Below are 1,153,433 nucleotides of genomic sequence, written 5' to 3' on the forward strand. Positions count from 1 at the left end.
CTATGATGAGAATTCAAGAAATTATAATTCTGTTCTATCAACACACACATAGGATTTCATCCTCGTCAGGGAGATGTGGAAGCTCAGGACTGCTTGCAAACCTTGCCATGCTGAAAGTTGCTCTGAAATTTGGAATTCTGAGGCTGAGAAGCTACAAAAGATGTCCATTCACCCACCAGTCTCATTCCCCACAAAATACAACCAAGTCAGGGCTGGTCTAAAAGGTGTGAGATCATCCATTCAGCCCCAGGCATTAGACTCTTGCGTTGTTTAATGATCTGAGGCCTAGTCACCAGCATTTATTTCAGCCTGAGAAATGGGGATTTGTGCAGTTAATTTTTAGTCATATTAGGCCTGTTGAGATTAAAGAATTTAAACTAGTCACAGGCATCCATTTACTCTGAGTAAAAGTCAGTTGGGTACAACCCTGACGCTGTGGTCATCATTTTACTTCACACTTATTAATGTTTGGGAAGTGCAGGTGGGTTCAGGCATGACCCAAGACCATATTTCAGCTCAAAATAATTTATTGCAGGAACAAGACTGACAAACAGGGACAGTTGGCTCAGTATACAGTATATACCTTAAGCAGGCCCAGGCAAAACATACACCTCGCCTGTGATAGGTCGCCTGAATGCTGGAATTAGCGAATCACAATACTGGCCCTATCTCAGCAGGGATTGGCTGCTGGCAAGCTACTAACAATGTCATTGGAGGGTTTTAGAATCCTCTCTGTCTTTTGTTATGCAGATGAAGCTCCTGAAGGCCTAGGCCTGCATTGCATGCATACAGCCTGGCTTCGGCCTGCATACATAACACCCACGTTCTCCTTTGCCTGTCAATTCAATTTGATTATGCAAATTCCTAAAGTTACTTCCTGAAATTGCTTTTGCTTTTGCTTCAACTTTGTTTTTCATGTGATGCATATTAGGAAAAGTAGCACTGATGGCTCCATGCTTTCACATTAGCTACTGAAATAAAGGCTCACTCTTGGTTATTCACTGCCAGTTTATACACCATAAGCATATAAGTGAAATTAAATACCTTTTTGCCCATTCACTCAGTTTGGAGATGTCATATTGGAGCTCCTCACAATCCTTTTTTTGTTTGTTTTAATGACCCCAAGCAATCCTCTATTTGAAGGTGCCTTCTATTGGAGAGTTGTGAGTCCAAATTTGTTTTGAAGATAAGGAACCATAAAAAGGAAGAGGAGGAAGTTGTCCATCAGGGCTTAGCGCCTGGTCAGCAGAAAGATATCTTCCACACTGTGGTGAGATTTGTTGTAAAAGGCCCCTGGACAGTTAAGTCCAGTCGAATTCAACTATGGGGTGAAGCGTTCACCTCGCTTCAGGCTGAGCAAGCCGGTGTTTCTCCACAGGCAGCTTTTCTGGGTCATGTGGCCAGCATGACTAAACTTATTCTGGCGCAATGACACTGTGACAGAAGCCAGAGCGCATGGAAGTGCTGTTTACCTTCCCGCCGCAGCGGTACCTATTTATCTACTTGCACTGGTATGCTTTCAAACTGCTAGGTTGGCAGGAGCTGGGACAAAGCAACGGGAGCTCACCCCGTCGTGTGGACTCAAACGTGAGATCTGTTGTATCTCTATTTAAATTATAGTAATTATTTCTAAATTTCTGTCTGTACATATAAATTATTGTATGAGAAGTTCATGCATATTGCAGTCTTCTATTTGGGTGGTGCAAACCCTCTTTTTTGGCAATGTAAAAATAGGCCACCCTAATTCTCAGTGACCACAGCTTTATTTGATTACACCAAGTGGTAACAAATGCTGTTGAAAGACGGCTAAATATACAAGCACTCTCTTTTGCCCTTTCAACTTCAACCTTTAACATTCCCAGTATTTGTACAGAAGACTGTTTGAAGAATATTAAGGGATTTAGACGTTAATATCATCCAAACATGCCCATATCATCTTATTGTGCCATTTAGAATAGCATAGAACAACTGCCCTACTGTGTCCTACTTAGCACAAAGAGAACAATTTATGTTTCCCTAGACACAGGCATAACCACTCGAGCTGGAAATTAGTATTTTAAGAGATCTGAACAGCCATGTTTTTAGATTAGCATTTGTGCATTTAAAATTAGAATTCAATCTCTGAACTTTGGAGGCCAGGTTTGCAAGAACATTGCAACCATAAAGCATAATAAAAGTATATAATAAATGTCAGTGGCTTCTGAGAATGCATTTAGAACACATTCTTTTGAAATCATTCAAAGAATGGTTGTGGGGAAATATTTTTTTTTCATGTTTCCTTGTAAAGTCTATATACAGCCATCCCAATATTTTTAGAGACTTATCTGGCATCTGGGCATACTAAAGATTCCACCACCAGCAAACTAGAGCCAGAGCCAGTCTTCGCAATCAATAACCAATAGGTAAATTCTGTTAGGGGGCAGACCAAGATTAGGCCTAACAATGTTCTCTTCTGATAGCCACCGAGTTCTTGAGGATATAAGGGCATTTGCAGCTTATTCCCCAAAGGAGTGGGGTAAAAAGTGTCCTCCCTCAAAGAGGGCACGTGTTGCGGTGCGACCTGGCAACCAAAACCTGTGTTGTGGGTGGGTCCGATTGGATAGCGACAATGCCCTATTGGTAGGTCCCTCGATGATGGATGTAATCAGACCAATGGGATGCTAGCCAAATGGTTTGAGGGACCTACATAAGCCCATGCACGTGTCCCTCAACTACCTATTTGGGCCACTGCATTGGAACACCCGTCCACCTCTCCCTATATTTAGGGCTTGCTATGCCGTCGTGTGTCATCTGTCATTGGGAAAGGGGCATGGCAGGAATTTTCCCCACTTGGGTTTCGCATGCCGCATAGCAAATCGTCACAACTTGTAATGTTGCGGATAGGCTCTGGTTCAGGTGATAGGGATGGGAGAATGCTCTCGCCATCCCTAAGCAAAGGGTATTCCTTTAAAGGAATCCAAGGACTCAGTGGTTTGGTCAACCCTGAGAAGGGTTGTGCCCATGCCTGAGTCCAGGGGGACACCTGGGTGGTGGACTAGACTGACCCCAGCTTTCTGCTGTTCCAGGTGTTCACCCTAGGATGACCTAAGGCCCGGGGGCCGGATGCGGCCCAATCGCCTTCTAAATGCGGCCTGCAGATGGCCCGGGAATCAGCGTGTTTTTACATGAGTAGAATGTGTGCTTTTATTTAAAATGCATCTCTAGATTATTTGTGGGGCATAGGAATTCGTTCATTCCCCCCCCCCAAAAAAATATAGTCTGCCCCCCCAAGGTCTGAGGGACAGTGGACCGGCCCATGGTTGAAAAAACTTGCTGACCCATGATTTAGAGCCTCCAGAGTTAATGCAAGCAATTTAACTTGAGGAAAACTGAACTGAGGAACTATAAAGAAAATGTGGTTTCAAGGAATTTAGCAATTTTCTAAGATTGATTTGATAACAGTAGAAAATGATGTAGGTAAGAACCCCATCTCCCTTTGCCTCCATTTTGTGACTGGCTTGGCTCCAGTAATATTCTGCCCTCTCAAAGAGACCCTGGGGGTAGAAAATTTGAGAACACCTGATCCATGTGAACCTATTACGGTTTAATTTGTCCACAGCTTTTGAATGTAAAACTTGTAATTCAGTATTTAGTCTATAACTACAGCATACCTGATTAGCTCTTTGTTGTCACAAGGCCCAGGGAATGGATGAATTCATGTTAAACATTAAGCTCCAAATTCTAACTGTATGGAATAAAAGCAATTGAAAATCCAGCTGACCTGCAACACTGAACTAATTAAAAAAAATAAAAGAGAGCAAATTGAACCACAGAGTTGAAATTCATGCAAATGAAGTACTGCAAATGAATAAATAAATAAAAAACCTCAGTGGCAGATATCCTCTTTCTTATAATCTCATTTGTATGTAACAGTTTGTGGTAAAAGCAACCTTCTTGCCAAAAGCCAGCCAACACACCCATCGTATGCACCCAACCATTAGTATGCCTTTGCCTCAATCTTTACTTCTCCGCCCTCAAACTAGCATGTCAATAATTTTTTATTGTACAATTCCTCATCCTCAACATTTTGAATTGGCTCATAAAAATGGCTTCTGCCTGGGTGCATGTTTCTGTTTCATTTATAATGAGCATTTTGACACTTGGATGAATTCACCCTTTTGAGGCTTCCTAGTTAATATAGATGCCCCAGTCACCTGCTGCCTTCTTCATGGTCTCTCTCTCTCTCTCTCTCTCTCTCTCTCTCTCTCTCTCTCTCTCTCTTTCGCAATCCCGTGCATTCTCACCTGGGAGAAAGTTCCACTGAGCAATCTGATGAAACCAACGTGCTCAGGGTGCTTAAAACAAATAGGGACCGTGAATTGCTCCAGAAGGATCTCTCCATGCTGAGTGAATAGGCAGCAAAATGTCAAATGCAGTTCTATGTAAACAAGTATAAACTGATGTATATCCAGAGGGGTGGGTGGGTTGAACCTGAATTTCACATGTATGAAAGATGTTGACCCACCCAATGCTTGACAGCTGTAAAAAAGGCCAATTCTATGCTAGGAATAGCTAGGGAAAGAATTGAAAGTAAAACTGCAAATATCACAACACCATTATACAAATCTGTGGTGCAACTGGCACTTGAAGAACAGGGTAGAGTTTCCACCTCATCTCAAAAAGGATGTTGTAGAGCTGGAAGAGGGTCATAAAAGGGCAACTGATATTATCAGGATGATGGAGCAACTGCAACAACTTTGGGGATAAAATAAAAATTTCTTTCCAGTAGCACCTTACAGACCAACTAAGTTTGTTCTTGGTATGAGCTTTCATGTTGGTCTCTAAGGTGCTACTGGAAAGAATTTTTTTATTTTATTTAGTTTTGACTATGGCAGACCAACACGGCTACCCACCTGTAGCTGGAACTTTGGGGATGTTTTGCAGGCACACCTTCAGAAAAAGCAACAAATTGGGGGATTTTTCATTGAGAGATAAAGAGAGGATGGGGAGACATGAAAAAGGTGTGAAGGAGCTGGATAGAGAAACGTTCTGCCTCTCTCATAACACTAGAACTCATGAGTATCCAGTGCAACTGAATGTTTGAAGATTCAGGACAGACAAAAGAAAGAATGCCTAGTTAAACTATGGAGCTTGCTGTGAACCACACTGACTAGCCCTGCTATAAAGAGAGGCTTTTCCACACCTCCTTGGAGGGCAAAATCCTGCTCTTATCCCAGTCCCCTGGCTTGAGGCTGCTACCAGTAAAAACATTCTGCTGGAAGCAGGGGCAGAGCTGCATTTGGGGGGCCCCGGCAGGAGCAGACAGGTGGATTCCCAAAGGTGAAGAGAAGGATTCCCATTGGATGGGCCAGGTTGACTGCAGTGGAGCCATTATGGAGGGTACTGCAAACAAGAAGACAAGATGTAGACACATTTAAAACTGAGTAATTTGGATTAATTGATATGTGGTTTGGGTATGTCAGCCTTTGATCCAAAGTAATTTTAATAAGAATACTTAATTCCTGCCAAAGCACTCTGATCAGTCCCCAAAGCCTAAGACATGCCTCGGAGTAGTTAGCAAGTGTGCTTGTGCTCTGAGTTTTTGAAAGTGAAATTTTACCATTCTGTACTGATGCAAATATTCCTTCTGCAAAACTTTTTTTATTTACAAGTGAAAGGAATCCTGAGGCCTGCCACATGAGGAGAAGAAAGAAAACCACCAAGCGGTATTTCAGAGAAAAGTTTGCTAAATTCCTGTTCTCTAGAACAGCCCTCGTATTTCCTATGGTTAATTGTGGTGTACAGCAGAGCCAGATGGCAATTGGAAATTACAGACAGAATGAAGTATCAGAAGCAACATAATCTGGAGGACAGCCATGGAATGCTTTGCAAGGAGGCAACAATCTGGAACAAATAGCCCAGCAGCACGCAGGGAAAAGGTAAACAGAATGCTTGAAGTGGCGTTGGTTGTTTGAATGAAAAGACACCCAATCCCAAGCAGATGCAACATTTATGGAAATGTCCTACATAAATCCAAGTGTGAAAACATACACATGTAAGAGAAGGGGGGGGGGGAGAGAAAGAAAGAGAAGATTCAATTGGAGTCCGATTCATTGTTCTCTGAAGTCAATAATTTGGTTTCTACATTCTGGATATGCATTTACTATTCTTACTTTGAGCAAGTAGAAATACAGGGAAAAATTTAAAAAAGTGGTGCATAAAGGGAATCTCCACCACAATAGTCATGAAGATGTAAGTTTATTTCGATGTCCATGGATATTGGCCTTACAAGGGAATTCTTCTATATATGAAAGGTGAATAATTTAAAACATGATCAGTGATGTTGGGGTTTTGTTTTCCATTTGAGGCAAGCATTATGATCTGCTAGATTCTTCACTGGCTCAGATTAAAATCCAGATTGGAGGAACCATTATGCTCTGCTCAACCCCATCTCCAAGGAAAGTGCCAGAAGGGGAGGAATCTGAGCGGAAGCAGACAGTGGGGTAGATGAGAGCATCGGAACATATTGCACTCCCAACGAACTCTTTGGATGTCAGATACAAAGACCCAGTAATAGAAATTTATTTACGCCCACTAAAATAGAATTGAACCTGCTGATCTACCAGCTGCTAACTGCATCCTCAGCTCACCAACTGAGCTAAGTGATGCATCAGTACATTCTTCCACCCCTAGCTCCTGCTCGGTGCTTATAAATACTGAAATGCAGATACTATATGATCTTGCTGATGGGATGAAAATCAATATGCGAAGCCTGATCTGTGCCTCAACTTGGCAAGGCCTTCCCCATCCTCCTTGGATTTAGAAATACAATGCAGACATGTGGACATTGGCTGTTCGGAGACTTTCCAGGGTAGGATGTGCCTGATCACGTGGTAAGAGGAGAGCCAAATTTGTTTACAAGCAGATAAGTTTGAATATATTTTGAGGCATTTGGGTTTTATTCTGCAGATTTGGCTTGTGGTTCAAAACGGCTATGCGTAGGACTGGATCAGAATAATGATAATTTCAAAGCCATTCCCTTCCAAATGGGTTATTTCAATTCGTCAACTTTTTGCTGAGCTACATAGGATTGCATTGCAAAATTTCAAAGCTTCTTTTATTCCAAAGATTTAAAAGTTGTCCCATGCCATTATTTTCATGTGTGTATGTGTGTGTGTGTGGACTCTGAGATTGTCCGTGTCATCCTTTCATAGCTATCAACCTTCCCTTTTTGCGGGAAATTCCCCTATCAGTACAGTCTACACAGTATAGTACTGATAGGGGAATTTCCCGCAAAAAAGGGAAGGTGGACAGCTATGCATCCTTTGCATGTCTCATTAGCTGGGTGCCCCACTAAATTCAATTGGACTTTCTCCCAGGTCAATGTGCTGAAGAATCAGCAAAATTAAGTAGGGCTGAGGGAGGGGGCATTTCAAAAATTGCTCTTTCGCACCAGTGCTAATAAACAATTGACTCTATATATTAGCTAGTGTGGCAAAATAGCTCCTAAACTTCTTTTTTTTGGGGGGGGGGGATTTGTCTAAAAAGGCTCAACAACTTTTCTATCCAGACTTTCACTTTCCGAAATATGGCAACCCTAGGTTATTGCTCAAAATCAGTTTGCAGACTGCAAACATTTGGGGCAGAGAGGAAGGATCTTATTAAGATGTGCTCATGCCGTTCAGAAATTCAAATTGCAGAGTCTCCCAAATTCTGTAATGGTAGAAAGAGGCAAGCAACTGGGATGTGTTTGAAGAGGGAGAACAGAGGTGAGGCTGATTTGTAGCCATTACGAAAGAAGAATGCTATGGAGTATATTTTCCTTCTGTGCTTACTCCCTCGGGAATTTCAGTGGACGAGATGAGATTATTCTCACAAGTCATTTCCACTCAATGTGCCTCAGAAGACTGTTATATGGTGGCCGTTTTTGTAGTCATCTAAGCTGTGAACAGTATTGGCCTTTGGGGGGAAATTTGTTTCAAAGAACCTGTCAGACTTTATGGATGGTGTCTCTACCTTCTTACAGAGACACCATCCCTTTTACTATTCAGATAAAACGTGAGCATGGAAAGAAAAGGTGCACATGCAGGAAAACATCTTTTGTGGAGGAGGAATACAGGTAATCAACTCCCCGACATGATCATGAACTGCCCGTTGGATGGTGGAGTGTTTGCATTTTATGGATCTGTTGGGAAGCAAATAATACACAGTAGGAGCAATTCATAGCCGCCAACCTTGGTCTGCCGGATAATGTCCAGTGCAGCCCCAAATTGGGATAAAATAAAATGCATTGAAGCTTGTTCAGTCCATATGAATCACTCTGGTTTTATATCATTTTTCTAGGACTCTGCATAGAAGGGGGGAATTTGAATTCAGTTCTCTAGGACTGAGGTGCCCTCCCCACCTTGCCTATTTCCTGCAACCATGTTTGCGTTGCCCAGACACCGATGTAGAGCCTAGCACAATCTGTCCATGCCTCTCTCCCTATTGCTTAGTTTGTTGCCAGTGCCACCATTAATTCTGTGACACACCTTAAATATGTTGCACACGATTGACATTTATGCACAGTTAATTTGGGTATTATGGAGAATAGAGAGTAGAAACTCCAGCGGGTGCAGAATGCTGCGGCGAGGCTCCTCACGGGGTCTTTGCCATGGGACCACATTCATCCAGTGCTCTACCAGCTGCACTGGCTCCCGGTGGAGTACAGGGTCAGGTTTAAGGTGCTGTTTTTGACCTTTAAAGCCCTATGTGGCTTAGGACCCTCATACCTCTCCTGGTATGTCCCGGGTAGGACCTTAAGGTCCTCAAATAATAACTTTTTGGAGGTCCCGAGCCACAAGGATACTAGGTTGGCTTCAACTAGGGCCAGGGCCTTCTCAGTACTGGCCCCGACTTGGTGGAACAGTCTGTCACAAGAGACCAGGGCCCTGCGGGATTTGGCATCTTTCCGCAGGGCCTGCAAGACGGAGCTGTTCCGCCTGGCCTTTGAGTTGGTTTCAGTTTAACCCTGATGTTTCATTCTTTTGGTGTGGTTGGTGGGCTACTTAAAAACGAGGCTGCAGTCTAGATTAAATTTCAAATTGTATTTTAATCTGTATTTTAATGAATTGTTTTATGTTTTTGTTGTGATTTTATTGGTGTTAGCCGCCATGAGCCCAGTTTGGCGGGGAAGGGCAGGGTATAAATAAAAATTTATTATTATTATTATTAGAGATGGCAACAATACAAGAAACTGGGCAGATAGTGGGGCACATTAGGAAGGAGGATGCAGTAGGCATGGGGTGTGATAGGTTGGCACCGAACCAGGCTGGCTCTTTCCCTCATTTGCATGTGAAACAAACACTGTTTCTTGTAATTCTGTATACAGATACCTTCAGCATTCTACATGCTGCTTCCTGTGGCACTCTGTCAGCGCCAGCCACAGAGGATTCAGATAAATCAACTGCTTGAGTCTAGATAATCCTGCCAGGCAAGCCTTCTAGACTTTAGTTTCATATGAGAGTCCTCAGAGTCAGAAGAGACAAGCTCATCCATATCAAAGTGTTCCTTTACAGATAATCTTATATACATATATTTTATGCAATCCACTTTCTCTTTATTTCTATCCCGCTGTGTCCTACACCTTCAGGGTAACTAACAGAAGCAATTGTTGGTAAAACAGAACAATGTACTTGATCTAAGTTTAATGAATGCTTCCCACCCTTTCCCAACATTCATGAGTTCCAAAGGCCAATCAAAGGATGTAGCCTTGGGCTGGAGATGTGTCAATGGTGTGATACTCATTGGGGATCTCTAGCTCCCATATCATCGCTGTGGTCTGAACCACTGAGCCTCTTGGGCTTGCCAATTGTAAGGTCAGCAGTTCAAACCTACGTGACAAATCCTAAACCAACTTGGGCTGATTTGGGTTGATAGAGGATTTTCCTAGAGTGTCAGGGCTCTAGACACAGATTGGGTCAAATGGGAGTAATCTAGGGCTGATGGAAGAGGAGTTGGTTGGGTGACCACGTGTTTACTTAGGGTTGGTTGATGAGGAGGTTGGGAAGGAGATGCAGGCAGCTATGCTCACCCATCCTTCTCACCGCTGACTGCATGATTAATTTCAGTTTGCATTTCTTAGTGCAGAAAGTATTGATCTGATGTGTAGAGATCTTTCCTATTCTAATTGATTCAATAGGGTTCTGGAAGCTTCTCGGTGTGAAAGAAACAAGCAGAAGGTTCATGATGTTTTGATTATTCCTTCAGAGAATATTCCTTCCTTCGCTTATCTCTGTCACTCAAGGTCATGCTGACTAAAAAGTAAGGCTAGAAGGAACCTGGGTTTCACTTTCTCTTTCTACCTCTTTTCCTTCTGGTGTGGTGTTCTGTACATAGTATGCTTAGTGTTAAGGTTTAGACTTATTATAAGTCTGCTGCAACTGGATTTCTTATGGACAGTGCCAATCCTGAATGTATTGGATTTGTGACCATTATGCTCATTTGCCTTCTGTAGCAGTAAAGCTGTGCTGAATAAAATACAATTGTCTATTTTTTTGGGAACCCTGCAACGTGTTTAAGTTGTTACTCTGCTCACTATGCATTGGAATCTACTCTGGATTAATACTGAGTAGAATTTCAATGGCATAATATGGGTTTAAAGCCCTAGTAAAATGTTTGGGGTCTGGAATGAGTCCTGGTCATCCTGGATTGGACTGGGCCCAAGACTGGATCGATGTACATATTTGCACATGTGTGTGCACACATGGTAGGGCATAAGCACAGCCCATCTCAAGACCATTCTACGATGCTGGCTTGCAGTGTCCTGACTGTGATCCAATTCAGGCACATGAGGTGGTGAGTGCCTTGGGCAGCAGGATCCATGGGTGCAGCAGATCCAGCCTCCAAGGAATTCATCACCTGCTGCTGCAGTGGCAGTGACAGCTGCAGCAAACTCCTTGGAGGCCAGATTTGTCACCCCCTGACGCTGCTAGTCTCTTCCCACCCTTGTTCCCAATGGCATTTTGTGTTTCGCCTCAGGTGTCACAATGTATTGGACCCAGCCCGGGTGGCATCTAGAACTATAGAAGCTGCTCCAGGAGGCTGCCTCACTTGTGCTAAACCTTACATGTACAACAATACAAACACAACACGTAGGCTAATAGTTAGTAGAGAATATATAATAGAATAATGATACCATTCAAATTATAGGAGTAAGCCAATTAAAGTTCATATGTACAATATAACAGAGTGGTAGCAAGGACCGTCAAGCCATGTGTTCAAAACAGATATCTAAGGACAGTCATATAATAGTCTTTCAAAAGTTTCAACGGAACACATCTCAAAAGCCTCAAAAGGACAGTCTCCCGAATGATACTACTGTTTCGTAATAGTCTCCGTATTAGCCAACGTGTTGTGTTTGTATTGTTGTGATCAGACCTTACATGGAGGCAGTGGATGCGTTTCTACCACATGCTGCTGTGCTGGACAGAATGGGCGCATTCTGAGCACTGCCTAGAATCTGCTTCCAGCATCTTGGATTCCTTGGTGGATTATATATAGCGTGGGCAGAATTCACAGGCTTTCCTTAATCTATCCAATGTGCCACAACAGTATAAATGAAATCTTCCCATAATGAATATATAGTCCTGTTCTTGAAAGCTGAACATTTGTAGTCCATGAAATATGCACCTGCTTATAATGAAAAAGGGTCCTGCTATATTGCAGGAGATATAGATCACTCTAAATCTTACGTAGACATAGCTGGGAGTAAACTGAACTCTCTGGGACTTACTTCCAAGTAAACATGCATAAATTGTATGTGCGTTTCCTTGTTGACTGGTATTTTGTTGTGGGCAAAGTTTGCAAATTGTGCATTCTGTCATTTTGACAGTAAGAAAATGCCTTCTGGTGCATACGCTTTGTACCATTTTTAAAAAGATCATTATAGATAACACAATACGGCAACCATATTGGAAGTGCATAACAGACTAAAGAAAACAAAAAACCGTGGTCTCCAATTTAGAGCATAACTAGGGCCAAGCTACAGCTAAATTAACTGCTTAGATTATATGGATAGCTTAATCTTTCACCCAGCAATGCCACTCCTCCCAAGATATAAGCATTTGGTATCTTATAGCATACACCTATAGCATCTTTGTGCTAAGAAGACATTCTGGCATCTTACCAGCTTCCAGGAGAGGGGAGATGCAGAGAACAGTGTGTGCTACCCAAACACGTGAGTGTCTTGTGGTATGGGAAGCAGAATGGACGAAGTCTAGGACTAGGGTAAAGGATAGGTGCAGTTCATCCCCATTCAAATCTGCAGGCTTTTGCCATTGCCTTTATAGAGGTACCCAAACACCCCCGCTTTAGTTGGCTACAGTGTTCAAAATTAATGTTTAATTCAGGCATAGGCAAATTCCGGCCCTCCACATGTATGGGACTACAATTCCCATCATCCCTGAGCACAGGTCCTATTAGCTAGGGATGATGGGAATTGTATTCCCAAACATTTGGAGGGCCGGAGTTTGCCTATGCCTCGTTTAATTCAACCAGGGAATAACACACACAAAAAGGCGACACGCACAAAGCACCATTTGTTTTGTATTTTATTGAATTTCATTTATATTAAATTAAAAATATATTTCTGACAGATTCATGTAACAAAAAAGCAGAACAGTTTTCAAATTGTTCAGCTGGGATGATCAGTGTGGGATGAAGCTAAAGCAGGTTGCAATCTACATTTGTCCTAACAAACAGATAAAAGTTTCCAAGGAACTTGGGAGGTAATACAGAAAAAAGAACAATCCTAATCACACAAAGGGAGGAAAAAGAGACACTGGTTTCTCCCATAGCTTCCAAAAACAAAAGGAAAGGGAAATGGTACTAAAATATATAGATAGCTAAATATTAACAAAAGTTAGTTATGTAATTTTTAACAGTGCATAATCCTTCATAGCTGAAAGATGAAAAAACTAAAGGTTAAAGTAACATTACACCACACACAATTTGTCATATCCTACTGTGTAAGCAGGTGCAGGAGGTTGAACACACCACAATAGTGCTAACACAGAATCACACAGAATGTCAAAATGAGACCTCCAATCGAACCTGCAAGGAGAGAAACAAATAGAGGGCAAATGGGAGGGGGAAGGAGATAGGATGGAATCACAAGCCAATTACTTATATACAAATCAACCTTAAGACAATTATGTTCCAAGGAATGAGGCCCACAAAGGAAAATAAAAACTACATTATCCTTATTTACATATGCAACTAGCCATGTCTTTAACAAGCTATAAAAATACTATTCACATTTTCAAATTAACATACAGTAGTTTTGTTTTTAAATTTTTTTGTTTAAAAAAGGCAGCTAACTCTGAATGCACGGTGTCACATGAAATGAGGATGCAAAACCCACAATACGTGGACGTATTGTGTCACTTTCCTGGAAGATTTCCTGGAAGTTTACAAGGTGAAAGTATTTTGCTCTTTGCATTTTTTAACAGTTGTACTAGGAATGCAGTGAAATAGCTAAACCCAGGATGTTCTCACAGCCCAATCCTAAAACATACTGCACTAGCAAATAATTTTGCTTAGGATGCAGCTTGGCCACAGTTCTGCCAATGAACAATGTTGCTACACTGGGAGAGACTCTTAAGAGACCAGGATTCAATTTTTTGTCTTTGTGTACAACATCCCTGGGTCCATCACCTGAAAACAGCAGAGCAAGTTTGGGACTAAAGGAAGTTGACAAACTCACCACTTCTCTTTGTCGGAGTGTATCAGTTGTTAGAAACTGGTCCATAATTCAAGCTTTCTAAAAACCATGTGGCTAAAAGAATATTTTTGAATAAAGAACTTTCAATGCTACCATAAACATGTTGTGTTTCTTGCATTTAACTAAATTTAGCTCCACCGGAACCAGTTGGTCTACCAGTGTAATCCTATGCGTATCGTTCAGTGGGATTTACGAATAGGGAAGTGTGTATAGGATTGCAGCATTAATTGCCCCAAGTCTGAACTGGGTTAGGAAGCAGATTGTGATGCATATTTATTTTAGAAAGGAAAGCAATTTCCACATTGAGTTTTATTCAATAACAAATTAAAGGTTTTTTTTTATTAATAGGGGAAAACATGTTAAACGCGTTAGATTTTTTTTTTTTAAATGGGCTCTGATCTTAACAGGGAGTTCCAACCTAACAAAATACAGCACATTGCATGTGCATTAAAATTACATGCACTGCATTTGCTTTTACCTTTCTCTTTTTGCAAACTAGGTGAGTTTACAGGGTAGCATGGCTTAAGTCATTATAGAGCTAAACAACTGAATCACTCCCTTAGAATCATAGAGTTGGGAGGGACCCTGAGGGTCATCTAGTCCAACCCCCTGCAATGCAGGAATAGACAGCGGTCCCATACGGAAATCAGACCTGCAACATTGGTGTCATCAGCACCACGCTCTAACCAACTGAGTGAGTGTGTGGATCTGGTGGCCAGTACTAGAATAGAGGGTGAAAAATATCAACCTGCAGGTTTATTTTGGAAAACACTCACCCCTATGGAGAGAGAGAGTGATTCTTAATAAAAAACAAACAAACCATAAAATCAACACTGGAGAGCCAGTGTGGTGTAGTGGTTAAGAGCGGTAGACTCGTAATCTGGGGAACCGGGTTCGTGTCTCCACTCCTCCACATGCAGCTGCTGGGTGACCTTGGGCTAGTCACACTTCTCTGAAGTCTCTCAGCCCCACTCATCTCACAGAGTGTTTGTTGTGGGGGAGGAAGGGAAAGGAGAATGTTAGCCGCTTTGAGACTCCTTCGGGTAGTGAAAAGCGGGATATCAAATCCAAATCCAAACATTTCAGCAGAGAGAAAAAATTAAAGAACAGACATAATGTACATTTTATTGGCTTTGAGCTTGACCCACAATTCCATTAGGGCATCTAACTTGGGTATATGCAAGTTTAGTCTCATTGACAGTTGTGGCTAGCTCAGATGGGTGCAGAATGTGGCAGGCCATTGTGAACATGTAGATCGTTGCTGCTTGAACAGATTGACCCAGTTCCTTCCCTCCTGATCATGTCCATGCGTAGAACAGATACCCTGTCTGTACCCAAATGGCCAGCGATTTCAACTGGAATAAGAACTGTGTACACCCAAGCACTTCTTTTAACTGGATTGTGCATTTCCTGCTCCCAGAGGATCTTTTTTGTTTCCTTGCATTCAAAGTTAGCTTACCTTTGCACAGCTGCTCAGTTTAATTATCGACCCATTTAACAGCAGTACCGTTTTATGCTACATATTTCATAGTACCTCACTTCAAAATAACGGATTACATATCTACACTTATAAAATGCCGTTCACAGTTCGTTACTGTGGTTATCGCCCCCAAAATGGTTTAGTCCGCCAAGTGCTTATGGATAAAAATGCAAGCTGACTTACATGCCAGTGGAAAGGAATTGTTTTCAAACAATGGTTATTAAAGTAATTCAAATGAAGGTGCTTTTTCCTTGTGAGTAGCTAGCTCAAAGGTGCATTTCAACTGGCCCACCTTTCAGTGCATCCTGTCACCCTGGATAGTACCTATTCAAATTTTGTTGTAAGGTTAGCCTCCCCTGTAAGTTAGCAAAAAGCTTTCTGTATCACCCTGATTTTCCTTCTCTCTTTTCATTGACTTTATGTTCCAGTCAGTTGCTAGGGCTAATGCTATTCATTTGCTGCTGTGAATCCATGCCCATGAAAGCTGGTGTTTGACAAAGGACTCAGATTTGCAAGGCTCTTAGAGTTTTTTTTTTTTTTTTTTTTAAGCAAAGCGTGTTTCTGCTTATCACGCTGGAAATTAATTTGAAAACTAGCAAGCTGTGTCTGCACAACAAGAAAGTTGTTTCCAGTAAGCATGGGTCCTGAATTCTGTATGGCTACTTGTTCACATTTCATGGTCCCTACTCGTGTTCTACTAAAAACCTCCTTAACAACCCATAGTTACTAATGCCTATCCTACAGCTTCTACCAACACAACTAGTGCAAAAGCAACAACAACAACAACAACAACAACACCCTTTGTAGCTGCTTCAGCATAATGCCTGCAACTGATGATTTGTTTGCAAAAAAGAAAACTTGCATAAATATTATTGATCTCAATACATACTGAGTGCTGAAGTCCATCTTTCTTGGTGAAGACTTTGATGCAAAGTATAAGCATCCCTTGCTATATGCCTTCAGAGGCTAAGGAAACTCACAACTTAATGAAGATATGGTTCAGGAAAGAACTTACTTCTGTGCTCAGTGTAAATTGATCTGACATAAGTGTCTAACAAAGGTACCATCGAAATCAATTGGTTGTCCCCGGCTAAATTTCAGTTGGTTTGCATCAAGCCCCCAGGTGATTAAAGCCAAAGATGTGCATAAGCACATTTTCTGAAGTGGCAGGCTATGTGCGCACACAACGATCGCACCTAGTTGCAACATGCTACCGCAACAAGATCAATAATAATTACAGCTAACCGTATAATCACTCTGAATGTGGGAGTGAAATGGCACTGTTTGTGCTGTAGCGAATTACTTCACAAGGGAACAAGAAAATTGAAATCCAACCCTTGCTTGTTGTTGTTTTTTATGTGCAAACACTGAAGGAAGGAAAAGATACAAATTTGCCTGTTGCATTCCGAAGTGCTGGTGTCTCTGCCATGGAACATCCCTATTTTGTCCCATGGAACAAATCCCTAATTTGTCCCTAATTTTTAACAGTAGATATGTACACATAACATTTTCCTTGTAAAGCTTTCAAACTCCAAATGCTAATTCCAACATCATTTTATTTTTCTACAATTATGTTCCTAAAGGGCTTGAAACCTGAACTCTAGGCAAGGTCAAATTAACTTAATGTAATTAACATAGCCACCCTTACAGACTTAATCGGTCATTCTGACTTCCTTGGGAATGCTAGGGAATGCAGATCTGTGAAGATCCTAGAAGCAGCTCCCTTTATTCTTGGTCTGAGTACTTGTGCTTACTAGAGAACTTTGTATGGTTCAACAGCCCATAAAGCTGGGACAGTACATACATACATATCCTTTATTCGACTGATAGTCAGAAGAAACATTTCTCAATACAAAATTATACAAAAAAAAAAGAAAAATACACAAATAAAATAGGACAGCGCTAGTAAACCTTATACAGATAACCCACATCAAGGCATTTGATTTTACGCTTCTGACACTTGAGCGCCAGGAAGAGGAATTTAGCCACAGGTAAGGCTGTTTTCCCAGTGGGCTTATCCAGCAGATATGCAACCTGCCTTTCTCTTGATCGAAAACTAAACTGGGATAGATATGGGGCTATGAGATATTGCCTTAAATCATTATAAAAGGGACAACTCAGTAGAATGTGTTCTGTGGATTCTACCTCTCCTAAAGCACAATGGCACATTCTCTGACCATATGGAACTCCTCTAAATCTTCCCCTCAAAACCGCCGAGTCAAGAACGTTCAGTCTGGCCGCAGTGAGAAGTCTGCGGTATTCCACATAGTGGATAATCCGCAAGGTAACGAGCTGGTGCCGCCCGATACACTTGCTCCCCCAGAAACATCCCAGGTTTCACGCGGGCTATGTCCTCATGACTGGTGATATCCCCCAATCTCTGAGCGATCACCGCTTTAGCATGGCTATACGTCATGGACTCTATATAAAGGGAGGACAGTCCGCACTTCTGCACTTCCTCTAACACCTCCCCTTCCCATGATGATTTGAAATGATCCCTCAGTATCAGGGGGGCCAAACCCACCAGTCTGAAGCATAGCTTAAGCCATAGCCATAATTTGACAGCCGGTCTCTAATCTCATGACCGCCCCTGCAACAGAAGGGGGGATCCTGAGGATGGCCCTGAGGAATTGCGATTGGATAGATTCCAATTTTACCAAGTCCCTGCGTGAACCCAAGGCAATGCCCACCAGTAGTAGTGAGAGAACTTTCATTTGGAAGAGTCTCAGGGCAACTTCCACTGTTTGTGCCTGTTTCTTGGCATACAGGGATCTAATCAGCAAAGCTGCTTTAGATGCATTTGTGGCTATGTATTCTCTGTGTGCCAAGAAGGACCCGTTTGATCGTACTACCTGGCCCAGGTATTTGAAGCAACTAACCTGTTCTAAAGGAATACCATTAATCGACCACAAATGGAGTTTCGGTCAATTTTGGTCTTGGCATAATTAATTTGGAGCTCATGTTGGATCTCGTATTCGTGGTGTGCTCAAAGCATCCTCCTCAGCCCAATGGGGGAACTAGCTAAAAGGGCGGCATCGTCCGCATACAGGAGAACATTCAAAACTTGACCTGCTAATTTTGGCGGATGGAAAGCAGCATTGGCCATGTGAGCCACTAGCGAGTTAATATAGAAATTGAACAGGGCAGGGGCAAGTAAACAGCCCTGTCTTACCCCCCCCCCCCCAGTGGTGGCAACCGGATTGGAAACTAGCCCATATTATACATCCCATTTACCTGTTCTATGATACCTTTAACAGTATCTCACATACTATGCGGCCAGCAGAGCTACAACATCCTAAACACACAGGCTTGCCAGATACCAACTATTTTCAGTGTATTATGATGCCTTGTTAAAATAATGCCTATTATATAAACACAGTGATTTCTTGCATGCATTAGTTTTGCTTTGCTCAATACTCAATATTAGCAGCACTGGGAAGTCTGAGTTTAAGTGAACATGAGTGAATTATAAGGGGCATTGTTTTGAAAGCAAAGAGGAACATGGACACCATAGAACTAAATTTCCCATTCCAATATGGAGAAAATTATAAAGTTCCAAAGATGGGATTGAAAGCATCACAAGTAAACCTTGGGAATCCAAATCTACCTTCCTGTCTGCTTGCGCAATAACTCTACAGCTCTAGTAGAAATAATTTCTTTCCCTCTGCCCTTAAAGGTATGCCTGAAGAAGGCTACAGAAAAGTCTAAAATGTAAATACAGTATAATTAAACAACACCAAATAAAGAGATACTTATGTAGCTAAGGCACAAGGAAAACTACAACTAAAAAAGTTCAGACAAGACGACTCTGCCTTTCCCCATTCCTTGACTGGGCAGAATGTTCCTCACCTCTGTTGTTTTTAACTGAGAATGTTGGAGCAATAAAGGTGATTTCTTTAAACAAATCAGCTGCTGAAAGCATGCAGCACTTTCAGCTTCAGTTTTGGCTTCTGCGAATACTTTGAAAATGTAACTCGCAGCGTTTCCTTTGGGCTCAGAGCCCAAATAACAGCTGACAAGAAATTCACATCACACCTCTGTAAAGGGCAATATAAGGCAATGTATAATAATTTAGAGCGAAAAAGCTCGCACCCTTGGAGCATGTGCCTTTCAAGAGAGGTAGCATTTCCCACAGTACCCAGAGTTCAGGCCCCTTTATCTTCAAGTCGTGACTGCTGTGTGTTTTGGCTGGTTTGCTGTGTCCCTGCTTGAAGCAAATGTCAATTATTTTCCTCCTTTGTCACTTCTGGAAGTTTCCTCAGTGATATTAACTACAGGAAGGCTATGGCAGGGCATTGCCTAACTTCTATAACTTCTCCACAAATTGTGCAATATCGGTTACCTGTGTGGTTTCCACTGTGGCAGGGTATATTTTCTCTAATCTACAGGATGCAAAGCAGTTAGCAGTGCTAACTACAGGGCTCTTCAACACAAACAGAAGGACGTCTAGCCTGAGGATATAGTTCTCACAGCCGAGCTGCTACTGCTGAGGAGATGAGGCTGGAAGCTTTATTTACCCTGTTGTCTTTCTTAGCAGCATGATCCCAATGAAATCACGCTACTCACAGGCTTTTTTGCATTTAAAGGGAGAAGTGCTGGTTATTAAAGAAGATATTTTTTTTTAAAGGTGGTGAGATAAAGATTAAACTGCACTAAGAATTCATTTTGGTCTTCTGGAACAGATCAGAGCCCATCATTTCATGCAGTTTCCCACAGAAGGCTGCCTAAGAATGCTTTGCCAAGGCCGGACACGGAAGAAGTTGCCTGACCCTCTGGCGATGGCATAAGGACAAACATGCACCTACCGTATTTTTTGCTCCATAAGACACACCTGAACATAAGACAGACCTAGTTTTTAGAGGAGGAAAGGGGGGAAGCCCTGCTTTTTTGAGGATCAGCTGAAAGTGGGGCAGCTTTTTTTGCAAAGGGAAAAGCCCCCCTTTTATGGGGTTCAACTCACAGTTCTGTAGCTTCTACTCCTACAGCCATTTCTACAGTTTCCAGACAGATAATCTAATCAGCCAGTCACATGTCGCTGGGGGAACAAACTGCCTCCCTCTGCATTCAACAATGGAAGCCTGGGCAAGGGGCTGGGGCTGGAAAGGGAGCCTTATCTTTCTCCCCGATCACTTGCTGAACAGCTGTTCAGCGGCTTCCTTTCAACACCCCCTTCTCTCTTTGTAAAAAAAAGAGCACAATCTGCTTTTGGCCCCTGGGCAATTTGGCTCCAGGGATCATGCATTCGCTGCATAAGACGCACAGACATTTCTCCTTACTTTTAGGAGGAAAAAAGTGCGTCTTATGGAGCAAAAAATACGGTGCTAACCTAGAGGAAGGAAGCTATCTCTACCAAGCAAAAAATGCCCCCCACATCAAAAACAGGAAAAAAAAATGCTTCCAGCTAGTTTAAAGGTTGCTTCTCCTTTTGCAGGAAGGGGAATCAGACTGGTTGTTTAGGTAGTGGCTTATAAGCAGGTAGCTATTTGATACACTCAAAGTTTTTAAATATAGCCTTGGTGTACATGTGAGAAGAAGAGTGGGGACTAGGGATGAGGGAGACACTTGATTCAGGAGGCACTGAAAGCCGAATCGATCAAATTTGTATTTTGGAAACAATATGCAAAGCAAAACTGCACCCAATTAAAGTTTAGTGATGCAGTTTCCAACCAACCATTGCTTACAAAAATGTGTATTTTAGGGGGGAGTGTAAATAAAAATGAAAATATTTAGGGAAAATAACATGCAGAAACGATTGTATTATGGAAAAATGCTTTATAAAATATGTACATTAGTCAAAACTCCATAAACAAGACATAACTCACCTACTATGGAACTGCCCAGTAATCCAATTTTCTGGAAGGAAGTGCAGGGGCTAGAATTAATCTGGTTCTGTGCAAATCCCTCTTAACAGGTGACTCCACCACTGCAGTTGGCTGCATACCTGCCAGGTGGGGGTTATCAAAAGCACAAGAAGGATGGCTCCACTGAGCCATGTTGTCATCAAAACAAATATTGGAACTATTTGGAGTACACCAAGCACAGCAACCTGGATACAGGACCTCCTGCAACCAGCATCCCATGAGAAAATTCTGCTCTACAAACTACGTGAAAGTTCAAGCTTCCAAGAGATTTTGAGTGCATTTTTGGAACTCTCCGCCGAATAATATCTGCATTTAGATGTAATGGGAGGCACATTGCAGTGATGGGAATTTCCCCAGGTTAAAGAATGTTAATCTAGAACTACAGCAGAACATTGACGAACATTCATCTGAGTGCAGAAACATAGACACGCTGTAGCATAAATAACTGAGTGCCAGAGATGATAATACTGTAGCTAGACGAAGAAGACAAAGAGGCCATGAGCTCAAAGAGAGGGAGCAAAACTGGGGGGGGGGGGGACTAAAGGACTATACCATTTTATTGTAATAATGTGAAAAGCCCAATAAACCATGGGTTAAAAAAAGGGAAACTCTCTGAAATAATAATGAATCTTCATAAGGATTTTTTTAAAATTTAAAATCACAGATTGCTGCAAAATGTGGAGAACAATTTAAGGCTGGAAACATGGACAACTGAGAAGGTTATTTGGGTTACCTGAAATATATATGAAATTCACAAATCCTTCCATTCATAGTCTGGACTGAGACCATGGCATGGAGGAAGGAGTTTTCATTTCTGCCATTTCCCAAAAGCCTGTACAGTTTTACTGTTGAACAAACTGGCATTAGGTGAATAACTGCAATCCCTTTTTTCATGTCACCACCTGGGTAGGCCCAACCCTTCTATTTCCAAAAAAATTTAAGTGGGTTAGGAGGGGAGCCACCAAGATGTTGAGCTCCCATCAACCTCATCCTGTGTGGCCAGTGGTCAGAGATTATGAGAGTTGCAGTCCATCAACACCTCTGGAATAAGAGACAGATTCAAATGAGGTCACAGCCTGGATTTCATCTCACACAATCAGTGTGCATGCACACGAAAGCTCATACCAAGAACAAACTCAGTTGGTCTCTAAGGTGCTACTGGAAAGAATTTCCTATTTTGTTTCGACTATGGCAGACCAACACGGCTACCCACCTGTAAATCAAACTGACTTCCTTATACATGCATTCCCCAGAATTAAAAGTTAATATGCTCCATCAAGTCATATTTTGAGAGAAGGTACTTCTATGGGGGAGAGGAACTATTTACATTTTCTTTTACTCTGTGGGATTGTTTTTCTTTATGCAGTACTTATCTTGAATTGCCAGAAGCTCTGCACATAAACAGGTTTACATCTTTGGTTAGCAATAGGATGCTAAGATGCTTTGATGGATTTCTCTCTCTCCCCCCCTCCCCCATTCTATTCAAGTGCACAGGGAGGTCCTCAACTGCACAGGCCTGTGCACAGGCTCTTACTCCTTATAGGAAGCACATATATATTACCATTTGGCTTGTAAAGGCTTTTTACATATGGGGAGAGCAGGATTGCATGCTATCCCTTGAATTTGCAGAGAGCTTTCATTGAGGCAGCTCAGTCCTATTGAACCTTAGGCTCTCAATAACTTACGCTCTGTCAAATATAAGCAAACACACTAAACCTGCTGAGGATTCCTGAATCACCAATTTTGAAGCGGGTAATCTGGGGAACTGAAGTATTGCTAACCAACAGCACACAGCTCTGCATAGGATCCAACATTTGCAAAGGAGCCAAAACCAGCAGTTACCAGGAGAAGAGCTCCCCTGTATGCTCTTCATTGTGAAATGGTCAGACATCTATCTGTCTGGAGACTTCTATATTTGAAGACCCAGGAAAGCCTCAGTAATCCCATGGTATATATGGCTATATATAGCCATGGTATATGGCTATACTGATGGTAGAAAATGTTTCCTTAACACTTGCAGCATCTGTAGTGTCAAAGAATGTTCTGCTTTCATCTGGCAGGGTCCCTAAGAATGTAGGAACAACCCTACTTAGTAGGCCATCTTATTTCCAGTGGTGGTAGAAGCCCATACGTTGGATATGAAAACAACACTTTCTCCCTGTAGTCACCCCTGGGACAACACAACTGGTTTTCAGGACCCCCTTAAAAGCCACTCTCTACCACCTCCCTCAATGGGTAAACTAAAACTTTTGAAATCAGTGAGCAGCAAGCACTCGAACACCAATTCTTTGCGTTCTGCACACACTGCTTTTCTGCTGTAACAAATGGGAATTCGGCCAGCACATCAAGAGAATAAACTTCACCAGGCCTGCACACATTTCTGTCCATTGTGCAACTGATTCTGACACTAAACATTGTATTATGAATGCTTCCTTCCTTCTCACTTCAGCTTGACACATATTTTGAGTAACTAAACAATATTTTTTAGAGAAACTGTAATTGGAAATAAGTTTCATGCCTGCAGTAAGCTCTCTTCTACCTGGCAATTAAATGCAGATACTTATAATTAAGCATTTGCTGGAAGAACCCAAGTTTTGTACTGCTTTAGTGGAAGGAAGAAAAAAACTACTCTCTCACACAAAAAATGTAATAAAATAAAAAATTCTTTCTAGTAGCACCTTAGAGACCAGCTAACTTAGTTGGTCTCTAAGGTGCTACTGGAAAGAATTTTTTGTTTTATTTTGTTTTGACTATGGCAGACCAACACAGCTACCCACCTGTAACAAAAAATGTAATTTCCAATAACTGTGCAGACTAATACTTTACATGCAGAAATAATTCCAATCCAATGTGAAGTCAGGTCTCACTCGGCTCCATCTTTAAAGCAAAACAAACCTAGAAATATGCATTATTAGCTCAATGAGGCTCAGGTCATATTACACCATGTAGTAACTTAGTACATAATTTGTTCAGTTCTGGGTAGAGAGAGATTGAACTGGTTCAGGAAGTTCAAGAACCTGTAGTCTGAAAGACAGAGAAATATATGCCTCCTGATATGGAATGCACTTTTGTGAGCCAGAAATCCCAGAGTTCCTGCCTACCAGCATCTCCTGTGCACAGACATAAAAGAGTTGACCGGGTGCAGCCACCAGGAGGGCTAAGCCCCATATCATGTTTACTGGGATCCCTATGGCAGTGGGGGCCAGTGTTGCTGACAGAATATATGAGAGCTGATGAGTAAGTACTCCTGCTTCCAGGGTGACCGGAATAACAACATGCTGGATCCCAGCGATAGGGAATAGTGACTAGAGGGCAGTTATCACTCATCTTTAAATATACATCCATGCCATGTCCTGCTATCATTATATACCAGGGAGCCAGAAAACACGATAAACCCAAGCAAACGAACCTCAAGAAGCAAAAGGGCATCACACAAGCTTCCATGGGTTTTCTCAAGACGTGTCAAATGTCTATGAAATTTCTTTGTGGATCACCAGTGCTTCTCGAAATGGTTTCACAATCTGAATTTGCTACTCGGACCGTACTAAGAGGCCACTCTTGGGTGACCATGGGAACTAGAATGGCTTGTAGGATGATGCACTTTCAAAATCTACCTTGGCCAGAGGGTTGGGTGTTGCAAGAGCTCCCCGTCCCCTGGCTCCATGCCCTGGTTCTTCTCTGCTCAACTTGCCTGGGGCAAGGAGTCCTGCCCTGGTCACTGAGAGCCTTTGGGGTCACTCTGTTGGTGTTCAAGATATAAGGTTAGTAGGGCAGTGCTAAACCATTTTTAAAAGGCTGAGATCATTAGCATCCCCTTTCCCCCCCCCCCACAGGTGTTTTGCCCCTTAAATTCCAGTCATAAATAAGTACTACTCTGTTGCTTGGTGACAGAGAGAGGCTGGAGCATCACAGAAACATACTTTATGAGCAAATGGCTACCTGTATGAAGTCAACTGCTGAAACTGTGAGCTTTGCTCGTTTAGCGGAATAAACCTGAAAGCTAGCTCTTGAAATAACATGCTTCTTTAAAATGCTGAAGGCACCCCTTGACTTGTTTTCAGTCTAATAGGATATGTGAAGCATTTTGACACCGCTCCCTGCCATTATTCGATGCGCTTGGTTTTAATCATTACTAAAGTGCATACAACAAAATACTATTGCCTCTCCTGCAATTTCATTCAACATATAGTGATCCTGCAATCCATTTTCCTGGGATTAAGCCCCATTGAACTCTATGGCGCTTACTTCTGAGTAGACAGGCCTAGGATTGCGCTGTAAGAATGAGGGTGATTTCTGCTCCCTCCTTGCCCTTACTAGCTATTCTGTCTTCGGAGCTTTATAAACAAACTCAGGCTAAAAAATAATAATAATCCAGTCATGAAGGGAACAAATTTTAAAAAAAAACTTTAAAAAACTTAAAAACAGCATGTAAAAGCCAGTTATGAATGAAGGTTCGTAGGTGAGAGACAGCTTTGAAATTATTTACAGTTTTGAATGAGAATGTAATAGCCATGCACACCCCGAATTTCTAAAACCTTGCTTCGTGTTTCTTCTTTGTGCTAGGAGAGCAATAAATAGGCCTCACCACAGTCTTTGTCGGTTAGTCCAAGTCAGTCCAGTTCTTCTTCCCACAATTCCCTGTAATCCGCTTTCCTTTCTGAGGCAGCACCAAGGCTAGTTACTCCTTCAACACTTTTCCTGTGAGCAGTCGTTGCACTGATGAACAAAGTTCCAAAGACTTCGCTTTGTTTTGGCATTTTCCACAGTCATCTTTTATATATATCTATATCTATATATCATTATAATAATAATAATTCATTTTACATTTTAAATTATTTTATTTTGCTGGTCACTTCCATATTGCTTCATTCAGATTCCAGAATACAGTTCAGGGTGAGGACAAAAATTAAAATTAAAACCGTAGCTTAAGTGCAAATGAATTTTCCAGTGATCTGCCATGTGCGTTTTACTCAGTCAGATTCTTCTTTATGAACTGAAGTCTCCCTCCTGACTCTGCCTCCTTTAGAAGCAGGTCACCCTTAAAACAAAAACAACCCCAAAACCATGAATTAAAACAACAACAACGATGGATTTTCTCCCTCTGTCCAGTCCTCAGTATTCTCTACTGCTTCCCAACTTTAGCTGATAAACCAGAAGAAACTGAGGAGAGAATAGCTACATTTTGTATTCAAGAAGTATAAAACATCAACAGGAGGCTCTGTGCATATAAATCTTGGCTGGTGGCTTTGCCCTCAAAAAAATGAGATGTTGTTGTTTTCCCTATAATTTTGGCGTTTGTGTCCTGAAATCATTTTTGCTTTCAAAACGTTTGTTCTCCTATTGACCTGTAGAAAACCTGTAGTGTCATGCACAGAAGCATGAAGAAGTTAGGTCTGTGCAGTTAGAAAACAGACCCCCCCAACTGCAGAAGTGGTGGAGAACGGGGGACTGGCCGGAGAGTCATGTGATCCCTTGGATGGACGGGCGGACACAGTGAACAAGATGGGAATGGCAAGCTGGGTTAGCCATTTTGTTTATGTGGTAGAATAAAAAGTGTTTAAAGAAAGAAGTCGGATTCTCAATCTCATTACGTCATCACTTGTGATATTAAAAAATGTCCTTTCCTACCCTCTCTTTCCCCTCTCCCTGCCCAAAATGGCTCTGCCCCCTCCAGGATTGCTCCGGTGGCTCTCAGCATATCCTGCTGATAGAAGCTGGCACTGTTGTGACTTTCCCTGCAGCATCAAAGCTGAATCGCTACGCGGAGAACTTGTTGGACAGCAGGCAACACCGCCACCGGCTTTTACTAGTATCCATTGGCTTGTCTGACCTCTTGGCCCTGCGGGTGCAGAAAAAGTGAGAAATGCCAGCCTTTCTCCCTCCCTCCCTCCCTCCCTCTTTGCTGCTTCGTTCACTCTTTACTTTACTTTCTTCCCGGCTTCCTGGAACAAATGACTTAACTGTGCCTTTCCGTTTGCAGACATCTACCTGAAGGAAGAACTGGCAAGAAAAGGAGAAGAGAAGGTAAGAAGGAGGGACAGAAGAGAAGGGAGACAGAGACGGAGGAGGAAGGATAGTGCTGGTATATGGGTCCCCCATGACTTCCACGCTTTTGGGATTACACCACTGTGTTTCGGTGTCTGTAGGGTGGAGGGGGCAGCATTGTGCCAGGCTTCAGGGAGAACTCTGAGAGGTATTCGGGGTTCTCTGCCACAATGGGCCGGATCCTTCCATTTTGTTTGTAAAAATATTTTGTGCTGTATTCCTGCAGGTAGTCCGGGTGCTGTAGGGTACTCCGTGGGGGCAGACTGTGATTCCAGTAACCTGGGTTGTCAAACGCCTTCTTGGGTTTCTCTGGCAATGGAAGCCCATTTTTCTTCAGGTACTCTGCATTCTCGAAGGTGCCTGTGAAGGTGTTGAGGTACAGCGGCTCGTTCACATACTCATCCTCTGCTTTGGGTGGGCCATTTTGGCCGTTGTGATATTCTGGGTTGTCCAGCGCTTGAAGATCACCATTTTTCCGCCGAGAGACAAATGGGTTCTCCTCCACAGGATTCAGGTGATCTAGAAATTATAAAACCCATATTAGCCAAAGAAACAGCTACTGTACAAACCACATCTGAACGGAACCTAATTTGGGGGGGAAATGTTTTAATATTTCTATGTTGGCAGCTGTTACAAAAAACAATAATAATATCCCAGCTGATAGTAGGAAGAGAGATTAGCATTGTGCTGGTGAGTTGTTCCAAGTGTTTTAGTGGGCTGGACCTTAACAGACTTCATGAAGCAATGGATTAAAATGGAAATGTTGCTAATTCCTAGCTAGAGAGAGAGAGTTGAATCTGGGTGGGGGAATCTGTGGGCACAGTGGCGTTGCAACGGGGTGGGGCAGTGCGCTCCCTTGCCACGTCTCCAGAGGTGACAAGGCGGCGCCCCACTGCGGTGCCGGGATCCTTTGTTTGCAGCTGCAGCCGTGAGCAGAGGACCCCAGCACCGCGCCACGCCACCGGCAAACCGCTACGTAGCGTGCTTGTGCAGCATCGGTACATACGCCGCATGCGCCGTACGTAGCGACGCCCCGCCCCCGGGTGCACATCATGTTTGCCACTCTGGGTGCCCAAACGGCTTACTCCGCCAGTGTGTGGGCATCCGTATCTTGGTTGTGCTGCCACTCCCATCAGCCCCATCCAGGATGCTCAATGGCCAGGGATGGTGGCAGATATAGTCCAGTAACATCTGGCGGGCTACAACTTCCCATTCCTAGATTAGAGCTTCTTGTGTACGGATCTACGTTCAACACCAGCTAGTCATACGATAGAACATAAAATTGGCCTGTCACTAACCCTTAGGTTGAAATAACCTTAGGTTGACACAAACTGTAGCTTATTTCAGGTCAGTGAAAACAAACTGACAGGGATAAAGTTTTGTGTGATTTTATGATATCCATCTATCTACCTGAACGAAAAGGCTATTGTTTACTTAATCGCTATCATCCGATCTTTATTCTCTAAGAGGATGTCTTTGGAGTAAAATTTACGCACCTTTACCTCTAACATCAGAAGCTTCTGCTTGTATGCACTCAGCCAGTCCCTTTCCATAAGGAGAGAACCCTGCTGCTGTAAAGCGGGCAGTCCTGGGATATTAACCTGCAATGAGGCACCTCCATTTCTCACAGAGCTGAGCCCAAAGTACGCACAGCTGTTTTGAACTTTTCCAGGAGTGCTGAAAATGTCTCCTGTTTCCATCGCTCATGCTCACCCCCGGGGGGGAAATAACCACCACTGCCATATAATGTTATCTGGCAGATTATGAAAGTGCCACTAGCACAATTAATAAACAAACAACACCCTTACATATTACATGGGCCATAGAAAAATACAATAGCTTCCAAGAACAAACCTGACTAACTCCACTCTCAAATATGAATATGTTGATTTAAAGAGTGCAGGAAATCTCAGATCAAAATGCAGGAGGCATGCAGATGCTTAGCAAGGGAGGAAAGTCATTCTTCTACAGAATGCTTCCTTTTAGAGAGAGAGAGAGATGGCTGAAAACTATCTGAATCAAGCTCTCTCTCCCAGGTTAGAGATATTGCTGTAGCATTTTGGCTCTGGACATACGTGCACACGGACCTCCCAGGTTTTTTTCACACAGTACATCTTACACAAGCCAAAAGCCTGTGGTCTGCAGAAACGAAAGTGTGACGAGGAGTGCAAGAGAACTGTGGAAACTCAGTGGGCTGCAAGTAGCATGGCTAGAAGGTTAACCACAGGGGTGAGGACAGGAGGAAGGAAGGACATCTGCAGTGAGAAAGTCTTAATATGCTCATCCAGTTATGTTCAAAAACAAAATCTCTTTTCTGCACCAGGTTTTCTCCCTCTGTTTCTTTCACATCTGTCCCTGACTATAATAGTGCTCTTTAGTAGTTTTTCAGTGTTTTCAGAGTGTAAGAGGTATGATGGCAGAGTAGTTATAGACAGAGCAAATAGACTATAGCAGGTGTCAAGCAGGCACAGGTGAATCTCACACTTAATGGATTAAGCAAGTAAATAGTTCCAGTTTTGATTATTTACAATTCCAGATATTGAGGTTTGACCAGAAAGACTTGCATTCAAATCCCTACATAGATATGAAGCTCACTGCATGATTTTGGACCAGTCATGGGTGAGACTGGATCCTTCAGATAAAGATAACCTACTGGTAATTTCCTATTGAAATGTGATTTAAGTCACTGAAGTCTGAAGTTAAGCCCCACAGTGATTTTACCAGAAGTGGACTCTTTTCTTTGGAGAAAAGCAATGAATTATCAGGAGTATGAAAGGAGTATATTTTATAGCCTTGTAAATCTGCACAGGATAACCTCCCTTTATGTCTTATACTCTAAATTTAACCTCTCCTTATCTTTTGCTAAGCTCACAATGCTATTGAGTATTTGTCTCCTTTTCTTTGTGCAGCACAAATCCCTTTATTAGTATTGTCTTTGCCCTATAACTTATATCGAGGTGGAGCTTTTTAGAGAAAGAGTGGGCTTTAAACATTGATAATCAATCACCTCTGGAAGCCAAGCTGCTACTAGAAATTACCGTATTTTTCGCTCCATAAGACACACTTTTCTCCTCCTAAAAAGTAAGGGGAAATATCTGTGCGTCTTATGGAGCAAATGGTGGTCCCTGGAGCTGAATTGCCCAGGGGCCAAAAGAGGATCATGCTTTTTCTTTTACAAAGAGAAAAGGGGGTGTTGAAAGGACCCTGCTCAGCAGCTGATCAGCAAGAGATCGGAGAGAGATAAGAGTCCCGGCTCCCTTTCAGCCCCTCCCTCTTGCCCAGGCCTCCATTGTTGAATGTGCTGCAGAGGGAGGTTGTTTGTTTCCCCAGGACATGTGACTGGCTGATTAGATTATCTGTCTGGAAACTGTAGAAAAGGCTCCCTTTCCTTTAGAAGCTGCAGAAATGTGAGTTGAACCCCATAAAAACGGGGCTTTTCCTCTTTGCTTTTCCTCCTTTGCAAAAAAGCTGCAAAACTTTTTAGCTGATCCTCAAAAAACCCCCAGGGCTTTTCCCTTTGCAAAAAAGCTGCAAACCCTTTAGCTGATCCTCAAAAAAACCAGGGCTTTTCCCTTTGCAAAAAAGCTGCAAAACTTTTAGCTGATCCTAAAAAAAAACAGGGCTTTTAGAGGAGGAAAACCAGAAAAAAATATTTTTTTCTTGTTTCCTCCTCTAAAAACGAGGTGCGACCTATGGTCCGGTGCGGCCTATGGAGCAAAAAATACAGTAGCCTTCAAAACCTTCAGATGTAGCTTAGGTCTTACTCCAAACCCAAAGCCTTATGATTGCTATCACATGCTAGATACATACCTGTTTTGGGCTTTTCTGGCATTGGAGTCATGTATCCATCTTCATCCAGCTCATTTCTTGGCCCCCGTTCAGGTATAAAAACTGTTGGGTCAGCGCTGTACCTCTGAGTGATGCTGTCTTCCTGCGAAAGGCTAGCCACTTGCTTCCGCAAAGTGCCATTGCAGCAAGTATCATCGCAGATCTCTGCAGCACTTTGCATCATGGGAGGTTCTGGTGCTATGCTTGGCATGGCAGCTCGATATGGCAAAGGAATTACTTGTTCGGTAGCCAAGCTGCCGTCTCTGTAGATAAACTGGTTCTATAAGAAACACAGAACACAACACAAGAGACTCATAAACGATTGTACTTGTGGGCTTTTGTGCATATAATATTACATTTATTTGTTGAACTTGCTATGTCTTTTCCAGATACGCTTCCCTGGATTCCAGTTAGAGTAGACCTCAAGTATCACAGAACACATCTTCAAAAGAAAAAAATCTTACAGAAGACCTATTAAAATTTTGCCAGAAATTCAAAAACTGAGGGCAAAATAGAAAATTCCAAGTTGATTCCAAGTATTCTATTAAATACCTTTTTAATGCAATCATTTAGAACTTTCTGATCCATACAAGTCAGCACAATTTTTACCATTTCAAGCATCATCTCCCCTTGTTTGCATCACCATATTCCCACCAGTGCCTGGCTTCAGGAGTGGTTTTTTGAGTGTGTGGAAATACCGCGAGAAATTCTGCCACTTTTACCAAATTCATTTTGTTTCCCCTACAATTCCTCAGATGTTTCTCCCTAGCAGAAACCTCCCAGTTCACCCCAAAAATTCCCTTTAGGTAAAACTCAATGACAATTTAGACAGGCACATATCAGCATCACTCAGAAATTTTGCTTGGAGAGTTCATATTGGCAAGAAAATTCCACTTTTGCCATAGAATTTTGCTTTAGACAAAACACCGTGGAAACCCTTTGCTCCCAGGCCTAAACCTGAACTAAAAAAGTATGGATTGTTTGCAGTACAGCAGGCTGTTTTTGTGATAGTACTCACCAGTGGGGAGTACTGGCGCCTCTTATTTTTGCTGCCCATGACAGCCATTTTGTGCTGGTACCCAAAGCAGTTTTATGAGTACCAAGCCTCATTTTTTCAACAGAAAAAGCATTGCAGCACAGCATCTAGTAAAGTAGTATGCATAGTTGAATTATCCTTGTTCTTTCAGAAATATACTTTATATGGATGTGGTTGAAATCTTTCATAAAAGGATAGCGGATAACTTTCTCCTTCTTTCTCACGGGCTTCTAGAGATTACTAATCAGTTACTCTTGCAGGAATTACCCGCTCCTTTTGGAGCTCATCATCTCAAGAAATTATCATAAAACAACATTTTCTGATGATCTTATATTGTACTTCCTGTCATTTCGTGTGTAGCTTCACCACATACTTTAAGTCTTTATGAAGAGATTGATATCATATACAACTGTGGCCTGTATAGAGCCTTAGTTCTTGTATGTTTGAGAGGTCTTCTTCCTTACTTACAGGTCATGGGGGTATTTTGAGAGATGCTATTCCCTTTAGCTTATATTTGTTACAAATAAGGGATGTTTGGGGTTTTTTTTGCAGAGGAGAGTTATTGGCGCTTGTCCATTATTTCGACCATATTTTGTTTAATGAGGTACTGTTTATTAGTATTATACGCCCATTTCCACCGGTGTTCGTTATATATTTTTCCTGTAACTGCTACAGTGACCTAATAAATAACTTGGTACTAAAAATGCACTGGTATTGAAATGCCTACCTTTTTGGATCAATAACGCAGACTCTTGCCTCTGCGTATGTTGAGGAGAGAGACTGAAAAAAGGGAATAATCTAAACTAGCTATGGAAAACTGCGTATCTTTCATTTCCAGCACAAAACAAACATCCGAATATAGCAAATTTAAAATCAATTGGGATCTGTTATGTGTCACTTTCTTTTACTTATGAAGGAAGATTTTTCAAACTTCAGAGCTACTAATTATCAACAACAACAACAATTTATTCGACCGTCAGTCAGAACACAATCACTATCCATACAAATTTTAAAAAACCTGAGACAACACAGAGGGGTTTACACTAAAACATACACTAAAAGTAGATTATACATAAAGACCCATATTGATACTATTGATTTTAACCTTACGTCGTTTAAGGGCCAAAAAAAGAAATTTGGCCAGAGCTACTGATTATAAATTAAGACATGGGCAGTTCTCCTTGGGGCATTCCAGTATCTGATAACTGATCAGAATGGACACCCACACACCCACACACCCACCCAGCCCCACCTGCCCTGCTGCTTCCGCTGCCAGCACTGGTGCCCATTTCAGGTGAGATCTCGCCAAAATCAACAATTTCCACTTATCAGGAAAGCTGAGAATGTAACTGAATAATGAATTAGCAACACCTGACAGTAAGGTAAAATAGGGACTTATTCTGAAGCAGGTATTAAACCCTGGTGATGCTTTATTTTGTAGAGTTCCAAGTTCTCAGTCGAATTTCCACTGAGATCAGAGAGACCACTCAGTACCACAAGAACATGGTGAATTCTGGAACTAGGATTGAGGAAATGGGTGAGAGGCATGTGATGGAATTTAGGAAGAAAAGAAAAGGGATGAAATGTTTTTTTTTAAAAAAAAAGACAGACAAACCCCTAATTGATGAAGGTTGATTGGGAAATACTTACTCCTGACATAGGGGCGTAGGCAGGAGGAGGGCTGTGTCCAATTTCACTCTAATAGGAAAGAAAATGGAATGACGGATATCGTAAGAGGTCGCATGAATGAAAAGAAGTCACATGAGCTCCATGAATCAATGAAGAAAAAACATGCACATTGGTGAGATTTACTCAAATCTCAGTCAAATTCAGCCCTTGATGCTCAGGGGAAACTCCCTAGGGAAAGGGATCCAAAAGCAGCTTTGTGTGAGCTCAAGGTCTGGAGGATTTGACTGGGAAATGGTTGAGAAAAGGCTGAAAAGATGGGAAGGAGTTGCACAAAGAGTAGCAGGCATGCAGCTTTTGTCCTCAAACCAAGGATCACATGGAACGTCACCAACTATTGACCCACCTGATCGAAAAAGAAAGGGTTTGTTGCCCAACAATGAAAAGAAAGCAAGGAACAAATTGTCAAAATCTCTTTATCTGGCAAATATTCATCAGACACACAAGCAGAACTATCCTAAGATAGGTTTTCAAATGGTAAAAATTAAAAGTGGCACAAAAAACCTAATGTGGTAATAGCCAGGGAATATGCAACCTGACTGCTTGATACTATTTTCATATTTTCTTTCAGCAAATATTTTCAGGTGTGTGTGAGAGAGAAAGAGAGACAGAGAGAGAGAACAATACCACAGAACCAGACCATGTTCCTAAGTAGCATTTAGAAAGTAAAATGATTCACGTAATGGAGTATGTAGCGTGAGTCCATCTTGGCGGTCTCCCCACTCTTTCTGCCATACAATTCTCTTCTACTTCAACCCTTTTTCAGGTTGGGGTTGAAATGCAAGTCGGTAGAGCATGAGACACTTAATCTCAGGGCTGTGGGTTCGAGTCCCACATTGGGGAAAAGATTCCTGCAGGGCAGGGGGTTGGACTAGATGACCCTTGTGGGATAATGATTTATAAGGTGTTTGCTTCTGTGGCTTCCTTGTGCACAGAACTACCATGTAACAACTCATTTAATAACTTTTAAACAATAGCATTGCTTTTTTCACAAAATTCATTTCTTTCAAATTTGTACTCTCCATTCATAAAATCAATTGAAGGCTGACTTTCAAACTCGGGTGATTGCTTTTTAAGAACGGGGAAGAGGATATAGGGTACAAGCAAAGCAGTAGTCTTCATTGAGAAACCTTCAGGAGTACAAGAAAATATGCACAGATTAATGCATTTGGTGTGGTCAAAAACTGAGAACGACTTGCAGGAAGAGAACATGGTGTAATTTTCAAAGTCTCCCTAGCAACCTTCTCCCTGACATGCTGACTTTCCACATGAAAGGAGGTTTTGACTCATAGATTCATGCTCTGACAACTACAGAACGTACACTATGGAATTCAATACCATAAGGTGTAGTGCCAGACATCAACTAGGACATCTTTCAAGGGGGAGTCGTGAAATCCATGGATGACAAAGCCTTTGATGGTTACTACTACCTCTGATGGCTCTATTACATCCAGTGACAGACAGTTGCTGAGCTCATTGTGGAAAACAATGCTAGACTAGAAGGCCTTTGGTCCAGCAGAGCTTGCCATTTGCTCTTAATTCACCAGAAGGATTCTCAGGTGGCCCAGTTCTCTGTGGGCTTCCTTCTTCAATGTTTGAATTGCCTTTCAGAAAGGTATCACTACTAGTTTCATAAACCTTTTGAAAACATGATGATTTGTGGGGAAATACAGTAATGGTTCCCATGCCAAATAAGAGCTGTGGGGAGGTTCTTCATTGGGGCTGCAGTGTTAACCAGTCTTCATCCTGACTGTGCTCCCCACATCACTGCATACTTGCTATTTAATGTTTAAAGAAGGTTCACACAACTGCAGGGGGCATATCCACAATCACAACATTTAGTCAGTGACCTGCCAAGCTCCAAAATTACAAGGAATACGGTGGAACCATTTTGATAAACGGTTTCCTTTTTCTCCTCTTAAAAACAAAATACTAAGCAAGGGGGAAAATTAATGGGTGCTTGAGCTGCTTCAGCATGTGTGTGTGTGTGTGTGTGTGTGTGTGTGTGGTCATTAAGTGATAAAAGTGCCATACTCACAATTCCAAAAAAAGAATGCCAGGAAACAGCTGAAGCACAGATTAAATGCAACATAATTGTTCCTTAAATTTCATTAAATTGCTTCCTAATTACAATGCAATGCCATAATTTTGGAAGCCTCAAAAATACCTGTTTGTGCTTAAGATAAAAAAACAAAACAAAACAAAAAGAAGACCAGATTCTCGCCCCCGCTCCATCCGCCTTCTCTTGATTGTGAGCATGCGTTCTGGAGAGAAAGGCAAATAATTTCTCACCAGCTAGAAAATTATGTATTGGCAGGGGAAGGGTTGAGTGAAGCAACAGGTTGAACTAATATGCCAAGTTCTTGAATTACTACTATGCAATGCTTTTGACAGGCTAGGAAACAGAAGTGCCGTGTGCCTAGGGTGTGTGCTCACACAAAGGCTGGTAGGAAGTGGCAACCCAGTTGCCCATGTAGCAAAATCAGACACTGAAATCCAGGGGGTGGTGATCAACCTTTAGCACTGTAAACCAACAAATGATTGTGATACTAAACAGTAAAAAGAGAGCTTTGCCTGGGGCAGTGTGGGACAAGAGAATGGTGGCTGGACACCTTGTTATGGCCACTGTGACAGCAGGTTGCTAAGGGAGATTGGGTTTCTTAAGGGAGGGAAAAGGAATTAACTGTGAAGCCGTTGCTAAAGATGAACTGTTCTCCTCCAATTCTGTTCCACCTGTCCAGTTTAGAAGCCAGAGTTTGCTTGCCCTCCCCCCACCCACCCATAGTAACTTCATTGATCCTTTTCCCAGCTCTTATATCATTTATAAAGTGCCTAAAATATTAAAGGCAAACAGAGCCATCTTAAAATCAAAGCAGGACCTTTTTTGGCAGGCTATTATCTACCCGACATGACTATAAATTTTAGTTAATATCAACTTATAATTAGCTGCCTTTTCCATTTTACTGAAGGGGATAGGGATTTCAGTGCAAGAAGGGGAGTGAGTGTAAACAAGATGGGAGTGGGAATTGAGTGGCTGGGGGGAAATGTGTAGAGAGAAACATCTCATTGTCTGGATAGGTATTTCCTGGTTCACACTGAGGAGCAAAGGAAAGAAATAAGGGCAGCCCATAGAACTCAACGGAGGACTGGGCACATTGGTGTGCATTTGCCCCTCCAAAAAAAAAAAAAAACAAATTGGTGGGGGGTTGGGTGGGACCAAAACAGGCCAATGAGAACTGAGCATGCTCAGTATGCACAGAACGCTGACTTTTGAGTGGGTAGGAGGGAAACCTGGGGGGAGGGTAAATGCAATGGAGCAGCTACACAGAAACACGTCCCACTGCAATGTTTTATTACAGAAGCCAACTTGCATCTTACCTACTCTGTTTTTCTGGGCTCAATAGTGTCCTACTACTGCGCTTGTATCGTCAAGTTATATGTTCCTTAAATATCACTATCAATCAGCACCTTTCAGGATTCTAGTCCACAAAAGCTGAATTTATGGTGCAATAAATGCGCTAAAGGAACTGCAATATGTTTTGAGGGATTGCCCTGAGGAACGTTGCTACTTTGGTTGTTTACCATGCTGCTGTTAGGTCCATGAACTTCAATAAGGTCCCCTCAGGAAGCTGCCTTCTCATACTGAGTCATACTGTTGAGGCTCAGTATTGTCTCTACACAGACTGGCAACAACCCTCCGGGGTCTCCGGGGGGGGGGGTGTCTCTCCCACTCCTACCTGGAGATGTCTGGGAGTCAATGTCTGGGAGTGCAAAGCATATGCTCTCCCATCAAGCCCCAGCCCTTCCCAGCGCATGGCAAGGCTTCTAGAATTTGAAATTCAGTTACACCCAAGAACTGTTGTTGGTTTTTGCCACAGGACAGCTTTTTGAGAAGCGGTGCTGGAGCATATATTTGCCCAGGTTTATCCAGGAAACAGACACACGTTTTACGTCATGTAGGGAAATGTCGCTTTGGTCAGGAGGAAGAAGAAGAAGAAGAAGAAGAAGAAGAAGAAGAAGAAGAAGAGGAGGAGGAGTTTGGATTTGATATCCCGCTTTTCACTACCCGAAGGAGTCTCAAAGCGGCTAAAATTCTCCTTTCCCCACAACAAACACTCTGTGAGGTGAGTGGGGCTGAGAGACTTCAGAGAAGTGTGACTAGCCCAAGGTCACCCAGCAGCTGCATGTGGAGGAGTGGAGACATGAACCCGGTTCCCCAGATTATGAGTCTACCGCTCTTAACCACTACACCACACTGGCTCTCCAGGAAATACAATTGCTGCAGAGCTGAAAGCCTAAGAAGTGCAACCGTGGGGTTAAAGCACACGTCCGTGCATTTGCATTGGGACTTCAGTCTGCGCTGGAGGAGCCACCCAAATCGTTCTTCTGCATGGCCCCTCTCATTTTACTCTGTTGCCTTGGATCAGAGCTTTGTCCCCATTATCATTCAGGGCTGGTTTCTCTTGCTGCTTCCCTTCCTCCATGGCTACACGTCTTCCCTGTGGCGATAGGGAAAAGGATCCTTCTTCAAAGCTGCATTTGCTGCTTTTGAGGCAGCTGGAAACACAGGAGATCAGTGCCTCTGACGCTTACCATGTAGCATTTGGGGGGCGTCTTCAGGACACAAGCGTCCACAGCTCTCATTCATCGCTGCTGCAAACCTTGTACTCCCTAGCTTTGTACTTTTGCACAAACATTTGCTGTTCAGCTGCTCTGAAGCTGTTGGGGGATACAGACACATCTGAAAAGTGACTCTGCATAATTGGTGTCACTTTCTGTTAGGGATTGTATTTGATTGCCTGCTAATTTCACACTAGACGAGAGGGCTCCAATTTTCTCAGCAAAGGTTAAAGAATAACTATTTCAGTGGAGCTGTATGAAGACATGCACTACTGAAACGAGCAAAGACAAAGATCTGAGCTCCCAACTGCCAGGATTTGTCACCCTCCTATGCCTCCTATGCCTAAACCACAGAGCCTAGGGCTTGCCAATCAGAAGGTCGGCGGTTCGAATCCCCGCGACGGGGCGAGCTCCCGTTGCTCGGTCCCTGCTCCTGCCAACCTAGCAGTTCGAAAGCATGTCAAAGTGCAAGTAGATAAATAGGTACCGCTCCAGCAGGAAGGTAAACGGCGTTTCCGTGCGCTGCTCTGGTTCGCCAGAAGCAGCTTAGTCATGCTGGCCACATGACCCGGAAGCTGTACGCCGGCTCCCTCGGCCAATAAAGCAAGATGAGCACCACAACCCCATAGTCATCTGCGACTGGACCTAATGGTCAGGGGTCCCTTTACCTTTACCTTTATGTCTGCTTCAGCATCCACATGCCCAGCTAGGCCTCCCGTGAACAATTAAGTCCTGCTTCTCCGGCAGTACATTTTTCCTAATTTGCAAAATTTGATATACAAAATTTGCATATACAGAAGATGAATGAGGTAATGGGACGAGGCACCTGAGGCTTTCATTGACAAGGAAATCATTAGATGTGTCCCTGTGAAATCTCAGGGTACGTTCAGATTAGCAGCTTAAAATTCAGCGAGGCACCTCCCTCCCCCTCCTTTGCACTGTTGTTGACATCAAATGTGGGGTGGAGATGTCTTCGCCCAATGAACATCATCTTTTTTCCCCCTTCTGTGCCAATGCAATCCCTCCTGGAACTCCTATTCATGAAACTCTCATCCATCTATGCATGCTCATCTGCACATGCATGATGACCGCCTCAAATGTTCACATCACTGATCATTCCATATCCAGTTTTCTATTCAGACTGAAGTTGGTTTGAGAAAAACACATTACACAGCAGTATTTGTCAGGAACGACAGGACTGTTATGGCGTGTGTGAATTTGGCCTTGAAAACTAGCTGTGGGAGCACACTAGATGCAGAGTAAGTGGTAATGCGCAATGACAAACCTAGACAGCATCTTAAAAAGCAAAGACATCACCTTGCCGACAAAGGTCCGTATAGTTAAAACTATGGTTTTCCCAGTAGTAATGAGAGAGCTGGACCATAAAGAAGGCTGATCGCCGAAGAATTGATGCTTTTGAATTATGGTGCTGGAGGAGACTCTTGAGAGTCCCATGGACTCCAAGAAGATCAAACCTATCCATTCTTAAAGAAATCAGCCCTGAGTGCTCACTAGAAGGACAGATCCTGAAGTTGAGGCTCCAGTACTTTGGCCACCTCATGAGAAGAGAAGACTCCCTAGAAAAGACCCTGATGTTGGGAAAGATGGAGGGCACAAGGAGAAGGGGACGACAGAGGACGAGATGGTTGGACAGTGTTATCGAAGCTACTAACATGAGTTTGGCCAAACTGCGAGAGGCAGTGATGGATAGGTGTGCCTGGCGTGCTCTGGTCCATGGGGTCACGAAGAGTCGGACACGACTGAACGACTGAACAACAACGAAGTGGTAATGTGGAGACACCATAAGGTTCTATACAGTACTTTGCTTCCCGTGAAACTCATTGGGCCAACCATTCTCTCAGCCTAACCTACCCCATGGGGTTGTTGGGAGTGTAAATGGGGGTATGTGCCCCACCCTGAATAGCAGACATAAGAATATAACAGCCCTGTGGATCAGACCAAATATCTATCTATTCCAGCATCCTGATCTTAATAGCGGCCAGTCAACTGCTAGGAGCCCATGAGAAGTGTATGACTACAACATGGTTTGTCTTTCAGAGACTGGTATTTTGAGGTCTTAGCTGAATGTGGAGGTTCTATTTGGTTGTCATGGCTAACAGCCACTCATAGACCTATTCCAAGGCTGGATTTAGGGGTAGATGGCCCTAAATTAGTGTGTGTGCCAGTTCACATGGCATAAATAAATGCACAGTTTCTGGTCCTTGCATGCAAATCTGTCATCTTCTGCAGCAGGAAAGAATCCTGAATCAAACTCTTAAAGGTAAAGGGACCCCTGACCATTAGGTCCAGTCATGTCCTACTCTGGGGTTGCGGCGCTCATCTCACATTAATGGCCGAGGGAGCTGGCGTACAGTTTCCGGGTCATGTGGCCAGCATGACAAAGCCGCTTCTGGCGAACCAGAGCAGCACACGGAAATGCCGCTTACCTTCCCGCTGGAGCGGTACCTATTTATCTACTTGCACTTTGACGTGCTTTCGAACAGCTAGGTGGGCAGGAGCTGGGACCGAGCAACCCACAGCACCACCAAACTCTTAAAATGTGCTAAATATGAAATAAGACAAAGGACTGAGTACCGGTAATTGGAAAAGAGTGAGATGCTCCTTGCCTAGGGGGCATTTGGTCTTGCTGGATGGAGCGGAAAGAAGAGGTAGTCACAAACCTCTGGATGGCAACAGGTGGAGGAAGGTTGCAGTATTTCCACAAAAGTGAGAGGGAGGGGGTTAAAGTGAAAATTTTGAGAAATCCAAGTTCCTGAATTATTTGGATCTATGGCTTCTGCACCAGAATTGGAATTATTGTAAATCTCGTCTTCATTTTCTTCATTTTGTTTTATTCAGCATTCTGCATGATGTGGAGCCCTGCTCCTGAGCAATGCAACCTTTTGGGCAGTGTGTGGCACATATCCCAAGCAGCTCTCTGCTTAACTTTTTAAGAAATGTTAGGCCATAACTGCTTTACTTAAGCTCTAATCCACAGAAACAATTAATAGGAAGCATGCCAGTATTCAGGAAAAGTCAGTGAACCAAGTCCTCCTACCCTGGCAAGACGATACAGCTGCTCCACTAAGTTGAAAGATTTCAGAAAGAGCTCTGTGTGGAATAAGGACAGCTGGTTTATGCAAGTGGATCTGTGTAATATCCTACAGATACCCAAGTGGAAAAGCAGATAGAAAATACAATGCAGAGCTGTCCCATCAGCTCAGAGCAAATATTTCAAAGGAACAGGCTGGTATTTACAGCAGATCTGTACTGAAATGAAATTCAAATTGGAGAAAGCTCCCTGGAGGGGACCCACACCTCTTCCCAAGAGCCACATTGTTTTCTTCTGAATATGGAACAAAAAGCAGACAGACCCTGCCTTGCTTAGGAGAACCTGCAAGAAGGATATTTCAATCCACATACAAAGGAGGCAGGGACACCCCCACCCCAAAAAAAGAGGCATAGCAAAATGGAATATATGAATAAAGCAGAGGGGAAAGGACCTTCCCTGCATGTTTTTGCATTCTTTTCATGAAAGAAATAATGAGCTAGAAGATAATGAGCCTGCAGGCTGCGGGGGGAGAAACAAGGGGGAGTGGCGGAGTGGGAAGCATGTCCATGGCTCGCCATTCCCTAATTGCAAGAAATAGGCCACAGCCATGGAGCTCCTGAGCTCCGTGCCTGCTCTTGCCAATCTGAGTAGCGGGGCAGGAGCAACGGGACCCTCCCCACTCTCCACCACACAGCCCCTGAGCAGCCTTACTCTCCTGGTTGGTGCTGGGCCAGGACAGAGGAAGAAGACTCCAGGGGAACAAGAACAGAGACTCAAAGAGACCTGCTGCTCAATTGGCCTCTGGCTCCCTTATTCCATGTTGGAGTTGGAGCACTCTCTCAGGCTGTCAGAGAGGGCCGGCGAAGGTGGTGATGCATTACATTAAATATATTTCCAATCAAAGAAACTGTCATACGCTGACCACAGTGGCAGCAGCACTGGGAATGCTTCCACTATTTCATACACCCTGACTCTGTTTTCAAGGAAAAGTGCTTGTTTTCTGTTAGCTATCCCTGTTCCTATTTGGTGCTAATTTTTTCCCTTAAAGAAATTATTATTATTATTATTATTATTATTATTATTATTATTATCCATTTTGTTTCTATATAGCTTTATATATTTAAGAAAAGATCTCAAAGCTGTTTACAAAGCATTAAAACCTCAAATAAAACAACCCAGAATAAAACAGTACCGAAGAAATTCAAATAAAGCATGCATATGAAGCCACAAACATTTCGAGGTAAAACAGGAGGTGCTCTTAGGGTGCGCATCCAGGCAGCACAGTGCATTAGCTTCCACTTCCTTCAGTGTTACTGGATGTGCTGAGTTGCAGAAGCTAGTCTAAGGAAATTATAGCCAGATCTATGATGAGATTAAAAGTGCAATCCCATATGCCTACCCAATGAAGATCACTCTTAAGGATATGTGGAGTGGTAAAGCCCATCTGCAGGGATCATGGGTTCCATGATCCCTGCAGATGGTGACAGCAGTCATGAAATTAGAAGACGCCTGCTTCTTGGGAGGAAAGCAATGACAAACCTAGAAAGCATCTTAAAAAGCAGAGACATCACCTTGCTGACAAAGGTCCGTATAGTTAAAGCTATGGTTTTCCCAGTAGTAATGTATGGAAGTGAGAGCCGGACCATAAAGAAGGCTGATCACCGAAGAATTGATGCTTTTGAATTATGGTGCTGGAGGAGACTCCCATGGACTGCAAGAAGATCAAACTTATCCATCCTTAAAGAAATCAGCCCTGAGTGTTCACTGGAAGGGCAGATCCTGAAGTTGAGGCTCCAGTACTTTGGCCACCTCATTAGAAGAGAAGACTCACTAGAAAAGACCCTGATGTTGGGAAAGATGGAGGGCACAAGGAGAAGGGGACGACAGAGGATGAGATGGCCGGACAGTGTTCTCGAAGCGACTAGCATGAGTTTGGCCAAACTGTGGGAGGCAGTGAAAGATAGGCATGCCTGGCGTGCTCTGGTCCATGGGGTCACGAAGAGTCGGACACGACTGAACAACAACAAAGCCCAGAGATAAGAGGAAAGGTCTTCTTGTGGATCAGGAATTGGTTAAGTGGCAGCAAGCAAAGGAACAACTGGTAAGTTATCCAAATAGAGAGATGTAGAAAGCAGAGTCCCCAAGGATCAGTATTGGGGCCTGCACATTTTAACTTGTACACAAACCATTGAGAGTTATTGGGTAGCAGGCAGGTAGCCAAGTTTGCTGAAGATACTAAATTGTTCTCAGGGGCATTAAAACCAAGAGTGATTATGAAGAGCTCGAAAAGGATCTCTCCAAACTGGGTGAATAGGTGGCAAAACAGTAAATGCAATTCAATGTAAAACAAGTGAAAAATGATGCAAATTGGGGCAATAATTTTAATTACACATATACGGCTCATGGGCCTGAAATGGCAGGGAATGACCAGGAATGAGACCTCGGGGTCATAGTGAAGTCATCAGTGAAGATGTTGAACCAGTGGGCAGCAGCTGTGAAAAGGGCAACATCAATTCTAGGGATCATTGGGAAAGGAATGAAAGTAACACTGCCAGTAGCATAATACTGTACATACTATTATACAAACCAGTGGCACAACCGCATTTGGCATACTGTCATACCAGGGAGCTCCCATGACCACTCCCTATGAGCATGATATCCTGGCGCGGGTGTGGGGAACCTTTGGCCCTCTAGGTGTTGCTCAAGTACAACTCCCATATCCCTGGGGCAGATGGGAGTTGTAGTTCAGCAACAGAGGTCCCCACGCCTGCCCTAGTGTTTCTCTTGCCCGTTCCCAGCAGGGCTCCCAAGCCATGGAGTTGGGAGGGTATCGTGACGGGAATGCACACATTTCCTCCGGTGCATGGCTGGTGCGCTTATGCATCTGTCAAAAGAGTGGCCATCTGCAGGTTGTTTGTGGGGCCAGAAGATTCAAGTCCCAGGGTGACTGACGCCAGTTGTCTGGGCCTGTGCATGCTAGTGAGGGGTGTGTGGTTTCCTTCGCTGCTGCAGGGCTGTAATCCTGCACTCAAGGGGAACAGAAAGACGTCACGGGGGAGATTTGCCATTCCTACGCGTGGGAATGAGAGTTAATTAAGAGTTTCAGAGAAGCGAGAACTCGGGAGAACCAGGTTTGAATAGGGCAGCCTTTCCCAACCTTGGGTCCCCAGATGTTTTTGGCCTACAACTCCCACTGGTCCTGCTACCTAGGGATGATGGGAGTTGTAGGCCAAAAACATCTGGGGACCCAAGGTTGGGAAAGGCTGAAATAGGTTGAAGAATAGCGTCTGCTGCCTTTAGGTCCTTGGAGGGCAGATGGAATATAAATGGAAGAATTAATTAATTCTGGGCTTGGCTACTGTGTGGACATACTCAGCATGGAAGTGTATGACTTGGATGTCATATTCTTGGCTCTGCTGGGGTCTCCATGAATGCCACTGGCAGGCCTGCGGCTACGGTTGCTCTTGACAGTGATATTCCTTTACTGCTGGGAGACTATTGGATTGGATACAGTATTATGGTTGGAGATTCTTCTACAGTGACCCTCCCACTCTTTTGCACCCCTCCCATCCTTTTCCAGTTTGCATGATCCCTTGATTATTTTTAAATGTGGCATGAATAAATTGTTATTCTGAAAGTATAGCCCAGAGGAAAAAAAAGAACAATTGCTCTCTGACCCGCCCCCCCCCATCCTGTCTAAATTTTAAACAAAACTAAAAGCTTTGTGATGTCTCAAGGGCCATACATTGCCAGGCTCCTATATTTCTAGGCCCTGGAGTTGGCAGTGAAACCAAGCTCTGTGTGATACTGCAGTAGGATTGGAGTTCTGAACTTTAGAGTGGGGGGAAATTCCTCAAGAGGGAATCAAAAAGGTAACGTGTTTGTGATGTGCTGCGAGGAGGAGATGGGTTGGGAGCACAAAAAAAGGCTTGATGAACGCATTTCACCTGCCCCTTCCCTCCTTCCCCTGTTTTTCCCCCATTCTACTTTACACAGTAATCAAAGGATATTCTGAGCCTCTCAAAAGCCATCAGCCCTCATTGAGAATGAAATAGAGCACATCTTCTCCAAAGCCTTTAGCGCAGCAATCATTGCAGCATGTTGACTGGCCTGAACAGGGGAGCTCTTAGAGATGGATCTGCAGAGGGGTGGGGAGGGCAGCAAGAAGCCAGCCTAGACATGTGAATAGAAAGTTGATTATAATCTCCCCAATTTTATTACAGTTGTTTGGGGGGGGGGATGGTTAAAGAAACCCATAAACGGGCACTCCTGGCCTCATAAAGGAAAGAATGGTTGCCTTGATGAGGTTCTCTATTTTTCAGATGTTGGAACAGTTTGGGGGAATCTACTGGTAATATTACTTTACACAAAAGAATGAAAGAAAGAAAGATGTGGAGAGAAAATAATCATTAACATTTTAAATCTAAATGTTATTTTCACCCCTGGGCCCCTGCCTTTGTTTCCTATACTATCACTGATTATTCCTTAAGAAAAACAGGGAATAATAAGGAAGGCAGTCTCCTGGGTCTTAGCTAAAATTTATTTTCCTCCACAGCATTGCGGTAAAAATATATATATGGCTCCTCATAAACAACAACAACTTTATATAGATTATATATGATTATGTATTACACTTACACCCACACACACATCCACACACCCCAGTTCTTCTCACATCAGATTGTTCAGACCCATTCAGACAGTGCCATTTTTCTCTTCAGGAAGGAAACCCACAACATTGTGCTGGTTTGTGGCTTTTACTATATACTGCTCACACATTCATTTCCTCCGCGCGTGCTATCAACGTAGTCATCGCAGTGGACCTGTAATAAACCTCCTGCTCTCATGCAGGTTGTCTGGGCCTCGTAGGTGTCAGAATTTTTTTTTTGGGGGGGGGGGAGCCAGGATGCTGCCTTCTACAACTCAGACCATCAGTCTGTCTAGCTCAGCACTGCATAGTTGACACACAGGGGTGTAGCAACGTGGGGGCGGAGCGCTCCCGGTACCATGTCTCTGGGGGTGACAAGGCATGTGGTTTGCTGGCACTCCAGCGCCATACGGACGGAGCCGGGATCCTCTGCTCATGGCTGCAGCCGCATGTAGAGGATCCAGGCACCGTCCGTACGGTGCTGGAGCAGCGCCGCCGGCAACCCGCTACATAGGGCGCATGCGCGGCATCGCTACATACAATGCATGCATCGTATGTAGCATCGCTGTGCATACGCACTACATAGCAATGCCCCGCCCCAGGTGCATGTCATGTTTGCCGCTCCGGGTGCCCGAGTGGCTTCCTACACCAATCTGGCTGTGCCTCCCCAGGCTGTGAGACAGGGATCTTTCCTAGCACTACCCGGAGATACCATGGACTGAACTTGGGATTTTAAATGTATATATACACTGCCTTACACTTAAGAACAACAACACAGTGTGTGGAATCCTTTACACACAAAGCATATGTTCTACTGCTAAACGATGGCCCTTTGGCTAGAATCCTAAGGTGATAAGATGGAGAATCAGATTTTTTAACCTTTTTTTTTTTTAGCAAAATACCCTGCAAGTAAAAAAACACCAAGCCCATCAGGTAGAAAGGCTCTAGTCAGCCTGTTCTTGTCAGTTCTGGTTTGTCCTCGAAGTTGCTAATTTGTTGATTATGTGGGCTTGTGAGTAGCTCTATCCAGTTCAAGAGTGAGAGCATTAAAAAAATTTTTTTTTAGAATTTTAGACTTACAGTTTGCTAACTCTAGTTAAACTGAAAAGCAGCTATCAAGAGGCAACCTGACAGAACTGACTCTTAAGTAAGAAGTTACTCCTTAGACAGTGCAGCGCTTGTCAGACCTTCACATCTACTGCCCTCTAATGCTTTACAACTTAAAATAGGAAGACCTGGAAGCTGCCTTAAACCAGGCTATTCGTCCATCTATCCCTACAGTGAGTGGCAGCAGTGCTCCAGGGTCCCAGGCAAAGGCTTCCCACATCACCTGCTGCCTGAGATTCTTATAACTGGTAACCCCATGATTTGCACCTGGGACCTTCTGCATGCAAAGCACACAAAACAATCATCAAAATTACAATCAGCAGGAAAGACTACCATGACCACAATACCTCACCATAGCACTTTCTCTCTAACTTACAGAGTTTTATTCTCTGCTTCACACCCAATAAGTGGGATTTGTTCCATGTACAAAGAGCAGGAAAAAGGCTGGCACCAGAGAAAGGAAGGGGCAGGAATTTGTTGTGGCTCAGAGACCAGCCAAAAAGGCCACTGACCCAGCAGTGCCTTTGCCCAGAGGACATTGTTGTTGTTCAGTCGTTCAGTCGTGTCCGACTCTTCGTGACCCCATGGACCAGAGCACGCCAGGCACGCCTATCCTTCACTGCCTCCCGCAGTTTGGCCAAACTCATGTTAGTAGCTTCGAGAACACTGTCCAACCATCTCATCCTCTGTCGTCCCCTTCTCCTTGTGCCCTCCACCTTTCCCAACATCAGGGTCTTTTCCAGGACATAACAAGGTCAAAGGGGCTTGAGATCATTCTCCGATTGTATGTGTCCTTCATTCAAGCTAATGGGACTCAGGGAGATAAGGACCCATGAGCCCCCCAAATCCTGGTGCCAGCACTGGTAAAGAAATGCCTTCTTTTTCTTTCTTTTTAAAAAAGAACTAATAGGATAGTTTAACGAGACATTCATTTTTATTCCTATTTTAGATAAAAAGTTTAATCTCTAGGAAAGAGTTCCAGACCCTTTAGATGTCAACTTTCCATGCCTGCATTACTAAAGAGCACAGAAACTTTGCTATAAAATTTAATTTCCCAGTAACAATGAACATAAACTGCCTAAGCTGCATCAATTTATCCACCATTCATGATAATAGCGCCAATTATAATGGGCCCATTTAATGTTAATGTTCATTAGAGCAAACAAGGGTCTATCCAAGTTACCAAAAGGAAACAGAATTTCAGGGGAAACATGTGGACTGAGTTTTAAATGCATTTCACTTGTTTTGTGTATACGTCCTACAACCACCCGTTATTTAATTTTGAAAGTGTATGTTATTCTAAAAGGGACTTCTATGAACACAGGAAGCTACCTTACCCTAGCTCAGTACTGCTTTCTATGGCTGGCCTTTTCTGAGCCCTGCTACTTGGGGCTTTTAGCTGAGAGGTGGACAACTTTTTCCTTCTGAGGACCTCATTCCCTCTGAAGTTATAGGTTGGGGGGGGGGGGAGAGGGCCTTCTCAGTGGCTGCTCCCAAACTTTGGCACTCCCTCCCTAGAGAAGCTAGACTGGCTCCCTCCCTCCTTGTTGTCCTTCCGATTTCCTTGTTCCAACAGGCTTTTGAGAACAGACTGCTTTTAATGAAGAGGCCAGTGCCGTGCTGTTTTTAGTGTTATGATTTGTACGTCTTAAATGGAGTTTTGTATATGTATATAGTTTTAATTCTATCAATGCTTAATTGTTTGCTAATTTTTTTCTATGCTTTTAGCAGTTCTTATTTTTATCTTTAAGCAGACCTGAGTCCCATCAAAGAAAAAAGGCAGGGTATAAATAAATAAATAAATAAATAAATAGTAATAATATAGTATTAGTGGTGAAGAGACACAGAGCCAAAAGTACACAAGGTCTGACCGAAAGGGGTGTAGGGCCTTCCCATTTTTCTTTCTGCTAATCCTCCCCTCTGGTTTTGAAGGAGCTTCAGTAGGGTTTTGAAGGATCCTATTCAGCTCTCCTCCATCTAATTACTCAAAACTGCCTCTTTACTCCTCTTTATCTTCCAAATGGTCCTAAACTGCATTGCTGAAAAATATTCTTTCTCAATCCAAAGCCAATTGTATCTCAGTCAAGGAAACCAGCAATGGAGGTCCACCGCTCTCTCCACGAGCTCTACAGACACGCTTCCAGGAACATATCAAGACCAGTTTGCAAACCACTGCCCAATAAACTCCTCTGAGCCCAACTAACAAGGAGTGCAGAATGCCCACCACTGCTGCCTTCCTTGAGTGTATTGGGAAAGTGCCGGCAGTGTGACCTCCTGCATCAATGGAGAAGCTGCTCTGCTGTACTCCCAGTTAAACATGAAGTTAATGCCACATAAACCATCATGATTTAAGCATACTTACCTTTCAGTGGCTTGCTCACAATACATTTGTGCAAATTATTACTTTGGGCTGTTTTCAGCTGAATAATTCTGTTCTCTAGCCCTGCTAACATCTTGGCAACATGCCTTTGAATATAGTTCAGAAACTAACTACAGTTGGGAAAGAATCTGATGCGCAGATTCCCAACCAGTACAAGACAGTCAGGATATATAAAAGCAATTCTGGCATGAGTGCCCTGGCTACCAATTAGTTTCCAAGACCGATTCGAAGTGCTGGCTTTGACCTACAAAGTTCTAGGTGGCTCTGGACCTCAATACCTTCTGTCCCCATTTGAACCAGCTTGGACCTTGTGATCATCATCTGAGGTCTTTCACCATATGCCCTCTCCAAGGGAGGTCTGGAGGGTGGGCCTTTCCAGTGGTGGCTCCCCGCTGATGGAATGCTCTCCCCAGGGAGGCATGTCAGGCACCATCACAGGCTACTTTAGACCCTTGGCCTCTGTTAGTGGCTGAGGTGTGTTAAATGGCTTTGTATTTATACCAGGCTGATCGTCGAAGAATTGATGCTTTTGAATTATGGTGCTGGAGGAGACTCTTGAGAGTCCCATGGACTGCAAGAAGATCAAACCTGTCCATTCTTAAAGAAATCAGCCCCGAGTGCTCACTAGAAGGACGGATCCTGAAGTTGAGGCTCCAGTACTTTGGCCACCTCATGAGAAGAGAAGACTCCCTAGAAAAGACCCTGATGTTGGGAAAGATGGAGGGCACAAGGAGAAGGGGGCGACAGAGGATGAGATGGTTGGACAGTGTTCTCGAAGCTACTAACATGAGTTTGGCCAAACTGCGAGAGGCAGTGAAGGATAGGCGTGCCTGGCGTGTTCTGGTCCATGGGGTCACGAAGAGTCGGACACAACTGAACAACAACAACATTTATACCAGTATTTTGTGGTTTTGTTTTCGTTTTATATTGGTTTTCATTTAAATAAATAAAAATAATAAAAATTTAGTGCTATGTTGAATTTGACCCTTTGTATCAAGGAAAATATACACCTGGTTAAAATAGATACAAAATGCTTATATGGAGAAAGCTAGCTGAACTCATGAATGCATTTAGTGTCCTTGCAGACAGGCAGGATGACACATTAGTGGCACACATCCAGGTTTCAAGGTCAGTGTGTCGATCTCAGCTGAATGCATGTGTCAATGTGAGCCATGTCCATCGGCCATCTCTCCACGCTTCTGTGAAACTGCTATGAAGTGGCTTCCTGAGGCTGCAGCCGTATACCCACCTACTCAGGATTAAGCTGTTTATGGGTTGTTGGAACCATTTTACTGAAATGTGTTGCTTTCTATGTTGTGCCTTTCTTGCTCTGAACCTTTCTACAAGTTGCTTAGAGACTTTTTGAAGTACAGTAAGCGTCTAACAAGACAAATAAACAATACTAGTATTAATAATGAGTTCCCTTTGTGCTTCCATTTCCTAGGGAAATGTGGGCTTCATTGAACGTGGTATTTAAACTGAGTCTGCACAGGGCCGTCTTCGAGGGATCGGCCGCCGTGGCGCGGCGATCCCTCGGCGCCCCCGGCGTGCCGCCTCTCCGCCCGCCTCCCTCCTGCACTGGCCGCCCCTCGAGGGGGGGGGTGAGCACGGGATGAGGGATGTGGCGCTGGAGTGGCGCAGGGCTTTGCGCGCCCTTCCAGCGCTCCAGCTGGGGCTCCGGGAGCCGAGGGCGGCGGGCTTTCAGCCCGCCCGCCCGCCCATGGGGGCAGGGGCGGGTTGGGGAGGGGGTGCCCGGTATGCTGGGGGGCTCGCGGGGGGCCCCTGGGGGGCCCGGCGCCCTGGTGCGGCGCGCCACCAGCCCCTATGGACAAGACAGCCCTGTCTGCAGATGACTTTTGCCAGTTGGCTTTGTGTGCAATTGATTCTGGTTTAACATCATTGTTTGCTCTTACCCTGTTGGAGTCCATTCTTGCCCTGGATGTATAGATGGGTGGAGGAATGTTAAATGCCTGAGGAACTAGGTATTCTTCAGCATCCATCATGTCTTCCAGGTCTCCCTCATCCAGAAGATTCTGGAAAAACTTGCTGTCATTTGGGCTTGGGAGTTTCATGCGATCGTCACCCTAGATATGGTACATTGATGGAGAATGAGGGGGAGAAATCATCCTTTGGTTATTTCGCCTTGCCAATAATCTTTCTGTTATAGCTATAGACTCTTATCTGTCTAGTTATTCTCGTTGCCCTCCATTATTATACAAAGTGCATTATGCTCTCATATTTTCTCCAATCAAATTCTATTGTCCTTTACACATTTTCTGAGCGGCTCTTTAAAACTAAATAAAGAAGGAAATTATTCTTGGTCAAAACTTGGGAATATGATGACAGAAGTGTAATAACTGTTATCAGTCAAACAAAAGCCCAATTATTATTATTTTTACATTCCTGTAATAGTGCTATTTGGGGGTGAAGCCATCTGCTTTAGACAAGCTTTGCCTGTTTTTGTGAAATGTTTGTGTTACTGAAGTTAAAACGATTGTAGACAGAGATAGACAGAAATAATTTTCATAATATCCTTATTCTGTTATAATCACCACCACCACCACCATCATTTCTTTAGCAATTTTGTTTAGCACTAAGAATCATCAACAGCCATCTAAGGTAAGTTAGTATTATCATCCCTATATTTTATTTAATTAAAACATTTATGTATCACCCCTTTTCAGTTTTGGGTACAGCCAAGTACACACACACTACTACTACTAGTAACAACTAAAATACTTAAAAACAAAACTGAAATTCAGAACAATTTAAAATGCCTGGGTGGGACCTCTTTTCCTGGGGCTGAGGTGCTGCTGATGGGATAACCCTCACCTTTGTTGTTATGTAGCATATTAGCAGATAAAGGAGATCGTAACCCAGGGGCAGGTCGATATGGGAAGAGGTATTCCTTTAGGTACACTATTTAGGTCTGTCTAGATGCAGATGGTGCTTAGTCGCTTACACAAATCCATAGCTCATTGCAAGCAGGCCTGATGCTCTATTGCTGTCATCTCCAGGTGAAAGGATCAGGGGATCAGTTCCCCAAGGGGCGGGGGGGGGGTGGGCTGTCGAGGTTGTCACACTTGTCTGCTCCTGGTTGCGGTGCCCCACCAGCTAGGTCCCAGATTTCCCTTCTCAAGACCGCCCCTTGCAGGAACAGAAGCCTGACACTCTGGGAAACACTCTAGGCAACAGATGACGTTGGCAATATTTCTTGACACATTTTAACTGTTTTTTCTCATGGATATTCAGCACCTCAGTTCAAGCCACTCTGTGCAAACACTGGCCAAAGAAGCTCCCAAATGAGCAAAAAAGAATCAATCCATTTCACCTCTATCTGAGTAATTACTACAGTACTTAAAAAGGCTCTCTTGAGCATGGAAACTGAATATTAAGGTGCTGATTTTTTTTTAATAGCTACATTCAGTTTTTAAGAAAGGGGAAAAGCACTCCTTTTTTCCATTCAGCTTAAATAGGAGAATTTGGTATATATTCTTTTTTTTTAAAAAAAGAAATCACTTACAGAGCAGATGCTAAATGAAAATGTAAAAAGGGTTTGGGTTTGAAGTAAAATAAATAATTTAACTGAAATGTCATTTTATACTTGTTGTTCTGCCTTGTAATAACATAATCACACAAACGGTGATGGGGAAAATATTTTCTCACTATATACAGCTCTTTAGCTGAATGAGGGGAAGGGAGGAAAGCCAGTACAGGCAGAGATCCCTATAAGCCAGGAATGGAAAACCTGTGGCAGGCCAGAGGTTGTTGGATGCCAACTCCCATCAGCCCCAGGCAGCATGGCGAATGGTCAAGGATGATGGGTGTTGTGGTCCAGCAACATAAATCAGATCATGCATGACAAAATAGACCACAGATTTCCCAGTCCATCTAGAATTAGAGTCCTCTTTCTTCCTCCACCAATGTCACATTCCATGGGAGTCCAAGGCATTAGAGGCCATTTCTACATCCATCTTGCTCCTCTGCCACTGGTCTGTCAAGTTACTTAAATTCCAGGAAACTCATAACTTGACAAGAGTTGTCATTCTGTGGAATGGGCTGTTGCAATGAAACAGGACTCTGTTGAGCCTTATGGTGATTTCTGCAAGTGCAAGGAAATGACCACCCACTACTCCAGGGAGTATCTTAAGTGCAGGCGTGTGGAACTAGTTGCATTCAGACTCTCCCTTAAAATGAATTTCAGAGAGACTCTGGGATTTCTTTAGAGGTCAAATATCTTGGGGACCCTCTCAAGCAGATTTGCAAGGGGAGCACTGAGGGTCTGGAGGGGAGGGACACGATGCTGAAAACTGCCCTCCTTCTTGTTCCTCTGAAGGGTTTTGTCAGGAGTAGCCCAGCTACTCATGAGGAGAGGGAGAGAGGAAGCCCTGCTCAGGAGCAGGGCAGGGAGAGCTGCTCTTCAAGGGAAGAAAGCTCACGAAGCTATAGGGAACCCGAGGCCCTTTTGCAAACGGACTCCTCCTCCTCCTCCTCCTCATCCAGCTTATCACAGGAATTGTCTCCAAGCGAGGGAGCGGAGCAAGGGCTCCGTGACACTGCTGAAAGACCCAGCACCACCAGCCAGACAAGATCGGACAGAAGCCCACAGTGTCCGACATAGGCACAGCGCAGGGGGGGGCTAGAGGACCCAGGAGACATCGTTTCAGGGTGCCGAAAATCTGGTGTTGGGCGGGGAGCCGAAGGAATGTACTCCCGGATTCTGATAGCGATTGAACGGTCATGTTTTTGACTAGCTCCGCTTGTAAATAGCAATGCTTAATAAATAGCTTCAGTTTTCAAAAGAGGCTCTGTTGTTACTTATGAACAGTACTGGGAAAGATCCTGACAGGTTTCTCCCTTCTGCAGAAAGACACCATAGAATATTGCCCTTTGAAATTATTGTGATTTCTTCTTGTTGCATTTGGAGCAGATGCAGCACCTCTGTGTGATCTAGCAAGTGTTCCTCCACTCCACTCACTCAGTGTCCCCATCACCATGTACCTCAAAGGGCCATTTCTGGTTCTATTTCAATCTGCACAGCAGCTGCTGTGCTTTTTAGTTAGCTAATCACAAGTGGCTGGTCCCTGTAAAGAATAAATAATACAGTATTTTGAAAGGCATCCATTGGACCACGTTGTAAAAGGTGGTTCCGATAACGGTGGTGTCGATTCAAAAAGAACCCATACATGCAACGGCAAATAGGACAGAGTGGTCTTTCTATCAGTCACATGCAAAATTTAGACCAACTTGTCCATCTCTACTTTTGTACACCTATAGGCTCCCCATGGATTTTGCCTGAGGAATTTCAGTGACACTCAAAAGGAGTTTTTCCATTCGATTTACGGGTGTCTGAGAACTTCAGTATTTGTGAAATTTGATATGAATCGACCTAGTCTTCACCTCACAGATTAATGATCAGATTGGGATTTAGTTATCTAACAAGTTTTCATACTACCTAATGTGCATTTAGATTTTTGAAAACTCTCTCTATATATATATAATTATATTTTTGAGGAAATATGCAATTAAATGTGCATTTAAAAACAAAAACAAAACAAAACATGGATTAATGCATATTATAGCAGAAAACGACATGGGCATGAAATAGACTGAGTCACCCAACCCTAATTTGACTACCAAAATTTCTAAGGAAAACTTTGCACATCCTTAGTAGATATAAAAATTTAAAAAACCAAGATTACGCAACTCCCCAAAATGTATTTGTGACAAGGCTGTTGGAAAACTCATGTATTATACAGAAACGTTAGTCAGAAACCAGGAATAGTAGTGGTACACTTGTGAAGGTTTGCTTGATAGCAAAAAGAGAGAGCTCGTCCCTGTGTAACCTTTAAAATGATCTTATGAAAGCCCATTCGGAGAGAAAGTCTAGATACTGCAGAGCTACTCACCTGGATGACCAGGTATCTCTGAGGATCTCGAGCCATTCTAGAAAATTCAGCAGCCAATTCCTTGAACTTAGGCCGACTGTCAGCATCAATCATCCAACCTAAGGCCAGATACAATGAGAGGAAAAATGCTTCTTGTTAATAACAAGCAACGTATAGCTTTTCATAAACAGTTCAGTCCTTAAGAGAAGGTATAAACTCAAGGCACCACCAGGCTGAAGTTGGCTATATTATGGGCTACGTCTTACACTTTCATTTCCTAAATATTTGTTCCCTATCATACTTTAAGCTTACTTATTAAGAGCAGAAATCCTAAGCATATTTACTCTTAACTTATGGTACTCATAACCTGCCCTTTACATTTACAGTAAAATAATAGTAATGAACCATGTTCAGAAATAGATAAAATAATATTGACCAACATGTTAATCACAGATAAGGCTCACATGGTAATAATTTACACTCAATCCACAATGCACTTCGCTTCACTGGACAAAGATCTGTCTTTACCTGTCAATAACATCAGAGCATGACGACTGGCGGAGGAAGAGAGGGGCGGGGGGAGTACACCACCCCCGGTACCACGATCCCGGTGGGGTGCCATCACGGCTACCCCCCCCATGCTGGGCGCCACGCCCCTGTGGGTGGCGCACCACACCCCCAGGATGTGTGTCATGCCCCGCCAGGCAGCGTGCCATGCCCCCAGGCGGCATGCCACACACCCCGGGATGCGCACCAGCCCCGCCCCCACCTGCTCTCCACCACTGAGCATGACACACATCAAGGATTGGGAGGGGGTGTCACTCCATACGCTTGGTGCCAGAACAGAGAAGGACATCCCACGTACCCACACAATACAGACATTACTTGGCAAAAGGATGCTAAGTAGGGCCTCCTCTGCACATCTTAATGCAATGACAGAATGATATAGGAGGAGACATTCCTTCAGATATTTGGACTTCAAGTAATTTAGGGCTTTATAAGTATCTTGAATCAAACCCGAAGGGGACTGCTGACCACCATAGTCCTTTCAAAATAGGTTTTATATGTGACTGATTGGCAGTGCCCCAAAGGATCTCGGCCACTGTATTTTGCACCAGTTGCAATCTCTCGATTGTTTTCAATGGCAGCCACACACAGAATGCTTACAATATTTCGGTCTGGAAGTTACCAGAGCATGGATAACTATGGTCAGGTTATATCTCTGCCCAAGAAAGGCTGGAGCAGGCAAGCCAGCTGGAGCTTGGAACAGGCACTTCTAGACAATGATTCCACCTGTTATTCAAACGACAAAGTCCAATACCATGGTCAATAGCATCAAAAGTCACTGGGAGGTTAAGGAGACTTAACACTTTCCCTTTCTCCTTATTGAGAAAGGTCATCGATCTGGGTGACAAAGGCATTTCCAGTGCCAAACATAGGCTTGCAGATCCAGGTTGAAATGGAGTCTAGGAAATGAGTCCTATTATACTCACTTCCAAGATGACATGATGCATATCTTAACTATCCCTTTTCTTTTCCGATGACACTTCCTTGTGTTGTTATTTTCATTTTTTGATTTTCTCTACACCTGACACACAATCAAATCTTCCCCTGGAGTCTGAGGTTTCACTCGGTTGCTTGAGTTATCTGGTGATACTGTTCTATGCAGCATTTTATTCATTTCTGCCTCATCTCTAATGCAGATTGTGTGGGGTAAGCTGTAGGGGCTCCTGTCACTCATTACAGGTGTCCTAGTGCTATAAAAAACAACAACACATCACACAGCTTCTGAACTCCACTTGCAGCTACACTGGTTTGCTAATGGCTGGGTAGGTCCCAATTGTTTCTAATCCTATCTACATCTTGTGTTCCATTTTTTTTTAATGATCCCTATTATGTTATGGGGAATTCTTTATCTCAAAAAACAAAGTAGAGATGAAAACAAGCTTTCCAGAAGCATAAAATGGGATGGCTATTAAATATGACAGCTCTCGGATATCCCTGTCAGGTTTTTTATTCCCCCCCCCCCCCGCATCATTTGTTAGTGTTGATTACATTGCAGGAGTACATCTGCGCATCTGAAGCCTGCTTGATTGCTATGGCTGCTGCTACCTAGATTTTCCATTTTGTTTCTTCTTATCTTTCTTCTTGCTGGCTGAGAGGAAGGCTCTCTGGAAATGGCTGGCTCTCCTCTGCTGCATGACCGAGGGCACAAAGTATCACTAACAGGTATATTCTGCTCCGCAACGGCCACTAGTTTACCTCAGAGCAAGCCTCTTCCAGCAAAAGATAGCATCAGCAATTCTTGAGGAATCTGTCATTTATGCTGCTTTTATGTTGTATCATAATTAAGTGTTTTAAATCTGTTGTTAGCCCCCCTGAGCCCGGGTTTCTGAACCGGGAAGGGCAGGGTATAAATAAAAAAATATTATTATTATTATTATTATTTGGCAGGAAGTCTAAATAAAATGGGTCTTATCTGTCGAAACCTCCACTTCCCCATTTAAATACCTAGGACCTGTGAGTGACACCTGGCTGATAGTGATGAAGTTGCACGTACAACTCAGGATGAGACTAGTACAACACCACATTAGCTTTGAGCATCTTGCCAAATGGTTTCCAGAAGAAGAAGAAGAGTTTGGATTTGATATCCCGCTTTATCACTACCCGAAGGAGTCTCAAAGCGGCTAACATTCTCCTTTCCCCTCCTCCCCCACAACAAACACTCTGTGAGGTGAGTGGGGCTGAGAGACTTCAGAGAAGTGTGACTAGCCCAAGGTCACCCAGCAGCTGCACGTGGAGGAGCGGAGACGCACACCCGGTTCACCAGATTACAAGTCTACCACTCTTATCCACTAAACTACACTGGCTCCAGTGTAGAATCACGTCCAGAGATCATGAGATGGCTCACATATGGCCCTAGTGTGGGATTCTAGTGTGCTTGCACACTTCCCTCACTTTAAGGTATAAGGCAAACTGCAGAGCTGGTATGTGCTTGCCTGTATATGCATTGATCCTGCCCTGCATTTCAGCTCCCTCAATAGAGGAGTCACATGTGAACTGGCCTGCATGACTACAGGTCTGAGGTTCTAGTCTGTATCCCCCTGAGGTGGTTAACTTGAGCCTGCCACGTTCCACTTCAAATTGCAAGTGAGGACTCTTGCATGAACGCTCCTCCATACGAAATACCATATTTTTCGCTCCATAAGATGCACTTTTTCCCTCCTAAAAAGTAAGGGGAAATATCTGTGCGTCTTATGGCGCAAATGGTGGTCCCTGGAGCTGAATTGCCCAGGGGCCAAAAGAGAATCATGCTTTTTATTTTACAAAGAGAAAAGGGGGTGTTGAAAGGACCCCGCTCAGCAGCTGATCAGCAAGAGATCGGGAGAGAGATAAGAGTCCCAGCTTCCTTTCAGCCCCGCCTTCCTTTCAGCCCCGCCCTCCATTGTTGAATGTGCTGCAGAGGGAGGTTGTTTGTTTCCCCAGCGACATGTGACTGGCTGATTAAGATTATCTCTCTGGAAACTGTAGAAAAGGCTCCCTTTCCTTTAGAAGCTGCAGAAATGTGAGTTGAACCCCATAAAACCAGGGCTTTTCCTCTTTGCTTTTCCCCCTTTGCAAAAGGAGCTTTGTTTTTCCCCCTTTGCAATAAAAGCTGCAAAACCTTTAGTTAATCTTTCAAAAACAGGGCTTTTCTCTTTGCAAAAAAAGCTGTAAAACGTTTAGCTGATCCTCAAAAAAACAGGGCTTTTAGAGGAGGAAAACCAGAAAAATATTTTTTTCTTGTTTCCTCCTCTAAAAACGAGGTGCGACCTATGGTCCGGTGCGTCCTATGGGGTGAAAAATACGGTAATTCCCTGACCAAAGAACACCAGAAAAGCAAGGGAAAGCATTCTATGAGAAGTGAAGTATATTGCAGAGAGCAGCATGCATGTGAATCTCCACCTGCGGTCTGAACTGGTGCAGCCCCCCCCAAAACAAGTTAATTGCTTCCATGACAACCAGGCCTGTATGTCAAGCCTCAAAGGGGAGGAAAGCACGGTTCTGACACCTGTGACTGAAACCTCAAAAGTGTGATGCAATTCAGAACATATGTAATCTCTTCTGGGGGGGGGGACCACATATACATCCTAAACCAGCCAATTAAAATACAAAGGAGCAAAACGGCCCAACCAAACCAGATAATGCACTTTTCAAGTATGAATTCTGTGGGGAGGACCTATGAGTCCTTAAAACCAACCAGGCTTCTATAGAAAACAACAACACAGTAAGTGATTATGAGTAAAGATTTATCCAACCTTAACTGCTACAGCTAGACTTCTGGTGGTTGAACATGACTGTGATGTAGCTACACATGCATAGGAAGGACTTCAGGTTGGCTTCTGGTTTACATGCCTTCAACAATGGTTTTGCCTCATGTCCTAAGTCTTGTTATGAGGTCATCATCCTCTGCAATTTAAGTACTCGGAATGCTAATTTTGTTTACCTTGCATGCAGTTGCAGAAGGAAGGAAGTCATGACTCAACTAGTTGGGGACTGAGCATCTACCAGCAATGGCACGGTTCCCTCCCTGTGATTATTTGGTGATGCTGAACTTGGTATGATCCCTGGCCTTCCCCAACAAAGCTCTTGTGTGCTGCTGCTGCAGAAGCAGCCTGTCAGCTCAAGCGGTTAGCAGGATTAGCTTCTTTGTACTCTTAGTTTAATGTTTTCATCTGTACACACGAGCACCAAACCCCACGTGGAGGAAATGGCTGTGTGTTAATCTCATTTAAATTAAGTCAGAAACACCACAGAGACTTTCCTAATTCTTTTTAAATTAGAAGCTTGAGCTTCAGGGTCACATTTTCTAGCATGTGCACATTGGGAGAGGGGGGAGATGTGTTGGTGAGCATCCAGTTGCAAATAGCACAAAAAATAATGATTTGCTCGGGATTCTCGCCTAACTCTTCTCTCCCCCTGCCCTTAAAGATGCATATCTAGCAGCTAAAATATCAATGCCTCTCCACACTGGAACACTTCCTCCCAAAAGCACAGTCTTTTCATATTAATCCAAGTTTTTTTAAAAAATAAAACACACTGGATTTTCTTTCTTATTCATTATGTCATTTAGAGTCAACTTTCACCCCTTTAGAACCTTTAATAGGTGTCTACCTAGGTACCGTAATTTCGTGAAATGCTATCATCTAACAAATCAATCGTTATGGAAATGACAGCAATTTGTGTGCTACAATTTTGACTTCACAGCAATAATGCCTGATACTATCTGCTGGCAATAAGAATCCATGCTAATGCAAGCGTCTTTCATCAGACTCACATCCTTCACAAGTGTGAGAGGCTTGTGTGTAATATTTAGACATAATTGATGTAGCCACCTGAATATAATGCTTCAAAACGGCAAGCAGTATTACAGAGGACTCACGACATTAATGAATGCAAGCTTCAATACAGAACACCGCTTCAATACAGCTCATCTGTGTGGAGCTACAGCCAAACGAGAACTACTCACATTTCACCATGACCATGTAAACATCAATGGTGCAGATTGGAGGTTGTGGCAAGCGCTCGCCTTTCTCTAGCAAGTCAGGAATTTCTCTCGTTGGGATGCCATCATAGGGCTTTCCACCAAAGGTCATAAGCTCCCAAATGGTGACACCTAAAACAGAAAGGCAATGGTCACATTTTAATGAATGCATACTTGAAAAATGAATATACACACATTAGGAATCATTTATCTGAGCCAATATAAGGTTATACAGTGGTACCTCAGGTTACACACACTTCAGGTTACAGATACTTCAGGTTACATACTCAGCTAACCCAGAAATAACGCTTCAGGTTAAGAACTTTGCTTCAGGATAAGAACAGAAATTGTGCTCCAGTGGCGCAGCGGCAGCGGGAGGCCCCATTAGCGAAAGTGGTGCTTCAGGTTAAGAATAGTTTCAGGTTAAGAACGGACCTCCGGAACGAATTAAGTTCTTAACCTGAGGTACCACTGTAGTGGGATTTGCACCAGTTCATGTGCGGTCTTGTTCTAAGAACATGCAACGCAGAGCTCCTTTATGAGGCCTATTAGAGAAAATGCAATACCAGTGTCCCTCCACACGTGTTCAAGCACCACTGCCATACCTTGCCCTGCGCCATGGTAGATGATGCTCCTGTGCAAGGAAATGGAGCTGTCTGTGAGCACTGGTGCTCTTCCTGCCCACAATCAAACACTGGATCAGGTGGACATCCAGCATTTCATATGGCAAACCGATGCAAAAAGGATTTGTGAAAAAAATCCCAGCACTCTGTTCTCCTGTTGTTGCTGGGGTCAATCTACTAGAAAGTTGCCTTGAGGAAGCCTCCTTGAATGAATAGTTAGGATCTTGAGTAGCTCCCTGGGGGACTGTTACCAAAGTGTATTTTTTTAGCTGTTTTTATTCCACCCTTTGCAGTGGTGCTGTGGTCTAAACCACAGAGCCTAGGGCTTGCCGATTGGAAGGTTGGCGGTTCGAATCCCTGTGACGGGGTGAGCTCCCATTGTTTCGTCCCAGCTCCTGCCAACCTAGCAGTTCGAAAGCACATCAAAGTGCAAGTAGATAAATAGGTACTGCTCCAGCGAGAAGGTAAACAGTGTTTCCGTGCGCTGCTCTGGTTCATCAGAAGCAGCTTAGTCCTGCTGGCCACATGACCCAGAAGCTGTCTGCGGACAAACGCTGGCTCCCTCGGCCTATAGAGTGAGATGAGCGCCGCAACCCCAGAGTCGGACACGACTGGACCTAATGGTCAGGGGTACCTTTACCTTTACCTTTAATCTGTTTTTATTTAAGGCAGAAATGAGAAACCTGTGTACCCTGACTGAAACATAACTTGGTAGAGCATCTGTTTTGCATGCAAAAGGTCCCAGGTTCAAGCCCAGGAATCCCCAGGTAGGGCTAGGATTGTCCCTTGTGTGACACCCTGGAGAACTGCTGCAGGCAGTGTAGTCAATAGTGAGCTAGATGGACTACTAATGGCTGCATGCTCCTATGGTATACAGAAAGTTGTTGGACTCCAACACACATCAACTGCCTCCGGACAGCACAGCCAATAGCTGGGGATGATGGGCGTTTGGGCTGACAACTTCTGGAGAGGCCACAGGTCCCTCACCCCTGGTTCAAAGCTGAAACATGTTCCCTGAATGCATAAAAGATAACGTATATAAATGTTTGAGGAAACCCCCCCCCCCCGGGGGGGGGGGAAGACCAAAGAAGAGATCCTACAGTTTGCTGTTATAATCCTCAGCAGATACAAAGGAATATTACTTGATTCTTTCGCCATTTAAGAACCTGGGATTTAAGGAAGAATACTGCATATCAGCAAGGGGGAAATATTTAGAATGATTTGCAGGGGTGGAGTTTAAAAAGTATGTCAATATTTTAAAAATGTGGAAAAGTTAAAGAAAATGCCAGCTACACCAAAGAAACTTCTATTGTGGAGAGAGAGAAAAACCTATTTTCTAAAATAGCACATTTTCTCTAACTTACCCCGAAAGCAAAAAAGTTATATTGTTTTTATGTTTCATGTCACTCAAAATCAGTGACAGTGTGTGATGCATGTCTATATCATATACATTTAGAAATGCCTTATGATTTATGGCAGTGCAATGTTTTTTTGTAACTGGGACACTATTTTCAAATGTCTTCAAAATTATTATTATTATTATTCTCTTTCAGCTGGGAAAGAAGATAAATAACACACACAAAGCCACAAGTAACTTTTTTTATCCCCAAAGACCTAGTTTAATATCAAAACTACTCTCTTGTCCCAGCAGCTTCCTTATTTGGTCTTTTTTAATTCTTTTATTTTAAAGGTCATTTAAAATATGCCTCCAGTGTGGTAATCATATCTTGCAGGTTGTTACTTCCAGCCTGGAGAGGGACAGGTAACACAACTATTGATAGTGCATAGAGTACAAACACATGCATTCTCCCCCCCCCCCCATTCCCCTCTAGTAATAGCCACACATTCCAGCACCGGCTTCAGGCATCCCTGGGGCACCATATGGAGCTGGCCCAGTTGGCCAGCAGAAGAGCAACAGGGCTTCAGTTGCAGCAGTGGGGTAGCCACTAAGTTCTGTTCTTTGACTGACTGATATCATCATCAAAATTAAAGATACATAGGTAAAGGTAAAGGGACCCCTGACCATTAGGTCCAGTCACGGACGACTCTGGGGTTGCGGTGCTCATCTTGCTTTACTGGCCGAGGGAGCCGGCATCCAGCTTCCGGGTCATGTGGCCAGCATGACTAAGCCGCTTCTAGCGAACCTGAGCAGCGCACGGAAACACTGTTTACCTTCCCGCCGGAGCGGTACCTATTTATCTACTTGGACTTTGATGTGCTTTTGTTATGTACTGAGTTGAATAGGATCCAAACTGCAGCAGTCTGATTGGTCCTAGAACAATAGGATTGAGATTGCAGCAGTCTGACTGGTCCCAGAACAATAGGATTGAGATTGCAGCAGTCTGACTGGTCCCAGAACAATAGGATTGAGATTGCAGCAGTCTGATTGGTCCGCAGGAGCCACCCAATCCAGCTCCAGGTGGAAGTGAATCCGCACTCCGATTGGCATACAGGAGTATCCCGGAATTAGCCAATCACGTGGGGCCCATTGTGTAAATAGTGTATATAAAGCAAACGTTTTGGGGAAACTGCATTCCTCACTACTATGAGCTGAATAAAGAGCATGAAATTCACACTTGACTCCGAGTATATTTCAGCTTTCAAACTGCTAGGTTGGCAGGAGCTGGGACCGAGTAACGGGAGCTCACCCCGTTGTGGGGATTCGAACCGCCGACCTTCTGATCAGCAAGCCCTAGGCTCTGTGGTTTAACCCACAGTGCCACGCACATACAAATCTTACTAAGTTAGAAAAATGACAACTATATATACTAAAACACCGCAACTGGAAGTAAATCTAAAACGCAATGCATTTAGAAATAGGAAACTAGCAATTACACATTATTAAGCACATTCAAGTCATTACAACAAACATGCGTATCACATATAAGAGACCACAGGGTTACCGATGCTGTCATGCACACATTTAGCCGGCTGTAAGTTTCAGTGAATTTACTGGGACTTAACCTCTGAGTAAAGATGCATTGGGTATGGCTGCCCACCTGAGAGCTCCTGCATTACATCAAAGGTTCCAGGACTGAGGTCTTTCCCTGTAGTGTTGTTAACCCTTCCCAGATAACACATCTATTTTGCTAACTAGAGGCATATATCACACAAGAGGCCATTGGATGTCTTTGTAAATAAAGTCCCAATGTCCATTTTTTTCTTAGCTCAAGAAAAAATAAAATATAGTATTTGAAGAGCTAAATACTATATTTTGCTATCTCATCCTAATAAGATTTCAGCTAGTACTACACGAGTGATTGTACTACTGTTGTTGCAAATACCTTTTGCAAGAGCAAGAGATGACCAAGTTTATTTTAATTGCTTCCTGCAGGCTTCATTCTCCCTGGTTCCACTATCAAAGGGGCAGGGAATCATTCCAGCAGCAGCTGGAAGAGCTCAGGAGGCAAACAGCCAGACAGGTGCCAATGAACTGAGCTTGATATTCCAATTAACTAAATTAAACTAATTCCCTGTTTATGGATTTCAGAGATTCCTCATGCGCTCGACCTTTCTTACAAATGGTAAGGTTATTTCTGAAGTACAAATGGATCCCATAATGATCAGTCTGCTTACCTATCAGTTTAATCCCCCCTCACTTTATTTGTTCTGTGTTATAACAAATTTCCTTTTATGGTACAAAAATTCCCATCAGCCATTTTTTTAAAAAACAACAACCACCAGAAACATCCACAGCTTTTCAACTTAGCTTTTCTAAGGAGTGTTGAAAAATGCCCCCAGCATTTTTTTTTCTATATATCTTAAGCTAAGCAGAAAAGAACTGTTTTTCATGATGTGACGCACTGCTACCAACCTGCTGCTTACACCAGAGAAGGACTGCAAGGTAGCATTGCATTTTGGAATATTTCACAGAAACAACTTAGCAACTCTATTCAGATTTTTCTTTTTGAAGAGAACCAACAGATGAGGAAGTGTGGAACAAAACTCAGGGCAAGGGCTTGCTTTACAGCGTATCTAGCTTGAGTAGGAGCAACAGTCCTAACTTGCAGGAGTTCCTCTCAAATATAGTTCTTTGGGGTCTCAAACAGAAGTCATTCTCTCACCCTGCTGGAAGACAGGAAAGACCAGAACTCCAAGCTGATGCCCTAGCTGCATATTAGGTTAATGAAGTTTTTAAAAATTAAATGCCAGGTGTGCAGAGAGGGAGATTGCTACCAGCACCACACCTGTGGGGAGGGGAGGTTAAAGGAAACATTTCTCTTTCCATATGGCAATTAGCTTTTGTCGGGGAAAGTTCCCATTGGTGGCAATTTGATTACCCCCCCCCCCCCAAAAAAAGCTCACTGCTGTGCATGGCAGAGGTGGGAGATGTTGCCAAGTGGTGCTGATAGCAATGTTCCTTCATGCCTGGTATTTAATTTTCAAAAAACCACAACCTAATTGCTAAAGGAGCATGTAGTTGGGCCCTGAGGCTTCCTACATAGAGCTCATGAGTCCAGCCACTGAATTTCCTCCTCCTTTGTACTAAAGAAAGTAAGATAAATGTCAGAAACAGGTTAGGAGAGCTCCGTGCGTAGATACAAAGTAATGAATTAAGGAAACAGGCTTTTGTTTTACCATAGCTCCAAACGTCAGTCTGATGGGTGAACTTCCTGTAATGTATACACTCAAGAGCCATCCACTTAATTGGCATCTAGGGTGACAAAAGAAAGCAAGCAAAATCAATTAGTGTAGAAAGGGACATTTGACCCCCAAACCTGGGTTTTCAGTGGTGACTCTCAGCATGCCCACCCCACAACTCATAAGTTGCTCAGTGGAGCAGCTGGCTTACACAGCACACACTTTGCTTTTTCCTTCCTGCTGGGAAGAGCCACAGAAGCACAGCTCTGCCCAGCCAGGGCTCCACCCAGCAGCCTGGCACATTTCACCAGGGCACTGCCCTCTCAGGGGGCACAAAGGTGCCATCTTCAAGGGGTGACATTTGGCACCTCCACCTAGAGCCTCAAGCACAAGCCAGAGCAAATCAAGTGGCTTTGGGCTTAGGACTCACCACAGCACTGCAAAAGCATTAGCTGCGTTTGCTTTACTCAGTTTACCTGGACCTGGGGTACCATTCGCCCACACCCCTTCAAGTCACAGTGAGTGTTTTGCGTTCCCCCACAATGCTTTGCGGCACCAAAAAAGAATCTGCATTGGGTACCACTTGGGCTTACTATGCCTCTGCAGGGAGGGGAGAAGTGTGGGGAGCTCATCCTGGTCCAGCCGCTTTCCTGCCACTGTGCCTGCACCATACTGACCTCCCCCTGCCTTGTCCCTCCTCACTCAGCAACTGGCAGTGGCGCTCAGTGTTGCTCTGCCAACCACTGCTGGTTTCAGGAGCATCATTTGGCCTTGCTCAATGGTGAGGCTCAGAAAATAAACATATGCTAACGGTTTACATTATCAGTTACAATCTAAACATAGCTCTATTCATTGTCTGAATGTTCTTTTTCTCTTATTGTGAGCTGAAGTGCAGATTTATAGGGGAAACATACCGGTATATTTAAAAAAACCAAGTGGACTGTCTAAAACTGAAGACTATCTGCATTTTTCTTCTGGAAAATTAACAATGGAGGTGAAACATTTTTAAATCTCACAGTAGATGATGGCAATGCATTGGAATAGGAGTTGTGCAAAACCCACCCCTTTATTTCTATGGAGTGTTCTACTTTTCTGTTCCTGCCTCCATGAAGGAAATCTTTGCTTCCAGGAACCATGGCCATAAATCAGATGTGCATTGGCAGGAACAAGCATTGCAAAATGGATACCATTTAGCTATTCCATACTTTCAATGGGATATGTACTGAACTGCTGACTACATAGTAACTCAAACATCCAATCAGTTGGTGTAAAGTGTTTCCACAACCAGCGACAAGCTTGTTTAAGAGTTTCTATAGCTTCTTAGCCACTATTTTCTTCAATCCAACTTAGCTTGAGGAAGAATTTGCATGCCCTGCTACCAATAATTGGTTTTCCCAATGAAAAGTAAATTGAAATGAATTGGACGCAAGCAAGGTAAGGGATAATTGTCTATGTAATATTGGATTGGCCAAACTGTAGGAGGCAGTGGAGGATAGGGGTGCCTGGCGTGCTCTGGGCCATGGGGTCACGAAGAGTCGGACACGACTGAACGACTGAACAACAACAACAACAATATTGAATTACTATGGCATCCCTGCAACAGAATACTGTGAAACAGTTGTGGTTCCTCAGATTTATAATGGTAGCAATCAGGACCAGACCAAGACATTTTAGCACCTGAGGCAAGCCACGAAACGGCACCCCCTCACTAGTGTAGAAGTGGTGAGTGAAGATCTGTATCGGGAACAGGTGGGGGAATAAAATCAACCTTACCCAACGATTGAAGTGGGAATCAAAGCCCATCACTGGGGTGGCCCCTGCTCTGAATCACACGAGGTGGGTACAGAGCCCAAGAGACCCCACAGAGCAGCTCCCATCATTTCCTCCCTAGGGGTGGGAGGAGACCAGTAGCACCTATTCACCAACAGGCAGCATGGGGGGCACTGCCAAGGAGGGGACAGATCCAACCTCCAACTGTCTCTGCCACTGAGGAAGCTGGCAATGCATTGCTTGGAGACTGGACCTGCTGCCTCTGTGGATCTTGCTACCTGAGGCAGTTGTCTCACCTTGTCTCATGGGTGGGCAGCCCTGGTATCAAGATGGGAGCCATGAAACACACCTTCCCCAAAGGTTTATCAAGAAACAGGCTTAGGATCAGGGCCCTTTCAAATCCCGGATTTAATCCAACACCCACCTTTCCTCCATCAGCACTGTACTCTTTCTCATCCCCTTCCAGTAGCCTGGCCAAGCCAAAGTCTGTGATCTTCACATGGTTTGGTGATTTCACTAAGACATTCCTGGCTGCCAAGTCTCTGTGAACCAATCGCCTCTCTTCCAGGTACATCATTCCCTAAGAAGGGGGAAAAAATTAAATTGAAAACAGTTTTTAAGGTAAAACTGTTGTAAAACATTTGCACAACATGCACCTTAGAAACATTCCCAGCTCTTGGAATAATGTGTAGATCAGAACTTAGTTGCCTCCCCTGATTCTACTCGTCTCTGAATATTGTGGCACAGTTCTCAGCAGTTTAAACATACCAAAACAAACATGCAAATATGTAAATTGAGACAAAAAACACATGAAATATGCATTAATGCTATTTTGATATATTTTTAAAAGGAACATAATTATGAATAAAGTGGCACAGACCAGAAATAGATGGATTTGCCCATCACTAATCTGTGTTCCCCTTCACAAACTGCTAAGTTTTGCAATTAGGACTTAGATTTTGTAGATATTTCATATTTCTCTCCCCACATCATCATTTCTATTGGGTTTCTAAATTATTATTTTTCTTCACAGACATAAAACAGGGACAGATAACATCGATGTATACAAAACAAAGGAGCTGCGAGTTCCCCATATAAAAGCATATGGGTATTTTTCTATTTCAGTAGTTCTTGGACTATACTCTCGACCTCAGGCAGCTGATCTTGAAAACAGGCATGCCTTCAGTGAAATGTGTCAGCATCGAAGCAAAGGTCCTGCCAAGATGGCCATCATCCTTTTGATATTTCCCACTCTTCCGTCAAGGTGAGCTGCTAGAGCCCGTGTGCATTAATTTAACCGTCTCTCCATGCAGGATCCCTAACTTCCCTTCTTCCAGTTTTGTTTGAAGGATTCCATTGGCTATTTCTGATAAAATACTGCATGTTCACATGTTTATTTTGAGAGCACTTTGTTTCTGGATGAATGGTCACAACTAAGTTAGGTCCATTAATTTTTCCAATGACACAGGAAAGGAAATGGCACCATGCTGAATAAAAATAGATTGGTTTGGCCATGGCTTTGGGCTGGCAGACCTGGTGTTCAAAACCTATTAGTAACAAGGCTATATCTGGAATGGTTCTGACGGTTTCCCAGAGTGCACAAATACCATATGGGCAGTAAGGAATTTAAATTGGTCTTTATGAAAAAGTCCCTTCTGCTCATTAGCAAATTGGTCCTGTAGTGAAACCTGACATCAGGGACAATATTTTAATGTGCTGTTTTACTGGTCTCCTAATAAAGTTGCTCCTAGAAATTGGTAGCTATTTCACAATGGTGGACCTCAGAAGGTTCTCTCTCTCTCTCTCTCTCTCTCTCTCTCTCTGCAATGTAGTATTTACCATGAGAGACATCAGTCAGATTTTTCTGACTCAGGTTGTGACCTAAATGAGAAGATAGCTATGAGCATATTACTGGTATTTTATGATTCCATTTCTCAATGCATATTTTGCAATATGGAAGCCAAACTATCCCTGTTTCATAAGGCTGTTATAAATTAAAAGTAACAAAGTACTAAAACCACCAAAGATTGATTCTGATTAAAAAAAAACAAAGATGCCTATATGAGCATTAGAATGGGGAAATTTTAGCTGTGTCATGGCTCAAAATACCCATGGCCATAAAACCATTTGATTTTAACCTAGGAAATGTAGGAGGTGAAGTCACAATGGAACATTTTTTGAAATTTATATAGGATGTCTGGTGTAAACTGCTCCTTTTGGGGCTTTTACTGTTTACAATAGATTTTGTAGCAGCTGACCGTGAAGAGGTTTGGAAGCAGACCCACATCCCCCCAAAACCCCTCTTTGGACACAGATTACACAGCATTGTTTTCAAATAGGCTTTAACTGGCCGAGGCAAGCACATTCACTCTTGCCAATTGCAAATCAATGCTGCTGGCTGTGAAACATCAGAGCTCTGGAACACTGAAGGATTAACAGTTTCTGACATTAAACCCAAAGCCATAAAAAAATAAAAAGGCAGGCAAATAAATCACAGAGGGTCAAATGATTATGAACAATATATACTGGGGAGCGCTATAAAACACTAGATTGCTGTAGATGGCACCTGGGTCGAGCACAGGCATTAACATGATAGAAATGCCAAAGGGTGAAGCATCTGTAGCCTAATGAGCCCACATTTCACCCAAACGTTATGCAGAGCAAGCCCCATGAGACAGAAAGGAACGGGGGCTGGATAAGCAGCCAAAAACATTGTAGTTAGCAACTACCGCATAAGCATGCAGAACTGGAATTTCCAAAATTAATTTGAACTCCTCGCCACATACATGTGCTTTTCCAGTGAAGGCAATATTCATTACCCTTAAGTTGTACTTAAGGGCCACCTCATGAGAAGAGAAGACTCCCTAGAAAAGACCCTGATGTTGGGAAAGATGGAGGGCACAAGGAGACGACAGAGGATGAGATGGTTGGACAGTGTTCTCGAAGCAACTAGCATGAGTTTGGCCAAACTGCGGGAGGCAGTGAAAAATAGGCGTGCCTGGCGTGAAGAGACACGACTGAATGACTGAACAACAAAAGTCGTACTTATTAACTTCTCAAAGGCTTACCTGAGGGGTGGTGGAATGTTTCCCCCCTCAGGGTAAAATTCTCTCAGGGGGAAGTAGCTGGAGACCACAAATTGGCAGGGAGCAGGGTCAAGGTCCAAAGAGGGCAGGGCCAAAGCACATATAACCTAAGGTTACCAGACGTCCCCGTTTCCCAGGGACAGTCCCCGGATTTACACATCAGTCCCCATACAAAATCCATTGAAGTTGAAAAGTGTCCCCAGATTCATTGAAAAAAATCTGGTAACCTTACTGCCCTACTAGGGCAGTTCATAAAAAAACTTTTTTTTAATAAAATGCCTGCTCCAAAGGTCTTATCTTACTATACTAGGGATTATATAGCTATATATGAAATTTCATGCATATCGGTTAATATCTTGACCCTCCTCCACCAAAATAGCTGTTTACTTGGCTGTTTTCCTATGTCGTGAAGGCTGAAATTTCGGTTCAGTGGAAGCACTAACTGTTCCCAACCCTAACCCTGTGGAAAGCCATCTAATTAGACTTTAATTTGATTTTGAGATGTTTTTAGGAGGTAATTTAATTATTGTTTGATTTTATACCAATTTTATGTATCCGATGTCAGCCACCCTGAACCCGACTTCGGCTGGGGAGAGTGGGATATAAATAAAAGTTTATTATTATTATTACTTGTTATTATTCCTTTGTAAGAAAATATGAAATAACGTAAAACCATTTTTGCAGGGGGGGAGAATCAATGGGGGGGGTTACAAGAAATTTTCCGCACCGGGTACCACCTGACCTTCCTACGCCTCTGAATATAACCCGCCCCCCCCCCACAAACCGGGAGAGAGAGACTCTCCTTTCTCAGCTTGCTTTCCTTGCTGTGCGTTAAGAAAGGGGATCCTCTTTCCCATTGCACAGTGAGGAAATGAAGTGAAATGGTGATGCAGGAAGAAATCTGACCACCATCTTAACGTGCAAGGCAACCAAGAACACGAGGTGCGCATGCCTAAGGGCACTCAGAAAGGCCAAGACTGAGTTGAGAGGCCAACCACACCAACAAGCCCAATGCCTCAGCTGCAGTGAGCAGGACACTGTGCTCACTTTCCAGAGTCAGTCAGTCAAGATAATTGCTTATAGCCAAAGGCTGCTGCAATGTATACAATGCCATTCAATAAAATATATACTAGTTTGATACAAAAACTTAAAACGTTTGCATTGTCAAAACATGACCTAATCTGCACAAAGCTATAGAAATTCCTTAATATACAGATTAAAACACTAGACAATAAAATTTATAAGCTAAAATCACCGCGGGGCCACTAATACATTAAAAAGAATGTTAAATAATACAATAGACCAGGGGTAGCCAACTCTGAAGAGACTGCAATCTACTCACAGAGTTAAAAACTGGCAGTGATCTATCCCCTTTTGGGGGGTTCAGGTCAAAGAAGTTGTTAAGCTTTTTTTTAGGGAGGAGGAAAGCCCAGTTTTTTAGGGGTTCAGGTCAAAGTTGTTGAGATTTCTTTTTAGGAAGGCCCATTTTTAGGGGTTCAGGTCAGAGTTGTTGAGATTTTCTGAGGGGGGAGGAAAGCCCTGTTTTTGGGGGGTGAAGGACTAAAATATTGGGCATTTTTTTAGGGGAGCCAAAGTTGTTGAGCTTCTTCGGGGGGGAGCCAGTGATCTACCAGTGATCTACCACAGACGTCCAGTGATCACGATCTACCTGTTGGACGTGCCTGCAATAGACAATTATGTACTGTACAAAGTTTAGTGAGAAAGCTACAGCTTGGTGTAGATGGGGTAAAATAAATTCATTTCCTTTACAGTTGATAGCTACCTCGGCTAGATAATTTTTTTCTAATTTTCCTGGCGGAAGTTGCAAAAAGTGCTACACGCCAGGTCACATACTTATCTATGTCTGCGAGGAGATAAAGAATCATGTCAGAAGGATTCTGGCCAGGGGACCTTGTCATTATAGGTGTCAAAAACTGTTCTCCTGCTTCATTATATAATGTGCAGCATAAGATATAATGCGTAAGGTCCTTTAATTCAGCTTTGCTAAGTTCCACAGTGACAATTTACAGCAAATACTTATTGGCTTTTTGGTTTTGGTTTTGCAGGATCGTGGCAGATAGCAAGCACTTTAGCACTATATCTTCTTAAGGATAGTCACAGTAAACTACATATTGATTTTTCCTCTCACCATCCTATTAAGGTGTTTTGTGGGTGGCTGAGCACACACAATATACACACGGAAAGAATTTTTTGTATTAAAACTCAAACGATATCAGGCAAAACGAAATGAAGCTAGAGAAGGATACCTAATGATGCTCTCTGGATATGTAGAATTCAGATATATATATCCTGGATGCTTCATTTGACCTTTTCAAGCCTGATAGGCATGGTATTATGTACTTATATTTAACTGTATATAAGGATCATAAACACAGTAAGCAAACTGAATTTCACAGAGTGAAAACAAATATTTAAGAACTAGAAGACATATTCTCAAAGCAATAGAAATTTACCATAGTGGACAGCGAGTTTGAAACACCACTAGAAGCCAGTTCATATAAACATGCATGAACATTTTGTAACTAATCTAAAAGATATAGTACATCTGGTGACTTTAGTGCTTGTGTACCTTACTGCCAATCACAAAACAGAGATGCAGCAGAATTTATTTATTTAAAATGTGTATAGGCAACTCTCAATATTATATTCAGATATAATCAATAACTAATAATAATAATAATAATATTTATTATTTGTACCCCGCCCATCTGGCTGGATTTCCCCAGCCACTCTGGGCGGCTTCCAACAGAAACCAAATACAACAATATCAAACATTAAAAACTTCCCTAAAAAGGGCTGCCTTCAGGTTTTTTCTGAATGTCAGGTAGTTGTTTATTTCCCTGACCTGTGATGGGAGGGCGTTCCACAGGGCGGGCGCCACTACCGAGAAGGCCCTCTGCCTGGTTCCCTGTAGTTTTGCTTCTCGCAGTGAGGGAACAGACAGAAGGCCCTCGGCGCTGGATCTCAGTGTCCGGGCTGAATGATGGGGGTGGAGACGCTCCTTCAGGTATACAGGACCGAGGCCGTTTAGGGCTTTAAAGGTCAGCACCAACACTTTGAATTGTGCTCGGAAACGTACTGGGAGCCAATGCAGATCTCTCAGGACCGGTGTTATGTGGTCTCGGCGGCCACTCCCAGTCACCAGTCTAGCTGCCGCATTTTGGATTAATTGCAGTTTCCGGGTCACCTTCAAAGGCAGCCCCACATAGAGCGCATTGCAGTAGTCCAAGCGGGAGATAACCAGAGCATGCACCACTTTGGTGAGACAGTCCGCGGGCAGGTAGGGTCTCAGCCTGCGTACCAGGTGGAGCTGGTAGACAGCTGCCCTGGATACAGAATTAACCTGCGCTTCCATGGACAGCTGTGAGTCCAAAATGACTCCCAGGCTGCGCACCTGGTCCTTCAGGGGCACAGTTACCCCATTCAGGACCAGGGAATCCTCCACACCTGCCCTCCTCCTGTCCCCCAAGAACAGTACTTCTGTCTTGTCAGGATTCAACCTCAATCTGTTAGCCGCCATCCATCCTCCAACCGCCTCCAGGCACTTACATAGGACCTTCACGGCCTTCACTGGTTCTGATTTGAAAGAGAGGTAGAGCTGGGTATCATCCGCATACTGATGAACACCCAGCCCAAACCCCCAAACTAGTCTTAACCATAAAGCACAACCAGAACAAAATACCAAAATACCAGCAATATCAGTACAGTGGTACCTCTAGTTACGAACTTAATGTGTTCCAGAGGTCCGTTCTTAACCTGAAACTGTTCTTAACTAGAGGCGTGCTTTCGCTAATGGGGCCTCTTGCTGCCGATGCGCCGCTGGCACACGATTTCCGTTCTCATCCTGGGGCAAATTTCTCAACTCGAGGTAACTCTTCCAGGTTAGCAGAGTTTGTAACCTGAGGTGTTTGTAACTCAAGGTACCACTGTAATCACAGCAATCAGCCCAGTAATAACAAAGAGGTAGCACAAAATCACCTCCTGGCAAATAGAAGGGGAAGAAATGGAGGCAGTGAGAGATTTCACTTTCTTGGGTTCCATGATCACTGCAGATGGTGACAGCAGTCACGAAATTAGAAGACGCCTGCTTCTTGGGAGAAAAGCAATGACAAACCTAGACAGCATCTTAAAAAGCAAAGACATCACCTTGCCGACAAAGGTCCGTATAGTTAAAGCTATGGTTTTTCCAGTAGTAATGTACGGAAGTGAGAGCTGGACCATCAAGAAGGCTGATCGCCGAAGAATTGATGCTTTTGAATTATGGTGCTGGAGGAGACTCTTGAGAGTCCCATGGACTGCAAGAAGATCAAACCTATCCATTCTCAAGGAAATCGGCCCTGAGTGCTCACTAGAAGGACAGATCCTGAAGTTGAGGCTCCAGTACTTTGGCCACCTCATGAGAAGAGAAGACTCCCTGGAAAAGACCCTGATGTTGGGAAAGATTGAGGGCACAAGGAGAAGGGGACGACAGAGGATGAGATGGTTGGACAGTATTCTCGAAGCTACTAACATGAGTTTGGCCAAACTGCGGGAGGCAGTGAAGGATAGGCGTGCCTGGCGTGCTCTGGTCCATGGGGTCACGAAGAGTCGGACACGACTGAACGACTGAACAACAACAAAGCACAAAATAATTTAAACTATTGCAGCATCATAGCGTTGTTGTTGTTGTTGTTGTTGTTGTTGAGTCGTTCAGTCGTGTCCGACTCTTCGTGACCCCATGGACCAGAGCACGCCAGGCACCCCATCCTCCACTGCCTCCCGCAGTTTGGCCAAACTCATGCCAGTCGCTTTGAGAACACTGTCCAACCATCTCATCCTCTGTCGTCCCCTTCTCCTTGTGCCCTCCATCTTTCCCAACACCAGGGTCTTTTCCAGGGAGTCTTCTCTTCTCATGAGGTGGCCAAAGTACTGGAGCCTCAACTTCAGGATCTGCCCTTCCAGTGAGCATTTAGGGCTGATTTCTTTAAGGATGGATAAGTTTGATCTTTTTGCAGTCCATGGGACTCTCAAGAGTCTCCTCCAGCACCATAATTCAAAAGCATCAATTCTTCGGCGATCGGTCTTCTTTATGGTCCAGCTCTCACTTCCATACATTACTACTGTACTAGAAAACCATAGCTTTAACTATACAGACCTTTGTCGGCAAGGTAAGTGTAAGAAGCTCAATAAAACAGTTTCTTAATAAATAAATAAACAAGAAAGAAATTTTGAACAACTGGGTACCGCCTGCTCCCAGAGGTGATGTGCAGAGAACTGTGACTCTTGGAGAATAAATAGAGAGGAAAGGTCCTCCTTCTCTTACAGGCTCTAAAGGGAAATATTCTCAAGGGTAAGAATGAGGTGCACCTTCAGTGAGAAGCCAGCATGCACTGGGCACTGGCACCAACCTAGGAAATGTCGCCATTTAATACGAGACAATATGAACAATAAGGAAGTACCCCAAGTGTTAAAACTCTCTTCCCCCCCACACACATATTGGAATCGGCTTGACCTTACAATTGATAAACCCCCTTATCACAATGACTACAAGCTTTTCCTTGCTGAGGATATCATTACAAGGGCAATTACTGCCAAACTCCTCTAACACCAAATCACTCTTTGAAACAGAGCCTAAAGACATTAAGAAGTCGAGCAGACATTAGCACCAGTTTTAACAAAAGGCACGTTGAGGAAGTCTCCCTGAAACCTTAGCAGGAACAGGAGCAATCAATTAATTACAATAGCTGTCTTTGTATCTACACAATGAAACACTTTACAGTTGGTGTTCTTGCATTGTTTCATGCTTTCATTCCACCTACACAGGAAATAGAACTAAAACATCACCTAGCACCTGGCAAGGAACAAATGGTTTCCTAATTTTCCCCTCTTAAATTTAGAAAAATTAGTGCTGCAGTGGAAATTTTACTGTTCTCCATCAAATAATGGGGAAATAAATTGCATTCAAATATTATTAAAGGGTGGGGGGAAGTATCACAGGTAGGTGGGGGGGGGAATCAGGTTTTTGTCACACTTGCCTTACTTTTGTGGTTTGTGAGAGCCCTTTCTTTCACGCCACAAATTATCTCAGCGGTTCTCTATTCTGGGTGGCCTTGCTTCAATGAAAGCCCAGGGGAAGACGTCAGAAGGTGACTCCTCCCATGAGCCTTTTCACTTCAGGAAGTGTGGGTAGCCAGGGAGGTTGCAGAAATGTCTACTGGATGGAGAAAAGGCCGGCAGGCAGGCCAGCTGGCCACCAATGGTCACCTCATAGGGTTGCCATATACCTGTATTTCCCCGGACATTACTGGGATTTCAAAGGCAGAATTGACATCTGGGAGGGACTTCTGAAAGGTGGCGCTTTTTCCTAGATCTTAGGCAAGTCAATCAAAAATTGTTTTTGTAAAAAACAAACAAACAAACAAACAAAACTCAGCAACTTTTGGGTGGTGTTCTGGTCTTCACTTTTTGAAATATGGCTACCCTATCACCTCACATGGGACGCGGGTGGCGTTGTAGTCTAAACCATTGAGCCTTGGCCTTGCCGTTTGGAAGGTCGGCATTTCGAATCCCCGCAACGGGGTGAGCTCCCGTTGCTCGGTCCCAGCTCCTGCCAACCTAGCAGTTCGAAAGCACGTCAAAGTGCAAGTAGATAAATAGGTACCGCTCCAGCGGGAAGGTAAACGGCGTTTCCGTGCGCTGCTCTGATTTTGCCAGAAGCGGCTTTGTCATGCTGGCCACATGAGCCAGAAAAACTGTCTTCGGACAAACGCCGGCTCCCTCGGCCAGTAAAGTGAGATGAGCGCCACAACCCCAGAGTTGTTCGTGACTGGACCCAACTGTCAGGGGTCCTTTACCTTTTTATCACCTCACAAGGGAAGCTCCAAACCGAGCACCTACAGAAAGTGCTGTGAGAATAGGCAGAAAAACAGAAGTTTCATTCACAGAAGGGCAGATTTAAACGCAGCTCTACTTAAAATACCCTCCACCCATGGAGTGCCATCGAAGCAGAGTAATACTCAGGGAGTGATGAAACAGTCAGGCAGCAATGAGATGCGGAACTGACTTCCTCCATAAAAGCTCATGATCCTGTGGGACAGGAGTTGCCCTTTGCTGTGCGGTTGCTGAGGTCCTGCAGCTTCCTTCCAATCCTCATCAGGACTTGTTCGCCAACAGACTCTTGGGCTAGGATTTCCCCTGTGCCATGAGAGGTGCTTTTGAACTGAGAGGTGCCTTATGAATCTCTTAAATGCTGCTTAGCGAAAGGCCCGTGTGAGAGGGGAGCAGATGCTCTTCCCATGTCTGTGCGCTTTCCCTTGCAAATACCATCTGTCGGCATACAATCATAGGGATATCACCATTCTAGACGTGTAACTATAAATGTAAGGATCTTGAACCAAATGTGGAAATTATTTTTAAAGAACGGAAGTGGTTACCACCACATTCCTGATGGCACTTGCTAGATGAAAATAGAAATATGCCTGCAAATAGCCCTATTCTCAGTTTCCACAGCCTGCCCTCTGCTGACTTAAAGGACAAGAGGGTGTTTCTTCTTTAAAAATAAATCAAGAGCATGAGCCAGATATTAGGGATTAACCCTGGTCAATCGAGATAGCAGGAGCAGATGTTATCAGGGCCCAAGAAATGACCATAGATTTCTGTGACATATATATTAAGGAATAAAAGGGACCCACATTCTCAGTAAAATCATGCCCTCTGATTATTTCCTATTGCCCAGTAGTATGGACTAGAGAGACAGTTTTATCCTGCTCTGGGACAAACTGGCTAATACGGTAATCACTGAGGTAAAGGCATATAGGAGGGATAAGTGGAGAATACCCACCCGCTTCCTTCACAGCACACTTCCACATAGACTGGTGTCTTGGCCTAAAATGCCTTTCAGAAGCAGGCACTGCAATATCATCAGGAAAGAGTGGCCTTGCATTCACCTACCTTTTGTGCAATCCTAGTGGTCACTAGTTCTACTTAGAAGCCTGGAGAGGCACACTCTAATATGTAATCTGAATATGGTACACAGGGACAAAATTCAACACAATTGGGGGGAAATGCCCAGAATTTTGGATTTCTTATTAAATGAACTAACTCTCATCTTAAAAGTATGAGCAAGCAGTGGAGATTTCAAATGGCATATTCCAGAGACAACAATATCTTTAGGGAGGTTAAAAGTGGAGGAGCATTATTGCCATTTCCCACTATTTGGTTGCTAATATCTACATTTACTGCTGAAGTGCCTATTATCCCTGGCAAAACGTATCTGAACAGATTCTGCACTGAATGACAGCTGAACACCACTAGGGTGTTTTAAAGAGCAGTGTCAGACAAAATAACAGATATAACAAAATAATAATTTCTTCCCTCTGGTGTCAGAAATCAATTAATTTATTCCACGCTACAAAAGGAGATGTTGTGCCAAACTTGAAGAAGTTACAAAATGTTCTGTATTCTGATACTGGCTTAGAATCACCCAAAAAGGAGAAGGAAGGTTTACCGCATCCTTTGCAAAGGCTGCCACTTGCTGCCCAGTGCCACATGTGCTGGGCCGAAAACCTGGGGACGGAGGGGTCACCACACACGACTGGAGGAGGACGCAAGGTCTCCCCTTCCGGACGTGTGTTTTTGGTGTGAAGACGACTGCTAACCTGGGACCTACTGAGGACCTACTCCTGAGTGACATGTCCAGGATTATGCTGCTGCAGCTTGGAAGCTATTTGCAGAGCCATGCAGTAAGAAACACAGTTCATCAGCTTAAGACTATTTGCTGTACAATTTCAGATTTCCATACTATTATGATACATGGTTCTGGAAGTCTGACTGTCAATAAATTGTGCAAATGGAGGCAGTGCAGGGGGGGGGGGGACACAACCAAGGCCTTAAGGAAATGAACTGTGATGGGAATGTAGAGGAGGAATACAAGGTTGAGGGTCAGAATTGGAGAATTGGAATGGGCAAGAGAACTGACTGGAAGGCAGGAGACGTTGCAGAGACAAAGGCTGCTCCTCTGGAAGGGGGCTTTTGCCAGCCTTATTTCAACAAACAATACAGAAGCATTTCAAAATTCCGTGTTTTGTAACAATTAGTTGTAGTTTTATTATCTCAAAACCAAAAGTAGCTACTTATATTTAAATACTAAGATACACGATTTAAAACCAGAGGCAGACGTGAAAACCATGGAAATGTCAAAAAGGACTGCATCTGTGTAAGAAATGGATGCGTCAAGAATGTCAACAGGAAGAATGGCTGCAATACTGAAACAACAATTATAGTGAAAACGTGCAATGAAACTGTGCAACTATATATACTCTCTCTCTCTCTCTCTCTCTCTCTCTCTCTGTGTGTGTGTGTGTGTGTGTGTGCACAATATTGTAACTCTGGCATTGTGAGCTAGATAATAAAACATTATGTTTTCTTCTTAAAAACCAGCGGGATAATCATGGATTATTAGGAGAGCAAAAATATGTCTGTAGCACCAGGATCTTATAATTCTGTCCTGTAAGGGAGCTATGAGTACCATCTTTCTAATGATTTAGTTATTATCTACCCAGAAGAGAGAAAATGTGGATTTCCTGAAACATTAACCACATGCAAAAGGCTTTTCTGACTAGGCCAGCGGAACACTAGCCACCCTGCTCTGCTGTCCATTACTGACCTCTTGCCAATACAATTACAACAGGGGAAGTGCATTGTGTACCGCATGCACTTTCTCCAAGAAGTGTATTTAAAATGGATTAATTCTGCTTCTCGGGCAGCAGATCAATAGAGATGTGGATTGCAGTTAAGTGTTGAGATGTCTGTGGGCTGCAGTAGTTATCCTCTGTGTCTCTTTAGAAATTAATTAAAAATCAATGGAGTGTGCAGCCCATTAATAATGCAACTTCCACATTAACAGATACAAGTGCAGCCTTCCCCGGTTTGCAGAGAAAGAGCAAGTGCAATCAAGCCTCATTGGCACTTGAGACAATGGGAGGGATTCTGGCCACTTATTCCCCACACAATGAAGCTGCTGCCAGCAGGGTGTGCATTTGTGCAGGCCTGCTTTTAGCTCCCTTTATCCTCGTACTCTCTCTATTGGTAATAAACAAGCAGGATGCTGTTTAAAGCAGCACTGGATATTCTCCAGTTTGGATTTTCGGTGAAGTAAGAATTTCTCCACCGCTGCTTCTGCAATTTCCTTCTGGCTGAGTTTAAAACTGTGCTTGGCAAACCGAGCCACCTCTCCCTCCCCTTTTCTTCCACCGCAAAAGTAGCTCAATTTATTAGATGCTCGGTTCAGATCAGGGGTATCTTACCCATAGAGGCCAGTGGTGCGGGGCGCCATGGCGCCAAGTTCTGGAGGGCACCAGGGAAGAGGCGGAGGCTGGATGCGGCGCCTCCCGCCCTTGCCTGCCAAAGCAGCTCTGTGCCCGGAGCCTCCGTATGCCATAGCCACCGTGGCATGAAGCAGCCGCTCAGCCAGGAGGCGCCGCGTCCAGCCTCCACCTCTTCCCCGCTGGAGGAGCTGCCCTCCAGCCGCTGCCCGCCTCCTCCAGCCCCGCTGGCAGCGCCGTCCTCCCTAAAAAACTCTGGGAAAGGGGGGGGGGCGCCGGAGGGAGCTTTGCACCACGGCGCCGGATATGCTTAAGATGGCCCTGGTTCAGGTGCTGCTGCATTCCGGATGGCCTCAGTGGAACACCTCCCTGCATCCGTGGCACTCCCAGGCCATCTTAAGACCTCCAGTCCTCACCTCTGAGCTCTCAGCCCCTGCCGTCAAGCCCCTCGCTGCCCTCCCACCCACTTCCAACATATCTGGCTTGGTGGCAGCACCTCCCACTCCCTGGCACCCACTTTACCACCAGAGACCTGGCCAGTGCCCTTCCTGCCTATTCCTGCATTGCAGGGGGCTGGACTAGGTGATCCCTTCCAACTTGACCATTCTATGATCTCAATTCTGAAACAGCATTCTTTAAGTCAACCACAAGTGACTGAATGAGACAGAATAATAAGGCCTTGCACTTGAGGAAATGCACTGGGGACATCATGTACCATAACACATTTCCCAGCTTTGAGCATCACTTAGATCTTGAGGTTCTGCCTCCCCATTGTGCTTCTTTTTTTTTGAGGGGGGAGCTGCATTTGCATAGACAGCTGTGTAGGAAAACAGTGGTTGCTTGCATGTGCAATCAGGTTGTAGGATTCTAACACAGGGCACATTCCTAGGGCCCATTTCCACTCAAACCTTGCCTGTTCCTACCACTGAAATTTGAGGTGGCCACTATGAAATGGCCATCCTGTGTTTTTAGAATATTTGACGAGCAATTTGATTAAACCTCAGTCTGTCCGCTAAACTGACTCTTCCCCTGCTTCCAACATTTCATTCATTTAAATACATACCACTCTATCTGAATTTCAAGTCATTAAATCTAGACATCTGAGAACCATTTATCTCTTCCAGGGCCTCCACTATGTGAACCATTTTGTTGTGTGCCTACACCAGGGGTCGGCAACATTTTTTTAGCCGCAGGCCAGCCCACTGTCCCTCAGACCTTGTGGCGGGCCGGAGAAGTGGCACCGGGGTGGGGGGGGAGGAGCTGGAAGAAGAGGCAAGGCGGGTAAGTAGTCATCTTCCCCACCGCTGCTGCTTCTTGTGGGTAGGCAGGCCGAGCTCGTCCGCTCCGCTCCCTGGCCCACAGGAGCACCAGGGCGGCGGCAGTGGCGGAGGGAAGATGAGCGGCACGAAAGGGCTGGCTCCGGAGAGGGGCTGCTTAAAATGGTGCTCAGCCAGCTCAGCCCAGCCCCCTTCCTCCTCTAGGCAGGGCGAGGAGAAGCCAGGAGGAGGGAGGGAGGGAGGAGGTGCCGCCACAGTGTGTGTGAGGGAGAGGAGAAAAAAATGGAATGGCGCAGGGAAAAAATGGCGCAGCCCTAACGAACAGAATCCCCACGCCGATCCATGGACAGTCTGTGGGCCGGATCCTGAAGGCAATTGGCCCTTATCCAGGCCGCGGGCCTTAGTTTGCCGACCCCTGGCCTATACCTAGGCGGCAGCAGCTAATGGGAAGATAAAAGAAGGAAGAACCTGAAATGGATGAAAAGGAGACTCTAGTTGCTCAAAGAGATATTGCACAGAGTGGTCCAATCACCCCAATTTAATTATCATATACTGACGGGAATCCTTTTAATCAAACCCAATACGTGTTTGAACCTTCCATTATGTATGCGGAATCGTCTTAGGTACTAGACTTATTTTTATCACTTTCTCATTATTACTCTGAAACCTTGTATTAACTGTTAGTTTCCATTTGTCCTTAATATTTGAATTCAGGTCCTATAGACCGTTACTCAGCAAGTGTTGTTTGAGTAATTGCCACAAAGGACAATTTATGTCCCATTGCAAGCAGCCGCAGTAGTTCAAGGAGGATAAATCACCACATGGTAGAATGGTATAAGTAACCTACCAATCTAACTTTGCCTATGGTGGTTCATGAAGAAGAAGAAGAGGAGGAGGAGGAGGAGGAGGAGGAGGAGTCTGAATTTGATATCCCGCTTTATCACTACCCTAAGGAGTCTCAAAGCGGCTAACAATCTCCTTTCCCTTCCTCCCCCACAACAAACACTCTGTGAGGTGAGTGGGGCTGAGAGACTTCAGAGAAGTGTGACTAGCCCAAGGTCACCCAGCAGTTGCATGTGGAGGAGCGGAGACGCGAACCCAGTTCACCAGATTATGAGTCCACCGCTCTTAACCACTACACCACACTGGTAGGAACTCTGAAAATGCTACTCACCTATTTACCATTCATGACTGAGGAAGCTGAGATCACTTTACATCCAAAAGTATATATGGTCCACCAGAGACATAGAATCATAGAGTTGGAAGGGACCCTGAGGTCCAACCCCCTGCAATGCAGGAATAGGCAGTGGTCCCATATAGGGACTGGACCTGCAACCTTGGTGTTATCAGCACCATGTTCTACCCAACTGAGCTATCCAGGCTGACTTCTAGTTGCAAGCATGTGACTGCAGCATCAGGGAGCTTCAGCTGAGGTGTGAGATTCTTGGATCTTTGTAGAAGTTGGGCACATCTGAAAATCTGCCCACTGACATCAGAAAGATATTAGTTTTAGGTACTTGAATGACTTTGATACAGATGAAGGGTCCTCGAAGGCTACCTAGCCCAGCCACCGGAAAGGAGACTAGGATTGCTCCTGAATCCCACTCCCAAACAAAACCCTTCTGCAATTCAAGGATCAGAATTACCTGTTTTGCAGAGTGGCACTGATACACCCAGAATCCCCAGTTCTTTTTGCTTCCATTTTCATACTTTTTAGCATAAGTGTGTACGCAAGTAAAGTCACGTGACACATAATGGCAGGAAACCTACTTCCCCACCCCCACCCTGATTCTGAATGAGAACAAAGTTTTTCAAGTTTTCTGGCAATTCTATTGGATTCTGTATTTCAGAACTAGATTCTGTACTGCTAAGTCTGAACACAGTTTTTGCAGCAGTAACTGTCTGATATAGTTCACTGGAGTAAAAAAATGATAATAATAATTATTATTTTTAAAACCCACCATGCATACACATAAATTCATGCCATTTCCTTAGGTGTCAAAACTACCCCAGGTAGTATGAGCTACGATGATCAAACCACTTAATTTAAAAATCCTATTCATTTTGATAAAGTCAATCTGGAGTTACTTTGAGGGCTATAGTTAATTTTTTCTCCAGGCAAGGCAAAACAGGCAAGGGATGAAAGGATTTTCCTTGTTCTGTTCCTTTTTTTTGTTCCATTCCTCCTCAATTAATTTGGGTTTAAACAAATCTAAAATGATTTCTAGGGCTGCAGCACGTGCAGTTTAATGCAGTTTTTAGTTCCTTCAGTTCACTGGCCTCTCTCTTTGTCCAGCCCCCATCCCCTTACAAAGAAAAGGAGCACTGTGCACCCAGCCCTCTGTTTCCAAAGTGACTGTTTTCCCTTACAAATAATGCTTGCGATACACTACTTCCACCATGAGAAAACACAAATTCTGGTATAAATTATTTCTATTAATTAACACTCTGTTTGATTTATTATTTCTGGCTGCAATTGTGATGCTCTCTGTGGCTCAGAATGAGAAACAAGGTATTGTTTTCCATTGGTGGCACAAGATGTTGGGTCCTGGAATGGGATTCTGGAAACATATAGGCAGGTTGGTAAATTCAAGAATTACATCCCTCTGTCTATGGAGAGCATAGCCAGCTCAATCTTCCTTAGAAGTCTCTTGATCCAACTTCTGATGTTTATCAATATATTTGGTATTTATTAATGTGCCTCCATGAGGAGGCACTAGAATCAAAGCTGATAGTGCAATGGTTTTGAAAAATCCCATAGATTCTGCCTCAGGAGTAGGGATAGAGCAATATTTCTGTTCTTGCTTTGAGTAAGGAACAATGATGATCAAAACCAGATGGGTGCACAATAGCTAGCCAGTTTGTTGCTTGAATGGAAAGCTATAATGAGCACTATTTAGAATGGCTGGATACATAAAGCAAGCTATTTGAATAGCAAAGTATATACATCGAGGTCCATTGTGCATGCACAGTGCAAGATACAAAACAACCATTGGGGGACTGGAAAAATTATACATCCATATAAATTACTCAAAGGATGCAATAACTGTGTTTGGGAAGTTAGCAGGGCAAAAAATTACAAAGTTCCACATACCCCTAATTAGAAGCCATATATTATGATTTGTTGGATGACCGTAGCTCTGAATACCATTCGTCAAGCAGTCTGCATGGCTCTGCCCCACAAAATTTGGGCAAAACATACTAAGCGACACACTGAGAAAAGTACCCCTGAGACAGTATCATCTGTGAATGCTCTACCACAAAATAAAACCCCGCACATCAAGCTACAATTTTTCTGCTTTAACATAGCCTGTTTGTTCTGTTGTATCATTCCAACATTAAATCCAAGTGGCTCTCAACTAATTTCCATGGCCAATTCAAGGTGCTGTGTCTTACCTCTAAACCTCTAAACGGTTTGGAGCTGGGATATCTAAAGGGCCGTCTCTGGCCCCATGAACCTGCCCACACATTACAGCCATCAGAAGAGGTCTTGCTCCATGTCCGTCAGGAAGGACATGGATTTCTCATTAGTGATGCTCGGACTGTGGAACTCACTGGCTTGGAATGTTTTATGAAAATGCCGCCCCAATTCTGGTGTGTTTCCTGCTGGGTTCCCCCCTCAGTTTTCAGTTGTTTTATTACTGTTTTACGACAGGATCTCTAAACTTTTTTTTTTCTTCCCCCCTCTTCTCCCTGCATGCATCCCTGAAACTGACTTGGTTTTTTTTTTTTGGGGGGGGGGAGAATCCTCAGAGCAGCATGCAGGCAACGAAGAGTGGCGCGTCATTCTTTCCGGCAACTAGGAATGCTTGACCTAATGGAAAGATTGCCTTAGTGTGCAGTTGAATTCCACCCATAGCTTTTACAGTGGTGTGCAATTCAAGTCCTACTCAGAAGAGAGCCATTGTCGTTAATGGATATGGCTAACTTTAATCATTAATCTCAGTGGGTCTACTCTGAGCAGGACTTAGTCAGATACCACTGATGGTGTCACATCCCTGCTTTTCACCTGTGAATGCTACGGAAGTTAATTTTAAAAAAATAATAATTAAGGATGAAATTCGGTGTTGCACTATGGTGAACATGCCATCAGCACAAACATTGCAGCTTGCCCCAGAAAAGTCCAGAGTGAATTCTTGAGTGCTGCCCCAGTGAAGCCAGGCCATTTGCTTTCTCTGAATGTGCAGATCAGCCCTTTGTTGTTGTTCAGTCGTTCAGTCGTGTCCGACTCTTCGTGACCCCATGAACCAGAGCACGCCAGGCACCCCTGTCCTCCACTGCCTCCCGCAGTTTGGCCAAACTCATGCCAGTCGCTTCGAGAACACTGTCCAACCATCTCATCCTCTGCTGTCCCCTTCTCCTTTTGCCCTCCATCTTTCCCAACATCAGGGTCTTTTCCAGGGAGTCTTCCCTTCTCATGAGGTGGCCAAAATACTGGAGCCTCAACTTCAGGATCTGTCCTTCCAGGGAGCACTCAGGGCTGATTTCTTTAAGGATGGATAAGTTTGACCTATTTGCAGTCCAAGGGACTCTCAAGAGTCTCCTCCAGCACCAGAATTCAAAAGCATCAATTCTTCCTTAAGGATGACTATATTCCAATATATTGCTTTTTTTCCTTTTAAGCTAAATGCTGCCAAACGAACAAGTAAAATGCTCATTTTCTCACTTCCTTTCCACATTCTGAACATCTCAGCTCCTTTCTTTTCTGCCCATTTTGCAGCTTTTCCTGCCCTCTCCAAAAACACATTTCACTTCTTCGGTGTTTGTGTGTGTGTGTGTGTGTGTGTGTGCCTGGAAGGGATAGGAATGGATCAGTCAAGAAGATCAAACAGCTTTTGGAGTGGTTGCTAGTCCTCCTTTGCAGAGCCTAGGCAGGAGCGGCAGAGGCGTTGCCAGGCCCCTGTGCTGCCTGGTGTGAAATAGCCTTCCTCGCCCCCTCCCTTGAGCTGTCCTCTGCAGCGGCAGGTTAGGGTTCGTGGCAGGGCGCTAGCAGCTGGAAAACAGGCCCTTCGAAGGACAGTTACGACCAGACCCAATTCCGCCTGCCCATTTGATCCTACTGCATTTCTACTGCACGCTCTCCAGTTCCACAATATAGTGATGAATCAACCCTACCAGAAGCGAAAGAACCTTTGGCATGTTTAATGGGGTCACTGGTCCTGGCAGGGCTAATTCCGCAAGAGGAATGTGGATTAGTGTGGCCATCAGAAAAGAGACAGCAGCACTATTTTAGGATGCTGATAGGCGAGAAAGAGAAAACATGAACTTTGTGAGACGACATGCACTTCTCAGGCATCAGACTGAGCAGAGTTTTAAAAGATACTTGTTGTTTTTTTATAGTCAGCGTGAATTTGTTTGAAAGGTCACTACCGCATTTCCTCTTCATTTTTATTAGCTAAGTGTTTGTGCAAAAGTTGAATTACTCTCTGAGAATTCGAGAATTCTACTGTGTTTTCTATTTCGGGCTTTTATATTTGCATGAAAATGTAATGCTAATAATAATAATAATAATAATAATAATTTATTTATATCCCGCCCATCTGGCTGGGTTTCCCCAGCCACTCTGGGCGGCTTCCAACGAAATATTAAAATACAATAGTCTGTCAAACATTAAAAGCTTCCCTAAACAGGGCTGCCTTCAGATGTCTTCTAAAAGTCTGGTAGTTGTTTATCTCTTTGACATGAGATGGGAGGGTGTTCCACAGGGTGGGTGCCACTACCGGGAAGGCCCTCAGGCTGGTTCCCTGTAACTTGGCTTCTCGCAGCGAGGGAACCGCCAGAGGGCCCTTGGCACTGGACCTCAGTGTTACTTTGAATTGTGTCCAGAAACTTACTGGGAGCCAATGTAGGTCTTTCAAGACCAGTGTTATGTAGTCTTTTTATGCCAAGGCTTAGCTCACCTTGAAATAATAACTGTATTAACAGTTTTACTCATCCAAAACAGTTCAGTGTATTATGGGGTGTGTGCTTCTCTAGCCTGTCATTAATTCTGACTGTTTTAATTATGAGAAATAAAATATTCTATGAAAGATTTTGTGGATAAAAAAATCTATGATGCAAATAATAACTACAAAATAAAACAGTGCTGATGAACTTTTATCTGAAGTGACATATTTATTGTAGAATTAGCGGTAGTTGCTTGGGATAGCTCAGTCAGTAGAGCATGAGGCAGTTACAGTGGTACCTCGGGTTACAGATGCTTCAGGTTACAGACTCCCCTAACCCAGAAATAACGCTTCAGGTTAAGAACTTTGCTTCAGGATAAGAACAGAAATCGTGCTCTGGCGACGCAGCGGCAGCGGGAGGCCCCATTAGCTAAAGTGGTGCTTCAGGTTAAGAACAGTTTCAGGTTAAGAAAGGACCTCCAGAACGGATTAAGTACAAAACCATAGGTACCACTGTAATTCCAGGGTTGTGGGTTTGAGCCGCACCTTGGGCAGAAAAAAATCCTGCACTGCAGGGGGGTTTGACTAGATGACCCTTGTGACCCCTTCCAACTCTATGATCCTATGATTACATAGACATACAAACAAACCTTTTGGTTTGAGGGGGCGGGCGGGCGATGGGAGAAACCTGATGATGATTTTCAAATTATCCAAAATTATGCACACTCTACTCTTTTTCTCTATATGTAAGTAGTTTTGATTAATAAGAAGTGTATGCTCAGGTGGAAAAATGTAATGTGTCAACCAGGCAAATATACCGGTAGATATAATCATGATCACAGTGGAATCAGTTGATGGGGAAAGTATCGCCTCTGTCCAAGAAATTATGGTTGATTCAATCAGGGGCGTAGGGAGCCACTTTGCTGCCCGGGGCAGAAAACATGGGGGCACCCCCTGGGGGCGGGGTGCCACTCCCTAGAGAGTGTGCGCTCTGACGTCAAGATGGCACCAAGATGGCGGGCGCGAGCGGCCGGCACCCCTTCCGACCGTGCGGCAAGTTTTAAGGCGGCAGCGTGTGAACAGCAGCACAGCCTTAAAAGTTGCCGTGCCCCGATCGCGGGGGCAGGGCACCGCCCCGAGTGTCACCCTCCAGGGCGGTACCCGGGGCGGACCAACCCCTACGCCCCCCTTACTCTGCCCCTAGATTCAATATGTGCTACTGTAGGCCTCATACATTGCGCTATACACTGAAAGAAGTATCATACCACAGTCATGGCTCCCCTCCCCATACCCTCAATCCTGTGAAATGTAGTTTGTTAAGTTTGCTGAGAGTTGTTAGGAGACTCCTATTTCCCGCACAGAGCTAAAGTCTCCAGTCCCTCCTCCCAGGACACAATGGGAATCATAGTTCTGTGAGGGGAATAGCCGCATAGGGGTCTCCTAGCAACTCTCAACACAGGGGTGTCTTCATTCTCCGCAATCTCGTTATCCTCCTTTGCACACGACTGGAACATATGTATACTGCACGAATGGTTTGAGTAAAACAGAAACAAAAAAATGAGGCATTTATATCCAAAGCATTTCCCAGTAATTCTTGCTTTTGGTTAAGAACAATCACACTTAATTGTGGACATCTCAGTGATTTGCAGAACCCCTGCATTATGGCAGAAGGGAAATCACACAGGTAGGAGGACCGACATAAAGGTTAGTCTTTATAAACCAAAGTCAAGCATTTCAATAGAGCTTGATTTTCACCACTGTAATCAACAGAAGATGCAGAAATTAGCCATTTATGAAAATCAGGCCGCTCATTTAGTTAACCAAAAATTGGCTCAAGACTCGTGAGTGAATAAACATAGATGTGTAATACTCTTTTCTTTGTAGAGTGAGCCCACCTTTACTAACTCTGGATGCAAAACTAATAATGAATCAGCACCCCAAAGAATTACAAGATGTTTCAAATGAAGACCTTTTTATGGTGCTCTTTTATGGTTTAAGAAGTTTTGCTGCCCACTTTTCTAAAATGCAAGAACTAGCATGATTATTCAATAGCATAATGTGATCTTTTATTATTGCTGATAATGAGCATTGTGGGCTCAAAGGGTCTGTTTGTGTCTTGGTGCTCAATAGCTGGAAAACCAAGACAGCCTGCATATAGCAATTGCTAGGTCAAGATGATATGCTCAAAAGAAACTGGGAAACTCGAGAGAAACCAAAGAGAACAAAGGGGAAGTTTTAATGGAAAAAGTGAGTAAAGCTGTTATAATTTACAGGGCAGAGGCTTAAAGAACAGACTTGGAAATAATCATTAACTTACAGAACTAAGCCATGTGGTGATGGCCTCTAACATTTTAATGATTAGACAAATTAATGGAGGATAGATCTATTAACAGCTATTATCCATGCCTTGCTAGCTAGGATTTCATTTTAAAGATATGAGATGTGTGTGGTTCTGTGAAAACAATGAATCAGAATTCTGTTCCAATTGATTAATTCACAGGATGAATTCTACAGGCTAGTCCCAAAGACAAAATATGAATTAATACCAATTTAAATATCAATTTATTTATTTGACACACTGAGGCTGAAATCCTATGTCCATTTATTTGGGGGGGGGTGTAAATCCCAGTGGATTTAATAGGGATTTCTTCCAAGTAAACATGCATAGCATTGGACCATCAGAGAGCTCTTTGTTCTGAACATGCTTGCATCTCAACAAGCCACACATGTATTAAAATGAGGGACATGGTGTGTGTTCCAATTATCCAAGGTTATTTACTGTTACCGTAGAGAGAGAAAATGGAGTTAATAAAAAGTGGAATAAAGAGCTGAAGAATAAAATTTTCTAAGCACAAAAGAAATAAGTGTTGGTAAGTCTTATCACTCTAGATTTGAAAAATCTTAGGACTGAGGGCCCCTCCAGACTGACGCTTTTTTGCACATGTATTCTGCAACATGTCATTGACACAATAATAGTGCATTAGTGGTAACTTGATATAAGAAGGAAACGAGCACAAAAAAATTCTAGGTTGCACTATTCATTTCTACCGGAATTGGAATTCTGCTTTATAGAGTACGGCGGGTTTGTGCAATATTCAACATCTCAAAGGATTCAAATCATTAAAAATTTGGGGAAAATACATAAAATGTTCAATTTCTTCATCGGCTAATTCAATTTCCCTCGACACCTGATACATTAGTGTCTTAGAATCCTAGGAAAGAATGAAATAAAATCTCCACACCTCCTTTTTATCGCAGAACATTAGCAGATCAGCTCCAAGAGATTGCTGTTCAATATCAGTTACTGAAATTGACGGCAGGTGTAATGAGATTACATTCCAATTGGACTCTGCTACCCACCTACTGCAATTGGCTTTATTCTCTTAAGACTAACCAGAAAAGAACGCCAAATAGAAGTTTCCCTACAGGACATGAACAAGCAAAGCTAATTGCTCAACTCCACTGGCAAGCGGACCCATGGGAAGATGAGTACAGACATCTGGTCCCCACTGTGACATTTTAGAAATTAGGCTCACTTTCAGTGCCAGTTTAGCTGAGAAAGCCTATGTTGGCTCATTAATGAATACAACAGTCAATAGGGTGCACATGGAGCAGAATGAGATGATGAGGTCCTGAGCTGGTAGAATGAGCTATGCCCCTTCTGGATGCTGGTGGGGAATGCCCTTTCTGAAATCTCCCACCCACTAAAAACTCCCTGCAGGTAACAAATAAGCACAACAAAAATCTGAGCACACCAAGGAGACACCAAGCACACTTGCTGCTCTGCTGTTTTCCTCCTTGCAGGGGGTTTAAGCTGGGAAACATTTAAACAGATGAGATTCCTACACCAGGAGTCTGAAATGGTGCACTGCCTTCTACACTGCATGTGTTGAGCAGGCCAGAGTTTCATAAACTTGGATGTCCAGGGAGAGGGTGAAATGTTTGATGAGAAGACTGAGATACAAAGGGTGTTGTTGTGATCTCCTGCCCCTGACTGATCTTCCTGCAGCTCCATCAACCTGATGTTTCGTTCTTTTGGTGTGATTGGTGGGCTACTTAAAAATGAGGCTGCAGTTTAGATTTAATTTTAAATTGTATTTTAATCTGTATTTTAATGAATTGTTTTATGTTTTTGTTGTGATTTTATTGGTGTTAGCCGCCCTGAGCCCGGTTTGGCGGGGAAGGGCGGGGTATAAATAAATAAAAATAATAATAATAATAATAATAATTAAAGTAGTGCATGGCAAGAACAGGCAGTGACTATAAATGAAGGCAAATGATTTTTGTGAAACAGTAGAGAGCTCATGTGAAATGAAGTAGTGCTAACCATCACCCTTTTGAAATAATGAGATGAGTGTTTGAGAAAAAGCAAAAAACAGAAAGATATGGCAAGAAATTTAGCTTGCAGGATTGTGAGTCCACAATTTTTTTTTAAAGCTACTTGGCTGGAATTTCTCCCCTCTTCAAGCAAGCAACAATTCTCATTGTGTCACCTGCACACAATATCATGCCAAAGCCAGTGCGACCGTCTGGGTGTGTTTGCTACAAATGAGGCATGTGAAAGAAACCTTACAGATGCTCTCAGCTAGCACAGGCTTGTGGGGAGATTGGTAAGAAATGAAATGTAAGAGAATGACTTTGTGGGAAGCTGGGGGGTCAGCGCTATTCCCTCCAATGAGCTCAGATTTTTCCTGTGCACACAAGGAATCATAACATAATGACAAAGTGGAAATGGAAGATTTTGACAGAATCGGCACCATTTTGATAGGAATATGGCATGATTGAGCCTATGCTTTCAAGTGTTTAGATATTGTGAACAAAGATAGACCAGAAATAGAACCCTGCTAGTTGAACTCAAGAAGCCATCTCACAAGCAAGATGTCCACAGCCTTTCCCCACATTTCATCCCCACCACCTCAAACAACTGATGTTGAACTTTATATTGCCTAGACATTTGGTTTAGCTACTATGGCTAATACTCACTGATAGGCTTATTCTCCATGCATTTATCTAACGCTGAAAATAAACAGTGACTTTCCATCAGTTGCAAATATGCTCCCACAACATCAGTTTTGCTGACTTTTCATAAGAAAAAAGAAATTTTTAAATTTAGATACATACAGTTGCTCTCTGTGACAGATTGTCTGTGCTAGCTTTTCTCTGTGGGTTTATACTGAAACATTCACACATTACAGCCACCATTGGATGTTACGGCCATCAAGTGATGAACCTGTGTGTGAACTGGGTTTTGATGATGATTTACGGGTGACACTTTCCACACCGAGGATGCTTCATTACAGTTTATCTAATGTGTCAGACCTGGTGGTGATGGCTTATTCACACATGACTTGTAATCACTTGAAGTTGTGGTTGTCAAGTGATGAACATGGCCATGATATGAAAACCACCCAACCCAGAAAACGAAACAAGGACTCTGTACACTTGGTCATAGGGAATGCCATCACAAATATTGATAATATACAAATACCTATATTACCAAAGTTTTTTTAAAAAAATCATAAACCCATGAAGCTTATTCTATTATTCAGCTTGTTATATGATGTCCTTTAAGGAATTAGTTTGCTGAAGTTAAAACAGCACCAGCTTTTAATATTTTCTTTTTCAAGATAGGATCTTGTACCTTAAGGACCGCCTGTCCCCATATGAACCGAGGCCCTTCTTGGTGTGCCTCCTCCAGGAGAAGTCTATAGGGTGGCAACACGAGAACGGGGCCATTTCTGCAGTGGCGCCTTGCTTGCAGAATGCTCTCCCCAGAGAGGTTCGTCTGGTGCCTTCATTACATAACTTGAGGTGCCAGGCAAAAACATCACTCTGTAACCACAATTTAGGCTGATTAAACAATCTATGGCCTTTTAAACAGTGTGGGGAGGTACTGTTTTTTGTTTGTTACTGTGCTATGTATTTATATATTTTAAACTGCCCTGTGATCCTCGGAAGAAGAGTGGTATAGAAATTTTTAATAATATACTAGTACAAATATTTCCCTGAGAGCACTTACACACTGGCATTGGGGGGAAAAGCAATAGCCTTTACCTGTTCATAGGCTTCATTCAGACTACCCACCTTATGTAAACTATAGCCTAGCCTGCTTTCATCTGATGAACAATTGCTTTTGTTTTGTTATTCCTGAACTAGTACAGAGAACAACACCAAAAGCTGAGTAATTTGGCATGAAGTCAGGACAGAATGTGAGGCAAGGGATCGCAGCTCATTCCACTGCCAAGTGATGTCTCCTTTCCTCACTCCAGTTTTAATTATGAGCCTCGTAATTGTGTTGCTTAGTTGATGGAAACAGGATACTCCAGAGCTCCATTAGCTTTCTCAACCCATAGGCAAAGGAAATCACTCTTCCTATCGGGGAAATAAGAAAGGAGAGCCCTCTCCCATTTGACTTGTCACAGCCTTCCTTTCAGTTTATTTAAGACTCAAACTGCACCTGACACTCAGAGAACCATGATCAGTTTTCTAATATGCATGTGCAAGTGTGAAATGGAGGCTCCAGGAGCTGTAAATTTAATAGCAGAGGTACTATTGTTAGAGGGGGGCATTTCACCATTTCCCCATAGACCATTTGCCCCCTGCCTCCCATTGAAATCACCTTCCTACCCATTTCCCCACCCACAGTGTGAAAAATGCAGGGAATGTGTGTTCTCTCCTAGCTAAATATAACACGCACACAACCAAATGTATGTGCCTTCTCCACCCAGAGAGCTATTTATGGGAATATAGAGCACAGCAAGACAGGCCTGCTCTGTCATGATGTATTATTGGAGCAGGGCATAGCACAACAGGCCCTCTCAAATACCAGTTGTCTTTTGTGTATTTAAGTCTTATACATCTGCAAAACAGAAATAACAACAGCAGGGGCGTACCGAGGGGGGCGTAGGGGGCGGTCCACCCCATGTTCCATAATGGAGGGGTGACAAATTATCAAGGAACAATTACTTACTGCCCTACTAGGGCAGTTCATAAAAAAACTTTTTTTTAAATGCCTGCTCCAAAGGTCTTATCATACTATACTAGGGATTATATAGCTATATATGAAATTTCATGCATATCGGTTAATATCTTGACCCTCCTCCACCAAAATAGCTGTTCACTTGGCTGTTTTCCTATGTCATGAAGGCTGAAATTTCAGTTCAGTGGAGCACTAACTGTTCCCAACCCTAACCCTGTGGAAAGCCATCTAATTAGACTTTAATTTGATTTTGAGATGTTTTTAGGAGGTAATTTAATTATTGTTTGATTTTATACCAATGTTATGTATCTGATGTTAGCCACCCTGAACTCGAATTTGGCCGGGGAGGGCGGGATATAAATAAAAGTTTAGTATTATTATTACTTGTTATTATTCCATTGTAAGAAAATATGAAATAACATAAAACCATTTTTGCAGGGGGGGAATCAATGGGGGTGGTGTGTGGGAATATACCTTGCAGGTGCGCTCGCACCTGTGGTTATTTGTGGTTATTTGTGATTATTTGTGCTTAATTTTACTGTATCCTTCCACCTGGAAGGAAAGGTTGCAACAGGATCCAGCAGGCGATTCACTGCTTGGATCCATCCGCGGGGCAAAAAGGCTCCAACTTTGAATTTCAGTTAATCTGCTTCCCGCCTAATTTAGGGCAGCAACAGTGTTGTGATTGGATGTTATGTTTGTTGTGTCATCACTTTACTGTTCAATAAATAGCTGTCGCTCCCTGTTTGTGGTGTGGAGAATGTGCGGAGAAGCCCAGTGAGAAGAACATTGCGTGACAAGCCTAGGCAAAGCGAAAGCGAAACCATCCACGCAGGGCAGCCAAAGCCATTTCCCTCCAGACTGCAGTCTCAGTTGTTTTATTTTCACTTTTGCTTTAAAAGTCTTTTATTTGGCCGTTTAGTTTTGGCCACCTTTAGCATTTCTTTCCTCTTCGGAGCTTTTTGGACCAGACAGATGCTTGCAAACATTTACGAGGCAAAATCTTCACAGACTCACAGAACTCAAACCTTCAGATTGCAGCCAGCGGATCTCTTCGTTCACGGCGCGGTGGGAGCAGGCTCCAGGATTACCGGCCGTCCCGTCCGCAGGCTGCCCAACAACCGGTGCCCCGTGTGAGGCTACACACGGGAGGCATCGGTTATCCCCACAACTGGTGCCCCGTGCGAGGCTCCACGTGTGAGGCTGCACGGGAGGCATCAGCAAGAATCCCCACAGTGGTGACAAGAAATTTTCCGCACCGGGTACCACCTGACCTTCCTACGCCTCTGGGCGGGGGGGGGGGGTTGACAAAATTTTTTTGCCCCTGGGTACCAATTTACCTTGCTATGCCCCTGAACAACAGCCATGTGGATGCTTCTGTATGAGTTTACATGCTTCATTCAGTAAAACGTATCTGGAACTCAAGCATCTGTACAGCACAGAATAGCTCTGAACATGATGACTGGAGCAGACACAGTCTTCTCCTTTGTCATTGCCAATGGAATACCCCAGGACACCTCCTCACAAATACAGGCTCATGAATGATACCCTTTGCAGGACCTTACTGTGATTGATTCTTCACAATTAATTTGACATGCTATTTGTGCAGTATATCCTAAAGAACAGGGTCTAAATTAGGGGAAATGTCTGGGAAAATCCTGACGTAAGGCAGCCCATGTTATTACATTTTTGAAGGGGGATATAATTTGAATGCATGCCACAAGGGGAGAAGACAGAGGACGTATTGCATGTTCCTTGTGAACTGCAGGGAAGGGCAGAGTCAGGATTGGACCTGACGGCCAACCCTTTACCTCCATGCATCTGCACACCAGTCAGGTATATAAACATAGGTCATGCAGCTGGGACCTGAAATATGCAAAGGTGTCAGAAGCTGCAGGGCTGGAATCATTTCTCACGTGCAGCTTGGAGCACCTACAGTACATTACAGGGTCTCTGGATAGGGCCCACCCACCCAAGCTAGCCGTTGAGTCCTCCTGAACAGGAAGGACGATAAAAGCCTCCACATTTAGGCTTTTACAAAGAGGAGGAAAGGTCTTCTGAGCTTTGTTTGGTTTGTTCCTCAGCTCTGACTCCTTGTCTGTGCATCTGGGTCCCAGGTTCCTGGCTCGTCTCAGGAGTGTTGCTTGCCACCTCTGGCTGGTCAGCCATAATAAGAGGTCAGGAGACTGGGATGGAGGTTACCAAGCACTGCATTCTGCCAGATTGTGCTGGTATGTATGTTCTGTCTCGAGACAGTGTAGATGTGTCCAGGCTGCTTTTTCTCTGCCTCTCTTCTGTGAGTGGAGTGATGAACCCTCACTATGACCTTGGTGTATAAAAGTCTATCTTAAACATCTGAAACCAGAGCTTTAATGATATGGGGATCAGGTTTCTAGATTTTGCACAGTTACTAGTTATTCCTTACATGCACATACCTGTACGCTTGCTATTCTCCTAGGGTGGTATTTAATTAAGTTTTATTCAGAGTAAGCCCATTGGAATTAATGAACATATCTAAGTTAGGACCATTAATGAAGGCTGGCAACATCAACCCCACCAAATGGGAATCCCTTTCAGATGACCGCAGGGCCTGCAGATAGACAAATCCACAGCAGTGACCAGAGGAGGACCGCCCACTGGGAGGAGTGAAGAGAAAAGAAACTACATGGTGCATCTGTAGCACCACAACCAGACACCTTCATCTGGCCCAGCTGCAACAAAACATGTCTCTCCTGTATCAGTCTCTACAGCCACAGCAGGCCCTGTAATTCTCCAGCAGTTTGACCCTCCAAAGGTACATTCCTCCATTGTCTTCTGAGACAGACAGATGCCAACCTGGACCCTGAGTAAAACTTAGTTGAATACCACCCTTGCTATTAAATACTATTCTGACTTACTCTTAAATCGTACCTAAGCCTCTACCCAAGTTAAATGCAAAATATATAATTCTGCAAAAGCAGACATTGGACAAAAATGATACCACATAAAAAGCATGTAGATTAATTTCTTAAAATCACCCCCCTTGATGAATAATTGGCTTAGGTTTTAAAGATAGCACTCTTTCAATGAAAGCCCACAGTTCCTTTTGGAGATGCAGAGTTCTCCCGCGATGTATCTTAAAACAACCAACCTGTCAGCTTTACGTTTTCCATTCATTTATCATCAACAGCATAAAGGTGTAGAGGGGAAGGAAATGGGCGAGTTTCCCCCTCTCTTTTTAAATCAGGTCTTTTATCCTGGTTAGCAATCCTACTTGGATCGACATAATAATTTTTGCTGCCACTATGTCTGGGGGATGGAAATATGCCGTATCAAACATGCCACATTCAGGCAGCGTCTGGGATATCATATGAGCTGAGGGAGTTTGGGCCTTTGCTTATGTCAACAGCATGTCTCACATCTTTCTGCCACGGAGACATGAAGGTCACCAAGGAAGGGCACTTAAATCAACACAGTCCTCTCTGACAAGCTAAACTTAAGCTTACAAGGAAAATTGCTTTCCCCTCCCTTCTTCTTCTTGGGGAGGGGGGGGGGAATAAACCCTGGCCACGATTGCCAGCATCTTATCTCTGGGCCACCTGCAGGCTTTTAAGATAACCCTGGCTGCTGTATCTTGCAACAGGAAAGCAAACCCCTGGCTTGTTCATCCATTGTACAACTAAGTAATATACCTGCTAACATTTCCATTGAGATTACATTATTGATAATGCTTTCCTATTTAAGCTATGGGACCCACTCATGCTGGAGCTGAGGACTAAGGTGAATGTGGGAGATTAGTAGAGGGAGGACTGTGTGCAAAAATGAGAGAGGAGAGAAAGAGAGTGATTTCTGCTTTCTGGGCAATAAAGATCAGATTTACAAGCTACTTTGAGCACTGGGAAAGGCAGACCATTCTTTTACTGCAGAGATCAATGATTGGTGGCCAAAAGGGGCTGGCAATGGCCCTCTGAGGGTTGCTGTCTGCCTCATCTACACCTGCCAGCCATTCTCTGTCTCCTTTCCCTTCATGCTTCTTGAAACACTACAGAAAAGACAGAGAACAGAGTACACAAGCAAGAGAGAGACATTCATCTTCTCCTTTTCACAACCCATTTTCCTTACTGCACTCTTACTTTTGGAGGAAGTTGGGTGGGAAACAAGAAGCATTAACAATGGCTGATTCTCCATCTCTGGGACTACAAAAACCAGCCGTTAGCCAGGTCTGTGTTCAACAATGATAGGTTCAGATCTAACTTACACAACATGTATGCGAGGGTAGAGCAAGTGAATTGCTTTTGCTGTGCAGCATGGATTATTAGCATGTGTTTGCACAAGAAGTGGTGTGTGTGTGTTTCTAAAGGCATGCTACAGCGCTCCAGAACTACTGGATTTCATCTTCTTCTTTATGTATTAAGTGCAAAAAATGCCATCAGGTGCTGTAATGAGAACTCAGTTGTCACAAAACAGTTGATCTATTAGAATGGAGTGCACACTTTTATGTTTTCAAATGCATGTGCAAAATAATGAGGACTAGAAACATGTATGTTTAAGAATCAAAAGTGAAGATTTCTAACATAAAATAGCTGTGTCAAATATCAGATCCTATGTTAATCTTGCCAATGTGGAATTATTGACGACAAAATATTTACTGTCTAGGTTCATACAATAAAATTCAAATATTATTTACATGATTCTTTGTCTCAGACAAAAGCATTCACCCAAGGTCAGGACATATAATTTATGGTATGGTTTCATTTTTCTTCTACTATTACTGTTATTATTAAGCTTATTCTGCAAAGTAAAACCAAAGCATTGCTGAAGCCCTTTAAGAAGACTTTTGTAAAATCCTTCACATATAATTACTTTTTTTCTTATAAGTTGTCCCTGGTGTTCAACACAGTAGCATTCACTGAAGGAAGTCATGGGCCACTGGCTTTGTGCAAATGTTAAAAGATGCTTTATAATGGTACAAGTAAATAGGAGTATTATGTTACAGAGAAAACAAATTTTCTACTCTGCAATGGCAAATGAATAGCTTTGATGCTCTTCCTTCCACTATGAGAGGTAAACTTAGTACTTGGGTAGAAACTACAATGGCAAGCCTTTCATTCCTTGTTAATCTGAGCTGCATTCAGGATCCCCCTTTCAGATCTATGGAGACACACTTGACCCTTTCCCCCACTCAAGCAAAACTGAGGAGTGCTTCACAGGCTTCAGACTGCATGAAAAGAAAGCACTTCAGCACAGGGGAAAGTGTGAAAGCTACAGGCAGATGGTCACATGTGACAATCATACACAGGCAACAAATTGTACGCCCATTGAAGTGTACGTGTGTAAAAAGCCATGCACAACTGCAATGGGGAGGGGGGGTCTGCAGTCTATAGATAGAGTAGTGACATGTAGCCTCTTTTGTCAGTGCTTGGGGCCCAGGTGCAGGCAGAGCAGATTTCAGGACCATGGACAGCTCTAAGCCCATGCTGCTCCCTTAGCTGCAGAAAGCTGTCCTTCCAGCAAAGCGACAGGGTCCCCTGGAAGCTTAAAGGCCTTGCCTTCTGGCAACTCCACCCCAGGAAGCCACAGAGGAGTCATCCTCAAAGTCTGAGGGTAGTGGGAGAATCGAGTCCGCGGGCTGGGAGGGTCCTGAGAGGGGTGTTATGGGCTTCTTCCAAGTGGAGTGATCGCCGATCTTGACACAGAGGACATGGCCCTATGCGCTCCTAGCAGCATTTATACAACACCCACGGTATCTTCTTAAAGGAAACACAGAAGCAAAATAGGCAGGTGTGCAAGACAATGGGTTAATGGGGGAAGTTGATAGATATGCAAGTGGCAGGGGGCGAATTGCTAAGAGGAACAAAAGCTTGAGACTCCATTGAACATGCAGGATTAGTTGTGAAGTTATTTGAAGCTTGGCCTTAAGGGTTTTTTAAAATCTATCTTTCAATCATACTTATGCATTGTAGGGGCTTACGTAGCATCCCACATTGGCCTCCATCCAGGGAGTTTAGAGGGCTAAACCTGCTTAATATCTGCAGTAGATAGCATTGAGGCATGTACAAGGTAGCTCATATATCTTGTCTCAGTAATGCTCACAAACCCATCTGGGTACTATTGTCCCCATATTGCAGATGTGGGGACTGAGGCAGAGAGAGAGAGGGGAGGGGCTTTATGCCGGAGGTGGAATTTGAAACAGGAGCTTCAAAGCGTAAACAATGTGTTTAAGTTTGCTATTGAAGCTTAGAAACCCCTGTTTCAAATTCCACCTCAGTGGAACTTGCTTCTGAGTAAATATCCACCGGATCGCACTGTCAACCCCTTAGCCAAGAAGTTAGCTTGCTGTTGTTACTTGTTTCAGATATTTCTCCAGAGTAAATAAAATTGTAAAAATATAAATACAGTCATACCTCATGTTATGTTTGCTTCATGTTATGTTTTTTCAGGTTGGCGACTTGGAAGTACCGGAAAGGATTACTTCCGGGTTTTGCTGCTCGCGCATGTGCAGTAGTGCTAAATCGCGCTTCGCGCATGCACAGATACAGGGCTTCAGATTAGATTGTGGGCTTTTCACATTGCGAACGGGCCTCCGGAATGGATCCCGTTCGCAACCAGATGTACCACTGTACAATGCCTGGGAGCAGCTAAACAGCAGCATTAAATTGTAGCATCAGATGTCAAAATGGAAAGTAAGATTAAAAAGGTTGCCAAAAAATAAATCCGAATAGATGCCAGGTGAGCCTTCCAATGGCAGGCAGCACCACAGAGCCGACTGCCTCACGTGAGATGCCAGGGGCTCTGGGAGGACTTCCAAAGATGGCACAGCCAGACTCATGTGGGAATAGGCACAAGTTTTTTTTTTTTAAACACCTTGTCTTTTGCTTTGGGTGCCCATTAGCAGTTTCCACACATGCACACAAATGCTGAGATGTTCACTACAACTGCTTTCAGTATCATGTGTGAAAACACCTAAACACTTAAACTAGGGCTGGTGCAAATTGTTCTGCCAAATGGAGCCAATTTAACCTTGCTACATACTGCAGGCCTCTCAATTTCTCTCAGCTCCTCCTCTAATAAACAAGGAGGCGTGGAGAAGAAGAAGAAGAAGAAGAAGAAGAAGAAGAAGAAGAAGAAGAAGAAGAAGAAGAAGAAGAAGTACAAATAGCAGCCAGTACTGAAGCACACAGGCAGAAGCCAGTCCTCCAAAATGTAAGCAGTATCAGCTGGAGTAGGAGGAGGGGAAAAGGAAGAACAGAGAGAAAAGGCCCACTGGGACGTGTTATGGTTCTCAAGCTAAGATCAAATACCTGCTTCTATAAAGGGAAGGCAATGTCCAGCATGAGAATAAAGACTGCCAGGATGCATGTACGTTTCAGGCACAATGCGGAAGGTGCAGAGAACAAAAGAGTGAGCTCACGGTTCAGCTGAGGGGAGATCCACGTGCAAAGCCATAATGCAAAAAAATAAAAATAAAATAAAAATCCACCCCGTTGCTACGAAGAGAGCATTTATAGTTGTCAAGAGAGGAGGGGGAACGATTCTCAACGAGAGATACAGATTCCTTCTCCTTCCGCCAGCTAGTTCTGTGCTTCCTAAGTTACAAATGGACTTGTAATAAGATATCAATAGCTGTATTAGAGAAAGGAACGGCAGGGATATTGATTGACTGATATGAAAAATATTAGATGGATGGCTCTATAAAGGAAATGCAGTGAGCAACAGATAACCAGCTGGGATTTATTACCAAGATGGGTCTGGTCTGGCTTTGGAGGAAGCGCTCGGCACTTTGGATCCTCCAGCTGTGTGAGAAAAGAAGCTTTCCTCCTTCTAGAAAATATTCCCCGGTATAAAGAAAAATGTGTGTGCGTGTATGAAAAATACCCTTAAAAGGTAGCATATCTTTATGCTTCATAACTTCATGTACTGCATTGTCAACCAGACTGGCAGAGATGAGAAGGATGACAGCTCTCCAGAGAGCCCTGGCTGAAGCCGCTGTGCAGAAGTGTGGAACAGTACAGACCTGATCCTGCATGTAATGAGACCAAACAGAGCTGGAAGGTAAACATCCATCCCTCCACTCACGGCTTCTCTTCCAGCGCTGCAATAAATACATAAATAATGGAATATATATATGAGAGAGAGAGAAAGAAAGAGAAAGGAAGACTTGCAAAGGCAGCTGGCTGGCTTGTTGTCTGTCATACCTCACTATTTCTCCAGGTGCTGTTTCCCTGGGAAACTGACTTTACAGGAGAGGGTTCTCGCAGCAGGTAGAAGTGCAGGAAAGAATTCAGGTTGGAGAGGAGAAAGAATGGAGATCTGTTGAAGTGCCCCTGCTGAGGGCCTTGAGCCTTTCATCTCTGGGTGCCGCTTTGTGGATGGAGGAGCAGGCCTTTCAGATTCCTTGCCTGCTGTGGGCATTCACACAGTGCAATCCCGCACATGTTTACTCCAAAGTAAATCCCACTGTGTTCAGTGGGGTTTACTACGGCATACATGTGCATGGGATTGCAGCCTGACAGAAGAAATCTGGGGGATTTCAGAAGAATAGGAAACATACACACGCTACTTAAGAGTAGAGCACCAGCAATGCTGGCATGCAGACCTTTCTCTTGACAAGATTCATGCCATCAAGATCTGCTTTTTTAACTTCCAGGAAACAGTACAAGAGCGGTTTTTTGAGCAGCATCTGTTTAGGCTTAACATCTCTCAGAAGCTCACTATTTTAAAATTGGATTTCCCATCAAGGTTGGTAGGAAAAACTGTTTATTGAAGACATATAATATAGTTTGGTCATGCTAGGGTTGGGTTATTGTCTCTTTGTGCTAGGCATTCCTTCTGCACAATTTTGTCCATAGTGCTCCCCCTTTCTGTATTAAACGGAATTATTACTATTTTTAAATCCCCTCAAAAATACAAAATTTAATCATAGAATCTTAGAACTGTAGAGTCGGAAGGGGCCACAAGGATCATCTAGGCCAACCCTCTGCAATACAGGAATCTTTTTGCCCAACATGTGGCTTGAACCCACAGTCTCATGCTCTGCTGGTTGAGCTATCCCAGCTTCTAATGTCTATTAATGGTTGAGAACTACATAGCAATATACAGAAAAGTGTAAAACCCAGTGACAGCTAAGTTCCAATCTGGACGTTAGTCTGAGAAGCATGTTCTCTACATGACAATACAGGAAGTGAACATTTTAGGTGCAACCAAATGATGTGCGGTCGCTGATGTGTGGGTCCTTTTGGACCTGGAAGAGGGAAGAATGGGGGGCAGGGCGGGCTGGAGCACGCTCCGCTGGCATGTGCAGGTGCCAAGAACAGAACCTCGCCGTGTATCTAGCTTACACAATATGTGTGTGGCGGCACCTAGCTGACTAGGCAATACATTGCTGTTTCCCAGGTGCTTCAGAAACCCTGGTTTTTTATATCCAGTCTGGGCTCACTTGTAGCTGATTCAAAGCAACTCAGAGGGCTGTTTGAAATGGGGGGAAATAGTGTGGCAGCTGTGCAAACGTGTCGTCTAGCTCTGGCTCTGTTGTCATTTGTCACTCTGCAGTGGCTGTTTGAAGTTGTGCAGCTCAGTAGGCCTGGGCTGCTAATGGTGACAACTTTTTAATATTGCCATATCATATAATATTTATCTCTGCAACTTATATAGGTCAGTTTTGAAGAAATAAAAAAAAATCAAAGCTACCTACAGTCCTCATTAAGGTTACATTTAAAATGTCCCCCTAAAGTTATTTGAAGTGCACACTCTTGCCTTATGCCTTTCTCTCTCTTGCTAATTATCCATTTTGTATATTATTTTACTATGTACACTGTGAGAAATTCAGGCATTGGGAGCACTCTAAATAATAAAGAAGTCCTAGTAAGTCTGCTGGCCTCTTCCTGAATCCAATTTCTGCATTTACGAATACTGACCTGCAAATATGCAGGATATACAATCTGATGGCAATGACTCCTCACAGACCTCACAAAACAAGCATGCTGGAAAAGCCTCATTAGCTGGTGACAGTCTCAGCTACCGGTCTTGCACATAAGTATTGCTGTGAATATTAGTTCCCATTAAATTAAAGCGGGGACAAACATTGCCACTCTAATGTGACATCCTGTCTTTCTAATTGGTATCCGTGTAAACTGACTGCTTGCGTTTCGCATGGAGTTATATACCAGGACACTCAGACACTGACATTCGTGTGTGAGCAGAACAGAAATGGATTTGCCATTTGTTGACTCCTAGCTGGGACCATTCAAACAACAATGCCCCAAAACAAGAAAATAGAAAAAAATACTGTGTCACATGGCTCTTTGAAACCACGGCAAACTTACAGCAGTTGGAAGGCAGCATACCAACCTGTGATGAAATGAGGACATAATGTGCTGTTTATAATAATCAAAACATTTTCTATGGAATCATTGTCATCTCTGTGCTTTCATTGTTGAAGATTTTTAAAGATACTGGCTTAGTTGCTGCAGTTACCCAGAGCATGGCATGTTATGCTAAAGGAAGTGTTCTCAAGTCAGGCTCAGAGTATGTTCCACAAAGTTTCCAGGGCTGAGTTCAGTGATTTGTCCTGCCCATAGATCTGAAGTGGCATTGCTGGCAAGGTGGTGTTTGCCGACTGCAGGCATTGTGCCGCCAATATTACCAGCTCTTTTTAAAGAAAGCACTCTGCAGAAGCAAGACATATTTTGTTCTTGGGAAATGGAATTAACAGCCACTTTCAGCATCAACTGAGAAATGAGTCAAAGACAATTGCAGAGGTTTTTAAAAATATGAGCCAAGCAAATGCCTAGTTAGTTCTATGTTTGGCTGGTGGTCAGTGAGCTATCCTATGGGGTACCTTTGCATGGACATTCAATGGAGTGGCCTCATCCTGGCTTAGACTGACTTGTGATCCTACTGCTCTTTTAATGGTCACCTACAGCCACAGAAAATGACATTGCAATGCAGTCCTGACTGCATTATGCTGCTGGTGAAAGATTTTGTGCTCTGAGCCGACTGAATGGCCGGCGTAGGCAGTAGCCTCCTTACCTGGCCATTGCTCTCCCCCCCCCCAGGCCACTGCCGATTGGCTGATTTAAACCAAGGCAAGGTGGGAGCCCTGCAGCCTCAGAGGCTAGCCCAGGGGATGGAGCAACAGCCAGGCAGCTATGGCGTGGCTCCAGAAGCCAGGGGAGCCGCGCCAGATCACAAAAGCCACCCACCAATATGACTGGTGAGCGGCCATTCTGAACCCTGTGGCTACAGTTTAAACTACAGGCTCCATATCTATACTGTGATGATTTGGGACTAGGGACCCTCAGAGCCCCAGCGCTCTCAGCATTTGGGCAATAGTTTGTAGGCAGGAGGCTGACAGCTGAGCCTGATTGGTTGAATGTATCCAATATCCTTAAGATGATTCATGTGGAGTAGATCAGTGTTTTTCAACCACTGTTCCGTGGCACACTAGTGTGCCGCGAGATGTTGCCTGGTGTGCCGTGGGAAAAATTGAAAAATTCAAGAGAATTACTTTATATATAGTCAATATAGGCACAGAGTTAAATTTTTTAACATTTTCTAATGGTGGTGTGCCTCGTGATTTTTTTCATGAAACAAGTGTGCCTTTGCCCAAAAAAGGTTGAAAAACACTGGAGTAGATACTACAGCCTGGAGGGGCTAAAGTGACGCACAAAATTGAGGATACGGAGTAGGCAGGACAAAATTGAAGTCAAATGCAGAAGAGGAAAAATATAATGGGTCAAAACAGGAAGTGTAGCATATGCCCCACTCATTGGCTATGTGCAAGAATTAGGGTAAGAACCAAATACATATTCACGTGGGGGGGGGGTTAAGGTAATGGGTAAAGGGACCCCTGACCATTAGGTCCAGTCGCGGACAACTCTAGGGTTGCGGCGCTCATCTCGCTTTACAGGCCGAGGGAGCCGGCATACAGCTTCCAGGTCATGTGGCCAGCATGACAAAGCCGCTTTTGGTGAACCAGAGCAGCACACGGAAACGCGGTTTACCTTCCCGGCGGAGTGGTACCTATTTATCTACTTGCACTTTGACATGCTTTCAAACAGCTAGGTTGGCAGGAGCAGGGACCGAGCAATGGGAGCTCACCCCGTCGCGGGGATTCGAACTGCCGACCTTCTGATCGGCAAGCCCTAGGCTCTGTGGTTTCACCCACAGCGCCACCCGCGTCCCTGAAGGGGGGAGTTAGCCTGCATTAATCCTTTGTAATTATTGGGGTCCTGGGCCCAGCAAGAGTTAAAATATCATAGAAGTATCCCACAGGCATTCCTTTTTTTTTTTTTTTGGTGACATTCTTCAATTAAAACCACTTAAATTAAAAACTATTCTGATCACCCCAATCTCTCTTTATGCCATTCAAACTCCCACAACACATCTCTTCCCCCCCCCAGATCATTCTTTTAATGTATTTTAATATTTGTTGGAAGCCGCCCAGAGTGGCTGGGGGGGGACCCGGCCAGATGGGCGGGGTACAAATAATAAAATTATTATTATTATTTTAAAAAGTTGTTATTATTATTGTCCCTCTCTGTTCAAAAAAACAAGAAAAAGAAAGGGGAGCAGAAAGGTGGTTAATTTCACTGTGTTTCACTCTTCTTTAAGAAATGAGACTGCTCTGTTTAAACTATTAGACGGGTCAGTTGGTGTCATGGGGTGTGTAGAAGTCACACTGACTCAAATGCAGCGTGATAGGAATAATGGAAGTATTGTTACATACACAGATGCAGATGGCAAGTGCAAACAGAACGGCACAATATTCCAACAGCCACATTTTGTAGGAGGGATGAGGCACGCACAGGGCTTGTTGGTGTATTTTCATTTCTCCTGTGAAGCAGCACTGCTGTTGCTTGAGCACAAGAGGGCAGAGTGACACTGCCCTGCATTAACACACCAACTGACCTTGTGGATGAGACCCCGCCTCATCCCTCAGACTGAAGAGACTGTGCAAGGAAGAGAAATACTTGAAAGCAACAGCCCTTTAAAGTGGCTGCGTGTGCATGTGTGTAAGGGAGAGAAAATGAGAAAATGACAAGCTCCTTTCCTGAACATATTTCACTTCTTTTCTTCAAAAAATAAAAATGAAACACTGCAGTCTCATCGTACCGCTATTATTTGCTTTAAAAGTGCATTTCATTATTTTGGTTCCCCTGGATGTCATGAGTAAGGAATATTACTGCACATTACAAGGGGGCTTTCTGAGGAGGGGGGTGTTGCAGAGAGATTAAAAAAGAAACGAAAAACCAGAACTTCGACTGACTATTCTGATCACCCCGATCTCTCTTTATGCCCTTCAAACTCCCACAACACGTCTCTCCCCCCCCCCCCCCAGATCATCTTCATGTCAGGGACTTGACAAAAAATGAAAGACGTTTCACCATCCCTGTATGACAATAACAAGACAGATCAGTTGAGTTGAGGTGCTCAGTGCACTAAACTAACGAGAGACTAAAGGAGATCCTTTGGCATATTGTGTCAATGGAATTGCAGTTCATTTGGTCTACTGCAGCAAGAGCTTAGAAGGTGGCTTTTGAACCCTGCAAGGATCAATGATAAAATGCCAACTTTTTAAGGGAAGTATTTATTTACCAGCCTATTTCCTGAAAGGTTTGTAAAGCAGAGAAGCCAGATCACTCACCAGAAAATTAGAAAACCAGGGTGCATTTTCTTTTACATTTTCTGGGGAAACCAGGGTGCATTTCATGAACACTTGCGCCTTCTTAAGAACCTAGTGTGGTATTTGAATTTTCTGGAGAACTTCGGAAAGTTACCACAGGGGACCAGGACAAGGTGCTAAAACAATCTTCGTGAATTCTGATGTGATACACACCACCTGGATTAATGCATGGGTTGGAATTTACCTCCCAAATGTTCCAGTGCATTACTTGGCTTTAAAAAGCATCAAAATGTGCTTTAAAATGTGTGTTTTGAGAGAAAATACATGTAGAAATGCAAACAACTTAAAAATATGTATTGAAATACATAAAGATAAAGGTAAAGATACCCCTGACCATTAGGTCCAATCGCGGACAACTCTGGGGTTGTGGCACTCATCTCGCGTTACTGGCCAAGGGAGCCAGCCGGCGTACAGCTTCCGGGTCATGTGGCCAGGATGACTAAGCCGCTTCTGGCGAACCAGAGCAGCGCACGGAAACGGCGTTTACCTTCCCGCCGGAGCGGTCCCTATTTATCTACTTGCACTTTGACGTGCTTTCAAACTGCTGGGTTGGCAGGAGCAGGGACCAAGCAACAGGAGCTCACCCCGTCGCGGGAATTCGAACTGCCGACCTTCTGATTGGCAAGCCCTAGGCTCTGTGGTTTAACCCACAGCGCCACCCGCGTCCCTGAAGGGGGGAGTTAGCCTGCATTAATCCTTTGTAATTATTGGGGTCCTGGGCCCAGCAAGAGTTAAAATATCATAGAAGTATCCCACAGGCATTCCTTTTTACCTTCCCGCTGGAGTGGTACCTATTTATCTATTTGCACTTTGACGTGCTTTCAAACTGCTAGGTTGGCAAGAGCTGGGACAGAACAACGGGAGCTCACCCTGTTGTAGGGATACAAACCGCCGACCTTCTGATCGGCAAGCCCTAGGCTCTGTGGTTTAGACCACAGTGCCACCCACGTCCTGGCCCCATTGTAATACATACTGACATGCAATTTTTAATGCATTTTTTTTAAATCTCACAGACACAGATTAATATGGAAGAGAGACGGAACAGATTTATGGAGGAGGCATCAACTCCATGACACAATAGGCCCAATTGGTCATCTGTTGACTGAAAGCTTAGTGATTCAGGAGACATGATGGATACCCCACAGGTCATCACAAGACTTTATAGGGGAAGAGGCCATAGATCAGTGATAGGGCACATGGCTTACATACAGAAGGTTGAAAGTACTGATGGAGTAGGAAAGCAGCAAATCCCAATTCACACGGGGGGGGGGGGGGTGTTTGACGACAACGACAACCAGTGCTTTTTTCTGGGGGGACACAGGGGTATGCATACCCCTAAGCATTTTGTGAATCTTTGTACTTTTGTTCATTTATTGTATTTATCTTTCCCGATTTGAACTACAGATTGGTGATTTTCTTGAGTCAAAATGAGAGTACCCCTAAACATTTTTCAAAAAAAATGGCCCTCTCTGAGGCTGCCAGCTTCAGTTTATTCAGTGGGAGCCTCGTGAAGAGGGTGTCCAAAAAGGGTCTTAAAATTTGGGTATGCACATAAGGGGGCAGTCAGTCCTTCCAGTAGCCCGATACAGAACAATACAGAACTAGAATAATAGACAATATAGAACAAGATAATCCTAACTCAGCATATGACATGACATGATGTCAGCAAGCAAGCAAAAGCTGATGTCAGAAGAAAAAACACGGAACTTAATTTGGGGTACTGGAATTACGGAAACACAATATGAACTAATTGCAGCCTTCATCTCTTGCCTTTACATGTGAAATTATTAATTGCTGGCTTTCTTTCTGGAATTCAGATATTTTATCTACAGCTTCAGCCAAAATGCACGTTATATTGATCTGAACTTTGGTATTTCAAGCATGTCCCACTTTCTTAAACTGTTAGAAGGCCATTTTAAACCTCGGAAATGGCCTCACCTCTCTCAGTGTGTTCTTTCTACTTTCTACTTTCAGAGCGAAAGATAAGCCATAAAAATGTCTATATTTACCTCATCTTCCCCCTGCCAGACTCACCCCGAGATCTACCCTCCAAATAAAGTGTCATTGACCTGAATAAAACGTTCAGCTCCTTTGTGTCCTTGCAATGTTAATTTTGGAGCAGGTATTTTATTTTTCCTGTTACCAAGAAGAATGCAGTCAGACAACCGTATATCTAAATGCTTTAGGCCAGCTTTTCAACTTCACATCCCAGCACTACACTTGGACAATAACTGGAAATCTCTTCACCAGCCACAAAAATTACAATGTGCAAAGCAGGCCCCAGTGACATCCATATTCTAGGGTTATTCAGCTATATGTTCTGGCTGAAGTCTTCTCCCTCAGGTTTTGTGGCTACAGTTCATGCCTGTGTGACCTTCAGTTTTACAGAAACAACCCCGGGGCTTGTGGAATATTCTGCAGTGTGCCTATGCAGCAAAATGCATTACTAAATAAAAAATAAATAATGCATCTAGGTTTTGATTTAGAATTTAGGCTAAATTTCCTTCACGGCAAATAACAAATATTCATGGTGTAGTTTACCAATATTTAACTGGGTGGCTGAGTATTTCTGGAGGGTGCTAACTGCATGCACATCTTTTAGTTCAATAGGGCCATGCAAGTGTAATTGGCAAGGCCTTTGAATGCAGCTTTAGAAATGGACACATAAGATGATGACTCAACAAGAGGAAGCCTGTCGGAATCCCAAGTTTGTGTCCTTTCATGTCACTCCTAAGATTCTGTCTGCAACAGGTGCCCCGGCTTGCCCCTGCAATTGAGGGGACTGGCGCCATATGACATGCTCACGCCGTGTGCGCACGCCACTTGAAGTGCTCATGTCATGCGCACACGCCATGCAAGGTGCTGTGTCATGAGTGTACCATGCATCTTGTGCGCATGACATGAATATGTCATACGCCGTGCACTCATGGTGTGCACATGTCGTCATGGAATATTGAGTGGGCCCAACCCTTTCCTTGAAATTTTGTGGGCGGCCTTGGCCCCTCAGACCCCCCCCCCGAGATGGTGCCCCTGGTCTGCAAAAAGCAAGAGCATATCCAAATGTGCACCTTTAAAACTTGCTGAAAATATCCCCCCCCCCAATCCCCTTGCAGGCTCCTCTGATCCATGTGCCATACCATGCTCTATGCTACAGAGCAAGCAATAAGTTTATTAGGGATGAGGAAAATCCCCTGAGAACCTCATCCGTTTTTACTGGCTTTTCCTAACTTAGAAAAGTTCCTAAACCCAACGGAGTGCTTGGAAGTTGTTCCTCTGCTCCTGCTGCCTTCCTGCCTTCCTGCCACCCCACAACACACAAACACACATAACTTCTCCTTCCCTTAGCAGAGTAGGGGGAGCCGTGGGGACAATGAAATGAGGGACACGGTTTTCAACGCCCCCATCCCACCCCATCCCACTGGCAACATCACCCAGAGTAATGCTGAGCACGGCACATTCTGGAAGCTGTAGTTCATTTGAGGGCTTCTGCAGTTGCCGTCCCAAAGCACATCATGCTCAGCCTTGTGCCTGGAAACCACAGAAGGAAGAGCATGAGGAAGAGCTCATCTTTTGCCTTTCTCATTTCGGTGTAGCAGAGCACATGCCGCAAATGCAAAAACTCCAACCATCAGTTCCTCTGGCATCTCTGAATGGAGCCTAAGACCTTAGACAGCCACTGAGAGTCAGCATAGGCGCTGCTGAGACAGACCCATGGCCTCACTCAGTGCAAGGCAGTTTGCTACGCTCCTTGGGGCAAAACCCAGAGAGGCCAGCCAGAATAGGCTGGCCACTCAACCGCTTCTCACCCAACATTATATATATGAAATGCTTTGATATATTCACCGTTCACAAGCATTTCTCAGAGAATGTAAGAATAAAAGGACACGTCCATCTTTGGGAAAGTGCTGAGGCTTATTTTATAAATGGTAATGCAGGAGGACATTAAAGGCAACGCTTCAGGAATAAACACATCTGGTGTTCTTTTATAAAAGAAAAGGAACCAGAGAGGGATTTTACTTGATGTCCCCATATGGGATTGCTGATTAAATAATTGAAAATAATCAGGTATATTTTACCAAATTTACACACACACACACACACACACATACACACACACAACCTCTTCAAGGTCATCTTTGGCGAAACTGGAACCCAATATTGTTTTAAATGTCGGTGCCAGGAATTAAATATTACATGAATGGTGAAAAATTTATTTTCTCCCATTGAGCTATGGGCTCTTCCCGGATATTCACAGATTCATAAGTATGCAATGGAGACCTTTTCTTAAAAAAACAACAACCCCAAAACAAATCCTGTATACATCCTAACACGTTACTACTAATTAAACCAATAATGAAAATGGAATAGATTATGGCAGAGGTTAAGATTTAGAGAATCATTATACTAATATTTTTTTTGAATTTTTTTTTTTTAATAGTTTTTACTAGGATAGAGTAACTGAGCTCCAGTCACTTCCCCAGATGGAAAATGAGTGCTCCGAGTGCCCATGTTATTGCTGGCTGACACCTCACCTTTTCTAGTGCTTGGTAAGTTTCATGGCAGTCCCGACTCCTGCTTCTTGGGAGGAAAGCAATGACAAACCTAGACAGCATCTTAAAAAGCAGAGACATCACCTTGCCGACAAAGGTCCGTATAGTTAAAGCTATGGTATTCCCAGTAGTAATGTATGGCAGTGTTTTTCAACCTTTTTTTGGCAAAGGCACATTTGTTTCATGAAAAAAATCACGAGGCACACCACCATTAGAAAATGTTAAAAAATTTAACTCTGTGCCTATATTGACTATATATAAAGTAATTCTCTTGAATAGGAATCAAATAAACACAATTTTTCCCACGGCACACCAGGCAACATCTCGCGGCACACTAGTGTGCCGCGGAACAGTGTTTGAAAAACACTGATGTATGGAAGTGAGAGCTGGACCATAAAGAAGGCGGCTCGCCGAAGAATTGATGCTTTTGAATTATGGTGCTGGAGGAGACTCTTGAGAGTCCTATGGACTGCAAAAAAGATCAAACTTATCCATCCTTAAAGAAATCAGCCCTGAGTGCTCACTGGAAGGGCAGATCCTGAAGTTGAGGCTCCAGTACTTTGGCCACCTCATGAGAAGAGAAGACTCCATAGAAAAGACCCTGATGTTGGGAAAGATTGAGGGCACAAGGAGAAGGGGACAACAGAGGATGAGATGGTTGGACAGTGTTCTCAAAGCGACTGGCATGAGTTTGGCCAAACTGCAGGAGGCAGTGGAGGATAGGGGTGCCTGGCGTGTTCTGGTCCATGGGGTCACGAAGAGTCGGACACGACTGAAGGACTGAACAACAACAACAAGTTTCATGGGTCCTCCAGACCAGAGAGGGGAGCTATGGTGATGAAGGAGCTGAGCAGATACCTGTGAGTCAAAAGCTGATGTCAATCAGAGACCTGCTCTTCCTCGGCTTCCATGCAACGGTGCTTACTTTTGTGAGCAGCTCTTTCTGATTTCTTACAGCATACCCCTACCCCCGCTACTCTGAAAATTCTACATGGCCTATTTTTCTTTAGGAAACTTTCTGCAGTGCTTGGTGCCCCTCCAATAAGATTATCTTCCCAATTAGGAACCAAGGACTCTCTATTACTCTTTTGCAGATCATTGCTTACACAAGTCGTCGTAAATCAGAACCAGAGTATTTTATACACACTTTGCAATCAAATAAATGACTGTAGAGTGTGAGCTGGAATGGCATAAGGATGGAACTCCAAATCAAACCTGGAATTCTAATCCTGCAAGAAAGATCCTCATTCATATCAAGAGCCCTTGCCCTTTGGGTTACGCTCACTTTACAGTTTCTTTATACTGATTAAGTGTTATAACAGGGTTTATATCCCAGCAGCAATATTTGCCGTGCTTCTCACCAATATGCATCTCTGTAGGTTCTTCAGTAATGTTGTCTATGTTGTCTATGTGGAATACAAGTGAGATGTGCAACAAAATGTTGCTGTGAATCCATACTGAACAGGAAAGGAGCTTACAGTACTTAGGATGCCAGCTATGCCCTGTTCAGGATACTATAAGGGCTAACTAAGGTTAAGGACGCGGGTGGCGCTGTGGGTTAAACCACAGAGCCTAGGGCTTGCTGATCAGAAGGTTGGCGGTTCGAGCAACGGTTCGGGTGAGCTTCCGTTGCTGGGTCCCAGCTCCTGCCCACCTAGCAGTTTGAAAGCCCATCAAAGTGAAAGTAAATAAATAGGTACCACTCCGGCGGAAAGGTAAACGGCGTTTCCGTGTGCTGCTCTGGTTCGCCAGAAGCGGTTTAGTCATGCTGGCCACATGACCCAGAAGCTGTACGCCAGCTCCCTCGGCCAGTAAAGCAAGATGAGTGCCGCAACCCCAGAGTTGGACAAACTGGACCTATTGGTCAGGGGTCCCTTTACCTTTAAGGTGGGCTATTCTACTTTCTTTCTCACCCCGCCTATTTCCCATTTCCCTTCTCCACATTACGTTGGGGAGGGAGGTTGCCTCCTTGAGGAGTAATTCAGCATCACACTCTTCCTCTCATTCTGCTTCAGGAGCAGGAATATCTGCTTGCCATGCAGAAAGATTGCCCCTCTTCTCCTCCCCCCACTGTTCTGGGGGCTCTCCCGACCTTCCCATGTGTATTTTGGGGGAGACATGGGGGCAGGAGATGAGGAAAACCCTGCTGTGCTAGCAACAGGCTTCCAGAAGAAGAAGAAGAAGAAGAAGAAGAAGAGTTTGAATTTGATATCCCGCTTTATCACTACCTGAAGACCTGAAGGAGTCTCTAAGCGGCTCACATTCTCCTTTCCCTTCCTCCCCCACAACAAACACTCTGTGAGGTGAGTGGGGCTGAGAGGCTTCAGAGAAGTGTGAATAGTCAAAGGTCACCCCACAGCTGCAGGTGGAGGAGCGGAGACAAGAACCCGGTTCCCCAGATTAGGAGTCTACCACTCTTAACCACTACACCACACTAGGATACTGGGTTAGTTGAATCTGGGCCAATTGCTTTTTTAAAAAATTGTTTTTGTGTTTTCTGCAAACCCCTGATTTCCCCAAGCATCCTGACACCACCCTCCCCACCTGCCCCAGTTTGGCTACATTCCTATCTTTTGCAACAGAAAAATAAAGATCTGCCTTGCTTTATCTGGATCCTGCTTCCATCCATTCATCTCTGACCAATCATGGGCTTAGGGGACTCGGTCCCTTGGGGATCTGGGCAGCAAAAGCCAAACCCCAATTTTTCTACATCAGTGCTGACCCTCTGTGTTTGCTATTTGAGGGAGCAATTTGTGTATCCACCGACCATCATCCGCTTTGTACCGCTTACTTTTGTTGTATGGTTTGCTTCAGAAATTAGGGAAACCTGAGTTTTACAGGTTGTCGATCCAGAAATGTCACCCTGAACCAGCCCCCTTGTTTACATGTGCAAAAAGCACCCATAGCTGTAAGGTCGCTGTCTGCTTGGGGGGGGGGGTGTTCCATCTTCCAACAAACTGGTGTTGTATATGCAGCCTGAGACTGACAAGCGGGAAGATGAGAGAGACGGACTAATGGCAGCAGGACTTTCTGCCAACATGCAAAGCAAAACACAGATGTCTCTTTAATTTCAGCGATGGGACACAGCAGAGGTTTGCTTGTGGCGGGATAAAAATAGCATAAATGAAACAATTTGGGGCATATAAGGATGGAGAAATAGTGGAGGGAACATGGAGCAGCGCTGTTCCAAAATTCTACTTTTTTTTTTTTAGCAAGTATGATAGCATTATTAGCCAAAAGTGCCAGAGTAACTGATAACAATCGAAAGGAGTGATAAAGAGAATGAGGGAAACAATCAAGCAGAAGCTGGGTACTTTTCTGTGATGTTTAAATGGTAACACTTCTTTACAAGATTGTTTACACTTCTAATTAAAAGCTAAAGGCAGCATCTCAGCTGCCCGGAGTTATTTTGCTCAATGCGTTTTACAAGTTGAATTTATTCAATGAACACAGAATCATAGATTTGTAGACCATGAGGATCATCTAGTCCAAGCCCCAGCAGTGCAGAGATATTTTGTCCAACATGGGGCTCTTACTCCTGACCCTGAGATTAAGAGCCTCATGCTCTACCAAATGATCTATTCTGTGACTGTTAGTTGGTTCCAATAAACTGAGTATGATGCCACGTACTGGGTGTAAGAAATATATGCTTGTATGTATAAAGAGTCGGACACGACTGAACGACTGAACAACAACGTATACAGAAGCATAGAATTGTAGATTTGGAAGGAACCCGAGGGTCATCCAGTCTGACCCCCACCCCTGGCAATGGAGGAATATATGTGGGCCAACACAAGCTACTTGCACTTCTGGGCTGTCCTTGGGGGGAGCACTATCTGATCTCTTGCTCTTTACAATTTACCACTTACGCTACTGACGAAGAGCAGCAATGTCACACTTGAAGGGGAGCAGGGGCCATGCCGAGAGCCAGTGTGGTGTAGTGGTTAAGAGTGGTAGACTCATAATCTGGTGAACCAGGTTCGCGTCTCCGCTCCTCCACATGCAGCTGCTGGGTGACCTTGGGATAGTCACACTTCTCTGAAGTCTCTCAGCCCCACTCACCTCACAGAGTGTTTGTTGTGGGGGAGGGAGGGAAAGGAGAATGTTAGCCGCTTTGAGACTCCTTCGGGTAGTGAAAAGCGGGGTATCAAATCCAAACTCTTCTTCAAACTCTTCTTGCTGGGTGGGAGTTTTAGCTTTTAAAGCAAAAGGTGTGCAAAAGGGGGAGAGTAGCTCATCCAGCCCAACCTCCCTTCCCGGGCTGCTGCGGTGCTGGGAGTGATGGCGCATAGGGAGGGAAGGTGGGAGCCAGTTCAGGATTCAAGCTTGCAGCGGCTCCTGAACTTGGGGGGGGGGGGGAACAGGTGCTTGCGTTAGCACAACTGAAACAGCCGGATGGTAGCCAAAAATAAATCTCACTCTGCTACAGCCAGAAAGAGCTTCTAAGCAAAGAAAGAAAAGAGGAGTGTGGGACTTCCCTTTCCCCTGGGGTGCTGTTGAAGTGGCCAGAGCAGCAGGTTAAGTTATTAAGGCAAATGACACGGATGTGGGAGAGCTATTGGGATTACATGGATGGAGCAGCGCTGCGCAGCCCCCGCCACTGGTCAAAGTAATTAGCTTGTATAATGAAGAGAGAGGGAAAGGGAGGGGGGAGAAGAGTATTCAACACAGGAGTGTTGTATGGTCAGCATTTTCAATTCTCCAAGAATTCAAGACACAAATGCGCTGCTGAGCTTTCAGTAATCTTTACGCGTGGCTACCCATGAAGGGAGTAATTAAGAAATGCAAGGGCTTCCCTGGGAAAACTCCGACACACCTCAGATGAACGGAGGACCTCACCATGTCAGCTCCACCTTTTGATTGCCATAATAATAATAATAATAATAATAATAATAATAATAATAATAATAATGCAGTGGCGTTCCTGGAAATCAAACTGCTTTTATTTTCATTGTCTGTCAAAAACTAAGTGGATTAAGCCAAGGGATGAGGGCAGTATTTTAACGAAGTGGGGAAGGGAGAGGAGGAATAGCTTCCTTCATACCAAGCTGGATATTTTTTTTTTTTTATCTGCCAGGAAATGCTTACTGAAGATTTTGTCTTCAAAGATATAAAACTCTCTTTGGGCACGACCTAGTAAATAGATAACCACACAACTGATATAAAATGAAACAATGCACTCTATTGTACTGACTGGCTTTAAAGGCAACGTGTTCCAACCAACGATCAATAAATAAGTTGCAAATCTTATAGAACATATAAAAAAGGAACTGTTAAAGTTCTTATAGTTCAAAGTCCTGAGTCTTCTGCTACATCAGAACAGAAGGCCTATTAAGAACAGAAGCCTTGCGGTTGCAATCTCCCCTCTACCAATGATGGCAAACGGTCTTCCCAGTCAATCAGAAATGGTTTTCTGGTTCAAGCTAGATGACCTCTAGAGGACCTCCAGGCCTCCCCAGCTCCCCAGTCAGCCTCCCCACATTGACCTAGCTGTGTTTCAAGCTGGTAAGGTGTACACAGCCTTAGTCTGTTGTCACAGCGAGGAGCTGTGTTATTTAATGCCCAGTCTTATTTAAGATGTCACCTATCTCATTGGGCTATTTTATGCTCTGAACTGCCCTGAGGTTGCATGGAGAAGGGAAGACAAAGGCATTCTCCATAAATACATAAAGATTGCAGTACCCAAAACAGATGCCACCACATTTGTGCACATGCAGCGGGCCATTTCTAAAATCGGGGATATGGCAATTTATAGAATGTTGACGGCACATCTAAGGAACAAAATAAAACCAACTTTAGCTGCCACACTTTAGAAGGGGCTGTCAGTGCCCTTTCATTTAAGCGGCCTTTCATGTCTCAGTTTCAAGATGTGAACAAGAGGCACTTCTGTTTCTCACACGATGGACACCCTGCAAGGAACAATCAGGTAGATGAGTAAGGCCACGATCCAGTGATTCCCTCAGGCTTGGGGAGGTTCATGAGGACTTGATTGTGCTCAGCAGGATTCCTCTCATTTCCTGAGCAGCATATTCTCACGTAGCTGCTTCTTCTTTCTTCTTTGGCGATCACTTGTAGCCAAGTAAGATTGTCTTCCATGAATACGGTCTTAACAGTGAGACGTAAGTGACTGTGGAGGCCAATTCTGGATCCACACATTCTTCCACAGTGGAGACATAGGTTTCCGGGTGGGAGTTGATCACGGTGAGGTGCCTTCCTCTTAGCACATTTCGTCCTGAGTTCGAGCATCTTCATAGTCCACGACACCTTTGAGAAAGGCTGTTCTCCAACTGGAGTGCTTGCAGGCCAGTGTTTCCCAGTTGTCAGTGTTTGTGCTACATTTTTTTTTAGATGTGTCTCTTGTTGTTGTTGTTGTTGTTGTTGTTCAGTCGCTCAGTCGTGTCCGACTCTTCGTGACCCCATGGACCAGAGCACACCAGGCACCCCTATCCTCCACTGCTTCCCGGAGTTTGGCCATACTCATGCTAGTCACTTCGAGAACACTGTCCAACCATCTCATGCTCTGTCGTCCCCTTCTCCTTGTGCCCCCCATCTTTCCCAACATCAGGGTCTTTTCCAGGGAGTCTTCTCTTCTCATGAGGTGGCCAAAGTACTGGAGCCTCAACTTCAGGATCTGCCCTTCCAGTGAGCACTCAGGGCTGATTTCTTTAAGGATGGATAAGTATGATCTTTTTGCAGTCCATGGGACTCTCAAGAGTCTCCTCCAGCACCATAATTCAAAAGCATCAATTCTTCAGCGATCAGTCTTCTTTATGGTCCAGCTCTCACTTCCATACATTACTACTGGGAAAACCACAGATGTGCCTAGAGATATTCTTTTGGTTCACCACCATCATTACACCATATACATGGGTTGGTTTTGCTCTCTCCATTTTTCTTGAAGTTGTTGAACGGCAAAAATCATGTCTAATTTCCCACAAGTTCTGGATGCACCTAGTCTGAGCTTGTTTCATTTACTTTACTTTTTATTTCTGAGGAATTTATATCCTGCTTTTCAGCACAAAGACGGGCAGAGAGTTCATCCACACTTCCGCTTCTCCTGTGCCAAGAAAGTATGTGTCCGAGCAGTTTTCTGCTTCCCGCATGCTTTCCAGGCATGGGTCCAAGCAGTTTGGCCTGTGCCCCACCCCCACTGCTTCCCCCCAGAAAACCCACTCTTATTGCTAAATCGGAGCAAACAGCAATCCAGAGAAATTCTGAGTGACGGTTGTTCCTATTCAGCTGTAAACAGCAGGATTTCCCAGGGGAAAGTGTGGGCGAGCCCAGAGTGATGAACAGCCTTTAAAAAATGTTAACACAATGATCAGAGCAGCGCATTATGTTATGAACATACTGGTTTAAAATAGGAATCTAAACAAACACAACAAACTTACAATGCTTGAGTGAATAAAAAGGTCTTTACCTGGTGCCAAAGAGACATCAGATGACATGATACAAATCTGTCTTAGGGCACCACAAGCGAAAAGACCCTATACTGGGTCACCACCCTCCCTGCCACTGAAGGGACAAAGTAGAGCTTGGTAGAAGGCAGTCATTTTAGGTGCTCAGGTCTCAAGCCATTTAGGGCTTTAAAAATTAAAACCAGCCCTTTGAGTTGTGCCCAGAAATGGACCAGGAAAAGGACAGTGCTTTTTTAGAATGGTGAGATATGTTACAGACAACCTAGTTGCTGTATTTTATACCAACTGAGGTTTTTGAACACTCTTCAGAAGAAGCTCCCTGTATAATGTATTGCAGTATTCAAAATGGGTTGCCAGTGAATGGATAATTGTGAGCAGGCTGCCTTTAGGCAAGGCTGGGCTGCAGTTGGCACCCCAGCCTATGTTTCCGAAACATTTTGCCATGGATGCAACTTGGACTACCAAAGACAGGGAGAGATGATGATGATGATGGTGATGATAGATAGATAGATAGATAGATAGATAGATAGATAGATAGATACTTACTGGTATACCCTACCCATCTGGCTAGGTTACCCTAGCCACTCTGGTCAGCTTCCAACATATTAAAAACACTCCAGAACTCTCGGACTGCATGTCTGGTCCTTGAGAGGAAGTGCCACCCCAGCTAGAGCAGGAGGAATACCACGTCCCTGGTCTTAGAAACCAGCAGTTTTTCAATCTGCCCATATTAAATCTGTTACTTATTTAAGATAATGCGTGACAAGTTGATTTCCTGCCACACTTGCTGAGCTCATTAGTGTTTAAGTCCTTGAAACATGGGCTATGGTGACCTCAAAATAATAATGCAGGAATTGTCATACGGTATCCAGAACCTCATCTACCCGAAGTAGAAATCAGCATGAAGGACAGCCATAGGAAACCACCCCTATTGCTTTAATTCCTGAAGCAATGGTGCGCAAGTCAGGCATACAGGTTTCCTGCCTCCGGAAAAACGCAGCTGCCACCATCTTGAATGGGATCTGTGTAAGCAAGATGGTCCTCCCGTTCTCACACCTCACTTTGCCTTTGAGGCAACTCAAACAGAAACAACCGCTAAGGCCAGGGGCGTAGCAAGGGGGCGGGGGGGGGCATCCCAGGTTCCATAATGGAGGGGGGTGACAAATTATCAAGCAACATTTTTTTTATTATTTTTTTTATTATTTTTAATTGCCTGCTCCGAAGGTCTTATCTTACTATACTAGGGATTATATAGCTATATATGAAATTTCATGCATATCGGTTAATATCTTGACCCTCCTCCACCAAAATAGCTGTTCACTTGGCTGTTTTCCTATGTTGTGAAGGCTGAAATTTCAGTTCAGTGGAGCACTTACTGTTCCCAACCCTAACCCTGTGGAAAGCCATCTAATTAGACTTTAATTTGATTTTGAGATGTTTTTAGGAGGTAATTTAATTATTGTTTGATTTTATACCAATGTTATGTATCTGATGTTAGCCACCCTGAGCCCGACTTTGGCCGGGGAGGGTGGGATATAAATAAAAGTTTTTTTTATTATTATTACTTGTTATTATTCCTTTGTAAGAAAATATGAAATAACTTTAAACCATTTTTGCGGGGGGGGGGATCAATAGTTGGGGTTGACAAGAAATTTTCTGCACCGGGTACCACCTGACCTTCCCATGCCTGGGGGGGGGGGGTTGACAAATTTTTTTTTGCCCCCGGGTACCAATTTACCTTGCTACGCCCCTGGCTAAGGCACAATGTCAAATGTCAAGATAGCCGGTGAAACTCACCAGTCAATTCACATTCTTCCATGACAAATAGGGAAGAAATGCCCCCCACCCCACCCCAAAAATCTATTTTCGACTTTAGAAGCTTTTCGCAAAGAGGAGGCAGTGAAAGAGTTGACAAATCCATTCTTTTTTAAAATAACAGAAATACCATCCTAACCCACCCTGACAATATAGTCTCATAGCGAAAGAAGCATTGTGCAAGTTACCTTCTGTAATATAATCTTATCTTCCTATATTTTCTATGTGCAATGTAACTGCAGACAACTGGTGTGCTGAGGTAGAAGAGAACATGCCAAGATGTCTAACATCAAGCTGTTCTCCAAACTTTTGGTTTTATTCTGTTTTATACCAAGAGCAGACGTCTCAGATTGTCTTCAGAGTGTGGAAAGTTCAAAGTGGATCACAGAGTAGATCTGAATGCATAACTAACCTTACCCGCTCTCAGGTTTCAACATGGCTTCCTTCTGAGGAAATTTTTATGTCCTTTCATATGCCTACCTTTCTTGCTTGCTTTCGTAGCTAACAAACTTCCTTCCTTAGCCAGCCTTAGGAAAGCAAACCATTCTGTCTTGAAGCCCCCCACCCTCAGCCCATCTGCAAGGAGAGAATACTGACTTATCTTACAGGGGCAAGGAAATATTAATGAAATTATTAGGGTTACTCATAAAGCACAATATACATGCTAAGAATAATTATTAATAATCCAACACATTGTAGACGTGTATAGCTCTGCCCACATTTCTGCCCAGAGCAAGAAAAGGTGGACAAAAAAATTAACGTGTTTATGCCTGAAGTACCAGTAAATTGGAAACATGCTTCCATTTTAACGCTTTCCTTTGTAACACACTTGATTTCCTTCTTCCCCTAATGCTGACGTATAGCTCAAGTTAAGCGTGGACATGGGATAGTGCACCGTGAACATCTACTAATCTTATGGATTGTTTTCTTGCCACTTAGGGGAAAGAAGAATTGGACCTGCTGAGAATCTAAGTACATGTAATAAGCAGGGTTTAATTTAGGGCACATAAGCAGAACCATAATATTAGAGTCAGGAACCAATTCCACTCCTTTTACTTTAGTTGCAGCAGTACAGCATTCAGCTCCAGGCAGCACAAATAATAATAATAAAAAGGATGTTTGGGCCTTTTGGAGGATTAAAGGCTTGTGAGGATGATGGAGACTCTGGGTAAGGGAGGCGGTGACAAATTAAGGAAGTGAAAAAAAGACTATGTGTTTGAGTGGGAAGAATACTGACTATCAAACTTAAGAAGTGTGCATGCACACGAAAGCTCATACCAAGAACAAACTCAGTTGGTCTCTAAGGTGCTACTGGAAAGAATTTTCTATTTTGTATCAAACTTAAAACCATGGAGAAACCTGGTCTGAACAAAGACATTGGATTCTTATCTCATTATACATGACAAAGCTATCTGTAACCATCTCACCCCTTGCCTTTTCCTGTAAGACCAATTGCAGTTGTTAACAGTTGTCAACAGGTTTTCCACACCTATCATCTGATCACCCATTCCTACCACCCTTCTGAGTAATACCCCTCCCCACTCCCTCACTATATTTAAGGGTCTGGTGACTTCCGTTTCAGTGTATCTGAAGAAGTGTGCATGCACACGAAAGCTCATACCAAGAACAAACTTAGTTGGTCTCTAAGGTGCTACTGGAAGGAATTTTTTTATTTTGTTTTATCTCAAGGAAGTGTGTGTGGAAGGGCCATTGCTTAGAGGCTTTGCATTACAGAGAGTCCCAGGTTCAAATTCTGGCATCTCCAGGCAGGGCTGACAAAATTACCAGCCTGGATATCTGCTTCCAGACAGCGATGACAAAACTGTTTCCTCAAAATCTCAAAGCCACACACTCCTCCCACACATATTTTATACTTCCTTGAATTGGCAGAGGCATTTCTGTCAACCTCCTGTTCTCTGTCCAGTCAGCTCTCTGCACCAATCCTAATTCGAAAGTATGGCTGTGGCAAAGGCAGAGGGGGAAACTGGGCTCAGAGAATGTTTTTGACACTTCAGCATTGCGCCAATTGTTTGTATTCTTCTTCCTCTGGCAGGCTGAGAACTACAGGCTGAGAACAAGGATGCGCCTTAGCAGCATGACGGCAGCGCGCATGAGCAACCCTTTTCCGAAGCTGTTCGGGCAGCTTGCAGAGGGGGAATGTGGCATTCTAACTGCAGAAAATGAGGGCAGCACCAATTCCAGGCCAAGAAAATGACCTTCTAAGAGGCAAAGCTGACAAGGTGCTGATGAAACAGTACCAGCTATTTCCCCCAGCATGCCAAAGGGTATTATGCACTGTTCCCAGAGTGTTTTCTGCATCACAATTACGAGAGCTTCAACAAAGCAATTACCTGCATGGCTGTATCCAAAGCAATATTTCAGCTGGGATCGCCAAAAGGGTACCCCTAATTCGTTGAAAGTCACTCAAACTGCTTGTTTGTTGTTTTTTAATAATTGAAAAGTCAAAATAATTGGTGTAATCTTTCTGGTATGATATTGTCACAAAAGAGTGCACTTATGTTGATTCAACAGCCTTGGTAGGAAAAGAATAAAAGTAAGAGCTTTCTAAAAGCCAATAATTGCTTTTATAGACTCCTAGAATGTTGGAGTTAGAAGGGACCATGAGTCTTTTGCCCAACATGGGGCTCGAACCCACAACCCTGAGATCAATAGTCTCATGCTCCACTGACTGAGCTATCCTTTTTCATGGGACTACATTATACAGAATAACTGTGTGGAAAGAATCAGAAGCGCTTACTAAAGAACACATCTTTGGCAGTGGGTATGCAATTCTGTTCACACATACATTAATGCATGTATCCTCCACATGTGCGGGGAATGGGATGGCACCAGTTGACCAGGACACATTTACTCTAGGGCAAAGTCCTTACCGGAGATTAGGTTTAATTAAAGACTACTCATCTGATAGCCATCGTTACCTTTTAGTCACCGTTACCTTTTGCAATGTACGTTAGCCGCTGTAAAGAAAACATAGGCGCAGGTGGAAGTTCCACTGATACAGCAAATTTCAAAAGCGCACAAGCATAGCTCAGACCATCAGAACAGTCCGAGAATTGGAGGAACCACTGTTCACTATGGGTCGCTATTCTCCCAAAGAAGAGAAGCCCAGTCTGGAAGACTTGCGTCTAATGAAAGAGCTACAAAGGGTAAGCTACCCACTAGGTATACTCGAGAGTATGCTAACACAGCTGTTGTAAATATAGCTGTGGCTAGTAGCTCGAAACAGGTTTCGAATCCTGAGGTCTTGCAAAGGGGTACAGGGTTTGTCCTCAAAGGATGAGAAACCATGCCCAAAGCCTGCAAGAGTCAACACTGTTTTCTCAGACAGAAGCAGAGCTAGAGCTCTAGTCCCATGGAAGAAAGGTAACCAGGAGTGCAAGGTGGTCAGGCACAAGGCCATTCCAGTTGCAGGTAGTTCCAAAGGTGGAACGGGTACTACAGGGGTATACTATGGGTATGACAACTGTATGTTTACTTCACTTACTGCTGCGTTAGCCTATGCAGCATTGGTTACCTGAAATGGGGGAGGATGTTGGTATTTCATGCATCCGATGCTGCAGATGTGATTGGTGTAAATCACATGCCTGTCTGGGAAGACTGTGGGAACGGAAGACAGCCTTATCTCTCTTCCGTTGTGGGTACTGTTGGACAGTACTTTTGCTTTTATTTCGCTCTGTTCTCTCTCGGAGCTGATGAGAGAGGACACCATAATTCTTTGTCTGTACATAGTGTGTAAATAAATACGTAGATTAGCTCTACGATGTCTCGCGCTTCTTGCTGTGTAATGCTAGAAGACTAGTATGCATATACCATCTGGTATATGTCGCTGAGCACACTGGAGAAGAAGGGAAATGCCTTTTCCAGAGCTGCGCATACCGGAGGACACTCGGACAGCGGGGGCTGCAGGAGCACCTCAGTGCGTTTCCCAACAATCTGAATGTATTAATAATATTTATGAGTTTATCTGCTGGATAGGCCAAACTGTGCAGGAAGAAGCAAAGCAAATGGAAGCAACTCACAGAGAACTGGATGTTGGCCATAGTTCTGAATGCAGAGTCTCAGGTTCAATGCCCGGCATCTCCAGTTTGGGCTGAGAGGGACCAGCGTCAGAGACCCTGGAGAGCTGCTGAGCTAGATGAGCCAATGGTCTGACTCAGCAGAAGGTGGCTTCTTACATTCCTATCACTTCTCCCTCGAAGCCCTCTGGCTAGAGATAGCAGCACTTCTGGTACAAGAGGCTACATTCCCTAGTGTGCAAATACCAGACCCTGCCAAGCAAGTGGAAAATTCACCCCTTTGAATACTCTCGCTCTTTGTGAACTGGATTTATTTTAAGCGCTGTTGTATGTCTACTGTGGAAGGAGAGTGAAGGGAGAAAATGTATGCCTGTACAGGGGGAGATGGAGAAGTCATATTTAATAGAGCTATAAAATTTTGCCCGTCTTGGATCAAATGCTCTGTCATTACTGTCAGGCAAAATTATGGCAAATCAGTATTAAAGGTGCATTTTGGGGGAGAAATCTATAGTGCTGCTTCTCATATTGATTGGTGAAAACAATTCAAATACGTCCACCTTTTTCAATATATCAAAGCTTTGGCTAGTAATACTGAATTTGTGTGTGCACAAATTTGTGTGTGTCTGTTTCATTTTCTCCTGTTTGCCACAGGAATATCTTTTCAAACACATTCATTACTGTGACAACAAGTTGAATCTGTAATTCCCCATCTGCCTAAATTGCATTAACCTTCATGAAACCTCATAATATCACTGGTGGGTTTTGTCTGAAATTTAAAACAACTGCTAATATAAACTTCTAATATAAACTGGAGAGGACAAATCATTGTCTTTATCCACAAAACAACGTATCTCCTTTGCAATTCAATATCAATAACAAGCATGCTTAATTAAGGTGTTAAATAACATTTTCCATCTGTAATCATAACCGCCCGCATTGCCAAATACTCATCTGACTTGAAGCATCATCCTTAACTGAGCAGTGGCTATGAACACACGATGGTTCTCTCTCTCTCTCTCACACACACACACACACACACTCCAGAACTCTGGATAAAATCCAAAACTTTTTGAACTAAATGACAAGACATATATGAACACGAATACCATATTTTTCTGTGTTTAAGACACTTCCATGTATGGACTATATGGAGATTGCACAAATGACCGAAAAACTCCGGGACCAAAGGGATGACGCGGTGGAGAAAGAGTGGAAGAATTTTAAAGTGCATTTAAAAGATCATTGTATGATTGGAAGTTAGATATAATCTGAGGATAAAATAGGTTGTAGAGTTGAAGACAGTGGCCCGCATTGCCAAATACTCAACTGGCTTGAAGCATTATCCATAACTGAGCAGTGGCTATGAAGATAGTGATTAAGTTAGAAGATGATAAGGATTAAGTTAAGATAGAAGTTTAATTAATTAGACAATGACATAATATAAGTTAAGAGGTATGAGATATTGATGAATTTTGTTGTTAGAAAATAGAATAGAATTATAGGAGTTTGGAAGTTACAAAAAAGGTATTTACAAGGGACGCAGGAGGAGGAGACAGGAGGAAGTCCCACTAAGATGTGAGGAAATATCATTGTTATCAAGAAATGTAATAAGTTGTTGTTTTTGTTGTGTTTTTGTGTTTGTTGTTATTGTAGTTATGTCTTTTCTTTATGTATGTTTTTGGTTAAAAATCTAATAAATATTATTTTTTTAAAAATTAAGACACTTCCATGTATAAGACCACCCCTATATTTTTAAACCCAAAATTAAGAAATTAAGTTGTTTAGCTTTTGGGGGGGGGTTGGTGGAGGTCACTTCCGCCAATCGTTCACCCACCTGCCCACCACTGCTGATCACTTACCACAGCCACTGCCGATCACACACCTCACCACAGCCGCCAATTGTCTGCCCACTCGCCGCCACCAACAGCCCCACCTGCCCACTTGCTGCAGCCGCCAATCGCCTGCCCGCTACGTCACAGCCGCCAATCGCCTGCCCAGTTGCTGCAGCCACAGCCAATGGCCAGCAGGCCTTGCTGCAGCCGCCAATCACCTGCCCAATCGCCACTGCCAATCTCCTGCTTGCTGCTGCCATTAATCACATGCCCCCCCTGCATTCCCTATTCGTGTATAAGACGACACCCAATTTCTGACTTTTTTTAAATAGCAAAAAGCATTGTCTCATACATGAAAAAATGCGGTAATTTTTGGTGCCCTTTTTAATTTAGGAAAATGTTATATGTGGCAGTTACCCGTGTTTCTCCTAAAATAAGACATAGTCATAAAATAAGCCATAGCAGGATTTCTATGCATTTGCGAAATATAAGCCATTCCCCGAAAATAAGCCATACCCCGAAAATAAGCCATAGTGACGCGGCACCTCCCATTAAAACAGCCTGGAGAGGCGTGGCTATGCAGCGTACCGATGCGACACGGTTAAAATAAGACATCCCCTGAAAATAAGCCATACTGTGTTTTGTTGAGGGAAAAAATATATAAGACGGTGTCTTATTTTAGGAGAAACACGGTATATCAATGGATATTAACTATTCTGGATTTCTTGTTTTGTTTTCATGAAATATGTTACAATTATTTCATCCTCTAGTTAATCATTAGGACATGTAAACAAACTGGAGACAGAAGCAAGTTAAGGCCGTAAAGGAAGTGCTAATTTGAATAATTTGGAAAATGCTAGACACATCAAATTGGTTTTGTTATGTAAACTTTACAGGTAAATTGGTGCTAAAAAAAAAACCTCAGAAGCTTCCCATGATATCAGAAATAAAACTTTTAACAACCCTTTGGGAAATATTTGTATCTCGATATTTCTAGCATTAGTAAACACTTAGGTACGGATACTCATTCTTAAACCAAATGAGCTACCATGTTTCTATATGCCAGACTATTCCAAGTTTACATACTGGAACCTAGAGGCACAGAATTGTTAATTTATACTGCAGCAACATTGGTCTTCTTATGAGCTCCTCATGTAATGACGTATTGATCTTGCTAACATTTTCATTAGGCCCCGTACATAATTTCAAGAAAGACACCCATTTATTTATTTATTAATAATAATAATAAAAAAGGCACTGTGACCCAATGGGGTTGATAGGTCTTGTGATTTTAGCCTCCTTTCCCAACCAAGGACTGAAAGGGATGGCAACACCTAGGGAAACAATCGTTTTCTGCTTCGCTTGAGAACTTTTGCTATCCGTTCTGACTCTCCCCCTCCATGTGCCACTGGTTCCTTCTGAGTGACCAGGTGCAGCCAGACTTTTGCCTTGACCCAAATGACGCCCTTCAATGGGCCCGCTCCACCACATGTCACCCAACTCTACCCCTGGCCATCCTCTAACTCCCCCAGGCTCCTTCCCCAAGTCTCAGGGTCTGAGCCTCTGAATACCCAGCACGCTTGCAGTTTAGATAATCAAAATATGTAGCTACAGAAATAGATGCTGGAGTAATCATTTGCAAATGGTACCAAGGGCACACTATATCTTGTGACCTCAGTCAAAGAGGGCACCACTAATTTGTATTGCCATTTCACAGCTAAGCATATAATTTGCATGTTGCACCGCCAGCATCTTGAGGTTTGGAATGGCCATCTTTGAAAAAAACAAAACAAATGTTGCTGTTTCTAATAGGTTTTAAGTAAAGCTCTGAACTGACCAGTTGTTGTGGAGAGAAGGCCGGTGGATCTCACCAAGGGGAGGAGGCTGCTTCTTTGCATTTACTTTCTCATTCATTTTTATGTTTTTTAATAGTGTACAGGGACTTCGTTTGGGGCACTGCATATAAAAATGGCTAAGTGGAAATGTAGCTGTGGGGACACGGAAGTCTTGACTCACCCTGACAACCCAGACCTGCCTTGCACAATTCTCTGAACTAGCAACAGATCAGGGGCGGAGCAAGGGGGTGGGGGGGCAGCCTGCCCCGGGTTCCAGGGGAGGGGCGGTGACAATTTGGCCGTTTCCCCCCTACCCCACCCCACCGGGAAGGCCCCGAATGGGGGCATGCCGCCTTTTCCCCCTTCCAGCGGCTTTTTTCGGCGTGAGGGGCAAGCCAGTGAGGAGGGGGCATCACGCTTGTCGCTGGCATGACACCCCCTCCTCGCCAAGAGGGAAAAGGGGGGAAGCAAAGTTCAAGCCCCCGCTATGCTTCCCTTTCTCCCCCTGCGCAGGCACGAGCCGCCACCCGGCATCCCCAGGGGTGGGGTGTCGCGCTGTGCACCTGCGTCATGTCACGCCGCACGCACACGCCGCAATGCCCCGCCCCCAGGGGTGCCTCTTGGCATCCCGCCCCGGGCAGCCAAGGGGCTAGAAACGCCCCTGCAACAGATAACATGCAGACATGCAGAAACCCACACAACAACTGGCAGATATTTGATCTCCATTCCTCACATGCCTTGAAAGAACATAAATACCTTCTTGATGCAGTGCCATAGCTATGGAGGGTGGGGTTCTAGCCGGATTTACTGCCCCAGGTGAAGCATTCAGAGGGGTGCCACTGAGGCTGCCAGACTCTCTCTGTGTGTATGTGTGTGTGTGTGTGTGTGCCAAACTGGGTCTTTGACTCAGGTGAAATATAGCCTAGTTTCACCCCTGCTTGGTGCACCCCACTTTTTCACTTTTCCTCCTTCCCGCTATCATTTGTAGCAGACATATATATCAGACATCTTTATTGAAAGTTAAAAAAACACATAATTATGCAGGTATGTGCACTAAACATGGTGAGACGTAAACAAAAGAGAGAAAAAGGAAAAGAGAAACAGAACCCACATAGAAGGGAAACAAAAGAGGGGAGGGGGAAAAAACCCAAAATTGTATACAGTACTTATACAAAGTTGTCATTGTACAGTAGAAGACAGATATAATGGACTCCTGGCTGGGGTGCAAGTATGTGAACAAGATGGATAAATCGTAGCAAATGCTTACTTTAAGATGTGTCACAAAACGTAGCAAGCAAAGAGTTGCTTTCTATGTGCATCAAACACCACAATGTGCTAGACCGTTTCATTCTGAAGCAAATAAACTATACTGCTTCATAAAAGATAGGCACTAAAATATTGGAATGATTAGCTAATCTTTTAACAACCTGCCTCAAAAATGATGAATTCTGGAGAGAAGATTGCTGGGAGTGCTGTAATGGAGACAGTCACCTCAAATCATTTCATCCATGATTCTATTAGTCCTCGGCTATCTAAAATGGTCATTGCCAATGTACATCAGGGGGGAAAGTTTTATTTGCTGTACCTTTTATCTTAATAGCCTACTGTCACACTGTATTTAACATTTTAAAATTAGATTTGCTGTGACAGCTGCCTTTTTATACTATCTTGTAAAGCTAACTTCTAAGAATGCATCACAGACTTCTTAAATGCGCTGCCAATGGCTCAGTTTGGTCTAATCTATCATTCTTGGCTTCTGAAGTAATTTCACTGGCATCTTGGTTGTTGTTTTTTTTTAATCTGAAGGAGGCTAGAAGGTCATTAAGATAACTGGACCATACAGACCAGATCCAAGAAGATCTAAGCACGGATGCTTAAGTGGCCAATTCAAAGATTTATTGTGCCATCTGGCCCCTAAGTAGAATGATGGGGCCAACCGACAGCTGTGCCATCAAGTAAATGTATAGGTTGAGGATGACACACAACACAATGTCAACCACGGCTCCATGCCAGAAAAGGTGCAGGGAGGTGATTATGATGTGGCCTACTACACCAACACAAATGTGCTCACATCCTGAACCAATGTTTGTAGTCAGTCCTTGGTTGGTGAGAGTGCCTTTTCAGTGGTGGCACCTCAGCTGTGGAATGCTCTGCTCAGAAAGGCTAGCCTGACACCCACTCTGTGGTTGTTTTGGTCCCAGCTGAAGTCGTTTTCATTTCCCCAGTCTTTTAAACTTCTGAACTGCTACACTTTCTAAGTTTAACATTTGTGTAAAAACATTTTTTCATCTTGAGAGTCTTTTGTTATTCTCTGCTGCTGAAGTTTTATGCTACATCATATGTGCCATTACTACTGGTTTTCCCAGTAGTAATGTATGGAAGTGAGAGCTGGACCATAAAGAAGACTGATCGCCGAAGAATTGATGCTTTTGAATTATGGTGCTGGAGGAGACTCTTGAGAGTCCCATGGACTGCAAAAAGATCAAACTTATCCATCCTTAAAGAAATCAGCCCTGAGTGCTCACTGGAAGGGCAGATCCTGAAGTTGAGGCTCCAGTACTTTGGCCACCTCATGAGAAGAGAAGACTCCCTGGAAAAGACCCTGATGTTGGGAAAGATGGAGGGCACAAGGAGAAGGGGAAGGGGACAACAGAGGATGAGATGGTTGGACAGTGTTCTTGAAGCGACTGGCATGAGTTTGGCCAAACTGCGGGAGGCAGTGGAGGATAGGGGTGCCTGGCGTGCTCTGGTCCATGGGGTCACGAAGAGTCGGACACGACTGAACGACTGAACAACAACAAATGTGCCATTTTTATAGCTGCATTTTAATGTTTTTATTCTTAACTGTAAGTTGTTGTTGGGTGGAACACAAATGCTGTTCGTATTTCTGTAAACAAACACACACACAAACAACAAAAACAGCATGCCATGCAAGGGATTTGGGAAGGTGGGATAATGAACTGAGGAATCTCTCAGCACTATAAGATAAGGCTGAAAGATTTGCATGTTGAGTCTCTGCCTGTTGCTATAGGACAACTGTGCAATGGCTTGGCTGCTGGGTTTGGGACGAGGTGAGAAGGAAACTGCTCAACTAGCCCTGAAGTGAAGTACTACAGTGCAGAGAAGGGGGCAGTGATTTACCATATTTTTCCGTGCATAAGACGCTCCCTACTTTTGGGGACCCCAAATTTAGGAAATGGGCATGTGCACTATCCATGTATAAGACGACCCCAGATTTTAAATCTTATTTTAAAGTAAAAAAAACTAGTCTTATAAACAAAAATGTACGGTACTTTCTCCTTTCTGTGTGTCTTATGGAGAGTTTGTGGGTTTAAGCTTTTTCGAAAGAGGCCCAGTGGAACAAGATGCTATTTTCTTAAAAGGTTTGCCAGGGGCAAAGGGCTGTCTCCGGATTAAATTAGTCACCCTTAAATCCCATTGAAATCAATGTGAAAAGGGCAACTAACTTCCAGGTCAAGGTCATTCTGTCAGGACTGCCATTTTGTAGCTCGGAATTGAAGCAGTGTGGTGTTATTTAACAGACTGTGGCCGATAACTGGCAGAAACCTACAACAACAAAAAGTTGGGGATAGTGCGCATGTTATTCAGCAAACTGGGGTCCAGATCCTAGATAGGGTTTGTCGGAATACGTTTCACGGATCCGCCATGGATTCATATTTATTTGGTTATTTTATAAGTTTTTCGAGGTCTACTTTTGGTATAATTGCGCGTAAAAGCGAAAGTGAAAGCATAAATGAATAGTGTGGTTCACTTATGAGATTAATCCGCCTTTATTTTGTAGATCCGGTCATGTTCAAAGTTGCTAATGAGCGTTAAACTTGCTTCCCGCCTTTTTGGAGGGCAGCAACAGTGATTTTATTGGTTAAAGTACTAATGATGATGTCACGTTTGTTCCCTAATAAAAGGCAGAGGCACCCCGCTTAGGCAGAGGAGTTCGTTCATCTTCAACGACAGCCCTTGTTGCTTAATCCTTCTCAGCGGAGGACTGTCCCTACTTCTGCGGAAAGAACCCCTATTTCCTACACCTGTTTGTGTGTTCAACTCCTTTCTCCATTCAAGAAACACGCTGGACAAACTTTGCGTGAAATTCGATACTCCCTTTTCATCGCAAGCCGTGATTTCCAACTCTGGTTGTTAGCTACTCGCTAACTTCTCAACTTCGTGTCAAGTGCAGTAACTCTTCAAAAGTGCTCCACTAATAGCACCAGTTGAGTTCTGGGCAGTTTGCCTTGCCTTTCTACTGCCTAGGCCTTTCGTTTGTCTCTGGGCAGCCCTCTGATTCCTAGCTGCCTGGATTTGTTCCAGTTACTCCCATACCTGCATTCACTAGCAGATCACCCTGATTTGCTTGCTTAACCTCCTTTCTTCTACAGGTATCGTTGGTTCTTCAGAACTCGATGTTTCAGTACTTTCCTGAGCCCCACGAACTTTTCCTGAGTTCCAGGACTATTTCTTCTACATGGTCGTGTGTAGTCGGAGAAGAAGACGACCGGCAACTCATTCATCGTCTTCATCCTCCTCTCCAACACCATTTTGCAGTTCTAAACCTGTCTTGTACTTTATATTGTACTTGTAAAAATTGCATATTTACCTTTGTATGCTTCTTGAAATATCCGCCTCGCATATTACATGTGTTTTCCATATAGCTTGGTAATTAATGATATGGATGTTTATATATATGAAACTTTTCTGAAATGGTTTCCATTTAGAGCGTCACAATTTTGATGATATGGAAATGTTTATGTAAGGTCAAAGCATTGTCTTTGTGCAGTTCTAGTCATAGACATATTCATGCATATATGTTTTATTTCAGTAATCCTAAATCTCCACGTTGTGCTTGCAAAAGTTGTAGTTCAAAATGTGGTAACATTTATATGCCTTATTTGAAATATTTCCTTTGGTCAAAGAATTGGTCATTCTCGGATTTGTTCAAGATATATATATGTCAAGTCTGGTGGCGTCCTACCCTTTTGGTACCCCTATTTACTTTAAAGATTCCCCCTCTATATGCTACCTTTTGGCAGTAAACCAGGTTCCCAGCTTTTCCCTTCACTCTGTTTCCTGCTGTTAATGGGAGACCCTTATGTAGCTGGTTTAAATCCCATCTCGTTTCGCTGGAAACCCTTGCGTAGATGGTTTAAATCCTCATCCTGGCTGGGACACCTTTATGTAGGTAGCTTAAATCCCCTCTTGTGGCAAAAACCACTTGTACTTAGGTGCCTTAAATCCCCTCTCTGGAATCGGACCCTAGTTCCCCGTTACCTGTGGTCGCTGTGGTAAGTCCAGAATCTGCCTTCCTGAAAGTTCCTTCGATTCTGTAGCCTCAGAGCCACAACCCTTTTATGTTTCCTTATCCATTTTCCTTAGTTTTACAAATAAAAATTAAAAAAAATGGGGGAGGGGTCTGGGTAGGCTATGTAGCCCCAGCTCTAGTTATATTTTATTTTGGGTCCCGGATCGGGACCTCTCTTATGTTTGGGCAGTCGTTATCCGTTATTTTTAATTTTGGACCTGTATCAGGTCCTCTCTTGTGTTTGGGGAGTAATTTGTTGTTTTACGCTGCACGCGAAAGTATACATACTTATGAGATGATTTGTTGTATTACACTACATATTGAAGTATTTATATATGCCTAAAAGGTTTACAGTGTATCGGATCGATCACTTTTTATGTTCGGCTAGTGGTTTGTTATTTTCATGACTTTATTGCTACATTATTGTACAAGTATTTCCTCTTATGAAGGGGGTGGATGTTGATAGTGTTGCTGGTGTTTATATCACAGTTTTGATGTGGACACTGTTGGCACTGTTGATGCTCTGCCCTTTCATGTCGAGTTCTATATCAAAACAGATGGTAATGTTTATGTCAGATAAATGCTTATGATATCTCTATTTTTTTTTATATAACTAAATCAAAATTAATTTAATTTAAAACAAAAAAAGAAAGATGATATGTCGGAATACGTTTCACGGATCCGCCATGGATTCATATTTATTTGGTTATTTTATAAGTTTTTCGAGGTCTACTTTTGGTATAATTGCGCGTAAAAGCGAAAGTGAAAGCATGAATGAATAGTGTGGTTCACTTATGAGATTAATCCGCCTTTATTTTGTAGATCCGGTCATGTTCAAAGTTGCTAATGAGCGTTAAACTTGCTTCCCGCCTTTTTGGAGGGCAGCAACAGTGATTTTATTGGTTAAAGTACTAATGATGATGTCACGTTTGTTCCCTAATAAAAGGCAGAGGCACCCCGCTTAGGCAGAGGAGTTCGTTCATGTTCTTTTAGTTGGGTTTTAGTTGAAGTCAAGTTTAGTTTAAGGGACTAGGAGCGGGCTGGATGGGTTGGATGGGTTTTTCTTTAGTTAGAGTTAGATCGCGGAAGATCATTCGGTTTTAGTTTTAGTTAGGTTTTCTTTTAGGTTAGCCTAGGGTTAGGCCTGCGGAAGATATTTCGGTTTTAGTTTATTTAGTTAGCCTCGCGGAAGATCGGGCGCGCAGGGACTTTAAGCTTAGGAGAACTTAGCTTAGGGGACGAGCCTACGCGGGTTCTGCCGAAGCCACTAAAGATACAACCGGTGTCTGTCTTCCTTTGGGGTTAAAGGGGGGAGTAAAGTAAAATTTTTAATTTTCAGTAAATTGGTCCGCCTATTCAGAGTCAGGGTATATATTTTATTTCACGAGGCAACTGTTCATTAAAGAAGGCAATTAGGAACTCACACTTCATCGGAGTCGTCAATTGGCTTACTCAACATCCTTCAGACTGTGAGGCTTGGCCGGCGACCGTGCTCAAAAGCACGCGGAACGCTGGCCACTTTCCCCGCAACTGGTACCTCGTGCATAACCAATCCAAGGCCGTGCACGAGGAGCTCCAGCACCCAAACCCCGACAGGGTTCTTTTTTCTAAAGCAGAACAAATAAAAAAACCCCAGCATACAGATCAGAACAGATCTGACTGCTGCCATTTCTTCTCTTCAAAAGCTGTTTTTTTCTTTGATGGTGGTAGGCATACATTTTTCATCTGTTCCAGCACACACATAGAAAGGTTGAACTGCCAGAGGTTTTGCTGATGCTTTCATAACTTTGAGGACCACTGACTTCCTTACTTTAGGCACAAGAACTTCCTCACATTGAGCTCAAACCAGCAGGCACAAACCAACCTCCCCTGAAACGAATAGGAGTTGCAAAAGAGTCCCGAGTTCTTGCACAGCTCCTAATAATTTCAGTGGAACTTGTGCAGAATAATCTCCCGGTGGATCTTACCATGTGCTTTCAATTAAAGTAAACTCAACAGATTAGCAAGAGTATTTGCTGCCCACTGTTCATTTGACTACCTCTGAGTAAGCTTATGAAATGCAATTTATGGCCTCATTTCATCCTCTGAGTATCCTTTAAATTTTCATTTATAACACTGTCATATCAGTCTTTATGAGGCATTTGTAATCACAACAGTACAGAATGTTGTGAGTTTAGATTTGTACATAGACATAAATGCAGGTTATAAATTTTAAAGAAAAATGAGATGATGTGCTCTTGAGAATTGTGAATGAGGACAAAGGGAAATAGAGCAAATATATATTTAGGATGTACTGAGACAGTTTTGATTTACCATTTTACAGCTGTGAATGTGGTTATCTATAGATGATATACACAACAGCTTTTTTTAGGTATTACACTTTAAATTTGTTGCTTTTTGACCTAACACACAGTAAAGCTTTTTGGAAACCAAAGAGAAAACAAAAACAGGTTCACAAAACAGCAGTTTTCGAGTAAATGTGTCAGCTATGCTACTAGTTCCTGGTACAGGAATCATTCCAATAATTACCCTGTAGCTATAAAATCTGAGATCAGTTACGGAGTACCAACTTTTGTGCCTACCACTAGTAGAGGTTAGCTGAGGGACAGGGCCTTTTCTGTGGTGTCCTCTTGACTTTGCAATTCTCTTCCAAGATATATTATCAGCTCTCTCCTTGGTAATGTGTATACTTTAAAAAGGCAAGGTGTGAATCGTCTCAGAAGAAGATGCTTAAGAGGACAAGCCGGTTGAACCTGTTTCAGTAGGAATTTTTGGCACAACTCCAAATCATTCTCCCCGAAAGAGCAGATCAATATGCAAGTACTGTAATGCAAATGGATCTACTTCCAGCCTGCACGTTCCCGCCTTCTGTGTGCCTGCAGCTACTTCTGCCTGAAGCTTTGTTTCAACATGCTATTACTACACACAGCGGCGTAGCGAGCCGCTTTGCCGCCCGGGGTGGCAAACGTGAAGGCACCCCCCCCCCCAGCGTGCACACCCTGACGTCACGGCGCGTGCGCAGCCTCCTGCCCACACATGCGCAGTCTACCCAAGATGGCAGGCACGATCAGCCAGCACCCCTTCTGACCGGCGCCGCACCGAGTTTTAAGGCTGCAGCGGGCGAACAGCAGCACAGCGTCTTAAAACGCGGCAAACAGCAGCACAGCAGCCTTAAAACGCGGCGCCAGTCGGAAGGGGTGCCGGCTGATCGTGCCCGCCATCTTGGGTGCACTGCGCATGTCCACCCAAGATGGCGGGCGCGATCGGCCGGCACTCCTTCCGTGCGGTGCGGCAACTTTTAAAAGGCTGCAGCGCACGAACAGCAGCACAGACGTTCGTGCATTGCAGCCTTTTAAAAGTTGCCGTGCCGCCGGCGTCGATCGTGGGGGTGGGGCCCGCCCCCAGAGTGTCACCTCCCCAGGGTGGTACCCGGGGCGAACCGCCCCCGCCCCCTTGCACCGCCCCTGACTACACACAACAGTGTAGCTGACTTTCCACCAGCTACCCTTAGAACCCTACAAATGTTCACTTAGAAGTGAGAACTCAAGGACCTAAGAAGCGGCTCTTGACAGTGTTCTCACATTGGCCAACTAGATGTCCATGGGAAGCAAGCAAGCAGGGCCTGTTTCCAGAAGAGCACCTGCTTCCAGAAACTCTTTTCTGAAGCATTACTGCCTCCTGGTGTGGAGCCAGTGCATAGCCATCACGTCTAGTCGCCGTTGATCAAGTAAGTCCCTCTGTGGTCATTGAGGCTGACTCCCAGGAAAGTGTGCACAGATCAGAAACCTAGCTTGCTTGTTCTTGGCTTCATTTTACAAATCAGACCTCTGTTTCTCATCTTCAATGTAGAACACAGGTTGTTTTCTAAACCTCTCCAGGGTAACTGGGATGAATGCCCAATGTACCAATAGCCCTTCCCTATGCATACCTATAGATAAAATATCCACAGACATGGGTATGCCAGTACAGATTGAAGCTGTATGTAAAGGATGTATTATTCTCTGTGGACCCTTAAAAGGATGTAATTTCAGTCTGAATTCCACAGATGCTATAACCTGGATGAGCGAAGTTAGACTCATACTGAGCCTAATGAGAAATGACAAGCCCTGTAAAATCACCCTAACCTGCCTTTTAAAACAGTGTTCTACCCCAACAAATGAACTCATTTCACTTCCTTTTGCCACTATCCACTAAAACTGAAGCCACTTCATCATTTATTGTTTAATATACATCTGGGAAGCTGCCGTTACAAACTTAAATTATTATACCAGTTACAATGGCTGGCCAAGAAGGACTTCGCCTGTAAATTCTGTCTACTGAGATTGCTTTGGCATAGGAAAGTAAGGGGTGTACCCTCTACATCCAGTGTCCCCAGTTTGAGAAGTGGTGTACACACACAATGCCAGCCATAATGCACATCTATCCTGTTGTTTCTTATGAAATACTGTATTCTGAAGCATTTCTCCCCAAACCAGCTTCAATCTGAATTGAGAAAAAGAACCATCCAGCTTTAAGATGGTAATGCGCACAGCCTCGGTTTGTTACCTAGGCAGTTGTGCCTGATCCTGAAGCTGGGGTGGGGGTGGGCATCAAAAGTGTGGGGTATGTGGGATGTAAACACAGAGCAGTCAAAACACAACATTGCTAGAGTGGACATGAAGGTGTCTCAGTCCTCCAGCCTTAACTTCCTGTTTACCTGGACTGAGACAACTTCCTCTATGTAACTGGAGATGGGTGTGGTTTCACCTGGGCAGGTTTACACAAAACCACAGGAAGCAGACCCCATCTTTCTCTTTTGCATCGTCTTCTGAACAAGCTACCTCTTAGGACAAGATGCTTTCTTGGCTTCCAACCAAGAGAGCACAAAGAGGCTTTCCTCCCTTATGGAGTTAGCTTCTACATGTAAATACATTTATCTAAGCCTGCCTGCCTTTCTGAGACTGTATTCTAAATCAGGATGCCTGTAAGTAAACTCTTTTATATCTTATAAACAGTACTGTGTTGTGTCTTTACTTTTAAGAGGGAAGAAGGGGAATATACCAGGAATATGTATTTCTTATAGAGGCTTTAGCAAGCCTGTGCAAGCGCGTCTGCTGTGTGTGTTTTAAAAGGGAATGCAACTCTGCTAAGTTTGGAGCTTGTTAATTCAAGCTGGGATGAGATATATAAAGTAATATATCATCATCCACACTCCTAAGCATTCCCACAAAAAGGCCTTCAATCTTGAGTTAAAGCTCTTTTGAACTGTATTGGAGGTCCTTCAAGCCACAGTCTTAGCTGCTATAGTGCTCAGATTGGGAGTCCTGTAGGTCAGGTGTTAGCTGCTTGCAAAATCTACCACCAGAGCTGCTGGCTGGAAGTGGGGTGGGTGGGTGGGGTGGTAGCATCCGATTCTAGCTGGGAGCCTTACATAACAGGCTGCAATCCGTATAGCCCGCGAAGTCGGGTTGATACCAGAGGACTGTTCTGGTGAAACTTGTTGAGTAAGTCTCTGAAGGCCTGCTGACTTTCTCAGACTTGTTCATCTTGTGACTGGGGGGTAGGCTACCTGATCCTCCTCCTGGCTACCTAGCTACAGGCCTTGAGCCAGCTGGCTTCTGCTGCTCCCTGCCACTTTTCTTTGGCCTGCACACCTGTTTGCCTTCAGGTATGAGAGCCTGATGTGTCCCTATTGAAGACCATAAGAGCAGCCTTACTGGATCAGACCACAGGCGCATCTAATCCAGATTTCTGCTCCCACCGTGGCTGACCTAATGCCTCTATGTTATTATTAGTTCACTGGTGCAATTTATGAATGAGTAAAAAGTTGGGGGTGGGATCATAGCCCATCAGGAGGGAGGGAGGATCCTCTTATGGTTTTGACATGGGCAGATGCTGCCTTATCCAGCCCCCAGCAACATGTTTAGCACTGCCTTGCGCAAAGTTTGGGCGACAGCGAGGCAGGGCTGACCACAAGCTTCATCATGTGACCCTGGCCAGGCCTTCCCTCCTAGTCGGGGTGCTTGAGCGTAAGGCAATTCAGTGGGCAATCTCAGCATGGGAACTCATGCCAACCCACCAGGGGGAGCAAGCAAATAGTGACTGAATCCACCCCACCCCGCAGTCAGTTGTCTTGCCTCAGTTTCTGATTGACCCTCTGTACTAACTGATTTCGCTCCAGCACTCTTTCTCCTTATTTGCTGTCCAAAAATTAAATGCCGGTTAATGTGTGCCTGTGTGTGTGTGCACATATGCGTCAACGACATTGCAGCACACAGGGACGAGAGCTTGTTTAAGTTCCTTTCGCAGCCATGATGATCTTTGCAAAAAAATTCTTTCAGAGCAGTTAGCATTAGAAAATAAATGGCTTCCCACTGGTGCCAATGGAAATTCCAGTCCTAACCCCTGCATGCTAGTTGCCATTGGGGAGATTTATTACGGAGACTGCAGCAGGCTTAAATCTCCCCTTTCTGCACACTGAGAACAATCTTTACCTCCCTGTTCTTGCTTTTTAATTTTTTAAAACATGTGACTGTGGTTGCAAATCACATAATTAATGTAAGGTCCACTTAGGCTTGCCTGTTCTGCTTTGGAGGGGGGGGGCTGGCTCTATGGGCTCCTTCTTTTGTGTTTGCTTCAAGGCTCTCCTTCCACGCTGATGCGGTTTCCTACGTGGCTTGAAAGATATGCTCAATTTGTTTTTGTCTTGCAAATGCAGATGGAAGTCTAGCAAATATAATAATAATCCCTTTAGCTTCTCTCAAGTCTTGCAGAGATATCACCTAAGGAAAAGCCTCCAGATTCATCTCGACGCTCAGAACTTTTGCAATTTCAATGGCAAATCTAGTTTGAAGTATTCCTACTGCTTTCAAAACACTGCTTAGCCGAGTCCCATCGGGGAATCCGTATAATGGCGCTGCACTCGCGCAAGAGACATTGCTGTTGGCCTGATGTATCCAAACTGCAATTCGCAGCTAACCTTGTAAAGTGAGAGGAAAGTGATTTTGTTAGAGCTGCAAGTTGGTGACCCCCACATCACACATGAAAAACATATTTAAAGTACATAGCTGCCCCGCCCTAGAATCCTGGGAACTGTAGTTTACCCCTCGCAGAGCTACAATTCCCAGCACTTTTAATAAAGTTCCTATGATTCTTTGGCCACATGCTTTAAATGTATGGTGTGGGTGGAATGCCCAAGGATACCATCTGTCTGACTTATTATCAGCCCAAAATGAAAGGCAGCAGGAGGCAGGACGGTGACACATGTGCAAGACTCCTCAGTGTGTGGTGCTCTTACGGCTCCTTGTGTTGACATTGCTGGCACATATGAACGGATTACTTTGTCAATTACTAGGTACAGAAGACTTCCAGAATTGCATTTTCTTCAATTTGGCTAAATTGCAGAACCAAGTAATGCATGTCAGCGCAAACAATGATAGACTGTTGGCCCTTAACAAGAAGATGCATCCAGAATTATCTTGTATCATTTATATTTCTCATTTATCAGGCAAAACATCAACAGCCCAAACACTAAAATGCTAATTAAGAAATGTGAGATGCAAGTAATGAGCCAGAAGGGTAGAATAAGAAATGTCTGGGAAGAATGCTGCTTAGGAAGATATGAATTGATAGTGAGGTGACACGTTTGGAAAGGGCCTCGGACATCTACGGCACACAATAGCTAATGAACCAAACGCTGCGATATTTGGGTGCCAAATAACAACAGAATCAGGTTGTGTGAACTTTTGAACTACAAATGTGCCACTGTTTATTGTGGCATTAAGGCCTGATTCCAAGACAACAATTCTAAACCCCTTACTAGGAAATACATCACAGCAGAAGTTACTTGGGGGTAAGCAGGAATTGTGTGGGGCTCCATCTGTGGGCCTTTCTAGCAGATGCAGCAGTAAGACATTATCTGGGAATGTGGAGAAGGAATCCTGGTCGAAAACAGGACAGATCATCTTCAACAGCCAATTCTAAATATTTTACTTCTCATGCTGAAGCAGTGCCATGCTAAATATAAAACGGAAGTCGAGAGACTCGCTGAGGGAAGGGGGATAGATCTGTGTCAGATTCGTAGGACGGAGAGCACAAAGGAGAGCACGGTGTTACTAGCACACAAAAGTGTCTCGCATAAGCCTGAATGCAGGCCTGGCTGCCAATGGCGCTGCTGCAGCCCACCGACCCCATTGCAGCAAGAGCAAGTGGCGCCCCCTCTTTCCAAGCCCACTTTCAGAGGATGGGTGGGAGACCACAACCCTGCAGACAAGAGCAGTGAGAAAGGAGGAGACATTAAGACGGGGGGGGGGGGGTGAAGAGGAGGCAGGAGAAGGGGGCCGTTGGTGGGGCCACTTGGCCTGCCTGACCACAGAGGCTGATGCAGTGGCATGCAGGAAGGATTTCAGGCCCACCTCTTAAACGTAGGCCATTGTGCTGCCTGGGTTCAGGAGGAAAGCTGGAGGACACAGAAAGAAGAATCATGACAAATATGAGAATGGCCCCATGCTGAGAGTTAATTTGCACAAATGGGCTAGACAGAAACAGATGGCAGAGAGGGGAAGGTGTTGACTAATGACACCTGACTGCCAGATGACCCTGTGGGTTTAAATGTCGGCATGGCATCTGAATTGGTGCCAGGAGCTATTTAGTACTGCCCCTCTCCACTGCTTACCCTTCTCCTGCATTTTTATTAAACTAGTAACTTTGGTGTGTGTGTGTGTGTGCGTGCACTTAATAACACACACCACAGTAAATTCCTAACAAACAAAATGGGAACACAATATCTGACTCGGCGGATCAATTGCATGCTGTGTGAAATATACAAATCAAGTCAATCTACCGCATATTTGTTGTTGTTGTTTTTTAATTGTAGCAGAGTTTTGGACTGGCATTGACCATTCTGTCTTATCACGCTAAATGGGATGAAGAGGAGGAAATGTGAGTTTGAAAATATATTTTGTTGATGCCTGCACCCAGGCTGGAGACTATACTGTATTGGTTTTGGAAAGCAAAAGGTATGCACACATTATACCCAGGATCCAGAATATGATTAATAGCAGAAATAATGGTATGTGAATATTAATCCAAAATAACATATTTCATAATAAAGCACTTATAGAGACATTAATCACTTGGGATTTACAGTGTCTAGTTTGTAAGCTTCAGTGTTTTATTTCTGTATTTATTGTTGTGGATTAACTGCATTATGAATTTATAACTTTGAACATTTTATTTTCGAGGAAAAGAAGTATTTTCTTAAATTCACAGCAATACAAAATGGCACCCAGACTATTATTTTTGATACTTCAGCAATTCAAAAATAACCTAATATATAGATTTCTTGAATAATACAAAATAAAATTGCCTCAGGCCAAGACTTTTTATGCCAAGTCACAGTCCGGAGAAAATTTTTATGGCTACATTATAAACATGAAAAATATGGGTTTATAATGGAATTCCTGACAGACCTTAGCAGAAGCTGCTATAATATCTTGAATCTGATTTAGGAGAGGTTTTCAATAATACTGTTCCAAGACAGTGTCGGGGACTGCTAAGAAAAACATAATGGGTTTCTTTTTCCAACTGGCTTGCTGTATTTGATGATAGTCTAGGTGTTTTATGGAAGATTATTCTGGAGCCCTTAACTCCAGTATAATCTGCCTGGCATCACACAGAATCTGTGGGGTGAGTTAGGTCTGCAGGTATTGTTTGAAGGAATAAAGGTTATGTTAACATCTTGCACAAACTAGTGATGATTAATTAGAGGATCTGAGAAAGAGCTTTTCCAGCCTTTTTGTTTTACAGACATATGAACATTTGTGAACATCTTACTGTAATTTGGGTAATATCAGGAGTTGGGGGGCGGTGTTCTGTTAGAATGAGACCACTGGAAAAATTGCTGGCAGCTTTTTTGCCCTTCATTTAATAATTCTGATTAAAATGAAGTGAAGTTAATAAATAGCTAGTCCAATGTAAATATGATAATCCAGGAGTGAGGAACCTTTCACCAAATGTTGGTGAACTACAACTCCCATCATCCCTTGCCATTGGCTGTGCAACGGTTCCCAACGCCTGATGATAACCCTTCTGCTGTCAATTCTCTTCTCTCCCCCCACCTCACAGGCTGTGGTTTTGTTGTTGTTGTGGAAGGGAGGAGGAGATTGCATCCGATTAGATTGGCTAATAATAGTCTGCTGCCCCTGGTCAAAGAGCACAGAATGATGGTTAAGGAGAGGAAGGATATGGCTGGAGAGAAAGTGACAGCCCAGGCGTGAAGAAAATGGCAGCAAGGAAGAAAGCTAAAAGCCAGAGAGGCCGAGAGAAGAAATGAGTCACATCACACAAGAGGGAAAGGGAATTTGAAAATGGAGGAGAGTGAACGGGAAAATATCCCCACATACAACCTTTAATTAATGGGATGATATGCTTCACTGGCAGCTCTCCAAGGGCATAATGGCTGCCCTTCTTTGCAATGTGTTAGCCATAATTAATAATACTGTAGTAATTAGAGGAACATAGTCTGATGAGTGCTGTAGTTTTCAAAAGGACTCCGGGGAACGAGGCACTTTGCCTCTGTTGGAAATTAGTCTTCAGTCCAGTAGGATAGCTGCCGCTTTGCAGCCATGTTAATCAAGTCAGTGTTCCCATACTACCTGGTGATGTGAGCTTCGTTTCTTTTGGTAACCCTTTAGAAATATCACTTTAAACTGGCATGCACACAATTGCAACACAATTTTTTAAAAAATCTCCAGACCACTATCTCTTTCGGGAGAACATGGCACATGAACAATTTGGACCAAGCCACCTGAAAAAAACTAGAAGAAACTGTACACTATTTCCAACAGGATCCTATTCTCTTTCTATGGTATTCCACTATATCCTGCTTTGTTCTCAATGCATAAGGTACTATTAGGTGGCTGGTATGATAATGTACTATATGTTATGTTATGTTATGTTATGTTAGTCACCTAACAAAGGGCATCGGCTTTGACACAGCTGGATCATGTTCCATCAGATGACTTGGAGGAAAGGAAAGGACTTGCTGCTCAGAAGATGTCAGTATTGGTAGGCAGGCGGGCCTCACTGCAGAAAACATTCGAGGAGCAATGAGCCACAACTGAAAAGGTCTTCTTGTTGCCAACCCCAAGCCTCAGATTTCCATGTGTGCAGAGCAGCTTGCTGGCACTTAAGATCTATTGATAAGGCCCTAATTTGGTTTCCATCTTGTAGGGAGCTTGGCTGCCACCAGGAGCAAGGTCTTATTTGCTGCAGATCTCCCTTCCAAGGGAGCACAACCTCCTTGCCATTATTCCACAGAGAAGGTAAAACTCCTTCCTATTCCAGTAGGTCTTGACTGTGGTATCACATGTTTTACAACAATTTGTCTAAACAAAATAAAATAAAAAATTCCTTCCAGTAGCACCTTAGAGACCAACTAAGTTTGCATGCACATGAAAGCTCATACCAAGAACAAACTTAGTTGGTCTCTAAGGTGCTACTGGAAGGAATTTTTTATTTTATTTTGTTTTGACTATGGCAGACCAACACGGCTACCTACCTGTAACTGGAACAATTTGTCTGTGTTTCACTTTCTCCCCCCCCCCTCCCCTTTTGGGTGTGAAGTTTTTATTGTATTTTGAGTGTGGAGAACTGCTGGGATATATTTTATAAACAGTGCTATATAATTTCAGATAAATAAATCAAATAACCCAGGACCTGCATGCATATTTTAAAGTGGATTCTGTTTTTGTTGTTGTTGTTGTATCTTGTGTTTTAAATTGTTGTGACCTGTCCCTGAGATCACATGTGATGAGGGGTAAGATATAAATCATGTAAATAAATGAATATCTAGATGGGCAGAGCAATCCTAATGGGGGGGGGGGGGGGTTACCCAGTACTGTACTGGGAACGATTGGAGTGATGGACCATCTGAAGCCCTATCTGTCAGGGTGAAAAGTGTATGCATTGGGGGAACGACCTTTTCCCCCAAGCCCCTCAGCTAGCAATGGGTCAACTTAGGATCCAGCAGATCATTGACCAGCTCTGCTACCTCAAAACACCTTGATGCCCTGTGCCAGCTATCACTTGCAAGAATACCACTAGCAGTAGCTCCTTAGCAGCCTCTGCCCTTGGCACAGTGTAGGCTTACCCAGTGGAAGAACATATCACAGGCAGAGAGAGGCCTCTGCCCAATCCTGACCCCTCCAGGAGCACAGCTCAGAGGTAAGGGTGAGCTCCCAACCTCCTTTATGCCCTGTTGAAATTTCTAACGTAGGCAAGACCATTCTCTAAAGCACAATATCTCTGGTTTACCATGAGATACGAGTTCTCAGTGGTGATGTCTCCAACAGCTGCCCTGGAGGCTCATCTGAAGTGAGAGTCTGAGTATCTTCTGGGGGGCAAACTTGAGGTTCCTCCCCCCCTTGAGCAAGCATTTAATGGTTCATTTTAGCAATCTTTATTTTTAAAGAAGTTAAAACGTATGTAAAGTTTTATTACTGGTAGGGTAGCATTTCATATTGTACCTTGGGGAGAAGAGAGAGAATAGACGAGAAACATACTCAGCATAAGCAAGAAAATAAAATATAGCTGACGAACAAACAGAGAATCTTGATCTTGAGATGGCTTGATAAGTCCTTGGTTTAAATTCTTCTCTGCTACACACTGAACTTCCTACCAGAGCAGCCCCATTAGTAAACTACATTTTATGTTAATGTACTTGCTTGGAGTGATAATTATCTCAGCCTTTCGCCCTGGTCCTTGCTAGTGTGAGTGTGTCGGTATAGCATAATAATTATACAATTAGCCTTGTCATGGCAAGGAGCTTTGGGAATAGAGACATCTTGAAGTTTAAAATGTGGACAGCTGATAGATGACAGTCATTAAACTCATCCTTTGTTCACTCCCTGATAGGCTTTTCAGAGAGCTGTAAGCCAGGACTCCTTAATGAAAAATAAAGACCTTGAACCGCAGCTACATCCCTTCACCTCCTCCCAACCTTTCCGCTCACCCCTGCTTCCTCCCTCTGCACACACAGTCTGTCCATCTTTCACTCCTGGCTGCTTCAAAATAACGAAAGCTGCTCCCAACTAGCACGTTTATCAATCAAATGCTGCCAAGGAGAATAAAAAGGAAAATGCTGCTCTCTAACAATGCGGCCAAATGGTCCTAATCTTAGAGCCATTTTTACTGTGGAGGCTTGCTCTCTCTCTCTCGGCTTATAATCAAGGTTGTTGAGCCGCGCCGAAGAGGTGCAGGAAATGTGCTAGTGTTTCCTCAACTGGATTTTTTTTAATGTGTGGGAATCTGCTTGGAGCCCAAGCAATTTTCTATCAGATGAGAATCCTGATCTCAGGTTTATTTTGTGCACAAAGATGTATTAGCCTAACTGCAATGGGGAAAGTAGTTTTCAGCCACTGAAGCTGGCCAAAGACGACTAGTTATTTCTCCATTGGACTTAGCCCATAGGAGGATAATTTGCATTATTTTTTGCCATACTCCCCATGTGGTCCATAAGGCTCACGATATGGCATGGATTCAGTGGGTGGCATCTTTCCCCATCAGCTTCCAGGACAAGAGCGAAGGAGCAAGAGTTCATCTTGTGTGCTGGGCTAGAAAGAACAAGCAGTTCTTCTCTCTTATCCCTTGAAACTGACCAAGGAATGAAGAGTGAAATTGGGAATGATCACTACCCACAGAAAATAAAATAAAAGCTGGGATGATACCTAGATTCTTGAAGGAAGAGGTATAGAACAGCCCCCTTAGATACAACACTTGGACCTTGTTGAAGCGGTTGCTCAAGAAATTCTGAAATGTGATTGTTAGTTTCATGATTGTGGAAGAGATCTCTGCACAATTGCATTCTGAGTATTTACCCAGTGTGTATATATATAGAGAGAGAGTTGCAAATGTACAACTTCTATTTTTCCCTGAAGGAGGAAAAACCCTATGGGAGGCAGGCAACATCAGAGCCTGACTTTCGTTCCTGAGAAAATCTGATTCTGCCCATTTTCCTGGCTAACGTTCTCTTTATTGTACTTTCTAGCCTCCCCCTCGACTGATGCTATGCTTTGCCTTGGTTAATGTAATTTTAGAATTCTTTTATATTCACAAGATGTTAAAAGGATCTCCCCCAGGACCTGATTTTCCTTCCCTGACATTCGAGTGTATCAAACTGCTTATTACCTTGGCTTATTATTATTATTGGAAAGTAACACTTATGGAATTATTTGAATGTAAAATGTGATAAGCAGACTTGACAGCCTCCCAAGAAAGAAACAAATGGAAATACAGTTTAGACTGTAATTCACTATGGTGCTGCTAAGAGCACCTGCCATACCCTAAGAAATGGTAAATGAGTTACAGCTGAATTCACATGACCATGTTCTGTATTCAGTCACTGTAATATCAAGTGATGTTTTGCATCTGTGGAACAGGCATCCCAATCAAGCATCAGAAACACACCCTTCCTATCACCTGATATCATTCACAAAAAGCAAACTTTTAAAGGAGGCACTCCACACCTCCAGCAACTTGTAGCATACATGGCACGTGTGCCTCTTATCTTCTACCTAGATGGCAGAGTCCAGGTCCTTACAACCTAACAAACACTGAAAACCATGCAAATTTTAATCAGTGTGAAGACCGTATGCAGGGATATCAACACTGGAATTTCACAATGATTTACCTAGATATAAGTCCCAATGAAAAACAAAAAGAAGGCTGATTGCTGAAGAATTGATGCTTTTGAATTGTGGTGCTGGAGGAGACTCTTGACAGTCCCATGGACTGCAAGAAGATCAAACCTATCCATTTTTAAGGAAATAAGCCCTGAGTGCTCACTGGAAGGATAGATCCTGAAGCTGAGGCTCCAATACTTTGGACACCTCATGATGATGATAATAATAATAATAATAATAATAATAATAATAATAATAATAATAGTTATTATCATCATTATTATTATTATTATTTGTACCCCACCCATCTGGCTGGGTCTCCCCAGCCACTCCGGGTGGCTTCCAACAAATATTAAAATACATCAGAATATCACAGATTAAAACCTTCCCTAAACAGGGCTGCCTTCAGATATTTTCTAAATGTCAGGTAGTTGTTTATCTCTTTGACCTCTGATGGGAGGGCGTTCCAAAGGGGGGGGGGCGTGACTACCGAAAAGGCCCTCTGCCTAGTTCCCTGTAGTTTTGCTTCTCACAGTGAGGGAACCGCCAGAAGGCCCTCAGTGCTGGATCTCCATGTTCGGGCTGAATGATGGTGGTGGAGACGCTCCTTCAGGTATACTGAACCGAGGCCATTTAGGGCTTTAAAGGTCAGCACCAACACTTTGAATTGTGCTCGGAAACGTACTGGGAGCCAATGTAGATCTCTCAGGACCGGTGCTGGTGGCCACTCCCAGTCATCAGAAGAGAAGACTCCCTGGAGAAGACCCTGATATTGGGAAAGATGGAGGGCACAAGGAGAAGGGGACGACAGAGGACGAGATGGTTGGACAGTGTTCTCAAAGCTACCAACATGAGTCTGACCAAACTGCAGGAGGCAGTGGAAGACAGGAGTGCCTGGCATGCTGTGGTCCATGGGGTCACGAAGAATCGGATACGACTAAACGACTAAACAACAACAAGCCCCAATGAAATTATTGGGATTTAATTCTGAATAGATATGCATTGAATTGCACTGTAAGACTGCAACTCCTTGCTTAAGTTATGTTGCCTGGAGAACTTTAGGGTTTGATGTGCAGCAGCACGGAGGAGAATGTCATGAGGGAAATCCCAGACTACCTCAGCCCCAATGCCAACACAAGAGATTGCACAAGTGAAAACCCTGCCACTTAACTCAATAGCAAGCCCATGCTGTCTATTCTACCACACGAGTACCAGTAAATAAATCTGAGATGAGGACCCTGTGGCCTGCCAGATATTACTGCATGACAACTCCAATCCCCCCCGACCACTGGGCATGCTGGCTGGAGTGAGTGGGGGCTGACAAGCGCTGCAGTCTAAAACATCTGGAACGACACAGCTTCCCAACTTTAAGAACAACAGCCCCCATCCTATCTTGAACCTGAGGGGCAAGTATGCTTTTGAAATATTAGACAAGCTTTTCTCTTCATTTTTTAATAAGTTACTCAAATTTGCCAAATCAATCTCAAGAGAAAGTTGCTTCTCTGACAGAATATCTGCCGCAAAGAGCAAAATGAATTGAAAGTACCCCTTAAAGCCTAAAATATAGACCACAGATGCATAAGAAAGGCCGCTGAGTTTTCAGTCTGAGTGGATAATGCTTAAAAACAGGAACCAATCACCAAACTTCAAAGGACATCACCAGAGGCTATTGGCCCCGGCAAGCCAACCGAGGGCCTCTGCAGGGTTTTGCAACTCTTTATGCAAAAGTCAAGACAGCTTGAAATGAACATCCATGCATAATGAGATCTTCTGAACCAGCAGGAGTAACCAAAAAACACTGCAGAAAATATAACAAAGACCCGACACAGTAGGGTGACGCCCAATACAGCAGAGGAAACCTCCTTATGATAAACCATTCAATAAACAACATCCACCACTCAGCTAAAGGTAGCCTTTCCTCCCCCCCCCCCTTCCATTTTCAGCCTTGATACAGAAAACTGTTGCAGAAGCGGATACAGAAAAAGATGCCTTTATTAAAAGGCAAACATCCAAACTGCCTCTGGCCACACAAATAAGTGTCTGAGGGGGGGTCACTGAATGTTCCTTGGCTCCTATCAGACCCCTGAATGTGCTCTGGGTAGCTTTCTAGGCAAGCACAATAAATCTTTCCAAACTGCTTTAGGAAATAGAAAGCCAAGAGTAAATCTTGTGTGTTGTGGCAAAGGAAGTACATATTCTAAAGGTACTCTTTTATTTTCATTTCCCCCGTAAGACTTCGGATTAGAGAAAAGCTGGGTTCTCCTAAGATTTAAACAGAGCTGAGCTGAATGGTCATGAGTTTTGATCATCATGTCACAATTGAAGGGTTGGACGACGCAGCTGGACGACGTAGCAAATTGCATGAAAACTGACAGTACGGGGTTCCCTTGTATGCTTAGAACTGTCTACAGGAGAGCGTGGAATGTGTCATCCAGCCCACTCTGCCCGAACGCCCCCCTGCCCACAACAAGTGACTTTGGAAGTTGCAGCTTGCCATCCCCATGTATTCTGCCTGCACTATTTGGAACTGCAATAAAGCAAGGGGAACCGATGTGAGTACAACAGGTTCCCATTGTCAGAAGTTACTCCTTGCGTGTAATCACGTAAGGGAAGCCAGTGTCTAAAAAGGGCTAACCATAGCTCAGAGATGCGCTGGGGCTGCCATGGGTTTGGTGTTTTTTTTTTTTTTTTTTTTAAAGCTGCACAGTTTTCTCTTTTTAAATCCACCTCAATGCATCCTCGTGAGGTCAAACTTAATCTGCCCCATTCTGTGGCATCAGTTTGGACGACATATATCCCTGCAGACACTTTCCGCTCCCTGCCTACTGTAATCTGAAGTAGAATTGGCAAGTAATGGGGCCAAACTGCTCCTGGACTCTGACTGCAGTGGTGGCTGGTCACATGTCTGAAAGCACCCCTGATAAAAGTGAAAACACGAATAAACCACCATCACCACACAGGGAAAAACCGGTGTAACACGGACAAGTCAAACTCCCTGGCATCTATTTAACTTTTTGTGTGCAGAGAGTTTGTTTTATATGGAAATGCTGAATTATGCAATCCCACTCCGGAAATTTCTGGAGATAACGCAACCACTTGTTCTACAGTAAGAAGTAATTCCCCTGAAAATCAGATACCAAAAGCAAGGTGTTTCTTTCTTTCTGTTGTTGTTTTTTTTAAAGCAGACGATATGAGTCAGCCGCTTTACCCTGTCACAGTTGTGCACAGATGATGTGTGTTGTATTGCTGCACTTCTTTCCTGCTGAATGTTTTTCTCTCTTTTAACATATTTGGTGGGGGGTTTTTAAAATAGGAACGGAGGAGCTGTGGCTTTCTATGGTGCAGGACTTCAATCCCCATCAGCCCCAGCAATCATGGCCAGTGGGCAGGGAAGATGGGAGTGGCAGTCCAGCAACATCTAGAGCAGGGGTCGGCAACCTAAGGCCTGTGGGCCGGATGCGGCCCAATCGCCTTCTCAATATGGCCCGCAGATGGTCCGGGAATCAGCGTGTTTTTACATGAGTAGAATGTGTCCTTTTATTTAAAATGCATCTCTGGGTTATTTGTGGGGCATAGGAATTCGTTCACCCCCCCCCCAAAAAATTTTTTAGTCCAGCCCACCACATGGTCTGAGGGACAGTGGACCAGACCCCTGCTGAAAAAGTTTGCTGACCCCTGATCTAGAGGTTCCTCATCCCTCTACTGTTACTCCCCAGGACACACAGGCATCTTCAGTCACAGGCAGCCTGTGGTCTCTACTTTTACAGATTTGCCACTTGCATTGTGCAAGCTTGAGATGCCTTGGATAGTGCTTTTGAAAACAGTATATGGTTCAGACTATGAAATATCGAAACCTGAAGACTTTGAAGTGGGAGTCCTTTATCACAGACCTGTAAGGCTCCATTATAAGAAATCACACGACTCCCCCTTTGCTATCACAACTACAATACAAATGCAATCACAACTGAATAATCTGCCACCTTCTTGTGAAATACTTGAACCAGCTCCCCTGGTGGAGGCACTGCCCCCCCCCCGGAATTTTTAAGGAGGGGATTGAACCCCCTCAATATCCAGCGGCAACACTATGACCTTGCATGACGTCCTGTGTGGGACGTCCTGAGATTGTGTGTGACGTGAGGGCATCACACACAAAGTCATGCACAACGTCAGGGCGTTGCGTGTGACACATGACTTTGTTCCCCTCAGTCGTGGCCAATGATTTGAACTACAAATTCTAGGGGATTGGGAACATCTTCCCGACCCTTGCAGGCTCGTAGTTCTCACTTTCAGAAAGGCAAGTGGGGAAACATGCAATGGACACATACATGCCATCAAACTTCCAGGGGAAAACTGACCTTAGCATGTTACTAATCGGACAACACAGTTCTATGCATGTCTACTTGGAAGTAAGCACTAGAGTTAGTGTACATGTATACAAGATTGAATTACTGAATTCCTTAAGGGGCCTTATTCCTAGTCTCCTTTGCCCAAATACCAAGGAAAACAGATCTTCTGCTGCAAATACATTTCATTTCTGAAGAGCTGGAACTGATGAGGTTTATGCTATAACACACAAGGTCAAAGTAATGTTAACCTTAGACCATGGTGATACAGAAAAAAATATAGATTAATTAAACTTTGCTGTTGCACCTCAAAAAAATAAGTTAACTTTTCCTTACAATAATCCTCCCCCTCTTTCCCTTAATGGTTCACATCAACTAATCCTACAATTTGGTCTTTAAAGAACAGCTTTCAAGTATGGCCTTTCAAGTATGTCTGTGCTAAACTATTAGTAAAATTCTTTCTCACTCTTCCTTAGCATCCTTTCTTTAAAGATTTAATTTTAAATTTACTCATTTGGGAGACTAAGGCTGCAATGCTGGGAATAAGCCCAACTGAATTAAATAGGCCTATTTCTGACAATACATAGAGTCACCCTGTAGAACTGTAATTCAGTACCCATTTGCCTAGAAGTAAGCCGAACTATGAAGACCTTCCCCTGAGCTGCCACATCATTTGCCTCAGCTACTCGCAGTACAACCAGATGAGCCTCCGCAGGTTTAACGCAGCATATTCCCAGATAAGTGTGCATAGATCGCAGCTGAAATCCACCAATGGTAAGAGGGATCCTGACATGATCTGTTATTATAGCACAATCAACAAATCAATCAGGCTACAGATTTATATTTTATGTTCCTTTGGTCGCAATAACATCTGTAGGAATAAGAAACTAGTAGTGAAAAACATTTGCATATTATCCCCAATTAATTGTTAGGGGGATTTCTTGTGGGTGTTTCACATCCAAGTTCCATTTTACTTTGTTTTACTTTCCTTCAGTGTCCCAGTTCTAATGTTTTCATCTCCCCTTTACAAAAACAAGTGTTTTCTCTATGAATTGGGAGGGTAGTTGTCCCTTGTCCTATTCCATTCCCAACGATTCCTGATGAACTCAATGCAGTTTGCAGAAGAAACTTGTCAGGGTGGATGGGTGCCTGCGGAGCTTTGAGGCAGCATCACGAAGTATCTTGTGATGAAACTGCCACTCTAGCAAATTAAAACACATGGGTTGTGTTCCATGAAGAATGGGTGCATGTCTAGAAGAAGGAAGGTCTAGACAATGGCCAGGAGGAAGGATGCGTGTGAGACCTAGCCAGGCCAAGCCATGTATTAAGGACTTCCAAAGCACCTGACATTCACCTCCCAGTCCACTGTTCCAGTAAGGCAACAAAAGCAGAAGTTGTAATGGTTCCTGAAGAGCTATCATACATGCCTATAGTGGGCTGGTCCAGGCCAACTGTGTTAAAAGTTTTGATGTCTTTAATGATGTGCCACATTTTAAGGGAAGGATGTGCCCAGGAAATGGAGAGAGATCACACACAGAATGTGGTATGTGGCCTGCGCTACCCACTCAAATGGTTCCCTTTCACAGACTGCAAGAAAAAACCCCACCAGGATCAATGCTTCACAATTCATCCATACAAATATTGATGAGAAAAGGTGGAAACAAGAAATATTTCAGTCCAAGAAATAGGAAAGAGCAAACACAATCCCCAAACTTTGTTTTTCTACATAGTTTCTGCAGTGAAACATGCAATGATATGGTGGAAAGGACTGGTATTTGTTTTCATTTCTATCTTGGTTATTTGAGAAGGCAAAGACGGAATTATTGCAGCAAATTATTTACTCTGGATCATTTCTCAAATCCCACAAGATATTTACCTACCTCTGTTTGTTTCAGGTATCTGAGATCCAGTTCTCCAAAACTTGACTCTCGCTTTACATCACCAGCTTGATTGTCCTCTTCATTTAATTACATTTTATTTATCAATTTCAGAAAGTGGCTTCTTCTCATATATCAGATTTGTTTTAGAGAAATACGTGCATCAATAATGAAAAATGCATGAGATCTAAAGCTTGACCCAGTGGAAAAATCTTCAATATATACTTCCCAAGATAACAAGGGAGCAAAAATCCACAGAGCCCACTTTCTCCCTCCCAAACCCAATCACAATAAAACATTTTCCATAAATTAATAGAATGCAAAATTTATTTTTGCACACCAGAGATATGGAGCCTAAGCAAACATCTGAAGCGGGGAATCTCAAAAGGTTTGAGATCTCTATGAAAAAGCAGCAGCTGATTCTGTAAGAGCTTACCTTGGCTATCTGGACACACCAGTTAAGCAGCAGCTGGGAGCCAATGTTATCCTTGTGTTCATGAACGTAGTCCAGTAAGCAGCCGTGGGGCATCAGCTGAGTAACTAGCTGGATGGTTGGGCTCAAGCAGACTCCTAGTAGCCGTACCAGATGTGGATGATCCATGCTCGCCATTATAAGAGCTTCCTGCAATAAACAGAATAGAATAGAATAATAATTTATTGGCCAAGTACATTTTTCAATATACTTGGAATTTGCTTTGGCTACATTACAATGTAAAATACATTATACAAACAATAGTAATTGACAGAGCAAGAGCCGAGGCTGCCCTTCTCGGCGCCTCTTAAGCTGTGTTGGTGAGTGTAGGCCCGCCTCCAAGGCCCGATGGAGTTGGCCGGAGGAGGGAGCGGTCTTCCCAGACACTCACAGCAGCAGCAACAGCAGCATAAAAAGCCATATATTTAAAAGAGCCACTTATAGCACACTTCCGTTCCCAACTGAAGCTACTAGGGCTGGTCCTGCTATGTAGCACTGCGAGTGGGAGACCGATGAAGGCAGGAATTGGTGTCTAAATGATGCTCCTACTATGGAGGGGAAAGGCTTGCAAACTCCTTTCATAGGTACACCTGTGTACATCTTGAATCTGGATTCACTAAACACATCATTTCAATGAATGTATCATTGCGCCCATGGAGCAGGGACAGTGAAAAGCAAAGAAGGCTGCTTTGAAAAAAGAAAAAGAAAAGCAGGAAGTTACTTTCTCCATGTTCTCTTTCAAAATACATGCATTTCTGATATGTTTTTTTAAAAAAAAATAACAATGCTTCCGCAGGTAGTGGTAAAAAAAATATAAATCAAACGATCTTGCTGTCAGCAGTATGAAACCACCGCCATCATCCACAGCCCCCCAAAAGGGGTAGAAGGGTAGAGGGAAGTTGGGTGGGGGGATTATATAGGAGGGTTTGTATTTGAGAAAATTGCTCATCAGAGCACAAAGAGCATTTGAAACCAAATTGCAGTGTATTTGCATAATAGTTCTTTTTTTCCAAAAACAAAAGAAAGAAAGAAATGATGAACAAGACATTAATTGTAGGGTGTGTGTATAATGAAAATAACAGATGGTTTAACCTTTTCTTTACTTCTGATATTTTTTTTAATTATGTCAACTTAAAAAAAATAAATGTGGACTCGTCGTGAGAGATGGTTTTGCAGGGCTGGCATAAGGACTCATTGTAACTCATGGCAGGTTTGGGCCAGCAAGGGAGCAGAGGTAGGAAGAGCAGTTCCATTTAAACCATTTGTTCCATGTTAAAATTAATACACTAGTCTGTTGCACGGGGTCACCGAGATGCAATGTTAGTCGCTTTTCGAATGACACCAGAAAATAGCACTGAAGGCCGGCAGAATAAATACATGTTGACAGGTACATTATCCATTTTTGAGAAACAAAATAACTCTCTGGTTTATCTCCCCCCCCCCCCCGGCCATAAAGTTCTCTCTCTCTTTTCGGCAAAGAAACAAGTGGCATTTTCCTTCACGTTGCCTGACTGGGATATGGATTCATTGTTTTTGCACACCAAAAACTCAGTGGCAGGTGTGGAGAGATGGGAGAGGCAAAAATATGTTGATAGACATGTCAAGTTCATTGCATGATCTCCTGCTCATCTGCTATTTAATGCTCTATTTGAGAAATGGGGAAAAAAAACCCATTTATAATGAATAACCAAACTGAGATGTGTTAGAATGTATTTATCCTGGAAACGTCCATATTGCATGCCCCAAGAAATGAACAAAGGAGGGTATAAAACACGTGGAGACTATACTATACCAGTATCATAAACACGAGGACTTTCATGCCTCAGTCAGCATGCCCAATGTTCAGGGTTGATGGGAGTTGTAGTGCTACAATATGTGAAGGGCACCATGTTGGCTACCCCTGTACTATACTGTAATTGGTCTAATGGATCATGAATCAGTTCTGTCATTTGTATTGATGTAAACCTCCAGAATGTATTTTGTATAGCTAACTATTTAGCTCTATCCCCCGTATATTTCATCTTAATGCAAATAAAGTTTCTATATGTGATAGACTAGTGATAGGCAAAGTCTTCTGGGTTCTGTCCTTCTAGTGAGCACTCAGGGCTGATTTCTTTAAGAATGGATAGGTTTGATCTTCTTGCAGTCCATGGGACTCTCAAGAGTCTCCTCCAGCACCATAATTCAAAAGCATCAATTCTTCGGCAATCAGCCTTCTTTATGGTCCAGCTCTCACTTCCGTCTTCTAATTTCGTGACTGCTGTCACCATCTGCAGTGATCATGGAACCCAAGAAAGTGAAATCTCTCACTGCCTCCATTTCTTCCCCTTCTATTTGCCAGGAGGTGATGGGACCAGTGGCCATGATATTAGTTTTTTTGATGTTGAGCTTCAGACCATATTTTGCACTTGACATAGTGTAGTTGGGCCCAAACAGGTCTCCTCCCTCTGTGACTCCCACCTCCTGAACTTGCAGTCAAAACCTGCAGCCCTTCAAGGTACACATTTTAGGTATCCAGGAAACTACATGCAACATACACAAACACACTTCAAAACACTGGCATGGTGATCTCTCAAAAGAGATGCCTCTTCTTTTTGCTCATGCTTCTGAGCTAGGAGCCACTTTGGTCATGCATCTAGGCCCGTGGGCTTCAAGTCAATGAGGGATGGATGAAGGCAGGGCTTTTTTCAGTTGGAGCTCACCAGAGCTCAGCTCTGGCACCTCTCAGGTGGACACCATTGCCATTCTACACCTGATCTTAGCCAAAAGGGCCAAGAAGCTATATTGCCATTCTAAGAAAACAAGGGAGAAGCTAATGGTGAGCTCCAGCACCTCTTTTCTAGAAATTAGCACTGCTTTAAAGAGATCTAGGAGAGGGTGGAATGGACAAAGTAGGTGTCAGAAGAGCAACAGTGGGAAAGGATCTCTGTGAAGGCCCAGAAAACGAGTGAGCAGAATGTGGCAAAGGAATGAGATGGGAGCAGAAGGAACCTGCGGCAAGGAGTAGAAGAGGCAGAATGAATAACAGAACAATTTAAGAGAACTACTGGAAGCATAGCTGTCACCTTTTCCCTTTTTTAAAGGGAAATTCCTTTATTCCAAATAGGATTCCTCGCAAGAAAAGGGAAAAGTTGACAGCTATGACTGGAAGGGAGAGGACCCCAATAACAACAAGTCTGTGCAAAGTCAATTGAGTACAGAGTAAGGGAGTTCGAACGAGAACTTGCCCACTCACTCAGCTAATGTCCTTATTGATGGCAGTGCTTTCAGGTATATTATTCTCATCTGATAGGCTAATAATACCTTGCCAATAATATCCCTGAGGTCATTTGGGAGAGTGTGCTGAGGTGCCACCAATATGCTGATGACACCCAGTTCTACATCTCCTTTTCAGCAGATGGAGCTGTGGCCCTGTGACTGTTTTGAAGCAATGGCTGGGCAAGATAATGGGCTGGATGAGGGTCACTAACATTGGAACGCTTCAGCAGATAGAACAATTGTGACCCTATCTGGGCAAAAGGCAACCTCCTAGTTGGACTACAGCAATGTAAGTGGGGCTGCCTTTGAAGAGAACTCAGAAACTGCAGCTGGTGTAAAATAACAAGGTTAATTAATGGGGACTGGTAGATACTGTAGATACACTGGTATTATGCCAGTGCTCTGTCACCTGCATGGCCTCCAGTCCATTTCCAGGCCCAATTCATAGTATTGGTACTAAACTTTACAGCCCTATTGTGGCTCTGAAGGATCTCTTCCTCCTATACAGGTGAAACTCGAAAAATTAGAGAATCATGGAAAGGTTCATTTCTTTCAGTAATTCAACTTAAATGGTGAAACTAATATATGAGATAGACTCATGACATGCAAAGCGAGATATGTCAAGCCTTTATTTGTTATAATTGCGATGATTATGGCGTACAGCTGATGAGAACCCCAAATTAACAATTTCAACTTGGGGGTTTTCATCAGCTGTACGTCATAATCATCACAATTATAACAAACAAAGGCTTGACATATCTCGCTTTGCATGTCGTGAGTCTATCTCATATATTAAACTCCAGTAGCTAATGAAAACAATTGCTTACATAAATGGACTTTTCCATGATATTCTGATTTTTCGAGTTTCACCTGTATATGCTTAAAACCATCAGAGTCCCTTTCCCAGGTGCCCCTGCCAAATGAGGTGAGGTGGATGGTCACTAAGAAGTGGGTTCTTTCAGTGGTAGCACCCAATTATGGCAAGGACTCCCTAGAGAGGCTTGCTGGATGCCTACATTGTGGTCTGTGTGGCCTTTTTATTTTCCCAGCTGTTTCAAATACATAAGAACATATGACGAGCTTGCTGGATCAGGTCAGAGGTCAATCTAGTCCAGCATCCTGCCATCACAGTGGTCAACCAGATGCCTGTGGGAAACCAGCAAGCAGGACATGAGCTCAAGAGCCCTCTCCCATCCTGTGGTTTCCAGCAACTGGCATTCAGAAGCTGCCTCTGACAGTGGAGGTAGAACATTACATGATTCCCTGTGGCAGCTTCAAGGCTGTCTCATTCCGGCAATGCAATGTCTCTCTCGTATTTTTCCATATAACATTTTTACAAATCGGTTGTTTTTGTTGAGACATTAGGGAGAGAAGGGGGGAGAGGTGGGTGGGATGGGTGGGGTAGGGTGACGATGTTTCTGTTTTACTTAATATGTGTAGGGTTTGGTGTCAGCATGGTTGGGGTTGGCGTGGGGCATGATTGTTCTTTAGCGGTTGGCTGTGGTGTTCTTTTGGTCTCCTGTGTGAGTGGGGTGGGTGGGTGTTTTGGGTCAGGTTAGCCATATTGATTTGTATGCTGTTGGTAGATTTTTGTCATTATCTTGTTGGGCTGTGTGTGTGATGAAGGGGGACCATACCGGGGTGAAGGTGTCTTCTTCCGTTTGTCCCCGTGTCAGTTTCAGCTTACTGGTTAGTTTTCCTAAAAGGGCTGTTTCCCATACTACTTGGTACCATTGGTCCATGCTTATTCCTGATAGGTCTTTCCAATGTCTGGTTATGACATTTCTGGCTGCTGAGAGTAGATGGGTTATGAGTTCTTTGCGGTGTGCATGGGCATTGTTGTCTTGGAAGATGTTTAGTAAGATCAGTTCTGGGGAAGGCTGTCTTACATTTATGCTTTCTTTGTGCTGATTTTATGCAGATTGTTGTTGATGTTTAAACCTTGGTTGTATTTACTATAGTTTTAATATATGGTTTGTGTTGGGAACCTCCCAGAGGACCTTGCTGAATATATAACTGTCAAAAATAAATAAATGAAAATAAATGAATTTTAAACGTGGCTTGACAACTTACACCAAATTTGTCTGTTTCAGCAGCCTTGCTACAACTTCCAGTTAGTGCGGCTTAGCACCACCTGCCTTCGTATGAAGAACAGCCAGGAATACACACAAAAATGGTCATGTATTGTACCCATGAAACATGCAGACCTGGCCCAATACCTTTCGGTGACAGCTTGATAAACTGAAAAGCTGTAATGCACCATGACATTGATAAATGTTTTTGCCTTTCTGATTATATATATATATATATATATATATATATATATATACGCACCTCCTTAAATTTGCCTTCCCCTGTTTTGGTTTTCTATATTGAAGCCGCAAAAACTCTTTAAAGTACTTAAGAAGCTCACTATACTCTGGGCTGGGAATTATTTGCAAAACCTCAAATGTGTGCTGTGTGACAGGAGAAAGATATTAGAGCGGACACACATTTTTTTCATTAATTTTATGGTACCTGTAATTGCTACAGCAAAGAAACATGTCTACAGTGCATGTCTGAGCAGCCTTTGGGAGGAAGCAATTACAAATTGATGTATCTTCAACATATTTTGCTTGCATATTAAGTTTTGAAGAACCTCCCGCAGAATGCATCCCTCTAGACCTGGCTAACTGCTGAAGCTGACATAGCCATATGTGGACTAAAGGGAAAAAAATCAAGACAGGAGTGAAAAGAAGTGCAAATATATAACAAACCATTTAGTTATATGCGGAAACAAACCTATCCCCTGGGGTCTCCCAAGAATATAAAGGCACCATTTACTGACGCATCAGAGTAGTTATGGATCAATCTAGGTGTGATAGGACCAGTTATCTTGGTTTTTCAAGCAATGGGACAGCCTTGCTTGTTGTTCATGTATAAAATGTTTATGAAACCTTAAAAGGGGGGGCAGTGAAATTATTCCTCATCTTGCCTCTGCATGCTTTTCTCCCAACCGAGCTCATTTCTAGTAACAGAGCTGAGCTGTGAGTGCTGGAGGCTTCTACTCTGAGAGCCAAACAGGAAGAAATGAACCTGGGCTGATGGGAGATCCAGTAGAAGAAGCATCAGGCAGAGTTCATCCTCAAGGCAAGGAGGCCAGGGCACACTACTTGACACCTCCACTCCTTGACATAAACAAAACCTAAGCATCTAATAATTTAACTTGATAAACTACAAAAAAAAACAAAAAACCAATTATGCACACTGGAGAGACCTGTCAGGAGTAAGCATGGACCAATGGTACCAAACAGTATGGGAAACAGCCTTATTAGAAAAATTAACCAGTAGACTGAAACTGACACGGGGACAAATAGAAGAAGACACCTTCACCCTGGTATGGCTCCCCTTTATCACATACACAGCCCAACAAGACAATGACAAGAATCCACCAACAGCACACGAATCAATATGGCTAATCTGATCCAAACACACACGTATCTGAAGAAGTGTGCATGCACACGAAAGCTCATACCATGAACTAACTGAGTTGGTCTCTAAGGTGCTACTGGAAGGAATTTTTTATTTTATTTTGTTTTGCCTATGGCAGACCAACACGGCTACCTACCTGTAACTCAAACACACACACACACCCCACACACATGAAAGCAAAGTTCACCACAGCCAATCACAAACAAACAACCACACCCTAGGCCAACCCCAACCTCTCTCACTACCAAAGGAACACAAGCGAACAGCAAAGAGAACCTGCACAAACGACGCTGACACAAAACCCCACACATACATTAAGTTAAACAGAAACGTTGCCACCCGATCCCACCCCCACCCACCATGCCCCCCTCCACCTCTTCCCCCTTTTTCTTCCTAATGTAACCCTAATGTCTCAACAAATGAAACTGATCTGTAGAAAATGTAACTTGAAAAAAGAGATATTGCACATACTTTTGTAAACCAAGAAATCTTTAATTAAAAACAAACAAACAATTATGCAGGTAGAAAGCCAAAAGGGGTGTGGGGCCTTTCCAGTGTTTTGCACTGCCTCTCACAAGTATGCCTATCTGGCTACTGGACAGAAGCCTTGTGTGTGTCCTCTGTGCAATGAGATTTGTTTTCCTTTGTTTTCCATTCTCTGCCTTAACTTTTCATCTGTGTGAACTTGAATCAGAACAACTGGAAGAGCAACCGTTTTTGTCTGTTTGTCCAATCTTACCCTGTTGTTCTTACAGGGTCCCTTTGAGAGTAAGAATTCCAAATCAGACCAACATATTATTTCTTTGCTTGTCCAAAGCCGGATTCTCCCCCAGGACAGGACAGTGGTACCTCATTCGTCCTGGAGGTCCATTCTTAACCTGAAACTGTTCTTAACTTGAAGCACCACTTTAGCTAATGGGACCTCCCGCTGCCGCTGCGCCGCCAGGGCACGATTTCTGTTCTTATCCTGAAGCAAAGTTCTTAACCTGAAGCGTTATTTCTGGGTTAGCGGAGTCTGTAACCTGAAGCGTCTGTAACCCGAGGTACCACTGTACTACTAAGGGGCCCGCAGTGTCTGTTTAACTTGAAACAACATCAAGAGGAGTATTGGCTGTTAAACTCAGGTCACTATCACAGTCAAAATAAAGGAGGTTTTTGAAATGTTCAATATTCAGTACCGACTGAAAGTCAGTGATGGAAATAACATAACCATGAAGCACATCACCAATTACACCTAGACATTTTGCAAGCTCTGGTTTTCCACACAGCTGCAATCGCTCAATATGGAATGGGGGGGGGGGGGGTTTAGCTAGAACTGATCCAAAGGTAACCTCATTTGCAGAAGGCTCATGTTTTGAGAAGAGAGGCAGTGGTTCACTATCTCCATGCAAAAATAGTCAATATTTTCCCTATCGCACGGCTTGGCTTTGCCACCTGATTAATGAAGCAGCCGTAAAATGGTATTGACTGCTAATATCACTCTTATCTCAAGCAAATTGGTATTACCTCTCCCAGTAATCCGGACATTTTCCTCAAGAAGATAATGCAAACAGGTAAGATAACACTGAGGCCTGGGCTATCTGGTGTTGACCTCATTTTTTTTATTGCACAATAATGGTCTATTTGTCCAATTAACAACTAGTCTTCCGAACTAAAGCAAAAAATGCTTCTGGAACTATTTTTAATCACTGTGGAGGCAAAATCTAAGATAACACACACACCACTTGTAACTAATAATACATATTTAAAACTAACAATGATGAAGCCAGGACCAACATCCTATTTTGAATAGCGGCCTTATAAAATTTAAGGAGTGTTCATTTTCATCTATTATTATAATACTACTTCTTTTTTAAAAACTGGTTTATGTTAAATGAGTGTCTGTGATTTGAGAAGAATGCCAAGTATTCTTTGAGCAGTTCTGTACCTATTATGGGAAACGACCAGAGGTTCAAAGCAGAGGGAATCTTGCCCAGACATTCCCTGACCCATAAGACTGGACCCTATTTTTATCAGTATAAATTCCCCAAATTCCTATTTGTATTTCTATATGCTTTCACAGTGGTACCTCGGTTTATGAACTTAATCTGTTCTGGAAGTCCGTTCTTAAACTGAGGTCTGCTTTCCTTAATGAGGCCTCCCGCCACCGGCGCCCTTCTGGTTTTGCGGAGTTCGTAATCCGAATTGTTCGTAAACAGGACTATTCTTAGACCGAGGTACCACTGTATACTACTATTTTACTGGTTTTATGTTGTACACAGTGGAGAGATTTTCCAAATATTAAGCAGATTATAAATGTTTTAAATGAACAAATAAGGCAGCATTGCCCCAGGCCCACTGGATCCATCTGCCTGCTGACCATGTTAGATGTCCTTCAGCCATGACCGGATGGTGGCATTTCCTGCGGGGGGTGGGGTTCCCTATTTGCTGTCTAGGTATCTCTGCCTGACGGCCTGACTAAGGTTTTTTTCTGATCTTTCACACACCATAAAAGGCACTTCTGGAAATCTAATGGAACCCAGCAGAAGCTTAATGCTCATTTTCATGTTAATTTCCATGAATCACTGCATGTGGCCAAATTTGAGGCACCCCTCTGGCATATAGTTCTTTCCCACTGTTTTGGTGGGTGAATCACAGGGGAACAGAAGCCCACAGAAGCATAAAGGTTGGCAATATGTCCAGTGATGTCTAATGTTGTGTCCATAGCTCCACGGTTCCATAACACAACAGTTATGTAAGAGGAACGTCAGAAAGTGGGCAGAAGTGCAAACATTATAACCAGGAAAACCATGTCTGACTGCACCCTAAGTATCTACCATACATTCCCCCATGTCCCCTCCTTTTCTTGTCCATTAGCTGATCTACTCCACAGCACAGGGTTAGTATATCACACAAGATGCAGAAAACAAATGCCAGCATATCATACTTCTAGTTCTTTCCCACACTTCTGCAGCTGGGGGGGGGGGAAATGTGGTGTGTAGTTCTCATTTGCTGTAAAATTGGGATGCCCCGTGTGAGTTCTTGAGCTCATAGATCTCACTGAGGAGAAAGAGCCACAAGTTCTGGATGATCCCACACAAAGTGGGGAAAGAAGCAGTACAATTCAGTTGCACTTTTTCTTCTACCTCTGGTTCGTGGGCTGCAAATATGGATTCTGGAAAACTTTGACACTGCTTTGCTATGGCTACAAACACCACAAACAGGGCAACATTAAGCACTAGTCAACATGAAAGGCTGATAACGGGTGCTGAATTCTAATGGCAAGCCAGAAACAGTTAGTAAGGTTTCAGCCAAGCCTTACCAAATACTCGTCACTTTTCATTTTGGAGTCAAGCGAGACATTTTGGTAGTTTTGGGTAAACAACTTACCAAGATAATGTGAATATCAGTCTTTGTCTGGTGCTACTGATTTCATTTAAATTTCTTGGATTAATCACATGAATGATCACACCTAATTGGGAATCATTGTAATAAAGTGGCATGACATCATAACGTAATGCCCGCCAATGAGAGTTGGTGATATGATGGTGTCAATGAGGGAAATTAATTATTATGCCTGCAGTCCTATACATGCTTACTTACAAGTAAGGCCCTTGAACTCAGTAGGACTTAGTAGACAGTGAACATTGCAAGGAGTGTCAAAAATGCTGAAAAGAGAAGAGCTTTTTACATTGCTGAAAACTGAGCTGTTTTGCTTCAGATATAGATTAATCAGTGTTATAGAGATTTTCAAATTCTTGTTTTCAGTTATCATCTTTAAGGCCCTAGAAATGTGGCTGGTTTGTAAGTTATGCAGAATCGGAGAGAATTTTGTTTCTCCGCTGGATTTCTGTTTGTTGATTTGTCCATCTTGGGACTATACCATGACAGATATTCAAAGTTACAGGTAGGTTGCCGTGTTGGTCTGTCGTAGTCAAAACAAAATAAAAAATAAAATAAAATCCTTCCAGTAGCACCTTAGAGACCAACTAAGTTTGTTATAGGTATGAGCTTTCGTGTGCATGCACGCTTCTTCCAGATATTCAAAGTTCAGGGTTCTCTTACATGATGATAAGGCACCAGGAGCAATCAAACCTCCGGAGACCTTCCTCTGAGCATGTGCATTAGGACTCTTATCTAATTTACAACAGCAAAAATCTGTCTGATGTCCTTAACCTAACATGTTCCCTTTTCTAAATTCTTGGCTCCTTCTCACATTGAAACAACAATGATTAATGGCACGTTGTTCTTTTTCAGGGACTCTTTACCAACACTACTTTAGTTTTGTTGCTGATTTCTGAGCCATTGAACTGAGGTATATTATCACACCCTTGTGCTCAATCTGTTATCATGAAAAATCTAGAAAGTAATAACTTATCACTATAAAGTTCTCCCTTTTTTAGAAAATAAAGTTTCAAAAATTGCTTAGCTGGCAAATTATATTTATATATACCCTATTTGATTGACTTTAATATCTAGACAATTCTGCTTCGATCAGACATGTGCTGATTGACTGCTAACCTTGAACCATACAGCAACCTCATTGGAAGGCATTACATATACACTGAAGAAAATAATACCTTGTATTATTAACACACATCCCATAAAACCTTCATTTATTATCAGCCTAACAGCAACCTGGCATATACATTACCATTTAGAAATTGAAATACCAACTCTGAATTGCTAATATAAGCTGGAGGCATGCAGAGAAAATTCCTAAATAATAGGAAGTTCTTTGATACAGACTTTCCATTTCTTATTGTGAAGCATTGGCACTAATTGCTCAGTTCTGGGTAACAAATTCAGCCTTTAAAGCTGGGTGTTCTTTGCCTGTTTCTTTCTCTTTTTTTACTATGTTGGAAAGGGATTGTTTGGTAATTATGCCTCTCATTTTATTAATTTTAAATATTTCCTTCTCTTTGAACTTTGGGAAACTTTGAGGCAGCAAAAAAGTCCTAAGTTTTTGAGGAATGAGCAGGAGAATTCTAGCTTCAGCCCACACAGCAGTTACCAGGAGAATGTTAGGAGGCAGAGATTTTGACAACAGAGACCAAAATGCCCAGGGACTTTTGTTTGAGGTTCCTTGGGTGGGCGGTTTGTTGTCCTCCATGTACCAGATATGTATAAATGTGACAGCCTTGATTCCACCCTTACGAACAACTTTGCTTAAAAAGCCTGTGCTTTTTAGGTTCCTTTCTTTCCTGGTTTTTGTCGAGCCAACTGGGAGCAGTGACTACAGTGCTATTAATTAAAAATATATGTAAATTGCCAATTGTAACCATCATCATAATCCAACTTGGTGTCTTGGGCTAACCAAGTCAGAACGATGCAGATGGTCTGCCAAGGATCCGGGGAGGGCTGGATAGGGAGGTCTCTGCCAGAATTGGGGCAGCCTGATAGTGAGGGTCCCTGATAGTGAGGGTCCCAGCACCATGAGGACACCGTGGCTTGGCCCTCCCTCCCAGCGCAGCCGCTGCTCCCCACCCTCGGCTACGTTATAGATAATGACTATGAAACGTTGCTAGCCTTATCATCCATGAATTTGTCTTAACTTGCTTTTAAAGCCATCTAAATTTGCAACCATCACTGTATCTTGTGGTAGCAAATTCCAAAGTTTGCCTATGTTCTCGGCAATGAAATACTTTCTTTTGTCTGCCCTAAATCTTCTTGGGTAAAATATAGTTAAAGCAGAAAAGAAAGCACTGCCTTCAACATTTCCTTGTCTTCCTGCAAAATGTCTAAAAGCAGGTAACTTTCACCAGTAATCAGTTTTCTGGTTTCCTAGAGGCTTATTGCTCCAAGGCGTTGCTACATCACATCTTTAGCTCTTAGGAACATCCTCCAGCCTAGCATCTCCAGAAAGGACGAAAATTTCCATTGCACTCACAGTGACCTTCTCTGCCCGGAAGTCACAACTGTATCAACAACCTGGGGGTAATCTGCAAACTGAACTCCCAAGGTAAGTAAACTGCTCCTGTAAGAGACCCATGCCCCTAGGTTTGCCCTAGGGTTTGAGATTAAACAGAATCATTCCACTTCCTACCAGTTACAAAACGAGGTCCTCATTCTTTATGGAACCTCCCTAATAATGTTCAGGATGAGACCAGCATGTCCCTAGGAGAAATTAGTTGTTTCACAGTGGAGAAGCCACTCTGGAAAAGCCTCTTTTCACTGCACACACCTGGTGTGCTCTTAGCGCATAGAAGGCAAAGCCTGGCAAGCGTTTTTGGCTAATCTTGTCAACATAGTGGGCAGTCTAATTGAAACTTCTGCTTACTGATCACAGAGTTCTCACCATCATGGTCTTAAATGCCTTACTTGGGGGTGGGGAGAAATCTGATGCCTGCATTCACAAAGCCAAAGCCAAGCCTGGTTTTCTCTCTTTTTTCCTCTGCAATCACTTTATCCATCAAACCCCCTTTGAGCTAACTTAATTTATTTCCTGCATGCTTGGCAGGAGTGGCAGCTGCAAGAGCACTGGTCAGTATTATTTATTATCTTTATGCATCACTAAACAAAACACTCTCCTTGGACATGAAAAGCTATTTCTAGGGATATTGGTGAGCCACAATACGTCTGGAGGAAGTCAAGAATCCCCTCGATCTTAATTATAAAACCATAAAAGAGACCAACTCCCTTTGCAGGCTCTCTTACCAGGAAACAAATGAGAATGGGAAATTTATTTCAAATCATAAATCCAAAAACCTTCAGTTTAATTTTTCCCAAGCTAACTTTCTCACCTAGCTAAGCAGCAGTGCCTTCTATTATTAGCTCCTGGCCCAATATTGGCTGACAAGCATCAGTCAAGCTGTCTTCACCTCAATGAGCTTGGGGACTCCCAAGGAACTCTACATATACAGACTTCTGCTTGCAACCCCTAATTATTTTCGAAGAGATAATGAAACATTTAAGTGCACAGAGGTTAGATTAAACTTGTAAGTGGATCAAAACCCTGGATAAAATTACAGCTTGTGCAACATCGCCTTTTAGAAATGCAAGACTGTTTCTTTTCTTTTTGCCTGATGAGATGTGTCAGACTTCATTGATTTCCTTCTCTACTAGTATCCTGGATAGTTTATTTTACTTTCTAATCAGGAGTCCGCTCCGCGGCATGTATGATATCTCTGCTTTGATGATAAGCCATCGGCTTTTGGCAACAGCCTCATGGCTAGTTAGAAATTCATGGCATCTCCAAGTCAATTGACTTACAATGTATTAGGAGAAAGGAGGAGGGCTGGGAGACTTCATAGAGCACAGAAATTAATGTTGTTTTGAAAAGTTTCCACACAGCCAATTGGTGGGTCTCTTTTTGTTGTTGTTCAGTCGTTCAGTCGTGTCCGACTCTTCGTGACCCCATGGACCAGAGCATGCCAGGCACGCCTATCTTTCACTGCCTCCCGCAGTTTGGCCAAACTCATGCTAGTCGCTTCGAGAACACTGTCCAACCATCTCATCCTCTGTCGTCCCCTTCTCCTTGTGCCCTACATCTTTCCCAACATCAGGGTCTTTTCTAGGGAGTCTTCTCTTCTCATGAGGTGGCCAAAGTACTGGAGTCTCAACTTCAGGATCTGTTCTTCCAGTGAGCACTCAAGGCTGATTTCTTTAAGGATGGATAGGTTTGATCTTTTTGCAGTCCATGGGACTCTCAAGAATCTCCTCCAGCACCATAATTCAAAATCATCAATTCTTTGGCGATCAGTCTTCTTTATTGGGATAACCATAGCTTTAACTATACGGACCTTTGTCGGCAAGGTGATGTCTCTGCTTTTTAAGATGCTGTCTAGGTTTGTCTCTTAGTACCTGCCTTTTCTTTCACAGACACAACACTATGAAGCTTTATACCGTGAAGTTTGTAAGGTGAATGACATTCACATTCCACCCAAGTCTCCAAGTTTTTTAGGCTCCCTTATCTGCATCACCCGTCATGGAGGCTATAAACCAGAGCAACCTCAAGGGCATGAACTGCAAGGGTAGAAAGATTGCTCCATTATATAACAGATACAAAACCATGGATATTCAGCTAGAAAAGCTGCAGACACTCACAATTTGAGGTCAATGCTTTAAGGGCACTCCTCAATTATAAGCTACGTTTTCCTGACATTGTTTTTTCTCCCTTTCTCATTATTTCACTAAACAATCATATAACTAATAAAGGTTAGCCAAACTAGTTAAAGTAAAGCAAAGCATATTGCAACGGATCTCACCTCCCTTCTAAGTTTGCATTCGTAAAACAGTTCCCGTGGATGACAATTGCAGAGCAGAAGGATGTTGCAAACACTGGACCAGCTTCAACTAATAAGCTGTGCTAGCAAGAGGCAGTGCTGCAAGTCCCCCTTGCACAATGGGGCTGCCCTCTCTCTCCCCAATGCCCCCAATCAGCTCTGGGGTGATGGGAGAAACCCCAGAACAACATAAAGGAGAAGGAAAGAGGAGATCATTCCACCAGGCGCACAGAAATGCTTGCATTGATGGGTAATCTGCTGAGTGCTACTCTGAATTCCACCCGCTTTGTTTTGCTCTAGTAACCACATTTTCTAGACACCTTATTTTGACAGTTCTTGCAATGCCCAAGCTGCTAAATCTTTGCCGAGTTCTTGATAAAACCTCAGTTGCATTGAAAAAGGACTTTTTTCTAAAACCGAGGTGCTAGATAGCTAAGCTCTAAGGTATTCCCGGTGAAGCCTTTCAGGTGAAGTCAACCTCAGAATTTACAACCTCAGAGGAATGATGCAATCTTATGAATAATGGCAATATGATGCAGGTATGAAATGCACTGAAGAATATAAGCTGAATGAAGGCAAGCCTTTACAGGAGTTACTCTAGTGTTAATTTGATCGTGAACCAAATTATGGACTTTTTGGATGCCTTTAGCTATCTGTTACAAGAGATCTTTGTAAAAAGAAAAGAAAAGAATGGAACACAAAGGAAAGATGAGGATTGAAATAACTTTTGAGTGAGGCATATGAGAAATAGTATTTGCTGTGCTAGGGGAAAAGGTACCATTCAAACATAGGGATTTTTCTTTGCTACTGAATTCAATGTCCCCTGTTGAGAGAAATACAGGAGGGGGCTGCCCACATCATGTACTAGCATGATGCATTATGTCATTATAGTCATTATGGATACATTAGAAAGTTTTCAAGGGTACTGAAATGACAGCCCAGTTGCCAAATTGCCACGGCCTATTCTCCTTTAGCCGTACAGCATTTAAAAGGGGCCAAACTGGTCACAAAGCACTCCTTGGTTTCATTTTCTTTCTGCCACCATTAAAAGATTAAACAAAAAGCAGTGGCTCCTACTGCTAATCTCTTTGTCTTCTGCAGAATAACAGGCATTCACTCTTGCATGTCTTTTGTGTTGTCACTCTAATGGGCTAAAGTAAAATAGACATCTGTGCATACGAATCAGAATAAAACATTTGCCACGCCACATCTTGCTTTACTCATTCCACATGTCAAAGAGAAATGCCATCTTATCAGTTGCAAGGGTAAAGTTCCAGAGTTTGTATCACAGAGCTGAGAAAGGTTCAGAAAAGGGCAACCCAAATGATCAAGGAGATGGAGCAAATCCCCTGCCAAGAAAGATCCAGGTGTTTTATTGTGATCTACAGGTCTGCAAGATATTCTGGGCTGTTCCCCCCCCCCCCCGTAACCTGAAATCCACCAATCAGCATTGTCAGGTCTGCGTTGGGTTGTTCACGAGTAAGCAGGCATGAGTCCGAACTGTCTTTTAACAGATTTATTGTGCAAACTATTTACAGTGCAGAGTGCTGAAAAACATGACCGTATCAGTCGCTAGCAGAATCCGGGAGTGGCCCCTTCCGGCTGGGACCCCAACATAAGAGTTTCGGTATCCGAAATCTCTGCTTCCCCTCCTTGCATTTCACCCCTCAGCACATTTGGGGCAAAGGAAATGGCGTGTCTCCCTCATCGTCCACTGAGCGAAGGGGGTGCAGGCAGGGGCGTAGCAAGGGGGGCCGTAGGGGGCAGGCCGCCCCATGTTCCATAATGGAGGGGTGACAAATTATCAAGGAACAATTACTTACTGCCCTACTAGGGCAGTTCATAAAAAACTTTTTTTTTAATGCCTGCTCCAAAGGTCTTATCTTACTATACTACGGATTATATAGCTATATATGAAATTTCATGCATATCGGTTGATATCTTGACCCTCCTCCACCAAAATAGCTGTTTACTTGGCTGTTTTCCTATGTCGTGAAGGCTGAAATTTCAGTTCAGTGGAGCACTTACTGTTCCCAACCCTAACCCTGTGGAAAGCCATCTAATTAGACTTTAATTTGATTTTGAGATTTTTTAGGAGGTGATTTAATTATTGTTAGATTTTATACCAATGTTATGTATCTGATGTTAGCCACCCTGAGCCCGACTTCAGCCGGGGAGGGCGGGATATAAATAAAAGTTTTATTATTATTATTATTACTTGTTATTATTCCTTTGTAAGAAAATATGAAATAACGTAAAACCATTTTTGCGGGGGGGGGGGGGAATCAATGGGGGGTGACAAGAAATTTTCCGCACCGGGTACCACCTGACCTTCCTATACCTCTGGGTGCAGGGTCTCTCCAACATCCCCAGAGCCTCTGCTCTCAAGCCTCTGAGCTGCATGCCCCTCCTCACTAGAGACATCACTACTTCTTCCGCTGGAAGAGGAGGTGCTGCTGGTCAGGTGGGGCCGGGGTTCTCTGTAGCATCCCGAGAGCCCTTCCACCACCCTGCGCTGAGCCGAGGACAGTTCCCTGACAAGCTTCAAATGCAAACTAGTGGAAGACAGAGACAGATGCAAAATTGTGGCGCCAATTACCTCCTGCAACCACCAGGCCATACACTATGATGAAATGCACATACAAGTGCAAATCCACATCTATGTTACTACAGATCAGAGTTTGCAACACAAAACTCTCAAACTGGTCAGCTGAACAAATGAAGGGCAACCAGTTAATTTAAACCAATACCTTCTAGGAGAGGAACACTGAAGCTGAGAGAGAAGAGATCAGCACAAAGCCAGCCACAGCAGAGAACAAGTTATTGCTGATTCCCTTCAAAAACAGCATTCAGGGACAAAGCATCAACTCTTTCCAGTCATGCTGGGATGCAGACTACCCCACCCCACCCCAAATCAAATGTGAACCCTGAATTATTATTTTTTACCAGATGATATTCAATCTACCCATGTCCTCACTTGTGTGGAAGGAAGGCATCCGTGTTTCAGGATTGTATTCCCCTGTCTACTCCCAAGACATCATAACTCCCTTCCAGCTGCCATCACAGAACTTGAGAAATATTGCACCAAACAATTAATTCTATCTCAAATAGTCAATAAAATTTGAAGAAACGCCCCCCCAAAAGGTGTTTAAATGTAATTTTATCAAGTGATCTGCTTTTACGTGCTGCCCCTACCACAACCCCCTAAAGCAAACATTCTTGTCCCAATAAAGCCACTTCGCAAAATAGGTACGTGACCTATCCACTCCCAATATACAATAGTCCTTAGGAATATGGTGGACTGCAGTACGGCTGCTGCAGTTCACGCTGAGATCCTGCAATGTGGGAGCGGGCAGAAGGCAGACCGAGATCTCCTGGTAGATCTCTAGGTGATTAGCAAAGGGTTAGCACAATTCCCAATAGATCAAGTGTAGCAGATTCCATTCCTCTTCTAATCCCGATACAGGGATCAATCGCCCAGCCCACAGATCCTCACATGTAGTAGCAGCCTGTATGTACCTGACTGTGTGCAGGGTTCTTTGCTACTCATCTGTGCAACACACACTTGGCACTGTGTTGTTTCAGAGTTTGAGCGATGAAGCGACAAAGTGGGCCAAAGTTCAGTGAGCTTGAGTTGGTACCATATTTAGGTGGAAGCTCAGTGCCTACTGAGTGCAGAGAGTTTGGCCACCAAATCCATGCAAGTTTGGTTCTTCCAGGGCAATTTTCTCTGGGCATCATAAGAGTGTTAATTGGAAGTAGTTGTCATTATGAAGCTGAACCCCAAATAATATGTGTGAACATGCATCACTGGAACAGGGTATCCATTACTTACATCCATGAACTCCACATTGGCTTTGGGGCCAGTTGTCTCATTCAGGATTTTAATGGCCACAGGAATCTTCACACTCTCTCCCTCAGGAACCCAAACACCCTAAGATGTTGAAAAAGTGAAGAAAACCATAACTCCAAATTAGCTAATTACAAAGCATTTTTCAAAAAGAAACCAACTGAACCTTGTTATTTGCCAGACACCTAAGTTGGTCTCAGTAAAGGTAAAGGTAAAGGGACCCCTGACCATTTGGTCCAGTCATGTCCGACTCTGGGGTTGCGGTGCTCATCTCGTGTTACAGGCCGGGGGAGCCGGCGTACAGCTTCCAGGTCATGTGGCCAGCATGACAAGCCGCTTCTGGCGAACCAGAGCAGCGCATGGAAACACTGTTTACCTTCCTGCCGGAGTGGTACCTATTTATCTACTTGCACTTTGACGTGCTTTCGAACTGCTAGGTTGGCAGGAGCTGGGACCGAGCAACGGGAGCTCACCCCGTCGCAGGGATTCAAACCACCGACCTTCTGATCAGCAAGCCCTAGGCTCTGTGGTTTAACCCACGGCACCACCTGGGTCCCAATTTGGTCTCAGTACTTTGAGGTAAATGATCCTTTAAGTCCAATTTATATTTTCTAACTGAAATACCTTGCAGAATACTGAGCAGCCCAATTCTGAGAACTGAACACAGCAGTTGAACACAGGATCTGGGCACTGAGTTCTAAGTTGCATGCATAATTAAAAGGCATTTTATCTTCATATTTCAGGAACTCCTTGAACACAGTACTATCCTGTTGCCCTGATAGGCTGAAAGTTTCACCAGAGACACATAGTAGATGAACCAAGTCCATCAAAGGCACATACCTTGTAGACAGTTCCAAAGGCCCCAGATCCAAGGACTTTGACACGTTTCAGCTCTGTTTCTTTCAGAATGCGGAGCTGTGCCTGGTTGGGGGCTGTGCCACTAGGGGTCAAGGGTTCCACCAGCTGCAAAATAAAATTGGTGTTTAGTGAATGCTAGATACAAAAATGGGAAACAGTGAAAAATGACAAGTCCCTATGCTAATTTCAATGATTTGTTCCTTAAATTTCCATTGTAATTTTTAATTATTTAACATAACAGGTTTCCCTCTTAATTGTAAATAAAACCTTTAAGTGGTTTCCAAAGACTATAAAATATTCATTAACAATGTTGTTGTTGTTTAGCTGTGTCTGACTCTTCGTGACCCCATGGACCAGAGCATGCCAGGCACTCCTGTCTTCCACTGCCTCCCGCAGTTTGGTCAGACTTAACAATGTTAATAAAAATTAAATACAAGTTTTATTTTCTTTTGTTTTTAAAAAATGATACTATAAATAAAATAAAATATACTGGAGAATTTTGTGGAATCACAAAATGCTATTGCATTCTGCCTTCTCATGATGGGCACTGAATCATCAATGTTTTGTGTTTGGCATGACCCAACCAAATACGTCAAATTAATTTCAATAGTAGAGACAGAAGAACGTGTTTAAGTTTTCAGCTGAATAAATGGATTTGATAGTTGGTTAATTCAAGTTGGATTGATAGTGATGAGAGAGACAGAACTTGAATGTATGACTTCATAAAATGTACAGTGATGTTCTTGAACATCAATTATATCACAATGCTATCTGAACCAAAGGATTTAACTGAACTCAGGCTGCAACCCTATACATACTAACCTGGCAGTAAGTCTCATGGAACTCAATGGGACTTCTGACTAGACATGTATAGAAGCGCGCCAGATGCCAAATTGAATAAAATATTGGGGGGGGAGGTAATCTCCACCCCACATAATCAATCACAAGTTGTGGTGCACACACATCATTTGAATGGAAATGCCCATCAACTTTTTTTTGGGGGGGGGGAACTACTCCCTGAAATATTTTATTGGGGGTGGGACAAAGGGACCTTGGCTGCTAGAAGATGGCTCCTGTGAATCGTGCTTAGTGTTTAGTTTGCTTGTTTTTAAAGCCAGATCCCTACAATAATCCGAGACATAATCTACACCCCATGACATTCAATGGCAAATCTTCCATTGTGTACATGCATCCTACATTAGAAGAAGAGTTTGGATTTGATATCCCGCTTTATCACTACCCGAAGGAGTCTCAAAGCGGCTAACAATCTCCTTTCCCTTCCTCCCCCACAACAAACACTCTGTGAGGTGAGTGGGGCTGAGAGACTTCAGAGAAGTGTGACTAGCCCAAGGTCACCCAGCAGCTGCATGTGGAGGAGTGGAGACGCGAACCCAGTTCCCCAGATTACGAGTCTGCTGCTTTTAACCACTACACCACACGACACTTCAAAAAAGAAAGGGAAGGAAGGAAGGACTGTGTCAGCTGTGTCCCGTTGCTGACAGGGGGGGGGGAGCTTGGAGAGACAGGAGGCGTTAATTAGGCAGGAATGCGGAACGAGTGAGGAGGAGCAATAGAACAGGGGTCAGCAACCTTTTTCAGCCATGTGCTGGTCCACTGTCCCTCAGAGCATGTGGCGGGCCAGACTATATTTTGGGGATAAAAACGAACGAATTCCTATGCCCCACAAATAACCCAGAGATGCATTTTAAATAAAAGGACACATTTTACTCATGTAAAAACACGCTGATTCCCGGACCATCCGCGAGCCGGATTGAGAAGGCGATTGGGCTGCATGTGGCCCACGGGCCTTAGGTTGCCTACCCCTGCAATAGAAGCCTGAGCTCCGAGAACATGGAGAAGGAAGGGGGGAGTTCAAGGGGGAAGACACAGACTGACAGTTTAAGCTCGGACTCAGGGGGAGGGCCACCGGAAATAGCCCATCCTATGACGCGCAGGCGAGCAAGAATTAATGAGAGGCGTGAACCGAAAAGGAAATGAAGGGGGGCTTTAAATGTGGGAAGAGGAAGGGGGGCTCAAACTTGGCAACAGCTAACTTGGAAGCAGACACTGAGTGACTGAGCTCCTGAGTGTTTTGAGCAATAAAACTGAGTTAATTGCTGCTGGAGTTGTCTCGCTTCTGTGGGAGAGACCCAACCATTACAGACTGGATAAATTAGGGTTCAATCCTAAAGTCAGACCACCAAGATGAGTGGAGTTAGGATCCAGCAGATTTCCAGCTGAGCCTGCCCCCCCCCCAAAAAAGTGTTCTGTCGGAGTGAGAGGGCTTGGGCTGGATCCTAAACCCATTCAGTTTGGCCACATGACCTGGCAATCCAGCACAAATTAAGGTGACAGAAAAGTCGATGTAACTCAAATACCATTTTAAAGGCCCGTCCCCCCGCCCAATCTGCCAGGCTTAGGCCATCTCAGTCTGCAGCAGACCCACTGGTTTGGAAGAACTCTGCATTCTCAAACTCAAATGCAATCTCAGGCGTCCCTTGTTGTTTATGGCTGAATATGTGTTTCTATCAAAATACCCATCACGACAGATTACATAAAATATTGTTTTAAAATACGGTATTCAAATAAACTGTAGGTTCCCATTCCAACTTGGTGTTATCCTGGTACTTATCTCTGCAAAGATTACAAGAGATTGTGTTTATTAAGACTGCTCAAATGAACATGCATTTCAATGCTGTACAGGTAAGATTAAGGCCTTGGAAACATTTAGATATCTGAGTACTCTGCCCAGAATGCTCTAAGAAATTTAGCTAGTTTCTTTCTTTCCATCAACATCAAGTAAGTGGTAAGTGTCGTCCTCATCCGTAGATAAATGGTAGGTGGAACACGGTATTTGCCAGTATGACATCATGTGCTATTCAAAATGTTATGCTCCGGATATATTTATTTACTTATAAAACCACACATACCCCACCTTTCAGTCTTTAAAAAAATGGCCCTAAGGAAGCTTCAAATTATAATTGTAATTACTCAAAGAAAACAATAAAAAACCAATAGCAACAGCCATCAACCTGGGCCCCTCCAGATGTTTCGGGCTACAACTTTCATCAGCACCTGGGGTTAGCTGTAGTCCAAAACATCTGGAGGACATGAGGTTGGCAAAGGTGCCCAAGAACATAAACAGAAAGCCATTATAAACAGTCAGCACCTTAATATTTTAGTCTGTTTTAAAGATAGGAAGAGGAATAATTTATTATTGGCCAAGTACATTTTCCAACATACTTGGAATTTGTTTCGGCTACGTTGCAATGTAAACATACAGACACTGCTCCTCTCACAATACAAAGAAGCAAAGAAACACCACCCATAATTTACCTCCCCTTCAGCTATACAACTACGAATTTAACAATTTAATGGCACAAGGGGGGAAAAAAACTATTTTTGTGCCTGGCCGATTTTGTATATGAAGTCCTGTAGCGACGTCCAGATGGAAGTAACTCAAGCAGATGATGACCGGGATGTAAAGGATCTGCTACAATTCTCTCTGCTCTCTTCCTAACTTGGGTAGCATAAATTGTCTCTATTGAAGGCAAGCTAACACCAAGATAATGTTCACTCCAAGCTTTTTCTCAAAGAAAGGGGATTATGGGGGAGGTTGAATTATTTTTCACAATTACATAGTGCTGGAGACCCTTAATTTAATGCACATGCCCCCACAAATGCTGTTCCATGTGCTATGAGTTGTAATCCAACAAACCATGTGACTGGAATTCAGTCAGAAGATCATCAATTGATTAGAACTATACAGCGCGCTTTTGATTGGAAATATATATTTCTGTAAAAATAAATGGGAAAAGACTGGCCTCTAAACACTGACAAATAGCCTGTCTTCTTTCAGGATAAGGAAAAATAATTAAGGGCTACTCTTGCTCAAATTGGGTTGAAACCACTGCAGTGTTTCAAAGTGTCTGTTTGCAAGGCTAAGTGCTCTGTGCATTGCCATTTGAGCACCATTATCATGCCTCTGTGAACATTGCGGACTACTTAATTAGTTGTATATAGACTACGCTGCGCAGGCAAAAATTATCGGGAACTGGGAATTACTTTATTAATCTAGAACAAAAACAAATAGCAAAGAACAAAGCCGTAGACATAAGCCTGACACCATAATTTTTACACTCTGCTTCCCTTAATTAACTTTCAAGCAGCCAGGTGTAAGGAAGAGGAAGTTATACGTTATATGTACAAATTCTGATTAAAAATATAGTAGTTCCACTATCCAAATATACTCATCCTCCTCTAAATAGCTCTTGTTATTATTTGCTATCATATTAAGTACATATAAGTATGTTTAAAAGAACTAGTTAAATATGCAAGTTTAAAACCCTATTGGTCATCTTATAGATTGGATACTTAAGATGTTCTACACATCTGATGACATCTCCAGACTTTGAGGTTCTGATGCTGCAATATTACGCCAACTTACCTGGGGAGGGGATAAGTCCCATTGGACTCCTGGAAGCAATGTAAAGCCATCATAACTAGAAGTCATTGGAGTTTTAGACTCCATAAAGTTATCTGATTTCTTTTTTCCCCATTCCTTTCCTCTTTTTTTGATGAAAGGAAATCTGTCCCCTTATTTCTTTACATCCCTGCTTACAGAAGTGTACCTTTCAAAAGTCCCTGATTTTAACAACAAAAAAGGCTTCAAGATGCCTTTTATGTCCCTCATCACACTTGTATTCAGTGCACTTTTTCCTAGAAAAATAAATGCTGAAACTCACCGTGAACCCTTAAAATGGCTATGGTGCCCAACTGAGAGGTGCCATAACTGAGTTCCAGTGAGTTCCGGCTGAGAAAAAAGCCCTGCTTGTACTACTGTATTATTCAGCAAGATTTTAATAATGTTAACTGCAAGACAATGCAGTGTGCCATCCTTCACTACGACTCCTACCAGTGCTAGCTGTCACAACTGTGCTGCCTGGGGTACTTGGAGCTGGTGCAAAATATCTAGAAGGCACCAGGTTGGCAAAAGTTGTTTGATAATGACTTCCAAGTATTTTATCCAGTTAGTTTTCACTGTGTCCAAACTAATCCCATTTTCAGGCATCAAAATTGGACTCAAAATATTTCTCTCTGTGTGTACGAATAACTATAATAGATCAGATCAGATCAGATCATCCATTCTCCTTATATTGTATAATCAGTTGCACAGTGGAGAGAATCTGAAGCCTTAGCTCAATGTTGCAAAATGATTGTTGCATCATTAGTATTTCCTACAACACTTGCCTCATGCAACAAAGGAAACTGAGAAAACAGCCCTTAAGGCGAGAGCAGCAGAGCCAAAATACCTTACTCAGTTGGCAGACAAATGTGCCAAATGTTAAAGGTTTGAGAGTGTGGCACTATAACCAAACTGAGAGCTTCTAGGGTTATAGAGGAAGATTAAACATAGAGGGATATTCTCTCCTATTCATTAAAAATAACACAAGGGGAATCCTTAAAGCCATTTCAAAATTAGAATGCTTAAGCCAAACAATATGATTTCTTTAAAAATAAAAAAGCAAGAGCAGTTTCCTCTGAACTGGTTACTTATGGCCAGTCAAATCAAGGGTGGATCAATTCATTTTAAGAGAGAGAAAACAATAGAATTACAACTTCATCAAGGAAGTTGCTTTACACTGATCTGCTATGAAATTAAAGCTGTCTTCATCTAAGGCTAACACTCCTGAGAAGAAATAGAAGGTATCTGAAGAAGTGTGCATGCACACGAAAGCTCATACCAAGAACAAACTTAGTTGGTCTCTAAGGTGCTACTGGAAGGAATTTTTTATTTTATTTTGTTTTGACTACTGAGAAGAAATAGATTTCTGTTCCACTTGTAACTGCAAAGTAAAGCTGGATTTCTAAAGGTCAGCAGTTCAGATAAAGCAAGATCAAATCATGTTGACAGTGTTTTGTTCATATACAGCATAGTCCTGTACACTCTGAAAAACCTGCTAAACGGCTTGAAAAAACCAACTGCATGTTTTGACTGAAACAAGCAGTTTCTAAGCAAGAGCAATGTATCTTGGGAGCCTGCAACACATTAAATGTCAGGGGGCCTTAGGAAGAAAACTTTTATTCACAGCCCATCATTAAACAAAAAAGCTTTCAGATAACTTCAGTAACCTCTTCTCCAGCTCCCACCAACTAGGGTTGGCAATCTGCACTTTTAAGGGTCACGTAAAACATGTATTCACCGAGTGCAACTTTTTCCACCACAGAGATGCAGCAGCTGGCAACATTTTCTCATACTCTCATGCAGTGGACAAACATATGGAGTCAATTTCCCCCCCAAATTAAATTTATCTGGTCTTCTTCAGCTTCACAGTCCTGAAATTTTGAGATCAGCACTCTTGATTGCAACCCATTTCAAGACCTATTGTCATGGATACCCAATGATACCAGTCCTCAAAAATAATTATTTTTTGTGGAAAATGGGTAAGGATAATACATGGTTTAATCTCAAACTAATTTAAGGTAGTGGGGGAGAAACTCATACTGGGGGAAATGCTGTGAATCGTACTCTTCTAGGAAAAGGCATTCAGGAACTCAGAACTAACTGGGGGCAAAATTTGAAGAGGGCTCCAAGTGTTTAGGTACAATTGGAGACAGATTTTCATTAAAAGTTCAGCAACCTGTTTGGGACAACTGTGGAGGGAATACACCCACACACACTCATTCTACATAGTCAACATAATGGGCATCCCATTATCAGTAGAGAAATTTGGATGGGAAGAATTTCATGAACAACTCTTTATAGCAGAAGAGAATCCATTTAGACAAAGCTGTACAGAAATGTCTTTGTATGTATCTAGTGCTTCTTTGCAGAAGAAAGAAAAACTCTTCACCTCAGTCTCCAAGAACCTTCGCAAAGCCCTCTTTTTTTTGATGCTCTTGCGCCTCACATAAACTGCAAACGTCAAGCCCAGAATGACGATGATGAAGAGTCCTCCAATCACTCCGGCAGCTATCAGGGGCGTTCTGTGAATCAGGAGCCAACAGTTAACTGTAAGACATAGGAACAAGTTTCTGTGCATGCTTACAAATTAAATTTTGTGAAGTGTAAGGATTTGCGAAGTTAGTATTGCGACATTTCAAATCACACAAAAACACAGTACGATTTGTGACAAAGTTTCCCCCCCCTCCTTTATCACATTCTGTTCTGTTGTTGTTGTTTTAAGCAGGCCATCATGCATGTTTTGATGGGGAAGGAGGGCAAAGTGTAGAGTAGAGGCAGACAATTACCATGTGTTTTGATGACAAATGAAAACACTGAATGGAGAAACAAAGATTCACAGTGCAAGGGCTCCTCTCTGACATTAAATGCCAATTAGAGAAGCTCCACAATACTTGCATGAAGAAACTGCTACCCTAGGTAGAACCATGGGACAGGGCATTGCCAGAGGCCAGGCCAGCCCACTCATGAGGCTTTTTTGTCAATCAGAGTTTGGAGGACTAGACAGTGGCCTGAAGTACTGTGGCCTTTCCGAAAGCCTGCTTGTTCTGGGTGGAATAAGCCAATTTCATCCGCCCAGTTGGTCAACTTCTCGAGAAGAAATCTGGTGTAGATCTTGCCCACTCATGAGGCAAGCGGCAGCAGATCTGGCCTCCAAGGAATGCTTTGCCCACTGATGCTTCTGCCACTGCTGCAGCAACAGCTATGGCATGCTCTTTGGAGGCTGGATCTGCCTCCTCCTTGGCAACCTGCCCCTAATTCCACCCCTACAGCGGCCGCTCAGCGAACAGAAGGCGCTGCAGGTCTCTCAGCACTCCTAGGGAAGAAATGTCCGGGGCTACCCTCTAGAGTCTCCTGGTCTCTGCATTCACCTGGTATGGTTTAGAGCAGGTCCTTTTCTTCCCCATGACAGCCTTTGATTCCCACTTCACCCCCCCCCTGTCCTCGACAGAGATATTCACTCACCCCCTCCTTCCCTGGAGAGGGTCGCCATGTTGTGGTTCACCTTAGGGGCCAAAATGTCTTGAGCTGGCTCTGGCCAAAGGTAGTAATTCACACAAAAATTGGGTGCCTTGCAATTCCATGCAGCCTACTACTGCGAGCAGTTATTTTTGCAACTTGGGCATTGCGCCAAGAAGTCACATCTAGTCATAGTAAGTTGGAAGTGGACTGTGCTCACACCAGATTCTCAATCCATTTGGGGACATTGATTAGTCCTGCTCAAATTGCCTGCAAAATGTTTTACGTTTCATTCTGGCAACAGTACACTGACATTTTTAAGGGATAATAAACCCATCTATTCCAGCTTCCTATGCAAAAGCAAGATCCTCTACACCAAAGCACAGTCCTCCTAAAGTCATAGTTTATCTTAGCTGAACCGCATTATATTGTTAGAAAGACGAATGAAAGGTCAAGGAATTAGGGATTAGTTGCAATTTCAACAATTCCTCAAAATGAATTGTGACCTATTCAATACAATTTTGTCAAATCTCTGTGAGAAAAATGCCAAGGCAGGAGTTTCATGGATGCCATCTGGGTAATAGTATGAAAACTGTGTTTAAGTAGCAATATTTATATAATACATTATATAACATTTATAACATTTGCCCTTGCAACCATCCTATGAGGTAGGCCACTATTTTTCCAACATCAGGTGGGCAAATGGGCTAGTTTTAGGAAAGCTGCAAAACTACGCAGGAAAATTATGGCTGAGCAGCTGCACCTAGCGAGCATCTGTCACCCCTTTGCAGTCCAGCCATTTCTGTGTGAGAGGAATCCGGAGTAATGTGGTGTGTAGGGCTGTAGGGGAAAAGGGAAAGCAGAGGACCTTAGTGCGTGCAGATAAAAGATACAACCCGTCACAAGGAGAATCCTAGAACTAGAGGAAGATGACTGCTTACCACCCAATGGCAGACCCTCCAAGTGTCCCTATTTTCCAAGGAGAGTTCCAGATTTACAGACATCATCCCGGTTTCTGATTTGATCCCAGAACGTCCCACTATTCCTCAGGGTGTCCCTATTTTCATTGGAGAAATGTTGGAGCGTATGGTGTTATGCAACCCCCAAGCCACGGAGATAAGTTATTATACAACTTTTAGAAGGCATCTGAAGGCAGCCCTGTATAGGGAAGTGTTTTTTAAATGTTTAATGTCTTAGTATTATTTTTTATATCTTGGAAGTCGCCCAGAGTGGCTGGGGAAATCCAATCCAATTATAAAATAATTATAATTGTAATTTTCATCGGAGAAATTTTGGAGGGTATGTAATGGTGAAACTTGATATAAGGAGGTATAAACATGCCTTTCACCTATTGCGTGCTGCTTCCCAATATGGTGTCTATATGTTCTGATAAATGCTAAAGACAGATCCAAATGACTGCTGTCCTTTTTTCATTTTCAAAGGAATAGCAGTAGCTGCTTCTTTGTCCCAGAGTGCATTCACGACACCTGAGATCTTTTGCACTGGGGACAAACTAACTTAATTAGCCCCTAGCCTTCTTTATAGGTTGCTGTCTCTAGCATTTCCCTGACATAATATTCATCTGATGTTTGTTACAATGAATAGGTCATGTGCCTATTTGCACATGTGAAATGAACCTGAAAACACTAGGAAAAAGTTTATACTGATTGCAGAAAAATGTATTTCTAAGGTGACTTTTCTTTACCTGTACAAGTGATCGAGGCCAGCAGTTGACCCATAACACATGCTCCTTCCAGTGTCACTAATAATGTTTAATGTCTTAAGATGCTGAGCAAAGTCTGTGTGGGATGAGTTAATTAGTCCAGTCCTTCCCTGGTGCATTTTCTAAATAGCCATGTTGACCTTGGTGCATGAAAGGCCACAAAAAGTAACCTGACATTATGACATTTGTAAGCACAAACTATCATAGTCTCATTATCATGGTATAATGTGCTTCTAAGCTGAATAAAATCAGGCCTAGACAAGTTAAGGACAAATACTTTCCACTTACTTTTTAAATATACAGTAGTTTGATTCCTACCCAGTACTAAGGCCAACGTAAGTATTGCTATTTACACTGAGCAGACAAGAGTGGTCTGAGGGTATCTGATGGAGACAAACATATTCAAGGTTGGCCAACCAGAGAAATTAAAACACACTTAAAGCGTTTTATTTGCAGCTGAGTCCCTGTTTAGCAAGTTAAACAACCAGCTGCTCCTGAACCAAGGCCTATTCTAGACAGAGAGAGCAAGAGGCAAGGAACCCTTGCAGTTTGTAACAGGCTCTTATTCCAAGGACTAATAATTCCAAGGCTCCTGCTGTTCCCACCTCACTCCTGCACAGGCAGGAGGAGCCAACTGGGTGTGGCATCCAGTTGGTACCAGAAAGTAGGAACAAAAGACATAATAAATCCGGGATACTGATCTACCAGGGGCAGTGGGAGCTAGTGGTCATGACAACATTTTGAGGTCCCAGTTATAAGAAGAGTTTGAAGAAGAGTTTGGATTTGATATCCCGCTTTTCACTACCCGAAGGAGTCTCAAAGTGGCTAACATTCTCCTTTTCCCTTCCTCCCCCACAACAAACACTCTGTGAGGTGAGTGGGGCTGAGAGACTTCAGAGAAGTGTGACTGGCCCAAGGTCACCCAGCAGCTGCATGTGGAGGAGTGGAGACGCGAACCAGTGCACAGGAAAAAAATGACACTAGAACCCGTGACAGAAAACAGTGGCTAAAGGACATCTGTCACTTGGGTTTAATGAATCCCTATTTCCGCCATATTACGATACTAGAAATGGAAGGACCCAAAGAAGGTAAAGGAAAATAAGCCAACCAACCAGCTTTCCAGAACAGGCAAGGCCTTTTGGGGAGATAAGGAAGCCCATGTTGCAAAATTATCGCAAAGCCCATTGTGGGGCTTGAGGTATCTTCCCATAGACTGACTTCCTCTGCTGCTGCCAACCACAGACACTCCTAAGGCCCTCTGAGACCACCTTGCCCATGTCTTCCTGTGATGAATATAAGGTCCTACCTTGGCACTGTGGACAAGGCAGCCCTAGAGAGTGCTTGCTTCACTTGCACTTTTGCAGCTGTTTAACTGTTTAAACAGGTGCATTCCAGGACCAGCTCACCCACAAGACCTCATCTGGAGGAAGGACTGTTCCTCAGACCACAATGTAGATGACCCAGCCCTTTAGGGACAGTGCCTCCACTTCCTGTAGCTGCAACATGATGGCAGCACTCCTAGACCCCTAGGTCGGGAATAGCATCTTGTTGACTGCTGGTGGCAACTGCATCCATCACCACAGAAGCAACTAGCCAGCCAGTATAACAGTGGTGGGTAGCTTTATGGGCAAATGGATTCTGGAGGAGTTCTGAAAGGGGGTCACTAATCTGTTTCTCCTCAGCATCTGCCAACTGATGCAAACACATCACCTTGGCTCAAGTGTGCGTCAGCCCTGGTTGGAAGTCTGTTGCTAGAGCTAGGCAGATCTGTCCCAATACGCTGCCGGGACAGGGAATCACTTGGGGAAAAGGAAGCAGGTGCTCCAAGCTCTTTGGAGGAATAATGGAGTATAATAGTAATTAATAATACAACATAATATTTCTTACTTGCTTGCATTAAGGAAGTTGTGAGTGGAGGACTTTAAATAAATGTTTTGACTCCTTAACTAGGAGTGATAAGCAGTGCACTGGCACTCATCTAGAAGAGATCAAGAGTGCACGTTTATTTAAACGGTATGCAATGTTTTCCTTTCCTCTGCAACATCTGCTATTCAGTCCGGTACGGGCGCACACACCAAATCAAGATGAAAGTTCAAAGTTAATATTGCAAAGGTACATGAGGTGGCTCAACAGGGGAGCATGTATCAACTTTCTAGCCATTTCAAAACATCAAAAGCATCTACTGTCCCTATGGTACTGTCAGAATCAGGATTTGGAGCTTAATTACTTACATATATTATTACTAAGTGTTTTTATAGTGTAGACTGGAGAACAGCAAGAGAAAACAGAATTCTGCACTGTGAAGGAAAGCCAAGGGAGAGAACATCTGTTATCCTATCTTCTTTATTAAAATAGGTAATATAATATGTCAGTAGGCTGAGCATTGAAGCCCTTGTTGCTACAGAATTTATGAAAATAAATTAGTAATCTTTATTCGTGTTTCTACATAGGTTCCTGTGAACATACCTAAGTGACATTTTCATAAAACTCCTTCTGCAAAGGAGGCTTTAATTATGTTGTATACTGCCCAGGTATCTGATTCCCACAGATTTTATCAGTCCCTATTTGAACTTGAGCATCTTCCACATCAGTCAGCTAATGACACAGAGAGGCATTGAGTTGGACCATGTAATGAGGTGTATGCAGAGAGTTCCATGGGCCTTAACAGGGTGCCTTCTCAGTCCCTCCCTCCCCCTGCCCTCCGGTAATAATGCACCCACAATTAGATGACTTTAAAATGCCTTGCCCATCAATAAATATAAAAATATACAGACTAAGAAAGCCCAAAGACAACCACATCTTGCCATATCTCTCCATAACAAATTAAGGTGACCTTTGTGCTTTCTTAGTCTCAGTGTTATAGTTGTTAGCCAGTCTAAGAAATTTTGAATACTTCTGAATGTCTGAATGTCACAAAACCCAGAAGCATTATTGTTTCTTTTTCTGCTGTTGCTGGGGGATATATATGGGTAGTATACAACTAACATTTCCCATCAGCACTAAGATTTCTGCACAATGGGACTTTCCTCCCTCTAATTCCCCTATGCACACCCTTCAACCCCTCCCAAAAAAATCTGCCCCAGAGGGTTGGGGGAACCCCTAGAACAGATTTGGGGAGTGCAGGGGGAGATTCCACCATGCCAGCAGAAATCCTTGTGCTGATGGGATGCATTCCTCTATATTGCTCTAGATACAACCCTTTCTTGAAGCTTCATGCAATAATGTTACTGAAGATCCCCCTCATTGCATTTGAATATGTTTTGTGCTTTAATAAATCTGAGCACCTCTAAGAGTTTGATTTACACAACTGTTTGTTCAATCTCCCTCTTTTGTGGATTTATTCACGGTGGAACTCCCCCCAAGCAAATTAAAAGGTCACCAGAATCTTCTGGGCAGTAACTGGTGGGGTGCTGCTGCTCACCTGATCTCTGCTCAGTCTCAACCTTTGTGCTTACCAGAAGGTGGGTGGCGAGGAAAAGTGGCAGTGAGGTTGGTGCAGTGCAAATGCACCGGCAGAACTTTTGTCGCCTTCTTACATGGATACTCTGCTGCAGCAATAACTTTTTTGGCCCGGAAATGGAAGACACTACAGGACATAAAGCTCTTGCTGCAGTACAATAATATGTGGACTCTGGCTATTGTAGAGAAAATAAAGCAAATACCACACATTTCTAAGGGTAAGGAAGAACCAAACATCTCTACGCCATTTGGTAGGATGCCATTTCTTATGTGTCCAATTCAGATATACAAAACTTGCTGCTTGAAAAAAAATATCATCTGCTCCCTATTTAGTGAGAAAATGCAACCTCTAAACTGCTCCTGTGTTTGGAAACTTGTGTTTTCTTTTTGTTCGTCTGCACCTATGACTTAGCATTAATAAAGAAAACTTAATTTCCAAAAAGTGAGAAGGACACGAACATTCAGTGGACATTCAGTGAGTCGAGGAAACTGTAGCACAAATAACCAGAAAAAAAGTTAACATAATAAGAACTTTCACAAGCACTCTTCTTCAGCCTGTGTCTGATTTCACTAAAAGAATTAATGCTGTTTTTAAAATATGCCAAGTCAGGTCCTGTCTAATATAGATTGATTTAACTGTGACGGGAAAACATCTAAATCCACTAGATTGGACTCTCAGGTGAAACAGGTTCAACCTAAGCAAAAGAAGAGCTCTCTTTATACACTTGCTGCATATTTTCAATTTTCTACCCCCTCCACAAAAAACGAATATTTTCTTCTTGGATCGAAACAGTCTAGTGACTGTCAAGCCAAAAGGGGTGATTTGCAACTTGCGCCCTTTTCTCTTCTTTAGAGAGTCTTTCCCTCCATGAAGCTTCTCTGTTAAACCTTGCAAATTTGGGTTAGGCTGTACTAGGCACGCTTCACTTTACCAAGTTGTATGTGGTTCTCTCCATGTTTATTTTTGTGCATTAAATGGAAAATGTGCTTTTTACAAATGTGAGCACGTATCACACTGAGCAGAAACATATTATGCACCAAGAGGTCAGTTTGCTCTGGTGACATCCATTCTAGGTGCTCGGCAGTAGTTCAGATGTGGTCAGCATTTAGTAGGTGGCATAAATAGCTGTGCATAATTAACCTGAGAGTTCCTTGCACTGATATTTAATTGGGGCACTGAATCAAGAACATGCTATGGGCAGCAATATTGATGGAAGAGAAATGGCCATGCCACCCTACGAAAACTTAGCTGTTCCGCCTCTAACAGAATCGATAACTACTCACAGCTTTCATACAAAACTTGTCATGTTTGAGGCTACATTGTGCATTGCCAAACAGCATATTGCGTTTCAAAGTATTTTTTAGTGGTGGCTGATGAGGCATGCTGGCACGGTCCAACACTGCAGGATGACTGGGGGACCATCCAAGAGCCTCTCTGCCTGTATTTCAGGAAAAGAAAATACTGGCGTTTATTTCAATGCACATGTAAAATGTTCAAGAAAATTCATCATAGATCCAGGCACTGAAAATACATTCAGCCACATCTAAATTCAAGCGCATGTTCAGTGAATGCTGCAAACGCCAACGTATTTTCACATTCATGCCACAGCAAGGCCAGATTAACAAAGGAGGATATGGTAGGCAAGCGGGCATGTTATTTTGTGGGCCCTCACCATCAAAGATTCAGAGCATGGCAGAGGTCAAACGTTTGAATGGGAAGAAATCTGGAAGTACAGAGGAACAAAAGATGGCAAATAGCAGTATGTTTCACATCCTAAGATGTACTTAGGATGAAGAGAGATTCAGCATTTTAAATGTGGTTGAAGTGGTTTGAACACAGAGATGCTGCACTTTTCTCCATGGTGGCAAATGTGCATCCATACCACTTTCCCCATATGTAATGTGTGATGTCAGCCTTTGCCTAGGCTCAGACTACACAGGTTGAATACTGAATGCCATTCCAATGCATGGGGCAAGATGCCACTCAGCCGATTCTAAACTGTAACTGCCCAGGGTCTCCATAAACCACAATCTGGTTTTCTAATACTTGGTGCATTAGTATTCTAGTAAACTGACCCAGAATTGGATCAGTATTTATACTTGCACTCAAGCTGCTTCTAAATATGCAAACCTTAACTTTCTGAAGTGTACGAGGGAACAAACTTCTCATGGGCTCATAAATATCAAGGAGAATTCAAGGTAGCTGCAGAACCAAAAAACCAAAAAAAAAAGTATACAGTATTTATTCCTGGGCCTGCCTTGATGCTACTTTGGGGGTTATCACTATTATATTACAAGAGCAGTATTCTGTCTGTGTAAACGCCCTACACAAGTCGTAGCATGATTATCAAATCCCTCTTGATTATGGGGAAAGAGGCAAAATAAAGTCAAGAGTCAGGTATAAATTAATGCAAGGCTTACACATTATGCACATCTGCAGAATTCCAATGACTTGCATAATATGCATTAAAAATAAAGATACTGTGACTTTTAAAGATGGACCGAATCCTTGGTTTTTCCTGTGCCTTTATTGTCACACCGTATTGTGCTTCTTTTCATTAAGCTGCTGCAAAGCATTGCTATTTGATCTTCTGCATTCTATTGCTATTGGTAATTTAAAGAACATGGGCTTTAGTGAAATATGGAATAAGGACAAGCTAAATTTCAGTTCTGTTACAATCTTTAAAAAATTTCATAAACACATTTTCCCACAAAGGAAGTTGAGTTGTTTCCTGTTGCTAAGGTTCTTGAGATATTCTTACATGGGGGGTTGGTTTTTTGTTTTGTTTTGTTAATTCTGTCTACAGAAATCCAATCGGAGATCTCCCATACTGCATCAAATTTGACCCTGAATATCAGTTATCAAATACTGAAAATTGCTGCTGCATATGGTCAAATTCTGACTGCAACCACTCACAGCTACTGTCAAATGTTTACTGCTGCAGCAAAATCTTTTTCATGTCAAATGCTGATGCTGAATATAAAATATGTGCCTAGAATTTGGAGAACATTAGCACAACCAGAGAATATTCAGCGGATACTCTCTTTTAAAAAATCACATGTGATAATTTTGAGAATTTAGGCAGTAAATTCAATTAAACTTTAATGAAAGTTGGAAAAATAAGCAATTTATTCCGATACGTAAGAAGGATGCTAGGTTTGTGGAATGCTCTAGAAAAGGACCAGAATTGTTAAGAAAGTACCAGCTACACTTCTAGTTGCATGAAAAAATAATGCTTATGTGTTACTTCTTTAACTTTGCTACTCAAGCTGATACATTGCCAACTAATGTCCCTGTATATGTCATTATTGCTGATATTTTCTCTCCCGCATCTTCTCCCTTATTTTTGGTTCCTTTTTGCATATACTTTTGTTGCATATTCTCATTTATACAATTCATCCCCTTGTTTTTCAGTTCCTACCTCATCCTACAGGCCAAGGTACTTGCCTTTCCTAAAATCAAAGTGTGTTTGCAATTTTTTTTAAAGACTCCATTGCAAAAAACCTTATATATTGCACAACAAGGAGGGTTTTAAATTTGGATTGTTTGATCCCAGTTATGGCCAATTTTAATGGAGCTTATACAGATGACATAACCACTCCAGGGGAACTTATCTTATCATCCCATCAAATGATAAGGAAGGTTGTCCCACACATCCAGGGCAGATGTGTGGTGAAATGTATGTTAAAATTGTTATCTGCATCCACCCACAGACTGCAGATATGGGATGGCCAGTTTGTGCCTTTATGCACACAAAAAGATGCGGTAACAAGGTTTACAAGTGTTCATTGGAATTGGCCGGTTAGCTTGCTTAGCCATTTGGAGTTAAGTAATATTTAATTTTATTTTTTTTATATTTTAGTTAGTATTAGCTATGGCTCCTTCAGCACCAGACATGATGCCTAGATCATGCTGCCCATGGCAGATTTGTCCTAATTCAAACACTTAATGGGCTGGGGGAAGTCTTCACATGACAGAGCAGTAAGCCCTCCCCTCCTCTTGCCGAAGTCATACCCAATTTACTGGTATGTGATTCTCCTCCTCCTCCTCCTCCTGAAAAAACAGAGGGGATTGCATGAATATGATACAAAGGACCAGGCATGCCCATTCAACCACCATACAAATTATTAAAATTTAGTGTCAGGAATAACGTAGTCCTGGACACAGCAGAGTGAACGCAGGTTTTCTGCAAGCTTCTGGCTGTAGAGCATTGACTGGTCAGCACGACGCAGGAACTCACAACTTCACTTGGATAACTATATACAGTATTTACTGGAGCAACAAGTATCCAGAAGTTACTATGTACAGACTTAGGAAAATAAAAGAAACAAAAGCAAAACCTTTCTTCTCTCTCTCGCAATCTTCATTAGCCAAACCACACTACACTATACCAAAACCCCACACAGAGCTCATCTCTTTAGGAACTCCTTAACCAATCAAAGGGTCTAGAGCAGGGGTCAGCAACCTTCGGCTCTCCAGATGTTTCGGACTACAATTCCCATCATCCCTGACCACTGGTCCTGTTAGCTAGGGATCATGGGAGTTGTAGGCCAAAACATCTGGAGAGCCGAAGGTTGCCTATGCCTGGTCTAGAGAGAGAGTGGATCTTGGATTTCAGCCAACAGTTAATTGTCAGAGGGGGATAGCTGACTTTCTGCACGTAGGCACTTTGAAATCTCTAACAGCAAAACCTCTTGCTGTCCTGATGAATGGCTGAGCTGAGCCTCAGGCATCATACTGGGTAAAACCTACATCCAGCAAGCTCAGCCAATATACAGCCAACTCAGTCCCCATGGACTCTAAAAGCAACAAGAGCAAGCCTACGATCTATTTAGCTCTTGTTCACAGACATGTTGTAGGGTTGTTGTTTTTTTTGACAGCACTAGCTCTGCTACTGTACCTGACGCAAAGCTCACCGATGGCCATTTGGGTCAACCCCGCAGTGAAGTAAGTACCTTATCTGAACTAATATTTATGTTAGCAAAAGAGATTCTGTTTCTCAACTTAACAAATAGTGGGGCTTTTCAGAACAGGTGGCCTTCCTTGTGATGAATCTGCACAAGTGGCAGAAATTTAGGCTTAGCATGTAATTTTGTTGACTGAGGTTCTTGGGCCTCATTCATTAATGAGGCACTAGAGAATCTTGGAATGTTCCCAAATTGCAGATTTTGTGTTTCTTCTACGCCTAATGATGCATTCCTTTCAGGTGCTGTTTGTAATTACAGCTGAATGAAGCTGTGTAAAGCAAGCTTCCGAGGACATAGGTTTCAGAGTTATAAATAGATACATTAAAAAAAAAAATCATAGTAACAGGGTGGGGTGGAGAATAAAACCTACATAGCAACTTGAAAAGGAACCAATTTCCAAGGATGTAGAGATTGAGACAGAGTTTGCCAGAGCAGTAGAAGCACCATCTCTGTTCCTTTGCCCATGAGGTTTGATTTCTTGAAAGAATATAGTTACTGCAGCTATCCAGTCTTTTCAAGGTACTAAGACCAGTATTTCCTTCCCTAGATGTTAGCACTCATATATTGATAACAAGTGCTGTAGGTGCAACCACAAAACGGCTGCAATGGGCAGCAACAAAAGAGGTGACAGTTCTCCATACCTGCCTAATTTTAACAGTTAAGGAGTTCGCTGAAGGTCTCCACTTAAAAGGAACAGTATTAAAAATGCACATGAAAGTTTAGAATAACAAGTTGTTTCTTCCCTTAGACAGTTCCTAACAAGTCAAGGAAATCGCACCTGACGTTTTCAAAACAGCATCAGATTAGCACCTAACACCAAATGGGTGTTTGCACAATTAAGGAAGATCCAGTTTTCAGTTTCAGAAGCTCTTTTTATGCTTAAGAATATTTAGTCAGGGGACACACTGGGCTAGTCAAATAAGAACAAGGGAATGGTTACTTGATCACATCAACTGGGCTTCCATAGGAAATAGCTGCATTGCCTACCTATAGCACCATGGAAATGAGCCTGGTAATGTAATCTCCTCCTTTCCTACTCTGGCATAGCTGTGAGATCAGAAGCATTTGCTTCCTGTGTTCAACTAACTGCAGTTTGCTGTTATGTCCGAACTGGGGCAAACGTCCTGGGGTGGCGCGTCCTGTTTCACTGCTTAAGGTGAAATGGAAAGTGCTGCCCCTGCCGCTGCTGCAGAATTCCTTACTTAGGTTCTGTGCAGTGGCGGGAAGTGGTGAGATCTTGCCAGAAATCAGCACAGGTGTTGGCACCACTTCTCCAGTGGAGGTGCTGAGGCACCTGCAGGTCCACTGCCTTGGGAGCTTCTGCCACCTGAGGTGACCACTACACTACACATCATGCGCAGGCCAGCCCTAGTTTTAATTATGACTAGTCTGAACAAGTAAAATTCAAGTCATGGTTTGCAGTTCAGACTTGTTCAGTTGAACCATTTAAAATAGATGCAGTTCCCAGTTTCAACATAACAAACTGCAGGTAGCTGAAAACAGGAAGCTGCCTTAACATCAGGTCAGACTGTTTGTCCATCTAGTCTAGTATTGTCTACTCTGACTGGCAGTGGCTATCCAGCATCTGAGGCAGAGGGTCTTTTCTAACACCTGCTGTTTGGTCCTTTAATTAGAGGTTTCCGGGGATAGAAACCAGGATCTTCTCAGTGCTTTACACAGCAATGTTACAGGTAAGCTACACTTTCTATTGTGCGGGCAGGGCAGTCCCTCCCATTACCTGGCCAATCCCCCTGGCAACACCCTCCCCAGGTGAGATTGGGCAGTTGACTGAGGTAGGCAGAGACCTCAGGTATCCAGCCTGGGGAGGATGAGGCCAGCCCGAACTACCAGGAGATGCCATGGGGCCCAGGGGGCTGCATGCAACCACACAAAAGGCACCCCCAATTGATGTGGGGAGCAGTCATTGTAGCACCTGCTGTTTGGTCCTTTAATTAGAGGTTTCTGGGGATAGAAACCAGGATCTTCTCAGTACTTTACACAGCATTGGTGCCTCCCTCAACACATTTTTCAGATATGACCGAGATAAATTCTCTAGTACATTATAAATTGTTTCCCCCCCCCAAGGTCTCTGTTGGTAAATATTTTTTTGCATAGTCAATAGTACCAGTCCAAAGACAATTTTTTGCTTTATGCTCACAAATAAATTATATTTCTCTCTCTTTAAGTAGATTTTTACGGTGCATTTTCTCTATTTCTCTGTCCCCACCAACTTTTACAGGATTATGTATATAATTATCCTATAAATATCTGGAACATATGGGAAACTTTAATCCATGCAGAAGAACAGAGCGTTATAAAAAATGAAGATGACTATGAACATTCACAGTTTATTAATGGCAAGCTTCCCATTCCCTATCATGTATTCTGTGCTGCTGAGTTACTGTGAAATTATAATGAAACCATACTGCGAAGCGGGTATCAAACACAACGAGGAAAAGGTTTCACTGCTTTACAAAGGATTTGCCGTTAATTAGCTCTTGTATACATACACAGTCAACAGAAAAGAAGAGCCTGATATCTGTAAAGGGATGAGTCGAAAGGAGAAATGCGCTTTTGTTCAATTGGAAGAAAAGGATGAAGAGAGTTAATATCCACACACTGTTTCATGCAACCATCTCTCAGTGGGGAAGACTTGGCTAATTAGCTCCTGTTAGTTAAAAGGGGAAATGTGGAAATAAGAAAGACCTTCATTTAGGGTGTAAATCAGTACATACATCAGATTACACCAGGAAATATTAAAAACACAGCTTCCCCATGCTGACTACATCTGCCATATTATGATTGTTCATCTACCAGGAAAATAGAAAATTGTTCACATTGGCTTACAGGATTTTTTTGCTCTTAATTACACCTTGAATGCCTACTGTGAAAGCTGAAATGCTGGCAATGTTTTCCCCAAATACAATCATGCTGCTTGGTTTTGAATATTGTACCACACACAGTTTGCCATGCATCTGGCCCAACGCTTTTCATTTTGGTGCTCAGTAAAATGCAAAGCAAGAAAACAAACTACAGTACAGAATCCCAAGTGCTTACTCTAAAGTGTCAGGTAGTCACCACCTATGATCTGTTCAGAAGGTTGGGTCACACCTCAGCCGTCAAACACAAACACTGCAAAAGGGTCTCAGACTGGAGGGCTAGAAAAGACCCTGCTCTCCCCAGGGCTTTGCAGAGTAGGAAAGGCAGTACTGGCAGATGGAACAATGGTCTGGCTTGGTGTAAGGAAGCCAGTTTATATGTGCATATATGAAGTTTCGTATGCCTTCTAACTGTGAGATACAGCTGCCTTTATTGCACATATACAGGTGAAACTCGAAAAATTAGAATATCGTGGAAAAGTCCATTTATGTAAGCAATTGTTTTCATTAGCTACTGGAGTTTAATATATGAGATAGACTCATGACATGCAAAGCGAGATATGCCAAGCCTTTGCTTGTTATAATTGTGATGATTATGGCGCACAGCTGATGAAAACCCCAATGTTGAAATTGTTAATTTGGGGTTCTCATCAGCTGTACGGTGATAAGAACCCCATAATCATCAAAATTATAACAAATAAAGGCTTGACATATCTTGCTTTGCATGCCACGAGTCTATCTCATATATTAATTTCACCTTTTAAGTTGAATTACTGAAAGAAATGAACCTCTCCACGATATTCTAATTTTTCGAGTTTCACCTGTAAGTGGACCAGAAACACTTCGTGTTGCATGTGAGTTTTATATACTAGAGGCATCCTAGTCAATCTTTTCTTTAGTTATTTTGACAATTTGTATACAACTTAATGGCAATCGTCTTTAAGCCATGTACAAGTAACAATATAAAACAAAGTCAGTTAAAAATATAAAATAAGAATTTATGTAAAATGCCTGCTGAAAAAAGAGAGAGGCTTCAGTAATAGTGGAAGTTCAAAAGCAAGGGGGTTTGTCTGACCTCAACCACAAGTTCCATAAAATTCAGAATACTGAACACACAGTTTCAGGGGATATGAGCAGTGCATCTGAGCCTTGGGGGACCACTTACAGTGACACCCCCCAAAGCCGTCAGTGATTGGGCTGGAATATAATGAGTCAGGCAATCCTTAAGGTATCCTGGACCCAGGAATTAAGGGATTTTTAATTCATCTGCCCTCTATCTTGCCCTACTCAGGACGAAGTCATTGCCCCACCAGTTAATGTGACTGGCCTCATTCCCCAACCCCAGTGTGTGTTGATCCATGCTAACTTTGTAAAACTGGTTGTCTGAATACAACAGCAAATGGTCTGTCCCTGGAAGAGCTGTGGAAATGGGAAAAACGAATGCTGGTTTTCTTGTGGCAAACAGCTTCAACATTTGACTTCAGCAGGATGTGCCCTAGATGCCTGGAAGGAAGCAGGCTAAAACCTCCTCACATCAAGCAGGAGCGGGTGAATTGGCCAGGTCCGTGGAATATCAAATGCCTCCTTGTGGCAGAAAGTGGCTTCAAGCGCATCAAAGAATGTGGCTTTGAGGCCACTCCTAAAAAAAAGACTCTGTGGGTGACTTTTGTTTAGTTTTGGTTGTTGAACATCTACGCGAAATTGCTAGATATGATAATCTGGTTTATGTAGTAAGGTGCTGTCGTCATACTGATGACACCCAACCCTATTTCTCTGAGGAAATGCTGAACTAGTGGCAGAATTTCCTTTGAAACAGAAGTGAAAAACATAACCTAAAACCCAACACACAGTTACGTATCGTTTCTTCTGATGCTCAAGACTGTATTCTAAAGTTGAGCAATTATTATAAATTATTTTAATTGCTGAATTATAGCTTTTTCATGGTTACTGCCCCACCTCCTACTTTAGCCTTTCTCCAATAGTTGGGAATTCAAAGGGAATTGAGTGCTCAAAACTCCCTGGAGGTTAAGAGAAGATGGTCTGAGAACTGAAGCTCCAGCTTCTTGAGAATGCCAGGCTGCACTGCCATACAGTCCATGCAAGTCAGTACTAATTTTCTCATCACGGTTTTCAGAGAATGTGTGGTAATGTAGCCTTTTCCCAGTGCAATGAAGCGTCGTCATTCAGAAACAACTGTGAAAAGTACAATAGAAAATCTTGGGGCAGCTAGGTGGGTGGCTAACAACAGTGAGCAGGCTGTAACCCATCTGCCAACTCACACAAGCACTGCCAACTAACGTTGGCACAGAGTCCTGCTCTCTCCTGTTCTCCTTGGCATGTGCTTCCTAAGCTGGTTTTAGAGTTGACGGTGCCATTCTGTGCCAACTGCCCTATGCTAGGGAATTTTCAACTGGCAGGAACTGAGCAACATCTGGCTCCTTAGTGTTACAAGTGAGTAAGACAATTAGGAAGTTATTCATGCCCATAGTCTGCACCAGATCTATATGCTGGTATACGCTAGTGTGAAATTACAATGCGATTACAAGCTCTAAACGGACAATTATATGTTTGGCTGAGTCTGACAATAGCGGGATCTTTAGGGGACTTCATGCGATCCCAGCCTTAAATCAGGAAAACAAAAGTGATCAAATCCAACCAGCAGTCTGGGATGCCTGCAATCTTTTTGACACCTGAAGGAGCTTTGCAGCATATCTGCTCAGAAGTAAGCACTGATGCGTCCACAAGGATATATCCCCAATGCATAGGACTGCAAGCCTAAGCAATTATGTTCATCTGCAGCAGAGGAAAAGTCTTTGGGTGACACACAGAAAATATATCTGTCGAGTCCCATTCCACACTCACTCCACCTGCCCTGTTTTCTACGCCCCCCGTGCAGGATCTCTCTCTGTGTGCCAGGAAGGAAATATATGATGGCACAATGAGTTCACTCAAGGGCTGCAATACATTTGATTGAAATTTCTCTTGAAAATACAAATATGTGTTGCTTCTTGATGATTTGCAATAGCCAGGGCTGCTGTATGATCTTAACACATAATTCAAATATGGTACCAGAATCACCATATATAGTCTTTAGGCAAATTTCTATTTTGGTAGCACCAGTCCTTCAAAACCACACACAATTATTAGTTAAATAAACAAACCAATGATATTGAGACGTTTTCAGAAACATACACTGAGCTAGACATTTGTATTACTTTTCTCCCTGAAAGACAAACTAGAGAGAACTAGGTACAATTCTTTATGAGGTGATGTTGATTTAAATGAAAATAAAAATGTAACAATTAGTTTTTAGGTTAGAAAAGAATGCTTGAACCAGGAGTTCATGTTAACCAGTTTGAATTGCTGGATACACGTTATTAGTAAAGGGTTTATATAATTTTCATAGGAAAATAAATGTTGCAATTTCTCTGAAAGAATCAACTGTATTTTAAAACCGAACAGATAATTATCATAGATTTATTAAATTAGGAAATATTTATGTAACTCAGCTGAACTTTGCATATTTTGTAAAAGCTGGTATCAACCAGCTATGTTTATGTTTGGTATTGTGGGGGGGGCAGGGAATAAGAGGGGACAACGGTTTTTCATGTTATCAGTGTCCAATTTCAAATTCAATAAATATAGATTTCTTTTTTTTAAAGGGAAATACTCACAAACTTACATTTCTTTTTTGCTGTTGCGACTGTCCCCTCTGCCCAAGAATCCTGGGTACTGAAGTTTGACAAGAAGGTTTAGAGCTCCCCATGGACCACTGCAGTGGTACCTCAGGTTACAAACAGTCCTGCTTACGAACGCTTCGGGTTACGAACTCCACAAACCCGGAAGTAGGTGTTCCGGGTTGAGAACTTTGCCCTGGGATATGACCGCAACCCGCTTCCGGGGCCGCAGGAGGCGTATGTAGGGAATGCGCGCCTTGGGTTAAGAACGCTTCGGGTCAAGAACGGACTTCCTTAACGAATTAAGTTTGTAACCTGAGGTACCACTGCACTCTCCCTCACAAAATGACTGGGTTTTCTAGGTAATCAATTTAAGACTATGGTGAAGATACGGTGCATCTATATCTTCCTGTATTCAGTTTTACATGTGCTTCAGTTACCTTAAGCATTCTGAGTAACCTGTGAGGAGTTTGCAGACAAGAATCAATCAGCACACTGGCCTATCCATTTTCCAGCTGAGCAAACTGGTTAGCACGATTCTCCCCTACTGTATAAAATATAGAAAAGGGCAAGAAGAAGAAGAACAAAAAAGCAGGGATGACGGATGTTACCTAGCGTGTTGTAGTAAAGTGGACTGGCGTGTCCACGGATAGTAAATGCAGTCATGACTAGAGGGGCCTCTACACCTGCAGGCAATTACAGAACAGAAAATATCATTCGCCATTCACAGGGGCCATGCACACACAAGCGCCTTTGCCCACACATGGAACATGGAAGGTGTGGCAAGAGGAGCAAGTGCTCGGCAAGTACCTATCCATGAAACCAATGCAGTCCTCGAGGCGCGGGCCTATGCACCTGCAGCAAATCCCGATGGAAGGAAGGAGAAAGAGAGAGAAAAAAACATGCATTAGCCATTGCGCAGGCAGGGAAACAAAGACTCTGTATTCTGCCTTGGTCCAGGCAGTTGGTTATCATTCTCGGAATTAACCAAGTCGTCATGAAATCACTGCTGGGAACATTTTTCAATGCAAGATAACAAGCAACAGAGAAGAAAATGAGACCGGCCAGGCTATGGTTCTTGAGCTACTTACCTTCTAACAGTTCGCCGTGGCATTGCGGAAATGACCAAAGACATGGCTAAGGTGGGAGACCTACCGAATGCTATTTTCTCAGAGCAGTTGCTTAATCCAGCAGATCGATAGACAGTCATTAGTGACTGCAGCAGGGGGTTAAAAGACAAGAGACACACAACTAAATCCATTTTAAAATCTTGTCTTAGATAGCAATCTGAGTGGGAATGTGCAATGAACCTAGCCACCGGCAGATTCCTTGTTCTTTCCACTTCATTTCTTACCTTGTTTTCATTTGACAAAACTCCTGTTTTTATTTTTCGCATAAAAACTGCCAAAACAGGTGGCTGCAGTTGACTTAATAGATGAACTTAACTGTATCCTACAGAAACTAGGTCCGGGTAAATTATAGCAGCCACGGAAAAGAAAGCTTCCTCTGGGGTGTGAGGTGTGGTTTTAAAGACCACTCCGGGTATTAAAGGAAAGGAAGAGGATTCAGATGGGCTCATGGCAGTTCAGTTGTTTTGGGCTTCAAGTGTTTGTATTCCATCCAGCCACAGACCTTCTGGCAATATTTCTTCTTCACATGCCCTCTCTGCAGTTCCCATAAAACTGTGCTGATAATGAAAGAGGATGCAAATTTCTACAGTTTCTCTTCTGCAGCACATCAAAAGAAGCAGAGCGTGGAGGAGAGTCCATTAGCCATCTAGAGATCTGGCTGGCTGGCGCATAAGGGGAATCTCTCACCTTGGAGTCTTTCTCGCTTTTCTGCTTCACATATTCTCAAAGCTTCATGAACATGGTTGCATCGTTTTTTTTGGGACCTCACCTGTTGTCTAAATTGACAAAACCTTTCGATTTAAATGCACGGAGCCTTCTTCTGTTTTGTACATTCATTTTCTTTAGAAAGAAACACACACTTCAGAATAAAGGAAGAATAAAACAAAACAAAACAAAACAAAACACCCCTCCTACTTCTGTTGAGTACCTTCCCTGATCTAACCTGATCTATACACGTAAAGGAGAGAGAGAGAACATTGCGCACTGCGAGGTGATGGAATGTGCTCCTTAGTCATTGTTCTCAAAATGCTCACATTCCTTTTATTCTTGAAATGTGCCCACAGTACAAAACATCTGAGATGGGTTTCAAAGGGTGCCTATGTATTTTGGTGACAGCTTTCCACACACAGTGCCCATCTCATCCAGCATTTCTGGCTGGCTGAGGAACTCAAGTGCTGTAATGAAAGAAAAGCTCTCCTGCGCATCCAGGGCAAATCCACTGAAAAGCTGGAAAAACACAGACTTGCAGAACAGAGAGGAGCTGGCACAGTTTTATTGAGGGTGATAGATATACTATATTGGACATTCCTGAATGAAATGCTAGCATCTAGGTTTTTTTTAAGTGCTGTTCTGTTGAGTGGCACAAGGAGAGAAGACCTCCTTCATCATTTGAAATGGCTACTATTGGCGGGTGGCGCTGTGGTCTAAACCACAGAGCCTAGGGCTTGCTGATCAGAAGGTTGGCGGTTCGAGTCCCCGCAACAGCGTGAGCTCCCGTTGCTCAGTCCCTGCTCCTGCCAACCTAGCAGTTCGAAAGCACGTCAAAGTGCAAGTAGATAAATAGGTACTGCTCCGGCGGGAAGGTAAACGGCGTTTCCGTGCACTGCTCTGGTTTGCCAAAGGGGCTTAGTCATGCTGGCCACATGACCCAGAAGCTGTACGCCAGCTCCCTCGGCCAGTAAAGCGAGATGAGCGCCGCAACCCCAGAGTCGTCCACGACTGGACCTAATGGTCAGGGGTCCCTTTACCCTTTACTTTTTACTATTGGCTACAGTGGGAATCAACTTACTGATTTGGAAGCGGGGATGGGTACTGCCGTTTCCTCATTAATTTGATCTTTTAAAATAAAAAACCCCACCAAAAATGTGGTATTTCTGTATTTAAATTCTTAGATCAAATTCTCTCAAAAATGCATTTCTATTATCAAAATATGCATTTTAGAATATATTTCATCTGAGTGATACAGGAAGAGATTAGTGAGGACAGCAGTGGGCTCACAATTCTATGATTCTATGTGGCTCAACCCACCTCTGCCACCATTTGAATTCCTTCAGATGCCGTGCTGTACTTACATACAACAGTGCATTCTGGTGTCGGGGTTTGGGTGCTGGAGCTCCTCGTGCACGGCCTTGGATTGGTTATGCACGAGGTACCAGTTGCGGGGAAAGTGGCCAGCGTTCCGCGTGCTTTTGAGCACGGTCGCCGGCCAAGCCTCACAGTCTGAAGGATGATGAGTAAGCCAATTGAAGACTCTGGTGGTGTGTGAGTTCCTAATTGCCTTCTTTAAAGAAACGTTGCCTCGTAAAATAAAACATGTACCCTGACTCTGAATAGACGGACCAATTTACAGAAAATTAAAAATTTTACTTTACTCCCCCGTTAACCCCAAAGGAAGACAGACACCGGTTGTATCTTTAGTGGCTTCGGCAGAACCCGCGTAGGCTCGTCCCCTAAGCTAAGTTCTCCTAAGCTTAAAGACCCTGCGCGCCCAATCTTCCGCGAGGCTAACTAAATAAACTAAAACCGAAATATCTTCCGCGGGCCTAACCCTAGGCTAACCTAAAGAAAACCTAACTAAGGCTAAACCGAATGATCTTCCGCGATCTAACTCTAACTAAAAGAAAAACCCATCCAACCCGTCCAGCCCGCTCCTAGTCCCTTAAACTAAACTTGACTTCAACTAAAACCCAACTAAAAGAACATAAACGAACTTCTCCTAAAGAACGTGCGGTCTCGTGCTACTACTCTCTCCTAAGCGGGGTGCCTCTGCCTTTTATTAGGGAACAAACGTGACATCATCATTAGTACTTTAACCAATAAAATCACTGTTGCTGCCCTCCAAAAGGGCGGGAAGCAAGTTTAACGCTCATTAACAACTTTGAACATGACCGGATCTACAAAATAAAGGCGGATTAATCTTGTAAGTGAATCACACTATTCATTCATGCTTTCACTTTCACTTTCACGCGCAATTATACCAAAAGTAGACCTCGAAAAACTTATAAAATAACCAAATAAATATGAATCCATGGCGGATCCGTGAAACGTATTCCGACATTCTGGGAGAACTGAAATGGAGGCAGGGGCAAGGTCAGTCACAGGAACCTGGTGCCCCTGTCTTTGCCAGGCAAATACAAAATGGGATTCCTTGCTGGACCTGGTGTTGACGGTTGTGGACCCTACTGGAGCAACATGGCCCCAGAATTCGCTTTAGCATGCCATGTGCTGCCACTGAGTTTGCTGGTAAGTGCAGATCAGGTCAGTACTTGTAAATATAAAATTCCTCAAGAATCTCTACTCATAAATCATTGTTCCTGTTTAACTGAAATTATTCCTATTTTTTGTGCTTTTTAAAGCTGTATTTCTTCTGTTTTTGTACACCATCTTGAGACATACACATGCGGAAGGAGAGTAATTATTTGGTAAATAATAATACATAAAGTAGCATTCCAACCATTCCTACTGTGGGCCAAATAACCAAACAGGTATCACATTCTGATCACTGCTGATATTATTTCCATTTGCTTTGTACAGGGAGGAAAGAAACATTAAGAGCTGATTTCTATTGTGAAGCCAGGAAGCTGCGGGGGGGGGGGGGGAGGTGATTATGAGTTGGAAAATGGAAAAAAGGGAGGGAAAATACTAATTCTGTCTCAGGGCATATCTAAATGAGTGCCTGGCAGATGAGACATTAAATCTAGATATCTGGGGCATTCATTATGACCACTCTCAGTTTAATATTAATACTGAGTGACAGAAGTGCATTTAATATAAGGAGCAATCTTCATAAAAGTTTGAAGGAAAGTCCTGCTGTGTGGTACCTTGTTGTATTTTTGTTTTGTTTCGTTTAGCTATAAGATTAATATATTTTTAGCTGCCTCTTTGTTCATCTGAGTCTAGGGTATTCTGAGTGGTGGCAAGATATCATGTTTTACTTTTAATAATGCAAAGATCAGGAAGTTGTCAGGGAGCACATTTCACTGAACCAAAGCCAAACCACCTGCTACAGAAGGTAATTTTCCAGGGGTTTCGGAGAAGGCAAAGAGAACGTTGGCAAAATTACTGCTAATGCTGTCATTTTTCATGGTTTGGCAGTCTTAAGAAAAACCATGTGTGAATTCTTATAGGAAGGGCTAGCAAAACAAAGATTGCTGTAGCAAAAGCAGCAAAACTGGGGGATTTGTTCCATGTGCTCCTTTATGAAGAGGGATACACATTTCATTCTCCATAGCCTCCAGAAGCTCCAGCAAAAGAAATAATTCATGACACAACATATTGAAGAATATTACTTTTGCCTGGAGAAATTTCCTTCGCTGTCCGTCTGATTGTAAGGACTGAATTTCAACTTACAAATGGGTTTGGCCAGCAATTTTTTTTCCTGGTGCTGCTCGTATGCTCAACAGACTGCAGAAATTTAGTAAGTTATTCTCTCCTCCACTCCCCACATCATAGAAATAAAGGAGGGAGAGAAAAATTCACCAGCTAAATACCTACATGTCAAGCTGTAGTTAAGGCATAGGAGCAGAACCAGTAAAATCTTTAGGAGCCTACCTATATAAATGGATAAAAAAAAACTTTGCATAGCACTATCACTATATGAAGCATTCCCACTGCTTTCCACAATGGAATAATAAAAGATTATTATTATTATTATTATTATTATTATTATTATTATTATTATTATTATATTTAATAATAAAAGATTATTATTTCATGTCCTGCATGAAATCACATAATCTCCTCTCTCATAGCAAGTGAAGAGCAGACCAAGCGTTTTCACTTCATTCCACATCTTAGCTAAGCTACCTGGAGCAGTTTGCAATGTCACAGTTCCATCTTGAGTTAAAATGTAGTATTTACACGTTACACAAACGTATTCTGTTAATGGAGGACACCATTAGAAATTTTCAACAACTTTCTCTCTCACCCCATATCTGTTCCATTGCTTCGTTCCAATAGTACTCCCAATTTTCTTATTATATAACCCAGATTCTAAAGGGCCAAATGGAAGATGCCTCTACAACAGATTCTGGCAGTGTCTCTGCGATCTTACTTTCATTTCCCTAATGGCTCTGTTGTAATTAGATTTGCAAAAACAGCAAAAGGTCTCATTTTGAATGGCAACAGCTGTTGACATCAACATTTTATTGAATAATTTACTGGTTTAATTTTAGCTGCAAAACAATAAAAGCCTCTTGTGAATGATTATTTTACAGGATGAAGATTTTGCTGTTGTTGCCTCTTGCTTTTGGTTGGGCATACCCAAACTGGCTCACTGCAGAGAAACCATCTTTAACTCAAGTGGCCCATATTAAATGTTCACAGCTCATATTGCTTCAGCTGTTGCAGTGCCAGGTTTCTTTATGATTATGCTAAAGTCTGTATTCTGCATGCTGAACATTGACATTTGAATATGCTCTGATTTAGAGTCTTTGCTACATGTAATGCATATCGTGTAAAAAATAAGCAAGGCTCTGACTGTAGATCATTTTCCTCCAAAGATGGGTAGAGAAAGCTGGCTGGGACCATAGAGCTGCTGGTCCCATTTATCAGTTGTTTTCTATGTTCATTTTGTTGTTGTTTAGTCGTGTCCGACTCTTTGTGACCCCATGGACCAGAGCACGCCAGGCACTCCTGTCTTCCACTCCATCCTGCAGTTTGGTCTGACTCATGTTAGTAGCTTCGAGAACACTGTCCAACCATCTTGTCCTCTGTCGTCCCCTCCTCTTTGTGCCCTCCATCTTTCCCAACATCAGGGTCTTTTCCAGGGAGTCTTCTCTTCTCAAAGTATTGGAGCCTCAGCTTCAGGATATGTCCTTCCAGTGAGCACTCAGGGCTGATTTCCTTAAGAATGGATAGGTTTGATCTTCTTGCAGTCCATGGGACTCTCAAGAGTCTCCTCCAGCACCATAATTCAAAAGCATCAATTCTTCGGCGATCAGTCTTCTTTATGGTCCAGCTCTCACTTCCATACATCACTACTGGGAAAACCGTAGCTTGAACTATACGGACCTTTGTCAGCAAGGTGATGTCTCTGCTTTTTAGGATGCTGTCTAGGTTTGTCATTGCTTTGTTCATTGTTTCTTCATAGCCCTCTCCTTTAGAGACCAATTTTCTCTAGGGACTGGGAGGGAGAGGAAGAGGGAAAATGAGCTGATGAGAAGGATAGGGAAAATGGAAGGGATGGCCATGATTCTGCTATCCCCTCAAGCTTCCTCTCCCTTGTCTCTAGGGAAGTCTTCATAATTCATGTCAGTCTGAAGATGGAGGTGTCTTAACTCAAGTTATGTTCAGGAAGACCCTGAATCAAGTCAATTTACTACGTATAATGCTAAGCACTGAATGAGCTATTTATATAGCAGGTAGTGTTCTGCCACAGACCAATGTTGCTTTCTGGATATCCCAGATATCACTATGGGCAGATGCTGCTAAAAAGGGTGAAAGATTATGCAGTGAAATATGGGTCAATCAGCAAGCCCAGTCTGCTTGATCTGGGCCACCTTGCTTGTGCATGTATGTGTGTCTTCAATGGTTCATTCAGAAAGTAATATTACAGTTCTTCAGCCACAAGCACTATCCTTCGAAAAGCATCCGATTGAAGTCTTCTGGAAGCAGGTCCTTTATTTTTAACAATGTCCCATGACATGCTCAGCAAACATTACCAATTGAATTATGGTACTCAGAACCAAAGGAGAAAGCTCATAAATAAATATGAATGTGAGTTTCTGTATTTGTATTGGGGTTGCTTCATCCACAAATGTACACCATTCACAAGGGGCATTCAACAGAAAACAAGAGCCATTTTAATAGGTTTAGAGGAGAAGTGTTAAACACTAGCCACTGGAACATAACAACTGAAGCGGAAATGTAATCACAGATGCCTAAAAGCGAAAGCTTAGAATTTTATGTTGTTTTCCAGATATAGATGGGGATATTTTTCATCAAACAAACTATTTTGGTCACACTTTATTAAATTAGTAGCTGTATAGCTGTGGTATATGAAGGAAAAAATAGTGAATTGATATTCCAGTGAAAGGCGTAATTTTTATACATTTTTATAAAATCTCAAAGGTCAGAGACATTCTAATAAAAACTGACTTCTGCATTTATAATGGCGCTATCAATATACACAGCATTTTACTGATCTCAGGGACCTCATGAGTTGGGTATGTTTAGCCTGGATAAAAGAGGACTGAGAGGAGATATGATCACAGAATCATAGAATCATAGAGTTGGAAGAGACCACCAGGGCCATCCAGTCCAACCCCCTGCCAAGCAGGAAACACCATCAAAGCATTCCTGACAGATGGCTGTCAAGCCTCCGCTTAAAGACCTCCAAAGAAGGAGACTCCACCACACTCCTTGGCAGCGAACAGCTCTCACTGTCAGGAAGTTCTTCCTAATGTTTAGGTGGAATCTTCTTTCTTGTAGTTTGAATCCATTGCTCCGTGTCCGCTTCTCTGGAGCAGCAGAAAACAACCTTTCTCCCTCCTCTATATGACATCCTTTGATATATTTGAACATGGCCATCTTCAAATATATCAAGGAAAATGGAGCAAGCTTGTTTCCTCCTGCTTCAAAGGGTAGGACCTGAACCAATGGCTTCATGTTTTAAAAAAGGAGATTCTGACTATACATCAGGAAGAACTTTCTGACGGTAAGAACTGTTTGACAGTGGAACAGACTCCCACAAGAGGCGATGGACTCTGCCACATTGGAGATTTTTAAGCAGAGTTTGGATAGCCATCTGCCATGGATGCTTCAGTTGAGATCCCCGAATTGCAGGCAGTTGGACTAGATGATCCCTGGGGTCCCTTCCAACTCTACAATTCTATTATTAAAATAAACTATTTTAAAGTATCATTTTGTACACTGGCATGCATGCAACCTACACACATACACACACTCTCTCTCTCTCACTCTATGGTACAACCCAGTCAAAGTCAAGCATGAGCTTCGCATTTCCAGTGAAATCACGGCGTCTCAAAATGCTTAACTTAGAATGTACCGGGCTCTATGTATATATTGCACAAATACCTACAGATTCACACAGACTCATATTGTGAATAAAATCCGATCTACAAATATAAACCCAATCCACAAAATGGAAAATTAAGACAGGCAGGCAAGCGCACATTTCTTATTTTGCAGATATTTTAAAAAATATATAACAACACACATTAGCAATATTTTAAGCAAACATTGGGAAATATGGGGAAATGGCAATTACTGAAAGTATATAAGCTTACCCCTGAGTACAGTTTGGATGACAAGAGTGACATTCACGGTCTTCATCAGCATATTTGAATATGAAGCTGTTTGTCCCTTGTACACCATCAGGGCACTTTTCGACACAATTGGGGCCATCTTTAAAATGGAAGCACTTGGTGCACTGGTCTGCTCCCTGCACGGACAAAAGGAACCAGAGTGTTCAAATCTCTTCCCCACTGTGGAGCTTCCCAAGAGCTACTGAGGAGCACAATTCAAAGTGTTGGTGCTGACCTTTAAAGCCCTAAATGGCCTCGGTCCTGTATACCTGAAGGAGCGTCTCCACCCCCATCGTTCTGCCTGGACACTGAGATCCAGCGCCGAGGGCCTTCTGGCGGTTCCCTCACTGTGAGAAGCAAAGCTACAGGGAACTAGGCAGAGAGCCTTCTCGGTAGTGGCACCCGCCCTGTGGAACGCCCTCCCAGCAGAGGTCAAAGAGATAAATAACTATCTGACATTCAGAAAATACCTGAAGGCAGCCCTGTTTAGGGATGTTTTTAACCTGTGATATTTTAATGTATTTTAATATCTGTTGGAGGCCGCCCAGAGTGGCTGGGGGGACCCAGCCAGATGGGCGGGTACAAATGATAAATTATTTATTATTATTATTATTATTATTATTATTATTATTATTAAAACAAATGTAGTGCCCAATTTTCTTTGAAGCACAAGTTCTCTTAGTTTCTTCATGGGATCAACTGCATTTTTACTTTTATTGCTCATATTGGAGCCCTCGAAAAGCAGCAGGACTGTCGGCTTCCCATGCACTGCTCCCTTCCCCCAATTCAATAATTTGTACTGGATTTTATTTTTCTTTCTTTGAAGGAGATGCAAGCTAACACTCATCCAGCCCTGTTTCCCAACATAACAAAGCAAAACAACAACCCCCCCCCCCAAAAAAAACCCTTAATATAAAACTTAAAACACATTTGTTGTTATGTTTTGGAGTTTACAACTAGCCATTTGGAATAGTTAACCATTATATATATATATGAATAAGGTATATGTAGCAGCTAACTGTTATGGTATAATCCTGCTGCCTCTAGATTGTTCTCACCGGTCCCCGGCAGGTGATCCTCCTGTTGTCCATCTTCTCACACTGAGGGTCGCATTCCACGCAGACAGAACCATTTGCAAACTCCCTGTATTCCCTGTGGAAACAGTAGGAAGGTTAAAGATGCTGGAGGGTCGACACAGTAATTGGTCTGGTTCAATTTCTGATGCAAACATTATTGCTCTGCTAGTGAGGCCACTCATCTTCACCTGAGATTCCTGCATTGCAACCAGATGAGCCTTGGGGTCCCTTCCAACTCTACAATTCTATGAATCTATGATTCTACCAAACCAATCTCTTCTCTGGTTTTATCCAATTTACTTCTCACAAAAAAATATTGGTGGCTTGACGGCTGAGAAGACTGAGAATGAAGATGTGCCCCTGCTTTTTGTTCACAGTTCCTAAAAGCAAGGATACTGAGAGATTTCGTGTAGTGTGTGAAATTCTGTGCATGGAAAAGTGGAGACAGCACCCACCTAAATAAAAAGGCAAGTTTTGCAGATCCTGAAGAGGCTGCTAAAGGCTGTGATGAATTTGATCACTACTGGTCTAAAGTCAGCCAGAATGGTTTCATCCATCTCATGGAACTGTAACTTTGACAACTTTTTTGTTACAGCTTAAACAACACTCACAAGTTATTATTTTCTCTAGGGAAGAAAAAGCCTTATCCAAATGCTATTTACACAGAATTATCTCTGAGCTTCCTCTGAATTCATATATTTGGAACTGCCATCCGTGTTAACATGGTGCTGTGGATGGGAATTGTGTAGGACTATTAACCCCTGCCCTTCCATCCTGAGAACAGTTTCAATGGCTCTGCCTAACACCAGGTGGACCTGGACTGGCCTAACAGTTGCCCATTCAGTTCCCAAACCCCTCTTTGCATACTAGATAGGTTTGTTGCAACGCGAGGGAGACACTGGGACAATGGCTGAAGCAGACTAATATTGTCTCCCCACTCAGTTTCCCATCCCTGGTGAGTGTCCATTAGACGGATAACTCAAATGCTAGGTCTTGGATAGAAGTAGAAGAAGAAGAAGAGTTTGGATTTGATATCCCGCTTTTCACTACCCGAAGGAGTCTCAAAGCGGCTAACATTCTCCTTTCCCTTCCTCCCCCATAACAAACACTCTGTGAGGTGAGTGGGGCTGAGACTTCAGAGAGAAGTGTGACTAGCCCAAGGTCACCCAGCAGCTGCATGTGGAGGAGGGGAGACACAAACCCGGTTCCCCAGATAACAAGTCTACCGCTCTTAACCACTACACCACACTGGCTCCTAGTGGCTCCTAGTCCAAAAAAACCACACACACACACCCATTCTGTTAGAATTCTGCTAGTCTGGAGAAGATATTTGCACAAGTCAGGCACTATGAGCACCAATTATTGGATCATGCCATGATGCAGGGCTGGGGAAACATTGGCCCTCCCAATGTTGTGAGAGCCCACCAGCTCCAGCCAGCTTGGTCTATTAGGTAGGATGGGAGTGCTACTCCAGCAACATCTGAGAAGCCTCAGGTTCCTCTTTGCTGATATAACACTATAAAAAAATCCTTCTAGTAGCACCTTAGAGACCAACTAAGTTTGTTCTTGGTATGAGCTTTCATGTGCATGCACACTTCTTCAGTGCATTCTTCAATTCTGAAGAAGTGTGCATGCACACGAAAGCTCATACCAAGAACAAACTTAGTTGGTCTCTAAGGTGCTACTGGAAGGAATTTTTTATTTTATTTTGTTTTGACTATGGCAGACCAACCTACCTGTAACTGATATAACACTGTTTAGCTTTCACAGTTCACTGCTACTTGTACCACCCTGGCTGCTGGATAGAAGGGGAACTGCAAGCTATTTCAGCCAGTGTCTCATATAATAGATCACAATCCTACTGGCCTGAGAGGATCAATCTGGTGCTACCCAGTATAAAGACTCTTGGGTCTGGATACTTCCTCAGTCTAAGTAATGTCACTGTGGGAAAAGTTAGTTCTCACTATGTGCACTACTGGTCCTCCGTCACCCTTTCTCCAGCTGATGTCTGACCAGTACCTAGCTGGTTTGCAGCCTGTCTCCTGTAACCTGTTTTTGGACAGCCCACCTCAAAGGTTCCTCACTCCTGCAATAATTGGAGCCCCATATACTTGTCCATCTTCTTGTTTTCTGCATTATTTTACCAACCCCAAAATGTTTTCTCTTTTGAACTATGCACTCTGTTGTGCTGGACTGCAACGCACTCAACCCTCAGCCATGGCAATGCAGCTTGCTTTAAGGAATATAGGGGTGGGGATATTTCTGCAACTGCCTGATACAATATTACCTTTCCACACAGCTTAGACAAGAGGAGAAGGCTTGACATATGGAAGAGCCCTAAAGCAGCCCTTCGGATGTTGCTGAACTGCAACTCCCAGCAAGCATGGCCAACGGCCACAGACAATGGGAGTTGTCCTTCACCAACATCATTGGGCCAATGGTTCTCCACACCTGCCCGAAAGGAATTAAATGCACAGCAGTCAGGCGGTTTTCCTTTTCCTTGATTTGTGCTGAAGAGAAGGATAATTGTCCCTAACTCACATTCAGGGTGAGGAAAGAGCTGTGAGTGGAGGGGGATCCTTTCCCCATCCTTTGGACCTGCTGTACCTGGAACTGGGTGTGGAGAATGCCACTGAATGAGCCACACCTGTGGGCAGCCTGAGGAAGCACCATCCGCCTTGGGCCTGCCTATAAAAAGCAAGTCTTGAATGAGAGACTAGGGTGATGCCCACTGTTTCCAGAAATTCTTAATGTTATGAGACTTGTGTGTCAACTGAGAGTTTGTTTAGACCTTGGGTTAGAACCTGCAGGCTGAGAGGGAAGGTGTGTCAAAAGGAAAATGAAATGATATTGATTTTTTAAAAATATATGAGTAACTTTGTATTATGGGATGCAGGTGGCGCTGTGGTCTAAACCACAGAGCCTAGGGCTTGCCGATCGGAAGCTCGGCAGTTCGAATCCCTGCGATGGAGTGAGCTCCCGTTGCTCGGTCCCTGTTCCTGCCAACCTAGCAGTTCGAAAGCATGTCAAAGTGCAAGTAGATAAATAGGTACCGCTCCGGCGGGAAGGTAAACGGCATTTCCGTGTGTTGCTCTGGTTTCGCCAGAAGTGGCTTAGTCATGCTGGCCACATGACCTGGGAAAACTGTCTGCAGACAAACGTCGACTCCCTTGGCCTATAGAGCGAGATGAGTGCCGCAACCCCAGAGTCGTTCACGACTGGACTTAACTGTCAGGGGTCCTTTACCTGGACCCCTGTGTAGATAGACCTTTTAACTTTGTATTAATGTAACATTTTTATAAGTGACTCTGTATTTTTGTAATATTTTGTTTAAGTTGTCTGTTGTTGCTTCAGTTTTCTATACACTGCTTAGAGATATTTTTTTTAATATATTAAGTGGCATAGAAATAAATAATCAACCAACCAATTAGCAAACCACAGATTAAATGAATCATCGGATGATTATCAGTTTTCATCAGTTTTAAGATGAGGGTCTCTCTTCCAACATATTTTCTCAATCACAACAAACCCTATGCGTCACCGCCCACGCGCGCTTGCCTGCTCAGGAAGGCACAAAAGGACTATCATGAATGAGTAATAATAAACACGATGAGATTCCAGACAGTCTGTGAACTGTAATGTTTTGAAGTGCTCATGCAGAGCTCATCTGTTTTTTTCTTCCCCCCAGCACAACAGCAAGATCTGGTGAATGAGCCGAGAGACAGGCAAGAAAAAGAGCTATCTGAATGTAAATCTGTTTTCAGTGTGTACTTTTTGGAGTCAGTGTGTGTGTGGGAATTCTGTGCAAAACTGGAGAAACAGAGCCAACCCACCAATTTCCTACTTTCAGTGCTTAGCCTAAGGCTTGAACTACACTCTGGTGGCAGACTCAGTTCGGTGAGTTGGAGTTCCTACTAAAAGGCTATAAAGTGTGGGATAAATGACAATTTGCAGCAGAGAAGCGGCAGATGGAATGAGGATGCTGAAAGTTGCCCTGTGTAGATAGACAGAAACTTTATTTGCATTAACCACTAGCCATAGCAATAAGATAAAATATATTGGGGACGGAGCTAAATAGCTATACAAAATACCACTTTACCCTTGTGCTCCTGAGCCCCTTGGGCACCCTGCTTTCCTTATGATATGGGAAGCAGATGTCAATAACCTCAGTTACAGGGAAAGCAGCGAAAGGAAGGTGTTGAAGTATTATCTGACTGGCAACACACAGTCGCGCCTCTGTTGTAAAGTATATGCACTATGTTAAAATGCAAGCTCTGTATATTCTCATGGGATGGGAAGCACAAATGGAACCCCAGTTTAATGTTGGAAGAACAATTACTGTATAAGGATGTATGACTTGGCAATGCAATGGCAACAAAATAGTGTTAAGCTGGGGAGGGGGCACCACAGAAGAGCATCATTACCAAGGAGGACAATTATGAAGCATATAATTATAATTTCTTGAAACTCAACTCTTGGATATACATGAGGAGTCTTTATTCTCTGCAGTGTTGTTCTTGTATATCTAGAAGGACACCTTCTAAAATTACACCTAGGTAGATTTTACAAAAAGGTTTTTTTGCTACAGATTTTGAAAAGAAAATCTTTCAGGGAAATTGGCTATGATTACTAGATGCTAATGGGTAATTTGGACTTCTTTCATGCATCCTCTGGATAGAACATCTCTTTTTCAGGCCTCACATCAAAAAGCAGTTTAGTGCATGCTTAATTGAAGCATGTTGACTACTTAAGTTAAATACACTTTCTAAAAATCAGCCCTAAGTAGGGGATATACTTTTTGTGGTGTGGAGGGTTTCAGGATACAGAGGTAAGGGAAAACTGAGTGTCGTCGGACACACACTCTGGACTTTAAAATGGCCAATTTCGAAAAGCTGAAGGAGCTACTGGGTGTGATCCCATGGCCAGAATTACTCAAAGAGAAGGGAGTGCAAGATGGATGGGAGTTTCTAAAAGGAGAAATATTGAAGGCCCAAATGCAGACAATTCCAACAAGAAAGAAAAGTGGGAGGCATCTAAGGAAACTGGCGTGGCTGCATAAGGAGCTTTACAGAGTGAGCTGAGAGTTAAGAAGGGCATGTATAATAAACGGAAGAAAGGGGAAATAATGAAGGAGGAGTATACACGAGTAGCCAACAGTTGCAGGAGGAAAGTCAGGCTGGCTAAAGCTCAGAATGAGCTTAGGCTTGCAAGAGAAGTTGAAAATAATAATTAAAAAAATGTTTCTTTGGCTATGTCCGAAGGAAGAGGAAGAACAAGCAAGTGGTAGGTCCTCTGCGTGGAAAAGATGGAGAAATGCTGTTGAGTGACAAAGAGAAGGGGGAACTACTCAACACCTACTTTGCCTCTGTCTTCACCCAAAAGGTAAGCGGTGCCCAACCTGGTGATAACAGAATAAATGATGTAAGGAGGGAACTGCAGCCCAATATAGGAAAAGAGGTAGTAAGGGAACACCTAGCTACTAGAAATGAAGTCAAAGCTCCAGGGCCTGATGAGCTGCATCTAAGGGTACTAAAGGAGCTTGCAGGTGTAATTTCAGAGCCTTTGTCTTTTATCTTTGAGAATTCTTGGAGAACAGGTGAGGTCCCTGTCCCCTTCAAGAAGAGGAAAAAGGAAGACCCAGGTAACTACTGACTGGTGAGTTTGACATTGATGCCAGGAAAGGTCCTAGAACAGATAATTCAACAGTCGGTCTGTGAGCATTTAGAAAAGGATACTGTGATTACCAAGAACCAGCATGGGTTTCTCAACTTATGTCATGCCAGACCAATCTGATTTCTTTCTTTTTGATGGAATTTCAAATTTGGTGGAATAGGGAAATGCTGTTGTCATAATGTATCTTGATTTCAGTAAGGCTTTGGACAAAGTCCCCTACGATATTCTTGCAAGGAAGCTGGTAAAATTTGGGTTGAACAAAGTAACTATTGGGTGGATTTGTAGCTGGTTGACTGACTGAACCCAAAGAGTACTCATTAATGGTTCCTCGTCACCCTGGGAAAAAAGTGACAAGTGGGGTGCCGCAGGGTTCCCTCCTGGGCCTGTTGTTGTTCAACGTCTTTCATAAATGACTTGGATCACACAATGCTTCTTTAACAAGGGATGGGCAAAACTACAGGGGAATCGCCACTTATGTGGGGTTTCGTTCCTGGCTGCAGAGCACATCATCGGGACATGCATTCTGCCTCAGCTGGCGCCACTCCAATCCTGTTCCACACCCGCTCCATTCTGTCCTGCCCCCTTTCACACTGAAAATGGTGCACATTTCAGTGGGAAGTGTGCATGCTAATTGTGTGTGAGTGGGGGAGACACCTGCATTCATCCAACCACCACAAATGTCCCCTTATTCTGCTTTCCAAATACCAACACTAGATTTTTGGGATCACTTCATAGGCATCCAATTTTTTTTGCTGCTGTTGCTCATCATTTCATAACAAAAGTACTAAGAAGCTATTTCAGATTGTGCTGGGCTCTTGCTTATCAATCCCACACTTATTCCATATAGTTCCAGACTATTGGTTTCAAAAGATTGGCTAGTTATTTTGCTTCATGCCGTGCTCCTCAGTCTCCCAATTCAAAGCTAGTATCAGGTAAGCAAGCCTTCAAATCACAGACTGGGCTAGCAATTTCGCTTCATGCTGGGCTATTTTTCAATATTGTTCCCATTTTATGGGCACATTTGACTAGCTACTAGATATCATGTAAGAGTCCTACATGGTGTCCAGCAATTATTGATTGCCTGCTGTTTGTTTGGGACATTCACCTGCAACAGCAAATTCCTTTGGGAGCAGAAAATCATGAATATTGATAATATTATTTCACATGGGAATCTGAACCTAGCAACATGCTTGTTTAAATTTCAATATAATGAGTGCACTTCTCGGCAAGCACAAAAAATGCAGAGGGGGATGTCTTACCCATCATAAAGATTACAAGCCTTTACGCAGGTCCTTCCCCTGATGAAGTGCTTGCAGGACAGACATTGGTCTGGTCCTGGCCCCCAACATCCATTTCTTGAGCATAAATGGCTGCACACCATGCCCTCTGTAGCTGCAAAATAAAGAGAATAATAACAGTTGAAAATATACTTAACTCCTAAATGCTGAGCATTGTTCCCAAGTGGGAAAAGCTGGTTTCCAGCAACATCACTGCCACCCTCCACTACAGTCGACTCACACCTTACGCACATCTAACATGTGCGCTTTCAACTTGATACAGTTGAAATTGCACAAATTAAATGCATGGAAGGCAGAGAACTTAAAAAGTTATTTCCGTACTGGGTTTTCCCAGAGTCCAGCAAGCAACTCTGAGATCTTAAAAGTAGCCAACGTGCACTCAAGTGCTGCACTGTACTTTTTGCAGGACACCCCACCTTCCAAACCCCCCCACTATATGTGATTCCAGCTTTACAAGCTGTCCCTGGAATGTAACCCACATGTAAAATGCAAGACGACTGTATACGAAAAAAGAAAATGCAGGGTGAAATCTCTCTCTGCAGGGAAGAATCCTTCTGGCTTCAATTTGCAATGACTCTGGACCAGAGCATGGGGTGGTGTGGAATGACCGCCCCTAATAAAGGCCTGTCTTCCTACATCATTGTGTTTCAGGAGAGAATATGAAAATATACCCAATAGACAGACGTCGGGGCAATTACTAAGATAATTACTACAGCTGCTTCTCATTTTCTGTTCAGATTGTGTATTTAGATTCTGCTGTGTGAATTGATATGCAGTATTTTATTGTTTTTATATATTAAGGCCTGAGGTGATGTGTAAATGGAAAGGCAGTTATAAATAAACAAGCAAATAAATCAAATGTCTGTTCTCCCCATCTCCATACATCTCCTCACAGCAACCCTGTGAGGGAGAAGCTAGGCTGAGAGCTGGTCACCTTTCAACCATACTTACCTGGGGTGGTGCAGCTGGTGGCAGCAAGAAGAGAGGGAACAAGGGAGGTCTCTCCCTCCCTCCTTGGGTGCCTGGTACGCTCTGCTCCAACACACTAGACTAGAGTGCTGGTGCCAAGGTCTCAGTAGTCCTTGGGAAATACAGTTCCTCCCAGAGTTACTGCCATGTCAGTAGTCCTCAGGAAAGCTACATTTTCCTGGAGCTACCCGAGCCTGGTACCCTCTTGGTGCCCTGCTAGGCACAAGAGAAGGAAAGGAGAGACTACCATCTCCCCAAAGCTGCTTGCTACTGAACATGCCACCTGCATGAGCCAGGCAAAAGCCCTTCAAGAGAAGGCGGTGGCTGGTGATGGTGGGACAGGAACCAGGGTAGGCACAGAAGTGAGCTGAGCTTCCCCCCAGCAATGTGGCTTCTATCTCCGCCATTCCTATGCAAGCCACAGTGGCTCATCTACTTCAGTGTGGTGTAGTGGTTAAGAGCGGTAGACTTGTAATCTGGGGAACCGGGTTCGTGTCTCCACTCCTCCACATGCAGCTGCTGGGTGACCTTGGGCTAGTCACACTTCTCTGAAGTCTCTCAGCCCCACTCACCTCACAGAGTGTTTGTTGTGGGGGAGGAAGGGAAAGGAGAATGTTAGCCGCTTTGAGACTCCTTCGGGTAGTGAAAAGCGGGATATCAAATCCAAAACTCTTCTTCTATGGATAATAAATACTGTCTGATGAGAAATGTGCTTCCATTAAATAGAAAGATCTGTAAAGGTGACATCACTGGGGCAAGATGGCGCCCCACTGCTCTTGCTCAAATTCCCCTCCACCCCCGCTCAAACTTTTAACATTCCCGAGCACGCTTTGAGATGCAGCATCAGAGGATCACAAAGAAGCACTCTGGGCAACTGGTTTTCACCTCCATCTCAGATCATCGGATAATCACAAGTCCAGGCCACAGCCATTTCCAAAATGGTTGTCAGGGCTCAATGAAGTGAAAAGCAACAACCAGTAAGTTCGGTTTTCCTAATTTACTTGAAATTAAAATTCAATAAAAAAACGAATCAAAAAGGATCTGTAAAAATCAGAGCAGCACACACAGGTGTCATATATGCTACAGAACACACAGGTGTAAAGTCTAGAAACAAGAATTGCACTCTAGAGTCATAACAAGTACACCTAACATTCCAGATGCAAGAGGCAAGAAAATGTTCTCCAAATTTATTTATTTCCTTCTAGTAGTAGTTGTTGCTTGTTGTTGTTGCTGCTGCTGTTCCACCAATGTTCAAGGCATGTTGCAGAGTAGCCAAAAGACAGAGGATAACAGCAAAAAATATGCATTCAATTTATAATGTTTACTTCATAATGTGATTTTAAAGCATGTGCATTTCCTTCATCTTACATTAGCTGGGGCTAACATGATGGGTTGAAGTCCCAAAAGATTTGTTGCAGAAGGTCCCTCCCCCCCCTTTCCTTCTTGTGTTCTCTGTGGTTCTACTTATTCTGCACAATATAATGGAATCTTACGCGTTTAAAAATATCTCTCTGTTGAGAAGTGTTTACTCTGTAGTCCTGGCATCCAGAATGAATGGCTGACTGTGCCTCATTAACAAAAAAATACCGAATATCTGTCATACAAGTGTACTGGGCGCTTAGGCATATTATTACTTTCATATAGCTGTTCCTTCCTCAACTCTCTGCTTCACTCTCTTCTTTCATCACAGAGCTGCAGTCATCAGCACTGGGTTTGTTTTCTCCAAATGCCCCATTTGAACTATACAGCACCCCCTGCCTAATAGCATTAAAAAAATATATATGTTCTTATTGTGTTTCAGAAGAACACTCATGCCTGGGGACTGGGGTGCCGGATCTCGGGATTTGTCTCGCACTGTTCGGATTTCAGCCTCCTCAATATTTCCAGGAGGAGTCCAGTATCAAGATGGCATAAGAGAGAAGCAAGGGGGTGGGAGTGATTTCCCCCCCCAAAGGGTCCATCTTCCCTATTCCAAAGTTGAAACAACCATCACCTCCACTCCTTTTGTGGCATGTTCTTCCAGCCTTAACTCCAACCTTAACACCCACCTCTCCCGAGAGAGAAAGTGACTGAAAGGTAGACACCAAAAGAGGACAACAAGGGTGCCCGGAAGCATAAATAGAAGCACAGGCCTAAGTTCTTTTAGAATGTGGTGTCTTTAAGCTACCGCATATTGTTATATTATGCATATATACAACCTGAGCATAAGATGTAGGGGTTCACTGCATTGCTTCTCCCCCAGCCCCAGCCTCTGTATTTCAGCTGCCCAGACTGCTTCCTGCTTCTAGCTTTTGGCTCTCAAACACCACTCTGACTGACCTGGTCAGCCCACTTGACAAGGCCAATCCACATTCCTGATGGCAAAACAAGGGTCTGGGGGAACTTTGGCTGTTGCTTGTCTGATACCCTCAAGAGCTACTGACAGTCAGTGAAGACAATACTGAGCTAGATGGACAATGGCATGTTTCATCATAAGGCAGGTTCTTATGTTCCTCGTGTTCCAAAGCCGGTCTTTGCAAAATTACTTCAGGTGATTCAGTTGACAACTACGATATACAGGTGAAACTCGAAAAATTAGAATATTGTGGAAAAGTCCATTTATGTAAGCAATTGTTTTCATTAGCTACTGGAGTTTAATATAGGAGATAGACTCATGACATGCAAAGCGAGATATGTCAAGCCTTTGTTTGTTATAATTGTGATGATTATGGCGTACAGCTGATGAAAACCCCAAAGTTGAAATTGTTAATTTGGGGTTCTCATCAGCTGTACGCCATAATCATCACAATTATAACAAACCAAGGCTTGACATATCTCGCTTTGCATGTCATGAGTCTATCTCATATATTAGTTTCAGCTTTTAAGTTGAATTACTGAAAGAAATGAACCTAATTTTGCGAGTTTCACCTGTAGTCCAAGACGATGAAGAATTCATGGGACACAGAGAGAAATAAGTAGCTTTGAGATACAATTATCACCCAGATCATTCCATGTAAATTACAAATGATATAATTATTTATTATTATTATTTTTATGAACACCTAGGGTCAGATCAAGTTAAAGGCAAATTAGGCAATTGCTCTGGGCATTATATTACCTGGAGAAACCCCAAAACTCTCTTGCCTCCTTTTCTAAGGAGTTTTTAAAGCTCCTCCTGGAAATTTGACAAGGTAATGAACTTTCTCCAACAAAGACAAAAGAAGTCCCTCTACATATATAAAGGACATAAACATGAGAATAATCTCTCATTCTTGGCTTGTCAGTCTCTTTTATTAAAGGAAAGTTCCACAACAATATTACTCAGTAAATTAAACAAGTAGGAATAAAGACAATTGGGCCACAAAGGTTTGTAAACATAATTGACTGAAGGTGTTTATGAACAAGCTGCACCTTTGCAAAATAGAACTGGCAAAGCGCTACAAAGCACTTAGGTACTGTTCAGTTCTTCCCTATTCACAGTAGTCTATTATTTCCAGTAATGGAGGAGTAGGAGCTGCAACATCTTCCTGGCTCATTGCCTTATTCTGTCTGGAGTTGGGGTCATCTCTCTCACTACACAAAAACAAGCTACGTGTATTTTATTTACAACAGCACAGAGACTATAAGCTAGACCCAGCAAAAACCAAGAGTTTGCTCTGCAGCTTGTGGGTCAGTTTTTAAAAGTTCTCAATGCCAAATGTTAGCTTTAGACTTTCAGCCAATGAGGCAACACCATCCATAGGCAACACCTCTGCTCAGGTACAGGTATTCTGTGTTTTGATGGTGCGCCCTGTCGCCAGCACCAAGCCAATGCTAAATAGCAGTCATGAAAGAAATTACCAAGTTTTCTTTCTTTAAAAGAAGGGGATCCTGGTAATGGTTTCTGATATTACCCGTTCCTCGTTATCTAAGTATACTGAGGTCTAACTGAAAGTTAAAGATATTGATGACAAATCTTTCTCCATAGTTTCAGTTCGCTTCCGTCCTCTCAGCTTTGCAATTATAATGGATTTGTGGGGGGTGGTAAGGGAGGAGAATCCACAATTCAGTAGTGAGCATACGCTTCCGGCGCATAAGGTTTCAGGTTCATGCTCTGGATTCTGGAACTTTCAATCAGAGTATCTCATGTATACAGAGAAGCAGACACGGGGCAATGGATTCAAACTACAAGAAAGAAGATTGCACCTAAACATTAGGAAGAACTTCCCGACAGTAAGAGCTGTTGCCATGGAGTGTGGTGGAGTCTCCTTCTTTGGAGGTCTTTAAGCGGAGGCTTGACAGCCATCTGTCAGGAATGTTTTGATGGTGTTTCCTGCTTGGCAGGGGGTTGGACTGGATGGCCCTTGTGGTCTCTTCCAACTTTAGGATTCTATGATTCTATGAAACTGAGGATAGGGTGGGTGGAATCACACCAGAGAAGGGTGGGCATATGTCCAGTTTTAGAATGGATAAATCCTATATGTAAATAATGGTTTAAATAAATAACATTCAAAGGGCGGCCAGGGGCAAGTCCTCTACTTGAAGGAGTCCTCTGACTGAAGGGTCTGCTTGGTCCATGTTCAGTTTAAAGATCAAAACAAACAAACAAACAAACAAACAAACAAACAAAAACACCAACCACTGTTAAAAGGGAGAACAGTGGGGCAGGCAGTAAAGTTGCCCATGAACAGTTAGCACACCAACTCTCAGCATCCAGAAACATCATAACCAGACACTGGAAAGACCTGTCAGGAGTAAACATGGACCAATGGTACCAAGTAGTATGGGAAACAGCTCTTTTAGAAAAACTAACCAGTAAGCTGAAACTGACACGGGGACAAACAGAAGAAGACACCTTCACCCCGGTATGGTTCCCCTTCATCACACACACAGCCCAACAAGACAATGACAAAAATCTACCAACAGCATACAAATCAATATGGCTAACCTGACCCAAAACACCCACCAACCCCACTCACACAGGAAACCAAAGATCACCACAGCCAACCACAAATGAACAATCACACCCCACGCCAACCCCAACCTCTCTCACCGCCAAAGGAGGACAAGCAAACAACAGAGAACCTACATAAACAACGCTGACACCAAACCCTACTCGTATCAAGTAAAAAAGAAACATCGTCACCCCATCGTCACCAAATAGTGTTTACTTCCAAGAGAGTAGGAACTATGTGGCAGTTGTTGTTGTTGTTCAGTCGTTCAATCGTGTCCGACTCTTTGTGACCCCATGGACCAGAGCACGCCAGGCACGCCTATCTTTCACTGCCTCCTGCAGTTTGGCAGTGCATTTGGTTTAACACTAAGAATTGTATCAGTACCATGTTGTTGTTGTTCAGTTGTTCAGTCGTGTCTGACTCTTCGTGACCCCATGGACCAGAGCACACCAGGCACGCCTATCCTTCACTGCCTCTCGCAGTTTGGCCAAACTCATGTTAGTAGCTTCGAGAACACTGTCCAACCATCTCATCCTCTGTTGTCCCCTTCTCCCTGTGCCCTCCATCTTTCCCAACATCAGGGTCTTTTCTATGGAGTCTTCTCCTCTCATGAGGTGGCCGAAGTACTGGAGCCTCAACTTCAGGATCTATCCTGCCAGTGAGCACTCAGGGCTGATTTCTTTAAGGATTGATAAGTTTTATCTTTTTGCAGTCCATGGGACTCTCAAGAGTCTCCTCCAGCACCATAATTCAAAAGCATCAATTCTTTGGCGATCAGTCTTCTTTATGGTCCAGCTCCCACTTCCATACATTACTACTGGGAAAACCGTAGCTTTAAGTATACGGACCTTTGTCGGCAAGGTGATGTCTCTGCTTTTTAAGATGCTGTCTAGGTTTATCAACCCAGAACTGTCGATTTATTCCTACTCTTTGCTTCTTGCAATTTAACCAACTCATGATTCACAAGAGGACCTCTCCTCTTGTTCCTTGACTGCTAAGCTTTCTCAGGAGTCTTTGGTGAGGTACTTTGCCGAAAGCTTTTTGAAAGTCAAGGTACACTGTGTCAGCTGGATCACCTCTATCTATATGCTTGTTGATACTCTCAAAGAAAGGCTTGTGAGAAAGGACTTTCACATGCTGCTGCCTCTTTCAGGCTGTTCAAACTGCAGATGCTTCTTTGAAATCACTAACAATAAGATGAAATCTTCATCAAGTCACATTTTTTCCCTTTGAAGATCTGAATGCAGGCACCTAGTAAATGTAGTTTGAAATATCATAGCATTTGTGGCTCTTTCACTCATGTAAGAAGCTACTGTGTCTCTATATTTAATGGAGGGTTCCAAAATGCTCAATGAATGTGATCCAACATGGTGTCAATCAGATGTCCACAATGAACTGCCATATGTGAGGAGCCTCAGTCTACCTAAACCAGCTCGTGGACCTTGGAATTCAAATTTCATTCCCAGCCTAGCCCCCAAATGCCCAGCCCTTAGACCAAGGCAATCACAGCCTGGCCATTGTGGCTAAGAGGCAAGGATCAAAGAGAAGATGGAAAGTCCAACAAGGAGAAAGGAGGATAATCTGACAGAAGATACAGCCCATTTTGCTGTTTGACCCTCTGCTAGCAACATAATAACTCCTAGCAGAAATGTTGTCTATCATTTCTGGGTGAAAAAAGCACAGGAATCTTCGACTCATCCTAATGAGAAAACTTGTGTTTTTAAATAAAGCAGAAAGGTTTAATTGAATAACGCTATTAAAGATCTATGAATCCAAATCCAAATTTTAAATCCTGCCTACAACACTCACAAATAATTCCTCTAAAGACACCCAGTCCTTCTGTGACTTCAAAACAACTAAGCCAGTGGCAGCTAAGAAGAAGAAGAAGAAGAAGAAGAAGAAGAAGAAGAAGAAGAGGCAGTTGGATTTGATATCCCGGTTTATCACTACCCTGAGGAGTCTCAAAGCTGCTAACAATCTCCTTTTCCCTCCCCCCCCCACAACAAACACTCTGTGAGGTGAAACAAAATAAAAAAATTCTTTCCAGTAGCACCTTAGAGACCAACTGAGTTTGTTCTTGGTATGAGCTTTCGTGTGCATGCACACTTCTTCAGATACACTGAAACAGAAGTCACCAGATCCTTAAATATAGTGGGGGAGTGGGGAGGGGTATTACTCAGAAGGGTGGTGGGAATGGGTGATCGGCTGATAAGAACAAACTCAGTTGGTCTCTAAGGTGCTACTGGAAAGAATTTCCTATTTTGTTTCGACTATGGCAGACCAACACGGCTACCCACCTGTAACTGGATCTGTGAGGTGAGTGAGGCTGAGAGTCTTCAAAGAAGTGTGACTAGTCCAAGGTCACCCAGCAGCCACATGTGGAGGAGCGGCAACACGAACCCGGTTCACCAGATTGTGAGTCCACCACGCTTAACCACTACACCACACTAGGATACTGGCTCTCACACTGCTTAGGGGCTGTGACCAGCTGCAGTGACAGCACCCAACAGTATTCAGACAGCTGGCAAGGCCAACGCACACCTAAAGTGCCCCTGGGGCTGATGCCTACATTGCTGCCCATTGGCACTGCAGCTAGCATGAGCCACCTTGGCAGCACTGCACCCACTCCCCTTAGATGGGCTTACCTGATGTGGTACTGCTGGCACTGCATTGCAGGAGATATAATAAAAGTACCGGTAGCTGCCTGCCACTGACTGGGGACGAGTAAGTGCTTTGCTCCACTTCCAATGGAACTGGCCTCACAGGTTGGGCAAGTCCATATGGGGAGAGGGGGTAACTGACTGCTGGGAACAGCACCCACATTTGAGCTCCATGTAGCCTAAATTGTGATGGTTGGCAGCAGTAATTCCTACAGGGCCCTGGTGATTCTAGGGAGCATAACTGTGACACTGGGGGCTTATGCTCATTTACCTTTCATCCACTCTTTCCAGGCATGGTCTGAGCACCTCCTTTTTTTGTTCTGGAGCTTTCACTGCAAAATCCCGCTCTTTAAAGCTCAAAGTCAAATTGACGTTTGCTCTGATTCAGCTTTAAAGAGCAGACTTTTGCAGGCAAAGTTCTACATCTACAAAAAAAAAAAAAAAAAAAAAAAAACAACCCTGCTTGGACACGGAGCATTATAGCACAGACCTCTGCCTGGAAACAGAAGAGCCACATTAGAAGGTATGTTGAGGGTGAAGTCCAAGGACAATGAGAAACAATGGGAAAGGCTCGAAGAAATACCGACAAAAGAAGACTAGACAGTGAAATTGATGGAATATGCAGAACTGGATAAAATGACGGGAAGAATCCTGGAACAGCGGGACCAGAAATTCATCAAAGACTGGTTAAAGTTTACGAACTATTTGAAAAACAATTTGCAGTTGAATACACTAATAGGTCTTCAAGAAGCTTTGTAGTTAATGTGTAGAAATATTATTGTAAGTATGGTAGTTAGAGTGAGTAAGAGATTTATGATAATGTAAGCAATGGTAGATTATAGAAGTATAATATTAAGATATAATTCTGAATGCCATGTGGAAGGTCTGAGGGAAGTCACGGCTATGTTAGCCAAACTGAAAAATGCATTTGAATGTATATTTTTTGTGTAGCAATTTAGTAGAAAATAATAAAAAAAATATTATTATTATTTTTAAAAAGAGGAACAATCGGAAAGGCTCAATGATATTGAAAGCCATAGCCCATTAGTATACATGTCTGTGGTGTCACAGGTGCAGCACGTTTATATAAGTGCAGTTATCCCGTGATGGGTCTTCGTGAAGATTGTTAGCTTGGGAAAGGGAGTGCTTTCCTGTGACGTTCTCCAGTATATTTGCTTAAGTTGAAATGAACCAGACTGCCACCTTTAACCTGAGTTTTACTTATACAATAATGCTGAATATTGGTGCAATCATTCAACATTATGCCCTCTTCTATAAAACAGCAAATAATTAGTTTCCTAATGAGGGGAAATGAATTATTTCTATTAAAATATTGCTTCTGTGTCATTACCAAAGCAATAGGTGCTTTGTTTACTTCCGTACAAGTAGATGCAATGTCAATGCTTACTGGCACATAAGGAGAATAATACTTACTGCAGTTTTCAGCCTTCTTATTTCTGTGGATCACAGTCTTTTGATTAGGAGTGCTGAAGAGGCTGGTCCAGTTGATGGTGTGATAGTAGCACAAGTTACTATTGTCTGTTATGTAGATGTTGCCAGCACTGATATGCTTCAGGGACTGGAACTGTAGAGATCTAATTCCCTGCTGCTTGAGAATAAGCAAAGAAAGGCCACTGGAGGAAGAAACAAGAACAGAATAGTAAATAGGCACACAGAGATATATAGAGGCACGCATATATTGTGGGAACTTGCTCTGTTGCTTAGATACAACTACCGCATGCAAGCAAAGGGCCAGAATTGGGAAAGATGGGAAAGTTAATCTAATTTGAGCCCCTACTCTCCGTGCTTTGACCCATCCAGAGTATAATGTGCCACAAGCAGAGAGCAAGTGCTAACACAGTGCGCAAAGCCGCAGGTGCTCAAAGGTACAGAGCAAAGAACAGTCCAGGTGTCTGAGGCAAGACAGGTAGGCACATCACTTAAATAATGGCTTTGGAGAGAACAACATGGTCAATGATTACTTGTTTATCCAAAGTGGAAAGTAGGCCAATGCATTTGGGCATTAATGACGGCTTTTAAAAATTGTTCCTGGAATGCATAGGAATGTGACCGTGTTGTGAAACGAACTGCGTAGACGAGCAATTTGTTGAGCGGTCTCTGCAACCTTTGCTCCAATCATGGTGAGATCCAACTGCAGAGTGTACTCATTCACTATTAGTGTACTTAATGAATATTTTTTCCCATATGACTGGGACAGAGAAAAGGCTCAAACTGACTGTTGTTGGCATCCATCTGTCTTGGGAAAAAATCAAAGAGTGCACCTTTGAGAATGAAGACAAACTGTTGGAGACAAACTGCTGTGGCTGTAGAGACCGATATGGGAGAGACATGTTTTGTTGCAGCTGGGGCAGAGGAAGGCATCTGGTTGTGCTGTTGCAGATGCGCCATGTCATTTCTTCTTTCTGCTCTCTTCCCAGCGGTCATTCCTTTTCTGATCACTGCTGTGGATACATGACCTGTGGATGATTGTCTCCAGGTGTTTTGCTAACTTCCAACACCAAGATGAAGCCCTACCCAGCTTGCTTGTTGAGCATGCTGCTGTACGGTAGGGAGACATGGGCAACTTGTACCCACCAGGAGCGACACCTCAACACCTTCCACATACGCTGTGTCAGAAAGATTTTGGGCATCACATGGCAGGACAGAGACTCAAACAAAGATGTGCTCTCCCAAGCCCACATTCCCAGCATGTTCACACTCCCGTCTCAGCAACGTCTATGCTGGCATGGTCATGTCCACAGAATAGAAGATGGCAAGATTCCCCAAGGACATGATCTACGCGGAGCTGGCTTCAGGCACCAGGCCTGTTGGCAGACAAACTCTGTGTAACAAGGATGTCTGCAAACATGGCAGGAAGTCTGGCAATGTTAACCCCGCCATGTGGGAATCCCTTGCAAATGACCACAACACCGGGAGACAATCATCCACAGGTCCTCTTCCTTTGGGAGAGGAAAGCCTAACTGCCTTGCCAATACACTTGTCCAGCTCACTGTTGATGGAGAGAATGCTACTTATGGTGGAGCCCAGGAAGACAAAAGCATCGACCACCTCAAGCGTGTGTTCACCAACACTGATGCTTGGAGCGCTGACTATGTCCTGACTGTGAACCAGTCATATAACTACAAATGCTTCACTGTTGACCACTGTTGAGGCAAATGTTAAGCAGAAAGGCCCCACGGGGCTTGAAGCAGAACCACTCTCTGTCTTGCCACCTTATTCAGGGGTGATGGAATAGGGGGCAATCGTTTTTGATGTTTGGGTGTCTGTGTGTTCCATGAACCCTCCCTTTGACCTCTTGCTTCCTTTCTAAAATGTCCAAGAGTGTGTGCTATCATTATCTTAAGAGACATGCACTCTCTCTCTCTCTTCCAGATTGCTTGGTCTTTTGAGGGCTTTATACCACCAGAGCCACATTCATAGCATATGTGTGCAAATGAAAGTCAAAGTATTAATTCCAAAGAGATTCTCTGCTCCTTTGCTTATGATGATGATTTTCCTTGGCAGCCAGTCATTTTCGTAGCATCAAGCAAAAATTCTCAACTGTGAAGTGGAGATAACTTTGTTGAAGCGGAGAGTCAAAAGTTTGTGAAGCTAAAGTAGTTTATGAGAAACCAGTACTCTGCAGATTTATTTGATATCTTAAAAAAAAACAACCCAAGATAATTATTTCCCAGCTGTTCTCGATGAAAACCAAGACCACAAAAGCCAGCACGAGACTGTAATTCAAATCTCAAGGTTTCACTGTTATTTATAATCTGCTTTGGCCATTGTTTACAACACATACAGAGCCCCTTGACTGATTAACTACATTTCCCTCTGCGGGCCATGGTATATATTACACAGATAGATTGTTTCACGCCCATTCTGTTTTGGTGTTCTCTCTCCCTACAGGAGCTTTCCCTGTGCATCAGCTTTCATATCAGAACATGTTTCTTAAAAATGGAACATGCAAGTTATTACAAATCTCATATTCTGTAATGCCTGTGCAAACACCACTGTGATCTCTGGCATTTTTGGGTCCTTTTACTTTTTGTGACAAAAAAAAAAATCCATATCAGAGCAACAAAAGACTGGTTCACACATCATACTGCGCTAGACTGTGGCTTAGAAAGAACATGTGAGCATGCTGGCTCTCAGAGAGGAGACTGTAGCTACTCTGCTCCTTCCTAGTCATTCGTGTGTTGCCCTGCCCTGCCCTGAGCTAATCCATGGTTCTGCTTAGTGTGGTGTCCGAACTCACACTCCTGGTTTAGCTCTCCTGGACAAACCATGAGCCATGCATCCACTGAGGTCCACATGTACCACAAGAGTTCAGCAAGGGGGCCTTCTCATGTACAGTTATATATATAGGTCCTATTTTAATAGGGTTTTAGATAGGCGTTGTCAGGAAACTCCCCTCCACACGGCTGGTAGCGTTGCAGGAGCGCTTGCAGTATAGGAAACCACCTCCGTTGTTCACCAGTTCGTCTTCCCCCTCCTCAGGAGGAAGCGACCATTCCTCCAGTGGGGAGGGGGAGTTGGAGGCAGGAAGTCGGTGCAGGGGCTCTGAAGGGATCGCAGAGCCTGAGCACCAAGGGGAAAGCGGGGAACAGGGTCAGGTTCCCACGCCCCGAGTTTGCAGACAGGAAAGACGTGGAAGGGGGAGGCGGGGGTTCAGAATCCCGCGCCTCTTTTGCTGGACAAAGAACCGGAAGGGTTCATTCCCAGACTCTGCGGAGGGATGAGATGGACGTTTGAACTTTTGCTCCACTGTAAATATCTGCACAATAAAGAACTTAGTATTTAGAAGTTCTGCGTTTGGCTGATTTCTCATGAGCAACCACTGAACGTCCTTACAGGCGTGCATGGGTATTTATGGGTATTTATGTATGAGTTGGGACAAAGATATTATCCAGACCCCAACATCATGCTCTGTGATAAATTTCTTCAATAAACTCAGTCTGTGAAAATTGATTTTAAAAGTGAAAGTGCTCAGAAAAACAAAGCGGCTTAGCCCACCTGTACAGTGCTCTTCCACCGATAGTAACTAGGTTAGAAAACACACTGAAATCGGTCATGTTTTCAGGCCATGATTGTATATTCAGGAATCCTAAAGAGGATAAAAAGCAGAAATATTAAGAAAGTCCTCACTGCAGTCACAGCTTCACTACAGACTTGCAAAAGAGTGGAAGGAAGGCCATGCCTGCCTAGCCTGGGAATTTATACCACGTTCTCTGGCATCTTGTGTGACAACACATGTCGCCGCCCAGGATGAGGAACCTGTGGCCATCCAGATGCTGCTGTACTCAGACCCCCATCAGTCGATGGTCAGGGATGATGGGACCTGTAGTTCAGCAACATCTGGAGGGGCAGAGGTTCCCCATCTCTGCTCTGAAGGCTAATAAGCTTTCATAGGCCATTTTGATTTCTGAGGTGAAGGGCCAGATAGTGCCCATCCCTCCTATTCCACGAACAGAAAGTGAAGTAACTGGCATTTCAACCTGGATAGTGTCCCTCAGCCACTGCCTTGCTAAGGAAGTGCAGACCAGGCCACAAATCACAGAGAGCTCTGTCCTCTAACATCTTGGCACTGTGACCTGCCCTCTGGCATCTGCCGCCTGAGGCAACCACTCCATGCCCTGGGCTTCATCTGAGGAAGACGTTTCATGGAGATGTTTCCTGAACTCCTGACTGGGCGCTGGCCCCACAGCTGCACTGAGTTCCTTAGTAGCACAAGTTGACAGGGCATCATCTCGTGCCTTTTACCATGTGCACTGAAATAGAGCAGCTTGTCACTGAAACAACAGTCTTAAGGAAGAGAAGCACCCGTTGCCTTGATAAACCAGTGGATCAGTAGTAAGCTTTCAACACAGCCAGCTTAAAAGCACACAGAAAGGCAATGATAACGTTGTTGTTGATGATGACGATGACGATAATAAGTTGTATTTATATGCTGTTTTAAAATATTCAATCCACTTCACTTACAGCAATCACTACAACAATATTCACTGCCATCTTGTAAATTTATGCAAAATAAAATAAAAAAAAATCATTCCAGTAGCACCTTAGAGGCCAACTAAGTTTGTTCTTGGTATGAGCTTTCGTGTGCATGCACACTTCTTCAGATACCATGTGCACACGAAAGCTCATACCAAGAACAAACTTAGTTGGCCTCTAAGGTGCTACTGGAAGGATTTATTTTTTATTTTTATTTTTTTGTTTTGACTATGGCAGACCAACATGGCTACCTACCTGTAACTGTAAATTTATGGTTGAGGTAAAATTTGTACCACGAACCTCTTTTTCATGCTACACTGTTACCTCAGCTCATTTATGTAAGCAGTAGCTTTTCTAAAAAATGGAAAACACAAATGATGTAGTAACATAATTGTAGGTTACCTGTTATCTCTCTCACTGTTTGAAAGACATTTAAATTCTGAGGGTCAATTGCTTCTATTGTGTGATAGGGGTCCCTGGAAGAGAATAATGACACATTGTCAAGGTGTGAATGTGGAAGAATGGCGGAGGATTCCCACCAAATCCTGGGAATAGAAAACCAGCTTTGCCTTTCTTCTTCCTGAAGATCACTGCTAACAGAACTTAGAGCTCCCAACAGATGGATCACAGAGACAGTGACTTGACTGTCATTTTGGAGGAACCCCTAATATCGTAGGTCATTTCAATGTACATGTTTTCTGGTTGTTATTTGGCCAAATGACCTGGTCATTTGTACACACTTCCTCTGAGGCCCTATCCAATTCCTTTTCCAGACTTATTCATGTATGGTGGAGCAAGGTAGGAGAATATGGAGGTGGCTGATGGCGAGAGGCAGGATGGAGGCTCAGTGTGGAGGGGGAAGGAGGCAAAGGGATGGCTGAGAGAGGGGAGAAGGCTTGTGTGTGGAGTCTGGAGACTCCCATTTGCTTGGAATAAGTCCTGGAAATAGTCTGGCTTATTCCCCAAGAGAATTTGAAGAAAAACCACTAGGACAAAATCGGGAAATCAAAAATGGAGGAAAGGTGGCTTGGCGGTGCACCTTCTGGAAAGAATATTAAAACTGGAAGAATGTGAATAAGCATCCTTCTCTCTTTCGTGACAACTCACAATCTTGTGCCAATTAATGTAGGACACCCTGAAATAAATAAAAAAAAGACAAGCAAAAGCATCCTGTGAAAAGTGCACATCTATTTTTAGGGTGGGGAAGCCTTCACAGAAAAGTATGTAAATAAATGAATATTATTATCCTTTAGAGTCAGGCTCTACTTTTCTTGTACAAGCCTGTGATTATAGAAATAATAATAATAACACACTCGGAAGACTGTGAGGGGCACAAAGTAGGCAACTCTTTTTCTGCCCTTCAGAAGTCCAGAAAGAGTATAGGAAACAGTTGGACAAGACTTGCAGACAGGACTTATGGACTCAGTTTTACATTTACAATTTATAGTGAGGTTAGCAGGAGGGAAAAATGTAATATTCAAAGAAAGCCCAAAGGATTAGCCAAATATTATACAATTAATTCTTGTGGTTTAGGCCTCCCTCACCCCCCACCATGGCTTACAATCTGTTTCATGCAACCAGGATTTATCCAGGATTATCATTTCTAATTACACTTTTTTGCTCAGTGTGAAGCTCCCAAGAAAGGACTGCCAACGGAAAGGCGGGGGGTCTGCTTCAAGGCAAGGCATGGAAAGTTCAAACCTGCGTGCGCGTCTTTAGTGAAGGCACGGCATGACAGAGTGACTCAAAGCGTGTTTCGCTGTGATGTCTGAACTCACAAATCCTGCAAACCAGACTTGGAAACCACGGTTTGAAGCGGGATTACAAGAAACGGCTTCTGCTAAGGACGGCTTGATGCGATTTCTTGATTTACACACTGTATTAACATTGTTACTTTGCCACAGGAGAATAGTGTACCATAAGCAGATGAAATATGAAAGTAGCTTTAAGCTAAGGGTGCCTGTCAAATTCACTTCAGCTGAATACCTGCAGAACTTCCGGAGTTCCAGATTATTTGGTCTTGTTCTGAAAATGGAACTGATGCAATAGGAAAATGGATCGCCCCCTACGTGACTCAGCTTGCGGGACCTTTTACAACTTCTAATTTCTCTGCTTTACAAATGTTGTGTGGAGCCAGCAAAGAACAGAAATCAGTGCCCTGAGTATGTTTATGGAATCGAACAAGAATGATCATCCCTGTTCCAAATCTAATAATCCCGAAACCTGACAGTAGCTGATGGAGCCCCTTGAAATGAGTGGCATGAAAGGGGCTTTGAAACATAATATATGCTAACTTCGTCCATGTATATATACTTTTGATACTGAAGATAGAAATTAGTATATATCCTTGGGGTTAGAGGCATGTTCTTCTATACTGAGGGGAACTCCATGTCCAATGAATGAGTTAGTAGATTATGGTTGTGACCAGTGCTATTTTTCTAGAAAAAGAGGTGCCGGGACTCACCGCGAACACCTCCCTTGTTCTCTTAGAATGGCAATGGCGCCCATCTGAGAACTTGCCAGAACTGAGTTCCGGCAAGTTCCGGCTGAAAAAAAAGCCTTGGTGGTGACTCTTCTTACAAAGAAGTACTGGAAAATAAATTTGTGGTACAGTACACCATTCCCATTCTTCTGCGTTATAGTGATGTGAACGGCCTCTCTTTGAGAGCGGGGGGGGGGGCACTTCCAATTAGCATAAACAATTTGGGTTAGATGGACAAATAGTTTGACCTAGCATAAAGCAGCCTCCTAAAGTTTCAAGGCTGCCTTCCATTTAATAAGTTTAAATATATATTGGTTTTTTAAAGTGAGTCCCTAATATTACTACTATACTAGAAAGTTCCCTATCATTTAAATGTTGAATAACAGAATTAATCCTGAATGCAAGAATATGTTCAAATACTCTAAATTAACATTATGAACAGCTAATATACATTCCAGGTTACCATTTTACACTGTCAACATTTTATAATGTGCAGTTCAGTTATATTGTGAGATGAGTGCACTTTCCTTTTAACTTCAAGACTGTACATAAAATTTGTAACAATAATATTTTTAAAGGCCAAATTTAAATAATTTTAATCCCCTCTAAAACACATGATTTAAACTATTGTTTTAATGTGATGCTGACAGTATATTAGGAGTGATGCTCTTTCAGGAGATGGAGGGCACATGGCATTTTGGACACAATAAGAAGGGCTGCAGGTCGGAGATATGTATGCATGAACAGAGTGTTACACTTATTTTGTTGAAATGGCTCCACTGCGTTTTCCACCCATCTGCCTTAAAATTCAACTCAGTTAATTCCTAAAATTAATTTCAGATTAGGACATGTACAATTGGATGCAGTTTGCAGTTTGCACCCACCCCACATTCTCTACTTACATGTTACCAATGCATATCAACACTGACTAAATCAGCACAAAAAGGCATCATTATCTGATCACATGATTAAAATGGGATTCCTTTTTGCACAGTGATTTAATCAATACACACGGCCCCTGATGCATGTTGGCAAACTATAAGAAAGGGGGAGGGCAAAAACTGAAAACTGAAGCAAACTTCACATGCCCAGTGGTCTGAAAAAACAAATAAATCAGGAAATCAAATCAACATTTAAAATGACAGGTTGTTAGTGCAATGGAACCTTAAAATCTGGAAAGTAATTTGGATGGGGAAATATTCAGAAGCATCCCTAGATGACAGGCCAGAGCAAAGGAACAGACATGCCCTTGCCCTGCCGCTTTCCTCCAAGGAAACCCGACCTTGACCACTGAATCAGATTTTTCAATCGAGTTTTCTCCAGTTTATTGCTAATGTACAGGTTTTCCAAGGGAAAGCAGAGGGACAAGGGCACAACTGCTTGAACTTGTGCTTTCTATCTATGGAGTAAGTGCAAGTCTGGATGAGTCCAGTGATGAAAACAGGTGGAACTTGCATTGATGCTCCAAATGTTTCTTTTGTTCATAATGCAGCATGCAAGAAAGGCAAGAACTTAACAAAGGCAATAAGCTATTGTATGTCCTTGCATGCCCCGTACAAGCCCCTTTATCTTCTCTGAGACTGGTCAAAAAGTTTTCCACCACAACATTCATTCATTCATTCAAAATGGGCTCACATTGTGCCTCAGCAGTCTTGGTCAGGTTTATCAAATTCTACAGCCAGAAGGCCAAAAGCCGTGCTAGCAATGGACAGAACTTGGATTTCAATCCCACTATCTAGAAGTCAAAAGGCCCCTTTAGTCATTACTGTTATGTCATACAAGCCCATCCTCAATACCACCAGAAAATCTGGGCCAAGCTGTAAAGAGCACAACACACAGCTCCATCTCATACAATTCTCAGAAGAAGCTATGCTGGCCTGATAGTCCATCCCAACATTTAGGGACCAAAGAAAATGAAAATGAACAAACTAGCTGGGTCTGTTACTAAGATGCAGCATGTTATAATTATTTGCACTCACCCATGAATCCCAGTGACAAGGAAGATCAGGTTCCCATTGATCTTGGTACAGTTGACAAATTTGTCAATGTTGCTGGAGTCTACTGTTTGGGCATACATCAAACTTCCTGTACCTATGCCATCGCATGCTGTGAAAATAAACAACTTTGTTAAAAAATATGCATTCATATATTTGGATATCTTGTAAATCACTGAGTGCATTACGCCATTGTGCTTGCGCTGGCTTAAAATTAATGAGGCAGCGGGGAAGGGTAATTAATCCTCTTTTCCAGGAATTGGGCTGAGAGCAAGGAGAGTCCGTCCGTCTCAGACTGAGGAGCTAGGATTAGTCATAGAACGTTGACATTCTGTGAAGCTATAGGTCCAAGTGGAAAGAAAACCCTCCCGTAGATCTATGGACAGCAGATTATATATGAGACGTAGTTAAAGATAATATTGTAGAGGAGCTGAAAGGCCATGTGGAAGCAGGCTGGGGAACCCCTCACGCAAGGACAAAGGGCAGAGGGACAGATAGTGCTGCAGGTGGTGAGAAAGGAAAAAGACAGGAAAGGGATTTGTGTTCTGAGAAGCCAAGGAGATAGCGATGACTAAATTTCATATGCTGATGAAATCACAGGCCTCTAAAGCCATCTATTTCCCCAGACTGTGACAAGCATCTCCCTTCCTTGTGGTTGCATTTTAATTTCAGATGTTTCAGAAACTTCCATTTGAGTCCTACATATTTCACTCTTGAACTCTTGAAGCTCATGAAGGCATAAGGCCACAGGGTGCTAGAATACTTAGGGTAGCCTAACAAGCCATTTTTTAAAAAATTAAAAAAAAACAACAACACAAAACTGCCTAAGTGTCTGTGCTCTGTACATACGGAGTGTGTGTTTCAAGGAAATGTTTTTTTTTTTTTTTAATGGCAGCAGTGCTAAGAGTCTGATCTGATGTTCAAATGCAGTTATACCAACCATGTGGGACAAAGCAGAAAGCCTGGCAGGTGAGCACCACCAGAACCATGTGCTACCTCTACAAAGGAAGGAACTCAAGCCTAGGCAATGGGACCTGGTTAATATTAATTTGTCCTCTCTTCTTCTTCTTCTTCTTCTTCTTCTTCTTCTTCTTCTCTTTCTGTTTGTCTGCTTTACAGACGCTAAGGCGAACCAACTAAAGAACTGTCCCTTGCCTCATATATTTATTTATTTATAAAATTGTTAGACATCACCCATTGTAGTTCTGTAGAAAAGCTAGATGCTGGGAAAGGCAAACTGCCAAGGTACAGTTGCTGTCACTAGAGTCTACATGTTTAAAGATACAGTGGTACCTCGGATTAAGTACTTAATTCGTTCCGGAGGTCCGTTCTTAACCTGAAGCGTACTTAACCTGAAGCACCACTTTAGCTAATGGGACCTCCTGCTGCCACTGCGCCGCCAGAGCACGATTTCTGTTCTTAAGCGGAGTTCTTAACCTGAAGCGTACTTAACCCGAGGTACCACTGTACATAATGAATCTTGCACTCTTCAACTTTCTCCTCTGTATTCCTCCTTCTGCTGCATGAAAAAGGAATTATTTGCCCCTGGATACTGCTGCGGAGGACCCAGGTGGCGCTGTGGGTTAAACCACAGAGTCTAGGGCTTGCCGATCAGAAGGTCGGCGGTTCGAATCCCTGAGCTCCCGTTGTTCGGTCCCAGCTCCTGTCCACCTAGCAGTTCGAAAGCACGTCAAAGTGCAAGTAGATAAATAGGGACCGCTCCAGCGGGAAGGTAAATGGCGTTTCCGTGCGCTGCTCTGGTTCGCCAGAAAGCGGCTTTGTCATGCTGGCCACATGACCCGGAAGCTGTCTGCGGACAAACGCTGGCTCCCTCGGCCTATAGAGCGAGATGAGCGCAGCAACCCCAGAGTCGGACACGACTGGACCTAATGGTCAGGGGTCCCTTTACCTTTACCTTTTTACTGCTGCAGAGGAAGTACCTGAGTCTCAGAACACCTTCCTGTTTCATAGTACCTAGATCAGAAAAGCCTAACATGACACCACTAATAAACAGGACCAAGTTCTCCCTTGGGTGAATCTGGGCTGAGCTGCTTGTATCTGCATCATATAATCATATAATTCCTCCATACCAAGATATTCCGATAGAAAACTACACACCAAGGAGAGGAATCTTAGCCAACGGGAGAGGACGGGTGTCGATCGCATACTTAGCATGCAGAAAGTACCAGACTTTCAGGCACCAGGGTTGGTTATACCTCTCCTGAGCTGAGTAGGCCATACTGGGCCATACAAACCACTGATGCGAATCCCTATAAAACAGCTTCTTATGTTCATATATAGCATTCCCCTCAATATTGTAGTTCTTTTTGTATAGCCATGACATTTTAATGGGGAACATTCATTTATGCAAGATCCCACCTGCAGTCTCCAAGTACTTTAGCCCAGATATAGCTCTGCCACCTGGGTGAGAAGTGGGTCAAAGAAGTATGGCTATAAAAGGTTTTAAAGGTCCTCAAGCTAAATATTAGAAATGATCTATACCAGTAAGCATTATGATACATTTGAGTGCATGCTGATACCAGAAGTCCTTTTTTTAAAAAAAACCAACCCCACAAATCTGAGGCTCCTATTAAAAGCATGCACATTTCTTTAACCTCCACAATTGGGTCTTCCTCTGCGGTATTTTACCATGGAAGTCATAAAACTAGACTAAAATAGGCATATTCCTTCCATGAGAGCTAACACAGCTTAATGTTGTGTGGATGTCTAAAAAGAAATGATTTTATTACACGGATATGGGTATATAGTCTGTCTTCTTTCTAAAGCTTGGAGTAGATAACATTTGTTATCTATTTCAGTTCCATATCTCAGTTCAGGAAGTAGGTAAATGAAGATGGATTAACACCGTTCAATAAATCCCTAACTGTTAGGGTTTGAAAAAAGCACCCTGAATCAACGACACTTTACATATATATGCATAAATGGAAAAATGCAAAGTTTACCTCAATGGCAGGGGCTTAAAATCCCAGGAAGCTAACACAATTTCAACAGGGTATTTACTAGTTCTGTAGGAAGCCAGTCTGTGGCATCTGTGACTTTTAGACCTTCAAAATTACGTACAGGTGTTGTTGTGAGTTGTATTGGTGAGCCTCAGGCATCTTAGACTCGAGGGCCAAACAGATCTGCTGCCAAATTCCTACGAAGTTTCTGAGCGGGGAGCAATTTAAAGCACAGCTTGGGAGAAGGTTGTGATGAACAATCTCCATCAGCGAGCAACCTCCCTTCACCCCAAAAGCTTAGTTTTTTAAAATATATTTCCCCCCGCAGTGGTGCTCCAAAACTGAAAGTAATCCCTGCTGGGGTGGAAAATGGCTAAAAATAGCAATTTCTGGTGGGAGGCTGCAGATGGAGGGAAGATTCAATTCACTCACCTGTGCTGCATTTTACATTCCCTCCACACCACCGTTTTGTTGGGAACAAGAAAAACCTGGGTTGCTATTATGCCCAGATGTGTTCTGACACTCTAAGGATAGAAGAGCTCTCTGGTTATATTCATCTGCTTGGGCAGGGTTGTATCCTCCAGCGCTGGGGTGGCTAACTGTAAGGTAAAGGTAAAGGGACCCCTGACCGTTAAGTCCAGTCGTGGACGACTCTGGGGTTGCGGCGCTCATATTGCTTTACTGGCCGAGGGAGCCAGAGTTTGTCCGTAGACAGCTTCTGGGTCATGTGGCCAGCATGACTAAGCAACTTCTGGCGAAGCAGAGCAGCGCATGGAAAGATGGGGAGCAATGTACACACAAAAGAGAAAAGGTTCACAATGCATTTGCCACCTTTGGGCTAAGGTCACGCTCTGCACCCTCCCTAGCTCAGAAGTGGGTCCCGTGTTTCAGGCTGGGAATCCAAGTGGGTTTCAGTTCTTGAAGAATGCTACTCTAGTGGCCTAAATGAGGAAACGCATTATGACAGGATCTCCATACCTGCCACCAGACTGCCCACAGAGATCAGTATCCCAGTTCCAAGGAGAGCAATCACAGCCTGCCCCATACTGCATACAGGTTTCACCAGTATAATAATAATAATAATAATTTTATTTATACCCCGCCCTCCCCGGCCAGGACCGGGTTCAAGGCGGCTAACACCAAATATGAATTACAATAAAACGTAATAGAAAAACAACAAACAAACAAACAGTTAATTAAAATACAACTTAAAATACAGCTTAAAATGCAGCCTCATTTTAGTAGTAGCCCATAAATCAAGACCATAAAGGGAGGAAACATCAGATATTCACCCGAGCCAGCTATCCATGCTGGTCCTACATGGGCCAGCAAAAAAGCCAAGGGAAAATTTATACACCAAATCCCATATAAGGGGTCAGATTGAGTCTAAGCTGAAGGCCAGGCGGAACAGCTCCGTCTTGCAGGCCCTGCGGAAAGATGTCAAAGCCCGCAGGGCCCTAGTCTCTTGTGATAAGAGTGTTCCACCACGTCGGGGCCAGTGCTGAAAAGGCCCTGGCCCTAGTTGAAACCAATCTAACCTCCTTGAGGCTTGGGACCTCCAAAGTGTTGTTATTTATGGACCTTAAGGTCCTCCGCAGGGCATACCAGGAGAGGCAGTCCTGTAGGTATGAGGGACCTAGGCCGCATAGGGCTTTATCAGTGAAAACCAGCACCTTAAACCTGACCTTTTCCAAATTAGCTCCTTGCTTTGTGTCATGGCAATGCACGGCACACAAGGTTGGAAGTATAAAGGAGAGCAGCCTACCTTTAGGGCAAATGTCAGTGCATGGTTTACATGTCTTAATGCCGTTTTCTTCAACTTCCATCTTGGGGCTGGGACAAGCACGCACACAAGAGCTGATATCAACCACGAAGTTATCTAGAAGGGGGGGGGGAGTGGAAAGTGAATTATTGAAAAGAAAACCATCTACAAGCTTCACACAATAGATACTCTGAACATCCCTTTTTAAAACAGAGAGGTGTTGGGGGAAATGGGACATGGGTCCCCCTTTTCTGCTACCGCATTCGAGATTCGTTTTAATGTATTTGTCTCAGAACTGCATTTTATCTTTTGAAGTTTCCTCTAAGCTCGCGTTCTCCTGTATCCCTGTTGCTTTATGTTGTTGCTAATTCCAACGTTCTTTAAAAGTTCCATTTCCCTTGAGATGCTGACGCTGTAACTCCATCTTAATGAGGTTTGTATTCTGGAAAATGTTTGAAATGTTATTTTAGCATCAAAGGATACACGGTCACAGCCAAGCTGGTATACCAACCACTGGATAAAATAAAAGATGCTTTGAATTATCTCAGTCTTACGCTCATGCAGACAAAAAAGAAAGAAAGAAAGAAAGAAAGAAAGAAAGAAAGAAAGAAAGAAAGAAAGAAAGAAGGTATCTGGATATTCAATTTTGTAGATAATGGCAATTAACTTTTCAAAACAATGACCAAATGGGAATGTATACTTTTAGGCATACTAAATGTGGGATTCATTTCCACAACTAGTTAGCAAAATGCTGCTCTAGTATCAAAAAAAGTAAACTTATATATACCTTTTCTACTTAACCAAAAATCATTATAGCTAACTGCGTCAAAAGTCAAAGTTTCGCCTGATTATAGCTTTTTATGCTGTTGCCGACAAAGCAAACGAGGTTCTGGGATACATGGTAATATGAAGAAATCTCACAGCAAGCCAGATCACTGGTTTGTCTAATCTAGTAGTACTCTCTGCTCTGACTGGCAGCGCCTCTTCAAGCTTTTTAGGCAGGGTTTTTTTCCCAACCTTACAATGCAATACCCCTTTTACTGGAAATGACAGGGATTGAACCTGATGTGTGCAAAGCATATGTCTGTAGCTGCTTCACATAACGAGGATAGCACCTTGTACTTCTTGCACCGTTCATAATTATGTAGAAGATGGCCTAGGGCTGGGGAGACTCAGCTTCAAATGGGGAATGAAGCTCTCTGAGCGGCCTTGCGCCAGCCACTATCTCCCAAACTAACTTGCCTCGCAGGGTCGTTGTGAATAAAAAAAATATATGAGGGAAAGAATAATGGGCACTGCCTTTCGCTCAGTGTTCAAAACTCCCATTGTTTAAATAAAATTTGTTTAAATATTGGAAATATTAATTAAGGTTTTAGAAGAGTTCAGAAGTACTAAGAGGCCGAGGTGGAGTTAAAAATATAAGTACCGGTAATTAAGTCGGAGGAATAAATATGTTTAAAAATGATAAGGAGGAAGGTTATAGTGTGTAAAGTAGAATAGATGATGAATTGGAAAACTGGGAATTACCGGTAGGTTTGATTTGGAATTCAACAGGGGGGGGGGGATCTGAGGAAGTCAATTGATGATGAAATTGAGGAAAGTAAGAAGTTCTGGCCCAGGAAAAATTTAACCATGTAATGTTCTGTGATTTAAATTGTAAAGATCCTATAAATTTTTAATTTAAAAAAAAAACCTCCCATTGTTCTAGGTGCATTTTGCGACAAGGAATTTCATTAGTGCAAGCAGTTTCTCAGATTAAAACTACAGAGTGGAAGGAAAGGAGGACCTTTTGCTGCCTCCCCACTTCCAGCTACTACCTGAAGACTGAAGAAGAGACCCTCTTAATAATATTAGGGGGGTGGGCAGGGGAAGGACTAGACCATGTGAAAAATGAACATAATAATTTAGCTGCAGTTCCTTCATTTTCAGCTTTGTATTCTTGTTATAAAAAACCGAGCCTAGACATTCTGTTCTTGCGCCCATAACCTAGGTTTAAGGTGCCATTGAGCTCCTAGCTTTCATATCTCAGTTTCTAACACTTCTTGGATATTATTATATGCACCATACTTTTCTGCTTGTAGCATGCTCAGAGCTACTTAGAATCATAGAGTTGGAAGAGACCCCAAGGGCCATCCAGTCCAACCCCCTGCCAAGCAGGAAACACCATCAAAGCATTCCTGACAGATGGCTGTCAAGCCTCTGCTTAAAGACCTCCAAAGAAGGAGACTCCACCACACTCCTTGGTAGCAAATTCCACTGTCGAACAGCTCTTACTGTCAGGAAGTTCTTCCTAATGTTTACTGTATATTCTGGCGTATAAGACTACTTTTTAATCCAGGAAAATCTTCTCAAAAGTTGGGGGTTGTCTTATACGCCGGGTGGATAATCTGTGTTCGTGTATATCTCAAACTCTATATTTTAACTGGAAAAGTTGGGGGTCGTCTTATATGCCCAGTCGTTTTATACGCCGAAAAATACGGTAGGTGGAATCTACTTATATGAGAAAAAAATGCAACACAACAATGGAATTGGGAAAGATTGTCAAGAAAGAACAATTTGGCACATAATATGCACATCATCCAGTGACTAGACTGACAGGCACTGTGTGTGATTGCAGGTGCTGTGAAAAAACGGTGTTGTTTGTTTTGCAACGTCCACTGCTACACATCTATTCCATCACTTAAGTCTATAAACAATTATGCTAGCCCACCCCTAAGAGACTCCCTTACACAGATCCCCCCTCAATTTCTTTAATCTATGTTTAAAAGATTGTATCCTTAAACCCCAAAATATTCAAATATCAAGTATATGTGACGCCCAGAGATGTAATCGAAATGAGAACATATAAAGGGTTGTTTGCATGCTTTCAGTTTACATCTGCTTGAGAAGGCCTGTGCAGCAACAGAACATGCTAAATGCTCTGGCAATGTGATAACGCTTGCCATCATCGCTGGCAGTGGGTGGCTGCCCTCAGGGGGTCAGAAGAAACCATCATTAGGATCTATCTACTTCTGAAAGAAGGAAGCAAATACATCCTTTTAGCCACTTACTCTGCACTATTCCCACTGGGAACAGTCCATATAAATAGTTTTAGTAATCCAGTTTAACAGTCTGTACCTGAAAGGCATTTATGGTGGGGCACTTTATATTTTAAACTGACCGAAACCTCCTTGGTAGCCATTGTAATGTTGGGAGTTGGGAGCAATATTTTAATGTGCCTTTTTAGCAATGAGCCTGTTCTGACTCACATTACCAAACCACACACTTGAATTTCAAGAAAAGGTCAAACATAAAAAATAAAAAAAAAATATTTCCCCTTATGTTTGAGGGGAAATGAAAATGAGACTTTGTTTAAAGAAAGGAAATGTTAGAATCTGCTCCATATTTGACATCTGCTGCTGGATGGAAGCTGAGATTTTGACCACGCAAACCAAAACATTTATCATGGATTTTTGGCTCTAAGTTATAGGGCGTTATTAAAATGTCAGCATTCAACAATGCCATTCTTAGAGTAAGTTATAACTTCCAATATATTGCTGTTGAAGAAAAATAGGGTGCTTTCTCATCATTAACTTCACTGTACATTTGGCATGCTTTGCAATTATTTTTTTAAAAGACTTCTACAGTGCTGCTTTGAAACGGTTGCCCTTCATGGAAGAAAGGCAACCCTCCTCCTGTAACTTACGCGGGCACTTTTTGACACAAAACGCTCCATAGGTGTATTTGCCGTCTCGGTTGTTTTCCATCTGGAAGGTGGCAGGGTTGTAAACTGAAGTCTGCGGACACTGCGTGACACAAGCCCCACTGTCATTAAAATTCATACAAGCCTGCAAGACAGGAAAGAACAGTTTGCATCCGAGTTTTTATAAACAGACCCTTGACAATAACAATAGGAAATAAGTTTCTTAAGGTATTCACTCTGCGTAAATAATAACCTTTAGTTACTGAGTCATCAAATGCAATTGAAGTCTAATTGGAGAAATTTAAATAATATTCTTATAACACATCGTGAGGACTGAATATTACCCCCAAGTAATCAGAGGCACTATGCCCCTGAATACCAGCTGCTGAGGATCGGGAGCTAGGAGGGCTTCCCAGAGGCATGCAGTTGACCACCGTGGTAACAGGAGGCCAGACCAGGCGGGCCTGTGGTCCGATCCAGCACAGCTCATGTTACGTTTATAGGACCCAGAGCTATAAGTCTCTGCTTAGGGGTTGGGGTATGGCAGGCGTAATTGAAGAACATCGCCCATGTGATGATCACCAAGAGAGGACCTTTAAATTTTTGCTGAAGGCTGGAGAAGCTGGAACCTAAAGTGCAACAGGCAAAAAGTACTATTCCATTGACCTAACATGAGCAAATGGCAGGAGATAACACCACAGTCCTTTCTGGGTGAGCAGAGGACTCTAAGGCCTAAATGCACACATTCCATCGTTGCTCTTGAGGCCAGATCCCAGCCTCAGATCACGATATTCTGTGCTGATATGCTAGTTTGTAGGATTGTGCCTTAAGTTCTCAGCACCCAGGCTGGCCCACCCTTGAGGCCGAGTGAAGCCTCAGGTGGTGGGATCCCATGAGGTGGTGCCCTTGCAGGCGCTATGCCTACCCCTGCCATCATGGGGGTGGCACAGCTGTGGCGGTGGCTTCTGTTGAGATCTCGCGAGAGTTCCACAAGATCTTGTGAGATTCTGCCTGAAGCCGCCACCACTGCAACCCTGGTAAGCAAGGCTTCTGCAGGTAGGGAGAGGTGAGCAGCACCTTCCCATTTTGATTCAGGTGGCAAAACAGGATGAACTGCCACTGTTAGCGCTAGCATAAAAACAAATCTGATGCCATTGTACTGACCATTCTGAATGTAAGTGACAAGACAGCAGTAGCAATCAACAGCGTTTCTGTGGCAATGCTTATCCCCTATCATTTCCACAGCATGATGGAGGTCCTTGCAGTGATAAAAGAAAAGCTACCATCATTTTTTACTACACTGCTCAGGAGCAGAGGTTTCCATGGCAGGAGGCAACTGGGTATCCCTTGACAGTTGTGCTGCTGGTTTAGCGGAAAGTGCACAGTGTACTTACTGTTTGTGCTCTCCTGCTAAAGCATACTCAGGGGATCAGGGTGCCAAGCCATTCTCAGTAGTAATGCATGGCCTGCCATGAACTGAAAGCAAGAAGCACTTTCTCCCTGCTGTCAACTAAAGATGGCGGAGAGAGGGGTATGATCCGATGCAAAGCAAAGGAGGCGTAAACAGAATTGCTAAATGGTACAGAATGGGTACCTTTAGCAGCTGTGCATCGGGCAAAATTTTAGTAAGCACACCTTTTTCCATGAGGGGGATGGGATACACCAGGCCTGTCCAAGCAATCTACTGGTCCATTGCGGCCTGTCCCTTGCTGATCCCTAAAGCTCAACAAGTCTGGTCTCCCCCACCAAACTGGATCACTGCCAGTTTATTTATAGTGGGAGTAGATCGCAGTCTCTTGGAAGTTGGACACCCCTGGGCTACACCAATTGAAATATTAATTAGAATAGAATAGAATAGAATAGAATAGAATAGAATAGAATAGAATAGAAACACACAAACCACGTCAAGGTAGATTTCTGCATGGTGTATAAGTATAAAATATTAAAATATGAACTAAAACAATCCCATTGGAACAACAAAACAATTTAAAAGAGGAGAGTCGGATTGAGAGATCAAGGGGATGCCCAATTGCCCATGTAAGCAAGTGTTTCTGTTTATTTTCAGACATGCCATTGTTTAAAGCATTAGAAAGCATTGTTTAAAGCATTCATCAGGAAACAGGGTGTCAGCTAGTAAACTCTAGGCAGAAGGACTACAGCAAAGTTAGGAAGAGTGATACAGATTTCCCTGAATCAACTTAAGGTGCAAATGGGAAAGGCTGGTTCTGTTTTAAGTCGACACCATATTGAATGTTTTGGTGAGGTAGATGCAAGGCTTTTTATAATGGAACCCCTTTTAATTTAACAAGACCAATGTGTTGAATTACTGCCGAGTTATTAAAGGCACAAAGTACAGCCAGAGACCTGTTTAGATCCACTTTAATTTTGACTCTCATTATTCTCTAAATACCTCTAAATCCTTGTGAGTACATTTACTGAAACATTAATGCTGCAGAGATAGGCATTGCTTTGCTTTCAAGAATGCTCACACAAATGAATACATGCCAGCACTTGCGAGAACAATGGATGATTGCCTTATCTAGCAATTTTCACAGCAGGATACTATAGGTTCGAGGAAGCAGGCATTATAGGTCGGACCATCTCTTAATGCGCCATATGCTGAAACTGCTTTAATTAATACATAACATAACTCATTTAATTCTTTCCCTCAATCTAGTGCCTTTATTCATTTTCTGCCCTGGCACCTTATCATCATAATGAATTGCTTAGTAACTATATCATAATGATGTAGAATGCTAATGACGTATAGCCCAAAGCTATGATAACCTTTCATTAAGGATCTACTAAAATCATTCTGAAGAGTTCAGCAAATTTTAAATTTGTGGCTTTAAGTATTGTTTACAAGTACTGGTAGTATATTTTAGACTGAGCATTCCATGCTTTTGAGCTGGAGCAGAAAGGCATGTGAGCATAGAATGTAGCATAGAATTAGGTCTAGTTTTTTCGGCTTTACTACAGCAACTTCCCATTTACATGGGCTCTGTTTGCAAGTGTCACAAGCAGTGTCAGGAACCTGGAAATGCAGAGCACCCTGGAGAAGACCCTCTCTAGAGCCCAAAGAGGATGCCCTCTTCAGTCCCCTCGTAAGCCAGAGGCCTTCCCGCCTAACAGCTGACGTGCAAGGCGACAGCGGCTGCTTCCCCACACGTCAGCTGTGCAAGCCCTGCTGCCCCTCTGCTTATGTGACCCAGAGAGGGGCAGCGGGTCTCGGCTCAGCTGATGTGTGGGGAAGAAGCTTCCCTGTGCATCAGCTGTGCAGTGGCGTAGGAAGGGCGGGGCGTAGGGGGCGCTCCGCCCCCTGATCCAGGGGAGCGGGGGTGACACTCCCCGGCCCCTCCCCCTCCGCCTGGCACCCCGTCCGTGCTTCTTTACGGACGGGGCTGCCCGACCCGCCACACGCTCACCGGCTCGCAGCAGTGCCAGCTGGATGCATTTGGCCGCCGCTGCTGCTCTTGCGGCGAGCAGCGGGTCGTGGGGCTGCCCAACCCGCCGCTCACTTGCCGGCTCCCAGCAGCACTGGCTGGATCCACTACGCATGCCCAGAAATTCCGAGCATGCGCAGTGCATCCAACACGGCATGACGGCCCACCCCCAGGGGGGTGCCTCTGCGCCGCTGCACCGGGGGGCGAAGAGGCTTCCTCCGCCGCTGCAGCTGTGCAACCCCTGCTGCCCCTCCAGGGTGCTCTCAACATACACGATTTCAGTTACACATGAGGGAGCCCAGAATGTCACCCCCATGTAAACTGGGAGTTGCCTGTTTCAGTCGTATCTTGGTTCTTGAACGCCTTGGTACTCGTACGTTTCGGCTCTCGAATGCAGAAAACACGGAAGTAAGTGTTCCGAACTTTTTTGGGAAGCCGAAAGCCTGATGCGGCTTCCACTTGAGTGCAGCTCCTGCAGCCAATCGGAAACTGCGCCTTGGTTTTCGAATGGTTTCGGGAGTCAAACAGAGTTTGAGAACCAAGGTACCACTGTACTGTCTCTTCCAGGACTCAGTAGAGTCAAACATCAGGCATAGCTTGTAGAACCCCCAACAGTATATAGACTGCTGCTGGTCAGATCCTCAGAACTGCAAATTGCTGCACGTTGCCGGCTGCATCTCAATCTTCGGTAGCCATGTCTGTTGCCAACAGACTAGAGGGATAATGGCAATGCTTTGTGGCTTTCTTTGGGCTAGCTAATAAAATCTTTAGCCTCCCTCCCATTTGTGTGCTTGTTGTGTTTTGAATCCAAAAAGAGCACCTGCTCCTTAGGAAATCATAACATGAATCTCTCACCATCTCATCTAGCTCGGACCCCTGATCTTAACAACAAAAGACATGCAGGGAACTGACTGCAGAGGGGAAATGCAGAGGAAGGGCAGGTTTGCTTCCCTCACTTATACACCCACTTTGATCTTACACACAAGAACAAGCGCGCACGCACGCATGCACACACACACACACACACACACACACACACACTTGTGGGATTCCTATGATCATGCCTAATTTGGCCTCCAGCATAAAAGAAATTAGGAAAATAAAAAAATACTTTTAGGGGAGAAAAAAATACCCCTTGGTAGCTAAACCAACGGACTACATACTGTTTCCCCAACTTTTGTAATCCCTGATTTCAAAGCCAGTCTTCTTCGGAATAATGGGTATTGTTAGCTCACCCGTTCTTTTGATATAAAGGTGTACAGAGGACAGGAGCAAAGTGACACCTGCAAACGACAACCTTTAATTAACGATGTTAATTCCCTGCCTTGTTCTTGTTCTGCTTTGAGTACCATTTCGTTGGCATCAAGTTAGAGCTGAAACAATTTCCCAGTTCATGCAGAGAAATTCAAAATCCAGCTCTTCTAGATTAAAATGGAAATACAATATTTGAGTCCGATTCTTCACCTTAATTTTAGCTCTGAAATGCTCCATTGCATTTCCTACCTAGGAGGCTCCTAATCCTAACTTGACATGTGCATACATTGTTTGTGATATGTTCCAAACAGTTTAGGCATCACATTTATTAGCAAAACTTAGTCGTGGCCACCTGGTTGTTTAAGCTGTGTCTACCTGACGGAGGCTTGTATCAGAAGCTCACTTAGGAGGAAACATTGTCCACAGAAATAAATTAGGCTTCCTTCACATATAGGCAGCAGCTCTTATATTCTGTTTTTAGCAAATATGACGGATGGTGGATTTTTGGTATGACTTTTGTTTAAAGTCAAACTTCTGATATAAATTGCTCATATCCCATAAATGTTAATTTTTAGAAAAGCAAAATGTATTTTCACTTAAGATAAAAATCATACCAATTAGCATATAAATGGTTTCAAATCTCTATTTGCAAATCTCATAAATGTTTCAATGGGTGAAATAAGCTGATAAGTAACGGAAATGTAATGGGAAAATATGAATGCTAAAACGGTGAGTGAGTATCTTCCCCTGTACATGCAGTATAATTAAAGACACACACACATACACATTTCCTTGGAGAGAAAGCCAAAGAATCAGCAAAGCTGCTGATAGGAAGGCAGAAAGGAGCGAAGAGAGTGAGACCTACAAAGCAATCGGTGTCTTTTGGTCCAGAACAGCCTCCTGCGCATTCACGGTGGCAGCATTCGCTGACAGAGCGCCCATAACACCTCCCATCACATTGCTCAGCACATACCATCTTCGTCACTGGAAAGGGCAGAGAAATCATAAACAATATCAGCACAGAACACGAAGTTCAGCCTGGACAACTGAGAAACGGAGAGAGAAACTGGAAATTAAGGTAGGGGTCCCCAACACAAATAAATTTCACCTTTGTCCGTTATTGTGTGGCATGCTAACAAAATGGGAACATGACCAAAACATATTTCTTTTCAGTTTAGTTAGGTGCTAAGCATTTGTACCATACTCTCAATGCTTAAGTGTCTGTGGTGCTTTTAGCAAGGGAGAAAACTATAACTTGGCCGCACCTCTGTGACTCCTCGGCCACCAAGGAGTCCCATCAGGTCCAGTGCTCACCAGCTGCCAGCTGCCCTAATCAAATTACTTATCATACTGTTAAATAAAGCACAAGCTAAAAAGGTAAAGGTAAAGGACCCCTGACAGTTAAGTCCAGTTGCAGATGACTCTGGGGTTGTGGCGTTCATCTTGCTTTACTGGCTGAGGGAGCCGGTGTACAGCTTCCGGGTCATGTGGCCAGCATGACTAAGCCGCTTCTGGCGAACCAGAGCAGCGCACGGAAACACCGTTTACCTTCCTGCCGGAGTGGTACCTATTTATCTACTTGCACTTTTGACATGCTTTCGAACTGCTAGGTTGGCAGGAGCTGGGACCGAGCAACAGGAGCTCACCCCGTCGCGGGGATTCAAACCGCTGACCTTCTGATCGGCAAGCCCAAGAAAAAGCTGAGGTATAGGTGTTTTTTTTTAAAAAAAGGGATCCTTACACCAAATTAAATGTATACATTCAAAATATTTCAGATGTGAGTTTTATTTTATATGCATAGTACCTTGGTGTCTTATGTAACAGAACGATACTTTTGCCTAGCATCCAGTTACAGGTAGGTAGCCGTGTTGGTCTGCCATAGTCAAAACAAAATAAAATAAAAAAATCCTTCCAGTAGCACCTTAGAGACCAACCAAGTTTGTTCTTGGTATGAGCTTTCGTGTGCATGCAACTTAGTTGGTCTCTAAGGTGTTGTGTATCTGAAGAAGTGTGCATGCACACGAAAACTCATACCAAGAACAAACTTAGTTGGTCTCTAAGGTGCTACTGGAAGGAATTTTTTATTTTATTTTGTTTTGCCTAGCATGTTAGTATTTTCACAACTCAAAATTTTTAAGTATTGCAGTATTTCTTCCAGCAAAAAACACACACTTCAGAATTTACTTGTCTCTACCTGAATATCATTTGATTAAAGAAATGTGCAGATCCCCAGGGGGAAATATGTGAGGACCTTGATTGCCCTGGGATTTGTTCTCCTAAGCTTAGTAAATTTGAGAAAATCCTGACTTCTTCTTATCACATATAGAGATGAGGAAGGCCGATTCCAGGTTCAAAAAGATAAGCTTATCACAGGCAAGCTTATCATCTATCTACCCATCTCTGTTGATGGATGCTGTTTGCACTGCTCATGATAGCCAAGGCATGATGCCAGTTTCGGGTGACCAGTTTCAAATCCTTATGGGGGGGGAGGTTGTATTTAAAGGCAATAGGGAAACGGCTGCTATTACTGCGATCCTGCAGTGTTCATCTAAGGTTAGTTCTATATTTGAAAATGTAGGAAGACACACAAACACAAGCTCATCTCTCTGAAGTGCTCAAATTATGGTGCCACCTATCTTTTATTTTTTTTTAAATAATTTCATTTATAGTTTTCATTTATATGCATTTCAATAGCTTAACAATCGTTTTAACATTTCAAACCTCGATTTCCTTCCTCCTCTTTCTGTGGTTCCTTAAATTTCTTTTATCATTTCCTGCATATTCTAAATTAACTTAGCTTATTATTTTATTCATCTATTTTGATTACATATTCTTCTGAAACTGCAGGTTGTTACAGTAATTCTGCCAGTGTCTTTATCTGTTCACAATTTGTTTGTAGATATTCAATAAACCATTTCATTCTTTTATAAAAAGTTTGCTATCTTGATTTCTCATTCTTCCGGTAAGTTTCGCTATTTCTGCATAATCCATAATTTTTTTCCTGTCCATTCATCTTTTGTTGGGACTTCTTATTCTTTCCATTTTGGGGCAAGTAACATTCTTGCAGCTTACAGTACTTGCATACATAAATAAATTTCTGTACTCTTTGGGTAGTTCTACACCTATGTTTCCCAAAAGAAATGCTTCTGGGGGTTTTTTTTTAATACAAATGTTATTTTAAACATCTTTTCCAACTCATTAAATATCATTTCTCAGTAAGCTTTGACCTTACGACAGGACCCCCACATATGATAAAAGTACCTTCTTTTTCTTTGCATTTCCAACACTTACTTGATTTTGATTTATACATTTTTGTTGGGTTTTGAGTAATCAAATTCACCTGAGCCGGTCTGGTGTCAGAACTATCAGTTTAAGAAACAGGTGCTGGTGTTCCTGGTTAATTGCACTAAAGCATAAGTGTTACTGTGAGTATATAAAGCGGGTTCTCCTTCATGGAGAGCACGTGTCGCGGTGGGGGCCTGCAAAACTACCCCTTAGTTGCTGGGCGGGTTAGTTTGGATGGCCACTATATGATTGGACCCTGGGTGTTTTTGGGGAGATTTATATGTTGCCATTTTGTGATGGACAGCCCAACTTGTTATAAAAGGTTAGCTCGCAGTGTGTTCCGCCTCTTTGACTGTGAGCTTCGGATCACCCGCCCTTCCCTCCCTGATCCGCCCTTCCCTCCCTAATTTTTAGGCCTCTGTGTTGACCTTGCTATGCCTGTCATGGGGTCGTCTGCTTTTGAGGCAGGGGCCTAGTAGGAATTTTTCCATTTGGCTGATTGGCTGGTGCCATCTGGTTTTTGCCTACTGCGTAGCAAATAGTCACAACTTGTAAGCTTGGCGGTTAGGCATTGGTTCTTATTTTGCTGGTTGGTGGAGGGGATTGTTGACATATTCGTTTGACCCTCCACATTCATCATGTTGTGGAGAATTCCGTTAAAGGAACCCAGGGGCTCGATATGCTTTTGTCCGTATCACCCGGTCAGGGGCCAGGGCCATGCAAGAGCCCCTGGGAGCCTGTGGGAAGAGGGGAGACAGCAGTCACGAAATTAAAACACACCTGCTTCTTGGGAGGAAAGCAATGACAAACCTAGACAGCATCTTAAAAAGCAGAGGCATCACCTTGCCGACAAAGGTCTGTATAGTTAAAGCTATGGTCTTCCCAGTAGTAATGTACGGAAGTGAGAGCTGGACCATCAAGAAGGCTGATCGCCGAAGAATTGATGCTTTTGAATTATGGTGCTGGAGGAGACTCTTGAGAGTCCCATGGACTGCAAAAAGATCAAACCTATCCATTCTCAAAGAAATCAGCCCTGAGTGCTCACTGGAAGGACAGATCCTGAAGCTGAGGCTCCAGTACTTTGGCCACCTCATGAGAAGAGAAGACCCCCTAGAAAAGACCCTGATGTTGGGAAAGATGGAGGGCACAAGGAGAAGGGGACGACAGAGGATGAGATGGTTGGACAGTGTTCTCGAAGCGACTGGCATGAGTTTGGCCAAACTGCGGGAGGCAGTGGAGGATAGGGGTGCCTTGCGTGCTCTGGTCCATGGGGTCACGAAGAGTCGGACACGACTGAACGACTGAACAACAATGCCAGTCTTAAATGTGAGGTGAGCATCACAAAGCCCCTTAATTCTTCTCTGTCTTGGATTATAATCTGAGGTCCCAAGCAGATTCCCTCAGGAAACAAGCAGAGCCATTTCTGCTGGTTTTTATTTCTTTTTTTATGCAACTTGATTTATTTTTCAAACCAATCACTCAAGTCTAGAGCAAGTCACCCATCTCTACCATACATTTTCCCCTGCTCTGTGTAATCTGGCTTTCTAGTGAAGGCTTTTCACCCACGTTATGATCCCAGAAACGGTGTCAGGCCTCAGCAGGAGTCTGTTCTTCCTGTCAGGTTCTGAGACAAGAGCTTGATGTAGTTTTCATTGTGATTGCCTGAATGTTTTGAATAGATCTTTTATATCTATATCTTTTTGATGTTGGCATCCGTCTGTCTTGGGAAATAATGCGCGCACGCTCTCTCTCTCTCTACATATATATAACTTTAATTTTAATTATAAATGCTAAATTACTTTTTAATTATTATTTATAGCTGTTCCTACTTTATCTGTAGCTGCCTCCAGTCCTTGTCTGTGGAAAAAGTAGGGTATGTATGGATAAATTAATAATCATAATAGTAGCCGTAGCAGTTAGGGCCAAGCTAAGGACTGATTTCAGCAAAGACAGTGAAGCAAGGTGTGAATAAGTGAGCAGCAATTTGCTCAGACAGGAAACTGGCCTGGAACAACAGATTTTAAAACCGTGAAAATGTCCTTCCTTCTCCTTTAAGGGGCGCTGCAGGGAGGTCTAACAGAGGGGGAAGGAGCTTTGGAAAAGTGCTCTCCGAAGCATCTCATTCCTCCTTTAAAAGGGGCTTGGGTTAAGCTGTGAGGGGATAGGTGAGGAATGAGTGAGGTGCCGAGGAAGGGGTTTTTGTTAGGCATAAAAGGAGGAGGAGGATTTGGCCAGATGCAGGAAAGGGGCTTGGCAAAGGGGCTGTCAGCATGGGCGTACCCCCCAATCAAGTAAATAAATAAAAATACTTAACTAACTGGGGTTCTGCCTCCCGCCAGCATAAAGCCTGCACATGGGCGTACCCAGCGAGGTGTGTAAAAACCGAGAAATGGTGTAAAAACCGAGAAGTATCTAGAAGAGCCACCTAGCGACTGGCAGAGGAATCTATGTCAGCTAGCCAGTGGGATTCAAGGGAGGGAGAGGTCTCTAGCGGGCTCTAGCAGAGAGAAGAGGGAATCTTCTAGAGGGGTCTAGTGAGTTCCGCGTCACTATATAAACTCAGCCGCCCGCCGCTAGTTGATCAGTATTTTAAGTGCTTTCCCGTCCACCACGGCTACTGTTGAATGATCTTTCAGTACCCTTCGAAGGGTAAAGTACAATGGGAGAGGACAGACTTGACTGGGTTGTGTTTGATGAGCGTCCATCAGAAATTCTTCAAGGAAAATCAGGACTGGATTGAAACGAAAGTTTTGAACAAGTTTTCTTCAAACCCAAGAAAAATGATATTAGTATAAAAATTATTTTTTTTCAAGCAAATAATTGTAATAACTACTGTAATAAAGCACTGCTATAATTATATATAATTTTCTTAAAATTTTGGTTTCATTCACCTTTTCCATGCTGAAATGTCACAACCTGAACGACCATGGCTTGCCCCCCCCCCTAGTTTTGATCCTGGGTACGCCCCTGAGCCTGCATCTTCCCCACATAAATTCTCGCTATGCCCATGGCCGGCAGTCCCTAGTTATAAAATAGTCAAGAAACATTTTAAAGTAAACTTCAGTAGGTGTGTGTGCACACACGTGACAGAGGTCAGAAGACCTGAGACTCAGGTAAAGATTGCACTTAACATATGGCGCAGTAAAGTCTTTTGGAGCCCTGAGTCTAATAATGATTGATTGATTGATTGATTGATTGATTGATTGTTACGGTTCTCAACCAGCACACACATATATACATAAAAACAATCCAAAATGCTTACAAAAATATAGACTATAAATATAAACGTTAAACTTTAAAAATTTTAGATTAAAAATAAAACAATTTTATTGTTTATACCCCGCCCATCTGGCTGGGTTTCCCCGGCCACTCTGGGTGGCTTCCAGCAAAATATAAAAAATAATAAAATGTCAGACATTAAAAACTTCCCTGAACAGGGCTGCCTTCAGATGTTTTCTAAAAGTTGTGTAATTCTTTATCTCCCTGGCACCTGGTGGGACTAGGAACACCATCATACTAGCTCCCAGTCCTGCAAAGATGCTGATCAAAAAATTCTCTTGCTTAAAGCCCAAGCTCTCCAAAATGAAACAACACCCTTCCTGAAAATTGAATCTAGAGCAGTGCACTTTATTCGAGCTAATTAGCTATTGTGCTATTGGGGGGGGGGAGTGCCGTTGGGCCACAGTCATAAAATATGCAGAAGTGTCTTATACAGGTTAAACACTGCTGCGTCCTGAATTCCCAAGGTGGCTGGTGATTCAAAAATGAGCAGTCAACAGCCAAGCTGCACTCTTCAAGGTAATCATTAAATGAAACCTCCTGAACTCTCTATCCAATTTAAATATGATTCACTCTTCAATGATTCATTACATGAACAAAAAAAACCCAACCCCCCCCCCCAACAACTCTAAAATGAATTTTCTAAAGTGTGCAGTAAGAAATTGTAAAAGTTCACCGAGGACTAAATCTTGTGTTTTGCCAATGGAAAGGTGTAACATTGTACTATAATGTTATATGAGCTTTTATAATTGATAATTAATTTCACATTTCTAGCACACCGAGTCCTTAGCAATCCTCAGCTTGCTTGTCCTCACAATGAGACAAGGCAGTATTTACAGCTGCGTAGCTGGAAATTCCATTTGCTCAAAGTAGCTCACAATGAGTCAGATAAATCACATTGGTTGCATTAACACTGCTTCTATCTATCTACAAATCAATGGTTTTATTCTGGGCTGTTTTTCAGCCAGAACTCACAGGAACTCAGTTCCAGCACCTCTCAAGTGGTTGTCCTTGCCATTACAAGAAAACAAGGTCCATGGTGAGATCTGGCACCTCTTTTTCTAGAAAAATAGCATTGGCTTTTATTTATTTTATTTACAATAATAAACGTACCAACTTTCAACACACAGCCCATAAGGTAATTCATAAATTTACAGCTAATCAAATAATCTAACATACATTTAAAAATTAATAATAACATCAGCTAAGGACACCTTGCAGGATAAATTCGAATCCCCAAAGCCCTGCTAAAAAGTTTTCACCTGCTTCTGAAATACTACCAAAGAGATAGAGAACCAGTTTTCCTGGGAAAGTGTGTTCCAAACTTGCAGGGCCAGCACTGAAAAGACCATGCTCCTGGTTGATGTTAACCTCATACCACCAAAAGGATATGGCCTGTATCAGGGCCTCACCTGCTGATCAGCGCTGACCACTACAAGTTCACTCCTTGCTGGGAAAGGAGACTCCTAACAAGAGACCTGACTGCAGGTCTCCCTTATCCAGATGTATAGCCCACTCAGAGCCAGCCCAATACATTTTGGCGCCTGAAGGGGGGTGAGTTAAAATCTACATCAAGAACAAGGGGGAAATGAAGGCCGATATTGGGATCTGCTGCCCCGTGGATCCTGCCACCTGAGGCTAGGGTTGCCAGGTGTCCACTATTTGAGTGGACAGTCCACTTTTTCACATTATGTTCACTATTTTTCTCACAAAATAGTGGACTTTTTTTTATTCAAAAGTTTTATGATGAAATGATATTTTAATACGTGTTAAAGTGTACAGCCTTAAATAATTATACCATTAGATATTGATTTAAACACTCTTCTTACGCTCTTAACCAAGTCCCATTGAACCCATAGAGGCTGACCTCCCAAGTAAAAATACTTAGGGTTGTGTCAGTTTTTCTGTGATGAAAAAACACCGATAGTGGATTTGGTGGCAAAATGTCAAAGAACATGAACCGTCATGAAAGCTATGAAACTGCAGCTCCTGGTGATATTTGGTGGCGCTGTGGTCTAAACCGATCAGGGCTTGCCGATAAGTAGGTCGGCGTTTCGAATCCCCACGACGGGGTGAGCTCCCATTGCTCGGTCCCAGCTCCTGCCAACCTAGCAGTTTGAAAGCACAAGGTACCGCTCCGGCGGGAAGGTAAACGGCGTTTCCGTGCGCTGCTCTGGTATTGCCAGAAGCAGCTTAGTCATGCTGGCCACATGACGCGGAAAAACTATCTGCGGACAAACGTCGGCTCCCTCAGCCAGTAAAGCGAGATGAGCACTGCAACCCCAGAGTTGTACGCGACTGGACTTAACGGTCAGGGAACCCAAGGTGGCAAACAAGAAGGGACCAAACACTGGCAACCTCTAAAACCTATTAAAATAGTTCCAATACAGATGCAGACTGGAAAAGATCTGTCTCAACTTCAAAGGCTTGTTGAAAGAGGAAGGTCTTCACTAGGTGTTAAAAGGACAACAGAGGTGGAGCCCCTGTCTAATATTCAAGGCATGCTATATCTATGCCTTGCAAGTTTCTGTACTTTCACACACATGCTTAACCAGATCAGCTTTTTTTTTTTTACTTTAATTCAATAAATCAATCCAAATATTGCATTGGTTGAAATTCCATAAAAGCAGATATCACTTACATGTTTTATAAGAAAAAACATTTGATAGCATTTTGTAATATATTGATGGATATAGATTAAGAGTGAATTGCATTTGGAAAAAAACCATCCAAGCTAAATTCATGCTGATACAATTTTAGAATATTAAAAATGGAAAAGAGGGGCATATACAGTAACACAGAATGACATTTAACTGTAACAAACCATTTTTAAAAAACAAATATAGCCCTCTTCAGGTGTAGCTCACCTTACAAATGTGCATATTTTGAACAGTCTTTGAATAATAATTGGCTGCCTTGGATAGGATCATACTCCCCCTGAAAGAGCTGGTTTGTACTCTGGGGCTTATCCTGGATACATGGGAGTTGTAGGCCAAAAACATCTGGAGGACCGAGGTTGAGGAAGCCTGGTGTATCTCATCCTCCCCTATTAGGAGCTGAGGTCCCTTCTCTCCCCCCCCTAAAATATTTGAGGGGGCCAGACCCCCTCAAAGTTGATGGGCATTGCCATTCAAATGGTGTGGGTGTGCGCGCACGCTGAGTATTGTGATTGATTATGCAGGGTGGGACTAACCTGCCTCCCCCTATTTTATTGAAGTTGGTACCTCTGCTCTAAAGTGTTCTCTGGATGGCAACCTGACAGAAGGAAATTTCTTCTCCCCCCCCCTCCCCGCATTGCCAATTTATTTTGTTTTGTTTTGTTATCGGCTAGCAGCTGCATTTACGAAAAGTAGTCTGACTGGTGGGTGGCACTGTTTGGTTACACAGTTCCCTGCAATTAATCACTCTAAATGTTTCCTTTCATTCGCCATTACAGGGAATTGTAAATCTACCAAAAGGGGGAGAAATGGGAAATAACTGAAATCAATAAGAAAGCCTTATGAACATGTAAAGTTATTAGTGAAATACAAGGGTTTTAATTAAAAATGCCAATGTTTTGTTAAAATGCCAGGTTTCCATAATTGATCCACGGCTGCTGATTCGGCTCTTTCTGTTTTTGTGTCCCACCAGCTCCCATTTGCATCTTGCTGCTCTCATTGATTACTTTCCCTCTGCCCTTGGACAATTCTCTATTTTTAAGCAACAAAATATTAATTCTTAATCCTGGAGCTGTTTATATAGGCATGTAAAGGTCTTGTTGTTTGGTTGTGTGTGTGTGTGTTCAATCAAGAGCAGCTATTGTCTACAAAGTAATACTTGCTCTCTCTGAATATCTTAAATATGACGTCGGTGCTTTTCAGGATAAGGCCCAGATATGAGCTTCAGGAGCTTGTGAAGAGGTGAGCTTTATGAGGCCTCTGGATTCTTTTTTCACTTCAGATTTACGCATGAGCCCACACACCAGTTCCAGACTTCTCCTGAGGACTTTCTCAAGAGCAACGGCAATACCAGCAGGAAATTACATGTATACCAGGACTCTTGGTTAGAAGGCCCCATAAGGTTTTTCATTGCCTGCGGTACAAATGACAGGAGAGGGGGGCATCCTTTCCTACTGAGCACCAGTAAATCCCCAACAGGAAGACACTCCATGTCTCCCTTGCCACCAAGGAGAAGCTCCACGGGTCTTCTGCTGTGTTGATGGGAAACCCTTCCCAAGGCAAGTCTTTCTTTGGAGGGGGAGGGCTTGAGGAAGGGAGTAGCTGGAAAGGGAGAGCTGTGAGCAAATTGGACTTTTTGAGTATCAGTTTTTCACATCAAGCATTACCAAGGCCATTTAAGGCTTTCTGGATGATCAAAATTCTCACCCAAAACTTTCAGTTTATTTTGGGGATGAAGAGGAAGGGTGAGGAGCATTCAGAGTTTAACTTACAGCATATGAATGGTACAGAAACAAGAGTTGCTGTGCAACTTTCCTTGCATAGGGGGAAAAAGTCTACTTCTACTAGATGAAAAATGTTAAAGGTGAATTTAATCAATTGCACAGAGTGATAAGGAAATCTGCACCAGTGGAGCTTCCTTCCTCTGTTGGAGCTTTCAAGGGATCAAAGTGAGTTAGGGTTGCACTATGCAAGGAGACAGAACTTTAAGGGTGGCAATGCTACAGAAGGAAGAATTTGGACTCTAGAACAGGTTTAGGATCAGTCTAGCCGAACTACAATTCCCACCAGCCCTATCAAACATAGCCAATGTCCAGGACTGATGGGAGTTATAGTTCAGCTACAGGGCTGAAGGTTCCCCATATCTGTTCTAGAAGAATAGACACTTCCTTGATAAATTCTTCCAGGAGCATTGCATAAGAATCTGGAAGACATGGTGTTCTCCTAATGTCATTATAATTTCTGAAGCCGCATCATTCAAATATCTGACTATGGAAGGTGCTCTAAGACTTATTATTCTCATTAAGGTGATGTACATATGCTGTGTAGCTTTGTGGGAATATTTCAAAATGTCTGTCAGTGCATGGGCATGATCCAGTACTACAGCCCTGTTTGTTTCTGAAGTTACACCTGTGCGTAATTCTCCTCTCCTTTAAATCAGTAGGATTCAAATGTGTTGACATTTGCCTAGATTGCGTCTTATAATTTAAGCCCATTGAGAAAAGGCAATGGAATGTTGCAAAATAGAAGCTATGCATCTTGAAGAGTTTTCAAAATAGCACACGCCCTCCCCTTTGCAACCCTCCACCCCAGTCTTGTCCCCTGCTTTTCTAGCATTTTAATTTATAGTGGCTGGCTAATTATATAACATCATATTCTGAAGCGATCTCTTCCTCGTAAGACACGCTGTTTATAATTCCTTATTAATTGCCCTCTTAAGTGTGCAAATTTGCATGTCAAATTTATGTAGACAATAAGCAAAAAGGAGTAAGATGCAGGTGGTTCGTCCAGAAAGATTTATAAATAGAGAATGAGAGGGGCAAATAGTCAGAGAAAAGCAAAACATAAAGCAGTCTGGGGTGGACAGTATTCGTTCAAGAACAAAAGTATCCAACTGCTATTTCCCCCATGTAATTTGAAATGAAAGCTGTGGATTAAGATATCTCAGATTTATTCCTCCCTCCAACCTGAAAATAATTTGGATCTTAGCTTAGAAGGGGGGCTCATTAGAATATTTTCTATTCTGTGACTCCATTAAAAAATGTATTAACATGCAGATGTGCCCTCGAGAGATTTGTTTCTGGAAACAAAACATGTCATTTGGTTATGTGTTAGAGATGTTTTCGTGTACACAACTGAAAAATGTGTTCCGTTGCTTAGACTTGTGGGAGGAAAAAGAAACCTAGAGAGGATGGATGAAGGGTGTCTCAAAATAGCATCCATTGCATCAAACATTTAAGTGCCTTTCTTTTTCTCTCTCAAGCACATTGATCAAAGCTAGCATGGGCTCCTTCCTCAAATATTTCTTGACAAAAAAAGCCAAACTGTTTTGGCCACTGCAAATAACTTTTCCACAGTCACTTTAATCATTACCTGCCCTTTGTTTATAAAGAAGTACGTATGTCCTGATTATGATAATGGATCAGGAGATACAGTGAAGTTTGCAAGAAGAAATAATTATAATCCCTGATGAGCAGGCATTTCAGAAACAAATTTTGACAACATGCCTCAAGCACAATGATCAGATGGAAGCTAAATCATACTGGAGACATGCATATATCCACTGTGACTATAACTGTGGGTATGCCCCCAGACTGTAGAATAGTCTTCCCCTAGGGATATGGTGGGCACATCTAGCAGTGGTGTTCTGCCAACTGATTAAACCATATCTACTTGCAAGGGTGGCTATGGGACGTGGGTGGCTCTGTGGGTTAAACCACAGAGCCTAGGGCTTGCTGATCAGAAGGTTGGCAGTTCGAATCCCCGTGACGGGGTGAGCTCCCGTTGCTTGGTCCCAGCTCCTGCCCACCTAGCAGTTCGAAAGCACGTCAAAGTGCAAGTAGATAAATAGGGACCGCTCTGGTGGGAAGGTAAACGGCGTTTCCGTGCGCTGCTCTGGTTTGTCAGAAGCGGCTTAGTCATGCTGGCCACATGACCCAGAAGCTGTACGCCAGCTCCCTCAGCCAGTAACACGAGATGAGCGCCGCAACCCCAGAGTCGGATATGACTGGACCTAATGGTCAGGGGTCCTTTACCTTTACTTGCAAGGGCACAGTGAATGTTAGAAATGTTGGGGTTTTTTTGTATTTGATTGTCTTTTGTCTTGATAAGAAAACAAGAAGAGCCCTGCAAGATCAGGCCAAAGGTTGATCTAGTACAACACCCTGCAGACAGAATCTGAGCTCCCCGTCCTGCAATCCCCAGCAACAGGTTTCGGAAGCAGGCTACCTCCGACAGCCAACATGCCGAACCCCCCCTTGAAAGTCTTATCCTCCAGGAATTCATCTAATCCACTCTGAAAGCCTTCCAAGTTGGTGGCCACCACTGTCTCTTGCAGGAATGAATTCCATAGTTTACACAGGTAAGGAAATACATTCTTTCACCCGTCCTGAATCTTCCAACACGGAGCTTCATTGGGTGTCCTTGAGTTTATGAGACAAGGAGAGAAACTCTTCTCTAGCCACTTTCTCCACACTAGGCATCTTTCATTCAGAATTTGCACTAAATCCAAACCATTTAGCACAGTATTTTTAAAACACCCGCTTTGATATCCACCAATATTTCAGCACTCATCTTAAAAAAAAAAAAAAAGTGGGAGGGGGAGCAAGTGGTTAATTTTCTTGGCCAGAAAATTCTCAGCCGTGACATAATGGAGTATAGTCCAAGGACAGTTGTTATAAAATTTGTAAGAATGTTTTAAAATAAGTTTTGTGTGAATGGATTTGGTGTCCATGTGAGGATTAGTACATGACACAAGCCCCCCATTAAGTTCTCCACTGGTAGAAGCTGTGTATACTGTATATCATGCAAAGGTTCTGATCCTGGCCAGCTCCTCAGACACGGACTTCCCTAATGCTGACATCCCAGGGAACATGCGGACATTCAAGAGGCAGGAGCACCCTTCCCAACACGGGTGAGGCTGGCACCCCGATCCTGCTGTCCCCTTCTCCGTACGTACTTTCACCTGAAGAGGCAACCCTTAAATCTCATATACCGGTACTTAGAATAGGTTGTACCATTTCATGCTTTAGTGGGGGGATTCAATTTTTGAGTACCTCCCCAACTCTCCCTGAAAGTAAGAGAACCAGAAACAGAAAGCTTCTAAGCTAGTCTACTCCGTGTGCTAAGTTTTGTTTTGTTTTACGTTTAGGCATATTTTTTTTTTCATGTAGTGGAACATTAAGAAATGTGATACTTCATCCTCCAGCCTGAATGATTTCAGACTTATTCCGCTATACTGCATTTTACTAACTCAGAATTCTACCTGTATTTGTTTTCGTCCTTGTTTTTATTATGTATTTTTTGTTTGTTCTTGTATATTTACACTGTGAACCACAATGAGATCTACAAATGAAGGGTGATATATAAATTGTAATAACAACCACTTAATTTCTCATTGTTCTGCTGCATAGTGATTTCCTATCACTGAGAAGAAAACTCTCATTGATTATTACTATATTGAGGGCTGCTGTTAACAGGCTATATGCACGAACTCTGGATAGTTGTAAATCCTTCTTTCATCTCACTTTATATTTTTCTTTACTTAACCTAATGCACTTACAGGTCTGGCATTCATCTGCTGAAGGTCCCCAACACCGGTTTCCACAGGACTTGTGACATGGTCCACCTTCGGGAAGAGTAGAGACAAAATACAAAGAGAATTTAGATGATTACTTTTTATTTGTTATTTTTTCTGCAGTGCCTTTAAAGACTCCTTAAGGGGAACACTATCACACTTTTATGAGAACTCTATGCCTTATCACAACTGAAAGATTTGCAGCAAAAGAGCTCCCTAGAAAACCTACACCAAGTTTCAAACATATATGAATTAGAATTTATAGTGGGGCTTTGCATTTCCCCCCTTGTTGCTGTTGTTATTATTATCTGTATTTTAAAATAGATCTGTATTTTGTTTTAATTATATGAGTGCTTAATTGCTTTTCATAGAATCATAGAATTGTAGAGTTGGAAGTGACCCCAAGGGTCATCTAATCCAAGCCCCTGTGATGCAGAATCTCAACTAAAGCATCCATGGCAGATGGCCATCCAACCTCTGCTTAAAAACCTCCAAGGAAGGAGAGTCTACCAATAGATGAGTTGGTTAGAGTATAGTGCTGATAATGCCAAAGTTGCAGGTTCAAACCCCATAAGGGGCAGCTGCATATTCCTGCTTTGCAGGGGTTGGACTAGATGATCATCAGGGTTCCTTCCAACTCTACAGTTCTCTGATTCTATATCTCTTCTATGTTTTTAGCCTTTTTCTGTTTCATCTATAAGCCACATTGAGTCCTGGCCTGGGAATGAATGAATGAATGAATGACTGAATGGCAGCAGCTACTCTGGAAATTAAAATGTTCTTTTCCAGCTCCAAACTTCTTATATTGACCTGCTGAGCAACAATAAGAAAAGGAAGACAGGCTTTTTTCAATACAAGCTTTTTTCAGATACAAGCTTATGGAATACATTCTTAAAACAAGCATAATGACACCTGCATGGTGCCTTAACCAAGACGACAGATTCTTATTACCAATTAATGCATAGTGCTTTGATTCTTCTGGACACCGTCCACATAGCATCGATGGTGCACAACTTCCCATGTTTTCCCACAGAAGCTCACCTTTTCAACATTGTCCTTTATATTGTAATATGATAGGAAATCCATAGGGAACAAGCTCTTTCCAGCTCTTGATTAAAAACCAATTTTGTTTCATTGGAATCTCATCATTAATGGGTTGATGCCCACAATGTGTCTATGGTGTGTTCACTAGTACTTCTGGCCTATTCGGTGCGCTTACGTTGGAGTAACTCACAAGTGTTAATTTATGGCATTTCCAAGAAATGCTGTGTGCTTCCTCTTTCCCTGGCACACAAAATGCAGAAGAAGAATCCTCTCCCATCCTCACTCCTGGACAAACCCTCTATGATCAGTGACACTTCATGCTCCTCAAAATCAAATGTGGGATTTTGTGGGTGGATGTCTGCCTTCCCACAAAATGCTTGGGGGCACATGTGGTTTTAAATTTGTCTTCCCTGTAAAGTAAGATATTCTGTTCAACATGCATAAAGTGATCAGGTCACTGGAACCACCTTCTCAAGTCGAATTTCACCACTTTCTGACACTTACACCATGTTGATAAAATCTACTGATTATGTTGTACAGCAATTACACATGTATGGCAACTACCTCATTAAAAGCATCATCTCCTTGATGTAACAAAGTTCATTTAAGGCAATTATGCCAGAGAAATGCAGTTGCTGACATCGGTGTATATTTTCCTGTCACTGCCTGGCATCTGTTTATTGAGACCAGCAGCTACAGCTAAGCAATGTAAGCCCATTCTGTTTGATGGGGAAAGGGACTCCAGTCTCCATCTGGCACAAATAGCACAACTTTAACCCACAATGATGACAATTATTAAAAAATCTACTGAAGCGCTGTGCAGAATGCTAATAGCACCAAACTGCCTTCAAGGGAAAGAGATTATGCATGAGAGAGGGGGAAGAATCTGGCTCTGAAGACTTATTCAGTTAAGACCAATTGCAAATTGCATGTGAATGAATGAAGACTTATGCAGATTTAAAACTCTGCTCAAGTTTATTTTATTTCCAGCTCTCCCAGCCACAGAAATGCAATAGTGCCCCCCACACATACAATGCTTTTTTATTTTTTAAAAAAATGTTTAGGGGTACTCTCATTTTCCTACTCATATTGAAATACTGCCCCTCAATGAGGCCAAACTTAGATTCACAAAATGTTTATGTGTATGCGTAAAAAACTAGCAAGAATACTAACCCATTTTGGACACATTAATGAATAATCTTATACTTTTGACCAAATAACCAATTGAGGCTGGAATTTTACCTGGAAGTAAGTACCATTGAATTCACTGGGACCTATTTCTAGTTAGAACATTTGCAGCATCTCAGCAGAGGTGATATTTTGAGGAAATTACAGTTCTCTCCACTTATGAACATTTTCATTTATACAGAGGACACAAACCAGCCAAGGCTAATCATGTTTTCAGTCCCACCAATTCCATTGATTGAGAGTTGAGCACATACTTCCCCTCTTGCAACTGAATAGCTATGAAGTGGCTTGTAGTTAAATGGTAAAGGTAAAGGGAACCCTGACCATTAGGTCCAGCTGTGTCCGATTCTGGGGTTGTGGCGCTCATCTTGCTTTACTGGCTGAGGGAGCCAGCATACAGCTTCCGGGTCATGTAGCCAGCATGACTAAGCCACTTCTGGCGAATCAGAGCAGCGCACGGAAACACCATTTACCTTCCTGCCAGAGAGGTACCTATTTATCTACTTGCACTTTGATGTGCTTTTGAACTGCTAGGTTGGCAGGAGCTGGGACCGAACAACGGGAGCTCACCCCGTCGCGGGGATTCGAACCGCTGACCTTCTAATCAGCAAGCCCTAGGCTCCATGGTTTAGACCACAGCGCCAACGGTGTCCCTTTGGGCTTGTAGTTACTGGACTCCTTTCTCTATGGGTGTGGCATGCTGTTATTTCTAACCATTTATAAATATGAATGAATACACTTAAGTTTGCTTTAACTTTTCACATTTCTCCACCCAATTATCCGAGAAAGTCTCAATTTTTAAAGGACCTGTCCCTGCTGAACCACTGCCCCTCATTTGCCTCTTTGCCGGTGCTCCAAATCAGTGTTTTTCAACCAATGTTCCGTGGCACACTAGTGTGCCGCGAGATGTTGCCTGGTGGGCCGTGGGAAAAATTGAAAAATTACTTTATATATAGTCAATATAGGCACAGAGTTAATTTTTTTTAACATTTTCTAATGGTGGTGTGCCTCATGATTTTTTTCATGAAACAAGTGTGCCTTTGCCCAAAAAAGGTTGAAAAACACTGCTCCAAATGACACTTGTGCAAAGACAGAGCAGGACGACTGTGCTTGGAGGAGCATCAATGCTCTGGATGCGCCTCGTGATTGGCTTTCCAGCCACGAGACACACCCAGATTGCTGCCTCACAGAGGAACACATCCTCCAAGGATACGTGATTCTGACACAGAATGAGGGTGAAGACAGGTGTAATAAATCAAGAGAGTTCACAGTAAATCCCCGAACCACAAATAGACTCCACACTTCACAAATGAAATGACAGGTACCTATTCCATCTAATCAAACTTTAACCCAAATCATCCATCATGCTCTTCCCCCATGCAGCCACCTGCTCCCTACTCCTTGTTTAAAGTGTGGCAGGAGATCCATGAGTTTTCTACCAGCCCTAATCCCATGCAAGGGCTTACCACCCTTTGTGCAGCAGAGGCTCATAAAGGAACGTAAGAAGAGTCCGGCTGGTTCAGGCCAATGGCCCATCTAGTCCAGGACCCTGTTCTCACAGTGTCCAAGCAGATGCCCCAGATAGGAAGCCCTCAACAGCCCTCTCCCCTCCTTCAGTTTCCAGCAACTGGTACGACTCTGGTTCTAGAGCACAGAATGGTGTTGCTGAAGATGGAGCTGATTCATATTGGTGTAAAAAACTGATATTAGAAGATCTTCTCAAGCGGAATACTGTTATGAGTTTGTGGGTGCCAGACTCCCCAGTGGGCCCAGTAGGTGTTAGAATTTAATCAAGCCTCCTGGACCCCCGGAGCCAGCAAGGGTTAAAATACAAGCCAGCTCAGCATCCTCATGAGGTAATCGCCTGGGTGGCAAGCCATTAAGAAAACTAGGGAAGGGGGTTCTGTGCCAAACGTCAAAAGGCTGGGGACCCTCCTCCAGCTCAGAGTTAGTTAGAAGACAAAGCCAGGGTTTGAATGAGTCTTTAGAGTTGGCTGTGGTGTAACCTAGAGGGAAAAATGTTGCTGGCTGGTAAAGGTGGCAAGCTGGAGAAGGCCAGAGCACGGTGGTTGGTTTTCATTTGGACCCAAGGCTGTGCCTACAAGAGAAGCAAGACCCTCTTGGAGTGTTAATGGTGTGAGCCTCTCCATCATAGGCTCAGGCTGTATATGTGTTAATCAACCATATACCATAAAGACTCCACGGTCTCTACTGTGCCTCATTCCAAAAAGGCCTGGGTAAACTACATGAAACCCTCTGGACTCTCGTACAGCTCAGATATTGGGGTGGTGTGCAAGCAGTGCTACTTTTCTAGAGAAAGAGGTGCTGGAACTCGCCATGAATGCCTCCCTTGTTCTCTTATAATGGCATTGGTGCCCCCATCTGAGAGGTGCTGGAGCTTTAACTATACGGACCTTTGTCGGCAAGGTGATGTCTCTGCTTTTTAAGATGCTGTCTAGGCTTGTCATTGCTTTCCTCCCAAGAAGCAGGCGTCTTTTAATTTCGTGACTGCTGTCACCATCTGCAGTGATCATGGAGCCCAAGAAAGTAAAAATCTCTCACTGCCTCCATTTCTTCCCCTTCTATTTGCCAGGAGATGATGGGACCAGTGGCCATGATCTTAGTTTTTTTGATGTTGAGCTTCAGACCATATTTTGCACTCTCCTCTTTCACCCTCATTAAAAGGTTCTTTAATTCCTCCTCACTTTCTGCCATCAAGGTTGTGTCATCAGCATATATGAGGTTGTTGATATTTCTTCTGGCAATCTTAATTCTGGCTTGGGATTCATCCAGTCCAGCCTTTTGCATGATGAATTCTGCATATAAGTTAAATAAGCAGGGAGACAATATACAGTCTTGTCGTACTCCTTTCCCAATTTTGAACCAATCAGTTGTTCCATATCCAGTTCCATATCCTACGTGTTCTAGATGAAGCCAATTCCATGTTCTAATAGAAGGAAATTCTGAAGTGACCAACAAAATGCCTTTCGCTGAAGGAGGCTGATGGTGTTCTGGTACTCTCCATGGTGGAACTTTTAATTAACCCAATTTCCACATTTGTGCTTGCTCAAATCCCAGAAATTGGCAGACCAGAATTAAAGACCTTCCATGGTGCTGATACAATTCTTAGTGTTAAAGCAAATGTACTGCGGGAGGCAGTGAAAGATAGGCGTGCCTGGCGTGCTCTGGTCCATGGGGTCACCAAGAGTCGGACATGACTGAACGACTGAACAACAACAACTGCCACATAGTTCCTACTCTCTTGGAAGTAAACACTATTTGGGGTCCTTACTAGTTATTTTTAAGGGACTTTGACATGTCTACCTGTTTCCGTTTACGTGGTGGGTTGTTGTTGTTGTTTTTAAAAAATAGCGTCAGATGATAATTTGCATTTAAATAGAGACATTTAACAGCGGAGCAAGAGGAAGCTCTGCCAGCTGCCTCTCCCTCTCACTGGGAACTTGAAAGTGCCCAGCTTCATTGTTTTCTCTTCTCACGGTTACACAGGCAAAATGAGGCAATGAACATGTAGACAGCACAACTTTGAATTAAATTATCACAAGTCCTTTGAAGGTCACATATCAAATAAATTGGGAGAAAACATGTCTTGTCTTATTCGATAATAATAAGATGCCTAGCAGAAGCAGGTACCGGACAAGATCCTGCCCTTATTTTTATTCTATCCCTATGCTGCTCTGAGTGTAGGCAGTGAAACTAATTGAGGATGTATTTAAATTGCAGCCTGTCCTAAGGATCACGGTGGGCAACATTTTACAGGTGGAGTTTCGCCGAGAGATAAAGACTTTGTCAATGCCATCTACAAAGTTTATGCCCAGGTTTGGGGGAGACAGGAGGAAAGCCTGCAGCTTTGTCACTTTCCTGACCCTTGGCTGAAAAATGCAGTTTCTTAAGACATGTTTTGTAAATGCCACCAGTGGGTATTTAAATATTTATCATTTTAACATTTTATTCTATATTTTTGCAAAGCACTTAGAAGGTTTTCAACAATCAAGCAGTACATGATTTTTTTTGTTAAATACTATTAATAAATAAAACAATAAAACATTAACAACAAGAACAACAACAACAACAACAACTGAAAACAGTTCTAAAGTTCTAAAAATAATTATAAACATTCTCCAACAATTATCTCAGGGTTGCTAGCCATCAAGTGCCCTGGTAAACAGGATGGTTTTTTAATTTCTTCCTGGAAGTCAATAGGGAGGGAGGGAGACACACTTCACTCTGCAGGGCATTCCACAAATTTGGAACTGCACTTAAAAAGTCTATGTTTTCTTTAATCAGTTAGAAAATGGTGGGGAGTGGATGACATACAGTAAAACCACACTCTATAATAAGGGCTTCTGGTGCTATATATTTCATTTTTTTCCTGAAGAAACCTTGACTTTAGCTAATTATGTATATATTAACCACTCCATCTCTTTTCTTGGGACCAACGCAGAACAATTCCCTTTGCTGAAAGATACTCCGTTAAGAAAGCACATTACAAAATATGTGAGTTCTTATTTGTTTGCTTGGCTTTGCGCATATCTTTCAGCAAGCTGAACTGAGATGAATACCGGTAGGTAGGTGATTCTGCCATATGTAGGGTGAAGATTCTGTTTATCAGAGACCCTAAGACTGGGCTCTAACCTGGTGTATTGGTAGTTAAAGTGCAGGGCTTTAACTGCACACTGGGTGACCTTGGGCCAGTCACTCTCAGCCTAATCTGTCTTGCAGGGTGGGTGTGATCAGGGCCAGCGCGTCCATTTAGGCGAACTAGGCAGTTGCCTAGGGCGCCAAAATGGAGGGGGCGCTGGCCAGCCTGCCCCCCGCCCCCGCTCCGCCAGCTTCTCCGCCCCCTCTGCCAGCGGCAGAGTGACGGGGAGGGGGGAGCAGCCCAAAATCGGGCTTCTCCGCAGGGCTGGTGCTAGGGATTGGCGGGGGGGGGCAGAAGGTGATCTTGCATAGGGCGCAAAAAACCCTAGCACCGGCCCTGGGTGTGATGATAAAACAGGGTGGGGAAGAGAGAACCTTGTATTTCCCCAATCACCTTGGAGGATAAATCTGCAGTTAGTATTTAAACAGCCTTTTAATCTATGTGAGGTACATAGGAGGAAATAGAGCTACACAACACCTGTCTCTGCAATTGGCTGGTAGTATGAAATCTCTGGAATGAACATGGCTGATGCGACTTGTCAACACAGCAGTCAAGCTTGTCTGCAGCCGGAATCACTGCCCTAAGGAATCCAGGAAGAGAGCACACACTCGCCCTCTGGATTCATATGGAACCCCAGCGTAGTCCCTGACACTGAATGGTTTTACGTTTGACTAGCTCCACTTCCTTCCAAATGGCAGTGTGAAAATTCATTCACTATTTATGGTTCAATAACCCTGTTGAGAGGAAATCCTCTGACACCCTGAAGGTCATCATGACATTGGTAAGAGCTGGTTCTTCTCAGCACCTTTGCATAAGCACTTGGCTCTATGTAAGACTGGAAAATGTCTGACAGAAAGAAATCTCAAACCAAACACATCTGATCTTAGGGCAGTCAAATGTTGACTCACAGCAATTAACTGGAACCAGGCCATCCCACTACAATATGTGACGTGGGTTTGACTTTCCAAAGCAATTTCCTTTTATAAGTGGTTACCTTGTCCATTTCCCGAACTGCCATTCATTACAGACTGAAGAATACAGAAGGGTGGGTGCGTGTGAAATCTGACGTTTGATCTACAGATCTCCCTCGCAACTGGCATGTGAGAAACCAGCTCCCAGGAGAGGAAGTCCACTTTTCCTTCCTTTGTCCTTAAGAGTCTGAAGGACATATCTCATAAATGTTTCTTCTCCGTTTCTCCCAGAACCTTAGGCTGCCTTTTAAAACTTTTGCATTAGTTTCCCATCTGAATTATCTATCAGTGCATAACTTTACAAAACAAGTGGCGCAAGGCTGCCTAAGGCTGAAATCCTATGAGGAGCCTCATTGGGCGTAGCGGGACTTGCATAGAACTGAGCTACAGAAAATCATACTCTTTGAAACTCTCAGTGCTAATCCCACATGTTTGTGAATTGGTTATGTTTACTTGAGGTTCTGGAGGTATGCTCCAATGTGGTTGCGTATTTCCCACAGTAGGGTAAATTTCTTCCATTTTGGATTCTGTTTAACTGTCACAGGAAATCCTGTAGTAGGTTAGAAAATCCCAAGGTCCCCCCCCCCCCCAAAATAAAGAATGAAATATAATAACCACAGGATAGTCTGAGGAATGCCAAGGACCAACTGCCTAAAACTTGGGAGTGATTAGCATTCCCAGGCAATATGGAAATAGTTGTACCATTGTCCTAAGGTGAGATTAATTTCTTTTGGAAGTTCTGGCTTTGCACTCAATTAAACTGAGTTATTCCACTTCAAACTGCAGGCAGCTGGCGGAGTACGTGACCTCTCTCTAGACTGATAGGGTAAATAGATAGAAATTAGTCTAGAGCCTTTTTCGTTGACATCTAGTTGTAGACAGATATATATGTAGATAGATATAGATATTGATTACATGTAGGAGCATTCAGTAATAAAACCTCACGTAGGTGGTATGACTGAAACGACAGTGTACCCCATCAATGAGAAGCAGGCCTGGGTGTCACACTATGGAAACTGTCATGGAAAATCTGTCCCTTACAGTCACAAAACCTTAAACCCAATGCAATATAGTTCTGAATTAAGAAACCACTATTACTTCATTAGGTAAAGGTAAAGGGACCCCTGACCATTAAGTCCAGTCGTGTCCGATGCTGGGGTTGCGGCGCTCATCTTGCTCTATAGGCCAAGGGAGCCGGCGTTTGTCCACAGACAGTTTCCGGGTCATGTGGCCAGCATGACAAAGCCATTTCTGGCGAACCACAGCAGCGCATGGAAACGCTGTTTACCTTCCCGCCAGAGTGGTCCCTATTTGTCTACTTGCACTTTGATGTGCTTTCGAACTGCTAGGTTGGCAGGAGCTGGTACTGACCAACAGGAGCTCACCCCGTCGCAGGGATTCGAACCGCCGACCTTCTGATCGGCAAGCCCTAGGCTCTGTGGTTTAACCCACAGCGCCACCTGGGTCCCCTTATTACTTCATTAGTAATGTTGAAATATGACTCTGTTTAAATAGCCCTGCATTGTGTTTTCCTAAGTAGTTTAAGAGACCGGCTTTTTGCATGACTAAAATGATACATTTGATTGCAAAATCAAAATATAATTCAAACAGCACAGTATGGCATTAGTACAAATTAAAGATACTATTGTTGGGATGAATTGTTCTGCCTTTATCAGCCTGTAATGCCTTCTGTGCCCTTGTCTGACAAATCCTATTGTCATGCGTTTATTCATCCACACTCTTTTGTTCAATAAAAATCATTTTACATTTTCCACTACCCCTATGCTAATCTTTAGATCTCTTCTATCGATGTGAAAGTTAATTACCTAGTAGAAAGTCAGACTCTCAGGTCCCCCCCCCCCGCCCCCCGCTCTGTTTAAAACAGAATAGGCAAGCTATTTAAACACTAATGTCCCTTCTAGTAGAGAGGAATACACCAACAGTGAATAGACACAAGGGATTTTCTTCCATAAGCAAATGCAGTTGAATTATTTGTTCCCGTGACTTATATTAGATCTCCAAGACCACAGTTTGCAGCTTCATGGACACCCTGACAGAGGGCCTTCTCGGTAGTGGCTTCCACCCTGTGGAACACCCTTCCATCAGATGTCAAGGAAATAAGCAGCTATCCTATTTTTAAGAGACATCTGAAGGCAGCCCTGTTTAGGGATGTTTTTAATATCTTATGCTGTATTGGTTTAACATTTGTTTGTGAGCCGCCCAGAGTGGCTGGGGAAGCTCAGCCAGATGGGCGGGGTAGAAATAATAAATTATTATTATTATTATTATTATTATTATTATTATTATTATTATTATTATTATTACTTTCCATTTCTTTTGGGGCAACATTTTCCTGACAAATCAGCTTTTCAGTTTGGGGGTGGACCTGGACCTGCTTTTGAATGGTGCCAGTTACCTGCAGTGTGCTTTTGAATGGTGCTCTGAGAGCCTCTAGGAGTTATAAAGCAGGATGTAAGGATTCGGAATGAAAAACAAAAAAACAAAAACCCACGCACATTAATCCTATAAATAAAACCCAAAGCATGCTTTCAACAAGGCAGAAAAATATAAGTTTCTTTTGTCAGGGAAGAACACTTTTGAGAAATTTGAGGACAGCTTTGGCCCAGCACTAGAGACAATAAGGAGAGAATCACACATCCTTTTCTGTATCATCTTTCCTGCCATACATTAACCTTAGAATTCTGGATACTACTGAAAATCTTTCTAGTGAGCTTTCCATCCTTATAAAGGAGACTCACTACTTCATCTGCTATTCAGAGCCCATGGCACAGATATTCCACATGCCTAGCAAATATTTTAGTAGGAATGAACGTAAATATACCAGTCAGCCCATTCTATTTACCCACTAATCTCTCTTTCTAGATAGATAGAGACACACATAGATGAAAAAGAGACTGAGGGAGATATGTTTGTGTTGTGAAAACAAACAGAAAGAGATACACACTGAGAGCTGGGAAAAGAAAAGAGAAAGAAAGAGGACAGCAGTAAATAAAAACCAGAGATAAAAACTTAAAGCTGAAGCTGAACAGAGAAAAAAAACACAGGAAACTTACAAACAATGAAATATGCGCTTTCATGAATAATATGAAATGGGAGGCCCACTGGTGTGGCAGGAGAGATAATAATGCTCTTAAGGAATTGAGGAAATCTGTATAGAATCCCTAAATTACAGGGTATCGCTGAAGTGGTCCGCAGAAGACAAGCCTGATATAAAGAGTGATCGACCAACAGAGGGAGGGAGTCAACGGGAAGTCAAGAAATGCATGTCTGCAGCACAAAATTGACACAGCCCACTGGCTTCATATTTATCAATGACAGTGCAGGATTGATAGCAGGTTTGCTGTAATGCTACTATTCTGTTCTGACACAGAAATGTCTTAAGGCCAATGTGATGAGAACAGACAAGAGACTACGCTGGAAAAAGGCAGGAGAGAAGTGTCAGAAACCATCCCTTCCTGGCTTCCTTTCCCCTGCAGCAACAGATACAGCAGGCATACTCTCCTGGGCCAAAAGATCTATGAGAAACTTAGGGCTTGTTCCTGCAAAGGGCTATTTCTCCAGGCAACTCATCCAAGTATTTTCATAAAGCACAGATTGGGGAGACCCGGCCTCTGAGACAATTTGATCAGGGTTCCGGTGGTTCTGTCACATATTAATCAAGGAATGGTAGGAGGTTTGCCTGCAGTTGTACCCATAAAGGAAAACAGTTTCTAAGCTGTATATATACATGGTTTTGTGTGTAATTTATGTGTGTAATTTATGTCAGGGACTGTATCCAAGTCAAACTCCCAGAGAGACAGAGTTAAAAGGAGGATTTGCGTGTAATCCACGCATGAGGGGACACTTGTGGAAATCCCACGGGATTATCATAGGTTGCCACACCTAAATCTCAACCCCTGCTGACCAGTGAGAGGCTAGTTGTGCCCTAACTCCATCTGGGCATCAGGCAAGTTCCTGGGACCTCCCTCCTAGGACCTTCATGCCCAGGAACTTCCTCCTCCTTCCAAGACAGCCATATCTCTGGGGGAGCTTCCCCACTGGACCCTTCCCTTGCCTATAAAACCCTCTGTGGCAGGCTGAGGCTGCACAGCTCCCCCCCCCCCCAGGCTCCCGTACAATATTCAGGACCTTTAGGAGAGATCACAGTGGCACCATCATCTTAGCAATGGAGAAACTGCTGGCTTCGTGTGAGTTGTGAGTCTCAGCAATATCCACCATGGCACTACCAAAGCCATGTACAGACACCCCCCCCCCCCCACACACACACTTATGCACAATCAACTCATGCATGTATGTGCGGGAAATAAATAATTCGGTTCAAATCTGGAAATGTAGGGAGAACGCTGGGGAGTCCTTGTGACCAAAGAGGACATCAGAGAGTGAGCTTAAATGGGCCTTATCAGTGGTGGCTCCTCATTTGGGGAGCTCCGGGAGGCCTCCTGGGATGCTGCACTAAGGAGTTCCCCCAACAGGAATTCCCCAGTGCAGCTCAGGTTCAAAGCACTTTCTTCAAGCAACCTTTTCTTCCTCTGGTATGAATCCATGGTATGAATCCAAACTGCTTCCTCCAAATGGACTTGAATGGGGCTGCTTAATCAGCAGTTACAGCAAGACCGTTGGAAGGTGTGCCCCCAGTGCCAACCCGCTGATTGACACTGAAAGCATTTTTATGAAGGCTGCTGCAACTTCCTTCAAACCTTGGCAAGTGGCAGTCACCTGACACATTATTATGACAACTGGGCGATCAACCTGGATCCAGTTAGCGACCTCTGGTATAGATGCCCATTTAGAAAGATTTACTGTTGTTGTTGCTGCTGCTGCTGCTGCTGCTGGCATCCACCTGTCTCCAGAAACAATGGAGTCCACCTCCAAGGGTGAAGTCAAACTTGTGGAGAATCACAGCACCTGCTGTGGCTGCACAGACTGGTAACTTGTAACTGGTGTTGTTGCTGCAATAGCAGTACTGACGTGACCGCCCCCGGGTGCACGCCTGGGCAAGTTTGTATGGAGGTCCTGAGCTGCCCAGATGAAAAGACTCCCTCACTGATGTGTTGCAAAGGAAAGCAGAGCGAAGCATCTGGCACCAGCATGGTTGCAGGAGTTTCCAGGAGGAGGCGCACAAGGCACAATCCAACCATCTTAGGGACTCCACTACAATTTAAATAAAAATACAATACCTCTCACCATAGTGGGGGAGATGGTGTCTGTTGTTGCTGGGCAGATGACACCAAATTGGCAGGGGTGGCTAATACCCCAGAGGACAGGATCACACTTCAAAATGACCTTAACAGATTAGAGAACTGGGCCAAAGCAAACAAGATGAAGTTTAACAGGGATAAATGTAAATGTACACTTGGGCAAAAATAAAAAATAAAAAATGAAAGGCACAAATACAGGATGGGTGACACCTGGCTTGAGAGCAGTACATGTGAAAAGGATCTAGGAGTCTTGGTAGACCATAAACTTGACATGAGTCAACACTGTGATGGAGCAGCTAAAAAAGCCAATGCAATTCTGGGCTGCATCAATAGGAGTATAGCATCTAGATCAAGGGAAGTAATAGTACCACTGTATTCCGCTCTGGTCAGACCTCAGCTGGAATACTGTGTCCAGTTCTGGGCACCACAGTTCAAGAAGGATACTGACAAGCTGGAACGTGTCCAGAGGAGGGCAACCAAAATGGTCAAAGGCCTGGAAACGATGCCTTATGAGGAATGGCTTAGGGAGCTGGGTATGTTTAGCCTGGAGAAGAGAAGGTTAAGGGGTGATATGATAGCCATGTTCAAATATATCAAAGGATGTCATATAGAGGAGGGAGAAAGGTTATTTTCTGCTGCTCCAGAGAAGCGGACACGGGGCAATGGATTCAAACTACAAGAAAGAAGATTCCACCTAAACATTAGGAAGAACTTCCTGACAGTGAGAGCTGTTCGGCAGTGGAATTTGCTACTAAGGAGTGTGGTGGAGTCTCCTTCTTTGGAGGTCTTTAAGCAGAGGCTTGACAGCCATCTGTCAGGAATGCTTTGATGGTGTTTCCTGCTTGGCAGGGGGTTGGACTGGATGGCCCTTGGGGTCTCTTCCAACTCTATGATTCTACGATTCTGTTGCTGGTCAGCATCAAGGCCCCATGATTTGCCCTCTTAGGGTTCTCTATCTTTAAACTGGACTTGGACCGAACTTCCCAGTTGACCATATGAGAAGCCTGCACACATTACTGGCTTCTCTAAGCAGGGGTGAGGAACTTGGACTGCACTCCCATTTTTTCCTGACGCCTCCCCATTCTGGCTGGGGCTGATGGGAGTTGGAGTCCAACAACATCTGGAGAGCCACATGTTCCCCACCCCTCTGACAGAGTGCGGCTGGAGGGAAATAAATGCCACACAAGCAGGTTTGTATAACAGTAGACCTTCTTCTATCATTGCAGCAGTGAGGATCAAATGCAAACTAAAATAAAAGAACAGGTGGTTTCCTATGAATGTATCAAGACTTACAGATGCATTGCCAAGAGGGTAATTATGTGCGAGAATCGCAAGCTACAGCCACAAGAATTTTCTTTGTCACAGTACATAATGGTGTGTGAGAAACCTGAATGTCATCGTAAGAGATTTTTCCAGAGAAGCTACCCGGCAAAATCAAAGGCACGCTGACAAGGAAATGATGAGGCTTGTGGCATTCTTGCTCTAATTCCACACTAAAGAAAAACAATGAGCATAACGGAATTATGGTGCGGTAAGCCAATGTATCTCTTAGCTGTTGTTGGCAAGGAGCCAGAGCTGGGAGAAACAGGGAGGTGAGAGAGGAAACACAGTTTGATGTGTTAAAATAAAAGGATTTTTGGGGAGAGGCAGGGAAACCTTTTCTAAATGCTGTACCAAGTGCTGTTTTCATTATGTGGTATTTTTACTGCTCACCCTTTCACAATAGAAGTGTCAAAATAACACCATACTCCTGAACTTTTTGATCCCCCTGGTTTCCATACTGGGAAGGGTGCACGTACGTTGTGCCCATTCTTCACCCCCATGATTCTTTATTCTCCCTTGATGGCGGAGGCAATTATGTCCCTGCTCTAGCACAGCTTTAGCGCAAATAACTATGTGGGCAACTGTGAGTCACCAAAGGTTCAGCATTTTTGGCAGCACAGTGGGAAGAGCCGGTGTGGCATAGTGGTTGGAGTGTTGGGCTAAGACCTGGGAGTCCAGGGTTCAAATCCCCAATCGCTCGTGAAGCTCACTGGGTGACCTTGGCCCAGTCACTGCCTCTCAACCTATCTTTCCTCCACAAAGGGTTGTTGTGGGAAGTAAATGAGGAAAGAACCATGTACGCCAACTTCCTTGAGTCAGGATTTCACCTGATGGGATACAGAAGGGTGTGCGTTTATGCAGCTTTCCCATGAACTGTCCCTACAGGGGACAGCTTTATGTTCAGCCATCTCACTCCTCCTATCTAGGGCATATCCATAGCAGCTGGGTGCCAAGCATACATCCAGGGGAAAGCTGGTGTGCTGTTTGCACTAAACCATGGGTGGAGTCACTAGTTCTAGTCTGGCTGCAAAGTGTGGCATCCTCTTGAAAGAAGGACATCACTTTCCCACAAGCACTGGTTCCAGGAATGGGCAAAGGTTTTCCGCCAGCAAAGTTGTCCAAATGGTAGTAAAAGCATCCCTGGGCATTTACCCCGGAGTTAATCCACAGATGTGGATCTGTTCTTCCAGGCTGTGGTTCTGCAGCTGAGAAAAACCACTTGCAGCAATTCTCATAATGGAGTTGGCCAGTCAACTAGCAGAGGCTCCTACTTGCTACTGTAAAAGGCAGCCAAACATCTCTGGAGCCCCTGGATCAACTTGGGGGTAAGTTTGGTTTCCATCCATCTGTCTCGAGAGACAATGGAAGAGTGTGCCATTGGGGGTAAAGTCAAACTGCTGTAGAGACCCGTGTGCATCTACGTCTTCATCTTCTTGCAGGCAGGACAGATGAAGGCACCCTCCATGGCATTTCTTCTCTCTGTGCTCCTCCCCTTTCCTCCTCCGGACATTGCTGTGAATAGATCAACTCTTCTGCTTCCTTGTACCCCTCCTTCCAAAACGAGTGGGCGGAGATGACCACACTTTACACTAATCCCTTTAGAATAGGTCTGGCGTTTTGTCAAACGACTAAGCAACAGATGGGATTTTGAACCCTGCTCTGTTGAAGAGCACCAATTAGTTCAGCTAGCTTCAGGCCACACATGCCAAGGAGTGTGGTGGAGTCTCCTTCTTTGGAGGTCTTTAAGCGGAGGCTTGACAGCCATCTGTCAGGAATGCTTGGATGGTGTTTCCTGCTTGGCAGGGGGTTGGACTGGATTGCCCTTGTGGTCTCTTCCAACTCTATGATTCTATGATTCTTCAAAGATGGTGAGCTAAATTATTTGAACCCTATTATGAGAGATGCAAACTACCAGACCATCCACTCACCCAAAAATGTCAATTACAGAATCAATGGAATTATTATATAATTTGTATTTCCTACATTGCCACCCATAAAAGGGAATCATAATTCTTTTTAAGCTAAATGCTTCTCCTTCCTGTGAAGTACTGTTTTAATTAGCAGACGGGTTTTAAACAAGCCTTGTTCACAGAATATGTTATACATTTCAACAGGCTAATGTTCACTAAGAAACTGCAGAGTAGGCTCTCCTCTTGTAGGGATAACATGCTAAGGAGGAAAGCGTCTGTTTTCTATGCTCAAGCATGGTGGGTGGTCTCTCACTCAAGGGATTTGATCCCTCTTGATATCTGCTGGAATCTCATTGCACATACTTTACACTAAAGTAAGGTAAGGTAAATGACCCCTGGACGGTTAGGTCCTGTCAAAGGAGACTATGGGGTACGGTGCTCATCTCACTTTCAGGCCGAGGGAGCTGGTGTTTGTCCACAGACAGCTTTCTGGGTCATGTGGCCAGCATGATTAAACCGCTTCTGGTACAACGGAACACCGTGACGGAAACCAGAGTGCAAGGAAGCGCCGTTTACCTTCCCGCCGCAGCGGTACCTATTTATCTACTTGCACCGGTGTGCTTTCAAACTGCTAGGTTGGCAGGAGCTGGGACAGAGCAACGGGAGCTCACCCCGTTGCACAGATTCTAAGCGCCAACCTTCTGATCGGCAAGCCCAAGAGGCTCAGTGGTTTAGACCACAGTGCGACCCACACCCCTTACTTTACACTACTAGCTTATTAAAGTGGCAGAAGGATTTGAATTGGTGTGGTTTCCTCCTTTGTACCTGTCTTTTATGTTAATTGTAAAGCTTTCTTTTGACTAGTATTCATTCTGATGTCTCATTGTGACTGATGCTATATAAGACTGGAACCACATCTTATGGTGAATACTGAGCTCCAGTTCAACTTAGTAATCGACCATCTCCTCATTCCTAACACTCCATAAGGCAGAATGCTATAAAACATATGGTATAAACGTCACAATGCTTTTAAAAAGATCCCTGCCCACACTCCCTTCTGTTGATTACTGCTTATAGAGGGGCCATAAAACTCCAGGTGCAATGACATGAGCATCACATGTTAGGTAGTGCCATACATTGCAGGAGACAAGGGGGGAGGAGATATACGACTGCTGCTTCTGTCATTCCTGATTTAATGACGACATGGAAATGCACACAAGTACAGAAACCTAATCATTTACTGTAAAGCTAATCACTATTTGGATTGGACTTAAAATTATTTTTTTATTGTTAAATCACTTTGGGGTGTTTTATGGGAAGTGAGTACTAAATTAAATACATAAAAGTGTTTAATTACATTTTAATTATTGTCTTTTCTATGTTTTTCGCTTTCTCTATTTTATCTGTGCAAGCCACCATAAGCTGTGGACAGGACCGGTGGTAGGCTTTCTTGCGCCCTAGGCGAGACCACCTTCTGGCGCCCCACGCTGCCCGCCCCCCGCCAAAGCCTGCTTTAGCGGGATGTGGAGGGCGGTGGAGAGGCAAGCAGCAGTTTCTCCGCTGTAGCGGAGAAGCTGCTGCTCGCCCATCCCGCCCCCCGCCAAAGCTTGCTTTAGCGGGAGCCGGGGGGTGGTGTAGGGGGCAAGCAGCACCTCTCCGATACAGCGGAGAAACTGCCGCTAGCCCGCCCCGCCCCCTCGCCCAAGCCTGGCCAGCGCCTCCTCCATTTTGGCGCCCTAGGCAATTGCCTAGTTCGCCTTAATGGACGCGCCGGCCCTGGCTGTGGACTAGGGAAAAGGTGGAATATATATAAATAATCATAATTAATAAACAAAATTTGCCAATAATTGCTCCAGCAACATCAGCAGATGTAAGCCTATTTACACACCACATTTGCCCAACTGGCCTACCCATGCGTGGATGCCCAATAAAATGAGATTCTTCAAACTCTGGAGTAAAGATTGTATGAAACTGGAGTACACATGTAGGCACACCTTTGAATTCAGTAATTCAGCATGTATAAAGTACAACAGGATCATACCCTCTGGCATTACAGGGATTAGACTTTTGGAAAACTTGGGGAAATCCAGTATTCGGCATTTATTTTTTGTCACCCAGGCACTCAAAAGCTTGGTCTGCTTTCCTGTTGCTGAAATTCTTCCTCGGCTGCCTTTTTATATCCACTGGTACTTCAGAGCACAAAGAACTTTTTTCTTCACCTTTTTCAGCTCTTTCTCACATGAAATTCTTTCATGGGGCTACTAAATTCCCTATCTGAAATGCCAAAACTCTGCAAGTCTACTTTCCGCCTCGCATTCCTCCCTCTTTTCATTCTCCAGCACTTGGCAAAAAAACCGGATTTTTAAAAGAAAACAAATATTGACATTGCTCCATTCCCCACCACCCACTTTCCGCTGCCATTTTTCTAAAGCAAATTATACTCCCAGTTCATATTCTTTAATTGCAGGAAATGCAAATAAGTGCATATCTTTGAAATGGTTAACAACTTGAGGGGGAACACTGGCTCTCTCCTCGGCATTTATTGGATATGCTTCCCGGCTGAGAAAACACTTGTGGCTGTTAAAACATTATTTTGTGAGCACTTGAGGAATTTTTCATACAAAAGAGGTTTTTGTATGATCCCTTTGTTTTTTTGTGAAAGAACAGCTCCTATGGCTGGTATTGTGCGCTGACACCTGTCACAATGATTCAGGGGCCCCTGTCTGTGAAAGCGCTTTTTCCCTACTCCCCAAGCACATACGTATTTAAAATGTTAATTGACTGCACCTTAATAAAGGGGTATAATTTAACCTAACTCTACAATAAAAACGTGTTCACCATCTACTGTTCCGAATGTCACTTTCTCGGTACACAGCTTGCAATTTAGAGCTGCATTAGAAATGATATACTAGGCAAGAGTTGACTTTAAGAATGGGAATTAGTCACCACTTCACATTTTCTGTCAGCCAAGGTGAGAAAATGTATTGCTGTTACATTCTGCTGGTGATTTGTTTTACTGCGATCAAATGCGGTTCTAAACGGCATAGGCTGTATATAAGACCAGTAGCAGGTTTCAGCTAGGGAAATTTGTTTTACCCCAAAGAACTTTAAAGGAACACAAACTGGTTTGTTACTATATCTGCTTCCCTACAGCTTTATGGGAGAGAGGACAGACGGGTCACCATTTTACTTAAGATTTTAGGGGAAGCAACTCACCCAAAATTTAATGTTACAGTTTCATAACACAGAGGAGTGTAAACATTGAGATGCACCCTATGAAACTCCCACAAATGTTTCCCGAAAACAATAAAGGGTAAAGTGCAGCATTTCCAGATTTCTCATGTAGAGGGGACCTGTGTGCTTGTTGTTGGTTCAGTCGTTCAGTCGTGTCCAACTCTTCGTGACCCCATGGACCAGAGCATGCCAGGCACGCCTGTCTTTCACTGCCTCCCGCAGTTTGGTCAGACTCATGTTGGTAGCTTCGAGAACACTGTCCAACCATCTCATCCTCTGTCGTCCCCTTCTCCTTGTGCCCTCCATCTTTCCCAACATCAGGGTCTTTTCCAGGGAGTCTTCTCTTCTCATGAGGTGGCCAAAGTATTGGAGCCTCAGCTTCAGGATCTGTCCTTCCAGTGAGCACTCAGGGCTGATTTCCTTCAGAATGGATAGGTTTGATCTTCTTGCAGTCCATGGGACTCTCAAGAGTCTCCTCCAGCACCATAATTCAAAAGCATCAATTCTTCAGCGATCAGCCTTCTTTATGAAAGTCCATGGAATGTGTGATCTTAAGTTCCTTTTGGTATTTTTGATAATCTTGGCCTCTGAGCTTGATGTCCAGATTGCAACTCTTCCCGATTACCCAAATCAGTGGTTTATGTTGAGACATCTATATTCTACCAATGGCTGGATATATAGTTGAGAAAGCTGAACATGCCAGAGACAGATACAAGATCTGCATCTCCCAAATGAAGAGAAAGCATTAGTCATTACTAGCTTATTCAGCTTACATGTCTTGGCCATGAACTTCAGTAGGATAAATGAAATCAAGCCAAGGAGAGATATCAGTGGGTTGTCAGATGTTGAGATTCCAGACCTTTCGAAGTTCTAAGTAGAAAGGCTAAGTATATATATGTTGTTTGAAAAATCGTGCGTGATGGGCCAATGGCCGTAATATCTATCTATCAATCTATCTATCTATCATCTATCTATCTATCTATCTATCTATCTATCTATCTATCTATCTATCTTTAGATTCCAGTTCAGATGCTATCCCCACCATCAGTTAAAGTTGTACAGGATATACCGATTTGCTTTGCTGAGTGATGATATAATCAAGCCATGTCAGACAAATCACCAATGCAGGATAGAATCAGTGACACTTGAAGAGAGCAAGAGGCAGCTAGTTGCACACCTCAGCCTTTCAGAAACATTGCATAAACCGAATTGCTTCAAACAGGAATTGGAACACCCTGTATATAGTTAAATCAGGGTTTGGCAAGATGGTGCCCTCCAGATGTTGTTGGACAACTCCCATCATCCCTGCCCATTAGCCATGATGGCCGGGGGCTGATGGAGTTCGGCAACATCTGGAGCTCACTACATTTGCTATCCTTCAGTTAAATTAACTCATATGGCTAGATTCTGTGAAGAGAGGGAGATGGAACATTTAAACAAAATAAGAAGGTACTTGGACAGCTGGCATGTGGTTGCATGATACTTGAATTCAAGGCTAATGAAAGAAATGGTTAAGCAGTTTGTGAATATCAATGCTAACTGCAATTAAGACTAACCAGGGTTTGCCCTCACAGTGGAATTCTAAACAATGGCGTCTTTCAAGTGGGCTTCAGATCCTGGTTTCTTTCTGCATGAAATGCAACCTTGGGCAGTTCATTGGAAAGGAAGCTTACGAATAATGTAAAAAAGAAAGAGGGGGGGAAAGGAAAGGAAAGGAAAATAAATGAAGGGTGGGGAAGAACCTTGGAAGCAGGCAGGTTTTTTGAGTGGTTAAATCATAATGAAACCTACTTTGCAACCCTATGCACACTTACCAAGACATGAGTCCCGCTGAACTCAGTGCACTTGTGTCTGAGTAGACATGCACAGGATTGAACTGTTAATGTACGGATGCTACAGAAAGCACGGAAAGAAAAAGTAGATGTGTACCTGAATAAGCGTGAGAATGGCAAAGTGGTAAGAGTGGATAACAAAGGCAATACTTACAATCTGCACTGCTGTTTTTTGGAACCACAGAAAAGTTGGAAGCCAAAGGGTTACGAACAATATCTTCCCACTGAATGGTGTCTGCATAGCAAAGAAATCTGTTCTGTCCAACATACACTCCTCCATTTAAGATTTCTGTACCAAAGAGAAAGATGAAAACACATATATTAAGGACATTTGACAAAGGGATGGTGGGGTATGGTCATGTTAGAATATTCAAGCTGAATTAAGAACTTAAGAGCCCCCCTGGATGAAACTAGTGGTCCATCTAATTCCGCATCCAATTCTCACCATGGCCAACCAGATGCCTGCGGGAAGCCCACAAGTAGGGCCTGCCCTCTCCTCTCCTGCAGTTTCTAGCAACTGGAATTCAGAAGCACTGCTGCCTCTAACTGTGGAGACGGAGCAGAGCAATTGTAGCTGGTTGTCATTGATAGCCTTATCTTCCATAAATTTCTCTAATCCTTTTTTTAAATTCATCCAAGTTGGTGGCCACCCCTACCTTCTCCAAGAGCAAGTTCCAGAGTTTAACTCTGCGCGGTGTGAAGACTTTCTTTCGTCTGTCAGGAATCTTTCAACTTCATTTGATGCTGATGAGTTCAAGTGTTATGAGAGGGAGGGAGATCTCTCTCTCTCTCCCTCTATCCACTTTCTCCATGCCATACATAATTTTCTATTACATCTCCTCTTGCTCACCTTCTCCGTAAACTAAGAGGTCCCAAATGTTAACTTTAACTTTCCTGATAGAGGAGTTGCTCCATTGCCTTGATCATTTTTGTTGTCCTTTTTTTGAACGTTTTTCAACACTACAGTACCCTTTTTGAAGTGAGGTGATCTGTACACAGAACTGTACACAGTATTCCAAGTGTGGTCACACCATAGATTTGTATAACACCATTATAGTTTCATTTGCCACTCATTTCCTAGCATGGAATTTGCTTTGTTCACAACTGTTGGACACTAGGTCTTCATTGAGCTATCTACTAAAACCTCAAAGTCCCACTCCTTGCTAGTCACAGCCAGTTCAGACCCCATATATGTGAAATTAAGACATTTTGCCCCTAAAAGCATCACTTTACACTTGCTTACATAGAATTGCATTGGTCATTTTACACTCAGTTTGGAGAGGTCCTTTTGGATCTCTTCACAATCTCTTTTTGTTTTTATGACCCCAAACAATTTAATCTCTTCTTCAAACCTGGCCACCACACTGCTCACCCTTAATGCTAGATCGTTTATGACCAACTTAAAAAGCACAGGTCCCAATACAGATCCTTGGGGAATTCCACTTTCTCCATCCCTCCATCAGGAGAACTATCCACACTTTCCTATTCTCTGAAAGTCAGGTGCCATTTCAGGTGCGGGACTTTGAAATGTTAAAGGGAAAGTGGGTCCTAAGAGAACATTAAAAAGGGGAACTGAATTCCACATAACTGTTACCCAGTGTTGCGGAGGGGGAGGAGAGGCCACCCCTGGAGCACACCAACAAAAATTAAAATAATGGCTGGCAGTAGCTCCTGTACCTCCCACCCACCCTGGCAGTGGCCTAGAGAAATCCATAGCTCTGGGGTCTGAACATAGCTGCTGCTACTACCACAGCTAAACGCAGGAACCAAACTGAAGAGTGAACAAAAACAGAGCAGGTGGCACTGAAAGGAGACTGGTGCTCAGAAATGAAAATTTTACTGTAGGACATGATACACACGGCCCAATTCATACATGGTAAGAAGAGTATTGGGTCTACAGCTAACTTGGAAAATATTCTACAGCGGTACCTCTGGTTACGAAATTAATTTGTTCCAGAGGCCCATTCTTAAGCTCAAACCGTTCTTATCCTGAGGCGCGATTTCGCTAATGGGGCCTCCTGCTGCACGTGCGCCTCTGGCACATGATTTTTGTTCACATTCTGGGGCAAAGTTCACAACCAGGAGCAGTTACTTCTGGGTTAGTGGAGCTCGTAACCTGAAGCGTTTGTAACCAGAGGTACCACTGTACTGAGGTGAAGAGCAACTTAGGCCCTCCCTAGGCTGCCCTGCGCCAACAAATGGGCCACAGCTGTGGCAGAGCGACACAAACATAAACCTATACACATACCCTCCAATATTTCTCTGATGAAAATAGGGACACCCTAAGGAAAAGTGGGACATGGTGGGATCCAATCAGAAACCAGGCCGGCTTCTGTAAATCTGGGACTGTCCCTGGTTGCATACACTTCAGGTTACATACTCTGCTAACCCAGAAATAACGCTTCAGGTTAGGAACTTTGCTTCAGGATAAGAACAGAAATTGTGCTCTGGCGGCACAGCAGCAGCAGGAGTTCCCATTAGCTAAAGTGGTGCTTCAGGTTAAGAACAGTTTCAGGTTAAGAACGGACCTCCAGAACAAATTAAGTTCTTAACCCGAGGTACCACTGTAGGGACATTTGCAGGGCCTGGATTCATGCCTACTCAGAAGTCATTCCAATGGGATCTACTCCCAGTAAAGTGTGATATAGACTAGTAATCTCAAGCATTACATGCAGTTAGATAGCCAAAAATATTTTATATTCTTGTATTCTTGTGTGCAGTGGATAAACTGCTGGACTACAATGGAAGGAGACCAAGGTTCAAATCCATGAAACTCACTGCGGGATTTGAGCCAGCCACTATCTCTCAGTCTGGCCTACCTCGCAAGATTGTTGTGAGGAGAAAATGGTGGCCGGGGCGGGGGGGGGGGGGGGAGAAGCATGACTACTACTCTGAGATTCTTGGAGAAAAGGTGGGATCTGAATGTCCTATGGCTGAAAAATGAATATATTTACAAGAAAATAAAACTCACGGAGTGGAGATTGTGCCGTGTAACAAATAAATCAAAAATAGCAAAACAAAAGTGTGCATCTCCAGGAACTGTTCTCAGAAACAAATGTATAGTTCATAATTATGCAGTGAAGGGATGGTGTTATGGGGTGAATGCAGGGCGAAGGAAAGCAATCTACGATTCCCAGAGGGCAATAAGATAATACACAAACTACATTTGATAACATCAGGGTACATGACAAGCCAGGAACATTTGAAATGCAGACAAACATTTTCTGAACGCTCACAATTACAAAGCCAATTACAAATCAAGACAAGAAGCAAGGTGCACAGCCATGGGTGTACCCAGCGGGGCAGGGGGGCAGCTGCCCCCCCCCAGAAGCAAAAAAATAATTAAATGGTTATCGGCAGCCTAAAAGGAAAAAAAAGCTCTCCTCCTGAATAAAAGCTCAACGACTGGTCTTTCTCCCCCTCCCAAAATCTCAATAACAATTAAGCTCTTGCCCTCTTGCCGAGGCACAGTTGGCCACTGTGTGTGTGTGTGTGTGTGTGTGTGTTGCGCCGGCTGTTCCCCCCCCCCTCCCTCATGCCGACAAAGAGCTGGCGTGCCTATCAGAGACCGGATCCTAGCCTGCACCCTGCTTGGTCAAATGGGGATGCAGGCTGAGACTTGGGCAGTGTCAGGGGGCGAATCCGAGGGCTGACCATGGTTTTAGCCTGGGTTCTCATCCTTCCTCATCAGCCTGCTTTTTGCATCCATGCTACATCGTGCTGCCAAGAGAGGAACAGTTTCTGAATTTGCCGGGATTCATTGTTGCAAGGGAGCTTGCGAAACTGAGTTCCCTTGCATGCTGAGTAGTTCCTTTGCGAGGACTGAGGATCCTGGGAAAGTGAGTTTTTCAGCCATTTGGGGCTTTCTGTTTTGGGGGGAAAGTTTTTCTGTTTTTTGAAGCTGTTTTTGTTTTTGAACCTGAACGACCATGGCTTGCCCCCCTCCCCTAGTTTTGATCCTGGGTACGCCCCTGTGCACAGCACTAGCGCCCAAAGAGAGAAAACATTGCTCGCCATCAGAAATCCTAACCTTCACTTTCTCCATTTCAGGAAGCATAAGCCACAGATGAAAATGAGGTATTTAATATCAGTCTTGTATAATTTCCTCCCCTTGACCTTATTAATCAGGCACAGGTATTGACATTCACTTCTAGGAAACCTTTGGCTTAAAAGGAGCTTGTCTTTTCCGCAGAAAGGGGGATTAACCTACACAACAGCTATTATATGGATAAGCACACACAACAAGTGATTCAGATTAGGAGCAATAGCGTATGACCAGCCTGCATGGCCATGGATATTCTTATGATGCACACAACATCTGTTAGCAATTTCGCACTGCAACAAAGGTGGGATTTGCAAGGAAGTCCAGTGATTAGCAACAATTCTCATTTTATTGCATTAATATGAGGTTTGCTTAAACCTACTGCATCAAAATCTGGCATTAATGAAAGAGATGGCTCACAGACATGGAGCACCATACTGAAATTCAGTCTCAACAGAACGTTTACAAATTTATATGAAATACCCCCCCCCCCCAAAAAAAACCCTATCTGAATATATAAAACAACCTTGTGTTGTTTGGGTACACAAACATCTCAAAATGAGCCAGATTTTCAAATATGATTAGCAAAAATACTTGGTTCAATGGATGATAGCTGTGTTGGACCTGTAGGGTTAGGGAATCCCTTTGTATATTTCTTCCCCTCAAGGTTTTTTGAGGAACTTGCTCTACCTGATGATCATTATTGCTCAAAACTGAGTTGTTATTGTTTTAAACACATTTTTTATTGAATTGTTATGAGCTGCTTTGTGAGGGTGTAGGCCTTGAAAGCAGGACATAAATAGATAAAACCATCAGTCAGAGATAAGTGTATGGAGATGGTCATACTGAAGTTTGTCTTGCTTCCTCCTGCTGAGAATCTGTGGACTGGGGTACTAATTCATAGGGATACTGGAGAAATTCAGTTTCCTTGGCACTTTAGTGGCAAACTACCCAGTTCACCCTTTGTGAACCAATACACAAACTGAAACATAACTATCCTTTGAAATGTGAATTTTGAGGTGCAGATCTCCAATCAGAAAACTTATATAAAAACCCATATATTGCGGGAAATGCAAACGTTAGTGAAAATAACATACAAACATGCATTATATTAGCGAAAATTGCTTGGAAAAATGTGTATATTAGTTAAAACCAGTGGGTTATTTTTTCTGGGGGTACACAGGGGGACAATACCCCTAAACATTTTGTGAATCTTTGTACTTTTGTCCATTTACTGTACTTATCTTTCCTGATTTGAACTATAAAATGATGATTTTCTTGAGTCAAAATGAGAGTACCCCTAAACATTTTTTTAAGGGGAAAAAAACACTGGTTGAAACTGCACGTAATTATCCACTGTGTATTTTGGAAAGTGGTTTGTCCATTTGTCTGTCCTCTACAGGTTCAAATGCCTGTTGAGATATCGTCACCAAACTCAACACAAGGGCACCCAAGGCAGGGGGAGCGGTTTTGGTTTATGTTGAGACACCAGCCACCATTCTGAATCAAGATGGCAGACCAAAATGTGACTTTGGTTTAACTTGGCCCAATTTTTTACATGATGGGTCAAAACTGTGCCAACTAGAACAACTCTGAAGATATGATCACTCAGTTTGATGTAACTTTGACAACCTGTGCCAATATCTGAAGATACTGTCCCCCAATTTGGCATGAGGGTTCCTGAGGTGGAGAAGGCAGTTTTCATCTATGTTTTGACAGCAGATGCTATGTTGACTCAAGATGGTGGACCAAATAAACCCCAATTAAATATTAGTTCCCTCACCCCACAAAAAATATTGTTTTTGTAGGGTGTTCTTGGGTCAGGTTTGAACCCGCAGTGAGTGTGTGCGCACATGCATGTGTGCAGCAGAGCCCTAAAATTCATGTTATCCATATAAAAAATGTGGGGTGTGAAACACATAACAGTCAAGTACAACATTCCTAGAATGGACATGCTAAGAGATGCTTTGTACCAGCCAGGAGAAAACTTCCTGTTTCCTCCTGAGCTGGGATAGAACTTCCTGTGCATGTGACTAGAGGGTGTGTGTGGCCTAATCTGGGGCAGAGGAGCACACCAGCTTCTTTTGCTCCTCTCTTCTCCATTTTGTTTTTCTCCATGTGTGAGCAGAAATGACTGCCTGTCTGCAGTCACTTGGGACTAACTCCCCTATGGCAGTGTTTTTCAACCACTGTTCTGAGGCACACTAGTGTGCCGCGAGATGTTGCCTGGTGTGCCGTGGGAAAAATTGAAAAATTACTTTATATATAGTCAATATAGGCACAGTTAAATTTTTTAACATTTTCAAATGGTGGTGTGCCTCGTGATTTTTTTCATGAAACAAGAAGAAGAAGAAGAAGAAGAGTTTGGATTTGATATCCCGCTTTTCACTACCCGAAGGAGTCTCAAAGCGGCTAAACAAGTGTGAAACAAGTGTGCCTTTGCCCAAAAAAGGTTGAAAAACACTGCCTTATGGGATAGTTCCACATATATTCTTTTTAAGAGGGACAAGAAGGGAACTTACCAGGAATCCTATGCAGAGAAGGTTCAGACGAACCTGCAACAAGCTGTGCGTTTAAAGGGGAATGTTAAACCCTGCTAAGACATAGAACTTGCTAATGCAAGTTAGGAAGGATATCATTAAATAATATATCCTCTCTTGCCTCCCTGAACATTCCCACAAAAATCACAATATTTTTTTGGTTTCTTTAAAATCTTGGACAGCACCAGATACTTCCTGCTACTGAAGTGCGCATTAGAAGAAATTTGCACAAGAATGCAAACGAAGACCACAAATTGCTGCAGAAATGTGGAAAACTGAGCTTAAGACTAGAAAATGAGAAACTAAAATGGTCACTCTCACCCATCCCTGCTAATCCAATGCTGCCACAAAAAGGGGAATGAAATATCTGTCTCCTTCTTAAAAGAAGAAGAAGAAGAAGAAGAGTTTGGATTTGATATCCCGCTTTTCACTACCCGAAGGAGTCTCAAAGCGGCTAACATTCTCATTTCCCTTCCTCCCCCACAACAAACACTCTGTGGGGTGAGTGGGGCTGAGAGACTTCAGAGAAGTGTGACTGGCCCAAGGTCACCCAGCAGCTGCATGTGGAGGAGTGGAGACACGAACCCGGTTCCCCAGATAACGAGTCTACCGCTCTTAACCACTACACCACACTGGCTCTCAAAGAACCAGGTTAGGGAAGGCAGCCCTAGAGGAACAATGTTTCCGGTTCCGCTTCACCACTAGGTGCCACTCTTGGACCCACCAGGCCTTTGACCTCTACAAGTGCACACGGGGGGGGGGGGACATCCCCACCCCACGCCAGAGTTTCATCTTTTATGCAGTTGGTAACACTGTTGACAGGGATGGGGGCAACTTCAGATTTGCCCTTAATAGCTGCTCTTCCTGATTTGTTAAGTATGAGCTGCTCATGCCTTTCTCTCAGTCGTCATTTTTTTTCTCTTGCTCTCACGGGACTGGTCCTCCTCAGATAGTATGAACTGCCGGTGGCTCAGTCCATTTCAGTTGACTGTTTCAAATTAAACTGAGCATCTGCTTTCCATCCATTTTGCCACTCTCTGTCCCCCCACCTCCTACATCGAGAGAGGGATGTGTGGAAAGACCTAATAAACCCTACGACGCATTAAACAAATGAAGCTCAAATGTAATCAATATACAAAAGAGTTGCATTATAATGACCTCATCATCCTAAAGTTAACAACTAATTTTAATTTACAACAACACTGAAAGCAAGAGATAACATTAAATTTAAAAAGGAAACCAGAAGGAGAAAGGCAGGCAGCCTCTTGACGATGCCAACAAGTTGGCAGGAAAAGGCAAGTGAAAAATGCCCTCTGTTCCAATTAATTTGGGCGCCAGCACTTCTTGGAGGCACAGATTAGGAAACTGAATGAAAGTTGGGTGTGTTTTTTTTCCATGCATGTTATATTCATTAGTAGTCTGAGCCATAGATTTTTGCTTAAATGGTCTCTTCCTCATTCCTGTGTGGATTTTTCTGAGGCTCCCAAAAGTCCTCTCTCAGAGTCATAGGGGTAGTAGACCCCAGAATTTGTTGCCCATTCTGGGTATTTCTGAAATTCCATGGTAACCCCAATATGAATTCTTTCGCTATGCTGTTGCCAATGTTGTTTTTCAGAATTTGTAATCGAAGTTTATACCCTAGATGACGTGGGTGTAGTCAAAGGTGGGGGCAGCTGTCCCAAATCAATACAAATCTGAAGTTCTGCCCCCCTAACAAAAGCCTGCCCCCCCCCAGCAAAAATACTGGCTATGCCCATGCTAGCTGCTACATTTTGAATGTAAGAGGGGCTGGAAACTGACAGCTTAGCTATCAACTATCAGAAGCCCCATGTCATATGTAGCTATGAGTAACCAGACATAGCAGGATGTTGTTGGGAACAAACAAATAACTAAATAGCTAGCTAACTAACAAACCAATTAAAGTGAAGGCAAGGGAAGACAGAGCATCAACATTTGCATTTGGATGTGCATCCATTTTAGTCCCACAGTCCTTGATTCATGAACATAATATGGATGTGGCTATCTGCTTTCATACACTGATTTCCTGACCTAGATCAGGGCTTTGTTCTTCGCTGCAGATGATTTATAAAGCATCAAAAATTGAAATGTCACATTTGTATTAGGAGACAAGGGAAGTGTGATTATAAAAACAAGGACTTTAGCCTTCTTTCTTTCAGTCCAGTGACCATAAGCAAAAGCTCAAGGATGTGCATGCTTAGTGGCAAATAGGTGTCTGGGCCACTCTTGGATTAAACCTTTTTAAAAGTAACAATTATCTGGGTCATTAGTGAACAAGCGTACAAAGACTCGCAAGAAAAGCACCCAAACTTCAGTGACATTGACTTGAAGGCAGTATTTCATTAAAGAAAATATTGTCCAATCCACTCAATTCAAGGGGGCTCACTCCCAGATTGCAATCTAAGTGTAATATGCAGTTGCCTGTATCACTGCAAGGGTTATAAAGCCCTGCCATATCCACCTTGTTTTAAAATGGTTGATTTCACAATGTAACCACAGACAAAAGGGCAAGTGTTAAAGCAAGGCGGAATAAACGGCAATGCAGTATCAACAGTGCGACCAAGGCTGCACTGCTGCAGGCAAGGGAATACAGTATTAAAGACGCAAGTCAACTTAACAGCATAAGCCAAACCATGTCTATACAGAAGTAAGTCCATGGGCGTACCCAGCGAGGGGCAGGGGGGGCAACTGCCCCCCAAAGAAGCAAAAAAAATTTTAAATGGTTATAAAGTAATGAAACGAAACAAAATTAGGTAGGGCGATGGCGAATAATCGGTTGTTTACCACACTGAAATGGTGTAAAAACCGAGATGTATCTAGGGCCACCTAGCAACTGGTAGAGGAATCTATGTCAGCCAGCCAGTGGGATTCAAGGGAGGGAGAGGTCTCTAGCGGGCTCTAGCAGAGAGAAGAGGGAATCTTCTAGAGGGGTCTAGTGAGTTCCGCGTCACTATATAAACTGAGCCGCCCACCGCTAGTTGATCAGTATTTTAGTTGAATGCGAGGCGTTAGTTAGCATGTTTACTAAGTGTTTCTTTGAAACAACCAATTTCAAATTTATTCCAGTTATAGTTTATTAGTTTACCTTCTTATTTACATTTAGAAGACATCAAGGCTGCCTAAATGGATATAAGAAACTGGTTCCAATAATTGTAATAACTACCGTAACAAAGCACTGATATAATTATATATAATTTTCTTAAAATTTTGGTTTCATTCGCCTTTTCCGTGCTGAAATGTCACAACCTGAACGACCATGGCTTGCCCCCCCCCCCAGTTTTGATCCTCGGTACGCCCCTGAGGAAGTCCTCTCTAATTCAGTGCGGCTTACTCCCAGGTAAGTGGGGTTAGAACTCCAGCTTTAGTGCTTTTCCCTCTGTTGTTTTTGAAGCAACCATACAGCCTGTTTTAAAAGCTTAGATATATGATTAAAATATGAACTCCCAGCACTGTCTATCCTGTTATTAAATAACTTGATCCAAGGACATCACTCATGCTGCTAAACTTGCATTATTCAGATCTAAGATAAACCAATTGGCATCCCTCTACAATCATCTTAAAGTGGATCAATCTGCCATAGCAATTATTTAATTTGATACATTATTCAGCAAACAGAGCAACTTCAACATAACTTTACCCTGAATCAGCAAGGTCCTTCGGCACATGCTAATGTTGGACCATTAAGTGAGAAGGAGTCACAGCCTGATTATCTGTAAATGTAGGCAACAGATACTGGAGACACAGGACCAGATCTTGCCTGGCTGTGACACTGGTGCTAATCTCAAAGTTGGAAATGGGGAAGAGCTAGTTAGTTCAGGGAAATCTGCATTCCTTTTCTTCTTTAGTAAATAATTTGTAATATATATTAGCAGTTTGGCCTCACATGCCCTAAAGGTAAAGGTAAAGGGACCCCTGACCATTAGGTCCAGTTGTGAATGACTCTAGGGTTGCGGCGCTCATCTCGCTTTATTGGCCGAGGGAGCCGGCGTACAGCTTCCGAGCTTCTGGGTCATGTGGCCAGCATGACTAAGCTGCTTCTGGCGAACCAGAGCAGCGCATGGAAACGCCGTTTACCTTCCCGCCAGAGTGGTACCTATTTATCTACTTGCACTTTGATGTGCTTTCCAACTGCTAGGTTGGCAGGAGCTGGGACTGAGCAACGGGAGCTCACCCTGTGGCGGGGATTCGAACTGCTGACCTTCTGATCGGCAAGCCCAAGAGGCTCTGTGGTTTAGACCACAGCGCCACCCGCGTCCTACCCAACATTAAAACACATATTCTCTTACACCATATTATCCCAGCTGCTGAAAACCACAGGAGGGCAGAGGGCTCCTGTGCTCAAATTCTGCTTACAGGTTTCCCACACGCATCTGGTTGGCCCCTGTGAGAACAGGATGCTCGATTAGATGGGCCACTGGCCTGATCTAGCAGGCTCTCCTTCTAGACATAAAGAAAAAAATTAATCTTCAGGGGTATAAGAGAGAAAGAGTGTGCAGAATAAACAGAATCAGGTCCGCGATGGGTAGGAAGGGAGAGTTGTGTTCTCTTCCTCAGCTGTGGTCCCAATGGAAATAATGAAAAGATAAGAGAAGCCTTTGGAATCCCAACTAGATCATATATAGGCTTGACCCTCACAGTATTTTAGAACAGGGTCAGACTCCATTCCCTGACCAGGCTCCTGCTCATTCCAATCTCTTCTCAAGCAAAGCGGGTTTCAGGCGAGAATCAGGAAAAATAGGTCCTCTGTGCTTGTGATGCTGCGCAGATGCAGACACAACACCTCTCAGGAGCAGCACAATTAATTATTTTTACATTTTAAAAAAAGGGCAGTTCAACTGCATTCAAGTAAATCTGCCATTTATTGGGGGGGTCAGCTATGTATTTAAATAATCTTGTTAAATTGAGGTTCTGTTGAGTGAGCTGGGGGGGGTACTTTTACTTCAATCATCATCACCGTCACTATTTACATTATAAAAAAAAAACCCAGCCCTGGTCAAATTTACTTTTTCATGGAGTTCCCATTCAATTTTAAAAATTATGCACAGCACATGGAAACACCAGAGGCACACTGAGTAACTTTCAACAGATTCAACCTCCCTAAACCTGAGCTGGATTTTAAATTCTTAAACTTTCTGCTTCCTAATACTATTATCTGTGAACTATTGTTCAAAACATATTGTTAGAGATGGAGGTGATAAATGATACAATGAACTACATGCATAATAGAACTTTTCATTATTCTAAAGCATTTCCTATTCCTGGTGGGGTTTTTTTTTAAAAAAATGTGAGGGTTTTTTTAATCACAAGCAATAAACCTGGATTATATACAAGGGGGGTGAGTTCCATATTATTCAGTTTTCCATTTTTACAAAAACAAAAAAAGCAAAATCCCACCTCGCTATTTGTCAGTTATTAGAAGTAACATTTAATGCACATTTATAATACAGAGAAGCCCCTGCTCAGAACAATGTCTTGACACATACCCGTCTCCAACCCATGTTACATTTTTTCCTCATCTTGCACCTACTCAGAGGCAGCTATACTCCTTGAAGTATGTTTCGTTTGCTGATATCTTTTCTCTCCAGCCCCTCCAGAACCTTCATAAACCTTCAAAAATGCTATCAGGAAAGGGAGACTTACATGGAAGAGCTTTAGCGCAGTGGCAGAGAATCCTAGGTTTAATCTCTGGCATCTCCAAGAAGGGCTGGAAGAGAAACCTGCTGAGTAACTGGAGAACAGCTGCCAGTCAGTACTGACAGTACTGGGTTAGACAGACTGATGGCCTGATTCAGAAGATTCCTATGTTCCTTTTGCAATGAGGAGGACTTTGACAAAAGGGAGTCAAAATGGTGCCCTCTAGTTCTGGTTGGACCACTACACCTTCCACAGAATCATAGAATTGTAGAGTTGGAAGAGACCACAAGGGTAATCTAATCCAACCCCCTGCAATGCAGGAATCTTTCACCCAACGTGGGGCTTGAACTCATGATCCTGAGATTAAGAGTCACATGCTCTACTGACTGAACTGATGCCTGGCCATTGTCCACAGTGACCAGGAATGATCAGCGTTGGAGTCCAAAAACATCTGGAGGTCACCATGTTGGTGACCTCTGGTGTATACTTGGTCTCCTCAATATTTCTTTCTTTTGTCATCTCCTGGCCGGAGAAAGCCCAAATATGCCTTGTGCTCCATTAATGCCATATCCAATTTCTACTGCAATGAACAAGAGTGTGGCCAATCTGATCTTCATGAAATGTGCCTGCATTTTATGTCTTCTCACAATTGGAAATTTGGTACCATTCCTCTTGTTATGTCACAAGGGAAACTGTCATACATCACATTATGAGTTGTCAATGATTTTAATGGAGTGCATAGTTTTTAATACTGAATCATTCTTGCCAGTACAGGAGCCATTGCTCAGCATCAGAGCACTTTTGTTTCGACATACAGAAGGTGTCAGGTTCAACAACGGGCATATCTGGTTAAAAAGAGATCAAGTAGCTAGAAAGTCTGCCTGAAATTCTGGATGATCATTGCCAGAGCAGAAGACACTGCTCTAGATGAACCAATGGTCTAAGGCAGTTTCATATGATACATATGCAAACTCCTTAGTTTTTTTTTTTGTATGTTCCAAAAATACATTACCAAGGATGACAGTTCAACTTTAAGTCATTAAGGTGTCAAGTTGAGTGTTTATTACAAAGGTTCTACAATGTGATCAACTATGGAGAAGTGTATTTTAAGAAAAACTCCCTAAGCACAGCTGTCACTAAGAGACCGCAGTTCTGGCAGTGAACTGTGCAAGGCAGAGAAGACTATACTATTGAAAAGAAGACTTTAATTCAAATTACACACTGCCGCTTTCTAGAATTTCAGTAACAGATAAACGAGTGTCTTCAAGACACCACTACAGCTTCCCACCACATGGTGATGCAGCCAAACTGAAACTTAGTTCAGCTGCAGGTGGGTAGCTGTGTTGGTCTGCCATAGTCAAAACAAAATCGAAAATTCTTTCTAGTAGCACCTTAGAGACCAACTGAGTTTGTTCCTGGTATGAGCTTTCGTGTGCATGCACACTTCTTCAGATACACTGAAACAGAAGTCACCAGATCCTTAAATATAGTGGGGGAGTGGGGAGGGGTATTACTCAGAAGGGTGGTGGGAATGGGTGATAGGCTGATAAGTGTGGAAAACCTGTTGACGACTCTAAACGGCTGCAATTAGTCTAGCAGGGAAAGGCAAGGGGTGAGATGGCTAAAGATGGCTTTGTTATGTATAATGAGATAAGAATCCAATGTCTTTGTTCAAACCAGGTTTCTCCATGGTTTTAAGTTTGGTGATTAGTTGCAATTCAGCCACTTCTCTTTCCAGTCTATTTCTGAAATTTCTTTGTATTAAGACAGCTACTTTGAGATCTTTTATAGAATGTCCTGGGAGATTGAAGTGTTCTCCTACTGGTTTCTCTGTCTTGTGATTCCTGATATCAGATTTATGTCCATTTATCCTTTGGCGTAGGGTTTGGCCTGTTTGTCCAATATAGAGAGCTGAAGGGCACTGTTGGCATTTGATTGCATACACAATGTTGGACGATGAGCAATTAAATAGTCCTGAGATGGTGTGTTTGATGTTGTTGGGACCAGTAATGGTGTTATCCGGGTTTATGTGGCAGCAAAGTTGGCATCTGGGTTCAGCTGGTCTGTTTTGAAAAATCAGTCTCTAATTTAGTTAGGCACCTTACTTAATATGAAAATGTCTCTGCTTGTTTTCCAACGGTGCTCTGATACAGCAAGTCTATCAGTTCCACAGCCCGCCTCTGAAGTCACACTAAAGAGGTGACAATTTGGGAATATGGGTATGGGAAGACACACGTGCATTCAGTCCCATTTATTTATGCACACTGAGCATCTACACCTGATAAAGAAGCCTTGTGTAGCTCAAAAGCTTGCAACAGATTTTCAAGTAATTAAAACCATGTTAACAAAATAGATGGTTATTTCTTCCAAAAATCTTTGCAATACTTCAATTCCCTTGCTCCAATTCCCATTCTCTCTCCTGTTTTCTGCCACTTCTCTCCTCCTTCACCAGCATGGCCACAACTGTTACTTTAATTGCATCCCTCTTGTCACACCATTTGCTATGTAATATTTGGATCACAACCTGTAGTGTTTACCATCTGCCAGTGGCAGCTCTCAATTCATCTTCTGTCTACAAAGATGCATGCAGAGCGCCCCATTCTCCGATCACAGATTATTATTATTATTATTATTATTATTATTATTATTATTATTACAACAGTAAATGCTGCATGACAGTTCTCCTGCCACCACTTATTTTCTTTCCCAATTTATTTCCCATGTGAAAGTGCAAGACTTTTGTATTCAGTATAGACATTTTTAGCTCTGTGACATGGGAAGCAATGCTAACAGCAGCTATTTCCCCCAAGGTATCCCAGTCACTGAGTATTATTAACGAAGATGGCAATGCTATTAGATACTGTGTAGGATAAACTGACTGTTTTATTGATTTTGCATTTCAATTTTTCTAACTAGGGAAAATAAAATTGCTACACGCTTGCCACTACCCTGAGTAGTGAGAAGCTCCAAGTGCAGAACTCGCTAGGTTTTGGCTTCCTTTGGTGGAGAGATCAGAGGAGAATCACGGTTTGTAATATTGAATTCATTTCCCAATATGCAAGTGGAGAATGGGTGGTGCCAAACAGGCTTAAGCTTTCCTTGAAGGAGCACATCTACTGCTCCTCATCAGGTTCCCAGAGAGGCACCCCAGTGCCTTAAGTTGCCTTCCGCCCTTCAGCTCACTGCTCCATCTCTGTCTGCCTCTCTGTTCCCAACTGCAGATTCTTTTTCACTGCCCTGCAAAACACCCTATTGTTCACGCACATGTGTCAAAAAGAGGACAAAAGAGGACAGAGTTGAATAAAATTTCCCTATGCTAATTTATATGATTATATGCAAATTTAGAAATAATTACTATAATTTATTATAATTTGGATAGAAATATGAAACATCTCACCACAGAGGGAAGGACTGTGACCAGGTGACCTGTATGTTTGTACAGTGTAAGTCCAGACATGTTCTTCATGGGCAACTTCAAGGTCCTTCCTTCATAGGGTTCTCTGTCTTTAAAGTGCCCTTGGACCAGACAGTCCCTTCAACTAGACAACTTCAAGTAGAGGACTCTTGGTCACCTTACTCTCCTCAGATGGTGTGTCACCTTCTCAAGTTAAGCTTTCTCCATTCAGAACATGCCAGAGGTATCTCCAACCATTCTCCATCTGCCAAGGATTGTTGGCCCATCCAGAGCCATTAAGATTATTTTGTCCAGTTCCCAAACTCTGATGCAGCACTGATTGCCTCAGGGCAAACCCAATAGTGTGTAGCAAAAACAACACAAGAGCCTTAAAGGCCAACATTTTTAATGTGGCATAAGCTTTCATTGACTAGATGAAGTGGGTTATAACCCATAAACGTTTATAACACAGTAAATCAGTAAGTCTTCAAGGGGCCATAAAACTCTTTGCTGTATATTCCCATCTACTAATTATCTGCTCCACTCTAGCTGGATGTTCTGCTGAAATCTGCATCATGATATTTATTTAAGACAATTGCACTCTGCCTTTCCATTTATTTAAAAAACCTCACTGGATAATTTACAAAAGTTTATTTAAAATACACATAAATAAAGACAGATTGAAAAAGACTAACAGTTGCCTTTAGCTATCTTTTACTCACAGTAGACCCACTGAAATTAATGACCATGACTCACTTAGGTCCATTTCAGTGGGTCAACTCTGAGTAAATATTAGCTGAATTCAACTGTAAATCAGTAGTACAGAATAAAACCCAGCAAAGAAGAAGCAGAAGAGTTTGGATTTGATATTCCGCTTTATCACTACCCTAAGAAGTCCCAAAGCGGCTAACATTCTCCTTTCCCTTCCTCCCCCACAACAAACACTCTGTGAGGTGAGTGGGGCTGAGAGACTTCAGAGAAGTGTGACTAGCCCAAGGTCACCCAGCAGCTGCATGTGGAGGAGCGGAGACGCGAACCCGGTTCACCAGATTACGAGTCTACCGCTCTTAACCACTACACCACACTAGCTCTCCCAACAAACCCAGGGGAATGGCGTAGCCTTTTCCTAGCATAGGAGAGCAGTTGCCAGGCAGTGGCACAACTGAAGAAAAATATCTTTTCTGCAGCAAACATTCCCCTGAGCTTAGGTGGCAGGAGAAGCCAAAAAAGCATCTCAGTAATCTTAACTGTTGGCCCAGAGTAATCTGTGTCTGTCAGGGGGCAGGGAATCTGGCAGGAAGGAGACAGGAGATCTGCTCAAATAGGCCAACACCTATTTGACCGGCGTCCGCACTTCACCCAACAAAGTAGGCCCAACCCTGCAGCTCTCCTTCCTGCCTAACAGCTGTTGAGCAGAGGCACTGGCGGACAAAGGGGGTTGGGGGAACGGTCCGCCCCAGGTGCCATCACGGCTGCCCCCCAATGCGTGCCACGGGCCGCACACCCCCGGGACGTGCGCCATGCCCCCGCCTGTTCTCCGATCCCGGTGCCGGAGCATGTAGCTCCGCCACTGAGCAGAGGCTTTGATCCTGTGGGTGAAGGCGCCTCTTTGTAAGTGGCTTTCCTCCACTTCCTTCCTCACTGCACTGGATCAGATCCTCCCACTGACCAGCTGTAAGAAGCAGCAGGTGATAAGTGGAAGGATCTGATCCTGAAGGGTGCTTGTTGTTGCGAGCGGCTTGCTTCCCTTGCATGAAGAGTCACTTGTGAAGGAGCAGCGCCACACAGGATCAGACACCTTAGCTGGTAAGCGGGAGGTTCCAATCCTGCTAAGTGGCCCTCGCCATCATGTTTTTAAACTAAAATTTAACCTTATGGTTACAATGGGGTTTTAAAAAGTTATCTGGGAACAGATCCAGGGTGCGGCACCATAGAATGAATTGATCCTGGGACCACAGATCAGGCCCCCATGGCAGATCACAGCACTAATATTAATATATTTGCTTACTCTGTTTTAACAAGTAAATTTGTATTCATTACCAGCTCAGCCATGCTTTAATAGTGCACAGCTTCAGCATCCGTGGGTTCATATATCTATTAGCTCTACCAGGTTACAGCATTTGTGGGCTAACCAGTTCTTGTTTAGGGGTTCCCTTGAAGTGGAACCTTGATGGGCCACCGCTCAAGTCACCTACAGGTTGATGTTTGGCCAGAAAGGGGTGTTATTGTGGGGAGAGACCTAAAATGTATACACAATGCTAGTTCTCCCATACATGGCTCAATAGTCTCTTATTCTCCAGAGCTTCAAAAGTTGGGCTCCAAATTGGATGTGAAGTCAATGTAAACCAGATGTAATCATGCCCGTATCTCTCTGGCCTTCCAAACCCAAAGAACATCTGCTTGCTGGTGAGTGTAATTAATTAGCTGCATGGGAAGATCGTTATTTTTAAGACATCATGTGAGGGGTCAGAAGGGTAAAGCTGAAGTCTGAAAAAGGCAGACCTTGTAAAGAAAAGTTAGTAAGGTGCTTCCAGGCAAACTCTTGGCGATAAACATCCAATTAATGTGTGAGGGGTAGGGAGTTCCCATGCATAGCAGTTGAAATATCATAACATATTGAGATCTGATCCCCCCAAAATTAAAAATTAAAAAGCACAGCCTATTTGCTAGGGGATTCCTTCAACAGATTAAACTCCAGGAGGTCTGATGTTTATGCAATTTTCTTATTTATTCTCCCAACTTCTGCAATATGTAGTTCACATTTTGAGAACCTAATTAGCTGACAGCTTGCTCCAGAATACTAATAAGAGAATGGCCACATGTGCCAAGCCGAATCATCCATTACACTTCGCATCAAAAATATTGTAATGAAGTTTGAAAGGCTACCAACATATTTCCAGAAGGGTATCAGCTGCAAGTTTGGAACCAAAGTTTGTGTCTGATCAGGTGATCTTTGGAGTGGCAGCTGAGGCCCTTCTATTCTGTCCAGCTTGAAATGGGATGAAGCAATTGTAAAAAAACAACAAGGGGGAAACAGCACAGCCATCTAGCACAGGGGACAAGAGAAGCCAGCTGCCAGTATCTGGAAAGTTTCTCTCAGATTAAGATACCTACAAGACTGCCACTTCTACAGCCTGTTTCTACGGGCATTCTCATGCCACTGGATCTTCAGCACAGGAAAAGATAGTTGCAGCTGATAAAACTCAAACAAGCTAAAGAAGCTGGAATTTAGATTGAGATACTGTAGTCTATTTGTGAGTCCCTTTGTGGGTCAGGGGAGCCAATGGTTCAACAGTGATGCTTTGTGGGTTGTGCTGTCTGGACTCTTTTGTTTTGTCTTTACAGTGGGATTAGACTCATCTGAAGGGTATTGTTTTATCACAACAGGTGGTCTTGGCAACCCATTGTGCTTACAATGGAATTCCTAACCTACACAAATCACTTTCCTATTTTGGTTCTTGGAGAATTTATAGATTTATGAATTCATATAAACCCACGGTTGAGATGTAGCACATTAATAATATGATAGATTCTGATGATGATGATGATTATATCAGCACTTTAAAATTTGCAAAACACAGCACAAAAACTCTGGTCCCTGCCAAATGGCTTACAATCCAAGTCGAATGGCTATTGAAGGAACTATGAATCAAACAGGCAGAGTCCTAAATGGAGAGCCGCTTAGATTATGTTACAATCACTAGTGTAGGTGCTTAAGTTGGGATAGACACAGATTCAGCAGGTAGGTGAGGGGAACCATGGTTTAATATCTGAGTATGGTCCCTTTTGTGGGTGGCGCTGTGGTGTAAACCACTGAGCCTTGGGCTTGCCAATCGGAAGGTCAGTGGTTCGAATCCCCGTGACGGGGTGAGCTCCCGTTGCTCGGTCCCAGCTCCTGCCAACCTAGCAGTTTGAAAGCATGTCAAAGTACAAGTAGATAAATAGGTACCGCTCTGGCGGGAAGGTGAACGCCGTTCACCAGAAGCGGCTTAGTCATGCTGGCCACATGACCCAGAAAAACTGTCTGCAGACAAACACTGGCTCCCTCGGCCAGTAAAGCGAGATGAGCGCCGCAACCCCAGAGTCGTCCATGATAGGACCTAACGGTCAGGGGTACCTTTACCTTTTTAAGGGTCCATTCAGTTCAGTGAATGCTTACAGTTGTTTGTGGCCCCCTTCTTATGCAAAACACACACACACACTTAGGGTGGCAAGATGAAAAAGGTTACTAATGTTTGCGTGGTGTGTGTCCTCTATATAGCCCAGGAAATGCATATTGTGTAGAGCTCGGTAATAAAAAGATACTTGAGAATCTGAATTTGGTACAGCACATCAGATGCTACGCATTGCTTGAGGAAACAGTCAACCTTGACTCTTCGTTTGAAGAATGAATCTCCTTCCTGCATAGTAAGGCTCTTCAGCCAACACATATAAATAAGTATATATGAATTGAATAATTTTTTAAAAAGAAAAAGGGTTACTAGGGCAGGCTTCTCTATCTAAAGGCAGAAAATTCTAAGAAAGAAAGCTGGCATCATCATTATTCTCCACACTGAATGAGATGTCTTACAGACAAAAGACAAAGAGGATGATATTGCCATGAAGAACACATGCTTGAAATTTTATTTCATAATTACAGCAATTACCACTGCAATGAATAGGGTGGACGAAATAAAGGGAATTCATATGCTAAGCAGAGAGGCACCATTGGCTTCAGACATTAGTACACTCAAAAATAAGCCCAGCTGAATTCAGTGACACTTACAGCTGAAGACTAGAATGTATATAATGGCTGTAGGCTAGAGGTATTTGAATCAGATTTAGTAGAACAAGGCAGGTCAGGTTTATTCGAGCTTAAGAAGCAGTCACACAATCATGTACATCAAGCCAAACAGCACATCTCCCTAGCCATGTTTGGTGGTCAGCCAATGTCTTGATAAAACTGTGTGTGTCTTGCACAGGACTGCGAGAACAAGGAAAACAGACTATATTTGTTTTGAAGGTTCATAAGTTGTGTAGGCCTGACTTAAAGGAATAAATGCAAAAGTATATCACAGTGCTCCATACATTTTTCTGAAAACAACCCTGCCAAAATTACAGTGTGAGCACTTTGTAGTGAAATACTATCATTCAGACAAAACGGACGGGTACTGATTATTATACATAGATGTTTTATGTACAAATATGGGGTGTGTTGTAGGTACTGCCATGGAAATACTAATTTCAGAAATACAACTAAATTAGAGTTCTGCAGATCAGTATAATCCCCAAGCCACTTAGTTGCACTTATTTACACAGGAGACATTTTGTTTGGCTTGCAATCTGTACTTCCCGAAACAATAAACCAGTGAAAATGCAGCTAAGCTACCCTTTGAAAAGGTGCACATCTCCAAGCAAACAATCTGTACAGAAAAAATGTGTATTTGGGGGAAAGTGTGCATAACAAGATTTGAGGGGCAAGTGTGAAAACAACATACCAGAAAATTGTTTGAGAAAATGTATATATTTGGCAATATTGCATACAAAAAGGTGTGTTTTAGGAAAAATTGCAAGTAAAATGCTGGATTTTTGTGGAGACTGCTTTGTGAGAGGGAATAACAGAAATACAGTATGTGGAAATTGGGTGAACTGGACTTAAGATTGGAAAAATGAGAAAATGAGAGAAACTGAAATTGACAAATTCATGCATCCCTACTTGCACTTTTGCAATGCTTCTGAATTCAACAGCATTATTCCTGAGTTAGTCACTTGAAGGTTCAGAATAAGCATGCATCAATATCTCTTGGGACATCCTCATGCACAGACAAGGTGAAGCATTTTGAATTGTAATGTAAACTGTCTCCCACATCTCATGTTTTAGAGCCTTGCCTGAAAGGATCTTTGAACTATTTTGAAGAGAGAAGGGACCAATGAGATCAATGGACTCAAATGAAAATAACAAATCGATGTCTTTGTTTTCCTGAAGCCACAGGCACTTATTTTCTCTGGACCTTCACATGGCAGCAGAAGATAACATTTTCAGGAAAGATCCCACTTTCAAGAGACACAGTCTGTCATACAGTCCAATGGAAATGCATAATCTGAACTGCATTGATTTCCCTCAATTATGCTACTGCTGTTAAACAACCCATTTTATTAATTCTCTTGAAAGCATTCACACCGCCAAATATTTTTGTTGCATCACCAAAGAAGGGGTGTGGGGAAGGGGACACACCCTGTTTCCAAATGCTGATGGTTTATACAGTGAGTGATGTTCCTCTGCAAAATCCATCCTTGAGCTCTCCTATTAAATTCTACCCGTTTTCATTGCTAGGATTACAGATAGCATTATAGGACTCTTGGGGTAAAAGGGGGGGAGGGGAACCTACCAAGTGCCAGAAAATGAACTTCATTTCTCCTGCCACAAAATATACGGAGGATTTTACACCACTCCATTTCTCCATGTAGCCTCAAATTGACTTAGCCCTATTCCTGCATTTGGCTAAAAACATTGTTATAGGTGCTATCAGTGACAGGCCATTGGTGGTTAGGTTGTGGCTGGCGAATATAGAGGAGGGAGAAAGGTTGTTTTCTGCTGCTCCAGAGAAGCGGACACGGGGCAATGGATTCAAACTACAAGAAAGAAGATTCCACCTAAACATTAGGAAGAACTTCCTGACAGTAAGAGCTGTTCGACAGTGGAATTTACTGCCAAGGAGTGTGGTGGAGTCTCCTTCTTTGGAGGTCTTTAAGCAGAGGCTTGACAGCCATCAGTCAGGAATGCTTTGATGGTGTTTCCTGCTTGGCAGGGGGTTGGACTGGATGGCCCTTGGGGTCTCTTCCAACTCTATGATTCTATGAATAGTCCCAAACTTGCTGTGTGCTGTTTCATCAAAAGGAATTAGTGACAGCAGAGGGGCTCCTGACTACTGGGGATGTGTAATGCACTTGGAAAAACAAGAGCATGTTGCACTTTGAGTGAAGACAAAGAGAATTCATGCATGCAGAGGGTGTCTAGCTGGGGTGCATACTTCAATGGGCTGCTTAAATTTGCTTTTTAGGAATCTGATTCTGGCTATGCAAACTGTGTACTGGAGTAGTTTTGCCTTTAGTATGCTCCACTTGCATATTTGTAACTAAATATTGTAAACATCACAAAATTCACCTGAAATATCCCATGCTCTCTGATCCAAAGGAAACTAAATCCTGTTATGTCAAGACTAGTATGCAAGATTAAAATGGCAATATCCATTATAGAATAATAAATATCAACTAGTGGCAGAAATTACAATAATCAGCAATGCCATAATGAAGCAGGCATGTGTTGTGCGATCACAGCCCTGTGAGAACGGGGGCTTAAGGTTTTGGTCCAGCAGATTTAGCACTGAAGAGCTGCTAGTGATTCATAACACTATGACCTCTCAGTTTCCTGAAAAAAATGGAATACATATTGATATTGTGCATTATACTATACAGAACTGCAACTATAAACTGCCACTTAATGATGGGCTTAGAGAAGTAGAACACCCAACAGTGATTTAAATTTAAGAATGCCTCTTTATACTAAGGAAAAATCCATTGGTACACAAACAAGTATCATATTCAGATGATTACTCTGGTAAATGTATCTGTGATTCAACTCCCAGAGTGACAATTAAAAAGTGCCTAATATCCTAGCTATGACAGCAACAGTATTTAATAAATCAAGCAGTTAATTTCCATTCAGGAGCAGGTAACCCTGGAAAGTGCTGATGTGATGTAATCTTATGCCACAAAGGGCCTAATTTACTTAGACTAGAATTAAGCTTGTTAAGAAAATTTGATTCTTTTTTCTAATTGGCTTGAAATTGAGTGACCTTTTTATGAAACCTGAAGGCCAGTTTACTGAAAGGATGTGTGAGTCTCTGTGTGATGATGTGTGGTTATCATATGCCTGTAGCTGATATCATCCCTTTGCAACGATTAATCATTCCCCCCCTCTTAACATCTCATAGGTGCACTGAGCTGACACCATAAGGAAGAATGATAAATGACAGTGAATGTGTGATAATGACTTCACAAGTGCACTCTTGTGATAGCTACAATTTTATCACAAAAACTGTAAATGCTGTCATACAAATTGACAATATGAATCACTCCCAATTGTTTCAGCCTGGCAGGAGAACTTAGCTCCCAGGCAAAGCTCCAGAGGGCTTTGTCCTCATATTCTCTGTTGACACTTAACACTACAGCTCTTGTCTGAAACCTCTCCAAACCATCTCACAGGTCAAAGGATTTCTAGGCCTATCCTGGCTCACAGACACCCCCTCTCCCAACTGGAAGTAGGTGGTTGCCAACTGCAAGATTCCACCTAAAGCAAACTCCTGACGTAAGACCCAACTTTGTCACCACTTCTATCTAAAACAAAATAATCACAGAAACAAACAGTATCAGCCATCTCATCCAACATTTTATCATCTGTCGCCTGTCTTTTACACAGGCAAAACAGTCTTTGCATGAGGGTAGGGATGGACACAAATCGGAGACTTTAAAATACTGTAGTACTTCATTCTACCAGAACACCTTGTTGTTGTTGTTGTTGTTCAATATTTCTTGTTCGCAAGTTAACTTTTTCTTCCTGTTTAGTGGGTGCTGCTACAGCCTTTGACTGGTTGCTGTTGAAGGACCGGGAAGAAATTTCCCTGCATTGGCAGGTTTTGTCTTCCCTGTAGCAATTCGTCACAACTTTGGCGGTTATGGCCTTGGGTGGAATCCTTTAGTCTTTTCTTCCCTATATTTGGGGGGGGGGTGAAGTGGTGATTCACCCCCCTGCGGCGGGGATTCCAGGGTCCCCCTCTTAAAGGGGTTATATATATGGGTGTCACTGGCCATACACTGAAAGGTCGTCAGTGGACTACCCTGCGTGTGGGGATATGGGCTTGACTGCCTGCTACACTTACATCTCGCAGAGCACCCCCATATCCCATTTACCCTGATGAGCCCCAGTTCCCCCCGACTGGGGGGCTGGGAGGGATACACGCCCAAGGCCTAAGCCAAGGTCTTCCTACATTCGGAAGTTTAATAAAGTTGTGGCCTAATTTTAATTCCATATAACGTTGTCAGAGTCTTTATTCCTTCCTTATGATCCCCGGGGGCTGGGGCTGTCGCCGCCTGGTCACGCCATTGTTTTTGCTTGGTGCCTAAAAACATGCAGTGAAGGTGCCAGGTAAGCCTTCCTGGGAAGAACATTCCACAAATGGGAGGCCACCACAGAAAAGACCCTTTCTTGTGTTGCCACCTTCTGGACCTCACATGGAAGAGGAACATGAAGAACGGCCACAGATGGCATGATTGCAGGGTCCGGGTCAGTTTTAAGGAATCTTGGGAGCAGCCATACTTGCATTTGTTTGACTGGACTCTATTCACTTGTGCTCTGCATTGTACTTTGACACACCTACCACTATCTCATGTACTGCTTGACGTTTTGTCTTCTATTTATACAAAGAAAGCCCCACCTCCCCCATTTACACTCAATATATACTCACTCAGTTCAAATTCTACTGATCAAGTGCAAATCTTCATTTTCTGATGAAGTAGGTTCTGGGCACAAGTTTAAGATGGCACAAGTTATTTTGTTGTGTTTCGTTAATGGAATTCAGGCCCTGATCCAAGTATGATCTGGCTGAATCCAACTGCATGCACTGGTAATTTAAACAAATAATTAGCTATTACACTAAATTAATATAATGGTAAATGACTATATTTTGGTTGGAATACACCCCCTGTGATTAAGGTCTCTCGTCCCCAGTTTTGAACCAGATCCTCCTTATGAGCTTCTTAAATCAAATATAAGGTTCTACAAGCTTCCCGATGGGAACTCCATGGAAAAAATAAGAGATAACAGTAGGTGTCTGGCTGCCGCGCCAACTGAATTGTCTTTCCCACTTTCCCTATGGGGCTATCTACCGACTGCCTTGTGGAAAGGATTCCAGAAGAGAGGCGGCAGCAAGTGAAGGGAACAGATCCTGTTCCAGCTGGATGGTCTCCCATTTGCCAACAGGGCCAATTGTTACTGGCTAAACTGTGGGAATACTGCATTGTTGAGTATTGATACTGATACAATACTGCATTGTTGAGTATTGATACTGTTTTGATTTTAGCAAAGCATATTCAAGTTACTTGTAAGCTGCCTTGGAATGATTTTTTATCTTGAAAGAGAGTATGTAAATACTGTAATTATGACAAAGAAAGCTTGCTGGATCTGGGGATGGACAGAATAAAAGGAAACTGTGAGTCTGAAAGACACCGTTAAGACTCAGGTCTGAAGATCGAGAGAAGAGAACAAGTTGACTTATTTCTATGCTTCACCTTTGTGTCTAATCTTGAGAAGGGCAAAATATTTCCATCAGCAAATCCCAATTCTGATCTGGAGAGCATACTTAGGATATATGACTGGCCTTTCGCCAGATTCTGAAATTACAAGGCTGGCTTAAATAGAAAACATATCATCAGGCAAAAATCACAGTGCCACTCACAGAGCCATCGCCCTTCAAATGTCCACTTCCAGCCCATCTGTTGAAGACAATAAAATTTCATTCTTGCTCAAAGTATAAACCATTTCTGATAAAGACAGATTGGTTCACTGGAATGTAAAAGCTCCTTTAGATGCAAAAGTGAATATGCTTTCAGTGCTGAGCGAGGTTTGTATCCCAGTGCAAGGCCCTGAAACCCCAAACATTTTGCAACTACACACGAGTGATCTATTTAGGATTCATGTTACAGTGATAACCTTGATTCGGATAATGCGTCCTTTGCTCCAGCACCTGTCACAGCTATTACCTTCTTGTCTTGCCAAGATTTCTAGTGGGATGAATGTTCTCCTGGGGAGGGGAAGGAAAACAATCTATCAAAGTGCCAGGACTTGTCATTAAAAAGAAATGGAGAAATAACAACAAAAAATTAGGGGGGAAAACACTTAACACTTCAGAAGACCCTGCCAAAACCTTTCTAACCTAAGACCTCACAACTTTTGCATCAAGAGAGGAAATTATGATGGACATAAAAATCAGGTTTCAACACAAATTTTACTCAAGCAGTCCAAATTTTCTTTTTAAATGCAAAATGCAACTATATTTGCAGTCAAACGTAAAAATAATAAATTATCTATTCAACTCATGATTAAAAGCAGGGGAGGCCCCATTGATGGGAAAAGTGGGGCATAGCCCTGCCAGGATTCTAATTCTTCCCTCATAATAATACAATAATATAATTGAAAGGGTGTTATGTACTGAGTTGAATAGGATCCAAAATGCAGCAGTCTGATTGGTCCTAGAACAATAGGATTCAGAATGCAGCAGTCCGATTGGTCCTAGAACAATAGGATCCAGAATGCAGCAGTCTGATTGGTCCGCAGGAGCCACCCAATCCAGCTCCAGGTGGAAGTGAATCCGCAACCCGATTGGCATACAGGAGTATCCCGGAATTAGCCAATCACGTGGGGCCCATTGTGTAAATAGTGTATATAAAGCAGACGTTTTGGGGGAACTGCATTCCTCGCTACAATGAGCTGAATAAAGAGCATGAAATCCACACTTGACTCTGAGTATATTTCAAAGGGACTCCAATAACCATCTAGTCCAACCCCTTTCAATGTAGGAAACTCAGCTAAAGCACCCATAGCAGATGGCCACCCAACCTCTGCTAAAAAGCCTCCAAGGAATGAGAGCTCACCATCTACAGAGGGAGTTTGTCCACTGTCAAACAGCTCTTACTGCCAGAAACTTCTTCCTGATGTTTAGTTGGAATCTCTTTTCTTGTAACTTGAAGCCATTGGCTCGGGTCCTACCCTCCAGTCTCCAAGCTTATGGCTCAATCTTTTTCCTGTCACCCACAATCACGTTAATACATTTTCAGTGACTTAGAGGCTTTCTAGAACCTTCTGTCCACCACCTCTTCTTCTTAATCAATCCAGAAAACCACTAGTAGGTGATGCCACCCTATTCTCCAGAGAGGAAAACCACTTTTTAAAAACCCCAAATATGAAACTCTGTCACATAGAAATGGCTTGGGGTAGGACAGGAACAATAGCCGCCCTTTTCCCAGCTTTTGCAACTAAAGCAAACACACACACACACACCAAGAATCAGCAGCTCATCAACACAGAGCACTGGCTCCAGTACCTTCATCATTTAAGATGCTTATTCTGCACCTTTTCCAGCAGCTCAACAATGTTCTTTTTGAGGCACAACAACCAGAACCGTACATGGCATTCCAGGTGTGGTCACACCATAGATTTGTAGAAAAGCATTTCAATATTGGCAGCTTTATTTTCATTCCCTTTTCCAATTATCTGTGGCATAGCACTTACTTTTCCCTCCACAGCTGCCACACACTGGGCTGATGTTTTTATTAAGCTGCCCATGACCAGTCTGCCAGAAAAATGCTCGTCGGACTATAAGATAGTATAATATTTTATTTTTTTGCCAAATGTGCATCATTTTATGCTTATTTGCATGGGATTGCATTTGCCATTTCACCTGTTTTGGAGAGATTGTTCTGGAGAACCTCGCAATTGTTTTTTGGTTTGATTTTGATGATTATGGGGGGAAATCAATGCCATCAACAAATGTGGCTACAATTCTAATACAAAAATTGTTGCATGGGATATGATCGCTGGAACCAAGGATCAAATACAGGTGAAACTCGAAAAATTAGAATACTGTGGAAAAATCCATTTATGTAAGCAATTATTTTCATTAGCTACTGGAGTTTAATATATGAGATAGACTCATGACATGCAAAGCAAGCCTTTGTTTGTTGTAATTGTGATGATTATGGCATGCAGCTGATGAAAACCCCAAAGCTGAAATTGTTAATTTGGGATTCTCATCAGCTGTATGCCATAATCATCACAATTATAACAAATAAAGGCTTGACATATCTCGCTTTGCATGTCCTGAGTCTATCTCATATATTAGTTTCACCTTTTAAGTTGAATTACTGAAAGAAATGAACCTTTCCATGATATTCTAATTTTTCGAGTTTCACCTGTATTACAAACATATCAAACTGCAGTCTCATGATAAAACAAAGTTTCAGTGCTTATGTAAAATATTATTAAAGTCAAGGAAACATTGTATGGTGCTATATGGCAGCTAAGGAGCAAGAGAAAGAGATGGAGGAACATTATGATTACCACCCCCTGAACCCTTTCTTGAAGGCTGGTTGGTTCTACATAACAGTATCATAAAGGTAAAGACGACTCTGGGGTTGTGGAGCTCATCTCGCTTTACTGGCCAAGGGAGCCAGCGTACAGCTTCTGGGTCATGTGGCCAGCATGACTAAGCTGCTTTCTGGAAAACCAGAGCAGCACATGGAAACACCGTTTACCTTCCTGCCGGAGTGGTACCTATTTATCTACTTGCACTTTGACATGCTTTCGAACTGCTAGGTTGGCAGGAGCAGGAACCGAGCAACGGGAGCTCACGCAGTCGCAGGGATTCGAACCACCGACCTTCTGATCAGCAAGCCCTAGGCTCTGTGGTTTAACCCAAAGCACCACCCGCGTCCCTCTAACAGTATCATACGCAGTCCTATATCTCTCTACCTATCTGTGTCACAGTTTTGATTTCTTCATTTTAAAAGGCCAGAAAAAGATGAGAGACCTTTGAAGCATTTTGCAGAATGCATCAATAACATGCTCAAAAAAAGAGAATATTCACTTGCTTCTCCCCCCGCCCCCAATCTTCTTCTCATATCATTTCTGTACTTTTACTTCAGCATACCAGTATTGGTCTTCTCATCTATACCCACAACACACAGTGCTGGATTGAAGTAGAGGTGGATTCACACCTTACTTCTAACAAAGCAGCATATGTTATTTATTTATGGAAAGTGCTTTAGAAGCAATTCAAAGTTAATAATAATTCAAAAACAGATTGCTACAAACACAGGTGCTGACAGCAGTTTGAGGGACAGCTCCATTCCTTTCAAGATGATGCCAAACAAAGTGGTCCAAGTGGACCTGTTCTCCAGTCAGCCATATCCTCCTTGAGAGTTTTGGTCTGGCTGGAACATGTTCCTGAACTCTGATGGCTCTTGCCTGCCAGGATGGATAGACTTGGTGTAGAAAACGGCCTTCTTTACAAAGGTAACAATTTGCAATGATTGTTCTGCCTACCTTCTCCCACCTCTGCTTTGCATGCAAAAGGTCCCAGACTCAGTCCCCAGGTGGGGTGGGAAGGTATTCCTGTATGAAGCTGCTGTCAGTCAGTGGTAGACCAGGGGTAGGAAACCTAAGGCCCGTGGGCTAGATGTGGCCCAATCGCCTTCTAAATCCGGCCCGCGGACAGTCGGGGAACCAGTGTGTTTTTACATGAGTAGAATGTGTCCTTTTATTTAAAATGCATCTCTGGGTTTCCGCATTTTTTCGCTCCATAAGACGCACCTGAACATAAGACGCACCTAGTTTTTAGAGGAGGAAAGGGGGAAACCCCCGGTTTTTTTTTGAGGATCAGCTCAAAATGGTGCAGGTTTTTTTGCAAAGGGAAAAGCCCTGCTTTTTTGAGGACCAGCTGAAAGTGATGCAGCTTCTTTTTCAAAGAGGAAAAGCCCCAATTTTATGGGGTTTGTTAAGTTGTGGGTGGACACAGCAGACGACACAGTGATTTCCAAGCAGCTCTTGTTTATTCTCAGGCTGGAACAGAAGTGTGCTGAAGGCCTCAGCAGCCTGCTTATATAGAACTCAGCTACAAAGCAACAGTAACAACTTTCTGTAGTTAACCAATCCCTGAACGTCACTTTACAATCCCTCTTTTGCATATGCGGACCTGAGTGAAAACTGCAGCAGAATGACCTATATACACACACACCCCTAGTGGCCTAGGGTGAGAACTTCAATACATAACAGGGTTAAGCTCACAGTTCTGCAGCTTCTAGTCCTACAGCCATTTCTACAGTTTCCAGACAGATAATCTAATCGGCCTGTCACATGTAACTGGGGAAACAAACGGCCTCCCTCTGCATTCAACTATGGTGGCCTGGGCAAGGGGGCGGGGCTGGAAAGGGAGCCTTATCTCTCTCCCCAATCACTTGCTGAACAGCTGTTCAGCGGCTTCCTTTCAACACCCCCTTCTCTCTTTGTATGATCTGCTTTTGGCCCCTAGGCAATTCGCTCCATAAGACGCACAGACATTTCCTCTTACTTTTTAGGAGTAAAAAAGTGCCTCTTATGGAGTGAAAAATACGGTATTTGTGGGGCATAGGAATTCGTTCATATATTTTTTTCAAAATATAATCCAACTGACCACATGGTCTGAGGGCCAGTAGACCGGCCCATGGCTAGAAAAGGTTGCTGACCCCTGGTGTAGACAATGCTGAGACAGATGTAATCATTGTTGCTATGGTTGTCTTTATCTGTACCCCATCTTTTTTCTGATGGCACTCAAGACAGACCACTGTGTGATTCAGCATAAGGCATGTTCCTATGTTGTACATGACCCTTGGGCTGGTCATGTGTGCATTGGTAATACAGAGGTAGGAAAAGCTGCCAATGTACTGAAGGGACAGAAAGATGCGACAAACTATGCATGCATGACATGGTGGATTTTTACAAAACCTGAAAATTAAAATGCAGGAACAATGGAGGTTTCCTAATGCATTGGCTCCACTTCAGAAACAACACAAGTCAATTCAAAACTCCAAAAATCCAGAGAGAAGTTTGGACGACGAGAATTTTCTAAGCACAATTTTACAATGTGCCGAGCCTGTATAGCAAAAGTCGTCCATCTATTCAAAACCAAAGTGTACAAGCTCTCACTTCTTGTGAGAAATGGGTATGTTCAGGAAGAGGGGATCTGACAAAATGGAATTGGTCGTTACAGTCAACAGTGAAGGCCACGTTACTGCTCTGTGGAATAAAAGGTAATGAAAAAGATGACACATTATGAAAATTCAAGATGCGTACGGTTCAAGGGGGAAACATGCGAGAAAGCAAAAACCTGCCAAAAAGAAGCATTTTCAAGTCCGATATATTTCAGTGAGCATGTATGCTTTTGTCCATTTAAGTCAATGGGATTTTAAATCAACTGACATTGCCTAGGTCATGTTTCTGCAAACTTGGAAGGGACTATCCAGGAAGTATTCCACACTTTAAAACATGGGTAGGCAAACTAAGGCCCGGGGGCCAGATACGGCCCAATCGCCTTCTAAATCACACCCGCGAACGGTCTGGGAATCAGCATGTTTTTACATGAGTAGAATGTGTGCTTTTATTTAAAATGCATCTCTGGGTTATTTGTGGAGCATAGGAATTCCTTCATCCCCCCCCAAAAAAAATATAGTCCGGCCCCCCACAAGATCTGAGGGACAGTGCTGAAAAGGTTTGCTGACTCCTGCTTTAAAAGTCCTTTAACCCCCTCTAGCTCACCATATCCTTATAAAGGGGTAATTCCTGCTTTTTTGACTTGTTCACGGGAGACTCATTATTTACACATTGCTGGCAGTTCTGTTGCACCCAAGAGTTTTACTGAGCAATTTGTAACATTCTAGCCCCGCTTTGCTTGCATGGACCACTCACAATTGCCAGTCTATATTAAATTAGGCACCATCAGGAAAAAAAAGAGAAAGCAGTTTTTTCTTTCTCAGTTAGTTAGGGGCACAGCCAGACATGATTCAATTTTTTTTATTAACACCATTGATGGAGCCCTGAAGAGGAAAATTCTGTTTCCAGTGAAAAAGTAAGAACTGAAACATTTGAGGAACCAGATGTTCTAAAAAAAAAAATACTTGTAAAACTCCTTTAAACTGAAACCATCTGGCCCTCAGTGATTTGCCACTTGGAAGATCTGATATTGCATTCTCATTTCCCTCTGTTGATACCTCTACTTCAAAATTGAGCTATCTGTTCCTCTGAGAGTCATGGGATATTAAGTTTCCCCAAGAAACATTGCATTTGTTCTATAATGGAATTTTCTGAAGGAGAATAAAGCTGTAAATAAAAATGAAAGCAGGCTCTTGTCATCCCACCCCCTTTTTCCTACTTTACAGTTTGGGTCACTGATAAACTATTAAAGGAGTGGACGTGTCCCATGTAGGAAGTCTTTGGTCTCTGTTTATGGCTTCAGTTGCGTATGTAAGACCTGTGCATACGGCATTTTTAACGTACAGTGGCAGTAGGGGAAGGAGTTGTTCCCGATGGCCCTGCCTGCTCTGTGTGTCCAATCTCTACACACCCATGGGCATGTCTACATGGTCTATGTGCATAGAAGACTCAAGTTCACAATCAGCACACTGAGAATAAAGGCTTGCACGGATCCTGAGGTGGGGGTCTCTTTACACAGACCACTGTGCAAACATACCTTAGCAAAAGTGGAGGTCAGGTACGCTAGATTGTTGGAAGATCCATTATAACCGTGATCCCCACCTGCATCAATAGAAAATATCTGTACAGGGTTTCAGAGATGAAGAATATCGCTCTCCTGCAAACTAATGAGTTTTCTTTTAAAAAAAACAAGTGGTGTATAAATTTTATAATAATATTAATAATAATTTATTATTCGTACCCCGCCCATCTGGACGGCCTCCAACAAACATTAAAATACAATACAAAGTCACAGATTAAAAACTTCCCTAAACAGGTATTTTCTAAATGTCAGGTAGTTGTTTATCTCTCTGACCCCTGATGGGAGGGTGTTCCACAGGTCGGGTGCCACTACCAAGAAGGCCCTCTGCCTGGTTCCCTGTAGCTTTGCTTCTCGCAGTGAGGGAACCGCCAGAAGGCCCTCGGTGCTGGACCTCAGTGTCCAGGCTGAACAGTGGGGGTGGAGACGCTCCTTCAGGTATACAGGACCGAGGCTGTTTAGGGCTTTAAAGGTCAGCGTCAACACTTTGAATTGTGCTCGGAAACGTACTGGGAGCCAATGTAGATCTCTCAGGACCAGTGTTATGTGGTCCTGGTGGCCACTCCCAGTCACCAGTCTAGCTGCCGCATTCTGGCTTAATTGCAGTTTCCGGGTCACTTTCAAAGGTAGCCCCACGTAGAGCGCATTGCAGTAGTCCATTAGTCTATCTATCAATTTTATGAAATCTATCAATCAGTGAACCTGAAAAAACTACGTGGTATATGCATGACACAGAAAATGAGATGCCCCCCACACACTCAAAAGCTCTACTGGAATTACTGTTAGCTGCCAGGGGCAGAAATAGCCCTTCACTGGAAGGACACATCAAGCTTTGCTCCAGGGATGGATAGACAGAATCTGGCACAGTAGCATTGTCAGGTAAACTTGTCCACCAACAGCCCACTTATCTTTCTGGAGGGGGGGGGGTCTCATCATCTACTGCACTCACAGTGGTGGTTAATCTCTTCTCTCCGCTCCTCTTCTCCCTCTACCTTCCTCTCCCTTTGTTCAATCTATACCACCCTTGAGGCTTTTGCATGCATGCATATAGATATAGATATAGATATAGATATAGATATAGATATAGATATAGATATAGATATAGATATAGATATAGATATAGATATAGGTATATGTATATGTATATGTATATGTATATATATATACTGCTTGCATTGACAATTCTTATCTCTTTCTTTCTTTCTTTCTTTCTTTCTTTCATTCATGTAGGGCAGAAACAAATACCGGTACATCTGATGTAACTTGTGAGAAAATGTATTTGTATTGAAAACCTAACAAAAACTTTTTTCTGTTTGGGGGAAGGGAGATTCCTCTGCACCTGGTCATATCATTCATTGAACAAAACATGGATTATATATATGCACACAGAGCCCAATCTGTTCATTCTTTACTCTTCAGAAAGCAAGGGAATAAAGGCTATATTATTTGGGTCTACAGACTCATTATACACACTCATTGGACTCTACGTACATAGACCACACAGAACCAGAATCAACATTGATTGTGGTTCTGGAAAATGCCCTTTGTATTTCCCTCCATTTTGAATAGACAATCTCCCAACTTCCATTGCAGATAGTTTGCATTCCTGAATCATATTTTTTCCTTTTCTTTTTGCTCTTCCTCTTCTTTTTTGACATTATCATACAAAAGATAACTAGTTATGGCAACAAGTCAAACACCACTTAAATATCTTCAAGTGAAAATTTTCAGAGCTCAATTTCCATACTACCTGTTCTTGAATTCACTATTTAAAAAAGATTATTTGACTCTGAAAACTGTCAGAAAACACTTGTATTTAGCAATATTGTCATTTACCCTTAAAGCCATGATCTGGCAGCTATGATTTTTATTTCTGTTTTTTTCAGCAATTTGACTGACAGCCTGAAAAAGGTTTAGCTTAATGGCCCATACAAGGCAATTATTCTGGAGAAGAAACATCATGTGCATATATTTAATGAACACAGAGAGGTTCTGTTAAGATATATAGAAAATTCATAGAATAGTAATTTACTGATGGGTGGGGGGAAAAACATTAAGCTCATTTTGTACATTCCATTTCCATTACAAGGCTAAAACTAAATAAATTAAATAAAAAAACCCTGTTTACAATCCACCAGTTTTGAAAAAAAAGGCATCACTCGTCTTGAGAATCTCTTCCATAATAAAAGGCATTTTTGTTTTTACATATTCACTGCTATCCAGTTTCATTTCATTACTCTTCACACACACACACCACCTAATTTCATCTTTAATTGATGAGCAAAGAAAACTGTGATTCTGGAGTTAACTCTGGCACTTCTGAAAAACCAGCAATGCACAGCTGATAAATAAAAACCTTCAGAGCATACTTACATGTGACCTCCTTTTAGAATACACAAAGGAAAATAGGGGGATTCCCCTTTTTTAGTGCTAATTAACAGCAAACGTTAGGTTTATTTTCAAAATCTATATCACTCTTTGTGCTAAACTTGACACATTCCTCTCTCCAAATATACTAGATTCATGAGAAAATATTTTGTAAAGCTTAAAAGTAGTATTTCTACCTAGACATGCCAGATCTATAGCTGATGAAGCATTGAACGAAACAGATTGGTTATCCAGAAACTCTGTTCCGGTGATATTTGGTGACAGATTATGTATATAATCAAACTTTTGAATTATTCTACCGCAACTGGTGAAGAAGATTTAGAGACTTTGGTTGTAATTTCTGATCGTTCGCATAAAAAAGCATTTGACACAATGGATAGTTGCTATGTCTTTACTTTGAGATGAACTCCATCTAAACTGGCAAGGCTAGAGAACAATACTCATCAATTTGAAATGAAATTGCCCTCTCCTGTTCTATTTGCCTCACATGAACTGTGGTTGCAATATTTGCTGCTGAATGCTTTGTAAAATGACGCCATGTGAGATTGAACCATACCATGAGCCTTCTGCCAGCTAAGTGATGCACTTAATCTAAATGTTATTCCAAAATATCCTTTTCTTTTTCTGAATCAATGAGCTATTTGCCTATAATGCCAGACACTCCCTGACTCAACTCTCTCTCAAAGCTTGCTAAAGAGCACTGCTTAAAAGTTCCTCTGTACAGAATTGGTGTTTACAACTAAGGTTTTTTTTTTTTTTTTTTTTTTTGCTTCATGCGCAAAACCATGAGCATACAATTTTGTTCCAAAAGTTGAAACATCACATTAGCTGCCGCCTTGCAAGACATCTTCAGGAGAAGAAAGGCTAAGGAGAAACCCTACAGAAATCTGGAGTGGGGTCCCTAAGATGGTTTGATGGCACTCAGTATGCCTCCTTCCAGCAACTCCTGCAGCCAAGTTGGTGCCAAACGCATTGCACATTGGTAAGGCCAAGGGGGTGGTGGTCTTGTCATCTGGGCAACCCATGTCCTCCATACACACTGCCCAAGCTGGCAACCCCATAGCAAAACAATAGAGGCAGCAGTTGTGAGTTACTCCCTCGGCCAGTAACACAAGATAAGAGCCCCAACCCCAGAGTCAGACACGACTGGACCTAACGGTCAGGGGTCCCTTTACCTTACTGTGTGACTACAGGGGAAGTTTCATCTATGAAAACACCCATCTCCAGTGATGGTGTATGTCACAATACCACCACTCTGATGCACGCACACCCTTCCCCTCCTTAGTTTGTATTTGTTTTGAAAAGATTTTTGGAAAGGATGTGAAGGCGGGTTAGCAACAGTAGCTGATTCCCCCTGGGCTGGGCTTTATTCCCAGTTGTGGAGAATTTTCAGAAAAACCACCAAAATTTTCCCGAGAGCCCCCTGAAAGGTCTCAAATCTGGCCCAGTAACAAGAAAACAAAGAAACGTCTCCTGATTCCATCATGCGAAAGATAGGTGTGAAAATTTAAAAAGTTAGTTTAATCCCTTACCACAAAAAGTACCTTCAGTACTCAGCAAAAATAAACTAAAAAGGCACCTTACACTACTGTCACCAAAAAGGGAAGCACTATCCAAAGGAAGAGAAAATTCTTCTTCTTCTTCTTCTTCTTCTTCTTCTTCTTCTTCTTCTCCTCCTCCTCCTCCTCTTCCTCCTCCTCCTCCTCTATTTAGTGTAATATGGAGATGTACTAAAAATGAATTGTTTTATGACTACACTTTTACTCTTCTAAAAAGCAAAACTGATTAAAGGGTTATTGGAACAGCTCCCTTATCTTTATAGGCAGCATTTTAATCTAAGAGCTAATGATTTCAGAAGCCCGTGTTTCCAGCCAGCTGTAGTGATGTACCAAATTGGATTCACCATCAACGTGTTGCGTGAACCTAGCAGACAAAGAATTCCCCAATAGAAAGACATGGGAACTCCAACCCTGCTAAAGCCAACTTTCATTGCCTGTTCTTTTACAGACTTGGTACCCACTCCTCTCCCAGTATGACTGAATAAAATTATGCATTTCCTTTCTTTGATTCCCAACCCCCCTTTCTTTTCTTTAATCAAAGGAAATGATTTATAGTTACTTTGGGGCACATAGTATGAAATTAATGTCTTGGTGCTGCTGTTATTTTCCTCCCACGGTGCAAATGAAGAGATGCTTTTAAGATTATACATTTGAAGTTCAGTTCTTTGTTTTCTAAAAAGTGTATGGGAACAGTGAAACACTGTATTGGTATTGCTCCCAAAGACAAACACAGCTCACTTTGCAAATATGAGGTGTTACACTATGGCATAATTTAAAAGGGCATGAGTGACATTCCAATATGGGCAGGAAGAAGTCTAGGATAAGAAGCAAGTTATGCAACTGAAGTAATTGACTTGTCAACCTATAATTCACTTCCCTGCAGTGTTTAAGTTCTTTTAATTTCAGGCATGTTTACATTAAAGCCCTGAGTTAGAAAATAAGGGGTTGCTAAAAATTAAAAACAACTCATGCTGAAAAGTACAAAATACCATCACATTACCTTCAACACACCCACACACTTCAGCAGAGCAAGAACAAATTCAGAAAGTCAACAGCTGCGTCTTAAGGATTCAAGGAGGTTTCCTCTATGGAACCCTAATATATGATTACTGTGTAGGGTACTCATGGCTTGTTTAAAAACATTAAAAAGGGACAAGATTTCTATGCGGATCCAGAGGCAAACTAGCTTGCCGAGGTCCCAGATGTGCAATGGGGTCCCAGCCTGGGATTGAAGGAAAGAGAAAGTGCAGTCCTGGGTTGGGGGAGGGGGTACTCATTGGGGGAGGAAGCAGCAATTCTGTCAAAGAAGCAATAGGTGGCCAGTCCCAGGTAGGGATGGGGAGAAATCAGATTCAAGTTGCATTTAATGGTGAATCTATCAAATCCACACTTTCCAAGAGAATACAAGGACTGAAATCCAGCCATCCTTCAAAATTCACTTGTCTGAATTCGGGGATGAGGTTCGCCAACAAATGTTTGCAAAAATGTATATGTTAGGGAGATGTGTGCGTAAAAATTAACATATTAGTGCTAATAACGTACAAAAATGCATTGCATCAGGGAAAAATGTACGTTAGTCAAAACTGCATAAAGATGTATTTACTGTAGTAGGATAAATTTGCAATAAAATGCTTATGAATTTTCATGAAGAATTCATTCAGAAACTGGATTGGAAAAATGAGAAGCAGGAAGTAGTAGATTGATGCATCCTTCCACCCCTAGTCCCAGGGCAGCCTGAGGGAGATACCTCCCTCCCTCCTGCACCCTGAGGCAAATCTCTAGGCCAGGCGTAGGCAAACTCAGCCCTCCAGATGTTTTGGGACTACAACTCCCATGATCCCTAGCTAACAGGACCAGTGGTCAGGGATGATGGGAGTTGTAGTCCCAAAACATCTGGAGGGACGAGTTTGCCTCCTCATGATGAGTGTCCTGCTTGTTCGTCAGGAGCTGTTTGTGAGCAAGGAAAGGGTCCTGAAATGAGGGCATGGCAGGAGAGTCGCATATAAAAGAAGAGGAAAGGAGAGACTCAGAGAAAGAACCTCTGAGACCCTTCCTGGTTAGGGAGGAACTGTGCAGGTGGCAACTTTCAGCCTCTTCTCTCTACCAAAAGCCAAAGGAGCTTGATACCCAGCCAACAAGGCTAACAATTTAATAAGCAGGACACAAAATGCATTTATGTCCCTAGGATGCAAGATACAATTCATTCTAATCTGAGAGAGTGCCAGTTTTCTAAAATCTCAGAATGCAAGCCTCTCCAGCAGGAACCCACATGCATATCCAAACCCATTGTATCAAAGTCCACTGACTCCAGTCAGGCTTGAGGTCCTCTGCTTTCTTCTCAGAGACAAAGTTGATCTTCTTTTGATAAATCATCAGTTTGCTTAGAACTTTTGCATTCTGCATCTATTCCGCAACTACCCACAAAGGTGAACAAACGCCATGGGAGAGGCAATCTCTCAATACCTTCCTGCCAATGTATAAGAAAGATGTAGATCTTTTGGTATTTCATCATGATTAATTTCAGGGCAAACGTAAATATATCATCCTTTAAAACAATAAACCCTGCAGCACCCATCATCAGATAGAAATGCACCTGTTACATTATCTGAAATGAAAATTGTGCAAATGTAACTGCAAGCCAGGGTGACATACTCATTTTTATTTCTGTCTTGAGATGCCGGCAATTGCAAACATGAAAATAAATAACTGAATGGATTTAAACGATACAAAAAGTCACTTTCATTGCATATGTATCGAGTCATCAAACATTTATTTGTTGCCACACAATATTCACTGTATTTCGGAGGAACTAGGAGAGAAGCAACAGCCCTTGAAAGGTGTTGATTATCCCATAATGTTTCATCTATAGTGCACAGTATTACAAGGGAATAACATGGAACATAATAGTAACATTGTGATATCCAAGAATAGATGAGAAATGACCAAAACAGACTCCCCTCTTTTCATTCTCCTGGTGCCTGGCTGGCTGCGTGCTGTTCGTTGGAATTATGTGCTAAGAATTCATTCATTACAAGAAAACTCCTAACACTACTTGTGAAAGTAGGTGGACAGCAATGGGGGCATTTTTAGGGACAAGGAACTGGTCTTTGACACCTGAGATATGTGTTTTCAGCACCCACCCTATTCCTGTGGTTGTAATCTGTTTTAATGGTTTTTAACATGCCCTGGGACCTGCTGGTGGAGGATGGATAACAACATCTAAAGTTAAGAGGCACTTTGCTGTGATGACTGGAAACTTCTTGGCTTCCCCAAACTTTTGCCAGGTAAACAACGAGGGCCTTAATTCTATTTTTCCATAATTTTTAATCTGAGATTCTCAACATACCAGGCAGTTGCCACATTCTGTATTTAGAGGTTATTTCTTTACACAACTAATAAAACTGGTATCTCCCTTCTTTCCCCCAAAATTTTTACACTACGCTTCAGCTGTCACTACAGATGCAAACATACAAGGTTTAACAGTTGATTCACTTCCCAGGCTTGTGGAAACAGAGTGGATCAGAGAGGCAATTGCTTTGGTTTGGGGATAAGACTGACAGGTCTATCAGTCATAGCGAACACCCACTGCGGAGCACCACTGTAAAAAAATAAAGAGAGATTTGGGCTTGCTCGGTTGCTGCTCTTGCAGCAAGATGCAGTGCAAAGGGAAAAAAAGCTCACAGCCCTTCAAAAATAGGGCAGCAAGATAATAAAAATATTCATTCCCCCAAGAACTTAAATAATTTGTGCAGGTTTTTGTGCAGCTTCGAGTAAAGCCAAGATCTTTGTGATTAATCCTTTTTCTTTTTAAAAATAATAATAATTACAGCGCTGTACCTTGGACATTATCATCCTTTAACTTCTCTGAATGACAGCAGTTCATCTGAATTAAACATAAAGGCTTAGGGGATCTTTTCAATAACCGAAAACATGATCCTAAGCTCCATATCTATAAGCTTCATATCTATGACCAAATTATAGAGATCAAAACCGGCATTATTAGGATCTGATACAGAACAGAGATTGCCCGGGGGGGGGGGGGTTGTTTTGAAATATTGTTTTTGTTTTGCTGATCTCACCCGTGCTGTTACGATGGGGCGCTAGTTCTCAACCATGAGAAAAGTAGCCTACCTGATGAGAAGGGAAAAAATGGGAGAAAGCACTGACAGAAAGAAGAAAAGCATTTGTCAAAATACAGATTAAGACATGCCCTGGTATCTAAACACACTTTCACACTTGCTGAGAAGTATGAAAAACGGAAGTCGGTCGCTGTTTGTTCTCCTAACTGCAGCACAGGGATAAGGGCAGTGTGTGTGTGTCTGAGTAAAAGCATTTGCTGCTTCTTGCCTGCACCCTCTTGATTTTGTCAAGGTTGATTCAGTAGCGCTTCATTTTCAATATGAAGAACGACTCAACACATGTACACACTATCCACCCTTTAAAAGTCAAAATACCAACAATTCAAGAATGGTTGATTAAATTGGTGGAATTCATGAATTTGGCTAAGATGACGGCAGCAATTCGAAATATATCAAAACCAAGATCTAAGGCTGAGTGGAAATATGTGGAAGGCCTTCTGAAAAAAGAAGGTATAAGAACGGATTGGGTGATTTGCTTAGATTGAGATATATGTGGGGAGATTTATATTAAAATGCGAGCTATTTATTTAGTTATTTACTTTTCAATTATTGTATAAGGTATAGCAAGTTTTGTTTTATTATTAAGGGAAGCGATATACAGACAATTGGAAGCCAATTTTTAATCGTTATTTATAATTCTTTGCTTTTTCCCGTGTATTTTGTTTTTTCATATATTATTTTTTACCTATCTATACCTATATAAACTATAGTCGAAACAAAATAGAAAATTCTTTCCAGTAGCACCTTAGAGACCAACTGAATTTGTTCTTGGTATGAGCTTTCGTGTGCATGCACACTTCTTCAGATACCTTCTTCAGATGAATAAGTGTGCATGCACACAAAAGCTCATACCAAGAACAAACTCAGTTGGTCTCTAAGGTGCTACTGGAAAGAATTTTCTATATAAACTATGTTCAATGAAGTCTTAAAATGAAAGTAGGGCAACAGCATGCAAGCAAGCCCTACCCCACACAGGCTACTCTTCAGATCTTCACGTGTCTAAGTGACAAGGTCTGAAGAAGGCTTCTAAGTGTATTCAATTGAATGTGCTTAGAAACCTCCATATGAGCAGGAACCCTGTTTGATCAATGCACCCTATCAGTCCCTTCGTGTTTACTCAGAGTAGACCCATTGAATTTAGTGGACCTAACTAATTAATGGCAACAAGACTATTCTGAGTAAAAGTTACTTGAATGCCACTCAAATTGCAAGACAACCCCATTTTGCATTGGGCAGACTGAAGAAGTTGCATGTGGTGGGACTGGGCCCTGCTACCTACATGTGTGTTCACTGAGTGGACAGAGGAGCACCAATAGCATCCGACGAGATGTACAGTAACTTCTGGTGCAAGCAACAAATGCCTCAGGTGTTACCAGGGCTGTGCGTATTTATTTATTCATTACCCACCCTTTACACTAAGGTCCAAGGATGGGTCACAACATTAATTGTTGTTGTTGTTGTTGTTCAGTTGTTCAGTCGTGTCCAACTCTTCGTGACCCCATAGACCAGAGCATACCAGGCACTCCTGTCTTCCACTGCCTCCCGCAGTTTGGTCAGACTCATGCTAGTCGCTTCGAGAACACTGTCCAACCATCTCATCCTCTGTCATCCCCTTCTCCTTGTGCCCTCCATCTTTCCCAACATCAGGGTCTTTTCCAGGGAGTCTTCTCTTCTCATGAGGTGGCCAAAGTACTGGAGCCTCAACTTCAGGATCTGTCCTTCTAGTGAGCACTCAGGGCTGATTTCTTTGAGAATGGATAGGTTTGATCTTCTTGCAGTCCATGGGACTCTCAAGAGTCTCCTCCAGCACCATAATTCAAAAGCATCAATTCTTCGGCGATCGGTCTTCTTTAATACACAACATTAATACACAACATTTAATCAGTTTAAATCTACTTGCAATCATAAAAAATAAGGTGGGACCTGAAAATATACACCTCAAGTGTACACAATTCTAATCCACTCCCTGCCCAATTAAGTGTTCCATTATTTGTAGTATTACTTACCCAACACTAAATTATACATTCTTACAAATAAACCCATTCTACAGTTATGACACTGTATAACAAATTCTGACTGCTTTCTGCAAAGGCCAACATATTAATTTATGATCCTCTCACTTTTAATATCTGTGTAACAAAGTCAGAAGCTGAAGTGATCCTTAAGGTCACTTAAATATATGCAAATCCAGTTCTTCATCTTTCCAGGTTTTACTGACTTGTCTATTAATCTTGAATATTAAGAATTAGGTAAGGATATATTTTATCGCGCGCGCTCACTTCTTGTGATTAATCACAACAAATGAACTCTCTTTCGATTATGATGAGGCTGAATTGGTTACATGTAAAGTGTGTATTCCTGGCCTTGTCCACCTATAGCAATTATTATCCCCAGGGTCTCTCTCTCCATACCCGACTATTTGGGTTTTAGCCATATCATTCTGTATAACAGAAAAGATTAGCACAGCTTTCCCACCAAATTTAAGCAAGAATATTCAGATGCTTTAACAGCTGCCTGGGCTTCTTAAGAACTCGTTAATCCTTTAATCTCCAGACACATTTTCCCCCCATAAAAGATTCACAAGCAAAACAAATGCAATATGGATCAAAAAAAATTTAATCAGAATGCTTAAAATGCAATTACATTCATCAGGGTGTTCTGTGAGTCTGGGTATTAAATCTGAGCTTTATTCAATATCCCCTTTTATTATAAAGCAATATTTTCCCACTCTGTAAACCATCTGATCCCTAGGCTAATGTCCTCTTTGCCCAAATATTAAAACAAAATATAGGGGCTGTAATAAACGAGTTGGACAGAAACTCCTATACTGGAGTGGTTTCACAAGGGGTGCAAAAAAAAAGTTCAAATAAAAATATGCCTCAAATCTTTCACTGAAGTGGAAAGGGAAATTTGCATGACTGAGATCCTGCCGTTATTGCTTTAAATAGTAACCATCAAGGAAACTCCATCTTCAAGGCAATCTACAAAGCAGCAAAGTCCTTCACTCCCCTCTCCTGTGATTTCCACTATAATCCCTGGAAAACAATATTTACAGATTTCCCTCAAGACAAAAGTCTTCACATGCAGGGGAAGCCCTTTCTAAACTGTGTGTCGCGACGCGTTTAGTGTGTCGGCTGCAGTGTGTAGGTGTGCTGCACAAACGCTCCCCGTTCTCCTCCTGGGGCTGGAAAGGGTTCGTTTAACCCAGAGGCAGAGCTAGCTGTCAACTTTCCCCTTTTAAAAAAAGGGAAATTCCCTTATTCCAAATAGGATTCCTCGCAAGAAAAGGGAAAAGTTGACAGCTATGGCCCCTGGAGCGGCACACATGCTGTGCACCCGGGGGTGGGGCCATGGGGCGGGGCGAGCATCCAAGATTTGCGCCGGGGCGAGCGTCCCAGGGGGCAAGATGCCCATGGGGGCAGAGCGAGGCGCCCATGGACGGTGGATGGAGATGCCCATGGCGGGCTGCTTCCTGGGTGGAGGAGAGGGAGCTGTGTCGCTTTGCCAGCAGCCTTCCTCCCTTCCCTCTTCCTTTTGACAGCTTGAAGGAGGATCCCCCCCCCCAGGAAGCAGCCCAGGAGCGGGGGGTAATGGCACGCCTCCCACCCGTGATTCCCAAGCCTCCCTCAAGCTGTCAAAACGAAGGGGGAAGGCCGCCAGCAAAACGGCGCAGCTCCGCCCCTTCCCCCGATGGTTCAGGGTAGGCTTGGGAGTCGCGGGCGGGCCGAATGTCACCCCCCCTCAGTGATGACACCTGGGGCGAACCACCCCCACTGCCCCCTTCCTCTGTCCCTGGTTTAACCTCTGGTTTGCTAGTAAAACTGAATTACTGCGGCGTGAAATGATGCGTGTCCCAAAAGCGTGCCACCAACTTGAAAAGTTTGTAAAGCTCTGCCCTGACTCATTGAGGGTTTGAAACCCTTCAGCTCCCCTCACCTGGTTTAGCTGGCCAGTAAAAGCCATTTTCCAGGGTGTGGCTGCTGTCTCACGCTTCTAGGAGCCGCAGGTGAGAACAGAGTGCAGGGTGGGGGACACAGGTGGACAAGCCACCCGAGGAGGAGCAAATTGTTAAAGAGATACAAAAACAACTGATTTTCACAAGTTATGGATCAAAGTTATGAGGAAGAGAACAATACTGTTTTCTGTGCTAAATAAGCCTGCATAAACATTGGTCGATTCATTGAAAACATCTGTATCCTGAATTTTCTTTAAAAAGCGTAAGGTAGTTAAGAAAGCTTAACCGTAAGTTAACAATTTAAAACCATCGGTTACAAAAAAAAGCCTTCAAAGCACTAAAACTGCAGTAAACAACAACATTACTACGCCTATTACTATTACTATTACCTATTACTACGCCTTTTCATGAGGCACATCTAGATTTCAATACATTCTTATTCACAGACTCAGCACATAGTTACCACCATTGCAATTTCTCTCTGTAGGCTACATTTTTCCAATAACTGAAATGTTATCCCGTTTCTATTACACGTGACTCGCAGGTTACATGGGAGTTACATTTTGGGGATTGTGTGAAAAGGCAAAATCACAAATAGTCAAAACAACCCTTTAAAAACCGGGAAATGGCCACTCACACATTCTCCCAAGCCTGCTCACACACTCCCCCTCGCAGGAAGTGATTCATAAATTAAATCAACCAACCAACCAACCAATCAATCAATCATGTTATCCCTAAAGTAGTACAACCCAGACACAGGTTTACTACCTTGGTGAGAACTCTCCCTTAGTCCTAGGTAAGGAACTTCCAAATTTAACAACATCATACTGGAAATAAAGAAGCAGGAGTGCTTCTAAGAAAGCATTATATAGTTTTACATTATTATTTTATTACAGCATAGAACCTGCTTTGAGGGAGCCTTAAAAGACAAAAAGCATTTAAATAGAAAAAATATATATATGAGGATATGCTTTCAACTACCAACAAGTAAAATGCAATAAAATGGTTAAAAGGATGCATTTAATGTGTCAGCTGAAAATTCCTTTATTTGCTTAGAATAAAAAAAATGTGGCTTCCCTTGTGCTCCAGAAGAGATTGGCAGTGTTCCTAGAGTTTTGTTGCAACAATTTGGCTCCCCAATAGTTGGTTTGCAACCCAAAGCCATTTGTTCCTATATGTCTCTGTCTTGTTGAAAGCAGGTGTTCCTGGATAACAGGAACTAGCATCCCGAGCCACAAACCATTTGGCCATCCACTAGGCTCTAAAAGGATAAAGCTTTGGCCTGGCCCTAAGCTAATTTGGGTACCAGTCCCTCCTAAAAAAGTAAAGCAAAGCGGGAAGTGGACTTTCACATGTTGCTTTTCCAACCTTTGGTTTCAAACTCTGAAGTGGGAATAGTATGGGTTGGGTTGTTGTTAAGACGGTAGGAAACAAATAATGGGTGGTAACTTCTCTGAACAGGTTTAACCTTTCGATAAAATCAGGACACGTTGAATAAACGATGCAATCCCATCAATGTCATTTGGATTAAATCTGCTGAAATCCATGCATCCTTTGCAGACTGTTCTCTTGAGCTGCAAAGTGAAGGCAGGGGAAGGTTGCCCTGCGCTTGCAGACTTCTCGGCCATGGGAGGTGTGCAATTTTCTTTTTCAGTTATCCCTATTACTTCATTATCTTGGCAAGATTGCTGATCACTTTTTCTCATCGATTAAAGCGGACACTGCCCCAGTTTACATCTGTTCAGTTCCAAAGTCAGTCTGATTTAAAACTGATTCAAGAGTTCTCACATAAATTAATATACTGTCTACATACAGAAACTTACAAGCCACAACTTTTGTCAGTTTGTTTTGAATACAGTCTAAAATGTGACAGGAATTAAAAAAAAAAAACCAAACACAAAAGATTTCCCCTTTTAATGTGTTAACATAACCCACAACAATCATCATGCTATGTACTTTTTACAGTATATTATCAGTCCAGGATAAATAATTCACTAGCCCGTCTACTTTGCAGGCTCTTTACACACTTTAAAGTCTGCAATTTTCTGCCTTTCTGCCCCCTTGCTGGCACAATTAAAGTTTATTGGCAGTAAATATCATAAATTTTTATTTTCTCAGTAGCAATCTCTTGATGCTCTGGACCCTGCTGAAGCAATGGCTCTTCTGGATGATAGAAACATCCCGTAATTACTTACTACCGAATATTAACAGCCAGAATATTAATGAGGATGCTAACACTAACAGAATGCCAAGATTATGATGCCAATCTTGCAAATTAGCAGCCACTAAAGGAGATACGTGGGATATGAGTGGAATTTAATATACTGTAACTCAATATCTATTGCAGAATATCAGGGGCAGGAGTGAGGACAGGTTTGTTACAGAGGACACATTTGGGAAATCTGTCTATCAAGATATGGCATGCGGTCAGTCATATGACTATCCTCCTTTAGGACAACAGGTTGAGTTCAGTGCATTTTGGGAAGTGCGCATTTGCAAGCTAGTGAATGGCTTGAAGCTGTGGGGAAGAACACCTGATTTAAGCTTCAATCCCCAGAATTTCTAGGCAGAATTGGGAAAAAGCCCTGTCTGGGATCCTACAGGCCAGCTCCAATTTGATGGACACAGTACTGAGCGGGATAAGACCTGACCTGATATATGCCACCTTCCTATGAAATTAGCTTTTATGTGTTTCTAATATTTTTATGTGGGTTTTTATTTTGAGTAAGGTTGGGCCAAAATTCCCTCCCCACTGTTTCCCAAAAATATTCTCCTGCTGCAAAAAATAGGGGCTGATTGTCTGTGCTTTCTTTAGGGATGTCTGCCCCCCCCCCCATGGCTGGTGATTTTTTTCCTGGGATTTGCAAGGAAAAGATGCTGACAGGAAGCTCTGGAAAGAGGTAACCCCTTGGGCACTTTGTAATGTTAAGTATGGTAAGCAGCACCCCCCTTCCTGAATTTTTTGGAACAAATGTCTTTCTCCAAATCTTTTGAGAAGGTTTTGTCCCACTCCCCCAGCTCTAGTTTATAGTTGTAGTATGTGAGCTTGTATTGGTGTGTGTGTGTGTGTGTGTGTGTGTGTGCATACTTTTGAGGCTGGTTTGTAAGACTAGTAAGGGACACAAACCATAGATTTTCAAACAGCTGCTAAGTGCACTGTCACTGTGAAAAACATAAGAGCCCAAAGGGCTATTTCAGCTAATGTCCTGTTCCAACCTCATACCCCTGTAAAACCCACTGGTATAACTTGAGTGTAAGAGCCTGCTCCAATTCATCTACCCCAGTGACTCAGCAGCACACTGTCCCCGAAAATGGAGCTAATATGAGAACCAAGGCAATACAGAACATACCCTCCAATATTCCTCAGATGAAAATAGGGACATTTCTCATTATGCTCCCCACCCCAAACTGACCATCCCTGACACACACACACCCCATTTTTGTGAGTCCCCACCTGTTGTAGCGTGGGGATAATGATTTCAGCAAGTGATTTCAGCTCTCTGACATAGCAGGCAGGAGACAACTTCTTCCTGTAACACTCCAGGCAAACAAGACTGGGGAACTGAGGAGAGGGAAGCTACATTTATAGGGGCAGTAGACTGGCTAGAAAGGATACATTTTGCAGGGAACAATCTCAAGCAGTCACAAAGCTGCCTTTTGGTGGGAACCAATAAGACTGAGGATCCAAATGCAGCAACTTTAACGAACCAATAGTAGCTGTTCCTTCTGGAACAGGAAGGCAGTTACTTTCCCCTAATGTGAATACAGACAATAGTAATACAGATATGATAACCCTTGAATCAATACACAACACCACCCATGCAGAGCATCTCCTATCAGAAGAAGGGCAAGTGCCACAACCACTTCGCCAACAGGACACAGCACACACGCCCTCCACTGTCCTGAGGAAAACCCTTAATCCCGATTTTGTTTTATTTTATTCTCTGGTAGATCTACAAAAAGAAAAACACGCACCAATAAATAATTTTTAGAAATGGGCAAGATTAGACATGGGTACTAAAAGCATTTTCTTTAAAAAAAAAAATTAAGACTCCTTGTGCTCCTTTCCTCCCACCCAGGCGGCCTTGCCCTCTTCCTGCCCCCCAAAGCTGGCACGTCACACGGGGCTGGGCCTTGGGAATGGCAGCCTCTCCTCCTCCTCCTCTCCCGCTCTCCAGCAGCTGCTATGAGCTGCCCAACGGAGGAGGCCGGCAGCAGAAGCCATGGAGAGGCAACGGGGAGCTTCCTGGCAGCTGCAGCTGCTGCCATTGTTGTCCTTCGTTGTTCCGTTATTATTATTATTTATTATTTATTTATTTATTTAATTTTTATGACAAAGTAATAATCATAAATAAGTAAGAATAAAAATGTGCACCCCACCCCCAAGACCATTCCATTGTAACTTTCCCACCTCCCAAAATTGCAACACCTCTTGCGATGGTTTGACCCCCCTTTCCATTTCAAACGTTACAACTTCGTCGTTCTAATAATGTTTATTTATACCGGCTCTCGTTATTTAAAGTAACAACGTTTTAAAACAGTCTCCTCCTCCGACAAAGGCTTTCGGAACAAATACAACTATTGATAATTTCACACGGTTGCATGTCCATGTTTGGTATCTTATCACAAAGTCATTCTGCAGCACTTGAACTGGACTGTGGTTCAGGAAGGCTGAAGCTATAAAAAGACAGCTCCAATTCTTAGTCTTTTAGGAACACATTTGCACTGCCAAGAAACGACATTCGTTGTTAAATTTCTAAGGATTTTTTATATATATACAGTATATCTGCAGTTCCTTTTGTCTTGCACTGAGCCGTTCAATTAAGCAGAAACCAGGTAAGGTTAAAAATATATATATTGCTACGTTATCTAAGCTAAGCACTGTTAATGTAAAATGTTAACTAAAGAATCGATTCTGTTCCAGTTCAACCATGGGACTGAGTGGTGTGCTGCTAACCCCAAAAGCAGTGCCAGCCTGTCATTAAATAAATGGACCAGAAGCAGCTGCTTCATTTTTTACTCTGGGTTTTTCCTCCCCTCTCTCCCCCTTGTTTGGTATGTTTGACTTGTTTTGTATTAAAGGAAATAAGATTGGACTTCAACGTTAATAACAACTCAAGGACATCTAAACTAATTTTCTCTTCTTCCCCAAATGACACTTAATACATCAGAGACTGTCACGCAGGACTTCCCCGTATTACGGTATAATGGTTGCAAGGTAGGGGGAAAGCCTTCAAATGAAACAATCATTTAATTCTATCAAGTTGGAAACATTTTCCTGGGTTTTTTTTTCTTCTTCTCTTGTGTTTAATTAAAAGTTTAAAAGCTTTAAATGTGATAGTAGGTGTTTGTCCTTGCGAGAAAGTAATCTGAGACCTCTTGCATAGATCTAAGGATGGGTAGAACAGTCTATTTCCATTCCGCGTGAGTTGTGGATATATTTTCCCATAAGTCTATCTTGACCCATTTCTACAATCATCTGAATCTCTCCCCCCCTTCCAACATATTCATGAAAGTTTGCATTTAAATACATATTTAAATATGTAATACAATATTTTACCTTAAAATATGCACTTCTAAACATTTTCCCCAAAACATGCATTTTTAAACATTTCTAAAAATAAATAAATAAGCCAAGCACTTTGTTGCAATATATTTGGAGAAGTGCAAAATCTAATGGGCGGCTGCAAATTCACACAGTAGCCCTGGAGGTGTGGATCTTGTTCGTTTGTACTGGGATCTGCAAAGATTACCGTAGATTCTGCAAAGAGCTCACAACATCCAGACACAGGGCTACTCACACTGGCACTGACCACAGCAAATATGTGGCAACATGCCTTCTATGTATCTTCTATGGTAATCGATGTAATGTTTGAAGGAGATCTGCATTTGTCTAAATTAGGGGTGGAGAATCTGTAAATGTTGTTGCACTCCAACTCTCATCATGCTTCACAGCTGACCATGCTGGTTGCAACTAACAACACCTGAAAGGTGACAAGCACCCAGTTTCTTGTATAAATTCATGAGCAGCACATGGCAGGTGATTGCTCAAGTCAACAGAGCCGGTTGGATGCGTTGCAATTTTAACAGGAGCTGTGACATTGGAAGATATGGATGAACTAACACTGGTTCTGATAAGCCCAAAGGTGGAAATTACAGGAAATACCAACGATTGAGGAGTGGCAGACGAAGGTGATGAAATATGCAAAACTGACTGGCAGGATCCGAAACCAGGATGAATCAAAATTCCAAAAGGAGTGGAGTAAATTTATTGATTATATAAGATCTTACTGTGGAAGTTTGAAGATACTAGCGGGACTGGAATGACCCTATGGCATTGTTGGAAGGATTAAAGTAAGAAACTCCGTGAATATATTGGACTAGAAAACCTGCTGGCGTGAGGGAGGGAAGTCGAAGCTCAGCAGAGTGAGGTTTTTTGTGTGTTTATATCTTTATTACTTTTAATTTGTTTAATTGAAAAATATAATTAAAATTATTTTTTTTAAAAAACAAAACAAAACACTGCTTCTGATAAAATTACCCTGATTTACAATAAAGTGGGCTGGGGAAAGGAGAAGTTTTTTTGGAATAATTGTCATATTATATTGGTTAGAAAGGAACAAAATCACCATGTCACCATTGGAAACTGCTTAAAGGACATCAATTACAACTTCCTGATGCTGTCATATAACAGGATCCTCTGCACACAGGAGGGAAGTGATTGTTTTGTTCTTGAACTTGTTTTTATTACGTTTTTTGTTTTTGTTTTCCTCTTGTATTTTTATATTGTGAACCACCCTGAGATCTACGGATGAAGGGTGGTATACAAATTAAATCCAATAATAATAATAATAATAATAATAATAATAATAATAATAATAATAATAATAATAAATGAATATTATTAAAGACCCTACAGTGATTTAAGGGCTTGCATAGCGGCCAAAAGGTTGAACTATGACTTAGGAAGTTGAAAACTTGCTTCTGGAACGAAATCACTTTGCATTGAGTGATCTTAGGCAAGCCACTATCTCTCAGCTATCTTCCTTATGGGCAAAATAATACCGACCAAGGATTATTGAAAAGAATACAATGTATGAGAAATGCTTGTAGCACTCTGAGAGCATTAACATATTCTTTCTAGAGGAGTTAGCCATGTTTGTCTTTTGTAGTAGGCCTACAGTGGTACCTTGGTTTATGAACTTAATCCGTTCCGGAAGTCCGTTCTTAAACCAAGGCATGTTTCCCCACAGCAGCGGGGGACTCAATTTACAAATGGAACACACTCAACAGGAAGCGGAACATGTTCTGCTTCCAAAGCAAAGTTCACAAACCAAAACACTTACTTCCGGGTTTGCAGCGTTCTTAATCCAAGTTCAAACAAAATAAAATAAAAAATTCCTTCGAGTAGCACCTTAGAGACCAACTAAGTTTGTTCTTGGTATGAGCTTTCGTGTGCATGCACACTTCTTCGCATGCACACGAAAGCTCATACCAAGAACAAACTTAGTTGGTCTCTCAGGTGCTACTGGAAGGAATTTTTTATTTTATTTTGTTTTGACTATGGCAGACCAGCACGGCTACCTACCTGTAACTTAATCCAAGTTGTTTTATAAACTAAGCTGTTCTTAAACCGAGGTACCACTGTATAAGCAGTGCTTTTGAAACCAAAATCACATGACACCATCTTATAGGGGGATTCAAATACCTTTGCTCATACCCATGCCTTCGCTCATTAATGGGGAGTAAGGCACATACATACCCTTCTGGGCTGCAACTTGAGATTCTGCTGTTTTGTGCCCTCGTTTCTTGGTGGGCAACTCACTGCGCAAAGCCTCCTGAGCAGTGATACTTGGCGGGCACCGCCATGCAGTACAGATCCCCTGCATTGTGCATGGCCACGGCAGCAGTCGGCCACCGCCACTTTCACCCTTTGTCCTCCAAGCATGTGCCCTGGTGCCAGCCTGGCTTGCACTGTGCAGGTGCCCCGAGGGGCAAGCCTCAACAGCTGCTTCTCTGCATCGTAAGGCTGCTGGAGTAGTCCCCCACCCCCGCTGCGGCGCATGCGTCACTCCTTTGCTCCCACCAACCGTTTTGGGGCTGCCGTTTTTGTAAACCAGCATCACTATCATCGTCAGGAAGCTGGCCCACCTGAGAGGTGTCAGAACTGCGTTTGGCATGTTCCAGCAGTAAAAAAAAAAAAGGCACCTTATAGACTAACAAAGTTGTGGTACCATAAGCTTAGAGAGCGCAAAATATGGTCTGAAGCTCAACATCAAAAAAACTAAGATCATGGCCACTGGTCCCATCACCTCCTGGCAAATAGAAGGGGAAGAAATGGCGGCAGTGAGAGATGTCACTTTCTTGGGCTCCATGATCACTGCAGATGGTGACAGCAGTCATGAAATTAGAAGACGCCTGCTTCTTGGGAGGAAAGCAATGACAAACCTAGACAGCATCTTAAAAAGCAGAGACGTCACCTTGCCGACAAAGGTCCGTATAGTTAAAGCTATGGTTTTCCCAGTAGTAATGTATGGAAGTAAGAGCTGGACCATAAAGAAGGCTGATCGCCGAAGAATTGATGCTTTTGAATTATGGTGCTGGAGGAGACTCTTGAGAGTCCCATAGACTGCAAAAAGATCAAACTTATCCGTCCTTAAAGAAATCAGCCCTGAGTGCTCACTGGAAGGGCAGATCCTGAAGCTGAGGCTCCAATACTTTGGCCACCTCATGAGAAGAGAAGACTCCCTAGAAAAGACCCTGATGTTGGGAAAGATGGAGGGCACAAGGAGAAGGGGACGACAGAGGATGAGATGGTTGGACAGTGTTCTCGAAGCGACTAGCATGAGTTTGGCCAAACTGCGGGAGGCAGTAGAGGATAGGGGTGCCTGGCGCGCTCTGGTCCATGGGGTCACGAAGAGTCGGACACGACTGAACAACAACAAAAGCTTAGAGACTGCAGCCCAGTTCATCAGATGCATTAAATGCTACCCTGAATTATAGATAGGTGTGTGTTTGCAGCATATGTACAGACACAAACACCTTTTGTGGGATGGAGGAGTGAGGGGATTGTAAAAAGTGAGGTCAGAGGGAAGTGAACAGCAGGAAAGTGCACAGTGGATAATCGATAAATTGTTTACATCCTTCTGCCCTTAGTTATTTAGTTTCAGAGGAGGAAATGGCAAATTTTACAAGTGAGAGATCTGGCCTAAAGAGTGAAAGAAAACTGAAAGGGTGACAGCTGCTATAATCTCATATTCTGGCAGAACTACAGAACATGGCTGGGCAAGAGAAGGGGAAAGTGACAGCGGTGAATTTTCTCCATGTCTAGGACTGCAGAAAGGACACCACCTGGAGTGGCACATAAAAGAATGAGAGGAACTTGGAACAAGTATCACTCACTTTAAAGAGATCCACAATCACCGCCTGTCGGGGTCTTTGGGTCGCCAGCACACTGCATTTCACAGTTGTGAGTTTAAGTGGAGCACTTTGAGGCAGACAAGAATTATTTACTGCTCTGTGCTCCTTTTGTTCTCAGGCCAAAGGAGTCATGATTTGTAGTTAGTCTGAATACTTAGTTGCGCTGCGGAAAGGTGGAAAGCGACAGGAAAGGGACAGAAGCTGCCCCCGACTCCTGCCTACCTGCGTGGCATCCTGCAGGCCTTTAAAGTGGTGCTAATATATCCAAACCACAGAGGGATATTCAGGCTGCCCCATCCGCCAGCCACAGGGCTGAGATGCAGCTGCCATGGCAAAAAGTTGTGGTATTGCGCACAGTGTTTTTCAACCTTTTTTGGGCAAAGGCACACTTGTTTCATGAAAAAAATCACGAGGCACACCACCATTAGAAAATGTTAAAAAATTTAACTCTGTGCCTATATTGACTATATATAAAGTAATTCTCTTGAATAGGAATCAAATAAACACAAAGAAAGTATTTTATAATTACTTTATTATGAAATAGTAAGTAACAGAAATATGAAAAATTATAACATACTTTATTCAGTGCGCAACCAGGGCCTGTTTGGCTGAACACAAAGCTGATATTAACTAGATAAGAGTCCCTTCTAAATAAAATACATAGGATTGCACTACGTAATATTAACTTATAGGAATAGGAATAGGAATAATTTATTATTGGCCAAGTACATTTTCCAACATACTTGGAATTTGTTTCGGCTACATTGCAATGTAAACATACAGACACTGTTCCTCTCACAATACAAAGAAGTAAAGAAACCCCACCCATATTTTACCTCCCCTTAAGCTATACAACTACGAATTTAACAATTTAATGGCACAAGGGAAAAAACTATTCTTGTGCCTGGCCGATTTTGTATATGAAGTCCTGTAGCGACGTCCAGATGGAAGTAAATCAAGCAGATGATGACCGGGATGTAAAGGATCTGCTACAATTCTCTCTGCTCTCTTCCTTACTCGGGTAGCATAAATTGTCTCTATTGAAGGCAAGCTAACACCAATTACTCTTTCTGCAATTCTTACAGCTCGTTGGAGCTTTTTCTTGTCTCTCTTGGAGGCTGTACCGTACCAAGCTGTTATAGAATTACAGAGAACAGTTTCAATGATGCCTCTGTAGAATTGAATCAACACTTCCTGGGACAATTTAAATTTCCTTAGTTGACGCAGGAAATACAGCCTCTGGTGGACCTTTTAAATAATACTATTGATGTTGCTTGACCAATTTAAGTTATAAGAAATTATAGAGCCCAGGAACTTAAAGGACTCTACTATTACAACCATGTTACCAAGAATGGAAAGTGGTGGCAGAACGGAAGAGTGCCTTCTGAAATCAATTACCATTTCTACTGTCTTTTGGATATTTAGTACCAAATTATTTTCGGTGCACCACGAAACAAGATGGTCTACTTCCCGCCTATACACAGATTCATCGTCCTCCTGGATAAGCCCAATAACTGTTGTGTCATCAGCAAATTTCAAGATCTTAACCGATGGATCAGTTGAGGTACATTCATTTGTGTATAGAGAGAAAAGAAGTGGGGAAAGGACACACCCCTGGGGAGCAGTGATATTGATGGTATTGTTGCTCGATATAATTTTCCCCAACCTCACCAACTTATTAATGTACTGCTTTTCAGTCAGGATTGGCTCTCACACCAGGTTCCAGTTAAAACCCACAAAAAGGTACAATATAATTAAGGATATATTTGGCATATGTCAGGAAGTCTCTTCTGGTTCTTGGCAGCTAGCGATACAGTCCAGGCTCTTCCCTTTGAATCAAGACGGACAGAGCAGAAGGTGCTACCGGTATATAGAGAGACTGTGAATCCACTGACTGGCCAGCATATTGCCAGTGAGACAAAATTTAACCCGAATGAAATGTAACTTGGCATATGAGGCTTTAACTTATTAAAAAAAAAAGAGCCAGAAGAGACGTGCTTACACTATGTACTCACCAACAACTTAATACATAGCCTACATAGGCATATCAGAAGGAGCTGCACAGCTCTTCCCTGAGCCTGGCTGCCTTTTCCCTTTTCGACTGTTCAGCTCCCCAAGAACAGCAACCGCGCTGCTGCTTCTCCCTCAGAATCCAGCGCAACCCAACTATTTTTAAACTAGCCCCGCCTCCGCTGCCTCAGTCCCTGACTGTTAAGCGCGTGCACCCTCCCCTAGGAGTGGGTGTGACTTTTCACTCGAGTTCCCTCCCACCTTCTCGTGGCGATGCGTGGGGGTGGGGGGAAGAGGACGAGGGCAAGCAACGGGTTGGCGCAGTGCGCCTGCGCACGCAGCGCGAGAAACTACCCGGCAGGTTGCAGTTGGTGGTTCCGCCGTAAGAACCCGCCTGGGCTCTGCCGGCTGCCGTTGTTTCCAAGCTGAGGGGGGAAAGGAAAGGCTCGGCGGTTGCTCGGTGGGTGGGGCTGCTGGCGCCGCAAGCTCCATTTCGGCTGTTGGTCGCGTGGCGAAAATTTGACTTTTTTTAAAAAAATCTTTTTAATTTTTTAATTTTTCCCACGGCACACCAGGCAACATATCGCGGCACACTAGTGTGCCGCGGAACAGTGGTTGAAAAACACTGCTCTAGCAGAAGCTGGTCTTTCCTTTAACATACTATAATATCCTTGCAAGGGCATCTTCCTGCTCCCTTACGTGGGCACGTATATAGGGAAAGACTCAGAGTTCTTTTGGTGGTGGTGATTTATGGCAGAACTGGGCATTATACTCAAGGCATGACTGCCTGCCACAAACAGCAAACCCTTCTGTGGCATCTATTCCACTTTGTCCTTCCACTCTGAATTGCTAGCTGGTGGTGGGAGAAGAAGGGAAAGAGTGCACTGTGATCTCACAGCCTAAGAGATGCCTAGTAGACTGTCAGAATACACTTCGTGGATCCGTTAAAGATCCGCGGTTATTTGTTTATTTTAATGGTTATTAAGAATTACTTTTCGTATCCTTACACCTAAAAGTGAAAGTGAAAGTAAGAATGAAGAGGCACTTTGCCATTAGGATTATTCCGCCCTTAACTTGTAGTCCCGGTAATGTTTCAAAGTCATCAATGAACGTTAATCCTGCTTCCCGCCTTTTTGGAGGGTAGCAACAGTGGTTTTATTGGTTGAATTATTTGTTGTGATGTCATACCTGTTCCTAAATAAAAGGCTGAGGCTCCCCGCTTAGGCACGTTCTTCCTTAGTTCTTTCAGTTGAGTCAAGTTTAGTTTAAGGGGTTTTTGGGAGCGGGCTGGACGGGCTGGATGGGTTTCTTTTAGTTAGGTTTAGTTTGCGGAAGATATTTCGGTGAGGGTTTTAGTTAGGCTTTTAGGTTTAGCCTAGGGCTAGATTTGCGGAAGATATTTCGGTTTAGTTTTATTTAGTTAGTATCGCGGAAGAATTGGCGCGCAGGGACTGAGAGCTCAGGGAAACTTAGCTTAGGGCCAGAAGACGAGCCTATGCGGGTTTTGCCAAAGCCACTAAAGATATATTTGGTGTCTGTCGTCAATTTGGGGAAAAGGGAAAAGGTCTTAGGAATTTTTAATTTCTGCCAGAAAAATCTTATGCTTAAACAACATCCTTGGTTTGGTTTCTTTTATTGCTAAACGTTAGTGCAGGAGGTTACAAGTAGTTCCAATTCAGATTCGAGGCATCCATTAGTTTTTGAGGCGTCTATTTTATTTTGAGGCATTCATTCACTCACGCACCTTCGGAGTCATTTTCCGTCTTACTCAGCTACCTTTGAATTGTGAGACTTGGCCGGCGCCCGTGCTCATAAGCACGCGGAACGCTGGCCGCTTTTCCCCCGCAACTGGTACCTCGTGCGCGGGCAGCTTAAGCTCACGCACGGGGAGCTCCAGCACCGAACCCCGGCAGTAGACATTACAGGGTGGGGTGGGGTGGGGTTTAGATATGTGGTTGCTGCATGTTCAGGCTGTCACCACCTGTAAGACATATTTTGCAACCCACAAGTTCATTCTGGAGTGAATCATTTATAGCCAGTTTTGAACTTAACATTAGAGCCAGTTAATCATGTGAATGTGGCAAAAAAAACTCCACGGTCTCACCCCTGGATGAAACTGGTTGTATTCTTATCAGTCTACCTTAATGTCTAGTTATGGAACAGAAATTGCCACAGTCATCCTGATGGGCAGGAGGGGGAAAACAGGTTGGTTCTCCTGGCTATCTCAGAGGACTGAGTTGAGATGCACAATGCTAAGATGATTCTGTGATCACCAATCACTGCTGCTCTTAACATCGGAAACTGCCTGATACCAAGTCAGGCCATTGGTCTATATAGCTCAGGATTGCCTACAGTGGCTCTCGAGGGTTCCAGACAGTAGATATTCCCAGCCCTACCTGGTGATGCCAATAATTGAACCTGGTACCTTTTTAATGCAAAGCAGAGATACCCTACCACTAAGCTATAGCTGTTCCCCTGCCACTAAGCTCATTGTGCCCATTTTACATAATTTAATCTCTTAATTGTATTGTCACTTAACTCAGTAATGCTACAGTGATTGTCTTATCCCTAGCTACTGCTACTGTGAAAATCGTTTGCATATATTTAAGCTGTAATTGACTTGCCACAGACTGTACTTTTACATTCAGTTGACATTTAACTCCACTTAATTCTTTTCTCCTTTACACCCATGTGCCTTTATATGCACACGATAACCACACTCCACGAGTCTCATGGTGTGTGCTACAGTCCACAAAGGCTTGTGCCATAATATAAATTTGTTAGTCTTTTTGCCACACGACTCTTTGTTGCTTTTACTTTCATCAAAAATGCAGCTGCCGACTTGTCCTCAACCTTTAAACCAGAGGCAGCTAACCATTTCTTGGCCCAAGAGCCGAACCCTCCAGGGGCCGCCTGACAGCGCTGGGTGTGATGAAATGTGAGTGTGTCTCACACTCTTACGCATGCACCACACATCAAACGCGCCAGCTTGCCCCCGCGACTGAGAGGGCCACACCACACCACACAACCTGCGCACATGCCACCCAGTGTGCTGACGTCACTCACACATCCCATGTGACATGCTGACATGTTGTGTGCGTGTACACCACACGGCTTGGGCAAGTGATGCAAGAACGCCGCATGGAGTGCACAGTCACTGCAGAATTTTGAAGGGGCCTAGCCCCCTCCTTGGAAATGGGGGGGCTTGACCTCCCAGCCCCCGATGGGGCCCCTGCCACACAAGTACATGTACAGAACACACTGCTCTCGTCCTCAGCTATATGGGAAGATGAAGGAGGACCATTGCTCTCCTCTTCGTCACCCAATGATTGAGCTGATTCCTAGGGACAGGGGCGGAGCAAGGGGGCGGGGGGCAGTCCGCCCCAGGTACCGCCCTGGGGGGTGACACTCTGGGGGCAGGCCCCACCCCACACTGCAGCCTTAAAAGTTGCCACATGGCACGGAAGGGGTGCCGGCCGATCGCACCCGCCATCTTGGGTGAACTGCGCATGTCCCCCAAAGATGGTGGGCACGATCAGCTGGCACCCATGCAACCAGCGCCGCGCCGAGTTTTAAGGCTGCAGCGGGTGAACAGCACCCTTAAAACGCGGTGCGGTGCAGCCTGCCGCCGGTCAGAAGGGGCGCCGGCCGATCGTGCCCGCCATCTTGGGTGAACTGCGCATGTGCCGTGACGTCAGGGCGTGCGCGCTAAGGAGTGGCGCACCGCCCCCCAGGGGGGTGCCTTCAAGTTTGCCACCCCGGGCGGCAAAGTGGCTCGCTACACCACTGCCTAGGGAGGTGGCATGTTGCATTAAACCCCCCCCCCCATCTCTCTCTGCCAACCCCAGCCCTGTGTCTACCTTAATGTTAATTTTCACTTCCACTACCCAAACTGGTGGGGTCTTTGGAGTACAAAAAAAAATTAGCTTGGGTGTCTAGATCAGCCCTCCAGCTCTGAGCTGGGGGTTAGATGCCCTGCTTTAAAATACTGAATGACTGTGTCCCAGATTATCTAAGGGAGTGCCCCTTCTCCCTCACCAGCCGTCCTTTTCAACAAAGGACTTAGGGAGAGTCCTCTCCATTGGCTGCGGTTTAGTGTGATGAGGACTAGTAGAACTCTCTCTAATTCTCTCCCTAGGGAAGCCTGCCTTGCCTTTGCCTGCTGGAAAGAATTTAAAACCTGCAGGCATATGGAAGGTGTGGCAGCTGCCAACTTAAAAAAGACATTTAAGTTAATCTCCCTTCCTTTCCTCTGCCCCTTTCACTTTATTATTGTGGACACTTTTTTTTCTTAATTAATTGTAACTTTAAAAATTCATTATTGGTAGCTTTCTTGTATTTTCTTGTAATATTTCATAATAGGCCATCTTGGGGACCTTTATAAAGTCACATGGTTTGATGCAAGTGAAAATAAAAAATGAAACAAAATAATATAAACTTGGAGCAATCAAGTTTAATACAGCATATATATGCATAGCATGTAGAAACTACAGCATTCCTGCCATTGGAATGTAGGCAATCAGGGGGAATGGGGTGAGGATGGGGGGGTGGGGGTGGTAAATGAACTATACAAACACAAACACTTTTATGGATCATTTCTTTTGAAGCCAGACATACATTTTAATCAGATACTTTAATGATTATTCATGAATGAATTATTAATTAATGCTCCAAAAATATCATTCCATGGTATCATTCCCCCTCTTCCTCAACCTAAAATAACACACACACACACACACAACAGAGAGAGAGAGAGAGAGAGAGGAGAGAGAGAGAGAGAGAGAATGGAAGGAGGAAAGAAAGAACACACACCCCCATCTCAACACAAAGACACAGGCTCTGTTTGAACATCACTACGGCCAAAACTACAGCTTCTTAGCAAGAAGAAAGCATAACCGCAAGTGCAGGTTCAGAGGACACACTAAGCCAAAATTGGCTCAATTCAGCATGGCACAGGAGTAGGAAATAGCGAGAGCAGCAACGCAGCTGCGAGCTCCTATCTTGGAGCCCCACATTTGCACAATGCCCCTGTAAACCATGGTTTTGGCTTCTGTGACATGCAAGCGAAGGCCATTGTCATTTGTTCTTTCTTCATTAACTGAAACAGTCACACACACCGACATAAACGCACCCTTTTTCCTACAGGTGATGCAAGGCAGAAGAACACAGTAGCAGAGAAGGAAACCACATAGGCTGTTTCTAAACATTTTCATGTATTCTTCCTGCTTTCCTAATTTTACAGGAGCCCAGCTACAAGCTGCAGAACAAGGAAGGGCAGCTTATGCTATTCTTTTGTTTGAAAATGAGAATGTCGACAGTGAAGCTTGCCTGGAAATCGTGCTTTCTGCCCCTGAAGATTCCTTGCCAGCATCAAATGCAGGTAGGCACGTTAGGGTTGCTCATCAGTGGTCAGAGAAAGGCCCTCTGCACATGCTCAAGAAGTGTGCTTACTTCTATTATGTAATTTACGTTGTCTATATGGAGCTCTCCCAATGAAACAGGTTGGCTTGCATATGCAGAGTTCTCCAACCATTTTTATATTTTGTGAATATGAAGGGAGAGGAAATCAGTACAATGGGTATTTTTCTGCCTGTGAAGTATATTTCATGCCACAAGACCAGGTTTCTTGCCAAGGAATCCTACCTGCCACAATCCATCTACATCGTATATCTCCTTGTTTTTGCAACAACAAAATCTTCAGCATGAATGAGTTACCTTTAAACAACCCTTTCCTCTTTTTTTAATACTAACATGACCAGGACAAATGCCCCCACAGCAATGGATTGTTTGACAGAGCTTCACACATGTCAGATTAGTTGAGAGATAACAACAGGGTATTAAGTGGAAAATGACAATCTCATCAACTGATTGTGAAATCAGCCTGCCTCCGGGGGTTTCTTCCTAGATATCCCAGCCAGAGAATCAGGCTAAGTGGATGGAAACTTGGCTGCAACATATTAGCCGGTCCCAGAACGCGGCCAGCGGCCACAACCACCAAAGCTCATACTGTACTAATGCATTAAAGTCTCAGCAAAAGGAGTCGCTGGGTCTTGGGGGGGGGGGGTTGTCAGTAAAGGTAAGTGCTTCTAATGCATTTGCTTTTTTGTTATTTGAATTGGCTTGACTAACACATCCCCTTCAGAAGCCGAGACTATGTTAATTTGCTAAATGATCAAACAGTCCTGAACTAAACAAGTGCCTGAACACTCAGTAAAAGGGTGCGAGTTCAGAAGAATTTGAAATGAGCTGTTAGTCTTCAAAGAAGTGGGTCAACCTTGAATTCTGTTGTTCCCTTTTCTTTAAATAGCAGATGTTTTCCACATATATCAAAACGTTATACGGCACAATGCTAATCTGAATGAATGACCCTGAACTCCTGTTAATTTAACAAAGGCCTAGAAAATTGTTTAATTAACATGCTTAATTAACCTTGTTTCAAGAATTTCTGTACACCAAGACACCAGCTTAACTTTCAAATGGCTGGGCACTCAGGCTAAAAAAGCATCTCTTATCCATCCTTAAAGAAATCGGCCCTGAGTGCTCACTGGAAGGACAGATCTGAAGTTGAGGGCTCCAGTACTTTGGCCACCTCATGAGAAAAGAAGACTCCCTAGAAAAGACCCTGATGTTGGGAAAGATGGAGGGCACAAGGAGAAGGGGGACGACAAAGGATGAGATGGTTGGACAGCGTTCTCGAAGCGGACTAGCATGAGTTTGGCCAAACTGCTTCAAACTCACCAAACTTTAACAGTGCTCAAGAAGTGCAAAGGAAAACTCTATTTTAACTCCCCCAAAACTTTTGCTACTTGTTCTGAAGTGCTATTTACAATTTTTGTATCTTTTATGTTGCAGATTAAGTTTTAGTACCATTAGTGCAGGATGACACTGTAAAGGCCTCCTTAGATATGTCAGCCCAGCTTGGGTCTTCACTATTTCAACACACTCATTTTCATTTTCATTCTGATTCTCTCTCTCCTCTCTCTCTCTCTCTCTCTCTCACACACACACACACACACACACACACAGGGACATGGAGGAAGAAGTTGCTCTGCCTTTCCCAAAAGGCAGTACAGAGGTACCTTGGTTCTCAAACTTAATCAGTTCCGGAAGTCCATTCCAAAACCAAAGCATTTCAAAACCAAGGCGCGCTTTCCCATAGAAAGTAATGCAAAATGAATTAATCCGTTCCAGACTTTTAAAAACAACCCTGAAACAGCAATTTAACATGAATTTTACTATCTAGGGAACACGGGTGGCGCTGTGGTCAAACCACTGAGACTCTTGGGCTTGCCAATCAGAAGTCAGTGGTTCGAATCCCTGCGACGGGGGTGAGCTCCTGATGCTCAGTCCCTGCTCCTGCCCACCTAGCAGTTCGAAAAGACCCAGAAGCTGCCTGCGGACAAACGGCGGCTCCCTCGGGTCTATAGAAGAAGAAGAGAAGAAGAAGAAGAAGAAGAAGAAAGAAGAAGAAGAAGAAGAAGGAGGAGGAGGAGGAGGAGTTTGGATTTGATAGCCCGCTTTTCACTACCTTGAAGGAGTCTCAAAGCCAGCTAACATTTTCCTTTCCCTTCCTTCCCCACAACAAACACTCTGTGAGGTGAGTGGGGCTGAGAGACTTCAAAGAAGTGTGACTAGCCCAAGGTCAACCGAGCAGCTGCATGTGGAGGAGAGGAGACACGAACCCGGTTCATCAGCTTACGAGTCTACTGCTCTTAACCACTACCACCACACTGCCTCTCCATAGAGCGAGATGAGCACCGCAACCCAGAGTCGGAAACGACTGAACCTGACTGGTCAGGGGTCCCTTTACCTTTACCTAGATAGAACAAACAGGTGGCATTTCCCCGCCAGGAAAACTCACTGTATATAAAATGTGTTCCCTTATACACTGGAAACAACTTATAAACATGGCCTCTTTTGTCATGACCAAAATGAAAACAGATTTTTTTTTAATTCTTCCATTAGTCAAATTGAATCTTACTGACAGGAATCTGTGTATAATATGCAAATTAAATACAGTGTAGGAGAAGGGCAGTGTTGAAGCCTAGAAATCGTATGGGATTGCTTCTCAATTTCAAGCCCATCTGTACATGTTTGGAGATTGCATCAAGGCTGTCTGGATTTGTGGAGGGGGGAGATCTAAATGTCTGGACTGAAATGAATCCTGGCATGAATAATTACGCCCCTAAGAAGGAGAGAGTATAACAGAACACCATGAGCAGGTATGAACTGGATGTTAGAAGAGGTGGAAACATCCAAACATCTAGGGTTGAGTATGACAGAAGTACTTCAATGGAAGTTGATTTCACTATATATGCTAATTCATGGAGACACGTTTCTGCCATTGTATAGGCATTGGAAGAGGGGATGCATGAGAAGTAATTAAACACTGATGAAACATAATGAGCAAAAAAACAAAACAAAACAACTCCATCATCAAAGATCTGGATTCATATTTCTTTAAATTTAAGCCATGGACTCAGCATTATATAAAATCAAGATAATTAAAACTTGTTCTGTAGTTTGGTCATTCTGCCTGCTATCTTGCTGATTTTAGAGGTACAGTATTTTATTAATGATATCCCTGGAGAAAATTGTAGCAGCTTGGAAATTGATAAAATATTAATGATGAACAACCAAAGGGATGCATTTGGCTCCACTTTAGAAATGACTGACCTGAATGTTCTGCACATTTTACTGTGTTTTGCAGGGAGAATGTACCACAAAAGTGTGCATGTAGTTCACAAGAGATGGGAGATAATGTAAGCATTAATACTGGGGTTTTAAAGCAGGTTAACACCACGTTAAAATACAGTTTATTCAGCAGTCTGTCTCAGTCTTGACTAACTGCTTGCACATATGAATTGCCTTCATGCCTTATAGTTACTACAGTGGTACCTTGGTTCTCAAACGCTTTGGTTCTCAAACTCGGAAAACCCAGAAGTAAGTGTTCCCGTTTTCAGACATTTTTCAGAAGCCAAAAATCTGATGCGGCTGTTGGCTATTGTTTCCAGGGTGCCTGCACCAATCAGAAGCTGCGCCTTGGTTTTTGAACATTCTGGAAGACAAATGGACTTCCGGAACTGATTAAGTTTGGCTCTTTTGTTTTTGCTATTTATTTTGTGTTTTTGTTTTTGAGGCTTTTTCAATTAATTTGTTTTTGTGACTGTGTGGAATGGATAAAAGACTCCCATCCAAAAAATGACTATCACCAGCGCATTTTTTAAAAAATAATTTTTATCATCTACAATACTGTCTTATTTATTTTATAGTACAGTACAGTACAGCGATTATTGCTTTCATGTTATGGATCAGTGGTCTCGTTAGATAGTAGAAGGTAAAGGTAAAGGATCCCTGACAGTTAAGTCCTGTTGCAGACGACTATGGGGTTGCAGCACTCATCTTGCTTTACTGGCCGAGGGAGCAGGCCTTTGTCCGCAGACAGTTTTTCTGGGTCATGTGGCCAGCATGACTAAGCCGCTTCTGATGAACCAGAGCAGCCAACGGAAACGCCGTTTACCTTCCCGCTGGAGCGGTCCCTATTTATCTACTTGCACTTTGACATGCTTTCGAACTGCTAGGTTGGCAGGAGAAGGGACTGAACAACGGGAGCTCACCCCATCGCGGGGATTCAAACTGCTGACCTTCTGATCAGCAAGCCCTAGACTCTGTGGGTTAGACCACAGCGCCACCTGGGATCCTACTTTGCTCTATCTAGAACCTCCCAATAGGTTTAATAGGATTTTGGGTCCCAAATGTGCTGCCAGGAATTTGAATCAAATCTTCAAATATAACTGTTTATAACCAACATTGGGCTTGTGTCTTGAAGACAACAAATTATTGTTGCCAAGTGTAATGAGTATGTTAATAATTTGGTTAGGAAAATATAGATTTTAGTACAGTGGAAAGAGCCTTAAAAATTTTCTCTATTTCAGAATGACATTAATCTCTAATGGACAACCTCACTATGTTATGTCAATTAAAAGAAAGATTTATCTAGAGAAAACAAGCTGAAACAGATAAAACATTCTTCTACAGTTAAGAAGAAGAAAAGATATTGGTTGATTTCTCCATGACACAAGTTTTATCTTTCTGGACAGAGAAGAAGACTGTGCTTAGTAAAATCATAGAATCATAGAGTTGGAAGAGACCCCAAGGGCCATCCAGTCCAACCCCCTGCCAAGCAGGAAACACCATCAAAGCATTCCTGACAGATGGCTGTCAAGCCTCCGCTTAAAGACCTCCAAGAAGGAGACTCCACCACACTCCTTGGCAGCAAATTCCACTGTCAAACGGCTCTTACTGTCAGGAAGTTCTTCCTAATGTTTAGGTGGAATCTTCTTTCTTGTAGTTTGAATCCATTGCTCCGTGTCCGCTTCTCTGGAGCAGCAGAAAACAACCTTCCTCCCTCCTCTATAAGACATCCTTTTATATATTTGAACATGGCTATCATATCACCCCTTAACCTTCTCTTCTCTGTCACGGCTATTAGAAAATTGGCCGCTGTTCCTTTAATACTAAAAAGAAGAAAGTCAGCATGAGTCAGCAGCCTGCGATGACTCATGCTATTTCTCACCAAATTGTACCTGTGTATATAAAGTGGTTGAAATGTTAGTATTGGTTGGTTGGTTGGTTGGTTAGAGCTGGTAGTGTTGGTTTGTGTAATAGCTGTTAGTCGTGTTTGCAGACAAAGACTCTTTTAAAGAATAAAAGCAGTACTCTGCAAAGATACTCTGCTCAAAGACTCCTTTGTGCCGGTGCGGGTTCGAGGAACAGGCAAAGGAGAAAAAGGAGATCAGAACCTTTAAAACAAACACTGATAGGTTATGGGCCCAGTGTTCCTGAGCATAAGCAGAGTGCAGGTTGACTAACAGCATCTCAGAAGGGAGCAGGCTGTCTAAGTCAACGCTGGAGCAGCAGGAAAGTATCCGGTGTCGGCTGCTGGAACAGCTTGAATCGATCCAGGATCGTAACAGGCGCCTCACTGAGCGGCTGCATTGGTTACAAAGCCAGGTGGGACCTGAGGGTCGTCAGAGGCAGCAACCAGAAGCCGGTGGGTGCCAGCCTGGACCGTCTGAGCAGACTCTAAAACGTGAGTCAGAGGAAATTGCTGAAGGCCCCATAGAAGAGGCTCAGCAGGTACCAGCTGGGATGGCAGATTTTCAGTCTCCCCAGATTGTTAATATTGGGGGAGGCATTCCCTTTGAAATACTCACCGAGAGCAACTGGCTAACATGGTCAATACGAATGCAGCAGTTGCTGAGGCGAGATGGACTGTGGGACTGTGTAGAAAATGAGGTTTTCATAACTGACTCTGTTGAGAAAAAACGGCTAGATGAAAGGGCTCGTACCCAAATAATGCTGTATTTAAGCAACTCTCAGTTATTACATGTTGCAAATGCCAGTACAGCGTTTGAGTGCTGGAGTCTATTAAAGGCAATGCATGTCAGAGAAACTGCTGGAACTATAATTTCTCTGACCAGAAGGCTGTTCAGGACAGTGATGAAGGAAGGTGAGAGTTTGGCAACTCATCTGCAAACGCTAAAATCTCTTTTCCTCCAATTACAACAAAGAGGGAAGCGTTATGATGAGACTGACCAGACCTACATTATCCTTTCAAGTTTACCTGAAAGCTGGTTGCCTGTGATTAACAGCATGGAGAGTATGCGTCCCCGAGATCTGACCCTTGAGTATGTGGTTGGAAGGTTGACCGAGGAAGCGGAAAGAAGGTCAGATAGGCAGGCTGAACTCCAGGAGCAGAGGAGTAACAACCGAGGGGGCCAGCAGCAGAATCTGCAGATACAGCAACGCCAAGAAACTGATTTGGCCATGGCGGTGAGGAGATGCTATAGATGTAACCAACCTGGGCATCTTCGACGTCAATGCAGGGCCAAGCTGCCAGGAGATGATGTGGAGCAGAGACAGCAATCGACGCAGAAACACAAGCAGAAGGGGTTCTCTTCAGGGAAGAGGAACACGCGTTCTGCTCAGTTTGTCTCTGCACTTTCTCGAGAGGAGAGGAATATACCTCGAGGAACGTGGTTGCTGGACTCTGGCAGCAGCAAAATCATCTGCAATAGCCGGAAGGACTTTAGGACCCTGAGGAAGCCAGTCAACCGAAAAGACTCAATCTATCTTGCTGATGGTTATAAAAGCAAGATTGATGGCCAGGGGACATGTTTTTTGGAGTGTTTGAACACTACTCTACCAGATACTCTGTTTGTCAGCAGTTTGGACTACTGTTTACTGTCTGTAAGCTGTTTGATCAAAGCAGGGTATAGTATTCAGTTCACACAGGATGGTTGTCTGATAAAGAATGGAGCTGAGGTATGTGGCCATGCAAAGTTGGAAAATGGGTTATATGTAATGCAAAACAAACCTGTTAAGGTAGCCCAAGTGGTTCAGGAGAATTTGCCAGTTCATAAGGGGTGTGTACATGAACTACATAGAAAATTGGGTCATGCTAATTTTCGTGTACTTTCAGAGATGCAAAAGGTGTGTAAGAACCTGAAAGTAAACAGTTGCAATTGTTTCCTAGACTGTAATGTATGTAAAATGGCAAAATCTAAGAGAAAGCCTGTGGCTTCTAAAAGTGATAGGGTATCTAAAGAGGTTTTAGAACTTGTCCATTGTGACGTGATAGGCCCTTTTCCACAACAGACTGAAGGGGGCGCCAGATATGCTTTTCTGGTAATAGATGACAAATCACGTTTTAGTTGGCTGTTTTTGTTAAAGCAGAAATCAGAGTGTTTCCCCACATTCAGAGAATGGGTTGTCCAAGTTGAAAAGCTCTTCAATCGCCCTGTTGTACAGTTACAAACAGATAGGGGTGGTGAATTTTTGAACAAACAGTTTGGGGCGTGGTTGCGACATAAGGGTATTACTCATCGTTTGACCAACCCTTATAGCCCTGCAGAAAATGGTCTGTGTGAGAGACGTGGGGCTGTAATACAGTCAGTAAAGGACTGCCTGCTAGTGGATGCAGGATTAGGTCACAACCATAGGCTGTGGGGTGAGGCTTTCCTCACAGCAAATTTTTTGATTAACAGAACCTGGACAAGCTCTATAAAAGATATACCTTATCGTGTGTTGTTTGGAAAAGAACCAGATTGGTCAATGCTCCATAATTGGGGTTCTTGGGCACATGTAAATATCCCCAAAGGTCAGCGCCAAAAAGGGGGCGCTAGAGCACAGAAACTGCGATTTGTGGGCTATCAGTCCTATGGCAAAGGGTGGCGTTTTAATTTATGCCCAGGACGCGTGGTTCTGTCACGAAGTGCAGACTTCGCTGACCAAGACAGGTGGACCATGATCCATGCTAACCCAGATTGCCTACTGCCCCTGCAAGCAAGAGAAGAGGTTTCTTTGCAGCCATTGGAAACACAAGATCATGGTGAGGAGGAGGCACAGATTTCCCCAAAAGATGACACAATAGATAATACCTCTTCCCCAGAGGAAGAGGAGCCTGATGTAAGAGAGCAGGAACAAGTAGTTTTGCCTAGACGCTCTCAGCGTACAAATAAGGGTGTACCTCCTCAACGTTTCACCATAGGAGGAGTGAGAGTATGTAATGTGACTTGTGTAGAGCCACAAAGCTATGATGAAGTCTTAGGCTTACCCCCTGGGGAACGTGCTTTGTGGCAACAAGCTATGAAAGAAGAAATGGACTCTTTCAAACGTAATAAAGTGTTTGAGACTGTAATGGCGCCACCTAGTGGCAGGGTGGTATCATGCAAGTGGGTCTACAAAAGAAAAACCCTTGCATCTGGAGAGCCACGTTTTAAAGCCAGACTTGTAGCCAGAGGTTTCACTCAGATTAAAGGGGAAAGTTATGATGAAGTGTTTTCTCCCACTGTAAACAGTGAAACTTTCCGTTTAATGCTGTCTGTTGCTGCTGTAAGACAATTAGTAGTGCACCATTTGATGTTGATACTGCCATATCTGAATGCAATTTAGGACCTGAATTAAGTGTTAATGAAACAACCTCCTGGTTTTGAAGATGGAAATGGTGCAGTTTGGCGTTTAAAAAAGGCTGTCTATGGTCTCAAACAAAGTGGAAGATGCTGGAACCAGTTTTTAAATGAAGCCCTTATAAAGCTTGGTTTTAAAAAGAGTGTAGCTGATCCATGCCTGTACACTAAGGGAACTGGTGACAAATATCTAATACTCCTAGTCTTCGTTGATGATTTGCTTGTAGCAGGGAGTTCCACAGATGAGATCCAGAAACTTGCAAGTCAACTGGAAAAGAGGTTTAAACTTAAAGCCCTAGGGCCTGTAAGCAACTACTTGGGAGTAGAAGTAAGGAGGGAAACTGATGGAAGCTTCCTATTAAGTCAGAAAGAGAAAATTCTTCATTTAATAGAGCAGTTTGGCATGGAAGACTGCAAGCCAGTTCAGACTCCCATGATACCAGATTTCCAAAAGATAATGTGTAATGATGAATTTGATCAGCCTGAATTGTATCACTCAAAAATCGGATCATTGTTGTATTTAAGTCAGTGGTCAAGGCCAGACATTGCATGTGCTACAAATATTCTGAGCCAACGTGTATCTAAACCCAGTACGGTGGATTGGTGTGCTGTGAAAAGGATTATTAGATATCTAAGGGGGACATTAAATATATGTTTGAAGATATCTAGTACACAAGATGAGAGACTAGAAGCATTTGTTGATGCAGACTGGGGAAGCTGTGTAGCTACCAGAAAATCCACAAGTGGAATGGTTATAATGTTTGCCAATTCCCTAATGGGATGGAGATCAAAGAAACAGGGATTTGTTGCAACTTCATCCTGTGAAGCGGAATATGGAAGTCTATCACTAGCATGTAATGAAATCATGTGGTTTATTCAAATACTGAAAGATCTGGATTGTAAAGTGGATTTGCCCATCAAAGTGTATGAGGATAGTCAATCGTGTATTGCACTAGCGGGCTCAGAAATAATGAAATCTGCATCAAAACACATCGCTATTCGTCATGCAAATGTTAGAGATTGTGTACAGAATGGAATTATCAAACTGGAGTATTGTCAATCACATGATAATATTGCTGATTTGTTTACCAAGCCTTTGCCAGCAACAAGTCATAAGGAATTGATGACAAAACTGGGTTTATGTACCGGTATATAGTATGTGTATGTTTTGTTTTCTGTTGGAGTTTTTGTATTTAAAGAAACAGAAGGGGTGTCACGGCTATTAGAAAATTGGCCGCTGTTCCTTTAATACTAAAAAGAAGAAAGTCAGCATGAGTCAGCAGCCTGCGATGACTCATGCTATTTCTCACCAAATTGTACCTGTGTATATAAAGTGGTTGAAATGTTAGTATTGGTTGGTTGGTTGGTTGGTTAGAGCTGGTAGTGTTGGTTTGTGTAATAGCTGTTAGTCGTGTTTGCAGACAAAGACTCTTTTAAAGAATAAAAGCAGTACTCTGCAAAGATACTCTGCTCAAAGACTCCTTTGTGCCGGTGCGGGTTCGAGGAACAGGCAAAGGAGAAAAAGGAGATCAGAACCTTTAAAACAAACACTGATATTCTCCAGGCTAAACATACCCAGCTCCCTAAGCCGTTCCTCATAAGGCATTGTTTCCAGGCCTTTGACCATTTTGGTTGCCCTCCTCTGGACACGTTCCAGCTTGTCAGTATCCTTCTTAAACTGTGGTGCCCAGAACTGGACACAGTACTCTAGGTGAGGTCTGACCAGTGCGGAATACAGTGGTACTATTACTTCCCTTGATCTAGATGCTATACTCCTATTGATGCAGCCCAGAATTGCATTGGCTTTTTTTATGTAAGAGTAGCAACAGTTGTGGTTCTATTGGGGGAAATAAAGAAGCAAATTTTACTGTGTGAGTCTATGCCTAAAGGTAGTCTATCTTCAGCATACTCCTGCTAAAAAAATAAAAACAGTTTCAGTGCTAGGCTTTTTTGTGCAAGGTCTTGAGGTTGCTGGATTTCCTGCCATTCAGACTCTGGGAGATAAATGGTGGTGTTTGTAGCTTGGTGGCCTCGGCGCATGGTGCTTGGCAGTCGCAGTGGTCATTGGGGGCAGAGTGGTGCACGGTGGCCAGCCACAGCTGACGGGTGGAGAGGCATGCAGAGGCGGTGGCCAGGGAGGTGGCAGCAGCCAGGCACCCATGGGCACCCACAGCAAAAAAAAAATGGTGGGTGCCTGAGCACCCACAGTCCTATGGAAATGGCGCCTGTGTTGCTCACTGATCCCAATTGTTCCTCGGTTCTGTCCACTTACTTGCCTTGTGGCCCCCAGTATCCAGCTCCTGACTCACCTCAGATTGCTGCCCTGCTCTCCTCCTTCTCACCAGAAGAGATGTGAACTAAAGCCACAATAACATTTTAAAATTTACTGCTTTATAATGATTCGCCTTAGGATACACTATATTCCCATAGCGCTAGGAGGTACACAGATACAGGATAACTTGTAGATAACTTATGGCACAGCAGTAAATTAGAGAATCTGTCTCATATCAGGCACTACATACTAATGACATTTGCATTAAACTTTTAGTATATGAAATGTAAATGGCAAATGTTACATTTAAAATAACTTTGTTTAAGGCATGCCTAAAAGACAAGTAAGACTTATGTCCTTAATTTTGGAGTGGAAGAATAAATTAAAATGACAATGATAATCGAATCGACAGGGCACATGATAGGGGCACACTGTGATTGGCACAAGGAGAAGGGGACGACAGAGGACGAGATGGTTGGACAGTGTTCTCAAAGCTACCAACATGAGTCTGACCAAACTGCGGGAGGCAGTGGAAGACAGAAGTGCCTGGCGTGCACTGGTCCATGGGGTCACGAAGAGTCGGACACAACTAAACGACTAAACAACAACAACCAGTAGTTTTGTGGGTCTCACTAACACTCACTATTTGATTTTGGTTTTTGTCAATGGCAGCTGGTAGCTCTCAACACCACTGGTGTTCTGTTGATCCCAACTCATCCCATTGAGCTAATTCATCCAATCACTCGTTTACGAAGCATTGCCTATATTCTGTGCTGTCACCATGCATTATTTCCATGCCCTACATTGTTTAAGCAGCAGATTTAAAGCAGGTGCGCACAATTTGAGAACCATCAAGCCAAGCACAGCCCAACGCCAGTGTCATCCCAACAGAAACTCAATAAACTTGTTTTTGCTGCCTGGTTAAAAATACAAAGAGGTGTAGGTGTGTAGAGTATCTGGCAAATGGGCTGAATCTGATTTGGTGTGTCACACAGAGTGCAGGACAAATATTCTCATTAGCGTATTTTGAATACAAGAGCAGCACAGATTTTCAATTACTTGTCCTATTTTTTAAAGCATAGCACAAATTCTTCATGTAATGAAAGTTTAGTTCTTCATGTCACCTTCTCCTTCCATATTTTTGTTTGTTTGTTTGTTTAGAGACGGTTGATAAAAGAGGCAATTTTTTGGATCCTGCAACAGCCAGCAGCTTTCACCCCTCCTCTTCCTGCCACATCTAAAACAATTTTTAGCAATTGCTAAAACCTCCTTGCATAAACAGAATATATAATGACTTTCAATGGGATGACATGTTTAATCCACTCATTTCGTTTCTTGTTTGTGCCTGCAGCACTCAGGAATTAGGAGATCTCCCTCACCCGAGGATCAATGCTTCATCTATCCCACTAGAGACACGATAGATTACTTCCGAGTGTCTACACATTATAAGTGGGAATGCATGCTGTTATTTTACATCTGACAAAAACAATTTGCTGAAGCATTTCGAAGTGGTGCCTCCAGCTGATGTTATTTTCAAATCCCTCTCATGTTTCAATACATGGCCAAGCAGGTTTTATTGTACCTATTGGTTACACTGAACAGTGGCAAAGACATGTGAGGCACTTTTATAGGGATTACGAACAGCCGCAGTCACTAGTGCTCAGCACCTCTCTCTCTCTCTCTCTCTTTTTGTGTGTGTGTGTGTGTGTGTGTGAGAGAGAGAGAGAGAGAGAGAGAGAGAGAGAGAAGAAGAAGAAGAAGAAGAAGAGGAGTTTGGATTTGATATCCCGCTTTATCACTACACGAAGGAATCTCAAAGCAGCTAACATTCTCCTTTCCCTTCCTCCTGCACAACAAACACTCTGTGAGGTGAGTGGGGCTGAGAGACTTCAGAGAAGTGTGACTAGCCCAAGGTCACCCAGCAGCTGCATGTGGAGGAGAGGAGACGCGAACCCGGTTCACCAGATTCCGAGACTACCGCTCTTAACCACTACACCACACTGGCGAAGAGAGAGAGAGAGAAAGAGAAGAAATTACTACCATTTCATGCCAATGTCCTTTTCTCTAACTTCCCCCAAGTCTAGGGATGGAGATGAAATTTGATTCTGCACTCATTTAAAAGCCAAATCTATTTGTTTTAGTCACTTTATCTTGCCTAGAGCAACCCAAAGAGACTTACAACCAAATGCAAAAAAACCACCCCACATACTGTAGATACATTAAAACCAAGAAGAAAAAGAAACACATTAAAAACATCTCATTCACTTTTAAAAGGCCACAGATCGTTAAAAGACTGATTACATAGAGGAAGGTTTTCGCCTGGTGCCAAATGATCGTGTCAGGTGAGACTCTCTGGGGAGCGCATTCCACAAACAGGGAGCCACTACAGAAAAGGCCCGTTCTTGTGTTGCTGCCCTCCAGACCTCTTGAGGGGATGGAGCACACAAAGAAGGACCTCTGTACAGGGTCCAGGTTGGGTCATATGTGGAGAGGCAGTCCTGAGCTATTATAGGTCAAAACCAGCACTTTGAATTGCGCCTGGAAATTAATTGGCAGCCAGTGCAGTTGGGCCAGGATTGCTCAAACTGCCACTGAATTCTACAACCAGCTGAAGTTTCCAAACTCTCTTATGAGGCAGCCCCACATACAACATGTTGCAGTAATCTAACCTCAAGGTTAGCAGAGCCTAGATGACAGAACTTAGGCTATTTGTGTCCAGACAGGAGTGTAGCTGGGTCACCAGCCAAAGCTGATGGAAGGCACTCTGGGCCACTGAGGCCACCTGAGCCTCAAGCAACAGGAATGATTTTCAGAGGGAGTGCAACCCCAACCAAATTTAATAAATCTGCAATTTCCTAAACAATATGCAAACCAAAACACAGCTATTCTTCAAAATTTGCAGTTATCCAAATATGGCCATGTAGCTCTCAAAACAAACGTTTACAAAAATGCATGCCTCAGGGAAAAGTGTGTATAAAAATGCAGATATTAGTGATATTAGGGGAAAGGAAGCTAAATACCTTTTTAGACTTTTATTTGACTTCACCGCCATACTCTCTTCAGGCTCCAAAAGCAAAGTTATCATAGTGTGTCCCACAGGGCTGGTCCAAGATGGGGTTTTTTTTTTTTTGGCACCTGAGTTGTACCATAAAATGGTGCTTCCCCAAAAAAGATGCCAGGGAAGAAGGAGTGAGTGAAGATCAATCAATCAATCTTTATAGCGCTCAAAGACCAGACAGCAAGATTAACAACAGCAACATACACTTCATCATCATCAAGAGGTGGATGTAATTAGAAATTCCTTATAAACCTATTTGGGACGTGGGTGGCGCTATGGGTTAAACCACAGAGCCTAGGGCTCGCTGATCAGAAGGTTGGTGATTCAAATCCCCGTGACAGGGTGAGCTCCCGTTGCTCAGTCCCTGCTCCTGCCAACGTAGCAGTTTGAAAGCACGTCAAAGTGCAAGTAGATAAATAGGTACCACTCCAGCGGGAAGGTAAACGGCGTCTCCATGTGCTGCTCTGTTTCGCCAGAAGTGGTTTAGTGATGCTGGCCACATGACCCGGAAGCTTTACGCCAGCTCCCTCGGCCAGTAACGCGAGATGAGCGCCGCAACCCCAGAGTTGGACACGACTAGACCTAATGGTCAGGGGTCCCTTTACCTTTACAAACCTATTTACATTCTAAATAATGTAATTGAGTGAAAATCTACATTGGAAACAAGGGGGGCGGGGCAGAGGGAGACCAGCAGCATACCGATTCACTGAGAGGCCACTATAGAGGCGGGCCTGGGGGGCAGGCAGCAACAATGGGGAATGTATTCTTCGAAGGCCGGATCTGCTGTCCTTGTGGATTCTGCCACCCAAGGAGGTCACCCCATCTTGCCTCATGGGTGGGCCGACCCTGGTGTCCCTCCTTTCCCCCTCCATACATATAGATATGAAATTCAAGACAACCTGAGAAGGGATGGCATGGGCATCTTTGTGGCGTACAATGCAGCTTTTTGTGAAAATTCCTTAGAGGACAGGATCCAGTCAGAATGGAAATGTGAGGAAATCCTATCAGTATCTAAACTGAGGTGACAGCTTTGGCTGTGTTAGTTCAGGTTGCAAGGGGAAGTGGAAATAAATTGAACTTTTTAAGAGTGCTTATATTAAGGAGAAAAATTAATCTGCTCTCCTATTAATCAGTACACCACTTTTTTTTAAAAAAAAAAACCCTGCTAAGGTAAAAGATTACAGTAATAGATTAAATATCGTAGCCCTAAAAAATATCCTTATGTTGTCAATGCGTGTACCTCAGGCCAAATTTCATCAAATTGTGGAATAGACATTTGTGAAGGAAGGAACTAATCTTTTGTCTTTCTGCTAACAGAAATGTAATTTGTAATTTCTTTCAAATAGAATGTCAGTCACTGAGATTTAAATCTCTATCCCCAAGGTGGGGGGGGGGGGGGGGAGGGAGTCAGAACAGAAACTTTCAAGAACACTTTTCCACTAAAAAAAAAATCTATTTATCTCAAAAAAATTGTCCCAGAGATCTCCTAAAATGTCAAATACCGTTATTAAAGAGCACATTCAGCTGAGTAAAATCAGGGCTTGGGTTCAGAACACCACCTAAAGTCAGGGCTGTGAACACAATGCCAGTATTGAAACAAATCAGATTCAGCTTTCGATCCTGATGTCGCCATTGACACATGGCTGGCTTTGCAAATTAATCCTGCTGGGGCAGTTCTCCCACCAAATCCCAGGCTCCTTGTGTATCAGAGCTGGCTTAGAAAGGATGGTTAAGTTTACAGGCGGAAAAAGCAAATCCGCAGCCAGGAAATCCCCTGCTGGGCACAGGAAGGGAGAAAGAGAAGGAAACACACACACACACACACACACACACACACACACACACAAACGTATATCCTATAGACTTGCTAGAAGAGACTTGGAGTCAGTCCGCCTACAGCATATTTGACAGTTAGCTCAGAGCTGCATAAATTAAGCTGTTTTGTTTATCTTGTAGAAAGAACCCCAAGAATGGTCCTAACTTCTTTATTCAGGAGTGTAATTCCCAACGCCACTCAAGTAAGTGGAAAAACAAGCCCCAATCTAGCTGCAGGGTTGCCAAAGTGTGCCTGTCATGTGTCCTTTGTAGGGTGTGTGTGTGTGTGTGTGTGTGTGTGTGTTTTAGTTTATGGAAGTCCAACCCCATAGGAGAAAAAACTCACATCTCATTATAGGCTGACCTGTGAACATCCTTGGGCATGGAGAGGCACCCCAAAGGTTCACAGACGAGACTCTTCTTGCAGTCTCTCTTCTCACAGCTCCCACAACCTTCCTTTTTTGGGGGGTGGGGTGGGTCATCTAATCCTTCTCCTAGGTTGGCTCCAGCCTTCCTGTCGTTGTCTTTCGCCTTCCTCTCTGATGGGGAGAACTCTCTAAAAGGTTGCGAGCGGGAATGCCTGCACAGTGGCGAATTCACCAACAGCCCAGCTGGGCAAATTTCTGGCCAGACCATGCAAGTTGGAAGAGGGACCGAGTCATATATATACAGCCCCAGGCCAGGAGCAAGTAAGGGTATCGCTCAGGGGCCAGCAAACCTTTTCAGCAGGAGGCTGGTCCACTGTCCCTCAGACTTTGTGGGGGGCCGGACTATATTTTGAAAAAATATATATGAATGAATCCCTATGCCCCACAAATAACCCAGAGATGCATTTTAAATAAAAGGACACATTCTGCTCATGTAAAAACACGCTGATTCCTGGACCGTCTGCAGGCCAGATTTAGAAGGCGATTGGGCCGGATCCGGCCCCCGGGCCTTAGTTTGCTGTATCCATGGTGTGGCTGAAACTTCCAAAGATACAATTAGGAAAATAGAGACCTCTTTTGCATCAGGGCTGATTCACACAACCCAGTTACAGGTAGGTAGCCGTGTTGGTCTGCCATAGTCAAAACAAAACAAAATAAAAAAATTCCTTCCAGTAGCACCTTAGAGACCAACTAAGTTTGTTCTTGGTATGAGCTTCCGTAATGGTCAAAAGACAGATCAGAACAGCTAAAGATAAACACAACCTGGTTATGGGATGCCACCCAGGAACTGTACTTAAGCCGCTCTCGAGTTCACTGAGCAGGGAAATGCAACAAACCATGCATAAGTGAATAAATCTAAAATTTGCCCTAAGTGATCGCTGGTGCTGGTGCCACAGTATTTTCCAGATCACAGAAAAATAATAACCAGGCAGCAGCAAACAACAGTGCATAAGGGCTACTTGCCCTTGTCCCCCATCCCCTTTCAAAAACTGATGTTACAGTGGCTGCCAATTCAACCCTCCAGCAAGGAGGCTGATTTCACTGACAAGTCACATACATATTTTCATTAGAAGATGAACGATTTCACATCTGAGTTCCCAAAGAACTTGCTCAGTTGCATGTCAGCTGGAACCAGTGACCAACTGATGGTTCGAGCTTTAGAATGCTTAATCTGAACTACTACTAGTAGTATTAAAAATGTATAGTGCTCTTCATCCAAAGATCTTAGGGTGCCTCACAGCATAAAAATACAAGATAAAAAAACAAAAATACATAATAAAACAAGAACACAAACACATTTAAAAGGTTGTTGAGCAGCAAAAGGCCTGGTTGAATCACTCTTCTGAAGAATGGTCTCTAAGGTGCTACTGGAAAGAATTTTTTATTTTATTTTGTTTTGAAGAATGGAAACTTCATCTTAGAACAGGCTTCCAAGTCCTGCCTTCTCCAACGTCTACAAATGGTAGAATATTGATTGGGTCTCTGTTACAATAACAGGTGAGTTCTCTTCTTCTTTCCAGTCTTTATAAATCAGCTTCTACCTGTGGGCCGTGAGGCTGCTGAATGGAAGACAGCAACATTGCAGCTGACGTTCGGGGTCAGTGGTTGTACGACAGAACATACGAGTGTAACAAGGACTGAGAGATTGGGGGGGGCGCTCATTTAATCTCACTGCAAACATGTGGTACAGTGACAATAAACTATTTCTATTTATTTCTATTTCTATATATTCCTTATTGAAAGAAAACTTCCCAGGATACTCTTTTCCTATGGCAATTCTGCAGATGTGGGTTAAATTCTTGTTTGCTGTTTCTTTTTTTCTCTGATAATATGTGCTTGACAGCAATGAAATCTGATTAGCTGCATCCTAGTCCCCCGGACAGTCCTTGGAAAATAGCCTTTTGCCCTGAAACTCTCGTAGCAAAAGAAGAAGAAGAAGAAGAAGAAGAAGAAGAAGAAGAAGAAGAAGAAGAAGAGGAGGAGGAGGTGGAGGAGGAGGAGGAGGAGGAGGAGGAGTTTGGATTTGATATCCTGCTTTATCACTACCCGAAGGAGTCTCAAAGCAGCTCACATTCTCCTTTCCCTTCCTCCCCCACAACAAACACTCTGTGAGGCTGAGAGACTTCAAAGAAGTAGTGTGACTAGCCCAAGGTCACCCAGCAGCTGCATGTTGAGGAGCGGAGACGCGAACCCGGTTCACCAGATTACGAGTCCACTGCTCTTAACCACTACACCACACAGGCTGCTCTCTCTCATGACGGGACAGGGAGCTTCTTAGAAATGCCTTTTTTATTTTGTGTTTGAATGTCAAGTGATCTGATTTCCTGAAAATTAACCCATTGTCAATTGCACATATTTGCAGCTGAATTTGAACCTTCTGTCTTGCTGCCTATGTGCTTAAACACACTGCTGTGATACACATTAACAGCAACCTCATTTTGGTGCTTTTTTTAAAAAAAAGGGAAAGCTGGGTTCTCTTATAAAAGACAACTGAAAAAACATTATGAATGTCCATTAGCGTCATGGAAAGGTATTTCTAACTTTTTTGGGGGGGAAGCTTCCTTTTTGAATGTTGATAGGGAAACGCCTCAGATTGCCAGGATAGGAGGTAGATGAGAAGTTAAAATCACTTGCTTGTTTCCAGGTTCCTTCCACCTGGTATCTTCAACCTTTCTTCAACCTTTTCAGACTCAGGACCCACTTTCAACCCAAACATGCATTGGGGACCCACCTCTTAATCTTTTACCATATATTTGCATGGTGGTAGTGCTCCTGTTGAAACCCACCTTGGATCAGACCAGCGCCACTAAACACGTCGTCTGAATCTTTAGACCTTCTAAGAGAGAATAATCCTCCTTCTTTTGCTTGGCTTAGACCACAGAACTAAGCTGTGTAACTACCTGCATTCCAGAAGGCACCACAGGGTTAATAGTAAGGTGGAAGGACACACAGAGTCGCTAAGCCAAAAAATATGCCGTCGCAACTGTTCTGGAGGAGGGAGGAGGAAACAGGTCTTCTCATCCACCCCACCTGCTACCAAATTACTTGAGTGCTATTTCAAGACACATTAGAAGGACGGAATTAGCAGCCGATGCCATATTTTAAAATAGCACACACTGGCAGGTTAGCCTTTTCCCTGTGAGAATCCATTGTGATTCGTATTCCTACCATTCCATCCCATTATTATTCTGTGGGCTTGCTCTGCTGCATGTTCTGCTCTGCCTGCTTCCTATTTAACTTGGAGAATTTCCAAATTAATTTCAGAACCGATGCGCACGCTGTGTGCTGCAGTCTTCAGTTCACATGCTCTTGCCTCCCACATACTGACACATACCAGCACATATGTGCATTGATTAAATCACAGCACAAGCAACAGCAAAGGAAAACTGATGCTCCCTTGCTATCACATCAAGATTCCTTTTCATCCCATGATATAACCCATGTGTGTATTATGTAGTTGTTCTTTTAATTCCATTTATCAATAACTCCAGTAGAACAACGTGAAGCATTTTAACAATAAAAATATTTAACAATAAAAATAAAAGCAATTCCATACATAAAAACAATTTCAAATCCACCTGAGCACTGGAAATATACCTGCCTCTCAAGCAGCTAGAAGGAAACGACAACGAAAGGAAACGTGGTAAACAGAATTCAGGGGGACAGCAACTGGGCCAGAGAGATAAATAAACAGCCAATGGTTTCTAATAAACGCTGTAGATCTGAAAGGAGATTTAGTTTCACACATAGCACTCAATCCACACAGAAACCTTTCGATATAAAAGCAATTTTGTGACCTTTCCTTTGTAACTCAACTCTCCTAAGGGCTAGTTTTCACTGGGGTGGTAAAACCGAGTTTACATTGCATCACTTCAGAGTTCATGTGGGGGCTCACATGGCATGGGTGTTATTCCACGCAAAAGAGAAAATCACTGCATGTAGAAAATTAGCATGTCAGGGGGAAGTCTAGAAACTTTCTGCCTCCTATAGAAGAGCATTGTCTTATAAGCACCCACATGCAGTCTGAAGTGATACAACCCAGACACAAGCTTACCACGTCAGAGAGAACAAGGATGAAATGTAAACCTGTCCCTTATGGCTATTCTTATTTTTGTCTGTCTTTGGATCAAATGGTGCACATTAGATTACCTCCATTAAGTTCTCTTCCCTGTAGCATTTCATCCAATGGCAAAGTTTAAGGTCAGAATCATAGAATCACAGAGTTGGAAGAGACCCCAAGGGCCATGCAGTCCAACCCCCTGCCAAGCAGGAAACACCATCAAAGCATTCCTGACAGATGGCTGTCAAGCCTCCGCTTAAAGACCTCCAAAGAAGGAGACTGCACCACACTCCTTGGTAGCAAATTCCACTGTCCAACAGCTCTCACTGTCAGGAAGTTCTTCCTAATGTTTAGGTGGAATCTTCTTTCTTGTAGTTTGAATCCATTGCCCCGTGTCCGCTTCTCTGGAGCAGCAGAAAACAACCTTTCTCCCTCCTCTATATGACATCCTTTGATATATTTGAACATGGTTATCATATCACCCCTTAACCTTCTCTTCTCCAGGCTAAACATACCCAGCTCCCTAAGCCATTCCTCATAAGGCATCGTTTCCAGGCCTTTGACCATTTTGGTTGCCCTCCTCTGGACACGTTCCAGCTTGTCAGTATCCTTCTTGAACTGTGGTGCCCAGAACTGGACACAGGATTCCAGGTGAGGTCTGACCAGAGCGGAATACTGTGGTACTATTACTTCCCTTGATCTAGATGCTATACTCCTATTGATGCAGCCCAGAATTGCATTGGCTTTTTTAGCTGCTGCATCACACTGTTGACTCATGTCAAGTTTATGGTCTACCAAGACTCCTAGATCCTTTTCACATGTACTGCTCTCAAGCCAGGTGTCACCCATCCTTAGAAATGCCTCGTTTTATTTTGTGTTTGAAGAGTGTCCATTTAACCACACACACACACACACACACACACACACGGTTATTACGTCTTCTGTGCACACATCTACCACTGACTGGACTGTGGTTAAGGCATGTCCTTAAGTTTACAAAGCAATTTAGTCCAGTACTGAAGAATACAGGTGATGAGACCCAGAACCTTCCTAGGCAAGCCCAGCAAATGGCTAATTGCATTTTAATGACAAAACTTAAATTGGTGCCTTATTTCTGATTGGAATGTATTCCATTTTAGAAGAATAAGAAACAGCAGCCGTATCACCCTGAAGATGCCTTCTGAGACATCACAAGCTGCCTGCTCTCAAAACATTCATTAGCTCTGTGCTCACTATTTTTAGTTAACATATTGAATGTATCCCCGGTAGCCAACACACCAGGTTCAACATAATCCTTGTGAGATTATACTAAATTTTGCCCATAAGCGGTTCTGCACTGGGAAATATGGATGAGCTGACATATGTCTTTTCTTCTAGGCAACAGAAGACTGCCATGTTCTTGTCTGCTCATGAATCAACAGGAGAAAAACTGTGGTGCCAGGGAGAGACTGCCTAATATTTCAGAAGAAAATGTAGTTGAAACTTAAGGGTCATGTAACACAACATGGCTGTCACATGGAAGCTGCTTGAAGCTCCATTTGGCAGCTGCTTTGTGTAGTCTCGGTGAAACTGGCCCCTGCCATATGTTTTCCCATCATGATATTGCCAAAATATCCTGGAAGAATTCTAGGCAGTGTGGGACCTGATCCACGTGGCAAAATGGCACACACAGAACGCCTCAGCACACAGAGCAGCCAGCATGTGGAGAAAGTTCCAGATTTATTGATGTTGGGAAGGCATCCTTGCAATGAGTTTTGAGATGCCTGTTGTGGGGGATTGTTTTGGTAAGTCTACATATTTGGGCTTGTGTTTTTTAAAGTGTTTTAATTGAAGATGGTTTGTGTATATTTGTTATTAATTGGTCCGTCGACTTGAGCTGTGCTTTTTATGTACAATTTTATTTGTACACTACTTGGAGAGCTCTTCAATCAAGAAGTTTATGTTTATAAATGTTCTAAATAATTATGTAAAATTATCCAACAAAAGCCACCACTTCCTACATGCACATGCTCACATATTACCATCATCTTCCAAGGCAACGCCCATGGAGAAGACCTTTCTCAATTGTTTCGCTGCTGCTCTCAGGTGCTCTCCGCAGGGAGGTCATTAAACAATGTATTTTTTGGTGCCAGGTCAATACCGTTTCATTTTCCCAGGTCTTAGGCCTTTTACTCTGTTTTTCTGCTAACATTGTTCTGTTGGTTTGGGGGCTTAGCCAAAATGTGTGCCACTTTATTGCCTGAAAAATGACAATTTCAATGATTTTTAATGATCTATTTTTGCCAGGTGATCTGTTGGACACCCCGCTCCCTCCAAAAGTGACACTACCTGACGACGTAGTGTTGCTCTGATGGGGACTTTTGAGGGGATGGCATTCTTAGCCCACAGCCAGCAGAAGCAAATGGAAATGAATGAATTTAAATCCAAGTACTTGTGTTCCTAACTGGCTTGTGAATGACTGTTCACAGGTAGCGCCCCTCAAGTGAAGGTGTTGTGTGAACTCACCTCGGCCAGCATTCCAGGTACAGTGGTACCTCTGGTTAAGAACTTAATTCGTTCCGGAGGTCCATTCTTAACCTGAAACTGTTCTTAACCTGAGGCACCACATTAGCTAATGGGGCCTCCCGCTGCCATTGCGCTGCCGCCGTGCGATTTCTGTTCTCATCCTGAAGCAAAGTTCTTAACCCGAGGTACTATTTCTGGGTTAGCAGAGTCTGTAAAATAAAGCGTCTGTAACCTGAAGTGTGTGTAACCCAAGGTACCACTGTATGACATGCTAGAGTAAAAGAAGAGAGATACTGGACTGCAGAAACTGGATAAAGCTGGCACTAGAAGAAGTCACCCCAAATTGTATCCTTTGTATCAGCAGCAGAACAAATCTCACTGACAGGTCCCTGAATTCAATTACACAGGATTCAAGTCCCAGGATTCATTTTGTTTAGTTCAGTTCCAACAGATTCCATTTATTCAGAGTCCAGATGGCAGAGATGCCACGAATTCCACAGAAAAGCTGTTGCTGATTAGTTATTCACACAAAACAACAACATTGCCCCTTGGCTACCACACGGGTGAGTGTAGCAGTTCAAAGCAGCAGAGTTTTAAAAAGTAATCAATACTTCAAACAGAAGGAAGAAAGTTAAGAATGCCCCTCAATTAGTTTAGTATCGGACTTAAACACTTTGTTGATCAATACTGTCAAAATAAGATTCTACCCATAGTTGTCAGTTCCCCGTAAAATCTTTTCACTGGCAGGACACCATGTTGAGTTGATGAATGTCTAAGATTATTAAAAAAAATTATAATGGATGGGTGACCAAGGCCTGATTCAGAGTCAAGAAAATGGAATTCAGTAAACCCCCATAACCTCAAATGATTGTGCTAGGCTTCTTAACTTAATCACTATAAACTGCATGTTTTGTAATTCAGCACTACCTCTCATCTGAGACACCGGAAATTCTAGACTCTGCACCATAACTATTTCCTACACTTGACAGCATGTTGGAAGGGCACCCAGCCCTTGGGATTTTACATGGCCTTTGGAGACTTCGGAGATAGATGTCATGAAGTCAACAAACACTGTTACAAATGTCTTAGTTACTGCCCTTTTGCAATTGTCTGGTAATTGTCCAACAGCTTGAGGTAGATTCAGGCTGTGAAAATATGCAGTGCTTAATGACCAATCTGGTACCTAGCTAAAAACAGACTTAGCTCGGTTTAAAGAGAAACCTGTAAAGATGTATACTTACATCTATACTTATAGATAGATGTAAGTATGTAACATGTAATAACACACATACATATATTTCAACTAACATATTCACTATGCATCTCCCTGAGATAATCAGAAATTCTTACTGTGAATTTACGTTCCCAGGGGTCATTCCAGAAGGGCAGCCATTGTGATTGGCATGGCTCTTCCCCGTGGCTGGAGAAGAAGGGTCCTAATCAGACGATCCCTCTCAAAAGGAGGGGCCATCCCATTCACCAGACCAGCTGACAGAACAAAGTCTACCCTTCCACCCTCATGACGGCTCCATCAGAAGAGCAGAATAATAGGACAGAGCAATAACACTAGAACACAGAACCACCCAAGTGGCAAGCAAGGAAAACACATACAAAAAAGTAACGTGAGAATAACCACAGTAAAGTGTGGCACAAAATCCCTGGGAGGCTCCGGTGCTGTCTGCTTAGACAACCATGAACAGACATCCACAATGAAGAGGCAGGAATTGCCTTCCAGGAACCCTTGGGAGTAGAAATTCACAGTAATAGTTTTGAGTTTCCCCCAAAGGTTCCTGGAAGGCACTCATTGTGTATTGTGTATTGTCCACGTCAGGGGATTGTCCCAGGCTCAGCGCAGGGTGGTGGAAGGGCTCTTGGGATGCTACAGAGAGCCTCAGTCCCACCTGACCAGTAGCACTTCCTCTTCCAGCAGGGAAGACAGCGACGTCTCCAGTAGGGAGGGCGAGGCAGCCCAGGGAACTGAGAGCCGAGGTCTCTGGGGATGTTGGAGAGACCCTGCACTCCCCTCACGCAGAGGGAGAGGAGAGAGACACGCCATTTCCGTTGCCCCAAATGCGTGGAGGGGTGAAACAAAAAGAGGGGAGGCGGGGATTTCATATACTGAAGCTCTTATGTTGGGGTCAGAACCCAAAGGGGCCACTCCCCGATTCTGCAGGCGGTTGATACAGACATGAACTTTTAAGCTCTGCACTGTACATAGTATGCACAATAAAACTACTAAACGAACGGCTGGAGTTTTGCCTGGTTACTCATGAGCAACCATCCAAGGACCTTACAGTCCAGAATGGGATTCCAGAACAAAAGGCCATGCCTGAACCACCCATTACAGGACCTTCCTTCCAAACACAGCATAACCAGACACACAGGAATCAATGTTGTAATGCCCAGCAAACGTGGGCAGGGAAGCCCATGACATAATTCCACATTATTGTATAAAACCGCAGAATGCAATGCAAAGTATATATAACGTATGTATTGTGCAGTTGTGTTATTATGAGTGTGCAAGTGTTTTATTGGGTTTTGAATCTAGAGAGTAAGGTACTCAGGTGATTTTCAGTTCACCTAGGTTTTATGAAACCTATTTATTTTTCAGCCATGGTGAAATTTTATTACAAGCTCTCCTATTATTGCTTTGTGGTAAATTGTTCTCACTAATCAGTGCTGTAACAACAAGAAGGGCGATTGCAGGGCATGCCCACGAAGACACTCACTTAATGGGAAATTGCATGTGGAAGATGTCAACAACAGACTACTGGCCCAGTTCAATTTTGCAATGCACATGGGGCCCCAGCACCTCTCTGCATCAGACGTTAAACAAATAAAGCAGTAGATTTAGAGGCAGCAGAAGCATATATGTAAATCGTTGCTTTAAAACACTACTGAAACTAATCAAAATAACAACAGCTCTATGAAAAAGAGGCCATTTGATGTAAATGCCAAATGTTCTTGAAAAAGCCATTTTGTGTTGGTGTTATTAAATATATTTACACTGCTTCAACAGGAAAAAGAAAAACAGAAATTGCTGATATTACGGGTGATTATCTAGTAAGAAAAAATATTACCCGAGACATGGTTACCCAAGTCCACTGCTTGTTACTAGTCATAGCAAGTGGGAGACCTGCAACATAAGCGTATCATTCAGGGTGTCAGCCAGCCAAGCCGCATCCAGGATAGCATAAGTTGTAAGGGGTTCAAACACACAAATGCACTTTCCCTTCCTGGTTTTCCAGGGTCCCGTCCCCCCCGGCAATTGACAACCATATTCTGTGCCTTTTGAAGATCATTGACCATGTGATCTTGGTTTCAAGGAGGGGGGGAAAGGTTTCTCCCTTTTGTTTTGTTTTTGTATTTCCACAAACCTTAGGGTTTGCTGAGTATGCTGATACCTCCCACTCTTGCTTCTCGGTGGTCTCATTTGGGTTCTAAACCTCAACCACCCATGTTCGCTATTAGAAGGAAATTTGTAGCTGTCTATGCTAACGGCCCCCTTCATGGATCACTGCCTTGTCGTGGCGAAGGGGCTTGAATTACTCAGGCAAGCTATGGACAGGTCAAGATGGACAGGTCATAGCGGAGAGTTTGGACCAAACGTGATCCACCTGGAGAAGGAACTGGCAAGCCGCTCCAGTATCCCTGCCAAGAAAACTCCATGGACAAAGACAACAGGCATATAAAAGATATGACGCTGGAAGATGAGCCCCTCAGGTCGGAAGGCGTCCAACTTGCTACTGGGGAAGAGCGGAGGACAAGTACAAGTAGATCCAGAGCTGATGAAGCGGCTGGGCCAAAGCCGAAAGGACGCTCAGTTGCGGATATGCCTGGAAGCGAAAGGAAAGTCCAATGCTGTAAAGAAAAGTATTGCATAGGAACCTGGAATGTAAGAACCATGAACATTGGTAAGCTGGATGTGGTCAAAAATGAGATGGCAAGAATAAACATTGACATCCTAGGCATCAGTGAACTAAAATGGACAGGAATGGGCGAATTCAGTTCGGATGACTATCATATCTACTACTGTGGGCAGGAATCCCGTAAAAGAAATGGAGTGGCCCTCATAGTCAACAAAAGAGTGGCGAAAGCTGTACTGGGATGCAACTTCAAAAATGATAGAATGATCTCGATACGAATCCAAGGCAGTCCTTTTAACATCACAGTAATCCAAGTTTATGCACCAACTACCAGTGCTGAAGAAACCGAAATTGATCAATTCTATGAAGACTTACAACACCTTATAGAAATGACACCAAAGAAGGATGTTCTTCTCATTATAGGGGATTGGAATGCTAAAGTAGGAAGTCAAGAGATAAAAGGAACAACAGGGCAAAGGCTAATAGAGTTCTGTCAAGAGAACAAGCTGGTCATCACAAACACTCTTTTCCAACAACACAAGAGACGACTCTACACATGGACATCACCAGATGGGCAACATCGAAATCAGATTGATTATATTCTCTGCAGCCAAAGATGGAGAAGCTCTATACACTCAGCAAAAACAAGACCTGGAGCTGACTGTGGCTCAGATCATCAGCTTCTTATAGCAAAATTCCAGCTTAAACTGAAGAAAGTAGGAAAAACCACTGGGCCAGTAAGATTCAATCTAAATCAAATTCCTTATGAATACACAGTTGAAGTGAAGAACAGGTTCAAGGATTTAGATTTGGTGGATAGAGTACCTGAAGAACTGTGGATGGAGGCTCGTAACATTATACAGGAGACAGCAACGAAAACTATCCCAATGAAAAAGAAATGCAAGAAAGCAAAGTGGCTGACCAATGAGGCCTTACAAATAGCGGGGGAGAGAAGACAAGCAAAATGCGAAGGAGATCGTGAAAGATACAGGAAATTGAATGCAGGTTTCCAAAGAATAGCAAGGAGAGACAAGAGGGCCTTTCTAAACGAGCAATGCAAAGAAATAGAGGAAAATAACAGAATGGGAAAAACCAGAGATTTATTCAAGAAAATTGGAGATATGAAAGGAACATTTCGTACAAAGATTACCACAATTAAGGACAAAAGTGGAAAGGACCTAACAGAAGCAGAAGACATCAAGAAGAGGTGGCAAGAATACACAGAGGAATTATACCAGAAAGATATGGAGGTCTCATACACCCCAGGAAATGTGGTTGCTGACCTTGAGCCAGACATCCTGGAGAGTGAAGTCAAATGGGCCTTAGAAAGCCTTGCTAACAACAAGGCCAGTGGAAGTGATGATATTCCAGCTGAACTATTTAAAATTTTAAAAGAGGATGCTGTTAAGGTGCTGCACTCAATATGCCAGCAAGTTTGGAAAACTCAGCAGTGGCCAGAGGATTGGAGAAGATCAGTCTACATCCCAATCCCAAAGAAGGGCAGTGCCAAAGAATGCTCCAACTACCGCACAATTGCACTCATTTCACACGCTAGCAAGGTTATGCTTAAAATTCTACAAGGCAGGCTTAAGCAGTATGTGGACCGAGAACTCCCAGAAGTGCAAGCTGGATTTGGAAGGGGCAGAGGAACCAGAGACCAAATTGCAAACATGCGCTGGATTATGGAGAAAGCCAGAGAGTTCCAGAAAAACATCTACTTCTGCTTCATTGATTATGCAAAAGCATTTGACTGTGTCGACCACAGCAAACTATGGCAAGTTCTTAAAGAAATGGGAGTGCCGGATCACCTCATTTGCCTCCTGAGAAATCTCTATGTGGGACAAGAAGCTACAGTTAGAACTGGATATGGAACAACTGATTGGTTCAAAATTGGGAAAGGAGTACGACAAGGCTGTATATTGTCTCCCTGCTTATTTAACTTATATGCAGAATACATCATGCGAAAGGCTGGACTGGATGAATCCCCAACTGGAATTAAGATTGCCGGAAAAAATATCAACAACCTCAGATATGCTGATGATACTACCTTGATGGCAGAAAGTGAGGAAGAATTGAAGAACCTTTTAATGAGGGTGAAAGAAGAGAGCGCAAAATATGGTCTGAAGCTCAACATCAAAAAAACTAAGATCATGGCCACTGGTCCCATCACCTCCTGGCAAATAGAAGGGGAAGAAATGGAGGCAGTGAGAGATTTCACTTTCTTGGGTTCCATGATCACTGCAGATGGTGACAGCAGTCACGAAATCAGAAGACGCCTGCTTCTTGGGAGAAAAGCAATGACAAACCTAGACAGCATCTTAAAAAGCAAAGACATCACCTTGCCGACAAAAGTCCGTATAGTTAAAGCTATGGTTTTCCCAGTAGTAATGTACGGAAGTGAGAGCTGGACCATAAAGAAGGCTGATCGCCGTAGAATTGATGCTTTTGAATTATGGTGCTGGAGGAGACTCTTGAGAGTCCCGTGGACTGCAAGAAGATCAAACCTATCCATTCTCAAAGAAATCAGCCCTGAGTGCTCACTAGAAGGACAGATCCTGAAGTTGAGGCTCCAGTACTTTGGCCACCTCATGAGAAGAGAAGAATCCCTAGAAAAGACCCTGATGTTGGGAAAGATGGAGGGCACAAGGAGAAGGGGACGACAGAGGATGAGATGGTTGGACAGTGTTCTTGAAGCTACTAACATGAGTTTGGCCAAACTGCGAGAGGCAGTGAAGGATAGGTGTGCCTGGCGTGCTCTGGTCCATGGGGTCATGAAGAGTCGGACACGACTGAACGACTGAACAACAACAACAAATGCTAACGGCACTATACAGACATTTTAAAACCAAGCATTGATTTTACACAACTTTAGAACATCTGCACAGAACTGATCTCATTTTGATTCTAGAAACATGTCCTTTCACATATATTTATTCCGTGATGGGGAAACACAGCTTCTCTGAGAATTTCTAAAATATCCTTACGCTCGGTTCCTAGAATTAGACAAGAACATGGTTGCTCATTTCAGGCATTGTGCCAAATCACAGTTAAGAATGTTTAAATATAGTTGGGCAAACCGGAATCTAGTATGCTTTGATGTCTGAATTGATGGGCAATAGTTATATCAATTGTTAACCTCCTGCACAATAAGGATTGTACCTACACAGTGGGGTGATTATTAGATACAAACAAGCAACATTAAACCATGGTTTGCCTGTACATTTTGAAGCTCATAGAATTGTCTCAGTATTAAAATATGGTGAGTGCTAGTCATGGGTTGAAGGACCTTTCCAAATCAAAAGCCCCTTTTTCAAAAGGGAGAGCACCTTAGCTTTCACTATCCACAGAAAGTGATATATTAGTCCACAGCAAGTTTTTGCCCTGATGTACTGAAAGGTTGCTGGGATATACAAGCCACTGGAAGGATTGTTTTGCATGTGGACGCATCAGAATCTTTAGCACTAACTGGCACATGAAGATGTTTCCTATAATTTGTAAAAGTATTATAACAGTATTATGGTAAGTGGAGAAGAGGTGGAAGTAGGCGAGGTAGAAATCGGCAACGAGGGGCTGAGAAATCATATTTCAAACTCAGCACCAATCTTTAACCAATTCAGACTTACACTACAGAGTTTTCATTTCTTCTTTGAGAAAGTCCTTCTTTGATTTCACAAAACCTCCTACCTTGCTAGTGTTGCGACGGAGCGACCGTCACTATGTGCATGTCAATCAGGTCCACAAGTCTCTTTAATTACTACTGCGACAACAGAACTGGTCTTCCTCGTTCTCCTATTGCCACGGAATGCAAATTCCACATTCCAGAATGCAACACTTTCCTGCAGTCGTCATGTACTCCCTTGGACGGCGGTGTTAATTAAAATGTCAGAACGACACTTCTTTCTGCATAAGCGGGTGGTTTTGTTTTCAAAGAAGCGAGCCAAAGCAAGGAGGGAGTAAACCAAAAGCAGGCCATGGGATGATAAGAGAATTACAAATTAAGTTTCACACCTGCATGGAAAACAGTGATACTGCTGAAACCTACAGCAGGCTGTGCAATCAGCAGGGAACACTGGCTTGTCCGGTGCTCCCTGTTGGATTACAATAGACCTGGGTGACTAGGTTTCTAATAAGCTCCATATGCTGTTTTGATGCCTCTTGTTTCTGGCTGCTGTCTCCTGCAGGGCAGCACCAAGTCTTCTATGTGGAACATTTTTAGTAGGAAAGAAAAAAAATGAGTCTGACCCTAAAATGCTCCATCCAAGCCCCTTAAAGATTACGGATTGTAATACGCTATTGGAAGCTCATATTGCTTTGGCAACATTCCCCTGCCTCCTTTGTTTTTGTCTTATTCCAGAGAATTGTGCAGCCCATCCGATTTGGCAAGGATAAACAACGCCAATTCAGGGGGAAGGCAAAGCTTTCTGAATCAGATTTAGCCATGCACAGTATCACGGGAGGCAAAACAGTCATTTCAGAATGAGTACACTGCTACTCACCGCACATTTCATTTATTCTGAAGAAATAAACACTTTTTGGTTTTGTTTGTTTTTTACTGGAAAGGAGCACTTTTTAAACATGATAAAAGTGTATGAGAATTGCGCACACACAAGCATTTCATTTCAGCTCACCACCAGTCATCAAGTTTGAATGTCAGAAAGTGATTGATATAAGACAGAATGGATATAAAGCCTGCTAAATAGCTGTGTCAATTAATAAATCACCCCATTGTTTTCTGTTTTAAAACATTCATTATAGTTCATTCATCACCATTTTTAATCTTTCATGAACAGCTCTCTTCACAGATAAGGATAGTTTTGCTGTCCGTGAAGAATAATGTGAAAATATTGTCTTTGGTGCCTAACAAAGAACATAGTGATTCAAGAACATCATGTACTGAGATCAATAATCTAATGATTTACAGAATAATCAATTGAACAAGTCACAGAGAATCTCTTCTGTATCTTTCTTTAAGTACATGCCTTTAAAACCTACAGACGAATGGCAGAAAGTTAGGAGGGCAGCTTTCCCCGTCAGCAGATATCAAAACGGAGAAAATCTGCCCTGTCAGGCTACTATTTAAAGAGTCACAGAGTTTCTGTGGAGGAAAAAGATGGCAATTCTAATGGTTCTTGACCTTTCTGTACACATTATTTGATCACAGAGAAGAAATGCATAGTTAATGTAGACCCGTGTTTACTCAGAAGTAAGTGTCAATGGACTCAATGGGACTTACTCCCAAGTAAGTGAGCTGCCTGAAAGACCCAGTGTATATATCTGGGGTGTTTTATGTGAATGGAACAAAGGCAAACGAAATAGAAAAGGAGACAGATTTAATCAATAATAAGAAAATAAAAAACTGGATAAAACACATTTCCCTTTAAAATCTGGATCAGAAACTCCCTCTCTGGGCCTAAAAAACGCTGATACCCAATTTATTGTTTGGTGATCATCAATTATTTGCTATCCAAGATTCCATCAAAGGTCAGAGGATTTACCCTTCAGGTCTGCAAGATAGGAAAGTCTGAAATACTCAGCAACCACAAAGCGGATTAACACTTTAAAAATCCTCAGCACTCACTTTTCCTGGGTTTATCTGAGCCAATATAAAAGTGATTAGTGTTGAAATCTCACCAAAGTGAGCACTAGCTTATTACTCTATTGCCAGGCATACCTGCTGACAGGTAACACTAACCAGAACATTAAATGAGAGTAGGGAAATCACCATACAGATAACGTCTCCAAATCTTGAAAAATGAATTGCCTAGATACCTTGGAACGAAGACAGGAATGGGATGAATAAGGACCACAAGCCTTTACTAAGAAACAAACAGCAACTTGTACAGCCATTAATTCAGCCTCACTCATTCTGGGTCCCTATAATATAAGGCACACCTCCCACTGTCTGTCTTTCATGAGAAACCCCACACGACTCACAGCACCCAATCAGTCTAAGAACTGGTCCATACTCCTCATCCCCAGCCAGTCTTAAGGGATGCCAAGGAGGTCTCTCACTGCATCCTTCCCACCCTAGCTGCTCATCTTTATTTGTGATGATCTCAACCAAGGTCCAAGGCTAACTTCCCTTAAGGCTGGTCAGAAGACAGGATAGTTGGGTAAGTGATCTTTTACTTTTAAGAAGCCTCATGGAGCTTAGCTTTCAACCCACACCGGTTGAGTTGGCAGGTTTACAGTAATCAAAATGAATGCGTTCATACTGTGAATTATTGTGTATCAGCCCAAAGTCCTCAAGAAATCTGTGTATCTCGTCCACAAGAAAGACAATGGTTCAACAGCGCTCTCTCCAGCTGTGATTCTCAGCAACTATTATCAAAGAATTTTAGAACTGCAAGGAATCCTGGGGGTCATCTATTCCAACCCCATATTCAGGGGCCTTCAATACTGAAGGCAGTACAAAGCCATCATGACTAGTTATCATTCATAGCCTTATCATCCATGAATTTGTCTAACTCCCTTTTATGGTCATCCAAGCTGGAGGCCTTACCCTATATCTTGTAGCGGCAAGTCCCACAGTTTCTACTATGTGAAGAAGTAATTCATTTTGTCTGCCTTGGTTTGGCACCTAAAAGACAGCAAAGTTGGCAAAAGGGGCGGGGGCGGGGAATAAGATTCTGTAGCTGGTGTGCCGCTACTGAAGAAACCCCTCCTGCTCCTTGCCACAAACCTTGCCTTTGATGGAGATCTTGTTTGGAGGAGGACATAAACCAACGACCTTAGTGTGAGAGCAGGTTGGTATAGAGGAAGAATTCTTTCAAACTTGCCTCCTCCCATAATTTCAAGCTTCTCGCACCCTGGGGATTTAATTCCTTACCCCTGGAGGTCCCAAGGAGGAAGTTAAAACCTTGCAACTTCAGCTTTGAGAGATGGCTGCCCTAGAGATGGAAGGTAAGGAGAGCAGAACTGGATAATGTCCAGAATCTTAAGAACTGGAGATTCCCTTTAACACTGACGGAAGCAGAATCCGTACCTTGGGTTTGGCCTCAAGAGGAGGCCATCTCCAATCACAAAATAGCATGGAAAAGTAATGTGCTACAAGCACAAGCCCACATTCAGAACAAGCAAAAAAAGGTTAGACTATATAGCTTTTGCGTTGGGGAGAGGAAGTGTTAAGGACGAAAGCATTACCACATTACTATTAAGATTTAGTGTCAGGAATAACGTAGTCCTGGACACAGCAGAGTGAACGCAGGTTTTCTGGAAGCTTCTGGCTGTAGAGTATTGACTGGATAGCACAACGCAGGAACTCAGCAACTTCACTTTGGATAACTATATACAGCATTTATTGGAGCAACAAGTATCCATAAGTTACTATATACAGACTTAGGAAATAAAAGAAACAAAAGTAAAACCTCTCTCTCTCTCTCTCTCTCTCTCTCTCTCTCTCTCTCTCTCTCTCTCAACCTTCATTAACCAAACTACACAACACCACAGAAAACCCCACACAGAGCTCATCTCTTTAGGAACTCCTTAACCAATCACAAGATCGTTACTAAGGGTCTAGAGAGAGAGTAGATCTTGGCCTGCAGCCAACAGTTAATTGCCAGAGGTGGATAGCTGACTTTCTGCACGTAGGCACTTTGAAATCTCTAGCAATTACATGATACATGCCACCACGTAGCTGTGTGTCTAGCAGTGCTTAGAAAACCTGTGTTTTGTCATTAAAAAAAATGGAAACCGTGACCACAATCCTGAATCTCAGCAGCAGCTGTTTATTAAGGTCAGCAGTTGGTAGACCAGAAACAACCTATACAGTACACCAAAATCCTAAATACGGAACAAATGCAAAACATGTAACGTAGTAACATAAACTGTCCCTCAGTGGATACTAATGACTATTTCACTGTATATTTCATTAAACACCCCTGAGCTGCTACTTGGCAAAACACTATGCCAATTTGCAGGATAATAGATAAACAACCAAGCTACGATGCGTTGAAATAGCTCACCCTAGTCCTCTGATTTGACCGGTTCAGATCATGTGAATCACACTCCTGAACATTTTAGCTTAGCAGTAACCTCAGAGACTTTATTGGGATGCCTGCCAGCTAACTCGTTCAGGAACAGCAGCCAAATTAAGAAAACCCGAAGCTACGACACCCTGTGAAGCATTCACTGTGTGAGCCAGGGACAGAGGAGCAGAGAATGAATATGCCACGTCTAGAAGATGTTCTGCTGTTAGCTCCCCAGGCTTCTTTTGGATAAGACAAGTGTCTACGCAGAGCTCAGCTCTTTGCTAACGCACGCTCAAGGCTTCTATGGAGACCAGCTGTTTCAGCAGCCCAGCGAAGAGCTGGTATCACCCAAAGCAGCACCCAGCAGGAATAATGTGTTAATGTGACATTTATGGGGGGCAAATTAACATAATGCATGCACATGGCTGCCAGAAATGAGAATAGCTTCAAGAGCATTGTGCCACATTGTAGTATGAAAAATATTGTGTTATAGGTAACGTCCTCGGAGTGGATAGATAATCTGTGTATTTGATAACTTGGAAATTACACCAGGTGCTCCAGCAGCCATTTGGCAAACACATGGAGGGCAATTTCTCCTCCAACTTTCTGTAGCTCATGGGCATATATTACCAAACATATCTTGGAAAATGCTTTCATTTCTTTCCTGACACCATCTAGAATGGCAACATGTGCACTGACTAGTAATGCTTACCAAATTTCTCCCCATGTGACTTGCTATTGTCTTTGGATTTTCAGGTTCTGAATTACCTGATCTTACTTGGGGCCTGGCACTTATGTGTGAGAGTTCTGCCAGTCTGATTTGTGAAAAACATTTGCGATTTTCACCATTTTGTGTTGTTGTTTTCTGCATAGGTTACAAATGCATGCAGACATATAAGTACCTTAAATAACCCACCATGCAAATTATCGTATCAGGATTCCTTTTAGCACAAATATACCGGTATATTCATTGTGCATGTGCACACCAGTATCCTATAAAAATACATAAACTGAATCGTATGTCAAATTCAAAGATTTGTATCCAGTGAAGTTCCATTCTCACAGGACATTTTGCTTGTTCTAGGGGTTGCCCAACCTTCTGGGGCAAATTCGGTAAGGTGGAGAGAGGGAAGAGGGAAGAGGGAAGTTCTACTGCACAAGCAGAAGTCCTTGCACTAATGGGATGAATGGGATGAAACCTAATTTATAAATTCTCCTTCGAAGGAAGGAAGGAAGGAAGGTGATAACAGGACACAGGAAACTTGTGGAAGAGTAATGAATCAGGATGGGAGACATCAATTCATTCCTAATGTTTACTAAATAAAGACAAGAGAGTTTTGTGTAAATTGTAAATTGCAAGTTTTTTTGCAGTTGCTTGGAATATCCACAAGTAGAACCTAACCCATAGAGAGCACACTGGACATTTATTTCAGCATTTTAATGCTTCATTTCTGTTGGGCTATTTTTCCTTTTTACTATTGAATATGTATTTCTCTACAGTTGACTTTTGGAAATGAAGATTTTTAACTCAGTGTGTGTACATGTGAATAATATAGTTCAGATAGTGGGCACGGGTGCTGGAAATTTCTGGATTTTATTTTCTTTTAAACTACAATTCTAACACAATTTCTGGAATATTTGCAAAGGAAGCGACTGTAGTCTGAGTTGCAAAAGAATCCGGAGATTTTAGTAGTTCTCCTCTTAACTGAGATTGGATTTTACAAGTCGCCAAAGTTCTTCTCTGAAGCATAAACCTATGAGACATTTACCAACAACTCCAGTCATTACGCAATTTGCCTTTGATCCACTGTCTTAATAATTCCCGGGAGGAGAAGGAGTCATAGGGGAGAGTGTGAACTATTGTCATTTGCTGGATTTGGCACTAGGAAAGCCAGGCTGCTCCTTGTTATCAAAATGCCAGCCTTCAGGCTGCTCCTAATTATACAGGTGCGCATTGCTCACACATGTCATGCGCATATAGCTTTGAGGCCTAAAACTAAGGGTCAGGAAAAAAGCAGGCTGAGAATGATAACATATATACTAAATGCTATTGCCAAATACCAGTTTCTGCATTTGTTCGGTCATTTGGGGAATTGGGACGGGGCTTCTTAGGCTCTCACTTGAGCAGAGGGAAGGGGATTAAATCACACTGGACTTCTCTCTCCCCCCCCCCCCAGTGCACCCCAGGCACTTTCAGTGGAATTCCTCCCTGAATTGGCTCTCTTAAGTCCAGCTCTTTAATGTTGGCCAGCATGCACTCCTGTTTCTTCCGTATGCCCCTTGTGACTGTTAGGATACTGGTACAGACCGATCTGCAAAAGCAGCAGCGAGGCTGGTATGACTTGTGTTTTTCCCATGAGAAAGACAGCTGTTTTATCTGCTTTCACAATCATGTGATGTTACTGTATATCTTTACTTTCACTTTCAGTTCTGGCTCGAGAGATGCTAGATGCATTATGCACAGCTGTGACTTACTGAGCTGGCAAGCAGAGACATGCTCTGCATCTTATCTACAATAAAATAGTTTAGCCTTAATGGCTTGTGTGTGTTGTTCTTCACACTGGGGAACAATCGCATATCAATGTGCCACTGGACTCGAGTAGCCAGGAGTGCACCCAGGCTTCCTCCCTACCTGGGGGGTCAGTCTCACAACTTGCCCCGTGCAGGACGTTTGCTAACAGTGACTGCATCATTTTGCAAGATGCCTGACAACAGGGATTCAGCGTTCTTCTTCATCATCAAGGCAACAGGGTGGCTGGTTCCTAAGGTGTCTTCTGGCCTTCATTAATGAGCCACCCCAGCTTCACCTTCTTTCCCTCCCCACTCCCTGACACAGGCTACAAATCTCCACCACCCTGCCAAGAACCCTTTCACACCAGCACAATCTGGAAAAAAGAGTCACATCTGACTCTTCTTCAGCACTGATGTAGGTTTACTCTGCCCCCTAGCCAGGAACGTTTGCAATCTCCTCGCTAAAACTCAAAAGAAGAAGAACCCAGAGCTATGATAATTTCAACTGACAGAAGCAGCAGGCAGTTCTCTGGAGAAGCACAAAAACAAGCACAACTTCTTTCTGATGGTTAGCTGGACAGACACTATCTTACTTTTACATTTAAAAGGAAATGAATGCATATGTGTTTTAACGTAGTGGGGGGGGGAGAGGGAGTTTCAGAAGAGACAGCCCCTAGAGCAGTTTGAGAACATCAAATAAAAGGGCCTCCAGCATGTTCTCCCAATGTGACACCTTTGTTCGTTCAGCCCCAGCCTGCAGGCACATTCCCTGTGACACACGAAAGGTTCCGCATATCAGAAAGATACAAAATACAAATGAATTGCCAACCTGTACGTTCATCTGCCCATCTCCACCGCTCATAATTTATAATGGAATATTTATTTACAAATCAGATTGAGGAAGCACTATTTGTAAATGTCACCGAACACCCCAGAGCAGGTATTCAATGTAGTTGCCTGTCTGTTCACGTTTATAGAAGCAGATACTTTCCTTGCAGTTGGTCTTCAGAGTCCTTCTGTTTATTCTCAGCTTTGGACTTTTGTGTTTTTGTGTGCCGTCTATTTTCATTTCCCACCTGAGTTGCTTCTCTATCTCTGTCCACTTTTTCGTCTCTCTTAATGTATCTACAGTAACATGCAAACCCTACAAGTCCATGCAGACTCTGTGCTTTATTATGAATGCAGAAGGCAGCCATCACACTAAACAGAAGCACCACATTTCCAATTCAATCACATTTCCTACCATTTCCTAGGACCACTCCTAATGCTGCAAGTTATATGACATGGGGACATTTTGACTGATTGCTTCTATGCCTGGAAGTATCTTGTTGAAATGCTTCCATATATACCTATCTCAGATATACTTATCTCATATAAGCAAACAACAAGCACAAACAAATACTAAGAATAGAAGAAAAACTCTGTGTGTACCGCCTTTAGTACTAGCAGTCTCACAGAGAGGATGCTTACACAATCTTAAGGGAAAGCAACTTAAGTTTTAAAAGAGGCTTTCAGTATCACATTTTCTGCAAGGAAGAGAAGCTTTTGGGTGCGGTACTTGCATCAAGGTGAAATAAAAGTTTGAAACACATGGGAAATAATCAAGAATGCCATCACTTGCAGCAGCGGTGTGGAATGTACCGTAGTAATGTTCTCCACATTGCTCTGTGAATGGCGGGGTGATTGGCATGAGTGGTCATTTCCCGGCACACTTAAGACAGATCAGAAGGTTGGCGGTTCAAATCCAATCAATGGGGTGAGCTTCTGTTGCTCTGTCCCAGCTCCTGCCTACCTAGCAGTTCGAAAGCACACCAGTGCAAGTAGATAAATAGGTACAGCTGTGGCGGGAAGGTAAACAGCATTTCCGTGCACTCTGGTTTCCATCATGGTGTTCCGTTGCGCCAGAAGCAGTTTAGTCATGCTGGCCACATGATCTGGAAAGCTGTCTGTGGACAGACGCCGGCTCCCTCAGCCTGAAAGCAAGATGAGCGCTGCAAACCCAAAGTCGAATTTGCCTGGACTTAACTGTCCAGGGGTCCTTTACCTTTACCTTTTTTTACACTCAAGACAACAGAGTTAAGCCATTTACTGGTTAAGTCATTATGGTCTCCCAGTCCTTGTTTTCTTGGGGGTACTCAGGGGTACTCAGTACCAGCACATTTCCCCACATGTTAAAAGTGAGGCATTTAATGTAGCAATTTCATGGTGGATTTCATCGGCACCTTTTTTCCCCCTTTCTTTTTCTTTTTAAAAAAAGCACTTGGGTCGCCCCCACAGGAAAACTGAATATTCCAGGTTTGCGTCTCAACTTCAGCAGATCTTAGCAGGAGATCGTTTCTCACCTCCAAAGCTTTCCCCTCCTACCTACTGGTAGATTGTATCCTGGAAACGTGCATGTACAATTGCTTGGGAGAATTATGGACAGTTCCTTCAACCAGTGCCCTACTGCTGACTCTTCATCCCTTGTTCTTAACACCACCATAAATCAGGCAATGCTGCACTTTCATCTCAATGGGTGGCCTCTGCGTCTCTGCTCATCACAGTTTTGGTGTTCGACAATGCATAACTCACTTTTCACAGGCAGAGAGATCTAGCAGTACAACAAAGGAAGTATCAGGCTGGGGCTCCCATGTGACCCGAAGAGATGTACTTCCATCATTTTTATGAACACTCCTACAAATTCCTCATGAACTGAAGCTTGGCAAGGGGGAGACATGTCAATACATTCAAATTACAGGGGAGAAAACATGTACATTTCCTTCTCATTGGTGCCACTGGAATGGAATCTATAAGGTATACATATTTGTCCCATATTTCCAACTGAGGGGAGTTTCACAGTGCTGTAGGGTTTAGTAGTTTTCTTTGGTTAAACTGCAGCATTATAGCATCTTTGTGATATGTGTTTTATTTACAATTTGTTGTAAATGTATTTTAATATTTGTTGGAAGCCGCCCAGAGTGGCTGGGGCGACCCAGGCAGATGGGTGGGGTACAAATAATAAATTATTATTATTATTATTATTAATTATTATTATTATTATTAACACCTCAATATACTAGAAGCGCAGTCTACCTCACATTCCCACAGAGCAATAAGGCTTCACCAGGCCACTGCATTCGAACTGCAAACTATTTTATTTATTTATTGCTAATTCTCTGTTCTTTAAAATAAGTGCAAGGCTGCTATGTCTTTTTTTTATCGCCATAACAAATTCTTGCTCAGGGCAACAGCAGCAAAAATAAAATCCAGGTTCCTTACATGTTGCACAAAACAAAGTGCAAACAAGTCAAGGTCCGGCACCCAACAATTTGATCTGTTTAGAAACGACATTATCAAACGCTATCTTCCCAAGCAGAAGGATTACTGGGTTTCACTATTTAACTTCCCAGAATGCAAACATTGAAAGAAAATTCTGTTTTGTCAAAATCCACTGAGCCAGCATAGTGCTGAAAGGCTTGGGAGATTTCCAGACAGATCTCTCGTGCTTGCATTGTCCATGCATAGCTGCAAAATATCGTTGCGCCCCTCAGAGGTACCAATTTATATCTGAATTAACGCTGCACCAATTGTTACCCACTTGGACTTTGATTTCTGGTTGAAAATGTTGCCATCTCAAGAAGTCCCACTAAAGAACAATCTCCTTCCTGCAAACAACCTATGCTTGAATTAAAGGAGGGAGGGGCAAATCTGTGCCTTTTGTGATGGGACCCCTTAGCTACTGTTTTGGAATATTCCAGCGGGGTGGGGAGAGAGAACTTGCCCCCTATCTTTATTCGAGGCCCCTCTCCACAAGGTCTCTCTTCCACTGTATGTGTGTGGCTGAGGAAAGTTTCTTTGTTTACTCAGACTGTCCATTCAGCACTTATCCGAAGGACAGCTCAGTAGTAATGTGAACGTTCAATGAATATCATGCATTTAGTTGAGGATAAACCAAAACTGAGAAATATAAGTATTATTTTTGTAGCTTTTTAAAAAACCCACAACAGTCCCAACATAGAACTGGGGGGGGGGGGGGAGAATTGGGTAGTTTCAAAAGTTGCTCATGGACAGAAAGAAAAACGCGTGAGGGGCGAGGAACCTTTTCCAGCTTGACGGTCAAATTCCCTTGAGGGGCAACTTTCTAGGACTGCACATGCCAGAGGTAGACAGGACCAGGGGGCAAAGGTAGGTGGATCAACAGGTGTGACTCTTATCTCTATACTGTAGGGCACATCCCAGCCATGCTAAAGAGGCAGAGATTTCTGACCAGGGCTGCACCAATCTAAAGAAAGAAAGCCTCCAGATATCAAGTGAAGGTCAATATTTTGGCCACCTCGTGAGAAGAGAAGACTCCCTGGAAAAGACCCTGATGTTGGGAAAGATGGAGGGCACAAGGAGAAGGGGACGACAGAGGAAGAGATGGTTGGACAGTGTTCTCGAAGCTACCAACATGAGTCTGACCAAACTGCGGGAGGCAGTGGAAGACAGGAGTGCCTGGCGTGCTCTGGTCCATGGGGTCACGAAGAGTCGGACATGTCTAAGCAACAACATCAAGTGAGGGAGGAGAACCTGTTCCCTGGAGAAATGGTAGCAAGAAGAAAAAGAGCAACTAGCTCCAAAAGCTGGATCGGATAAACTACAGAAAATATCACCAGTCTTTGATAGCACTTTTGGATATTTTCCACCAGTTTCTTCTGAAATTATGTATTTACAGCCATATCCAAGACCAGGGGTTGCCCAGTTTTGGGGGGCTAGTAGCCACACTGTGCATTTTGAGAGTGATGTGGGAGCCAGTCACAAAATGGCAGTCATGGGAGCATGGCATAACACAACATAGCTGCCATACTGGGGCATGGCACAGCACAAAATTAGATTGAATTGGGAAGCTTTCCCGATAATTGCGTTTCCATACTAGAAAAAGATCAAGCTGTTGAATTTATTTCTGACACACAACTGTTAAAGGCATGGGAACCCTGCTTTCTCCCAATGCTAACAAAAGCTCAAGCTGTGATCCTGTGCCCACTTACCTGGGAGTAAGCCCTATTAAACACAAAGAGACTAGCTTGTGAAGTACAGTATACATTGTAAACCATTGTACTGTGAGTTAACTATACAGTGATTTTTTGATGAGCATGTGGACAGAAGCTGCTGCACAGCGAGAGACATGCCTAAGTGCCTTTACGGAGTTTTCACATTTATTTTTTAATTGCTGCACCTACTAACACTTGCTTTCATTTATCTCCCCCCCCCCGCCACCATGGTGCCACCTGAATGGCACCATCCCGCATGGCAGAGATGGCCTTCCTACGCATCTTTCGGTGTGTTACTCCAATGTCCTGGAGGGATAGAATTGCAGTGACAGACTGATAAGGCAGAGCAATAGAGTTTTAGCCATGCTAACTATGAAACATGCTGTCTTGGGACTTATTTGTTTGCAAATGCTTGCGTGCAAGGAGAGAGGAGCTTGTTTACTGAAGATGCAAGGAATAGGTTATCTGAAATACCCCAAAGCCTTAGTACAATTGCACAGTTTTTTTTTCAGAAAGTGAAGTAGAAAACACCTGCCAGTTTGTATTATTACTGGTGCAATCTTCCTTTTGCAGGCCTTTGTCAGTCAGACTAAGCAGAGAATGAACCCAAGCTTAAGCTGAATGTGCTGGTTAACAGGAAGCCAGAGTCAAGAGCACGTGACTGATAATATTATTTAAAGCCACCCCTCTGAAGTGATATAACATAGTTTTAATCCTCCAAAGACAACATGCCTAACATAATTAGGCATGAAGGGATGGCGTGCCTTGTTCTTGTAATGGAAAGGAAGGTGTTTAGTCAAACTAATCCCTCTGCCTCCAAAATCCTATATACTGCATTGCAACCATGTGAAACTTTTAACACCTCCTTTCCTCCCAGCTATTTCACACTCACAAGATCACATGAGGCAAATGAGATACCCTCAGGCTGTGTGCTTCTTGGTACTGGATCAAACAATGTAGAGGATTTGTGCAAACACTGGTATACAAAGCTAGCTACAATGGCTAACTAACAAACAGTTGGAACATAAACTAATGAATGTTTTGCGCCTCAGTGCTGGGGACTCTGTATGGCCGCACCTTACAAGTCATGCCTGCAGAGAGAAGCAGACCTTGGGAACACTCTCAAAGAACAAAAAGCGAGGACATCCGCCATTTTGAGATTTGGGATTTGATGCAGATGGAACTGGACACAGCTGTGACTTCCATTTTCCGTGGCACCACGTTACAAAGTTTGTAGCAGCAAATATACGCAGCTGACAGAAGCAAACTGCAGGCCACCGAGGGTGATACCCTGAGAGTAATGTTTACTGCCTTTTCCAGGGACATTTCACTCATCTTAAACTGTTTCAAACACCGAAAATATAAGAACCTGTCATGGGAATGTATCTACATCAGAGGGAACAGAAAGGAGCATTTAAGACATGAACATTTCTGTGTAGAAACGAATGTGTGGAGAAGCAAGCAGGCTTGCACCCAGTGGTGCTGCTTGCACTCAGCCTCCATGGGTTCAATGACTCAGTTTCCCAGGAACTTACATGTTGGGAGGGGGGAATTATGAGCAGGAACCTGTGCAAATAGCACATGCCATTCATGCATCCACACTAAAGTTAAGGACTGAACAAGACTGAAGTCAATCTCTCTCTCTCTCTCTCTCTCTCTCTCTCTCTCTCTCTCTCTCTCTCACACACACACACACACCCCTACTAGAACTGCATTTCCCAATACCTTCCACACTGCAGAAACTTGATGTTTATAAAACAAGACTTAGAATAGGTGGAGCTCAGAGGCAAGATGGACTTTAAAGCCAGTGAAATCCTCAAAACATGTACAGCAATAACTGAGTTTATAAAGATATTTTTGGTTAAAAGCTGCCAAAACATTTAGCTCCAATACAAGACCGATGCAAGCCAAAAATAAAATGTAGCCCTTCAGAAATGGAAGAATAGTAGAAAGATTTGTATGTGCATTTAAATGCTGAGGATCTGCATTTCATTTGACCTAATCTCTCTCTCTCTCTCCCTCCCTCCCTCTCTCTCTCTTTCTCTTTCTCTCTCTCATTTCTGCCTATCAGAAGATTTCTTTGTCTGTTGTCAAATATTGTTGCTGCTTAGATGAAAAGTTTGTTTTGGGCGAATATAAAAATAATTCCCCGTGCTGCTTTGTTTTTATACAGGGACATGTTTGTTACTCAGGGATGCTGCTGGCCAAGGTGGAAACAGGGGCTGGCACTGATCTTTCAAATTTCATCGTCATCTCGCCTCTCGCCTTCTGTTCTGCTCAATTCACTATGCCATAGTTCTGCCCCCTAGGCTTAGCACTCCATACAGTGGAACCAGTCATGCTGCCCTAAATCCAACCTCTGGTGGAAAAGGACTCCCTGCACATTCAGTAGTTGTGTATATATATAGATATACACAATCATGTATTTTTCTGAAGCATTTTTACCCTGGGCTTCAGTCAAAAAGGCTCCTAGAATAGATTATATTCTCAATAAAAAGAAGCACATGCCTGCAGGTTTACAATCTAAAAGACATAGCACAAATGGAAGCAGGGAAGAGGATGGCAAAGAAATCCAAGCAAACTCAGGTGCGTGGAGATATATAAAGTTTCTTACTAACAACCAGCCGAACAGGAAACATTTCAAGGAAAAGAGGAGGAGCCATGGGCATACCCAGGGGGGGGCAGGGGGCAGCTGCCCCCCTCCCCGAAGCAAAAAATAATAATTAAATGGTTATTGGCAGCCTAAAAGGGAAAAAAAGCTCAAGACTGGTCTTTCTCCCCCTCCCAAAATCTCAATAACAATTGAGCTCTTCCGCTCTTGCCAAGGCAGTTGGCCACTCTGTGTGTGTGTGTGTGTGTGTGTTGCGCCAGCTGTTTCCCCCTCCCTCATGCCGACAAAGAGCTGGCGTGCCTATCAGAGACCGGATCCTAGCCTGCACCCTGCTTGGTCAAATGGGGTTGCAGGCTGAGACTTGGGCAGTGTCAGGGAGCGAATTCATCGTTGCCGGGATTCATCGTTGCAAGGGAGCTTGGCAAACTGAGTTCCCTTGCATGGTGAGTAGTTCCTTTGCGAGGACTGAGGATCCTGGGAAACTGAGTTTTTCAGCCATTCGGGGCTTTCTGTTTGGGGGGGGGGAAGTTTTTCTGTTTTTTGAAGCTGTTTTTGTTTTTGAACCTGAACGACCATGGCTTGCCCCCCCCCCCTAGTTTTGATCCTGGGCACGCCCCTGGGAGGAGCCAAATGGATCTGGTCTCTTAGTAAAGTTTATTTGCTTCCCCATCTCTCCTGCCCCCACCTGGGTAAACAGCTACTGCCAAGTGACAGCTGAAAGTGCGAATATCAGGGATTGGTTTGCACATTTGAAGTGTAAAGCAGTTCCCTGCCCATTAAATCTCTTGGCCAAATAATATTGCCTTGGACCTGGTCACTATAGAAACCTTTCTGGGGCCCTCTGGTAGAAAATGCTGGAACCTGCAGAAATAAAATAAAACCATGCTCTGAATTATAATGGGTCTAGAGTTGTGGCTGTGTCACTACCCCCAGACCATCGTATCACAATGACCTGAGCAAGAAGTCACAATGGAAAATAAGTATCTCCTCTGGCTGAAATACACCAAGCATCATATGCAATTAATTTTAATGGAGCCTGCCTGGGAAGAGGGCACAGGAATGACACCATGGAGAAGCAACACTGAAACCTTAAGTGAGCCTTTTGGACCACACACAAGCAATTATGCATAGAACTGCACACGCTGAAGAACGAGGATAAAAGGAACTGTTGCCGTCCTCGCTGAGCACTAGGGAATAACCAGCGCCTGAGAAATAAATATACCCCTGTTCAGAATATATACTAATTAAATTAGTATACCACCCATCACAGTGCAGTTCGCAACACAAAACACATGTATGTGTGCACAATTTTGCTCCCATGGGAAGCAGCAGTGGGACTCAGAGATGTCCCAGACGGCTTTGCCCCACAACGTTGCTGTGAAAAGATCGTGGAGCATCCCTGGGAGGATAAACAGGGACAGTGATGTGCCCCCCCCCAATGCTCCTGGAAGGTTGTCCTTCCACAGAAACATTGTGGAGTGAAAAGACTATGGACAGCACTAGGAGCACGGCAAATTCTTTCTGTGACAGCAAAAGGGGGGTTGGGGGGAGAGAAAAGCCTCTTCTGCGTGCTACAAATCAAGTCCCCTAGTCCTGAAATTTGTGAGAATTTTGCCAGTTCTCCCCTGAAAAGTGGGGAAAGTGCCCCCTACCTTCACAGTGAGAGAATGGAGCTTCCAGGGTAGAGAGGCGCCTTCATAACAGCACTAGTTTTAAAACAGGCAATTCTTTGCTATATTATGGGATGCTACCGAAACATACAGAAACATGTTGCACCCCAAAGCCAATAATAATAATAACCAAACAGCATTACTTATTTTCACATGCATAATTTACAAGCACTGATCTCCACTCGCTTGAAAATATGGGACACTTCCTAAGGGAATATGGCATTAGTGAGTTATGTACATTCTTGCTTTTCCTCGCCTTTGAACGCCACAATGGAGATCTCCCATCAGGCGCCACCTAAGCCTGCAGCCGCACCAACTCTATGGGGCCAACATGCCTCAGGCCCCAGAGAAGAGCTTTGTCCGCCCTGTAATCAATTACTTATAACTCTGCCAGACACCTCACTCTCTGACCCCCCCCCCCCAAACAAGCCATTAGATGTCATTCCCAGGGTCTTCGGTGGAATTTACTGCCAAGGGAGTCAGAATGTAATCAGTGTGTTTGCCTCTCTGGGCTTCTTTGGGAGGAAGAGAACAATATAAAATAAACAAACAAACAAACAAACAAACTTTAATAAAATGTCCCCTAACCAGAACAAGGGAGGCATTCATGTTGAGTTCTGGCACATCTTTTTCTAAGAAAAATAGCACTGCCTCTAACTCATGATGAGGGATGGGGGATAAATTCAATTCAGTTTGCATTTAAAGGTGAACCTATCTAATTTGCATTTTCTGAAGCAATACAGGAACTGAAACACAGCCATCCTTCAAAATTTGCGGTTCTCTAAAAGCGACTGGCATGAGTTTGGCCAAACTGCGGGAGGCAGTGGAGGATAGGGGTGCCTGGCGTGCTCTGGTCCATGGGGTCACGAAGATTCGGACACAACTGAACGACTGAACAACAACAAATATTGCAATATAGTCCTTCAGCTGAGTAATCTTTGCTCTCTCTCTCTCTCTCTCTCTCTCCATACATACATACATATATTGCGCATCCACACACACTCAGGTAAAATGCTCATACGGATGCATAAATTACAAAAAATAACATACAAAAATGCATTATTGGAGAAACTGCTTTGCAAAAATGTGTATATTAGGAAAAAAATTGCATACAAAACTTTATATTTAGGAATTATCACTAAAATGTTGAACTGAACTGAACTTGAGAAACTGAGGGAAACCAAAGAGAAATCGCAAGAGATAAAACTTTCCCCATTACTGCACTGCCATTCTAGGGAAAGCTTCACCTACCAAATTTCTGCCTGTCAGTGGTCCCATTGAAGGAACCGGCACCCTGGGAGAAAAAGATAACAACTCTGTATGGAGGTATTTGCCGTAGACTGAAGTATCGAGATGCTTCTGTGTACATTTTCTTGTACACAGAAAGACCAGTAAGCTCACCTGCCAGTAGAATCAAACAGCTCTATTAAAAAGGTCTTTCCCTTACCAGTCAAGTTCTTCAGCCCAAGCCGCCTAAGTCCAAAGCTACCATCCTTTTTGTAGTTAAGGAAGATGGCCAATGCAGAACGATCATAGAGTTTAGTTCCACGGATGATGCGCAGATTCTCCAAGGGAAGGTATTCAAATTGATTCAAAGCTACCAAAACATAGCCAGTGACTTCTCGGATAGACTGCAAGAAATAAAAAACATAATTTATTTGCTATTTAACATATTTCTAGACAGCTTTTTTATTAAAAAAGAGCTTAAATTCTCCAAGGAGGCTTACAAAGCATGCTAAAAACAACACAGAATTAGCATATCATTTAAAAAACAGACTGAATTAATACAATTCCAGTCAATGGCAATCTATCCATAAAAACCTGGCGAAGCATTCCAACAGTCCCCTGTGTGAGGACTGCTATGATGTAGCCCCTAAATGCCAGCAAAGAAATAATTAAATTGCCCCCATTAAATCATTCAGTGACTTTGGTACCATCACAAAGCAGAGAAGGGTCAAAGTAATCTGCACGCAAAAGGTCCCAGGTCCAGTTCCTGCCATCTGAAACCATGAAGAGACTACCAGTCAGTGGACCTACATTACTGAGTAAGATGGACTGTTGATCTGACTCAGTCGGCAGCAGCCTGTTGTGCCCTCCCCCTACCAAGCTCAACACTTAGCAATAAGAGAGTAAATCACTTATGCAAACATAAAAAGTATGCCCAAACCGTTGATTCAGATATCTGAACACACCACCAATTAGTATATCCAAACAGCCAGAGTTTGCTCACTTCCTTATTTGGGACTTAGCTATAAAGCAGCAAACAAAACGTTTTAAGTGTGTTTTAAGTGCAATATACAATGCAACACAAGATGGCGATGGTGAGCCTTATGGAAAATTCAATGTATTCTTAAAAACACTTTTTAAAAAAGCGTTTTCAGAATGTTTTTTTATATGTGTGTAGATTCCACCTTGGTTGTGCTTTGCTGGTCTGTGGCAGCCATTTTGGGGGCAGAAACCACGTGGGAAGCAAGAGAGAGAAAGAGGGCAAATTAGGGAGCAGGAGAGATTGGGCAAATTCATTTTTCCTTTGTCTCTCTTTTGCTGGTTGACTGCAGGCATTGCAGGAAGAAACCACGGAAGTGGGGTTGGGGAGTTCAGACAAACCCTGGATAAGAAATGTCCCCATGGGAATCAACAGAAATTGTGGCCTCATTATGCAAACATTCATCTAATGAACCATTTCCAGGAAACACAAAAATTAAGTTTCAGCTCCTGAAATAGCAGGCCCTGCTCATTCCACCCTCAGCCAATCAGCACATCTCATCCGTCTGTCCCGTACATTTTGTCCCTATATCATTCTATGACAAAAGGCTAAAATTCACTACAATAAAACAATAGAGAGTAGATCATCATAAACAAGAGGCAACATCTAACACTCAGCAACCAACAGTTTAAAATCCTTGCGAGAAACAAATCATTTTTGTAGCCCTCCTGAAAAGCTTGCAGTTGCTAATGCCAGTAACCAATGCAAGATTGGCATATTACTTACTGTTTCTTTTCATATGTTGGCTCCTACCCCCAGCTGGCCACCTCTACAGCTATCCACTGCCGGGTTGTCAGTTCAGACATCTCTGTTGCTGACAGCTCTGTGTATGCCCAGTGTTCCTGCATCTTCAACATCAAAGCCTTGCCTGTCCCTCCAGCATTTTCCAGAATTTCTCTTACTATAAGTTTCTTCCAGACTTTTAAACTTAGCCCACCTTTTGACCTTACTCTACCTTATAAACTTACTCTACCTTATAAACCTGAAACAGCATGCATAAGAATCTGTGGATTCGGATATTGAATCCATTTGACTGGGGCATAGCAAGGGGGGGCAGCCCGCCCCGTGTTCCATAATGGAGGGGGTGACAAATGATCAAGGAACAATTTAGGGGGGGGGAGTTGAATTTTTTTTTTTGATTTTTTTTTAAAATGCCTGCTCCAAAGGTCTTATCTTACTATACTAGGGATTATATAGCTATATATGAAATTTCATGCATATCGGTTAATATCTTGACCCTCCTCCACCAAAATAGCTGTCACTTGGCTGTTTTCCTATGTCGTGAAGGCTGAAATTTCATTTCAGTGGAGCACTTACTGTTCCCAACCCTAACCCTGTGGAAAGCCATCTAATTAGACTTTAATTTGATTTTGAGATGTTTTTAGGAGGTAATTTAATTATTGTTTGATTTTATACCAATGTTATGTATCTGATGTCAGCCACCCTGAGCCCGACTTTAGCCGGGGAGGGTGGGATATAAATAAAAGTTTTTTATTATTACTTGTTATTATTCCTTTGTAAGAAAATATGAAATAACGTAAAACCATTTGGGGGGGGGAATCAGTGGGGGGGGGGGTTGACAAGAAATTTTCCGCACCGGGTACCATCTGACCTTCCCATGCCTGGGGGGGGGGGTTGACAAAAAAAACGTTTTGCCCCCGGGTACCAATTTACCTTGCTACGCCCCTGCCATTTGAAAGAGTTCTAGAACAAAGCACCTGTGACACTCTCTTAATAAATAAAACAAAATAAAAATTATTTAATTAATTACTTTATTATTATTATTAGTAGTAGTAGTAGTAGTAGTACCCTGCCCACCTGACTGGGTTGCCCGAGCCACTCTGGGTGGCTTCCAGTATACATAAAAACATAGTAAAACATTAAACCTTAAAAACTTCCCTATCTTAAAACCAGATATTCCAGAAAAGAGTTACAGGTGGGTAGCCGTGTTGGTCTGCCATAATCAAAACAAAATAAAAAATTATTTCCAGTAGCACCTGGTCTCTAAGGTTGGTCTCTAAGGTGCTACTGGAAAGAATTTTCCCCTTAGTTGGTCTCTAAGGTGCTACTGGAAAGAATTTTTTATTTTGTTCCAGAAAGGAGGCGAGAGTGGGGGGGAGTTGATGTGGCCCGAAGTCCTGCATGTTCCTCGCCTGCCTGCAGCCTCCATGGTCATCCTAAAATAAGGGTAGCCAATGCAATGTGCTGCAGATACTGTGAACTACGACTTCCATCTACCCCAGCTAGTATGCACACAATGGCCAGGTGGTATTACAGGAGCCCACGACATCAGGAGAGTACCACACTGACTACCCTTGGCCTCTCGGATCAATTCATCAGCTACAACTTAGCCTCCAGATCCTAAATTGGATACATTATCATTCATTATTTGGCACAGAACTGAATCCCCAAGTCTTCTGACCCTTTGCCATAACCCAAACCTAATGGTCATGATCACGCACATATCACTCACACCACAGTACAGTGGTACCTCGGGTTACAGACACTTCAGGTTACATACTCCACTAACCCAGAAATAATGCTTCAGGTTAAGAACTTTGCTTCAGGATAAGAACAGAAATCGAGCTCTGGCGGCACAGCGGCAGCGGGAGGTCCCATTAGCTAAAGTGGTGCTTCAGGTTAAGAACAGTTTCATGTCAAGAACGGACCTCCGGAACAAATTGCATCTCGTATATTAGTTTCACCTTTTAAGTTGAATTACTGAAAGAAATGAACCTTTCCACGATATTCTAATTTTTCGAGTTTCACCTGTAAGTACGTAACCAGAGGTACCACTGTCTTCCTTTACAGAGCATCTGATGCAACTCAGCAGCTTAGAGGTCTTTTCTTCTAATTTGCCTGGGAAAGACCCCTCTGCTGTCTGAAAGCATTTTATACCCAAAGTATTCAGGGTCCACTAAGATCCAGGATTCAAAGATTTAAAGCAAATTTGCCCTATGCGGTTTTCTGACTCTGCTCATCCATGTGAATGTTAGACAAATCCCACTTCCCTAGCCCCCACCACAAACATCTCACCTCCTGCTTGGAGAAGATCTCCATGGGGGCAGTATGTCCAGTGAGTGAGGAGCAAAAAGAGGGAGCGGCTGCCTTCATACCCCACTTGGACCTCCTGGAAGCATCTGGCTGGACCCCTTGAGAAACACGGTGCTTAACCAGATGGAAACCTGAGTCTCATCCAGAAGTACTCTCTAACGCTCCTGTGTCTTCAGGGCTGACCCAATATATTTTGCTGTTTGCAATGAAGGTTAAGATGATGCTTTCAGAAGCTGATCAGACTGCTTGTTGAATTCTGGCAACAGCACATCACCTGGAGGGCGGCAAGGTAGCTTGTGGGATATAGAGCTGGCCACCTGGCATACTGTCCTCCAGTACCTTACTGCTGCAACTCACTTCCTGGCGGCTCAGAGTTATCAGTAGTGGTGGGGGAGGGGTGCCCATTGCTCTCCTAGCTTACCAATCTTGTGGGTCACTGCTGCTTTCGAGGAGGGAGAGGAGCTCAGCACAGGGATCTCAGCATGTGGTGAGAGAGCCAATCCAATTCTACCTTCCGCTGAGCTCCCCACATCTTGTCTCTTCCACTCCCGGTAAGCAGCAGTGTTGGAAAGCCTGGAGAGCCACAGAGTGTCACCTGTGCCACTCCACCAGCTGCTACTGGCTGCAAGATGCAGCAGCAATGCCACCATGCATCACATGAGCAGAGTGACACAGGTGTGGCGTCTGCCAGAATGTGTGGTCCAGTTGCCTCTCTGCCTGCTTGCCTGGGCAGAGGCAGAGATGGGTTGGGAGAAGGGACTCAATGAGACAGACAGATTGCCCAAATCAGCAACAAGCAAGCATAGCTGCTTGGCCAAAAAGGACGAGAACAACTGGAAGGACTTGTCATATCATTGCTGCCCTCCTGCATCTGCTGCCTGAGGTGGCTATTTCACTCTGCCTAATGGTAGGGCTGGCACTGCTTGGCTTCATCCAGACCAGAAAACCAAGAAAGCATATGACTGCATCAGAACATTTACGATCTCCATTGCAACAGACCTCATTTGTAAATGCAGACAGGAAAATTAAAGCTTTTTGCCACATCAATGCCTCGGTTGTCTTTTGAGTCTGCGTTTTCATCTGGAAAAGGCTGAGGGGGAAAGGCAGGGATTTTCATCTTCCAGCATTACTACCCGCAGAAGCAAAAGTCAAGTTGCAGTTCTTCCACACCCTGAAAAGGATGAGCTGACATCTGAACTCTGAGCTTGTGAAGTGCAATCCTCCCCAGTTCCAAAAGACTTAATTCAAACAAAAGGTTGGTGACTGATAACTTCTGCTCTTTAAGATAAAGCTCCATCCATTTACACTTCAGGGGGAAATGCGCCACAAGCAGGATACACTCTGAATCTTTTGAGCTGCTGAAGCTGTTGGAAGCAACACCTGCCCCTCCTGTCAGAGCGAGCTTTTGGTGTGTACTTGAATGAGGCAACAAAGGGAGATGCTGAACCATCTGTTATCTCAGTGGCTTCCAATATTTCTCTCCTCGCCAAAGAGCCTCTATCTAGACCAGGCTGAGGAAGTGAGAAGAGAGGCAAAGAGGGAAGGGGGCGGGCGGGTTCTGAATGGACACACCCTCACGTTGGACAACCCTGGCTTGGCTCCTTTTTAGAGCAGCTGTGTTTGCATCGAGAAGAATAACAAACTGATCGTTCCACCTGTGGCGGATGCAATTCAGTGTGATACTTTTGAGAGGGGAGGGGAGATTGCTGCACTTCACTTTGAAGTCAGTCATCAAATCTAGCAGAAGGTTTGCCAGTTCTTCAAAAAGCAATTCATGTAAACCAAAGGCTGTGGGGTGTGTGGGGATACTAATACAGCATATTTGGAACCCAGATGGCAGGCAGTTTCATTTAAGAAATTGTTAATTAATAATTCCACAGAACCTAGTAGCCCAAATCTGTACCCAACATCAAATGAGTAAAAGTCTTCATGGTCTAAAACAACAACAACAATCTCTTGCAAGGCTCCTGCTGCAGAGCTAGGAAGCTGGGCTGAAAAGTGAGAGCTTGCCTGTAAAGAACAGGGGTGGATCAGCCATTTCCATTTCATGTCATAAATCATGTCATTTCATGTTATGGTATAAGTCTTTTCCAGTCCATTTTCTGCAGATTTTTTTTTAACTGCTCAGAAAGACTATGCACCTTTTGTGTGTCCTTTTCCTAAAATGCTCATTTTAAAAATGTATTTCCTGCCCAAAAATACTTTTGAGAGTACGCACTTTGCCTTCGGATCACAAGCTAACTTCAAACGATGCTTTCAGATCCTGGTTTGCAGGCCCAAACAAAGTATGGTTAGTAAGCTTGGTCAGGTTTGGATGAACAGGCAGCCAGAACTTAGCTGAACTAACCATGGTTTAGTGCAAGGGTAGCCAACATGGCGCCCTCCACTTGTTGCTGGACTACACATCCCGTTACCACTGACCCTTGGCCGTGTCGGCTGGGGCTGGCAAGACAGAGGCCAACGTCACCTGGAGGTTAAGTGTCCTATCCAAACTAGGGCATTATCTTGTAGTCCCCACAACAACCCTATAAGGGAGGCCTTTGCCCTTACCCCATATTATAGCCTCCCACCAGAATTCTTGGCAGAGCAGAGAATTTAATTCCTCAACTATAGGGTGTCTAAGGTGCTATATGGGATGCAGGTGGTGCTGTGGTCTGGTCTAACCCACAGAGCCTAGGGCTTGATGATCAGAAGGTCGGCAGTTCAAATCCCCGCGACAGGGTAAGCTCCCGTTGTTCGGTCCCAGCTCCTGCCCACCTAGCAGTTTGAAAGCATCTCAAGTGCAAGTAGGTACCGCTCTGGCAGGAAGGTAAATGGTGTTTCCGTGCGCTGCTCTGGTTCGCCAGAAGCGGCTTAGTCATGCTGGCCACATGACCTGGAAAAACTGTCTGCGGACAAAAGCCGGCTCCCTCGGCCTATAAAGCGAGATGAGCACCGCAACCCCAGAGTCGTCCGCGACTGGACCTAATGGTCAGGGGTACCTTTACCTTTACCTTTAAGGTATAATGGAAGTTTCCATAGTTGCTTTGACTATCTACAAGCCTGCAACTAATATGTAATTAAAATGTCGAGAGGAAAAGCCAGATTAATGAACAGTAGATTGTTACGCCGTGTCTTATTACAAGGGATTAATATCAACACTCCTTTAAAAGTGGAAGGAATTGGGAGGCAGCTCTAACAAGCATTGCACACTATGCCCGTGACACACCCAAACAACAAGGTTGTCCTTGACCCCAGGCAAAATGCTGGAAATTCCTAAGGCCACTGTTGAAGCTGGTGAGCATAAACACAATGTATATATAGATGCCCCTGTAACAGTTCTCCAAATACACGAGAGAGAAAACAAGCGTGAACATCAAAGTAAGTTAGCAGATCAAAGAGGAATTTGTTAACATGCACTGAATTAAGTTCAGCTCTAACAGAAATGCCAGATCTATAGCAGACTGCTCTTGACTCTGCAAATTGAAAACCATGAAACTCTGCGGCCTGGTTCTCCCTGAGGTAGAAAACCTGTGTCTGGGTTTTTCAGCCCAGCAGGTGGGGGAGCACATGATGGGATGCTTTTCTGTGCAAAAAGAGAGAGAAAACCCCTCACAACTAGTGTGTCAAGGAGAAGCCAAAGGCAGAGACCTCTCTCTCCGACATGCTAATTTTTTAAAGGCAAACACACACCCTTCGGCGAGAAGAAGGTTTGTTCTTAGCAGCAGCAGCAGTAACAACAACAACAACAACTGCTAACTAAATCTATAAATAGATATATAATAAAAAAGAAAATCCAAAGCATATTCGAGTAGAATAAAATCTTGCCCAGAATATGTATATTAATCATCTGCACACCCTCCCCCCATTGTATGGCAGAAACATTTATTTTAGTGGTTGCTACAAATTTATGGGTGGCACTGTGGGTTAAACCACAGAGCCTAGGGCTTGCCGATCAGAAGCTCGGCGGTTCAAATCCCCGCGACGGGGTGAGCTCCTGTTGCTCGGTCCCAGCTCCTGCCCACCTAGCAGTTTGAAAGCACGTCAAAGTGCAAGTAGATAAATAGGTACCACTCCGGCAGGAAGGTAAACGGCATTTCCGTGCGCTGCTCTGGTTCGCCAGAAGTGGCTTTGTTATGCTGGCCACATGACCCGGAAGCTGGACGCCGGCTCCCTTGGGCAGTAAAGCGAGATGAGCGCCGCAACCCCAGAGTCATCTGTGACAGGACCTAATGGTCAGGGGTCCCTTTACCTTTACAAACTTATATACACTTAATTACACATTAAATGCCAACCCATGTCTCTCATCAAGCCATTCCATCATATGGAAAGATGAGGACCAGGTTTTCTGAACTCACAAGAACAAACTAGGCAAGGCTGCTATACTTAAACTGCAATCCTATCCACATTTACCAATGAGTTAGCCCCATTGATCTCAATACAAAGCTTAATTCTTAGTCAACGTGTACTGTATTGCTGTAAGGCTTCAATTGTAAGAACACTTATTTGTCTATTCTGAATAATTTGTAGTCTGCTTCTCTCTCCCCCCCCCCCCCCGGAGATCAAAGTGGAATATACTGAAAGCACTGAAACGGCATTAAGGAGCAACAGCAAACAACAAAATTCAAAGCAGCAGGAAAAAAATCTAGCAGGACTCAAAAACCTGTTTAAAGAGAAAGGTTTTACCTTCCCTCCCAGTGAAGAAGCCATACTCAAGACCTTACTCAAGAGAAAAACCCCACTGAATTTGATGGGTGCTGCAGTAAAAGTACAGGGCAGATCCAATGGTGTTAACTAGGGAGCTCAGACTCACTGTACTGTTGAGTGTCTTCCTAAATGTCTTGAATCTAGTTATTTTCATTTTGCCTGGGGGAAAGTTGGGATAGTCAGGGCAAGAAAGTTCTTTTTTTTTTTTTTTTTTTGCATTGCTGACCTTGCTCCCTAGCATTACTTTTTTTCCAGAAGAGATCCTTTTTCAAACAGAAACAGTCCACTTGTCAGCAGCTGGAAATGCGCTTTGGTTGCTTGATGTGGCAAAAGGCTTGTTACATATATGAGTGGTTTGGTGGCTAACTGGCCAAGGGGGAAGCTGACTTGCATGGCAGATAAGGCATTGGGTTTGATTTCTAAGTGGGCACTCCCCTAAAGGAGTTCAAAAAGAGATTCTCTGTCTGGGAGCCCACATGGAGGCTAATGGCCCAATGGCAGTCCTGGTAGGGTTGCCACAATTTGACCCATGTCATGGGGTGAACCTCAATCCAGGGTCACCTCATCCATCCAGTCAGGTGGGGTAGCTGATGCCATATCCACACCCAATGCCTTTACCAAGGCCTACTTACATCTGTAATCAATAAAAGTGGTGGCCTATTTCAACCAAAATACCAATGGTCTTGTGCCTTATTTCACCTCTTGTCCATCCTGGCTGGGCTGTGCACCTCCTACTATTGGGTATGTAATCAGATCTGCTGTATCAACTCTCAGTCTGGAGACTTTGGCACTAGATCTGCTATCCTTCAGCTCTCCAAGTCTTGTGTATTTTGTGATGTGTCAGAAATGTCCTTGTCTACCACAAGCTGAGCCATTCTCCTGTGAATTCCTTTGGTGCTTGTTGCATACATCTTTCAAAAGATGTGGAAACTATAGCAGACAGACTGAAAATAGCATGAGTTGTCCTTTGCCTCTCTTTGCTAGGACAATAGTAACAGGAGGTACACAGTCATTACAGTGAAGGAGAAAGAACTAAGGCATGTCAACAATGTCTGACCATTTATGCTGCATAAACATACTATGGGCTGCTGATTATGAATAGCTAACAAAGTGAGTTTGCACCAAGGTGATTGTCATTATGTATGGTGGGTAATAACAAACAAGTTGGTGTATATGGCTGATAATGGTTTCATATGGAACAAAGGGCAGAGCTAAATGTTTTGTATGTATGAATACATTCACGTGTGTGTTGGTAGTCACAAAGTTTCTGATCCTCCAGTACCTAGAGAGGTACTCATGCCATACTACATACGTTACAGGCAATGATCCATGATCAGCAACTAGTTTTTATAGAGAATCATATTATTATTATTATTATTATTATTATTATTATTATTATTATTATTATTATTAATACCCCGCCCATCTGGCTGGATTTCCCCTGCCACTCAGGGCGGCTTCCAACAAAAATCAAATACATTAAAATATCACACATTAAAAGCTTCCCTAAACAGGGCTGCCTTGAGATGTCCTCTAAATGTCTGGTAGTTGTCTATCTCTTTGACATCTGAAGGGAGGGAGTTCCACAGGGCGGGCGCCACTACCGAGAAGGCCCTCTGCCTGGTTCCCTGTAGCTTTGCTTCTCGCAGTGAGGGAACCGCCAGAAGGCCCTCGGCGCTGGATCTCAGTGTCCGGGCTGAACGGTGGGGGTGGAGACGCTCCTTCAGGTATACAGGACCGAGGCCGTTTAGGGCTTTAAAGGTCAGCACCAACACTTTGAATTGTGCTCGGAAACGTACTGGGAGCCATATAGAGAAAAGAGTGTGGAATAGTAGGCGAGGGTCTCTTTTTCTCCCATGATCTATCAAGTGACTGGCTGCCAAGTCCACAATCTTCTTTAGCTTCTGAACCCAGTAACTTTGGAGGAGATACAGCTACCCAGAGGCCCAGTTTGGACCATGGACTACCAGTTCAAGAGCCCTACTTTATGGCATAAAGACACCCAAAGTTCATGTTGTTTGGCCATAGATATGAAGCTTGGTGATTTGCCATATGGATTCTTGAGGTCCTCTACAGCTTTTATTTTAATCCAAGCCAGATTCAATCCTTGCCTTCCCTCCAACTGAACTACCGTCCATTCACCCACCTGCAGCATGGCAGAAGGGTTGAGTCCCTCAGTCCTCTCATCCTTTGTAGTACGGTAAGCAGGAAAAAGATGGGCAAAGGAGGGGGTAAGAGATTTGTGGCTTACAGGGGGGGGGGTAAAGGGGAAGCATCAGAATAAGCTGAGCTATTTTCTGAAGTCTGCTCACCCTCACTGGTGGGCGGTGTTGCAGCTAGGCCCTGGACACACAAGTGATTCAACAAATGGCAGCCCAGATTGCCCAGCTGCCAGATATTGGCCAATGCTGGCAGCGCTTGGAAGGCATTCCCCTGGCAGTGGGTCCAACCAGCCAATGGGGATGCTTGGGCCCACTCTCAGGGATCATTAAACTGTGGTCTGCCTGGCAGTCTTTCCTATCGACTCTCTTGAATGGAGACAGAGAATTCACTCTGGTTATTATGCATATGGATATCATGTATTCATGTATTTGGATCTTCCTTAATGTGATTCATTTGAAATAGTGCTTATTGCATATTTATTTATTTTTATTATGTTTTTTTAAATTTAAAAATTGTAAATTGCTTTGAGATCTGTGGATATATATAAATAGAATGACTAAATAAATCAATGATGATGATGATGATGATGAAACTTAAGAGTCACAATGCATAGTATTTAATATATAGAATTCAGAACCAAATGAAGAAACTACGGTCTTAGACAAGTTTTTTATTATCATTGTTTTTCCAAATTTCCCTTCCTCATGTCAACATGATCCCACAGTGGTTTTGTAGCAAGTTCATGGAGCTCACATGAGCCTACCATTGAGTATTGGACAATATGAGTAATGAGAACTTCCATGCTCAGAGGAAAACATCCTCACCTTGATAACAGGGTTGGTGACAAACACACCTCAGGGTCATGTACAGTGGTACCCCGCTAGACGAATGCCTCGCTAGACGAAAAACTCGCTAGACGAAAGCATTCATCTAGCGGGAGGCTGCCCCGCTAGACGAAAAAGTCTATGGGGCTGCCTCGCAAGACGAAAAAATTTCGTCTTTTTTTTTTTTTCGTTTTGCGGAGCGCGGCTCCCATTGCCGCTCCGCAAGACGAAAACCCTGCTAGACGAAAATTTTCGCGGGACGAATTATTTTCGTCTAGCGGGGCACCACTGTATAGCCTTCATGCTCACCTGTGAGCTGTTTGGAGGTATCCAGTTGTCCGCTGTGGGAAACAGAATGCTGAACACCATTGTCTCTTCCTATACAGGTGAAACTCGAAAAATTAGAATATCGTGGAAAGGTTCATTTCTTTCAGTATTTCAACTTAAAAGGTGAAACTAATATATGAGATAAACTCATGACATGCAAAGCGAGATATGTCAAGCCTTTGTTTGTTATAATTGTGATGATTATGGCGTACAGCTGATGAGAACCCCAAATTCACAATCTCAGCTTTGGGGTTTTCATCAGCTGCGCACCATAATCCCCACAATTATAACAAGCAAAGGCTTGACATATCTCGCTTTGCATGTCATGAGTCTATCTCATATATTAAACTCTAGTAGCCAATGAAAACAATTGCTTACATAAATGGACTTTTCCACGATATTCTAATTTTTCGAGTTTCACCTGTATTCTTATATTATTCCAAGCACATTTGAGGGGAACCTTGTGGGGAGGGGGATGAAGCGGTGCCACCTGAAATTCCCTATTGCATGGCTTGGGGTTTGAAAGTCTTTCCTAAGATTTGGCCGCAATTACGGCCTGCTTGATGGTGAAGCAAAGCAATTCAGAGCATGCCCCTTTTATACTGCTACCTTCTCATTTACTTCCTTGTTAAAGTTGGCCTTGAAATCTTCCTGGCAGTGCAAGCTATGCAGAGCCTTTCTGTTATGCTGATACACTGACACGAGACCTCTTCAAAGCTATATTTCTGCCTAACATTCACAGCCCTCTTTCATGATACCACCGGGTCAAAAATCAATAAGAAAACAAACTCTCTGTTCACCAATTCCCATAATAAGCATAGAATGGCCAGGCTTCCCCCCCCCCCCTTTTTTCCGAGCATTTGGAGTCTGAAACAAGCCCAATAACAAGTCAACGATTTAATGCATGTTTTTAAAGCATTCACTTTTTTCCTGGAAGTCAAATAGCAACGCAAGTAATTATTTTATTTTTATGAAAGGCTCGTCCTGTTTAACAGCCCTCGTGTTTAGTGTTTCATGTGGCAGAGTTTTTAAAAATAAGATATTGCCTTTGAAAACAAGTATTTTTTCTGGTTCTATAAACTGGCATCCAATTCATCTGGCGTGTATGTGCAGCAACCGTAAGAGGTAATTTTTACTGCCTTTCCTAGGTGCTTAACATAAATCATTCTGGAGAGATTGTTACTACTATCATCATCAGTATTAGCCTCATTTGGGTGTTACAACAGGGCCATGTGCACTGGCTCTGAGCCCACCATTGAATCTCTTGTCAGAACCCCCCCCCCTTCTCTCTTACACACACACACACACACACACACACACACACACACAAGGCCCATGTAATAGTAGATTGTCATAAAGGGGAAGCTAGCTGAGCACACACAACTTATCCCTGGGATTTGAAACCCTGCACCATCATATGGAAGGACAGATCCTGACGTTGAGGCTCCAGTACTTTGGCCACCTCATGAGAAGAGAAGACTCCCTTGAAAAGACCCTGATGTTGGGAAAGATGGAGGGCACAAGGAGAAGAGGGCGACAGAGAATGAGATGGTTGGACAGTGTTCTCAAAGCGACTAGCATGAGTTTGGCCAAACTGTGGGAGGCAGTGGAAGACAGGAGTGCCTGGCGTGCTCTGGTCCATGGGGTCACAAAGAGTCAGACACGACTGAACAACTGAACAACAACAACAACAACAACAACAACAACAACAACAACAACCATCATATCATTTAACTTTGTTGAAAAAAAGTAAACATTTCAACAGATCCAAAAATTCACCATGCACCAGCAGGACCAATCCAACAAAAGCAGGCACCCCCAACCTTCAGCCCTCCAGATGTTTTGGAGTACAGTTCCCACCATCCCTGACCACTGGTCCTGTTAGCTAGGGATCATGGGAGTTGTAGGCCAAAACATCTGGAGGGCCAAAGGTTGAGGATGCCTGAACAAGAGCATCAATGCAATGCACAAGTGCACAATAGATGCAGTTTGCCTCCTAACAAAGCTCAAGAACTATGCAGTGCCCAAGGCTTGCAAGGGTGCAAGTTGTGTGTTTTGTGCCATGTAACAGAATAAATTAGATGGGGTGAAACATGAGAGCAACTGTGGTATACCTGTATACCTGAAGGAGTGTCTCCACCCCCATCATTCAGCCCGGACACTGAGATCCAGCGCCGAGGGTCTTCTGTCGGTTCCCTCACTGCAAGAAGCAAAGCTACAGGGAACCAGGTATAGGGCCTTCTCAGTAGTGGCACCTGCCCTGTGGAACGCCCTCCCATCAGAGGTCAAGGGAATAAACAACTACCTGACATTCAGAAAATACCTGAAGGCAGCCCTGTTTAGGGAAGTTTTTAATCTGTGATATTTTAAATGTATTTTAATATTTGATGGAAGCCCCCCAGAGACCCAGCCAGATGGGCGGGGTACAAATAAATAATAATAATTGTTGTTGTTGTTGTTGTTGTTGTTGTTGTTATAACTTGGTAAGTCATCATCTTGCTAAGGCTTAAATTTAATTAAATGCCTAAGTGCGTAACAAAAACCATGTTGTGTACAAAAATATACTGGGTACATCACTTGTTCATATGATATACAAGTTACTCATGCAAATGCGCAGGCTTTTTGAAAATATAAAGTGTGGATTCAGTCTCAGGAGCAAGAGGAAGTCTCTTATTAATGGGTCAATCACATGGTTGAGCAGTGATCCAACATCCAAGCATGATTTGTCGGAGCCCCATCTAGGCATTATTATCCATCCATTCTCAGGCAGAATCCAGCACAAACCACCATTGTCATAATGTATGTTGAGTAGTCAGGTGCATGTCTGGATGCATTTGGTTTCCTTAAGAAAAACTACAGCTGCTAATGAAAAGATCCGAACTCCCCAGTGCTCTCTTGTCAAGGAGGAGAAATGAAGTTCAGAAGAGCATGACAGCAGCTGCCACCCTGGCTGCAAAGCAGATGGGAAGGTACAGTCAAGGAAATCAGAGTCAGAGGTGGCTGCTTTCCTGACTTGTCTTGTTAGATTTGTTGCTTTTTTTGAAAGGGAACACGTGCACAAAATAAAGCAACGGAATAAAACACCAGCAAAAAAGTTTTTTTAATATATATAAAACCTGATGAATGTAAAACGGAGCAAGCTTGATACCAAATTGAATGCCTGGATATGCAAGAGAAGCCATATGGAGGCATACCAGTAAATGAACGTGTTCGGTAATAGGGGATGCCCTGAATTAGAGGACCTTACGTATTATATCTTACGCTGGCCCTTATACAATGAAGCAAGAGAACGGTTTTTGACACCTATAATGACAAGGTCCCCTGGCCAGAATCCTTCTGACATGATTCTTTATTTCCTCGCAGACATAGATAAGTATGTGACCTGGCGTGTAGCACTTTTTGCAACTTCCACCAGGAAAATTAGAAAAAATTATATAGCCGAGATAGCTATCAACTGTAAAGGAAATGAATTTATTTGACCCCATCTACACCAAGCTGTATCTTTCTCACTAAACTTTGTACAGTACATAATTGTCTATTGTATTATTTAATATTATTTTTAATATATGAGTGGCCCCGTGGTGATTTTAGCTTATAAATTTTATTGTCTAATGTTTCAATTTGTATATTAATGAGTTTCTATAGCTTTGTGTCATGTTTTGATAATGTAAACGTTTTAAGTTTTTGTATCAAACTAGTATATATTTTATTGAATGGCACTGTATACATTGCAGCAGCCTTTGGCTATAAGCAATTATCTTGACTGACTGACTGGCATATATACATTCATATACTGTACATACACAGCATTTTGCATGCAACAAATACACTCCTGGAAGGTGCTATATTATGTGATGCGTTGAGACCAGGTTTGCTTTTAAAAAACTGTTCACAGATATAAGCAGAAGAGGCAAGTTTGGTGTATGTTCCCTCCCAGCGGCGTGTCAAGGGCAAGGCCTTACAAATATATGTAGATCAGATCTCCGCAGCAGAACCGCTCGTGTCCCCCGGCACTTGACAAAACATGTGCAGTGGGTCTGCTACTGCCTGCTCCCTGCTCGCTTTCTTTGGCGAACTGACAGCACAGCTGGACATTTCGCTACGCTGCCATCCGTGCCTAAGATATGGTATCCACTCAAGTGGCCTCTCTAACGAGGGGGAGAAAATGCTGCTTTTTCAGACGCATTAATTTCCATTGTTATTTCCACTCTCTTCACACATCGCATCGCATCCTCCAACGCCCCTGATGCCAGGCATTACTACCTGCCATTACACACTACTAAGATCTCTGTCCATCTGTTGTGTTTGTTCACTCCCCAGTAGCCTTTCCTTTGCTAATCTAAAAGACAAAGGATGTTTGTTTGTTTGTTTAGGGGGCTACGTTGCATACTAGAAAGATGCAAGTGGGTCAAGTTGCAGCGTGGAACAATCCTGTTTAGGAGCACAACCACTCTCTTTTCTCCCTCCCGGTTTTCTGTCACTCATCGTTCTGTGTCCTTCTATAGATTTTGGGTTTTCCCTGAGCCTGCCAATACGTGAGCCTCTTATTATGCGTGGAAGGTGCAGTTTTGGCTACATATGGATTTGTACTCAGATAATCCAGTTAACTATTCATATTAGGGCTCCACAATGTTATCTCAGCATCTGAGGTATTTTACACTAATGCTGTAAAAGTTCCAGTTACAGGTAGGTAGCCTTGTTGGTCTGCCATAGTCAAAACAAAATAAAAAATATATAAAAAATTCCTTCCGGTAGCACCTTAGAGACCAACTAAGTTTGTTCTTGGTATGAGCTTTCGAGATCTTTTGTTACAGTAAATGTAAAGGTAAAGGGACCCCTGACCATTAGGTCCTGTCACGGACGACTCCGGGGTTACGGCGCTCATCTCGCTTTACTGGCCAAGGGAGCTGGCATCCCAGCCAGCATGACTAAGCCGCTTCTGGCGAACCAGAGCAGCGCACAGAAACGCCATTTACCTTCCCGCTGGAGCGGTACCTATTTATCTACTTGCACTTTGACGTGCTTTCGAACTGCTAGGTGGGCAGGAGCTGGGACTGAGCAATGGGAGCTCACCCCGTCGCGGGGATTCGAAGCGTCAACCTTCTGATCAGCAAGCCCTAGGCTCTGTGATTTAACGCACAGCGCCACCCGTGTCCCCTTTACAGAGCGGCATACAAATAATAATAATAATATATATAAACAAATGTCATATGCTCTCAATCAGCCGAAATAGAGAGGTTCAGTCATCACGGGTTTCCTTATCGCCTTCTAAACAGCTGTCTCAATCATTATAAAGAGCATCAAAAACAGTTAAAAACACAAAAGAGCAATGCATTTAAAGCAAAGCAAAAACCAGCATTCACAACGTTACAAGAAATAAATGCCCAATTGTCTTACTGGGGGAAAAGAAAGCAAGCTAAGAGACTGGGCCTCTTGCTGCATGGGGAGAGATGGTTTTGAAGATGAGCTCGTTTACTTATGGGATCACCTAAGCCCAGATGTGCCCAGCCGAGTGCTTTGATTGGTCGAACGGGCGCTGTTAAGGTACCACAGAATACTCGTTCTGCAGGCATCTTTTAGTGCACTTCGGAACTCCCTGCCTATTGACATCAGGCAGCCGCCTTCACTGTTTTCTTTTTGGAACCTGCTTAAAACATTTCTGTTTAAGCTAGCCTATCCAGACATGTAGATGCTGGTGGGTTGTTTTTTTTAAAATTTCTTTTACTGTTATTTTAATTTATATCTTTAAACTGTTTTTAATATTTCTTGTAAACCACTTGAGAGGTTTTACTACAATCAAGTGGTATATACATATATTGTTAAACAAACAAACAAACAAAATATGAAGTGTAATGAATGCTACCATCAAGAAGCCCGTGAGAAAATTCGGGGTGGGTGGGTGGGTGGATGACAGTGTGGAATAGACGAGGGAGGTGTTTTACCTTATGGTCTTTAATTGCTCTTTGTGTTCAAGACAGAGTGAAATGGTAACAACTAATAGAGGGAATTTTACCTTCTGTTTAGAACAACAGATCAATGGACAATTAGGGAAGCAGAAGTTTCTCATGAACTCCACAGGGATTTTTTCTTTCTTTCACAAAAAGCCAGTTAAGGAAGAATAGCCTTGTGCTTAAGACACCAAATGAGAACTGGGGGATCAATTTCCAGCTCTGCTGCAACAAGCGTATCACAAAAACCTGAATCTGTTTCACAGCCTCAGCTGGTCCTGAGCAGCAGAGTAACAACAGCCTGAGACTGGAACTATATCGGGGAAGGCAACCTAAGGCCTGTGGGCCGGATGCTGCCCAATCACCTTCTCAATCCGACCCACGCATGGTCTGGGAACCAGCCTTTTTTACATGAGTAGAATGTGTGCTTTTATTTAAAATGCATCTCCAAGTTATTTGTGGGGCATAGGAATTCGTTCACCCCCCCCCAAAAAAAATATAGTTCAGCCCACCACATGGTCTGAGGGACAGTGGACTGGCCCACAGCTGGAAAAGGTTGCTGACCCCTGAATTACATCTTACATTAAACACAGAGCTACTGCCCAGAACAACTACTGCACATTTAATCCCCCCCCTCTCTTTCAGTAACACGTTTGCTGTTGTTGTTCAGTCATGTCCGACTCTTCGTGACCCCATGGACCAGAGCACGCCAGGCACCCCTATCCTCCACTGCCTCCCGCAGTTTGGCCAAACTCATGCCAGTCGCTTTGAGAACACTGTCCAACCATCTCATCCTCTGTCGTCCCCTTCTCCTTGTGCCCTCCATCTTTCCCAATATCAGGGTCTTTTACAAGTTACTCTTGTAAAAACATATATAGAACCCCATCAACTTTTCAGGTTCTGAGTGGGGGAGGCAATTTTGAGTAGGGAAAAGAGCTTAAGGAGGAGGAAAGTATTATCCACTGCTTGTCCTGCCAGTCTTCCGCTCAAGATTGCAACCTCGCAATGCTGTTTTCAATTTAAAATTGGGGGTGCAATAGTGGGGAGAGATGTGCATGTACATGTAAAATGCAGTTTGTTCTAATTGGGGGAGGGAGCGGGAGTGTCTAAGGCTGCCATGCTAAAACTAGTTACTAAGGGAATAAGCCCTATTGAACAATACAGGAGTTATGTCTAAGATTGCATAAGATTGAAGGTCATGTATCATTGTTCTAGAGCAAATTGTGCTCATATCATATATGCATTGCGTGTCGAGGTCCCCAAACCAACCCTCAAATGAAACACACTTCACACAGAAATTTAAGTTTAAGGTTTTTGGCATAATTTTGGCCACAACTTTTATTAAAATACAAAATATGTTAGTGGTTGCTTAGGCATTGGTTCAGACTATCTGTCCTGCTGGGGACAGAACTGACATCCACCCACCTGTGGAGTCAGTAAAGGGAAAACACTTTCGGGAGAGAATGGGAGCCGGGGGTCTGACCCTCGCCTCTCCCCTAATGCTCCCAGGGGTTCTTGTGTACCGGGGGATACAGACAAGCATGGCGAACCCCTGGATTCCTTTAATTGAATTCCCCTTGCAGCAGCAGCATTGAAGGGGCAACCACAGCCAACCTGCCCCTTCACAGCATTGGAGGGGCAGCCACAGCCAACCCTGCCCCTCCACTAACCAATTAATAACCAATGCCTAACCAGTTACAGGTAGGTAACCGTGTTGGTCTGATATAGTCAAAACAAAACAAAATAAAAAATTCCTTCCAGTAGCACCTTAGAAACCAACTAAGTTAGTTCTTGGTATGATCTTTCGTGTGCATGCACACTTCTTCAGATACACTAGTGTGCATGCACACAAAAGCTCATACCAAGAACTAACTTAGTTGGTATCTAAGGTGCTACTGGAAGGAATTTTTTATTTTATTTTGCAATGCCTAACCGCCAACCTTACAAGTTGTGACTAATTGCTACGCTGTAGGCGAAAACCAAATGGCACCAGCCAATCAGCCAAATTGAAAAATTCCTACCAGGCCCCGCCTCAAAAGCAGACGACCCCATGACAGGCATAGCAAGGTCATACGCAGAGGCCTAATAATAGGGAGGGGGGGGGGCGGGTGACCCGGTGCACGCAGCAAAGAGGTATATCACACTGCGAGCCAAGCAATATATAGTCGCTGGGCTGTCCATCAACAATTGCAACATAGAAATCTCCCCAACGACACCCAGAGCCCAATCACAGCAGTGGCCATCTATACAACCCCGCCCAGCAACAGAGGGGTGACTTGCTGGCCCCCATCGCAACACGTGCTCTCCATGAAGGAGAACCCGCTTTGTGCAATCAAACTTGTATGCGCTGAGCATATGTACCTGCATTTGAAAGTAAAACATTTCACACAGGTTAACAGAGCGTTTGTGACATTGAAGAAACAGTGCCCTGTGTGATCTAAATTCAAGCGGAAGATTCAGAAGCTTGTCAAAACTTGTGCATTGTCTCTTTCCCCCACTCAGTTGGAATATTCCCTTGTAACTTCAGTGTTCATGAAATTGTGATCTTGGAGCCTCTCTGAGCATCAGTAGTTTCCTGGATATACAGCACAAGCTTCAGTGGAGAGTGAGCACAGTGATAGATTTTTCAGGGCACAGATCATGAAAAATAGGAGAAGAAAGAGAGTCACCCCCCTTCATGTTTTCTTTCTTTCTGGTGCCTAATCAGGAAGCAAGTGGTGCATTATCAGAAGAGTAATCTCATCAGCCCCAGAAAAGAAGAAGAAAAAAACAATAGTCTAAAAATACAAAGATTGTAATTTTAGGTCAGGTGCACCGAGGAAAAATGTGTGCTGCAACTAAAAATAACTGCAGACTTATAACAAATGTTATATAAAAAGACTGGTTAGCCTAGGGATGAATGGATTCCCCCGTTCTATTGCTTCATTTTTCTGAAGTTTGCTCTGTGCTCAGTTTCACTTCTCCTTAATTCTGGTTTAACAAGAAGGATTTCTAAAAATCATTTCAAAACTGTAGCGTGCAATTTGCGTGTGGAGGTCCCCAACGCCACCTCCAAAATAACTCAGACATGAGACATAATTTTTGTTTGGGTTTTTGGCAGAATTTAGGCCACAACTTTATTAAAATACAAGTCAATGTGAGTGGTTGCATGGGCATTGGTCCAGACTAGCTGTCCGACAGGACAGAGCTGACCACGTGTCAGCAGTGGGAAATCCCATCTGGGGAGAGATATGGGGGTTGGTAGGCAGAACCCTCCCTCTCCCCAGTGGTTCCCAGGGGCTCTCGCGTGGGCCCTGACCCCTACTGGGGTTTCTGACAAAAGCATATGAGCCCCTGGATTCCTTTAACGGAATTCCCAGCTCACCATCACCATTTGGAGAGACTACCGCCCCTCCAATCACACATAATGACCAATGCCTAACCGCCAACCTTACAAGTTGTGACTAGTTGCTACGTAGTAGGCAAAAACCAGATGGCAACAGCCAATCAGCCAACTGGCAAAATTCCTACCAGGCCCCTGCCCCAAAAGCAGACGACCCCATGACAGGCATAGCAAAGTCAGCGCAGAGGCCTAAACACAGAGAGGGAGGGCGGGTGATCCGCAGCATGCAGCCAAGAGGGAGGTCACTCAATGAGCCGACCCATATATAGGCTGCTGGCTGTCCATCACCAACCAATACATGTGAATCTCCCTAACAACACCCCCAAGCCCAATCCGAGCTGTGGCCACCTATACTATTCCGCCCACAGCAATGGAGGTGGCTTGCTGGCCCCTACCGCAACACGTGCTCTCTTATGATGAAGAACCCGCTTTGCTGCAGCTGTCAGTTCTTCCTATTAATTAGCAACCCAACCCTAAACACTGCCAAAAATAAGAAGGCTATGTTGATTTGATGGGGTGGGGGATAATTGGTTTGTGAGGATTCTTTGTTGTTTTTTGTTTTTATTATTTTGTGTTTTTATCATGTATTTTCATGTTGTGAGCTGCCCTGAGATCTATGGATAAAGGGTAATAATATGTATGACTGCATCACAGCTCTTTCTGTGCAATGTTTTCCTGAAGCACATGCACAGTCCTGTGCTTTGGTAAGACGTCACACGAAAAGAAGTGCAATACATACAACTGCCCATACAGTCATATCAAGACTGCCCTTTTCTTGCACACATTCCGTAATGCACAGCAAGAGAAAAAACAAACAAAGGGACTGAAATTTCCAGCAAGCCATGCACCTACACCATTCTGTGCACAATTCAGTATTGAAACACAAAAGAATTATGGATTTTCATTATCACTTCAGGAAAAAGACAAGGTAATTTGTAATTCTAGAATCCACAGAGAAATTTGGATGAGAAAATCTACAGAAGCTCCCCTAGCGTTACCAAGGACTTCATCCTTCCTCTAATTTATGTATATTACAAGCCTTTTGTCTCCAGAAGCCTCAGTCACGTTGCCTGGGAAATGTGTACAAAACAGAAGCTTAGGCACGCAAGGCAAGAAACTTAACAGCTGGTATCTGCTGATCTCTGCATACTGTGCATTGACCCAAAATAGGTAATACTGTCACTGGCTAAGCATATCAGTGTGAAAACCCTGGAACATCCAGGTGCTTTTCTCTAACTTAAGTCATCACAGAAACGTCTTGATTTGGATCCACTTAGAACTCGGAAGGAGGAAGCAATGCCACCACACTAGCACCTATGACCTAAGGTTGTGTGAAACAGCAACAGCAGGTATTTCGCACAACACGCTTACTGCCAGGGGCGGGAGGGTGGGCCACCCCGGGTACCGCCCGAGGGGTGACACTTGGGGCAGCGCTCCGTCCCCGCGATCAGCTATTAAAACTTGCCGCGCTGTCGCACGGTCGGGAGGGGTGCCGGCCACTTGCGCCCGCCATCTTGGGTGGACTGTGCATGTCCGCACATGTGCAGTCTATCCAGGATGCTGCACATGCGCCGGGACGTCAGGGCGCGTGCGCGCTAGGGAGCAGCGCCCCGCCCCCACGTTTGCCGCCCCTACGCCCCTGCTTACTGCACATTGCATGCCTTTACTTTCATTGCTTTGAGAGGTGGAACGAGAGAGGGGAGACTTCCCACACTCTTAAATGTAGGCCTAGTTTTTTGCTTTGTGGATAGCTAAATCTGATCACATCTCACTGGACATTTGAGGGCCAATTTGTTCTCTCCTGGGTTCAGATCCACCTTCTATAAAAGGGGAGCTATAGTTACTCACTTCAGGGAGTGGTTTGTTAGTAGAAAAAAAATATGTAATAATTTTAAACCAAAGTGTTGAAAAGAAGGTTATAGAAATTCTAAATGTATAAAATTATAAATATATAAAATATATATTGTGTAATGCATTGATAAACTGGTGGGTCATGATGGACCCCACAGGGGTCAACGATCATGTCCCGATCTGAAACGGGTCCTACAGCTTCACATAAAGATTTGGCAGCGTGTAAGACCATGACAGACGTCTTGGCAGGTGAGCAGACATCTGAAAAGCTTACTTCAGCCTTGGCATTTGGTTCCCCAGCTTGCTCTATGCAAGTTCGCCTTTCATATTTTAACTGGAAGGATGGCGTTCTTATGTTAAACTCCCGACTTTCATCTGCAGCTCTGGGTATTTGCACTGCTTCCCTCCTCTTAATGGTGTTTTCATGGATGGATGGCTGACCTTTCCATAGAGCAGCTTTGCTTCCCACATTGCCAGTGTCTGTTACAATATTTTCTTATCCTCATTTGGCCCACAGGCCATGAATATTTAATACTAAATTAAACCGCTGCAGACTATGGAGCAATTTGTGCTCCTGAATGCACAGTCACAACCCCCACTGGCTCTAATGAGAGTCGCATGTGCATGATTAAGGTTCTCATCATTGAGAGAAGCCTTGGGGTCAGATCTTGGTAGCTGCACATAGCAGGCAGGGAATTCCTCTCTCCCATCCCATGAGCTTGGGTGGTTGGATAAGGTCACCGTGCTGAGCACAAAATTCATAATAATAATGATGACAGGAGCTGCTAAAAATGCTTGAGATGGCTCCATCATCCTTCCTTTGCTTCTCTCTCTTTCTCTCCTGTTACAGCGTCATTCATTATCACGTAGAACCAGAGACACTAAACATGAAAATAAACTGAAGCTAAATTTATATTAAATACTTAAATTATCAAAGGCAGAATTCAGCCAAAGTTAAGCACTTTCAGATGCATATTCAGTTCCAGTGGGAGAGTAAAATATGCCACCTGAGTTTATGCATGCTTACTTTTATGTAAGTAACAGTCCAATCCTGTGTGTGGTTAATCAGAGGTAAGCCATAGTTTCCAGGTTTGTATGTATAGGATTATGCCCATAAGTGTGTATAGTAATGCACACCTAGAAATTAGGTCATGCCCCAAATTTTGAAATTTTAGAAAACTAGTCTGCCAACCCTGCTTAAACCTTGCCACCCAATAATTAAGGCCTGCCAGATTAATGCGTTTCCATTTTTTATTTTTGTTTTATTGCAATGTGCAGGAATGCAACGTTGAAAATTACATGTTATCATTCCAAATTATTATTTTTTAACTCCAGCAGACTCATTATTATTTGTGCCTTCTTTCTAAATTTGTCAGCAACGCACCGTACATTAGCAACTGGCAGAGTCTTGATTTACAGACCTTGTTCTTGTGACATCAGTGGCAGTCTTTGGTGAGGTTTTGGACGAGGCCTATAAAAAGACACTGGTTTGAATGATGATGCCACCCGTACCAGTGCATGTCCTACACTTCATAAAACCAGCAGGCTCACATCATGGTTGACCGATTTAATCTTTTCAGCAGGATGAACAATTTGGTTGAGTGGAAGTCTAACTGATACATCTGGATGAAATGATTTCAGATTAATTACACTCTTAACTGAGATATTCCTATTCCTCCTCCTCCTCCTACTTCTCCTCCTACAGGCAGTGCTCTAGAAAATTGTACGATGAAGCTTGAACCATTATATTTGGGGTGTGGGACACCCAGACAGGAGGTAGTCCCAAAACATGGACTAGGAAGTTCTTCTGTCTGATCAAACTCTGTAGATTAATATGACTTTATTACATGTCCCTCCATACAGTTGATTTCCCCCAGAGATGAAGTATTGGGTGCAGCAACAGGTGTGACTCTTACCTCTAGTTTAATAGGCTACATTCCAGCTGGGCAAAACTCACACACACCCCAATCTCTCCAGGTATGCAAGCACAGCTATCACAGTTCAAAGACATATTCCAGTGGAGCAAAAAAGGAGAAGGGCATGAAGTAGCTACCTGAGCATCCAGGAAGACAGTCAGATTCAGGAAAAACAACAGACAGTTGTTTCTATGAGGCTATAAAAGCCAGAAGCTATTCAAACCTGCCGCTGGCACTAATCAGAACACCCACGAATCCTAATAAATGTGTTTTTAAAAATTATCTGTATATTGAATTCATCGAATCAAGTTAAGCATATTGCATTCTCCACTGAGGAAGTTATGTTGTTCATCCTGAACCTAAGAAGGTCTTGCAAACGGGCGTTTGGGTGAAATCCCTACCGCTGCCCTGGAAAGTTCAGAGAAGGCAGAATAATGTTCCAGAAACTTGTGGTTTTGTCCTGGGTGTCTAATATCCAACATCATTTTTATATGATTGAGACATTTGGGGGAGTGGTTGGGGGTCTCTTTCCTGATACAATCGTGTTTCTCTCTCTTGAGACAAGTCTCTGTTTCTCAGAGAAGCAGATGGTAAATTGCTGTGCAACCTCTCAACATGGTTTCTCACTAGCAAACAGATGCTGTTTCAGTAAGACCAGGTTCACAGGACCGACAGCGAAGTGTCCATGTAGAATTCCCAACTTTCTCACTGTACAAACCTCTCTCCAAATGAAAAGAGCAGTTGCACTAACTTTGCTTTGGGAGTCTCCACTGCACCTTCCCTTCCAATTCCGAATGTCGTGTTTAAGATTCACACAGGGCACCATGATCACTGAGATAATGAAGGCCATTAGCGTTCATCTTTTTTTATCCTGATTCACTTTCACTCATATGAAATAGATAGGCAAACTATGCTTCTTTCTTTCAGCTGAGGCAAAAGTTAACTCATGGGAAGTCTGCAAATTAACATAATATGTCCTTTGCCTTTGCTGTTCTGGATGAGACTAATGCTGAATCAATTAAAATAGATAAATCTGTAATAAAGTATAACTCTAAACCTGAATTTCATCGCGGACTCCCTGGGGAGCAGAGGGAAGATACCTGAGGCCAAATTTACCTAATTGTTCCACAATAAATCCTTGTGTTTAATCACAGGCTGCTTCAAAGGAACTCCCGATAGTTTTAATTAATTAGCTGCTTGCCACGTTCTTTCATGGAATTGAAAATGCTTCGCATTTCTTATCTTAGCTGGCAAGCCATCAATTTTTACACTGCAGGATATCTTGAGGAAAGAGCCTTATTTCTCACTTCAGGTGCTTTCATTCTAGGAAAACGAATCCGGAATTAATTACAGCTATACAGACAACATATAGGATGTGCTTTGACATTAATAATTTTGTGGTACAACAGTAGGAAAATCCATTGCTTGTATTTATTTTAATGAATGGAAATGCTTGCAAAGCTGACAAGACGGGCTGGGGATTGCCAGTGCATAACTACAGTGGATGCGCATTGCTTCTGACCATAGCTCACTGGCAGAGTGTACGGTTTGCATGCAGATGGCTGTCAGGTTGAGTCCCTGGTGTCTCCAGTTAAAAGAGAATCAGGCAGAAGTGATGGGGAAATGCAGGGAAAGCTTCTGCTAGCCAGATTGGATAATGCTAGACTAGTAGTCTGACTCAGCATAAACCAACTGCTTTATAAAGACAATGACTTTAGAGTTGCCAGACAATGTGGAGGTTCCTGCTTGGGCAAAACATCAGAGGAATGTGCTTGTGTGTATGGTAAGGTAAAGGTAAAGGACCCCTGGATGGTTAAGTCCAGTCGAAGGTGACTATGGGAAGTGGCGCTCATCTCGCTTACAGGTCGAGGGAGTCAGCGTTTGTCCACAGACAGCTTTCCGGGTCATGTGGCCAACATGACTAAACCGCTACTGGTGCACAGAGGACCATGACAAGTGCCAGAGTGCATGGAAATGCTGTTTACCTTCCTGCCACAGTGGTACCTATTTATCTACTTGCGCTGGTATGCTTTAGAACTGCTAGGTTCTCAGTTGTTTTATCAAGGGAACTAAATAAAAATGATGACTACTAAAAACTCTCTGGGTGAATCGCACTTGCGGCCAGTGGGGCCATGTTTGAGACACCATACCCTAAATTGAAACATTGACTAGAAATTCATTCTTTATCAGAAAATGTGTATTCATAGAAAAAGAGTCAGGAGAGAAGGCAAGAGTGCTTTCTAGGAGGGCAACACTCATGCATTCATGTGCACATGCACACCTACCCACACATATGCTGACATGACAAATCTCCTCCCTTAATCAACTTATTTACCCTCTTGAAAGCTCATGATGACAAAGTGTCTGAACCACGGCAACTTGGGAGCCGATATCCTTCAGTGTCTTCTGCACTGAATTATTACTGTCTTGGCAGGCTCTGCTGACGGAGATGGAAAGGGGTGATAGTGTTCCATAACAAAGGATAAATGGCAATACCCACCACTGCTCTCTGCTTTGCTACCAAGATGCTTGCGGGAAATGCTTCACCAAGGAAATTCCACTATTACTTAAAAAAGGCACCTTTCCATTTTCTCCCTACCCAAGGTGAAGCATAGAGTCCCTAACACAAATATAAATGAATGAGCCAAAAGATTCAATATCCACAATCATGCCAGTTCTAACTATTCCTTTGTAGTGACTCGTTGCTAATTCGTTAATAAGCATGGTGCATTTATATTATTTTCTCTCTTCATCCATGAGGGAATTTCATATCAGCATGTGACTTTTCCCAACTTCTCAGAATCCTCCTGGAGCTAATTTATATCCTTTCAAATTCTCTTGCATTATTCCTAGTTAAAATAAAATAATGATTTTATTTGGCTTTGTGATACTTCTCATAGATAGCCAAAGCTTTGCCTTGTTCTATCACTATTGTTATTAACTAAGCAACGGTCACATCCGTTATTGTAAACCACTTTGAGATATTCTGTACTTAAACATGGTCTACAGATAGACTAACAGAGCAATCCAACCCACTCCTTATCCTGGGCTATGAGGGGTTTGGGTTGAGCGGAGATGCCCCTCCATTCAGCTCTGCCAGCTGAGCTGCTGGCCACCAGAATGACATGAACACTACTCCGTCAGTGTTGACCTCTCCATTTCACCTGCCAGTGGTATCCCTGCCAGCAGAGGCCAGTGGAAAATCCCAAATGTTCCAATGGCAGGGACTGAATTGGCCCAGGATCTGCTGGATTCCAAGCCATTTCACTGCCATTTGTTTCCCAATGGCATGAGACCAGATGTGGCTCCACCAAGCCCAGACATGAGTGGTTGGACTGGAGATGTGGTGGTGACTCCACACAGCTTTGCTGGGGCTGAGTTGGATTTCACCATAAACCAATAAATACATCAGTATTGCCAAGTGTTGCATGCCCTACTAGTTACCCCAGCAGTGGATACTATTCTAGAAATCACTGTGAATGCTGCATATGTTCATACACTGACCTCTAGATGTCCTGAACCCTGCACTAAAACATCCATGACAAAATAAGAGGAGTACAAATTGAAGTAATCTTCAGTCAATCCACTGAAAACACGGAAGCAGCAGGACTCAGCTCTCTATGGGGCTTCTTTCATCAGCTAGACATGAGCACCTTATTCTCTGGGTAGTTACTGGATTTCTTCTCAGGTATAAATGATTAAAACAACTTCAAACATTAAGCACAATCACTTCCTGCTCACCCAGTCTCTGGTTTGAGGTGTTTTCTGTGATTGTTTTGTGGTGGTGTCATTTCCCCCTTTTTCTTTTAAAACATTTTTTTAAAAAAACAACAACAACAACAACTCAGCATCACTTTCAAAAGCTGCAAGAGAACAAAATACCACCAGGCCAACACAAGGCATTTTGCTACCTGGAGCACAGTGCAAATATTGCCCTTTGCCATAAGCCCAACATTTCAAAACCTCTTCCTGCCCCATTCAGACACCAATTCCTGACTTCATATATCCTTCCCGCCTACATTTTGTTGCACCTGTGAGATCCATTTCAGGTCAATTTTCCTAAGCTAGTTGCATCTGGGCATATTTTCCCACAATAGTATTTCCGCGTATCAGAATATGGCTTTCATGCTTTGCATGATGAGTGAATATCTGAACCTAGGATATACCTTAAGAATGTTTCATAATTGCTTATAGTTTTAGGAAGGGTATTAACAGCAGTGAAATGGAGTGGATAATATTCTGGGATGTGCATAGCTTCCATTTTTCCTGTTACACAGCATAAAACATCCAAAGGATGCATTATGCCATTCAAATTTACAGAAGGAGAATAGTACTCACAGACTGAGTGTTTTGGAACACTTTGCATACAGCAATTGCTCCCGCAGGAAAGCAGGCTTTCAAAAGTTATACACATGGAGACAACTGGTTATCTGTAACCAATTGTATGCAGTTGTATAAAGTGTTTCCATGATTATTTCTTTATTTTATTAATTTATGAATGGCCTCCCACAAAAGTCTGAAGGTAATTCATGTAAAAACAAGTAAAATATCTATTTAAGAACAGTACAAAAAAATCACAGCCAAAGACATAGTAGAAAACATTTTTCCAGGAAAATACAAGTTCCTATAATCCCAAGGCATGCTGACCACATGCAGCCCAGGGTGGCTGGGGCAACTCAGTAAGATGTGTGGGGTATAAATAGTAAAATTATAATTGTGGAATGGGACACCCCTACTTTCATCAGAGAAATGTTGGAGGGTATGGATTTCACGCACACACACACACACACACACAAATATTATTTGGCAGATTAGATTTTGATACACAAAATTGTTGAGATTAAGATATGTTCCATATAGTTCATACGTAGGTATTTTTTTTCAAAATGGTAATTGTGGTAGGTTGATGTTTGCTTGAATTTGATGTATCTCAATATTTTGCTGGCAATTACGCTTTGAGGGTAGCTTTGATTAAGCTTGCATATTATTACATCAATTGTAATTAAGTTAGCAGATGAAACGTAAGAGGTTTGTAATGATTACACACACCTGCATTGTTAGATAAAGATATAGAAGGACAACCCGGCTCACCCTCTTAGGTAGACGCCATTTCGGGCCAGCACTCCTCCTGCCCATTGCGCTTTGGTGGCAGAGGCCCCGCCTGAGCTTGCCACCCAGGAAATGGATTCAGCCTGCTCACACAATGGACAAATCGCAAGCAGGCTTGGGGATAGGCCACCTCCGGCAGGTGAACCCAGCTGGGCCCGCTGGCTTCACTTGGGTCCACTCCCAGAGGATTTAAAGAGGGTCCACGACTGACCTTGTCAGCCACTCCTTCACTGGATCGCCAATGCTCCCTCCCTATTTCCCCCAATGTGTGTTGCATCAAAAGGCGTTGCTAGGGACACTATCACTTGGGACCAAGCTGGAATTTTTCCATTTGTTTAATTGGGTCCTGCCATCTGGTTTTTGCCATCCTCATATCAATCGTCACAACTTGGGCAGTTTAGGCATTGGGTAGGCATAGACTTGGATGGAAGGAAGAATGTAGCCTCTGCCTGCCCCTCAGGAAAATGGGGTATCCCATTAAAGGGATCCAGGGGGGATCCGGGGGGGGGGAGATGGGGCCACAACACTCCCCAAGTGCAATCTTTAATGTAGGCCAAGAACTCCCTCTCTTCTGGTTGACCCATATCTACCCAATGTCTATGCCAAACCTCTTACATCTGTAGTCAATAAAATTGTGGCCTGATTTGACCCAAAATAGAACTTATCGTTTCTCATTATTTATGGTTTAATATGGTCTGTAGAGCAGGAGGACACCTGGGCATGCAAATTGCTAATACTGAATTTGAAAGGTTTTTCGTTTGACCATAAAACTCTCCATTTGTGTGACAGGGATCCAGTGGTAATGTATAATTAATTTTTTAACTACTTCCATGAACCTAGCCTTCAAAACTAAAGTCTAAGATCGTGTGCTTTACTGAAATGTAATACTGAAACGGATGACAAAATCAGTCCACTTCTCAAGGTCAAATGAGAGTGTGAGATACAAAGTGGGGGAAAGTTGTGCTATACTAGCAGATGCACATGAGAATCTAAATAGTATCAGATAATTGGCAGATGCAGCGTATATTATTGAACTAGCGACTAATCACCTGATCTCATCAAACTATGCACATTTATTCCAAGATCAGTGGGTTTTTCTGTTTTTGAAACCTACAAAACCTGACATTTTCAGATGTATTTTGTGTATTCCATGGCTTTTGTTGCATGAAGTGATTATGGCTGGGATTATATCATATGGTGCTTTATACTCGGTTTTCCTACAAGTACCACATATATTCCACATGTAATAAGTGCACTTTAATGTGTGTGTGTGTGTGTGTGTGTGTGTGTGTGTGTATATATATATATACACACACATACATACATACCGGTATATGAAATATATATATATGCGCAATGCATGCCATTTTCAACCATAGCTGCTGAAAGTCTCAGTGGGAGGAGTTTCTCTCAGGAACTTACTGTAAAATATGAGGCCACGAGCAAGATTTACCAGCACAATTGGGATGTGCACAAAAGAAAGAGCAGACTCTAAATGCTGCTAAGTACACTATAACAGCAGTGTAAATGTCAACCATATTATCTTCTTTGTGGCTACATACTTGAGACTTATTCAAACCATAAAGCAGAGCTACAGTTAAAACTCCCCCCCCCCCCCCAGTGCTAGAGGAGATATCTTTATGTGCGCAATATTGGCATTTTACTTCACATAGCAGTTATATCAAACATTTCACTTTAAAAATTTATGGTGGCTGAATATCACACTGATTGTTGCAGGTTGGGGAACAGGGAACACTGTTCTTACACAGTACTAAGGCGACTCTGCACCCTAAAGCAGGAATTCTTACATGCAAAGAATACCGGTAATCAATAATAGCATTATGTGAAATAGGTGGAACAAGAGGCCACTTGCGCAGGCTTCTAAGGTTGGGCCAATTTTTGCACCATCTCCATACACATTACTAAATAGATAATACACAATACATGAAGTTTATAGGCATTCCTGATGCAGTTGTGAGGATGAGTCCCTCCTACCCCCTTCCATTTGGTGATGTGGGCTGTCTCTTAGCTGGTGCTTGTTTTCAGCCAGCCTGCAAATGAAATTAGCCCTCAAACTGGCATCACACACAGGGTTGATTCAAATATTATTTTCTCAATGATGCAACATGTGTATTTGAGACCCAGAAAAACAAAGGGGTAATAGTACCTTCCTTGGGAGTAATAGTGCCTCCAGGCCTTCAACCTACCTAAGAGAGTCTCTGTCTTCCAGAATCCCATGTGTAACGGAAGAATCTTTTGCACTGAAAACTCCTGTCACCCCCCCAAAGAGCAGCTCTGCTGAAAAAGGAACTGCCGCCAAATAAAGCGTCTTCACAATTTTCCTTTTTTTTGTGGAACTCATCTGTGCATCTTTGGTCTGCCTGATTTATAGGGTTGGCCTTGAAGGCCAGCTCAAGTCCCCTGGGTGGGATTGGGCAAATGGTTATAGCTCAGCCTGACACAGCTTCAGGTTTAGTGGTGAGGGTCAAATGCTGTTCTGAAGATGGGTGGGATGCAAATAATGAGCAGTCCTGAGTGCCACTTTGGAGAAGCACCTGAGCTTGGGAGCTGCTGCTGGAAGTGGCACACAGCAGTTAAGATCCTGGCTAAGCTAAGCAAGCAAGCAAGTGAATAAATAAATGCCCTTAAGTGCACTTCAGGCCCAGTATAATTATTATTGGCAGGATAAATTTTGTCTTGATTACATAACGTTGTCCATTGCGTGAAAAGAGTTGAGGCTAAAGAAACGGGAAGCTTCACTTACTTACGTTTATCTATTATTGTTTTTATTTATCAATCCGTGAATCACCTCTTGCATGTGTGTCAAGACAATTTACAAACATATTATAAAATGGCAAGGAACTTATAAAAACAGTACAAAAATCAAATGAATATGGGTTTTAAAGACAAATACAAAATGAACATTGAATGCAGAAATTCACTGTGCAAAATAAACTCACTTATATAGATTGTATATAAATTAAATGTATATAAATTACTTCAAACTACAAAATGTACTTAGATGCCTTTGAAAGTATGGACGTTAAGAAGATGTCAAAATTGACCAGATGACTGTTGCGGGGTGCGGGTGAGGAAGCTATGATGACTAACACTTGGGTAAATAAATATGCATTCCCTTTGAAATGAAAAGCTTTGTTATCCCACGGCTGGGCTGCGACAGCACCATAGGAGCTGTTCTGGTTTATAATGCAAATCATGTAATTTGGGACACACGTTATGTGTATTGAAAATGCAAAGTGAAATCTTTGTGAAATGCTGTTAATTGGCAAATGCCACTTTTCAAAGTGTAATTTTCTCTGCCATTTACATTTTTTTTTTAATTCTGAAAATTAAAATTAGAGTATGCAGAACATTTGCTGCAATTTATTTACTGGCTCAATAAAGTTGTTGTTGTTGTTTGAGCTAGAACAAACTGAAAATGGTAGCATGCAAATTACAAATTTGCATATGATATGATAGCCATCTTCAAATATCTCCAGGGCCGCCACATGAAAGGAAAGAAGCTTGTTTTCTCCTGTTTTGGAGGGTAGGACTCAAACCAATGGGGAAGCTGCTATTAGAATCACAAAAACCCAGATGGAAAACCCAACTCCAGAGTGGAATGCGACCCAGCCTGAACAAATAAACTGTGCCAAGCCATGTTTTAATGACAAAAGGGACACCTGACCATTAGGGCCAGTCATGTCCAACTCTGGGGTTGTGGCGCTCATCTCGCGTTACTGGCCAAGGGAGCCAGCGTACAGCTTCCGGGTCATATGGCCAGCATGACAAAGCTGCTTCTGGCGAACCAGAGCAGCACACGGAAACGCCATTTACCTTCCCGCCAGAGAGGTACCTATTTATCTACTTACACTTTGACGTGCTTTCGAACTGCTAGGTGGGCAGGAGCAGGGACCGAGCTACGGGAGCTCACCCCGTCGCAGGGATTTGAACGGCTGACCGCCTGATCTGCAAGCCCTAGGCTCTGTGGTTTAACCCACAGCACCACCCACATCACTTTTTAATGACAAAGGGATATGTAAATACTTTCAACTGTGTGAGACACATGTTGGGACAATATGTGATTGACAACGGCATGTCTGGATCTCACATTTCTGCCTCACACCACTCCTCTTCTGTGATCATGTTTTGATGACGCTGTGAGAACTATATTTTGGGAAATTGTGGGAACTTTTAAAACTTCATGTAACCTTTCTTCTTATTCTTTTCTTGCCTTAGAGGTTGGAACCTTTATTGCAACAAATAACCATCAGGCCTAATGGTCACTGGTTTGCTTCTTCATTGCTTGGTTGAAGTCTTATTGTTTTCTGAGTGATCCAGAATCCGCAGGGTTAGACCAGGGGTAGGCAACCTAAGGCCCAGGGCTGGATGTGGCCCAATTGCTTTCTCAATTCGGCCCGCGTATGGTTCAGGAATCAGTGTGTTTTTACATGAGTAGAATGTGTCCTTTTATTTAAAATGCATCTTTGGGTTATTTGTGGGGCAAAGGAATTCGTTCATTCCCCCCCCCCCCAAAAAAAAAAATAGTCCGGCCCACCGCATAGTCTGAGGGATGGTGGACCGGCCCACGGCTGAAAAAGGTTGCTGACCTCTGGACTAGACTCTAGTAAATTTGGGAAACACTTTAAGTAGTGTACTCCAAGTTTTGTCCTTTTTAAACAACAATGCTAATAATGTACCATGATAATATATAGAGCTATAGGGAAATGCCTGGACTCTGCCTCAAAGAGCAGACACTTTAAAAATCAACACATGGGAACGAAAGAGTCAGGGCTTCATACGGAACATGGAAACAGGTAAAGGTAAAGGTAAAGGGCCCCTGGACGGTTAAGTACAGTCAAAGGCAAGTATGGGGTGCGGTGCTCATCTCACTTTTCAGGCCAAGGGCAGTGGCATAGCGAGGGCGGGGCGTAGGGGGCGGGGCGCCCCGAGTTCCAGCCTGGGAAGGGTGACACTCTGCGCCACCCCCACCCCCCCGTGAGTGCGACTCCCAAGCCGCCGCCCGGTAGCCCTTCCGCGTGAGCAGTCGCCCCACGGAAGGGGTGTCATGCGGCAGCTTGGGAGTCTGGGCGGACTGTGCATGTCCGCAGCAGTCTGCCCGGACTGCACTCCGTAGCGCATGCATCATGACGCATATGCTACGGAGCGAGGCCCCGCCCCGGGGGTGCCGCTTGGCTTCCCGCCCCCGGTAGCCAAGCAGCTCACTACGTCTCTGGCCAAGGGAGCCAGCGTTTGTCCACAGACAGCTTTCCGGGTCATGTGGCGCACGGAGGACCGTGACAAGTACCAGAGTGCATGGAAACGCTGTTTACCTTCCCACCACAGTGGTACCTATTTATGCTTTCAAACTGCTAGTTTGGCAGAAGTTGGGACAGAGCAATGGGAGTTCACCCCATCACGCAGATTTGAACTGCCAACCTTACGATTGGCAAGCCCAAAAGGCTCAGTGGTTTAGACCACAGAGCCACCCGTGTCCCTGGAAACAGGGGTAAACATGTTCCATTCAATATGCAACTGCTTCAGTTTCACATGAGTAGGTGAAGTTACAAGTTAACTTACAGTATGGCATGGAAAGAACTGATTCTGAGCATTTCAGGTGTTAGCCATTAAGATGTCCTGCATACAGGTTGCTGTGCAACGCTACTTTGAAGTAAGTTCCAATGAGTTCTGTGGGGTTTTCCATAAGAATGCCTTGCCAGCATTTCAGCCTTATAGCAGAATCCTATGCACATTTACTCAGATGTAAGCCTCACTGAGTTCAACAAGGGTTACTCCCAGCAACACCTAGAATACAGTACAAGACTTCAAATTCCTGTCTCTGGCTGGCCAATTTTGAGTCAAGCATCTTTATCTAAATTGGAAAGATTTAGACCTCACTAATGAAGCCAAGTGCAAGTTTTCTAGATGAGTTAATATCTCATAGAATCAATTCTGGATATTAGCACTGAAACCCTAGGAAGATTAGTTTCAACACACACAGCTTGCCTCTTCCCTTCTCAAAAAGTTGCAAGGATGATCCACACTCTGAAAATCATCCAAGAAAAAATGCAGACTGATTACTTCTTTAAAAGCCTAAACTAGGTTACCAAAATAGAGGCTATAATGGCCTAAATATAGAAAATCAGTGTTAGAAATCAGCCAAATCACTGGCATATTACAGAACTTGAACAAAAGCTTTCTGAGAAAATTGCTTGGAACTATGCAAATGAAACCATCTCTCACACATACCACAAACCTCCCAGCACGCCAGATGCTAAATGATCATTTTCACAAAGTGATCTTTACAAATCATAAAGGGATTTTTTTTCTACAAAGAAAATAATTAGGTTCAAACTCTTTTCCTCTCTCATTAGGAATTTCTTTATGAATTCTGGCTCTGAAGATGACCATCTTTGCGTAATTACAAAATGAGGGAGAGAGTTCCAGAATTATTCCCGCAGGAATGTGAAAAAGAGAAAATCAGCCTACCAAATTACAAGCACTTTGAAGAGCGTTTTTGAACAATATACATGGTGTCAAGGCTGGACCATCCATGGGGCAGTGTGCAACCTATCTGACCCATATGGCCAGCTATATCTTTGGTGTACAAAGCTGCCTGCCACATTCCATGACTAGTCATTTTTTGAGTCCCAGTGAATACTGGATCATGCCAAGTAGGTTGTTAGGCAACCATGCTATCACACATTCCCCAGCCCTGGCACAATGCTGTGCTGGAAGCAGAGACAAGCTGCCAGAGCCAGCTGTAGAGATGATTAGCTGTGCAGCGAGAGAACATAAAGGAAGCAAGTCTGTGGGGAGGAAAAACTTGGGGACAGAAGAACAAGGGGAATACAGAGATGCAGCCTGGCTTGTGAAAGAGCCAAATATTTAACTCCTATGGAGATTTCTAGCTCACCCTTCAAGTGCATATACATTACTCAAGGTGGCTGACCACAATTTGAAATTAGTGTCATAGATTACAGGCAACTCCCAATTTACGAGTGTCCAATTGACACTTGACCACACACACACACACACACACACACACACACACACTGCACTGAACCCAAAGGTGACTTTAAAAATGGCAAAACAGCCCCAAAGGGGCAAAAAAGCAGCAAAAACCTTGCCTAGCTATCCCGTGAGCCTTTGCAAATGCAATTCCACAAGCCCTTGCACCAACCATTGAGGTCTTTGAAGAGTTGTAGTTTGAGAAATGTTTGGTGGGAGCGATTGCGGTGAAGTTTGCCACCATTCCTGCCAGTCTGGCATGTGCTACTGGTTTTTTAAAGGGCTTTTCAAGAGTTTCCCAGGGGTTTAGAGGATTTTTGCAGGATTTTTCAATGGTGTTGCAAATCTACGCACGTAACCCCTGAATAAATTGGGAGTTGCCTGCACCATTAAAAACAAACTAAAATGCAAAGTGGACCACATAGTATATACTGAGCAGGCAAAAATTAAAGTACAGTAGCAATAAAAATATATATCTTTACAGCCTGGAAAAAAGACAACCAGAGAAGAAGGGGCCATTTGCATTTCGCAGGGCAAGTGTTGGGGTAACCACTGAAAAGACCCTCTTCTCTTCTTGTCATCAGCTGTGCCCCACCATCTGTTCCTAGATGGGACAGAGAAAAGGGCCCCTCTTTCTGAACCAGGCTCAAATGACATTCTTTGAGGACTGTGATTTACAAGACCTCCTTCACATCATACATTTAAAGCAGTGTGGTACCTGATACCACTTTAAACAGCCATGCTAAACCAGAGTTGTGGGAATACGTTTTAGGGTTTTCCCGCGCGATAGCCGCTTTATTAATCCTTCCGCGCTATTGCGCAGAAGGAAAGAAGATCCGGCCGGAGATTGGAGCCTGGATCCCTCCGCGCCTCCCCGAAAGCGTGCCGGGAAGCCTCCTGGTAACGGTCACAAGGCTGGTTTCCCGCCCGGAAACACTCGTTATTACAATGCTGTTATTGGTTGATGCTTAATTGATGATGCTGTATAATTTGCCAATAAATAGCCCCTGCTTCTGTTAGCTTGGTGACAGAGCCACAGAGCGACAGAGAGCTCACTCGCATTGAGTGCACTTGAAACCACCGACTGCAGTCTGCTTTTTTATTTGCCTCCTTCTGCTTCTTCTGTCACACCTTTTGCTTTGCTTGTTGCTGCCTATCCTATCCTCTTCAGACCTTCTGCGACTCCCAAAACTCCTCACGACCTTCAACCTTCATAACCAGCTGGAGCAGGCTCTCAGATGACTGGTTATCCCAGCAAATGGTTATCCCGACACAGAGTGGTTTAACAACCCCTCTTTACGGGCAACTCTGACAGTTGTGAATCTGTGAGAGCCACAGGGGACTCCCTCAATAAACTACATTTCCCACAATGCTATGGGGGAAGCCATGGCTATTTAAAGCGGCATCATAGTGCATGGTTTGAATGTGGCCTGAACGTCATGCTGGTATTGTTTGCCACCCTTTCGCAGAAAAAACTGGCCGCTAAGAGTGTGAAATGCTATGTAATGTCCATCTGAAAGCTGGCGTCACACTATGGGCCTCTCATTTTCCCCTCCCGCCAACATGGGCCCGCTGTCCCAAATTTCCTCTGTTGCGTTATGCAGTTTGACATGATAGGAGACACGTCCCTGATAGCCACAGGATGCAAAGCACAAGACAAATGGAGCATCTTTCTTGGAAAAGGCTAGTTTGAAAGGAATGGATGACTTGAGGGCTCCGTGGCCACAACAGTGGCAGTCAAGCCTAATTCAGATTGACCTTGATTTGATCTCTTTCCCTTTAGTGGGCAGAAAGGGTGTCTGCAGGCAACAGGGAGTAAAGAGGGAGAAAGAAAAAGTTGATGCCTCCACCAAGCTGGAGGGATGTGAGGAAACAGAAAGGTCATGGATAGAACTCTAGAAAACACAATAAAAACATAAGCTTTCTAACACTCAAGAGTATCACCTCCCCTCTGAACAAAAGCAAGTGCAAATTCTGGTGCTGTTTTGGTGCTTGCTAAAAAACTCATTTATGTTCTCAGGTCTTTGCTGGTCATTAGTATCAGTTGGTTTCATTTTTATTATTTCTAAGTCTTCCCTGGCTTACTGGCTGCTGTTTTATTCTGTGTTGTTTGTTTATCAAATTACCGGTAGTGTGCAGCACTTCATCTGTATACAATTTTTTCAAAAAAAATTTTTTTTACTGTACACCACCTTATGATTTCAAATGAAAGGCAGAATATTTTAAATCAGTAAACAACAATATATAAAGCCTAGTTTTTGTGGCCAGACACTGCAAGTGCCTGGCTATAATCTGCACCCCATAATACTTATTCCACTGCTTTTGTGTGAGATGCTGCTGCAGTTTACACAATAAAGGAACCTGATTATACAGTAATGGAATTAAAAAGAGATTATTAATTTCAATAAATATTGCTAAAACTGCCATGGCGCAGGTTTCTTTTTTTGTTAGGCTTCCAGAAAATTAACTTAAACTGCGTGTTTTTTATGACTGTTATAAAGCAAGTAAAACTACAGTACCCAAGCTGTTTACAGCCTGGTCCAGGCTTAGTAAAAAACTTCAAAGGCTCATAAAAGCCTCCCTCTGCCCAACCCAATTTTTCTCCACTTGGAATGAAATGCAAGCAGGAGAAAAATTGCCGGCTTCCCTGCTTGGCAAAGGCTTTGTGCAGCCCGGGCAAAGCCTTTCGCATCCAAAGCCTACATCACTTCAGATGCCATAGCCCCCACAAGCCTTTTAAAATGGGTCTTATGCAGTGCATTGGAGCACAGTTGTTCTGTTACAATGCACAGGGCAGATTTTAAGAGGCGTGGATGAATTGCATGCATGGCCTCTGATTTTGCGCCCGGGGCATTTCCCCCCCATCCCTATAACAACTAACTGAGTCATTTGTTCTTATGAAGTTAGAGAGAAAGGCTTCCAAGGCAGGCATATTTCTTCCAAGTGGTCAGATGCGTTCAGAAAATATTACCTGAGTTTTTCCTACTATTTGTTGTTGTTTTTTTAAGAACTTTGAGGAGAGCTTGGGGAAGCTTGCCCATCTCTAATTTTCGTTTGCTTTTCCTTTGCTTAGTGGGGGGAGGACACCACCGGGGGTGGGGTTGTGAGCCACGGGATGCGGTCATGAGATTTAACAACAAACAGCAAGATGTTTCTGACATTTTCCACTTGCCTCTAAAAAGTTTAAGTAAATGTTAACATTCATCAAATTTCTGACATTATATAAATTGAAGGGGGGGTCATTCTCTCTCTCACACACAGTCCACAATCTATTTAGCCTCATTAAGCATGCATGTATAAGGGTTTGCTTTTCATCCTAGCCAGACTCCATGAAAACATGTTTTTCGAACAGTGCGGAAAGAACAGTGCCACAACATCAATAATCCTTTGGATATGCAGAAAGGCTCATCCATGAGCCCCGCAACAAGTGAGGAAGTTTCACACTGGTCTTTTTTTAACTAGCATGAGAGACAAGAGGAATGACTTCTTCACACAATGTGCAATTAACGTGTGGAAATGGTTCCCTCAGTTCTGGATAATCCGTGGAGGACAGGTCTATCAATAGCCATTAGCCATGAAAGCTAAACAGAATGGTCAAAGCCAGAAACTGTCTGAAAAATGATAGATTCTGGGTGCAAGGGAGGGAGGGAGGCGTGTCACCTCCGTGCACATAACATTCATGATGACAGAGGCTAAAAGGGCCAGTTCATTTTGGTTTGGGTTTGGATCCATTTCCTGGAGGCGTTTCTGTATGTGCCCAGTCCTGCAGATTCTGTACTTTTTTGTACATAGCTGGACAAGGGCTTCCAGGAGGCAGGTGGCTGATCATTGGGTGCCTGAATAGATTGACTTTTGGTCTGATCCAACAGGATTCTTCTAAGCTCAGGTAATTCATTATAGTTTCCATTTGATTTTCTTCAACCATTCACTTTTTATTAAAATAAATAAATAAACTTAGCATGGCTCTATCACACACCTTGCCAAAGTATTCTTCGTTTTCTTCAAGACAATACCACTGCTGAGAAGTTCTGAAGTTACACGACATTTTTTGCTGTGTCCCCAAATTGTTGTATTTTATTGACTTCCATAATTAAAATGACTGGCAGTACAGTACCAATTGATTTTGCGATTAAACAATTAATAATGATTAATATTTAAAGCCACCAGCTTCAGTAATTTTTCTTCCAGCTGTCATTTGCTGTCTCTTAATTCATGCCCTTAGGCAGAAGATGTAAAACAGCAACAACTTTCCTTGACCAGATGTCTACAGAGGCGGTTTTCTCTCCCTGTGCAGAACTGCTGTGTTTAACGTTTCTCAGTATTCTGGTCACTTTATCTGCTATGAACACTTTTGTGTCTTGCCAGTTTTCATTGTTCAGTTCGCAACTCCCACTTAATGTCCATGTTCTGGTAGGGTTAAGGCTGCAGTCCTAAACAGACTTTCTAGGAAGTAGATCCCACTGAACCTAATGAGATGTGTTTTGGAGTAGATGTGCTTAGGCTTACACTCTAAGAATATATATATATATATATATATATATATATATATATATATTCACCTACACTTTTTCTCCCTATCAATCATCCTTCAGCTAGAAGTGGCTTGTTCTGATTTGGCTAAGCAATATCAAGATTTATTGCAATTCATCCTATTAACTAATACTGATAATATTGGAGTTTTGACATGCTTTCAGAGCTAGAACCCTGCATGAACCAAGAAAGAGAAAATATGCAAACGAAGTGCAAATAACTCTCCCTTAATAACTCAAAGCTTCCACATAATTGGTTGGCATCCATTGTCTCAAGAGACAATGGAGTATGCCTTCAGAGGTGAAGTCAAACAGCTGCTTTAGCAGCACCAAAGTGACATCCCCGGGGCACAAGCTTGGGCAGTGTGTATGGAGGTCCTGGGCTGTCCAGATAACGAGACCCTGCTCTCGGCCTCACTGAGGTGGTCCAAGGAAAGGAAAGCAATGTGTTTGGCATCAGCATGGCTTCGGGAGTTGCCAAAAGGAGGCATACAAGGCACTGTCCCACTATACCTCTCTCGCCCTGATCTGGCCACAATGATCCATGCGACGGTCTCCTCCAGACTTGATTATTGTAACTCGCTCTACGCGGGGCTGCCCCTGAAGCTGACCCAGAAACTCCAGCGGGTGCAGAATGCCGCGGCGAGGCTCCTCACGGGGTCTTTGCCACGGGACCACATTCATCCAGTGCTCTACCAATTGCACTGGCTCCCGGTAGAATACAGGGTCAGGTTTAAGGTGCTGGTTTTGACCTTTAAAGCCCTATGCGGCTTAGGACCCTCATACCTAAGGGACCGCCTCTCCTGGTATGTCCCGGATAGGACCTTAAGGTCCTCAAATAATAATTTGTTGGAGGTCCCGAGCCACAAGGATGCTAGGTTGGCTTCAACTAGGGCCAGGGCCTTCTCAGTACTGGCACCGACTTGGTGGAACAGTCTGGCACAAGAGACCAGGGCCCTGCGGGATTTGGCATCTTTCCGCAGGGCCTGCAAGACGGAGCTGTTCCACCTGGCCTTTGGGTTGGTTTCAGTTTAACCCTGATGTTTCATTCTTTTGGTGTGGTTGGTGGGCTACTTAAAAACGAGCCTGCAATCTAGATTAAATTTTAAATTGTATTTTAATCTGTATTTTAATGAATTGTTTGTATGTTTTTGTTGTGATTTTATTGGTGTTAGCCGCCCTGAGCCCGGTTTAGGGGGAAGGGCGGGGTATAAATAAAAATTTATTATCATTATTATTACTGTATTATTATTATTATTATTATTATTATTATTATTATATACTTTGGATGTGTGTGGGATTTACTTCTTAGCCTTTTCTTCTCCTAAAGAAGTCCCACAATGCAATGGAAGTTTAGGATCAAAGTCTTCCTTCTCCTAGATGGGCTACCTTCCCAGGCTGACAAGCCCCACCTGCCCCGACACAATCCCTCTAACACCTTGATGTATTTAGGTTCCACAGACGTCAATGGGCAAGATTTACATTTAATTTCTCTGATTGAAAACAACAGAACTTAGATGAGCTAGTAACCCTCCTCACATTTAAACTCCTCTAAATGGCTGTAAAATTATATTGACTTCCATATATATATATATATATATATATATATATATATATATATATGGAGAAGTTCCATGGGTAGGAAATCCCAGAAATTTGGCATGGCTACATAGAGAGGTCTAAAAAGGCCAACCACGAAACAGAACCTCCCCAAAGGAAATCAATGAAACATTTAGGTTGTAATGAAAACAATTTCAGTTAACATTTCCAGACAGAGCTGGGCCAAAACTCTCCTCCACCCGCTTTCTGGAGTCAGTTAAATATGATGACTTTGTCAAGAAATGTTACTGCGTAATTCAATCTCCTGTTTTCAATCATTTGTTCTCGTTTCAGCCCGTGGGGACATCAACATAAGGGTGCTTCTGTCCTGGTGCCACCACCAAGGCAGGATTGTGCAGACGATATAAATCAATAGAATTACTCAGGGCACGAAATTTAGCAAGCAGTAAATCTTTTCACGCTTAAGGTCTTAATGAATCGATAGAGGCCAAATGCAAATAGATTTTAAAATGGTCAGACATTGATTTTGAACTGGTTTAACTAAATTAATTGAGCAAACTGATTTGGGTTAAACTACTGCCTTTCCCTCCTTTTTCCGTCTCCCTTTGCATAAACAGGCATGAAGTATTTTTGGTTGGGTTTGGCTCTTCCCATTTGTGCATAGCCAGTGTGCAAAGCACTGCAATGCTCTAGTGAGATGGATGCTGCTAATAGAGGCTCCTGAATTGCTATGGCAACCACCCAAACTCAGGAATGGGGGCGGGAACACTCAGTTGCAACTGCAACAAGGCAACTAATATAGGTATGTACAAAATATGGCCCCTCCTTGAGTCTGTACAGTCTTCCCACCCCCACTCCCACTAGTGAAATTGTGATTATCCAGGTATTGTGGTCTGCCTGCCTATTTCTGGTCTCTCCAGTATGTGGTCCTTATTTCAATCCGTCCCACATGCTTCTGGAAACTGCATTCAATCACCCAGTGTTTTGACAAGCATAGGAAGAGAGACTTGTTAGCACTTGTAAGGACGTTCAGTGGTTGCTCATGAGTAAAGCGCCAAACGCAGAACTTCTAAGACTAAGTTCTTTATTGTGCACAGCTATATACAGTGGAGCAAAAGATCAAACGTCCATCTCATCCCTCCGCAGAGTCCAGGAATGAACCCTTCCAGTTCTTTGTCCAACAAAAGAGGTGCGGGATCCTGAACCCCCGCCTCCTCCTTCCACGTCCTTCCTGCCTGCGACCTCGGAGCGTGGGAACCTGACCCCATTCCCCCCCGCTATCTCCTCGGCGCTGGGGCTCTGCGATCCTCTCAGAGCCCCTGCACCGCCTTCCTGCCTCTGACTCCCCCTCCCTACTGGAGGAATGGTCGCTTCCGGCAGAGGAGGGGGAGGACGAGCTGGTAAACAACGGAGGAGTGTACCTGTACTCCAAACGATCCCGGGATGCTACCTGCCGTGGGGAGGGGGGTTTCCTGACAGCATTGAACAGAACCAGAAGAGGAGGCTGGGTTGGGGTGAGAACACAGAAACTACACCGCAGAGCTCTTCTTGGCTGGCTGGTTGGTTGGCTGGCTTGATTGACAAACTGAGCTCAGACCCACACCATACAGTTAAAGTGCATCCAACACACATTTGAAGCACAAAGTCTTTCCAAACAATCCTGAGAGTTGTAGTTTCCTCCTCACAGACCTACCATTAAAATACTACGGTTCCCATAATACTTTGGGAGAATGCAAGTGTCTTAAGTGTGCAGTTGATGTGCTTTCGATGTATGGTGTGGATCTGCCCTAACACAGGAGCAAAAATTGTACCAAGGGAGAATAAGTCCAACTGAACTCAATGGGGAAAGACCATGGCTTGAGTTCGACTCCTGGCCTGGTATTTGCAGATAGTGTAGAGAGCAAGCCTTGTATAAGGCAGCTTCCTTTGTTTAGATTTACTTCAGAGTAATTAACAAGACACATTATCAGTCTTTGTGAAACAACATAAATTGGATGCTGGGAGTAAGAAGGGAACTTGATTCTCTCAGCCAGAAAAGTTACACTATCATGTGTTTTGAATTTAATCAATTAAAATAAAGCTATTAAATTTTTATTTTCTTTATCTCCAGCTAGTCCCTAAATCAATGAAGTGAGGTGGAAGAGATAAGAGAACTGTATTATCGCAATCAGAAAAAGTCCTTGATTATGCTTGTTTAAACAAAAACCTCCAACTAGTTGCCCCCCATCTTTTTTATACAGTACAATTACAAAATGGCAAGGTTTCTATGCCTCTTCACTCCTGATAATCAGGAGTGAAGAGGCATAGAAACCTTGCCATTTTGTAATTGTACAATTGTAATATTATTAATATTATGTAATATTAATTGTAATATTAATTGTAATATTATCAGGAGCAATGAGGTCCAGAACTCTCCCTGAAGCTTGTGCCTTTCCTACCCTGTATTCCCTTGCATCATTTAATGGAAGTGGACATGGCATGGGTGGGGTGGGGTGGGGTGGGAGGACCACAGAAGGTCCCATTCAAGTGGGAAGGGGCAAAGATTTATATGCCCGTATATGCATGATTCATCCAAAGGTACTGAGGATCGTGGGGATGCGGGTGGGGCTGTTGGTTAAACAACAGAGCCTAGGGCTTACCGATCAGAAGGTCGGTGGTTCAAATCCCCACAACGGGGTGAGCTCCTGTTGCTCGGTCCCTGCTCCTGCCAACCTAGCAGTTTGAAAGCACACAGTGTAAGTAGATAAATAGGTACCGCTCCGGCAGGAAGGTAAACGCCGTTTCCGTGTGCTGCTCTGGTTTCGTCAGAAGCAGCTTTGTCATGCTGGCCACATGACCCGGAAGCTGTACACCGGCTTCCTCGGCCAGTAAAGTGAGATGAGCGCCGCAACCCCAGAGTCGTCCACGACTGGACCTAACAGTCAGGGGTCCCTTTACCCTTTACATTTACTGAGGATCGTGAGAACTAAAGCTCCCACGATCCATAGATATTTTTGATGCACAACATATGATCAGGTACATCTGAAGCTTTCTTGTACCCTTCCTGTTTGGATCTCTTTGTCCCTCCCCATACATAATGTGAAATGTGAGTGAAAGTGTGCTGGTGGTGGGGTCCAAAAGAGGTGGAGCCTAATCTGCAAAAAGGCCTCTAGATTCCATTGTACTCCTGATAATGTCAAAATAAAATAAAATAAAATAAAATAAAATAAAATCCTTCCAGTAGCACCTTAGAGGTCTCTAAGGAAAGGATTTTTATTTATTTATTTTTTTGTTTTGACTATGGCAGACCAACACGGCTATCTACCTGTAACTGATAATGTTAGCAAAGGAGCTTTTTAGAAACATTGTATGCTTCACAGGCTTCACAAAAACTCAGAAATTAAATAAGTGGAACTGAACACTATCAAAAGAATTCTCCTTACCATGCCTTACGTTTAATTGATCCATCACTTGTTTGATTTTACACGTATGAAACTGATTTTATTGCCTCTGCTGTAACTTTTGTTTCTTATTTGTTCCATTTATAGGCTTTACTTATTTCATTTTTCTGATTGTCCACATTTACATTATGTTACATTTGCTTTTTGAACATTATCATGTTAATTTTTCTTTTAAAAAAAAACCAAGCAGTTAAATGTTTATGGTTTAAATAGTCAATATTGTCTTCCTGTGATTTCCTAAAGCAGCTGGCTTGGCTGCTAAGCCATAATCTCTGCTGTCAAATGGCACCCAAAACTGTGTGAATTAACAATGAATGCCTACTCATGAAGCTGACTGCAGAAACCAACGGGCAAAAAGTAGTATGGACAAAGAAACAAATGGTTAGGCACTGGTATGCCAAATGACTTAATACTTTGCCAGGAATAAATTGTTCTTCACTGACTGGAGATATTCGGACTCCTTCAGGTAGCATTACCTTGGCATTTCACAATGGGAGAAGCAATTCCTCTTCAAACCACAGTCTTCCAGGTAAAACAGGTCAGTTAATCCCTTGGGTACCCAGAGTATATCACAGAGCAACCTTCCCATGTCTGGTGCCCTCAAGATGATGTTGCAGCACAGGTCCCATCATCACTGACTATTGAATGAATTCCTTCCTTCCTTCCTTCCTTCCTTCCTTCCTTCCTTCCTTCCTTCCCTGACTATTGGTCATACTGGCTGGGAGCTGATGAGAACTCGAATCCAATTCAATCTGAAGGGCACTAGATTGGGGAAGATTGGCATGGAGAATTTGCTCCCATACACTAATAGTTTCCGATGGGTTCCATGCCCCTATTAATTCAAACAGATCCAAACCACCCTGCAAATAAAAATGGGAAACAGCTACATGTGGGCATGAAGGAATAGGCAATCTATCCATTCTCAACTTGAAGAGTGTAAAGAGAGAACCGTTCATGGCCATTTCCCATTAAAGAAGAAGAAGAAGAGTTTGGATTTGATATCCCGCTTTATCACTACCCGAAGGTGTCTCAAAGCGGCTAACATTCTCCTTTCCCTTCCTCCCCCACAACAAACACTCTGTGAGGTGAGTGGGGCTGAGAGGCTTAAAAGAAGTGTGACTAGCCCAAGGTCACCCAGCAGCTGCATGTGGAGGAGCGGGGACGCGAACCTGGTTCACCAGATTATGAGTCTACCGCTCTTAACCACTACACCACACTGGCTCTGTAACCAGCTTGCTACTGAAACATCCTATTGGTGCAGGAAGGTAAAAAAATGTACTTAAGGTCAGGTCCCTTTTCTATCTACAGCCCTGAAAGCACCTTTTAATGTTCATACAACATCTCTCTCTCTCTCTCTCTCTCTCTCTCTCTCTCTCTCTCTCCCCCCTCTCTCTCTCTCTCTGTGTGTGTGTGTTTGCTTTGTGCCTCCCCCCCCCTTAGTACAAGATCACTGCACTTCCACTGTTAGGTGAAAACACAGAGCATTGATTCCCAATATGAAGCATTACCTCCAAATTACTCAATAACAGAATGCTGCAGAACAAGCAAATGAGTAGAACTAAATCCATAGAAAACCAACACCTCCCACAGTTTATGCTGAGTAGCTTAACAATGTCTTGGGTGTTCCATCAGCTGTTACTAATGACAGCATTAGATTACTCCATGCCCTTTCCCACTGAAAAAACATTTCTTCAGACAAGCTCCTGTAGTAACCAAGATTAGTTGCCAATGCCTTGCAGCAGGTCCTCATTTAAAAGCCCATCAATGTCTTTAACCATGCTATGTGGGTTGGGGCGTTCTTAAAAGAAAACAAGAAGAAAAGTAAAGTAGTGTTGGGAATAACAGAGTCTTGTTTGAATACCTCATTGATTTGTGAAGGACCCTATAGAACCAGAGTGAATTAATATTGGCTTGGATAGGGCTGGGTCAAGGAGCACACACACACACACACCAAAGCTATGAACCCGATCTCTCCAAGGAAGTGCCAACCATCCAGAACAGGTCTACTGCTGGTCTCTCTATTGAACCCAAGATCCCACAAGGCACAGCACCCCTAATTTGTCTGGATTCATGTTCATTGATTCACATCCATGCTATTACTACCTGCAGGATGCGGCCCAACACTCAAACTGCCTCTCCTGATTCAGACAACACAGAATGTGTGCCATCAGCATACTGGTGACACCTCCCTTCAGACCCCCTGATGACATCCCTGGACAGCTTCCTATAAATGTTGAATAGCGCAGGGGACAAGACAGACCCCTACGGAAGGCCACAATTTAACTCCTATGGGGTTGAGTAAGAGTTCCCCATTGCTACTTTCTGGAAACGGTCCTGGCAGTAAAATGTCTGCAGTGTAGGGCTCCCCATTCCCAACCTATGAAACGTCTGAACCAGGGGCAGGGCATTCCGTTTTGCTGCTTAAGGTGAAACAGAAAGAGCCTTGCAAGCACTGCCACTAGCATCAAACCAGCTGCTCCTTTTGCCACCTGCCCAGCCCACTCTGCTGCCACCGTCTGCACCATGGGGTTTATGGTGGAGAAGCAGCCATTGGCACAGATTTTCGGCAAGATTGCACCAATTTTGGGTGAGATCTTGCCTGAAATGGATGTGATCTTGCCTGAAATCAGCACTGATGCTGGCGCTGCTTCTCCACCGCAGGCAGTGGTGGTGGGGCAGGCAGTGTGTCCATGGGGATGCCATCTCTGGGATTCTTCTGCCTCACCATGCCTAATGGCTGGGCCGGTCGGGGTCTCAGCTCATCCTGAGCAAGAGAAAGCAGCCAGAATATAATTCTTTGAGGTTTTCTAAATTGGCAGTAAGTTGCTTGGGGTTGCCTTGGGCAAGATAAAGCAACAAACAAATTCAATATATAATAATAAATTAATAAGGTTTCAAATTGGACGGGGTACCTCGTGCTGCGATTCCTGCATTGCAGGGGGTTGGACTGGGTGACCCCCAGGGTCCCTTCCAACTATACAATTTTATGATTCCAGAATCTAAAGCCTACAGCACTGTAGCAGCAAGAACTGGGCAATAAATTATGAAACAGCCTTTTAAATCACAGAGTGACAGAGTGATTATAAACAATATATATGAGAATTAACGCACACTTCCAGCTCTCTTCTCTGTATCTATATTTTCTCTTTGTAGTGGCAAGTGAAAAACATAAACTCTTTTAATTGAGTTCCACAATAATATGCAATGATTGTAACAGACTTTTAAAAAGTAATTGTAACCTGGAGGTTGTAAACAAATACAATGCTTTTAACTTTGCTTTAAAATGCTAAACCCCTGCGTGCTTCTCAGTTCAAATTGAGGCGATAAATAAAAGATATTGCTTGTATATTGCTTGTTTTTGTACATTCCAAGTTTCCTAGCCACAACTATTTGCTTGCATTTTAGATAGTCTTCCGTCTGTTGACAAGCCCTGTCTCTTGTATAATATTGCAAAATTCTTCACTTTGTAAAATGGAAATTATACTATCTCTTTGGAGTCTTTGATCTTACTAAAACAGTTCTTCAAAAATGATCTGAAAGTTTCCTCCTTTGCTGCTGTTATCAAAACGTGACATCCTCCCAAGATACCAGGAACTTATTGAAATCGACTTCACCCTTCAAAACGCAGTGTCAGTTCTACCCCATGAGCCCCAAACACATGAGTTTCCAGTGCTCTGAGTGGCAAAAATACGGTAGTGAAATATCCAGTTGCATCATGCAGAATACTGGCCCTTGAACTAGCTGCAGTCAGGCCCTTCTCTGAATCCCCACCCCCACCTTGAATGCACTTTGATGGGTTTCAAAGGCTTGCTTGAATTCAACACATGCTACTGCAACCTTCGCCAAGTTGGTGCCTTCCAGTACATTTCTGAGCACAATTCAAAGTATTGGTGCTGACCTTTAAAGCCCTAAACGGCCTCGGTCCAGTATACCTGAAGGAGCGTCTCCACCCCCCATCTATCTACCTGGACACTGAGGTCCAGCGCCGAGGGCCTTCTGGCGGTTCCCTCATTATGACAAGCCAAGTTACAGGGAACCAGACAGAGGGCCTTCTCGGTAGTGGCACCCGCCCTGTGGAATGCCCTCCCACCAGATGTCAAAGAGAACAACAACTACCAGACTTTTAGAAGACATCTTAAGGCAGCCCTGTTTAGGGAAGCTTTTAATATCTGATGAATTATTGCATTTTAATATTGTGTTAGAAGCCGCCCAGAGTGGCTGGGGAGGCCCAGCCAGATGGGCGGGGTATAAATAATAAATTATTATTATTATTAGGACAACTATCACTCCAGAGGATTGTCAAAGGCTGTGTTATAGGCTGCTTTTTGCTATTTTGTATTACTGCTGTAATTTTAAATGCTGTTTTTTAAGTTGGTTAGCTGCCTCTGACTCAAAGAAAAGCACCATGGATTTAAAAACAAAGAACATGAAAATACAAAATCAACCAAATAGATAGATAAGCGTAAGCCTGTGTGATACAGCTGCTAGAATATTGTGACCACATGTTGGAAAGCTTTGCTAAAACCCTGATGGAGCCACGCACATCCCATTTTTTCTTTAAAACAACACAGCCTATGCTTGGAAGGAGTTAATTAGCTAACCTGTATATATTTACCTGAATGTATTGTTAGTCTAGAAGTATAAAAGTATAAAAGTGCCTCTGTTAAGCATTTCTGTATGAAACATCTCTGTAAAGCTGTGAACTCTGATCTGCATTGCACTGGCAAACTATGACTAAGTGTCTGGAGATAACAGTAGAACTGTCCTTGCAGAGAGGAACTGCCTAGGTCAGAGATAGGGTGGCCTTGCTGGAGTGCGCATGAACCAACTCAGGGCTAAATGTCATTTTGCCTTATATGTCCTTTTCCCTTATATGTACAACAGGAAATGTACAACAGGAAATGTTCCTTATATGGACAAGAGGAAGAGCCAGGGAACTGTCGATAAGAACTGTCTGAAAATTGACTAGTTTTTGTACTTGCTTGGCTATCTAAACACGGAAGTACCTCTGCATGCAGGAAATAAATCTTTCTCTCTCTGAAGCCAGCAGCCTCAGGTGTCTTTTCTGCTCCCATGTTTTCTCACCGGGCGCAACCATGGGAACCCGTAGGGGCGAATAAGGCTTCATGCTTACGGACAGTGTTGGCAAAATACACATGCCACACATATATGATATGGTGTTGGCTCCTCGTAACTGGAAAAGCACCATGAGAAAACAACCAAAAAGTGACTCCAATAACGAGAGGTATGGAAACAAGCAACGGGGGAGAATTCTAATCTAGAACTTGAAAGGTATATTTAAGGATGCCTGGGGAATTTGATCTTTGCAAATTTCTGTACAGCACAACATGATCTACACTTCTCTCAGACGGATGTGTGGATCCAAATTTAGCTATCCGTTGCATGTTACACTTGATTGAATGCTGTGGTGCGGTTAAAAACAGTGAGAATGTATCAAAACATTCGATTTCAAAGGTACTTTGAGAGGAAATACACATATAAATGTTTGTCCTGAGGGAAGAACCATGTTGAAATATGTAGCCTGAGAAACCAAAAATATTAATAAGTAGAGATCTGGACATATAAAGTAAAATCAATGGTTAATTTGTAAAGAGAGCGTGCCAAACTGACCCAGATGAGAAAGAGGCAGATCCAACCATCTCTTGATGCATTTAATGTGTAAGTACCATCTGACACATTTGTACATTTTCTACTGGTGTTGAGCATCATTAATTTAGTCAATTGTCAATTATATATCACACTACTGAACTAGCTTGATGAGCCAAAGGAGTGGAAAATACGAAGCATTTTGTGGAAAATACAAAACATTTTGGTCTTCCTGGCCCTCTGAGTGGGTAGGCCAGCTGAACAGCATCACCAATAAGCTGATGTAAGAAGGAATAAGCTTTGACAAGATGAAGGAGTGGTATGTTCCTAGTTATAAAAGAGTGCATCTATTAAAACCTACAGGGAAATAAATAAAAATTGCTTCCAGCCAGAATTATTAAGGCCGTCTCATGCCAGGTACAAGAGCAATTCGCTTTCTCCCTCAAAAGTAATGCATTTAGGAAGCTATCACTGGGAGTAGAGGAAACTAATGGATTTTTTAATTCTTATTATTCATCAGACAGTGACATTAAAACAAGTCACATCTCGTTATAAATATGCACACTTCTCAATACCCAAAGCTTCCGATTCAGCAAAGAACAAATATAACCAGAAAAAAAATCATTGCAAATTCAGCTGTTGGTAGTGAACTTCAGCAAACATAAATCCTGAAACATAAACCCTGTCTATGCAACTAAGAACTCTGCACAACCAGGGCTCCCAATCACAAGCAAAACCATGTGTTCAGGATTCCCTTTAAATGACAAGCTGTCAAGGAATGCAGTGGCAAGGAGGGCATCCGCACATATGACCCCAGTCTTAATCATGGGAAGGGAGTAAAACGTGAACAGGGCTCAAGGTGCACTTCACAATGGAGCTCTACAACAAAGGAGGCTAAACTATTGCTCCTCCCCCTTCCAGTATATTCAAATCAAATCAAATCAAACTTTATTCACGTAGCCAACAGGCCATTGCGACTAAAAAATACAGATAAAACAGATAAAAATACTTCCAGTATATTGTTGAATTCCAACACACATCAGCCCCAACCAGTATGACCAGTAGTCAGAGATTATGGGAGTTGGACTCCGACAACTTGTGAAACGCCGCATGTTCCCAGAGAAACAACTGCAACAAGTTATGCTTCCGAAAAAAAATCACACACTGCAAGTGGTCTTGTTAGGAACTAATTTCTGCTTTGTGGTCAATCACTGGTGCAATTTTGCTCCTATTTTTGCCTGTTGGGAATGCCATATGAATATTTGTTAGATTCAGACACACAGATCTCTAGCATTTCAGTGTCTGAATAAAAAAGGGATTTCTCTAACTTCTACTGCACATCCACATAAATGAATAGGATCACAAAAACAACATGCAATTTTTGAGCCATCCAGAGAAACAATGTTACTGGACAGCCTTATAAAACAAAACAACAAAATACAACCAGCCACATTGCACACTGCAGCTTCTTAGAGTTGTTTCTTGAAACTCAGAGTACTGGTTTCAGACCTTCTTTGGAACCTCACCATTCCAAATGGTTGCTTGTCTGATCATATTTAGCCCTGGGCCCGCATACAAAATGAAACAGATTTCTTCATAAGTTGATTTATGTCACCATTTTTTTTTTAAAAAAAAGTTACAATCATTATCTTCTTTTTAAAAAGATTATTCGCAATACATGCTCCTAAAAACAGCACATCCCACTTTGTTCAGCTCAATGTGATATAAGAATGTGTTGGAAAAAATTTGGAGTTAGATCTTCAATTGTCTTCTCACTATGGCACCAGTAAATGAAGGTAAAGAACTTTGGCTAATGAATCCTATTCCTAATAAATAAAAAAATAAGAGAATTGCCCAGTAGCATCTTAGAAACCAACTAAGTTTGTTCCGGGTATCAGCTTTCGTGTGCATGCAAAAATCAGATACCAATACCTGAATCCTATTCCTGATCCTTTTGGTGACCTCTACCAACCTGTGGTTTGACTGCCATTTTTGAAAGAACAAAAACTCAAAACTGTTGCCATTCAAGTGTAACATTCTTGCTGCTTTAATAAAATAGGAAAAGCATGTCTAAACTGGTCCCAGAAGAGAAAAATTTCACAGCTCCACTCATTTCAATTACGGAAGCATATCCTCAAACACTTCAAATAATGAAAACTAGAATTCTACAAAGAGCCATTTAGAGCAGCTTCTAAGACCAGCCTCAGTGAGCACATGACCGTTGCACAATCTTTCAAGGACCTTTGCAAAGGGCAGTGAAGTACGGCAGAAGGCTTGAGAAGATGTAACTTCTCTTATCTGCCAGAAATCTATAGGCATATATATACAGTGCAAATGTCCACGAGAACTCTCCGCTTAACCCCCCCCCCCCGCAACTGTAATGCAAACATGGGGATATAATGCTGAATTACCTCACACATTAGTTTTTAATGATTGCTTTCAGCACTTAAGTAAAAGATTACACAAATACCAAGAAGTGCAGTTCTTATTTACTGGGTCTACATAAGAAAAAGTCACCATAGTGCTGCAGGCAGACAGCTAGCATCCAGTCAGAATGGACTTTGGAAAGGGGGTGTGCCCTGCCCTTCACCTGAAGACCGCAGAGCGGTTCGCAATAGAAAAACGCAAAAATGCAAACCGCATAACCAAACAAAAAATACCAAACGAATTAAAAGGTGCCTGCACAGACAAAGCTCACCACATGTGAATCCTCTTTTGTGGAATCTCTGCACCACAAAAATCAAGGCAGCTTGAACAGGGTAAAATACGTACAGTGCTACCTCGCAAGACGAATGCCTCACACAACGAAAAACTTGCTAGACGAAAGGGTTTTGTGATTTTTTTAGGTGACTAGCAAGACTAATTTTTCTATGGTCGTGTGTCAGGAAACTCCCCTCCCCACGGCAGGTAGCGTCCCGGGATCGTTTGCAGTACAGGGAACCGCCTCCGTTGTTCACCAGTTCGTCATCCCCCTCCTCAGGAGGAAGCGACCATTCCTCCAGTGGGGAAGGGGAGTTGGAGGCAGGAAGTCGGCGCAGGGGCTGTGGAGAGATCGCTGAGCCTGAGCACCAAGGGGAAAGCGGGGAACAGGGACAGTTTCCCACGCCCCAAGTTCGCAGGCAGGAAAGACGTGGAAGGGGGAGGCGGGGGTTCAGGATCCCGCGCCTTTTTTTGCTGGACCAAGAACCGGAAGGGTTCATTCCCGGACTCTGCGGACGGATGAGATGGACGTTTGAACTTTTGCTCCACTGTAAATATTCTGCACAATAAAGAACTTAGTTTAGAAGTTCTGCGTTTGGCTGATTTCTCATGAGCAACCACTGAACGTCCTTACAGCGTGCTTCACAAGACGGAAACGTTTTGCGATCCCCCCCATGCATTCCTACGGGAAACCGCGCTTCGCAAGAAGAAATTTTCGCAATACGAAACGACTCGCGGAACGAATTAATTTCGTCTTGCGAGGCACCAGTGTAATGAATAAACTAGAGAAAGAGCAACCATGTCCAGCTACATCCCATAATCTTGGATTTAGATATGCATTTTATAATGCAATTTCAAACAAAAGAGTTCCACAAGATGGCTAAGAGGTTAATAGGAATGATACGTAAAAGATCCTGGGCCGTCTTAGGTGGTGGGAGGGTTGTGCAACATGCCAGCATCACAACATTGGTTTTAAGTACTATAATTGGTAACTACAGGCACATGGCTATTACCGTGTTTCTCCTAAAATAAGACACCGTCTTATATTTTTTTTCGCTCAACAAAACACAGTATGGCTTATTTTCAGGGGATGTCTTATTTTAACTGTGTCGCATCGGTACGCTGCATAGCCACGCTTCTCCAGGCTGTTTTAATGGGAGGTACCACGTCACTATGGCTTATTTTCGGGGTATGGCTTATTTTTGGGGAACGGCTTATATTTCGCAAATGCATAGAAATCCTGCTATGGCTTATTTTATGGCTATGTCTTATTTTAGGAGAAACAGGGTATCTCCTTTTGCTCAATTTTACTGTTACATCCCTTCACCAATAACACCATTCCGTGGTTTTTGAACAGTATGATTAAACAAAAATGGGAAAAATGAAAAAACTCAACCAAAATTAGTTTAACCCCACCCTATGGGAGTAATTATACAAAATTATAATAATAAATAATAATATTTTTTTATTTATACCTCACCCTTCCCGGTTCAGGACGGCTAACAACAAATTTAAAACACTTAATTGTATTACAACATAAAAGCAGCATAAAATACAGTCTAAAAGCATTAAGTGGGGAGGGGGACAGATTAAAAAAAATGCAAGATCATCTTAGAAGATGAAAAATATACTGTATTAGCACATGTAATGCATCCTAATACATGTACCTCCAGAAACCAGTTTTTTTAGGCCCACACCACAAAACCTCTGTATTCTTAGACACCATAGCTCAATAGGAATTGGCTCAGAGGACCTCCATTGCTTTGCAACTTCAGTCTTGGCTACTACCAACAGATAAATAATCAAGTGTTTGATGGGCAGCAAATCCTTATACAGTCCAACAAATAGGTCAGGCAGTACCAGTTGTGGATCTATCAGTCTTCCATGTCCCATAATTTCTTTGTGTATTTGAGTCTATAAAGCCTTCACTGCTGGGTGACCCAGTGACATATCCAGGCCATTGCCTAAGCTATTACAACCTCCCCAAGACATCAGTAATATTTTCTCTCTCTAACCTCATGCAGCCTGTTGATTTTCTCCCCCTTTACATGTGTTTTTTTCTTCCAAAGTTTCAGTTCTGTGGTCTTTTCCTCCAAAACCACACAATGCATTCCACAGCACCAATCCCAATACCAAAACACCACTTCTCCACATTTTTTCACTTATTGAATGCTAAAGGGGGGAAAGCCTATTTGCTTTAAATCCCAGTGTTTTTAATCAAAAAATTATTCCCTTCTTTGCAGAACCCAGTTGAGCTATTTAAGACGAGGATAAAATGTGCTGTTTTGTTATGTACGTCCGTATGTCTAAACAAGCATCATTTTATACATATTTTATACACACTGTACTCAAAGAGATGGATATTGCTTAATTGTTTTACATTTTCACTGACTGAAAACCCATACTTTTAGGCTGTTAAGAGACAGAAACTTCAAGACAACAAAATTCTGGTCCAAAAGCTGTAGGATGGGGAGCAGATTGGATAATTTTGACATTTGAATTTGAATGTCTGAAGCTTCTCTCTTTGTTCCAACAGGATCATTAGCACTCTGCTTATTCGGTTTTTGCATCATCTTTACAATACACAAAACCAGAATCTATTTCAATTGTTACATTTCATGATCCTATATGGCGTTTATAAAACAGGACTTCATAAACGTGACCGGCACACACACACACACACAAAGAGACACACAGGGTATTATTAGGTTTGCATTTTGGGGAAATGGCAGGCAAGGGCAATTAGGGCTCTCTCAAATATTTCAGAAAGTTTTAAAATGAAAGACAGCATCCAAGCTCCGTTGGCACAGTGACACAATCTCAGTCCTCAAAATTTCTAGAAAAACACGGAGCATAAGAGTGGCTACATTAGTCTCGAGGGAATGTCTGTTCAGCCAAACAATCCAGCCATATAAATGAACAGCTGCTACCATTTACTCCAAGGACACATTCCGTGCCCAGCCTGACATTTGGCTTGGCCCTTGCTAGAAGGTCTCACTTGATTAGGTTTGTCCTGACCGGAGCTGTCATTAGAGACCGCATTACCACCAAAACATTTTTAAAGGCTATTGAAGAGCTCCCTGCACCCTCTTTCTAAAATGTCATTTACTGCCGTCGTCTCTTCACTTTCATTACTGTAAGACAGTTTTGTTTATATTTTTCTAATTAAAAAAAACAACACACACACACGGGGGAAAAAGAAAGGATACAACCACCTGAGGCGGAATAAAACAACAGATTTTTATTCTAATTAGCAAATTCATTATTTTTGGAATTCTGCAAAACATCTGTAAATGATGGATGGAGAGAATGCTTATTAGACTAATGAAATAAAGCCCAGTTTGAGATATGAGATAAAAGGGACGAGAGATCCAGGAAGCCCACGGGCTTTAGCCTGCCCAAAGACTCCTTCCTCTCTCGCCACCTGTCAAGCAATTGGGCGCTGCTGTCTTGGACTAATTGGGGATCTTGCTGTTAACTACCTAAATCCTGAGGCTCGAATGGATAAGAAGCAGAGCTTCATTTTAGAGGAGGGGTCTGGCAGGTTCCTGGTGAAGGGTCTCCAGGACAAAAGCCTGTACCAAGAGGTAGCCAGCCGGGAAGAATCAGTTCAAAGAGGGGCTCAGGGTACCTAAGGAATTTGTACCCCCTGGGAGAGCAAGGCAGCAGAAAATTATATACTGGGGGAGAAAAAAGGAGAGTAATATTCAGCTCAAGGGTATGCAATTAAGACAGAGGGAAAGATCCCTCTTAAACTTTGGTTATTGTACTTTGTCTAGGAGAAAACACTGGTTTTCTGCAAGTCCTGGCACTTTAATTTCACCTGGTATATAAACTTTAAGAAATAAACCTATTCATAAGAGACTTGAAAAACTTGAATCAATTGAATCATCATTGTGGCCTGAGTTCTTGGTTTTTCTACTATTTTCTGCATCTAATCTAGCCCCAGCACAACATCAGTCCATCATGGAAACGAATGTGGCTTAAAAAATATTTTGCCAGTCCACCAATGGCAAGCGACCTATAAAGCGTGTTCTCCTTCATGGAGAGCACATGTTGCGGTGGGGTCTAGCATATGGGCGGATATGTTTGGATGGTCACGAATGCGATTGGGCTTCTCTGTGTTGTTGAGGAGATTTTGATGTTGCCAGTTTTGATTGACAGCCTAGACGCTATAACATCTCCTGCCCTCTTTTCGCTGCGCGCATCGGATCACCCGCCCACCCTCCCTAATTTTAGGGCTTTGTGCGTTTGCCCTTCCTATGTCTGTCATGGGGTCATCTGCTTTTGGGGCAAGGGCCTGGTAGGAATTTTGTCCATTTGGCTGATTGGCTAGTGCCATTTGGTTTTTGCCTACTGCATAGCAAATCGTCACAACTTGTAAGGTTGGCGGTTAGGCGTTGGTTTAAAAGAATTGGTTGGTGGAGGGGTATGGATTGGCTGTGCCTGCCCCTCCAGTGCTGCTGCTGCAAGGGTATTCCGTTAAAGGAATCTAGGGGCTCACCACGCTCTTGTCTGAACCCCCATCAAGGGGCTAGGGCCACGCAAGAGCCCATGAGAGCATTTGGGGGAGAGGTGAGGGCCTGGCACCCAGCTCTGTTCTCTCCCCAAAATGTTTTCCCTTTCTGATTTCACAGGCTTGCAGATGTCAGCTCTGTCCCTGGGCGGGGACAGATAGTCCCAACCAATGCCTAAGCAACCACTCACATTTTTGTATTTTGATAAAGTTTTGGCCAAAATTATGCCAAAAACCTTAAACAAAAATTCTGTGTGAATTGCGATTTATTTGAGGGTGGCTTGCGAACCTCGACACGCAAAGACATGTTTTCAGAAGCTCTCAGTTCCTTACCAGCGTGCTAGCTGATACCCTTTTTCAATTAGTAGCTGATTGTTCCAAACTGTGAATGAGCTACACTTATCAGTAGGAAGAATCTCTGACACATCTGGCAAGACATGAGTCTAACAAGAGTCTAACATTTTCTACAGTGGGAGGGGGGATCCTAATGTGTTGCAATTGTAGAGTCACCCATTTGGCAAGGAATTGTTCATAGCACTCTCTGGCCTGAAAAGGAGTCACTTCCTTGGCATTCACAGATTTGGGGGAACAAAGAGATACAGAGAACTGGAGAAGAAAAATATAAAAATTCTTTTGTAAGTGCAGAAAGGACATGTCAGGTGAACAATGTGATGCAACTTAACATCTGGAATCATTGCCAGTAAGAACAAATGCTGGTTTCGGTATCATGATTTCCAAACACTTCTATCAGTCTAGGGCTTGGAAGTGACATATCCATTTGATACGTGTCAATATAATAGCAGCTCTTTAAATTATATTCATTTAAAAACACCTGCATCCCACCTTCTGGCATTTTTTTTTAAATTCCCCCAAGGGGACCCCCAAGGGGACTTACAACAAATAAAATGAGGAATTTTATTCTCATTGTGAACCCATGCAAGATGCTCGCCACATCTGCCTCTATCACCTCGCCCATTCAACTGCTCCAGGGACCACCACAAAACGTACTCCGGTCAGGGAGAAAGCAGAGGCACTGACATTTCTTTTGCTAAGAAATCTTCTCTCACTAGAGGCTAGGCTGCGACTGCAAATCCCAGCACACATAGCAAGATGCTCTGGGTGGTGGTGGTGATGTTGTCGTTAGGGGCGTCTTAGCCATAGAGGCTAGTGGCGCGGGGAACCACGGCACCACGTTCTGGAGGGCGCCAGGGAAGAGGTCCGGGGGCCACGTTGGCGGCTCTGTAGGAGCGGTAGCCTGCCAGCTGCGAGGGAGAAGGCAGGAGGAGGCGATCGGCAGCAGTGAGCCGGATGCGCAGTGATCAGCCCTCCCTCCCTCTGTCCGTCCCTCTTCGGCTGGTGTGCGTGCCCCACCCTAGAGGCGGGCGCGATCCCTGGTGGCCACCCCTCCTCTGAGTGTTTCTCCAGCCTGACGCTGCACAGGACTGGAGGAGGGCGCGGGGCAGCCGGGAAAGAGCCTGAGGGGTCCCTGTGCAGGGCTGGCACGTCCGTTTAGGCAATTGCCTAGGGTGCCAAAATGGAGGGGGCGCTGGCCAGGCTTGGGCAGGACGGGCAAGCAGCAGCTTCTCCGCTACAGCGGAGAAACTGCTGCTTGCCTCTCCATCACCCCCCACCTCCCACTAAAGCAGGCTTTGGCGGGGGGTGCCAGAAGGTGGTTCGCCTAGGGCACAAGAAGCCCTAGCACCGGTCCTGTCCCTGAGGAAGGGATCCACGTGGAACGCCCACCTTTCTCCGGAGGGAAAGTTGGGCATGGGGGGTGCCAGAGGGATCCCTGCACCACGGCGCCAGATAGGCTTAAGATGGCCCTGGTTGTCGTCACTAGAATGCAGAGCACCTTCCACCTTTGGCATTCCTTTCCTGAGGTAAGGGGGGGAGGGAGTTGGTTCAAGAGCTGGGAAAAGTCCAGCCGTGATTTGTCCCTGTCCTCTTAACAAGTAACCAATCAGGGGGTTTCGTGTTTCTGAGAGACATCCAAACAGCAGGCCCAGCATGATCTAAGACATCAGCATTCCTAGCTTGTCTGACTTCCCAGAATGAGGCAGGATTTCAATCCAATGTGTAAAATTCACATGGTTCTGGTTCTTTCGCAACTAATTATTACAAAGCATAGATTATATTCCATCCATCTATGCATTGCCATCAGGGCAAAACTGCCTGTACAATGTGTTACCAAGTAACTTGTCCTAATGCTAATGTTATAAAGGAAATTTAGCACAAATTTATGCACATCACTAAATATTCTTTTCACATGTCAAATCCTCAAATATTGTTGTTTAGTCTTAATGTTCATTTTTCAATTTATATGCCCCCCTGCCTATTTTTCATCAGCATCCCATCAGGGGCACCTGCAGATCATCAGATGGAAACAGATTTGGCATAGGAAAAGCTCTGATAACTAGTGGGAAGCAGGCATGCAATAACCAATGAAAGCCAACTACAAATAAAGGGGGATTAAAAAACAACCTCACTGAAAGAAAAAGAACTAGATTGGACATAATAATTTATAACCATGGAGAAATGCTCACAACAAGGCAGGAAAATAATTTAAAAAACCAAAAACCCTCACCCAATTCTACAATCCTAATGGAAAGATACAGAGCTTTTCTGAAAAAATATATATTGTATTATTTCTTCCACTCTTGAAAAGAAATGCATCTTTAAAACAGTTACAGGTAGGTAGCCGTGCTGGTCTGCCATAGTCAAAACAAAATAAAAAATTCCTTCCAATAGCACCTTAGAGACCAACTAAGTTTGTTCTTGGTATGAGCTTTCGTGTATAGGATACACTGAAACAGAAGTCACCAGACCCTTATATATAGTGAGAGAGTGAGGAGGGGTATTACTCAGAAGGGTGGTGGGAATGGGTGATTGGCTGTTGATGACTGTTAACGACTGCAATTAGTCTTAAAGGAAAAAGCAAGGGGTGAGATGGCTAAAGATAGCTTTGTCATGTATAATGAGATAAGAATCCAATGTCTTTGTTTCTTAAAAACAGTCACCTCCCCCCCCCTTTTAATTCATTTGTTTTAAACATTTATGCCCCACCTGTTTGCCAGGGTTGGCCCCAAGTAACTTTAAAAAGGTTTCCTAAAAAGAAACAGAAAGAAGTGAAATCAACACCGCAGGAAACAAATATGCTAGATGGTTGTGGAGAGGAAGGTGGCCCCACCTGCATCCTCCGGTCACAGCCAATTGAAATGGATCCAAGCAAGCACAACAGGATTACTAAGGGAATATCCTGTTCATCCTCTTCCCCCCATAATATTAGGGGAAGTTCGCATTGCAATTTTCCCTGTCCACACAAGCAGAGAACTATCAAGCTGAGTGAGACAGGCAAATTTTGAGGCAATTTCTGCATGTCACAAAAAAACCAATAATGCAAATGCCCTTTCTTCAACTTTACTATTAAGCACCCATAATATCCTGAAGTTGAGGCTCCAGTACTTTGGCCACCTCATGAGAAGAGAAGACTCCCTGGTGTTGGGAAAGATGGAGGGCACAAGGAGAAGGGGACGACAGAGGATGAGATGGTTGGACAGTGTTCTCGAAACGACTGGCATGAGTTTGGCCAAACTGTGGGAGGCAGTGAAAGATAGGCGTGCCTGGCGTGCTCTGGTCCATGGGGTCACAAAGAGTCGGACATGACTGAACGCCTGAACAACAACAACAGTATACTTGGTTAGCACTTTTAAAAATTCAGGCCCCTTTGTATCTACAATCTTTGTTTAAAAGTTCCTCGGGCACGTGATTTCTATCATTCCCATTTTATAAATGGCAAACTGACTCTGAAAGTGCCACTGAGGGCCCCCAGACGATCCTGCCTGCTCACTGAGCTCTTCAGCAGAAGCCCTGCTCTGAGTGTCGCTGCCATCAGAAGTGCAATGGGCAGGGGTTTTCTGGCCACCATGCCCCCCAGGCTGTGTATCACCCTACCCTGGAAGACTGTTTGGCTCCATCTTTATTGGTGTTTCCGTGTATTTGTGTTGTGACCTTTGAGGTTGGCTTGATTGCTTTCCCTCCTCTGTGATTCTAGGATATTGTGTTTCTTTTTTTCCCTTTTTGCTGTTTGTTTTTATTGATCTTTTGATTGATTGTTTTGCCATTGTAGAAGCGATGTTTGGTTCCGGCGGCTGGCGCCATTATGGACGGTCCTGGGTTGCTTCGGCTGCGAAGCACCCAGTTCATTCCGGGGGTTAGGAGCCCTGCAGCCGCATAGCGGGGCTTCGGTGGGGGCACGGGAAGAGCGTCCCGTGCCCTGGGCTCCCCGGCTGTGCCCGTTGCGCTCCGAACCCTTCCCCCGCTCCCCCTGTAAAGGGGGAGTGGGGGTGAAGGGACCACGGAGTCGGGCTTGAGGGGAAATGCCCTAACCGGGATGTTTACATGCGGCGGCAAAGTCCGTGATGAGCGTCTCTGTTCTACCTGTCATTAAGGAGTTGCTAAGAAACTAAGAAACCAGAAGCTGTGAGTAATTAACTGACTCTTTGTATTCCGGGAAAGCTCTGGGATTAAGAAGAACAGGCAGCCCGCCTCTCTCCCTTCGGGCGGTGAAAGAAATTAACTCTTTAAGTGACTGCTGCTACAACAATCAATTGAAAGTATTTGGAACTTGAAAGTTGAGTCTGTTGAGATCTCCTTTTGGGGGTTAACTGAGGAAAAAATATCTCCATTTGAAGTTTTGGTCTTTATACCCCGGCATCGGAAGAAATGGCGGCGATTTGGACTTGCGTAGGAAAAAATTGAGACAAAGGAAGGAAAGACAGGAAACGTAACTTGATACCCACCTCCCCCCCCCCGAAGATGTGGGACTTTGCGCTTACGTTGGCACTGAAGGACTGGGAGGATGAGGAAAAGCTTACTGTCTTTCAACTGGAACTGCTTGATCGAAAACTAAGAGCCTTGAGTGCGATTATAAATGGAAAGAATTTGTTTTCCACAGAGGAGGCTTTTCGAAAGTTTTATTCAATGGAAACAGACTTTTGCAAAGAGCTGGAAGGATGGTTTGAGATGGCTGAGCAAATCCGAATGGAACAGGGGCCGATTTCAGGGGGTGGCAGCAGCCCTGGAACGGAAAGATTTTTAATATCCAGACTCCGAGGTGGCAGCCCGGGGTCGAGGGACATAGAATTAAGATTTCTACAAGAAGAAGAAGTATGGCACAAAGGCACGGAGAAACTCAGAATGGAGAGGATGAACATCTTGGAGCTCGATGCAGGGTCTGTTGTGGTTGCAACCTGGATCTGTGGACATTTAGAAGAATATAATAGGAGATTCGGTTCTGGTGAAAGACAGGAGAAGATAATGGACAGAAGGGGAGTGGGTTGAACTAATTAATGTAAAATATAGATGGTCTGCCATGGCATCCGAAATCGGAGTGTGAAGTCTGTTAATTATAAGTTTATTTTATATAAGTAAGGAGATATTGAATTTAAGTTAAAAGCAGCATGATAAATGATAGAAGAAATAAGTTTAGCTGTAAGAATATTTGGTTAAGTTTTAGGTTACAATGCAAAGATTAAGATAAAGGTGTTTTTGTGTTTTTAAGTAAAGTTAAATTTTTATAGAGAAAAGTTGTTAAGCAAATAGTGTATTGTTTTAAAACCGAAGGTGTATAGGCGGGGGAAGTCAAACGTCAAGATTTGGAACTAGAAATTTTTTTTTTTTCAGTAAGGTATACAGATAAGAAGAAGAATCCTGACATTATATGTATTTGTATTTGTTTTGATATTTGTAGGTGTGGGGGTTGGGTTTGTGTTATTTTGTGAAAATGTCAATAAATTCTGCTTAAAAAAAAAAAAATAGAAGCGATGTTTGGTTCAGCCGCACAGGGCTCTCTTTGGGTCTGAAGGCTAGAAAGCGAGCGAGCGAGCGAGTGAATTAAAGGGTCTCCTAGTGAGGCAGGGATGAGTGAAAACCTGAACCCAGATCTCCCAACAACCTCATGCTAGCCCCAGGCAAGGGGTAAACTGCACAGAGGAAAGCAGAACTAAAGCAGAAGAACTGTTCCTACACCTGCCTGATTCCTGCACATATAGCAACAGTTTTAAAACAATTATCAGTCACAGTGGCCAAAATTAGTTCCTCTGTGATTTTGTATGTCTAACTAATGAGAGCAGGAGAGCAATGCCCAGAGCCTACACTAAGGCATAGCTGTCAACCTTTTCCCTTTTTTGCGGGAAATTTTTGTGGGAAACAGCAGGGAGGGTTGACAGCTATGCACCAAGTAAGCCCATAATATCCACTGCTTCTGGGGTTGGGACAGGACTGGCTCCAGGCTTCTGGGGTCCCTTGAGCACAGGGCATCAGTGGACCAATTGTCCCCTTCCTTTCCTCCTCCGTTGTGGCCCCACCCCTTTCAAATAAAACAAATCTTGGACGATACAGCAACCCATTCTTGGGAATAGACCAAACAGCAAGGGAGGTGGAGTAGCATTATATGTAAAGGATGTGTACACTTGTGAATAAGTCCATGACCTGAAGCATGGAAAGCAGATTGAGAGTATATGAGAGTAAAAACTGTAGGAGAGGGAAACAACAGGGGCCTTACTGTGTGTGGGGGGGGGGAGGTCTGCTATAGCAGTGTTTTTCAACCACTGTTCCGCGGCACACTAGTGTGCCGCGAGATGTTGCCTGGTGTGCCGTGGGAAAAATTGAAAAATTCAAGAGAATTACTTTATATATAGTCAATATAGGCACAGAGTTAATTTTTTTAACATTTTCTAATGGTGGTGTGCCTCGTGATTTTTTTCATGAAACAAGTGTGCCTTTGCCCAAAAAAGGTTGAAGAACACTGTGCTATAGGACTGCCAAGCCAGACTGAAGACTTCCAAGAGCACATTATCAAACATTCAAAAAGGAGAGATATAGTAGTCGTGGGAGACTTCAACTTCCCATATATCTGCTGGAGCTCAAACTCTGCCAAGAATGTAAGTTCCAACAAATTCCTCCACTATCTCACTGACAATTTCATTTCCCAGAAGGTGGAAGAAGCAACAATGGGGACCATCCATCTTGGACTTGGTCCTTACCTGCTGGGAGGAACTGATTCATGAAATGGAAGTACTTGGAAACTTGGGAGGAAGTGCTCATGTCCTCCTGGAAGAAAGGGGAAATCACAAAGGAGGCGTATACACAAGTAGCCAACAGTTGCAGGGTGAATGTCAGGCAGGCTAAAGCTCAGAATGAGTTCAGGATTGCAACAGAGGTTGCAATCAGAGGCTGTGTTCGACGCAAGAGGAAGGATAAGCAAGTGGTAGGTCCTCTGTGTGGAGAAGAGAAATGCTATTGGGTGACAGAAAGCAGAACAGTTCAACAACTATTTTTTCCTCTGTCTTCACCCAAAAGAAAACCAATGCCCAAGCAGTATTATTTGTACCCCGCCCATCTGGCTGGGTCTCCCTGGCCACTCTGGGCGGCTTCCAAAAAATATTAAAATACAATACAAAGTCACAGATTAAAAACTTCCCTAAACAGGGCTGCCTGATGGGAGGGCGTTCCACAGGGCGGGCGCCACTACCGAGAAGGCCCTCTGCCTGGTTCCCTGTAGCTTTGCTTCTCGCAGTGAGGGAACCGACAGAAGGCCCTCGGCACTGGATCTCAAGTGTCCGGGCAGAATGATGGGGGTGGAGACGCTCCTTCAGGTATACAGGACCGAGGCCATTTAGGGCTTTAAAGGTCAGCACCAACACTTTGAATTGTGCTTGGAAACGTACTGGGAGCCAATGTAGATCTCCAAGGACCAGTGTTATGTGGTCCTGGCGACCACTCCCAGTCACCAGTCTAGCTGCGCATTCTGGATTAATTGCAGTTTCCGGATCACCTTCAAAGGTAGCCCCACGTAGAGCGCATTGCAGTAGTCCAACTGGGAGATAACTAGAGCATGCACCACTCTGGTGAGACAGTCTGCGGGCAGGTAGGGTCTCAGCCTGCGTACCAGATGGAGCTGGCAGACAGCCGCCCTGGACACAGAATTAACCTGTGCCTTCATGGACAACTGCGAGTCCAAAATGACTCCTAGGCTGCGCACCTGGTCTTTCAGGGGCACAGTTACCCCGTTCAGGACCAGGGAGTCCCCCACACCCGCCCGCCCCCTGTCCCCCCAAAACAGTACTTCTGTCTTGTCAGGATTCAACCTCAATCTGTTAGCTGCCATCCATCCTCCAATCGCAGAATAAATAATGTAAGGAGCGAGCTGCAGCCCAAGATAGGAAAAGAGGTGACAAGGGAACAAGTAGCTACTATAAATTTCACTATTTTAGAAAAGTGAAATTCCATGTTTAAAAAATAAATCACAGTAATTCAGCTACATTTTACCTATATCTTAAGCAAGGGTGTATATGGTTTACAACAAGGTATGCATACTGTCAGGTGGTGGGGATGGCAGCATGATGCAAATGATCTACACCAACCTTGCCACCACCTCCAACCCCACTCCTGGGAAGAAGCAGTAACAGGAGCAGCTCACCTGCCAGGAGGGCAGGTAAGCACCTTTGACCCACTGCAGCATCTGCTGCTGCTCATATCCCACATTCCCTTTGAAAATCCCATGGGTTAGAGTTCTTTCCCCTCCATTTTATCCTCACCAATACCCCACGCGGTAGTTTTGGCTGAGACAGCAACTGGCCCAACGTCACCCAGTGAGCTTCATGGCTAAGCAGGGATTTGAACCCACTACCCAGGTCTTAGTCTGAGCTAGCCCCTTATTATAAGAACCATAATGTATTTTACTGCCCATTGTGGTAAGCCGACATAGGATACGGTTTACCAGTACAGGGCATCTAAACTTTTCTTTCTTTCTTTCTTTTTCTTTCTTTTTTTCCAGCCCTGTTTAGGGAAGTTTTTAATCTGTGATATTTTAATGTATTTTAATATTTGTTGGAACGCCACCCAGAGTGGCTGGGGAGACCCAGCCAGATGGGCAGGTACAAATAAATTACTATTATTATTATTATTATTATTATTATTATTATTATTATTATTATTATTATTATTATTATTTCCTCATTTACCTTTATACCTCTGAATAAACAGGATGCCTAATTAGTGAAGAAAACATATGGTAGTTGTTTAGCAAAGTCCAGGGGACTGAGAGCTGTTGGGTGCCCATGGCTAGCACAACAATTACAAAAAAAGCCCTAACAAATAAATATTCCCCTCACACTCCCATGAACAAGCAGTCAGTTCCAATTTGTTTCATGACAATGCAATAGAACTTTGATAATTGTTTTAATTAGGATTTTTAAACAGAAGTACAAATTGCATCAGCAGGCGCTGTTTGGAATCACTTAAGTAACACATGCCTGCCTGCTTCAGGGCTGCGTCTCCTGGGACTCGGAGGACTGGCTGAGACCTGCAGAAGAAAACAGCCACATTGCGGCACAGCAGATTCAGTGCTTGACAAGAGCTGTGAACTCCTTAGTTTCCTGAGCCTACCAGTCTGTTGGTTTCAATACCTGTGGCCCTGCAACCTATGTAATGTAAATTCCCCTGAAAACACAAAATTGTAAATAGCAGTTGACTCTATAGGGTTGGCATATGAAGCATATAGAGTTAACATAACTGATCTGTATTGTACATGTGCTTAACTGGTCGCTTATTTATTTTTTAAGACATTTAGAGATATTCCTCAATCAAAATGGGACTGCGAAGGAAAACACAAACAGCACACCTGGGTGTGTGCACATTGGTGTTGGCAAACAACGATCAAAGGCAATAATAGCCGGGCCCAGTGGGGTAGGCTCTTCCCTGGCCACAGTGAGGAAGAGCCCTTATCCCTCCCTCTTTCCCCACTCCCTCCTGGTCCTCACAAGTGGGTGAGAGAGTCGCACTGGTGTGCTCCAGGTGCTTTCCTTCTTACAAGATACTTTCAACCTGAGGTTAAGTGCATGTATTTTGCCTTGGCAATGGAGCTGCTGGAAAGCAGAAGAAAAGCCTGTCTGGATCAGACCCTACCTAGTTCAGCATCCTGTTCTCACAGTAGCCAATCAGATGCCTTCTGAAGATCCATTGCCTTCATGTCTGGCAGCTATCGGTACTGCTGTGAACTTCATCACTGTTAACTGACCAACTGGTGAGTGGCCTCAATGTTACTTAATGGCAGGGGGATATATTCAGGGCCGGTGCTAGGGTTTTTTGCACCCTAGGCGAGACCACCTTCTGGCGACCCCCGCCGCCCGCCCCCCGCCAAAGCCTGCTTTAGCGGGAGCCGGGTGGTGGTGTAGGGGCAAGCAGCACCTCTCCGCTACAGCTGCTGCTAGCCCGTCCCGCCCAAGCCTAGCCAGTGCCCCCTAGTTCACCTTAATGGACGCACTGGCCCTGTATATATTTACCCCAATAGCCTGGATTCCAGCTTTTGGAAGGTGTCATATGCTCCACTGTGTCACCAGTCTGGAGCACAACTCAAGAGCAAGGATGCAGTTTGAATATGGTCTCAAAAACACAGGGAGCTGAGAGTTTTAGCAGGTGTTAGATAAAGCTGGGCCACAGTCCTGAGTAGCAGCAACCATGACACATTTCCTGCAGCGCACCTTTTAAATATTGCTCTCTCTCTTCGCTCATATAACTTTCAGCACACAGCATGCAATGATAAATATGTTAACTCACGAGCAAGGCCTTCTAATTTCAATGCAATATGTTCCAGTGTAAATGTGTGTAGGCCCACAGTCTAAGCAAACTATTTTCTTTTACCCACTTTCCAATTGAACCTGCTGCAACACAGGAAAACCTGCAAGCGGATCCTCAGCTATATCCACACATTGTGTTTATATAGTCCTCTCCTGTCTCTTTCACGTTTCTGCCATCTCAACTGGTGTGTACACTAAAACAGTGTTGCAATTAGAGGACAACATTTCACAAATGCTCTCATAAATATTGGGGAGGAAAAGTGTTTCAGAACATTTGAAAGAACCTTATGCCTAGACAATCTGTGCTTTTCCATTTCAACTGCCAACAGAAAAGGCAACTAAAATGTTGGATTAAAAAAAAAACAAATGAGCCACAGATTAGCTCTTCCCGTTTAGCATGAATACAGTTTTGTAGGTCAGGCAGATGGGAGAAAGTTATTGAGATGCTTCGCCACCTACAAACACTCTGAGCATCCAGAAGCTTCCCGGGCAGTGTTGGACAAGTCATCAAATCTCTCCTTTACCCCACTTCTCTTCCTACACAATAACTAACAAAGGAGATGGCAAGGATAATAATTCATGGAGCTGAGAAGCTATTTGGATCAGGTGGGTGGGTGGGAAGGAAGTATTTCGTTTGGATGTCACTGGACTATTTGCATTTGGGCACAATTTCCCAACTCACATTCAATGTCTTGCTAATAATTAAGGGTGTGCAAATTTCCTCTGTTCTGTGGGTTTGATCTGTCCCGACTCATGCTGCATACACACCATGCATTTAAAGCATATGATTTCCATCAAAAAAACCTGGCAACTGTGATTTAGGAGTGCAAGGGGTTGTAGTTACGTGAGGAGTAAACTACCGTACATGTATGTATTTTAAACGTAATGCAGTGTATGCAGCCTGAGTTCTGCTTCTCTTGGGAAACTTTCTAAAACTAATTTCTAAACTGGTGCGTATGTGGTCTGTCACACTTTGTAAACTCATACCTTTGTTGATGATTTCATCTTACACGTTACCAGTTCACGCAAACAAATATATATACATGTTGATAAAATCAGTACAAAAAGGAATCTTGATGTGATTGCAATATCACATCAATACTGCTTTTATTGCATGAGACTTCAAATGAGTGCACACATACACATGTATGTATGTATGTATGTATGTGGGAAATTATACTAGCTTGAATAATCTGCAAACTGCATGTGGTCAGAACATAGTCCAAAAATAAATTTAAAAATGCAAGAATGCCTAGAAACAACAGGCAGCAGCAGAGACATCTAAATAACAGCAAAACCTGACTTGTACAAGGAGGACAAGGCCTTTCCAGGAGAAGGACATGTTTACTTTAGCAAATGCTCCCACCTCCACATTCTAATCACAAGCTATTTCCAATATTGCTTAGAAATCAATTGTGCATGGAATTCAGCCGTAGAGATATTCTCTAGTCACCAAATCATCCATTATGTGGCTCTGAAACTTCTGAAGCAGTAGCATTTTAGGAAGCAGCCACTGGCTGTAGAGAAGAAAAACACACTTAAGCCTTATTGCCCAACACACACACACACACACACACAGAGAGAGAGAGAGAGAGAGATTTCCCCCTACTTTTCCTTAAATGACTGAAACCTAAATATATTTAACTAACTAAAAAGGTGTTTTGATTTTGACGTATGTTTCTTCATAGCTTGGAAAGAAGAGACACTGAAGCGCAATGCTGAAAATGTGCAGATAGCACATTTTCCATGCAGACAGCATAATTCTCTATATCTTTTTTTGTAGATGGCTGGATGCCTAGCATGGACTAAGGAAGGGTGTCATGTGGTTTGCTGTGAAGATATGGTGCAGACAGTTCTGTTAGAAACCCAACCTGCACAGCAGGGTCAAAAGGGCAATGCAAGGTGTCTATGCCTTTGAATCCTTCCCATTGCTTGAAAATCATTTTCTAATTGAAAATCCAGTCCAGAAGCACCCGAAGAAACTCTAGAGTGGCATGCAACAAAGCTTGAGGAGCTTGTGTAAAATGAAGGCAAATTTCTATTTAGAAAAAACAGCACAAAACATAGAAGACATTAAAATGTTTTCTCATTGTCTTGATGCCTTCTGAATCCAAATATCTGCACCTATCTGCCTGAAATTTTGCAAGTTTCTGATGTAGTGGTACCTGTACCATGTAAATCATTTTAATACTAATTCTTTTTAAAACCCAAAAAAACAAAAAAAACCATAGGAATAAATAAATCGATTGCACCCAGACTTTAACCCCTACACAAACACCCAGCAACTCTGCCTGCAAATTTCATCCAATTCTGCAAAAAAGTTTTTTTTAAAAAAAGTTATTAGCAGTTTCCTGTTTCACAAACTCAAAATGAAAATGCTACTTGCTTAAAAAAAAACCTTCTACCTCTTTGTATTAAATTTGGGAGGATTTATACACTCAAGAAGGATTGCTGATCATGAAAGTTTCATACAATTCTGTCAAAAAATGAAAACGTTATAATCATCCGTTCATTTTCCCATGCAAGTCAATGGGGAGACATACAAAGCCTCCAATTTTCCAAAGCAAGGCTCTGGTTTAGAACTGAGTCTAAGTAGTGGGACATCCGAAGTCAGCAAAGCTGAATAAATTCACATTCCAAACTGGGTTCTGAACCAAATCATGTCTTTGGTATGAATCTCTAATGTAAGTATTACACCACTAGCATTCCCCCAAACTACAATTGTGTGCAGAATCTATGCACAGAGGGCGAGAGGATGCACTTAATATTCGCATGTTGGGCCTAAGGTCAGGAGGCAGAGCCAGTGGGGATGATCGCTCTCCCATTCCATGTGTAGTTCTATGTGCAACTATTGTGGTGAAAGCCCTAAAGACTGTCCATGCACACTTAGTCCCTATGTAGAGTTCAATGGGCAGCCGTCAGGTGAAGCTACTTTCTTTTTTTTCTAGTGACTGTCACAACTTTCACCAATGGGCGAAGACTCAAAAGAGGCAAATGAAAGCCTAGAAAATTGGGTGGAAAAATATATATATAACAACAGATCGAGATTGCTGTACTATATACACTGTCACGAAAACATGCAGCTTAAAATAACTCATTTTGCTATTTAAGTTTGTACAAAGAGTGGAATCCAAGATATGCAGCCAAACAGCCCTTCCCAACACACCTGTGGCACTTCAGTTTTTCAGAGAAAAGGAAAATCTGGGTGGCAGCAGGAGTGCGGGGGGAGGCTGGCACCAATTCACAAAGCTCTCGCTTTTTTATATGTTTAAAAAAAAAAACCAACTTCATGAATGGACCAGCTGAAGTTACTTATAATGAGGTAATTTCCATAAAATTGAACTAATTAATTTCCATGCTGTCTGATGAAAATTGCTAAGACTGGCTTTTTAGTGACAAATGAGGTCCTGCAGGCAGCTTCGTGTATGCCTGCCTAAAGAAATTTCAGGCCAGATCCTCATCAGGCTTATACTGATATGGCTTCTTTCTTATCAACAGAGACAATCAGATGTACTCCAGCAGCACTTTTGACCAGGTGCATTTTAAAAATGGGGTGGAAAGGATTTTAATGCCATCAGCTGGGAATATCTAACTACAGAACTGTAAGCAGTTTTCCAATCATTAGAGACTTTTGCGAAAATAATATCTTAACTATTTCTGTAACTATCTCCTTTTGCCTGTGAAATTCCCCAGTACAGTAGGGTAACCTCCTGCCCGATCTCTCGGTCTGAACTCCCTGGCAGGTTACAGCATTCATAGTGAACGCAAACCACTGGGATAGAAATACATGCAGTATTTTATAAACTGTCAAAAATAAAAACATTGCTTTCATGCATTATTCACGTGTTGAACACAAGCGTTGTGGAAAGTGGAGTGGGCCCTTGCTTTTAGCATCTTGCCCAACTCTACATCTTCTTAGATGAACATCTGTTTGCTGGATGTGGTTTTCTATAAGAAAAACCCAATTTACAAGCTTTGCAAGTTCAGGACACTTCTACATACATGCAAGAGCTTGGATGCTGAGCTTTCTTTACCAATAACTATAAAGGGGTTGAGAGAAGAAGAAGCTGTGTCAGGGACGAGACTAAAAACACAGTCCCACTCCATTTTCTGTGTGCTTACACCTTAAATTAGGGTAATGCATGAACTGGGTTAAATAATACAACCCCAAGTATACAGTGGCATAGCTGTCAACTTTCGGATTTGAAAATAAGGGATCAGCAGCCTCACCTATGACAGTCACATGGCAGTGGTGGGCAGAGCCTGAAGCAAAAGTGGGCAGACCACATCAGCCACACATGCAAAATAAAAATGGTTAAGGATTCTCCTTCATTGGGAGATTTTTACACAGATGTTGGGTGTCATGGATGTATGAACTAATTTGAGATTCCGGCATTGCAGAGGGTTGGACTAGATGACCCTTGGCATCCAATGCTGCTCAGTGATCCAGACCAGATTTTTATTTTACCAAGTGTGTGGTGGGTGCTTTTTCTTTGGGGGGGGGGAGGCTGCTTATTCTCCGCCAGCAGCTGAATAAGCCTCCCCCCCTGCGAAAGGAGCCAGGCTGCACGAGGCGGCTGTAATAAGAAAAAATCTGCCCTTATTCCCATATGGGGTACACAAGAGCCCTTGCAAAGTCCTTTGCAGGTTCTCCATTGGTAGGAGTAAAAAACAGAGGCCAACCAGAGAAGATTGAGAAGCAAAGCACTGATCTTTATTGAAGCTGTTGTGGCCTTATTTGTTTGGTACACTAATTATTGAATTCTTACAACACTGCTGAGGCCCAGGGAAAAGGTCGCAGGCCCTCCCCCCCCCCGCCTCCCCCCCCAGGAGTAGATAGGCATGCCTGGGTTCAACACCAGGCTGCACGTGGGAAACTTAAAGGGGTCCCTCTTTTAAAAGGAAAGGATCCCGAAGAGTTCCTCCCCCATGTTGGCGCGGGGGGGGGGGTTTAAGACCAAAGGCCCCAGGCCTACTTTGTCCATTGACTACGTCGTAGAAGCTCTGGAGCCAATTCAAAACTCCACAGGGCTTCAAAACTAGGAGCTCTAGGAGGGACCAGCGAGTGGCAGCCGAGGCGGCCAATGAAGGCTCAGCTCCCCTGCCTTGCAGCATCCAATCCCTAAAGGCAGGAGGCGGGATTTCTTCGCTGCAGCCTTTAACCCTTCATTGCCCGTGACTTGTGAGCCGGGCAGGAAAAAAAGCATTCAGAACTTGCTTTTAAATATGTGATTAAACGGGATTATCAAACAAACGGGATAAAGGCGTGAAAAGCAATTAAAAACATGATAATCCCGGGGAAAACGGGACACTTGACACCTCTGTACAGTGGGTGCTCAGGTTCTGAACACGATCTGTGCGGGAGGCGCGTTCTCAACCCGCACTGCTGCGTATGCGCCTGACGCAATTCAACGCTTCTGCACATGCGCAAAGCATGATTCAGCGTTTCTGCACATGTGCGAGCGCCAAAACCCAGAAGTAACCCGTTCCGGTACTTTCGGGTCAGCGCATTCGTATCCCGCAGCAAGCGCAGCCCGCAGCAAGCGCAGCCCGAGGTATGACTGTACTTACATGAAACTATGTCCCACTAAACTCAGTGGTGCATCTGAAGGATGAGGCCAGGCCTAAGTATATTCTGTACCATCCCAATTCATTTTTTCCAGGTTCCATTATTAGACACAGATACATAGACAATTTGTCAAAGTGCTTTAAAAGTGAGTTTACACTACCTATTTTCAAAAATTAGTCACAATATAAGTAAGCATATCAACACCCAATAAAAGGCAGTGCTAAATTTAGTTTTTAACACTTGTAAATTTCCTTTACTTTGTTCTAATCATTTGTGTAACATATTAATGTCCTGTTTTGCAACACCCCATCCTTTTTGCATACTCCCCTCACAAAAAAATACCCCTGTCAGTAAATAAAAATATCAGCACGTCACAAAGAGAGACATAGCCCCATTGTGCTACTTATCTATTTGTGGGGAGATCTTTATGTTGGAACATTAACAATGTGACTCTTCACTGCAGTCTGAAATGGTAAAGTTTATTCTACCCCCTCAAGACTCTACCATCTCATTCAGCTCCACAAGTAGAATTCACTGGCTTGTGTATTGAAATACCTTTATTTTATGTACACATACTCATGCACATCATTATTTTGTGCCCCCCCCCAAGAAGGTTCTCTATGACAAAATGTGGCCCTCAGTCTGGTAAAGCTTCTCCATTTCCCATTGCAAAACAATTAATTGAGAAGCCAGGGTTGGGTTCCCTCAGGCCAATTAGCAACCCCCCCCCCCCCAAAAAAATACCAGTTTTGTGCAAGCCTAGATTACAATTTAGCATGTTAGGATGGTTTCTTGTGGAAGCCATAAAATAAAAGTGCCTGATTTGTGCGCTAGGCATGGATATTGAAAAACTTTTACTAATTATAATAAGTTGTAGACTGGCGTCTCACTGATCATTGACTAGGCAATTCTTAATACGTCAGAGCCCCAGGCGAATGAACTGTCTACATAGGCAGAACTCCAGATTGTATTGTCCTCAATTTTACACACAGCTTTTCTGCACGTATAATCTTGGACCTGTGCAATAATTTATTGATTACCTTGCACAACTCTTTATTTAAAAATCCCTGTGAAGACAAAACATTAATTCTTTATGTTACGGTAGAAATAGCCTGCTCTTATTGCTGGCTGCTGACCAGAGTAACACCCCCAACCTGTTCCTTTGACTCCAGGACTTTCATGACATGGAGACTGATGCACGCTGCCATCTGTTCAAACTGCCATTAAAGGCACAGGAACACGAGTCAGTTTTTTTAAAAAGTTGGCAACGCTAACTGCTTTCGAGGCACCTGACAATTCTTGTTAGAATTTGCAGGATTTCAGCATTTTCATTTTAGAGAAATGCATATTCTTAGCTGTCATGGTAGCAGGGACAAGCTAGAGCTAGACAACAAGAAGGAAATGTTTGCCCGTTTTATTTATTTACAGTCTAATCTTGTACATGTCTACCGCACATCCATTGAGTTCAACAAGGCTGACTCATAGGATTACAGCCTTAATTTATTTATTAAAGCAATCTATATCCTGCCTCTCAGGCATACTCAATTAGCTAAATAATATCAACATATAAAATCACCAGAATCCTCCCCACAGGGCAGACGGAGGTACAGTCTTTTGGGGGAAAGGGGACATCTCAGTAAAATTATCAACAACCAAAGCTCTGTTTCCCAAGGCCTGGTTATTCAGTGAGGTTGAAAACTTTAGTCTAGGTTGTAGTGCTGTAGATGAAGAAGCAAGTGACCAAATGGTCCTACACATGGAGACATATTCCTGCACAGAAAACAAGCATGCCAGGGACAAGGCTGGGATTCAGGCAGTCCCAAAACATTTTGGCACCTGAGGCTATCCACAAAATGGCATCTCCCACCATGGAAAAACAGGTGAGTGAAGATTGACATTGGGGACAAGGGTGGGGGGGGGGGACTCAAATCAACCTTAGGCTACTTGGTGGTTGAGGAGGGAATCAAAGGCTGTTGCAAAGAGGGCCCAAAAAATCCAAATCCTGACCCTATATGCATAGCTGTCAAGTTTTACCTTTTCTTATGAGGAAGCCTATTTGGCATAATGGAATTTCCCTTAAAACAAGGGAGAACTTGACAGCTATGTGATGTACCTCTTGTGGTGCTCCCCACAGATATTTCTTTTTCAAGGTGAAAAGTGAAACATGGGGTTTCTCACTGTTTGCATTTCCAAGTTCAATTTACAGCCATACTGTGAGCGATGCCAATAATAGATGATAGATAGATAGATAGATAGATAGATATGGTTACTTGAAGGGGAGATGCTAGTTTGTTATGATCAGATTACCTGAGGTAAAAAAGTGTGAAATTGATCTCAGCAATTATGAAATGAAAGGTGTCTTCAGACAGAGGGATTACAAGGCTAACACATAACATTTATTGTCTGTTTGTTTCTCTATTTTAGTTTTAAAACACTCATTAGATAGAGGGGGAAAGTTGTGTCAAAATAGTGAGAGCTGTCATTGCCAGTACAGTGGAACCTTGTAAGCCGAAAGCCTGTAAACTTCAATGTTTCAGCTTCTGAACAATCGAAAACCAGAAGTGATTGTTCCAGTTTTCGAATGATTTTCAGAAGATGAACGTTTGGCATGGCTTCAGCGGTTTCTGAATGGCTGCAGGACGCTCCTGCAGCCAATCGGAAGCTGCGCCTTGGAAGTTGAATGTTTTGGAAGTCCAAAAGACTTCTGGAACGGATTCCGTTTGACTTCCAAGGTATGTCTGCATGGGCAAAATCTAAAATGTTTGGATCAGTGCATCAGTGTCAAAATGTGAAAGGTCCTCCTAGACTGATTTAGTGCATCATTAGAAAGCTTCTGATCTACATAAGATGAATTACAATATATTTTCCATTTATTATTGAATTGAAGGGCACCTCATCTGCCCTCAGGATCAAAACACCACCCTTTACACCAACCAAACAGGATTTACTCAGGTCCTTTGAATTTTGCGCTACTATTGCCTGTCTGGTCCATGTAATGTCAATTCTTTAAAAAACTTTTTATTAATGAAAGGTAAACATACATACAACAAATCTCAACACTAAAAGTATAAAACAGATCAAAAGGAAGCCATTGGGCACAGGCATCAAATAAAAAGATATACAACCATTGACATTGAAAAATGTAACCAGCAGGCTGTAGAGGAATTAAGAATATATATTTATCCAGATAAAATCATATTTAAACAGAACGTGCCAACCATACAACTGCTTTGACATGTAAGCCACAAAAAAACCACCAAATCCAATGTGTCAGCAAATCCAAAGGATCAGTGTCTGCCTGGATGACATGCAACTGGTGGCTCAGTTTTCCAGCTATGACAATATCTCAGAGAGATTCTTGATAATCTACGGACACCAGGAATCCACAACCTCCATTCCTATTAGTTTTGGATGTGTGTTTGATAGCTCATGCCATTTTAAAGGAGCAGGTTCCCATTTTGAGAAGGAAAAAGCCACACACACCTGGATATTCTGCACACTTATTGTGGGCAAATAATAATAATAATAATAATAATAATAATAATAATAATAATAATAATAATATTTCTACCCTGGTTTCCCCAGCCACTCTTGACGACTTTCAACAGAACATTAAAAACAGAATAAAACTTCAAACATTAAAAACTTCCCTAAACAGGGCTGCCTTCAGATGTCTTCTAAAAGTCTTGCAGATTTGAGAAGTCTTGCAAATTCTGAGTTTAACTCAAGAGCCTACTGTCACTTCTTACTATCCAAGTATTTCCTCACTCCCCTCACCCAACAATGCAATAGACCTGGAACCAGAACACCACTTTGAGATCAGATTGACAAGGGAAATGAATTCTGTGGGAGAAAACAGCAGAGCTCAACAAAGTACTTGTAACGATAACATTATATGATGAAGTAAATTGCAAGCACTGGTGGCCTAAGGGGGGAAAGTGAATTTTGAGGAAGGAAATAAAGGAAGAAAAAGTGGAGTGAGTCAGTACTACGCAGAAGGAGCAGAATGGTGGAAGGAATTAATAAATAAGCCTGAGAGAAGGCATAATTATAGATAGTATTCTCTATTTTACTACATTATAAAAGGGATCCTTATATTTAAGAACACAAAAACAGCCAAGCTAGATCAGGCAAAAGGCCCATCACATACCCTCCAACATTTCTCCCATGAAAATAGGGACGTCCCATTGCATAATGATAACTTCATAATGATAAACCAGAGCCTAGGGTTTGCAGACCAGAAGGTCGGCGGTTCAAATCCCTGTGACGGGGTGATCTCCCGTTGCTCGGTCCCAGCTCCTGCCAACCTAGCAGTTCAAAAGCACGTCAAAGTGCAAGTAGATAAATAGATACCGCTCCAGCGGGAAGGTAAACGGCATTTCTGTGCGCTGCTCTGGTTTGCTGTACGCCGGCTCCCTTGGCCAGTAACACGAGATGAGTGCCGCAACCCCAGAGTCGTCCATGACTGGACCTAATGGTCAGGGGTCCCTTTTCCCTAAGGAAAAGTGGGACATTCTGGGATCAAATCAGAAACCGGGACGGCTTCTCTAAACCAGGGACGTTCCTGGAAAATAGGGACCCTTGGAGGGTCTGCCATTCAGTACAGCATTTTGTTCTCACAGTGGCCAACCAGATGCCCATGAGAATCCCACAAGTGGGAAAAGAGCACAAGAGCCCCCCCCCTGCTTGTGTTCTCCAGCAACTGGTTCTCAGAGGCAAACTGCCTCCAATGTTGGAGGTAATCCATGGCCATCATTACGAGTAACCACCAAAAGGTTTACCCTCCACGAATTTGTCTAATCACCCTTTAAGGCAATGAAAGTTGGTGGCCATTTTGTGGCAGCAAATCTGGAAAGGAAAGGAACACTGGAACTCGTGGTTCACACAATTTGCCCACATATCCAAGTTTTAAAAAACCAAACTAAGATGCAATTTTTTTTCTTGACCAGTACAAAATTTGACAGTTTTAAACTTAGCAGAAGTATTTTTATTTTAATCTTTTTATACCACCTGCATCATTCAGATAATAATAATAATAATAATAATAATAATAATAAACAATACTCAAATGCTACAGTAAACTGCTTCCTTGAGCAAACTGGCTGTGGCATGACACAATACAACAATACAAACATTTTCCATTACCGATAGTTAAAATTAGGAGTCTTGAGCTTCACTGTAGACTTCCTTTCTACTATAAAGGGCATTTATACACGCACACACACACACACACTGAATTTAATATATATTGACACTTAAATGAATAGACCTGATAAAATAATGTAGTTTCTATGCTCTGTACCGAAGCATTCACAGAAACACAATGAAGTCAATTTACACAAATTATATACAAGAAGATAGCAAATGTGAATATGAAAAGCAAAAAAACCTCCCAGGGGCAATACAAAAAGAGCCAACGAAGAAGAACAGGCTACCTAATTGTTTTGCTTCCCCCATACCATGAGATAACAGTTTTCAGAAAAAAATAGTTGCTTCTCAAATCAAAGAAGGTTAAACACAGAGAGACTTCTTAATCTAATTTCTTTTGTAGAGAAGGTCATTCTGTGTGTCATTGCATGTATATATTATAGGCCTCCTACTTCATCTTATTATTCATATACTAGGGATCAGCAACTGGAGGCCCTTGGCCCCAAAGTACCCCACAATGAATTACCATCTATCCACCCTCATTGCCGTCTAAGAGGCAAAAATGGCTCTACCATTAGGCAGAGTGAGGAAGTTGCCTCAGGAAGTTGCAGCTTTTGGGTGTCACGAACATGTCAATTTTTGAGTTTGCTGCATTTTGAATGCCAGGGAAGGTAAAGGGAGGATGCTTACATTATTTTCAAGTGCCAAATAAATTGGCTGGCTTAATTTTGGGACTGGGGCACCCTTTCCTGGTCCACCTCAGGCAGCAAACTCTTTTGGGCCAGCCGCTAGAAGTGGCATCTGTGGCAATGGTACCTGCTGAAAAGCAACGTCAGGAGAGGTGCCTTACTCTATTAACCTTTTCCCAAAATCTCTTTTTTAAACTGACCCTTCAGCAAAATTAGTTGCTTTCCAACCTAATCTATCATCAGGAAGATGATGACTATTATACCGGGCTTTGCAAATTTGATCAGCTTTTGCCACAGAGTGCAGTTACTATGTATGGTTTCATGTATATTAAAAAAAAGAATAATTGGTTTTCAAAGTAACAAAGAATAATGTCTATTTATCGGTAACTAAGAATGCTTATGTGGGTGGGGCTGTGGTCTAAACCACAGAGTCTAGGGCTTGCCGATCAGAAGGTCGGCGGTTCGAAACCCCGCGACGGAGTGAGCTCCCATTGCTCGGTCCCAGCTCCTGCCCACCTAGCAGTTTGAAAGCACGTCAAAGCGCAAGTAGATAAATAGGTACCGCTCCGGGGGGAAGGTAAACAGTGTTTCCGTATGCTGCTCCAATTAGTTTATTCAATAATCACAGCAAGAGACAAAGGAATGCGGTCTCTCTCTAGAAATGGTGTTCCTCTAAGTAAAGTCCCACCCCACCCTTGTCCCCCTTATTCTACATCACTCCTGTATCGGCTAATCTGAGCTTTCTGCCTCTGAGCTCTCTGTTCCACTCCCTGCAATGCCCACCTGGTCCTGGGAGAGGGGGGCTCAGGAATGCTGTCTCTCCCCTGGTGCTTCTTCTTTTACCTGCTGTTCTTCTTCCAATATTTCCCAGCTTCTCCCCTCTGCAGCCTCTGAGCTATGCCCTTCTGCAAACAACTGTTCTAAATCTAGGCTGTCCTCTTGTTCTTGGGAAGGTTCAGGAGAAGGGGGGGGGCCATCCCCACCATTCCTCCTCAGTCCAGCCCTTGACAGTATCAAGTAAACAAAAATATTGTTTAAAAAACATAGAAACCGTGGTAAATTAGGAGAAATTGCTTCCAAAAATGTATACTTTGGTAAAAAATACGTTTATTAAGAGAAATGCCACTAAAAGGCCAAAGATTCAAAACAAAAACATAAATTGCTGCACAAATGTGGAGAATCGAATTTAAGCTTCAGAGAAAAATGAGAAACCCAGTTGATAGATCTTTCTAACCTTATCCAGGTTTTGGTTTGTGAGTATGTGCCAATACACTTAGCAGCAAAATGAAGCTCTGACTGTGCAGAACAACATTACCGGTATATGAATTTGGGTGAGGGGTGTAATTTGACTATGTGTGCAGTTGGTCTTTCTTTATGAAGGAAAGCCCACAAAATTTGAAGGATTTTTGGATTAATATTTAGCTGAATTTCTTGAATCCATACATTTTGGCGGGTCTTGCATTGTTTGTGCTAGGCTAGTCACTGACTCTTCCCGTCCCTGTACTCTGTGGGTGCCAAGGGGCTTGGGAGAGAGGTGGCAGCGGACGGGGGGGGGGGTAATCTTTCATTGGTTCCATCTGCTTCCAAGCTAAACCAGTGAAAGATCTCTGCCCTATGTTCTCTCCCATTCACGGAGAACTTGGAGGAGGAGGAGGAAATCTGTTTGTTCTTGAGTCACCAGAGGGCTGTGGCACTTGCCCTAGTCAAATGCATTTGTGCTTAATTGTGCATAATTTACAATGTACTCAGCAATCAGGAAACTGGCTTATTCATACAGAACACATCAAGCTACACCACATCAAGTAAGTGTGTGTGTGTGTGTGTGTGTGTGTAGAATATCATTCCTTGGAACAAATGGTTACATCTCTAGAGTGTCAAAGGCATGTCCTTCAATATTTAACTTCTTTACTCTTTGTTCTCCATCTCAAGTTGAACAATATGTTAATTACCTGATGAAGCATTATAATTACTCTAACAGCTCCGCTCTTACTTATAATTATGGCATCCACACTTTCTTTTTCATATGCCTCAATCTATACCTATTACATTGTCATGATGAAGACACATTAACATTATAATACCATATAATTAGTTGATGAGCAATTAAATTATTCCACTGCTCTTGTTCCTCTTAGCCAAGAGGTTGGTTTCTAAGCTCCATTATCTCTCCTTCCTCTCTAATTTGCTTTAAAGGATTTTTCCCAACATTAAAAAAATCCTCTAATTTTATTCAAGTATTTTTATTTTCATTTCAGAAACAGCCAATATACTGAAAAAATAGAGGTGGTTTGAGGATTTCAACCTATTTTTGCCCGTTCACACTGGTCAAGAGTAAACAGGCTTATGAAATGGGAAAATGTTGGGGGGGGGGGACAAAAAAGTAACAAGGTGAAACATTTATTTAATGTGCTGAAAGCCACATGACATAACCAAGTTATTTTTTTAAAAAAAACCAAACAAACCCTGAAAGGTCCTTATTTTGTTCTCATTAGTGCAAATTTATCGTAGTTCGCTTATGAAGAAAAATGGAAATAATTTCAAATCACTCCTTTTTACAATATGCACTACAAGTCTGCAATCTTCCAGATTCAAGCCATAGATCATCAAAAAAGGTGAGAACAAAGGAAGGTGATGGATGGAAGATGGTGGAAGATGCTTGAGGGGCAGCAGAGTGGGAGGCGGGGGGGCGGGGAGGGGGAAACTTCCAGGCAACAGTGGGAGAGCTCACTCTACTTTGTAGAATTGTAGAATCATAGAGTTGGAAGAGACCACAAGGGCCATCCAGTCCAACCCCCTGCCAAGCAGGAAACACCATCAAAGCATTCCTGACAGATGGCTGTCAAGCCTCCGCTTAAAGACCTCCAAAGAAGGAGACTCCACCACACTCCTTGGCAGCAAATTCCACTGCCAAACAGCTCTTACTGTCAGGAAGTTCTTCCTAAGGTTTAGGTGGAATCTTCTTTCTTGTAGTTTGAATCCATTGCTCCGTGTCCGCTTCTCTGGAGCAGCAGAAAACAACCTTTCACCCTCCTCTATATGACATCCTTTGATATATTTGAACATGGCTATCATATCACCCCTTAACCTTCTCTTCTCCAGGCTAAACATACCCAGCTCCCTAAGCCGTTCCTCATAAGGCATCGTTTCCAGGCCTTTGACCATTTTGGTTGCCCTCCTCTGGACAGGTTCCAGCTTGTCAGTATCCTTCTTGAACTGTGGTGCCCAGAACTGGACACAGTACTCCAGGTGAGGTCTGACCAGAGCAGAATACAGTGGTACTATTACTTCCCTTGATCTAGATGCTATACTCCTATTGATGCAGCCCAGAATTGCATTGGCTTTTTTAGCTGCTGCATCACACTGTTGACTCATGTCAAGTTTATGGTCTACCAAGACTCCTAGATCCTTTTGACATGTACTGCTCTCAAGCCAGGTGTCACCCATCCTGTATTTGTGCCTTTCATTTTTTTTTGCCCAAGTGTAGTACTTTACATTTATCCCTGTTGTGGGGAATAACGGCTAAGATACGATATAGATAGAGGGCTTGGCATTATTTTTTATCCTCCTTTTTCTTTATCGTCTTCTTTTTGCTATCTTTCCTTTCTGTTCTATTTTTATCTAGTTTGGCTTTTATTGTATTCTATGTTGAAAACTTTCAATAAAAATTTATTGCAACAAACTCAACTGAGACAGAAGCCCCAATAAATTCAAATGGGGGGAAATAACAACAGCAACAACATTTCTATACCAACCTTCTGCAGAGGGTTACAGGGTGGCTTTCCATACAAAAACACAAAAATACATGCACCAATGAAAAATAAAATAAAAAATACAACCCCCCACAGTTTGAAAGGCCATAAATTGTTTAATTAGCCAAACACCTAGGAGAAGAGGAATGTTTTTGCCTGGTGCCTAAAGTTATGCAATGAAGGTGCCAGGCGAACCTCCCTGAGGGAGAACATTACCCAAATGGGAAGCCACCACAGAAAATGTGGGGAGCCATCCATTCACCTGTGGCCACCCTCCAACCCTCTCATGGAGGAGGCACATGAAGACCTCGGATGACGATCACAGGGTCTGAGTCAGTTCATATGGGGAGAGGCAGTCCTTGAGGTATTGTGGTTCTGAGCCGTTTAAGCCTTTGTAAGTCAAGGCAAGCAATTTGAATTGGGCCCAGAAACAAATTAGCGGCCAGTGCAGCCAGGCCAGGATTGGTGTTATATGCTCAAACTGTCTTGGCCCGGTGCGCAACTTGGCTGCTGAATTCTGCACCAGCTGAAGTTTCCAAACCATCGTCAGAAGCAGCCCCATGTACAGTGGTAACTCTTGGTTGCGAACAGGATCTGTTCTGGAGGCCCGTTCACAATGTGAAAAGCCCGCAACCTGAAGTGCCGTATCTGCGCAGGTGCACGGTGCGATTTGGTGCTTGTGAGCATGCGCGAAGCGCGATTTAGCACTACTGCGAATGCGCGAGCAGTGAAACCCGGAAGTAACCCTTTCTGGTACTTCTGGGTCGCCGCAGGACGCAACTTGAAAAAACGTAACATGAAGCAAACGTAACTTGAGGTATGAATGTATAATACATTGCAGTAATCTAACCTACAGGTTACCAGAGCATAGACAACAATAGTTAGGCTACCCCTGACCAGACAGAGGTGCAGTTGGGTTACCAGCCAAAGCTGATGGAAGGCACTCGTGCCACTGAGGCCACCTGAGCCTCAAGCGACAGCAAAGGATCCAGAAATGCCCCCCCAAGCTACGTGCCTGCTCCTTCAGAGGGAGTATAACCCCCATCAAGAGCAGGCAACCTTCCTTCCATCCATCCAGTCTAGGGAACAGCCCCCTAACAGTGATTCAGTCTTATGCGGACTGAGTTTCAGTAACATCTTACAATGTTACAATAGCGGCTCCCTTCTATAGATTATTTACCTTTTGCTACTGATTTTATGTCTGATAATATGTAGCCATTTTGTTTCAACCCCAGTATAATTTTCCAAAGCAATTTCAACATACTTTCACAGATTCCTTCCTTGCCTGATATGCCTCTTACGATTCCTCTGAAATGCACTATTTCTAAAGAAAAGGAATTGAAGAAATAATAGAAATATATATATTTTTCATTGCACCAGCACAATCTGCATAAATAGAGCAGAAGTAGTGCTTCTTAACCTTCTTAGCCTTCCTGCACTCTCAGTATGTAAAGAAGAGCACAGCTGATCAATCTCTCTGCTGAGATCCAAACTTGATGCGATGGCAGCAACCACATTCATTGTTCATGAATAAGCATGCTCTTCTGGTGATGTCTAAAGGTCTTACATTTCCTTTAATTCTATTGAAACTGCATGTGCCATGCATGCCTGCACAGGTTACCACTTACATACTTCCCACCTCCTTCAACAGAAAATTATGCAACCTTCTCCTGTGTGCTTTCTATAGTCCTGGAGAAGTGTAATGCTAGTTGTGTTCATTTCTGTAGATCAGCAATGGGGAGCATGTGCTACCCCCCCCGACTCCAACCCCCATCACCCCCGGCCAGCATGGCCAGTGGTCTAGTACAGCAAAATCAGGAGAATTTGCCCTAGGTCCACAGCTATGTAGAAAAACAATGTACTCCTGCAAGCCTCAGGGGTCCCCCCAAACACACTGATACACACACACACACACACACACACACACACACACTATTGTGTGTGAATAATTCCTCTTTGGCCAAATAAGGACCACCGCTTGGAGAACTGGGGTCACTGTTAGTACATATGATGATAAAGCAGAGTTGAGATTTTTTTCCAATAATTTTTACATAGGAACTGATACTTCTCTGGATTCAAAAGAAAGCAATGAAGTCCTGCAGGAATCAACTGTTGCTAAAGTTGTCTAAATTTTGAAAGCAAACCTCACACCACTGAAATAAAGTTTTACCTTTAAAATACTACAGATTATAGTTCTACTAAATCAAGTTTGGCTATTAGGCATCCTCTGGACTGATATATTTTCACACTATAAAACCAGTCTCACATAGCACAAAGCCCATAGACTGACCTGTCCATACCCAGTCCTCAGGCTATTTCCAGTTTGTATCAATTTTGCATATGCTTATTCATAAGCCCAGTCATTTTTATTTCTGTTTTAATCTTCAATTTAAAAAACCACACACATAAAAAATGTATCTTAAACAAATGCTCAAATGTTTATTTTATTTCAATGTAACACATTATTAAACATATTTACACATTTTATGCAGTTCAGTACTTTGTTTTGAGCCAATAATTGTACTGCAAAAAAAGAGAAAAAAGAGGGGAAAGGCAGCTCTATACACAGTACTCACAGGAAGGATAAACACAGTTATATGAGAAGCTCTTAAAAAAACATCACCTAGAATACTACAACTGTGTTCACAGAGTAAGAGTTTAAATTCAGAGTTTAACAGGTGCAAGGAAAGCAATTAGCTATACGCATGATAAAGACCTAGACAAAGTGGAATAGACAACGTGAAATGATTTATTTTAAAGCACTGTATTTTCTAAATATGGGTAATCTTGTGCAGCAATGAAGTTTGGTGTGCCTGATGCCCTACTAAACAACTCCTACAGATAAATTGGCAAATGGCAATTTCCTCGTGAACTCTGCTGCCTTGAAGTAATTCCCTTGCAGACATTATCATGCAGCGCATATCTACCCATTGTGGCTTGTATCCTACTATGTTCATGAAGATGATATGCAAAGGTCAGGAGGCTGCTGGTTCTCGGAACAGTGGCACATTGATTTATAGGCCCTGGGTCTAGTCCAAGAGCAAACAATCAGCCTGTAATCAGAAATATGAAGGGCAGCAGCAAAAGTATATATTTTTGCCTTCTCACAGCCAAGGCAACAGCAAGGAGGACCAGTCTAAGCAATCTCATTGTTACACAGCCAATAAAAATCAGCCGCACACACAGAGAAATATTTGCTGCTACCATGGGTGGGAGTAGCACACATATGTAGAAAAGAGGGTTTCTAATTATTTGTATTTAAAGTAATTTGACTTTCCATATGTAAAGCATGTTTTAACTACTGCCATGCCAAAATCAGCAATATGTTTCACAGAAAGCTGTATCAGAATTAAAAGGGACTGCCCTCCAAAGGTTTTAGGGATTCTTGCAAAAGGGCTAACATTCTGGTTACCGGTAGTTCTTAGAATGCTTCCTGATTAGATGGTAAAAGTATAAGGAAGCGTTGTTGTTTCTTATTCTTGGCATCCCTCTGTCTCAAGAGACAATGAATGGAGTGTGCCTCTGGAAATGAAGTCAAACTACTGAAAAATCACAGTGCTTGCTTGTGGCTGCAGAGACTGTTAACTCATAATTGCCTCCTGCCGCATTGTTTTTGCTGTGTTAGCAGTACCGAAGCGACCTCTATGGAACACAGGCCTGGGCAGTGTGTATGGAGGTCCTAGGCTGCCCAGATAACAAGACACACACACCCCGTCCTCACTGATGTGGTCCAAAGGAACAATAGATTTGAGGTACAAGACCCCATCCGTATGTAGGACAAGAGTCTTCCTTCTCCTACAGGGGCTACCTTCCCAGATTGACGAGCCCCATGTGTCCCTCATTTCCCTTTTACAGCACATGTAATAACTCATCTGCTCAATCTGCCAGAGCCTGTAGGGGAATTCCCTAACTCACTGAGGATTTGAGACCCATCAGCTACCCTCACCTGGGTTATCCAGCCAGTTGAAGTCATTCCTCTGGTGTGGCTGGTGTTACATGCTGACAGCTTCTAGGAGCCACAGGTGAGAGCTGAGTGCAAGGTGGGAATCAAAATTGGACAAACTGCCCCAGAAGGAGCATGGTATGTCCCCCACCACTGACAAACTGGTCAGTTCTAACACTGATCCCTAATTGGCAGCACCTTCACTCTAATGGGCTTCATGTCTCCTTAGTGACATCAACACATAGATAGCTATATATCCAGTTGATGCAGAGTGCCGAGATATTGTCACATCCAGCATGTGAACACTTCTCACCCCTGCACATAATAATAAGGTGCCTACTTTATTAGAACTGCAAGAGTTATGTCACCTACGCATCCTGTTCATGAAAGTGCACTGATAGCTGTAGCCTGTGGAGAAATGGGAATATCCCAGGCTCTGAGACAGTGGCTGTTGGTGCAAATTAGTAATAGTTACTATGCTATATACTAAAAGCAACCTTCTTAGCCCTGTAAGGGAAAATGTATGAGGCCTTTGTATCTGTGGCCCTCCCCATGAATGCGAAAGCAACTTAGGCAGATAATGTAGTGATCAAGAAGCTAGAAGGGTAAAGTCTACCTTCCATTGCCCTGACTGCTTCTCTAGTCCTGATTTCCACAAATTCATTGGTTCACTATACCTGCGGATGAGTTGTTTTTTCTTTTCTTTTCTTAAAGGAGTAGGCAGAACCATGAAACTGCACAACAGCCCATCATAGATAATTTGGCCCTTAGATTATTGTCATTAACTAGGCTTAGCTGTTTATTTATTGAATTTATACTCTTCCAAAGGAGTCCAGGGTGGCAAACAATAAGATGATAAACAGTAAAACAACAACAACACTTAAAAACAATTCCAATGCAGGACGTCCGGCGCGAGCGCCATAGCTGGCGGTCGGGAGTCGTCTCGGTACCGAGACAGCTCCGGTTTCTCCGGGGGTCAGGAGCTCCGCAGCCGCGCAGCAGGCTCCAAAACCACGGGAAGAGCGTCCCGTGGCTTGGGTCTCCCAGCGGGCCTGTTTGGTGCCGTCCAGTTCTCGAGCCTCCCTTGTAAAAGGGAGGCACGAGTGAACTGGTGCCGGCGCTGGGCTGAGGAAGTCGTCCCCCAACCGGAGAAACTAGCGGCAGCCGCTGCCAGTTGTGAGCGCTCCGTGCTTCTGTAATTGGCTACAGAAGAAGAAATCCGTAAGTAACTAATTCATTTGGACTTAATTTGGATGAAAGAAAAAGGAATTGGCTTATGGAGAGGGATGTAAAAGAGGAAGTCCGTCTCTCTCCTTTGCGCTAAGATCGAAAGTGACATTGGATTTGGCTATTGCTACTTTGAACTGCTTTGAAGTTTTCTGCTGATTCTGATTCTGACCGTTCTGACTGTTTAAAAACCCTCTTTTGGGGGGTGAAGTTTGAGTTTGTTTTCTTCCGATGGATAAAGGATTAAAGTGTAAGAAAATTTACCCTCTGAGGAAGGGGGAAAATGGCGGCTGAACTGTGAATGAAGATGGAAAAGTACTGAAACTTTGTTATTTCCTGTTCACCCCTGTTAACTCATATCTGGTTCCCACGGTCCTCCCAGATCTGGCAATGGAGGAAAGAATTTTACAGCGATTAGAACTTTTGCAACAGAATGTCACTGGAACATTTTCTGGAATTCAAAATGCTGTTAAAAACTTGGCTGAGGAAGTCAAAGCAACAAGGAGAAGCCTTAAAGATTTATTCGCAATTAGAGAGGATTGTTCTCCAGAGTCTTCATTCAAAGAAGAGAAAATATATGCATTAAAAGAAGAGAAGCCTCATCGATGTGAGAGATCGGAGGTTGGTGACAGTGACATTATAACGGCTTTCTGGGGTGGGAGCCCAGAAATGCAGGACTATAAACTCAGAGATTTGAAATCTGATTTGAAGACTGGACGAAAGACATTTGGAAATAAAGTACAAGTAGTTGACAAGAGCTCAGCAAAGATATTTGATTGCAAGGTTTGGGTTTCTATGTATCAAGGGGAATGTGACATTCTGGAACAAAGACAATGTGACATTTGGGAAGGAAGATTTGGACTGGGAAAATGCTGGGGGGAAGACTGGTGGGAGTTTGTGATGGGAGGAGGGAAGATGGTGAGGAGGGGGTGGGGTAAGAGAATTTATAAGTTCTATTAGGATGGCTAACCATGGCACTCGACCTCAGAGGGAGATAAGCGACTTGGAGAAGGAAGGAATCTTCTAGGTTTCTTTTTTATGATAAAGTTTGGATGATAAAAATTATTTTCTTAAGGTAGGAATTAGAATTAACAAGAGCAATAGTTTTACTGAGTTAAGAGGAAAAAAAGATACAAGAAGTTAAGATTGGAAATATGGTGTTGTATTTGATATAAACAAGTTAAGGGATATTAGAGGTTTATTTGAAGATTAAGAATAATGATGAATGATTTGTGAAATTAGTTACAAAGTCACTAAAGTAAATTAGAATTGAACGCAGAAGGGGAGAACGGGGGAAGTCCCCCTAAGAATGATTTGAAGTAAGATTCTAAATAATAGAATGGTGTGATCCTGTGTTCCTGTGGGTTGTTAGGTATGTATTTGTTATTTTTGTTTATTTTCTTGTTTGTTTTTGTATTTTGTAGTATGTTTGTATTTTCTTTGGCTTGTTTGATTTGTGTGGAAATACCAATAAATTCTTTAAAAAAAAAAAAACAATTCCAATGCAGATGCAGACTGGGAAGGACCTCAACTTAAAAGGCTTGTTGGGAGAGGGAGGTCTTCAGTAGGCACCAAAAAGACACCAAGAGATAGCAACTGATATTTAGGAGAAGGGCATTCCAAAGGATAGGCACCACAACACCAATTCCTACATTGTGAGGAATGGACGTCCTCATAAGATGTTATCTGCAAGAGGTCCCTGCCTCCAGAGTGCCATGGTCAATGGGCTATGTAGGGGGGGGGACAATTTTTCCAGTAACCTGGTCCCAAGACATTATACATCAAAACTAGCACCTTAAGCTCAGCCCTGTAGCTAATTGGCAGCCAGTGCCATTATTTCAACACTGGGGTAACGTATTGACAATACCCAGTGCCCCAGTGAGCAGCTGAGCCACCACATTTTGCATCAGTTGCAACTTCAAGGGCAGCCCCAAATGGCCTGCATTGCAGTAATCCAACCTGGAGGATAGCTACTGTGTGTAAACATTCCACAAAAGCAAGAGAATGCAGCACATAGCAGCATGCTTTGTTAATTCTTTTCCATGTGGTCACAAACCATGTGGGCCTGATATCTGTGGTTACTCTCTTATGAGTCAAATCAAAGAAGCATGCCATGTGTCCCCCCCCCCCTGGATGAATATGTTGCAAGGAAAATAAACTTGGAAAGGAAGGAGTAGTTAGTTTTCATTTGTATTCAACATTATAATTAAGCAGCAAGAGTAGCGAACTGACAGTGCTTATATTTCATTTACCAAGTCTTCATTATTGCTATTTTTTATATGCCAGGCAGGCTACCATCAAGATCAGGCTCTGTTTTTCAAACAGGAGCTGAGAAGCAGGTAAATATTCAAGAGAAAAGGATTCATTGTTCATATCTAGTGCTTGTGGATGGAAGGGCTTAGTGAACAAGGCAGCTGTTCAATATTTCGTTTCTTCCTCATCATTCAGTGCATGGCTCCATACCTCCATCACTTAAATACCTCCAAGCCTGTGCAGCAAATGAGTTTGGAGAACCAACAATGATAGCATCACATGCTGCCTTAATATATTCACAGGGGGTGCTTTCAAATGTCATGAGCTGCCAATGGCAATTTGGACCAGATTACCCATGATGTCACATGATGCTACGCATCGCAGGGGGAATTCATCCCAAGCACTATGTCTCCGTACACACCACTCCCTAGCACATATACAAAGGTGCACTTCAGTGCTGCTAATGCAGCAAAAACAACACAGGAGGCAGCAGTTGCAAGTTACTGGTCTCTGCAGCAACAGTAGGTGCTGTGAGTCTCCAGCCGTTTGATTTCACCCCTGGAAGTGCACTCCATTGTCTCTCATGACAGACAGGTGCCAACAATAACATTTATTTGGCTCACCTGCACACCTTCCAATATTTCTCAGGGAGACTTTTGAATCTGTGCATGCCATTTTCCTACTAAGGGATGACTGCGTGAACTCCCTTCTTTTCTGTATGCTAGACAGTTGTATCCCGGCTTCTAAAGCAGGCATAGGCAAACTTGGCCCTCCAGATGTTTTGGGACTACAACTCCCATCATACCTAGCTAACAGGACCAGTGGTCAGGGATGATGGGAGTTGTAGTCCCAAAACATCTGAAGGGCCAAGTTAGCTGGTGCCTGTTCTAAAGAGTGCATGTGAATAAACTGATAACAAGAGATAACCAACAGAAAATAGATAATATTAAAAAGTTAAGGATGTCTAACAGAATACTTAGTTTCACAATGACTCTGATTGCAGTTATGGCAAAGCTGCAACTGAGACACCAGCACCATGGGAGATGGATGGAAGAGAAGGAAGTATTACACTGGCATGGACTGCAAGAAGATCAAACCTATCCATTCTTAAAGAAATCAGCCCTGAGTGCTCACTAGAAGGACAGATCCTGAAGTTGAGGCTCCAGTACTTTGGCCACCTCATGAGAAGAGAAGACTCCCTAGAAAAGACCCTGATGTTGGGAAAGATGGAGGGCAAAAGGAAAAGGGGACGACAGAGGATGAGATGGTTGGACAGTGTTCTCAAAGCGACTGGCATGAGTTTGGCCAAACTGCGGGAGGCAATGAAGGATAGGCGTGCCTGGCGTGCTCTGCTCCATGGGGTCACGAAGAGTCGGACACGACTGAACGACTGAACAACAACAATATTCATGGCACTGTTCAACTACTAAGGATTTTATCTTGCACAATGGACTTCTTGCACCATGTGCCCCAGATCTGCTCCAGAGGGTAAGGGGGACTCCTAGAACAGATGTAGGGGGAAGGACGGGGAGAGAACATTCTGTTGCACAAGGAGCAGAGGCACCAGCTTGCGAGGGCAATTGGGGTGCAAACAGCATGTGCATGATGTTATGCATGACGTCAGGATGTCGGGAGAAGGCAGAGGCAGAGTCGAGGGCATTGGCCGTGTGGCTTCAATGGCCGGTGGCTGCTCCTCTGCCTCCCCCTGGCCCTGCCACTGGTGGAAGGCTGCTTCCAGCCCCCTCTCAAAAGATACTGAAGGGGCCCAAAACATCTCATCCCCCAAGAACTGTGCCCCTGACAAGGATAAATTCTTGTGCAACCACAAAATTCACACAGCACTGCTTAAAATACAACCTTTAATTCCTGGAGCCCTGGCCACACAGCTGAACATGCATGTGCAATTGTGTTCTAAGTTTGTTTTTTTGTTTTTTTTAGGGATCCCAACATCTCCCAGAAAGGCAAAATAGGGTCAGCAATTCACCAGAAAATGACTGCCCCCTGGAAAATATTTACTGATTTACTTTTGCCATTAATATTAAACACAATAGAAAAAGTTACAGGTGGGTAGCCGTGTTGGTCTGCCATAGTCGAAACAAAATAGGAAATTCTTTCCAGTAGCACCTTAGAGACCAACTGAGTTTGTTCTTGGTATGAGCTTTCGTGTGTATCTGAAGAAGTGTGCATGCACACGAAAGCTCATACCAAGAACAAACTCAGTTGGTCTCTAAGGTGCTACTGGAAAGAATTTCCTATTTTGTTTCGACAATAGAAAAATTAACCAATAAGCTGAAACTGACACGGGGACAAATAGAAGAAGACACCTTCACCCCGGTATGGCTCCTCTTTATCACACACAGCCCAACAAGACAATGACAAAAATCCACCGACAGCATACAAATCAATATGGCTGACCTGATCCAAAACACCCACCCGCCCCACTCATACATGAAAGCAAAGACAACCACAGCCAACCACAAATGAAAAATCACACGCTAGGCCAAACCCAACCTCTCTCACCACCAAAGGAACACAAGCGAACAGCAGAGAACCTGCACAAGCAACGCTGACATCAAACCCTACATATATTAAGTAAACTAGAAACACTGTCACCCGACCTCACACCCACCTCTCTTTCCCCCTGTCCACCTCTTTCCCTCTTTTCTTCCTAATGTCTCAACAAATGAAGCTGATTTGTAAAAATGTTACATGGGGGAAAATACGAGAGAGAGAGATTGCAATACTTTTGTAAATTAAGAAAATCTTTAATAAAATACATTAAAAAATTAAACACAATAAAAATGATATATACTATAAAAAAGAGAAGTGGAGTATTTGCACTAGATACCAACTGGATTCTATTGGTTTTAGGTGTCTATTTTAACATGTTATACCGGTATGTGCACTTTAAAACACAGTTTATGAACCAGTCAGTATGAAATGCTTTTGAGTCTCATTGATTGAATAAGACATGCTTTCTGGGAGTAATTCTGATTGCTCTCAATGAGCGCTGAATAGACATGCGCAGTCAGAGGGGATTTAAAGTGCTTCACTTTAAGTAGGTCGTGCCCTGTGTAACGGATTAGCCCTAAAACGGAAGATTCATTACACTCTGGCTTAGTAAGAGTTAATCCACCTCCAACTTAACTGACAGCGCGTCCTTTAGGGGCGGGATGGTTCCCAGTTTAAAAAGGAGGGAACAGCCGTTTTGGCAGTTGGAAGGGGAGAGAGTGGGGAGCGGAGAGTGGAAAGAAAAGAAGAAGAAAGGTGTGGGGCCAGGATAGCGGGTGTTTTGGTTAGGATTAGGGTAACTTGAAGTAAAAGTTTGATGGAAATGATGTGCAACTAAGATTGTAACCTTATGAATCTTTAAAAACTATGTTTGCAAAAAAATAAAATTCATCCTTGTTGTGCCAAGAAAAATCGTCTTAGTTGTTCTAGCAGTGTATCAAAACTCAAAGAGGTGAAGACTCAAGAGAGGGCAAAACTTGCCTAAGGAAAAAGAGGATAGTGTGTGTCCTAGAGTCACACCGAAGGGTCAATGGGGGTGAAAACCTAGAGTGCCACAAATTTGCCAGGGTGATAAGGCAAACTCATACAGTGGGGATCCGTGCTGAGGGAGGCCCTTTACTGTAGGCAAGAGGTTGTTCATTCAAATAGCCTTGATGGGTTATGATAATGGGCCACTAAAGCTGGAATTGGGCTCTCATTTCTAAGAAGTCCAGAAATATAGAGCTGTTTAAAATAAGGATGGAAGGATTTGAGGGTGAATTGCTTCACCCCTGGACTTCCTTCGTCTTTCAAATTTGTTAAAATTTTAAATTTGTTTCAAATTTATTGAAAGCGTCGGGGATACGTCGCACCCTGTATCTATGATATTTATGAAATGGCATTAGAAAAATCTAACAATGGAAGTTGTCGTGAGCATGCTGTAGTTTGCAATGTCACTTGGAAGCTTCTCCCTCCTCTCTCTCTCTCTCTCTCTCTTCGTAGGAATGAGCACATTGCAGTCCGCCTTCCTCCCACCAGCCTTGCAGCACCCAGAGCTCTTTAGAAGAATAAAAAGTCTGGTGTACAGGTCAATTCCCTCACACAATCTTTGTTCAGGTTGATGGATTAACTCACGTAATGGAGATTAACTCTCATAAATGCTGGCGTTTTAAGGAACAGCCACCAGGTATTTAGAGGTGTGCATTCTTGGCTGATCACACTATGAACGGCTACTTTAGATTATGAATTATCCTGGAATAAACAATGCAATTCCCATTAATGTGCTTCTGAGTCAGATTAGTTTCATTCACCTGACCAAGAGATTAATTTTGAGATGAAACCTAACAGGAAACATAAAAAACAGGTACTGCAAACTTGGGGCTCTTCATTTGCCTTCACTTTATCTCTAGTGATTGGAAGCAAGTGGCTTCCATACTGTGCAATAATGAATAATGAAAACAGCCAAATATTGACATAGAATCCAGAAAAATAATAAAAAAGGAATTCCCAAACCCTTTGGTTTTATGATTAGAGTCTTTGTTAAGCATTCAAGAAAGGGTCAAAAATTACGGTAGTTTCCTCAAGAAACTGAGATCATGACATGGAGGAATCAGATGAAGATCCCTCAACAGGATTGTTCATCTTCCACATTTGCTTTCTTCCATGAAAGACATTCACTCATAAGGGAAAATGTAAAATATGACAATTTGGGGCACTGTCATGGAAAAGGCAGATGCCCACTCTTAACTCTGCCTCTCTGAATACAGATTGCACACAGGCACTATGTAGCTTCTGATCTTTGGATTAAATGATTGTTGCTTCTGCTGTTACCTGACCCTCTGCTTTCTATTTTTAATTTGTGTGTTGCAGCCATCTTGCCTGCGACAAGAATGGCAGGATATAATTAAAAGTAATACAATAAATTCTCCCGCCACGCACAAACCTCTGCGCACAAGTGGAGGCATTTTACATATTATATATACCCAGTTCTCATGTTTCTGTCCAACTATCACAATGGTCTTCTGGAGCAAGCGTAGCTTCAATGAACTGCATGCTGTCTAACTGGACTCCTGCTTTGCTCGGTTTTCCAACTGGTCTATTCTATTTTTTGTAAAAGCCCCGGTAATCCCTGCCCCTTGGTCCACACTCTCACACATTAACTTGTTTAGCTTGGCAGGGAGTTGAAGGGTACACCACCACCCTCACTGTAGGAAGTTACTGTGACTAATTAGTCATAGAACTTATTCATAGAACTAAGCAGTGAATCTGAGGCCAAAGCAAAAAATGATAATAAAAACCAGCTCGAGCCAGTGGCGGAGGAAGGCTCCGCGCTACCCGGGGCGGCAAAAGGAAACATTGTGATGTCACGACGGAGTGCCGCCGTCACTTCTGCAACCCCTTTTAAGCCACAGAGCGAAAAGGCGGCTCGTGGGGCTGCCGAGCGCGATCACCGGCTCTCCGCCGATTGAGCATGGCAGCCCCACGAGCTGCCTTTTCACTCTGCGGCTCAAAAGGAGGCCGCGGAAGCGGTGGTCTGATGACGGAGTGCGCCTCCGAGAAAGCGTTGGGCCGTGCGCTGCTGCTCCCAGGGTGACGGAGGGAGCGGCGGCGCGTGGGAGTGGCGGGAGGGGCCGCTGCTTGTCACCCCACCCTCCCCTGTCACCCTGGGCGTACCGCCCCCACCGCCCCCCCAGCGATGCCCCTGGCTCGAGCATATGGAACTTTCTAGCTTTTGAGTTTTCCCTGTCAGTCCTCTCGGCCCAGCACTGGCCTTCTTTCTTCAAAGGCTCCAATGAGGTACATGACTATTGATCCAAGTTTACTCCCTACTGAAAGCTTGTGGGGCTCCAAATGATAGCAATGTTCCTCAGGCACAACAGTTGTTTTAATTTCTCATGAATACCTCACGTAAGACTTACTGTATGTGCTTAAAGCATAATTGGACACATTTATCTAAACTACTAGAGAGAAGAGATAGAGACAGTTGCAACGGGTAAGAGATAACATACCATTATGGTCCTGTAATGCCAATACTCACTAATCAAAACCATAGTCAAGTGAGCTGACTGCTACTGCAGAATTAAGTTTTGTCTTCTGCAAACTGCATTGAAACAGGTGTGAGTGTACTTTGTGCTTAAAAAAACAGAAAAAAACAAAACCTGTTAACATTATTTGCCAAAGTAATCCAAAGTCTGTGACTGGAAAATCTAAATTATGTGACCTACATAAATTATAAAACATTATGGAAATATATGCAAATCTGTCTAGTGAGATAATTTATTGTGATTTCGCTAGTCATGGGAAGGGGGCAAAGGGCTTGGTTGTAGGACACTGAAGCCATAGATATCACAACTCAGCTCTGCTCTCATTTCATTTCACTAAGTGCGGCTCAAACCCGAGACACAACCCCAAACCTAAGCAGCAGCCAGGATGACACTGCAGAAAAGGAAGATGCTGGATTAGGATGAGCCATGCTAGTCACAAAAATGCTGCACTCAGACCCAGACCTCAAAATCACATGTTTCAGAAACAACAACACTGTCCTCAGAGGATGAGGAAAGTCTGGGACCAGGCCCTAACAGTTGAGCTCTGTTGGAGCAAGCTGTCTACTTGAAGCTGTCCAAGGTCCTGCAACTACAGTCAGTAAACAGCTCCACTTCAGCATCTATCATATTTTGAGTGTTTCTGCTTATGGTCAGGGTAGGGCGCTTATCATTCTAGTCTTATGGGATTGAAACTTGCTTTAAAAAGGGGTGGGGTGGGGAAAAACAAACAATATTGAATGCCCGGCCCAGTATTAAAATCCCTTCGTGCACAGGGGTAGAAGAAGAAGAAGAGTTTGGATTTGATATCCCGCTTTTCACTACCCGAAGGAGTCTCAAAGCGGCTCACATTCTTCTTTCCCTTCCTCCCCCACAACAAACACTCTGTGGGGTGAGTGGGGCTGAGAGACTTCAAAGAAGTGTGACTAGCCCAAGGTCACCCAGCAGCTGCATGTGGAGGAGCGTAGACACGAACCTGGTTCACCAGATTACGAGTCTACCGCTCTTAACCACTACACCACACCGGGTAATTATGAATCAAAAGATACCTGGAAACAGTTGTATTTCTGCATTAGCATACCACATAGCCAACTCTGCTCAGACTTTAAGGGGCATTGTTATTCATCCATCAGCTTAATTCAAGCAAAATTTGAACATCCAGATCCCAATTTTCACTTAGCTTCCCCAATGGTAACACACCTTCCCTTCCCACAGAGACTGGCAGGGCAACCTTGATCTGATCTATTCAGTTTTGGAGACAAAATCATTTTCGAAGCTTATAACGTGTGTTAAAATAATTTACAAATGCAAAGCATGAGCAGGTATTATGAGTGTACAGGTGGAGGAAATTCTTTGTGTGGGGGGAGTAGGAGATTCACAGGCAAATCCATCCCATTAGCTTTACCCTACAAAACTCCAAAACTGCTTCTTTTTTTATAAATCAGAAACTCCATCAACCAGCTCCAAACTCAGCTTTTTGAGCCCCCTATACAGAAAGTTTCACTGCCTTTCTTTCCACCCTTTTAATGGGTGTGAAGCAACTCTCCAAATGACCAGGTGATTTTCTGCAGGTTACATTGCACATTAATTAGCATCCATTGCTGGTGGCCATGCCAACGCTAGTGGGAAGCTTTGAATAATAAGGCAGCAATGCTCATAACATCATTCAGGCAAGTGTGATTCAGCCTCAGTCAATGATAAACAGAAGGACAGGAGTATCAACCATCTATTGAAACACTACAGAAGGCAAGACAAGAGGATATGAGTATGTATTAGAAGTGCCAATGAGCCACAATATATTTACCATTTTGCAAAGATATCAGTCAAACATTTATCTTGCTCTTAAGATGTAGATATGATGCTTTGTCTAAACTGTCATGAGTCACAATGTAATTACATGGTAATCAAACAGCAATTAATTTGTGTGATTTTCATTTGAAAGGGAGGAAAAATCAGGCTTGCAAAAGCATGTAAGATTAGCAGGCACACCAGAACAAGGAAGGAAAATTAAGACACCGGGACAAAAATAAAGAAAATAAATATTAAAACTGATGTTTAAGCAAATTAGTTCAAGTTTTAGAGGAAATTGCTGAACTGAATCAATTTTCTATTTCTAAGTTATGTTGCTCGTGATTATAAAGTTCAGTTTAATTATTTAATTCATTCACCTATCTAGCATTTAGAACGCACTGATGAACTGGTCCTAAAATTTAGAGCAGAAAACATTACATTATTATGATTAAATATATAGCCCACCAACTTTTCAGAGAAACTTTGGGCAGCTTGCAATTCACTAATGCACTTGCAAAAGGACATTCCTATGACTGGGCCAGCACAACTACAGCAGACCCAACTGACCCCCCCACCCACCCCAGTGAACAGAGGCCTGGACAATGAATGGTGCAACAAACTTCACAAGACAATGCTCTGGGATTTACAATTGGCCACAAATTTTATGAGTACAATTGTAGGTAGGCTTTGGCTCAAGAATTGGGTTTATATCCATTCTCAGCCTCCAGATGGAGGGCTGACACTTGAACAGGGTCATGCCTGGAATTAGGAGGCCTCCTCAAGACGTGGGTGGCTCCCTGAGGCTGCTGCCAGAAGCTCTATAGCCCATCTCCCCACACACTTGGCTTCCGGACAGTCTTCCCACTTTTGTTCAGTCGTTCAGTTATGTTTGACTCTTCATGACCCCATGAACCAGAGCACACCAGGCACGCCTATCTTTCACTGCCTCCCGCAGTTTGGCCAAACTCATGCTAGTCGCTTTGAGAACACTGTCCAACCATCTCATCCTCTGTCGTCCCCTTCTCCTTGTGCCCTCCATCTTTCCCAACATCAGGGTCTTTTCCAGGGAGTCTTCTCTTCTCATGAGGTAGCCAAAGTACTGGAGCCTCAACTTCAGGATCTGTCCTTCCAGTGAGCACTCAGGGCTGATTTCTTTAAGGATGGATAAGTTTGATCTTTTTGCAGTCCATGGGACTCTCAAGAGTCTCCCCCAGCACCATAATTCAAAAGCATCAATTCTTAGGTGATCAGTCTTCTTTATGGTCCAGCTCTCACTTCCATACATTACTACGGGGAAAACCATAGCTTGAACTATACAGACCTTTGTCGGCAAGGTGATGTCTCTGCTTTTGAAGATGCTGCCTAGGTTTGTCATTGCCTTCCTCCCAAGAAGCAGGCATCTTTTAATTTCGGGACTGCTGTCACCATCTGCAGTGATCATGGAGCCCAAGAAAGTAAAATATCTCACTGCCTCCATTTCTTCCCCTTCTATTTGCCAGGAGGTGATGGGACCAGTGGCTATGATCTTAGGTTTTTTGATGTTGAGCTCCAGACCCACTAGACCACTAGTCTTCCCACTAGACCACTCTAATGGGGTACCCTGTGATTGCACCTGTTTGGGATGGCTGTACCACTTCACCACGACCCAATATTAGACTAAGGATTCCACCAAATGCCTTATCCACCAAAAGTTGTGACTATTTGCTATGAGTCATGCGGAACCTCCAAACAGAGATACATCGCCATAGTAGCAAATCAACAGATATACTGCTTGGAAACAGTAATGTCACCACAAGACTCCTGACGCCTTTTTTCCTAAAATGTTGATACATGTGGACAAATGGGTGTGGGTACTGTACACTGAGAGTGCTATTACACGTGGAATGCCCCAGGGAGGCCAAGCTTTTTGAGTCTCCTGATTCTTTTTTTTTAATTTAAGGGCATCTAGGTACCCTGTTAATTCCCTGTGATTTTACAGCTTTAAGATCTGAGTCCACAGAAGAGGACTGAAAAACATGGTCAGAACAGTTTCCTTTGTTAAGCAGATGTCCTGCCATATTCCTAAAAAACTGTCCCCCTCTCTAGATGCATGGTTGGATATACAGTAGATCATACACAAACAAACACACCATGTTCATTGAACATTCATCTAACGAAGTAGGGCTGTAGCCAAAATTGATTTTTTTTTCACCATTGCAAGGTGACTCAGAAATTTTGCTTCAACAGACTAACACAGAGGAAATTGATAGGACACCCTTCAGAAGGGTAACCAAAGCGGTGGTCTCCAGATGTTGCTTCTATTATTATTATTATTATTATTATTATTATTATTATTATTATTATTATTATTATTATGTACCCTTGCCACCTGACTGGGTTGCCAGCTTTCAGCATATATAAAAACATAGTATAGAACATTAAACCTTTAAAAGCTTCTTTATACAGGGCTGCCTTCAGATGTTTCCTAAATGTTATATAATTACTCATCTCCTTAGCATCTGATGGGAGGGTGTTCCACAGAGCGGGTGCCACTACTGAGAAGGCCCTCTGCCTGGTTCCCTGTAGCTTCACTTCTTGCAGTGAGGGAACTGCCAGAAGGCCCTTGGCGCTGGACCTGAGCGATGGAGGTGGAGACACTCCTTCAGGTATACTTAACTAAGGCCATTTAGGGCTCTAAAGGTCAACACCAACACTTTGAATTGTGCTCAGAAACATACTGGGAGTCAATGTAGGCCTTTCATGATCAGTGTTAAATGGTCTCGGTGACTGCTTCCAATCACCAGTCTCACTGTAACATTCAGGATTAGTTGTATTTTCCAAGTCACCTTCAAAGGTAGCCCCATGCAGAGTGCATTGCAGTAGTCCAAGTGCGAGATAACCAGTGCAGGTACCACCCTGACAAGACAGTGCGCAGGCATCTAGGGTCTCAGCTGGCGTACCAGGTGGAGCTGGTAGACAGCCGCCCTGGACACAGAATTAACCTGTGACTCCATGGACTGCTGTGAGTCCAAAATGACTCCCAGGCTGCGCACCTGGTCTGCATTATTATGCAAGTATTCACATCAATTTATTACTCAGTATTTCAGACCTAGACTGTACAACATGTGGAAGCATAAAGGCTTTAAAGAAAGCAAACTTAGGAAATACTTGCATAATCCCTCATTTTTTTCATATTTGAAGAGAAAATTATATACTTCTATAAAATGCTCAGGACTGGGATCTATGTGGTTCCATGTACAGACAACAGACTTGCCTTCTGAGACAAGATCTTTTATTACTACAATTGTTTCTATTCCTAGCATCACACACACACACCCCTTCCCGGCTTGTCATGTATGTCACAGTCAAACTTCACTTCCTTAGGGCTTGCTCATGCCTGACAGGCAGGTCCCTGTTCTGAAGGCAATATAGAATTCCACCATCTCAAATGGAATTCTTCAGAAGGATGAAACCTTAGGGAAGTAATGAAATTTTCTCAATCAGTACTTCTCTCTCTCTCTCTCTCTCTCTGTGTGTGTGAGAGAGAGAGAGAGAGAGAGAGAGAGAGAATGACTAGAATCCATGTTTAACAAATGGAAAAAGAAGAAATTCAGTAGCGGCTAAAAAAGTGCCTTTCTGAACTTACAAACGTTTTCAACAAACAACAAAGGCTAAACAACAGAAATGAAATCATTTGACTGAACTGCATGTTAACTTGCTGTACATTAAGATGCATCACATGGCAAATTATTCCATGTACTGCTTTGCCTTTTAAAAAGTCATCCTAATTAATGGCTTTAGTTAATCTCATTCTTATTCATACGACAGGCTGTATTTATTTTGCAAAGAAAATGTTTAACTGGGGATAGCCTATTGAGGTCTTCCTTACTTGCATTCATCTGCCGTTTTGGGATATGGCAGTGTAGTAATAATTTAATACATGCACTGAGTACAGCAACTTTGATGAAAAGGGGAATAAAATTATACAATTATTGCATTAATTATACATTTTACATTTTTGTTCAATGGCCCTTAGCACTTTGCAGAATGACTGGGTCACCTGGAGAGAATTGGCATGAAAGTTTTTTTCTCATTAGCATTGAGAATGGCACACCTTGGACACAGCAAGCAGTTGGCAAATACAAGGCTAATTAATAGAGGAGATAATATTCCACCTAAGTCCACGGACTGAGAAGCAATATGAGTCAGCGGTGGATGTGGCCTCTTCCTCCTCTCCATTCTCCTCCATTCCAGGTTCCCCCATGTTCCAATGCCCTATTACCTCCTCCTTCACCGGGCAAAGCTATTCCCCTCTCCATTGCTATCTTTGATTATTTCATAAGATGTTTTTTGCTGGAACTGGAGCAAGCTTTGGAATTGGGGGAGGGGGTTGGGAAACTAAGCTTGTTATGATTCCTTTATATGTTGGGCAGATGCTTAAGCAAGCTGAGTCCAGTCCATTCCAAATGGGACTCTTCCTTTGCCTTCCCAATGCAGCTGAGGGGAGGGCAAGGGGAAACCTGCTCCTCCAGCTTTTATTAGGCCTAAAACAGCAATGGACCTCAGGTATTATAGCTTGCCAGGGGTTCTAGGGCCTTCAGACCTAGATGCTTTGGCAAACTACATCCCTCCCCCTACATTACATGTATACAGAGGACTCAGTTGCTCCTGTAGGAGAGGAGGGTCACAAACGGCTTTCAAACCTCATTGGGGGTTTGAAGGAGATGCGGCAGGCTGGATGTGAGCTGCCATATGCCTATCAGCTTGCCAGCGTCAAGGTTCACACAGAGCACCCTGCTAAACTGCTCAGTGAAGCACCTCTGTCTCCTCTCGGAAGGGGGACAGGCACCTCACCCAGTGGCTTTGCTAAAGTGCTTGCCACCCTTCCAGGGCCGTCTTAACCATAGGCGCCAGGGGTGAGGGGCGCCCGGGCACTGGGCTCTCAGGGTCGCCAGGCTGAGAGTCTGGGGCCTGAGGGTTGGAGTCTGGGGAAGAGCCCGTCCATCGGTTGGAGCGCCATGGCGGGCTCTTCCACTGCGGGTGGTTCTGTGCTGCGAGTTTGGGGGGAAGCGAGCCAGCGAGGTGCTGAGGTGGCCAGCTGGCTCCACCCTCCTGTGTGCCTGGGATTGGCGTAGGGCTGTGAAGAGGCCCAGCCAGCGCACGCTGATTATACCACAAGGCGCCCGGCTTCGCTTAGTTGGCGATGCCAGTGCCTTGGGGTGGTTTGTTGCGCTGGGCTCCTTATGTGTAGGCCTACTGTTTTCTTTTCCTGAGTAGAGATGTGTCAGCTCCCTAAAAAAAGGTCAACAGCTCTGGGCAACTGGGGGGGGGATTTTTGCACCCTGGTGCTGCATATACTTAAGACGGCCCTGCACCCTTCTATTAAACCTTGCTGCAGTTGTGTTTAGCAGAGGAGAGGAGAGGCACTTTGCACTCTGGCCGACAATTCCTCACACTGCAGCTGGCAAGCTGGGCAGCTGGAACCTGAAGCATGATGACATTGTACGTTTTCATGTATATAGGAAGAAATTACGTAAGCAGAGGCATGGAGCCTCCTGAAGGGGCTCTACATATAAATTTGTTTTTGGCCTTTGAAACAAACCAGGATTTGGAATTTTCCTTGCAGAGTAAAGCCTGCACAGTCATCTTACTTTGCTTTTGCATTCTTCAGAGCTTTCTAAGTATCTCCACTTCATCTGTTTGGCTACAGGCCAGAAAAAAAAAGTATTTTAACAGTTGCCACAGCAAGATTGATCTCAGTCTTGCTTCCTTTGCCTGAAACAGTTTTCACTGAGGACACATCATGGAAGAAGCTTTAATGGACAATATATTTTCCCACATCCATTATGCCTGCTTCAGGCTTCATTTAAATATGGCAACAACAACAAAAACTATTTGTACTTAAATAAATTATTCTTATACAGCTTGAGCTAGTCAATGTGAGAAATCAGACCCAGTTCAATTAGCACATTATGACAGTAATGGGAAAAATATTCTGCCATGTCCTATTGTAAATCTACGAGATAAGACTCCAGCAGGACACGTAATACTATCAATGCTAATTGCACATAATTGTACATTGAAAGAGCATTTAACAATGATTTCTGTGATATTCAAAATTTCGCTTTTTAACATTTGCATTTCTTCAACATTGCATTTCTTCAACATAAAATATCTCCAGCTTGCAATGGAGTTTTGCAAAGCAGGGTGCCTTATGGAAAAGAAAGGAGAGTGGAGCAAAACGCCTGGTAAAATTCAAGCCCAAGATTTGGATAGAAATGGGGAAAGCACTGATGCTGTCTGGACACAAGAAAGGTGACTTCAAACAAACCAGACAGGCAGGCAGGCAGAGGAATGAGCAATCTCCCTCGGACTGTTCCATTAACTTTCTGGGTTAATGGATAAAATCTAAAAAATCCTTCCAGTTCAATGGAGGAAGTATAAAATCAATTTCAAAATCAGTGCATGCAGAATGTCTTTTTCTCTAATCTTGTATTAACAAACTGGTCTCCTTTTTCCCCAGTTCTGGAATTCACCTGCTTTGAGGCAGCAGGACGAAATCCCAGACTGGGAAGGTGGAGACAGCATAAAGCGACTTACACCATTTTAGTGAGGAGATGGCAAGTTACAATGGCTCTCTGGAAATAAAAGGTTGGCAGTGGCCATAGTTTCACTGCTTGTGCAATACCACCCAAGCTGCTAGCAGAGTAAAAGGGGGGGGGGGTGAAGAGGAAGAGGAAGAGGAGAGGAGAGGAGAATGCTTCGCAACAATGGTTACGTCCCCTCTCCCCTCCTGGGGTCAAATCAGCTTCCTGAATGGCACTGGACCATAGCTGTTAATCTTTCCCTTTTTTGCAGGAAATTCCCTTATTATAGCATTGGGAAACAGCAGGGAGGGTCGACAGCTATGCTTCAGAGGTTTAATTTATTTAACATTATAACCCACACATAAATACAGGTGAAACTCAAAAAATTAGAATATCGTGGAAAAGTCAATTTATGTAACCAATTGTTTTCATTAGCTACTGGAGTTTAATATATGAGATAGACTCATGACATGCAAAGCGAGATATGTCAAGCCTTTTTTGTTATAATTGTGATGATTATGGCGTACAGCTGATGAAAACCCCAAAGTTGAAATTGTTAATTTGGGGTTTTCATCAGCTGTACGCCATAATCATCACAATTATAACAAATAAAGGCTTGACATATCTCACTTTGCATGTCATGAGTCTATCTCATATATTAGTTTCACCTTTTAAGTTGAATTACTGAAAGAAATGAACCTCTCCACGATATTCTAATTTTTTGAGTTTCACCTGTATATGCAAAACATTCAGCAAGAGACACCTGGCACGCACACACCCAAATGCTAACTAAGTTCAAGCATTACATTTAGGAAGCCAAATTTCAAACCGAGAAACTACAAGCATACAGCACTATATCAAGTTTGTTATGACGAAGGCAGGTCACATCCATGCTTTGGGGGAGGGGGGATAGTACCAGTGGAAGAACTGTTTAGCTGGGATCTCTTACTATAAATTCCACTATATGTTATCCCTTTCCAACACACCCCTTAAAAAAAAAACACTTTACTGTATCTTCTGTTAAGTTATTGAACAAAAAGCTCACTTTTCCACAAAGGGTGGTAGACTGAGAACATATAAGGAAACAGCTGGAATCTTTCAAACAGGAAATCTCTTAAATACTACAAGAAATGACGAAATTGGCCATCAGAGTGTAACACATTCAGTGAAAGAGGAAGCACCTATGACTCCTGTTTGGAGGAGTTATCAGAAATCATCTCTCAATAACTCTTTTGTCTCTAAGGCAGAAAGAAAGAGGAATGCAGCAAAGAAATGCAATGCATTTCCATATATAAAACTGAAATGCTCATCCATACCATTATCCTTGATACCATTTTATCTTGCGTAAATGTGTTTTATTTTAGGCACCTTGTCCATTTCTGGGTTGAAGCTGTCAGCTACTAGCACAAAGTTAGCCCTAGACTCTTGTTTGTTCTATTTTACAACTCTCTCCCATGCACATTTCTTTTTTTTTTATAAAAAAAATCTGTCAATAGTACCAAAGACTCCCACAAGCCATAAAATGCTTCTGACATTCATGGTTGTTGCTTTTTTATAGCCAGGGTTTCAAAGGATGCTTGCTGAAGATTATGTTGATTAAGCCCAGAGACACATTTCTATAAATCTGTGCCTTCAACAAAACAAAGAATACAGGCAGTGGGTGTGCAGTAAGTCACTGTCACAGTGATCAGCCCAAAACTGTTAGTAAACTAGAGCACATGGGCGATGAAATCCGGTGGAGCAACTTGCAGGATCACACTCTGCGAAGGTTTTGTTGACAGCAGCAATAAAGCAGTCGCAGCATGAGAGCAAGAGGCAGTCTTTTATTTCAATTAAAAAAAATACATGTAAACAAAGGCATCTAATAAAAAGCCAAGTGCATGTTATTCGATACCTAAACAACTCTTAAATAGTAACAGCCTCTTTAAAGTTCTAGCAAGCTCTTCCTACTGGGTCTTAAGCATGCTCCTTCCGACAGGATACAGATTTTAAGGAAACAATGAACAGTTTTATTGGAACTTAATATTTTCATAAAACGGAGACGATGGGAGCCTCCTGACTCTCTTTTTATTACATGCACCTAATTGTGTCTTTGTTTTATGGCTGCAACGACCAAAGAAAGCACCCTTCCCATGCTAAAGTTTATGTGCTTCTGCGGCAACTAATTAAGAATGAGGCTGCCAAAGGGGAAAAGGTCAGAATCCAGTTACAAGCAGCGCGTGCAGCCAAAAGGGGATAAAAATATGACCAACCCCTAGTAGTGTTTTAATTAATTCCACCCCCAGGACTGAAATTAGTGTCTATGTATGTTACCATACCTTCATTTATTCTGCATTTTAAAAATGTTTATTTTACTAAAATTCCACACTTACATGGGGTTCTCATCCAGGGACCAATTAGGTCGTCATCCATTTAGCTTCAGCCATGCTGAACCAGGAGTTCCCAGACTAGGTAACTAACACACACAAGAATTTTACCAAAATTCATTGGGGGGAGGGTGTGGAGAGATAAATTTAATGTTTATTTTCTTTATTCATAAACATATAAAAATGGCATGCCTTAAGCTTCTTAAAGTACGTACCTCAGGGATTCAAGATTGGTACAAGGTTTTACCCCACTGGCCTGCAACACCAGCAATCAACCCAAAAGTTGAGTTCTAAATTATTAAAAAGGAGTTCCTGCATCAATGAGAACCAAGAGCAAGACAACATCTCTAAAGCTGGCCTGCATTTTTGTGGCGTTCCTTTTTGCAAATAAAAAAAAAGTGTCACTTAGGGTATGTGAAGTTTTCTGCAAAGAGCTGGATATCTCTGGCAGTGCTGGTGATGTTGCATTGGACAGGAATGATATTTGATTGCAAAAGAGATCTGCTACCTTCTTTCTAACCAAGAGGGGAGAGATGGCTTCCTTGCAGTCACTTGACTGGAGGAAATCTACTTCGTTAATCCTTTCTTGACAAAGCACTTGCAAAACACGAGAGATTGTGGTGCCACCTATGCATGGCCACTTTCAAAAATGGCAGCTGCAGCTCTAAACCACACGTCCTGCACACTTTATGTTGAAAGTATTTAAAGAACTATCTGTCCCAGCGCGCGCGCCCCAACAGTAACATAATAAGCCAAAGTCATAACAACATTTTTTCATTGCCTGGCTAATTTTGCATTCCTACCACTCTTCAAGATGAGTCGTGCATAGAAGAATTCTGAGTATGGAAGCAAGGGAAAGAAATACCATAATTAAGAGATCAGAGGTTGGGCAAGGAGTTAAAGATTGATCATTTCCCAATATAAAAGCCAGCCTTGGTGAGAGATGACCTTCTAAAATAGCCTGGTACAGTAGCCCAATCAAATATTTTTTCTAGTTTCAGAGTAAAATCTGAAACACGGTGTGTGTGAACTCTGTTCAAATCTATCTAAATAAATGAAAATTATTCTTTCTGGGTGAGGGTATAGGTGGACTGGTACGTTTGTGTGCCAAGCCTGAGATTACCTTATTTGAAATTATTTCACTTGACTGCTCAGCATTTCACAGCTAAGTGGCCCAATGCTGAGCCAAAGTAAGAACGTGCAATTCCAGTTGATGTTTACTACTCAACATAGCATCCAGACATTTAACAAAGACAGATTACAGGTGTGATCCATAATCTTCTTTTCCATATCACCGCACTCATTGTTTTGAAGGGGCATGTACTTTATCACCTGAAGTACAAAATGGCAGAGAAGGGATAAAAAAACTGAATTCTAAAATGTATGGAGCACCAGACTCTTCACCACAGAACATGGAAAACAAGGCATATGTTATTAACAAAAGGAGTTGCAAAACCCTGTAATGGAAATATGCATTGGGTGGCTTTGCAGGAGGGAAATGTCCCTCCCATTCACATACTTTAGGATCAAGACATCATCCGGAAATGGCACTACCACCTGCTGAAAGAGTACAGTACACTGCACCACCACTGGTTCCACTATATTGCTACATGTGGACACCAGGCTCTGCCAGTGATGTCTGTCTTTGGACCAGGTACATCACAATGATTCACAAGTTTTCTGCCAGAGATTTACTACTATAGGAATCATAGTCAAAACAAAATAAAATAAAAAATTCCTTCCAGTAGCACCTTAGAGACCAACTAAGTTTGTTCTTGGTATGAGCTTTCGTGTGCATGCACACTTCTTCAGATACCTTCAGGTATCTTCAGATACCTGTAATAGGAATCATAATTTGCCTTAGAGCTGGATGCAGGTTGCTGCTAGCAGTGGAATTTGATGCGTGCCTGAAAACAAAGACCATACTTCTTTCCTGAAGTTAGTTTAATTGATGGTATGGGTGGCATGTTTTTCTCTCATTAAAAATAAAATAAAATTCACTACACCAAAAAAAGGAAAGAAAAAGTTTCACTTTACAAGTTCATCTGTATCAAAATGAGGGCCTCTCTGTTTGACCCATTTATTGCACACTAGTCCTGATTTGTTTGGACAATGTTTGCACAAAGGGGAAACTATGTCTGGTCTTTAGTAAGCATTTATGCTGATTTGTTTTACAATGCAGTTATATGACACAGAACGTTCATTCAGCATTCATCCTGATTTGCTTGTGGGGGTGTTTACACACCCATTAGTTATTTGTTCATTCCACACTTTTCAATGCAATTCCCTGTCACTTCCCAAGCCACAAAAAGTCCAGTATTTCTATTTTAAGTAGCTTTGTTGCACAAGGGCGATGGCAGAGTGCTCTAATCCCAGTCACGCAAACCTAAAGTTCTGATATGCAATTGAATCCTTCCTGCACAGTAGCAACAGTCTGGACCCACCCTGATTCTCATGTAATGGAATGGTCCCAGGGAAATCAGCTTATAGGAAAGAGACCAACTGAAGCCATGCATATCTCCAAGTCACATCCCTAGGGTCCTTCTTTCTCCTTTAATTGTGAATATTGAATACTGACTTAGCTATGGACAGGATCTCATTTATGCTTTCCCCATCATGGCCAATATGAAGAGTCAAGCCTCTGGTTATGTCTGGAGCGGACTGGTCTTTAAAGAATCCCTTTATTATCACTTTGTGTTGAGGGTTTTCTGGGTCTATACCTCCCCAGGTTTTGATGGCACCCACTAAGCTTGTATAGTGGTCGGATGTTCATCTGGTCCTTGGAGGGCAGTTTAGACTTTACTCCAATTTACACATTGCTGGCCAGCCGCTCTGATGCCACCAGTGATGGCCTTCTTAAAAACAATATTCAGGCTCCAGAACCCTTGCTCAATGTTATGATACTACTGTGGTTCGTTCTGGAGGTCCTGGGCAGTAAGGAAGGTTGCATCATCTGGCTTATCCAGTTGCTACACCTAACAAGCCTCAACTATTTGGAAGGTTATATTAGACAGGAGTGGTGCATACAAAGCCAAAGAAGATTGCAAGCTCTTGACTCAAGCAGAAAATTATCAGTACTGAGGACAGCTCCTAGGGAGAAGATCTCCAGATCAGAACAAGAGAGCAGAGCAGGTTTGAAAACTGCCTCAAACCTCAGCCATCAGATGAGAAGCATTTCTTAAAAGGACTTTGAGTCACTCCTTAAATATACTCGAGTATAAGTCGACCCAAATATAAGCCGAGGCACCTAATTTCCCTACAAAAACCTGGGAAAGCTTATTGACTCAAGTATAAGCCGGTTCACCTTTGCCACTGTGGTAGAGGAGGAACGAGCAGCCCAAAGCAGCCCTTTGGGCTGCTCCTTCCTCTTCCTCCTTTGCTGCTGTGGAGCTCACCCCGTCGCAGGGTTTCAAACCGCCATTCTTCTGATCAGCAAGCCCTAGGGCTCTGTGGTTTAACTCACAGCGCAATGTTCCCTTGTGTTATACAGAGAAGGCTGGGATCCTGTCCTGTTTAAGCAGGAGCCAGGGAAAGTGAGCACCTGTGGTGTTTTAATACTTCCTTAACTGATAGGCTTTCTGCCTTCTGGGGTCTAAAGTTTGCATTTATGTGAGCAGTTCAGGAATGGAACAAGCTGCCTGGGGAGAGTAAAGAACCACCATTCTTGTACACTTCTTAAGGAATGGTTGACTTGAGTATAAGCTGAGGGCAGCTTTTAAAGCACAAAAAGTGTGCTGAAAAACTAGGCTTATACTCAAGTATATACGGTATTATGTGTTCTCTTAGTGGCCTTGTTTGCACACAAATAAAGTTGTTTGTATCCCCTTCCTCCCAACAGGAGTAAGGTAGCAAAGGGAAGAAGGGATTGCAGGGAGCTAGCATTCCTGCTCCTTTCTGAAAAATAACTACTCCCAGTTACCTTGGGCCTGTTGATGAGAAGAGGAAGCATGTTCTGGCTTCTGGAACCAGCCTAGAGATTAAGAGCTGTCAGATAGTTACATCACATACAATCCAGAGAAAAGACCAGCAAATGAAGATGAGAGTAGCCACACTTGGATGCAAACGTTTATCACTTATCACTTCATTCTGGCATTGAAAAAATTGATATCACTCCTATACCTCTTTCCTCTACTCTCTTTCCATTGTATGCGTAGGAAGTTAGTCTGTAATCCTCATAGCAAAGCCAGCATTTCATCTTCTCATATACAGAGCACCCATTAGTAACTCTACATACTGAATCTTAACTGAGGAGGCTAAATTTTTGGTCAGGAATTTTTTAAAACAAAAATCTATATAGCCAGAGAGCATGAACTGTTTATCTCCAGACTGGGCTTCATATTTCCTAAAGGGCTTCTGACCCTATGTCCTCTGCCTTTGTGTCACTACCTGGGAAGAGGGATGGAACACAGAAAGATGCCTTCTAAGAGGTCAGACTATTTGTCCAGCCAGCAGAGTAGATTCTGATCTGCGGTGGCTCCACAAGGTCTCTGGCAACAGTTTCCATGTCACCCACCTTCAAAGATCCTTTTAAGTAGAGATGTTGGGCTGGAATATGGGAACCTGTACATTCACAGAATCACAGGGTTGAAAGATACTCCAAGGGTCCTCTAGTCCAACCCCCTGCAATGCAGGAATCTCAGCTGAAGAGATGGCATCCAACCTCTGCTTTGAAAACCTCCAAGGAAGGAGAGTCTACTACCTCCGAGGAAGACTGTTCCACTGTTGAACAGCTCCTACTGTCAGAAAGTTCTTCCTGATCTCCAGTCAGAATCTCCTTTCTTGTAACTTAAAGCCATTGATTCAAACCCTCCCCTCCAGGGAGGGAGAAAACAAGCATGTTCCTTCTTCCTCTTCTCTTGAGATATCTGAAGGTGGCTATCATATCTCCTCCCAGTCTCATCTTTTCCAGGCTAAACAAACCCAATTCCCTCAACCATTCCTCAAAAGGCTTGGTTTCCAGACAATTTATCACCTTGGTCACCCCCCTCCGCACATGTACTCATACCACTGAACGGCATTCCCTCTCCACCAGTTTGATTCCTGAGTCACCGAGTCGGATCAGGGCACTAATAAGACATTTTAAAATTCAGAATTATTCCTCCTGTGGATGACATGCTGGGGGTGTGCCATCAGGCACCTGGCCTCCATCCAGCTGAGTTGCTGCAGCATTCTGGAATGGAGAGGGAGAGGGGCACGGCAGCAGTGAGGTTGTCCAGAGCTCTGCTGGTGCATTTGCACTGTGCCAACCTCTTGGCTGCTACGCTCTTTCCCTTATCTGCCCTGGTATGTTGCAGAGTTTCAACTGGATAGAGGTCAGGTGAGCAGCACAACCCCACCCCACCCCACCATCCACTGCTGCTGCACTGTGTTTGCAAGGATATATACACATCTTCATTAGTACAACTTCAAAAAAGCACACACTTCTCTGTAGGTTAGCATTCCCTAACCTGATGCCCTCCAGTTGTTTTGAATTACAACTCCCAACAGCCCCAGTCAGCAAGGCTGTTGGGGAAGACCGCTGTAGGTTTTGCAAAGCAAACACACTTTGAAATGTCAATTATAAATTCGAAGAGACAAAAATATCGTTTACTGCTATTGGGATAGTCCTTATTTCCAAGAAATGGCACCAGTGTAAATGGTCAGCGAACTGCTTCCTGTCCAATTCTAACCCCATCAAATTTTGAGCAGTTAGAACTGCATTTCATGCTTGTTAAGAGATGAACTATTTTTGTAAGCCCAGGAGTTTGAAAGATTTGAAAAATCCAGTCTCAATAGCATTCACTGTCTCTAATTAAACCTGCACAACAATTTGCTGAAAATTTCCAATGCCTAGAATCAAGAGACACCAAGATAGTTCCTATTGTTAGAGTAACAGGGACAAACCTGAAACATCTTAGAATCTGCTTTACTATTCTTCTCCTTTCAGTTCTGCCAGAAAAGAAGCTGGTTTGGACTGGGGGGGGGGGAGAGGGGGGAGATAAATGCCAACTCTCAAGGAAAGTGCCTAACATTTAAGAGCTAATTCACTTTGAAAATGCATGGAGTTTGCAAGTATAAAATACAAAATCATGTAAAATCCCCCCTTTTTTTTTTACTCCTAAGACAAGATACAAGAATAAGTGTCACACCCAGCAGCCTTCTTCCGTGATTGTGGGTCAAAGGCAGGGGCTCACAGATATGGCCACCAGATCACCAGTGGCAACAAGGAATGTCATGCTGGTATGGGACCTAAAAGGAAAACTTCTGTATACCTCACCCCATGAGTAGCAAAGTATTTTTACAGTGAGGCAAAGTGTGCTGCCGATTCATAATGGCACCATCCTAAGTGTTACCAGTGTCCCCTTGGGCTCCAGGAGAGGGGTTGCTAAAAACACCCCCTGCCCATGGCTCCTCTCTGTTCTGAGAGTACAAAACACAACAGAGACATGGAGGCTTTGTTTCTGCAGGGTAGGTTGTGAGAAGGGCAGCCTGGCTACTGGAAACAATGGTTGGCTAGCAACATCAATGTGTTTTGGTGGAACAAATTTGCTGAAAACAGACAGGTTACAAACTCTCCTGGTGTTGATTTTATCCATTAACAGAAAATAAGGGTGGAAAGGGGAGAGAGGGAGGGAGAGGGACAGAGCACAAACTACTGCACAGATCTGCGCATGGGAAGCAGAATACTTAACAAGGCAATGGTCCATATACCGTCTCTGTTTTCAGTTCATAAGAGCCCTATCTACATTGTCAGTACATTCAATATGAGACAGTGCTATCATATGCATTGTGAGGTTGGGGGGGGTGGAGTTTATCCATGAAAATCTTTTAATAAAAACTAATTTTTTTAAAAAAAATTAAAAGGCCAATGATCCTGGATGAAGAATTCTCTTGTATCTTCCATCTTTAATAAGCTGTATGGGAGCAAGAAGTTCAGAAGGACAAATACTGCTGGCTGGATTCAGCTAACCTGAAGTGCCAGAGGAATCCAGTGCAAGGACTGTTGCTCGCTCAACAGGGTCCCCTCCCTCCTTCCCTGTACTCACCCCCACACCTCACCCAAATCTTCTCCAGAGGGTTGGGAGAACCCCCAGCACAGAATGCAGGGGAAAGAGAGGAGAGATGACTCCATCTGGAAGGCAGAAATGCTTGAACTGATGGAACAATCTTATTAGTGTGATGTTGAATTCCACCCTGTGTTTCAAGAAACCCCCATTCAGAATAACATGTTAGAAGAGAGACTGTTGTTCAGAGGCATCCCTTGGCCTTTTGTCCCTTGGCTCTGCCAGGGAGGCCAGATGTAGAAGACGACAGGGTTAATATGTAACCTAGTGTATACATTCTGTACTAGTAAACAGTAGTATAGAATACAGTAGACGCAGCATCTTTTCTTAACTATGCATCTTCCAAAATGCCAGAGCCTCTTGCACTTTAGGCTTTGCATAGCACTGCTACCTCCTAGCTCCCTCTCTTTCAATGTTACTGTTAAGACTCTAATCCTATGAAGAAGCCATACAGCATTTCTCATTGCATACAATTGCCTTTAGGAAGGCCATGTGGATGTAGTTACCAGGGGTCTTAATAGACACAATAATAACATGAGTCAACAGCAGGGGATATAAATAAAATTTGTTATTATTGTTATTATTATTATGACCAAGATGATCAAGGATCTGGAAACCAAGCCTTATGAGGAAGGGTTAAGGGAATTGGGTATGTAAAGAGGAGACTGAGGGGAGATATGTTAGCCATCTTCTAATATCTAAAAGCTTGTTTCCCCCTGCTCCAGAGGCTATGACATGAAGCAATGGATTCAAGTTACAAGAAATGAGATTCTGACCAGGAAGAACTTTTGGATGGTAAGAGCTGTTTGACAGTGGAACAGTCTCCCACAAGAGTTGGTGGACTATCCTCTTTTTAAAGCATAGGTTGGGTGGCCATCTGTCATGCATGATCTAGTTGAGATTCCAACATTGCAGGGTGCTGGACTAGATGACCCGCAGGTCCCTCCCAACTCTACAATTATATGATTCTATGGGTAAGAATCTTTCTACAGGTGAAACTTGAAAAATTAGAATATCGTGGAAAGGTTCATTTCTTTTAGTAATTCAACTTAAAAGGTGAAACTAATATATGAGATAGACTCATGACATGCAAAGCAAGATATGTCAAGACTTTATTTGTTATAATTGTGATGATTATGGCGTACAGCTGATGAGAACTCCAAATCAACAATTTCAACTTTGGGGTTTTCATCAGCTGTATGCCATAATCATCACAATTATAACAAACAAAGGCTTGACATATCTCATTTTTCATGTCTTGAGTCTATCTCATATATTAAACTCCAGTAACTAATGAAAACAATTGCTTACATAAATGGACTTTTCCACTATTTTCTAATTTTTCGAGTTTCACCTGTATTATAGAGGTCAAGTGACAGGAGAAGTAGCATCTGGCCAGTGATGGGCACTTTCTTTTCTTTGAGCAATGCCACTGGTACTATACTATGCCATGTTATTCCAACTGAGATGGGGTGTGTGGGTGGCCTGCCAAGCTGCTGCCTTCAATTCAGCTGGGCATCATTCATTTTCCAGCTCATTTGTATAACCAGAAAGTCCTATTTGATACGACTACTGACATACATAGCTTTTTCAGTTTTGAGATGTATTTGCAAGGATATAAATACATTCCCACATGTCTGCTTTGTCTTCATTGAGAATTCAACTAGCACATCACCAGGACAGGATATAAATGTATATCCAAACCTTAAAAAAAAAAAAATCCCAATTGGCCTTACAAGTAATGAAACAAAGAGGTGATAATTTGCAGTGTAAAAGCAGCTGCTCCATTGAGATCAGATGATTATTTCTGGGTTGAAGTGAATGGCTGACTAGAGAGTGTGTATCAACACTCACAGTCATTACTTAGCGCTGGGGCATGGTTGTTGTAACCTCAGGCTAAACTGACAACCAGCAATAGATCTAATTGACAGGATGGCTCTTTTCAGCTAATGGTTTGTTAAAATTGATGGACCCCAGCCTGGCCTCAATTACAGATATCAGCATTTTCAGGGGGGGGGGGAACAGGGTATGGATGTCAGATATATATATATATATATATATATATATATATATATATATATATATATATACACACACACACACATACATACATATATAGTGGGATCACAGCCTTCACTCTAACAAAGCAAATTTGAATTGTGAGCTTTTCAACTATTTTGCCATATTCTGTGCTCCTTAATTGTTTTATACAAGTTATGTATGGTTAATTATAACACAAGTTCCACTCTGTTCAATGAGGAATACTCTTTAGGCAGGTGGGTAGAGGACTGTAGCAGGGCTGCACAACTTTTTACATCTCTTAAAACACATTGAGGTACTTGCAGGTAGGCTGTAATTATAAATACATTTAGGTTACAATCCTATACCTACAATCCTATCCCCAATTTATTCTTTGTAAAATACATTTTTCTAACAAATACAGTAGAAATACTTGCCAGTTTGCATTTTTTTTGTACAGAAAGTAAAGTGTAGAGATCTATTCTATTCTATTTAATTGAAGGCGGTTCTGGAAGCTTCTCTGTGTGATACAAAGCTGGTGTAAGCTGGAAGTTTCTAGCTGACAAGAAACCTTCTCCTCTGCCTAGATTCGCAAGCAGAAGGTTCCTGGTGTTTGGGTTATTCCTTCAGAGAAGCTGAACTGCTGGTTCAAACAGGTTCTGTTATGTCTTTCTGTCAAGGTCATACCGACTATAATAATAAGGCCAGAAGGAGCCTGAGTTTCACTTTCTGTCTCACTTTCCTTCTGGTGTGGTGTTCTCTACATAGTATGTTTAGTGTTAAGGTTTTAGTCCTATTGTAAAGTTTATGTTAAGTCTGCTGCGACTGGATTACTTATGGACAGTGCCAATCCTGAAGATGTATGTATTTGTGACTGTTAAGGTCATTTGTCTTCAGTAGTAAAACTCTGCTGGATGATGCTAATTGCCTCTGCTCTATTTTTGGGGGGATCCTGCAACGTGTTTACGTTTTTATTCTGCTAACTCTATGTTGGGGTCCGCTCTAGATCAATATGAGCAGAATCCGTGTCAATACTAAAAAGTTCATCCCTACTTCTAGGTGGTGATGTCTCGATTGTGAAATGCTCTCCCAGTGGCACCACAAATAGGCAAATACCTTTCTGTTTTTACTGAACAATGATGGGATGTTAGCTGCCACTGTGGTGTAGTGGTTAAGAGCGGTAGTCTCGGAATCTGGTGAACTGGGTTCGCGTCTCCTCTCCTCCACATGCAGCTGCTGGGTGACCTTGGGCTAGTCACACTTCTCTCTGAAGTCTCAGCCCCACTCACCTCACAGAGTGTTTGTTATGGGGGAGGAAGGGAAAGGAGATTGTTAGCTGCTTTGAGACTCCTTCGGGTAGTAATAAAGCGGGATATCAAATCCAAACTCTTCTTCTCTTCTTCTTCTGCTGCTGTTGGAAACCAAGGGAGACTCCATGACTGCTTTTATGGCTAAAGTTTGGTGCTGTGTTTTTATCTGTTTTTTTCAACTGCTTCTTGTTTTCAACCACATTGTAACCTGTTTTGGGATCGTTTGATTAAATACAGATTAAGTAAACACATTTCTGAAAGTCTTCTTGGTCTCTTCCACGGAAAGATCATGGCCCAGATCACACAATTATTCTGAAAGTATTTCCTACTTTAAAAAAATGAATGCACACACAAAATTAGGGAAGTTTTTAAATGACTGGTGTTTTAATGTATTTTTTTATCTTTTGTTGGAAGCCGCCCATTGTGGCTGGGGAAATCCAGCCAGATGGGTGGGGTAGAAATAAATGTTGTTGTTGTTGTTGTTGTTGTTGTTGTTGTTGTTGTTGTTGTTGTTGTTACCACCTTGCTTTCATGGAGCTAGAACAGGCAAAATGGCAGTGTACCGTAACTCATTTCACCTTCACAATTGCCTTCAGAGTAGTACCCACAGAAAGTAACAGGGGTAATAAAAATAAGTTTTTTTAAAAAAAAGTAAGTGACAGGGGTTGATATTCCCCTTTAAATTGTTCAGTGAATCAAAAGCAGAGATTAGGTTCAGTTTAAATGTGTTACTGGGGGGGGGGGGATATTCTGGTTTTTAAAAATGCGTTTGGCATCAAAACTGAAGCACAAACTGTTTTTGTGGCCGACATTGTGAATAAATCGTTCAAGGGTCCAGCTTCCTTTACACTGGACCCTTGGCACCTTCCTCATCTTGTAATTCCTACTGCGCTCCCTACTATAAGTTTCACGGCTTTCCGCCAAGTAAGCCTCTAATTAGTAGGCGAGCTTAATGTCACTCTCAGATTTCAGGTGGGGCTGTTGGTAATATTGTCCAATGCTGCAATATCAACATTTGTGTTGGCACTTCTGAACTTTCACAGCCTGCCTGCAGGCACCCGCAGCGGAAGCCTTTAAAATTGATCTGGTTTAGTGAAAACCAGTTCCCTAAGCCTGCAGCCGCCTCCCCCACTTCTTCTGCTGCCCCCTGACGGCTTACAATTAAAGACTTTATCTTCTATTTCTTTCAGCTTTTAAATTCATTAATCCCAGACACTAAATCGATGGTTTACAATGCAACATTATTCAAACCTTTGAATGCCAGTTTTGTTAAGTTTCACTTTGAGAAGGGCAGAATAACTTGATTTTTTTGGTACATTTTTTTTTTTTTAAGTATTCGCAGTGACAATGACAGAAATTCTTCAAGGCAGAATCAAAAATTGTTCTATTCGGTTATCGCTATCGTCCCATTGATCCCCATCCTCTCAACGCTTCTATGTTTCCCTTGCTCTGAAGATATAACTTTTATTCCCTGGAGGGAAAAAGCAGAAGCAAGAAGGAGGATATGCATAAACAAGCCTTAATGACCCCTATGATTCCCTTGAGCAAAGTCCATCAATATATAGCGTGAAATGTTATTTTTTGGATTCCTAATTAAGGTTGTGACCAGCCTTTAAAATTCATTACACTCATCATTGAAGCCAAATCTTAATACCTCACCATCGAGTCCCCCAGGAAGCTGTGCACTTGGCTTTACAACCTAATAAATCCATTTTCAATTTAAGTGCATTTGCCACTAGAGCTTTGGATGCTTTATATACTGGACTGTTTTCGCTGAAATAAAACTTAAGCCAGCATTTCCTGCACAATGCAGATGACGGCAAGGGGTGTGTAGATATAGAATTTAGATGTTAAGGTAGGTGGCAGAAGTTCAGGGCTTCTTCTCATTCAGGAGAACAACAAAGCGTGTTCTCCTTCATGGAGAGCACGTGTTGCGGTGGGGGCTAACAAGTCACCCCTCTGCTGCTGGGCGGGTTAGTCTGGATGGCCACAACTGTGATTGGGCTCTGGGCTGTCGTTGGGGAGATTCATATGTTGCAACTTGTTGATGGACAGCCCAGTGACTATATATGACCCTGCATGCAGCATTGGAGCTCTCCTGGCTTCATGCATCGGATCAGCCGCCCTCCATCCCTGTTATTAGGCCTCTGCGTTGACCTTGCTATGCCTGTCATGGGGTCGTCTGCGTTGGAGCAGGGGCCTGGTAGGAATTTTTCCATCTGGCTGATTGGCTGGTGCCATTTGGTTTTCGCCTACTGCATAGCAATTAGTCACAACTTGTAAGGTTGGCAGTTAGGCATTGGTTATAAATTGGTTGAGGAGGGGCAGAGTTGGCTGTGGTTGCTCCTCCTATGCTGCGAAGGGGCAGGTTGGCTGTGGTTGCCCCTTCAAGGCTGCTGCTGCAAGGGGAATTCCGTTAAAGGAATCCAGGGGCTCACCATGCTTGTCCATATGCCCCGGTCGGGGGCCAGGGCCCACGCAAGAGCCCCTGGGAGCATTTGGGGAGAACGGGCGCACATTCTCTCCCCAAAGTGTTTTCCCCCATACTGACTCCACAGGCGGGTGGATGTCAGTTCTGTCCCCAGAGGGGCAGATAGTCTTAACCCATGCCTAAGCAACCACTCACTTATTTTGTATTCAATAAAGTTGTAGCCAAATTAATGCCGAAAACCTTAAACTTATATCTGGTGTGAAGTGTGTTTAATTGAGGGGTGGTTTGGGGACCTCGACACGCAAACTAATATCTAAATTACCTATGAGCAACAACAAAAACAAACTGTGGCGTTTACTGCACAGCTAAGCTTTATTTGCACTAATGCTGGCTTTAGTCACAAGGTGCACGTTTAATGGACAACACAGGGGGGAAATACTTTAATTCATTGCTAGCCTTTACCACAGTTGCCCTTTGTCCACCCTAAAAAATTCTGGGTGGTTTTCTCAACCCCCAGAAAGACAAGGTCAGTGCCACAGGATCCACTTTGCATATATTTAGTTCCAGGCCGCTCTCCTAACATCTTAAAGTAAAGGACTTAGGTGGCTGGACTGAGGACAGTCTCTGGAGAACTATTACTGAGAGTGTCACAGCTCAGTGACTTTTTGTGTGGAGAAGGTCTCACTGCAGCTCCTGGCAGCTCCAGCCCAAGGCCGGGAAAGGCTCCTGCCTTAAACTGGGACAAAACTGTTGCTAATCAGTGCAGACACTACTGGCAAGATGAACAAATATGCTTCTGATTTTCTGTGCTGGGCTAGAGGGCCCCACAGTGGCCCATGCAGCCCAGTCAACCAATGTACTTATTCGTTTCTGTGTGTTTTGATGATGCCAACATAGGCTTATAAGCAGCTTACAAGGGATAAAAAACTGTTTCACAGACATTAAAATATAAACACCCACAGTTAAAATGCACAATAAAACAATTCAATTAAACCATTAACAATAGAAACATTCAAAATTAAAATGCACAATGAAACAATCCCATTAATATGAAACAGCAATTAAAAGAGAGAAACTCAGGTGGAGAAACGGGGCTGTTCATTAGCTACCACGTCTGGTCACGGTTGCAACACTAAGTTTGAGCATTACAGTTGTGCCACTCAAGTATCCTATTTTAAGACTTTTGTGATTGCAGGGGGTCACGACAAATCAAATGAATAATTTCTGCATGCATCTGAAAGCTTGCATTCCCTTTGCTAGAGTATAATGGAATGAGAGTGTTTCAAAGTGGTTTGAGGGAGGCAAGGCATAGGGAACTACAGTAAAAAAAAATATTAGAAGGTTATTTGGAATCTTTATCTACTATCCTTTAACAATACTTTCTAGGCAAAGCTGTTAAAAGAGCTGCAGTTTGAAGCTGCATGGAAACAATGGTATTAGGATATTTTAGACAGGGAGATTATGTGATCTGCAAGCAGACCTAAAAGGGCTGGGTACTACTAAGAGAGTCCCATGGACTGCAAGAAGATAAAACCTATCCATTCTTAAAGAAATCAGCCCTGAGTGCTCACTAGAAGGACAGATCCTGAAGTTGAGGCTCCAGTACTTTGGCCACCTCATGAGAAGAGAGAAGGGAGAAGCAGGGATGCAGGCAGCTGCAAATGAGCCACATGCACCAGCATGCTGCTTGTTCATGTTAAACCATAGTTTATTTCAGATTATGGCTTACTGTGATGTGCCAACTAAGACATTATGAACTCTGCCAACAAACTTCCAAGTTTGTTCTCTATTCAGTCCACCAGCGAATGATTTCTTCTAGTTTCTTGCATTCACATTTTGTGCTTGCAATGAAGTTCAATCATTTAAAAAAATAAAAACAAATGGTTAAATGGAAGTGCTTTGTATTATTTGTTACCTTTTGAATATACTAGTAGTATCTCCTTCGCTAGAGGTATTTAACAAAAGCCTAGATAGCCATCTGTCAGGGATGCTGCCATTGCGTCACACACCGTAGAACCTGCATTGAGCTGCAGATTGCAATAGAATTTTTCTATTCTTTGTTTTCATTCTACTCTTCCTCCCAAAAATTCAGAGCAGGATACATTACTCTTCTCCCACCTCCACCCTGTGCAACATAAACCCCTCATTTTATCCTCACAACAACCCTGGGAAGAGAGTTAGGATGATAAAGCCTAAGGGACCCTGGGTAACCCAGGGACTTCCCTGGTTGAGTGAGGACTTGATGTTGTGAACCATCCTGAGATGAAAGGATGAAAAGCAATATACAAATTTAATAAATAATAATAATAAGGATTTGAACCTGAGTCTCAAAATCCTAGTCTGACACTCCAACCCGCACTGGGTCTTTATTCCAAATTCCAAATTGAAGCAATGGTTTGTGTAGTTGATTGGCAGAAGCTTTCTGGAATTAAAGGAAAGGCCATTCCAAGTCCTGCAAGGCAGTGTTTTCAACTGGAGACATCAAAGGCTGACCTCAGACTTAGGCCACATACATTGCAAGGATATATTTTACATTTGCACTATTATAGTCTTCTATTGCTGGCCATGAGGAAAAGAGTATTTACACGAAGAAGAAGAAGAAGAAGAAGAAGAAGAAGAAGAAGAAGAAGAAGAAGAAGAAGAAGAAGAAGAAGAATAATCTTTCTTTGCATCAGCCACTAGCCATAGTAATAAAATAATAAAATAAAATAAAATAAAATAAAATAAAATAAAATAAAATAAAATGTACTGAAGATAGAGGTAAAAACTACAAATACAAAATACATTCTGGAGGTTTACATCAATAATGAAATAATTGCCCCTTATTCTAATTGCCCCTGCACTTATTGGTAGTTTTTAATTCTTTCCCTGGTGAAAGCTAGGAAACATTTCTTGACAAGGTTTGACAATTAGATGTTGTTTTCCGTCTGCATGAGACTGACCTTATCAGAGGTCAGGAAATAATTGCCCTTAGGCTACACAATCCAATGATCTTGGAATTCTTTATGCTATGTTTCACCTTCCTCTGCAAATTTGTTCTATTTCGATATATTCTGACTATATTTATCATTTTCTCTATGGCATGGCTTATGGTAACTACTAATGTTCTGTATGGGTGTGTCCTCGGCTTTTTGATACGAAATGCTATTAATATATGTTTGACTTTAGAATAGTATTTAGTAACTCAGACAGGTAGCGGTTCTCAGAATTTAAACGTTTAGCAGCTGGTTTCACCACTTTTTTAAAGTCAAAATTGAAGATTTTGGTGCAGAGTTCAGCTGTAGCTCTACCTACATACCCGATATGATGTCCTCTTTTTTGCACTCAGTGATTTAGGTTATATCACAGGACCCGAAGGTGATGGTAAAGTAAGTCCAGTAAAATAGTAGCAGCTGTCCTGCTGCTACAAATCCCAATAGGCACCCAGAGCAAGCTGGCATGAAGTGCTACTTAATGCATAGCCACAAATAAATAAAAGGCTCTCGTTAATATATCAGTACCATCAAGACAATCAAGAGCAGCTGCAACATGAGACTACACTCCCCACACTCAAATGCTGTAAGCCTTTCAAACGGGCAAAGTTGTACAGTATCCTCTCCAAAAAGTATCTCCAAAGCTGCAGAACAGCTTTGAACCATTCTGGAGAGGTTGCACAGTTTTAGAACAATCGAGGGGAAAACTGCTTGCTTGCCTCTTGTTGTGTGGCCACATGGTGAAGAGACTGCCCTGTAGGATATGAACTGAAATAGCTTTTTCCATTACACCTTTGATACAAGTTGGCATGCCCTACCAAAACCTCAGCCGAACGCATGTTCTTCTCCTGTTTACCCTCACTTCCCTAATACTTTCTGCTCCCAGTTCCCTGCACTGCCAGGCTGACAGAATTACAAATGGCCAGAGATGGTGGAAATTGTAATACAATGACATCTGGAGGGCCACAGGCTACCAAATCAGTGCTCTGTTATGTCCCCTACAGATTGCAAATATCCAGTTGTAGATTGCAAGCACCTCAAAGCAAGAACCCATCTACCACTGCAACACTGTAAAGCTCTGTGATGCTAATTATATAATTAAATACATAAAATAGATACATGAAGCCCATTTCAAGTCTGCGGAAGGCTTGAAAGAATGGGAGCCTCAGAAATAGCAGGAAAGATTTCACGATTTCCCAAGCTGAAAGTGACAAGTAGCTTGGGATCTTGATTATATCCCATCTGCCACCTTTGTTAGTCCATTAAAATGTGTGGGGTTTTTTTTTTTAAAAAAAATGAAGAAATAAGCAGCATCCTCAAGCTAATGAATGTTAAATTATTAGTATAAACATGCCACCTTTTATTTCTGCCTCCAAAAACGTCTTTTCTCTGTTTTGTTTTCTAACTAAATTGCTATAATTTATCACATTAACTAGAGCTGCTCTTTTTTGCTGAGACATCTGTGAGGGGGCAGTCTCAGGTAAAAATAAAAATAAAAACAACTGCATGAAATCCTCAGTTACTATTACTACAAAACACCCACCCACACCCACACCCAAATGGCGAGATTCTGTGGGTTTGCCACCTGCTGGCTCTTATTACTTCAAGTTTAGCAGCCTCAAATAGCATTTCACTCAATTCTTTATTTAGAAAGCTAAAGTCAAAAGGAACAGCAGAGGGGTCTTTTTTTAAGGAAAGGAAAGGAAAGGAAAAATAAGCACTAGGTAGAAGCTTGAAGTTAAGGGGAAATGTTACAGGGAGCCGCTATCTCTATGAACATTTACTGTATAGTCGGCATCTAATTTTCTTGGAGGACCACTAGGAGATGTGAGTGAGGGGTGGTGGGGCCTGGCAGGAGGTTCTGTTCCCACTAGGCCGGCTTGCCATGCAGTTTTTGCCTCTAAGCTGAAGGAAATAAAGAGAGCCCTGCTGCTGGTTGAGGTAAAGAGCACATCTGAGTCCAGCACTCTGTTCTCACAGGGGCCAACCAGATGCCCCTGGGAAACCCACAGGCAGAACCAAAATGCAACACTCCTGTCCACACCTGGGATTTCCAGTAAATTTATCAACTTCCTCAGATAAAGAATCTCTCAGGGGAATGGATTTGGATCAGGGCCTCCACAAGCTGCTCACCCTTAGCATACTTGCATGAAAGGTATTCATTGTATATTATATTATATTATATTATATTATATTATATTATATTATATTATATTATATTATATTATATTATATTATATTATTACATTTATTAATTCCTTTCCATGCAATTTTTTAATATTCTAAATTATGGTTGCATATGTAACAGTTACATATATAGAATCATAGAACTGTAGAGTTGGAAGGGACCCCAAGAATCATCTAGTCCAACCCCCTGCAATGCAGGAATCTCAGCTAAAGTATCCATGACAGATGTCCATACAACCTCTGCTTAAATACAGTGGTGCCCCGCTAGACGAAAATAATTCGTTCTACGAATTTTTTTGTCTAGCGGTTTTTTCGTCTAGTGAAGCGGCAATGACAGCCGTGCTCCACTAAACAAACAAACAAACAAAAAAGACGAAAATTTTTCGTCTTGCGAAGCAGCCCCATAGACTTTTTCGTCTTGCGGGGCAGCTTCCGCTAGACGAATGCCGTTCGTCTAGCGAGTTTTTCGTCTAGCGAGGCATTCGTCTAGCGGGGCACCACTGTACCTCCAAGGAAGGTGAGTCCACAACCTCTCAAGGGAGACTGTCCCATTGCTCTTACTGTCAGAAAGTTCTTCCGTCTGTTTAGTCAGAATCTCTTTTCTTGTAACTTGAAGCCATTGGTTCAAGTCCTACCCCCCCCCCACCCAAGCAGGAGAAAACAAGCCTTGTTCCCAGTTCCATTTAACAGCCCTTGAGATATTTGAAGATGGCTATCGTATCTCCTATCATTTTCCTCTTTTCCAGGCTAAACACCCCCAACTCCCTCAACCGTTCCTCATAAGGCTTGGTTTCCAGACACTTGATCATCCTGGTTGCCCCTCCTCTGCACACGTTCCAGATTGTGGTGCCCAGAATTGGACACAGTATTCCAGGTGTGGTCTGACCAAGGCAAAATAGACTTTCCTTGATCTGGACACTATACTTCACTATAGAAAAAACTGTAAGTAGCATATAAGCTGTACAGACACTATTACAACAGTTCTTTCATAAACTATCCGCAGCTTAACCAAAGAGCAGAATGTGTGTGTGTGTGTGTGTGTGAGAGAGAGAGAGAGAGAGAGAGAGAGAGAGAGAGAGAGAGATACAGAGAGAACATCAGTCTTCATTATCTTGCAGTTCTCTCTCATTTGCTAGTTTGTTTTTTTTAAAATTCCTAGTATGTAATCCAGTCATCAATAATGGAATATATCATCAAGTGAGCATACAGATGGTAATTTCTGTGGTGCACCAACTATGACCTGCCCTTCTCTATTCATTTTGCCATACTCACTGGCCCACCCTGGGTGTCATCCCTGAGGGGGGGGTGACATTGTCGCGCCCCCGCTGGGTTGCTCGCCACGGGCGGCTATCCCCACCCTCAGGTGCACAGCATGTGTGCTGCTCCGGATGCCGGAGCAGCTAGCTCTGCCTCTGGCCATACTAGCCTTAACCCAGCACTGGAAGTTTGATCATTGATAGCGTAAAGGGACCCTTGACCTGTAGGTCCAGGGGTCATTGATCATTGATAGCGTAAAGGGACCCCTGACCTGTAGGTCCAGTCACAGACGACTCTAGGGTTGTGGCACTCATCTCACTCTATAGGCCAAGGGAGCTGGCATACAGCTTCTAGGTTATGTGGCCAGCATGACTAAGCTGCTTCTGGAGAACCAGAGCAGCGCACGGGAATGCCATTTACCTTCCCGCTGGAGTGGTACCTATTTATCTACTTGCACTTGACGTGCTTTCGAACTGCTAGGTGGGCAGAAGCTGGGACCGAGCAATGGGAGCTCACCCCATCGCGGGGATCCGAACCGCCAACCTTCTGATCGGCAAGCCCTAGGTTTAGACCACAGCGCCACCCGCATTGATAGCATAGTATCAGATAAAAGGCTGAAGCTTCATTTCAGGGAGAGGGATATGTATTTACTCAGTTTCCCTAATTAAATATGTGTTGGGGGGGTTATTGTTTTAGTTTGGTACTACGTTATGTATCTTTTTGCTTTTATATTGTAAACTCCCCTGTGATCCTCGGATGAAGGGCGGTACAGAAATTTAATATAACCAAATAAATGCAGCCACTTTCTCTAGTTCCATTTAACAGCTTGGAGTAGTGAAACTGTCAGAATGGCAAAGCTGACCAGGACTGCTAGTCATTGTCACAAGGTAGATTACTCAATTAGCTATGCAGAAAGTATATCATGTTGCATAGGACAAAGTTTCGAAGTTGCTCTAGTAATTATGGAACAGAGCTGTATGTGTTACTCATCCTAGGCACTACACAAAAGGCGCTGGCAACAGCTACACCAAAACAGACACACATCCGTTCCAGGGATCTATTGCATTCCTCCAAAGGCTAACATTGTCTTTTACAGAGTACAAATTAGAGCCCTATGGGAACTTGCAAAATCAATCTGACTAAAGGCCACAGCAGGATACCAGCACACAAACACTCTGTGTACCACTGGCAATATAGTTCTACATCACCACCTAAAAAAAAAATCTCTGTAGAGCTGTCATCTGTACACAGCCTCAATCTGTCATTGCAAAACCAAATGTCAGCTCGCATGTATTTTTAAAGTAGCAGAGATGTCACTTACCCGTAAGAAGGAGAGATCTCGGTTATGTTCAATGCTGGTGATTTCTAGGTTACCCATAACTACCTCGCAGTTCTCATAGTACTTTCGCAATGCACGATACTGTTGCTCAAGATCAGACAAAGAGCTTAGCTTGTTCTCAGTGCCAGCACAAACTGGGGAAAAGATGAGAGGGAAGAAAGAATTAGAATTAATGCAAATATACAACTGTAGCAAAATATACAAGAGCATCATGCGCTTGACTCCATTAGACCATACCTCTTTACTCCATGTATCATGCTTGAAGCAAAATGGTAATACATACAAAAGTAAGCCACAATCCAGTGAATTCATTTGAGCAGAATGTACAAAATGTTTCATGCCCACAGGGTGTTTTCTCACTCTCCTGACTATCGGCCATTTAGCCAACCTCTTCCACATTCAAATATGCTTTTGAAACATCCGCAAGATTTGCAGCAACAGAACACATGGGGTAGATACAGGTGGGATTCCAAACAGAAAATGAGAAAAGCTTCATTGCATTCCGTGATCTGCATATGTGCAACTCTGCATTGAAGTTAATATTCACAATGGGATTTCAAGCATGTGTATGCTGCAATTCAAGAGCGGTGTATATTGAAATGGGACCAGAAGATCAGTAGCGATGCCTGAAAATATATCAGTGGGGCAGCCAGTGGAAACCTAGTACAGACCCAAATGTACATTACCTTACAGTGGCTGATGAGTAGCCAATCCCAACTATGGAGAAATGCTTATAAACTGAGCTAGTTTATGGTCATACACTGACATAACCTTTGCAGCATCTTAACAACCACTCAAGAATCCAGGGAATGCCGAAGGCAATGAAACAAATTTTGATGCCATCAGAATTCACTAAAGGTTTGTTTTAAACAGCCACTATAACTTAAAGGCAAAGGGCCTAAGTAAGTCTGAGTACGATGCACTGCAGGAGAGGGGGTGTTTGGATCTTACCAAATGAGAAGGAAAGACTTCTTTTGGTAGAAGGCTTAGCCAAAGCACAAGTGGGGCATGGAAACACAAGCAGTTTCAGAATGGCAAGCAAAAGAAGCTGTTTTTTTTTTTTTTTGTTATTTTGCACCTGAATGAAACAATCAAATTTATGTGCCTTCTGTGCTCTTCTGTTCTGTTTTGTTTTAATGCTGCATAGAGATGGAGTCCAGGGCAAGAAAATGTGCACCCAATCAAGCTCACCACTGCAAGTGCCAAGGCTTGCTGAAACCAAACACAGCGATGCAAAACAATGAACGACCAGCATGTACAGTTATCTCTTGAAAGCTTTTGTGGGATTACCAGTTTCATGTAACCAACATGCTTAAGTATAATTACTGCATGAAGGGGTTACTGTAATAGAGTAAGCGGTTCTGCCAGACTTCTCTAGGTCACTCCCCTTCACCTTGGGAGGAAAGTAATCAAGCCTATTGTTCCCTTTTAGTCTACCTGAGAAGCTTAGCATGGTTGTTCCAAGCTCAGACCTCATGGCTCTTACAAGCCATTATTGTGTTCCTATACCAATAATTTAGGAACTCTCACCACTGTAGCTGTCAGGGTACACCACGGTGTTGCTCATGAGTAACGACAGAGTCCTCTTACACTAAAGATTACTTTATTGTGCATAACTATTTACAGTGCAGAGCTAGCTAAAAACATGACCACTCAGTCACTTGCAGAATCCGGAGGTGCCCCTCTCTTGTTTCCTGCCTAGCACCAAAGCCTCGGCACCCTGAAACGACGTCTTCTGTGTCCCCTGACCCCCCGATGCTGTGCTGGCACCGGAAACTGCCCAGCATCCCTGACCCTAGACTCCTCTTCCACGGGAGAGAGCTCTGGCAATGGGCTTTGAGAGGAGTCGGGTGACAGCAGCGGCTGGGGCTCCCTGTACCTGAGCAAGACCTCCTCTCGAGGAGGTTCCCTACCCTGATCCTCCCCAATAGCAGGATCACTTTCCACGCTCTCCCCGCGAGGAGTACTCCCGCCCGGGCTTTCCTCGAGAGTAGGACCTCCCAGGTAACTAACCCAGGGTGTACTGCCTGTCCCTTTTGAATGCTGAATGGAAAAGCACCTGAACCTGACCTTTGGAGAGTAAGTAAACCAAATGTGTGGTCTTTTCTATGCTATGGGAAGAGGGAAGTTGGGGAACTCACAAGGTCATATTTTAAAGGTCTAATAGCCTATGTTTCCATGCTTTACTTCCCGCATATTTTGTGATTTTAAATAATTATTATTATTATTATTATTTATACCCCGCCCATCTGGCTGGGTTTCCCCAGCCACTCTGGGTAGCTCCCAACATAATCTCTGCTGGGGTTCTCTCACCAGAGAGTACTTGCCCCCAACCTGGATCTTGGCATCTAGGAATTCTCTTTTCTATATACAGTGCAGGCTGGAGGGCGAGAGGATTTGTCCATGCGATGACCATCAGGTGGAAGGCCTCGTTCACATGGTTTTTCACTGCAAACTTTACGTCGATCTCCGCCACCAATTCCTGGACCAGCTCTGTATCCCTAAAAGGAGACCAGAGCAGGAAGTACTGCATTTCCTACTAAAGGGAACTGACCAGGAGCTTACCAAACTGGTAGCTAAATACCTACATCTGCTCTTTTCTCGTCGTAATGCTCTGCAGTCGTCTGAGTTATCAGGAGTCCCAGAGATGTGATCGTGGACAGTGGAGTCTTGTCTCTTTCCTCTTCTAATACAGTTTGCCCCACTGTGAAAGTATTATTCCGCTACTGTTCTATATGTCAGTGTTTTTCAACCTTTTTTGGGCAAAGGCACACTTGTTTCATGAAAAAAATCACAAGGCACACCACCATTAGAAAATGTTAAAAAATTTAACTCTGTGCCTATATTGACTATATATAAAGTAATTTTCCCACGGCACACCAGGCAACATCTCGCGGCACACTAGTGTGCCGCGGAACAGTGGTTGAAAAACACTGCTATATGTATGTATGTTTCTTTGCTTGATGCCAATAAAAGGTTGATGATGATGATATACAGTGGTACCTCTGGTTGCGAACGGGAGCCGTTCTGGAGGCCCGCTCGCAACATGAAAAGAGTGCAACCTGAAGCACCAAATCTGTGCATGTGCGCGGTGCAATTCGGTGCTTCTGTGCATGCGTGAAGCGCCGAACCCGGAAGTAACCCGTTCCAGTACTTCCAGGTTGGCACGTTCGTATCCCGTGACGAACGCAACCCGCAGCAAACACAACCAGAGGTATGACTGTACCTATTTTTTCCTCCCCACCAACAGCTTTTAGAATTATATTATCAATCGTAGCAACAGTATGAACCTCTTTTCCTCACTTCTAATTGTAACTGCCTGCAAGCATCCTCTACTAATTTATTTTTTTAAAGAATTTTGAATTTTTATTTTTACTGGCATATTCTTGCACCGCCAATCAAGAATTTTATCGGAGAGAAGAGGAGGTGGTAGCAGTAGCAGTGTGGGCTACCCAAGTCATAGTGCTAGCTGCCCAAGAGAAGCCACCTGTTGCTGCAGGTCAGGTCTTGCTGCCCAACTTATGTCAGGTGCAAGCAGAGCCTAATCCAAGTAACTGACAGTTTAGGTTCCTCCTGTTGAGTCAGGAGCCGTGTGTTGAGGTTGGGAAGTCAGCAGTTAAACAGTTGTCTGGTTTTGCAAAGATCTCACTGACAATATGGATGCCCTGCCCCTACACACACATGACCAGATCACACAGGCAGAAGAGACTCATAGAGAAATTGATGTAATTTGCAGGCAGAAGGACAATTTCAGGGGCAAGGGAGCTTGGTTCAAAATATATCCACATCTTCTGAGATGCGCAAATATGCATTGCAAGCCAGATTTTTTTTTTTGGGGGGGGGGGTAAGCTGAAGGACAGAGAGCGTTCAAAAGAACCCTTTCCCCCAGGTCCAGTCCCCAGTTGTGGAAAAAGAAACTGCATTCGAATGTAAAGGTTGGATAAAACTATGCCAAAAACTAAAATCATACAAACAACCACCCAGATTCTGCAGCCAATTCAACGACTTAGGATTCACAGTTACAGGTGGGTAGCCATGTTGGTCTGCCATAGTCAAAACAAAATAAAATAAAAAATTCTTTCCAGTAGCACCTTAGAGACCAACTAAGTTTGTTCTTGGTATGAGCTTTCATGTCCAGCATGCACACAGCTTCAGGAGGGGGGAAGGGAGTACGTTTCTTTCCTGATTATATGGCAGATGTAGTATCCAAAAGGGGCGTACAACCTCTACACTACAGAAATCTCTCCGTGCAAATTTCCTCTTGGATTTTACTCACTTAAAAGCATATATCTGAACATTCTGGCAGCTCCAGCAATCTGAATTACTGGCCACCACTGCATAGTGAAATGGTACTCACAGCAGCTAACTGCTCTGAATATATGTTGGCTCAGCACCATGTTGCTTACAAACATCCTATCCAGAAAAGATAAAACTCCATGCCTGGTCCAAAGAGGATTCTCCAGGAATTCATTCATAAATCTCTTCCCTTTGAGAAATACGAGCCAGCATGATATTTTGGTCTGTTTCTATCCTATGCTAAATAGCTATTTGACTTCTCCACCCACCCCCATCCCAAATATTTTACCCCCAAAGAGGAAAGACTAGAGGCCAGATTGGTTTGATTTCAGGAAGGATTTTAAATTTAGGAAAACAAGCATAGATACACCTGGAAGCAAAAGTGCAATAAGATGTATTTTGGGAAGAACATTTTCCGTCTGTATCCTTTGGATACATTGGAGTAAAATACCGAAAGATGAGCAGAGCATTGCGGGAGAATTCTTTCAGTTTAGTGACAACCTTTCTGACGAGAGCCTAGGAAATAAGTTCCAGGTTTACAAGAGTTTCTGAAGTCTGAGATGGAGCGGAAGTATATTATGCAAATCTGCAGACAAAAGAAACTGACACAATTGTTTCCTTGAAAAAGAAACCTGCAAGACATAGCTAACCATGTGAAAATGACCCCTGTGGCGCTGGAGAAACACAGGCCCTATTTATAATTACAAAGGAGTGCCGCCTTAAAGCGAGAATAGTGTCAGAATCCCTACTGGAGGTCAGAATCAGTAAGGTTCTCTACAAGATTGCAATTGTGAGTTTCATAAAACATGTTCGTACGGTATGTTTAGATATATTATGGCCTTATAAGAAAGCGCCTTGCTACTCTTTCAAGATCTGAGTAGAGAGACCAAAGATCTTCCTGTTCTGGAGGGGAAAAAAGAACAAAATGGGATTTGGTGTAGCAGAGTATAGGAAGCCAGACAGAAACCACGAGAGCCCCAGAGAAGGTTCAATAATGCTAATGTAGAGGGCTGCCATAAAGGAGTGGCATTAAGTGACAGCCAGGAAGCCCCTCAGCCATGAACTCACACAATTGTCTAATTTCTCATCAGGCTACAATGATAATACCAGCCCACCTTACAGTACAGTTGCAAGAATTAGTGCACTGAAGAGATAAAATATATCAGGCATGTTCCCTTTAAAAAGCTCTACATTTTACCTCCTCCCTGAAAAAAACTTAACAACTTTGACCCACCCACCCCCCCAAAAATTGGCCTTCCTCCTTCCTAAAAAAAGCTCAACAACTTTGACCTGAAACCCCCCCCCCCCCGAGATATATTACACCACGACAACCTGCCAAGGTAAGTGTGTCTATATATATATATATATGGGGGGGAGGAGGAGGAGGAGGAGGAGGAGGAGGAGGAGAAGAAGAAGAAGAAGAAGAAGAAGAAGAAGAAGAAGAAGAAGAAGAAGAAGAAGAAGAAGAAATGGCTGGGAGAGAACATTTCAAAAATTAGCATGAAGTTTTCTCTTATATAGAGTAGATTTTTAAAACTGCAATCTGACGTTGTACTGTCCGTTCTCTCACCACATTTTTCCACACATGTATCAACCTGAGATAAAGGCACATGGATTGTGTTGGGCATGTATAATTTGCTTTACAATTGCCAAGTATTAATACAAAGAGCCTTCTGCCTGCTTAGCAAAGAAATTAGGAGTCATATAGACCTGTACATATTTTTAGCAACCACCCCAATGCATGACAACAAGCAAAAAAAACAAAACACTGATGCTATACATAGAATGAATTTGGCAAACTATGGCTAGTCCAAAATATGTTTAATTATCAGAAAGTGAAATGACAGGTGTTGAAGTTTGAACACATGACATCGTCCAACTTTTGAAATCTAAACAAAAGTTTTCCCCATAAAAATATCAGCACTGACACATATCTACTCAGAATTAAACATTCGACCCCAAATGTTGACACCTGCAATGAAAATACTAGGATGGTTCCAGACTAAGCTAATCATACAGTAATGACTACCTTCAATTTATTTGTATTTATGTTCTTAAATTTATAACACACTTTTCTTCCACCCACTCTGAGCTGATTTTGGGGTGCACATGGGGGGAAAGGATAGGGAAAAATCCAGTTGTACAAGTGGAATTCCTTGAACAGGACTTCTGCTGATGGGACTTATTAGGAAGCAACACCAACTGAAATTTTGACAAAGCAGACATTAACCTGCTACTGTTTTCAAAAACCAAGGCTGGTGTGTGGCCTATAACTATTTTAGCCATGCATTTTTTGCTTTATTGATGGTGCTGTAGGAGCTGCGCGGCCACACATTGCATCTTCCCCATTCTACTCCTGCTTTAATGAGGTTAACTGTTTAAATGACCGATTAATAAATACAAAGAGTTCAATGCCGTATTTTTGCATGATATCGTAAAACATGCATTCTGAAATTTATTATAGGTGATGGACCAAACAAGAAACATAGAGACAGAGCTACATTCGACAAATGCTTACAGAAATAAGCAGTCGGTGTGCAGTTATCCCTTGATTAATTCCATTTACACATTTAGATAATTGCTAATAGTTTCAGGAGCACATTTTTGATAAGCCAAGGCTGGTTGTTTCTCTCTTATTTTTAATTAACTTTACTTAATGCAACACCATGCACTTTTGTGCATCTCTCCTCATCAAAACTGCAGCTTACTTTTTAAATTGGCGGAGCTGTTTGTGTGCGAGAGTGTCATTTTACTTTTTTAAAAAAAGAAAAAGGGGAAGGGGGAAAAAGCTTGTTAAACAGGGGCTCCGGAAAAGATTACCAGCCGTGCCTCTCTACACGAGGCCTTGCCTGAGTAGAGCACGACTTTCATTTGCCAATCGATTTGCCAATCAGGCGGTATATACACAAGGCATTGCTCACAAGATCAGGCCCATTGATTTCAGAAGTCCATTTATGAAAAGAGAACTGAAAATTCACTTTCCCATGTCAGCTTAACGACACGGAGCACTCTTTTGAACACAACTACAATGTGTTTGCAAGCTTTTTTCTTATAAGGCTTTATCAACCTAAATTGTTTGGCTGATACCAAGTAAAAACATTGCTCCGTCGTCTTGAAAGAATGTTTTTAAAACCACACATTGGTACCCTGAATGCCTCTATTCTGAAGCTTCACAAATGGCCTTTGAAGGAAAGATGACAAGGGGCCATTGTGTGCACCATCACTAATCTTGACGTAACCACTCGTAACTTTAAAAGGGTTGTTCTGAGCAGCAACCTGAAAGCAGGAAATTAACTTAATGGTAGTCAGGAGTCCAAACTGGCCGTTAAACAAATGAGGCATCTGTCCCCAGCATCAGGTCCCAAGAAATCATCTTGAGGTTGCCTAACAATTGAATTGAATTGAAAAAACTGATGCTTTTGAATTATGGTGCTGGAGGAGACTCTTGAGAGTCCCATGGACTGCAAGAAGATCAAACCTATCCATTCTCAAAGAAATCAGCCCTGAGTGCTCACTAGAAGGACAGATCCTGAAGTTGAGGCTCCAGTACTTTGGCCACCTCATGAGAAGAGAAGACTCCCTAGAAAAGACCCTGATGCTGGGAAAGATGGAGGGCACAAGGAGAAGGGGACGACAGAGGATGAGATGGTTGGACAGTGTTCTCGAAGCGACTGGCATGAGTTTGGCCAAACTGCGGGAGGCAGTGGAGGATAGGCGTGCCTGGCGTGCTCTGGTCCATGGGGTCACGAAGAGTCGGACACGACTAAATGACTGAACGACAAAAACAGTTCCAGAAGGACTGAGTTGCCTCCATTTCTAAGGCCCTGCAAAGGATCCACAGGGTCCCTTTATCTCAGACTAGTCCTGTTGCATCTGTTTCACCTCATCCCTCAGTCTGAGTCAGGTGTTTTGAATGTGGCTGCTTACTTTTCAGCTCATGCAAATTGTCTGCTAATATGCGCAGTTAATATGTGCTGGTTCGAAACCCATATAGCATGCCACGGTGGCAATTTGCACAATCAGGGAGAGATTCCAGAGCTCCCCTGATTACAGAAGACGCTGCATTGCTACAGTATTCCACTCCATCAGCTCACATATTATTATGCTCCAACCAGCAGATCGCCTGCATTAGCTGCAGAGATGATACATAATGGCCACGTTTAGCATGTGAATCTGTGCTAAGTGACTGTGTAAAATAAAAAAAAAATAAACCAAAAGAACAGTATGTTCTCCATTACGCAAAATGCAGCTGAAACAGATTTGCCACAGAAGACCATGCTTACTTTACCATCTCACTGCCTTCTCCCCGGACTACGAAAAACTTTGAAATCTTGACAAGACTCCCTCCCATGACTTCACAGGAAAGCAACACATTTTGTTACCTTTCCTTTAGTTCTGCAACAGTTATTGCAAGACCCATATTCTGCCTTTTCTCGTGGTTTTGTTCCCCAAATTCTTTCCTGATTTTACAGTTGTCCTAACATTTCCAAAGGGTCCTGTAGCGATTTTGCTTTTTTGAGATTGCAGCGTTACATTACCAGAAGGAACCAGCCTATAAACCAGCAAGCAATGGATGTTAATACAGAACACAATTAGCAAGTGAAGCACATTCCCAGTCAGTGGGGAAAACTGCAGCAGAGTGCTATTGCCCTCGTGTCTTGGTGGTGGGTGGGTGGAAACCAGGTAGATATAACCAGGTAGATATGCCTTTGGTCTGATTCTGCAGGGTGTTTTATGCAATACTGCTAAGCACCTGGCAGAAAATATGATGGTGATGTTGAGTAGGGATGCTGACAAAAATTGCTATCTCTGAATGTGGTGCCAAATGCTTACAAAGTTCCGTACTGGGGCTTATGAAGAAGAATAGAAGAAGAGTTTGGATTTGATATCCCGCTTTATCACTACCTGAAGGAGTCTCAAAGCGGCTAACATTCTCCTTTCCCTTCCGCCCCCACAACAAACACTCTGTGAGGTGAGTGGGGCTGAGAGACTTCAGAGAAGTGTGACTAGCCCAAGGTCACCCAGCAGCTGCATGGGGAGGAGCGGAGACGCAAACCCGGTTCCCCAGATTACGAGTCTACCGCTCTTAACCACTACACCACACTGACTGCTACATAAATATTTCTTCAAAGCTATAAATAATTTTGGGAACTAGCGGATACAAAACGTATCTAACACTCAAGTTCTGTTTGCATGACAGACTTCTGCATATGCAACGGAACTTCTCTTTCCTCTTGTGACACCTGGAAGGCCCTGCACACCCTCAAAACTTGATCCAGAGGGTTGGGACACCCAAGGGCAGATTTGTGGGGTGCACAAGAGGAGAGGGGAGGAAGGGGTAACCCTGTTGCATGAGTAGAAATCTCTGCTTGCACATCATAGGATTCAACACTACGTTAGCTTTATAAGAAGCAGTGATACATGCAAATATTGGGAACTGTTACATCTTAGTGAAGAACAAATACTTCAGAAATATTATCTATGCCATTGCTTGTGTTTGTGAACATTTTTTTAGGACACTGTACAATCAGTGCCATTTCCTCTGTGGTTGGAAGTGAAGCAAATATGTTAGATTTGACCATGATGGACATGAAAAACGTATTTCTTCCTTGGTCACCAATTATTATTTTGTGTTATGGCCCATCTGTAAAGGTGTTCCTATGTTTAAATACTGCACTACTGTGAAAATATGCTGGAGGGTCTACATCATGCACAGAAGTAGCTTACAGGCTCTCCAGGCTTTGCCAAAACCACCTTTCTAACTTAGGCTGGGAATAAATTAACTGCCGTTCCCTTCCTCCATCTCAATTTCTAACAGCCTTTTCCTTATTTTGTTCCAGCATTGTTTCGCCTTGAGCTTAAGTCCTTAACTCTAACATAGGTACCGGACTTGACAAGCAATTAGAGCAAGCAATTTCCACTCGTCAAACCTTGCTAGATTTGTCATCTGCCATCTGCATGATCGTCTGGCTCTCCTCGCGGACTTGCTGTGAATCTGGATCTACTTGTGTAGAAATAAAAAAATAAATAAAAACGGCACAAGACACCATTCTGGTGGGAAGAAAGTGACACAGTGGAGGAAACTGATGTGAGAGTTATTTGCATGTTTTTAAATTTGTATTTCTTGATGTTTTATTATGGGGAGCACTGCAGCTCTGCCACTCATTTGAACATATGAAGCTACTGTGCAATTTTAGATACGTTTACTCACGTTTAAGTCCCTTTATGCTCTGTGGGAGTAACTCCCTTGTAAGCATGCATGTAAGATTGTAGCCTCAGCCTCAGTGCACAATTACCAAGCTAAAATTTCTCACTGAGACACAGCTCACATTCAGGCAAGGCTAACTGGGCATTTGAAGTGGAGAATTCTCATAACCTAAGTGACAATCAGACACCTAGGGGCAGCCCATACTTTGGATTAATGAGGATTGTGAACCTCTTTCACTTACTTTAATTCACTCTTGTCCCTGTGGCGTTCTCCTCCAACTACTGCTGTTGCACACTTTCCACTCCCTGGCCTGAATCCAGAGATTTCCTGTGCTTTGCAGATCCAAACAGGAGAGGTGAATCACAGATGTAGGAGGGTTGTTAAAACTGATTTATAGATTAGTTTATGGGTGTTTGTATAACTAAGTTGATTTTTTAAAACTGTCTTCAGTGCCATTTAGTGAAAAGGTGGAATAGCAATTTTTAAACAAATCAATATCCCAAACTTTATGCCCATGGCACAAATAAAAACTGAAATATCAAACAACATACAGCCTTGCAAAGATGCAAATGACAACTCTTTGGCTTTCTTAAGTAATGGTTCTTTCAGAAATGCATTATGCAGTGAAATTTAATTGAGAGCCAATCACAGAGTTGGAAGGGACCTAAGGGTCATCTAGCCCAACCCCCATCCAATTTGAAACCATAGTGGTCCCTGCTTAGCTTTGTAAGTGTGCTAACAATTTTATTGCTGCACCGCTAGGAGGCAAGTCTATATTCTGCATATCACAGTAGTGTGCAAGTGGGAATCCCCAGGTAAAAACTCCTTACATATATAAAACTATGTCAGGGAGAAGTATATGCTATAAACATTCTCCCCAGTACCTATTTTTCTGTTTGTGTGTGAATTAGTTTTGATTTTGTATTTAATCATGTGACAGTCCCCCTGCCACCCTTGCAGCAGCCTGAATTAATAAAAGCATTAACGAAGCTTGAGAGAGAAGGTGCTATGGTGCAGATTTCACCATCACCCTCTGAGTAAAAATTGTCAGTCGCAGATCTAGAAGCTAGATTGCAAAAGCACCACTACTAAACATGCTTTGATGTGCAAATAGACAGAGCTACACATATAAGCAAATATATATTTAACAAGATACTCTGGGTAGCATTATTCCCCCCCCCCCATTGTAAGCATTAACTATAAAATTCCTATTGTTCTTACATGTTTCTTCAGAAGGCATTACAATGCACAGAAGTTGGAAGCAACAGTTTATTCTAATGAGAGAGATATCCCTCACTGGGCTGAGCTGTATTTTAGAAAATGATGCTGAGAAGCTGTAGCATTGGGCTCATATATGGTGCTGCTGCAAGCTGCGGCGTAGCACGAGTTGCCGGCATCCGGGGGGGGGGGGAACCACCGACACCACTGGAGCTGCGCTGCCTGCTTGCCTGCACAGGGGGGAGCCCAGCTAGGCAGATGAACCCCCCCTGACAGCCACAGAAAGAGGGCTGGGCTGGGCTGAGGTTGCCCCTTGCCCCCCTCCCTCCATCTGCATCCGCTCACCATGGGACTGAAAGCCTCTGACGCCTTTGCCAGAATGGGGTAAGGATCCCAGTGGAAGCCGGAGCTTGCATGGGGGCATCTGGTTGTGCCCCCTCATAATTTTTCACCCTGACCCCCCCCCCCCCCCAGCTACATCACTGGCTGTAAGAACTGCTCGAGTTCATCCAACTTGAAGTCGAACATGCTAATTTATTCACCCCAAACCCCAGCAACATTAAACAGTTGTTTAAAATCTGATGTCCTTCTGGAGCAGCTTCCAACCTCTTGTCAATAACACTTGCTTAGCAATAACTTGCTTAGCTATGATCCATCTTAACCAAAGGATCTTTCTAGATCAAAAACCACTGCACAACCACTGTTACTCTAAAAGGCATTCAGGTGTATTGGAAGCCTTTTGAAACAAGAATGGTTTGATTACCGTACTCTGGAATGGTAAAAGGATTAGCCATCTGTGGGCAAGGATGATCAAAAACCATAAAAAAAACCACACAACAGCCTGGTTGGGAGTTGACTTTTGGCCACTTGCCTGAAAAGTAAGAGGCAAGGCTGTTTGTCCATCCAAGCCTTTTAAAAGAGAAGCATCAGCTATGCACCTCAAGTCATAGGCAGCTAGATCGACTGGACTAGCCCCAAACTACTGGGAAGATCTTTTGAATCGACTAGATGAAGCTGCCACCCTCTGCTCCTGCGCTGCCCAGAAAGTGAAGAGTGTGAGCAGTTATAGAAGAGAATGGAAGAGCTTCTGCGCTTCTGCACCTTTATTTTTTGTGTAAAGGTGGGAATTTCAGAATACAGATTCTTTCATCGTGCATCTGCACAGCTAAAACTCAATGCGTCTGTTAAAGAAACAGCAGTCCTGTATTTCTTTGTTCTTGGTTACCCTAAAATGCATGGCCAAGCCTGCATTTGAACACAGGACGCCTAAGCCGGTTGCCAAGACTTTGCCAACTGGTCCAAATGTTTTTCACAATATTTCCAGCATTTCTGTATACGCTTTCATCTCATAACAATAATTTCTCCTCTAAAGAGCATTCATTAGCGTTTACAGTTACTTCTCTGAGTTTAAGTTACAGGTAGGTAGCCGTGTTGGTCTGCCATAGTCAAAACAAAATAAAATAAAATAAAAATTCCTTCCAGTAGCACCTTAGAGACCAACTAAGTTTGTTCTTGGTATGAGCTTTCGTGTATCTGAAGAAGTGTGCATGCACGCGAAAGCTCATACCAAGAACAAACTTAGTTGGTCTCTAAGGTGCTACTGGAAGGATTTATTTTATTTTATTTTGTCCTCTGAGTTTACTGAGTGAAACCGTAACTCAGAAGCATAATGCCAATTGCTATTTCACATGTGCAGTGACAAAAAAAGAAAATAAAAATGCCATGCACCACTAGCCTTTTAGGGAATGGTGCAATTGAACAGTTATTCCTGGCATAGGGAAAATGAAGGTGTTTTCTGTTTGCTAGGCAATTTAAGGAGGGGATTTACAACTATTTGTAACAGCTATTTCCAAATTAACTGAGAAGTGCCCGAAAGCCATTCAGTGAGCTTCATTCTTTCTTCTGCTCCTAGAAACTAGCAAAAAATCCAGCCATGGTATCATACATACAGTCATCACCAGAGGTAACAGGGCAAGGCATGGAATGGAGCAACTGGTGCAAAGATGGGGTCGTGTCTCCCCCCTGTGCTTTTGATAGTTGCACAGAAGTTACAGTTTTTCATGTCCCTGCATGCCAAACTGCACTCACTCATTGCCTGCACTCCAGAAGCTTAATCCTCCTTTGCGATGGGAGATAACGAACTGGTAACAGAGCTGGTTTTTAAAAACCTGTTTTGGGGGGAATTGTTTCTGTTGAAAGAATATGGACACCCAGAAAGACACTCCTCCTCCAAAGCAACAACCTATGATATACACCTGTGGAGAATGTCACACAGAAAACGAAATAAAAGCAAGAGATCCTATCAGATGCAGAGAACGTGGATACAGAATAATGTAAAGGTAAAGGTAAAGGGACCCCTGACCATCAGGTCCAGTCGTGTCCGACTCTGGGGTTGCGGCGCTCATCTCGCTCTATAGGCCGAGGGAGCCGGCGTTTGTCCGCAGACAGCTTCCGGGTCATGTGGCCAGCATGACTAAGCTGCTTTCTGGCGAACCAGAGCAGTGCACGGAAACGCCGTTTACCTTCCCGCCGGAGCGGTACCTATTTATCTACTTGCACTTTGACGTGCTTTCGAACTGCTAGGTGGGCAGGAGCTGGGACCGAGCAACGGGAGCTCACCCCGTGGCAGGGATTCGAACCACCGACCTTCTGATCAGCAAGTCCTAGACTCTGTGGTTTAACCCACAGCGCCACCTGGGTCCCTACAGAATAATGTACAAAAGGACAAAAAGATGTAAGCTTCTCTGTTCATTGCTTGATTATTGCATGCTGATCTTAATTACCTGAACTTTTAGAATTTGTTTAGAGTTGCTGTAATGTGATGGCGTAATTTCACACTAATAAAGGTCTACAAATTTCATCAATACTTAAATAAAAAATTCTCCTTTGCCCCTGGCCACCCTGGGTCATTGCTTCCTCCCAACTCCCATCTTTCCATTTGTAGGTCTAACTGGTTACAGAAAAAAAACTCTCCTATATTGTGACTAAAGGCTGGTTTCGAAGGGGGGTGAGATGGGGGAGAGGGAAGGAGGCTAGACACAACAAACTTTGTGATGAATAATCACAAAGCACAACAGAGAAGCCCTTTTGCATGCATGTGAGTGTGTGCGTATAAAAGAAGAATAAATTCACCCAGGAGCTTCTGCAACATCTGTTGCGATGCTGGGACCAAACCACTTGCAGTCCTTACTGAATTATGCTTCCTAGCTTCAAAGCATGAAGGGTTTTTCTTCCCTCGCTGCTTTGTAAAGCTGGCACTCTCCTAGAGGACCAAGTGTCTGCTTAACTTGCACAACACATTGCTTTGGTCCAGGAGCAAAGAATACCATAGCAACTCCAACAACACAAAACCTCCTTTGGGATTCAGCTTTTCATTCGCCTGTGAATGTCGGGGGGGTGGGGGAGGGAGGCTGAACAGAGGGGTGCTTGAAGGCTGCAGACATTTACTTGACGTTAAATGTGTTTTAATTAACAGCACACAAAAACACTGAAATTTGTGCCCATTCATTCATCTGATATCAGGCTCAACACCATTCAAGCCAATGGCAGCTTGGACACCCATCTCAGTAGGTCAGAAGAGAGCCCTTGTTTCCCACCTCAGAGTTTTAAAGCACGTTTGGTAAATTGCAGAAAACTTTTTTCATCTCACCATCATGGCTTGTGCAAGAGATATGCCTCTAGTGGTGGCAGTCCAGAGTGGTAGTGATCAGCATTTAACTTCACCAGTCACAGATCAATGTAATTATGTGTAATTATTCACCATTTGATTGCGCTGCAATTACTATGTAGTTACAGGCTAACTCTGTGGTTACTTGTGCCATAAAATTAAAGCATTACCCTGAGATCCACAAATTACATAATAATCCTCTCTCAAAGTCAATTAGCAATTGCCACATAATCCATAGGTCACATAATGAAAAGGTACAAATATCTGTTGTGGGTAATTAGACTGAGTAATGGCCTAATTATAGAGAACCACACCCCAATATTCTCCTCATACTGCATTGCTGAGCTAGAAGAGGACTAAAAAATTCAGAAAAAGAAAAAGGAAAGGAACTCTCGACAAACATTTGGGAAGTGAAGTGCTTAAGTATAAAATGTCCCCTTTAGGGCTTAAAAACCCTCTATTCAACTGAGCAAGGATGAAATTAAAATTAACTGACACTGATGTTTCTCCAAAGCTCCTCCAGCGTATTGGGAGCTTCAGCAGAAGATGACATTCTTCCCAATTCCCACAAGTTTAAGAAAGATTAAATTAAATTTACTGAAGAATATTTTCTGCTGATAAACATAGCAGCTCACAATCTGGATAAAGCAAAACAAAAATACCTAAAGCAGTTTTCCAATGGAGCTTTATGTTCTGTAACTGACCTGATCCAGCAGGGAGGAGGGGAATAGGGTCTTCTTTCATCTAGGGGGTTACGAGCTGCAGATCCGGATCAGAAGCTCCATCCTTCTACTGTACTCTGAAAGCTCCTTCTCCTAATCCAGGATATTCAGCAGGATGGTTGTGGTTATAATAGTCTGGTCCAGATGACACACCAAGACAAACCATGGCTGCACATGGTCAAAAAGGAGTTTTCAGCCACTTTTGTTTCTTCTCTCCAGTCCTGTTGGCTGCTCATGTTGCACCACACTAAGCCAAGGTTTGGCTTAATATGTCATCCAAACCGGGGTACATTGTTAAACTCTTTTCACATTAACCACAAGTTGTAACCATGGTTAGTTCTTGGTTGTGGCTCATGGTTAGTGAGGAGAAAGCCCTAGTCTGGATGACCAGCAAAACAGACCAAGGAGGAGCAAATCAACTTTAAGCTCCTAAGCAAGAGTCCACAGGGTCTCACTTCGCAAAGGTTTGGCTCAGTGTGTTGTCTGAATCAGGTCCTAGAGGAGAATGGAGAATGCAATTTGTACATCTTCACGTACAGTGAAAGATGTCTAATAAGAAAGACTCTGTACACACATAGCCATTGATTGGTACAAGGTGTTCTGTTTTTTATCTAGATCAGCTACTGGGGAAAAGGTTGGAAGGGAGTTTTTGAGTCTCAACAGCAAAGCCAAACCGCCTCCACCCTGTAAATTGTGCGCCTAAGCTCCCGATCCAGCCCCTGATCCAGAGACCAGGCTAGCCTGAACAGAATCGTATGGAATGCTATCCCACCAATGAGATGGCCTGCACATTTCTTTGCCTTAGTCAACACTTAAACTTTTGTTGCAAGTTACTGTTTTTAAATGAGACATGCTATGGCACTGATTAGGCTATTAATAAAAGCCAGCTGCTTGATTGAAAGAGGATATCAAAACTGGTGCTGCTCCTCGTGACATTTCCTATCTCTCTCTCTCTCTCTCTCTCTCTCTCTCTCTCTAGTTTTGCTTGATTTACAGGGATTTTTTTTTGCACCTAAAACAATTCCATAATAAATTGCAGAAGCTGACTTTCAGTGGTGATTAATTCAAGGAAGTCAGTAACAAGCGGAAACCCAAGTACTTTCCCACGACCATTAGCTGATTCACTACAAATGGACTAAGCTGACACTTTGCCCTAACTGGAAAAATTTTAAAAACTGAAAATCTGGTTAAACAGCAGGATAAATGACATGGACACAACTTCATTAGGTACCCTGCTTGTCCTGTTAGAAGCCCAAAATTTGTCCAGCGTACTCACCTTTATAATAATAGAAAGATACTTGGGGACATTATAACAAGCTGGGGGGGGGGGGCGCTCACCTGTGGCCTTCCAGGTGTTGTCCGACTCCATCAGCTGTAGTCAGAAGGGCCAATGGTCAGTGATGATGGACTTGTGGTCCAGCAACACTTGCAGGGCCACAGGTTAGGCACCCCTGCATTACAATAAATATGCTGGGGAAAGGGAAATTTTGTGAGCTGTACATGTTCCATGTGCTGCACACTGGCATGTGTAACCCATTAACAAAAACTGCCAACACAAATTCAAGCTGAATCTTCAGAAAACACAATGGTAAGGAGCTTGCCTTATAAAATTGCAAGCTGACAATTCTAGTGGTCGTGCGAAATGCACCGACGCAGCAGCTATATTCCATATTCAGCAGATATAGCCATCTCTACAAGGGATGAATAAGCTGAGAACCGGAGTCTTGCCATCTAGAAGAAGAAGAAGAAGAAGAAGAAGAAGAAGAAGAAGAAGAAGAAGAAGAAGAAGAAGAAGAAGCGGAGTTTGGATTTGATATCCCGCTTTTCACTACCCAAAGGAGTCTCAAATCTGCTAACATTCTCCTTTCCCTTCCTCCCCCACAACAAACACTCTGTGAGGTGAGTGGGGCTGAGAGACTTCAAAGAAGTGTGCCTAGCCCAAGGTCACCCAGCAGCTGCATGTGGAGGAGCGGGGAAGCGAACCCGGTTCACCAGATTACGAGTCTACCACTCTTAACCACTACACCACACTGGCTCTCAGAAACCCCTGTGAGATAGAGTGGGGCTGATGCTGTGGGATCAAATAGGAGATGTTCTATTGCTAACATCAGCAAGGTTTCACAGAAAACAACTGTGTTTGGATTGTATCAAGTGGGGACCAATAGCAAGCAGCTGTTCCTCCTCCCTGTCCTTCGGGATACAGGGTTCACTCTTGGCAGTTTGGTCCTCCCTCCCCTCACATCTCCCTATCAGCTTGCACAGGGACCCACCCCACATTGTGCTTCATTTGGGATCTGGCAGGAATAATGATCTCCCAGCCTCAGTGAGCTTGGTGCCGTGGTAGGGGTTATTGCCATGGAGATAGCTTGCCCAAGAGCCTGCAAGTCACCTGAGCACAATGCCCAACGGTGCATGGAAGGGAACCATTATTGGTGAAGAAGGATGGCACAGGGAACAAATTGGGGTTTGGCATTCAGTGGTGAAAGTGACCCCTGCTTCCGAGCCTATCAGCATGTCCCAAGTGCTGCCTACATTTTTCTACACTTCCACCCAGTCCTGACCAGCATTCCCCAGTTGGAGGACACCGACAACATGAGTGGGGTGGGGTGGCCAGCCAGATGTTGTTGGGCTCCTATTCCATCAGCCCAGCCAGTACAGCTCAAGGGTCGGGGGAGATGAGAGGCATCATCCATTTGCCTCTGGAGGACCACAGCTTCTCCACCCCTGCCTTTGGGAGTCACGTCCCTTTATGTTCTTTTTCTTTTAAGGGCTCATAAAGCCCAGCTTGCCTACAGGAAACTGCTCATTTCACCTTTTTTATTCAGTCATGGGTTTTGTCCCCGTCCCCCCCAAAAAGAAACATGTTTAAGGCTCCCAGAAATTGGAAGAGTAGTCAAGGGTGGGTGGGGACCACCCCCTCAGTTGTTTTTCAATGATATGGCTTTTGTTTTCTTTCAGGGTCCCCAGTGATACTAGGGGGGAAAAACTAAAAACAAACCAACTGACAAGGTGTTAAGCAGGTGATGAAAATATGCCTTAGACATTAGTCAAGGACAGCAGTATAATAAAGTCAAGGACAATATTAAGAAGTATTGGAACAGAGCCAAGCTGGGCTATCAAATAACCTTGCTGCAGGTCAGCAGCACTGTATTTGAAAGACAAGCCCGTGAACCTTAATGTCTTGCTACTACTGGTAATTCAAGTGAAGGGAACTCACGGCTGAAAAAAGCTAACGTTTTCACTGTTACTGACGACGAACTTTCATAACATTCATATCCAAATGAAGGCACACAATATATACAACATACTTGCAAGGAGTCCGGGCATTATTGTGTCCTCTCTCCACACACACACACACACACACACACACGCACACACACGCACACACCTGCTGCCCAGCTCATACAGACTACATGTTCTCAGCCAGAAGCAAGAAGCAGTGGTAAAACAGAAGAAAAAATGTTTACAACAAAACCAGTCAGTTGAGCACTGTATTTGTTAAATACAGTGAGAATTACTTCCACGTAAATATGACTAAGATCCGGCTGGGAATTGCTTTTCTTCTGCTATAAACATCCAAAGATATGCTGCATAACGCTGTGCATTTTTATCCAGATGTAATTTCCACGGCGACACGGGGTGGCCCTGTGGGTTAAACCACAGAGCCTAGGGCTTGCTGATCAGAAGGTCGGCGGTTCGAATCCCCGTGACGGGGTGAGCTCCTGTTGCTCAGTCCCAGCTCCTGCCAACCCAGCAGTTTGAAAGCACATCAAAGTGCAAGTAGATAAATAGGTACCGCTCCGGCGGGAAGGTAAATGGTGTTTCCGTGCGCTGCTCTGGTTCACCAGAGGTGGCTTAGTCATGCTGGCCACATGACCCAGAAGCTGTACGCCGGCTGGCTCCCTTGGCCAGTAAAGCAAGATGAGCGCCGCAACCCCAGAGTCATCCGCGACTGGACCGAATGGTCAGGGGTCCCTTTACCTTTAATTTCCATGGCATTTACTCCCTGCAATGTATCTTCAGGATCATAGCCTACAGTATTCCATTTTGGAGGCAATGAAATAGTATTTTATTTTACTGCATTTTAAAACCTTGCCTTCAAAGAGCCCCATGCAGGTCACACATTTCACCCGTCACCTACATCCCTTTACCAAAACAAGAACCTTGTGTTGTTGGTTAGGAAGAAATGGTGGTGCAGACTGGCATCTAAAGGGCACCATGTTGACTAGTCCTGCTCTACCTCCTACACTGTATCTTGTTGGCTTATCTTGGTTATGCTAGATGTAGACTGCCGCTCCTTGCTAACTGATACCCACTTCTATCTGATGAGACAGTTGTAGGCATACAATTGGGAGTAGACCACCAGCTGCCTTAGGAGTTACATTTTGCTGTTGCATGCCACCAGAAGTAAATACAAGTGCACACAATCTCTGGGAAACAGAAGACCTTTCTTTAATATTCTTGTCTATTATCTCCTGTTGCCCGTAAGCAAATGTTAGGGGCCTTGCTGCTTTCTCCCCCCATGGCATAAATACATCGAGACATTGCAAAGGTCCATTTCATCTAACTTCTGAGGGCATTTGTGCATGTGCTGGGGTTTCTGAAGGAGTCATTACTGCACGCTCACAGCGTGCGGAATGTGACCCATTTAAGGAACAAAGCAAGACTTGTGACTGAACATTCCTGCATAATATTAAGGAGTTGTCAAAGCACGTGCAAACCAGTTGGTGGCAAGTGGTCCCATGCGTGAATTTACCCGCTGCAAAGGGTCCTTGAAGCTACTCATCAGCTCTTGGTAAACGGCAGTGAAAGTCAGTGAATCTAATTTGCCAATAATTTTTTTTTATAAAAAAATACTTTATTAGTAGATTTGTCCTTCCAGTACAAACAAAGTAATTTGTTTCTGGTCTTTCATACCACATAATTTAGAAATATCTATATTAAAATCCTTATAACAACCACTTGTCCACAGTCACTGTAGGCTATATATGAAGGGATAAGATTTCTTACCAAGGGTATTTCTACAGGAACTGTTCAAATTATCATTTTAAAATCCTTCACCAACTTTGTGCTTTAAATTGTAAAAACCCTTAAAATATAATTTTAAAAATGCCAATAATGAGCCTATGTATCAATGTACATCCTGCCAACCTCCAGCTTTCCTTTTTTTAATTAATAATAATAATAATAATGCGAGAGGCAGTGAAGGATAGGTGTGCTTGGCGTGCTCTGGTCCATGGGGTCACGAAGAGTCGGACACGACTGAACGACTGAACAACAACAAATAATAATAATACAGCCATAAGAGACTGGCTACTCAGTGTTACAACAGAAATCTCTTGATGAACGGGGCTCACTTCTGTGCCCTTCATTCTAACGAAAAAGACAGAGTGCCTGAATGCAATCGCTTGCAGTTTGTTACAACTAATTCAGGGGCTAATAGGAATGGTTTAATTAATAACAATTATCCAGAGCGTCGGTGTGATTCAGGCAATGTCTCCGAGCATGAAGGATACACTTGACACTTTGCTTCCATGTGCGGACGCAAGAAATTTCTAGGCAAAGTTAATGGAAAATGAGCGGATGACTGCTGCCACAATTCAAATCTACTGTAAAATTATTGAAATGATGCCAATGTCACAGGAAGGCGCTTGGCACTAACTTCTGCGGTCATTAGCCCTTGCGGCATGTTAATAACGTTTGGCCAAATACCTCGAAAGCGTGTCACAGATTTTCTTTTAAAAAATAATAATCTTACAGGTAACTGTTTTCTGTCTTCATTATATGATGTACAGATAGAGAGATAGCTACCATTGTTCCTCTGGGGGACAATATGCTGGTTTTTCAGAGCTCTGAGCTTTCTGTGCTAAAGCCGCCGTGATCTCAGTAATGCAACACTCTGATTGCTCTGTGGCGACTGAGGATCTCGCCTGTTCATGTCAATTTCTCTTCTCGGAGGTGGCTGGGCAGGGAAAGAGAAGAACAGTTTTTATGAAATTCCAATTGTCTAAAGCAGTAGAAACTCCTGTCAGTCACAGATGGTTTATTGGCCGAGTTCGCCAGCAGGGGGTCTCAGCTTGAACCTCTCCACTATAATTAGTGTCATCGCAGTCAAATGCAATTTGTCTATTTAAAATATAGGAAGAGGGCATGCTAATGGTCCAGCTGACACTTCTACAGCAAAGTATCAACAAGCGAGCTCCAGCTTCTCAGTTGTTAGGAAGGTATGAAGACCATGACCTGCACGGTACAGCTTTGAACAGATTTTACTTCCTGGGGGCTGTGTGTGCATTCCCCTTTACAGAAGCGTTTCCTCCACCTAAAACTGCAAGTAGAGTTTTACATTTTGGTTTTTTTTTTTAAGAAATGCTGAACTTACTATTGAAGGGCCATAGCTCAGTAGCAGAACACCTGCTCTGCCTGCAGAAAGTCCCAGGTTCAATCCCTCGTGTCTCCAGGTAAGGCCAGGATTACCTGAAACCCTAAATAATAATAATAATTTATTATTTATACCCCGCCCATGAGGCTGGGTTTCCCTAGCTACTCTAGGTAGCTTCCAGCAAAATATTAAAATACAATAAAATACAATAATATAAAGAACTGCTGCCAGCCTGTGTAGACAATGCTGAGCAAGACAGTTTGACCCCATATAAAGCAGATGATTATACTGTAGTGAATATTAAGGACTCATGCAGTCCTAAATAAATGTAGGCAGCACAATGAAAGGGGGTTTAAGATTGAGTAGCCTGGTTTATCTACCAAAGAAAGGAAAATGTCAAGCCTCCTCCGCGCTTTCAGAGGTATTACCTAAACCACAGTAATACTCTGGATAATTGTTATTAATTAAACTGTTCCTATTAAATCTAGAAAGTTTATAACTACCGCCTTAAACAATGATGATTCATATTACTCATTCCAGCCAGATGATTGCACTCCTGTGAACAGTGACTAGGAGGCCATGAATAAAGAGGGACTTACTCCAAAGCAAACACCTATAGAATTAAACTGCATGGCTCTGAACACCCAGGAGAATGTTCTTTCTTCCCACTGCACCCATACAGGTATGTAAGGAATTGTTCCATTCAATCAAGTTAACATATTTTTAGAGAAGGGGAACTTGGCAGTCCTTGCGGTTTTGCGTTATTATGATCATGCCCAGAACTCTTGCACCTACGGGACCGCCTCTCCTGGTATGCCTTGTGGAGGACCTTACGGTCCATAAAATAACAACACTTTGGAGGTCCCGGGCCTCAAGGAGGTTAGATTGGCCTCAACCAGGGACAAGGCCTTTTCAGCACTGGCCCCGACCTGGTGGAACGCTCTGTCGCGGAAGACCAGGGCCCTGCAGGATTTGACATCTTTCCACAGGGCCTGCAAGATGGAGCTGTTCCACCAGGGCTTTGGGGTCTGGACTCAGTCTGACCTCCCCACCTTTCTTCTTTTTTTGATGGAACCCCTTATATGGGATCCTGCATATAAATTTTCTCTCGGCCCTTTTGCTGGCCCATGTAGGACCAGCATGGATAGCTGGCCCGGGTGAATATTTGATTTTCCTCCTTGTATGGTCTTGATTTATGGGCCACCAGTAAAATGAGGCTGCATTTTAAGCTGTATTTTAATCAATTGGGTGTTTTTGTTTTTTTAAAACTGTATTTTATATTTGGTGTTAGCCGCCCTGAGCCCGGGGAGGGCGGGGTATAAATAAAAATTTAATATTGTTATTGTTATTGTTATTATACACAACCTTCTTCCCTGATGGGACTCAAGGCAGTTTACAGATATAAACAAGAATAATTAAAAACACGGCAAAAATATCATTAAAAAAAACTATCAATATATATATAAATATGTTCAAGACATACAAATAATCACAAATCACTGTGACTGATGTGCTTTTACCAATTACCAGTGCTGGGTGGGTTTAATATCCAGCTTTTACAGCCTGGGTAAGCCTCAATGATTTCCATGGAAAGCTACCTAGGGCCGTGCTGGGAGGAAGGGAATGGATGGAGTACACACTCAACTGCATCTGCGTCGCCCAGGAGAGACAAGAAGTGTCTGGAGAGGTCACTTCCCGGTTGGCGTGGAGAAGCAGTTTTCAACGGAGCCCAGTGATGGAAATGCGCAACTGCCCCTGTGTCCCCCATGTTACACCACTAACTCCACATTAGATATTTCAAAAGCATTTTGAGTGCAATGCCACAGCAATGTTTGTGCCGTGACCTGGCAGTTTGTGGTTTCGTTTTGGTGACCAATCTAAGTAGCTGCTGACCTAACAATTCTGAAAGAAGTGTGCATGCACACGAAAGCTCATACCAAGAACAAACTTAGTTGGTCTCTAAGGTGCTACTGGAAGGAATTTTTTGTTTTGTTTTAATTCTGAAATTGACAACTAGATGCCTCAAACTGGACTTTCCACCCCAATCCTAAAGATCAGGGCATCAAAATGAGGATTGTTATACTCAGATTTGAGTATTGGTTGGGCTGTAAGTGACTACCGGTAATATGATTCATTTCTGTATACAGAATCCGATCCTAGCCTTATCAACACTCTGTACAGAAACTAACAGGAGTAGAACAAATTTCTCCCCTATTCTTACTTTCATACTTTGCATGTTCCTCTGAAGAAACTTCATTTCTCCTTCTAATCAAGTGATTAACTCTCACAGAAATCAACCCCACTCTTCCATTTTTTTGGATTAAGCTTTATCTCTGTTGCACCAATTGCAAATAACATTATTGCCCACACAAATGTGCTGTGCATCCCTGGCTTTATCAGAAAAGGACTAGTTACCCTTTTTAGAGTAGCCAAACCCTTATTGATTCTGTATATTGGGTGACTTTCATATCTGTTGATGATGATATTAGTACCACACAATAATCTTTTATCTGCTTTTCATTGTTTATCACGGCTGTTATTCAGAGCCACTGCAATCCTGGAAAGCTGTCACTCATCTGTGCTATTGTTCGCTCTTGAAAATATGGAGGAGCCCATCTCCCATGGCTTATTTAATATATATCCATGGAACTGAAGGCAGAATAGTTTTTTCTCATGGTCAATGAATACTTTATGTATTCTACCAAACACAATGTTTGAAGAACAGTGTTTGGAAAGTTCTGAAGTCTTACTTTGATTAGAACACACAAATGTGCATGCACACACAGAGAGAATATGATATCTGATTCCTTATCTACCTAAATCAAAATTAATCTAACCCTAATTTAAACATTCAATTTCTCCTGGCTGTAGGCTTTAAAAACCAAAAGGATTTGCAATAATTCCTGTCTAAAATACTAACAGCCAGCAGGGTTTCCAGATTCAACCAGTCAGTGATCAGGGCTTGACTTCATGAGATTCAAATATTCATAGAATATTAATAAATATCTGAATATATTTGGGAAGGTGCTTTCTGAAGTTATAGCAATAAGCCCGAGTTCCAACTTTACTTGCATATTAAAAGCTTTAGAACTTTGTTTTCTCAAGATCACCAAGATGCTCATTTCCAGACTGATGTTTTATATAGAAATGTAAGAGCTGGATAATTTAGTTCAAAGAATGGAATATTCAGGCTTAAAGCTTCAACAACACAGACTTCAGGGCAGGCTTCTTTCATGCAACACACATTTACCTAGGGATTCATTAAATTTGTCCCGTCCCCCATCCCCCCACGATCCTCAAACACCAATCAAAGCCCTAGGGAGTATCACAAACATAACTCTTTTAAAAACCATGGGCATAATTTGGGCATGTGCACCCACATGCAGAGGCTGTTCGTGGCTTCGAATGGGGTGCAGATCTCTATTCTTAAACACCCAGCTAGCTTGTGAAAGTGTGCACAGCTCCGACTGCCCATGTTCATCAACATTGTCATCATCCTAGTAAAAGGTAAACCTAACAGGAATAGTGGCAAAATGGTTGCCGGCACCAGTGAAACTATGTTGGGAAGTTAAAAGTTGCCAGTTAAAAGGAACTGGTAGCAGGTGACATGAAATACCTCTGCCTGACATCTTGCAGAGCTGCTGCTAACCCAGTATTGGGTTAGGCAAATAATAATAATCAGAGGAATTTGGGAAAGTATAGCTGGAAAAATGTGCTACTGAGAAGGACTGAGAAGACCTCCTGGACCGGGAGGGGGCCTTTGATGCCCCCTCCTCCTAGCTGCCCGCCAAGCTGATGCTCCCACCACCTGCACCGGGGCCTGCAGAGAGGAAGGAACTGGACTCTGTGAAAATTGGAAATCAGAAATTAAAACCCCCGATGCTGGGAGCTCCTCTCCCTCCTTGCTGGATGCCAACGTAGCAGGAGACGAAGCCCCATGCTGAGGCGGAGGCCCTACTTGAGCACTGGTTTGACAGGCAGAGCATTGAAGGAGACCATCCATTCCAGATGCAAAGCGGGCCAACGCCTCCGGATCACCAGCCAAACTTGCTATGAAGGATTTAATACGGCCCACAGCACAACTAGGATTGGGCGAACAAAGTGACTGGGATGGCCCCTTAAAAGCCCTCTTTGCTGGGATAGAGGAAGCAGGCTGCGCAGAAGCCTTCTTTGGAGCCATTCTATCTGCGTACAGATAAAAGGAATCAACCAAAACAATCACAGACCAAGCTGCTGAACTATTAAACCATATCATATTAAACCATATCATTAAAGCATGTCAGATCCTGTCCGAATTGCCTCGTTTATTCGAATTTATTTATGGAACAATAAGCCCCCCAGCCACTAAGGCTGTAATGGTTAAACAGCCCAGTCGTTTCCAGTATACCATGGACCACTAGGCCTATTAAGGCAAAGCCCTATTCCAGTGAAATAGCAGACTCGAGGTGACCTGCCGCCTGTCTAGGTACCCCTGCTTGCCCTTTTTTGAGGGAAGCACCCTCTCAGGAAACCCAAAGTTCTTTTTTTTTTTTTGGAGGGGGGGTCAATAATATCACAAATGGGCTGCCCTCGGGCAGGAGATATAGAAACATAATAAGCCGCACCAACAGGTTAAAGAACAGTTTCTACCCATGAACCATGAGGCTGCTGAATGAAAGACTGCAATGTTGCAGCTAACATTAGGGGTTGGTGGTAATACGACAGCACACGGAGTATGACAAGAACTAAGAGATAGGGGGAAGCGGGGCTCGTTTAATCTCACTGTAAACATGTGGTACAGTGACAATAAAGTATATCTATTTCTATTTCTATTCTACTTACCCAGCAATAGAATAGCCCCAGTAAGGAATGCTAAGTAAAATAGGCATCTAAAATGGTGACTGTCACTATCAGGGCAAAACATACTTGAAGAAAATAAACTTGTTCAGAAACAGCATAGCTAAAGAGCATACGCAGAGTGCTCATATTCATAGGAGCGCAGTGAATCACTGGTTCCACTCTGTCTGCCTCAGAGATGCATTAGCAACAGCAGCACAAACATTCAGGCAGTCACACCCACACTGAGCTACTGAGCCTGCAAACAAACTGATACATTTTTATAGAGAGAATGAGTCACGTGTCACAGAGACTCAGCCATTTTCTGTTCACAGTAGCAGGCTTAGGCTTGATGCAGGCCGTGTAGGCCTCACTGATGATTCTGCTCTAAGGATCTTTGTCACGATGAGGCCCAGACAAAATGAAAAAGAAGCAGCCCAGAACAGTGCTCACATCAAAACGCTAGGAAAGTACGCTCGCAATAGCAACAGCTGCAGTATTAAAAGAACCTCACAATAGCTCTGCCGCCCAAGGCTAGATTAAAATACGGCCAAAAGCGCTGCACCCCCCCAAAATAAAGGCAGCCTTCAGGAATACTAAAGAAAGTGATTCCAGCCCTGACTAACCCCACCAATATAAAACGGGAGAAATGTGGGGAAACCTTTTTGTGCGAAGGAAAGCCCCAAATGGGGGCTTTCACTATTGGGAAAGGCAAGCCAGGAGGATTACGCATGGGCACAGGGAGAATCTTCCCAAAGGGCAGGGTAAGAGCCCAAACAGCCCCCCAGTGTGGCAAAGCCCCTGCCAGGGGTGGGGTGGGAAATCAAACAGGAAAAGGGGGAATTAAAGTAATTAAGGGATTGGAGAGAATTGGAAAGAAGGGAGAAACAAAGAAATTTAACCAGACAATGAGAAGATCACTCCACTGTCCTCCAGACGGTCCAAGTGTTCCAGGTGATCTGGTGCACGCAGCAAAGAGGGGCTGACTCTGCGAGCACCAAGAATATATAACCCCTTACGGGGATTCTTTTGCTGGATCCTCCCGCGTGCAGGGCAAGGCCCACTGCACACGGGATTCCAGTTGCCGGGGATCTGCGGCCAGCACCTCACATGCGTTCCTGCACGGGCGCCGGCCAAGCCTGCGAACGGGACGGCCGATGGTTCCAGAGCTTAAACTCACACCGGCCGTTGTCCGCCAGGTTAAATCTGAGGGTGTGTGAGTAGTCCGACGAAAAGTGCCTTGTAAAAAATACCTGTAAGCACTTGCGACCTCCTAAATTGTCCCCTTTAATAATGTACCCAAACAAAAGATGGCCAAGACTACGGCCAGGCAAAAGCGCCAATAGACTACGAAAAATAAAATCGAAACGAAATAAAGACAGACAATGGCTTTGGCTGACCCGCATAGGCTATTACCTTTCTCTATGCCTAAACTATTCTAATATTCCCTAGGCTAGCCGTCCCTGAACCGCCAATTCTTCCGCAAGTTCTAGGCTACCTAAGACTAAAACTATCTAAGCCTAAACCACCAAATCTTCCGCAAGCTAACCTCTCTACCTCCTGCACGCGCTACCAACCCAACCAACCCGTTCCCCGAACCCCCAACTATCTACATCTAGATCATCTGAACCCTAACTCTGACTGTCCGCCTAATACGGGGAGCCGCAGCCTTTTATTGACAACCAAGTACAACATCATGATCGATAAATTTACCAATAGGAACGCTGTTCCTGCCCCCAAAAAAGGCGGGAAGCAGATTAACTGATCATTCACAATTGAAACCTCTGGAACCAAAAAGTCTAGGCGGAGGGATCTCAGTGGCAAGACGCCTACTGAGCCCTGCTTTCGCTTTCACTTCTAAACGGAAGAATACATAAAATAGTGCATAATCTTAACATTAACTTAAAGCAAATAATCGCGGGTTCAAGGAAACCCACGAAGTGTATTCCCACAACCCCTGAACTGTCAATCAACATTTGCAACATACAAATCTCCCCAACGACCCAAAAGCCCCTGTCAGCAGCCCTGGCTATCTAACTGGGTCCCACCCCAAATACAGAAGGGTGTCTTGCTAGGCCCCAACCGCAACATGTGTTCTCTATGAGGGAGAACTCGCTTAATCAGAGGGATTTGGGAAAGGACAGCTGGAAAAATGTGCTACTGGGTAAGAATGTAGTCAAGGAAGTAATGGGGAAATCATGTGCCAACAGGCTCAGGAAAAATCCCTTTTGTTCTGCTGTATTCTTTGGTCTAGATCTTTCCGAAATTACAAGATGGATTTTGAAGAGTAAAGCTGAACCTGGAATAAACACGACAATTTGTAGAGGAAATATTCATACATCATGCACTGGTCACAATATTGATGGTTTAACTGAGCACTTAATCTAGTAGCAATAAATCAATATATCACATGACATGCAAAATGAGAGCAAATCACTCGTTATCTGCTACCCACCAAGTGCCTTGAATACTAATGCTATTGTTACGTACACCCCAATCTCCACATGCTGCGAGATTCCAGGGGATGCAGGGCTTGTGTTTCCTTTTGGACAAAGAAGCACAGCAGAGACTGTGGCGTCTTTATAATATATGATTTATTTACACATATTATACAACCTGAACCTAGATGGTGGGAGAATCCCCACATTACACCCCAAGAGGGTCCTTTGGGTGTGCAAACAGAAACACAGCCATACTGTCTGTGTCTTTGTTACAGCCTGACCCAACCAGCCCACACAGTGTCCCCCCCCCCCTTTCTTTGGCTTGCCAAACTGTTTGCGAAACTGACACTGTTTTCCTGTTTGCTTGTGTCAGGCAAACTGTAATTCTAAACCAAAACTATGGGTCTTCTGTCTTATCAGCTAGCCCCTATTTGCTTTGCACAATAACTCTGTCTTTGTTATGCTAATGACTCAGCCATTCCAATGATTACTCCTTGATGAAACAAAATAAAATAAAAAATTCCTTCCAGTAGCACCTTACTTAGAGACCAACTAAGTTTGTTCTTGGTATGAGCTTTCGTGTGCATGCACACTTCTTCAGATACACTGAAACGGAAGTCACCAGACCCTTAAATATAGTGAGGGAGTGGGGAGGGGTATTACAATACTCAGAAGGGTGGTGGGAAATGGTGATCAGCTGATAGGTGTGGAAAACCTGTAGATGACTGCAATTTTTACAGGGTCTTCTCCATGGCTCCTCTGCCAGGTGGTTTCTTGGACATGGAAAACTGGTTTAAACTCCAGCCTCTGCTAGACCCAGGAATTTAGGGGGTTGCTTAAATTCTAACCCTTTACTGAATCCAGATATTTTAGGGGAGTCTTGTTCCCCTCCCTCAAAAAACTAACAACACTATGTTTTGTACTGGAAGAATAGGCTCAAAGATGTGGTTCACTGATGAGTTGAGCAGGAAGTCAGAGAGGGAACCTGCTTGGGGGGGGGGGGGGCATCAGGATTATTCAGGGTCCTTTGGGTGAGCAACAGCTGAACACTCTCCAGAAGTCAAAGCAAAACACAAAAGAAGTTTAAAAATGGCACAACACTTGACCGAGACATTCCATACTGGGAGTTCAGTGGCCACCCAATACATGTTTGATTTGGGCCTACATTTTAGACACAACTTGTTCTTTAGCAGGAGATTGATGGGGAGAAAATTATAGGATTGGGGGCAAAGAGCAATACCCAACTCTATCATCCTTTGCAGAACCAGCAACAGAAACAGGTTGTGGCAAAGCTTCTAAGAAAGAAAGCTAGTGGGATTGCTAGACAAGAACAGCAGTAGCCATGTGAACTTGTTCCGCACTTGGCTGTCAATGTCCTTGACTGGCTCATCTTCCTAATTATCAATTATTCTAGTGTGAGGCAGTGTGGTGTAGTGTAATGTAATGGAGTGTCAGACTAGGACTGGGGAGTCAAAGGTTCAAATCCCATTCTGCCATGAAGCTCACTGGGTATTTCACAGGACTGGTATGATAATAAAAGGCAGCAGAAGAGACATGCTACACACACACACACACACGGCAGCTTTGCAGGTTAGTTAATCTCAGACTGTCCTTTTATTTGGTGTGCTCGACAGTTGTACAAATGGTCTAACATCAGATCTGGTCTTTCTGTTTTTACCTCATTTAAAGACCTCACTGAAAACTCTCACACAGCCTTCTATCACTCTCAAGAACCGGCATCTACAATTCCAGCCACGGCTATTATCAGTATGCAAAGTGCCAGATAAGAATAAAAAATGAGTTGCAGCCCAATTATATCAGATAAATCAAATCTTTATCTCTTTTCCTTGTGTTACTGTCACCTTAGCAGTTCATTTATACTATTGGTGCAGCACGTTCACCCTTGAGGACAGCCCTCCCTTTTTTGTTTTTCATTTTTGCACAGAGTATTCCAAACCTCTTCAGAGAATGCTAGAAAGGAATGCTATGAGAACAGAAGTAGTATTATTCAGACAGCATCAAAGGATATTGTACAATACTTCTGTACTAGCTCAACAGAGATTTTTTTGCTAAGAGCTTTGGATTATATATGCGGTCACATACTAGAGTTGAATGGTACCGTTCCAAAGACTTGAATTAGTTACAACTTTAAGCTTATCCTCCTTAACCTTTGTACACCTTTGACTCACCTTTTACCTGGCCTTTCCCCTTTCTCACAGTTCCTACCAACTGCTTCCTACTCTCTCCCAAGTCACTCAAATTCAACTACAGTACTCCCCTATTCATCTCTGCTCAAGCAATTTATCACCTTGAACTGCAAGAAATTACAGGTAACAATTGGGGCTCAGTGGGTGATGGCAAACTTCCCCTCACCACCGCAAGGTTTCTGTGGTAAGAATCAGGCTTGGGCTATGTGTGTCTTCTGAAAGGATGGAATGACGTGTCGATTTCGGTTCCCCCGATTTCTCATTATTCTAGTCTGAATTTCAGTCCTCCACATTTTTCAGCACTTTGCACTTTTTTATGGGGGGGGGGGAAATCCACACGAAAAATTGATCAGCATTTTAGTGCAAATTTCTCCTACTAATCTTGTTTACATACAGGTGAAACTCAAAATTAGAATATCGTGGAAAAGTTCATTTATGTAAGCAATTGTCTTCATTAGCCACTGGAGTTTAATATATGAGATAGACTCATGACATGCAAACCGAGATATGTCAAGCCTTTATTTGTTATAATTGTGATGATTATGGCGTCCAGCTGATGAAAAACCCCAAAGTTGAGATTGTTAATTTGGAGTTCTCATTAGCTGTACGCCATAATCATCACAATTATAACAAACAAAGGCTTGACATAAGTCGCTTTGCATGTCATGAGTCTATCTCATATATTGGTTTCACCTTTTAAGTTGAATTACTGAAAGAAATTAACCTTTCCACGATATTCTAATTTTTCGAGTTTCACCTGTATGCTGTTTGGACAAATGCACACTTTTTTTGTAAGCAACTTCCCCTAAATGTTATTTTAACCAATATCTTCATTTTTATGCATGCTTCCCCTTACATTTCTGTAAAAACTGGTTGGAGAACTGCACTGCAAAATCTGGATAAGTGTGAATTTCTAAGGATAGCTGTGTTTTGGTTTGCCAGTTGTTTCCTCCCTTCTGGAATAGTTTCAGCAGCTGAAAGGGTCATTGGGAAAGATTTAGGCATAAAAAATTCAGACTCTGATGCAGACCTTTGGAGGACACAAACTGCCCGATACCGAACCTGGTGAAAGAGCAGCCCCTCACTGCCAAAAGGGTCCTTTCTTTGGAAGCAGGAAGGTGGACAGTGGGCACCACACACATCCTGCCCCATTAAGTATATTCACAAGCAGATTTCGCTCCCAGAAGGTGGCAAGGGAGACCTCCGGGGTATTTTGCTGTCCAAAATCATTGTGTGACCTTGTGTGACCTTGCACTTCTACAGTGGTGGTGATTTCTGAACTTCTTCCTGCTATTCCCAACACAACACAACACAACACAACACAACACAACACAACACTCTATCAACTGGCTCCTTTCCATTTCCCATTTCATACTGGGAATTGAAAATCAAATCAAATCACATGTGTTAAAACATTTCAAGGTCTCCCCCCCCCACCCCCATTAAATAAATAAATAATGGGATTCCTGATTGATCTTGGAACTACCACACTGTCCTGCCAAAACTGGCTTTGACTACAAAGCTTAAAAAACTATTGCCAATCCCCCCCAACAATAACTCAACTTGTTTTTACATCAAATTGCCACTGGGGAAATGTGAACTCAAGAGTGTTGCACTCCCTGCTATCAGTAACTTGAGCAACAAACCAACAGCATGAGAGAAATGCAAACATGCCCTCAGTGCACGAGGTCATAAAAGCTGCCTTATCTGTTAGCCTAGCAGGACTGCAAAGCATTGATTACTTCCCTGTGTGTATAACACCCTTCTTTTTTTTTTTTTACAAGAGGGCCACTTTGAGTCATAGCTTCCTTCCTGGTCTCTCTTCCCACCGCTGTGAACATTGCCACAGCTGCTGCTCCTTCCATACATTCCTCTTGCCTAGATGAAGGCAAGTGAGGGACCAACTCTGGGAGCTTAGAATTTCTAGCTTATTATTCCTATCTTTGAAACCTCTTAAGCACCCACTGCTTGTCTGGGAAAACTTGTACAATTTCTGCAGGGGAGCATCTAATTTACAACTAATTAGTAAACTTACTCTGTGTCAAATTATTCTATTCTGCAGCTCTAGCATACCCAAAAGACAATAACAATTTTTCCTTTATTATAAGAGAGAGGGAGAGAATATGTCTCTTTGTCTCATCTGCTTTGAATCTCTTCAAGATTCACTACATTGCTTAAATACCTTGCTAAATAACTTGTCACACAAGCGGCTTTTCACAATAAAGGAGGCCACACGAAAACACGTCTGCATGGCAACTGCTCCACAGAGCAACCCATTTTTGTTCCTTTCTGTACCCACTTGCAGAGTTGCCCCATGATGGAAACAAACCCACCCACAGACACCAGTCACCAGCAGAGACATTTGGCAGCAAACTAGAAATAAATTGCGCTGTGGGTGCTGACCGGGGCACTGAGCATGCACAAAACATCTTGCCATGTAAGGCAGCCAAAAAGCCCAGGCAGGCCAGAAAAGATGCTGCCCGTCTTCTCAATTCGCTGACATGCCATCATTTTTTTCCTGTTGCCATTGATTGTGTTTTCTTCACACCACTCCTAAGCTCCTCTCTCCTCTGGACCTCCTCCAAAACCGGCATTGTTCCCTTTCCAAATATACTTGATGGGCTGGCCAAGTTCTTTATACCATTTTCTCTGTGTGATATCCAGTGCACTAGCAGCTAGCTAATGCCTCATAAGTAGTTTTTGCTATGCCCTGGGCAAAGTATTGAGCCCTTCTCTCCTGTGGCAGCAGAACGAAAGGAAGGAATTTAAGCTGGGAGCACCCATCTAGCTTGTACAAGTCTTGACCAAAATGCGCCTGTTTACTCATTAGAAATTATTGTAGTACCAGAGGGGTGAGAACAGGGGGAGCATTGTTTTCCTCAACCTCCTGATTGCACCCCCAGCCATTATTCCCCCCAAAGATCGCACAACCCTCCCTCTTGTGCATCACCAAAAGAAGAGGAAACACATTACTGATTGTATAATAGAATATGTTATGCAATCAGTTTCCTCTTCTTTTGGTGATGCACAAGAGGGAGGGTTGTGCGATCTTTGGGGGGCTGGAAGGGACCCCAAGAGTCATCTAGTACAACCCCCTGCAACGCAGGAATCTCAACTAAAGCATCGATGACAGATAGCCATCCAAACTCTGCTTAAAAACCTCCAGTGAAGGAGAGTCCACCACCTCTGAGAGAGACCGTTCCACAGTGGAGCAGCTCTTATGCTAACAATTGTGCTCTTCAGTCATGGATTTGTCCGACGTGTTATTGCAGCTACCATCATTCCCAGCCAGTTTAGTCAAAAATCAAGGGGAAAGGGAGCTGTAGTCTACCCTATGGTTGAAGAACACCACAGCAGCTAATTTATACACAGAGATAAGCACAAACAGAAATATCAGTGCTGTTTCTCTACGCAACGAGGTACCGGAACTAACAATGAACGCCTCCCTCGTTTGCTTATAATGGCAATGGCGCCCACCTGAGAGGAACTGAGTTCTGGCTGAAAAAAGCCCTGGTTACTATAATTCAAATGGAAATACATTCACACTGAAATAAGTTCCACTGAGTTTGGCAGAGCTTACTTCTGCGTAGGATAGCAGCCTTAAGTCCAACCATTTATATCCTGCTCAATTCCATCCCATCTGCTAGAGCAGCTAAGTACTGCAGACCTCCTGTTTTTGTTTTTGTTTTAAAGCCAAGCCACGGACCCCATAATTTTGAAAATTTTGTTATCTCTATGGTAGTTTTTGTTATGTTAATGGTGTCACAGAGACCCTGGGTGGGTTACGTGGACCCTCTGGGGTCTGTGGACCACCTATTCAGAACCACCAAAGCATTTGATTTAGAAGCAATATATTTCAAAGGTAAAACACTGTATAGACCTGCTACTGTTACAACTAAGGACATGACAACCAAGGACATAATTGCTCCAAATAATCTTCCTCCTCCTGGATCTATAATGGCTAGGAAATGTGCAAGCGTACACACACAAACACACACACACACACACACACACACACACACACACACACACAAAATGTGTGGTTATAAAGCACACACATTCTATGGTTATAAAGCACACACACCAATTATGTATACCATTTTGGTGTGAATGGCTATTTTCTTTATTTGTTCTCTCTGCCTTTGAAGTATTTATGATCTTTTTAAAAACACACACACACACACACACACACACACACACACACACACACACACAATGTGTGGTTATAAAGCACACACATTCTATGGTTATAAAGCACGCACACCAATTATGTATACCATTTTGGTGTGAATGGCTATTTTCTTTATTTGTTCTCTCTGCCTTTGAAGTATTTATGATCTTTTTTAAAACACACACACACACACACACACACACACACACACACATTATTTTATGACCTACGACACTTTCTCTCTCTGAATTGGTGTGCCCTGGAATTTTGCGTAAATAAACCCTCTTTAAATAAGCTTTAGGCGACTTGTGTGCCGGGGAGAGAGGGCTTTGCTTCGTTTTGTTTTGAGACTTCCCGTTTGCCTTGACATATCGTAGGAAATAAGTTTCATCCGGCATGCGTAAGTGCAAATTAGAGCGACGGCAGCACCTACAAAGACTTCCCTGAACCATTCAAGAAAGGGAAACGGCGATGGAAACAGGCAGCTGGCTCAAAAGTCCTCTCCAGATAAGCCAGAGAGATACAAGATGACAACTACAAAGTATGCAGCCTGTACAGTGAAGGTTAAATATGGGCTCCCATTGCCATTATTTATCCCCCGAAACAGCTGGGAAACTTCTGAAGTAGTTAATATATCACAGGAGTAGAGGAAGCGAGACTGACTGTATAAACATACCTCAGGGCTTGCTACTGTTCCCATTAACTGCCTGTCTCAGTAAAGGCCTGCTATTAGATAGATTCCTGCTGCATTCATACTGATTGAACACTGCAGGTAGGGCAAAGAATTAGAGTGAGACACGTCTTTTAAAGACTGTTCGGAAGAGGGTTTTTTTGTGGGGTGGGGGAAGGGAGGAATATTATATAGGTGGCAATTTTATAAAGAGCCACATGTGGTTAGACCAATCCCAAGTCCCAGCGTATGTCAGCAACTGTACTGATAAGACTATTTGGACACTTCTTTTGTTGGTGTAGATAAAAGGGTAACACGAAATTCCAAGATATACGAGTTGCGCCGAAATGTGCAGGTCACCCTGCCGGCTTCAGGTTGAACCCATGAAGGTCAACACAATGCGTATCGTTTGTGAAGAAGGGTTTTATTTCAGAAATAGAGCAGCTGAACTCCTACAAAGTCTCCCAGAGGTGAAAAAAATGGCAGTGAAGAGTGCAAAGGGAATGAAAATCCATCACAGAGTTTTGAAGGCAACAGAAACTATTCGGGCAGGATTCTGTCGCTTGAATAAGAAGGCAGCTTTGAAGCATTTTTGACTAAAAGGGAACGTTACGTGCATTGCCAACTCATGCCTAGAATGGCAAATATATAAAACTGAAATTATAAAACTGCCCATTTTTAGACTACGATACCTTAGGGTCCTTTTTAATCATGCAATGCGAACAACAAAAGTTTTATTTATTATTGATTCATTTCAAATAAATTAGCAACAGAAAGCCCTTCAAATCCCCCTAGTACTGAAGGAGTGTGCACCAACATGCTAGGAGAACTATTTGCATGGTGATTCCCTGAGCATGTGATTCCATTACCCTCTGTTCTGCAACCATGCTAAGTTGTTTTTAGATCAGCCAGAAGGCACTGCAGAGTACATGTGACTTCCCCCAATGATATACAATGTCAGTATTTCCCAGGCCAGCTTGATCTGGGTTGCTCAGGACAATTTTTGAAAAGATTTCTAAAAGATCTGTCACATTCCAGGAGGGAAACTGTGTTACACTGCTGCAGAGAAGAGAAAGAGTCCTGTATGTCACCTTGAAATTTAACAAATGCATCAGGTGGCTTTCAGGTGGGAAAGGACAGAGCCTATTTTACCAGCTGCACGAGGTGCTCACCTAGTTATATATAGATATTAATATGCACACCCTGAGCACAGAAAGAAGAAGTATATGGGAAGATTTCAGTGGCATGCTCTTCTGATTGTTCCATCAGTCAGGACCGGCCCACCCATGAGGCCAGGGCCGTCTTGTCATAGGGGCTGGGTGGGGCAGCGCGCCAGGGCGCCAGGCCCCCAGGGGCGCCCCTGCGAGCCTGCCGCTGGCTGCTGGAAGCTGATTTTCACCATGGCTGAGCAGGAGCAGCAGCGTCCGAAGCGAAACCCAACGCCTTGTCTGCACTCGACGCGGCTCTCTGGACCATCCGCCGAGCCCACCCCGCTGCCGGGAGGAAGCGCCGGAAGTGCCGCCTTGGCTCTTCCCCCCCTCCCACATCTCTCCCCCACCCGCCTTCGCAGGAGCGCCAAGAGTTAACGAGGCTCAGCGGATGCGCGTCTTGCGCTAGTGAGCGAGTAGGTGGCCACGAGAGTCCGAGCTCAGGATGAGTTCCAAACAGGCTCAGGGAAAGCGAAAGAGGCGGTACGCCAGGGGTGCCAGAGGAATTGCTGCGTCACGGCGGCCGATCTCCTTAAGACGGCCCTGCATGAGGCAATCCTGCCTCAGGTGTCAGGATCCATAGGGACAGCAGATCTCAAAGTAGATAATGATCCCCCCCTTGTTTTTGATGTAGATCTTCACTCACACTTCTTCCTTGGTGGGAAGGGGAGCACCATTTTGTGGTTCGCCTCAGGTGCCAAAATGTCTTGGGCTGGCCCTGCCATCAGCGCAAGCATTTTGGCTTGGCAGACAGAACAATTCCTCTTCCGTCTCCCTGCACTGTTCCAGAAATTCTTCCTACCCCTCCAGATCATTTTTTTTGTGGTGCAGGGAAAGGAGGGGGGGAGGACCAGATTCATTATTTGAATCCCACCCTATGTATACATACCATTTTTAGAAGCCAAGTTCAGAAGGTCCAGCAACACAAAAGATGAAGCAAAACATTTGCTCAGAATCTCAAGGGTTTTTTTTTGCTTATGCTTGCAGCTAACAAAGATATTGTGATGGGTGACATATGCAGGTCATGTCCTAACCAGATGATGACAAATCAACCTAAACTAAAAATGTCATGTAGAGTTGTCATACTTTGAAATGAACCTTAATAAGAAGAGGAATTGATGTGTATGTGGTGGAAAAGTCAAGAGAATGATGCATAAGGGCTACTGTTAAATAGGATGAAGATCATGGCTTTGTTCCATCTTATATGGAAACTTCCACTTTCTCTCAGTTGCTTCCAAAGACATTCGAGACAAGGTAAAGGTAAAGGGACCCCTGACCGTTAGGTCCAATCGCAGACAACTCTGGGGTTGCGCGCTCATCTTGCTCTATATGTCAGGGTACAAATAATATATGGGTGGGGTACAAATAATAAATTATTATTATTATTATTATTATTATTATTATTATTATTATTATTATTACTGGTCAAGGGAGCCGGCGTTTGTCCACAGACAGCTTCCGGGTCATGTGGCCAGAATGACTAAGTCGCTTCTGGCAAACCAGAGCAGTGCACAGAAACTCTGTTTACCTTCCCGCCGGAGCGGTACCTATTTATCTACTTGCACTTGACATGCTTTTGAACTGCTAGGTGGGCAGGAGCTGGGACCGAGCAACAGGCGTTCACCCAGTTGTGGGGATTCGAACCGCCGACCTTCTGATCGGCAAGCCCTAGGCTCTGTGGTTTAGACCACAGCACCACCCGCGTCCCTTGCTATAGCATGTAGCTACATAAATAATGAAAGAGTATCATGAGGTCATTAATCAATTTTTGAAAGTACAAAATACAGGAAAAAAAATATTTCATAAGGAAAGAAGGAGGTGCAAGAAAAAGTGGAAGCTGAGTGAGAACATGCTGGGAGAGCCTCAGACTACAGGGTGGTCTGCCTGTTTCATGGTGAAGCCTTGACTTGGACTGAGTGGAAAAGGCTCAAGATTCACTTCCACCTAAAAATTAAAGAAGCAGACATCTCCCCTAGCTGAAGATGTGAGGTTTGATTAGTCGTATCCCCTATTGCGCTCGAAGCATTCATTTTGAACTGTATGGTAGCCCTGTGGGCATTTGCATTAATGTTGGTCTGAACTTATGTTCCTGAGTATACAGCCAACATAAGTCTTATAAACCCTAACCCTGACCTAGGTGACTGCTTACAGATTCCACGCTGTTAGGAGTGTTTGACACCAACACTTGACTGCTTTTATTGGATTCAGTATTCATTTGTGCTGTACATCATTTTGTGACACACCCACTGCTATCTACTGAAATGCTAAAGATTTGGGTTGTGGTTTTCTTACTCATATTTTTTTTATCCATAGTACATATATACTCATAATTTCTTACCTTGATTTTGACCTCATATTTTCAAAGGATTTGCACCTCCCAATGTGGTTTCATTTTGTTATTAGCCAAAAGAATGAGCAGCAGTTTTAACAGCAGTGGTTGGCTCACTGTAAACTACAATCCTAGCAGAATACCTAAAATCCCACAGTTGGAGGCCACAGTGCTTCTGAATACCAGCTGCCGCAAACTACAGGAGGGGAGAGGGCTCTTGTGCTCATGTTCTGCTCGCTGGTTTCCCACAGGCATCTGGCTAGACACTGTGAGAACAGGATGCTGCGCTAGGTGGGCCATTGGCCTGATCCATCAGGCTTATATAAATCCTAGAAGTTTCTAAAAATTCCTGAACACAGCATAATTCTGTAAAGCTTCAACTGGCAAACAGAATGTCAAAGTAAATGGAAAGTTGTCATGCGTCCACAGCCAACACACTCACCACAATGTTGCCACTTTAAGGATGCCTATACAGTGCAAATTTCAGTACAAACAAACTTCACAATTAGGGTATGTCAAACAGATGCCTTTGATATAAAAAGTATGGCGATAATTATACAGTATAAGCAAAAAAAAATGGGTTTTACTGTTCAGAGATCTTTCTCTCTTTTAGATGAAGAAGTGCAGCATCTGCCACTGAAATAATGCACCAATTATTGAAGCATATAATGTATCCTCTTGGGAACAGTGAGACTGCTTTATTTATTCTTAGCCAACTGTGAAGATAAACAAACTTCACTAAAAGCGGTATTTACAAAATTCCATCTACTTAGAAAGCTCATATATCAGTGGGATTTTCTACAACGTCATTAACAGCATTCGAAAACACTGAAATCATACGTCCTACCCAAAAAGTACATAACCAGTCCTGTGAAAATGGGGCCGCCTATCTTCCGCTGCTTTCTTGGGGACAGGCAAGATTTCTCTGACATTTATGAGAATGAGTTATTGCTTACCTCTATTAACCTTTTAAGGCTGTCAAAGTCCCCTCCCTTTCCTTGAGTGGCACAAGTCTCTCCCTGCAGCTCCTGCCTGGCTACCTAGAATGCCTTGGTGAAGTTCCTACTTGCCTAAAATGATGGTTGAAAAAGAAACTTTTGAAATGTTCAGCTCATTTATAACTTTAGGGCATATGAAACTGAAGACGACCATTGCAGCTGCGAAAGGATAAATGGAGATAAGGGTAGACATGATTGGAGGCGAGGGGAGCAATCCTTGAGAGTGATAATGGGAGTGCAGTTGTTGGAGGTTTAGGCCCACTCTCACCCAAATCAGAGCTCTACTCACGCCCTGAATAGTATTGAAATCTGGTTTTTGAGACCTTGTTCCCAGTAAAGAAGTAACCCTCTGTTTGAGTCAACTCTCGTAAGAGTGCAGATAAGGATCAAATGATGGAATAGTGATTCTTCATACAAAAAAAATAGTAGCAGAGCACTTAGAAAATTAGGTATCAGGGAGAAGGTTTTCAAAAACCGAGGCTTTTCTATGACATTCTGGAGAACCGGGCCATTGTTTCCAGAGTTTCTATCCTTTGGAATTTCTATTCAATGGAGTACTGAGGAGAGGACCAGCCCAATACATTTTGGCAGCTGAGGCGAACTACAAAATGGTGTTCCCCTTCCCTGCCAGGGAAGAAGAAGTGAGTGACGATCTACATCAGGAACAAGGAGGGAATAAAGATCTGCATCAAGAGCTGCTGGCCCTGTAGATCCTGATGCCCTACGCCAGAGATGTTCAACCTTTTTGAGTCCATGGCTCCCTTGACCAACTACATTCTTTCTGCAGCACCCCTGTGGGGCTCAGGAGCCCAGTTATGTCACCCCTTGCCTGCAGAGCTGGCAGGCTCTCACCCTTTTTCAAACACCCTCCCTTGCGGAGTGTGCCCTCAGCCTCCTCTCCTCTCTCCTCTCCTTGGGAGGGAGTCCTCTGGGCGGTCACTTGTCTCTGAGCTGCCCCCCTTGCCCCAAAGAGAGGTGCCTCTTCACACTGCCCCACAGGGGCCTGGGACTTGTCTGTCCATCCCCAACAGTAAGAGCTGGTGGACTAGCTGGCTGGGCTCCCTCACCTGCTTGCTTGCTTGCTTGCTTACTCCTAGGCAACTTCAGCTCCTGGCAACCAGTATCCCCTGACCAGCTCTAGAGGCATCATTCGCCCACAGAGCTTGTAGCCTGGGCTGCTGCAATAAATAGCTGCACAAGACTTTGGGAGGCAGAGACACGAGAGGACATAAGGGGAGGAAAGAGGGACAGAGGCCAAGGTTGCCCATAGCACCCCTACAAACAAACTACTTTGCCTCATGGGTGGGTCAGCCCTGATTAAGGGCCTCAAATGTTATTTATGTTCCACCCAAACATAATAAAAAATAAAAAATAAAAAAAATCCTTCCAGTGTGGTGTAGTGCTTAAGAGCGGTAGACTCGTAATCTGGAGAACCGGGTTTGTGTCTCCACTCCTCCACATGCAGCTGCTGGGTGACCTTGGGCTAGTCACACTTCTTTGAAGTCTCTCAGCCCCACTCACCTCACAGAGTGTTTGTTGTGGGGGAGGAAGGGAAAGGAGAATGTTAGCCACTTTGAGACTCCTTCGGGTAGTGAAAAGCGGGATATCAAATCCAAACTCTTCTTCTTCTTCTTCTTCTTCCAGTAGCACCTTAGAGACCAACTAAGCTTGTTCTTGGTATGAGCTTTCGTGTGCATGCACGAAAGCTCATACCAAGAACAAACTTAGTTGGTCTCTAAGGTGCTACTGGAAGGATTTTATTTTTTTATTTTTTGTTTTGTTTTGACTATGGCAGACCAACACGGCTACCTACCTGTAACTCCCAAACATAGTTATTCTTACACATTCCACCAGGTGGGCATTATCTACACCTACAAGCTGTCTTCAGTTTTTGATTATGAGCCCAACATCAGGCAACTGACTTTCTTCTTTGGCTCACCATTTCTATATTCAGGTTTTCCGGTTCTGGTGGTGACTCTTACCCAACATATAAAAACATATTATCCCACCCCCACATCCTACCCACTTTCTCAAATTGCCGTGTAAGGGAGCTGGGGAATTAACTGATAACTTATCACTGGCAGGTGGTGAGGGTGGCCTTCTCCATGTTGAAGATTCATTTTGAAAGTGAATTTGGAATGTCTGGGCACTTTGGTTTAGTGAAGTGTGTTTTTAGATGCTCCCTGATGTCTTGGTCCTGTGAAAGGTATTTGAGCAGACTTTCTCAACAACTTAAATGAACTGACCTAGTGCTTACTGCCAAGAGAGAGAAAGAGAGAGACTGTCATAAGAAATCACTTAGACTACATGGAAAACTGTAATTAGCATGTAGCATAACAATTGTATCACAAGGAAAGCAGACAAAAGGCAAGGAGTGAGAGGGGGCAAACATGCTGAAGTCTCTGAGAGTCTTGCCTTTTATAGCAATGGCAGGATAATCTTGTTTTGAATGGCTAGAGTCCCTTTGCCAGTACTGATGCGTTAATTGTATTTCTATACATACATAAACTGCACTTGTGCACTGATGAGACGAGCCACAGAATAAGCATGAAGGCCAGAAGTGTGCTAACTGGTTTATAAAATAGCTAAATCACTGCAAGATGTTTGTCCCAAGGACCTTATATTGTTAGGACTATAAAGAGCACTTTGTTTTATGGCAAGGAAAATTTCTAGAGGGATATTGGCGGTGTTATGTAGGGTTGTGTTTCCTCGGGGACTCGGAGGCAATTTGCTTTATGGAATGGATGGAAGGACTTTGAACAATGTAATTTACCCTGTCTGTTTTTAATGCCTCTTGGTTAAAGGAATGTGTTCTTTCTAAAACAGTGTAAAATGCAGAATAAAATACCCAAAGAGTAGTGACAAAAAAGGAGGGAAACACTGAAGGCTTGAATGACAAAAGACCTGAATCATAACATCTCGGTTAGAGCATAGGGTCTGCTTGGTTCTCAGTACACATATACCCTCACTTGCCAAGTGCCATCACTGCCCAGGACCACAAAAGGCAGATGGGGGCTGCACTCTCTCCTCCTTATATTGCTTGAATCCTTCATCCCCAAGGAGCCAGCAAAGAGGTGTACAAAAGTATGCATTGCTGGAGAAAGTGGATAGAGAAAAGTTTTTTCTCTCTCTCATAATACGTAAGAACTAAACTGGAAGGGCAGATCCTGAAGTTGAGGCTCCAGTACTTTGGCCACCTCATGAGAAGAGAAGACTCCCTGGAAAAGACCCTGATGTTGGGAAAGATGGAGGGCACAAGGAGAAGGGGACGACAGAGGATGAGATGGTTGGACAGTGTTCTCGAAGTGACTGGCATGAGTTTGGCCAAGCTGCGGGAGGCAGTGAAGGATAGGTGTGCCTGGTATGCTCTGGTCCATGGGGTCACGAAGAGTCGGACACGACTGAACGTCTGAACAACAATAAAACAACAACAACAACAACAACAACACAACGTAAGAACACAATCCATGCATAATGAAGCTGAATGCTGGAAGATTCAAGACATACAAAATAATGGACTTCTCCACACAGTGCATAGTTAAGTTTTGGATTTAACTCCCTCAAGAAGCCACCAACCTAGATGACCTAAAATGAAGAATAGACCAATTCACGGAGGAAAAGGCTATCAATGTCTACTCACCACAAGGGTCATTTTCCAGTTCCACTGTTGGACACATTATGCCTCTGTATACCAGTTCCTGGGAATCACAACTGGGGAGAATGCTGTTGCACCCAGGTCCTGCTTTCGGGCTTCCAACAATGCCCACTATGAGAACAAAATGCTGGGTGAGGGGGCCTCCCTCAGAGCAAGTCTTATGTTCCTGCAGTGCAATTGCATCTGCCTCTACTATAAGTGGGATGGAATTCCCTCTGTCCCCTCTACTGGCAGAAGTACCAGCCACAGATTCCATGTTTGTTACAAATCGCAAGTGGAAGCTCCGTATTTCCTCATTTTGTGCATGAAAAAGTGTGGAAGGGACAGGGAGCGTATCAGCGATCCAGTTTGCTGTTGCATCTGAAATCTGCTTCTGCCTCTTTCCTTTGCACGCTCATTGAGGCCGGCAGTGTGCGCACCTTGACTGTAAATGTCTCCTCCCTTCTCACTTACTCCTCCCACTCCTGCCCATCATCCGGACAGGCAATAATAAACTACACTCTTATTATGTGCTCCTCAAATGTGCAATTTTCATGCAATTGTGCACATTCCTGCTTATTGGGGCCAATTCTCATATTCCACAGCACTATAAAGGCATATCCCAAAAATATTTTCTTCTTCCATTTTAATGTACCAGTTGGCTGGTGAGTACAGGCACAGCTTATGAATGGAGAGGGAAATGAAAGGGCCTAGATAAAATTTTTTCAGCTATATTAACATTTTTCTTATATTTACTTCATACAGGGGCTATTTCACTTTCTGTAATTACAGGCTTCACTAGCTTCAAGGAAATCAAATCTGTTACCAGCTCCAGCAGGAACCTTCAGAAAGTCAGTGCAATAAATTGAAAACATATATAATTTTTATTCTCTGGTTTTGTTTTTTAAGGAAAAAAAATGCCTGAACCCTATGAGCTTAATTATAGAGTTACTATAAAGAAAATATGTATACCAACAAAAGTTTATGAAATGCACCACTATGAATTATATGAATTCCTGAACAAAGGTAACATCTCTCAAACAGAAATATATTAAACTGTTATGCAAAAGAAAAGAGACAGAGAATGTCAGGTTCTGGTTTATGTACCTTTTGTGACATTTCACAAACCCTCCATGCCTGGATTTTCATTCCAAAAACCTGTTACTATAATTAGGGTCACTCTTTTTAATAATTTCAGTATTAGAAGTGCTTTACAGTTCTTTCCTCAGAATAGCTTTGGGTGCTATATCACAAAAAAAGAGGAAGGTCAGGAATGGGAAATGGAACACACATAAGATTCGCAATCTCCTTTGCTGCATTAGCCATACACCCGCAGAAAAACACAAAATTGCACCAGTCAACATTATTTAGTGCTGGCATTTCTACCCCGTCTTTCTAAAGAAACTGAAGTGGCCTGCATATATATATATATATATTCAAGATGGGTGCGCAGACGCGAAGGCCTTGCTCCGTAACCGCTTGACCAGTTGCCTTCAAATTTGGAAACAACATTCCTTGGTCATATGGGAAGGTTCTTAGGTACCTAGATTGCAAAAATATCACACCTTTCCCAGGGAAATCCATGAATTTGTGCAAAAAAAACCAGCGCCCTCCAGTGGACGTCAAAGCAACACACGCTTCACAACAACAGACTTCAGAGGAGGGTGGGAGGGGGAGCTGAACTTGAGGTCGCCTCAGCCAATAGGCTGTTGGTGGGGGAGGGGCCAAATCAACCTTTAGCCACCACCGCCATAACAACTCCTTGCCTCAGGCTCGGCCAATTCCCATTTTAAAACAGTGAGCAACAGACATGAGAGTGCGGTGGTGATGGAACAAATCACAACACAGGAGTTCAACAGAACAAGCTGTGGAGAGCCGGGCAAAACCGGGGGGGGGGGGAACCAGAGAGAAGGGAGGTAGGAGATCAACACAGTTTCGGAGTGACCGTGGAGAGTGCAAGGGCGGGGAACAAATCACGCTGCGTGAGTGGGAGGAAGACGAAAATGGGAGGGAAAGACTGAGAGGAGGCAGTTCATCGGGATAACGTGTGGGAAACCAGGCAGAAACGGGGGGAGGGAAGACTGAAATGGGGCACACGGAGGTTCGTGGGCATAAGCTGTGGGAAACCAGGCGAGAACGTGGGGGGGGGGAGCCACAGCAAGGCGTGGCCGGGCCAGCTAGCAATAACAATCAAACAGTAATCAATATCTACCAATGCAATCTTATGGGTTTGCTCAAGAGGCACTCTCCTGATCTTTCCACCAGTGCCAGCATTTCAGCCCCTTCTTCTCTCCCTGTGCACTGTTCCGGAGGCTTCTCCCGACACACACAAACCCTAGCCAATTTCAGGGAGAAGGGGGCACCCATTGTGCAAGAGAAGTCATTTCACAGGGCCAGTTGAGAATCCCACCCATAGAGGAAAGCTTTTGTCCACCACAGGGCAGAGAGGAAGCTCTGTGGGTGGAGCAGGAGGTCACCCCACGGGGGAACCTTCTTGCTGCTGGAGAAACTGCAGTTGCAGCCCTCCAAAAACTGCTCTGAGTCCTGCTCAGGCTCTGGTCAAGTCTGGTACCAGTTTTTTTATGTATATTACACCATCAGGCTGCAGAGCAGAGGGAGAGGAGAGAAGCAGGGAGACATTCATTTGGCTTGGCTTAAGAGACCAGCTGCCTTTGGCTCTCCCTCAATTCCTAGCAGCGGCCATTCTGCCAGGCTGCAGCACAGGGGCAGATGCAGGCGAACAGGGCAGTAGCATCAGCTCTGCTAAGAGGCTACTGGCTCCTCTTCTCCCTGAATACTTTTCATTCCATCTCAGCAGGTCATTATAAGAACTCTGTAACTAGCGGCTTTGTATGCTTTTGCGGTGATTCTTTGCTGGAGCCTCCCGCGTGCAGGACTAGGTCAACTGCACACGGGATTCCAGTTGCCGGGGATCTGCGGCCAGCGCCTCACATGCGTTCCTGCACGGGCGCCGGCCAAGCCTGCAAACGGGACGGCCGATAATTCCGGAGCTTAAACTCACACTGCGCCGTTGTCCGCCAGGCTAAATCTGAAGGCGCGTGAGCAGTCCGACAAAAAGTGCCTCGTAAAAGTACCTGCGAGCACTTGCGACCTCCTAAGTTGTCCCCTTTAGTAATGTACCCAAACAAAAGGTGGCCAAAACTACGGCCAGGCAAAAGCGCCAATAGACTACGAAAAATAAAATCAAGACGAAATAAAGACAGACAATCACTGTTTCTTTTAGATGGCTTTGGCTGACCCGCATAGGCTATTACCTTTCTCTATGCCTAAACTGTACTAACATTTACCTAGGCTAACTGACCCTGAACCGCCAATTCTTCCGCAAGTTCTAGGCTACCTAAAACTAAAGCTAGCTAAGCCTAAACCGATAAATCTTCCGCAAGCTAACCTCTCTACCTCCTGCACGCGCTTCCAACCCAACCAACCCAACCAACCCGTTCCCCAAAAATCCCAACTATCTACATCTGAATCATCTGAACCCTAACTCTGACTGTCCGCCTAATACGGGGAGCCGCAGCCTTTTATTGACAACCAAGTGCAACGTCATTATCGATAATTTTACCAATAGGAACGCTGTTGCTGCCCCCCAAAAAGGCGGGAAGCAGATTAACTGATCATTCACAAATTCAAACCTCTGGAACCAAAAAGTCTAGGCGGAGGGATCTCAGTGGCAAGACGCCTACTGAGCCCTGCTTTCGCTTTCACTTCTAAACGGAAGGATACATAAAATAGTGCATAACATTAACATTAACTTAAAGCAAATAATCACGGGTTTAAAGAAACCCACGGAGTGTATTCCCACATGCTTTCCTCCCTCTTTCCACCCCACCTCCAGTTTTCTTTCGTGTTGTGTTTTTTAGGCAGACTGGGTCTGCTGTTATTGTTGCTGAGCTCTATGCTGCTTGGGGTAAAAAAAAAATGCTTTCAATAAATAAAAATATTAATAAGTGGTAAGCCTAGTGTGGCAACAGGGCTTCCGAACACCAGCACCAGTGAATGGGGCCTAAATATCCCTGTTTTGTTTCTCCAAGATAATTTCTGGACCTTCTGTATGTACTTTACAAGGAACTGCTGAATGTAAAGTGGGAGTTTGAATCACTAGCCTGGAGACCAAATCCTTGCCATTGTGCATTTTCCGTGTATCTGAAACTCCCTCAGCTCTAAGCAAGCACTGCATTGATTCAGCCATATAACTCCAATTTGCAAGGTCAAGATAAATAGAAAGTGTACTTGAAAGAAACAGAACATATCCAAGTTGAATTCCAAAGAAGGCAGTAAGTTGTCGCTCACAATACTCGACGTAGCCATGTGTGCTACTGAATTCATCTCTGCCCATCCTATTTGACTGCAGGCTTTCAATTTTTGGTAGGTGCCTGCCAATAGTATCTTTTCTGAACTGTTCCAAACCAGCATTTCTTTCCCTAACCCTCCATTCGCAGTTCCATCTGATTTACTGATCTATTACCCATTTATATTAGGAACTTCTTCAGGGTGAAATTGAAGCTTGTCTCCATGAGAGGCAATAAAAAGCAACACAGTCAAGAATCACTGTAAGGTGATATTTTATTCCTTTAGCCCATTGAACAATAGATAAAACACTAGAGAAGTGAAATCACAGCAGTAATGTGATCTAAAAAACACACACAAAAGCCCCTATATCCTTTTATTGTGGAGGAAAAGGCAACAGGGGAGAGGGGCACCATTCCTTTCCTTACTCACAACCTCTTGTGACAGAAGGCCCACCCACACTTCCATTTATCCTGTGTTTCCAAGTGATTTCAAGTTGCGGATCCAAGTGTTGTTGTTTTTTAACATCTTGCTTTCCCCCCTCAAAAAAACCAATTGAGGTTTGTTTTGATTCAGTGGTAAAAAGTGGATTTTCCTGAGGAAAGTGGCAGGACAAAAAGAAAAAACCTCTCAGATCCATGACTTGAAATCATAGGTCCCGTTTGGACTACTGCAATGCGCTCTACGTGGGGCTACTTTTGAAGGTGACCCGGAAACTGCAATTAATCCAGAATGCGGCAGCTAGACTGGTGACTGGGAGTGGCCACTGGGACCACATAACACCGGTCCTGAGAGATCTCCATTGGCTCCCAGTACGTTTCCAAGCACAATTCAAAGTGTTGGTGCTGACCTTTAAAGCCCTAAACGCCCTCGGTCCTGTATACCTGAAGGAGTGTCTCCACCCCCCATCGTTCAGCCCGGACACTGAGATCCAGCACTGAGGGCCTTCTGGCGGTTCCCTCACTGCGAGAAGCAAAGCTACAGGGAACCAGGCAGAGGGCCTTCTCGGTAGTGGCGCCCGCCCTGTGGAACGCCCTCCCATCTCATGTCAAAGAGATAATCAACCACCGGTACCTCACATTCAGAAGACATCTAAAGGCAGCCCTGTTCAGGAAATTTTTTAATCTGTGACATTTTAATGTATCCTAATATCTGTTAGAAGCCGCCCAGTGTGGCTGGGGAAACCCAGCCAGATGGGTGGGGTACAAATAAATTATTATTATTATTATTAGACAAATGGAAGTGTGGATGGGCTCTTACTGCGGGGTGTGTTTCGTTCCAGCCCCATTCCTTCCACAGTTCTGGGGTGGCAACCTCACCCTCCAGCTCAGGGTAGCCAAGGTGGTGCCCTCCAGATGTCGCTTGACTACAACTCCCATCAGCCCCAGACGGCATGGCCAAGAGCCATGGATGATGGGAGCTGTAGTCCAATCATACTGCAGGTATCTGGTTGCCTGAAACCAACATATTTGCGGCTTCCAAGCTTCCATTCATTCCAGATCCTATCCACTGGAACACTGTTGGCCCTATACCATCTGTGCTTGCAAGTCCTATTGTATTAAATATATTTTAACAGTGGTTTAGCTAAATTGATTCTGAAGCCAGTTAGAAATCATCTCCAGAATACAGAGGCCTTTTCTATCATCCTATCAGTCACAGTCCAAACTGTGTTATTCCAAGACATCAACATGAGATAGCACAAAAGGATGGAGATATATATATATATACATATATATTCATTTTCTGCCTTTTTCTTTTCTCCTTCTATACAAATATTGGGGGGGGGGATAGGTTACATGTTCGGAATATTTCAGATATGTACTATATAGCTGAGCTGTAAAAGGAGAAGTTTCTGATGGAACTGACCTTTTTGCCCCTTCCCTCCGCCTTCCTCCTGGAAACTTTTGCCACCAGTCAGATACGCAGCATTTATGTTTCGTGACTGACAATTATCTCATAATGAAAAACAAGTCACAATTAATAAAGCTCAAAACTAATACCTGCTAAATTCATTTAATGATTTAATGAACTAGGGGAGAGCGTTATGGGGGCGGGGGGGGGGGGCGGAACAGAAATTTAAGAGCAAAGGGATTCCATTTCCAGTTAGAACTTAAAATCATTCTTGAGTCTTTGTTGAGGCTCCAAAAGCAGGAGACAGGAGGCGCCTTCACATTTCCACTCCCTGCTTTCACAAAGGAACACCTCAAAGCCCAGCAAAGATCCATCTAGGGTTGAATTGTTGCACTTTTGGTTGCAGAGGCTCACATGGTGGGCTGGGGGAAATCACATTTGAAGCCTTGTATGCCTGCGTATGCACACACATATTCAGTACTAAGTAGTGTGTGTGCCTATCGCATGCAGGGAGAACTATCACGATAGGCACACACGCTACTTACCTTATCTTTCGCTCCACAAGACATACCTGAACATAAGACGCACCAAGTTTTTAGAGGAGGAAAGGGGGAAAGGCCCGTTTTTTTGAGGATCAGCTCAAAGTTGTGCAGCTTCTTTTGCAAAGGGGGGGGGAAGCCTCGTGGGGGGGGGGTCAGCTCACAGTTGTGCAGCTTCTTTTGCAAAGGGGAAAGCCCTGGTTTTTTTGAGGATCAGCTCAAAGTTGTGCAGCTTCTTTTGCAAAGAGGAAAATCCCCATTTTTATGAGGTTCAACTCACAGTTCTACAGCTTCTTTAGGAAAGGAAAGGGAGCCGTTTCTAGTTTTCAGATAGATAATCTAATCAGCCAGTCACATGTCGTTGGGGAAACAAACAGACTCCCTCTGCAGAACATTCAGCAATGGAGGCCTGGGCAAGGGGGCAGGGCAGAAAGGGAGCCTTATCTCTCTCCCTAGTGCTTGCTGATCAGCTGTTCAACAGCTTCCTTTCAACACACCCTTCTCTCTTTGTAAAAAAAAAAAAGAGCACGATCTGCTTTTGGCCCCTAGGCAATTCGGCTCTAGGGACCACCATTCGCTCCATAAGACGCACAGACATTTCCCCTTACTTTTTGGAAGGAAAAAAGTGCATCTTATGGAGCGAAAAATACGGTAATACAGAATATCTGTGTGCATACCAGGCATAACAGACCCTTGGCAACATCCGAAGGCCCTGATCTGCTAGGTGCTGGGGTAGATTGCACCCTGCCCCTTGCAGAGTCAGGCCCTGGCTGCCACTGCCCAGCGCTGGTGGCTGCAACAAGCAGCTCCAGCTCACCCAGCCCTATCCATTGCCACCCCACCGCATTAAACCCTGCGGGTTTTGGATTGTGGGCTCTACTGGTCAAAACAAGAGCCTCAGTGATCGCGCTCTCCCTCCAGAAACAAACCAGGAAAATGTGCCAAGAAAATGCACATGGCAAAAGGAGTGCTAGGCCCTTACCCACTTGTGATTGGCCAAGCAGATAGCCAGCCAATTAGGATTTAAAAAAACCAAAAATGCTTTTCTTTCTTCACTTCTCACTTCCCTCTGTGGCCCCCTAGCCTCATGCCGTGTGCCCCCATTTATGTGATTTTCATCTGTGGCCCCCTTGGAATATCCTGGGGGCCCCCAGAGGGCCATATGGCCCCCAGTTGGGAAACACTGCTCCATGGGAGCTACCTCAGCATCCAATTCACCTGTCTCACCTTACAGGTACTAGTGGTTACAAAGGAAGGCCTTCTGCACAAGCTCCAGAATCGTGTTTAGAAATGAATGCGCTTGATTAAATTTCTAGCGGTGCTGGCCTTTCCATTAGGCTGAGTGAGAGGTGGCCACCTCAGGTGGCAGCTGCCCTGTTGCACCTACTCTCTTAACTGATGGAGAGAAGCCAGCACAGAAGTAAAATTCAAAGGCCAGTTTGGTTGGCTTCTGAGTGTGGAATTGGGTGTGTGCATGTGCCATCTTTTCCCTCGTCCCCGGCACCAAAATGTCTTCAACCAGCCCTGATTCCTAGGTAGAGAACAAAGTCATGGCAGTGCCCCTGTGTCTGTAAGAACTCTGGCTCAAGTATATGTTGCACATGTAGTTGTGATGTAGGAAAGCACCTTCTGTTTTAAGCACAAGCTGGAACAAATCTTTCTGAAAATTATGTTCAGGGTTTCTGTCCAGCTGGCGCAGGGGAAAAAAAAAAGTCTCATAAAGGCCTTGCTGAATTCCCTCGTAAAACAATCTTTTCCAATTTATTCTCCTTTTCTTTTTAATAAAAAGCTATCTTGCATTCCCTCAAAATCAAATTTAAATATACAACAATAAAACAGGCATTAGTCTCCCTGTCAAAAATTGCAATCATATCTTCCTCGGGTGAAACATATAGAGTCTGCCCTAAGGCTAGAGTCAGCAAGGCTACAGTCCCCCGTAATGTTCAACAGGAAAGTCAAGAGAAATTTATCTATGGTGACACAATCTATATCGCACTGGCAAAAGCACACAGCAGAGCCACTCAGGATATTTTAGATAATACCTTGATGTAATTGATAGCATTAAAGCCGTACGTCTCTTTCACTATTCGGGTACAACGAGGGGGGAAATGCCAATGAGATTGCCTGCCTCTTCATTCATCTTGGATAGAAGCAGGAGAGCTCTTGCAAGCAAACCAATTCACACACATATGCAGGGTGCTATGATGGAGATTCACATTTAAACCTCTCTCTCCTCTCAGTCAAGTGCCTCGGTCAAGTGCTGTGATGGGGCAATTTCTCCACGCAGCATCAGGGTGGTGAGGAGATCACTGTCTCTGCCCTTCAGAGATCTGCTGCTGAAGGATGCTGAGGAAGGCAGGAGCTGGTGGGCCAGTTAAAAGGGCTTTGTGGGCCAGATGCAACCACCGGGCTGCATCAATAGGAGTATAGCATCTAGATCAAGGGAAGTAATAGTACCACTGTATTCCGCTCTGGTCAGACCTCACCTGGAATACTGTGTCCAGTTCTGGGCACCACAGTTCAAGAAGGATACTGACAAGCTGGAACGTGTCCAGAGGAGGACAACCAAAATGGTCAAAGGCCTGGAAACGTTGCCTTATGAGGAACGGCTTAGGGAGCTGGGTATGTTTAGCCTGGAGAAGAGAAGGTTAAGGGGTGGTATGATAGCCATGTTCAAATATATAAAGGGATGTCATATAGACGAGGGAGAAAGGTTGTTTTCTGCTGCTCCAGAGAAGCGGACTCGGGGCAATGGATTCAAACTACAAGAAAGAAGATTCCACCTAAACATTAGGAAGAACTTCCTGACAGTAAGAGCTGTTCGGCAGTGGAATTTGCTGCCAAGGAGTGTGGTGGAGTCTCCTTCTTTGGAGGTCTTTAAGTGGAGGCTTGACAGCCATCTGGCAGGAATGTTTTGATGGTGTTTCCTGCTTGGCAGGGGGTTGGACTGGATGGCTCTTGTGGTCTCTTCCAACTCTATGATTCTATGATTCTATGTATGGTTTCCTATATCATTCTATGTATATTGCTGTATATTATCTTAAAAAATACTTTTGGGGGGGAACCAAATACAGTAATCCCTCATCTTACATGGGGGTTTGGTTCCAAAGATTCCAGGTATACATGAAAATTGTGTACAGTCAAGCTCTTGGGTCCACCACATGGCTAGTGGGTTAGGGGGAGAAAGAGGGCATCCCCAGCAGTCTCAGAGCCTGTGTGCTGAGTGGGCTTTACCCAGCAAGCAAGGCAGAGTGCTTAAAATCTCTTTTTGCACTGGGTAACCCCAGGCAAAAAGAATTTTTAAGCTTTCCGCCTTGCTTGGGACATAACTTGAGCAATTTCAACCAGCCCATCTTCAACCATCTTCAGATCAACTGCTAATAAGTTGAGGAGGGATTACTGTAAATAAAAAAGATGAAGTATAATTTTATACATAGAAAAGAAGAAGAAGAAGAAGAAGAGTTTGGATTTTATATCCCGCTTTATCACTACCCGAAGGAGTCTCAAAGCGGCTAACATTCTCCTTTCCCTTCCTCCCCCACAACAAACACTCTGTGAGTTGAGTGGGGCTGAGAGACTTCAAAGAAGTGTGACTAGCCCAAGGTCACCCAGCAGCTGCATGTGGAGGAGTGGAGACACGAACCCGGTTCCCCAGATTACGAGTCTACCGCTCTTAACCACTACACCACACTGGAAACCCAAGCACACGTATTAGACTCCTTGAGTACATGAGAGTTGTTGTGATGATGACAGCTTCTCCTATTAAAGATCTCTGGTAGTGGGGCTGAGCTAAATGTACTGGACGGACACAGTACTTGTTGGTTGGCAAGGGGAAAAAAGAAAACATAGAAAGAATTCCCTGGATGCCAAGATCCAGGTTTAGGGGAAGTATTCTTTGGTGAGAACCTCAGCAGAGATGTAAAATCACAAAACATGAAGCAAAGTAAAGTATGGAAAGATAGGCTGTTAGACCTTTGAAATATGACCTTGTGAGTTTCAAAACTTCCCTCTTCCCCTAGCATAGAAAAAGGCCACACATTTGGTATGTTTAAAATTGTTTACTTACAAACTCTCTAAAGATTAGATTCATGTGCTTTCCCATACAGCAGTCAGAAAACACAGGCGGTACAATTTGGCTTAGCGATGGTATAGCCACGCAGTCTGAACTGGAGCAACGAACTCAGAACTTCCCACATTGAGCTTCTCAGGTAGACTGAAGGGGAACAAAGGCCTTTCCTCCCAAGGTGAGGGGGAGCAACCTAGCTTAGGCTCAGGGCCGTCTTAGAGGGATCGGCCGCCGTGGTGCGGCGATCCCTCGGCGCCTCCGGCGTGCCGCCTCTCCGCCCGCCTCCCTCCCACGCTGGCCGCCCCTCGGGAGGGGGGTGGGCAAGCGGGGGATGAGGGGCGTGGGGCTGGAGCGGCATGGGGCTTTGCGCGCCCTTCCAGCGCTCCAGCTGGGGCTCCGGGAGGCGAGGGTGGCTGGCTTTCAGCCTGCCTGCCCGTGGGGGTGGGGGTGGGTTGGGGAGGGGGCACCCGGTATGCCGGCGGGCTCGCGGGAGCGCCCCTGGGGGGCCCGGCGCCCTGACGCGGCGCACCACCAGCCCCTATGGACGAGACGCCCGTGCTTAGGCTATGGCATGGCATTAACCCCTGGATGCATAAATTAGACTTAAGCAGACTTATATGAAGCTGGTTATCCCAAAGTACTAGCCCAAGCTTAGTGTTTACTCAGAAGTAAGTCCTGCTAAATTAAATTGAACTCATAGGCTCTTGATCTTGCCCATTGTTATTGATGTGAAAATCACACATCCCCTTAAACTCTCTAAAAGTACAATGCAACAGAAAGTGAAAATATCAATGAAAATAGGAAGGAATGTTTGATGCATGAGTGCTACAGCAGCTATCACGACAATGTTATATTACTAGGCACCTTTATATCAAACGACATGTGCAGTAGATCGAACAATATTTTATTACTTGCCTCTTCAGAGCTTTCTATTTCTGAGCATTTGATAAAATTCTGAATGCCTCAGCTTTTCAAGGGGAACAAAAATATGCCAAGGTGCCTTTACTTCTAAAGGCAGTGACTCTCAGCTAGGCTAGCAATCTGGGGGAAATGTCACAGTATGTTCAAGCAGCTAAGCGATTTCCCCTTCCTCCCCCCCCCCCCCCGGCAACATTGTGTAAACGTGTGTGACGAGAACAGCAAGGTTTTGCTCCAGAGGTTGACACTTAATGCAATTGTGGAACTCTGATCTCCAGGGAACAAAAGATGCAAACTGCTATTGTCCCAAAGGACCATAAAGGAGCTCTTTCAGCTGCAGCTAATGTCAGTCAGCCCAGGGAGCAAGTCCCAAACGCATTGCTAAAGCAGGTGTCCTTGCCAAACAACATGCTATTATGTACTGCTAGTAAATGAGTTGACTGGGTCAGTCTCCCTTAGAAAAGGCTTCACCTTAGAATGAAAGCCACCAAATGTGGTGTAGTGGTTAAGAGCGGTAGACTCGTAATCTGGGGAACCGGGTTCGTGTCTCCGCTCCTCCACATGCAGCTGCTGGGTGACCTTGGGCTAGTCACACTTCTCTGAAGTCTTTCAGCCCCACTCACCTCTCAGAGTGTTTGTTGTGGGGAAGGAAGGGAAAGGAGAATGTTAGCCGCTTTGAGACTCCTTCGGGTAGTGAAAAGCGGGATATCAAATCCAAACCAGGTGCATTTTTACAGGTCTTTAAAATGGAATACCAGCTACTAAAGATATATTTGATACCAACCATGCAATGTATATTTAAGATTAGAATCATAGAATTGTAGAGTTGGAAGGGACCATGAGGGTAATCTTGTCCAACCCCTTGCAATGTAGGAATCTTGTGTCAAATGTGGGGTTCAAACCCTGATATTAAGAGTCTCATGCTCCACTGACTGAGCTATCCAATATACAGGATACTAGAATACAAAATGGTAAATTAATTTGGGCTGAACTGGAAGCATCTCACTAAACTGAGCGGCATATTGAGCCCCATAGTTGTACCTGGTTTCCAGAACACAGCTAGTGATAGTCCAACATTTTAGCCAGTTGTCTGTATGCCATATGGAAACAATAATGACATACAGCTGTACCTTGGATCCCAAACGCCTTGGTACTCGGATGTTTTGGCTACCAAACGCCGCAAACCCGGAAGTGAATGTTCTGGTTTGCAAACATTCTTTGGAACCTGAACGTCTAATGGGGCTTCTGCAGCTTCCAATGGGCTGCAGGAACTTCCTGCAGCCCATCAGAAGCCGCATTTTGGTTTCCGAATGTTTAGGAAGTTGGACAGACTTCTGGAACGGATTCCGTTCAGCTTCCAAGGTACAACTGTATCTGCCTTCACAGAGTTGTTGTAGAAATGAAAAAGACATGTTGGTATTCATCAAAGTGGTTCTATACAGGTTTAGAAAAGAGCTTCTTTTTATCATGAGGGTTCATGTATAGCCCATCCCTATCAATCTCATCAGATATGCATATATTGGAAGCCTCTGGCTTGGAAGTCTCTGTAGCGAAACAGACACAGGCTCTGTTCTACTCATGGTGCTGTACTTACACCCTTATATGAAAAGTGTTGATGCATTCATCATAGCCAGGAAAAATCTAACAAATAAAGAGGTGCTGGCTATCCTGAACTTTAGATTTATATTAATAAAACCTTGGAGAGATGAATACTCTCCCCATATCAGCTATAAAATACACAAAGTTCACAAACATTTAAAACAAATCCATCAAGAAAATACAATTAAGAGACTAATTGTATAAAAAAAAAGTGCTCATCCAACAGTACCATAAAATTGCCAGAATTTATACTGCAGAATGTTCCCAAATAGCAACAAAAATTGTGGTTAAATTGGGATGACTTAAAGCTGTTCTTCTGGAGAAGGCATTCCACAAACAGAGAATGAACAGGAGCAGAGGGGAGACATTCTCGCATGGCCACTCTCTGACCTCCTGGGGAGGGGCGACACAGGTAAGAGTCTCTGATGAAGACCACATGCATTTATACCAATAGCAGATATTTATTGTAATCTTTCTCCCAGTTTTTCCATGCACTGAGACATTCCCCCACCCCCACCCCCCCACAAAACATCCAGTTCTGCTCTAAATATTTGAATAGCAGGTTCCTGGTCTCATTTAATCTCCATGGTTTTTTTTTGTTTTTTGTTTAATGTGGAGACAAAGACCCACAAAGCTCATTCAGACAACAGGTAAGACAGTTCAACAAATGAGTTTGAGCAGTGGGTGCAGCTTCCCCGAGACATGACTCACACAGACACACCAGGTATCCTCAATGCCACTCCATTAGTGCATCCAGTCCTCCACCCAGGAGGCCGAGAATGTGTTCCCATCACATTGTTTTGCACATAGCGGGAGCTTGGCAGAAGGTTTGTGGCATACAATAGATTTCAAGCATTTTCGGCGCTGCTAATTGTAATTTCCCAGTGCATCCTGCCCAAAAGAGCGGACAAAGAAAGAGCTTATGCAACTTATCATTAGCTTCATGGATCAATATCGTTTAGGAAATACAAAACAACTCTAGTTGTTTAAAGACAAGAAGTACCAGGAGGTGTCCCCTCCTTTTGTTGACAGCAAATCCCAGTATTGATCTGTCTACAGTGTAACTGTGCAAAATTTGCAGAAAGCAGGTAGACCTGCTGAGAATATAAATAGAGCCACTCTACTTGCTTGGCTCTGTGTAAGGTCCCTGCAAACTCCTCCTGGGTAAAGGCAGCCTATATCCTAACGAAGTGATTCATTCATCTAGTATCGGAAGAATATAAAGAACTGACAAACTAGAGCCGCTTCCCCCAAAATATATTTTCTCCTGTTATTCTCCGAGAATATCTTCTTTTCAATTGTCCCAACTGAATTCCCTCAAACTCTCTGTGCCTTGGCTGATTTTGAAGCAGAAAACATATAGGACTATACAGGTGAAACTCGGAAAAATTAGAATATCGTAGAAAAGTCCATTTATGTAAGCAATTGTTTTCATTAGCTACTGGAGTTTAATACATGAGATAGACTCATGACACGCAAAGCGAGGTATATCAAGCCTTTGTTTGTTATAATTGTGATGATTATGGCGTACAGCTGATGAAAACCCCAAAGTTGAATTGTGAATTTGGGGTTCTCATCAGCTGTACGCCATAATCATCACAGTTATAACAAATAAAGGCTTGACATATCTCGCTTTGCATGTCATGAGTCTATCTCATATATTAGTTTCACCTTTTAAGTTGAATTACTGAAAGAAATGAACCTTTCCATGATATTCTAATTTTTCGAGTTTCACCTGTATATGAAGGTAGACCAGAGTCCATTGTATTTAGTGATCTCTAAAATAAGCAGTAGAATTCTGAAAGCCTATGAATTAAGATTTATAGAGTATAGACTCAGGCTAAACGGTGTTTGCATTGTGCATCCCCACAATAACCTTGAGTGGCAAGTCATTGTAACCTGACCAGCATCTCAGCTTTCATTGCCAAAAGCCTACTCACTGAGTCCCAGTGACTAAGCTCACATCAGAACCGAGGTCTCACAGATTAAAGTCAGAGCTTTGTTCACTGGGAATCATAAGGCCAATGTGGAATTTCTTTCCACACAATCAGAAGATTTGATTCCATTCATTTTTTTGGCTTAACTAGGACCTTGGAGTTTCTTGCACACTAGAGGACTTAAATCATCAGAGTACAGCATGAAAGGTTGTATTATCACCATGTAGTGAACTTGTGAATGGGCCATTGCTCTTACCCTGTAAAGTTTACCTTTGATCTCTGCAGACCAGCCAGCTCTTACATTTCATGGCCCTTCCACTCCTGCTTATATAATTTTTACTTCATGACCTGGACAAAGCTGGTTTCAAAGCTCATGCCACACGCAAAAGGCTAGCAGCCTTCATAGAATCATAGAGTTGGAAGAGACCACAATGGCCATCCAGTCCAACCCCCTGCCAAGCAGGAAACACCATCAAAGCATTCCTGACAGATGGCTGTCAAGCCTCCGCTTAAAGACCTCCAAAGAAGGAGACGCCACCACACTCCTTGGCAGCAAATTCCACTGTCAAACAGCTCTTACTGTCAGGAAGTTCTTCCTAATGTTTAGGTGAAATCTTCTTTCTTGTAGTTTCAATGTGCCACATGTTTATTTATCCAGAAGTCAGTATAGAGGGGGCTCGCATTTCCCCCAGAAAGCTCACTCTCCGTCTCTCTTTCTCTAGGGAAAATCTTACACAGTAAATAATATCCAAAGAGGCCAAGTGTCATTTAAAATAATATGTTCTGTTCTAGGAAATGAATTATATACTATACAACTAAGGAGGGAGAAGCACACAGAAAAAGCTGGTCAGAAAAGATTAACGGGAAAGATTGCCAATCCGTGAATGTAAAAAAACCCTCACCATTTACTGCTTCGTTATCCCACAGAATAAGAGAATCTCTTTAGAAAACTGGTCCTGTTTATTGTATTTATTGTTGTTGTACGGCCCTGTGACATTTAGCTATGTCCTAGCAGTCTACAAATAGCTTAAATAAAGATTGCACATCCCTCAAGCATCCACTGGGCATTCCTGCGACCAGCTCAGCACATGGCAGCACAATTAAAAGTCAATCTGGGGTGTGGATGTGACACAGGCTTGCATTGCAATTTGCCCTGAGCCCGCTGCCTTTCTGAACAGAGAATGAGAAGGCTTCATCAGACACCATGTTAATTAGATTACAAACACGTTTTCCTGAGAGGATTAAGGTAAACAAAAGCCCTTCCAGAGGCAAAGCAGAAAATAAAATTTAAAAAATGCTTGCTCCTCTCATTTCCCAAGCGCTGCTAGATTTTCCTAACCTTCACCTGTTTACTCCTCCGACGGTGCAACTGGAGTTTTGTTTTTCTTTCAATAGCAGCACAGCCTCAGTTATTCTCAGCTGACAATAGGACATGACGGTATCTGGAGGTCAGTCAACATGGGAGTAATCAATGTTTGCATTAGTTCCCATCAGATGGCAGCTCAGACATTTATTTTATTTTTTTGCAGCTATGGACAAGCATCAGCACTGTCACAATGCATGCCATCCAAAATCCTGACAATTACACTGTGGGATACGAGCCAATCATAAACACTGGCAGGAAAAGGAAACGTCTGCATTGATTGCTAAAGTGAAGCATTGTTTACCATTCCCAGCAAGGAACGTATAAATGGTAACGTATTGCTCCCCCAATAACCCCCACCTATCTGCTCCTACTATTTGAAGGTATGTATTGACACAAAAGCACAAGGAAACTGGGCTGCTGTTTCATATTATGGATGAAGAGGGAAGTGTCCAAAACAGGCAAAGAAAATTGGCACGCCCTATAGTGAAGGCTACAATTGCTCATGGATCTCCTAGTCAGGAGTCACCTGATAAGTCCCGTCAGTGGAAGCCTGAACAAGGACTTCTGGTTGTGCAATGTGGCTTTCCCCACACATGCCCCCAATGGCTCTGGGGGGCTGGTTGAACCCCCAGTATAGCACATGGGTAAAACAGAGGGGAGATTCCTTGTGCTGATGCAATAATCAGAAGAATACCATGCTGACTCCCCCCGCCCCAATCTCAAAACTTGTGTCCTCTAGCATCCAAGAACATCAAAAGAACATTCATGAATCAGACTGTGAGTCAAATTACCCCAGTACAGTGGTACCTTGGGTTACAGACGCTTTAGGTTACAGACTCCCCTAACCCAGAAATAGTAGCTCAGGTTAAGAACTTTGCTTCAGGATGAGAACAGAAATCGCGTGGCAGCGGCATGGCAGCAGCGGGAGGCCCCATTAGCTAAAGTGGTGCCTCAGGTTAAGAACAGTTTCAGGTTAAGAACGGACCTTTGTTCAGAGCACCATATTATGAAAGGACGCCCCTGCCAGGCGACAGCTGGAGTTTCCATGCAATTTATTAACATGGAAATTCAATCTTGCTCTCAGGACAATTCCTTCTATGCATTTGTAACTGCACACAACACGAGAGAGAAATGTAAGGACACATATACATATATTGACAGAAGAGGCAATGCATGATGTTCCAGCATAGGAGTGAATAAATGTGAATCTTTAAATTCTCACATTCCGGATCTAAACCACAATTTCCCCCCTCAGAGAAAATGTGCAACGTTTTTCAATCAGCTCACGCGGCACAGAATGATCAAGCTAATAAAAACGACTTTAAGGGTGCATTAAATTTGGGTTTGGGATGGCTCTTGTATTTGCAGCATAAATGCTAATAAAATTATAAATCTGCTATTAACTTTTTATTCCCTTACCAAGTGATCAAGATTTTTAATGGGAGCTTTAAAAAGGCGCATATGAGTAACTAGAAAGGTACAAGAGCATCAGTGAAATAAGAATAAGACTATATGCTGCTGGGATTATTCATCTGTCTTTCATGGGACCTCTTCAAGGTGGACTAGGATTGATGTCTAGCAAAGGAAGGGGTTTTTTTGGGGGGGGGGAATACTGTAATTTAAATGACAACTGAAGCATTTCCTCAACAGATTATACTCTAGGGGCAACACTAAATATGTAGTGTTAACTTTATAATAATTTCATGTCAGTGATACAGCAAAGCTCACTCATTAGGATCGTACAGCTTGTTCATTGTTAAGTTATTATAACTATGTTATGCTGTGCTCTCAAACTAAAAAAGAAAAGAAAAAAAGAGTGTGTATGTCATTGCTGCCCATGGAATGGATATCAGATGGATAACCCTTTCAGACATTAAGGTTCGTGCATTTCGTTATATGCAATTAAAAACATATTCCAGTCTTGTGCATGAAAAATGGCAATTAAAGAATTACTGTTTCTGGTTTGGAATGGGACTTCTTTATCTCACAGTATCTCAGTTTAAAATAACACTCACTAGAAATCATAGGAAATAATCAATGATGCTGTATTTCCAATTTTCAAAAATACTCTTCCTCCAAAGACTGTCCCACTTCCTTAACTCACAAGGTGCTTCATCTGGCCTATGCTCAGTTGTTTGATTGCATAGATGGCACCCTTTTTCACGCCTGCATTTATGTCTCCTCTCTCCTCTGGAGAGGCATCAGAGCTCACCACAGCCTGAATCTGGAAGCCTCCAGAGCTGGGAGTCCTGGGACGGTGCCCCTTCATATATGCTATCTTCTATCTGCAAACTGAATTTTCTCCCACACTGCACAAATTTTCTGGGCACAAAAGCTAGCACATCCAGGAGATGGATACTACCCTTATCTTATATCTGATGCACTATTTTTTATATACAGCAGGGGTTGGGGAACCTCAGTCCTGGATGTGTGTGTGTGTGTGTCACATGCTGCTCTCTAGGCCTTTCTATCAAGTCCCCACGATTCTTCTCAGTCCAAATCCCCATACCTGTGTCACACCTGCCCTCTTTTGCTTCTGGCCTTGCTCAATATATAGCGACACAGGTGGCATTGTGGTCTAAACCACAGAGCCTAGGGCTTGCCGATCAGATGGTTGGCGGTTCGAATCCCTGTGATGGGGTGAGCTCCCGTTGCTCGGTCCAAGCGCCTGCCAACCTAGCACGCCCAAAGTGCAAGTAGATAAATAGGTACCGCTCCAGCAGGAAGGTAAATGGCATTTCCGTGCACTGCTCTGGTTTCGGTGTTCCGTTGCGCCAGCTTAGTCATGCTGGCCACATGACCTGGAAAAACTGTCTGTGGACAAACGCCGGCTCCCTTGGCCTGTAAAGCAAGATGAGCGCCGCAACCCCAGAGTCGTCTGTGACTGGACTTATCTGTCAGGCATCCTTTACCTTTTTTTGCTCAATATATACATTTTCCAGGTTTTAGTCCTTTTTGTAATGTGGAGGGGGCACTGAATATGCCATCCCCTAGCCTAGCTGTACCTGCAGCTGCATCTTCCAGGGTTCTTCCTTGCACAGAGAACCTCCATATGTAGAACCGGTTCCAAGTGGCAAAAATTATGCTAGAACATGGGAAAGCCAGCACGAGACACATGAAAATGGGGGTGGGGCTACCAATGTGGCTCCGCCTCTCATTATGCTGTTTCTTCACATCTGTAACACCCAAAGAGGGTCATACTTTGGCAATCATGAAGGAAAAGAGTATTTTGGAATTGAGAGTCATACTGATATTTTAGTGTTGTTGTTAAAGCTCGCGGCCAAACAAATGTTGATCAACTTGTGCACTTGAGAAATATGAATGGCCCTGAAGCTCAGATTTGGTACGTGGTTTGTAAACAGGACATGAGAGTGGAGGCAGTTTCTCAGGAATATTGGACCCCAAAGCGAGAGCCAGTTTATCCACCCAGCAGACTCATGTGGTGAAGCTGCCCTAGACTGTACAACTTGAGGCCACAGGTGTGGGTTCAAAGGTTTGAATGCTCTCCCTTTCCAGAAAATTAACAAAAACTCTTAGCATGTCAAAGAGAAGGGGTGAGCTTGGGATATATTTCTCTATCTGCAGAGAGTTTGATGTGTTTTTCCCCATGAGGGGAAAAAAGAAGTTAAGTCCTGAAGCACTTGTCCCAGGGGAAAGTTTACCACTAGATATAGCTTTTACAAATTGGCACCTAACGCAAAGAAAAACATACTTTGTAGCCAATACTGTATTCTTTAAAAAAAATACATGCTGCAAATACACATTGTAGCAGATCAATGCATTACTACAAATGTTTAAAATATAAAGCTCTACATCATAGCAGGACTAAAGGGGTGCATTAAGCATAAACCTTAATTCAGGTTATATCTCTGTATGCTCACAAAAGTTTACAGCTCTTTTCCCTTTCTGATTTGTCTTACTGACAGGGCAAAAGAAGCCACTTTATCATCACTCAAGAGAAAACAAGCAGTTTCCATGAGAGTTTCAATGCCTTCACCAGTTATCCAAGGTTTCAGGTCTCTCACTCTGGGGTTCATGCACAGAATGCAGTTTAAAATATAACACACTAGTTGCTCAGCTTGTTTTTAATCACAAATGCATAGGCTTTGTTCCATTGGCATCTTCTTAGAAGACCACTCTAGTAAATGCATTTCTTAATGAGACTGACAGAAGTCTGGATAGATAATTTTATCTAAAAAGGGGTCTTTGGGTAAAATAGGAGAAAATCAGATGAAATTCAGTTTCTCCAAAATAACCTGTGATTTAATTATTTTTTTGTCCACACCTAACTATAACCTTCTGACATTGCCTTCTAAAACACATATTTGTCCAGGAGCAAACAACACGTTTCTGGTAAGTGAATCTCCAAAGTAAAGCTAGCTTTGTTTCACTCGCTCACAGAATGGATAGAGAACTTTAGACGCAGCCTAAGAATCCAAAAACATTTGAAAATTAGTCGTATAGCGTACATGGCCCTGCACTGCCATTTGCATTGCGACTTTGCATTTTTAGATTTTAAAAAATGGTTATGGTAAATTTATCTTATGCAAACTCTCTTATTTTAACTAATTTAAATGAATGAATGGGAGAAGGCTGCAACCCATTTTAGTGGGAGTCTGGAGGCAGTACTTCCTATTAAAATGAATTGGAAGATAGCTATGTTCAATTTAATGAGCTTTTAGAAGAGAACTATGTCCCATATAAAGGAATCCCAGAGAAAAACAAAACTCAAAACTACAATGACTGTAAGGTTTTATAAAAACAACAACAGAAGCACACATTGTATTTCACTGCTTCACTATGAAAATATAAGTTCGTGCTCTTACATACTTAGTTTGTTCCTGGTATGAGCTTTCGTGTGCATGCACACGAAAGCTCATACCAGGAACAAACTCAGTTGGTCTCTAAGGTGCTACTAGAAAGAATTTTCGATTTTGTTTTGACTATGGCAGACCAACACGGCTACCCACCTGTAACTCTTACATACTGTGTGACACATTCCCAACTTTCATTAGTACAGATTAGACAGTGCCTCAGCCTGGATCCACTCCCATATGTATGGCAGAGAGTAGGAACATGCCTCTTTTCCTTGCCTACACATGTCTGGATGTTCTCCGATTCCCCACCCATCTACATAGAAGCATGATATTTAATTAGGAACTACATACATAAAACTCAATGCAGCTGGTTATGCAGTCAGTTCAAAATAGCATGAATGAATCTATGCGCAATGAATAGATAGAAGTCCCCCCCCCCTTTCTCATAATATCAGAATTTAGAATCATCCGATGAAGCTGAATGTTCAGAAATCCAAGACGGACAAAAGGAGGTAATTCTTAATACAGTGCATGGTTAAACAATGAAATCTTGTACCACAAGATGTAGTAATGGCCACCGACTTGAATGACATATAAGAAGATAAATTATTGGAGGAATGACTATTATTGGCTACTAGTCATGATGGCTACGGACTACTTTCACAGTTGGAGGCTAAATACCAGTTGCTGGGGAACAGGAGTTGGGGACAGTGCTGTAGATATCATGTCCTGCTTGTGGGCTTTCCATGGGCACCTGGTTGGCCATAGCCAAAAAGGGCGCTAGATAGAAGGGTCTTTGGCTTGATGTAGCAGAGCTTTTCTCCAGTCTCCAATCAACTTGCAATGGAGGAGGGGGTGATACTTGCAACATAGACTTCAGACAATCACAACTGCAGACATAAGCATATTCTGCATCCAAGAATTGAACTACAAAAGTGCCACTCTCTTTTCTCTGCAAGCTTTCTTATTCTGAATACAAAAAGTAATAGTTACAGGTAGGTAGCCGTCTTGGTCTGCCATAGTCAAAACAAAATAAAAATAAAAAATTCCTTCCAGTAGCACCTTAGAGACCAACTAAGTTTGTAATGCTATTTTCACTATCTGGGGAAAGACACCAGAGAAATGGTTTCGAAGTACCAATCAACTGGGCCTAAATTTATCCTCACTCATACCAAGGTGGTCAATGTTAGAAAACTGCATACTAAAAATGAGGAACACCCAAACAATTGGTTTAGATTTCATAGAACCCAAATGACACATGTCTTCCATCATTAATAACAAAAATGCCTAAATAAAAAGTTCCCATGGGATGGGGTTTAAATAGTGGTGGTTGCTTAATAATCACCATTGACTGTGATGGTGCTAAGAACCAGCAATGTATGCCTGTTTTCATATCAATCAATAATTTTAAGTTAGAGAATAAATTTTAGCAATATCACCTAGCACAGTGTGGTTGCCAAGTGTGGCTATATTATTCCACAGATGCAACGAACAAGTAACTGAGCAAAAACCCTACCAGCCATTTAAAGGCTAGATGAGGGGTCTGTTTGCATTGCACTATACAATTGCACGACATTTAAAATCCACAAATAGAACTTGGCTCTCCCTTGGCTATCTGCCCTTTCTCCCTCCCTTTCTTTAAATTGATTTATTAATGTCCAGTATTGCTTTGCGGTTTTATCCTTTTAGCAATAATGGATGTAATATATCACAAAAACAAATTTTTAAGAGTACATCATTAGAGTGATGTAGCACTGGTAATAAACCCCCTTCACACTTGGATGAACTTAAATCAGTTTCTCTTTATTGATTTTTGGTCATAACATAATTTTTAAAGTTCAACTCAGTTAATAAAAAAGACTTGCTCTAGTGTTGTGTGTTGTTAGGTTTTCATGTCATTTTTTTTAAGGAAAGGCTGTTATAATACTATTGTATATAGATTTACACATGCATTTTGCTCTGTGCGTTAATCATGATGAGTCATAGTTCTATCGTATATCTCTTTCCCCAGCCTGCATGTCTCGGTCAGTCTTTATTACCATTGAGCTTGACACGCAATAGATTTGTGTGACTGACTTTCTATCCTGTGAAGATAGTAATTTTCCATTGGAAGAGACTCAAGAGTGTTGAATAACTCTGCTTCATCCAAGCACACAAGATCCCAATGAATTATGCTGTTTGTACCTATTTGCCAATTAATATTAATTACACTTTTGTTTTACCCTTTCTCCAGAGCACTCAGGATGGCACTGTCATGCATGGGTCATTGGTCAGAGAACAAGGACATGTTTTGCATACAGACAGTCTTAAGTTTAACCCCTATTTTATTTGACTAAAAAGATCCAAAGGAGCGGAGCTGGGGAAGTCAATTTCTTGACATGTTGGAGAGTCACTGCCAATCACAATGACAATGCTGAGTTAGATGGACCAATGGGGTCAGATTATGTTCAATTTCATGTAAACCTCACAACAATCACGCAAGTTACACTGGGCGGAGAGAGTGGTCACCTGCTGGGTTTGGGTTCAAGGTTATCTAATGAGCTTCATCTCTCATCAAGGTCCACCTCCAGTATTCTGCTATCATCACATTGCTTCCCCCAAATCACACTGTCTTTCAGCATACATTTGCATGTCAATGGCTCATAGTTCAGTGGCAGAGAATGTGCTTTGCATGCAAATATTCCCAGGTTCATTCCTTGGCATTTCCAGTTAATAGGGGGTGATGGCTGGAAAACATTTATCTCTGCCTGCAACCCTGGTCTGCCAGTCAGTCAGACCAGACAGCAGTGTGGACAGAACTTGGACCAGGTTTGAAGGCGCCATCAGCAATGGACGGCCCAAAAAAAAAGGAGGGCCAGATCACTGATGGGCTCTAATATAGTCCTATGGACACTTACCTGGGAGTAAGGCCCACTTAAGACTTACTTGGGAGTCCCATGGACTGCAAAAAGATCAAACATATCCATCCTTAAAGAAATCCGCCCTGAGTGCTCACTGGAAGGGCAGATCCTGAAGTTGAGGCTCCAGTACTTTGGCCACCTCATGAGAAGAGAAGACTCCCTGGAAAAGACCCTGATGTTGGGAAAGATGTAGGGCACAAGGAGAAGGGGACGACAGAGGATGAGATGGTTGGACAGTGTTCTCGAAGCGACTGGCATGAGTTTGGCCAAGCTGCGGGAGGCAGTGGAGGATAGGGGTGCCTGGCATGCTCTGGTCCATGCGGTCACGAAGAGTCGGACACAACTGAACGACTGAACAACAACAAGACTTACTTCTGGATAGATGTGTAGGATTGTGTTACTTAACTCCATAATTAATTAACCACCTTAATTATCATTGAGAAACAAAGTACATCACTCGGTCTGTGTCATTAGTTGCACTAAGCCATCTCAGACAACAATAGGAAACCTTCTTATTGTAATGGTGTCGGGTCAGAGTCAAAAATGGGAAGGGCCAGCCCCCTTTCTCTCTCTTTCTGAAATCCCACTCTCTCCACTTGAGTCTCCATTTCCCAACTAACAGGCCAATTGAAGAGTTCAGATCACCCTTGCTAGAGGCCTATTGTGAGAACTTGCAGAGGACCTTTGAAATTAGTCCAAGGGCTGTATAAATTCCAAGGCCAAAGTTCACCCAGGCCTTGGAGTATGGGAACTAATAGAATTTTAAACTTTTCATTGTTTGAGCAGATGATGCCTTATGTTAGAAAACTTCCTGAACTCCCTCCCGATTCAAAAGTAGTGTGTCATGCAGCACGGTGACAGCTGTTCAGGAAAAGTAAAGTCTTCCTGCTCAGACATACGCATGTTCATTCTCTAGCAAGTCTCCCTGTGTTCAACGGAGCTCACTACTTAAGAAGCATTTTAGGAGGACTTTAGCCTCAGGTGGGTCACTGAACCAGCTCCACCACCTTTTGTGTAGGGCAGACACAATGTAGAAATATGAAGGCAATACACAATGGTTGGTTCTCTAATTTCAGTATAACAATGACAAGTTGAAATGAAGCTAGTTTCTCTTGGTTTCTCAGATTCTAGAAATACCTTAAATTGTTAACGCAATCAGAAGAAAAACACAAATGCAAACTAGCATATTTTGAATGTCAAGGAGGAAAAAGTATTCCTCGTTTCCTTTGAACTATTCATAGATATGTGCCATCATCAGGATAATTCTCTAAACTTTAAGCAGCACATGAGAGAAAATTGCTGCACAGATTTCAGAACATACCCTATAATCTTGCAACATATTTAGAATGGAAAATTAGAACCGTTCTAAACGACCAATTGTGTCAGTGAAAACAGCTTTTCATAGCAAAATGCCAATTTTCTGCTTTTGAAATCTGCCTTTTTTATTTAAAAATGATGCAGGAATAAGAAAATGTCACCTTTTGCATTGTGCGCCAACAGCAAAAAATTCTTTTTAACACGCAATAATTTTACTACTTATAGATTTTTGTCAGTGATTTAATTTGTATGGGAGGCTTTATAAAAATGGACATAAGCAGAGTTTTAGTAGTTTAGCCAGTGCCAAGCAGCGGTGATTTTCAGGTGGGATTCCGTAATCCCATCAATGTAACTGATTTAAGGGAGTGAAGATAGTCCACATGAGAGACACTTGCTTGGGAGGGGTTTAAATGTATTTATTATTTACTACATTCATATACACATTTGCACTGTGTCCTTTGCATCAACTTCTAGTCTACACATTGTTAGACCTTCTCCGGTTACCGGTATTCATTAAAACCAATAAAATTATGGAAGTATTCTAAATTTTAATTGTTCTATATTTTAATGAGATGAGCAGACAGAATTGCACTTGAGAGTCCCTTAGTGGCTTTACTTACAAGCCAGGTGTTGGGGAAACCTGCAACTCTCAGGTGCTGTTGGACTACAAACTCCCATCAGACCCTGCCAGCGTCACCAACAGGGGCGTCTTAGCCATTGAGGCTACTGGTGCAAGGCGCCACAGTGCCATGGCCTGGAGGGCGCCTCTGCCCCGCCGGCAGCGCCACTCTCGCCCACCTCTTCTCGGGCTGCAGACGCGGGGAGGCCATTGGCGAGTCTCCCGTTGGAGCAGCAGCCAGGGCTCCCTGGACGGCAGCACTGCACCGCCACTTCAGCCGAGTAGGCAGAGGTGGAGCACAGCTGGCAGCGTCCCCGCCCACCCCTCTGTGCCCTCCGGCTGCCCATTGTGGCTGGCCCTGCCCGGCGGAGCATGAGTTCGCGTCCCCGCCCGCCACGCCACACCCTCCGGCTGCCCGTTGCGCCTGGTCCTGCCCAGCAAAGTGTGAGTTCTGCATCCCCGCCCGCCCCTCTGCACCCTATGGCTGCCCGTTGCGCCTGGCCCTGCCCAGCAAAGCGCGAGTTCTGCATCCCCGCCCGCCCCTCTGCGCCCTCTGGCTGCCCGTTGCGCCTGGCCCTGCCCGGTGGAGCATGAGTTTGGCATCCCGCCCACTGTACCGTGCCCTGGCTCTGCCTGGCAGAGCGCGAGGGGCGCCAGAGGGATCTTCGCGTCACGGCACCGGATATACTTAAGGCGGCCCTGGTCACCAACAGTCTGCAGCTTCTCAGGTTTTCCATTCCTGGACAGCTATTTGAAACATAACAGGGCTAGTGTTTTTGTATGCATTGGGGGGGGGGGAGAGAAATTCCAGGAGGCAAGAAAATTTCTTTATCCTGGGGAACAACAAAGGTGAAGCCATTCAGCTTAAAATATCCTCTGCTAAAAATAAATACTGCTTCATTTCAGCCTTTATCTTCCCTAACATCCTTTTGGCCATCTAATATCTTGAAATTTGGAAAGGGAGGCATCTGCCTTCACTTTAGGTGTTTTTAAGACATCCATATAGAATCTGTGAGCCAGGCTACAACTCAAAATGGCAGTTCTGAGGAGTGATGTATTTCTGGGCATCCCAAAGCACACAGCATTCTGGATTTTCTGCTATGCTCCTTCGGCCATTATTTAAAACAGCAACTTGTTTTTTAGGGGCAGAAATATGTGGCCAGACATTGGGTTAATACTTTTCCTGTACTAAATCAGAATCTTAAAATAATGAAGCAAGAGTTTTCTTACTTGGGTCAAGAGACTGGCTACGTGGGAAGTAATGGGCAATGGGAGGAAACAAGGTCATGATGGCATTCCTTGCCAGCAGTAAAAACGATAAAGCTAAGGTTGCAGATATAAATAAAAATGAAACAATTATCTTGTATTGTTAGCTCTGCAGGAACGGACAGAAATGGGGGAAGACCAAAACATTAGAGTGTTGAAAAGAAAAAGAAAAAGAGGAAGAGAATTAGGATATTAAATCTTGCTGTCCTGCTAGGACATTGGAAATGGGCTCTAAGGGAATAATTAAACCCCAATGCTGAATGAAGTGAAAAGCAGTCTCTGTGGCAGACATGCTGCTCTTTAAAGAAGTGTAATGAAAGGTGGCATTGATGAATAGCTCATCTGTTCATGGCTTGAATGAGATGCAAATCCATAATAAAGGTCCCCACCACCATCATACGGAAGCTGGGCATGGTGAATAACAAGGCAGCCCACGATACTGGCAGGGAAGGATCCTGTCTGTGGTTTGGGATTTATGATTTTAAGATGAGCCTAGTAGTGAATTTGAAACACACGCTGCATCTGCAGCCAAATATTCCCATGTTAAATTTGTTTGTTTGCTTTCTTGCTTGCTTTTATCCCACTCTTCCTCCCAAAGGAGCCCAGAACAGCCATACATCATTCACAATAAAACAACATAATTAAAACACTGTAGAAGTTGAAATAAATCTCAAAAAAGGCAGCTGCTTAAAAAAACCACCCTTCAATTGCTAACACCTGGGCAACAGGAATGGCACCTTGCTTGAGAGCAGTACATGTGAAAAGGATCTAGGAGTCTTGGTAGACCATAAACTTGACATGAGTCAACAGTGTGATGCAGCAGCTAAAAAAGCCAATGCAATTCTGGGCTGCATCAATAGGAGTATAGCATCTAGATCAAGGGAAGTAATAGTACCACTATATTCTGCTCTGGTCAGACCTCACCTGGAATACTGTGTCCAGTTCTGGGCACCACAGTTCAAGAAGGATACTGACAAGCTGGAACGTGTCCAGAAGAGGGCAACCAAAATGGTCAAAGGCCTGGAAACGATGCCTTATGAGGAACGGCTTAGGGAGCTGTGTATGTTTAGCCTGGAGAAGAGAACCATGATAGCCATGTTCAAATATATAAAAGGATGTCATATAGAGGAGGGAGAAAGGTTGTTTTCTGCTGCTCCAGAGAAGCGGACACGGGGCAATGGATTCAAACTACAAGAAAGAAGATTCCACCTAAACATTAGGAAGAACTTCCTGACAGTAAGAGCTGTTGGACAGTGGAATTGGCTGCCAAGGAGTGTGGTGGAGTCTCCTTCTTTGGAGGTCTTTAAGCGGAGGCTTGACAGCCATCTGTCAGGATGTTCTGTCAGGTGTTCTCCTGTCAGGTGTTCTCCTGAACAGCTCTGCTTGAATATTAATTGGGCACAATAAAGTTTCCAATCTTCTATTGTTCTGCCTGGTTAGAATCACATACCCCCGAGGGTCATCTAGTTCAGCCTTCGGCAATGCAAGAATCTCCGCTAAAGCATCCATGACAGATGACCATCCAACCTCTGCTTAAAAACCTCCCAAGGAAGGAGGTTCATTGTTGCTTCTCATTCAAGTTAAACGTTTATAAACAGCATTTTAATAAAAAGTGAAAAAGTAAAGATACAAAAAACATTTTAAAACTCACATCCCAATATTCCTCCACTACAGTGGCCAAGAAACAGAACCCAGTGTGGGGCATGCTGCCTATAAATCTGTTTTTGGAGGGAAATAGCCATATGCCCACATGGTGGCGATCCCTGCGGAGGTCCCCCCTATTAGATGTAAGTCATAGAAGAGTTTGGATTTGATATCCCGCTTTTCACTACCCGAAGGAGTCTCAAAGCGGCTAACATTCTCCTTTCCCTTCCTCCCCCACAACAAACACTCTGTGAGGTGAGTGGGGCTGAGAGACTTCAAAGAAGTATGACTAGCCCAAGGTCACCCAGCAGCTACATGTGGAGGAGTGGGGAATCGAACCCTGTTCACCAGATTACGAGTCTACCGCTCTTAACCACTACACCACACTGGCTGGAATCCCCCACTGCCGAGTTGATCTTTGGTGTCACTTCCAGCAGGCAGGCCAGAACGCAATGGTTTCCCAATGTCTTTGCCAAACCTCTTTCTTCTGTAGTCCATAAAACTGTGGCCTTATTCAATCTAACTCATGGTGTGTTGTCTCCATTATTCCTATTCAGTCCCCCCTGACCGTTGGGCATGCTAACTGGAACTGATGGGAGTTGCAGTTCAAGTACATCTGGGGGCAACAAGTTCCCCACCCCTCTTGCTGTAGGTGTAGCATCTGCCCAATAGTTGTGTCTGTTCATACCTCAATACAACCTCCCTCGTATCTGCTTTCACAGCTGAAAAGAATGTGTTTTAATCCTCGCAACAGATAATTTTTGCTCAGTTGTCTGGCTAAAGCACTGTAAGGTATTGTAAGACTCCAAAAGATTAAGCTTTCCAACACACGGCTGACCTGCCTCGATGAAAAATAGCAATAGGCAGTATATGTGCTATTGAAGTCTGCTGAATCCCTTCCATTTAAGAAGGAAGATTTGCTACTGATTGGATTATAATGTAAGTGAGAAATCTTGGGTATTAATGATAAACCACATTATTATGTGTATAGATGAATATGCGGTCATGGGGCACATTAGTTACTAACTTTTAAATGGAGATTATTTTTTCCTAATGAAAAAGGAGAAATAATCCCTTCTGGACGTGCTTCAGTTTTAATACTTTCTGCCTGACAGCTACATCTGTATGCTACTAGTTTTGACATACTGCAAGACATTTACCATTTGTAATGTTTCCTTCGTGGGTATGTCATTACTTTGCTTCATCCAAAAAGGAAAAGAGGGCGGGGGGATATTAACATTCTGCATTAAAAAAAACCAAGAGGAGAACCTACAGAAGTACCAAAGAACACCAATTACAGCTACAATTTTATACTAGAGCTATTTGGTTCAATTTTTGGAATAAATAATAAGAGAGAAAATTTGCTTCTTTCATAAGACTCAGTTATCAACCACCTATCTTTTTTCAAACCCCTCAAAACAAAGCTTTGGTGACTGGTGCATGCACACAGATTGGTGGCAAATACCACATTGCTCAGAAATAGCCAACTTGGAATGTTTTCTTTATTCCACAACACAACACATGATGAAAATTGTAATATTACTAGAGCACTAACCATTCAACAATTAACCATTCATTAAAATATATAAACAGAAAGTTAAGTGGGCATAAAACTTAGCAACAGGTAGATTAATATCCCAATGTTGCTGTAAAGCAAAGGGGCCTCTGTTAGCTAGAAAACCAGCACACCAACTTTTATAACTGGACTCCAAAGGACAGAAACCCCCTCCAAGTTCTTCAGCCATGAATTAGTCTATCAATCTCAGTGTCTCTCATCCCCCCAACGCAACTTAAGTTCTATTCACCCTATTTCAAGATCAATCTGTAATTTTTCCAACCTTAATTATAGTAGGCACAGAATTTTATATGAACTTTAGCTTGCATTTCTCTTTCTATAGGCACGCTTGCACACTATCTTGCAAGCAAATTTCCTTAACACAATGTCAAAATTCAGAAACGTGGGTTTCAAAGGGGTAGCTGTCATTTGGTAACACTTACTGGTCAGGGAAGTACAAATAAAGTAGCTCCACATTAAAATGCATCTCAATGGGTGGACCTGGTTTCTTTTATTCCAGACGCCAGGTCTACTGCCCCATTTTGCTAATTGGTAGACCTGGTGTCCTAACTTTTTAACAGCTGAGGTGGGAACATGCAATTTTCACTGAACAAATTTAATTGTATGAATGTCTCCCCCATGTCTACTCCGTCCTGAGCCAGAGAGTGGGGCCATTGACAGGTAGCAAGCACAGTTTTTCTCTTTCTCTTTCTCAGCTTGTAACCCTCAAAGCCATTTCAAATAGCTTTCTGGACTTCAATGGGCTTCTTCCACAAAGGCAGAATTGTTTTCCTTGTGCTAAAAAAACGAGAGGCGATATCTCTCAGTTTAAACAATTTCAATCTTTAAACTATGGTCTGTTCTCAAGTCGGTTTGCTTAGCTACAAGTATAGAAAAAAAGCAATTCATCACTCAAGCAGATATTGCAAAGGGATGCTAAAATATAGGGAAAGTAGAGCCTAGCAGTTATCAGGTAAAGGTAAAGGGACCCCTGACCATTAGGTCCAGTCATGTCTGACTCTGGGGTTGTGGCACTCATCTCGCTTTACTGGCCGAGGGAGCCGACGTACAGCTTCCGGGTCATGTGGCCACCATGACAAAGCCGCTTCTGGTGAACCAGAGCAGCGCACGGAAACACCGTTTACCTTCCTGCCGGAAAGTTTCCTACTTATCTACTTGCACTTTGACATGCTTTCAAACTGCTAAGTGCGCAGGAGCAGGGACCGAGCAATGGGAGCTCAACCCATCATGCGGATTCGAACTGCTGACCTTCTGATTGGCAAGCCCTAGGCTCTGTGGTTTAGACCACAGCGCCACCCGCAGTAGTAAGTAATCTTCCACAAAACTGAGACATTATAATCACATGAAGTGGACCTCTAAAACACTCAACGATTTTTGCAAAATGATGACACATGTATTTCATGAGATCTTTGAAACACACTTAGAACTTATTGGTATATTATGGCTTCTGCTTCACTAAGGGCTAGTCGACATTTACTCTTGCCCCACTGTTTCCACCCAGGGAAAAACAGCACACATTCAGAACAAACGGCAGTTAGGGTTTTCTCCAGATGGACGTTTGCTCCGATTTATCAGACAAGAGCATGTTTTTACTAGGAAAGGAGCGGGACAAGGCAAAACCTCTTGGACCTGTGCCTAGAAAACACAAGTCCAGCGGGAAAATGCTTAGACCCGTACTTTCTAGACACGGAACAAGTGGAAGTGCAGACGAGCTCTAATAAGTAAATATGATGTCACCTATAAACACAAAGGGACTAATAAATAATAATAATAATAATAATAATAATAATAATAATAATAATTTATTATTTATACCCCACCCATCTGGCTGAGTTTCCCCAGCCACTCTGGGTGGCTTCCAACAAAATGTTAAAATATGTTAAAATCTATTAAACATTAAAAGCTTCCCTAAACAGGGCTGCTTTCAGATGTCTCCTAAAAGTCTGGTACTTGGTTTTCTCTTTGACATCTGGTGGGAGGGCATTCCACCGGGCAGGTGCCACTACCGAGAAGGCCCTCTGCCTGGTTCCCTGTAACTTGGCTTCTCGCAGCGAGGGAACTGCCAGAAGGCCCTCGGCTCTGGACCTCAGTGTCCGGGCAGAACGATGGAGGTGGAGACGCTCCTTCAGGTATACTGGACCGAGGCTGTGCATGCTGTGAACTAGCTGACATATGTAAAGTACTGGAAAGCAAATTTGAAACCAAGGGAAATGGAATGCCTGGTATCTTGCTTAGTTGGATGAACAGCGTATCAAATGTCTGATCCACAATACAAATCAATTATTGGTAACTGGTGATCCGTAGCTAATTATATATTGTGTGCCCTCTCCATTTCTGATTCTGATCTGGGTTATGAAATGTTCTTTCTTTTGCTTATAACAATGATATGTTTATCCCTAAAGTAGCTCCCATCCCAGTATTCTCTATCCTCTAAATAAGGCTTGTCCTTCCTTAACTTTGGTAGGCTGTTTGCCAGTCTTTGGGACATCTTTCCTCTACAGCAGGGGCGTCTAACTTGCAGCACGGGACGGGTGGCATTGTGGACTAAACCACTGAGCCTCTTGGGCTTGCCAATCAGAAGGTCGGCGGTTCAAATCCCTGCGACGGGGTGAGCTCCTGTTGTTCAGTTCCAGCTCCTGCCAACCTAGCAGTTCGAAAGCACACTGTGGCGGGAAGGTAAACGGTGTTTCCGTGCACTCTGGTTTCCATCACGGTGTCCCATTGCACCAGATGCGGCTTAGTCATGCTGGTCACGTGAACTGGAAAGCTGGCTCCCTTGGCCCGAAAGCTAGATGAGCGCCGCAACCCCATAGTCGCCTTTGACTCGACCTTTACCCTTACCTTTTTACCTAACTTGCAGCCTTTCAGATGATGCTAGACTACAACTCCCATTACTCCTGTCCAATGGCCCTGTGGGCTGGGCTGGGGCTGATGGGAGTTGGAGTCCAACAATATCTGGTGGGGCACAGGGTCCTCAACCCTGCTCTAAGTAAGCAAAACCTGATCATCTCCCCCAAACTATAATTCATTTATTTAATAAAATTTGTACACCACTTGATTGTAAAAAAACCTGAACGAAACTATATCTATATAGCAGGCATGTCCAACTCCAAAGAGACTGTGATCCACTCCCAGTATAAAAAACTGGGAGTGATCTACCCATTGTCATTGGAGGGAGGAGGAGCGTGCGTGGGGTGGGTGGATTTCCCAGTTGTTGAGCTTTTTTTAAGGAGGGAAGTGCCCAGAGTTGTTGAGCTTTTTGGGGCGAGTTTTTTAGCCTTTCCCCTGTAAATTTTTGTACACAGTAAGGATCCCTTGATCTAACAGGATCAGCCAGGGATCTACTGGTTGGACATCACTGCTATATAGCAATGCCTTTTGTGGCTTGACTCTAGCATTGCCAGTTATCAGGTATCTTACTTGCCCAACTGCCTCAAGCTCACTGTTATGCAGCCTGTGGAGCGAAGAAGGTATCAAAACAAACAGGGTTGTAAGAACTGCCAACCTCTGATGCACCCAAACAAAGCTCCACTCGCTTATGTGCCGGAGCTCCACCCACTTCGGAAACTCAGAAATTGACAGCCTGACTTGGTCTCAAGGCGACCCAATGTTTCAGTGGATTTTATTGACTTATCCTAGCATGAAGCTTCCTCTTTCATGCATCACCACTTCCATATGACTTTTGTCTTCTGCTTCACCTTCCTTCTTGCCTCATGCAGAACACTGAACTTCCGTCCAACTGCCCATCTGAGCTCAAGGCCTGTCTGCAATCTGTACAGAGGCTGCAAGGCCAAGAAGAAACCAGGCAATGGAACTCGGCAGCCGCAAGGGGTCAGTGATTAGAATGAGGAACAAAATGCAGAAAGATTAAAACAATGAAAACTGCTCCATAGATTTTTGAAAGGTCAAAAGAGCAGGCTAGCAAAGGTGGGGAAACATCACTCAGAACTGACATTAATTTAGTCAGGTTTATAATCAATAAATATAGGTTTGTTTTAGATGGACAGCTATATTTTATTACATTATAAATCATTTATTTGCCCTGGGCTTTGTGGATGCTGTGGTTACAGAAATGTTTGCTTTGAAACCTGCATAGTATATTTTAGCCAAAGCAAATAATAGTGTAGCTGCAGTTGCACATTTTTTACTTGCTTAATTTCTCCAGCCCTTGATTTTTTTTTTCAGAGCAAAGTCTGGAGTCTTGATTATTGATTTAAATTTGGGTCAATTATAAAATTAGCATTTAAAAAAAAGAAAGAATCCAGAATAGATTTCTGAGAAGCGAAAGTTCTTAGAGTTGCTTTACCAACTGTTAAGACCTCAGCAGAGAGAGCAGCTCAGAACTATAAGCTACTTTTGTTGTGCTTCCAACCACAGCTCTTGTGATGGCCTGGGAGTCAGACTCAGATGCTGAACCTGAGGGATCCCAGCCTGCACAGGAGTCCCCGCCTCCAAAACCAGCTGAGCCAGGGCCAGGGCTTGAGCCTGAAGGATCCCCACCTGTGCTGGATCCCCATGTGCAGGCATCAGCAGAGTCTGCTCTGGCTCTTGATGGGAGGGAGGACCTATTGCTTGCAGGTGCTCCACTCCCAGCCTCTTCAGAGGAAGCTGAGGCGGCCCCTGGGTCCAGTAACCCACCAGCCTCTCCTGAGTTGCAGAGGCTCAGGGCAGAGAGGCGAAGAGAGCTAAGTCCCTACAGGAGGAGTGGTCGCCTCCAGGGCCGGAGGAGAGGCGAGTCTCCAGAGGATCGGGGCCACCCTAAGCATAGGGCCAGATAAAAGCCAGCCAGCCCCAGCCCAAGTTGCGTGAGCAACTTAGCTGGGAACGTATGCTTGACCCGCAACCTCATGCCTGCACCTGCCTTGGACCTTGACCTGCTCCCTGCCTCGCTCCCCTCCGGACTGACCTCCTTTGGACCCCTAGACCCAGGACTGGACTTGGACCTCGCTTCACGGACAAACCCCCGGGGCCAGCACAGCTCTCCTCATCCCTGGCCACTGGGAATGCTGGCTGGGGTTGATGGCGCTTGGAGTTAAACACCATCTGGAGGGCCACAGATTATAGATCATGCCAGCGTTATAGAAAGAACAGCTGAATTCTTGGCTGTCCCTATTATAATGTGTAACAGGTTGATGGCACAATGTAAATAATCACTCAGAGTCAACAGCAAATTTGAAGTATGCATATTACTCTGGTTAACTCCTCAGACATTGTATAATTGGCCTGTGGGCTGTACACACACAATAAAAACTGACAGGTTGGGGGAATATCAGTATCAGGCCACAAGTCATCAATCACACCGCAGTGTTTAGTACTCACAGTTTTTTTTCTTACTTTTAATCCTACTCTCCCCTTCTTTCCCCTCTCCCACAAGGAATAGTGAATCAAGAGCATTCCAAAGACAACAAATAAACAAGTCCTCAAAACGAGGACTTGATCCCAGCAACAAACATGTCACTGTGCCCCAGGAAGTACTGAGCACGCAGTCGGTTTCTTCACATATCTTTCCAAATCATTCAACATGAAACTGAATTTGTTTTCTAATCAAGAAGAAATAAGGCTGGATTTAATGAGCAGACCTGATGACACTTTTAATGGGTCACCGAACTGAATCAGTACCTTCGTCTTTCGGGATTACACAAGGGCAAACAAAGCAGTGACATTGAAAGTACCTGCGATCCCTGGTGGTGGGCAGACCATGCTTTGCTCTGTTATTATTTTGCTTCAGCACAAAACAGCCTTTAAAACAAGGCAGACTAAGTTGACATAAGCTTCTTTAGCACAAGCCAAATATATGATAATCCATATGTGTGTGTGTGTGTGTGTGTGTGTGCGCTCTCAACTAAATACAGGTTCCATCCCTCATATTTAACAGTGCAGCCTTATTCTTCAAAACTATTAACATGCAGGTGTGAGGTCACTAAGGCCACCTTCTCACAATATCATCTGGCATGGGAGCAACAGTGTTATGAGGATGCACTTGAAAGTGCTGAGTCGTGTGGGAAAAGCCAGTGCACTAAAATGGAGTAACTCACTGCACCCGTCTGACCACAGAATCTTGTATACTCCAATACACATGTGTGTGTTTCTTTTGTATCTGATGTGTGATACACACAGGAGCAGGCTATGGTAATCTTTTGTAATATGGCACCCTGTGTGAGGCCAAAATTAAGTGACCCCCCCAATGGAGCTTCACAATTTTGCACCTCCCAAGTTTGGCATCCTGTACAGGGGAACTGCTCGCACCGCCCTAATTCCAGGGCTGATACAGATCCCTGATATATTAGGGATGGACAAGGCGATTTATTTCTGGTCCTTCTTCCCTTTCTTAGGTCTATTCAATCCTATTTTTCTATTTGTATGCCCCCCCCCAAAATGCAGGAAAATTAGTGATTAAAATAGTATTTACATTGTTAAGAGGCGGCCTGAATGCTGAGTTTTTAAAAGGCCTTCTTTTATAGGTAAGAGGTACTTTAACATGCCAATGCAACCATATTCAAAACAGAGCTCCTAATGCACCATCCCATTTTAACCTCCCCCTCCCCACATTTTCCCAATGCCCTTGGGAAGGATGGCATGTCATCATGTCCTGTTGCTCCCACGGACATCTCCAACCCAAAACAGCTGTCTGGTGCCGCTATTGTCTGTGAGCAAGCCTTGGAAACGGTTTAAAATTAAGGCAGCTATCAAAAATCTTTGGAACAGTGGAAGTCTTGCAGAAATTGAAGGTTAACTACATCCTTATTTGCACATTAGTTCGGCAGACACAGCTTTGGAATATGGACCAATCTAACTCTTCAAGTATCTATGAAACATGAATCCAGCCTGGTCTATGCCAGGATCCCTCTGGCTGCCATCTTGGCACTTATGGGCTTTCCTGGTACTTCCTAACTTTCAACAATATTTAGGTTCAGCCCAACCTTTCTTTGTTTCTCTTGAACCCTTGTGAGCTTTCTCAATAAATTGTAGTATGCTGACAACTCACTCTGTGCCAGCTGGGACCAGATCTCCCAGTGTGGTGTAGTGGTTAAGAGTGGTAGACTCGTAATCTGGTGAACTGGGTTCGCGTCTCCGCTCCTCCACATGCAGCTGCTGGGTGACCTTGGGCTAGTCACACTTCTTTGAAGTGTTTGTTGTGGGGGAGGAAGGGAAAGGAGAATGTCAGTCGCTTTGAGACTCCTTAGTGTAGTGATAAAGCGGGATACCAAATCCAAACTCTTCCTCTTCTTCTTCTTCTTCATAAAATATACTCTAAAACTGTATTGTTCTGCTCATAAGAGGGACACAAGGCTTTCATAACATCCAAACCTGCACTCCCAATGAAGGTTCCAGCTTAGTTATCAGTGGTGTGGAAAAGCTGTAACTGAGCAGTGCCACTTCAGATTGCAGGTGGGGGGCTGACATGACTGAATCTTTCCTCACACAAACAAAATTCCTTCCATATAGAAAACTATACATCATTCAGAATGACTGTAACCGAGACATCTCCCAGACATGCTAGTTTTATGTGTGTGGGGATTTTTGTGTGTGAAGAAACATTCCATCATGTGAGCCTTCCATTGGCAAGGCTTTCCTTTGAGTGGTATGACACAAACACAGATTTACCACCACACTGAGAACTAGGTTGATGATTCATGTTTAAAAAAACCGCGCCCCCCCCCCCAAATGGACCGGCTAGGCAGGTTTCAGCATTCAGTGAAGGTATATTCTGTCACCCCACAGACCTTCCAGATTAGCTTGATATATTTGGATACAATATTTGGAGTATCATGCTCACATAAATTTGAGAGCCAGTGTGGTGTAGTGGTTAAGAGAGGTAGACTCGTAATCTGGTGAACCGGGTTCGATTCCCCGCTCCTCCACATGCAGCTGCTGGGTGACCTTGGGCTAGTCACACTTCTCTGAAATCTCTCAGCCCCACTCACCTCACAGAGTGTTTGTTGTGGGGGAGGAAGGGAAAGGAGAATGTTAGCCGCTTTGAGACTCCTTCGGGTAGTGAAAAGCGGGATATCAAATCCAAACTCCTCCTCCTCCTCCTCCTCTTCTTCTTCTTCTTCTTCTTCTTCTTCTTCTTCTTCTTCTTCTTCTTCTTCAGAAACTTAAATCAAAATCCATTAAATGCGTAAAAGATTCTTGCCATTTTGAAGTGAACCTAGCAAGATATTGCAAGCTATTTTCCGAGTCTGAGGCTAAGAAATTTGCAGTATTGCTAAATAAGTGCAATGTAGCTGCCAACTACAGCTTGGCATCTATACCATGTCCAAGAAAATGATATGCAAATTATGTTAATTACATGCAATTAAAATATCTGAATTAGCTAGCAGCAGCCTTCTAGCGTGCCATACATTTCCCCAATGGCCCTGAGCAAGTTGCCAACCCCCTGCTGTAACCAAGGCTTGTGCTTAGACATCCCTTATGACATGCGATATGAGTCCACCGAGGCAGTGCCGTTTGCTATGGCGAGACAAATCTAGACCTGAAAGGATATGGCAACGTTCCACACTATAGTCTGATTGCATTAGGCTGAGCACAGCAAAAGAAATAAATATTTAGACAGGGAAGATGATACCCTGAACACATCAAAGTGTCACTTCTGGTAAGTGACAACTGAAAACACCCTCTTCTTCTTCCTCCTCCCTCTGCTCAGATGAAACTCACCACCCCTCACCGTCTCATCCAGATGGTGTGCTGAGAGCTCTCTCTCTCTTTTTGTTCCTAGAAAGCTTAAACTCCACACCCAATCTGCCACATTATTTCTACGTCTCTCTCCTCTGATTCATTTATCAATGCCAATGAGTCTATTACAGTGCTTGCTCTCTTCCTCGCAGGTATTTATGATTAAACACACTTGTATGCAGTACTAAATTGGAGTTTTACTTACAGCAATGCAGCAGGCAATTAAGGAACTCAAAAAAACCTAAGCCTGCCTAGGACTTTCTGCACTTAATAAAACGACAAAGCTTTTTATAATGCTTTTAAAAAAATAAATAAGAAAAAAAGGCATGGTCCTTCTTTTTTCATGTTGTCAGGAAAATGGGAGGATGCTTGAAAACAAACATCACAATCTATGGAATACCAAACAAAGTTAAGATGTGATTTCAATTCACAACGTTGCTTTAACAAGAAAGCAAATGCACCAACCTTATGATTGTCCAGGGCATACAAGAGAAATTATCTCCTTTTGAATGTTGAAACCGTGGTTAGGATTCAAGCCCCCAAAACTATTTGTAGGTGCTTGTACTGGGTTTTTATGACCATTCCACCATGTGGATCGGACATTTCATTAACATCACAGATCACAATATTTAGTAAGATAGTAAATGCTTTCTCTCTTTAAAAAATAATAATAAAATTCACGTAATTTCTGATCCAATGGATACCATGTCAACAAGCCAAGTTTCAGAATGTAGCTGGAAATGTTTTCTTTCCCAGCCCAAATACAGAAGTCAGCATGCTCAACTGAAAACCACCTGGCAGCTTCTGCTTCAGTTGTAGTAGCATTCGGCATTCCTACACCCCCTTTGCATTACCTCATAACTTGGTAGTCCTTTCTTGGCACCAGAGTTCTGCTTCTGATACATGTTGGGCCTGGCATGCAAGGTGATGCTGTCTGTTCCCAAATAATGAATTGCGTCACTTGGAATACATATCCTCTTCCATTTGTGACTATTAGATTTGTGCATATTTAAACAGAGCCAAAAGTGAGGGAGGCTGAGCCAAAAAGAGGGGGGAACTGTGGCTCGGAACAATTGTGAACAGCCACAAAAAAGGGGGCAGAACTTTAAAAAAAAAATAGAAAACCTTTTTCAGAACAATGTTATTTGCTTGAAAATAGCATTTCTAAAATGTTCCAAGGGCAGAAATTTTGCACATCCCTCTTTATGACTCCACTGAGCCCGAGTTTTAAAAAGATGACCAGAAATCAGATCTTCACTCATAACTGGAAACACTGACATCCAGGCCCACGTATACTGGCAACAGGAACACCAAATTCTGCACTTGACTATGGAGCAAGAGCTCTTACGGCTCGGTTATTATTTTGCTGAGAATGATACAGTGCAAAATAGAAGCAATTAAAATGACGAGCAGAGAAAGAGAGACCTGTAAATTTATATGTAAGTGCTGTAAAATGAATGACCGCCATGCTTGGTACATATCAAATAAGTAAATAATAGAAGTGTTATAGTCCTTTTAAAAAAAATCAAACTGCTCAGCATTGTTTGTCTGTCAGTAGGGAAACAGCCTCATTTCTCAAATAAACTGCTGTTCCGCTATGTCTTTACATGCAGTAGTAGAGAAGTGATACCATCGTTCAGGCATGTACGCATCATCCAGTCACATTCTTGGGCGATCATTGCTGCTCCTGGATATAGTATTTCAGAACCCATGCTAGTAGGGAGCTCTGGACAATATTGTTATAACAATACTGTCCAGAGCTCCCTACTAGCATGGGTTTTGAAATACTGTATCCAGGAGCAGCAATGATCGGCGAAGAATTTATGCTTTTGAATTATGGTGCTGGAGGAGACTCTTGAGAGTCCCATGGACTGCAAAAAGATCAAACTTATCCATCCTTAAAGAAATCAGCCCTGAGTGCTCACTGGAAGGGCAGATCCTGAAGTTGAGGCTCCAGTACTTTGGCCACCTCGTGAGAAGAGAAGACTCCCTAGAAAAGACCCTGATGTTGGGAAAGATGGAGGGCACAAGGAAAAGGGGACGACAAAGGATGAGAAGGTTGGACAGTGTTCTTGAAGCGACTGGCATGAGTTTGGCCAAACTGCGGGAGGCAGTGAAAGATAGGCGTGCCTGGCGTGCTCTGGTCCATGGGGTCACGAAGAGTCGGACACGACTGAACGACTGAACAACAACATCCAGGAGCAGCAATACAAGGTCCTGTATCTTTTAGATAAGAGAACACTGGAAACCCAAGGTATTTTGTAACATCTGCTGTATCTATAAATATATAAAACAGACCCTTCAGGGCAGGCAACATAACTTGTTAGCCGGCATCAGATTCTCAATGTAGCAGTGTGGATTCCTCTTCATTCTCCAAGGCTGCTTCCAATCCAGCTAATTCCACAGCTCTGAATTTGTATCCCAACTAAGCATCCTACAAACTTCTTCTTTTTTTTAAATGTCCAACAGCTGAATGTATTCTCTTCCAAAGGCAGAGGAGACAAACTTTCAGCCACTAAGGAATATTCTCTTGTAAGGCACTGACCTCTCAGCTGCTAGCCAATATTTTTTTTAAAAAAGATTTTATTATTTTCTATATTAAACAACAAATACATCAAACAAATAAACAAAAACAATTAACAAAAGATGAAACAAAGAAAACACATCAAACACATTAAAACAACATAAGAATAACAAAAAGGAACCTATACAGGAACACCAAAAAAGAATCATTGTTTAATTCTAGTTTCAATCTTCTTTCTCAGCTGCTAGCCAATAGACCAATTCACAGCAGTAAACTAATAACCCTACGACAGCAAATACAGGGGCAATATGTTATAGAGGAAACTGTGTTGGTAACGTGACTGTACAAAGTTCTGCAATAGGTTTCAAAGAGCTAATGTGGTGTGGAATATATGTATTGCTAAACAGGGTGCTACAATAATACTCTAGATGTAAAACACCATATTTATAGAGATATGCCTAGCACCTCAACTGTCTACCTTAAGGCGCCAGGTAAAATATTTTGCTTTGCTATGCTTTTCCTGGTTGAGTTTGTTACTAGTTTAAATGATTTTACCATTTGCTTTACTATTGCTGGCCTTATTGTTGTTTTAAGAAGAGAAGAAGAAGATGAGTTTGGATTTGATATCCCACTTTTCACTACCCAAAGGAGTCTCAAAGCGGCTCACATTCTCCTTTCCCTTCCTCCCCCACAACAGACACTCTGTGAGGTGAGTGGGGCTGAGAGACTTCAAAGAAGTGTGACTAGCCCAAGGTCACCCAGCAGCTGCATGTGGAAGAGTGGAGACACGAACCCGGTTCCCCAGATTATGAGTCTACCGCTCTTAACCACTACACCACACTATGTCCTGATTTGTTTGATTTTATGTATTTATATATTTTCATTTAAGCCACTCTAGATAATTTGAATGCTGGGACAGAAATCTATTAAATAAAATACCATAGTAAGTAAAAATATACAAATGTAATCAATAATGTTCAATTAAGCCATGCTTGCCACTCAGGTCTCTCTTATATTACCGGTTCTTTGGGGACAACCATGCCTTAAATTATAGTACACAATCATTGTGTTAATAAAATCATATGAAACAAAGCCATTGACATTTATCTTGCATATGGAGAGATGATGGGTGATCATAAGTTACTGCAAATGCATAGTGACTTTGATCTTGTTGAAGCAAAGGGAAGCGCGAATCCCATTTTTGTATGCATTTTACGTGCACTTTAAATGCATTTGTATGCATTTTAAAACATGAAAAAGTGACCTGTCAAGGTCAGTTTCACAAGCTGAACATTTTATCATAATGTGCCCAAAGCTCTGAGATTTCCTAGAGAAATGTAGCATTCTGTGAGGCACTCACGCATCACCTTGCGCATTCGGGGAGTCGGGGGACAGATTCACACGAAATTAGCTAAAAGGGCGGGAAAACAGTTTTATGAAAAAGCTTATCAGAATAGAAGACTCCACTGGGGCAACTCTTGGAGATCATTGTGAGTGTGGTCATAAATTGCTTGATTCTTATACATACAATCTTTATTACAGTCCATAGACCCATCCGTTACAAAGCAATACCCAATTTGGACAGCCTGCCTTCAGGTTACACAAGCATTTGTTCTGACTTAAAATAGGAGTCATTGGTTCTGGCAAGGCTCCGGGAAAAGACTTTATGCCAGCGGATTACATCAAACCAGCACTGGTGGGCTCCGATTCTGGCGGATCTTTTTACGGTAGTAAACAACTCAGGCAAAGTACCACATAGCTGGAAACATGCTATAGTAGTTCCAAACTTCAAGAGAGGCCACCCAAAAGAACCTTCAAATTACAGGCCAATTAGCCTGCTTTCAGTAATTGGGAAGTTGTATGCCTGCTTCCTCCATAAATAAACTGACAACTTTTTTTAAAAGAACATTAACATTCTATCTGAAGCCCAGGCAGCCTTTCGAGAGAACCATTCAACATCAGATCACTGCCTAATGCTGTCCTTCAAAGCTGAAAAGTATACCAGGCCGCTACAGGGCAAACTTTTCGTGGCCTTTATGGATCTGAAATCAGCGTTTGATTCCACTCCCAGATCCCAACTATGGGCTAAATTAGATCTGATATTACACGACAAACGTCTCCTCTTTCTTATAAAAGCCCTATATAATGGAACCAAATTGCAGGTCTGATGCAGTCAGCAGGGTCAGCTATCGAACAGAATCGAGATGAATAGGGGGGTGACACAGGGATGCATCCTGGTCCCCACATTGTTTTGCCTATTTTTAAACGACTGCCTAATGGACCCAGATGGACACCTTCCTAAAATAGGAATGAGAAAGACCCCCTTGTTGCTTTATGCAGATGATGCGGCCATCATTTCACGTTCCAGACCAGGTTTGAAATATCTGCTAAGGATTACTGTCTTGGAAATGGTTTATCCATAAACTATGAAAAATCAAAAATCCTAGCATTCGAAAGAAGCTTCTCCCGGTTAAATTGGATGCTGGATGGCGATAAACTTGAACAGATTAAATATTTCAGCTATCTAGGGCCCACATTCCATCATACAAGATCTTGGAAGTACCACTGGCAAACTTCCCTTCAAAAGGCAGAGATCACAAAGCTAGCCATACTTAGATTCTTCATCACAAAGGGCGGCAAGTATGTACCAGCAGCCTTAAGGGTATTCAACACAAAATCCATTCCCCAACTCCTGTATGCTGCAAATGTCTGGCATAATGGGGACTTGCCTAAGCTAGACATCTTTCAAGCAATTTTTTTTTACAATTCTTATAGGGATTCCTTGTAGGCTAGGATTGCCCATTTTACCAATACAAGAAACACTGCACTTGTTTTAATGGGATTTACTGATTCTTCGTGACATCAGCAAATAACACCAAGTCTGAGATGACTGGTTGACTGGAATCACTCAAAGCGATATGCAAGAGAGAGGGGGAAATGGGTTGGAAAATGGTCTTCAGTCAATGGTGTACTTCATGGTCTTTGCATGGTACAGTCTCAGCTTCTAGAGATAAAGACAGACAGCAAAGATCCAGGAAGAGGACTTTCCCTCAAAATTATGGGGAAAACTTTTAGTAATGTGCAAGGTTTGGCAATGCTGAGGCAGATGGAGGAGCAGTCTGACTCAGCACGAGCAAGCTCCTGATATCCACAGATGAGTGACATGAGCTCCCGGTCACTGTCTGACAGGCTGAGACAGATGAAAGGAGGTATGATGCTAACCCTTCTTGTATTTGCTTGTTGTTCTGCAGTTTGGTATGGAGGCAGTTACTTCATGGGTGGGAAGCAGCACTGTTTTCAGTTAGCTGAAACTGAAACAATTAATCTCTGGGCATGATCCTTATCGAGGGTGGAGTACAGACAGATGACACTGGGTTTAATTGATGCTCTGTTTTCCCTCCAACACCATGCATTAATAACAAACAAACAAACAAACAAAGGAAGCATCACAGCTATCAGGTGACATCTGAAATACAAACACAAAATTGGGGGGGGACACACAGAAAACAGACTTGAACATCATACAAATAGGCTAGTGGGTTTTTTTTTTTCAATAATGCAAAACCACATCTGGGCCATCTACGGCAACATGTGTGTCCCTCCCCTTTGTAGTATCCTAAATGTATTATTTATTTCATTGTACACAGACACACAGACACCCAGCTGGCCAACAAACTACTGGTGCCTGGCACTACTCCTATTGAGAGTGGCTGTCACACTCTCTGCACTTCTCTCGAGGACAGCTTTCCTGGGCCAGCAGGCAGCTGAGATGAACACTGCGTCTCCTTATCTAACAATGCTGCTTCTGCAAATGTTACAAGATTTGGAACCCCCCCCCCCCAAATACAATGAAAATAATAACAAAATGAGTTGTGGTGCCATTTTGTGATCAGGTGGGGAGCTGGGGGTATGTGTGTACTTTAGTAGATGAGGCGCCAGGGTGCAAATATCTGCCCAGCACCCCCAAATTACCACGGATAGAGGGGGGAACAGGAAGCTGTGCACTGCCAGCCATTGGGGGGGCGCAACTCCCCATGCTGCTGCGGGAGAGAGATCCCTGCATAGGCTTGGGAGGGAAGCTGCGTGCCCGCCAGCCATTTGGTTGGTGGGGCGCAGCTTCCATCCTAAGCCTCTGCAAGGATCGCTCTCCTCCCACAGAGGCTTGGGAGGGAGAGCCAGTGTGGTGTAGTGGTTGAGAGCGGTAATCTGGTGAACCGGGTTCGCATCTCCACTCCTCCACATGCAGCTGCTGGGTGACCTTGGGCTAGTCACACTTCTTTGAAGTCTCTTAGCCCCACTCACCTCACAGAGTGTTTGTTGTGGTGGAGGAAGGGAAAGGAGAATGTGAGCCGCTTTGAGACTCCTTTGGGCAGTGATAAAGCGGGATATCAAATCCAAACTCCTCTTCTTCTCCTTCTTCTCCCGCAGAGGCTTGGGAGGCAAGCTGCATGCCCACCAGCCATATGGTTGGCCGGGCACAGCTGGTGGGCATGCAGGGAAAAGGAAGGCCACCAGCAAAACCACGCAGCTCCCCCAGTCGCTGGGGCGCCCCTGAGAAGCCAGTGCCCTGGCGCAACACACCACTAAGCCCTATGGGAAAGACGGCTCTGGCTGGACCTCCTTTTGCAGCAGGGAAGTGGCCAATAACAGAAAGCAAATGTTAAGCAGCAGAATTGAGACCAAACCCACTGGCAAGCTTCTCAGGAAACGCGGTGCAAAACATCCTTTTCTTGAGAAACAGAAGCTTAGGTGTTATTGTTTTCATTGGTTGAAGCTGAAAGAAAGGTACAAGGGTTTTCTGAACAAGGTTGCTAGAAAGAAAAAGCACAGAAAGGAAGCTGTTTCTATTTGTTTAGCTACTGATATCATCAACAACTTCAAGAAGCAAAAGACAGCTAGTCAGCCCCGGACAGGTATTGAAGATTCTATTTGATCAGACATCATGCCAGTAGCACCCAATGTGCCTGCCTCAAAAGAGACAGAAAATACTGAGGTACGCGCAGGTGATGAGAACCTCCCAACTGAAAATACTGAAGCAGCTACCAGGACTGTGCAACTTGAACGACAGCAAAACTACATATCTAAAGCAAATCCTCTCACAGATGTGTTAAAATTTGAGCTGCTCAAACAATGCTGGACCCTGACAAAAAGATACAACTTTAAGCGCATTTCACCATTTTTGGCTTTCCACGACCAATTGTACGAGGGTTACAGGGCACATTCACTACCTAGGTCTGTACCAAGAACAAAGAGAGCACTCACAAAATGGATGGCAATGGCAAAGCCTTTGCCATGTAAGTAACTTACATGAAGTAAATTATCCTTTCTGTCATGAACAGGAAAAAGGTGTCAGTTGAACAGTGACTTAATAAGTCATATACAAGAGGTATGAAGGAAAACCAGGAAGTTGTTAACCCCTAACCCTTGTCACGTGACCTTACTATTTGTAGTAAGACCAGGAACACAGGTAACATGATAGACCTTTTAGAGCTTTGTACTGAGGCAGCGGACAAAATGTTTTAGAATTCCAGCAATGAGTGAAGCTTGATGGGTGTGTGTTTAAAGAAAAGCTGAAGCGCTATAAAAGATGTTATTGACCACTTTGGCCAAGATGCTAGAAGACTCCAGTTTTTTAAAGCGTTTTGTATTATATTCACCACTGCCCAGGCAGATTCTGTGTAAAAGGTGTGAAATTCAACCTTAGGGGCTTTTAATTTGGTTTCGAGTCCTACGGTATTGTTGTTCAACTGACAAATTGAAGCTGTATGTGTTTGTAGCACCTTTCTCTGTGGTCGTTTTAGGGACAAATAAAGCAATTTGCTAGAAGTTACTTCTGAAATGTATAATCCCAAGCGATACAGTAAATCACCAACAGGCACAACCCACCACTGTTTCTTGCTAATTCCCTTCTGCTGGTGTGTGGAGTTTGGTCATATAAAGTCTGCAAACAGCCAAGTCAACAACCTGTTGCTACAAGTCTTAGAACTTGCTCCCCACAGAGAATTATTTCTGCAGACGCTCATATAGCCCAACGCTGCTTATTTTGATTGGCAGCTTTCTACAGCCTCAGGCAGAGTATTTCGCTTCTAACTGTAAATGGCAGGCTCTGGACCTAAGCGGTCTGTATCTAAACCAGCCTCCCCCAACCTGATGCCCTCCAGGTGTCTTGAACTATTATAACTCTCACCAGCCCTAGTCAGCATATCCAAGCTGCTTGGGTCTGATGGGAGCTGTAGTTTGAAGCATCTGCATGGCACCAGGTTGGGGAAAGCTGATCGAAAGGACGTGCTCTGTCGCTGAGTTACTGGCTCTCCATAGGCTACTACCAAAAAGTAAAGAGGTGGAATAAGGGACAAAAAAGCTGAGCTCCTTCCGATGATTCAACACAGAGGATCAATGGCTCTGTGGTGCCGAAACTGTAAGATCACAGGAAGAGCCCTGTTGGATTAGGTAGTCAAATGGCTGGCCCTGATTCTGAGTTTCTAATTTCTTTTAAAGTGCTATTTCTTTTAAAGAGAAAACTTGGTATACTTATTTGTATAACATTATTCTTGTTTATAAAACCCACATTAAATGGGGGGGGGCGACATTTGTGTGGTCGCACGCAGCCCCCTGGATCTCAGAGCGGCTCCTGTTAGCTCGGAGCTGGCTTCGCCAGCCCCAGGCTGGATACCTGTGGTCTCCGCCTACCTCAGCCAGCGCCCAATCCCGCCTGGGGGAGGCGTTGCCAGGGGATTGGCCAGGTAAGGGGAGGGACTACCCAGCCCACACAATAGGTGTGACTTACCTGGGAAACGGCAGTCAGGTTCCAAAGCTTTTCCCACCCTCCACTCCCTCAATTAACGCTTAATTTTGCAGGTTAACATCTTTTTCCACAGGTACGCAGGCGCAGCTATGTCAAGGCCACTGTTGAAGGGCCGGAAAGGAATTTCCCTGCATTGGCAGGTTTTGCCTTTCCCGTAGCAATTCGTCACAACTTTGGCGGTTTCAGGCCTTGGGCAGAATCCTTTAGTCATCTTCCTAAATGGGGGGTGGGGGGGTGGAGCAGTGACCTCACGCCCCCAGACCGGTGGCAATATCAGGGTTCCATTTAAAGGGGTATTGGGGGGAAGCATTGGCCATTTGCCAAGAGGTTGTCATTGGTCTCCTCCACCAGTGGCGGCGAACAGGGGGCGGGTTATCTGCTTGAACATATGTTCTCCAGAGCCAGCCCAATCCCCAAATATTCTGGATAACCCTGAAGTTTCCCAGATCCCCGGCTGGAGGCTAGGAAGGATAAACGCCCAATGCCTGAGCCAAGGTCTCCCTACATCTGAATCTTAATAAAGTTGTGGCCAATTTTAATCCCATAGCACGTTGTCTGGTGTCATTATTCCGCTCAGGGGTCGCCTGGGGTTTGGGGGACTCCGCCTGTCCACGCAATAATAATAATAATAATAATAAAATCCAACCACCATAAAGTGATACTCCCACCACCACTGCTTTATTTATGACAGACATTTATTTTCTGTCCTATATCCGTGATACAGGCACAACCAAAATAAATCAACGTAAAATGCAACTGCAAATGGGCATATAGCAGTTCTAGGGAAAGAAGTTAAAATCAAACTAAGGGGTAATTTATGTTAATACAACCATTACAACAAAGAACATAGCCTCAAATTACTTTGTTATAAGCACTCCAATTAATTGGATTAATTCTTCACTTAAAAGCAGACTGTGCCCTACTGTAATGATTGACATATGACCCAGTCTTTTGCAAAAAGATAAACTTGTTCCTTCTGTATGAGTGAGAGAAAGGGGGAAGGGGAGGAGACTGGCCTCTTCTGTTCACACTGTGCAAAATCTCATTCTGACAATAAAAAGTTCGTGGGGTTTTTTCATCTTGTGTCCTACAATAATTTTAATGAAATTTCGCACTGGGTTCTTGCTTTGCACTACAAAAAAAAATTAAAGGTATGCTCTGGACATCAACAGCTCATCACCAAGGAGAGATTCATGGTACAAGTCATGGCTTTCTCTATAATCCACCTCTTTTCACCAAACTTCCATTTTTAGGACTTAGTTTTCAGACAGGTTGCACACTTGTGCCTGGGCTCTACCACTTCCGACTAAAAGTGTAGGTGCACAAGAAAAACAATCCAATGCATATAGAAAAAACTAGATGATGAAAAGGGGCTCTAACCCAGCTTTCTCCCACACAAACCATGAAGAATTATGTGGTTAATTCCCATGTCACTGTCACAAAGGGTTAATAGATCTAACTTTACTATTTGTATTATCAAGTGCCTATGGTGGCTAGGTTACTGTACCACACAAAATAATTAACTGGTTTGGTTTCTGTTGGCAGACTTACAATCTAAGGTAGTGGTGACACATGAAGAAAAGTAAACAGGGAGAGGGAATTTGAAAAGGGAAGATGAGGCGAAAAGAGAGACGGACAAGGAAAGAAAAGAAAAGCAGGAGAGCCGTTTTACGCAATCATAGAACCATAAAGTTGGAAGAGACCACAAGGGCCATCCAGTCCAACCCCCTGCCAAGCAGGAAACACCATCAAAGCATTCCTGACAGATGGCTGTCAAGCCTCCGCTTCAAGACCTCCAAAGAAGGAGACTCCACCACACTCCTTGGCAGCAAATTCCACTGTCCAACAGCTCTTACTGTCAGGAAGCTCTTCCTAATGTTTAGGTGGAATCTTCTTTCTTGTAGTTTGAATCCATTGCCCCGTGTCCGCTTCTCTGGAGCAGCAGAAAACAACCTTTCACCCTCCTCTATATGACATCCTTTGATATATTTGAACATGGCTATCATATCACCCCTTAACCTTCTCTTCTCCAGGCTAAACATACCCAGCTCCCTAAGTCGTTCCTCATAAGGCATTGTTTCCAGGCCTTTGACCATTTTGGTTGCCCTCTTCTGGACACGTTCCTGCTTGTCAGTATCCTTCTTGAACTGTGGTGCCCAGAACTGGACACAGTATTCCAGGTGAGGTCTGACCAGAGCAGAATATAGTGGTACTATTACTTCCCTTGATCTAGACGCCATACTCCTATTGATGCAGCCCAGAATTGCATTGGTTTTTTTAGCTGCTGCATCACACTGTTGACTCATGTCAAGTTTGTGGTCTACCAAGACTCCTAGATCATCAAAACAACAAAATGTTTAGCTTTCCTGAGGGCTGTGCAGCTCACATAGAGATTACTAGAAAATTTCTCCTGCTAAAGAGTCCACATCTAAATTCCAAAAATTTTAGAAATGAGCTACTTCGGCTGCAATCCTACACACAATTATTTGGGAGTGAATCCTGTCGAACACAGTGCAGAATACTTCTAAACAGACATGCATAAGGTTATGCTGCTACATTTAGTAGGCACAGAGATAATAATGAAAGGGGGGGCATGAAGGCTTTATAGCATCTCCTCACCATCCCACCTCCCTCTGAGGAGAGCGCAACACCACTGTTCAGAAACATTGTGGAGGAAGGGAACAGGCTTGTGCATCCTCTAAAATGGGGTGAACCCCACCAACCCCACTCACACAGAAAACCAAAGATCACCACAGCCAACCACAAATGAACAAATGAGCAATCACACCCTACGCCAACCCCGACCTCTCTCACCGTCAAAGGAGCATAAGCGAACAACAGAGAACCTACACAAACAACGCTGACCCCAAACCCTACTCATATTAAGTAAAATAAAAACACCGCCACCCCACCCCACCTATCTCAACATCCCACCCACCCACCTCCCTCCCCCCTTTTCTCTTCCTAATGTCTCCAAAGCAAAGACTGATTTGTAAAAACGTTATATGGAAAAATACGAGAGAGACATTGCACTACCTTTGTAAATCAAGAAAATCTTTAATAAAAATATTTAAAAATAAATAAATAAAAATAAAAATAAAATGGGGTGAACAAAAAAATTTCGTGGAATCTAAATTTGGGCTGAGCTCCAACTTATTGCACTGCTTCGAACATACTGGCATTGTTTTGAGGCTTTTCCCACACCCTTCTCCCCACCTCCTCAGCATAATTTTTCTTTATTTTTGCTTTCATGGTCCTCAGTTGCATTTGTCCCAACTGCTCTTTAATTTGATTCTGTTTTCTGGCATCCATGGTATCAGAATCTGATTTCATTGACAAAATCATATGGGTCACCAGAGCCAATCAGATCAAGGGGCAGTGAAGACAAATGAAAAGACCAGGGACAGGGACAACGAAAAAGCAGAAGTAATGTGAAGCAGAAGCACATGAAAGAATAAAAAGCAGATAAACACCACCAGAATGTTATGGATGTTCAACAGGGTACCTCCCAACCTCTGTAATTAGTTTTGGTGGGCGAATTATGCTCATTTTGCAACCGATATAAAAATGAATGAATATTTAGCACAGTTCTCATTTTAATGCATAGCCATGCAAAAACAGCTTACACATTAAAACCTGTGAGCTTTATTTAAGTTAAGTAGAGTATTGCAAGCACAATTCATTTGTACGTCCACTTCCAACCTCATTCTTACAGAATGCGCAAAGTCACTCAGTGACCAGTCTTTGGGGTGAAGCTTCTGCCCTTTGTGGTTTGCTGGCACATCTTCATAGAACACATGAACTAATAAACATAAACTTTCAATTAAGTTTTTATGACTTCTTTATAAAACCTTGCGTGCTCATTTTGCAGACTGTATACCCCTGACAGAATTAAGGGCACCTGCTCAAATGCCTTGTTTATTGTTAATATTGCAAGACCTCATTTATGGACGTTATGCTCTGTTACCCAATTTTAATAGTGGCCAATGTCTGGTATGTAGTTTTGCTTGTTTATGGCAGTAGATTATTCTTATGGAGCAAAAGGAACTGGAGAATGCATGCAGTCTCACCTAACGGCAGGAAGTGGGTTATACATTCAACATCCCCCCCCCCCCATTGAATTTGGTATTATTCAGTGATGTTCCCTGTAAGCAGTGTCTGTAGTTATACAGCAACGGGTCTCTGCAACAAGAAGGAGTGCAGCTTCAGACTGGATTTAGCTATTTAAAAATGAAGAACATAATCCTACACTGTCTTGTGAGTAACAACTGAGTCCCATCAAAAACAGCCACGGAGTGTAGCTTTTTATACACACTTTCTGTGGGTTGCCTGACGCAGTGGCAGAACTTCATGCTCTGGCACCGGGGGCGGGGCTGGCGCACATTCTGGGGGCGTGGCATGCATTCTGTGGGCAGGGTGCACATTCTGGAGGTGGGGTGCGCCGGCTGCAAGGGCATGGCATGCGTTCTGGGGACGGGGCACACAGCACGGGTGGGGGGCAGCCGAGATGGAACCATACCAGGATCACGCTGCCCAGGGCGCCCCGCCCCCTACGCCCGCCCTTCCTACTCCAGTGGCCTCAAATCAAATCAAATCAAATTTTATTAAACGGTCACAGACCAAATCGTACGACAGTGGCCTGGCAATATGCAGAACAAGGAATCCCTCAATGCTAGGACATAGTCTTGGCATATAAAAACAAGTGAAATAGCACAATGAAAAGGGTATGGGTCCTTTGGTTGCAGAAAAGCCAATAGCTGGCCTTGAGAAGTGGAACTTTTCCCATTACTTCCCTTATCTGTTGTGTGTGTTTCTTGTGGGGAGGGTAGCAGAGACTAGAAATGAGCAACAGCCACCCATTTCCTTCTTGTTTCCCCATGTGTTTGCACTGCCTTGCATTCTGTCCCACTTACATTCAGTTTCAACTGGAAACTTCTAAGATTTGAGACTTTGCACCTTGACCATTTTCAGCTTCCGTTCCCCCCGTCGCCTCCACGATGGTTAAGAAAACAAAGATTCCTTGCTCGAAAAGAAAAGAAAAGAAATATTGATGCATGTGACCAACATCTCCTTTCTGAATGTTTTTTAACCAAGCCATTTGGTGTGGTTCTGCACAGTCGTAATCAGCAAGAAAAAAGGAACAAACTGAATATTGTGCCACACAGTGGAGCTACACTTGCCCCACTTGTGATTTCCAGCAGCTAGCATTCCAAAGCATATTGCTTCTGACAGCAGAGATAGAACCCAGCCTGCATGAATTGGCTTGTTGACAGACTGTGGGTTGCATCCAAAGATGCCGACCCAAGTGTTGGAAATGTAAGGAAAGTGTCGGTACCTTTTATCATATGTGGTGGGAGTGTAAGAAGGTGAGAGTATATTGGGATATGATATATCATGAGTTAAGAAAAATGTTGAAATATAATTTTGTTAAGAAACCTGAAGCCTTTTTACTAGGTATTATAGGTACAGACATTGAAAAAAAGGACATTAAGCTTTTCCAATACGCAGTGACTGCAGCTAGGATTTTGCTAGCACAAAGGTGGAAACAAGAAGAATTACCGACGAAAGAAGAATGGACAGTGAAACTGATGGAATATACAGAACTGGATAAAATGACGGGAAGAATCCGGGAACAGCGGGACCAGAAATTCATCAAAGACTGGTTAAAGTTTACGAACTATTTGAAAGACAATTTGCAATTGAATACGCTAATAGGACTTCAAGAAGTTTTGTAGTTAATGTGTAGAAATATTATTGTAAGTATGGTAGTTAGAGTATGCATGAGATTTATGATTATGTAAGCAATGGTAGATTAAAGAAGTATAATACTAAGATATAATTCTGAAAGCCATATGGAAGGTCTGAGGGAAGTCACGGCTATGGTAGCCAAAATTGGGAAATGTATGTGAATGTATGTTTGATTTTCTTGTTTTAGTATAGTATAAAATAATAAAAAATTATTTTAAAAAACCCACAAAGATGCCGATCCATTTGTGCAATGACTTCCACTTGTGCAACGGAACTGCCCATACCCCTCCTCCCCAAGTGCCCCCCAAATCCATTCTGGGAATTCTTCCAAACTTCCAGAGAGGATTTGCGATGGGAGCTCCACTGCACAAATAGAAGTCCTTGCACAAACGCTGGTGGAAGCAGCTCAAGCACTCCCTGCTTCACTCCTTCCTGGAGCAGATTTTATATTCAGTGTTATGTCCAAATACATACATGTCTATCATTTGGGGGGTCTGCTATAAACCTGGTTGCATGTATGTATCTATCTAATTCTCATTGCATTAATTATTCGGACAACACTTTTGTGATTGCAGTTGTGTTTTTTGTTTGTTTTTTAGACCCAGAACTGGCTTCTGGGGGGTCCTCTTACGGTTTTGGCTCAAAAAGCAAAAGTGCTTTTGTAGGAAAAGGGGTTTTGGCACTTTGCTCTCTCCCCAATTGTTTTTCCATCACTGCAGTTATATTTCCACCACTGCTCATAGAAATGGATTTGACGCCCACTGATCACCTATAATAAATGTGTATGTCTGCCTGTCACAGTCAATGCCAGCAGGCCTTCTTCACATGAGTGTGTTTGTCTGGCTCGCTTGTGTTATTGTGCATCCTTAATACTAGGAAAAGGCTTGCCCAATATTGTTGTGTTGCTCTAGTAAACCCTTTGTAATGAATAACAGTTGTGCGCTCCTGCTCTCTCTCTCTCTCTCTCTCTCTCTCTCTCTCTCTCTCTCTCTCTCTCCCCCCCCCCTCTTAAACAGACACACACACACCCCAAACAAAAACTGTGCCGGAACGGCATGTCAAAAAACCAGCAATAAAAAATTCATAACCACCCCTCTAGGCTAGAAGAGCTGCTGCTTATTGTATTTACTGAGAGGCTGCTTGGGAGCCTAGAGGCTGGAATTCACACCAATCTACTCATAAAATAAACTAGATCAACACCGTACAGATTAGGGCAAAAAGGCGCAGAGCAAGGCTGGCTCTGCTTACACAGATCACAGCATAAAGACAACTACCACCACCCCAGCTGTGTTTGTGTATGTGCGCACCCTTTAAATGAAATTTCTTAAGCAGCAATAAACATTTCACACTTTCTTGCTGTGCTGTTTTCTTCCTCCCCACCTGTTCTCCTCTGCCAAGTTTTGCTGGCTCAATCTGTTCTTCTGAGGAATCAACAATTTGAGCTAAACCCCTCAGGGTAGCAATATTCCAGCCTAAACAGTAGTATCTCAGAATGCCTTATGACACTGATTCTTCATAAATTCACAGTTTTCTTTATTTAGCAGCAGTTGTACTGGAAAATGGTAATGTGCAACTGATTGGCAAGCTGTTTAATCCATTTTCTTTCTTAAAAAAGATACTTAAAAAAAATAGAAAAAGGAAGGGGATTCAACACCCATTGCTCCAGTTTAGCAAACTGTATTATTCTGCAAGAAGAAAAATAACTGGCCCACCATCAACTGATGAGTAAAAATAAATACAGATAACTGTTCTTGGATTTGTTCCAGCTAGATTAGATGATAGATAGATAGATAGATAGATAGATAGATAGATAGATAGATAGATAGACAGACAGACAGACAGACAGACAGATGATGGGGAGATGTAACCAATAGCTTTCCAATCATTTCATTTGAGAAATAGTGCCAGGTTATCATATAGTGGAACAGTCACCAGCTTCCATGCAGAAAGCACATAAAGGAAAGTTTAACAATTCTATAAAACACTGAGAAGTAATAACCAAACTTAATGATACCAAATGTTTCAATATGATACAATTGCTTCTCTGCATCAGACAAACTCCACTAAACACATCTTCAAAAATGGTAGGCATGGGTTTGAGCTTCTGCCAAGGTCACAGGCCAGCAGCAGAACTATTGTGTGGAAGCAATGCAGTAAGATCCTTGAACAGCATTGAAGGTGGCCTGCTTGTTCAGTGTCGAGAGTAGCTGCATATTTTTCCTAAGAGGACTGGTAGGCCAGACATGAGTTCCCCACTGTCCAAATATACCCCAGAGATTCAGCTTCAGAGGAACTAGCTGGGACCATACTCAATTTTTCCTTTGCAGGTGCAACTTACCACTTATGGCTAGAAAAAAAATGGCATTATACAGGTGAAACTCGAAAAATTAGAATATTGTGGAAATGTTCATTTCTTTCAGTAATCCAACTTAAAAGGTGAAACTAATATATGAGATAGACTCATGACATGCAAAGCGAGATATGTCAAGCCTTTATTTGTTATAATTGTGATGATTATGGTGTACAGCTGATGAGAACCCCAAATTAACAATTTCAACTTTGGGGTTTTCATCAGCTGTGCACCATAATCATCACAATTATAACAAATAAAGGCTTGACATATCTCGCTTTGCATGTCACGAGTCTATCTCATATATTAAACTCCAGTAGCTAATGAAAACAATTGCTTACATAAATGGACTTTTCCATGATATTCTAATTTTTCGAGTTTCACCTGTAGGTACAGTTTGAATCCTTTGCATCCCTGGCTTGAACCCTGAATCCAGGTATATAAATCTGATAAACCACAAATAAACATTAAGCCAGGGATGCAAAGGAAGAATTGGGAGCATATTGCTGATTCTTCTTCGTTTTAGCTGGGCTTGGGCTTCTCAAATCTGACATTGTCTATCATGTCATGCCTGGAAAGGGTAGGCGTGGGTTGCGAAATGTGGACTGCGGGGCAGAGGTTTCTACCACTGAGCTACACTCACATCATAACAAGATTTAGATTATGTATCCGTTATACATAGCAGGGCTGGGAGATACCTGGATTTCAATAATGTGATATATCACCAGCAAAATGTCTGGAATAAGGACGGAGCTACATACGATGGGGCATTGACTGGCTCTACTGCTTTTCCTGCATTGTGATTTTTCTCGGTGCCTGCTCCTGTGATTTGCTGCCCCATGCATGAAGCAGGGGAGAGCTGAGTCAGCAGAATTAACTGGTGCTGCAGGAATCGGGAGAAGCATTGGCTGGATATTTTTTTTTAGTTTTTCCCACATTATGAATTTTACATAGCGGACACATGCATGCACACACACACATACATGCATCATGATTCACAATATATTGCCAGGTCAAAAATTATGAAACCAGTAGTATGCTATGGACTTCAAACCAGTTTTGGACGATATATTGATATATTGCCTAGCCCTAATAGACAGACAGACATTTATTGACCTAATGACCCAGCTGCTATCAGTGCACTGTTTGGAGAGAGAAGAACAATGTGGTACTTGGGGAAATGGAATGTATTAGACAACCTTTTGTCAAAGAGACAACAGGCCTTGTTCAATGTTTCTGATGGTGCCAATCAAGTGTGCAGCACAGAACCTTCCATATCTTGTAAGTGGTTTTGGCTCCAGTATAGTGAGCTGGCTCCAGTACAGTGAGGAGGAATTAAATAACCTTTTAATAAGGGTGAAAGAGGAGAGCGCAAAACACTGGTCTGAAGCTCAACATCAAAAGAACTAAGATCATGGCCACTGGTCCCATCACCTCCTGGCAAATAGAAGGGGAAGAAATGGAGGCAGTGAGAGATTTCACTTTCTTGGGCTCCATGATCATTGCAGATGTTGACAGCAGTCACGAAATTAAAAGACGCCTGCTTCTTGGGAGGAAAGCAATGAGAAACCTAGACAGCATCTTAAAAAGCAGAGACATCACCTTGCCGACAAAGTTCCATATAGTTAAAGCTATGGTTTTCCCAGTAGTAATGTATAGAAGTGAGAGCTGGACCATAAAGAAGACTGATCACCGAAGAATTGATGCTTTTGAATTATGGTGCTTGAGAGTCCCATGGACTGCAAAAAGACCAAACTTATCCATCCTTAAAGAAATCAGCCCTCCAGTACTTTGAGGCTCCAGTACTTTGGCCACCTCATGAGAAGAGAAGACTCCCTGGAAAAGACCCTGATGTTGGGAAAGATGGAGGGCACAAGGAGAAGGGGACGACAGAGGATGAGATGGTTGGACAGTGTTCTCGAAGCGACTGGCATGAGTTTGGCCAAACTGCGGGAGGCAGTGGAGGATAGGGGTGCCTGGCGTGCTCTGGTCCATGGGGTCACGAAGAGTCAGACACAACTGAACAACAACAACATAGTGAGCTGGGGAGCAGACACAATACAGAACTTGAGAGGCAGGAATGTAGGTCTGACTCTATACCATTGTCAACCCACAGATCCTCATGTACCTGTCCAAATATATCTTCTCCTGTCTGGATGTGCCATAAATTCATTTTACCTATCTATGTTACTACTGGGTAATTCCACACCAAATAACCTGATTTTAATACTCGAACGTGCCCTCACGACCTCAGATTTTCTATTTTAAGATTTTTTGGTCCAAAATTGGGTGCAGGACAATTTTTTCAACCGATTGGTCTTATTTTGGTATATTGATCAATTTTACCAGGAATAAAATGACAAGAATTTACTTTGAATGGTCGGTGACCCTTTTCTGTGGCACTTAATACCGTTTTTATACCTTATTTGGAAAGAGACCAATTTAAGCCCAACTGGTTCAAAAACAAGCAAAACAGGGTTTTTTTTTCCTACACTGACACAGAAATTGCAGTCGCCTAAATCGCGTGAAAATTGAAATTTTCAAAAAATTCTCCTGTGCCCAATTTTGGACCAAAAAAAAATCTTAAAATATTATTTTGAGGTTATCTCATAGGTATCTGCACATAATTTTTTAAAAAAGAAAATCTGAGTCATGAGAGCACATGGCACCAGGTGATTTGGCGTGGAATGACCCTGCTATAACAATCCTGAGCAATCGTATACTCAAATACAGTGGGGCAGAAACATACCACAACTTCATTGGTGCAATGTCTGCCATATCCTATAGCCCCTCAACCAGCATATCTTATGTACTAGAATGCACCCTAAGCAATCTATATAAGTGGGACACAAGAAATTCTTAGATCACGAAAGTACTTGCTCAGAAAAATATTTATGGAGAAAATACAAACTATGCCATTTTTCTCTCAGCCCCTTGTCCAAAAAATTATGTGGAAATTATTTTTTTAAAGACAAGGAAAAAAGATTTTAACCTACACTTCTCTATGACACATTAGCTTTTATGTGTAGGATACGTTTTTAAATATGAGAACATTCTGAAATTATTTAGTCTGAAGTGGTTTAGTCTGAAGTGGAGAGCCATACCATTATTAATGCTGTATATGTAAACTGGTTCTTATTCTGCTATTAGTGACAGTTATGGAAACTGGAGCCCAATTAAACAAACATGCTCCCTGGGGTTTCTACGGAAAGGACCTCTCACCTTAACAATTGCCAGGTTTGAGTAAGAATTTTGAGTGAAGTTTCAGGGCAGGCTGAATTAGTTTATATTTTCACTGTACTCGTTCACCCATTCCTAGCCATGATAGGAATGAAATAAACTCAACACACTATTTTATCTTACAAGTCATTGGAGCTATAAATTGCCTTTAAATCCAAGGTCTAGCCTATGCTTCACACCATATTCGGTCTTCTTGTGGTGTTGCAAACGATGAATGGAAAAGCTCTACACCAGCTCAGTTTTTAATTTAGAAGCATTGATATCTTAAATAAAGCTGTAATCCACAGCTCATTCCATGTCGAGTTGTTGTTTTCACGTTGACTTTACAGATGCTCCGAGTTTTCCAACTGTTCCCCCACCCTCACATGCACAAATGCAGGATGCAGGACACAGAATTAATGTCTGCCAACTCCATTAAGCGCATGGATTCCAGTTTAGAATAGGTCCAAACGAGATGCTAGACACCTGTAAGATCTCTCAACACTTATTGCTCGATGCAAAGCAAACATGGAAGGCTGAAATCTAATGAGGCATGCTTCATAACTCCTTTCCCCACATCAGTTTTCCATTCAAAATTGCCCTCAGCCCTCTCAAGTTGTTTTTTCCACTCATGGGGGGTGGAGGGAGCTATGGGTATTTGCATATTGCCCCTCAGGAAACAAATGTGTTTCATGGAGGACAGAAAGTATTCCATGAACCACAGCTGAGTCATGGGTCAAATGTTTTGCATGTAGAAGGTCCCAAACTCATTCTGCAGGATCTCTTCCTAACAGAGCCGTCTCATCCATAGAAGCCGGTGGCGCGGTGCGCCAGGGCGCTGGGCGCCCCAGGGGCGCCCCCGCGAGCCCGCCGGCATACCGGGCTCCTCCTCCCCAACCCGCCCCCGCCCCCACGGGCAGGCGGGCACTCGCGCGCCGGCGGGCGGGCTGTAAGCCGCCCGCCCTCGCCTCCCAGAGCCCCAGCTGGAGCGCTGGAGCAGCGCGGGGCTTTGCGCGACCTTCCAGCACTCCAGCTGGGGCTCTGGGAGGCGAGGGCGGCCGGCTCGCGCTCCCGCGCGCAGCCGCCCGCCCGCCCAATGCAGCACGAGCTGCCCAGCAGTGCCGCGCCGTCCAGCTGCGCGCGGAGCGCGAGCCGGCCGCCCTCGCCTCCCATCCCGGAAGCGCTGGAAGGGCGCGCAGAGCCCCGCGCCACTCCAGCGCCACGCCCCTCACCCCCCGCTCGCCCACCCCCTCCCAAGGGGCGGCAAGCGCGGGAGGGAGGCGGCGGAGAGGCGGCATGGCGGGGGCGCCGGAGGGATAGCCGCGCCAGGGCGGCAGATCCCCTTAAGACGGCTCTGCTTCCTAAAGGACCAGGAAAGATTCCCAGCCTAAGAACTTGGAGAGCCACTCATAGTTGTAGTGGGCAGTATTAAGCCTCTATGGGGCCCTTCTGGGTTCGGCCTCCTCTATCTTCTCTCCCCCCCACCTTGAGCGAGTTCAATCCAAATTTCTCAGAGCTCTCCTCCAAGTCCCCAGATGTGTTTCAAACACATGGGTTAGACTAGAAATGGGGATGATGAGAGTGGAGGCTTACATCTGTCTCACATCAATCTACAAATGGCTGACATTGAACCTGCTCCCTCAAGGAATAGCCCCCCTGATCCTCTGCAACCAGTTCCAGTCAGGCTGGCGGACGGCAGTCCTGAACACCCTCCAGAAACTGGGTTTTGCTCCCCAAGCCCTTTTAAGTCTGGGGTTGGGCCATGCAAAAGCTACGGGTTAGACAAAGAATCATAGACACCGAGAGACAACAGAACTGCTCAAGGTGCCCCGACTATAAAATTGGAGAAATTGAGATATATATATAGCTGCTCCGGCAGCGTATCTCTTCTTTCTTGTATCCAAAAATGCAAGAAGGGTATTTACACTCACCAGAAGCTTGGCTCTGCCCTCGCCGATCTGGGAAGGAGCTTATAAAAAAGTCCCTCACGCTCAGAGACTCTGTGCCTGTTCATTGGGGGAAATAGGAAGCCCAGAGCACTTATTTTTCAGATGTCCCCTCTATGAAGAGGCACGTAGTGAGACCATAGATCCCTTGCTGGTGAGGCTTGTTGACCTCCCGGAAAAAACAAAAATATTACCTGCTCCTGTTAGGTAAAGATCAGAAGACGACCTGCGGCTTTACAGAATCATAGAATTGTAGAGTTGGAAGGGACCCAAGGGTCATCTAGTCCAACCCCCTGCAATGCAGGAATCTTTTTGTCCAATGTGGGGTTTGAACCCACAACCCTGAGATTCAGAATCTCAGGCTCTACTGACTGAGCTATGTGAGTTGTCATAGACCTGGTTGGTCGCCAGATTCTGTGTTCAGATCTACAGACACAGACCATCCCCAGATCCAATCTAGTTTGTTAAGAAAATCCCCAAACCCGGCTCTGCAGGCGATCCAGGGTCAGTTCTCTGCTGTAGCTTACCTTAAAGTTTTTAAGTCGCTTTATGCTCATCGCATTTATAAATTTTAATTTTGTACAATGCATTACATGTTTGTTTTTCGCTTCCGATTGTACCTCCAAATGTGTTGGGGTTTTTTAATGCTGGTCTCCAACCGTAATAAATTATCTATCAATCTATCTATCATTTATCACTTAAGCATACTGCGCTCATGTATTCTTTCATCCCCTTCTATGACATTACACTCCCGTTCAGCAGCAAATGGGGAAGCTCAACAAAATGCTTAATTTATAGCCACCAGCTATTCCCTTTTTGATTATCCATCCCCAGCACAATGAAATGCAGCTGATGCACGGCTGTGCGGGTGCTCTCAAATCCAGTTGCTGAGAGAAAGAGCAATGTGGAATTCGTCTCCAGAAGTCTTGTTCGTTGGGATTCAGCTGCCAGTCACATCAATCCCAACACAAATGTCGAAATGTGATGGGAAAAAGTAGCTTGATTAAAAGAGTAACCACGAAGGGCTGTAGCTTTGCTTAGGAAAAAGTCCCAGGTTCTCTGGGCATCTCCAGAAAGTGTGGGCAATGAAAAACCATCTGAAAAACCCTGAATAGCTTCCGCCAGTCAGCAAAGACAAAGCGTAGTCACCATGATGCCCTCTAGATCATAGAATCCTAGAATCCTAGAGTTGGAAGAGACCACAATGGCCATCCAGTCCAACCCCCTGCCAAGCAGGAAACACCATCAAAGCATTCCTGACTGATGGCTGTCAAGCCTCCGCTTAAAGACCTCCAAAGAAGGAGACTCCACCACACTCCTTGGCAGCAAATTCCACTGTCCAACAGCTCTCACTGTCAGGAAGTTCTTCCTAATGTTTAGGTGGAATCTTCTTTCTTGTAGTTTGAATCCATTGCCCCATGTCCGCTTCTCTGGAGCAGCAGAAAACAACTTTTTTCCCTCCTCTGTATGACATCCTTTTATATATTTGAACATGGCTATCATATCACCCCTTAACCTTCTCTTCTCCAGGCTAAACATACCCAGCTCCCTAAGCCGTTCCTCATAAGGCAATGTTTCCAGGCCTTTGACCATTTTGGTTGCCCTCCTCTGGACACGTTCCAGCTTGTCAGTATCCTTCTTGAACTGTGGTGCCCAGAACTGGACACAGTACTCCAGGTGAGGTGTGACCATAGCAGAATATAGTGGTACTATTACTTCCCTTGATCTAGACGCTATACTCCTATTGATGCAGGACTGCAGCTCCCATCATCCCTGATCATTGGCCACGCTTGCCAAGGCTGATGCAAGCGCACAACATCTTGAGGGCATCACCTTGACTAACACGCCCCCCCCCCAGTGTAAACAGCATTGAGCTAGATGAATTATTGATCTGCCTTGGCATAAGGCAGCTCCCTAGGGATGCTATTTACATAGTCATAGAAGCTCACAATTTAAATGGCGTTAAAACCCCCCCCACCCCCGGATATACAAATCTATTGGAGGGATGGGGGATAAACAGCCAATCCCATTGGTTAATGCTCAAAGTTGGTACATATTAAATCAATGGAAAAGCTCTGGTTTCTCTCGAAAGAAGAAGTACTGCACAGCTGCAAACGCCTTTCTAAAGAGTTTGGCATCCACCACTTCAATCAAGAAAATGCTGCCCATGGGTGTCTTAGACATAACAAGGGCAGTGCTTCAGAAGACAGGGATGATAATGGATTATGTTAAGGCAAGTACTGGTATGTGCATTTGTTTGGGGAAGGAGGAAAAACAAATGCTATAAGCAGCCCACACAGGCAGGTTTTTTTTTTTTTTTGAAAATGTGTCATATGGCATGGGGAGAGGTAGGCAGACAAAAACAGTTGGTTTATTCAAAGGGTAATGAATTAAAAGCAGACAAGTCTGCTTATGGTCTGTGGCCTAGAGAGGTAGGCAGAGCACAGAAAATAAAGATGGGGCGAACAAGATCCCGACCGTATTTGAATGTGAGTGAGCATGTGATTCCCCAAGCGGAGCTGCCATTTCCCAATGGTGATTCACATGATCACAGTAGCACATTTGAAAGACACCAGATCCAGTTCAGCTGGCATTACTGGGTGAAATGCAAAATAAATGTCAGTGCGCCCTCCAGTAAACGTAAATGTGCCAGATGTTGTTGAACTCTAGCTCCAATCAGTGTGGCCAATGGTCAAATACAGGTGAAGCTCGAAAAATTAGAATATCGTGGAAAGTTTCATTTCTTTCAGTAATTCAACTTAAAAGGTGAAACTAATATATGAGATAGACTCATGACATGTAAAGCGAGGTATGTCAAGCCTTTATTTGTTATAATTGTGATGATTATGGCATACAGCTGATGAGAACCCCAAATTAACAATTTCAACTTTGGGGTTTTCATCAGCTACACACCATAAACATCACAATTATAACAAGCAAAGGCTTGACATATCTCGCTTTACATGCCATGAGTCTATCTCATATATTAAACTCTAGTAGCTAATGAAAACAATTGCTTACATAAATGGACTTTTCCACGATATTCTAATTTTTTGAGTTTCACCTGTAAGGTGAGAACTGCAGTCCAGCATCTGGAGGGCAACAGGTTACCCACCTTTTCATTACTTCCTCCACGCAACTATAGTGCTGAGACAGGGCCAACACACCTGGCAGGAACTCTGCCTCCAGGAGTCCTAAAATTAGGAACTTTGCTGCCACTAAAAGTCTTTCTGTAACTGTGGCAATAGAACTGGTAATGGGAACCAGTCAAGGACAAGTGTACCAGTCTTTGCTGGTGTTAAGTACTCCATAATGGGACAACTATAAATCAGGCTGCTCCTCTCTTGAATTTCACCTCTGCCAAGCACTCAACAGGTAGCCTTAGCCAAGCCACAGATTTCTGAGTCTCAGATTCCTCATCTGCAATATGAGGATAATAATACTGTGGGCATCACTATGAAACAATGCATCTTGAACATGCTGTGGCATTATATATGCTTATTAATTATCCCCAAAAATAGATCCAGTTACAGGTGGGTAGCCGTGTTGGTCTGCCATAGTCAAAACAAAATCGAAAATTCTTTCTAGTAGCACCTTAGAGACCAACTGAGTTTGTTCCTGGTATGAGCTTTCGTGTGCATGCACACTTCTTCAGATACCCATACCAGGAACAAACTCAGTTGGTCTCTAAGGTGCTACTAGAAAGAATTTTCGATTTTGTCCCAAAAATAGATTATAGACATGGCTTTTTTACTACATCCTAGGTGGATTATATACCGTATATTACGGCGTATAAGACGACTAGGCGTATAAGACGACCCCACTCTTTTCCAGTTAAAATATAGAGTTTGAGATATACCCGACCACAGATTTTTCCACCCGGTGTATAAGACGACCCCCGACTTTTGAGAAGATTTTCCTGGGTTAAAAAGTAGTCTTATACGCCAGAATATACTGTATTTAAATGCAAAAATCAATAAAAAACCTATGATATTAAGGCACTTATTATCAATAATATACAGAGGAAGGTGAATCAATCAGCCTCCACTGAACCAAAATTCCTCTTTCTCCTTCTGTGTTATAGTAACCACTGCAGGAGCAAACATAAAGAGTCATGGGGCTAATCAGTCCTAGCAGACCTTCTGCTGTACTTCTGCTGCAATAGCAATTTTCATTTTCAAATCCTATCTTTCCAAAGAGAACTCCACCTATGCCTCAAAAGTGGCAATCTCTCCCTCTGAGCAACTGAGATGCTGTTTTTCAATTCCACTCTATTTGCCTTTAAACACTTTTGCTTCACATTCCTTTCATTTGAAGCTGAACAACAAAAGACAGAGAGGCATGAGGGGTTTTTTTTTTCCACCCAGAAGATGCCTGCTTAATTCTTTTCCCACTTGCCTTCTTTCCGTAAGGGGAAAGGGGGAAATATGCAGTAGAAGCTAAAGAGGTCAACATTATCTCAGGCGCTCTTGGGTGGCAGGGAGATAAGCTTTGATCTGAAAAGGAAATGGGGCTCTTCCCTTACTAAAGCTGACTCAAGGGAGCAAAGGAGTGAGTGAGCGGCAACAGAGCCATATCACCAGCTTGTTCAGTTGCGATTCTGAAATGCAGAGAATTTTTAAAATTAAATAGAAGCCAACTTATCCCCCAATCATGTAATTACTGCAGCGAAGGAACAAATGAGTCATGCACAGAAAAGGAAATTCTACTACCCAAAACATTAAAAACAACAGTACATTAACACTAACACAGCACGTTTGTGCACAGTGCACGTGCACATGTTATGCTTCCAAGCGTTGGAAATCCCACTGTTTCACCTTGTTACAAAAATCTGAGGCAAAATTCAGACGAACTAGAAACAGCATGGCTCTGCTTAAAATGTAAACATGGAAATTTGTATAATTAAGGGGATCGCCAAGTGCATCTGGTAGATTTCACCTGGAATTGCAAAACTGTCAAAATGAAGGAACTGCAAGAGTAAGGTGAAAATGACTACAGTGGTGCCTCGCAAGACGAAATTAATTCGTTCTGCGAATGCTGTCGTATAGCGAAAATTTCGTCTTGCGAAGCACCAACGGGGGAAGAGCAGTTTGACGGGGGGGGGGAATCGGAATTTTTTTCGTCTTGCGAGGCAAGCCCATTGAAAAATTTGTCTTGCGAGACAGCCTTCCGCTAGCGAATGCCTTTCGTCTAGCGAGTTTTTCGTCTAGCGAGGCATTCGTCTAGCGGGGCACCACTGTACCGGTAAATCTGCATGGCAAGGTAGAACACAAAAGCTCCTTGCCATAATGTGGAAGTCTTCAGGTGGCTGCAAGTTAAGAAGCCGTAACTCCTGCAAGTTTGTGTGAATCGGGCTCTTTACCTTATTTCTACTGTTCATGTGTCAATGTTTGGTCTTCACCCAAATCTTGTCTATTAAGTGTAGTGGTTTGCAAGACAGCAATTTCCTAGCCCAGTGACATCATGAAAGATTAAAACACTGGACAGGTGAACTTACCTTTGGCCTCCAACTACCTCTGGCCTTTTAGTTTTTTTGTTTTTTTTTACTGTATTTATTGAATTCCCTTCCTCCTTGCTTTCAATGTATTTATGTGGGCGTTTTCTCCCCCCCCCCTTTGGTTGTAAGTGGCTTCGAGCGAGATAAAGCGACTAACAAATTTAATAAATAAATAAAATAAAATAAGGTGAGAAATCTTAATTGTTTCATTAAGAAGTCTCATGGTAGAGGCTCGCATGAAACCTTAGTTTTTCTGAGATCTCATAGTTAGTTGACTTGAATTTTTGTACATGTAAAACCATGAGTGAGAAAGTATTTTGAAAAGGAAAGGACTAAGAGGCTACTAACCAAACATCTGATTAGACTTTCTGCTTGTGATCTCCCCGCTTTTGAAATTAGCATTTTGTCACTGCATTAGAGGTGGCCAGCACTATCAGTCTCTGTTGTGCTCTGAGAAGAAGCACCTGTGACACAACAGCAATATTGCTGCAGCAAGAAATTCTGTTTAAAATTAGTTAAATATTTAAGTTACCTTTCATCTAGCTTTAATGTTAATTTACAGCTGTTGCAGGAAAGCCAGACTACCTCCCGTGCGATGCCTTCTTCCCTCAGGGTGAGGCAGAGGAATGGGCTATGCGCTCTGGAGACATTCCTGCCCCAAGGAGGAGCAGCAGCCAGATAGTTGCATGCACAGAAACTACGCATTTAGGTGTATTCAATCTTGGTTTGAATTAGAAAAATATTAAAGTTCATTAAATGGAGAACTGAGGTTGGCATGTGTCCAGGCATTTCCAAACCTACCAGGTTGAGATTGCCCTCTATTTAAACTCCAAAAGGTAGGTAAATATAGTCCTGACAGGTTCTTTTGCATACTGTGAGCAGATGGGGAAAGGCTCATGCTGCTACCTCTGTTTTCTTTCCACAGGATAAAAAAAAAAGTTCAACTTATACAAATAACATCAGAAGGATGAGGAAGAAAATGTCTGATGCAATCTGATTATTCCTAATGGTCTATTCAGCAAAGCATCCCACCTCCAAAAGCACCAGATTAAGTTTCTAACAGAATCCTCCATTTCCAGCCAACTAAACTTAAATTACTGATAATAATTCCTAATCCAGTCTTCTCTGATCTGCATTGCTGTAATAGGGACTGAAAAAGACACATTAAAAATGGTCTTTACTTCTAACAAACTCTGTCAACAAATACTCTGGTTTTGGTGGTAAATAAAGATTTCAAATAACCCATGAAGCAAGGAGGGTGCCTTCAAAACGGCAAGTGAAGCCCTGTCTATGACTGCACTGGACTAGAGAGAGGGTCATGAGGGAACTCCCTCCCTGTCTTATCAATAACTGTTTTTGTTTTCATGATAATTCCAGGATATGTATAGCAGCAAATGAAAAGTCACCATGGGATGAGCCATACCATCCAGTTGTGCAGACCAGCCCCTGCCCCAAACTTGAACGACCCCTGCTAGCCTTGTTCAACTGCCAGGCGTCTCTTTAAGACTTTTTTATGCCAACAGGTCTGTGCAAATGATCTGACCATCTTATCTGCTGTTATAAAGCAGGTGTTCTTGGTGTGAAGCTATGGCTATTGGCTTGTAAGGGCAAGCAGCATTCACCAGAATGGGGGGAACTCCAGTGCAATATGTTCTAATGAAGACACACCTAGAACGTCTACAGTTCCCACTAGGGCAGGTAAGGGATCAAAATTGAAAGAAGGATCAACCATTCAGATTCACTGTTAAATTTCCTGTTGACTTTAGTGAGCATTTGATAAAAGGGGAATTGTACTTTTAAAAATAAAATACTAATTCTTTGTATTTAATTGTTGCTATAAAAAGAACATTTCCCCCCCCCCCTATGACAAGCTCTGTTCTTGCTCCTTTCTTAAATGGTCACTGGCAATGCACCCACCCCACAATGGCTTTCTCATTTTGCATTTCTCTTTCAAGAAACGTGTAACCCTTGTCCAACAGGTAGATCGTGATCTACTGGTAGATCACTGGACGTCTGTGGTAGATCACTGGCTCCCCCCAAAGAAGCTCAGCAGCTTTGACTCCCCTAAAAAAAGCTCTACATCTTTGCCCTGAAGCCCCCCAAACAGGACTTTCCCTCCTGAAAAAAAAGCTCAACTTTGACCCGAACCCCCCAAAACATGGATGGCTTTCCTTCCTGTTGTTGTTGTTCAGTCGTTCAGTCGTGTCCGACTCTTCGTGACCCCATGGACCAGAGCACGCCAGGCACGCCTATCCTTCACTGCCTCCCGCAGTTTGGCCAAACTCATGTTAGTATCTTCGAGAACACTGTCCAACCATCTCATCCTCTGTCGTCCCCTTCTCCTTGTGCCCTCCATCTTTCCCAACATCAGGGTCTTTTCTAGGGAGTCTTCTCTTCTCATGAGGTGGCCAAAGTACTGGAGCCTCAACTTCAGGATCTGTCCTTCTAGTGAGCACTCAGGGCTGATTTCTTTGAGAATGGATAGGTTTGATCTTCTTGCAGTCCATGGGACTCTCAAGAGTCTCCTCCAGCACCATAATTCAAAAGCATCAATTCTTCGGCGATCAGCCTTCTTTATGGTCCAGCTCTCACTTCCATACATTACTACTGGGAAAACCATAGCTTTAACTATACGGACCTTTGTCGGCAAGGTGATGTCTTTGCTTTTTAAGATGTTGTCTAGGTTTGTCATTGCTTTTCTCCCAAGAAGCAGGCGTCTTCTAATTTCGTGACTGCTGTCACCATCTGCAGTGATCATGGAACCCAAGAAAGTGAAATCTCTCACTGCCTCCATTTCTTCCCCTTCTATTTGCCAGGAGGTGATGGGACCAGTGGCCATGATCTTAGTTTTTTTGATGTTGAGCTTCAGACCATATTTAGCGCTCTCCTCTTTCACCCTCATTAAAAGGTTCTTTAATTCCTCCTCACTTTCTGCCATCAGGGTAGTATCATCAGCATATCTGAGGTTGTTGATATTTTTTCCGGCAATCTTAATTCCGGTTTGGGATTCATCCAGCCCAGCCTTTCGCATGATGAATTCTGCATATAAGTTAAATAAGCAGGGAGACAATATACAGCCTTGTCGTACTCCTTTCCCAATTTTGAACCAATCAGTTGTTCCATATCCAGTTCTAACTGTAGCTTCTTGTCCCACATAGAGATTTCTCAGGAGACAAATGAGGTGATCCGGCACTCCCATTTCTTTAAGAACTTGCCATAGTTTGCTGTGGTCGACACAGTCAAATGCTTTTGTGTAGTCAATGAAGCAGAAGTAGATGTTTTTCTGGAACTCTCTAGCTTTCTCCATAATCCAGCGCATGTTTGCAATTTGGTCTCTGGTTCCTCTGCCCCTTCGAAATCCAGCTTGCACTTCTGGGAGTTCTCGGTCCACATACTGCTTAAGCCTGCCTTGTAGAATTTTAAGCATAACCTTGCTAGCGTGTGAAATGAGTGCAATTGTGCGGTAGTTGGAGCATTCTTTGGCACTGCCCTTCTTTGGGATTGGGATGTAGACTGATCTTCTCCAATCCTCTGGCCACTGCTGAGTTTTCCAAATTTGCTGGCATATTGAGTGTAGCACCTTAACAGCATCATCTTTTAAAATTTTAAATAGTTCAGCTGGAATATCATCACTTCCACTGGCCTTGTTGTTAGCGAGGCTTTCTAAGGCCCATTTGACTTCACTCTCCAGGATGTCTGGCTCAAGGTCAGCAACCACATTACCTGGGGTGTATGAGACCTCCATATCTTTCTGGTATAATTCCTCTGTGTATTCTTGCCACCTCTTCTTGATGTCTTCTGCTTCTGTTAGGTCCTTTCCACTTTTGTCCTTAATTGTGGTAATCTTTGTACGAAATCTTCCTTTCATATCTCCAATTTTCTTGAACAAATCTCTGGTTTTTCCCATTCTGTTATTTTCCTCTATTTCTTTGCATTGCTCGTTTAGAAAGGCCCTCTTGTCTCTTCTTGCTATTCTTTGGAAATCTGCATTCAATTTCCTGTATCTTTCACGATTTCCCTCGCATTTTGCTTGCCTTCTCTCCCCCGCTATTTGTAAGGCCTCATTGGACAGCCACTTTGCTTTCTTGCATTTCTTTTTCATTGGGATGGTTTTCATTGCTGTCTCCTGTATAATGTTACGAGCCTCCATCCACAGTTCTTCAGGCACTCTATCCACCAAATCTAAATCCTTAAACCTGTTCTTCACTTCAACTGTGTATTCATAAGGAATTTGATTTTGATTGTATCTTACTGGCCCAGTGGTTTTTCCTACTTTCTTCAGTTTAAGCTGGAATTTTGCTATAAGAAGCTGATGATCTGAGCCACAGTCAGCTCCAGGTCTTGTTTTTGCTGAGTGTATAGAGCTTCTCCATCTTTGGCTGCAGAGAATATAATCAATCTGATTTCGATGTTGCCCATCTGGTGATGTCCATGTGTAGAGTCGTCTCTTGTGTTGTTGGAAAAGAGTGTTTGTGATGACCAGCTTGTTCTCTTGACAGAACTCTATTAGCCTTTGCCCTGCTTCATTTTGAACTCCAAGGCCAAACTTGCCAGTTGTTCCTTTTATCTCTTGACTCCCTACTTTAGCATTCCAATCCCCTATAATGAGAAGAACATCCTTCTTTGGTGTCATTTCTATAAGGTGTTGTAAGTCTTCATAGAATTGATCAATTTCAGTTTCTTCAGCACTGGTAGTTGGTGCATAAACTTGGATTACTGTGATGTTAAAAGGTCTGCCTTGGATTCGTATCGAGATCATTCTATCATTTTTGAAATTGCATCCCAGTACAGCTTTCGCCACTCTTTTGTTGACTATGAGGGCCACTCCATTTCTTTTACGGGATTCCTGCCCACAGTAGTAGATATGATAGTCATCCGAACTGAATTCGCCCATTCCTGTCCATTTTAGTTCACTGATGCCTAGGATGTCAATGTTTATTCTTGCCATCTCATTTTTTACCACATCCAGCTTTCCAAGGTTCATGGTTCTTACATTCCAGGTTCCTATGCAATACTTTTCTTTACAGCATTGGACTTTCCTTTCGCTTCCAGGCATATCAGCAACTGTGCGTCCTTTCGGCTTTGGCCCAGCCGCTTCATCAGCTCTGGATCTACTTGTACTTGTCCTCCGCTCTTCCCCAGTAGCATGTTGGACGCCTTCCGACCTGAGGGGCTCATCTTCCAGCGTCATATCTTTTATATGCCTGTTGTCTTTGTCCATGGAGTTTTCTTGGCAGGGATACTGGAGTGGCTTGCCAGTTCCTACTCCAGGTGGATCACGTTTGGTCCAAACTCTCCACTATGACCTGTCCATCTTGACCTGTCCATAGCTTCCTGAGTAATTCAAGCCCCTTCGCCACGACAAGGCAGTGATCCATGAAGGGGTTTCCTTCCTAAAGAAGCTCAACAACCTCAACCTCAACCCCGCAAAAGGGGGTAGATCACTGCCAGTTTTTAATTCTGTGAGTAGATCGCAGTCTCTTGGAAGTTGGCCACCCCTGAGTATGTATAAGCAAGATTCAGCAGTTCACAAGATTCTGAATTCTAGAGGAATTTCGATGTCTCCCCCTTTTCACGGGGTCCTATTTCAGTTGTGTGTTTTTTTTTAAATTAGTATTATTTTACTATTTATTTAATTTCTTAGAAAAGCTAGATCATAAGCCAGCTGATGACTTTGTAAATGCAAACGGCCAATGTTGTGGAACCGACAATCTAATGACGGAGTGTTTAGTGTTCCCTAAAGCGAGAGACAGATGAAGAGAAACGGCGAACCGGCAACCTTAGCATAATTAAGACAAGCCTGAGTGCTTGCTGTACTGCCATTACATTAATCTCACATCACTGGCACCTGGCTAAAATTTATGAGATATGTAAAAAGGCCCTTTCTGACTGACCTTGATAAGACAGTGTTATCTATCACGTGGGGGTGCTGAGGGGGGACGAGGCAGGAACGCTACATGAGATGGGGACAGATGAGAAATGATCTTCAAAGGTGCCAAGGGGCTACTAGACCAAGAGCTTGTTTACAAGATCAGGGATACACAAGGTTGTTCCACAGGTTGATTCAGAATAGTTATTTTAAAATAACACTCTTCGTTTATGTGGGAAGTGAACCCATTCATTTCCTGGGCACCCACTTCTGATCCCTACCTCCAGTCCTATTCATGCCACTGTGACCTCACTGATACCGGTAAATCCTAACTATGCCTACTGCATTTCGGTTTCCAAGATCAAATGTAAAAAGCAGGACCCAGATAATCCACGATGGCAGCTTTGTGGCCAAGTACTAGAATTGCTTGTAGAAGGTCCAAGGATGAATCTGTGGTCAGTAGGTGGCACTGGGCAGGGAGGTAAGAGGTTGCAAGAAGAGAAATATGCCTCTCCCAGGACACGGTGTACTGGCTGGATGTTAATCCTGCATGGTGTCATAAGTCAGATCCGAACACACACCTCTCAGTGGCCCCCAGTTAAAAAAGAAAAAGACACCTGATAAGAAAGAACTCATTTCCCTGTGTGAGACCCTTGGAAGCTAATACTTTCCAGTAACAGCCTAGAACAGGGGTCAGCAAACATTTTCAGCAGAGGAACCGGGTCCACTGTCCCTCAGACCTTGTGGGGGGCCGGGCTATATTTTTTTTGGGGGGGGGATGAACAAATTCCTATGCCCCACAAATAACCCAGAGATGCATTTTAAATAAAAGGACACATTCAACTCATGTAAAAACATGCCGATTCCCGCACTGTCCGCAGGCCGGATTTAGAATGTGACTGGGCCGGATCCGGCCCCCAGGCCTTGGTTTGCCTACCCATGTCCTAGAACAAGGGTGCAGGATTTGTGGCCCTCCAGATTTATTTTCTTTCGCAGCTCAAGTTTGCATTTGCTATCTCTCTCAGATTACTTCTATTGTGGGCAATTCTACATGTCAACATGTTCCACAGATACTGGGTGAAAAACCAAATGCTTCAGTTGTGTTCTGCTGCTACCTAGTAAGCCATTGGGTTTGGGCTCAATTCTTTTAAAATTACTATATACGGTAACTATAATGCAAGCATACAACATAATTATATGACAAATGCTTGTACTCTGTGAATTCTAGGTCTGCCTATGCACAGTAAGGATTGGTTTAAGGGCTACAAAAGAACCAGCTCCTGGGTGCATTGCTATCTGGTTTTTTTTATTTTATTTAAAACATTGCTGATTTTCCTAAAAGTCCTTAACTAACAATATATTCCTTTCAGTCTCATCCACAGATAAAGGATGTGTTACCAATAATATATTTGTTTTGAAGTGCTTTGATACATATTGAGTTATCTACTTATGCCCTGAAGGCAAGCCTGAACGGAACAGCTTCAATAAAAACTCATTTGTACAGGGCTCAGGGAAAGAGTGAAGCAGGGTAAAGGTGGCGATTTTTAAATTCCAGCAGTCACTCAGGTTTTCAGAGGCAAACTCTGGAAAGGAATAATGTTTGCAGAAGGCTATGCCCAGCAGTTATGCTCTGTCTCTGAAGAAGAGCACCTTCATCTGTGAAAAAGCCAGAAACTGCTGCAGAACTACAGACTTTGCACCTTTGCTGCTTCCAAAGTTCCACACTATCATCACTCCATCACAGCTCCCCACAGTGTATACACACATACACACCTCTACAAGTACAAAACCGAAGCTGTTGCCACCTCCTCATTTTCTTCAGAATCTGGGAGTGTTTCCTTTTATGACCAGAGGCCTGAGCAAATGTCCATCCGCGGAGGATATGACTAATTCTGCCACTTAATTAATATACCCAAGTTCTGCAGCAGTTTCTGGCTTTTCACAGATGAAGGTGCTCTTCTTAAGAGACAGAGCATAACTGCTGGGCATAGCCTTCTGCAAACTAGCATGAGTTTGGCCAAACTGCGGGAGGCAGTGAAAGATAGGCGTGCTCTGGTCCATGGGGTCCATGGGGTCACGAAGAGTCGGACACGACTGAACGACTGAACAACAACAACCCAAGTCAAGGGTCTGGTTACTCAAAATCTGAGGTAGGCTTCCTACAATTGTTTCAGAAAGCAGGGGTGGGGAACTGGACTGGCCAGTGGACTGGACCCTGTGGGCCATTTTGACAGGAGGGCGGCCCACCTACATCACCTGACATTATTTGGCCTGTGCAGTTTGAAATCATAGGGCAGCTGGGCACAGCTTGGCGAAAACAGCCTCATGGGCTGTCCTAACAGCTTTATGACTTCTGCTGGACCTGATAAGGCCCACAGGCTGGAGGTTCCTCACCAATGGCTCAAAGAAGAAAGAATAACTCTGAGACAGGTCACCCTACGCTGAACCGGTATCTTTGAATTTCCTCATGTGCTCCAACCCATCTCATTCTTCTCTGTTTGGGACAACTATACATCTATCTTTATTAGGGAAAAACTAAAAGAGGGGAAATCCATGGCTGATCTCTGGACTTTTTGAAAAACTTAAAAAAGCTGCTGGAGAAGCAGGGAGGAAATTGGATTATGCCAGTGGTAGTAGGAAAGAAAGATGAACCGTTGCACCATTTTCTCTTACTGCAAACATTATGGAAGAAGTTAACCATAGTTGCTGGGGAAGACAGCATGTTTTATCCACCTCCCAACAGTTATGGGAAATGATTTTTCTCCTTCGTCAGCACTCCCTCTGCAAATTTGGGCCCGCCCATATCTGCATTTTTTTACCATTGGGAGATCCTAGCATTTGTCTCCATTTCATTTGAAGGTTGCTATGTATCCAATAGTTAATGTTTATGGTTAATGCAAGATGACTTGTTTTCAAAGCACCCTTCAGGGATGTTTTCAGACTGGCTGGGAGGGGGTCAGCCTCTCTAAGCATTTTGTTCCATTTCTAGCTGCTGGTACGGAATCATAAAAGCTTCTTATTAATTTGCAAAAGGAGAATTGGCTGCCTTTGAGGGCTTTTGAATTTGACATACACTCCCCAATTCTTACTCCACACTCTGTCCATTAATCCACATTCCATGAACCAAGGACTAGAATGAGGACTGCTGCTGAATTGCACATCTTTGTTCAGTCTCAGTCACACTTTGAAAGCTCAAAAGGTTTCCACGTAATATCAGGAACCTGACAATGGCAATTTGAGAATGGCTGCAACAGAGTTGAGCACTTCCTACTCCCAACTGCTTTTCTGCATGCATATTATTTCAGCTTCCCTGATTAAAGTCAAGACCAGCTTTGACCTTTGGAATGCTTTTCCCCCATCAAGCCTTACTGAAATATATGCCAGTTTACCTCTCTATCCTACTGAGACAGAGTAATGTCTTTGCATTTTTATTGCTAGGTCTGAAGAGGAGAAACTTTTCAAGCATTCACTAAGATCAAGATTAAATCAATGTAGAAGTCAAAGATTTATCACCAGGTCATTTCAATAAAAGGAAATTACAGTATATGGATTCAACAAACGATAAGAATCAGCACTTCTTCATACCTTTTTGATCATGCTTATTTAGTGGAGGGAAATAAACACTGATTGGTTTCTGATGGGATACCATTGCTGGTAGAAGTTATTTCCACAATAAACTATTTTTATTTGCCACTATTGGGTTAAAATTATTTTAACAGAACATAATTAGCCGATAGAATACACATAGTATAATGTATTATCTTGAGTTAAAATAAATGTTGTTTCAAAATAATGGGCCCAAGGTCAGTTGAATAGAGAGTTTAATTCTTCTTTGAAGTCAGTGGGACTTAAAAGAAATGTCCAAATTCAGCACCTGCTACTAAATTCAGTGTGGAACCCAGAAGATGAGCAGCCTGAACTCAGACTATGTTGCCCATGTCTGAGTTCACCGAAAAAAGAGGAAATGGTCAAGAAGAGTAAAAGATACGTCTGCATCTTTTCAACACTAACATATTTGAAATAACATATTTTGAAGGAACCGCCTTGTGACAGACTGTCATTGCCTGTAAGAGCAGGCAAGATCAGACTCAAAACAAAAAACAATGGCAAAATAAGTAGGTGAAACCAGAGAAGGGCTGGACCACATGGAGACCACTAAACCAGACAGGGATGTCCGCAGCCTGAGAGGAAGTGTTCCTGACCTCTCTAGCTTAAAATAAACCAGGTGATTCAGAAACAGAAGGTGAAGATCCTTGTTTGTTCTATTATCATGTGTGCTGCTGCTGAGTTGCAATCCTATGGGGGAAAGAAAGTGAAAGAATCATAGCTGTCAACTTTTCCCTTTTCTTGTGAGGAATCCTATTCGGAATAAGGGAATTTCCCTTTTAAAAAAAGGGAAAGGTTGACAGCTATGGTCAGAATCTGTGTATGTGAAGTGGCCTACAAAGCAAAACATGAAGAATGGCAGATAGCTAACAAACTAGAATCATAGAATCATAGAGTTGGAAGAGACCACAAGGGCCATCCAGTCCAACCCCCTGCCAAGCAGGAAACACAATCAAAGCATTCCTGACAGATGGCTGTCAAGCCTCTGCTTAAAGACCTCCAAAGAAGGAGACTCCACCACACTCCTTGGCAGCAAATTCCACTGTCAAACAGCTCTTACTGTCAGGAAGTTCTTCCTAATGTTTAGGTGGAATCTTCTTTCTTGTAGTTTGAATCCATTGCTCCATGTCTGCTTCTCTGGAGCAGCAGAAAACAACCTTTCTCCCTCCTCTGTATGACATCCTTTTATATATTTGAACATGGCTATCATATCACCCCTTAACCTTCTCTTCTCGAGGCTAAACATACCCAGCTCCCTAAGCCGTTCCTCATAAGGCATTGTTTCCAGGCCTTTGACCATTTTGGTTGCCCTCCTCTGGATACGTTCCAGCTTGTCAGTATCATTCTTTAACTGTGGTGCCCAGAACTGGACACAGTACTCCAGGTGAGGTCTGACCAGAGCAGAAGACAGTGGTACTATTATTTCCCTTGATGTAGATGCTATACTCCTATTGATGCGGCCCAGAATTGCATTGGCTTTTTTAGCTGCTGCTAAAACTAGTGGCACCCTGGAAACAAGATCAGGTAATTCATGACCTGACCTTATGAACAGAGAGAAATTTGGATGGGGAGAATTTAATGAGCATCCAAGTAGCCCCTGAAGAAGAGCCCAAGTTTCCCTCCTCTACTAGGGCCAACAAAGACTTTAAAAAGTCTTGCTGCACTATTCATGCATCAGTTCTTGCCTGTACCTCTCTCCCCTCAGGCTGCTTCCTGGAGCAGATTGTTTCTGCCATGTGGCAGGGCAGGGACAGCATCTTAGAACAGTAAGCTATACCAGACTGAGTGCTTGGTCCTGACTTCTATCATCACTTAGAGGTGATGGTGCTCTTCCAGATTTTGCAGCGATACATTTGTTCTCATCACTTGCATGTGTGTGTTTGGAAAGGTGGGTTTTTTAACCGAATAAAGAAGAAAAGTAAAGGGGATGTTACTGTGTGCAATGGAAAGTGCATCAAAGAAGGATGCTGCCAACTAGCAAATTGCTACAAAAGGGGCTATTTACACTTAAAAAGAGGTTATCAAAGTTGGTGCTCAACCTACTTTAATCAACAGGTTCAGATAAGATTATTAGACCATCTCATGGGATGGGCCTGTCAGACCTTCTAATTTAAATATCCATCTTCATGGCTTCCTTTCATCCCTACACAAAGAACCCCTTCTTCTTTCTTTCTTTCTTTCTTTCTTTCTTTCTTTCTTTCTTTCTTTCTTTCTTTCTTTCTTTCTTCATTCTACTTACTCCCAAGCCTGTCACTGAACTCTCAGTCTAATTAGCTCTTGATAGATCTGCTGCCCTGTTTCCACAAACATTTAATTCTGCCGTCAGTCCTATTTACATTACAGCATGTTGCATTGTCTTTTACCAGACTAATTTTGTTTGAGTGAATGTAAATCCCATTAAGCAGGCACTATGTACCTATTAGATCGTGACATATAAATGGAAAACCCTCTTTATTTACAAAAAAAGCCAGCATAAGGCCCAATTCATAAAAGGTATCTGGGGCACCGCAATTTGAGAGCCTGGGCAAATGATGCTGAATATTTTCAGTAGGGATACAAGCATTCAAGTTTGCTCAGTTTCCCAACCTGTACATTCTGTACTATTACATAAAGGTAAAGGGGCCCCTGACTATCAGGTCCAGTCATGTCCGACTCTGGGGTTGCAGCGCTCATCTCGCTCTATAGGCCAAGGGAGCCGGCATTTGTCTGCAGACAGCTTCTGGGTCATGTGGCCAGCATGACTAAGCCGCTTCTGGCGAACCAGAGCAGCGCACGGAAACGCCGTTTACCTTCCCGCTGGAGCGGTCCCTATTTATCTACTTGCACTTTGACGTGCTTTCGAACTGCTAAGTGGGCAGGAGCTGGGACCGAGCAACGGGAGCTCACCCCGTGGCAGGGATTCGAACCGCTGACCTTCTGATCAGCAAGCCCTAGACTCTGTGTAAAGCCCTAAACCCACAGCACCACCTAATATACTATTTCAATAGATAGAGAGAACTGGGAGAGGGAATATGCCAACCCTGCTTCCACAAAAGTTCTGTTTTCATTTTGAAAATTGAACACATGGACATTGGGTGCAGCTTTTCTATGAAACCAAAACAGGACCTTACCAGCTTAAATTCAGCCATTAACAGCCACTTTTTATCTATGTCCTTCCTAAACTGTGATGATGTGAAGATGAACATATCCCCTTTCAACATTAAATCCCTACACAAGTGTGAATGGGAATGTGAAAAAATATGAAGAGATTAACTATTCTGGCCATTTTTTGACTTGGTCCGTTGCACACTTCATAAGAGAAAAATATCTCTGTGCCCTGCCATATTGCCTTGTCAAGAGGAAGACCACATGGGGAGTTTCCTGTTTGAAAAGGTGTCCATGGCTGCCCCCCCTCTCTTGAGAAGACAGGAGAAGAATCTCCGAATCACAAAAGGGCTGCAATGTGTCCTTAATGCTTATGCTCCTTGTACATTCAGATCTATAGCCAGCTGTTCTAGGACAGGAGCTAAAAAGTGATGTTGGATGACTGATTGTATATAGATCCATTTCAATCTAGCTTCCTTATTGGGTTTGGCACTGAAGCTGCATTGGGCACACTGGGAAGTGTCTGCTGTTGGCTGGTCCTGGCTCACTCTCGCCATGGCATATTTCTGGTTAGGCTTTGGGGGCTCAGAACTGATGGCCCTATGCAGGATCTCGTGGGGTTCCCATTTGCCCCCTCCCATGTTGTTTAACTTCTACGTAAAACTGCTGAATGGAGGCCATGCAAGGCTTTGGGGTAGAGGTGGAAAAGGGGGGGGCTCATTTTTCAGATCTCCTATTGCCAACGCAACCATCACTTCCATGCCACCACAGATGGAAGGGAACAGAAAGGAAGTGAAGAGTTTTTTGGGGGAGCAGGGTGGCAGCAGAAATGAGTGGGATAGAAGCTGGGGGTTCTTCTCCCACTCTGATTTTGATCGGAATACAGTGGTACCTCAGTTTAAGAACAGCCCTGTTTACAAACTATTTACAAACTGTTTACAAACTGGCTGAATTGCAACTAATCACCAAACTTAAAACCATGGAGAAACCTGGTCTGAACAAAGACATTGGATTCTTATCTCATTATACATGACAAAGCTATTTTTAGCCATCTCACCCCTTGCCTTCCCCTGTAAGACACTGTAAAAATTGCAGTCGTCAACAGGTTTTCCACACCTATCAGCCGATAACCCATTCCCACCACCCTTCTGAGTAATACCCCTCCCCACTCCCTCACTATATTTAAGGATCTGGTGACTTCCGTTTCAGTGTATCTGAAGAAGTGTGCATGCACACGAAAGCTCATACCAAGAACAAACTTAGTTGGTCTCTAAGGTGCTACTGGAAGGAATTTTTTTATTTTATTTTGTTTTGACTATGGCAGACCAACACGGCTACCTACCTGTAACTACAAACTATTCGGTTTGTGAACTCCGCAAAAGCAGAAGTAGTGTCCTGGTTTGCGAACTTTACCTCGGTCTAAGAACAGAATCTGAATGGTAGAAGGGCACCGGTGGTGGGAGGTCCCATTAGGGAAAGCGCACCTCAGTTTAAGAACGGTTTCGGTTTAAGAACGGACTTCCAGAACGGATTAAGTTTGTAAACCAAGGTACCACTGCAGATGTAGTAGTTCAGGAAGAAGGTTTTACAGCATCTCAAGTTTCACTCTGAGCCTGAACTTCACTGGTACCTTTAATCTACAAATGCTTCTATTTCCATAGAATAACTTAGCCAAGAAAAGGGAACTGGTTTTTTTTCCTCCCCTAAAAACACATTTGTGCATAACGTTTACCGCTTTACAGCTTGCCAAAAGATGGGGCACAGAACCACTCCTGTAAACATTAAATTATCAAAAGGTCACCTGACTCACTTTCTTCAAGTGGAAATAGATTGCAGTAGCTATAGTTGCCCAAGATCCCTTGACAAACATAAGCAATTGTTTCAGCCACTGTCAGTTCATTTTAAAAACTACATTCATCCTTTGATAAAATACATATTCCACACCCCACTCATAGCTAAAGGAACATCTCACATCCAATAATTAGCAGAAGACGCACCTGGTTAAATAATAGTTGCCAAGTAAAAATTGTAACTTGACAAGAATATTATAACTCTATATTTGGCATTACCTTGTGATAATAATAAAAGTCAGGTCATATGTCAGCCCAACTTCTATAAGACTATGGTTTTAATGTTGCCAAGCACAAAACATAGTTTTGAAAGTTTCTTTTCTACTGATTTGTTGGAAATTAAATCAGAGAAGATCTGGCAGAAAAGAGATGAAATTATAGCTTTGCAGCTCCATGAGCAATACAGAACTGGTATCTTTTTTTAATTAGGCTCATCCTTTGAAATACTCGTGTTTCAGATGTGACACATGTGTATTGGCAAATGAAGTGTATTATTTCCACCTTTATGATGTGTATGGTCTAAAAAATGTTGAGTTTTTGTTTTTTGTTTTAAAAAAGCACCTGTTGTAAGAATATTTCCCTGCAACCCAAGGCACGCCATCAAGGTATGCTGATAACTGCAATTCTATGCACACAATCCTTGCTTGCATAGAACAGCATATGGACGCACCACATAGGAGCCAGTATAGCTCTCCCTTCACACTGCCAGGTGCACCACAACATGGTCAGGCTGTTCACTTTAAGGTAAGGTTTTCCCATGTCTCTCCAGCAGTTAATTCTTCCCCAGGCTCCTGGCATGCACACTACTAACTTATGAGTGAGCTTTCTTTGGCTCCATTCAGAATCAGCTTCATTACTGTGAGCTTTCTTGTCAAGTCCTTGCAAAAATATTGTTTGAATGCACACCCTGAAAGTAGGCACCCTCTAGGCCTGATCACTCTGATTATCCTTTTACTGGCTCAGATATTTCATGTCACAAGGTGTGACCTTTCTTCCCATATTATTTAGGTCTCAGACTGAAGGGTTACCATTCTGACATTTTCCTGTAAGGTCTGAAGAAGAAGAGGAGTTTGGATTTGATATCCCACTTTATCACTACCCGAAGGAGTCTCAAGGCGGCTAACATTCTCCTTTCCCTTCCTCCCCCACAACAAACACCCTGTGAGGTGAGTGGGGCTGAGAGACTTCAGAGAAGTGTGACTAGCCCAAGGTCACCCAGCAGCTGCATGTGGAGGAGCGGAGACGCGAACCCGGTTCACCAGATTACGAGTCTACTGCTCTTAACCACTACACCACACTGTGATCTCTAGTGTTGATATTCTCTTCTCACCTGCTTGTGTCCCCTAGTTAGGCACAATGGCTGCCAAAAGATGGACATACCATCTTGTACTAACAACATCTCACACCGTTTACAAGGACACCACAAGCATTTCACACAAGAAAGCCCCGTTAGTTTGGCTTCACAAAACAAGATAAGGTGTTTCAACATTTGAAGAGGGTAAAAGTTCTGATGGTTCCTTACTTATCACATGCCTCAAGGTTTTGTTGAAGCAAACTGTGAGCAAGAACTTTCCTGAGTCACCCAGGGAACTGAGTCACCGCTGGTGTCAGGTAGTTGGTTTTGGGATGCAGCACTACAGAGGCAGCCATCTGTCCAGGCTAATGGACCATCTGTGAACTGAAATGCAGCTAGTTTAGTTGGCAAAGCATGAACGTGTGTCCCCTAATCAAGCTATAAATCACAAGTAGGCCTTGCGAGTTGTCAATTAAAAGTCTGATATAGTAAGTGCCCAGGCTGCCTGCTTGTTTTCAAGCCCCTTGAGGGTGACATTTGGTGGTACCATACTACCACCTCAGAGGTTTAATCTGTTAGCACTTTGAAGCATCACAGCAGTAACACAGTTTATGCAACTGGCATGATTAAGTCGCTACAATTCCATAAGGAGAAAATGGAACTGGAAGAAAATGATCTCGTTTGGTAACTGCATTGACTTAAAATGGACCATATAATGACCATTAAACTGGACCATATAATGGACATTAAATTATACAAGGTTTTAATTTTTCCTCCTAGTTATGACTTTTTTTTTAAAGAAAAAAAAATCCAGTACTTTAGGTTTTCGTCAATTAACACATTCAAAAAAATTACAGAAAGTTGCCTGTGTACTGTTTCTCCAAGTGCCACCAGAGTCCTAGGTAAAATAAAAAAAAGGTAAAGTGCTCCTGGACAATTAAGTCCAGTCAAAGGCGACTATGGGGGTTGTGGCACTCATCTCGCTTTCAGGCCAAGGGAGCCGGTGTTTGTCCACAGACAGCTTTTCGGGTCATGTGGCCAGCGTGACTAAACCACTACTGGTGCACAGAGGACTGTAATGAGTGCCAGAGTGCATGGAAACGCCATTTACCTTCTTGCCACAGTGGTACCTATTTATCTACTTGCACTGGCGTGCTTTCGAGCTGCTAGGTTGGCAGGAGCTGGGACAGAGCAACAGGAGCTCCTGACAGCAGATTGGGAGAATATCTCACCATGTGAACCCCATACAAGCATTCCTTAGCATAAACAAACAAACAAACAAAAATCCTTCCAGTACACCTTATAGACCAACTAAGTTTGTTCTTGGTATGAGCTTTCGTGTGCATGCACAGTTTGGGAGATAGCCAGGCAACGTCCCTTCTCCCCAACATGCTGGTAATGTTTATGTAGACGTATTCCCATCTCCAGTCTGCCATGGTGCAAGCAGCACAGGTTTATTGTAGACAATACTCAACAATTTGGGCCAGTGGTCTGAACCAATATAAAGCCAATTATGTTCCTTAGCCTTATTCATACAATCCTGGACTATAGGCTCGGATACAGATAGATAACTCCAGAGCCCCTTATAAGAAACAGAGTAAAAATACAGATTTTGTGCAGCTGATAACTTTTCAGAGATAGCTAGGGGGCATTGCAGAAGTATGTTGGGACTTGGTACACATGTTCATGTCTCACTGATCAGAATTGTTGTATCTGAAGAAGTGTGCATGCACACAAAAGCTTATACGAGAACACACCTACGGTAGTTGGTGTATAAGGTGCTACTGGACTTTTTTTTTATCTGATCAGAATTTGTTTCTGAGGTTTCAGTAGCACTTTAAGCATGCATTGAGAAATGCCCAAACTGATTCCTAACACTGCTTCAAATAGGTATACAATGTCAACATTGGTAGTAACCAGTATCCTCCTTGAATGTTTTTTTTAATTTGTTTATTTAAAAATGAGGCTATAATACCATTGTGGACAAATAGCACACTCCCTCACCTCACCCTGAGCAAGTTAAAAAAAAGGTAAAGGGTGCATGCATATTCATTATTTATTCTGGTACACTTTCAAAACAAAAATAGAAATTGGCTACACACTGCCATGCACAAAGCAATGCCTCAAGGTTTCCAGAATGATTTTATTTTTATTGGAAAAAAAATTTGTTGGATGATCTAGTTCCCTCCCTGAAACATTTCAGTAACTTTAAAAAATAATTCAAATACTGTAGTGCAATTGACTAGACTAGAAACAAGTTGTGAACAGTTGTTTTTAGAACTCTGAAGCCTCGGACTAGTTAAATAGCTGCAATTACATGAAGGAGAGCTGCTCCCGCTGTTCTACTGAACTTGCTGCCTGTGTATACAGCTTTAGGTTCTTTTTCTTTATGTGTGTGTAGTAGCTGTCCAAAATGGTAAGGGAAAACCTTTTGATCAGTCCTTCCTATAGGCAAGGCCATCGAATAAGAAGACAATCCAAGAGTAATGTGAAATTGGCCTTAAAACCACAACATTAGACTTCGATGGGAAATCTGTTCATAAGACCTATTTCCTTCTGATCTAGAAAAAATAAACCAATGGGGGGGCCTCACAAAATAAAGCAGGGGGGGCACCACACAAACAGTTCCCCTCTTGCCACACTGGATGTATGTCTGAAAACTCATTGAGAATGGAATCCATAATCCTAGCAGGGAGGAGAACAAATCCAAAAACTATAAACTACGGTAAATTCAATTTAGTTGCTTCTTTACATTCAGGGTTGGGTTTCAAATTACAGTTGTCTCTGAATATTAATTTGCCCTGATACTCACTTGGTATATAAGAGGAAACATTTGGGAGTGCATTTATATTCAAGACTTGCCTATACAACTTCAACATTAACTAGAGATTTCCCCCAGAAAGTAAGATCCACTTCATCTTTCTTCATTTAAAAATCCCCATTCAAAAAACGTCAACGGGCATTCTTAAATGCTGCCAACTCGCATCATTGACCAGAGCAGCACTTTTTAAAAAAAGGGTGAAAGTATCCCCATCAATAGATGAGGATGGCCTATATTAATAAAAATGCCTCAGAATTAGGGAATGAAACTGTAGAACATCAGAAAACTGTCAGTGTTTTGAAAAAAAAAATAAAAAGGTTCTGACCTCCTTTGCCTGGTCCTCGGACCCTAGTCGGCACAAAGAGTCCTTGAAAAAGTGTACTTTGCAGAATGCTGTTTTTATTACAAAAACTTCTCCAACCACGGCCAACAACTTTACACATCAAACGCAACCAGCTTGCTTTCTACCTACCGACCTACCTACCTACCTACCTACCATCCATCCAACCAACCAACCAACCAACCAAACCAAACCAAACCAAACCAAACCAAACCAAACCAAACCAAACCAACCCAACCCAACCACCACAAACGCCGAAACAGATCATCCTATATATAAACAAGCCTATTCGGGTGAAAGGTTGCATGAGTCATGCAGGCTTTGCCAATTCATTGTAGGCCGCTGACTCTTTTGTATTAAAGAAACAGCGGCTAATTTTTAAGCCATGACAAAAACTAATTAAAGGATTCCATCTCTGCTGACATCAGCTCTGCCAGGGGTATGGCTAGTCTGTTTGTGGGATGTCATGGCTACTTAGAATGGCCCCTGTCACACATTGGTCTAATAGACTAGTAAAACTGCTATCAACTCCCTTTAATATATCAAATAAGAGCTGCTCACCTTTTAAGATGCCATATTCAATCAGGTAGAAGGCAGTTGGATAGCGTGCAGATAGCTACTGCCAACAAATACAGTGTTAAGGATGGCACATTGCCTGTGCCTTGTGGTCTAATGCTTTCTGAAGGGATAAATCTGTGTCTGGGCTCTATCGCTTCACACTGAACGTACAGTAGATACTCAAAAGCTTCCTCCTCGACATGCTTGTTTTCTGCATGCAGGGGATTTTTAGCGTCAAGAACGCTCAGTCCATGTGAGCCCCCAGCTGATTGCCGCTTAACTTGGCACAGGTGTCCCATTCATTATCTAGTGATTCACTTTTGACACAGCAATGCTGCGGTGGGTATGGGTTTGTGCTGATGGATGAGATGTACTCTTTTGCGAAGAGATGGATCCAGGGAAATTTAGTCCAAGGGCAAGGAACCTGTGACTCTCCAGGTGTTGTTGGACTCCATCTCCCACTGGCCCCAGCCAGCATGGCCGGTGGTCAGGGATGAAGAGGCTGCTAGGTACCCTAGTCTGGTTTCAGCTGCTAACATGCTGTTGCTCATGCCACTGTGGTTTCTAAATGTACACCAACTTAGACCAGATCCAGCCAGTTCCTATCTTGAGTTATGCATGCACAACACATGATTTTTTTAGTTGCTCAGCTGAGGCCAAGTTGAGAGGAGTCATTACATCAGCAAATTAGTTCACCCAAGCAATAGGCTCAAACCACAGGTTAATTTGAACTGTTCAAATATAATCACTTTAAAAAGGAAAAGATTCATTACTTTTGTCATGTTTGCTGGTCCGCTGCACCACTGCTGGATAGTTTGTCAATAAACAAATTACATCTTACACTCTGCCCTTGTGCCGAACAGCTCTCTTGTGAATATATCTTATTTGTTATTCATTGTGCCAACAAACAAATATATATTACATTTCCTCAAATGCTAGTTTCTCCCCACATTTCCCATTTAAACTACTTCACCTTCAAAACTGCTGGAGAACTGAAAGGCATGTTCAAAAAACAAAAAAAGCTTTCACTATATTTTTGTTCTCCATTCGTCAAGAAACAAATCTAAGAGAGACTGAGTAAATGGGAAAAACCCCACCTTGCACCAACTCCTTCTCCTCAAGATTCCTCTCCCCTATGGCTCCCACTGGTGGATTTTGTTTTGTCACTGCCATCCTGTGCCATTCACGCAAAGCTCTTCCACATAAATATCTGAAGCGTCCCCTAACTCCCAATATAAAATGCTTCACCACAGGCACAATTCAAGAAACACAAATTATATTGATGTTTCAAGTAATAAATAATCAGACTGCAATTATATAACGCATGCATAGCGATTGGTTAAATTAACAGTCCCGTCCCTCAAGCTAACACAAAGCTCTTTTTCTTATTTTCATGGCTTTGGGTGGATAACATTTAATCATCTCAACAGCCATCTTCATATGTTACATATTTGAATTTAAAGAAAAGCTGTGGTGCCCATACTGTTGGCACAGCTTTCTCTGCCCTGTGCTTGTCATCCACACATTTGGCAAGGGTGTCTGGGCCACACATGGCTCCCCATAATCTCCCTATGTACACACATAGGCGTCCCCAGCTCTGAGGTTCATGCCTAGAATCATAGAATCATAGAGTTGAAAGAGACCACAATGGCCATCCAGTCCAACCCCCTGCCAAGCAGGAAACACCATCAAAGCATTCCTGACAGATGGCTGTCAAGCCTCTGCTTAAAGACCTCCAAAGAAGGAGACTCCACCACACTCCTTGGCAGCAAATTCCACTGTCGAACAGCTCTTACTGTCAGGAAGTTCTTCCTAATGTTTAGGGGGAATCTTCTTTCTTGTAGTTTGAATCCATTGCCCCGTGTCCGCTTCTCTGGAGCAGCAGAAAACAACCATACTCCCTCCTCTATATGACATCCTTTGATATATTTGAACATGGCTAACATATCACCCCTTAAATGCCTAACACAAGGACATCAGGACAGGATTAGGTATGCCTTTGAGTGAGGCCAGTGAGGCAACCTAGCAGTTCCTTTAAACATGTGGTGCCCCTTTGCATGAGTAACATGAAGAGGTGGGTGATGTACCATGTAGAGTTCAGCTAAAACTGCAGGTGACAATTTCAGGAAAGTATTCATTAGGGAAAAAAATTAAAGGCCTCCTTTGGGAGCCGCTTTTTAAGGAATCATTGCAGGAAAAAAAACAATTGGATTCCTGATTAGCTAAGATTGCACTTCTGATCAGTTCTGGATATCAATATGTAGATAAACCTAATTGACTACTAAATATCACAATTAATGTGATCACTGATTGACTTTAGTCACTGAAGGAAGAATGAAGCAAACAAGAAGCAGCAGCAAAGGGGGAAATCACTTTTTGAGACAAAATCTCAACCAGCTTGGCTCAATTGTTCTTGGATCTGTAAGTTAAGTCACTGTTGTTTTTCATTTTATTAGTTTATTATGACCGAAAAAAATAACTAGTCCATGGCTGTCTTCATGGATGATACATGACTATACCATCATGACCGTTCCATCACAAATGGGGCGAAGTATTTTCAGAACACCAAAGTAGTAAAAATAGTGACAAGGTACTCACTTAAACATTGGCTATACTGTTTGCCTTGGGTGTGTTTTTAATATCCTATGAAATAAAAATGATCAACTGTGCATAAACAATTAGAACTGTGGGATTTTATAAATAACTATCAATGGCAGCTTCTATAAATGAACGATATGTTCCATGCAGTAGGCAAAAAGTAATGCAGAAACAGCTGCTGTGTGTTTTCTACTATTGATCTGTAAGATGAATCAGAGCAGGCAGCTCTGCCATGGGAACAGAAAGATGACAGGATTAGTGAGGGTTTCCTGTCCTGTGTGTAATCCCAACCCCAACAACTGTCGCAAAATGTAGCGTTACTCATCAAAACTGGGGTTTCATCAAGCTGGGAAGTCTCTGGAAATGGGAGAAATTCTTGGCAGGAATGTAGGGATGGAGAGCAATGGACTGGATGAAGGAAGAGGTCATGGTTCGGCAGAACTGGTTGACAGCACTCAGATTCTCTACGCTGTCACCCAGATCTTTAAAACGGAAGGAAGACTCCTAGTCCGCACAAAATAAAATAAAGTGTGTAGCATTTAAGATGCCTAACAATAAAAGGATAAATAAATAAAAAGGAGGTGAATTTAACTGATGCATTCTCACTAATCCCATTAAAATAAAATATATCTTTGCAATCTAAATTGAAGCTGGTTTTACTGAAAGCATTGTTCTGAAATCACATTTACTTTGGTCACAGCCCCGTTTAATGAAGACAATGGGTCTCTACTCAGGTTATGTACACCTGATTGCCTCAATGCAAAATGCATGTCAAATAGTAGTAGTAGCGGTCGTCATTTTTAAGGAAATTGCCAGAGTCTGGTTGACATTTCCATCCAAAGCTTGATATGTTTGGAGAGGTAGCCTGTTTGCAGAAAGTGGTGTCACTGGTTCACTGTGGATGCTGGGGCTTATATTCATATTCCCCTCCCCCATGAGGATGGATACTCTTCCAGGGAGCCTGAGCTCCACCCGCATCCATTATCTTTACCTATTAGTTTCTGGGGCCTTGGGGTGGGGGTGGGGAAGAAACAGGACAGGGGGAGCGATTGAGCCAATGAATGATGTGCTTGAGTTTCAAAACAAACAACAAAAAATTCCTTCCAGTAGCACCTTAGAGAACAACTAAGTTTGTTCTTGGTATGAGATTTTGTGTGCATGCTTCAAGTATCTTCAGATACTTGAGTTTCAAGTTGAACAAGTCTTCTTTGCAGCCTGCTCACAGCATGTTTACAAGCAAAGCCCTACTTAAACCTGCTTATGAGTTGAACAAGGGTGCCCACTTTCACAAACGTATCTCTTCAATTTCAATTTCTGGATCTCTGTCCATGCAGGAACTTGGAAGTCTGTGTGTTGCCTCACAGTGTGTAGAGCATACATAAAGCCCTCCACTCCCACAATATGAGATTCTCTCTTGCACCCTGCCAAAAGAACAAGCTGCATGGCAAGGCAGTGTATATTATTTTGCTTATTTATTCATCAAATAACAGGCACTCTCAGGACGATGCGCAAAAAATAAAAAGAGTCTCAAATACCAAAATCCCAAGACACACAAGTATGGCCTACCAAGGTTGTATAACTTCACACAGTGGCGTAGCAAGCCTCCGCGCTGCTGGGGGCAGCGGCGGCGCAGAGGCACCCCCCTGGGGGAGGGGCACGACGCGTGCGTCATGACGTCATCGTGACGTCACGACGCATGTGGATGCAGAAAGGGGGAATTTCCCCCTTTCTGTGGCTTTTTTCGGCGGCCCACCCCCCACACCCCCTTGCTACGCCCCTGACTTCACATGCTCCAACATTTCTCTAAGGAAAATAGGGACATCCTAAGGAAGTGCAGGACATTCCTGGATCAAATCAGAAACTGGGACAGCTTCTGTAAATCTGGGACTGCCCCTGGAAAATAGGGGCTGCCCAGAGTGGCTGGGTCTGCAATTTTCACCTATCAGTCCCATTCACATTACAGTGGAATGAAGCTGAAAAACAGGCTAAAAAAATAAAAAAATTCCTTCCAGTAGCACCTTAGAGACCAACTAAGTTTGTTCTTGGTATGAGCTTTCGTGCTTAGTTGGTCTCTAAGGTGCTACTGGAAGGAATTTTTTATTTTATTTTGACTATGGCAGACCAACACGGCTACCTACCTGTAACTAGGCTAAAAAAAACCAGCCCTGAGAAACTGAAAGTAAGTGTAAATGTGAAATTTTTACTTCAGAGTAAGTCCAATTGATTCAAGAGAGCACATTTTATGGTGGCATAGTTTCAAGCTATTTGTAGAAATACAGGCGAAACTCGAAAAATTAGAATATTATTGAAAAGTCCATTTACCGGTATGTAGGCAATTGTTTTCATTAGCTACTGGAGTTTAATATATGAGATAGACTCATGACATACAAAGCAAGATATGTCAAGTCTTTGCTTGCTATAATTGTGATGATTATGGCGTACAGCTGATGAAAACCCCAAAGTTGAGATTGTGAATTTGGGGTTCTCATCAGCTGTACGCCATAATCATCACAATTACAGCAAACCAAGGCTGGACATATCTTGCTTTGCATGTTATGAGTCTATCTCATATATTAGTTTCACCTTTTAAGTTGAATTACTGAAAGAAATGAACCTTTCCACGGTATTCTAATTTTTCGAGTTTCACCTGTATTGTTTAACAAACAAACAATATTATTAGCCATGGGGATACAAACGGACACTGTTTAGGGTTTGTAGACCTATGACTCCTTATTTCATTTAATTTCACATTTTCCCTCACCAGCATAGGCAGACTATTTTGAGAAAACCTTCTTGAAATCAGAAAATTTTCAATAAGCCAGATTTAAGTGTGATGGATTTCAATATGTCATGTATAAGCAGGTGTAAAAACAAACACAACACCTGTGATGTGGCAAAGATAATTTTCTGTACTCATACTACTGTGTTTTCCTTGACTAATGTCAGAAGTTTGAGCATTGATACCATATAAGCTGCTTGCCCTTAAAACCTTTTATCGCCACAGGCCACACTCATGTTGCCACACTTTTCAAGCTAGGAATTATGAATCTGCTGCACACGGTAATTAAAACCGGTAGTGGGGGGAAAAACAACACATCTGAATATGAATGAAGAGTCAAAATGAAATAGCTCTGATTTTGATAGCTAGCAAACATTGGTATAATCATTGCAAAGAAAAAATGCGCCTCTAGCCCCTTGATCATGAATATACATGAAAATCGTGCCTTTTGATGAGCACTTCCATATTAATTTTTCCCTCCAATCAGAATGCATACAAGAAGTAATAATACCATGTTTAACACAATCACAAATTCCTGTGACACAGTCTCAGAAACAGGTATTTCAAACAGTGGACACAGACAGCTTATAGTGAATTATCAAAGAGTACAGAGTGCTTAAGGGATTTAAAGCAAAACAAAATTTATCTCCTTCCAACATTAGCTCTGGCAGTTAGCATCGGTAAAAACACCAATGGAGATTTTTCAATGAATGTATTGTGCAGGTATTATTATCTATATAATAACAGAATCTATATGGAGCTTATTTCCATGGATAAAACGTATGTTTGAAATGGCCTGTTTTCTTGCCCAGCGCCATGACTCAGCCAGACTAAATGGTGTTCCCATCCCAAACTTCAAAAGGAGGGTTCAGGGAGGTTGTTGCTTGTTGGAGCAACATTTTAGCTTGCACCCAGCCATCTAAGCCTCTTGCACAACTGCTTCACCTAGCAACAGTGCTTTGCTCATATGCCACTCTGATTTAAGTATTTGGCAAAAAAAACCAAGCTGGAAATCTGAGTTCTTCTTCTGGCAGTGAAGGCCAGGACAAGACCATCTTCAAAGAATCAGAATGCCTCCATTTTCTCAAGGCAAACCTAATCCAGACCAATAACACTTGCCAACAGTTTAACCAACGTGGCACCATATGGTGGAATAAGCAAGTTAGTGCTATGAAAACTCCTAGCCAACCATTCATTGAGGCTACACTGGGGCTCTGCAAACAGTCCCCCAACCTCCTCTTATGCAGGGGCTCCACCTCCCTTCTCTTCTTTGCCTCAAAGTCAGGAGCACAAACTTGGGCCCCAGGTTATGGGTGCCCAATGGCGCCTGTGATGTCACAATGTCACGTTGGGTCGGCACCGTGGCAGCTCTTCCAAGGCATTGAGACTTCCGAACACAACTTCCGGTTTCCACCAGAAGTCACATTCGGGGGCGTGGCAGGGCCTTGGATGTTGCTTCTGCGACCCCGCGAGGTCTCAGAAGTGACTTCCGAGGCCCTGCCAGGTCTCTGAACGCTACTTGTGTCAAAGGTCTAGAGGCCTTCGACTTGACCTCACGAGGTCTCGGAGGTCATGTCCGAGGCCTCGTAAGACCTCTACCAGAAGTTGCGTTTAGTCATCTGGGAGGCTGCGTCAGTAACCGGAAGTCACATCAGAGCCCCTCGTTGTGGGTGCTAAGCACCCCCCAAAAATTGTGGGTGCCCTGGCACCTATGCTCACAGCTCACCTTCCCAAGTAGTTTCAACTTACTGACCTCATCACTGCAGGAGCAATAGCTCTCTACCCATCCAGAGCCCAGACCTTTTTCTCTCCAGTATGGCCATGTCTATGTGGAATTTGAAAATGGATTCTGCAGGAATGTGTCTGCAATTACAGGGTGCTTTCTAAGAAGCCTGTAAAGTCTGTGCCAGCACTGCAGGTTTAAAAGTATTGTTCCACCTAAAATTCTCAAAGGAGTAGCAAGGAAGAGAACAACATATTGTAGCTGGAATTTCGACATAGCAGACGGATGCATTCTTATACTCATCAGAAACAGGTTTGGGGTGATAAAAGCTCTTTCTATACACACACAGCAGAAGATGATGTGATGGATGGTTGCCTTGCTAGAAAAGGCAGTCATGGATGCCACCCTATTTCATTATTTAATTACACAGCCGCCTGAATACAGGGCAATAAAACTGCATTTTCATCCATAGCTGATTTCCATTTAGAGTCTGTCATGTTAATAGTGAAATAAATTGCTCTAATTGCCTGCAAACTTCATCAAATTCACATTTTCCCCTCTTTTTGTTCAATATTTATTAAACACCCATGTCATGACTAGCATGAATGGTATAAACAGGCCAGCACCTGAATAAAATTATATCCTCATATCAAATGTATTGCTTGTTTCATTTCTGAATTTTAATTTATCCTGCAAACTTCAGAGTGATGTACCTATTAATCATGAAATGTGAAGAAAAGTAAACTGTTCCATAACATACCATTTGCTCAGATATCACTTTCGTGCAACCGAAAGCTCACCCACCTGATTCACTTCACTGGGGACTGAACTGGTGAAGTGATAAGAAAGCAGAGTATCAACTGATGCCTGGTGTTGAAGAAAAGTATGTTGAAGAAAGTTAAAATTCTCCAGTATTGCCTGACACCATGCCAACCTATAGACCAGCAATAGAGAACCTCTGGCCCACATGCCTAATTTGGACTCCCAGTACTATAAACACCTGATTTCATAGACATGTCTACTTGTGTGCAGTTTGTATGCATGCATGGTCTGTTCACAGTCTGCTGATAAGGAGAAAGCAGCATAGTAGCATTGAAGAAACAATTAAGAAAAAAACCCAGGAGCTGCCTTTGCGGTCACCACCATCTTAGTAATTTTAAACACTCCATCTAAGCACCTATCTAAAACAGCGCCTTCCTAACCCCACATCTGTACTAATAGCTGGGGATGGCATGGCATGTGCCTTTCCTTCCTACAAACCAGCTGAGAGCACTACATCGCCAACCAAGCGCACCACAAATTCCCGTACGTTCTAGAAGACGAGACGAAACAATCTCCTTAATGCTCTGCCTTTCAAGGTGCTCCATTGCTGAACTCCTGTTCTTTACGCTGTATAGATTTGGTGCAATGAAACACAGCAGACTTTTTATGGTTATGTGAAAAATCCACAGGGAATCAGTTAAGGGCTGATTTGTACTATCACTGCCACATTTTGGAAACGAAAACAATCTCAGAAGAGACTTTCTGGACCAGACCAAGGTGAGCTCATCTAGTCCAGGCATTATATTTCCAACAGTGACCAGGCAGTGCACAAGAAAAAATAAATTGAGAAACTGGAGGTTTTAGAAATCATTTAATGGGAATTTTTTGCTAGGTGGGAAATCTTTTAAAAAAGCATGCTGTTTTCCATTTCCTAAAAGTTTGGCTTTATTATAGTAGGATAACTGTTAAATGCGGCATTAGTCATATTGCCCCATGGCTGCAGTCTTCCCCACAGTTTTGTGCAGACAAGTCTAATCCAGCATCTCTCAGTTCTCAAAACTTCTGATAACAGAGACTCAGTTTCCTCTCTCCCTGATTTTAAACTGGAGGCATGCCTCACTCTTACACTTGAAAAGCTTTACTTTTACAGTGCAACCTAAAAATGTTTATTCAAAGCATTGTCACACTGAGTTCAGCTGAACTGTCCCAGGTAAAGGTGTGTGGGACTACAGTGTGAAAGTGTAAGTACCACCCAGTCTCTTAAAACAGTATTGGGCTTGCTCCTTAACTAAGTCCTGAACAGTAGGGCAAAGGGTGTAGGGCACAACATCACGTTAGCGGATTGGGAAAAATTATGGAAAACAGGTATAAAATTTTCAGCATGTAATAGTTTGAGAGAAAATGTCAGGAAAATGATGCATAGGTGGTATTTAACACCGGTTAAGTTGGCAAGAATGTATCATGGACAATGTAACAAATGCTGGAAGTGTAAGCAAGCAGAAGGGACATTTTTTTCATATGTGGTGGACGTGCCCAAAAGTAAAAGACTTCTGGGAGAAGATATATAATGAATTGAAAAAGGTGTTGAAAAACACATTTAATAAAAAAAAACCAGAAGCCTTTTTACTGGGTATTTTAAACCATGAAATCCCAAGAGAAGACAGAACAGTCTTTATGTATGCCACAACAGCAGCAAGAATATTATTAGCAAAAAACTGGAAGACAGAGGAATTACCAACGACTGAAGAATGGCAGATGAAAATGATGGACTATATGGAGCTTGCTGAACTGACCGGGAAACTCCGAGACCAGAGGGACGATGCGGTGGAGAAAGACTGGAATAAATTTAAAGTATATCTAAAGAATTATGCTAAGATTTCTATTTAAAACAATCAGGAAGAAACAGATAGGCAGCAGGTATGGAAGTTAGAAAATAAGTAGTGATAGATGAAGTAATGTTAAGGTGTTAAAAATTAAGAGAAAGTTTTTTTTATAATAACATTAGATTATAAAAAGGTAAAGAAATTACTAAAGATGATTTACAAGGAAAGCAGACGGAGAGGGTGTGAGGAAGTCATTATACAATGTTAAATAAGAGGGTTATTTAGATTTAATTAATTGTTTTTATTGATTTTTGTTGTGTATTTTGTAACTTTTTTGTTGTATGTGTTTGTTGGTGGTGTTGTTGTTTTTTTGGAAAAATCAATAAATTAAAAAAAAAAGTCCTGAACAGTAATTCATGATGAAGCAACAGTTTCCTCTGTAGGCAGGTAAGTCTGCTGCATCTCTATACGGGGAATGGCTGCATACTTCAGCTCTTAAAGTTGATATCAAGGCAAGGGAGAATTATCCACTTCTAGTGGGAGCTGGCTGGAGAAGGCAAAATCAGTGCAGCGAATCACACAGAGATGCACTGGGCAGCTTCGTCTACAGCTTGCTAATTTTCTTTTCCTGGTGACACACTCGCTGTTCCCATGAGTCACATGAGCGTGTTCTGGCTCATCTTTTGGAACATGGGCGTACCCGGGGGGGGGGCAAGGGGGGCAGCTGCTCCCCCCAGAAGCAAAAAAATAAATAAAAATTAAATGGTTATCGGCAGCCTAAAAGGAAAAAAAAGCTCAAGACTGGTCTTTCTCCCCCTCCCAAAATCTCAATAACAATTGAGCTCTTCCTCTTGCCGAGGCAGTTGGCCTGTGTGTGTGTGTGTGTGTTGCGCCGGCTGTTTCCCCCTCCCTCATGCCGACAAAGAGCTGGCATGCCTATCAGAGACCGGATCCTAGCCTGCACCCTGCTTGGTCAAATGGGGATGCAGGCAGAGACTTGGGCAGTGTCAGTGGGCGAATTCATCGTTGCCGGGATTCATCGTAGCAAGGGAGCCGAGTTCCCTTGCATGGTGAGTAGTTCCTTTGCGAGGACTGAGGATCCTGGGAAACTGAGTTTTTCAGCCATTTGGGGCTTTCTGTTTGGGGGGGGGAGTTTTTCTGTTTTTTGAAGCTGTTTTTGTTTTTGAACCTGAACGTCCATGGCTCCCCCCCCCCCCAGTTTTGATCCTGGGTACGCCCCTGTTTTGGAAAGTTCTGATCTAAACGATTTCAATGGCCCTTACTGATTTCAGCTTCACCAACACATCACAAACATCTTTATCTAACACATCACAACTCAGCACATTACGGAACATCTGTATCCAAGAAAATAAGGAAAGTTGGTAAATAAGAGACTTGTTTGGATAGTTTTCCCTGCCATTGTTTCCAATATTCATGCTGCCTTAAAAAAAAAAAGTCAAGACTAAGGTTTTACCTTTTATTTTAAATCCATTTTTTTAAAAGTTGTACATATCAGTTGAAACAATCATCTCATTTCCTTGTCCAATACCTTCTCCATCCTCTTCCCTCTCCAACTCCCTCCTCCTTACCCCGGCAAAATCATGCCTAGTATAGCATTTAGGCGGTAAAACCCTGTCTGAACTACATCACTTTAGAATGGAAGTTTTACCATAAAAAAATTAAAAAACATAAAAACTGTCTTGCACAGAGAAAATGTGACATTCTGAAGAAGGGTTCTAAGCTAAACTTCTCCCTGACGTGCTGGTTTTCTATGTGCAAGGAACAGGTTTGCACATGATGCTAGTCTATCCATGCCAAGCCCCTATTTATAATCTGACGTTCGACTGTACATGGTCAGGTTTAGCACCTGAGTGAGAACCAAGCCTTAGCCTTTGAGTCCTAAACCCAGGGATGGGACTGGGTGTGGTGATCTGAAGCAGCCTCTACTAAATACTCATACACTTAAGAAAAAATACAGATCAAATTTGTTAAAAAGCATTTTGTGGTACTGGTGCTTGTAAGTCTACTAACTGCTATTTGCTGTTTAATGGATTGGCGTAGAAACCCTCGGTCCATTATTCAGTGCGAGGAGGACAGGTCACAGCCTTAAATGCGACACTGTGACCCTCTCCCACTTAACAAGCTGGACGAGGCAGTCAATTCTGCAAAGGCTCCAGCTGCCATACAACCTTGGTGTGTTTGTGTATGCAATACTAACATCATAAAATGGTTTTAAAGACGTTCTGTTGCAAAACATTATATGGTGGCAGTACCAATAAAATGGCAAATATTCTGAAGCTACAGCAGGTCAAAATCATACATTAAATGCTCCAGGCTATCATGCACATGAGTGTATGCTGCTCATAAAAAATTTACCAGGAATAAATGCAGCATTTTTTCCTGTGAAAATAGTTTGTGTTGCCTCCTAAACAGTGATAAGCAGGACTGCATAAAATGCTAGGGGTGGAAAAGAATAGGAGTTATGGGAACAATAGTTTTGAATTGTGCAAATTGCCTGGACACTTAATGTCTGATGTATGGCTGAGATGTATGGGGAACGACATGGAAGGGGTCACAGTGGTCTTCTTTCTAGAGAAGAGTAGTATTACCAACTGAGAAGTGAAAGCCGTTCAGGTTGACTATGTGAACAATTCTTACTGAGCAATGAGCTCTCACAATCTCTCTACTGCATGAAACTGAGGCTGTGTACACAACATACATATACAGTCACACCTTGAGTTGCGTACGCTCCATGTTGCGTACGTTCGACGTATGGACTTCCGTGACCCGGAAGTCCTCCCTGGAGCACTTGGGTGCGCAGAAGTGCAAAAACACGCGAACTTCCAGGTTTTTGGTTTGGGGGGGGGGCGTTCGTGTTAAGCATGCCCGTGTTACATAGCGCAATCCGGAACGGATCACGTGCGCAACACGGGGTACCACTGTAAAGCACACACCCCTCTCAAGAATCCTGGGAACTGCTGTTGGAATTACAGCTGAGATATGAACTACAGTTCCCAGAATTGGGTGTGTGCACTCTAAATATATGGTGTGTGTGTGCAACTTATGGCTAGAGACAGGTATAAATGGAGATAAAAGGAGAGTTCACAGCACCCCTACAGGACTACAGGGTATAACAGCAAACTGAATGTTCACCCCATTCTTCACTGACTACTACTTCATTTTCTAGCAATGACACCTCCTAACATCTTCTCTTTTAATGAAAAATGCAATCCCCATTTCTGTAATGAGTAAGACATCCCGAGGCAATCTTGCTGAAGGTTTCCTCCATCCCATCAGGGTAAAGTCAATTTTGTGGACCAAGGAGCAGGGAAAGAAGCACAACAGGCAGGGTTGAGGTCTGCCTTGCGATAGGGTGCAGAAGGTTAATTCCACTCTCTCTCCCACCAGGGCTTCCCCACAAATTTGATTTGTGTCGCCCACAGCTGCTATGTAAACTGACGAAGGACAGAGGTACCACACCTGAAAAACTATAATGAACTGGCTTATAAAATACTTTTAAAGGCATCTTCTGTAAAAACAAAACAGAAAGCAAGCAAGCAGGTACCATGATCAGAGAGATACTACAAACTAGGGACCATCCCTATGGTCATTCAGAGAATAGGCAGAACATCATGATGGCAAGTACTGTGAATGAGGGAAAGGGATAAAAAAGGTAAAGGGACCCCTGACCATTAGGTCCAGTCATGGACGACTCTGGGGTTGCAGCGCTCATCTCGCTTTACTGGCCGAGGGAGCTTCCAGGTCATGTGGCCAGCATGACTAAGCCGCTTCTGGCGAACCAGAGCAGCGCACGGAAACGCCGTTTACCTTCCCCGCTGGAGTGGTACCTATTTATCTACTTGCACTTTGACGTGCTTTTGAACTGCTAGGTGGGCAGGAGAAACGGGAGCTCACCCCGCCGTGGGGATTCGAACTGCTGACCTTCTGATCGGCAAGACCTAGGCTCTGTGGTTTAACCCACAGCGCCACCCGTGTCCCGAGGGATAGGGATAGCAGAGCCAGTTATCTCATATGTGCAGCAAAATATCTGGCTGACTGCTCTAGGGCAGACTGTTTGGAAAGGCTGTCTATTTCTTTCCCTTAGTTTCAACTGTTGTTACGCTGCTTTCATGTCATAAAAGGGACAAACAGAATCTGCCGTTTTGCTGAGAATGCCATTTTGCTTCCTGCTCCGTTTTACAAAGTTATCTGGGGTTGTTGTTTTTGGTCTTTGTTTGGAAACGCTCGTGTTAAATTTGCCCTATTTCTCAATAGGATTTAGAATTCACCGCAAAGTGACCAGAAGCGCTGTCTTTTGTTTCTATGCTTATTTTGTGTGCACACCTATTAATAACATTTGTCGCAGCTGGAAGGGGGGGATGCAAATATTGAGCCTCTTTCCATGCTGTCAGGGAAAGAGGGACTACTCAGGAGGAGCAGGAAGAGAGAGAGAGAGAGAAGATAGAGCTGGGAGCACAGATAGTGATGCCTCTAGCAAAGGGGGGTCACTTAGTTATCGTGTACAGCCCCCAATAATCTCCACAGATTCTTCTGACTCATCCAGCCCCTGTGAGGAAATGTCTCCGGAAGAGAGGGAGGGGCCAGGCTTGGGAATGGAGGAGCAGGGACCCAGCGTTGGCACTCACAGACAGGGAAATGAGCCAAGAGGGAGGAGGAGGAGACGCCGACGTCATTTTAAGTTGCCGAACCATTGGCTTTGCTGGCGCGCGCGCAAACACTCTCCACTCTGAGGAACTGAAACTAACGGAGCAGTCATGCTTAAGAGACTCTGTAATTTTAATGAACAATAAATAGTTTTAGCTTACCGGAAAGCTTGTCGTCAATCATGAGCAACATCTAAAGGGAAGAGATACCCCCTTGACACATGCACTGTAAAAGGAGATGCCGAGGGCCTCACCCCATTGAGAAGTGTGATAAGGTCATGTAAGAATACAGTAAGAATTGATGGTGTAATCGGAAGGGGTCTTCTAAGTGTGTGTGGTTTTTTTAAATCTCAGAGGACACTCTTGACTAGTGATTGAAATGCCATAAGAAGACTTGATCAAGAGCAAAAAACCCAGCAAGGGTGTATTGCAATTTTAATGCAAAGCATTTTGGATGCAGGCTCCCTTGTCAGAACATCATAAGGTTCTCCCAGTAACAAGGAGCCCGTGGCTATTAATTTTTCATTCAGGAGGACATATTACCACAACCTTGCAGGGAGTTATTGATAAGGAAAAATGAAAAACACAAAACACCCCTTGCGCAGCATCTTTAATCATTGAGATTCTTTTTTCCCCCCTTCTAGGCTGTAAATTGAAGTAAACTAATTAGAAAAGAAAAAAGAAAACCCGTAACATAGGTGATAGCTGCAGGCAGATTTCATCACTGAAGCATAGCTAGCTTAACAAAACTGACAACCGTAAGCGTTATGATATATGCACATCTACACAAGGAAGGAACACAGCAGAAGGTCAAAGGTTCTGGAAGAGGAGGCATCGTCTCAGTGTGAACCACAAAACTCACAGCTGTATAAAACAAATAGATGACCATCTACTAAATATTTAAGAGATTACAGTGCAGCTCAGTAGGAAAGCAGTCTCCCGAGAGCTAATACAAAAATAAATAGTCACTGTATCTGATTGCAGCTCGTGACCCGCCCTGAAGCATCCTGCAATGAAGAGAATGCCTAATAATGACATTGTTATACTGTCTTGTCAATTTGCATTTGCCTTCATGCAAATGCCAGCATGCTGAACAGTGTTAATTACGTAGTATTGTTCTCAATGCCACTTCCATGTAGCCATCTGCAGAGATGTTAACAAGAGGTACCTGTCACAATTAAAGTTTCCTGGCAAATGCCATTCCCCTCTCCCCATTGTCCTGCCAAAACAAGTCATTATAGTTGCAAAAAAGAGAAAAAAAACTCACCTAAATAAAAATCACTGTTGCTGCATTAAATAGTCTCCCCCTGCTTTTTGTTTTGTTTTTTTAAGGAGACATAGGACTGGAGCGTTAAGTGGGTTTTTGTGGTTTGGTCTTGTTATGAATCTGTATTAATTTTTCCTGTGAAATAAATGAGCACCACAAGTGAATGTAATCAAGTGTAAGTAATCCTTCTTCCTTATTCAGAAGATGCCCAACAAGTAGACGAGACACTACCTACCCTCACTGAAGAGACTAGGGCAGTCCTAACTTATATGCACAGCATCATGTGGTCTACGGAGCCCAGTAGATTTTCAGAAGTAGACATTCAGAAAGCCTCAGGTTCAACCCTTGGCATCTTCACATAGAAACATCAGGAAGCCAGTGGGGAGGGAAAGGTCTGCTCAGTGGCGTAGCATTGGTTACTATGGGCTCCTGCCACCTCCCAGCTCAGACAGCCCAAGGATGAGGTGCCAGCCATGAGGAGAAGGAGGCACTGCCCCATTGCTGAAGGTCCACCCCAGGCATGGATTGTCTCTCTGTGTCACCAGAAGGCGGCAGGAGCTCAGCCACACAACCTTGATGAGGGAGCCTGTTGTGGGGGCACCTGGTTACACCTCTTTCAGATTTTTGTGCCTGGGGCCACTGCCCCTCTGCCCCGCCCCACAGTCAGTACTAGGCTAGACAATCCAATACTATACAGGAGGAACTTATAATATACAGGTGAAACTCGAAAAATTAGAATATCGTGGAAAAGTCCATTTATGTAAGCAATTGTTTTCATTAGCTACTGGAGTTTAATATATGAGATAGACTCATGACATGCAAAGCGATATATGTCAAGCCTTTATTTGTTATAATTGTGATGATTATGGCGTACAGCTGATGAAAACCCCAAAGTTGAGATTGTGAATTTGGGGTTCTCATCAGCTGTACGCCATAATCATCACAATTATAACAAATAACTCGCTTTGCATGTCATGAGTCTATCTCATATTAGTTTCAACTTTTAAGTTGAATTACTGAAAGAAATGAACCTTTCCACGATATTCTAATTTTTCGAGTTTCACCTGTATATTCATATTTTAATGCTGCAAATACAGGGCTGGTTTTCACTGGATTGCGCTGGGAACTCGGTCTTAGCATGTGCAGAGATGCCATCCTTTAGGAAAACCTTTCAGCACTGGGCTAGTTAAATGTGGTGTGTTAATGAAGGACATTGATTCTAACAAGCCCTTAATTCAGTTCAAGTTCTAATTTGCTGAGGTTGAAATTGGGTTAGGAATGCAGACAGCTACCATATGTTTAGTCAGACCAATGGTCCATCTAAATTCTAACTCAGTATTGTCTTTGCTAACTGGAAACAGCTTCAGACAGGGGTTGTCAAAGTAAAATCAGGGGCTCTTGTATTTCAGCAATGTACCAGAGGCCTAGAAGCAAAACTTTGGGATTGAAAAGGATCCTGGTAAGGTGGAGTGGCGGTGGGTGAGCAGTTCTTGTCAGTGTTTTGAAAAAATAAAAAGGTTCTGACCTTTGCCTCCTTTGCCTGGTCCTCAGACCCTAGTCCTGGCCAAAGAGTCCTTGAAAAAGAGTACTTCGCAGAATGCTGCTTTTATTACAAAAACAAAAACTTCTCCAACCATGACCAACAGCTTTACACATCAAACGCAACCAGCTTTCTACCATCCATACATCCAACCAACCAACCAACCAACCAACCCAACCACCACAAACACCCAAACAGATCATCCTACAGGTATATATATACACAAACATATTTGGGAGAAAGGTTGCATGAGTCATGCAGGCTTTGGATTCATTGTAGGCTGCTGACTCATGTTGACTCAGTTCCTTTTGTATTAAAGAAACAGCGGCTAATTTTTAAGCCATGACAGTTCTTGTGTTTGGGGCAGCCTCAGCAACGCAGTCACTCAAGTGCTATGTTGCCTTGCTAGATCCTGATTTAGTGAACATGCCAACGCACACCATCTCGCTGAAAAAGCCATACTGGCAGGTTCGGTGAGGCTACAAGCCTCTAAGGGAGAGCTCTGTCACTTTCACCACCTCCACACTCACTCTGGTCTGAAAGAAAATAAATCTCTAACCGTCTGTGTGAATCTGGTCCTTTGAAATGTATGAGACAGATGCTCAGATTTCATCGTATGCTTTAAAGTAAAGTTATGAAGGCATATATAGGTGAACTTTAACCTTAACTTTGTTTTTAAGAAGTAGTAGTGTGTGAGACAGAAGGAAATGAGCTTTGTTTTCAGGATCTGGGGTGATCTTGCCAGGCTAGCAAAAGTCAGAAAAGCTTTCCTTTTACTTGGTAGCTGAGCAGCTAATGGATATAGAGTTATTGATATGCAGAACAGGAAAAGCTGCTGAGCCCACTTCATAGTCTTCTTTTTTGCAGAGAAGAGCTACAGTTTTTTTAAGAGAGAGAGGTTTCTGTGTGTATTTATCATTAAATAATGAAGGATGACAGAGATTTTAAAAAATAAATAAATACCGAAACATGCAAGTTAGCAGCTGAGCCCTCTGTTCACATCATGTTTTCCCCCCTCAAAGCTTCCTTCCACAAGTCGACAGAAGGTTTTTAAATATTTAAGCCCTGCCAATACAAATACGGCAATAATGTTTCCGTATTCCAAATCGGCGATTAATTCTGTCTGCAAAGCCAGCCTAACAGAGCAAAGATCAGCCAGGAGGGAAATGCTAGAAACTGACACTCTTTTATATTATGTGGAGAGTCCCAGACTTCTTCTAGACTCTAATTAAAGCTAAGGCAGCAGGCTAGGATTGGGGGAGAAATTAAGTTCACACTTCCTGAAATAACAGCTCTCCAGTGAAATTTGTACTTCTCCAAATTTTGCAATGCTTTGGCTGACTAATATTCTACAGCCTTTTAAATATACCTGTGGGAAGGGGGAGGTACTGTTTTGCTCTTTTGTTTTAGTTATTTTCGTGTTTTTGTCCTGTATTTTACTCTGTGAACTGCCCTGAGTTCTTATGATGAAGGGCGGTATAGTAATCTAATTAAATAAATGCAGTTTTTCAAGCAGAAAAAGTGTACAAAAATGAGTACCGTATATATGGGGAAAGGGTGCACAAAAATGCATATATTGGGGGAAATTGCTTGCAAAAGTTCCTCAAGCAAATTTGCATTAGGAGAAAGCCAAATAAAAGCCCAATAATTTTTCTCAGGACTTCTTTTTTCTTTTTTTAAAAGTAAATAGCCAGAACTGATGTTGAAATGCAGTAAACTGGGAAAATGAGAAACTGCAAGTAACAGATTCATCCAACCTTGGAATAGTTAAGTTTCAGATTTAAAATTATATTAAAATCATTTATTTTCATTTAATTATTGATGGACAACAAAGGATGAATTAAAGCATCAATGATAAAATGGACACAGGATATTGGTAAAATTATAATGTTTGAACAATGGGAGAAATTGTGGTTTAAAGAAATGAAATTCACCAAATGCTATATATTAAAAGAAAATTTTCTTAAGGTTCAACATAGATGGTACTTAACACCTGATAGAATCGCCAAAATGAATAAAAACTGTAGCAGCATTTGTTGGAGATGTAATTCGACCCTAATTCACATTTGGTGGAATTGCCCAAGCATTAAACCATTCTGGGGTTTAATCTACAATGAAATGCAAAAATGTTTAGGCACTCATTCAGTAAAACACCAGAAGGTTTCTTATTGGGTATAGTGCCGGGAAATTTGAAGGAAATGTTTTGTATGCAACAGTGGCTGCAAAGTTGCTTGTTGCAAAAAATGGAAAGTGTCGCGATACCAACAAAAACAGAATGGCTTGCCAAATTAATAGAATACCATAATTTGACTAAGCTAATGGGAAATATTGGGAGGGGCTTCAAAGGACAGGATGGAGAAGGAATGGAAGGTCTTTAACAAAATATAACAAAATTATACTGAAAAACCAGATCTCCTATCAGACTGAAACAAGTTCCGTGATTAATATAGGTAAAAAAGAAGGACAGATCACTAGAAGGACAGATCCTGAAGTTGAGGCTCCAGTACTTTGGCCACCTCATGAGAAGAGAAGACTCCCTGGAAAAGACCCTGATGTTGGGAAAGATGGAGGGCACAAGGAGAAGGGGACGACAGAGGATGAGATGGTTGGACAGTCTTCTCAAAGCTACTAACATGAGTTTGGCCAAACTGCGAGAGGCAGTGAAGGATAGGCGTGCTTGGCGTGCTCTGGTCCATGGGGTCACGAAGAGTCGGACACGACTGAACGACTGAACAACAACAAAAAAGAAGGAGGAGGAGGAGGAGGAACACAAAACTAACAAAAATATGAATATCAAAATACCAAACAACATTTAAGAAAACGAGTAAAATAAAGATAATAACCAAATAAAATTAATAGTATGCAAGATGGTGCTGGAGGAGACTCTTGAGAGTCCCGTGGACTGCAAGAAGATCAAACCTATCCATTCTCAAAGAAATCAGCCCTGAGTACTCACTAGAAGGACAGATCCTGAAGTTGAGGCTCCAGTACTTTGGCCACCTCATGAGAAGAGAAGAATCCCTAGAAAAGACCCTGATGTTGGGAAAGATGGAGGGCACAAGGAGAAGGGGACGACAGAGGATGAGATGGTTGGACAGTGTTCTCGAAGCTACTAACATGAGTTTGGCCAAACTGCGAGAGGCAGTGAAGGATAGGCGTGCCTGGCGTACTCTGGTCCATGGGGTCACGAAGAGTCGGACACGACTGAACGACTGAACAACAACAACATGTAAGATGGAAATTGGGAATTCAAGATGTTACAGCTGGGGTGATTGGAAGCCTGGCACAGGGTGGGGTGATGGGTGGTGGAGGGAAAAGGAAATATAAATATGAAAAAATGTATGAATGTATATCCACAATAGAATGTATGAATGTATATCCACAATAGATGTCTGTATATTTTAATACTGGATTTTTTTCAATAAAACCTTTTAATAAAATAATAATAATTATTGATGAACAACATTGTGCATGCTTCATAAACAAAAATACAGGATAATGATCCAAACATAAATACAAATGGTCAAATAAAGAATCACTATTGAATATAAATTTATCCATTTAACCAGCTATGTTCCTTAACTCACATAAGCAATTATTAAGTCACGCCAGAGGTGCTGTCTTGTGCCTAAGATTGGGGTCCTGGTGCGCGCCACATGCGTGTGATGTCATGCATGCAGTGCATGCACAATGTCACATCACAGGGAAGAGACCAAGCACTGAGCGCAACCCGGCACAGCTTCGTCTCTCATGCTCAGGAGAAGCCAGCCACTGAACTGCATCCAGCTCTGCCTCCTCTGCCCCCTCAATATTGAGGGGGCCCAGTCCCGTGTCAGCTGATATTGAGGATGCCAAAGCCACCACTGTCCCTAGGAGGTGATGTGCCTGTCTCATGCTCAAACAATTGTAAACCGAAACTACTTGTGTCTTTTGTAGGAAAGTTAATGGGGGGGAAATCGGCTCTCTTACCTGGTCTAGATTTGGTGCAAATGTGCTTACGACTTACAGAGAAAATAAGCAAGACTGTTCTACAGTTTGGAGTAAGCAGTAATTAATGAAAATATGAAAGCAAAAGCGACACTTCTTTACATTGCCATGCATACAGGATTGTTGAGTGGGGCACTTGACCAAAATATGGAGCAAGATGTGAAGCACAGGGCAGGCACTCTGACTGTAAGGTAGCTTAGAAAAGCCTGAGCATCTTCTCAGTCTTTGTGTTCTGTCTTGTTCCAGACAGCAACTGAGGAAATAAACAGAGCAAGGGAGAATGGGAGGCGTTTGCCCACTTCTCTCCTGAAAAGCTGCAAGACGACTGGGAATGAAGGCCCAAGGAATTGGGAGAGAGAAAGGATTTAGAATCTGTAAGTGCTGTAAGGAAATTTATAATTGATCTTACCTATAATTACATATTCACATCAGACATGCATTCACTTCTTTTCCTGAACTGAACACAAATATTGAACACCTCACAGAAGCTGGAAGCCCAGTGCACCCAGTATAATAAAAATTGAGTATTTTTCTTATGTTCTCAGTCTATCCCCTCCTTTACTGGTATCTTTTCACACAATTCCACCCTCCTTCTCCTTAGTACTATATTTTGGGAAGAGTTAACATGGGGGGCTGCAAATGACCAATGGTGACTTTTCCTCTTCTCCTGTGAGGAAGCGGCAAACATTTGAGAAGCTTTCTTAGTTGACCCCACCACACAGAACAAACAGAGGGGGGAAGCACATAAAGTACTAATTAGCAAGGCTCATCAGGTCATGGCAGAAATTTAAGAAAGAGCAGAGGAAGGGAGAAAGGTCAGTGCCATTGTGCTGTTCATCTCCTTAGTTATGATCCCTGGCCACATCTTTGTTGCCAAGGGATGTTTCTGCTATTCTTCCTCTTCCTTGGTATGCCAGACTAAATTATCATCAACATTAATTCTTTTGTTCCTTTTCTTTCCTAACAGATGTAAGAACCATTCATTTGGACACTGGCAATATTTCTAATTGTATAATGCGGCTGCTGGGTACATTAATTAGTGTATCTAAGTTGGTTTTTAAAAAAACACTAAGCTGCTTTTTTTTTGGCTGAAAAAAAATATTTTCAGTTCCTTATGGCTGGAGGATCTGCTGCCACCATACAGATGTGCCAAAGAGCTCAGTTAGCCATGTTAAGTAATTAGGAAACATCTCCCTGTTTAAAAACACAGGAAAAACAATTATGGTTGCGCAATTGGGAAGATGATTTAAACAGCACATCCAGGTTTGTGAACACAGCGCAGGAAAAAACCATGCCGTCTTTCCCTACGTAATAAAGTGACCACATGTGAGAATAGTGTCTTGGACATGTGGCAGTGCATCTACCGCAATTCCAAATGAGCAGGCAATTTCTTCGGGAATCTGGTACCCACCAAGGCACTTGTATGCCAGACCATCTCAGCTTTCTTTCAAAATAAAGAGCAAACTTTCTGTCCCATGAGGATGTGTTTGAAAATGCACACATAGCAGTTGCAAAAGACTCAGGGGAGCAAACACCTCCGTTTTGTTTGGCTGCCTGTCTTCTGTTCCTAGATGCTGGCCGTGTTTCCTGGCAAAAGAACTCTTGACAGCTCCTCAGTTAGCTGTACCTGCCACTATGCACACACACAGAATTCAGACTAAAATTTAAGGCATGTTTGACCATTTTAAAGATATGTCACATATGCCAAATGCAGAATTTAACATTTATTTGCCCCCAGATTCTGCACTCTTTGCTGTAACTGCCGTTATTTGCCGCACTTATACTTTCCAAGCCACGGCACCCTAAAGAAGTGCTTTTTCTGCAAAAGAAGATGTGAGGCCAATTGCAAATGAGAGAATGTTTCAGGAGCAATAAAAAACGATCAAGGCCATCTGTGTCTTGAGGCAATTGTGTGTAAACGGGACTGTGAACTTGAAGCTGGAAGCCCATGTGGATCGGAGGCGGCTGCGGGCCAACAAAAGGAGAGTATGTGGCACTGATTACTATACATGCTGCCAATAGGGAAATTGAGAGGTGCATAATACCAAGATAATCTATACAAGAGTACTGCCAACCGTACTGAAAGCCTCTTGCTGGAGGCATTATAAGCTGGTACGAAAGCCTATGATACAAAGCAAAAGGTGCAGTGGATGCACAAAGAAAACAGAAGTGTGGACAACACATGAGGCTTATTTTCCCCTGTAAGGGACTGCACAATTCTAATTTACACCAGCAATTTGAAAACTTGCTACTGGTAATTAGAGCACTGTGGCAACCCCCAAACAAAGCCCATATTTAGCTCCATGCTATGCAACACGGCCTAGTTCTCACTGAGGTGATGAAGAAGAAGAGTTTGGATTTGATATCCCGCTTTTCACTACCCGAAGGAGTCTCAAAGCGGCTCACATTCTCTTTTCCCTTCCTCCCCCACAACAAACACTCTGTGAGGTGAGTGGGGCTGAGAGATTTCAGAGAAGTGTGACTAGCCCAAGGTCACCCAGCAGCTGCATGTGGAGGAGCGGAGACGCGAACCTGGTTCACCAGATTACGAGTCTACCACTCTTAACCACTACACCACACTGATAAACCTCGAGTCTGACCTGCTTCACTCCAGACTGTAAAAAGGGGCTTACACTGAAGATCCCTCTTACCAAAGAAAGCAGAAAGGGAAATACCATCCACATGGATTCTAGGCCAGCTCTGTTCGTTTTCTATATGGAGGGAATTGTTTTGAACTGTGGAGCATTCAGTCACAGGAGTCAGCAGCTATGCAGTTTAGGGCGCTATAGCTCAGCTCAGCATCACAGGGAGAACTAAATAGAAAGAAAGGCCTTGGCAAAAGGCAAGTATCTTTTCAAAGGCAACGCCCTCACTTAACACATGCGAGCTGCACAACCAATGTTGGTCCCTGCCAGCCAGGTTGGCTGGCGAAGCATCAGTGCAGCATAATGAAACATTTATATTGCACAAGAAGTTCTAGGGACTGGTGTACAGGCGATTTTCCTTCTTAAGGAATAAATTATTGGAGATACGTGACATTTAAAAAACAACCTGCATATATCTGTGTGTGGCTGAGGCGGTTATGGGAGGCAGCAGTAATCCCCAACTCACTTAAACCTCCAAACTGCTTATTACAGAAACTGGTGGAGGCCAACCGTCAGCAATGAGTGGGTGCTTTGAAGGGTGCAGACGATAACTTTTAGAGCACCTGAAAAGCTTTGTGTCCTATCAATTCTGTTCGTCCAAAACTCATTTTCATGGGAACTTAATGAATGACCTTTTCTCCCATGATAATACCGCATCAAACAACTGCCAGAGACTGCTGGGTTTTGGAAGTTCGTGGTGTTTGCAGCTTCTTTTTATCAGCTATAACCTCCCCGAAGAACATGTGTTGCTTGTCACTCTTATTTGAAGACTACTGAGCTTCAAACACAAGAGACGTCCCCCAATTTGTCAACCTACATTTCTTTTTCCCTGCCTGGAAAACAAGAAAGGCATCCTTAGATTAACCTTTGTGTCAACACATATAATATCCCTTTAATCACATACGCTGGAAATCAGGCCTGCCTTCTCACATGCCTTGACATTTCTTCTTGAATTTCAGTGGAGTGGAAAATAGACATTCAACTTATGACCCAAGTTCTTTGGGAATATTAATAACGTGTAGTATTTGCAAAGAAATCCTGTAACTTGAATGACGAATGTACAAATCAGCACCAAGCCAGCATGAACACAATCAAGTTGCCAAGTAGACACAAAGAACAAAGGACCGATTTAACCCAGGGGACACCGATAGCCAGTTATCAACTAGCTCGTTATATACAATGAAAAATCATTTCATCACCTAGTAATTTTTACCGAGATTTGCCACAATTTTGAGCATGCTGTGCTTTTTAAAAGGTTTTTTTTTTCTAAAGACACTTAAGGACATTGCTTGTGCGTGCAGCATAGCACAACCTGCAAAAAAACTGCAAAATGCCCATATTTGACATGGTCATCAAAAGATTCAGACACTTTTAAATCTGTCAAACTTGTAATTTTATCATGCAAGTCTTGTTTTGGTTTCAAAGTGTTAAAAGCCTGCTTTGGATTCTGGGCTCAAAGAGATGGGCCGAAGCTCAGGGGTGAAGCATGTGTGCTTTGTGTGCAGCAAATCCCTGGCGAGTCCAGCCCAAGAGCCTCAAGAAGCAGAGATTCTGAAGAAGCTGGAGAGGGTATTTATTTCCTAGCTGGATTAAACAACATGGAGCAAGGCAGAGCAGTGATCAATGAAAGGTGCATGTTCACAAATCATCACTACAAAAGATCCCTAAAGAGCCAGTGTGGTGTAGTGGTTAAGAGCGGTAGACTCGTAATCTGGTGAACCAGGTTCGCGTCCCCGCTCCTCCACATGCAGCTGCTGGGTGACCTTGGGCTAGTCACAGAGTGTTTGTTGTGGGGGAGGAAGGGAAAGGAGAATGTTAGCCGCTTTGAGACTCCTTCGGGTAGTGATAAAGTGGGATATCAAATCCAAACTCTCCTTCTTCTTCTTCTAAAAGGTAAAGGTAAAGGTACCCCTGACAATTAGGTCCAGTTGCGTATGACTCTGTGGTTGCGGCACTTATCTCGGTCTATAGGCCAAGGGAGCCAGCGTACAACTTCCGGATCATGTGGCCAGCATGACTAAGCTGCTTCTGGCAAACCAGAGCAGCGCACGGAAACGCCGTTTACCTTCCCGCTGGAGCGCTACCTATTTATCTACTTGCCCTTTGACGTGCTTTCAAACTGCTATCTTGGCAGGAGCTGGGACTGAGCCACGGGAGCTCACCATGTCGCGGGGATTCAAACCACCGACCTTCTGATCGGCAAGCCCTAGGCTCTGTGGTTTAGACCACAGCGCCACCCGCGTCCCTATGCACAGATCCCTACCACTGCCAAAACAGTCCTCACTCTTTTTCTTAGAAAATCCAGTGGTCATGATCCATAGTTTCACTGGAAATGTAAAGAACAATTTGAGGTCAGGAGCAGGAAGATAAAGAAAGGGAAAGATTGGCCCTCAAAGCCGTATCTCGCCCTCATGGGATGCAGCCCCTGAAGTCAGGTGGAGGTTTTGTGGTAATAGCACACAATGTGGGAACTGAGGTGACTTAAACCTCAAAATTAATAGTGTTTGGAAGTTAGATTGAAATCAGCTATGACATGGCAGCCATGCAGTGTGTATTGTTTTTACTATAATGCAGCTGTTGTAAGCTTCAAATCTGATTATTAACAGGGTGAGTGAGCTTAACCCTTTCCCTGCCAGCCATTTATCCACCCAAAATTGCCCTCTCCAAACTGTTTTTCTTTCTATAGGGGAAAAAAAATAATATGGACCTCTACATTTCCCCCTGTTGGCAAAGCAGCTGGGAGGCACTTTAGTTTAGGAAAATAACCCTACAGCTGAACAGCTAATCAGTCCCTCTGCCTCTGTTCTGATCAATTTCAGAGCCCCCTCCCTGTAGGTTCATTAAAAAGCATTTGAAAACATTGGTGGCATTATGCAGGCCTCCCACACCACATCTAATTTGGCCTTCACCATCTTCCAGATTGTCCGCTGCAATCTGAGGTGTGGGCAAGCAAAGCTGCAAAGATATGGAGAGCAGCCTGAAGAAGTTTGTAGGATAGTGTTGTAGTGTTCTTCAAGTTTAGAACTACATGTGCTGTTAAGCTGCAGCCTATTTTGGCATCTCACCACCATACAGCGTGACAAGAAAAATGAGCACAGCTTTGTGGACATGACAACTGACACAGCCAGACACTGCAACATGTGGCGGTAGAGGAAAAACAGCCCCCACCTCTGATCTAAATGTAGTTACTTCTGTAGAGTCTCGGTTTCAAATGATGGCTTAGGATAAAATCCCTCAAATTCAGTGGGGAAAAAACTTCAGACAACGTTGAACCTTGCAGAATGTGTGTGTGTGTGTATATATATATATATATATATATATATATATATATATATATATGATTTTCTACTATTACAGTTTGATAGTTTTTATTTCACAATAAAAACGCAACCAACCAGCTACTGCACACCTACACACCTTCAAGGAGAAAGCAATTTTTAAAAATGCTTTTTTGTTATGAGGAATTACATCTCTCGATCAAATAAATCCTCAACAAACAGGAGGTGTTTCCTCACCATATAGCCTCAGATATTGTAATCAACGTGGTCATGAAGAAGTGGTTAAACTGGCTGTTTGCTTGTAAGTAGCCCAACCAGTAATTAGATAGGATCTGCTGCAGCTGAATAAGGATGGGGACTAAGTGATTGCAAAGCTTCAGACCTGGAGTGATGGTTTATAAGTCTTAGAGGCTGCGGCGCCATCTAGGGGGGCTGAAGGGCCAAGCCCCCATTTTCAAGGAGGGGGCTGAGCCCCCTCAATATTCTGCAGCGACATGCACACTTGTCAGCACGTCACTTGAACGTCAGCATGTCGTGCTCGCATGACGCCAGCATGTTACACGGTGTGAGCATGTTGTGCAGCATGCACATGGGAGCATGTTGCGTGGCAAGTGCATGAGACATGCTTAGAGGAAGGAAGGGAAGAGGGGAGGAAAGGAAATAGAGGACAGGCCCGAGGAAGGCTGCTCTGGAAGAAGACTGCCTCTGGTGTGCAGCATCAGGTAGTTTTGTCTATCTGTCACAGAACAAGCCGGTCTGTAAATCAAACAGTTCAAAGCTAAATATGATCTGTTAAATTAGGGTACATTCATATTAGCAGCTTGAAACACAGCAAAGTCATTCCCCTCCTCCATCTCAAACCACATTTTCACAGAGATGTTTGCATCAGAGAAGGGGACATTGAATGTCTTCGTCTCACATGTACGACTTTCATGGTTTCCCTGCCCCTGCAACACCCCCTGCGGGTGCACTTGTCTGCTCTACTGCGCCTGTGCAACAACCATTAGGGTATGTTCACATTCTCACTTACTCCGCACCTAGTTTTCTATTCAGATAGAAGCTAGTATGAACATCAAACAGTGCTATTTGTCAATAAACTACAGAATCATCATGGATTGTGACTAATGTGTGAAGGTGACTTCAAAAATTAGGCGTGGAAGTGCACTGGTTTTGGGATAAGGAGTAAGGTGAGCATACTCTAGGCTACAGGAGCATAATATTTAGCTGGCTTTTAAAAGCTGTTATAAGTTTGATTCAAAGAACAAACAAACAAACAAAAAAACAGCCAAGGACAATTTTGAATAGTGAAATGGAAACAGGAGCCATTCCCATCTGTTTCATGTGAAAACTGAAACTGACTACACAGATAGGAGCAGAGGGGGTGAAAGACTTCAAAAATGCAGCCTTTCGTTATAATATCACATTAAGCCAGCCTATCATGCGTAAATGTAACACCAAGGTTATGTCTAAATGCCCAGAATGTAGTTACTTATTTATGTCTTACAGAGATTGTGCCATCCTTTTGCTTTAGCCTCACTTCCTGAGTTACAGAGAGTGATAGCTGGCCTGTTGTAGAGGACAGGGTATTTGAGGATAAGTTATACCCACACATGCCAACAGGTTGAAGCTTGTGCCTGATTTAACAGTGCCAAGAGCTCTTGTTCCAGTGTTTCTCCGGGGCATCGATGCCTGTGTACTGCGTGCCATAACCTTCCCGCTCTCTTTTACCCGGCTGTACCGGGTCTTGTCATAGCAGCATGTAAGGTTCACAAGTATTAATGCGGCCTGATCAACAACAGCTCAGAGGGACAGAAGTAGGTAATGCAAAGTTCTCTGTAATGGGATGTATATGCAGAGTCAGAAGCAAACTTGAACAAATGGTGCACTATAGAAAACAGTTCTCCTATCATTTTGGTGCCAAGTCTCAGGATGAGTTTGACACCGCACGCAAATTCTCATTAGCAATAACTCCGCTGGCATGTTTACAGCCACCTGTAAATATAGAACTTCAAGTCCTTTAAATCTACTGCTTGTTGTATTTTTACTGTTGCTACGATAATTGCTTTAATTTCAAATGTTTTTGATCTGCTTTATGTTTGTTTTTTGGTTATCTTTTGTAAGCTATCTTGAAAATCTAGATTTAAATGCACATTTTCAAATATATATATATATATATATATATATATATATATATATATATATATATATATATATAAAACTTTATCGTGTTGCATATTAGTTAAAGAGCACAGCTATGACTTGCAAAGCCCACAGTTCAGATACTGTATCTGTCCTGTATCCCAGCCTGCTCAAATGCAATGTGACATGCTTACAAAATTCTTGTAATAAATGACTCACAACATAGCTCCCTGGGTGGTACTGTAGCATCCCACCCACAAGGAGTGCAGGGGTAAAGGTAAAGGTAAAGGGACCCCTGACCATTAGGTCCAGTCGTGTCCGACTCTGGGGTTGCGGCGCTCATCTCGCTTTATTGGCCGAGGGAGCTGGCGTACAGCTTCCAGGTCATGCGGCCAGCATGACTAAGCCGCTTCTGGCGAACCAGAGCAGCGCACAGAAACGCCGTTTACCTTCCCGCCGGAGAGGTACCTATTTATCTACTTGCACTTTGACGTGCTTTCGAACTGCTAGGTGGGCAGGAGCAGGGACTGAGCAATGGGAGCTCACCCCGTCGCGGGGATTCGAACCGCCGACCTTCTGATCAGCAAGCCCTAGGCTCTGTGGTTTAACCCACAGCGCAACCCTCTTACAAAATTCTTGTAATAAATGACTCACAACATAGCTCCCTGGGTGCTACTGTAGCATCCCACCCACAAGGAGTGCAGGGGTAAAGGTAAAGGTAAAGGGACCCCTGACCATTAGGTCCAGTCGTGTCCGACTCTAGGGTTGCGGCGCTCATCTCGCTTTATTGGCCGAGGGAGCTGGCGTACAGCTTCCAGGTCATGCGGCCAGCATGACTAAGCCGCTTCTGGCGAACCAGAGCAGCGCACAGAAACGCCGTTTACCTTCCCGCCGGAGAGGTACCTATTTATCTACTTGCACTTTGACGTGCTTTCGAACTGCTAGGTGGGCAGGAGCAGGGACTGAGCAATGGGAGCTCACCCTATCACTGGGATTCGAACCGCCGACCTTCTGATCAGCAAGCCCTAGGCTCTGTGGTTTAACCCACAGCGCAACCCTCTTACAAGATTGTTGTAATAAATGACTCAGAACATAGCTCCCTGTGTGGTACTGTAGCATCCCACCCACAAGGAATGCAGGGGTAGTTACCTGCTATCAGGCCCGTCTCAGCCATAGAGCCAACTGGCGCAAGGCGCCAGGGTGCCACGGCCTGGAGGGCGCCTCAGCTGCGCCCGCCACGCCCCGCCACGCCCACCCTGCCGTGGAGTGCGCCTCCACCTTCCAGCCCCGCTGGCAGCGCCCTCCGGCTGCCCGGTGGAGCCCGAGCTGGCCGGCCGCGCCGCACCCTCCGGCTGCCCGGCCGCGCCAGGGTGCCTGATACACTTAAGACGGCCCTGCCTGCTATTATCACAAATGCTGTACTCTGCAACTGGTTATTGTAAATATGTTTAACTGTATTTATTGCTGAATACAGTTAAACATATTTACAGGATGACTCATTCTTCTTTACACCAGTATACTTATTATAAATATGTGCACTGGGCCAATGCACAACATTTCTGCAGATTTTTATTCTCTGTTGCATTCAACCATCACTCACCACACTTATCACTCAAAGAAACATGGAAAGATAAGTGATAATAAAAAGGAGGAGGATAAACATGCATTATGGAATGGATCGCAGGATATTTTGGCTTTATCAGCTTCAATGTATCCCACCACACACACAAACATTCAGATCCTATATCACATTCACAGCATGCAACAGAACCATCAGGGAAGGCTTTATTAGATGAAAATAAATGAGAGAGAGAAAAAGATTTCCTTTCAATTACTCTGCTGCCATTATATGGCCACATGCTCCTGCAGTTTTTCAAATTAATATGCTTAGTTTTCTGAGTGGGTGATCAGAACAGAGGAATTCTAAAGGGAACTCAATTACCAAAGAAAATGATCACTCAAGCATTTGAGAAATCAGAACTACGTCTAATTGTGACTAGTGGATTATTATTGGTATTACAGAAAAGCACTTCAAACAAAAGCTTGGACACAGTCCTAGAACTACCTTTATCATGCGCAGTGTGTGCATCAGTGAGATGCAGGCTGCATATCTGATAGATGAGTCATTTGAGGAAAGTTGATGTTCAAAATGTGGGATTCCTAGTTTGCACACTTGCCCAAGAGCAAAGCTTAACAGGCCACTGTGTACGTTTCATACCCTCCAACATTTCTCCGATGAAAATAGGAACATCCTAAGGAAAAGCGGGACATTTTGGGATCAAGTAAGAAACTGGGACGGGTTCTCCAAGTCTGGGACATGCCTGGAAAACAGGGACACTTACAGGGTCTGACATTTTATTCCCCTCACCCTTAGCAGGTGATTTGCAATTGACAAAGCTCTGCCGTAATAACTTGTCTTCGGCTTATTGTGTATGCACAAACATCTGAATTTGTTCCCACTTGGGCTTGGAAGTAGACACACAAATTAACGCTGATGGTTGAAAAAAAAAATGCATATATTTATGTGTTTGCTCCATGAGGTGGGATATGCACAAGGCTCTATAAGACCCTGTCGGGATTCCTATATTGCAGTGAACTGGATAAGCAGCCATTATAAATAGACTACTAATGGACAGTTTATACATTTTATTTTAAAAAATGAAAATGCTTTTTGTAGTTAAGTATCATGTATAAATGGGCCATAATGCAAATTTATTCCCAGTCTAATGTGATCGTGTCTTTCCTCAGGACACTTCTCATACTAACAATTCTGTGTTACATTAAGCAACCACCAACTGAGAACTTATTTCTGGGTTAGCCTTTACAACACTTTTCATTCATTCACACCCTTAAGAAAGCTGCAGTAGCTCACACCAAGATGGCAGAGATGGCAACTTGAGAGCAAAAACAATTTGAGACAGCATTCACCCAAAGCACCACCTTTCTATAGTGTGATCCAGTTCGGTTACGGGTCATCCAGAAAGCAATATTGTCAGGATTATGCTGCCTTTTGTTACAGGTCAGCTACAGCCACTGGCAAAAACAGAATGATGTGCTCAGTAAGCACTGCAGAACACCCCCCCCCCCCAGTGATCACTGCGTCAGGTTTTAGCCCAGGAAATATTGACCTGTACTGCTCTTTCAAAGTATCTGTACCTTGGTCGTATAAACTACCCACTATGTGAATTATTCACTATTTCAAGAAGGCTGTTGAGTTTCAGCTACATCACAGAGATTCACCTATAGCACTGAACAGCCAAAGTTGTTCAAGTTTACATTTTGGCTCAAATGCACTGATTTAAGGCAGACCATTTGCTACTGTCGGCAATCATGCGACTTTCCCTTGCACGTTTGATGTCGTATTGTGTTTTAATTAGTTTGAAGCCACCCAGAGTGGCTGGGGTAACCCAGTCAGATGCACAGCATATAAATAAATTATTATTATTACCAGTATTATTATTATTATTATTATTATTATTATTATTATTATTATTACAGTGGTACCTCAGGTTACAAATGCTTCAGGTTACAGACTCCGCTAACCCGGAAGTAGTACCTCGGGTTAAGAACTTTAGGATGAGAACAGAAATCGTGCGGTGGTGGCCTGGCAGCAGCAGGAGGCCCCATTAGCTAAAGTGGCACCTCAGGTTAGGAACGGTTTCAGGTTAAGAACGGACCTCCGGAACGAATTAAGTTCTTAACCAGAGGTAAAGGTAAAGGTACCCCTGACCGTTAGGTCCAGTTGTGGACAACTCTGGGGTTTCGGCACTCATCTCGCTCTATTGGCCAAGGGAGCTGGCGTTTGTCCACTGACAGCTTCCGGGTCATGTGACCAGCATGACTAAGCTGCTTCTAGCGAACCAGAGCAGCGCACGGAAACACCGTTTACCTTCCCACCGGAGCAGTAACTATTTATCTACTTGCATTTTGACGTGCTTTCAAACTGCTAGGTGGGCAGGAGCAGGGACCGAGCAACGAGAGCTCACCCCATCGCGGGGATTTGAACTGCCGACCTTCTGATCGGCAAGCCATAGGCTCTGTGGTTTAGACCACAGCACCACCCGCGTCCCACGAGGGAGGGGTATTCCAGAAACAGCATCTCCTCTTGCATGGTAGGAGACCAGAGGTACCACTGTATTATTATTTTACTCCTCTTTTGGTGGTCATTTTTCCTTCTGTCTCAAATGATCTCAAACAGTCAGGCACTGTGTTTTGGATGTGATGAGGCCATAATTGTATGCAGCCAATAAGATCTGCCTATTGGCTGATGCCAATAATTCAGAGGCCAATGCTTCTTGTACAGCTCTTAGCCAATCAGCGAGCACAAAATGAACACAAAATTTGCAGCCCTTTCCCAAAAAGTGCCAGCGGGGTGAGTGTCAGGATTGATTGCGATGAAGATTTCCCACACACTCATTGGTTCAGTCACAGCTCCAAATGATGATATTGAAAGACACAGAGCTCTATGTTCTTAAAAAAATAAAGTAGCTTGTCATATTTACGGTATATACCACTATCCCAGAGGCAGAAGCGTAGGTAGCTTAGGCTAAGAAATACTGACTCCTCTTGTTTACATGGAACTTCAGGGAGTGCAGAGAAATTTCATAGCAATAAAACACCATCTGCTTCTCTGTTGCCAAGTTCATCACTGAGTACAAACATTCTTATATAAAATTCATACCATCTTGATGGTTAAGCCTTCATAAATAGTCATTTGCTATCTTCAGGGTCACTTTTCGTACTGGATTGCATAGGAATATTCCTTTGCGCGAAAGGCAATACAAGCAACTAGGTCAAAGAAAAGAACCATGACGAACAGAGCTGATTCTTATAAAAGGAGTGCTATGAGCCCCCCCCCCACACCTGCCCCCCAAGCTTCACCCCCCCCACACGCACACACCAAGCCACTCCCATTAGGGCTGACTTCTTGCGCCAACTACGCACTTCTGCAAAGGAGTTTCTTTGTGAACCTTGAACTTAAAACTGCCCCCTCGCAACAGAGGAGAGAATCCCATGCGTTTTTAAGAACCCCTGACAAATGTCCTTAAGAAGCCACAGATTTTTCAAGTCCTGTTAGTTAGCAGGTGACGCAGGAAAAGCAGCCGTATCCATGTCTGAGTCCGCAAATCACACCTTTGGACAGCATGCAATTTTAGACAAACAAAGTTATGCATTCAATATCCTTAAGATATCAAAATCCCCAATTCACCGTAAGAATGCACAAGCAGGCAACACTCCTAATGCTCTTGCCCTTTCGACAGTGAGCACAACAGTGGCTAAAGGCACCTGCTGAGTTTCTGGATTCAGTGGTCTTGAGAGTGCTCTTAAGCTCAGCATAAAATTGACAGATGGATGCAAAAAGATGACTAGCAGCTAGGTAATATAAACAGGCCATTATATTTATATCTGCTTTTTGAACAGATAAAACTCTATTATCCTGGTTCATATTTCTTTCAGTTTGTCACTCTTATTCCTTGTGCCCCCCCCATCTCCCTTTGAGTGGACAAATAAACAGAATAGATGACCTCAAATAAACCTCTTTTTCAGAACACAAGAGTAAGAAGAAACAAAACTTCGAAGTGAGTGCAAGTTACTGTTGCTTATCTAATATATAATGGACACAAAAGGCTGGATCCAGAGCTCCTATACAGGTGAAACTCGAAAAATTAGAATATCGTGGAAAAGTCCATTTATGTAAGCAATTGTTTTCATTAGCTACTGGAGTTTAATATATAAGATAGACTCATGACATGCAAAGCCTTTGCTTGTTATAAGTGTGATGATTATGGCGTGCAGCTGATGAAAACCCCAAAGTTGAAATGGTTAATTTGGGGTTCTCATCAGCTGTACGCCATAATCATCACAATTATAACAAATAAAGGTTTGACATATCTCGCTTTGCATGCCATGAGTCTATCTCATATATTAGTTTCACCTTTTAAGTTGAATTACTGAAAGAAATGAACCTTTCCACAATATTCTAATTTTTTGAGTTTCACCTTGGCATCAATGAACGATTTTAAGAACATGAAGGCCAGCAAACAGTTGTTTTAAGGTCTGTTTTCAGGGTTGTTTTTCAATCTTAAGTCTAAAATGATAACAAGGTTGTTGTTTCCTTTTTAAGAAGGATCGCGTCTCAATATTTACATCAATATCTCATATTAATACTGCTGGCACACAAATGCACCAATATCAAGTAGAGATTGTTTTCTTTAGCCATCCTATAACTGTTGCATATTTAGCAGATTAATTGTGCTGCAGAAAGGGTGCTGGGGAGACCACACGTTCGGGAAACAATGAAGAAACGCAAAAATATATTTTGCTTGGCTTTAATTACAAAAACAGAAACTCCTCTTACATTAAATCTATAAGTGTGACCCATTCACCAGGGTACTGAGAGTTACACGCTGCTCTTTATAAGGTATACTACACCCAATTGCTGACACACCTTAATTAACACAACTTAACAGTACCTACCTGCTATACTGCTTCACAGCTGTAAAAGTAGGTCAAGATATTTACTCTGGCCTTTAAAGAGATACACATCTTGTGAAACAATAATGAACCTTAATATTTAAATAAACCATTCCACAGTAACTTCATGTCTTTCATGCATTGTATTCTCTGTGCAGGTGACCCTAGGAGATCGCGATGCAATAAAAAAAATCAAGGATCTCAGAGCAAAAAGCGGTGGGGAGGGGAGCACTTTGAAGCTACTGATCACATGCTCAGTGTCAAAACTTTCAAACAGATTTAGAGGTCCACAATACCTGTTGCTAGAGAAGTTAAAAGCAAGAGTTGTTGGAACAGTTGGCGACAGGCATCCTGGTGATGCAAGAGATCATCCTGACTGCAGAATAAAGTTTGTGTCTCAATCCACTGTAGTGGCAGGAGGGGCATTTCCACTAATGGAAACAGACAAGGGATTTGAAATCAAAGCCAATACATCATTGAAATGAACTAAAATAAACACTCAGCTGTTTTTACAGCATAAATGGAAATGCTTGGGAATAAGGTCCCAATGGGGGCGGCACATCTCATCATGAGGTGTTTTTTGTTTGTTTGTTTTTGAGTGGGAGGGGAGAGCAGCAGCCAATATGCTTCACATTAGTACCAGACGAAGATGATGGACAAATTTGCATTAAGGATGCAAAGGAAAAAATGTCCTGCCAATTATTTATTATTACTGTATATTTCTCTCATGCTATTCCTCCCAAAGGAGCTCTGAGCGGCAAGCAAGAAAGCCACAAAGTGACACAAATAGAATAAAACTTTTAATAATATCTAAAAAGCAGGCATATATCATCACTGCTAATAATTTTAAGGTATCCAGGAATAGTACCCATCAACTGTCCTGGACTTCCCGATTTTGAGGGCCATGTTTTCACGAGATCACAGCCAGGCGCGTGTCTCGCATGAGATCGCAGCAACCAAAAAAACCCCCAGCCTTTCACCGTCTGCTTCCCAGCTGCCCACCGACTGGCAAACGAACGCTACTGGCTGTGCTGCAGTTGCTGCAGAACTGCAGCCTCCATGAGTCCAAGGAAATCCTCCACAGGGAGTCCCGACAGCTCACTGACGAGGCCGAGACTGATCCTGGTTCATCAATGCCCAGAGTCCAGGCATCCCATAGCAGGGAAGGGCAGGAGTCGGGCAGTGGACTCGCAGCCCCTGCATCTGGGGAAGGGCTGTGCTGCTCAGTCACTTTTGGCCAGGTGGGGGTTACCACCTCTCCTGCTGCGGTCCCTCCTGCAGGCACCTGTGGTCACCTACTATTACACTGGATTTGTTGTGCAATTTATGTGTGTGGTTGCTTGGCCAATTTTTCATTATTATTATTATTTGGGTAAAAGATGTGGGTCGTAATATACAGCTTGATTCATGGGGAAAGTTGTGGAGTGTGGATTTAAGATTTACTGCTTGCTGTTCATTAAAAGAGAATTATATGAAAATGATGTACCGATGGTATTTAACTCCTACAAAACTTGCAAAAAATGTCTAAGGAAATGTCTATTTTGTGTTGGAAATGTAAAGAGAATGAGGGCACATTTTATCATATGTGGTGGACCTGTAAATTAGCAAAGGCCTTCTGGGAAATGATTTATAATGAGTTTTTAAAAAAATGTTTAAAATAACTTTTGTTTAAAAACCAGAGACTTTTCTATTAGGTATAGCAGGAGAAGAACTACTGAAGGAGGAAAAGGTTCTATTTATGTATGCGACGACAGCAGCAGGAATGTTATATGCCCAGGGATGGAAGAAAGAAAGAACTCCATCGAAAGAAGAATGGATATTGAAACTGATGAACTATGCCAAAATGGCAAAATTGACTGGGAAGACCAGGCACCAAGAGGACAATAAATTTAAAAAAGAACGGATTAACTTTATAGAATATATGAAGAAGCACTGTAAACAATTAAAAAAGTTAGCAGGACTGGATTAGCACTTGTAATATAATTTGACAAAGGGTATTAAAAAGGAGATTTAATAGATTGGATAAAAGTATTTAGATGCAAAAAAGAAATGAGAACGTTATTGGAAATCGGGGAGAGGAGTGGGGGAAGTCTGGGGGTCAGAAGAATCCCTATAATGATACTGAATTTGTTTGTGGATTAATGCAAATAATAATGTGTGTGTGTGTGTGTGTGTGTGTGTGTGTGTAATTTATACCATGCCCATCTGGCTGGGTTTCCCCAGCCACTCTGGGTGGCTCCCAACAGAACACTAAAAACAGAATAAAACTTCAAACATTAAAAAACTTCCCTGAACAGGACTGCCTTCAGATGTCTTCTAAAAATCAGATAGTTGTTTATTTCCTTGACATCTGATAGGAGGGCATTGCACGGGGCCGGCACCACCACCGAGAAGGCACTGTACCTGGTTCCCTATGGCCTTACTTCTTGCAGTGAGGGAACCGCAGGAAGGCCCTCGGCGCTGGACCTCAGTGTCTGGGCTGAACGATGGGGGTGGAGATAAATATCATGTGTTAACATTTTTTGTTGTCATGCTCTTCTGGGGCGCACCTATAAACACACATTTTTGGTTGGTGATGGAGGCACTGTGGCACCATTCACATAACAAAATCTACCACAGAGATTTTCAAAAGGGGTCCATGGCTTCGCTTTTTTAAAAAACAAACAAACAGGGAATCTGTAGTACTTAGTGAACTGGGAACCACAGGCTTAGGATATTCTATTTACAGTTAAGCAGCATATAAAAGTTAGTTAAATAAATAATAATTATAATTTTATCAGAAAGAATAACAAGATTTGAGAAAAACAGTGGAAGACGATGTCCACAGTGCCACTCCTTTTCAGTGATATTGGAAATTATGCTTGGTAATTACAAGAGAGCCTGACTGAAAACATCACCGGTCGTGTAATAAAATGTTCCGAACCTCTCGGGTAGCTCTAAGTATCTTAATCAAAATAATAAAGTTTACGCAAAAGCCTGTCATATTTCAGAGTCATTTGTACCCGTAGTGCTTTGAAGCATGTGTGGCAGAAGCCTCTTTGGGGCATCATCAAAACGCAGTAAATGAGAGGGACTAGCCTGAAGGTGCAATTAAAAATGAAATTATTCACAAGTCATCTCATGCACTTAATGGCTGCATGACTCTTCCTCATCAGGGAACTCTAGAATCGCAGGGGGATCTGCTTCTTTTTCCTCTCCAGTCTTACTGAATGCCTTTCTTCACAGCTTCCACTTCAAAGAAATAGAACCTTAATATCTCTTGTTCAGGCCAAGATGGAAACCCCAGGGAACAATACACAGTTCGTCCTTCATCGTTTTACTGTGGGCTAAATGCTGTATCCAACAACATAATCTCCTTCCCACACAGACTTCCGTTTGTGCAACGGAACTTCCCTAAATTTGCTCTGCAAGGTTGGAGGAAAACCTATATGCTGGTGTTGGATAGGGACAGGAAGTTCTTTTGCACAAGCACTACACATTCAGGATACCACCAAAAGTTAGAAGCAGGAAGCTGCACACACCATGGACATTCTGATGTGAAGAAGCCGGCAGTTGAAAGAGGAAGGGTGCAAGGAATTATGGAGAGCTTAGAAGCACATTCAGGCTGATCACCGAAGAATTGATGCTTTTGAATTGTGGTGCTGGAGGAGACTCTTGAGAGTCCCATGGACTGCAAGAAGATCAAACCTATCCATTTTCAAGGAAATCGGCCCTGAGTGCTCACTAGAAGGACAGATCCTGAAGTTGAGGCTCCAGTACTTTGGCCACCTCATGAGAAGGGAAGACTCCCTAGAAAACACCCTGATGTTGGGAAAGATGGAGGGCACAAGGAGAAGGGGAAGACAGAGGATGAGATGGTTGGACAGTGTTCTCAAAGCTACTAACATGAGTTTGGCCAAACTGTGGGAAGCAGTGAAGGATAGGCGTGCCTGGCGTGCTCTGGTCCATGGGGTCACGAAGAGTCGGACACGACTGAACGACTGAACAACAACAATAGAAGCACATTCACCATTGCGTATAAGTGTTTGGGAGCATTAATCTGTTTTTCAGTTTCACACGCCACTCTTTCAGCAGAAAGTGATATTTAATTTTCCTTATGAAAGAGCATGTTAATAGACAGAATGCCTTACTGCAAGGAATATTTCAGTTACCCTGTTCTGTACCTTCATGGCCCTCTATAAAATGGGGAAAAGTGTCATATTCCTTTATTTGGTCTTCATTGCTTTCTTCTTTTGAAAAAAATTAAAGCATAAGAAATCTAGTGGTTTTTTTTTGAAGGAATAAACTGAGGACACACTGCAAGATGCCTCAATATTTTATTTTATTTTATGATAACTAGGTCTTTCCATTTGAAACTATTCCAATTTAAAATATCCTCTATTTAAACAGTGACATTAATAGTAGATTGGAAGAATCCATGAAAAGCCACAATATTCCTGCAGGACTTAATGGGTAAAGTTTTGTGTGGTTGTTGTTTTTTTTGTTTTTTTTAAACCCTCATAGTATTAAAAGTTTTGAGTAGGCTACATCCAAAAAGGTTCACATTCAGAGAATATAAATAATATCATGATTAAACATTGCTTTTTTTCATTCCATTCCTTGTTTATCTACTTTCAGTACTCCCACATCAGAAATGTAAAGAACGTTTTTATACGCCTGCCAGTAAATTACTTCAAATAATGAATGTATGTCTTGTTTTAAAAACAAAAATGACTTTAAGTTAATGGCCCTCTTGGTGTGGGAACAAATCCACTTTGTAAAAACTTGTTAAGCTTTTTCTTTGAACAGCACAGCTATTCATTGGTTTGAACAGACGCTTCCCTTATCTGTTGCTGCGGTTTACATAGCCAAAACGCTGCTCTTTCCCAATGCTGCCTGCAACAGAAAGCATTGTTCTTAGGACAGAGATACAGTATCCTTGACAGTCCCACATTAGATGGGAAACATATCATAAGAAATGCTGTATCTGGACTGACGAGTCTGCTGACTTCAGACAGGTTTATATCTTAGGACCAGTTCACAAAGCTGCAAGAGTTATCAAGGGATGTATGATCGCTAGATAAGCTTGGCCAGTTACTGGGAAATATTGGCTTCCAATGATAAGAAACTTATCTCTGATAACCATTTCACACCACCAGAATTTCAGATGGTAGTTGCAGTTATTGCAGGAACTGGCCCTGAACATTCCAAATAAAGGGATGCGGGTGGCGCTGTGGGTTAAACCAAAGAGCCTAGGGCTTGCCGATCAGAAGGTTGGCGGTTCTAATCCCTGCCACGGGGTGAGCTCCCGTTGCTCGGTCCCAGCTCCTGCCAACCTAGCAGTTTGAAAGCACGTCAGAAGTGCAAGTAGATAAATAGGTACCACTCCGGCGGGAAGGTAAACTGCGTTTCCATGTGCTGTTCTGGTTCGCCAGAAGCAGCTTAGTCATGCTGGCCACATGACCCGGAAGCTGTACGCCGGCTCCCTTGGCCAGTAAAGCGAGATGAGCACTGCAACTCCAGAGTCGGACACGACTGGACCTGATGGTCAGGGGTCCCTTTACCTTTACCTATTCCAAATAAGGAAGTGAGCCAAGAGTGCATTTTTAACAGACAGTGAATAATCACACATTTCTCTCTCTCTCTCTCTCTCTCTCTCTCTCTCTCTCTCTCTCTCTCTCTCTCTCTCTGTGTGTGTGTGTGTATGTACAGGTTAAAGCTGATCACATGCTGAAGTTATTCCAGATGCATTTTTTTCCTCCACCTTCTTGCTTTGTGCATGCACACACACAGAGAGATGGGGGGGGGCTATCACATATTTCTTTTCAAATGGAAGAGCATGTAAATCATACTTTAACAGATAAACTAAGTTGTCCTTAGACAGCAGTGCCTGGCGTGTTCTGGTCCATGGGGTCACAAAGAGTTGGACACGACTAAATGACTAGTTGTCCTTAAACAAAAACACAGATGTGCTTGCACTGTCCATTTCATGCTTGCTCTTTGCAACTGTAGTTTCAAGGCTGCCTTTAAGAAGATTTTCAGCAATTTTTAAAAATTCGCTTTTTAATTAAGCTGGCTACTCCTTATCACTAGCCACTTTTCAGCCTTCCCCACATCATTAGTCTAGTCTGTCACACTGCTAAAACTGCACAAAAATTGCAGGTAGGAGTTCTATGGCAAGTTTTGTCAAAACCAAGTGGGCTCCTGAACAGGTGATGCAGAAGAATATTATTGTTGATGGTCTGTGTGATCCCTAATTGGTTGGGATTACACAGAGTTAATGAAAATGAGAGAAAATGTTCCCTAAAACAGCAGCAGACGTTAACAAATACTGGGGCTGCGGAAGACACAATAAATCAAATTAAGGGATTTGGGAGTGTAGAATGGATTCCCCTTTCCTAAATTACTAGTTTCAAAGTAGAATTTTCAGCACAGACAGCATGTCAGTATTATGTTGTGCTGAAATCCATCTTTCAACATGTGGCTTTTCCATCAGCCTGTCTTTGCCATTCAGCACCCTTATATCACTCATGTCACGTGTCAAGATAATGCCACAAATATGAGGTAAACAATGCTAATGTAATACAGCAGCTAAACTTTAAACATACATTATCAGTTCTGACCCGCTGTCAATTTGAGAAGCATACATGCTAATTTGTTACAGCAGCTGTTCCAGACAGTGCAAATGCCAAGGCATTGCAAAGAGTGCATTCCATTGCATATCAATTTATGGGGTCCCTGGAGGAAGGGAAACTGGGGGAGTTGGCTTAAAACAGATCAGACAAGAAGCGAGGAACAAAAGACACCTGAGGACATGAGCCTCTCTATAACCCCATAATCTAGAGTGTATCTTTGTGCTGTAGTAGTAGTAGCTCAGTGGCATTTCAATTACAGGCAAAGGAGGGTGTCCAGCTACACAATTAGATATTGAAAGAAGCATCATTTTATGTCCCACCCATTATTCCTCATACACAGCACTGCTTCCATTCCACTGCAATTTGTCTTCTCAGATATACAAGCTAGGTGCCAAACCAGAGTTACAGTAGCCAAAATGGAATCTTTAGTTGCCATTTTAAGCCAGAAAAGCTGAAAATGACTTGTCGGTTCCTGAAATTCGTTCTGATTGTGCAGAGAAAATATCGTGGATAGAATTCTAAAGGATGTGCTGTTAGTGTGTGAAAGCAGGCAAGATCCCAGAACCCCCAGGCATGCATCTTCACTTGGTCGCAAGTGGCCAATAGCCAGATGCAAAATGCGCCTGGTGCATTTCAAACACTGGTCCTCTGCCAAAAAGTATGTCTTGCTGTCTGGTATGAATAAACTATGTGATTTATGTAATTAATTACTTGTACGTAAATTATGTCATTGCATTATTCCATCCCATTCATTTCATTTCAATGCAAAGGAAACACAATGCAAATGTGGAAAAACATAATCGTGTATCATTTTTAGACTGGAAGCAATTAACAATTAACCAATCATACAGTATTTGCTGGATTTATTTTGGCTCCACAAATGTCACAATTTCCACGCCCATTTCCGTTTTTGGAAGAGTTCTCCAATATCCCTATTTGCAACAAATTGTCTTGCCCGTCATATGGCGCTCCCTTACACAGTCAGATCAATTCAACTAGCCAAGTGATCTCTACTCTGACCAGCAAGATCAAGGTATCTGTCAGAAGAGTGTTTCCCAGACCAGCTGTCAAAGAACCTATAACCAGAGATCCCAAGGAACGAACTTTAGGGCACTATGCATATGAAACATGTGCTCCAATCTCTGAACTACAGACCTTTCCTTCATAAGGTACATAGATTCTGACCTCAAGGTGAAGTCTGCATCTTATTCCTGTTGATGCAGAGCCTTCTCAGGCAGAACGCAGCTTCCCCATGCCATAGAGTGACCTGCTGGCCAATCTCACAGGGAAGAAAGTTAATTTCAAAATGCAAATACATAAAACAAGAGCATACCCAGCCTCAGAGGCTGCAATAATGAGCCAGAGAGGAAGGGTGGCATAAGCCTTTCCCTTCCTGCCAGTTTTTACTCAGGTGTGTCCTACCAGGCTGCTTTCTCATCCATGGGGGGGAGGAGGATATAGAGTCTTTTCCCCTCTGAGATCAAAAGCAGTTAGGCAAGGGACATTTTGAGTGGACAAAGAGAAGGTTAAGCAGGTTCTCCACTCAAACAGCATCTGTTTCTCAGGAGTACTGTACAAAACAAAAGCTATTGAGATACTTTTTATAGTCTAGCTTGGCTCCAAACAGAAATATATTCTGAAATAGGATGATGAGCACATTCCCTGCTAAGTAGCAGTGATTAAAATTTAGCCCCATTTCTTGAAATTTATGAACAGCAGTCATTTTAGGTTATCTGTTTTTGCACTCACTCTTCCGCGCCTCTTAGTTCAAATGTTTTTGATTCAATCAGGTTCCTTAAGACCAAAAATGGGAAATTCTCTCCGACGCACACTGCAAACTCATACCAAATTTATTCAGCATTCAGGTTCTCTATGCCCAGCCACCCAAATGTTGAATTTAATTATCTGATTGAGATGTAATAGAAAAAGAATGTTTGCAAAAGGGCTAAGCATAGTTCATTGGTTCCAAAACATTTTAAAGCATAAGTGTTCTCAGCATTGTCCTGGTTTACTTAATTAGGAATTGTTTGTTTTAAGCTTTGGTTAATTATGGAGTGGCATAAAAGGTAGAGGAAGTGACTTGCATCAGCACAAGGGGAAAAAACTTGCATGAAAGCAGTGAACTTTTCAAAGGGCTTTTGAAATATGGCTTAGTGGTTAGTCAATCATAAACTACCAAGAGCACCCCCAGAGCTATGCATTTTATTAATTAACCTGAAATGGTGTGAGCAGAAAGTCAAATATAAGCATTGCTCTATTGCTACAAAGTCTGAACTCAATGTACAAAAACAGCTCGCATAGAAATTCACACTCACTACCACAACTTAATTTGCAAAATAATTTTAAACCTGATGAAGGTCATTAGTTACATTTGGGATTTTAATTGAGTCAACAAACAGGGATTTTTTTTTTAAAGGCAGCTAACTTGTGGAAAATATCCATTAAGTGCATTATTATGTATGTATGTATTCATACAAATTGTGTTCATGCAAATTGCATGAAAGCAGGTAGCTGTGTGGGTGGAATTAAACAAAATTCGCAGGGACAGTAAAAACCATACCTTTATTTATGACTAAATGAGGTGTAGTGTACAAAACAGTCCAATATGAACCCAAATGCAGGTGTATGTCCACTAACACCTGAAACAAACTAGGGAGAGTCACATTAAGCGTTAAAATTATAGCTGGAGAAGATACAGCAGTGATGGCTTTTGCTTAATTTTTAAAGGTGTTGGGTCCCAATCTTAGACATCAATTGATTTATTAATTGATGAACTTCCCTATGCATCTGCCTGCTTCATCACAGCAACAGTTTACAGGCATCTGTAGACTGTTGCCACAAACAATAAATCATTGTTTTACTTTAAATCATGCATACACTACAACGCCAAACACTTTTACTTGGCAGGAAGTCGAACTGTATACAGCAGACCTGCCAGTTTATACAGTAGACGCCATGCTTCAGGTAGGGGCTACAAGTTTAAACAACCCCCCTTTCTTATTTTTCTTTGATTTAAAACAATGTGCAGACACACAGGTGCATATTAGCAAACTCTAATGGGGATGGAACCACACACACATCAAAAATTGTTGCCCAGCTGCACATGTGCCAATTCCGACATTATTTATTGTAGAAGTTTTCCAGGTTAAACCAGTAGTGGCTCATCTACATTTCCACTTATGCCGCTGACATCCACAGGGAAAACCTGCTCTTTACTGCTTAATTGGAGCAAATGTCAATCAGGTTCTCCACAGAATGATGTTTGCTCCGTTTCAGCAGTAAAGAGCAGATTCTCTTGGGGAAGGTGGGGCAAACAGAAAACCTATTGGACCCTTGATTTCCAGTGCAAGTGGCACTGCTAGGTAATTTCAAACCTTGAACTTAATGGTCTTATGTGAGGGATGCTTTGGATGGCTTCCTTCCAGGCTATATTACTGTTTCTACACACATGATATGTTAGGCCAGCGGCAGCCAACATGGTACCATCCACGTGCTACTGAGCTCCAGTTCCCAACAGCCCCAGCCTGCACAGCCAATGGTCAAAGAGGATCAGAGTTGGAGGCCAACAACATCTGGAGGACATCACACTGGCCACCCTTGGGTTAGAACAAAGAAAAAACAACTGACCAGTCTCCAAATCAAAAGAGAAATACTCTTGAGTATAGAAGAAGAGTTTGGATTTGATATCCTGCTTTATCACTACCCGAAGGAGTCTCAAAGCGGCTAACATTCTCCTTTTCCTTCCACCCCCACAACAAACACTCTGTGAGGTGAGTGGGGCTGAGACTTCAGAGAGAAGTGTGACTAGCCCAAGGTCACCCAGCAGCTGCATGTGGAGGAGCGGGGACGCGAACCCGGTTCCCCAGATTACAAGTCTGCCGCTCTTAACCACTACACCACACTGGCTCTCAGTATATGCAGCTATTCATTCTAACTTCACTGATATCATAGCACCATCATGCATTTGCCCTGATTAAATATGTTCACTTGGAAATAAGCACCATTTTGTTGTGGAAAATGATGCACTTACAATAAAAAAATATAACGAGCATCAGTAGCAAACAACATGCCCAGCCAGCCTCTCTCTCAATAAAAATAAACATGCTGACCCATCTGTTGATGTGGGGCCCCATCATCTGCCAAAGTCTGGTGTATCATTTAGGCACCCTTGCGCTGTGGGGCCCCAAACGTCCACCCTGAGGTCCAACCGTAGCTGCACCACGACATCTCAGCCTCATGAGCTTATGCAAAACCATAATATCAAACACTTTAGACATCCATTGTTTGTGAGTTGTGTAACGTAAGTCTAAGTCATTTTGGTGCAGGCTCCTCAATAAACTGCAAGGGAAGGGATTCATATTACCTTGCATATTTTTCAAGGAAGGTCAAGCTCAATTAATGCACACCAGTCCCACCCAACACTTTTTTTTGGTGGTGGTGGTGGTGGGAGTCGGTTCCATTAATCTTTTGAAGACAAGCGGCAGTTTGTTATTTATCAATTCCCTCTGTGCCCTCTTGCACTTCATGACACAATCAAGTAGTGATCAGTTGCATTTTGCATTAGCTTTTTGGCATCGCTTTGCTGGCAGATGTTATTTCAAATAAGAACAGTAGCAGAGAAAATGCCTTTATTGCTCTCAGCAGACCACTTACAGCAGGCAGCTGCATAAACTGGTGACATTTAATTGGTATAACTCTCAGACATCTCGCCCTTCACACCATCAAAAATTGTTGCACTCACATTCTGTTTCCTTGATTGGTTCCTGTCCCAATATTTCCCCCCCTAATTCTTTTGTCTACCATACTAATAAAGGGGATTTTGCTGGTCGAGTATGAATCAGTCACAGACTCTGATTTCCAAGACATGGCTCCAAATCAGTCACTTGAGAATTTCAGCTTTCATCTAATGAAAAGAATATGTCTAGAAATAAGATTTCTGTCTTCCACCTGAGTCTTATTCAGGCAATATGCCTGAGTAAGAGATGGAAAGATGCACAGGGAATGTTGAAGGTATGCATGCTGAGTCACCCCCCCTCCCCAATATCCCTGTGTGCACTGAACCTCACATGTGTTTGAAAGCCCCAACACAATTCAGGAATCCTGCTAAGTCAGGATTCTTGGTCGTGTGGAGGCTTCCAAGCACTTCAGTTGAACGTCCTTAGAAATGCCCTCAGACTATCTTGCGTTACGTGGGACTGTGAGGGTGGAATGCATGCCAGACAGGCGTTTATGGGTCTCACCCTTTCCACATTTTTTTTCCTCCCTTGTTTGGGCTGAAGAAGTGTGACTGGTACAAGGTCACTCAAGTAAATTTTCTGTTTGAGTGGGCAAATGAATCTGTTTCCCCCAGTTCAACCCTGATGCTCTATTGACCACTGACTCATTTTGCTGTGAATATATTGTCTATATGGCATTATTGCTAGTAATGTATGGAAGTGAGAGCTGGACCATAAAGAAGACTGATCGCCGAAGAATTGATGCTTTTGAATTCTGGTGCTGGAGGAGACTCTTGAGAGTCCCATGGACTGCAAAAAAGATCAAACTTATCCATCCTTAAAGAAATCAACCCTGAGTGCTCACTGGAAGGACAGATCCTGAAGTTGAGGCTCCAATACTTTGGCCATCTCATGAGAAGAGAAGACTCCCTGGAAAAGACCCTGATGTTGGGAAAGATTGAAGGCACAAGGAGAAGAGGACGGCAAAGGATGAGATGGTTGGACAGTGTTCTCGAAGCGACTGGCATGAGTTTGGCTAAACTGCGGGAGGCAGTAGAGGATAGGGGTGCCTGGCGTGCTCTGGTCCATGGGGTCACGAAGAGTCAGACACGACTGAACAACAACAACAACATGGCATTATTGCACCTATTAGTTACTAGTAGACTTGATTTCATTTTGAAACTTGGGGGGGGGGCAGGGAGAGAACATTTGGAAAAGGATGAATTGGGGCATCTGACATACAATCAGGTCATGTGCTCCATCTGCCCTTCCACATGATGTTATTTACATGTTCTTGTTTGCATTGACCTGTCTCCCCATTAATGTAAGCGCCGTCATATGACATCATTTGATATCATTTCCTCCCTATCCCAGTGCCATCATGGACCCTTCTCCTCTTCAATGGGAGGCTTTTGTATCCTTTTAAATTAAAAAAGTCAGGATCAAAAAATTGTGCATTTAAAGGGGGAAAGGTCTATTACAACACTGGGGTGAGGTCCATATTTTGCCCTGGTGTGGACAAGCCCGCCCCACACAAACCATTTTTTTTCTGCGTAAATTGGCTAGCCAGCCTGGTGAGTTAATGAAGGAGGTCAATGACAATATCAGAATTTCCCTTTCCCCTCTTAGATAAGCCATGCAGGCAACAAATTAGACCATTACAATTAACAATACAGCAGTCAAACAAAACCCACACACAAATTTGTGCAGGCAAAACGTATACAAAGTTTAGACATATTGTCACTATTCATCTCAAAGTAGCCTCGTTATTCATTTTGCATTACAATACATGAGAAATTCTGGTCTTTTATGCCTTGTAGCAGCAAACAAATAGTTGAGTTCTCATTCAACATAAATTATTACAATCCCCTTTTAAAAAATAGCATAACACAAAACTAGAGCCAGAGGAACATCAGACGATTTTTCTTGCTTTTCAGAAGCAAACTGGACATAACTGTTAGTAAGATTTTGGGGTGCTGAAAGGACTGTTTTCTCCAGAAAAACACCAAACAAAATGTAAGATTGTTGTTGTTTTTTGAATAACTTTCACTGGGTTTTATAAACAAATATTGCAGTAATAATGAATGATACAAATAAATAGGCCAAATCTGCTTATGTCATCATTTGTATACCTCAAAAATAGCATGATAAATTTTCAGCAATATCTACAACATATGGTTCATTATTTGTGGTCAATGTATAAGTTATTGGTTCATGAATTGGTTTAAACAAAAACAAAGGGGAAATCAGATAGACTAGAATTAACAGATAATATTCAGCATCGCATAGCTAAATGCCTAGTCAGGAGCCCTTGTGGTTGTGCTTAGATTAAGAATGAGTAATAGTCATTTTTTTATTGACCACAAATTCCCCTTACATTCAGTGTTATGGCTTTTACTGAAGCCATGTCCAAAAGTCATTATAACACATATATGCAACAACCTGTTTGGGCATTGCTAAACTTTGCCCTTTTGGGCTACTAACAATTAGCAAATTATAATATATAATAAAAAATATAAAAACAGGTCTCTGACTTACAGAGTAACACATTTTCCCAACTGATTTGTTTGGTCTGGTGCTTGGGCAGACCTCTGAACCTGCATTTTAAACATTCTACATATAAAGCTCTTTAAGAGGGAGGATATGAAGCATAATGCAAGGGTTAAAGATATATGGGCTCCACTGTTGCCCACTTCACCTTACACTTTGTTTGGTTTTGGCTGGAGAAAGCACATTCCCACTGTGGGAGATGTCCTTATTTCAGAATTAAGAGTATTGTGCATTGTATTTTACAGAGAGGGAGGGAGGGAGGGAGGGAGAGGGAGAGAGAGATGTTGTATGAATATTTCAGTATATGGCCTGAAGGACAGAAAACAATATTCTTTTGCAAGAGGGGTAGGGAAGGGTGTAGAGGGGAGAGCTGAAAGGAATGTGGAAGTGGGAGATAAGGGTTAGGATGTTCGGAAGGGCGCTTGGGAGGAGGGGGCTGGGTGAATGGGAGTCAAGCAAATGGAGGAGAGGTAGAAAAAGGACAAGGGTGGAGAGCAGGTGAGGGCAGGGCTGGCGTGCGTCCTGGGGGCATGGCACACCGCCTATGGGGTAGGAGCAGGAGGGGAGGCAGCCACGATGCCACCCCACCAGGATCGCGCTGCGGGGGCGGTATGCTCCCCCCGCACTCTTCTTCCTCCGCCAGTGAGGAGAGGGGGTTTAGGTTAAAGGCTGCATCACCATAACGGGGATGTTTTTATAAGTTATGGATATTACATTCTTCAGTTTGTTCCATACTTCCTCCTTCTTCCTGTAACAGGCAAAGCAGACAATGATATCACAGGAGTGGGGAGCTACCCCCCCCCCCCAGTTTGGGTCCAGGTGCTCTGTGTGCATGTTCAAAATCATCTACTAAACTCAAGAACTGCACTTTTGAGTTTGCGAAAGAAAAAAAGAAAACTACCTGTGTAGGTTGTTTTTTCGGCAGTTTTTATAACAAGCACACATCAGTTTAGTAACTCCAACTATGGCTGTTTGTGTCTGTGCTTATTTATTCATAAATAGCACCCTTTCTCACATTTTTTTTATTTTTCAGGTTCCATAGCTACGCCATGTGATTAATAGACCTTATCATCTCCTACCTGCTTGGTGGATTAGTAGCAAAACTTCCCAGCAAGATTTGAGCCAAGTAACCATGACTACATTTCAGAACAGGCCTGCAATCTCCAGTCTTTTATATGAAAGCAGAAAAGCTGCTCATCTTATAATTTTGAAGGTAAAATTACTTGTGATATATAGTGTATGTAATTAATTTTTTGGGCAGGCCCTTGATATCAAAGACAGCCTAATGCTTTCCTGTTCCTCAAGAGTTCCTTCCATGTTTCACTCTACATTGTGTTTGCTCCTCGATGATAGGCTCTTGTAAACTCTATTCATTTTTTTTTTCCTGGCAAGACAGAGTATGGCACTTGCTCCAATACTAGAGAAGGAAAGGTGAAACCTTAAGAACCCCCAACAAGCCAAGCACCAATTCAGCATTTCATTTTTCCTCCAATAATTTTTCCTATTTTTGCTTGCTTGCTTCACATTCAAATCTTCTAGGAGATTTTTTAAAATACAAAAGTACAATTCAACCATTTAAACACCCACCTAATAAAATGCAGAACTAAGCCAGAATACTTTCTGTTGGTCCGTTCCCTGAGAACGCCAGAAATCTTGACGGATGAGCAGCACAGACCCCCTCCCTCAGAGAGAAAACTATATACAGGCAACTCCCCATTTGCACGGGGGTTGCGTTTCGAGGCACTGCATGTGTCAGCAGGATGCGCAGCTGCCCGCCTGCCCACCTTCTGGTGCCGAAAACAGTGCGCACATCAGCAGTTGCACACAGGCAAAATGCACGCAAATGGGAGAGTTGCCTGTATACATGCCTTTTTTATTTCTGTAGTTTGCTTTCATTATCAAATACATTCCCTGTGCCAGTGGTGGCGAACCTATGGCACACGTGCCAGAGGGGGCACTAAGAGCCCTCTCTGTGGGCACACATGCCGTCGCCCCAGCACTGAGTTCATTACTTGAAAGCCAGAGGAATCGAAGCTCGCCGCAGACACAGGGATAGATTTGTATTGGGTGCTTCATTTTGTGAACACCCAAAAAGGAATACCAGGGGGGCGAGCAAGAACAGACAGTGGAAGATCATTGAATGCAATGGAAAAGTGTTATGTCTTCTGTACAATGAAAGTGTTGTGTGTCGCACATCAAGGGTCTGACGGCACTTTGACACCAACCACAAAAGTGTTGCCCAACTTGGTGAAAGTGAAAGAAAAGAGTTTCTTGCAGGGAAACTGATGAAATATCACCCCCAGTGGTGCTGGAGGAGACTCTTGAGAGTCCCATGGACTGCAAGAAGATCAAACTATCCATTCTCAAAGAAATCAGCCCTGAGTGCTCACTAGAAGGACAGATCCTGAAGTTGAAGCTCCAGTACTTTGGCCACCTCATGAGAAGAGAAGACTCCCTGGAAAAGACCCTGATGTTGGGAAAGATGTAGGGCACAAAGAGAAGGGGGCGACAAAGGACGAGATGGTTGGACAGTGTTCTCGAAGCTACTAACATGAGTTTGGCCAAACTGCGAGAGGCAGTGGAGGATAGGCGTGCCTGGCGTGCTCTGGTCCATGGGGTCACGAAGAGTCGGACATGACTGAACGACTGAACAACAACAATCTTAGTTTTTGCAACTCTCTTTCTAGAACAGATCATCCAACAGCTTACAAAGTATGAGCCAAGGTTAGACAAATGATCAGCATGCATACGACAGCAAAAATCACATTAATTGTTCCAAAGCATGCCAAATGCAAACTTTTACCTTTCAGTAAAAAGTGGGTTGTATCCTTGAAAGATCTGTTGTTGTGCTTTTCTTTTAAGGCAAAAGATGTTAATGTCCAGGTTGTTTTTTCTAAACGAAAACCTCAGTATTCCGGTTAAATTGCCGCGTTGGCCCTTGGCGATCAATAAGGAGCTTATGGGTTGCAGTTTGGGCACTCGGCTTCTAAAAGTTTCACCATTGCTGCCCTATGCCATGGCTTATTCCTCATCAGTCCATAACTTGTTTTATTTACATGTTGGACACTAACTTTATTGTCTGTCACTGATTTTGTTTCCTGCTTACCTTATTTATGTACAGGCTTAATTATTTTATTGTTGTTCCTGCCCAAATTTATACTCATATATTTGTTTTTGAATTTACGGGAAATGTATTTTTTCCCCCAATCACTTTACAAAAAAAGGAAGAAGTTCTTGTGTAAGTGGCATCATATTGCCATCCCATAGTAACAGTAGGACCTCCTTGTCCAACCCAAGGCCTGCAGGCAGCAATCGTGCACACTCCTTGGCCTGCAACTTTCCCCAGAAAGCCTCTACTCTCTATCTTAGAGGTGCAGCTTCACAGCTATTCAGTTGAGTTGTGCCTGGGAGGCCAAGGGGCGGAGTCTGGCAGGTCCTGGTTGTTCAGGTGTGGGTCTTGATGAAGGGGATAGAGACAATAAGTTCTCAAGTAAAAGCCTGACTATCAACGCATAGTTCACAGCATGGTTACCACAATCTTCTTCTCAATTTTAGACACAGAGGAGAATGCTGTTAGGGATACATTGTGAGAGAGCCTTCCTTTGCTTTCAACCTCTCACTGTAAGAAGGAGGTTAATCACTTTGAGATGCTTCAAATTGCTTTGAGATGCTTCATAGGAAGTGATTCGTAAATGAAAAATGAAATGAAATGAAACACTCAAATCTTCTGTCAAGACCCAAGACCTGGAACCTTTATTCCCTCCTTGATTAAATCTCATGGCTTGGTGTCCTGGACTTCTACATCTGCTATCTGTTTGCTTTAGTGCCTCCAACCAGCTATCTCTGCACACATGGAACACAGCAACAGTGGTGGGGTTTTTAAATATTTCAGGGATAGGGTGGGCTAAGGAGAGCAGCCAAAGACCTCCCCCTGTCACCAAAGTAACCGCCCCCCCCCCCCAGCACTGTTCCATTTGGGACAGTCTATTGCAAATGGGGAGAGCCACATGGAGGCATGGGGCAGGAAAACTTTTGTAGTTAAATATACAAGTGCTGCCATCCTCATGGTAAAACTGCTGTCCCCAACAAAAACAAATTATTTTTCCATCAAATCACCAAAAGTTGCCATAAATGCCCCCCAATGTTGAGGTGGAGGGATGTTATTCAACCCAGCACTACAATTAATGATGATGATGATGATGATGATGATGATATTTATCAACAACAGAGAAGGGGGAGCTGACCACATAAGGCTTTAAGAATGGCTCCTTTCAGATAACATAAACACATTTTGTATACACTGATAAATGAGTACAGCATAACATTTTAAGGTCTTGTTTCCATGAGCCTTTAATTCTCATTTTTAGTCTGCTTTGTAAGCTACCAAAGTAAAATTGTTATCTTGCTGTATCATGCCATATTTTTTTTTTTAAAAAAAAGCCTAAATGTTTTACAGCTGTCAAAAAGAGTAGGATGCAAACGTAAACCTTTGCTTCTGTGAAACATCTACATTCATGGGATAAGGAGAACCAACAATAAACTTAGTACAAATATCTGAAGAAGTGTGCATGCACACGAAAGCTCATACCAAGTTGGTCTCTAAGGTGCTACAGGAAGGATTTTTTTTGATTTTTTTTTGTCTTAATACAAACCAGCTTTCTTAAGAATCAAAACATCAAGGCACTGTATTTGTATGTCTAAAAAGGATTCTGTGCTCTTCAAAAGCCACCCAAAAGAAAAGAGCAAGCTAGCAAAGAAAATAATTACAACCCATGGGTTAACCCAACAGGAACTTATCCCTTTGATTTTCAGCAAAGGGACACCTTACACCTTTGCCTGATGCATTCAATTATTTATGAAGTGTTACATATTATATTTAAATGTAGGTTGCCATTTGGATTCCCCCCCCCCTTACAAGACACCAAAATGTAGGTTGTGTCTGCCCCTGCAACAACATTAGCAGCCCCACCCCATAAAAACAGCAGGGAGTCTTATGGCACCTTCAGGACTATGGAATAAACTTCACCAGTTGTTCTCTGTAATCATGAGGGCTTGTAGCTTGAAATGTAAAAAAGGGGGGGGGACTTGAGCTTTATAGGATAATCTACCAATGCAGGAATGACTCCGGCTAATACTTAGTTATACTTCTTTCCGGGTCTATGGTGTCCAACAGAACCCTTTTTTTAAAAAAAGGATCATTTGAGCTGGATCCAACTGCTGTCGCTCAGTTGCAATAACATTTCTGCTTTCGTGCCGAAGCAAAGTGTCCGCCATCAAACTTTCTTGGGTGAGAATTACACGTGGCACTGTTCCACTTCAGGCTGCTCCGCAAGTTATAATTCCCCATGGAAATATGTTCTCTGGGGGAAATTGTAGTGTGGACCATTTCATGTAGTGAAGCATGATGTGCTGTACCCAAACCTGTCCTCCAAATTTCTTGAAAGTTTTCTTTCCCTGCAAAAGAAGCTTCTGTTTTTTCTGCTCCATTCGTTTTCGAGATTTCAGTGTTGAGCTTTGAGCTTACATTACAGTGCAAGGTGGGTCATGCCACCTTTATTTCCATTAAACCGTTCTCTGCAGGCTGCAAGCCTGCCCACATTCCCCGATCTGAGAAAGCCCCACGGGAAGAGTTACCGCACGCCATCTTCTGTGGGGCTTTAATTAAAGGGCAGGAAGATGGGGAGGCTTGCTACCAAGTGCCTGAGACTGGTGTGCTCACTGATTGACTTCACTCCTAAAATAAGTTGACTTAAGGACATTTAATTATTTTTACCTTTAGAGAAGGCACAGGAAGATATGTTTATTTTTATTTTTTTTTAGAAAAGGAAGGACTTCAATTAAAAACAATGTCATGTATGAATATCATGCACCCCTTATAAAGGTACAAGCTGTGTGTGAAAGGAGAATGGGGGGAGAAATTAAAGGAGATGGGTAGAAATACTTTTAAGAGGCATTTGGGTGGGGAAAGGGAAAAACATGAAAGAAAAGGGCTTCTCTATTTAGAGCTTCTGGGGAGCAAATCCTGCCTCAAATGGGAGGTTTGTCCCAATACCTTCAGAACAAATGTCTGTACTTAAGCTTGAGGTAAGCTCAGCTAATTAACTCATTGCCACAGGAAAATGCTGTGATAAAGAATTTAGCGCTTTCCTAGAATGGATTAAATATCTGTAGAAAATGATGTCTGTAACTGACAGCTGATTATGCCAAACTCTGCTTTCACCTGCTACCATTTTGTGACTGCCAGCATTTTGTGACACGTGGGCCCCAATAGTTTTCGGGCATCTCAGTGGAACAGAAAGTTTGAGAACAACTCCTCTACCACCCAGTAATATGATCTCTCCCCAACTAGAATAATCTCTTGAGAGATTAGACTGAGAAAAATATCAGGTAGTAGCTAGACAGGATCATCAGATTTCAAACCCATTTTTCCTTCTAGGCAAAATGTTTTATGTATCGTCAGGGCATTAATTCCACCAAGATAGCCTACTGATAAATCAGCTTTTCATAACTACTCTTGAGTTTTCATTTTCATGACTTGGCTATTTCAAAATCACTATCATTATAAGAAGTAATGTCTTTGGCTTTACAGTGCTGGCACAGTACAATGTGTGTGTACAGCTGACAGCTAATTAACCACATAGCAACGCCAAAGCCCTATTATTTGCTAGAGAGGAGGTGGGTGGGTGTCTGTACCAGACTAACACTGTTCCTTCCACATCCCAAATGCAAAAGCCATGAGATACTATCTTGCATTGCACTCATTCTTTGTTAGTTTAGGTGATGGTGGAAGATAATAAAAACTCAGTATACAGTGGCTTTCTGGCATGATGCCACCACAGATAAACGCTTGAAGGCTGATCCCTCCCCACAGAAATGGCTGAGCACAATTGTGACCATGTCGGAACTACCATGGTAGATATGGAACTACCATATTTTTCTGTGTAGATAGATAAATGTTTATTCGGCATTTGCGCCCATCATACAATACAAAACAGAACAAACAAACAAATGAAAATCAAATAAAATGGCGGCACCGTACAAGCCGCAAATAAGATAACACAACTCACAAGGACCAATATTAACATTTCTGTAAAAACATATCTCAGAGAAATTTTAAAGTTAAAATTTAGGCATCAGGACTAAAATCAGTGTCTAATTTCGTTTTGGAAAACATATTTATAATTATCAATAATCGGCTGACATCCCATTTCGTCTCTTATATGAAATAACGGCTGTTAAGAATCTCGCAACCTGTGGAGTTATGTAAGGGTTCACATATTGTAGAACCCAAGCAAGACATAGGTCAACTGGCTTATCAGCAATGGACTGAATTGTCGGATTTAATATACTGGCACGGATCGAACTGTACATAGGGCAATATTTTTCTGTGTATGACTAACCCCCCCCCTGTAAACATTTTTTTAAAGTAAAAAAACAACAACCCCTAGTCTTATACACGGAAAAGTACAGTATATTAAAAAATAAGCAAAAATGGAGAAAGTCGGAGGAATGTGACAAGATGGTGATTGCCCCCCTCCTCACGTAGATCATAAAATGAACTCATGCTAAGAGGTTTTGCCTAATGGAGAGCTGTTCCACTTGTACATTTATATTTCATAATACAGCAACTGAAGCTTGACCAGTGAAATACAACTGCTTAGCTATGATGCTTATTTTCTGCAACAAGCACAGCAGCAGCTTTCTAAAGGAAAGTTCAATATCATTTTGCTAAGTATTCATAAGCCAATTTCTCCAAGAGTCACCCCAGTGTTATTTTCTCCACTGTGCACCAGAGTTACAGAAAACTCAAACTCATGGCTGCATTTAAATAATAATAAATGAACAGTTATAATGGAAGATGCAGTAAACCTTACATATTAAAGATTGAATTTATATTTATTTTTGAATTTATATTTATTTCTCCTGGTTGTAAATATTTTCTGTTATTATTCCTATTTTAATGTAATTATTCTAGCTGGTTTTGCATGGATTGTAAGGCAAGTATGATTTGCGTGTCTATTTATATATGAGCTTATAGCCACAATAAAGTTTATTATTATTACATATTAAAGCAAACTGATTTATTACGGTATAAGCTTTTGTGAACTTCAGATATGTGAAAGTTTATTCTAGTTTACAAAAGCTTATGTCATAATAAAAATACTAGTCTTTAAGGTGCAACGAGACTCTTTGTTGCAACTGTTACACCAAACTATCATGACTACCTCTCTGGAAGTTAGATGTACTGCTCTCTCTCTCTCTCTCTCTCTCTCTCTCTCTCTCTCTCTCTCTCTCTCCTGGATATACATTTATATGCAAATGCAAAACCAACAATATGTGATTCGCTTTCACTGAAGAAACTTGCAAAACTCTCTTCTCATTTCAACTTCGTGAATTTTCATATTTGGGAATGTCTTCAGGGAGTGTGCAGCTTACTTTTAAATGAATTGTAAGAAGCTGCCACCAAGGATAAATACAAGAAGCGGCACTACTGATCAAGTGGGAAAGCTGGAGAGAAGAAATTTGACTAATTTAAGAAAAGAAAGGGATGGTGACATGGTCAAAGGATGGGAAATGTAGAAGAAAAAAACAAGGGGGTGGGGACAAGTGTGGCGAAGGAATGAAGAGACCAAGCTTCATCTCTAAGCCTGGCTTCATTCTGATCTAGCAGGATTGTTCCTCAAATAGAAGTCTCCACCCTGAAAGAAGGTTAAATCTGGGACACTAGAGGATGTTGCAAACCTTGGACTACACTGTCCTTTTGAGGAATGAAGGCCAAACACCCAAGAACTTTACTGTATCTTCTATATGAGTATATGTCCAACCACTCCATGTTCTGGGCCAACTTAACCTTAAGAATACAACAAAGGTGTAGGTTTTTTAAATAATTATATCACATACATTTGCTTTGATTCTTACTAATGTGGTACAGAAGATAAAGTTGCAAGAATACCATGACTAGAACAACAACAACAAAAGGCTTTGTATATAATATATAGTACATGGTATTTTAGCTGATGGCACCTCAGAATTATTTCCTTGACAAAGCCGATGAATATATTGGAGAGAGCTCGCATATGCTACCTGTGTATCAGTCCGGACACTAAATTGGGTTAGTGAATGTCCTTACTTTTAGGAAAGAGACAGATGTGTAGAGCCAAAAGCAGCTCAACAATGCCTGTCACTTTCTCATAAGTAATCATGGAACTTAAGCTTGCCAGCCTGATAATTCTAGACAGGGTAGAAACTTACATAGAGAAGAGTTTTTGTGTTGTTGTATTGATAGCCCATTCTGTTTCTGGCCTGTCATCACTTTCACGTGTTTTTATCAATAATTCCATTCTATTTCCACATTGTGATTTTAAAAGTCCTCTCAAAATGTGTATTTTAAATTTATATTTTCCTTTAACTGAGAAGAAGTGAAAAATCTGATCAAGAGATATATTTCAACCTGCACGTTAGCCTTAAACATGCGTATCAGGTCATTTCATACAGGAATTCACTAAGATCACATTCTTCAAGCATCCCTACTGGGCTATAAAAATGGGACAAGTGTCTACCAACTTCTGGGTGAACACCGTTTGTTTGTAGCTCCGCAGTTTGCTTAAGTTTTTATTGTTTTAAACATCTTTTGAAGTCCAAATTGTTCTAAAATAGTTTATTTTCTATTTGGTTGTATTACTATAAGCAACTGCGTTTCTTTTTATTGAGAACTTTTTATCTTATCGTCTGTTTTGGCTGTGGTGTGCCTGCATGTGTGGTAGAAGTAGCCCTTTGCTTGGCATTCTTTCTCTGTATCTTTTTGATTTTATTGCTGGATGGGATACTCTCCTGCTAATTGCTGAACTGCCTAGAGTTTCTGCTTCTGTCTATGCTTCTTCTGGTTGAGAGGAAAAGATAACGTCTTGCCAGTGATGGCGTTTGCAACAAGAGAGGAAAGGTTCCTGTCTTCGTTTATCCCCAATGACACCCCCTCTGTTGACCCCTGCAGCTTTCCTTTCGCCGGTGGAGTTGCTACAAGGAGTTACTAAAATAATTCCTGGTGTCCAGGGGGAAGATATAAATTACAGGGGGTGTGTGTGCAAAGTTGAAGCCATAAACCTTTACTATAAAACGAAACAAAGCTTTACAGTAAGATAATATATTATCACTTATTGATGGGGCATTCCACCGTGACGTGTGTGACATTCAGACAACGTTTTCAGTACTTTTGTAATTATTTTGACCCTAAAACAACTGCTGGTTCAAAAGCAATTAATTGACACCTGTCATTTATGTCTTAAGATATAATTAATATGATTTGGAATATTTTTTATGTTGCCTGAATAGAGATACAAATTTTTAATTTTGCGTGACGTGTGTGACCATTTTGCAAATGTTTTTCCCTCTCTTCTCAAGTTCTTTGAATATTTCTGTGAGTTCTTGTAACATTCATGGAAATAAAAATTATTAGAATTAAGCCATATATGTGTAAATCCAAAAGAGGGGTTTTAGGAATATGAAGTAGCAATACTTAGGCTAAAAAACAACGAATAGTACTGTGACGTGTGTGACATTTAACGTGACGTGTGTGACCGCATATGAATTTTTTTTCTAATGAAACCCTTAAAAATATCATTTGTGTGGATAATTGTTATCTTTTTACAGATTGAGGTTAACAAATTAATAAACATTAACATAAAAGTGGAATTGGACACAAAGCAATCATCTTTAATGTTTGCACAACTTGTAAAGGTAAAGGTACTCCTGACCATCAGGTCCAGTCGTGTCTGACTCTGGGGTTGCGGCGCTCATCTCGCTCTATAGGCCGAGGGAGCCGGCGTTTGTCCGCAGACAGCTTCCGGGTCATGGGGCCAGCATGACAAAGCCGCTTCTGGCGAACCAGAGCAGTGCATGTAAACGCTGTTTACCTTCCTGCTGGAGTGGTCCCTATTTATCTACTTGCACTTTGACGTGCTTTTGAACTGCTAGGTGGGCAGGAGCTGGGACAGAGCAACGGGAGCTCACCCCGTGGCAGGGATTCGAACCGCCAACCTTCTGATCAGCAAGCCCTAGACTCTGTGGTTTAACCCACAGCACCACCTGGGTCCCTGCACAACTTGTAGAACAGCCTTATTTTATTGACAGTTTTGTTGTTGTTCAGTCGTGTCCGACTCTTCGTGATCCCATGGACTAGAGCACGCCAGGCACGCCTATCCTTCACTGCCTCCCGCAGTTTGGCCAAACTCATGTTAGTAGCTTCGAGAACACTGTCCAGCCATCTCATCCTCTGTCATCCCCTGACAGTTACTGAACCAAAAATAGCATTGCATTGGTTCATTCGAACACATTCACTTTACTTTCAAATATATTCAGTTCTCTGGCAAAGTGAATTAATTTTGGACAATTTTCTCTAGCTCTTTGTTCATCTGAAATCCAAGCCACATCTCCCCTCACAGTTCTTTCAGGAACAGCTCCCTTATGAAGAGTCCCAGGGCCAGGGGGTGGGGCAAGGCAGGTGGAAGGAGGCCTTCCACATTTAACATTATTTATTTATTTTTAAGCATACTACTCTTACCTTGACTTGCAAATGCAACTTCAAATTTGTGAATTGTTACTCAATAGAAAAAATATTTGGTCAGCAAATGAATATTGATGGAGCATAATTTTTTGTGATGTTTTGAAGATGGCACAGTCACAGTTAGCCCTTTGATGCCAAATTATGGAGCAAAATACTTCAAAGCTTAATCATAACCTAATAATTTTTTCTGTCAAATATTTGTTTGCCATAACAGATGTACTTGTTATGATCTATGTTAATATTTTATTATTTACATGTATTTGCATTTTTAATTTTAAAAAAATGCTCCTGTCACACACGTCACAGTCACACACGTCACAAATAGTGACGTGTGTGACTAAATTTAAAAAGCCCAATATTTTTTTTATATTTTTTTCAAAAAAAATTCCAAACTTTTTTTTAGTGTTTTTAAGTTTCATAAGCTTATAAAAAAAATTTCAGCATGGTGAAGTTCATGGCTACATTATTAGATAAAAAATATTAACTTATTGTGACGTGTGTGACACTGGAAGCCAGAACCAGTCACTTTAACATGGACAAAATTTAATCAAAATCAAAAATACTTTTCTGCCAAATATTTTTGGGCAGAACAGATATACTTGTTATGATATATGTTAATATTTTATTATTTATTATGTTTATTGCATTTTTAAAAAAACATGAACCCATCATTAAGATTTCATTTTAAAAAGTGACTTTCTGAACTTGTACTGTTATTTCCAATTTTCACTCCCCCAATTTTCTTTATATCAAATTATATTGTCATTTTAACAAAATATACACTTTCAACTACATAAAATATTTTTTTGGGAATTTTATCTTTAATTTTAATATTTTAGACCACAGGACCACTTTTCATGGAATGCCCCTGATAAGATTGGCAAGAAGCACTGACTACATGCCTCTTAACCGAGCTGTCTACCTTGGACTCAAGAGTGGAGAGGCATGGGGGGATGTGCTTTGAGGAGCTCGGGTGCTTGTGAATGTGGGTTATTTTATTTATTTAATGTGTTATTTTGTTCACTGGTTAACACCGGTACACGCTGCAGCAGACCTCAATGGAGGTGCACTGCATGACTGAGCTATTTCACCACCTGCAGTCGTTGCTCTTCGATCGCAGCCAGTAAGTGCACAGGTCACTCACCCCCAGCTGTTGCTCAGTGCTGGTGGCCAGTAACCGCAGTGTGCACCATTACACAGGCCACTGCTGCCCATCTGTGCCCCCAAACATTCATTTGAGGATTTCTCCACCCTAAAGTCGTAGCTGGCAAAGAGAAACGGACTAGCAATTCCCCACTGCATTACGTTACTCGTTAGAAGCTGACTAGCAGCTCCTAAATGCTCTAAAGCAGTCCATTGGTAGCTAAAACAGGCAGATAGCAAATATTTAATTTCAAGTCCTTCTGAGACACACAGTGACGTCATTAACAAGATACTACTATGTACCTGAATTATACTTAAGCACTTCTTCATACAGCACATATTCAAACTACAGCACTCACTCCAGCAGAGGCAGTAACGGCCTCCACTGGATCGCTTTAAAAAGGATTAGACAAATTGATGGAGGAGAGGGCTATCAACGTTTACTAGCCATGGTGGCTATGGTCTACTTCAGCAATGCCTCCGAATGCCAGCTGCTGGAAACCATGGGAAGGGAGAGTGCTCTTGTGGTCATGTTCTCCTCCCTGGTTTCCCACAAGCATCTGGTTGGCCACTGTGAGAACAGGAAGCTGGACTAGAAGGGCCACTGGCCTGATCCAGCAGGCTGTTCTTATGTTCTTAAGTAAAAGGAAGAGACATGGGGAAATCTATAGTATTGGACTATTAGATCACGTTAAACCAGTCCTACCATTAGGTGGACATGGGGGTAGGATCAGGGAGGATGAGCCATTGTTTGCAGTGCTGACACACCCTCACATGCATCAGCTGGCTCCCCTGAGAGGGCCGCATCAAAACACATGTCCCAATTTTCATCAAAGTAATGTTGGAGGGTATGTATTCTCACCACACAGCAATCCACTGTTTTCAGGAAAGACATGGGTGGTTTTCCAAGGCAGGGCAATACCATTGTAACTCACTTCAGTTACAAACAATAAAAGTAATAAGTGAAAAAGCACCTACCATATTTTCCGGTGTATAAGACGACTGGGTGTATGACGACCCCCAACTTTTCTAGTTAAAATAAAGAGTTTGAGATATACTTGACCGCAGATTCTCCACCCGGCGTATAAGATGACCCCCAACTTTTGAGAAGATTTTCCTGGATTAAAAAGTAGTCTTATACGCCAGAATATACAGTAAGTATTCTTTTGAGAACATTCAAAACCAACATTAGCATAAATATTTTACTAAGTGCAAGCAAATTCTATGTAAATACTCTTATTAGTTTTTTTCCCATTTTTGAAGCAGAATGAGTGTTAAGTAACAGCAGCACCCAAATGGATCTCAACCCTTTTCAGAAATGTGTTGGGGCGGGATACCCTTCCTTTTCCTGATGAATGTGTGAACCTTCCCATACCTCAGCTTCAGAATGGAAGGTCAGAAGCTGGATTATGTGAAGCACACTAGAAAGCCAAACTGGCAAAATAAATATTCACCGCACACAGCATGTGTAGGATGTGGATATCAAACACTACACATTCAATACGTATTGTCCTGTGGATGGTTCAGCTTTTAAAATAGTACCCAGAGCATAAGTACTTTGGAGATGAGAAACTCTGACCACCATTATAGCATGAATAAAAGCTTCGAAGAGGCCCAATTGCTTTCCAGCATATAAAGAAGCTTTCGGAACAAAAGTCACTCACAGTTCTCTATAAAAGAAGGTAATTTAAATGCCACATTGTCAGTTTGAAAACAAGGGATGTTTGCATACTTTTAACTGTGAGCGAGTAATCTTTGGAATGGTTTTCAAAGACAACAAACACCTGAGTAATAAACTCGCGTTTGGTTTTCGAAAAGAAACAGGTTTCAGCGGCCATCTTTAAAAAGACAATTTAAATACAAATTTATGTGGTCTTAATTACCCAGACTGCAGTCTAGTAAGTTAAGGTATACTCTGCACTATTAAAACTATATACACAGTAAAGTCAACAATTTTGGCTTTGTGCTTTATAATTCCCTAAAGTCCACATGAGCAATTTTAAAATCTTGTTTCCATCATGGACTGAAGGCTCAGATCATGCTCCCTCAAGTGCCTCAGTTGTCTAAAAATGTTACACTTAAAGAGTTACTTTATATTACCGTTTTCAGCAATATATAGTATTACATCAAAACACGATTCTTGCCCGCCCCCCCACGAGACTGCAGCCTTCCTATGGGATGGTTTTGAAACAGCCAGAGCTACGTAGCCTGTAGCACAGCTGAAAAGAAGGTTTGTGGTTGTAGAATCCATTCACAGAAAAATGAAGCAAAATAAGCTGGAAAGACAGAATGCCTTGGCCCACATGTCTGTGAACTTCTGTATCATTAATAGCAACATAGTGGATCAAGTGAGCCAGAGATAAGTCTAATGAGTAGCTGGAGCTTGTGGCTGTATAAACCCATCCTCTTCGCAAGTCTGATTCAAAGACAGCAGAAGAGTGGAAACTAATTGGGGTGGGGGTGGGGGTGGGGTTCTCAGGTTTATGCCAAGCAATTGAGGAAGGGCAGCTTTCCAATGCATATAGTGGAAATCATTACAATTTATTTATCTTTTTCACTTTTTCATTTTTCGTATACCAAGGACTCAAGAGTGGATTAGCAGTGCATTACTGAAATAGATGGAAAATGGGTCCTGGTCTCAAACACACTTGAACTAGACACACACAAAATCTGCTCATGCAGGGGCGTAGCAAGGTAAATTGGTAACCGGGGGCAAAAAAAATTGTCACCCCCCCCTCCGAGGCGTAGGAAGGTCAGGTGGTACCTGGTGTGGAAAATTTCTTGATTCCCCCCCTGCAAAAATGGTTTTACGTTATTTCATATTTTCTTACAAAGGAATAATAACAAGTAATAATAATAATAATAATAATAATAATAATAATAATAATAATAAACCTTTTATTTATATCCCGCCCTCCCCGGCCAAAGTCGGGCTCAGGGTGGCTAACATCAGATACATAACATTGGTATAAAATCAAACAATAGTTAAATTACCTCCTAAAAACATCTCAAAATCAAATTAAAGTCTAATTAGATGGCTTTCCACAGGGTTAGGGTTGGGAACAGTAAGTGCTCCACTGAACTGAAATTTCAGCCTTCATGACATAGGAAAACAGCCAAATAAACAGCTGTTTTGCTGGAGGAGGGTCAAGACATTAACCGATATGCATGAAATTTCATATATAGCTATATAATCCCTAGTATAGTAAGATAAAACCTTTGGAGCAGGCATTTAAAAAAAGTTTTTTATGAACTGCCCTAGCAGGACAGTAATTGTTCCTTGATAATTTGTCACCCCCTCCATTATGGAACATGGTGCGGACTTTTCCTGCTATTTCATAAATTAGAGCACAGAAACTTTTTATTTTGATTAGGTTGTACACTATTATTACTTTTTTAAAAAATAGAGAGGGGAGAAAACAGCCCATACTGTCAAAAAGACTACTGTTTTTACCTGATGGTTCATATCCGTGAGTACCAGCAAGAAAGGTAAAAATAACAACCGTCCAGTTTATGCCAAAATGGCCAGGCATAGATTCACAATGTGTCCCACTGGCTAATGCTATTTTTCTTTGCCATTTCCTGGCAAGGAGAACTGAAAAAAACCCTGGCTTAATTATCCCCATCAGTCTCCCAGACAAGAGTTTTAGCTGCTGTAAACACTCCCTTGATAGCTGATAAGAAATCTGCTGAAAAGCTTTTGGGGGGGGGGTGGACCAGGGGCCTCATGGGTACACCCATTAATCATACATAGTGCAGTACTGTACATGTGTTGACTAGAGAAAAGACATGGAGCTCCACACATCCTGGCCAATATAAGGACATAGAATCCCTAGCTTCCCTGCGCAGGTTGGGAATATACAGATGGTCAAGGGGAATCCCTGGTGAAACATGGTGGCAGGTCACTTAATACACTTCCACCTTGGAGTAATATACCTGTGTGTCGTACACAGCCCTTTTTAGTCATTAGTCTCCACATGTTTAGGAAAGTGGAGGGAGGGCTGCTTCACCCTGTGCCCGTTGCAAGCCCCAACCCTAGGTGCCTGTGTATTTGGGGCATATCTGCAGCAGGTAAGTAGCCCAGTGAAAAGTCCCCAACAAATGCTTCAAACGGATAAGGAGGATGAGTCAGTGCTGCTTTGCTGAACAGATTTTGGCTGCAATTTACTCAGGATTGGTAAATTGAGGGGACATTTGGTTATTATGGATGTCAACATTTCTCCTAAGATCTTATTGATTATATTCCACTACTGTAATTTGGAAGGTCTTTTACAATTCCATTAAACTCTGGACAGTTATTGTTCTAAATAGTAGAAAGTTCCACAGGGTCAATAGTACAAAAGGGAGGGGAAAATATTTTAATATTTCTTATAAACTGATTAGAGGTTTTATTACAATCAAGTTCGCTATACATTTTGTTATTTAAAAAAAGGAAAGGAAAGGAAAGCTTCTGGAGGGCCATAAGATCCCCTCTCCTGAATTAGATGGCTGTAAGAGCTAAACAACAATCATATAAAGAAGTTTCTATTCATGGTATGCACACCTGAAAAAGTTAATTTTTAATACAGATATAATTTACTAGGAAAAGAAAAGGTGGGGGAAACAATTCCATTTCATAAATGGTCTTTTATGTGCTTTTTACACATTATTCTTCTTAAAACATGTTATTAGCTTTAGAAAGATACTGTAAAGTCACACTGCCATTCAAGGCAAGGTTAGCACTCTGTTCCAGATAAGCCAATCTTCGCATAGATAAGACAACATGCAGATTGAATTCAGTCTTCGAACACTGAATAGTTTTAAAATAATAGAAAACTGTGTATAGATCAAAAAGAGAACAGAACCTCACTCTCTGTCTTCTGTATAAGGCAATCGCTGTGTGAAACATTTAGATAGATAAATGAACCCATTCAAAATCAAAATTATCATCATTAATCATTTGTTTGGTGGTGCCAGCAAAGTACGAGGCAATTTCCAGAAACACAAGAAGGGGCAGTATATGCTCCCCAGATATCACACACATCCGACAGGTATGTGTGTATGTGTGTATGTGTGTGTATGTATATATATATATATATATATATATATATATATATATATATATATATATGTGTGTGTGTGTGTGTGTGTGTGTGTGTGTGTGTGTGATGAAAATTGAAATTCTCAGTTTGATGCATAGGATGTCTTAAAGCTACTTACCATTTGGGGGTTTTATTGAAACCATAACTGCAGAAGAGATCTCGATTGCATTTTGAGGCTCCATAAACTGATCAGCTGAAATAAGTTTCCTAAAGCTCAGGACAAAATCAAGCCAAGGTGAAAACAGGCCCTGCAGAAGCAGCTGGTGCAAAAAGCCAGAAAACAAGTGGAACACAGCTGTGGTCAATATCCACAATACCCTTGACCACCAGTTATTTATAAAATGCTCCCAATGCCATAATAAAATGGGTCATTGGAACCCTAAGGCACTATAGCAGTTATTTTGGTCTGCCTCAGAAAAAAAAGCCTTCACTACATTTCCAAAATTGTCACATGGAAAGACACCGGGTCCGTTACCTTGCACGTATTTCATTTTAGGTTCTGTGCAAAACGGAGAGAGAGGACATGTCCCTGCCCTCATGTCATACCACAGGATAGTGGCAAGGGTATTCTTGTGACAGGATGAACACCTTCATTGTTTATTTAGTTTTAAATAGTCTGGCAGATAAGCCTCTCTTGAAGCCTGCTTGCCTGCCACTACTACATTGCCTTCTAAAATGCAGCTGGAGTGGGACTGGAGAACCTGCAATTCTCTATGTCGCTGCACCACAACTCCCATCAATCCTGACCACCAGCTATACTGGCTGGGGTTCAAGGGAGTTATAGTTCAACAACAACTGGACAGCACCAGGTTGGTGAAGGCTGCTCAGAGCAAGTCCGTGTGGAAAGGGTTCCCTGAAGTTTGAACGTTTGAGAAACATAACCACAGGGAGGGAAATGCCAATATTATGGTGAAGCCATGTGAGTTTTGGCTCTCTGTCCACCATCAAACATACATTCAGAACTGGCCGCCTTCAGGATAAGTCCAGAGTGTAGCAACAAGAAGAATGCTCTCTCCAGGGAGGCCTGCCCAACACCAACCTTGCCATTGTTTCAGTGCCAAAAACCTTTCTGTTTTCTTGTGCTCCAGTGGCGATACACCGGTATTACACTGTTAAATCTGTTTTGATAATGTTTATGTGATTTTTATTATTGTATTATTGTTTTACTTTGGTTGCAAACTGCTTAGTTTGTTAAGGGTGGTGAGAAATGACAGGGGAGCCCCTTCTCCCCTCACAGATCTGTCACAGTTTCCAGAGATCCCTGAGGAGAAGGGCTGATTGTTAAACTGTTCTAAAAACTGTAGCTCTGTGAGGGGAATAGGGGTTTACTAACACACATGGCCACCTCATGAGAAGAGAAAACTCCCTAGAAAAGACCCTGGTGTTGGGAAAGATGGAGGGCACAAGGAGAAGGGGACGACAGAGGATGAGGTGGTTGGACAGTGTTCTCAAAGTGACTGGCATGAGTTTGGCCAAACTGCGGGAGGCAGTGAAAGATACGCGTGTCTGGCGTGCTCTGGTCCATGGGGTCATGAAGAGTCGGACACGACTGAATGACTGAACGACAACAACACACATGGCGTTTCCGTGAGCTGCTCTGGTTCGCCAGAAGCGGCTTAGTCATGCTGGCCACATGACCTGGAAGCTGTACACTGGCTCCCTTGGCCTATAGAGCGAGATGAGCGCCACAACCCCAGAGTCGTCTGCAACTGGACCTACCTTGACCTTTTAACACACACCCAACACCCTGTACAAACTACACCTCCTAGGATTATTTGAGAGAAACCATGACTGTGGCAAGTGGCACAGTAATGCTTTAAATCCACAGTGGGGAGAGAAAGACACCCCACACACACACACAAACACCATACACACACACACACACACACACACACACACACACACACACAGTATATATAATTTTTATTATTTTCCAATTAAACCAATTACATCAAACAAAACATTTATAAACATACACACTTATATCCTCGCTCTGCCGAGCTACGACTTCCCTCCCTCTCGTCAGCAGGTTTTCTAGTTCATTCTAATCACGCAGTTTTTTAACAAACACCCAATAAATTAATGAATGTCAGGATCTAGCAAATGTTTGGAGCACTGAGGGGACATTACCTGCCATAGAGACGTTAACACGACAAAAGGTTACAGGTAGGTAGCCGTGTTGGTCTGCCATAGTCAAAACAAAATATTTTTTTTAAAAAAAAAATCCTTCCAGCAGCACCTTAGAGACCAACTAAGTTTGTTCTTGGCAAGAAGTGTGCATGCACACGAAAGCTCATACCAAGAACAAACTTAGTTGGTGTCTAAGGTGCTGCTGGAAGGAATTTTTTATTTTTTATTTTGTTATGACAAAAGGTGTTGATGGCCCCCATCAGAGAGGAATCCCTGGGCCTGGGCAGACAAGTGGCAGGGAAATGGCAGGCTGTGCTCAGAGAGAAAATCCGCCTCTTTAAAACAAGGCATGGGATAGCAGGTGGTGGCAGGGCATTGCTTGGAGTAGGGGATTCCTGCCAGCAAGAAAGGGGAACAATGGGCAGAACTATCTTGGCAGGCTGGCTGAAGGGAGGCTAGTGAGAGGGTGTGTAAAAACTATCCCACCATAGAAAGATAAACTTCACTTTTGTTGCCCCGCCCAGTTCCGCATCTGGCTCCACCCACCAGGTGGGCATGTGGCCCTTGGGAGATGGCTCAGGAGGGAATGCGGCCCTCCCACTGGAATGCGTTCGCCTCCTCTGCTTTTTAAACCTACTGCTTTGAATTGAATCTAAGATAAAAAGTAAATTCAAACATTGCTTGGTGTTCCTATTTCTAATAAGTAAAAACACGAACAAATGACTAATTCTTATCCAACAATCCGCTGAATGGAAACCTGGAGGTATTTCCAAAAGGGCAGCTTTTCCAAAGAAAATGAAACTACGGAAGGGGAGGATATGATATAAATAAAGACAGATTTCCTTCCAATAAATTCGTTCTCAACTTTCATATTTATTTCCCTTAAAAATATTATAAAGAAGGGGAGCTGACTCCGCAGCACGTCATTTCATCTTATTACAGGAAATTAAACGTGTAGCTGTTTTGCAAAGGGCAAAGAATGCCAGGATGCTTTTTCGGGAGGCAAAACAAGGTCCAGTCCAGTACTGCTTGTGATGGCAGACTCAGCTGTGTGAGCAGACTCTCAATAACCCCCCCCCGGCCCGCCCCCACCGCCACTTGCACACTGCTCTACCTTTCATGTTTGCTTCGCATTTTGTGCATGCCAGCAAACTCCATTCACCCTCACTTTCTCAAACGGAAGACAGGAAGGAAAGACTTTTAAATTGTGAGGCTCTGACTCGCATTGGCTTTTAATACAGTGCTGCAGAAGGAGCTCAGCCACTGCTTTAGGGGGTTATGAAACCTCAAAGCTCAACTTTTAAACTGATATTCAGATTAAAACCAGACTGACTGGGGGCATTTGCCTGCTTGCTAATGTTTTATTCAAGCAGAGCTACTCTTTAAACATGCTCAGAGATTGCAACTTACACCTGTTCTTCACTAGGATACAAGGGGAAATACCAAGGCTGACATTAATAATAATGGCCTTCCATATGTGTTGCTGTCTCCTCAATATTCTGAAGAGAGGTGTGCAAAGAAAATTATATGCATTCCTAAAATCCGTTCCCCCCCTCTTTTAAACTGACACATTTTAACAAATTTTATGGATCACTTGATTGTAACAAAACCTCCAAGCAATTTACAAGAAATACCATATAGTCATGATACATTTAGCACTTCAGAATTTTCCTGATGGTGTTGCATCATTTTTGGGCAATCTCATTTGGGTCCAGTAGCCATGCAGAATAACAGCCTCTGACGTAGCACTACTGTCTGAGACTAAAATGTGGGGATTTCTTTGAAGCAACCACAGTCTGCACAACCTGGAACTGGTTATAGGAACCAGTGGAGGAAGCCATGGCGCGTCGGATGCAGTGCGCATGCCCAGAATTTCCGGGCATGCGTAGTGGATCCAGCCAGCGCCGCTGCGAGCCGGCGAGCGAGCGGCGGGTCGGGCAGCCCCGTCCGTAAAGAAGCACGGATGGGGTGCCGGGTGGCGGGGGAGGGGACGGAGAGTGTCACCCCCTCCCCTGAAACCTTCCTACGCCACTGGTTATAGGTGTCAAATGACCTGTATTGCCAACCACTCTACAGTGCCCTGCAGATCAGTTCTACTTCCATACTAGTTAGTTATCCAAGCTATTAATTGGCTATCTGATGGAACTGCTTTATTGACTTAATCAGCATGGCTTTTCTTCTTGAAACTAGACCTTTCTAGGATGGACCGTATCTTAGAGGTAGAGCATCTGCTTCGCATACAGATGGTCCCAGGTTCAATTCCTGGCATCTCCAGGTAGGGCTTGAAGAGACCCGAGTGTGAAATTCTGGAGGGCTGCTGCCAGTGAATGCGGACAATACTGAGCTAGATGGACTTCATACACGGCAGCTTCCTCTGTTCCTTCTATAAGACCAAGTTCCATAAGAGTGCCATAAAAGTGAAACTACAAAACTGGCTATGTGATTGGAGAAAGTCACAGTTGATATTTGTTTAATATTTATAGGTGCATCTTCCTTGAAAAATATGTACAAAGACAAACTCTTTTGGGCATAGTTTTTTTTTAAAAAATCTTTTCTTGCTCTAATGAATATTACAATGGAGATAATTCATTCTGCTTATATCTGCATTTGCTAGGTACAATGTGCTGTAAGTACATGATTGCTGACATTTCTTTTCAAAGTAATTTAATTCTTTTTAAAGGTTAGGACAAAATTAAGATTAAGACTTTACCTTCTCGGTACCCTTCCTCTCTACATTACTGTATTTTTAAAGAACTTATTGCAGCAATAGCAGAAAAGAACAGCAGTCATATGGCAGTCAAAGGAAATAAATGTGTTCCCTTGTAGTAAGTAGCAAATGACCCATACTAGCATGAATAGAAAAACACCCTTCACCTCCTGTCATAGAATTCTCAAGAAACAAGTTGGCAGGGCCGTCTTTACCCCGGGGGGGGGGGGGGGGTTGCAAGGGGTGCGGGGCACCCGGGTGTTGATTTCTGGGGGGCGCCTACACCTAAGCTCTTAACTATCTACCTGTTATGAAATAATAAATAATTTTTTAAAAAAAAGATTTTTATTAAGTTTTCAAACTATAAAAAACACAAACGTTACAAATAAACACTACACACAATAACAAAAAAAAATACATACACCATACAAAATACTAAAAAATACAAAATACAAAAAAGAAAAATACAAAAATAACAATCACCATCATGTTCCTTAACATTGTTAATTGACTTCCTCACGTCCTCTCCTTCTGCGTTCGCTGTATATCATCATTAGTAAATTCTTAACATTATATAATCATCGTTTATATTAAATAATAAATAATTTTGATCAAGCTAGAAAAACAAAATACATATATACCTAGGTATTACCGAAATGTATACCGTGTTTTCCCGAAAATAAGACACTGTCTTATATTTATTTTACCTCAAGAAGACACACCATGGCTTATTTTCAGGGGGTGTCTTGTTTTTATTACGCCAGTATGGTACAGCAATCTACATTTATTCAAATATAGTTAAGTCGTCTTCTTCTGGAACATCGGCATAACTCTCCAAACCCGCTGCATAGCCACGCCTATCCAGGGCCCTCTTAAGGGCGCTGCCGGCAGGGCTGGAGCTTTTGCCAGGAGGCGCCGCGTCCAGCCTCGCCTCTTCCTTGGCGCCCTCCAGAACTGCGCCTATCACCATGTCTTATTTTCGGGGTATGGCTTATATTGCGCAAATGCTTAGAAATCCTGCTATGGCTTATTTTATGAGTATGTCTTATTTTAGGGGGGAAACAGGGTACCTACTGTTTCACTAAAGGACTTTTGACTTTGTGAGCTCATTTACCAAAGTGCCAGTGGCGGCGCTTGCCAGACTCAACGACGGCGCTTGTCATTCTCAACAGCGCCGTGCATGCGAAATTAACTCTTACATCAAAATATTATGTTACGTATTGTATTGAACTGCTATGCAGCAGTGGGGTCCGTGGCACCTTTGACACGACTGATCTTGCGCTGCCTGCCTGCTGCAAGGTCAGTCGTGTCAAAGGTGCCACAAACCATGAGTGAAACATTGCAAATTGTGTTTTAATTTCATCACTTACAGTTCAAGTTCATTTGAAGAAATCGTTAAAAAAACACACATTTATTTTCACTAATTGTCAGCATTTTCTTTGTCTAACTACTTGGGGCTCTACTACACATGCGTTTCAGCACGCGAATTTAGTTTTCCACTTCCGCAAAAACGCGCCTAGAGCACACACTATGAATTCCGCGAGCTGCATTTTTTCTTCATTTTGGGGCTAAACTAAATTTGGGTGCGCTGGGCATATCTTTGCACCCCAGCAATGCATATGGCTAAAGATGGCCCTGCAAGTTGGAGTTTGGGACTGACTTATCCTGCCCACCGAGCAGTTCGAAAGCACGTCAAAGTGCAAGTAGATAAATAGGTACCTCTCAGGCGGGAAGGTAAATGGTGTTTTTCCGTGCGCTGCTCTGGTTTCGTCAGAAGCGGCTCAGTCATGCTGGCCACATGACCCGGAAGCTGTCTGCGGACAAATGCCGGCTCCCTCAGCCTATAGAGCGAGATGAGCACCGCAACCCCAGAGTCATCCGCGACTGGACTTAACGGTCGGGGTACCATTACCTTTACTAATCCCAAAATGTGCCACAATGGCATCTACTGTACAGTGTAACATCAAAATATACAGTACAATCCTATACACCTACTCCAAAGCAAGTGCTACTTAATTCATTTGGACCTACTCCCAAGTAACTGGGTATAGGATTGCAGCCTCAGTGTATAAATCCCCTGTTTCAAAACAGAGGAAAGTGAAGGGTTTCTTCATGGGAAGGTAGTCAAAGGGGCGCAGAGGTTGCAATCCTATACCCACTTAATGTTGGGATCCATCTTAATTTTGGGTTCTAACAATAGACCCTTGTTGCAACCTTCCAGATCTATACCGGAGTTAAGGGAGGGCATGAACCAGGGTGTTTATGCTGTTTTAGAGTGCACAGATGCTGAAATGTTGTATCTGCATGTCTCATCAATTTCATGCTACAGCAGTGTGTTTGTAGTGGTTGTGGATTTTGCAAGGTGGTCCCTAATCTGAGTTATTTTAGTTAGTGCTAAATTGAAATGTAAAGCAAGCTTGAGAAAACCATTGTCAAAATCTAAAGGGCCTCCCTTTGGCAATTCTTTACAGTCTTGTAAAATTGCCAAGAAGCAATTTGATTCTTAGAGTAATTTATAATTGGCTAGGAACATACATGTTACCAATACTAGAAAAAAACTGCCCTTATTTTAAATGTGTTTCATTTGCCTTTACAAGCTAAATCTCATTGGTTCGATAGGATTTTGATGCCATCACAGTCAATATGTGTTCGATGGCTGCCTGCGATCGCTCAGAAAATTGAAACAGAAAAATAAGGTTGTTGAAGCTGTAGCAGAGGGGCAAAATAGTGGCTGTGAAGTTAGAACCAATGGAGCAAAAGTTCATCACTACTTTTAAAGTAGCAATTGTACCTCGGTGACTTCGGGGTCTGGAGTCATTCCTTTGTTTTTCACGTGTTAACAAGTCGGATCTTACTACCAACCCATAGATAAAAATAACAATTTCGTTTGTTTGCTGCTTAACCAAGAATGTTCAAGGAGGTTGACAATTCTCATGAAAAGATATTGTAATATTTATTTAAGTAACTAGCTGATTAGGTTTAAAATAGGGCAAAGAGCTAAAATAAATAAATCAGTTGACAACCCTATTAATTATTTCTGCTAGCCCCGTAAAAACATTGTTATATGGAGTCAAGTAGAAGTCAAAAAATTCTTAGGGTTTTGTCAAGCCTTTAACAATGTATCGTCTTGTTTTGTCTTCATTCATCCTTTAAGACAATCAAGGAAAAAACAACCCTAGCCATTATAAGGTAATACCCAAACCATCTGATCATGGCAGTTATTGTTGCTCTTAATATCTTAATGTGAATTTTTCAGCTATTTACTATACTTGTAAAATTTTAATATATAAGCAAGAATGGCAAGTATAGGGAAGAGCTTTACTGCATATTAAATCATCTCGGAAACTAATTACTACGACAACAACAAGAACTGGATTTGAAAGAAAATCTGCAGGCACTGAAGATCTTGGTGTTTTTTTAGGATTATTTTAAAGCCATTTGTTAAACAAACAGGTGGCAGTATAGTGTGATTGATATTGGCTGGTGCAATAAACACAATTATTCTAAAAAAGGATATTTACGTAAATTACAAAGACAGATGTGTGGTTTCCATTGGCCAATTTCTAAGCTAGTTATAAGGAATAGCTAATATGTGCCTATAGTTGTGGAGATATGTACCTTAAATCCAAATTACTATTTTAGATGTAGTCATTCTTTTAAAAAAGTTGTAAGGGTACACACATTATACATTCTAGTATAATTTTTTTTTTTAAGCATCTAGATTTCTTGGGGGCAAAAGGGTTGATCAAAACATTCAGATAACCAAATGTTCAGTGCCATACAAACGAATGTATTTCTAGTGTTACACAGATATATAAAGAAGATCCAATTTAATTTGCTATCAAGACATTTAGGGTATAATCCATCTTGATTCAGATTAATGAGATTTTTGCCTTTGGCTTCAGTTCCACTATCCTCTTACCATGGCTCTGTTGTCATTGTACATAAGGATTCTCTCAGACTATTCTCCACACATATTAGCTATTCCAAGCGGCAAACTCAAAACTGGCCACTAGAAAACAGCCATCTGTCTTTTTTTAATGTATGCAGATACTTTGCAATAATTATGTTTATTGCATAATAATTAAGCAGCTGAGTGTCTGTTGCTGCAGACAGTTGATCCATGTACTGAATGACACAATACAGGTGAGGCAAGGTGATAACAAACAAGCTTAGGAGTCATATAGAATCCATCAGTCAGAAGAGTTTAAGGTCTGAAATATAATTATTTGTATATTCCTACATCTGGCTGATTGGAGAGAGGAGGGAGGGAGGGAGAAGCAACTCTGATGTGACCACACGTGTGGTTCTGTTTAAGCAGTGCTTTACTCCTGTGCTCCTGCACATTGGTAAAACATGGCACACACAAAATCTTGTAAAGGTAAAGGGACCCCTGACCATCAGGTCCAGTCGTGTCCGACTCTGGGGTTGCAGTGCTCATCTCGCTCTATAGGCCGAGGGAGCCGGCATTTGTCCATAGACAGCTTCTAGGTCATGTGGCCAGCGTGACTAAGCCACTTCTGGCGAACCAGAGCAGCGCATGGAAACGCCGTTTACCTTCCCGCTGGAGCAGTACCTGTTTATCTACTTGCACTTTGACATGCTTTCGAATTGCTAGGTGGGCAGGAGCTGGGACCGAGTAATGGGAGCTCACCCCGTGGCAGGGATTCGAACCGCTGACCTTCTGATCAGCAAGCCCTAGGCTCTGTGGTTTAACCCACAGCACCACCTGGGTCCCTACAATCACCTTAAGATGGCCCATATTGCAGGGTTTGATCAGCGAGGGGAGGAATACAAGGAAGAACTGGATGCACTGAAAGCTGCAGCAAACTGCAACGTGCCTAGTGCTCTGTACAACATTCAGAAGTAATTACAAAAAACAACAACAGGTGGAGCTATAGAGGATTCCTGTCACATTGGTTCCACTTCTGAGGGTGGGGGAAAGACCTCAGGGATAAAATCTGATGACGAGAATTATGGAAGCATTTCTACATCAACACAAGTTTGAGATTTAATGAGCTCCCATCCTTCCAGCACAAGGCTCCAGTATAAGGATCCTAGGGGTTAGGACAGACCGTATTGTATGGAAGATGCCTGGAAGGAATATCATCTTGCTCAATACTGGAGTCTGAAAAACAAACTTTCAGAATCTAGCAAGCGGGGTATTTTTTTGTAGCTCATGGCTACTTTAATTTCTTCCCAGCACCACCTGGTTTGCTAGGACCCAGCCTTGAGGCAGGAGAAGATGGCACAAACCCTTCCAAGCCCTACAGTGGCCATAGCGGGATACCTTTCTGCTTCCCAGCATACCAATGAAGATAACTACATTGACTTTCTATTGTATTTGGCTCTGAGGCAAAGTAAAAAAAAAGCACGTCATACACAATCCAACTACTGGGATTAAAATATGAATTCCTGCCTTCACCTGAGTAATCATTACTAATTAACAGCAGCCTGCACAACTTTAAATTATGCATACAAGTAATGGCATTATTTGTATAAAAAATTACTACATTTTAAAAAGACTCTCCAAAGCAGACATCTTATGTAGTTATGCAAGCAAATGCTTTGAATATGTATAGAGTTCTTAAATATTGCAACGTTTTGACTCTTGCAATCCATCTCTCGTATTACGTCGCCTTTTTTTTAAATATTTTAAACCGCCGCTTTAATTTTTTATTATAAATACTGCCTACACTAAAGGCACACATTCAATTGCTATTCAACATTTCAAATGAATAGGTTAATCTATGTGAACTTCGCTGTTGAGCAAAGGCTAACTCTGGCTGTCATTTGTCGGTGATCAAAGATGCTTGCTGGATCTTCCTTATTTCAAGAACTGATGCAAAGCCTAATGCCAATAAAGCCAACTTCTGGAGGGATATAGTTGACCTCCCGGGTTTGTGATGTTGCAGAGCCGAGATTACACAGAAACAAAAGCCCCAAAGCTCCCTAGTCCTTGTTATTTCAATAAAGATTTTGCTGCCTACTTTCAGAGCCACACACTCAGTGCATATACAGACCAGGGCTATTGCTAACTTAAGCAAGGATCAGTCAATACTGAAAAGTGACAGCCTGAGCTTTGCCCTGCCATACTTATCCTCTAATAATGTCAGCGGATGCGGTGTCAGATTGGCTCTATAGCAGGGAAGTGCTCTTTTCAAGCTGTCAAAACCTGTAAGGGCGTATTGTGATTCTATCTGCTTTTGCACCAAGCTGCCCTCTTTCCTGGTGGTCTCTTATTCTCTTAAGTGTCACGCTTTCAGACATGAGACAGTTCTAACCGATGGTTAATTTCTAAATGGAGAGGTACTCTTAGACTGGCTAGAAGCCATATGAAAGCACACCATCTAAACCGAATCATCTCTGCGAGTTGAGGGTGAAGGTGGGAGCCCCGCATTCAGCAGGAGAGGGATGGGAGAGGTCACAGCAATATCACGAGAGCTCACAGGTGCACACATAGACACACCGGTAGGATGCCAACACCACTGAGCTGTGATGGCTCTGCCACCCATCATTCACAAAAACTTTTCCCATGCATTCAGAAGCACTAGCTGTGCCCTGGGGTCAAATGAAGTCTAGGTCTCCTCCTGCTCCTGAATCAAGTTTTACAGGGAAGAAGAAGAAGAAGAAGAAGAAGAAGAAGAAGAAGAAGAAGAAGAAGAAGAAGAAGAAGAAGAAGAAGAAGTGGTGTTTGGATTTGATATCCCGCTTTTCACTACCTGAAGGAGTCTCAAAGCGGCTAACATTCTCCTTTCCCTTCCTCCCCCCACAACAAACACTCTGTGAGGTGAGTGGGGCTGACAGACTTCAGAGAAGTGTGACTAGCCCAAGGTCACCCAGCAGCTGCATGTGGAGGAGCGGAGATGCAAACCCGGTTCCCCAGATTACGAGTCTACCGCTCTTAACCACTACACCACACTGGCTCTTAGTCTAATCTTAGTCACAATGTTTGCTGCCTTAACAGTCCCACATTATGATTCAGTGTTGTTTTTGATCGTTTAAAACCATTTCCAAAATGCTTAATTTTTTTTAAGCCGCTTTCAGTAGTGTACATATATATACAACAGAAATACAACCTAAAACAACAGTACAACAATATATAAAAGCAAATAAAACAGGGATTCAAACGATTCATGAAACAGTCCAATCTTATGTGCTAGGTAGGCATTGGCAAAAAGATACGCCTTTATGTACTGATTGCTTCTGCTTACAATTCATACTCGGCTCTGATAATTCTCTCATCACAAAAGTGTGCATGCCCAGCCATTTCCTATTTAGTCTGTCTCTCTGCATGAATTTCCATAACATGATGAGTGAAATGAATTCCAAAAAATGGTCCAAGGTAGGCAATGCAGATTGTGGAATTTGGTGACAGATAACACATGCTGGCCAACAAGGACACTGGACCACAACTTTCAACAATTCACCAACTCCCGCACTAAGTTTTAATTCAGGTTTTCCTTCTCTGTTAGGAACCCTCTGGTGCTTAAAAGCCAGAGGCAGGTTTTTTGTTTTTTGTTTAGTCCCAGTTGACTAGCAAAGCGCATCTATAAGAAGAAGAGAGTTTGGATTTGATATCCCGCTTTATCACTACCCGAAGGAGTCTCAAAGCAGCTAACATTCTCCTTTCCCTTCCTCCCCCACAACAAACACTCTGTGAGGTGAGTGGGGCTGAGAGACTTCAGAGAAGTGTGACTAGCCCAAGGTCACCCAGCAGCTGCATGTGGAGGAGAGGAGACACGAACCCGGTTCCCCAGATTACGAGTCCACCACTCTTAACCACTACACCACACTGTTGACCCCTTCTCCTGCCCATCTAGGGATATAAGAGAGCATTGGTGGTTTGAATGTTGTTGCATTAGCTTCATTTGATAACTCCTCTCTCTCTCTCTCTCTCTCTCTCTCTCTCTCTCTCTCTCTCTCTCTCTCTCTCTCTCTCTCTCTCTCTCTCTCTCTCTCTCTCTCTCTCTCTCCTCTACTGTAGCACTGGATATTACCTTCCAGGGACTTCCCATGCTCAGAACCCTACAAGCTGCAAAAACCAATTCTTTAGATAACACTAGTTCTTTGTATGCTTTGTGGTGCATAAGTGAAACTTTGAACACTATTAGCCTTGCCCAGCCTGGTGCTCTCCAGATTTACCAGTATTTACTATTTTTCAGTCCAGTTATTGTTAGCCCCAGCCAGAATGATGGCTCCTTTGTGGTGAGATGGGTGGTGGTGGGGAGGCTGGAATTATGTTTTGTTTGTAGTGTCACATCAAACAAGTAAACACTCTTTCTAAACCTAATAATTCACAGCAAGCAAAACTGCCCAGCCCCGGTGGCTACTACCATCTCTGTAATGAGCAGAGAAGCTGCCTTTCCTTTCCCCGAAGCGAGACATCATAAAAAAAGTAAGTGACAGAGCTTGTGACCCTATCTAGGCAGTTTATGAACATGATTTGCAGACAGGCTGAGTCACAATGTTATTGTAGCACCTCATCAAAATTCTTCTCCGGCAGTTCGCGGCAGTGACTTAAGACAAGTGGACTGCCCTGAAAGTGGCTTGGATCGTTTCCAGGGGCTTCCACCCAAGGCACCAAGTTACCCTTTTCACTTAACCTCTTTTATTTCTCTCTCCCTCCCGGCAGTGCAGTTGCAGGAGCTGCATTGGGGGCAAGAGTGTGTCTCAGTAACTTGATTGCAAAGCGACAAAAAGGCTGGAACGTTTTTTGCCCTGTTCTCTCACTTGCAAGTGAATTGCTAACGTTTCTCGGAGTTCAGGTTCAACCGAGGCACTTAACTACAGGAGCTAAATACGTAATGGCCAAAGAAGTATCACATCCCTTTTTTTCCCCTTCCTCCTTTTGCTTTCCCTTTCTGTTTCCACTTCCACTACGGTGCTGTGGAAAGACTCTATTATATTTTTTACAGTCCCTGTTTCTCCAGAGAGGTCAGCACATCAAAAACGTATTTAAAACCAAAGTTACAATCATTTATGCAGGCATAATTATAATTACAATATCCATTTCCACCTGCAGTCAATTTTAAGTAGATAATTGAAACACGCATGGGCTGGCGATGAAACATCTGGACAGGATGAATTGAGGAGAGAGTTACAACTTTATGAGAAGGCAATGATGCCAAAGACTTCAAGAAAGACAGTGTGCAGTAAATTCATACCAGAATAAACAAAGTTTCTTATTCTGGTATTTGTTATACGACTATAACATTGTTCATATATATCTTTGGAGTTTGAATGACTGAAGCGTTAGGCACCATCACACCAAAAAGTTGAAGAATATTATTGGTCCACCCCACTTCAGCTTTATTAAACTGAGTGGTGGAAAGGAATGCATTTTTTTATCATAATTTATTATTAAAATGCCCGAAGAATGTGGGGGTAAAATCTAAAGACTTTTCAACAAAACTAGCAAAAAAAAATAATCAGGATTGAGGAGAGCTTTGCACATCCCTGGGATGTCACAACATTTGACTTACAAAAAATACAAAGCAGGTTTAAGATTCATCCTCTGATTAAATTTATAGAGGCAGCCAATGAGTTCTGATAAACCTAGAGAATTTATTTCCACGTTTTACACGTGGACTATTTTTATATTTATAAAATTTCCATGCGGCCCTTCATCCGAGGATCACAGGGCAATTTAAAATATAAACCTATTCTCTTACAGAATGAAAATGTGACCAAAACTCACATTTTGTAATAGCTCTGGAACCACTCAAGCACTGTGTATCCAGTATGAGCAAAGCTGTAAAATATAAAACTTGTCCAGGGTCGGATCCATGTACTTTAAAATTAATTTTCATTCAGTGAATTCATTGTGAATAAGATCTCAAAATGTTTTATCCAGTTCTAATATGCACACACTTCATCTCATCCAGAGAAATTGCAGAGAAACTACCCAAATGTACACACCTGAATAATGTTTACACCTTTTAATCACAGGCAACGTATTTCTTGGCACAGTAGTCTTGCCTTTCATAACCTTTAGAATTGTTTTTTTATTTACTCTTCAGCCTTTCAGAATGTGCTTTGTGAGCCTCCGGTAGGTAAGTCTATTGTACGTAAATGAATTGCAGAAACTCTGCATTTAAAATGGCTCTGTCTTGAGGATGGCATGAAATAAGGACAAATACCAGCCACCTGTCAATGATCCCCCATATTTTTCCCATGTGGAGTACGCAGACTTCCTTTCAGCAATCTCTAGTTTCTGAGTCCTTGATCAAATATTCTGAATTATATTTCCTTAGTTATTGTAGTTACAGTATTCTGAAATTTGAACATTTGGCCTATTAATGCACAGAGGCATCTGCCTCAACACCAGACTATCTGTCCACCTAGCCCAGAATTGTCTACTCTATGACAGGCAGTGGCTCTCTCAGGCAGAGAGCCTTTCTACAATAGAGTATATAAATATCCAAGCGATTCAGCAACTTCCCATGGCTATCCTAGCGCATGAAGATGCAAACAAGAAGAAACAAAAGGTTTTCACACATCCAGCTTCACAAAACATCTACTCCACACACACACCAGTGCAGCTGCACCTTCCTCTGCTTCTGCTGCTACCGCAATAGCAGCAGCAACACACTTGTACCTCTCTTCACAGAACCATGGTGGCTTTTTAGACCAGAGAAGAGGGTGGGAAGTCTGGGTCAGGCTAGTGATGGGCCCCTCTGAGCTGCTGAAGTCCTCAGCCCAACCTGGTTGACCACAGGCACCAGGCCTGTTGTCAAGAAGGACTTTTGGGGAGAAGTTACAGGTAGGTAGCCGTGTTGGTCTGCCATAGTCAAAACAAAATAAAAACTCCCATGATCCCTAGCTAGCAGGACCAGTGTCAAAACAAAATAAAATAAAAAATTCATTCCAGTGGCACCTTGGAGACCAACCAAGTTTGTTCTTGGTATGAGCTTTCGTGTGCATGCACACTTCTTCAGATACCAGATACTTCTTCATGTATCTGAAGAAGTGTGCATGCACACGAAAGCTCATACCAAGAACAAACTTAGTTGGTCTCTAAGGTGCTACTGGAAGGAATTTTATTATTATTATTTATTTTGTTTCGGGGAGAAGTTATGGGACCCACTCAGCAGAATGAAGAGGAAGACTTCTTGCCCACATATTTCCATCTAAAGGAGGGAGGGGGGAGGGGGAAGACCATGAAGTTCAGGGGCTAAATTTGCCTAACAACACTGCTGGGAATTACAGCAATTTGCTAAAGGGGCTACTAAAACCTCAAAATCGCCACCTACAGTCAATGATGCATTTCAAAAGCATCTATCTCTACAGAGGCATCTAGAAACATACCGTAAGTATCGCCATTTGAGGGCAATGATATAATAGATACGTAGGCTCTGTAAACAAATGCCTCTTAACGGGATAGCAAATGATAGCTGGATTCTTTGTAGGTCCAATACAACAACACAACAACAAACCCAACCCTTGACAAAAATGTCTAGCAAATGACAAAATGGAACTTCAAATTAACATTCACTTATGTGAACAGGACAACAGTGCCTTTACTAAGAATAAATCCGGAGAGTCAAAATTAGCAGCTGCTTGTGGATCATTAAACATAAATTAATTCCCACTTACTGACTGGATGTCACTCTGACTGATATGTAACAGAAAAATGGGGTTTTAAATAGGTATTGCATTTCTTTCTGTGGGTGACAGAAAATGTCTTGAAAGGCCAAGAGTCTTGAAAATGATGTATCATGACAATACTATACATTATAAAAGGCAAAATTAGAAAAATAATCTTATTTATTTATTAAATTTCTGTGCTGCCCTTCCTCTCAAAGGAGTCCAAAGTAGCAACCAACAAAACTAACAAAACTAACAAAAAAGAAAACAAAACATTTAAAAAACAAGCAAATATCTCCACAGCTAAATAATTTGCCAGGAACTGCCGCTAACTTTCAGGTATCTCTTGAAGACGTATCTCTATAGGTCCCATTGTGAGCATTGAAGGTAAAACCAGTCATGTCACCAAAGAACCCTTCATTTGAGACTGGATTATCCACTAGGATTAACAGGTGCAGTGCCTTCATTAAACAATTAAATTTGCCATGGGGTTTCAGGCTGTATCCGCAGCATTCAGAAGTTGCAAGGCTTCCAGCAAAAAAGGAAACTAGGTCATTTACTCACCTTCCATTTTCCTTTTCTCATTAAGACATATGGCAGACCTTTCACTTTCAATTTCCCCTCCCCTCCGTATTGAATTCATGAGTACATATTTATATTCATAAAGGTTATATGAAAGTCAACATTTGAAATGTAAGCCTTTAAGTATTTATGTTAAGGCCTAATCAAAAAGTACTTTCATGGGAAATGTCCCAGGACAGCCAAACTAACCTAGTTTCAAACCGCTGGTGCCGAATCCATTTCCAGCAATGCATGCTCGGTGAAATAATGTAGGAGTAGATGTTTATACGGTGGTTAAATGTCAAAGCTATTAATACAAGAAGCTATTAGGATATGTTATGATATATGAAGACCTAAGTCATGCAATTATTTTACAGCTTATTGACTCTCGTGTACACATGGAGACCTGGAGAAGGTGGCTGAAACTACGGGAGCTTCAAATCTCATTCTATCAATGGAAAACTACAGCGCTCTCTCTATCCTCTTCGCACCAAAAGCTCCACAGCTATGCTGATAATTTATCCTATCCTGAGAACTCCCTGACAAGGCTCCCTAAGGGGGACCTGCAGCTAAACTGCTCTGAAACACAGAGGAATTCAGGTACCTTACCAATTCAATGCGCTTCAACTTTTTCTGCCACCAATCTGGGACGCACACCACCCCAAACCATGCCGCCGCTGCCCCTAACTGCCCTCTGCCTCCTGACTTGCCTTTGCCAGCTTTCTCTCTGCCTCCGTCTCCTCGGCCACTGCAAGGCCTGTCACAGGCTGCCACTGCCACTGCAAAGCCTCCAGGACCACTGCCGCAAAGCCTGCTAGGCTTGCCAGGCCACCACTGCAAGGCTTCTGCCATGCTTCTGGAAGCCAGTGCCAGAAGTGCACTTCCAGAAGTACGGCAGCGGCTTCTGGAAATGCAGCCATAGCAGAGGCGGGAGGCCATGGCAGAGGTGACAGGAGGCCGCAGCAGCTCGGCAGCAGAAGCAGGACACCTGGGATTTCAAACAGAAATCTATAAATCCAGGATGACCTGCTCAAAGCAGTACAGTTGGGAGGTATGCAATTCCAGAGCAAAGTTACAGCCTATTTTGGACTGCTTCACACTTTTGGAAATACGGCACACAGGGCAGACATGGTTAGAATTACACTGTTAAACCTTACAGCTCTATGTAAGGAAGTCCAGGAAGTTGGGAAACTTCACTTTTGTTACTGAAAGCCTCATTTAGCACCTTTTTCAGTTGACAAGTTTTTGTAAATTTTTGCATGAATTCACCAGCTTTTATGGCATTTTGGTACGGATGTTTGTTATCAGTGCCTTCCTACATCCACACCATACATTTAAAGCATTATTATTCCCCTTTATTATCCCAAAGGAATCCTGGTAGTTGTAGCTTACCGGGTATTAAGGGTGCTGAGAGTTGTTTGGAGTCCCCTATTCCCCTCACAGAGCTACATTTCCAATAGTTCCCTGCGAAGAGGAACTGGTGTTTGATTTTCCTCCCCCCCCCCCCTCTCACCCACACTAGCATGAATAGAAATCCTGAATAGTACTTCCAATTCCAATTTATGGTGCTGGAGGAGACTCTTGAGAGTCCCATGGACTGCAAGAAGATCAAACTTGTCCATCCTTAAAGAAATCGGCCCTGAATGCTCACTGGAAGGGCAGATCCTGAAGTTGAGGCTCCAGTACTTTGGCCACCTCATGAGAAGAGAAGACTCCTTGGAAAAGACCCTGATGTTGGGAAAGATGGAGGGCACAAGGAGAAGGGGACGACAGAGGATGAGATGGTTGGACAGTGTTCTCAAAGCGACTGGCATGAGTTTGGCCAAACTGCGGGAGGCAGTGGAGGATAGGGGTGCCTGGCGTGCTCTGGTCCATGGAGTCATGAAGAGTCGGACACGACTGAATGACTGAACAACAACAACTTTCAATTCCTGCCCATTCATCCCTGATTTTAAAATGGGCCCGTCCATTTGTGTTTGTGTTTTCATTTGTTTTGAAATGAATGTACTATCCTGGCCTTGCTATCTCTCTCTCTCTGCCACATCCCATCTGCTCAGATTTCAATAGAGGAGCTTCAGGGGTGATGTTTCAAAAAGGTTGGGAAGCAGAAGGACAATAGGCAGGTTAGTACTAGTCTGACGGAAAGTCCCTGTCTGTTTCAGTACCAAAAGTTGTTGAAACCTAACCTGTAACAGCTCTGTGATAAGCTCAAGTAACTGAAGTAAATCTTAAGCTGTGCACTGACCATCTTATTGAAAAGCCTCTGAAATCTACTGAATTCAACTCTACTGAATTTTATATATGTGTGTAGTTTAATTCTTTAAAGATTTTCAACTCACTACACATCTCTTTTTCACCATTTTTGCTTGTGAAATAAATCCTTTTTCTGTTTAACTTCCATAAAACTCAAAATGCCAGTTTAAAAGAAGGAGGGGGCAATATTAAATAAAGGCGAACTGTACAACTGTTCTGGAGCTGAGTGATATAGCTCTCAGTATACACCCAAGAGACACCATTTCTCACCATTTAAATGCTGTTTTTGCAAATTCAAACACATTCATAATAGTGTCGTCAGTTTGTGCAAATTGCCCGTAGAATGCACACCAGGAGCTCAGTGACTTGTCTCTGTTACATCTTAATTAACACCAGTGAGACTCCAGCCAACTTTCTTCCTCCTTAACTGAGGAAAGCTAAGGAGAATGAAGTTTGCACACCCCTACTCTCATTGAATTGCTGCTGCCTTTTTAAACACAGAATCTCCTTTTGTTTAAACTGCTGCTACATCGTGACCTTGAATCTTTCTGCATTAGAATTATTCGACAAATGAGTCCTGAAGAACAAATTTACAAATTAATCCTGAAGTAGCAAAATGACCGCTGCGTAAGATGAGTTGCTCTCCCAAATATTTACCTAGCTGTTTGATTAATTCCTCCGAGCAAAGGGACGGAGAGCTAAGAAATGGAACAGAGGTGGTATTCTCCTCACAGCGTCAGAGACCCAATTCCCCACTGCTACTCCCCAAACCAAAAGCTTCCATATACTGCAGAATGTGATGATGCATCTTCATTTCAGGAAAACTGCAAAAAGTTATCATGCCGCTTTTCGCTTGCCAATCTCTACAGCCATTGATTAAATGCCTACAGGGCTAGGCAGGGTTTTGAACATTGCTATCTAATCTAACTGGCAATGGTTCTCAAAGGACTCTGGCATAGGTCTTTTATACTTGAAATCCTTTCAGCTGGATATTCCAGGGATATGCCCAGGGACCCTCTGCATGCAAAGCTTGTATGTTCTACTACAGAGTTATGGCTCCTCAGCCATTTGCTCTGGGAAATGGGTTGTGAAATGACTATTCGCTTGTTGTGCGTATACATTCATGTGGCATCATCTACTAATGCAAGTGTTATTTTGAAATGGCATTTTCTTAGCACTTCATTCCAGTGCTGAGTTGCCGAGAATTTGCCATTTCCCTTCAATATTGTTTGGAAAAATATGACCTCTTTGTTGGTCCCCGTGACGTTACAGCCACCTTCCCCAACTGCTGCTTAACCCGTCAACTGGAAACCCCTTCAATTCCACAGCCCTCCCCCCTCCTTTTTCTCCCGCTGTTTGCAGCACTGGCATATTTTGGAGTTTTTAAAACAACACCAACAGAGAAACCCAACTATATTTTTGCAGCAAGGTTATCTACTGGTACCAGGGCTACCACTCCACTTCCGAAAAGAATAGCGTCATCATGCCACCAGAATGCTGAAAGGAAATAGCATCCCACGTTGATCCATGTACATATCCTAAAAATCCTTGCCTATATCTCAAAAGCATGAACAGGATTTATCTAGGGAAACTTTTTAGAATGTTATAGGGTCTCCCTCCCTCCCTCCCTTCCAAAAAAAGAACCCAAGCTGAATCTTACATCCGCTGACACTAGACAGTAACAGGTAGGTAGCCGTGTTGGTCTGCCATAGTCAAAACAAAATAAAATAAAAAAATTCCTTCCAGTAGCACCTTAGAGACCAACTAAGTTTGTTCTTGGTATGAGCTTTCGTGTGCATGCACACTTCTTCAGATACTCATACCAAGAACAAACTTAGTTGGTCTCTAAGGTGCTACTGGAAGGAATTTTTTTTATTTTATGTTATTTTATTTCAACTATTTCAACTCTTATTAGTTGACTGGCAAGCACTTCAAGGTCTTGCCAAGGACTTAAAAGATCCCAGGATCTGAAGAAGTGTGCATGCACACGAAAGCTCATACCAAGAACAAACTTAGTTGGTCTCTAAGGTGCTACCGGAAGGAATTTTTTTATTTTATTTTGTTTTGACTAGACAGTGAGTGTAGCATAATGGATGGTGATCCAAAATTGACCTCAGTTCAGTTTGTTTCTTAGTTACAAAGCTTGCCAAAAGGTGATAGATAATGGCAGATTGGAATTTAGCAGTCTCCACCCATTGCTGTCAACCTTCCCTTTTTTTGCAGTGGGAAACGGCGCTGGAATAAGGGAGTTTCCTGCAAAAAAGGGGGAAAGTTGACAGCTATGTGACCCTGCCCCACCCCCGCAGCTGAGTTGGTCAAGAGGACTTTAAACCACAAAGGCCGCCATTAAGTGTTTACTCCTCACAAAGTCACAGTGCCCAGCAATGCTTCACAAACTGCAGTGCCCAGAAGGGAATGCATGTGCTTCAAACGGGCTTTAAAGCTATCATATTCACAGGCTGTGGAGTCCAAGTTATTATTATTGATTAAATTTATTTACCTCCCTTCATCAAAAGATCTCAGGGCAGTTCACAGAATAAAAAAGTTAAAAAGTTTAGAGTGGTGCAACAAAACAAAAACAGATATTAAAATACGCTTTAAAAGGTATAGTGTTTACAAGATGGGGTTGCCCTATCTTGAAGAGCAAAAAGAGAGGACAGCCTGAGCCAAGGCAAGCCCCCAGCTCCTACCTCATTGCTCTGCTGCAGCGCTTTCACTTCTGGGGCACAGCACCCTCCCAAGCATCATGTGCATGCTCGCCCCCCCCCAAGTGACTGGGCACGACTTTGTTGCCTGACCCAACTGAGCTGCATCTTAAGTTACACATTGATTTCAGGTGGAATTTTGGTACCTCACACCTAGAATTTGTGGGGTTTACAATCTTTAATTTGTGCAAGTGCTTTTGGGTTTTTGCACTGTGTGTGTGTGTGTGTGCACACATGTGCGCTGAGCGGAGGTTTATACTTCTGCAAAGCATTACTACTAACTTGTTGAAATGCGATTTACAAAATTCTATTACCATCCCAGCAAGGTCGTTTAGTCTAACAGCTGAGAGGGGAAGAGGCAAATTAGCATAGTCTTGCGAGTGCCAAGCAGACTACATAACAGCTTTGCACTTAAAATAAACTATCATCAACACATAACAATCATAAATAGTCCTCTTGACAATGAGGAGCGCACAGGTTCCTGTGCCAGCTCAGTTCTACTCTCTCCCTGCACCACTGCCCCTTTCCCCTTTCCTTCCTAAAGGTAAAGGTAAAGGGACCCCTGACCATTAGGTCCAGTCGCGGACAACTCTGGGATTGCGGCGCTCATCCCGCTTTACTGGCTGTGGGAGCCGGCATACAGCTTCCGGGTCATGTGGCCAGCATGACTAAGCCGCTTCTGGTAAACCAGAGCAGCGCACAGAAATGCCGTTTACCTTCCCGCCGGAGCGGTACCTATTTATCTACTTGCACTTTGACGTGCTTTCGAACTGCTAGGTGGGCAGGAGCAATCCACCCCATCGCTGGGATTCGAACTGCTGACCTTCTGATCGGCAAGCCCTAGGCTCTGTGGTTTAACCTACAGCGCCAACCGCGTCCCACACACTGCTAAAATGAAGGCTGCATGAAGCCTGCCACTTTATTTCTGCTGTTTTCCACTTTTCCATGGGTTTTGATATTCCCAGTAACTCTGCACTCTCAGATTTCCTTGCTTTTTAAGAACTGTGAACATAAATACACACCAGAATGCACAGCCACACTTAGATGCTGTGCAGGGCTTTCAATGGAATGCAAATCTGAATGTCCACAATCCTGCTTTATCAAACAACTAGTGGTTTAAACCCATTAAATTAACGGGCACTAGAACAGGGCTCCCACCATCCCGCTCCTCACTCCCATTTTCCCTGCCCTCGAAGCCCCCTCACAGGCCCTCAAGATGGGGAAAGAAAGTGGGCGGGGATCCCCGGAGGAGAGGTGTGGCCTCTCCGCGGCCACGCCCACCACCAGCTCCCTCTTGCTCCAGGCCAGCGGACGACGTTACTCCCTCTCGCGTGCGGGGGAGGGGCTAAGCATTGCCATTTTCGCGGGCGGCGCGCGGGATCCACGGGCGGGGGGCGCCTCTACTCTGGCGTCTCTCCCCTGAACCGTTTCCTTGGCAACGGGGGATGGAAGCTGCGTCTCCCCCAGGAGCGGGAGAAAGGGCGGCAAGGTGAGAGCCGCCCACAAGCCCCAGCGCCGCGATCTCCTCAGTGGCTGCGAGTCCCTGGCAGCGCAATGCCGCAGTGGCTGCTCAGTCTCCTGCTCTCTCTCGTGCCTCCGCAGCCGGCATGTCCCGAAGTGTCTCTGCGTTCCAAGTAGTCCCAACGGCTGTCCATGGGGCACATGCGCAGTAGTGCAAACCCACGGACACAGGGACTGGACGCAGAGACACTTGGACTTTATTATATAGGATGGTCATGAGGGAGAGGCCCTTTTCTGTTGTGGAACTCCCTGCCCATGGATCTTCAGTGGACTGACATGCTTCAATTTTTTTTTTGGAGGGCTTTCAGAATATATCTCTTTCAAGTGCCCTATTCTACTTATTTTAATTGAGTATATTGGTTTTACTTGTGAAACAACCATTCATCTAGCCAGTCCTATTTTTCTAGAAAGAGGTACCAGAACTCACCAGGAACGCCTCCCTTGTTCTCTTATAATGGCAATGGAGCCTACCTGAGAGGGGCCGGAACTCAGTTCTTGCAAGAAAAATGCCCGGCATCTAGCCTATTCTTGGTTAACATCTTCTGGCGTGGACTGTGAGGTGCTAGTGCTAAGATGAGTGTCTTCATTGCCCATCTGGTTTTTATTTGGGGTGTGTGTGTGGAAACTTGAAATTGTAAGGGTCTTGTATTGTGTTGACATTTTGTAAACTTTTACCATTGTAAGCTGCCTTGGATGGGCATTTCTGGAAAGGTGGCCTAGAAACATTTTAAATTAATGAAAATATATATCCCCCTCCAAAAAAAATGTGGTTATGCTTTTTATTTTTATGTGAAATGTCTCGAATATCAACAGTTCCCAATAAAAACTATTACGATCTGTTGGGGTTGAGCCATTAGCAACTATTGCTCGGTGTCTTAGAATATTCGCATTCCTATATAAGAGGGTGTGTTTTCTACAGCAGCAGAGTTAGCAGCTTTTGGGTTCCAACATAACTTGACCACATCAGGCTACTTTGTAGTGAATTTCTACTGGTCTCTCTTGTCTATTCTGAGGTTGGTAGGTATCTGGAGTCTCAGGCTTAGATCTTTTCCAGCTCGGCACTTAATCCCAACCCATTAGATCTCGTTCCTCCCCACCCCAATGTTTTGAATTTTGTTAATAAGTGGGTGCTTCTTGTAAATTTTGGCATAGCTCACTGTGGGAAAGTGACATATAACAAAACAAAACTAAATTAAACAAAGCTAAACTGAGCTAGAACTTGACAGCTTAACTCGCCAGACAAAATTGAAATTTTTGAGCAGAAGTGATAGGGTGAGGAGTGGATCAAATCGAGGTGAGCTGGTGCTGTCTAGTGACACCCTTAAATGTCATCCTATGAAACCAGGGATTCAAGCAGGAAAATAAATTTTTCCAGGATAATTTAATAGTGTGCAATAGACCCTAAGAGCCCTATGCATCTCAAAACTTTGCATTCTCTTACACCAACCCCCATCCCAATAAAATAGACACCTTTTCCATTCTATATCTTTCAGACTGTAAGTCCATAGGGCAAATACAGTACATCTTTATAAACTGCTAGGCTTGTATTTCCTATGGGTTGGAGAGTACAACAGAAAACCATAGCTCCACACAGATAGATGCTTTAATATCAATAGGCAGCTAGGTCATGACCTCACAACACTGGCTATAGAGAATCTTAGCACTTTCAAATACCTGAACCTATTTGTTTCACGTACCCTCAGAAATGAGCACCATATTTGGATTGTGTGGTTCATTCTTTGGCCTAGAAAAAACAACCCATGTTCAGAAATGGCCTCTTTGTGAAAGCATTTTGGAAAGCTGGGAAAACCTGAGAAAGCCAGTGTTATACTCATTCTCATCTATCCTGAATGCAAGGTTATTAAATCAGAACACATAGTATCTTATTTCTGTCTCAACTGCTTATGCATGTTCGTACTTGGTAAAGGGACTTACAGTAACTTGATAAGCAGCTCTTCAGAAAAAGCCTCTATGGCTGCATAGACTAAAAATTAACTATGTGTTTACTAGCACACAAAATAATTTCAGTTTAAGGTCTCCTCCACAGAAACCAGCGGCATCTCTATAATTCCTAACATTCATATTTGCAGCAGCCCACAGCTATGTCTCAGTGCAGGATGAAAACCGCTCTTCATTCTGAATGATTAGCTTATCAGAATTCCTCACTGGTAGCAACTAGGCTCAGATCAAAGCATCAAAAGCTACTTTGTGGGTTCAGTTTTCTTGCCTGGCCATGGCCAAACCACATTCATTCTCATTCTATTCGTCTGCCATAAGGCGGAATGAAATCGGGATGGTGCGACACGCAATGTTGTGCCATGGAAAACAATTTAATAACAGGGCTTTTAAAAAATAATAATAATGCAAGAGCATTATACCTTGAAAGTGACAGGATATTTTACCTCTGAACAGCATTGTCATTATCATACTGGTGGGAGACTGACAAGTGGCAAGTCTTGGGGCAAATTTGTCCATTATTCATTGTCTGTTTTCCCTTTCCCCAGTTTGCTAAGACGCCCATTTTACGCTGCAGTACAGGGAGAAGCCTGTGTATGTGTGTGCTTGTGTGTGTTCCTGTCCGTACCTGCCTCCTCTCTCACACAGGTCCACACATTTCTGTCTCTTCCTCCACTCCCCACTCCCCCCAACACATCTTCTTGTCATGCTGGTGGAGGAGCACGAGAATGGCAGGCCCATGAAATAAGTGAGAAGCAGCGACCACCTCGCTGGAGAAAGAAGATATGAGGGAGTGAGGGCTACTGCCTGGTCAAGCATTTAATAAACTCTCTAAACCAGCCTACAGAAGCATTTGTGGGGGGGTGGGGGCTGAAAAGCAGAGAGGAATCTAGGATGTGGGAGGAGTCAAAATTATTTGCGCAAACAGTGTTGTGCTGAGAGTTTTCCTTAGCAAATTTCACCTTCCCCTAATAGCTGATGTCTCCATTAGGAACACAATGATTGGCCTCTTTGATGTTTGGAAAAATTAAGTGGACTTGCATTGCATTGGGGACTGGGATTCTACAACATTCTTTAAATGGCAAAGTGCTACACCTCCTCTGAACACAAATTTAACACCCCCATGTCGTGAAATGTAGAAGAGATTACAAGATTCATCATTTGAGGGTTAGCTTTTGCAGTCAGCAACCTTCTGATTGCAAAGGCCTACCATGGGTGTAACTCAAGGAATTATTTGACCCAGTTTCCCTGATTAACAATCTGCAGGACAAACAGTACAATCTTTTTTCCTGTGGGTAATTTTGTTGCCATTACTGCATCAAAAAGAGCTGCTCTCTCAGTACAGCAGTTAGGTTTAAAGCGAGAGGGACACAAGACTGCATGAAAACCTTGTCCTGCAAATTCTTGATGTAATTCTAACATTGTCTGGGACTACAATGCAAGAAAGTAAATGCACTCAGGAGATGCTCAGGGTCCACACACTATTTCTGTTAGCAAAGTCACTTAACTAGTGGCACTTAATACATGCTCATAGTAAGGCTTTTACAATATATCCTTAATGTTGATTACTTTACAAAACAAGACTCAAAATAGCTGGCAGCGCACGGGGTTTCACCAAGAAGATCGGTTGAGCTGGCCAATGAGCGCTGAGAAGCAAAGCAATGGACAGCCCTCCTCCTTGCTCCCCGCAAAATCATTGCAGTCTTAATTAGAGGTTTCTGCAACTGTGTGCTAAGTTGAAAGAGCAGATACTGATTCAAACACTGCAGCTAATGTTTTTTATTGTCTCAGTTGCTCAGAGTCAAACCTAATGATCATTATTATGATTATATGAATTGGAAACAGAAATGTTGGGGAGCACATGGGGAGCCGTGAAAGCTTTAAAACAATATACTCAGTTGGGAATTATCACCTTTGTTGTTGTAGAAAAGCAAACTGTTAAAAGCTGAATAAGACTGGCAGATTTGAGTAAACATGTTTATTTCCTAAGTTATGTGAGCATTTGAGTATGTACTTACCGTAGATAAGCATCTCTTCTTTTCCTAATTTACAAGGAAAGATTTAGGGACTTGACAAAATAATAATAATCCTCATTTGCCTTCACAGGCAGCTGACACTCTGCCCAGGCTGCTCCTTTTACCATTCTCATGGGTAATAATTTGTGGTAGGGCAGATTCTCACACCCTTTCCCATGTCTGATATATGCAGTTTATCACCAAATTGCTACTACATGTAGACTGGGTCAGGTGTTTTCTGATGCCAGGTATAGATATTCATGCGGAATGACTTTTTACTTGCCATGTCAACAGTTGCTTTAGAGTATTAGCAATGGAATACGGAAAACCAAACCATAGGAACACACACACACAACACAAACAGCTCTGCATGTTCAACCTGAACCTCTCTAGATGACCTGGTTTATGGCACAATCTTGAGAAAACTCTTTACGCACAAGCTCCCTCTAGCTTCAAGGTGCAGTTTTCTGAGAGCACTTGACAGCTCTATTGCAGCTTGACTGCGGTCTAACTTTAAACTGAATAATGTGGAATTCAGGGTATTCATACACTCACACTGTTGTTGTTGTTGTTGTTGTTGTTGTTGTTGTTCAGTCGTGTCCGACTCTTCGTGTCCCCATGGACCAGAGCACGCCAGGCACCCCTATCCTCCACTGCCTCCCGCAGTTTGGCCAAACTCATGCCAGTCGCTTCAAGAACACTGTCCAACCATCTCATCCTCTGTCGTCCCCTTCTCCTTGTGCCCTCCATCTTTCCCAACATCAGGGTCTTTTCTAGGGAGTCTTCTCTTCTCATGAGGTGGCCAAAGTACTGGAGCCTCAACTTCAGGATCTGCCCTTCTAGTGAGCACTCAGGGCTGATTTCTTTAAGGATGGATAAGTTTGGTCTTTTTGCAGTCCGTGGGACTCTCAAGAGTCTCCTCCAGCACCATAATTCAAAAGCATCAATTCTTTGGCGATCAGTCTTCTTTATGGTCCAGCTCTCACTTCCATACATTACTACACACACACACACACACACACACACACAACATGTGCTCTCCTCTGTCAACTGTGAACATAGCATTAAGCCTCTCTTTTCTCCATGACCCATTATCATACATTACGCAGGTATGATCCCTGTTGCCTCACCTTTAATAAATTAAGTACATAAAAAGGAGTCTGCTGGATCAGGCCAATGGCCCACCTGGTCCAGCATCCTCTTCTCACAGTGGCCACACAGATGCATGTGGGGAAACCTGCAAGCACAAGATACGCAAGACCATTTTCAAATAAGATATATGAGATGCACAACTGCTTACAACCGAAAGGAAACTTCAAAGATCTGACAGGGTGAGTGCGTTGCTCCTTCCTGACAGCGGGTTTACTAAGCAACTGACAATTGGATTATTTCTCAGGCTTGGCAGTCAAAAAGTAGGAAACCTTTTGTGTTCAGAACTGATAGCTAAGGTGAGCTGGAAGTTGTTGCCTTTTCAAAGAGTTCGTATAACGACAATTTACTCCTAGGAAGTGTATGCTGGCTTTCAACTTTCCCCTCTGTCCTTTCCACTTACTATATTCAGCTAAGAGTGTGCAGGCTATGAGAGCCAAGGGCAAGCTGTAGATGCTTCCAAGGATACAAGTCAATGAGCACACTTTGGCTCTCTTCCAAAACCTGGTGAACTCTGACCGTGCGAGCCATTTATTCTCAGCAGAGGAAGGTGTTCTTTCCCCTGTCGTTGGAATCACTCGGTTCGAGGAATTTATTGACACTTTAATAACTGAACTGTCCTACTCGCACCCGCATAGGCCTCCTGGGAAGAGGGGGATTGGTGATTGGACTGACAAAAAGACTTTAGCTATTAAAGCCGAAGTCAGGAAACTTTACAGAGAATTTAGAGAATCGGGCAGCTCCCGTCTACCTGACATCTACTTCTCTAGAACCCAAACTTTACAGATGCTCCAAGTGGCCAGGAGGGTTGCTTTCAGGTCAACTTTAGGAACGCACGAGTATAGGACAGCGAAAAAGTTCACTCAGTGTAACCAGGCATATGTCCTGGTATGGGATGCTCAACTTTGGTTTCAGATGAAGGCAAATGAGGTGCCGCAAAGCATTGTGGGGGGGGGGGGAAACGCAAAATGCTCGCTGTGACTTGAAGGGGTGAGCGGTTTGCGTTCCCCCACAATGCTTTGCGGCACCTCATTTGCATACAGATGAAGGCCAGGTGTCTCATGGCTGAGGACAGCAATCATCTGCATGCCGTGGGTGACTCAAGTTGTACAGTACTTGCATTGGGCTGGGGCGGAGGAAGGGGGTGCGGTGGGGATGGGCCGCCTTGGGTGTCACACTGAGGGGGGGTGACAAAATGCTAGGAGGCGGCACTCACCGCAGTGCATTTGAGTCACACGTCTGTCCTGGGAGAGATGTGGTGGCTTGGGTGCACAAGGCTCCGCTGCTATCTCCCCCCTCCCAGTTGTAGGGTGACTGACTCTGGCAGACTCTGGAGGCCCCGCAGTGCGCCATGCCCCTATAGGCGGCTCGCCCCGCCCCTGGGCGCGCCCCCCAGGTGCCCGAGCGGCTTCCTCCGCCACTGGCATTGGGGACTGGAGATCTGGACTGTTTTTTTTTAGTTGTGCACTGTGACACAATCATTATTTCCAAGAAGGAAAGAAAGAGGAAAGCCTGGAAACTTGGTTTTCTTCCAGACTTATACATAGGCAATTAACAAGAAAAGCTGTGGGAGCAGAGGGCCAACATTTGAATTCTCAGATAACAGCAAATATTCCTTTCAGAATTTTCCCCTTAAGATGCTGACGCCAATTGCCACCGCCACAACTAGCACCTGCCTATATTTAGGGGGGTACATTGTAAACTTATTGAGCAGCAGGTTCATAGTCTTATTAGTCAAGAGGGATGAAATTTTATTAGCATATTACACCATTTCAACAGATTTCTTTTAACGGGTGGGGGAGGGTAAAATTTAATGTTTGCAATTTGCTGAGTGGGACAATGTTAAAGCAGGAGACACTTTGCTCCTGTGCTGGCACTAGAACTCACATTTGTAGCTCTAAAGGTGTCCTAAAACTGCGAAGTGCTGTTATGTTAAATGACATTATATTGCTTCATTCCCCAATCCTGCCATATCTACAACAAGGCACTTAAAAGAAATGTTAATGCTCCAGTTAAGAGTGTTTAATAACCAAATATATTGGTTAGGATCGTATAGGGCCCACATATTCTGATCCAAATAATTCCATGCGCTAGTAATATTAAAAGATTCCTGCAGTGCAGAATGACCAGAATTTTCTGCATTGAATACTTCATCCCACCCTTGCCTTCCTTTCCGTGGGTATGATGCAAGAAATGTCCTTAATGATTTCATCTGAAATGGAGAATATGTTTACGGCACAGTGTGTTCAAAAGCTGACCTCTGATGAGGCAGTTGTATTGTCACAATGCAAGTCTTCATCTGCATCAACACCTGACTGAACATAAACAGTCCAAGAGATCTTTCCAAACTGGATCCAAGCTCCAAGGTGCTGCCTGCCTTGTTTGGAAAATGGAAAGCGTTATTCTGCTCCACTCAGAGTTGTATTTCATTTCAGAAACATGCCTATATCTGGATTGAAGAAAGTAGACTTTTATGATGCTGTCAAGGAATGGATGTCGGATGAGGTTATTGTCTACAGGTGACTTGAATATTTGGAAACAAAAAGCACAAAATGTCATTTATTCTGATTCAAGAAAGCTACAGGCTGTTGGGAGGGGGCTGGGGGCATGCACAGAAAAGCTTTGAGGATTCATTTTGGGGAGGGCTGTATCAAGAGGACTGGTAGCATTATTAACATGTTGCAAAGTTTCCCCACAAGATATTTGTCGGAATAATATAGCATGAACTGGCAGTAGTCTGCTATGCTGATCCTCCTCAGAGAATGAAATCCTCTTCAGGCAGCAAGAGCGGAGCCTCGGCAAGCATACCTTCTAAAAGCATAATGTGCAAATCAGTAGCACACATGGATATTTCCTGCAGTCAAGATTCACTGGAGCTCCAGAGTTCATCTTAGGGTACATACCTGACTGCAAGTAAAACTCACGTGCCAGGAATTCACACACTGCATTTTGATCAGGTAGCTAGAAATTCAAGAGAGCCCTGCATCAAAAATACCTTGTTAAAAAAATGATGCCCTAAAGTGGCCTTCTGTAAGGAAGCTTCATCCTCAGGACGGAACATCACAACAGAATAGCAGCAAGAAGCTCGTCGGCATCATCATCAAGCTGCCAAAGGGATTCTGAGGAATATCAGTCTGCTTTTGGTAAAATTCACTAAAATGACTCAGTGGCAGACCAATTGGTTTGCTTAGAGAAGACCCTGGCATTCCCAGGCAAAACATTCTCAGATAATGGTGCTGAGAGAGGGGGCTGCTGTCAGAGCAAAAGCATTTGGCCAGCTGACCAGTGGGCTGACTCAGCACAAGAAAGAACTACAGATGTAGTTCACCTGGAATACTGTGTCCAGTTCTGGGCACCACAGTTCAAGAAGGATACTGACAAGCTGGAACTTGTCCAGAAGAGGGCAACCAAAATGGTCAAAGGCCTGGAAACGATGCCTTATGAGGAACGGCTTAGGGAGCTGGGTATGTTTAGCCTGGAGAAGAGAAGGTTAAGGGGTGATATGATAGCCATGTTCAAATATATAAAAGGATGTCATATAGAGGAGGGTGAAAGGTTGTTTTCTGCTGCTCCAGAGAAGCGGACACGGAGCAATGGATTCAAACTACAAGAAAGAAGATTCCACCTAAACATTAGGAAGAACTTCCTGACAGTGAGAGCTGTTCGGCAGTGGAATTTGCTACCAAGGAGTGTGGTGGAGTCTCCTTCTTTGGAGGTCTTTAAGCAGAGGCTTGACAGCCATCTGTCAGGAATGCTTTGATGGTGTTTCCTGCTTGGCAGGGGGTTGGACTGGATGGCCCTTGTGGTCTCTTCCAACTCTATGATTCTATGATGTAGCCTTAGCCAGGTTGTGAGGCAAAACATGGCTCCAGACTACTGACAGGGATCAGCTGAAAATGTTCCGAGTACTGTAACTCCTTCTTAGGAGTGACTTGCTGATATGCACCCCTGAAGATGAGTTAAAACACGCAAAACATTTTTGGTAATAAATTGTCATTTAATGGCTCCCCTCAAAACAATGATTGGCGTCCCCTTTGCATGAACACCTGAAATTCTCCAGCATTGTGGGGTTTACCTGAACTGCATTACTTGAGATCTTCCCATTACAGCATCCTCCTCCCAAATGACTTTTTGATGCTGGTGCAAATGTTTTCGAGCACTCTACGGTATGTTGTATTTGTGCTAGGATCCCTTTCAACACACATAAAGAAATTAAAGTTGTGATATTTGCTGTTCAGCCTTTCTCTCCATGGTGGTAGGCTACCAGTTAGTTTCCACCAGACTTGATGCGTTTGGAAGAAAGGAAGAACAAACATCGTATGGTTTTCAGATATATCACTTTGGCTTTTGAATCAGACAGCAGGTTTGGCATCTTCTGTCACTACTGTAGTTTAACTTTCCTACAAATCTGCCCAACTGACTCCAAATAAAACGCTCTTGTGGACAGCTCCTGTTCGTACAAACCACCCAGCCCCTTTAAAAGTTTACTTTAAAACAACGTAAGTTAAAAGATTAATCCCAATTGGATCCATAACAAAATATTCTGGGCACATCTGTGTATGATGAACCCCCCCCCCCAAAAAAAACTGCTACAAAGAATCTATTTATACCCCTTTAGTGCCTTTCTTTCAAACTCTGCATAAACACAAAGAGCCCATTCCACAAACTTGCACTTGTATAATACTTTCCTTTGTCTTTCTACCCACGGCTGCATTAGCCGATGCAACCATCAAGAGTAGTGATGAAGGAGGCTGCATTTGTCATGCTGACATGAATGCCAAGGGATCAAGGGGAGTGAATGGTGAAGCAGTCCTTGAGCTCTATACCCTGCCAGCCCTTTCCATGGGACCCACCTTCCTACGCTGGGCCCCTTCCTCCCACTCACACCTATTTATCTGTCATGTCGAAATGAAGGGGCTTCTGGGAGGAATGGCAGGATGGGCCAAGCTGATGGGAAGATTAAGGCTCACATAGAGCCCTCCCAGCTTCCTGCCTTTGAAGGAGCTGCACAATACGGCACTGTTCACACACAGCTACCCTCTCAAGTCCTTTGCCAGAAAGGACCTGCTCCCCTTTCTGCAAAGATCTGCCATCGCATTGGGAACAAATGCGGGGCTGGCTGGGAGAAGGGCATTTGCTCCTTTTGACAATTTCCCTTCGCTTCATTAAAGGATGCTACAACACCTGAATTTAAGCAAGTGTTTCCCCTATCATTGCCACTCATGCACTGGGGCAATATTGTATTTTCAGGTTTTTTTAAAACACACACACACACACACACACACACACACACACACCAATGCTCCTCAGCAAAAGCAAGCAAAATAAACCCAATTGACAACAACAGCAATGCACGTTCTGCAGAGCTGTGTCAGAAAAGGCAATCGCTATGCTGCTCTGAAAGCTGTACAAAGAATGGTTTGCACATTCGTACACATTTAAAATAAAATTACCTCTGCACACCACACCTAGATATTTGCACAGCTCGAGAAACACCTTTCAGTTCCCTTGACATTGCCACCAGAAAGTTTGCTACCTGAGGCAGAGCCCAAATGGTGTTTGTGCTGTGCTGTTGCTAGGGCTAACATTTTAAAATGTCTTGTTGCACTGTTCAGACTCTAATCCTGCCATTATCCCCCAGTTATCTCCACCACCACCCCAATACCACCTGAAGTAGGTTGGGTCACCATGCTGAATGCCAGGGTTGGGCTGCCCCTTTAAGAAGAAGAAGAAGAGTTTGGATTTGATATCCTGCTTTATCACTACCCGAAGGAGTCTCAAAGCGGCTAACATTCTCCTTTCCCTTCCTCCCCACAACAAACACTCTGTGAGGTGAGTGGGGCTGAGAGGCTTCAGAGAAGTGTGACTAGCCCAAGGTCACCCAGCAGCTGCATGTGGAGGAGCAGAGACGCGAACCCGGTTCCCCAGATTACGAGTCCACCGCTCTTAACCACTACACCACACTGGCTCTCATCTGAAGTTCTTCAGATGTTCCAAGTCCTATTCTAGGAGGTAGTATCTCTACCAGAATCTGTCAGTGCTCAAATTATGGGGTGGTGTTAGGAATCTATAAAAGCTCTACAAGCCCTAGCCCCTGGCTCCCCTAAATTTTAGATAAATCATGCCACTCCCACACTATGTCTTTTTAAAATCAGGAGCTACCAGAACTGGCACAAAGGTGGTGGGACAAGCCCCACCTTCCCCCCATTATTACAGAATTGGAATCATATTAGGGTAATAGTATATTTTAGAAAATGGGATGCGGGTGGTGCTGTGGTCTAAACCACAGAGCCTAGGGTTTGACTATCCTCACCAGGGTGGCTGGGGAAACTCAGCCAGATGGGCAGGGTAAAAATAAATTATTATTATTATTATTATTATTATTATTATTATTATTATTATTATATAAGGTCAGCGGATCGAATCCCCGTGATGAGGTGAGCTCCTGTTGTTCAGTCCCAGCTCCTGCCCACCTACCGGTAGCAGTTCGAAAGCATGTCAAAGTGCAAGTAGATAAATAGTTACCGCTCCAGTGGGAAGGTAAACGGTGTTTCCGTGAGCTGCTCTGGTTCGCCAGAAGCGGCTTAGTCATGCTGGCCACATGACCTGGAAGCTGTCTGCGGACAAACGCCGACTCCCTCGGCCTATAGAGTGAGATGAGCTCCGCAACCCCAGAGTCAGACACGACAGGACCTGATGGTCAGGGGTCCCTTTACCTTTATATTTTAGAATGTCTATCTTCACAATACAGTGGTACCTCGGCTTACAGGCACTTCAGGTTACAGACGCCTCAGGTTACAGACTCCGCTAACCCAGAAATAGTACCTCGGGTTAAGAACTTTGCTTCAGGATGAGAACAGAAACCGTGCGGTGGCGGTGGGGCGGCAGCAGGAGGGCCCATTAGCTAAAGTGGTGCTTCAGGTTAAGAACAGCTTCAGGTTAAGAATGGACCTCCAAAACGAATTAACTTCTTAACCCGAGGTACCACTGTAGTTCAAAACAGCCTTTGGGAATCTAAAAACAAAAATCTTCAGAGGCTTCTGTGCAATGAACACAGATTATCAGATGGTGGGTCTATCCTATTCCTGCCGCTTTGCTGGGGGAAAGTGTTATTTTTCTAAAAACAACAACAACACACAGCAATGACCAGAATTGTGCGTTTGCTGACCTCCTCCCCACCCCACTCTCCCCAGGGGAACTCTGTGGGACTGAGAACAGTATCAACCAAGGGTAATCTGCAGTGATCTTCAACAGAAATAAATGTGGTTATTAACTGATGACTATAGAAAACAGGTTTCTTGCAGCATTTGCAAGTTTTTTTTAATGCAGAAGATAACAATCCATGCACGGGCGTTCCCGCCTCCACTGATTCTGAACCTCTAGTGATAAGCTGGATTTGCTGCAGTTTCTTTTGCTCCAAATAATGCTTGCCATAGCCCTGATAAGATTTTTATCAGGTATTTTGTCCTCCCGTAGGGGAAATAAGCCTACAGAAGGAAAAATATAGCATTGTCTGAACAAACAGCCAAATTAAGAAGCTTGTATAATTCTCACAATATAATGTCAAAAGAGACATATTCCGATACACAAAAGTCTGTAGATGGTATTGGAAGCTTATGTATTTGAGATATAAAGGTTATCTTGCCCCGAAGGAACTTCAGCCTCACAAATTTTTACCACCCCCTCCCCAAGAAACGTGAAATAAAATATAGAAATATAAATGGCTGATCTACCACAGGGTGGCTGGCATGGTGACAAGAGGGACAAGGTCCATGAAAGCTGAAATTCTTCACCTGCACAGTGGGGGGGGGGGGGTTTGGGGGGGGAGGTATTATAACAACTTTTGTATACTTAAAGATAATGTGAAATATGTAAGAAATAGACAATCCCTGGGCAAAAAGTAGTTTGTGGTCTATGATGAAGTCCACACAAGGCAATGAACAGCATTATAAAATAACATTACAGTACTGTAAAGATAAAGGGGCCCCTGACCATCAGGTCCAGTCGTGTCCGACTCTGGGGTTGCGGCGCTCATCTCGCTCTATAGGCCGAGGGAGCCGGCATTTGTCCGCAGACAGCTTCCGGGCCATGTGGCCAGCATGACAAAGCCGCTTCCTGCAAACCAGAGCAGCGCACGGAAACGCCGTTTACCTTCCCGCCGGAGCGGTCCCTATTTATCTACTTGCACTTTTGACGTGCTTTCGAACTGCTAGGTGGGCAGGAGCTGGGACCGAGCAACAGGAGCTCACCCCGTCGCGGGGATTCGAACCGCCGACCTTCTGATCGGCAAACCCTAGGCTCTGTGGTTTAACCCACAGCGCCACCTGGGTCCATCTGCATGCAAAGAAATAGACAATCCCTGGGCAAAAAGTAGTTTGTGGTCCATGACGAAGTCCACACAAGCAATGAACAGCATTATAAAATAACATTACAGTACCGGTACTATAAGCAACCCTAAACTCCCTCGAAGGCTGGCTAAGGGCCCCCTGGGTGTTTTGAAGCTCCCATTCTGCCCACCAGTTGCTCCTTGAAGACGTGTCAACACAAGAACATTGATACTGATGCCTTTTCATATTATGAACACAGGTGTAGGAGGATATCTGGAGGAATCCCATGGAACAACAAAACTGCCGTCAGTGGAAGAATATGAAAACATTCAATTTTTTAACAGGCTGGTACTTTTTCGTCCCTTCCTATTCAGCAGCGTTATGATGACAGTGTTATCTCCCCTACTATGAAGCACTAGGTTAATGCTGACTAAATACAGACACCTGCCATGGAATTTTAGTTTCCCAAATAACACGGATTTCATTTAGATTAATGTGAGCATTTTGTCTTTGGAGAAGGAAGGGGGTTTGTTTTCTTTTAAAAATATCTTTTCTCAGCATTCCGCTAAGATATTAATAGCTCCTACCTCACAAGGAAACGCTACTTTCTCTAAATTATGTCCCCTTTATAATCCTTTGCACAGTATACCACACCTTACAGGTGTTAAATGTGTTTTCATCCTCATATAACGAGCGAATGCCAATATATGACAAATATTAGTCAACAGGAGTGAGCGTGAGGTGCCAGATCCTCAGAAAACTAGCAGCCATGCAGCATAGCCCTGGGCGATGTTTCAATACATCGCCCAGGACCGGTTTGAGGGCCAGAGAGCAATGGCGCCTTCACCCGGCAGTCTGTCACGGGTGGAGCTTGCCTGTGCCTGCCTCCCTCCGCCGCTCCCACCGAGAGAGCTGAGGCGGTTTCACCCTGGTACCTATCGGGGCCGATACAACTTCTTCGTCTTTCAGCTTTTCTTTTCTTTTTCTTTTTTTAAATCTCTCTCTTTATTATTTAAAAAATACACATAAATACACAAATACACAAAATAAACATACACAATTACATACTACTGTCCTTTTTTTCCCCACAGACAAATTCTCGTGCCTCCAATTATCCTCATTGCATTTAGTAATATTATATTTGTATAGCGTACAGTTATCGATTCCATTTACAATTCATGTTTTTTCATCCTTTAATTTCTATTTACTAATTTAAAGGTTCAGTCTGCATCTGCCATTAGGATTCCATTTATACCACGATTCCTTAAATATTCTTTAAATATCCTCCACTCTTTCCATACTTCTTGAGCCATCTGTTTTCTGACTTTACCCATTGTTTTAGCTAGTTGCAAATATTCTATCATTAGGTTTTGCCAATCCATTATGGTTGGTGCAACTTTACTTTTCCAATTTCTGGCCACTAGCATTCTTGCTGCTGTTATACCATACATACATAGTACTCTTTCTGCTTTTTTAATCTCTTCTGGCAAAATACTTAACAGGAACATTTCTGGTCTTTTCTTAAACGTACATTTTAACAGTTTTTTATGTTCTTCGTATATATCATTCCAATAATTGCATATGACAGGACATGTCCACCACATGTGTATGTATGACCCGATTTCTTTGTCTTTCAGCTTTTCAACATTGCGGAGTATCACCATATTGTGATGTTGGGCTAGTGATACATCACAATGTTGCAAAGCCAATCTCGCCCAGCCCTAGTGCATATGTAGGGATGGACACAGGTTTTCACAGTCACCCTCCTTCGCCTGCATGCACAGTACAACATGCTGGGCCAGTAGATGGAGGCATGGAGGGTTTCTGCACCCCGCCAGCATCCCAGTCCAGCAGATTACTTGAACCCACAGCAGACGCTGTGCTGCTGTTTGCGCATTGCAGCCTTGTAAAAGTTGCCGCGCTGCTGGCATCGATCGCGGCGGTGGGACCCGCCCCCAGAGTGTCACCCCCCAGGGCGGTACCCGGGGCGGCCGCCCCCTGCCCCCCTCGCTCTGCCCCTGGGCAGGGACTATCTTGTGTTATGTAAGCCACTCTGGGAGCCTTTTCGGCTGAAGGGTGGGGCACAGAGGCTATGAGTAAATAATAAATCAACAACAAAACAAATAAATTTGCAGTTTGCCACTTTGGCTTGCTTGCTTTTAAATCAATGCCACAAAACAGGGAGGGATTCATTGATCAATCTCCTTCCTGCCTAATCGGCTGCATTTGCTTTAGCATTCCAGAAAACCCGCTAAAAATCCACACCTCGTTTCTACAAGGGTTGTAGCACAAAGCTCCTGGAAGGACCAGCCTCCAACTGTGCCTCTAACAGGGCATGCAGAGTGTGAAATAATGGTGTTGCAATGCCATTTACCTCAGCTGAGTGTCTGTTTCTTCTCCACCTGCCACTTGTTCAAAGCTAAATGATAGGGTGTGTGAGAGATAAGAACAGACAGCCATAAAATCACAGGAATGATATACAGCAAAGTGTGATACAGTGGCCTGCCCTTCCTCAATTGCTAGCTGTATCACTGGTATTTTAATACATCACTGACACAAGAAGGGTGCAAGGCAGACAACGCCACAGCCATCACAGGATCCCCGCCCTGTAGCTGGAATTACAGTATCTTTAACGCCTCTGTAAATCACTCAGAGAACCTGGTTATATGGGCCGTAGTGTATGCGCGTGTAATAACAGACATACTGTACAAATATACTAGACAAGGATGTGGGCAAACTCTTTTACCTTCATGGGTATTTTTAGCTTCTTCCAGTCTAGTGTCACACATTGCAGGCAGCTTCCCCCAATGCAGTATGGAACATTGTTGTATATATTGCAGGTGTGCTATCAAGAATATCAGATAGTACACAACTTTGCCACATGCCATTGCCACTATGTTTTAGGAAGGTGAAATCCCACCTGTTGCTTCCTGTTTTGAACACCACCTCAAATTACTCCTCATAAAACCGTTTTACTAATTTTTGGCTACTGGTTTTTAAACCATTTATTTGTTCGTTTCATATTGTTGATTTTGATTTTAAGGCTGCGCACTGCACTGCATTTTGTGAGGTTTGATTTTTGTTGTGAGAGTTGCCACTGGAGGGAGTCTGCAGGCACGCTCACTCTTTCTGCCACTCTTTTGAACATTTCTATCATGCTGGTCTGCAGCCATTTGGTACATGCTTCAAGGGACTTATTCACCGCACGATCCCAGCCAGTCAGGGATCTTGCAGTGAACATGATGATGCCATCATGACACCACATAGCCAATTGGGTTTGGCTGCAGGGTCAAGGTAAAGTTACCCTGGATGGTTAAGTCCAGTCAAAGTCAACTATGGGGTGCTGCGCTCACTCGCTTTCAGGCCAAGGGAGCTGGCGTTTGTCCACAGGCAGCTTTCTGGGTCATGTGGCCAGCATGACTAAACCGCTTCTGGCACAACGGAACACCATGACGGAAGCCAGAGTGCATGGAAACACCATTTACCTTCCCACTACAGCGGTACCTATTTATCTACGGTACTTGCACTGGCGTGCTTTCGACCTGCTGGGTTGGCAGGAGCTGGGACAGAGCAACGGAAGCTCACCACGTCACAGGGATTTGAACCGCCAACCTACTGATTGGCAAACCCAAGAGGCTCTGTGGTTTAGACCACAGCGCCACCCGCATCAGGTCACAGAACCAGCCCTGCCATTAGGCTACCCTAGTCAGCAGGTGCTGAGAGGGAGGCAAGAACGGAGATGATGAGGCTGTGCTGGAGAACAGAGCTACGTGTGCCATGTGATCTGACCTACCAGTCTACCAATCCTGCTGCCCTCAGGTGCCGTGGGTGATACAGTATTTTAACCAGTGCTTAAGTAAGACTTAAGCACTGGTTAAATTTTGAAATTTTGAATTATGGTGCAGGAGGAGACTCTTGAGAGTCCCATGGACTGCAAAAAGATCAAACATATCCATCCTTAAAGAAATCAGCCCTGAGTGCTCACTGGAAGGACAGATCCTGAAGTTGAGGCTCCAATACTTTGGCCACCTCATGAGAAGAGAAGACTCCCTAGAAAAGACCCTGGTGTTGGGAAAGATGGAGGGCACAAGGAGAAGGGGACAACAGAGGATGAGATGGTTGGACAGTGTTCTCGAAGTGACTGGCATAAGTTTGGCTAAACTGCAGGAGGCAGTGGAGGACAGGGGTGCCTGGCGTGCTGTGGTCCATGGGGTCACGAAGAATCGGACACGGCTGAACGACTGAACAACAACAACAAGTAAGACTCAGTTGTCAGGCTGGTTGGGTTCTATGCCTGCAATGGGGTGTGTCTTGTTATTCATCTCAGGCTGCAAAGTGGCTTGGGCCAGCCCTGCATTGCATCTTTGTTGCAACCCCTGCTTATTAATTGCTGTGCTCTTTTTTCGTAGGAAAGCCTGGGCTTAACCCCATCTATGCACAATGCAGTGGGTCCCATGTTAGGAGAACTGCCCACCCCTCCACAAAGGCTGCTGCTGAAAAGAGGAGAATCCATTGGCCCTGCACATTTTTATTTCTACACTGGTCATCTTCACAGGGTGTGCATGATCCTCAGGTTAATTACATACTTTTATTCTTCTACGACTTTTTAAACGTTGTGAGTGACAGTCATGGACATTTCTTTTCGGTAAAAGTGTAATTGCGTAAGAATTGCCCTAGGTATATAAAAGATGATAAAGTGGGTAAAAAAAATAATCTACTAGTTTGGCAATTGTTGAAGGGTACACAAGCTTTTGAAGTGCACAGAACTCAACTTCATAACTTGGTGATGCTCAATTTTTTGTCACATTCTTGTCCACCAACAGATGCTGGTCTCATGAAATGGACCACCCAGACTCTCTGTCTCTTTCTAATCCTATCCCATTTGCAGTTCTATTTCATAGTAATACTGCATATAAATGTATGTGTACAGTACTACATTCAATAATAGCACTAATGTTTTATTTAAACAAACAAGTGTAAACATGTATCAGTGACAATGCTTTTAATAAAATATGCATGCACAAAAACTAGTTGCATTGTTTTCAGAAATAAATGATTCATTCTAGCTATTTTTTTCTGTGCGCAATAGTGGTAAGGAAAATGCAGGTTTGATGAACATTTGCTAAATGGTGTACAAGGAAGAACAGATTATACCCCAGCTGGAAGAAAAGGAGGAGACAACTCCATAAACAGAAGGCACTGAGGCATTTTTGAACAAACCCAGTACTGTACTATAGAATTCTGACTGTGGAAAGTGATTTTGGTCAAGCAATGGGAGAGGAAAGGGTTCCTTCTTCCCCCCAACTTCTTCTCTGCTCAGACTATGAGCTGCCTGTGACAGTTTTTTGGTCTACAAATGCAACACAAAATAAAAGACTGTTTAAACATCCCTCACTAACTTCTACTTTGGTTTGACTTGCTTAGAATCTATGGAACCATGCATGGTTCAAAGTAGACGACTGTTAACGACTGCAATTTTTACAGGGTCTTACAGGGAAAGGCAAGGGGTGAGATGGCTAAAGATAGCTTTGTCATGTATAATGAGATAAGAATACAACGTCTTTGTTCAGACCAGGTTTCTCCATGGTTTTAAGTTTGGTGATTAGTTGCAATTCAGCCACTTCTCTTTCCCGTCTATTTCTGAAATTCCTTTGTATTAAGACAGCTACTTTGAGATCTTTTGCAGTCGTTCACCCATTCCCACCACCCTTCTGAGTAATACCCCTCCCCACTCCCTCACTATATTTAAGGGTCTGGTGACTTCCGTTTCAGTGTATCTGAAGAAGTGTGCATGCACACGAATGCTCACACCAAGAACAAACTTAGTTGGTCTCTAAGGTGCTACTGGAAGGAGTTTTTTATTTTATTTTGTATAAACCTGATAGAGTGCTAAGAGAAAAAAAATTGGGGGATGTGGCAAATTGGCGTTCCTAAATGGTCCTGGTTCACCTCTCTTATTTCGTTCCATGAGTTATCAGCAGTTAGAAGAAAGGAACTGTACACTAACAGGAAACCCTCAACAGATTAAAATGTCATATTGTCATCACATTACATATTGCAGGTTATAAAAACTGAAGTCCTCAACAGACTGTTGCTCCAGTAAGACTCCTATTATTTGGCTCCAGTTTTCCACTTTCTTCTCCCCTTTGCACCTTTAGCCCCTGATTAATTAGTCTTTGCTGCTTGGGTCTTGCTGTTGCTATGCACTGGCTGTGAATCATAATCTGGCTCTAAAAATTTAATAGGTACACTGCTATTCTATCTGACAGCACCCCATTGAGTGTTAAATAACTCACTTTCCCCCCTTCCTTTTTTAGGGGTAAATACATATTTTTTAACCCAAAGGAGGTGTTAGACTTAAATAGATTCAAATGTCACCAATAACAGTAATTAGCAGCTATGCTGCCTTGTTGAGAGATCACCTGATAAGAATCCAATTAGGTTTTTCCCCTCTCCTTTAAAAGAAGCCATCATTGCGCATTATTGAGCTCTACTTTCCTGCTGTGCATCTGAGTTCATTAAACACCAATGGAAGCAGGAATGGTCAATACATTTTTTTCTCTAAAGGATGACCTCCAAGAGACCTGCTCTTAGACTGTATGTGTCTAGATCACCAAGGGACCATTCATTTTTTCAGGCGGCTTCCCCTCACCCCTTTCGGGAGTGATTCACAGGGAGTCTAGAGTGTGAGAAAAGCCGCGATGATCTCCTAGCAGCATCTGTGAACCTAATGAAACAGCATTGTCTTTGTGTGTTACACAGCTTTGATTATATTGTGCAAAGATGGCACGGGGACATTTATAGCACACAATCCAATAATGCTGCCACTTGGATTACATCTCTTATATCTTTGAAAAATTCTTCACAAGTATATTACCAGCATCAACAAGCAGTTGCTGTGCCAACATTTTGCCACACCGTGTTTTAGATTGGAAGACCCTCAGATTTGCTTCTGGGAGTTTGGCAGTCAGATCCAGAGACAGTTACAGGTAGGTAGCCGTGTTGGTCTGCCATAGTCAAAACAAAATAAAATAAAAAATTATTTCCAGTAGCACCTTAGAGACCAACTAAGTTTGTTCTTGGTATGAGCTTTCGTGTGCATGCACACTTCTTCAGATACACTGAAACGGAAGTCACCAGATCCTTAAATATAGTGAGGGAGTGGGGAGGGGTATTACTCAGAAGGGTGGTGGGAATGGGTGATCAGCTGATAGGTGTGGAAAACCTGTTGACGACTGCAATTTTTACAGGGTCTTACAGGGAAAGGCAAGGGGTGAGATGGCTAAAGATAGCTTTGTCATGTATAATGAGATAAGAATCCAATGTCTTTGTTCAGACCAGGTTTCTCCATGGTTTTAATTTTGGTGATTAGTTGCAATTCAGCCACTTCTCTTTCCAGTCTATTTCTGAAATTCCTTTGTAGTAAGACAGCTCCTTTGAGATCTTGTATAGAATGTCCTGGGAGACTGAAGTGGTTCTCCTACTGGTTTCTCTGTCTTGTGATTCCTGATATCAGATTTATGTCCATTTATCCTTTGGCGTAGGGTTTGGCCTGTTTGTCCAATATAGAGAGCTGAAGGGCACTGTTGGCACAAAATGTTGGAAGATGAGCAATTAAATAGTCCTGAGATGGTATGTTTGATGTTGTTGGGGTCAGTAATGGTGTTGTCCGGGTTTATGTGGCAGCAAAGTTGGCATCTGGGTTTATTGCAGGCTCTGGTACCAACAGTATGTGTCATACTGTCTCTGATCCAGAGAGAGTATGACACATCCTAAGCGCAGTAAAGACAAGACCAAAGTTATTTGGAGGGCAGAGCCCACCTGTGCCTGAGGAATGGAGCTTGCTCAATGGAGCTCTATATTGACTGCATTTCTGAGGGCAAGGAATTTTGGTGGCGGCTGGTGACTAGCTTGCAGCCACAACCACCAGCAGAGCTTGTGCCAGCTCACTGGCCAAGTCCATTGCTCTCCCCGACATAAACACGCGCAATAAATAACAGAGAACCTCCCTCTCTCATCATACTTCAGTACTGCATAACTATAGGTAAACCCAACAGGCAGCCTTCTTTTCCTCCAACCTCCAAAACTGGAAACATTGTATTATTTTTATTTATCCGAAGGATCCACACACACACACACACACACCAACTCTTCAGTCAATAAAAGGCTCCCGGAGCAGTTTACAAAGATCATTCATCCAAAGACAGTCCCTGCCCTCAAGCTTACGGTCTAAGTTATCTTCCTCCCTTGTGGGAAAATATGGGATAGTCATTCTCAGTATGGGGTGTGCAGGGAAACAACTGATGTAAATGAAATTAGGGGAAATTACCCCAAGAAAATGTGGAATTGAAGGTGCATGATTAAGGGTTTAACTTAAAATTACAGAGTAGAGTGAGACTCAGCTGGTCATCTGGGTCAGACTATCCCAAAACCAGATAAACAAGTTAACAGAGGATATTATAATCAGAGAGTTATGAGATTTTCAGGTTTATCTTCAGCTGTCTGTTTGCTTTTCTCTCTTGGAATAAATGTAAACTTTGATTAAGAAGAAAAACATTCTGCACCAGGTGGAAGGAAGGAAGGCACAATTTGAGAAATCATGAGATTAGAACTGAGTCAAATGGACCCTTGAGGCTGAAAAGTTGCTCCAAATTTTTATGAAAGTGATAGGCTTTTAGAAAACTTTGGGGAAATATTTAGCACCACTTCTAAAGACCTCAATTCACAACAAAAAATCCCACCTGCATGTATTCAGCAAAGTCCTGCAATGCAACCTTTTAATTTATCATGGTTAGATTATCTGCCCAAACAGCCTTCCCTTCTTCCGGATTTTTTCCTTCTTCCTCTTAAGCACTGCCCATAAGATGTTGGGATGCTGGGTAAATTGCCTAGAATAATGGACAACCTTTCTGATTGGACAGAAACTCTTTGAAGCCTGCAAAGTTGCACATGCTCAGTTCCTATACAACCTCCCCCCCACCAGTTAACTACCGTATTTTTCGCTCCATAAGAAGCACTTTTTTCCTACTAAAAAGTAAGGGGAAATATCTGTGTGTCTTATGGAGCGAATGGTGGGCCCTGGAGCTGAATTGCCCAGGGGCCAAAAGAGGATCATGCTTTTTATTTTACAAAGAGAAAAGGGGGTGTTGAAAGGACCAGCTCAGCAGCTGATCAAGAGATCGGGAGAGAGATAAGAGTCCCAGGCTCCCTTTCAGCCCCGCCCTCCTTTGTTGAATGTGCTGCAGAGGGAGGTTGTTTGTTTCCCCAGCTACATGTGACTGGCTGAGTAGATTATCTGTCATGAAACTGTAGAAAAGGCTCCCTTTCCTTTAGAAGCTGCAGAAATGTGAGTTGAACCCCATAAACACAGAGCTTTTCCTCTTTGCTTTTCCCCCTTTGCAAAAAACTGCAAAACTTTTAGCTGTTCCTAAAAAAACAGGGTTTTTCCCTTTGCAAAAAAGCTGCAAAACTTTTAGCTGATCCTCAAAAAAGGGGGCTTTTAGAAGAGGAAAACCAGAAAAATATTTTTTTCTTGTTTCCTCCTCTAAAAATGAGGTGCACCCTATGGTCCGGTGCACCCTATGGAGCGAAAAATACGGTAAGAGGCTGTCACGGCTACTGTTGTTCCCAAATTTAAGTTAAAAATTGCTTACAAAGGTTCCCGCTCATTCTTGCCAAGGACAAGAATAAAATTGACCGCACAAGTCAGAGAAACAGTAACAGGCTCCTGGTTCCAGCTGGATGCAAAGCAGAGAGCAAATTCAAGCATCAAGACATTTGGGGGGAGGGTGGAATTCCCCCACCCAGGTCACTTCCCCTGCCAAAAAAAAACAAAAAAAACAAAAACCCTCAGGTGGTAACAGAGCCAACTGAAATGAGCAGGACTGCAGATATAAATACACAAAGAGTTTGCAGCCAAAACATCTGCAGATGTTAGCACAAGCAAAACAGTGTGTCAAATACTACGCACGATCTTCAGTCAGTCTGCCCAGTGCATAATATGCGTCATGCTGGAGGACACAAGTCTTGGCTCCTCTTTGTAATCCATAAAAGATATGAACTTTCTAGCTTTCATTCTCCCCCCAGCAGCAGCCTGTGTTTGTACATAAGCAGCAAACTTGTACATCCTGTGCTGCATCCTAGGAGAAGTCAGGGAGCCAAAATAATGAGCAACGAAAGCCCAGAAATCCCGGAGTTTGAGTTGACTATTCATGGCTTTTAAAAAGCCTCTAGCCAACCCTCTTGCTGCACTGTGCTAAATTGTTTTTCTCGCCTGGCTTATGCTTTCTGTACGAATCTTCTGTCTGCCTTAGAATTCTTACTTTTCTTTTTCTTAAAGCACACTTCTTTGCTTGTCAAACTCAAAAAATACGCCAGTACCTCCACATGTCTGAGTTGAAGAGCACATGGAAAAACAGGCTATATTTTCACTTGCCAAGTTTCTGAGCAGATTTGTTGCCCCAAATATTTCCATGGGTGAAATTTACTTGGCCAGTCTTCTAGTCCGTCCGTCCAAGGTAAGCGTTGGTTCATTTTTAAGTCTCTCCCCGGCATCCAGTCTTGTGTGGTAAATTGGTAAGACCTGGTGAATCATTTTGTGGATATAACCTTAGAGACGTGTGATCCTATAATAGGTGTGAAAGTGTTGTACCGTGGATGTGTGGCCTGTGATTTTAAAGTGCGCTTCGAACCCTCATGGGTGATGAGCAACAACAGCAAAGGCCCATTCAGTAGTTTATAGCAGCATTTCTTCAGTGTCAAATAGTGAGTTGACCAGAAATATTGATGTGCCTTAGGACTAAACCTGACCACAAAACTGGGAAAGTCCCAATGGCAGGAAAAAAACAAGCAAGAAACTCGAGGGGGCTTGAAAGATTTATTTCAAGCCTGATATTTACTATAGTGGTTTATGTTGTGTATTAAATAAGATATTCTGTCAGCCGGGTAAAGTAATGTTATTGGTCAATTTGAAGAGTACAATCACAATCCACAGCCTGATTGGGTCCCGCCGAAAAGTTTGAAGATTATTGGTTCCCGCTAAAATGTATCTTTTCCCTCTGTCCAGAAACCCCAAAATGTACTGGGCCTGAAACAGAAGTCATGCAAGCAAATACAAGTACTATTTGCTATCTTTTTTTTAAGTTCATAAATTTTATGTAAATCATTATGTACTTTTCTGTATTGTTGTTGGCATTTGCCTTCCATTTAAATTCATTGATTGATTAAAAAGGGAGGAAAAGGGAGCTGGAAACCACAAGAGCAGCAGTCATTGAGACCTCAGCCATAAGCATATTAACCAATCCACCAACAGAAAACCAATAATTTATTTTTGCTTTGAAAAATGATAAATATAAAATGAAACATAAGATCTGTTTGTAAGACTGCAATACTACTACTACTAATCTAATATTTTTTTAATTAAATAATCACATCATATATCATTTTAATATATTTAAATATTCCTACAAATCCTTACAGGGGGAATAATAATAAGTTTCCCAATTTATTTTATTATTTCATCTACACTCTTAGACTTGCCCCAGCTGATTATGAGTTCACGGAGTCTTTCTTGTTCCAGTATAAAATACACAAGCTCAATTTCCCTATAAAAAGCATTTTCTCCCACTTTAGCCAGATTTGTTAGCTTCACCGTACATGTCATGTCTCAGACGAGTTAAGAATATGCAGAGGGAGGGATGGTACTTTTCAATTCTGTCATACTATCATTCCATATGATAATGACATACCATCATTGGGCTGCCGTTAGCAAACAAACTGTAATTTCTACGACTTCCTCTAGCATGCTATCCTTCAGATAGCTGAATAATGTTACCATTGGCTCAAGATTATATATATATATATATATATATATATATATATATATATATATATATATATATATATATATAATACCAAATTCCAGAATATCATACTTACATACCTACCCAGAAGTGAATTCAATTGAAGTCAAAAGATTTCACTTATCACTGGACATGAGATGCACCTTCAAGCATAGCTGTCAACTTTTCCCTTTTCTTGCGAGGAATCCTATTCGGAATAAGGGAATTTCCCTTTTAAAAAAAGGGAAAAGTTGACAGCTAAGCCTTCAAGCAGGGGCACCATTTCAGACTAGAACTGGGGGAGAGTGGAAGTTAAAAGACGGCAGGAGGGAAGCAAGATTCCCAGCAGGATTTAAAGATGTCCCCCTTCGACACATTTAAGATTAAATTACAAAACAACCAGAGCCAGTTACCGGTTTAGTTTAACATCATCTGTTATGCCCAACAAATGCACTTCTTCAAAATATCATAATAACTAGTGGAATGTTATCGACTGTCACGTTTTTCCTTGGTCAAAAGGACCTGCGCCTTTAGTGGGCCTGCATAGCGCCTGGGCGCCATCTAATTGTTTATAATAATAATTTTTTAAAAAAACAGTCACTCGGTGTATAGAACTATTGAGTTACTGAAACGTATCTTCTCCTTGGGAACAATAAAGCATGGTGTAAAAGGCAAGGAGGACAAACTCTCTGTTCACATATTAAGTGGAACTATTTTTCAACTCTACTATTGAGCTGGCATTCTGCAACCAAGATTTAAAGTACACTAAATTGTCAAGATTTGTAGAGTCCAAGAGAATCGAGCTGCTGGCAAATCTGTGTGCCAAACGGAGCGAATGGAACGCCTCTCAAAGCATCCCAAATCCCAGATTTTGTTATTGTTTGTTTTTATCCCCACTGACAACTGGAAGAGTGGCATTGGGGTCAGAATTTTAGCAGATGACTCAAGCTTGAAATTCTGCCCCAGATAACAGAATTACTATCAGGGCATCTATTGCAGAGAAAGTGTCATCAGGCAACAGAAAGTTTTTAACCCAAAACTGCCCCGTTCTAATATTTTCTATTATTGGTACAGAAGCTACATCAAAGTTATAAAAAATTCCTGAGATGTTACAGAGTACATGCATTGTTTAGAATACCTAACCACATTGTAATAAAAATAAATGACATTAAACACTGAACAAGGTCTTGCGATTCTTGGTTTGTCATCAAAGAAGAAAAATGCAGGCCTGTTCATACTGATATGTTCCTTCTGATAACTGTCCAAAGACTGTGGTGGCTGTATGCAAAGCGACATCCCCCCCAAAAAAATATTTCTGTGACAGTTGGGTTTAAGCCTATGGTGCATGAACTGGAATATCGCAGTGCAAAGCTATTCCAGGCTTGCATTCCATTCATTTCTGTCTAGATTCCATAGGGCGATGCTATTTGTATGCACAAAGCCTGCCAGATTTATATGTGATGGTGATTAAGCTGCGTGCAGCAAAAGCGAAAGAGTTAAACACAACCCCAAGAGAACAAGAGCGACATTGTTCTTAGCATCTCCTTAGCAGTTTGTGAATGTTTTAAGTATTTTCCAACAAGGTCCTTACCCCACACACTTAAACTGGGGCCTGTTAATAACTTCCATTCAGTTGCAGAGGTCATGATTGGGGCAGAAAGGTATGCCAAGAATGAATTGTAGGAGATCTTCAAAGTTAGCAACGGGTCTGTAAATCACAGGGACGGAAGGACTTTGCATATGCTCTTGACTTTCAAAGGTTCCCAAGGGGCAAGGCTCTTTGGGGAAGACAAAAGAGTGCGAGTTAAAATGACAACTTACCAGGGTCATAAAAACGATTGCATCAGACATTAGTCTGCAGTTTGGTTTAGCGAAGTGATTATATTTGTTACAAGTTATGGATGCATTTACATTACCCAGATAATTACAAGGAATTATGTTACTGTTTAATAATAATAATAATAATAATAATAATAATAATAATAAATTTTATTTATACCCCGCCCTTCCCCGCCAAACCGGGCTCAGTGCGGCTAACACCAATAAAATCACAACAAAAACATAAAACAATTCATTAAAATACAGATTAAAATGCTATTTAAAATTTAATCTAGACTGCAGCCTCATTTTTAAGTAGCCCACCAACCACACCAAAAGAATGAAACATCAGGGTTAAACTGGAACCAACCCAAAGGCTAGGTGGAACAGCTCCGTCTTGCAGGCCCTGCGGAAAGATGCCAAATCCCGCAGGGCCCTGGTCTCTTGTGACAGACTGTTCCACCAAGTCGGGGCCAGTACTTAAGTGGTAGGTCCTGTTCATGCATCCGCTGTAAACAGGGATAGGCTAGACCAGTGGCTCTCAAACTTCTTTCTCTGGACCAAACTTTCAAAATAAAAATTTGCTTGTGCCACACCGACTTTTTTAATTGATAAAAAAATACTTGAAAACACAACTAAGATTGTCTCCAGTATCACTTGATGATTTTGTTCTCATTTTGAAAAGAGATCTATCCATATTCTGAATAGATACTATACTATACTATACTAAAATGTTTAAATGTTTATTTGATTGCCCTTGAATCTTTCTGCTACAATTGCCACCCCCTCCTGCTAGACCAGTGTTTTTCAACCACTGTTCCGCGGCACACTAGTGTGCCGCGAGATGTTGCCTGGTGTGCCGTGGGAAAAATTGAAAAATTCAAGAGAATTACTTTATATATAGTCAATATAGGCACAGAGTTAATTTTTTTAACATTTTCTAATGGTGGTGTGCCTCGTGATTTTTTTCATGAAACAAGTGTGCCTTTGCCCAAAAAAGGTTGAAGAACACTGTGCTAGACAATGTTGCGCCCCCCAGTTGTTGGCTTCCAACTCTATTATCCCTGGGGCCAATGGGAACTGGGGTCCAACAAAACCTGGAAGGCACCACAATGGCGACACCTGTTCCGTACTTCCTCATAAGTGGTCACTGCTTCGTGGAGTGACCCCTCAGTCTTTACAGTTTATGCTGGGAGTAATCAAACCAGCGCAGGTTTACCTCTGAGTAAATGGATTCTGCTGTGGTGCTCAAAGAGCCACTGCCACCCATGTTCCAAGTTCTAAGGAAGGACTGTAAAGAGTTGCTCTGAATCTGAGAATATTCCATGTTCCGCCTTAACATACCTTCCCTACTGGAACTATTGCCAGAACTTTCAGACTTCTAATATTGCTCAAGCAATCAACTATTTATTTATTTATTCATTTTATTATAGTTATATCCCACCTTTCCCCCAATAAGCTCAAGGTGGCATACATGATTCTCCCTCTTCCCATTGACAGCGACTGGCCCAATGGCAATGTCTGAGGGGGGGGGGAGACTAGAACCCTAGTCTCCCAGGTCTTGGTCCAACAGTACAACCACTACACCACACTGCCTTAACTAATGGTTAAGAAAGATTCTTCAGATAGTAGCTTCAGCAACACATCATCATCACCCCTCCATTAGCATGCACAATGCATTACCGAATAATATAAGTTAAGGGAGCTACAATGCAAATGTTGTCTGTAAGGAGGAGGCTAATGAGGGATTGGGGGGGGGGAGGGAAGAAAGGGTAGCCCTATCCAGGCATTATTAGAGCTGGAGCTACTCGTGGAGGGCCCTGGGGCTATGTGTGCCTTCCCATCACAATGTCCGCACCTCTGCCATTTCTGTTCAGCTCTTGGATCACGGGGAGGCTTCAAAGCCCATTCATCTGAAAGCGGTTAGAAGCACCACTCAGACCTTCAGGTGTCGGAAATCTGCACCCAACACCTGGCAATTCCATTGCTCTTTTGTGGGAATACATTTTTGGGACTTCCCGCACTTTGCCGCCTCACACTTTGCCGCGCTATACGCGGAGGAAAAAGAGATCCGACTGGTAACTGCTGCCTGGATCCCTCCGCGCTTGCTAGAAAGCGCGCCAGGAAGCTTTTGAGTAACGGCCGAAAGCTGTTTCCCGCCCGGAAACACAGCCCAATGCAATGCTCTGATTGGTTTATGTTTATGCTATGACGTTGTTCAGTTTATCAATAAATGGCCCCTGCTCTCTGTAGCGGTGTGTAGAGTGCGCGAGACAAGCAAAGAGAGAACAAGTGGTGCGAGACAAGCACAGAGAGAAAGCGAAAGAGAAACTAAGCAAAGGACACGCACAGAGAGTAGTTGGGAGAGCGCAACTCCACCACTGACTGCAGTCTCTTATTTCTTATTTTTATTTGGCCGCTTTCTTACTTTTGGCCGCACCTTTTCCCATTCTTTTCGCTGCCTATCCTTTCCTCTTCGGAACCTTCAGAAACCTTCGTAACAACCTTCAGAACTCCAGACAACTTCTCACGACCTTCAGCAAAACCTCATAACCAGCGGACCCATCATAACCAGTGGGAGCAGGCACTCCAGGATTACTGGTTATCCCAGAAGTTGGTTATCCCCACACTCTTTGAAATGTTTCAATCAGGAATGAGGCACCTGTGGTTCTCCATATGTTGCTGGACTGTAACTCCCATCTATCCCAGTAATCATCAATGATCAGGGGTGCTGCACTGTAGTGCAGCAACACCTAGAGAGTTAGGGCTTCCCCACCCCTGGCGTATATCGTGTAGTGCAGGCTTCCTCAACCTCGGCCCTCCAGATGTTTTGAGACTACAATTCCCATCATCCCTGACCACTGGTCCTTCTAGCTAGGGATCATGGGAGTTGTAGGCTAAAAACATCTGCAGGGTGAGGGTGAGGAAGCCTGGTATACTGTATGCATGTCATGAACCTCAGCTGTCAGGATAGCTTTTTTCCCTATTCCTTTTTTAGGTCTCACCTTGCCATCGTTGTTTACTTCCCAGCTTGGCAAAATACATGGGCACTTAAAATTTTTAATGCTTCAATGTCAGTACATATCTAAGCTGACCATGAAAGTTCTCATTTTCTGTTTTGGCTGCAGCAGACGACATAAGATATTTGCTGGAAATTCATTCATCTTGAAGGTATCCATTTAAAAAGAGATACAGTTCAGAATATCCAAATCCACCGCTGTAGGAAAGCAGAGGGGTTAATTCCAATCAGAATGCTACATTTCAGCTTATATGGAAAAGAAAGAGGTTTCGAAACTATCAAATCTAAAGGTAATTTTGCCCTGTGGACCTTGATTGATTTGAATGAGGCGATTAAGAATAAGAATGGCAGGAAAGGCTTGCAAAATTTGGCCGCAGAATAACACAGACAGAGCAAATAGGCTTCTCTGAATTGCATTTTAATGTGATGAGTTTAGCAGGGCATTTTACAGCAAGCATCATGACATGGATTCATTGTCTTCAGCAGATCAGAAATTGTAAATAAACTCCCAGGGCAACCGATATCCTAGTGTGGTCTTTAATCCATCAAATATGATAATTGTTGGAATAATCCAACTTCTCGCTGGCTTGCAAATTAATCACTCTGTCTGATCAGCAAGGTTCATCTCTTCCTTTTTATTGCAGATGCTTGACATTTGAAATATAGCTGAAAGGAAGCCTGCAATTTCTTTTCACAGGCCAGTTTTTATAACAAACAAACAAACAAACAAAACAGTAGGTCACAAGTAAACACAAATATTCTGGTCTATGAATATGGCACTTTTTTTTACAGTGTAAACAGCCACTTAGCAGGCAAATGACTGCAGCTCAACGCCTTGAGAAAAACAGCTGACACAAGGAAAGGAGGGGCCAGGCATCACTAAAGAAGGTCCAACTCCAAAGTCAGGAAATGTTGCAACTGGCATATTATAATGCACATTTGAGAAAGCTGTATGCATTTACTTAATATGAATAAATAGCTTGAACGCATGCAATGCTGCAGTCTTGATGAAGTTGAGCAGCCCAATCAAAATGCTGAGTTTTAAGGCTGTAAACAGCTTGGTTCCCTAGGCATGGAAAGGAAGACCTGTCTCGATACCAAGCCACATGGATGTTAAGGTCATCTGCCACAGCTCTTCTTCAGACACACATACGCCTCAGTCTTATGGACGTGGGGAGGGATGACAAGTGAGATGGTATTTTTGCCTGCGTGGTGTAGTAATCGGTCATGAGTCTCACTGGGTGGCTTTGGGGGCCAGTCACTACCTCTCAACCTCTACCTCTCAGGGTTGTTGTAGCAATTAAATGAGGAGCAGGAGAACCACGTACACCACATTGAGCTCCGTGGAGAAAAAGGTGGGATATAAATACAACAACAACAACAACAACAACAACAACCAGGGCCGGCGTGTCCATTAAGGCGAGCTTTTGGCCTAGGGCGCCAAAATGGAGGGGGGCGCTGGCCAGGCTTGGGCGGGGGGGGCGGGACAGGCTAGCAGCAGCTTCTCCGCTACAGCGGAGAAACTGCTGCTTGCCTCTCCACCACCCCCACCTCCCGCTAAAGCAGGCTTTGGCGGGGGGTGGGGGGCGCCAGAAGGCGGTATCGCCTAGGGCGCAAGAAACCCTAGCACCGGTCCTGACAACAACACTGTTATTTTTCAAGCACTGAAAACAAACTATTTTTTCTTCCAAGTCTTTTAGGTATTATAGATTTCATTCTGCCACTTTGTGCTATGAATCTTTCATGTAAACCACACTACTTTTATTTTTATTTTCTTTCTTTTTTAAAAAATTCAACAGCGGAATATGAATACCTAAAACAATCAGTCCATAAAGTGAGTCACGGGCAGTATAAACAATAAGCGGCTTATTTGCAAGGCCAGCCACATCTAGCGCTGGGCCCTTGGAAGCACAGAATGCCACACCATTGGCAGGATTCCATCGCACGTTAAATATCTTATTATTCTTTCCACACTCAGATTACTGTCAGCCTTGTTCTCTATTTGCACTCATTGATTGACTGCTATGCTACTACTGGTGTGTGTGTGTGTGTTGTTATGCAGGAACTGCTTGGGGGTCATTTATGATGGAAAGGGGCATGCAAGAAACTTAACTCCCCCAGGATTGCCACATGTTGCTCCCAAGGTATTCTGCTCTCCTGCAGGATAAAAAAAAAGGAGGAGAGCGCAAAAACCCTTGCCTAACTTGTATGGGGGAAGCCAGTCAGTCCAACAGTATCTGGAGGGCCACAAATTCCTCACACCTAGATGAATATAAATGGCATTCCCCACTCCACAAAGATTTCTTTTCCCTTCTGCTGACTGTGGAGGGCTTAAGTTTGCTCCCAGTCACTCCACAAATGGACAAAAGAAGCAACAGCTCAGGACTGGAAGAACTGGTGTATTAGGGTTTGTGGGGATGTTGGTGTGTGTGTGTGTGTGTGTGTATTGCAGCATCTCATCTATGCAAGGCAAGGGCAGACAACTAAGTGCAATTCCGTGCACAATTACATTGGAAGAAGCAGTCCATGGAAACTTGTACCACAATAAATGGTAATCTTTAAGCTATCTCATTTTTTGCTGCAATAACATGGATATCTCCCTAGGATCCTCTTTGCTTTCCATGGTGCTAACGGCTATCTCTCTCCCCCCCCCCTTTTGTTTTGTTATCTTCAATAATATCTTTGAAATGCATTTGCAAGGCCCATGAGACACACTGTGATCATCACCACAATGCCTAGCATTTGGAGGGTTAAACGGAAGCCTTCAGGTGAAAGGATTAATGCTTTGGAGCCTGGCCTACCTACACTCAAATGGATCGATCAGCCACATATACTATTGCGAAGATAGGACGGAAGTAAAATATGGAAACGGAAAAAATACTTTTCCAACAAAGAACTGGGATAACCTTCAGAAAGGGCATATTCTAGCCAATTTGTGTGGGCATATGCATGTGTGTGTTTGTAGTTGTTGTGTGACTCTCATTATCTAGTACTACTTCTGCTTCAATGCAGTTTTCAAAATAAACACAAAACAATAATATGTATGAACTTAATTTAATAGATTTGTGTGTGTGTGTGTGTGTGTGTGTGTGTGATGTTTATATATATATATAGTAAATTACAAGACAGAGCTGTGACAATTACAGCACTCTTTCTGCAGTAATTTAAATATATATGGCAGTTTTGTTGAGGTGTGAGACTTATTTGGCCAATAATACACAAATGTGGTCCAATTTGGCATGTGTCATCTTCTTCCTTTTCTTCCTCCTCTTCCTAACTGAGAGGTTATTTGACTCCCAGAAAAGTGACTGATTCACAAGTGCTGCTATTGCTTAAGAAACCCAATTCATGCTTACCTTGGAGTAAGTCCTGCAGAACGTACCTCTCAGTAAACATACACAGAATTTGGGCACATGAGTTTGGAAAAACTGGGAAGGTGTTTAGTAAGTCAGATGTGTTTTGCAGAGTTTGGTAAGGTTTTGCTGAATATAAAGGTTAAGTGGGAAGTAGGAACAGGGTGTCTGGAAGACGAGTTGGAATAGGTCTGTAAAAGGCTGTGAGAATTGGACAGGCCATGTGGAAAGATTAGTGGCTCTCCAAGTAGTCCAGACACTTAGCAGTTTGTCCAAGCAGATTCCTACAAGTTCAAGTGCAGATCAGCCAAACTCCTTGTCAGTAAGGAAGGAAGGAGCACACATAGGCCCACCTTTAATCTTTAAATAAAAACAGTTTCCGTATCTCTCAGCACAGCATCTTGGGGCCGAAGGGCATGGAAAAGAAGCTGTAGAGTTCTATGACAGTCTGTCCTTTTCTCTTCCCTTTTATTTTTGCTGAACCCTAGGAAAACCTGGGTTTTCCCAGTAGTAATGTATGGAAGTGAGAGCTGGACCATAAAGAAGACTGATCGCCGAAGAATTGATGCTTTTGAATTATGGTGCTGGAGGAGACTCTTGAGAGTCCCATGGACTGCAAAAAGATCAACTTATCCATCCTTAAAGAAATCAGCCCTGAGTGCTCACTGGAAGGACAGATCCTGAAGTTGAGGCTCCAGTACTTTGGCCACCTCATGAGAAGAGAAGACTCCCTAGAAAAGACCCTGATGTTGGGAAAGATGGAGGGCACAAGGAGAAGGGGACGACAGAGGATGAGATGGTTGGACAGTGTTCTCGAAGCTACTAACATGAGTTTGGCCAAACTGTGGGAGGCAGTGGAGGATAGGGGTGCCTGGCGTGCTCTGGTCCATGGGGTCACGAAGAGTCGGACACGACTGAACGACTGAACAACAACAACAAGGAAAACCTGGGTGGAGGCAGACAGAATCCAAAACTGGTTACTTGAGAATAGTTCATGGTGCTCCTCGTGGGGAAAATATATTATAAACATTTCAAGGGTACAAGCCAGTACCCAGAAGGTGGTCAAAAGAATATTAAAAAGAAAAGGGGTGAGCTAAATTAGTGGCAAAGGGTGAGGTGAGAAGCAGAACAATCATTCAGCGCTGATTAATTAATACTAAATTATGCCTTTACCTGATTATTGTTCTCCAGATACATTACAGAGCAGAGAAAACAACTTACTATATATAAATCTTTATTAACCCCACTATTATTTAGGAGGAGGGCATTGGATGAATTGTCAGAAAAGGCAAAAGGACAAATCTGAACCTAGTAGGATGAACAAAGATGGCACAGGAGGTTCAGTAAAAACAGGTGCATATGAGATTCCAGGTCCCTCTTGTGTTATTGGAGTCTGTTCTTAAAAGATTGTTACATATGTGCACTCCTTAAAATTTAGATTCAACCTGGTGCTCTGCTGAAACTCCTATTTCCCAAAGGTTATTTCACCCTGAGAAGGAGGCTTCCATTTTTCTGCCTCATTCTCAGGGACATATACTCATCCTGTGGGAGATCTGCTTTCTTCCTCTTCTATTTTACTGCAATGGTATCAGCTCTGTTCCACTGTGTGCATGTTTGGCGGAGGGAGGGAGTTTGTATTTTAATGGGCTCATATTGTCTCATTACGGAATCTCTTTGGGGTGGAGTACTTTGGTATTTCTACACAGTCGCCGGCTGTGGGCCCTTGCCTTTAATTACAGAAATTATTCATAAAATATTAAAATAGGCCATGACGATTCACTATTTCAGTCCTGTCTTCCGCACATCCATGAGATCTGTTAAACAATTTATTGTGTGTAGGATGGTTTAAAAAAAACAAACGGACAAGGATACTTTTGCATAATTTTGTGCCATTAGGAGTGCTAATGCAATACGCTCACACATGCACAATATTTTTATTGATGCTATCCTTCACATTTGGTCCTGGCAGGAGCCCCCACCCCCATTTATGAATAAGTAATCCGGATTACAAATGAAGCTATGCAGCATGGTGTGATGAATTCACACTTTTCATAGAGATATTGCTACCACTCCAGAGGTGTTTCAATACCATTATGTGTACATAAAAAGTTGAAGCCACTCAGATTGCAGCAATTACTGAGGCATTAAATAAAACTAGTGCACTAAGCCAGTGTTTTTCAACCACTGTTCCGTGGCACACTAGTGTGCCGCGAGATGTTGCCTGGTGTGCCGTGGGAAAAATTGAAAAATTACTTTATATATAGTCAATATAGGCACAGAGTTAATTTTTTTAACATTTTCTAATGGTGGTGTGCCTCGTGATTTTTTTCATGAAACAAGTGTGCCTTTGCACAAAAAAGGTTGAAAAACACTGCACTAAGCTAGACAGACAGATGTCTATGACATCTACTGGAGAGTCTAACATTACACAGGAACATAGGAAGCTGCGCTATACTACGACCATCTAGCTGAGTATCATCTACCCTGATTGGCAGCAGCTCTTCAAGGTTTCAGACGGGGGGTCTCACCTGGCCCTACCTGGAGATGCCAGGGAATTGAACCAGGGACCTTTTGCATGCAAAGCAGATGCTCTAACACTGAAGTCAGGAACAAAGCTTCAAGTAGATCAGCATTGCAACTGGAGGGGAGCATTGCTGTAGGATGTCTGCAACACCCATGTTCCCGAAGGAGGAGATTGTCAGAGGTTCAGGAAGCATCCCCTGGTATAACATTGGAATTTCCCCTCCTCCCTACACAAAAATATCTTGCAACATGATGTGGCCCAAATCCTGGATGCTATCTTCTGGGTCCACACTCCCATGCAAGTCACATCACCCACATGAGACTGCAGCCCCCCAAGGCACTTTTTTGGGCATAGCACCCTAAAACACGTGTTTTGCGATGCCTTGCCCCCACCCCAAAGTGCAGGCCAAAATTGCACAAGATCACAGTGGCCATTGAAGCCACTGTCTTCTCACAAGAAAAAATGGGATGTCCTGGTTTTTTCCGGGTAAGTTGATGGGTATGAAAGCATACCACAATATGGAGCACATCCTGTCCTGTCATTGAGCTGAAACACAAGGTGACAGAACGACTTGTTGCAATGCAGTACTATCTATACTATGTTCCTCACTGAAATATAAAACATCAAATTTTGATTTTGCATCTGGCCAGTGATAATAAATATTAATAATAATACTTTTTAATTTATTTATACCCTGGCAATCTGGATGGGTTGCCCCAGCCATTCTGGGCGGCTTCAGACACATATAAAAGCACAACAAAACATCAACAACCTGATCCAATATAAAAAGTCACAATAACTTTAAAATAAACAACTTACGTCAAACAAAACAACATTCAGTGGTAGATTGATTCGATCCAGGTTTGTCGTTCAAATTTGTTTCAGTTCTAGTTTATATGAGTTGGTCTACTTAATGACAAGATCCAGAGAGAGCCAAAAGGTGTTTTTTGTTTTGTTTTGTTTTGTTTTGTTTTGTTTTGTTTTGTTGGTATCAGTGGGTTACCTTCATGGCCTGCTTGAAGACTTCTCAAAGACACCTGGCTCACAAGTGTTGGTAACACTATGCAGCAGGCATTACAATTGAGATAAATCCACAAACGAAGATCAGCAGGGACTATCAAACTAGCTCCATCTCCCTCTTGTGGCAGGCATCATCTTCCAACTCATGGAAGCTCCTAGCAAATCAGGGTTCTAAGATGCCCAAGGAGCCTCCACAAGTAGAGGAGACTCCCTGATGCAGACCTTCACCTTCCATGAGTTGGAAAGCAGGGGGGACAGTGATGGAAGTCTAGAAAGGTTCTTGATTGGAGTACAATTTCAAGGGCTTTCACAGATCGCCTGTCTGATTCTTTGTTCAGTACCCCCGTAATGAAAACCCAAATGCTGGAAAAAGTTTGTAGAAATTGCCTACTCTACTCTCCAAAACAGACACACAGTTAACTAATAGACTTCATTTGGCTTGCTGTTGCCATTACAACACATACTAATCTTTTTTGCTGCGCTAAAGCAAGAAAGAGTGTTTTTCGCTGGGTAGCAGAAACCTGCAGCTAGATGCTTGCTGAACAAATTGAATATACAGAAAAATGTTACGCTGCTTGTTACCATTGACTCGTCTTCCATTCTGACTTCTCTCCCGATAATCTTAATAAGAACCTCCACTGCAGTTGGCTGCCAATAGATATTACCGGTAGCTGCAATTCCATTTGGTAATTTCAACCACAGAGCTATGTTAATTACCCTAGAAGAAATGGGCAAACTATTGTGGCAAGGAAGAGAAAATGGCAGGTTTTTGTCCAGCCAGTTGTGTTTTCTTGCCCAGTGGGTGTGGCTCTATAGAGAAAAGGTTTAGTGACCTGGAAGTGAAACTGTATGGATTAAATACCTCAGAGGGAGAGACGGGAAAAAGGGCCCTTGTAGTGTGGGTTCTTTACTATGCAAAGCTGCCTTGCTGAGAAGAAAAGTGCTATTCAGAAGAGGTGAAGGGCACCAAAAATGAGGGAAAGCTAATAAGCAAATATCCTACAACTTGCACTCCAAGAGGTCTGGGTTTTTTAAATGGAATGTCTGTTGCCCAGACTCATTAGCCAAATTTGTTTTGACAAAACAGTTTAGCACTTTTCTCTCTCCCTCTTTCTTGTCTGGCAACAGGACAGGACCCATGCTCAGCGACCTGTCTTGAAACAGTTGAAACAAAATAAAATAATAAAATAAAAAATTCCTTCCAGTAGCACCTTAGAGACCAACTAAGTTTGTTCTTGGTATGAGCTTTCGTGTGCATGCAGAAGTATCTGAAGAAGTGTGTATCTGAAGAAGTGTGCATGCACACGAAAGCTCATACCAAGAACAAACTTAGTTGGTCTCTAAGGTGCTACTGGAATGAATTTTTTATTTTATTTCATTTTGTTTTGACTATGGCAGACCAACACGGCTACCTACCTGTACTTGAAATAGTTGAGAAGTCACCGAGAACAAGGATATAATGAAACTCATGTTGCACTAAGCGCAGCTGTCCAAAAACTCCCACAGCCTTCAGACGCAAAGTATCATATGCTTACATCACACAAAATCCACACCACTCGGCTAGTTAGACAGGGGCTAGTTCCCAAAATCCAGGAGTGATACATCTTAGTTGCTGGGAAGAAGTGTTGATTTGTTCCCTGTTGCTACACCCTCATCGGAAATTGTACTTTCTGGGATTTTCATGCACAACTTTGTTTGCACTTGTATTCTGAGAGATGCATTTTAAAAAATGATTTCGAAGCTGATGTTAGGTCTATCTGTTCATTTGAACACCATCAAGGGGGCTTAAGGAGATGTGCTTTAAAAATAGGATTCACTATAATTTCTTCTCCTGCCACCCAAGTTTCCCCTTGCTTTTGTACTGTTTTTCACATACATACATACATACATACATACAGACCAGAAAACTGAATGCTAACTGAAGTATCCATCTCAGACCTTCCCCCTTACTTTGGTTTTTAATATTGTCATTTTTTAAAAAATTGTGTTGCTCTGTTCGGTAAAAATTTTGAGGCTACATATTATTTTTATAAATACATACATAAGTACCATTTAAAAGAGATGAAAAAAAATGGATTTAGGGTGGGGTGGAAGAAGAAGTCATCAGTTCCCAGCCAATCAGTAAAGTGGCCAGAAATCACAAAACCCACATTGGGACCACAGGTGCAGAATTCAGCATCTGGTCACTCACCGGGGCAAGATAGTTTGAGCATAAAATAATAATAATAATAATAATAATAATAATAATAATAATAATAATAATAATAATAATAATAATAATAATAATAATAATTTATTATTTATACCCCGCCCATCTGGCCGGGTCTCCCCAGCCACTCTGGGCGGCCTCCAACAAATATCAAAATACAATACAGAGTCACAAATTAAAAACTTCCCTAAACAGGGCTGCCTTTAGGTGTTTTCTGAATGTCAGGTAGTTGTTTATTCCCTTGACTTCTGACGGGAGGGCGTTCCACAGGGCGGGCGCCACTACCGAGAAGGCCCTCTGCCTGGTTCCCTGTAGTTTTGCTTCTCGCAGTGAGGGAAACGCCAGAAGGCCCTCGGCGCTGGATCTCAGTGTCCGGGCTGAATGATGGGGGTGGAGACGCTCCTTCAGGTATACAGGACCGAGGCCGTTTAGGGCTTTAAAGGTCAACACCAATGTCAACCCTGGCCCAACTGTAGTGGCTGCCAGTTAGTTTCTGGGCCAAAAAACAAACAAACTGGTTTTAATCTATAAAGCCTTAACCAGCTCTGGACCGCAAGACCTCCAGGACCATCTCCCCCCCCCCCTATGAACCCACCTAGACCATGTGATCATCTTCTTTGTGTGCCCCCTCTGCAAGCGGTCTCAAGACCTTTTCTGTGGTGGCTCCCCATTTGTGGGGTACTCTCCCCAGGGTGTCATCATTATATATCTTCAGGTGCCAGGCAAAAACTTTCTTCTTTAACCAGGCCTGTGGCCTTTAACTATCTGTCGCCTTTTAGAAGTGGGTGAGATGTTTTTAATGTATTTCCTGTTGGTTTTAATGTACCTGTGTGGGGTTTATTGTCTGTTTGTTTAGTTGTAAGTCACTTTCGGTTGCTCTGGGCAAGAGAAAGCAACTAACATATTTAACTAATAAATAAATGAAGTGCTGTTGAGCTCGAAGCCAATCTCTAAAGAGCCTTGCTGTGGTACTGAGAGCGAGTGTGGGATTTTTCTAAAATGTTTGAACTGAAAGAAAGGACCCCCACCCCAACACTTGGCCACCTCATTAAGTTAAAAAAATAACCCATCCTATTGTGGGGGAGTTGGTGTGGAGTCTGATGCAGTTCCCTCCATCCTGCGGTCTTTTTGGAAGCATCTTCACTACCTTTCACCCTCGCCAAATGATTAAAATTGAGGGACTTTGAAGGTTTGAGACAGCACTAATCATGTGGAACTTCCTCTGTTCTGCCTTCAGTGGGAATTGGCACAGTATTGAAAAAGAGACTTATTCATCTATGATGGGAGAGGGGGAAATGCAGTTCTGCAGCAAGACAGCACTAGTCTCTTGGTGACTTTAGGCTTTTGATAGTCTCCAGCTGAGAGCTTGGCTGTCTGGTGATGAAAAAGGATTTGCTTCTCTGGTAGCTCATAAATAGAAAAAATATCTCATACCATGTTGCTGTGAAATTGCAATATCTAAACATTGCAATTTGCAGCAATCGTTCATAAACACAGGTTACCCCAGGTCTGTAAAATGAAGCACAAAAATATGAAAGCTCTCACTCACTTAACTCATTCTTGTTTACTAGACATCAGGACCTGGAATTCCTGGGAGGCCCAGATTTACAAGCTGCTGTTGCAAAAATACCACCACTGGATCTGCCTAGCACCACACCTTGTGAGCACCAGCGAACCACCTCAGCTTTAACATGAAAACTACCGTACAACTAAGTTACTTGCCCTGACCCATAAGCAAACTGCTCACCCAGGAATCCCACATGCTCAAGGCTTTCTCCATTCTCTATGTGGAGCTGCCTGATACTGCAGCAAATGGGAAGCCTGAGAAGTCAGGAGGTCTTTGTGCATATCAGAGTGCCTGCAGAGCTTTGTAAGCAGGCAGAGAGAGCTTGAACTCGGACATGTTTTAGAACAATGACTGAATTGTGCAGGTTTTGGCTTGGGTCCAAAGCTGATGCCAATGGAAACCTTTGGGCTAATGATCTCTCAATGGAAGTGAACATGTACAAATCCCCTACTAAGAAAAGTAGACTGTCCCTTAATCCAATCAATGGGAGTCTGGCCTGAACAAATTACCGTAGTATTGGCATACGTGCAAAGAGTTCTGAGAATTATGATGGCCTTCTTTTCCGTGTATCAATCCCAAAGGGTCAACTCAGTCTCAGACATAATGCCCTCATGTCACACCGTGATTTGTGGTGATGCCTCACTTTAGATTGTGCTGGGAGCAAGGCAGTATGTGGTTTCCACAATCTACTTTGAGGTTTCAGCAAAGAAGAACAGGTGCATCCCACTTTCTTTCAAAGCTTTGTGTAGTAGTAGATGCATTTGGTTCTTTGCACCCCAACCTTTTGTATCAATTTGGGGTGAAAACCTCAAGTAGGTTTTCATTTGGTGCAAAGCTTTGGTATTCAGAGCTTGAATATTAGGAAACACACTCAGATCTCTGTTCAGCCACAAAACTCTTTGGAAGATCACCTGAAGTGATAATAGCAATAACACATACCAGAAAATATAATGCATTCATAACTTGTAGAATGGAGAGCATAAGAAATCAAAATTGAAAATGTGTAATAGTATTAATATTGGGGGGGGGGGGGAACCAGCCTCTCCTTTACCATCCAACATATTTTAACCATCACTATCCCAAAGCAGTAAGTATTGACTAGTAGCAACCATATATATACAATGCAATCCTATTTGTGTCTTCAAATATAAATCTCATTGAGTTCAATGGGGCTTACTCCCAGTTAAGTAAGTGTTGGACTACATCTTTAAGGTCTGTTTTTCACACTAAGCAATCTTTTACTTTGCCATATCACTATGTAAAAAAGGCATTCCTGAACCAATAAACCTATTTCATCCCTGTATTTTATGAGATGAGAGCTAATTATTTTGGGACTTTTCTCAACAAATTTAGTTCAATTAGCCGCACGGCTCAGTTCAAAAGGTGACTAATTGAGGCCTATTCTCCATTGCAGAATTACAATCCTGTCAATGGTACATGCAAAGCCATAGCAAAATTTTAAATTTAAGCTCAATTGCCTTGACTAAATGTGGAGGGAGGAAGAAAGAAGAGATGTGAGGGCAATTGGAATTCAAAACTCATCTGAGGAAAAACAATTAATTTCCAACTCTGCTATGACCCAGTGGTGTAGCATGCGCATAAATACTTGTCTATCAGCCGTCAACACCTAAGGCAGCAGAATACAGAAACAACTCCTCAATCTAGTTGAAATGATGCTCACAGGATTAGGTATGCATGAGGTACTATCAGGAAGGAACCTCTTGAAGTCTGAAACTAATAACCATTCAGCTCTTGTTCCTCAAATCCAATCCTCTTAGCAATGTTTTGAAATGTTTAATTATTATATAGCTATATATGAAATTTCATGCATATTGGTTAATATCTTGACCCCCCTCCACCAAAATAGCTGTTCACTTGGCTGTTTTCCTATGTCATGAAGGCTGAAATTTCAGTTCAGAGAACACTTACTGTTCCCAAACCTAACCCTGTGGAAAGCCATCTAATTAGACTTTAATATGATTTTGAGATGTTTTTAGGAGGTAATTTAATTATTGTTTGATTTTATACCAATGTTATGTATCTGATGTTAGCCACCCTGAGCCCGACTTTGGCTGGGGAAGGCGGGATATAAATAAAAGTTTTTATTATTATTATTACTTGTTATTATTCCTTTGTAAGAAAATGTGAAATAACGTAAAACCATTTTTGCAGGGGGGGGGAAATCAATGGGGGGGTTGACAAGTAATTTTCCGCACCAGGTACCACCTGACCTTCCCATGCCTTGGGTGGGGGTGACAAAAAAATTTTTGCCCCAGGGTACCAATTTACCTTGCTACGCCCCTGCTGGGAGTCTTTTTAAAAAATGTTTTAATCCTACAGATGTTGTTGGACTCCAGCTTCCATCAGGCCAGCCAGCAGGGCCAGAGGTCAGGTGATGCAACAGGTGACACAGTCCGGCAACATCTGGAGGGACGTTCCCATACAGGGAAATTCCGTTGACACTGAAAACTAGTATGCCAAGGAGATGAGGTCTAGCCTGGAATTCTCTTTGACATGTGAAGCTCCACCTGCTACAAAGTGGTGGTACCCAGATACAGGTTTGCTACCTCAGATCTGGGCCTCAGAGAGCTTCTCTTAGAGGCAAGAATCAAGGGAGCCCTTTAGCAGCTTCTGCTTCCATGGCTCACTACAGAAAGCTTGGCGAAAGAAATAGGGCTAGACTCAATTCCCAGCAGAAGCAGCTATCTGGCAGGATCTTTAGTCTTTCTGTGCCGTGCAATATTTATAGAGCGAGGTAAGAGAATTCATATTAGAAGAAGACTTATTCAGTGTGATCCTGGGGCTCCGGCACAAATGTATGCATGCTTACAAAGATATGGCTCAGACCTGGTTTTACAACAGATATTACCCTATCCAATGAATCGATCCAGTCCTGTGAATTTAGAACAGTATTGCTAAGTGGAATCTCTTAAGATATCGGCGCCAGACAGAATAAATGTGAAAGGCTGTACTTAAGCTACTGAGTATAAATATTATTCTGTCAGAACTACACAGTGTGTTGCAATACCCCCCGCTGCTGCCCACTGCAGAGGTGCAGCAGGAAACAGGCAGAAAGATAGCAAAATGCAAAGTGCGTCATCTGTTACCTCACCAATCCAAAGGCAGAGCGTGAACATCAGGTGGGAGGGGAAATGCCCATCTTCAGGCCAGAGTGTTGGCCCTCTAGGAGACTCTAGGGACCCCTTTGACCCATGGGCTCCTCTGAGGAGCCATAATAGGACACTGAGCCCCATTCAGGCCTGCTGCCTCTTTCTTAGAGGAGCATGGAGAGTAATAATAATAATAATAATAATAATAATAATAATAATAATAATAATAATAATAATAATAATATATTATTTGTACCCCGCCCATCCGGCTGGGCTTCCCCAGCCACTCTGGGTGGCTTCCAACAAAGATTAAAATACATTAAAATGTCACACATTAAAAACTTCCCTAAACAGGGCTGCCTTCAGATGTTTTCTAAATGTCAGGTAGTTGTTTATCTCTTTAACATCTGCTGGGAGGGCGTTCCACAGGGCGGGCGCCACTACTGAGAAGGCCCTCTGCCTGGTTCCCTGTAGCTTTGCTTCTCGCAGTGAGGGAACCGCCAGAAGGCCCTCGGTGCTGGATCTCAGTGTCCAGGCTGAATGATGGGGGTGGAGACACTCCTTCAGGTCTACTGGACCGAGGCCGTTTAGGGCTTTAAAGGTCAGCACCAACACTTTGAATTGTGCTCGGAAATGTACTGGGAGCCAATGTAGGTCTTTCAGGACTGGTGTTATATGGTCTTGGCAGCCGCTCCCTGTCACCAGTCTAGCTGCCACATTCTGGATTAGTTGTAGTTTCTGGGTCACTTTCAAAGGTAGGCCCACGTAGAGCACATTGCAGTAGTCCAAGCGGGAGATAACCAGAGCATGCACCACTCTGGCAAGACAGTCCACAGGCAGGTAGGGTCTCAGCCTGCGTACCAGATGGAGCTGGTAGACAGCCGCCCTGGACACAGAATTAACCTGCACCTCCATGGACAGCTGTGAGTGCAAAATGACTCCCAGGCTGCACACCTGGTCCTTCAGGGGCACAGTTACCCCATTCAGGACCAGGGAGTCCTCCACACCTGCCCAACTCCTGTCCCACAAGAACAGTACTTCTGTCTTGTCAGGATTCAACCTCAATCTGTTAGCCGCCATCCATCCTCCAACCGCCTCCCGGCACTCACACAGGACATTCACTGCCTTCACTGGTTCTGATTTAAATGAGAGGTAGAGCTGGGTATCATCCACCTATTGATGGACATGCAGCCCAAACCCCCTTGTTGATCTCTCCCAGCGGCTTCATGTAGATGTTAAAAAGCATGGGGGAGAGGACGGAACCCTGAGGCACCCCACAAGTGAGGGCCCAGGGGTCTGAACACTCATCCCCTACAACTACATATGCAGGATGCATATGTACAAACCTGTGGTTTTTGTGTGACTGGAATGTAGCATGTTGTGCAAAGGCAAGAGTCACACCCACTGCTCTGCCTGCCTGCTTTTGCCTCTGTCATTGCCTGTTACTGACATGTGGCCCTTAGAAGGTTTCCCACAAGGGAATGTGGCCCTCAGGATTCAAGAAGCTCCCATCCTTCCTCTAGGTCCTGCTACATCAGGCACTTTGTGGGAATGTGTAATGATGGTTTGTGACCACTTTTCACTGCCACCAGTGGCAGGGCCTCACAGGGAGTGGCGGAATCAAATCTGGGGTCAGTGTTGACCCCATTGAAGTGATATTCAGCAACCTCCACATTGATGTTGCAAGGCATAACATGGCCCTCAAACTGGAAACTATGGGAGTCTCAATAATAATAATAATAATTTATAATAATTTATTTTTGTACCTCGGAGGAGACTCTTGAGAGTCCCATGGACTGCAAGAAGATCAAACCTATCCATTCTCAAGGAAATCGGCCCTGAGTGCTCACTAGAAGGACAGATCCTGAAGTTGAGGCTCCAGTACTTTGGCCACCTCATGAGAAGAGAAGACTCCCTGATGTTGGGGAAGATGGAGGGCACAAGGAGAAGGGGACGACAGAGGATGAGATGGTTGGACAGTGTTCTCGAAGCTACTAGCATGAGTTTGGCCAAACTGCGGGAGGCAGTGGAGGATAGGCGTGCCTGGCGTGCTCTGGTCCATGGGGTCATGAAGAGTCGGACACGACTGAACGACTGAACAACAACAACAATTTTTGTACCTCACCCATCTGGCTGAGTTTCCCCAGCCACTCTGGGCGGCTCCCAAACAAATGTCAAAACAATACAGCATTAAATATTAAAAACTTCCCTAAACAGGGCTACCTTCAGGTTCACTTCTCAAGGTGCTGCAAGTGAAGCTGGGCTTGCTCTGCATGTGAGAGTAGAAGCACGAAAGGGAAAGTTGCGGAACTGAGAAAGGCAAGCAGTCAGCACAGCTTGAGCCCCCAGATCTTCCCTACCCTCCAATTCCTACTTCCATGTTACACATGAGTGCAGAATGAGGAAACGCAACTCAGCTTGCACTTGGACGCCATGTTCTTTCCGATGCCTTCCATTTCCTTTGCAAACAGTTTTCAGATGGAAACAAATGGGCTGTGGAAGGAAAACAAGCAAGCCTGAGGACATTTGGGGAAGAACAGAAAGGAATGAGGTGCAGCCGTAACTGAAATGATGCACTTTCAGTGCCTGCTAATGGACTGGAGTTAGACTAAGGCTGCAAAGCTCACACAGTACTACTACCAATAATAGTGGTACCATTGTTTCCCTTAATACACCTCAAAAGCCCTCTGAGAAAGCAGTATTGTTTTGGCAGCACGGGATGCTGGACAAGAATTGGCCTCAAATTCCGCTTCTGTACTTACACCACCACATGTAGATAAAGGCAGTTTCTTCCACTTCCAAAGTGAAGTGCCACTTTTAAATATTTCCACTTTGCTTGCGCTGAATTGCCGGAGATCAAATAAGTCAATTAAGCGCTGTGTCTTTTTTGTTCAGAGGCGAGATGAAGGTAATTTGCTGCTCGATGCATCTGTTTCCTCATCAGCACAGTGAGGACCAGGCTAATTAGGGGAGGAAAACAATATGGTCATATGGATAGGCCAGATTGCTTGTCACTCAGCTATTCAGTGTGCAGGTTCTGCTAGGAAGACAGGAAACAGATGATAATTCTGAGCCTCCCTTCCTTGCCATTTCGGCATTAGGGAGAAAAGGAGCTTTGGGCACTCAGATGTTTGCCTACCTATTTTTAGGATTTAATCACAGAAGGGTTTTCACCTACCAGTATCATTATTTATTCTTGCTCTAATGGATGTGTACTTCTGGTGCCAAGACCTCAAGTGGAATCATTACTTCCGTGTAGACAATTCTTGTTTACATGATCATCAAGATTAAAGCGACAGGCTAGTGTGACACACTAGAGCTCATTTACACCACCAGACAGCCAGAGAGAACAATCCCTTGTTTCCGTGTCTGGGTGGAACATGGCGGTGGTGGTGGCGGGGGGGGGGGGAGTCCTTGCACATCTCCACTTGGGCTGCGTCAGTTAATATCACTTGGCCAGGCCCTTACTTGCACAGGTTGGGTAATGCTGGAACAAATGCCCTCTTTTTATCCAGGCACTCTAGAGCAGAGGATAGATAAGGCCCCCAGTCACAAAATGAGGGTGCAGGGGCTCAACCAGCCACTAAGTGGTAGTAGTGTAGTGGTTAAGAGCGGTAGACTCGTAATCTGGTGAACCGGGTTTGCGTCTCCGCTCCTCCACATGCAGCTGCTGGGTGACCTTTGGCTAGTCACACTTCTTTGAAGTCTCTCAGCCCCACTCACCTCACAGAGTGTTTGTTGTGGGGGAGGAAGGGAAAAGGAGAATGTTAGCCGCTTTGAGACTCCTTCGGGTAGTGATAAAGCGGGATATCAAATCCAAACTCCTCCTCCTCCTCCTCCTTCACCATCAGCTGCCAATTACTGCCATTGCTTTCTATCCTTCTCTGGAATTTGCTTCTCCTTTTTCTCTCCCTCAGTCCATTCTCAACAGCTCCACTTTGCGTCCCTCCTTCTCGTTCTCTCTTCTTTTCTCACCTTCACGCTGTCCATTTCCTTCATGCCATTCTCTGTCTTCCCTTCCCTCTTCTCCAACCCCTTTACCATTTCCTCCCAGCTGATGACCCAATCTGCACAGCAGAAACGGAAAAGATCGAAGGGAGGTTCATTTCCATGCGGATAGCCAACACAACTCCTTCCTTCCTCTCTTCCATAAAAACAACAGCGGAGCGGAGCGGAAAGGAAAGCCTTTCATTCTCTGTTCATGGTTCTTCAGCAGAGACAAGCAGCTGAATCCTTCCTCTCTGCCTCTGAAAGCTTCCCATCGTGCTTCTTGTTGACTCACAAAACTCCAGCCCTTCTGAACACCTCCTATTTTGTAGGCACAGCTGCACATGCTGAGACTGAAGTTTAAATAAAATAAACTTAATTTTATAATTAAGTTTGTTTATTAAGCAATTAAGTAAACAAAAAAACTATTAAATTAAACAAATAAATAAATAAGCAATTATGGATATTTATAGTTTAATGTCTTAATAGGGTTGTTTTATCATATATTTTAAATATGGATGTTAATATTTTAATGTTTGTGTAACTGTTTAGAAGCCTATTTTGGCGTTAAGTACACAACAACAACAACAACAACAACAACACCCACTTGGATCTCCAAGAGACAACACTTATGATTCATGGCTATGTCAGCTAATTTGGTGCAGGTTTGAGGGACGCCACCAGGCAGCATATTTTGTAGCATTCTTATTTAGTTTTATGCAAATAAAACTGGGAATTCCATCCTCAGTTTGTTGCTTTTAGAGGGAGGCAGCAAAGCTTCCTAAAGAATCATTTTTTAATTTTAATTTTTTAATTTTATTTATTAACTTTTTTCAAAACATCAACAAAATGCATAATATAAACCGCCACAACAACTACAAACACACCACAAATACAAAAACAATAACTATACAAACTACAAAATACAAAAATACAAAAATGAAAAACAAAAAATTATTTGTTAAAAACTACTTCTTTCCTTAACATTGTTACTTGACTTCCTCACGTCTACCCTTCCTGCGTTCATTGTCCTTCATCTTTAGTAATTTCTTTACATTGTAGCAAGCATATTTTCCAAAGTTATTTTCTTAATTCATTACTAAAGAATCGTTTTAAACATTGAATGATAAATTATCTTTGCTGGCAAAACTCTGGTATAAATTTGAGCAAGACGATCCCTTTTCCGCCACTGAGAACATGCAGCACACTGCTCACACTGTTAATTAAAATTAATAAAGAAATCATACATGCATACATACATTCTTTTATTCGACCGTCAGTCAGAATTTTTTTTTGTTCAGAATTAAAAAAACCTCTGAAGGATCTTTGAAGAAAAAAAGGAAAACATAACCCTCAATGGAATGGAGCTAAACAGATAGCCCCATATCGATAATAAAGAAATCTAAAGTTACCCTTTTAAAAAGTGGAATGGCAAGAAATGATGCCTATAGTTTTCAAGCAATACTCTCGGGTACTACTTCTAAATAAATAAGAGCCAAAGCCTGTTGTTATTTTGAGTCTACTTTTGCACAATCACATTCTGCAATACTCAAAATTCCTTATTTCGCCTCCTCATGTTTTAACTCGGCAGATTAAATTTGCTGCATGATTTCCTTTCTTATAGCTTCTAATTTTGTAGCACTGCAGAATTCTGTCATCCAAACAAGTCTCCAAAGCCATTCGGCTCTGAACAGATTTCAATTTTCGGCAACTAATCAGGACCAGAATGTCCAACAGCAACAAAAGGGCTTGCACACACACACACACCGATAGGTACACCAGTTATTTGGAAAATACAAACCATCTACTGAAGGTAGCTATGAAAACCACACAGCAAAGCAAAGCTCAGGATAAAGCAAGATTTGCTATCATGGCCAATACTGCATGGTACACTTTATTTTATTAGGAGAAGATAGGGAATGGGCAAAAGATGGGCATTGATTCACTGGCCTGTGAAATAAAGCTGCTCTAGCCCAATGCTCACTGAGGCTCAGCTTTATTTCTGGCTGCAAAATAAAATGTTACCTTGGAAAGGAAGCACTTTGCTCTTTTTCAGCGCCGGGGTGAAATTTGGGGCGTATGCTTATAAGTGTAGCAACCATGAATGCAGAAACTGAGCTAGGCTGAAAACAGGAGAAACGAGCAGGGTTTTCTTTTGTCTGCTTGTTGGCTGAACCTCCCATAATATGCCATTGATACTCTATATATTCATGTGCTGGCCTGTATTTTTAATGCAACTGAGATGGGCCTTTTCCATCACCGGTACAAACAACACCTTTTGTAATATGTGCCGTAAACAAAGCTTTCGATAGCCATTCTAACAACTAGAGTCTTGCTGCCTGAAGCGTTAATAAACGGGTATGTATATTTTTTCTCCCTAAGAAGAATTGTCTTCTTGCAATTCTTTGGCACCTCATGTAAACCCCTGACCCTCTGTAATGATTTTCTGCTGAATGATTCAAGAGTCTCTATTGAACGATTTCGCTCCTCTTTGCGCTTAGGAAGAAATGACAGTGATACTTTAAGAACATTCATACAATATATTTGTAGGTTTGGCCTTTCTCCTGAATATTAAGGCCCAATTTTTATGTGATGCATAAATTTATATATGATGTATGTATGTGACTGAGCATACATGCTACTGTTAAATAGGCAAGCACTTTCTGCATGACTCTTGTCACAAATAAATCAGGTCTCCTTCAAAATCTGGAGTTTTAAATGATGATCTGCCTGATGAAATGATAGCCTGCTTTAAAACCCAGAGCTCTCAAATGTGAACATACACATACACATTGCTTTTTTCTGGGGGTACGCAGGGGTACGCATACCCTTAAACATTTTGTGAATCTTTGTACTTTTGTCCATTTACTGTATTTATTTTTCCTGATTTGAACTACGTATAAAATGGTGGTTTTCTTAAGAGTACCCTAAACATTTTTAAGGGGGGAAAAGCACTGCACATACATACATTCAGATTCAGAGAATGCAGTACCAAAATCTAACTACAAACAGAACAGAAGAAGAAGAAGAGGAGGAGGAGGAGGAGGAGGAGGAGGAGGAGGAGGAGGAGGAGGAGGAGGAGGAGGAGTTTGGATTTGATATCCCGCTTTTCACTACCCGAAGGAGTCTCAAAGCGGCTAACATTCTCCTTTCCCTTCCTCCCCCACAACAAACACTCTGTGAGGTGAGTGGGGCTGAGAGACTTCAGAGAAGTGTGACTAGCCCAAGGTCACCCAGCAGCTGCGTGTGGAGGAGCGGAGACGCGAACCCGGTTCCCCAGATTCCGAGTCTTCCGCTCTCAACCACTACACCACACTGGCTCCTGACAATTTGTTTCTTCCTGATTTAAAATCTGAGGTGGGAAATATGACAAAAAGTTGCTAGCTAGATTTGGAGTTATGGTAATGTAGCCTGGTAAGGAGAACATGAGAAAGAAGTTAGGATCAGAAGAGTTTATAAGATCCATAGAATCAACTTCTGGGGATGATTACATGCAAAGGCTGAGAACAGCAACCCTTAACTGAAGTTTGTGCTATGTGCTTTTTGGTTTAAAAAAAAAGGAAAAAAAAGAAGAAAAAGGGAGGGGCGGACTCCATTATGGTGAGTGACATCACACTATTCCTGGTTCCTGAGAACAATTTTGGGTGCAAAATTACCATGGTAATCAGCAGTGGCGGAGCTTCATGCTCCGGCACCGGGGGTGGGAAGCAGGCAGGGGCGGGGCTGGCACACATTCTGGGGGGCGTGGTGCGCGTTCTGGGGGCGTGGCACGCCAAGATGGAACCCTATCGGGATCCCGCTGCCCGGGGCGCCCTGCCCCCTACACCCCGCCCTTCCTAGGCCAGTTGTAAGCAGGAAGTACAAATCACTCATGCTTGCTGTGTTCTTGCTTCTTTGCCAATGTCCAAAACAGAGACTCACATATCTCTCCCATGCACAGAGGAGAGAAGCACAACTTAAGCATCCATTATCAGAGCGATTTGCTCATTCTTCGTTTGTCATGGAAGTCGCCACATCTGAGAGTACTCAGAATGTATCTTGCTAAAATAGCAAGCGTGCGGTTCGGAGCTGAGAAGTTCCGTTTGAATTCTCTTAGGACCCTTTAATTCAAAGTACAACTGTGTGGATGCCAAGCCAATGAAGCTTTAAAGTGATGTAACTTTTCATCGGAATAGGAAAACGAATACTTCACAAAAATAGGGACATATCCATGGTGTGCCTTTGAAAAGTTTACAGATTCAAATGCAGATAACTACCTTCAAGCCAATAACAAGAAAACTCATTGTGGATCAAAAGTTGGAGGGTTAAAAAGAATTGCAAAAATGCAGTTTTATTTATTTAAAGAATTTAAAGTTTTCAGATGAATTTAATTATAGTCCAAGAAAAACCTAAGCCATTAACTGCCCCCTCCAAAAATGTATATACAGTATTCATTATATAAATGGTGTCTGCTATCATCTAAAATATAAACATATTGTAGACCCTAGACAAACAGCATAATCAAATTTAATAAACTAAGCAGAAAACGTGGGTGGTAGAAATTGACAAGCCAAGCTATTTGCCTCGTCAAATAAACTCTGTCATAAAAGTTGTCCTCTTTAGAGACAGAAGGGTTGTCCTTCAGGAAAGAACATGTCTGCGCATACATAAAACATTACAAAGAAATTATGTGTCACAAAAAGCTCAGCACACTAACAGTTTTTTTGAAGATGTCCTACGTACAGGGGACCCATCTTAAATTTGTTTTAAGAATCAAATTATTGGCGCAAATAAGAACCTTAAAAACTTGGGATTACTACAGAAACCCTACTGAATACAGTGGAACCCCGGATTGCGGATGTTTCTGGAGCGCGCGCAACCCGCACGCAACCCCCGGATGCGCAGAAGCGCTCAAATCATGCTACTTCCAGGTTTTGGGGGTTGGGGGCGTTTGCGTTACGCACGCCCGTGTTACGTAGCGCGATCCAGAATGGATCGCGTGCGTAACACGGGGTGCCACTGTACTAACTATTCAGCACAGAATACTATAAACTGCCATGGAATCTGGCAAATCTGAATACTTCCATGTCAAACATAGAGCAAGTCTCTGGTCCCCATGGTTCTTATGTAGGGCTATGGGGGTGGACTGAGCAGAGGTGCCATTCTGCTTAGCTCTGCCAGCTGAGCTGGCCTCCTGCCTCCACGTCTGAGGCTAGTTGATGGAGTCCCACAGAAAGCCCCCAAATGGGGTATTCCAAGGGTTGTATTCAGCCAGATTCCACAGGAATCCAAGCTGCTCTCACAGCCATTACCAGCTGGCACCAGGACTGATCCGGACCAAATTGTGGCACCAGCCCGGAGCTGATGCAGGCATCAGGCTGGACTGTCCGCCACCTCCTGCTTTTGCCGTGATGACCAGGAGGACTGTGATTGTGTTAGCTGCGCTCAGGAACACCAGCTGGGGGGCCTGAGACACTTTGGGCCCCTTACAAACACCTGCATCACATAGTACATATAAAGTCTACAAATGATAAGGAAGAAGGCAAATGGACTCCCAGCGAGCCTTGCCGTATTGAAGATGCACTTGGGAACCGCTGCTGTTGAATGTTGACACCAGCTACCCAAGAATTGAATGGTGGTGTCTCTTTTGTCGCAGATCAACAGGAGTTTTAAACTAGGCTTTCAGTAACCCAGCAAGCATACCTGTAACTAACATTAAGTCATTAAATAGCCTTGTAAGATATATATTTTTAATGTGTAAAGCGCAGCACAGAATCTACTAAGCCAATGAAGAACACTAAATTTCTTTCCATTAGCACTTCAGCAAAGCAAATCTACTTTCTATTCGCTTCATTATTGCACCAGCAGTGATGATTCTTTAATAAGCAGAAATGCATGTTTTATATCATCTTCCTATAAGCCAGGCATGAACTTTCACATTGTAGCTCTTTGCTCTTAGAGCTCACAGGAGTCACAAAGAGCAGTTGCATGCCATTCATTATGGCTCAAATTTTTCATTTTCAACTTTGCATTTGAGAATCTGGCTTTGTATGCATTAATTTTCAATGTTTCTAATTTCTCTGTTTCTTAGTGATGATTGGATGATCACTCATGTCAAAATAAAATGGTAATTAATGTAAGAACCCATTTTCCTACATGCAAAACTAAGCCACAGTCTTACCAAATGTTTTGGGGAAAAATTCTCCTGAGCATTCCCATCCTATCTTTTATACACCTGACACCGTGCTTGAGCTTGTGCAACATGAAAGATTTGTGAGCAACAGTGACTAGCAAAAAATAGCAACTGACTGGAAGCATGTTTCGCAGCCAGCTTTTTTGGTCCTATTAGCAAAATCACTTCCATTTCCAGACTTCTTCCCAACCTTCTGGAGCAGATTTGTGCATGGGGAAAGGGGCAAAAGAAGAAGAGTAGGAGAGGAAGTCCCATTTGTGACAGATTGGCCCTAAGATGGAGGAGGTATGACAGCCCAGCGCCGAAAGAGTTAAGCCACTTTCATCTGCTCATCTCGCTTTACAGGCTGAGGGAGCCGACGTTTGTCCGCTTCCACAGACAGTTTTTCCGGGTCATGTGGCCAGCATGACTAAGCCGCTTCTGGCGAAACCAGAGCAACACACGGAAACGTCGTTTACCTTCCCGCCAGAGTGGTACCTATTTATCTACTTCCACTGTGACGTGCTTTTGAACTGCTATCTTGGCAGGAGCTGGGACCGAGCAACGGGAGCTCACCCATTGCAGGGATTTGAACCACCAACCTTCCAATCAGCAAGCCCTAGGCTAAGTGGTTTAGACCACAGCACCACACAAACCCCTAGCCTTAGCATTGTACTATTTAATTTGTGCAACACAAATTATTTATTGGCAATAGTGACTAGGAAGCTGGAAACTGACTGTAAACATTACTTCCATTCAATTTCTATTTAATGCCTGTGCAAAATCATAGTTGCTCAATATATTACTGGCACTTAGTATGTTGCTCAGCCTGTTACTGGTATGCAAGTTCTTCAACGAGAGCTGCATCAAATTTGCATGAAGTGTAATTTTCACTGAAATTGTTGCCACTTCGGGGTCATGAAATAAGTTGGCAAAATGTTCCAAATTTCCACTTCTTCATGCGTTCCCCCACCCCCCTATCTGCTTGGAAGCCACTGCATGGAGTGGGAACATGTGCGACCAGGATGGTGCTCTGGGTGCACATTCAAGGGCACATTACATCAAAAGCAATGCAGAAGAATACCATTTGCATTTGGCTGCATATACTGCTCTCGATATTGTGTCTTTTTTTTTTAATTGATTTGACCAAGAGCTGGCCTCAGCAAGTAGAATGCCTTTCTCCTTGTCCAGCCCCATCTCGCCCCTCTCTCAAAACGTTTCCATTTGCTCTCCCAAAGGGGTGTGGAAATGGCTGAAAAGGAGTCAAGGCTTAGTTTCAGGGGAATGGGGACATTCATGAGATGTACCCTCCCCATTTTGGCTCAGCACTATCTCCTAAATCAAGCTGTGGAACCGGGTCTATGTCAACATTTACAATGCATGATCATAATCATTTATTACTTGGAGATCTGTATTAGTTCCATCTGATTGCTGTACTTGAGGCCACATCATCAGTCTAACAAGGTTCATCACAACTGGATCAAAACTAGAGTACTGCTCAGTAGGACACAAAAGAATAAGCACTTAAACTGATTTTTTAAAGGGTTATTGTGACATTATGCCACACACATCAGAAACGGGTATGTTCGAGGAATTTTAACTGGTGGAAATGAATAGCAATATTCACTTCCTGTACAGCTTTCATATTATCATAGGAGTGCTTGCTTAATAATATTGTGAGGTGGGTTAAATGTGACCAAAAGGGTATCCTGAATAGTGGTGGGCTTTCTCCTTCCAGTTCCTTGGATCCGATCATTCTCCCACTGAATGAAGCTGCAGTGGCATCACCTAGTAGGGCTCATCTTCCCAATGGACATGATTTGTGCCACAAGACTCATTTTTTATGCCTGGTATTGGCTGCCTGGGAATTGCAGTCAAGCTGAACAATGCATGCTGCTGATGCCAACATTGTAGTCATGTTCTAAGTCAATTAGGGAGACCTAGAGCCAGATGGCTGCAAATGAGCAAGATTATACAGTACATTTTATTTACCGGTTAGGATTATCATTCAGGCAATAATTGCTTTAGGCAGATTACTCACAGCTCTTGACATTCAAAATAAAATGAGAGTAAATGAAAGTTATAAATACTCAATTTTTTCTGTTCTCTTTCCCCTTCAGGGAACTTGATCAAGTTCACATTTTTAAAGGAAAAGAAAAAGCTAAGGTATTCACACAAAGAATACTTCTGATTTCATCAGCAAAATTAATTGGATACAGTGATTCCTTGGGAGCCATTTCTTATATTTTAGCAATGCATAAAACATATTTGATTTGTTTCTGGGGAGAGGTAAGCTGCTAGGTGCCTCTTAAAATGTAAGGCTATTGCCATACATTCCTGATGCAAAGAGCCTCAGTTTGAATCACTAAGGATCTCTTTCCCATTTCTTTGGGTTTATGAGTGTAGGGAAGTCTACCCTCCTATTAGACAGAATGAGAGAGCCATTTCAGGCACCAGTTGCTAAGCAGGGGGGTGGGCAAGATGTTGGAGGACAGAGCAGTTTTGCCATGTGGCCTGTCGTGTGATCCATAAACTAGCCTCCTGCTCTCAGGTGTGGAAGATACTGTCCAATCACCCCTGTTGAAGTAAGAGTCTCTTGCCAGTCTGGTTGGCTTCTGAACGCGGAATAGGGTGTTGCTGTTGTCTTGTCCATTGCCTCAGGCAGCAAAACATTCTGGGCTGCCCTGCATGAGTAGCAAATCCAGTAACCTGATCAGAGTTTCAAAATAAATTTAGAGCGAACCACATGCAGAAAACTTTTCCCAGTCACTGCAGACCACTTGCACTCTGCCAACCGACTACTGAAAGCTAGTAAAGCCATGCAGAATGATGTCCAGTCCTCCCTCAAAGGAACAAAAGATCCTGAAATGATGCAGATAACGACTTCTTAATCATCTTGTATTTTTAGTATTTACAATCGTACATACGCTTGGTTACGTAAACTTCAGGATGTGAACGCAGCAAACACAGAAGTATTTTTCCGGTTTTCGCTGTGCACACATGCAAAGAAGCGCTCTACGCACCACACGCATGCACAGAAACAGTCCTCCGGATTGCAATAACCTCGGGATGCGGCTGGACCTCTGGAATGGATCCCGTTCACAACCAGAAGTACCACTGTATTTCATCCAACTCAGCATACTACTACTAGTAGTAGTAATTTATTATTTATATGCTGCCCATCTGGAAGCCACCCAGAGTGGCTGGAGCAACCCAGTCAGATGGGTGTAATTATTATTATTATTATTATTATTATTATTATTATTCATAAAATACTGTGTTTGAAGTTTAGATTGGACAGGAGCTTTTACAATAGTTGATATGGTAAATCCAAGCAGCTATTGTGAGCAGGTAGTGGATACCTAAGAGGGATCAGAGAGAACTTCTTGGACTGTGTTAAAGAACTGAATGTTGTTGCTGCTTGAGTTACTTTTGTATTGTGTGTGTGTGTGGCCACCTCATGAGAAGAGAAGACTCCCTAGAAAAGACCCTGATGTTGGGAAAGATGGAGGGCACAAGGAGAAGGGGACGACAGAGGATGAGATGGTTGGACAGTGTTCTTGAAGCTACTAACATGAGTTTGGCCAAACTGCGAGAGGCAGTGAAGGATAGGCGTGCCTGGCGTGCTCTGGTCCATGGGGTCACGAAGAGTCGGACACGACTGAACGACTGAACAACAAGTGTGTGTGTGTGTGTGTGTGTGTGACTTGTGTTACTTTTGTATTATGTCATTTTGTAACATTAACTTAACATTATCTGAAGAAGTGTGCATGCACACGAAAGCTCATACCAAGAACAAACTTCGTTGGTCTCTAAGGTGCTAATGGAATGAATTTTTTTAATTTTTAATTTTGTTTTGACTATGGCAGACCAACACGGCTACCTACCTGTAACATTAACTTGTAACTCTTTTAAAGACTGTTCTTCAGTAAACTCATTCTTGGGGTGTAACGCTCACTCATTTCTACACAAGGTCCAGATCAGGGATTCCACGGAACATCTCATAAGCACTGCCACGGGTCCCTTGATAGGATTATATGACGCCAAAAGGTGCTTGTGACCCCCTCCCATAGTCCCCAAAACATGTCCTTGGAAATATAAAAAAATTGCTCCACCTACTTTGACATAATGCCCCCAGAAGCTTGAACCTGGGTCACTGCAGTGCATCTCTCTGCCTGAAAGGGGTTAGCACCCCAATAGAATTGAAGCAGTTCAAATCAAAGAAAATGCTTTGCCAAATATTTTATCTCTCTCATCGTGGATTTAAAACAGAAGACCAGTAAGGCTTGCCAGTACCTTTTAAAGCTGCTTAAATCCATCAGAGTATAATTGAATACAGTGTTGGCTGACTGGTGGCTGCCAAAACAGAGTTCATTTCAGATATCATATATTTTCCTCAGTGATGCATGAGTGTCCACGCTACAGGCTGCCAATCTGGCATGTCAAAGCTATCCGTTTTTGGTCCTGCCAAGGGAAAGATGGCCAATAAACTCAGGTAAATTATCCCAATAGCATCCTGCCCTTTCTGTGCCTCCCTGGCACGCTCCCATCCCTCATCATATGGCTCTTTGTTCTTGATTTGTCCTCAGAGCTTTCAATAGTAATAAGGATTCACCCAAGCAGTTGTGGTTCTCCTCCCTCCAGGCTGGTCACCTATCTGTTTTGATGGCTGCATAATTAACAAAACCACTCCAGATAACTGGCAGGCATGGCAAATTGAAAAGGGGATAGATAATCATTCGGCCCAGGGAAAAGCTCCAACCACATCCACCAATGTAGTCAGCAATCTGTCTGTTCTATTAGCCAGCCTGAACTATTAACAAGCAAATTTGTCTGAAGAAAAGGCTGCTCTCGGGGAATATGCAGATTACTATTACCCATGCAGCTGACATCACACACATAGAAAACAATGGTGGATTGAACAGACTCAACTGGAGAAGTCAACAAGATTCCTCAGGGTTTGTTTACACAATAATTTTATTTCACAGCAAAAGATATAGTAATTTTGCCTGCAGCTAAGACTAAGGGCTATCCACTCTTCCCTTTGTCCATGGGTAGGCAAACTAAGGCCCAGGGGCCGGATCCAGCCCAATCACCTTCTAAATCCAGAATGTGGACGGTCCGGGAATCAGCGTGTTTTTACATGAGTAGAATGTGTCCTTTTATTTAAAATGCATCTCTGGGTTATTTGTGGGGCCTGCCTGTTGTTTTCACATGAGTAGAATGTGTGCTTTTATTTAAAATGCATCTCTGGGTTATTTGTGGGGCATAGGAATTTTTCCCCCCCTTCAAAATATAGTCCGGCCCCCCCACAAGGTCTGAGGGACAGTGGACCGGCCCCCTGCTGAAAAAGTTTGCTGGCCCCTGCCTTTGTCCCACAATTTCTTCTGTTTGTCCCATGATTTCTAGGTGGGTCTAACAGGTTATTCTTTTATCCCGCTGCTTTTTCCAAGAAAACCTGCTGTTTACTCCTGAATCAGAACAAATGTCAATCTGTAGAAAACCCGACTTTTCAAAGTCACGTTCCAAGTATTTTCTGACCAGGCATAAAAGGGGTAGGTAGCCACAAGGAACTCTGCAAGCTGCAGAGAGACCAAGAGTCGTCCCTCCTCTCCCTTCTGGCTTGCTTTTGGCCTCACTGGTGTTTCTAGCTGGAGTTGTTTCCATGGTGATCTGGAGCAGTGGTGCGGCCAGAAGAAAGTCAGAAGGCAGCTTTGCAGAAACAGAGAAGATCGGGCATCTTGCCCTTTACTACCTTATCAGTAAGGTAAGCCAATCTTAATCCCCCAAACAATTATTAATTATTAATTATTATTTTGCCATCTCTGAAAAGGACAGAAATCCTCTTTCCATGTTGGTATGTGTGTGTGTGTGTGCAGAATTGGTCTCAGGAAAATGGAGAGTAAAATTTGGCCCAGCACTAGGGCAGATCTCAGGGAAGACGTGTTATAGTAGCAGGAAGGGAAAAAAATGTCTCCTATGATTTAAGGGAAAATATTGTCTATGTCTACCATACGAAAAGGGCCCATGGACTGTGATGAGATTCTAACACCCTTGGGACTCATGAAATTTTGCTTCGGTACCCACATCCAAAAAGGTCCCTTGAATTTTTCTTGTCAGATGTGTATCCCTTGAGGTTTTCAGCTGGAGAGTATAAGCACTATAGTTGGGGAACTGCTAAAATATTCACTTCTTCCTGGCTAACAATGTTCTGCTGAAAATATTAATTGTAGGAGCCAGAGAGAGAGAGAGAGAGAGAAAAAATAACAACCAGAAAAAACAACAGGCAAAACAGGAATAGAACCTATATTCCTTCCTGAAATGACTGAATAAAAAAAAATTCTAACAGTAAATTAAAGCAAGCTTGGTGCTTAAGCAAGGCATCTAATTTGGCTAATTAAAATTGTAATGACAGTTGTAAAACAAAACAACATTAAAATATGCAATATATTTGCCATTTACAGGTTCGCAAGAGCAGCAAAGAAAACAACTTCAAGGAACAAGTGTGTTTTATTATGTTCTGGCTGTTATGCGATAGCCATAAAGGCTCTATATTTTATTTTTATTTTTCTACCTGCTACAGGTTTTTAGCTGAATCTTGACAGGTGAGTTAGTTTGTAACTGGAAACCTCAAATCCATATGCATGATCAGTACTATGCAACCACAGACAAAATAAAGTAGCCCAGCATTCTGCATTCTAACGAACAAGCGCATATTTGTTAATGGGGTGGAGGTTACAGTGACTTCCTTTCTTGACTCTGTCACATGTCAAACTTTGCTGAATTTAGTTTCCACATCCTGGGGGGGGGGGGCGCAGAAGGGCAATTACACATACAGGATTTGCACATAAACTCAAAGGAACATTGGCAGACCACTTTGGTGCCTGATCTGGAAAAGCAAAAGAGCCACAGGTTTGATAGAGCAGATGTACAATAACAAACTAGTTAGAAAATGTTCCGCCCTAATAATACCCCCAAATCTGCCACCTGAGGCACACCATGTCAGCTGGCCTAATGCAGTGGCTGCTGGGGCCAATTGGGACTGATGGGGCAGAAGACCAACAGTTTGTGCAGCCTGACACGGGAGAGGGTCTTCTCGGTGGCTGCTCCCAGACTATGAAACTCCCTTCCTTGCAGTCCTTCTCCCAGCAGGTGAAGACTTTCTTGTTACTGTTGTGTATTGATTCAAGGGTTATCATATCTGTATTACAATTGTCTATATTCACATTAGGGGAAAGTAACTGCCTTCCTGTTCCAGAAGGAACAGCTACTATTGGTTCATTCAGGTTGCTGCATTTGGATCCTAAGTCTTATTGGTTCCCACCAAAAGGCAGCTTTGTGACTGCTTGAGATTGTTCCCTCCAAAATGTATCCTTTCTAGCCAGTCTACTGTCCCTATAAATGTAGCTTCCCTCTCCTCAGTTCCCCGGTCTTGTTTGCCTGAATAAAGAGCGTTACATGAAGAAGCTGTCTCCTGCCTGCTATGTCAGAGAGCTGAAATCACTTGCTGAAATCATTATCCCCATGCTACAACAGTTACAACAGACTTTAGGGGAATGTTTTTAATGCTGGGGTTTCCCCCCCTATGTTTTAGGGCTGTTTCTACATATTCTGCAAACCGCCTTGAGTCCCGGTCATAGAAAAAAGTGGGATATAAAGTATTAGCAATAGAAGAAGAAGAAATCTTTCATTGATGATAGCAGCAGTGGCGGAGCTTCATGCTCCGGCACTGGGGGGCGGAGAGCAGGTGGGGGCAGGGCTGGCGCATGTCCTGGGGGCATGGTGCCGAGCGCGGGAGGGGGGGCAGCCACGATGCCACCCCACCGGGATTGCGCTGCCGGGGACAGTGCGCTCCCCCCGCACTCCTCTTCCTCCACCAGTGGATAGCAATGTTCTTCATCTTAACGCACAAAGATCTGTCTAAAAAGCAATCAGGATATTCAGCATTGGACCCGCAATAACCACAAGCATTTCTGTTGCTTTATTATAACTATTGCTGTCACCCAAAAATACCTTTCAGGCATTAACACTACAAAGGAGCATTATTTTCGCTTAGGCACCAGAATACGCTACGGGCAAAGTACGGGAAGAGAAACCACCGCAGCACGGCAGTGGCTGAGGCATCATGTGTGAGACTCACCAAGATAATTAACAGCTACGCTGACCCCATCAGGAGTCAAAATTCATTTATGTGATTGAGATCGGACGTCGTTCCAAGACATCGCACGCCGCGGCAGTTCAATCACAAACACACACCCAGGCGGCAGCTTGAAGAAATGCACTTTGTTTTAAGTACCTACGCTTTACCTTAAGCCACGAGGAAAATGTGTGCGTGTGATACACATTGTGTGGAAGGCGGGAAGACGACACTTTGATGCATACCCTCTCCTACCCCTTTTTTTTTTAAGGTGACATTTTCAGCTATAACAAAGGAAATATTTACAGGGTGCCAGTGACACTTTAAAACAAATCAGTGCAGGTCCCTCAAGAAAACAAGCGGCGGCATATTCTGCAGGGGCTCGGAGCTCATAGAACAAAAACTGACAAGAACATAAGATAAATCCTTTGTTCTGTCACGCAGTGTCATGTTGTGGGAAACACAAAGCGCCGCGTGACCTTTGGCAGCACAGCCAAAAGGCCCCTCGTCTGTTGCCTCAGTGCAGGTGTTTTCAAAACTTGGAGGTCTTGGCTTTCAGGAAGGGCGCTTGGAAGCCATGTTCTGGGAGGATTATTTCCTCCCCTGAAACATAAGAGGAAATTGACGGGTAAATCGGAAGTTTCCCCGTTCTTGGGGGACCTGCATTGAAGTTTAGACCACAGCTATGCAGCACCTATTTTACTTTGATTTCCTGAAATATATCTATTGTTGTTGTTATTGCTGCAGCATTTATATTCCATTTTTCTTCTAAGGAGCTCAAGGTGTCCTACATTTGTTGTTGTTCAGTCGTTCAGTCGTGTCCGACTCTTTGTGACCCCATGGACCAGAGCACGCCAGGCACCCCTACCCTCCATTGCCTCCCGCAGTTTGGCCAAACTCATGCTAGTCACTTCGAGAACACTGTCCAACCATCTCGTCCTCTTTTGTCCCCTTCTCCTTGTGCCCTCCAACTTTCCCAACATCAGGGTCTTTTCTAGGGAGTCTTCTCTTCTCATGAGGTGGCCAAAGTACTGGAGCCCCAACTTCAGGATCTGTCCTTCCAGTGAGCACTCAGGGCTGATTTTGCTAAGAATGGATAGGTTTGATGTTCTTGAAGTCCATGGGACTCTCAAGAGTCTCCTCTAGCACCATAATTCAAAAGCATCAATTCTTTGGTGATCAGTCTTCTTTATGGTCCAGCTCTCACTTCCATACATTACTACTGGGGAAACCATAATAATAAATAAATAATAATAAATCTTTATTACGGTCATAGACCAGCAATGGAAAACCATAGCTTTAACTATACAGACCTTTGTCGGCAAGGTGATGTCTCTGCCTTTTAATATGCTGTCTAGGTTTGTCATTGCTTTTCTCCCAAGAAGCAGGCGTCTTTTAATTTCGTGACTGCTGTCACCATCTGCAGTGATCATGGAGCCCAAGAAAGTGAAATCTCTCACTGCCTCCATTTCTTCCCCTTCTATTTGCCAGGAGGTGATGGGACCAGTGGCCATGATCTTAGTTTTTTTTGATGTTGTGTCCTACATAGTACGTCCTTTTATCCTTACAACAACCCTGTGAGGTAGCTTAGGGTGACAGAAAACAAGTTTCCTGAGGGTCATGGGTAAGTGATGGTTTGAATGCAGGTCTCCTCAATCTTAGTCAGGCTCTCTAACCACTACACTGGACCTCACAGAAATGAGCTCCTTTTTAAAAAGAATGTGCATGTAGTTATTAACTCTATATAAGAAAGTTTATTAGGTCCTTATTACCATGGGGGAAGGGGGGGGATAAAAGGACTGAATGTTCTTCCATATAAACAATTCCATCTACCAAGAGTGAAGCTAGTAGGTCAAGGACAAAAGCTGCTATAAGCTTGGCCTCCTCCCTGATATGCAAAGTTTTTCTGCACTGGGAATTTTGTGGTATGGTGGAAGGAGCACTCAGTCAAGTGAGCTATCTGCTGCACTCTGAAATGGTAGTCTGGAGGCAAGTCTAGTTCCTCAGTACAAACTAACTCAAAGTTCCATGAATAAGTAACATGGGTATATGTGGGGTAGGAGGGCTAACAGAATAAATAATAGAATTGTTGAGCTGACAGGGATCCTGAGTGTCATCTAGTCCAACCTCCTGAAATGCAGGAATCTCAACTGAAGCATCCACCACATATGGCCATTCAACCTCTGCTTGAAAACCTCCAAGGAAGGAGAAGTAATGCCAGAAGTTAGATTAAGATAGGTGTAAGGACGCCTGACAATAGGATATAAGAAGTAGTTAGATTTATGTTATGTTGATTTTTATTAGGATTAAAAATAGAGTTAAATGTTGATTAATGTTTATAATGATTAAGATTAGGTGAGAAAGAAGATTATACAATCTTATAAAGTTACTAAAGAAGATTAGAAATGAACGCAGAAGAGAGGATGTGAGGAAGTCCCAAAATAATGCTTATAAATAGGATAAGGATAGTTGAATAAGCGTTTGTTTGTAGGATTTCTGTATTTTGTATTTTTATGTAGTTTTTTTGTATTGTTTGTTTTTGTAGTGTTTGTATTTGTGTTGTATTTTGTGTGTTTTTAATGTTAAAATTTAATAAATTCTTATTAAAAAAAAAAAACCTCCAAGGAAGGAGAATCCACCGCCTCCTATGGGAGTCCATTTCACTGAAAAATAGCTCTTATCAAAATAATTGTGATAACAGTAACTTTTGGGGGGATATCTGTTTGCGAAGCCAACTGCACTCTAAGGTGAAATGCACATTATAAAAATGTGGTTGCACATTTGAAATTACAGTAATAATAACAACATTTCTCCTAGGAACATCAACGCCCTCTTTTCTCCAGTTGTTTTGCATAGCTGGCCTGGTAAGGCATTTTTAAAAAGTGCCAAGTGCAGAAAGGTAGACCCAGCTGCCAATGCCTGAGTGCAAATCTGTTCTCTATTTTTAACCATTGTTTTGTGCTATCTGAACTGGGATCAGATGGGCTAACCCGTACAGTAAATAGATTTGACGTTGGGAAGCCAGTAGAATTCCATTAATGTTCCATTTAAATAGCAATAGGCCAACTGCAAACACTTCTAGAACACTTCATTAATCAGAAGTGCTTCTGACAAGAGCGAGGATTAACATATACTTAAAACAGTAGCCAGATAAGCATTTTTTTCCAATACAATAAATTAATAAAAATCAAAAAGGGCTAAATTAAAGGGGCAACGTCTACTTTTAAAGAAATGCTACTTTTAGTATGATGAGCTCTTTTGTCATCATTATAAGCAACACTAGAGGCTATTACACACAAAAAATGGCAACATGCGGGGGGTGGGGGGACGGAACCAAAATCAGCTTAATGGAAACACACCTCCTGATTTAAATAGACGCATTATGATGTTGTTCCCTTTCTCCAATGTCATCCAACCGACTCCAATAAAAGTGCTTCAAATAAAATTGTTTCGGGCATTAGAGAGTAAACTCTGGTCTAAATTTGCGCAGAAGTTCAGCAGGCAGGAGGTGAAGCACGTGTAAGTTTCAGTCTTTGGCAACAGGCGCTGCAAATCATCTCCAGCAGGCTACTGAGCATTTCCACAGAAATGTGAAATCTCAGAGGATCACACAGCTGCGTAAAGTGAACTTAATTTACAAATTGACACTATCAGACTTGGGTTCGCCAGAGTGGCTAGCAGCTAGCTCACTACAGAAAGTAATTGTCCCTCTTCTGTACAATACGTATATTATGTTTGTCAATTCATCACCAGCTGGGAGTGGAAACCATTGAGGGGTATTTTACTCTTTTGACTGGACCTCTTTTTCAACTGTGTCCTTGCCCCCCCCCCCTTCTCTTTGATCCTCCTGCCCACTTCAGGCAGCTGACAAAGTGGGCTCTGACTGATATATCACAATAAACGTGTTAAGTGTTTAAGGTGCCACAAGGTCCCCTTTGCCCACTGTGCCACCACAGCGCTGAAAATGCAATAAAACGCAGCAAGGATACCTCTTTCCCCTGACATTTCAGAAACTGGAAGGCAGAAGCCCATTTCAAGAGGGGGAACTGCAGTTCTCACATACACTCTTGGGGCCTTAAAACTGGAAATGGTATTCCCTTCCAACACACCACAAGGCAGTCCTCTCCAGCAGTAAGACTACCACACTTTCACACAGAAATAACTTAGGAAGCTGCCTTATACCAAGTCACACGATTTGTCCATCTACCTAAGTTTTGTCTAGTCAACAGGCAGCGGGTTTCCAGAGGTCCTGCCAGGAATCAGAGGTCCTGCCAGCACCACAGTTCAAGAAGGATACTGACCAGCTGGAACGTGTCCAGAGGAGGGCAACCAAAATGGTCAAAGGCCTGGAAACAATGCCTTATGAGGAACGGTTTAGGGAGCTGTGTATGTTTAGCCTGGAGAAGAGAAGGTTAAGGGGTGATATGATAGCCATGTTCAAATATATCAAAGGATGTCATCTAGAGGAGGGAGAAAGGTTGTTTTCTGCTGCTCCAGAGAAGCGGACACGGGGCAATGGATTCAAACTACAAGAAAGAAGATTCCACCTAAACATTAGGAAGAACTTACTGACAGTGAGAGCTGTTGGACAGTGGAATTTGCTGCCAAGGAGTGTGGTGGAGTCTCCTTCTTTGGAGGTCTTTAAGCGGAGGCTTGACAGCCATCTGTCAGGAATGCTTTGATGGTGTTTCCTGCTTGGCAGGGGGTTGGACTGGATGGCCCTTGTGGTCTCTTCCAACTCTAGGATTCTATGAATTTTTCCCAGTCCTACCAGGAGATGCCAGGGATTGAACCCAGGACCTTCTGCATGTGAAGCAGATGCTCTGCCATGGAACGATCGCCCCTAGGAATGGCGTACAGCACTACAGATGACATGTGGCATCAGTGCAATGGAACTGGTAAAAATGAGGTTGGGCGGCAGGGCTGGCCCGCTTATGAGGCAGACTGAGGCAGCTGCCTCGGATGGCAGAATCCCCTTGCAGGCACCTCGCCCATGCCACGGGAGAAGAAACAGATGGTGTTGGCTTCTGGTGAGATCCCACCAGAGTTTTATTTAAGCATGACCTGCTACTTGGCAAATGCACAGAGGAAGGCTACTGTGCCTGGCTATGGAAAACATATCCTTTGCAGCACAAAGTGGGGCTGAATCCTATATAAGTAACTATATGTAAAAGCTCCGTGTGCATTCATAATGATTAAAACCAACAATTATTTTTAGTGTGACAGCATTTTTTTCAAACATATCTTGTCTGAGAAACTCAGTGTCTGAACTTTGAGTAAGCGAGAATTATTTGATATACAAGAGATATTTTCAGTCATTTCCCTTTCCTTTGTTGCCTCCTCATGTCACGAGCTTTAAATCACAGCCCTTTCTTATTAATTACTTGTCACTTTTATAAGACAACCTACAGTTACAGAATTTCCATTATGAACCGTTTATATTTACATCAGCTTTACAAGTGCTTCTTACTTGTGCATCTCATTACTGTGAAAGAGACAGATAGGCAATTAAGCTGTATTCACATGTAAGAACTGTCAAGGTAGGAGAAATACACACTTGAGGATAAAGTCCATTTCCAGGTGTTAAGCAGCACACTTTTCCAAATATAGTGAGAAGTGTGTATGTAATGGTTAATGACACAGGCAATATTTGGATTGTGAGCATCACATCACTCTGAATTAGTTTGGTATTCATCGAAGCTGCTGTGCTCATAATGAATTCATGGACTGGTTGTGTGGCTTTCAAAAGCGCTTCCACTGTTCCATTATAATCCTGTTTAAGCACTAGTTGAACATTAATTAATACACAACAGTGAACCACGGAACACAGAGAATTTTGTTAGGGCATGGACCAAAACAAAGCCCCTGCCTATAAAGTGCATCTTATCAATAAACAGCACTTTGGGTTTCAATAGCAGGTCTCATGGATGGATGTTTCTCATTCTGTACATTTTTAGCCTTCACAGATGGGGGCAAATAAACAGGAATCCGAGGAGATGGAAGTCCTGCTGGTGGGAGATTCATCTGCCCATGTGTCCTCTGCTGGATGGACTCAGTTATAAATACATACACCCACACACCCCTGCAGAAACAAACCCACAGTCTGGTTGTCCTACCCACCTTCGCCATTCGTGGTACAAGTTGCCTCTGTGACATGGAGGCTTTCTATGAGATTAGTCTGGTCCACCTGCTGCAATCCTACCTGAAGAAAGGTAACCTGGCCTCAGAGATGCAATGCGATATATATGCGATGTTTATGTGAGGCTGCCTTGGAATACGGTTCAAAAACTGCAGTTAATTCAAAGTACAGCTGCAAGGCTTTTAAATGGGGCTGAGTGATGGGGTACACAGATCACATGCGATAATAATTGTACTGGACCACAGTATGTGTCAAGGCTCAATTCAAAGTGCTAATTATGACTTGCGATAGTGTTGTGTACTGATTCAATGGTTTTTATATCTGTATTACTATTGTCTGTATTCTGCTTTTCTGTTCCAGAAGGAACAGCTACTATTGGTTCATTTAAGGTGCTGTATTTGGATCCTCAGTCTTATTGGTTCCCACCAAAAGGCAGCTTTGTGATTGCTTGAGATTGTTCCCTCCAAAATGTATCCTTTGTAGCCAGTCTTCTGTCCCTATAAATGTAGCTTCCCTCTCCTTAGTCTCCAGTCTTGTTTGCCTGAATAAAGAGTGTTACATGAAGAAACTGTCTCCTGCCTGCTATGTCAGAAAGCTGAAATCACTTACTGAAATCACTAACCCCACGCTACAACAACTGGCGACGAAGGTGGGATCCAGAATGCTGAGGAGCGGTTAAACGCAGCCCTGCCTCAGAGTCCGGATTGCAGCAGAGAACAAGACTCACTGGCCAGCTGAAAAGACAACCCTGTCAGCTAGGAAAATGGAGAGCCCAAGGGTATTGGAGCCCTTCCAGCCATCAGAGCCCCACACGTGGGAGGACTACGCTGAACGCTTCGAGATCTTTGCGGCGGCTCAAGGAATCACTGATGCCGGCAAAAGAAGGGCCACATTCTTGAGTTGCTGTGGGCCGGAGACCTTCAAGCTGGCCAAGGCATTGCTTGCTCCAGCGAAGCTGAGTGCGACATCTCTGAAAGATATTCTTGCCCGTCTAACGAGTCACTTGGCACCTACCGAGACCAAGATGGCCTGGGGGGTGATAGGGGCTGGCATTTTGAAGCCAACCATGTTATGTGGTCATTGCAAAAAAAATAAATGCATGCCCTGCAACAAGCACCCATCTGGAAGCACCCAGACACCTTCCACTCATCCCAACTAATCTCCATGGCGCATATGAAACAATAGTGACACAATACTTTATTCCTATTAAATGAACAAAATAATTAGTCAAAATAAATCAGTAGAAACCCAGCTGGCAAGGGTTTATTTTAAGTGTCCATTAACTAATGCTGAATTGCGATGAAACTCTCTCAAGAATACATATGGCGTCCCCTTGAATGTTCAATTGTTTCATTAGTTCCACAGCTATAGAATGCTGACCAATTGAATTCCTAATAATGAAACTATTATGGAGGGGGAGGAGAATCACCCAGAAAAATAAAACACCGTACACATATCAACAGTGTATTGCAAATCTTGTCTTGTGAAACTAACAGAAAAAAGTATGCAACATTAAGGTGGTATTTTGAATGAGGAGATCCATTTATAAAAACTGCCTTTCCCCCATTTCCATCTCCTGCTAACTCCTTATCCAGCCTTTGTCCCAGCACTTTCTGTTCCTACAGTGGAGTACAAGGGTGAGGGGCTGACTTTAAAATTCGGGAACAGCACTGAATTTGGAATCCCGCAGCCAGCTTTTTCAGGCATCTCTCTCCTACTGATCAGTGTGAATTAGGGAGCCTAGGCCTTATCTGCAGAACCCCCACTGAGGGGAAAGAAAGTATTTTAGAAGATGATATGCCCAAGAGGAAATAATGAACTGGCTGCTTCACAGAAGTGGGATCTGAATTAAATGAGGAGAGGGGCATTTTTAAAACCCATGTCCGTGCAAAAATGACAGGAGTAATTCTTTGCGCTACTGGAATAAAAAACTCCCAAACTCTGTACAGAGGGGCAGCTCCGGGAGGTTTCTTCATCTGTGGCTAATATTAGCCTCCTCTATATTTAACACAGATTTATACGCATCTGTCCAGGGCTGCTTCCTGTCACCAGTCTGAGATTTACAGTGCAATCCTATGGATTTTTTCTCCTTGTACAAAGGCTTTATTGCATTGTACTGGAGTGCTTCTGGTGCAATCCTATGCGCAGGACTGAGCGTTGAGTGCAAAGTCAATTATTTCTCTTCTGTAACCCTTAATTCACACCTTAGTGCTTTAAATACCTCTAGGTTAGAGTCCAACCTAGGTTAGATAACTGCAATGCATTATACATGGGGCTGCCTCTGAAGGCGGTTCGGAAACTTCAGCTGGCAAAGAATTCAGCAGTCAGACAGGGCTGCCAATTAGTTTCTAGGCCCAATTCAAAGTGCTGGTTTTGACCTATAAAGCCTTAAACAGTTCAAGGCTACAAAACCTCATGAATAAATATTAAATAAATACATCAAGCTGTGGGTTAGCCACGCTTGCTTCAAAACTATACTGATGATACTCTTGTGAAATACTGTATATTCTGGCGTATGAGACTACTTTTTAATCCAGGAAAATCTTCTCAAAAGTCGGGGGTCGTCTTATACGCCGGGTGGAGAATCTGCAGTCAAGTATATCTCAAACTCTATATTTTAACTGGAAAAGTCGGGGGTCGTCTTATACGCCCAGTCGTCTTATACGCCGGAAAATACGGTAATAGATTTCTATAAATTTAATTTATATCTACAATAATAAAGTGCAAGTGTCTCTGCGTCCAGTCCCTCTGTCCGTGAGATTGCGGTTGGGACTTGGCGCGCAGAGACTTCTGGCGGCCGGGCGAAACTGTTGAAGCGGCGGGTGCGCACTCGCGTGGACTTCTAAGAGGCAGCGGCCGTTACAAGTGGCGGCGGGCGAGCGATGTCAAGCGAGAGTTGCTTGGTCAGCTCTGCGCGTGTTCCCGATGTTGCTAGGGCAACAGGGACGCTATGCACAGAGCTGGCTACATCCTGCGGCTCTCGCGTTGTTAGAAAAGAAAACGAGATAAGCCCGACTGCATGGTTGTCCACTTTTTTTCTGTTTTTACAAATGTTTGACCACATATGTTCTAGCGCCCGTTAATTTAACGGGCTAACTGAGTACTAGTAACTATATAAAAGATTCTCTTTGTGAAATAAATCATATTTATATGTACTCTATTGTGAAATAGTAGCATTCGCACTCTGCAACGCCTGTTTGTAAAGCTGGTTTGTGTTTGATTTCTAATAAAGTTATATAATAAAATCACTTGAATGAATTAACTTTGTTAGGTTGCTGTGCTTTAATTACACCGCATGCAGGGTGTCCCACTTTTTATTGTCCCACTGCACAATTAGTAATGGCCTTTGGCTAAGCATATAAGATTTGGCTCAGATGATGAAATTAAGTTACTCTGCTTCCTTGCCAAACCTCTCCAAGCAACATCCGCTTCGCTTGGGGAAGGCAAAGCAGGCCAGAGGAAACTCCGTACCAGAAAAGACTTGCCTAGCAAGGCCTCTATCATTCATGGAGTGTCACTTCCTGTGTGGGGAACCGTAGGGCCTGTACGTTTTTCAATAAATCTGTTAGGGGAGATTTTTTCATCTTGTTTTTCTAACAAGCATCCCAAAGGAAAGAAAAAGTCAGGCTGCTTTTGTTTGCTTTATTTGTGGTGGTTGACCGACAATCTCATTTCAAAATGCTGTCTTACAAGGAAGAAACTTGTCAGGATCCTACCAAGGGTTGCTCATGAGTAACGACAGAGCCTTCAGTTGCTAAGACTATTTATTGTGCATTCCTATTTACAGTGTAGAGCTAGTTTAAAACAGGACCGCTCAGTCACTTGAAGAATCCGGAAGTGCCGCTCTCCTGTTTCCCGCCAAGCACCAAAGTCTCGGCACCCTAAAATGACGTCTGCCGTGTCCCCTGACCCCCCCGATGCTGTGCTGGTGCCGGAAGCGGCATCTCTTCCTCAAATCCTCTGGCTGGTGGTGCTGGGTCTTTGCCCAGTGTCTCCAACCCTCTGCACCTCCTCCTCCCTTGGAGAGACCTCAGGGAAAATGCTGGAGGAGGAGGAGTCCGTCGACAGAAGTGGCTGTCGTTCCCTGTAACTTAGTGAGACTTCCTCCCGCGAAGGGCTGCTCTCCCAGTCCTCCTCCCAAGGAGGACCTCTCTCCCTGCCCTCCTCGTGAGCAGGACCTCCTCCTAGCCCTTCCCCTTGAGTAGTCCTCCTGTCCCCCTCCTCCTCGGGAGGAGGACGTCTCTCCCCTCATTCCTCCCAAGGAATACCTCTGCCCCGGCTCTCCTCCCGGGTAGGACCACCCCTTGCCCTCTCCTCGCGAGGAGCCAGGCGATCCCTGACAAAACTGTTTTGCTCAAATTTGGGGTATTGATAGGTAGGGACCCCTGGTTATGTGGGTGTATACAAGCATGGATTTATACTAATCACTTCAACAAGGAAAACAGTTCTTTATAGATGAAAATACAATGCAGCGGTACATCAACAGCACAACTTGGCCTAATTAAAATATTTGATTCGCCCAACAAACAGAAGCCAGTGGCCAGATTAACTAGCGAGCAAGTTCAATAAAGGATTAAGTGTTCAGACCCTGACATGATGCCTAGTAAGAATTCCATACAGACTAGCAAACGACTTGGGCGAACGCACTCTCTCTCATAGCTCAGCTGCCAGCATAACCGCCTAGAGAAGGTGGGAGATTAAAACAGGGTCCTTCTCTTTCAGACTACATTCCTATGCCCTGAACCCTTAAAATGTAGCAAACGAAATTTCATGTGTGACAGCAGTTATGCTGAAGTTTCTAAAACAGCCAGAGTACTTTTGGAAGCAGACAAAACCCACACCAAGAGAAATCCACACACATAACCACTAAAAATAAACCGAGTGCTACGCTTAGACGTAACCTGATGCTAAAGCAATATGACAGCTGGCATTTGTCTTTCTCAGGCAAAACCAATGACAGAGTATAGTCATTGTGTCCCAATGATACTGCAGCAAATGCTAGTCTATTATTGGAATATTTACAGCTACTGGTAAATGTTATGAAAAGCAGAGCCAAGGCCTCCAAGAGGTGAAGGAAGTATGTGTAACAGACGTGGTAAGGCCCCCAAGACGCAACTGGGAAGAAAGAAACAACCAGATGACCAGGATTCACCGGTGCAAATTCTTTTTATCTGCTTTAAAGGGCTGGATACATCTCTCATTTGCTTATAGCGAGGTCATACATGTCCATCTTTTCAAATGGAGTCAGTGAAATCTTCAGCAGAAAAGATTTTCTTTATCCAAGCAGACATCCCTATGGAGCAATTGGAAAGGGGGGTAGCTCAGTGAGAGAGCACAGGTTCTGCATGCAAAAGGTCCAGATTGGAAAGGGCAGGGCTTGCCCCAGGCTTGAGGGGGCCCACAGCAGAGTGCTTGCTGGAGATCTGCTCTTGCACTATAGTGCCCTGCGGAGCTCATTCTGTGCTTTCGGTCAGGGCCATCTTAAGTATATCCGGTGCCATGGTGCAAATATCCCTCTGGCGCCGGCGCCCCCCATTTCCCAGAGTTGCTGACCTTTTTAAGGCGCTGCTGGCAGCTTTGCGGGACTGGAGGGGGTGGTCAGCGGCTGGGGGGCAGCTCCTACGGTGGGGAAGAGACGGAGGTTCCGGGCGCGGCGCTGCTTCAGCGAGGTGGGCGAGGGTGGAAAGCTGATGCCAGGAGGCACCACGCCCAGCCTCTGCCTCTACCCTGGCACTCGTGCCGCGGTGGCCACGGCAGGCAGAGGCTCCGGGCGCGCCGCTACTTCGGTGCGGCATGGCGGAGGCGGGCGAGGGCAGCGAGCTGATGCCGGGAGGTGGCGCGTCCAGCCTCCGCCTCTTCCCTGGCGCCCTCCAGAACTTCTATGGGCAAGATGCCCCTGCTTTTGGTGGCAGTGGTAGGCAGCAGCACCGATGCTGTAATCAGCACAGGGCAGTTGGGGGGTAGGCTACCATTTGACATAGGAAGGTGCCCTTACACTAAGTCAGACTATTGGTCCAGCTAGCTCAATACTGTCTTTATTTATTTATATTTATATTTATATTTATATTTATATTTATATTTATATTTATATTTAATTAAATTTGTATACCGTCCTATACCCACAGGTCTCTGGGTGGTTCACATACTGACTGGCAACAGTTCTGGAGGGTTCAAGGGAGGCAGAAGTCTGTCGCAGCCCTACCTGGAGATGCCTGGGATTGAATTTAGGACTTTCTGCAGGCAAAGGTAGCTGCCCCACTACTGAGCTCTGGCCCTCCTCCAATGTGTTGAGTTGAGTTGATTTTATATTTGTATTCCACTTTTGCAACATACAAATGTTGGAACTCAGAGCAGCTCACAATAATCATGAAAGCATTAAAACAACAACAACAACACTGCAAATCACTACCGTATCAAACACAACAGCATATAAAGCAAACCACAAATTTATCAAAACAATCAATACAATTCAATAAAATCATAGCAACTCATAGTATTGCCAGGATACTTCCTAATCACATGAAAGCTTACTTCATAACAAAAACATGGATTAGCTGTTAGTTGTTGTTATTATTATTATTATTATTATTATTATTATTATTATTATAGTTATCAGATGCATTGTTTTTCAACACTGTAATGGGTGGAAGCCTCATTGACTGTACATGAATAATAAAGAATTCTAGGGATCTATATATTTGAAAACCATTGGGGGTGGGTGGGGAAGGTCACTATCTGTGGTGGCTGGTCGGCGTCAGATGTAGCTGAAGGGAAAAGGATTACCTGGAGTCATTTCAACCTGGTTTCAAGCAACACAACGCGCTGGACTGACACTAGATGAATGACATTGTGATAAATTAAAATGATGGTTCAAACCCAGCTAACTAAGGGTGCCACGTCTTGACATTAGGCCTGAATCAGAGGTGTTCATTTCCTTTCCCCCCTCATCCATTTGCTGCTGCTATAGGAAATCCGCAAGCATCTGAGGCTGAAAAACACAAGACAGGTTCTTGGTCTGGAATGAATGAAACCACCTCAAGCCACAGATGCTATGGGACGTTAGGGGGCAACGATAGCAATTGGCTGGTCATTCCTTCTGTCCATTCCCCTCGGCTGGAAGACAGAGAGCTGTGTATGCCGCATACCTGAAGAAGTGTGCGTGCACACGAAAGCTCATACCCAGAACAAACTTAGTTGGTCTCTAAGGTGCTACTGGACAATTTTTTAATTTGTTTATTTATGTTGACTGTGTCAGACCTACCTACCTTAACCTATGGCAGGTAGGCCCAATGCAAGGCCTTGTCGCTGCAGTGTTGAGGTAAGCGTCAACTGCCTGTTTAGTCAACTTTGGTGCTGTAACTGAGGGAGGCATAATATTGTCATGGCCTCAGGCAGCAAAATATCATGGGCTGGCCCTGACTATACATGCTATGACAGCTTCAGGAAACACCGATGCCTTCTATGAAAAACGCATCAATTGTGGAAGTGAAAACAGGTGTGCTTACCTGGCCCAATCAGCGTGCTCACATGCAAAGGGACAACAGATGCGAGGGCAGATCAGAAATCTGCCTGATTCAATGCTATTTAGCTGGGTACCATTCAGTTTCAGACAGCTTACTTATGTTCCTATGCGTGAGTTTTGGGCACAACACATGCAATCATCAGAAAAAGCCAGCTTTGGCTCTCACGTCCAAGGATGTGGAGCAATGAGATGCTAATATTCATAAACTGTGAGGTATATACATTCCTATATAATAGCCAGATCCAAAGAAAACACCTGTACACATGCTGCGCATACTCACACCAAGTGCCTTTTCATTTCAAACATAACAACCCATGAATGCAAGTCATTTTTCCCCTAATAGGTTGTGAGAAATAGCTAGTTTTGCACACAGTTCCTTGCACAAAGAATTACAGTATACAAAGAGAACAACTCGCTTGTTCAGTTGAACTCTCTCGGATTATGCTGGCTGAAAACAAGTTACCTGCCACAGCTCGTGGCAGAAAGAGAAGGGAACCACGCTTTTATACTCTGTATTGAATGACTTGGAGTAATAATACATATGTTGTAGTGCAAAGCCAGTGAAGACTTCAATCTCTTGAAGGCTGGCACTTCAGTATGGGTGCGAGTCAAGGTCAATTGTTCCCTTTAATTCTCTTTCTTCCCTTCTCAAGGCACGGGAAAAGAGCTCAGTTATTTCTGCATGGATGCAAGGTGAATGAGGCTGCTGCTTCTCACTGCAGTGCTATTTATTACACGTCAGTGACATAAAACCAAAAAGAAAAGTTCTTTAGCTTCTCGCTTATATGAAATGTACAAAATACATTTTAAAAAACGTGTTTCTGACAACTGCATCGGTGTGTTTTCAGTAACCTCCTGCTGAAAAAGCAAGCTAACCCGCTATTACACAATTTTTTTTTGAAAACCCCTATATGAGGTTAAATAAATATGTTGCACGTACATAAAATTAGCTGGCAGCTGCAGTCTTGCACCTGACCAAAACAAGCAGTCTGGATGAGAGGAAGACATTGTGGGTATGACTGGGGAATCTTGATAGCAGGGCAGGCACTAGAAACATAACTGCTGCTCGACCATTAGCGTCTTTGACGAGCATGGAGAAACATGGGGAAGAGAAGTTCATGCCCAAGTGTACCATAAAATTAAAGGTTAGATCCTCTGCTGATGTTAAGAAGTTTAAGCCAGGTTTTTTTCAGAGGTGACACTGAGAATGCCTTTTTTATGCTGAGCACCGAGAACAATGGCTTGAATGGCAATCCCAACAGGCTGCCACTCTGCTAGACAATAGATATATTGATGGGGAAAATTTCATAGAATCATAGAGTTAGAAGAGACCACAAGGGCCATCCAGTCCAACCCCCTGCCAAGCAGGAAACACCACCAAAGCATTCCTGACAGATGGCTGTCAAGCCTCCGCTTAAAGACCTCCAAAGAAGGAGACTCCACCACACTCCTTGGCAGCAAATTCCACTGTCCAACAGCTCTTACTGTCGGGAAGTTCTTCCTAATGTTTAGGTGGAATCTTCTTTCTTGTAGTTTGAATCCATTGCCCCGTGTCCGGTTCTCTGGAGCAGCAGAAAACAACCTTTCTCCCTCCCCTATATGACATCCTTTTATATATTTGAACATGGCTATCATACCACCCCTTAACCTTCTCTTCTCCAGGCTAAACATACCCAGCTCCCTAAGCTGTTCCTCATAAGGCATCGTTTCCAGGCCTTTGACCATTTTGGTTGCCCTCCTCTGGACACGTTCTAGCTTGTCAGTATCCTTCTTGAACTGTGGTGCCCAGAACTGGACACAGTATTCCAGGTGAGGTCTGACCAGAGCGGAATACAGTGGTACTATTACTTCCCTTGATCTAGATGCTATACTCCTATTGATGCAGCCCAGAATTGCATTGGCTTCTACACAGGACAAACAGCTCTACAGATTACTGCTTTCATTCAACAATATCCATAACGTGTAGAGAAAAGGTGGCTAACCTGTGGTCGTCTAGGTGTTGAACTCAAAGGCTCATCATCCTTGATCTTGGGTCATGTTGGCAGGGGCTAGAGTCCAATAGCATCCCAACCCCAGTGCGGTTACCTACAGGCATTTTTTATTAGTTGGAGTTTAACTATTTACTATTTACATAGTCAAAACCAAATAAAAATTTTTTTAAAAAAATCCTTCCAGTAGCACCTTAGAGACCAACTAAGTTTGTTCTTGGTATGAGCTTTCGTGTGCAAAGCTCATACCAAGAACAAACTTAGTTGGTCTCTAAGGTGCTACTGGAAGGAATTTTTTATTTTGTTTTGACTATGGCAGACCAACACGGATACCTACCTATTTACATAGTGCCATTGATATGCATAGAATTTCACAGGGTCTCATTCATAGAGACGCAAGTGATAGTTTTAGATGAGAAAATTTCATCTCTTTTTACATTTGAACATGTTTTAGCCAAGAATGTGCCCTCCTGCCTGACACATGGAGCTGTATATAAAGCAAGACATTCTTTACATGTTTTTCATATCTTGTCTCATGCACACAAAAATATCTGCAATGGTCCTGGTTAAACCTATTTTTACATGCTGCAAATCTTTAACTATAGTATATTTCATAGATGCCTATTTCTAACACATAGTTTTATGTTGTAGGCGGGGTTTTAGAATTCTTGTTCCATCCATTTTTATGCAAGACCACCTAAATTTGCATCTCAGATTAATACCTGGATCAGATTTCATACTTCTCTGAATTTTCCAGCTGAACCCCCCGCAAAATCCAATAGAAATGTTACAGGTAGGTAGCCGTGTTGGTCTGCCATAGTCAAAAAAAAATAAAAAATAAAAAAATCCTTCCAGTATCACCTTAGAAGGATTTTTTAATTTTGTTTTGACAATAGAAATGTGTGGCTTAGATAAAATAGATTTAGAAATGTGTACACCGAGATAAAATGCATATTTAAATATTTTGTGATAAAATCAGTATATATTAAATAACTGACTAATGTGCGGATGGGATGAAATAAATGCACATGCAAAATTGGCAGGGACCAGAAAATGACTGACCCACCCATCTCTACACATAGCCAGACTGGAATCTAGATTATTTTTACTAGAGGGATGCTCTCTGGCTGACATGGCTTCCTTGCTTACCAGGACTGCATGTGTAAATTCCTACATACATTTCACTCTACCTGACTGAAAAACAGAAAGCTGAGTGCATAGAAATGCACAGAAATGGACATAAATTTGGCTAGCTTCAGTTTACTTGCAATATGCTTAGGTTAGCGGAATAAAAGTTTGAGAGGAAAATCTGAACATCTCCAGCCCAGGGTAGATGTTAAGAAGGAATGTAAGCATATGTTCCAATAAGATGTAAGTAGACTTACAGGTCTACATTTGGAATTTTTCCCTTTTCTCATTAGTTCACACTTTTACCACCCCACCCCACCCCCAGTTTCACAGTTTATTCTACAGCCATAAGTAGTGTGATGGGAAGTGGTTCAAATTCACTGTTCCGAGGACTTCCGGCGAGGTCGCCATCACGGGCGGTCGCTGGGTTGCCTCGGCAGCGAGGCGACCCAGTCCAGCCCGGGGGTTGGAGCCCTGCCACCGCTACGCGGGGCTCCGGTGAGGCGTGGGAAGAGCGTCCTGCGCCTCGGGCTCCCCGGAGGGCCCGCTAGGCTAAGCACCCTTCCCTCGTTCCCCCTGTAAAGGGGGAGTGGGGGTGAAGGGAGCGCGGAGCCGGGCCATTAGGGGAAATGCCCCAACCGGGCGGAAAAGCGGCGAGAACTGGCCGTGGGGAGCGACGACGTTCTCCCTGAGAGATGAAAGGAAAAGAAGCCCAGAGGTCGTGAGTATTTAATTGGACTAACTGCTGAGCTTAAAGACTTAACGACTTAACGACCCGGGAGGCTTTAGATAAAGGAAGTCTGCCTGTCTCCCTTCGGAGGCAAGAAAATAACGGATTGTGAAGCTGTTGCTACTGGATGGATACATTGTCAAGTTTTTTTTTATGAGTGAGACTTTATAGATCTCCCTTTGGGGAGGAAGAGGATGGAGAATATTCCATTTGAAAGTTTTGGTCTTTGCGCCCCGGTCTCAGAGAAAATGGCTGCGAAAACTCTGAACCGAAGTGGAAAATCACTGCTATATGACGGATAACATTGAAATAGAAACTGAAATTTGATACCTATGCCCGTCCTCACCATGTTGGGCTTTGTGTTTGAAATTGTTTTGAACTCTGGACTAACTGATGAAGAAAGGATTATTATACTGAAACTGGAACTGCTTAATCAGAAATTGAAGGTTTTGAGTGGGGATATGAAGAAAAATCTACTTCCCACAGAGGAGACCTTTCAGATATTCGATACTATGGAAGAAAGCCTTGGCAAAGAGCTGAAGGAGATGATTAAAAAACTGAGCGAGATGGCATGGCGATTCCCGGAAAAAGAAGCGTCCGTCGGTGGTGGCAGCCCGAGGACGGCGAGGAATGTTATATCCAGCCCCCGAGGTGTGAGCTCGGGAGCGAAGGGCAAGAAATTAAGATATCTACAAATAGAAGAATGCAGCATTGAATGGGAGAAGCCAAGAGAAGATGAACAGTGTATCCTGATGCTCGATGCAAGGACTGTTGGGGACTGTGTCTGGTTCTGTGGACGTACAAGAAAAGAGGACAATTGGAGGAGTGGTTCCGGTGAAAGAAGGAGAAGGACATTGGACAGAGGGGGGATAGGGTGAACTGTGTTAAGTATAGAATATTACTGCTTTGTTATGGTAATCTGAAATCGGAGGGTTAAGACATTAAGTTTTATTTTAATTTCTAACAAGAAAAGGGATATTCTGAAATTTTTTGTTATTAGCAGCAGCTTAAGGGAAAGAAGAATATTTTAGATTTGATATAAGAATAATTTGTTAAGATTTAAAGAATTGTTATTAAGATTTATGTTTAAGGTTCGAACCTTTTTAAATGAATATAATTTTTTGAGAGATGATGTTATTAAAGGAGAATATGGACTTAAAACCGAAGGAGAGAAGGTAGGGGAAGTCAACTGTCAAGATTTGGAACTAGAACATTTTTTTAAGTGTGTAAACAAGAAGAATTGTATTTGTGTTTGTATTTGATTTATATATGTAGGTGTGGGTGTGGGTTTATGTCTTGTTATGAAAATGCCAATAATTTCTTATAAAAAAAAACAAATTCACTGTTCCGAAAACAAGGAACTCGGAATGTCAAAATCAATTCCACCACACTTTCAAATGAGCTGAATCCAGAACAAGTTAGCTCATTTAAGACCAAACACGCAGCTATGGTGCCAACTGGAGCTTTCCTTGTGATGCTAGCGGCAGGTGCAAGGTCCAATCCAGACTGGGACTGCAATGGGGAAGGCAAAGGGCTACAACCCCTCTAACCTTCATAAGGGCCCTAATCCAGTTGCCGACCCCCTCCCTTCTTGCTATTTATACTTTTCATTTCTTTTTAAAACCCATATTACTGGAAGGAGCTGCTAGAGCTTGAACAGGGATGTGTGGTGCTTCCCCATCTAGTGCGTCACTAAGCTGCATCTTATAGGATCTGCATAGGCAGTTTCGTATCCTAAGGTGATGGGTGGACACATCCCCACAGAGTGGTCATTGGATTATAAAAGGGCTGCTTCCTCCCTTTAAGCCTTGCTTGAACAAGGTCTTCCTCAGCTCTGTTTAGGGTTAACAACCAGTGGGAGGAGCTTGTTGATGCAAATACAACTGGAAGCTTCCCCAATGTCACCAGGGGGTCGTGCCATGGCCCTAGCCACTAGCAGGTCATCGGACAGGATCCACGACCGCCGGATCCCTTTAAAGGGATACCCCTAGGAGGTAGGTGATGGCCACAACCTGACCTCTGACACACCACACATACTACATTGCCTATTGAATATTCTAATGCCTAACCGCCAATGCCATAAAGTTGTGACGAGTTGCTACGAGGTAGGCGAAAAAACCAAGAGCCCGGTGCCAATTTGCCAAATGGATAAAAAAACTCCTACCAGGCGCCCTGGGCAACCAAGGTGACCAACCAAAGTCCATAGCAAGGTCAAAAGCCTAACAACTCTCTATTACGGCTAGCTTTGGACAACTGATGGGGGGGCAAAGTTCAAGGGGTAACAGTCTGCCAGTGTTGAGGGTAGGTGGATATATAATATAGTTATGCACTGACTGTCCGTACATAGTCCCCCAAAATTACCTGATTACAGATTTTATTTTACACGTTTTATTGAAAGCAGTAAGCACCCTAGGCAAAATACTGAGAAGCTTGGCAACAAAGTCAGAAGAAAGGACATCTTGCCCCCCCTCCCCCCGGGTCTGTCCACTTCATTCACCTGGCAAGCGAAATACCATCAAAGTCACTAGAAGTATATTTAGAAGTCTTTCAGAATATGGCCCACAGAGGTAGCAATGAATTTTTGTTGACATATTTAATTTTCACACTTCCGTGCTAGCATTAATATTTCTCCTCTCTCCGGAATCCCATGATGGATGACGGGTCAAAAGGCGTTTGATATAATATTGGCACAAACAAAAGGCAGCTCTTTATTGAAAGACAGCACATTTCAAAATCTTGAGATTTTATTTTCGCTCTACACACTAGCAGGCTACGACTGTGATACTTGTGTGGCTCTCCACAGCTGCATGTTCTAGTATTGCATGTGGTTTTCAAATGTTCTCAGTGGCAGGTCAATTTCATTCCATTTTGTCAATTCCACACTTTTAAGGAAGAGGCCCAGGTGTTTTACACCAGTGTTTTTCAACCACTAGTGTGCCGTGAGATGTTGCCTGGTGTGCCGTGGGAAAAATTGAAAAATTCAAGAGAATTACTTTATATATAGTCAATATAGGCACAGAGTTAAATTTTTTAACATTTTCTAATGGTGGTGTGCCTTGTGATTTTTTTCATGAAACAAGTGTGCCTTTGCCCAAAAAAGGTTGGAAAACACTGTTTTACACATATGCATACCCCACCTGCCACTGTGCAACGTTGTGTCAAAATACTGAGAGCATATTTAGTTTGGGCACGAAAACATGTTTTACGGCAAAATGGCTGAAAGGTCACAAGGAGGAAATGGTCTGGCATTAAAATGTTAAAACACTGTATTGCAAGATTGCAGAAATTGTGAGAATATATAATTTGTATTCACTAATGTCTGGCCAGCATGCACATGTATAAGCATTACTTAATTGCTGAGCACCTGCTAAACCCAATCCATATACACCTTGGCTCCCCTCCCCCAACCTAAAATCTGTAAATTTCTTAGCATCCTAAATTGGGGGTGTTTGAAAGAGAGAGAGAACATAAATTTGAACTTTGCAAACAAATCTCAGCTAGTAGAATCTGTTTTTAAAATTTCCCCTCACAGAATTCCAACCATGTCCCCTCTACTGTCTTACCAACTTTTGATTAATGTGCTGATACTCAAATATTGCAGCTTCTTCATGAGAGTTTGGAAATAAAATACTTTTGAGCAAGCACAAGTTAGAAGTGCAGACACAAGCAAGGCCAACTTTTTCTGGTTTTTATGCCTGTGAATACTTGGAAGAATGACAATTTGATGGCTGGGTGACTAGTATTGTAAGGCTCCAACCCTACACAGTTCCCAGGGAGTACAGGTGAAACTCGAAAAATTAGAATATCATGGAAAAGTGCATTTATGTAAGCAATTGTTTTCATTAGCTACTGGAGTTTAATATATGACATAGACTCATGACATGCAAAGTGAGATATGTCAAGCCTTTGCTTGCTATAATTGTGATGATTATGGCATACAGCTGATGAAAACCCCAAAGTTGAAATTGTTAATTTGGGGTTCTCATCAGCTGCATGCCATAATCATCACAATTATAACAAGCAAAGGCTTGACATATCTCGCTTTGCATGTCATGAGTCTATCTCATATATTAGTTTCACCTTTTAAGTTGAATTACTGAAAGAAATGAATTTTTCCACGATATTCTAATTTTTCGAGTTTCACCTGTAAGTCATGCTGAGCTCAATTTGGCTTACTTCCGACTTTATATGGACATGGGCTTGAGCTGTAAATTTTAATGGAAATCATGTGGGCGGAGAGTTAAATATGCACAACTCTCATTTGCAAGGGACACCTTTGGGATAAAGAACTTGCACTAAACGGACAAATCATAATTACCTAAATGTATTTGCAGCCTTCATTGACACCGCCCTCGGAAGGAAAGAACACATTGTGTGTCCTGCTAAATAAAACTAATGGTCTATTTTGAAATTGGTTTGATAGCATTCTTCAAGCCTTTTCAAAAGATATGTGAGGGACATAGCTTCGATTCCTCACCCTGATATGTTTTATTGGCCTCTGTAAGACAGTGGTGAATAGATGGATACTTATTACTTCCTGCTGTGACTTCGTCAAGGTCGGTTACAACTATCAGCTGTTCTTACCCGGGTTTTGCCAATGAAAACTGCCCTGAATCTGGTGATCTGGTGTGCCAAACTGTCTATTTCAATACATTGGATTTGTTTCTTCAAGCTTGGAAACACACATGTCCAAGAACTGTGCTGGCTGACAGGAGCTGGAGTCCAACCAATTCCCCATCCTTGGTATTTATGATAGAACTAGTTAGACATTAAGCATGTTAAATTAACGGGCGCTAGAACAGGGCTCCCTGCACCCCGCTCCCCCCGCCACCTCCCCCATCCCACTCCCACTCCCACCTCTCCTTCCTCACTCCCCCCCCCCGGCTCCCCACCACGGCGGCGGCGGAGGGAGCAGGAGAGCCCGGGGCTTCCGCGGGCAGAGCAGGCCTCACCTCGTCCCCGTCCCCCTCGCTCTCCGCCGGGCTCGCCCCCCTGCTGCCAACCCCCTCAGAGGCAGCAGCAGCGCCATGCAGGCCAACAGGGCAGGAGGGGGTCAGCAGCAACAGCAGCAACAACAACAGCCGCCGCCGCCATCATCGTCGCAGGTTCCAGAGCTGGGCTGCCTCAGCGCCCAAAACGGTGAGGCCTCTTTGGGCTCGAGCGCCGGGGAGCAGCTCGCTCACGCCAACGGCCGCCCAGCCACCCGCGTGTCTCTGCGTTCCAAGTCCCAACAGCTGTCCGTGGGGCACATGCGCAGTAGCGCAATCCCACGGACACCGGGACTGGACGCAGAGACACTTGCACTTTATTAGTGTAGATTCCCCACTTGAACTCTTAATCTTGTGGATTTGCTGAACAACCAATTGATATACATACAGTTCTGTGTGTGACACTGTTTGGTCTGAGACAGCTCCAGAGTGAAAACCCAGGTAGTCTACGCAAGACTCGGGTGTCATCAGAAAAGGCCATGCTTGGCCTGAAAAACCTTGGAGTCCTTCTAAGTCATGGAAAGCATTATATTTTCCTGAAGACCCAGCAGAATTTCTTAATTTAGGGTTCCAATGTGATGGAAATGACAGTATTATACCTGAATTCAGTATCTTCACAAATTTCAGCCACCAGTTTTGTATGTTCCCTCTCCCAACAGACATTTATTCTACACAATATTTCAATCCTAGCTATGCCAAGCAGGGATGGTTAGATAGCTAAGCGACTGGCTGTGCATGCAATTATATGCACAATTACCTTATTGCATAATCGTGAGGTCTTAATTATGAAAATGGGCCTTTGATTTTTGTGGTGCTCAAACATTTTCAAATCCAATCAACCCATCAAGAGATCAACATTCTCCTTCTTATTGGTTCAGAAAGTACTTTTAAGATACAGTTGGATGCACATGCAAAGGGAAATTGGACAAACTCTCAGCAGGTACAAAGCATCCCTTGATGGTGAAGAAAAGAAAGATCTCACCCCACCTACCAAACATTTGGAGAGCTGAAAATTCTGGAGAAAATCTTAACCATGCCTCAGATTTAAATAGAGGAGAAGACCATTCATGGATATGACGAAGCATGATGAGAATGAAACTTCTCTCCCAAAATGTTCCTGCAACACCATGGTTGTTCGATGCTGGAGCCAATTCATTTTGGAGCATAAAACTCCAAAGATGCATGTGGCCTGTTTCCTTTCTTAGAGCTTACAAGAGTGGGGAGGCATTGAGAATATGTTACAGCCTCTGTGCGTAAAAATCAATCCATTCCTACAAATGGAATGTTAACTCTGTTATTACTGCTAACTCCACTGAACTTGTTTCGGGTTTGCAGATGGTTGCCAGAATTCATCCCATAGGTATTTCCTATGTATGCTGCCTGCAACGAGTGACTGAGTCCGCTTGCAGTGGGCGTGAAATAGCAGGTATCAGATCTCAATTTGCTAAACAAAATTAGCTGCGTGCCAGCCTGTTTGTATATCAATTTCTCTTGCTCATGGAGTGCTAATTCAGGCAACAATCATTTACAGTATTCGCAGGAAGAAGAATAAAACGTATCTTTCAAGAAATTAAACAGTCACATATGTTGTTTTGTCATCCTGTGCAGCTGCAGGGATTTGCTCAGCAATCTCCCTTCACCTTCTACACTTTGTTAACAGCCACCAAATAACTACATCTACTGACCAATAATTTGTGCCCCAGAGTTAATAGCAAGTACATTTTTAGAGCATTAAATGCATCACAAAGGAGAGTAGTTACTAAAAATGGATGCTAGCAACTGAAAAGCATTTGATGTTCTATTGATATTTGCACTCAGTGCAGAAATTTATCTTCTAAAATAAAAGGATCTTTTGTTTTTTCCTCTTTATAAAAGACATAGAAGTAACTCTGGGCTCTCAGGATTGCCACAAATCCTCCATGCCCAGTCACCTATACTTCATTGATTACATTTTTATTACTTTCTGGTACAAAGCAACAAACAGAAATATCAACTTTTTAATTTGGCTAGGATTAAAAATGGTAAACTTCCCTTGGGAATGGCTGTCGAGAGGACCACATTCAAACTTGGGAAGACAGATCAAAAGAAAGTAATTCCTCTGGAGAAATTGTGGTAATAACCAGTGGCTAGATATCACATTATTTTTACAGTGTAATCAGAGTACATGATGCTTTACACAAGATTTAATAACTCCCGTGCTGTATGGACCAGCTCCAGGCTTCTGGTGCTAATCTCTCCCTTCAGAATTTAAAACAGTTAAAACAGATTAGAGTCACAGGAACATGGTGAGCCCTGGAAACACACATCCCAGGTGTCCCAGAAGGCTAGGATGAAGCACCACATCTTTGGCATTTGCCAAAAGCTGCATAGGAAAGAAACCAGATTCTGCAACTTTTGGGCTGCCACGGAGAACAGCCTCTCCCAGGCCACCACCACAAAAAGGAAGCTTCTGAGAGGTAGAACCAAAAAGAGGGCCCCTGCTACTGATCTGGATGCCTGGAAGGCTCTGTAGGGAATCAGGCAGCCTTTCAGCAACCTGGGGCCCACATTGTTTCAGGCACATATTGCAGAAGGAAAGATGTGCGGGGGCGCAATATGACCCCTGCTGCTGCCACTCGGACAGAGGGGGCAGGTGACGTTGGTTTCTGCTGGATGGAGGTTTGCCAGTGAACTCTTGATTTCTGCCCTGCTGAAAGTTTAGCCTTTTTAAAAGAACATTTGAGCCTAAAGTGAACTTCTGGGAATCATTCAACACCACACTTTTTTGATCATTCTGTCAGCACATAAATTTCAGCTTGGCAGTCAGAACGATCCCGCCCCCCATCCTTCTCCTATGTGCTGCTCTGGGGGATTTAGGGGAGGTACGAGGGGCATGCAGGGCAGGAGGGAACCCCCATTGTGCTAGCAGGAGTCCTTGCTCTGGGTTCTACTGGCGTGTGTCGCAGTCCTGTGCTGCACAGCCATGAGTAAAGCCCAGTGGAAGGAGAGGCCAGCCAACCATTCAAGTCTCAGAGAGATACTTGCCTGGAAACAGAGTCTGTTAGCAAGGTCAGGTCTGGTCCTAAGGTCGGGCGTATAGCAGTTCATGTGGTCAGACAGTCCAAGGGTCAGAGAATCCGATGAGCGAAGAGCAAGAAGCAGCAAGGTCAGGCCAGGAACCACAAACATTGTTTCCAGCAACCGGCTGAGGCTGGAAACCCTGCTGAAGAAAGCTGGAGGCAGCTGGTTCTCATAAGTGCTTCCTCCTCTGAGTCCTTGAAGGCTAATCAGCAGCAGGTGGAGTCACTCCACCTTCTGCCTCTTCAGGCTGCTGACTCCTGGTCCATGACACTGCGCCAGGCTAGCACTCTGTCCATGAGCACAAGAGTCTCTAGCACTAGCCGATGAGCAACAGAAGACTCCAATGCCACAATTGCAGTCCTGGGAAGCTTGTGCAACAGCTGGTTCTTGTTGCGCAACAATCTTTGGCAATGCATTTGTGTTTTCCCCCATGCAACAATGTTCTGCCAGTGCAACAAATGCGAGACTTAACTTCGCACTGCATTGAATACAATCCTATGACTAAATATACACATGGACCACAGAGGTTGCAGCTTATTGATAGACCCAATGCCTTGCAGAGATGTATGTTTGTTCAAATTCAAAACATGAAATTGGACAGTAAACTATTGTGTGGCATCAGGAATCTACAGACATCTTTGTATCAACTCCCCGCCCCCATTCATTTTGGAATCATTTATTCAGCATTCCAAAGCATTTTCTTTCATTACTTGGATAGTTAATTTTTTAATATACAGTTCATGTGTTGCAAATGAGGCTATTATTTGATCAGCCACTTAGTACCTTTTTTGAGATATTAAGTTTTTAAAAGTATGTAGTACATTATAGCAAATGTCAGAAACTTGGTGAAGGTTGTCGTTTACTGGTAATTAACATTTTGAGAGGCAAGTGAGGGAAATCTATACTATCATATTAAATACTATGGTACTGTTATATACTAAACACACATCATTCCTCAACAGTCCCACTCTGAGAAAGCCAATGTCTGTCACTTGTTCAATTGCAGATGTACTGGATCTAGACCTCTGGGATAGGGGACTGAAGAGTTCTTCAGCCAGAGCAGCAGCACCTGACAGAATATGACCCCAAATTCTCTGGGTGCTGGATTCTGGCCTGCATTCTGGAGGGTCACTCTCAGTTCATGAGAGGAGTCAGACAGGAATCTTGCCCGTGCCCCAGGCAAAGTGACAGCAGGTGAAGACTTGGGTGAGGGCTTCTTCCATTCTAGAGGGGAACCCAGCTCTTAAGAGAAATCCTCCACCACAGCTGGCCACTTGAACAAGACTCCATCCCATTGCCCTTGCCATCCTCAGACTCACTAACACTGCCTTCCAGTGGACCCGTGAAATCCTCTGCATGTACAGTGGAAATTGGAATGTTTCTGACATTCCTCTCTAAATCTGGACAACAGATTTCTTTGTCATGTGAAACATATGCAGTGATGTGGCAGAAGACAGATACCACAGCAAGGATAGGGAACCTGTGAACCTCCAGATGCTGCTGGGCCACAGTTGATGTGGCTATTGGCCATGTTGGCTGATGCTGATGAGAGTTGGAATCCAGCTACAGCTGGAAGGCCACAGAATACCCATCTCTGCTACGCCAGCAACAGAATGACTTTTCTGTCCAACCCGTGCTAGATCTTCACTTATCATCTCCATCTGAAAGGTTACATTCCAACAATGAGGGTACAGGACCTTGAGCTGAGAACCCCATGAAATAAAGATACAGTATGTATTTTGCATATCTCCAGTAAAAAGGTAAAGGTAAAGGACCCCTGACAGTTAGGTCCAGTCACAAACGACTCTGGAGTTGTGGCTCTCATCTCGCTTTACTGGCCGAGGGAGCCGGCATTTGTCTACAGACAGTTTTTCTGGGTCATGTGGCCAGCATGACTTAGCCGCTTCTGGCAAACCAGAGCAGCGCAGGGAAACGCCGTTTACCTTCCCGCCAGAATGGTACCTATTTATCTAATTGCACTTTTGACGTGTTTTCGAACTGCTAGGTTGGCAGGAGCTGGGACCAAGCAACAGGAGCTCACCCTGCCATGGGGATTCGAACCGCTAACCTTCTAATAGGCAAAGCCCTAGGTTCAGTGGTTTAGACCATTGCAACACCTGCGTCCCATATCTCCAGTACTATGGTATATAAAAAAATATTTCTTTCAAATGTGAAATAACAAGCAGCTAAGAGAGTCAGATTGAGTGAGGGAGTGGGAAATTAATGGCTTCAGGTTTACAGAAAGATCACAATCACAAAGCCAATTGGACCCAACACAACCAAATGATTAGCAGCAAACTTTTCCATGCAAAAGAGGAAATGATAGCACACATGGAGAGAAACTCCTCATGCGCTAACGTGCCGTTTGACTAGGGTAAAAAGATGCACATATCTCATTAACCAGAAAGTGAGCTGAAGGGATTGACATTCTGCTATGTCTTCATAACAGCCCTGACAGATGTAACTACGGATCTGACTTAACACACAGAAATGTGGCAAGTTTCGGCGTGCGACACACAGGAAAACGAGTGGATTGTGAACAAACAAGCGTCAGAAACAGTCTAAATATAATCTGTCAGGGAACAACAAACCAAAATAAACAGTGTAAATATCAATATTACTAGCATATTGCCATTTTTATCACTTTCACTGCAGTCAGTACAACTAGAAGCATCAGGAGATGCATTCAGGTCTTCACCCCTCAAGCAATTATACCGTATTGGCCTGGATATAAGCCTCACCTTTCCCCCAAATTCTGACTGTGAGAAGTTAAAGTGCGGCTTATATTTGCGACCTTACAGTATGCAGCCAGGAGCGTCGCGTCGGGCAAACAGCACCAGGAGTGCGGCAAAGCGACGCCCGCCTCGTGCGTAGTCCCCCGTCCTCTCCTGCAAGGCCAGGAAGGTGAGAGCGAGGGAGGCGAAAGGCCGCTGGCAACGCAGCACAGCTCCGCCCCCCCCGTCCCCGCCCAGTACGCACAATCTGCTTTCTGGTTTCCCGCACACATCTGGCTGGCCATTGTGAGAACAGGATGCTGGACTAGATCCAGCAGGCTTCTCTTATGTTCTTACATTATAATTTTGCCAGGGCAAGATCAGGGCCCTGCTTGCTAGTCCCTCCCCCCCCCTCACCTGCCTATGTTTTGGAATAATGTCTGAAAAAGGAGGGGGGCTGCTGGACACCTGGAGGCACGCTGCATGATTTAGAACAGGCACCCCCAACCTTTGGCCCTCCAGATGTTTTGGACTACAATTCCAATCATCGCTGACCACTGGTCCTGTTAGCTATGGATCATGGGAGTTGTAGGCCAAAACATCTGGAGGGCTGCAGTTTGGGGGTGCCTGATTTAGAACCCTGATTGCAGAGTGCTCTAAATCACAAGGGGGAGCCCTGCACACAGAGAGCAGGCTTCCCTCTTCAGCCTTTCCCTCAACAAGGGGGCATATTCAGAAACATTATGATGGCAGGGCAAGGGCCACCTGTAGTAATATACAGTTACCGACTCACACATGTGTGCATGAAATGGTTAAACTGACCCCTGAGCTCAAGTTACCAGAGTGGATGTGGTTTTGCAGGGTCTCAGCAACCTCTGCTTCCCCCACCCCACCCTTCTCTTTATTTTCTTGCTTCCTGGAACAAGAAGGAGCCATGTGGTCAATGTCTTCTAGCTGCAAGAAAAACCAAGTGAACTGAATCTTTCCAAAAGGGAGATTTTACAGCCTGCATCTCTGCTAACCCAAAACTGCACAATCCTTTTTGTAAGCAAACCAACTATTTTTATTTTCATGTTGTTTCGAACCTTCTTTTCATCTTCATTTTACTGCTAGCAGATGGAGACTTGCTTGCTGTAATTTCTGGAAGCTCTGTGAGTAAAAGATCCACTTATTTGCAAAGCTAAGTGTCTATGATTTATTCTAGCCTAAATATTTTTATGGGAAATGTTTGTTTAAAGGTGGATGAGGGCAGATATAAATCTAACCAAGTTTTTATGTACTTGGAGCAATCAGCATTGTACTACCTCTGCTACCAAAGAGTAAGAATCTCTCTTCCAAATATCTCTCTCCAGCACCACCAAGTGCAACCCTATTTTCTCCTTCACACAATGGTAATTGTAATAGAGCTTCATTAGTAGGCAAAATAATTTCACTTAATTCAATGAGGTTGTGATCTCATAGGTTTGAATTCATAACTGTCTACTTCTTGTTTTAAAAAATCTTATTTTAATGTGGTTATGCCAGAATTTTGGCAGGACAAGGGCTACTCCTGCCAGTCTACTGCTCGCCTAGCACTCCAGAGCTAATCAGGCACAAGAGGAGGAGGAGGGTATTTGCACAGCATTAAATGTTCAAAGTGCTTGAAATGCATCATCCAGCTGTAATTCTTGTAACAACCCTATGCGTGACAGTCATGATTACAACCCCCCCCCCCCAATATTGCTGTATGAGGCTGAGAAATAGTGGCTTGCCTCACTAAGGCCACCTAGTGAGTTGAGGCAAAAATCGAACCAGGGACTTCCTCATTCATCAGTCTCTTAGCCACTACACTCTCTCCTGCAGCTGGGGAGATGCTCTGTTCCTAGATTGACACTGCATCCAGGGGCGACCACCCGTCAAGGTCTGCCCGACCTTGGAAGAGAATAAGCTTTCACACAAAAGTTGGATGAAATGGAAGGGTGAAGATTATGAATTCACTGAACTGCCCTACTTAAAACCCTGTACAACATGCCTCCTTATGGGAGTGGGGGGGGGTGTTGATTGCTGCAGGGTGCCTACTGAGGATTTTGCCCAGACCCCTCTCCAACCCCCTGATGCATCGTGGTCTTGTGTCACTGCCTCACTAATAGTCTTCTCCTTTGCATCTCAGCCAAACCACAACCTAAACCCTGAGCAGAACTTCCTTGGAATCAAAGAATCATAGAGTTGGAAGAGACCCCAAGGCCCATCCAGTCCAACCCCCTGCCAAGCAGGAAACACCATCAAAGCATTCCTGACAGATGGCTGTCAAGCCTCTGCTTAAAGACCTCCAAAGAAGGAGACTCCACCACACTCCTTGGCAGCAAATCCCACTGTTGAACAGCTCTCACTGTCAGGAAGTTCTTCCTAATGTTTAGGTGGAATCTTCTTTCTTGTAGTTTGAATCCATTGCCCCGTGTTCGCTTCTCTGGAGCAGCAGAAAACAACCTTTCTCCCTCCTCTATATGACATCCTTTTATATACTTGAACATGTATTAAATATTCAGGAAATACATACCCAATACATAACAACATGGCTATCATATCACCCCTTAACCTTCTCTTCTCCAGGCTAAACATACCCAGCTCCCTAAGCCGTTCCTCATAAGGCATCGTTTCCAGGCCTTTGACCATTTTGGTTGCCCTCTTCTGGCCAGCATGGTTCAGGGAGAGTTACAGAATTGCCACATTTGAAGACCAATTATTAAGCACAATCGGTAGGGGCTCGAGAAAAGACCCTATCAGCATCCAAGTTGTGGATAAGTTACCTTGCCCCATGCGGCTCACCTGGTCCCTCCCTCTTTCTGTTTTCTGCTGGCTTTCTATTCCAGCTAGCTTCTGCCTTGCTAGGTCAGATAATGTTCTGATTTGAATATTGTTTTTGACTGTCATGTAGTAGCACCGAGTATGATGGGCTAGAGCTGCAGAGTTATGCTCCCAACTCCCCACAGCTGTGCTACAGCTTAGCTGGACAGCACTGGGGCAGGAGGGCAGCAATATTGATAAAAACAAACACAATTCTTTAACCTGCAAGGAAAGTTTTCCCACAATATTGTCCCATTTGCTTTGTCAGTATTCTGAGAAATCCCTATTTTGGCATTAGAAGCAACCCTAGACAATAATGTGAAATTTACTCCCCTCATCGGCTTGCAAATTTCTCACTTCTCCACTCTCTTGACCTTTGCTAATTTAAATGGAATGGGGAAGTTGTGCTATGGCCTATAGTAGCACCCAATGGTGTGTCAGCCCCTCACCCCTTCCCTCACGGATAATTTGTGTGGAGTGTGGTAAGAGTATAACAGGGTCATGCTGGGGATCTCAAAGACCCTGACAAGGCCCTCTAGCTGCCATGGTTGAGGGTCCTGCCACAAGAGATTCATTATCTGCACAATATATCAAAGCACTCCACAATTATTAATGCGGTCTTCAAATCTACAGAGCACAATTTGGATTCAAGGTTGCCAGCACAACTCAAACCGCAAAACGGTATTCATGAAATATGTTGGCTGAATCCTCCAAAGCCTGTTTAAGTTCACGAGTAACACAAATACACACTCCACTGAAAAGGCATTGTCCTTCCAAATTTGTAGCCAGTCAAACAGCTAAACAGTGGTGTCTACTTCAAAATTTAATTTGTGTTTATCCAGCTTTAAAAGTATTTACACAGTGGGAGCGATGAAAAAATCCAAACAAACCATTATGGCTGGCCAAGTCAACAGCTTTCCTTTTATGCAGACTGACGGCAACATTAAGCAGCAACAGGATTCCACAAATGGCTCTCCTTGCAATGTGCATTTTGGGCACGTAGATGGTTGTCACACTTGGCAGTGGGGGGGGGGGAGATGTCATACATATCAGTCACCAATTCATTTTCTGTGGATCAGGGCCTTCCATGTGTACACGCAGGCACAATATTGACCTCCCTTGACAATAACTAGTTGAATCCGTTCCGTCGTAAGATACACACAGGTGAAGTACTATGCACCCAAACCTGTTCAAAATACTCCAGTACGGATTGTGCAATAATCCAGTTTCCTAGCTAGAATGCCCTTCCTCCAAACACCATTTACAATGAAGAGAAGAGAAGAGATGCATCCATCAATTGCGCTCAGGGCTCCTTCTGCAGTTAAGCAGAGTTTGACTCCTATGAATTACCCCTGTGTTCTGAAAACGTAGTATGAAAAGAGGTTTTTTTCTTTAAAACAATTCATTGTCCAGTGGGTACATGGCAGCACTGGATTCAGGGCAGTGCAGGCATTTCCCCCGCACAGGGTGCCGAGCTGAGGGGGCACAACATTGAGAAGGTCCAGAATTGAGAAGGTCCGTTTGGGGGCACCAAATTTTGGCCATGCACAGGGTGCTATATTATGAAAAAAGACCAAAGTCTGCCCCTGGTGAATGGTGTTCCCTGCCAATACCGTAACCCCATTTGCAAGTAGGGGAGACAGGGGAAATGGCACAGCCCAGACCCCTGGCAGGAGAATTACAAAGAGCATGAGCTAAGTGTTTTTTGTTTTCTTTTTTGGCTTGAGAATGAGGGTCCCGGCAGGGAGGACACCTCCAGATTGTTGGTATTTCAGGGCGGGATTCAATCACATACCAGCAAATTCCAGTAACGCAATCAGAGTCGATTTGGAGATTTTGTGCAACAAACCTGCACTTCTTGCGGTAAGGAAGGTGATGGGGAAATGTGGAGTGGGTTACATTTGCTTGATGAATGCCATCCAATCTCCCTGCAAATGAATCAGGATGGATGCTCAATAAATACTCGAGTGAGGTATTTTCCCAACCACTTGCTAAATCCATCCTCATCACTACTATTTCTTCCCACTCCAAATCTATTTAGCTTAAAATTACGGCCACTGTGGTTCCAGATACAGACTGTAGTTATGTGCAAATGAGCCACATTTAATTCCATGTGATAGAATTCTGAATTCAAATACATACATAAATGGGATTGTGTACATTTAAGATTGTGATCATAAATGAGATCGTGTACAATCCAGACGTTCCGGCATATTGGGACATTAAATTCTCGCTGGTTCATACTAATTATTTTTCTGAAGTGTTTACAGATCCGCGGTGTTTCCTGTTGTCTCCTATAAACTTACCATGTAATTGTTGGTCTTCTTATTGAGAGGTTTATTTTATTCATCCATAGTTCCTGAATTAAGTCCTTGATATCAGAATTGTCTACCTCTTGAACTCTTTCTCCCAGTTTAGTTATGGCACTCAGTGCAAGTAAAGTAATGCTAGTTAATAGCTAGTGCCATATTCTGTTTGCATAAAGCAAATATAAGCAGACTGTGAGAATACTGGTCCCTAGGCGACAACAAACATTTTACAGGACAATTAACTCTTTACCAGTACATGGTCAAGTTACAGAATAATCAGTTCTTCACTGCCTGTCTTATGCAGTGCCTTTTGGAAACATAAATAATGAGCAATGTTTGATGGGTGTCTACAGAGATATAATAATAATAATAATAATAATAATAATAATAATAATAATAATAATTTATAATAATAATTTATTATTTGTACCCCGCCCATCTGGCTGGGTCTCCCCAGCCACTCTGGGAGGCTTCCATCAAATATTAAAATACGTTTAAAATATCACAGTTTTAAAACTTCCCTAAACAGGGCTGCCTTCAGGTATTTTCTGACTGTCAGGTAGTTGTTTATTCCCTTGACCTCTGATGGGAGGGTGCCACTACTGAGAAGGCCCTCTGCCTGGTTCCCTGTAGCTTTGCTTCTCGCAGTGAGGGAACCGCCAGAAGGCCCTCAGCGCTGGATCTCAGTGTCCGGGCTGAATGATGGGGGTGGAGACGCTCCTTCAGGTATACAGGACCGAGGTCGTTTAGGGCTTTAAAGGTCAGCACCAACACTTTGAATTGTGCTCAGAAACGTACTGGGAGCCAATGTAGATCTCTCAGGACCAGGAAATACCCTGGGAAGTGCATTGCTACTATATTATTTTATTAAATTTATTACTCATCCTACAGCAAAAAGAACCTAGGGGGAGGGGCATGTTACAGAAAAATAAAATACAGCATTAAAAACAGCTTTAAAAAAAATCACAATTAGAGTGGGTCCGAAAGATAGACAGAGTCAATGGCCAGGATAAAGAGGCGTGTTTTCAGCATATGACAAACGTCGTACAGTGGAGGGGCCAGATACACCTCTGTTGTGAGGGAATTCCACAATTTGGGGACTACCACAGAGAATACTCTGCCCCTGGTCACCCTAACCCCAACACTCCTCAGGGCAGTGGAACTACCAAGATCTTAATATCAGAGAGGGATGGAGGTAGGAAAGGAGGAGGGAAAGAGGCAGTTTTTCAGACACAGTATTTAGGGCTTTAAACACTAGTGTGAGCACCTTAAATAATGTGTCCTTTCACCTCCACCTCTCCCCCCCCCCGCCTCCTGGGCAGCTTGAACAGAGCACTACAAGGCATCTATTCTAGGCTGGTAAAAGCCCCGAACAAGAGCATTCCTCGGGGGTGGCAATGCGCCACATCATTTTGTTGCAAGTCCCACTTGTCATTTTGAAAACCAGCCTCTCCTTGTTAGCAAACAGAGCGACGTATTTTGTTTTGCCTCATCTGATCTGTTCCCTCAGAGGGTTTTGTGCAACCTGAATCAAACTGAAGGTGGGGGGGGGGGAAAAGTCTGACTCACCAGTTGCTATATTTTCTTTGTAGCTGCACACTGAAGGCCTGAAACCCGAGTTTCAAATGATCTCCTCCCCTTGCCAAGCCAAACTATATATAGCCCAGTGACCAGAGGGCAGAATGCAAAAGGCAGTTAGTTAGCCCTTAAATCCCACTTGTTTCAATGGGTCTGAAGCACTCTTAGCAGCCATTGGATCGCACCCATCATTTGCTCAATGATCTCCTTGTTATCAGATCAAACATGCGACAACGCAAAAGGCCTGAGCACCATGCAAGAGCGTTTCTTTCTCTAAAAGGAATCAGTGTCAACTGAGTGAACGATGACCCACAACAGCTTACCTGGTCCATACTCCCTCTTTAGATGAAACAATATTCGCCGGCAAGCTTTACTTTTTTTAGATCTTGAAAATATGTACCAATATTCATGAAACTCAATGGAAAATGCTGGCAAATTCTTGGCAGACCAACACTCTAAATACAGCCATGCCTCTTAAAAAGAGTTCAAAAATAAATGTCAATATTTAATCACGAGTAGCATTCAGGATATGGCCGTATTTGGACTACAGCTCCAAATACAACTATTTACAACATTAACACAAAAGCTCTTGGATGTCATGTTTAGCTCCAGCCCAAAGAAAGGACATCAACTTGACGGAGAAAAAAGTATCAAACTGTGCCATGATGTAGCTCTTGCCAACAGGCCCCACTTGGCAGGGAAAAGTCTTCTGAAGGAAACGAAGGCTAACCAATACATCAGATAAAGTAGTCTCCTTGTTATGGAAGGGAAAAGCACACACACAAAATTAACTGCACTGTTTGACAGAGCAGCTGGACACTTCAAACTGTCAAGAGTTAACTTTGCTTTACTTATTCAACAGCTCTGTAGTTCTTGGATTTAAAATGGCAAAAGGGCTCAGCTGAAGCTGTGGAGGGAACAACTTTCACAAAAGCTTTCTCTTGCTGTAATAATGGTCAGGGGTTTTTCTTTCTTAAAAGGGGGGTCTGCAAAGGAAGGGGGTAACTATGTCTGCCCATTCAGAGGGAGAGCAGGAAGGACTGTCCTCACTCCAAACTCGCTTCATGATGTTATCCTACTTAATGTGCAGTCTGCGTCCCAGGAAAATATACCGTAGTTTCAAAGATAAATATAGAACCAAAGGAGCTGCTGACTGATCTGCCAACAGCTTGACGAAAAAAATGGGCAGGAACATTTGAGGAGCCACCAAAGTACCTATATACTTGAGTATAAGCCTAGTTTTTCAGCACACTTTTTGTGCTTTAAAAGCTGCCCTCGGCTTATACTCAAGTCAACCATTCCTTAAGAAGTGTACAAGAATGGCGGTTCTTTACTCTCCCCAGGCAGCTTGTTCCATTCCTGAACTGCTCACATAAATGCAAACTTTAGACCCCAGAAGGCAGAAAGCCTATCAGTTAAGGAAGTATTAAAACCCCACAGGTGCTCACTTCCCCTGGCTCCTGCTTAAACTGGACAGGATCCCAGCCTTCTCTGTATAACACAAGGGAACATTGCGCTGTGAGTTAAACCACAGAGCCCTAGGGCTTGCTGACCAGAAGAATGGCGGTTCGAAACCCTGCGATGGGGTGAGCTCCACAGCAGCAAAGGAGGAAGAGGAAGGAGCAGCCCAAAGGGCTACTTTGGGCTGCTCGTTCCTCCTCTACCACAGTGGCAAAGGCGAACCGGCTTTTACTTGAGTCAATAAGCTTTCCCACATTTTTGTGGGGAAATTAGGTGCCTCGGCTTATATTTGGGTCGACTTATACTCGAGTATATACGGTATTTTGGTTGATTCCATCAGCTGCCCGTCAACAGAGGAAGGATGGACTAAATTCCACAGCCTTCTTCTGGAAGGAGACGTTGCCACCTGGGGGCAGGAGCAACACAAGGTGACTCTGTGGAGCCTTGTGAATCATGGAGACTCCTGACATACTCTGGAACCTTGATTTCCCAGGAATTTCAGAACACCCCCCACCCCCACAGGAGTAAACAACCCCGCTTTTTCTTCATCTAGAGCCACAAGAGCAGAATATTGCGATTAACTGTTGTTGCTGGTTCTCTCCTACAAACTAGCCATTCCTGTAAGGTTTTCTTCAAAATGAAAATTTTCTCTAATCCAGTGGAAAATTCCTGTCCTGGTGCTGAGATTACCATTTTACCACTGTAGCTATGCTTTTAGCAACTGCATGATTGATGCAGGAAGGATAATAGTAATGGTTATCACCATTTCCTGAAAATCTTCACATCAAAGCCATCTGTCAGGAATGCTTTGATGGTGTCTCCTGCTTGGCAGGGGGTTGGACTGGATGGCCCTTGGGGTCTCTTCCAACTCTAGGATTCTATGATTCTATATGCCGCTGGCCAAATTCCACCATGATCATCTCCCATGCAAGGTTCTCTGAAATGCATGGGAGAGGCATGGGTGCCACTTATCCCCCCGCCCCCAAGGTGTACTGTTCTCCAGTTTAGGATCCACCCGCTCTGAAACACTTCCGCTCAACGCTCACTGAGGAGAAGAAGAAGAAGAAGAGTTTGGATTTGATATCCCGCTTTTCACTACCCTAAGGAGTCTCAAAGCGGCTAACATTCTCCTTTCCCTTCCTCCCCCACAACAAACACTCTGTGAGGTGAGTGGGGCTGAGAGACTTCAGAGAAGCGTGACTAGCCCAAGGTCGCCCAGCAGCTGCATATGGAGGAGTGGCGACACGAACCCGGTTCCCCAGATTACGAGTCTACCGCTCTTAACCACTACACCACACTGAGAACATGAGGCGGCACCAGCAGTCATAGAGAGCAAGGCTGCTTGTGGACTGCAGCTGACCTCCTCTCAGAGGATGCATCCGTCATGAGATAATAGGTCAACAATGGATTAGCAAATGTTTACAATTAAAACACTTCTATTTAACTAAAGTGTCTTTCTTCCTTCTGGAGCCAGGAGAAGCTATAAGAGATTGTGCCCAGGGGATGCATCAGCATCCTGTTAAGGACCAATTTGGCCTTGGGAGTCAGTGCTCTAAAGAGCAAGTGACCCTGGATCGATGCCATTTTATTTTCTTTCAGGAATAAATCTGGGCAGCAGAATAGCTTTGTGATTGTCCACTCAGCCAGCCATGTCAGATGGATCAGAGATGGGTAAATAGAGAGCAGCTTAGGCTCCATCCACCATCCAGTTAAACTGAAGGGTTTGGGTTTAAGACAATCTAGTCAGTCGGACAAACACAGTGAAACCTAACGGCAGCTAGGTATCAATGCATTCCAGAGTTGGACTACTGATTATTAAAGAAAGGGCTCCATTACTGTGAGTTATTTTTTACATATTGTGATTTTTTTTATATAATGAAAAATTTGTGACATGCAGCTCGATACTATACTGATTTACCTGGAGCTAAATGAACACAGTGGGGCTTATTTCTAAGAAAACATGCTAAGGATGACACCCCTGAAGTCTAGGCGCTCTAGCAAAACTAGACTGTGGGTTAGGATCATTAACTCTAGTAACGGCAAAACACAAAGACACCTAGAGAAGGAATAACACGGAGGTGATAGGGAAAGACTAGGCAACGGCAGAACGAAAAAGAAAGACAGTTGATAAGGGGAAGGAAGGAAGGCTAGCCAGCAAGAAAGGAACAAGAGGCAAAACACAGAAGGAATAAGAAATGATATTTCAACTACGGCTAACAGAGAAGAAAGGCTTGTGTAAAAATAAGTAGAATTATTAATATCCTGCAATTGCCAATGGAAAAAGCCTAACAGAAGGAAATGCATGAGGATCAGTTAACTAAAAAATAGACCAAAGACCAAAGTAACATTCATGGACAAAAACAACAACAATGCGGTAGAATTGTAGAAAGAGGGAAACAGCACACGCCAGAAAGAGTTTTCCTAAAACAATGATTTGAAGCATGAATATTCTGTTTCTTTCTCAGTATGCCAGGAAGCTTCGTGCTATAAGAACAGAACTGAAAGCCGCAGTATATGTAAATCAAAAGGCTAGCATTTGCCAAACTTTTTCACATCTTTGTCTGTTGAGATTTATCATGGCTCTCACATTTAGCTGGCGAGTGTTTACCTAAGTCAGGTTTAAACTCTTTTAGGCCTACTGGGAAAATCTAACAGATTGCAGCTAATATAAATATCCCTATTTGGGCAGAATGGACCGAATATAATCAAGGCTATCTGTCATTTCAAGCTCACAGGAACCACATATGTATATAAAAAGGGGGAATTCTTTTAAAAAGAGGACCAAAGCTAACACAGCCCCCTGATTGCCTTAAAATTAAATAGAGCTTTTATTATTGACTATATTTTGTCTCTCAGTTCCAATATGATTATCTGGCTTCTGGCTCACGTGCGATCAGAACCTCACATTTATCTGGATTTAGTCAACCATGTTTGGAGACACCTTAAAATCGTGAAGGAAAAATAGCTGGCCTATATGCCTTAGGCAGAGATCCAAATTAAACAATGCAACATAATGTGTGTCGGACCAGAATGCCTGATCAAATCTGTCCAGCACACAAAACAATCACTTTACTACTATGTGTGGGAGGTTATGATGATGGTGTTAATTTTTAAAAGGAAGGTGCTGCAGAGAAGCATGAGGAGCGAGATCTGCACTCATAAACAACAGGCAGCATAATCCCACACATGTCCAGTGTAGCTGGACCAAAAGGATTTATGCCAACATACAGCCAAGATCCTAGTCGTGTTGAAAGATTTCAATGTGCTATAATTTTCCTTAGGACAATTTACAACCTTAAAAGTCCCAGTTCCGTTCAGTCCATAAATATAATTCAAGAAACTAGGTAAGGCAATACCTTTTTACTGGATCCATCTCCCTTGATGGACAAGATTCTAACACCAATGAGAACCGGCTCCCGTAAAAGGGGTTTCCTTTCCAGGCTGATTTTTGTCTCTCTTATTCTCCAAGAAGAGCAGGCTTAAATGTTTTGCTAATGGGTCTAAAAATGATGAAACACCCCAGTAAGAAATGAGGCAGCATGCTTGGAACCTTCTCTTTTAAATAAATCTCATAGAGGCTGGGGTTGTCCATTTATTATTCAAGCAATAAAATTAACCAAACACACAGGGAGAATTTCTTGCGATTTCTTTGGGGAAAAGAACTCAAAACAAAATCTGCTTCCTTATTATTATTATTATTATTATTGGTAGTGTACCAAAACAAAAAACAAAAATACCACCAGCAGCCTGAATTTCCATGCTGTTCGCAAAGAGCAGTAAATAAGGTGCATCCCTCCCACTTCTTAAGGAATTAGCATTTCAAAAATACACCACTTTCCCCCCCCCCGAACTCCAAGCCGTGTCTAATAATGCAAGAAGCAGATTGTCTCCCCTCGTTTCCTTAATTTGTTTCATCTAAAAGCAATTCACTCAACATCTTGTCGCCCTCTGGCAGCTCAGTTTACTTATCCACACTTAATTTCTCATTTGGACCAAAACAAACTCCTCCAAACTGCCACTGGCTGAAGGGAAGGGAAGACAAGGAAAAAGAGCTCCTCTGGTGTAGATTTACCAGGGGATGATTAGCTGCACCTCTCCATTTCTCTCTCACACACAACATAGGCAGCGGTTGCTGCAAGGTGGTGGGCCCTGGACATGAAGGAATATTCCATTGGGGAAATACCTTGTAAAAAGCTCCACTGAAATGAATGGGAGATGTGTGAGACCACTACTGTTGCCGGTGGGGCTTGCTCAGGGCGACTCTCCTAGAGATTTGCCTTAGGAGATCCCAAAAGCACATGCATTGTCCTTGGCCCTGTCAATGTTTCGTAAGAGCAGGCAAGCTTCTGAGTAACACCGAACTATTTCTAAAGCATCTTTTGTTTTCGGAGGGCCGTTTCATCCTGCCATATTTATGTCTGCTTTCCTCTGAGTAGTTTGCACCACTTCCATTCAGCACAAATGAAATTTGATGGAGCCTGAAACTTGTATAAAGTCATTGGTCCAGTAAAACAAAACATGTTCTTATCAGTTCTCTCTTTCTCTCCTACTGTCTCTCTTTCACATGCACACACAGGCATCTATATTGCATCTATATATCTTTCCCTTTCCCTTTCCCTAGCCAAGCAGTGGTGTTGCCATTTGCAGATGCCCACATCTTTTCTCCAGCCCAAATGTTCCATCACTGGAAACCTGAGCAGCAGAAGGCTTGAAAAAGAAAAAAAAAGCAGCACTTGCTACCAGTTACTCTAAAGCAACATAAAAACACAGGGATGCTCTCTTTAAGAGCATTGCAGAATAAAGTAGGTGTTTGGAGGGAGGGAGGGAGAAAGTTGCTGAGAAGAGAGGGAATCCCAAGAAAACCGCGAAACCCCACAAGCTCAAACTAATAGCCAAAAAATTGCTTTGGACCAAAACCATCAAGATCCACAAACCCCCTTCAAGAAAAATGCTCGACCCTATGAAACTCCCAGTCTTTCTGCTTTGGGGGCGGGGGGGGGGGCGGAGAGAGAGAATCAACAGTGCCTTCTGAACCCCCCCCCCCAAGAACGAGGGGGATCAAAAGCAAGGGCGGAGCGAAGGACACCAGATTCCTGCATTCATCTGGACATTTATGGCACGCCTATCTGGAGCCGGGGCTCCTCCAAAGGCCTCGGGAGTCAACAGAAAAACGTGCGTGGCAGCGACACTGTCAACACGCGAGAAAAGTCCACATAATTCTGCCCGGCAAACAGCACTTCGAGCGCAATAGAAGCCAAGGAGGGCTAGCGGACAATCACAGAACTGTAGAGTTGTCAGGGACACCGAGGGTCATCTAGTCCAACTCCCTGCAACGCAGGAATCTCAACTAAAGCTTCCGTGGCAGATGCGCCGCCGCCGCCCCCCAACCTCTGCTTCAAAACCTCCAATGAAGGAGAGTTCAACACCTTCCGAAGCTTTGTTTGTTTATGTCACCCTGATGCCCAAAGGTCTAGATTCTTGGGAGCAGCAACTTATCCTAATTCGCCTCCTTTCTTGGAAGTAAACGCCAGTGAAATTCTCCGGACTCCTTACCACCAAGAAAACAAGATCAGTTGGGAGAAGCAGCTCCTGGCTACAGCATCCAGGCAGGAGAGATCAAAGTGTGTCCAACTTTGCGCTCAGATCCTGCCCGGCCCTCCCCGGAAAACCAACCTGGCTGACCCTGATCTCTCTCCCCACCCGCTTGCGAGGGGTCGTGCCTCTGGGTCAGCAAGAGTAGGACCCACAAGCGAAGCCCACCACCCAAAAAGACGACGCTCCTGCGCAGGAGATGGGAGGGAGGGAGGATCTCCTGTTCCAAGAGGCGCCCGGGGCGCCGAGCAGGGATAACCGAGCTGGAAAAGCCCCGATCTGTATTCAGCACCCGTTCCTCCAGGTGGCAGCTGCAAACGAGGGGGCTTCTTCCCCCTCTCCCGGAGGACCGTTACACCAAACAAAGCAGGGCACGTCGGGCAGGATCCAGACAAAGTTAAACGCTCACTCTCAGCTCCAGGGGAACGGAGGGGAGGGGGATCCGGCCAGCCTTCCTGTGGAAACCAACGGAGGCTTGGAACGTGCTGGGACCAGGTTGGATCATGCCCCTTCCTTCGGTAGCCAAGAAGCCTCCCCACCTCCCGGCTCTCCTCTCCACGCCAACCGAGAGCCAACCTGCCCGGACAACTCAGCACCGTCCAGAAACCAGAAACGACCCCGTTCACCTCCGCAGCCCTGTCCGAGGGCAACCAGAACCAGTGGGCTGCTGTCCCGCTGGAAAAAAAGCCGGCCCCAGCCCTCCCCGCCACCACCACACACACCCTGGGGCCGGATCCTGGGCCACAAGCGAGAGGCACCTGCCAGCCACGACAGTATCGGACGCGCATTTGCCAGAAGCGCCCTCCGCCGAGGGCTACAGAAGGACTAGAGCCACCTTCTTCGCCCTGGCGCCCGGCTCCAAGAGCTCGCTTGCTCCGGAGCCTCTGATTGGGGTCAGAATCCGAGCCAAAGAGGCCCGTCTCGAACCAAATCGTTTCTGCGCGTTTTAAAAGAAAACCGGATCCTGCACCACAAGCGCGCGCGCGCGCAAATAAAGCGCCCCAGAGGGAAGCAGGTGGCAGCGGCCCCTGGAAAGAAGCAAACCACCCCCCAACTTTAGCTTTAGCTGCCTGTACCAAATCTCCCAGTTTGAAATATTATCCGGGGGTGTCCTTCTGGGAGCATGAAGAGCCGCTAAGATTTATTTATAGCGAGGGAGGGAAAGTCTGCCGATCTTCAGAGGACAAACTGGGAAAGGAAGGAACCTCGGCTGGATCGGCGCGGGGAAATGATCCAAAGAAACCCTAGAAAGAAGCAGAGCGAGAGCCGCGACCCGCGAGGCAGAAGTGGAGCGCACCTGACTGAGCAGCGCCGAGGCGGAAGGTGCCGGCGATCGCGAGGAAGCTCACCCAGCAGAGCACTCTTCGTGCCGGCTTCTTCGTCATCGTCGAGCTTTGATCTTCTGCTGTTTTTTGGCGGGGACAAGGAAGAAGGAGAATCGGAAGGACGCTCTCCTCGGCTCCCCAATTACATGGTCCAGGCGGCGGCGGCCTCGTCTCCCCTCCGCTCAGCGCCCGCGACGGTAAGCGCGCAGCGTCCTCTCGGCTCGCCCTCGCGGAAAGGTGCGCCGGGCGGTGGGAAGGCGCTCGGCCCCCGCCAAGCCGAGGACGAGGGGAGCCCCTCTCAGGTGGCGCTGTCTTCTCTCCCGGCCGCCCCTTTTAAGCGCTGGGCATGGCCTGCTGCTCTGCACCCGAGGAGGACCTTCCCAGAAGCCGAGACCCACAACTCCCAAAAGTTGTTGCCACAGTTTTCAAAACGGCAAAACAAGCCAAAAAACCAGAAGACCCCCCCCAAACACCAGCGGGGCAAAGCTCCTCTTCCGCCGTTTCCTCGGAGTCCGCTTCTCCGCCGGCTCCTATTCCACCCTCTGGCCGCCTTTCTCCGGCTCCCTTCCTCGATTCCCTGGGTGTTGGAGCGGAGCGTGGAGAAACAGAGAGAGCGAGCGATCCTGGGCGGCGGCGGGGGGGGGGGGAGGTGCCGCTTTGCTTTGAGTTTATTTCCCTGCCTCCCGCTTTCTCTCTCCAGTCCAGGAGCTGCTCTAGTAGTAAAACCTCGGCGCGTCAATTCCCATTGATTCCCAGGACTCCGGCTGCTACCCAGATTAACAAACCAGCCGGCCGACCAAGCCACCCCCACCAACCCCCCCAAAAATCCCCAACCCAGAGGGAGGAGGAGATGATAGGTTGGAAGAACTCGTCGCTGGCCCCGCCTCCTCGCTGCCTCTGAGCCGAGCAAGCCCCGCCCCCGCCCGCCCCCCGCCTCCCCCCCGCATGCTGGGATCAGCCGCTCTCCTCCTCCTCCACCCCCCCCCCCCGCCACCAAAATACCCGGGAAACACCTGTCAGTGGCGCGGGGCGCGTGCGTCGAGCGGGGCGCGCGGCTGCTGCGCGCAGGTTACCATGGAGCAAGGCAGAGGCAGCCGCTGCCAGCGAGCGCCACAATGTGCCTTTTCAGACCCGGGCAGGAGAGAAAAGCGGTTTTGTGCTGGGCTTTGCTCCTTAATGTGGCATTTCAGGCATTTCCTTGCAGATTTATTCCGCCGGGCTCCCCCCCCGGCTTTGTTTTGCCGGCTCCCTCTCGCGACGCCCGGATCCTTCCAGGTTTACTCGGAAGGAAGCCGCGCTTTATATTCCAGTGGGACTTACTCGCGCGCCCCGAATAAAAGTGTGCAGGGCAAAGGATCGCAGTCGCCGGGGGGGGGGGGGTTGCATGTGTGTATTTACTAGAAGCATAGACAGGTGTGATTCCGGTAGCGCACACGCCGCGTTAAAAAAAAAAAAAGGATCCGAATCTCGTTTCCTTTCTATCTGACAATGAGGGCGCGCAAAGAAAGACTGGGAAATCGAACCACCCAAATCAAATCTGGGGTCTCTCTCTCCCTCTCTTTACCACCAGACACGCAGAGTTCAAGTCCGCGCCATGGCATACAGCAGGTGGCGGCGGCGGGGTCCGCTCCGTTGCGCGGGGGTTATTTCCATTCCAGGGCGATTCCTCGCCGCGACGGCTCTGGGAAACTGAAAGGGAAAGTGAGTCGGGGCGGCGAGGCTCGACGGAGAGCGAGTGGAACTTTCTCCTCTTCCTGCAGACGGAGACGATCACCCGCCTCAACCTCGGGCTGCTGGTTCGCGGATGCCCCTTGGATGGAAAGCTTAGCGCAGAGACAGAGAGGAAAGGAGTACAGTATTTCGCAGGCTCCGGTGACCGGCACCACCTCCCTGCCCCCCCCCCCCGTTCCATTTTTGGGGTGTGTGGGGAGGCTTGGTGTGCAGAGTCCCAGCCAAGTCCTCAGGTCTGTACAGGAATATGCTCGCGTTTTCCTTTCATCCCCCCCCCCCCCGCTTCCACCTCTCCTTTTTGTTTTTGGTCCTGTCTGATCTGTTTGTGGTTAGTTGTATGAGTTGGAATGGAAGACTTTGCAAACGTGTATTGATATATATATGTTTGCAGGAGTTGGGATGATGAGACAGTTGTTTCTTTCCTTATGCTGCTGTTTGGCGAATTAATTTTTTAAAAAATTAAAATGAGGTTTCTTTCTTTTTCTATTTTTGATAGCTCATAAATAGTAAACCTTTCAGCACAGGAATAATGGCCCTCCAGAGGTTGTTGGGCTACAGTTCCCATAATTCCTGTCCACCAGCCACCCTGACAGGGGCTGAAGGGGTTTGAGGTCCAACAACACTTGAAGGGCCACCCTTGAGTTATGGGATACGTGAACTGCCTCCTCAGCCTCCCTAAACAGTGCTCCTCTGTCCCCCGCTTCCTTTTAAATTGTGTGAAGACCACTGGACTCTTGTGGTACTTCTCTGTTGTATTTTTTTTTTCTCCACTAGAAATGAGCATAAATCAAGATGGAAGCCTCAAATGTTGTTAATCCTCCAAAGCCAGGTGTTGGTTGGATTGCAAATCCCATCACCCTGATCATTGGTCAGGATGGCTGGGGCTGATGAGAGCTGCAATCCAGCAACACCTGCTTGCAGGGAAGCGAGGCAGCTCAGAGGCTGAGCGCTTGCTTTGCATGCCAAAGGTCCCGGTTTCAATCCACAGCATTTCCAGATAAGGCTAGGACAGACCCCGGTCAGTTTGGGTAGATAGTACTGCTCTAGATGGAGCAACGGGTCTGATTTAGTAAAAGGCAGCTTCCTCACACCCGGAGATTTCCACCACTACTCTAAAAGGATACCAGCATCCATGGGCGTACCCAAGGGGGGGCAGGAGGGGGCACCTGCCCCCCCCAGAAGCAAAAAATAATAATAATTAAATGGTTATCGGCAGCCTAAAAGGGAAAAAAAGCTCTCCTAAAAAGCTCAACTACCGGTCTTTCTCCCCCTCCCAAAATCTAAATAACAATTGAGCTCTGCCGGCCACTGCGTGTGTGTGTGTGTTGTGCTGGCTGACCGTTGCAAAGGAGCTTTGGAAACAGTTCCCTTGCATGGTGAGTTGCGATGGCTGAGGATCCTAGGAAACTGAGTTTTTCAGCCATTTGGGGGCTTTCTGTTTGGGGGGAAAAGTTTTTTTCTGTTTTTTGAAGCTGTTTTTGTTTGCTGTTTACATAATATGGTCAGTAATCTAAAAACGAACAGAACCCCTAAAAAACGGGGCATTCCTCATCCCCAAAAAAGGTCAACAACTTTGAGCTGAACCCCAAAAAATGGGGGTAGATCACTGCTGAAAGTAGATCACAGTCTCTTGGGAGTTGGCCAAGACATGTAACTAGAATAAAAAATTAAAAAATTTCAAGCAAATAATTGTAATAACTACCGTAATAAAGCACTGCTATAATTATATATAAATTTCCTAAAATTTTGGTTTCATTCGCCTTTCCGTGCTGAAATGTCACAACCTGAACGACCATGGCTTGCCCCCCCCCCCAGTTTTGATCCTGGGTACGCCCCTGCCAGCATCTGTGGTATTTGATTTGCAGTCAAATCTAACAATGCATATTCTTGTGAATTAGCATGTGAAGGGGTTAAGGCCACAGAGCCACATCGATGATAGGCCGACTCAGACCATAGGAATGTAATTGGTAGAGAAGGCCCTATGGCCCATGTACCATGGCACTTGGGTAGTAGATAAGGTGTCACACAGAGAGCAGTTGGTTTCCTTGATTCCCATTCTGCGAATTCCTTATGCCAACCACTCTGTTCACATTGAGACCTTCTGCAATTAATTCAAGAGCTGCTACGTGAACAGTATGCTGTACTATTTCTTTTCATTTTCAAGACTTCCCCTCCTCTACTGATGAGCATTGATGAAACGCAACTTGAAGGAGCACATAGTCTCCTGGGAACACACAATTCAAAGAGCCCCAGAGAGGGGCACCACGGTTCCTTTTTCGCCCTGTTTCATCAAGTGTCACAAGTGGAAGGAAATGAAAACCCCACAAAGCCTGGAAAACAAGATGGAGAAATGGCAAAAGATTCCTCAGGCATCAGTGCTGCTCTGCAAACAAAGCCAAGTAAATTGGAGATCTTGGAGAAATTCAGACAGGGAGGATTTTGTAAACATCCCTGGTGTTAGTCGTCTTGTGTCCTGAATTCACTGAGGGAGAAGTAAAGAGCTGATCTGTCCCACTAAAAAATCTTCGTCTTTTCCTTCTCATCCTTCTCATCTTACACCTTTCTGTTCCACACTAACTCCAACTCTAGACACTGACTCTAGGAATCACACACAAGCCCCTCACCTGGCAACACCAGTGAGAGGGGGAGCTCCTTTTGCGTCTGGCCCAGTGTCTTGGAGATCACCTTTGGGGCTGGCTGCAAAACAGTTGCATTTGTTTTGGTGAGATAGACGTTGTGCCTCCTCTTCCTCATCATTCAGATGCTGCCTGAGTGGGAAGTCTTTGTGGGATGTGATCCATGAGAGGCAGTCAAGTTGGCAGTCAAGTACAACATTCCTTGAAATGCGAGGGAATGTTTGGTCCAGCCAGTTGAAACTAACTTCCTGTTCCTCCTGGCTTGGAGCATCCTTCCTTTTGCATGTGATAGAAGGTGGGCATGACCCAACCTGTCCTGGTAACAAAATGACGAGTCACGCAGCAACCTCTCTCTTTTTTGACTTCCTTCTTCTTTTGACCAGCTTTTAGCTAGGACTGCTCTGCTGGCTCTCAGCTAGCAGAAGCACTGGGATTATTCCCCCATATGGGGTAGATCCACATGCACATATTCAGGTCCTTGCAGAGCCGGGCAGAGGCCCGGGCCAGGTAGATAATGTCCCCCCCCCCTTTTTTTTTTACCCTGGGGATCTCCGAAGTCTTATAAATAAGTAAGTATATAAATAATAGTGCTTTTTAAAAATACATAGGGAAAAGGATTATTTTAAGTATTTACATTTAAATAATGGTGAGCGATTGTGAATATGCTGACCGAGGCCCCCTTTGGAATCGGAGGCCCGAGCCAAGTGGCCCATATGACCCCCCCCCTCTGTTTGGGCCTGCACATATTTGTAACTAAGTCTGCCTTCAGGAATCCAACTGTGAACTGATGTAAATAAACTTCTTTTATTCTTTTATCTTTGGAGCCTGCAAGGTTTTGTGTTTCTTTGGTCCATGTCACACTGGTCTAAGGTTTGCTCGTGTTGTTTTCCTTTCTCCTTCCACATTTGGCAGATACAGTGCAGCAGGTTTAGGTGAAGGGAAATATTGGCGAGCACTAGTATTCAAATTCTGTACAATGGTTTGTCAGGAGATGAGCAAAATACTCAAATATCCCAGTCCGATTTCACCACAGCTTTGTTTACTAAATCTATGGGATGATCAATTGAAAGGCTTCAACTCTCAGGAATTCTTGATGTTGATGCCTGCCAGAACTTCTATTGCCCAGAAATGGAAAAGCTCACAGGACTTGCAACTTTCACTTTGGTATACAGATATGTGGAGTTTAGCAGCAGCTGAAAAACAGCAACTCATAAATTACATTTTGCCAAAGGCTCAGAGGATCCTGAAAAAAATCTTATGCTGTTTGGTGGGGTTTTGTCTTAAATACTGCGCAACAAATACAAGGACAAGGATGCCCTCTCCATTGTACAATGTGAAATTGGACTTTCCTGGTCATCTTAAGTACTCTACTTACCTGATTTAAGTCTCTTCTGTATATACAGCACTTTGGTTTTTTGTATTTGTTCTTCTATTATTTTTATTGTATTGATTTGATTTGTTTCAATTTCAAAAATTAAACAAAAATGAGCCGTGCATTCAAATGTGGAAAGGACAGTAAGATCTGCTGATTAAGATCTGCTGATTGAGTGCTGCACTCAATATGCCAGCAAGTTTGGAAAACTCAGCAGTGGCCAGAGGATTGGAGAAGATCAGTCTACATCCCAATCCCAAAGAAGGGCAGTGCCAAAGAATGCTCCAACTACCGCACAATTGCACTCATTTCACACGCTAGCAAGGTTATGCTTAAAATTCTACAAGGCAGGCTTAAGCAGTATGTGGACCGAGAACTCCCAGAAGTGCAAGCTGGATTTCGAAGGGGCAGAGGAACCAGAGACCAAATTGCAAACATGCGCTGGATTATGGAGAAAGCCAGAGAGTTCCAGAAAAACATCTACTTCTGCTTCATTGATTATGCAAAAGCATTTGACTGTGTCGACCACAGCAAACTATGGCAAGTTCTTAAAGAAATGGGAGTGCCGGATCACCTCATTTGCCTCCTGAGAAATCTCTATGTGGGACAAGAAGCTACAGTTAGAACTGGATATGGAACAACTGATTGGTTCAAAATTGGGAAAGGAGTACGACAAGGCTGTATATTGTCTCCCTGCTTATTTAACTTATATGCAGAATACATCATGCGAAAGGCTGGACTGGATGAATCCCCAACCGGAATTAAGATTGCCGGAAAAAATATCAACAACCTCAGATATGCTGATGATACTACCTTGATGGCAGAAAGTGAGGAAGAATTGAAGAACCTTTTAATGAGGGTGAAAGAAGAGAGCGCAAAATATGGTCTGAAGCTCAACATCAAAAAAACTAAGATCATGGCCACTGGTCCCATCACCTCCTGGCAAATAGAAGGGGAAGAAATGGAGGCAGTGAGAGATTTCACTTTCTTGGGTTCCATGATCACTGCAGATGGTGACAGCAGTCACGAAATCAGAAGACGCCTGCTTCTTGGGAGAAAAGCAATGACAAACCTAGACAGCATCTTAAAAAGCAAAGACATCACCTTGCCGACAAAAGTCCGTATAGTTAAAGCTATGGTTTTCCCAGTAGTAATGTATGGAAGTGAGAGCTGGACCATAAAGAAGGCTGATCGCCGTAGAATTGATGCTTTTGAATTATGGTGCTGGAGGAGACTCTTGAGAGTCCCGTGGACTGCAAGAAGATCAAACCTATCCATTCTCAAAGAAATCAGCCCTGAGTACTCACTAGAAGGACAGATCCTGAAGTTGAGGCTCCAGTACTTTGGCCACCTCATGAGAAGAGAAGAATCCCTAGAAAAGACCCTGATGTTGGGAAAGATGGAGGGCACAAGGAGAAGGGGACGACAGAGGATGAGATGGTTGGACAGTGTTCTTGAAGCTACTAACATGAGTTTGGCCAAACTGCGAGAGGCAGTGAAGGATAGGCGTGCCTGGCGTGCTCTGGTCCATGGGGTCACGAAGAGTCGGACACGACTGAACGACTGAACAACAACAAAAAGCTGTGTTGGTCTGCCATAGTCGAAACAAAATAGAAAATTCTTTCCAGTAGCACCTTAGAGACCAACTGAGTTTGTTCTTGGTATGAGCTTTCGTGTGCACACGAAAGCTCATACCAAGAACAAACTCAGTTGGTCTCTAAGGTGCTACTGGAAAGAATTTTCTATTTTGTTAGATCTGCTGATGTCCTTCCAGGCTGGCTATGTAACACCACCTTCTTAGTCACCGCAAGGGCTCATAAAGTCCACTCTTGTTGACCGCTCTTTAGTCTTCACGCCACAGGTATATAATTTAAAGAGTATGTGAGCATTCACAAATATGAATAAATTTTCTAAAACGCAGTTATTGCCAACAATAATTTCTGACCAGAAAGTGGACACCACAGGGCATTTTCAGTACTGCGTTTCCATCAGCTAGGGAGATGGCTTATAATGGATGGGCAAGAGTGGCTCTCCTGGTTTTGGACTCCAACTCCCTGCCAGCCCGATCCAGCACGGATACTGGAGAGGGATAATAGTCCACAATAACCGGAGGCCCATAACTCTGCTCACCCCACACCCCTGGCTTTTAAGGTCTCAGATTTCCTAATATGTCAATAGCAATTGTGCGGACAGATTGTCAGACTTGAATTAAGAAGTACTGCATCGGAACCTAGGCTGTGTACACACCATGCATTCAAAGCCCACAACTTTCCCCAGAGAATACTGGGAACTGTAGTTTACCTCTCACAGAGCTGCAATTCCCAGCACCCTTAACAGTTCACATGATTCCTTGGAGAAGTCATGTGCTTTAAATGTATTTTATGTATGCAGCCTGATTGATTCTTGCTTAGGTGATCTTTGGTAAGCCAGTTACTGTCTCATCACAGTGATCTTCAAATGAAGGGTGGTATAGAAAATAAATAAATAAATAAATACCCCTATTATGTGGGATGTAAAACACAGGAGCAGTCTTTTTTTTTTTAACAGAATTTATTGACATTTTCACAAAATAACACAAACCCAACCCCCACACCTACAAATATCAAAACAAATACAAATACACATAATGTCAGGATTCTTCTTCTTATCTGTATACCTTACTAAAAAAAAAAATTTCTAGTTCCAAATCTTGACGTTTGACTTCCCCCGCCTATACACCTTCGGTTTTAAAACAGTACACTATTTCCTTAACAACTTTTCTCTATAAAGATTAACTTTACTTAAAAAAGAAAAAACACCTTTGTCTTAATCTTTGCATTATAACCTAAAACTTAACCAAATATTCTTACAGCTAAACTTATTTCTTCTATCATTTATCATGCTGCTTTTCACTTAAATTCAATATCTCCTTACTTATTTAAAATAGACTTGTAATTAACAGACTTCACACTCCGATTTCGGATACCATGGCAGACCATCTATATTATACATTAATTGGTTCAACCCACTCCCCTTCTGTCCATTATCTTCTCCTGTCTTTCACCAGAACCGGATCTCCTATTATATTCTTCTGAATATCCACAGATCCAGGTTGCACCCACAACAAACCCTGCGTCGAGCTCCAAGATGTTCATCCTCTCCATTCTGAGTTTCTCCGTGCCTTTGTACCATACTTCTTCTTCTTGTAGAAATCTTAATTCTGTGTCCCTCGACCCCGAACTGCCACCTCGGAGTCTGGATATTAAAAATCTTTCCGTTCCAGGGCTGCTGCCACCCCCTGAAATCGGCCCCTGTTCCGCTCGGATTTGCTCAGCCATCTCAAACCATCCTTCCAACACATCTTCCAGCTCTTTGCAAAAGTCTGTTTCCATTGAATAAAACTTTCGAAAAGCCTCCTCTGTGGAAAACAAATTCTTTTCATTTATAATCCCACTCAAGGCTCTTAATTTTCGATCAAGCAGTTCCAATTGAAAGACAGTAAGCTTTTCCTCATCCTCCCAGTCCTTCAGTGCCAACATAAGCGCAAAGTCCAACATCTTCGGGGGGAGGTGGGTATCAAGTTACGTTTCCTGTCTTTTCCTTCCTTTGTCTCAATTTTTTCCTACGCAAGTCCAAATCGCCGCCATTTCTTCCGATGTCGGAATATAAAGACCAAAACTTCAAACGGAGATATTTTTTCCTCAGTTAACCCCCAAAAGGAGATCTCAACAGACTCAGCTTTCAAATTCAAAATGCTTTCAATTGATTGTTGTAGCAGCAGTCACTTAAAGGGTTAATTTCTTTCACCACCCGAAGGGAGAGAGGCGGGCTGCCTTTCTTCTTAATCCCAGAGCTTTCCCGGAGTACAAAGAGTCAGTCAATTACTCACAGCTTCTGGTTTCTTAGCAACTCCTTAATGACAGGTAGAACAGAGACGCTCATCACGGACTTTGCCGCCGCATGTAAACATCCCGGTTGGGGCATGTCCCCTAAAGCCCGGCTCCGTGGTCCCTTCACCCCCACTCCCCCTTTACAGGGGGCGCGGGGGAAGGGTTCGGAGCACAACGGGCACAGCCGGGGAGCCCAGGGCACGGGACGCTCTTCCCGCACCCCAACCGAAGCCCCGCTATGCGGCTGCAGGGCTCCTAACCCCCAGGATGAACTGGGTGCTTCGCAGCCGAAGCAACCCAGGACCGTCCATAATGGCGCCAGCCGCCGGAAGTCAAAACACAGGAGCAGTCAAACACAACATTGCTAGAGTGGACACAAAAAGGGAACTCTAGGCCAGCCAGTCAGAACTTGCTGTTTCTCCTGGGCTGGGATGGACTTCTTCTGTGTAACTGGAGATGGGTGTGGCCTCACCTGGGCAGGTTAACACAAAACCACAGGGGCCAGGCTCCATCTTCCTCTTTTGGACCACGCTCTCAAAGAAGCCGCATTCCAGCCAAGAGAGCACAAAGGAACTGTTTTCCCTTATGGGACAGTCTCCTAAGTACATGTAACTTTTACTACGTTTAAGTCTGCCTTCTGGGATCCTTTTGTGAACAGGACGTCTGTAAGTAAACTCTTTTTATGCTTTTATAGAAGACTGTGCAGTGTCTTATTTTGAGAGGGATTAAAGGGGGAAATACCAGGACATTTATTACAGAGGTTTTAACAAACCTGAGCAAGCTATCCACTGTTTGTGTTTTAAAAAGGGGAATGAGAACTCTGCTAATTCCTGGGACTTGTAAACACAAGTTGGAATAGGATATCTTAAACAATATATCCTCTCCTGCATTCCAAAACATTGCCACATATTATACTTTGCAGGGTTGTTATGAGGGGGATATGGTGGATATAGGAGGAACTGATATAGTGGAAGGTTTGTAATGCATATAAAGGTTTGTAATGGACATAAATTGCCCCATGCATTATCATAAAAAGAGACAATGGTATAGGGTGGTATAGAAATTTCACTCTTGGGAAATGATCGTGAAAGTTCATGAATACATGTTCATATCACAGTGTTCCAAGGTTAGGAGCTCAGAGGCATGCATGGAGTTCTCTCAAGTCCAGTGGCTTCCTTCCTCTAATACAGTGGTTTTCAACCAGTGTGCCGTGGCATCCTGGGGTGCTTTGAATGATGGTCAGGGTTGCCGCGGGCAACACTGGCCTCTGTCCCTCTTTCCTTCCCTCTGATGCCCTCTCACGCCTCTGCCTCCCAAAGGCTTGTGTGGCTGCTCATTGCAGCAACCCTGGCTACAAGCTCCGCAGGCGAATGGTGCCTCTGGGGCTGGTCAGGGGGTGCTTGTTGCCAGGAGCAAAGGTGGCCTCAGAGTAAGCAAGCAAGTGGGTGAGGGCACTCAGCTCCCAGCCAGCCCTTGCTGTTGGGAATGGACAGACATGGGGCAGGCTGGACAGGCAGGCAGGCATTGTGCTAGCCTTTCTTGTGCTTGCTGTGTGCAAGGCCTTCCTGGGAGCTGAGTGCTTGGCACTGAAGGGGAGCCTTTCCGCCATGCAGGCCCAGCAGCACCCAAGGTAAGCTGCTGGCTTCACAGTTGGCCAGTCACCATTGGGCCACTAAGGCTAGGGACATCCCAGGCCCCTGTGGGACAGTGTGAGGAAGCACCTCTCTTTGGGGCGGGGCGGGGGGCAGCTCAGAGACCAGGGGCACCACCAGCAGCAGTTGCCTGCAGAACTCCCAAGGAGAGGGGAGAGGAGAGGAGGCTGAGGGCACACTCCGCAAGGGAGAAATTCGAAAAAGGGTGAGAGGCTGCAGGCAAGGGGTGACATAACTGGGCTCCTGAGCCCCACAGGGGTGCCACAGAAAGAATGTGGTTGGTCAAGGGAGCCGCAGACTCAAAAAGGTTGAAAACCTCTGCTCTAATGAGTCAAACACACTTTTGGTTCTCCCTCCCTGAGAATAAATGGTGCCACACCCATGTGTAAGGAGTCTCTGTGTGAGAAAGAGCTGTCACGAGAACCCTTGGGATAAATATCTGCCTAAAGCCAGTATGAAGGTGAATTCTACCAATCAACATAAGCTTAGGCATATTGGTTTTGTTTTTCATCAACCTATTCAATTTCCATGCTTTATCCTGACTCTGCTGCAAAAAAAATGGAGTTTATTGAGGAGAAATTGTGTGGCCGCAATAGAAATGTATGGGCATGTTAAAGGGATTAATGGTGGGAGGCCGTGACAGCAGGGTTGGAAATCATTGTGAAAGATGGACAGAGGGCCATGTAGAGCTCAGAAGGGGTATGTAAGGAAGAATTAAAAGGAAGGAGAAGAAATATTTTGTGTAGAATTTAAAGAAATTAGCAATCTAGACACAATCCTTCCTTCTCGGTGATTTTCTGCCTTTTAAGATTTCAATTCATTGTGTGAATCATGCATTTTATTAACGTATTCTATACTTGGAATGTCACAAGGTCATGTGGGAAACAGTGTCTTGACTGGTGCCTTTTAAATGTGGCCGGCAACATAACTAGAAGATCAGAAATAAATCTATCTATCACAGCAAATGATTCCACAATGCAGTAAATTGTTTTGAGTTCTGATTAAAATATGCCTGGATTCTCTACATTTCTCCTGGAGCAATTTTTCTTCCGCCTGCAATTGTTTGTGTGGCTATTGAAAGTTACCGGACACAGAATATGAATATGAGCAGGCAGCTTTGAGGCTTCCCTGAAATCAGACTCATTGCGAACTAATTAACGCTACAACCAGTGCCTGCTTGCATGAGGAACGGTGTTGATAACTGGAGGTCTGCCAGGTCAGAGAAAGAAAAAAACAAGGACCTGTTACAGTACATTCACTGTTTGCGAGGAAATGTATCCTAACTGACCCAGAATGGAGTTAGCTGAGCTGCAGACATAGATGCTCTGACTGTAAAAACTATTCCCCGTGACTTGTGTTTTTTTTGTCAAGGTCTAGCTCCATTCCTGTAATTAAGGTACCCTGTATATTTAGACATTTCCCGGGACCACGAGGAAGTACAGTTTAAACAAAGGGTATTTATAAATTAATACCGTAGACTCTCAATTTACGTGGGGGTTACGTCCCGGAAAAGCGTGTTAAGCCAAAATTGCATATTGACTCTCCCGGCACCTCTGAACACTCTCCCAAGGTGGCACACTCCCTTCCAAGGCTGCTGAACACTCTCTTTCCACCTCCAAATATTATCCCAATATAAGTGCGATGGTGGGTGGGATTGCAGCTGTTTCCAGGCCTGTGCAGAGTGGGGGACAGCCAGGTATAGTTGCAATGGGCCTTGGTAAGGTTACCAGATTTTTTTTCAAAGAATCCAAGAACACTGTGTTATAAAGAGAGACAAAAAAGTTATTTCAAAAGTTATTTTTTTAAAAAAGAAAAAGAAATAATCTCTTCTGTGGTCCCCTCTGTTGCACGGCCTTCCACTGGACCCTGGCCTGCTCTCTTGGAGCTCTAGCTGCCATGGAATAGGCTCATGTCGGGCCTGGGCTCGGCCACCTGTCCTTGCTCTCCCGGTTCTCCTACCTCTCTTCCTCAGTGGTGGCAGCGGCGCAGCAAGGTCGGGGCTCCCCTCTTTTTTCTCCTTCCTCTTTCTCTCTCTTCCTTCTCCTCCTTCTCCTCTCCTCCTTCTCCCTGTGTCTGCTCCGGGGTTTTCCTGGCCCCGGAGCGCCACTGGGCAGTCGGTCGGGTGACAAACGCTCTCACTCCTGGGTCGATTTGGGTCGTGGGTGTGTGTGTCAGCGGTTCCCCCAGTTGATGCTCCGGGCGTCCCCAGTTCCCCCTCAGCAGTGGCGGCAGCAGTGGCAGTCTCAGCAGCCCAGAGCCAGCCTGGTAGTGCAGTTGGCTCTGGCTGGCTTCAGGCGCTGCCCTCTGCCGTGGCGCCCGCCATTTTGCCTCACTGGAAGCCCCCATATGATGTCCCTTGTGCCGTTGAACCAATCACGCAACATTCATTCCCTACTAATAAATCTGCAACAATTAAAATATAAATCTGGGGACATTAAATGAATTCATGGGGACAGATTTTGTCTGGGGACAGATTTGTAAATCCAGGGACTGTCCCCGGGAAACGGGGACGTCTGGTAACCATACCTTGGAGGGCTCAGCTGGTGGGGTGGGGGCAGGAGTCTGCTGGACTTACACTGCCATGCCAAGAATGCACCATGCACTGCTGGGCTGTGACAGTAAAATCTGGACTTGTGTTACTGTCTCACAGACAAGCCTCCTGCCCTGATCCCCCAGAGAAGCTCTGCACGGGCCTGGCTGATTCCTCTCCCCCTGGACGGATGGCCCCATTCCCCCCACCAGCCAAGCACATAAAGCTGAATTCACACAAGTTAAATGTGTGCAAGTTGTGATTCGACTGCACACGACCAGGGTACACAAAATATTATAGTTTTAATTGCATGATTATTTCATATATATATATTGTCTACATTCTGCCTAGAATGTTTGGCAGGGGGATAAAGTGTGAACATCCGGTATAATCATGTCTCAGCTTCACGCCTTTCACTCTTGTCTGTCCACCATCTTCCCCCTGAGCAGCTTTGCTGGTGCCGGTGAGGAAATTAGCACCAAAAAAACTAGAGGAATAGGAAGACTGGGAGGGAGTCTTCCTATGCTCCCTCTAGAAAGTGGATAGAAAAGAATAGGACAGGTTTTCCCTGCTTAAGAGGAGCATCAGAAACCTCCATCTTCCATCCGGGCAGCATCACAACTCCAGAGCACATTCCAGCCAACCGACAGCTCTTGAGGAAGAAACAGAGGAGGGCCACTAACACAGAATCATAGAATTGGAAGGGACCCCAAGGGTCATCTAGTCCAACCCCCCTGCATTGCAGGAATCTCAACTAAAGCAGGCAAGAGATGGTGATTAATCAAGTAGGAGCTTTCCCCCATTGCACCAACATTTCCAGATGACCTACAATGGCCAATAGTATAAACCATTAGCAGTACCAGGTAGCCCACATTCTAAACCTTTGGTTAGAATGCCTCACTTTTATGCTCTTAAAATGTTCACGGCACCATCACCTGCAAAATGTCACCTCACGAGACAAAAAGCTTCAAGCAGGGACCCACGATGAGCATCTCAGGTCAGTTTCTTCCCGCAGCCAGACGCCTCCTGTTTCCCTGTATTTTTATTGCTCCTTTTTCCAATTAAACGTGAAGCTAGCTGGGTGTTTTAAATCCCAAAGTCAAGGCTATATTTCAAGCAGGATCACTGTTCTTTTATTTTGTTTATTCCTCTCAGAAGCACAAAAGTTTGAGCTGTAAAGAATTAACCAGACTTTGCAGGGAAGTCGTTGTGAAGGGTGAGATTTTACTGCACTTAGCACACACTGCATTTTGTTGCCCTATGACAGTTCGACATAGATCAGTGGTGGCAAAGAGGTAATTATGCCAGCCGAGAGGAGTGCAGAAGCAGGAGCTTTGTGTTCTCAGACAGAAACAAGCAGGCTTCCTGGACCCCTGTTTTGTGTGTGTGTGTGTGTGTGTGTTCACCACCCCCTTTTTCTTAGTAATTTGTCATGCAAGGTCTTTATCTTGTTGTTTACAGTTTTCAAGACACTGGATGGAACCAAAGAAGGAGCCAAAAAGGTAACCTCAGCTTCATAAAAGAGTGAATCAGCTGGAATGCTAATTGTGTCGGTAATGGTTTTCTTTCTTGCACAAGATTCCTATTTTCTTTTACATAAATTAGCCAGGCATAAGCAAGAGAACAATATCCTCCTTCGGCCTTTATGTTTGCTTCCTGTCATGGTCCACACAAATGTCAACCTTCCCCTTTCGCTTCTGAGAGCCTGTTTAAAAAAAATCAGCTGAGCAAAGTGTCAGAGCTTCCCCTGGATTCTACCACTTTGGGCTGGCCCTAATATGAGGTACAGAGAGGCAGTGGCCACAGCCAGCAGCTGCTAGGAGATGGTGAGGTGTTGAAAGACAGACCTGGGTGTGCCACATGGTTGCCTGCCCTCCAACCCCTCAGCTAGCCTGCTGCCCTCAGGTGTGGTGGACACCAATCATTCAAAGCACCACCCCCAAAGCATCCCCAGAGAACTGTAGTTTGTTAAGGGGGCTGGGAACTGCAGCTCTGTGAGGGCATACTATGGTTCCTGGGATTATTTGGGGGGAACCATGTGCTTCAAATATGCTTGGTGTGTACACAGCCTAAGTCTGGTCAGGATGAGCCAGCATTTGGTATTTTGCCTCAGGCACCAACATGTTTTGGGACAGGCCATCCACACCCAGGATGAGTTTGGTCTCTGATGTCCCAAGCCCAAGGGAGAGGTGGCACCTCAAACACAATATGAATAACTGGCTCCCATCTAGAGAAGTGCACAGCTACAGATCTCCTCGGGACTAAATGTGTCCTAAGGAGTAAGATCCTCCTCTCAAGGAGACCTTTGGATGAAGAGAGTTGATAGGAGTCAACTGGGGTGTGGTTCCAGCAGATCCATTGTTGAATCATTTCACTTCAGGTGCTGGGCTGGAAGAGGTGTCGGCTATCTGATCTCCTGCCTATGTCAAATGAGCCCTGGCCCTGACCTTAGACTGCTCTGACTGCCTCTCGCTTGACCCTTTGTTGTGGCCTCTGCTTCCTTGGACCTTGACCTTGGACTGGTCCTGGATACTGCTTTAGTTGGTGCCCATGTTCAGGGCCAGGTCAAGCAAGCCCAGGCCCATTTGGACAAGTGGCAGTTCCAGGCCCATAAGGAGCCCGTCACCTGCCCCCCTCGTCCTCTTCGTACGCACCCTTTGCTGCCGCCAACTCTCCCCCCAGCCTCATTTCCCCTTCCTTTTGCTCATCGCTGTTGGCAGTGGTGGTGGGCAGCGGAGGAGTCATGGTCATTGTGAGAGTCAGGGGAGCAGTCCGCATCGATGGAGGGGGGGCATCGTTGGTGGAATGGAGGCGACACTTTCCATTTTTCCTCAGTGGCAGAATGTTCTAGGCCAGCCCTTTCCGCGTTGGTGCGGCTGGCAACTCTCCCCCTTACCCAGAAGCTCAGTGAGAAGAGGGCACAGGAAGGTTCACAGCAGAACTTGGAAACCAACTTCAATTCAACTACGGATTTCAGATAATATTGTGTATTTCTGTTCATCTAGAACCTGCATTTTGGCTTCAACCCATATGCCAGACTTCACCACCTCCTTTGTTGTATTTTTCCTGTGCCCTCCAGTGCTTTTTCAGAGCTTCTCAATTTCATTTCATCTTCAGATTTAATTAACACCCTGTTTACACTTGCTTCAAAATTGTTAACACATCTTTATTAAACCCTTGCCTAACAGTGAGAAGTGGCGATAGTGCATTGCATGCTTGTCCTTGCTTGAAGCACCGCTCTCATGTATTCTTTATCATTCAGGGCCTCTTGGTTAATGTGGAGTCCCTCCTTATTTCACAATTGAAGCTTTAGCTAATTGTTCATGAAACAGTTGTATTTTAACATCATGGTTTTCTGAAACACTGCATTTCAAGGATTGTTAAGGACAGTAAAACTCTTAACATTAATTATTTCTAAAGAAAGTAATAATACTTTTATAAGTGTGGATGAAGCTTGGCTCTTGGTTCCTAATCCTTTGCACCAACCGCCATTGTCCTTCGTCTATTGTAACACTGCCAGTTGCCACTATACGTTTTCATCCATTCGCACCAACCTGCGATACGGCCATAACTCTCATGTTTTTCAGGCATTGTACTAGTTCAGTACAATATACAAGCATAGCTAAGCACTTGTATAATCAATTATGCCAAGTTTATGATCAGGTGTAAGTTTAGACTTGATAATGCCTTGAAAAGAAAAGAAAAAGTTGGTATTGGGAGATTTGGAAATGGGCTCTAGAGAGCAAAACTATCTCTCAGAAGCTAGGAACGCATTTGGCTCAAACATGATACACAAAAGGAATGAATGGACCGACTATCAGACTGGGGGTGGGCAGTGCAAGAGCGCTTTTTATCCATAGCTTTTGAACATATTCAGTAATTAGTTGAATGGAAGAATGTAAAACATGCCTAGCTGTTTCATTGAGGACACAAAAGTGGGCAGGATTTACAGGAAAGAGGCTGGGGCTCATCTCAACAAACGGAAGACTTCGGCAGATAACAACCTCAAGAAATTCATGTTATGCTCAGGAAAGAACAGTGCTAAGTCATAGAATCATAGAATCCTAGAGTTGGAAGAGACCACAAGGGCCATCCAGTCCAACCCCCTGCCAAGCAGGAAACACCATCAAAGCATTCCTGACAGATGGCTGTCAAGCCTCTGCTTAAAGACCTCCAAAGAAGGAGACTCCACCACACTCCTTGGCAGCAAATTCCACTGCCGAACAGCTGTCTGTCACTGTCAGGAAGTTCTTCCTAATGTTTAGGGGGAATCTTCTTTCTTGTAGTTTGAATCCATTGCCCCGTGTCCGCTTCTCTGGAGCAGCAGAAAACAACCTTTCTTCCTCCTCTATATGACATCCTTTGATATATTTGAACATGGCTATCATATCACTCCTTAACCTTCTCTTCTCCAGGCTAAACATACCTAGCTCCCTAAGCCGTTCCTCATAAGGCATCATTTCCAGGCCTTTGACCACTTTGGTTGCCCTCCTCTGGACACGTTCCAGCTTGTCAGTATCCTTCTTGAACTGTGGTGCCCAGAACTGGACACAGTATTCCAGGTGAGGTCTGACCAGAGCAGAATATAGTGGTACTATTACTTCCCTTGATCTAGATGCTATACTCCTATTGATGCAGCCCAGAATTGCATTGGCTTTTTTAGCTGCTGCATCACACTGTTGACTCATGTCAAGTTTGTGGTCTACCAAGACTCCTAGATCCTAGAAAGAGCGTTTCTCACAGGAAAGAACTGAAAGCACAAGCATAAAGGCTGGTGCATAAATGCATGTTTATGATAACTCTTGATCACTTTGCTGATGGGCTGCTGAACATGTGAACTGCCTACACACCATAAGTTTAAAGCGCGTGGTTTCCTCCGGGAAATCATGGGAATTGTAGTTTGCCCCTCACAAAGCTACAATTCCCAGCAGCCATGATAAACTACAGTTCTCAGGATCCTATGGGTAGGGAACCATGTGCTTTAATGAACGGTGTGTGCACAGACATTTGTGGTGTTAAATCTATGACAGACTATACATGGAACCATAGAAGCTATCACTTCACTGTGTGCAGCCATCAGGTGATGAACTTGCATCTTAGACAGAGCCTATAAAATGGGATAAGGTAGAACCAGACTTTTGAAAAAGATATTAGAATGGCTAACACATTGAACATGTGTGAGAGAGACAGAGAAGAAGAAGAAGAAGAAGAAGAAGAAGAAGAAGAAGAAGAAGAAGAAGAAGAAGAAGAAGAAGAAGAGTTTGGATTTGATATCCCACTTTATCACTACCCGAAGGAGTCTCAAAGCGGCTAACATTCTCCTTTCCCTTCCTCCCCCACAACAAACACTCTGTGAGGTGAGTGGGGCTGAGGGACTTCAGAGAAGTGTGACTAGCCCAAGGTCACCCAGCAGCTGCATGTGGAGGAGCGGAGACACGAACCCGGTTCACCAGATTACAAGTCTACCGCTCTTAACCACTACACCACACAGAGAGCAATCACACGCAATTATATACTCATTATACAGTTTAATCATTAGTTGGCACAGGACTTAATTGTATCTGAGTGGACTCAAGACTTTCCAATTGCTATTCTGTTCTTGGTGAAGAACCACAATGAAGTTTTGTGTAGCGTCCTGTCTGGTCTGTCCTCTAGGCCTTCCATGACACAGTGTCAGAAGCCGAGACAAAGAAGATGGCACAGTTCCTTCCATACCAGAAGCCTCCAGGTGTTGTTTTTATTTATATTACTTTGGGGGTATATTTTAGATAATATTCTATTGTCTTTTAGGGACAAGGCAAACTTAAAAAAAAAAAATCAACCAGGTAATTTAAACTTCTTGATAATTTTATTTTACTTTTCTTTTAACTAAGCCTTTGATTTGCTGACCTGTTGTTGAGCTTTTCTTAAAAACAAAAACACCTTCTGCACACTATCTGGAGACCCTTGGGTATGTGGTTTTGTATATGGTTGGCATGAAGTTGCTTTAACTGAATAAATGGGGATTCATCAGCCACGCAAGGTATTGCATAAGAGAACCCTTTGTCCTGCCTGAAGTCCATCGCTGCTGTCTGCTCTGCTCCACAAAAGCCTTTGCCTAAGCAGCCACAAAATTCTGTGTTGCTCTCCCCCCTCCCCCTTATACAGTTTGGTTTTTCTTTGTAAATAATTAGAGTGATGGGGGAAGATGAGAAGTGTGGGAGACATCCATTTCCCCCAAAACACAGGAAAAATGCCCTGCTTGTTGGCTCACAATCTCCATTTCTTCTCGCTGCAACACACAATAAAAGCTGTGTTGGCATCAGCTGGAGTTGCTGAGCCTTGAGATGATATCATAACACAAGTGGCAGAACAAAGTGGGGCTACAAGTGGATCGTGAAGTCATCTATTCACTAATTAATTAATTTGCGCCAATTTTCCTCATATCAACACTGGCTCCATTGTAATTTGTTGTTTGCCTCCTTGTTGAATCATGATTTGTTGTGGAACAAAAACGACCACCGGAGCTTTAGGAACCCATTAAAAAGATTCTTATCCTGAATTGAACTGGCAATTCAGGGAATGGCATCTTATGATCTGGACATTTGCTGGATGTGGGACACTTCCCTACAGCAATTAAGAGTAGTAAAAAAGAAAACCAGGGAAAACAACGAGTCTTAATCTTCATTGATGACATTTTTCTTGCAAGTAGATAATCATACATACATACATACATACATACATACATAAGCAAGCAAGCAAGCACATGATACATGGAACATCATGGAAGAGTTTATTTTGTCACAGGTACATTTGCCAAACAGCCACTTCACATGTCAGCTGCCATGATTCATGTACAGCTTCTGTTATACTTAGATTATGCTCATGTAGGGGGGAAAAGAATGGTCCTTAAACTATATTTTTTGCCTTCCAGATCCAGCTCAGTCAGACTTTGTTGTTGTTTTTCGGTCGTTCAGTCATGTCCGACTCTTCGTGACCCCATGGACCAGAGCATGCCAAGCACCCCTATCCTCCACTGCCTCCCGCAGTTTGGCCCAACTCATGCCAGTCGCTTCGAGAACACTGTCCAACCATCTCATCCTCTGTCATCCCCTTCTCCTTGTGCCCTCCAGACTTACTGACTGAGTTTAATTGATAAAAACAGATGGCATCAGGGGCTGGCATGGTTGGGGACGTGCCGCGAAATACCAGGTCACTGCCCCCCCCCAACTCCCCATTGCTGCCACCTTCTTTCTTTCCCTCCCCTTTTTCCTCTAGCTTGCAAAGGGAGTCAGTGGTGGTGGTGATGAAGGAAGGAGAGAGGAACAGGTCACCACCTGCAGCTTGTCTGCCAGCTCCACAAGCAGTTAATGGCGGTGAGAAGAAGGCATATATGTTTATGCAAATGTGCATATGCTAATGTATATTTGTAGGCACTAATTTAGAAATAACTACTTTAACTGGAGAAGAAATATATATTCACCCGTGTGGAAGACTGTGGCTGGGTGACCTGCACATCTGTTCAGTCTGCTGCCCAGGTACCAACTGTTGACACACAACATCAAGGCCAACTGAAGAGCTCTTTGAATAAAGGACTCTAACAAACACAGAGGGCTGTCAGACAAACAGAGGAATGTCCACACAGTCACCCTAAGCTGGTGGCTTGCTGAGGGAGGGAAGTTATGAGGAGCCAGTTATGGATTGGAGCTACAACCACATCATATTCACATCAAAGTCGTCATATTCACCTACAGAAAACATTAGTGGAAGATTTCTTTTGCTTGGGAGAAAAATGGGAGGAATTTCAAGAGAAGCAAAAATAAGACTATTGGAATTTCTTAGGGGAGTTCCACACCTCCCTAATTAAAATGGATTTAATCTAATTGACTTTAATATAAATCATCCAATGAAATAAATAAACCTAAGAACTCGAGCTTAACTGATTCCAGCTTCAGGCTGCTACACGTATTACAAGCTAAGTAATTATTATTACAGGATGATTGCACTTTGGTTTGTGGGAATTAATTATACTAAATTAAAGTGTGTAGCTTTGCCCTTTACTCCGTGGAAGCTGTTGGAAATTTTGGTGGTAACTCAGAAATGCATAATTCTGCATGCAAGAAATCCAAGATTTTGCATCTGAACTCTACACAATCCCCCCTCGGTTGTGTGAACTGACGCGATTCCCTAGTTTAACAGAATGCTTTACTAAGAGTAGTAAACAAAAAGGCACCTAGAGTAGAAATTAAAATAACTTTCTCAAATACCCCTTTCATTTTCAGTCATTAGAATATTCACTTCTGGACACTTTATACATTTTTTCATTCCCTTCCAGGTGATGTGCTGTTATTTTATATACAGCCAAACAGTGGAATTTTTGAATGGTTCCTAATTGCAGCAGCCATTTGCATTCCAAACAGGTTTTAGTAGCACTTTAGCAAATGGTTACTTTATTCTCCATTCTACAATACTGTACTACCCACTCAGTCAGTCCAGAGTTCATTCATTTCTTATTTATTACTTAAAGCTAAAGGCCATGGGACACAGTTTACTAAAAGCTAAGCCAGAACATGTTATATATTGATTACAGTTCATCCTGTACTCATGAATTGCATACATTGTTTATCCTTAAAACAATCCTTTAGGGTAGGGTGAGGCTGAGAACTGTGCGTGGCCCAAGGCCAAATTTATTCCCTAAAAGCCATTGGTCATCACAAAACTATAAACCACCAGATGGAGGAACACATTTTAGCACAGGTGATTCCCAGCACACTGGGCGCATTTTATGTGATAATTTTTTGTCTAATCTATTGGGCTGCTAGAGCAAATTATGAACCTAAATATTGTGACATATTTATCCCCATCAACCCGTTGTTGTTGTTGTTGTTTAGTTGTTTAATCATGTCCAACTCTTCGTGACCCCATGGACCAGAGCATGCCAGGCACTCCTGTCTTCCACTGCCCCCCGCAGTTTGGTCAGACTCATGTTAGTAGCTTTGAGAACACTGTCCAACCATCTCGTCCTCTGTCGTCCCTTTCTCCTTGTGCCCTCCATCTTTCCCAACATCGGGGTCTTTCCCAGGGAGTCTTCTCTTCTCATGAGGCGGCCAAAGTACTGGAGCCTCAGCTTCAGGATCTGTCCTTCCAGTGAGCACCCAGGCCTGATTTCCTTAAGAATGGATAGGTTTGATCTTCTTGCAGTCCATGGGACTCTCAAGAGTCTCCTCCAGCACCATAATTCAAAAGCATCAATTCTTCAGCAATCAGACTTCTTTATGGTCCCGCTCTCACTTCCACACATCACTACTGGGAAAACCGTAGCTTTAACTATATGGACCTTTGCCGGCAAGGTATGTCTCTGCTTTTTTGTAGACTACACAGTAAACATACGTCAACAGTGCAATAAGACCGGCACTAGCGGTTGGTTCTTCCAGGAGGCTGGGGAAGAAACTGAGCATCATTGCCCTCCCCAACATTTGCCTGTTGCTGCTGCCAGCCTCCTCTGGAGTAAGGATATAGGAGCCAGCTGTATGTCATCTAGCCTGGTGAAAAGATCCCTCCCCTATGAACTTTATTTAGGCCAGGGTCCTTGGAGTGCAGGGAGACCAGTACCAGAAAGTTTATTGTCAGTTAACTCTTGTTTTGCTTTGTATTTATGTACTTATAACTAGATTGGTGAGGTTTTTTGTTTAGGTAATATCGAATTTATTCTCTGCTTGTTAGATTGTTGATTTTTGTTATTTTGAAATTACTGACATGCTCCGTATTTCATATACAGCCAAACTTCTGTTCTCGAATGGCTCCGTTTTGGAACGTTTCAGCTCCGGAACACCAAAACCCCAGAAGTAAATGCTTTGGTTTTTGAACGTTTTTTGGAAGCTTTTGCTTGAGTCCAGGAAGCTCTTGCAACCAATCGGAAGCCACGCCTCAGCTGTCGAACATTTCAGAAGCTGAACAAGCTTCCGGAATGGATTACATTCGACAAATGAGGTTTGACTGTATCTCCTTTTTGATGTTCTTCATGTTTGCTGCTGCAAGCTGCTTTGGACACAACTCATTGTGGAAAAGCAGCATATAAGTAAACTTAACCCATCAATTGGTGTGATGTAGCAGCAAAAAATGCTAATGCATTTCTACATTAGCAGCAGGACAGCTGGAGCACAGTGCCCAGTTCTGCGCTCTGCAGCTTAAGCAATATATCAATACACTGAAATATGTCCAGAAAAAGATGACAAAGACGGCATGGAGCCTGGAGACCAAGTCTTATGAGGGAAGGTTGAAGGAACTGGATAGACTAGAGAGCAGATCATTAAGAGGCAGTAACTTCAGATATATGAAGGGCTGTCACAGAGATAATGGAGCAAATTTGTCCTCTGCGGAACCTGACCCAATGGGTTGAAATTACAAGAAAAAAGGATATAGATTAAACAATAGGAGGGACTTACTGATGATATGAATTGCTTAACAGGAGAACAGACTGTTGGAAGTGCTGGGGGGCACCGCACAGCCCCCGAATCGAGACAAACTTCTCTGGGCGTCTTCCTCTGGAACACAGTACGGGATGGTCATAATTCTTCAGTCCCGTTGTGCAGCAGTGACGTATATCCGAAGATATGTGCACACTCAAACAGCAGAGTAAAGCTGGAAGCTGAGGCTATGAGGTGTGGCATCTAAGTAATTTATTAAGCAATATATATACAGGACAAAGCAATCATGGCATCCTCTCACATCTTCTCCAAGAGAGAGAGAGAGAGAGATGTGGGAATGCTTAGGAGTGTGGATGAGTATATATTAACTTACATATCTCATCCCAGCCTGTATTAACAAGCTCCAAACTTAGCAGAGTTCCATTCCCTTTCTAAAACACAGCAGAGACGGTTGCATAGGCTTGCTAAAGCCTCTATAAGAAATATATATTCCTGGTATATTCCCCTTCTTCCCTCTTAAAAGTAAAGACACAACACAGTACTGTTTATGAGATATAAAAGAGTTTACTTACAGGCATCCTGAGATATAGTACAGGCTCAAAGAGGCAGACAAGCTTAGATAAATGTATTTACATGTAGTGAAGCTGATTCCATAGGGGAACAGGCTTCATCTGTGCTCCTCTCAGCTGCAAGCCAAGAGAGCATCCTGCTTCTTCAAGAAACGAGGCAAAAATGGTGACTGGTCTTGGGATCTTGTTCCCAGGTGAGACCACACCTACTTCTGGTCAGGATGTTAACTCAGTGCAGGTAACAGGAAGTTATGCCTGGAAGACGGAGTTACCTTCATGTCCACTCTAACAATGTTGTGTTTTGACTGCTCTGTGTTTACATCCCACAAGAGAGAGAGAGAGAGAGAGAGAGAGAGAGAGAGAGAGAACAAAAGTACAATACAATGGAAGAGATAGGACTGGCTTCCATTTCCCACACTTTCCAAGCATGGAATGTAAACACAGACGTGTGAGGTAACAATCACACATCCAGCAACGGGAGAGAATGAAAATACTGACACAGACTGCCTCAGAACTTGGTGGACCTTAAGAAGAAGCTGGATGGCCACCTATCAGCAGGGATGATGGAGCCATGACTTCTCTACACTGGCAAGGAGACCTTCAAGGTCCCTTTCAATTCTGCGTTTCCAAGTTCAGTACTGTGAATCACAGGATAGCCTGTGTTGTTGCAGTTTTGTAGCAGGATTAGCAGCAATTTCAAGTGAAGCAACCTGAATTTCCCATGAGGCTATATAAGTGGTAGAGCGTCAAAAAAGGAAGACCACCACCACCTCTCAGCCCTCCAAAAGTACAAATGTCAAAACTACAAATGCAACCACAAACCCAAGTCTCACTTCTACCAGGCTGTGTGTATGGGTACCCTTGGGGTCCCTTCCAACTCTACAATTCTATGATTCTACTACTACTATTACTACTACTACTACTAATTTTATTATTTATATGCCACCCATCTGACTGGGTTGCCCAGCCACTCTGGGTGGCTCCCAACAAAATATTAAAAACACAATAAAGCACCAGCCATTTAAAAAACTTCCTTGAATAGGGCTGTCTTCAGGTGTCTTCTAAAAGTCAGATCGTTGTTTATCTGTCTGACATCTGATGGGAAGGTGTTCCACATGGTGGGCACCACTACCCAGAAGGCCCTCTGCCTGGTTCCCTGTAGCTGCACGTCTCACAGAGAGGGAACTTCAAGAAGGACCTCAGAGCTGGACCTCAGTATCTGAGCAACAGAAGTCCACCTGCACCACCCCATCTGTCACTACTGTATGTGTCAGAAGATCCCTATCTTGAACCTGTAAACATGATCTTTTCCCAGAAAACCCACATCAGGTAGGGAATATGTAAAGCTTACTGCGTATCAGGTTGGAAAATGGGAGCTTTACAGTTTCATTTTTAACAAGCACTGCCACAGATAACAAGCACAAACCGCCTTACAGCTTGTTTGCCATCACTGACATCTTTTCTTGACTGCAAGTTTTCTATTACAGCTTCATCAAACAATGTGACATACCTTCAGGCTAATAAAAAAGCCCCCTTTTTTCTTACTAAGCCATGTGGGAAGCAGGGGGGGGGATACTCTGCATGAACAGTCACCAGAATTTATACCCTGCCATTGGGGAAATAGCATCCATCCCATAAATAAATTCCAATGCTTTACCCAAAGTGTGAGAAATAATCAATACATCTTAACTTTGGACCATATATTATTAGTTTCACCTTTTCTTCAGGACTCCCACTTGATATAAATAGAACTTCTGTGTGAAGACCAAATACATGGTTATGGCACTTGAAAATTTATTCTCTCACACCACTAAAGCAAAAAGAGTGAAAATATGATCTAGGTTCATTTTGCTTACCGTTTGTTTATCTAAAGGTCTCTGAAATCCTTACTCACATGGGTGTTTCCATTGTCTTTGACTAGCAATGCAGACCATGACCCTTCTGAGCATCATGCGCATTCAGGGCAACCTTTGCTGGCCACTACAGTAGACAGAACTCAGCAAATGCATATGGGGATTGTTCCTTTTTAATAGCACTACTTATATGGATTCCTATGGATATATTCAAATTTTCTTCTAGTAAACATGATCTACTTGCAGTACAGACTACCTTCCCTACACATGAAGTGTCAGGAATGTCCCTTCCCAAAGCAACAGCGAAGACTCCGGAGAAGAAGGGCGGCAGGCTGAGGGGAGTAGAGGTTTGATTCCTTCCTACATTGAGAGTGATGCCAGCCCCTCCCATTCGGGGATGCAGGCTATAAATCCTCAAGACAGCACAGATAGATTCAGCTCAAGAGAGGAGGAGTGCAGCCTGCCCCTGAATCTCCTCTTAGTAGGAGGAAGAGTAGGGTAGAGGCGCAACGGAGGATATCCTGCTGGCGTAGACGGTGTCAACCAGTGTGTCCAACTGCCTCATCAGGGGAAGATTGAGCCGGGAGGGCTCGGACTGAAACTGCTGTGTAATTACTAAATAAATCTAAGAGTAATAAACCTGCCAGCTTGACGTGTCTTGGAATGAGAGAAACATTACAAATCCTGACATGAAGCTACCTTGAGAAGAGTCAGACCATTGGTCTGTCTAGCCCAGTCTTGTCTGTTCTGGCTGGCAGCGGTTCTCTTGAGGTGGGATGGACAGCCTGTGGCCCTCCCATCATCCACAACACTCGCCATGCTGGCTGGGGCCGGTGTGCGTTGAACAGCATCTGGAGGACCACCAGCTCTCTGACCCTGTCTTAAGTCCTTAGGTGGACCTCAAGGTTCCCAGCTTTGCTATCTTAGAGATGCCAAGGACTGAACCTGAGACGGGTCAGGACACATGACATATTGTGCTGTGCCTGGGCCTGGTTCATGACAGGTGTGATATCACACTATTCAACCACCATTTTACAACTATTTAAAGAAACTCCTTTCTCCACATTGCTAGATTGCAAAGTGATTAAAGCATCTCTAGCACACTCCAGATTAGTCCCATTAGCTCTGAAGGAGTATGCGAGGGAGGATTTGGACATGAAAGAAATATGCTTTTGCCTGCATTCCAGCCTCTTCACAATATTCTACCCATGTGTGGCACAGAATAGCTAATATTTTATAAGACAATTTCATTCACTATGCAGTCCATGAACCAGTTAAGCAAAAACACAACCAATTAGCTTCCAGTTGGCCTAAACAACCAAAATATTAGCTATTACAAAAAAGAAACATACCAGTGTTGTTCTTCTAGAAAAGAGGTGCCTCCTTTGTTCTCTTATATTGGCAATTATAAGAGGTACCAGAACTGAGTTCTGGTGAGTTTCGACTGGAAAAAAGCCCCCAAACAGACACTTCATGGATTGGCTTGCTTATGGTGTCAGCAAAAATCACTTCCTAAAAGCAAAGACAGTCATAGACATGAACACAAACACTTCCCACCTTCAGTTTTCACAATTACACTTCAATCATGGTACATAAATATTTCTGCCTCTAGTCAGGGCTGGCCCAAGACATATTGGTACCTGAGATGAACCACAAAAAGGCACCCCCTCTGCGTTGGGTAATAAGGGATAAGGAGTGGTGCCTCCTTCTCCTTGGACACCCGTGTGCCCACTCCCTGCCCCTGGGGTAGCCAAGAGACGAGGGTTTGCTCAGCCTGTGAAGCAGTGAGGATGGAGGGATGGCACCTAGGGTGCTAGGCACCAGTGGGAGTGGTGGCCTAGGCCCAGGCGAAGGAGGAGGAGGCTGCAGTGGAAGCTAAGCCAGGACTACTGCAGTCACTGCGGGCAGAGCACTGGCCTCACCAGTGGGGGGGGCATGGCATGGCTGGTGGGCAATGGCAGGGTACACAAGCTTTCCCAGTGCGGGTGCTTGCTAGCATGCCCACTGCACCTCAGCACTGCTACTTGTGTGCCGCCCAGCCTGGCCAAGAGGGAGGGAGGGGGAGGGCGTTGCCAGTACCCACTGAGGAAGGAGAGAGGGAGGCAGGAAAGCACTCAAAAAGGGGAAGGACCCCCCGGCGTGCCTCTACCCCAGTTGTCCAGTCCACCAGGGGGTGCAACACTTGCCCCGCGCACCAAAACCCCACGCTACACCACTGTTTGTGTTGTCTTTGAAATGCCACTGGTGTAGCTCCTAAGTTGGAACCTCTGAGACTGCCTTGTCAAAATGTCACAATATGTGAAATCCAGTGAGAACACTGGGACACATTTTAAATGAAACATGTGAAATGACCCTCAGAGATGAATAACTATGCATTTGGAATATCTGTGTCTTCTTTTCCACAGCTTTTGGACACAGAGCGACATGCCCAGAGCATTTCTGATATTGCAGAATCTGGGCCAATTTATTTACTCCTTGCTTTCATATGGGCAAATATTGAAAACATGTAGTAGTCAAACTTCAGTATCATTTTGTTGGGATGGGCCTTAAGCTCTATATATACGTGCAACACGTTCTCTTTTCCCTTGCATTGCAACATCTTGTAAACAGCCTGCTTATTTATGACTGCAAGCAAGAGGCAAAATCCAGTGAATCTCTTAGCAGTATTAAAAAGAAATAGCAGCAGTTACTGCCTTATACAATACACTTGATAAATTTGAATCATCTAAATTTTTATTGCCGCAATCTTTAAAATAAAGGGCTACAATTTCCTTTCTTTTTTAATAATGCACAAAAATTCTAATAAACAATTTAATCTGAACTACAGGATAGAATGAAAGGCCATTTAGATGTACTGACTCAATGGATTGGGGGAAACGACTATGTGCCTGAGCAGTTTTGTCTTGCCGATAAATCTTCCCTCCCCCTTTTTAATAACAGGATCGTTGTAGAGCTTTTATGGAAAGTGAAATGCCCTCTGTCTTAAGCAAGACAGAAATATTTATGAACTTCAAAGAAATGTAACTAACGAGGCTATAACTTTCATTTTTTTAAAAAAAAAATTAAAATATGAAAAAGCAAGTATCCTAAGATACATGCACTGTGGGAATCTGTCTTTCTGCTTCTCCTGCTTTTGCTTTCTGCTGCAGATCAGCTGGTTAATCTTTTCCAAAGGAAAATAGACATATTCAAAGAGGAATGCTAACCAGAATCCAAAGACTTATGCAACTAGTTCTGTGTGCCCAAGAGGAGCTTGGAACCGCTTTTCTCAAACAGCAATTCACCACTCTCACATTAATGCCACATGGCAAAAAGCTTTTGAAATGTCGAAGTCTTTCAAATGCAGTTTGTTATGTGGTATGGGAATCTGATGTTCAAAGTGGGTGGGGGGGAGCGAAGAATAAAAAATCCTACTGCATAAGAGAGTAGCTCTTTTATTCCCAGCCATCAGCGTATATTATTCTGGGGAAAACATAAATATCAAAACTGTATTTTTGTAACATTAACTGGACTAGTTGTCTTCCTCAAAGAAGGAGGACCATCACAAGCACAATATTTGATTCTCTCCCGCCCCTTCCTAGTACGCGTGGGGGGGGGGGGATGGACGACGACAAATTATCCTTCAAATTTAAGAATGTGATAGCTCCATCAAATCTTTATTATTATAGTCAGTGACCAGCATTGAGAAACCAAGATAAGGAGCACACAGAACGCATTATCCAGATGCATGTAATAAAGTACATAAAAAATAGCACACAGTGAAATAAAAGAGGGAATCAACATTTTTAAAAGCTGTAATCATAATGTGAACTCCAAAGAAGAAGACTACAGAATGTCTGAGGGCAGTTTTGCTTGTTGCAGCTCAGTACATGGCCACACTGAGAGTAATAGATGCATTTTGAAGGACGTAAAAATGCATCTGATAGTCCCGTGAGATTTAATAAGAAGGGTTCAGTGAAGATTTTACACAGATATTAGTAACAGAAGCAGTCACCAACTCAAACTCTCCAGAGTTGCAAGTGTCCCTATTTTCCAGGGACAATCCTCTGATTTGATCCCGGAATGTCCCACTTTTCCTTAGGACGTCCCTATTTCCGTGGGAGAAATGTTGGAGGGTATGCATTTAGGAGAGGCAGTGAGGTTCTGTGATGCTTTTGGACTGAGTGCAGAAAGATTATTACCTGGCTTACTGGACTGGACTTTTCTATCAATTAGAGTGTGGTTGGAGGCTGAACCTAGATCGCGTTGGCAATACATTTCTTGAGAACCTCTCATGCCTTTTCGTATTGCAGAGGGATGAAAGAGGCCAAGAAAAATCTGCATAGCTGGAGTTTATGGAGTGGGGTTTGCTTCCATCCTGAGGGGACAGCTAGGCTAAGCCAGTTAGATGGAAGGTTAGCTTCAGGCGGAAGTTAAAAATGGCAAGCCCTGGCTTCAGCCTCTTGTAGGCCTACCTCTGAAGGTTGGGTGCTGTTTGCCTCCATTAAATTACAACTACCTGTAAGTCACAACTAAGCCTTGTTTAAAAAATAGTGTTACACACTACCCCAGTCTCCAAACCAGTGAGAGACTCCAGGTGTTTCTGCATTTACTCAGGCTCGGTTTCCTTGAAATGAAGATCAGTGAAGAATGCTGTATTCAGGATATATGGTTCTATTTAAATACACACACACACACACACACACACACACACACACCATCTGAATATAGGCTGGAGGGACTCACAACATCAGCACTCAACAAATCTTGCTTCTCCGTTGTTTCCTGAGCAGCGTCGAAGTTCAGCACAGAGCAGTACATGTCTCTATGTCTCCAGCTTCCAACCTGCTCACTCACACTCTGCTCCAGCTACTGTTCTCCTACATAGCAGCTAGGGGGCCACTATGGCACAGAGCAACTTCTTTGGTTATGCTAAATCACGGTACTTAAATAGCCAGACTAAGCCATTATCTACCACCCCAGAAACAGGATCTCAGGTTTGGAAGTGGAACCACAGTTTCATCCATACTGAGCCCTCCCCCAACCCCCTCCCTCATAGCACCAGTGTGGTGATGTTCCTCTAAAATTAGATTCAGTTCCCAGTGTGCAAACTGAAGGGTATCTGTTTCAAATAGCTAGTGTTCTTCCTTGGTAAATAAGAGACAAATACCAGGTGCATGTGAACGAGGCCCAAGAATTTGTGCTAATTAAGCCATGATTCGTTAAAATTTTAATGAAAATGGAGCTTCAGTGTGTCATTCTAATAAGCTCACAGACCTCGACTCTGAGATAAGCTTCAGCATGGACTTGGTTGTGAAGTGATCGTTTATGCTACATTATTAATTGGTGCTAATTAGTATTAATTTAATGTTTCCACATTTCAAGATATAGACAGTCACATGGCTGAGGCAGGCGTTAACACAACACAGCGACCTCATGCCCTGCACTATTTATATTTATTACAGCACATTATTAAAAGCGTAATCTTGCTAATGGCTGAAAACAAGCTTGCATCTGACAGTTGGAGCTTCACCATGGGCTTCGGAAACTCCTCACCTGTTCACTGTGATTCAGAAAAAAAAAAAACCTGGAAAACCAAAGGATCTTTGTTTCTTGAGGGAACGGTTCCTCTGGGCTTTTCTCCTTCCACCATGCACAAGTTTAGCTCTCAGTTGTCACTGCTTTCCCCCCTTCTCTTCCACAAGAGGTGGGGTCAGTATCAACAAGGTCCCATGTGTCAGGGTTGAGCCAGATGAGGAGGAGTGGTGGCAAGCCCCCCCCCCCCCTGGCGAGGCTGCACCCACGGAAGAACCTGGGGAAATGAAGGAGTTCATACCTGGAGAAGACTGGTGGCGGCACTCCTTGGAAGAGGAAGAGTCAGATGGAGAGGGGGAAAGACCAGAACAGGAGGAGGAAGAAGTTGAGCCAGAATCAGGCCCTTGTGAGGAGAGAAACCGGCAGGGCCCCTCCCCTCCTCCCTTCTCAGCTGTAGAGCGTAGAGCTGAGAGCCGCAGGGAACAATTGGAGGCAGCTGCAACTCGTAAGAGACGTGGTTACAGGCCGGCTACTTAAGAAAGGCTGGCTGCTCCCTTCGCTAGCACCTGCAACTGCTGTGCTGAGTGCATGGTTGCTCTGGCTTGTTCTGTTCCTGTGTTCCTGACTCCTGGCTTGTTCCTGGTTCCTGGCTCCTGGCTTGTTCCTGACTGACTTGGCTGGTTCCTGACTTGGACTGTTCCTAACTTTGGCTTCTCCTGACCCCGTTCTGATACCTGACTTCAGCTGGCTTCTGACTCGGACTGTTTGACCTCGGCTTATCTGACTGACTGCTGCACTTCAGCACGCCAACTTGTTGGCACCCTAACACCATGTAGGGCTTGCACTCTGCTCCTCAGCAGTTGCTGCTGATTCTTTTTCAAAGCACTCACACATGCAAGACTGGCCCGCTATTGAGGCAGACTGAAGCAGCCACCTCAGGCAGAGGAATCCTAAGGGGGCAGCACCTCCACAAGGGCCCCCCATGCCGCTGCCACCAGAGAACAGACAGAGGAGAAGAAGCTTCCAGCGAGATCTCGTGATATCTCACTGGTGCTGCCGCTTCTCCCCACTTCTCCACCACCAGGGAATCAAGGAGAAATAGCTCCAGCTTCCAGGTTCTGGTGAGATCTTGCGGACTTCTCTTGAGAACTTGCTGGAAACTAGAATCAGCAGCTATGCAACCCTTTGGCAGGTGTGTGGTCCTGTTTCACTTCGGGCAGAAAAACGGGACAAGTTGCCCCTGCCAACATGCAAATACAAAACTGGCATGTGGGATGGGGAGAGGCTAAACCCCTGTCTAAAGCGGTACAGTATAGTCCAGAATTTTGTTGCTTCACTCTGGGTAATGTATACAACCCAGCTGAACCAGAGGCTTATTTTTCTCTGAAGGGGTATACAGTAACTGCATCTACCTCATTCTGCAAGTGGAGCCTTGCAGGACTGAAAGCTTAATGATGAAGATTATTATCATCATCATCATCATCATCATCATCATCATCATCTCTGCACATAGAAAAGAAGATGTGAAAGTGAAAAGCCTACTGGTTGGGCCTTCTCCCTGGTATACTAGTTTCCTTTTTTCTTTCTAATCGTTTTTATTAAACATTTTCTGGCGTCTCTATTTGCAGATCACAAAGTCCTTTCTGCAGATCAGTTATATTCGATGTGAGACTTTAATGTTGTATACAGTATAAGGTTGGGGGAGAAGAGAGGTGGGGAGAGAGAGAGAGATGCTAGTTTTCTATCTGCAGGGATCCCCCTCCCCAGCCGAATCTCTGAATCCCCCTCTCCAGTTTGCCCCACCTGTAGCTGAATAGCTCAGGCAGCCCAGATATAAGCCAGAGATGGCGATAGGGTGCAGACAAGTTGGGGCTGGTCCATTCACTACTTCGAGTGACGTTGGAGGTGCCATGTTGCATTTAAACTGCTGCAGGTAATATATAAAGTGGCTGAGTCCAGGGAAGCATCAAAAGCTGCAGGTGGAAATGGTCAAGGCAGGAAGCTGTCAGGTAGCTCTGCTTTCATGGTGCGCCAGCAAATTCTGATTGTCTCCCAAATCCCTTTTGGAAAGAGTGTGACTGATTCAAACCGTATCCATAGGATAGGCTTGCTATGATTCTGCAGGGACAAATTCCCTTCAGAAAATTAATCTCGGAGTTTGTTTGTATTCACAGCTCTCGGGAAACTCCAGTCCCTGATCTGTTTGCAGGGGGGGGGGGGAAGTGTCAGCCTGAATTTGCAGCAAGTTAAAATCGTTGATAAGGGCCTCTTTATATAAAAGGGCTCTTTCCACCACCACCAGACTAGAGCAAGTATGCAGTGAAAACGTGCAGAAGGCCCTCTCAGTTTCAAAAGTTTCTATGTGGGATGAGGGTGGGGTGGGGTGTTTAATGTCTGAGAAACACTCCTCCAAAGACCTTCGACCATGCAGAACTCATTGGGCAGTTCTTTAGATCCTGGCCACTGATTTTAGAAATATGATCTTTAATACTAGAAAGAAAATTTAATGGCCACATTTGAGGACCACATCACCATAATTTAGAAGACTGGGAATGATCAATGAGTTCAAGCAATTGTTTCCCCTCCCCTCACATGCCTGTCTCTATTGAAGACCTGGTTTTCTCAAATCACAATTTTTCATGACATCTGAACCAGCAAACTGGTTTAGGCGAAGTATCCAGACCAGGATCGAAACATAGTTTGCAATTCTAGTTTGGAGGGTTCTTTCCAATCACCTTTTCCTAGTTCAGACATCCAATGATGTTGTTGTTGTTGTTGTTGTTCAGTCGTGTCCGACTCTTCGTGACTCCATGGACCAGAGCACGCCAGGCACGCCTATCCTTCACTGCCTCCCGCAGTTTGGCCAAACTCATGTTAGTAGCTTCGAGAACACTGTCCAACCATCTCATCCTCTGTCGTCCCCTTCTCCTTGTGCCCTCCATCTTTCCCAACATCTTTTCCAGGGAGTCTTCTCTTCTCACAAGGTGGCCAAAGTACTGGAGCCTCAACTTCAGGATCTGTCCTTCTAGTGAGCACTCAGGGCTGATTTCTTTAAGAATGGATAGGTTTGATCTTCTTGCAGCCCATGGGACTCCCAAGAGTCTCCTCCAGCACCATAATTCAAAAGCATCAGTTCTTCGGCGATCAGCCTTCTTTATGGTCCAGCTCTCACTTCCGTACAATGAGGTGCGTGCAAATGGGGAGGAGGGAATACTTGAGCTCCTCTCTCATTCAAAAACCTTTAAGCCATGGTTTGGAGAATGGGGAATCGATGATTGCGTAGCTGTTGGGCCTGGACACTGTGAGAACGGAGAGGTGCCTTTTCTTTCTTTCTTAATTGCTTAATTCAGCAATAAGCAAAGTTTGTATGATTATTATATAGTGTTTTTTCACATTTTATGTGATGTGATCACAAATAGCTATTCTATTTTCCTTCCTTTATTGAACGAGGAATTAAGTGCAGCTTAATTTCAGGCATAAGGTACTTCCTGCACTCTTTAGCATGGCAGAGTAAGCAGTCCTAGTTAAATAAAAAGTTAACTAGCTGTATCTGGCAGACACAATCACCAGCCAGCTAGAAATAAACAAGGTCGCTCTCAGAAGCAACTCTAGTGTCGCACAGAGCAGGATGGGAAAAGGAGGGCAGGAGGCAGAGTTCAACCAACTCCAGGGGATGCGGCTGGCACCACCTGAACAGCAAATTTTGAAAACCTTTTCACTTAGTTGAAAAGCGGGTCTTGGGATAAGAAAATTTGATGTGTCATCCTTTCAGTAGAAACATCGTATGTTTCCTGTGAAAACAATGAAAGAGCAAGTTACCTAAAAGACAGATTAAATGGTGGTGGAGATGAATCCTCATGGTTTCATTATGAGCAGCCTTCAGTTATCTCTGAATTTTGCTTAAAACAGAAGGCAAAGCATATATAGAAGACTCCTGCCAAGAGAAAGAGAAAGAGAAAGAGAAAGAGAAAGAGAAAGAGAGAGAGAGAAAGAGAAAGAGAAAGAGAGAGAGAGAGAGAGAGAGAGAGAGAGAGAGAGAGGAGAGAGAGGAGAGTATTGATAAAATGAATTATATTCATCAGGTGAGTTTCCAACATCACTAATCGGGACATTAACAAGGTCAGATCCAATGAGGGGAATGTTTAGAACATTAGTGGGGGTTGTGGAATCTTGCCGTCCTTTGTGCGTTTGAAATCTCTCTCGGCATATATTTGCAAACATGAGTGCCTTTCCAGATGCTGCTGCTTTCTCAGGGGGGGACCATGCAGCTGTCATGAAGTGGTTCGGATGACAGCGCCCCAGACAGAAATGCTGGTGTAGGAGAACTGCAGCTTTCCAGCTGCTGGATCCAGCTGTTGGGAAACTGCAATCCTTGCCCTGTCAAATTTGACGATCACAACTGTAAGGTTGTGGACATTGGCTACACTAGCATGCAGATAAAGTGCACAAGAATTCACTGCAAGGTGCCTTGGTAAAAGAACTTCTCCTGCCTCGCCACCCTGCATTTTGAATGCTGTGCTATTTCTGTCTTGTTTATATTGGAGACTATGAATTCCTTTTGCTAGGGACAGCTGTCCCTCCAGCAAGCATGAGTTCTGACAACAGTCCTGGCTTCCTGTTCATCTTCAGATCACGACTGAAGGTGCTGATGCAAAGCATGAAACCAGAAGCAACCCAGTCAGTTCAACAAGACTGCCCTGCTACTTGTGGCAAAAGGAGTCTTGGCCTGGCAAATGTGTGGGAATGCTTAGGAGTGTGGATGATGATATATTATTTTATATATCTCATCCCAGCTTGTGTTAACAAGCTCCAAACTTAGCAGAGTTCCATTCCCTTTCTAAAACACAGCAGAAAACGGTTGCACAGGCTTGCTAAAGCCTCAGAATAACATATATATTCCTGGTATATTCCCCATCTTCCCTCTTAAAAGTAAAGACACACTTCTCTTTAAAAGTATAAAAAAGAGTTTACTCACAGCTTTTCATCCTGTGTTACAGTACAGTCTCAGAAGGCAGTCTAGTTTAGATAAATGAATTTACATGTAGTGAGGCTGGTTCCATAGGGGAACAGGCTTCACCTGTGCTCCTCTCGGCTGCAAGCCAAGAGAGCATCCTTCTCCTTGAAGAGATGAGTCCAAAAGAGAAAAATGGAGACTGGCCCCAGTGCTTTTGTGTAAACCTGCCCAGGTGAAACCACACCCATCTCCAGTTACATAGAGGAAGTTGCCTCAGTCCAGGTAAACAGGAAGTTACGGCTGGAGGACTGAGACACCTTCATGTCCACTCTAGCAATGGTATGTTTTGACTGCTCTGTGTTTACATCCCACAAAATGGACATCTCAGTTGATGTGAGATAGAGGGGAGCACATGACTCTCCCATTTAGTTCTGTGACTCACCGTCGTCTAGCTGGTGGGGACATAAAAGAACAAGTGATCTTAAGAGCCTTGCTGACCTGAACAGTCCTCTGCCCCTGCGCCTGTTTATCTTACAGGTTTGGTTTGACCTCCTGCTGCATAGAGTCTTAAGCAACTGGAGCCTTTTCCAAATACACCTCCTGCTTTGCTAAACTTTATTACATGCATGCAAATGCTTTTCATACCCATAAGATCACTCTACTGAAGAGCTCGCCTGTGCCACTGCTTTAGCCCTCGCTTTCAGATTTCTACTCCTCTGCAATGAATGAGGCAGGGTCCCCAAACAGGAGAGAACTATGTGCCCCTCACTCCTATAATATAGTGCCTTCATACTGCTGACTGACAGATTAAAGACTACATTAAAGTGCCTAATAAATACACTCCACCTCACAGTTGCTGTGTAAAACACTCAATACAGCTTCCAGACACTAATTTCCTGAAAATAGCTTTTAACTTTCGTTCTGGAGCTCTTAGCATGGCTGTTGCTGAAGGCTTTCTGCTGAGGAGGGTGTTCTTTCTATCTACTTACTGTAACAAAATAAGAAGAGAATTTGTGTGAAGTCATTGTTGAATGTTGTCGACCTTAAAAAACAACATCAGCAATTTTGCTCTATTTTTTAACAAAGGGCTCTGCTTGTAGCATTTCATTGCTGTAGATGAATGGGTTCCTATCTTCACTGGGTAGCACAGCTGATATAGCTGGTGGAGAGACTAAATTTCTAACGCAATACACCAGTGGCCTCTAGCGGAGCATATGCTCAAAAACAACAATCAAAATTTAGTAGCTAGATAGGTAAGGAGACAAGAGCACTTATCCCTTCTTAGAGATAGTTTACATCTAAACTAGGTGTGAAATCCTTGGAGGGGGAAAAGTCCAAAGATCAGCAAAAGCATGGAGGGCAACCCAAAGTCAATGGTAATTGGAATCCAAACAGGCGGCAGCCAAAGAAGATTGGACATAGAATATGTTAGACCTGTATGTTAAAGAAAAGGCTGTATGTAGCAGTTGCAGTCAAACGGATTTGAAAACATTTGTCAGCAGTTTAGTGAAAATGAAGGGGAGGCATTTCATACTAGTCCTACCCAGAGTAGACCTACTGAAGTTAATAAACATAGCTGCCTTCTGCATCCTTAATTTCAGGGGGTCCACTCTGATTAGGACTTAGTTGAATACAACCCAAGGTCTTGATTTGAGAGTGCAGCCGCACTCCCCCTTTTCCTAACCATCCATCGTCTCATCTCCCCTCCTATTTTCTGCCCCTCCTCTTGTTTTTGGGTGGTGGGTTTCTTCATTCAGATCCTGGAGGTACTAAATGTGAATTTATAGCAAGGCTGTGTATCTGAAGAAGTGTGCATGCACACGAAAGCTCATACCAGGAACAAACTCAGTTGGTCTCTAAGGTGCTACTAGAAAGAATTTTCGATTTTGTTTTGATTATAGCAAGGCTGTTGGTTTGTACTAAATTATGCATATTATTAATATAACATGTACAATTAAACAAATAATAATAATGAGCTGAATCTCAGCCACTATTGATAAACAGCCGTCACAATCTGGTTGTTGTTGTTGTTCAGTCGTTCAGTCGTGTCCGACTCTTCGTGACCCCATGGACCAGAGCACGCCAGGCACGCCTATCCTTCACTGCCTCTCGCAGTTTGGCCAAACTCATGTTAGTAGCTTCGAGAACACTGTCCAACCATCTCATCCTCTGTCGTCCCCTTATCCTTGTGCCCTCCATCTTTCCCAACATCAGGGTCTTTTCTAGGGAGTCTTCTCTTCTCCTGAAGATCAAATATAAAATAATTTACAAGCTCCTTGCCTCAGTCATCTTCATAACCTTAAGTGGCAGGTCACCATTATACCCATTTCACAAACGGGAAGAGAGGTTATAAGATAGTGACAAGACTACCCACACTGGTCGCTCTCTGAGCCTTGTTATCCCTTCCTTTTTCTCCACTGCAACCTTTGCAAATGATTATACCACATCTATGCCTCACCCCCTCCTCAAAGGAGGTCAAAGTGACCACCATGGTTCTCCTACTCTCCCGTTTTATCTTCACAATAACCCTGCCAGGTGGGTTAGACTGGCTGCCCCAAGGTCACCCAGGGAGCTTCATGACTGAGTGTGGGTTTAAACCTGGGTCTCCCAGTTCCTGGTCCTACACTCTAACCACAGCAGATGCATGGTTGTTACTCATTGACTGCATGCAATCCAAGTGCCTTCTGCTTAAGCTTGTTTGGACACACACACACACACACACACACACACACACACACACCCCTCCGGCCACATTTTTGTGGTGCTATCATTTCCCAGCACTCAACTAATGACATTGCATTGCTGGGAAAATACAATTAACCTTCTAGCTGGCTTAGCAACTGCTGCTTCAAATCCTGTGGGGGATGTGGCTGTGTGACTAGCTACTGCTGGCGACATTACTTATTACCTCACACTTAAGGTTTATACACACCTCCGTTTGCCCTGCCACTTTCCCCCGGGGAAACCCATGGTTTAACACTGAATCAGAACAAACGGCAATCGAGTTTTCAATGGATTGCCATTTGTTCCAATTTAGCGCTAAAGAGCGGGTTTTGCAGGAGGAAAAAGGCAAAACTGCTTGGTAAATGGAAAACCACTTGGACTTGTGCTTTCTAGGCTTGGGACAAGCGGAAGTGTGGAGATGCCCACTCTCCATCCCTGGCCTTTGTTACAACCCCCATATAGAACAGAAGGCGACTTGAATTCAGCCAAGCATTTGCGCAGCCAGGCAGAGTCCCCCGAACCCTGGGGCAGCCCCTGAGGGAAATAACGACGCGTGACAACGTTCTATGGGATTAAATTGGCCACAACTTTATTCATTTTCAGATGTAGGAAGACCATGGCTCAGGCATTGGGCGTTTACCCTTCCCAGCCCCCCAGCCGGGGTTCTGGGTAACTTCAGGGTTATCCAGCATGAGTGGGGAGTGGGCTAGTCTGGAGAACATATGTTCAAGCAGATAGCCCACCCCCCATGTTCGCTGCCGCTGGAGGGGGAGGGCAGTGATGACCCTGGGCGTATGGTCAATGCCTCCCCCTGAGACCCCTTTAACGGGAACCCTGTTATCACCACCGCAATGGGGGCGGGGGTCACTGCCCCATGCCCCCCCCAATCTTGTAGATGACTAAAGGATTCCACCCAAGGCCTGCAACCATCAAAGTTGTGACGAATTGCTACGGGAAAGGCGAAACCTGCCAATGCAGGGAAATTCCTTTCCGGCCCTTCAACAGCGACCTTGTCATAGCAGCACCTGCGTGGCTGTGTGGCTGTGGGAAAAAGGTGGTTAAACTTGCAAAGTAAGCGTCAATTGAGGGAGTGGAGGGTGGGGAAGCTCTGAATCCAACGGCCGCTTCCCAGGTATGACTCAAGTTCTATTCTGCGTACTGTATAATCCCTCCTTCTACCTGGCCAATCCCCCCGGCAACACCTCCCCAGCTGGGATTGGGCGGCTGCTAGAGTAGGTGGAGTCCACAGGTATCCAACCTGGGAAGGCAGTGCCAGGACCAACTGCCAGGAGCTGCACTGTGATCCAATGGGGCTACTCACGACCACGCAAAAGGCGCACCCCATTTGATGTGGAGGAACGCTCATTGCTAAATCAGGGAAGGTGAACCTCTGGGACTCCAGCTTCCATCAGCTCTAGTCACCATGGTCATGGATGATGGGAGTTGTAGTCTAGCAACATCTGGACAGACTCCCCATCCCTGTGCTGAAACAAAGCAACAAAGTCATAAAAAGTGGCCTTAGGCTATGATTTGGGCGGAGGTGAAAGGGTCTTGCTTTTCATGCACTTCCGGCAACAGTGGAAAGCCCACACTTTGGCCATTTGTCAGGAACTGTGCACGTGGTAATCCTGCTGTATTGCATTGACCATGTAACCAGCCAGTTGTCTCCAGTTGCCTTTGGTGATGCTGCACTATACATTCCTTGACCGTCTGGGGTTACATAACGAAGGTGGCAGAAGCTGTAAGGAACAGGGAAATACAGTGTCAAAGCAGAAGCAGGTTGGATAAACAATGCTTGAAGTCAGATATGAAAGAAGGTAAACATGCTCAGCTCTAGGAATTTGGGGAGGGAAAATATTTTGCTCCCCCCCCCAAAAAAACCCTTACAACTGCTGCTTATGCAGTACAGCCCAACAGTGGCGTTACTTCCATTAGAATTTGAACAAACGTTATGGCTCAGTTATTATATTCAAATAAGTTTTTGCTACACAAATATATCTTTTCCACTAATTGCTTCAATTTTACATTGATCCCCCACCATGCAGGACTAATCAAATGCTGTTATAACTAAATGATCACCATTTACAGGTAGGTAGCTGGGTTGGTCTGCCATAGTCAAAACAAAATAAAAAAAATTTAAACAAATCCTTCCAGTAGCACCTTAGAGACCAACTAAGTTTGTTCTTGGTATGAGCTTTCGTGTGCATGCACACTAGTGTATCTGAAGAAGTGTGCATGCACACGAAAGCTCATACCAAGAAGAAGAAGAAGAGTTTGGATTTGATATCCCGCTTTTCACTACCCGAAGGAGTCTCAAAGCGGCTAACATTCTCCTTTCCCTTCCTCCCCCACAACAAACACTCTGTGGGGTGAGTGGGGCTGAGAGACTTCAGAGAAGTGTGACTAGCCCAAGGTCACCCAGCAGCTGCATGTGGAGGAGTGGAGACACGAACCCGGTTCCCCAGATTACGAGTCTACCGCTCTTAACCACTACACCACCAAGAACAAACTTAGTTGGTCTCTAAGGTGCTACTGGAAGGATTTTTTGTTTTGTTTTGTTTTAAATGATCACCATGGTAATTTTAAAAGGTCCCTTCCAACTCTACAATTCTAGGATTACAAACATGGCTTGCAAAAAATAAAAATACAATAAAAAGCTCTCTGTGATCTTAACACAATCCTACAGGCCCTGGCTCAATATTATCTGTTTTCTCCATGTTCTAAAATTAATGAAAAACATATAGAGTGTGAACTAAAGGGTAAGCAATAAATATCATATAAATATGTGTTTCCTATTTCTCAGATCTTCCGCTGACATAAATGAATAGCCTAATCTACCACCTTTCTTTTTACACATAAACAGAAAGTGCACAAAGAAAATCAATTCAACACTCAGAATAATGAAACTCTCTTGATCAGTTCGCCCCCCTCAGTAAGTAGTCAATACTTCACTGCATCTATCACAACATCTATCAGCAGACCTCAGCCCATATTTCTAGATATGATTCCATTTATCACATACAAATTACCGGTTTTCTTTTTCTTAAAATAGCCACACACTTTTCTCAAAGGACATATTCCTGCCATGATCCTGACTTTTGAGCCAGTGTGGTGTAGTGGTTAAGAGCGGTAGACTCGTAATCTGGTGAACCGCGTTCGATTCCCCGCTCCTCCACATGCAGCTGTTTAGTGACCTTGTTGAAAGTCACACTGCTCTGAAGTCTCTCAGCCCCACTCACCTCACAGAGTGTTTGTTGTGAGGGAGGAAAGGAAAGGAGATTGTTAGCCGCTTTGAGACTCCTTAGGGTAGTGATAAAGTGGGGTATCAAATCCAAACTCTTCTGCTTCTTCTTTGGAGTTTATCTAATAGTTAGGAAAAAATAAATGTTTGATTATGCTTGCAGTGTCGTGCATTTCAGGGTGCCACTGCTGGTTCTCACATCTTCCTCCTGATGTTGGAATGCGCATTTGAATCCTCCTCTTCCTGTTTTGTAGGACTGGGCTGAAATTTCTCAGAAAAGATTTTTTAAAATAAACTATCTGAGAATTTACTCTTTAAAGTGCCCCCCTCCCAAATGAAGAATTTCAGGCATTTCCTGAAATCCCTCTAACTCCCTCTCCCCCCCCCTCTCTCTCTCTCACCAACTTCACCCACTTCTCTGTTTGCAAATAGGATGGAGAATGTTGGGAGGCCATTTTTGCTCCACCCTGTATTTGTTCCACCCTATTTGAAATACTGAAGAATCTGTGTCATATCAGCAGATAGGACAGGCTGAGCGGTGAAAGGAAAGTGAGAGTGCACTGGGTGGTGGAAGAGGACATGATGTCGTGACTCAGCTGGTGACATCTTCCAGCAGTGGCACTGTGTGGGTTGCCAGTGCCAGGGGCAGTGCAGAGGAATGGGAGGAGGGAAACAGACAGAACATGAATATGTATTCAACTGCCTAACAGTATCTGTGTCATCCAGGAGATTGCAGCCACAGAGATAAGACAAGTCATTCCGTTGTCTAGTGAGGTCACTTCCTGGTATGCATGGAGAAGCCATTTTCAATGGAGTCCAGCGACGGAAGCATGCAGATGTATTGAGTCAACACCAAGTGTTGAAATTTTGCACCCTTAATAATTTTGCATCTGGGGCAACCACCCCACACAAGCGTAATACGGATTATTTGCACACTCCAAAGGGAGCCACGATATAGTGCCATATCAATGCAGAATGTGCATGCAATACAACCATGTTGTTGTTGTTGTTGTTCAGTCGTTCAGTCGTGTCCGACTCTTCGTGACCCCATGGACCAGAGCACGCCAGGCACGCCTATCCTTCACTGCCTCCCGCAGTTTGGCCAAACTCATGTTAGTAGCTTCGAGAATACTGTCCAACCATCTCATCCTTTGTCGTCCCCTTCTCCTTGTGCCCTCCATCTTTCCCAACATCAGGGTCTTTTCCAGGGAGTCTTCTCTTCTCATGAGGTGGCCAAAGTACTGGAGCCTCAACTTCAGGATCTGTCCTTCTAGTGAGCACTCAGGGCCGATTTCCTTGAGAATGGATAGGTTTGATCTTCTTGCAGTCCATGGGACTCTCAAGAGTCTCCTCCAGCACCATAATTCAAAAGCATCAATTCTTCGGCGATCAGCCTTCTTGATGGTCCAGCTCTCACTTCCGTACATTACTACTGGGAAAACCATAGCTTTAACTATACGGACCTTTGTTGGCAAGGTGATGTCTTTGCTTTTTAAGATGCTGTCTAGGTTTGTCATTGCTTTTCTCCCAAGAAGCAGGCGTCTTCTAATTTCGTGACTGCTGTCACCATCTGCAGTGATCATGGAACCCAAGAAAGTGAAATCTCTCACTGCCTCCATTTCTTCCCCTTCTATTTGCCAGGAGGTGATGGGACCAGTGGCCATGATCTTAGTTTTTTTTATGTTGAGCTTCAGACCATATTTTGCGCTTTCCTCTTTCACCCTCATTAAAAGGTTCTTCAATTCCTCCTCACTTTCTGCCATCAAGGTTGTATCATCAGCATATCTGAGGTTGTTGATATTTTTTCCGGCAATCTTAATTCCGGTTTGGGATTCATCCAGCCCAGCCTTTCGCATGATGAATTCTGCATATAAGTTAAATAAGCAGGGAGACAATATACAGCCTTGTCGTACTCCTTTCCCAATTTTGAACCAATCAGTTATTCCATATCCAGTTCTAACTGTAGCTTCTTGTCCCAAATAGAGATTTCTCAGGAGACAGATGAGGTGATCCGGCACTCCCATTTCTTTAAGAACTTTCCATAGTTTGCTGTGGTCGACACAGTCAAATGCTTTTGCGTAGTCAATGAAGCAGAAGTAGATGTTTTTCTGGAACTCTCTAGCTTTCTCCATCATCCAGCGCATGTTTGCAATTTGGTCTCTGGTTCCTCTGCCCCTTCGAAATCCAGCTTGCACTTCTGGGAGTTCTCGGTCCACATACTGCTTAAGCCTGCCTTGTAGAATTTTAAGCATAACCTTGCTAGCGTGTGAAATGAGTGCAATTGTGCGGTAGTTAGAGCATTCTTTGGCACTGCCCTTCTTTGGGATTGGGATGTAAACTGATCTTCTCCAATCCTCTGGCCACTGCTGAGTTTTCCAAACTTGTTGGCATATTGAGTGTAGCACCTTAACAGCATCATCTTTTAGGATTTTAAATAGTTCAGCTGGAATATCATCACTTCCACTGGCCTTGTTGTTAGCAAGGCTTTCTAAGGCCCATTTGACTTCACTCTCCAGGATGTCTGGCTCAAGGTCAGCAACCACACTACCTGGGGTGTATGAGACCTCTATATCTTTCTGGTATAGTTCCTCTGTGTATTCTTGCCACCTCTTCTTGATGTCTTCTGCTTCTGTTAGGTCCTTTCCACTTTTGTCCTTAATTGTGGTAATCTTTGTACGAAATGTTCCTTTCATATCTCCAATTTTCTTGAACAGATCTCTGGTTTTTCCCATTCTGTTATTTTCCTCTATTTCTTTGCATTGCTCGTTTAGAAAGGCCCTCTTGTCTCTCCTTGCTATTCTTTGGAAATCTGCATTCAATTTCCTGTATCTTTCACTATCTCCCTCGCATTTTGCTTGCCTTCTCTCCCCCGCTATTTTTAAGGCCTCATTGGACAGCCACTTTGCTTTCTTGCATTTCTTTTTCATTGGGATGGTTTTCGTTGCTGCCTCCTGTATAATGTTACGAGCCTCCATCCACAGTTCTTCAGGCACTCTATCCACCAAATCTAAGTCCTTAAACCTGTTTTTCACTTCAACTGTGTATTCATAAGGAATTTGATTTAGATTGTATCTTACTGGCCCAGTGGTTTTTCCTACTTTCTTCAGTTTAAGCTGGAATTTTGCTATAAGAAGCTGATGATCAGAGCCACAGTCAGCTCCAGGTCTTGTTTTTGCTGAGTGTATAGAGCTTCTCCATCTTTGGCTGCAGAGAATATAATCAATCTGATTTCGATGTCGCCCATCTGGTGATGTCCATGTGTAGAGTCGTCTCTTGTGTTGTTGGAAAAGAGTGTTTGTGATGACCAGCTTGTTCTCCTGACAGAACTCTATTAGCCTTTGCCCTGCTTCATTTTGAACTCCAAGGCCAAACTTGCCAGTTGTTCCTTTTATCTCTTGACTCCCTACTTTAGCATTCCAATCCCCTATAATGAGAAGAACATCCTTCTTTGGTGTCATTTCTATAAGGTGTTGTAAGTCTTCATAGAATTGGTCAATTTCAGTTTCTTCAGCACTGGAAGTTGGTGCATAAACTTGGATTACTGTGATGTTAAAAGGACTGCCTTGGATTCGTATCGAGATCAATCTATCATTTTTGAAATTGCATCCCAGTACAGCTTTCGCCACTCTTTTGTTGACTATGAGGGCCACTCCATTTCTTTTACGAGATTCCTGCCCGCAGTAGTAGATATGATAGTCATCTGAACTGAATTCGCCCATTCCCGTCCATTTTAGTTCACTGATGCCTAGGATGTCAATGTTTATTCTTGCCATCTCATTTTTGACCACATCCAGCTTACCAAGGTTCATGGTTCTTACATTCCAGGTTCCTATGCAATACTTTTCTTTGCAGCATTGGACTTTCCTTTCGCTTCCAGGCATATCCGCAACTGAGTGTCCTTTCGGCTTTGGCCCAGCCGCTTCATCAGCTTTGGATCTACTTGTACTTGTCCTCCGCTCTTCCCCAGTAGCATGTTGGACGCCTTCCGACCTGAGGGGCTCATCTTCCAGTGTCATATCTTTTATATGCCTGTTGTCTTTGTCCATGGAGTTTTCTTGGCAGGGATACTGGAGTGGGTTGCCAGTTCCTCCTCCAGGTGGATCACGTTTGGTCCAAACTCTCCACTATGACCTGTCCATCTTGGGTGGCCCTGCACGGCATAGCTCATAGCTTCCCTGAGTAATTCAAGCCCCTTCGCCACGACAAGGCAGTGATCCATGAAGGGGAATACAACCATGTGGGTTGGACCAATTGCATATGTTCCCCCCACCCACTCAGCTCCCTACCTGGAAGAATGGTGTGGTTCAAGCTGGAATGGCTATGGGTCCAGGCACACCCATGCAATTGCAAAATCATACAACCTCTCCAGTGGCATTTGGCTGAAGGGAATGTCAGGCTATCACTTTGGCAGGGTTGTTAAATTTGTATTTCTTTAGTTTGGGCTTAATTTGCCCTGAAAAGAGTTTCCTTTTACACTGAATCTTGTTTAGTTCAACTACTACAACTCTAAGTAATTTTGTATCTGCTTCGGTAAAAGAAACATGCCCCCTTTCTTAAATTCATCGAATATTGATGTACCATAGAACGCGTGTTCATTTCTGAGACAATTTATTTTAAACACACCTTTCCTGTTTTTGGTATGTACATTTTAATTCCAATAACTGTGTTTTGCAGCTGCTACAATGATTCAGTGGGTGGGTTTCTTTCAACGCCTTGAAGTATGAAGGCAAGGTAATTGACTGTATTAATCTTGGCATTTGGTTTGCTGCTTCCTGAGCTCATAACTGTTATAAATGGGAAACACAGTATTGTTTTGCATACAAAATATCCTGTAAATTGGCATATCTTGAATTAAATAAACATATATATTAAATATTTTTTGTCACAATCCACCCAACCTTCTTCTACTCAAGCTCCATTGAGATGAATGGCTTAGCTCCTATGTTTTCCCCCTGTGAATGGACTCTGATCTGGCAGGGGCTTCTGCTGGCAGAACAGGGATTGTTTTATCCTCACCAACCATAGTCATCTCCGATACTGTTTGCAGGTTCCCCAACCTGCTGCAGCAACCCTGTTTAGGGAAGTTTTTAATTTTTGATGTTTTATCATGTTTTTAATATTCTGTTGGGAACAGCCCATAGTGGCTGGGGAAACCCAGCCAGATGGGCAGGGTATAAGTTGTTGTTGTTGTTGTTGTTGTTGTTGTTGTTGTTGTTGTTGTTGTTGTTGTTTTTGTTGTTGTTGTTATTTAGGGTGGTGCAGAGCTGTAAGGGGAAGAGAGAGAATTAGCAGAAATTGTCTTCTCCCCCTTTTGTCAGCAGATGCCTCAGCCCAATTTGAGTCCCTTTGTTGATGGGCATTTCTACAACAGGTAACTTGCTGGGGTACAATAAGGTTGCCAGGATTTACTGACATGGAACAATGCATCACATGATATTAAATTGAATTGAAAAAGCAGATAGGTCCTAAATGAAGGCAACATCCCATTAGTGTATTCCCTCAGTGAAGTGCTTGTAAACCACCACTGTAAAAGCTCAGAAAATAATTGGGATTGCAAAACTCCTCCTCCTCCTCCTCCTCCTCCTCCTCCTCCTCCTCCTCTCATGGCCAGTTATCAGGATCCGTAAACTAGCAGTATATTTTGTGAGCCTCTTTCTAATGCCCCTGAAAAGTCTAAAGTTTTGGCAATGCTGCAAATCTATCAATTGGCTCGGGTGGCTGTTTGCATCGGATATGGCCTCTATTCTTCTTCCACAAATACAAGCAGCCCAAAAATTATTGGTTATCATTTCTGCAATCTCTTGACACTCATCTGCTTTAATTACATGGTGATCACAGGCGTGGGCTCAATGGGTAATTTGGGACAGGAGGCTGGCACAGAGTTCTGCAAGGAGACCGGGAACAGCTGCTGCTATGGATTCATGAGAGATTCGTGCCGATCAGTCACAGCCATTGTCATCAAAAGTTTGCACCTGCACATCATGCCCTTGGCAGTTCGCGGTTATAAATACCGCAGAGACCCGGGGACAATTAAGGCACTTAAGCATTTTTGTATCAGCACTGGAAGCTTAGGATGTGCAATCTCCAAAACAACTGCTTAGCTGTGTCCCTCTTATGCTGTAGTTGCTGTTGTGCAGTTCGTTCAGATATTGCTTATTAAAAGTTGCCTACTGTACCCACAAACTCCTCTCTCTCTCTCTCTCTCTCTCTCTCTCTCTCTCTCTCTCTCTCATTTAACATCTGTCTCCAAGAAACAGGTCAATAAAGATGGTGGACTGGGAAGGCTGAGCTGTCCACCTCTGACGACCGGTGAAGTCAATGAGGGTTGCGGCTTGTAGCCCTTTACTAATAGCTGACTCACACCAGACGTGCCCCTGAACACATGCCATCCACTGGGCACTGCTGAGGCGCACCAGTGTCAACATTGCAATGGCAGCCTCATTTGTTCTTATCACTTATTGAGACATGATACTGCTTAAGGGTCAGTTGCTTCCACAAGTCATCTCTGGCAAGCCCTCAGTCTGGATAATTGGATTTGGAGCAGAAGCAGAAGGAAGAAGAAGAAAAGGCAAGCGCTGAGGCCAGGGATTCAGGAGAAGCAAATGTAACAAAGAGCTTCTATGCAGAAGCCAGAGTTCATATACCAAGTTCATATAAGCCAGAGTTAATATACCAAGGCCAACAGAAGTAGCCTGTTTTGTTCATCTTTCACCCAGGGAATCCAGAATCAGTACCTAAAGGAACAAAAGATTTGGCTAAGGAATGGGGAGCTGCAGGCTGGCTGGTCTGAGCAGAAATGACCCCCTAATGGCTACAGGTAGGTAGCCATGTTGGTCTGCCATAGTCAAAACAAAACAAAATAAAAAATTCCTTCCAGTAGCACCTTAGAGACCAACTAAATTTGTTCTTGGTATGAGCTTTTGTGTGCATGCACACTTCTTCAGATACATGCATGCACACAAAAGCTCATACCAAGAACAAACTTAGTTGGTCTCTAAGGTGCTACTGAAAGCATGTATTTTATTTTTTATTTTTTATTTTGTTTCCCCTAATGGCTGGTAGAGGGATTTTCACTTCCTTGAAGCATTTGGTAGAAGTGTGCCTTGAAAAGCAAAATGAATCTGTTTCTAAGCTGTTTCTGCAAGAAACAAATGAAAATGTAAACCTGAGGCTACCCGAGCTCCAGTGACAGAGCTGGATCCAGTTTCTCAGACATGGGAGCTACTCATCCAGTGCCTTCATCATGCCAGGATTCAAGCTCAACTTGTTTTTCCTCATCCATTTCACCATTGCATCCAAGCAATGGCTCAGGAACTGCATGGCATCTGATTCAGATGTTGCAGTGAAACAGAACTGAGGGTCATCAGCATACTGATGGCATCTTTCTCCAAAATGCCTCATGACCACTCCCAGTAGACATTAAATAGCACTGGAGATAAGATAGTCCCCTGTGGCACCCAATAACATAGCTGTCAGGGGGCTGCCAGGCACTTTGCCAATGCTACTCTGACTCGGTCCTGTAGGTAGGACTGGAACCACTGCAATGTCCCTCCAAGTCCCATTCCCTGGAGCCAGTGACCAGGATGCCATGGTCAATGGTATCAAGTGCCAATAGATTTTTTAATCTATATCTGAGGCATTGCAACTGAATATTCTGTAAGGGCGTGTGTGTCTTGAAGAATTCTGAAAGCGACATGAATCTTAATCATGGATTTGGTATCTGTGTATATGGAACAGAACTCTCAAGAATGCAATTAACTTTCGTCTTAAGGAGCTTTATAAATGTAGAGGTAGGTGCACACTGAACTCCCTCCATGAAAAAGCAGGCCCTGATCAATCATGTACCTGTTTGAAGTGGAACAGCAGGATCAATCCGTTTGTAACTTAGGGGTTACTTCTATTATCAGTAAGACAGCCAACCAGGTGGGATGGTGCTGGCGAAGGAGTTTCTTAGCAATGAGGCAGAGTGGCACAATGTTTGCTGAGGTTGCATGTGCTGTGATTGGCTGTGTAGTACTAAGGAAGATTTCCTCTGTGTGTTCAGTTGAATGTCTTCCTGCTCTGTATAAGGCCTGAAGTTAAGAAATACAAAAAGTTGCTGTTTTTTCCTCATCAAGTTAGATGATCTTTTGTTCAGTTTCCTCAGGATTTTTCTCTCTGGACTGCATCTGTGTTATTTAAGGTGACTTTGCTAACAGTACATTCATAGGTCCTTTGGGGACAGATGTCAACCATGCATCAGTTATGGGGGCACATGTTAAGAGCTTCTTCATGCTTTAATTCCGAACAACTTAAATGGCTATGAAAACTGTCAAATCTGAAGTATGAAGTAATGGGGAACTTAGCTTAGTTGGTAGAGTATGAGACTCTTAATACCAGGGTTGTGGGTTTGAGTCCCACATTGGGCAAAAGATTCCTGCACTGCAGGGGGTTGGACTAGATGACCCTCGTGGTCCCTTCCAACTCTGCAATTCTGTGGTTCTATTATTCCTTTTCAATTGCTTTGTCCAGATCTGGCTGGAATTTTCAGGTCTGAAAGTGTCATACCAGTTGGATGGAAAACTCCAAAATCACAAGCATAAAACAATGGACTGGGTCGCCATTGTAATCAGCATATCTTTTGCAGCTGAACAGTTTTACAACTAGGGTAGCTCTCATGGTGCTCTCCAAATTTTGTTGGGTGATTGCTTCCATCAGCCTCAGCATGGCCCATGGCCAGGGATGATGGGAGTTGTAGTCCAACAAGATCTTTTTTGGGGGGGTATATCACAGTGGCTACCATTAGTTTTAACAAAGGGATAGATAGATAGATAGATAGATAGATAGATAGATAGATAGATAGATAGATAGATAGATAGATAGATAGTCTTTTCCAGCTTCAAAGCACTTATGGATCAAACGGTTGACCATCCCACTGCTGATGCTGAGTGAGCCACTGTCTCAGAACTGGAACTAGTGGGGAAGGCAGACTCTCGTCATTTATTTCATTTCCTCTTCTTGGTTGCAGCACAAGGAATGGAAGAATTCCCTCCACCAAGACTGTCCAAATTTGTTTATTTTAAAGTTACGTTTTTCATTATGACTTCTTTGTATTGGATCAGATTGTTATTGAGTGCTTGATCTTTGCTGTCTATTCTGTTGTTTCTTCAGCTGGTAAACCGCCTTGCATATAGTAAGATAGAAAGGAGGTATACGAATTAAAAGTGAAATGAAATGATTCTATGATCTCTTCACAGTTTCTACCTGGCCTTGGAAAATTCAAGAACTGGTTCTGCAGCCCTTCCTGTGTTGCATCATATCGATTATGGATTTTGAGATTATGGGAGGGATTTTTCTTTTCTTTTTAAATTACGTTTTTGTACACTAAAACCTGACATCTTTTGATGAAGGGTGGGCAAGAAATATAATTAATGTTAATAATATTCTGGGTTCAAATCTCCACTCAGCAATGAAAATCATAGAGTAACCTTGGACCAGCCACTATCTCTCAGGCTAACCTTTCTCACATAGCTACTGTGAAGATAAAAGGGGGTGAAGGACCCATTAACAGGAGCGTCCTACTCTCGTGTAGGACCCTGGCAGAGACACATGCCTAGCTGGCATGTTCTCTCCCTCCTGGTTGGTCATTCGGGAGCTTCAAAAGTTTTCTTCTGCCCGAACTTCACAGCGACTAATGCCAAAAGCATCAGCACACTTAGGGATCTGCAGAGTCTTCGCAGCATGCGTAAACAGACCTCAGCAACTCAGCATTTTGGCTAATCTACTTTATTTTCATATAAACACACACGGAGCACTGCAACATGGCTCCCTCTCTCTCTAGCATCAGACAGCAAAGAGAGAGAACAAAGGACAATAGTCCCACTTCACGGAACACAGTTACACAAACATCCTGTCTCCGTCACTTCCCACTCTGTGGAATGAAAACATACACCGTCATGTGATAGATAACAATCCCATGACTACAGACACGGAGAATGAATCTCCAACAGTACCTTGTACACCATCCTGAACTATCTCATGGGGCGGGGGGGGGGGGATAACACAGACTAATCATTATTCATAAGGTATGTAATGCCAGACATCATGTGTCTTCCTTCTGCAGGGCACTAGTAGCCACGGTGCGATTACTCTGGATGTAGCTGCGAGAACTGGTTCCACGTGAAAGAAAGCTGGAGATGAATAAACTACAAGGGTAGAGTCAGTGACTGCACAACATCTGAACAGAAGCGTCCAAAAGCAGCACCATGCATAGATTATGTCTTCTTGGCAAGAGAGGCACACTCATGGAACTCTGATGCAAAGTAGAAAGGAAGCTGGTGGCACAATGGTCCCCATCTCAAGGAACTTGGCACCGAAAGCTATAAAAAAGGAAACAAGCACAGTGAGGGGAAAGAAAATCTCCCTGCTTCAGAGCAAAAAATTCTCCCTGCCAAGGTCAGAGCTGGCAAGTGTGAGGGCTCATTTGCTTTCAGTGCTCTCCCATCTACCTCCATAGATGCTCGTGATCACAGCACAGCTAGTTAGTTGCTTTCCAAGCATCTGTGTGGGGTTCCCCCCCCCCCCGGTCCGCCTTTACAAAGGATCATATCATGCAACTCGTGTTCATTTAATTTCTCTCTTATTAAAACCAAGTTAGGCACGTGGGCATTCGTCACATTTTACAAGGAAGTTGGCATCTGAGCGGAATGCCCATGTGCCAAGTTTCAGATGTGGAAACACGTTTCTCTGCATTCTAATCCCGCCAATATCTTCATCTCAATGGGGGAATTCCAAGTGATCCTTACCCAGGCCATTAGGAAGTGGAATATATTACGTACTTAATGACACTGAAGAAAGGCGCAATAGCGCATGGCCTGTAATTATCACAGGCAGCTGCACTGGCAGCTTCCTTGGTTTAAATGCTGGGTCAAGTACTTGGGGAAAAACACTCCGTCTAAAGCTATGAGGGAGAGTGTCAGAACTTGCTGGGGCTCCTTCTGTGTTTGGCTGCCGCATGTGGCGAATTATCAGAACTGCAACTTAGAATATTTTCCTGTCAGTGAAATACTCTCAGGCTACTCCAGCTGCTCCCGGGGTGGAATCTACGCAAATGTTAAAAAACGTTGTGAAAATGCTTTTTAAAAAATCGTCTTGAAAAATGCATTTTAATTTGCTATAGCCCATGGTCACCATCTAGGGTCACAATTGTATATTTCACTTTGCAACACATTCAAAACATTTCATTTGCAGCTATATAGCTGGATCCTGGGTCCTCCTGCATAGGAAGGACTATAAAAGAGCTTGCCTGAGGGCAACAATGGTCTCCTGACTCTGATGTGTTTCTAAGCTCTCTTGCTCTGGCTCAGGTCCTGGGTCCTGGGTTCACCTCTGGCAGCTGCCAGTAGCTTAAACTTGACATACACCCTAGGATGACTTTCAAGTCCTATTACCCAACCTGTTGCAAAGGTGGATTCTAATGACAGACATACTGGCAGAGGCTACAGGTGATGCTAATAGATCTGGTCAATTTGTTTAGAGAACAGAGTATAAAGGAAGAAATGAAAAATTAAGCATTTCATCTTACAATATCAAAAAATGGCACCAACCTTTTAAATTATGAGCTTACCGGGGTCGTACAGCAACTTCCAGTGACATCTCACCAGAAGCAGCTGCTGCCGCATAACCCTGACCAGCCATGCCTGCAGAGGCACTGCCCAGGGATTGTGCTGCCTGAGATGGCTGCTCCACCCTGGTGCACTTGGGTTCCTGCTTGTGGCGAGGTTTCTAAGCAAGTGAGGCCACTTAAGGATCTGAGTTTTATGCACCGATCTGAAGAGCCACGCAGGACACTGGGAGCAAAGTTTGCTTGTGTCCCTCTCCCACACCCCACATTTAATAAACCTTTGCATGGACTGGTAAATGTCTGATGAAAATAACATCATCACCAGATGGTGATCACAGCACAGCTAGTTAGTTGCTTTCCAAGCATCTGTGCTAGATTTCAAGATTCTGAAATTCTGTATCACTACCATATTGTTGGCCCCCACACCCCATGTGAAACCAGCTGTAAGTTCTGTTGGTGTGTAGTCACATCAGCAGCAGATATGGGGTTTTTTATTTTAAAAGGGAAGGCAGATTAGACAGAGATGTACAACCTCCTCACCACCTGCACGTATGTGGTCTGTGTGTGTGTTTTGAAGGCTAGCGATTAAGTCATAATGCTCACATTTAGGTTTAGTCCTATATTAAACCCAGCTAACCATTCAAGAAGAAGACTGATCGCTGAAGAATGGATGCTTTTGAATTATGGTGCTGGAGGAGACTCTTGAGAGTCCCATGGACTGCAAAAAGATCAAACCTATCCATTCTGAAGGAAATCAGCCCTGAGTGCTCACTGGAAGGACAGATCCTGAAGTTGAGGCTCCAGTACTTTGTCCACCTCATGAGAAGAGAAGACTCCCTGGAAAAGACCCTGATGTTGGGAAGGATGGAGGGCACAAGGAGAAGGGGACGACAGAGGACGAGGTGGTTGGACCGTGTTCTCGAAGCGACTAGCATGAGTTTGGCCAAACTGCGGGAGGCAGTGGAGGATATGGGTGCCTGGCGTGCTCTGGTCCATGGGGTCACGAAGAGTCGGACACGACTGAACGACTGAACAACAACAAACCATTCAAGTCCAGGGAACAAACCCAGTTTAAATAAATGTCTGTTAATTTCCACCTGTGTGGGGAAATTTTCTGCATGGTCCTAGGAATTCAAATGTTTCTCTATCTGTCATATTTAAGACAAGTGGAGCAGTATTTATGAGACAGTTAAAGTGCTATGATAAAAAGACACATAAAAACATTCATAAAATAAAGTAGCCACGGGATACATTCATGTGTGAAGTTCTGATTATGTTCTGCACTAAATTGTTTGAGCTACTCCTATTGCTTTTATTAAAACCAAATGCTTTATTTAATATTTAATCACTGACTAATTAGCTGCAGAAAAGGCAGAGTGTTTGGACTTCATAAACTAAGCCCACAAGGAACTGCTGGGCAAACTTTAGCATACTCCCAGTCAGTGAGATAGGAGTGCTCTTTACAAAGCGTACTTCTCTGTTGTTAATTTTATATGAGAAGCTCTGCTACATATGAATCTGGCCCACAGGTCCAATGACCATAGAGCTGTTCCTCTGAACAGTTCAGCTGTGGCATAACTTCAGTCCCAGTGGAATCATAAAATTGCAACATTGGAAGGCACCCTAAGGGTCATCTAGTCCAACCCCCTGCAATGCAGGAATCATGGCTAACGAATCCCTGACAGATGTGTTATCAACCTCCAAGGAAGGAGAGTCTACTATCTTCTGAGGGCGTCTGTTCCACTGTCAAACACCTCTTCCTGTCAGAAAGTTCTTCCTAACGTTTAGTCGAAATCTCCTTTCCTGTAATTTGAATCCTACCTGGTTTGGGTCCTGCCCTCCTGAGCAGGAGAAAACAAGCTTTCTCCATCTTCTGTCTTACCTTCAGGTATTGACAGTAACTATCAAATGCCCTCTCAATCTTCTCTTCTCCAGGCTAAGCATACCCTAAGCATAGTAAGGGATATACATCCTAATCTAGCCAGGTCAACCTCTCTAGGGTTGTCATCTCACAACCCAATAAACATGGCTGGCATGCGATCAGAGTAGACCATGCCACATCTTCATGGCTTCCAGCACCAGTATCTTCACAAGCAGACACTCATTAGGGGCAGTTAGTGAAGGTGCAGTCGAGTGAATGCCCATTTGACTGTTTCCTAACAGCATTCTGTGGTTTAACCCACAGCGCCCAATAGCCCCCCCCCCAAATCCCACATTTTAAAAGGGCATAGTATGTAAATTGAATCAACCAAAGGCCTGGTTAAACAGGAACATTTAAGCTATCAATTTTGTTCTTCTATCACCACTTCTGCAGCTATTCCACAAGGGCAGCTCTCCTTGCTCCCACTTCCCATCACCCTCAGTTAATATCAGAGCATTCTGATGATTTGAAATGAATGTGGCTTTGGTTCTAGAAGAAAACCAGTCTGGCTGAAGACCAGAGCTCACCTATCAATCCTTACCTATCAATTTTAGGAAGGAACCCCCTTGCTCTACTGTACTGTTTCAAATGCCTGCAAAAACCTTTATTTTATTTTAGTAAGCTTACACAGACATTCTGCTGATTTTATCTGTGTACTACTGATTGCTTATATTATTTTATTATGCTTCTTAAAAAAATTGCTTGGGTATTGCTAACTTAATTACAGCAGAACCCCGGGTTACGCACGCGATCCGTTCCAGGTTGCCGTGCGTAACACGGGCGTGTGTATCCTGAACGCACGGGGAAAAACCCGAAAAACCGGAAGTAGCACGATTTGAGCGCTTCTGCGCATCCGGGGGGTTGTGCGTGGGTCGCGGGCGCTCCGGAAATGTTTCCGGGTCGCAGGTGTTCTTAACTCTAACGTCCGCAACCCGGAGTGTGCGTAACCTGGGGTTCCACTGTAATTTAGTTTTGATTACACAACTTGTGTGTTTTGACATGATGTCTCAGACACTAGGTGTCACTGTTCCACTTACAGTTATTGACATGTTACTGTTTGTGACCATTTTCTCATCCTGTCCCCCGTCCAAATGTTGCAGGCCCAGAGATACTGAAATGTGAAGTACAACCTTTCTCTCTCCCTCTTCTCTCACCCCACTCCCAGCCAAAGATGCCTGTTTCTGACCTCTAGCAAGCTCAGAAACAGTGCCAGAAGAAATAAATGTCTGGAATTTGGAGGTGGCGCACATGCCATGTATTAAATTTGTACCGCACCCTCTCAAAAGCTCGAAAGCTTGGATTCAGTCGCCGTGCAAATAGTAAATGAATGCGAAGCGCAGCATAGAAGCGCATTAAAACACTTTGGTAAGCAAAGAACACTCGTTTGAAAGAGAAATAACTGAAGAACAACCCTGCGCATGTTTACTCAGAAGCAAGCCTTCGCTTCAGTCAGTCAGATTGATAATCAACTAAGGCTTGCAGGCTCAGGCAGCTGATAAAATATTTAAAAAAAACAAAAACAAAATGGTTCAAGGAGTCTTTTTCCCAGGTGTGAGTGTTGCTGCATAAGCCTCCTTCCTAAAAACCCACAACCAGAGACCCTATATGTGTTGACCTGCAGGGGCCTGGATTAGATGTGTGTGTCCCTAAGATATGACCAGACCAGTCTGTATGGGATTTTAGAAACTAAAAGCAGAATTATCAGGGCAGGGGAAAAACTCCAAGCTGCATCTCTGCACTAGCTAATTTCGTTAATCATTGAGACCTGGAGCCTTTTCCATTATATAAAGCGTTTTTAATTGCATAATGCTCATTCTTAATAAATATGAAATTGTGGTGAGATGTTCCAAGAGCAATATTACTGGTTTTCATTCCAATGAGGGAACGCTGGAAGTTTCAGGCTGCCTTTGTTAATTCAAGGAGAGCTGAGTGGAAGCCTGACACACACACACTCCACAACCCAGACATCCCTTTAATGCTTAAAGATTAAGGACGTAGACTTGCTACCAGTAATTCTTTGGTAGAGAGAAAGAAACATGTTTTAAAAACAAAACAAATTTTACAGATTTTGATGTAGAAATCTAATCCGGAAATTCAACATCTAGGTTGTAGAACTGAAATTTGATGGTGAAAAGGGAATTCCAACTGTCTGGGTTTCCCCACACACACACCTGTTCAAGGAGGTGTCTTATGATGGATTTGATGAATAAATAAAATTAGTACATAATGTACTTGATGTACATAATGTGCAGAAGCAGGAGCTGTCAAATGCCAAACGTGCTCCATTTTGCACCCCCCCTGTGTTTCCTGTTGCGCTGCTAGTTTGTGTCCCCCCCCCAATGTAATTCAAGCGTTCTGTTTCCTATTGCAGTGTTCTGAGGTGATATTTGGAGCTTTTGTTTTTGCTATTTATTTTGCGTTTTTTTTTGTTTCGAGGCTTTTCCAGTTACTGGGTAATTTGCTTTTGTGACTGTGTGGATCCCAGTTCAGCTATTGATTGATTGATTGATTGATTGTGTGTCTGAGGAAATGGATAACAATGACTATTATCAGTGCAGGTGAGAAAAAAATATAATTTTATTTTTTATCATCTACAATACTGTTTTATTTATTTTATAGTACAGTACGTTGTTTATTGCTTTCATTTTATGGATCAATGGACTCGTTAGATAGTAAAATTCATGTTAAATTGCTGTCTTAGGGGTTGTTTTTAAAAGTCTGGAACGGATTAATCCGTTTTTCATTACTTTCTATGGGAAAGCGAGCCTTGGTTTTGGAACGGTTTGGTTTTGGAACGGACTTCCGGAACGGATTAAGTTTGAGAACCAAGGTACCACTGCATTTAGGGTGTTAGATGTTGTAAGTGGCCTTTCTTCACAGCATCCCTCCCCCCCTGCAAGATTTTCATGGAAGTTAGTGACCAACTGTTGGGAAGGGAGCATTTCATAAGGGAGTAGATCCAGCCGACAGACTAACAGTGCAATCCTAACCATATCGACTTAGAAGTAAGTCCAGTTGACTTAACTGGGGCTTACCGCTAGGGAAGTGGGTTTTGGATTGTAGCCCAAGACTGCAAGCCTACATGCAGCTGTTAGGAGTAGTCTTGTTGAACTTACAGAGATTTGATTCTGAGTAATCATACATAAGATCCGACTGCATGCAAAACAGAAACCACAGGTGCTACTCCATCCCCGCAACCAACAACACTTGTATATAGAAATAGGCGTAAAGGCCACACTTCCTCAAACTCTTAACTTTTATTTTTAATATGGTGTATTATTTTTAATACTATGTTGGTTCATTTTCCATACCTTTTTTATGGATGAATCTTATTTTTCATCTTCAGAATAACTTTATTCTCTATAGACACCTGAGACTTTTCATATATTCTCAGGCATCTCTAAGGGAAAGGAGCGCCGCTGCATCTCTAGGCAAAGTCCACGCTGCAGAGCATATTGATGTGCTAAAGCATTAAGTCATTATTAAGCGTTCTAATAAAATGCTTTTCTATATAAAAAAAAGAATATCCCTTGTTACAGACTCTGAGCCGAGAAAATGGATTTCAGTCCAGGTTCAATATTTCTAAATCAATCTGTGATCTATTTTCTCCCACTAATGTTTGTGTCAAGAGGAATTATTGCTTAATTATATGAAATGATCTGAAAAGAAACAATTACCTTATGTTGTTTAAGAAATATTTCAGTTAGAGTTGCCTCTGATTAGACAGCAACAGCTGAGGAAAACATTTCGGATAAGGGCCTGATCCACCAAAAAGAAGCGACTTCCCCACCCTTATCTAAGTCAACCTTGGACCAAAATCCTAAGTGGGAAATTCTCAAGAGAAAATGCTATTATTTTACTGGTGAGCAACACTAAACTTTTTCATTAAGAGCCATAAGGGTATAGCATCAATTGCAAGCCTCATGAGCGGTTTGTGTGTGTGTGTTTGTGTGCTGGGCTGTTTAAAATGCATTAATATTTTTGGCTGAAGAATGGTGGAAAGCTTCCTTTTAAAAGAGGTTAGAAAGCATTGAATTATGGTGCTGGAGGAGACTCTTGAGAGTCCCATGGACTGCAAAAAGATCAAACTTATCCATCCTTAAAGAAATCAGCCCTGAGTGCTCACTGGAAGGGCAGATCCTGAAGAGGCTCCAGTACTTTGGCCACCTCATGAGAAGAGAAGACTCCCTGGAAAAGACGCTGATGTTGGGAAAGATGGAGGGCACAAGGAGAAGGGGACGACAGAGGATGAGATGGTTGGACAGTGTTCTCGAAGCGACTAGCATAAGTTTGGCCAAACTGCGAGAGGCAGTGGAGGATAGGGGTGCCTGGTGTGCTCTGGTCCATGGGTTCACGAAGAGTTGGACACGACTGAATGACTGAACAACAACAACAACAAAGAAAGCAGAGGGTCAAAGAATGAGATTTGGCTTGTTGCAAGCACCTTAAAAAACAACATCCAATAATATATCAAGGCCAATCCAGTGCTGCATTCTATAACTCTCTGTTTGTGTCTTAGAAGTTTGTCCTGAGCAGGAGCCAGAAGCTGAAGGAGAAGATGGGAGGAGCAGAGAAAAAATGGCAGGCTGAATTAGGCTGAGAATGTGACTGAGTGCAATTAACAACGGTCTCTGTATGAATCCCTGAAATCTCATGGATAAGGGGGCAGGTATTGAACAAAGATGGTGACCAAGCTTTTCTAAAGAACCCAACACCCCACAGTAACCCTGAAAGAACAGGATTGCATCCCTGTCCCAGTCCCTGCTTCAGACTTTTGCTTCCCTATGTATAGCTGATCACTGCCAGGGTAGTAACCAAATATTCATAAAACTCTGTGTACAATGCAAAGAGAAACCCAGCTTCTCAAACTACCTAGATGGAGCTGTACTCAAAGGCCCAGGAAGGACCATGGGAAAGAAGCTCTAGTCCATTCGCAGTAGAAAGATCAATGTTAACACGGTTATATCACTCCTCCGAAGACTAGTGTTGCAAAGGTCATATAGATTCACAGCTGGAGCAGAAAATTGCAAAACTTTACCGAAAGGACAAAGGCTATGCTCATATTTGAAATTAAATCTAAAAATAAAGCTGCCCACCAGAGGAACATGTCAAGGGCCTTTGCACTTCAGATGTAGTTGGTAATGATACAACCAAATAATCTGCTACAACTAAGTAATCAGGGGGCATTCTTTTAAGCAAAGCTAGGCAAAGAATCCAAGGAAATCCAATTTTCTGGTCGGCTTCTCCCAAAAGTTACAGAATGGCCATCTAATGATCCATTTATTGCAAATGTTGGGAACGCATTCCTTTCCTTTCCAGGCACACTGCTGTAGACCTTGAGTCAGAGGGGGGAGCCAGTTACCCTTCACGTCTGGTATGCCTCAAAATTTACCGAGAAAGTTATTGGCATCCGTTGCGCACCTGATGGTTGGCTGTTTTCCTTTCCGGTGGAGCAGAGCATATGTTTGCTTGAAGATGAAAAGACACAGGAGCAGAATGCAGTGTAAATGAAGTTAGCTGAAGAATCAACACGGCCATGTTTTCCTTTTTAAAATGGTTTGAAATGCATTTCTAAAACCCTGAAAGCAAGTTAGCATTTTCCTAGGCTCTACTTGGACGTATTGGGATTTTGTTTTTAATATCACGATGCCCTGAAACGCACCTCAGATGCTGCCATAGGTATGTGAACACCTGGCAAAATGATTGGCAAGGATCTGAAGAGTAAAAATATTATCAAAATGGGCTGGGTAGGAATCCAGCACCCATGTCATTCACAGACAGCTAATTAGGATAGAACACAGGTTATGAAAACAGAACCTTAATTCCTTTGGCAGGGATCTGAGGTAAAGTCAAACAAATGGCTTCCCATAAATAAATTTTATTCTTTGTTTATTTATGTTTTAATCACCACATTATCCCAAAGTCTCTGCTAACAATATTAAGAACAAAAGAAAAAAAAACATAGATGCTGCCAAAAAAACCCTTTGCCTGTGGGGAGGCGGGGGTTCTCACACCACCTCAGCAAGGCTCACATAACTGGAATGTGGTGGCACTTTGGAATAAAGAAATTTCAAAACTGCTTCATAGCAGATGCTAACTATATTTTGAACGTGCTTTTCGGTGGTGGTAGGGGTTATTGGTTTGTGTTTTTTGTTTGTGTGTTTTATTATGTATTTTGCATGTATATCTCATGTTTTTATGTCGTGAACTGCCCTGAGATCTACGGATGAATGGCAGTATACAAATTTAATAAATAATAATATTATTTCTCTTTATTTCTGTTCATTGGCCCAGGGTCACATGCAAAGATTAAAGTGATTTTTTGATTATTATTTTTTTGGTACCCCTGACCATTAGGTCCAGTCGTGTCTGACTCTGGGGTTGCGGCGCTCATCTCACGTTACTGGCCGAGGGAGCCAGCGTACAGCTTCCGGGTCATGTGGCCAGCATGACTAAGCCACTTCTGGCGAACCAGAGCAGCGCATAGAAACGCTGTTTACCTTCCCGCCGGAGTGGTACCTATTTATCTACTTGCACTTGACGTGCTTTTGAACTGCTAGGTGGGCAGGAGCTGGGAACGAACAGCGGGAGCTCACCCCGTCGCAGGGAGTTGAACTGCCGACCTTCCGATCGACAGTGATAATGCACCCACAAACAATCTTGCACAGCAGGCTCATGTGAGCTGGAACACTTGCTGTTTTCGGTGCCAGTAAGGAAGTATGCTGTAAGAGGCCTCTCTCACCTTCCAGCAATGTTTTCCCCCCAACTTTCCCTAATATGGGCACCCAAAATTGCAGCAATCTGAGCAGTTAGGAAGGGGCTGTGATTGGCTTTATCAAAACAGGGAACATTGTGTGCAGGGCCGTCTTACCCATTTGGGTTAGTGGCACCCTGCACCATAGCACCCGCCCATCAGGGGCGCCCAGCAGCGGAAGCCCAGGACCGACTAGGAACAGCTGCGAGGGCATGCGGCTATTCCTACGGCCAGCCGTGCTCTCTTGCTTCCTGTCTGGGAGAGGAGGCAGCGGCGGTGGCACACAAAGCTATGCAGCGCCCTTCTCCCTCCTGCCCACCCTGCGGCACTAGCGGGACTGTTGAGGAAGCCCACGCGGCAAGCGAGCCTTGAGCTGCCCAGTGCAGGGGGCGGGGAGGACAGGGAGGGGGAGGGGCACCGAGAACATCTCCCCCCCGCCCCTTCTGCACCACGGCACCGGATATGCTTAAGACGGCCCTGGTTGTGTGCAGACTAAGTGGCCATCTCAGCCAGTGACGGCATTCCCCTCTCCCCCTTTGTACACAAAGCAAATTGGTGGGGATCCAAGGGCAAACAAGACCGTCACACTCGGTTCACTTCCCTGCCATAAGGTGCCTCTCCTTTTGCAAAACGGGCAATCGTAACAGTGCAGTAGGGCAACCTTGCATGTCCCTTTGGAGCGGCAACTGGACTATTTATAATGTAGGGGCTTCAGCAAGGCCATCTTGCCCAAAGACCCCCCCCCCTCACACACACACCTCCAGCCCTTGGACCCAGCCCTGATGTTCAGTGTGCTGGTAAACACCAGGCAAAGGTTTGATGACAGGCGCACCCATGAGAAAAGCCCATTCTTTCCTGTTACCTGCTTGAGAAAGCTCTGTCAACCATGTCAGAGTCTAATGTGGGCTGCCATTAACTTCCCATGCAACTGAATGGATCATTTCACGGCTCATTAGGCTGATAATTTCACTCTGCATCGCTGATCTTGTGTGGTGTTGTTCCCTTTCTGCTCAGTTATTCACACACCTTCTCCCCGTTACTGCACAACTTGACTAATTAAAAAGGAGAAATCCTGTCAGCAGATGGCTGACAAAGAACCGACAACCGCATTTCTTCAAGTGACATGAAGCCTCTCCAGACACTTTCCTGAGGAAGCCAGGAAGTATTGTGACACAAGGCAACAATCTCATTTAGCGAATTAGAGACATTACTTTCCACACTCAGTTTCTTACTGAGCTATTAAAGGAAAGATTAAAGAATATTTTCCCAATGGGAAAACACCATACAAAAGAAAGTATTACATTCTCAGAAGCCCAGTAGACTTTACCATTCAGCTGCTTCAAGTGTTAGGAAGCTTTAAAAAGGCACAGTCTAGTATTCCCCCATAATAAATAATGACGTGCTTTTACTGTAGATAAAGCCCAAATTCTGAGGCAAATCAGGCCACCCTGGAGGTAGTTGGGGCTATCTCCAAACCACAGTGGGACATGGGTGGCGCTGTAGTCTAAACCACTGAGCCTAGGGCTTGCCAATCAGAAGGTCGGCGGTTCGAATCCCCGCGACGGGGTGAGCTCCCATTGTTCGGTCCCAGCTCCTGCCCACCTAGCAGTTCGAAAGCACGTCAAAGTGCAAGTAGATAAATAGGTACTGCTCCGGCGGGAAGGTAAACGGCGTTTCCGTGCGCTGCTCTGGTTCGCTAGAAGCGGCTTAGTCATGGTGGCCATGTCTGCGGACAAACGCCGGCTCCCTCGGCCAGTAACACGAGATGAGCACCGCAACCCCAGAGTCGGACACGACTGGACCTAATGGTCAGGGGTCCCTTTACCCTTTACCTTTACCAAACCACAGTAGCTCTGGGCTGAAGTGGTCCCAAATGAAGCAAACTGCTGGATTCAATCTGCTGTTCCCTACTTAGTGGGGCTGCATTTTTATAACATTTTGCTAGTACTAACTGAGACCTCTTCCTCTCCTTTTTTCCAGCCTGTCATGGATCCCTCTCGTCATAATTCCAAGCAGAAGATGCCACCACTAAAGGATGGAGAATCACACATGATAAAAGAGGCACAAACAGCACAAACATGCTCCGAACTCCTATAGCTGAACTGAATTTTGCAATTCTTTACACATTTTCTCTGGGTTTGTTTCTTGGAAAAGTTTGTGATTCAGTTTAATTCCCTCCCTCTTTGCCACCCACACATCAATAATTTCTGAAGCAACTCTAGATCCAATCAAATATATTGGCAGAAATGGCCTTGGCTCCAGCTCCTTGCAGTCGTCTTAGACCACGGCTTCCTTCATCAGCTAGTATGAACCAACAATATAGTTTCATTCAGTATTGATTGAGAGAATGAAGTGAAAGAAGATATTTTTCTGAAAATTTTCTCCTTTAATCTGTAATTCATCACCTTGGAGAATATTTGGCAAACTCCTCCCCCCCCCCTTCAACCAGACCCATTTTGCTTTCCCCAATTGGGTGGAAACTTTCGTATTTACAATAATTTTTTATTATTTTATACTATACTACAACAACAAAAATCAAACATACATTCACATACATTTTCCAGTTTTGGCTAACATAGCCGTGACTTCCCTCAGACCTTCCACATGGCTTTCAAAATTATATCTTAGTATTATACTTCTTTAATCAACCATTGCTTACATTATCACAAATCTCATGCATACTCTAACTACCATACTTACAATAATATTTCTACACATTAACTACAAAACTTCTTGAAGTCCTATTAGCGTATTCAATTGCAAATTGTCTTTCAAATAGTTTGTAAACTTTAACCAGTCTTTGATGAATTTCTGTTCCCGCTGTTCCCGGATTCTTCCCGTCATTTTATTCTGCATATTCCATCAGTTTCACTGTCCATTCTTCTTTCGTTGGTAATTCTTCTTGTTTCGGGTGGAAATTTTCAGTATACCATTTAAGAACAGAAAAGCCCTACTGATGCAGACAAAAGGCCCACCTAGTCCAGAGTCCTGTTCTCACACTGGCCAGCCATTTGCCTGGCCTGAGGGCAACAGCGCTCTCTCCACTTGCGACTCCCAGCAGCTGGCATTCAGATGAAAACTGGAAGTATGATGCTACAACCCACTGAAACAGGCGTGGGAAATGGGCTGCTGGCAGCTTTTAAACCCAAAAGTGTGATGAGCTCCACCATGATTGCTCCTACACAGAGGTATATGAACTTTTAAAAATCTCTCCATCTCTAAAACAATCTTGTTCTTGTTTGGGTGACACAAAAGTTCACGACAGTAGCCTGCTGCTAGCTATTTCTTTTCTTTTTTTCTTGCTGCATCATTCATCCTTTTGCCACAAGAGGGGGCAAAAGTGTCGTGTTCATCCCTGATTTCATCTAGATTTCCCTTTGAAGCACCAGATCCTCCTCCTTTTTTAAAAGGCCTTTTAAAGCATCAAATGTTCAGTCCCTTTCTACATCTCAATAAATAAAATCACAGCGGAACTCTGTGTACGTCTAACTAAAAAATTAGTCCCATTGGGCTCAGTGGGGCTTACTCCCATGTAAGTAGATATAGGATTGCAGCCTCAAAAACCCACTTGTCTGCAACATCCACTGATCTGGCAGGAGGTTGTTTGTCCACGAAATACATCAATATTTTTAAACATGACAACTGCAGGAACTGTTAAATAGCTGTGCAAAACCACCTGGCTTTAAACCTCAGAGATCTGGGATCTGTTGAAATTAAGTACAGATACACTGATTTCTCAATAAAGCCCAGATCCTGAATATGTTGTAAGCCCATAAATGGATACTGTATGGCCAGATGGGCCTCTCAGTGTTTGCAAACACCCCATTCATTTAAAACAAATCTCACATGCCCAGCACACAAGCACACATCCAGGCACACAACTGCAAACTCATTGGTGCATTATGATTCCTGTTGATAAACTCTATACTGTACAGTATGAGTAAAACACATGTATGGGAAGCTAACATGCATATGCATTTCACCACAAACATATAAATATGGGGAGCCTGTGTTTGATGTTTGGCACTCACACATTCAGTAGTAATATATACACAACTGGTCTATTCCTACAAACACTGCAAATGGGGGGAAGGAGGAATGACGACCCCAGCTTGGGTTGGATGTGCCTGTAGCAAATTTCTGGCCGCACATCCCTTCTTGACCACCATCTGTTCAGTGGGGGGGGGGGCAAACTGCACAACTGCAGCTTCCTACACTGTAAAAAGATCAAAGCGGAGGAGAAAACGTTTCACTAAAAGTTTGTTTCTTGCAAAAATAGAATATGCATTTTGCAATTGCACTGTGAAGGCTGAAGCTTTAAATAGCTATCAGGCAAGGCTGTTCAGCTGTGCTTAGACCTTACTTGCATTCTTCTGTTGCTGTTGCTGAGTTCGTTCTGCCTTTTGCAGTCAGGACAGATAAAGGTATTGTTGAGCTGTTTTTACAAAGTTTATTCAATAAACAATTCTATAGAGAAAATGGAGTTACTGTACTAAGAATTAAATATAATATATGGCTGTTCCCATGGGGTTTAGTGTTCTCTCTGTGTGTGAGAGAGAGGGGGGGGGGAGGGAGGGATGGTGTGTGTGTGTTAATGGTGTGTAATTGTATATGAGTCTAGTCCCACCCACCATTGGAATGCTGTTGCTGACAGCTTTCCACTGGGAAATGCAGCCTTCAGTCCAAAAAAGGTTCCCCACCCCTCCTGTAGATACTAGTTCTTTTAGCACAATTAACAGGAACAGAATACAGGCACAGCGATATTTAAAAAAGAACCTTCCGACCTCTCTCACCACTAAAGGAGCACAACAGAGAACCTGCACAGACAACGCTGACACCAAACCCTACACATATTAAGTAAAACAGAAACATTGTCACCCTACCCCACCCATCCCACCCACCTCTCTCCCCCTTCTCTCCCTAATGTCTCAACAACAACAACCGATTTGTAAAAATGTTATATGGAAAAATACGAGAGAGACATTGCATTACCGTTGTAAATCAAGAAAATCTTTAATAAAAATATATTTTTTTAAAGAACCTTGACCATAAGCAAAACTTCCACTTTGTTTCAGATCTGTTAGCTGCTTGTTCTTTCAGGGATGTGAAACCTGCCATGTCTATAATAATACAATCCAGTTAAGTACATTGTGTCTTTACCTCTCTCCCACCCATATTAATTCTGTCGCATGCAAAATCAGAATGTGGGCGTGTCCCGCGGTGGAGGCTGGTCCATTGGGGCGAATGGTGCACCACCAGAGACCTTTTCGCCTGTTCTCCGCTTTGGAGCCATCGTCCTTCCAGATAACAACATTTCTCCTCATGCTCCCCACTGGAGATCCAGTATCCTGGGATGTTCTGAATTCTAACAGCTCCAGCTGTGATTCAGTCTCCCAGATTAAAAACAACAACAACACTTTCATTCATCAGATAGAATTGGCTTCCTTTAAAAGCCACATGTCACCACATGTAAACATTATCACTTTGGGCCTTCTCTTAGATTTTTATGTTACATTTAATCCACACATTCCACTTCCACATTGAGTCTAATACCCACACCTTGAAATTTACTGATGGAAAGGGGAGGGGTGCATTCCAACACTTATCAGCAGATTGTGTTTCTTTCTTTTCTACCTGAATAATACCCAGCAGCCTAAATGGAACCCATTTCTTCCTCCTGTCATGAACCAAAATATTAAGACACCTATCTGACTTCCCATGCAAATGCCCCCTTTGGCTTTCTTCAAGTGGGATGCGTCTTTAACGATTTAAATATCACAAAGAATCAAAAACTGGGACAAACTCTCCAACCAATACCATAAGCCTGTGCAGAGCCAACCCAACTAGTCCTGATCTCACAGGGCGGGTTTAGCATCTTCACTGGGGAGAAACCTGTGGGATGTCCAAGGCTTGTCCTACACGCCATCCTGGACCACAGTCGCAAGCTGGGCAGCTGGCCTCACTTCATAGCCAGCTTCTCTTCTATCTGTAGCTCATGCACACGGTTACTAAGAGTGATTCAATCAGCATGGGATCATATTTATCTGCAACCTGGAAAAGGGTGCACCCCAATCATGGGCCAAAATAGCCAAGACATTTCCATCACTTTCAAGGACTGGAGTCTTTTTGGAGGGGCAAAATCTAAGAACTTGGTTGTGGGCTTATCTTTAAGGAGAATGCGACTGAGGGTTTCTTTTTTCTTCACTTCTTGCATTGCAGGGGGTTGGACTAGATGACCCTTGGGTCCCTTCCAGCTCTACTGTCTCTCTATCTCTCTCTCCATACATAAATATACAGAAAAGGCAGCTTGGCTCACCTTGGCTGCTGAGTGGCATTTCCACTGTAATTTTTGAATGAGTGCTACATGCGAATCATGCTGTGTCATGATTCATTGTTGTTCTCACGAGGGATTATGTTGCTTGAAGTGGCTGTGAAGCATTTTCCCCTATAAAAAGAGACAACCAACTGCAAGTGGATCTTTAAAGGTAAACTCACCCTCACCAAAGAGTTCAAAGAATTTGCCCATCTATTCCTAAAAGAGGACAATACACCCCCTCCCCCAACACACGCCTTTGTTGAGGAATGAATGGTTCTGTGAGGGAGTCCTGCTGATGACATCACCTGCTGATGTCTGTAGATCTTGTTAAAGCCACAAGAGCAGGCCAGGTCATTTTTCTGTCAATTCACAACTCTCCTCATTTCTAAAACTTAAAAGTGGAGACAAAAAAAAAAATCCTTCCAGTAGCACCTTGTTGTTGTTCAGTCGTTCAGTCGTGTCCGACTCTTCATGACCCCATGGACCAGAGCACACCAGGCACACCTATCCTCCACTGCCTCCCGCAGTTTGGCCAAACTCATGCCAGTTGCTTCGAGAACATTGTCCAACCATCTCATCCTCTGTCGTCCCCTTAGAGGATGAAGTAGCACCTTAGAGACCAGCTAAGTTTGTTCTGGGTATGAGCTTTCGTGTGCATGCACACTTCTTCAGATACACTGAAACAGAAGTCACCAGACCCTTATATATAGTGAGAGGGTGGGGAGGGGTATTACTCAGAAAGGTGGTGGGAAGTTTGTTCTTGGTATGAGCTTTCGTGTGCATGCACACTTCTTCAGATACACACAGAAGTGGAGAGTCAAGGGTATAGCTGCAGAGCTAGCATATCGGCTGAAGACAGGCAGCCATATGGTCGGGCTCCAGGACTCATCATCATGTCATTTGGATTTGGGAGAGGAATCCTCATATTCCAACTGCTATACTTGTTAATTACAAATATTTCTATTACATTATAAAAAGTCACCCATTTTCAGAAAGTGTGATCAATAAACAATTAGATACTGGAAAGATCCCCCGAGCCTGTTTTAGGCAGAATATCAGGTTAAGTGGATATATCTTGGTCCCCATTGGTCTAAAAATGTGTTAATATGTGGAAATAATTGGGTCAAGATAGGATTCCTTTCTAAAAGATAAATTTTAGTCGAATACCAAGTAAACGGCCTACGCAGAGCAATCAGCTGGTGACATTCTATAGCCGGCCACAATCCGTCAGATGGGGAATCATCGCAATGATCCATCTTAAAACTAAATGCATCATTAATCTCACGAATGCTTGAGTCAGTTTTGAGCTAAACAAAGCTGAGGAGAAATATTATCCAAAGCAGGACCTGCCCAAGACATTTTGGCACCTGAGGCAAACCACAAAATGGTGCTGCCCCCGCCCCCTGCCAGGGAAGAAGGTGTGAGTGAAGAGCTATATCAGGAACAAGGGTGGAAGAAAGATCTACATTTGGAACAAGGGTGAGAGAAGACCAGAAGAAGAAGAAGAAGAAGAAGAAGAAGAAGAAGAAGAAGAAGAAGAAGAGTTTGGATTTGATATCCCCCTAAGGAGTCTCAAAGCGGCTAAAATTCTCCTTTCCCTTCCTCCCCCACAACAAACACTCTGTGAGGTGAGTGGGGCTGAGAGACTTCAGAGAAGTGTGACTAGCCCAAGGTCACCCAGCAGCTGCATGTGGAGGAGCAGAGACGCGAACCCAGTTCACCAGATTACGAGTCTACCGCTCATAACCACTGCACCACACTGGCTCTCCGATTCACCAAGAGCCTGCTGTAGAGGCAGCAAGGGGGGAAACCAAGGAGGTGGCAGATCTGGCCTCCATGGAGCATGCCACCCCAGTCATAACTGCCACTGCAGCAGCAACAGCGGTTGATACATTTCTTGGAGGCCAGAGCTGCTGCCCCTGTGGATTCTGCCACCTCGCCTTGCCTCATGGGTGGGCAGGCCCTGATCCAAAGTATTTTCTTTTTGCTTATTTACTATACATATTTACTACTTATTTGTGTTGTTCGTCGTTCAGTCGTGTCCGACTCTTCGTGACCCATTATTTACATACCTTATAAAACAACTTTTTAGAGAAGTTACCATTTTACTCTTTCCCAACGCAACTTGTGCTGCTCTTTTAAATGAAATTGAAGAACAGTGTAATTATGGGCATGTAAACTGTCCCTTAGGGTGACTTTACACACAAGGTCCTCACTTGATAACGGCAGCATCAAGTAATAGCTTTCATATGTGGAAACAGCCACCTCAGAATCCAGTGCCAATGACAAAGATTACATCTTACCTGACATCACACAACACGTTTAAATGTAGACAGAAAACACTGGGCTCAATAAGTCAATAGTCAATGGAAACTGACTCTGATGAAAGTAATGGTGCTATACATGTGCCATTGCTCCACCCCCTGAGCATGTTAGTTGCTCTTTTCTGCATTTTCTGCTACTCCAGGGCATTCGGAACTACATACAATGTTCTCAATGCGAGTGATCATAGCATGATAGAATGGCATTATTTATTGCATTAGCATCCTTTGACGGATCTTTCTGTCGTCAGGCACATCTGACATTGGATCAGATCAAGGACTGGGTTTCTGTTGTCGAGTCCATTCATCCATTAATCTTCAGAGCTCCAATCTAACACGAAACATTTCACTGTTCCCTTAGCTGCCATGACTTGAAAGAATGCTAGTGGACTTTTATTTGTGACCCAGTAAAATGTTTTCTGATATGAAAGTAGGATGTAAGAAGTTAGAATGGTGTAATGTGTATATTGTTAAGAATAGGTTTATGGATATATGATGATAGATAAGGATTAAGAATATTGGAGAAAGAGGAATTTAAATACGTTATAAAGTTACTATAGTATATTTGAAATGAACGCAGAAGAGAGGACGTGAGGAAGTCCCTAAGTAAGATTACAAATAAGATATGATTAGGTAAATAAATGTTTTTTTCTTTTTGTTAGGTTTGTCTTTGTATTTTAGTTTTGTAGTGTATTGTAGTAGTGCTTTGTTTTATATTTTGTATTGTATTTTGTATGTTTATTCTTTTTGTATTTTTGAGAAAATTAATAAATCCTTATTAAAAAAATGTTTTCTGATATCCCTACTCTAAGCCACTATTTAAATGCTTAGTATTAGTACTATCAATAGCCAAATGGGTTGCATTTTCTTTGCCAAGCAGAGACACTTCTTACTGCATTACTGCAGTGCCATTAATATCTCTGAACACAATGAGGCAAATCATCCTAGGCCATTTTGAAGGCAACCAAAAAGTGATTAAGCATCTCCCTCTAGTTACCAAGGTGATGACCCCTTCTAAATTGCATTTCAACAAGACATTCCCAGAATAACTTGTAGCGAGGCTAGCATGTCAACATTATTGCATGTAAAGAATTCTCGATTTATGAGGAAAGTGTTTCTGTATGTCTATTTCCAGTGCTCTTTTTTCTGAGGGGACGCCGGGGTACGCATACCCCTAAACATTTTGTGAATAAGATGGCGGCTTCATTTCTTTTCCCAGTGATTTTCTTGAGTCAAAATGAGAGTACCTCTAAACATTTTTATAGGAAAAAAGCACTGTGTATTTCTGTATCTGTACTGTGAGACACTGAGTGATGCTAGGATGCTTCTGGGTGGGCAGGTAGCAGGGAGTTTCAAAGATGCTGCCCCAGTTTCAGAGGTGGTGTGCAGGGGAAGGTACGGCTGGAATGCAGGAGCTGACCACCATCTGGGTGGAGATCTAGATGTTTGGTCTCTGTCCCCCGTTTTCACCCTCCCATTCTTCCAGAACAAACAAAAAATAAATATAGAAAAAAATTCCTTCAGTAGCACCTTAGAGACCAACCAAGTTTGTTCTTGGTATGAGCTTTTGTGTGCATGCACACTTCTTCAGATACACTGAAACAGAAGTCACCAGACCCTTACATATAGTGATAGGGTGGCGAGGGGTATTACTCAGAAGGGAATGGGTGATAGGCTGATAGGTGTGGAAAACCTGTTGACGACTGTTAACGACTGCAATTGGTCTTACAGGAAAAAGCAAGGGGTGAGATGGCTAAAGATAGCTTTGTCATGTATAATGAGATAAAAATCCAATGTCTTTGTTCAGACCAGGTCTCTCCATGATTTTAAGTTTGGTAATGAGTTGCAATTCAGCAACTTCTCTTTGCAGTCTATTTTTGAAATTCCTTTGTAGTAAGACAGCTACTCTGAGATCTTGTATAGAATGTCCTGGGAGACTGAAGTGTTCTCCTACTGGTTTCTCTGTCTTGTGATTGCTGATATCAGATTTATGTCCATTTATCCTTTGGTGTAGGGTTTGGCCTGTTTGTTCAATATAGAGAGCTGAAGGGCACTGTTGGCATTTGATGGCATACACAATGTTAGAAGATGAGCAATTAAATAGTCCTGAGATGGTATGTTTGATGTTGTTGGGGCCAGTAATGATATAGTTATGTTAATTTCTCTAGAAGTGTGCATGCACACGAAAGCTCATACCAAGAACAAACTTAGTTGGCCTCGAAGGTGCTACTGGAAGGAATTTTTATTTTATTTTTTATTTTGTTATAAATATTGATGTTATTTGGGAATATTTGTAAGGCATGGGAAGGGTGTTTACTCTTCCTTAGCTTTGAGTTATGATGGTTGTACACTACACCCCAGAATCAGACACAGTTGCAGGGGAACAGCAGCAGGAGTAGGTTGTCACCCCCTATCCTGTTGTGGCTTCCCAGGGGTATCTGATTGGTCGCTGTGGAAAACAAGATGCTGAACTAAACAGGCCCTTCTCACTCCTCTTCAGCTGCAGGGAGGTCTTCTTCAGGCAGTTGATATATTTGGTATTTGGGTTAAGTAAACCTGGGCACAGCTTTCTCTCTCTGAACTCAATTGTCAATCTGCTAGACACCCGACTCATCCCATTAGCACTGCTTCACACAAGCACATTCACCACTCAGTGCCTCATCACATAAAAAATTGGAGCTAACTGTGGCAACAAAAGCATCCTGCTGAGATGAGATCAGATGTTATAAAAGCTCTGACCTGGGGTGGCCATTTCACACCTGCACACCTCCATTTGCAACTGTTGAGCATGCAAGTATGAATTCACTCTCGGCCTGGCAGTTAAAAACCTAGCAACATCCAACCTTTTCATGAAACATATTGTATAACAGGGAATTTCCTACTTGAAATTCAAAATGATCCAAGGTCTCATTATGACAGTTACTTTGATTATAATGTGTCAGATTCACTGCACCAGTAATTAGGAACACGGAAAAAGTCAAGGCAAGGTTACTAGAAATGTGAGACCTATGTGAAATTAGCTAACCTGAAACCCACAGGTTTCAGGGCAGAGAATCTGGGTTTCACTTCAGACTTACAGTTAAGGTGCGATAGAGAAAACAGATTACTACATTGTGCATGTCTGATTAAAAATGTTTTAAAATGATAACACAATGGAGTCCAATATCACAGAAGTTAAAGAAAATACATCCAGGGTCCTCCCTCTGCTCTGGGGTGTTTAATTGTAAAAAAGAAAAGGGGAGGAGAGAAAATCTATATTTAACACATCTAGAGTAGACACACAATAAAATCCAGCAATCTTGGGTCTTAATGTTGTTGGTCAGTCGTTCAGTCGTGTCCGATTCTTCGTGACCCCATGGACCAGAGCACGCCAGGCACCCCTATCCTCCACTGCCTCCCGCAGTTTGGCCAAACTCATGCTGGATCTTAATAGTAAATACTAAATAAGACACAGCAGAATTTTAAATTATCACGTGTCCCCATAAATTCTTTTTCCCCAAAAAATGTTGGTTCAATATAATGTGTCCTCATAGGTTCTTCTCCCCTCAAAATGTTGGCTCAAAGTAGATTGAAATACAGTACTTTGTTATTTTCAGGCAGCATTTTAATAGAACATGACTGGAGAGAGCTGGGATTTCATGGGAAATTCAGAGTTGCTCCATGCTGAAGGGTTTAAAAGATGCCACAATAAGTCTCTCAAAGAAGATGAAAAATGTAGAAGAGATCATCTGCATTGATACCATTGTTCAGAATTGGAATAAATTACTCAAACATAAGTGAATGATTTCTAGTGTCCATAAATTAATAACTCTACAAATCAATGGACTACATTATCCAAGTGAAGAATACCATTACAATTGGAATTATATATGTGTGTGTGCATGTTAAAACTGTATGATCTTGAATGCCTTCCTAGTTCGGATCAGGGCCCCACACTGGTTTCCTGTTATTTGTCCCTGAAGTGATATTTATTTAAAATAAATATATGCACTCTGAAAGTGCATACATAAATTAGGTCCATTCTGAAGGCAAAAACAAACCTGGATTTCACTTCCCAAGTTAGCGCTGCCCCTAAACTTCACCAGATAATGGCCTGACCATGACAAGGGGGTGCATTGCACTCCTCCCTGATCTTTTGGGCACCCCTCATATCACTCAGAAGTTTGCAAGAAAGGAGTGCTGTGTTCAATGTGCTGGAGGGATGACCATTTGAGGCAGCCCCATGGTTGTCATAGAGGCTCTGGAGTCTTGAGCTGGCCTAGTGGCAGCTTCTGGGTGGATATTGAAGTCCCCCAGGACTATTTCGCTGGGGTCAATACCCCAGGAAACATCAGAGGCCAGCTCCACCAGCTCAGTCAGAGATGCTGCTGGGTGGCTAGTAGACTTTCCTCACTAGTAGACTGTCCTCAACCCCAGCATACCCAGATGTAAGACCCCAAAGTGCACGCTGTCCCAAGGGCAGCACAAGAGATGAATCGGACATTCCAAAGGGTTGAATACTAGTCCAGGTCCAACACAACAAGCAAGGTCCAAAGTCAATCTGCACAGTCAGGTTCCTACCTCCGCAGAAGACCCAGGAACACCTGGGGTCAGTCCCAAAGCCACAGTCCAGTGGCATTCCCAAAGCAGCCAAGCCACAGCCCATCAACAGAGAAAGCTAAGCAGACACAGGGCCTCTGCCTTGCTTCCCTTTCATCCTTCCCAGTCTTGATGACTTCACCTGAGTTCGCACCAGCTGCGCCTTGGTGATGCAAGTGATCCTGCCCTGAGCCTCATGCAGCCAAGTGACCACAAACCTCCTCCCATACCCAACAAGCCCCATGATCTCCACCGGATCACTAGTGAGCTGGGCTGGGTTGCCTGCCTCAGTTTCCTGGCGTACACTTCCCACTGTTCCTGATGCCTCAGAGCCTGCCATGTCTGCAGAGACAGGGGCACCTCTTGGTCCTGGTGATATATCCCCTTCCCCTGGCTCCCATGAATTGTTAGCTCCCCTTGGGTATCCTCTGATGTCCCATGAGGACCTCCTAAGGCCCCAACCAGCCCTTCCCCATCTTCAGCTTGTCCCAGTATGTACCAATCACAGATACACTCATCATCTGGATCCCCTTCCCCTTGCTCAGTGTCTTGCCAGTTCATGACATAGACCACCAGCACCCCCAATTTGTCTCTCTAAGCCCTTCCCAAGATCCAAAGGGCTTCCTGGTAAAGGATATGTTGCTTCTATTGTACACCCACTGCTGCTGCTGCCCTGATCATGCTTGGTGCTGTACCAAATAGCCAGATGGGCACAGCTGAGGAAGGTTTGATCCACTCAGCTCACCCATCCAAACCAGCCCCTTCATGTGGATCAAGTCATGGATGAGCATTGTCTTATTATGGAATGACCTGGCATTCAGTAAGACCAGTGGGCTTATCAGATGAGCCACCAGTAACTTCTGGAAGAACACTTCAGTCTCCCAGGACATTCTATACAAGATCTCAAAGTAGCTGTCTTACTGCAAAGGAACTTCAGAAATAGACTGGAAAGAGAAGTGGCTGAATTGCAACTCATTACCAAACTTAAAACCATGGAGAGACCTGGTCTGAACAAAGACATTGGATTTTTATCTCATTATACATGACAAAGCTATCTTTAGCCATCTCACCCTTTGCTTTTTCCTGTAAGACCAATTGCAGTCGTTAACAGTCGTCAACAGGTTTTCCACACCTATCAGCCAATTCCCCATTCCCACCACCTTTCTGAGTAATACCCCTCCCCACTCTCTCACTATATATAAGGGTCTGGTGACTTCTGTTTCAGTGTATCTGAAGAAGTGTGCGTAGACACAAAAGCTCATACCAAGAACAAACTTGGTTGGTCTCTAAGGTGCTACTGGAATGAATTTTTTATTTTATTTTTTTGTTATATCAGTAATAGAAAGTTTTGGTCTTCTAATGGCAGTTACACTTTATTAAAGTAAGGAGACTATGAGATATTACTGAATGAGGGAAATTGCTAGCATTCCTCACTGGCGATTAGCTAGAGGAATTACCTTCTTGATACCAAGTTTGAACACGTTGCAGAGTGGGCTCTCATTCTTGTTGTTTGGGAGAAAAGAGCTGTGATGACTGCTAACTTTGTAGAGAACTACATGGAATGATGCCACATAGGTAAAGAAGACTTAAAAGTTGTATATGCCTGAGATATTTGTTTATTGGCATCATTTATACCCTGCCTTTCTGGATATGAATCTTTCCAAGGCAGATTACAAGTAATATTAAATTATATTTAAGAAAAACTCACACATAAGAAACAATAAAAAAGGTAAAGGGACCCCTGAGCATCAGGTCCAGTCGTGTCCGACTCTGGGGTTGCGGCGCTCATCTCACTCTATAGGCCGAGGGAGCCGGCGTTTGTCCGCAGACAGCTTCCGGGTCATGTGGCCAGCATGACAAAGCCGCTTCTGGCAAACCAGAGCAGCGCACGGAAACGCCGTTTACCTTCCCTATTTACCTACTTGCACTTTGACATGCTTTCGAACTGCTAGGTGGGCAGGAGCTGAGACCGAGCTCACCCCATGGCAGGGATTCATACAATACATATATATAAATTTCACCATGATCTTTCTTCAGGGCAGTTGGTGGTAGAATACCCCAGAGTGGATGGATGTCTAAATACGACAGCTGGAGGAGGATCTGAGGTGGACTTTGCCTGCCTTCCTCTCCCACAGGAGCATGGATGGCTTGGTGGGACTTCTTTTCAGTTCTCTCTCTCTCTCTCTCTCTCTCTCTCTCTCTCTCTCTCACACACACACACACACACACACACACAGAGAGAGAGAGAGAGGGAGGGAGGGAGAGACTCAAAGCATTGGGAAAGTTACAGGCACCCCCTTTTCTATCCACTTGACGCAAGTGAAAATCTCATAACTGCACAGGGTGGCTTGAGAGATGGAGCACCTAAATCAGGGATGAGAAACATGTGGTCCTCCCAGTGTTGATGGACTCACAGCATCCCTGACTGGCTGTTGCTGATGGGAGTTGAATGTTCAACAACATCTGGAGGGTCATGGATTCCCCATCCTTGAATTTTCATATAGAGGAGTGGCATGCATTTTCATGACAACTTCTAAGCGTTTCTGTGAGGTTCTTGGGAATCTGCATAGACTCAGGCTAACTCTTCCAAGGTGGTCAACCAGTGACTGGGCTCTTTGATTTTAGACTGAAAGTGGGGAGTCTTGCATAGGGCCAATTCTCCCTCATGAATAAAGGTTCCTTCTTGTAGAAAACAAATATGGCGGGGGGAAGTTATGCTCTCTCTTTGACATACGGGTTTCTATAGGCAGGAGTTCATTTGCTGATTGATTGAAAGAGGAGCATTCACCCAGAGAGTAAAACTCCGAAATGTGATTAGCATTATGGGAACATGTACTTTTTGATGGGATTGTTGCAGGTACTGAGAATTTGGTTTCATGCCGACAAAAGAAGATTGGACAGTGAAATTAATGGAATATGCAGAACTGGACAAAATGACGGGAAGAATCTGGGAACAGCGGGACCAGAATTTCATCAAAAACTGGTTAATGTTTACGAACTATTTGGACTTCCGGCGAGGACGCCATTGCGGGCGGTCGAGGGTCGTTTCGGCAGCAAGACGACCCTGGCCTGTCCCGGGGGTAGGAGCTCCACTACCTCACAGCGGGCTCCGCCGAACCGCGGGTCGAGCGTCCCGCGGCACGGGCTCTCCAGCGGGCCCACTATGGCGCCGAACCCTTCTCCTGTTCCCCTTGTAAAAGGGGAGCGGGAGTGAAGGGACAACGGCGCCGGGCTGTGGAGGCTATGCCCCAACCGGGCAGGCGAAGTGGCGGCTGCCACCTGCACTGAGCGTGTCGTTCTACCTGATTTGAAGGAAAGGAAGAAGAAACCCGTATGCCGTAAGTACGGAGTTAATTGGATTTAAAATTGACAATTGGCACTCCGGGAGGAACGTCAAAAGGAAGCCCGTTCCTCCCTTTGCTGAATGGAGAAAATAACATTGTTTCTAGCTGCTGCTGCATTAGCAGATACAATGTCTCTATGGAGCTTTTTGACAAGTGAGATCGGCTGAATCCCTGCTAGGGGAACTAAGATGTTGGAAATATTTCTTCTTTGAAGTTGTTGGATTAAAATCTTTTCACCCTGACTCGGGGGAAAATGGCGGCTGAAACTTGTGGCTAAAGATGGAAAAGTACTGAAACTTGATACCCTCTGCCTACTTCTACCATGCTTGGTTTCGTTTTTAAACTGGCTTTAGATCCGGGTATGACCCATGAACAAAGGATAATTCTTTTGAAGTTAGAACTGCTAAACCAGAAATTAGATCTGTTGAAGCAGGATGTTGAGGAAAAGTTTATGCAACAGGAAAGACTCTTGAGAACTTTGCTAAACTGGAAGAAAACCTTGCTAGGGAACTTGAGGAAATATTTGAGAAACAAAATATAGTGACTATGCAACTCCAAGAAGATGGAAAATCCTGTTGGTGTGAGAGACCCAGGGTTGGAATACAATTTATATCCGATTTCTGGGGTGAGAGCCTAGAAATGAAGGGAAAACGACTTCTGAAATTGCAATTTGAAGATGACTGGAATTCTGAAATGGAGATGCTGGAAAGTGATGCTTTGTGTTCCCTGGAGTTCTCTGCAAGGATGTTTATGGACTGCGTCTTGACCTTTGGTTATAAAGAAAAAGAGGACATTCTGGACAATGATGTTGGAGGGAGGTGGAGAGATGTCTGGTGGGTGATCCCGAGATGGCGAAGGAAAATGGTTAGAAGAGGGATAGGGTGAAAATATTTAAAATATAATTAGGATGGCTCATCATGGTACCCTGAAGTCAGTGTGTTAAGAATTTATGATTTTGAACTAGTGAAGAGATATGTGAATTGTTTATTAGCAGCAGTTTAAGTAAAATAAGATGTAAGATTTGATTTAAGAAGTAATAGGTTGTATTATGAAGTAAAAGTAAATATTAAGAAGTTATATTTAAGTATTTTGAGGGTGATAGATTTAAATTTTAGAGATAAGAAGTTATTAAAGTAAATTAGAATTGGAAGCAAAGGAGAGAAAACGGGGGAAGTCCCCCAAGTAGATTCGAAACAAGATTTTGTTTAAGTAGTAAAAGGAATGTTGGTATTCCAGTCCAGGTTTGTATTTGTCTTTATTTTGTTTTAATTGTTGTACTTGTTGATGTTGTATTTGTTTTACTGTATTGTCTTTATTATGTGGAAAACCAATAAAATCTTTGTAAAAAATAAAATAAAGTTTACGAACTATTTGACTAACAATTCGCAGTTGAATACGTTTATAGGACTTCAAGAAGATTTGTAGTTAATGTGTAGAAATATTATTGTAATTATGGTAGTTAAAGTGAGTAAGAGACATATGATATTATAAGCAATGGTAGACTAAAGAAGTATAATATTAAGATACAAATCTGAATGCCATGTGGAAGGTCTGAGGGAAGTCATGGCTATGATATCCAAAGCTGATAAATGAATGTGAATGTATATTTTATTTTTTGTAGTAGTTTAGTATAAAATAATAAAAATTATTTTTTTTAAAAAAAGAGAATTTGGTTTCAATACAGCTACACAAGAAAGTGACACAGCCAGTGTCACTGAGATAGAAAACCCTTCAGAGCCATATTATCTTGTCACCCTCCACAAATTGGAGAGCAACTGTCAGAAGCAGGGAACTTCTGAACTTATGGGGGGCCCCACGTTTTAGAAACCTGGAGGGCAACAGGCATGATGGGGGGTGGGGGGGTGGAGAGGGGTGGAAGAAAATTATATCCAGCTCAGAAGAGCTGTGACAGTATCAAGCTCTCAAGATGTGCTCTAGTAACCAAACTGAAAATGCAGTTGTTTTTTAAACCATTCATGACATGAAAGGAATACCTATCTTGGGAATGGCCGGGGAGGATTTCTGGATCAGAAAATGAAAGATTGCAACACTTGTGACTCCCCCATGCTCTTCCAGCTGCTCACTGAAGGGCCGCTCCTGCCAATGGGGCTGAAAGCTATTTAGGGGGCTTGGGTGGGGTTGTAACTATGGAATACAGTGTTCAAATATTTGCTGTTTCCCACTTTCAGTGCTCCTTCCTTTGACTGAAGATCAAAGCCTGTAAAAAATTCCAGAAAGCCAGCAGACTAGTTCTGCCGGCTCTGTTAAATATACCTCACGGAGTTATGAGTGCCAGAACTTTGAGGCAAGAAGGCAGCAAACCCTAAGCTGCCATTCCAGAAAGTCCCATTGAATTGAAATGGGACTGACTTCCAAATAACTATGCTAGGGACTGAAAAGGAAGGAAGGAAGGAAGGAAGGAAGGAAGGAAGGAAGGAAGGAAGGAAGGTGGGTAGATATGCAGGCCTCAGGAGAGAGAAACAAAGAACCATTTAGGAGAAGATGGTGTTACATTTACCTCGTTGTACTTTCCGTAGTTATCCAGAAATAAGTGCGGCTATCCAGAAAGAAAATCAACGAAGAAGCATTTGTTGGTTCAAGGAAGAATTAGCTATAAATGGATAATTCCCAGATGCCGAGATTGTAGTTTGGGGTAAGTAGCGTTTCGTGAGAAAACCCCAGCAGTGAATTAAAATCACAAAACATGCATCAAAGGAAAGCATGGAAATACAGGCTTAGACCTTTAAAATATGCCCTTCCCTTCTGAGTTTCAAAACACCTCTCCTCCCCTAGCGTAGAAAAAGACCGCCCAATTGGTTAAAAATTGTTTACTAGCAAACTCTCTAAATCTCAGGTTCATGTGCATTTCCATATAGCATTCAGAAAAAGTTGCACAGGCATGGCTTAGTTGTGGTAGTGAAAGGCCATAAATTATTGGTATAGGAATTCAAGAGTGGCTTGTAAGCATCATGCAGCAACCAAAGTGGATGCAGAAAGGGCCGGGCTGCCTCTCTTAGCTAACATTCTTATGCTACCATACAGTCGGAGCTCCTACACACTACACACTCCAGTCATGCCCATCATGTCTAGCTTGATATCTAGGCCCCACTAGAAGAAGACGGGATGCAATAAACCAGGGAACAAAGCCAGTGAGACTGTCTTCCCAACTGCATGTTCTGGCTAACTGGGCTCTCAGAAGGAATTCCTACCATTCTCCACGGATTTGGGTTTTTTAAATATTATTTATTCTATTTATTAAATATGTCAGTCACATTTTCTTTCCCAGGCAAACCAAAGCAACTTTCAACCAAACAGACAATAAACCCCACATAGATACTGTTCCATGCCAGCCCCCAATCTCTGGGCGGTGAGAGATTCCAGGGATTCCAGGCACTTACCCAGGGTTCAGTTTCTTCGGAAGGAGGGCCGAAAGGCAGGGGTGTCTTTAGGATATATGGTTTATTTGCACATATATACAACCTGAGCCTAAGATGGAGGGGCTCACAGCATTAACACCACTAGAGGGTATTGCTTCTCCCATAGTCACAGCCTTGGTTTCCAGCAGAAATGAAGCATATCTCTTTCTCATATGCTTCAGCCCGCAACCTGATTCTAATCCAGCTCTCACATTCTCAGCTCTGGCTTTTGTCGTTCTGTTACCCTAATGACCCATACTTATGGGGCCATTACCAAAAAACTGGCCTTACTATTCCAACAGTTGAATCCTTGTTGGATTCAGGAATTGAAGACACTCGGGCATACAGCCTACCAACACCCCCAAACTCACAACAACCCATTAAAACTAAGAGGAAAGAGAAATACATTAAAAAACATCCCGCCCACTTCTAAAAGGCCACAGATAAAGGCTAAAGGCCTGGTTATATTTTTGCCTGGCACCTAAATATATGTAACAAAGGCTCCAGGTGAGTCTCCCTGGGGATTGCATTCCACAAGTAGGGAGCCAATGCAGAAAAGGTCCATTCTCATGTTCCTACCTCATGTGGAGGACAAACATGAAGAAGGGTCATAGATGATTTTAGCGTCCAGTTAGGTTCATAGGGAGAGAGGATTGTGCTATTCTGGTCCTGGGCCATTTAAGGCTTTATAGGTCAAAACCAGCACTTTGAATTGGGCCCAGAAACTAATTGGCAGCGGGTGCAGTTGGGCCAGGATAGCCATCAATTCACCAGCAAGTCCCTGGCTCTCACCTATGATGAAAATGTGACAGCACATTCGCTGTTCATTAGCTACACAGCCTCCACAAAAGCCAGGGACATGATGAACGAAACAGTTCTGTGTCTCCACAGTGAGACTGCACTGAAGAGTTTAAATACGTCTAATTGCTACAGCAAAGTCAAGCTGAACGGAATAATAATTCACTTAAAAATAAGACTCATTCTATGTTCTGCTGTAATTGTTATTGTTTCCTGAAAATCTAATACAAGGACTTTTAATAAGAACAAATCGGAGCATTACTGTTGGAAAATTACACTTTGCTACCTACTGCTAAAATCGTTTAGAAACTGTAATGTATGAAGTGCATAATCTCTTCATATCAATATTTTATGTTGAGCTTTGGGGATTCAAGTTTGCATTAAATGGTTCAGTTGCAGAGGAAGAATAAGCTTATGAGGCAAGAATGTGACACTGCCCAGCCTGTCTCCTGGCATCTTCAGTCTATCTGCCCACATGTCCTCATTGCTGTTATCTCTTAGCGCCTGAGAATTAGAGCCAGCCCCACATATCACAACTGGTGCTGGAAACACAGGGGCAACAACAGTGTTTCGAAGTACAAACACATAACACATTGCAGGTTGCATGGGAAGAGGAAAGCTGGTTCTCACGCATCATATGTGAACCGAAACACAGCTACCCTTTGAAAACCACACTTCTCTGAATTTTATCGTGCAGTTCTACAACAAAAATGAAGAGGTGGGGGGGAAATGCAAACTGGTGTAGAAATGTGGCAAACTGAACATAAGATATGGGGGTGGTGGGGAGCAACCCAAATTGACAGCTTCATCCATCCTTAGACCACATGTATGCATCTACACAAATCTTTACATGCATTTGATTGGGCCAGGGTTCGTGTACACCAGGGGTAGACAACCTAAGGCCCGTGGGCTGGATGCAGCCCAATCGCCTTCTCAATCCGGCCCACGGACAGTCCGGGAATCAGCGTGTTTTTACATGAGTAGAATGTGTCCTTTTATTTAAAATGCACCTCTGGGTTATTTGTGGGGCTTAGGAATTCGTTCATCCCCCCCAAAAAAAAAAAATTGTCCGGCCCACCACACGGTCTGAGGGACGGTGGACCGGCCCATGGCTGAAAAAGGTTTCTTACCCCTGGTGTACATGCATATAAAGTTTTGTGCTCATGCATGTACATGAAGTCCATGGGGTCACGAAGAGTCGGACACGACTGAACGACTGAACAACAACAATGTACATGAACCCTGGGCCAAACAAATTTCCCAGGTATATGTACATTGGTGGTTGAAGACCACTCATGTGCCTGATGATATATTACAGGTTTGTTGTGGGAAGCATTGGCAGAATATCATGCAGCAATCATAATGTATGGCATTCTCTATCTTGGCGCTGTGCATGACAATACCCACATCAGCTTAGCATTACCTGCTCAGTAGGTCTAGAATCCTGATGCAAAAAAAAACAAAAACAAAAAACTCACTCTCTTTCCAGGTTCCTAGTTATGTTTACACAATAATAGTGGACAACTTACTTGTGAGAGACCAGTGCGGTCCCTAGATAGCTTTGTACTCTGGCACAGTAAGTTCTCTTCTTCTCCCTAATGAAGTAGAATGATCTTCTTGAAATCTTGTCAGCCTTGGGTTGACTGGTCCAGAGCCTCATAATTGTCCTGTCTCTTTAAGGCCAAGATGTGACCTTCCAGATACTGATGGACTACAACTCCCCTTTTGACTATAAGCCATGTTGAAGGGGGTTGATGGGCGCTGGAATCCAACAACATGGATTGGGACACATCCGTGCCTAAATAAGAATTAGAATAAGCTGGTAGGGCTTGTGTTTTTTCCACATACCCGGTATATATTTTACCAGAAATGCAAATGGCTTATTGACTTTTAATTCAGTAGAGGGCAGACTGCGTTCAGTAACGTTTGATGGGGTTGTGGGGTTGGGAAGAGGTTCTTGGCAGAGATCCTTGGTATGCTAATAAGGATGATGCAAGTGTGACCCTCTTTTATCTGTGAAATGTTGGGATGTGCACTGTCAGGGAAAGCCGCACCTCACAAAATACCTCCCTTTATGTGTCTCCAAAACAACAAGAGTTGTGTAAGGTCCCGAAGCTGCTTCTGCTACTTATCACTGTTCTCCAAATTAAAAACCTGAGGTCCCCCCCCCCCACTCCTTGGCATCTGAAAAAAAATGAGAAGTAACATGTAACTTCCAATGACCCATCTAGTCCAGCATCCTGTTCTCACAGGGGCCAACCAGATGCTTGTGGGAAGACTTTAAGCAAGACATGATTGGAGCAGTACAAAGACTTACCACTGACATTTTCCACACTTCAGGAGCTTGTGAGTGCACAGCTAAAGCAGAAAGGTTGGCCTTCAGGGACATTGAGCCATTGTTGCAGAAAGAGGGGTTGTTGTTGTTGTTGTTGTTGTTGTTGTTGTTTATTCAATTTATACACCGCCCTATACCCAGAGGTCTCAGGGCGGTTCACAAACAAGACCACAACATATAAAATCAAACCAAAAACAATAACCCAATAAAAAACCCAAAAGAACCACATTCTAAAAGGGTGTTGCGTGTCAATAAGATCAACCAAAGGCCTGGTTAAAAAGGAACGTTTTTGCCCAGCGCCTAAAGTTGTATAATGAAGGCGCCAGGCGAACTTCCATGGGGCCACTGCAGAGAAGGCCCCGTTCTTGTGTTGCAACCCTCCGGACCTCTTGAGCATCTTAGCATTCATTGAGCAAGGTCGGGTGAGAAAACATTGTCTGTAGATTCTGCTACCTAATGGCGTCATTGCTGCTTTCTGACTTACCCAGTCCCCAAGTGAGGGCATGGTTGTCCAAATACCACGACACCTAAGATGATTGCCAAAGCTAAATTCAGGGCTGGGCCCAGGGCAAGGCACTACACAAGGCAAAGTGATGGGTAATCGAGATAAAGACAACAAGAAACCTTTGCTGAATTTTTGACAGATGTCCACCCATTGTTCTTTGGTGATGTACATTGTTGCCTTGGGATGCATTACGAAGGAACTTTAGGAGATTGCGTCTGTTGCCTTGCAGTGTGTGGTTTCCTTGTTCCCTGTTTAATGTGTCTGCCAATGGAAAGTCTGGATAAAAGCTCCTGTGAGTATGACTGAAATTTTGGAGCACTGAGTGCCACAGATGCTTGCAGACTTAGAAGAAATTATTAAAAAGTACCTCTGGTTAAGAACTTAATTCGTTCTGGAGGTCGGTTCTTAACCTGAAACTGTTCTTAACCTGAAGCACCACTTTAGCTAATGAGGCCTCCCGCTGCCGCTGCACCGCCTCTGCCCAATTTCTGTTCTCATCCCGAAGCAAAGTTCTTAACCCGAGGTACTATTTCTGGGTTAGCGGAGTCTGTAACCTGAAGCATCTGTAACCTGAGGTACCACTACTGTATGTCAATAAGGCATACACATTTTTAGGAAAAGAAAATCAGTAAAAGGATGTTATTGGAGGGTGGGACTTGGGATGCTACTACCAACTTAATTTCCTGAAATGGTAGATAGTAATATTACAATTATAGTGAGTACTGTACAGTGTAGTAGCTAAGAATGCGTGGGGGGGGGGACCCAACTCTTTTCACTAGAAGACACGAAGAGTTTGGCAAGAAACTTGGGTGAGCATGAAAAAACTAAAACAGTTCTGTTAGAATGCTGGTAGAAATAAATATATATCTTATTGGAATAACAGAATCAAAATGTTGGCTATTAGGTGCTAGAGTTGATGTTAATTAAATACTGCACCCTTCTCTGTATTCCCAAGCCTCCTCTCTTGTGTTGTTTCGCCATATGCAAAAAATATAAATGTTTTGGCAGGTTTTTTGTTTACCCGAGAGATTGTGTGTTCTGTCTAGTGCCTCTGCTTACCTGCTGTACCTGTCTCTGTATTTAATGAATGAGAAATAAGATGAATTGTGAATAATAATGTCAATGATGGATTGGATATTTTGATTTTCTTTTTGATTTTTTTTACCCTAATTTCTATGTACTGTCAGTGTGTGGGTTTTTTTAAAAAGTCGCAAAATGGGAAAGTCTGTCAGCTGTATTTTTCGCTACCATGCACTGGGTGGAAATGTCCCTAGGAATCTTTCAAAGATCCAAATGGCAAGATGTCTTTCCAGCAAAGGAGGGGATCCCTGCAGATGTGGAGGAATGTCACATGTGGGTGAGCCTTTGCTAGGCTACTTGCCTGACGCCCAAAAGAGCTGTCCTGCTCTCCCAACTCCCAGTTAGCACGCTTTATTTGCGAAGCAGGTGTGCTTTGTAAGTTTCCATAAACTTTCGGTAACTAAGATAAATTATGTAACTATCCTTTGCATGAAGTGTCAGCGCTCCCACTTTCATTTGCCAAACAGGAATCTGGGTTAGATTTCTGCTTCTGCATTTTAATTAACTGATTCAATATGGCACTGACTGGTAAAGCCTCGTGAACAATGAACAGTAAGGCTGAGTTAAGTGGATAAGATGAACAATTAATTACGCCAAAGTGACTAATTATAAAGCAGTTTGACTGCAAATTAAGGAGGCGTGTTTTTAAAAAGCTTAGTCACCCTTATGGATTATTTGTTTTGCCTGGGTAGCACTGAAAAGGGTTGCAAAGCCTCCCCCCACCCCAATCATACTGCACTAACAGCCACATGTTCAAAGGGAGGGGGCAGAGAAAGGACAGAAAATGGAAAGCACATTGGACAAATAGGCCATATGCCGAATCTAGTTCAGTATTGCCTATCCTGACTGCCAGAGGCTCTCCATGTGCACTGGCGGAGGAACGGGAGTGCAGAGGGAGCGGACCACCCCCGGCACCACTATTCCAGTAAGGTGCCATCGTGGTACCGCCCCCCCAACACGCGTCGCACACTCCCCATGTGTCGGGCGCTGCGCCCCCATAGGTGGCACACCATGCCCCCCGCGGGCGACAGCCATGCCCCCGCCTGCTCTCCGCCCCTGGTAGCGGAGCATGCAGCTTCGCCACTGTCCACGTGTCCTTCGGATGAGAGCTTTCCCAGGTCTGCTTAGAGAAATCAAGGACTGAATCTGGGATCTTTTGTCTGGAAAAGCACGTGCTATGGGATTCTGACACGGAATGGGACAGACTCATGCAACTTTAATGCTAGCACTGTGGGATTCAAATGTCCTATTGCTGAGGGTAGACCCACTGAAGTTATTGAACCTATTAGCTTTGATTATGTACATTAATGAACATACTTAGCATTGAGTACCTCCTGTGTATTATCAGACTGGCAATGCTTTTATGAACTCCAAATATTGCCACTATGATGGTCTTCCTCAGGCTGCAGATGCTGCGGAGAGGTAGCGCAGCCATGGCAGCCCTCCTGCCATTCCTCCTGAGCCCCTAAGCCACCCCCCTCCATTGTAGGACGATGCTCTGTGCCCCTGAAGGTCAGCTGGTTCCCCAAGATGTGGTGGAGGATGGTGTCCTGTTGTCAGTACTGGAGTAAGAGTTCACTTTCAATCCAGCCACTTTCTGCATGTGGAGCAGTTTATCCTTTGCCTCATACATCAAAATGTCTTGGGCTTGCCTTGCTGGAATCTTTATTCTGACACTTAAAATTATATCATTGGTTAAGGAAATCATTAGATTGGGAGCATATCATACTGTAAGTGATACCATTCCTGCGTGCCTCTGACTTTCAAACACTGCCGTCATGTTCTGAAACTTAATATAATGTGGGTTAGAAACATGTTGTTGTTGTTGTTGTTGTTGTTTTTTCAAAAAGCACTGGTGTTGGACTTTCAAGAAGGAATTGAAATTCTGGAGAAAATCACTTTCCAGCTTCTACAACAACACATAGTTTAAGGCTACAGCCTTTGTGCACAATTGCACATAAGTAGGTCACAGTGAGAGATTTTACTTTCTTGGGCTCCATGATCACTGCAGATGGTGACAGCAGTCATGAGATTAGAAGACGCCTGCTTCTTGGGAGGAAAGCAATGACAAACCTAGACAGCATCTTAAAAAGCAGAGACATCACCTTGCTGACAAAGGTCTGTATAGTTCAAGCTATGGTTTTCCCAGTAGCGATGTATGGAAGTGAGAGCTGGACCATAAAGAAGACTGATCGCCGAAGAATTGATGCTTTCGAATTATAGTGCTGGAGGAGACTCTTGAGAGTCCCATGGACTGCAAAAAGATCAAACTTATCCATCCTTAAAGAAATCAGCCCTGAGTGCTCACTGGAAGGACAGATCCTGAAGTTGAGGCTCCAGTTCTTTGTCCACCTCATGGGAAGAGAAGACTCCCTGGAAAAGACCCTGATGTTGGGAAAGATGGAGGGCACAAGGAGAAGGGGATGACAGAGGATGAGATGGTTGGACAGTGTTCTCGAAGCGACTAGCATGAGTTTGGCCAAACTGCGGGAGGCAGTGGAGGATAAGGGTGCCTGGCGTGCTCTGGTCCATGGGTTCACGAAGAGTCGGACACGACTGAACGACTGAACAACAACAGGTCACAGGGAACAAACTGGGACTTACTTCTGATTAAACATGGACAGCCAGGGCTGTAGGTTTGGGGCAGTGAAAAAACAACAACCATCGGTTGTAGAGATGAAACGCAAAAAAGGAAAGGTAGCTGTTTATCTCTCTCTTCTTCTTCTTTTGTAACAAGTCCACCTCTTTATTAAATTTAGGATAAAATTACAATTATAGCAATGGCATTATTCTCTTGCCCAGAAGCTCTGTTCTATCATTATTATCCTGTCATTTTTGTTTAGTTGGTTGTGTGGGCTCAAAATGAATGCATGGTATGAGGAAATATGTTGGGAGGTGGGGGTATGGGGGCCCTGGGATGTATCTCATGTGGATTTGGACTGAGCAGACGGCAGGATGAAGGGGGGAGAAGGAAAGATGGGCAAGAAGATAAGTTTGTCAAGAGGAAGTGAAGTGCAAAGGAAGGAAGGAGGTCTTAGTTGAGAGGCAAAGACGCCTGTGAAAGACAGCAAGGATTCCGAATCCTGCTTTTAAATATATCATATATGCAGAATTTCACCACGAGTGCAGTGCCATCTGCTGACTCTTCAGTTAAATGACACCTTTAGCAATTTGTTCGGTTTTCACTTCAAAGTTACTGGTTTCTGCCAAGGCAAAAACTTTGAGGAATATGGAAGGAAGTAAAAAGGGCACTGACAAAATTAATGAAGGTTCTCAGGGCAGGGGGTTCCATAGACCCCCCCCCCCCATACCCTTGATAATAAAGAAATAGCAGTCCAGGATCAGAATGAGGCTCACTAGAAGTATTTTTGTGTACTGCAGTTGTGATCTTGCATTACTGTTCCATGTGGCAAGTGCCTCATGCAGGAGATGCTCCCATGTGTACTTTCTCCCATGTGTGAACCAGCTGGCCATTTTCTACTGCAGAGAAGAAGAAATAGAAGCTTGTGTCCAATGTTGTGTGAGCAGAAGGCATCTCAGGCAGAAACATCTTACACTGGGCTGTGAGGAGGAGACGCAGGGGCGTAGCAAAGGGGGGCGGGGGGCCGCCCCAGGTTCCATAATGGAGGGGATGACAAATTATGAAGGAATTTTTTTTTAATGCCTGCTCCGAAGGTCTTATCTTACTATACTAGGGATTATATAGCTATATATGAAATTTCATGCATATCGGTTAATATCTTGACCCCCCTCCACCAAAATAGCTGTTCACTTGGCTGTTTTCCTATGTCATAAAGGCTGAAATTTCAGTTCAGAGAACACTTTACTGTTCCCAACCCTAACCCTGTGGAAAGCCATCTAATTGGACTTTAATTTGATTTTGAGATGTTTTTAGGTGGTAATTTAATTATTGGTTGATTTTATAAAAAATGTTATGTATCTGATGTTAGCCACCCTGAGCCCGACTTCAGCCGGGGAGGGTGGGATATAAATTAAAGTTTTTTATTATTATTATTCCTTTGTAAGAAAATATGAAATAATGTAAAACCATTTTTTGCCGGGGGGGGGGGGTCAATGGGGGGTTGACAAGAAATTTTCTGCACCAGGTACCACCTGACCTTCCCATGCCTGGGGGGGGGACATTTTTTTTTTTTTGCCCCCGGGTACTAATTTACCTTGCTACGCCAGGAGGAGAGTATCTCCTGCAAACTGTTTCCAAGAGGTTTGTGGGAGCATCTACTGGATAATGTGGGCATCACAGTTGGAGGCATAGTTGCCTGAAGTTAGGCAAACCTTGCACCAAATGAGTTCAAGGGTCCTCCACCTGATTTCAAGCAACACTTCCCTTTCATTGGTGCCTCATACAACGCATCCCACACTCTTCAGGATAGGAGTCTCTCCTAATGGGAAGGTAATCTCGAAATATTAAATAGCTACATAAATTCAACAAAACAATGGGCATAATCCAGCTGAAATTAAGCACTGAAGAGTCATTCCTTTCAAATGAAGAACTAAACACGTGGCACAGTTGGCAGAGCATGAGATTCTTAATCTCAAGGTTATGGGTTTGAGTCCCACTCTGGGCAAAAGATTCCTGCATTGCAGGTGGTTGGAATGGAATTAGACTCTATGTGCTTAGCTCTCCAACTGAAGAAGAAAAAAATCACTGGGAGTCACCTATTTGTAATAAAGTCAGTTTTCCCATTTCTTGTTGTTCTAAAAGAAAAAGAGTAATAGCAATTCGGAATTGGAAAAAAGAGTTTCAGAGTGCTAATAAAGGATTGAAGTTGCCACTGGTGCAAATAGTTACTGTCCTGAGAATTAAGGCCAACACAGATCTCTGTTTCCGATTGTCACAGGTCTCACGGGCATGAACATACCTGTTGTGGTTCCTCCCCACCTTTTCTTATCTCAGCTATTTGCACATTCGAGGAAGCAATCATCTTTCTTTTTGAAAACATTTTTTAAAATAAAAATCCTGATAGAATGGACATTTTTGTAGGTTTTCTGTTGTTATCAACAGGGAGCATTCTCAACAATGCTGTTAGCTGTTAATGTGGTGGAGAGCAAAGGTGTTCCTCTGCTATGTTCAGAGTCTCAATGTTGTTCTTTATGCTGAAAAAATGCCCATCAAGTTAATAAGCTAAAGGTAAAGGTAAAGGGACCCCTGACCATTAGGTCCTGTCGCGGACGACTCTGGGGTTGCAGCGCTCATCTCGCTTTATTGGCTGCGGGGGCTGGCGTACAGCTTCTGGGTCATGTGGCCAGCATGACTAAGCCGCTTCTGCCGAGCCAGAGCAGCGCACGGAAACGCCGTTTACCTTCCTGCCAGAGTGGTACCTATTTATCTACTTGCACTTTGACATGCTTTCGAACTACTAGGTTGGCAGGAGCAGGGACTGAGCAACGGGAGCTCACCCCGCCGCGGTGATTCGAACCGCCGACCTTCTGATCTGCAAGCCCTAGGCTCTGTTTAACCCACAGCGCCACCCGCGTCCCATAAGTTAATAAGGAAGAATCATCAAATCATTGTTGTTCTTTTCCCACCCCCATCCCCAGGCTGGGACAACATGATGCTTTTAACTGCATCTAGTGAAAATCTACAAAAAAAAAACCTAGTTAAATTATAAAATTGCCTCACTCCCGGTTGGTAAAAGGCAGCCTATGCTATGGGATCAAGTTTATGAACCTGTAAAAGACTGACTTCCTATAGCTGTTAGAAAAACAGCCCATGGTGTCCCCTTGCATTCCCTTGTCCTTTGAACTTGGCATAAAGGTAAAGGTAAAGGGACCCCTGACCATTAGGTCCAGTCGTGTCCGACTCTGGGGCTGTGGCGCTCATCTCGCTCTATAGGCCAAGGGAGCCGGCGTTTGTCCGCAGACAGCTTCCGGGTCATGTGGCCACCATGACTAAGCTGCTTTCTGGCGAACCAGAGCAGCGCACGGAAACGCCGTTTACCTTCCTGCCGGAACGGTCCCTATTTATCTACTTGCACTTTGACGTGCTTTCGAACTGCTAGGTGGGCAGGAGCTGGGACTGAACAACGGGAGCTCACTCCGTCGCAGGGATTCGAACCGCCGACCTTCTGATCAGCAAGCCCTAGACTCTGTGGTTTAACCCACAGCGCAACCTGGGTCCCCTGTACTTGGCATACCATAGTATTAAGAAGCTGATTTAGGTTTACCTTGAAGGCTGTGATGGGAAGAGGGTATCTCTAAGCTGGGTAGGAATCAAGCGTTTCAGGGCATCTCTATGGGGTCAGGATATATTCAACTGCAAAATTGTCCTTTTCTATTTCTCTTTTTCTTTAGTAGATAGTCCAGGAAATATAGGGAGAAGCATTCACAAGGAACCATCAGGAGGAAAGTTCATTCTGGGGCATTGTATTCCCAATAATATAATATCATGCATACTTACTCCTGTTCTAGACTCCTTTATGCAGAAAACTCCAAGAGCACTATAAAGAGAGTCCCTGCTAATCCCTTCATGATGTAATGGCCAAATGCAATATGCCCCAAAGTTTGCGTGTCATCTACCTTTGGTTGGATAGATGAAAGGTAGCTGGCTGTGTGTGTGATGCTGACAACTTTCACAGGTACCATAAGCTTCTAAAACCATGCATTATTAGACCATTTCACTGTTTTGATCCCAATTTTGATTAATCTGATCATACAGATTGCACAAAAAGATCTTTGTAGAGTACTAGAGTTTAGTTAGGGGCAATATGTCTGATTAGATGCTGGAGAACAGGATTGCATCCAGGCCCCACTGCTGCCCTACAACAGATGGATGAGAAGCTGGATAGTGTTGAGCATACGCTTGGTGCGTCTACAGAGATCGTGGCCAAACATGTCTCGGATCAATGTGTGTCAGTGAATAAGTCTACTGAAGTTCTAAGAGGAAAATACATGTCCATGGTGCCTTTTGCAACAGCAGATTTGGAAGCGGAAATGATTGCCAAAATGCCGTTTGCAAAACGAGAGGCAAACCCTTGAAGCCAAATTCTGATCTTGTTTTGTAAAAGCGTTTCTTCTAAAAAAAATCCCCGTATTGTTTTAGTGAGAACCCCATTAACTAATGGGCCACATATAAGCATTTCAGAGGTTACTATTAAGATTGAATTAATTGCAGAATTAACTTTAATGTTGGAAGATAGACGGCTTAAGGACACAAATCAAAGATCTGTCAAAACTGGCAGGTAATTAAGGGAAAACAATTCACACCCTGGTAATTGCTATTAGATTCACATTTCATATGAATTCAGGGGATATGACTCATCTTTCAGTTCTTTCAAGAAGACCTGCTTTTCACTGCTATTTAATGTACCTGTGTTGTATCTCTGAGGTATTGGCCATGATCCAGCAAGGCTGCCCTGCACAGACAAGCAGAACTTCTTGGCTGCAAAGCCAGGCAGCTCTGTCTTTCTCCTGCAGCAGCAACAGGACCTCCATCCATCCACCGGCTTCCAAACCGATCACAACTACAGACAATAGACATTTATTTGTACTTATTTATTATTGTGTTTACCTCTTTTTTGTTTTTTTAAAAAAGCACTTATTGTAAGAAGAATTGAAGCAGTTCAAAAATATGTAAAACAAAGCCCTACAAATATTGATAAAAAAGTTAAAAGTAATTATTTAGAAATATTCCAAATATGATTTAAAATGGACACTAGTCCGAAAGGGATAAAACACTTGGAACTTCTGCATATCCAAATAGGCTTGCTTAAACCAAAAATGTTTTAAGCACATGCAGAAAGCGTACAGCGAAGGTGCTGCCACACCAAAGGGTTTTATTACAAGTGCACAACAAGCATTTTGTGCATAGCTGTCAACCTTTTCCCTTTTTTGTGGGAAATTTCCTTATTATAGCAGTGGGGAACAGCAGGGAGGGTTGACAGCTATGATTTTGTGGCTCCTGTTCTGCAGATTGAAGTGGCCAAGTGAGGGGGTAATAATATGGGGTCAGGCAATCCCACAAGTAAACTGGTCCCAAGTTGTTAAGGGCTTTATATCCTAGTAGAAACACCTTGAACTTGGCATGGTAGCAAATGGGCAACCGCTGCAGATCTCTGAGAAGACATGTTATATGCTGACAAGGCCTCACAAGGCCAGTGTGGTGTAGTGGTTAAGAGTGGTAGACTTGTAATCTGGGGAACCGGGTTCGTGTCTCCACTCCTCCACATGCAGCTGCTGGGTGACCTTGGGCTAGTCCCACTTCTTTGAAGTCTCTCAGCCCCACTCACCTCACAGAGTGTTTGTTGTGGGGGTGGAAGGAAAAGGAGAATGTTAGCCATTTTGAGACTCCTTTGGGTAGTGAAAAGCGGGATATCAAATCCAAACTCTTCTTCTTCTTCTTCACTCCTACCAGCAACGCTGCAACATTCGGCATTGACTGCAATTTTTGAATCGTGTGGAAACGAAGCCTCTCCTAGAGTGCATTGCACTAATCCAGTCTTGAAGTCACCAATGTCTGAACTACTGTGGTCCAGCTTTCCCGGACCAGTGGCAGCTGGCCAAAGGCGCTGCTACCCACTGGGGCTCCCTGGGCCTCCGGTGACAGAGCTGGATCCAGAAGCAGCCCCAGCCTGGGCCTTCAGGGGAACGCAACCCCATCCAAGGCAGACATTTGACCAATTTCTCAGTCATGGGAACCTGTCACCCACAGGGAGCTGAATACTGAGCAGAAATTAAAAAGTTACATAGCTTACAAGAATATTATTTCCCTAGTTAATTTATCGAGACCTCCTCTGTTACATAGCTAGACATGCTAATTTAGTTTTCATTTCACATTTTTTCCTCACTGCTGCTGATGAAGGAAAATATAATGATTTCTTATGGAAAAACACGTACTTGTCATTATTTAAAAAGAAATTATTCTGAAATGCCCAGGCAACCACATTACATGTCAGGGAAATGAGGCACACAGATAGCGGTAAAGTAGTGTGAGTGTTACTGTTGGTAGAAAAAGGAGAGGAGTGGGTGACGTTTTGTTCTAGCAAATACTGCAGTGCCTGAGAGTTGAATAGTTTCTGATAAATGGAGAAATAGACCAAGCTTTGGGACTCTAGGCTTTTTCTCCCCCTTATGTGAACTCCAGAATACAAGATTTATTCCATATGCATTATGCACATTTAAAAAAAATGTCATATTAGGTTTTAATTGTATTCTATGATGTTTTATTGATGTTCTTGTATGGAAACCAGTTTGTATTCTTTATGATAAAAAGTGGCATACACAAGTCTCTAGTAAATAAAATCGCATAGTATGCTTTAATTGTATTGTATGGTTATTTACTGATGTTCTTATAGGGAAACCAGTTTTAGGTTTATGATAAATTACAGCATATTAAACAAATACATAAATAAAATTTGCACAACATATTCTGCACCTTCCCCATAAAGCTCTGCAAATTATCTCAATACATTGTGGGCGTCTTCCAGTCATTTTGAATCCTCTGGAGCCATAATTGGGCACGACAGTTTTAGCCCCAGACCCTTATGCCAACTGGGTTTCAGGGATGTACCGTTAAATGTGCTCTAGGAAGGGGTAAACTGCAAGTAAATTTTGTGGGAAATGTCTGGCTAATTATTGCCTTCCAAAACAAACAAACAAACAAACAAACAAACAAACGGAGATGCTACATAGTTCCCAGGGGATACCACAAAGTTAGTTAGTTAGTTAGTTAGTTAGTTAGTTAGTTAGTTAGTTAGTTTATACCTTTTTGTGAAAGTTGCATGCTAAGGAAAAGAGGAAGTCCATGACGAAAAAATAAAAACTGGTTTCCTTCCTGCCTCTCCAAGAATTTGCTGCCAAAACAATTCCTTGCCTGTTATTCACCCCCCCCCAAGTCATTGGCTGCCTCACTTCACCCTTCTTCTTGGCAGCCACTGTGTCCTGCCACTCTTGCTTGCAGCTGACCTTTCGTGCTCACCCAGCCCTCTTCTCCCTGTCAACAGCGCCAGAAGTGAGAGGCTCTTTCGGAGTCTGCGTGTCGCCTCCCATGTGACCCACTGGGCTTGAGCATACCCTTTCAAAAACTATTTGTCAAGTTCACACTCTCTTGCCTCACACAAATCAACACTGAATCAACATTCGCGGACCTTCCTTTGCATCATCTGTGCTCTTGATTATCATGGGTAAAAAGCAAAACACATTTTGCCCTTAGCCATAAACCTGTAATCGCTGTTCGTAAATTCTGCTCCCGCTCCATATGCAGTATTTCTGGGCTGTTGCTTTTAAGAAAAAAACTATTCTCGTTCAGAAGATTCCTTCAACACCTAGACTCATTTCCCCCTTTGTGGATACACCAGTCTGTTTCTGATCCACGTCACTGTTGCTTTTCTTCACTGACAGGTGTGTTCCATCCCTTTTCTCCAGCAACCTGAGATTTAAAAATATCGCACACAATTCACATGAAAATCTGTGCTAAAGGGTACATCTGAACAAGTATACTAAACAGTTGTTGTTGTTGTTGTTGTTCAGTCGTTCAGTCGTGTCCGACTCTTTGTGACCCCATGGACCAGAGCATGCCAGGCACCCCTATTCTTCACTGCCTCCCGCAGTTTGGCCAAACTCATGCCAGTCGCTTCGAGAACACTGTCCAACTATCTCACCCTCTGTCGTCCCCTTCTCCTTGTGCCCTCCATCTTTCCCAACATCAGGGTCTTTTCCAGGGAGTCTTCTCTTCTCATGAGGTGGCCAAAGTACTGGAGCCTCAACTTCAGGATCTGTCCTTCCAGTGAACACTCAGGGCTGATTTCTTTAAGAATGGATAGGTTTGATCTTCTTGCAGTCCATGGGACTCTCTAGGGTCTCCTCCAGCACCATAATTCAAAAGCATCAATTCTTCGGCGATCAGTACTAAAGAGTAGCATCTTATAACTATCAATAAAGGAGACATATACGGAACAAAGATCCAGCACTGAAGGAGCAGTGAATGCACATTAATCAGGAACGTGAACACAGCCTGGGGGTCATGTAGTTTGAGCCCACAATACCAAGAGAAACTGTGTACCGAGAAAGGAGCCGGTGCTGAAGCCTACATTCCCACCCTGGCACCCAAGGTAAGTTTCATTCCCTTGGAGACCAGGTTGTCTGGCATGACGGCTTTCAATGTTCAGTTGGGCTGCTCAGGAAGCCTGGTTCCCTTTACAGTGCACTCTCTGTGGCCTGTTGGTCGAGGCTGATTGGAATCTGCAGTTGGTTCAAAAACTGGCAGCCTGATTAATCTCCAGAATTTGCCTCAGGGAACACTGAACACCTGTTTTGTATGAGCTCTACTGATTTCTGATCAGTTTTCTCAGCTGAATTCAAAGCGCTGGTACTTACCAATTAGGGGTGCCACCTTTGGTCGGGCAAAATACGGGAGAGTCCGGGGAGGATTGGGGGCTAAAAATTACTTTACCCGCCCCCCACTCTCCACTGGATAGACCAGGTATGTGTAAACCCCTTCTCTTTGCTCTCAGAAACCAAGTCTCTGTCTCCAGCCCACCCACTTCTGCCCACACAAAAACTCTTTCTCCCCACTCCCCACCAGGCCCATGCAAAACCCTTCTCTCGCTCTCCCCCCTGCTACTCCCCCCCTGAGACTACACCGTAGCCAACCTATGCATTGCAAACTCCCTCTCTTGCTCTCTGCGACCCACCCTCTGCCTAGGCAAAAACTCTGTCTCAAACTCCTCCCCCAGCCCCACCTTCTGCCCACAAAGTTTTCAGGATGAGGATGAGCTTGAATACATGAAAATATTTGAAGTCCAAACAGGACAGGGGACACTTTTCTGCAAAAAAGGACGATCGTGTTTTTTCTGGGGACAGGTGGCAATGGGTGGTCTGGGCCATGGGCATAGCCAGGATTTATATGGGGGGCAGGCTCAATGTTGGGGGACAGAACTGAGCTATCTGCTATGTGATTGGCCAGTTAGTTAATTATTTTTATTTTACTTGATGGGGGGAGCTGCCCCCTTGATGGGGGGGCTGTGCCCATGGTCTGGGCCCAGAGTAATTGAAGCAGTGTGGTCTGCCTTCTTTTTAGGTTCTGGCAACAAGAACCTTTTGGTAGCCTTGCAATTTGTGCAGTTAGGCAACTTTTCTTTTCTGCAGAGGGCATTATTCCTTTGCGGGGTGGCAATCTGTCAGGGCCTGCATGCTGGCAGTAGGCAGAGCCAGAACCAATCATGGGCAGAACCAAAGGCAAAATTGTTCTGGAAGAAAGGCCACCGTGCTTCCAGTTTCACTGCATCAACCTCAAATCAGAATTCTCAATCCTATGGGCAGGAACTGTGAGGGGCCACAGGTTTCCCTGCTGGTTGGTAGATTTATTGCCATGAATGTTAGACTAGCTAGACCTTGGGCCAATGGTGGTTGGTGCCCATTGGGCCAGTAGGATGAAGGGAGGTGAAATATACTCGGAGTCAAGTGTGAATTTCATGCTCTTTATTCAGCTCATAGTAGCAATGAATTAATCTTTCCCCAAAACGTCTGCTATATATACATTATTTGCACAATGGGCCCCTCGTGATTGGCTAATCCTGGGCTACTCCTGTAGGCCAGTGAGGTCGCTGATTCACTTCCACCTGGAGCTGGATTGGGTGGCTCCTGCAGACCAATCAGACTGCTGCATTCTGGATCCTATTGTTCTAGGATTCAGCTCAGTGCATAACAGCAGGCAAGGTACATGAAGACAGAGCTAATGGCGGGCAAAACCAATGAATTCTAGTTTTGTCTTCCTCCTGCTCTCTGCTGAGTTCTTCACTGAGGCTAAGGAGGAAGCTGACAGCCAGCGCCACCCTCTGGACTAGTTGTAAGAAACGAGGCTGGCAGGAGGGTCAGATGGAGCTTGGTAGGGCAATATCCCAGTTGGCCTCCACTGCCACAGTCTGGCCCTTGAAAGCAACCATGGTCAACACATCAGAAAATTGTGGTGGCAAAGCCTCACCTGCATTATGGTGATGGTATAGCCTCCCTCCCTTTGATCTGCTTTCAACCAGGAAGTCAGGAGACATGTAAACTGGATACGGAAAATCTCGTGTACAGAATGAATAATCTCTCCAAGGGCTTGGAATAGAACAAACTTTCCCCTTGCTCCCGCCCCAAGAAAGACCTAAGCCGGTTCTAGTAAATATTTACCCAAGGAAGATTGCATCTGATAACAGAGCTAGAAGCTTTTTCAGGGTGACCACAAAGGTAGGATTAAGGTTGTCTGGGTGGGATTGGCTAAACATGCGACTGTTACCATGGAAAGCTGGAATGCTGCTCTGCTGGTGTGTTGGGCTGCCACACTGGAATCTTTTAATTGCAACAAAGACCCATATCTTTGTAAACATAATGAAACTCTTTTTCTTTTTTTTTTGAAAAGGGAGAAAGGTAGGGGAGAGAGGCAGAAAGAACTGGGTCCTCTTCCGCCCACTTTAATTGCAATCATAAAGTTGCAAGTCCTATTAGAAATGGATCCTGGTTAGCCCCCTTTCAAGCTTTGTGGGAATGCAACGGCAGGTGCTACTCAAGATCAGACTGGGGGGGGGGGGAATCCTTCAGGGTTAAATGGCTTTCTCAGCAATCGCCTCTAAAATAAAAGTCTGCCTGCCTGTCTGTCTGTATTTCAACCATTTATAGCCTGCTTCAAAATGGAGGACTCCAGCCCACAGCACAGCCAAAAACATAGTTGATCACAACCAATATTTCCCCTGCTAGGCTCTATTTTGCTAGCGGCTTGTGAAACAGTTGTTGTTGACGATGATTAAGATTTGTATACTGCCCTTCATCTGAAGATCCCAGGGCAGTTCACAACAGAAAAATACTAAACAAGAATACAGAATACAGAATAAAGCAAAAACAAACCAATAACCACCCTCCCACAAACTCAAAACTCAAGAGAAAAAGATACCGATCTGAGCAATATAATTAGGATTTTGATATGTGTTTGTGTGTGTGTATGAGGACAGAACTTGAGGAATTTAGTGAGATGTGGAGTATGAAAGTGCTACATCATAATGCTCAATACATTAGTCCCTATTCAAAAGCTCACCTACAGGTGGCTAATGGCAAGTATGTCAAACTGGTGTGAACCCAGAGGTCACACCTGCTGCTTTGAAAGCTCTGAAATAGAGAGAAGCTGTCACTGCAGCTCCCCACATGTTCCTCCCTATGCTTAACTTCTTCTCCTGCCTGCTATGAGACTAAGCTAATACCAGGCTTGCTACAGCAGGTGAGAGATAATCATAGAATCATATAAACTTAGAGTTGGAAGGGACGCAAGGGTTATCTAGTCCAACCCCCTGAAATGCAGGAATCTCAGCTAAAGCATCCATGACAGATGGCCAGCCAACCTCTGCTTAAAAACCTCCAAGGAAGGAGGGTCCACCACCTCTTGTGGGAGTCCATTCCACAGTCAAACAGCTCTTCCTGTCAGAAAGTTTTTCCAAATGTTTAGTCGGAATCTCCTTTCTTGTAACTTGAAGTAATTGGTTTGAGTCCTACCCTCCAGAGCAGGAGATAACAAACATGTTCTCTCTTCCATGTGACAGCCCTTAAGATATGGGGGATGGCTATCATATCTCCTCTCAGTCTCCTCTTTCCCAGGCTAAATGTACCCAGCTCCTTCAACCTCTTCTCATAAGGCTTGGTTTCCAGATGCTTGATCATATTGGTTGCCCTCCTCTGCACATGTTCCAGCTTGCCAACATCCTTTTTAAATTGTGGTGTCCAGAATTGGACACAGCATTCCAAGTGTGGTCTGACCAAGGCAGAACAGAGTAGTACTATTACTTCCCTTGATCTGGACCCTATACTTCTGTTGATGTATGATGGAGAAAAGGTCCAGTGGAGGTTTGGAGCAGGGTACGAAGTGGCTGTGGTCTGTCATTGCTTGCAAGCTTTCAAAGGGACAGAAGTGATCTCCAGTTTGATGTCTGGTAACTCCAGTGATCAATGTTCAGACTCAGTTTATACAGGTCTTTTGTTGTTCAGTTGTTTAGTCGTGTCTGACTCTTCGTGACCCCATGGACCAGAGCACGCCAAGCACTCCTTCTTCCACTGTCTCCCGCAGTTTGGTCAGACTCATGTTGTTAGCTTCAAGAACACTGTCCAACCATCTCGTCCTCTGTCGTCCCCTTCTCCTTGTGCCCTCCATCTTTCCCAACATCAGGGTCTTTTCCAGGGAGTCTTCTCTTCTCATGAGGTGGCCAAAGTATTGGAGCCTCAGTTTCAGGATCTGTCCTTCCAGTGAGCACTCAGAGCTGATTTCCTTCAGAATGGATAGGTTTGATCTTCTTGCAGTCCATGGGACTCTCAAGGGTCTCCTCCAGCACCATGATTCAAAAGCATCAATTCTTCGGTGATCAGCCTTCTTTGTAGTCCAACTCTCACTGATATACAGGCCTAGTTACCATCAAAGTTACACCAGTGACATCTCCAACCTCTTCAAGTCCTGCAGAATGCTCTCCACTCCTGACAGTGGGGAAATGGCCTTTTGGGGAGTGGCTACATAATCAAACAGGAAAAATAACTGTCATTAGATCAATTTCCTTATCTTTGATGGCATTTGGCTGCTGTGCATTGGAGGACACTGAGTGACATATTTATATGCAGAAATGAACGCTCCACATTTTCTCAGCTCCACCTTGGCTGGAGATGACAGCTTTGACTCAGAGCAGTGCCAATGCCTACATGTAACAATGTGGCTTTCATGTTCCCAGTTTCTTGAATGTGACAATCAGTCAGAGGTGCCATGCTCCAGTTCCTTTGCAGTCTACCTGTAATTACAGTATAAACACAATGAGCAGAACAGCAGGGTGACTTTCATGGATTCAGGTATCATCTTGTTTTGGCTTGTGCTTTGTTATTTCATCTCTGGAAGAAACAGATAATTTAAACACACACACACAAAAACCAGCTGGTTCTAGACCAGTTATAACAACTTCATGTGTTTCAGAGATCAGGCACAGAGCCATAGTTTTGAACAGATTTAGGTAAACATTAGGAAGGATTCCTTAATTGTAAGAGCTCAGGATGGTTGCAGAATCTCCTTCGTGGATGGTTTCCAAAATGGAGTTAGATAGATGGGCAAATATTCAGATGAAGGATACCCAGATTAAGGTCAGAGGTTTGGAGTAGAATCAACTTTCAAACTGATGACTAGATCAATAAAGGTGAACAGCATGTACAGGAAAAAATCTTTTCCTTATTTCAGTCATTTTTTATATTAAAAGTTTAACCTGTTTCATTACTGTTGCTTCTGTTATTCAAAATAGTTCTTTTTTGCCTTTCTTTGGTGGCCACCTGCAGCAATGGTGCTAGAGCTGATTCTCAGAACCTTTCCAGATCTACACAATGTTGATCCATTCATGCAAGTGGGCCAGCCAAGGCAACATAAGGTCCAGAGAGTCTTAGAGTCCGCAACACACAATTGGCAGGTTCTGATCAGAATTCAAACTGTAGGTTTGGACTGAATGTTTGAAAGTTCCCTTGTGGTGGTCATGATGATGAAGGTGATGATGGTGATGATAGGCTTCATAGTGTTCAGAAGCACTTCACAGGTATAATGTTCTGGGAAAGAGTGAAAGAGCACACCTTGTGGGTTCATGGCAGAGACATGCTCATAAAAGCACACCCTAATTCTTTGGTCACACATTAATTTTTAATTTTAAAATTCAGTGCATTTGTGTCCATACCACTCTAGTTGACAATTTCACCATAGGCCCAAATGACAATCTCTTACAACAAGCTAAGACTCACTCAAGAGAGCAATGGCAACTCACACAACAATCACTGCAGAAAAATGTGATTGCCTCTATTTGACCCACCAGGTGAATGGAGCCTTTAGGTGCATAATGGTGTTTACATATGTGAGGATGTGGCAATACCTTGTATTGGTCCAGCTTCACGTGATGTGGGTGGGTTAGCATTCCTGTTTCAAAATGCATCTTAGTTGTGAAACTTGGATCGAAAATGGGATAAAGTACAGATAAAATGGAAAGATAAACTAACTCTGCAGACAACTGTCATTTTTGTTGTGGTCGAAACAGATATTGCCGCAGCAGCTGTGCCTCTCTTCCTTCTTCCAGCTGCTTATCCGGTTTAGACTGTGTGCCACCAGAGTGGAGTTTTCCAGCTGGGTTTTGCAGGACAAAGACAGGGAGGAACTGGAAAACAACGTGACACCAAGAGACCCGTACCAGCAGAGGACAAAGTTATTTCCCTGTATTTAGTGCTTGGTTTCTGCTTCTTTAAGGTGTTTTGGCATTCATGAGGTAGCAGATTAGCACCTGTACACATCAGAATGCTTCTTCTAAGCCCACACTACATACTGGCCTGCCTTTTTCTACTCTGAACATGAATGTACATGACGGCATGCACACACACCCAATCTCTTTCTAAGCACAGGACTTGGAAAGGAGAACAATTTTTTGCAATGTGAGCTCCAAGGGTCCTAGACATAGGGTTAGGGTTAGGGTTAGGGTTAGTAGTAATGTATGGAAGTGTAATGTATAGAAGTGAGAGCTGGACCATAAAGAAGACATCACCAAAGAATTGATGCTTTTGAATTATGGTGCTGGAGGAGACTCTTGAGAGTCCCATGGACTGCAAAAAGATCAAATTTATCCATCCTTAAAGAAATCAGCCCTGAGTGCTCACTGGAAGGACAGATCCTGAAACTGACACTCCAATACTTTGGCCACCTCATGAGAAGAGAAAACTCCCTAGAAAAGACCCTGATGTTGGGAAAGATGGAGGGCACAAGGAGAAGGGGACAACAGAGGATGAGATGATTGGACAGTGTTCTCGAAGCAACTAGCATGAGTTTGGCCAAACTGTGGGAGGCAGTGAAAGATAGGCGTGCCTGGCGTGCTCTGGTCCATGGGGTCACGAAGAGTCGGACAGGACTGAATGACTGAACAACAACAACAACAACAACAGGCAGATAACAGACCATGAAAAAGAACCCAAAATATTTAATGCTGTAGTAATTTTGATGGGCAGAAATGCTGTATTAATTTAATTAATCTTTGGAGGGCAGATGTAGACAAAGTGGGGAAATGATTTATTGCATCATTGTAGAAGAAATTCTAGTTTATTTGGAATGAATTTGACTTTACACATAACATTTGTATTTACACATGAATGTAACACATCTGGCTTTGTGACTATGATAGGGAAGAGTTGTAGCTCAATGAGAGAACAACCATCTTGCATTCAGAAGACCCCAGGTTCAATCCCCAGCATCTTCAGGTAGGGCTAGGAATGGCCCTGTCTGAAATCTTGGAGAGCCACTGTCTGTCACCGTAGTCAGTACTGAGCAGATGAGCTAATGTTCCTAAGTCCAGCTTCCTGTGTTCCTAAATCCAGAGAAGCATGTATTTCAGAGCAGAAGTGTGTAAATGGTTAAAGAAGCATTCAAATCTATCAAAAAGTTAAGGTTTCCCATGTTACTGCAACTTTAAAAAACCCTCAGCTATCCAAAGTACTGTTAAACTGGCAATTAAAGTGCTTTATTTTTAATGCAGTTAGTATTAGATCAGTATTTCATTTTCATCATGTTAATGTGATTTGTGAAATCCACCTGGTTTTGTGATTGTGATATACAGTGAAGCACATTTTTCAGAGAAAAGTTTGGAAGTGGTTAAAGAAACAGTCAAAGAAGGAGTCTAAATGTTGAAGTTTCCTGATACACACTATGTTTTATTTCACATTAATCTGGCAGTTAGCATCTTCTCTAATCCATATAAACGGCAAATGATCAATGTTACAAAACTACAGGACTCTTTCCTGTTGGTGTTAAGCACTTTTCCAGAAGAGATTAGCATCTGGGAGCAGATAAATCATTTCACAGACCTAAACTGCATTATGACAACATATTCAATTTTGTTGTTGTTTAGTCGTGTCCAACTCTTCGTGACCCCATGGACCAGAGCACGCCAGGCACTCCTGTCTTCCACTGCCTCCCGCAGTTTGGTCAGACTCATGCCAGTCGCTTCAAGAACACTGTCCAACCATCTCATCCTCTGTTGTCCCCTTCTCCTTGTGCCCTCCATCTTTCCCAACATCAGGGTCTTTTCCAGGGAGTCTTCTCTTCTCATGAGGTGGCCAAAGTACTGGAGCCTCAACTTCAGGATCTGTCCTTCCAGTGAGCACTCAGGGCTGATTTCCTTCAAAATGTATAGGTTTGATCTTTTTGCAGTCCATGGGACTCTCAAGAGTCTCCTCCAGCACCATAATTCAAAAGCATCAATTCTTTGGTGATCAGCCTTCTTTATAGTCCAGCTCTCACTGATATACATTTCCCATACTGGGAAAACCATAGCTTTAACTATACAGACCTTTGTCGGCAAGGTGATGTCTCTACTTTTTAAGATGCTTTCTAGGTTTGTCATTGCTTTTCTCCCAAGAAGCGGGCGTCTTCTAATTTCATAGCTGCTGTCACCATCTGCAGTGATCATGGATCCCAAGAAAGTAAAATCTCTCCCTGCCTCCATTTCTTCCCCTTCTATTTGCCAGGAGGTGATGGGACCAGTGGCCATGATCTTAGTTTTTTTTATGTTGAGCTTCAGACCATATTTTGCGCTCTCCTCTTTCACCCTCATTAAAAGGTTCTTTAATTCCTCCTCACTTTCTGCCATCAAGGTTGTGTCATCAGCATATCTGAGGTTGCTGGTGTTTCTTCCGGCAATCTAAATTCCGGCTTGGGATTCATCCAGTCCAGCCTTTCACATGATGAATTCTGCATATAAGTTAAATAAGCAGGGAGACAATATACAGCCTTGTTGTACTCCTTTCCCAATTTTGAACCAATCAGTTGTTCCATATCCAGTTCTAACTGTAGCTTCTTGTCCCACATAGAGATTTCTCAGGAGACAAATAAGGTGGTCAGGCACTCCCATTTCTTTTAAGAACTTGCCATAGTTTGCTGTGGAGAATATATTCCATAACCTCTTTTTAAAAATCCCTGTGACATCCCTGAAAGGCAACAGCATTTTTCTCTTCCATTTGCAAATGGGCAAATGAGTGAAGAGTACAGCCAGGAAGTCTTTGCCAGGTTTTCTCCAAGATCGCAGTGCAGAGCCAACATTCTGTTTGTCCATTGCTAAAAAAGAAAACATGATAAGCTGGCAACCTTAACAGACAAAACCCCCGCAAGTGAGGCAAGGTGTCAAGTGGGTTAGGAGTTTGCACCCAAGTCTCACTGCTAAGTTTTCAGGCTTGCTAAATGGACCTTCTTATGGGTGGGCCTTTATTGATCCAAAGATAAGTCCCTAAACTGGAACATAGAGATAAGATTTGCCAGGTACGGCTTGTGTAGCTGTTTCTATCTACATAAAATGCCCACAGAAAGGGGCTGCATTTTTATCACTGAGATAAAAAATATCGCAGTTTCCTCTTCCCTGGAGATTTTTAACTAGATCCGCTGTCCTATGTGCTCTTACCTTGGAGGAAGAATATAGTAGGGGTTACTCCCCCATTATGCAGGATTCCACAGCGTAAATCATACCTCATTAACAATCGTAAACTGCGGCAAAAGTTGCAGTATTTTGATGAACATTTTTGGCAATTTGGGGTGTGGCTCACAACAGAGTTAGGGCCTGCCCACATCAAACTGATATCAAATTTAGGACATTTGTGATGCAGCACAGATTTTGTCTGGATTTGGTGCACTGGCCTCAGTGGCATCTTCACATAGAGAATCTGATCACCTGTGCAGTACTGTAATGTTGTCACATTTACTATGTAATCTCTGGTTGCCTGGGATCACTTAGGGAAGGTGAATAAATGGAGAGAAATTGCATCAACGCAGCAGCAGAGAAGGGAAATAATGGCTGTGAATGAACAGCCATGAGATACAGTAGGCTTAATAAATTGTTTTGAGGATAATTTGCAGATTAACTAACCATCCTGCCTTGCTGCACCCCTGAAAACACTATGTGCATCCCAAAAACCAAAGTGGGAGACCATTACACCAGAGCCCCACCAAAATGTAAATGCATCACAGAATCCGAATGGATTTCAGGGGTCATCTAGCCTGGAGTTGCACAGCTGGCATGCCAGTTCTTCTTACAAAGGTTGTGGGTCATGGGATCCATATACACAAAAGTGCTTCTCAGTCATGTATGAACTGGCCAGTATAAAAATATATCCTTTCTTTGCCTCGGTTAAAAATTGCTCCAATACATTCCACTGACTTGCACATGCCATTGGAGGGTAAAAAAATATTCGAGGGTGGGAAAAAAATGTTTGTTTCAAGGCAGTAACTCCATAAGCAGGAGAGGCGTAGCAGTCATCGTTGGAGAATGGGACAGATGACTGCCTTAATAAAATAGAAGGGAGGTAGGAGAAGAGACAGTCATAGAAGTGGATAAGGAAGAGAATAGGAGACGTTAATTCACTCTGAGACTACCAGAGACACACCCATGAAGTATCAGGTTGGTGTTGTTCTGAGAGGATTAGCTGGACCTCGCCCTTTTGGGAATTCTCAGCTCTGTTTTTGTTATCGTCACCCAACTAAGGTGCGGCAATGGAAGGGTCACCTGAAAGGTGAAAGAGATGTTAACTGCTCTTGCTTGCCCCTAGCAAGGAGAAATGCAGAACAGTCAAACCAGGTGAGGTGAAAACAAGACTGGGAGGCTCAACAGCAGAAATAACAAAATCCATACCAGGCCTTTCCTTGACATTCCTCCTCTTTCCACGCCACCTGATTTGTTCGTTACAAGATATACAGCTTTGTGATAGTTCTTTGACTTCTGTGTTCTCTTAAATACCACCCACCCCCAATAACCTCTGGTTATTCTGCTCCCACTCCAGTGTTAAGCCCTTGAGTCCATGAGAAGCCACAGCTCAATAGTCATAGAATCATAGGATTGTGGAAGGGGTCCCGAGGGGCATCTAGTCCAACCCCCTGAGATGCAGGAATCCTGCCCTGGGTGGATTCACCAACCTTCTGGTTAACATCCAGGCGCACTTACCCATTGCACCACTGGAGGAGCACACAGAAGCTTCCATATTCAGTCCTTGCCACCAGTGCTAAGAGAGCTGGGAAGCAGCCCTGCCCAGTTGATGTTTGCTCCCATTCAGCGATAAAGATTAGGTTTCCCAGGGGGAAAGCGGCAGGACAAATGGAAGTCCAGATGAGCCCTCAGTATAACATACCCTCCAACATTTCTCCGTTGAAAATAGGGAAATCCTATTCAATAATAATAGGGACCCAGGTGGCGCTGTGGGTTAAACCACAGAGTCTAGGGCTTGCCGATCAGAAGGTCGGCGGTTCGAATCCCTGTGACGGGGTGAGCTCCCGTTGCTCGGTCCCAGCTCCTGCACACCTACCAGTTCGAAAGCACATCAAAATGCAAGTAGATAAATAGGGACCACTCCGGCGGGAAGGTAAACCATGCGCTGCTCTGGTTCGCCAGAAGCGGCTTTGTCATGCTGGCCACATGACCTGGAAGCTGTCTGCGGACAAACGCCAGCTCCCTCGGCCTATAGAGCGAGATGAGTGCTGCAACCCCAGAGTCGGACACGACTGGACCTAATGCTCAGGGGCCCCTTTACCTTTATTTAATAATAATAATAATAATAATAATAATAATAATAATAATAATAATAATAATAATAATAATAATAATAATAATAATAATAATAAAATTTATACCCCACCAATCTGGGCGGCTTCCAACATATATAAAAACATAATAAACCTTCCCTATACAGGGCTGCCTTCAGATGTCTTCTAAGGGTTGTATAGTTACTTATTTCCTTGGCTCAGGAGTCGCATAACTCCAGACCCTCCCAGATTTCTCTGATGAAAATAGGGACACCCTAAGGAAAAGCAGGGCATTCAAGGGTCAAATCAGAAACCAGGACGGTTTCTGTAAATCCAGGACTGTCCCTGGAAAATAGGGAAACTTGGAGGGTCTGGTATAAACCAGCTTCCTATGTTCCTATGATTATGTGAACAACAGCAGACATGTTTGTACTGGTGAGCAGGAACCAAAGGCTCCCCTTATTAGCCACATCACTGCAAAAACATCAGGAAGAAATAGAAGAGGGTCATCTTTTCAGTAGGAGATTATGTGTGATGGACAAACCAGGCATCCTGGTTATATTCCTTTAGGCTGAGACACCGGGAAATCAGAACTTGGTGTTCCTGCCCTTGTTTCCCGCTGACTGAGCCAGCAGAGACTGCGAACACAGATTAAGAAGCATTCTCAGGCCCTGGAGGAGAAAGGAGTGGCTCAAATCAATCAACTCCGGATCTCTTTACTCAGTTTAAAGAGCATTGCTGACAGGCAGAAAAAGCACTGCAGGCCCATTCTCCTTAGCCAGAAGAGAAAAAAAACACACACACAACCAAAACTGGAACACGGAGCCCAAAGAAAGGAGAGGAGTGACAATAAGGCAGCAGAGAGGTGGTTTTGTGCCATCCTCTGTCATTATTTCAAGTTTCAGAGCCAGTGTGGTGTAGTGGTTAAGAGCAGTAGACTTGTAATCTGGGGAACCGGGTTCGCGTCTCCGCAGCTGCTGGGTGACCTTGGGCTAGTCACACTTCTCTGAAGTCTCACCTCACAAGAATGTTTGTTGTGGGGGAGGAAGGGAAAGGAGAATGTTAGCCGCTTTGAGACTCCTTCGGGTAGTGATAAAGCGGGATATCAAATCCGAATTCTTCTTCTTCTTCTTCTTCTTCTTTTACGTTCTATAAAAAAATGTATTTAATAATCTGCAGATTGAGCACATGCTCCTGCTGGAGTGGGTCGTGAGAACCAGGCTGGTGTAAGGAATCCTTTGAAGGGCACAAATGCAGTAGCGGACCTTGGGGGTCTCAAATTTCAGCAGCGCCCTGTGTGACGCCAAAATTTGGTGCCCCCCGCCTCTTGTCTTCCATTCTATATCATAGTTGCGGAACCCCCGAGGCTCCGCACCCAGGGCAACGGAACCACTTGCGCTCCCCTAAATCCACCTCTAGCCAAAGCGACCATGAGGGTGTGATGCCTATCTTCTCAGCAGTGGTGCTTTATGGCAAAATGCAACACTGGTGAGTTTGAGGTGTTTTGCTGCAGTTTTGCAACACTAGAATTCAGTAAAGTATATAAGACATACAACTGTAGGGTTGGACGGGATCTTGAGGAACCCCTTGTGATGCAGCTGTCCCATACAGGGACTGAACCTCCAACCTTAGTGTTATCAGCACCATGCTCTAACCAATTGAGCTATCCAGCTGAGTCATATTCAGAGCAGACCCTATATTTCAAGGAATAGACCCATTGACTGAGTATAGTTTAGATGGATATTACCCACGAATTAACTTCATGCAGTAATTTTCGCTATGTCATCATCTCAAGGACTCTAGAATGAGCTAGGTCCCAGGACAAGCAGAGGTATGTTATCTGTCTGTTGTTTGCTGGTTCCCTCAGTCTTTGTTCTAGATTTTTTCAGACAGTTCTCAGCTAAACATTTGAGTGTTACACATTCTCTCTCTGCCCCGGCGGGGGGGGGGGGGGAGGCTCGACAACTAGCAGACCTGGAGCCGAATCTGGCCTTCGTTCCCTGTTTGGTAAGCCTTGTGGGGAATTAACGCAAGTTCCTCCACACACTCATCAAAGTGTCCAAGGCTTATTCTCATGGAGATAGATATGTTTAGGCTGCTGCATGCCTGAGTGTTCCTTCAGTCAATATCTGCTGGGCATTTATATAACAGTAAGGCCCAGGTGGCGCTGTGGGTTAAACCACAGAGTCTAGGGCTTGCTGATCAGAAGGTCAGCGGTTCGAATCCCTGCCATGGGGTCAGCACCTGTTGCTCGGTCCCAGCTCCTGCCCACCTAGCAGTTCGAAAGCACATCAAAGTGCAAGTAGATAAATAGGGACTGCTCCAGCGGGAAGGTAAACGGCGTTTCCGTGCGCTGCTCTGGTTTGCCAGAAGCGGCTTTGTCATGCTGGCCACATGACCCGGAAGCTGTCTGCGGACAAACGCCGGCTCCCTTGGCCTATAGAGCGAGATGAGCGCCGCAACCCCAGAGTCGGACACGACTGGACCTGATGGTCAGCGGTCCCTTTACCTTTACCTTTAAGTCCTTCAGGCACTGGTATGATTTTCAACACTGCATCTGTGCCTACAAGGTTTGTGCTGTCACCAATTGTTTTTTAGGCTACTTTCTTGTAAATCCAATTCTTCACAGCTCCCCTAATCATAGGCCTGCTCTTTTCATAAAAAATTCTTGGTAAATGTGCAAGATATATGAAATGTGTTTTGGGAAACACACAAAGAATGCCCAGTGTTAGAAAAATCTGGTACATTGGGAGTCAAATGGAAATGGTTCTCTGTCTGCTATTGCAAATTAAATTAGCTTGAAATACAAAGGGTAAAGTATCCCCTTAATCCCTTTTCCAACCATTTTAAATGTACATTCCTAATTGCTAGCTCTGAAGAGGCTTTGGCACAACAAGCACATATCAGTCCTACCTGCAGCGCCAAGGGCCTTCTGGCGGTTCCCTCACTGCGAGAAGCAAAGCTACAGGGAACCAGGCAGAGGGCCTTCTCGGTAGTGGCGCCCGCCCTGTGGAACGCCCTCCCATCAGGGGTCAGAGAGATAAACAACTACCTGACATTCAGAAAATACCTGAAGGCAGCCCTGTTTAGGGAAGTTTTTAATCTGTGGTATTTTAATGTATTTTAATATTTGTTGGAAGCCGCCCAGAGTGGCTGGGGAGACCCGGCCAGATGGGCGGGGTACAAATAATAAATTGTAATAATAATATTATTATTATTACCTTTCATCTAATTCACTGCAAGAAGTCAAGGGGACAAACAAAAGCAAGAACACAAGGACAAGCATCACCAGAGCTGCTGGGCAATTTGATATGCTTTAAAATGGGGAGGCTGAGAACTCCAAAACACATGTTTCAATGGCTCCTGCGCAGTGACGAATGATTCACTGTACCTAATTCACTGTACCTTTGTAGCATTTGGCATTTCAGTGTGCACTATTATATGGTGTACATTAATACCTTATCAACTGTGAGCAGTATTAGTAGCATGCACACCAAAGGAAGACAGGATTCCAGCAAAGGTCTACCCTGACTCAAACCAGTTTCAGCCACTTTCCAGCATTCCCTTGCCTTGTAATTGAGGTAGTCAACAGCTCAAAAGTCAGATTTCAACAGCCTGGTGGCTTCCAGGTACTTTGGACTAAAAAGATTTGCTCCCCACCCTTGGGCTCAGGGAACTGTCTGGAGTACAGCTTTATGCTGTGTGGGGTAGCTAGGAAATCCAAATATATCATGTTTGGTCCTGGTGTGTGCAGAGGGCTGGGCTCTCACCTTGGTCTGGGCTATGGCTCTTCAGAGGCGACTTCTCCTCACTGCATCCAAGTGCCCTCCAAGTGCCGATCCAAATAAACGTCCTCTGGTTCACTCACTTTGCTTCAAGCCTCGCAAATGCTGAAGGGCAGCGGGAGGTTGGTTTAAAGTGCCATCAGACCACAGCATGAAGGGAGAGGTTGATTCCTCTTTGGGACTCCTCACAAGTTAGAAGACTTAGAAGAAGGAAGCGGGTGGATCTCTTGCGCCCGGCATAAAGCAAAAGGCTCCTTCTTCTTCTTCTTCTTCTTCTTCTTCTTCTTCTTCTTCTTCTTCTTCTTCTTCTTCTTCTGAGATGCCTACCATGTGAAGAGAAGTTACTGGAGGAAAACCGTCTTTCAAAATGTGCTGGAACGGGGCAGGTGGTCACCAGGAACTAATTCAGAGTTGCTAATAGAGGTCCGACTCTCCTCAGGACACTTCTAAAGGTAAAGGTAAAGGGACCCCTGACCATTAGGTCCAGTCGTGTCCGACTCTGGGGTTGCGGCGCTCATCTTGCTTTATTGGCTGAGGGAGCCGGAGTACAGCTTCTGGGTCATGTGGCCAGCATGACTAAGCCGCTTCTGGCGAACCAGAGCAACACACGGAAACGCCGTTTACCTTCCCGCTGGAGCAGTACCTATTTATCTACTTGCACTCTGACGTGCTTTCAAACTGCTAGGTGGGCAGGAGCAGGGACCGAGCAACGGGAGCTCACCCCGTCGCGGGGATTCGAACCGCCGACCTTCTGATCGGCAAGCCCTAGGCTCTGTGGTTTAACCCATAGCGCCACCGGTGGTCACTATTTTTAGGTCACATTCAATCACACATTGGCAAACTCAAGTTGCTCCAAATAAAGCTGATTTGGAGTTCTTACCCAGTAAATCCACTTCCCCAAACACTGGACCTTTTTTGATAAGAAAAGTGACGAGGAAATGAAGTGGAGATTGCAGGAGAACAATTAGCCTCTCCACAAACATTAAATGTAAAACAGCGTTTAATCTGCTCTGCCTGCAAACAAATCAGAATGAATGCTCAATAAACAGTTGTCTGAGAGCATCTTTAGTGTGTACATTGATTCTGAATTTCAGAGTTGAAACAACCACCAAGCATTTCAACATTAACTTACAAATCGACATCAGTTCTCTGATGCAATTCACATAAGTAAAACTGAAATACAATTTTCACGTGTTTCTCTCTTTCCATGGAAGACTTGAACTCTGTAACCTTGCGCTATTAAGTAAAAAGTGCCACACCTGTCTGGACTGTATTTCTTTCACAGATTTACGGTGCTGAATGCCGAAACAATAAATTGGCACTTGTTTCATTCTTTCCTCTGGGGTTAAAAAAAAAAAAGTGAACGGGCAGGTTTTCCTCATCTTTTTAAAAAGTGGCCTAGGCTTGGAAGACAGAAACAAAATACGAATGGTACAGATTCTAACTTAGATACAAAAGGTTTGCTCAATCCTGAAAAGTTACGCTCACATTTTGGGTATCTGGCAATTGCGGCCACCCACTTACGGTTTATAGAACAGTGTTCTCAAACAGTACAGGTATTTATTTGTTCAACTTATATATCACCCTTCATAAAAAATAATAATAACCTCCTAGAGTGGCTTAAAAAACATCACTCAGCAGATACAATTAAAACTCAATTGCACTTCCAGTATGAAGAATAACTTCCAAACAATTACTCCACCATCAGCTCCAATACAATATTATTCCACTTAAGCTCCCCAAAGGCCTAAGTGAAGAGAGGCTTCTTTAGCTGACATCCTGGAATGCCTAGTATCTCTCTATATTATATTTACACTTGTCAGTCATCACGTGGGCAGGAGGGGTGGGGCAACCAGACCTTCCTATGCTCCCCGTCACGGTTTTTGAAGGGCTGCTGGGAATTGTCACTCTGTGAGGGGTAAACCACAGAGCCCAGAATTATTTGACAGAAATTATGTGCTTTGAATGTGATATAAAGGTATAGTGTGTATCCAGCCAAATCCTCCAAAATCATTTCATAGCAGGAATTAACATGAATGAGGGTCTGAGCTTTAAAAAATTACCTTCTCCCCTCCCTCAAGGTTTGTACAATCTACCATTAAGTAATTGATTTTCGGTTTATTTTACACAGGTGTTTAGTTGAGAAATAGTGTTTTGACTCATGCTTGGGGAAATATGAATCAGAGGTTTCATAGGAACCTAGGAATCTGCCTTATGCGGCATCAGATCAGTGGCCTGTCCAACTCAGTACTGTCTGCACAAGGGGTGGAGAACTGGATCTGACAACTGGACCAGATTGGGCTCCCCCACCCCTTGCAGGCCACTTTGACAGATGGGTGGGACTCACCCACCTGCTGATCACCTGGTGTCACTCACTAAGACGGTAGGTGACTCATTTTCCATACAAGCTGCTTTACAAAGGAAAATGAAAACCCAAACAAGGGTTGAAGTTTCCTCCCATCAGCTGATAGGCGGTGACGTCAAGCCTTCCTTTCCGCAGGGATTGGCTGTGCTGCTGAGTTCCCCATGGCACACATGCTTTGCATAGCCACAAGGATACTCATACCCACAAGCCCATGGAGAACTCAGGAGCACAGCTGATTCAGTGGGTTTGAAGTCAGTTTCTATCAGCTGATAGGCGCTGATGTCAAGGCCCATTTTGGGCAGGGATTGGCTTTGCTACTGAGTGCCACATGGGAAACTCCATGTTGTTGTTGTTGTTGTTGTTGTTGTTTAGTCGTGTCCAACTCTTCGTGACCCCATGGACCAGAGCACGCAAGGCACCCCTATCCTCCACTGCCTCCCGCAGTTTGGCCAAATTCATGCCAGTCGCTTCGAGAACACTGTCCAACCATCTCATCCTCTGTCGTCCCCTTCTCCTTGTGCCCTCCATCTTCCCCAACATAAGGGTCTTTTCCAGGGAGTCTTCTCTTCTCATGAGGTGTCCAAAGTACTGGAGCCTCAACTTCAGGATCTGCCCTTCCAGTGAGCACTCTGGGCTGATTTCTTTAAGGATGGATAAGTTTGATCTTTTTGCAGTCCATGGGACTCTCAAGAGTCTCCTCCAGCACCATAATTCAAAAGCATCCATTCTTCGGCGATCAGTCTTCTTTATGGTCCAGCTCTCACTTCCATACATTACTACTGGGAAAACCATAGCTTTAACTATACAGACCTTTGTCGGCAAGGTGATTCTCTGCTTTTTAAGATGCTGTCTAGGTTTGTCATTGCTTTCCTCCCAAGAAGCAGGCGTGTTTTAATTTCGTGACTGCTGTCACCATCTGCAGTGATCATGGAGCCCATAGTGTAACTCCATAGTGAAGCCAAATCCAGCCGGCTTGTTCTCAGTACTGGTCAGCTGATTGGCAATGACAGCGAGTTTCTCTTGCCTATGAACAACAACATCCAGTGTAGGGTAGGTGGGAATGGTTTGGGGGGCAAAATTAGGAGCCATGCCAGACCTTCTTAGGCCAAGGGACGATAAGCCCTTGTTCCTCCCCCTGCCTACACTGACTGGCTGTGGCTGTCTAGGATTTCAACAGGGGACAGTACCAGCCCTACCAGGAGATGCTGTAGGTTTGATCTGGCACCTTCTGCATTTAAAAACAAATGCTCCACCACTGAGCTATTTTTACTTATTTTATTCATTAAATTTGTACACTGCTCTTCATCCAAAGATCTCAGGGCAGTTCACAGCACAGACATACAAAATAAAAACATAAAATACATAATAAAAACAAAAACAAAACAAACCTATACTCCCCATTCATCGTATACGAAGTTGGGGAACCACTGGAAGAAACCTTGAATGGTGAGAATAACTGATACATAGCTGCTGCTGTTGCTGCTGCTGTGAGTGCCTGGGAAGACCGCTCCCTCCTCCGGCCAACTCCATCGGGCCTAGGAGGCGAGCCTACACTCACCAACACAGCTTAAGAGGCGCCGAGAAGGGCAGCCTCGGCTCTTGCTCTGTAAATTACTATTGTTTGTATAATGTATTTTACATTGTAATGTAGCCAAAGCAAATTCCAAGTATATTGAAAAATGCACTTGGCCAATAAACTATTATTCTATTCTATTATTATTCTACACCCCGTGCCCATTCATAGCATCCTTTCCTCCTAAACGTATAGATCATTATCCAAATATAGCTGCACATGATCCATGTTCAGTCAGCCTGTTCCAGCTGTTGGGGGTATGCCTTACCATTTGCACTGCAAAGTGCCTGGAAATGTGGAGCCCCATCCATGCAATGAAGTGTGAAAAATATTGGTTCCCTCTTATCCAAATCACACCGCATTTGTGCACCCATGACCTGTGCATGCAATTCTTAATCCCGGAAGTGAACCGCCGGGCAAAAGCTGCCACTTTGAGTCACCCAGTCAATACCACATTGTTTTTCTCTCAGGCTTTTGTGCAATTGCACTTGCCAGGAAAGCAAGAAAAAAACCGGATGAGGTGTTGGGTTCTCTCCCATTGTGGCAAATATTAATATGGGATGTGCTATCTTCCTTGAATAGTTAGAATAGGGTGGGGTGGGGGAAAGAGCACCACTTAATTCCTCTAGCTGGAGTAATCTTTTTTTTAAAAAAAGTATCTCTTGAGAGTCCCATGGACTGCAAGAAGATCAAACTTATCCATCCTTAAAGAAATCAGCCCTGAGTGCTCACTAGAAGGGCAGATCCTGAAGTTGAGGCTCCAGTACTTTGGCCACCTCATGAGAAGAGAAGACTCCCTAGAAAAGACCCTGATGTTGGGAAAGATGGAGGGCACAAGGAGAAGGGGACGACAGAGGATGAGATGGTTGGACAGTGTTCTCAAAGCGACTAGCATGAGTTTGGCCAAACTGCGGGAGGCAGTGGAGGATAGGGGTGCCTGGCATGCTTTGGTCCATGGGGTCACGAAGAGTTGAACACGACTGAACGACTGGACAACAACAACAACAACAACAACAACAACAACAACAACAACAATCTCCCATTGTCTCTATTGAGTGTGTGCGAAGTACGGTTAGTGAGAACACTCTGTAATGGTATAGCACGAAAATTGCCCCCCTTTCACAAATTGCCCTCTGAACTGTGGCCCTCTGAACTTTATTGTAATTCTTTGTCTCCATTGTTATATGAGACATTGTTATACGAAAAACTTTAAAAGATTGTTAGGAAAAAGGTAAGGTTACAATGCTATAACATTGTCCGAACTGTCCCCAATACTAGTGAAGAAAACACAATATTTATCCAACTACTCCCATAAAACGACTATGGGGGAACAGGCTTGATTTGGCACAACTGACGGTTTTGACATAGAATGGGTTGAACAGAAGGACCATTGAGATGCCACATGCCAGAACCTGGATCTCTTTGACTAAGCTGTTTGTGTTAACATGCCCTGTACTTGGCTTACTACTGCTTTGCTGCAGGCAATGCTATTAGTCTCTCTCTTTTGATGAGCATGGTCCTTGTGCCAGGAATTAAACAAGCATTTGTACATACAAAATATGAATCACAAACAAATTGAGAGCAATAAACAGATGAGAGATAGATCACACTTTACATAACCAGACTATGTTCTTGTGTACTGTACTGGGGCCATGGCCTCTCGCTACAAGGCGTACTCCGTGAGACATTGCAGGTGTATTTCTCAGGGCTTCAAGGAGCAACAATAACAACAATTATCAGGAATTCCTGAAACAGGCCAGTCCTATGTCTAGAGGGCAAGGAAGACCCTGCTTGACTGGCTACCACCTGAACCCCAATGTCAAGTTCTCGACCTTGTAGATCGTGGGAGATGAAGGTGACAGAATATCAAAAGCCCAGGATTTTCTTTTCAACTTTTCAACTATTACTATTAAAAAAAAAAAAAACCCCAACCAAAACTATGGTACAAAAAGCACAGAATTCTGTGCAACAGAGAACTTTGATTGCATTTGTTAAGACAATTCAGGGCCGAACTAGATGCAATGCAGGAGATTGGTGTATTTCCTTGGTTGCTTGGCATTGTTATATCAGTTATTAGTTCCATAGCCTCTTTGAAAATTGAGGAAGTGGTGTTCTGAGGGAGACTTTTAACCCTTTCCTCATTTGCCTTTACCTCAGTGAAAAAGCTGCTATTAGCTGTGGAGGAGCAGGAAAAGGTACTATCAATAAAAAGCAGGACACCAGTCAAAATATAATTAAAACAAATATAATTAAAATAAAAAATAGCTTTTACAACAACAGTAAAAAAACAACCATTCCAACAAAAAACAAAAACACCTCAGGATCCTACCCATTTATAATTAAATTCCACACTTTAACAACAGAATTGACAGTCCCCCTACTAACCAACCTTTGCCCACCTTCAGTGGAGCTGACAGCAACCAAGGGTTGTTCCATTCTGCCAAGTCAAGGCCATTGGTCCAGCTGGCTCACTGTGGTCTCTAAACTGACTGGGAGCAGCTCTCCAGGGTTTCCGTCAACAGCCTTTCCCAACACTACCTGGAGACACCAAAAATAAACTGGAGACCTTTGGTATGCAAAACATCTGCACTACCACTACGCTGCAGCCCTCCGCCAAAGGAAAGAAGGGTTAGACACCTTATCTTGGTACCTGAGCGCCACTTCCATAGTTTTGAAAGCAGCCATGCAGGGTTAGCTGTTTGTTTTAATGACAAATTACAGGAGATCCTCATTCAAGTTCTCCTGCATCGTATCTGGTTTGGCCCTCAGACATCACATCAAACCGATGATTGCTGGTCCTAACCATAGTTTAGAAGAACCCCGAACCTAGCTTGAGGTTTCGAATCAACAGGTGCATCATGGTTTAGAGGTGATTGACTGTTTCCGTTTGGTCTCCAGTTCCCTGGAGCAATGATGAGGCTAGTCATATCAGATGCCACATCCAACAAGCAACAGTTAGCACACACCAGGGTTAGGAAAGTCCACTTTAGAGCATGCAGTCAAGCTTCCTGAATCATGGCTTGATGAGAAACCTGGATTGAGAAACCATGCAGTGGCAGAGCTTCATGCTCCAGCACCAGGGGTGGGAAGCAGGCGCACGTTCTGGGGGTAGGGCGTGCCGCCCGCAGGGGCGTGGCGTGCGTTCTGGGGGCGTGGCACACCGAGATGGAACCCTATTGGGATCCCGCTGCCCAGAGCGCCTTGCCTCCTACGCCCTGCCCTTCCTAAGCCAGTGAAACCATGTGCTTATTTATTTTAATAAAGGGATAAACAATTATGACACCGGGATTGAAAACAATGTCAAGATTGGCTCTAATCCTACATGTTTGAAGTCATGTTTTAATGTAAGTTGTCATAATGTTTGTTTTTATCTATTGTTGGAAGCCACCCCAATCTCTGAGCAGTGCAAGATTCCAGGGGTTCCAGGCACTTCCCCAGGGTTTGTGTTTCCTTCAGATACTGTGGTGTCTTTAGAATATATGGTTTATTTGCACATATGTACATTCTTAGCCTAACGGGTCCCAGGTGGCGCTGTGGGTTAAACCACAGAGTCTAGGGCTTGCTGATCAGAAGGTCGGCAGTTCGAATCTCTGTGACAGGGTGAGCTTCTGTTGTTCGGTCCCAGCTCCTCCCCACCTAGCTGTTCGAAAGCACGTCAAAGTGCAAGTAGATAAATAGGGACCGCTGCAGCGGGAAGGTAAACGGCGTTTCCGTGCGCTGCTCTGGTTCGCCAGAAGTGGCTTTGTCATGCTGGCCACATGACCCTGAAGTTGTCTGCGGACAAACGCCGGCTCCCTCGGCCTATAGAGCGAGATGAGCGCCGCAACCCCAGAGTCGGACACGACTGGACCTGATGGCCAGGGGTCCCTTTACCTTTACAACCTTAGCCTATGATGGAGGGCTTCACAGCATTAACATCCCAAGAGGGGTTTGCTTTTCACATAGCCATAGCCCTGGATTCCAGCAGAAATCAAGCATGGTTCTGTCTCCCAGCTGCCCAGCCTACAGCCTTGCTTCTAGCTGACACACACACAACTCTCAGCTTTGGCCTTTGTCTTCCTAACTACCAGCGAGTTGAGGAAGGGAGGCCCACCCATCTGCCATAGGGTACAGAGCTACTTCGTTTGTTACCTTAACTACCCATATTTAGGCCATTACCTCACTGGGAAGCTAGACTGGCTATTCCATGAATTTGAATCTGTGCTTAGATTTGAACGCTTGATCCAGGAATTAGAAGGGTCTTGGCATACAGCCTCCCCAAAACTCATAACAAGAGAGAGAGAGAGAGAGAGAGAGAGAGAGAGAGAGAGAGAGAGAGAGCGCACTCTGGAAAGGTAAAGGGGAAAGAATCTGTGTGCTAAACATGTCTTACAAAACTCCTGGGATCTTTTCTTCTCAGTTCATAGTTTTCATACTCTGCCCTGACCTTTTGTATATACGAGTGCACTTGTCTTCAGGGTGTCTGTCCTCACAAGACCTGTGGGCAAAGTATAGCACAATCATACCCAACCTGGTGCCCCCCATAAGCCATTGGACCACAGATCCCACCAGTCCTAGGCAACATGTCCAATTCTCAGGGGGGAAGTTGTCATCCAAAACCAGGTTGGTGGGGAGGGTCTTATAAAATCTCTGTCTTTTTTTCTGCCAAGGCCTCTATGTCTATAATAGCTTTGGAAGAGGCAGAATTTATAGAGGTAAATCATGTCCACACCAGGCCTGAACTGAACTGAGGAACCAGGCTACTTTTTAAAAAGAGGTTTGTATGTCACACATTGAATGAAAGATATTTTGCATGCCTATCCTCTTCCAACACACTTCTAGAAACAAAAACTGTTTTCAGCTGTTTCCTTTCTGCCTTGTGACCTGAAAATTAAATATAGCACATTTCCATTCCAGCAACCCCACCTCAAAATTGTGGGGTGATGGATGAGGTGGGATAAAGGCAGAGCCTCCCCAATAGTGTGTGTTAACAACACACACACACACACACACACACACACACACAAACTGCAAAAGCAATTAAAATGATTACGAGGCTGGAGCAACTCCGTGTAGAAATATTAAAACCACTGGGAATTTTTCATCTTTTTAAAAAAGGCAAGTAGGGGGGCCAGACAGATATGGCAGACATATCTGTCTGGCCCCCCTCCAGGAGCAAAGGCCTCTGAATACCATTTGCTAGAAAATACCAGTTGTGTTCATGACCTGTCCATCTGGTCGGTCACTTTGGGAAACAGGATGCTGGGCTTAGCCAAGGTAACTCTTCCCATGTGTTTATCAGTTGCCTGTTCCGCACACCCTCTGGAGAAGCAGGTTTGCAGCTTGGGGGCACTTCTTGAGCCACCTGTGTCACTGGAGTCTCAAGTGAACTCTATGGCCAGGCCTTCCTTCTACCTGAACCAAGATAATCCTGGCCACAGTAACCTCAAGGCTCGATTACTACATAATGCCTTATGTGGGGCCGCCTCTGTATCCAGTCCAGAAGTTGCAACTAGTGCAGATTGCTACGGCCAGACTGCTCACAAGTGCAAGGTCTAACAACATGGAGAGCTGCATTGGTTGCCAGTTGCCTACCGAGTCAGGCTCAAGGTTCTTGCTACTGTGCCAACTTCAAAGCCCCAAAGAAATTGGGCCCAAAGTAGCTTCAAGATATTCACACTGCTTATGCTCCATCTCAGTCGCTGCGACCCCTTTGCTTGCCCTTTACTAGGAACTGAGTCTTCAGTGTGGCATGGCCCTGTCTTGCTGAAATCCCTGTCAGTAGAGGTTGGGCAGAAATCATCCCTGCGTTCTTTTAGACATCTGAAAACTGTGTCTCAAAGGCAGACCTTTGGGATGTCAATTTATTTTACCAGCTAGTATTTATTTATTGGTTTCTATTATTTAATACCATGAATATCCAAGGCCATTTTTAAATGGGAGGTATTGGCTTAATCTACAGACCCAGGTGGTGCTGTAGGTTAAACCACAGAGCCTATGGCTTGCTAATCAAAAGGTCAGCGGTTCGAATCCCTGCCACGGGGTGAGCTCCCGTTGCTCGGTCCCAGCTCCTGCCCACCTAGCAGTTCGAAAGCACGTCAAAGTGCAAGTGCTCCGCCGGGAAGGTAAACGGCGTTTCCGTGCGCTGCTCTGGTTCACCAGAAGCGGCTTAGTCATGCTGGCCACATGACCCGGAAGCTGTCTGTGGACAAACGCCGGTTCCCTCGGCCTATAGAGCGAGATGAGCGTCGCAACCCGAGTCTGACACAACTGAACCTGATGGTCAGGGGTCCCCTTTACCTTTACCTTCACAGATATAAATTAGGCAGAGATGCTCTCAGTACTTTCCTATTCCACTTTTGTTCATATCTGGAGCACATGAAGACATTTCTAAATCTTCCTAACCGTGGTTTGGAGTATTCTTGTCTTGGTCCTATAGATAAGAACTTTCTCAGGCTTTCAGCTTACAGGGTTTTTTAAAGCAATATTTCTTTTCTTGTACTGATAGTCAGTGTCAACTGAAACAAGGAACTCTCCTAATCTTATCCAAACACTGTATTATGTATCTGAAGAAGTGTGCATGCACACGAAAGCTCATACCAAGAACAAACTTAGTTGGTCTCTAAGGTGCTACTGGAAGGAATTTTTTATTTTATTTTGTTTTGTTTTGACTATTATGTGTACAGTTACTCCATTTTTTTGAATCCTATTTCCCCAGTATTGCGTCCATCTTTGTGATAATAACCATTTCATCATGCTTCTATTATCACTTTATCTTTTCCTCACATGCAAAAGAGATTCATGTGGTCTGGAGACATGACAAGACTGTGACAGTATCACTATGGCTTTAAAGAATCATAATTCTAAGTATGGAAGGGATCAGAAGGTCATCTGTTTCACCCTCCATCCTGTTGAAACTGTTCCAAACACAAGAATTCCTAACAGATTATATTGTATAATAGCTTTACAGCATGTCTTCACCTTTCAAATTATGATACACCCCAAGCTAAGAGTAAGATTTTGTTGGTTAATTTGGTTAAAAGGGGGAAATGTAGATCTGGTATAATAAAATGAGGATTACTTGGATGCCTAGACTACTTGGGGCAAGTACTATTTTGTGAGACTCAGCAGAGATTTAAAATCACAAAATATGCAGCAAAGGTGTTAGATCTTTAAAATATCCCCTTCTAGTTTGCATCCAAAGTGCCCCACTTCCCTTAGCATACAAAGAGACCACACGTTTGGTAAGTTTAAAATGGTTTACTTACAAATTCTTCAGATTCATGTGCTTTCCCATACAGCAGCAAGAAAAGACAGGCAGTATAACTTAGGTTCCAAAATGGTAAGAGTTTCTACATTATTTGTATAGAAACACAAATATGGCTTGCTTAAGTGGGGTTCACATGATGGAAGTGAGAGAACAAAGAGTTTGGCAACACTTCCTCCCAAGGTGAAGCGGTGTGACCTGGCTATGCCTGGCAGAACAGCTTACTCTATGGTCTTAACCTCTTCATGCATGAATCAGTTGGCATGTTTGTTATGTAAGTATATCTCACAGATTTAGCATACCTTTTGTGTCTGCAGGCAAAGAATAGATGTGCTGCCTGATCCTATGAATGTTAATTCGGACATAAGTCCTCTGCGCTCAATGAAGTTTACACATTAACAACCTAAATCATTAACAACCATTAACAATATATATCACTGTTGCTGCTGTTCCTCATAGCAAGAAAGAAATGTCTGGAGTTGTTTGTCTTTCCCCAATAAGAAAATCTTCCCTAAAGAGAAAATCTGAGTTTGCCCACCAAATGCAACTTGTGTCTGAAAATGTGTTCCTTTTTCAGTTTATGAAACATTTTCTACTGTTCATGTTCTAGATATATCAAACAGAATCAAGCTTGTGATATGTGTACTTAAGAGTAATAAACTTCTCAAGTCCTACACATGCATGCAACAGTGACATACACAAGTGATTTATACCATGTTTCGCCAAAGGATACATCTGGTTCTTTAATAATATTTTGATGACTCATTATTATAGAATATTCGGGGCATCAGCTGGGAGTAATGAGTAACTAAGAATAAAAATAAAGAATATAAAATAAAAAGAAGCAGTTGGAAGAAGATGAGCATGGCATTTGTAACAAATGAGTTAAGTTCAGCATGCAATTAATTTATTTATTTTCGCTAAGGAGCTCAAGGTAGCGTACATGATTCTCCCCCTCCTCACTGAATCCCCACAACAACTCTGTGGGGTGGGTTAGACCAGGACCGGTGCTAGGGTTTCTTGCGCCCTAGGCAAGACCACCTTCTGGTGCCCCCCGCCGCCCGCCCCCCACCAAAGCCTGCTTTAGCGGGAGGTGGGGGGTGGTGGAGAGGCAAGCAGCAGTTTCTCTGCTGTAGCGGAGAAGCTGCTGCTTGCCCATCCAGCCCCCCGCCAAAGCCGGCTTTAGCGGGAGCCGGGGGTGGTGTAGGGGGCAAGCAGCGCCTCTCCGCTACAGCGGAGAAGCTGCTGCTAGCCCGCCCCGCCCCCCGCCCAAGCGTGGCCAGCGCCCCCTCCATTTTGGCGCCCTAGGCAATTGCCTAGTTTGCCTTAATGGACACACCGGCCCTGGGTTAGACTGACAGGCAATGACTGTTCCAAGGACACCCAGTGTGAAGATTTGAACCCTGGTCTGCGAGGTCCCGGTCTGACACTCTGATCGCGATGCCGCACTGACTCCCTGTATAGATGGTCTGCATTGTCTAGGCAGCAATCCAACCATGGCAAATGAAAGCGTTAAGAGTACATATTCGGAGGAATACCTCCAAGTTGTCATGGGAAAAACACCTTTGAAAATGAGTAGGTGGAACAGTGATAACATCATGTGATTAATTCCATAATGAGAGGTAACATCAAATGTCATGTGCTGCCTCAGGTCAATGATTACTTAAGGGCAACTGGAATATGCACTCACTTTTCCTGTTTCCCAGTGATCAAGCAGTGGCTATCTTTGCTGACTAAAAATGCTGCACAGAAAGCATAGCTTTGCTCAGGGTGATCACCTCCTTATTTTTGGTCAGACCTTAAGCAAGGGAGTAAAATCAGAGCGAATCATCAAAGCAAAGATTGGGTCAACACCTTCCCTTCACAATTTCTCTCCTGGTCAGTTGGGGATGGCAAGAAAAGAGCCACATTTTCTTACCTTAGTATTTAGGGAAGCTTGGGCTACCTCTGCACCAACAGTTTCACCCCACAATTTCATGTGAATGCATACCAACCAACGTAATTTATCCCTGTACTGGGTCTGTGCCAGAAAGTAAGTAGAGAATAACAGAAAATACCAAAACAAAATAAAATAAAAAATTCCTTCCAGTAGCACCTTAGAGACCAACTAAGTTTGTTCTTGGTATGAGCTTTCGTGTGCATGCACACTTCTTCAGATACACATGAAAGCTCATACCAAGAACAAACTTAGTTGGTCTCTAAGGTGCTACTGGAAGGAATTTTTTATTTTATTTTGTTTTGACTATGGCAGACCAACATGGCTACCTACCTGTAACCAGAAAATACCAAGTGAGAGATAGAGTTCTGGAGGTTTGAGACATATAGTGTTTGCCTTATGCCACATTCTTCCCTCTTGATTCCTTTTTTCATTAAAGACGCCTTGAGTAATTTCATGCCGTCAATATTCTCACCATGAGGTGAGATACCATTGTAGGTGATTTATATCACTCTGTGGTGTGTGCCCCCAATGTGGTGAAGTATTGTTTTTTATTTAATTTCCCCCCCCCCACTATTAGCCACAAAGCTCAGAGGGCATGCCCCTCAACCAGGGACACCAGCCTTCAGAAAGGTGTAGCTTATTTCTTTCTCATTGTTTCCAATAGAAGGGAAATCAGATATATCTATATAGATATATCACAACCCCCTGGAAAACAACAGGGTGAAAGAGCTCAGCCGTGCTACCTGGCCAGAGAGGGTGGCGGCAGCAGGGATTGGATGAGCAGAGGAGGTGCCTTCACTTCCCCTGCCAAGCCTGCAGGATTCAATCCTGAGGTTTTAATCACAGGTTACAATTCCCCCCCCCTTTTTATGGTACCACTGATTATAATTTTTTTAAAATAAAGAAATAAATAGAAATAGAAATGAAATCCTGGTGTACTGAAGGTTTATGTCTATGATCTGTAAACAATCTCCACCCCAAGCGCCAGTATTCATTTTCCTCCTCGATTGATGTCTTCTAGGCTATTGTGAGCACAGGTGCACCTTTCATAGTTTAGAAGATTTCCAGAAATAATGACAGTCACATTTCCTGCCCTGTCTCAACTGCCCCCATCCTTGTACTCATAACTCCTTGAAGTTCTACAGAAAAACAGAAGTATCAAAGATCAGGAGAAAGGTTTAGGTTAAGACCGTTAGGATGAAAGATAAGTTGTTAGGCAGCTGGAAGCCAAGATGTTTTATCTGAAAGAACAGGCCTAGCCACGTTTCCATCTTGATAAGTGTTAGATTGGACATTTTTTTTACTTCTTCTTTCTTCTTACACAAGAGAAAGAACCACCAGAGGAAAGTTTGTGTCAGGGTCTTTACTCCATGATTATCAAGTAGGCTTGATAAGGTCAGGAAACAGTTCTGGCTCGTGGTGCATATAATACCAGGTTCTAAAAACACACATGAAATAACCAAAGCACATTATCTCTGAATTAAAGCACTCAGTTCTGTGGGTTTTGCATGGGTTTTGTGCTAAAGGACAAACAAGTTCTCATTAACAAAGTGAAAGCAAATTAGCAACGTTCACTAGATAAAACGTTTTGGATAGTTGCAGGATCCAGCTTCTAGCTTTGTTTCTGATGAAGAACAAGATCTTGAAATGCAAGGGCTTCACGATTCTTTACCCTGCTCCTTCAAAATGGCTGCAGTAGTAGACTACGTTTTGGTTTTTTTTGGTTTTGTGAAGGTTACCCTTCCGCTAATTTTCATTGTTTTCTAAGTAACATGTGATCAGCATATAGAATTTAGAAACTTTTACTCCAGTGGCTTCTACGACTTCTCTGAAATGAGTCTTAAACCCCCACAGAAACCCTTGGGAGTTGCCTTTCCCTGGAACTCTCCGAGGAAAAGGTTTCCGTAATCTCCCATGGTTTGTTTGTATTCCAGTTGCATCATCCTTACATCAGATTTGGTTAAACAGAGATCTAAGACTAGCAGATTGGGAAGAGCTAGAAAGCAACGAACACACATCTCAAGAAGAGCTACCACTCTTTCCAGCCAACACTGAGCTGCCATGCTCATTCTTAACAAGCCCAGTGCATTAATACATCACTTATAAATGCACCGCTGGGACATGGGGCAGGTGTCCTTATATGGGGCGGTGGGGGGAAATAAACATTTTATTCTCTTGAGATTTAATTTTCATATTTCGGGGGATGAAGGGGGGAAATGTGTCCAATATATCCCCTCCTTATGCTTTTCCCATAGCTATTCATAGCTTTGGTGCTCTGGTGTGTTGCTGCTTCTGGGGGGAAGGTGAATGCATTGTCCCCATGTGCCAAAGAAACTGTTCCAGCTCCCCCACACATTATGCTGTGCTTCAAATGTCATGGTCTTTTGACCTCCTACTTTAATATTTCTTTCTCTTAACCTACTGTCCCCCACCCCCACCCCAAAAAAGAATCTGGTCCTGCTCTGCTGGATGAATTTCAGCTGTTGAGGCCTGAGGACACGGACAAGGTCAAGTGTGTGACCCACTTTGCATGTACTCAGTCCTAACCCCTCTTTGCTCATGACCCTGAACAGGGTGGGATTGACTAGTTAGGTCCAAGGGTTGAAAACTGCCTCAATGGAGATGATGCTCTCAACTGCTCTAATAGAGGCAGTGGTCCAAGTGCTGTTTTTTTAAGAAATTTACTTTAGGTTCAGAAGACTGTAATAATTATTGCCCCCCCCCCCGCTGTTTCCCCTGTCTTGGGCATGCATTACAGCACGTGGTCCCTGCAGCATGAGACCATGTTTCCAGATCAATTTCAATCAAGTTCAGGTCTGGATTTGGCACTGGCTGCTTCGAGAGCCTTTAAAGATTACCTATACCGGGGGAAAGATGAAAGAGTGCCACCCTCCTGATTTTCTTGGCCCTCTCAGGAGCTTTTGATGCCACTAACCACGTTATTTAGTTAAATCCTTTGCACTAAATCCTTCCAGTTCAAAGAAATGCCTTCTGGACTATGAGCCTGGAGTGAGAATTGGAGGCACTGTGTGGCAATGGTTCTGATCCTGCCTGGATGGCATACTCCAGTTGATGGTTCCAGGATCCTGCTCAACTCCTTTGCATTTATGCTGTAGGGCTCTGCAAGTTCTATTCTGTTGCTCCTGTTATATAACATCTACACAAAACCACAGAGTGATGTCATCCAGAGGGTTGGGTGTGTGAAGTTATCAACATGCAGATGACGCTGTAACAATAGATCATTAGCAGCTTCAAGATATGATGCTGAAGTTAGGCACTAGTTTCCAGTTCCTTACGCCTAGTTCTCAGCTGCTTATTTTTAAGTCTGAAACAAGATGAGCAGGCTCAGTGCAGAATTGAAGTTTATATGCCCATGTTCTCTCAAAGCATTATTTGGGCTACCCAAAGTTATATATTTCCATAACCAGAAGACCATCCCCTTTGACTTCCACAAGAATTCTGGCCACTCTCCCTTCCCGCAGAGCATGAAGAGATTTTTGAGCTTGCAAGTGCAGCCTTGATGGAGCTTGTCCAGCTTAAAGCAGCACACTACTACCAGTAGTTACCTTGTCCGAGATACCTTCTAAACCAGAGCTTTCCAAACTGTGTGTTGCAAGGTATTAGTGTGCCGGCTGCAGTGTGTAGCTGTGTCACACAATGTGTGTCCGTATCTCTTAGTTTAACCTCCAGTTTGCTAGGAAAACTGAATTACCATGTCGCGAAATGATGCAAATCTAAAAGGTGTGTCACCAACATGAAAAGTTTGGAAAGCTCTGCTCTAAACCATGAAGCTGCCCTTGCACACAGTCTGTCAACAGTGTCTTTCATATATTTTAACTGGCTATCATGTAATATATAAGCATCAATTGTACTAAGACACTTGTTCCAACTTCCAAAATGTCCATGACAAGAGAGACTAAAGTCTTTTATGTGAGAAGTTTATTTTTATTGGTAAAATATTAAATAGTATACAGAATTAAAAACTGCACATACACATTTGAGAAATAAGTCTTGGACAAATTTTATGCTTGTTCCTGAGATTCCCTACATTTAATTCCAGTAGCTGTGCACAGTACAAACGTCCATAATATAATCATTTTCACAAAGTATTACAAAGTTTCTGCAGCTTTGTCTTGTTTATATACATAGTCAGACACTCTCTCTCATGCACTTTCTGCACTCATATCTGTATACAGTGCACACATACATGTACCGAACCGTTTGTATGCATATAAGCAAAGGGGGGAAAATATGCCCAGTTTCAAGAACTATGCCATACAGCAGTTATAGATGCCTTTTTTTTTAAAGGAACCCTTGCTTCCTTTACTCTAGAGTAGTACCATTTATTTTTAGCTTTGCCACCTTCTCTCCTAGAATGCTTCCAGAACTAGTCGAAACAAAATAGAAAATTCTTTCCAGTAGCACCTTAGAGACCAACTGAGTTTGTTCTTGGTATGAGCTTTCGTGTGCATGCACACTTCTTCAGATGAAGAAGAAGTTTTGTTTCTATTTTGTTTCGACTATGGCAGACCAACACGGCTACCCACCTGTATCCAGAACTAGTGCTAGATCATTAGGTTCCCAGGCTGTGTGTGTGTGTGTGTGTGAAGACATAATGGGTCTACGTCTCTCATACCTAGTAAGGGATGGATCAGCCAATTGATAATTTCACCAGTTTTAAGATAACATTGAAATCTCTTTCGTGGCCAAGCTAAAAATTGGGACACACCTCTCCCAGCAAGAGGAAGAGGAAGAGGAAGGGTAGGTAGTGACCGCAAATCATTCATCCAAGCATTTCCCAATACCTGAATTTGTTCAATAAGGCCAGTTCCAAACGATCCACTGTTCAGCACTATTGCAAAGTTACCAGATTTAAAGCCCTTTCAATTTTTTGTACAACTCCAAACTCTTTTATTTACCTTGAGCTCTAATGTTTGAGCCATGAATCACTTGCTCATAACTGAAACTTTGCATGAACACCCACAAGCTAGGGAAGAAAGCATTCGGTCACGTTCAATGTTGACCCATGTCAAATTCAACCATAGGCAGACTAGGAATCCATGGAATCCCACTATCTTCCAACAAACTGACTTCTGCCTCCCCCTATCAAACACCTCTAAATATTCTGCCAAGGAATTACAAATACATTACAAAAATAATTAAAATGGATGTAAATATTCAAGATTTTTGAGGGGGTGGGGAATCACATAAGATGATAAAATTTATATCAAAGCCACTGCAAATTTTGGAACTACTTGACAAAGGATTGAGTGGTGACCAGAGCAAAGTTACAGGTTAATTCAGAAGAAGAACATAATTAGAAACCTTGGTGGATGAAGTGAACATAATGCAAAATCATTCCTGAAACTTTCTGCCACTGTGATAGTTAAAAACCGTTTCAGAGGAGGCACTTCAAATATGCAAACTGGGTGAACTCTTTTCCCTCCTGAAGTGACGACAGGAATCGCTGCCAGTTCTAAAGTTCACATGCACCCACTACGATTCCCAGGAATCTGAATTAGCACTAAGTTCTAGACTATGCATATTTCAAATGTCAGCAGGAATTAGGTTTGCACTCTTGCATTTAATCATGCAGAACAGCAGCACCGGAATTCTCCAGAACAGGAATCCACTTATCCACACACCAGCTAGCCAAGGGCTCTCTGACAAAAACACACACACAGAACCCAGATCCTGTCATCACCCAAGCAGAGCACAGATCCCTTTGCCAAAGCAGAGCAGCAGCAGCAGCAGCAGAAGTCTCTTTCAAGAGGTAGGATTGATTCCTGCTGTTTCTTATCTTCTTTATTAAGCTAAGAGAAGACTAACTACTCAGTTGCAAGACCCACTATCTTCAAGACCTTCAGAGAACTTCAGACATTGGCCTGACTAAGTAGGAAACCCAATAAACCGTCAAACTCAAATGGAAATCTTTATGGAGTAACAGAAATAAAAGTTGAGCAGAGATTTTCAGCTTGCTCTAAAAAAAAAACCACATACTTTAAAATCAGGTGGGAGATTCCCTTTTCTGAATGCACTTCACTTCTTGAAATAAAAATGTTTCTTAAACTTTATTTTCTTTTGGCAAGTGCTTAAAATACAAGATTAATTTTGCTAATCTTGCACATGTGCTCTCTCGCTCTCTCTCTCTCACACACACACACCGCCCACATAATCCCCCCCCAAAAAAAAACCCCTCCAGCAACCACTATGTGGTTTTCATGCTCGGTAACAGTTTCCCAAAGAAATTCCCAAGGATTTTCATTCTGTACCTAAATACATATTTACAGCACAGCGGATCCCACCTATTGAGAAACAGGCATTAAAATACACTAGATATATAAATAAAGCATGATATAGAAAACAAGTCCTATCACAACAGATAAGGCAAAGAGAATTCAAAATCAGCTGTCCTGGTCAGAGCATGTCTGCTTGCACTCCTCTCCAGAAACAAATTTCCCACCAAAACAAAGCCTACACTAAGAGCTCTGAGTCTAACCCAGAATTTTCCAATCCAAAAGACGTTTTCAATGGGCACCTGCAAACTCCGGACGAGGCCCATTCGGGGAGGGAGGACATTAGCAATGTGAAGTGCCTTAACCAAGGAAAAGAGTGCAGTCCTACCTAGGAGGAAACAAAAATGCGTGGCCTTAACAAGCAACCTGCTGAGACTGCATTGCTCAAAGGCACACTTATGAAGAAAAGCGCGAAGAAGAATTGGGGCCCCCTCAGCTGCATTCCCACCACTGAATTAATGGTAGTTCTCCCTAGCCTTTGCTCAGCATCTACTGTTGCACTGCAAAGTAAGAAGAATTGGGAAGGTGCAGTTTTGGAATACTTGTGCCCTCTCTATTTCAACCATTGTTCCACATCTAGTTCTGAGCAAAACTCTCTGCTAAAACAGACTTGTTTCAACTGTGATCCAGAGAATCCTTCAAGGAATGGCAGGAAAAACCCTTGAAGGACAGGCATACCAATCACACAGATCTGCTTTGTGCATCTGTAGGGCAGAGTTGGGGATGTTCTTAGTCTTAGGCTGCAGTCCTATGCACGTTTACTTTGGAGCAAGTCGAATTGAACTTAGCAGGACTTACTTCTGAATAGACATGCATTGGAGTGCACTGTTCAAGAGTGAGAGGCAATGGTAAGGTCCAACAGAACCAGTCAGTGCTCCATAAGAACTAAGTGTGCTCCACAAACCTGCACAATGCACCTGGATTTCAATGGCAGGTGTTCCTGGGGCTCCTCAGTAGAGGAACTGAAGTGGAAACAGGTCTCTCAGTCTATTAAAAAAAATACACTTCACATTTATTTCTCTGCTAGCAAGTTTGCTTCAGACTTTGATGTAATAATTCAAATATTTAATGCACCGTAAGACTTTTAAAGGGACCCAGGTGGCGCTGTGGGTTAAACCACAGAGTCTAGGGCTTGCTGATCAGAATGTTGGCGGTTCGAATCCCTGCCACGGAGTGAGCTCCCATTGCTCAGTCCCAGCTCCTGCCCACCTAGCAGTTTGAAAGCACATCAAAGTGCAAGTAGATAAATAGGGAAGGTAAATGGTGTTTCCGTGCGCTGCTCTGGTTCGCCAGAAGTGGCTTAGTCATGCTGGCCACATGACCCGGAAGCTGTCTGCAGACAAACGCCGGCTCCCTCGGCCTATAAAGCGAGATGAGCGCCGCAACCCCAGAGTCGGACACGACTGGACCTGGTGGTCAGGGGTCCCTTTACCTTTAAGACTTTTAAAGGGAAAGTATTGCACACGAATGGGACAATCAGCCAGACAGGTCCCCCCCCCACCCCACCTTAAAATAAATTGTATGAATAATGGGTCCAAGCCTGCACGCAGCAGGCTATAATCTGAAAACAAGTTCGAGAATGAAGCATCAAGAGCAGATTTGGCAGGTGGAAACCATGCCCAACAATAGGACCTTTCTTTCAAAGCATCAGGAAAGTGATATACTTTAAATCTTTCTAATCAGCTGTGCATTCAAAGTTTCCAGTCGGTCATAAAAAGATACACATTTTAATAGAAAGAATGCACAACCAAAAATTTAAAGGAAGGCAAATATACAGTATTATGATTCCACAGCGTTGCCATCACTAAGTAACCTATGTTTGATAGTTACAAAGATTATTTACCTTTATATCTCTCTCTATATATATCTGCATATATATATATCTCAGATCAACTGCTTTTTTCTTTTTTTAATACAAAACTACACTTGAGTACAAAAATATGTAAACAGACTGTACAACCAACAACAAATTAAAAATGAAAAACAATACAACTCAAAGCTACAGGAAACAAACTACAACATGAGACCAAAACAAAACAGAGAGAAAATTCCTACATGTGATATGAAACATGAATATGGTCAAGATTTGAGAGTGCTTGGTAATAGGTCAAACCTGTAATCACAGTTTCAAAATTTGAATTACTACAAAAAATAACCAAAATCCTTCTCTTTTGTTACAGTCTCTCACAGACACGAACATCAAGTTCTACTATCTACTGTACAGCAGAAATAAAATCTGATAGAAATCAGAGAAATCTGAAAAACAAAGGCCTGATTCCACCCTTGGCTCTCATGGGAGCTAGGTCCCTAAATATTTCCCACTGAAATCAACTGGGCTTCAATGAGCTTCGTGTTGGCTGGATCATGCCCCAATTTTTAAAAATGAAATCCAGATATTGTTTAGCACAAATATCTGCAACTGGTTTCAAAAAACCCAACCTTTCAACTTTGGTTTTGTGGGTTAGTTCTCAAGCCTTGGGAGCCAATAATCTCTTATGCAAGCTCACAAGCATGCCAACTCCAGCTGCAGCTCCACTTAATGCAGTGTTTTTCAACCACTGTTCCGCGGCACACTAGTGTGCCGTGAGATGTTGCCTGGTGTGCCGTGGGAAAAATTGAAAAATTACTTTATATATAGTCAATATAGGCACAGAGTTAATTTTTTTTAACATTTTCTAATGGTGGTGTGCCTCGTGATTTTTTTCATGAAACAAGTGTGCCTTTGCCCAAAAAAGGTTGAAAAACACTGACTTAATGTACTGGTGGCTGTTCTGGAGGCACTGGGCTAGGAAGGAGAAGCTCAAGAAGCCCCCTGGAGGGACTGGGATCTTAGAATTTAATTTTGAGAAATAAAATCTTTGGCACCAAAACTGGCCTTCTAACCCTATTGCCTATTTCTAAACCCATTGCTCTATTTTTAGGAATTACAATTTGAATTTATAAATCATCCTTGAATCATAGGATTGTAGAGTTGGAAGGGATTCCGAGCGTCATCTAGTCCACCCCCCCCATGCTGGAATGTCAGCTGAAGTGTCCATGACAGGTGTCCATTCAACCTCTGCTTTAAAAGCTTCAAGAGAGTCCACCACCTCCCAAAGGAGACCACTCCACTGTCGGACAGCTGTTACTGTAAGAAAGTTATTCCTGCCATTTAGTCAGAATCTCCTTTCTTGCAACTTGAAGCTATTGGTTTTGGGTTGGTGTTTAACTTAATTTCTTATATAAGCATTTATGGTGGTGCTCAGCTTGCACATAAATCCCTAGATCAGATATTCGGGGGCAAGCAGGGGTAGGAGAGGGAGAAAGCATTTGCACAAGATGAAATCTCTGCACTGGAACAAGAGACTTAGAGCTACATTGGATTCTACCCATATTGTGTCCCAGGTAGCAGATTTGATAATCTCTAACCTTCAGGGTCCCCCCCCCCTGTCTAACTCTAAAGGCCCCACCACCACTCCAAGGCAAACTTTCTTGCAATCTAGTTACTCTGAAGCTAGCACAGAACACACACCCATACCATCCCTATTGCAAGAGGATTCTCCACGTGGCATGCAACTTTCAATAAAAAAAACACCCTCTCTTTGTAACACTCTACCTGAAATAATAATAATGAGGAGGAGGATGTCGTTATTATTTGTGGCTTCCAACAAAGCTTATGAGAATGTGTTTCAAACAGTGCTCCATGGAACCCTACTGAGCATCTGATTGCAGGGTTTCCGGAATGGAAGGCCATCCAAAGACAGTTTGACCACCATTGCTCCTCTTCCTCTACAGCAGGCATGTCCAACTCCCAAGAGACTGTGATCTACCCATTTTTTTTTAGGAAGCCAAAGTGGCTGAGCTTTTTTGGGGGGAGGGGGGTGCAAAGATTGACCGGGGAGATCATGATGGACCTGTTGGACATGCCTGCAGCTGTTGTACAGGTGTTCTAGACCACAATTTCAGTCCAAGAAGGCCAACTGTGAGGATCAACAGGCTTGGTCAGTACATAACATAAATTGCGTGCACTACTGGAACACGCCACAGAATCCATGGGTAGGCATACAAGGTTTTAGAAGGTTCTTGGAAAATTCAACGCACTAAGGGTTTGCTGCCAATCAAAAGCCAAAACTCTGGGGAAATTGCTGATTTGTACTGTCAAGACCCAATACAAAACAAATGAATGAAAAACGAATGATGTAACAAAACATATATTGGTATCTCTAAGCAGCCATTTAACTGTGCACTCTTACGTACGTCTTCTCAGAAGTAAGTCCCATTGAGTTCAATGGGTCTTAATGTCAGTTAAATGTGTATACTTCATAGGCTGTCATTCTAAGCAGCCTAAGGTTAGGTTTCTGTCAGATTGAAGTTTCCATTTAGGTGAAATGTAGTTAATTTTTCAAGGGTTTTACTGAAACAAGAGTTTAAAGGCCAAATTAAAATTGAACCATCCGATCAAAATCAATAGAAGCATTTCCATTTTGTTTTACTTTCACAACAGAAGCATGCCCTGTTTGGAAAACAGAAAGATCTTCCAGTTTCAAAGCATTGTTATTAATAAAAACAAAAATCTCCTAAGCAATTTCCCCTCCCTCCATTATGTTAATGCTAAGTAATCAACTGAACTTAAATTGTGGGCAATTTTGCCTCTTGAAAACTGCCAGAGATCCTCAAATTGACATAGAACCTATAGCAACCCAAATTTTAAAACAATTATGCTGATTTCACACTGATGGGAGATTCAAATTCAATTTCTTCTTTTTACAAACTCATTCCACCCTTATTTTGACCAGACTGAAGATTTCACTTTATATGCCGCCAAGCTTCAAGCCACAATTAGTGCCTCTGAGCTCAGCCGACCCTTCAACCAAAGTATTCCAATATGTTTTTAAGGACTGCAGCCTTATTAAAACATTGCAGAATACAACTTTACCACACTGAATTATTTGGTCATTGTTCTTGCAATAATACATCACACTGTTCTAATCAATATACTATAGTATTTTAAGAACATTGAATATAATTTAATCTAAACCCTCACTGTTTAAAACATGCCAATAAATACTTGCTGGGAGATGCATTGTGTGAATGAGTGTGTGTGTGTGATAAATGCAAAACGAATTAGAAAATCTTGAAAAGGTAACAGATGCAGGAACATATATTATTCCTTAAAGACTTGAAGAAAATGTATGCTCAATTTCAGAACTGAACATTATCAGATACAAATCATCTAGGCAATGTATGAGTTTCAGCAAATGTTCAATTTACATGATACTTAAAAAGTATCCCCGTATAATTTGTAGAATTGGTCATTAATTCCAGGAGAATTAAGATATCTTAATAGATCCCCTTTCCCCCTAAAACCCGTGGACTTGTGGTTATCTCCCACTGTTCAAACTGCCAATATAGTGACTTTTTTATGTGCAGAAGGTGTCAGGGTGCCTGCATTTTATGAGGCTGGGATATATAAGGTCAATGGACTCACAGTTCTGTGGCTAAATCAGCACTGACACAGAGCTAAATAGAACAAATAGGGACATATGTAATGATGCAGAGGTAGGATTCCTGCACCCAGCTCTCTCCAGCCCATAGTATTGCTAAGCCAGGAAGACCAATATCAAAAATACTGTTTTTTTTCCTTCAGCAAATAATTTTGCTTATTGAAAACTGATCAGTACAGAAAGCGACGCCTCTTTACTTTCATCTCTAACGTTAATCAGCAGGAATGACACTTCCCCTCCTGCCTCATATAGCCCAGTTTGATAGAGGAGTTCCCGGCAACATATGCCCCTCTCCAGGATCTCACACCCTGTCCTTCTGAAACCCTTCAAGGATGCTGATAGACACATTTCTATGGGAAGCAAAAAAAACATGCTAGAGCTGCCCACCCCCCCAAAGACCTATTTTGTGATTGGACTGTATAAGCTTCTTGCTCTGAGTTCTTCCAACAACTGTGGAAGTGTACATCATACCGTGCAATGGGATGGTGGGGTTGATTCGGTGCGGACACAACTTTACTTTCAATAGTCATCTTTGCGAACAGGTTTTTTTTTACAGCTCCCTTCAGGCATGGAAGCTTTTCAGCTTGGGGGAGTGGGGGAAATAGTCATTCAGAATGTGACCTGCACGACTGAGAGCAAGAAGGAAGAGAGTTAGTGGCAGATAAGTCTTTCCTGAGCTCTGCCTGTACCATGATTGCAAATTACAAGGACAAAGGGACATTCGGTTGAAAAAGACAGGGACTGGAATCCAAAGAGGTACCTGAGTGTGTTTCAAGTGTGAAACCCACAGTTTTGTTTTTTTCTGAGCGACTGTTTTTTTTTTGGGTTTTTTTTTTTTTAGAATATTGCCAAACTGCTTTGCAGGCTGGCAACCAGGGAAGAGTGGAAACAGAAGAAACTGGTTGCTTTTCCCTTGTGGGAAGCCTTTTGCCCAATTGCCAAGCTGCTTGTTGGGTTAAGAATAGTTCAAAGAGCAATTTGGGTGTGGGTGTGTGGATCTATTGTAAAAGTAGATCAGTAAGAAACAAAAATTTGTTTATCACATTATGGAAATAGTAACCTCTTAATTAACTTAAACTCTCATTTAAAACATGCTTAAGGGAGCAATCATAAGTCAAAGTGAGCTGTCAGTCAATAAAAGAGCCCCTGGATAATGCAGGGCTTTGACATAGTAATTTTTCATCCTGGAATAAAAGATTAAGTAAAAATTAAGAGGCCAACTATACCAATGTGACCAGAACTCACCATTTTGCCCTAAGATTTCCTGCCAGGAAATCCTTACATCACATCAATATTTCTTCTTGCATTTTAGACGAGTTTATTAATGGAACTTTTAGTAGCTTCTGCACAGCAACTGCAGAACACACTCTACCCTTGAAACACAGATGGAACCAGCCAAACATGTTTCCTGGAGGAAATCTTCAATCACGCACTTCCTTTCTGCTATTGCTGCAGACCTGGAAAGGTAAGCAAAGCAACACGACCAAGCCCTCCTACCAGAGAGGCACAGATCATGAGCACATATACTGACAAGAGTCACCCTTTTGATTTTAGTCAGATGGCTCATAAACATGTCTAAAAGCACATTTCTAAGATTCATAACGACTTCCACCCACTTGTAACCACCATAAGAGGCATTTTGAGTTTGAATCAAAGCAAAGTAAGAAGACAGTTGCCTATCCTTCTCAACTTGTATTACGAGAGGATTCATTCTTCAGATACTTTTAAAAACTGAATGAGTTGACTACCTTGTGTTTATTCTATCAGGCTGAAGAAAAATATATAGAAACAAAAAACTATAAATAGTCTGCTCAAGATTTAAGAAACAACCTTAAAACCGTATCTAATTCAATTGCATGCACCACTTTCAACTACTCTCTTCGTTTAACAACAAGATGTGCAAACATCTCAACCCAAAGGTTGGGAAAACAACTAAGGATGTAAAAAAAAAAGTGAGGTAGCCGCTGTTGTTTTTTTTAAAAGCAAAACAGTATCTCTAAGCAAAAAAACCCACAAACCTATTAAAAATAAAAGTTCAGAATCTAGCTCACCTAAGTACAGTCAACGGAGGGCTCATTTACACAACCTCAAGATTTGTAATCTCTTAATTTACTTTAATCTCTCATTTGCTAATGATCAGGGAATTAACGAGAAACAGAAGTGAGTTTCCAGTTAAGAAATTATCCTCCAGATAAATTGGGGTTCTTGACTTAGTTCTATTTTAGCTTGAAATGAACCGTCATTTAAACAATACGAGGGCAGTATCTCTCATTTGCAAAAGTGAGCACAATTTACAACTGGCTGTGAACTCCCAAGTACACAGCAACAAGATGGGAAACGTTTGTGTGTGTGAGAGAGAGAGAGACACTAGAGAGGGAGAGAGAAGAGGGAAATAAGACTGCTTCACACACGATTGTTTTCCTGTATGTTGTAGGAATTCCATTTATCCTTACATATACTATCATTCATGAAACAAGTATCTATTTTATTATGGCTAGATAGATGGAAACCACATACCATGTGGCAAAATAGACATTTGTGATTTTTTTTACGAAACATGGAAGTGCCCCCAACCCCAAAATTTGTGTAGAAAAAAAAATCCCATGTGTGAAGTAGTTCTAATATTCTCTGGAAATCTTTGAATCTGTAAACTAGGAATGTTGACTGAAACATGACTCAACCGCCGCTGCAGTAAGGTCAGGTTGGAGGGTGGGGCTGCTTCCCAGACACCCTGTCCCTGCAGTTGCTGGGACATACCAGGAGTGGGAGGGAGGAGGCAACGGTGGAGCCAATCTGGTTCTCCTGCTGGTGTGTTTGCACCACACTGAGCTTGCCGCCACCTCACCCCTCCAGTACACGACAGCAACAGCAGTGGCAGGAGGTCAGGTCAGCAGCGCCACCCTGCCACCTGCTACACAGTATTCAGAATGACATAAAGCACCCCCAATCTCTGGTGTTCTGCTAACTATAAGTCTAATTTTAGATGGCTGTTGAGCAATTAACACTGCAGAGAATAAAATGAAAAATAGAAGCATTTCATCATTAAAATGCATTTCTGATTAGTATGCCCAAGACTGTTAAGCAGCAGAATCTGTTACATAAAACTTGACATTTGCACCCCTGAAACTGCATTCCTAAGCACACTTACTAGGAAGGAAACTCCTGCTTAACTCAGCGGAGCTTACTTCTGAGTAAACATGCATAGAACTCCACTAGATTTGAAAATATCTTTCATTGTACACAGGGCCCAACTAATTAAGTGCCTGGATGAAGCTGGGAAATTAATATTTATGACACAAGAACATATGAGGGATTCTCTTGCCCTTTGTTTTAAAAGTGCATGTCAGGATGAGTAAAATAATATTGTAGGACTTCCAAGTGTCCTGCAGGATGTCTTGCCATAAATATAAAATCAAGCTTCTTTTTTATTGTATCAGTATTAAACCTAAGCATTTCATTTATATTCAAGAAAAGCAACACAGAACCCCGAAGGAAAGTAGTTCACTGTAGGAAGTAATGTCTGAGTGAATAATGGTATTTGCTTGTGCTCCTAAATCTAAAGAATATGGGTTAGCTTGAGACTAAACCTCCCCACACCCATGATGGACAATTTTGCAAAATAATATTCCACTCCCAATTCTCAACCCCCAAAATGTTTCTACATATTTGAAAGGGCTTTCCTCTGAAATGTGTTTACCTGAAATTGTTTACCAAAAGCTGACAATTTGCTAAGATGTTAGAGCACCTAGTAGAGATCAGCAGTACCCAAGGTATCACAAAACGTACAGTACAGGGGGGGGGGAACTGACAGAAATGGACTGCCTTTCGATTTCCACTGAAACACCAGTTTTCAGAGCAAAAGCAACAATACAAACAGAACTACTCTGGTCCCTTGCCTTCCTTATTTCCTTCCTTTCTTCCTTACCACTGGTCCCAAGTGAGATTGGGTCCAGTAAGGTTAACAACAAAAATAAAATGTTTTTTTTTTTTTTAAAAAAAAGCACAAAAATAACAACAACAAAAGGTGTGTCAACGTCTGAGGAAAAGTGGAATTGTAAGTGCAGTATTTCTTCATGTGCAGTGTCTGCGGGTCCCCGCCCCTCCCACCCCCACCTCAGAGTCCCCTTTGGAAGAGAAGGCCTAGTGGAACGTGTGCTCTCCTCGAACAATGTGTGAGGAGAACTCATAGCGGTCCTGGCTCCGGTAGCCACAAATGTTGCATTCTAGTGGGTCCCGGTAGCCATGACACCCCATGTGGATGGTGTACATGACATGGTCTAGGAAAAGGACTCGGCAGTGCTCACACTTGAAGGCCCTTATCTGCTCTCCTTCTCCGTTGAAAACTTTGTAGATATCCTTTAGAGAGCCCTTAGATGCTTTCGCGACATCCAAAGCCTTGGAGTCCTCCTTCATGTAAGCTGGGCTTTGCTTCCTTTTGGGATTTAAGGCAGGGTTCCCCTGGTAGGACTGGTGGTCTTCGTGGCTGCTCTCTGAGTCAGAGGAATCCAGGCAACTATTGCTGGGAGAAGCCTCTCTTTCCTGGGGCTGACTCTTTGGTCTGATGAGGGAGATGGGGCCATCCATGTTGTTTTCATTGCTGTCAGTAGTTTCTCTGCTCATTGGTCTTTCTATCCTGTTAGGGTTGTAGACCTGAGCATAAGCTGAACTTATGACGGGTGCTACATCGGCAATTGTGCTTGGCGTGTGCTGCATCAGTGGGTGAAGTGCCTCTGCCCCAAGGTAAGAAATTGCGTTGTTGATCGCTTGGTCCATCATGTGAGTCTGCATCAGCTCAGTATCTCTCTCATAGGGCAAGTTCGTGTCAAAATGTATATCAGGGTAACCATATCGTATGAGCTTCTCACCTACATGAGAAGAACAACAGAGAAACAATAAGGAAACAATCTGTTATTGAACATGAAAATATACAGAGATGTCTTGTGCATCCATTTTGTAAAGTGTGGCCTACATAACAACATTTTTGGGTCACTTACAGCATAATCCTGTGCTCAGAAGTAAGTCCTACTGTGTTCAATGGGGCTTATTGTCGAGTTAAGTACGCACGTGATTGGCAGCTGAGGCTGGTCTCTGAACTAAATTAAATTTATTACATTATTAAATTAAATTTATTACACTAAATTACCAAGAGTGGAATCAAAGTGAAAAAGGAATAGGGGAAAATTTTCAGTTTGACTTAACACTCTAGCCCAAAGGTTTTCAATCTTTTTGAGTCCACGGCTCCCTTGACCAACTACTGGTACATTCTTTCTGTGGCACTGCAATACAGTGGAGCGATGGGACTGTGTTTTTAGGCCCATTCCCAAGGTCACTCTTGGCCTCTCTCATGATGAGAGTGAACTTCTGTAGCAGGAAGCCTTTTGCATCCATGAAGGCTTCACACATGACTAAGAACCCTGATATTTTAGGGGCTCTCAACTTCATAGGAAGTATCAATGGACATAAAAGGATTCCTGCTGCATAAGTCCACTCTCACCACAGGAGGAGCTGGGAGATTTGCATGGCCTTGGGGATGGTGCTGAATGCATGAACTCGCTGACTCCGTGTTGCTTCTTCTAGTCTGAATATGGTTTCTGTGGTTTTAGACCTTGTAACTTCAGTCCATAACCAATACAAAGGTTCCACAAAGTGGTTAATGCAAGTCAGTTAATGCACTTCAGTATACTTTGCTCAAAATGTGGATAGGATCAATGTGAGCTAATTCTCACTTCACATTTATATATCCATGCCTCTTGCCAAACCTGAAGGAAACATACATAGTGGAATTTGCTACCAAGGAGTGTGGTGGAGTCTCCTTCTTTGGAGGTCTTTAAGCAGAGGCTTGACAGCCATCTGTCAGGAGTGCTTTGATGGTGTTTCCTGCTTGGCAGGGGTTTGGACTGGATGGCCCTTGGGGTCTCTTCCAACTCTGATTCTATGACACACATGTAAAATACACCATGTATATCTTTACAATACTCCTAAATAGTGAATGGGAATGCTGGTCCTCTAGCAATGGTGGTTTTGCCCCCCCCCCTTTAGCTGGGATGGGGACACGTGGATGGCAATGCAACTACCCCAAGGCAGGGGACATCCAGCAGGAAACATCTGACCCACCTGGGGCAAGGACTGAAGGTCTGCAAGGGCTAGCACTAGAAAGGCCAATGTGAAGCTGCAAAGGTTTTCTTTTTAATGTTCAAGCAAGAATACACACCAAGAATGGCTACCTCTTGATTATAACAAAGGAAGACCAAGCGACAAACCCTTGCCCTCACCTCCAAAATATGAAACTAATATGGATTTTAGAAGAAAATGATCACTTTTCTTTCCTTCAAAAATGCCCCTGAACCTATTTGTCTGCAATTTGGCAGGCTTAACATACTCTGGAGGGGGTTCCTGTGCCTGAAACTTTTATTCACTTTGGCCAAAAGAGGGAACAGTTATTATAGTCATTTTCCGATTCACCATTACAGTGAAGGGGGAACACAGAGTTTCTCTTTCTGCACATCAGCTTCGAACCTGAAACAGACTGAAGCGGAGACAGCAAAGAGCAACTCAGAAATATACTGGGTTAAAAAAAAAAGACCTCACAGATACAGATACAAGCTGAATCTTGGGTGCCATACACACCCCTACCAAATAATGTTTTGTGTCTTCATACCAGTAGAAATTGTGGAAGGATTGTAACAATACTCTCAAGTGCCACAGGGGACATGACAATTTTTTACATATGGATGCTCTTCACACTTGACAAGGGACACACGAATGTTTCCAGTTTGGAATCTGTACTGACGTACAAGATGTAGGGTGGAAATCAGCCTTCAGTCTCTGAAGCAGCTTAAACTCAAGATAAGCAGGGCCCAGGTAGGTTATAGGATTCAGCACAATCTCCCCTACATTTCAGAATAATCTGTCATATGAAAACAGCATGCGCATTACGTATGCAAAGGTGTTAAGAGAATTTATTGAAATAATTTTGTTTTCTCAGAAACGTAAGAGATAATGAGCAAGAAATGTGTGCTTAGCACATCATCTTGTCCCCCTCCCCCCTTTAAATTATGATTCTTGATTCATGATAATGACCTGGGATTATCAACTTTTGAAACAAGCCCTGGCACCTCAGAATGTAACATGGGTAAGATTCTGTGCGCCAAAGTGGCCTGGGTACCAACACGATTTAGAAGCAGTTGTTAATAAATTGATGACTGCTAATCACACACACCTCATAAAAACCACAAAATTATTCAGGAAAATAAGTTTTAAAACAAAACTATGTTATATGCATAAAAGGTAAACTGTTTTTTAATTCATAAATCCAAGCAAGCTCATCAATCTGAAGAGCATTATTCGCTGCATGTATTCAAAACCTGATATGTTGCCTAGTTGAGGAATTTTCACTATGATTAAAATGATATACTTTTCTATCCTTTACTGCCATAGTAACTGGTCCATTAGCTAAAGTAACTAGCTACTGAGATCCAATTAACCACATCATATTATGCCATCTGGAAAACACTGTCCTTCTTCCCATCCCCTTGCTTGCAAGGTGAAGTTGCCCATAAATTCACAGTGGTGCCCTTCAACAAATGTAATGTTCACAAGTGTTTTTGGTCAGAAACATGCAGGCATAGAGGAGCTGCTAAAATGCTATCACAGAAGGTTTTTTTTAAAAGAAAAAAGAAAAAAAGCTATCACTGTATAGTTGTAATTCTCTGACTGAATGAGTCCCCCCCCCCCGTACAATGGAAAAAGGTAAAAATATTGTATTAGTATGTTGCTAAAACTGACTATTTTTAATACAGCATCAGAAGAAATTTACATGCACAGTGTTCATTGTCTTGTGAAGGTTTTAGGGTTAAATTTGCATTAGTTTCACTCAGATTTCTGTGAAATGAATACTGATTACCAGGTCTTATTTAGTCTGTTTCAACTTTTTCCTACATTGGAAGCATGACACTTTCCTTCCTTTCTTCTGAAATTTCAACCGTAACACTGAGATTGCTCAGCTCAGAATACCACCTGCAGGTTACACCGGAGAGTGAAAGGTCAGTCTACCGACTAGAAGGGCCTGTGCTTCTAGCTGTCTCTGTGCCAGAGTGTGACACCTTTCTCTGAAATTCCTGGTCTATTGTATCATTTGCTAGCTGGTACTCATTGTACCGGGGTTGGGGGTGGCTGGCTAACCAATCTGAAATCAAATTTCACCTAAGCTGTATGCACCTAGTAGATAAAAGCAAGAACGGTAACTGTCTCTCAGCTTCATTGCCCCACTTGCTAAAAAGAAATAATGCACCTTTTAAAATGGGTTCTGAACATTAATGTGTTGTTAAGGACTGGTCATGTTGTGCGGATGCCTGATGATCGTCTTCCAAAGAAACTACTGTACTCTATTCCGAACTTAAAAATGGAAAGCGTAATGCTGGTGGTCAACAAAAGAGGCTTAAAGACTGTCTCAAGGCAAATCTAAAAAATGTAGTATAAACACTGACAACTGGGAAACACTGGCCTGCGAGCGCTCCAGCTGGAGAACAGCCTTCACCAAAGGTGTCGTGGACTTTGAAGACGCTCGAACTCAGGACGCAAGGGAGAAACGTGCTAAGAGGAAGGCACGCTTGGCAAATCCACACCGTGATCAACTCCCATCCAGAAACCAATGTCCTCACTGTGGAAGGACGTGTGGATCCAGAATTGGCCTCCATAGTCACTTACAGACTCATTGTTAAAACTGTGTTTATGGAAGACAATCTTACTTGGCTACGAGTGATCGCAGAAGAAGAAGAAGAAGAAGAAGAAGAAGAAGAAGAAGAAGAAGAAGAAGAAGAAGAAGAAGAAGAAGAAGAGAGTATGAATGATTTCTGAAAGACACCTGGCCCTTCTCATAATTACCATGATGCCATTTTGGAATTTACAATCATTTTTTTAAAGAACTGGACAGGTTGGTTTACACATGATAGATTATCTATTATGAAAAAAATTGTCTACTCCACTGAATGTGAAACAAACTTTGACTTGGATCATTTCCATGTACACCAAGTGTTACTGCCTGACGTACAACTCTTGGCGCCTCAATTCGTCATCCATAAAACAGCCATAATTATGATTTAAATTTCACAAGGATAAGGTAAAAATTGCTACTGAACCTCACACGAAGTTCTTATGCTACCTTGATGGCATGGGGACTTCAGTAGTGCTGATCTGTTGTTTGCCAAAGTACAGGGCCACTTTAATCCTTTGGAAAATGGGCTAGTGCTGATGTGAGGAGCAGGAGGAGGAGGAATCCCAGTATGGATTCTGCCCTCATGGTTCTGTGTTTCTCACATTATGGAACAAATGGTACTGGAAGGAATGGCGTTGCTATGGCTCACATGCCAGGACAGCATAAGTACCCAATGACAGGGTAGGCAAAATCTCAACATAAATGCAAGACTAGAGTTTGAACCGCCACGTGACTCAGTCAACTGAACAAGTTTTTAAAGACAAGTAAGAGAGATGGATACAAATGGATTTCACCTCACAGCCTTTTCTAGTTGAAAATTCTCCTCCCACTGCTCACAAGGCCATCTATTACCAATTGTCCTGTGGGAAGGACTCCCATCTCCTCTGAACCCACACAGCTAGAGAACTGGGGCTGTGAACATCTTGTGGGGGAAATTCTTTTTATTCAGAGCGTGCAATTAGGCTTCATGCAAAAACTGTTAAGGGTGTGATTTCCCCAACATTTACTTGAAGTGTAACTAATATATTTCCCTCAGGAGCTTAATAGACTCGGGGCACAGGCACAACAACAATTTTCATAAAAACCATATATGCTAACTTGTACATGCAAGTTCAGCTTTCTGAAGATGAAGATGGTAGGTGACTAGGCCTGTAAGCAAAGTAGCTTCTTCTTAAAAAGTAAAACAAAACAAAATGGGGGAGGCAATGGGCTTACCCCCTAGCAATGCCCCTGCACTCCTAGTATTTCCCCACTATCTAGCCACACCCAGTCCATCCAGCTGGGTTTCTTAACCTATTCCCTAACATCTTATATCCTTTCATATGACCATACACAAAGGCCAGCCATGTCAGTCATCCAGAGGAGTAGCTGGTGTGGTGTTGCCTCCCAAAGGGTGGAACAGTGGGGAGGTCAGCTGCCCTGACCCCAAACCATTGTGGTAAGCAGCAATGACATGGCTGTCAGGAGCTGGCCCACTCCTGGCCATCTATTGTGTCCCTGGATACTCAAAGATTCTCCTGCACCCACCTTTCTAGGTCTTTTTAATAACAGAAACAAAATGTGTGCGCACGCACAATTGATTGAGCAGCCTATCCGAGATCGCTGATAGCTCTGGAAATATATGAGAAAATGTCATTCTACACTAAGAAGAGGCCAGTTGCAGTTCAGACAGAACTAAAGAAACAGCGCTCTTTTAACAGTGTGTATCAGAACAGTGTTGTACCACATAACACTGTTAGGGAAACACTACTAGAAAGGAAATATGGGTTTTTTAAAATTTTGCCTTTAAGAAACTGCTTTTCACAGAGTAAGCAAATGTCCTCTGTGGAGCTCTTAAGCAATCTGGTATACTGCAGGTCACATTGCATGGCTCTTGCACCATGGCCTATGCACTTATCTAGTCCTCAGCCTCCCACCCCCACCCCAATGTCTCATTTTGATTGTGCCTGTCGCGGGCCCTTCGCCCTGTACAGCCCACCCCCGGACGTTTTACGGTCTATGAGTGCTGCACCAACGACAAACAGTCCCCAGCTGCCGCCCTTCAGACTACTAGCTGGATCCTGCTTACTTCATTCACCACAGACGAGGATATTGTGAACTAAAAAGATGTTTATTGCGTACAAAGCTTGTGGTTGCTGATAAATAAAGGTTGTTCAATAAGCTTATAACAGTTGTCCTATACCGGCCTAATACCTCTAAATATTACCGGCCTAATACCTCTAATAGTAAACTAAATATCAATAACAATGCGTTTCACAATCTCTTTATCCTCTCTGCTAACATCCACCTAAGACTCTAAACTCCCAGCTCTATCTCTTGACTCACACTGCTCAACTCCAACTCTAACTCCCCGCACTTAACTGCCTCACTGCCCACTGGGAGGGGTGTTTTATACCCAGGCTAAGCCCGCCCCTGAGGGTTCTAACTGTCAGAAAAAATTAACCCCTACCTGGCATTGGGCTAGTTCTCCACATACCTCCCTCCTTTTTAGGTTTGTATCAGAGGAGTTACTAGCCAAAGTATCCCTCTGATACAAACAACATTTTTAAACATTAACATAAACAATACATTTTATAACTCTTACCTATATTACCTATCTATAACATAAACAGTTACATCTTCAGTAAAAGTACATATGGTTGTGAACATTATATACATGCAATATTACATAGTACCAGTGACATGCAATATCGTTGTGGTGATGTCTTGTCTTCGGATCAGCCGTGGCTCCCTGGTTTTCGAGACAACGCATCAGCCACAATGTTCAGGGTTCCTTTTACTGATTTGATGGTGAAATCAAAGTCTTGCAAGATTAATGCCCACCTCATTAACTTGCTGTTGGTCTTCATGGATCGTAGCCAGATCAGCGGTGAGTGATCCGTACAAAGTTCAAATGTTCGTCCCCACAGATACGGCTTTAAACGTTGCAGAGCCCAGATGATGGCCAAACACTCTTTCTCGATCGTCGACAGATGTTTCTCCCGAGGCAACAACTTTTTGCTGAGGTAGACGACCGGATGTAGTTCGTCCTCAGCTCCCGGCTGGCATAACACAGCACCAAGTCCATCATTAGACGCGTCAGTGTAGACCGTAAATGGCTTGCCAAAATCAGGTGTAGCTAGTATTGGTTGGGATATCAGTGCGTTCTTCAGCTTGTCAAAAGCAGTTTGACAGGCTGCTGTCCACGTGATGGGGTCTGTTATTTTTTTCCCTGTCAGACTAGACAAAGGAGCAGCTATTTCACTAAATTTGGGGATGAATTTACGATAATACCCCACCAGTCCCAAGAATGCCCTCACTTTCTTCTTGGTTGTGGGTTTCGGCCAGGTCGCGATGGCTTCTACTTTTGCAGATAAGGGTTTAATCTGCCCATCCCCAATCATATGACCCAAATATTTGATAGAACTGCCCCCAATGTGACATTTTGCCGCCTTGATGGTTAGGCCTGCCTCTTGGATTCTTTGTAGCACTATTTTTAAGTGCCCTTTATGCTCCTCCCAAGTTTTACTAAATATGGCGATATCGTCAAGATACGCAATTGTAAAGTCATATAACCCATTTAAAACTTTATCCATGAGGCGTTGGAAAGTGGCTGGTGCGTTTTTTAGACCGAACGCCATGACTGTAAATTCATATAAACCGATAGGACTTCTGAAAGCGGTCTTTTCCCTATCTTTTGGGTGCATTGGAATCTGATAGTATCCTTTTGTTAAGTCCAAACTAGATATGTATTTACAGCTTCCAATTTTCTCGATTAAATTGTCGAGCCTAGGCATAGGATAGGCATCTGATTTTGTCACATGGTTAAGACGGCGAAAATCCAGACAAAATCTTATAGTTCCATCGGGCTTATCTAATAAAAGAACAGGGGCTGCCCATGCACTGCTCGAAGGAACAATAATGCCTGCTTTTAACATCTCCTGAACTTCCTCGGTTACAGTCTTTATATAATGGCCTGTAATCCTGTACGGAGCCAATGCAATGGGTTTGGCATCGCCCGTATCAATCTGATGCATTACCCCTTTAGCAATACCTGGTTTATTGCTGAACGTGGGTGCATAGTGTGTCAAAATTTGTTTTACATCTTCTTGTTGGGACTGCGTTAGTTGGGGGTCCAACTTAATGTCAGTTATTGGACAGGGTTTCTTCTCCCTTTCCCAACAAGGTATTGGCATGTCTTGGGGATCTTCTTTAATAGCAAATAATGACCACCCTTCTGCTTTATAATAAGGCTTTATCATGTTCACATGCACGACCCGCCTGCCTTCACCGTATTGAATTATATAGTTTACATCATTCATTTTTGAAATGATTTTAAAAGGACCTTCCCAGGTCAGTTGTAACTTATTCCCTTTTACTGGTCTGATTAATAAAATATCCTGTCCTGGCTCAAAAGATCTCACACGTGCCTTTTTGTCATACCAAACTTTCTGTTTGTGCTGAGCAACCTTGCAATGTTCTCCTGCCAGTTCTAGTGATCGTTTGAGAGTGTTTTGCAATTTAAATAGGTAATCAACTACATTCTCCGAATCTCCAACCGGCCGTCCTTCCCAATTAAATCTTAATAAATCTAGGGGACCCTTGACTTTTCTCCCAAACAATAATTCAAAGGGACTAAAACCCGTGCTTTCCTGGGGTATGGATCTATAAGCATATAATAAGGCTTGTATATTGTCATCCCAATCGTGAGGATGTTCCGTTACATATGCCCTCAGCATTCTTATCAGGCTTCCATTAAAACGTTCTGCCAAGCCGTTCGTCTGAGGGTGATAAGCGGTACTGGTGATATGTTTTATCCCACACCTCTCCCACAAACGCTGCATCAGTTTAGAGGTAAATGAGGCTCCAAGGTCTGTCACGATCTGTTCTGCAAACCCTAGCCGACACATATAACTTATTAGAGCTGAAGCCACTGTTTCAGTCTCTATGTTTCGTAATGGAATCGCTTCCGGATACCTAGTCGCAAAATCCACAATAGTCAATAAATAATGATGTCCCCTGCGACTGGCTTTTGGCAGTCGTCCAATAATATCTATTGCTAAGCGTTGGAAGGGTTGGGAAATTATAGGCAAGGGGCATAATTGTGCTTTCGTTTTATCTTGCCCATGTCCTTGTAATTGGCAAGTATGGCACGTTCGACAAAATAACTTTATTTGCTTGCCCATCCCAGGCCAAAAGAAATTTTGGGACACCCTTTGTTTGGTTCTGGTGATTCCCAAGTGACCTCCAAAGATACTGCCATGTGCATGTTGTATTATCTTGGTTCTGAATTCAGTAGGTACTATCAGTTGCCTGTGGATCTCATTACCCCCTCTATTAGGCTTTAAAAGAATCTCCCTGTATAGCAACCCATTGTTGACTATAAACCGCTCCGGGCTTTCAGGGGTTAATACTGTATTCACGGCTGTGGCTTGAAAATATTTCTGTAAATCTGTATCTAGTTTCTGCTTGGCTGCAAAACTAGCTGCTTGACTATTTGTAACTGGCATTATACTTGTATCTTGTGTCAGTTCAGCAATTGTATCAGGCCTTTCCTCCTGAGGTAACTGTCGCAGTTTTTGTGCCCTAGTTATTACAAATGCACTCTGTACATGGTCAAGTAAATCCCACCCGATTAACATTGGAGCTGGGATTTCTGGTGAAACTGCTACTTGCCATTTTCCAGACCATTGTTTATATGTCAGATTAACTAATGCGACTGGCAAGATTTCTGGCTGTTTTGATATTCCTTTTAAACTGATTGTTTTGTCTTTAATAAAGTCTTCTGGCTTTAACAAATCAGGATGTACAATACTAATCTGAGACCCTGTGTCTTTTAAGCCTTTATATGGTTTACCATTCACCCAAATTTCTTCTCCTGTTTTGTGTAATAGCATGTCATCTTGTTGAATTATATAGCACCTCACAACTTGGGCCACTGGTAACTCATCAGCCTCTGACTGGGCCTCGGTTGCCGTGGCAACCATGTTGGCAGTTGGCTCTGTCTCCACAGTTTGGACACAATATGTCTGCTTCTGAGGGATATTATTTGCACTCCTAGTTCTGAGTTCAGCTCTACAGTCCACCTGTCGATGGCCTTTTCTCCCACATTGCCAGCAGGTTAATTCAGGCCTTTTACCCTCACTATATTTATTTACTTTTCCCTCAGTCCCCCCCGTTGTCATAGGCGTGTTATGGGGAACATTTTCATTGGCGGGAAAAATTTTCTTGGCAGTTTCTGTGGTAAACTTTGTGGGCTGTTGCATTCTCTTAAACTTATTTGTTTCCCACTGTTTGTCCTTATATTTTGGGGCATCATAAGCGTGTTCTCGGATTTCATTTATTTCATCTGCCAGATTAGCAGCTTCCAGGATGGTTTTAGGGCGTCTTTCTTTAATTAAATACTTCAGATGGCTATTAATCGTGTCATAAAATTGTTCCAATGCGATCACCTCTTTTATTTTTGCCACAGAATCGGCACCCTCCTGTTCTAGCCACTTGTTTAAATAGTTTGTAGTTTTAGCTCCTAATTGAGCGAATGTTTCCTCACGCACTTTTTTTATTGTTCTAAACTTTTGTCTCAGTTGTTCTGCAGTAATTCCGAATCTAACATAAACCAACTGTTTAAATGCTTCAAAATCTTTAGATTGATCAGATGGCATTTGAGAATAAATCTCTGTTAATGTTCCACTAATACGCGCTCTCAGTATTTGCATTTTCTCCTCATCTTTTACTTCAAAATCTTCGCAAGCCCTCTCAAAAGAAATGATAAACGCTTCAGGATCGTCTTTATCTTTGAAGTCAGGGAATCTTTTTAAATCCACCCTGCTAGGATTTTGTGTGGAACTATTGTGGTTGTTTCTATTTTCTACAGCTGATAATTCAAGTCTTTTCATTTCTAGTAAATATTCTCTTTCTTCCCGTTCTCTTTCTCTCTCAATAGCTAAGGTCATTTCTTTCTCTTTCAGTTCTCTCTCTTTTGCCTCAGCTTGGAACTTTAATTCTCTCTCTTTCAGTGCCATTGCCTCTCTTTCTCTCTCTCTCTCTCTCTCAATATTTAATTCTCTCTCTTTTGCTTCAGCTTGTAACTTTAAGGTCATTTCTTTCTCTTTCAGAGCCCTTGCCTCTCTTTCTCTCTCTCTCTCAATATCTAGCTTTGCTAGTTCGATTTTCAAATTAAATTCCTTCTCAAGTTTCCATTTTTCAAATTCCTCTGAGGCTTTAAAACTAGTCCCCTCAGCAGGATTTTTGTTAACTGTTTCAGTACTGGTTTCCTCAATCTGGGAAACCCCATTTTCTTCTTCAGAGCTTTCTACTTGTGAGTCCCTAAGAGCTGTTTTAGTCTTTCTAGGTGGCATTTTCTATTTATTTGGTGGTATTATTTCTGTACTTAAATCAAGGATGTTTCAGTTAAACTATTTCTTCAGGCTCAGTTTCCACAGTTTAGGTCCAAAGTCACGCCTAAAGTTACCTCAGTGCACTTTGTCCAGCGTACTTTTCCGACCTCTCACTATAAACCTTTCTGCCTGAAATAGTTTCAAACGCAAAGTATCTTTGTAACTCTCTCACAATCTCACAGTCTCAGGCGCTATCACACCACACCCTAGGGCCAGGTAATTCCTCTCTGAATTCCCCTTCTCCCTTTCCAGGTGTATGCGATCCCCCTTCCTGACTAGATTGTAGAGTCTCACAGAAGTTTGCTTAAATCCTCTTTAAGCCTCACACTTCTCACAATGCGTCACCCTTAAATCCTTCTTGTACCTTGGCACTTCTTGCCAACACTTTAGATCTTTGATCTCAATGTGACCACCACTTTATGACAATCTTTCATCCCGACGCTGCCACCACTTTAATGTCGCGGGCCCTTCGCCCTGTACAGCCCACCCCCGGACGTTTTACGGTCTATGAGTGCTGCACCAACGACAAACAGTCCCCAGCTGCCGCCCTTCAGACTACTAGCTGGATCCTGCTTACTTCATTCACCACAGACGAGGATATTGTGAACTAAAAAGATGTTTATTGCGTACAAAGCTTGTGGTTGCTGATAAATAAAGGTTGTTCAATAAGCTTATAACAGTTGTCCTATACCGGCCTAATACCTCTAAATATTACCGGCCTAATACCTCTAATAGTAAACTAAATATCAATAACAATGCGTTTCACAATCTCTTTATCCTCTCTGCTAACATCCACCTAAGACTCTAAACTCCCAGCTCTATCTCTTGACTCACACTGCTCAACTCCAACTCTAACTCCCCGCACTTAACTGCCTCACTGCCCACTGGGAGGGGTGTTTTATACCCAGGCTAAGCCCGCCCCTGAGGGTTCTAACTGTCAGAAAAAATTAACCCCTACCTGGCATTGGGCTAGTTCTCCACAGTGCCATCCCTACATTAGAACATTTAAGAGCTTAGGATATAACAATGAGCTACCCCCACCCCTTTTTTCTTTGCTACAAACAACAACATGCTCATCTGACGCTTACCCACAAACTTCTGTGGGGTGGAGCTTTTACGCTTTCCCATGTTGCTTGTCAGCTTCTCTATAACAGCAGGTCTTTCAAAAGGCACCAGAGTAACATTGTTGTCCATCCCAGGATCTTGCTCCTTACCATCTTCCATAGTAGATACTACATAAAACCAAAAAGCCAAATCAGATATAGAGCTACCTACACTTCCAGGAGAAATTAGGTAAATAAAAGTGGTCAACATTTTTGAGGTCTGCAAACTAGAATTAGCCAATGAGTGCCCATAAAAGCACTAGAAAGTTTAATGGGGAGTCGTTTAATGGTGCTCTCGGCCTTTGGTTCCAATAACCTTCTGGGCAAGGGCTCTTTGCAACGGAAGGTGGCTGTGGAGCATGAAGAAACAACTCCACTATTGGGGAACGGAGATTTGGGATTGGTGAGCTAGGTTAAAAGCTATGGATAGGTGAGTTGCCTCTACAAGCCACTACATTAGGAGTAGTCAACATGGTGTGCACTCCAAACGTTCCTGAACTCCAGCTGCCATCATGTGGTGGTCAAGGATTGTGGGCGTTGAAGTCCAGCAACATCAGACTGACACTATGTTTATGCACTACATAAATAACATGCCACATGTTTTCCGGAATCCCCCCAATTTATTAATTCTGCTGATGAATCAAAGAAATGATGCTTGAGGTTAAAGCAGTACACATACTAATCACACACAACGAGAAACTGCCATTTTACAATACTTTTGTATTTTTTATCTGAAACGAAGCCAATAAAAAAATATTTCTGTTTGTTTGCTATTGCTTGTTTATAAAATGGTTCCACCTCCACCACCATGAAGCACAGCGCCAATTCTACGGTTCCTCTACCCAGTAGTGATTGGAGCTGACAACCCTAGACTGCCTGAGTATTGAAGGGCCTGGAAAGGTGAAAAATATGAAGCCTAGATGGAGTAATCTAAAAAAGGCATAGTGGGAGAGGGACTGGATACAGTAGGTGGGAGTAGGCCAAGGAAGAAAGAGTGAGTGAGTGAGTGAGTGAAGGTGTGTAAACTTTTCTTCAGACAGAAAAGAAGGAAGAAGAAAAACGTCCCAGGTTTACAGCCCTGCTCTTACAACATTTCCAGGTGAGTGAATGGATGCAGGAGTGAAAGGGACATGATCACAATGGCTGGATCCACCTCTCTCCATCTATGAGCATTCTGTAAATTGCATGCATGGAGTAGATATACGTTCAACTGTACTGACTCCCTCTTCATGATGGAAACCTAGGCAAGCAAGTTCCCGGTTGCCAGGAGAGATCCCTTGTGTGCAGCTGTATATACGAAGCCACCACACAGATATTGATCGATCCTCCTTTTGCACATGGTCTCTCAGGCTGGATATGCTGACCATAAGGCCATCAGAATTACATACTCCTATTTCCTGAAAAAAATGATTATGTCAAGAACTTTGAGAAGTATATTTCTTTGCAAAGCAAAACAGCCTATCCTGCATTACAGAGATGAAAACAGGGGCATTTGTGCATTTCTACCAGCCTTTCTGACACCAAGAGAACCAGGACCCTTGAAGAACCAGGACCCTTGAAGAAAACTCCTCTTAGCCTGCTGCATACAGGATTCCTTTATCCTGACATAGCGAGCACCGTCTTCTGAAACAAGGGGCTGTTAGCAAACTGGCTACCAAGAGAACATGGCAGCAGTCCTTCAAGAATCCCGCAAAATGGCGGGGGGGGGGCATACCACGGAACTACTGAGATAAGCACCCCATTTACATTTAGGTTAACTAAAGGGGCACCCTTTTTAGACAGTTAATATGTTAGGTGTAATGCACAAGAATGAAGAACAGTATCACAGTGGCCAACCTCACCTCTGAGTTATGTGCAGACAACAGAAAGCTGACAGTCAGAACAAAACCTGTATGTCTCACGATTTGTCCTGGCATAGGGCATCTGTTTTGACAGTTTCCTGAATTGTGTGTAGGTTGGAAGTGGGGCTTACCACCACCACCATAATTCTGCTCTCCTGGCTTAGTGAATTCAGACTGAACACCAGGAAAGGACACAGGGCTTCACTAAATGTGGATTATTGCAACACTTTTGTACTGACTATTCTATAAGACCCAGACAAGATAGTTCAAAGTATGAAACTAGCAAAAATGACTAGAGGAACAAAGCTAAAGACTACAATTGAAAATGCAGAATTCATTCATTTGTCTTTCCCCATATGTATTTGGCTAATAATTCTTCCAAATGAAGTCATCACCACCAGAACAACAAAACAGTCCCCTTTACAATGACAATACTACCTTAGAGAAAAAGTTTTATCCAGAAGTTTTATCCATTTACTGGCTCCCTGAAACCATCTGAACCATTTTCAATTTCATATTGCTCTGTTTCTTCAACAGAATAAAATATATCCCTGCACAATACGTAACCCATCAAGCTGAGCATGTCACCAGCCACATTTTGTGGCTTGCCAGATGTTTGCAAGTTTCTGCAGCTCTAGGCCTGCAACAGGCACAGGTGGCTTATGAAGCCCCCGAAGAGCTGCCAAACAGGGCTGGGCTGCATTCAGGTTAGTGGGACACACATTCTGAAAATCCAGTGGAAGGAGTTCAGCCATGCAACTTGCAGCTCCCCAAAACCAGTCCTCTTAAGATGCCTTGCCTCTGATCAGATACTCATAATAAAGCAAATACTTTATAAATAAAGTTATGATATTTATCTATACAGCTGAAGGGTGGAGCAATAGTACTGATTTTTTTTTCTTCCTTAGGCAGAAAAGCAGCTCAACTGTTTAAGCTATTTCAGTCCTCCTGAATTCCAGAGGCTATGTAAGTAAAATAGGAACACTTGGGCTAGAATGACTTGGGAACTTTTTTTTTTTTTTGGAAGTTGGTATAAAGCTATGCTGCTATACAGTATACGCGCCCCTCCCCCAAATTGCTTTTGTTCTGTTTGCACTTCGCACAAAAACTTGGCACAGAAGAAAAACAGGTTTCCAGGAAAACACTCTGATAAATCACTCTAATTTATGTCATCCAGGAGCTTTCTTATTTAGTGAAAATTGCGTCTGAGACAAGCCTCCAAACCCTTTCTCTGTGTTCCTTCCTTTTCTGTTCACCTCTAGATAGGCAGGGCTAGTCTTCTCGAGGTGAATGCAGGCCTTTAGCCTACCAAAAACCTCCCACTCCTTCAGAAGACTCTATCCTTCCTCCTATGTTGCTCTTCTCGGGACCGGAGCTCTCTCTCCCAAGAACACCTATGTGACATGTTGCCTCTCCCTGTCATCCTCCAAATGTCTCATCAAAACCCCTATTTCCTACTGAGACTGCTAAAACTAAGTATGCATATTATTTCCTCAGCTTATCCAACCATTAAAAATGTCCATTTTGCCTCCCTCCCCAACACCCTATTCCCTCTTTCATTCCCGTTTTCAGTACCACCTGGGGAAAGGTAACGGCACACTTTGCCACATCTGGGGTTTTCGAAAATGAAATACTAGGCTGCGTGTACACGTGAAGTTTTCATTGGGATCAGAGCTGGGGAGGGAAGAATTAACCTCCCCTCCCTGCATGCCGCAGTTTTGCTAAAACCCGTCATTTCCACCTATGGTATTTAATTTTTAATGCCCCATATGTAGTTGCTAATCAGGTTATCCAAGTAACATCTTGTTTGGACTATTTTCTCTTCAGAGGCCCTTTGTAAATTTTCCTCATGTGGAGCTGGAGAAAGGAGCAGCAAGAGAGAAGGAGAGTTCTGCCATGAAGGCACAGTTGTAGCACAACAAGCTCTCTGCATGGGCGACACTTCTTCTTGAACTGGGTCCCACCTTGGCTTGGGACTGGCTGTGGAGCAGGATTTGCAGGGAACACTACTTTTGATTAGTTCCTATTATTCATTGCCTACTAATGGCTTTTCATGAATGCCCCCAACTCCCACAATTAAAAGGGGAAACTGACAGAAAGAGAGCTATAAACATGACTTAATTTGAGCCAGGCCTAGCTATGAAACCCAGAAACTATTAATACCACTGAACACCTGTAACTGATCCAACCCATGTCTGATATAAGAGCGGGGAGAGATTTGATCTTCCACATTAAATTTAGAAGTACCATTTGGTTAAGAATACAGGTAGATCACATCTTATGCTGATTTCACTGACGTGATCACAGCTTTATGCTGAAAATTTAAAATAAAATAAAAACAAAAGGGCAGGAGAACAGGAATACCCCTCTCCATGGAAGGGCTGTCCAAGATCTCATGAGGGCCCTTGCATGACCTTCCCAGAACCCAGTAAGCAAGGCGGGGGGCTTAAAAATATCTCTGCCTTAGGGGGACAGGCCCATACTCTCTGGTCCTGAATGGGGTAACTGTGCCCCTAAAGGAGCAGGTGTGCAGCCTGGGAGTCATTTTGGACTCACAGCTGTCCATGGAGGCACAGGTTAATTCTGTATCCAGGGCAGCTGTCTACCAGCTTCATCTGGTACACAAGCTGAGACCCTACCTGCCCGCGGACTGTCTCGCCAGAGTGGTGCATGCTCTAGTTATCTCTCGCTTGGATTACTGCAATGCTCTCTACATGGGGCTACCTTTGAAGGTGACCCAGAAACTACAACTAATCCAGAATGTGGCATCTAGACTGGTGACTGGGAGCGGCCGCTGAGACCACAAAACACCGGTCTTGAAAGACCTACACTGGCTCCCAGTACGTTTCCGGGCACAATTCAAAGTGTTGGTGCTGACCTTTAAAGCCCTAAACGGCCTCGGTCCAGTATACCTGAAGGAACGTCTCCACCCCCATCGTTCTGCCCGGACACTGAGGTCCAGTGCCGAGGGCCTTCTGGCGGTTCCCTCGCTACGAGAAGCCAAGTTACAGGGAACCAGGCAGAGGGCCTTCTCGGTAGTGGCACCCGCCCTGTGGAACACCCTCCCACCAGATGTCAAAGAGGAAACCAACTACCAGACTTTTAGGAGACATCTGAAAACAGCCCTGTTTAGGGAAGCTTTTAATTTTTAATAGATTATTGTATTTTAACATTCTGTTGGAAGCCGCCCAGAGTGGCTGGGGAAACCCAGCCAGATGGGCGGGGTATAAATAAATAAATGAATAAATAAATATTATTATTACTATACAATGCCCAATTTGGACAGGATGGCCATGTGGAATTATTCCAGCTTTACATGATTTTGCTTTTACATGCAATAGTCAGGAACATAATCCCCATGTAAAATGAGATCTGCTTGTATGTTCCTTGTACAGTACATACCTGTTGACTAACATACCTGTTACATTAGAGGGCTATACTGGTAATGCTATACCAGGATACACCCGATTGCCTTGATTAGGTGGTTTATAAATGACCCGCACTGCACATGTTCTTGGAAAATGCTGATTTAGGATAAACCCACAAAGTGTGTTTTTTTGCTCTTCCTCTTCCTGGTAAAAGATTCCTGGGGGTGGGAGGGAAATCTCTGGCTCATGGAAACTGTCCAACTGACAATCCATTCCGTTTATCTATTTGTGGCTTGGCTGCCAAGGAACACCAAATGTTAGAACCTCATTTATTTTGTAAACTTTCTTTTTTTTTAATTGCACAGTATGCTCTTGCTGAGACACACAATGATCGCTCATTTGCCACAAGAATCCAACTGTCAGTAGAGAAATAAATGGCAGGTTGGAAAGCTCAAACAACAACAATAAAAACCAGAAATCATATTTACTTTCAATATGACTGAGATATGCAGATGATTAATAGTTAAAGTCTGCATCCTTGTTTCCCTCTGATGGTGTGGGGTTTAAGTCAAAACCAACTCAGAGTTTCTAAGCAACTGTTATGAATTCGTGCAGCCTGTACCTATGCATTCTTAAAAATAAGGCCCACTATGTTCAACAGGAACATGTGCTGGATTATGGAGAAAGCAAGAGAGCTCCAGAAAAACATCTACTTCTGCTTCATTGACTACACAAAAGCCTTTGACTGTGTTGACCACAGCAAACTATGGCAAGTTCTTAAAGAAATGGAAGTGCCTGATCACCTCATCTGTCTCCTGAGAAATCTCTATGTGGGACAAGAAGCTACAGTTAGAACAGGATACGGAATAACTGATTGGTTCAAAATTGGGAAAGGAGTACGATAAGGCTGTATATTGTCTCCCTGCTTATTTAACTTAAATGCAGAATTCATCGTGTGAAAGGCTGGACTGGATGAATCCCAAGCCGGAATTAAGATTTCTGGAAGAAATATCAACAACATCAGATATGCTGATGACACAACCTTGATGGCAGAAAGTGAGGAGGAATTAAATAACCTTTTAATGAGGGTGAAAGAGGAGAGCGCAAAATATGGTCTGAAGCTCAAGATAAAAAAAACTAAGATCATGGCCACTGGTCCCATCACCACCTGGCAAATAGAAGGGGAAGAAATGGAGGCAGTGAGAGATTCTACTTTCTTGGGTTCCATGATCACTGCAGATGGTGACAGCAGTCACGAAATTAAAAGACGCCTGCTTCTTCTTGGGAGAAAAGCAATGACAGACCTAGACAGCATCTTAAAAAGCAGAGACATCACCTTGTCGACAAAGGTCCGTATTTTCCCATTAGTGATGTATGGAAGTGAGAGCTGGACCATAAAGAAGGCTGATCGCTGAAGAATTGATGCTTTTGAATTACGGTGCTGGAGGAGACTCTTGAGAGTCCCATGGACTGCAAGAAGATCAAACCTATCCATTCTTAAGGAAATCAGCCCTGAGTGCTCACTGGAAGGACAGATCCTGAAGCTGAGGCTCCAATACTTTGGCCACCTCATGAGAAGAGAAGACTCCCTGGAAAAGACCCTGATGTTGGGAAAGACTGAGGGCAGAAGGAGAAGGAGATGATAGAGGACGAGATGGTTGGACAGTGTTCTCGAAGCTACCAACATGAGTCTGACCAAACTGTGGAAGGCAGTGAAAGACAGGAGTTCCTGGCAAGCTCTGGTCCATGGGGTCACGAAGAGTCAGACACGACTAAACAACTAAACAACAACAACATGTTCAACAAGTCTTCTTCCCAATGCAGTAAGAGTGCAGAGGTTTTCAGCATTAGGTTTTTAATTTAAATCAACATTTTTTACAATGCTCATTTTTACAATGGACATGCAATCGAGCAATTTGTAATGCACATATGCCTGAGGATGCTAGTACATAGCACAACAAGATAATAAAACACAACCAAAGAAAATCACAATGATAGTGACTGAGTCTGTAGTGCTCTGAGCAGTCCTGTTCATAATGTGGGACACAGAGGTTCACTGCTACTATATTTCTTCCCCTGCCCAGGGGTAACCCCAGCCATAGAATATTGAAACAAGACTTTAAATTCAGGATTTAAGTTAGGCATGCTAGCCAATAATTTCTGGGGCCAGAGTGCATTGACTGATGTACCAACACAATGGCCCAAAGCACAAGTATCTCTCTTGAGCACATCCCCCCAGGCAAATGCATTAAAAGGGGGGGGGGGGTGACATGAGGGCTTTTAAAATAAGAACTAATCCTTTTGAATGCTACAAAAACCTAAAATTAACCCTTTAATGTAATCAATAAACTGCCCTGAGGCTGGAGAGGTGGAGAAGTTTCATGGGCACTAATCCAATAGCAGTGCACAAAGCTGGACCAGAAACATACATACATATATATTTCCAGATTTTCCTGCTCTGGGGCTTTCCAGGGGAATCATAGACTGAATCATTACAAGCCTCCATAAATAAAGCAGTTTGAATAGAAACCATAGCAGGAGAGGAAACATGACTGTGTGCTGCAGGAAATTACCGTTAGTATACGACCTCTGAGTCTCTGAAAAGCTATCATCCAGGTACAACCAGCTCTCACACATCAAAGACTAGAGAGAAGGTTTTTCAGGGCAGATGTGTGATTTCCAGGAGTGCCAAGAGTCTCAGCAACTCCTTTTAGAAAAAAATAAAAACAAACGAAGAACAAAATCAGACATTCTGCAAACATTCAGAGGGCCCCCAGAATCCAGTGCAGCAGTGATGTTGGGTTGTGAATTCTGGCTCCAGAAATCTCTATGAGCAGCACAACAAGCTTATTAATCAAAACTGAAATGGCACTAAAGCCCAGCTGATTTCATTCAATTGTGATTGCCACAGTTCCTGATGGACTTATGGTTCCTGTTCTCTTCATAGTTCTAGAGAAAAAGTTGTTGTGAAGGGGTGACTTTCCCCCATTCTTGTGTTGCCTGATTCAAAGTTGCCCACTGCACAGCACAGCTTAAATCCCATTCATTGAAGTGGAATGGATGGACTGGCTAGTGTTAACCCCAAAGCATTGGCTACTGTGGCTCAATTCACACTTAACATTAAACCATGGTTTGGCAATTGGGAGCATTTGCAATGGGCACCTGCGCTTCTCTCTCTCTTCCCTCTTGCATGTCTCCTTCACTTGGGTTTGTTGGGGTCTTTCTCTTTGCTGACTAGTTTGCCATGATGCCCATATTGGAAGAATATTAGAACCTTGCCTACAAGCCACAACTTGAAATTTGAAACGTGTTTTCAACCATGGTTTTGAAGAAAGGTGCTAATCACAGTTTGCGGTTTTGGACATCACAGCAAACCATACTTAGCAGAAGGCAGTCAGCAGTCGAGGAGGAAAGGAACTTGCACACAGAAGCAGGGAAGAGAGAGCATGTGATCCCCTTGTGTGCATTCCCTATTGCAAAGCCACATTTTGTATTATGTCTGAATGGAGTTAGTGGATACAGTAGACTTCTTCTGTTCGTGGCTCATTGATTTGAGTCTTCTGAAATGCCCTGCAGAGCCAGAGGGCTCAGATGAGTTCAGATACGCAGGAATTCCAAAAGAAAGGTGCCCAAACCATCAGAGTGATCAGGTCTAACGGATTATTAGCAAAGAGTACAAACTTACAGCAAAGGTCCCTCCTCACCCCTGCTCATAGCATTCCATGGGACGGACTTCCATCAGCAGCCCAGGCCAGTTCATCACTATCCAGATGACTTATGTACAGTATTTCACAGGTGCTTTTACTGTAGCTGCCTATATTGTCAGTCTCCTATTATGCTTTATGTTCTGCATTCGCCCAGCGGGCAATGCCCACAGTATTAAAAGCTTTGGTGGGGCAACATTTACTAAGATGACACTGATGTGATGGATCGAAATTTGTTCTCAGTATCCAAAAAGCAAGTTTAACTGTTGTGAAGACACATGAATGGCTTGTTACATGCCTCAAAATGTCCCATTCTTTCTTTTTAATCAATTTGCAGTTGCCGTGGTCTGGCCTCATGTGCACTGTAATGTACAGAGTTTCTGTCTGCATTGGCTGCCCAGACATTTCACTTAAATTACATGGAGCAGCTCCGTGTGCTTCCTCAGAGATTATGTGTGCCTATGGCTAGTAGCTTGACCAGGATAAATTCATTTATATCTTCCCCTTTGACCTTGTTGGGGTGTTCCCCCCCCCCATGGCAGCTAGCTCTCCTTTTCAAAGCACTAAACTAACAATAAACATAATTCATAACAAGCCTTTGTAACTCTAATTTTTTTAGGCTTGAGTTTATATTTAATGTTTGGATCATCATGGGTCTATTTAAGTACATGTTCCCAATTATTTCACTTTTGTGGATTGCTAGGAATAGCACAAAAGGGGGGGGGGGAAGGGAGATCAGTGCTGTCAATGAGGCTTCCACTCACCATGGTGACTCATGACTTGCCCAGCAGCCTCTATACTGACATTCTGAAGGTAGTTGTGACAGCGTTCCTTGTGCTCCTCCAAAGAGCTGCGTTGCTTGTAACTCCGTCCGCAGTAGTTACACTTGTGAGGTTTACCCACTGTGGAAAGAAGAGAGGCTTCATGTTAAAAGAGTGTTGCCAAGGCACCTTGCAGTTACAAAAATAGAATAGGAAAACGCCTACAAAAGTTATTCCACCCTCTAACCTTTGCTCATTTCCCTTTTTCTCTACCTCACTTCATCACTACCCTACCAGTCATTCACCCACACCATGAATATACAGCAACGAAATGTTACAGAAATGTCTAGTACCCACAAAGGCCAACACAGAATGGTTGAAATACATTTACCTGTAGCCACAAATAAATTTTCCTTTGCATCAAAATAACAATGAGGGAAAGATTACACAACAAGTCACGGGGGCTTGGGGAGACTATACTCTTTTTTTTAAAAAAGCTATGGCTATGGCTATCAGAACATCTTTTTGTTTCTAATGGTTTTGCAAAACAAAATGGAGACAGGGACGAGATGCAAGAGCTGTTGATGAAGTGCAACATCACAAGTTGTTGCATTGCACCTGTACAACCATCAGTAATTACATTGGTATGGCAGCTTCTATGTCCTTATGAAAGAGAAGGGAAGCTTGTCATTATCTTTATGCCAGTGGCAGAGAGCCTCCAGGCTATGAGACTAATTAGGCCTGCCAGGCCTCTGAATTTGGTCCAGGAGACCATTTTGGGCAAGTCACACTCACCTGCCAGTAACCCGGTCATATGAAATCTGGTATAATAATAATAATAATAATAATAATAATAATAATAATAATAATAATAATAATAATAATAATAATAATAATAATTTATTTGTACCCCGCCCATCTGGCTGGGTCTCCCCAGCCACTCTGGGCGGCTTCCATCAAATATTAAAATACATTTAAAATATCACAGTTTAAAAACTTCCCTAAACAGGGCTGCCTTCAGGTATTTTCTGAATGTCAGGTAGTTGTTTATACCCTTGACATCTGTCGGAAGGGTGTTCTACAGGGCAGGTGCCACTACCGAGAAGGCCCTCTGCCTGGTTCCCTGTAGTTTTGCTTCTCGCAGTGAGGGAACCGCCAGAAGGCCCTCGGCGCTGGATCTCAGTGTCCGGGCTGAATGATGGTGGTGGAGACGCTCCTTCAGGTATACAGGACTGAGGCCGTTTAGGGCTTTAAAGGTCAGCACCAACACTTTGAATTGTGCTCGGAAACGTACTGGGAGCCAATGTAGATCTCTCAGGACCGGTGTTATGTGGTCCTGGTGGCCACTCCCAGTCACCAGTCTAGCTGCCGCGTTCTGGATTAATTGCAGTTTCCAGGTCACCTTCAAAGGTAGCCCCACATGGAGCGCATTGCAGTAGTCCAAGCGGGAGATAACCAGAGCATGCACCACTCTGGCGAGACAGTCTGCGGGCAGGTAGCATCTGTTATCTCCCATCTAAGCACTAAAGCATGGGTGAAGGACTGTGGGCTGGATGTGACCCTGTCTCAAGAGTTCTCCCCTGATCACACCTCCCATTTAACCTAGCTTCATATCCTGAGTGTTTCTGCCTGGCTGGAATGTGTCCCTGAACTCTGATAATGCCTCTTGCCTGCCTGGATGGAGGACAGAGAGGGGTACATGAAATGTTTGTTTACAGTCATTGCTTTGCCCTCTGGACCTACACACCCATTGGCACCTGCATCTCAGAAGGTAAGCTTCTGCACCCTTGCACTCAGGAAGCTATTTGTGTTACAAGCTTTTGCAGTTCTTGCTAATGTTTCTTGGTAAGGAAGAAGCATTCTTTCTCATTCATTCTTAATTTTGGAGGGAGCAGGGCAATGGATGCATGCAGCAGAAATAATATTTCCATTTATGCTAGATAATATCCCCGAAACAGGAAAGCACGAAACGGAATTCACCGAGAACAAATTGGCTTATAAAACTGAACTAAGGAAAACAATGCTTTGTACTGCTTAAACTCTGAAAGATAAAGAATCTTAGAAAGTACATTCAAGTCCAAGGTCATCACTCAAGAGAGAAATGGCAAGAGAAGAAGCCTAGATGGAACTACCTTACTAATTCTTGACATTATATTTCAAAGACAAAGTACAAATAAGCTTCCTCTCTCCCTTTTTTCCCAAGTCCCATGGGAGGGGGAGGTGCATCCCCCCCCCCATCGCATGAAACTCTAGGTTTGAGGGGTGCACAAACTGCTCCCACTCCTATGGAATGTGCAACAAGGGCCTAAAAATGCCTTTTAGTCTGGAATGTATTACTTCTGACCAAGCAATATTTACCAATATATAGAGAAAGGAGTGATTTCTGTAATATGACGTGCATTGTAATCAGTGTAACTTTTAAATTTGATTTATGGATATCGAGGGGGAACCCAGAAGTTCATGCAAATACCTTCAGTTAACAATCGAATTCGTTTCTACTGGTCTGGAAAAAGCTCACTGCCAGATGTAAATTTTATTCAGAACTGACAGAAAGGCTAGAGTGAAATGCCCTCCAGATTACTAGACCATTGGAACTGGACAAATGTTTAACATCTTAATTGTGTACATATACCACCCCAATTCTCAAACTGAGCATAACCACTACGTCTAATAATAATAATAATAAGTTTATTATTTGTATGCCGCCCAGCCACTCTGGGTGACTTCCAGCAATATATAAACACACAGTAAAGCACCAGACATTAAAAACTTCACTGTTGTCATTTGTGCTGCAATAGCTTGTTCCGTATGGCTTCAGAAACACATGCCACTAACTGAAACATTATTGTTCCCTTAAAAACTTATGCAAGTTTACTAAAATGTTTAAGTGGATGCAGTTGTACTTCAATTGCCTGCAAATCAAAACATGATCCGCAACGTTTTGTTCTGCCACCAGCTGAGGATTTATCTTTGTCAGCAAGCTTTTAATTTTGTGCCTGTTTTACAATGACATCAATTTATATCTGCTCAGAAGTAAGCCCCATTGAGTTCAATGGTTGTTTCTCCCAGGTAAGTATTTATAGTACTATTATTTACTACACATTTAACTCTGGTCTTTTTGTTCCTTTTTTTGCTTTTAGTTTGATTGTGTGCTTATCTTTTATCTTTGATTTTTAAACATATTTGGATTGCTTTTAATGTTTTATGGACTAGGTCTTGAGAAGGGATCAAATCAGGGAAGCTTGTGCATGCAGGCACGTGTATGTGTGTGTGTACGCACGTACACTTTTTTTTTTAAAAAAAAGGGCATCTTCAAATTTTCTCCCAAAGGCAGAGTAGGAATAAAGATACATATTTACTAGGGACAGGCACCAGAAATTAGGTACCCTCCCCAGTAAAATGTCTGGGTGTCCGATTTTGATGTCTGTCTTCATCAGACTTTTGTAGAAGTGTCCATTGCCATTTGAATTACTTTTACTGTTGCATCACTAAACAACGGACACTTAACAACACCTATAAGAACAGAGGGAAGAGAAGATCAGAACTCAGACTGCCGACTGATTGTTTTTATGCTAGAAATCCAAAAAGATATCCTGCCAGTGGGAAGGAACTGTTAGAAGAATGCATGGAGAATTTCAGCTTTCAGCTGTGCTTTCGAAAAAGTACCCTTCCTTCCCTCCTTCCCTCCCTTTGGAGCCAGATCCTGGGGGCAAAGGTTCCTTCACACCCCCCATAAAATATTTGAGGGCCCCCCTCCAATGTTGATGAACACTGCCATTCAAATGGGCTGACACCAAGCCCTACATATATAGAAACACAGAAATGGAAACTTCGTCACCCTACTCCACCCAACTCCCCATCCCGCCCACCTCTTTCCCCCTTTTCCTCCAAATGTCACAACAAGCGAAATTGACTTGTAAAAATGTTACATGGAAAAAATACGAGAGAGACATTGCACTACCTTTGTATATCAATAAAATCTTTAATAAAAAAAATACTTTAAAAAAGGTGTGTGTGCACTGCACCATGTCAATTATGCAGAGCTGCAGCTGGGGGTGGGGTCTAGCCAGGGCTTCTGCCCCTGTGAAGCCTGGGGGGGGGGGGTGCCATTGAGGCCCCAGCCTCCCAGCATGTCTGGGTTTTGGCCAGAGAGAAATATGAAAAAGTGAAGGGTAGCCATCCTTGAAGCTGAAGAAGGCTCATTTACAAAGTGATGCAGGGAGAGTTGGAAAATCTGGAGAGGCTGCGTGTCTCTCCCCAGTGAAGCATAAGATGGGACCCCCCTGTGTGTTTGCTACTGTGTGAGAAAGAAATTCTGGAGGGATGGAAGGAGGGGTGGAAAGCAGAGGAAGAGAATCAGTTGGACTAGATCAGGGGTAGGCAACCTAAGGCCCGTGGGCCGGATGCGGCCCAATTGCCTTCTCAATCCGGCCTACGGACGGTCCAGGAATCAGCGTGTTTTTACATGAGCAGAATGTGTGCTTTTATTTAAAATTCATCTCTGGGTTATTTGTGGGGCATAGGAATTCCTTCATTCCCCCCCCCCCAAAATATATATAGTCTGGCCCCCCACATGATTTGAGGGACGGTGGACCGGCCCACGGCTGAAAAAGGTTGCTGACCCCTGGACTAGATGATCCTTGAGTCCCTTCCAACTCTACTATTCTATGATCCCTTCAGAACTTTGAATGTGCTTAAATAGCTAAGGTTGAGGCATTTTACAGACTATACATGATCTACACACAGGAAAGTATGGGGTGTGAGAGCAGTTTTCCTGCCAGAGGCAGTTCCTTGGCAAGCTCTGGTCAGCCCGGCTGCATTAAGGTTGTAATGGATGGGCACTTTCTACTTTAGACTCGCAAAAAGTATTTCTTTGCCTTACGTGGAACCTAAACAGACTAGAAAATTATAATTTCCTAAAGTGAGTAAGCATACAATGATAAAATTGGAACGAATCTTGTTGAAGCTTACTTGTGAGTAAATTTACACATCAAAACTCTTTTGAAAGGGTTTGCACGGAACCAAGAAAAGGGATGGGTGGCAAAAAGTCTCAAGGGGGGGGGGGACCGTTTAAAAAGGAAACCAGAGGGTCTTGGCTGATCTCATGGAAATGCAGTCTTTTCATGATCCCGTGACCAAATAAATCCAATTCAAAACCTGACCTCAGATAGACAGTTGCTGCACATGGAAGTTCTACTTGTGACAAACAATTTGCTTTTACTGGAAGGGGTGCTCATTTTCCCTTTGGTCATACAGTCATAATACCTCTTAGGATTCCTTTGTATTCAAAGGAAATACTGCCTACTTTTTATGCCCTTTTTATGTTGAGGTGTGGGTGTATGTGAGGTGACAGAAAGCCTAGTTTCGGCCCCGCGATTATGCAGGGTCGGGCTCACCTGCCTCCCCCCCCCCATATTAAAGTTTGCACGCCTGCTTCCTTCTACTCCCTATCTCCATCTTTCAATCATCGGATTGGATGTTGCGCAATGTGTTGCAAGCTAGTGAATTCAATCGACTGGAAGAGAAATCTCATTGATTAATGGATTATCAAGAATAAGATTGTCTGAATATCAGACAACCTATGCAGAACTGAGCTATCGCATGTATTCACAAGGTGGTGACCCCGACTCCACAGTCACCCAACAACATACTGTAATTGGTAAATTTAATTTTGATCTACTAAATTTGTTATTGCGTTAAATAGTTACTGTAAATGATTGTGTACACGGTAAGGATTAAAAATATTGGGTGGGAATAGAAGAAGACGGAGAATCATTTAGTCTGGTAAACCAAAATGCTTGTGCTTATTATGGTACGATCAGAAGAGTGTGACACAGAATTCCTCCTATACTTTTTTCTAGCATTGGATGAATGGCTGAAACAGATTCCTTTTAAGCAAATGAAACTTTTTTGTATTGACTGGCACGTAGCCATTGAATTATTCGGTTTAATTAATGGCTTTAGTTCTGGTCTGTAACAAGGGATATCTATATAGATAAAATACTGATATGAAATCAGTATCAAAACATACAAATCAATATTCAAATATTGTGAGCCTTAAATATTATACTTAAAATGTTTGCATTAAAACAGCCTTTTGTTTAGATGTATCTAAGCTAACGAACCCTAATTGACTCTGGATGGACATGTAAGGAAATGGCTGCAAATGAAATGAATAGATTCAAGCAGATGTTTGTTATGCCTCTTTTCAACTCAAAAGCAGCTCCAATACCACATCCTGAACTGCTCAGAGTGAACTTTAGTTTAGGTGTGAAACTCTGGCCCTCTGTAAGGTTTGCAGGTGCGATTTATCACCACCATCTATCTAGGTGACAAGTACAAATCTGCAAACATATATGTTAGCAGAGAAGCTTAGCAAGCAAAATGGCGATATCTGCTTGTTAAAAAGAAAAAGAGAAACTGGTTTTATTCACCGTACTTCCCTCTCCACACTAGTTGCCATGCTCAAGGGAAAGAGGAAAACCATCACTATGTTATCATAGACTTCCACCCAGAATCCAGAATCCAGGACAGCATTAGAATTCCTGTAATCCCCATTTTATTGCACTGTATCTTTGAAGTGCAAAGATTTCCCGTTTTTATTGTTGTTGGGGAGGTAAATCTGAAAAAACTCACACTTAACATACTCAAAGTTTAACAGGTAGTTTGATACCAAGTAGGCAATCTTAGGGGGGGTATAATGATATATATAATTAACATTTAGGGTAGGATGCACTCAACAGGGAACTAAAGTCAGTTGTAGCTCCATGGCTAGTATTTGTGTATGGTAAACATAATAGCAAACACACCCTTGTCATATTCAATTTATGTTTTCATGTATAAGCTTGAAGCACCTTAAACACACGCTTAATTAAATGCAATATATGTTGGGTTCTACAACTTCTGATCTTTTCTTTTTCTTTTGAAGTTAAAAATAGTTTACTTACAAACTCTTCAAAGGTCAGATTCATTTGCTTTTCCATACATCAGTCAGAAAAGCTGCACAGGCTGTAAAACCCACCTTAGTTATAAAGTGGTGAAAGTTCCAAATAGGAACTCAAAAGTGGCTGGTGAGGGCCACGCGGTTGAGCTGGTGCAACCAACTCAAACCTCTTCACATGCTGAGCTTCTCAGGTAGACTGGGGTTATGATAATAAGCTTGATTACCCAAAGTAAGGGGAAGTGACATAGCTAAGCCTGGCAGAACAGCTTTCTCTGTGGTATTAACCCTGAGGTATGACTGTAGGTCAGCCCTCCAGTGCCTAAGCCAAATCCAACCTGCCGGTACATCTGGAATCAATAAAGTTGTAGCCTATTTTAAAATCCCAGAATGTTGTCCTGTCCAGTTTGTCCACCTTCATAGGTTTGGCTGTGCTGTCTGCAACAGCACTCACTATGTAGCAAGGTCAAACTTAGAAAACTGATTTTGGCTAAAATAGTATGATGTCTAGAGTGGCTGGGGAGACCCGGCCAGATGGGCGGGGTATAAATAAATTATTATTATTATTATTATTATTATTATTGGAAGATCTGAACATAATTCCTGTGACAAAACTATGTGAGCTTAGGGGTGTTTTCTTCTTACAGTTTACATCTATGTGATGAAGATAAATTTGTTTAGGTTTGTGAAATTTCTCCAGTGATGGTGGATGTGCTGTGAGTCTCAATACTGAAATACATGGTCTTTCCCAAGAATGAAGAGACTCCAAACCCTTGATCATTTTTAGAACAATTACATGCATGAAAGATCCTAGGTTTGTGTACTGTTGGAGGGAAAAGAGGTTTATTTGTTACTTGATCCTTGTTTGTTTGTTTGTTTGTTTGTTTTCATTAGCGTATCATGACTAAGAAACTTGCTGAAGTTACTCAGTTTTCATTTGCACAGACACTGACCATTCCTAACTGGAGATTTACAGATCACACAAGCAACAAAGGGCTGGAATCCTCAGTTAACATCAAGAATGCTGTCAGACAAATCAGTTCTCTTTTCTAGACATATATATACATACACACATAGCATATTTTTGCTGCTGTACGTTTTGTAAATGAGATTTATTAATAGAACTCTCTCCTACCAGCCAAAATTGTGTAGTTATTTTCACAGCTAAACACAAAATGCCTGCTGTCCCAAGTTTTAATTATCTGTGACATTCACTAATAATAATAATAATAATAATAATAATAATAATAATAATAATAATAATTTATTATTTGTACCCCGCCCATCTGGCTGGGTCTCCCTGGCCACTCTGGGTGGCTTCCAACAAATATTAAAATACATTAGAATATCACGGATTAAAAACTTTCCTAAAGAGGGCTGCCTTCAGGTATTTTCTAAATGTCAGTTAGCTGTTTATCTCTTTGACTTCTGATGGGAGGGTGTTCCACAGGGCGGGTGCCACTACCAAGAAGGCCCTCTGCCTGGTTCCCTGTAGCTTTGCTTCTCACAGTGAGGGAACCGCCAGAAGGCCCTTGGCGCTGGATCTCAGGGTATCCCAAACTTGGGTCTCCAGCGGTTTTTAGACTACAGTTCCCACCATCTCTAGCAGCTAGCAGGACAATGGAAATTGTACTCCAAACACAACTGGAGACCCAAGTTTGGGAAACCCTGCTCTAGAACTTCGCTTCATGCACCCATTCACAGGATACTCTAGTTCTTACTTACACCTGATATGGTGAACCTAGCTAGGCCTACCAAAACACCCCAGAATGGGATACTTCATTTTTCATAGGTATCAAGAAAGAAGCTAGCAAAAATATAGACAAATAACTTATTTCTTTATATGGATCCTCCCTTTAAGCCGGATTTGTGAATTAAAACTATTTTTTAGTAGAGATGACTTCCAATTGACAGAAGAAATCTGGAGTGGATGAAGTAAACCCAGGTGAGTACTTAGGTCTGCATCTGGCTCCCCACTGCCAAGGTCAAAAACATTTCTCACACATCTAAAATCAAACAGTTATGCAAACATGGCACAAATTAGAACACTTCTAATCGCAGGATCTTAAAAATGTGTTGCAGGGAGTGGGGGGGAAATATATAGAGTAATGGTATGGTGAAGAGACTTTGGTTGTTTGACAACCAGTTTACGATATGAAATGCAGCAATTCCTGTTCGACATAGTTCTGTTCCCAATCCTTCTGGAGAATTTCCTGCCATTCCTTAAAACAGTGTTTTTCAACCACTGTTCCGCGGCACACTAGTGTGCCGCGAGATGTTGCCTGGTGTGCCGTGGGAAAAATTGAAAAATTACTTTATATATAGTCAATATAGGCACAGAGTTAATTTTTTTAACATTTTCTAATGGTGGTGTGCCTCGTGATTTTTTTCATGAAACAAGTGTGCCTTTGCCCAAAAAAGGTTGAAAAACACTGCCTTAAAAGATCACAAGTTTGTCTGTGTTGTTTCCATAATTATATGCAGTTGTGAAACCCAAAGGCAGAAGGAATTCAGACAGTAAAACCATACAAAACAAATGGAGGGGGGGGGAAACATGCAGGTGTGATGAAAACCAGACCACAGGACACAAAATTTCATGAACGAAAGGATCAGACGGAGGAATTTTAAGACAACAAGAATACAAGAATGAAGCATTCACGGCTGTTATTGTTACAGTTGGACTATATCCTCAGTTCAACTCAACCCATATCTTTCAAACCAATGGTCAGTGGTGTCTGCATAGAAAAAAATCTACATTCTCTGAATGTAAGTTTTAAGTTGGCTATAAATAATGTAATGAATAAAGTAATGAATGTAATGAAAATAATGTGATGAGGGTAAGTTGGCTGTAAATAGTCAGCTGGATCTACGGGAACGTTAGTGAATATGCAGGAGTAGAGAGAACATCAACAAACAAGAAAAGCAGCCATTCTACCTTCAAAAAAGGCTCCTGAAGGACTGGGCAGAAACTACAGGCAAATGTAGTTTCTAATAGGGTGGCCACATATTGCGTTTTACAACTGCCAGAGGACCTTCTTCCCTGAAGGAGTCCAGTTTAAATAATAATAATATAATAATAAATTTTTATTTATACCCCGCCCTTCCAAACTGGGCTCAGGGCGGCTAACACCAATAAAATCACAACAAAAACATAAAACAATTCATTAAAATACAGATTAAAATACAATTTATAATTTAATCTAGACTGCAGCCTCATTTTTAAGTAGCCCACCAATCACACCAAAAGAACGAAACATCAGGGTTAAACTGAAACCAACCCAAAGGCTAGGTGGAACAGCTCCGTCTTGCAGGCCCTGCGGAAAGATGCCAAATCCCGCAGGGCCCTGGTCTCTTGTGACAGACTGTTCCACCAAGTCGGGGCAAGTACTGAGAATACCCTGGCCCTAGTTAAAGCCAACCTAGTATCCTTGTGGCTCGGGACCTCCAAAAAGTTATTATTTGAGGACCTTAAGGTCCTACCTGGGACATACCAGGAGAGGCGGTCCCTTAGGTATGAGGGTCCTAAGCTGCATAGGGCTTTAAAGGTCAAAACCAGCACCTTAAACCTGACCCTGTACTCCACCGGGAGCCAGTGCAGTTGGTAAAGCACTGGATGAATGTGGTCCCGCGGCAAAGACCCCGTGAGGAGCCTCGCCGCGGCATTCTGCACCCGCTGGAGTTTCTGGGTCAGCTTCAGGGGCAGCCCCGCGTAGAGTGAGTTACAATAATCAAGTCTGGAGATGACCGTCGCTAAAGAAAAGATCGCTTAGGCAGGAGATCAGAAGTTGCCCATCTACAGTTAGCACCTAGACAGCTGAGTGAACAGACACCACCTGGTCAGTCTTTTCCTCTACGGTGAAATGTACCGCATTTCTATTTAGATTATAGTAACTGAATCTAAATTTCCATATCTTCACACGTATACAAATCTTACTCCCCTTTTTGACCACTTTGTCTGCACAACCGAATAGGCTTGGAAAATGATTAACAAATGAATAAATGATAATAATGAGAAAAAATAAGTGGACTCTGAGCAGAGCTGGCATCTGGGTGGCCATCCTTGGGCAATGGCCAAGGTTCCAGCACCCTAGTATGGCTCACCAAAAACACCAGGAGCCCCCTCTTCACTGCCATCACCACTCACCTCACCACAGGTGGGTGGGTGGGTGAATGAAAGAATAACAGGTGATGAGAAGCAGCAGCCACCACTCCTCACCTGTCTTCTCCTTCAGACCCCCGTCTTCTTTACCACTGTCTGGAACTCAAAAATGCTGCATAATGGGTGGCAACAGAGATGGGGGGTGGGTCAAAAATGTGGACCTGGCGCTGAATTTGAGGTTCTCAAAGCCCGTTGTATACGTAATTCCATATATCTCCCAGCATGGAATGGCAGAAGATGAATAGGCCTGCCTACACACACACACACACACACACACACACAGGTGCTCTTGATTACATCAGCTCTTTAACTTATGTCAGTGTAAGGTTTTTCTCTTAACATCAAAGAACATATGGGCAATTTGCCAAAGGCTTGAGGGCCACAACCTGAATATAAATCTTCATTTATCTGCAGCAGCCTGCCAAAATGTTTGCTTGAACTTGTATTTTCCTTGAGAGTATAAAACCGTCTTCTTGGTTCTAGACATATGCAACAAGAATGTACTAAATGTGGAAAGTAAGGATGTCACTGAACAAGCCGGAGAAAGCTGTTATAATGAAAGAACTTAAGAGCAAAGGACCATTAGGTTTTATAGCTGTGTAAAAGCAATGTGAGCAGAAGGTCAAGAGTGTTGCTTCATCCTTGAACATAACAAGCAGAAAGAGTCGCTGCTGGATCGGGCCAGAGGTCTACCTAATCCAGCATCCCTTTCCAATAATGGCCGGTCAGATGCTTCCACACGAGGAGCATAAAGGCAACATCCTTCTTTTGTTGTCCGGCCTCCACAAGTGGCATTCTGATGGGCCTCCCAACTTAGAGGGTAGGTGCATTTACATCAGGGGTCCCCAAACTAAGGTCCGCGGGCTGCATATGGCCCGCGTGAGCCAATTATCCGACCCCCGCCGCCCGCTCTTACTGGCACGGCACAGCATGGCTGCCCATCTCTGGGTTGGCGCGGCACAGCGCCGGAAATAGCTTCTGCGCATGCGTCATTTCTGGCGCACTTCCAGGTCTGCGGAGGCCCGTGCGTATGCACACAAGCTATTTCCGGTGCCGCGCCAGAAGCGTGCCGGGAAAAGCGAGTGTGCGTGCGTATGGGTGCGTGCTCCCCCGCCCTCCAGCCCGCCGCGCGATCGGCGCCAGAGGAACCGGCCCGAGGCCAGGTAAGTTCGCCGACCCCTGATTTACATCTCATAGCAAAGTCTCTACCATTCCACCCAATATCAGTTCATGTTTTCCTGTGCTCCTACACACGTAGCCAAGCCACCCATAAATAATCAACCGATTTGGGCTAAACTTGAGGTTTCCAGGGGCAAGAAAAACCTTAAGAAAAAAATTCCGGAGGGAAGAGGCCACCTTTCCAAGATGGCTGAATAATAACTCAAAGACACGGAACGGTGACCGACTGACGCATTGTGTTCAGGCATTCATCTCAAGATGCGAAGGGATGAGTGCACGTGCAAAGCCAGCCGCCAACATCCGCAGGAAGGCTCGTCAGATCTTTGTGTGATTAGTGCAAAGGTCTGCAGTGGGCTTTAAAGCATATTCAATAGAATACATTTAGGAACTCCTTTTATGATCAGAAACCCTGATAAGTCATGTTTCCTTGTGCAAGGAGGTTTCTTAAACTTAACCAGGCATTTGCACTAATCATTCAAAGATCTGAAGAGCAGGCAGTTCACCCAGGGACTGGTGGTTGGGGGCCTGCATGTGTCCTGGTTTAACACTTTGTACAGTCAGCCAAGTTCCAACACACACACACACACACACACACACACAGAGAGAGAGAGAGAGAGAGAGAAGCAAAAGCAGCTAATAAATATTATTAATAAATCAATAATTTTAATGGACACAAATGAGACCCCCCCCCCAAAAAAAAACCCCTAATGGACAGAAAAACAAAAGCCACCGGAGGGGAGGGAAAATGCAATGGAACACAGGCACTCACACACTGTGACATTTTGTTGCAGACCCATTTATGTAGGCAGGACAGGAACCAGAGTTTTAAGAGCTTCCTCAAGGGCCTTTTTCCGTGTCCCCCCCCCCACCATTTGAAATGAGGCACATAGTAACTGGAGAGAGAACCTTCTCTGTTGTGCCCCCCCCCATTATGGAACGCTCTCCCCAAGGAGACTCACCTCATGCCTTTCTGGCACCAGGGGAACAAGCTTTCTATTTTGACTTTTAAATCTGCTTTTTGAAACGGTGGAGTCATTTGTTTTACCTTAAAACAAATCTTCTGCTTCTTTATTAATTATGTCTGACATTATTTCTATTTTTAATTCATAAATCTTCCTGGGATCCTTACGACTCAAGAGGAGGGTAACAAACGTTTTTAATAATTAAAATAAACAAAATAAGGAAAGAAGAAAGTAAAACACCAACTATGAAGGAGTGTGCAAGTGGGAGCTCTGTTTACGAAGATCCATAGGACCTTTATTTTATATTTAATGAAATGCACATTTTGGGGGGGTGGGGTGTTTTGCACATGCACACAAGCTCTACCTGACATCTTATTTTGATAATCTATTCCTAGAATCTGCAAGAACCAGGACCAATGTTTGGCAAGAAGGAACAGGTTTGTGGACAAGCAGGTTTTTCTGACTCACCTGCACGGATCAATTGGAAAAAATAAAAAAGGGGTAGAGGGTGGAGATTACAGGCAAGGGAGAAATCGCAGGATAAAGTGTGAGTAATGGAGCTGGCACTGAGCCCCGCTCCGCTGCCACTGACTCCAGTCCCACAGGCGTAGCTTTCTGGCAGGATGAAGGGAATAGGAGGAAGTAGAAGAAATGCTAAGGGTTGCATGCAGCTCACTTGGTTAGCTCTCTTTTGGGAACAGTGAAGTGGGCTAGAGGTTTCATCCGAGTCACATGTCCATCTTTACGACTGGGGAAGCCAGTATTTCTCATAGTGCCCACAATGCTTCAGAGAATTTAAATGTTAGATTATTCAAGTGAAATCCTTCTCTCCCCCACTGCTTACTCCAGTATCTGAGACTTTAAAATTTCATATTAGAGCTGAGCTGAAATGTCTCACAATATTCCCCCCCCCTGAAAAATGTCTCTTTTTTTTGCTCTCTTGCTCCCTTGAAAGAAGGCAAAAAGAGACAAAAAGTTAGGAAAATAAATAAATTAACTGTGCAACAGCCACTAATCCCCACCCACTATTAACTGCTATATAAATTCTCCTCCCCGTGGAGAAATGAAGTCAAATGGTCTCTCCAATTGCTCTGTCCACAAAGAGGGTGGAGAATTTCAATTTGTGCACAGCCCTAATTAGGAATAATGCCTCCCCTCCTGGTATCTATAAATGATATTTTTATCAGAATGTGTGTGTGTGTTTGCTGTTCGATGTTGAACTCATTTGCACCGTTTGCCATTGTTGTATCTCTTGGAAGAGAATGTGCTAAAAATCTATTTTCAATGTTTTAAATCTCCTACATATTCAGTTTATTTGCATGGAGCAAATCCCATACCTTGCAGCTAAAACTAGTATTTCAGATATCTTAATAGCCGAGGAACACCCTGTTTTAGAAGGGCAAGCAGATGAACAACCAGGAGACACATTCAAATGTACAAAACAGCAGTCGGGTTATCCGATTTCTGATGCACATTCGCTCCAAAAATATTTCATGCTATTTATTTAGTGACAGCTTTAGAAATCAGTTCTATCAACTATGACTCACTGAGCTACTGTTATGTAATTAGCATGAACATAAAAAGATACCCTTTGTTCCGACATATAAGGAAGTGTAAGAAAGCTTATACTGAGCCATATGGATATTTATCTTCAGTCTTTATTCCTGCCAGTAAATTTCACAACAGGGATCAACACAGCCAAAGTTCCTGTAATCCTGTACCCCTCGGTTCCATACATTTTTTTTTCCTGAGAAACTATGCCATCCAGAACACTGCCATATTAGATGTGGCCATAAAAGTGAAAAATGTGTAGTGGCGGCACTACTGAGAAGGAACATGAACCGATGCGGACCCTGCAAGTGTCACCTGAGGCCCTTTTTCTGCACAAGAGTCTTGAATGGTGGCAACATGAGGAAAGGCCTTTTCTGCAGTGGCTCCCTGTTTGTGGAATGAAGAGCATTCCACAAACAGGGAGCCACTGCAGAAAAGGCCTTTCCTCATGTTGCCACCATTCAAGACTCCCATACCAGGGAGGTTTGCTTGGCGTCATCATTATATATCTTTAGACGCCAGGCAAAAACATTTCTCCCAGGCCTTTGGGTAATTTAACAATCTATGACATTTTAATCTCTCTCTCTCTTTGTGTGTGTGTGTGTGTGTGTGTGAGAGAGAGAGAGAGAGAGAGAGAGAGAGAGAGAGAGAGATCGTTTTTGTTTGTTCTTATGTTATGCATTTTTTGCGATTTTATATTGTATACAGCCCTGAGATCTTTGGATGAAGGTCAGTATAGAAAATTTAATAAATAAATAAATAATCAATAAATTTGCTTGGAGACTGTTTCGGGGTGGATGGGGACAGTTTGAGGCAGCAGAGGAAGGCATATTACCGGTAGTTAAGCTAATACTCCAATGGCTTTTGGCACTGAAACCTTGATCCCTGTGAGATTAGCTCTATGAGTGGCAATGTTGCCTTAATGGGGATGGGGATTTATGGCCCCCTTGAAGGTGTTGTACTACAACTCCCATCACCCCCCCCCCCAAAATAGGCTACAGATAGTTTTAAAATACAAGTAACAGATTTTAATATTTTGCTAGACGTTTGGTTGATAGGTCTTTATACTTCTAGTTAACAAATCTGCTGGTTGTTCTGCAGTTTATGAAATTTAGTAAGTGATTTTATAGAGGATTTGCTAGTGTTTGATATCTATCTCAATACAAACACAAGCCTCAACACACACACATTCATGCTGATTTTAGCCGCATGTAAGCCACCTTACATGCTCACTGGAAGGACAGATCCTGAAGTTGAGGCTCCAATACTTTGGCCACCTCATGAGAAGAGAAGACTCCCTGGAAAAGACCCTGATGTTGGGAAAGATGGAGGGCACAAGGAGAAGGGGACGACAGAGGATGAGATGGTTGGACAGTGTTCTCGAAGCGACTGGCATGAGTTTGGCCCAACTGCGGGAGGCAGTGGAGGATAGGGGTGCCTGGTGTGCTCTGGTCCATGGGGTCACGAAGAGTCGGACACGACTGAACGACTGAACAACAACAACAAGCCACCTTAGGCTGCATCTTGTAGGAAATGTGGATATAACTAATAAATAACTAATGATTTTTTACCAAAACAGTTGGAGAATGGAGAATGGAGACTTTTAGCTTGAGTTAGCTGTAAGTAGGGTAAAGCCTTAGAGCAGACCACAATACTTTTTATTTCTTTTTATGAAACTAAGTTAACAGCTGTTCCATTCTAGGCTTCATCCACTCTGCAGGGGCCCCTGTGCAGTAGCAGACAGCGTGGTGGGGCTGCATCTCTTACCTAACCTCCTTTTGGCCGATTCACTGTTGCATACTGGGATGGAGAGGGGAACGGCAAGGCAGTGGCAAGTTTGGTGTGGTGTAAAATTACCAGAGGAGCCAATCCAGTGCTCCTGCTGGTGGGTTTCAACAGTGCTGATCTTGCCCCTCCCAGCCCTGCTATGCAGTAGCAGCTTAGCAAGAAGGTGATCAAGTAAATAGTGCAGCTCTACCACACTGTCCGTGGGACGCGGGTGGCGCTGTGGTCTAAACCACTGAGCCTAGGGCTTACCGATCGGAAGGTCGGCGGTTCGAATCCCCGCGAAATGGTGAGCTCCCGTTGCTCGGTCCCAGCTCCTGCCCACCTAGCAGTTCAAAAGCACGTCAAAGTGCAAGGAGATAAATAGGTACTGCTCCGGCGGGAAGGTAAACAGCGTTCTGTGCGTTGCTCTGGTTCACCAGAAGCGGCTTAGTCATGCTGGCCACATGACCCGGAAGCTGTACGCCGGCTCCCTGGGCCAGTAAAGCGAGATGAGCGCCGCGACCCTAGAGTTGTCCGCGACTGGACCTAATGGTCAGGGGTCCCTTTACCTTTACCACACTGTCCACTACTTCCCATACCTACAAATTCCATCTGCTTCTGCCAAAAGCGGAAAAATTATACCTGTTTTTGGATTCTCCATAAGAGTGAACGGGGAGCACAGAGCTTCATTTTACATACAGTGAATTGGAACCCAAACCAGAGATCTAAGCACTCAGTGTGGCTCAGAAACAGATCAGAATTTTTAAAAATACAGATACAAATACAAGGTGCATCTTGGGGTCTGTGCGTACTTCTGCCTGTAGCTACATCAGGCTGCATTCCTGACTTTATTGCGCTTTACTTTCCATTCAGTTCTCATTGAGCACTGATGCTGCGATTTGCAGCACAATTAGCATATGATGAAGCAGTGTTTTGAGCAGCTGTAAAGGAAACAACAACCAGTTGCTGTTAATCTTGGAAGGGGTCCAATTATTTTAATAGCTGCTTTATATTTGTGTTTGCAATTCAGTTTTATAACTTGCTGTTGTTAGCTACCTGGAATAAAAGGAGGGATGCAAATGATTAAAAAAAAAACTTTTGTAAAAATTAAGGCAATGCTTCAGAAGTGGACTTGAGTCCCTTAAAATGCCAAACAGCAACATTAGAACACTAGTAATTCCCAGGATATAACGAAGGGGAGGGGGAAGAGAGAGACCTCCTGTGACCTTTGGTACTGATGGGAGTATGGCCATCTTGATCACTGTGGAGTGAGGGTTAGGGACTAAGTTCATGTGATTACCCCATAAATATTGTCAAGGGACATCCTATGTTTATGAGTCTCCAGGAAGGTTTCTTTCTCTGTCCTTTTCCGTCTTTCCTCCATCTGTATTTTAATTCCTATCTGCACTGATGTATGTCACCCTCAAACAACTGCCTTTGCCTAGCCTCCTGTGCTCATTTAGCACTGTAAGGACCACAGCCCTACGTTTAATTATGAAAATATAAATCTTTTATTTTATTACACAGGGAGCAGGGAGACTTATGTGCTTGCGCTTGCAGCCATAATTAAGCAAACCCTATGTATGCAAATGACACATCCTGTGTAACCCATTGCATAGTCAATCTCCATTAGCCACCACAGGGCAAGAAGGCTGAGATACAGGGCGGGGAAAGGCCACACTTATCAAACAGAGAAAAGGGGAAACAGCCAGAGAGCAGCAATCAGGTTAAAAGCTCTTCCCTAAGACGGGAAGCCTGCAGGATAAAACTTCATTGCCTTGTGTGTACAATAAAATGTAGGTGTGCGGGGAATGTCAAGCAAAGTTCACAACAGGTCCAGGTTCAAGACCTGGTTTTCATTTGGCTCCCGTTAAGGAGCTCAGCTTCTCAGCATCAGTAGCACAGCATAAAGCCACGTTGTCCCATATAAAGTTACCTGTAGCATGCTTCAACATTTGGGCTTCAAGAAGGGTTCTAATGGGTTGATCATCTATCCTAAAAACACTACTGACATGCATGTTTCATTGAAATCAATGGGGTTCACTTCCAAGATATCCATTTAGAATCAGTGGGAATGAATTATTAAGAGAAAGAAGCATAAATTTAAATATTTTCTTGGGTTGTGGACTGGGATGGAAATTGTCGGCTTTCGTTTTGCGCTCTCCAACTGAGAATCAAAGCATTGTATTAAACCTCCACATCTTCTGTAAATCTAATTCTTCTACCATAGTCCCACCTTTACATGTTTAAAGTAATGTCAGTAACTAATACTCCCTTCTCAGAAATTCTGATCTTGGCTTACATTGTGCCCAATGCTGTGAGAACAAACAAAATAGGCCACTGATAGGAAGGTTTTTATGTGCTCAACTTATAAAGGACTGACCAAGATTACAATGTAAATGACAGCATACAGTAATTCATCCTAAAATGAGGCGGTCTGACTTCCATCTTGCTTGCATGGTTCAACTTTTTTTAAAAAAAAAAAATAAGTAAAACCCCTATGGTCCACTAATATGTTTTAATTTAGAAAATAAGGATGCATACCCAGAGTTTGTTGACAAGAAAAAGTAACTAATCTCTACTCACTAATACTAGAATATATGTTCTAGTTTAAGAACATAAAAAGTGATTTGCTGGATCAGAGCAAACATTACTTAATCCTGTATTTGTAGCAAGTGTAACAGAAGCCACCAGGCACTATGAGATCCACACACAAAAAAGGTCAGTGGTTCATTGATAGACGGTTTCCCACCTCATCCCCAAACACTGGATTTGTGTACAAGTCTGTTTGATATTCAGGACAGCCTTCACATGGGGACCACCTGGGGGTAATTTAAAGGTAAAGATTGTCGGGTTTACATTTCTTGGTACAGAAAGTATTGGCTTAAAGTGTAGAGATTTTTCCTATTCTAACTAATTCAAGAGGGTTCTGGAAGCTTCTCTGTGTGATACAAACTGGTGCAAACTGGAAGTTTCTAGAAGCTTCTATTCTGCCTGGAAACAAGCAGGAGGTTCCTGATTTTGGGGTTATTCCTTCAGGGAAGCTGAACAGCTGGTTCAAACTGGTTCTGTTATCCTCTTTCACTCAAGGTCCTGCTGACTGTAATAATAGGCCAGAAGGAGCCTGGGTTTCACTTTCTGTTTCTCTTTCTTTCTGGCGTGGTGGTCTGTACATAGTACTAAGTGTATGTTTTAGTCTTATTGAAGTTTAAGTTAAGTCTGATGCAACTGGATTTCTTATGGACTGTGCCAATCCTGAAGAATTTGATCTGTGACTGTTATGCACATTTACCTTGAGTAGTAAACTCTGCTGAATGCAGTTGATTACCTCATGAGTTTTTTTTTGTTTTTTTTTGAGAACCCTGCATCATGTTTACGGTTTTACTCTGCGACAATATTTTGAGGTCTGCTCTGGATCAGTATGCAACAGAATCCATGACAAAGATATCATGAAGAAAGGAATGTTTAAGCCATTCATAATGGAATAGTTTCCCATAGTGAGAGGAAATACTACCAATTTTAACACCCATTCAAAATGTTAGATGTGGAATCTACCCAAGAAAAACAATTTCTAGAAGGGGTCCTGTGCTGGTCCCTTGAAGCAAACACAGCAGTCTTGTGGCACCGGCACCTTAAAAGTAAAGGTAAAGGTACCCCTGACCATTAGGTCCAGTTGCGGACAACTCTGGAGTTGCGCGCTCCTCTCGCTCTATAGGCCGAGGGAGCCGGCGTTTGTCTGCAGACAGCTTCCCAGCATGACTAAGCCACTTCTGGCGAACCAGAGCAGCGCACGCAAATGCCGTTTACCTTCCCGCCAGAGTGGTACCTATTTATCTACTCGCGCTTTTAACTGCTAGGTGGGCAGGAGCTGGGACCGAACAACAGGAGCTCACCCCATTGCGGGGATTCGAACGGCCAACCTTCCGATCGGCAAGCCCTAGGCTCTGTGGTTTAGACCACAGCGCCACCCGCATCCCTTTTGGCACCTTAAAGACTAACTTAGTTATTATAGCATAAGCTTTCATGGACTACAGCCCACTTCATCAAATGCATGTTATTTTGAGTAGCAGGCACATTTAAACATGATTGTGGTGAGTGAATTGTAAACAGCAAGATCAGAAGAGAAAGCAATTAGGTATTATCACTGGGTGTACCTTTTTGCAGGCAGAAACTGGACCATGGTAATTTGACGTTCAACTTCTGATACAAGAAAATACATTCTCTGTACCAGTTTAGGATGAAAGTTGAATATACACCTGCACCTGAGTAGTCTGTTGCCTAGATGATTTATTTCTTCCTGCATAGCTTCACAACTTTTTCCTATGATGTAAATACCATGATTTCCTATGACGTTAAAACTTAAAACATTATTTCTATTTTAAAACAAATGTTTATCATTATCAGTGACAAAGTGATCTAGAAGACAGAGGGTCCAACCTACACATGGTAGAGGTGCTCCTTAAATGTATTGTCTATCTTAGATCTTTAGGGTTAAACAGCTGGGGTTTGGTTTATGACTTTCCACATCTAGTGGGGAATCTTCTGAAGACTTTCCATTTCTTAAAACATAAAGAACACTCACGATATTCTATTTCTAGTTCTTCAACAGTAATTTGAAATACCTAGTCAAGTTTCCAACACCTAACAGTTGTGTCTTACATCTAGCATACACATCAATAACCTCACAGTTGTAGGACAGATGAGAAAAACTAGCTCGGGGAGGTTTTGGACCTCTGTGTTTTTCTGATACTTGCGGATTACTGAATCACAGATAATGGTGGGCTTAACACCTGAAGTGCTGAAGTAAAAAAAAAAAATTCTGGTTGACATTATCCAGGTCTGAAACCATGGGGTCGGGGGTGGGGCACAGAAAGTATGTCAAGAGTATCCATAAAAGTCTGTTTAAAATAATGTATGTTCCTTTGGCCTAATGAAATCAATTTTCCTTCGAACCATTAAGTCGAAATCATAATTTGGTGGATCCATTACTGTGCCTGTCCAATTTATGTGCGAAGGGCACAGAAGTACAGTTTTTGCCGCATTCAAGACTGTGGAAATTTTAGCCACACTCATACAACCATATATTGGCTTAATAAGCTGAGGTATGGATAAGTCATTTGCCTGTACACAGAGTCCCTTCTCGCTCCCTTTGAGCTCTCACCAAGAAGCAGTGCTTGGTGTGTGTGTTTTTTTGTAACAAATACATATATGACACCAGATCAGGAAGCAAATTAGTACGGTAGGACAAAGGAGCCACAGGTAAAAGGTGAAAGCCACGCCTTGCCCAGATTCAATCCCTGGCATTGCTGGCCGAAAAGGATTGCAGGCAGTGGATGTGGGCAAGATCCACTCCAATACATGGGGAACTGCCATTTTAGTAACTCAGCAATCCAGGCCACTGTGAAAGAGAATCTTGTCTGAAATCCTGAACGGACACTGTCGGTCAGTATAGATAATAACTCACTATAAGGTAGTTACAGGTAGGTAGCCGTGTTAGTCTGCCATAGTCAAAACAAAATTAAAAATAAAGAAATTCCTTCCAGTAGCACCTTAGAGACCAACTAAGTTTGTTCTTGGTATGAGCTTTCATGTGCATGCACACTTCTTCAGATACACTGAAACAGAAGTCACCAGACCCTTATATATAGTGCATGCACACGAAAGCTCATACCAAGAACAAACTTAGTTGGTCTCTAAGGTGCTACTGGAAGGAATTTCTTTATTTTTAATTTTGTTTTCACTATAAGGTAGCTAGTGATGTATGTTCAGTGCTTTTAAAAGCACCGCAATTAAAGAGCAGGCATTGTAGACTCACCCGAGTGCGTCCTGAGGTGTCCTGTGAGGGCATCCCTTCTCCGGCAAGCATAGCTACAGAAGGGACATTTGAACGGTTTCTCCCCAGAGTGTAATTTGATGTGCCTCAGTAGATTCCCCTTCTGTGTGAAGGAAGCTCCACATTGGTTACAGTGAAAGGGACGTTCACCTACAGTGGAGAAGACAACGGAGAAAAGGTCTGAGAAACCATGGCCAACAAATATACACGTCCAAACTCCCAATATTCAAACAAGGGTGCTCTCATAAATATAATATCTGAGACAATTAAATCCAGGAAAGCTTCGAATCCACCCCTCCCGAAATGCTACAAAATAGTAGAGGAAAACCTTCAGCAGCAGCAGGGGCACACTTTGGTAATATGGCACCCTGGGTGAGGACAGAATCACACACCCATTATTTTCACAATAATTCATTTTGGTACTGTTGCTTTTTAATGGATCTTCTCCAAATGTAGTGTCAGGAGCTGGAGTCAGGAGCAGGTCAGCAATAAATCACCTGGTGTCAGTGAAGCTAACTCTTCATTCAAAGAAACCAAAACAATTCAGGCCTAGCGATCACAGCAACTCTTCCCAGTAGGTCTTGCCCCAATGAGGCAGCTGCGAGGACTGAAGGTCTCCACTCTCTAAGGCTCCCCCCCCCGATCCCTCCCCAGCAACCTAATGCTCCTTCGTCTTGTCTCTCTTTGCTTCACCATCTTCATTCCTCTTTGTGTTTTGGGAGACCAGGGAGGTCAACAAAACAGGAATACACTGATGTGGGACACTTCTGTGGCCATCATTTATGTTTTATCACCATAGTTGGGGCTACCAAATAATTCTGCAGTCCCACCCACCCATACTCATTTAGACCACATGTGATCAGCAGAATCAGCAGCCATTGGTTTATTAATAGTTATTTATAATAAAAAAAAACTGTATCCTGCCCTTCCTCCCAAAGGAGTTCAGGGTAGCAAACACAGAAATGGTAAAATGAATAAAATATCTACAATTCCAATACAGATGTAGATAGGGAAAGAACTCTTTTAAAAAGCTTGTTGGGAAAGGAAGGCATTCAGATGGCACCAAAGAGACTAACTACTGACACTACATCTGTCTAATATTTAACAGGTGGGAATTCCAAAGGGTTGGTAAGGTAAAGGTAAAGGGACCCCTGACCATTAGGTCCAGTCGTGTCCGACTCTGGGGTTGTGGCACTCATCTGGCGTTACTGGCCGAGGGAGCTGGCATACAGCTTCCGGGTCATGTGGCCAGAATGACTAAACTGCTTCTGGCGAACCAGAGCAGCGCACGGAAACGCCGTTTACCTTCCCGCTGGAGCGGTACCTATTTATCTACTTGCACTTAGACGTGCTTTCGAACTGCTAGGTGGGCAGGAGCTGGGACCGAGCAACGGGAGCTCACCCTGTCGCGGGGATTCGAACCGCCGACCTTCTGGTCAGCAAGCCCTAGGCTCTGTGCTTTAACCCACAGCGCCACCCGCGTCCCTCCAAAGGGTTGGTGCCACAACACTAAAGGCCAGGTTCCTAGACTGTGCAGAGCAGACACCCTGATAAAGTGGATTGCGCAGGAAGCCCCCACCTGCAGAGCACATGGATCATTTGGGTGTACAAGGGGAGAGAACGCCTTTCAAGCATCCTGACTGCAAGCTGTATATGTATTTAGACAAATGCAGGTATACCACAATGGGCAGAGCCACACCATACATTTAAAGAACTTTTGAGTGCTCATTTAAAGCATATCTGTTCCCCCAAAGAATCCTGCGAACGGTAGTGTCCCTCTCACAGCTACAAACCACAGTTCCATGATTCTTTGTGCTAAGCCATGTGCTTTAAATGTACGGCCTCTGTCTAAACCGCACATGAGGGATTTCCTGTATTGACATCATAAATATGGCAGTTAAGTTGTTCCATATAACAGCCGTGCTTGCATTATATTGCAGCTCATGGACATTTTTCTCTATAAAGACTACATTTTTTCTTATACACAGACAACATGTAAAGTGCAGCCTGCACATTGCCAAAGAAGTCTCTCACACACACATCAATGCCACAAGGTGTTTGACAAGCCAATAGATGCTGAACTCAGGAACAGAAGGCGGAAACATTTCTGCTTATTGTTGGGTTTTTTACATTTAAAGCAGCTCAGGCTAAAACTGAAGCACCTTCAAGTTTCTGAGCAGTAAAGCCCTGATAAACAAATGGCAGAATTCAGCTACAATTTTACACACACCTACCTATACACATATAACTCCATGGGACTTACTTCTGAGTAGACATGCCTAGGACTGAGCTTAGTTCTTAAAAGTTAAAGCTAAATTGTAAATGTAGATGCTAAAAACTTTTAAATTCAACAAATTCCAGAGTCAGGATTCATTATTCTACTTCAGCTGGAACTTTCAGGGTAGCCAGCTTTCCCTCTCATCTGACAGAATGCCTTAATTACTCATGTCGGAGTTAACCCCGTCATTTCCCCCCCCCCTTCTCACATATGTCATCTGCAGAATAGCCATTTAAAACTACCTTAATAGGGAGATTAATGAGCTTAACTGAGCAAGTGGATTAATGCTTTAATATTCTCAATCAGGTTTCCAACAGTCGTACCCTGATAGTGCACATTTGCCTTCAAAGGGAAACCTTTATATACCTGCCTAGAAGATCTGAACTGGGAAGCACCATGTTGTGCTAAGCAGACCAGGGAAATCTGAAGTGAGATTCATTTGACCCTGAGGCCCTCTAAACCCTAACGCCCGTATCAATGTGAGGGTAGGTGGGTGGGTGGGTGGGTGGTCGCTATCATTAGACGGTGGTGAAGTAAAGACTTCATGGGCTCAGATTCATTTCCTTTTATAGCTTGCCTCATATATTCCAAGCCTTGGTACTGGAATACATCCTTTGTCCAAGAGCCCTGGTTCACATCAAGCCCTAGCGATGTCACATACACCAGGCCTTCAAGTTTCCTGTGCTGATTTGTTTCATGCCCTGATCAGGCAATTTGTGAAGCACCCAACCTTCCGTATAAATAAAGGCCTCCTGAATCTAGTGAAACTATTTGCCCTTGCTAAAATAATGATCCACCTGAAGCAGTGTTAGAGCCAGCGTGGTGTAGTGGTTAAGAGCGGTAGACTCGTAATCTGGGGAACCGGGTTCGCGTCTCCGCTCCTCCACATGTAGCTGCTGGGTGACCTCGGGCTAGTCACACTTCTCTGAAGTCTCTCAGCCCCACTCACCTCACAGAGTGTTTGTTGTCGGGGAGGAAGGGAAAGGAGAATGTTAGCCGCTTTGAGACTCCTTCGGGTAGTGATAAAGCGGGATATCAAATCCAAACTCTCCTTCTTCTTCTTTGCATAAACTTTAATAGAATCAGTGTTAGAAACTCTTGAGATATAAGCTAGGTGCCAAATGACACCTTAAACCTAGGTTTCAGTCGCCACAACGGAATGTCATTGTGGGGGGTTGGACTAGATGACCCTTGGTGTCCTTTACAATGCTACAATTCTATGATCATATGATCTCAACTACGTTGTTTGACTGCAGCTTGCTCTCACAACAATTCATTTGCCCCAGTATGCAAGAAGGAGAAACACACACAGGGAAAATGGAAATGGTGCTAACTATGGACTACAGCTGAGGTTTTTAAACTGTGGTCGCCAAACTGGCGCCCAGAAATCTCTTCAATAAGCCCCACAACAAAAGCCTGATTCTCACCGATGAACAAAATCTGTGTCCAGGCTGCGGCATTTTAAGGTACAGGTGTGGCTCACACAGCAGTTGAATGCTCTTTAACACACACACCCAGCACCAACAATGTAGAAAACTAGCATGTGAGGGAGAAGGGGCCAGACCAGACTTCTTCAAACCCTAGTTTTCTGTGTGCAGAGACATGTTTTACATGAAACAGCATTCAGTCACACGAGTCCTCATCTGCAGCCAGATATGACACAGTCCATATGCACAGACCACCTCTGTGAGAACTAGGCCAAAGAGTACCTGAAGTATTCAGTGACAATATTACCTGGTTACCTGGCTATTGCAGTCATGAAAAACTCTATAAAGTGGGCTGTGCAATGCAAGTATTCGAGTAATCAAGAAGTCAAGTAGAAAAGTGACGAATCTGATTTGGTATTCCTGTGAAACAAACTGTAGAACAGCAGTTTTACATGTTGTCTACAGTTTCACATCCTTCTGTAAGTAAAACTTCTTTGATGAATGATGGTCCACAGGAAGCTTGCATTTCATGATCAATGATTGTAAAGGCTACGTCAAAGCATTTTGGAAATGATAAATGGATTAAAATCCCTTTGCTGGGAGAAGTAGTTTTAAAAGAGAAAAAGCAAGGAAAAGGGGGAAAGAGGAAGGAAAGGTCTTGCCGATTTTAGATAGGTTTTTGAGATCATGATATGTTATATAATTTTTCGATTTTTCTTATAAGCCTTCTTGCGAATTAGCATCCTGTGCGTCAGTTTCTTAATAGAACAGTGTGTGTGTGTGTGTGTGTGTGTGTGTGTGTGTGTGTGTGTGTTGCTGATTTGTCTCACATATGGAGCACAAATCCACTGAACAGAGAATCCTAGGCCTCAGCCCAAATGGCCCCTGATTTTTACAACCCCATTTGGGAAATGGGGAAGAATCCCAGACCTTAGATGGGGGGAATGTTTCCAAAGCTCACAATCAGGAAATCAGTTTATAATTTGTCAAACATTCATGAGTTACGGTCAAAACCCAGAAATAATATTTATAGCGTCCTAAAGATTAAAATGTGTTGTGTTATAACTTTCCCTCGGCCACCACTTCATTATGCACAATTCAGGTGTTGCTGCTAGACAATATGGCCAAATTAAGACCAATTTACAGATTCAAATGAATCAAAAAGGTAATCTTTTCAGAAATTACCATTATGGGTTGCGCTGGAGGCTCAGGGTCACTGTGAGTTTGCATGTTCGGATCTCAAAACAACAACAAAAACAACAACAAACGAACAAACAACAACCCCACGCCACCTACAGAAAACAACAAGCTGAATCTTTCTTCCTAACATTTTAGTTCACTATTCAGAAAGAGGGATTTACCAGCGCCGAGGGCCTTCTGGCAGTTCCCTCACTGCGAGAAGCAAAGCTACAGGGAACCAGGCAGAGGACCTTCTTGATAGTGGCGCCTGCCCTGTGGAACGCCCTCCCATCAGAGGTCAAGGGAATAAACAACTACCTGACTTTCAGAAAATACCTGAAGGCAGCCCTGTTAGGGAAGTTTTTAATCTGTGATATTTTAAATGTATTTTAATATTTGTTGGAAGCCGCCCAGAGTGGCTGGGGAGACAAAGCCAGATGGGCGGGGTACAAATAAATTATTTATTATTATTATTATTATTATTATTATTATTACCCCCTATGGGACAGAATTCAAACATGCAATCTCCTCCTGGCCCCAACTAATACAGTCCAGAAGAAGCATTATCACTTGATTTGACTTATGGTATAAGGTGATCAAGGTATAAGATGTTTGGTTTTTTTTTTTTTTGTACCTACATATGTACCTAAAGCCCTATAAAATGAAGAGCAAGCTGTAAGGTTCAAAAAGCTAACTAGGAGTGTACACGAATCTTTTCAGAAGCATCCTTTCTCATAACTAATCCTCATCTTCATGAGTAGCTTTCATGAGAATGTAGTTTCAAGATCCAGTAGTGCAGCATCATAGTCACAAGGCTTGTCCCTGGCTCAGGTGATATTTCAGGCTCCTGCTCAACCTTAAGCTTAAATTTTTTAAATAAAAATAATCAAGGATTAAATAACTTCCTGTATGTTTTGTTGTTGTTCAGTCGTTCAGTCGTGTCCGACTCTTCGTGAGCCCATGGACCAGAGCACGCCAGGCACCCCTATCCTCCACTGCCTCCTTCAGTTTGGCCAAACTCATGCCAGTCGCTTCAAGAACACTGTCCAACCATCTCATCCTCTGTTGTCCCCTTCCCCTTCTCCTTGTGCCCTCCATCTTTCCCAACATCAGGGTCTTTTCCAGGGAGTCTTCTCTTCTCATGAGGTGGCCAAAGTACTGGAGCCTCAGCTTCAGGATCTGTCCTTCCAGTGAGCACTCAGGGCTGATTTCTTTGAGAATGGATAGGTTTGATCTTCTTGCAGTCCATGGGACTCTCAAGAGTCTCCTCCAGCACCATAATTCAAAAGCATCAATTCTTCGGCAATCAGCCTTCTTTATGGTCCAGCTCTCACTTCCGTACATTACTACTGGGAAAACCATAGCTTTAACTATACGGACCTTTGTCGGCAAGGTGATGTCTTTGCTTTTTAAGATGCTATCCACTTTTATGGCCTGCCTGTTCTGTAATTACTCTCTGCCCCTAGTGGCTCCCACCTCACAAAATCCCTGGCTAAGAGCCAGGAGCAGCCATTCCTGCTGTAATTCCCACTACAACAGGAGTAGGGAAGATCTGGTCCTCCAGATATTGTTGGACTTCAGCTCCCATCAGTCCCAGCTAGCGTGGCCAGTGGCCGGAGATGATGTGAATGGTGGTAGTCCTCTGATATCTGGAGGGCCACTGGTTTAGTTCCCTCATCTACACAACCATCAAAGGCACAGGAGACCTGTCCTCTTTGTATTTGCAGTCTGAAATTTAGCCTGTTCCCAAGGGCAAGATGGAGGAGTGAAATCTTAGGCTGAAGGACCTGAATGGGGGTGAAGGGGTATAGGCTGCATGCATAGCTTGAAAGTTTCTGCAATTCATTACACACACATGGCCCTCACTCCTCCAGAACGAGACCCCAAACACATTCAGGTTTTTTTTTTTCCACCACCAGGAACAATCATCTGCATCAACCCATCTGGCCTCTCAGCAGTTTTCATCCCCCAGATCCTCCTTCCTCTCCCATGCTCCGTTCTCTGCCTGCCCTGAATCTGAGCATCAGAAGACTGGGAGCTTCAAACATCTACACAGCTCTGAGTCTGCTGGGCAATGCTTTTAGTGAGCTTCCTTTTTAAAAAGAATGAAATACTATGCTTGGATACGCACCAACACGTATCTATTTAGACAAACTATTGTGTAGGGTTTGGCAGCCACGTTTTGTGGTATGGAACAGTTTCACAAAAGGCCAAGAGGTAATTCATGGTGCACATTAATATCATTCCCAAAAAGGCTAGCCAGCTAATTATACTTCCCAGTCACAATTACTGCTTACTCTGCGCCTGTTACATCGCAAGAACTGTCTCCAGCAGATGAGGCAGGGTATTTTTACTTGTTTTTTAAAATAAAGTTAAGCTGTTCCTCCCCTCCCCATTTTTCATTTATTTTTCTCATGCTGTTTGATGCACCATAGGCTTACAGGGTTATCAGTATGGGGTTTTTTTTTTTTGGTGCTTATTTGCAAGGAGATTTTAATGCACCAAAATAACATATCTAGTGTTTTAGAAGATTCAAAGCATTTGAATTATTTCAGGCCAGGTCAAAAGAGGTGGTAAAATGGGCTGTACCACTTCAAACTGTGGGGTGGGGTGAATACCATTTCTGAATGTTCCACTAGGTAGAATTACAGTTACTCCCTACAAGTAAGAAAGCTAACGCATTAGGAAGAAATGGAGTAGACTGGGTACAAACAATTGTACTGGCTTTTCAATGTGCAGCATTTTTTTCTTAGAAGTGTCATTTTTTTAAGGGCTCACAATTGCTTTTTGAAGTCGTACAATTCTATTCTACCTCCTGACAACTCCATCACCACATTCTACCTCCTGTGTAGACTCTGCCTCAGTTATCCTTACAACTGTCCTGTTAGAGGTAACAACAGGATTACCCCACGTTGGAGATTCAGCTTTACCTTTTATAGGTACCGTTTCTGAGCATGTACTGGAAAACATCCCCCCGCCTCCCCCACAAAAAAAGGAAACTTCCATATAATAAAATAGCTAAGCAACATCCGGGGTGAGCCCAAAGTAGAGAACAAAGCTACACACAGAAAGAGAAATCATTTCTATATGCTTGAGAACACCTGAATAGCCTTTTTTTCAGAGAGGGAACAAGCACTATTCCTCAATATAGGAACTCTAATGGCTCTAACAAAAGGACAGTGTCTTATGTAATCTCTTTCTCTTTCTTTTTTTGGCCACAAGGCTATGGGGCGGTGGATGGAGGTGGAGAGCAAACAACCCTGCAGCGCCTAAAGTGTAAAATGTCCGAATTGTCTCTATATTTGCTGCCACTGTAATAAATCAAATAATAATAATTCCTGTGATCTACCTCCATGTTCAGTTCAGGGTCAGGTACTTTACCCTCCTACTCTATGCATGCACACATACACACACATGCCCCTAAACCAGGGTTCCCCAAATTAAGGCCCGGGGGCCCGGATGCGGCCCAATCGCCTTCTAAATCCGGCCCGCGGACGGTCCAGGAATCAGCGTGTTTTTACATGAATAGAATGTGTCCTTTTATTTAAAATGCATCTCTGGGTTATTTGTGGGGCATAGGAATTCGTTCATTTTTTTCCCCAAAATATAGCCCGGCCCCCCACAAGGTCTGAGGGACAGTGGACCGGCCCCCTGCTGAAAAAAGTTTGCTGACCCCTGCCCTAAACATAGGAAATTGCCTTATACTGAGTCAGGCCACGGGTAATTCTAGCTTAGCGTTAGCTATTCTGAAAGGCAACAGCTCTCCAAGCTCTGAGGCAGAGAGTTTTCCACTAGCTCTGCTTCCTGAGATGACAAGAACTGAATCTTTCTACATGCAAAGTAGGAACCCTAATACGGAGAGGTGGACTTTCCTCGCTTGCACCAGTGACACCCTAGTTGCACCTTGTTAAAGACAATGAGTTTTTAACAGGATTTTCCCAACTTGTTTTTTCTCATGTCCCTCCTATTATCGCCCCCAAGCTTTTTTTGCTTTTTTTTTTTTTGGTAATTGTTCTTCTTCCTTGCCTCCTGCTCCCCTTTACTAATTATTTTTGAATCTTATATGTAGTCATGCCTCGGGCTATATCATGTAGATTTATGAACAGGTTTGGGGTTTTTTTAGATGCTGAGTATCTGCCAGGTCATATCACCAGTTAGGTGCCAAGGCGTGCATGGCAGTGCATATGCCACCCCACCAACACTCAAGAGCCTGGGAGCGGTTTTAGGGAGAGCCAGGCAGGAGCCCACTTTCCAAGACCCTCCTGCTTCTGTTTGGGTGCAGGACTTTGAACAATACGAAAGCTGCGTCTTCTTATTAAACAAGCAAACAATTTGTTTTTAATGTATAAAAAAAGGGCGGGGAACCTCCCAAGGATGTCATAATCAGCTATTTCTATTCAGCATAGCTGAACCACTTCCGCCTGTAAGGTCCTCGGTTAGTTGCTCATGAGTAAGCAGGCAAAACTCCGAGTTGTCCTTTAATACTTTTATTGTGCAAACTATGTACAGTGCAAAGCTTAAAAGTTCATGTCTGTATCAAGCGTCAGCAGAATCCGGGAATGGCCCCTTCCGGTCCTGACCCCAACAAAAGAGTTTTGGTATACGAAACCCCCCCCCTCCCATCCTTTCGTTTCACCCCTCGACGCCTTTGGGGCGACGGAAGGTGCATGTCTCTTTCATCACCCCTTGGACTAGGGGAGTGCAGGGTCTTTCCAGCACCCTCAGAGCCGCTACCCTCCATTCCCTGAAACGCACGCCCCTCCCCGCTGGAAGCCTCGCTGCTCCCTCCGCTGCCAGAGGAGGTGCTGCTGGTCAGGTGGGATCGGGGCTCTCTGTAGCATCCTGAGAGCCCTTCCACCACCTTGCGCTGCGCTGGGGACAGTTCCCTGACACCGCCCTACCTTAGAAATCAGTTTTTTCCAGGTTTGGATTTACCGTTTGACAAATGCTACTGTGAAATTCATACTGGGAATATGTCAACTGGGGGGGGGGCAGATTGAACACCCACACTATCCAACCTATTTTTATACTGCAGTGCCCGCAGAGCTCTAAACGAAGGTTGCAGTTCTAAGCGCATCTACCAGTATGTAAATTCCACCAACACCAATATAACACGCTTCCATGGAAGTATGTTTTGCATTAAACCCAGTTACAGAACTCTCGCTCAGCAGACACACCTAAACACAACTGAAACCCAGAAACCTAGTTGCTTTTATCAATAGCAGCATGCATTTAGAAGGGGGCTCTCTTGGGAGTTCAACAGCCCTTGGTGATTCAGGAGTGGCATTTGCTGTGGCAGCCCCTAAGCTGTGGAATTCTTTCCTCAAAGAAGCACATATGGCACCTTCATCATACAGCTTTCATCATATCCTGAAGACACACCTCTTTACCCTGGCATTTGACACCAGTGAGAGGTATTTCATGACCGACCTTATTCCTTAGGGCTCCACACTTAATATTCTCATTATTCATTGCATTTTCTCCTCACTTACTGCAGCAAATGTCTCAAGGTGACTTACAATTACAAAAGCATACATAATACAAAATTTTAAATACATCATAATACTATTGACTTAAAGTGTTCATCCTTCAATAAAACAAAAAGGACAAATCCTACCCACCCCTACTAAAAGATGAACAGCAATCCTGGCTAGGATACCCTAAATAAAAGCCAAGTGCCTGGGTGAACAGGAATGTCTTTGCTGGCCCCTAGAAGCTGATATTGATGGTGCTGGGCATGTATGTGATCTAGGAAGCATGCAGGGAAGGATCCTGCTACTTCCCTGGAAGTTTGGGGAGGGGGTGAGCTTACAAAAGGGTTTACTCAAACAAAGTGGGAAAAACAGCAGGGGCAAGCAGGTGCTCTCTGGCCCATGTACAATTTTCATTTTTACTAGGCTTTTCGCAAATATGAATTGTTGGGTCCAACATAATTTCAAGCCACCCACTGGGTTCTCCAATGTATTCAGACACCTCCAAACATGGAAGCTAATAGTTGGTATCATGGCTGATAGCTACTGAAAGACCTAGCCTCCATGAAGGCCTGTCCTGATTTTAGCAAAGGATCTTACTTAACACTTCGGTGTGAGTTAAATGACTTGAGAAACAGGAGGTGAGGGCTTTGTAAAGTTACTGAAAAAAAGGGAGGTCAACTTTAAAAGAGCTGGCTTAGGGTGTCCCTTCATAGTGAAGGACACTTGCTTGGTAGGGGAAATAGTGATCCCCCCCCCCTCAAATGCATTCATTACCGCGAAGTAGGTAAGTCTAAAAATCTGTGCTATTAACATTCTCCCTAATTAGTCAACAGACTGACATATTTTGAAAGGGTTTTTGAATATATTCCTTACTGCGCTTGATTATCATTGGCGAATCAAGAAATGCAAGAGAACAGATGTCAGGTAATATCAACATCAGATGCCAAAGGCAGTCATCACGTTTTCTTTCAGCTGCTTACCAGTGTGACTCCTTTTATGTACCATAAGGACATTGGGCCCAATGCAAACCATGCCACAGACGTCACATTTCAGTTTACCATTCGGAAGGCGGATTCCTCCCTCGCCTGACAGCTCCTGAAATTTCCTGTTCTCCACCATCTCGTGGTTCTCAGTTAGGGGCTCTTCCAAGCTGCTCCCTTCATTATGACCCCTGATCCCATCTTCCCGCCTCAGGGGCTTCCTGTCAGAATCCTCATCATCACTTTGCATTTCTAGCTTTATGGAATTTGCTGCGGATAAATAAATAAATAGCACATTAAGAAAATTAACTTTTGTTTCATTAGCGACTGTAATAAAGAACAACAATACTGGCTGTGTTAGTTTTAAATACTAATTCCAAAAAGGTTCACAGGACATCTTCCATTTCCTGCAAGCTTTGTTCAGCTTGAAAGTTTGCTGATCTGCTATAATGGCCCAACCAATCAGGAAACAGAAACACAAATCAGCAATTGTGGAACACATTGTGTGCATAGTCATGTAAGCAGGTCAAGAACTGACACAGCAGGCCCCCAAGAAGCACTTGTTGCTATATAATATTAATACTCATTGTTAGCTATTATTATTCTGAGATAAAGGGCAGAATGGAAATGTAATAAATACACAAATTAAAAAAAAAGAATTTGAGTACCATCTGTGTACATATTGCTTTACAAAGAACAATGCTGATAAATCTCTATCCCGTAGCAGTCAAAGTTATGGTCAGCAAGATGTTCATCAAGGCATGCCAAGGCTCTGAGCAATTCAGAATTACAAGACCCCTCTGCTTTAGTGTTTGAATTGGCCAACTAGACCCAGGGTCCAGAAAGGACCAGCAAGCACTCTCCCACCCAGATGCGTTCTACCACACCATTGGTATCTCCTGCCCCAGTGCTGTGCTGCCCAGGACAGTAAATGTGCGAAGGCTCCCCTTTACCACATAGATAGGAAGCTGCCTTATATGGGGCCAGATCATTGGTCCAGCTAGCCCTGAAGGATCTACTCTGGCTAGCAGTGGCCAATGGATGACAGAGGCATGACTACAAGGTTTCAGACAGAGAAGCCTTTCTGAACCTCTGCTAGCAGAGGTCCTTTTATTAAGTGAAGGGAGCTGAAGCTGCACCCAAAGCACATGGCGGCCCCTCCCATAGGAAATATGTTGTTGTTGTTCAGTCGTTCAGTCGTGTCCGACTCTTCGTGACCCCATGGACCAGAGCACGCCAGGCACCCCTATCCTCCACTGCCTCCCACAGTTTGGCCAAACTCATGTTAGTAGCTTCGAGAACACTGTCCAACCATCTCATCCTCTGTCGTCCCCTTCTCCTTGTGCCCTCCATCTTTCTCAACATCAGGGTCTTTTCCAGGGAGTCTTCTCTTCTCATGAGGTGGCCAAAGTACTGGAGCCTCAACTTCAGGATCTGTCCTTCTAGTGAGCACTCAGGGCTGATTTCTTTAAGAATGGATAGGTTTTATCTTCTTGCAGTCCATGGGACTCTCAAGAGTCTCCTCCAGCACCATAATTCAAAAGCATCAATTCTTCAGCGAAATACGTAGCATCACTCAAAGCTGAACTCTCTTCCAGTACTGGACTCGAACTATTAGAGAAGCTTCCCCAGCCGACCCCAGCTGCCCCAATAAATAAAAACAAGATGCAGTCGTAGGAGAGGGGCTGTTGGACCCTTAAAGCCTTTTGCACTGAAAGTGTTTTTGCCCAAAAGTTAGTTAGTTAGTTAGTTAGTGAAATAAACAATTAACTAAGGAAAGATTACCTAACTAACAAAGAATTGTGTACCTAGTGAGAAGGCAAGCAAAGGCATATTTTTCTTGGGAACATACGTTTGTATTTTGCTCCCAACGTTGTTCCCAAACTTTTTGTTATTTAAGAAACGAGGTTGGGGTAGGGGCATCTGGTTCCTTAAATAACAAAAGGTTTGATTTTCAGAAGAGGAAGCCCTGCTGACAACAGAGCTGACACGAAAAGTGTATTTAGCAGCAGCAGCATCGACTTCACCTGTGGTATTACTGTAAGTGCTCCCTTCTGAACCCTGGCTAGAATCCAGTTGGATCCGCTTGTAAAAACCAGCAAAACAAAAGAGTGCCAGTCGGCTTTGAAGTACAGCCTTTCACACACACAGATTGTTTGAACGCAGTGCATTGTGAGACTCCCACACGCTTGAGGAATAAAAACTGCCAGTTCTCATGCTCCGCTGCAAATCACCTTGGTCACTAAGCAAAGTTGTGCACACAGTTTTTTAAATGTCCATCCTCCCCTTTCTCGGTCCTTACCATTGTCAGGAACCTGCCATTAGAGCTTGTTGCTGTGCGAAGATTTCCTCTCCATCTGGGACTAAGAGAAGAATTGCAGGTCTCCAAGGAGGGAAATGCTGCTACAGCAGGGATCTCCTCAGCTCTTGACAAGTAGCCCTGCTACCTAGGGAATTCCCTCTGCCTTAACATTACTTCATACACACAGAGGAGGAGCACACACAGAGAAGAGAGAGAGAGAGAGAGAGAGAGAGAGAGAGAGAGAGAGAGAGAGAGAGAGAGGAGGGTCTCATTTATTTGGGGTACAGCTACTAAGCACTCTGGGGATCATCTGAAAGTGATAGGGGAGATTCTAGCATCTTCTGAATCACTGGGAAGCAGGGTGGATTTGATTTAAATCAACTGATTTAAATCACGATTACATCACTAGTCAGTAAGGCTCAGGGCCGATTTAAATAAAAAAAATCTGATTTAAATAAAAAAATCCAATTTAAATCGGATTTTTTTTTTTTTTTAAATCGGTCCTGAGCCTTACTGACTAGTGATTTAAATCATGATTCAAATCAGTTTGATTTAAATCAAATCCACCCTGCTGGGAAGTCACTGTGCTCAACTGTGGCTGGATCAAGACCATAGTTACCATATTTTTCCATGTATAAGACGACCCCCCAATTTTAAACTAAATTTTTTTTGGGGGGGAATATAGTCTTATACACAGAAAAATACAGTATATTCTTTACATTCAGGATACAATTGTACCAATGCTTACCTGGAAGTAAGCCCCATTGAACTCAATGCGATTTACTTCCTAAACATGTGTAGGATGATTCGTGAATTGTGTTGCACTCATTATTATCTGGTTGACCCTGTTTGGTTGAACAACAACAATAATAAGATAAACTGGTGTGAGACCGTGACTAACCCAAGGCCACACAATGGTGCTGGAGGAGACTCTTGAGAGTCTCATGGACTGCAAAAAGATCAAACTTATCCATCCTTAAAGAAATCAGCGCTGAGTGCTCACTGGAAGGGCAGATCCTGAAGTTGAGGCTCCAATACTTTGGCCACCTCATGAGAAGAGAAGACTCCCTGGAAAAGACCCTGATGTTGGGAAAGTTGGAGGGCACAAGGAGAAGGGGACGACAGAGGACGAGATGGTTGGACAGTGTTCTTGAAGCGACTGGCCATATCAGTTCTACTGGCAATGATCAAAAGATGTATCAATGCCTTTGGGCTTCAGAGCATATTATATCACAAATGGGTGATGTAGGGCAGCCGCAGAGCCAGTCACAAAATGGTGGCAGGTGGCAGCAGAGTGTGACATAAACTGGTCCTTCTACATCATTGATGGCCAAACTTGGCCCTCTAGTTGGTTTTTTGGGACTACAATTCCCATCATCACTGACCACTGGTCCTGTTAGCTAGGGATGATGGGAGTTGTAGTCCCAAAACAGCTGGAGGGCCAAGTTTGGCCATCACTGTTCTACATGCATCCATAAATGGAATAGGAAGGAAACTTGGCTAAAATATAATGAATTGGTAGAAGAGATTAACCAACATCCAGTAATTAAAAAATATGAGGAGTTAAAACAAAAGTGTTTAAGTTGGTTGGAATATCATCAATTAAAATCAGTATATGAGAAGGATAAAAAGACAAGAGGCTTTGAAGAGAAAATATCAACTTGGGAAAAGGAAATAGTATACAGTAATCAGAAAAGTATGTCCAAAATATACAGGCTGTTACAAGGAGGTAACACACCTAGACAAGAAAAAAGCAGGATGGTGAAGATGTGGGAGAAAGATCTAGGACACAGTATAGAGTACGAAAGCTGGGAAAAGGTGTGGTCGAAAACTATCAACTTTACTGCCTGTTACCTGATCAGAGAGAATTTAATGAAAATGCACCAAAGGTGGTATATGACGCCGGAGAGTCCTGGCCAAAATAAATAAAACCAATCAAAATAAATGCTGGAAGTGTCAGAAACAGAAAGGATCATTCTACCACTTGTGGTGGACATGCTCCGAGATTGGAAAATACTGGGCTATGATACATGAAGAACTAAAGAAAATACTCGGGGTCAATTTCAGCAAAAAACCAGAAGTGTATCTGCTAGGAATACTAAATGAAGAAATACCAAAAAATAAGACCATAGTCTTACTATATGCAACATCTGCGGCTAGAATATTGTTAGCCAAACATTGGAAAGAGAAATTCCCACCAGAGAAGAATGGCTCCGTAAGGTGTGTGAATATTTAGAATCAGCTAAGTTAACGGATATTATAAGACACAAACCCAAATCCCTAGGGAAAAAAGAATGGGAATGCCTGAGTGTGTACCTTAAAAAACAAAGGCTAAAACTGAACATCTGGTTGAGCTTAGAGTGAAGTGAATTTGAGAGGATTTCGGTGAGGGTAAGAAGACTTAAACTGAGTTAAATAAGTCCATGGGAGAAACAAGGAAGAAGAAATTAACAAAAATGGATTAAAAGCAGAAGGTTGAGAGGGAGTGCTGTGTGGTAGGTGGGAGTCATTATTCCTTTTTCTCTTTCTCTTTTGGTTTATGATGTGTACATAGTAACAATGCAATGAAATTATAGTAAGGATGAGTAATGTGGACAATGTAGTTACAGATTTAATCTCCCTTGCATTGTAAATAGGATTTAATCTATTGATGTTTTCTTCTTGTTTTTTTCTTCTATATATTTTTCCCCTATATTTTTATTCTTGGTTTTTCTCCCTTAGGAATGGAATGTTAGAATTTTATTGTGTAATTGTCAAAGATAAATAAAGGTATTTTTAAAAAAGTGCCGTATCAGTTCTACTGGCAATGATGAAAAGATGTATCAATGCCTTTGGGTTTCAGAGCATATTACATCACAAATGGGTGGTGTAGGGCAGCCGCAGAGCCAGTCACAAAACGGTGGCAGGTGGCAGCAGAGTGTGACATAAACTGGTCCTTCTACATCATTGATGGCCAACCTGGCCTTCTAGTTGTTTTGGGGACTACAATTCCCATCATCACTGACCACTGGTCCTGTTAGCTAGGGATGATGGGAGTTGTAGTCCCAAAACAACTGGAGGGCCAAGTTTGGCCATCACTGTTCTACATGCATTTCTCTTCCCTATAACAGATTCCCCCTCTTATAACCTTCCTTTCTATTCCTTGCCTAGCTATCTATTTATTTTAATAATAAATATTAACCGTTTATCTTACTTTCTAATTTCTCCAATACCACCCTTGCTTCCACTCCTCCCCAAAACTTATCTGTCTCCTGGCCACCTCTACTCAGCATGCAAGGGATTTCTGTTGCTGGCTTTGTTCCAACCAAAATGGTGTGGCACAGCTAGTGGGCGGTGTGGGCAAGTGGACGCTGCACTGGGCAGGCTGTGGCACTGAGGCCCACCTGACAGTGGCCCCCGGTTTGCAGCCATAGCATTTGGGTTGAGAAGCACTGCCATCAAGTAAAACAGCAATTATCCAATACTATCAATTGTGCTTGGTCCATCAGTTAGGAGTAGAACTGCCAACGGACTGAGCATCCTACCTGTAGCCACTCTTGCCAGCCTGTAAGTATCTAATTATCAGTTGCATAAAAAACAAAAACACTAAAGTGGTCTAAAATTACTAACAGGGAAATGATAGGGTTAAATTTTAAGTCTTTCCAATATTTGGTTGGTGTTAAAGACCTAACTCTCAGATTATTCTTGTGGCTTCCTCCATTTTCCTATTCAGTTACGTGCTTGCTGGCTCTTTATCACACAACCTGTGATCTTGTAAGACCATAATGGGCTCTTGAGCTCTTGAGTGGTGGATTCAGGAACACGAAGAGGCAAAACACCATGCAGGGTTCAGCAGGATTTATTTTGAGTTGCATATGCAAAGCAAAAGGCACAATCCAAAAGTTGGACTGAGCACTGAGAGACTGATGCGTATTCCTTATAAAGACAATACAGAAACCGAAAATAGAAACCGAAAATTGGCTCAAGGTTCACATGTTCCCTAGGAGGGTAACCTCCCAAAGCCTCCCCAGCTCGCTCTCCCCAGTCTGGGAATGTCCTGGCAAGCCTTGAATGTACTTGGCAGGCTTCCCAGAAATATAGCAACATAAGCAACAACAGTCCCCTATTGTATGCTGAAGGTTGAACCTATTCATAAGGCATGTGTGTGTCTAATCAGCAAGAAAGCATAACTTCAGTTAACCGGCAATAATACTTGTTGCATTAGATAGGAAATACAAAAGCATAAATCAATAATACCCATGCAGGGGGATGAGTCTACTAACTAGGAAATACCTTACATCTTAATGGACTGAATATAATATTAATACAGTTGGCAGGAGCCAACTCCAGCTGCATTCCTCCTGTCTGCTCAGAAAGCGCATACATCCCGTCCAAGGCTGAGAGCCCCCCCTTTCTCACACAACTGAGAGCTGCCCCTCTCCCAAAGACCCATAGGAACATTACACAAATATGCAATCAATACATACCAATACATGTAAGGATACACAACTCCAACAAGCCTGATGCCTCCAGTATGATCAATCAACAAGACCAGCTCTTAAGCCCATTAAAGGCTAACCACAATTAATATTAACGGCACATTCCTTAAAAGGGGCCCCTGTGATGTTTCTATGGTAACAGCCAAGGTGCTATTTCTGTATTAACAGGCCATTGTTTAATTCCAGACCGTACACCGTTATCTAAACCTTGAAGCTGCTGGCTAGTTTTGGCTGATTTCCCAGAAATAGTTGAAGAAGCAAGATTAGGCACATTCCTTTGTCTCTCTTAATATTACAAAAATACAGAAAATATATTAATGCACAAATGCTGTGAATGATACACAAATAAACAAGCTTAGAAAGCAATTAAGGCATTCACAATCAATATGGGATATTTAGCTATTTGAACTGTCCCCTTCAATCTGGGGCCTGCAAAAGTGAGTAAACTTTCTGCCTTCCTTTGAATAAAATTAATGATAGCAGTGAGAATATCTGACTGTGTCATCCTATGAAAAAAAAATAAGGAATTAAATCCAGAGACTGGGGAATGGCGGCAATGGGGAGATGGGGCCATCATTTTCCGGCTAATGAAATCATTGATGGAGACAAGCAAAGAGCCATACTTATCAGTGTATGTGGCAGGAAAACATATTCCCCTTTGAGAAGTTTATTGCAGCCACAATAGCCAGGGGATAAAAGTTTGGCAGAGGTGCAAAAGTTCTTGTCTGAAAACTGTTGTCCAAAGCCAAGTACAATTGTGGAATGCTTCAAATTCCATAGCAGAAGGAGAATAGGCCTGATTTCAATAAACTCACTGAACACTGTTCTTTTGGGGATGTTCTGGAGGACATATTAAGTGGCAGATTTGTTTGTGGAGCTGGTAGTATTAAAACCCAGAAGCAATTACTGACAGATAGGGATCTGATTTGAGACAAAGCTGTTAAGGTGGTAACTGCCAAGGAGGTAGCCGTGGGGGGAAATGACAGGATTTACACCTAGACAATATAGATACCCAAACGGAACCCACAGATAAACGCAAAGGCCACAACAGACATTTAGAGACCTAAGAGGTATTTCATAGTTGCCGAATTTAACAGATAGACTTAGAATCATAGAATCCTAGAGTTGGAAGAGACCCCAAGGGCCATCCAGTCCAACCCCCTGCCAAGCAGGAAACACCATCAAAGCATTCCTGACAGATGGCTGTCAAGCCTCCGCTTAAAGACCTCCAAAGAAGGAGACTCCACCACACTCCTTGGCAGCAAATTCCACTGCCGAACAGCTCTCACTGTCAGGAAGTTCTTCCTAATGTTTAGGTGGAATCTTCTTTCTTGTAGTTTGAATCCACTGCCCCGTGTCCGCTTCACATGCCCTGGTGAAAGCTGCCAGGTTGCTGGGTGGAGCCCTAACTGGGCAGAGCTGTGCTTCTGTGGCTCTTCCCAGCAGGATGGAAAAAGCAAAGTGTGTGCTGTGTAAGCCAGCTGCTGCACCGAGCAACTTATGAGTTGTGGGGTGGGCATGCTGAGAGTCACCCCCCTCCCCTGGAACCCAGGGCGCCTCCCCCCCCTCCCAGCGATGCCCCTGCACATCTCCATTCTGGTGCAGCTAGTTGTCTTGCCAAACATGTAAATAGAGTTGGATTGGGGCAATCAATTATGTGATCCGGTCGATTTTCCATGGCCCTTCTGCCTTTCTGTCTCTGTCTTCTGGGAACTTAAGTGTGACCTTGACCATTTCTTTGTCAGCCTGTCCCCAGACTGGGGGGTTTAGCAGTAGGCCACAAAGTCAACCCACTTGCTCTTTATGTTGTCACAATAACCCCCAGACAAGGATCAAGCAATTTTGAACTTGGATTACTCTAACTGTAAGAGGCACAATGCGTGGGTCAGATAGTCTAAACCAATGCCTACGCAACCACTCACATATCTTGTATTTTAATAAAGTTGTGGCCAAAATTTTATGCCAAAAACCAAACCAAAATTAATGTTTCTGGTGTGAGTTATTTACTGGAGGTTGCTGGGGGACCTCAACACGCAAAAAGTGTTCCAAGAGGGAGTGCGTGAAGGGAAGCAGGTACAGTGATCCACAGCAGAATACGGAAACGTAGAGTAGCAACATTTTGAGAGCAGTTGTTGCAATAAGAGTCGCACAACATTAAGTGGGTTGTTACACATTTTACACTCATCTGGCATCATCTTACAAAATCTGCAGCTGAAAACCTTAGAGTCCTGCTTTTGAGCCAAGACCACTTCAGATGGCTGGACTAGGCCTTATTACATGCACCAGCTATCACACATTGAAAATATGAAAATAAATTGTCATTTTATTTTATTTATTTATGCCCGTAACTTTCAGGCTTCCTTGCTATGGCAGTTTTCTGTCTGTAGTAACAGATGGCAATGCAAAAAATATAAAATAGTTCAGAATGCAAACTTTCCTTCAGTTCCATGTGTGTCATGGTCCTTAGCATAAATAAATGGCATTGTGGTATCTCATTAAATCTATACATCTGTGTAGCAACTTGCAATTTCTCGATATTTCCTGACATAATGTTCAAACCAACAGCTTTTGCTCACATGTTTCTTTTCTCACAATGGCATCTTTAAGCCACAAGAAAGGCAAACAACAGCAAAGCCATACCGTAAATATTTCTGAATTGCTCATACAGAGTATTTGTCATTCATCTTCTCGGCTTTTCTTTAAAGATAATATGCCTAGCTGCAATTATGTCTTCACTAATCCAAATGTTTAGCTGAAGAAATCTTTACTTAAAAACAACAACACCAAACCAACCAACACACGCACAAACACACTTATGTACATAACAAAATTCTAAAGCTGTTCTGACTTATTGGCAGCACTTAAAATAATTCAGAGTTTCCACATTTCAGACAAATCAACTGCTTTTGGAATATATATATTTTTGTGGAAATGTGGCATGCAAATAAAGTGATGGTGAGGACTTTCAAATGTTATCTCCACAATTAAAAAGAAAGAAAGCAACTCCAATCCAACTCAAACTTTTAAATTCAATGGAAGAGATAAATTCAGTCAGGGTTGTGGGATGGTCCTTAAAGGACTCAGGCACAGGCCTACAAGACAAATTACAAACTTGAAGCAGGAGAATAAAAGAGCCCTCATCTCCCTTGAGCACATGGAATGAGCTGTCTATTTCTTTGGATCGTGGCCATGGCAAGCCATTTCATGACTCTTGCACAACATGAAAACGAACCCAAAGTGACTCAGCAATATGACCTACTAACCCCCCAAGATATCTTGTGATCACCAGAAAGTACAGGAGAGGTGCTCCAGGGCCAATAATTAGTACAAGAAATTCCAAATATGGGATCATATGAGAGATAAGACTCATCTTACTTCCTGCTGAATGAAGGCTATTCTACACCATTTGCTTTACTGAACTGGAACCTTTCCATAAATTTCCGTCATATGGGATATAATCTGCTCTCATTGAGAACAGGGCCATTAGAGTAGGAAAACCCCAAATGGAAATAGACAGCCTTGAGAAGGCAAAGTTCCACAAAGAGCAGTTTATAAAAGATGTGATGCTGATGCATTTCATCTCCCATTTTTGCTTAATTTTCAGGTTAACATAGCAAACTGCCTTCCTTCTAGCACTTTCTTCAATCTTCAGGGACGTTGGTTTGTTTGCATTTCGTACCTCATACCCAAGACTCAACACCAACAACAATTTAGAAACTACTGTATATTCTGGCGTATAAGACTACTTTTTAATCCAGGAAAATCCTCTCAAAAGTCGGGGGTCGTCTTATACGCCGGGTGGAGAATCTGTGGTCGAGTATATCTCAAACTCTATATTTTAACTGGAAAAGTTGGGGGTCGTCTTATACGCCCAGTCGTCTTATACGCCGGAATATACGGTAAGTAAATACTCCACCAAAACGCCAGAATAAAAAAAAGCTCCATGAAACGAGAGCGTGCAAGAGAAGCATGGTTCGTTAGCAGAGCAAGAAATGAGCAAGAGATGAGGCAGTCTAGATAACCGTTGCAGGTTGCAGCAAGTCCTGGGCAAAATGTCTATGACTCACTGAAGCTTGATCAGTCCCAAAGAGTTAATATAGGGCTTATGGACTTCTCATATTAAAGCTCTGATGATCAACTATCCTATAAGAGCATGCAACCCACTGAAATTAATGAACCTGAGTACATTAGAGCCATTAATTTCGGCAGGTCTACTCTGAGGAAAACTTAGCTGAATACCACTTCTCAACTGTGGGGTGCTGCTGTTACCTTTACAATGCATGAGATTCATGTGAACACAAGCATAACTGGTCAACATATTTCTCTTCTATTTTTTTTATATTCTATTTTACAGGCCACGCCTTACTCAAAAGTAAGCCCTGCTGAGTTCAAAAGGGCTTACTGTCAGGTAAGGGTGCACATAGCATTGTATCCTAAATTGATTCACATATATTTATACTAGCAAAAAATAAAAATATAAAAAAATAACGGAGCCTTGAAGAGATGTCTAAGGCAAGAGAATTTGTGGGAGAGATATATGGCATTACTTACTGTTTTACCAGAAATATGTATAAATTATTCTGCCAGACCAGGGAATGATACTATAAAAGCATTGCAGAAGCTGCATGTACCGTGAGAGAGAGCAGAGCCCAGTCCTTTTTCTTGGCATTAATTGATTGAGCTAAAATCAGAAGAGGACAGTATTCCACCCAGGGGTGGGGTGGGGTGGGGCAGGGCAGGGGGGCTGGTCTGGGATGCAAGCATTACATTTCATTTCTTTGCATGAGGCTGGAAAGAAATTGAAAGTGCTTGGGTATCATAGCATTTTATCAAGATTATTCTTGTATGCAGCATTTTCTAGGTGCACATTCCAAAATTAAAAATTTCTGAAATTTGACCTCTAAAAATATTTCAGATACGGTATGTACTGGCGTGAAAACATGGAAACATGTGAAAACAACTATTCTGTCTTTTCCTTTACCTTTACGAATTCAGTTTATGCAATCTGTAGATCACCTCTAAGGAAAAGTTCACCTCTAAGGAAATTCACGTGAGGAAATTGACTGATTTTTGAAAGTTAAACTGTGTTGAGAAAGGCAGTTTCCAAGGTAAAATACAGTAAGTCTTGACTGAATGTTCCCTGCTACACTTGTAACATTTGGGCAGAGTGTCGGGGAGGGAATAATGAAGATGATTACACCAAGGGATAAGATTCCTTTCTTTCACTCTCTTTCTGAGTGACTAATTCCCTGAGCAGAGGACTGTTGACAGATATGATATCCCGAACAAATCATTCATATTAACATTTCTACATTCCCAACATTTGCACTTTTGCAAAACAAATAAAGAGCTGCCATGAGGGCAGAAGAAAAGACATAGCTAATTAAAGTGTTAGCAAAACTGTGCAGAAGGATGTGGCGAAAGGGCGTAACATGTTACTTGCACTTGAATGCTGGAGCTTTTAGCCAACAGTTGTCACATTAATACACACACACACACACACACACACACACACACACACAATATGCAATTCCGTTACCATTAGCAATGGAAACTTGTTTCATTATAAACAAAACCAAGAGATTCTATGCCAAAATAAAAAAAATACTGGATTGTTGGCAAATGGATATATTTGCACGCAAAGTATCACAAGCGTTGAATGGACCATGAGATCATCCAGTAGGGTCCCTGGCTCCTACTTGGCAACCCACAAAAAACTCCTTCAGGGGTGAGTTTGCCGTTCTCCTCTCCTTTGACTTTGCTGCTCTTCTCTTGTACCACAATTCATTCTTTCTTTCTTTCTTTCTTTCTTTCTTTCATTTCACACATTCAGCACTTTTATGAAAGGAAGCGGGTAGTCACATTATCTCACCATAACCAAATGAACCAAGATCAAGAAATTCCCCTAACTTAATGTCTTCAAGAGGAAACTACTTTTCTATTCATCTGTAATACGAAGTTGAGTGAGATCACTGGTTCAATCTATTCTGGAAGCAATTATTCAATCTTAGGCTTTCCCCCAGCCCTGCTAGGAAGTCAGACCAAAAATCTGTCTTTGAACTGGAGAGGCCAGGGACCAAACCAGGGTCCTTCTGTAGGTGCTGTGCCACGGAGCTCCTAACCCCTCCAAATATGGCGCACCTGTTTCAGCCTACTTAAAATAACATAGAAATGGAATAATGCCCAAATTCTATTACATTCTTTTCTAATCTCTTTGCCCTTGGCAGATCAGAATTTGGTCTAGCAGATGAAAGGGTTATTTTTCAGGAATGTAGTCATTTAGGAGCTGATACCAGGAAAAATGTCACTAGGAAACAGAATACTCAATTGCCTGAGGTGGTGTGCAAATAATTTCTTTGAATTTTCTTTGACATTTTCCTGGTTGAAACCAGTTTGCCTGGGGATGGGCTGGTTGAACTGCTGCTCACTCCTGCTTTCCCGGCTTTCCAGATGCTGGTATGATTTTCTTTTAACTCCCTGCTGCAACTGGGATTAACCAGCAAAATCCAAGCAACACACAGAAACTCCCTCCGCCTTGTTCCCTATAATCAGCATGGCAAGAGGAACAAAGGACCTCTTGTTTTCAAATGATACCAGAATTCCATGACTCCCAGTATGTTTCTATAAAAAAAAAAAACAACTCCATGGTAGCAGTCCAAAAGAGCAGCAGATACTCTTTTCAAGATTCTATCCTAACTAATTTCTGCACTAAAAAAGTGCAAATTCCTTCATTAGCAAATCTAGATCTTATAAAATGAAATTATCCGGACAGATAAAATTTTAAGAATCTTCTGATAAAAATGTGTGCCTTTTAAAAGTTCCTTTTTTAAAAATGTTCCTTTTTTAAAGAAAAACCTCAAACACAAACAAACAGAGACTTTTGGAATAAGACTAAGTCACTGAGAAGTTCATTCAAAAGTCTACTTAACATTTGGTTTTAAGCAAATTAGTAAAATACCTCCAGTGGTAGGCTTTTTTCTTGTCTTGGTTGTTTTCTGTTACCCCCCTGAAAAGGGCTAAGAAATAAGTTTTTAAAGAAACAAACCAAATCCTGGAGGCTTGGTGGGGTGTGCATGTGTTGGAATTGCACAGGAGCTTCCGAAGTTTGAGTTCTATATTGTGTTATAGGTACACTAGGGGCACACTCCTTCATAGTCCGGGCCTTCTATTTATTCTTAAACTGGGACTCAAGTAGTCTAAGCAAATACAGCAAAAGTAAAGCTTTCTTGATTTATTTCATTCTATTTTTAGTGCTGAGGCCATCAGAGGGAGAGAAGAAGAAGAAGAGTTTGGATTTGATACCCCGCTTTTCACTACCCGAAGGAGTCTCAAAGCGGCTAACATTCTCCTTTCCCTTCCTCCCCCACAACAAACACCCTGTGAGGTGAGTGGGGCTGAGAGACTTCAGAGAAGTGTGACTAGCCCAAGGTCACCCAGCAGCTGCATGTGGAGGAGCGGAGACGCGAACCCGGTTCACCAGATTACGAGTCCACCGCTCTTAGCCGCTACACCACACTGGTAGCTGTCAGGCCAACTCCACTGCGTGTGGATACAGCTCTAGCGAAGAGCACCCTGCTTCTCTCTAGCTACCACCTGCCATCACTGAGGAAGACGGGGGAGCAACTCTTCCACTTCGATCCAGCTCCATGAGCTCCCAATTCCTTTTGCACCACCAAGATGAACACTGTGGCAGCTCACGAAGAGTCTGATACGTGGCTGGTTGGGGGGCTGCGAATTTCAAAAGTTGTGCAGGCCCGTTCAATACAAAATGGAAAACACTCTACCCCCTTCTGCTTTGGTTAATGGCCTCAGGCATTATTTAAGTTTTAATTATAACTGTAGTTCTTGAGAGGCATTTGCCAACGTTGAGGTCCGTCCGTCCCCGTCCCCCCGTAGCAAAACATGCATTCCTATTCTAAATTATTGACACTGAAATGACACCAAGAGTTCAGGATTATGATCAGTGTGATAGGCAACAATAAGGAAATACACATAATGATCATGATCGCCAAAACCATATGCACCAGATGGGTATAAGCCCATGAGATTTTACTAGTTGCAGCAGCTCTCACATCAAAGCCACTTCTTATACTCAGGAGAATATAGCCTACTTGCAAAAGCAGAAGTAAAAACCAAAGTGTGTGTGTGTGTGTTAGAGAGAGAGAGAGAGAGAGAGAGATGAGAGGAGAGAGAGGAGAGAGAGAGAGAGAGAGAGAGAGAGATGTATTTTACTGGCTCCTTTGGATCAGAAACAGTAATCTCAGCTGCTAAATATTGCAATTTAATAAAATAATAGATAACAGGAAGGAATGAGTCCTATGATCAGAAACACTGGACGGTTTTATCACTATGGTATCAGAAAACAACATTTTCCACTTAGGGAAAAACTGACCACAGTGCATTGTTTTACTTTGTTGTCAAGACTGAAACACAAAAGCACCATAATGTTTCCAGATCCTGCACGTTTAAAGATGCACCAAGGCAGAAAACCACAATCACAAGTCACTGCTAAATATCTTCTTGTGTTTCATATGAACACTTTACAGCTATCATCATCATCATCATCATTATTATTTTAAAGTACATTAATATAATTTAAAATAATACTATTTACAATGGGGTGGACGCGGGTAGCGCTCTGAGTTAAACCACTGTGCTGCTTGGGCTTGCCAATCAGAAGGTCGGTGGTTCGAATCCCCGCGACGGGGTGAGCTCCCGTTGTTCGGTCCCAGCTCCTCCCAACCTGGCAGTTTGAAAGCACACAGTGCAAGTAGATAAATAGGTACCGCTCTGGTGGGAAGGTAAATGGCGTTTCTGTGAGCTGCTCTGGTTCGCCAGAAGCAGCTTAGTCATGCTGGCCACATGACCCAGAAGCTGTACGCCGGCTCCCTTGGCCAGTAAAGTGATATGAGCGCCACAACCCCAGGGTCGTCCATGACTGGACCTAACGGTCAGGGGTCCCTTTACCTTTACAAGGGGGGGGGTGGAGGTATGTAGAAATGGCAAGATCTTCACTGGTCTTTTAAAAGGAGCACAGAATTATAGAACTGTGGATTTGGAATGCACCCCAAGGCTCTTTTAGTCCAAATCTTTGCAATGACTCTGCTGAGCTTCTTTCAGAAATATGAAATAGGGGCCACCATCAAAAAGACATTCATTTCTAGTAGATGATGATAGCCTTGCAGGATGGTTTCTGAACTAGAGGAGTCCGTATATGGGAGAAGGAATCCCCACAAATGGTACTCACGGAGCTACCACCGAGAATGTTCCCATCGTTTTAGAAAAAGCCATTAGAAACTGATAGCTCAACATGAAATCCCACTGAATGGTGGTGGTGGTTGTTTAAGGAAAATATTACTGTATTGTACCCTTGCATGGTGTATCCAGTTATGCTGAGAACCACATCTGTTAGTTTCAGCAATACTGAAGCATAATATTTTCATACACCATTCACCGGGCCCAAATAACTCTCAGTTATTAACAGTAGGCCAAGCAAGTGGGGAAAATAGTGGTGCTTTTGGGCTTTCTGGATGGGTATCTGGTTGGTCACTGAGAACACGATGATGGACTAGATGGGCCTTTGGTCTCATCTAGCAGGGCTTTCCTTATACTGTATTCTTATAGCCCTGTCAGCCCAGTCTAATGCAAACAGACCTGCAGTCTCGACTCACCAAGCTGCATGCAGCCCACTACCACCACCAGCTATCCACTGTGGCCTACCATGGAGTTGTCAGCCATTCCCAAGGAGGCATCAAAAACAAGCAGCTGAGCCTATGGCAAAGTGTCATGCTTGGCTATCTGTGTTCAGCTTTGGATGCCACACTTTTTTGTACATCTGAATTGGAATTAAGGTGGCAATGATCATCATTCCAGTATTCAGAGTAAATACTTCCTCCTTCTGTTTAACAAGCATTCAACCTGATTTGTTAGAGCTTAGTTGACGTTGGCTATTTAATGAACATTTGTCCTGATTTGCTTGTGGGGAGATCAGACAACTGCTTCAAGCAAACGTGCAATCTCACACTTTCCAGTGTGTTTCCCCATTACTTTTCTTATTGCAAAAATAAATAAATAAAATCCAATCTTTTTTGGGGGGTGGGGAGGATTGTTTGACAAGAGCTCCAAATCAGTTTCAGTGTATGAATTTGTCAGGATATCACTGAATCCCACGTGAAAACAGTGACAATCCGGAAATGACCTGAGATTGGTTAAACATAACTGTGTGTTTTTGGGTGGCAGGAATCAAGTGCTCAATAAATCTTTTGCTGCCTGGCTGGCACTGCAAAAGTAGGGAAAGTTTGTCCAGCCCCTGGCAGGCACAGTAAGGTGTTGAATTTGGGTGCTCATTCGGTTTGGTGGTCACAAATCATGAAACTCAGCCATAGTACTCGCTAGGACCACTTGGGAATAGGGGGAAGGCACACTCAAATACTGCTGTAATCTTACGCCGATCTTTAAAAAAGTAATATCAATCAGCCAGCAGTGGGCAAGAAGGAGGGCCTTAAGTGCTCCTGGTCCACAGTCCTCAAACTACAAATGCAATTTTAAAAATGGAAAAACCAGCCCTAAGAATACCAGATGCTTCTCCGCTGTGGTGAAAACAAGGCCTTTTGTTTTCTCTCATTCCATTGGGAGGACTGTCTAGAGGGAAACAACAGAGGAGGGAGAGAGAGAGAAAGAGAGAGAGAGAGAGAGAGATGCACACACATTTTTAAAGCCTTTCTAGGAAAGCCCTAGTACAGTTTCATCTCTTTCCAAACAAATGCAGCAGCAATGATGGTTGTTTATAACATTGTAATTATAAAGAGGGGTGAACCATGAGATGTGCTGTGGGGAGGTTCTGTGGGTAACGAAGCCCCAGCCTATTAAGGTTAGATATACCGTATTTTTCTGTGTATAACACGCCCCCATGTATAAGACGCCCCCTATTTTTGGTGACTCCAAATTGAGAAAATGGGTGGAGATTGTATCCGTGTATAAGACGACCCACAATTTTGAACATAATTTTTTAATACAAAAACCTAGTCTTATACACAGAAAAGTACGGTACTCAGTATCAACACACTCTACAAAACTGTTAAAAAGAATGACTTATATTAAGACCAATCAAAAAATTGCAAGATAGTGTGTAAGTTTTCAGGCTCACTGCTATTCTGCTTCAGAATGAATGCTAAGAAGGTGGTAATGTTGGGGATATGCTAATATGTTACTGGGCACAATGGAATGCCTTGTTGGTAAAATGGGAGAAGCATTTCAGTAATTAATCGTGTTACCCCATCCTTCTTTATTTAGACGTCAGTCTCAATGCATTCAGTGGGGCTTACTTCCAGGTAAATGCACAGGTTGAACTGTGTCTGCTGCAAAAGAACAAAATCTCAGAAGCAAGCCGGAACTAAGAAGCAATATCTTCTCTCACTTTGAATATATAAACACTACTTGCTCAAAACTATCACTGGCACCCAGTGGAACTCCTGGGCCCTGCATAAGAAATAAAGAAACGCAGGCCGACCCCCGTTTACACGTGTGCATTTTAACCACTTGTTTATTTATTTATATTTTATAAAATCACTGATACGGCGCCTTTTGGAGGATAGGTTGGAAGAAGTACTTGTTCACTTAACAATATCCATTGAAAAAGGTCTATGCATAGCTCTCTGCTTTTCGCGTAAATGTGCAAAGCATGTTCCTTTCCAAGTGCTTTGGTAGTTAATTAGCATGAACTTCTATCAATTAACTGCTATAGATCACAGGCAGCAGTGATTGGTTTTGATCGGGGCAGGGCTGAGCGCTGCCCCCAGGCTATGCAATCTAGAAATTCTCCTAGCCCTAATTCCTCAAAGATGTTTAAGGGGAGGAGTTGTTACTAACCAGTATGGTGTCGTTGCTCTTGCCATGCTCCGAAGTACTCTCTAGTTCAGTATTTCTGCACATTTAACAGGGCAGCAGCCAAGTTCCACATCACAGGTATTCTCACATGTAACAAGGATGGGATTTGGAGGGAAATTTGGCCTCTCTGCTAACACTGTGCAGCATAACATCAAAATTAGCTCACAATTAAAAAGAGGGAAATTCACTGTTCCACGCATGCCACAAATGGAAACAGGTGAATTGAGCATAGATTGATCTGACAGTTTGCATAACACAAGGACTGGCTGCTTTCATCCAGCAACTCCAATCCATTTCCACTGTCAGCAAGATATAACATTTTAATCTGTCTCACTAATGTTCTTTAAGTGCAGCTCCTTGGCTGAAGGTAACTGTCAGTCACTTTTATTTCACAGCGGATGATAAATTCATGTATCACCCAGATCTCCCTATGGACCTTCCTGGCTTTCTTATGGCAATGACTAGTGATCAATCAAGTTCCACTAAGATTTATATTCAACACTTCACTTGAAACAGTTTACAATGCTGCACTTGGTTTTTCACCATTCCAAGTCGTTATTGTCATTTTTTGTGAAATTTGGGGGGGGGGGGGGGTTGGCCACAACCCAATAAAACATGATAGTTTCCAAGTGTAGTAACATTGTTAGAGAAAATAATATAAGAGTTTGTTCACACAATGTGTTCTACTGACAAACCAAATCCTTTAAATGAATTCACACAAGTAATTTTCATCACTTGATGGCTGTAACAGTAAGTGATGACAGAGCTTTCACATGATCTCACTAACAGATGGCATAGAAAAAACACCCCACGTCACTTTTCAACAAGAACAATTTTCAACAAAGCCAGTCAGAATCATAGAATCGTAGGGTTTGATGGGATCCTAAAGATCATCTAGTCCAACCCCCCTGCAATGCAGGAAATCTCCACATGCGGTATCCCATCCAATTTGAAACCATAGTGGACCCTGCTTAGCTTTGCAAATGTCCCAGCAGTTTTATTGCCACACCACTTTACATGCAGTTGGCAAATTTAATGCTAATGGCCCATGGGAATGTGGGAAAACAGCTCCCTGCTGCCAATAATTCTCCCTGTACAAGAATTATAAAGAACTGTCAGGCTGGATCACAGCTTGGGCTGATAAAATAATATTCCCAAGAGGGAAGTCACTCTCATGGCCCTACAGAAATTTTCCGAATGGCTGGGAAAGGTAGTTCAGTATCAGATTCTATACTGTTTAAAATAATGTATATTTTTAGATTCATGTTATTCTAGCATGATAAGAAACAGAAGGAACACAGAACTGGCATAGGCTTTGCATCATCTACAATACAGGCCCCCCTGTATAGAGAGCAAAAGATATTCAGATTTTATATGTTCACATTTCAAACGCTCAGCTCTTATGGCCGTTAGTACATGATAATCCAGTACATAAATGACCTTTGTGTTGGAATTGCCTCCAGAAAGCTGTCACTCTGTGGCTGGCTCCCACAGCACATAATGACATTGTGGGGGCAATTTCTATGTCCGTACTCCCATCCATCTGTGGGGCAGGGAGCTCATGAAGTGTTAAGAAGATTGCCTCAGGCTCAGTCCCTGGTGGGTGAAACATTACAAAAAAACACCATGGGTTGGATCCAGACTCTTCCCCACCCACCCCAGACAGCAAAAGCATCCCATCCGTGGAGCTCTGTCGCCTTCCGTTCACAGGAGGCAAAACTGGCACCCCAACCAGCACCTTTGACCATTTTCAAAGCAGGAATAAGGGGGTTGGTGCCAGAAGTGGGTGAATGAAGCCTGTGGATCAATAGAGCTTATGGAGAAGCTTATGATAAAATCATTGATATACCGGTAACATTTCTGAGCTGAAAACCCACATCATTTTCATCCATTTAGGCAACTATTCAACTTTGTGATTTAGCTTCTACAAGCTCATTGTCTTTTGTGTGAAAAGCAGCAGCAAAGACATAGTTAAGCCTGAGCATCCAGAGCAAGCTGTTGAGCAGAGGCAAAGCTGCACAAGTCCAGCCCAGCCCTGATTCCCTTCTACACTATCCCAGATCTCTGAAGCCTCACAGGCCTGAGGCCAAGAGTGTCATCTTACTCTCATTGTGAAAGGGGGGAAAGTGTTTTTCCCACCCCCCTCGGTGGTTTACATCCATCTCTGAGTGCAATCTTCCTGTTTTTCCACATTTTCTAGCAGCCTGAAATCATCCCAAGGGCATATCCGCAAGGATCTCGTAAGAATGATGCTTTCTCAGTTTACAGTTCATCCTTATAATGATGTACTTATCTCATTAAAAGCTCAGTTAAATGATACACATAGCATTTCATTCAAAAAGGTGCCTTTAAACGTCACTTTCCCCCACTTGAATAAATTGCACCATGAAATAGGTCAAAAGCTATGCTGGGCGTGGGATAATGGCCTTCAAGGTCTCCTAGTTCTAGATAGTTCATTTTATACTGAAAGAAGAAGACTCAATTGTGAAAACAGTGAAATAAATGTGGCATACCTAAATAGGATTCCTACAAGTCAAAGGGACACATAAAAGTGAAGGGGGCATGTGGGACCTGGAACACAATATTTTGCAGTGCGAAAGGCCCGCTGCTCAGGATTTCAACCATCTCCATTCCGTTCTCTCACCCACCCATTCTAGTTCTCCATTTCCCCCTCAAACTGTCAGTCATTGAGCATGCTCAATGCTTGTGATTCTTCTTCCTTATTATTGTATTATTTGACTCCCACAAACTTCAGGGTTTCCCCCAAGCCTACTTTCCTCTGGTTTGTGGTTTCCTCTGATCGCCAAAGAATTGATGCTTTTGAATTATGGTGCTGGAGGAGACTCTTGAGAGTCCCATGGACTGCAAAAAGATCAAACTTATCCATCCTTAAAGAAATCAGCCCTGAGTGCTCACTGGAAGGGCAGATCCTGAAGTTGAGGCTCCAGTACTTTGGCCACCTCATGAGAAGAGAAGACTCCCTGGAAAAGACCCTGATGTTGGGAAAGATGGAGGGCACAAGGAGAAGGGGACGACAGAGGATGAGATGGTTGGACAGTGTTCTCAAAGCGACTGGCATGAGTTTGGCCAAACTGCGGGAGGCAGTGGAGGATAGGGGTGCCTGGAGTGCACGAAGAGTCGGACACGACTGAACAACAACAGCTGGTGTCCCCATTTCAAGGCACCCACGGCCTTGGATGTCAGAAATAGAGGGAAATGTGTCTTTTACCTGTCTAAATTTTGTTAGTGGAAGATTATTCACACTTCTGAGCTGCTCAGGAACCTTCGCTAGACAGAGAGTAAAAGAAGCTGTTTCTTACCTACACATGGTTATTAATTGCTTGCGTTCTATAACCAACTGCTTATTAATGCAAGCAATATGGACAGTCTGGGGAGGCTTTTAGCACTTGAAACACACATGAAACAAGAAACTCAACAATGGAACATTGCAGACTGTGGTAAAAGCCCAGGAATACCTTTTAAATGTACTGTATAGACTTTAGCTACATTTCCTTTCTGCTTGATTAAGTATTCCATATCACTTGAAAGTTTATAGATTCATACCCACAGCACAAAGTAGGGTACTAACTATTTTATATCTCCGGTCCTTCTGAGGAAAACATAGCAAAGGCATTTACCTCAAAAAGTCAAGTCACTCAGGGCTGGTTGAAATATTATTTTCCCTCCATGTGCATTTAACTTATGAATAACAAGCAGGACTAAGTTGAAATTCCAGTTATTTACAATAACACAGAGATGCTAGAAGTCCATCAGCTGAATGGGCTATTACATACATTCTCTATTCTTGTGTTTTTAAATTGTACAATTTCACAACATTGATAGATCAACTTAGATATGCGTGCACACACACACACACACACACACAAACACACACACTTTACAAAATAAATAAATAAAATCCACTATTTACCTCTCTGGTAACAGAGAACGTGATATTTTGAATAAGGCATGTTAAAATTTTCTTGCCATTTCTTTTTTACGAACTAGAGACAACAGAACTAGTTGAAGTGGAGCAGGAGTTAAGCCGGTTCTTGTGCCTGAGTCCCTCCTTAGTGCAAGTAAGATTCAGAACATGCAGAGTGCCTTCTGAAAATGAATGTTTACATCAATTCTGCTTCTGACCCATAAAAACATATACTGTTCTCATAGCCAAATGTGTGCAGTGCAAGCACATGTGCTCACACAGAGAACTAATAAACAGAACTTAATCCGTACTAAAACCTACTAGACCCTTGTCAGTGTCTTCAGTTCTTTACACAAATATCTCATTTTTAAAAAAAACTACATTATTTAAAACTCAGAGCAGAACTCAGTTCAAATTTTTTTGAACACTGATTGTCACCATCTCCTTAAATAATCTAAATGTCCGTGTTTTCTGACAGATACCTCATAATATTTTTAAAGCAGAAAATAAAAATCACTACAAAACTAATTAGCACTTCTATCCCTCATTTAGATTCCTTTTATAACAACTTTAAGAACCTAAGGAGAGTCCTGTTGGATCAGACAAAAGGCTCATATAGTCTAGCATTGTGTTCTCATATTTGACAACCAGAAGCCTATAAGAAGTCACTAGTTTCTTAGTGTGGCCATTCCTGCTGTCAGTGTTGTCCTTTAGTATATAAAAAAATCCCTCTCACAGACATTGGGTCATAGGTCCGTTGTTGAATACTGGCAGCCCTCTAATCTAAAACAGCTACTCCCCAGGAGGACCAAGGGGCCAAATAATGGACACACGCAGACAGACCTGCAACAAATCATATACCAACGATCATAACATCAATTTGCTCATATGCCAGTATGATATGTCATCCTGCTTTTAGGAGGCCTAAAAGGCAGGACAGAAAGAAATAATGTTGTAGTGACAGCCCCCACGCAAGATCTGGTTATTCTACTCTGGTTCATGTAAAAAGTCAATCCAGAATGCTTTTGAGAATGTTCTCAGATGACTGGGTGTCCCAGAGTTGGCTCTGGGTCCACAGAAACGAGCACTGGAGATTATTTGGCTGAAAGGGAGGCCAGTACGCCAAGGTTACAAAATGGGGACAGGCGTCTCCAACAAGAGACGACAGCCATAGCTTCGCTTTGTATTATGTTTAATTTTCCTGGATTTCCAACCTGCCCACCTCATGGAAAGACTACAGATGTACTGTGTTCGGCATCAACAGCTCATGCTGTTGAGATAGTTTTCACAGGCAAACTATTGAGGCTGGCAGCAAAACGGCAGACTATACAGAATCATAGAATTGTAGAGTTGGAAGGGACCCTGATGGCCATCTAGTCCAACCCCCTGCAATGCAGGAATTTCAACCAGATCATACATGACAGATGGCTGCTTTGCTATGCATAATGAGGACTACTGTTAGCAACTATAATTGGTTAAAAACTAGCATATGTTATCCTTAGCTATTCTTCAAAAATAAGGTTGCATTTTCTTCATTATCCCATACTATTTTGCTTTCAGGTCCCCACTCCACTGTACATCACAAACAAACAAACAAACAAACAAACATGGCAGTTTTATTTTATTTTGTTTCCAATGCATGCAATTCATGCTGACTTAAATCACCTCAAGGAGCAGCGAAAAAAGGAAGATTATTTCTGGGCTTCCTATTCTTCTTTCTCCCATACTAAAAACTCACAGTTCTTTTACTTTGAAAGAAAGCTTATTATGGAAAAGAGGAGCAATATAAGCTTCTGTATTGTGGCCGCTTCAATTTTGCCAAGTTATTTTATTCAGCAGGCCTATTGTGAGGACAAATGGAAGATTCCTTGGATAGAGTGCACAAACCCTTTTGGCTTCCACTAGCTTTATTTCTGGCCTTAAGGCTTACAACATCTCAAACTCACTAATATTATTAATGCAATACAGGGTGCATGTGGGGGTAATACATAATGGAATAACCCCCATGAACCCCAGCAGCTCTCTCACTCTTCTCTTATTCTGGTAATGTAAGGCAGGAGAGTTTCTGCTAAATTTCATCTCCTGGAGCAGCCTTGTTCGTTTTGAGCAATTTCACAGGTCTCCGAATTTGTGCACTTGTGAGGTGGGGACGATGACGCACAATTAATTTCACAATCCGCACACTATGGTACACTTGTATTTTCCTATGAAGCAGTGATCTCCACGTAGGAAAAAGTAATGTGTGAATCAGCCCACAGTGTTCCTGCTCTGTTTCCTGCTCTGACTAAGTCAAATGCCCTCTGTTATGAGATTTCCCCTTGACTTTTGGCTAAGTGCCACAGGATGGTTTCACCAAGGCAAAGAAAAACATTTTTAAAAACCGGGGGGGGGGGGGAGAGAACCCCTCTCTGTAGTTGCCTCCTCCTCCGCTTCTGACATGAAAGGCACCATCAGATGCGCAGACAGGCTCCCCGGGTATATACAGTCATATACTATATATTGCATCGTAAACAAAATTAACGTAGAGCTTTGCAAACACCATTCTAACTTTCTTGGATAGGAAACGTTGGAACTACAACCCGTGCGTCAGGCTGCTGTCGGCAGCTTCTTGCCGATTCCCAGGCAAAGAGTGAGAAAGAGAAACAGCAAGCTTTTTCAGTTCTGTTTATTAATACAATTTACAGAGATGAATCCAAGATGCACCGTAATGCTTAACGTTGCCCCGAGTGAAGCTCCACCCCCCGTCTCCACTACTTCCCTATTCATTAGACTCCTCCTCCTGCCTCTGATGGTGGCTGTTTATGTGGCAGTTGCCTCTGAGCTCTCTGTTCTGCTATTCTCAGCGAACACCTGGTTTGGGGGGAAGGTAGCTACTGGAGGAGACCCTAGAGAGTCCCATGGACTGCAAAAAGATCAAACTTATCCATCCTTAAAGAAATCAGCCCTGAGTGCTCACTGGAAGGACAGATCCTGAAGTTGAGGCTCCAGTACTTTGGCCACCTCATGAGAAGAGAAGACTCCCTAGAAAAGACCCTGATGTTGGGAAAGATGGAGGGCATAAGGAGAAGGGGACGACAGAGGATGAGATGGTTGGACAGTGTTCTCGAAGCGACTGGCATGAGTTTGGCCAAACTGCGGGAGGCAGTGGAGGATAGGGGTGCCTGGCGTGCTCTGGTCCATGGGGTCACGAAGAGTCGGACACAAATGAACGACTGAACAACAACAACACAGGTTCTGGGATGCTCTCAAGCAACAGCATCTCATTCAACTGCTGCTCAGGCTCTGCTTGCTGAATGCTATCCAATTCCTCCTCCTCTCCCATTATTTCCCAGCTTTTGCCCTCATCTCCCTCTGCCTATGCCAAACCACTCCTGGAGGCCTATGCTATCTGCCCCTTCCTCCTCCCTGGGCGACGCCTGGGGCAACAGTCTCCACCATTCTTCCTCATCTACCCAGTCCCTGACACCATGTCTTGATTACTGAACAAATGAACTTGTTTGAGACCAGTGGGGTCTGGGACTTTGGAACTGGCTATTTTATAGCTCACTTAGAGAAGAAGAAGAAGAAGAAGAAGAAGAAGAAGAAGAAGAAGAAGAAGAAGAAGAAGAAGAAGAAGAGTTTGGATTTGATATCCCGCTTTATCACTACCCCAAGGGGTCTCAAAGTGGCTAACATTCTCCTTTCTCTTCCTGCCCCACAACAAACACTCTGTGAGGTGAGTGGGGCTGAGAGACTTCAGAGAAGTGTGACTAGGCAAGGTCACCCAGCCAGCAGCTACATATGGAGGAGCGGAGACGCGAACCCGGTTCACCAGATTATAAATCTACCGCTCTTAACCATTACATCACACTGGAAGTGTGGCTGGTGGGGGCTAACTAATGACAGGCTGAGGTTGATGGGGCAGTGTCCACTACTTTCTTGCCTAAGCTGCTCAACAGCAATATTGGAATAAGTTCCTAAGTTATAGGGGTATTGTGAGGATAAGTAGATAAGGAGTTGTTGTGAGGAGTTTAGAAAAGGGGTCAGCAACCTTTTTCAGCCATGGTCCGGTCCACCATCCCTCAAACCATGTGGTGGGCCAGACTATATTTTTTTTGGGGGGGGGGGAATGAACAAATTCCAATGCCCCACAAATAACCCAGTGATGCATTTTAAATAAAAGGACACATTCTACTCATGTAAAAACATGCTGATTCCCGGACCGTCCGTGGGCTGGATTGAGAAGGCGATTGGGCCGCATCCGGCCCACGGGCCTTAGGTTGCCTACCCCTGGTTTAGAATGTTGAAAGAACTCTATGAATGATGGGTGGGAAGATGAAGGAATCTGTTGGTGAACTATTGATCAATTTATAGTGGTTCACCTAGAGCTTAACCACATAAGGAGAGCCTTCCAGTATCAAGTCAAAGGCCCATCTAGTCCAGCATCCTATGCTCATTGTGGGAAGCATGCAATCAGGACCCGGGTACAAGAGCACTCTCCCCTCCAGTGGTTTCCAGCAGCTGTTGTTCAGAAACCTGCCGCCTCTGACAGTGGAGGTAGAACATAGCTACTAACTGAAGTGTGAAGATTACCCAGGATCAATTAACACAGATTAGTCAAGGCACAGATTAGTTAAGAGATTCTGAGGAAGCCCTCTTGGTTTCTACCAGACCACCAAGGCACAGGGTGGACCACAGAGGTTCTTTTAAATGAAATAAAAGTGGAGCAAGGGAGACTGAAGTTAGCCAATATCTCTCCCATAAATTGCTGAACTAGATAGACCTTTAGTCTGTTATGTGTGGGGAAGCAGTTCATATAGGTTTAGTAATCAACAAGGACGTTAGCTGGAAGACCAAATTGGGGCACAGGAAAAGGCTGGTGTGCCCAGTTCCTTCCCTTGTCCTCATCTTCTCTTGCTATTTTGTGCCTGGCTGAATCTGAAAGCTCCCCTTTCTCATAAGAAACAGAGGGAACTGCAAGAAACCTAGATGATGGAGATGCATGTGCCGCGACAAAGGAGGACATCATTAAGAGCAGGGTGACAATGGCCCTCTGAAAGTCTCCATCCTATTTGTGCATGGTGAAGTTTGGAGGCATTCTGCCTAGTACAGTATTCTCCGTGGGGAAAATGAAATTCTCCAACAGTTCTTGGGGACCTAGCTCTCACCATTAGCAGTGGCAGCAGCAATTGTGCTGGCAGGCTGGCTACCCTTCTGCATCCTCCTCATTGCACTAGACCTATCACCATCCCATTTTGGAGAATATTCTAGGGCACAGCAAGATGAAACATCCTGTTCTTTTGCCAAAGGGTTCTGTGCAAGATTGATAGAACTGGGGATATTTTTTGCTATGACCTTTCCTTTCAAAGAATCCTCATAGAGGCTAACTTCAGGGATAAGTGCTTTCTTTAATTATGTAGAATCTAGACCCAGTCCCCTTGTTGTTCTCCCAGGCTACTAATGCCATGGTTCAACCATTCTTCTCTGTCATATTTCCACCTGCTGCACTGTACTTTTCAAATGTCCCATGCTCCTGGGGCCTAAATGAGAATCTATTCATGATGTTACATTACTGTCATAGGAAAGTCTATACTTTTATAGCACCGAATTTATACATTCCTGGCATCTAAAACAATTCTGTATCCTCTAGCCTTTCCTAGCAACCTCTAACGCATACTTTCTTTAAAATGCTCTCCCTCCCTCCCTCCCTCTCTCTCAAAAAGTACCCCCCTACCCATATCGGGTTGCTTGGCAACAATGTCATAAAACAATGAAGCTATAAGCACTAAGCACTAATACATGTGAAATAAAAATCTATTTATTCAAGGCTGAAAAATACTTTTTGACTTTCTAGCTGGCACCAGCACACCCGAGCTTCTCACATGCTTTGCATTTATCTTATATTTATTTTTGAAAACCCGTGCCTGACAAGTTTAGGCTACCAGAATGTGTCCAAATAAAACAATATACTATCAAAAATTTACACAGTGTATTGTAACAGAAATTTTATGAGACTTTTTTTTTAAGCTTCTTTACCATTGCATCATATATATTTTTGGTTTGCATTACAGCTTATAAAACCCACCAATCTTTCAGGCTTATGTTGATTCCAATAGCCAGTGCAAATTAAAGCACTTGGAAAACAAACAAGCCAGAGATATATAATGGAATCATGTGCAAATTTAAACATCAGTCTTGAAACTTTTTGACACTCAACGATACATTTTCAAAAGCAATCCTGCATGGGAGTTACATTCACAAATCCCATTACTTGTAACAGGATTAGTGACTGAAGCTTTGAAAACATTCCAAGAGTTTTAGAATTAATATACACATTTACCTGTACCAGTCTTCTAAACCCCACTGCTCATTCATTTGAGCGAAAACACAGAGAGTTAACTTGTAACACAGAATACACACACACACACACATGCACGCACACGCACACGCCAACATCCCACTAGGTAGTTTTCTTTCTTTTTTAAAATGTTTGCCTCATTTAACAATTATGCTGCAGAGGTTGCCTGGATGACAAGTGAATCGCCACAGAAACTTCAAATTTTATATATATATATATATATATATATATATATATATATATATATATATATATATATATATATTAATTATTAGGGCTTTTCATATACAATAAACAAGCTGATCTAAACAGAAAGAGAAAGAAGAATGCTGGGTCCTCTCTCACAGATAATAATAATAATAATAATAATAATAATAATAATAATAATAATAATAATAATAATAATAATTTATTTATACCCCGCCCATCTGGCTGGGTTTCCCCAGCCACTCTGGGCGGCTTCCAACAGAACATTAAAATGCAATAATCTATTAAACATTAAAAGCCTCCCTAAACAGGGCTGCCTTCAGGTAAACCTTGTCACACACACAGAGTTGAACCATCCCAGCTCTCACCTGGGAGCTTCCCTTTTTCCCGCCAGCCTCCCACCCTCGGAGATCTTCACATCACACTGAGAGCCAGTGTGGTGTAGTGGTTAAGAGTGGTAGACTCGTAATCTGGGGAACCGGGTTCGCGTCCCCGCTCCTCCACATGCAGCTGCTGGGTGACCTTGGTCTAGTCACACTTCTCTGAAGTCTCTCAGCCCCACTCGCCTCACAGAGTGTTTGTTGTGGGGGAGGAAGGGAAAGGAGAATGTTAGCCGCTTTGAGACTTCTTCAATTAGTGATAAAGCGAGATATCAAATCCAAACTCTTCTTCTTCTTCTTCCCTTCCCTTCCTCCCACTCAGGGTCCTTCACCAGCCAGCCATCACTTTAATCTGCACACAATCCCCACAGAGTAGAGGTCCACTACATTTCATCATCCACTGCATCTAACTCAACTATTCCAATCTCCTGCCCTGGCAGTCCTCCATCTATATCATTTTCCAAAGGACTCTTTGTCTAGTTCATTTTTGTTTGCCATTTTATGCATCTCAGCTCTGAGTTCTTTTAACTGCTCATCCAGAAACTTCAGGTGCAATGCTCAAAGTAGGAGAAGGAAATAAGTAAATGTGCAAGTAAACAACCATAATTGGTAAGGTCACATTTGGAGGATTTGTCTATTCATTTAGCCTGCCAGGAGCTGCTGGTAAGCATGTAGGGAAAATGCAGGGAAAGAAATAATTCAAAATGTCAAAATCTACAACCTCTACATCTTGGCGCTTTTTGGAGAGACTGGGGAAGGTGAGATCAAATGCTGAAACATGGTTTGCAAGGTGAAGTCTCAGGCTCACCCAGGCCAATCTCTCGCTCCCTCCTGCCCTTGTGAACCACAGTAAGTAGCTTCCGGTCTTACTTTAGTGTCAAACCTGTCTGCCGATTCATCCATACTATTCATCCAACCTATCTATTGTTGTTGTTGGATGTATAGGTGTGGAGAGCAGCAGACATGTTTTCCCCTCCTACCCCTTTTATCATCACAACTACATTCTGAGGTATATAATAATAATAATAATAATAATAATAATAATAATAATGGCGGCTAACACCAATAAAATCACAACAAAAACATAAAACAATTCATTAAAATACAGATTAAAATACAATTTAAAATTAAATCTAAACTGCAGCCTCATTTTTAAGTAGCCCACCAACCACACCAAAAGAACGAAACATCAGGGTTAAACTGAAACCAACCCAAAGGCCAGGTGGAACAGCTCCGTCTTGCAGGCCCTGCGGAAAGATGCCAAATCCCGCAGGGCCCTGGTCTCTTGTGACAGACTGTTCCACCAAGTCGGGGCCAGTACTGAGAAGGCCCTGGCCCTAGTTGAAGCCAACCTAGCATCCTTGTGGCTCGGGACCTCCAAAAAGTTATTATTTGAGGACCTTAAGGTCCTACCCGGGGCATACCAGGAGAGGCGGTCCCTTAGGTATGAGGGTCCTAAGCCGCATAGGGCTTTAAAGGTCAAAACCAGCACCTTAAACCTGACCCTGTACTCCACCGGGAGCCAGTGCAGTTGGTAGAGCACTGGATGAATGTGGTCCCGCGGCAAAGACCCCGTGAGGAGCCTCGCCGCGGCATTCTGCACCCGCTGGAGTTTCTGGGGCAGCTTCAGGGGCAGCCCCGCGTAGAGCGAGTTACAATAATCAAGTCTGGAGGTGACCGCCGCATGGATCACTGTGGCCAGATCAGGGCGAGAGAGGTAGGGGGCTGACAGATAACTACTGGTCCAAGGCCACCCAGTGAGCAGCTTCCCAGAGGGAGCATTTGAATCCAGGTCTCCACAGTCTAATACTCTTACCACTACACCACACTAAATTATGGGTTGCACTTGCCTAAAGTGCTGCAATTGATCCTGGTTTGTAGGAAAGCACAAACCGTACATTGGCCATTGGGACGAACTGCAAAGTATGGTTTGCTGAGAATTTGAAGTTGTTTACAGCATCATGCAAGGGCCAGAGATGGGGTACGGAGAGTGCAAGCAAGACACATGAAGTTTGGCATTAACGGTGAAATTTTTCAAATATTCTTATAACCATCAGGGCTACAAAAAAAATCAGTTAAAAAATAGAACCAACCTTCTGCATAACCAACCATCCATTTACAAAAAAAGAGAAAGAAAATAGAAAAGCAAAGAAAATGTTAGTTAGGCTGCCACAGAAGAGGCTTTTTAAATTTGTGGGACAGGTTGTGTTGCATAAGTTATTTATTGTATTTATTTCATAAAAAATACACACTGCTTTATTGTTAAAAAAAACAAAAAAACAACAACCCACCAGCACCTCAAAAGATAAGAGAGTAAAACCAATAAAAAATTACAACCCTGCTTTGAAACATACAAAGTTAAAATACTAAAATTACCTCAACTGTCTAAGCATCTGGGTAAAAAGGTAAAGGGGCCCCTGACCATTAGGTCCAGTCGTGTCCGACTCTGGGGTTGCAGCGCTCATCTCGCGTTACTGGCCGAGGGAGCTGGCAGACAGCTTCCGGGTCATGTGGCCAGCATGACTAAGCCGCTTCTGGCGAACCAGAGCAGCGCACGGAAACACCGTTTACCTTCCTGCAGGAGCAGTACCTATTTATCTACTTGCACTTTTGATGTGGTTTCGAACTGCTAGGTGGGCAGGAGCTGGGACCGAGCAACGGGAGCTCACCCCGTCACTGGGATTCGAACCGCTGACCTTCTGATCAGCAAGCCCTGGGCTCTGTGGTTTAACCCACAGTGCCACCCGCATCTGGGTAGGTCTATCTAAACAGGAATGTTTTTAGCAGTGAAGGCACCTGCCTGATATCAATAGGCAGGGAGTTCCAAAGTGCAGGCGCTGCCACACTAATTCTTACAAAGAAGAGCAGGTATTATGTGGCACCTGCAATAGTGCCAATTCTGCAGATCAAGGTGGTCAGAGTGGGCACATGTGGGATAAAGTGATCTCATAGGTAAACTGGTCCTGAGTTGTTAAGGGCTTATGCTAATAGTAACACTTCAAACTTGTCCTGGTAGAAAATCAGCATCCGGTGCAGATCTCCGAGCACAGGAGTTATATGCTGACATGGCCTGCACTAACTGCAACTTCCGGATCAAGCACAAGGGATGCTCCGGATCATGTCACCCTGCTTCATAATCAGACTGGCACTAACGAAACATCCATGACTGTTTAAGGACCATTGCTATTCACTTCATGCTTATTGTGTAGGTTTGCGATTAACTGTTGAAAGGCATTTTGAGATGTGGGAGGGAAATGAAGAATTAAACACAGAGGCACAAATGCTGACACAACAATCTTTAAAACCAGTGTGGCCTAGAATAAGAAGCCCCTGAAGATCTGTAGCTTTCAGCTGACACGCCCCCCTATTATGTGGTGGTTTAATTAGTTGTTTCCATTCTGAGAGCCGCTTCTTGGTTTGGTTAAAGGAACACACTAATCAGCAGCTGAAAACTAAACTGATTATTTCAGAAATCTTAGCCGCTGCATAAACCAGAGCAAAGCAGACGTATGGATGTGTGCATGTGATGAGCAATCAGAAAATTTAAGGAGGGAGGAATAAGCCCATCATATGGCTGGTTTTATTTCTTTCCCTCCATTTTTAATCCAGGTGATAGGGACATAGGAAGCAGCCCTACTGAGAAAGGCCAAGGATTGAACCTGAAACCTCCTGCATGCAAAGCAGAACGCTTTACCACCGAGCAACAGGCCTGGTCCTTTCCAGATGGTGCTGGACCAACTTCCAGAGCCCCATGTAGGGGCCAATGATCAGGAGTCATGGGAGTTGCAGTCCAAGCCACCAGGTTGAGGTTCTGGCCACTGGGCATCTATGCTGTTTACTGTTTATGGGGTGCTTTTCCAAGGGGTTTCCTTGTTAATCGGAGACCGTGTGAGTTCTGTGCATCCATTTCATGTGGAAATTAACATGCTGGGGGAGAAGATCAGGATTGTTCTTGCTGGCCCCTTTGCTCAAGCCTGCCTGTGTTAAAAATGCCATTTGCAGAGGGGGGCTCCATTCATAAAGACCCATACCCTCAATTGCGACAGGTATGGATCACAGCCCAAATGTGCCAATGGAAACTTGAACACATGGACGCTTAATCACTGGCATCGTTCTGGCCCCTCTTCCCACCCCCAGAGTCCTATCTACCCCCAAATGAATGCATGCACAGAACTTTAGTTTGAGATCAAGCATCTCTTGATTCATTTCAGAGTGCCCAGTTAGCTGCCCAATACAAACTTTCCTCTGCACAGGGTCAATAGATAAAGAAACAGTTACCTATTGTTTAATGGGAAATTATTTAGAAAACTGAATAATGTTCTGATATATACAGCCACAGGACTACAAAGAATGGCTCTGGGAGTCGTGTATGAAAACCTTGACAGGTATAAAAACCTTCACTAGTCGCAGTACAGGAATCCTGGAAAAATTACAAACGCCTTAGAAATTGGCCTACTTTACCAGGGTCTGTTTTACCCAATTTCTTACTCTGCTCTTATCCATAGGGCAACATGCCATGCTCCCTGCTGAGTCAGCACTGTAATGTGCAAATGGAATTACAGAGAGCAATCCTGAGAATCACAGAGATCTTTTTCTATGGGGCATATTATTATTATTATTACCGTTATTATTAATCATCATCATCATCATCTTCATCCCACATTTTTCCCAGACTCAAAGCAGCTTACAGATAATATTTTAAAAGCTCCAAACACTGCAACTGAGATATAAATCACTTTGAACACCTGAAATGTGTTACATAAACGTCAAATATTATTATTCCTTCTATTATGGGTCTGAGCTCTAACCTGCTGGTGCAAGCATCTTACAGAGAGTTCACTGTGTAATTGCTAAAATGAAAGCAAACTTGACACTGGAAATTAAGAATGTCTGGTGTGCTCTGGGGGCTTTATTCTTGGTTGTTGTTTTTTTAAATATTGACTGAATGTGATATGCTTTAATAAAAGCTCATCTGAAAATATTTTTCAAACTTCTCTTTAAAAAAAAATCATTTTGCCTCTAGTTCATCGCATAGCATTGATCAATAGATCTCTGATTAATTACAGTATCGCCAGTAATTATTCTTGGCTATTGTGAACCCTGGTGGGATTTGTTGTGCTACAGCAAGGTGGCAGATCAAGGGGTAGGAAGGGGGTGGGTGCGATTCGGGAGAGGCCCAAGCGGAGGGAGAACTTGCAATCCCAGTCTCTCAGAGCTGGGGACTCCATGGCCCCCCCGAAGTTGGGCGAGTCCAACTCCCCTTAGCCCCAGCCACAATGGTCTGGGGTGGTGAGAGTTGTGGTCCAGTTCTTCATCCCTCTTCTAGAACAATCGCTGCAGAACTACAAGGCTGAAAACTAGAAACTAAATAGGTTTCAGAATTATTTAAGTTCAGCTGACCATTCTTGTATTCATCACTTCTCTGACAAAGTCCAAGACACTGACTTAGAAGAAGGGGGGTGGGGCAAACCCTTGGTGTTCATACACAAGCAGGAAAACAAACTGCATTTCAGGGTAGGGTGATTATTGATTTCTTAATGGATTACTACTGGACAAAATTTACACTCCCGCCAAAAGCATCAATCTTGGGATAATAATTACAAACCTCTCTCAGCGCACTGAGCATCCTGAGGGAAGGGGGGGGGGGAATCTTATTACTATCTGCCGGGAAATGGCTGCGTTTCTATTTCTCCTGTCCCAACCACATTACAGCAACACATTTAAAATATATGCTATTCTTATAGGTAAAAAGCTGAAACACACATCTTTGCAAGAAGGTTGCATAAGGAAGGCACCCGGTTGAAAATTTTAGGAAGGTGATTATGTGAACTCATAATCACCCATTAAATAGGGCAAGCATGTCTTTGCCATCTAGTGACACCCGCTGCAAGAGCTGCTTCTGGGGGTTTTTTTGCTTAAAAAAGAACAAAAGTTACAGCCAGGCTTTAACTCTGGTTTCCAGTATCTTCACTCACCTCTACTGTTCTCATATAAGACAGCAAGCACAGAAAAATGTAACACATGCATGAAAACAGTTAACACATTTTTAATTACGGTCTATACAATCAAGGCATTTAAAGGGCATTTAACCATTAAAATTAGGGGTGTCAACCAATTATGTCAGGTGAGAAAAAAGGCACTTTTCTTCTTTTCTCATAATACAGAACTGAGTAGTGCTTAGCCGATGAAATTAACCAGGAGGAGATTCAAGACAGAAAAAGATATTAGTTTGTCACACTGTGCATAATTAACTTTTGGAATCTGCTGTCACACACAATGGTGATGGCCACTTGCTTAGATTGTTCTGTACTGAGAAAAGACAAATTCATGTTGAATACATGGCAACTAAATGAAACCTCTGGATTCAGAGGTAGTCTATCTCTGAATTCCCAATTTCTGGTGGGCAAAACACTTTTGAGTTCTAGCCTTGCCCTCCTTTCCTTGAGGGCTTTCAAGAAATATATGGCAGGCCAGTGCGGGAAACAACGTTTAGAAGATTAATATTCCATTTTTCAATCAAATTATCCCCAAGGTAGCTTTACAATAGACTGTAACAACACACACACACACACACACACACACACACAGAGAGAGAGAGAGAGAGAGAGAGAGAGAGAGAGAGACAAAAGCCTATAGCTTTGGATAGGACCAAAGTGTGATTCTCTTTAGGTCCAGAGAATATGACGTTGAGATTAGATGCCTTCACCTGAATCAATAGGGCTATACATTTAAACTCTATTCACTACCTAGTTTTTAACTGAATAAATTATTACACTTTTGTTCTGCAAAACCTTAGGAAAGGCCCCTTTTGTGGATGCTGCAAGATGGGGACTGTTTATCTTCATCATCAGAACATTCACAATTAATGGTCCTTATTACAGTAATAATGCCCAAGGGTTACAGTTTCAAATTAACAGCAACAAAAACCCTCAAGGTTCAATTGTTTAGTTCAAGATTTAGATGTAAAAAAGGGTATCTTTCCTGACTGGCACAAAACCAAATTCAGGACAGGAGGCAGTTTTGCAAAATGCTACAATCAATGGGAACTCCTTTTGTTAATTTTTCAAGGATGGTTAAGAAGGGCTTACAAATGGTTATATTTTCTGAGAATATCTGATCCCAATACAGGAACCTGTGACCTCATTCTCATGAGCTTCATTACCTTTAATGACATCAGTACATAACTATATGTGATTGGCCATTATGACATTGAGACATTGGTGCTTCACCTTTAGCAATGGTAAATTTGCTCTGCCACCCCAACCTCCCTTACTTGAAGGACACTCCTTTCGGTTCCCTAAGGGGAGTGGAGAATGAGGTCACTGGGATATAGCTGAACAATCATGAGGGAGTTACAGGTAGGTAGCCGTGTTGGTCTGCCATAGTCAAAACAAAATAAAATAAAAAATTCCTTCCAGTAGCACCTTAGAGACCAACTAAGTTTGTTCTTGGTATGAGCTTTCGTGTGCATGCACACTTCTTCAGATACCATGAGGGAGCAGACCTTGGCAATTTAAGACTGCTCTGATCTCTACTCATCCTGCTGGAAAGGGGCTGAACACCCCTTTGGGGTAGGGTTTGTAAAGAAATGAAATCTTTATGATGTACTTTATCTGCATTTAGATGTCATGATTTGAGTTGTAACCTGCCCTGGAATCAGAAAACAATGAAGAGCAGGTTCAAAATGTCTTCAGCAACTAAACTATGCACTGGAACAATTTGTATTTTTTATTTCTTTGCTCTCTCACGAACTTGACTTGTACAAGTGGTCTTTACACTCCTAAGTACAATTACGTGAAGACTGCAAGTTTGCCTCTGCAATCAGGGGTGTTTGGTTGCAGAACATCTCCTACACAGAAGGTCACCTGTGGCTTCTGCTTGTTTTTTTTTGTGGGTGACAAAAGGTATTTTTTCTAATAGCACCCAAACACACATTTTTGACTCCCTGGTCCTGGATGGGGTAACTGTGCCCCTGAAGGACCAGGTGCGTAGCCTGGGAGTCATTTTGGGCTCACAGCTGTCCATGGAAGCACAGGTTACCGGTAATTCTGCGTCCAGGGCAGCTGTCTACCAGCTCCATCTGGTACGCAGGCTAAGACCCCACCTGCCCGTAGACTGTCTCACCAGAGTGGTGCATGCTCTGGTTATCTCCCGCTTGGACTACTGCAATGCGCTCTACGTGGGGCTACCTTTGAAGGTGACCCAGAAACTACAATTAATCCAGAATGCGGCAGCTAGACTGGTGACTGGGAGTGGCCGCCGGGACCACATAACACCGGTCCTGAGAGATCTACATTGGCTCCCAGTACGTTTCCGAGCACAATTCAAAGTGTTGGTGCTGACCTTTAAAGCCCTAAACGGCCTCGGTCCTGTATACCTGAAGGAGCGTCTCCACCCCCATCATTCAGCCCGGACACTGAGATCCAGCGCCAAGGGCCTTCTGGCGGTTCCCTCACTGCGAGAAGCAAAGCTACAGGGAACCAGGCAGAGGGCCTTCTCGGTAGTGGCGCCCGCCCTGTGGAACGCCCTCCCATCAGGGGTCAGAGAGATAAACAACTACCAGACATTTAGAAAATACCTGAAGGCAGCCCTGTTTAGGGAAGTTTTTAATCTTTGACTTTGTATTATATTTTAATATATGTTGGAAGCTGCCCAGAGTGGCCGGGGAAATCCAGCCAGATGGGCGGGGTACAAATTATAAATATTATTATTATGACAATCCCTAACTCTAAATGTAACTTCCCGTCAAAACATACTTCTGTAAATCCCACGGGAATAATGCAAAAATTCACAAGTCTTGCACCAAGGCAGAAGGCTAGACGTGGGGTACTTTTAAAAGGAAGAAATTTCCCACAACAAAAGGGGAAATAGGAAGAGCCAGAAATTCTAGCAAGTTAAATTCTATTCAAGGCAGATGGAGAAGGAACTGGAAGATAATAATAATAAATAAATAAATAATAAAAAGTCTAAGTACCTCAGAAACGAGAAGTCCGCAGGAAAGAGATAATTAGATGCCAAAGAAGTTTAAAGCACAGTGGAGGAAGGATAATAGTTATCTGAAGAAGTGTGCATGCACATGAAAGCTCATACCAAGAACAAACTTAGTTGGTCTCTAAGGTGCTACTGGAAGGAATTTTTTTATTTTATTTAGTTATCCTCACTGTTTTACTTCTTCTATCACTGCAGAATGTGTCCAAGTAATCACTCAACAAAATGCTAAAGATTAGCACATGACGGATCCAAACAAGTAGGTTAGTAGTGACTTCCAAGAGAGACTATAGACCAGGTGGGGCTTAACTTCCAGGGGGGGAAAGCAATGCTAAGGCTCAAGTGACTCTGGAAGACTGTGTGTGTCTTCGCTGTTGTTACTCAACCATGAGAGAAATTGCCTACACTATGACAGTCATATCTCAGCTCACTGTACTCATTTCTGAGTGGACATGTTCTAGATTGTGCCGTTAGTTGACTGCACTGCTCATTTTCTCAGATTCTCAGCATTATTCGGTAACTTTTCGCTTGACTTGACTTTCTATATCTTGTGCCTCCTTACAAAATGGCAGGAAATAAAATACCAAGAGCCCCTGGGACCCTACAAAAAGCGGAAAGGCATTTTTTGAACCATCAACCAATAGGCACCTTGCTATAACAGCTCATTTACAACTGGAAATATATCACATTATGCCAGCTCTACCTACTCTGTAACACCGAGCAAGCTGTCAAAGATAGCGTTACAAAATAGTTATTGTAAGAGAACCCCTTAAGCAGTAAAATTAATTTGACCTATTTTATTACTGAATTATTACTCCCACACAAATTCTGTTCAGTAGATATTTATTAGTGTTGACATTAGTATTCCAGTTAGGCAATCTCCACAGCAGGCAGTCTTCCTTATCAAAGGTGTACTGAGGAAATCTGATGTAAACACCCCGACGCCAGACTAATCACAATTGGGACGAACATACATGCCCTGCAACCCAGATACCACACATACACCATAAATTACACAACCGATACACAAAATATAAAAATGTATATTTTAAAATTGCTCAGTGCGTGCGACTGTTTATAAATTTATGTCAGCATTAAAACTTTTGCAGAAACTGTCAAAGAGTCTTGATGCAGTAATAGCAGAAGAAATGTGGGGAATGAGACGAATATTAGAAGAAAACACTATGACTACAGAGGGCCTCATGAAGAAGCTCTACATCCATCCAAAGTTCTATTTTGTGGCCATCAAGCCATTCTGCAGCAACTACTTGCATATCCCTAAATATATCTTCACAGTTACAAAGCATAGTTAAATCCAGATGAAAACAGACACAGGGCACTGAGAGAAAAATCCAATATTTGCAGAAACAGAAACATCATATGGTGCTTTAAAATATATATATATTTACTAGTAGGTTTGTGCCCTCCACTGGAAAGATCACATTGCTTGGGTTTTTCAGATTAAAAATTTCAACAGAAACAAGTGACCTCATGGAGGGCCACTTTGACATGGGGGGGTGGGGGTGGCATACCTTCCTGCCAATCTCCTGATGCCATGATGATATCAGGTGACCGAACCTCAAGTTTAGGGCTTCAGCTAGTGTCCAGGAGACCAAGGGCCACCATAAGCCTGCACTCCTTGCCTCTGAGAAAGACCATCATGGCGCAGGGAGACCTTGCCTTCCAGGCTCTTTCCATCGGCCAGTAATGGAGCAGCTATCCAAGTCTTGCTTTTCTCTTCCCTCCCTACTGATTCTTCCTTTACACCCTGTCTCTTAGATTCTGCGCCTGCAGCCGAGGGCCGTCTATCTTTTAACAACTATATAATGCAGACAGGTGGAAATAGGTAGGCTACAGATATAGAAGTTAGATTAGGTTTAGTAATAGAGGAAGTAATGATAAGGTAATTAAAATGAGACAAGATGATTAGAGTTTTAATCTAGAATAGAAAAAGGTAAGGAAATTACTAAAGATGATTTACAAGGAAAGCAGCCGGAGAGGATGAGAGGAAGTCAACCTACAATGTTATATAGAAGATTAGATAGGTTTAAATATGTATTTTTGTTTGGTTATATTGTTTTTATTGTATGTAGTGTTTTTGTTTGTGTTATGCTAAAAATCAATAAAAAATGGGGGGGGGGGAATTAACAACTATACAGAAATTTCTGTACACATATTTCTATACATGTTCTGAACACATGTTTTCAATTGTTCTTAATGTTTTAAAATGTTTGTAAATTTATTTTAGTTGTATTGTTTTACCGCTTGTTTTTTTTTTTTTTTTGCTGCTGCGCTGGGCTCATTTGGACAGAAAGGCAGTACAGATATTTAATTAATAGCAATAACAATAAATAACCTACACAGAAATATCTGGTCAAAAAATGCTAGCAACTTTATAAAATTTTAATAATAACAATTAGGCTGTAAAAGACTATATGCGTCTGACCACATTAGGGGTTAGTTTCTTCTCACTCTGCATTACATTTCACGCGTTTTCATTCATACGTCTGTTGCATATTGTTCCACGTCAGCCTGTGGTTTTTTAATGCACAAAAAATGTTTTTTATATTTTATTTTTACAAAGTACATATTTTGTATGCCTTGTTACCTAAAATACGCATCCTGGTGCTTTTTGAGCAGAGAACTGAATCACAAAATTCAGAGAAGTGCAAAAACTAAAGGATAACTGTGTTATGGTCCATGTTTCAGCCTGAAAAGTATAAACCGGGTCAATTCAACAACAATACCTCCAAGGTTAAGAGAGATCCAACCTCTAGTCCTTCCAGTGTCAATCTGCTGGCACCAGAGCTCAAATTCCATCCCCTGAACCCTAGGAGGGACTCCTCTGCTACCAGACTCCAACACTGGATCACAGATTCATTGGGAGATCTGGAACAATGTAAGGGACCTTCCCAAAGGCAGCTCCAACAGGTTGAAACCCTTTTACAGTACTAGCCAAATGCAGCACTCAGGAAGTGAGGTTTCTATCTATATTATCTTAGCCCAGGATACTGTACTACAGATTACACCTACTGCTCTGGCAGTTTCCCCAAGGTATTGTTGAGACAACCTGTATTTTTCTACATCAGCTGCAGGACCACTAAATTGGTCCTGAGCCAGTACCATAGTCCTTATCCAAGATCCTAACCTGGCCTGGCCTGCAGAGAAATATACATGAAATTATGTCTTTAAGCTTATGTTTTAAAGCCATGGTGTTGCAGGGAAAACTAGAAGCTTTGCAAAATCAAACTTTCGTCTCTAGCTTAAGGAAAACACCAGGATCTGGAGAGGGGAGGGGAGGGGCACCTGGGCGTGGGAAGAATTTTGCAACAGCAAAACATGTGTCTGCTCTAAGTTTAAGGAAGATGGCAAAATGGAGAGAGGTCAGTGAAAGGGCTCCATTATGACTGACAGCTGTGATTTAAAAAGTTAAGAGACTACCATAATTCATTTTGGAAAATATGACTTTTTATAGCTGCCTGGCACAAAAGCTCCTGTACCTATTTGTGATTTGGCAAGAGTTATCTACTTTGCAGGGGCTAGTTTGTATGCAATTTTATCCACTTCAAGCAAAGGTGTGGGGGAGGGAGTTATAGTCATTTTTTCCACTTTCCAGTAATAATAATAATAATAATAATAATAATAATAATAATAATAATAATAATAATAATTTATTATTTATACCCCGCCCATCTGGCCGGGTCTCCCCAGCCACTCAGTACAGAAAGAGGGGAAAGTGAGCGGATTCCAGCAAATATAATAGCTGCCCTTGTTGGAAAACCATTGCAGGTGCCTATTTTAAATTTGCCAGGATTCATGCTATCAGAATGTCTGCAAATTTTATCCAGTTCTGCCCCAAACAAGAATTTAGAGACTTTTCACTTTTAAAATTTAAAAAATCAGAATTTAAAAAGGTCCAGTACAAAAGCCCAGGCCGTATTTGCCTGTAATTTGGCATGTTTTATCCAATCTGCAGGGGCCACAATGCTTGCAAATTCGCCAATTTCTGTTGAAAGGAAAACGATTATAGATGTTTTATGATTTCCCAGTAGTGAAGGCGGGGAGAGGAAACAGAGCAGATTTGGGCAGACAGTGCAATCTACGAAGCACCTGCACTGAGGCAAGTTGTTTTACAAAGCGCTGAATCTGGATCTAAACGGAATCTTGTGGTTGGTGAACACCCCTCCTAATTACATCTTTCACAACTGCACTATAATTTTTATTTTTGCAACTACGTCTTATCATCTCTCCACCCCCCCACTCCAATAAATGGAAGGTTGTTGCAGGGGTCTGAGTATCTTTCTTAGGTAGCCCTTCTGTTGGAGGGACATTCTCAATGTAGCACTTCTACTGGAGGAACCACCAGACCATAAGGTTTTTCCCACTGGGAACATTCCATTTTATCCACGTCAAACATTGCATCTGTATAGTTGTACATGCACTGTGAAAGCTAGCTGCATGAAGGCATGGGCACCCAATTGGAGCACATTAGGGCTTGCCGATCGGAAGGTCGGCAGTTCAAATCCCCGCGACGGGGTGAGCTCCTGTTGCTCGGTCCCAGCTCCTGCCAACCTAGCAGTTCGAAAGCACGCCAAAAAGTGCAAGTAGATAAATAGGTACCACTCCGGCGGGAAGGTAAACAGCGTTTCTGTGCGCTGCTCTGGTTCGCCAGAAGCGGCTTAGTCATGCTGGCCACATGACCCGGAAGCTGTACGCCGGCTCCCTCAACCAATAAAGCAAGATGAGCGCCGCAACCCCAGAGTCGTCCGCGACTGGACCTAATGGTCAGGGGTCCCTTTACCTTTTACTATCACTTTGATACTTGTTCACCCCCATTTTGCTGGCACTTTATCTTTTTCTTTTCTTTCTTTTTTAATAATTTGAAGCTGAGAGCATCTCACAATATCATTCAAGTACATACCCATGTTGTTGTTGTTTTAAAGTGGCAAACCCCAACTGCAGCAGTACCTTGCCACTGCATAGCCTTTGGCCATTTTAATCGTTTGATGGACAACTGCTCTGGATTTTTAAGAAGTAGATTTATAGCCCAATTCTATTTATTCTATTTATTCGCTATTTACTCAGAAGTCCATTACTTTAAACGAGACTTAGGCTGCAATCCCAAGCACAGCATACTTACTAGGATGCAAGCCCTTATTAAATGCAGTTAACTACAGTTGTGCAGTGCAATCATATGCATGTCTACGCAGAAGTAACCCTGCGGATTTCAATGAGACCTCACTTCCTGGCAGTGCTGGCTCCAGAGGATGGCAAGGTTGGGCAGTCAACAGGTAGAGGCATCACTATTTCTGCCTTGCACACGGTATACAATAAGAACAGATGCAGCCCATGGGAATTCTCTTTTCATGTTGTTCCAGGTTAGGAGATCTCACGTAAGAGTAGTGTGTCTGAACTCCCCTGCCCCCCTCCCCCCGGTGAAATCCTAGGGCCAACCCTACTCCCATGTGCTTAGGATTACAGCCTACATTTAGGAGTTTTAAGTTCATGTTCAAAGAACAGAAGTACAGTTATTATCCACAGAGCAAGTCATATTTGCAGCACGGTTTAAGCCTTTCCTCCTTTTTTTTTTTTACATGAAGACAGGATATAGGAGGGCAGGTGGTGAGACTAACGAAGATATACTGCTAAGAAGAAAAACTGTGCTAATGTCTCACACCAAATGCAACTGACCTGTAGAAAACTCTATGAACTGAATACAGAGGTGCTATATGTACTTTTGTCATCCATGAAAATAGTTCAATAAAAACATTTTTTAAAAAATAGAAAGGAAAAACTGTCTTAATATTGTTGATTAATTAATTAATTCGATTTCCCACTGTAATCAGGACTGCATGCTCAATGGCAGAACCTTAAAGCATGCATGCCCTAGTGAGAAACAGGCAAGCATTTATTCGTGTGTGTGTGTGTGTGTGTGTGTATACACATACTATATAATTTCACATCTATTACTAGTAAGCTGTATTTAACAAGCATTACACCCAGTAATGAAATTTGACAAACTTATGGTGTGAGGGAAGAAATAGTCTCAAACAAGTTTTACAACAATGCTGTACAATTACAGTATGCAAATTAAGTGGAATCATGTCATATGCCAATTGGATGAGTCATGTCTGGTGAAACGATCCTCCAAGGAAGCCAGTTGCAGATAACTGTATGTTGACTAAATGAGACGCCTTGCCCTTTGGAGACCAATGGGAGTGGGCAGGAAATTTAAAGCCATTTTGTAAAAATCAACAGTGTGCAGGTTATCTTGCAAGCACCAAAGTCTTACAGGCTGGGAAAAGAGGAGGAAATGTCAGAGGTCTCTCCCACGCACACACATATCACAGAACACCTGAGTGCCAAAAACAAACAAGGTACAGTGGTACCTCTGGTTACGAACGGGACGTTCGTAACCCGTGACGTGCGTAACCTGAAGTGCCGCGTCTGCACATGTGCGCGATGCGATTCGGCGCTTCTGAGCATGGTGTCATTTGACGCGTCTGCGCATGCGCGAACCGCCGAACCCGGAAGTAACGCATTCCGTTATTTCCGGGTTTTGCGCGTACGTAACCCATGTTGCACGCATCCTGAAGCATTCGTAACAAGAGGCACGACTGTACTGAAATGGCACCAACCACAAGGGTCATAGTGAATGTGTGCCACGTCGCCACTGGTGTGGACAGAACGTAGCAGTATTTGCACATTTTAAAAGTGCAAGACTCCAAATATTGCAGAAAATACACTTATCGCTTAGAGTACTGACTGGGCAGCGCTAGGAGCCACCCATCGGGAAGCAGTCCAAGCTTGAGGTGGTTGATGTCTGATTATTCACATGCTGAGACAATGAAGAGGCTGCGTTTGCCAATTACATTGTGCCTGCAGGTGAGGAAGGCTGAATAATGCCCCTACCCTCGCTATATTTCTTTGCTTCAGGCACTTCCCCCCCCCTCCCATAGCATGGCTCACTTCTGGTCTCAGGGCAGATGTGTGAGAAACAAACATGGCTGCCTAAGGTGCCAAAGGAAGCTGTTTAAAAAGCTGAATGAACAGCAAGCCACCTGGTATTCCTCCAAGTGATTGAAGAGGGTGTGGGAGAAACTGACAGGATGACTGTTATGCACACATGCGGGAGGAGAGGGTGTGACAGGTTGTGCTTTATTACAAAGCAATCTTCCCCAAAAAGCCATTAATGTGAATATAATAGTTCTGCCGCAGATTAACCAATGATTCAACTCCACCCTCATCGTAACCTTCAGCAAGAGGGCAGAGTGGTCTAACAACTATGTAACTGGCACGTATAAAAGCCTTCCGAGGGCTCTGTATACTTTGCATATTCGCAGGATCACCACCCAAGAATGGAACCTATTCCCTTCTGCAGGGAAGGCCCAGAGCTCAGAGGTAGAGCCCTGAAGGTGGTTTTGCATGCAAAAGGCCCACACTCCAGTTGCAGGATCTCAGGTGCCACAGCTGGGAAGGACTGACCCTGGAGACCTGCTACCAGTTGCAACTGTGCTATTTTGGACCACGGCCTAGCTCAGTTTAAAGAAATGTTAAATTTCAGCATTTTTATTTTTTAAAAAAAGTGGAGGGAGCCCCAAACCTTTATTCTTTGTTTCTGCAGGAGAATTGCTGGAAAGCATGCAAGGATTATCTCGTGAAAGTTGATAGCCAATGGCCAGATTACAGCAATCACATAGAAGCTTCTCCAAAATGTTCCATGTGCCAGTTGACTCCAAAAGGTGAGCAGTTGCGTGGCAATGTCCCTCCACTCCCCGAGGAATTAATGACACAGACATGTTATGCAAATTTTAATGGGCGTAAAGGCCACAACTTTATTGGTTACGGATGTTGAGCGGTATTGGCTTAGGCATTGGGCCCTATCAGCTATATCCGACCCCAACCCGTGTGTTGGAAGTCAGTGAAGGGTTAACCACCAGTAAGGAACCCCAGTGATGAACATCGCCCAGGATTCCCCCTGTGATCACCATTAGGGGCATGCCTTAGGCCCTCAGCTCCCCGGGCTTCGGACAGGGCCACGCCCCCGGAATCCTTTAACAGAATACCCTTCATCTGAGGGGCAGTTGATGACGCAATCTCCCCTCCCCACTTCATATGGAAATTTTCCAATGCCTAACCGCCAAACCAAGAGTTGTGACGATTGCTACGAGGTAGGTGAAAAAACCCATTTGGCTAGCCCAATTGGGAAAAAGTCCTACCAGGCCCCCCGGCCAACCAAGGCGACCAACTGAAGTCCACAGCAAGGTCGAAGCTAAATCTAAGGGCGGGTGGGCGGGCGAACCTAACCAGCTGGGGGAAGCGGGACGAAAAGGGCGAGCTTCCCGCCCGTCGCTAGTTTAAAGGGACTAAGACACACACACCCCCAGGCCAACCAGATTGGTCGGCCTGCGGGAGGCACGGGGAATAATCTACCAATCGTGCAGGGGCTGCGTTCAGCCCCTACGCGCATGATCGGGTCTTGACGCCCGCAAATCCACCTCCAGCTGATGCGGAAGTGGCCTTCCAGCACAGGGACTCACAATGCAAAATAAGGTCATTTTTGCCACACTCCTGCAAAACACACACAAACAAGTAGCATAAAGAAAATCAACAGTGGAGAGCCACTGCATGTGTTTTGCCATATGGAGAAAGCCATCAGAAAACAGCAATGTAGCATCTGTAAAGCAACCTGCTGGCTCTCAGAAGTTAGAAAGTAGATAGATGGTGGTCCAGAATGACACTTTAATTCACAGTTCTTCATCCTCCCCCCGCCCCACCAAGTATTTCCTCTTCTCTGTTTTCAAAATCCTGCGCTGGAATCTTTAAACTGCTGTTAAATGGCAATGAAATTCCCTCTGGAACAGCATGATTCTGAGTTTCAACCATTCGGAGTAGAGGCACCGCTACGGTTCTGCCAGAGGTGTTGCCTGATGGGAGTTAAGATCTGAATGGTTCTCAATTATTGCAAGTGCCTTTCCCCTTTGGATGTGAAGCCTACCTGCAGAGCTGGAGTCAGGGCCCTGTGTACTCTGCAGGTATGGGTGAGCGAAACTATGGTTTAGCATGAATGAGCAAGCACACTGGCACCAGGAGGAAAAATCACAGCCGCTTCATTCTACCAAAACTCCAGCTACCAGGAGCAAACCTATGATTTGGCTCAGGCTTACATGTGAACGAAGCGTGGCAGTCGCACTGTGCTATCATTTCTGTTTCCCCATTAAAGAATGTCACTGGAATGATGCTACAGCCTGAAGTTGTGTCACTGATAGAAGCACAAGGAAAATGGCAAGTCTGCTGGGCTGCGGGTTACAGTTTTGCTGCTTCGATGGGGTGACAGAGCTTCTAGATTTGAAGAACAAAATTTTAAAACCACTGCCACCACATAGACTTAAGCTACATCTTCCCACACCCACCCTCTAACGGTTTTGGGGTTTTTCACTCTTCTATCCTCCAGTCCCCACACCTTTGCTTTCATCGCCATTTTTTTTTTCAGAAATCAGAACTGAACACTTCAGCTCAGTTCTAGAAAAAACATTTTGAGATATATATATATAGAGAGAGAGAGAGAGAGAGAGAGAGAGAGAGAGAGAGATTTTGTCCAAATTGATCACAACAACCTTGCAAAATACTTATTCCATTATAGATATTTTATAGTTCACACAAAATCTAACGGTACCCTGGCATTTTAATCATTCAATCAACACTTTCCAATATGTTTTGCAATAAAACAGAGGATTCACAGTACACATGCAAACATAGCTTATAACTAATTAAAGTTTGGAAACAGACATTTACAACCAATTAAAGTTGTCGATATTAAACAAAGTGACAAATAAAATAGCAAAGATGGGCAATAGATTGGGGGGAAAAATGGATCATGGCTGTTAAGACCCACAGTACGCACCAAATAAAAATAGCTTTGTTATATTATTGTGCAGTTAACTAACAGCCAAGTCAGGATTTAGATATTTAATTATTTTTCCAAAGTTGGAATGGATGAAATCTGTTTAAAGCCAACATGTTTCAAAAAGGCAGGACCCCAGATGAAAACAGATGAAATGGCACAGTTGAGGCCACTGAAGTGGTGAGCTTGTGTCTGGACTGTACCACTTTAGACGGCAGGTGGAAGCTCCCATGACCACACTCTCTTCCATTCCAAAACATTCCCTGCACATGGGAAAACAGTATGTTAAGGGGCACTAAGTTTTCTGTGCACTGGGGATTTTGATGTGGAGGACCATTCAGTCACGTGAATCTCCACCTGCAGTTTGGAGTGGTACAGCCCAGATCCAGGCTCAGCGCCTCAATGAGAACTAGGCCAATGCACCAAGAAGGGAACTGGTACACCTGATAACGGTTACAGCAAAGCAAAGAGCATCAACTGACCCAAAATCACGAAGACAAGTCACAAGCTACAAAACTTTAGTCACAAACTAATCTGACCTGGGAAAACACTCTTTCCCATTATAAAATACAGTCATCATTTACAACACAGCATGAGGGAGGGTGAACAATCTTGTTGGCTCTAAGCTTAAGAAACATTGACCCAAACCTCCTGAGCTAGGCACCAAATGGCTCCTTAAACCAAGGTTGCAGTTGCCAAAACGGAATGAAACCGCTGTAATACAGTGCCTCTGACATCCACCCCACAGAATCCGTCCAAAAGAAAACCACGGTACTGAAAGCCACAGAGCGATTGAGCAGAAGTAACAGAGTCACACCACCCCTGTTTCTCTCACAATAAAGGTCATCCATCAAGGTGCCCGTGGCTAATTCAGTTCCAAAACCTGATTGGAACACAGATTGTAGTGGATCAGTCTCATTCAGGAATATCTGTCATTGTGTTACAACCATCCTCTCCACCACCCTGCCAGTTTAGTTGCTTCCAAGGGCGCAGTTCGAGAAATGTACATCTATCTGTGGATTTGCGTGTAAAGTACCATATTGGGTGCCACCGAGATAACATCACTGTTACCTGGTGAGAGTGAACTAAGATAGAGTCTGTCAAAAATAAACTTTATGTGTTTTAAAAATAATTATCAGTAAAAAAAAATTGTTTTAAGTATTTTGACAACATCTGTGATTTCTTTCTGAGGAAAATAGGACAAGTGACTATATACTTGTGACTTGTATTTCTAAAACCTTGTCACCTGGGAACAACGCTATTTTCCAAAACCAGAACAGTAAGAATTAGATGGCCAAATACAACATTGTATCTGTGTTTTTTTTTTAATGTTTTAATGGGGTTTTGTGGATCTACTGCCCATCTAATGTCAACCCATGCCAACTTCACAGCAGGATCAGACTTGCTGTGCAAATAGATTTCTCTCTTTGGAAGCTGAAAAAGCACAAGCTTGTTGCATACACTAAGCACACAGAATATAAACAAAAGCATCCAAAATCACCCCAAATAAAAAAATAGCTTGTTGGTGCAACTAGGGGGTGGGGGAGGGAATAGGACATAACATTGCAAAGCAGCTCAGTCAATATGGTGAATCTTCTACAGTGCACCACTGGAAGTCTTAATGGATGGATGAATGGCAGAAAGTGAGGGACTACTACCATTCAAAAGTTTTAATAATCCCTTCTCTTGGAGCGTGTTACAGCCTTACACCTACTTCCTGAAGTTGTGTAACAGGCACTCTCCTTGTGGCTACTTTCTGGGCACAAATTCTTAAGGAAATTGGAATCAGCATTCACTGGTCCCAGACCTCAAATGGTTTCTTCTCGCACTTTTCTCAGGAATTAACACCAACCTCCCTCTGCAAAATTACCTTTGGTATTTTTCCTTTTAGTTGCAACTAGACTGACAGTAACACAGGGATGGAAGCATGTTTCTGTTGTTACCATTAACTGCCGGGAAGCTTTGTTGTTTCTGAAAAATTGACCCATCATCTTAAGGATCCGAAGGGGACTGCTAAACCAATGGAATTTGCTGCCACTTGAAGGCTATGAACAAACAACATATGAAACCACTTATCCCTGTGAAGTATGACTTCATTTGGCAACCTATGACATATGACTTTGTTTGTCTGATCGGCCCAAACCATGCCCTGCTACACCCGACCCTGCTTAACAAGACAACGTTCCACCTTTTTGTTCAGTGCCTTATGACTCCCTCGCTGCTTTGTTCTCACCATTCCAGTGACTGGGGTTTGGTTTGTGTTTTCCCCCTTAAGTACATTCAGAGTTATTGTATTGCAACTTACTAATGCCGTTGTCCTTTCTACATCTTAATACTACAGTGGTACCTCTGCTTATTTAACTTATATGCAGAATTCATCATGCGAAAGGCTAGACTGGATGAATCCCAAGCCGGAATTAAGATTGCCGGAAGAAATATCAACAACCTCAGATATGCTGATGACACAACCTCGATGGCAGAAGGTGAGGAGGAATTAAAGAACCTTTTAATGAGGGTGAAAGAGGAGAGCGCAAAATATGGTCTGAAGCTCAACATCAAAAAAACTAAGATCATGGCCACTGGTCCCATCACCTCCTGGCAAATAGAAGGGGAAGAAATGGAGGCAATGAGAGATTTTACTTTCTTGGGTTCCATGATCACTGCAGATGGTGACAGCAGTCACGAAATTAAAATACACCTGCTTCTTGGGAGAAAAGAAATGACTAACCTAGACAGCATCTTAAAAAGCAGAGACATCACTTTGCCAACAAAGGTCCATATAGTTAAAGCTATGGTTTTCCCAGTAGTAATGTATGGAAGTGAGAGCTGGACCATAAAGAAGGCTGATCGCCGAAGAATTGATGCTTTTGAATTATGGTGCTGGAGGAGACTCTTGAGAGTCCCATGGACTGCAAGAAGATCAAACATATCCATCCTTAAAGAAATCAGCCCTGAGTGCTCACTGGAAGGACAGATCCTGAAGTTGAGGCTCCAATACTTTGGCCACCTTATGAGAAGAGAAGACTCCCTGGAAAAGACCCTGATGTTGGGAAAGATGGTGGGCACAAGGAGAAGGGGACGACAGAGGAGGAGATGGTTGGACAGTGTTCTCGAAGCAACTGGCATGAGTTTGGCCAAACTGCGGGAGGCAGTGGAGGATAGGGGTGCCTGGCATGCTCTGGTCCATGGGGTCACGAAGAGTCGGACACGACTGAACGACTGAACAACAAAAACCTCTGGTTACGTACTTAATTCGTTCCGGAGGTCCGTTCTTAGCCTAAAACTGTTCTTAACCTGAAGCACCACTTTATCTAATGGGACCTCCCGTTGTCGCTGCGCCGCCAGAGCACAATTTCTGTTCTCATCCTGAAGCAAAGTTCTTAACCTGAAGTGTTATTTCTTGGTTATCAGAGTATGTAACCTGAAGTGTATGTAACCCGAGGTACCATTGTAAAAAATTTTAAAAGGCAGCCTAGAATTCTCTTAAATAGATAAATCACATGGGTGAGCAACAGTTTCACCTGCCCTTCACCTTGGGTACAGGACAAAAGACAGTAGCTTTTCTCCTTCTGGGATAGCAGTATGGGTCTAGGGCAGGTATAGGCAAACTTGGCCCTCCAGATGTTTTGAGACTACAATTCTCATCATCCCTGACCACTGGTCCTGTTAGCTAGGGATGTTGGGAGTTGTAGTCCCCAAAATATCTGGAGAGCCAAGTTTGCCTATTCCTGGTCTAGGGCAAGGAGAGCTCAATTACACAGGCAGGCTAGGCAGCTGCCTAGGACACCTGCCATGCAAACAGGAGAGTGCCAAATCTTCATGTTTGAGCATGGCTGGTTCCCCTCAGAAGCAGAGAATGTGCCCCCAAACCCTTTTGCAACATCACAGTGGCTCACACTGCCAAGAGGGCTTGAAGCTGGACAAAAGTGCCTATTCACTACTTAAATTAGTTTCTCAGCACTCACTTATAAAATTTTCAAGACTGTATTCAAATTGATCATCCACCAAGAATACACAGTATTTTTCTCTTTCTCTCTCAAGAGACACATATTGCACTGTATATATAATATTGTTAGTTAGCAGGCACAGTCTCGTGCTGCTCTCTTTATAAAAGAGGAGCTCTTGGCTTCATCTATAATCTATGTATGCTATATGTAATTATAGATGTGGTAATGAAAAGATGAAACTGACATCTATGCAACATGTGCCAAAAATATTTGACCTGCAACCTTTTGGAAGCAAACCTGAAATCATTAGTAGTTTAGCCAAGTCTTACTCACCTGGAATTGCCACAGGCTAATAAATACGAAGGGAAAAAACCCTCTCTCCCAAGCATGTAATTTTACTAGAGTTGGGTGAGATTGGCTTGTTTCGAAAGCAGTTGTTTCTCTCTCCTGTCTGGTACACACACTGTTTACGGTACACGAAAAAGCCAAGAAAATTGCCTGTTATGGGCTTCTTCCTTGTTTCAACTGGATACAAATACAGCCAGACTAAGGCAAGGGGTGTAGTCCCAAATTGATCTGTTCAGGAAAGCCACAGTGGAAAAGCTTCTGTCATTCTTTGGAGGAATAAATCCCAGAAGAGTAACAGAATCAATACTAAAAACAAAATATAAAATCAAAAAATCAAAAAAGCCTTCCAGTAGCACCTTAGAGACCAACTAAGTTTGTTCTCGGTATGAGCTTTCGTGTGCATGCACACTTATCTGAAGAAGTGCGCATGCACACGAAAGCTCATACCAAGAACAAACTTAGTTGTTCTCTAAGGTGCTACTGGAAGGATTTTTTGATTTTATATTTTGTTTTGACTATGGCAGACCAACACGGCTACCTAGAATTAATACTGTTGATTTCGGGGTGGGAGTGGGCGTTAGATACGCAAAAACAGCTCTATATATCATTTAATCTTCTATTAAATCGAAAAAATTAAGCTATCAGTCCCACACTCATTAGGGCAGGACCCCAAGTAGGGCTCCCAGACTCTGAACTTTCATTTCATTTCCCCCCTCCCCAAAGGAAGTCTCCAGCCCTCCTGGAAAGAAAGTCATGAAGCAAAATGTGCAGGTACCTTCCTAAGTGATTTATGTGAAATGAGCAAGCCAGGCTGCTCCCAGGGTGATTGATGAGTGATTTATTTGGACACCAGCCAATAGGGATCTCTGGATTCCTAAGGAGTTGCTGTATTCCTCTCTCCTTGATGCAGAAATTCAAGAGGTTAGAACTTTTCTCATATGGAAATATAATCACGGGCAAAGCTTCATTATGACTGTTATGCTAACACACCTACCATGGCAGCCATTTTGTGACTGGTGCCCCCAGCACTCTCTCAAAATTCAAATCAGCCGCCACCGTTCAGTCCAAAATGTTTGGCAACTCTTGTATTGATGCAACATAGCAGCATGATACAGCCTTTTAGCATAGGACTAAGTTGCCAACACAGGTCAGAAACGCAACAAGCACAAAGAAGTTTCTGTTGCCTTCAAGTGTGTGAAATGCTGCATAGTAAACAGCCCAAATCCATAAACCCATCCATACCAGGTGAGCCTAATGACCCGAATATGAATGTCTCAGAAAGTTTTAACCCCACAACTACAGCACTCCATTGGCTGTTGCCTAGGTCCAGATTCCAGAAACTAGGGCTGGGCAAATATACAGATATATAATCCAAATCCAGTTTGAAGTCCATATCGTGATCTCAGTTTCATAATTTTTGGCCTGATAGTGTGTGTGTGTGTGTGTGCGCGCTAAGCAAAAAACATGATGCAAGAAAAACTGTGAAGCCAGCCAGTGCTTCCACATAGCTCCATCCTTATTTCAGACATCGTGATAAATCGATATATTGTGATGTTTAGCTGGAGATATATCACAATGTTGAAAACCACATATCGTCCAGTCCTGCCAGCGACACAGTGTGCGTACATCAAGCATCAGAATGCACTCAGCATGCATCCTGTCTTCTAGTGTCTTGACAGTTTTACATGCCATTATATTTAGTTTTAAACATATTTTGGAGAGAAAGTAGGATAGAATTTGAAACCATTCATTTCTAAATATGAAGTTGAGAAAACAAAAATAGCAGCAGCAAAGAAGCCACTCTCTGGAGGTTTCTGTGGAGTCCTTGAAGGACTCTCTGGAGGTTTCTGTGGAGACCTTGCTTCAGATGGAACAGATTTTTAGGGACATGCAAGCTCTGCCACCTAGCTGGTTTTAACATAGATTCACAGAATTGTAGAGTTGGAAGGAGCTCTGAGGATCATCTAGTCCAGGCATCCCCAAACTGCGGCCCTCCAGATGTTTTGGCCTACAACTCCCGAGATCCCTAGCTAACAGGACCAGTGGTCAGGAATGATGGGAATTGTAGGTCAAAACATCTGAACGGCCGAAGTTTGGGGATGCCTGATCTAGTCCAACCCCCTGCAATGCAGGAATATGCATCTGTCCCATATGGGGATTGAATTGCAACCTTGGTGTTATCAGCACCACACTCTAACCACCTGAGCTATCCAGGGCATCTTCTCCAAAGAAAATGCAGAAGAACTATTGAAACAACAATGGGAGAAAGAAAGTACCCACAGTAAACCCTGTAGAGAACCCCAGTCATAACTTGGTTGCAATTACATTTCTACTGAACAGGAATAGAGCACATATCCTGCAGGTGTGAAGTCCCAGTTCAATTCTCGACACCCTCCAGGTAACAGGTCTAGGAAAGTCCCCTGGCCAGAGGATGTGGAGAGCTGTTGCCAGAAGACAATATTGATCTAGATGGATCAACTATCTCACAATAAGGAAGCTCTTCTGTTCATAGGTCCTACCAAAAACAAGTAACAAAGTCCATAGGTTCAACCCATTTTTTTCTTTTTTGCAAAATATACAGGAACTGTTCTGTCACCGCTGCTTAAAAACTTGACTCAAAATGTATTTCAATGTACCAACCAAGCACCTCATCTAAAGATATTTCATAAAATAAATGACAGGAGATTTAATTAAAACCACATAGTAAGCCCTGCCCACACATTTTGGGGCTATCCACTCCCACAGAGAAGGACTGGTGTACCTGTGCATGTGTGCACATAGACACACACCAATACACACACACACAAATATGCTTCTTTCATCAGAACCCCAATCCATGGACAGAAATTGCTGTTGATAAACCTGAAGAAGTTACAAATGCTCAGAGCTTTAGAAACTGGTGGCCCTTTCTATCTCCTGATCACAGGAGGCAACAACTCAGGTATGCTCCACTTCAATGGCCCCTCCTGAACTCCATCCCCTGGCCTTTCCCCTGCCTCATAAACCGAGACCCTCGTGCCAATGGTAGTGAAAATGCAGAAGTGGGAATTCAAAAGATCTGTGCTGCCGCTGTGCGTACAGCACCCTCTGCATGTCCCACACTGTCAACGGGATCTCTGGTGCAGGTGGCTGGGGTGCCTGGGAACAGTGGAAGGTTTTAGTGAAGGTCTAAGAATAAACTGCTTTGAGGTTCAAACCCCAAGACCTCTGTATTCAGGCAAAAGTCCTGCTGCTTGGCAACAGAATTGGGTCTGTATTCACAGGGCAAGTCAGAGGCACAAAGATATATTCCCATCCACCATCCTGGAACAGCCATCTATTTTAAATCTAGACAAAATTGTGCATTGTACTTGCTGGTTTGGGTTAACATGGGGTAACAGCTGGATTTAGATGATAACATTCTAAGAAAGAGCAACTGCTTGATTTCAATATGTTCATTTTCACCCAACAATTAAAAGTGTACTCTTCTGCATGCCTACTCAGAAGATAGTCTCACTGAGTTCAGTGAAGCTTACTCCCAAGTAAGTGCTCACTGAACTGCAGCCTAATTTGGGCAAGCATTCCTGTCGACATAACAAAACAGGAGTTTTCTTTCTCATCGTTGATAAAAAAAAGAAATAAAGAAAATGAAGGAAGTGAGCAGTAAAGTTTCATAGCTCAATAAAATGCACATCTGAACCCCAATTCCACAGGTTTGGTATTGTCTAAATGTCTGAATTATGAGAAGCTACCATATAAAGTTCAGTTCAGAGTACTAGCAATCATATTCTTTTGCAACTATATATAATAATTGGATATTTCATAGTAACTCTCAATTTAAAAGGCTCGTAAAAACCTGTGTTTTACTCATAACCTCCCGGAGGACAGGAGAAAAGCCTGAGTGCAACACCTTCCTCTCAGCCAGGGGTGATATGAAGATCATACTTTATTATTACAAGAAGTTCATTCTTAAAGCTTCACCTTTCTAGCCGAGCGTTATTTGCAAAAAAATAAAAATCCACTTTGCAGGAATCCCCAAGCAAATGCACAGTAAGAGTGGGCAGATGGAAAACAAAGTTGTAAATTCAAGTTTCTCAGTTTTAGAGGTGCATTAAGACATTCCAATCAACATGAAGAGCAACCCACAATCCGTTAAAAAAAAATATCTCATGCAATTACATCCAGTGGATATTTAATACTCTAAAGGTATAGAATGTTCGCAAACTCAAAGCGGTTTTGAAACACATTATTTCCCTCAAAGAATTATGGGCACTGTAGTTTACCCCTCAAAGAAGTACAATTCCCAGCAGCTCCTAATAAACTACAGCACCCAGAATTCTTTGAGGGCAGAGGGAAATGTGCTCCCAATGTGCTTTAAAGGCATGGTGTGTATGAAGCCTGAGTCTAAGTTTGAAAGTTTAAAGTGGTTCAACAATTAGAAAGCTATTACAACTAATACCAATTCAGAGGCAGCGAGAGGAAGACAGAACAGCCACAGAGTATAGGGTTGGGGGTTTGTCAAGCCTTCAGTCATTCAGCTCACTGAATATAGCTTTATAATATTTTTGACTCTTTGTCTTCATTTTGCCTTTGGTTTGGAATCATGCCTAAAAACGGTTTCGCTCACAAAAGAAACCACAACAATTTCTAGCAAAGCCTAGGTTTTTCCTACCTGGCTCAGAGAAGTACTAGCCCCCTCCAAGCTATCCTGGGATACCTCAGACTGGCAATCAAGCTCAGATTTAGACAAGACATTAGCATGAACTACAACAAATCTGTCCTGTCCTCTCTTCTTGCATTTGTAGATCGAACAAGATTGATAAACCTGCTAGGCAAAAGCTGTATGAAAGGTGACTTACTGCTTGTCATGTGACTTGGTGAGGTATGCTGCCCATTGGGTGTGCTTGAGGTGAGGTCAATTGCCATATTGGAGTGCTCCCTTTCGGGCGAAAGTTCATTGTCACCTATTCCATAGAAGAAAAACTTCTGTCAGTTTCACAGAGGAAAATTGACATTTCTGTTCAAGTAAGAACATGTGCTTGCGAAGGGGAGGGGAGATTATATTTGAAAGCTCAGTTCCCAGCATGATTAGATTCTTCCACAGCTTAGGAAGGGTCATTTTCTGCGGCAATATATATTAGGACTTCCTATTTGCTGCTCTGGGACAGGTATATCACTCTGTACGCACACCCCTTTTCATATCATACTCAGTTACTTGACTTTGCATAGTATGTATAATTTTAAAAGCAGAACATGTCGTCCCGCAGGGGAGCATTAAAAACATACGGAGTACAAACATGAAAAAGTTACAGTCCACCCTGCTTCCCTTCAATGCACGGATCCAAAGCATATATGCAGTTACACTGAAGTGCCTATTGTATTTAGTATTAAGAGTCACCCAACAACCCATGCTGTCTTAAAATAATGAATTCAATAAGAAGACAGAGAACATTGTGGCCCCTAAGCAGCAAAAGGCACGAAATAAAATAAAAGCAATACTTACATGGCATGTATCCATCAGTAGCCTCTGCTTCCATAGTCAAAGTGCAGTGCTGCAAGGCAAAAAGTACACTGTCAAAGTTGCCCTCGCGCTGTCACTTATTAAACATCTGGGCTCCTAAGCCATTTGCCCATTTTCTGCTGCTGCTGCTGCTGCTGCTGCTATCAATTTAATCAGTGTTTGAGCAGCAAAGGTAGAAAACCTTAAACGCCAGAAACAAACCTGTGCGGAAGGAAAGTGGGAGGGAAACAGACACAGTTCCCCTGTTTCTAAAGAAGAGTCCTGTTTGTGTCAACGAAGATGTCAATGCTTTATCAGTAAACAGCCTCCTAATCTGCAGTAGTCCACAGTGTACTTGCTAGTAAGTGTGACTGAACTCAGGGGGGCTTAACTGCCAAGTGAGAACTTTGGGATACTGAGCTGAACGCCTTGTGGGATGCCGGCACCGCAAGGTTTCCTGCCACCGCAGTTGTTCCATGGTGTCTTCAGAACAAGTAGGTGAGTCCATACTTTTTAAAAGCAGAGTTGCAGCAACTATTTTACACAGGGTCCAGTTCATTCTCACTTATCTATTCTAGCCAACCCCCGGGAGCCCCTTCCAAAATACTTTCAGACCGCATGCTCTACACTGTAGTAATCTCAAAAAAGTTTCTTGAAGCACTTTTACTAGCAGAGAGCAAGCTATTACTTTCCAGAAACCTAAGTCACTGTATTAGATGACTCCCCCACTAGCTCAAGACTTGATTAAAAATGAAATGAAATGAAAAGCTTGGTCGTCATCGCCGTATCATTTTAAGAGGAAACTTTAAAATGAAGGGTGTGTGTGTGGAAATAATGGCAAAAGAAGAGTTTCAATTTTTCCTCCCAGTCCCCAGCTCCCTTTTGCCTTTAGTTTCAAAACTCTCGCTACACCAAGCAGTTAAATTATTCACAATGAGCCATTTCTGTATCGATCGCCAAGTATATTTAGACCCAGCTCCTGGAATTTCTCCATTACTTACTGGAAAACAGGCAGCTTCATTTCTTGTCTCCTAAACCACTTCCCTTCACCTCATCCCCCTCTTTTTTTAAATAAATAAATAAATAAATAAGATATACACTTTTCTGTCTTCTTCCCCCACTCTGCAAACTGCAGATCAAATTCCTAAGACACTTAGTATACATAACGCTTACATTTCAACAGGCGAAGCTGCCATCCAACTGATGTTTGAATACATGGCTTTAAATAACAATAATAAATATAAAACATAATATATGAGCTCTAAATGCTTGAGCAGAGGAGCCATGCCCTCCTGCCTCTTCAAATTTACCTTATCTTCCCTTTCCTGCAGGTAACACACTCGGTAACAAGGGTTTGGGGTGGGGGGAGTTGTCTGAAAACAACAAGCTTTTGGTGGGGTGGTGAGATACTATCCCAGGCAATGAGATGGGGAAGAAAGGAAAGGAAACACACAGGGTGGGGTGGGGGAGAAGAGAGAGAAAAAGTTCTACGATTAAAATAAAAGTTTGTTCACCATTTCTAGCTTCTGGTGGCAGCTCCTAACCCCTCCTCCCTGCCAAGAGCGAAGAGACAGAGGGGGATTATGGTGCACTGGAGGTATAGGCAAGATGGGGAAGCGTTTTGAAATAAGCCAGCCCCCTCTCCTCCTCCTCCTCTTCTTCTTCCCCCTCCCTCTCCCCTCCCCGCCTCCAGAGTTCAAGGGAAGAGGAAGAAAACTTACAGGTAGGTCACATTCAGAGCAAATGGATCGGTGGGGAAACAAAGCACAAGGAAGGAGAAAGGAGCGTCCCTCTCTCTCTCTCTCTCTGTCCTACCCACCCACCTTTTCCCCCCACCTTCCCCAGGATGGTCTTGTTGGAATGGCACGTACTTTCAGGAAAGATGAAGAACAAAAAGGGGAGAGAGAGAGAGGTCAGCCAAAGCGACAAGCAATGCGATTAACTAGACGAGAGAAAACTTGATCCACCGGTTCCTTAAGAATCGGGGCGGGGGGGGATCTTGGAGAGAAAGAAAGGGGGTGCTTGGAAAGGGGTGGATCAGGGAGTTTTAAAAGGGAAAGGGAACCAAGCAGCAAGAAACCAAGGCCAGCTTCACAGGAACTGTTTTTTTGGCCCTGGGCGAAATAAAGAGATCTTAATTTCATCTCTCTCTCTCTCTCTTATGCTCCTTCCCGAGTCCATAGCAGAACCTGTCAAAGTAATTTAAGCCCTGCGTTTTCAAATGCAATGTGTGCCATCATGCCAGAAAAACCTTTGCGTTCGCGTTCAGAGGAATCTTTAATCGTGGGTTTCCTTGCGTGCATCTTGAATGGGAGACTGTTGCAAACTGCAACGGTGACAAGCCCCTGTCAGTTTCAAAGAATGAGGGCGGGGGGGCGGCGGCGGTGAGGACTGACTAATCAATTGAGCACCCAAGAAAGCAGATTCCTCGCTTTAAAAAACAAAAACCTGACATGCTTTAATAGATATTGCCTTTTCGGTCTCTTGAATCGCTCGATCTACACTGAAGAAGAATGTTTTGAAAAATCATCATCATACATCTTCGCCTTCGTGCACAATTATAAATATTTGCGGGGGGGGGGAGCGGGTAAAAACAGCAACAAGTCATTTGACTCCCGGGGCTCGGGAGATGCTCCATAATTACGCGTTGCTCTGACAGACCCTCCTCTCCTTTACGGCCCGCTCCCCCTCGCCTTTGCAAAACACAGACACACACAGACACAACACACAAGATGCACAGAAGACAGAGGTCGCATTTTGCACACAGATTTTGCAGGGCTGCTCTTGCGCCGCCGCCCGCCCCCCCGCGCTTCCAACCAAAATAAGCACCCCCCAGCAAAGATTTACCTCAGCAGCAGAGCATGTTGCAAATCAGCTCCATCACCCTTGTTTGTTTGTTTTGTTAATGAGCTTCTTTAAGCCCCCCCCCCTTCTTTCTCCCTCCCTTTTCTTTTCTTTTCTTTTCTTTTCCTCCTCTCCTCCTGTGCGTAACGCTCGTATGTTTGGTGCGCCGCAGTTGGTTATGGAAACTAAGGCAGTGGATCTGTAGCTAAGGGTAATCCTGCATGGTTGTTTTTTTTTTTAACTTCCTCCATCTTCAGAGAGCAGGGTTAGCCTGGGACAGCTGGTCAAACCCCGAGAAACCGATCCAGGGAACTCGGGCGCGCACAGGCGCACACATCCTCCTCCTGGCGCGCACATCTCTCTCTCTCTCTCTCTCTCGCCCAGGCGCCCGGAGCCAGCGAGGGAGGAGACGGAGAGAGAGAGAGCGAGGTCTGGCGAGGCGCGTCGCCGGGTGCTCCTCTGGAGCCGCTCAGCAGACTCGGCAATCGATTGCAGGACAAGTGCTCAGCTGCTCCCGCCGCCGCGCGCGCGCCTCCTGCGCCTCCTTTGCTCCCCGGCTCAGCGGCGGCTCGGCGGCCAAGGCTGCTTCTCCAGCACCCAGAGGTGCCATGCAGATTACTGATCCTCCTTAGCGAGACGCGCCGGGAAGAGATCGGCCTCCATCTCTCTCTCTCTCTCTCTCTCTCTCTCTCTCTCTCTCTCTCTTCTTTTTCCCCCACCCCTCCCTCCAGGAGGAAAGCAAGCGCAGCGCAGGGAAGGGGGGCCGGGATAAAAAGTTTGTGGGTGTTTTGCTTCCTTCTTGCTTGGACACAGGTGCCTCTTTATTTTTTTGCCTTCTTGCTTTGGACACAGGTGCCTCTTTATTTTTTTAGCAAGGTTTCCCCCCCACTCCTCCTCCAGCTGATTCTAGGCAGTAAACAAAGAAAGAGACAGAAGAAAATTGCGTGCGTATTTGTAGGTTGTGTGTGTTGCACGGAAAAACCAGCAAAGTCCTTGGCCTTTTTTAAGCTTTGAAAGCATATGATGGTGGGGGGAGGGGTATAATGCATTTACTGTATATCTCACCTTTCCCTCCAAGGAGTTCAAGGTGGTATATACCGGTACATAGTTCTTCACCTCCTCATTGAATCCCCACAACAACCCTGAGAGGTAGGTTGGGCTGAAAGGCAGTGAGTGGCCCAAGGTAACCCAGTGAGTTTCACAGCAGAGCAGGGATTCAAACTCTGGTCTCTCAGCTTCCTAGTCTGGCACTCCAACCACTACACTACGCTGCTCAATCTCAAAGGCACCCTCCTTTTAGTACTTGTGCTGTTCAGGTGGTAGCTGGCAATAAAAATGGGGGGGGGGAGACTCCAGGGTGCATTTGTAGTTGCTGAGCATCAGTCATCAGAGCAGATCTCCTCAGAAATCAGCCCCTTTGTGTTAAATTGGGCTTACTCCTAGGAAAATGTGCAGCTGCCTTTGCTGGGAAACAGGAATTCTCATTAGGCCTAAAACATTTAATTGAGTATATTGGTTAGATTAATCAATTTTAATTTGTTAGATTAATGTGGTCTCCAGTTCTTTATTGAAAAATACTATTAATCCAAGTATTTATAAAAATTGCAGAGGGCAAGCACCAGTTTTAAAAAGCTTTCTTCCATTTACTTAGGAGATAATGCCTCTTCTTATTTATTATTATTCGTTACAGTTATTTATATCCTGTTTCCAAGTATACAAATCCTTCCAAGGCAGCTGACAAGAAACATTAAAGTGGATTTTTTAAAAATACACAAATCAACAGGATTCAGATCCCCACTCAGCCATGACGCTCGCTGTGTGCTCTTGGGTCAGTCAGTGCCTCTCAGCCTACCGGTAACTTAGCAGAGTAAGGAGAAGATCCAGGTATGCCACCCTGAGCTCCTTGGAAAAAAGGTCGGAAATTAATATAGTAACAGATCAACATATTGAAAGTCATCAAAATCCTTCCCACAGTGCAGTTGGTGACAGGAGCAACATCTTCAAAGTTTGTACGTCCTATGACACGTAAATCATTTTAAAACAAATTATGGTACTTTAGGATTTGGATCAGCTAAGATAACTGTATTTGGGTGACAGGCCATCACAAAACTTGCCTTGGACACCAGTCTGGAAAAAGAAAATTTCCTCGCAGGACTGATGCCAAAGCTACAACCCTAAATATTCTTATTTTGAAGGATGTCCTTCTGAAGTCAAGGAGACGTACTTTAAATTAAGTATAATTAGGCTCAGGATGCAAATGAGATAAGTAAATTAATGTAGCTACTTAGAATATTTGAAATGAGATAGAATATGAATATAGCTACATAAAAGATGCACACAGTGCTTTTTAAAACTGAAATGCTCTCAGAAATTGTTGTGGAAATTCTCATTTGTGAGCATCGATGTCTAATATTATCCAGGTATTTTCTGAGTGCTCCCGTGTTTATTAAACTTTTGACGTGCAATTATACTGCATTTCAATATTTGATACCTGAGTGTTGATACTTGGCAGTATTTGATAGCTGACATGCAACAACAATAAATATTTGACATTAATGGTGGGTCATACATCATCATGGCTTTCAGGCTTTCTATCATCACACAGCACTTTCCCCACTGATGTGTCTGTCAAGGAACACCTATGCATTTTTTAAATGCTCCTCTGTGTTCTGTTGTTTTTGTAAACAAAAACTGTCTGCCAGTAGGAAACCAGTGAGGAAGGTACTAATTGTGCTAGAACCTTTCAACACTCACCTGAAAGTGCCACCATCCACTTCACTACTCAGGGCTTTATAACATGCCACATATGTAGATCTGGCCTTAACTGGGTCAAGGTGTTGCCTGAAGCTCATAGGAAGCTGCCTTATACTGAGTCAGACCATCTTGCTCAGTATTGTCTACACTGACTCCAGGATTTCACGCAGGGTCTTTCTAATTCTCCCTGGAGATGCTGGGGATTGAACCTGGGACCTTTGGCTTACAAGGCAGATGCTCACCCTCTGAGCCATGGCCCTTCCCCACATGCAGTTCCCACATTCTCTAGAGAATCTAGGTGATGAAACACAAGAGGAGACAGCTAGAATCAAGTTGGAAAGAACTTCAGAATAGATATGACCAAATGTATGGTAATATAAGAACCTACTCTGTGGCAGTAATGGTGGTAGGAAGAACATATCTTAGGGCCACAACTGCACAGAGCTGTCCTGACCACGACAATGAGTGGTGAGGTCTGCTTAAAATCTTGGACTGGCGGATTTTGGAATTTGAAAGGGTGGGGGTGGGTTGAAAAATGAATGTTTATATGGAAATTCTCTTGGTGTAGACATATGGCTTGGCAATGGATAAATTGTTAATAAGAATTCAACTTTGTAGGAGGGAAGGGGGGGAGAAGGGTCAAAATAAATTCAATTCTAATTGGGTTGTTTGTAATGAAATTTGGAATTAGGCAATGTAGGTTCAGGAATATGGTGAATGCAGAGGATTGGGTAAAATGATAAATAAGACATGTAAGATGAATAATTAGTAAAAGAGTTAAATAAGGAAAATGTGAAAAGGAGAAAAAGTAACATGGGGATTAATTGGCAATAACTGTGAATTAGGGTTAATTTGGGAATCAACGGGGCGGGGGGGGGAATCGGGGAAGTCTGTAAAGATGATATGTGTAAAGTAAGTGGTTAAATTGGGAAAGAATTGTTGATTATCCCAGTGAGACGGGGGTTTGTTTTGTATGCTCCCCTTGGTGAGAGAAAGGGGAGTTTGGAAAATTTTAATCATGTATTGTAATTTGGATTTAATTGGAAAACTTCTTAATAAATATTATTTTTTTAAAAAAAAAATCTTCTTGGCTGACAGCATCTTAGCAGAAAGGCATGAATGGATGGGTCCAAGGGACTGTAAAACCTAGATTGGAAAAAATGGTTGAAATTCCCAACCTCCTTGAAGTTTTCAGGCTGCTCCTAAAGCCTGATGACCGTAGCAGCTAATAAAGGTAAAGGGATCCCTGACCGTTAGGTCCGGTCACGGACGACTCTGGGGTTGCGGCGCTCATCTCGCTTTACTGGCCGAGGGAACCGGCGTACAGCTTCCGAGTCATGTGGCCAGCATCACTAAGCCGCTTCTGGCAAACCAGAGCAGCGCAGTAGCAGCTAATAACTAGCCACAAATATCCCGTTAGAGTAAGAATGCTTGAGTACAGGCATCTCCAAACTCGGCCCTCCGGGTGTTTTGGGGACTACAACTCCCATCATTCCTAGCTCCAGTGGTCAGGGATGATGGGAATTGTAGTCCCAAAACATCTGGAAGGCCGAGTTTGCCTATGCCTGCTTGAGTAGCTGGCAATTAAATTCCAGAATTGTTTGAAGGATGCATTTTTATCTAGATCAGTGTTGGGACTGCCACTCACATCAGCACAGGATTTAGGGTTGTGTGGGTGGTTTCTCCACACAAGGTGCACAGCTGAAGATCCATAAAAAAGCAACTACCGTATACCAAAAGGAATTATTGTGAAAATAAGGAATACTTAGGGGGGCACCAAATTTTGTCTTCATTCGGGGTGCCACATCATCCCTAAACTGTTGGCCATGTGGGCTGAAGCTGATGGAAGTTGAAGTTCAATAGCATTTGGATTCCACTGCAGGCTCTCCCCCCTGCTCTGAACTTCCTTCAGTCCACCTTCTGCAGCAGTTTGGGTGCTGAAACAGAAACTGTGCGCTGGATGCACTTTATTCTCTGTCCTAGACAATGTAAAACTATATAGGCCTTAATAATCTGTACATTAATCTCTGCCAAAACCCCCCCACATTATATATTCCTTATAAAGTATTCCATTTTTATGTTTATATGCAGCAGTATCAATAAAAAATACCTATAAAGACAATAATGAGCCTCCTTAATATTTGCTGAGCCTGTCTTATTAATTTTTAAGTTGATGCTATACAATGCAATAATTGTTTTCTATTACTATAAATCATTATTTTCATTGAAACCGTTGGCAGCTTGGAAATGTATGCATTTCATTTAGATAGACAGATAGACAGAGAGAGACACTAGTATCGAAAGGTTATTTTTATCTTTCCAATCACCACATTTTTGTCTTAAGAGAGAAGAAAGTTCCCTATAGTTGTATGGGAATTTCCCACAGCATACAAGAAAATGAGGAAGCCCTGGTACATACGGAGTTCTGTGCACATGATCAGTCAATATGAGCAGACTGTTCGAAAAGTTAATCATCAAAAATCCACTTATTGCAGGGTATTCTGCTTAACTGCAAAAAAGTGCTGCATTTTAATAAAACGTGTTGTTAATTTTTATATTTCACAATGACCAGGAGCCAAGTGTTCCTGGGGAAATAATAAAGGTTGTGTTGATGTTATGTTGCGTTAGATTTTTGCAATAATGGATATTCTTGTTTTTAATCAGCCATGAAGGAGAAGTCTCAGGAGCGCACACGGTCAGCCGCATGAATCCAAGTGCCTTGTCCATATCCACACCAACCAAAATTCATCCAAAAGCCAGTACTAGACTCTATATACCTCTTGAGATTATGCTGTAAGAGTGGAATCAAGGTACCTGTGGATGCAAGGGATTTTATCCTCAAAATGTCACAGAAGGACACCGATTATTCAACCTCCTCCTTCAGGCCAGACTTTAAAAGGCCCCATATACCTGAAAAAAGCTCCACCGGATGACACAGCAAGGATACCACGGAAACAGCAACTGTCATTGAGAAGGCTCTATAAAGAGCACTCACTAGTTTTCCTCCACTTGTGTTCAAGCCATTTCTCAGCTCCTTTCATTGCCCTCAGCTCTGGTTTAAAAAATAAAATAGCTATTAAAAATACTGAACCACAACCTTTTAAATCTGCATTCTAATTTTCATAGTGAAGCATTGGATTCATTTAGTGTGACACTAGATGGAGGAGTGGTTCATATCTTTTGTTATGAGCTTGCATATTAAACTTGCTCTTAATACTTCATAGATTATAAGGCAGGAAAAGTTCTGTCATCACCAGGCCTTAAAGAACTTCTGGAGAAAACCACTCGCCTCTAGTACAATGGAAGACCACTGTTGGAGGTATTTAAGGCTGTAATGCCTATATGATAATCTGTGTTTAGTCTCATACCAATAACAAACTTACCGGTAGTTGGTCTCTAAGGTGCTACTTTTTAATTTTGCCTAAAGTTTGTTCTATATAATAGGAAGAAAGTTTGCAACAGTGTGGCTAGAAAACTTGGAATTCAGTCAATGAACCGTCTTGTCACTTGGCATAACTATTAGAGCTGTAAGCATTGAAGCGGATCCCACCGCTACCACCAAAATGTGGCAAACCCCCCCTCCTCCATAGACCCCATATACTCTATAACCACCATGGATTATCTTGTGGTTTTTGCATGATGTAAATTTTTGGAACTTGGAGACTCCGGCAGAAGGTGAACAAATAAGGATTTATTTTGCAGAACTAAGTTGGTATAACAAAATGATTTGTCAGGAGATAAAGTTCTTTTAGGAAACAGTTAACTAATAATTATACTCAAAACAAAATAATAATAAAAAATCCTTCCAGTAGCACCTTAGAGACCAACTAAGTTTGTTCTTGGTATGAGCTTTCGTCTGCATGCACACTTCTTACCAAGAACAAACTTAGTTGGTCTCTAAGGTGCTACTGGAAGGAATTTTTTATTTTATTTTGTTTTGGCTATGGCAGACCAACACGGCTACCTACCTGTAATAATTATACTAAAGCTTGTGGATGTTACAGGCTTCTAAGAAGGTAGTAAACACACAGCTTCTTTTTAAAACTTCTGTTGCTTATTTAGTTATTACTCTTCAGTTAGATCAGAAGTTCCCAAACCTATTTCGGCTACTGCCCCTTAAAAAAAATAAAAAATTCATAGCCCCCCCCCCTGGGCTAGGTGGACTAGGCCCCAGGATTAAAAACCCATGGGGAGGACTGGAGTGAAGCCTGCCGGCTCAGTCTGATCTGCCAAATAGGCAGGCAAGCTGCAATCCACTTCCTGGGTGAAGCCAAAAAGGGTTTCCCCAAGCCCAGGAAAATCCCTTGCCTCCAGCACAACCTGCTGGATCCAGGGAGGCATTGTCTCCATCCCACAACGGTGCCCGACCTGGCGGTAAGCAGCATTAAACAACAGGTGAAACATGCACGGATGTCCTTTTTTTTCAAAATTTTCTTCTCTATGCTTTCACTGCTCCCCTATTTTTATTCAACATCCCGCAATTGTACCCAAGGCTACCACCGTCCCCTGTTATTGCCCACTTTGGGAAACACCGAGTTAAATGTCACAAATTTTCTAGACTAGATGATAAATGCCTGGCTTATTTTGAGTTTGGTTACTTCAGTTTCTTAAAACTTGATTGCATACGTGTTGCAGCTTAATATTTTGGAACTGAAACACGGTGCTGCTTTCTGTCAGTTTCCCAATGTTCTATCAATCATACTCTTGAGGTGCTTCAAGCAGTAGAGTGGATCCAGGGGATCTCCACACCCATCTTAACTGTCCTGGGAGTCTTCTCTTTCTAGATCTCTCCCCTCCTGACTGACATGAGACCCAAGGAGACTTTATCCTCACAGCTTCTCCTTCTTCTCAATCTCAGCCCTCCACTTAACTCCTGTCTGAATACTTTCTCTCTTTTTTAAAAAAACAAAGATTCTTTATTACAAAACAATTTACATAGAGAATAAACAAAACAAAAAACAACATAAACAGACCATAGACACTGACTGACAACATCTCATTTGACATTAAAGGTAAAGGTAAAGGGACCCCTGCCTGTTAGGTCCAGTTGTGGACGACTGGGGTTGCGGCGCTCATCTGGCTTTATTGGCCGAGGGAGCCGGTGTACAGCTTCCCGGTCATGTGGCCAGCATGACAAAGCCGCTTCTGGTGAACCAGAGCAGCGCACAGAAACGCCGTTTACCTTCCCGCCAGAGCGGTACCTATTTCTCTACTTGCACTTTTTGGCATGCTTTCAAACTGCTAGGTTGGCAGGAGCTGGGACCAAGCAATGGGAGCTCACCCCATCGTGGGGATTCGAACTGCCGACCTTCTGATCGGCAAGCCCTAGGCTCTGTGGTTTAACCCACAGCGCCACCCGCATCCCTACACCACCCACATCCCTAATTTGACATTACATACCCTTTAACTACCGATTCACCTCATTGTGCTTTTTATACATTGCTAGTCTATAAGCACTTCATTTTTATTATTCTTTTCAGTTAGTTATCAGGGAGGGAATTACTTTATAATTTCCTTAAACCTCAAGATTCAATCCAAATCTGTCAGGAGATTTGTGTTATTACAGTACTTTTTAAGATATTCTTTGAACATTATCCAATCTACTAAATTTCTGGTTAGAATTGCCTCTTGTTCTCCCTTGCAAGTTCTGAATATTCTATCATCTTTGCTTGCCAATCAGTTTTTGTGGGGATTACATCACCTTTCCAATTTTTTGTTATTAAAACCCTCGCCGCTGTGGTTGCATACATAAAGAGGGTTCTGTGGGGGTTTTTTTGTATACCTGAATGTTTTCTCAAGACACTAAACATGGTCTATCTAAGCTTAGGGACTCCTTTCTCTGTAGATATTTCCCTCAGAGTGGATGTTACCAATTCCGCATCTCTCCCTCAAACAATCCCTCAAACTAACGGCTCCTTTTATTTTCCCTCCCAAAGTGCTGGCTCCACCCCCTTCTGACTAGCTGTCTTGGTAGCCAATCAGAGAGAGGCTCCAGCACCCGGGTGGAATACTGAGGCACTGGAACCACCTTGAGATCTTCGGATAAAGGGTGGTATACAGATTTAATGAATATCTACTACTACTACCACTTCCTAAGAACCTGCTTCATTATGAGAACAATTGGGCCTAGAGATCCAGGAACACAGAGTGCAAATTATTTCCATTTCCCCTCTTTTCCCGATGAACCTGCCTGGTTCAAAAACCTTGATGTTAAGCAAGCGCAAGGCATCACAATTGTTAGCTGCATCTAAAGAAGACCAGACTTGACATGACATTATTCAGATTGTTAGTGTGGTTCTGTTTCTTAAAATAAATAACAGCATCCAGAATTGAGAGCTGAATTTGGAAAGCAGCAACAGTAAGGGAGGAGGTTCAACGATCAGAATCAGCCTCCTGGTTCCTGCCAGTTGCAATTTCATAATAAAATGATTTCCCACAAAACCACAGGAAAGAAAGTAAATCAGTTTTTGTTTTCCCCAAATCAACATTAAAAAGGTACCTAGGACAAAACAACCGCTGGACCCATTTGCCTGAAATTTGGCAGGTTTCCTACCTAGTTCTACCTCTTTCATGTATACTATTTTAATGGTAAAAAAAATAATTAAGTGAAGACTTTAAACCGTGAAAACCACTACAACTCTCCTTCTGAAATGTGACAGGAAAAGAGCTACCATGGCTTAAATTTTCATTCTTTTCTTCCAAAAAAGAAAAAAAGTAATGGTTGCCTTTCAGGGTGGGGGGTGGAGATGAAAGGTGGCCAGCACAAAGAACTCTGGATCTATTTGTCTGTAATTTGGCATGCTCTATTCACTCACAAGGGGCTACTATGTCTGCAAACATCAGCCAATCCTGTCTAAAAATTAATTTTAATAAATCATAAACATTTCTATATTTTTTCCTATATTGAATGGGTGAAGGAAGCATAGAGTGGAGTAGGAGCAAATCCTTAGAACCTTTGTTCACAATGCATGCAGTTGTGTTTAAAGAAGCCATGCTGAAGGTTGGTTCCCCTGCACAAGGTGCCGAGCTGAAGGGGGGAATAATAATAATAATAATAATAATAATAATAATAATAATAATAATAATAATAATAATAATAATAGCCATATTTATATGGGTACCTACTGAGAAGATCCATTAAATTCCAACTGTACCAAAAGGAATTATTATGAAAATAAGAAATATTAGGCGGGGGGTGCCAAATGTTTCCCTCACTCAGGGCACCATCAAAGTCTGCCCCTGAAAGAAGTCTTGACAACAACACTCGAGAGCCAGTGTGGTGTTGTGGTTAAGAGTGGTAGACTCGTAATCTGGGGAACCGGGTTCGATTCCCTGCTCCTCCACATGCGGCTGCTGGGTGACCTTGGGCTAGTCACACTTCTCTGAAGTCTCTCAGCCCCACTCACCTCACAGAGTGTTTGTTGTGGGGGAGGAAGGGAAAGGAGAATGTTAGCTGCTTTGAGACTCCTTCGGGTAGTGATAAAGCGGGATATCAAATCCAAACACCTCTTCTTCTTCTCTTCTTCTGTAAAGAAAATCCCTTTCTGTAGGAAACAGAATGAAATGTGGATGGTTTTGGCACTTTCCCTGTTTTGGCACTCCAAATGGCCCCCAGTTCAAATAAGTGAGAAGGCAGCACTTGCTGCTGGTAGTTAACTGAAATAAATGTTACTAAGAACTCTGGCCGCAAGTTTCAACAACAAAGATACGTTTACTCATGAGTAAATTCAAATATAGTATCAATCCTGTTAAGAATTACAGTCTTAAATAAAGAAAATGGTTTCACATTGAAAAGTCTCTTGAAAGTCTTTTAGAGGTTGATGTAAGGGCTTCTACGATGCGAGTCAGATGTATGATGAGACAACTGGAGAACAGGACGGGGCCCCATTTCAGCGTAGACGCCTTCCTCAGCTCGTTTTTTGAAAGAAGTGTAAAAAGTATATAATTTCTATTTCTTTGACTCTTGAGTAAATGTGGCGTCTTAGAGAAGGTTTTCTTGTGTTTTCTATGCGTTTCCCTGGTAGTTAACTGGCATAAGAATATTCACAATGTTGTCATATTTATTCTGATGGTTAGTCTTTTTCAGATTCACCATTTTTCAGATTTACCATTGAAAGCAACTTACATGATTTACATGATTTGTGATTTCTCTACTTTCTCATATCCGTTACTGGTGTTTGGTTTACAACAATGCTTATGCCCATGGAATTGCACATATTTGCCACTAAGGAAGTAAACTGGTGCTAAGATTAAAAAGTAATCTGGATTTTTTAGTTCTTAGTGGGACAGTGTTATTCTATGATAAATTTGCTTAAATAAATTTCAGATATTGCAGCTATATCAGAATTATCATTAGAATTTCATTGTGGAGCTTAAAATTCCCAATTTGCAAAAAGGTTTTCAACTAGAGACATATTCTTTACAGCTGTTTGCACTTTCTGAATTTAAGTGGCTATCATATCTGATCCAGACACACCGTCTTCTCCTGTTGCATGGTAACAATATTACTGAAATCACATTAGGCAACATGGTATGCGCTGCCGATGGCTATCCACCGTGTATTGATTTTGGTATTTTAAAGCTTAGCTATGATTCTCAACATATAAAAAAAACAAACCCTGTTGTCGTAGAGCGTTTCTGCTATAAATTGCTTTTATGTTAAAAAAATAAGATTCACTCTGTAACAATGTCCTGGGATTTCCAAGACCTATCTTACACTATCATGAAATTATTATTAGAATAAAAATGTTTCAAGCATAATATCCAATCACAACATTGTTTTATTTTTATTTTTATTTTTTTGTTACAGAATGGACAGTTTTATTTCCAAAACAGCTTTCTGATCTTAGTTGTTCCATTGATATATTTTGTTCATATCCTTGTAACTCAGACTTCTGCATGGTGTTTTTAGAGATACGAGGCAGTCACATTTTCTTTGGCCCCTTCCTCCCTCAGTCTGTTTATCCCCTCTGCTGATTTCTGATGTTGCATATAAATTATACTGGTTGTCACAACTGACAACCTTTGCAGCTGGGCGTGACTTGCCCTTGACTTCACCAGCATGGTGGTTCAAGCAGGAATATTGTTGACAAACTGTGACCACCCCCAGCAAAGCTTTAGAACCTGTAGAAATTTTATTTAATAAAAAGTTAAGAAGTAAAATACATACATAAATAAAATGGTAAATTAAGAAATTGGAAAGCAAGCACACATTTTTAAATGTTGCTGTACAATTGTAGAACCTAATCAATATACATGGCCAACACTGAATTGCTTGAATAACTTATGTATCTCCTCAGCCCGTTCCCTCCATCATATTTGGGGAATGTTTCTCTAGCAATATTGAACCTGTTGTAAGTTTTATCAATCTTTTCATACACCAGAAATGTCCAAGATATTTCTTAACCTGACCTGAAAAGGAATATTTCCAAAAGGCAGAATTCACCAGCCAAAATCATGTTGGCAGAAAGGGGTCACAGGAAGATAGGAAGCAGTCCTATAATAAGACTATTTGGCTTAGTAGTATTATGGTTCTCCACATTGACTACAACAATCTCTCCTTAGATTCAGACAGGAGTGGTCCCTCCCAGCTTTACCTGAGGATGCCAGGGGGACCTTTGGCAACTAGTTTTATGCATCAGTCTGTGTAGAGATGGAGGGGGGTAGGGCAGGATGGGACCAGTAAAGCCTGGTCCATGACAGCTTTCAGAGGTGATGGGACAAATCTGTCTGGTTCCATTCCCAGGTGGATTTTTAAGGGAATTAAGAAAAAAACAACACCCTGCCTAAAAATATCCATTCAAAAAGATATACGTAAAAACAACTTAAGAAGTAGTCTGAGGGTAGCACGCTGCTTCCACCCACCAACTCAAATGTCCCTTTAAACCAATTGCATATTCACTCTTTACAAGGGGGCAGACATCTTTTCGCCCCAAACAATTCCCCCTGGGAATAACAGAATGTCACCAAGAATCATTTTTTTTTATTTTTTTTTTAAACAGAATTTATTGACATTTTCACCAAATAACACAAACCCAACCCCACACCTACAAATACCAAAACAAATACAAATACACATAATGTCAGGATTCTTCTTCTTATCTATATACCTTACAAAAAAAAATTCTAGTTCTGAATCTTGACGTTTGACTTCCCCCGCCTATACACCTTCGGTTTTAGAACAGTAAACTATTTCCTTAACAACTTTTCTCTATAAAAAATTTAACTTTACTTAAAAAGAAAAAACACAATTGTCTTAATCTTTGCATTATAACCTAAATCTTAACCAAGTATTCTTATAGCTAAACTTATTTCTTCTATCGTTTATCATGCTGCTTTTAACTTAAAGTTCAATATCTCCTTACTTATTTAGAATAAACTTATAATTAACAGACTTCACACTCCGATTTCGGATACCGTGGCAGACCATTCAGATTATACATTTAATACTTCAACCCACTCCCCCTCTGTCCATTGTTTTTTTCTGCCTTTCACCAGAACCGGTTCTCCAATTATCTTCTTCTGGATGTCCACAGATCCAGGCTGCATTCACAACAAACCTTGCATCGAGCTTCAGGATATTCATCCCCTCCATTCTGGGTTTCTCCGTTTCTTTGTGCCATACTACTTCTTCTTGTAGAAATCTTAATTCTATGTCCCTTGCCCCCGAGCTGCCACCTCGGGGTCTGGATATTGAAAATCTTCCCGTTCCAGGGCTGCCACCCCCAGAAACCGGCCCCTCTTCCATTCGGAGTTGCCCAGCCGTCTCAGACCATCCTTCCAACACCTCTCCCAGCTCTTTGCAAAAGTCAGTTTCCATTGTGTAAAACTTTTGAAAAGCCTCTTCTGTGGAAAATAAGTTCTTTCCATTTATAATTCCACTCAAGGCTTTTAGTTTCCGATCAAGCAGTTCCAGTTGAAAGACAGTAAGCTTTTCCTCATCCTCCCAATCATTCAATGCCAACACGAGCGCAAAATCCAGCATCTTGGGGGGGAGGATGGGTATCAAGTTTCAGTTCCTGTCTCTTCCTTCCTTTGTTTCAATTTTTTCCCCACGAAAGTCCAAGTCGCCGCCATTTCTCCAATGCCGGAGTATAAAGACCAAAACTTCAAATGGAGATATTTTTTCCTCAGTTAACCCCCAAAAGGAGATCTCAACAGACTCAGTTTTCAAATTCCAAATGCTTTCAATTGATTGTTGTAGCAGCAGTCACTTAAAGAGTTAATTTCTTTCACCACCCAAAGGGAGGGAGGCGGGCTGCCTTTCTTCTTTCCCCCAGATCGTTCCAGGAAAACAAAGAGTCAATCAATTACTTACAGCCTCTGGGTTCTTAACAGCTCCTTAATGACAGGTAGAACTTAGACGCTCATCACAGGCTTTGTCGCCGCATTTACATCCCGGTTGGGGCATTTCCCCTGTAGCCCGGCTCCGTCGTCCCTTCACCCCCACTCCCCCTTTACAGGGGGAGCGGGGGAAGGGTTCGGAGCCACAACGGGCACAGCCGGGGAGCCCAGAGTGCGGGACGCTCTTCCCGCACCCCAACCGGAGCCCCGCTTTGCGGTAGCAGGGCTCCTAACCCCCGGGATGGACTGGGTGCTTCGCAGCCGAAGCAACCCACGACCACCCGCAATGGCGTCCGCCGCCGGAAGAAGAATCATTTAGTTTGCTTTCTATCCCCTTGTAAAATCAGTCATGTTACACACCACCCCAGTCTCTGCCAAGCGTTTCCATGAGATTCCAGGGGTTCCTGGCACTCACCCAAGGTCATGTTTCCATTGTGAATTCAGGGCATGGAGGAGGCTGTGGCTTCTTATGTTACAACTTGCCATGCTCACTGGTCTCTCCGTTGTAACCTCTCCCATCAGCAGCCAGGATAGTCAGGAATCCCTTGCCCCAAGCAACTCTCCCCACCATCTGCTATCCCATGCCTTGTTATAGTTAGTTAGTTAGTAGATAGATAGATAGATAGATGGATGGATGGATAGATAGAGATAGATAGATAGATAGATAGATAGATAGATAGATAGATAGATAGAGATAGAGAGATAGATAATACTTTATTCGGCTATAAGCCCACAAGGTAAAACAAATCAATAAATAAAAACAGCATTTTACATTCTAAAATATCAACTAAAATATTTCAACGCATAATCTCCTTCACATTACGTACAAGCTCTAGATGTACCATATTGTGGCCTTAAAGATAAAGATGGAACATAGAATTTACTAGATTTTTAATAGTCATGAAGCATTCCATGAAGTCTTTTATATGAAAGAACTGAAATCAGGAATCTGGCAACCTGTAATGTTCTATAAGAGTCAATGTCCTGGAGTAGATAAGCTAGATGAAATTCGGGTGGTTTAGCAACAATTTCCAGAATGATTGAACTCAGAATCCTTGATGGGGGAACAATGTATAAAGGGCAATTTAACAAGATATGGTAAAGGGATTCTATTGATTTGTTATCACATGCGCATAAAACAGAGGTTTCACCATTAGGATAGATAGATAGATAGATAGATAGATAGATAGATAGATAGATAGATGCATTTCCCCTCTGTGCACAGCCCACCCATTCCCTGCCACCTGTCAGCCCAGGCCCAAGGATTCCTCTCTGATGTGGGTCATCAACACTTTTTGTCATGTTAATGCTTCTATTCCTTTCCTGGCTTGGAAAGGAAACTTAGCCTGCATATTCCCACTGGCCTGGAATCTTCCCTTCAAATAATCTTCCCTAATCCCTATTCCAAATAATCTTCCCTATTCCAAATAATACCTAGATCCCGACATTTATTAATTTCTTGGGGGGAGGGGTCTCCCCGTCCCCCAAACTTATAACAGTATTTTCCTATGTTAAATGTTGGGAAGTTATGCTAGTGTGCACATCAACCAAAAAAGTATGGTTACGACAAACATATTTTTTTTGGGGGGGGGGGATTTTAAAGTAATCAAGAAGACTGCTTAAAAATGATCTGGAACAGGGAAGATTTGGTTCTCTTGGATGTTCTGCTGCATAGATCTCCTTAAAAATTCTATAATTTTCTATAGTGAAAGTGATTGGGCAAATTCCAGTTGACATTAAACACTTTTATGATCCATTGGTTTCACTGGGATTGATTTAAAATGTACTCAAATTTCCCATTGATGGGAAATGTGCTGAACTTTGAGTGAATTGTGTAAGGTGTGTTACTTTGCCTCGATAACTGAAGTTAGTGGACCCTTGTTTTCCTTTGTGTCCAGACATAGATCAAGTTCAACAAAAACTCTGGGCCATTTACTTATTTAATTTTTTTTAAAAAAATATTTATATATTTCTTTTCACATAGAATCATAGAATTGCAGAGTTGGAAGGGATTCCAAGGGTCATCTAGTCCAACCCCCTGCAATTCGGGAATCTTTTTGTCCGATGGCATAGCAAAGTGGTGTACAACAAAGTTAAACTAATATTAAAGCAATATCATAAATTCAATTAAAGCAGTTTGAAACATACAAAAAAGGAATCACACAGTGCAGAAGTGATCTGTTTATTAATGATCAGTAATCCACAAGTGCTTGGGCGAACAGAAATATTATAAGATTTTCAGCAGAAATATGATACTGAAAGTGTCCTGCTGGATCCTCAAGCGGAGACTGTTCCACAGTCCAGCTGCAGCTTCTGAGAAGGCTGTTTTCCCTGGGTGATTCCTGATGGCCCAAGCTGGCTGTGGCACCAGCAGGTTCATATGGAATGGCTATCCTGACCAATGCCCGTTTCATGAGCTTTAGATTCTGTATATAGATAGACAGATAGATATTTTATTTCAGCTTTTTGCCCATGTATAAAACAAAACGGTACAAAACGGTACAAAACAAAACCATAACAGCATAATACCATTACAAGGTGATAATTTCATTATCAAATGATAATACCCTTACAAAAACACAAAACAAGGGGATCCGGTTTTGAATAAAATAGTAATAAAACTTTCAATAATCAAACAGCATTCCAGAACATCTCTTATGCGAGAGGACTGCAGTTAAAAACCTTGCAACCTGTAGGGTTCTATGGGGGTCCGTATCTTGCAGCATATTTCAGCATGTATCAGCTAGTTTCTGGATTATCGGGTTTAATGTACTAGTCCGTGCTGATCTGTACATGGGGCAACTGAACATTATATGCTGGAGGGAATCAGTTGACTTATTGTCACAAACACACAAAGCAGAGACCTGACCCTTGGTAAATCTGTGTCTCAACACATTTGATGGAAAAACATTAAATCTCGCTTTGATGGAGGCAAATCTGTGTGACGCCACGGAAAGGGAGGTTAGGTAAGATGGAACCTGATAAATAGGAGTGATGCCAATATTCATTGGTGAAAGACCACCCCACACACACACCCGTTAGTAGATTTTGATGTAATTCTAAAGATTCTGTATATAAAAAAGCAAATAAACAGAGGATGTTGGTTCCAAAAAGAAAGGAAGGAAGGAAGGAAGGAAGGAAGGAAGGAAGGAAGGAAGGAAGGAAGGAAGGAAGGTGGGGTTGGGTGACAGCAACACAGAAATATTATAGTCCTGCTCTCTGCATCAGAAACAAGTCACTTGAGGATTTATTATTTCAAAGCTCTATTTTGAAAAAACAACAACAACAACAAAACATTTACAAGCTCAGCCTTCTTATCACTGTGCTGTTAAATGTTGAGGGTTGTTTAAAATATTATTTCTGCTTGCTGAGTACAGGAGAGAAAAAATCTAACTACCATGGCAGCTTGTTCTGTGGCTAACAGCTATCCACCTCCATTCAGCTAATGGAACAATGATGTTCAGACTGTTTAGTAAAGTTTCCTCGCATTCTTTTTGCAGTTAACTTCAAAGGGCCAAGATGTTTCTTTCTGTGACATTAAATGCAGTTAGAGGAAGGCTTCCCCCCCCCCCCCGAAGCACTATTGCAACAAATATTATGGACAAACTTTGTAGATATTAGATTTTATTCTCCCTCTGACACTATAGATAATGAAGTTTTATCAACTCCCTTTTATTACAGCTATCTAAAAATGTATCATGTAATAGAATCGTAAACATTTAATGAAACTCAGTGCTGCACTGAATTTTAAAAATGAAATTTTTAGGATAGGCAAGTAGATTACCAGGGTGCGTTTTTATATATCTAAAAAGTGGGGTTGAAGTAACCCTTTCAATGCTATACCAAGCCCACTCCACACACAAACCTATTAGAAGTGATGTGCTGTGATTTATTTCAAAGTGTCTCTCTTTTTTTTGTTAATTGCTGCTTTAAACCGCGTAAAGGGCCAGGTCTAGAGGAGTGAGAATGCAGAAACTGAGCTCTGCCATCTGTTTCCAAATCCATTTCCAGTGCATTTTCCTGTACCGAATATTCAGGTGGAGTCAGATCTTATTCTGACAAGGCAGCTGTCGGAGGGGTCCTCTGCCTAACAGCTTTGGCTGAACAACATCACATACCGGTATCTTCTTCTGGTCAATGTTGTCAAATCACTGCAGCCTGCTATTTTCACTGTTGTTCTATGCTTTTCAGTCCTGATTTATTGATATATAGTGTTATGAGTTTAGTAGTGGGGTAGGCTATATGCCTGAGCCCCTTTCTAATTCCTGGATCCAGCACAGATTCAATTCCTGGAATAGCTAGGCTTCCTGGAATAGCTAGCTTCCTGGTGAGGTATCGGCCCTCCAAGAAGAAGAAGAAGAAGAGTTTGGATTTGATATCCTGCTTTATCACTACCCTAAGGAGTCTCAAAGCGGCTAACATTCTCCTTTCCCTTCCTCCCCCACAACAAACACTCTGTGAGGTGAGTGGGGCTGAGAGACTTCAGAGAAGTGTGACTAGCCCAAGGTCACCCAGCAGCTGCATGTGGAGGAGCGGGGACGCGAACCCGGTTCCCCAGATTACGAGTCTACAGCTCTTAACAACTACACCACGCTGGCTCTCAAGTATGGGCCATTAAGGTTACAAAGGAAGTGGCTCTGTGACAGGCAGAAAAAAGTGTGGGTCCCCCTCCCTCAACTCACTACTAGTTAGAAAGGCAAAAGCCAGAGTTGTGTAAATAAACCATATTTCCTAAAGACACCACAGTCTCCACTGTCCCTCAGTCCAAGGAAACCAAACCCTGGGTAAGTGCCTGGAACCCCTGAATTATTGCACTGCTTGGAGATTAGGGTGGCATGCAACAAAATAATAAGGACTTGTATGTCCAATGTGGACAAACAAAGCATTATGGGGGTTTTTCAGGGTGTCTGTGCCTTTAATTTCCGGCTACTGCTGCTTCCTCTTCCTCTTCTTATCATTAACATTATGGGAGGAGGATTAATAAGGAATACCTTCTTCATTGCCCCTTGAATAGTCTCCCATAATTGCTCCAATGACACTTTCTGTTCCTAGGTTGAAGTAAGATGTAAGGTAAAGGGACCCCTGACCGTTAGAGGTCCAGTCGCGGACGACTCTGGGGTTGAGGTGCTCATCTCTCTTTAATGGCCGAGGGAGCCAGCGTAAAGCTTCCGGGTCATGTGGCCAGCATGACTAAGCCGCTTCTGGCGAACCAGAGCAGCACACGGAAACGCCGTTTACCTTCCTGCCGGAGCGGTACCTATTTATCTACTTGCACTTAGACGTGCTTTCGAACTGCTAGGTGGGCAGGAGCTGGGACCGAGCAACGGGAGCTCACCTCATCGCAGGGATTCGAACTGCTGACCTTCTGATCAGCAAGCCCTAGGCTCAGTGGTTTAACCCACAGCGCCACCCGTGTCCCTTGGAGTAAGATTTACTGGGCCTTTAATTAAACCACTGGAACAGTCTCCCTCTGAAGGTGGTGGACTCTCCTGCCTTGCAGGTTTATAAGCAGAGGTTGGATGTCCATCTGTCATGGATGCTTTATCTGAGATTCCTGCATTGCAGGAGGTTGGGCTAGATGACCCTTGGGGGTCCCTTTCAACTATACAATTCTGTAATTCTATGAATTGCTGTGATAGCCCTTGAGATATTTGAAGATGGCTATCATATCTCCTCTCAGCTCCTCTTTTCCAAGCTACCTTCAACCACTCCTCATAAGGTTTGGCTTCCAGACCCTTGATTGTCTTGGTTGCCCTCCTCTGCACACATGTTCCAGCTTGTTAGCATCCTTCTTAAAATGGTTCTGATGCAGAAGACCTCAGGTTTAATCCCTGGCATATCCAGGTCAGGCGGGCAGCGTTCCCTGTCTGATACCCTGGAAAGCTGCTGACAGTATCAACAATACTGAGCTGGATGGATGGTCCAATGGCTACACATAGTATAGGGTAGCTTCCTACGCTCCTATGTTCACCAGGTCAGTGAGAACTAAGCCCTTGTTTTTACTCTGTCTAGGTACCTCTTGAGGTGTTACAAGAACACAAGACAGAGGCCATGATGAGACACAAACAAAGGAACAGATTACTATTAAACAAGGAAGGCATGATTCCTGCCTCTGAAGGCAGTTTGGAAACTTCAGCTGGTGCAGAATTCCGCAGGGAAGCTCATCTGGCACCAAACAAAAACAGTCTTCTTTAAGCAGGTGTTTAAGCAGCCTTTAAGCAGGCTGATTAGTATCCTAAAGTAAAGGTAAAGGGACCCCTGACCAACAAGTCCAGTCGTGTCCGACTCTGGGGTTGCGGCGCTCATCTCGCTCTATAGGCCAAGGGAGCCGGCGTTTGTCCGCAGACAGCTTCCGGGCCATGTGGCCAGCATGACAAAGCCGCTTCTGGCGAACCAGAGCAGCGCACGGAAACGGTGTTTACCTTCCCGCTGGAGCGGTCCCTATTTATCTACTTGCACTTGACGTGCTTTCGAACTGCTAGGTGGGCAGGAGCAGGGACCGAGCAACGGGAGCTCACCCCATTGCAGGGATTCGAACCGCCGACCTTCTTATTGGCAAGCTCTAGGCTCTGTGGTTTAGACCACAGTGCCACCCGCATCCCTTCCCAGTACTAGGACAGCTTAATTAATAATTCTTTAATTCATAAATATGTTTTGCAGTGCAATCCTAATCAGAAGTGAGTGTCGTTGAGTTTCATGGGACTTTCTCCCAGGTAAGTGTTTGCAAAGATTTTTAGAACTGTAACCAACGATGCTTCCAATCCATGACTGGTGCAATGGATGGCTTTAGACCGTTAGAATTCTGGTTCAAATTTCACTTTGTTTCTTTCCCATACACTAACCCATTCTCACAAGGACTTGCCATGGCTGATAGATAAAAAGTTCTAAGAGCATAGCTTAATTTATTATTACACTACTTAATGTCAAAATAGGTTTCCAAGCGGAGATTTCTAACTCTGTCCAACCGTGCCTTCAGAAAATAGTGTGTAAGTATTTCTGTTGCCAATCTGTATTTGAGCCATTGTCCTAATTGTCAGTATGAACCAGATTACATAAGGATCCTCTCCCACCTAGGAAGCAAAAATGTGGTTCCAGTGAATTAAACTCTGGCTTTATACAAGCTGCACAGTTATTTAATGATTACACTTTGCTGTAATATTATCAGAAATTTTAAAGAGTGCATGATTTTAACAGACGTCTCTGCCATCTGTGCTTCTCCAATTAGAAATGCAAACAAATAAGTATTTTACAGTAACATCAGTTAAATGTAACACATGAGATGTATCCTTTCTCCCTTTAAGAAACAAATCAGGCAAAAAGTCTCCCCCCTCCGTCTTCTTTTTTGAAAAGATGAATGTGAAAAAAGTTGTTTCTATGGCCCAAAAGCATCTGCTGCGAAGATCATTTATACTGTTTCACAAATAAAGGGAACATGTATTCACTCAATTATGATGATATTTTACATATTCCTGTTTTCTTTTTCCTATTGTCATTTCCCAATGCCCAAATAAAGAACCAGCAAATTGAGTTGTTAACCATTCACCCCAGAGATGGTCAGCTTTTGAGCATGAGGTCTCCTCTATAGTTGTGGAGAAGGAAGGGCAGGATCCAAAGATCCATGAAAATAAGTACTCCCCCTCCAAGGGGTCTTTGGGCTGTTTCTTCAAGAGTAGCCCCTTATGTCACTTGGTAACTGTCACATTTTAAATGGAATGAGTTTCTGATATGCCAATGGGGCCTGCTGTTCAATGGAGTAAAAGTATGAAACCACACTGGGCACAGCCAAGCCCTTAGTGTGCACACAGTAGCTCCACAGATCTTGGCCAGGGAATTTCGGTGGGTACAACTTCCAGTTAGGTGGGTAAAACTTTACCCACCTAAACATTCTGTGAATCTTTGTACTGTAGTGTTGTCCATTTACTGTATTTATTTTCCCCGATTTGAACAATAAAATGGTGGTTTTCTTGAGTCAAAAGAGTACAGTGGTGCCTCGCAAGACGAAATTAATTCGTTCTGCGAGTGCTGTCGTATAGCGAAAATTTCGTCTTGCGCAGCACCAACGGGGGAAGAGCAGTTTGACGGGGGGGGGGTCGCAAAAAAAAAAAATCGTCTTGCGAGGCAAGCCCATTGGAAAATTCGTCTTGCGAGACAGCCTTTCGCTAGCGAATGCCTTTCGTCTAGTGAGTTTTTCGTCTAGCGAGGCATTCGTCTAGCGAGGTACCACTGTACCCCTAAACATTTTTTTTTAAGAAAGAAAAGCGCTGCAACTTACTCTGACTGTGTGCTGAAATGGTTTGGGAAGAGTTCCCTTGTGAAATTGCAGTAATGGCACAACTGTTGGAGGTACCACACAAGGTCTTGCGGCTGCACTCTGAGAAGGTCTTGCGGCTGCGCTCTGAGCCACTGCCGACACAGGCTGCGCTGCACATCCTCAACTTTTTCAGTCTAGGAGCTGAAGTCCCTTGACCAGGGTGGGCAGTTATGCAATGCCACCAAAGTTGTGGTACCAAAGGAAAGGGGGAAAGAGAGTGTTAGTTTGCAAATAGTAATTTATATCCATAACAAAAGACACAAATTTAGAAATAATTACTATAATTTAAATAGATATGCAATAGATTTCAGTTGACTTGTGTGCCTGCTCATTCTGCTGGTGAGGGCAATTTCCAAGGCTCCTTCGGCTTCTTTTTTATGGTTCCTTAACTTTAAACCAGACTTGGGTTGAACAACCCTCAAATAGAGGACTACCTTCTGCAAAGGCTCTCAGGTCCTGTCACATTGTCCTTCACAAGACTCACACATCCTCCCAATCTGATGCATTATGATGGTACCTCCTACACCCAGACACCAAATTTGGTCTCCCTTCAGGGGCAAATGAACCATTTTTAGGGAGTCTTAAGCATAAATGTATGTTTATTTATATTTATATTCTCTCCCTTCGATATCCATACATTATTCCCCGGCAGCTTGCACTTTGAATATTGTAACATTATCTCTTGCATATTGTAACATTATACAACCATATGTCGGTTTACATAATGGCGAAGGCCGGGTTTTTTGTTGTTGCTTTTTTTTTTTTAACCTATTTCCCAAGTGTCATTACGTAACATTAAGTGCTCAAAGGAGGTTTGGATAGGTAGCTTTTAGCTCCCTTAGGGTTCCTGGTTCTGGGCCTTGTTGTTACCCACCTTTGACTAATGGACAAATGGTTAGTTTCTCTGCAAAGACATACCAGTAAGCAATAAGCACAGTAACATAATGCACAAGTGAAATAAGATTTAATTTGAAAACAGAAATGCTCACATTCTCCTAACAATTGTGTGGTTGCATTAGAAATCTACCATGTGTCGTTTTCTTCAACATTTTTGTTTGCCCAAAGCACTGTTGCTCACACTGGCCAGCACAGTACGATTTTGTATGTGTGGCTTTTGTGATCTTTCTTGCATTGTCAGCTGCAGGCTGGCTCAGCAGAAAGGCCCAAGGATTGAGGCGGGGGCAGACTTGGTCCTTTCAAATTTCAGCAGCATCCTGTGTGAGAACACAATTTGATGCCTGCCCCTTGCTTCTCCCCTCCCATTTTGCTCAATTCATAGTTGCAACGCCCTGTGGCACCCCTAGGCTCAGCTCCTAGTGTGGCAGATCCGGTTGCACTGCCTTAAATCCACCTCTGACTGGGGCCCTTAAGGGATCCTTGGAAATTCTGATTCCCAGGAATCCAAAGCCTTCTGCGCACTGTCGAGGGACGGGGGCGGAAATTGGATTCCGTTCACGTTTATAGGCAAACTTGCTTCACCTGCACTTTCTGAAACAATAGAAGAGCTGAAACAAAGCAATCCTTTAAAATGGGCAGTTCTCCAAGCAGTGTTTACAAAAATGCATATATTAGGGCAAAGTGTACGTAAAAACCCACCTATTAGTGAAAATAACATATGGAAATGCATTATTTCTAAAAGGGCTGTTTCTCATACTACTTGGTACCATTGGTCCATGCTTATTCCTGACAGGTCTTTCCAGTGTCTGGTTATGACGTTTCTGGCTGCTGAGAGTAGATGGGTTATGAGTTCTTTGTGGTGTACATGGGCATTATTGTCTTGGAAGATGTTTAGTAAGACCAATTCTGGGGTGATTTCTAGCACTTGCTTGGTTATCTTGCATATTTCTTGTGTGGTTGTTGTCCAGAATGTTTGGATTTTGGGGCACTCCCACCACATGTGGAGGTATGTGCCTGTGGTGTTGCATCCTCTCCAGCATTTTGGTGAGGTTCCTGGGCGTATTAACACTAGTTTTCTTGGTGTTAGGTACCACCTGTGCGTTAGTTTCAGGGCGAGTTCTTTTCTTTTCATTGATATGGATTTAAAGGGGGGTTTGGACCACATTATTGAAGGGAACATTGCTCTGCAAAGTATTTATACTGGGCAGAATTGCATTTATCTATTAGGGGTTCCCCCTCCCCACTAAAATGCTGGTGAAATTCCATGCAGGCTTTTCCTGGTCTAATTGCTACCAGATGCTGAAATGTGGAGAACTGAGCTTAAAATTGGGAAAATGGAAAACTGAGAAAGCCAAAGACTGGCAGATTTGCCCACCCATAGCCCCACCTCACAAGTCCAGAACCTCTAGCGCTTATTGCTGACAGGAGAGGAAGCAGCTGCAGCTATGAGCTATGAGCCCACATCTTGGCTGGCAGATATGGCGAGAAGCCATCTTAACCCCTCCCTCCTTAGCCATCAACTTTGGGGGATTAAGATTGTACCCTTAGTTGACTTAAGTCTCATTAAAATTAATTGAGCTTAAGTTAGTTATGAGCAACTAAGGCTGCAATCCTATGTGCATTGCCTGGGTGTAAGCCTCACTGAACACAGTGGTGCTTACTTCTGAACAAACATGTACAGGGGTGCCCTATTGTTCTCTTGGTTTTGGTAAGACTCAAGCGTGGCTAGTTTCTCTGGATTGTGGTGAGTTATTTTTATCCACCAAAGAACTACAGCCACCCAATTAGGGGCGTGAAGAATTTGAGCCACACACTTTAACAGCAGTATCTATCTATATATATATAAATGTTCCCATTGTGTGCGCGGCGGAAACTAATGTTCTCCGTAACCACTGGACCAAAGCGCATCAAATTATTACAAAGCGTAACATGACCATCAAGGAAGGATCTGGCATCATAAAAATTTAAAAAACCACACCTGTAATGCCCAAAATATAGAATAAAGGCAAAAAAAATTGGCGCACGCATTAGACATCACCAGAAAAACAGCACCCTCTAGCGACGGCTATACTGGTACTGCAGCTACAAAAGCTAGACCTTGGCTCCACAATTTGATGTCATACCCGGTACTGCAGCTAATACAGCTTCCCCCCTGGCAGAGCTCCGTCGGCCATTTGCAATATCACAAACTGGTAATTGAAAAGGGGTGGCCAAAAATAGGGTAATTGAAAAGGGGGGTGCCAAAAGAGGGTAATTGAAAACGGGGGCAAAAATAGGGTAATTGAAAACGGGGGGGGGGGCAAAATAGGGTAATTGAAAATGAGGGGGGCGAAAATAGGGTAATTGAAAATGGGAAGGTGCCGCAAACTAAATCAATACAATCATTAAAAAAAAACCATTTAAAAAAAACCACAGCAACGCGTGGCCAGGTCAGCTAGTAATATCTATAAATGTATGGAGAGAAACATGAGTTTGTTTCAATATGAATATGTGATGAAAGAATAGCTTGTGGGTTTGCAGACCTATTCCCCCCCCCCCGATGGATATGCTTCTCAGTAACACTTATAATTTAGATGGTAGCACAGCAAGATAACACCATGAAGGCCTTGCTAGCCGGAATACTATATATATATTACTTAAATCACTTCTATTTGGTTGTCTATACTTTCCCCCATATTAATAATGCCCTCTCTTGTGGGGTAATTGGACTTACGTTATGGAAGCATTCACACACAATTAAAATTCATTACTCAACAGCAGAGATTGTCCCTGAGCTTTGCTAATGAAGAAATAATTCAGTTTGATAGTCATCTTCATTTCAGCCTTACCTTTGGAGATTGAATTAGTAAAGTACGTGCCTCTCTTTAGTTAATTACACCGTGCACATATATGAGCTCTACTTCAATTAATTGCTTTTATTTGTAGACGTGGTGGAAGGATGCGCACACTGCGAGCCTACGGTGAAATTAAACTGCATACCTGTGCATTGCATCTTAGAGCCTTCATAAGAACGCAACAAAAACTCTGCTGGATCAGACCAAAGCCCCTTCTGGTCCAGCACTATGTTCTCACAGGGATCAATCAGATGCTTAGGATAAGTCCATTAGCACGATATGAGAACTATGGCACTCTCCCAAGGAAAGACAAACTGTCTCTGATAGGGGAGGAAGAACAGAGCCATGAGGGTTGGTAACCATGAAGAACGGGGATTATTGGTATGGTATCAATGTGGCACAGAATCACCCTGTTCCACTGTTTATTCGGAATAATAATAATAATAATAATCATCATCATCATCATCATCATCATCAGCAGCAGCAGCATATATTATTTATACCCCACCCATCTGGCTAGGCTTCCCCAGCCACTCTGGGCGGCTTCCAACAAAACATTAAAAACACATTAAAACATCAGTCATAAAAAACTTCCCTAAACAGGGCTGCCTTTAGATGTCTTCTAAAAGTCAGTTGTTTATTTCCTTGACATCTGATGGTGGGCGCCACTACCGAGAAGGCTCTCTGCCTGGTTCCCTGTAACTTTACTTCCTGCAGTGACGGAACTGCCAGAAGGCCCTCGGCGCTGGACCTCAGTGTCCAGGCTGAACTATGGGGATGGAGACGCTCCTTCAGGCTGAGGCCGTTTAGGGCTTTAAAGGTCAGCACCAACACTTTGAATTGTGCTCGGAAACATACTGGTAGCCAACGTAGGTCTTTCAAGACTGGTGTTATGTGGTCTCGGTGTCTGCTCCCAGTCACCAGTCTAGCTGCCGCATTCTGGATTAGTTGTAGTTTCTGGGTCACCTTCAAAGGTAGCCCCACATAGAGTAGTCCAAGCGGGAGATAACCAGAGCCTGCACCACTCCAGCCAGACAGTGTATGGGCAGGGAGGGTCTCATCTGGTGTACCAGATGGAGCTGGTAGACAGCTGCCCTGGACACAGAATTGACTTGCACCTCCAAAATGTCTCCCAGGCTGAGCACCTGGTTCTTCAGTGGCACAGTTACCCCATTCAGGACCAGGGAGTCATCCGCATCTGCCCGCTCCCTGTCCCCCCAAAACAGTACTTGTCAGGATTCAACCTCAATCTGGTAGCCGCCATCCGTCCATCCATTCAGCATTCCTCTGTGGAGGCCTATCCAAAACAGTACCACTAGAAATAAAAAGAACTATTTAGGCTTTTGATGGCAGGCTTCTTTGAGGTCCACACTGATAATTTAGTAAAGATGACCCTGACACTAAGCTCTTAGGGATGTACATGAATAAGGCCTTCATGGATTGTGGAAATCTTCCCTTCATTCAGCGAATATTGCTAGGCCAGCTTGAAGACCAGAAAGAACAACTCTGTTCCAGCTGTCAGTGGTGCTGGGAAGGTGGAGCTGGAGGGTGGCAAACTCTGGCCTCTGCCTATGGCCAGGGATGTCAGAGCCAGTGGGAGGTTGTTCCCCTTCCCTTCAGGGGATACAGGGCAGGTGAGGGCCTATTCCAAGCAAGCTGCAAAGAGTTCCTGCCCATCCCCACTTCCCCCTCCCCACACTGCTAGGAATAACTTTGTAACAAAGAACTAGTATCTGCATTCAATTTCCTACCTCTTCCCTCCTGATCACTTTTCCTTTCGTATCATGCAAATCTGAGCACAAGCCCAGATTATAAGCCTGAGTGCAGGGACTGAGATCCAGTTACTGATCGTTGTAACCTGTTCTGGAAGCCTTTTTTGGACTAAAAAGTGGGTTTGGGGGGGAAGGGGGTATCATTCATAAATAAATAAATAAATAAATAAATATGCATTTTTGAAATACCTTTTCTAATTTGATGTAGCTCTATGTCTGTGCCCATCAAGTGTGCTTGCGATCAGTTTGGGCATACTGGGAATCAGGACCGGTGTTAGGGTTTCTTGCGCCCTTGGCAGACCACCTTCTGGCGCCCCCCGCTGCCTGCCCCCCACCAAAGCCTGCTTTAGCAGGAGGTGGGGGTGGTGGAGAGGCAAGCAGCAGTTTCGCTGCTGTAGCGGAGAAGCTGCTGCTCGCCCGCCCCACCGCCCACCACCTGCCAAAGCCTGCTTTAGCGGGAGCCGGGGTGGTGTAGGGGGCAAGCAGCACTTCTCCGCTACAACGGAGAAGCTGCTGCTAGCCTGTCCCACCCCACCCCCCCAAGCCTGGCCAGCGCCCCCTCCATTTTGGCGCCCTAGGCAATTGCCTAGTTCGCCTTAATGGATGCGCCGGCCCTGGGTGGGAATTAAGATTGTGCTGACTTTCCATGGGAGCTATCAGGTAGAGTTCAGTGCTCCAGCACCTGGGTGACCAGACGCCCCTCATTCAACTGCATACAACAGGTGTAAGTTCACACCCAGCACACAAATTATCCCATCCCATAAGCTATAAGCAACTCTTGCCTTTTTCACTATTGGGCCATTTATCAAAACTGATACTATGGCCCCCAAATTCCAGCCTCTTGTTTCACTCAACCTGTTCCTCTTGTCAGGATACTTTCGCTCTCACGCATTCCATTCCATGCCCAACCCAGTTTAAAACAAAAAACAAAAAACTACACCGCCTTTAAACTTTGAAGTTTATGGACATTATCTTTATCTTTATCATTAGCACATGAAATAATGTTTCTGTGCTTCAAATCAAGCTGTACACGAAACAAATCCACACTGGAAATCACGTTGTTATGGGAACTGTTGGCAACTCTCTGTTTATTGTCCTGCTGGCACTCCTTGTCTCAATACTTGTTAAAACTTTAGCAGGTTCCTGTTTTGGACGCATTTTTGTCTTCAGTGTGTTCTTTCAAGTTGCTAGTCTAGTGCATCATGACTTTTTAGTGCCTTTGGAGTCCCTGTCTGGGGAAAAGTGGGATAAAAATAAAGAGGAGGAGGAGGAGGAGGAGGAGGAGGAGGAGGAGGAGGAGGAGGAGGAGGAGGAGAATTTGGGGTCATGCATGGACAACTGTTTTTCTGTTTGCTGTGTGTTGCATTTCTGACACCCTTTTCTGCTTCTTGTCCCCTTCAAAGGGCATGTGTTGCCTTTTAGGCAAAGGATGGAGATGCCACACAGGTGTGAGAGGCAGACCCGTGTTTAGAAGCTGTGAATCCTTCCTTTTTTACACACTCCTATTTTAACAGAGTTTGCTCTAGTAACTTAACATACAGAAGAAATTATTTTACCCCATAAGAGTCTCCTTGCCGATGGGTGGAATGCTTATTTATGATATGATAAGGTAAAAATACACAAAGGATTTTTAAATCATTGCATAAGTAGAAGAATATATGCAGTACGGAGTGGATATCAAGATTTATTGGAAAGGGAAACACCTTTATGGTTATCACCTACAGAAGCCAGCACCCCAAAGAAAATAAATATGATGGAGAAGTGGGGTAAACATGAAGATATAGAGATGGTCTGGGACAGGGGTCCCCAAACTAAGGCCCGGGGGCCGGATGCAGCCCAATCGCCATCTAAATGCGGCCCGCAGATGGTTCAGGAATCAGCATGTTTTTACATGAGTAGAATGCGTCCTTTTATTTAAAATGCATCTATGGGTGCAAAATGCTGGGATGTTGGTAGAAGCCAGGCAGTTGGAGCATACTTTCCGACATGAAGTGGTCCAAAACTGGGACACCATCTTCCAGGGCGGCACTCTTGCACAAGTCACATGACCTGTGTGAGATTGCGGCCCCTCAAAAGGTGATTTTTCTGGGCACAGTACCCCAAAATGTGCATTTTTGGTGCAGTGCCCAAAAATGTGTGCTTTGTGTCACCATGACCGAAGAAAGCACAGCCCAAAATTTTGGCCGCTGAACTCTCACAAGGTGTCCCGTTTTTTCCAGGGCAGTTGATGTTGGAGCCTGCAATACCTATATTGTAGTAGTTTCATTGGTTGCTAGTGCATTTTTGAGCCTAAGTTAAAGTGTTTCAGTCAATAATGTAGTACTCTCACCCCTTGCTTTTTCATTTAAGACTAATTGCAGTCGTTAACAGTCGTCAACAGGTTTTCCACACCCATCAGCCAATCACCTACTCCCACCTCCCTTCTGAGTAACACCCCTCCTCACTCTCTCACTATATATAAGGGTCTGGTGGCTTCTGTTTCAGTGTATTTGAAGAAGTGTGCATGCACATGAAAGCTCATACCAAGAACAAACTTGGTTGATCTCTAAGGTGCTACTGGAAGTATGTTTTGGTTTATACTTGCTATTGCAAAACAGTAATATACATATTTTTAAAAGTGGGGGAGGAAATAAAGATAAACACCAGGAGGACAAAGGCGCACACCAACCAATGGCCTATATAGTGCATTTCAATTGCCATCCCATACACACTGAGCTGGGAGCAAGTCCCATTGAACTGAATGACACATATCAGATGGTGCTCAGTCAGGAAGGTTAGTATTTTTTTTTAAAATTTAATCATTGTGGGTCATTGGAAATGCATGGTACTTGCTTGCCCAAATCCAGCCCCACCTAGTGAGTTCATGCTGGTGTTTTAAATTAGTGTTAGTTAGTTCACTGCAGTGCAAAAGGCCTTCCATAATTTCCTAGTCACAGGAATTACCTGAAAATGTATTGTAGGCCACTGGTAGCTCATAAAGGCATTTAAGAATTTCTACCAAGTAAAACTCTTTATTGCATTGTGTGTGTGTGTTTTATGTTGCTGTTAAATACAAGAATATGCCTAGTGACATTGAACAAGGAATAATATTGTTATTTTTAATTAATTGTTGGCACCTGCCAACATTTTCAAGGACTGAGATAAAATAATATAGAATCTATACCTTCCTTCCTTCCTTCCTTCCTTCCTTCCTTCCTTCCTTCCTCCTGATGTCTCCTTGTTCTGTGGTAGTTCAAGCAATCTAAAATACTAGTAGGAAAAAAATATTATAGCAAAATGTCACAGATATGACAGAAAGTTCCAGGTCATGTTAAATATTGAAGATAAAGCTACTATCATCTGTTAGTTATTGGATTTGAGAGCCAAGTATTTTTATTATGCACTAGGTGAGGAATACTTTATAAATCACAATAACTTTTGACATGCAATAACTTCCAGCCTTATTAATATAAACTGCAAGGATTTTTTTTTTAAAAAAAAAATTGTTGGCAGTAAAACCAGCCTTTTCAGAAATCCTTGGCATTCATTCATACCCTGCAGGTTTGCACATCACCTTTAAGTGCTAAAGATGTTCATTACGTCATACACTGAATAATTTTTTTTGCAATAGAGATTCGCATTGCAATGACATTTCCATTACTACTCTGTGTGTCACAACTAAGAGAGGCTAGCAAGCCCACAGTGACAAAGCCCAACTGAATATGTCAACTGACACTTGGGAAAGACACAGCCACCGAATTCACAAGATAGCCTTGGTACATCATGTGATCGCTTTCTTGAGACAAGACTTGTGCGATGATTAAACAGGTGTGTACAGTTTTGACTTGTGGCTGGAGGGGGCTGCACCAAGAGTCCAGGAGCCATGACTGACCGCTGGATTGGACCCAAGCTTGAGAGGGGCAATAAGAGACACTCTTGGGGTACCATGTTCTGTACCTCCTCCACTGAAGACTCCACAGGAAAGCAGAACAATTTCTTTCTATCTGCCTGTCTTCTTTTCTAGTCCAGAGAAAGCACAGTCCTGCCCACAGTCCACTGAACAGAAATGAATCTGGAAAACATCTCAAGGAAGGATGATGGGAGTATTCAGCAGCATATCTCAGAAGGGGTGCAAGGGAAACTCTGAAAGGGAGGCTAATAAAAGGAGAAACCTGGGAGGCTGTGCTTTAGAATATTGGAATGTTATGGCAATTTTTAAAAGCTTGAAAGGGATTTTCTGTCTTTCCCCCTCCTTAGGTATATCATATTTATGCAGCTAATGATTTATTGTTCAAATATATTCAGGTGTTATGCTTCCTTTTAGATTTAAATGAGAAGTGTAATGAATATTCTCCCCTAAAAAAAAAATTGCATGTCAAATTGTTTCTATTTCACAAACACTCAAAATCTCAACTGTGAAAGTTCCATTTGCATGTGATAATTTCCATAACACTAAATCTGAGCAATTTATTTCCACTATGGCTTCAGCTGAAATTAAGGCTGATGTTTCATGCACATAAAAAAGCTTTGCTAGATTGATCATACCAAAGGTCCATTTAGTTCAGTATCCTGTTTCCAACTGTTGCTGGCCTGATGCTTCTGGGAAGCCCATGGATAGGGCATGAAATCAACAACCACTGTCTGCAGTCTCATAGAACCCTAGAGTTGGAAGAGACCCCAAGGGCCATCCATTCCAACCCCCTTCCAAGCAGGAAACACCGTCAAAGCATTCCTGACAGATGGCTGTCAAACCTCCGCTTAAAGACCTCCAAAGAAGGAGACTCCACCACACTCCTTGGCAGCAAATGTATGCCAGTCTCCCAGCTGGCATTCCAAGCTGTATTGCTTCTGAAGATGGAGGTTCCATTTAGTTATCATGGCTAATAGCCGTTGATATATTAGGTTCCATTTATGCCGCGGTTGCCCAATTCAAGTGGTCCTCTTCCAGACAATGAGATGTAGGCGAAAAGTGTATGTTGCCAAACAATGCTGTGGACCATAAATTAACCATCAGATTGGACCCCCTCTCCCCTCTCCTTCCTTCTCTCTCACTGGCACAATGGGTCAGTGTGTTTGGCTGTTAACCAAAAGGTTGATGGTTTGAGCTCACCCAGGGACAGCTGTGGGCAAGATTCCTGCATTGCAGGGGGTTGGACTAGATGACCCTTGGGGTCCCTTCCAACTCCACCATTCTAAGATTCTATGATTTTCCAACTCAGCTTCCCACTCCGTTTTCTGTTTAGATGTCATCAGATTCAGCAGCAGCAGCCCTTGCCCTCCAACCCAGATGAGAAAGCCACTTCATTCAGACCGTGTGTTCTGGTCGTAGTTTGGAGGGCAAGCACTGAGCAGAAGTTAGAGATGAGTGAATCTGTCCATTTTGGCTTACTAAGCTTCTTGTTTCTGGCTTAAATTCAGTTTGGCATCAGTTTGTTTTCTACTAATATGTGCATTTTTAATGCACACCTTACCCTAGCACACAAATTTTGGTACACCTTACTTGGCTTGAAAGAGGCATTGCAAAATTCAGAAAAACGTAGATTCTGGTGTCCTATAGCTATGTTTCAGCTCACTTTTTTTTAAACTCCAAAATTGCTAGACTTGCCTTTAAATGCAAACAGAATTGAATTTATCCCTACAAAACCTCCTAAATATTAACAGCAGTAGATGGGTCCTCTTGGTAGTTAAACCTTCCTCAGAAGTTTGGGTGGCCTGAGAGAGGGCATTTTCTGTGGCAGCCCCCAAGTTATAGGATTCCTTCCCTTCAAGGGATCGCCTGGCTTCTTCACTATACAGCTTTCAGCAAATGCTGAAGCCACACCTCTCTGTGGCGCAATGAGTCAGTGGATCTGGTTGCTAAAAAGAGGATTGGTTGTTCAAGCCCACCCAGTGAAGGCTGTGGGCAGGATTCCTGCATTGCAGGGGGTTGGACTAGATGAGCCTCGGGGTCCCTTCCAACTCTACAATTCTATGATTCTATACCCTGGCTTTTGACACAGGACATGTGTGTTTTCAGGGCCCATGACTAGAATCTATTTTTAATCTGGGTTTTTGTTTTTGTTTTACTCTCAATTTTAAATCATGGGACCTGCTCATGATGGGTGGATAAAACAACAACAAAGTAAGCAGCAAGAAAATTTGAATATTGATACTCATTTTAGGAACTTTGGGAGAGGTGTGGGGTTTTTTTGTTTTTTGTTTTTTAAAAAACTGATCTTTTGCTTTGTAGTGGAAAAGGATCTCTGGAGACAAATTATTATTTAGATGGCATTTCCCATCCTTATTTAGCCACAGATAACAGGGATTGAACCTGGAACTTTGTACATGCGAACCATTGTATGGCTGCTTGATTTGTTTTTGCCACCTAGTGGCTAAAGATTTTAACAAACTAAGGACTTTCCACACTTACCTTTTAGAGTGGTATAGTTGCTGTTTGCTCTGAGGTTTTTAAAAGTGAATTTGGAGTTGGGGTCACAATGCTGCTGTTATTAGAAAATGAATGTGGTTTTCCCCTTCCACACTAATGGTGGCTTGTGCCTTAATTGAGAAAAATTCCATGGCTGTCATGTTGACCCTTAAGGTAAAGGTAAAGGGACCCCTGACCATTAGGTCCAGTCGCTGACGACTCTGGGGTTGCGGCGCTCATCTCGCGTTACTGGCCGAGGGAGCTGGCGTACAGCTTCCGGGTCATGTGGCCAGCATGACTAAGCCGCTTCTGGCGAACCAGAGCAGCGCACGGAAATGCCGTTTACCTTCCTGCCAGAGTGGTACCTATTTATCTACTTCCACTTTTGATGTGCTTTCAAAATGCTAGGTTGGCAGGAGCTGGGACCAAGCAACGGGAGCTCACCACATCACGGGGATTCGAACCACCGACCTTCTGATCATCAAGCCCTAGCCTCTGTGGTTTAACCCAGGACCCTTACATATCCCCATACTCCTCCAGAGTAAAAGTAAGAGCTATGAGCATGTGCATGTGCACGGGGATAGCTCTTTCATGTTGTTGCTTTTGTGCTTTTGTTTATGGTATATAATGCCTGGTATTCTGAAATTCTAACCTTGTGGGATTAGAAGAGGTGACATATGCATCTACACCTCATCCCAGAACTCTTGTTGTGATCTGCCTTCTCTTCAGAACATCCCAAACTGAAAGCTTGCACTGGTCAGATGTCTCCTAAATCATGCCCCCCCCCCAGCCCCACTGCTTTCAAAGAGAAATCAGGAGAATGCTGTAACTCATCTACACATGAACAAATACTGAAGATTTTTAAAAAAAGTCAGAATTTTTGTGGTAGGGGAAAAAGAGAGAGTTACTTTGTAATATTCTGGAATAACAGCAGGTTAATAACAAATGTGGAAACATACCAATAATCCCAAACCACCAGTGATTTAATAATAATAATAATAATAATAATAATAATAATAATAATAATAATAAATTATTATTATTATTATTATTATTATTATTATTTATACCCCACCCATCTGGCTGGGTTTCCCCAGCCACTCTGGGTGGCTTCCAACAAAATATTAAAATACAATAGTCCGTCAAACATTAAAAGCCTCCCTAAACAGGGCTGCCTTCAGATGTCTTCTAAAAGTCTGGTAGTTGTTTTTCTCTTTGACATCTGGTGGGAGGGCGTTCCGCAGGGTGGGTGCCACTACCAAGAAGGCCCTCTGCCTGGTTCCTGTAATTTGGCTTCTCACAGCGAGGGAACCACCAGAAGGCCATCGGCGCTGGACCTCAGTGTCCGGGGAGAACGATGGGAGTGGAGATGCTCCTTCAGGTATACTGGACTGAGGCCGTTTAGGGCTTTAAAGGTCAGCACCAACACTTTGATTTGTGCCAAGAAACGTACCACTATAAAGGCCAGTGTGGAAAGCCCCTGGGAATGAGCATGATCCTACAGGGTGATTATTACCTTCCTAAGAAAAACGCCAGAATGTCACTAAATACTGACTACATGGGCATTGTTAGGGGGTGGTCTAGGGGACCGGAGACCAAGTGCTCTGTATCAACATATTTGCTGACTCTTCCATTAAAAAAAAACCAAACCACTTCTTTTTCCTACTTTGCTTACAGGACAGCTGAACCAGGGACCACACAACCTGTGTTGCCACTTGAGGCAAAACAGAATGTACCCTATCACTGCCATCACCTACCCTGCAACATCTGCCACACTCAGACAAGTGGCACCAGCCCTGGATGGTCTCAAATGAGATTGTGCCAATTTCTACCTAGATATCGTCAAAATCATGCAAGATATCACACTCTTGGTGAGGTCTTGCCGGAAATAGGCACAATCTCACCCCAAATCAGAGCAAATGCTAGGACCGCTTCTCTGGAGATGGCAGAGGCAGCAGATGGCATTAGGCACCACCTAACGGCTGTGCCGGTCCTGAGCTGAGTGCATGCCCAGTACAGTGCCACCCACCATTTTCATTTGCCCAGAGGCACTCTGTATATGTCTGCCAATGTCTGATGTGGGTCTTGCCTCAAGTACTAAACAATAACCCAGCATGGCCAGAATGAATGGTTAGAAGCTGCCCTATTCCTGGTATGATCATCCCTATTTAAAAGTATGTTCTCTGCTCCTGAGTTTTAGGACTTTCCCTCCAATAAAGTCAGTTATAAGGGGTGTCTGGAAAAAAGGACAGTGAGCCCAGATCTGGGTTTTCATCAGAACGTATATTGGGGTATGTGGCCAATGCACTGGAAGACAGCGTACCACTGGGAAAGATTTGAATCTTCGTGGATTTGCACCTAGTTGAACAGTTCCTTCCCTTAAACAGTAGATGTCGCTATTGTCATTCCAATGGGAGAAAGAAAAGCTAAAAGCCGCTTGTATAAGATACCCTGTGAATCTGTTTTGATGTAGAAAGTCACCATAATATTGAATGATAACATTGACATTTTTTTAAAGAGTCCAAAGTTCACAGTGTACTGTTAACAACAGTTTAGCCAGTATTCCTCACTGTCAATGAATTTGTAGCCAAGATAAAAACTGCATTTAAAAAATCATCACATTGACAAGGTATATAGATATTGCTTACTATTTCAATATTAAAGGCTAGTATTCAACTAACTTTTACTCAGCGTAGACACATTTAAGTTAATGGACATAACTTAAATATGTTCATTAATTTGAGCAGGTCTAACAGTGAGTAAAGGGACCCAGGTGGTGCTGTGGGTTAAACCACAGAGTCTAGGGCTTGCTGATCAGAAGGTTGGCGGTTCAAATCCCTGCCACGGGGTGAGCTCCCGTTGCTCGGTCCCAGCTCCTGCCCACCTAGCAGTTCGAAAGCAGATCAAAACTGTCATCCACTAAACAAGGCTTTATGTGAATGTGGTCCTGAAAATTGAATTCATGAGCCAAGCACTAAATAAATAGGAAAGCCTGGAATGCTTGACTAATTTATAGCTGAGCTGTGAAAGCTGATTAATAACTGAGCCACAGCCTTTTATCAGGACGCTTAAGATATTCACTTTGTACACAGCACATTCCAGCACATCAGGGCCGGCCCAAGACATTTTGGCACCTGAACCACAAAATGGCATTTCCCCTCCTGCCAGGAAAGAAGGCATGTGTGGAAAAGTACATCAGGAAC

General features: G+C 43.2%; 2 protein-coding genes across 14 annotated transcripts; both read right to left on the minus strand.

Annotated features, from left to right (window-relative positions):
- Positions 1-26,989: 26,989 nt before the first annotated feature.
- On the minus strand, positions 26,990-855,238 carry ERBB4 (erb-b2 receptor tyrosine kinase 4). Of its 6 annotated transcripts, XM_033170891.1 has the most exons (29): positions 855,051-855,238; positions 526,841-526,992; positions 396,889-397,072; positions 287,395-287,529; positions 265,845-265,910; positions 251,929-252,047; positions 246,370-246,511; positions 242,688-242,801; positions 237,948-238,074; positions 233,889-233,962; positions 232,509-232,599; positions 228,924-229,123; positions 218,909-219,041; positions 211,959-212,052; positions 210,883-211,037; positions 202,314-202,358; positions 202,115-202,189; positions 183,731-183,863; positions 176,859-176,981; positions 176,004-176,102; positions 157,200-157,385; positions 68,295-68,450; positions 66,098-66,173; positions 60,882-61,028; positions 55,394-55,491; positions 51,398-51,568; positions 33,642-33,689; positions 30,938-31,235; positions 26,990-27,646 (listed from the first exon to the last, which is right to left on the minus strand). In XM_033170891.1, the coding sequence occupies exons 1-29, from the start codon at positions 855,136-855,138 to the stop codon at positions 27,201-27,203; spliced, it is 3,975 nt and encodes a 1,324-aa protein (XP_033026782.1). In that variant the 5' UTR covers positions 855,139-855,238; the 3' UTR covers positions 26,990-27,200. The 6 variants fall into 6 exon arrangements, with proteins under 6 accessions (XP_033026782.1, XP_033026791.1, XP_033026808.1 ...); XM_033170900.1 differs by lacking the exon at positions 202,314-202,358 and having other exon boundaries at positions 27,201-27,646; XM_033170917.1 differs by lacking the exon at positions 202,115-202,189 and having other exon boundaries at positions 27,201-27,646.
- A 143,087-nt stretch (positions 855,239-998,325) lies between these two features.
- On the minus strand, positions 998,326-1,115,986 carry IKZF2 (IKAROS family zinc finger 2). Of its 8 annotated transcripts, none has more exons than XM_033170970.1 (8): positions 1,115,938-1,115,986; positions 1,113,094-1,113,142; positions 1,112,450-1,112,554; positions 1,054,988-1,055,179; positions 1,043,554-1,043,721; positions 1,021,184-1,021,321; positions 1,011,492-1,011,635; positions 998,326-999,179 (listed from the first exon to the last, which is right to left on the minus strand). In XM_033170970.1, the coding sequence occupies exons 2-8, from the start codon at positions 1,113,125-1,113,127 to the stop codon at positions 998,455-998,457; spliced, it is 1,506 nt and encodes a 501-aa protein (XP_033026861.1). In that variant the 5' UTR covers positions 1,113,128-1,113,142; positions 1,115,938-1,115,986; the 3' UTR covers positions 998,326-998,454. The 8 variants fall into 8 exon arrangements, with proteins under 8 accessions (XP_033026861.1, XP_033026836.1, XP_033026845.1 ...); XM_033170945.1 differs by having other exon boundaries at positions 1,054,910-1,055,179; XM_033170954.1 differs by lacking the exon at positions 1,115,938-1,115,986 and adding an exon at positions 1,114,812-1,114,886 and having other exon boundaries at positions 1,054,910-1,055,179.
- Between the last annotated feature and the right edge of the window lie 37,447 nt (positions 1,115,987-1,153,433).

Source organism: Lacerta agilis, chromosome 1 (assembly GCF_009819535.1).
Source record: "Lacerta agilis isolate rLacAgi1 chromosome 1, rLacAgi1.pri, whole genome shotgun sequence".
In the NCBI taxonomy this organism is placed as follows: Eukaryota; Metazoa; Chordata; class Lepidosauria; order Squamata; family Lacertidae; genus Lacerta; species Lacerta agilis.

Excerpts from the sequence above, each read along its gene's own strand:
- IKZF2 (XM_033170945.1), bottom strand. The coding sequence starts at position 1,113,127 with ATGGAAGCAGAGGCTACTGATGGATACATGCCAT. Across the intron at positions 1,055,180-1,112,449 it reads ACCAAGTCACATGACAAGCA|CAAATTCCATAAAGCTAGAA; the intron begins GTAAGTCACCTT and ends ATTTATCCGCAG. Across the intron at positions 999,180-1,011,491 it reads CACCCCACAGAAGTTTGTGG|GTGAGAAGCTCATACGATAT; the intron begins GTAAGCGTCAGA and ends CTTCTCATGTAG.
- ERBB4 (XM_033170891.1), bottom strand. The coding sequence starts at position 855,138 with ATGACGAAGAAGCCGGCACGAAGAGTGCTCTGCTGGGTGAGCTTCCTC. Across the intron at positions 238,075-242,687 it reads CACTGACATTTGCCCTAAAG|CATGCGATGGCATAGGTACA; the intron begins GTAGGCTGCTCT and ends TTATTTTCACAG. Across the intron at positions 229,124-232,508 it reads GGTGGAAGAGCACTGTACAG|TGGCCTTTCTTTGCTTATTC; the intron begins GTGGGCTAAGCC and ends TTCTTCCTCCAG.